The sequence below is a fragment of the Pezoporus flaviventris genome, unplaced genomic scaffold (genome assembly GCF_033815535.1).
Source record: "Pezoporus flaviventris isolate CSIRO_AGI_PZ_B2104156 unplaced genomic scaffold, CSIRO_AGI_Pfla_v1 ptg000009l, whole genome shotgun sequence".
NCBI lineage: Eukaryota > Metazoa > Chordata > Aves > Psittaciformes > Psittacidae > Pezoporus > Pezoporus flaviventris.
This window is the reverse complement of record NW_026892557.1, coordinates 3522550-4585866: the sequence shown is the minus strand read 5'-3', so window position 1 is coordinate 4585866 and position 1063317 is coordinate 3522550. Positions and strand designations below refer to the sequence as shown.

The 1063317-nt window shown below is 49.6% G+C and overlaps 44 protein-coding genes and 8 long non-coding RNA genes across 137 annotated transcripts; 29 read left to right on the top strand and 23 right to left on the bottom strand.

The window, feature by feature from the left end:
• The first annotated feature begins 17900 nt into the window (after positions 1–17900).
• On the top strand, positions 17901–28315 carry LOC133267614 (uncharacterized). The gene is made up of 3 exons (XR_009742818.1): positions 17901–18022; positions 23716–23818; positions 28189–28315. It is a non-coding gene; the product is annotated as an uncharacterized LOC133267614 (long non-coding RNA).
• Positions 28316–55616: 27301 nt separating this feature from the next.
• LOC133267613 (uncharacterized) lies at positions 55617–56776 on the top strand. Its single transcript, XR_009742817.1, has 2 exons — positions 55617–55865; positions 56486–56776. It is a non-coding gene; the product is annotated as an uncharacterized LOC133267613 (long non-coding RNA).
• A 4731-nt stretch (positions 56777–61507) lies between these two features.
• Positions 61508–98372, top strand: AJAP1 (adherens junctions associated protein 1). Its single transcript, XM_061450385.1, has 6 exons — positions 61508–61787; positions 75901–76577; positions 86019–86106; positions 88642–88884; positions 89853–89982; positions 94884–98372. Exons 1-5 carry the CDS (start codon positions 61759–61761, stop codon positions 89923–89925), a joined length of 1110 nt encoding a protein of 369 aa, XP_061306369.1. The 5' UTR covers positions 61508–61758; the 3' UTR covers positions 89926–89982; positions 94884–98372.
• A 40541-nt stretch (positions 98373–138913) lies between these two features.
• LOC133267612 (uncharacterized) lies at positions 138914–149852 on the top strand. 2 transcript variants are annotated; one of them, XR_009742815.1, is made up of 5 exons: positions 138914–139227; positions 143130–143250; positions 144627–144832; positions 145302–145449; positions 149106–149852. It is a non-coding gene; the product is annotated as an uncharacterized LOC133267612 (long non-coding RNA). The 2 variants fall into 2 exon arrangements; XR_009742816.1 differs by lacking the exon at positions 149106–149852 and adding an exon at positions 145767–146040.
• A 35920-nt stretch (positions 149853–185772) lies between these two features.
• NPHP4 (nephrocystin 4) lies at positions 185773–204365 on the bottom strand. Its single transcript, XM_061450373.1, has 29 exons — positions 204341–204365; positions 203899–204074; positions 203435–203566; positions 201626–201798; positions 201252–201316; positions 200841–200996; positions 200595–200731; positions 199961–200127; positions 199752–199878; positions 197815–197997; positions 197279–197408; positions 195149–195195; positions 194333–194547; positions 194037–194228; positions 193238–193425; positions 192488–192648; positions 191916–192096; positions 190868–190996; positions 190538–190740; positions 190238–190464; positions 189955–190144; positions 189725–189808; positions 189480–189636; positions 189115–189200; positions 188499–188584; positions 187927–188098; positions 187268–187447; positions 186374–186517; positions 185773–186292 (listed from the first exon to the last, which is right to left on the bottom strand). The coding sequence occupies exons 1-29, from the start codon at positions 204354–204356 to the stop codon at positions 186152–186154; spliced, it is 4245 nt and encodes a 1414-aa protein (XP_061306357.1). The 5' UTR covers positions 204357–204365; the 3' UTR covers positions 185773–186151.
• Positions 204366–204741: 376 nt separating this feature from the next.
• Positions 204742–221689, top strand: KCNAB2 (potassium voltage-gated channel subfamily A regulatory beta subunit 2). 9 transcript variants are annotated; one of them, XM_061450378.1, is made up of 17 exons: positions 204742–204814; positions 209603–209721; positions 210002–210043; positions 216568–216611; positions 217123–217160; positions 217268–217347; positions 217725–217769; positions 217870–217914; positions 217986–218029; positions 218143–218229; positions 218505–218549; positions 219235–219320; positions 219508–219628; positions 219777–219871; positions 220014–220134; positions 220221–220309; positions 220687–221057. In XM_061450378.1, exons 2-17 carry the CDS (start codon positions 209645–209647, stop codon positions 220774–220776), a joined length of 1149 nt encoding a protein of 382 aa, XP_061306362.1. In that variant the 5' UTR covers positions 204742–204814; positions 209603–209644; the 3' UTR covers positions 220777–221057. The 9 variants fall into 9 exon arrangements, with proteins under 9 accessions (XP_061306362.1, XP_061306364.1, XP_061306363.1 ...); XM_061450377.1 differs by lacking the exon at positions 204742–204814 and adding an exon at positions 206441–206851; XM_061450380.1 differs by lacking the exon at positions 210002–210043.
• Positions 221690–222875: 1186 nt separating this feature from the next.
• Positions 222876–246619, bottom strand: CHD5 (chromodomain helicase DNA binding protein 5). 7 transcript variants are annotated; one of them, XM_061450367.1, is made up of 42 exons: positions 246489–246619; positions 245646–245773; positions 242572–242748; positions 242143–242261; positions 241396–241631; positions 241187–241311; positions 239427–239550; positions 237589–237755; positions 237292–237510; positions 236962–237171; positions 236671–236882; positions 235132–235263; positions 234582–234690; positions 234109–234300; positions 233820–234020; positions 233327–233464; positions 232792–232913; positions 232090–232263; positions 231599–231740; positions 231292–231423; positions 230800–230917; positions 230486–230610; positions 229833–230064; positions 229638–229763; positions 229370–229542; positions 228583–228757; positions 228357–228449; positions 227908–227996; positions 227605–227738; positions 227342–227486; positions 226843–226996; positions 226642–226721; positions 226403–226532; positions 226130–226219; positions 225849–225986; positions 225580–225688; positions 225289–225421; positions 224646–224841; positions 224345–224508; positions 224143–224257; positions 223976–224025; positions 222876–223524 (listed from the first exon to the last, which is right to left on the bottom strand). In XM_061450367.1, the coding sequence occupies exons 1-41, from the start codon at positions 246550–246552 to the stop codon at positions 224018–224020; spliced, it is 5850 nt and encodes a 1949-aa protein (XP_061306351.1). In that variant the 5' UTR covers positions 246553–246619; the 3' UTR covers positions 222876–223524; positions 223976–224017. The 7 variants fall into 7 exon arrangements, 6 of the variants coding, with proteins under 6 accessions (XP_061306351.1, XP_061306353.1, XP_061306352.1 ...); XM_061450369.1 differs by having other exon boundaries at positions 245646–245770; positions 246489–246613; XM_061450368.1 differs by having other exon boundaries at positions 222876–223521; positions 246489–246603.
• Positions 246620–246740: 121 nt separating this feature from the next.
• RPL22 (ribosomal protein L22) lies at positions 246741–249163 on the bottom strand. The gene is made up of 4 exons (XM_061450386.1): positions 249032–249163; positions 248435–248539; positions 247691–247815; positions 246741–246972 (listed from the first exon to the last, which is right to left on the bottom strand). Exons 1-4 carry the CDS (start codon positions 249041–249043, stop codon positions 246828–246830), a joined length of 387 nt encoding a protein of 128 aa, XP_061306370.1. The 5' UTR covers positions 249044–249163; the 3' UTR covers positions 246741–246827.
• Positions 249164–249773: 610 nt separating this feature from the next.
• On the top strand, positions 249774–254452 carry RNF207 (ring finger protein 207). The gene is made up of 18 exons (XM_061450366.1): positions 249774–249892; positions 250392–250582; positions 250677–250809; positions 250888–251032; positions 251106–251187; positions 251259–251334; positions 251422–251547; positions 251634–251680; positions 251808–251880; positions 251951–252019; positions 252096–252164; positions 252235–252356; positions 253126–253315; positions 253392–253577; positions 253655–253706; positions 253780–253897; positions 253975–254055; positions 254140–254452. Exons 2-18 carry the CDS (start codon positions 250392–250394, stop codon positions 254270–254272), a joined length of 1893 nt encoding a protein of 630 aa, XP_061306350.1. The 5' UTR covers positions 249774–249892; the 3' UTR covers positions 254273–254452.
• Positions 254453–254832: 380 nt separating this feature from the next.
• Positions 254833–258178, bottom strand: ICMT (isoprenylcysteine carboxyl methyltransferase). Its single transcript, XM_061450364.1, has 5 exons — positions 257954–258178; positions 257775–257863; positions 257523–257692; positions 256642–256859; positions 254833–256170 (listed from the first exon to the last, which is right to left on the bottom strand). The coding sequence occupies exons 1-5, from the start codon at positions 258176–258178 to the stop codon at positions 255988–255990; spliced, it is 885 nt and encodes a 294-aa protein (XP_061306348.1). The 3' UTR covers positions 254833–255987.
• Positions 258179–258520: 342 nt separating this feature from the next.
• On the bottom strand, positions 258521–263966 carry ACOT7 (acyl-CoA thioesterase 7). 2 transcript variants are annotated; one of them, XM_061450362.1, is made up of 10 exons: positions 263857–263966; positions 263031–263148; positions 262498–262654; positions 261917–262008; positions 261682–261796; positions 261367–261381; positions 260772–260858; positions 260082–260198; positions 259680–259864; positions 258521–259136 (listed from the first exon to the last, which is right to left on the bottom strand). In XM_061450362.1, exons 1-10 carry the CDS (start codon positions 263907–263909, stop codon positions 259032–259034), a joined length of 1044 nt encoding a protein of 347 aa, XP_061306346.1. In that variant the 5' UTR covers positions 263910–263966; the 3' UTR covers positions 258521–259031. The 2 variants fall into 2 exon arrangements, with proteins under 2 accessions (XP_061306346.1, XP_061306347.1); XM_061450363.1 differs by lacking the exon at positions 263857–263966 and adding an exon at positions 263235–263269.
• A 913-nt stretch (positions 263967–264879) lies between these two features.
• Positions 264880–275366, top strand: ESPN (espin). 3 transcript variants are annotated; one of them, XM_061450358.1, is made up of 15 exons: positions 264880–265173; positions 265775–265968; positions 268022–268208; positions 268294–268476; positions 268568–268699; positions 268781–269000; positions 269074–269324; positions 270670–270831; positions 270916–271090; positions 271360–271386; positions 272238–272383; positions 272469–272750; positions 274529–274608; positions 274690–274701; positions 274800–275366. In XM_061450358.1, the coding sequence occupies exons 1-15, from the start codon at positions 264880–264882 to the stop codon at positions 274945–274947; spliced, it is 2493 nt and encodes an 830-aa protein (XP_061306342.1). In that variant the 3' UTR covers positions 274948–275366. The 3 variants fall into 3 exon arrangements, with proteins under 3 accessions (XP_061306342.1, XP_061306343.1, XP_061306341.1); XM_061450359.1 differs by lacking the exon at positions 271360–271386; XM_061450357.1 differs by lacking the exon at positions 271360–271386 and having other exon boundaries at positions 270670–271090.
• Positions 275367–275487: 121 nt separating this feature from the next.
• TNFRSF25 (TNF receptor superfamily member 25) lies at positions 275488–279653 on the bottom strand. 2 transcript variants are annotated; one of them, XM_061450361.1, is made up of 7 exons: positions 279292–279647; positions 277320–277503; positions 277095–277226; positions 276742–276894; positions 276586–276667; positions 276457–276518; positions 275488–276369 (listed from the first exon to the last, which is right to left on the bottom strand). In XM_061450361.1, the coding sequence occupies exons 1-7, from the start codon at positions 279319–279321 to the stop codon at positions 275780–275782; spliced, it is 1233 nt and encodes a 410-aa protein (XP_061306345.1). In that variant the 5' UTR covers positions 279322–279647; the 3' UTR covers positions 275488–275779. The 2 variants fall into 2 exon arrangements, with proteins under 2 accessions (XP_061306345.1, XP_061306344.1); XM_061450360.1 differs by having other exon boundaries at positions 277095–277503; positions 279292–279653.
• A 124-nt stretch (positions 279654–279777) lies between these two features.
• PLEKHG5 (pleckstrin homology and RhoGEF domain containing G5) lies at positions 279778–290141 on the bottom strand. 4 transcript variants are annotated; one of them, XM_061450347.1, is made up of 22 exons: positions 289865–290123; positions 287868–287944; positions 286205–286334; positions 285967–286069; positions 285826–285886; positions 285657–285748; positions 285448–285584; positions 285262–285380; positions 283691–283876; positions 283390–283560; positions 283219–283314; positions 283087–283137; positions 282830–282979; positions 282643–282753; positions 282416–282565; positions 282194–282331; positions 281895–282014; positions 281680–281812; positions 281491–281606; positions 281285–281418; positions 280435–281211; positions 279778–280354 (listed from the first exon to the last, which is right to left on the bottom strand). In XM_061450347.1, the coding sequence occupies exons 1-22, from the start codon at positions 289995–289997 to the stop codon at positions 280345–280347; spliced, it is 3195 nt and encodes a 1064-aa protein (XP_061306331.1). In that variant the 5' UTR covers positions 289998–290123; the 3' UTR covers positions 279778–280344. The 4 variants fall into 4 exon arrangements, with proteins under 4 accessions (XP_061306331.1, XP_061306330.1, XP_061306329.1 ...); XM_061450346.1 differs by having other exon boundaries at positions 281285–281606; positions 289865–290137; XM_061450345.1 differs by having other exon boundaries at positions 285967–286334; positions 289865–290132.
• On the top strand, positions 283870–572350 carry CAMTA1 (calmodulin binding transcription activator 1). Of its 15 annotated transcripts, none has more exons than XM_061450331.1 (25): positions 283870–283873; positions 348574–348681; positions 358000–358118; positions 395073–395140; positions 411686–411821; positions 460489–460560; positions 515295–515448; positions 524894–525034; positions 527348–529203; positions 531704–531830; positions 532608–532742; positions 547371–547510; positions 547744–547940; positions 548268–548346; positions 548713–549028; positions 549205–549728; positions 550825–551012; positions 551421–551667; positions 552140–552211; positions 553132–553152; positions 556116–556309; positions 556473–556547; positions 561002–561032; positions 564590–564660; positions 568771–572350. In XM_061450331.1, exons 2-25 carry the CDS (start codon positions 348657–348659, stop codon positions 568832–568834), a joined length of 5052 nt encoding a protein of 1683 aa, XP_061306315.1. In that variant the 5' UTR covers positions 283870–283873; positions 348574–348656; the 3' UTR covers positions 568835–572350. The 15 variants fall into 15 exon arrangements, with proteins under 15 accessions (XP_061306315.1, XP_061306316.1, XP_061306321.1 ...); XM_061450332.1 differs by lacking the exon at positions 283870–283873 and adding an exon at positions 335929–335932 and having other exon boundaries at positions 348575–348681; XM_061450337.1 differs by lacking the exons at positions 283870–283873; positions 348574–348681 and adding exons at positions 336109–336240; positions 339171–339264 and having other exon boundaries at positions 564636–564660.
• NOL9 (nucleolar protein 9) lies at positions 292009–297966 on the bottom strand. 2 transcript variants are annotated; one of them, XM_061450349.1, is made up of 12 exons: positions 297738–297966; positions 297434–297659; positions 297169–297296; positions 296951–297089; positions 296400–296496; positions 295808–295905; positions 294998–295159; positions 294515–294803; positions 293737–293848; positions 293318–293495; positions 292639–292772; positions 292009–292314 (listed from the first exon to the last, which is right to left on the bottom strand). In XM_061450349.1, the coding sequence occupies exons 1-12, from the start codon at positions 297930–297932 to the stop codon at positions 292186–292188; spliced, it is 1887 nt and encodes a 628-aa protein (XP_061306333.1). In that variant the 5' UTR covers positions 297933–297966; the 3' UTR covers positions 292009–292185. The 2 variants fall into 2 exon arrangements, 1 of the variants encoding a protein (XP_061306333.1); XR_009742847.1 differs by lacking the exon at positions 292009–292314 and having other exon boundaries at positions 294522–294803.
• Positions 298265–302451, top strand: TAS1R1 (taste 1 receptor member 1). Its single transcript, XM_061450348.1, has 5 exons — positions 298265–298607; positions 298837–299613; positions 299960–300172; positions 300466–300586; positions 301523–302451. The coding sequence occupies exons 1-5, from the start codon at positions 298344–298346 to the stop codon at positions 302449–302451; spliced, it is 2304 nt and encodes a 767-aa protein (XP_061306332.1). The 5' UTR covers positions 298265–298343.
• On the bottom strand, positions 300828–301993 carry LOC133267772 (uncharacterized). The gene is made up of 3 exons (XR_009742850.1): positions 301857–301993; positions 301471–301723; positions 300828–300881 (listed from the first exon to the last, which is right to left on the bottom strand). It is a non-coding gene; the product is annotated as an uncharacterized LOC133267772 (long non-coding RNA).
• Positions 302498–306541, top strand: ZBTB48 (zinc finger and BTB domain containing 48). The gene is given in 10 exon segments (XM_061450351.1): positions 302498–302862; positions 302864–303169; positions 303745–303856; positions 304207–304299; positions 304613–304699; positions 304930–305084; positions 305414–305550; positions 305798–305962; positions 306069–306157; positions 306231–306541. Coding segments are annotated over 10 exon segments (1806 nt in total). The 3' UTR covers positions 306528–306541.
• On the bottom strand, positions 306237–306907 carry LOC133267770 (uncharacterized). Its single transcript, XR_009742848.1, has 2 exons — positions 306818–306907; positions 306237–306485 (listed from the first exon to the last, which is right to left on the bottom strand). It is a non-coding gene; the product is annotated as an uncharacterized LOC133267770 (long non-coding RNA).
• KLHL21 (kelch like family member 21) lies at positions 307271–314578 on the bottom strand. The gene is made up of 5 exons (XM_061450355.1): positions 314317–314578; positions 312713–313772; positions 311241–311645; positions 309880–309952; positions 307271–309607 (listed from the first exon to the last, which is right to left on the bottom strand). The coding sequence occupies exons 1-5, from the start codon at positions 314567–314569 to the stop codon at positions 309314–309316; spliced, it is 2085 nt and encodes a 694-aa protein (XP_061306339.1). The 5' UTR covers positions 314570–314578; the 3' UTR covers positions 307271–309313.
• Positions 314427–316894, top strand: PHF13 (PHD finger protein 13). The gene is made up of 4 exons (XM_061450354.1): positions 314427–314606; positions 315048–315149; positions 315390–315942; positions 316325–316894. The coding sequence occupies exons 1-4, from the start codon at positions 314568–314570 to the stop codon at positions 316549–316551; spliced, it is 921 nt and encodes a 306-aa protein (XP_061306338.1). The 5' UTR covers positions 314427–314567; the 3' UTR covers positions 316552–316894.
• Positions 321109–336124, bottom strand: DNAJC11 (DnaJ heat shock protein family (Hsp40) member C11). 2 transcript variants are annotated; one of them, XM_061450352.1, is made up of 16 exons: positions 335968–336124; positions 332999–333128; positions 332178–332251; positions 330928–331029; positions 327055–327183; positions 326308–326430; positions 326038–326111; positions 325211–325400; positions 324784–324869; positions 324252–324368; positions 323356–323511; positions 323010–323079; positions 322843–322900; positions 322106–322248; positions 321555–321684; positions 321109–321349 (listed from the first exon to the last, which is right to left on the bottom strand). In XM_061450352.1, the coding sequence occupies exons 1-16, from the start codon at positions 336037–336039 to the stop codon at positions 321324–321326; spliced, it is 1680 nt and encodes a 559-aa protein (XP_061306336.1). In that variant the 5' UTR covers positions 336040–336124; the 3' UTR covers positions 321109–321323. The 2 variants fall into 2 exon arrangements, with proteins under 2 accessions (XP_061306336.1, XP_061306337.1); XM_061450353.1 differs by lacking the exon at positions 335968–336124 and adding an exon at positions 335636–335786.
• On the top strand, positions 365664–369438 carry LOC133267771 (uncharacterized). The gene is made up of 2 exons (XR_009742849.1): positions 365664–365743; positions 369125–369438. It is a non-coding gene; the product is annotated as an uncharacterized LOC133267771 (long non-coding RNA).
• A 652-nt stretch (positions 572351–573002) lies between the features above and the next one.
• VAMP3 (vesicle associated membrane protein 3) lies at positions 573003–576993 on the top strand. Of its 2 annotated transcripts, XM_061450326.1 has the most exons (5): positions 573003–573074; positions 574387–574468; positions 575170–575328; positions 576008–576059; positions 576793–576993. In XM_061450326.1, coding segments are annotated over exons 1-5 (315 nt in total). In that variant the 5' UTR covers positions 573003–573072; the 3' UTR covers positions 576813–576993. The 2 variants fall into 2 exon arrangements, with proteins under 2 accessions (XP_061306310.1, XP_061306309.1); XM_061450325.1 differs by lacking the exons at positions 573003–573074; positions 576008–576059 and adding an exon at positions 573646–573664.
• Positions 576994–577468: 475 nt separating this feature from the next.
• PER3 (period circadian regulator 3) lies at positions 577469–595335 on the top strand. Of its 9 annotated transcripts, none has more exons than XM_061450317.1 (21): positions 577478–577863; positions 578822–578973; positions 579537–579652; positions 580334–580535; positions 581509–581557; positions 582333–582469; positions 582836–582914; positions 583640–583746; positions 583992–584148; positions 585102–585207; positions 585684–585809; positions 586089–586215; positions 586644–586788; positions 587431–587558; positions 587798–588001; positions 588616–588864; positions 589395–590131; positions 591234–591411; positions 591945–592119; positions 592776–592926; positions 594388–595335. In XM_061450317.1, exons 1-21 carry the CDS (start codon positions 577604–577606, stop codon positions 594487–594489), a joined length of 3687 nt encoding a protein of 1228 aa, XP_061306301.1. In that variant the 5' UTR covers positions 577478–577603; the 3' UTR covers positions 594490–595335. The 9 variants fall into 9 exon arrangements, 7 of the variants coding, with proteins under 7 accessions (XP_061306306.1, XP_061306307.1, XP_061306301.1 ...); XM_061450316.1 differs by having other exon boundaries at positions 577479–577863; positions 588613–588864; XM_061450318.1 differs by having other exon boundaries at positions 577480–577863; positions 587819–588001; positions 588613–588864.
• A 4191-nt stretch (positions 595336–599526) lies between these two features.
• Positions 599527–603353, bottom strand: UTS2 (urotensin 2). The gene is made up of 4 exons (XM_061450324.1): positions 603188–603353; positions 600845–600955; positions 600237–600280; positions 599527–599650 (listed from the first exon to the last, which is right to left on the bottom strand). The coding sequence occupies exons 1-4, from the start codon at positions 603288–603290 to the stop codon at positions 599534–599536; spliced, it is 375 nt and encodes a 124-aa protein (XP_061306308.1). The 5' UTR covers positions 603291–603353; the 3' UTR covers positions 599527–599533.
• Positions 603354–613631: 10278 nt separating this feature from the next.
• Positions 613632–615857, bottom strand: TNFRSF9 (TNF receptor superfamily member 9). Its single transcript, XM_061450313.1, has 7 exons — positions 615723–615857; positions 615530–615646; positions 615221–615358; positions 614714–614780; positions 614414–614550; positions 614058–614192; positions 613632–613925 (listed from the first exon to the last, which is right to left on the bottom strand). The coding sequence occupies exons 1-7, from the start codon at positions 615835–615837 to the stop codon at positions 613798–613800; spliced, it is 837 nt and encodes a 278-aa protein (XP_061306297.1). The 5' UTR covers positions 615838–615857; the 3' UTR covers positions 613632–613797.
• On the top strand, positions 615520–625114 carry PARK7 (Parkinsonism associated deglycase). Of its 2 annotated transcripts, none has more exons than XM_061450315.1 (7): positions 615520–615642; positions 619252–619387; positions 620426–620527; positions 621159–621218; positions 622039–622108; positions 623678–623764; positions 624662–625114. In XM_061450315.1, the coding sequence occupies exons 2-7, from the start codon at positions 619298–619300 to the stop codon at positions 624820–624822; spliced, it is 570 nt and encodes a 189-aa protein (XP_061306299.1). In that variant the 5' UTR covers positions 615520–615642; positions 619252–619297; the 3' UTR covers positions 624823–625114. The 2 variants fall into 2 exon arrangements, with proteins under 2 accessions (XP_061306299.1, XP_061306298.1); XM_061450314.1 differs by lacking the exon at positions 615520–615642 and adding an exon at positions 615997–616084.
• A 9408-nt stretch (positions 625115–634522) lies between these two features.
• Positions 634523–644694, bottom strand: ERRFI1 (ERBB receptor feedback inhibitor 1). Of its 4 annotated transcripts, none has more exons than XM_061450310.1 (4): positions 644519–644637; positions 637889–638085; positions 637694–637770; positions 634523–637072 (listed from the first exon to the last, which is right to left on the bottom strand). In XM_061450310.1, the coding sequence occupies exons 2-4, from the start codon at positions 638008–638010 to the stop codon at positions 635874–635876; spliced, it is 1398 nt and encodes a 465-aa protein (XP_061306294.1). In that variant the 5' UTR covers positions 638011–638085; positions 644519–644637; the 3' UTR covers positions 634523–635873. The 4 variants fall into 4 exon arrangements, with proteins under 4 accessions (XP_061306294.1, XP_061306295.1, XP_061306296.1 ...); XM_061450311.1 differs by lacking the exon at positions 644519–644637 and adding an exon at positions 643910–644053; XM_061450312.1 differs by lacking the exon at positions 637889–638085 and having other exon boundaries at positions 644519–644694.
• SLC45A1 (solute carrier family 45 member 1) lies at positions 644605–701107 on the top strand. 7 transcript variants are annotated; one of them, XM_061450302.1, is made up of 11 exons: positions 679591–679716; positions 679847–679975; positions 691660–691741; positions 693578–693990; positions 694922–695014; positions 695469–695693; positions 696745–697484; positions 698595–698748; positions 699673–699849; positions 700529–700734; positions 700808–701107. In XM_061450302.1, exons 4-11 carry the CDS (start codon positions 693591–693593, stop codon positions 701087–701089), a joined length of 2277 nt encoding a protein of 758 aa, XP_061306286.1. In that variant the 5' UTR covers positions 679591–679716; positions 679847–679975; positions 691660–691741; positions 693578–693590; the 3' UTR covers positions 701090–701107. The 7 variants fall into 7 exon arrangements, with proteins under 7 accessions (XP_061306289.1, XP_061306286.1, XP_061306285.1 ...); XM_061450301.1 differs by lacking the exon at positions 691660–691741; XM_061450303.1 differs by lacking the exons at positions 679591–679716; positions 679847–679975 and adding an exon at positions 690693–690748.
• Positions 701108–706236: 5129 nt separating this feature from the next.
• Positions 706237–706907, bottom strand: MRPS16 (mitochondrial ribosomal protein S16). Its single transcript, XM_061450300.1, has 3 exons — positions 706841–706907; positions 706506–706766; positions 706237–706436 (listed from the first exon to the last, which is right to left on the bottom strand). The coding sequence occupies exons 1-3, from the start codon at positions 706851–706853 to the stop codon at positions 706309–706311; spliced, it is 402 nt and encodes a 133-aa protein (XP_061306284.1). The 5' UTR covers positions 706854–706907; the 3' UTR covers positions 706237–706308.
• An 8466-nt stretch (positions 706908–715373) lies between these two features.
• On the bottom strand, positions 715374–716312 carry LOC133267751 (uncharacterized). Its single transcript, XR_009742844.1, has 2 exons — positions 716006–716312; positions 715374–715766 (listed from the first exon to the last, which is right to left on the bottom strand). It is a non-coding gene; the product is annotated as an uncharacterized LOC133267751 (long non-coding RNA).
• An 83-nt stretch (positions 716313–716395) lies between these two features.
• On the top strand, positions 716396–736821 carry NADK (NAD kinase). 4 transcript variants are annotated; one of them, XM_061450291.1, is made up of 12 exons: positions 716396–716583; positions 720557–720770; positions 724494–724577; positions 727522–727651; positions 728181–728289; positions 728525–728610; positions 728904–729006; positions 729779–729930; positions 730454–730553; positions 731077–731234; positions 732405–732487; positions 733549–736821. In XM_061450291.1, the coding sequence occupies exons 2-12, from the start codon at positions 720598–720600 to the stop codon at positions 733694–733696; spliced, it is 1326 nt and encodes a 441-aa protein (XP_061306275.1). In that variant the 5' UTR covers positions 716396–716583; positions 720557–720597; the 3' UTR covers positions 733697–736821. The 4 variants fall into 4 exon arrangements, with proteins under 4 accessions (XP_061306275.1, XP_061306276.1, XP_061306278.1 ...); XM_061450292.1 differs by lacking the exon at positions 716396–716583 and adding an exon at positions 719055–719142; XM_061450294.1 differs by lacking the exons at positions 716396–716583; positions 720557–720770 and adding an exon at positions 722010–722234.
• Positions 736822–738281: 1460 nt separating this feature from the next.
• LOC133267749 (uncharacterized) lies at positions 738282–748832 on the bottom strand. The gene is made up of 9 exons (XM_061450299.1): positions 748640–748832; positions 748274–748346; positions 747613–747766; positions 744617–744762; positions 744182–744358; positions 743927–744040; positions 741279–741365; positions 739551–739698; positions 738282–739117 (listed from the first exon to the last, which is right to left on the bottom strand). Exons 1-9 carry the CDS (start codon positions 748657–748659, stop codon positions 739086–739088), a joined length of 951 nt encoding a protein of 316 aa, XP_061306283.1. The 5' UTR covers positions 748660–748832; the 3' UTR covers positions 738282–739085.
• LOC133267750 (uncharacterized) lies at positions 741360–744762 on the top strand. Its single transcript, XR_009742843.1, has 3 exons — positions 741360–742487; positions 743047–743130; positions 744643–744762. It is a non-coding gene; the product is annotated as an uncharacterized LOC133267750 (long non-coding RNA).
• SLC35E2B (solute carrier family 35 member E2B) lies at positions 748500–758002 on the top strand. 3 transcript variants are annotated; one of them, XM_061450297.1, is made up of 10 exons: positions 748500–748669; positions 750036–750263; positions 751823–752351; positions 752691–752826; positions 752969–753096; positions 753566–753686; positions 754011–754064; positions 754682–754754; positions 754932–755077; positions 755706–758002. In XM_061450297.1, the coding sequence occupies exons 3-10, from the start codon at positions 752027–752029 to the stop codon at positions 755950–755952; spliced, it is 1230 nt and encodes a 409-aa protein (XP_061306281.1). In that variant the 5' UTR covers positions 748500–748669; positions 750036–750263; positions 751823–752026; the 3' UTR covers positions 755953–758002. The 3 variants fall into 3 exon arrangements, with proteins under 3 accessions (XP_061306281.1, XP_061306280.1, XP_061306282.1); XM_061450296.1 differs by having other exon boundaries at positions 748500–748675; XM_061450298.1 differs by having other exon boundaries at positions 748500–748675; positions 750838–752351.
• Positions 758003–758756: 754 nt separating this feature from the next.
• LOC133267745 (cyclin-dependent kinase 11B) lies at positions 758757–773615 on the top strand. 7 transcript variants are annotated; one of them, XM_061450284.1, is made up of 20 exons: positions 758757–758830; positions 759365–759499; positions 759644–759759; positions 760288–760412; positions 761005–761143; positions 761702–761832; positions 763011–763133; positions 764292–764387; positions 764497–764625; positions 765349–765414; positions 765763–765932; positions 766638–766728; positions 768039–768160; positions 768465–768570; positions 769096–769217; positions 770094–770201; positions 770963–771079; positions 771353–771501; positions 772677–772866; positions 773156–773615. In XM_061450284.1, exons 2-20 carry the CDS (start codon positions 759389–759391, stop codon positions 773246–773248), a joined length of 2304 nt encoding a protein of 767 aa, XP_061306268.1. In that variant the 5' UTR covers positions 758757–758830; positions 759365–759388; the 3' UTR covers positions 773249–773615. The 7 variants fall into 7 exon arrangements, with proteins under 7 accessions (XP_061306268.1, XP_061306266.1, XP_061306267.1 ...); XM_061450282.1 differs by having other exon boundaries at positions 765757–765932; XM_061450283.1 differs by having other exon boundaries at positions 764289–764387.
• A 114-nt stretch (positions 773616–773729) lies between these two features.
• Positions 773730–792097, bottom strand: MMP23B (matrix metallopeptidase 23B). Of its 2 annotated transcripts, none has more exons than XM_061450289.1 (9): positions 790606–792097; positions 785713–787705; positions 782686–782831; positions 781373–781512; positions 779785–779952; positions 777798–777962; positions 777068–777178; positions 776387–776513; positions 773730–775763 (listed from the first exon to the last, which is right to left on the bottom strand). In XM_061450289.1, the coding sequence occupies exons 2-9, from the start codon at positions 785881–785883 to the stop codon at positions 775589–775591; spliced, it is 1203 nt and encodes a 400-aa protein (XP_061306273.1). In that variant the 5' UTR covers positions 785884–787705; positions 790606–792097; the 3' UTR covers positions 773730–775588. The 2 variants fall into 2 exon arrangements, with proteins under 2 accessions (XP_061306273.1, XP_061306274.1); XM_061450290.1 differs by having other exon boundaries at positions 782686–782827.
• Positions 792098–792186: 89 nt separating this feature from the next.
• MIB2 (MIB E3 ubiquitin protein ligase 2) lies at positions 792187–828867 on the bottom strand. Of its 2 annotated transcripts, XM_061450279.1 has the most exons (20): positions 828747–828867; positions 828200–828318; positions 818061–818411; positions 817455–817626; positions 811288–811394; positions 808863–809057; positions 807931–808073; positions 806144–806251; positions 804824–804928; positions 803929–804091; positions 802928–803061; positions 800877–801025; positions 800101–800257; positions 799250–799404; positions 798549–798675; positions 798211–798441; positions 796675–796853; positions 795532–795716; positions 794803–794868; positions 792187–793384 (listed from the first exon to the last, which is right to left on the bottom strand). In XM_061450279.1, the coding sequence occupies exons 3-20, from the start codon at positions 818305–818307 to the stop codon at positions 793143–793145; spliced, it is 2865 nt and encodes a 954-aa protein (XP_061306263.1). In that variant the 5' UTR covers positions 818308–818411; positions 828200–828318; positions 828747–828867; the 3' UTR covers positions 792187–793142. The 2 variants fall into 2 exon arrangements, with proteins under 2 accessions (XP_061306263.1, XP_061306264.1); XM_061450280.1 differs by lacking the exon at positions 804824–804928.
• An 8019-nt stretch (positions 828868–836886) lies between these two features.
• On the top strand, positions 836887–863510 carry LOC133267737 (Golgi integral membrane protein 4-like). 2 transcript variants are annotated; one of them, XM_061450260.1, is made up of 14 exons: positions 836887–837441; positions 843183–843257; positions 843441–843490; positions 845111–845164; positions 848552–848702; positions 850773–850855; positions 854079–854234; positions 854343–854627; positions 855264–855421; positions 859156–859364; positions 860603–860670; positions 860964–861128; positions 862212–862296; positions 862982–863510. In XM_061450260.1, exons 1-14 carry the CDS (start codon positions 837255–837257, stop codon positions 862996–862998), a joined length of 1743 nt encoding a protein of 580 aa, XP_061306244.1. In that variant the 5' UTR covers positions 836887–837254; the 3' UTR covers positions 862999–863510. The 2 variants fall into 2 exon arrangements, with proteins under 2 accessions (XP_061306244.1, XP_061306243.1); XM_061450259.1 differs by having other exon boundaries at positions 836890–837441; positions 862212–862283.
• A 4932-nt stretch (positions 863511–868442) lies between these two features.
• On the top strand, positions 868443–869762 carry FNDC10 (fibronectin type III domain containing 10). The gene has a single exon (XM_061450270.1). The coding sequence runs from the start codon at positions 869049–869051 to the stop codon at positions 869709–869711; it is 663 nt and encodes a 220-aa protein (XP_061306254.1). The 5' UTR covers positions 868443–869048; the 3' UTR covers positions 869712–869762.
• A 6725-nt stretch (positions 869763–876487) lies between these two features.
• On the top strand, positions 876488–897536 carry SSU72 (SSU72 homolog, RNA polymerase II CTD phosphatase). The gene is made up of 5 exons (XM_061450264.1): positions 876488–876721; positions 883876–884019; positions 894476–894615; positions 895844–895962; positions 896939–897536. Exons 1-5 carry the CDS (start codon positions 876642–876644, stop codon positions 897038–897040), a joined length of 585 nt encoding a protein of 194 aa, XP_061306248.1. The 5' UTR covers positions 876488–876641; the 3' UTR covers positions 897041–897536.
• Positions 897537–903207: 5671 nt separating this feature from the next.
• On the top strand, positions 903208–920721 carry TMEM240 (transmembrane protein 240). 7 transcript variants are annotated; one of them, XM_061450273.1, is made up of 5 exons: positions 903208–903706; positions 904314–904576; positions 904806–904912; positions 915236–915444; positions 918222–920720. In XM_061450273.1, exons 2-5 carry the CDS (start codon positions 904520–904522, stop codon positions 918368–918370), a joined length of 522 nt encoding a protein of 173 aa, XP_061306257.1. In that variant the 5' UTR covers positions 903208–903706; positions 904314–904519; the 3' UTR covers positions 918371–920720. The 7 variants fall into 7 exon arrangements, with proteins under 7 accessions (XP_061306257.1, XP_061306256.1, XP_061306262.1 ...); XM_061450272.1 differs by having other exon boundaries at positions 903208–903710; XM_061450276.1 differs by lacking the exon at positions 904314–904576 and adding an exon at positions 903988–904035 and having other exon boundaries at positions 903211–903710.
• Positions 910407–1030447, top strand: LOC133267741 (C-signal-like). Of its 4 annotated transcripts, XM_061450267.1 has the most exons (7): positions 910407–910414; positions 1019632–1019794; positions 1027221–1027272; positions 1027537–1027724; positions 1028091–1028246; positions 1029061–1029171; positions 1029380–1030115. In XM_061450267.1, exons 2-7 carry the CDS (start codon positions 1019654–1019656, stop codon positions 1029491–1029493), a joined length of 762 nt encoding a protein of 253 aa, XP_061306251.1. In that variant the 5' UTR covers positions 910407–910414; positions 1019632–1019653; the 3' UTR covers positions 1029494–1030115. The 4 variants fall into 4 exon arrangements, with proteins under 4 accessions (XP_061306251.1, XP_061306252.1, XP_061306250.1 ...); XM_061450268.1 differs by lacking the exons at positions 910407–910414; positions 1029380–1030115 and adding an exon at positions 1030155–1030447 and having other exon boundaries at positions 1019534–1019794; XM_061450266.1 differs by lacking the exon at positions 910407–910414 and having other exon boundaries at positions 1019536–1019794.
• Positions 927286–948677, bottom strand: LOC133267736 (ATPase family AAA domain-containing protein 3). Its single transcript, XM_061450258.1, has 16 exons — positions 948513–948677; positions 948028–948104; positions 947796–947897; positions 946501–946560; positions 946170–946239; positions 945187–945352; positions 944394–944463; positions 942399–942554; positions 942115–942171; positions 941108–941233; positions 940230–940354; positions 937911–937962; positions 937031–937101; positions 934233–934400; positions 933548–933656; positions 927286–927619 (listed from the first exon to the last, which is right to left on the bottom strand). The coding sequence occupies exons 2-16, from the start codon at positions 948070–948072 to the stop codon at positions 927440–927442; spliced, it is 1557 nt and encodes a 518-aa protein (XP_061306242.1). The 5' UTR covers positions 948073–948104; positions 948513–948677; the 3' UTR covers positions 927286–927439.
• VWA1 (von Willebrand factor A domain containing 1) lies at positions 952438–968051 on the bottom strand. The gene is made up of 6 exons (XM_061450263.1): positions 967439–968051; positions 960797–961360; positions 956129–956407; positions 954480–954752; positions 953499–953768; positions 952438–952852 (listed from the first exon to the last, which is right to left on the bottom strand). The coding sequence occupies exons 1-6, from the start codon at positions 967509–967511 to the stop codon at positions 952812–952814; spliced, it is 1500 nt and encodes a 499-aa protein (XP_061306247.1). The 5' UTR covers positions 967512–968051; the 3' UTR covers positions 952438–952811.
• TMEM88B (transmembrane protein 88B) lies at positions 989620–994285 on the bottom strand. The gene is made up of 2 exons (XM_061450256.1): positions 993827–994285; positions 989620–990762 (listed from the first exon to the last, which is right to left on the bottom strand). Exons 1-2 carry the CDS (start codon positions 994094–994096, stop codon positions 990493–990495), a joined length of 540 nt encoding a protein of 179 aa, XP_061306240.1. The 5' UTR covers positions 994097–994285; the 3' UTR covers positions 989620–990492.
• Positions 999103–1002406, top strand: MRPL20 (mitochondrial ribosomal protein L20). Its single transcript, XM_061450255.1, has 4 exons — positions 999103–999256; positions 1000192–1000302; positions 1000602–1000679; positions 1002096–1002406. Exons 1-4 carry the CDS (start codon positions 999170–999172, stop codon positions 1002270–1002272), a joined length of 453 nt encoding a protein of 150 aa, XP_061306239.1. The 5' UTR covers positions 999103–999169; the 3' UTR covers positions 1002273–1002406.
• Positions 1002800–1013213, top strand: CCNL2 (cyclin L2). 2 transcript variants are annotated; one of them, XM_061450261.1, is made up of 11 exons: positions 1002800–1003147; positions 1004102–1004176; positions 1004460–1004569; positions 1004841–1004961; positions 1006131–1006195; positions 1008937–1009036; positions 1009121–1009225; positions 1009448–1009589; positions 1010291–1010408; positions 1010503–1010595; positions 1011851–1013213. In XM_061450261.1, exons 1-11 carry the CDS (start codon positions 1002824–1002826, stop codon positions 1012203–1012205), a joined length of 1608 nt encoding a protein of 535 aa, XP_061306245.1. In that variant the 5' UTR covers positions 1002800–1002823; the 3' UTR covers positions 1012206–1013213. The 2 variants fall into 2 exon arrangements, with proteins under 2 accessions (XP_061306245.1, XP_061306246.1); XM_061450262.1 differs by lacking the exons at positions 1002800–1003147; positions 1004102–1004176; positions 1004460–1004569; positions 1004841–1004961; positions 1006131–1006195 and adding an exon at positions 1008457–1008593.
• Positions 1030448–1031344: 897 nt separating the features above from the next.
• AURKAIP1 (aurora kinase A interacting protein 1) lies at positions 1031345–1033833 on the top strand. Of its 2 annotated transcripts, none has more exons than XM_061450254.1 (4): positions 1031345–1031363; positions 1031758–1031846; positions 1032333–1032775; positions 1033669–1033833. In XM_061450254.1, the coding sequence occupies exons 2-4, from the start codon at positions 1031795–1031797 to the stop codon at positions 1033774–1033776; spliced, it is 603 nt and encodes a 200-aa protein (XP_061306238.1). In that variant the 5' UTR covers positions 1031345–1031363; positions 1031758–1031794; the 3' UTR covers positions 1033777–1033833. The 2 variants fall into 2 exon arrangements, with proteins under 2 accessions (XP_061306238.1, XP_061306237.1); XM_061450253.1 differs by having other exon boundaries at positions 1031354–1031399.
• Positions 1033834–1037951: 4118 nt separating this feature from the next.
• MXRA8 (matrix remodeling associated 8) lies at positions 1037952–1063041 on the top strand. 4 transcript variants are annotated; one of them, XM_061450251.1, is made up of 11 exons: positions 1037952–1038075; positions 1047000–1047080; positions 1052940–1052960; positions 1053359–1053667; positions 1054234–1054335; positions 1055252–1055710; positions 1059869–1060027; positions 1060420–1060450; positions 1061186–1061262; positions 1061716–1061793; positions 1062661–1063041. In XM_061450251.1, exons 2-11 carry the CDS (start codon positions 1047032–1047034, stop codon positions 1062684–1062686), a joined length of 1311 nt encoding a protein of 436 aa, XP_061306235.1. In that variant the 5' UTR covers positions 1037952–1038075; positions 1047000–1047031; the 3' UTR covers positions 1062687–1063041. The 4 variants fall into 4 exon arrangements, with proteins under 4 accessions (XP_061306235.1, XP_061306236.1, XP_061306234.1 ...); XM_061450252.1 differs by lacking the exon at positions 1047000–1047080; XM_061450250.1 differs by lacking the exon at positions 1037952–1038075 and having other exon boundaries at positions 1046837–1047080.
• The last annotated feature ends 276 nt before the right edge of the window (positions 1063042–1063317 follow it).

The window sequence follows — 1063317 nt, the reverse complement described above, 5'->3', positions numbered from 1 at the left end:
CTGCTGCTGCCTTCCCTGACACTTCGTCTGCAACAGCAGTGATAGGTTATTCTTGGAGAGGAGACACTGGATGTGATGGGCACACCTCAGCCTCGGCTGCCCTGCGGGGAGGCAGAGCTCAGAGTGCGGGATCTGTTCCCAGCATCTTTTGAGCTCAGGAGACGTGGGTGCTCTCATGAGAAAGAAGGGCCAGCCCAGCTGCCGGAGCCTCCAGCTTCCAGACGACTTCATCAAAGCCAACTCCTGCATTCCTCACCCGTCGCCAAGCTCTCCGCATCCTCACACCCAGCGTTAAACTGCCAGGCTGCAGCTCTTTTCCTCCCACCTCTTCCTCTGTGTTGGTTCTTGCCATCGCAGGCTGTCAGCCCTCCCGCCCGCCGCTCCTGGGCAGTGATGGATGAGCATTCCTGCGGAGCACCTCCGGCTGGAGGCAGAGCCATGATGGATGATGGGCTCGGCGCAGGTTTCCCTGGAGCACCGGGCTGGCAGGAGCTCTGTGGGAGGCTGGAGCTGTGCGAGGAGCTGCTGTCAAAGGCGTGTTTTGGTCAGTGCTCGCAGGGTGCCCAGTGCTGCAAGTGAAGCTCACGGGTGGCAGCGGCCACCAGCAGCAGCTCTGACCCTGAGCCGCTTTCCTGAAGCTCTTTTCCTCCTTGGGTGCAGCCTCAGAGTCCTAATGCTTGGGCTGAAACATGAAGGGAGCCATGGCCATGGGTAGCATCACCCCTTGATGCTCCCAGCTCATGGGATGGCAGGAGGAGGATGCTTTGGATAGATACTGAGCCCAAAGCTTGGTTGCCCTCCACCAGGCTGGGGAGGAAACAGCATCCCCAGGAAACGTTGTTGTTATATTGACTCCTCCGTTCCTTTGGCACCTGAAATGAGTTCTGTGCTTGTTTGGCCGCGCTGGGTTTTAGCCTGCACTAACAGCAAGTCTTTGCCAACCCCAGGCAGTTTAATAGTGAAAGCATTTGATTAAAAACTTTAATAGCTCCAGAATGATGGAGCAGCTTCTGTCCACGTTCTATCAACTTCCTGGCATGCAGATTTATACGCAGTGTAAACTTCCTCTATATGAAAACATTTGTTTCCTTTCCCACATCCACAGCAGCGCAGAATCCTCTTCTTCATTCCCAGCCACTGGTTTAATCACACATCTTCCCGCAGCTGCCACATGCGCAGCAGCAGGTTCCAGCTGCAGGTATCCCCAGGAATAGAAGGGAATGCTGTGTCAGTGGCTGTGCACATGGGGTCTGTGGCACAGTTTTCTGAGGAACCTCAAAGAGCAGCTTTCCAGTGGAAAAGCTACCGGGGAGTCTTGTGCCATCATTAATTTCTCCTTGTGGCCAGTCCAGCTCCCACATCCAGGCTTGGCTGAGGGATATCCCATTGAGTTACACGTCCATGCCCCTCTCAGGAGCACTTTGTAGCAGCCTAAATAAACTCTTGCCACTGGCAGACCCCATAAATCCTCATTACCATTTGCCTCAACCAATCTGCCCAAGGTCTCTCCTCTCCCAAAGTGGCCATAACTCTTCTGCAGGGTCAAGGAGTGAATTGTATTTTATAGCTGATGGATACATTCATTCCTCAGCCTCCTGTTTTTAGGCAAATGTTGTTGCTTCGTAGCAGAAGGACAGCCTGTGCCTGGCGTCTGAAGCAAAGGGCTGGAGTTGCCCCATAGAAACCCGGCCAGGCTCAGTGAAGGGCTGAGGGTTGGACTGAAGAGCAAGAAGGAAGGGGGTGCCCAAGGAAGGACGTTTTGGCAGCCAGCATCTCTCAGCATCGAAGGGCATCAGCAAACATCTCCTCCACCCATGGTTTAATTTCCCGTTGCTCCTAATCCTCTTACTCCTGTGGACTTTGCAGGGGTGGATTTGGGGCTGTTTGGAGCTATAGCATCATGCCAGGCAGGATCGTGGGCTTTAGGCTCTGTTGTGGGACTTAACAGAGGGGTTTGTCACCCCGGAGGAAGGAGATGTCCCCCCGGATCACGGCGCAGTGGGCTGGGAGGATGCTGCCAGCGGCGGCTGGCTCGGGGGTGTGCGGGGGCCAGACACGGAACCATAAATACCCAGTCCATGCACATGTCGTACAGTGAAAGGGAATTGCCAATTATCTTCAGCAGCACTTTATTAGTGAGGAACAGTTTGTTCTTGCGCTCTTCCGACTGTCTGCCTTTTTTTAGATGAGAAACCACATGAAATACTCTGTAAAATACCTAAGGATCCCTTTTGGGATAATCATTCATAGTCTGTGTTCATAAATTCACATTTCGCTGAAAAGAGGGGAAAAGAGAAGCAGAGATTTGGGTAATTTATAACTGTGCCGTTCCTCCCAGGCTGTCCTGGTGCTGGTGGATGCTGCATGGGTTCAGCAGTCGGGTTGCAGACCTTCCCCTCCGTTGTTGTGGCTGCATTATGCTTTTCAAATCTGAAGAACAAGTAGGAAAACACATAAACCCGCTTCCAAGAGCTGGAGGGAAGCACCGTATCCCGGGAATGGAACTGCAGCATTTATACCTGTTTTGATATACTGGCCAATTAAAGATTGCCAACAGAACCAGGAGATTTGCATCAGGATGTCGTTTCCATCGTGATAAACTGGAGTTTCCTCCCTATGCTCTACCTGGATGCCAGCCTCGTTTCATTTATAGTTAAGACTTTGTCACTGTGTGTGTGGCTTAAAGCTTTCATCACCTGAGGACAGGAAACGTGCCTGTGTCTCCTAAGAAGATTTTGCTGCGTGCTGGTGCTCAGCCGCAGCCGGGACCCACAAAAAGGCTGTTTGCTCACGGTGACTCTTCCCTAGCAAGAGATATTTCACATGGGACCACAACAAATACAACGAGAACGGCTGTAGTTTGGGTCCTACACACTAAGAGAAGGGCTGCTGCAAGGGGCTGCCGTCCTCCAGGAGCTGTGTGTTCCCAAACCGGTGCCTGGCATCACTGAGGATTAAGTGATGCAGTGATTGAAGGTCTCTGTTCCTGGGTTAAGAAGATGCGCTCTCAGGGCAAACCTGGCCTCATCTCCCGGCTCTGCAAGGGCTCTGCCTTTCCCAAGGCAAACAGCGGGACAGCTTGCTCTGTTTGCTCTCTCGCCTGCTCACAAAATTGAATTATTATCCCCGCAATGATATTCTTAAGGTTAAGAACAAATATATGGAAGAACATGGTAGAAAATTGGTCCACTTTGGAGCCGACAGAAGAGCATAATATTTAAAGCTGTCTTAACAGTTTCTTTGGCTTAACAGAAGCATTTTTCATTTCATTAGTGCCAAGTGCACTTGTCAAGCTGTTATTTTAAGATAAGTTTCTGTGCAAAATCCAAGGATTCTCCACTTAAGGCCACACAATGAAGGCCGTGGATGCTCCAAAGGGCTGGAGGATGCTCTGCTCCCAGCGTACCCCAAAAGGAGGGGCAGCAGCAAAGCCACGGATCCCCCCTCCCAATAACGCTGTAATAAACCTGAATTAGGATTTATTGAGCCAAGCAGACGTTTCTTCAATACCTCAAGTCAATGACCCCAGTGTTGGGTTTGAGCTATTGTTCGATTTGTACTCATTGCAATTTGAAACCCTGCGCCGTGATCAATCACCGGCACGGAATGTCGCAGGGTGGCCCAGGCGGGGAGATGGAGATTAATTATGAAGGTGTTTGGTTGCAGGGTTCAGCACCTCGAGTGACCAGAGCTGCTGCATCCTGAATCCTGCCTGTGTGACCCTGGCCTGCTGGAGGAGAGCTCTGTCTCTGGGTTGACTGGGATGCAAAGGGCACATCTGCTAATGGCTTTAGTCAAAGGCTGCACCCCGTGAGCTGACACCAGGGAGCCCCATCACTGTGGACTCTATCTCCTTCTTCACTGAGTTACCTATGGGACCTGCTCTGACCCCGTTTCAGCTGTGGCTCACAGGTGCCCCATGTCCTGGCTGGTGTAACCAGGATGTGTTGTGGCAGTGCTAATTGCAGCTTGCCTTGTGTCAGAAATAAAACCCAAGAGAACCGAGGCATCACTCGTGTGACTGGGCACAGTGCTGGTCCTGTGCTGTTTGGGCTGAGCAGGTAGCTCAAACGATGCGCTGGGAGATGGGGATTCTTTAAAAGCAGTTATTCCAATGTATTTGTCCTTCAGATTTGCACTTGAAGGTTTGGAAGTTGCTCTGGATACCTTCTGCCTGTGAACAAATCCCCCTGATGGTGCCTCAGCTCCATGTTTCCCGCTGAGATTTCCCTTGCAGATGCTGTTCCCTGTTGAGTCAGTGCTTTGAAAAGCAGCTCAGGCAGGCGCATACCTTCCTCCCTTCCAGCCCAGAGCCAGGCGTTTTGGATGGCTGGAGTGAGAGGGAGTGAAATGTAGGCTCCTTAGTGGGTATAAGGTGTAGGTTTTGGGGGTTCAAAGAAGCCTTTGTTGGTGCTGCTTTGCTATAGACAAGTATGAGTTGCCTTTTCAGTCCTTGATAAGTGTATAGATGGTATTAAATGAAGTTGGTGGTGGCCAGTGGTGTGGCAGCTAGGCTGTGGGACCACGGTTCTGTGCCGTGGTGCCTGGCAAGGTGGTGTTCCCAAGATGCCTCTCACAAGGTGCTGTACACGGTCACTGGAGTCACCACGGAGGTGCCAGGAGCCTGGATGTCAAGAGCTCTCAATGAACATCAGCTACCACTCCGCTGTTATTAACCAGATACATCATGTGCCAGCGCAGCCGAGTGGGATCAGCGAGGGCTGGAGTTCTGGGGAACAATCAGCTGCTTCCTGACACCTTCTTCAGGCACTGCTCTTGTGCAAACAGGCCATGGATCAGCCCAGCAGAAGCTCCAGCTGATGGAAAGTGTTCATTTACAGGGACTGGCAGGCACTGGGATGGAGCATGGCACCTCCTGGTGAGGTTTGCTCTGCAGGCAGCATTCCCTGATGGACACAGCTGCATCCTGTTTGCTTGATCCACTGCACCTCTGTTCCGGGATGCCAATGACTGCACAAGATCCTGATCTTTTTTCCTCTCAGCCCACTACAGATCTTGCAAGTCTTATAAAACATGAATTCCAGGCTAAGTTAATGCACAGGCAAGATCAGAGCCCAGAGGTGGTGTCAGTCTGAAGGACTTTATTGAAGGTTTAATATTCTCTTCACCTCTAGCTAATCTCTCAGTCACTGTGACTAGGAAGAGGAGAAAACCAGGCTGAGGAGGTGATCAGCATCGTGCCTGGAGCAGCACTAAGGCCAGGGCACCCAGCATCTTCTGCCCCATTTCAGCATAAGGGGGGAGAATTGTACAACCCCAGACTGGTTTAGGTTGAAGGGACCTTAAAGCTCATCCAGTTCCAACCTTTGCCATGGGCAGGGACACCTTCCACTAGAGCGGCTTGCTCCAAGCCTCGTCCAACCTGACCTTGACCGTGTTGACACACAGTTGGGTTGTGTTACCCATTTATTGCTGCAAATACCATTAGGTAAATAGTCCAACCAGGATGCATTGATTTGCTGACAGCGTCCACACCTCCAGCAGCTCCTGCAAGGACATACACAATGGAAATGAAACTCCCTGCAAAACCTGATTTGCTTAAAATAAACTGTGGAGGTTGAATTGTTTTGTGCTGGAAGAACAAACAAACAAAGGAGAGAAACGGAGTTTGAGCAACGAGCGCGGGCTTCGCGTGACACTTTTTAATATGGAATTATGGATGGCATCATCGCCGGGGAACATCCTATTTGTATTGTAAAACAAGTCCCCTTGTTTCAACAATTGCAGCGCACGCCGCAGATCCAGCTCTCATTGTGGGATTATTAATGAGGGCTCCGGCGTGCCTTTATTCTGCAGAATTCCTAATAACTCTTTAATAAATATGGAAATCCGTGTCCATCCATCGTAGCGGCGCGTGCCGGTAGCGCCAAGTGCTCTTCCCACCAGAGTCTTGTGGAGGAGCCAGGATTTCCCTTTGCACAGGCACTGCCAGAGGGGCTGTTCTGGCCAGGTCCAGGTTCTGCATCTTCTCCCCCGCTCTTCCCTCCTCACCTCCAGGTTTTCCTTGGGCAGGCAAGCATGGTTTCCTGCCGCTCCAGAAGCGGAGCTGCCCGGCCGTGGCTCCGGCATCGCCGGGTCCGGTCAATAGGTGACACAATTATGGTTTCACTGAATTGCTTTTTCGTGGCCGCAGCTCCAGGCAGCAAGAGGCTGACAATAGAAATAATTTGTCAGAGGGCTGTTGATGAAACCCTGCTTATTGTGAGCTGTAAATTCAGCGCAGGCACTTCCACCTTTATTTCCCACCCAGGGAACAATATCCCCGTGAGCCAAACTGGGAGGGGAGGGAAGGACACACAGCCATTGTTCTGCTCCACCACGAGCCCGTAAAAGATTAAGGAATGGGTTTTATTCAGTGAGATAAAAGCTCTGTGGTTGCCAAAAATGAAGCACCAAATTGCTCCAGCTTAAGGAGGTGATTGTAGGGTTGGGGATGGGGCACATTGATTTTGGATGCAGCAGTTTGGTGCTGTGATTTGCGATGCAGTGATTTGGGATACAGCAGTTTGGGATGCAGTGGTTTGGGTTCAGTGATTTGGGATGCTATGGTTTGGGTGCAGTTCTTGGGATGTTTCCCTTCCCTGCTCCGCAGCCATAGTGGCCACTGGTGCCCATGGGATCTAGGAGCTGGCTCAGCATCTCTAACACCCTCCCTGCACCCATGGCTGGGCTGAGCCTTTTGCCCCAAGCTTTGCAGTTCTTCCAAATGACTGATCAATTGTTCTTTATTAGGTTTATTTCTTTCATTAGTGGTTTCGTCAATGCTTTCAATGTTTCATTAGTCTCCTCTCAAGTTTCAGTGGATTTCGAGCACTGTGTGGAAGAGGATAATTCATTTTATTAGGTCATTTATTTTCTGGGTACATTTTTAAAGGTCAATTAATCCATCTAAATGGAGGAGGAAGTAGAGAAAACCATACAGTGCCTCCTTCCACCGCTGCCAGCAGGAGCCTGCTGTTAGTGCAGTCACCCAGGGAGGGAGGGAGGCACCAACACGGTGAGTACCACGTATTGATATGGTGTTTGAACTGGGAGTTCTGTTTCCACAAGGCACTTTCAAGGGAATATTAACTGCTTCTTTTCTAGGGATTAATTTTCAACCCGAGAGCTGGCCGCTGTGCCCATCCTGGTGCCATTTGCATCCCTTGGGAGCAGTTTGATTTGCATTGCAATCAGGCCGGGGATGTCCATGGGTTGCTTTGGAAGGGGTTATATTCTGCTGAGACTTTATTGGCTTCAGCCATCAGTAACACTGCCACTGATGAGGAAAATATTGTCATGCAGGGACTCAAACCCGTCATTTCATAAACTCTTCCACCAAGGCAAGCGAGTTACTCTGTTCTAGGGCCGTGGGCATCATGGAAACGAGCTGCTCGCCCCGCTCATGTGAACCATCCCCTTAATTTCCAAATGAGTAGAGCAGGGGCAGGGCAGGAGCGATGCCGAGGAGCATGGAGGGAACCAAACCATCCCCATCAGAGCAACGTGCTGCTGCATCAGGCGCTGTCACCCCTGCAACTCCCCAGCACCATGGCTCAGCATGAGGGCTTTGATAACCTGGCTCTGTGGCCACTGCGTTGTTATTCCTTAGAGGGAAATGGAGACCTGCCCGCCCAGCCCAGGGAGCACAAGCCAGAAAATCCATCTCTGCCGCCGCCTTTCCTGTTTGTGTTTACATTTTTATTGAAGCCTACAGTGTAAACCACCAATTATTTTAACTGGAAAATCCATCGAGCAGTCAGATAAAGCTTCCCTTATGAAAGGGATAGGAAAGCACGAGCAGCTTGATGCCTCTGCTGAAGCATAAACCGTGTCTCTTGCTCCAGCTGGGAAATACCTGGAGATCTTTGGGAAACCAAACCCTCCACATGCAGGAGCCGGTGAGGAGCCTGGGACAGCGGCGATGCTGCAGGTGCTGGGAAGACACCACTTGGCCAAAGAAGCGCAGAAAAGAGAAGCTCACGCAGGACTCATGTCTTTGCTGTGTCAAAGCTGGCCAGGCTGTGTAAGGCAGGAAGGTTCCCCGGTGCAGATTAGTTTCTCCTTGTTCCATCCTTGCTCAATCTCCCTAAATGCATTGAAAAGCTTTGCTGAGGGCTTCTTACAGGATCCAGAGCAACCCAATAGACCAGGATTTGATGCCTGCACAGCTGAGGGGGGTGTTTCTGTAACTGCAAGAAAAATGCATTCCTTTTCCTTCTTCCAGTGCAGGAGTGATTTAAAAACTCCCATGACTCAAGACCGGTCCCAAACCACTTCACTGAATAATGCAGAGCAAGAGCTACAAATTGATGCTGAACTATTTCCTTTGGGCTCCCGAGAGGCCGCTCGCCTGGTCGCAGCCTGGCGGTGTCACCACTGATCCAGAGCCACAAACAGGGGGGCAGTGCCCACCATCGCTCATGGTTAACGTCTTTTTCTTCACGTCCTTTCCCATCCGGACTCGTGGGTTCCCTGAGGGTGCAGGAGACAAGGGAACAGGAGGGGTGGGTGCTGTTTATCAGTGGTAGCTGTTAAATCTGAAAGGTGGGGGGAATGAAACCAGAGATTGTGGAGCTAATCAGTCCCTGCAAGAATAAACTTCAGATTCCAGCAGTCAGCAAGAAAGTTTTCATCAGCAGCAATGCCAACTGCTCAGGTGGAGAGCGTAAAGCGCTGCAGAAGTGAATGATAAAAGAATTGCTTGAATACATTCAGAGTCCATTGTTCGGGAAAAGAAAGCAGTAAAGAAAAGGAAAATAGGGCTCCTCAAAGTAATGAGTGGAGCAGATGAGGGAGAACAAAGGCCCGGCAGCTCCCGTATCCAGTTAATTTGTTCCTATCTCATTGAGGAGAATGAGAAGCAGGCGAGGCAGCACCGGAGTGCTTTGAGGATGGAAAGGGAAGGGTGCTGTTATTAAAGCTTAGATAAATAACCCAGCAGGCAGGAGCTGGGGCTGATAAAGCAGATCCGGCTCCAGTGGTGGAGTTTGGTGGGTGGCCACTTCCAGAGGGGTTCAGCATCTTCGGTGCCTGGATAACTGCAGCATTCCCAGCACCTCCAGCAGCCCTGGCCAGGGATCACTCGCCCTCCTGTGTGGATGCTACAGGACCAGCCCATAGCCTCCCCTGGCACACTGGATACTGTTCTGGGCTGTGCTGATTTCCAATTACGATTCAGTTTATCCCAATTAAATGCCACTTATTCTTCACTGTAGTTATCCAGTCCGATACTCTTAATTAGTTTGTAAAGTATTAGAAGTCAATTTTAATTATTTCCAGTAGGTTTCAGGGAAATCTCAATTAGGTGCCTTGTGGTTTAGCTCCAAGCTCCGGCTCTTCCTTCACCTCCCTGAGCATCGTTTCCTTCCCCTTTGTGCAGTGGCAGAGCCCATCCTGTGCCATGGGGATCCAGCAGCTGGAGGCACAGGGATCTAGCAGGAAGCCTGGGAAGCATGGCAGAGGGTTGGGGAGCCCACACAAAGCAAACCTGACTGGACCAGGACACCCATATCTTGGGGCATGGTCTGAGGGGAGCATCCTACAGCTCCCACCAGCTACCTGGGGAGCCTCCGATGCTGATGTTATCACAGCCACATGGTGCCTGTGTTTTGGTAATTGCTTCATTTTGCATAGAATTTAATTACAGGAATCCCCATGGGGAAATCACTGCATGGTTCAATTTCACGTGGCTCGGTCGCATCGCAGCAAAGGCATTGCTGGGGAATGAGCATCCTCCTCTTTTGGGCAGTCCCAAACAGCCACATCCTGCTGCTGAGAGGTGACAAGTGTTGGTCCAGAGCGCAGAGCAGGCAGCATGCTGTGGGGATTGCAACCAGATGCTCTTTGAGGTCCCTTCCAACCCAAACTGTACATGACCCTGGCAGCCAGAGAGGGACTCTCCTGGGTCCCAAACCCCTTCATATCCACTTCTTCTTATTCATTCCATGCAGCGCTGAGGCTGAACTGATGAGACCCAGCTCCTTCTCGCCATGAGTGGCACCAGCTAAAATGAATTTCATGCTTTAATCCTGCTTTTAAACCTCAGCTTGCCGAAACAAGGAGCAGCACATTAGGAACCTCGCCGCCTCAGATGCTGATGAGCAGCTGCTTGGCACTCGCACCTCTTCGTGTACAGATAGATGCTCTTGGAGGGCTGGGAAAGCTGAGCAGCAGAATCCCCCCTTTAGGGTAACAAAATCACAACACCAAAACAAAGATAAAGCAATTCTCAGCTCTGAGTGAAGATGAATCCTCCTTTCTGCTCATTATAAAGTACCTATTATCTCCCTTTATCTCCTAGCCAACAGTGTTATTTCAATTTAACAGTGTATGAGAAATGCAAGGAAATATAATAAAAGAGCCATGGCTGCACTATTTAATGTCAGAATGACAGATGCTTCAATTAGGCATACAGGGCTATTTCTCCCCAAAATAGATAAAGATGAAATTTTGATAAGATTGCTCTGTTTGTGTTTATGATACAGCACAGTTACAAGCTTTCATTACAATATAAATTAAAGCAAAAGCTCCTGTTTCAGTGGAAACCCAAACGGATTCATCAGGAACTTTGCAAAAGCCCTGTACCAGGAATTTCTGATGGTCCCACCCTTATGGCACCGTTAAATTCCAAGGTATATTTGTACAGTAGCTGGGTCCAGGAATAGTCAACAGCAAAGTTATATCTGTGTTTACCCTGGAATTATATATGTATAGTTTGAATTATGCATGAATTAAGTCAACACAGAACACAACGAATACATTGGCTTGAGGTATGGAGAGGGAGATTGGCCATGCCATGGGACCCAATGGACCAGTACCACCAGTGCCAGACCTGAACTGGGCACAGGGCTTCATTGCACCTCCACTGTGGTGCTTTGCTGTTGAGTTTATTTATGGCTTGAGCCTGGTGTTCATTGTATCCGTCTCATATGTTTTAGTCATTTAGCATGTGTCTGATTTGTCACATAGTGCTGAGGATGTTTTGGAAACTAAGTGCTATAGACATTATTTATTATTATATTTCAGCCAAAACAAGCATTACTCTAATTTATTTATTAATCACTTTTCAGATTCAAAGGAAACATCTGTGCAGATTTGCAATTAAGTGGGTTTATGGCTCGAGCGAGATCTCCCTAGAATTGCTATAAATAGATGCAGTTTATTCCTCATTGTCTTAATATTTCTGCACAATAATAACCATGATGATAGTCCTGCCAGCCTGCTGTAACCCCTTCACAGCCCCGTGCCCCGGCTGCATCCCGCTGCGAGGAGGGAAGCTTCTCACAGGAGCTTGGATGCTGAAACCAGCCCCATCCCTGTGGCCGTGTCTGCTCATCCCAGTGATCCCAGGAGCATCTTGGTGCCGTGAATGCCTTCAGGCTCTGGGAAAGGCCTCTGCTGCTCTGCAGACCCTGGACTTCAGACTTCTGGCACCACGGCAGTGGTACATCAGGCACATCCATGGGAAGCTGTTCATCCTCCTACCTGCCTCCTGATTAAGCCCCAGCGTGTCACTAATCCAGCACAGCTTGATTCCCTCCTGAAGCACGAGGCTTTGCCAGCCACTCTTCCCCCTTTTCCTGAGCTCCCCGACCCCCTTGTAACTATCCCTGTGAGCTTCCCAAAGAGCCATGTGCCATTCACCCCTGGATCTGAGCTGCGCATTTATAACCTGAGAGCATCCTCGGGCTCAAACATTATAAATGAGGTGTTACGACTCAGCAGTTTCATCCAGTTCTCAAACGGAATAGATTTGTTAATGATAAATACGTTAATGCCATTAGCATTTTGGAGAAGGCGAGGATGATGGAGCGCAGGAGAGACCTTGGCACATCGAGATGGCTTAATTGCGAGGCAGTGACTTTTGATGGATGGCAACACGCTGCCAGCACTTCAACAGCGAGTTAACACCTTCACCCTCGGGGTGTCAAACAGGGCCAAGGGGTTTGTACCTGCCCCTGCTCCAGCATGTGGGGGGCATCTCATCTCATCCCTTCACACCTCACCTCAGCCTCCCAAGCAGGTGGCTGCCGCCACCCCACACCACCAGCGATGAGCAGCCCTGGCTGCATCTTCAGAACTATCACGCCTGGAGCTAAACTGCTGCTAAGGACATTGGGAAGCGGCTCTGGAGTTCAGTGATTTCTTCCATTTTGCTTTCAGGGCTATCCATCATCATCTTTTAGCAGGAATTTCCATATTCCAGCCATGCTCTGCTCTGCCAGTCATCCCTCCATGCCGGGCTCTAACCTGGTTTGCTACCCACAGATGCAAGTAACACGTTTAACCTTTTTTATGAGGCATATTTATTGCCTTCAGGTCTACCCTTTCCAAATCTCCTCCACACACACATTTGTCTTTTAGAGGTTTCCAGTGTTTCCAGGGCAAAGCCTGGGAACCAATACAGCTCACATCGCTTCAGCTTTCCCTGCTGCCAGATCCAGATTGGATTTAAGCTGCGCTCCAGACCCTGTTTGTGCTTTAAGCATCCCAAGACAGCGCAGGGCTTTATTGATTGGGGGGGGGGGGGGGAAGTATGATTTATCCTCACTGATCATCAGTGTAATGTGCCCAAAGGAACCACTCCAAGGGATGGCTCTAAGTGGGACTATAAACGTATTTTATACCCTTCTCCTGCAGTAGAAGAGGTGAAATATGGAGGAGATGGCTCTATTATATCAGCTCCTGGTTATTCTCTCCAGTATTTATTTCAGAAGTCCTGCGCAAAGCCCGCTTTGTGCAGAGAGGAGATAACCTGCTACTGAACTAATTGCAAATCACCTTTATCAGCGGAGAAGCCATGCGAGGGAGACATCCCTAAGACAAGGATGGGGTTGGGTTAGTGGCTGCAGCATGCAACCGCAGCGTGCACCTTGTGTGCAACCACAGCGTAAGTGGCAGCATGAGCAAAGCATCCATACCGTGTCCAAAGCTGCACAAGAAGCCAAGGCCACTCGGGTCCTGCTCCTGCTGGGATGCACATTAATGCTGCTCCACGGAGGTGGCTGTCAGCCCTTCCAGTGGCCGCTGTGCCAACCGCGGGGTCTGATCAGATGGGGACTTGTCATTGCTCGCAGAGAGCTGCTGCACGGAGTTGTGTTTCCTCCCAGGAGAGGGCAATGCCACACACACACACCGGGGCCATCCTCCTGGCAAGGGTCCTGGCTCCTGCATCCCGGAGATGCCCCTGGGAACGGAGCGGAACGGGATGGAGCCGAGGCCACAGCGTGCACTGCAGTTGGAGCTACAAACCTCTGCTTGTCTCTGCTGAAGATGTGAAGCTCCCAGCATGGATTTGCTCTGTCAAATGAGGAGAAATTAAACCAGCTGATTCTGAGGATGGCACCTGCGTCCCAGGTAGCGGCAGCGGCCGGCATTCCCCAGCTCCCAGCCGTGACCGTGCCACTGGGATATGATGCAAGTTACCTGTGCGGAGCCGGAGGATTCCATCCCGGATGAGTTGCCAGAGCAGGGATTTTGATGAGTGAAGTCCTCTGACATAATTAACCCCTGAAGGGACGGGCCCTGCACAGCTGAAGCACCTCGGGCTTCTCAGTGCTGCTAAGAACAGGAGCTGGAGCCCTCCTGGCCCCTGATCCAGCTGGGAATAATGCATGGCACAATGCTGTCTGAAGGACAGGGCAGGCTCTCCTGCATGCACAAATGGGACCAGGAATTGCATTATCCATATGAGAACACAGGCAGAGCCTGGACAGGCTGCCCGAGGAAGCTGTGGCTGCCCCATCCCTGGCAGTGCTCAAGGCCAGGTTGGACACAGGGGCTTGGAGCAAGCTGCTCCAGTGGAAGGGGTCCCTGCCCGTGGCACGGGTTGGAGCTGGAGGAGCTTTAAGGTCCCTTCAACCCAAACGTCTCTGATATTCTATGCTAAAACCCTTTTCCAGCACCTGGTGCCCTTCTCCTAATTTCAGGGCTGGGAAGGGAAAGTAGCCACCCTCACCCCCCCCACCTGCCCACCCCTTTTTGCATCTTTCTCTCTGATCTCTTCCAAAGCAGCACAAGCAGCCCCAAAACCATTCCCTGGAGGTGTCAGTGTCCCTGCTCCCCCCGAAAATGCTGGCAGGCAGAAAGCCTCGAGCCAGCTGACTCCGCAACAGCCCTTCCAGAGCTGGTTTAATACAGAAGGATTTGGGATTGATGAGCAGGAGCCCTGCAACACGCAGTGCTTTGGGATGAGGCGCCTCTGCACGCAGGCTGGGCAGTTCATGCTGGCTGTCAGCTCCACGTTATTCCCAGTGAGCGGAGTTCCTTAAAGATCCGTATTAAAGCCATCATCCTGTCTTCTCTCCCTTGCTCCGGTGACAGTTTCCCCCCGACACTGCCCATTATTGGAACCTCTATTCATGTCACGTCAGGAGGACGGATCGGCTCTCGGGAGAGTCCTCCTTTACTGGGAAGTGGCATCTCTGTCGTGTAGTCTGGAGAGAAATCAATGAGCAAACTAGTCAGGGATCAGCAGGCGAGGTGATAACTCTCCACTTACACCGGCGTGCCTCGCTTTGCCTTGTTTAAGGGGAGCAATGGCAGTGTGCAGGAGACTGAAGGCAGAGAAGGAGGAACCAGCACCAGAGCTTCCTTGCTGTAGTGGATCTGCTTTTTCCCACCCCACTTTCTCCCTGCCTGCACTTCGCAGCAATATATCAGTCAGGAGGTCAGGTGTGCTTGAGGTGAATTTCTTCATGCTCAGCAAGTCTGTCTTGCAGCACGCAGCAAGAGGGGAAATAAGAAGAAAAATGATCAGATTTTCTCCTCCATTGGAAGAGTTGAATATTAGCTCCTGATATATAAGATAAAGCGGGGATAAAGGGTCACGTTTCCATTAGATCTTCTTAATTGAGCTATTTCCTGCAAGCACAAAATCAATATTTTCATCTACACCTACCCAATAACCCATTCGGGTCTCCTTTAATAATGCAGATCTGGCCTTTGTGCGTGCAGAGAGATGGGGTACAGGCAGGGAGATGCCATGGAGATGCTCAGGCAGGGATGCGGCTGAACAGCACCATGAGCAAACCAGAGCACTGCGATGTGCGAGGAGCTGCCTGGGCTGTGCTGCAGGGATTGGGCTGTTCCATGGGGATGGGGCTGTGCCGGCCGTGTGTGAGTGATCAGAGCCTTTGGTGTCAGAGAGAAAAAGCCAATCCTGATCCCGCATCCTGGGTCAATATCTGCCAATTGCTGAGGAATGGCCACCTTGGAGCAACCGCAGTGACAAAGTAGAGCCGACTGGGAAAACGAAGCTCAGCCCGAGCAGGAGAAGAGGCCGCTCGGCTCACTGGGAACGTCATCTGCTCTAATTGGAAGCTTTGTTTAATTTGGCTTTGAAATTGAACTCTTTTCCTTCCTGGAGAACTGTTATTACCTTAATTCTCTGCTTTGAATAAGACCACTTATATGGTCAAATACAGCTGGTTTGCAGCACGGTGAACTCACTGAGGGCAGCAGCACTTGTGCCCTCCTGTGCCAGCTGCTGTGGGCAAGCCAGGCTCATTGAGTCCCACATTGTCTCCTCTTATTGATGCATTTCCCCCCTTTTCCTTTAGCCTTTCCTTAGTAATTGTATTCTTAATGAAAAGAAAGATCTGGTTTAACTTCCCTGCTCCTTCTGAGGCAGACACAGGCGCTTCCCATGCTCCCCAAAGGGGAGCAGCTCTAGGATGGGGATCCTGTGGCTGTGGCTGGTTCGGGCTCTGCTTGGCAAAGCGGGTTTTCCCATCTCCGTACCGGCTCCTTTCCCCAGTTTTAGGCGGCTCGCCGTGCGTAGCTTATTTGCAGAACAGCAACAGAGGGAAGACAACAGCGTAATGAAACCATTGCCTCCCAATTTCCAAGTGTGGCCAACAAGATCAATCCGGCACTTTGGAAAAATCAAGAACTTTATCTCCAATCAGCCAGCTTTTATCTGCTTTGGAATAAACACGGCTGAGGAAGCTGGTGGTAGCAACAGCTGCATCATAAATAAGCCTGAAGCCAGACCCTTCTGCTGGAAGTAAATAATTGATCTCACAAAAATTCTGCTTAGGCAGAGCCATTTCAATTACCTGCTGGATGGCGCCGAGCGCGGCCAGAGGTTAATGGCTCTAAAATATTTAAGGAGAAGCCGTTTGCCTGGGCCCAGCGGAGTTTGTCTTTCATTTACCCAACGGAGGGAGATTGGAAGGCAAGTGGCAGGGAGCAGTGATTCATTGGGGTGACTCGCTCACCGGGAGGGCAGCGAGGGGCACCCGGTTGAGGGGTGAAGGTGCTTCTGGCCACTGGTCACACCAGCCCCGAGTGCCATTGCTGGATCCTGGAGCGTGGCACAAGGTTTTCCTGAGGATTTATCTCCAAGGCAGCAGAGGTAGGGAGGTAACACATAAAAGGGAGTTACTGTAAGTGAGATGCTGCTGTGCAGCACCCCGGGGGCAGTGGAAACCTGAACATTGAGTTTAGTGCTGCAATATTTCTCCGTTGGTGGAGGGAGCAGCCTCCCAAAACCACCCAGCAGGGCCGAGCCCGGAGGCTGTTAGCATCACTGGACAGCAGCATCCCTTTGGGATGCAGGGGGTAGTCGTCCTTTTGATTCTGACAACAATCAAGTTTATTGTGGGAGGTATCAAAGGTGTCAGTGAAACAGCGGCTCTCCATGGGTACCGTACACCTGACCGGCTTCCCACTGCATTCCCCAGACCCGAGGTGCATCCCGGATGATGCACAAGGGAGGGAGCACCCCAAGCCCAGGCTACCCACGGGCCGGGGAGCACCCAATGCGCACCCGTGGCCACCCGCAGGGCGCTATCAAAGCCGCGGTGTTCATCCCCCCAGCAGGGTGCTCAGCCTTCGGCTTTAGTTTCGCAAGAGCTTTGATCAAGCTACCTCATCTGTGGGAAACGCGTGGTTCCCTTTGTTTCGGTTAACTTCCCTTTCTTCACTTTCATGCTCATGAATTATTTATCCCTGTTTGTTCTATTCACTTTCATATTTTTGTTTGCTTCCCCATTAAAATTCTGCTTCGGTGGCTTCGGGAGGAACTTTGAAGCTCTCCCTCCTTGTCCTTAGCCTTTCCGGAGGAACAAATTCCTCCTCACTAGGGAGGAAAACACTTAAATCCACTGCTCCCAGCTGCCCTTTGCTGGGTGCTCACCCTGCATCAGCCCCACTTCCCCTCCTCCTCTGGGGTTAAGAGCACCTTTGGGTGCACAAGTACAAGACACGGCTCTGCCAAGGAGCTGACCGTGTAGAGGAAACTGTTTCTGGCCTTACACCACGTTCCTCTTTGGAAATGCTGGGTCCGTCAAAGCTCCTCTCGTGTTAAAGAGCTTTTAAAGCCTCAAAGCAGAGCACGGATTCCGTGGACAAAACCGCCCTCGTGCGCTGCCCGTCCCTGTCATGACCACAGCACCCCGCCTGGTTTTTCCATCCCTTTTCCATACAGCAGCTCCTCTGGCTGCTCTCTTTTTACAGAGCTCTATTTTTTACCTTTTATCAATACTTTTCCCCCAGTGAGAGATAGATTTTAGTCTGTTTGCCCTTAAATGAGCCCTCCCAAACCAAAGGAGGTGCATCTGTCCTTCCCCATCGTGTCTCTCACACCCACGTGGCTGTTCACAGGTTTAGTAACTCCACCTGCATTCATGTTAGCATCTGGGTGGGTTTTAGGGTTCCTCCTCATCTCCCAAAGGGAGATCCTGCAGTCATGCAGCATCCAGAAACGCTAGAAGCAAATACAGGATGCGTCTACTTAACACAAACTTGAATCTACCCCCAGCTCTGCCAGCCTGGGCCCATTGGGGCTGATCTGCAGTGATTTCTCCATGTCTTTTTTGAGCTATAAACAGGTTTTTCCACTTTGTTAATCAGGCCTCAGGCTTTAAAACCCCCCTTTGGGCAGCTCGGCAGCATTTTGTCTGAGGTAAGGGGCTGGTTATGCTCTGTCACCGTGCTCGGGGAGCGGAAGAGAAGATGCACTGCTTATTGCTTGGATAAACAAGTCTTCAACAGCCCTTTTACAAGACTCAGAAAGGTAATTACTCGGAGGGGAAGTGAAATGCCTTTACATTAGCAGGTATCATTTGTTCTAGGGTAGCAAATTGCTCTGTGGTTGCTATTATTGCTTTGACAGCAGTGCCCAGGGCCCTTCTGAGGAGGGATGTGCTGCTCCCTGCCTTGACGAGCGTGGTGCCTCTTGTCTCCTCTACTTACCATCACTATCTGTAAGTGTATCATGGAGAACTGGGTGCACTCTCCCGTTTGTGGTGGCTCAGTGCAATAAAGGGGTAATTAACTGTTATTATCAAACATGTCAGTGATGTGACTTGCCTCAGAGGATTTGGGAGTGCTCTTTAAGCTACCGTGCCTCATCCTGCAGCCCATAGTTGAGGAAAGGACTGTGCAAACTGACTGGCAGTGAGTCTTGCCCCTTGCATGCCATGAAATCAAGCTTGCAGGGCTGCTCCTGTGGAGATCTTGCTCTGATTGCAGCTCCTGTCTGGGTTTTCTGGGGCAGGATTATTAATATGGATCATTAATTGGCCTGGCTTTAGGAGGGGCGGGGACATGGGGCTTAGTGCACACCTCAGCAGCCTGCCATGGCTTTAGTTCTGCTTCTTTATGGGTCCCCTGGAAGATGCTGGTGCTGCTTCTTGTCCTTTTCTCTGTCCCCTTTCCACTGCTGATAAATGCAAGGGGAGCCTCCTCCTCACCAGTGTTTGTCCCAGAGCCTGCATGGCTGTGCTCAGCTCCCTGGCTATCGCTTTGGGTGCGAGTACCAGTGATACCAATGTCTGTGTGCAGGAGGGCTTGGTCTGAATAAAGCTGGAATGGTTTTACCTTTTCCCACAGGACAGACAGGATGCAACCCCCCCTTGTGAAAGGGCCTATTCATTTGCAGGGAAACTTCATATCTAGAGCTCTTGTGACAAATCTATTTCAAGCGGAAGGGCTTATGGCAATAATAACCCTTGGATATGTATCTCTTTCTTTACTGCTGTGGGATTTATAACAGTCAGAAAGCAGTCAAGCCCAGGGTAGCACCTTAACACATTGTGTCAGCTCACACCATGCTCCCCTCCCTGCATATTTTCCATAGTAATCGGATTTGACTATTCCTGCACATTGACAGCGCTCGCAGTTGGCACAAAGGCACGCACAGCTCCTGGAATCCAAGCCAGTTCTCAGTGGCAGGGCTTGTCTCGGTGATGAGCACTGCCAGGCATCTCTGAGCTTAATCCCATGCAGACCGTGATGGTGCTGGATGGACACGTGCTGGGCACACGCAGGGGTTGGTACATGTGTGAATGGAGGTGGGTGCTGCTCAACCTGCTCCAGGGATGCTCTGTGAGTCCTTGTGCCTCTGATATGCCCAAAGCTCCTGTTGACTGGGGGCTGGAGATCAAGGCTGAGAGAGCTGGGCTGGGGCAGCCTGGAGAAGAGAAGGCTCCTGAAGGGGAGACCTGAGAGCAGCTCCAGTGCCTGAAGGGGCTGCAGGAAACCTGGAGAGGGGCTTGGGACAGGCCAAGGGGAATGGCTTTACCCTGCCAGAGGGGAGACTGAGATGAGCTCTTAGGCAGAAGCTCTTCCCTGTGAGGGTGCTGAGGCGCTGGCACAGGGTGCCCAGAGAAGCTGTGGCTGCCCCATCCCTGGGATTCTATGATTCCATTAAAATGAATGGGCTTGCTTCAGATGAGCCTCTGAATCCCTGGCGACCAGCAGGTGGGAGTGGGATGCGATGGGCTCTTGGCTGGGTTGGGTGAGGGCAGGGACAGCACAGAGCATGGCCCTGGCTGTAGGAGTGGTCCAGGCTCTGATGTGCCGGTTGCTGGTGAACAGGTTAACTGAGTGCTGCTGGAATTCTGCTTTAGCTACCTGGGAAGTGGGGAAGAGTCTCCTGAAATACCCCCCCCCCCAGCTGCCTGTGAGGAGGGGTTTTGTGGAAGAGCAGAGCATTCCCTGCATCCTGAGCTCCAGTACCATTAGGTTGTGATGGGCAAAGAAAAGGCACCTCAAGAACCAGACTCACAACTGCAAATTTCTCAGAAGCAATGGCTGGTGTGGAGAAAACTGGAATTTTTTAGCCCTGAGGAGGGAGGGAAGGCAGCAGACCCGGTTCTGCTAAACAGTAATCACAGGTTGAGGGAAGGAGCTGAGAAATTTAAAGCTAATTAAAAGTATCTGAGGCTTTCTAAAACCACTTCTAAAGCAGACAAATGGAAATAACCCACTGGGTGATGATGAGCTTTGAATTTCGTTAGGAACTGCAGAAGAATAAATTTAGCAAATCGCCAGGAAAGGCTAAGGCAGCACCGGAGCTCCGGCACGCAGGCGGTGCCGGTAACGCCCCAAATTCCTGACAGTTATCCACTTTGGGAGGTATTTCCGCTTATCTTACCCCACCTTGAGACCTTCCTATTGAGCTCTGCCTGTGATTAATCCGTGTTCATGCTCCCCTTTCTCTGTTATTGCTTTCCCCTGTCGCTCAGCGTGGTGACATCAGTCCTCACCCATCGGCCCTCTTTTCCTGCTACTGCCCCATTTAGGAAGGATTAAACCTTTTAGTTGCAGGGAGGTTTTTTGCCTTGGTGTTGCTGTGGCATTGCAGAGCTGCCAGAAGCTCTTTGAGGCTCTGGGGCAGCTCAAAGGAAAGCTGCAGCCCAGTGATGTCCCAGCATTCCCAACTGGTGGGATGCTCCCAACAGCAGCTCCCTCCCAGGAGAACTGAGCCTGGTGTCAGTTCTGACCGGACACTGGTGAGGGCAGCAGCTCTTGGCCATGGGAGCTGATGTGAATGCTGCTATCTCTTCCTGAAGGAATACGGAAGTGGGAATGTTCCAGAAGCTATCTTTTCCTTGAAAGAAGGACCAATACAAGATGGATAAAATGCCCAGCACCATGGCCACGGCATGCAGGAGTTGTGGGAGCTGGGGAACAGAGAGGGGGAAAAATGGGATGGCATAGCAAGGGAAAGGAGACAATCATAAAAGGGGAAGTGAAATAACCACAGGAAAAAGCCAAGCTGGCTCTCAATAGGCTGTAGGGTTCAATGAGCAGCTGGGACAAAACACGTGCAAACACTCTGGCTCCTGAATAATCCAGAGATGGGAGTGCAGGCGATAAGGATGCAACCAAAGGAAGGAGGAAAACAACAGAAAGGAGGAATTACTGAAGGGAGAAACCTGCAGGTGATGTGCTATTCTGCTATGCTAATAGAGAGATGAAAGCAAATGGAACAGGAGCAGAGACTGGCAAAAGTCTTCCTTGTGTTGGAAAGAATAAGAGGATAAACGCTTTTAACATTTATGAAGTAGCAAAATAAAGCAAAGAGAGGCTCAGAACATCAAGCTCGTAGATGAGGAAATTAAAGTACATAAAATATTTATCCATTCGTACTTAGCGGCTGTCAGCCATGCATGCACTGGAGAAATGGTATGTTTCTAGGCACAGATTTATTCTTGCTCCTATTTTTTCCTCCTCTCCTGGAGATGAACAGGAACAATTTGGTAAATAGTAGCTGAACGCTCCGCTCGTTTTTTCCATTCCATTAATGTTTCATTTCTTAATACCCTGGAAACTAAAATGGGAAGTTGGTATAAAACATCATTCTCCTTTCAAGTCATGGTAAAAAGGAACGTGGTTCCAGGCCAGGCATCAAGACTGTAAACGGGTGTCTGTGTTAAAAGGGGAGTGTGGTGCTGCTGACGTGTGCCAGGCTGGATGAGGCACAGAAAGAGATGTGACCCAGGTTGGTTTTGTGTCACCAGCGGCCCAAGAGAATCGCTTCTGGAGGATGCTCTTGGCTCCTTGTCCTCTGCCCATTTCACCCCATGCCCTCCCTGACACAGGGAGCAGGTTCATCGCCCCAGGTGACTTAGGGGTTACTGCACTGAAAACGCAAGCAGCTTCCTAATTACGGACGTGGGCCTCCGAGTCGGAATGGCCGTGGAGCACAGCGTGTCCCCGAGCTCTTTCTTGAGCACTTCTCTCAGTGGCACTGCAGGAACCCGGGTTGAGCAGCACCATGATGCTCATCAGCTCTGGTTTGCTCCTGGTCTGCAGAGCGGCACCGGCCCCAGGCAGTGGCATGTCAGCCTCTGGCCTATTGCTAATCTTCATTTATGTGATGGGGAATCCCGGCTGCTCCAGAGACTTGGCTGGCATCGCCTGCCGCCTGTCAGATGCGTTTATTCCCCAGCAGCAGCATGGAGAACGCACCAGCGCTGAGCTAACCTGCTCCTCCTCACGCCGCAGACAGCTCCTTCGCATCACCGGGCTGCCGGTACTCCTCTGCCGCTTGGTTTGGTGCCTGGAACCCGCTGAGCCGGGGTCCTGGGGTGGGCATCTGGAGCTCCTGGGAGTCTCAAGTGCTGCCGCTGTGTGCTGCACTGTCCCTCGTGGGATTAATGGAGCAGCCGCTGGACAGCCCAAGGGAATGTCCAAATCCAGCCCTTCCATGAATGATATTGTGGGAGAGCTGGGATTGCGCCTGGGGCAGGGTGGGAAGCGCCGGAGAGCTTGGGCTGCTGCCTTGTGCATCCTTCCCAGGCTTATGTAAAGCAAAGAGGCATCAATATTTATTTCATTATAAAGCTCAAAAAAAGCCCCTTGATCTTGGTTTTATCAGGAAGAAAAAGTTCCTGGATCATTTCTTAGTCTGGCTATGACAGTTTCCAGTGAGGTACTTGGGTGATGTAAGCTAAAATCAGTTCATTAACTTCAGCTGGGATCTGCCAACTTATACCAGCTGAAAGATGATCTTTTTTTGTCTTCTGGTGACAATTTCAGTCCAAGTAAAGCTGACCCAGCCTGGAGGAGACGAGAAGCTGATAACCACAACAAGCAGCTTCCTGCATCCCCTCATGGTGCAGCTTTCATCTCTGGTGCGGGATCAGAATTTGCTTGGAGAGTGAGGAAAAATAGAAGCAACAGTTTCTCAGCATCACCACTGAGAAATCACTTTAACAGCTTATAATGACACTCCATGGAAGGCGCGCATGGACTCCCACATTCCCAGGATCACAGGGTTCCGGAGCCGTGACGTGCAGCCTCCCTGTGCCCCATGGAAACCTACAGCCGGGCCCTCCCCAGTAGGGAAATCAAAGAAAACCCATCCACAGGGAGGGAGCTTGGAAATGCAGGGGGGAAATGGGATAAAGCTGTGTATGGCGTTAACTGTAGGGAGAAAACGGGCTGTGTCAGAAGTGCAGGGTTTCCTCTGGATTCCCTCTGACAGCAGGAAGCTCTGTTGGTGTATATGATGGGCTGTAGTGGCATGAAGGATGCTCTACCTCTTGGCTGTGTTGCACCTTGCTCTTCTCCATGGTGTGTGCTTTGTCTTTGCTGGGCTCCAAAGCCTTCTGAATTCTCTTTGTGTGGCCTTTGTATTGGTGTTCTGCATATAGACTCCCTTGCAAGCCTCTGCACTTGATTGAGTCACTGCTTAATTTAATCCTCTAATCTAATCAATACTTCATGGACCAGCCTTTATTTAAAAAACCAAACAAACAGAAAACCTTCCAGTCTCTTTTCTGATTGCCTGACGCAGGTATTATTAGGTTAATGCAATCAGCAGTGATAAAGCTGCCCTCCATTTAATGAGGGAGCAGTCTCATTCTGCATGCTGGGGACGGGAGCCTGAAGAAGGAAACAACACGGAGCCAAAGTTGGGTGCTCGGGACATTTGTGCTGGCATCATCAGATTCAGAGGTGACCCTTTTATTGCAGGAGGCACCCGCAAGGACTCCACCTCCTCTCCAGATGCTCCACAAGACGAGAGCAAGAAGCAGGACCTGCTGCAGTCCCAAGAGGCGAGGATGGGTGATGAAAGGTAGGAGGATGGAGAGCGGTGCGATGGGGAATGCAGGTGGAGGCTGTCTCAGTGGTTTGCTCGAGGCTGCATGGTTCTGGTTGCATGGCATGAAGCTGCTTTTCCTCCTTGGAGCTCCAGTCATGCCATGGCATCAGCACACAGCTCCCAGTCACAGGCTGTGCCTGCTGGTAGGTGCTGGCACTCAGTTCAATGGCATGCTGCACCTGCTCTCGATACGCATGAGTCCTCCAGCAGTTGTTCCATCTTTAATCACATTTGTAGAGCCTCAGGCCATTCATGAGGAAAAAAACAGTTTTCCATCTGTAATAAGAGGAAAGTTTGACTGTCAAGGGGTGCAAATCCTGATAACAAAGTTACCCCTCCTTGTTGCGTTTTGTCATGAATTTCCAGCATCATTACTTTGCTAGGAGTGTTCTCATGTAGGAGGTTGTTCTCGGGCTCTGTGAGAGGGTTGGAAGTGGTAGCAGCAGCTTCCACTTCCAGGGCTTAGCGATGCCTTAGCATGGGTTTAGCTTTCCACACCACGCAGCATGAAGCCAGGGCCCAGGGATGCACTGGATGCTGTAGGTGCTCATCCTGGTGCCTTGGGGCTGAGATCCAGAGCCCTGTGCAAAGCATGGGGAATGAGCTGTGGTTCTGCAAGCTGCTTGCTGGGTTTTTTCACCCTAGATTGTACATTTGTGAGTGGTTCTCGCCATCTTTGTCCTCATCTTTTTGTGGAGAATTGTCCTATTTTGCCCCCAGGTTGTAGCACTCTGGTTGTGTTGTGCCTTTACAGAAGAAAACCAACAGTAACGTAGGGAGGCAGGAAATAACCCCCCAAAGAAGCTACTATAAGCATGAGGAAGGTGATAAAAAGCAACAGAAACATCTCTACTTCCTTGTTTTTTCAAGAAAGGTCAATTGACTCCCTGGCACCTTGGAGCCCGTAACAAAATCGATGATACTTCATCTTTAATTTGATTTTTCCATTCAATAAGGGTGGTAAGCATTAGTGTCACTGTAATTTTACAGAGTACCATTAGATAACAGGCAAGTATCAAACACGAATATTATGTGCAGTATCAGTGGCAAAATATTATACCCAGCAATGATTTAGAAGAACTTTAATGTCCCAGGCATGCTATGAGAGATGTCACGAATGGGACAACAAAGGGCCTTGTTCTTCAAATAATCACTCCCGGTGATGTCTGGCTCTCTGGGAGGCAGACAGGCATCCGTGGAACCCAATGTCCCATCCACAGCCAGTGACCTGCCTAGGGCAGGCACCTCATTCTGCTCCTGATGCTGCACGGGAGCGAGGAGGGTGATGGGTTGGAGGAGTGATGGATGTGCTTGCTCCTCGCAGGTCGATAGCAGTGGTCTGCACTGATCCTGCTATTTTTGTGTTTAATTCGGTGAATAAAATGAAACAGGTAAATCACTCGGAGGAGATGCGAGCTGATGTTAATAGGCACATTTGCAGCGCTGTCTAAAAATGAGTTCTGCAATTACTGACTCATGGCATCGCTTGTGCTCCGTGGTGCTGCCGGAGCAGCTTTCCCACCAGCATCCCACGAAGCCAGCACCCAGGGCTGGGGCTTGTGGGAGCGATGGCCGGACTGACTGATACCGACTGACCGATGGCAGCAGCTGCAGTGGAGGATGAGACCCTCAGGACAAGTGTGAAACTGGCTCCATGTGGCCATTTACCACCAAGTGACCGCTGTGAGAAGCCTCGGTGTGCCCGGCTCCCTGCAGAGGAGGCTGGGTTGGTGTGGAGGCCGGCTCATGGAAGGGTGGGGGGGTGTGTTTGCCTTGAACTGCCCTGGAGGAGCCTCATTAGAGCATCCAGCGCTCTTGGGGATGAGAGATGAGAGGGATGATCAAATGGTTGTGGCTGTATTTCAGCGCTGTTGTCATCACCTCTGGCCCTGAGTGAGACCACCCGCTGTGCCGCCGGTTCTGCAGTGGCGGAGCTGAAGAGGCTGCATGTGGAATGCCAAGTGATGGGGGAGATGCTCTGCATCCCTTCTGCTGAGTGAACCACCCCACAGCACCATGCAGTGGGGTGCGGTGGACTGGAAATATCCCCAAGTACAAGGAGACCAAGCCTGTGTAAGGGTGCAAAGAGGCATCCACAAACCTCCCAGCTACGCTCCTGCACGGTGCTGGTGCCTCAGCCACCAGATCAGAGGCAGGGCTTTTCCTGTGACTAATTTCATCCTGCCGCACTGCTGGCTGCTGCCATGGTGGCGTTGCCGAGCTCTTCATAGAGGACACGGTGCCTTTCTCCACGGGAAATGCAGAAGCTCAGCCATGGGCTGTGCTTTTAATCTGGGATGCGATGTGGGACCTCCGAGCATCCGCAGCCCCGACCCTGCCAGGCCTGTGGGAGGACCAGTGGAGCTGGATGGTGCTCTGCCAACTTCCCAGAATAGCATCCGAGGCAAGGCCAGATAAGTCCCTGCGGAGCCTCGTTGCTGGAGCAGTGGGAATCCGTCCTGCAGCACGCGGTGTTCCCACCTCTGCAGCAGAAGTAAAGGATCAGGGACCTGGATGATGCAGCCATCAACCCGTTTCTCTCCACGGAGCAGCCTTAATCGCTCGGATCAGCAGAGTCATTGTGGTTACCGAAAACAAAACCAAGCCCATTGTTATTCGGAGCTTGTCGGGGGCTGTGGCTAATCCCATTATGCGGAGCAGGAGGCACCGGGGGAATGGCGTGGCACTGATAAAGCTGCGCGAAGCAATTAGAGGAAATCTCTGGGCTGCGCACAGGGATGTGCTGGGGGCTCAGCCCCGAATTGGGGACAGGCAGGGACTTGTGGGACGGATGTTCCCAGCTGAGCATCTCCTGGCTCTGCCTTTGCAGGGAGCCCCTTTGTGCTCGCAGTAGTGCCCGGTGAAGTGGCTGCTCTTCCCCAGGTCCATCCCAGCGCCTTTCCCATGTGAATGTCTGTTTGCTCACGCCTGGTCAATGCACAGCTCGGCAAAAACCTCTGCCAGAAGCCAAACTGGGGCTGCAGGACTGGGGCAGTGTCACGGTCCCATGCCAGGCACAGCGAGCCAGGAGGCATTGGGAACACAACCCTCTTGGCACTGTGGAAGGAAGATGTCTGATCCCACAAGATGGTAGAAGATGCTGATGGATAATGGTGCAGGCCATAATTGAATGGTGTTAGAGTGCTGCTACCTTTTTGTTTTTATAAATCTTAAATCATTCCCCAGCTCCTGCTGCTGCTTTAAATTGTAACTTCGCCGTTAAAAAGTTTATCGTGCACTAATTCATCCAGCCCGTTCATTTACATTCTGCTGACAGGGTACAAAATTGCTTCTTTTTTCATCCCGGAGAATTCCAACTTCGGCAATTTATGGTGCCTTTTTGATTTAATCAGGATATTTCCTAAACTTCCATGGCAACAATACGACATTTCTCAAGAAGTACCTGAGAGATGGCTGGGTGTTATTATTTATATCCCTGGTGAACGCTATGTTCCTGAAGGATTTGCCACCACAGTCAGTGCAGTGGGGGTGCATGGGCTGGAAGCTGCGGGTTGGGGCAGGGGTCCCTCCAGCATCGCTTGATTTAGGAAGGACCCCAAGAGCTCCTTTTTTTTTTGCCATTATCACAAATGTCCATGTATCGTTCTTCCCCATTCCCACCCAAAGGAGCCTGGAGCTGTTGGAGACTGATGGGTGCATTGCCCACCCATCCCTTGGTGCCATGGATGGAGCTGTTTGGTGCTGCTCTGCAGAGCCCATGCCCCGTGCCATGCTGAAGCGCTGTTATTTCACTCTTCCAAACACTGTCAGCACAAGTCACAGGAGGGCTTATTTTTGGCTCTGCTCAGCGTAGTTACCTAGCAATTTGCAGGAGGTTGGTATTACTGGGTAGTTTCTTGAGCCGCTTTGCAGCGAGCAATTCATTTGTTGCATTTGGTTCCTTTCACTGCTCACAAACAGTCCAGACGCCAGCTTGGAGTCTTGCAAATTTGTTCTCAGTTGGAAAGATTTCAGCCCCGTTGGTTGGTTGTGAAATATTTCCTCTGATCCTTGCTTTTGAGTGCTCGACGCCTGTAATTCCCAAATCATGCCTGTGCTCGGGCTGCCGGCGTGACGCAGCGCTTCTCCTCGGCCCTGTGAGAGGAAAAGCACACCCTGTGCTGGTGTGAGTATCCTGTAGGACAGCGCTTGGGGGCTCTTCCAACGTTCTGCTGTCTCCTTTCTCAGGCTGGAAGGGAAGAACGGGCAAACGCCTTCCTCTTCCGGCTCCTGGCTGCGCGGGTTGCCCTGCGTGCACAGCATCACCGCTCTAATGAGCTGTAAATACTGTTTACATTGGGTTTATTATCTCCGAGGTAATTTATGCTTTTCCGCTCATCCAGGGCGTTCACAGGCCTTCTGCTCCCCGCAGAACTTGAGGCACTGCGATGAAGAATTGCTGTTATTCAGCTAAGAAGCAATATTGATGCTGAAAAGCAAACGCAGCCACTGCCTTCCATCCTCCCAGCATCAGTCTGAGGGGGAAATCCCAGGTGGTGCAGAACAGGTCAAACAACACCCAGATGGCAAAGAGCCATGGTGCTGTGATGAGTTTTCCAGAATCCTAATTGGGAACAAATTAGAGATGTTTCAATTGCATGTATTGTTACCCACATGACTAAACTGAAGTGAAAGATGCATGTCTTGGCTTGCAGGTGCAAGAGGGAGGGTTTATTGTCTGCTTGGTGCCTTCTTGCAGGAGGCTGGGTGCTCTTGGTGTGTCACAGGCAGTGAGAACCCCGTGGGCTGGTGGGAGCAGCCCCATCTGCAGCGTGCTCAGACTGATGGAGCAATAGCCATGGCTGAAGGACACTCATTTAACCTCCTCATGGTGGCTGTGCCTGCAGTGGGAGGCTTTGTGCAGGTACGGCCGGTGCTTCTCAGGGGGAGCGTGTTTATGGAAGTCCCCCCCCCCCCCCGGGGCACATAAATGTTCACTAGTTCTATTATCCCGACCATTTTGTTCTCCAAAGTGTTGCAGAGAAGACAAAATGAGAGCGATGGCTCTCTCGGAGCTCCGGCGGGTGCGGGATGTTTGCTTTAAATAGAATTAACCATGCAAATTGAATCATGTGAGCGTAAATTAGCGCTCATTCCGCCGGTGCTCTCGATGTGGCTTAACCTACCATTTACCCCAAGACATCTGCTAAGTGCCATACTTTCAAGTACTTAAACAGCACCTATTGCTACCAAAAACGTCCCAGCCCCACGGAACAACAAAGCTGCCGGAAAGCCTGTAATTATCGTTAAAGGGCTATTGTGCTTCTGGAGATGATGAAGCCTCGGGCGAGGCTTTCCAGGCTGGCTCTCCCGCTTGCCAAGGGGAGGTGGAGCGGAGCTGGGGCTGAAGCCTTGCAGCCTCCCTTCCTCTGGCTGCTCCGGCTGGGGCTTGGTACGAGGAATTGGAAGGATGCAGCGAGAGGGGGGTTGGATTCCTCAGGTTTCTACCTGTTGTGAGGAGGCCGCGTGTCTGCTGGGGGATTTTGGCTCTATCTCTTGCTGCCATCGCATCCTCTGCAGCTGATACGGAGGGAGAGGGCCCAGGGCTGCAGCGAGCGCGGTGTCACTCCTCCAGCCTTTGCTGCAATGTATTATTTACACGGTTATTTAAGCTTTTGTTGCCACAGCCGGGAGAATTAATGCATTAACCTCGCAGGGAAGGTGGAGTGGCAGCAGCTGGAAGCTCAGCCCTTCAGTGTGGGTTGGCTTCTGCATGCCAGATCGCAGCTGAAAGCGTGGCGGATGGGGAAGAAGGACAGAGGGGGTGGCATTGCCGGTGTCCCATGGATGCTCAGCCTGTTCCCGGGCCCCTCGTGGGAAACGCGGCTGTGATGCTCATTGGCTTCACGTGGAATTCCTGCCCCCTTCCTGCAGCGTGAGAAAACTCATTGTGGTGGGTATGAATAGAGTTGGGCACAATTCCTCCACAGCAGTTATGCAAATTCCCAGCCATAATGACACATTGTCTTGTGCGATCCTGCGAACAGATGGCCCGAAGACAGGCTCAAGATCGGAATTAGTCCTGGGCTCCTGCAACGTAGCTGGGAGCATATGGTCCTCATAGATTCCTTGTTTAGCCTTGATAGCTAAGTGAACTGCTTCAGATGAATACAAGAAAAAGAAGAGGACAGACAACAAGATTGTGATGATTCAGTGGTGCTCAGGCTCTTTGGAGAGGCTGAAACTGTCCCTTCTCAAACTCCTGTATCCTTCCAGCAGCAGAAGTTTTGCTGCCAGTGATCCATGAAGATGGAAGCAGCTCTTTCCTCCGTGGAAATATAGATCCCTAGGGCTGATGCCTGTTCCCAGGCACGTCCTGGGATGGCCTGCGTCATGCTGAGGTAGAGGAAAGCCTTCATCAGCAACAAGTGTTAAAGGTGGTATCAAGCTCAGGTTGCCCAAAAGCCTGGCTGTAGCAAGGCCAGAGGATGCTGGTCTCATTCTCACTGTGAAAAGCAAACTGCCAGCTTCTCCAGTATGGATTCCTCTGCGAGGTGCAGAAGCTGGGATGCAGGCAGGAGCACGGCCCCACTTTTGGCCAGGGCAGTTTCTTTGGCTCCTTGCAGCATCACTCCCATCTGACAGCAGCAGCCTTCAGGGACCGAGCTCAGAGCCTGCTTCAGACCTGTTATTTATGCTACAGCTTCCCAGCCGGCCCCGAGTGTACCAGCAGTGGTTTATAATTCCATTTGGCACTTTGTTTTATTGCGAGGCTTTAGGAATGGCTCTGATGGATAGCCCCGTTCTGCTGGCTGGCACATCCGTGCTGCACATGCTTGGTCAGGTGCTGGTTCCAACTTGGAGCCATCAGGAGGGGTACCCAGTTTGCAGAATGGGGCATTGTATGCTCATTGCTTTGTAAATTCATGAAGTATGGGGATTCTTCTCCATTTATTTCAACCTAAAGATGTCTTTAAGGCTGTTCATCTGTGCTGCTTGGGATTTCTCCAGGGACAAAATAGAAAACAGATACATATGGTGAAAGTGCTGAGCAACGATGATTGATTCTGTCAGTTAAATGTCATACCAGCATTAAACAGCGTATGCTGCTGTAACTGCCTCCCCACTCATGTCAGAGCTGAACCCTTCCCATCAGCCCGTGAGCTGCCATTGGCACTGCACAATGCAGCATCTGGGTGGAAAAGGGACTTTTTCTTTTAAAGCTAGGCTATTTCTAATCAGCTCAGTGTCTGGGTCCTAATATTTGCCTAGGGCAAGTTCTTTTGTTCTTTCACAAGTCTGAGTAAGTGCTCCCTGAGGATTGTGGCTGAGAAAACGTGTGGGAAGGGCTGTTGGTGCCAGTGTGGATCCATGGTACCACAGATGCGGCCATGACAGGACCAGGCTCTGCCCAGCTGCTCTTGTGCTTTTTGCAGTGTTGTGTGCGTGCCCCCCCTCCCAATAATGAGTAGCAGCAGAGGTTCCAACTGATGTACTTGTTCTTTTCCATGTTCTGCATTGTAAACCAGCTCGGTAGCTCTGCTGGGAATTCCCTGGGACAAGGGCAAACAGAGCCGGCTGCTGTCCCTGGATGAGTTGTTAGGATGCTATTGGAGGAAGCTCAGCCCATTGCAGGGACCCGAGTGACCTTTCATTTCCTTTTAATTGCAAAGCAGATTTGAAATTAATTGATCCCGATGTTTTCTTGAAGGAGGGATGAAAAGAGGGCAGTGTGATTTCAAACTGGGCCAGATGAAATACCACGGAAGATGATATTTGCTGGGGCTTCACCAGCCCTCAGGGGAGCTCTTTCCCTGTGTTGGGGGGGATTAGTGGTTGATGACTGGGAAATACCATGGGGCTTCTCTGTCCTGTTTGCATGTGCCCTCCAAACGCTGGTAGAAAAGGTTTTCTGAGCCCCTCAGCCTCCAGGAGAGCTTGTTCAGGGCGACCCCCTCCAGCCCCTTCCGAGGGATGTGGGTGATGCTGGTCCCCCCACGCTGATTGCCAGCTTGGCAGCACCACCAGCATCATCAGTTTCCATGGCAATGGCAGGATGCTGTGCCGTGGAGCTGGGTACTGGTGCATGCCACAGGCTTCTGCTGGTTCCTTCAGGAAGCTGGAGGAGTTCATGGGAACCTGGGTGCAGGGCACAGAGCTTGGCCAGGGCTGGCTGTGAGGGCTTTATTTCATAGCAGAACTTGAGCAGAACCCCTGTGCTGCATGGGAGCACTCACAACCCTGCAGAGAGGCACAACATACGTGTGTTTTCAGCAGGGCAGCAAGACAAATGAGCCAGCTCTTTGAACCATCCATCTAACTCACATCCTCTGGACCCCACAACCTTCTCCAAGTAAATTAAGTCCTGTGCCTGGCACTATTTGCTCTACTGAGCTGGTTTGCCTTGAGGCACAGTAGCCTCTGGTGGGTTTTTGGGAGGCCAGGGTGAGACCTGGTTCTGTGCAGGGAATGATGTAAAGGGACTGGGCTGTGTGCTGTGCAAACAGGCATTTCAGCTGTATTTCCCTCTGCTGCCAGGTACTACCATGGGCAGAAGATGGCTTGCAGGATCCCAGGCCTCCTCCATGCCCAGCAGGCTTATGCTAAACAAGGTGAAGAGGGGAGGAAAGTCACCAACCCATGCAGCCAGAGGTGATGGCACAGGGTTGGCAGGGTGAGGAGCTATCCCAGCGTCTCCACTAGTGCTATTGGGGGGGGCATGGCAGAGTGTGGGCCTTTTTTCTCCCTCTTATCTAAGCTATTGCCTGTCACTTGTTTCTGTTTGCACTGGGCAGATAAATGCTGTGATTGCTGGGATAACATCTTTGTCTGGTGCTGTCCTTGCAGTGAGAATTTAGGGGTTTATCCCCTGCCTTAACCACAGACACCTCACGTGGATGCTCGGGGTGGACCACGGCCCCATGGTGCTGTCCATACTCCCTGAGCAGCACTGTGGCTCCCACCCTTTGCCCACTCAGGATGCTGCAGGCAGAGCAAGGGGACACAGGCTGTTCTAATACAATCCTGGTTTGCTCTGAGAGCAGCCTCCTGCTGTACTGGACTCCCTGCTGCTTCCCAATCACTCTTTGCTGACACGCAAAGCAGACAGGCTGTGGATTCAAACGTGCTCCCTGTGCCCATGGCGGGGATGCCGCCTCCTCCCTTTCCTGGGAATTATTAATGCTTGGAGCCAGGGTCCTCCAGCCTTGGGAATGTGCAAGTGATGGATGCTCCTCCGTTGTCTTAATTTTCCTGTTTGTTGCCCCCGGGGCGAGCGCCCTGTGCAGCTGCAGGCTCCGGGTGCTCCTGCTCTGATATACACACCTTCCTCTTTCTGTAGATTGTATCTTTTATGGGTGCTGTAACTCACTCCGCTTCTCGCTGGCTGTGGCAAGGAATTCATCTCTCCTCTGCCTGAACGTGGTCACAGCAGGCTATGGGGGAGCTGGTTTCTAAGGTACGTGGGCTCCCTTGCTCCATGTGTGTGTGCCTTTGGAGTGAGAAGCAGGAGGTCAGCCCTCCTCCCCATGGGTTAAGGACCGTGGAGCCCACCGGAGGGGTTTTAAATAGAGAGCTTTGGCCTCCGCTCATGTAAAAGTCATTCCCTGCTTCAGCAACACTGCCGAAAACAAGCTCTTTCCAAAGAAGCCAGGATTCTCTTTCCATCGCCACAGTCATGGCAGTGGCAGGAGGTCTGCAGGACAGGGGTGCCTCAGGGCTGGTTGGCCACGTATGTGGAATGCTGAGGTCCAAGACCCTCTCCTTGCTCAGGTGAGGTCGGTCTGACCGGCAAGCTGCTGTCATCGGAGAGCATTGGCTCTGCAGGTAGAGGCGCAATATTTGTCTGCTTTGACAGGCTGGATTGTACCAGAACCACTCACAGCTCGGTGTTAAGCACTGAGCAGCACTAGCTGCTGGATGCGGTTACCATCAGGAGGCTGGTGAAGCTCCCCGGCTGCCTCATGTCAGCCTCATGCTCATGCTCTCTTGGACTGTGGAAAGCACCAAGTCCCATCTGGATCCAGACAGGAGAGATCCCGTGCCATGGCCATCCGTACCAGCCCTCATTGGAGACCGCATGAGCTTTGCATCCCCAGCACCGACTGCTGCGTGGACATGAGCAACCCCCCCTGCCTGGGGCTGAGGAAGGGCCGCTGCAGCTGCCAGAGAAGCCGGTGACTTACTGCTCTAATAAAAACCAATGCTGCTTATTTGAGCATCCTGCAAACCAGGTGGGAAGGTGGGATGAATCCACCGGGTGCCAGATCCCGTCAGCACTGCAGCCCTCGCTGATGGGGCATCACTTCGCTGCCCATGCCCTCGGCCAGGCAGGACTTTCATCTCCTCTCTCCTGCTGCTGGAGGTTGGATGCTCACAGCAGGTCAGCACAGCCAGGTTCCAGCACCTTGGCACTGAGCGATGCACCTTGTTCCCTTGTAGCAAACCCAGAGCCTATAAAAGGGAATAAAATACGCAATGCCACGCAAGCAGCATCCCTGAAGAGTGGTAAAGCACCGAAGTGCTGCTCCCATGACATCAGAAGAGAGTTTTGTCTTTAAACAAATAACCTCAGTTAACAAAGTGACTGTTCAAATGCTGTAACAGCACTTTGAAGGGAGAGAAGCAGCTCCTTGCAGCAGTGGGACGTATCCTGCACTCTGCAGCATCCACAGCCTCGGGCAGCCAGAGCACACGCTGATGGCGAGGAGCAGGATGCAGCCCCGCTGTCCTGCTGCTAGAAACAGCTTTAATTTCTCCTAGTGCCTCATGTAAAGCAGCCAAGCACCCAGGTCTTGCACCCAGCAGGTCCAAACACTGCTTTTACCCCTGCGTGGCAGGAGAGGCCACGCAGCAGCGCTCTGCTGGCATTGCACAGCGCTTTATCAATGTTGTATGAAGGTGCAGCTCCTGCGCTGCGCCCCTGGGACCTTCCAAGCCGTGCTGGTGCAAGCCTTCAGGAAAGGAGTGCTCGGTGCACACAGCCCAGAGACAGGTGACTTGGAACCATCCTGGCCTTGATGAAGTTGCCTGCTGGAGCTGCCCGGTGCAGCGCAGGGAGAGCTCGGTCTCCCTGGCAATGGTTGCCATGCGATAGCTGCCGTGGCACTGCATCGCCTGACTTCAGTCGAGCGCACGGTCCTTCCCAAGGGAATGCGCTCGTGTCAGAGTCCCCAGGGAGGCACAGGCACCGAGGAGCCCAGCAGTGGGAGGGCTCGCTGCGGGATGGATGGGTCCTGCTGATGGAGAGAGGAAAAGAGGGACTGAACCGGGACACGGAGCTGCCCCAGCTCTGCAGCAAAGGCACAATGTGGCTGTGGCAGCCAGAGGGAACGTGTTCCCAAACCATGCCTGTGTCCTCTCCGTCCCAGGTCCATAATCCTGTGTCACCGTGGAACACAACCATCAGTCACAGCCCTGCAGGGGATGCAGTTTGCCAAATGTAACGTGGCCTGCAAGACATCTGTAACCCATCTTTTGTAGTATTCAGCCCCAGGCTGTGGTCTGTCTGCACAGCCTCTTCTGCGCTCCTGAAGCTGATGGGCTAACAACTTTACAGTAGTGCTTTCTGTCTCCCAGCGAGCACTTAGCCTTGCACCGTAAGACAACTCCTGTTTTGAAAAACACAAAATCTCTGTAGGAATGTAAGGTTTTTATTTTACATCCAAATGTAAAAGCAATAATTGCATTCATGCAGAAAACCAGTGGGAAGAGGCAACACCCCCAGATGAACAAGCGCTTTGTCTTTTGGCTCCCCGTGACTAGTTGAGCTCAGAGCTGTGCACCCATCCAGTGCTGTGAGCGATGTGAATTGTGTATGGAGGGGGTCTGGCTTGGAAAAGCAGTGGATCAGTGTTTAAAATGCATTGAGAAATACACACCAGTGGTTCAGAGAACGTGCCTGTAACTGCTGCACCCAGTGCTGTGTAGAGCTGGGTCCTGAAGGACCGCTTGAGCTGGGGTCCGTGCCTACATCTGTGGTGATGGGAGCGTTGTCCCGGCAGCAGTCCCCTCGTGTCTCATCCATTACCTACATCTGATTTCTGTATCCGCTTTCCCATGTGAACAATGGCGTTGAACCGAACGCCAGTCATCAGACAGGCGTAATTGGATTTGGGAAGTGTTATATTGTGAATTAAATTGACTGATGGGGAAGTGCCAGTTTTATTAAAAGTCTTCCTTCAGATGATAATTTTATATCTGTGAGGATGAATTGCAAGAGTACTTGAAGGCATCAGTTGAAAACGATGAAGTCATTTTAATAAAGGCTGACTTTCCCTTTCGTATACTTCTTTTTAAGTACTTTATCTCTTTGTGGGAAACTCTATCCAATTCCGAACCAGAACCTGTGCCCAAAATGCCACATAATCAAGCAATCACTTTGCACCCGGAGCCCGGGCACACACAGCCAGGACTAAGTTGTCTCTGGGCAGCCCTGGTTTGGATCCTGCTGGGGTGACCTGACTCCTGGGGGCAATCACACATTGGCTTATGGGGGTTTTCCTCTTCACACACCTTCACCCCTTGGGAAAGCTCTGCCTGGTGCCGCCTCCACAGGAAGCTCTGGCTGTGAAGCCACAAGTGCCGTCCCTCAGCGTGGCCCTGGGGTGATGGATTCAGGCTTCATCCCTTGATGCATCAGGGTCTGGAAATGTTTGGCTTCATTTTTCCCTCTGAGCCACTTTTGTGGTTTGTTTTTTGCGTTATGCCTATGGCTGTGGGGAAAAGCAAATGGGCTGAATCCTCCGGGTGGACAAGAAGAGCTGGACAATGTGCTCTGCTTCAAACAGCCTTGAAGCGGAATTCACTGAATAAATCCAGGGATTATAGCAGCATGAAAAGGCTGGAGTTTTGCAGTAAAAACCTGTTTCTGTTGTATTATGTTAAATAGCATCATCATATGCAGATAAGAGCAAGCAGTGCCCCCAGACATGGATATGGGATGTAGTTAACATCTGAACTGATCGGCACTGAGCCAGGATCAGGTGGAAGGCACTGGCATCACTTTGCATCCTGCTCCTACGCATGTAGTGGAGCCTCACTCCTTGCCATGTGCCTTCAGGGGTTTGTACCATCGCCCCATCAGTGAGATGTTGGAGGGAGCAGCTTTGGGTACCAAGGGCATCGCCACCACCTTGGCCGCTGCCTCCCCATCAGCTTCTCCTGGGTCTCTGCTGCCTCCTCCCATTATCCTGGCTCTGGTTGGGTGAGGAGGATGGTGAGCTGTGATTTCTCCATCACGTCAATGCTTGTTGATCTCTGTTCTTGAGGCTTCAGTGGAAATCTGAACACTGAAAAAAATCTACTTCCTTTAATTGTATTTTCCAGAAGAAAGAAGTGGGAAATGGAGCAAGGGAAGGAGTAAGAGGGACAAAACCCAACACTTGGAAACTTCCCTGACTCTCTCCTGCTGAAAGAAGTTTATTATTGGACTTGATGGTCCTCGTGGGTCCCTTCCAACTTGAGGTATTCCGTGATCCTATGGTTGGCTTTGTTCCATAATTTCACAGCAAGGAGATGTTTTCTCTCCTCATTGCTGCCAGTCGTGGCACTGCTGAAATCAGAAAGGTTTGGGGTTTAGATGTCAGGGCTCACGGGGCAGCTCACAGCCCTCACTGCTTCATTTCCCTTTCCTACTTAAGCTCATTCTAATTAAAAGTGTCTTAACAAATCTTTGATGTGCAGTTCAGCTGAAATGGGGCTGGAGCCGTGGCTGTACAAGCACTGGCCGATGTAGCCTGCAATCCCCGAGTCACCTCTGACTGCTCATTCATCACCAGGCAGCGTCCACTTCATTATGTCTCCATTGATCAGTTAAATACTTTGTGCTTTATTTATCCCACCGACAGGAAGCAGAAGTGCAGGAACAAAACACAATTGGGTTGGACTGATACCTAAGGAAGTAAAATGAGCAGCTAAAAGCTGCGCTACACCCGGCTTCCTTTTCGGATGGGGCTCAGTTGGGTTTGGGATGGGGCTTTTTTTTCCTTATTTATAAGGGAAAATCAGTGAAAACCTCTTTGGTCAAAGTTTTAGTGCTCTGGCCCATGGCAGAAGGGCCGGGTGCTGTTACCACTATGTGGGTGACGGGGATATGAACCCTTGTGTGTGCAGAGACCTGTCCTGCCCCTCTGTTAGAGGTAGAAAGGCACTATAGGAAAGGATAGGCTCAGATCTACCCACTCCTCACAAGAGGAATCCCAGATTTCAAAATATAATTAGAATTCTGGTTGTTCTTTGGTTGATCTAAAGCTCTGTCTTCTGCCGGAACGGTTCTGTGCTGAAATGGTTTGAAGTCAGATACTTTAGCTGCGCAGAGAGCGCGAGGCCGGATTTGCATGTGAAATGAATCATGCCAGAAATGATTAAAAACACCAGAAAAGTTGAATTTAAGACTTTTTTTGTTACTTACTATCAAAGTTTTCCAGTAATTTTCCACCCCCTCAGATGAGCATCGTTCCGATGAACTGAAGAGAAACTTTCTCTGCTATTCATTACTGAGGGGTCTGAGGGGAATTCTTCGTGTTTCAGTGAAAAAGCAAAGCTAAAAATAAAGGGGTTTCCATCAGATAAGTTTTTTTGTGGAAGATGAGACTCTGGGAAACATGAGGACAGCATTTTATCTTGTGAATGGTGGTGGCAAGTCGTTAGGAAGGGAGAAGGAGCAGGCAGGGTGCGTATGTGACAGGAACAGTGAGTGCTGTGCCACTGCCGATCCCAGTGCTGGACAGGCACCGTGAGCAAGGTGCAGGAGGTTGGATGGGTTTGTGGTGCTCCATGTCAGTGTTTTAACATTTGAAATTCCCATTTGGAAAAGCAGCCGCTGGGCCCAGCCCCGGGATGAAGCTGACATGCGCTTTCCCAGCCGTCGCTGGCACCATCAGCACAAGGCTGCTGCCAGCCCTGGAGCCGAATGCAAACACATGAAGCTTTCATGGTGCTTGTCCAGCCCTGCACAGCTGTTTGGTACAGATGTGCCTCAAGGCCTGGGAGCAACTGCTGCCTGCATCCCCATCCCACCGCATCCCCATCCCACCCGCATCTCCATCCCACTGCATCCCTATCCCACCCGCATCCCCGTCCTCGGACACAGCAGTTAGTCCCTGAGGAAAGATTATTTGCATGATTAAAACAAGGGGAGCAACAGCACAGGCAGCAAACCTTAACTGTACTCTTACGAAACAGAGACAGGTCAGCAAATGTCTTAAGATGTCTCTACTAATGACAGCAGGATCTGTCAGCTGCTGGGAGAAAAAAGATCTCTCTCCATCTCTGTAGATGTGGGGCTGAAATCGTATTTGTATGTAGATGCGGTTTCTCTAAATGCACACTAACTTCCCAGTTGCTACAGGAGATGTTGCATATTCATGGCAGGAGAGCCTTTTACCAGAGCAGGAGTTTTCAAGAGTGCTTTGCATGATTTTTTTCTCTTTCTCCGCGTGTCAGAGTTCGGCTCACACTGAAATTAAAACCCAGCCGAGACGGATCATGCGCAGCTCAGCGGGGCATTATTCTCCAGCGAGTGGCAAGGGAATGGTGGAGCAGTAACGCACAGCTTTTGTAGCCCTGTCACTTTGATGAATTCCTCAGTGCTGGCAGCATAGGGAGCTTTGTGTCCCATCAGGAGGTGCCCACGGGAGCAGCAGCGCAGGCTGGGCTCTGGGATACTCGTGCTGCAGGAGAGCGATGTGTTTTCTGTTAATCAGCAATCCGCTTGTTCCCTGTAAGCACAAACTGGACATGGGGAATGTGGTTAGGAGGAGTGCTGGCTCACCCCGTGCTCTTCCCCACAAGTGGTCCCTTTGGCCATAGGACAGCCCTGGTAAAAGCTCCTCCAAAGCCAGCCCATCCCACTCAGCAAGTCACGCAACAGCACCGGCTTTTTGCATAGAGAATCCAAGTGTAGGGCACCGAGCAGGGCGAGCAATGTGATCAGTGTAATCATCCCATTAACCACAGATGCTGTTCCCCTAATCTGTGATTTCAAGTCGAATGCAACCAATTGGTCTGCTCAGGATACTCACAGCCCGGTTCATGAATCATTGAATATAGAGTGGTTTGGACTGGAGGGGACCTTAAAGCTCCTCCAGCTCCAACCCCTGCTATTGGCAGGGACCCCTTCCACTGGAGCAGCTTGCTCCAAGCCCCTGTGTCCAACCTGGCCTTGAACACTGCCAGGGATGGGGCAGCGACAGCTTCTCTGGGCACCCTGTGCCAGGGCTAAATCCCGATCTCCTGAAGGTGCTGAGCGACCAAACACAGGGATCTGGGTGGTCCAGCCAGGCTGGTGCACTCCTGGGATCCCATGGGATCCCGGCCCTGCTAGGGAGGGTCGGCCGAGGATGGCTACCCAGGGAGAATTAAGAACAAATCACGGCTTGGAATCATATCTGCCTGCAAACATTTCCATGGCGCATCTGCTGCCTTGAATTGGGACCTGAATATTCATCTCCAAAATGTATAATTTATACTTACAGCAGACAATTCATAATTTAAGTGTTATTGCTCTAAATTAAGTATAACATTTAAGCTGGCTGTGGACCAGACAACTAAAACCAAGCCACCATGAAGGGGAGAACGTGCTCTCTGCAGTTCATGCCACAGGGTACCACTGGGATGTGGACATCGGAACGGAGTCAGGCCTGGCTGCCTGTGACACCCCTGCTTGTGTCCTCTCCCTTCTCCAGCCCTCCAACAGCAGCTCACTGGAGAGAGAAAGCAGAAAAAAGTCAGGAATGAAAAAGGAAAATTAAACATGAAAATTTAATTAAATCACCCTTTGATCACTCTCTGTGGAATGGACTCCGTTCGGAAGATTATTTGTTGGAGAGCAATAATAGCTTCTAATTAGGATGGGATTCAGTGGGAAATGAGGGGTTTATTATTTATTTCTTTTAATCAACCCGTTTTCCCCCTACACAAACCGACACAACTCCACACACGTTACCAGCCAAGTAGTGTCCAAGTTATGTGTTATAGCCTGGTCATTTGCTGTTGTCTACCCACCGGAAACCTGTGGTTTAACATCACCAAAGCAGCCACTGGAGCAGCGCTCTGTGCCTTCACTGTGACAAGCAGGGCACTGGGATTTCCTTTCCAAGTCCCTGGGAAGGAAGGGAGCAGAGGAGCGTTTTGCCCTCCCAGGTCCTCTCCATGGGTGCTGCAGGGTGCGTGGGACCATCCCCGCTGGCTGGGATGAAGGGCTGGGGAGCAGGAGGAGCCCGGGATGTCGGAGCAGGACTTTGGGTGAGAGTCACATTCCTCTTCCCAGCTTTGGCTCCCACACAGTAAATCCCCTGAAAGAGCAGCCGTGGCTGCCTTGGCTTTGTGAATGAGGCCCTTGAAGATTTGCATATATCATAATACATGTGAGTCACAACCAGCCAGCGTTTCAAATGCTCACTGAGAGAAAGAACCAAATATCCCCATTAGAGCTTTTATCCCCTGCTATTTCATATCACAATAAAATGTCAAAAGGAAAAGAGAAGCAGATTTCTGATATTATTACTTTGAACTTTTCTTGGCTATACTCCCCTGAAGCATGACATTTACTGAGGAGAGGGAAAAAGGAAGAGGCTGGAATATCTCCTTAATCATCTTTATTTCAGTGCTGTGGCATCGAGTGGCCGGACATCATCTGCTGCCCTTATGGGTGGCACCATGTCCCCAGAACCCTGCCATCCCCCTGGCACCCAATCTCCATACCTCTACCTGCACACAACTGAGGAGACACAACAGGTACCATTTACATCATCATCATCATCACCACCATTATCAATATCAACATAACAAATGGTGTAGTATAGCATAGCATGGTACAGTATCATAATATAGAATCATAGAGTGGTTTCTGTTGGAAGGGACCTCAAAGCTCATCCAGTTCCAGCCCCTTGCCATGGGCAGGGACACCTTCCACCAGAGCAGGTTGGCCAAGCCCCATCCTACAACAACATCTAGCATTTTCCAAGGCCGATCCCATTGTACTCCTGGGAGAAGCAGCACAAAGAGCCAGTCCCCGCGCACGTTGACATTGCCACCCCAATGGCTTTGTCCTTTCCATGCTCCTGAGGCCTGGCTTTGCCGTGGGATTTACACCACATCGTAAAGGTGGCTCCAGGGGACTACGTATGAATTCTAAGTCATCAAAAGTTCACAGAGCAAGGAAAAGTGTGGATGGATGTCATAAAAAAGTGAGGGGAATAAAGTGTTTCTTCCGTCAAAAGCTTTTATGAGTCCATTTAAGAAATCCATTTTAACTGTATTTTAATTTCATTTATGGGCCTAATAAAGTCAGATAGTGTCAGGGAGATTCACAAAGGTGAGCACTAACACCACATGCAACTCCCATTTATGAAATAGCCCAAGTCTGGCCAAGGATGGAGCTGCCAGGAGCTTTGCTGCGGGGGACCAGGGTGGCCAGGGGTATCCCACCCCCTTGGGTTGCAGGAGATGGGGACTATGGAAGTAAATCTAATTTAGCAGCTCCGTCTCTTGTGTGAATGTAGCAGGGATATATCCTGGCACCGGTGCAAGGGCCCGGGGCGGGATGTGGAATTTCTAACAGGCATTACAAGAGGTACCTGCAGAAGGAAGTTCTCGGAGCAATGCTTTTCCTATGGGCTCTGGGCAGCTTTCAGGGCAATTAGGAAAACCAATCCAAGCTGCAGGCACTGCGGAATCTTGTGCAGTCGGGATGTGGTTATACGGGAGGTCCTGGGAGATGGATGCATTGACCTGCTCCAGCGGGCCGGAGCGCTGCTGAGATGCCGCACGGAGGGCTCCGGCTTTGCGGGAATGATGCCAGAGGCGGCTTGAATCCTCCGAGCTTCAGACCCAGCCCCAGAGCTGAACCGTCAAAGGGCCCTGTGAAGCGCTGGGCGTCCTGCCATCACCGCGGTCCCGCTCCTGCCGGGGCCGCTGAGGTTTGCTGCGTGCGGCAGGGGCAAAGGCAGGGAGAGGAGCAGCGGCGCGGGAGGAGGAGGTGTTGTTATGGTAACAAATGACTTGTGCTCTCCAAAGGATGCACGGCTCTGGTTTAACAGGGAGAAAGCGCCGGGAAGAAGGGAAGGATGATATTTCAAAAACATTTAATGAGACGTGAATTGTCCCTGCTCGTTCCCTGGGGGGTGCAGCGGCTCAAGAGGGAGGACGAGCGGCGTTCACAGCCAGCCCTGTGCGCGGAGCGGGGCTGCTCTGCCGCTGCCGCACCTCCGAGGCACCCCGGCCCCGGCACACTTTGCTGGGTCTAAAGCCTCAGCCTCTGCCAAAACCGGATGCCAGAGAGGGGCTCTTCATCAGGGCCTTTAGCAACAGGGGAGGGTGATGGGGTCAAACTGAAAGAGGGGAAGTGCAGGTTGGGGATAAGGCAGAGGCTCTTCCCTGTGAGGGTGCTGAGGCGCTGGCACAGGGTGCCCAGAGAAGCTGTGGCTGCCCCATCCCTGGCAGTGTTCAAGGCCAGGTTGGACACAGGGGCTTGGAGCAAGCTGCTCCAGTGGAAGGGGTCCCTGCCCATGGCAGGGGTTGGAGCTGGAGGAGCTTTAAGGTCCCTTCAACCCAAACCGTTCTATGATTCTATAGGATGTGCCAAGGGGAATCCAGAGCTGAGGAGCCCTGTGTCCCAGAGCTCCTGCCTTCGGCCCTGCTTTGCCGAGGAAAGGCGGTGCTTTGATACGGAGCACAATCGTTAGGAATGTGCCAGAAACCAGGTATTAATAGAAGCACTATTAGAGAATTTATGGATGATTTAAGATGCAGCCCATTCTGCTAGTGAATGCCTCGTCTGTTTAAGAGCAGTAATTGCCTATTATCTAGCAGCTTCTAATGTGCTTGGCTCGTGCTGGCGTGACACACGAAGATGCAGCACATACTGAAAGAACTAATGCCAATTCAAAGGACCTGCTTGTAATTTTAAGCACAAGAACCCAATAAAATTCAAATGGCACGGAGGGAGGGGGTGAAAAAGCAAACGGCACAGATTGGTTTGGGTTGAAAGGACCTTAAAGCTCCTCCAGTCCCAGCCTCTGCCACGGGCAGGGACCCCTTCCACTGGAGCAGCTTGCTCCGAGCCCCTGTGTCCAACCTGGCCTTGAACACTGCCAGGGATGGGGCAGCCACAGCTTCTCTGGGCACCCTGTGCCAGCGCCTCAGCACCCTCACAGGGAACAGCTTCCTAATGTGTTAATCTAAACCTACCCTCTTTCAGCCTCAACCCATTCCCCCTTGGATAGAAAGGAATCTTGCTGAAAGGAACCTTTCGGTGGCAAAAAGCTCTCTTGGCAGCAGAGGGAAAGTTCCTGCTGTTCAGCTTGCAGGGCTCTAGCTCGCTCAGCAAAGAATAAATGCCTTTGGAATAGCAGCCGCAGCAGCTGGGAAGTGCCTTTGACTGTCTTCTTGGCAGCTGTTAATATATAGCGCCTGCACTTTGACGTGTTGATCTTCCTGGTTGCACAAGGAATTGAATTTGATTCAGATTTATTTGTTCTAATTTGTGCCTCCTGTTACTTATCGCCGCAGCATCGCGGCCTGCCGATGGGTTTTGTTCAGCCATCCCCCTTAAAGCCTCAAAGTGCAAACACACACCGGAGCAGCTGGAAATACAGCGGGCAAAGAGCAAACAGGCAAACAAGGCAAACCCCCCAGCCACTGCAGAGCCCGGCCCGTTTTGGTGCGAGGTTCACCAAGAGGAGTTGGGGGGGTGGAATCGGCTCCGTTTCTTTTCCAGGGGCTTCTTGTCCTGGCTGTCTGTACCCGGCTGCACCTCGACCTGCCTATGCCTCGAGGACAAGAGGGTGATGCTGATGGGAATGCTCACGTTGCTGGGGACTGTGAAGCGCTGTGGGGTGTTTCTCCTGAGCAGCAGAGTCCGTTCTGCTGCCATGGACATCCTCTTGCTCAGGTTATCATGCCCTGCTTCCCCCTTGTCCCCTGCAGCCTTGGTTATTTAAAGCCTCATTATCGGAGGGCTCAGCACTGGCAATTCCAGTGGGCTTCAATCTGCTGCTCTGCACAAAAAAGGGACAATGAACACGACCTCCTTTAGAGAGTGCTTGGAGATTTGCTGATCAACAGCTGATCCAGGAGGTCAGGATCAGCAACAGGGATTCACAGGAAAGACAGGAGAGCTTTGCCCTCTTCTGTGGCCATCCCTTTGTGGCTGGTGTGTGATTTTTATCCCTCTGAGCAGCACACACAGCCTCTGGGTCCCGGGCTGGTGCCATCCCTGCTCCTCTGGTCGAGCCTTCCCTCCTGTTCCATGCCCGGCCACTGCACCTACACTGTACTACCAAGAGCCCATCATTTCTCTCGGCATCAGTGACTGCCCATGGTGCTATGGGGAAAGAAAGCCTTCAGAGTGAATTGGAGCATGCCTGGCTTAAACTGCCATCCTTTGATCCTCACAGTGCTCCGTTGTACCTGGAAGGCCCCAGTGCTGGACTTCCCTGCGCAAAGGAGCCAGGTCATCCCTGAGGCTTCTTCTAATAAGGTCAATAGTCTGAGCTCTTTAATTTCCTTTAGGGGAGAGGATTTTCCCAGCCCCCCACCTTTTCTCCCTGAAGAAATCCTGCCTTTTGCCCATGCAGCGTTTGCTCTGCTCCTGTTGCCAACAGGCAGGATTTTCTTGTCTCCTTTTTCAACCCTCCTATGTTCTCCTCACAGGTGGCACCGTAGAAATCCATAAATACATGACAATGCCATACAATGGCTCTGGCAGGTCACACCGCTGTACCTGGCTTTCCAGAGCTCAGGAGCACTTGAGCTCTGCTCTCCTTGAGGCACTGCGCAGAGCATGCCATACTGCTGGGGATGTAATCCAGCTCCTCGGGCCTCCCGTGGTGCCCACAAGTGACAATGACATGGCAATCAATGGCAATGATCTCCCAAGTAGCCTGGCTGATAAACACGCTCTGGAGGCTGCTGCGAGCAGCTCGCTCTGAATAAATTGGGTTGGATGTGTACAGCCCCAGGTGAATGTACTCTGAATCCATCCCTCCAGCCCCTCTTGCTGCTGGGGCCCTGCTGCTGGGGTGGATGGGAGCACTGACGAGCTCTCTACCGAGCTGCCTGTGCCTGCAGGGGGGACAAGAGGACCTGGATGCACATCACCATGCCTGTACCACTGCTCTCAGTGGCTTGGGAAGAAGAACCAGTTCCCCAGGTGCTCAGCACAGGTTTGCAGCAGGATATCTCTCCCCCTTGATGGGAGGGAGCACAGAAGCAGGTGGCAGTGGTTATCCCAGCTATTTAAACCCATCACTAGAGGTTGCCTCCATTTGCTGGGCTGTTCTGCTGGGTGCCTGTACAGAAACCTCAAGCTGGGAGACCCATGGGCTGGGACTGCATGCGGTGAGTGATGGAGCCAGAGCTGGAGCTTTTCCCAGCAGGTGATGGGAAGGGTTGGGCATTGTGCCGAGGCAGCGAAGCCATCGGCATCATTTGGCTGAATGTTTGCTTTGTGCTTGCTTTGTTCTTGGAGCATGTTTGAAAAATTAACAGGAAGGTGTTAATTGTGCTTGGTTCTCACTAGGAATTTGCCACAAGTGAATTGTGAGTGGAGGGGAAGGTTTTAAGCTAAAAGAGGGTAGATTCAGACCAGGTATAAGGAAGGAATGTTTACAATGAGAGTACTGAAGTACTGGAAGGGGTTGCCCAGATTGGGAGTAGATGCCAATTAGATGGAAACATTCAAGGCCCAGTTGGATGGGGCCCTGAGCAATCTGATGTACTTGATGTCCCTGCTGACTGCAGAGCCCTGCATCCATCCAGGGCTGGACTGGATGAGCTTTAGAGGTCCCTTCCAACCCAAACTGTTCAATGGCTTTATTGAGGTTTTCACTTCAGATGGGGGTGTGGGGGGGGGGCTTTAACTAAAGCTTGGGCCTGAAAACTTGCCCCTTTACATAAAGCTTGGGGAGATGCATGTGCACACACTGGCCCTGTGGTTCCTCTGCTGAGCTCTGTGACTCCTGCACCGACACAACAGGAAAGCCTCTTAAACCTGAGGGTAGGCTCCGATTTACAGTTCTGTTCCACAGAAAATATACATCAGCCTTTTGATCCCCAAAGTGGGCTGGGGAGAAGGATTGCACTGAAGGATACAGGAGGAGAATGCTGAGCTGTGGAATTGTGCTCCCAGTAACATAACGAATGGCTGCAGCCAGCAGCTCTTGCCAGGCTTCTGCGTACTTCAGCCGCCGTTTAACACAATCATTTTCTTTTCCTGGCTATAAATATGTTGGAATTCTCTGACCTCGCGAGCCAGCATTATTCTTGGAGGCAGAATCACTTCTTGCTCTGTGGTTAGTTCTGGCCTTGAAGCTCCCTGACCCCTGGCAAGTGTGTGAAGCCCAATTTACAAAGCAAACCGGACACGGGCAGCAGACCATAGGGGGAGGCAGGATGAGGAGCGGGGTCCTTTTGCTGTATCCTGTGCCAGCACCTTGGGTTTGGGGTGATGATGAGCAAATGGACATCACTGCAGTGGCCAGTCACGGTCCCCAGAGCCAGGCAGAGCCCATCCTCCCGCCTGCAGACCTGGAAGGTGTCCCAGCCCATGGCAGGGGGTTGGAACTGGACGAGCTTTAAGGTCCCTTCCAACCCAAATCACTCCGATTCTATGATAAATCAGGACTGTAGCCTCCTACGCATTTGCCACCAATCCCATTTTTTTGTCAAAACCCTCTTTTTTATTAATCACCTCTGGTTTTACAGAGCTGCACAGTCACTTATCAGCAAACCTGCTCTGATGTTTTACTGATCGTGACCTTGTCCCTATAAACCCCTCGCTATTGCTCTTCCCTGTGAAATCACTGCGCCGTAACAGTGCTGGAGTGGAAAGAATTTATGGCTTAAATAATTTATCCAGATTTGGTACAGAGAGTCTTTTGAGGAGATTCATCAGCTAATAAAGAAAATTGATTCTGGAAGCCAAAGTCAATACGGGGTTAGAGGAACGCCACCACTCACCATGGGCTCCCTTCCAGAAGGTTCTGCTGCTACACCTGGCTGCTCTGCCCACCTTTCCCTAGTGTTTAGGGAGTGCTTTTCCTTTGTGCAATCCGGCAGACAAATACAGTGATGTTTTAGAGATGGATACATCCAGAAAATGGCCCAAACTGGCTCTCAGACAAGGAGGTAGAAGTGATGCTATGACTGGGGATGAGGGAGGCAGCCCATGGAAGGTGAAAAATAGCCAAAGGAAAGGGAGATAACAGGGAATTTGGCAGATGTATTTGGCTGATTTGTCCTTCAGGTGTGTTTCTCCAAGTCTTGGAGGTACAGGTGTTTGTCTGCCCCCATGCACTTTGTGTGCCAGTGATTGCTGAGACCCACCAAGACTACTGTGTAAAAGCTGAGGAGCTTTAGGCTTGTTGTCCTTCCTTTGCTGTTCCTCAAAGCCATTTATCCAAACCACCCTGATCACCATAAGAAATTAAAGCCATCTTTGCCCTGATGTGGGTTTTGCTCTCACCAAGCCCTCACTTTCTTGCCTGCTGTGAAGCCACGTCTCAGTGCCTCCCTGTCCCTACTGCCACCACTGAATGCAGAGCCAGGGCTGCTGCCCTTGGAATCTGGGGGGATCAGACGCAGAGGGGAGGTTGGCTCTGACACCGGGCATGTAGAGGGGGAAGAATCCCAAGTTCATGGCAGTGGTTCCAGCTGAACATCTCCACGTGCCAAGCCCGCTCTTGGAGAGCGATTGAAGCTGAAACTTCAGAGCCATTTCCTGGTACAAATCATCCGAGCGGGATGAAACAATCAATGGGAGATATAATCTGTGCCTCGTCTCTGCAGCCAAAACCATCTCATCTGTGAACACAAACTCATTAGGAGTGTGATCAATGGGGTCTGAAGGCAGGAGTTGGGGGTGGTGAAGCTATCTGTAGGCTCTCTCCTTAACCGGCACTAATGGTGCCGTGCCGAGAAGCAACAGCATCCGAACCCACTCATGGGGCCAGCGGAGGGATGAGGAGCCCTGCATCACAGGAGCTACCTCAATAGCAATGTGATGCTTTAGTTTCCCAACAGCTTTTTCTTCCCTTGCTGGAGGGAAGATCTTTTGCCCTCGTTGGAGTCAATGGGACCTGCAGGAAAAGTGCCCCTGGCATGTTTAAGGTACAACCAACCATCAAACCGGTGTCGGAAGAGCAGGACCAACTGTGGAAAGACAGAAGAAGAGGAGAGGTGTGACCGCAGTTACTGCTGCAGAGGTTTCCTGTGCCCTGAGGTCCCTGGAGCAGAGCCTGCCTTCAGCGTTGGCCAAATCTGTATTCAGGAGGGACCTGATTCAGTTTCTCTTCTAAATTGCCTGCTTGATTGGATGTATCAGAGCTGCACTTTGAGAAACAAAGCTCCTCTCGCTGCTGTGACCTGGTATCGTTGTAAGGCATGACCCAAAGCCTCTCTGCTTCCTTGCCCTTGCTCAGCAGCAACCTGGGCTCAGTGGGTACCCTTCCCTTGACAGCATCACTCGCTGTCAAGTCCCTCTTTGCCCAGTGCATGCTCCTTTTCCCATCGCACCAAGCATGAGATATCCCTGGTACAAACCCTTCTGGGATGCAGGAGGGAAAGCACAGCCTTGCTGCCTACCCAGCATTGGCTCCTTCCTCAACGGATCCTCCTCAGGGCTTGCTGCAACAGCATGAGGGTGAACAAGGTCAAGCAGGCTAAGAGATGCAAAAAGGGGGGGGATTTGGCTCAAATAATGAGGGAATTAATTCTGGAGATGCTGCGATGGCCCATAAAGTTAATGAAATATTACTGAAGAAAGGGTAAACAATTAGGACTATTAGCTGTAAAGATAAACCAAGGCCTATTGCCCTCAGAAACACTGAAAGTAATTAAATTGAAAATTACAACATGGGAGTACAAAACCAGAAGCAAATAAATAGAGAGAAAGAATTAACTGGCTTAATATCATGATGATAATATTATTAGCAATAGGAAGTGGGGATTGTATGATTAAAGCTGTTTATTCTCATTCCCTTTTGCTGAAAGGGGGTGGTGAAGAGCTCTGGTAACAGGAGGAGACCTGCAGCTCCAGGGTGTCTGCCTGGGGTCCTGGCCCATCACCGTGGTGTATATATACATATGTCTTAGTGCTATTCCCACTGCCAGTAAGGGACTGTCCTGCTGGGCCAGTGGAGATCAGGCTCATCTGCCTGCAAACCTCCCAGTGCCTTAGGAGAGACCTCTGTAAGAGTCATTACCACTCCAGTTATTGGTTCCATTGAAAGGGATTAGATCCAAATTAATTTGTGGTTTGCCACCCAGAAATAATCCTCCTTCAAGGGGACAGATCCTTCTGTAGCATCCAAGGACACTGTGGATGGGCGACGTGATGCCTGAGTGAATCGGGGATGCAGCGATTCCTGCTTCCTGGTGGGAATTACCTCGCAGCACAAGTTGTGTGTTTTACAGCTGAATCTGTCATGCAACGTTTGCAAGCATCGAATACGAGCACCCAAGCTGTGAAGCTGCTTTCTGCCAGTCTTTATCCTGATATTCCTGGGAAGTGCTTACAAAAGGCTTTCGGATACGTCAGATGATGCTTTCCGTGTTGTCTCAAATTTGCTTTCTGTTTCTAAGGAAAACTCAGGCTTTCAACTCCTCCTATCAACTGAAGCATCCAAACAGATTCCTAAAGCTCCAAATGATTCACGACCTCATTAAATGGGGGGAATAAAGCAGAGTCTCGGATAGCTCCCCCTCTGTTGTCTCCTTGGCAGCACAGAGCAGCCCACAGAGGCCACATCCCCATCCCGTAGTGGGACATTGCCAGGTGGGAGTCAGGACACTGGGATCACGCTGCCTCATCACCGATTGCATCCAGCTTGTTGTGATGCTCATTGACAAGGGCTCCCCTGCAGACAAGCGATGCTGCTGTGGCGTTGGTCCAAGCCTGGCTCCTCACCTCGCTGCTTTGCTCTAGGCAGGGAAACCATTAATACGACAGAAGTGACCTGCAATGACTGCTGCTGGATTATTTAATCTGGCCAGGCTCCTTAGCTGCCATAAGAGAAGACAAACTGCCTGCCTGGTGTTTAAAGGCTTGGGGATGTACGATAGCATTGATTTGGTGTGTCTGAGAAGGTGCTGCTCCTTTGACTTGCTGCCAGCAGCAGTTGATGACAAAGCACCCACTGGTGCTGGTCCTCCCCATCCATCCTCTGCAACTCATTTCCACTCAGGAGTGAGTGGCCGGTGGGTGTCAGGAATAACCCAGGTAGCAGGGAAGAGGTGGGATGAGGTGACAGGGAGGAGAGCATCTCTGCTCCTCGCCCAGCCCTGCCCTGGGCTCTGTGGGCCCCTCTATGGCCACTGTCGCTCTGGGCAGCGACAAGCCAAGCAGACGGAGCACTTTGCCTCTTGCTGGGAATCATTAGTGCCAGTCCTTGGCTCCAGGAGCAGGAGAAGTGCTCCCAGCTTCAGGCATTTAGCCAGCCTGGAGGGCAGCCCGGTCCCTGTGGTGCCGGGCTCACACCAGAGCCACCTCCTGCTCTCCCAGCACCATCTCACTTCTTGCCTTGACCCACTGCCCCTAAAACACCTCCATCACCCCTGCAGTGAGCTCCTGCGGCTGCCAGCCTGGAGATGAGGCGAAACTGGCCACCAGGACCACTTGCCCCCTCCGAAAGCCACAGAGCAGGGGGATGCAGGGCTCTGCTCCTTGCAGCATGCTGGTGACCCAAGCTGTCTGCCTATAAACCGGGGCAATTACACCCCTGATCTAGTTTACATGCAAAATAAAACCAATTCCTTATTTGTGTTCCTGTCCACAGATTCCCAGGAATAGCCCACAAAGGGAAGCTCTGAAGGAAAGCGCGATTAATTCTCGGTGGCACTTTTAAAACGCCGCTTTTATTACAATTCAGCCTTTTCACGCACTTTGCCCTTTTCCAATTCATTTTTGCTCTTTTGAGGTGGAACAGGGCTGATGTTCTGCAGCTCCCATTGCTCAAGAGCGGTTTTTAACTCTTCATCTGCCATGGTAATGAACCTTCCCTGCTGTGCCTGCAGAACTAGGGATGCTCTGGGGATGCTCCCAGGAGCAGCAGCATCCTCTGCTCCCCCAGCACAGGACTGGATGCAGTGGGGTATAAAGGGATGCAATGGGGTGCAATCAGCCCAGGGCCGCCACCAGCCCCCCCCCCAGCTGTGCCATGCAGTGCTGTTTTACAACCCAGAGCAACAAAACCTCAAATGTACTGGAAATAATTCTACTATCAAACGCATTCAGCTCTGTTTGTTTGCTTTGAAATTAACATCGGGGATGAAATGATTCAGTGCACTACAAAGAGATCCCTCGGCTTGACAACAGTCGCGGGCAGGTTTTCTTCCCCTTTCAGTTATCACAGGAGAAAACATTTCAACATCTTGTCTGCTCAGCGCAAGAGAAACAGCTCTGTGCTGCGTGCCTGGGAAACAGGGAGCTTATCAAGGAAATCTCTGGCATCAGAGGGACGAGGTGGCAGAGGCAGCCACGAGGCACCTTTCCCACGTGTAATGTGGGGAAGGAGGGTCTCTGGGGCAGCCTAGGGCTGCTCCTGTTAATGCTGGTGTCCATCATTAAGACAATGGGTCCCGAGAGAGCTGGAGCCAAAGGAGAATCCACATTAACAGGGTGCAGAGCCAAGAAATGGGGCAGAGGGAAAGTTTCCCAGCGGTTTTCCTGCAGAGAGAGGATGGAGATGGCCGGAGATGCCAGGAGAGGGAGGAGCGGGTGAAGCACGCACGGGTGCATAAGCCGGACAAGTCGCACAGTCTTAAGCCTAGAGGCACAATTAGACATGGGGATGGGAGCTGTGACCTCGAAAGTATTAGGGAAGAGGGCTTCTAATTAGGAGGCAAAAGGGCCTGGCGCTGCTTAGCCTGTTTCTAGAAGTCATTAAACTGCCCTGGATGACTTTAGTGCCAAGATGGTTTGCAGGACGAGTGGAGAAGCTTTAGCAAAGCTGACCGAGAGAGAGGGGAGGCCGGGCTGGAAGCAGGGACACGCTCCTCTGTGGTGGGAGAGCAGCATTTGAGAGTCCCCACCGAGCAGCTGAGGGATGTGGAAGCCTGAGCTTGTTGGGGTTCATTTCTCTTCGGGCTGGTTTGAAAGCGTCTGCCTTTCCCAGAGCCAATGAGGTTACTGAAGGATCACACTCACTGGTTCCACCAGCTCTCTTCCACCCACCTAATGAAAACAAATGCCACCCGGGACACGGGCCATCCTTCTCATCTGTCAGCCCCCCCATGGACGGGCTGGCTTTAGACTGCTTTTTAGAGATGCTATTTTAACAAAGGAACCAAATTACACCCTGGTTGCTCCAAGATGCATTCAATTCCCAAACCGTAATGGGGCTGTTGTGGGTCTCTGGGCATTAATCCTATTAGTGTCAGGCTCTGAATCTGCGCCTGGGTGTGTGAGGTTCAACTGGCCCTAAGAGGGCCTTTTGGAAGCAGAGAACCAAAGCCTATGGCAGCCCTCAAACAGGAGGGAAGCAGAGAGAAGCTGGGCAGCAGGAGGGGGTATTTGTGCAGGCAAGTAGACAGGAGCTGATGAGAATCAATCGTTTTGCAGCAGGACCTTGACTGCAGCAGCTCCTATTTCCAGCTTCCTTAGCTCCTAAGGACCTCCAAACTTTAAGACCATTTTTCCCCCCTCAGTGTTCAAGTCTCTGCTTGCCAGCCCTGCAGGTACTGGGTGTGTGTGTGTGTGTGTGTGTGAATGAGTACAGTGTGAAACAAATGCAAATAACGGCTTCTTTTTATTGTGAGATAAAAAAAGGCAAGGGGAGAGTGGAGAAGAGCTTAAACAAAGCTCTGCAGCTCGGGCTGGGAGCAAGAGAAAGCAGCAGACATGGAAGCAGGTGACTGGTGATGTGCCTCTTGGCTGCCTGTCTGTCTGCAGCCTCAGGCACTCGGTCCATGCACAAGCCCTGGTGCAAGGCATGCACTTGTGCTCCATGGTGTGAGTGCACCCCTGGGGAACCCCAAGGGCTGCCCTGTCCTTCCCAGCTGCCCCTCGCTTGCCTTATTGCTGCTTTCTGGGAAAACAACTGCAGGTGCAGGGGGAAAAGGGTTTAGTGATTGTTTGGGTCAGACACCAAATATTTGGGTGTTTTGTCTTAAACTTCTTACATTCGGACAGTGTTTGCTTCTTCCCTGTGCTGAAATGGGGCCAGGAATTGCATTATCCATATGAGAACACATGGACAGGCTGCCCAAGGAAGCTGTGGCTGCCCCATCCCTGGCAGTGTTCAAGGCCAGGTTGGACACAGGGGCTTGGAGCAAGCTGCTCCAGTGGAAGGGGTCCCTGCCTGTGGCAGGGGTTGGAGCTGGAGGAGCTTTAAGGTCCCTCCAACCCAAACCACTCTGGGATTCTGTGATGCTGTGAAAACCACGATCTGTATCAAGCAGCCGGCACAGGGGGAGGACATGGGTATATGGAGCAGGAGAACATGAAGATGTGTTTTCTGGCTGCCTCTGCTGGCAAGAGGGATTTACCCTTGAGCGCTTGTGTTGCTGCTGTTCTGTGGAGCAAGACACTTGCTTTCCCCACAAACAAAGCCATAAATCGTCCTGCAGGCAGGTTTCAAGGGGAACAAAAAGCGGAGCTGGGACGACAGGGACGGGGAGCAGAGCGAGGACGTGAATTACTTGAAATATTACTGAAAACTTCCATGCTATAAATACACTTCTGATCATGGCTAATCAATCACTGTAATTATCCCATAAATAAGGGAAAGGCTGCCTCAGTGGTACCTGGCTGCTTTCTGCAGGCCTCTGGAGCAAATCTGTTAGCATCTTAAAATAAACTATTTGCTCCACATCGTTTGTTTGGGCTCTCCAGGCTGCATTGTCTCCTCATTCATTTTTCATCGCCTTTGGTTTGGTCGCTGAGAACGGTTTTGTGCTTTTTCCCCTGTCTGACAAAGAGGCGCTGGGGGGGAGCATGTTTAAAAACCAACTGGAAAGCGCTCGCTTTTCTTCTGTGCCATCAGGGGTCCTGACAGCAGAGATCAAAGTTCCCTTCCGCATCCCCCCGGGCTGGCTAACATCCGTGTTCGCCTCTCGGCTGGGGAGGGGATAAGCTGGAGAAGGGAATGTGCTGGATGAGGGCTATCCCGCGGTGCATCCCAAACCCAACCCGCCCGTCCTTGCTGCTCCCGGTGGAAGAAGCCTCTCTGGGAATGCCCCGTGGTGCTGATGCCAAGCCAGGAGCGGGTCCTGAGCCACGCATCAAACACACAGGAAAACGGGGAAGGAACGAGGGTCCCGTCCTCTGTTTGCCCCATGTATTTCTGGGGGAGACCGGAGCTCCCGACAGGCACTCGCTGTGCGGGAGAGCAGCAGGGGCGCATCGCTGCCTCAGATGGCAAATCCTGTTTGTGTCATTCCGTGTCTCTTCAGTGGGAAAATGACCAATCAGCTCCACTTACCTTTACAGCGGCGGTTACAGGGAGAGCCTGTGCGTGTGCACAAACCGGTCCTGGTGCTCCCCCGGGGCAGGGAAGGAGCCGCAGCATTTACGAGTTCAATCCAAGGCCGGGAATCCCACAGCCCCACGTCACCCAGGACCTGCTCAGGAGCCTGTTTCTGCAAGAGTTTCATAAGAGACAAAGGCAGGATCAGTCTATGATAAGGTTTTACCCCGGGCGGAGGTGAGGATGCTGAATGCCCCTGCAGCCAAGGTGAGCCCTGCTACCAATAGACATGATGCACTGGGGCTGGTATCCAGCCCCCCATTCTCGGAGCGCTCGGTGATGTGGACTCCTCTGCTTAATGTCTTTTCCACAGGGCTATAAACTCGCAACACACCATATTTTTCCTTTTATAGATCAGCATTACTAATTTATTGGCAGTTTACTATTTGGAAATGTCCTCATATAAATTAATGGGAAGGTAATATTAATCCTCAGTCCCTGGGGGAGGAGAAAGGCAAACAAAACCCCCATTCCTGGTGCTCAAGGAAAAGCAGCCCATTAAATCATCCCCTTTGCTCTGCAGGGGCCATCGCTCCAAGGGCACAAGTGATGCAGAGATGCTCCAGAGCTTGGGCTCCGGCTCTTCCCATGGGTCCCACAAAGCCAGCACTCAGGTTGCTGTTTATTGCTCCTCTGCATCTCCTGGGTCCTCTGCATCTCCCTCTGTAACTTCAGTGGGAAATGCACTTTCCATAGTGCCTTAGAGGTTTGCAGACACCTCAAGACACTTCAACAAGCATTTAATTACCATTGTATGAGTCTATGAATTAAAACGGCACAAAGGGTTTGTGCATCCCTTCCCTGAAGCCAGACAGGAGGGGGGTGAGGAGCTGTTAGGCACATGCAGAGGAGGAGGAGAACTGGTTTTTTTTAGAGGCATGAGCTGTTATTAAAGACTTCTCCTTCATCTCATGTGCCTTGGGAGCAAACTGGAAGTTATCTGCCCTCAATGAGCACTTCCAAGGCCAGGTTGGACACAGGGGCTTGGAGCAAGCTGCTCTAGTGTAAGGTGTCCCTGCCTGTGGCAGGGGTTGGAGCTGGATGAGCTTTATGGTTCCTTCCAACACAAACCAGTCTGGGATTCCCAGTGTCTCTGGCTTGCTGAAAGCTTTCCCAGCCCCATGGTGCAGCCCTGGAGCGGAAGAGGAATGCTCTACCTCCTCCTCCTTTTTGTTTTATAAAACTATTGCCATTTAGAAGGAAAGCAGATTGAGTTCAATCACTTCTCCTGCAGTAATAGAGAACTGCTGCGGCTCCGGAATACTGACATGCAGGAGTCAGGATCGCTTTTCTACTGAGGAGATGAGGAACAGGAGTGATTATTTCGTATCACTTATGGAAGAGACCTTACAGTAATGTACCTGCTGTGCGTTGATAAATAGCACCCACAGATAATAAGGGCCTTAGGCAAAGAGCAAGGAAGAAAAAAAGGCTTTCCAACGTGTGAACACAAACGCATTAAATGTGAACTAAATTGGCCTGCTCATTCCTCAGATTCGCAAAATTAAACCGCGCCAAAGTGTCAGCGTCTCTGAGATTGATGAGACAGCCAGAGCAAAGGGAATCTATAACAGCCCTGCTAGAGACGATCGGGGGCATGAAGAGGCACGGACTGCTGATGAATCCAAGTGCTATCCTTCTGTACCAGCAATGGAGAGCTGGAAAAGCCTGGGGAAACGGCAGCCAGTAGCTGTGCTTCCCAGCTTTGCCATGCCTGGGTTTGCTAACGCCGGCTGCCTCTGCCGGGGCCATGGTTTTAAATCAGGATGTAGTTGCCATGAGGTTACTGGGAACTTGAAGTTAGCAAAATTGAAATAATCTCTGCTATTGCCCTGACTGCACCTCGTGTCCCCCGGGCCCTCAAACTGCTGCCATAGCTTGAACCCCTGCTCCTGCAGAGGTTCAAGAAGAAAATACACCTCTAAGTGGTGTCTTTCTCATCACGCTTGTTTCCCATACCCCCATTTGCAAGCCAGGGCTGGGTTATCTTTCCTTTCCCCATGGGGAGCAGCGTGAAGCACTGCAGCCTATAGCAGCACAGGCAGAGGAGATCTCTGCTTTAGTTCCACATCTCCACGCTGCTGATACCTCCCAGCCCCTGGGAATGGAGCCACCTTGGTTCCCCTTGCAGCGGCGAGATGTGAACCTGGGGAAACCATGGCACTGCTGAAGTGGCAGCACCTTTCCAAGAATGCCAGAGATTCCACAGCACCCTTACCCAAAGCAGGCGCCTCTGGGGCTGCAAAGTGCCATTTCCAGCCTCCTGCAAGCTCTGTTTCTCAGGCGCTTGCTTTTGGCCCCAGCCTCTGCAGTGGAGCAGAGGGACAAGGGTGGGCAGGAGCCGTGTGTCTGATGTACCTCAGAGCTGGGGGATGCAAGAGGTGATAACGAGCACTTGAGTTCAGGTAAACTCTATGTCAGTTGGGGACTGAGGCTCCTGAGGCTTTGCATGCCCTGAGGCTGTATCAAGGGCATAGCCAAGTCAGGCACTTCTTCCCTCTCTCATTAAGCTCTGTGGCTCCAGCTTAGTTAAGCTGCTGGGCTGCTAAGTCAGGGCTTCATGCTTTCTAATTTTTCCTTTTGTCTTGCAAACACATATGAGACAGATTTTGCTTCCACAAGGGATATTTATAGGACATATGTTGGAGCTTGAAGAAGCTGATTAGCAATGTTTAGCTTAAAAAAAGAAGAAACTGCATGAGAGCAGCCTAGCCAGACAAATACTATACAAGATGCTGGCTTCAGGGTGACAGCTCCCCCGCTGCCTTTGCTGGTTGTTGGTACCGGGTAAATACAGCTTTGTCACCTCTCCTCAGCCCCCATCCAGCTCCCCGCTGACCAGCTCTGCCTCGCTATACAATCCCCTTGAGACCATTAGAGGGGGGGCTTTCTTCAGTGAAGACGAGTCTCAGAGTCCTCTAAGAGCTTCTCAGGGTACAAAACCTGCTCAGTGCTTTCCCAAATCCTGTTCCCTGTCAGCAGTGGTCTGAAAACCCGAAGTATGTTCTTACAAGGAGGTGGAAATTGCATTATACTCCTTTCTTCTTCGCAAGCTCTATGTAACACTCCTGCTTCTATCTTATGAAAGGAAAATGGGTAATGACAACCTATGTCTATTGAAGGGACGCTTTTCACTCCTCCTTGGCAAGTGTAGCCGAGGCAGCATCTTTCTTTCCTCTCAGAAGCAAATTAACAGATTTTGCCTCGAAATCATGATGGGTGAAGCGCAGCCGACCATGGGCACCCACCGCAGCCAGCAGCCCCCTTGGGGGGCCCACTCCTATTCATGCTCATGGTGGGTGGGTTATAATGGTATGGGGAAACCGGGAAGTGCAGTTGGGATCACAGGGAAAACCCCTCCCCTCTTCCCGCTCTGGGGCTGTGCGAGCATCTGTGACCTGCACCACAGCAGCCAGCTCCGTGCAGCGCTTCCAGCTGGGCACCGGCGCCAGGAACTTGACTCTCGTGGAGAGATGACTCTGAGGAGAACAAGTTCGACAAATGAGTTTGCTAATGACTTCCTTCCCTCCCACTTCAAGGGGGGGGGGGGGATAATTCTCAGTTCCTGCTCGGCAGCGGGCTGCTCCATCGCCGGCTCTGCTGATGGGAACATGAGGCAGAGAAAGGGACCGTGACGGCCCCTTGGCTTCGCTCTGCCTGACAAAAGGCCACTAAAAATGGGGTGCTGGCTATTTTATGAGGGTGCAGAAGCGAGTGCAGGCGGTGGGCAGGCAGCAAGGCTCTCCAGAGGGCAGCAGGAACACGGCTCACACACTCTGTCCGAGTATCATCTCCTTTCCAACGAGGTCTTTGCTCCAAGTGCCTCAGACCAGCCCCAAACCCAAAGAACAGCCTATGTACAAAAGCTTTGCATGCACACTTGCTTTGGTACTGTTGAAAGCCTCAAACTCCCCTTTGAGCTCTCTTATTTTCCTGGTTCAGGAGTAGTCTGTGAGCTTCTGGATGGTGATGATTCAAGCTCCAGAAGAGCCCCAGGGCCAGGGCAAAGCTGATGGCCATGGCATAGTGCCTTTCAATCAGTGTTTGCTTGTCTTACTGATACCTGTAGAGGTCTAGCAGATGTTTATAGCTGAATGAGCACAAGTAAAGTGTCCTGTTGGCTTCCAGCCCCACTTTCTCAAGTTCAGTCTGTGCTGCTGGACATCAGAACTCCCTGGACCACAGGACGCATCCCGCAGTGCCTATCCCCACATTGGCTCTATGCATTCAGCATGAACAGGGAAACAATACTTTTTTTAAGTGGGGCTGAGTTAAGAGGATTTGTTTCAGATACAAGATAGCTCTCATTAACGTTTGCTCGTTTGGGTTTATTTAAGCCTTAATTGATTGTCTTCCACTTAACTGCATCCCAGTATCTCTCAGGCTCCAGAACAGCCTCTTGTGAGACTGACAATTGCGCGCTCTTCCCTTCTTCTCTCTGAAGATCTTTCATGTTCGTTAGCCGGGTTTAATGGATGATAAAGTCAGTGGGCTTGTAGCAAAGCCGAGCTTTCCCTTTCAAGTCGCTTTCACTTTCAAGTCACATCCAGCCCCCGGAACGACTGCATCCAGGTGAGTGTCGTGCTTTGATATGCATTTTGCTGAAGCTGTTGTAATCTGCAGCTGTGAACATGGGTACAGCTGAACACACGTGCAGCGTAACACGTGTGCAGCAGAACATGCATACAGCCATGGGTTTGCATGTGATGGACACCCCTTGAGCTGGTGGCTCTCTCTGGTCAGAGCTGAGCTGTGTAAGCGCCTTCATTCTGAGGAGGACCATCACCTGCCCTGCAGACTGGGATTCACAGGTGGCTCCAGTGGAACCATCCCCAACCTGCCCCAGCAGGTTAGAAGCACACTTAGGGAAAACCCAAGCTCGGCCTGGCCATTGTTTAGGATACCGTTGTAGCCCTGGTTCTGCTTGGGCCTGGGCAGAGGTTTGTCTGCCCAGTGGTTGACATCTCATGGTGTGAGCTGTCCTTCAGACCAACCCCTGAGATTTCATCCTGCCCAGAGCAGATTCCTTCTGACCAGGAATCCAGCTCCAGGAAACGCGGGGGTTTGGAAGCTGGACTACAGCACTTCTAGTGGCAGCTGGAGCCCATCTACCGGGAGCACACACAGGGAGCAGGGACCTGTGAGGCTCAGAGGGACAATGGTGACCTCTCATCGCTGCCTTGTGCGAAGGAGGCTCCTTCTGCTTCTAGAGTAAGTTCATACGGAGGCAGGAAAGAGCCAGCGACTCAGAAAGGCAGCGGAGGGGTACTCGTTTCTACTCGAGTCCTGCTTTTTGGCGTGCCTGCTTTGAAGGCAGCGAGCCGCGGTGGTGGGAATGCTGCCGGCTGTCCCTGGGCAGGGCTGGCTCTGCAGACCGCGTTCCGTTCCCTGCTCCAGGAGCAGCTACAAAGAATCCGTCCCCAAATTCACACAAAACCTTATTTTATTGCAGCACCCGCACAGAAACCATCCAGAGAGGCTTGTCTGTTCAAGAGAGACACTTGCCTTTCCATACATCAGCTACAGGAACAATTTAGCTTCTTAACCAAGGCAGCACCCCCGGAAAGAGGGAGACCGCATGGGGCTCTGATGAAACCCCTCCTAAACCAGCCGAAGCCTTCCCCAGACGTTCGCTCGTCCCCTCTGTGCTCCCCTGGCGCTGAGCGAGCGCGGAGCACAAAGACACGAACTTTGCGCCGGGCTCCGCGGGAGGACGAGGCTCGGGGAGCGGGACGGCGGCGGCTCGGAGCCGCGCCTGCTCGCTCGGCCGGCGGGTGGAGCTCGCCGCAGCCCGGGCGGCGGGTGCCGAGGTGCGGGGCAGCCCCAGCTCCGCCCGCACCGAACACGCGGACCCTTTCCCGAGCGATCGCCGGCAGCGCGGCGCTGGAGGAACCGCGCCCGCGGGGACACGGACCGGGCCCGGCCAACGCGCGCAACTCCGCGGGGCTCGGCTGGAGGGAGACGAAGAGGAGGAGAGGAAGGAGCGCTCCGCCGCGCGGCCGAAGGGGAGTTCGTGGCCGACGCCGGGTCCTGCGGAGGGAACGGCCGCTCCCCGCGGGGCCAGCGCCGGGGGCCGCGCTGCGGGGTCGCTGCCCGCTGCCTCCGCGGGTCCCGGTCCCGGTCCCGTCCCCGCCCCGCCGCGGCGCGAAGGGGCCGCGCTCCGCCCCCGCCTCCTCCCCGCGCAACTTCCCCGAGCCGCGGCCCCCGCCCCGCGGGTGCGCGCACAGGCGCGGGCGCGCCGAGCCCAGGAGCCGAGCCCGCCGCGCATGGGGCGCGGAGCCTCCGCGGGCGCGCAGCTGCCCCGGCGGTGCTGAGCGGAGGGAAGGAGGGAGGGTCCGGGGCCGCAGAGCGCCGGCCTCGTCCTCCCGCGCCTTGAGGCCCCCGGGCGATGCCCGCCGCGGCCCCGCCGCCTGCCCCGCCGCTGAGCGCTGCCGCGGGCGCGGGGCGGCGCGCCCGGATGGAGAGCTGAGGCGGTGAGCCCCGCCGGGCCGGCCGGGAGACGTGACGATGTGGATGCGACGGCTCTCGGGAAGCAGGTAGGGGCCGGGGCGCGGAGCGGGGTTTGGGGGGGGCTCCGGCTGCGCGGCCGCGCTCGGGGAGCGGTCGCGGAGTTCCAGCCCCAACTTGCCGGAGCGGGTGCGGGCTGAGAGCGGGGCGGCTCGGCACGGGCGGTCCCGCTCCGGGCACGGTGTCGGGGCCGCCCCGTTCGGCGGCGGGCGGAGGGGATGGCTGCGTTGTTGGGGAGATTAATCGAGAATTGCGGAGCAGGGGAGAGGGAGTCAAAGTGTTACGTAACACGTTTTCATTACCGCTGCGAAGTCATCTTGAGCCCAAATCTTGTTATTTCCCTGGAACCGGTGGCTGCAGAGCGCCGGCCGCACGGCCCCGCAGCCCGGGAGCGCCGGGCATGGAGCCGGTCCCGGTGGGACACGCATAGGTACAGCGCGGCGGGTTAGGCAAGTGAGACCGTAAGGAAAAGTCCGCTGCTGTGAGATTCGCGATCCGTTTCTCCACCTCATCCATTACCATGTATTGAAGAAACCCTGATTCATGTGGGCAGGGGGCCACAGCCTGCCCCAGCCTCCCCCCTTCGAGCGGGGCAGCGGGTTGGGGTCTCACTGCTCGACGGTTCCCACGCGGCAGCCCCGCTCCCACCGGGATCTGCGGCTGCTCCACAGGGAGCAGGACTTGGCTCCCCGGATGGCTGCTGGGTGAGTGGGGGGATGCGACCCCCTCCCCCCAGCCCTACCCCACGCAGCAACTAGAGGAGCCCAATATGGCTGCGGCTTTGGGGTGTGGGGGGTGAGGCAGGCAGGGCCCCCCCATTGCCGCGGATGCTGCTTAGAGGCCTTTGTCCATCGCCCTTGGGAGCTGCCGGAGGCTTTGTCCCTCTGCCTGGGCTTTGGCTGGCGTCCGGGAGGGTGAAACTTGAACTGAGGTTTTGTGTGTGCCGAGGAGCCCTCGGCTTTTGTTGCACACTCGCGTGTGCCGTGCACAGTATTCCAGAGGCTCGTGGTAACCCAGTTCCCTGTATCCCCATCCGATGGCAGCCCGGGCAGGCGAGCACCTTCCCAGAGTCATCCGTCCGTCCGTCCGTCTGCCGGGGATGCACTGCTGTGTGTGGGAAGGACAGAGTCTCCTGGGAGTCTGCGGTGATGTAGTGACCTTAGGGATTGCTCCTAGGGAAGGCACCCGAGGTGGTTTGATTTTGGATGTCTGAAAAGGCGGTGGAGCTGGAGGGCTGGTTCCCGAGGCTCCGATCTTGGAGGCAGAGGATGGATGCCCTCTGCTTTCTTATTTTGCAAAGAGTTTAGCAATGAGAGCAGGAGCCTCTCGGTCGCTTCTCTCCTTGGTTTTGCCTTGTGAATTTCTTTGCTGTGTACCCTGGATTCCCAGTGCCAGGCCGTCCTCTGCCACCTCCTCGGCTTCCAGCCCCTCCATGTTTTATTTTTAATAAGAGGTAACTTTACTGCTAACCTTGCCAGCTGCTCTCGCTTCGCTCTTAATTGCTTCTGGCTTTATTTCTGACATTTCCCATGTCATTTCCCCTCATTTTCTTCAAGACTGCTAGAAAGATCGCTCCCAGAGAAGCAGCAGATCCTTCCAGCGCCCATTCCACCCTGCACAGGCTGTGACCAGAGCTACTGATGGTACCGTACCGCTCCAGTCAAGCCGGGTTCTTTCTCCCTGGGGCAGCAGGAGCTGCCTGACCTTGGGGCCAGCCTTGCTCTTGCTCTGTGGAGGGTGAGACCTGCGGACCCAAAGCCACCCTGCCCTTGGTCCTGCATGGAGCAGCTCAGTGCTGCCCGGTCCTGAGCATGGGCACCGTGGGGCTTGGGTTTGTCATTTGGGGGGGGGGGGACAGCAGTGACCGTGGCTCCCCGCGTGTGCACCAACATGTATGTGCGTGCATGCGTCTGCGTCAGTGCCTGTGCCTGCCTGGCAGGGCATGGCAGCTTTCTGCAGCGTGCTGTCTGCCTGGCTTCCAGCGCTGGCTGAGGACTTCCCTTCCGTCTCTCCGAATGTAATACTTTAAACAATATGCCACGATTTTTAACAGCGTTTAGCTCCGGAGTGATTTGCAGTAGGAGTGAAAACACCATGTGCAATTTCTTCCCGCTTGTGTAAAACCGCTCGTTAAAAGCATACATCCCTGCGCGTTGGCACCGAGGAAACTTTATGGGCCTTGTAGATCCTGCCAAAGCAAACATTTTCCATGAATTTCACTCATCAAGTTCACGCTGTCAAATGTAGATTCAGCCGCTCGTCAAAGATGCAAGCCTTGCAGTCTGGAAAGTAATGAGAGCAGTAAGCAGTGGGAGTTAATGGCCTCCACTGAGGAGTCCTTACTCATCCTGCATCCACGCAGGGGCTGAGCTGGCTGCTCTCAGGTGAATTGATTGCCACCGAAGTGCGGCTGGTGTCACCGGCTATGATACTTAACAGCCACGATAATGCTCCAATAAACTGCGCTTTTATGCAGCGGTTCATCCTTCCCGACCGGCAGCAGTTCCACAGATGAGGCAGCGGGATCGCGTGGGGCTCGAGCATCCTCTTCCCCAGAGCATGAACTATCGTTGTGATAACACCAGGGCTGTCGCCTTGCATTGGTGGTGCCTCAGTGGGGTGACAGGTGGAATGCCCCGTGGTCATGGAGCTGCTGCTCTACTGGGGTGCTTCAGGGGCTGCTCTGTGTCATGGGATGGGGGAGCTGCTGCCTGTCTGCCCCATGCACCGCAGCACCACAGCCTGGGTTTGCTTTCTCATCAGTTGAAAGGGAGATGCTGCTGTGGCCTCAAGGCCCAGCCCGCTGAGGAGAGCCACAGGGAGGGAGAGAGGAGCTCCCCAGGTGTCCCGATAACCTCCTGCCTGCCTCTCCTCGCCCAGGTTGAGCCGGGAGGTTTCCCAGCACGGCTCATTGGCAGTGGTGTCTGTGTGGATGTGAGCGGCTCTGCACAACAGCTCCACGGGGTGTGAATAATCCACGGGACTCCCGACAGGTCTGAGGTTCATTATGGAAATGTATGCATGCCTGAGCCTGGAAACACAGCGAACGGGAGCAGGGCTGCAAGGAAAGATTACGGGAATCAATATGCGGAGCCGCTCCGCTCCGGGTCGCAGTACTCGTTATTCCCGTTAAGGACAGGTGATGCTGAGGTGGGTTACGGCAGTTTGGGTTTGAGACCAAAACTATTCCAGCAGGATAACTCCTGGAAGCTGAGTGTGTCGGGTGGGATCAGCAGGGAGGATGCAGTGGCCTCATTAGCACTTTTGCCCCCTCATTTAAAACACAGGGTTTTTCCTTCCTCCTTCCTTGGATGGTACTGCAGGGAGAGGGTGACCCGATGAGTCTTCTTGGGGATGTTACCGAAGCTGCTGTTCTGGCCTTTCTTCACCTTGGGGACGTGGTTTTCATAGGAGTGATTTTTTTTTTTCCACTGGAATAATATCAAACTCTGGACCTGAACTGCCTCCTTAAAAATGGAATCTGAGTTGTTATGAATATTTCCTGTGGCGCTTACCAGGACCTGCACCTACAGACTTTGATAGCTTACATAATTTCCCGTGATGGAGATGTACTTCATCTAATTTCACTTTGAAATGCATTGATTAAATCAGAACTGCTGGGAGATTTAAACTGAGTCTCTGTGGCCTGAACTTAACTGTGGGAGGTTTACCTGCCTTCATCCTTCAACATTAATTTGGTTTTATGAGGATTCCTCGTGAAATGAGGTTTTGTCTGCCACTGAGTCGCTGCTGCTTTCCGGCTTCATCAGTTTCTCCCCATGGCCCCAGTAGCTCTGCAAGAAGAAGCTGTTCTAAAGCCTCCTTCCAGCATCGTGCTGGATGCCTTCGCCTGGAGCCACGCAGTGAGGACCATGGGTGTTTCTGGTGAGGCTTCAGCTCTTTCCAGTGCTTCTTGCCCAAGCTGGGGTGAATCACCTACGCCACCCATGGCAGGACCAGTGATGCTGCAGTGAAGCTCTCGCCTGGGGTCGCAGGGTGCAATGCTCATGGAGCATGATGGAGACCTGCAGTGGTACCCCCAAGTGGAGGAGGATGTGTCCTCTCCTCGCCACCAAGCGACTCGGCCTCTCCAGTACCAATCAACAGCAGGGGAAGGAGGAGAAATCCAGCCTGGATGGAGGTGGATGAGCCGTTGTGTGGAAATAAGCAGGGACGAGGACACTGAGGTCCTTCCCAGCAGAGCAGTGGGTCGTGCTTCCCCAGCCTTCGAGTTGGTTTCCCATCCAAGACTACCGACTGCCTCTGGGCCAGCGCCCCACCAGAATTCACTGTAAAAAGCTTCCCCAGCCTCCGCCTTTGTTGGCTGTGCTGGAATAATTCAATAGACTTCAGAAAAAAGCCCCAGGTACATGAAAAAAATAAAACTTGTCATTCATAAAGTGTTCATTTTCAACTCTGATCTGCGAATGTCTCATTGTGACTTAGGAATGATGTGTAGGCAGGAGATGTACTTTGACATGCGACGGGTTTTGTTGGTCTCTCTCGGCAGCTTTGTGTTCCTGGCAGCACTGTGGCATTCCCAGTGGCACCGGGTCCATCCTGCCCTGGCTGCTGGTGTGTCCCCATGAGTGATGCTGCCGGCACTGCCCTATCCTGCTCGGTGCTGTGGTGGGCAGCATCATCCCCTGGAGCTGTGTCTCACAGGAGTGGGCAGCGAAAGCTGCTCGCCAGTTCCTACTGAAGAAGTTGGCTGGCAGCAAGGAAAGGCAGAATCCCTGTTCCAAGCCCTGGGCGAAGCATCCATGGGATGAGACTTGGCTGTGGCCAAGTGGTGAGGTGGGCGCAGTGAAGCTCTTCCTCTGCTGGCTTCCCAGTAAAGGTTGAGTAGAAGCTGCTTTGAGGACAGCATGTAGCTGGGAGCAGTGACGTGCTTCCAGCAAGAGAAATCCAAGTCTAGACCCTGGAGGCGGAAAAAATGGAGTCTATTGGGATGTGTGTCCCCTAATATACAGGAAGTGCAGGGATGGGGATGTGCTGGCAGAGGGACCCATGGCAAGGAGTGACCAGGAGTGACCGTGTGCCTGGGGACACTGCCAGAGCTGCGCTGTGCTGCAGGAATGTGGTTGTGTGGAGTTCATCTACAGCCTCATTGGGATCGGTGCCTCCCATCCATGCGTGGCTTTGGCGATGCCTCCCATTGTGCAGCCTCCCAGGGTGTGCAGGAGGACTTCCACGGCTCCAGCCATGCCTTATGGCCCTATAAATAGGAATCGTGGCAGCGTGATTCTGGCTTAGCAACAGCGCGAGGCTCTTGTGGCTGGGCGTAGGAGGGCTGAGGGCTGGCTGCTCGCAGACGGCATTTGAGGCTCCCTTAAGAGCCAGCGGCACTAATTGATGTCACCACTTGACTGCGTGTCACTCAGGTTGAAGCCACGGCAAGGTCGGGGAAGCACGGGGGATCCCCTGGGATTCGCCTGCCTGGCGAGCCGAGCCGGCGGCTTCCTTAGGGACACGTTCCTCTAATTGCCGGAGCCCTGTGGGTGACCCGGCCCTGCTCCCATCTCTGCCTCCGTCTGCAGGCCTCGAGTGATGGAGCGCCAGTTAATTGGCATGGATTAGGGCATGCGCTTCAGTTGCTGGGGTCGTGGTCGCTCCCTTCCTCTGCCCAGCAGCCCCAAAGCTCAGCTGGGTGTTACACAGGGCAGCGTTGCCGTGTCAGATGCTGGCAAGTGTTGTTTTAGAAAGAGCTCCTGAGCAGAATAAACCCATTTTCTACAAGCAGTTGCCTTTCATGGGTTTCCTTATGAAGCTTTCTCCGGGAAGGATGAGTTACTCATCTTCTTGTTTCTTGGCTTCATAAAAGGCTCTCTGCTCCTTTAGCGTCCTCCAACGTGAAGAACTCTGGGTTCCCATCGAAGTGACATATTCTCTGGCAAAATCAATTTTGCTAATTTTGACCGATGAGGATGGAATGGTTTCTTATGGGCAGCTCTTTGGGGGTGTTCTGTTCAGGCATCCAGCGGGAAGGGATGCAATTCCATGTTCTTCCCTTTCACCCTGCTAGCACGGGGACCCAGCACAGGGGTGTATGCAGGAAGGAGAGATGCAATAACCCACAGAGGCTTGCAGGAGGCAGAAAGGGCTGCGGGAGCTCTGCCTGGCAGAGAATTCCATCTCTCCTCTGGAGATAGCACTCGGGAAAGTTTAATCTCTCCTGCAACAGGGATGTTTTTGTAATGAATGCAAAGCACAGCGATACCTGACTCACTGGCAATTAGGCTTCAGAGGATGTGTGCCCCACAAACAGCACTGTGGTCTCTGTTTGACTCACCTGCACCTCGATCCGATGGGATTTCGCTCCCGCGAGCTGCCTGGATGCTGTTTGCATGGTGAGGTGGCCATGGCAGGGAGAACTGCTCTCCTCTGTGGGAAAGAAGATTGTTCTGTGCTAAAAGGGGATTTAAACCTCTGTATGGAAGGATCAAGAGTCTTTGCCCCGGATTTTGTGCTCGCTGCCTTTGCTTTCTATTTTGCTTTGGCTTTTTCTCCATCTTTTTGGGCCATTCTCTTTTCCATGTGGAGTGTGTCACGCTGTGAGACTTGGCCAGCAGTGGGATGTCCTGCTGTGGGGCTGGGCAGAGCCTCCCAGTGCAGCCAGAGCCTTGGGAGCACCCCTGCTGCACCGGAGCCTCGGCTGGGCCCTGTGCTCCCCTCCCTCATGCCCCAGCTCTCCGCTTTGGCTTCCTCCAGGTTTTCCTATTGATGTTTCACACTTTCAGTGAGTGCTCTGCTGCTTCTATCTTCTTATTGTATTTCTTGCTCCATCAAAGCCATCTGTCCCCCTGTCTGCTTTTAGAAGCTTTGTTTCTCTCTTCTCCTCCACTTCTGTAGGAGTTTCTGGAGCTTTTGAAACCCTTTGTGCTCTCCCTGTCTTCGTTCCCTGGGATGGCTGCTGAGGTTTCAGGGCGGCCTCTGCATCCCAGGCTGCCGGGGCCACTGGGGACTTCCCAGGAGAAAGCCAGGTTGGGATCTTGGTGGGAATGGAGAGCAGCTTTAGTAGGGGAGTGCCTCGGTCAGATTTCCCAGGGCTTCCAGTGGGGTCAGTGCTTGTCTTCACTGCTGTGAAATTGGATCCTTCAGGAGATCACCCTTAAAAACCCCATTGGAAGATGTTCCCATAGTCTGTGGTACCTCTCATTGATGTTGGTGGGCATTGGTGGACCCTGGCGCGTGGCTCCTGCAATGCTCCGCGCTGTGTTCCAGCAATACAATGGACCTCGTTTAATTACTTGGATTTAAAGCTCGTTAAGCTGCTGCTTTAGCTGTACCGCGCTAACCGGTCTTAGGTTCCTAGATCAAAGCGTTTCCTGTGTGTGCTGTAATGACACGCTTGAGCACATCAATTTAGGAAATAAGATAAGTGCTGGGTGCATTTACCAGTGAAGCGGTGGTGGGAAAGGGTGGTGGAAGCGGTACCTTGCACCGTGGCTTTCCTCTCTGTAGGTCCCTCCAGAGCCAGAGAGCTGGGCTGAAATCATCACTGCCTCTTGAAATCACTGCGCCTTCCTGATACAGGCTTCAGAGGAGAAGAACCCTTTGTAAGGCTCGTGCTCCAGGCTGGGGTCAGGATTATCACAGTCCTGGCCTTCATCCCTCAGGCAGGGAGAGCCCCTTTCCTGCCGTCCTGCTCCGCAGTGCTTCGGCTTTGCATCCATGTAGGACGCTTTGGCCAAGGAGGAGGCCTGAGCATCCTGCAGAAGCCTGCTTTGCCCATGAGTTATACAGGGGTAATGTGTGGTAAGGGAAGAAAATCCCCAAGCAAATCAGGGGAATGAGCAGCTCCTTTGCGCCAAGCGGAACCGCGCCGTCCTCCCTTGAGCCTGTATCCGTGTCAGGGAGCCACTAAACCAAACCTTAGTTACTCTGTGTGGCATTAGGGCTGATCTCCAAGCTCCTGGGCTTAGTGCTCTTGTGCATCTGTCCCTGGTCCTTCCCGTCAGCAGACTGGCTTTTAGTGTCCTGGTAAAAGCAGGAAGCGTTCCCTGCTCTTGTGGTGATGGGAGCGTGTCCCATGCGCTTCCAGGATGATGTTAGTGAGTGAAGACTGGCAAGGATGTGCATGAGGTGGTGCAATACAGGAGGAGGTTTGGACAGAAGCTAAAATAAGGGTAAAACCCCTTAATTTCCTTAGGTTTATGGGATTATCACCAAGAATGGAGCTTGATGCTGTGATTATCCAACAAGATTTTAGATGGGTTTGGAAATCCGAGACGAACTTCCCAGCAAGTTCTGTCTGAACCAGAGCTCTTGCCGCTGCCTGATGCCCAATGCGGAATTCGGGGGGGGGGGGGGGGGAAGGGGACACGGGGACGAGTGGGAGAAGCCGGCGGCAGGTGCAGGTTTGGGCTGGAAATGCAGCGCTCACAAACGCCCTTTATCCAGGCGGGACAAAAGGCGAGTGTTCCTTCCGACGGGTGGATGAAGCGCCCAGTGTCCGGCCCTGCCGCGCTAAATGCGCGCAGTGTTTGCCACGCTCCGGCGCGCCACGGAGCTGCCGCCTTCATGGAAGTGCTCGGGGTGGTTCCTCGCCCAGCACTGCGCGGGCAGCGGGCGCAGGCAGCTCGGGGCGTCTGGCAGATGAAGCCGCAGCCGCGGGGTCTTCCCAGGGGAGCCAGACCGCAGGGAGCTCCTTCTGCCGGAGCCGCAGCCGGTGAATCACCGCGCGCCGGCTTTGCACCGGGATGTGTCGGAGACGTGGCTGTGGCTGAGGGCGCTCGCTGGCTGCCGGGCTCCCCAGCGCTCCTCAGACTCCATCGGAAGCAATCCTGCGGGAAGGGGGGAAGCACGCGGCAGCAGAGGCACTGCCCTTTTAGAGCAGGTCAAGGGATGCGGGATGCCGGTGCCCGTGCGCATCCTGGGACTGCTGTGGTGCTCAGTCCTGTTGGCATCCTTTAAACCTTTGATGACGGAGCTGAACTTGAAACCCAGGGTGAAAGGCTGGCTCAGCTTCAGCAGCGACCGGGCACATCAAGCAAGCCTTTTACCTTCACAGTGCTGTGTACCCCTATCTGTTCTGTCCTTTCTCCTCTTCCCTGCGTTGCCCTGCAAGGCCGTGGCGTGGGATGTACCGGAGGGGTCCCGTGCCGGAGGGCTCCAGCATCATCCCTGGGCTGCTGCCTTTGGGGCCTTGCCCTTTGCCTCTGGCGAAGGACAGAGGCCCGGCAGGCGAGAGCAGCTCTGCTGCGCCAGGGCCCTTGGCTGACAGCTTTGGCAGGGGCTGCGCCTCCCGCATCAGCATATTGGCGGTACCGCTGGGTATTAATTATGCCTCCACACTCACGGCTATTCACATGTTAAAATTGTTTATTTGCAGCTGGCTGAGCTCAAGACAGAGGCAGAAAAGCAAGCGGCTCCCCTTGGCTGCCCTCCAGCCCCTGTTCCTCCATGGGATGCGGCTCCCCAGGCACAGGCAGGGGTGGATCTGGCTGCTCTCTCCCAGCATCTCCGTCCTGGGGAGGATGCTCAGCTCCCCAGCCCCGGTGACCTCTTTCTGCCCTGTTTTCCTAGGAAAAGAGGCGCTGTTTGTGGCAGCGTGGTTGGGAGGATTCAGCCTATTTCACCCTCTGCTGATTTCCCTCCGTGATAAATCCCATCCCCTCCGTTGTGGGAAGTGGTGTCAGTTTAATTACTTACGGGGAGAAGGGGGAGAGCAAAGGAACTTAGGACTTGTTTTAAGCATCATTTTTATTAGCAGGTAATCCTGAAGCTCAGTTCTGTAATATAGATAGGTAGTGATGTGGCACATTTAATTTACCTAGGTGCTACTGCGTGTCAGCTTTTGGGCCTTAATTCCCAATCCCAGCTGTAGACAGCTTGGCTGCCATAGTTTCACAAATTTACAGTGATCGTGGAAGAAGTCGTGGCTGTGGATGGTGCAGTGAGCAGTAAGTCCCCAGTTCCCTTTGGATCTGGGTTCAGAGTGGTGTGTCCCAGAGCAAAACATCACTTAGGAGAGAGGTGCTTGAGTCTGTGGTTCCTGTGGTCCTGTGCCTCTGCTGCCAGCACCCAGGGGAGCAGAGTGGGATGCAGTGGGTGCTGTGCACCCCATTGGGGTGGTCCGTAGGGTCTCGTGCAATTTGCCACATGCCTTTGGGCACTCATCCATGATGCCCTTGCAGCCTTCCTTCCTCCTGGCCCCGTGAGGGTCCCGTTCCAGCCCATCATGAACCAGTGATGCTCCAATGCTCTATTGCCATGGCGATGGCTGGTGGTGTCATGTAAAAGGACAGGGGCTGCACTGCAGGGATCCTCACGCACCAAAGCAGGGCTGGAGAGCGGCTGCGGTGGCCCCAGCTCTGTCATCCCTGTCTTGGTGAGGACTCACAATCACAGGCCAAGTATCTACCGCCGCCACCGAAGCTTTTCCCTCTTCCCGTCGCTCCAGCGTGAAAGTCACCCGCTGGGATGCAGCGGCCTCATTCTCTTGCCATACAAAGCCAGCGAGTTCCTGCACGTACTCAAACCATGCCGTGTTCCGAACGCCTTTGTAGGACACTGCCTGTCCTACTGACAAGGATGCCTTTCCTAGAGCGTGTCTCCTGCTTCCCTGCTGTGTCTTGCCTGGGTCAAACACACATCGCCCCATCCCTCCAGCCATGGCTCCTGCTTGTGCTCTGGGCATTCGCAGGAATATTTTTGCCTCTGTCTTGCTCGGTGTTTGGAGCTGGGAAATGCTCCGGGTTCATAAATCATCCCAACAAGGACGTAACCTTGATTCCCTGTGCAATACCGATAGATCACCGAACAGGAGGCGTGAAATGGAAGAATGGCTCCATTTGTATAATTCTGCATTAAAAATCAGCCTATTCTGCATTTAACGCTGCCTGTGAAGTGTCTCCACAGTCACGGGGAGAAAGGGGCCGGTGCTGGAGAGCAAACAAGTACCTTATGAGAGGGACACAAATAGGCACCTTGTGCTGGTGCTGCCCCAGGCTGCACACTCCAGGGAGCCTGCGGAGGGTTGTGTTCTGCATTGGTCAGGAATGCTCCGAGACCATGATCCTGGTTGATTGCTTGGATGGATTACTGAACCCAGGGATTCGGTGGGTTTGGGTTCAGGGCTTGGATGCAGGTCCAGGGCTGCCTTTCCCAGGCCACTGCTTCCCATGTTTTTAAGGTCGTCACAGGACGGAGATTATCTTGTGTTTTAGCAATCTGAGATCACTAATTGCCAAAGCATTTCTTGTGGGTGTTGTGCTTCTCAAGCTGCCTGAGGGCTTCTGGCTGTGTTTGGAGCTTCATTGGGGTGGGAAGGATTCAGTCATCCCAGCTTTCCTGGTTGAAAGGAGCTGACTGCACATGGAGCTGGTGGAAAGAGCCGCAGCATCACTGTGCCGGTCCGGGATGTGGACGTGTCCCAGCAGCCTCTTCTGACCAGCAAAGAGCACGGGAAGCTCGTGTCCTCCAGCCTCCTTGAGATTAATCTCTTAAGCACCAGCTTTCCTCCTCCTCAAAGCCCTTGAAAGGATTTGAGAAGGGGGTTTCCTGTGGGCAGATGTCTGGAATGGTGGGAAAGGTGCGGCAGCTCCTTCTGAAACACCTTTGTGCCGGTAACGTCGCCTTTAAAGCGGAGATTGGCTCAGTTGGGCTCTGGAACCCTGGAGTGCTTAATGAGCATGATCCTGTAATTAGCCAAGTAGTTTCCCTGGAATCTGCTCTTGCACTTCTCGGGAGGCACAGGTAAATATTTGTAGGTGTTTCCCTTACGGCATGAGAACACGGCTGCCTCCATCCAGCACGCTGCGGGAGCGGATCTGTGGTTCTTGAGAGCAAAGGCTTTGGGTGCGGAGGGCAAAGAAGGGATTTCACCTTCTCAAGTACCTCCACTGCTCATTTCCTTTTTAACCCAATTTCAGAGTTTTGTTGAATTTTTCTTTGACTTTGAGAAGTGTTCTGGGGTAACATTCCCATTCACCTCCAAGGTGGAAAAAGGAATAACATAAAGGTTGCCCATGCTCCTCGTCTCTTTGTGATGGAGAAACGGTTGTGTTTGTGTTCATGAAGAGCCAAAATCCTGATTTCCATAGGATTTAGTGAGCGGTGTAATCATGGCCCTGCCTGATGCATCCTCCAACCCCTACTCTCTGGGCTGCCTTTGGGGACGTGTCTCTTGCCACCCACTTTGATGGGGACCAGGGCAGCGGGAGGGGTGTTGGGGTGAGGTCCGGGTGGTCCTGCCTCTGGCACTGCCGCATCCCTCCGCCGCCGCGCCGAGCACATCGCGCTGCGTTGCCTAGACAACGGCAACTCCTACACGCTGCTATTTATTCTGAAGGACACTTGCTCTTATCTGTTGTTGCAAAGCCCTCAGAAGATCGCATGCCACGCAGAATTCCTCTGAGGTAATTGGGCTCGCTGCTCCCGTCCCAAAGCCGCTCTCTGGATCCGTGCCGGCTGATGGGGTGGCCAGGAGGATGCTCCTTGGGTGACAGCCGCTTGGCCAGCATCCCTTGAGGGTAACCCTCACCATCCTTGGGGCGGGATGGGGTGCTGCCCACCCTGAGCTGTGGGTGTCCACCATCAGCAGAGGCTCTGGCCTGGGGGTGATGCCAGGAGTGAGGGACACCCATGTGCGAGGCTGGGCATTGTACGTTGTGTTTTCCCACGTGTCCTTCTGACGCTGCAGGGAGCAGCGCAGGGATGCTCGGGGAGGTCCCGCACAGGACCAAACCCCCATGGGCTCAGGGCTGCTGTTGCTGCAGCTTGAGAATGTCACAAGCAGGCAGGAGGGAATGGGAAGAAGGGAGAAAAGAGAGTTTTCCCTGTGAGCTGCCCCTCCTGGGTACCAGCAGTTTGGCTTTTGGAAGCTTCCACGTGGTAGCTGGGATTTAGTGAGCACCAGGTTTGGGTTGGGTGCACCTTCCTGTGCCTTGTTCAGCTGCTGTTCATAAAATCGTGCCATCACCATCATCTCTTGGGTGGTTTGGCTTTTTTGAAGCTTTGAAACCCTTCCTCCCCCAGCCTGAACTATTTTGGTTTCTGTTATCTGTTTCTGGCTCTTCCCTTTCTCCTTCTGCGCTCTTCCCCTGCGTCACCTTTCTCCTCCCCAAAATAAGTGCTGTTACGCTTTGAAAAAACACCCAATTAGGGACAAAAAAGCCAAGAGCTCCTCTGAGCAGGAAAAGGCTGGGCCTGGGAGTATCCAGGTCAGCTCCTTTAGCTCCATTTGCTCATGCACGGAAGGGAGTGCACGAATGCCTGTGTCAAGCAGATGCACGTTTTATTGTGCTACCAAGGGCTGTGCGGGGCGCAGCGCTGCGGAGGATTAGTCTATTTAGCCATGTAAAGCTCTCATTAACTCCTGCTGAGTTCGACAAAAGTCCTTCTTGGGTAAAAGCTGAATAAAAGGGAGTAAAGATTTCTGGGCTTTGGCCTAAGGATGTTTTGTGCTGGGGGAAAAAGAAAGGAAAAGAGAACAAGAGGAATATGCGTACGTGGCAGTTTCCTGCCATGAAACACCGTGCTTCACGTGGGGGAGCATCTTAGGAGGAGGCGTGAGTGGAGCAGAGCCTTGGAAGGTGCAGAGCCCCTGAGGATGGGGCTGCTCGTCCTTCCCTGCTAGGTCAGGGGCTGTGCCGAGGAAACTGGGTCACATTCGGTGCAGGGGGATGCTCCTGCTGCTGCGTGGGTGACCACCGCGGTGGGAGATGGGTTCCATGTGCAAATGCAGGGGGCCAGGTATCTTCTGCTTCAGCTCATGGAGGGGTTGATACCAGTGCTCACTGTGGGCTTGTACCTTGGCTTGGGGAACTGGGGAGCAGAGAACCCCAAGACTCCTGCAGTGTAGAGACCCTGGAGTGCGGCTCGTGCTGCTGGCGCTGTTTGTGCCATCTGCTTTAGGGGATTCATCTGAAAGAGCTGAGTTTGGGCAATGCAGGCGCTGGCTGTGTTTCATGGCACAACCCGTCCTCACATCACAGCGACCGAAGAGCAGCAAAGTCGCGGGCTCGATGGGGGTCCTAGCTCATGGTGGTGGGTTTTGCGGTGGCAGGATGCCTGGTGATGCTGGCTCAGGAGGGAGGAGGATGGCCCGGCTCTGGGGGCTGTGTCGGGTGGCCCGTGCCAGGGTGGATGCCTGGGTCGCTCCTGCGCCTTTCTAACAGGGTCGCTGTCTCTCCGCAGGTCAGGTTGCCCGCTCGGAAGCCATGCTTGGATTTTAATAGCCATGTTCCACCTAGCCATGGACCTCGCCAGCTGCCAGCCCCCAGCCAGCGGTGCCGGCGGGAGGCTCTCCCCGCGGCCGGCGCTCCGGCACAGACTGTCCCGTGGCTCGCTGTGGGACACAGGGAGCACAGAGGAGCTGCGGCACCCGGGACCATCCTGGACCTGCGCGCCCCCGACCCCCCCGCAGAGACCCCGCTCCCGACGGCCCCCCCCCGCCACCCCGCTGCCCCCCGGGCACCCCCCGCGCCAGCCACGCTCCCGGAGGGGCCGGCGGCATCTGCGCGGCCGCGGCTTCTCCCCACGGGACGGGCGACCCACAGCGCTGCCCGAGGTCATCGTGTGGGGCCCCACGGGCGAGGAGGACTCCCTGGAGAGCAGCACCTTGCCCGGCTCCTTCGCCACCGCCGCCGCCACCACCACCACCACCACCGCTGCCACCACCACCGCCACCACCACCACCGCTGCTGCCACTGCCGCCACGCCGCCCCACGTGCCCCAGAGCACCCCGGCTCCTGTGCCCGGTGGGGATGTGCCCCGTAGCAGCCCCGGCCGCACCAGCACCGTCGAGCCGGCCGCCGGCCACAGCAGTGGTGGCAAGGATGCTCGCCCGCCCCGCGGGCTGGGAGACAGCACAGGTAGGGTCTGCCGGGGCAGTGGAGGGACAGGGATGGTCTGGGGATCACCGCGGTGTGAGGCTCATGTAGAAGAGGTGTGTGATGTTAAATAAGGGTGCTCAGAGAGCAAGCGGCTCCTCTGCTCCGTGGCTATTATCCGAGGCGTTTTCCAGCAGCTCCCTGTGTTTCCCATTAGCGATATCCAGCCCCATCGCCCGTAATCGCATTCAGCGTGGCGCTCGGCACAGCGGTGCGTCCCCCCAGCGCTGTCTGCTGCGTGGACATGGATGGGGAAGCTGCTTCCCATTTATTTCAAATTATATTTGTTATTGCTGGTATTAAACCGTGGGGTATCGCTGCGGAGTTTACAGAATGCGCTCGCTGTGCAGCGACTGCTTTTAGCCCACAGTGATTTTCTGGTTGAATCAAAGAAGAATTTTATGGCCTAATCTTAATCCCAATTAGTTTATCTAGCCCGGCCTGCTTGGCAGAAAGAGAGGAGGCATCCGTGATGTTGTTGCTGACTTAAGGGAGATATTTATAGCGCCGAAAATCTCCCAACCTACACACCTTTTGGATAAAAGAGTGGAACTGGCTGGACAGATTAGCGAGGGAGTACCGGTGACGAGCGCTGGCGCGAGGGCTCGCTGCGTGACGAGATCCTCAGCCTCATCTGCCCACCAAGGGGCACTGAGGATGATGCTATGGAGGCACCAAACCTACCACGGTCGGTGCCTCGGTGGCATTGCCCGGTTGGGTGTATGGGGTCCAGGGGCCTGGTTGTGGCAGCAGCACGTGGAATGTTGGCTCCCGGCATGTGCTGGCGCACGGTGATTGGAGTTGACTGCCGGGTTCAGGTGAGGCTGAGCCGGGGCTGCCGGTGTTGGTGTCGGCAGGGAGCCGCAGCCCCGGCAGCCTCCCAAGGGGCCGGCTGCTTTAATCTGCCAGCTCTTAGCTCTCATTAGGGCCTCTTTCCAGGGCCGCAGTTTTTGCTAATTAACTTCTTTGCGCCGAGTGGTGAATGCGATAAACTCCTTCCCGGGGCTAAAGGACCTCTTTGATCTGGGCCTGGCCACCCTCAATTGAAAAGAGCCAGAGCTCCAGATCTGCTTCTCCATCCGTGGCTGGGGCTGAGCACCCAGGATTGCTCCCGTGGGGAGCACTGAGCTGTCGCTCTGCTTTGGGATGAGCATTGCGGTGCCTGGAAGCACCGTCCGTGCCGATGCCGGTGTTGCTGGCGATGCGCCCATGCATTTTTCAGGCCCGGCTCCTCTCCGTTGCGTAAGCTTTAGCAGCTGGAAGTGTTTGTTCTCTGCTGGGAAAAACATATGGCTACAAATTAGGATTAGGTAACTTGCCTGTACTTCTGATTTGCCTCAGTGAGCACTGCCAGCCCTCATCCTGTAAAGTGCTGCACATCACAATGGGAGCCCGCGGTGGGGGCAGAGGGACGTAAGGAGGGAAGGATGCTGAGCTCACTGCTTGTGGTCCTTTGGCTTCCCCTTGGGTCAGGCTGGTCCCACTTGTTTGTGGCACCCAAGGGAGCTGGGGACCCCGTGATCCCCAGCACCCAGCAGCACCCATTCCCATTGGATTGGGTGCTGCCATCATGCTGACGAAGGCAATGCTTCACCACCATTCCCTCGCTTCCCTGCACGCGTTGTCAGGAAGGGATTTGCTACTGGTGGTGCTGGGGAGGGGGAGACCTGGTGATGGATGGGAGACCGTGGGGGTCCGCAGGGTGGGAGTGCATCACGAAGGCAGCAGTGCTCACTTAGACAAGCAGCGAAAGCAATCCTGCTCGCTTAGATCTTCCTCTCACCCCACTCCTCCTCGCTGAAGAAGGCAGCAAAAAAGCCAAAAACAATGTGTCTGTGAGTCATGAGCAGCAAAAAACAAGCTTAGAAAAAATCCCACAGAGTAGAAAACACTGCAGGTAGGGAGGAGAGGAGGAGGCGAGCGGATCCATGCGCTTTGGTATTGCTGCTCCATGCAGTGGGTGCTGCCAGGGATGCTCTGGGTCACCCAGTGCTCAGGTGCCTTTGTCCCGATGCCACCTCCGCCTGCCCGGCGCCTGGCAGCGTGCGGTGGCAGTCAGATGGGGACGCAATATGTTCACCCAGGCGTGGTTTGTGCTTATGCTTTCAGAAACGTGCTTCCTTTCTCGGGGGCTGTCAGAGTCGGTTTAGGCTGGAGCGTAGAAGGAGAGGAATAATTAACATGCCAGCATGCAGTGAGAGGGAAGGGCCGTGGGGAGCTTTAGCGGGGTGGATGCTCCCCGTGCGGGCTCAGCTCCTCCACCAAGGCTGAGCATCCTCCAGTACCGTGGGCTGAAAACAAGGAGAGAAGAGAAGAATGAATCAGAGAAGGCAGGAATTGTGCTGGCTGGGCTGTCCGAGGCTTTCCTCTCAGTATTATTAGAATAAAGCCGTCTTTAATTAAACCTTTAAAGTGCTTTATAAGGCAGAAGACTTTATGTGCCGTCTGCTGCTCTTAATGGCAGTTTGATTGCTGGTACACCCTGAGTTTGGCGCCGTGCTCTGCTCAGGATGGGGCAGAGGTGAGGGTTTAATAGGTGAGGGTGCTCTGGATGGGGGCAAGAGGCTGTGTGGGTGCTGCTGTGGGCCCCAGAACATCTTCTGGCTCCTTCCCCACCGCTGTCTGGGAGCGCATCGGGAATAAATAATCCTAAAGAGACATTAGCTTCCCTGCTGGGAGACGACCCTGCCTTCAGAAAGAGGGTGCGGGAGAGGGGGCGCTGGATGCGAGCAGATACTGGATGCAAAAGGCTTCAAAGGAATTAATTAAAGATAAAATGTGTTTAAAAGAAGACCCTGGGCGGTCGGGATGGAGCCGCCTCTTTGATCTGCTGTGCAGAGGCGTGGGGAGCCAGGGGCCGGACGGGAGGTGAGGGGCTGGTTGGTACCCCCTGCACCAGCACCCACTGGTCGCCCTCGTCGGGGGTTCCCAAAGGATCCTTTGTAAGGCTGAAGGGTGAGGATGATGGCTGAAGCAGGAAGGGAACGCATCCGTGAGCTGAGCTCTCTCTGGCAAGGGAGAAGGCACTGTCTCCTCTGGGATTAGCAGATGCTGTCGTGCGTGTGTGCCCTCTCCCACGTGTGCCTGAATGAGCCAGGAGCTTTCCTCTGCTGCTCTCGCAAGTATTTATTGCTCGGTGATATTTGCTGTAGCACCTGAGCAGATAAGTCCCAGTGTCTTTAGCTTAAGCCTCCAGGATCTTCATTCTTGGCAAGAATATTTCTCCGCAGCAGCAGGAGGAGGATATTCTCCTTTCATCAGTCCCAGCCCCAAATACCAGGAGGTTTCCAGGAACCATGGTGGGGTTTTTTTGCTAAAGAGCTGTATTTCACTTCAGCTCATTGGGCTGGGTCTCAGAGCTGAGCATCCTGGTTTACCAGGGAAAAACCAAGGGCCTTTGCCAGCCCAGATGCTGCTCCAAAGGCAAGAGGAGGGGGCTCAAGGAGGTTCTGTTGGTCAGGCAGCTCCAGGCTTTGTACCAGAGCAGGGTATTCCAGGACTCCTGCCATGTCTCCTCCCCTCTGTTTAACCCTGGTGTTTTCATAGGTGTCTGTAATTATTTTCCTTCCAAGCTATTAAACAGCAGTAGGGTTTGACTGATCCCCCCTGGGAAAGGCCGTTTGTGGCTGCGGTTGCAGCAGGACTGCCACAGAACGCTCTTGATTGAATTTTTCTGTCCGAAGGCAGCTTTATCAGCTGGATGAAGCTTTCAGGGATCAGATGCAGTTTCTCATGGCTGGGAAGCTGTGAAGCCTCTCAAGTCCAGTGGGTTTTTCCCAGCCTCTCTGCGATGTTCGGGAAGAGATGTCCTGGTGCCCTGGCAGGGATGAGGATGGGATGCTGAGCCCCATGAGAAGACCCCACTTTAGGGAGAGCCCTTTTGGCAGCCACTGGCACTGATGTCCCTGTGTCCAAAAGCAGTTGGGGACGATGCCCAGAGCAGGCTGGTGGCCAGTTGCCAGGTTCACGTGCCTCACTGACCAGTGGTCACCCACTGCACTGGCATTGCCCACTTCTGCCTGGAGATGTGGTACCCAATGCTCAGCTACTGCAGACTGGGGAGGCTCCATGGAGCTCAGCAGCCTGGCTATTCCCTACTCTGGGATCACTTGGCTCTTCCAGCCATATTCTGCCTGCTGGGATGCCAGCAGGGAGCCAGCCTCAGTGTCATGGGCTGTTGCTGAATCCCCCAAGAGGAATCCCTGTCAGTGTCCAAGGCGAGGTTGGACGGGGCTTGGAGCAAGCTGCTCTAGTGGAAGGTGTCCCTGCCCATGGCAGGGGTTGGAACTGGATGAGCTTTAAGGTCCCTTCCAACCCAAACCAGTCTGTGACTGTGTGAGTCCTTTGCTGGCTCTTGCAGGCAGCAGGTACTGATCAGCCATCATGCTGGGAGATGTGGGACTGGGCCGAGGTGGTGGCTCCGGCATCAGTTGTTGGCTTCTGTGTGGGCTTTGATGCTCACCGTGGAAGTGACTTAGGAGGTTATTTTGGCCAGGAACAATTGCCATGGCACCAATTCTGTCTGTATCTTCATTGTTTCCTTCTCTATAAGATCTTCAGCCACTCCTGAGAGCCAGCCCCTTTTTGATGCTCATTACTGGGAGCCCATTTGGAATGGTCTCTCCCCAGTTTAGTGTGATGCTTTGCTGAGGGAGAGGTGTAAATCCTGCTGCCATCACCACTTCCCTCTCCATCAGTCCTGCGATGCCGTACAAGCCCCACCTTGTTCCCCAGTGCATGCTGGCAGACCCAGCCCTAGTTTCTGTTTGGGAGATTTCCCTTCTTTTGGCATTTAGATTCAGACTGGGAGTTGTGGGAAGGCTGAGGCAGAGGAAGGAGCAAGGAAGGCATCCACGTGGCGCTTGTGCAGGAAGGTGCAGCAGGTTTTTGGAGTGTCTGTTGTTTTCTACCACTGAAGGTAACTCCGATTACACTCTCCAGAATCAAGCAGAGCTGTTTTTCCCTCTCTTAATGTTATGCAGCTCCGAGGCCTTGACGAGGGTCTTCAAAGAGTTGCAGCTCGTAGCTGTTTTTATTGGGAAAATGAAAAATACGGGCTCCCTAAGCAGGGCTGTTGAAATAAAGGCCTTGGGGGATAGAGGTTCTCTTTGTTTTTAATTAAGAGCTTATATCTCCTGTTCGCTGCCGTTGCGCACTTCTGCAGCAGCAGACATTAGCCTCGAATGGATTTTCTCGTGGAATTAATTCCGTTGATGCAGAGCTGTCCGGGAGCCGTTTCAAAAGGTGGCCGGAAAGGCCAAAACTCAGCGCTTTCATCTCGCTGGCAAATAGCTGGTCTTTAAAATAACACAAAAACCAAGCCCCGGCGCTTGCTGGCTTGGAGGAGATGGGGTTTTTCCTGGGATGCTGGGGCTGTGCTCTGCAGGTTACCGCAGAGCTGCTGCCCCTGGGGAGCTGAGGTTGGGTTTCTCGCTGCAGGACGGGACCTGAAGTCCCCATTGAGAGCAGAGCTCGCTCGGACAGTGCAGCAGTGGAAAAACCCAGCATTCTTTGAGTGCTTGCAAGGGTTCAAAGAGCGCCTTTGAAGAGCTTTCCCTCCTGGCAGGCGACACGTGAATTTCTGCTGCACCAGCAGAAGCGCAGGGGTTTGGACACACTTTCAATTCCATTAAATACTCCTCCTGTAATTACCCTCCGGTTAAATGGTCACTGCGTCAAATTGCCTGGTAAAAGCCTGGTGAGAGGGAGCTGCTCGTGGTCCCTGTGCAGGGATGAGGCGCTGGCAGCCGGTGCTGAACGGGACGGCCACTCACCAATGCCATTCCCAGTGCCAGCCCTGGTCCTGCTGGCAGCTCCTTTCTTCACCGCTTATTAAGGTGTAATTAAGGGAGCACCGTGTCTGTAGCTCACTGGGATCCAAGCTTTGCCATGTGCAGTGTTTGCTGCAAACAAAACCAAGCCACCGGAATTCCTGCTTCCATGTTCTGCCCTGCAGCTCCCTCCATGTGCCGGGGGCACGAGCTCTCACTGTGAGCTACACGTGTGCCAGAAGGCTTCCCGCACTGGTGGAGGAGGGTAATTTTCCTTTATGAGCTATTGATTTTATCCTCCAGGTCCCTTTCCTCTGGACAGAATGGGCTCCTAGGGCTGTGTTTAAAATAATGCAGTGGTCTTTGGAACCATCTCTCTCTTTCCTCTCGCCTTTTCCCTGTGGGTGGTGTCCCAGATGGGATGCTCCCTTCTCTCATGAATGTCCCATCCATGAGCACCTTCTCTTGCAGATGGGGTGTTTCTGTTGGATTTTGCTCTGTGCAGTTCTGTACATTCCTGCGAAGGCCTAGGGGAAAGGATTTGAGATATCGAGGAAAGGATTTGATATATTTACAAAGTAAGAATAAAGAGCTGTTAGCCTTTATTGCAGTGGGCACTGCTATAGGGATTCCTAGGAAACCATCCATCAGGTCCCTTTCCCTGTTTCCATCACTGCCGTGCTTAATGCTGTTGGGAAAGTGATCTCCTGTCCCCTTGAAATCCCTGGGCTCTGGTGCAGAATTAATATGCGATGTGAAGGAACTTTCTTCCATGCTGGTACATATGGCAACTTATGTATGTGATGGAGTCTAAAATTATCCAGCCCTTCTTTAAAGCCATGTGTCCTGCTCCAGAGAGCTGCCATGCTTCCCGGCGCTCAGCCACCTGCAATCTGTTCTGCCTGCGCCTTCCCCATGATGTAAGTGCAGGGATTAATTGCATCCTTCGGTTCTCCCGCGTCCTCGCCGTCTCTGCCTCTGCACCTGTCTTTGCAGGTCTCATCCCGACACCGCTCCTGTTCTCAAAGGAATCGGGCACTGGGCTGGGTTTGGTGTATTTTTAGAGCCTTTCCCTCCCTCTTTGTTGGCGCTGTCCCACTGGGACCTGCTCCAAGATTGCCGCGAAGGATGCGCCGGCGCCGGGGTGGGCGTCACTCCTGACCCGGCACACGTGGCGCGGGCTGGGAGCTGCTGGCTGCGTTCCTCGGCCCCATCGGGACACGGCTCCTCTCGCATCCATCCGCCAGGTTCCCAAAGTACAGGGTCAGAAGTCTTCTCCGTGCCTCGCCTTCGGGAGAAGGCGTTATCCCTGTGAATTCCCTTGGGACGTGGAAGCAGGAGGCAGAGCAGCAGACTCAGCTCTGGCTCTGCAGCAATTGTGGGGAAGCTGAGGCAGCCCAGTGGCTGCTTCCCAGTGTCGGGACCTGATGGAGCTGGTGCAGGGGTGTTGGGTCCTCCCTGTCCTCTGCCACCAGGTCCCCAGCCCTTGCGGTCACATCCTGACCCGCTCTGTGTCCTGACAGCCTTGGTGGTTGAGCCAGTTGAAGTGTAATTGGGAGGAAGTGGAGGGAATGGGTCATTTGCAAAATAGGTGCTTGAGTTGAGGGAGAAAAGTAACCTTGGCATGTTCCTGTCCCTCTGTGCTCAGCTGTGCCAGGGTGCGGGTGAGCAGCCGTCCGTCTGTTCATCTCATGGCTCCCCAGGGAGGGAATACGTGGCTGGAAGCCTTGGGGAGCAGAACGAGAACCCCCAAATACATGGGGGCTGCAGTATCCTGCATCTGCTGTGTTTTGGGCCCTTGCCTTCTGCTGTCTTGGCACTGGGACCGTGCCAGGACCCAAAAGCCATCATTTCAGAAATGTTTGCCTTCAGGAAGTTGTTACTCCTCCATCCTGCCTCTAGAAAACCCCTTTGCTGGTGATGTCTGCCATGTCCCACTCTGGGCAGCATCCTGTCCTTAAACCCATCCAGATCCCTGCTCTCTTCTCCAGCTCTTATCCCAGCTCTCCATCCTGTATCCACTGGGAAAGTGGAATAAGCACTACAGGCTGCTGGGTGCGTGCTACATTTCAGAGCCCCTTCTGCTTTAGTTTTGGAGGTGAGTACTCTTGGTCTGCCGGACACCAGAGCACTGTGGTCACCAGGTGGGTTCCGGGCCATCGCTCCTGTACCTGGTAACGTGCGTTCCCTGCTGGCGAGTGCTTCCTGAGTGCTGGCCATGCTTTTTGGACAGACTCCCCAGAGGTGACCTTGGTTTTGTTGTATTAAACTGTCAAGGCTGGCATTCCGGAGCGGTTGATTTACAAGCAGCATTTCTCCCTTGATGAGTGTTGTTGGCAGCGTGGGAGCAGGCAGGGACCCGAACCCCCCCGGGGCACAGGGATGAGCAGAGCTGGGTGAGATGCTGTAATGAGTTCCCAGGGAGTGAAAACTTGTGTCCTGCGAGAGCAGCAGGCGTGATCCCAGGTTTAAAATCCCACTGATGAACCTGGCCTCGCTGGGGCTTGGGCTGCTGCTCAGTCTCCTGCGAGCCTGCCTTGAGTGGGGTACATGGTGCTGGAAGCCAGGGAGCCGCAGCATGGCCCCAAATCCACTGCTTGGGAGTGTGGGAGAGCGCTGGGCGGCATTCCCATAGGAGCATAGGGATGCTCTGTGCGAAGTCCCTGCAGAGAGTGGTGCTGAGGGCTATGGAGGGGGCACAGGCTGTCCCCAGTGTGTCTCTCCCAGGAGGGTTTTCCACCCACTGTTGCTGCTGCTGCTGGGAAGGGATGGGTGTACATTGAACAGCTGGGTGGGCAGCGTCTGCCCACCTCATGGAATCCTAGACTGGGTTGAAGGGAACTGGATCCAGCTCCAACCCTTGCCGTGGGCAGGCACACCTTCCACTAGAGCAGGTTGCTCCAAGTCCCACCCTCATCCTCACCCATGGACAGCGGTTGGAAGCCTGTGCGGGCTTCCATAGGGAGAAGCAGCCATGCACACCCGGGATAGCTGGGAGTGCTGCGCATGTATTGCACAGGTCCATGTATACGTATACATGGATGAAACTACAGATGTAAAAAGCTGCTGCTTTTCCTGCCATGCCAACACGTACTTACTTATTAAAAATACCATCCATCAGGAGCTGCAACATCTGTTTGTGAAAAATAGCACATCCTTGGGCCACAGCCAGCAAAATCATTTCATTACGAAATTGCAACTGTAAAGCAGCACAAAATCACAAACATACTGTACATCGAGATGCTTTTGTTTCCAAACTGCTCATTAGGACTGATACATGAGCCAAAATTATACCCTGTTTAAGGTGAATTAGGAGAAAATGAGCCCGTCCGACCTTCTAAGTGAGCAGCAGTTAGTGCAGTAATTATTATCTCTGGTTAATCCTGCACCCACTGCAAGGCTGCGCTCACGTTTCCCTTTCTGTCCCGGAGGGGATGCGGCTTCACATCTCTTCCGTTCTTCGTGCCTAATTCGGGCTGACAGGGAACATACTTGAGAGGATAGGAAATGAGAAACTGGGCTTAAAGATGCTTCTCTGTAAGCAGGGAGAGGATCAGGTCTGCCGGGGTTGGGAGTGGCAGGGGCTTTGCTCATCCTTGCCGGGATCCCCTTGGCTCCCATTCCCATTCCCTCTCGTTTCCTCTCTCCGCAGGTCTGGCGGTTCATCAGATAATCACTATAACCGTGTCCCTCATCATGGTCATAGCCGCTCTGATAACAACTCTTGTCTTAAAAAACTGGTAAGGTCCCTCCTGGGCTGGGGAGGATGGCGTGGGGATGGGACAGGGTGGGGATGGGGGAGTCCTTTTCATTAACAGCTCTGGGTGCTAACGCCTGCAGCATCCACCGGGGTGGCTTTGGAAAGGCATTGCAGGAGAAAATGGGGTTTTGCAGTGGGATCTCCAAGGGGGGCTGAAGCCCCTGGGTTTGCTGTGCTTGGGGGCTGAAGCCCCTGGGTTTGCTGTGCTTTGGGGCTGGGGTCAGTGGGTCCCACTTGGGGCACAGGCACAGCACTGCTCCAGGCTTGAGTCGCTGCCACGTGATGCCACATGGGGAGGTCAAAGTCATGCGTCTGGCCACAGCAAGAGCTCCCTCAGGGTGCCAGGACCTGCCCCGTGCCTGGTGGCACCTCCTCAGCAGCCTTGCTTAAGCAGCTTTGCTGCTGCTCCTTAAATCCCCAGCCTGGCTCAGCCAAGCAGTTGAGTTGTTTCCTGCGACCCCAGGGATGCAAGGGCACCTTCTGAGCCCCTCGGATGCTGCCGGGTTGAAGTGTGCCCCATCCCTCCTGTGCTTCTCCGGCTTCATTTGCTCCCCTTTATTCTCTCAGCGTGGCTGGGCGTATGGCAAAATAGGTTAGCGCTTCGCTTCAGGCACTCGTGGCTTTACCTATTTTCCCAGGGAAACTGGCCTACTTTGAGGTCAGTGCTGCCGGTCGAGGGATTCGGATGCAGCCCTGGGCCGGTGGGAGAGCTGCCGTGGTGGGTTCTCTCCTCCATCATCTCCTCCCGCCCACCCGAGCTCTCCATGGGCACTGCAGCAAATCGATTCCTGCACCCAGGAGGGAATTAGAGAAGCGGGTGGAGGAAGAAGCCTGCTCATTCCCCGGGATTAGAGGAAAACCTATTTGCAGGGCTATGGAGGCATCTTAATCTGGGCAGAGCTGTAGTGCAGCATTGCAGCCGGCCACAGTGCGGGGTTACTCGCCCTGCAGCCGAGCTTGCTTTGCTGGGAGCGAGCCCATGGGGACACATCAGGAGTGCAGCAGGGGATGCTCCTTTCTGTGTCTCGGATGGGGTTTACTTGACAAAACTTGCTTACTGGAAGTAATATTCCAGTGAAGGAACAGGGGAAATACTCTGTCAGAGGGTTTTCTCTAATAGCAGTCGTAAGCCGCATGTATCATTGATCTGGCTGACCACAGCTTAGCAGAACAGCTCCAGTAACCTCATGCTGAAGCCGAAAAGGGCAAACAAGTAAATACAGCAATCAGTGAGGAACAGAAACTGTTTACCATGGGTAAGATGGGGAAATGAGCAGGGAACCCCCACAGACAAGCCCAGTCCACGTGTCCCAGGCAGAAGGCAGCACCCCATGAGTTTGCTCAGCTCTGGCATTTGCCGAACAGCTTTGGTGTTTTAGGGCACATGTTGGGCTGCCCCCGGTGCTGCTGGTACAGGCAAGGGCTGGCCGGTACTGGTCCCCTTGGGTGGGAGGTGAGTGATGGCTGTGCCACACCAGTGTCCTCCTTGTTGCTGCTGCAACGTGCTGGGGGAGCTGGTGGTTATTTCAGGGGCTGTCTCTTTGGGTTGCATCAGCCAGTACAGGGCAAGACTTGTCCCAGTGCTGCTGCTCCCCGGCTGCCGCTGCCCCTGGAGCTGCGACCTTCCCAAACTCCAGCATTGCAATAAGCACTGTCAGTCCTGCTCAGGGTAAAAGTGACATCTTAATTAAATCAGCATCCAGCCCCTTAAACAGGACCAGCCTGACGGAGGGCGGGTTCCTGCTGCCTGGTGCTCTCCTTGTTCCCTATGGACTGAACCGGGAGCAGTGATCCTAGGGGAGTTAGCGGGAGGCAGTCATCCCTGTGCTGACGGGGAGGGCGTCAGCTGTGCCAGGCTGGGCTCCGAGCTTATTTATCCCCATAAGTTAAAGCCTTCGTGTGCCTCCCAAATGGGAAGCGTTTCACTTCGTTGTTCTCCCCTGCATCTTCTCACTTAAAAGAAGGCTTTCGTTTCCTGCAGGTATAAAGGAATGAGTGGTTAAGTCATTCCTCTGATGCTAAAAAGCCCACATCTAAAATTAAAATGTGATCCTTAAAACCAAGCCGAGCCAAGTGACTGCCTGATTGTGGCTGGTCTTCCCAGAGCACCCAAATCCTTACCTAGCACTGAGCGAGGCAGAGCTAAGGAATCCTTACCTAGCACTGAGGTGTAGCTGAGGAATCCTTACCTAGCACTGAGGTGTAGCTAAGGAATCCTTACCTAGCACTGAGGTGTAGCTAAGGAATCCTTACCTAGCACTGAGTGAGGTGTAGCTAAGGAATCCTTACCTAGCACTGAGGTGTAGCTAAGGAATCCTTACCTAGCACTGAGGTGTAGCTGAGGAATCCTTACCTAGCACTGAGGTGTAGCTAAGGAATCCTTACCTAGCACTGAGGTGTAGCTAAGGAATCCTTACCTAGCACTGAGTGAGGTGTAGCTAAGGAATCCTTACCTAGCACTGAGGTGTAGCTAAGGGCCCATAAGATGAGTTTATGCCCCCCTTCCTGTCCCCAGCTGCGCGCAGAGCGGGCGCCCGCGGCGCAACAGCCACCAGCGCAAGCTGGACCAGCAGGAGGAGAGCTGCCAGAACCTGACCGACTTCGCGCCCGCGCGCGTGCCCAGCGCCCTCGACATCTTCACCGCCTACAACGAGACGCTGCAGTGCTCCCACGAGTGCGTCCGCACCCCCGTGCCCGTCTACGCGGAGGAGGCGCTGCGCTCGCCCGGGGACTATAAAACCACCTTCAATGGAAACAGGTAAGGCGGGATGGGGAGAGCCGTGCCGGTGCTGGTTCCCAAGGGGAGATGCCCACTGGCTTCTCCCAGCTTCCTCCGTCTCTCTGAACCGTGGTGCTCGTTGACGGACGTTGCTCAGTGACATCCTTCCTCATCGGCAGGATGAGGGCTCCACTGGCCCCATAGGCAGCTCCATCCTCAGCGTCACCTTAGAATATCACAGCATCATAGAATGGAGTCTTAGAATCACTGGGCTGGAAAAGACCTTTAAGATGATCAAGTCCAACCAGCCAGCCCTGGCAGTGTGGAGTGCCGCACGTTTTCCAGTTCCCGACAGCACGCAAAATGCTGCTGGACCCAGCGTCCAGCATCCGTGCTGTCTGCTGAGCGGCATCACGGGAGCCGCTGGGTTGGGAGTGAGCAGGGTGATTAATGGAGGAGCCAAATGAGCTCTTAGTCTGGTGTGAAATAATGATGCTTTAACGAGGGGGCTTGGGAGCAGCTGGTGGCACAGGGCGAAAGCACGAGCACTTCTCTGCATGCCCCATGTCTGTCAGGAGGGATGCTCAGCAGGCCTGGCTCCCCGAGCCCATTCACTGGGTGCTGCTGGGGTTTTACCGTGCTGTAGATGCGTGTCTCCCAGCAGAGGCAGAGGGAAAATCAGGAGGGTTTTGAGGGAGGAAACGAGCATGCAGTGCTCTGCACAGCCTGGCTGGCCGTGGTGGACGTGCCACCCCCAGCTGGTGTCTACCTGCATGAAGGAGAGAAGCCCGGAAGCCAACAGCCTTTTAACCAGCATCTGCGTGCGCATGGGGTTGTGCTTTGCACCTTGCTGGTTTCCAAGGCCGATAAGCCCATTCCAAGCGTTACTTTAGAGAGGTGGTTGGTTTTGCCCTCTAAACCAGCTGACTTGTGCTGCAGGCCACCCCAGCTTGCTCCTGGTGTGTTACATGCCAGCATCCGCAAGCCCCTTTTTGTGCTCACTGCAGACCCTCTTCTTCTGACCGGCATCTTATTCCCGTGGCCTTTGTGTCTGAGAAATGGTTTGAGATCTCCTGCTGACTGGCCGAAACCTGTTTGACTTCTGGGGCAGGGCAGACGCCATCGGGCTGTTTTCTGGTAGGTATCGCGCTCCCCCCACGCCTGTCCCCTGCCTGTTCCATGCCTCTCGTCCCCTGCTCACGTGCGGTTCCTCTCCTCCTGCCTGGTGCCGTCCTCCTGCTCCTGCTTCTTTCGGGATGTCAGAAACCACCTCCTGGGATGCCCACAGGATGCTGTGGATGGGATGCTGGGTACCACAGAGGTGAATTGCAGTCAGGCCAGAGCAAAAAGGCAGGGACTGAGATGGATGTGGATTTAAGAGTAATGGGTCCCTGGGGCAGCCTTGAACTTCAAGCCTGATCCTGTGGTTCCAGCCCACCTCGACAAGCAGTAGTAATTTCCATGCTGTGAAGTGGCCTGGTCTGTAATTAACCTCTTGTTGCATGATGGACAGCCCAGCTCGTTCATGAGTCATGCAGCTGACATGCACGCTCCCTTGGTACCCGAAAGCTCATGTGATGATGTTTGCTGTCATAAACACTGCCATGTGAGGGTGCTGGGGTCCTCCTCTTCCTTCTCCTCATCCTCTTCCTCCTGTGCCATTCCTTGCCCTGTGGGAAGTGCATCCTGCAAGCCCACGTGTGCAGTCCCTAGCAGCCAGGTTCGCACCTCAGGTCCTGCTGTGTTGTGAGATGTGCTGCTCTCAGGAGTACCCTGTTGGGGATGCTTTCCTGGTTTGGAGCTGCTTTGAGCCGTTTTTCCCTCCTTGTATTGCTGTTGAAGGCAACAGCAGGAGCAGTTAGGGTTTGTTGCGTGGGGCTCACTGTGGGGCACCGGTGCCCGTCTGAGCCACGCAGTCAGGTGAATTAATGGGTCTGTCCCACATCCCTGCTGTAATGAATCATATATTCAGTGTAAATGAAATTTGCAGCCTTCCCTGACTGCAGCTTGCTCAGAATAGCCTGCTTAACATTACACTCAGCTATTGAACCCAGAAATATAATTAGATTAGAATGGAAGGGAATAAAAAGTTAATGGTCTCGGCTGTGCTGGGGGCTGGCGGTGTCTGGGCAGCTCAGGTGAGGTGTGCACAGGGAGCACAAGGCACAGAGCAGGAGTTCACCCATCGGCCCGCTGGTGGCTTTGCCCATAGCTGCCATCAGCAGCTCTTGTGCCTGAAGTAGAGGGAAGGAGGATGAGCAGCTCTGAGCTCTTGCCTGCTGTGGGAAGCCTGTGCAATTCCTGCCCGAAGTCCTGTGAATCTCGGTGCCAAAGACTGCTCCCTGGCCGTCTCCACAGATCTTCTTCAATAGCCCAAAGCCATCCCATCATGCCTTATTAAATCCTTGAAATTCTCATTGACCCGTTTTCATGGAATCCATAAAACACGTATTGACGCGCTCTGGAAAAATCTATCTGAGTCGTACCTGGAGCATTAGCTCCATAATAGGGTTTCAATTATTTATCCAGCTCTGGACGCTAATGTTTGGTTTCATTAATGTTGGCAAAGTGAGATTAATCCAAAAGCTGTTCTCTGCGTGTGTACATGGACGTGTGTGTGTTTGCACCGGGTGTTTAGGGAGCACACAAGCATAAGTGGTTCATCACGGTGAGAGCCAGGCGGCTGCCAGAGATCCCTCCTGTGTGTGGGGAGTAATGGAGCACGGCACAGGTACTGCAGAGACTGCCCTCGTCCCAGAACGGGGTCAGCCCAAATCCTTTGGAAGTCAGAAAAGGGTCACTTAGTATTTTTTCCGTGCTGTACTGTTTCCTACATCTTCTATCATGATGTGCTTGGTAGGTTGAGGACCTGCCAGGGTCTCAGTGTTGGTGTCTCCTGAGGGGGCTTTACTCTGCTGGCAGCATCTGGTTGAAGGATGCGTTTTGCATGAATCCATGTGTGCCAGCTGGGACATCCCGCAGGCAAAAGGGATATTCCAAGTTGCACATGTCACTGTGTGAGGTAGAACCTTCCCAGAGAAGGCATTGGGTTAAGCTCCCTGGTAGACTGTCTCCCTGTCGTTAGGGTGGCCTTGTGCTGTCACCGTACGGATGCTGCAGGAGGATGGTGGGATGAGGATACCTTTCCAGCTCTCATTTCTAGAGGAGAGGCTGGTGGTGAAGTTGATGCTTTGGGCTGCACCTCTTCTGGAGAGATCAGTGTCTTCCTGGCTGGCTTTTCCAACAGCAGCAGCAGCACATCCTGGAGGCAGCAGTTAGTGTTGAACCCCTGTCCCTCAGCGGAGGAGGAAGGATGCTCTCCATCCTGGCTGGAAGGGTTGTGTGCAGCATTCTCTTCCCAGCCCCTTTCTCTTGGTGTGTGCAGCATGAGGGGGGCACCCCAAAGCCAGGGGGCAATCCTCACTCTGCAGGCACACGGCCATGCACCAGGAGGGGTTGGACACTGCGCTGGACCCCGTGCCAGCAACCTCACTCCATGGAAAGGCTCAAAGCCTTTTACAAGGTTTAATTGATGGCCCTCCACAGCTCCTAGCCGTCTAACAAGCAAATTAGTCCTCTGAACATGCAGAGTCAGAGCTGGAGGCGCGAGACGGACGCAGGGCAGAGAGGGTGTGAGGACATTTGGACTAGATGAGCACCGGGAGGCCGGTTGGAGTTTAATGTGCACTTTGCAGCTGGCAGCCCGTCAGCACTGTGCTGTACCTAAATGGCAGCCTGGCATTTGAGGGTGCTGCTGGCAGCATAAGGCTGTGCGGGTGCAGGCAGCAGATGTAAGGGACCGCACCATGGAACCGTCTCCAGCCTGGAGAGCTGCAGGCAGCGCTGAGCTCGTGTCGGAAACCTGGTGAAGCTCATCTGGTTACACGGCAAGCAGATGTTGAAGTTATTTCCTGGGGTCAGATTCATCCGGTGCCAAGAGGAGTGATGGAGAGCGTTCCTGTGCCTCTGGCACGGTCCCTGCTGAGGCACTGGCAGCTCCGTGTGCAGATGCAGCCACAGCATGGCCCGGGGCTGGTCTAGGTGAAGAGTAAAGCAGTCACTTATAGCATTTGTGCCAGGCAGCTCAGGGATTATCTGCATGGGGGTTTAAGAAGCAAAACTGCCTGTGCCCTGATCACAGTAGATGACAGAGGAGATGCGGCAGAGGCAGGAACAGCCGTTCTGCAACCCAAAAGGTGAAGTTTGCTGGAGGCTCAGGTGGCTTTGGCTGGGCACTGCAGCAAACGGAGGCAGTTTTGGTTTGATTTCATACTGTCTTTGGGGCTTTCTGAAATGAAGTTTGAGATTTCGTGTTGTTCTTGTCCTTAATCCCGCTCTCTTTGACTGAAAACCCCATGGAATGAGATTATACAAAAATCTGTAAGGTTGATCAAGCGCTGACCTACTTTGCACAAAGAGAGGCTGTTTGGAATACAATACAAATTGTACGTCCTGCAATGCATGCGTTAGATAGGATTCATCCAGGACTACGTAAACATTCGGCATTGCTGTTAGGGAAGTGGCCATCCGGGACCTGAAAAATCATCCTGGCTACGGTAACATTGATCTGACCCCAGCTTTTGCACAAGGTGGATAAAATGCGCAGCGCTGTGTGGTAATTCCACGCTTTGAACACAGCGAGCAGCTGCTGTGATGGCCCCGTTCTGCCTAACAACAGCAAATGGTTTGTATTAACATTAACAGATAATGAGTCATCATAAAAAATCCAGGCTTGTCTTGGAGGAATAACAGCAGTCCCGGCACAGCCCCGGCGTGGGAGATTAAGGACTCAGTCAAATCTGTCTCGCTAATTAAGACTCGAGCCTTGTTCTTGGAGGTGGTGAATATTGGGCATCTTGCCTTCAAATAATGCTGAGGAAAGAGCCCTGGAACAAAAAGCCTTCCCAGGGCTGGTAGCCAGCTTGTGTGGCTCAGGGCAGAGCTGTGGACCGAGGGCACTGGATGGGGATGAAGCCCACACATGGGCAGTGGTCTCGAGACACTTGGATGCATTACAGTGTGTAACACTCCACACCAAGTCATACTGCATGTGAAGTGGATGCATTACAGTGCGTAACACTCCACACCAAGTCATACTGCATGTGAAGTGGATGCATTACAGTGTGTAACACTCCACACCAAGTCATACTGCATGTGAAGTGGATGCATTACAGTGCGTAACACTCCACACCAAGACATACTGCATGTGAAGTGGATGCATTACAGTGTGTAACACTCCACACCAAGTCATACTGCATGTGAAGTGGATGCATTACAGTGTGTAACACTACACACCAAGTCATACTGCATGTGAAGTGGATGCATTACAGTGTGTAACACTACACACCAAGTCATACTGCATGTGAAGCAAGCAGCCACACACAGATGATGGGGAGTAATTGCCTTCACATGGAGGTTTCAGGATTATGTAGGGAGAGAGCTTTCGGAAGGCAGCAAATAAACAGCTTAAGAAGAACTTCTGTAGGATCTCTGGGTTTGATGCTTAACCAGTTCCATACTGATCTCTTTAGGGCATCTAACTTTAGGGAATTTTGTTAGTGCTCATCACTGTCTTCTCACCTGCCAGAGCATTCGCTGCTCTCAGCACAAGTATGAACAACCCCAGGATGCAAGGGGGATCAGGAGGAAATAATGCTTTGGAAGAGGTCCTGAGGAAGTAGTGTGCATTTAGACCCACCTCTTCCACTGCTCATCAAAAGCATCCCCATCCCATCACGTGTGCCCTGCTCCAAGGGCTGCCTCAAGGAACGTGGCTGAGAATGGGCTGGGAAGGGCTGAGGCTTCAGTGGGGAGGCTGAAGGAGTGATCCCAGTCCTGATCCCACCACAGACTGGTGTCTGGTCACCAACACCCTGCTTCTTCCATGCCCATCCCCAAGGGTGCCATTGGTGCTTGTGCCCCTGAGCCCTGCGGGGAGGCGGGGGAAGGCTCCAGGGGATCACCAGAGCAGCAGTGCAAGTCGTGGTGCTGTTCCCTTGTCATGATTTAATCTTTCTTTTTCTTCTTGTCCTTCACAGGATTCCATTGGTGAACCTGTAAAAAATATACAAAAATAATGGGTTACCTGTACCTACCATTTCTGTTTACCAGTAGGAGACTCAAAGAGCAGCGTTCTATGGGCCAAATCTATTTTTATACAAATGAACACGCCTGTAGGGAACTGCGATGGACAGAGAGCGCGTTTGGTGGGGAAGAGGAAGGGAAATGCGTGAGCAAAGGATCCCGTGAGGAAGAGGAGCCGGCGGGGGACTGAGGGAAGGGCTGAGCGCCTGGAGCCTGGACGTGGACGTGACTCTGAACCTGTGCCAATAATACCATTATGTGCCATGTACCGATGCAAAGGCTTGGCGAGAAGCCGAAGCCGAGTCGCTAACGCCTGGAAAACATTGTGGAGGACGAGTGGGGCGTCTCTTCTGGTGGGGTCATCCATTCCGGTCCATCCGCGTACATACATGCGATACGTGTAGAGAGAAAATATATATATATATACACACACAACCACTTTTTGTACTGTAGCAATTTTTGAAGATCTTAAATACTCATTTTTAAAGAAGATGTCATGGGCTAAAAGTCTCATTTCTTTAACACGCATTATACAAACCAGGTGAGCCGATGTTTTCTACTTTGGCAGCTTGCCTTTTGAACCTATATGTGTATATATAGGTAGACATATATACATATATATACGTGTGTGTGTGTATGTATAGACATATATATGTATGTATACATATATATATATATATATATAGTTTTGGTTCCTTTTGGAAATGCTTTTCCAGCAGTTGGGACGTGACCATGGCAGGGTCAGCCAGGGCTGCAGTGCCTGGTGGTTGCTCCAGCCACAGGAGGGATGGCGGGATGCGCTGGAGCCTGGTCTGGAACGACAGGAGGATGGAGATGGGCTGGGATTCTAGCTAGAAGGCTGCGTCTGGGCCAAATTCACAAAGTGCATTCCTGCTGTGGGAGGTCGGAGGAAGCGGAACGCTGCGGCGAGGGGAGCGGGCAGCAGAGGAGCTCCCCTTTCCTCCATGCGGGATGCTGCAGGCGCGGGGCGGATCCTGCTCCCACTCCCTATGGACCCTGTCCTCGAGGTGGTGTTCCCACACCATCGTGTTCCCAGGAGCAGGGCGAGCGGGAAGCGAGCAGGGAGCAGCTCGAGGCGGTGGTGAAGGGTGTTTCCAGACTTGTGTAGCCCGATACATCATTGGGGTAGGGAGGAAAGCTCCAAAGCCTGTGTCTGCCGTTGTTTTACTGAGCTAAGTGTGATGCCTTGGGGATGGCTGGGAATAGGTTTTAGGTGTGGACTTCTGAAGGATGGGTCTCTCTTTGCACAAGAGACAAATTTCAGGAGCGGGATGAGGGAGTTATATTGGAAAATGGCTTCTGAATTGGCCATGACACCAAAGCTTGCTCAGCCCTTTGTGAGACACACGAGAGGAACGAGCCCATTGCCTCCTCACCCATTCCAGGGCCAGAGAGCTCTGGGGAGCCTCTTCCTTGAGAAGGGAATTTTGCCCACGGTTCCAGTGGCTCCGGTTTGGTGTGTTGCTCATCCCGGTGCTTGCAGTGGTACCACTGGGCTGTGGCACTAAGACAGCTCCCAGCTGGGGTTGGGCTGCTTCAGCATTACCTGGGTAGGAGCGACAGCAGAATTCAGACCAAAGCCCTCCAGTTCTTTTTGTAATCTGCCCTTCGTCAGTACTAGCGCCTTTTAGAGTTGTCCGGATACGCATTCCTACTCATCCCTAGCTGTTCAGCCCCATTCCCATATTACAATGGACAAAAAGGCAGAAATTCCTGGTGTTGCACATAGCCACGTGTGCAGTCTCTTGTTCCCGTATTCTTTTCTGTCCTTTCCTGATGGAATTGCACAGTCTGGATTATCTTTCCTGAGTTCTTGGGAGCTGCCCCAGGAAGAAGTCTTCCTTGCCAGACCTGATGATTACCTGTGGACTTTAACCAAGCGTCTCCAAAGGCGTTGGCAACATTCCCTGCAATTCCAATGAGACTCCAGCATCGCCTTTGGTGCTCTCCACACTGGGGTCACTGCTAACCGGCAGCCAGGGAAGAGGAGAGGGGTTCCCGTTGCTCCTGGCCAGGGTTTCATCCATGGTCCTTCTGCAGAGCTGGTTTCTACTGGGTGAGCATAGGCAACGCGTGCATCCCTGGGGCTGGGTGTTGTTGTTGGGGGTATTTAACAGGGCTGGGTCCTGCATCAGAGCAGAGATGTGCTCTTTTTGTGTTTCACAAAGCCAACCGTTCCATGATGGGGCTGGGCACTGGGCAAAGGGGTGCTGCTGTGTGGCTCATGTCTGGCTCTCTGGGACATTGGGTGGATGTCCCCACCTCTGCCCCTGGGGCAGGAGATGGTGTTTTGCTGGAGGAGTGCTCCCCGAAGCTTTAACCTTCCTTGATATCTGCCAGGAGCATTTCCCCTTGAGGTGTCCCTGGGGTCTGCCTTCAGCTGGGGGGTCCTGGTGCTGCTGCTGGCAATCTCACGTAGACAATGGGGACCTTTGGGCTGCAGTTAATAGCATAGAGTGCTACCTTGCTTGGATTACCAATGCCCTCGCTCCACAGCAGCCCAGGGGAGCTCATTGCAGTGGGGTCAGCCAGAACTCATGTGAGAAGTGACCACTCCACAGTGATCCATCATCTCAGTATGCCAGAGCCTTTGTGTTTTACTGATGTGCCAGAGCAGCCCCTGCAAATCTCCCTCGCTGGCACAGGGTTTGAGTTCTCCTGTATTTGACTCTGCTGGCATCAATCCACTCCAGCTCGGGAGCCGTTGCGCTGCACCCATTGATCTTCCGATTTAGCTGTGTGTGCTGGCTGCACCCAGGAGTTCTTGCGGGTGTTCCAGTGTAATCTCAATGGCAATTTGACATCATAAAATACACCTCAGCTCCCTCGTTCCTGAGCGTTTGAAGGAGCGTTCTGCATTTCTGTGTGTATGGAACCGCTGCCTGAAGGGGAGGTGTTGGGCAGAGCACAGGCAGCGGTGGTGGTGATGGCGATGGAGATGTGCCCTGCCCCAAGCCTGGCACCCAGCTCCTGGGCGAGGAAGGGGAATTGTGTGTGTGTGTATCTGTGTGTGTGTCAGGGAAAGAGAATGCAGGAGAATAACTGACCCCAGACAGCAGGAGCAGGGGTTTGAGGGCAGGACTTGCACGAGCTTTCCACATTGTCTGCAGAAGAACACGTCCTGGTCACCAAGAGATGAGCGGTGAACTGGGGAACAAAAGTAGATGCACAATCTTCCCTTATTTATAAGGACCAACAGCACTTGCACTTTATCAGAGAAACCCTCCCATCCTATGCATGCAAGCACACCAAGGGACGACTGCCAGGAGGAAGAGAAGGAGGGAAGGAAGAAGGGAAGGGCCGGAGCTGTAACTGCTGTGATTTATGAGGCAGGATCCTTGCAGCCCAAGGTCTATCATAAGAAAGAGAAACGAACAGCAGTTATTTCATTCCGTGCTATTGATGAAAGCCAAAAAAAAAGAGAAAGAAATGGAACCAGTAAGTCACTTTTTCATGGCATAGACCATGGGCAGCTGGGTCTTGCTCCTGTGCGGGGACAACAGACTTGTGCGTGTTTGGAGAATTAAGAATTTGGGATTTTAGGGATTTTTCTGCTCTTTTTCAGAAGCTGAGCCTCTTTTCCCGCCCAATAGCATTGCACGGGCAGCAGGGAATGTTCCACCATGGGACACGGACCCTTTGCACTGCCGTGGATTGAGCGAGGGCTTGCAAGGGGTGAGGTGATGGCACAGCCCTTGTGAAGGTCCCTGCTGTGCGCGGGGGTCACCTCGCTGTGCTGGGGAGCTGTGGGTTCCTGTGGTGGCACTCAATGGATGGGCAGTAAATCCCGAGGAGCAGCCTGGACGTGGCATCAGGCAAACCCCATGCTCCAGCGTGCCCTTTCCTTGGAGAAACAGAGCCTTTTGTGTTTTGTTTCCTTGTGGTTCTGGCAGGTTGAATGAAAACCAAGTTTTGCTCCTTGCTTTGCCGTAAACTCCCAGCTTGCTGCTTCTTGGTTCTTTCTTTTTGGTTCATTTTATGGATTTCTTAGCCCAAGTAGCTCCTCAGAAACACATCAAGGCTGCCAAAAGGCTGCCGCATCCCCCAGCCATGTAGTGCTGTGTCCGTGTGTTGCTTGTGGCTCTGTCTTAAGAGAGAGGATGGTTTGGGACGAGCCCTTCTCACCACCAGCCTGTGCCAGGAGCTGTCTCTCCAAAGCTGACGCTCACCATCACCGTCTTCCCAGCTAGAGACAAGGGCAGCGGGGGGCCGGGTGGGAGGTGCGAGGTGGATTTTGGGTTAACCTCTTCTCCATGGGCAGCTGGTTGCGAAGGAAGGTCGTTCAGCTAAAATGGTAGTTAAATAGTAGATATTCTACACATATTCTATATTTTGTACAAAAAAAAATAAACTAGAACAAAAATATATATCTCTATCCTATCTCAGCCCACCCATTTCAGGATGAATGTGGTTGGAATTTTCCTTCAACCAGGTCTAAAATCTATAAGTGATTTTTATCAAAACCAGCAAGAAATCCCTCCCCATTTCCAAGCCCCTGGGTCCGGTCTCCAGATCCCACGTAACGCTTCTCACACATTTGTAAGACTTCTTCTCAGCGTTTGTAGGTGCATTTTTAACAGTGTCACGAGTGGAGATAATATTTACTTTGAGAAAACGTACGCGTTGCACAAAAGATGTACACTAAGGGCACAGATTTCTGACCCAGATTCTTCTATTTTAGGTTCCGAGGGTTTTGTTTTTTTCCGTTTGATAGGACACGTGCAGTTGGAGTTTACACTTCATTTTTATTTTGCCAAAAAAAACGTTTTCTAACATGAGACAGCGTTTCCTTTGTCACCGGTTCTACATCACTGAGTGCTTCTTTCTTTTCCCTGGGAAAATCCCGCGCGGCGGGACATCCGGCACGCTGCTGCAGGGGATGCTGCGGGGCCAGGACTCCTCTTCCCGAGTGGTTTTTAATTTGTCTCTGTACTTGGAAGCTGTGTACTTGGAAGCACTGTAAATGCCACCCTATACCGATCTCCCTGTGTATATTTAGTACTCTGATGTTGCTATTAAAACTGATATGAGAACCGCGCAGCAGGGTGCTGACTGGGTTCCTCTGCGGTCCATGGCGGGGGGGGGGGGGGGAATGGGGGAGTTTGGGGGGCTTGGAAGGGAGAAACCTCCTTGGTTGTACACCCTTCTGGGGCAAGCAGCTGAGAAACAGCCCTGCCTTCATCCTGGGAAGTGGGTCTTGTATATCTTGGGAAGGAGGTATTGCACAGCCTGGGAAGAGGGTCTCAGCATCCCCACCATGGAGGCACCCCCATCCAAGCCCTGTGGCGGAGGTGGGAGCACAGGGTCAAGCAGTGGGGACCCATGTGTGTGTGTTGGGATGGTGCTTGAAAGAACAAAGCCCTTCAGCAGGGCGCTTAGGGAGTTAATGAAACATCACTAATGAGGTTTTAAACGAACAGCTCTGCAGCAAGGTGAGCAGGCGCTGGGGAATCTCTTACCCTGGGTGTATGTTGTGCATAAAGAGGAATTTGGGCTGTGAGCACTTGTGTATTAAAATGATGCTTTTTGTCTGCAAATTGGGTTTGCAGTGGGTGGTGAGGGGTCACACTCGGGCTGTCGTGTTCCAGCCAGGGCTTGCCCTGCTGTTGCTCAATGGACAGATGGAGCTGCAGAGCTTTGGAATGCCACCTGACCTAGAAAGGGGGGAAAAAAGCTGTTTTCAATGTCCGTGTCAGCTTTGAGGAGGGATGACCTGGGCAGGCAGAGCTCGGCACAGCCACCCACTGCTTGTATCTCCCACAGTGCCTGCTAGCACACCAAAGGAAGGACCAGAGATGCAGCCTAGCCAGATCCTCCCAAAAAGCTCTCTTCTGTGGGAAAACATGTAGGAAAATGAGGAGGGACAAAGTGAGATGCTCTTCATTGCAGGGCCAAATTGCCAGCTTAAATCACTGTGACACTGTGTACAAGCTAACAGGGTGCGAATGGCCTCAGAGCTGCATATATCAGCCAGAGAACTCTGTTCATTTCCAGGTACAAGTGGGATTTCAGGGCATGAAATAGAGTGTTGGGATCTCATTCCTTTCCCTGCTATTTATCACAGCCAGAAACGTACTCACCAGCGATGTTGTGAGCAGAGGAGTGCAGAGGAGGAATACTGTGCTGAGCCACGTGGTGTGGGAGAGGGGACATGGGGAGCCGGACAGCTCGGATGGATGCTGCGCGGATTGTGGTGCTGCAGGAGCAGGCAGCAGCTCTGGTGCTGCTGCTTGGGTCACTTCTCATGCGAGTGAAATGATGCTGCAGAAGCTCCTGCCGAGCCCGTTGAGCTCAGCCTTCTGCATTGCAGCCAAAGGGGAGAGCCAGCCCCGCATTGCCGGATGTCCCTGTGCCCTCCAGCACCCATCGCACCCAGCACGGAGCTAGGAGCATCCCCTCCTGCTGCTGCTCACCCTGCCACATGGTGAGGGCCAGGGCACAGCCACCGCGCTGGGTTAAGGTGCCTGAAGCGGTCCCTTGGGTCACCATCCCCTTCTCAGCGCTGGAGCTGCCCCTCTGCATGCTCTGAGGGCTGCCTCAGCCCGGCAGCGGGGCGAGACTGGAAAATGAGGCTGGAAACAAAACGCGAGCGCACTGATGCCACAGCACACAGCTCTGTTAAAAAGTGGGACTAAGCATTATCCAAGTTTAATTATTGTAATTATACCGGGGCGAAGTAATTGCTGGAGATATTTTAAGCATCAATCGACATGCTATTTTGAAAAGCAAAGCCCTGATTTATCCAGGGCTAGGTAGTAACCATCAACATGCAACAGGGAGGAGCCCACCGAGAAAGGACTTTAAAACTGGTTGTATCTTCTTATTTGGGTTGGAGACAAGACAGGGGAAGGTAGAGAAGGATCCTTGGCTATGGGGAATTGGTCGTGCTGGCATCCCTGTGTCCGACGGTAGGAGCCAGGCTCCCAGCATCAGGCTGGGCTGCAGGAGCAGCATCAGCTTTGGGATGAGGAGCCGTGCGTGATGTGGTGACAGCACCTCGGCGGTGGCTTTGAGGAAGATTGGCTGAGGCTGGATGATGTAGCGATGCTGAAATCATTTAAGCTTGTTATTGTGGTTTCTATGGCTCTCTGGCTGGATGTAACAAATTGTCTGCATCATTTTCCAGATGGATCGTTCTTAAATCATCCAGGACAGGCTTCAGGGCTCAGCACTGAAGCAGTGGAAGGCACTTCAGCTCAATAAATGCTGGAAATGTGCTATATTGAGTGCTATTTCTTATTAAAAGTGGAAGTACATCATCCAAGCTGATGGGTCGGTCTCACAGCCAAGATCTCCGCGCTTCGCACCCCTTCTGAGTGCCAAGCTCCCCGCAGATGGGCCATGGAGGGAGCCATGTGAGGGTGCCTGTGCCTCTGCAGTGGGTAACGGGCTCAGCCAGCAGCTCATCCCTACCCCCGGCCTCTTTCCCCACGGATGGAACCAGCCCGCAGCGTGCATCCCACTCCAGGCTCATGGCGCGGCGTTTGGCCATGGACTTGTGTGCCCAGTAAATGATGAGCGCTGAGAGAGCATTTTATTACTGCCAGGCAGTTTGTGCTAATAAGCAGTTCGAAACAGCGAAGCCTCTCAGCAGAGGGATGAATTATTATGGCAGGAGAGCGTTGGAAAGGAAGAGCCCCGAGGGGGCTGCAGCAGAGGAGACCTGCAGCCAGCACAGCCTGCAGTGGGGCTGGTGCATGGTGGGCTTGGTCCATGGTGGCATCAACCCACGGCTGGGTGTCTGCTGCCCGGCGGGGATGGGGAGCACAGGGGCTGCCCACAGCTTGTGCTGGAGACTCAATGGGATTCGTGTTGTCTCCTGAGGACTCAGGAAACGCGTGTGCATGCGATTCACAGGTTTCAAGTGCCAGGCTGCTGTTAGCTGTAATCTCAGGTTTTACTGACACTGATACAACCCAGGACCCGGGACCCGTTCAGCTCTGCCGGGAGTGACATGCCTGTATGTTTTTAATAAACTTCCCAGAATGAAATCCTCGCCGTTCCCGTTCATCCTCCGAGCATGATATTAAGTGAAAACTGACATCTATCTTAGTTCCTTGTCAGGCCAAAGCGAGGACAGAGTTTCTTCAGGGTTGTTGTTATCTTCCCCTTGCAAATTCACAAGTGTGCGTAAGTGATGTGATGGGAGCAGGGGACGGAGGCAGGAGCTGATGGCTGTCATAGGAGCCTGGTCCTTGCCTGTGCCACACTGAAGGACAACAGGATGTGCAAACGAAAGCCCTGTGGGACCTGGAGCTGTGGCCCCATGTGAAGCCCCACACGAAGCCGAGGTCAGCAGCACTGGAGCACACTGCATGGGGTGCTTTCTTGGTGCCCAGCGAGCAGGGTACCACTCCAGCAGCGATGCCGGGGCAGCACATCCACCTCAGTGGATGAGCTGCGTTCTCTCAGGTGCGGTATTTATTGACCTGTCAAAGGGCTCAGACGTGGCTGACTGCACTTTCCCCCTGCAACAATTGATTTGAGTTGGCTTGGATCAGGGAACAGTTGATTTCTTTGCCCGATACTCGTTCTGGCGTTCGATAGTGCGAGTGTTTAGAATGCATCACCTGGTTTCACAGGCTGGAGAGCATCGCCCGGTGTTTCCAGTGGGCAACGTTAACGTGCATGGGCAAGTGTGGCCTTGGGGCTTTAGTTTCCACAGGAAAAGCCATACTTAGGCAATGCTAGTTCAGCCTCTGGTTCACACTGAGTATTTGTGAGTTCTCTGCTTATCCAGAGGACTCCTCTGTTCTTGATGGTGATATGGGGCCAGCCCTCATCCCATTTTTGCTTGAGGAAAGGGATGCGCTCCATGACAGCTCCATGCATCCCTTGGAGTCTCCTCTCTCCAACCTCCCTGTCTCCATGCCCACAGCATATTGTGACTGGCCATCCCTAGGCTGTGCCATGAGGGACAAAACTCCTTTGGTCTCAGCTGAGCTGAGCCAAGCTTGATGCAGGGAGTCAGTGCCCAATTACCAGCACATCTTTCTCTTCTTAAGAGGCTGGCCAGCACTTTGCCCTGCATCTATAAAAAGCACAGCTTGATATTTGTTTTTCCCTATCTCTTTCTCATTCGTGTTTTCCTTCTCCTTGCTTCCGACCCCGTGCTGACGTCCAGACCAACAGCTATACGCAGCGCAGTGGATCGCAGCCAGTGCCATTTATAAAACAGTTTTGTGAAGCCATGAGAAGAGCAATATCCATGTAACAGCCCATAAACCTGTACATCAGAGCAATTAGCCATGATCACAGGCCCTGGAAGAGAAAAGCCACACATTCACTCATTTGCTGCCCATCAGCCCAGAGAACCTTTCATCTGGGAACCATCCCGCAGCCAGTGGTATCGATCAGTGCTGTCAATGCTTTGGGCTGGGATATTGGCACTGTTGCTCTCCCAGGGATTTAGAAAGCAGGAGCCCACATAATCTGCCCCTTCTGGGCAGGGAAATAGGGAACCTGGAGCTTTTCTGTGGCTCTGTGTCCCACATCACTCAGGGGGGAGCCAGCTTGTGCATGCCCTTACCCCACCAAGGTCTTTGTAAGTCAGGCAGAGTGGCTGAAAAACGGGAGCCAGGGGTAATATTTAAAGGGAAATAAAGCGTTTTCCCTCCGGGCTGGCAGGCTTTAGCACTCTCTGGCTTCAGTTAATTGACTCCCGAAGCCACTGGGGCTGCCTCTCCTTGGGAAGAGGCAAGGACAGAACAGCCAGTGCTTGCTTACACCTCCCAGGCCTCACCTGCCCCAGGATGTGGGGATGAAGCAGCCAAGAGACCAAAAACCCTCTTTCAAGCCCCAATCCCTGCTTAGTGCCAAGAGATGGGGATCGCTCGTGCCAGGGACACTGGGCTCCCCTTGGAGCGGACCCCATCCGGGATGCGGCACGCTGGCAGGGACAAAGCCCACTGACAACTGAGTGACACGGAGCAGCAGGCACCGGAGCCTGGGAGCATCCTTTCTAAGGGGGCTGGGAAAAGGCCGGACAGCGCAGCCAAAACACTCAGTGCATTGCCTGAGCCAACAGTGGTGGGACAAGAGGCCCCAAAGCTGCGGTGCTCACCAGGGCTGTCTGAGCATGGCTTTAATGGGCTGAATTGATTTGGAAGGGTTTCCTGGCCAAGTACAGCCCTCAGGTCCCGCTGGGCTGTACAAGGGGAGTGTCAGCTGGAGCAGGGCTTGAGGACTGCAAAGAAGAGAAAAGGAAAAGTGAAGGTTGACAACCCCCATGGAATTCCTTCCTGGAGTCCAGCTGAGTGAGCAGGGCAGAGAAGCATCCCGGCAGCAGCAGGACTGGCGCTGTGATTCCCGAGGGAGCAAGGACATAGAGGCTGTTGTTTTGAAGGAGAAAAAGATGAGAAAAGGGAAAAGAGCAGGAGAAAGAAAGGAGAAAGAAAGGAGGAGTCAGTGTCAGTGGGGTGCAGCAGGAATGGTACCAAATGGGCACTTCTCTACTTCAGCCAAGTTTGGAAGAGCTATTAAAGCAGGAGATCAGTGAAGGGGGAAATTGAAATGTTTGGGGCTGGAACGGAAAATTAGGCACAGATAATGACACAAGGGTTTAAAGCACCCTCCAATAATCTGTTGTGAAGAGCTGTAAAACACTCCCATGTGAGATCATCTCTGTATCCCTGTGCTTGTGTGATCTCCGTGTCAGTATTCCCTGTCCTGTTATAAAGTGCATGTGGAGTAAATCACTTCTGCAGCCTAACGGGGGCTCACACAAACACAAGCACTCGTGGAGAGAAGTTAACACAGAAAGCTGGTGCAGACCCTGTTCACATGGGTTATGGGAAGCAAAGGGAAATCATGGACATGATTCTATGATATAATTTGATGATTGAGCATTGCAGTTGCTGGCCAGAAGGACCTGAAACGCCGTTCAGTCCATGAAGCAAGGACATCTCTGCAAAGACAACCGGCTGCAGCATCAAACACAAATAGAGCTGGATGCATCTCTCTAAAGCAGTGACATCTGGTGATGCTGCCTCGCAGGGGCTGGGGACCACCAGCACCCAGAATGCATTCACTTCAGAAAGTCCCCTGGGATGGGGGAGTGGGGAGCTGGGAGCTGGGTGCTGGGAGCTGGGTGCTGGGTGCTGTTTCAGCCCCTTTCCCAGGTGGGCAGGCACCAGGCAGACGAGCAGACAGCTGCCCATAGGGTGGGGGCTTGATTGGGCTGGAGGAGATGTTATTTAAGGCACAGATAAGGAGCCAGGACTGCCTATGGTTCAGACCCTGCTTGTGTCTCCTGGTGGCAGTTCATCCCTGGCAGGGCCATGGTGGCCTGTAGGGAATTGCCTGTTTCCAAGTCCCTTTCCACCAGCTTTTCCTTCTACCCTCCAGCTCGCAGCCATAAGCCTGGCTTAGGGAGATATGCTAATCTGGCAGTTGCTATGAGACCCACTTGACGTTTTTGATGCAGCGTGGAGGTAGGTGAGTCATTAAGGGGAATATTGTGGTTTCTGGCACTGTTTGAGGAGCTGCAGAAGTTTTCTGGTGGTTGGTGGGATGCAAACACCCAGAGCCCCGGCAGCAAGGGTGTGCATAGCTGGGAATGCCAGGAGCAGCAGCTTCTCCCCGTCGTGGTCTCGTCTCTTTGTGGCTTTCCAGACTGTCACTCTTCAGCTGTGTTAGTACTTTGAGGAGAACATTTGCAGGTTAATTCTAAGGCAGAAAGAGCTCAATATGTGCCCTGCTCTAACTGTGGCTCGTGAGGTGGTTTGGCTGGTGGATGCTGACCCATTCCCCCCCTGCGCCGGCTCGGAGCTCCTCGGGCATCCCCTCACAGGAGCGTTAAATGAAGCATAATCCAGTAGTAATTTGCAGTCCCATTAAATGTGATTGATGAGCCCCGGAGGTGGGGATGGGGCAGTCGCTTTGGCAGCTGTGATTTAAGAGTGGGCCAAGGCCAGAAGATGGTCCATTTGGAGGGCTCGTTGAGCAGGCCCCCCAGCTCTTATCTATGACCCCAAAGCATTAATTCAGGTTTTGGTTGTGAGGTTTTTTCCTCCTTCCCTACTATCCCTTTATTGAAGTCTGGCAGACCAGAGGTTCAGGGGGGATATTAATACTCACCTTGGCATTACCTGAGAGTGGGAGGAATGGGGCTTTGCTCCCTCACTGTCCAGGAAGCACATCCTGGAGATGCCGAGCTGAGGGGTTCCTATGGCAGTAGCACATCAGCCTGCGGCGTTTTGGTCCTTGAAGAAAGGGGGATTTGAGGGGGGAAGCATTACAGTAATACCTGTTGTAAAGGAGGAACAAAAGTTATGGGTGCCTGCACTGCCCTTATTCCTGCAGCTCCTCAGGGAGGGTGCTCCTGTGATTCACTGAGCATCCCGGAGTCCCTGGCTGAGGTTTTGGCTTCACCTGAGCCCCAGGGCATCAGTTTCTGGAGCCCAGCCAGGCACTGTCAGTGCAGTTCCCCCTCCAGCTCCTCACCCATCATCCCCTTCCCTGCATGGGAAGCTGTTCTTCTCTCTGAGCAGTCCTGCAAGAGATTGCTCCTTGCACAAACTCTTGTCCATGCCATTCAGAGCTGTTATTTTAAAGCCTGCACAGTTATCAGATTCGGTGCCATTAATATACAGGGAAGGTTAGAATGGCTGCTGGTTCATTCAGATGCTGAAGTCTCCCCAATCTTGCAGCTCTGCAAATGGAGTAAGAGTGTTTCTTCCTCAAGTATTCAGAATCATTTTATTTATGTAATCTGACAAGTTGTTATGCACAGCCCTTATGTGACTTTGTGATTTATGGGAAAGATCTTCAAGACTATATTTAAAATTACTATGGAACAGAATTTCTTGCCTCTTCAGCTGCCACAGAAGCACCATTAGCAGCCGTTGCCCTAGAGCTCAAGTGCTTCATTAGGTTGGGAAAATTAATTTCTTTCCATTAAACTTTCCTAGGATCTGATGCTATATTTGCTTGTAGACTTTCAAGAATAAAAATTAAAGTGTTCTGTTAGTTGGGATCGTTGGTTTCCTCCTCTCTTTAAGGGGATGTGCAACCTGTGGCTGCATTGTTGGCTTCTGGTTGAGCACCAGGAGCCTTGCAAAGTGGTAGGAGCAGGGATGAGGGCTCACTGGGGCTGGCCTGGGAGCCGGCCCCGGATAGCGGCGTTCCTGTGGCTCTGCAGTGCCCGCACAGTGGGAGATGCTCTGGGAGCACTGGAAGTTCCCAGTGCTCCTGTGCTCCATCCATCTGCTGCTCAAAGCCTGCACTGAGATGGCTTTTCAAATGAAGATTAATCTGAATCAATTTAACTTCATAGCCCGGAGAAAATGCCAGACTCTTCTCACTCGTACAGCTACTTCTGGCAGGTTCAAGGTGTTGTTAGAAGGCACGTTACTGTTTTCATGCTCCTCCAGCTTCCTAACAAAAGAGCTGATAGCAATCGTGCACATACAGGCGTGCATTATTCCCAGCCTGGAGCATTAATTTATGTTGAATTCTATCACATTTCCTTACATCTTTCTAGTTTAACTTTTTCTTCTCTTACTTGGATGTTACTCCTACATTTTGATTCAAAAATGGATAGGGATGGGTGCAGGTCTCCTTCAGAGGCCTCTCCTGAGGCTGCCTCCACTGTTCTATTCATACTCCCATTAGGGCTGCAGAGGTGAGGCCCTCCAAAACCCAGCTGAACAGGGAGGCGGTGGTTGTGTTTGAGACCCAGCCTGTGCAGCCAGGTGTATGGAGATGTTCAATGTTCTATTCTATGCCTTATGGACAGACCAGTAAATTTCCCTTTAATAGAGCCTTAAATATTCACTTGCAGTATTTGCATAAGCACTGTAACAGCTGCACAGGAGTCATTAAGGACTTCTCATGGAGATAAACCCGGGTTTAGAATTCCTTTCATGTGCATTTCCAGAGCGATTACAGCCACATCTCTCTGGTCAATAAAAAGCCTGTGCCCCTCCACAGGGTTCGAGGCCAGACCGGGAAGGCAATTGAAAGTAACTGGGCAAAACGTGTCTGGATTAAGCTGTGTTTGTTTCTGGCTTCTGTTGGCTTAGTCTGCAGCCGAAAGCCCTTTCAAAGGAGCACTGTGTGTTCCAGTTAGCTGCCGAGCCCGGGCAGTCCCACACACGCTGATAGCATCAATCCCTGCGCCGATAGAAGGTTCTCTTCATCCAGCTCACTCTGCTGGAGTTATCTGGGCTTTGAGGAAATGAAATGGGGTTTCCAGTCTCCCTTCAGTCCCCCAGTGAGAGGCTTTCAGGCTGTTTCACTTGTGCTGTGTGAGCTGGGCACCGCTGCTGGGGCGGGTTACCGGCCACCGAGGTGTCTGCAGGCTGTTTTGATATTGTAGCTTGGTTTCTTCATTTGATTTCTGATTTTTGTGGCTATCCTCAGCATCTCCTGGCAAGGCTTTGCCAGTATTGACTTCTTACCGCAGCACCGAGTGCTGCCAAATCACTGTGCTCAGTAACCCTGGTTGGGCTGCAGTGCTGCCGTTTCTTGTCTACGTTATGTATAGAGTTCAGTCTTCCTTCAGAGCCTTGCTCAAGTCCCATGTGCAAGCAGGCGTTCTCCGTGAGGAGCCCAGTTCCCATCTAGGGAAGATAAAGGAGGCAGAATTGCCAGACACTTTCTCACCAGCTCGCTGTTCACCACAAGCTAAACTCTGACGACTTGGAGCTCCCGACTCCTTCCCCTCTCCCAACATTTCAGCTGGCCGTCTGTGGCAAGACACTAATTCGAGCTGGCAGCAATTCATGTTCACTTTTCAGGACAACAAGGCATCGGAGAATAGGCAGGAGCTGAAGAGCCGCCGAGAGGCACGGGGGAGGATGCGCGGGGAGCTGCTCACAATGGGCTCAGATGGAAGAGGGGAAATGAGGCTGCTGCTCGCTGCCTGACAGCACGGCTGGGCTCAGCAGTGCTTCCACCGGCGGCTCCGGGAGGTTTTGCTGCTTGTTTTCCTGGAGGGCAGCGGAGCCGTAGGGAAGAGCTGGAGCAGGAGGTGAGAAGGGGCAGGGTTGGAGGCAGATGAAGGCAAGGGCAGAGTTTCATCCGCAGCCTCTTCCTCGTGCGGGCTGCTCACAGACCCCGTGTGCAATCCGCTGGCTGCAGCGCCATGGACCTTTCCTCCTTCCCTTACCCAATGGGAGAATTCCACTTGAAATCATGGAGAGATAATGAATACGGAGTGTGTTGCTGTATGAGTTTCCTGCATGGAGCAGCACTTTAAATTAAGCACTGTAAAGCTCTCCTAAATGGAGCAGGAGAACAATTGAGGGCTGAGCTGAATGTGTAATCACCTATCCTTTTCCTTTCGGTCCTTTCCTTCCTCCCCCAGTCCCGTTAAAGCCTGGACCCCTCCTGCTGAGGTTCACAGCCTCTCAGCTCTGGCTGTGTCCCAGCAGGTACCGCTCCTTGGATCAGTCTGCAAGCCGGGCACTGGTGATGTGTACTGGTACTGAACCGTGCAATTCCCAGCTGCAGGGAAGGAGCCTTTGCTTTCCATCCAGCCCCTCTTCCTGCAGGACGTGTGCTTTTCCCCATTACAAGTACTTGATTTGGGCTGGAATTTTAGGGGGGATGAGCTGCAGGGGCAGAGCCCATCATCGCACTCATTGCATGCGATGCTCCCCGCAGGGCTGGCTGGAGGCAGTCATGGGTAGAGCTTGGCCACAGCCACTTGCCTGCAGTGATTACTTGGAGTTTTACACAGCGGCTTCGATCCAAATCTGCCCATTGAGAGTGATTTCAGTATCTCTGCCCTGCCTCCGACTCCGCTGAAGTTCACAGAAATAAACCTGTTCGGCACTGGAGCCGCTTGGAAACGGCTTCACTGAACAGCCCTGCTGCTCTGTGCCAGGGATGTTTTGTTTGAAACCTCTCCAGCCCAGTGAGCTTCTCCTGGCTCTGAGGCTGGGGTCTGGGTCTGGCAAAGTGCCCTGCAGCAAGGGACTTGCTTTGGAGCCAGCCCACATTCAGGAAAAATCCATTGTTTCCTACCCAAGCAAGCCTTGGTTGCTTTCTGCTTCGCTCCATGCCCTAGAAGCTCCGGTCCCAGGCAGTGATGCTGTGGTGCTGCTCAGCAGCAGCTCCCTGGCCTTTAGAGAGAGGATTTTCATGGGGAGGTTGCTCCCTTGAGCGGGTCCTGATGATGGGGACAAAATCAGCCTGGGGTTTCTCTGGGCAGTGCGGTGCTGTGGTGCTCGGGAGGGGATGCTGTGCATAGAGCAGACCGCAGGTGGGCACTGGGATTCAGCTCTGTTCATGGCATCCAGGAGCAGTTTGGTTGCTGTAGCCTCTGCTCCAAGAGCTTTGCTGCAGGCAGCATGAAGGCAGCAGGGACGTCTTTCTGTGTGGCCTATTGCAGGGACTGGCTTTCCAGCTTTTAGGTCTGGCTTTCAGGTGCCTGAGCCTGCTTCCTTCCCAGCCGAATCCTCATCCCTGGCATGAGCAAACAGCACTCCATAGAAACGGTGTTTTTCCTGGGCTGTCAAATATTGTTTCGCCTGTAATCCCGGAGGAGATGGATGAAAAACTCAAAGCAAACACTTGCGAATAGGTGTAGGGGAGAGGAGCCGGGACCCTCAGGGTATTCTCCCGCTCCACCAAGCCTGTACACACTCCTTTTAATTTCAAGAGGTATTTATAGCTCCTTCCTTCCTCTCCAATTATCGCCATGAGAAGGCGATGGAAGGGAAAAGAAGGGAGGGAATCAGCTCTGAAGTCTGCAAATGGGAGCTGGGTCTGTTGGGTGCTTCCTCCCTGCCTTGCCCATTGCAGTGCATGATGCATCCCTGTTCCCCATGCTCCGGAGATCCCAATAGCTGCTGGCTCGGTGCTTCCTTCTCCCCTGCAAGTGGGAGCTGGGGAGAGGGGGGAAAACAAGCACCAGAAAACAGGCTGCAATTTCAACTTGTAATTTTATTTGGTATGTAATAGCTGAAGCAATAATTGTATTTGTGGAGCCGAAAAGTGAAAAGAGACAAATGGTTTAATTTGAATCAATATTAATTTTATGCAATTTAACTTTTTATCACAGCAAATACAATTATCGTGCTTGGGATTCATCAAGGAAGAAAAGAGTCCTTTTAGCTCAGCAGATGCGTGGCTAACTAGGCAGGGTGTTCTGGGGCTGAGAGGATTGTTTATTGCTCCAGTTTTGTGAGGCTTTAACAGAGCTGGTCCCTGTGGGAGCAGGCAGCAGCTCGGCACCGGCGCTACTGCGGATAGCACAGCCACACGCCTGGATGTGCACTCCCCAGCTGCCACGAGCAGGGAAAAGTCTGGAAAGAAGGAACCAGACCCCTTGCATTCACTGAGAAATAAGGAGCAAGAATTAATGCCCTTGTCTTCCTCCTGCACAGACACCCAGGCAAGAAGTAATTAAACTGCTGTGGGCTAGCAGGGAGCCCTGTTTGCATCTCTTATCTTCTTCTTGGCCAGCTCCCCCCGTGCAGGAGCAGCCCGGAGCACACACTTTGTGGCTGCCCTGGGGCTGTGCACATCCACGGGTACCCATCGTGTGCCTCGCCACAGCAGCAGGCACGCCACTGGTAATAGATGGCTTTTTAGTGATGGCATCTGCATCGGTGCTGGGTTTTAGAGCTGTGTTCAGAGCTAGGCTGTGTTCTCTTTCTAGAGTGTCTCTCTTCAAGCCGTGCGCCAGTCAAGGGGCTGCATTATGAATGCACAGGCATTAATTGGGAAATGCTGGTGCTGTCTCACACGCAGCCAGGACAGCTTCTTCAACAATCATTGCTGCAAAGTATTAAACACGGCATTTATCTCTCTGAAAATTGGTACAGGCTTTGAACATTGATTTTTACCTTAGGGCTAACGTGTTACTTTGGGGAAATGGCTGTAGAATAAAGGATGTTTTGATCTGTTTTGCTTTAACCTTTTTAAATACATCTTGAGCACAAATGCTGACTGCTCATTCATTACCTGGGTTTGATCGCCTGCAATATTCGGGGGAAGAAAGGAGGGAGATCAGAAGGACGGAGCAGTTACTGCTGCCTATGGCAGCTCGTGCCTGTGGGTTGTGGCACGCTGTGCCTATTGCTTGGGATGTGCGCACCATGGGGACAGGCAGCAGGTATGTGCTCAGCCTGTGACCACAGGTCAGCAGGACCGGCTGCATGTGGTGTGGCATCTGGTTATGGCTCTTTGTGTTGATTTGGGACCTGTCTCCTCTATCTGCAGGCAGACAGAAGCCTGATGCATTGCTCAGGGTTGGCTCCCTCAGGATCCCCTACTGAAAGAGAAGTGCGGGCAGGGATGCGGGGATGCTCACTCCCACTCTGTGCTGTGGCCCCATCACACAGAGCCCGGGGATGGGGAAAGTCCAGGGTGCACAAAGGCAGAAGAATCTCCCCTTGGGCTTCACGGAGCTCCTGGGCAGGCCCTCATGGGTGGATGTGAGCTGCAGAGGGCAGGGAGGTTGGTGAAGGGGACCTCGGGTGGTCCCTTCCAACCTCAACTGTTGTGCGCCTCTGAGATGCTCAGGCACTGATGTAGCTGAAGGGTTTTGGCAGGAATAGTGGGACAGCTGGAATACCGCAGGCCTGGGGGAGGCTTGTCTCTTACTTCTGCCTGAGAACCAAAGAAAACCCACCCAAGACACATGTCTGAACCTTAAGGTCTTTTTTTCCCCTTTTATACAGTAAAGTATGAGCTGAGCAGAAGCAATCCTCGGTAAGTGCCTTAGGACAGAAGAGCTGGTTTAGGGAATTGGCTGTGAGATACTATCTTTCACCTAAAGTGCAATAAGTAAATATACTTTCCTCTTCAAAAAACATGGGGAAGCTATGCCATGAATCTTCCGAGAAGTTAGGAGACCTTTGAAGCGTTCTGGTTTAGACATAATCAGTCATGTTATGCATTTAAAAAGCACGAAAACTGGGAAAGCAAACTGCAGACCTCTCCTTAATGTGCCGAACTTTGGGGAAGTTTCATTTTTCAGGGTGAGTGATGGGCGGGCAGGTCCAGCCTCTTGCTGGGATCTCCATAAAGATCGCATTAGGGTGGAATTTATGCTTTGAGAACATGCGGGTCACACGCTCTACTAAATTCCTCGTGTTTTACACCTCCTCCTCACGAGTAGCAGGAGGATCAGGTTGTACAAGGCCAAGGCTCTGTATTGTTAACAGGCATCTGGATGGGCTCCTGCCTGTGAGGGCTCAGTGCCATGACGGCGACATGTGGCTGCTGGTGGCACCGTCCTCTGCTGTTGGCCATGGGATGGGGGCTTTGGCTGAGCCCAAGGAGAGGGGTTCAAACAGCGTCTTGCACCACATCCTCTTGCACCCAGGTTAACTCCTGTCTGAAAGGGAAGCCATCGGGCAGTTCAAGCCACAAGTCTTTGTGTTGTGGTGCTTCTTCCTGCGAAGGGCTGGGTGGAGGTTTCATGGTTTCATGGTTTAAACTGGGTTCAGTCTCAGGAGCGGTGCCTTCTGAACCAGCGTGATCAGGATGTTCCCAGTCCCAAAGCAGGCAGGGGCTTTGGATTGAGACCCTGACCCCCGGCTTGGAGCTTGTGCTAGGATGGGGACGGGGTGGCTCACCCCTAATGCCATAGGCTCCCACTGGAGCTGGGTTTCATGGGTGCTGTTTCCTTACCGGGTGTCACAATACTTACACTGAATGCAGAGGCAGCTCAGCATCCGCACAAACGTTCTTTCCCTGCATGCCAGGACCAGGAGGAACCTTGCCAAGGGTCTCTCCCTCCAGCACTGCAATCGCTAAATGACCATATTCATCAGCAAACACAAAACAAGGGAGTGGAACCAACCAGGAGTTTTCTAGGACAAAGCAAGCGGGTATGAAAGGCCATTTAGAAACAAAACTTACTTGGGATTTATTGCTCCCTTAAAGCAAATCTCACTTTTAAGTTAGAAAAAAGCCTTTTGACTAAGTGCAAAAGCATGTACCACGTTCTCCTGGAAAGAAAAATGTGTGATTTGCATTGTTTTTTGGTGCAAACCCCTCCCAAAGCCATAGAACAAGGCGGCAGCAGTTGCTCTGCCTGCATGGGCTCCTTGGGCAGCTGTGCCCTCAGCTCACCCAGGGATGCAGCACAGGGCAGCGGGTGCAGCTTCTACCCAAAGATTCCCACAACGCTGCATCCTGCTCGGGGTCTGCAGGCTTCCAGAGACCAGGGATCAAACGAGGCTCTTCCCTGCATCTCTCCTGTTCATCCCCCATCTCATCACCACGCAGAGCGTGCGGCTGCATGCCTGCTGCTGCGTTTTCATTTCAAACACAGCCGAGGTCGCAGCTTCCAGAAACAAACAGCCCGGCATCTGTTTCCCATGAAACCTCCCTAAAAGGAGGCAAAGCAGCAGCACGTTCCATAGGCTACCCACGACGTGCGAGATCTGCCCCAGCCTGTGTCCGAGCTCTGCCAGCATCCCACTTGGGACCGCAGGCGCTGCCCCTTGGGAGCTCGTGTTGAAGCTTCCTGATGCTTTGAGCTAGGTTATGATGATGTTTGTAGCCTGAAATAGTGATGAAACCCCACATGTTGTGTCAACAGCAATTGCTTCGTGTGCTGTTTGCTGTGCTAAGGCAGCAGAGTGCACAGGAACTCTGCAAGTGAAATGGAACAAGGTGAAACAGCCTGTTTCCCACAGCTGGTATTTCCCAGTGAGTTTCCCTGATTTCAATAATATAAAAGCACTTCAGTGTATTTCTGACATTTTCACATCAAAACATAATTATGTTTCAGTATTCAAATATTTAGAAGAACGTTCTTAACCAGTCCTTGCTACATTAATTATTCCTATTAATTATGTATACATTTATAAATAGCAATATAATTAATATTTAACAGTATTTTTATTAGGGATTTTCAAAAGTGTGTTAGAAATCTGCATATCTGAAACGCTACCTGTTAAGTCAAAGGACAGCTTTCCTCTTCATCTTCTTCCTCACCCTCTGTCTGCTCAGCCTAAACACTTCTCCCCAGAGAAGATGCTTTGAGTTTGGGGTTTTGGGGGTTTTAATCATCGTTTGTAATAGGATGTATAAATTGAGTGCTGCTAATTAGGGCTCATCCGGTGTACGCGGTATTCCCAGGGGAAGCCGGGTGAGGGCTGTGCCTCTGCCCCATCCATCCCAGAGGAATGCTGCACCTGCGGCTATTCCCGAGTAATTAAGCACTGTGGAGCTGATTGATTTCCTTTGGGGAGGGCTCAGAGCAGCAGCTTCCCCGGTGCAGCCGGGCTGGGTGGTGATGAGGTTGAGATGCACAAGGGGCTGTCCTGAATCCTGCCCACCCACCTCCTCCCTAATGCACCGGGAGGGCTCTGTGCACCAGTGCCCACCCAGGAAACACCAGCAGCTCCTCAGCACGGAGAAGGGGCGATACCAAGACCTACCTGTGGCACAAGCCTTTCGTTTAGATCTGCTGTGCCTTCACTTCCCCCCACCACCTTAGTGTGGGTTTCTTGCCTCCCAAAATCAGTGTGAGCATTTCTCAGCCAGTGCACGTGCTCCGGCTCAGTGATGGGTCTGGTCCTGCTTCACCCATCACTTTCTTGCTCTTTTCTGACAAAAAAAAAAACAAAAACCCTCCAGGTTTTGTTGCTGATTTTATGCAGTGTGTGAGGTCCCGGGAGCAGCACAACGCCTGCCTGGATCTCTGAATTATGGTGTTTAAGTCCCTGTGGTTGGCACCCCAAAGCGTGGTCATGGTCAAAGTGATGAAGCTGTTTTCTCAAGAGAAAGCACCTTTATCAAAAGAGAAAACAATAATCATCAATTCTCCTGGCCCGGTCTGCAGCCTACAACAGGAGAAGAAAAAAACCCTAGAATGAACTAATGGAAAATTCCAGCACAGGTTTAAGTTGAGAAGGAAACAGCCTGGCTGTGTCCCTGACTACTGATATCCTAGCATCAGGCTCCGGGCCTGATCCTGGGCGAGTGGGACGCTGCACATCTGCCTTGCGTCTTGAATCGTTCCCAGTCTTGCATCACCTTGAGAATATCTGCGTATGGTGATGACACTTGGGTCATCAAGATTAATAGCGATAGACTTCTGCTGGTGTTTAGTCAGGGAGAAACACCTGGAGCTGCTCTTTTATGACTGATTAATGAGGAGGGGGGAAACCGCTGCAGTTCTAATTGGCGTTTGAGTTCTTTCTGAGTTTTAACATTCATGCTATGCAAATATATCAATTCCTAACAATGTCTAACAAGATCATTTGAAAATGAGTCTCCCCAGGGGATTGCAATCACGGCTTTGGGAAAGGCCTGAGCCCGTTTGTCTTCCCTGTGCCTACAGGAAGCAATGGGGGAGTTGGTGCCTGCTGATGCGCAGCCATGGGGCGCAGTCCCTGTCACCACCCCAGGCGCTGTGCGATGTTCATCAAACGCTTGTTTTAGTGCCCAGTTGTAGGAGCAATGAGGAGCTCCTGGTCTTTTTTTTTGGCTTCATCTTCATGCAGCTCCTTTTCCTGCAGCTTCCTGAAGGGAGCTGGGAGGAGCAGGAGGCTGCGCTGTGCCTCTGGACCCACTCCTCCCTGCCTGGCACCAGATGTTTCGGCAGAGGGAACAGAATTGCCCATGATTAATTCATCTTCATGAAAAAGGCATGTCCGACTCCGACTAATAGCTGGTTTTCAGGGTGTTGCATAACTTAAGGCTCGGGAAGGGAGACCGCCGGCTCTGTCTCAGTGTAAGGTGTTCCTGGAGGTCTTGTTTACACCGGAGGGAGGAAAAAAAGCCCTCAACTTGTTTTAATGTGCTAATTAGGGGTTATTACAGCCCTTTTTATTTACGATGATATTACAGATGTAATACTCCGTCTCATTTTACGCTGCACTACGAGCTTTGAAAGGATGATAATTACCTCTCGTGTAAACCTATACTTATACAGAAAAACTGACGTGGGGAATGAAAGGCCTGAAGAAACGGCATAATCTGTGTTTGCTTTGCGTCGATGTGCGGGATGCGCGCCCGTGCTCTCCTGGGTGGATGCAGTGGTTATATAGCAGTGGCTTGGTAGCACCGATAACGCGGCCACGTTCAGGTACCGGAGGCAGCAAGAAGGGGGACCCATGTCCCTGCCACCTCCTTGCTGTTTGGTTAATATTAAGGCAGCCTTCTTGTGAATGCTGGCTGGAAGGGGATGAATATTTCATCACCCACACTCAGAGTGGATGGATTTTGCCTCATTTTCCTGCCCGGTTGAAATCCCATGGGGAAAGGGCATCACCGCCTGCACCAGAGCCTGTTGCAGCCTCTGGAGGAGAGCTGAGATGGCTGGAGAGTATTGACTCCCTCTCATTCCCCATGCAATGTGGGCTCTGAAGCTCTTGGGTTTGGATGGTTTGCTGGCAGTGGCTTGCACGGCTCCTGCGCAAGATTGCCTTTGTGCCCGTTGATCTCATTGTGCGGAGCGCAGCGTGCAGTGGTGTGGAGAATGAGCCATGAATTTAATAAAATAAATAAATAGAAGTCCAAGCACAAAGCTGTAAAAGCAACAGGTTGGCAAGGAGCAAAGGAGGGTTCCGGGTTGCGATTGCCTTGGCAGAGCATCGTTTCCCTGGGCCTGTGGGAAAACAGGAGCTCCGGAGCTCATGGAACTCAGCTCTTCCCTCTCGCTGCCTTTTCTGTTCCTTTTGCCCCTTTTTTAATCTCCAAGGCCTCCGGTTGGTAATTATTTTTTGACTGGAACAATAAGGCAAAGCTCTGCGACCGGCAGGGCTAACTTGGGGTTGGTATTTATTGCAAATGCCTAAGCTGATTTGCTTAATGCTCATCTCTCAGCTGGGGATGCGGAAGGGGCAGCTCAGCTCGACCTCTCGCTCTGCTGCTGTGCAGGAAAGGTAAATATTTCCTCAGGCAGAAAGTTTCTCTGAGCTGTGTGAGACGAGGGGTCGCAAAGATGTGCAAGGGAAATGCAATGGGAACCCCAGACTGCTGCTGCTGCGGCGATGCTGTGAGCCCGGTACAGCACAGAAGCTTCAAGGGCTGATCCCAGAGAGAAACCCCCAGCACTCAAGGCTCCCGATAGCATCTTTGTCTTCCCCCAGGAGTGCTGGCAGTGAGGCAGAGGGGGGGGAGATGGGGTGTGCTGAGTCCTTAAGCCCCAGGATATGAGCACTGGCATCCCATGGGGGAGAGGGGCACACCAAAAGCCTGTCTCTGTTCAGCAACATCACCGGTAAAGGCATCTCCTGCAGGCTGCACCAAGAATTAAATTCTATCTAAATCTGAATATTTTTCCTTCTAGTGTTGAAGTTTGCCAGGAAACTTGCTAAGGAGGCTAATACGAGGTTTGAGCCTTTTCAGAGCAAAGCCAGCAGACCCAGTTAAGTCACCTATCCTCCTGCACAGATCTGCTAAACCCTTTGGTGCTGCAGAGGAACTGCTGTGATTCCTCCCTGAGGGCATGTGGCATTACACTAGGAACAGGAATGGGTAATAGGGAAGCATCCTGCAGGCTCGGTGCATGGTTGTTTCCCTCCTGTTGGGTTTAGTTCAGTCCTGGGAAGGATCAAGGTCATCCCTTTACCCTCAGGCTCACCCATAGCACTGGAAGGAGCTTGCTTTCTGGTGGGTGCAGCTCTGCTCTGCTGCCCCTCCACTGCCCGCTTGGTTTTGTTCTTACTTTGTTCTCCACAAACAAGCCCCAGGCTACTCCGATTCCATGGGATCCTGTATCCGGGTCCAGCGGATGCTTCAAGAGCATTTCACAGCCAGAGTGCTTCCAGCATTTGGGCTGCCTTTAGGGGGTGTCAGAGCATCCCTTCAGCGCGGGTGTTACGGGCACTGTGCTGGTAACAGAGGAGATGCAGCCAAACCACACGTGGATGTTCTACACGTGCAGCCGGGCCAGGAAGCATCTCTGATGGGAGCTGCTCCCAAATATTTGCGTTGCAACAGATGTTACTTTAAACATTTCCTTTCCCTTAAGTCTGTGGTTATTACTGAGAGGCAGAGATGCCAGGTGGGACTCTAACTACCAAAATCAGGACTCGTTCAGTGCTTTGATGACATCAATTAGCTGCAGGGTGCAAGTGCCAAGATTCCTCCAATTAAGGCAGGTAAATCTCTCGGTCTATAATAATCTCCTTTGAAGTGGTTCAAATTAGTTCCGTTTCTGTTATACGGAGACGTGCAGCCATATGCACCCATGGAAGTGAAGCAGAAAACAACTCGCTGCCCTGTGACTTGTGCCGACAGCGTCTGTGTTTATGTATACCGTAATTTTTGAGGAAGAAACTCTCTTTTCCATTGAAATCCATGTGAGGATTGAGGCCCCAGTGAGTTGCCAGCCCAGGGAGCTGAATAATAATGCAGTTTTCAAGTGCTTTAGTGAGTACGGAGGGTGCTGAATGCTGCTCGCTGCAGTCCTTGGAGTAGCTTGAAGGGCATTGGGATGATGGGTGGGCATCCATCCGCGTTGGGCAAATTCCTCCTGAGCAGTTCCCCCCAAGCAGGAGGAGGAGGGAACTTCAGAGATCAGTGAGTCAGGGGGAATAACTCATGGGCACCCTTGATCTGGGAAGTGCTTTGTTTAAATCTGGTTGAGACCTGGGCCCATGGTCCCATGCCGCTGCCAGCGCTGGGCACAGACCAAGCAGGAAGAAGCCTTGTTGTCCTTGGTGCAAGTGTTCGGTGGATAAACAGCCCTGTTTAATCTTCAGAGCTTTTGCTCAGACACCTTTCATCAGAACTGTATTAACTTCTGTTCTTTTTTTAATGAGAGAGTATTAAATCCGAGAGGATTTGCAGCAGAAGTGGGTTTCATATCCCAATTTCCGCACCCAGGAAATCAACTGCTGAGTCCAATCGTTGTCAGAAACAGTTACCAAAAAAAACAGAAGAAGAAGAAACTCCAAATCTGCACAGAAGAAGAAACACGGAGTCTTTGGTGTGAAGGGAAGAGGCGTATCTCCCTGGAGAATATGATAATTTATAATGAAACATTATCTACAGACCCATATGTTACATTTTCTATTTATGGCTAATTTGCTTAAGCATTTATAATGTGCACCCCAAGGGAGGACAATTTGTCTTTGGGCAGCTGGCTAGCCAGGGAGGGGAGGAACAACGCAATCCGAGCCCCACAGCCGCCGGGAAGCAAACAGCTTCCCGCTTGGAAAGGTGCTCGGAGAGGCGGCTCCGGTGCCGTGCAGAGGGACCTGGGGCAGCCGCGTGCCCCGGTGGTAACACAGGATGTGGTATAGAAAAATGAGGAGGCGGCTTTCCCAGGGTATCCCTGGCGTTTCCCAGGAGCATCCCGGCTGGACCTGCTGCGGGTGAGGCTGAGGACAGGGCTCCAGCCAACCCACCCGCTGCAGTCAGGGTAAAGCCGGGAACGGTGCTGTCTGAGCCAGCCCCGCAGCAACCCGAGCAGCACGTATGGAGATGATGAATGCTCCGCTCAGCCTTGCGACGAGGCTGAGGAGATCCTGGGATATAAACATGACAGTTTATGCGCCGGGTCTGACTGCTCCGCTCTTCCCGGATGATATTCAGCCACAAACATTTCAATCGCTTCCTCAGCGAGGGGTGGATAACCCAGCTGACTCACTGAATCACTGCCTGCATCACTAAAACACTTCCAGAGCTGATCCTAGACGTCTCAACACGATGTTCACAAATCAGCCCTGCGATGTCTCCCTGCCTCTGGTGTTCAGGCTTTGCCCTTGAGCTCTCGGAGCAAGAAGCATAAAGAAGGGTTTGAGGTTTCCTCCTGCTATTTGACCCAGTGCTCTGGCTCCAGGGTTTGGTGCTGGCTGCCTTGCAGGAGGCAGAGCGATGGGTGCTGTGCACCGATGGGGCTGCAGAGGCAATCCATTCCCAGCTCTGTGATTCCTTCCGTGCTCGTGGCTGCTCACACGCTGCTGGATCGTTAATTTATCAGCCATCAGTGGTAGCAGTAATGAGTTCAATCACGCTTCTTTCAGGGAACAGGAGATTACAGACCTGGATTTCTGCCCCATGGTCGTGTGTGTACATGCACAATTAGCTGGAACGTGGGTCCTCGGTGAAAGGCACAGCTGCTGTATGGAATTATGTCTGTCTGGCAGGAACGGGTGCTCCAGGAATGAGGGAATGTGTTACCAGCTCCTGTCTTTTCTCTGGCCATCGCATCCTGGTCCAGCAGAGGAGAAGCTCGCCCTCCCTCAACACCTAGGTGACAATTCTATGGGTACTTCACACGCCTGTGGCATCAATCCAGCCCTTGGCTTCGCCCAGGTTATTGATTCAAAGCATATTAACGATCGATAGCGGCTCTAATTGCACGCCTGCTGCAATGGCCACCTCTCACAGCCCTCCACTCGTGCCAAGGCTGCGATGTTCGGGAGCTGCAGCAATGTGCCATTCCCCCTCCCTTGCTCCCTGGAAGCTGTACAGCTGCCTGATGTGTGACCAGGGATCTAACATCTCCCCAGTGCAGTTATCAGCCTCCTGGAGTCTATTTCAGTAGAGGAAATCAAAGTGAACTATTAAAACTCATTACCATTTTTATCTCCAATGCTGCAGATTCTATTTGCTATAATTTTATTTGAATCTGAATGCATATTGTATTTGCATAGGCAAGAGTACCCTCTCTTTCTCTGCCTCGTTTTTGTTCTAAGGGGTACTCAGTTGTAAGCAGAAGAGGAGCAGCCACATGCATCCCTTTGGAGAGAAAAGCAGGTTTGAAGTGCTGCAGCTCGGTGGGCAGCAGAGCCACTGGGAAGCCTGGATTGCAGAGGATTGTTCAGTGATACAGGCAAGCGCTGTAGCATGCTGAAGTATTTTAAACCAGTCATCAGTTGTACTCGTGGGGGGCATTTCCTCATCTTCCTGCCTCTTGTCTTTGAGCTGCATAAGGACGAAGGGGAAAGATTGGCTCCGTTGGGCTGCTGCCGGGCTGCGGGGGCCCCCGCGTTCCCCAGCACTGCCAGCCTGGGCATCTTCCCGAGCAGATGCTGGAGTCGCTTCCTTTGCCAAAATCAAAGTGTAGCATCTGTTTTTACAGTAAACCCTGACGCTCTTTCCCCAGTCCCCTTCCAAGCTTTCGCTTGGGTGAGTTCTGCACTCCCTCGGGGCTCTGTGGTCGCCTTGCTGAGGCACATGCAGTGCAGCGCCAGCTGCCAGCGGGGAGCCTCTTTCCCTCTGCGCCCCTTGAAACACGTGGACTCCATCCCCCTTCCCTCAGCCCTTGGCACAGCCTCGGACAGGGGATGCTGGCACTTCCAGCAAGCCAAGAAACTCAACACATCCCACCAGCGGTGTGCAGAGCAGCTGCTGGGAAGGAGACGGCTCTGTTCTGCCCGGGGTAGAGGGACAGCAGCCGGCAGCGATGGAAGGATCCAGTGTGGAAAGTGCCCCCGGTGCTGCCGGGGCCCTGCAGTGCCTGCCTGGCTCTCGCCTCCCCTCGCCCACCGGGGTGGACTCATTTTCACACCCGCCCGTTCCCCGGGAGCAGCCGCACGTTTCCCCTCCCGTCATGTGTGAAGCACGTTTCCCTGCAGCCCACGTGCTGGATAAAGTTAGAAGCGCATTAACGTGATGCTAGCGCCGAGATGGCGCTGCGAGCAGCACGGGGAGCTGCAGGGAACCAGGCTGAGCCCCCTGTGGCACCCATGGGCTGCCGGGCTGGGATGGGGCTGGCAGCAGGAGGATGCTGGAGCACGGGGTCATCCCCTGTCCCAGGGTTCCCGCAGTGGCACCACGTTTCCCATGCTGTTATAAACGACCATCAAGTGGCAGATTAATGCACAACTGTAAAGGCGCAAGGCTCAGATCTTCCTCCCCAGCTGGGCTTTGATGTTTCACTTGAAAGCACAAGGCCCAGAAAGGGAGAGCCACACACCAGTACTTTTAGAGCCCAGCGTGCGGCTGGTGCGGCTGCTGAAGCCGTGGCGTGTTTGGGGTCATTACAGTTTATGCTCCTCCAACAGCAGCCTGGCTGTGGGGATGGAGTGATGGCAGCCGGTCGAGCAGCTCCCCATGGCTCCCATGCCCCCAGACCCACCACTCGAGCCGCTGCCCGTGTCGTGGGTGCAGCGATGCTGTTGGCTGTGCCAGGCTTGCAGCTTCCTCACCCACCGGCAGCCGCTTGATGGGAAATGCTGGTAGGAATGAGGATGCCAAGATGTGAATCGTGAGGTGAAACATCACCCTGGGAATTCGGACATTGAGGAAGGAGGTGAAGCAGCAGGAATGGCCACCACTCACACCTCTTCTCACCTGAACCCTAGGATTGCTTCCCTCCTGAAACAAACAAAACCCAGCTGCATGCTGCTTCCTGTCCCCTGGCTTCCTTCTCCTCTACCCAAGGCCAGCGCCTTGCCATGATGGTTTTCATAATGAAAACAACATATTTCAGAGTTTGCCAAAAGGGACTAACAATATTGATTTACCCACAGCAGCACATTTCATTTGCCATCAAGTTTTTACGGAGCATAATGAGCTGGGATCATTCCTGAGCATTAATGTACCAGCTTCAGTAGATGCGAACATCACCGGTACAAGTGTTCGTACAAATCAGCTGCTTCGTGATCACCAGATGCTGGACACTCCCTGGTCCCAGGAACCTTTTCTCAGCTCCTCATCCTGCTGCTGCTTCACCATTGGGCTTTACAGCCAAGCTGAAACCAGGAAGGGATTCAGAGCAGCAATAAGAGATTTATTCTCAAGGCAGAGACGCTGCTTTGGTGCAGTTTGCTCTCTGGTGGAGTGAACACTTAGTCTCTGAGACAGTTTTCCACCTTCCAGCTAAATACGTGTTTCCAGTAAATACGTGTTTCCCTGAGCCACGGCTCTGTCTGTCGATGCACAAACATTCACTCTGCTGCCGTACGCAGGGCCTTCATCTCACTGTAGTTAAGGCTCAGGATGCTGAGGGTGGTTTTTCCAGCTCTGAAGTTCTCTTCCCGTGAGCCACAGATGTTCATTCCAGCTGCAGCTGGAGCAGGGAATAATTTGCAGGCGGGAAAAGGCGGTCTGGCTGAAGGCAGGTAACTTCCAACCCCTTCCCTAAGACATATTAGGCAGCTTTCCGTGATTTCCCTTGTAATTTGTCATCATCACGGTGCCTAAGCTCTGCCTGGTGATAGGTGCAGCAGATGGTCTGTGGCCATTTATATTTTAATGCCTAGGCCGTGCGTAAAGGTACCAGCTGTAAAACCAGAGGGATGGCTGTGCTCGGGCTCTTGCTGGAGCAGGGCTGCCCTTCTGCCCCACATCCCTGTGCTGGTTTGTGCAGGAGGAGACACAGGCTTTCCAGAATGTTGACCTCCCTGGTGAGGAGAATCCAATCCCCTCCCCAGGTTTCAGCATGGGAATCTAATCTCTTACAATGAGCAGCGGTTTCTCTTTTGACAGCCAAATTAATATCCATTATTCACCAGGGAAGGAAACGCTGAGCTGTTTATCGTTGCTTCATTAGATTTAGCCAAATACCAGCTAAACATAATGACTTGCATAAACTCCTGTGGCAAGGCTTGATATTTGTAGCCCAAAAAGACAATCTAAGGCAGGACGGGGGGAATCTCCTTTTCTCTTTGCTTATAACCGGGGAGAGAAGAGACAGGTCCCACAGCAGCCGAGGTGTGGGACCGCTGTGGGTCTGGCTGCAGCTCCCACAAGGGACACACTGGTTTATTTTGTCCATGCAGCATCACGGGGAGGCTGGACCTCCCCCATAGTGTCCCCATTGGGTTCTGTGGGTGGGGAAGCACAACCTGTTTGTCCTTCCCACATGCTTAATTAAAGTAATCAAGCCTTCCCCCTCTCCGCTGCTGCCCTGCCAATGAAAGCAGTGCTGGGGCTGTGTGAGCCCAGCTGTGATATCCCACGGAAGCCCTGCTCCATCCCTGCCTGCACCAGGATGCTGTGGGATGCTCTCCAGCACGTGTGGAAGGCAGGTTGTCTCTCCTCTTCCTCCTCCTCATCCCCTGGGTCCTGACCAACATTAAATACCTCTGATAGGCACCTGAAGAGGAAGCAAAGGCTCCTCTCTGCCTTTGAGATCCACTTGCTAATTGCAAAGCGCGTTCATTTTAGCACCCTGCTATCCCATAATTGATGTTGGATACCTCTCACAATGAGCCTGATTTAAATGTATACATGTTTCTCCTTCTCCTGAAACCCTGCTGGCTGTGAGACACCTAATTAACAGCAGAGCTTTCAAAGTCTCCCTAACAAATGCATCCCTGTGTTTCTTAGCACAAGGGCTCTCATTAGCGAGGCTGTGCCTTGTGATTATTTATCCCCCTTCTATAATTAAAAATTCTGAAAGCTAATTACAATTATCCATCAGTTTTTCAACATACCGGGACTAGAGACCTTCACCTTTCCCTGCCATTGCTTTTCTTCTTTAACACCACCTCCTTATTGGGTGCACAAGCCACTTCCAGGCTGTGGGTGCTCCTGCACCCTCCTCGCTGCAGCTCTCCTCCCCTACACCTCTCAGGTGCTGCTTATTGGCTTTTCTTAGGTGCTTTGCTTTGGCGTCGCTTTAGGCTTAGGTGTTCCCATTCCTATCACAACCCACGAGCAGCTCCCATGCTGCATCCCCATCCTGGTGCATCCTCCCATCCCCTGTGGCACCATTTGGGGACTGAAAAGGGACCATGAAAAATGAGTTTCGAATGGAGCGATTTCCCTGCACGGGCTGAGTCTGGGAAGTCATAATCTTAATATGAACATCTTTAAATATCCTTACTAATGGGCTCATTCTTTAATTTCCTGAAGCAATGACAGTTTCAACAGACTCTATATCACAGCTAAGATGGGATCTGTCACCAAATGGCTGAATTGTATTTCATCCTTTATTTTTATCAGCTCTGCTGACTTATTTATTACATTCAGAGGCTCGGCTGCCTTTTGTCTGGCCCGTACTTTGCTGCTGCTCGGAGAGGAAAAAGCAATAGTTTATAAAGCCATTTTCACAGCGTCCCCATAATTTCAGGCCGTGTCTGAGGCTTCATTTTGAATGAAACTCTGTAGATAAACTGTTATTCATGGTGACGCCTGTGAAGTCCTTGGCAGCCCCCAGAGAACGCTGCCTGCCTATGAAGGGCTTTCCCTCAGATTTATGTTTGAAGAACAAAGGGCAATTTTCCCATCTCGGCAGCGGCAGCGGCCCACGAGGCAGATGCTGCTCAGGGCTTCATCTTCCTGCCCTTCTTTTAGGGAACACATCATAAAATCCCAGGCTGTGTGTGGCCGGAGAGCAGGTCCTGGGAATGAGTTTGTGGCTCCCCAGGTTGGCACTGGGAAAGGCTCCCACGGGATTCCCTGCAGGCCCCACCACCATTTATACCCCTTCTGTAATTACGAGCTCCGAAAGCTAATTACAGTTATCCATCAGCACGGCAGCCGGATGGTTCACCCCGGCACCGGGGCAAGAAGGTGATGTCCTCACCTTGGTCCCTTGGGAGCTTTGCTCCCAGCAGTTTGTCCCGAAGTGAATCCCAGCCAGGCTCTGAGCACCAGGACGTGATGGATACGGGAGTTATGGAGCCAAGAGAGCATTTGGTGCTGTTGTCCTGGATGCGTTCCCGTTCTCGTGCGCTGGCTCCGGGGTCGCAGCGAGCATCGCTCAGTCCAGATGCTGCCAGCACCACTCCAGTGCCATCGGGGCGGCCGTTTGCCATCTGTGGGTGTCACCAGCATCCCCTGCTCACCCCGTGGGTCAGGGCAGCTCCGGTGGGGCAGAGATGAGCTGCCGGCAAATGTCGGTCACCTCTATCCAGGCACGGTTTGGGGGACAGGGAGTTTTCCAGGCAGAAGAGGAGAGCAGAAGGGAGCAGGGGGAGCAGAGGCATCGCGCACGTGCAGCTCCAAGAGCTTCTCCCGAGACCCGGCAAGTGCCAAAGTCAATACATTTAATACACTTTGTACGCGCTTTGCCAGCTATTAGAAACGTGCTTGTTCTGTCATTGCTCTGAGGCAATCACGGTGAAGCATTTGTCCTCTGAGTGCATAGGTGGAAATTAGAGTCCCCTGAGCTGAATTGGTCAGCCAAAAATAATGTACGGCTTTATCCTTGGGAGGAAATTGGGCATTGATTGGAGGACAGAAGTTGGGCGCAATGCTTAAAGCAATGTGACGGTTCCATGCATTAGGGAAGCGTGCATGGGAGGCGTAAGTAAGGGCGTGCATCACCCGCTCCTGGTCACACTCCTCTGTGTGCCTTCATGCATGGTCAGAGGACAACAGCTTCCACCAGGCACCATGTCCTGGTCCCCCCCTCCGCACATTGCCTGGGCACAGCGATCCCATGGGATCAGGCAGTGAAGGTCGCTGCAAGGATCAGCGATTTCGCACTGCTGTAAGACCTTGAGAGGGGATATGATGGGAAAGCTGAGGCAGTCTCTGCCATGTCCTGATCCCTTCCTGCCCTCCAGTGCTGCTGTACAGCTCAGCAACGGGATGAGCTGTGGGATAAGAAGGTACAGGGAATTGCCTCAGGTTTTAGGTGGGCAGGTTTTGCATCAACAGCATATTTCCATGTCTTTTCATAGCACCATAGATTGGTTTGAGTCAGAAGGGGGTTCCGGCCCCCTCCCACAGGCTGGGATAACTTCCACTAGACCAGGTGGTATCTTACTATTATAAACCAGGTGGTTTCATGCTACTAACAATCTCCTTAGCAAGGAGATTCCTTCCGTTCCTATGCCAATAGATATTGGGGGGGGGGAGAAGGCAACTTCTGTCTTAGCTAATTATGAGATTGCTTCTCTTGCTGCTAACACAATGGTGGGAACATCTGAGCTTGATTTAGTCCCAGAGGAAGACAGAGCCAAGAGCCAGAGGAGAGCCTTTGCTAAAGCCTCCTGCTAGCCCGAGCCTGCATCAGCGAGCCCTGGCATGCTGCAGGCAGCAAGCCAGGAGCATCCATCCTGTGCTCTGGGAAGCGTTTCCAGCCCTGTTGCGGGATACAGGAGGGATGACCTGTTGCCACGCATGAATAAAAGGCCTATAGAAAAATTCAGTGTGCAGATTTCCCTGGGAGCTTGTCAGCGATGGCAGCTCCTACAGCCCTTAGCAGGGCTGCAGAGGTCATCTCATTAGTTCCTGTGCCTCAATCTGTACCAGTGGAAGCTCAGAACTGACTGGTGCTCACCAGAGGAAATCCGCAGTCGGCCGAGCAGGAGCTGTATCCCTGTTACAGCACAGTGGCAAAGGCACTTTGGGAGCCTTTGGGATGTGTTCCAGCAGCAGCGGTGCAAGCGAGCTGATGTGCATCAGGGTGAGAACATGCCCATCGTGGCCTTCTTCTGTCTTGCCTCATCACAGCGGAAACAGCCACAAAGCAGCGGGTGACCTGGAACAAAGGCGCTTGCCCTGCTGCAGTCGGAGCCACCAGAACGTTCTCTCAGCCCTATGAATAATTGAAGTAACTTGCAGGATCTCAAGAGCTCCCTGTCCAACTTTCTTAGGGACGGTAATGATCTCTGAATATGAAATTAGGAATAATTACAGCCCATTCATCCCTTCAGTAACGAGTCAAACCCAGCGCTCCTTGGCACAATGTCTCAGAAAGTTCTGCATCCTGTGTGAGCCGAAGCAATTTCACTGTGCCTGAGCTTGTAGCTTTTCTCCTTGCAGCAGCTCATGGTCCTCCCGTGCCTGGGGTGGCCCCTGGCTCCTGCCCTGCCCATGCACTCACTGAGCCTCTGCACAGGGACCAGGATGGCGCTGATGCTGTGCTGCGCTGTGCCCTGGTTCTGCCCCATGGCAGGCAATTTCCACTCCTCTCCCTGTGTTTTCCTATGGGAAAAGGCATTAAGAGGTCTCCTGGTTTTCATTTAGTCAGTTTTGCTGTGGATTCAATTAGCAAAAGGGGGATCAAGCTCCAGCTCCCTGGTCACGAGGGCATTGTCTGTGGCTTATTTATGCTTTCCATTTAAAGTGCGTTGCTCTTTATCTCAGTGCATTTTTCCCTTTGCATAACTCACTCAGAATTACCTGTCCTCAGATGGATATGATGCCTCTCTTCTAGCGATTTGGGGTTTCAAAAGCTGTTAATAGTGGGAATGCCGGAGAGACTTGGCGTTGTGTGACGCAGGTTGTTGTCGGTTCTGGTGAGTGCCTCCATCCCATAGGCATCATCGGGGACCCCAGTTCATGCTTGTGAAGCCATCAGGAATGGCACCGTTTATTTCTGAGCAAACCTTCCAATTCCAGCAGTAACTTGAGGAATTCCCAGGCACGTCCAAGGACAGAAAGCCAAGCTCTCCAGTCCCAAAGCCTGTATATATGTATATATATATACACAACAAGAGAGAAAAGGAGCTTATGACTAAACATTACAGCAGCCTGAAGAGCACAGCAGGTTTTTAAGCTCCTGCCTGCTGTCTTTGGACTGTGACTCTCTGATGAGTAACAAAATGTTAGCTTTTTTCCCCCTTTATAGGGCTGTCATTTCACCAGCAGCATCTTGTCCTCTTGACCCGAAGAGCCTCAATTTCAGAGCTATTAAAACCTAATTTTCTCTACCATGCTCCTGAGACAGGCGCTAAGTTCCATAGAATAATTCATTTCTTCCCTCTGAAAACAAAGGGAGAAGAGAGAGGGGGAAGATGTGAGAGCTCCTGTTCACAGGGAATCAAGGACCAGAGCCGCGCAGCCGGGAGGAGCTGCCTCTGTGTGTGCTGCTGATGTTCCCCTCCGCAGTGTCCTTCCAGGAGGGGAGCAGAAGCACTCGGCAGATAAAGGCTTGCTCAGGAGCTGTGGTTGTCAGCTGTATTTGCACAGGACAACTGCTGTGCGCTGATAAAGCTGCAGCCGGTACCACTGCGCTGCATCCTGCCTGCGGGCAGGGCTGGGTACCAAGGTCAGTGCTGCTGCCGGCAGCGCCGCTCGTCTCTTCCCACGGGACAAAGTAAACTTCCAGCCTCCTCCTCCTCCAAAACCTTTGGGTTTGCTTTATCCCAAGGGCTCGGTGCTGGGCTGTGACCAAGCCTGGAGCCCTGTGTGCCGTGCTGATGGGATAACTGCATGAGTCCCGAGATTCCCACGATGCTAACAGGGTTCCAGGGATGTGGTGAGTCAATCCCACATGACTGCCACTTCTTTTGCCAAAACAAAGAGATAATGGGAGTGAAAGGCCTGACAGAATAATGCCTGAAGAGCATTTCAGCACCCGGAGGAGGGTTTGCTGTAGAGCAAAGCCATGAGCACAAGGTCTGATGCATCTTTCCAATCCGTCACAAGAGCGGATTTAGGAGACTGACACCAACTTGGCAGCCAGGGCAACATTCGTGGGTTTCCTTACTGATCAAAGCACATGAGGAGGAAAAGGACAGTGGCAGAGAAGGAAAATTGACCATTTTCTGGGACTGGCATCCTTTTGGTTACTGGAACAAATCTCCCAGGAAACCAGTGGGCAGATGATGGTGTTTTGCTGGGCTGTGCTATAGTGGGGACATGGAGATGCTCCAGCTCTCCCCTCCTGCTGCAGACCCAGCAAACCCTGCAGTTGGTGGTGCTCTGCTGAGGCACCCTTTAATATTCGCAGTCGTGATAAGGCTTTGTTGGATAAGTGCTTTTTAAACCCTACAGATAGATAGAGTATCTGGAGTGGCATTTTAACAGGGAAAATTGAGACAAGATTCATTACAGGCACCAGTAAATGTCAAACATTTTATCAACTGTGTAAAGTGCCATGTTAAGCTGTCTTTTCCCCCCAAAGCTTGATTAGAACTATAAATGCCTTTTTAATATTAATATTATTCTCTTCTCTGTGACGCTTGTTTGGTTATTTGCTGTGGCAAGACAGGGATGATGGTTGAGGAGATGATGGTTGAGGAGGAAGCAGCATGGGCAGGAGAGGGGCTGTGGGCAATGGGACTCCTGGCTTTGCTCTGCCCTGGGGGTGCAAGGCTGATTCCCAACCCCTGTTTCAGGACCCACATCATGGGGCAGCCACCAAACTCCCACCTAGTGTCTGTCCTGGGCTGAAACCCTCCCGCACGCGTCTCTCCCATACAAGGAGAGTTGTCTATAGCAGGGCCTCTCACTAAGCTGTATTTAATTAAAAGCTGGCTCTTTGTTGCATGTGCTAATTAGCGCTCTTTGCTTGGAGGCTCAGACTCAATCAATATCTAAATCCGTGGTCTAAATCTAGCACCATAATAAATCACTGCGCGGGCTGTTCCACCAGGAGCCCAATGCTGCTGTTCTGTCCTGCTGAAGGAATTCAGCACTGAGCGGGTCAGTGGGGCCGGCCCAGGGCTGGGGGCTCGTACACCTCCCCAGACCCTGAATTCCCAGGAAATGTGTGGTTTTCCTCCAGAAACGGCCCACGATTCCGGATAGGAGACTCAGCAGGGCACAAGAGCAGGACCTGAGCAGTGGGGCTGGATGCCCATGGGTCCCTCCAGCACCCTTCCTGCCTCACTGCAGAGCAGAGCCAGCCAAGCTGCCTTCCTCTCACCGGGGAGGATCAGAACCAGCTTTCAAACCAATTAGTCGTTATAAAAATGACTTCTGTTACATCTGATCTGCTTAAAGGGTGCAGATCCTGGTGGTGGAATGAGCTCATGAAAAATACATGACCTGGAGCATCTCTAGGATGTTTATTTCTCCAGCAAGACTTGGTCAGGACGTTACGATGCTGCTGCCACCTCTCGTGCTACCAACCCAGACCTGGGTCTTGGTATTTGGGACTGGCTGGTGTTCCTGTGTGCTGCCTGCAGGCCAAGGAGCTCCGAGTCACGTCTTGGCCACAGGATAAACACCATCCTGAATAGCCAATACTGGGTCTACCAACAAGGTCTTAGGGCAGGCGTGATGCCTTGCTGGGAGGCAGCAGCCGCTGCTCGGTTCCTCCTGCTGCCGGATGAGGCTCATCCAGGGGTTTTCCTGTGTTTTCCTGGTATTTTCCATGTGAGCTGCCTTCAGCAGGCTGCGCTGACACGATGAGTGATGCTGGGCTGTGGCATAGCAAGAAGGCTGTCCATTAATTTCAGAGAGATTGGCAGGGGAAATAAATGACAGTAAATGAATTAACTCTGCTTGAGGATTAAGGCTGATTGTGCACAGATGGAAAGGCTCGTGCAGGAAGATGCTTTCAGGTCATGCTGGGGAGGATGGAATGGGAGCAATGCCTGCGGGATGGAGGGTGCCATAGGAGCCTTGCTGAGCCCCAGAATGGGTCCAGCCTCACTGGGGAGCTGTGAATGGCCCTCCAATTCGTGCTGCTGTGTTGCATCTATAACTTGTCCTTGAAGATCAGCACTTCACTGAAAGTGCCCCAGTTAGCTGCTAGAGATCTTAACTGATGCCTGGTACCAGCGCTTAGTCTTGGCTCTGTGAACCCATTGAGCAGAGCCACTTGAAAAGCTGTGTAAATGAATAGGAAGAAGGGATGCAGAGAAGCCCGATGAGTGTTGAGGGGAGGAGGGAGGTTGCTCCATTGTGATAAACCAGACATCTAATAGTCCTGGGCAAGACCAGTGTGTGATTTAGTCCCAGCGCTTGCATTTAATAGATGAGGTGGTTGGTACTTGGTCATCACTGAGCAGCCTCAGTGGGTTTGGGGCGCAGCGGTCTCTGCCTGGCACCATCAGGAGCAGGCACATCCCCTTCACACCCAAGGGATAGACACTGCATGGGAAACACTCTCTGGGGATAACTTCATCCCTGCATCACTGATACTAACCCACACATCAGACTGAAAGCTCAGACTCTTAAATCCCACACTGAGAGCACCGCTGCAGTGAGTTAGGGCCAGACATTTAATTACCAGAGCAAGGTTTTTACTCATTATTCAGGGCTGGGCTGGGCTGGGGGCTTCAGGCGAGCCCAGAGAGCTCAGTGTTGGCAGCTCCCATCTGCACCATCCTACAAATCACCCCCGATTCCCAGTTACATAAAGCTTCTTATACAGTAAACAATCTCGTTAATAAAAGCAGAAGTACAAGGTCCAGTGTAATCCAGCCAGTGTGACTAACTGGATTTATAGGCTCGCTCCCAGTGCTCGGAGCAGAAGCAGAAAGATTCCTCAGATCTCACAGAAACTGGTTCTAGCAAAGATGCTCAGCAGTGATTGTCCTGCAGAAGGGGCAGTGGCATGGGGATAGGTTCACACGAGTGATTGCCCTTTATTGACTGCCTTTCCCAGGTTCACAGTCTGAGCAGCCACACAGGTACCACCCACTCCCTATGGATGTGAGGCAGGCCCAGAGGTGATGGATGCTTCCCACCCCATGCTCGGCTCAGCAGTGCGGTGCCTCCCAGCTTGGCTCCGGCACTGATGGACCCCCTGCTGCAGGACCAGCCCTGGTGCTTTCTTGCTGGCTCAGTGACAGGATGGAAAGCTCTTTTCCCTCTGAACAAAGCAGTGATTATGGGGTGACTGTCACCTCCCGGGGAGCTATTGCAGAGATGAATGTGTTCCCGTAATCCACAGTGCTTCGTGTCTTGCTGTAGCCAGAGCTTCTCCAGCTTTCCATGTCCAGGTCTGCAGCGTGATGAGTTGGGTCTTTGCATTCCCATGGTGGTTTTGTTTGTTGCCCCTGGGAAGGGAACAAGGAGATGTCTGGAAAGAGGAGTGGGCTTTGGGGGGGAGCTGGTGAGAAGGAGGCTTTCAGAACAGCCAGTATTTATAGACTATGACAGCAATGGCATTTGCAGATAAGGTTTGATATTAAGGGAAAATAGCAGCATTTGCTTCCCCAGCTACACAAGGTATTTGTGCCAACAGCCTTCCCTGTCCCCTCCGGATCCAGTGAAGGCACCGTGCTGTCACCCCTCATGACTTTTGGTTGTTCTCAGAGACAGCAAGTGGGACAGTTTCATCCTTCCCAAGGCACCGACAGCCTCAGTGCTGCCTTCAGCATTCCCAAATGGGCAGCTCTGCGTGGAGCCTGCCTTAGCTCAAGTGGAAGAAACTTGGGTAGTGATGAGAGTGGACTTCAGTTCTGTACTGGAAGAACTGGAGCTTTGGCTTTGACATTGACAATTGCTTATTCTACCACCCAGCCCTGGCGTGTGCCTTCAGCTAATGGCACCAGTGGCAGCAGGCAGCATCCCGGCGGGACCAGGTGCCCTCCCCAGGGAATGCCGCCCTGCTCTGTTTTCCCTGGCCCTCCCCGTGTCGATTAAAGCATCATAAGCTGAGGTGCCATATGTCATCTTTTCCTACAGCCTTTTTAAAGTGCGAAGAAGGAGACAAGTGTGCGAGAGGCGTCTCCACGCTCAGTACTGCAACATATGCTTGTCAGGAAGAAACTCAGCCTAGTAGAATACAGGCAACAGGTAGTGGGACGTACTGCCGGGCTGTTCCAGAGGCTTGGAAAGGGCAAGTGATGGCCTCTGAGCTGGCCCTTGGGACACTAGAACCCTGGCTCCTGCCAGCCCGGTGCTGGCTGCTATCAGCATAGCCCAGGATAGCACAGACCCAGGAGCAGCACAACTCACCAGCACAAACCATCTTCCTTTCTCCCTGTGAGGGTGCTGAGGCGCTGGCACAGGGTGCCCAGAGAAGCTGTGGCTGCCCCATCCCTGGCAGTGCTCAAGGCCAGGTTGGACACAGGGGCTTGGAGCAAGCTGCTCTAGTGGAAGGGGTCCCTGCCTGTGGCAGGGGTTGGAGCTGGAGGAGCTTTAAGGTCCCTTCAGCCCAAACCAGGCTGGGATTCTGTGATCTTTGCATCTCACTTGGCTTTGAGCCACTAAAATACAAGGACCCAGCACTGGCTGCAGACTACCCGCTTGCCTGATGTCCCCTTTCTCCTTATCCTGTCTTGAGAACTTGGCTTTGTGCTCCCCAGGCTCTGGAGCCACCACAGCATCCCCCAGCCCTGCTTTATATAAGCGAGGGAGGGACCACGCAAATCTCCCTCCCTTCTGAGGCTTGTTTAATTAAAAGCCAGTTTTATGGTGCTGGCGCTAATTATAACTCCTCAGCCCCGAGGATCAAAGTGAACTTGTTGCTCATCGTTCCATAATTCAGATCTGCTGCGATGAGTTTGGACTGTTTCACAATGGTTCATCTCTATAAATGTGCTTTGCTGGTGGGATTTTGTCTCACTTGAACTTGTTCAGCGCACTCATACGCAAAGGGAACTGCCTGGGGATATGTTCCTTGCAGAAAGCAGGGATGCTGATTCTGGAAACTATTCTGCTGGCGAGCAGTAATAATTATCCATGTGGTTTTTAATACCGCAGTGTGAGATATCCCAGGCAACCAAGCACTGCAGAGGGGGAAACTGCCCTCGGGAAACACCAAGCTCTTTCCTCTGGCAACAAGAGCAGCGGTTTGCCATGGGGGAGAGCTGTTGAGGCTTTGATTTGGTGTTTTCCTTTTGCCCTGTGACTTAGGGTTTGTTTTCCGTGCATGCTGAGCCTTTGGAGGCAAGCCCATGCAACAGGTTCTTCTGGCACTGGTGGGTGAGCGCTTGATGCCGGGCACCGTCTCCAATCACCACCCGCAGCGAGCACAAGAGGGTGTTTCACATCCTCCTCATTCCTTCCTCTGTGCTTCCAGGAGTGCCTGCCACGAGCTGCTCGTTCTGCTTCCACTGGGGAAGATGATGGGTTCGCTTCAGTTCATTATAAATCAGCGTCCAGGGAAATACTAAGCCAGGAATTCAATTCCAGCTACTCGCAGGATTGGCACAGGAGCGCATCACCCGAGTGCCTCCGTCTGAGGTGTCTGAAGGTGCTGTACCCTGAGCAGCTGACAGGCAGCTAGGCTCCCAGCCCAGCAGGAGCTTCCCAAGCCCCCGGGCAGGGATGCTGGGTCCTGCTGATGGAGCAGGGAGCTGAGCTCTGGGTCACATCCCTGGACAACCCCTTCCTTCCCACTCGCAAGGAGCTTGCATTCAAAGGAGGAGAACCCAGGAAAGCTTGTTGAAAAGGTTGCAATCTATTAATAAGTAAATTGCTCATTTAATTATCTTAATCATGCTTTCACTGGGTTAACATTATTGCCAATACAAAGGGAAAAAAAGGCGAAAAGGGAAAAATTCTCCTGGATTAGCAAAGCCTCAATTACAGGCAAGTGAGTAGCACGGTTCATTTTAAAGGCTCTGTTGCTCCTTGTTGCACAGGCATTACTGGAAGGGATATCCATGGATATTGGGCTGGAAGGAGAGCTGGCTCCCAGCAGTACATGGATAAATGAGTCGAGCAGCTGGGCTTTTTTAAAGGACACTTCTTCAAGGCGGGCGAGTGCTTCACATCCCTGGTCGCATCTTTACAGCAATGGCACCTTTGCTAACAACAGGCATTCTGCCTGAACGTGTGTGGAGGCATTTTCTCCTGTCAAGCTGTGGCCATTTGCAGTTTAAAGGATGATAATGGGGATTGGGTTTGGAGGATGAGTTATGGGCAGCGGGGAAAGCACGAGGCTTGGGAAAAGCAGACAAAAGACAAATGTGCAGGGGATGCAGGCCGCCTCATGCCATATTCCTCCCCATGCACTTCTTCCCACCTCTACTTGATCCATGCTCATCCTGGGGAGGTGAAATAATAGATAAATAATAGATAAACAGTAAGCACTGTGACGGGTGCTTCTGGTGCCATTAAAGAGCAGCAACCCAAAACTGGCCAAACTTGAGGCACTCTGGAGCCCAATTTGCTGGAGGGGGGTTCTGGAGTAGCCAACAGGCACCACTGCTTCCACTTGCTGGGAAGCTGGGTAATCTGATTTTCCCCAGCCCCAGAGAGAACAAGCACGTCATCCATATTCATCTGCTCAAATGAAAGCATGAGCCCTTGTTCCTTCGAGTGGAACTAACTGAAAAGTGATGATAGTTTTGTGAAAAATGCAAGATTATGTGCACAGGAGCAATTCTGTACAAACTGATTAATTATGGAACAGTTTGCTAATGAATGAGCCAGCTTCGGTCTGTCCCACCCAATTGCTGCCAGGAAAGGGGAGCCATGGGAAGGGATGGTGGAAAGGCGGCTGTGGGCCAGGCTGCAGCGGTGCACAGACCCCTTCAGCTCCAGATGCCTGCTCCCAGCCTGGAAGCATTCGCTGCATTTTACACTTCAGGAAGCCTTATGAAACATCTATAAATGGGAATAATTTGATTTTCTAATGCAAGCAAGCAACTGGCACTGGTGGAAAACGCGTGTTCCTTGAGCAGCGCTGGTGTGCCGGAGCAGCCGCACGGTGTCGAGCCTCCCATAAATGGAATTCCTCACTTTTAATGGAATTCCCAAACGTCCCAGCTCTGTTACTGCTATCAGCCCTATCTGGTTTACACTGTTAGGTGTGGGATACGGCAGCACAGGTCCTTGGGAGGTGACAGCAGTGGTGACATTTCTCTCAATATCTGTTGTGGTGCAACTTTAGAATCATGGAATGGTTTGGGTTGAAGGGACCTTAAAGCTCCTCCAGTCCCAACCCCTGCCACGGGCAGGGACCCCTTCCACTGGAGCAGCTTGCTCCAAGCCCCTGTGTCCAACCTGGCCTTGAGCACTGCCAGGGATGGGGCAGCCACAGCTTCTCTGGGCACCCTGTGCCAGCGCCTCAGCACCCTCACAGGGAAGAGCTTCTGCCGAAGAGCTCATCTCAGTCTCCCCTCTGGCAGGTTAAAGCCGTTCCCCTTGGTCTGTCCCTACATGCACATGTTTTTCACATCCTTATGACCCATGCAGAGTGCACGGCACGCAGGGATTTGGGATGAACTAAATCCAGGAAGCCTTTTTTATTGAGCTTGGTGGAAGATTTGTGCACAATGAAAGAAGTAATGAACACTGGCAAGTGCAAATAAGAGGAGGTTCATTACTTATGTTAAGCAGATTATGGATGTTACTTACAAACAGATTACGTTTGTGTTAGTGGACAAGGAACTCGAGCTCCTCCACATAATGGGGTGCATGGAATCACCTGTTGAAGCACCCCCACCCCAGCATGGAGCAGGGTGAGGATTCCCAGCTGAGGATGGGATTCCGGTGGGAGCCTGGGCACGGTGAGTGCGGCTCCCTGGGGAAATTGAGCTCAGCTGCAGAGGAGCCTGCTTTGATGGAAGCTATAAATCACCTCGTTAGAGGGCAAGGTGTCTCCTTTCTTTCTCTCTGTTATTCCAGAGCAGGGCAGCCTTTCTCTTCCTCGAAGTCTGCACGGCCAGGGAAAGCTGCGTTTCCCCCTATCTGCTTTGAACTGGCCTTAGACAAAGGAGGGAATATCTCACAAAGTGAGTGATAACAGCAGTGCCTCCCTGCAAGCCAGGTCCTTGCTCTGCAGCAGAGCACCACCTTGCCCCATTGGATGCTGGTGAGGATGTTGTGGCCCTTGGGAATGTCGCAGCCCAGCCTGGCCAGTGCCTGGGCTTCTCGTGTGGGAGCAGAGCTTGGGAACAGACAGGAGCAGACCAGGAAACAGCAGAACGGGTGAGCAAAGCATGGAATGGCAGGAGCGTGGTGGGACGGGTACCGGGTGTCATAGCCAGCCACACGGTCGTGCCTCTGCTGCTGGGTTTGTGCTGTGCTTCGTTGCAGAGGCACCAGGCGAGGCTGTATCTGCAGCCCCTTACAAGGGACCAATCAAGTCGTTTGCACTTTAGTTCTCTTTCCTCTTCAGTCAAGAGGACACTTTAAATGTCATGTAGATTACTCAAATTTGATATCTGCTTCCAGATCTCAGAACCAGGTTGAGGATGTCTTTTTCCCCATGAGCTAATTTGCTTGTTCCTGAAGGAAGTGATGCAGGATCTTGTTAAGGGAAGCCTGCAGAGATTGTCTTTTGATTTGGGCAAACAGGAAAGCTGTCAGGCAGTAATCGGTGCAGTGGGAAAATGATGAGGGGCATTATCAGAGATGCATCAATTCCATTGGTATAAATGGGGACAGGTAAGGGGGCTGCTGATGTCTTGGGGCTCATTACTGGGGAAACAGGATTCCGTGTCAGTCAGGAGAGCACATTCCCACTGTTTTAGTGGTCATCATGAACATGACAAGCAGCGTGGATGTGACTTGTTCCAGGGCAGGGACCCTCAGATGCAGCTGGGTGGGCTTATGCCCTGAGCAGACATCTCCTCTTGAACCTTCGCGTTAAAAAGCTCTTTCAAGAGCTGTTGGCAGCAGGTATTCAGATGTCTCAGTGGGAAGACTTTCTGCAGAAGCTGCGTAGGTTTAGGGGGAAAAAAAGCCCCATCACGTTCTTGAATAGGTATTGCAGATGAGGCGCTTCATTGCGTTACCCTGTGTAAACCAAGAAAGCTACAGCGAGGGAAATTGCCGCTGCAAGCCGCGGTGGTTTGACATGCAAATGACGGCTTTTCTTGTGCTGATGGAGCTGCCGGGGCTTTAGTTTTACACCAAGTGCTCCGTTCCGTGGCTGTCCCACAGCCCTGCCTGGCAGCTCCCCTGTTCCCACTGCTGCCCAGCGGCTCCCGGGTCGGCGGTAATTTGGTTAACCACCGCTGTTTGTGGTCTATGGGAGCAGGGGAAAAGAATCCCGAGATCCAGGGGGTTACTTCTGAGCCTGAGCGCCGGTGTCTGCTTTACGCAAGGGACGGAATTTCCTCTTTTGGAGGTCTCACTGTGCGTTTTGAAGTTATCAGTTGTTTCCATAGACATGTGCCGAGTGCACAGGGTCAAGGAGAAAGGGATCTGCTGGATGGACGGTGCCCAGACACGTCCAGACTGAACAATAGGTGAAGCTGGGTCTTGCTCGTGGGCCTGCTGTGTGTCATCACGGCTGAGAGCTGGCTGAGCCCCCAAGGTGCCTGCGCAAGGGCAGAGTTTCAGAGTTTAAAGGTAAGCTGTGACCCCGCTGCTTGCCAGTGTGATGCTTTAAGGCTCTAAAAATAGAACATCTCCAGCGGAAGAAAGGTATTTTTGGAGAAGCTTGTTACTGCAGCCAATCGCACGTCATTACCGAAGCCTTCCTTTCGTTTCCTTCTCCACGTAAACCTTGGCAAGTGCCAAGAAAGAGCCGACGTGCGCCCTTGTGTAGCGGCACCCCTGGAGGAAGGGATGCCTTCATCCGCCTTCCTCACCCTCCCCTGGCAGGAGTGATGCTGGTCCACGTCCAGTGTGTCTGCAAGCCTTAGCCAACCCCAGACCATATTGTGTGCCTGGGGACATCAAACCTGGCCAAATACCTGCCTGTGCCTTGGCGTGAGGGCCCGGGGGAGCAGTGGGGGTCAGGGTGATGTGAAGGGCAGAGCATGGTGGGGATATGCAGCGCCGTGTCCCGGCTCCCCACCAGCCAGCCCCACATGGGGTGCTGCGCTTGCAGAAGCGAACTAATGAGCTGCTTGCAATCAGGGAGGAGGGCGGGATGTGGTGGAGCCCCAGGAGATGCAATTAGTCCTCACTTCACTCCAGGCATTGCCATGAAGCCTGATTTGAGCCATCAGAAAATCTGATCCTGGGGGGTCAGGCACGTACCCCTTAATGAAGTGATGGGAATGCCCCTGGCAGTTTATTTACCAAAATCACTGCTCACAACAGGCTTCGAGAGGGACTCCAAGTACAGGGAATGCTGAACTAGGGTAGAAAGCTGCTCGCAGGAGCAGGCACAGGGGTGTCTCATTCTTTTTGTAAATGAAGAAAGCTCTTGGCTCCCAGCAGACAGCTCACACCAGCTTCGCTGTGTCTCCCTGACAGTGATGGAGTCAGCCTCTGATGTCTCTTACAAGCAATGAAATTAATACCCTTCTTCGTTAAAAGGGCCATACCCAACTGCTTCCCAAAAGGTGAACATGAACGTGCTGATTTCCTGTTGTTAGACACGTGTTTCAGCCTCGGAGCTGCAAAGGTGAGGGCAGGAGGGAGGAGAGTGCAGCTCTAGAGTTTGGCACCCAGTGTTGGTGGAGGGAAGCACCTCTGGTGAGGCCTGATCCTGCAGGAAAGGTTGTGCCAAGGCAGCTCCTGGGTCAGACCACTGTCTTGAGCCTTTTCAATGCCACAAAAGGGGAGAGGAACCTTCACGGGTGCAGCCTCATCATCTGTGTGGCATTTACGTGTAATTTGTGGCCGGTATCTCACTGCTTCCCTGGTAGAAACCGGATTGTTGGCTCCTCAGCTTCTGTGGCAGCTCTGTCAGAGACATTGAAATGAATCGGTTTGAAGTGAGTTCCCAGAGCACTTTTACTGCTGATTTATCCATGTGGCAAGATGCTGCATGAGTTACGCTGGAGGGAGGAGGAGGAAGGTGAAGTTGAGGTGGTCTGGCTGCCCACACCATCCCATAACCAGAGTTTAAGTATCTCAGCAATGCCCCCTGCCCACACTCGGGATCCAGCCGAGTTCTCTGTGCCTTAAGTTTTCCTTTTCTTGTTTCAACCATGTCCTAATTGGGAAACCAGGGAAAGCCTTAAAAAAAGAAACCAAACAAACAAAATTAATGAGCAGCACCAGGGGAGGGGGAAAAGCATTTTTTGGCCAGAGTCCTTGGCACAGGGAGGGAAGAGCTGCTCCTCTTGGAGAGCATTTAGTCCCTGCAAGCTGCCAGTGGAGGAAGTCAAGTGAAAACCAAGCGACTGGAAGCTGAGTTCTCTGCAGCCTCCCTCTGCTTTGCTCATTTAGTGCCTCAGCCTTAGCAGTGAGTACTTGGATGTTTATTCCCAGGCTAAATTGCTTTGGGAGCTGTGACTCCTTTGTCAGCGAGAGAGAAAACAGCCTGCCCATGGGCTAACAGCCTTCACAGCTCCTTCCCCTGGCTGCTTGGGCTCGCACCACGGAGGCCTGCAGTGAGCATCCTCAGGCACCACGCCGACCAAGCCCTGCCGCAAGGACCTGGCAGCCAGGCTGTGGGTGACAGCAGGGATGAGCATCCCTGGGGCTGGCTGCTGTACTTCCAGTTCCAGGCATCCCACAGAGCATCCCACAGGAGCAGCCTGAGCTTCTACCCTGCTCCTTGGCAGCCAGGCAGCCCAGACCTGTTTGCCAGCATGGAGAAGGGCTTCTGGTGCTGGCAGACGCAGGAGGCTGATGTGCATGGAGCCACATGTTGAAGCCATGGGAATAGGTCTGTGCATCTGAGACTGTCAGAGCTCAAAGCTTCCCTGTTCCTCCAAGCAAACCTCAGCGGTGCTCACACAAATTAGGATCTGTTTGATATAGACCAGAGCAAAGGGAGTGTTGGTAAATCTGCAGCAGTTTGTGTACACAGCTCTGGTTTACACAGGGGTTGTGTGGCAGCTCCTAGTACAAGCCTCTTCCCTTTGCATAGCCCCCCCCTGTGCAATTGGGGGTCAGTTTTCTCACCCTTGGGTTTGGTTCCGTCTGGCCAGTGTCTATTTGGGGGGTTTCTGGCCTCTCTTTCCTGTGTTCCCTTTCCCCAGCAGCATTGCATTTCCTCCCAAGCACTGAGCAGCAAACACTTTCCTTGTGGGCTGCATGGAAAACTCATCCTTGTAGGGCTCATCCAGCCTCATCTTCACCCTCAATGGCTGCTTCACAAAGGTAGGAGGAGGTAACTCACCAGTTCTTGCTAACTCTGTGAAAGTCCTCGCTCCTTGTGCTGGTGTGTCCTTCCTCTTTTTCTCTATGCACCATCCCAGCTCTCTAGAGCTACCAGCAGTTTCTGGATGCTCAATTGCCTTTTAGCAATGGTCCTTCTCAGTCGAACTTTAGCCCTGAAGTTTGGGGTAGGAAGAACAGTTTTCTTGCTCTGGCATGAAGTTAGGAACCCAAATGGAGACATTTAATGCTTCACAGGCGTTATTAGAAACAAAAAAAGCATCGGGAAGAAACCATGCCATAAATCCAGGCCTTTCTGTAAGCTTTAAATCTGTTAGACCATAGTCTTCTGAAACAAAAGTGACTGCACCAAATAGAGATTGTTATTGTTTAAATGTTTCTGCTGGGAAATGCTGCATGAAGAGGAGACACAATAGCTGCCCTGACGCAGGATTTATTAGAGCAAGTTGGCACCAGCCTATTTGTAGGCAGCGGAATATGCTTGTAGAGATTATACCAGATTTACAGTGATTAATAATGGATTGGACATGGCAGACTTCAAAGGGTTTGGCTCCCTCGCAGTTTGGTGGTGGGTTGAGTTGAAATACAGCTGCAGATTCGCTCCAGTGGCTCAAACAACTGTTTTTAACTCGGAGAGGGAGGCTTTGGGCTGGCTACATCGGCAAAGCCCTGTTCCGTGTCCCCTTGTCCCCCTTGGTTTACACAGGCAGCACAACGGATGCCCCTGCACTGGCCAAAACCGGCCTGAGGCAACTGCTGGGGAAGGTGAAGCCCTTAATTATGGGCAAGGTTCTTGGAGATGGAGCGGGGAGCTCATACCGGGGGGATGAGTGGGGATTTTGTCATCAGTCTGAGGGATTAAGCGAGCTGGGGAATGTAGGACATCCCTCTCACCCGCAGTGGCATCCGTGCGCAGACCTCGGGCTATTTTTAAAGACCTTCTCTGGCTGTAACTTTTGGTATTAAACACTTGAAACCTGCTCCTTGCTGAGGGAGCTCCCTCTCCCCCTGCATCCGGAAGCTCCCAGGCCTGAGGGCAGGATGGCAAACAAAGATCGAGGCTCTGAACGCTGGTAATAGTGTTATTAATTATGCATCGTTATAAACATGCTCTCATTTGATCTCTGTCAGGCAATTCAGTGGTGTTCTGCGTGTGGCTGTGACTGTGCTCTGCCCAGCCGCATCCCTTCTCTTTCCCTGTCTGCTCGAGCACTCGGGGATATGTGTGTTCATACAGGATCTCTCAGATGAGCAAAGAAAAGGCCAGGGCAAGCGTGAGTTGCTGGGGAGCCTCAGACAAATGTATTTCCTGAGTGATAGGTGCTTTGGCACTAATCAGATGTTACTGTGTGTTATAGTTGGGAGGCATCTTGGGCTAATGGAGACGTTTCCCCTCTATCTGCTGGAATCTGGGCGTCTGGAAGCAGAGGAGCTCTCATCCCGCTCCAGGCGGGGCTGATGGGATTTGCACCGGTCCCAGTTGCCATGGAGAAAGTGTTGGATGGTTTTAATACATCTCTGTGAATTTCTCCCCGGAGTTTTCCCATGACAGGCTGGACCGGAGGTAGTGTATAAGAAGCTATAATCTTCCAACTCTATGAAAAAATGATTGATGGAGCATGAGGGGCACAAACAGCTGCCTAGGGCTCTGGGAGCACACGGTGCAAGGTGATGGGTACCGGGATAGACCCCTGGACCAGGGATGCACGATGCAGCCATGAACCCCCCTGCCCCACACTTCTACCTCAGCAGGGCTGAGCTCCCCACCTTCCCACCAGCAGGCATTCCTTAGGAGTTAAGGAAATGAAACCTCTTGTTTTCGCATCGGTGTGTTTCCATTTGAAATCCTAACATTTACATTTGCCTGTTTGCTTTTGGAGTTAATGAAAACACAAGTGATTTCTAAACGCAAAACACAGCGCTGGTTTCCAGCTCTGTGTGCCAAGCAGTGATTCACTCACCTGCCCAGGCTTTCACTTGGGTTTTTTTCCCCCCTGGATTCATTACCCTGCCCTGCCTTTAACCATCATCAGGCACAGACCGTGATGGGATCAGGTAAAGCGGAGCTGATGTTTTCAGTGAGAAAGGAGACAGCAGAAGAATGAGGAGGAGCAGAGAGGGAAGGGCTGGCTGTCAGAACCCACGGAGCCTTCTGGAAACATCGGGAACAAGACCAGGATGGTGAGCTTGGGAGCCGGCTGCTGTTCGGTCAGTGCCACCTCCTTCCTCTTCCTTTCCCCCTTTTGATTGTATTATTTGTACCCTGCTCCAGCCCCAGTGGTACTCGGAGCTGCTTTAGATTCTCTGAACATCTTCCCTTTGACAGCTCATGGGCTTTTGAAATATGAAGTCCATCAATCACCGGTTACTGTCACCTCCACGGTAGATTCTGCTTCTTGAAGCCAGGCGCAGCGCAGTGAGGGGTGGGACTGCATGAACGGCTGCTGCCAATGCCAAAACCCAGGACCCAGCTCCTTGTCCTCTCCTTTGTTTTCCAGGGATTCCAGTGAGGCTCGGAGGACAATTCCCATGGAGTGCCATGGGGAGGTTGCACAGCGAAGCGTGCGCTTGAGCGGATACACCGGGGCTAAAGAGTAATTAATTAGTGAGTTTATGGTGTTTTCCCATCTGAAATGAAAAACAAGAATCATGCAGAACATAGGAGGTAATTAGGAGGCAGCAAAGCTACAACGCACCTTTAAAGGGCTCCGAAATCATCGTGTTCAGCAGCAGGGTTTTGATGTAGCAGCTGATAAAGGCTCATGTCCTCGATCGCATAAGGGGAGCACTCACCACGCTTTGCCCTTCATGTGCATCCAGGAGCGCCCGAACTCTTCCTGCTCCGCGATCACATTTCCCATTTAAAATCTGTTGGCCAAGATGGGGAAATTGGTTCGTGGTTTATGGGCCTAGTTTAGTTGGTTTTTTTTCTCCCCTCGCATTTACAACTGGCCCCTTGTGTTCCATCCGCCCCCGATGATTTAGCTGCGCGAGACGTTCCACCAATCCATTAGAGTGGAGAGCACGGAGCGGGTCATGCATATTAAACGTGAAGTTTTTAATACAGTTGGTTCAATCAGCTGAAAGAAAAACATGTTCGGTTCCCCCCCCCCATCTTTTACAGCATCCCAGCTGCTGCTTTTGGCAGGGCCATTCCTCAGTGGTGTCCAGGGATCTGACTGCAGGGCAACGATGCCCTGTGGACCAAGGGCATCCCCTCCCTGCCACTGCGCTGGTAAAGGTACCTTGGAATGCGCATTGCCTCTCTCAGTGTTGATCCATATGGCTCTCCCTTGGCACTAGAAGCTGAAAATCCTCATTTTACACTGGTTTTCCTTTCGGCCAGGTCCGCAGTGCCTGTGGGTGCCATCCGCCCTTGGCTACCCTCACCTAAACCTGCACAGAGGCTTGAGTTTCCCTCCATGGTGCCTTGTCTCCTGCATGTGTTTCCAAAGGCTCCTCGTTCCTGCATGTGAGGTGAAGGCTCATTTTTGGGGTGGTGAGGGCAGCCCTGGTGTGGGGGCGTGCACGTTATTGGTTTGCTTCAGTGCCTGTGATCAATACAAGGGTAATTTTCTGTGTCTTTGGAGCAGTTTATTGGGTTTCTGGAGTGCTCGTTTTCCAGAGTAATTTCTCCAGCTTGTCCAAGCCTCTCATCGTGCCTGTGCTAAGTGACTTGAAGGGCTATTTTCTACTCCACTTTGTTGCTTCTGTTTTATTTTCTGGTAGGCTTTAAATTTACATTGAAGTGTCTTTCTGTTCCGTTTTGCTGACACGGGCACAAAAAGAGCCACCTGGGCACCCCAATGAGGCATCATTCTCCTGGGCAGCCTGCTTAGCTCCAGGGGTTTATGCTTCCTGCATCCCAAACCCTGTTCCTCTGATCGCTATTGCCCTTCATTGGGGCAGTGCTGGGGCTGCAGGATGCCGTGTCCCAGAGCTGTGCTGGTCCCAAGCCCCTCTAAAACCCAGTAAATCAAAGGATGCCCCATGAGCGCGAGGGAGGGAGGAGAAAGCCTCATCTTTGCAGATGACATTTAAGCCTGCAGAAGGCCGATGTATTTTCCCCACTGTCACATTTAAAAGGCACGGCATTCATTATACTGCTGAATAAATCAGGTTTTTAAGAACATATTTATTCAGAGATGAGCCAGTCAAGAGCTTCTCCTGTTTGGACAGAAGCTTCCAGTGCAGGAGTGAACAACCCACCGCTCTCCTTGCAGCTGGTGCTCAGGCCCTTTCACAGGAGCCAATGCTGAGGACTGACAACGCTCCAAAGTGCTCACACCCCTTCACTGGTGATGGCTGCAAAGGGTTAAGTCGCCGAGAAGGAGCTTGGTAAATCAGGCAGGAAAATAATCAGCTCCCAGTTGAGGTGAGGAGATGCTTGGTATTTTACAGCTGCTTTCATACACTTTACAGAATCTAATGGTTACACAAATAATACCTGGGGGATGATAACAGGCTATAAATAATTCAGGGTTTTCTGAACACAGGCAGGTTTGAGGAGCTCCTGGGGATGGCTCGGGTCCTGCTCCTTCCCAAAGGTCCGGGGGGAGCAGTGGCCTCTGGCCATCCTGGCAGCCCCTGGGGCCATGTCCCTGTGTTTTCCCATCCCTTTGCACCCACCTCACCCACTCCCCTGGATGCTGGGGTGGGTGCCAGTGATGCTCTTTGCGGATGGTGCTGTGAGAAGCCATGGGCCGTGGCCATGCACACGCAGGGCTGTGGCTCTGCCTGCCTCTGTGGCACCACTTTTCAGGTTATTTGAGGCCTTCTGAGAGCCATTGTGCAGAATCCCCCATCTGTGGATGCGGTGGATTCAATTTACCTCTGCTGCTAAATGTTTTGACAGCCTCTCTTCTTCCAGCCTAGCACAGCGTGTCACGTTGTATGGTAACAGCCCCTGCCGCGGCACACGGTGTGCTCCGTGCTGGCACGCTGCGTGCTCCCTGCACCAGAACAGGGGGAAACATCCAGGCTCAAAGCCCTGAGGTGGGAAAGGGGGGGGGGCTCACCCTGTATCCCCCCAAGAGATCCCTAAGTACAGATCCCCTGGCTGGTCAGTGGATACCTCAGCATTGAGCGCACGAACTCCTTCCTCCCTTAATGAGAACAGGACCAGCAGAGTTGGTGGCAGGACCCGCAGCTCAATCGGCCAGGAGAGCCAAAACCTTCCACGCTGCCATTTGGAAAGGAGTTTTTCCTCGGCCCGTTTCTCAGGGAGCAATTGATCTGTCTAATCTCTTATCTGTGACTATGAAATTGTATTTCCTTCTTAATAGGCCTACAGATGTTACAGATGAATAGGTTGGGAGATGCGCTGTGAATGGCAGGAATACTAAAAAGGGACAGCAGGTTTTGCTGGCTTTGGGGTGAAGAAACCAGCATGCAGGAATGGCTGCAGCCCCACTCCTCGAGGATCTGCCTCAAACCCCCACATCTGTGCCCAATCTCTGCTTAAATCAGGCCGGGGAGGTCTCAAAGAAGCTGTGTTTAAGTTGAGGCATCACAAAGCTGTCCTGTCCCCTTGTCGCCTTGTGTCTGCACTGCAAAGGCAGAGGAGGTGGTGGCAGACCCCACTCTTGCTCTGCAAATCGGAGTTTCCCATGTGGAAAGGTACCGAAGCCTGGTTTTTGGGTGCCTCAGCCATTTCAGCTCCTTATTGGAGCAGCTATTGCTGCCTTCAGGGTGGCAGAGGGGGCTCTCAGTGCCTTTGCCCTCTCCTTTGCGCTCCGCAGCTCTGTCAGTCGGGTTTTCCAGTTTCCCTTGCTTTGGTATTTGGGTTGCAGAACTGAGCTGACAAAGTCCTTTTAACCTTCGTTCCTGCCTGACAGGGGCTGCCTCGCTTGGCGTGGGTGTGATGTGCTGATGTGAAGTGCCTGCAGCCCTGTCCATCCCCTCCGCTTCCATCACTGGAGAGGTTCCTGGGACCAAAGAGATGAGGTGAAGCAGAGACGTGAAACGTTCAGTGTGGGGCCCCCGCGCTGAAGCTGTTTGATGGATGAATATGGAGTGGCTGAGGTGACCTTCTCAGGAGGTGATGGATGCTCTGCCTGTCCCCTGCATCCCTGGTGCCTGCCGAAGGGATGGAGCCCTTTGCAGGACAGCGCTTGGCAAAACCCCCACCAAGGACAGGGCACTCGTCCCCAAACCACCGCTGTATGTAAATACATGGGATTAATCACTATATCATCCAAATACAGGTGGATTAATGCACTCTCTTAATACTCTGTTTAAGCAGCTGACTTTTAAAAAAGCTGAATAATTGGGGGGAATTACTGTAAAATCAGAAAATTTAACAGTTTATTTACTGCTTATTGTCAGAGCTGATGGCCAAGAAAAGCCGGTAGGTCCACACCACTGCCATAGCCCAAGGGATGGCCAGGACCCAGGGAGGGATGGCAGGGATCAGGGGGATGCTGATGCTATGTAGCCCTGGCTGTGGAAAACAGGCACACCAAAAGCAGCTTCCTCTGTCTCCCTTTTAGCTGCTGAGGAAGTGTTTGCAGTGATTGCTCCGGCTGGTGCAGCCAAGTCCTGTTATCAAAACAAGACTGAAAAAGCAAGGAAATAATTAAAAAAAACCCACCCTGAGGCACCGTTATTTTCTCTGGATAAAAACACTTCTTTTGGTAGAAGTGGCAGCAAAACACTTTCATCTCAGCCCCTCTCTCTGTAACAGCCCATCTGCTAAGGCAAATCTGGTGACCGCGTGCCTCGTGTTGTGACTGTGCCCGATGACTCGGGAGGGGTTTGGGGCTCAGCCCCTGGCTCTGGCATTAATGGGCAAAGGCATTGCTGTAACAGGCCCCGATGCTGTGAGTAGAGGCAGCTCCTCCACGCCATGTGGTAGCAGGAGATCCTTAGGATAAAACCCCACTTCCTCGGCATGAAGGAACCGCAGCCATTGCCAAACAATGGGGTTTATGCCCTTTGTATTAGAAGGGAATGGGACAAAAAGCTCCTGTCCCCCCTTCTCAGACAGCAAGAAGGGGATGCAGGAAGATGGTTCCTTGCGGATGCCTGCCCAGGGCACGGACTTTGTTGCCGGAACCAAGGCTCCGGGTCCACCACTTGCTCCAGAAGCCTTTTGGTCTCACCACAACGCAGGCATGGATTGGGAACAGGCTCCCAGAGCCATGGCTGAGTCTCCTGCCTGGAGTGAGCAGGGAGGCGTGAAAATCCCTCTGTCATAGGAAGAAGTGAGCTTCATGTCCTCATGTTTTAATACAGGAAATGTCACCTGCTCCTCTCGTAAACAGAGAATTTATCTGTCAGCAAGCTAAACCAGTGTAAGTTGAATAATATTTGGTGATTAATGTAGTCGACAGATTTCATATTTCCTTTAAAATATTTGCTGCGTATTTCTGTAAATTATTCATCTGCTTTATAAGGCAAAGCAAATATTTGTGAATAGATATGAATTACGTGATTTATAAGAATGAAATATTCATGAGTCGTTTTCATTATTCACCTCGTCCTGGAATTGCTACATAAATCTGATCAAGCAAATAGATTTGGAGAAGCTCAGACTGAATTTACGGGTATCCCGGAGCTCCTGAGGCACCAAACCGGAGCGGAGCCGGACCGAAGGCTTGTGCTCCACCAAGGCTGCTCCGTTCGGCATCCACAGCTTCCAGGGCAGGCAGGGATGCGGCGGTGGCTGAGCCTCATGTGGAAATCAGCTTTAACCTGGATCTCATCAGAGACAAGGGCAGGAGGAGGAGGCTGATGCTTTCCTTCCCTGCCAAGGACGTCAGTGCTGCTGAGAGGTCGCACAGCACCGCAGGGAAGGATGCCAGGAGAGGGGTTTTGAGGACTACAGCGGGAGCATCAGCCATGCAAAATGAGAGGAAAACTGGATGAAGAGCCCTGTGCACGGCTCTGAACCCGCGCTTCCAGGTGCCCTCTGCCAGCCTTTGGACTCGGCGTGGGAGCACCATCATCCTTGTGAGTGCCCCTGGCATCCCGGACCCCTCTCTTCCAGGCTGCTGGGCTCCTGTGGCTGCAGGATCTGAGCTTCTGGAGGGCAGGTTTTGCCCTCTGCTTGCTCTCTCTGACCGCTGGGGAGCCCTCTCCTTCCGAGAGACCAGCTTCTCTCCACGTGCATCCTCCAGAATCTCATCATTTCCCCCCTACCTCATGAAGGACACGCTTGATGAGGCACATTCATCTCAGCCTCTACTCTGGCATTGTGAGACGAGGACAAGCATGGAACATGTTGACGGCAGAGCTGTGATCCCAAAGGAGAACCCTGGCACAGGGGGGAGCAATGGGACCCGTGGCCACAGGTCCCTTGCAGGGACAGGGGGAGGTTGGGAACAAATCTGGTGCCAATCTTGGTGTTAAAAACTTCATTAAGCAGGTGCTTAACGTGTAAGGATGCGAGCAGTGCCTCCAACTACACTGGGACCCTGGGTGTGCTTAAAGTTAGATGCATGTTAAGCGCTGTCAGGACCAGAGCCGCCCGGTGCTTGCTGCTCCTCACAATGAGCTCTGCTTTGTGGGAAGCTGCAAAAGGAGCACTCAAAAACTCCTCTTTGGGGACCTTCCTGTTTTCCAGAGTGTTGATGTGCTTTCTTTTTAAATAGCTAGCTGCCACACAGGAAATAGACTGCTCCATAGATAGCGTTATACATCTTCTGCCACCCGGGTGTTTTGCTCAACACTGCGCGGGGATGTCATAAAAGCCATGTGCTTAGCCAAGTGGAATTGCTGACTCTATTACCCTGGCCAGAGAAAAATGCCCGTCTTCTCCCTCCCTCGTATCCATCAGGAAGGGGCCCTTACGTATGGCTCATCCCAGACCTGCAGCCAGAGCGCACCAGCCTGAATTAAGTGGAAACTCTTTGGGGATGCAGAACCGGAGGCTGTGGCATTGGCGGGGCAGCCAAAGGACCTCATGCCCAAGGTGAGGGGTGGGTGTGTGGGGATGCCCAGGCCATGGGGCCAGTGACCACACTGAAGAAGGACAAAGGGACTTTGGATCCCAGGCTGTTCCCTCTGCACTGCTGGCTCCCGGCACACTTTCTTGCAGTGCCTGTCCCAAAGGTCACATTGCAGCCTGCAGGGTGGCAGCAGCAGCAGCAGTGATGTTTTATCCTGGCCGAGGCAGCTCCTGAGGTGTCTCACTAAACACCAGGCTTGTTCAACCGTGGGATGGCATTTTTCCCCTTGCCGGCTCTGGAGTAGTCACGGAGAAGTCATTTATCAGCACCGTGTGTGCAGCCAATCTCCAGGGCTCTGCTTCACCTCCCGCTATCTCCTGGCTCCACTGCTCTTAATGAAGCAGTGATTTTGAGGCGATGGTCTAATGAATTTGAGGAGGTTTTGACCCTTTTATTGCAACGTCTCAAATATCAGGTGCCTGGAAAATAGTTTTAATGTTGCATAGACGATTATGGGCTGATGTATTTATTCTAGGCATCCTGCTCTGAGATGTTTCACCGAGCTTTGGGACAGCAGCCAGCAATCTGGAGTAGTGGGGATTCAGCAGATAAGGCTTTTCCTTGTCTCCATTTGGTGCATTGGCCCCATTGGCTGTGGGGCACCAAGAGGCAAAGCCTCCCAGACCCGAGCTTTTAGTGGGTTAAAACCCCACAAGGTTTTAGGAAGCAGATGGAAGGGGATGCAGGGAGGCCATGGAAGCAGCAAGGCCACTGAAGGCAGTGAGCTGGAGCTCCCCAGCCCGGCCGACAATGGGAGATGTTTCCTTGCTTTGACTCCAGCTCAGTAACAATACATGGGTTTATAACAGAGAGAAATTGCCCCCTCGGGTGAGCACAGCAAGAAACACCCGCCAATATCGGCCCATGTTTGTCTGGGGTTTTTTCCCTCTGGCTCTATGCGGTCTCGACAAAATGAAGCAGAGCACAACAGTGAGGGACCTGGGCTCAGGCGGTGCGCTTTGCACTTGGTTTGGATAACACAGCGTTTTACATGAGCAAGTCAAGGGTTTGGTGAGTTAGAGGCGACCGAAGCATTCAAGGGCAAGGCAGTAAATTGTTCCTTGTTCACAAGAGAGGCTCGGGCTGTGTCTGCACTGCATCGCTGCTCTGGGGCCAGGGGATGCTCGTGGAGTTATAGCAAGTGTATCTCAACAGATAGAGGATCCCAGTGTCCTGCATCCACAGGCAGCACAAGAGCAGCTCATGGATCTCTTCAAGTTTCTTCTTCTCCCCCATCCACTTTGCCAAAGGACTTTGTTCCTCAGTCATTTGTTCTTTAAAAGAAAACCAAGATAAAAATCTCCAGTCTTCCATAGGACATCAATTGCTGCTACTTTAGAGCATATAGGGCTGGTAATTACGTTTTTGTTCAGCAGCTGATAGACTGAAAACTGCTTTTAACACTGAAAAGGAAGGAAGAGGCGCCTGTCTCCAGATACCATCAGGTATTGTCCTCAAGCACTGGGAAGGGGCCTGCCTTCTCCTGGAATCCCATAACAAGGGCTAAGTGGTGGCCTCAAAGCCCTGCAGCAGCCCTGGAGGCACAGGGCCTCTTCCCCCTTTCCCTCCAGACCTGCTTGTGGCAAATCCATTCCCAACCATTCCATGAATCCTCCTGGCCACCCCTTGCTGCCTCCTCACACAGGACACTGGGTTTGCCAGCACCAAGGAACAAACACAGCCAAAGCCATCATTAGCTCTTGTCAGCCGTAATTTTAAGGTCTGTTAAATAAGATTTAAATATTTTTTTTACTCATTAGCAGTAATTTCGGATGATTCTCCCTCTTTAGGAAACTTCAAGTGTGATTGTAATAGTTTTGTAATTTGGGGCTCTAGCATTAAAATTAATGATGTCCTAATGCTCTCCGTGCACTAGAAAAGTCTGATCAGTTTTGTCCCCTTTATATATCATTACTAATAGAACATTTTAATGGCTGTAATTTCCAGCCCTGTAGATTGGGACCTAAAAATAGGAAGAAAGCCTATTTCATCACACCATGCCAGCCGCTAAATAATTCAATTACACAGACCGGAATATCTGAAGCTGGGTCTGTTGCCAGCTGCAGATAACCAAAAGTACTTGATATTACTTTTAGAGCAGGGCTATTACAAGGTCTCACCCTGTGGCCCCTGACAGGGATGCCAGCGTGCAGCCACCAGCCATGTCCTCATGCAGCCATCAGGGATGCCGTCAGCTGGAGATGCTGCTGGGGTCTGGTCACATCCTGCCTCTGGAGCAGAAGGGCTCCAGAGATTCTTGGGTCCCAGGTACATCTCTCGGATCCCCAGTGTGGCAATGCCGAAGACCCAGTGCGTGGTTCGGTTTGTCTCTCCCGCTGAAGTTTGGGTGCCAAAGGGAATTTGTTATCACCTGAAGAGCAACATCTACAGCAGCGAGTGCAGAATAATCCATGAATTTCAAATTGGCAAGAGCAGGCTGAGTAAAACAGGTTCTGTTCCTTCGAAGAAGCTGATTTACAGTGCATCAGCCCTGACCCTGTCGACACTTTCCCTGCCAAAGGAAGCAATCATCTGCTTCCAGCCCTCTGCTGAAACACGGCAGAGGAACTTTCCCTGTGATATTCTGTGTTTCAGTTACCCTGAAACCTTGCCCAAATTCCTAAGTGATTCCGGGTGTGTTTTGTTACAAAGCTGCTGGCGTTCATCAGGCAGGAGCAGGCAGAGGGGGTTTTTGGGGGGGGACAAGAGGACGGATGGATGGATGGATGGATGGATGGATGGATGGATGGATGGATGGATGGATGGATGGATCTGCTGCTCTGTTCCCAGCAGGGTGTTGTATTGCTCCTTTCCCCCTTGGAGGTAAGCACAAGCAGAAGGCTTTCCATGCTCTGCAACAGCTCAGGAAACCAAAGTATCCGAACAGTTGGACTTGTTGTTCCCAATCTGTTGGTGCGTTACAGGACTAGTAATACACTAAAGGTACAGCTTTTAAAGGCACAGGTACCTAAAAGCACCAGGGTTATCTCCTTCCCTCATTTGAATAACACAGGTCTGAAAACATGGCATTCTGGCTGTCAGAGAGAAAGGGTTTCTTTATTCCATTCATAATAGGGTATCCCAATGCTTCTTGCCTGCCTGCCCTTGCCTCGCTGCCTCCCCCCTGCAGTGCCCAGCCATCCCACAGCCTCCTGGTGTCTCTGCACTGCAGAGTTTTCCCTATGCACAAGGACCAGCATTTGCTCAGAAAATAAGGATTTTCACCCCACTTTTCCCCCTCCTTTTGGCAGCAAGAGGTTTTCCTGCCCGGCATGGGGGAGAGCAGAGAAGAGCACATGAAATGGTGGCATGGCCTGCTGAGCCCCACATGTGCTGTGAACAGGCAAGGACAGTCCAGCCATGACTGTAGTGCTTTCCTACGGTGGTAAATTCCACATCTGTGTTCCAAACCGATGCACTTCCTATCTCAAAAGTACCGATCAGTTTTTATCGGTTCCGTCGAGCTCCTCCATGTAAGTACCGCTCTGCTATCAGCTCCACAAGTGTTACAGTGCAGTAAAAGATACTAGAACGTATTTAAAGCTGTATTTTACTGCTCCTCTCCTCTTTGGAAGGTCAACTCCCAGTGGGTTATTCCACCACCTCCATGGTGGTGCCGCAGCCCCATGGAACCTATTCCCACAGCACCGAGACCCAGACCTAGCTGCATATCATGCACCAGCTCTGATGGCCCTCTGTCCCCTTTAATGCATTCCCAGTTCCCAGCCAATGCTCTTTGAAGGAGATTCCCAAGTGCAGCCGTCTCCAAGCCCATCGCGCTCTGTGTTAACTCCAAAACTTCTTTTCTCACGACCGAAGAAAGTGCTCGGGGCAGCTATTAAAATGGAATCAATCAGTGTCAAATAAAAGCCATCAGAATATGACTGAGTCTGATTGCCTGTAACCAACATAATTAGACAGTGAGGATTTTCTTTCTTTTCCGTTTCTGCAAGAGGGCTAAAAGCCTCCAAAATTGGAGCTAATATCCTGTGTCTGCAGCGGGGTGAGTTCACATTTGACCTATTGTTCAAATAAAAATTCTCCTCAAATCCAGCCCAATCACTGCAGGGCCTTCAGCCCAGACCTGAGAGCCCTGGAAAAACCCATAATCCTTGAAATTTGCTGCCATTTCGTATGTGTGATCCAAGGGTGGCAGGGAGGAGGGAAGGTCGTTGTCTCTCTCATTAATCACCACTGAGGGAGCAGCCTTCGGCCCAGCAAAGGTGAGCATCACCCTGGAAGTGTTTGCTAAATAAAGCCAGGTGTGCACAGGAGGACTGCGCTGGGGGGAGAAAGGATGAGCTCTGAGAGCAGCCCCATGGAGCTGTGTTCTCTGGCCAGGCTCTAGCACACCCGCACGGTGCCAGTGCTGCCATCCCAGCCTGGGCATCTCAAGCATCCTGTATCAAAGCGGTTCCCTTTGCATCTCCAGGAACGCCGTACAGATCTCCTCGGGCTGACAGAAATAGGCCGTGTTTCCATATTCCCTGTCATCACTTATCTGTATCCTCTCACTCTCCAAATCCTCTTTCCATTTATATTGGCTTTAATGAGGAGCTGCTGTCCCACTGCGCCGCTGCCCCGTGCACCAGCATCCTGACGTGGGCCGGCTGAGCCAAAGGCAGCGTCGTGGCTCTTCTCCCACCTTTAGCACAAGGATTTCTGCCTGGTTATCCCCATTACCTGGCTGGTGGTTAGGTGGGGTTTTTCCCTTCCAATTATTTCTTTTTTATCAGCTCTTTGATGTTTGTCTCCTGTTATCCTGCCTCTAAGGCGATCTGCAAAGGATGCAAACAAATGAGGTTCTCATTATTTCGACCTTTTTTTCTTCACTCCTTGAATGTTTTATTGATCCATTGCTTCCTCACCTCATTTGTCTGTGTTTTGGCATGGAGCTTGTTTGGGCAGGTTTATGGGAGCGGAAGCTTTTCCCAGTGTAATTCTGCTCCTGGTGAAGGTGATATCACTGGCGGTGGCAGGATGCTGTGGAGGAGCTGAGCATCCTAGTGGGCTCCCTGGGGTCATTAGAAGCCATGGGGACGCTGATATCCCTGCTTCCACTTCGTGGGATCAACCAGTGGCTTCACCACCAGTCCCCAGTATCACTCTGTGCCAAGCATCACCAGGCTGCCACAGCCAGCAACCAAACCATCCAACCGATCCACTTCCCTAAGCTCCAGGTAATTAAAAAAACAGCAAATGGAAGTAATTCCCACTTACGAGGAAGGACCTGCTGGAATTCGTGATGGGAAGGAGGCATTCAACAGATGTGCATTAGCATAATGTGCAAACGGCGTGAAGCACGATGCTATTTTTCTCCCCAAGCCGCTTACAGTAAGCAGAGCTGCCCTCCCCTCCGCTGCAGGTTTTCCTAGGGAAAGGGAAAGTCGGAGTAACTGAAGCCAGGGAATGCTGTGGCTGGAAGTTCAGGTCGGGAAGGACCAACCTTTCTCCCAGGGCTCCCCAGCATGGATGCGACCCAACCCAGTGCAGGCAGAAGAGGCTTCCTCCGGAGGTGGAAGAGAGGGATGAGCCCTCCCCAGGGCACCAGCCCCCTGCAGCCCCCCCCAGGCTGCTGACATTTCTCCTCGGGCTCTGGCATTTGTTCTAATCCACCTTGGGTTTGCATTTCCCTCTCAGGATTAACCGGCGGAGCAGCAACACGTCGATACCTAAGGATTAATTCACCCCATGTGGGAGCCTCTGCAGCAGCCACAGCCTGCAGGGCAAGAGGGGAAACTGAGGCAGGCTCAGCATCCCATGCAAAACCCAAACCAACCCTGCGGGGCAGGGTTTGTGCCTCTTGAATGCAAGCAGAAGTCCTCTGTGGTTGAAGGTTGTGCCTGTCACTGGCATCGCTGGGCTCGGGGCTGTCGGCTCATGTGTGTGCTTAGGGCGGGAGGGCACATGTGTGTGCACACGTGCTCAGACACATGCACATACGTGACCAAGGTCGGCTTGCATTGCAAAGTGAGACAAGTCAAGGCAACCTCTCTCTGTTCCTGTCTGGACACCAAGTGTGAGGGGCACAGATGGGCAGACAGAGGGGTCATTCTGCATTGGTCCCTAGGCAGCGCCTGGGAGACAGATGGACGGGCGCTGTGCATGGAGCAGACATACAGCCAGCACTCACCATCCAGCATCCTCCCGGCACGCTTCATCTGCCCACAGGCTCCATCTTGTGGAAGATGCTCCCTGAGGAGCACGAGTGGGAAGCCACCCTCGGCGTGGGAGCCAGCGTGGATCCATGGGCACACAGCAGGAGGGTGCCCGGCGGACTGGCGATGCTGGCACCCCATCAGCACCAGCTCCCCTGCTCTACCTCCATGGGCTCAGTGGTGCATTACCCCCAGTTGAGTTAATCAGAGACACAAACACGGGGGGATGTGTTCCAGCAGATGGAGGGCAATTTTCTTCTCGGCACTGAAGCGACACACGGCACATCCCTGCGCGGCACGGAGCAGCACGGCGAGCTTGCCATGCTATAGAGAGAAGTTCTGTCTCCTCATCCAGGGGAACTGAGATTCAGCAAACAAAGGGAAGGGATGAGAAGTGGCAGCAGGTCCTGCTGTGCCATAGCGATGCCTTGGGCTGTGGCATCCTGCAGCTCAGACCCCAGCACCCCATGCTGCAGCAGGGTTGTATCGTGCCCTCATTATACCTCTCAACAGAGCTCTAGGATAAAAGTGGGTGGTTTTCAGTCTGCAGGATGCTCTGCCTTCATTGAGGTTTATTCACCATAAAATGGGACACAGTAATTTCACTGTGTGTCATTTAATGACACATTAGGAAAGAATTAATCATGCTGGACTGCTTCAGTGAGGTCTGGGGAGAGCTGCCGGCGCCATCTCTGCCACCTTCCTCACCCCATGGCTCCTTGGTGATCCCATCGCTTGGTGGGAAAACAAGATACCCAAAACTCTCAAGAGCACATCCAATTTGCACTCATTAAGCCATAATCTCCATCATTTTAATTACACAAAAGGCAGATAGATGGCAAGTATGTTCCTACTTGTGCCTTTTCTTTTAATTATTAGTCCTTTGCACGGGCCAGTTTGCAATGAATCAGCCTTTAAACAGGGTTCAATCGGAGCATGTTCTGCTTTATTTGAGTTATCTCGTTGGCCGATCATTCCCAGAACATAATAAAACAAACATTAATTACTACTTCAGCGGGTGTAATCTCCTTGAAAGCACTCAACACTACTCAAACTCCACTGCAGCCTCCTGTGTACCCACTTCCAGGCGCGTGGATAAAGCAACTCATCCGACAGGTCTGAACATGGGAGCAGAGCAAGTGTTGGGAGGTTTGCAAAATGAATGGGTATGGAAAGGAAAACGCTGAGCTGTTGTGTCCAAACGGGATGGGAGATGGGATGTGGGATGGGAGATGGAATGTGGGATGGGAGATGGGATGTGGGATGGGAGATGGGATGTGGGATGGGAGATGAGATGTGGGATGGGAGATGGGATGTGGGATGGGAGATGAGATGTGGGATGGGAGATGGGATGTGGGATGGGAGATGGGATGTGGGATGGGAGATGGGATGTGGGATGGGAGATGAGATGTGGGATGGGAGATGGGATGTGGGATGGGAGATGAGATGTGGGATGGGAGATGGGATGTGGGATGGGAGATGGGATGTGGGATGGGAGATGGGATGTGGGATGGGAGATGGGATGTGGGATGGGAGATGAGATGTGGGATGGGAGATGGGATGTGGGATGGGAGATGGGATGTGGGATGGGAGATGAGATGTGGGATGGGAGATGGGATGTGGGATGGGAGATGAGATGTGGGATGGGAGATGGGATGTGGGATGGGAGATGGGATGTGGGATGGGATGCAGCAGGGTTGGACCCTGCCGTGTGCTGCGAAGCCATGCTGCCGGCACTGGGATGGGCTGGGCTCCAAGCTGTGCCGATGCTGGCAGTTTAAGCTTGCACAAGGCTTATTTGGGTCTTGCCTCGAGCAACTTGGAACATTTTGTGTTAGTGGAAATGGCAGCTCCTGATCTCCCTTGGTTCCCAATGGCATTTCCAGCACTGTTATTACAACACTCCAGGAGTCACGTCGTGCCAGGGGCCTGGTGCTTGGTGAGTGCAAACGTCTGCTGCAGCCCGAGCTGATGCCTTGGGATGGGAGCACAGGCCTTTCCCAGCCTCAGGAAGGGCAGCCTGGGGGCAGGAGGATGGGGATGCTCACAGCTGAAGCACTCAGCTCGCCCATAAAGGGCTGCTGCAGAGCCCAGGAGGGCTCTTGCTGGAGGGAGAGGGCTCTGGTGTGAGGGCTGCTCAGCTGCAGTCAGTCCTCTGCCTGATGAACGCTGCTGAGGAGAGCTCTGATGGGGTGGCTGCAGGCTCCTGTGTGTGGCCAGGCTTTTCTGTCCTTGAGAACGCCTTTCCCACCAGCAAAGTGATGGGAGAGCTGGGAAAACCCCAGTGTGGGCCCGGGAAGAGGACTTCCCCAGAGCAGTGAGTTCGCTGAACGTGGATGAAGCATGCTTATGGTCACCCCAGGCCAGCTCTGGAGACACAAGGTGGGTGAGGGTTTGGGTTTTCCTGGCTGGGGGGCACTGGCTTGAAGGTCTGGTGGTTTTAATTGCCAACATTGAGGTTTGAAGACTTGGGGGGTTCCTGCCCCCCAGGGAAGAAATAGAGTGAAGGGGAAGGCAGGGCTGCATCCGATGGCTGCTGTGATGCTGATCCGAGATTCAGGTGGTGCTGAGCTGGTTTCTGTGCTGGAAACAGAAGGGGTTTGTTCTGTTGGGGACTTTTAAGTGCAGAGGAAAGAGGAATAAACCTCAGTTCTCAGCATCCTTCTGCCATGCTGGCTCGCAGCAAAGCGGTGCACATCTGCCTAATTAGGAGCAGCGCTTCTGCAGTCAGTTCCTTCCTTGAAGGGATCAGTGGGATTTCTTCCACCGGCGCCTCTTGAGAGCATCTTAAACGCTCCCTGCAAAGGGAGCCCTGGGTGCTCCCGTGGTGGCTCCTGGATGAGGAAGCATCCAAGCTGCTGGTGCGCAGGGGTCGGTGTGTTTTTCCATGCCATTCCCAGCCGGCCAAGGCCTGGGGGGTCCCCACTCCCACCAAGCAGCAGATCTGGTGTTGCCTCTGGTGTCTTGGCTTCGCTGCAGGCAAGGAGGGACTTGGCTCCCTGCTCTCCGGTTGTGTTTTAGCTGGGAGAGGGAAGAGCCGTCTAAAGCCAGGCAGCTGCGTGACATTTTTCCAGCCAGTTTAAGTTCAACATCATTAGACATTCCTCCTACACATCCCGAGGCACAGGAACACGCAGCAAGGTCTTTTCCCTGGCAGGGATGGCTTCTGGAAGCTGCTCCCCACCTCCCTCCTGCTCTGCCACCTGCAGCCGCTCGGGTTTGCCGTTGGAGTTAGGCAAATCCTTAAAAACGAGGCGATTTTCCTTGCCCCACGGCCGCTGGCAGCGCATTTCCAAGCGGATCTGTGCATTTCATTAGATGCAAAGCTGCTGTCGGAGGGAAGTCAATGGTGGCCTGAATCTTAAAGGCAAAAATCAATCGTGACTCTGCTTTCCAAGTGGGGGCTTGTACGGGTACATCGATTGAAGAGGCTCAGGCAGCCCCTAGGTCTGAAGGGACCCTGACGGACTGTTGTGTTAGGCATCTGCAAGAATAGATGTGAATGCAAAGGAAGCACAGGCTCCTCTCCAGGGTGCAGCTTGTTTAAGGAGCTGATTCTTGTCAGTGCCGAAGGTACGCCGATGCAGTGTGAAATACATCATCTGTGAGGGTTTCCATGGAGAACTCCGTGGGCATCAAAACCTACCCTGTGCCGATGCGTTCTCAGGTGTAGCTGTTCAAACCCAGGTACATACCAAAAAGGATGCTTAATATTTAGTACTTTTAAAGTCTGGGTTTGCATCTGTGCAAGGAAAAATCAATGCCAATATGATTTTAAGTTAAAAAGTTTCGTGTCACTTTGTTGATACCAAAGGGCCATTTCGCCTTTACTGCTTCACCCAAACAGGGATACCCATGGCCAGGGTAAAGGGGCCCTCCTCAGCCTCGTGAGGGAGGAGGCGATGCTCCAAGGATAGAGCCATATGTTGTCAAGTTAATAAAAGCCCTTGGAAAGCATAAATCCTCTGTGTGCTGGCTGCTGGCCCAGGTGCATCACTCCCTTGCCGTTGGAGGGGAGCAGACAGCAGCTGTACAGCTCCTGTGTTGTAAGATCATGAAAAAGCCCACAGTGAAAGGCTCCATCCCTGGGCACCACAAGGATGCTCTGCACTCTCCTTCAGAGCCGGTATTGGTGTTGGAGGGTGTGCTTCCTCTGCTCCCTATGGAGCACCCAGGGGTCCTGGGAGGCATGGGGTGGTGAGGGGCAGCTCCACAGCGCATCCCACTGGATGTGTGCTGGGAAACTGATGTTACCAGTAAAACAAACTCCCAGTGACCAGCCCGAGGCCTGGAAGGAGCAGGGAAAATGCTGCTTGTATGACTCAATGCAAAGTTATTTCCCTCTTCGTTTGCCAACCTGCACATTCAGACATACACAAATTAATGAGCATTATTACGAGCCTCATTAAAAGAACTGTTCTTTAGGGGGAGCCAGCTTCCCTGGTACAAGCACCGTGTTCTGTTTGCTCTCCTATTAATTGATGGGAAACTGTGAAAGCCTGGGTTTCATTAGGATTCACTTGTGCTGTCTGGGGCTGCTGCAAGGTCCCATTCCCAGTGTGAGCAGGGATGGAGAGGGATGCAGCGCATGGCTCTGGAGGCAGAGCTGATCCTGCTGCTCACCAGGATCTGCTGGGATGAGTCCCATGTAGCCAAGGCTACTGCTTTGCTCCTTGTGGTGCTGCTCCAAGCACAGGCCCACATTGCCAAGCAAATTCATTTCACTTCCCACCACTCTGGTGAAGATGCCGGACTTTGGGGGGAATAAATACCACGGTGATGTTTCTTCTCATCCTCATGTGGATTGATCCAAGACAAGTGTTCATCCTCGCCTTAAGTAGGGAGCCGCGGCTGCATTTCAAAGCCTCATTTTGCTTTTTGCCATTAAATTATATTAAAAGGGCTTTCATGTTATCTCTTAAGTAGGTGCTTTTCATTCCAGCCACATTCCCTCCCTCACTGCCAGTATCCTCAAATCAAGAGCTTTCCTTGTGCCTGTAGAAGCAGAAAGCATCCCTGCTATTTCTTCCGTGCAGTTTTTGGGCACCTTCACCATGATGGGGTGTCAGGATGTGAGCCCCAGCCTCTTCCCCATGGGCACGTGAATAGGTGTGATCTGCTCATAGCCCCTTGCTGGGAATTGAAGTGCTCGTGGTGATGAGCTGAACCAGCACCCCTGGAGTCCTGCTCGCTTGCTGAGGTTGAGATGTGCATTTTCCCTGCACCCGTGTCTAATAGAGATGCCGGACATGGATCCTTCTAATTACAAGTTGTCAGCGATTATCCTCCTGGGAAAGGCTGTGCTTTCCCTACAGGCACGCACAGTGGGATGTGGGGAAGCCAATGTGGTGCAGGAGGGTCTCCTCCTGCTGCCCACTGCCGTGCTTTCCTTCGGATGCATCCATCTCTATCTCAGAAGCCGGGAGAAGACACCAGCTTCCCCAGAACGCTTCCCACAGCTGGTGCCGTGCTGCCACCCTGAATTACATCCCTGTTTCCCAAGAGGCCTGTGTCAACTGGGGGAGCAGGAGCACCACCACCATCACTGATGAAGTGGGCAAGTGAATTGGAGGAGGCATGGCCAGCCCACGACCTGTCAGCAGAGGAACCCTCACATCCAGCCATCCCTTGGATACCAGGACCACCGCTGACTAATGAGGAGCGATGCTTGGCCCGAGCCCCATTTGAAACCTCAAGCAGGTTTTTCTTTTACAATAGAGGAAAAAACTCAATTTTCAAGAAGTGCATCAAGTTCTTAATTGGGATTTTAATTCCTAAATGGCAGCGGGTGCAGCAGGCCTGGCTCCCCAGGCTAATGCATCCTGGTTATTAGAGAGCAGATACCCCTGGAACCAGGCAAGCGGCAGCATTTGCATAGCAATGAGGTGTTCTGGCAGCCCCCAGAGCCAGAGTTGATTTTCTTTTGCATCTAAAAGCAAACCTGAGTGGTACTTATGAATTTGAGTCCACCTCTGAATGCACTTAACGATTCAAGTCCAATTAGTTTTCAGAGTGCCCAGGTAGGAAGTAATCATTAAAAACATGTAAATTAAGTTACTGGGGAGCTTAATAGATTAGTCATTGACTTTCTAGCTTATGTTGGCTCTTAACCTTCAGCTTAAATTAATCACCAACAATTCCTCTGAACTGGTTACAGTAGGTTAGAGCCTGGGGCTGCGGCACTGCCAAAAGGAGAACCGATAGTGCCAGGGAGCAGAGCTCTCCCTTGGTGTCTCGCCCCTGGAAAAGGAGCCAGAGATGGGGCTGGAGACCCCCTCTTGCTGGCACTGCACCCAAACCATTCACTGTGTGAGAAGTGATCGTTTGATTAATTACAGAGAGCAGTGTGGGTCTTGGAAATCAGTGCCTTGGGGATGAGCTGCTCAAAGGGCAGGCCTTGGACTAATTCTCTCTTGCTGGGCTCCTTTCCCTCCATGCATTTCCCATCCTGCAGAATCTCAGTTGCAACTGGGATAACAGTTAATGTGAAATTGTTAGGGATCTCCTAATAGATACCCTAATGGATAAGGTGAGAGCCCTTGTGGTGACACAAACCTCTTGGTTTGTGATGGGGAACCCCCCTTCAGATAACCTCCTGCCCTGGACATGCACCACCGTGGGCAGCAACTTTATCATGGGGAAGAAAATTAAGGAAATATCTTCTAAAATGGTATCAGGCTGTGAGCATTTGGAAAAAAAAAAAAAAAAGCTATTTCTAAACTTGCAATTACCAGGAAAGAGAACAAATTAGCACTTCAGGGACCGTCGCACTCGGAGAATCACAGCTTTGGGAAATAATCAGAAGGATATATTCACAGAAGTGCATTATTTATATTGAAACGTTTTAAAGTAAAGGTCACAAGGAGAGCTGAAGATTAGTAAATAGGAAAATGCAGGGATCACTTTGCTGCTGCAATGACTATGGTCCGTTCTGATTATGTCACATAGAGGATGATGGGGATAATGGATCCTCATGCACCCCTCAGCAGCAACGTTGCTTGTTCCTGCTCCAGACCAGCACTTGGCCATTGGCCTCCTCCTTGTGTCCTCTGGGAAGCTTCGCCTTCAAGAAGGGGACTTCCCTGGGGCTCCCATGGCTTGTGCACTTGTGGGTAATACACATGTGCTAGCGCCTCACGCTGCATCAAGGACTTGGCATTTACTGATGGCACCAACCACCTCAACATGAAAATCCCAGGCATGGAGAGTTGTTCTCCCCCAGACCCAACAGCCCATACAGCTCTGTTAATCATGTTCCCTTCCGTGTCTTTTAGAGGTCACTTCTTGTAAGGCAGAGGTCTCTTTTTCTTCCCCTTTTAATATCATCAATCATTTTCAATACTGTACCAAGCTGTCAAGCTTCCCCTGGCTCCTTCTAAGCTATTGCAAAGGACTCAAAACAGATATAACCTGCATGGTGCAAAAGCCGGTGCAAGGCAGGAGGCAACAGCACTGGGGTGCTGAGCAATGCAGGCAAACCCAAGGGCTTGCAGCCACTGCCTCCCTTACACATCCTCCATGGGGTGGAAGAGCCAACTGAGCTGGACCACGAGGCTGACCAAGCCCCAGCACTCCTCCTTCCATGCTGAAGTAGCCCTGAGAAGATATTTCCCTTTTATAAGCAGAGAAAATAGGATTGATTTACTGTAGCGACATCTCCAAGCATGAAGTGGCATTTTTACACTCGCATCACCCATTAGACATCTGAAGGCATCAGCAGAGCCCATTTCATTTTTAAAGACGTACAAAATGCTCAGAGGAAACCATTTGACATCCCCATTCCGCAGCTATGATAGCGCGCTGAAAATGATACAAGTGCATCAGGAGTCTCGCATCGTGTCATTTCATTCCCTGCTTTCCCTTTGAGTTGTGTCAATGCGCCGCTAAAGAGCGGGATGTGTTGCTCTGTAACTTTCCTACGTGCCACAACTGATGAGAAGCTGCCTGCGGATGGTGCAATTAAATCAGTGTGGGGGTTGTGTCCACATCTGGTGGGTGCTCCAGCCCCGTGTGTGGGGAGCATCTTATAGATGCATGGGGCATCTATATGGTGCTTTCTGCCTTTCCTGGGAGCAGTCCCTGCAGCAGTTCAGGCAAGGAGCTTTCCTGCTCTTCCCAGCCTCCGCACTGGGGTATCCCATCTGTGTTCAAGCGTGGGGTGCAGCACCTGGGGGTACCCTAATGGTGTGGGGCCATTTCCCACCCTCCTGCTCCAGGGCTTTTCCCTCTGGACCCAGCAGCTCCATGCTGGAAATCCTCACAGCTTTCAATGGTACTAACCTGTCCCTGTGTGCCGGAGGGGAAAGAGCCTGACTGGGTTTGTGAACCGTAATAGCTGTGTAATGAATAGCACCAGCCCTGATTTATTAACGGGGAGACTTCACAGGTTCCTGGCTATGACAGCCTTTAATAATAATTTTATCCTCTCCCATCAATACCTGTTAATCAAATCCAACTGCAAATCCAAATTAAGCATCCAAAATAACCCCAAAAGTGCCGGGGGTGCGAGTCTTAGCCTGAGCCAAACTAATAGTGCTGTTTCTCTGGTGTCCAGCTTGGCCCAAACAACTCCAAGGGGCCACATCCTCCTGCCGTGCAGGAGAAGCTGGTGACACGGAAAGGGACCTCCTGCCTCTTCTCAAGTTTTTCCTCACTCCCCACTGAGACCCAGTGCCGCTTACAAGAACAATCTCGGAACAGTTCTTGTCGTTGCCTCTGCGTTGCTCTCGCGCTTCCATCGTGTTTGTGCACTTCCCTCATTGTTCCTTGGGGTCTGCTCTATTTAGCTGCTCACGCTTCCACTAAGTTTTAGAGCTATTTCTGCGTATGAATTATTCTCTGACATAATTTTGCAGCACTGGTTATATTTAGAGAGCTCGCTCATTGGGCGAGGCTGTCTCATTTTCCGTGCGGTTGGGCGAGCGACGCTGATTTCTGTATTCCGTATTTCAGGCTCCAGTTGATGCGCGCTAACTAATTACATTGTGGGATGCCAGATGAGGCCGAGCTCGTGCTTCCTCTGTGGGTTTTTTTTTGCAGTGATATTTATTTGTGATAAGGCAGAATCCAGCCGTGCAGAGACGCATCCCCCTGCGTGCGTATTACAACTGTATCAGCTCGCGCTAGAGCGGCTATGAAAGGCATTTCCACCGTGGAAAGAGAAAAGCTGCTGCAGTGGGACCCAGATCACTTTATTATGCTTTCTGACTGCTAACGGCCTTGCTTCCGTTGCTCTGTGTGTGTTTCGTGGCCTCGGCCAAGGGTGGCTCTATGTAGGGCTGTCCCAACGGCTTTGCGGCACAGCCAGAGCCTCCCAGCGGGGTTTGTCCATTCATCCTCACCTGGATGGATGCTTTCCCTTCATCCTACCCTGATTCTTATCCACCACTCCTCACACAGGCTCTCAATTCCCCAGCCTCCTCTCTCACCCCGTTACCTTGATCTATTTTTAATGCTGCTCTAAGTTTTCTTCCTCATCCTTCTACCTTCCATAAAGCACTTGACTTTTCACAGTGTAATTGGCATTTTATGGCTACTTTTTGCACATGCTCTCCCATCATCCATCCACCTGCTCTCAGGAGCATCCCAGCATCCCCATTCCCATCTCCCCAGCTCTGGGTGCTGCCGATGTGCTCCATGGGGCTGTGGAATGACTTTATGCAGCGTGGCGTTGCTCCTGCCTCTGTGCCCTGGTGATGACCAGCCCCTGTCCTGGTGCTCTGCTGTTGCTCCTCATTTGGGCCCAGCATCCCAGCGCATCCCGAAGAGGATGGCTGGAGCCGCGCCAGCCGCACCAGCTGGAGCCTGGCAGATTTAAAGTCTTAATTGCCAGTGATAATTAAAAATCTGAGGAAGTTTCCCCAAAGCACGAGGCCGTGTCCTGGCCCCAGCAGAGTGTGCGCAGATACGGGCGGCAGAAGGGCGCCTTCTTCGTGTCTGCAGATCAGTTTGAGGTGATTTGGGACAGGTTGGGGATGGTTTGTGTTGAGTTTTTAGACTCCTGCCCAAGCCCTTTTTCCTGGGATTTGATCCAATGTGGACCAGTGATGCCACACAAGCTTCTGTAAACTGCGTCAGCATCCAGTCCAGCGGGTCCTGGGAGGAGCCAGTGATGCTCGTTATGAGCGGTGCCAGCCCGTGGCTAATTAACATCTCTGTTAATTAGCATGTCTCTGGGGGGGCACAGGTATCCTGGCTGCCCCAGCAGGATCCAGCCCTTTGCCAGCAGTCTGGGATCCGCACGCAGTTGGTCCCGTGTACCACAGGGAAGATGCCATCAGGAATGAGTTTAACAACTGAGGGCCGGGATGGTGCCAGACATCCCAGTGCCTGCCTGTGCACACCAGGACAGCTCTTGGCCACCAGCACAGGAGATGATGCAGGGAAGACTTTAATGAGCATCTTCATTCCTGTGCATGCAGTTAACTGCAGCTGTAGATTTACGATTCCAATTAATTGTGCGAGTAAATTAGAGGCACCCAGGTGAAACTATAGACAGAAGACAGCTCCTACGTGCTGCTCCTGCCTTGGTGCTTGCACATCCTTACCCGCTCCTTAGAAGGAAGGGCAGGCGGCTGCAGAGTCCTGCCCCACCGAGGAAGGTGTTGGGGGTGCTGCAGGATGGCCCCTGTGCTGCAAGCCCCTGCCCATGACCATGCTGGGGACTTAGGGATCAGAGCAGTATCCACAGCACCCTGCAACCTCGCAGCTCTCTTCTCTCCAGCAATACAAGGCAGAGCATTCCTGCCGCAGAGGATGACCTTGCAGTCCACGCTCCTCCGCTCCCTGTCCTCGCCAGCCCCCGAAGCCACTACTTCCCAGGAGAGAGTTCCATCATCCCTGTCGACAGAGCATCCCAACTCCCAGTCATCAAGCAAATCTCATCATGCTCCCTGCTAACCTTTGTGCAAAGGTTGTGAGAAATGCCAGGGCTGTATTTCACAAGAAATATGAGTCCAAGAGATCCCAGGCTCATAAAGTCTCCAGCAGGAGATTCAGTGGGACCAGCCCTGCTGCCTGCAGCGGGAATTACCAGCCCTGGTACCCGAGTGCTGCAGCATCCATGTGGGGATGACTTTTTTGGAAGAGGCTGACCCTCTGCATCAGTCTCTGCTGGATTAGGAGGGCCAGGCTTGCTTGCACTGCTTTATCTGCCCAATAATTGAAGGGAATAAGCTCTCTTATCTCCCTGGTCCGGCTTTTCCCTGGCAGGGCCCATATCTCGCAGCCCTTGGAGGTAGTGAGCAGCCGCCGAGCCTCTCACAAGGATGCTGTATCCATCCGCTCCTGCTGGGCTTGAGCATCAGTGGGGACACTGATGGGCTCCTCTTCTGCCCCTCATCCTGCAGTGGAGATGCAGGTCCTGCCTAGGGGCTATCCGGAAGGATGCTCCAGCCGGTGGCTGCAGGAGTGAGGATGTTGTGAAGGGAAAGCCAAGGATGCTGTGGTGCTGGGGACTGCACGGCGGGGCTGGAGTCCTCTCCATTTGGGCAAAGGAGGAATTGAACTCTTGGAAGCACATCCAGATACCTGGAACATCGTTTTTGTTATTGAGCACCTCCTTGGATTGTCTTTGATTAGCACTGTTTGGTACAGGCACCCCTGGGTCTGTCAAACAGCTTCATGCAAAGATTTGGGGGGGGGGGGAATACTGAATACTTGTGTCATATATCTTTGATTAGTATCGGTTGCATTAGAAAATAGAGGATAAAAGGCAGCAGTGAGTGACTGCCACTAGATGGCAATGGAAATGTCAGTGTACGTGGCTCATGGCCCTGAGCTATCACTAAAGACATCCCCACATGATAAGGGCTCCTCTGGGCTGGGGTACCCCAGTGCCCCGCAGCCTCATGCACATCCCAAGCCCCCCCAGAAGCAGGACAGCAGCCATTCTGCTCTTAGTTTTTCCACCCTAAGCCTTGAATTGATTCCCATTCCGTACGTGACGCCAGGGAAGAGTTTTGCCATGGAAGCAGTCGGTGCAGGGGGGTTATTTGCAATGTTCAGAGTCAGCCACTCGGAGGAGAGCAGTAATTGGGTCTCTCAGGTAAACTGCACCAGCTTGAAGGCGGCTGCAGCTATCCGAGCTGATGGACCACTGAGGAGACATTAGCATTGGAAATGATGACCATTAACTTGATTAAAGAAAGGACACAACACGCATTTTGTTCTTGTATCGGAGCCGCTTCTTCCCATGAATCGTTGGTCGGGGATTTTGATTTCCTTATGCCAGGAGATAAAACACCTCAGAAACGATGGGTAATTGCTTATGGGCTGAGTTTTTCTAGGCTAACCTAATCTTGCCAGGGATTTGCTTTTAGCTTCAATGTGAGGATGGATTTTCTTTAAGATCAGGCTGTCGTGTATTGGAAGCAGAATAAATGACTTCTGAGCAGTGGATTTACACAGGCTTTCCTTAAGTGATGGCTAACCTGAAAAAGCCAGCACCAGTCCTATCATGGGATCCTGACCATGACAGTGACTGGGAATAATGGTTGGGCACCCCAGCTGGGGTTACAACACCAGCCAGGGCTCACTATGTCCCCACATCCCTGGAGAGGGGCATCCAGCAGCATGGAGCATCCTTCCCTTGCGGGTCAGCAGGGATGCGGCGGGAGCAGGCAGATGTGCTGGTAATTAGGCTGCATCAAATCAGTTAAGCTGAAGACAAAGAAAATTAGAGAAGATGAAGAGGAAATGAAACGACTCGCACTGATGCAGGAGGAATATTTTTAGTCCTTCTAAGTCCACGGTGTCTGTTATGTTTGAAGAGTCCGCGCCAAATCCTCCTGGGAATTGCTTCCTTTCAATTGAGGTTGCCATCTCCCAGCGCTGCAATTAGATGTGTCCGCACAGCTTCTGTTTAGTGCAACCAAAGCACTTAATTTTCATTAAAAAGATGACTTTGTGGGAAGTTGTGAAGGACAAAAGCAGCCGCCGGTGCCTGCATTCCTGAGGATGGACCCGGAGATGTGGATGTGTAAACTATCAGGCTCCTTTTCCGTGTTTCTTCTGCTGCTGCTCTGCAAAGATTGACTCGACTGCAGGTGCCTCTCCTGAGAGCTCTTTTTAAATCCTATTGACACGTGTGTTAAATAATTCACTATATCCATAGTGCTGAGCATCAGTTGGTTTATGGAAGTGTTGTATATAATCCCCGCTTCTTGTGCCTTCGCAGCCCATCCCAAGATCTCCAAGTAACATCAGGGAACCTTCCCTGGGCAAACACTGCTGAAAACAACCCCAAAACCCCTCAAAAACATTCTGTTTCTGGCGATTTCTCACACAATTTATGGCTGTGCCCAGAGTGATGCCCGCTGACCCCATGTGTCACTTCCTGCCCAGCACTACAAAGCAGGAGAGAACAAAGCAGCGCTCCACAGCAGGCTGTTGTGGGAACATGTGTCTTTCAAGAGCTAAGTGAAGGAACAGGAACTCATCTCGATGGAGCTGCTGTCTTATTAGCCAGGGCACTGGGTCACCACATAGAGCCGTAATGGGGGCTCCTCTGCTCCCCACCTTGCACCGCTGGCAGGTTGTGCTGTTGGGTGTAGTGCTGCAGATGGAAGTGCTGAGCTTCCAGAGCGGGATGCTCCCGCCAGCAGGGTCAGGATGAGGGCCCAAGTCCGTGCCTCCCGGCTCGACTGCTACCGGCTCCTGGCAGGAGCACAGGGACTGGAGGGGAATGAAAAGCTCCTCTGCTGCCCAAACAGAAAACGAATGCTGGTTGCCCTCTCCTCGGCATTAATCTCTGTCCCTCCTGGGAAATTATGCCACAATAAATCTTTATTTCTCATGATGGCTTGCCAGCTTTAATAATGGTTTCGCTGAGGACAGGAGAAGCCGGTGAGCCAGAGCCAGAGCATGGGCTGGAGGATGCTCTGCTACCCCAGCAAACACCGATGGGCTGGGACTGATTTATCCTCCTTCCCCAAGCCCTGTTTGTCCAGCCATCGTGTAGGGCCAAGTGAATTACTGCTTCCCCAGTAAATTCAGCCTCTTCTTAATCTTCAGGCATCTGTGCTTCCCTGGAATTTATTTGCTACCCACGTGGAGCTGGAGGGTGAGGGATGCAGGCCTTCAAACCCCCTTTTTTACCAGTGTCCACCTCACTTGCATCCACAAATGTGGGCAGAAGAGCTGGTCCCTGATGGGGTGCTCCTGCAGCAGGGTGCTCTGTGTCCAGTGAAGCAACAATACCCCATTGTGCTGGCACAGGGAGGAGTTCACGTTGCACTGCAGCACCTCGAAAGGGTGGTTTGGTTGTTTTTACATGGGAATGTTGAGGTGTTGGGTTTATTGTTTTCTAACTCAATACAAGCCATTTGCAGAACTGCGCTGGAGAAAAATGGAATTTGTTCTGATTTCCCCTGTATCCGACTGGTGAACGTAAATAATTGTGTTTTCCCTTATTTGTGGAAGTAACTGAACGGCCAAATCCAATCACTCCTGGAAATTCTGCTGCGGAGCAGAGAGCGGTGTGAGCCCTCAATCAGTTTTCCCTGAGCCAGGGTGGCCGGTGCTCGTGCTGAGCCTCCTTTCCCACCTTCCCAGTGGCATTTCTCAGGGAAAAGCTGCCAAATGAGCCCCAAAATGATGATGCTGCCTCTGCAACAGGTCCCGTCCTGCAGCCACCCGTACGGTGCTGGTAATGGCTTCAAGTGGGTGCTGTAATGGATGGAGACCGCGAGCACAGCTGCTCGGCTCATCCCGGCAATCCAGCGGCAGAACCGCTTTAGCCGGGGCGAGTGTCAAACGTTTTTGCAGGGAGTTACTATAGAAACTGCCTCAACTCTTCGTTCTGTGCAGCCTTGTTGCTGCTAATAAATAGCCTCATTATGTTGCAAGAAGTGCGTTGGAAACCAGCAGCACCACAGCTCGGGCCAGTGCGCAATTAATGGTGGAAAATAGCGGGGCCATTCTTTCTCCCTGTAGCATAAGGAGCGGGGAGGCCGGGGCTTCCATTAGGGAGAGTTATGGCTCATTTCCACACTTGTTGCTGTATTTATGGTTTATGTATTCAAAAGTGATTTCGGCCGCGGTCACAAATTGCTAATTCCCACATTACATTAAACGCCTGTGAGCGGGAATGGCTCCTGCCTATCAAAGTGAACCAGTGACAGCGCTGGCGGGGACCGGGCTCCTCCTCCTGTGCAGCTCCTTTGGGTGATGCTCCTGGGGCTGCCGTCCCAGCCGATGCCTGGTACCCAAGGCAATGGCAACCCTAATTCCTGAGATGAATTTCTCTCTTCACCACCATCCCAGCACTCACAGCCACCTCCTGGCTACTCAAACCCTGCAGTTTTCATCTCATTTCAAGCATTTTCAATGCTGTTCCCTTTGCCACAAGCAGTCCAGGAGAGGATAGTTAAAAATAATGACAGAGATAACACAACCCTCCAGAGAGAAGCTAAACCAAGCATTGCTCTTTGCTAACAGGTCCCATGGTTCATCACTTTTACTGCCATTCCCCTCCCAACATGTGCTGGGGATCATTTGGACTTCCAGCATTGACACTGGGGTCTTTAGGTGTTTGTGGACATCAGCTTTGATGGGTTGTACGCACTCAGATCTTAGCAAAGCAGGTCCATGCTGGTCCCTTCAGTGCTGGAGGCTCCCATTGCTGGAGATCTGAAGCTCTTGTGTTCCTCAGGCTCTGAGATCAGCTCCGGATCTGGATAGCAATAGCTGGTCCTTTTGCCGGCACAGCCAGGGTTCGCTGCATTACAACCACCACCTGCCTGCCCCGACCGCATGCAGGAGCACAGCCATTCCAATGGGAAGGGCATCTTCTGGCTCTTCGCATTCTGCACTGCCCTGCCTGTAGCTGAATAAAGTGAATATCCTCATTCCTGCATCCCAGAGGCGAACATGGCGCAGGAGAAGATGAGTTCAATATTTACCTCAGGGGAAAGATGGAAGCCAACATTCAGCATAAGGAGCCCTCAGCACTAGCAGCAGGTTGCGGTGTCTGCAGCATCGCATCCACGCTGCCAGTTTGCAAACGCTTTCCCAGCCACCGAGTTCTCCTTCCTTCCACAGGAGAAGCTGGACGTCACTGTTTGTGTTCTCCCGCCGGCTCTCTGTGTGTAGGCATGTTTGTAAAGGCCTGAAAAGAAACTAGAATTGATCACACTGGTTTGCCCCTGGCACAAATCACCCCGTCGTACAAATAGGAAATGCTGCTCTCCACGGCTCTTCTTGGAGCTCACGTTAATGACTTTCCGTGGCGCAGACCCAACATCTCGATGGGAGGCAGCGAGGCATCAGAGAAAATGATGGGGAATATAATGAATCATTTGTCTTCCCTCTAGAAGGAAGAGTGGCAGTGGAAAAACAGACCCTTAACCCTTCACTGCTGCTGATGCCGGTGTTCCCAGGGCAAGCAAAAGGAAAGAGCACGGCATAGAGATGAAAGAGGACTTCACCCCGCTGGCAGGTTTTCAGTGTTCAGAATGGAAGCAGGCTTGCTCTCCAGCACAGCCTGGATGTCAGCAATCGCTTTTTTGCTGTTAACAATGTAGGAAAGGATTTCACTTCCTCGATAACGCGAATAAAGTGGATTTGGCTTCTTGTGCAGGCAGCATCCTTTGTGCGAAGCCAGGGACGGGTGAGGGCTGTGATGCCCGGCCCCTCACATGCAGGCCCTGGGAGGGCACCTGAACTGCTGATGGATGGGAATGATTTCCCAGCTCCCATTTAATCAACTCTGCTCATCGCTTCCCGTTGAGTGCATTAAGAATCCCTCAGCAGCGCACACAGACCGCGGCCCAGGCTCGGGACTGATAAATGTTCCTTTTGAACTGCAGCACAACACGGGACCTGATTAAACTTAACTTTTTTAATCATATAAATGGTTTAAAATGTATTAACTGAAGGAAAAGGCAGTGGAAGAGTCTTTTCCTCCTCGTGATTTGCTTAAGGGGAGTCAATGTTAGAGATAGATGACACAGTGCTAGGAGCTCGCCTCTGTTGTTACCATTCAAACCGAGTCCCACAATTCGGGCTGAAAATGCCAAATTCCAGAGAAATCTGGGATTTGGCCAGGGCAGGAATTTTCCTGGCAAAGTCTGGCAGCATTTAAGCATTATCCCATGTTTAAATGGACAGGGACCCATGGGGCAGTGCTTGGAACAGGGCACTGATGGCAGCGCTGCGCCTTGCAAGGGGAAATGCAACCAGCAGCTCCCCTGTCTCTGTTGATTAAGGGATTAGAGTTGTTTCCCTGATAAACCACTCGAAAGAGACATAATCGATCTAAATCAATTTCATTAATACAGACATGATCATCCTTTTTCCTTCCAATAAAACCTGACTTGTCTGCTTGCAGGCCAGTTCTGCATGTTAACTGGGCTCATGCTGGGATGAATAAGCCCCAGTCACCCTCCAAGCCTGGCAGCATAACTAGTATTTGCAATTTAAATGGGGTAAGTGCTTGTGGAGCATGGAAGGAACGTTACACAAGGAATCACTGCCTGGCCCCGCTCCCAACCATAAAGCCACCATCCCACAGAGCATTCCCGGCCGTATGGATGGATCTCATTAACCACTGCACATCCCAAAGGGAATTTGCCTGTAACAACACAGCCGATGCACGCCCCACAGAGCAACAAGCTTTCTGTGATTATCATTATTGCCATAATTACCAAAGGAATTAGTAATGATGAATGGTGGAGAGTTAACGCACTGGAGGCTAAGGAGCCATCTGACACATCGAAATGCTGGGAAGCACTTTCCTAGTTAAAAGCCATAAAATATTTACCTGGGATCACAAAATTGAGAGGGTGGTGGCTACACAGGGCACTTGGCATGAGAATTATTGGTAGGACTCTTGGATCAGAGGATCTGGGCTGCAGTCACACCGGTGGGTGTAAGGGATGTATAGGGGCATCTCAATCTGTTTGACAGCTTCATCTTTATCTGCTGCTGACAACAATATTTGTAGTTGCATCCCTTGGCAGATCGGATGGAAGGAGCGCTCCAGACACTGCATGGAATAAAAGGGGACTGCATGGTTCAAGCCCAGTCGCTTCCCCTGGGTGTCGCTGCAGGAGGATGATGCCCCTGCTGCAGGCAGACCCTGAGCAATGGCTGAACTTTCCCAGCCACAGATCACTGGCTTTAAATCCAGCGGCCGCACTGGATCCCTGCACGTCCCATTAGTTCCAACACATACAGGCACTCCCGGGGCTTCCATGCCCTTCCATTTTCAGGAATGAGGACTGGATGAGCGGCAGGATGCTGAGCAATCGCCGCCTCCTGCAGCCTTTTTGCCATCTCATAATCAATACCCCTGCCAACAGCAATGCCAATAACTTTAATTCTTGATAAATAGCAGGCGTAAAACTGAGCTATTGTGTTGCTAGAGGAAATTTAATTAAGGGTGAACAGAAGGGATTCATCACTTGGCAGTGGAGCTGTTGGAGCCAGCTGCTTGTCCAGCCCCCATCAGTGGCCTTTCAGCTCCTGCTGCAGCTCGTGCAGGTAACAACGGGTCCCTGGGTGCTCTCTGTGTCCATCCCCGCTCCTGAAACCAGCCTGTCCCCATCACACAGTCGATGCCTCTCGTTGCTGCACAGCCAAGTAGTCTCTAAGACCCCCAGCATCCTCCCTGCATCACCCCCCAATCCCTCCTCACCCCCCTGCATTAGGACACATCCAAACACTGGGACTCAGCATCATCCGTGGCTGCTTGAATCCGCAGGAAGGATTTTTGTCTTTATTAAGGTTTAATTGCAGCCTTTTCCTTGGAATGGACCCTCAGTTATGTCTGATCATTTTCCTTAACCCATCTTGTGACACAATCAGGGTTTCCTCTGCGCGCACAGGAAGACTTTCTTCATTAGTTATTAGATTTCAGCCCCCGAAGAGCAAATTAGGGGACATGAATATGCAAATCTAATGCTTCTAAACTGATAGCACAGAGCTTCCTCCGGAGGGGATCAAAGCTGTGGTGACATTTGGCTTCCAACTCAGCGCATTTGGCAGGGGGCAGGGTGGGTGTTGAGCTTTCTGTAATATGTTTTTTTTTGCACTGGAGAGAGCTAAAAATAAATCTGCCACCAAAACTGTTCTTTTCTGCTTGCTTGGATGTGTTTGGATTGGGTTTTCTACAGTTACGTTTGCACCATGCAGACAAAGCTGGCCGGGGGCTGAGGCTTTGCAGCTGGGTGATGCTGGTCCCCATTTAAGGCCACAGCAGGCACCGTGCGGTGACGCGAGGGAGGGCTCGGGGCCGTGCTGGGTGGCACGAACCTCGCAGCACCACAGACGGCTTCAGTTTGGGCTGTGACTTCCCCAAACAAAGCAGTTTCCCCCCTGCTTTGAGCTTTTCCAGGCGCTCCCATGGGAATCCTGCAGCAAAGTCAATTAAAAGAGCTGGCGGCTCCGCTCTGCCTCCGCAGCCCGCAGCGGGTCGGGCACTGTGGGATGCCAGCACCGAACACAGGAGGGTTCCTTTACAGCCAAAGGAATTCTGCCAACTCAGGCTTCCAGACCAAGGTGTTCAACACGGTGCCAGCCAGTGATGGTTCCATCCCGATGCTGGGGTCCAGGACATCCCCCCCCCATTGCCCTCCGTAGGGTAACAAACCAGGGAACGCTGTCAGTGGGGACAGAAAGAGGCAGAACATCACGTTCTGCACACGGGGAGCGGGTTATTTTTAACAGAGACTCCATTAACTGCCAGCAGGATTTCATATTTCCTTTCCTTAGCGTGGAAAATGCCCGGGGAGCTTCAAATGGTGCTCGGCAGCAGCTCGGCTCCTCCACCCCATCTGTGCAGGGCTGTGTCCGGATTAACAGCTACACCAGAGCATCCCGGGCCCCAGTGAGTCTCCCACGTCTTCCCTGAGCATCCTGCATCCTCCCACTGCTGGTATGGGGAGCAGGAAATAGTTTTCACCTCCATTCTATTGCTTTATAAGAGGAAAACCACCCTTTTTGTGTCTCCATAAGAGAAAACCACCCCTCTGCCTCCCGGCCTGGCTGGCATCATGGTCAGTGCCACCACAACAGTTATCAACACAATTCCCATGAGCAACGGGAGTTTGCATCTTCTCCTAGTGAGGACTCAAAAGTGAGCACAAGAAGCGAAACGAATCCCACTGCAGTTAATGACCACCCCCTTCTGCTCAATGGATGAGGAAAGGGGGAGGCTGCATTGGACGTCTCACCCTCAACAGCAGAGCAAGACCTGGGAATTGCATTGGGAATTGGTGGCCAGCAGAAATGGAGGCAGGAGTTTATCCAGCCTCTTTCCTCTATATTCTGTTGCACAAAGGCTCCACAGAAGCCCCCAGATTATCAATCTCCAGCAGGAAACAGGAGCTCACAGGAGCTGGGGGGCACTTACCAGGATAACTCATTAGCAAATATTGGGAATGGCCCCGATAATAAGGAACTCCAAGGAATTCCCTGCTGGAAGCCACTGTTGGTTCAGGTACCACTGCCCAGGGCTGTGAATGCCCTTGGCTGGCTCTCGCCCTGAGCTGTGGAGCCCAGCCTCTGCTAAGAAGTAATCAGGAGATAATTAACATTTGTAGCATAGAGTGGGAAACTTTTGGGGCTGATAACATGCAAGGAGCCTTCCAATGGTGATTGATGGGGTCTGGAGGAAGGAGAGCAGCGGGAGGCTCTGCAGAGCATCGTGATGATGGGGATAGGCCGGGTCAACTGCGGGGAGCTCTGGGGATGCCTTTTCCCACCCTCATCCCAAGCAAGGGTGGGAAAGTGACATCATTCCCCCGGGAAGAGGGTTTCTCAGTCAGGAGCGACCCAGCCCCAGAGGAAGAGCTGGGATTTATTTCGCATGACTCCCAGTTAATTAAGTACTTCATTTGCATAACCCCGCGCAGTAACTCACTCCTGTCACCATGAGATCCAGCCATGTGCAAACAGTTAGCAAAAATAACACACATAACTCAAACTCACGTTGGGTGCAAGACTGGCCTTACACAATGCGGTTAAAGGGGCCTGATGTAGAGCCCAGCACCATCCTTCCTTCCCCTTTAAAGAGGGAATAAATCTCTGCATTGATCTGGGGGGGAATTACTGTCGATTGTGCTCAGCTCCATCACCTCCTCCTCTGATTTCTCTTCCTGACGCTCTGCTGTGACGCTCTGCCATGGGGGGAGAGCCTTCAGGCTCCCCACAACCACTCACACATTTATTTCCCTGTAAATTAGCAAAAGGCCAGGCTGAGGAGCCCTTAAGGCCTCGTGTAACCTCATTAAACCTTTCCCTTCCTCTTAAAGGTGACCCATGGCCAGGTCTCCCCCGCCTAGCAGCACGCGTGTCAAGCAATGAAGCAGCCAAACCTCCACGTGTGCGCATAGGGACACACATTCCGAGGGCTGCGCTGACCTTCTGCAGCTTGCTGCTGTCCTCCCGTGTGCCACCAGGAGACAGATCCCTGCTGACACTGCCTGCGAGGAAGCAGCACCGCTGCGGGATGGGCAGCGAACCCCGCTGACGTTTCCCAGTGTGACACCAAGAAAGGTGGGATGGGGTCATGGAGGATGCTCCAGAGGTGCCGTGGGAGAAGCCGGAGCATCCCTGAGGATGGGGGCTCCGGGGTCCATCGCATCCTGCCCTGATGCTTTCTTCTCTCACCCGTGGTGAAGCGATGTCTAAAGCCCCATCAGCAGCACCCACCAGTGTGTGGGTGAGAAGCCGTGCTCCAGCCCAGCATCTCTAAGGCATCCACTGAGCAGGACTCATTAAGCAGAACCCCCTTCCTCCCCCCTAGCCCTCATCTCCTCTCCTGCATCACCAGGGGTACCCACACCCATTGCTTACGGCAGAGAAAGAAACATGTCTGTATATTGCAAGTGTCTATAAATAGCCGGGAAGGTAAATGCATTAACCTCATCTTGATCCCGGAGTGTAATTACATAAAGCCAGGCTCCCGAGTAAATTAACACATTAATAACAATTTTGTTCCTGTAATTACTATCATTTCTTACATCTCACAGCTATTTGCTCATTGAGACACGTGTGAGTGAGGGCATTTCCTATGCTGAACCCCTGTGACAGCCTGGCCTTGGCCAAACAGCCCCGGGTGATGCTCAGCAGAACTGTTATCAGACCGCAATGGATGAAGATGCCGCGAGGAACCAGCCTCACTCGGCACAAGGGCTGGTCCTGGTGCTGGATGGAGCCACCGGCTCCTGCGGGACCCCACGGCCATTCCCCACGAGGGTCCCTCTCCATCGGCTGGCAGGAAGAAGGAGCATCCGCTCGGATCTCCATGGAAACCCGCCCCGAGCACGGGGAAGGCTTTAATTGGAAGTGCTGATTTGGCTGCGGCCCTGGGAGCGATCGGCAGGAGATGAGCTGCATTAGGAAGCAGCAGGGGTTGAATGCTACTTCGAAAATGGGTGCCAAAAGGGTATCTGATACCATTAGGCTTGAAAACCTGTTTCTGAAAGGCAGGGGGCCGGGCTGGGCCAGCCCCTGGCAGCACAGGATTGATTTAGTTCATTTGACCTCTTTTTTCCTGTGAGGAAATTATCCATGGGAAGACTTTGATTGGGTTTTTCCCCCCCCCGACTTTGTTCACTAATCCGAAGTGAGGGGCAGATGGGTCGTGCAGCAGAGCTCAGAGCATCCTATCGGCACGCACCCTAGTCCAAGGCAAACCCCATCGCTGTCCCCATGCTGCAGGGACCTCACCCCCACTGAAACACCCAGGTTTGCCAAACCTGGACTGGAGAAACACAACAGCCTCTGGTTTGGGAGCAGTGATTGCAGGGGCAAAGCACCACGGTCTTGCACCATCAACAGCTCGTGGGGCTCAGCTGGGAGGTGAGAAGCCAGATGGATTGTTTCTGGTTTGAGTTAATGGGATTGGATGCGATGCGATGGGATGAGGAGCTGCACAGTTCCAAAGCCCAGGACCACTGGTGATGCTCAAGCACCCACCAGCCAACAGCCCCTCAAGGCTTAGCAGAGGTTCCCTGCTTCAGATGTCGGGGTCCTGGGGCAGCACTGGGGGTGTAGGTGCCAGTGTAGCAGTAGAGGAAGGGGTACTGGGGCAGAGAGCCCTCGGCTGCAGGCGGATGAGGGCTGGCAGCAGGTAATCCTGGCTTTATCCCGCAGGAGCAGCTGTAAATGTCAGCTCCATCCCAAGGGGAGCCTAAACCTGTGCTGACAGCAGAGAACAGCTTTTATGAGCAGTTCTCATAAACACACTCAGAGCCCTTCTCCAGCAGAGCGGGTGACACCGTGTCCCAAGCACGAGGTGACCCAGCAGACACTGTAAGAGACTCCCAGCCATAAAACCAAATCCCAGCCCACCCGGAGGATAACCTGGTGCCCCAGGGATGTGCACAGGGCCAGTGCCCAGCAGAGTCTCAGCTCCAAGTGAGAAAGGACTCAGCTTTCTGCAGGGCAGAACCAGGAAGCACAGAGGTATAAGGATGCTCCAGACCTATCCTCACCCGCTGGCATCTCCCGTTCCCATCTCCCGCTCCATTTGTGTTTTGGAGACAAACAGAAGGCCGTAGCCTCTGAGGCTTTTACTCCAGGACTTTCCATTTACTTCAATCATTGAAGTGTGCTTCCCTCAGATAAGATCTGTGTGACATTTGATAAGCTGTACCGCCGGCATCGTTCACCCTCCTCACGCACCAGCTCCCAACCACCCTTCCAGAAGCAAACAAATGGGTCTTAGTGCAGGAGGCAAAGCCAATGCCCCTGGGAAAGGACCGTGGAATCATGGAATGGTTTGTGTTGGAAGGGACCTTAAAGCGCACCCAGTTCCAACCCCTGCCCCACCTTCCACTAGAGCAGGGTGCTGCAAGGGGCCTCCACGCTGGACTCCCCATGGTGAGCTGAGTGATCTGGTCCAGCTCCCGCTCCAATGGGATCTGCTACGGGAACGAGACCCTCACCAGAGGCACGTTCCATTGCCCACAGAACCCATACGGTTCATTGAAGAACATCAGTGGTATTTGAATTAGTGAAAAGCCCTCCCTACTGCTGACCTTCGCTAGGGTGGACGCTGCTTCCCCCCTCCGTACCATAAATCAGTTGGCAAACGAACACAAAGCCTCAATGCTTCATCAAAGGTCAAGCTTGGGCCAGGAAGAAGGGAAATGATTAAAAAGCAGCTTACAAATGCTGAAGATGTCTCATTATGTAGCTGTGAATTATTGTTAAGCCCTGCTCTATCAGGGGCAGAGGCCCCACTCCTTCACCCCATGGCTGCAGAAAGGCCCATCAAAGACCCCAAAATCCCTCTGAGCAATGTAAAACCCATTGGACACTAAACCCAGGAGGGAGACGAGCTCCATAGGAAGTCTCCAACCTTCCTCATGGTGGATTCTGGAATGTGTTGATGAGCATGGTCCCCAGGTGAGCATCCTGCAGCGTCCTCTGCCCAGGCTGCAGCGTGGGTCCCATCGCCCTCTTCCAACAGGCCCCCACCAGGCATCAAGAACGTGTTTTGATAACGCCCTTCACATCCCATCCATTGCAGCTGAACAGGAGCACGGCAGCCACGGCGAGGATGCTTTTCATCTCTGCCGGAGACGCCAATGAACCACGCTTCCGACAGCCATTGTTTCACTTATGGAACCTTCAGCCTGGTTTTGATTGAGTGCACTTAATACAGTTGCTCTTGTTGTAGGAAGGATTTTGAGCCTGGTATTTGACAGCCTTGATCTTCAAGCAATCCATTAAGAGCAGCTTTATCGCCGGGTTCTGTAGCCATTAAATCGTTCTTTATCAAGTCGGTGCTGCGCTTTCAGGAAGACGCATGGGAAAAACAGGGAATAAACCCTCCAGACTCCAGCCCTGGGATCGCTGCAGTATTTGGGCTACATATGAATAACCAAAAGGGGTTTTTCCTCTGCAGAACAACATCTGACACCACCTCAGAGAAGTACAGGGGACAGAGAGGACTGTAACCGACCATAGGAGCCTGGCTCCACGATGCGCTGTCACCTCCAGAGCCATTTGCTGGTCTTAAAGCTGATGCATCATCACTCCTGCTGGATGTCTTCAGCATGAAGCCCCATAGCTGCCTGGAGTAAACTGCTCTGGGTTTTCCACCACACTTTAATCAGGAGCAAGCATTTCAAGTCATGCTGCAGGAAAGGCTGCAAGAGCTCACAGCACCCTGAGCTCAGTCACCGTGCGCCTGCCCAAGCCCAAACCCAATGAATTCAGCTCAGGTGAATTAAAGCATTTCATTTAGATTTTGACCTTCTGGAACAAAAGGCAAATCACATTTCAAAATAAAAACCTCATTTCAGGCTCTGGAATCAAAACGCTTCCAGCTGGGAATGCCAAGAGCAATGCGTTACAGCACCAAAGCTTCCTGCAGTGGGAGCACGTCCGGTCCCTAATGAGAGCTGAGTCACCCCAACAGGCTCCTTGAGGATACCCAGGAGTTTCTCCATAGGGCAGACCTCAGCACGGGGTTTTCCCCAGCCCCGAGGCACGGTGATAGGCTTGTCATGCCCATTTGCTGCACTGCAAAGGGGGTCATGCAGGAGCAATAAGGCACTGCAGAAGTTAATCAGCTTCACCAATAGCCACAGCCCAATCTGCCTCTCCCAGCTGTGATAATCCCATCACTTGGCCAATGCCAGCCCGAAGGTGATGCGTGCTCCATCCATGGAATTCTGTGTCTGCCATCACAAGGTGCTGCATCACACTGGGGTGCCAACACCGGGCACCTTCCCGGCCCTACCTGCCATAGCCAAGGCTCATGGGCAGGTTGTAGAAGCCTTTGCTCTACCCTGCAAGTGCCACTTCCAAATGCATCCATCGCCTTTCAATTTGGCAGAGGCTCCAAGTACTCATTTCAGCTAATAAAGATACTCCGTAATGTCATGTTACAAGGCTGGCTGGCTCCCAGCAAATATTATGTGAGCCTTTGTTTAATTAGAGGCGGCTCAGGCAGTTGCAATTTCATTTTCTTAATAGGAAAAATCAGCTGGGTATAAAGGTTTGGGCTGGAGCCATCACCCCCTGCACCTCAGGAACCTGCTGCCCAGCTGCAGCAGGAGCTTCTGCACCCACCTCCCTTTCTCCCATCTATTTCTAGTTGCCCCTTATCAGTGGCCCTGTTTGGCACCACTGGGCCAGCCCAGCCTGCTCCTGTCTCCCCAGCTCCAAACACAGCCCCGGAACTTGTTTGTTCTGAGGATCAGTAAAGTTCAGCTCCTGCAGTAAAGTTCAGCACAACAACAGCTCCTGCCTGGGTATGTGAATGAATGCTGATGGGTTTTCCCATGCCCTGCTCAGGATGGGAAGGGCCAGTGCTGGTTGGTAAAGCTCGTGGAGAGAAAGCTGGCTGGGAAGGGAGCAGGAACCACCCCAGTGCATCCACCCCATCCACCTCTTCACAACACAGTGGCACAGCTGCCAGCATCCCTCACGGTCCCCAGCATCCCTCACGGTCCCCAGCATCCCTCACGGTCCCCAGCATCCCTCACGGTCCCCAGCATCCCTCACGGTCCCCAGCAGATGTCTCCAAACAATAGCCACAAACCCCACCAAGAAACAGATGTGGGGTGAGGCAAAGCAGGAATGGAACCAGAGTCATGGAAAGGGTTCCAAGGGCACCCAAAGCACCTGCATGATGCAAAGAGCTCCAACTCAGCAACCCACCCTGACCCCCATCAAAGAGCTCAGTTAAAGAGCCACTTCCTCATCTTTTCTTCCCTGGGCATGCCGGTGAGGAGATGGGAGCAGATTTCCAGGGTGAATTAACTGTATCATTACAATAATCCAAATGTATTCCTGACATGAATAAAATGGGAAGAGAACAAGGAGCTGCCACCAGTGAGGAGAGCCAGGGCCCACCAGCACATCATTTACTGGGGCTCAGGCAGCACCAGCTCCTTCACAAGCCTCAAGCAATATCACTGTATGAAAACAGAATGAGGATTATCCAGTTAATCTACTGCCACAACCCAACTCGGGGCCTCTCAGTGCCGCAGACAGAGCAATCCCTTGTAAAAGATCAGCTGTCATCTGCCATCAGGCAGAGGAACTCTGCAATGACTTCATCAGGGCTCCTCATGCACCAGCCTTAGACCCATGAAGCCCTAATGCGTTCCTAATGGGGCTTAGCCAGGGTGTGATGATAGGGGCACAGCAAGGGCCAGAGACACCCACCCCCCCCCCCCTCTTTTGGCCTTGGCTCCTTGTTTTCTCACCTCTTGGTGTTTCCTCCACAGCCTGGACTTTATTCCCCCCACCACTCCCATCCGAAGTCCCTGCACTGACCCACAGGATGCTCCAGGCAAATGAGGGGGATCCAGGGGCCCCCCAGCACTCCGCACCGTGGGACTGGTGCCACTGCAGCAGTCGCCTCTGCAGGATGGGGACTCCAAAGGCTTCCACCTCCCACGGAAGAAGACGCTGCCACGCTCTGCCGCGCTGCACAGCAAGTTTAATTGAGGAAGGATGAGTAAAAAAATACCCCAAACTCCAGCAAACGGCCTCAGTGCGTACAAAACTCACTGCAGAATATAAAATACTTTAAAAATACCCCGCAGACACAAATCTGCAAACTTTTTATGTTAAAAAAAAAAGAAAAAAAAGAGATTCCAAAAATGCTTAAAAACGTAGTAACACTTGACAAAAATAAAGCCATCCTGTGTGGTAACAAACACATTCGCTCTCCCTGCTTTGTGTGGATGGAGCCACGTGGCACCACCAGCGCTCAATGGCAATGCCTGGGGATGCCGGTGCCCTTGTGGCTTGAAGAGGGGACCAGGCTCAACCCCCCCTGCAGAGACACGGGGCAGACCAGGCTCACTGGTAGAGCACCTTCACGCAGAAGGTCTCCTCATTCTTGTCCTCGTGGTCATTGATGTGAATCAGGATCTCCTCCTCAGCCGGGCTCTGGCTGGGGGCGAAGCGCAAGCCGATGGTGTACACCTCCCCACCGGCGACCTGCGGGACACAGCACCACACCATGCACTGCACGGCCCCGCTGGGTGAGGGCAGGGGGCTGGCAAGGCGGGGGGCACATACCTCAAAGGAGTCCTCCTTGAACTGCAGCAGGTCGGGCCGGTTGGTGCACAGGAAGTAGAGCCTGCGCGAGGGGTAGGGGTTGGTGTAGGTGATGCGCTTGTTGCAGCCTCTGCCACCTCCTGCAGGCAGCGAGATCTCAAACACCTGCGGGACAAACACAAACCATAGCAGGAGCAGCACAGAGGGAACCCCAGTACAACCCCGGGGAGCTGCCTCCCACGCCAGCACACCATGGAGAGTGTTCTGGAGCACACATCCCCTCCTCTCCCCTTCCACACCTCGCATCTGTCTCTGCCAACAGGTACCAAGAAACCACCTCCAAGCAGAAGCATCCTCCTCACGCTGCTGCTGGCACCGCTGTACTCAGAGGAGCAATTACAAGCCCGACTGACCAAGGGCCAGGGAGCACCTGGGTCCTGGCAGCTCATTCTCTAGCTCATTAATGGGTGTCCATGGGCAGAGCAGTGGAGCTCCCTCAGATAACCCTGCAGCACTTGGCCGTGTGCTGGGGCATCAGTTCAAACTGATCTGAGCCCCCCCGGTCCTGAGGGTTCCATGAAAATGTTTTAAAGGAACACGTTACCAGGAATCTGATTTTCCAGCTTTGAGGCAAGGCCTCATGGAAAGCAGCAGGCTGCAACTTTCAACTCACAACCAGAGATACTGACCAGCTGATGGGACTGCCTTCAGAACAGCCCAAAACACACTGTACCAGGGATTTGGGTGAGATTATACAAGCACACCGGGGCTAAACATGTCCTCAGGGTGGCAAGCACCAAAACACCCATAATGGAAAGGGAGGGAGAAGCAGGAGCCTGCTCTGGGTTATCAGCCAGACTGCAACTGCTGGTCCAGCTCTATCCCCATCTTTTCCCACCATGAGACTGGCTGTACCTTGGAGATGAGGGGCTGCCTGCAGGCCAGGCAGAGCAGCCACGAGGACACCAGCTGGTGGGACTCCACGTCCACTAGGTTGAGGTAGATGAACCTGCTGCCGGCCCTCCGCGGCCTCACACCGACATACAGGTCCTGGATGCCATTAGCAGGGAGAAGGAAGGCACCATCCGGATCCACCTGCAGAAACCAACATGGGGTTGGTCTGTCACACTACATCCAGCTTGGATCATAAACGAGATCCCATTGCTCTGAACTTTCCCACGTGACTACACCACAACTGGCTCCGTGTTGGGAAGGATGGGAGCCGGCCAAGGAAATCCAGCTCCATCCCAGCCTGGGGACTCCCTCCCCTCCCAGGCTTCCCCAGGGAGACTTTTCCTTTTGTTTACAGGACAGTGCTGGAGGGTTTGTGCCTTTTATTATTCACACCCGCAATTAGGAATCCTATAGAAATTGTTAGTCTTGACAGTCTCATTAACGCAGATAATCTGCCCTCTGGGCTTTCCTGCCGATGATCCTACACATGACAGCCCTAATCAAAAGATAATTATCACAAACACTTTGCCGCAGTAGATTATTCGTCATTCCAAGCCGGCTGGCTCCCCCGCTTCCCAGAGGGAATTCCATGGCCTGGCACAGGCCAGCTCCAGGGTTACCTCCAGCTCCTGCGGGTGGGAGGTGAAGGCTTGCACCCTGCGTGGTGCCGGCGTGCCCCGGAGCAGCAGCGAGAGGCGGGTGAGCTGCCCGGTTGTGCAGCTCACATCCAGGCGCTGCAGGGAGTGCAGGTAGAACTGCCAGATCTGGATGGGTGCTGCCAGCCACGGGTCCCTGTGGCCGAGACAAACAGAGGGGCTTAGAGCAAGCAGTGAGCTTCCTTGAAGGAAACCAGTTCAGTCCCACCCGTTCCTAAAGCATCGCCCAAGGATGGTGCAGAAGGCACTTGTCTGCATGATGAGGATGCACTGGCCAAAGAGCGATTAGGGGAAAAGAGAACCTGAGCTGCAAACATTTCAGGAAGCCTCCTGCCCAGCCTCTGCAATCATAGGATCACAGAATCAGAGTGGTTTAGGTTGAAGGGACCTTAAAGCTCATTCAGTTCCAACCCCTGCCACAGGCAGGGGCACCTTCCACTAGAGCAGCTTGCTCTAACCTGGCCTTGAACACTGCCAGGAACGGGAGGGCAGTGGAAGCTACCCGTTTCTCACCTTTTTGGGGTTCTGGTACTTACGTGTAAATAGCAACAAAGAACTTCTTGATCTGTGGGCTTGGTCCTCCAGCTACTTTTAAGAAGATGTCCTGTGGCTCCCCAGGCCCCTGCGTGCAGAAAGCAGAGCATCATCCCAACCTCACCATCATCCCACTAACCAGAGCTCCGGGGCTTCCCTCCCATCAGGGAAACCCGCTACCGAACGCAGATGCTGTCTGCATCTCATTAAACCAAGTTATCAAGTTATTATAGAGCTTGGCTGAGCTCTTCCAATATTTTTAATTACAAAAGAGGACACAAACAACTATCGCATTCCAGGTCTGCATCTGTAATCAAATTTTGGCAAAATTTCCCCAAGTTTTCTAACAAGCCATAATCCAATTCCCATCCTAATGGGTGTCAGGCAATCAGCAACCACCCTCCATCACCATCTGCAAAGACTGTGCCCACGTTCAGTTTCCCTTCCTAACCCCCCCCCAAGCTGCAAAGCAAGCCCAGGAAGCCCACGCTGCATGTTCCAAAGCAGGGGCTGCAAATCAGCATCCCTGCACGGGTGCAAGGCACTTCCCCGCCAACAAAACCAACCCGCAGCAGGAGGACACAAAGCACAGGACCAATGCCAAAGCAGAACCAGTACCATGGTTTTGGTTTCACAAATGATGTCTGGGTCACTGCAGCGGACATACATCTCAGGCTCCCCACCCTGCATCCCCACTGGTGTGCCTGTGGAGAGACCCAGAGATGAAGCTATATTCAGCACTTTGTGCTTGCTACCCTGCACCCCATGCAGCCATAGACCTGGACCCCTTACACCGTAACCCTCCCAGTGTATGGCTGTCCTGGTACAGGGAACTGGGTATAAAATTAATGCTGGCAGGTGGATAAAGAGCAAGCAAGGAGCCCAAGGAAGCACCCATGTGCTCTCTGGATGCTCACGCACCTTACTGCCCCATCCCTATGAGCCAGGGGTGGTAGCTTAACAACAAAGAGCCACAGGCTCACCGGGGAGGGTGTGCCAGGGGGGCAGCCGAATGGTCTTCTTCAGGAAGGTGAGCTCGGGGTGGTAGAAGCGGAAGGTCTGGTCCACCACATGGGGCTGCGGCTCCACCTTCACCCGCAGCAGCGCGATGGGCTTCCCCCCACTCACCTGGAAGGAAACCTGTCCCAGAGGGCGGAAGGAGAAGGATGGAGTTCTGCAGGAGTGATGCTCCTCCTCCTGCACAGCCCCTTTCCCCCGGCTCCCTCACCTGGATGTGCTTTGTCTGCCCGGCCCCACTTTTCCCTAGGGAACGGATGGCTGTGTCAGCACCGGCACCCAGCCCTCCTGGTCCCTGCAGGGTACAAGAGCGGATTGCCTCGGGATGCAACACTGCCATAGGTGCACAGTGCTACCTGAGACAGAACCACTGCACAGAAAACGCAGCCAAGGGAAACACTTCCTACCAGGAACAGCTCAGAAGGGCGCTCAGCACCTAACCTGTGCTGCCACGACAGCAGGGTCTGCAGAGAAGGTCTGGTATTTAAATGGGATGCGAACAGTCTCATTGGGGCGCAGGTAGACCTGAGGCCTGAGGTCATCACGGAGGTGGAACATCTCCTCCTCCACCGGTGTAACGCTCTTGGTCAGCTCCTTGAAGTGCCGCCATTCCCTTGGGTCCAGTATGACACTGGGGCAGCGAGTGGCAGAGGTGCTGGTGAGGAGCCAGTGTCACCCTGGCATCACCCCACACACAGAGAGGAGACCCCGCTTTGGCCCCCACCTGAGCTCAGGGTGGTCAACCTCGATGGTCACAGTGTGCTGGATGCCATAGGGGTTCTTCAGGGTGAACTCAAAGAACTCAGCTGTCCCCAGCACAGCGTGCACGGTGCGGGTGACGGTGATGGCCTGGCTGAGCATCTGGGAAATGCTCTCACCCTTGGTGTGCTCCCGGTAGGCGTCGATGATCTGCAGGTCCCGCGCGTGCCGGGCACGCTGCTCCGGCCAGCCCTGCTGGGGAGGGAGGGAACCATAAACCCGGTGCCACCGCAGCATCCCCAGCCCCTGGGGTCCCTCTCCTCACCGTGAGCTGCGGCGTCCTCCCACCACCAGCATCCTCCTGCTGCCGCACCAGCGCCATGCGCCGCAGCTTGCGCCGGCGGGCGGCCGCGGCCTCGCTGGGTGCTGCTGGAGGGGCCACCCTTGCCTCCGGCCAGCGGCTGCGCAGCACGGCCGCCAGCTCCCCATCCACATCCACCAGCCTCCGTGCCCGAGACACCCGCCCGCCTGCGGGCAGACAGCACCATGGCACCACGAGGGACCCCTGCGATGCTGCAGAGGCAGGGAGGGGAGCAGCAGAGAGGGGCAAAGCGCTGGCACTGACTGTGCCGACCCAAACCCACCCAGGACTCACCGCTGGCAGCGTTCAAGGAGACCCAGCTGCCAGCTGGGACGTTGGCAGCGCCATCCGGCATGGGCACGATGCGGGAGCGGGACAGCAGCGGGGATGGCAGCTGTCCTGGGGTGTCCTCGCATGGGTGACCTGCCACAAGCAGAGATGAGGTGAGCAGAAACCATCTGGTTCTCACTGTTACCCTCACTGCAGCCCTGTGACGGGTTAAAGCAGGAGCAAACTCTGGTTGCCAGCGATGCTCTGTGAGCCCAACAGTGCTCCCTCCAGAGCAGGTACCACCGTGCAGCCCAGAGACGGAGCAGCATCAGCACAGTGCCATCCACAAAGGCCATGCCAAGCAGAGCTGGACAAAGCTCTAAATCTGACAGGTATTTCCCCAGCCAACAAATGCCATCCCCATCCTTCAGGTGCTTTTCAATCCTGCTTTTAACAACAGCATTTTGAAATTAACAGAAGAGGATGCAGGGAAAAACAACCAACCACCAAAGCGTGGCTGCTGCCCTGCTGCAGCATCTTTGCTTCCTCTCTTTCTTTCACAGGGTGCGAACTAAACCTCTCCCTGGGTTTGGATCTCAGATTCTCCTTCCCAGGAGCTTATCATCCCTTTGCAGGCAAGTATGGAAATGACGATTTCAGGTATCTTCTAATGGAGCTAATCTTTCTTCAGAAGATAAGATTTTAGTCACCGCACATTTATAGGACAGGGAATTAAATATATAAAATAGAAGCAGCCAGCAGGTTCTGGGAAGACTAACGCTCTTACAAGCGTGGTTTTCCATCAGGTACAGCCATGTATACAGCACGCTTCTCCCTCAGCCCCATGCTGCTTGCTAGCACCTAAACACATGGCGTTGTGCCCGCACCACCAGCCTCCCCACAGCCTTGTGCCAGCACTTGTAAGCCGAGCAGGGATCACAGGCACAACCAGGAGCATTATGGCCTTGCCCATGGCACTATGCTGATGCTGGGACAGGAGTTACCCAGCAAGGGGCACATGCCACCGGTGCAGCATTCAAGCCTTTTGGCTGTGTGAGCAGCAGGCTCTTACCAACATTGGCCAGGCAGAGGTGAAGGCGGCCCCTCACCACCACATGCACACCGAGGGGCCGCAGGGCACCATGCCGGAGAGCCTCCTGGCCCATCACCGTTGCATCTGGCTCATACTCGGTCGTGGCCACCTCCAGCTCATGGTGTGTCCTGACTGCTCCTCGGCCCTGGCGCAGGAGGGGCTGAGGAAAACGGGTAATGAGTTACTGGGGAGGTCTGCGGGGTTAAGGGGTCTGGGTAGGGATGTCCCCATGTCCTAGGTCTGGGGTTTCAGCCCTAGGATACTGCAGGAGCTCCAGAGAAGTCAGAAAATTAACGTCCTGCCATCACTTTCAAGGTAAAGATGACAAATCCTGCAATCAGGGGCTTGTCAGGCTGACATCAGTCTCAGTTACACAGAGGAGCTGACAGCAACTCGATTACTAAAGACGCGAGGGAAATGCAACAGCATCTCAACACAGGACCAAAGGAAAAGTCAGGCTCTTCCTTAACACCCCTGCACGCTAAGGAGAGGGTCTCCAACATAAGCAGTCCTGAAGGCTTATGGGTAAAGACCTCCAGTTTAACCAATACCTCCAGTTTAACAGCAGCAGACCCAACGAGGAGCAGGGAGTCTCCATCCCAGATGTCCACCTGGAGGCTGTGCTCAGCCAGGTACCGCAGGAACCAGCGCTGCTCCCCGGCACGCAGGAAAGCAGGATCCACCATGTACTTCAGCTGCAAGCCCGGCAGTCCTGCGAGACACGGCATTGCCATGGACACGGAGCTTCCTTGGGCACATCAGCTGGGACACAGGGGCTCTTCTGCTCTGGGGAAGCTGGGTGTCACACACCCCATCTCCTCTGCTTAATGAGCCCGTTGGTCAACCAGCAAGGTCCAAGGTCCCCTGGGATTGGCACCCTCCCACAAACACGTGGTGTGCACAGACTCCCCCTCTCATGGCCATTAACAGCCCCACATGGAGAAAGCTTCATCAGCCACAAGTGCCTATGGTGTCCCTTGGGACCAGAATGGAACAAGACACAAAGAAACAAAGAAAAGCCTTCAGCCAGGAGGATCAGAGCTGCTCACTCTGAGCAGAGCAGAGCTCATGTGCTGCCTTTCTTATCGAAGGAACTCAGTCACCAGAGCCAGCAGCCTCAGGATGCTGACTGCACCCCCAGCACCTACCAGGGCTTTACTTCCAACGCAGGACATTCGGAATGCTGGTGTATTAGCAAAGGTTTGCTATTAAAGCAGACACCAGCCCATTCCTCAGCCCAGGGACAAGCCCAAATCTGACTGATGAAGAGGAGCAGCCACATGCTACAAACCAGAGCTTACCAGTGCTGGGGGTCCCATCCTTGTTCACCCGGACAAGGAGCTGTGCTGGCACAGCCAGCCCGGAGCCTGGCCCCCCTTCCATGCTGACCAGCTGCAGCCGTGGTGTGGTGACGGGTGGGAAGCGGTAGAACTGGAATGTGAGGAAGATGGTCCTTGGCCACGTCCACTCCACACTGCCCTGAGCATCCCTTGAGGAGAGAATGGGGTGGGTTAGTTCATGGCATGGCACTGCCTCCCCATCACAAGCTCTTTGCGTGTTTGGCACACACCCAGAGGTAAAAGAACAAGAGATGATTGGCAGCATCACAAGTATTGGGACTCCTTTGAAGACAGGCATACGGTTTGCCTTGCCTTTCCAAAAAGCTTTGTAATTCCAGCTGTCTCCTGACATATGCTACGACACAGGAGCCCAGCAAAGACAACGCTTTACCTTCACACAGCATGCTGCCATGCACAGGAAAACCACAAGTGCAGCCTTATCCAGCCAAAGCCACCCCGTAGGTGCCAACATTCTCAATTCCATCTGCATTTATGGAGAAGCCCTGCATTAAGCAGCTTTTACACCACATTGTGGCCAACGGACACAGCCGAAGGAACTGGAACATGATTTAAGAGAGTCCAGGAAGGACAAGAACATCGTCAAGGACGAGAGCTCTCCAGGGCTCTGCCTCCATGGCAGCTGCTGGAGGAAGTAGCTCCTTGCAAGGACTTCTGTTCAAGGAGGGAAATGGCCTGGATGGGAAGGACGCTTCCCCCTGGGATCTGCCCACAGGAGGCACCAGCAGCGCTGCCACCCCACCTGCCAAAAGCCAGGAACTGCAGGATTATCTCATTCCCTTGCAGAGGGTCGGCTTCCTCCAGCTGCAGGCTCAAACTCGCCGGGTCCGCCGGCTCCGAGATCTCCACCGGCTCCTGGTTGCGGTCCAGGATCTCCGGGAAGCCGGCAGCGTGCAGGCGCGCCAGGGAGGCACGGGACAGCACCGTGTGGGACCTGATGGAGAAACAAGGGTGAGCTGTGCAGAGGCAGATGCAGGGGACCCCAATGGGCTGGGCAACGGGGGCACAGGAGCACAGGGGAGGGACAGCGAGCATCACCTGCCTGCCTGCAGCCCCACGGCAGCAATGGGCACCTGCAGCGGGGTGAAGGGCAGCGCCTGCAACTGGTCACCAGCGCAGTGCCCCGGGTCTGGCAGGCTCAGGTCAGCCTCCAGGTGAGTGATGCCACCGTCGCACCGGGAGCCACGGGCCGGTGGCACCAGGGACCGGCGCCCAGCCCGTGGTGGGGACACTGACAGCTGGGACACCGATAGCTGGGGAGGAGAGCAGAGAGAATGAGAGCCCTGCATTGGCCCCTCTATGGTAAAGCAGCTCTTCTGTGCCGAGAAGCAGGACAGCCTGGTTGCCGGAGGGTTTGCACCTCTGCTTCCTCTTCAGCTGCTGCGCCTTCCCTGGCAAATAGATGAGAAAATGCAGCAGGAAGCTCAAACTGCTTAATGCGGACTCACAAAGCATTTCATTTCATCAAAAAATACTTGTGTGCATTGATCCCTGCATCAAGATACAAGACAAAAAAGGCATAAAGAGGGATCTCTGTATTCACAGCTCTCCTTAAATCCCAGCAGCTCCACAAGAAGTCATGCATCACTGTCAGCATGTACCAGGGAGTAAGAGTACCCAGCAAATCTGGGCTGACACAAACCAGAACTGCCTTTACAGGTACATCTGGGGCCTGAAAAGAGCTCAGGGAATCTTGCCCAGCATGTAGGCAGGATCTGTTTTGCTGCCCTGGAGGAGGTGGATTTGAGCAGGATGTTTAGTGCCTCTTGGCTGCAGGAGCCAGGGAAGAGGATGGGACCGGGAGCACATCCCCTGGGAATGCCGTGACCCACCACCTGTGTCCATGGCACTTACCCCCGGTCCCCGTGGGGAGGCCACCGTCGTCGGCAGAGCCACCAGACCTGCAGAGAGGGACAGGACTGATGCTCAAATGAACCCTCTGTCACTGCTGTCCCCTCCACCACCGAGCACCCCTCAATCTCCCACCAGCCTATCTGAATGTCGGGGGTGAAGCCAGCTCAGCGAGGCAGCCAGCATCGCTCAGCCACTGCTTTGACTTATTTTTCCAATAACCCTGTTGCCTGCAGGGGTAAGTAGCATATTTCCAGATCCATCCATTATTTTGCTGGGAATTAGGCTAACTCTGCTGCAAAAGGCAGCCAGCTCCAGCATCCCCAGACGGTGCCGCAGCTCCCTGCGGCCACGCGGCGCTGCCTAAGCGGGATGCTTAATGAGACGTGAAAGTTTGAAGATACTTTAAGGTTTTCATTGCTCCTCTGTTATTTCTTGTCACTCTCTTCAGCCTTTTGTGCCCCAGAATGGTACAAGCACCATCGTGTTTGGATTTGCTCAGCTCATGTGCCAGTGCAACAGAGCTCGCTCTGCCGCGGGCCCTTCAGAGCAGACCGAGGACACAGATGTTCCATCTCTGCATCCATGTGATGCAGAGACCTCATTTTGCTTCCACTACTGTGTGTATTCCAGCTATCTCATGCTGACTGCTGTGCAATGGAAACCACCCTGCCTTCCTTGCATCTACAATAGTGGTTTCCTTCCATGAGGATGGCTTGGGTCAGTGTTCAGAGATGACTGACAGATCCATCAGCACCACCTGCAGCTGAGCTGATGGATGATGTGCTTGGCCTCCCCTGGCCAAAGGGGCCAGATGGCAGCATGTTTTCCAACAGAGCTCTACAAAAACGTTCACCAAACGCTCCTCCAGCAGCTCGGGGTGCAGGCTGGCTCTCACGTGTGGCCACTCGCCTCATGGGATCACCACTGCACTTCCCACTGCCACCTATCCCCAGAGACAGGAAAACACCTCTCAGCTCATCCCCTAGAATCACCTTACCAGAGCATCTCCCCACACTGGGCACCCCATCCCTGCTCCAGCACGCTCTCCCCAGGCTGGAGCACATGAGCCCAGTGCTGGGCTGGAAGCACACTGGTTCCTCACACTGCAACTCCCCATCCTGGCCACTGCCAGCTGAAAGGTGTCCAGGAAAACCTTTCAAGCAGCACCAGGAAGGCACCAGCAGCAATGCCACAGGGAGCCTAAAGCACAGCCCCAGACCCCTTCACTTCACCTGAAGCTTTCTGCTCTAGAGCCCCTTACACCAGCAAACCCGGCTCCTCACCAGCGGGAAGCCAGCACTGGCTGCAGCAAAGCCATGGTGCCACTCTGCCATCTCGTGGAAGGCACGGCAGCACCAGGGCTGGCATGGGAACAGACATCCATGCGCCAGCATCGCCCCGACCCGCACCGGGAGCTGGATAAACCCATAAATGTGTTTAAACACCGCCAGGTACCTGGAGCTTCACAGCAAGACCTGTGTGGGAAGCAGAGCAGCAGCAATGCTGCAGAAAGGGAAGTTGGTTTCCCATCGGTCACAACAGGCAGGATTACATGGAAAGAAGCCAGAGAGGATTTCCAGGAGCCCAGACTCAGCTCCATGCCCAAACCCACACCAACGGCAGGTTTCTCTCCAACACAGCCAGCAGACCTGGCACCCCGGCACCAGGGATAGATGCACTCCTGCACACACACCCCCCCCATCCAGCTTTCCCTGGAAAGGCACTGGCAGCACCATGAGATGGTTTCTTCCCCTCACCCTGTAACTCACATTTCTCCTATCCTCATGTCTGAAGGGACTCTGAGTCCAGATGGATGAAAGCAGCACTGCCAGAGAGCAACTGCTGCACCCATCCAGCTCTTCCAGGTGCTGGGCACACAAGCCTAAACGCCATCAGAGTGACCCAGAACGGGAGCAGGCTGAGGATCCTGCACATGGAGCAGCACTACTCCCACAGGGGACATTGGCAAGTTAAAGGGAGAGCTGAAGGCAACTCAGTGGGATCTTGGCTCCTCCTGGTAATTCACAAGCTGCTCGCTGCCCCTCGCTGGGGCCGTGTTCCCCCCCACCCCGAGCAGACACCAGCACCACACTCTGTGTTTTAAATGCCAGCGATCTGGAAAACACTCACTTGGCGACGGCGTGGGAGGCTTCTCCAACTCGTCCCTGTGCTTGCATTGGCTCTCTGCAGCAGTTACAACGTGTTCTTCCCAATCAGTGGAAACACGGAATCGGACAGTCCCGGACTCCACGTGCTTCCCCTGAACCTGGGAGTTAAACACTTCTTACAGTATGTCTGCAGGAACTGAAATCAAGCAGCACTGGACACCCAGTGCACTTCCACCAGTGTAGAGCTCATGAGCAAGGGGTGTGAGCAAGGGGTGTGAGCACGGGGTGTGAGCAAGGGGTGTGAGCAAGGGGTGTGAGCAAGGGGTGTGAGCAAGGGGTGTGAGCAAGGGGTGTGAGCAAGGGGTGTGAGCAAGGGGTGTGAGCAAGGGGTGTGAGCAAGGGGTGTGAGCACGGGGGGGCAATCTTCCTTCCATCCCTCTCCACCCATCCCCAGATATGCAGGGAGCTGCCTGGGCACTTACCAAGGTCTTGGCAAAGAGCCCCCCCTCACACCAAGCCTGCCCAAGCCCCATCAGCACCCCCAGAACCATCCCTCACCTTGCAGGAGCTCCTGCTGCCCGGCGGGGCCCGGTACACCAAGGTTTGGCAGGGACCGCGGCGGGCACCACCGCGCAGGGGCAGCGCCACGTCCGCCTCACCAGCACCCAGCTCAGGGCTCCAGAGAGCCCAGCGCACGGAGCGCATGTCGGCTGCCTCACCACGAGCACTGCCAGCCAGGGCCTGCGGAACACAGGGAGCCCAGTGAGCAATGGGCACCCCCAGTTGCCTCTAGGATGGAGGAAGCAGGGTCTCACCTCCGGACACATCTTCCCACCCCGCAGAACCCGCTCCCCACCAACCCATCCTGGAGATATTCTGCTTTCCAGCACCTTCTCTTCTTGCACCTATTCTCCCCCCCCCCCCCAATACAACTGCATCTTTCTGCTCCCATCCCTTTCAGGCTGCCAGGAGGACCAGGAGTGCTTCTCTGATGGAGAGGGATGTGGATCCATCCAGGTTTGCTTCTGTCCCCTCTGCCAGCAGAACTGGTGCCCTCCTGCGTGATTTCACCTCTGACACCTGACCACAAACTCAGGGCACACAGGTATGAATCCCCCTTTCTCCCTGTAAGCCCTATGCCACCCTACCCCATGGGTGCTCTGGTTTTCCTTGCACTTACCCCCTTTACCCAGCCCGCTGCTGATGTTATTCCCTCCCTGCAGGCACCCGCACCCCAAGTAATCCTATCTCACCCCTGCACCCACAAGGCACTACACCTCTAGGTTATGGATCACCACAGAATCATGCTGCTACAAGGTAAAAGCACAATACGATGCTTTTCAAAACCAGCAGGGTTTTCAGCCCTTGCAGGTATTTAGCACACATAAGCTGAGACAGAGCCATCAGCACCAAAGGGCTCTAATCCCCCACCTCAAGCATACTGCATTAAGGGATATATTTGAGCCCCCCATTCCTGGCAGATGGGAAAGGCAGCCTAAAGGCTTCCACTTACCACAGCCTCCCCTCCAACCAAAGGAGAGGTGCAGAAGAGAACCGAGAGGTCTTTGCCAGCACCTGCAATCACCCTCATAGCCTGCTAATTATAGCACTGAGGACAAGGGGATCAGCTCCACACCAGCCTTGGGATTAACTGCTCTGCCCACGGCACACAACTGCAGCTGCAGCCCCAAATCCCTGTGAGGGCCTCGGCTCTCAGCTTCCTAAAGGAGTTGAGCCCAACACAGAACTTCCAACAGCAAACCTCAGCTCCTCCTTCCCGCCTCGACCCAAATCCCTCTGGCCTGACACGTGTTCCACTTTGTAAAACCCATTTGTCCCCCAAGAGAGGTCACTTCCTGCAGTGAGCATCTTAGCAGGGACATCAGTGAATCCTAACCCACAGCCATGGATTCAGTGGCACCAAGGAGGCGATGGCTCCGACAGCAAAGGGGCTCTGGAGGGCACACTTGAACAGCTCTTTAAGCCGGGTTTAGCCTCCAGCAAGGTTACAATACATGTTAATGATCGGTAAGTAGGCATTAACGAGCCTGGCCTCTGCAGTCAATACAGAGGCTTTGTCTGGCTTTAACATGCAGAGAACCTCAGGCTGAAGCTCAGGGGTTAACTTCTTCTCAGCAGAAATGCTAAATTGTAAAGAAAATCCTTTTTTAAATTAAAAAAAAAAGCTGAAATGTTCCGAATTAGCTTCCCAGAACACGATGGGACTGCTGCAGGCCACATTTCTCTATATACACGGCGGAGAAATGGATCCACATGTAATTAAAATGATTCAACAGCCCATTTGCAGGATATTTGCTGCAGAAAGCACCTGGATACTTTGCAGGGCCGTTTGTTAGGTAGCAGGAGCTGCAGTGTCCTGAGGCTGCAGGGTGCCAAAACAAGGGCAGAGGATGGAGTTCCTCAATGGGGTTTCACTCCCCAGCAGCATATCTCCACGTTTTAATACAGGATGAAGTGCACACACTCTGCCCTACCTTCCCACCGGCTCTCCCCGCGCTGCAGAAGACATATTCCAGCTGGAAGCAGATCCCGAAGGCCGGGTGAGGCACCAACTCACTGAGGTGGATGCGGCTCCTCAGCACCAGGGCTTGACCTGCACCCCTGCGCCAGGATGGAGAGGAACTGTGGGCAACGCACGAGGCAGGAGGGAAGCAGCACAAGCAGTGGAAGGCCTCCCCCTTACCTGGCTCCGGAGCTGGGCACCCCCGTGCAGCCACCCCGTGCTGCCTCTGACTCCGGCACCAGCACAGCCACCTGCGGTGCCTGGACGAAGCACAGCCCGTTGTGGACACCGACGTGCAGCCGCCGCTCCCGAACCACCATCCCATCGCCATCCGGAGCGGCGTTAGCCTGCGACAGGCAGGCTCTCAGCTTGGGTAGTGAGGAGGCACAGCATCCCTCCCCAGGCCGCCCACAGCCAGGAAATTCAGGCAATCCGTCGGAAACTCGGAGCAGGATCCACCCCCATGGTGGCTGATGAATATGAAAATCGTTCATCTTTATGGCAAATAAAGGATCTGGCCAGCGGTCCTGTTCCTAAAGAGACACACTCAGTGCGCTCTGCATCTTGTCTTTGCATTTCCCCAAACTCAAGTTCTGCTTATTAGTGTCTGGATGTTCAAAACAAAGCCTACAGAGAGCACCTGTGTGCTCAGCCAGCAGTAAAGCAAGGAGAAGGCTTGTACAGCAAAGAAAATCAGGGACTTTAAGCAAAACAAATACCTTTTAGCTGAACCTTTCCACTCCACCCATAAATGAAGCACCAGCTTCACTGCTCCTGCATCAGGCTTTCCCCTGCTTAGCTGCACCAGCAGTACCTGCAGCAAGCGATCGCTGTTCAGCAAGTCCAGCAGCTCCTCCTCAAACTCCCCCAGGGAAGGGTACAGACAGACAGACAGCCTCTCCAGATAGCAGGTCACCGGCTTCATCAGCTGGGGCTTCTGCAAGCAGCCACCTGAAAAGAAAAGGCGGTGGCCACAGGTTATGCTGTGGTCAGGGAGATGTCACCAGGATGAGGGGGGCACCAGAGCCAAAAGCAGCAGGGAAAGGGAAGGAGCCCTTACTCGTGTCTCCGCACACTGGCAGCAAGCCGGGAATGCTCTGCAGCCCAGACACTGGAAGGTTTTCAGGGAGGAGGTGAGATATCATCTCCAGGGGTTGGTGGGGCTTCAGGGTGTACTGCAGGTGGCTCTTCTCCATCACCGTCAGGTATTTGTTCTCTGAAGAAGAGAAAACATCCCAAAATGATCAAAGGTGTGGAGACAGCCTCACAGCACCACTGCTGAAGTTATTATCCAGGAATGCACGTGCTGGGAGCAAAGGAAAACCTGGGTTTGCCCAGCCAGGCTTTTCCTATCTAGCAGTAAGGCAAGTCCACTTAGCACTACATATGGACCACATGTAATATCAACACTCATGTGGGTAAGAGAGGCCACCAAGAAAGGAGCAAGGCACCACATCCTGCTGCTGCTTACTTTCCATGGGCTCCTGAAAGCGTGGGTGCAGCAAGGCACGGGGCGTCCCATGGTACAGCTTCAGCCTGAAAGCAAAGAGCACACAGTCCGTAAATCCACCCTGAAGCACACCTCCCTCTTCCACCATGCCTCTGCTCACAGTCAGAAACCACCTGCCTACTCTGCACCCGTGCTGAAACCCTGTCCTTTAAGGATAGGGCATCAGTGACAAACCCATTGCTGCTTCTCCATCAGTGAAGAACTCCAGGTTTCTAAATGCTGGCTTTGTTTCTGCAGCCCCAGGACCACCCTTCCTCCCCTCAAAGCAGCCATGCACGTTGTCACCCCGATGCCCAGCATCCCCCATCACGCAGCAGCAAGGCAATGACACCTACACTCTGTCCTTGGTGGCCAGGTCCTTCACCTCCGGCCCGCTGCCAAACAGAGGGATGACTCCAAAGCCACAGGAGAGATGCTGAGAGCTCCCATCCTCTTTCTTGGTTGTTGCCACCACTTCCACAACAGCAGCAATGCCAGGGTGGTTCAAGGAGGTATGGAAGTAAATGGTCTGGGGTGGGAAAGGGAGAGAAAGGGTACTGCAGAGCTGGTGGAGCCTGCTGCAGAGCAACACCTGTGGCACTGGGACAGCCAACAGCATAACCAGAACATCCACTAAAACTTCCAGAGAGAAGCTCACGGCAAATGACCCCAGATCTCAACCCCCTTAAACCCCAAACATCATCAACTTTTGTTTTCCCTTCTTTTTTTGTTGTTAACACCCATTTTCCAGAGTAACTCACAGGCTGCAGAGCCAGAAAAAGCAGAGCAAGCCCCACACCAGGGCAGCCAAAGGAGTCAGAATACCCCAACCCAGTGTGGGGAGCAGAGACAGGGGTGGCCTGGACCTGCAGGCAGGAGGGGACAGGACACAGGTCACCTCCTCAGGACAAGATTTAAGACTAGGTTCTTCTTTCTATTAAAGACTCATTACTGCAGTGTCCCAGGGAAAACGTTTACCGTAATCACCGGCTGTCAGGAAAGGATAACGGAGAGAGACATTACCCCATCAACCCAGGGAAATAAATCGCTATTCTATTATCTTTTATTGCAAAACACTGCAATAATGACCTCTGGTTGCAGAGCCAGGGAGCCCTTGCAGCAGCTCCGCTGTAAAACCAAGCTCGCTGTCCCCTCTGTGAGCATCAACAGTGGCTTGTGACAGCACAGTCCTCTCCTCTAAACCCCACCAGGGTCACCCTGACCTGCCACACACGCGGACCCCGTGCCCCTGCCCTGGTTTTTCTCCATCCCTCTTCAAAAAAGCAGGGGTCAGAGGAGAACTAAAGCACCTGGGGAAGAAATGCACACGTCAATGCCTCTCAGATACTGCTACTGGCACAAATAAACGAAGGAACACAGCACTAACCCATGCTGCACCTCACCTGCAGCACTGGGGAGGTGGGGTCTCCCCGATAAGGGGCACCCCCGTTTGCCGCTGTGAGCGGCATCACTGGATGAGTTTGGTTCCCAGGTAAGGGGAGGGAAGCGCTGTGCCAGAGGGTGGCTGCGCCTTCCCTTCCTTCCCACTCGTGAGCAAACACTGCTCTCTGCTGCCAGCCCTGAGCGCAGCAGGCAGCACAGGGCCGCACACCGCGGCTCCCGGGCTGCCCTGGAAGCAACCCAAGACCTCAGCTTCCCCGTTCCAGCAAACGCTTAATAAAGCTTTCCATTAAACAACGCTTAATAAAGCTTTCCATCAAACAACGCTTAATAAAGCTTTCCATCACATAAAGCTTAATAAAGAGTTCCATTAAAACTTAATAATAGGGCAGTGTCTGGGTGCAACCTGGGCAAAGGATTGGGTAGTGCCAGGAAGGAAAATGGGTTGGTTCCACTGCCTGCATGCAGAACAAATCACTGCAGACAAGAATCAGCAGCAGACAAGGGGCAGAGCCTGTGCATGCTTCACGCTGTGTTTGAAAGACTCCTGGCTACAGCATGCTGATAGTGGGACCCCAGAGCTCCACACTGAAGAAGGAAATCGGCATCAAAGCAGAGCAGCTCCGGCCTCAACTCCAGCAAAAGCAACTTTTCCCTTCATGCATTAAAAACCTCCCTCCATGGACCCTGCTCCTGCAGCTCCATCCATTCCCTGATGGATTGCTGCCCATTCCCAGGTCTGCTGGAGCTTCCCCTGCACTCACCTCATTGAACACCGCCTTGGCCAGGCACGATGGGGCAGCGCGGGCAACTCGAAGGCTGCTCCTCCAGGTCCTGCCGAAGAAGTGGTGGTAGGTGGCATCGAAGAGGGAAAGGCGCAGCTGGTACTCAGCTCCCTGCAAGGCACGACAGGATCAGCCCCACTGCAGAACACCCATCTCAGCATGGCCAATCTGCAGAACATGCTTTGGTAACGGCGGGGGGGGGAAAACAAATAATTCACTTTTAAAGTGTTATACAGAGGTTTTAGCTTAAAAACAAGTCTGGTTTGGGTTGAAGGGACCTTAAAGCTCATCCAACTCCAACCGCTTCCACTGGAGCAGCTTGCTCCAAGCCCTGTGTCCAACCTGGCCTTGAGCACTGCCAGGGATGGGGCAGCCGCAGCTCCTCTGCGCAGGGCACTCACCTATGCTATAATTAAGGCCGATTAATGACGGCTCACACGTACCTGGCTGAGAGCGGCCCCTTCGAGGTGCCTCAGGACGCAGCAGAAGGGCGCGGGGCGCACCGGGGGCACCCTCCTGCGCCGGCCGTGCGGCGGCACCGCGAGGCTCTGCCGGAACACCCGCTCCCAGTGGCTGCACCGCGGGGGCCCTGTCCCCGCCGGCGTCCCCGGGGCAGAGCCTGGGCAAGGGAGGAGGGAATGAACCGGGAGCTGCGGGAACGCGGGAGCACCGCAACCCAACGAGGCCCCGCGTGGGCACGTGCCGGGCCGGGCACACCTTCACACCCGCGCCAACCGGGGCACCGCGACCGGCCCGGGGCCCACCGCGAATAAAGACGGAGCGGGGTGGAGCGGAGCGGGCACTCCGGTGTGGTGGGGTCCGGTCCGGTCCGGCCCTGCCCGCTCCGCTCCGCACCACCCGCGGGATCGGGCCCAGCGCACTCACCGCGCCCTGACGCCATCTTCTCGGGCCCGACCAACCCCGCGCCGGCCCGGGGGGGGAACCAGAGGGCTCACCGCCGGGCACTACCCCGCCACCCGTGCTCCCGCGCCCTTCCTCCGGTGTGCACCGAAGAGGAGCACCAGCGGTGTGATGGCGGAGCGGCGCGGAGCTCAGCGGCGGCGGCGGCGGAACGGCGGCGGCAGCGCAGGCGGTGTCCCCCCCCCCGTCGCGCGGGTGGTCTCGCCCGACTCAGCATCGGGTTACTAGGGCGATGGTGCCGCACCGCGGGGGGCGTGGCCTCGCCGGTGGGCCCGGCCGGCGCCGCAGCCAATGGGAGCAGCCCTGAGCCTCCGTCATTTGCATGCGGCGCGAGAGGCGTCCGGCGCAACCAATCAGCGTCGGGAGGGGCGGGGCGGGGCGGGGCGTGCCCCCCACGAGGGCGCCGCGGCGGAGCGGTGGGAGCGGCGGAGCGGGCAGGTGGGGCCGGGCCCGGGCGGGACGGGACGGGACGGGAGGGGAGCGGGAGGACGGCGGGGATGGGGCCGGGGGCGAGGGCGGCGGCGGGGGCGGGGATGCCGGAACCGGGCGTGGCCGCGGCCTGCGCTGAGCCGGGAGAGGCGGGCGGGAGCCCCGGCAACGCGACGAGGCGGCGGGAGAGCGCGAACGGGGGAGCCCGCGGCATCGCGGCCCCGGGACATGGTCGGGAGCGGTTCGCTTATGGCGGGGACCGAGCGGCCGCGTTTGCTGCAGGAGTTATTGGCTTCACTCCAGCGGTCGTTGGAAAGGGGAGACCCCACTGCCGCCCCCATTGACCCACAGATCCCCCGCAGCGCCCGCATTCCTTGCCCTCCACGGCCCACCCGCTGCCACGGCACCCATCAAGCTGTCCTTCAACCAGCCCCAATACTCAGGGGCTTTGGCTCATGATCCCCCCCTCCAGCCTGTAATTAGGGGTGGTTCCCATGTGGTGGGGAGTCCTGTCAGCCCCATACCCAATTAACCGGACACCAGGCTGTCGTAGCTAACACAGGCATCCTGGAAGCGCTGGGCCTTCATCCCAGTGAGAATCTCCTGGCAGAAGAGCAGAGCTATGCTCCGCACCACTGGGAATTCAGACCCCATCCCAATAGGCTTTGCAGGGGCAGGGCACCCAGCAAGCCTTCCAGAAACCACAGGTTCCTTCCAAAGCATCACTGGGAATGTTGTGAGTGCCAGATCCGTGCCTGTAGATAGGCATGTTGTATATATGCAGTGATTTTCGGGCTGGCTGATGAGAGATGCCTCTGCTTGTAGCTGCTAATGGAAGATGTGATTGAGCCTCTTCTCTTATTAGTTGTAATTATTAATTGTAACGAGGAGGGCAGAGGGGCTGGACGTTGCTTCCCCACTCTTGGTGCTCTCATCTTGGAGTGAGAGCGGAATGACTTGGTGCCGGCTTCCACCATCACTGGGATGCAATGCTGATGCCAGAGAGTGCTCTCCCATTGGGACAGGGTTATGGCCTCCTGCCACCATTGAGCTGCTGCAGCATGGAAAGCGGGAAACCTACTGGGATCACCCACATGGGCAGTGCCAAGCAGGTCCCAGTCATTGCCGGCGTGGTTCAGAGCAGGCAGCATGCCTGCTGGCCCCATCACTGGCAGGGTGCTGCTGTGAAGCTGAGCAGGACTCAGCTCATGGCAAGGGACTGGGTTTTCCTAATTCCTAAATGATAAAGCACTGCTGCGCCTTCCCAAAGCTGACCCCTTTTTACTGCCTTGGCCTCTGTTTTTTGTGCCACCACCACACTGCGGGATCCCAGTGCCATGCTACTGCCGGGGACCGGCGTGCTCCCATCACCAGAGTGCCTCCAAACCAGGCGCTCCAGGGCGGTTTTTTTGCCCAAGGTGGCTAGAAAGCAAAAGCCACAGAGAAGCTGTGATTGGCACAAGCAGAGGGTGGCCAGCAGCATGTAGTGCCCGGGCTGGAAGGCAGCATTGCCCATGGGCATCCCTGTTTGCGTTCATAAGACAAACACCCAGTAATGTATATATAGCATGGAAACATCCTGCCTCAGGCTCCCTATGGGAGACGAGCCTCTCACCAGCACTGCGCAGGGTCAGCCAGCAGCGGGTGGCAGCCACTCACTGCCCACGCGTGGTGCTGCCGGTGCCGGGCTGCGGCGCCGACACGGTTAAGGCACCGGTAGGATCCGGGAGCCGGGCTGCACGCCACCGGCAGCCAAACTTGCCGAGTCAGGATGTGAGAGCAGCAGGAACGGCTCTGCAGCATCCCTGGGTGCTGCCGCATCCCGAGGTGCGGAGGGCTCGGTTTTCCCCTCCTGCACCGGATGCCTCTTCCCAGGGACAGCGCGGGAATGGGGTAGGAGCCGCCATCCGCCGTGCTTGCCCCCGGCTGCCGCAGCTGCTCTGCACCGGCCCCGCTTCCCAAACCCGCAGAGCCGCCAGCTCCGCTTTTATCCCATTGTTGGTTTTGCCTCCTGACCGCGCATCTCCATCCGAGCACCGGAGCCAGGTACGTGCGGTGCCGCGGCGGGGGCTCGGCCGCGCCTGGCCGGCAGCCATGGACACAGCGGGCTCCTGCCCACCGGCGCGCTGGGGAAGGGGCAGGCGCTGGCGGGTGCCGCACGTCGGGGACCCTGCTGGACCCCGTCACGTTGGTGCTGGTGGTACGTGACGGCCATGCAGGACGAACCCGCCCGCCGTGTCGTGAGTGCTTTTGGGCTGTGTCATCCACCCGGGAGCCTGCGCTCCGGCACACACAGCACCATCGCGGGCGACCTCACGTGTCGCAGCTCAATCCCCGGCGGGGGCTGAGCCTTGTCCTGATGCCCGGTTCTAAACACACCTGAGCCCACCGGGCACGGGCAGAGCCAGGCATGAGGAGGGGAGGGAAAAGGCTGCTCTGCAGCAGAGGCTTCCCCGGGCAGAGGGAAGGGGCAGGGCTGCTGCGCTGCGGATCCTGCGGCGCCGGTGCTGCGGACAGGGGGCTGGGAACACCGGGGGGGTTCATGGCACCAAGCAGTGCAGGGCACGGCGGTAACTGTGCCAAAGTCACCTTTCCCGCGGCTTGGGGGGGGGGGGGGATGTGCTGAGGCTGCTGGTTGGAAACCCGGTGAAATAGGGATGGAAATACAGGGATGGGTACCCAGAGCGGGGTGATGCTCGGCGCCGTCCTCACCTGAGCAGCGGGGAAGGACACCGGGGTACCCAGGGCATGGGTCCCGCTGCTCCCTGGTGCCTCACCCGCAGGGGCTCATCAGAGCTTCATCCCTGTGTTCAGTTTAATTCCATGGGCAGTTTGACCTCCTCTCGCTCTGACAGCAGCATGTTTGGGATGCTACCCAGGCAGAAATCCCCCCTGTGTCTCAGCACCCACACTTGCACCCCATCGTGCTGCTGGGGATAGGGATGGAGCCCAGGCTCTTGGGGTACCCTCCACCCGTGTCCCACAGAAGAAAACACTTTTCTTCCCTCTCCATCACCCCACGGAAACTCCTGTGACTGCGGACTCGCAGCTGAGTTTTGCTGTGAGGAAACTGAAGGTGGAGAAGTGGTACTTGAGGAAGCACCAAACTGCTGGCACAAAGGGGTGCTCTGGCTCCTCAGGGTGCTGAGCCCTGCCTGGTGTGCCGATAGTCCCGTGGTGCTTCCCGGCAAAGTTCCTCCAATGCACCCCAGACTTGCCAGACAGAGCACTCGGGCCCCCCAGCATTACCCCGAGTTAACGGATGTGAAGCACTGATCCTACTGAAAACTGGGGAGAGCTGAGCCCATGGCAGTGCTGAGCCCATGGCAGTGCTGAGCCCATGGCAAAGCTGAGCCCATGGCAGAGCAGAGCCCGTGGTAGAGCCAAACCCATGGCAGTGCCAGGCCCATGGCCGAGCTGAGCCCACGGCAAAGCTGAGCCCGTGGCAGAGCTGAGCCCACAGCAGAGCAGAGCCCATGGCCAAGCTCATGCCACTCACATCCCCCGTATGCACTCCCTGAGCCAGTCCCGAGCCACACAAGAAGTTGCAGTCAGTTTGCGGCAGGGCAAGGAAGGAAGCAGCTGGGCTGCACCCTGTGCCTGGGGCATGGGGGGTCCCCCAGCCCGCTCCGGCTTCACTGCACTGCCACTGACAAAGTGACCCTGCATGGACCTGCGGGGCTTGCAGGAGCGCGCAGGCAGTGCCAGGGCTGGCAGCGGCGCTGTTGGAGGCAGGGACACGGGCACCCGTGAAGGTGACGCTTGCAGCAGCCAGGAGGAGCCGGGAGGTTGCAGTGGCTCTGGGGGCTCGGCAGGGTCGCAGCGGGCAGCGCAGGGGAGCAGAGAGAGCCCCGGCTCCCCCGAGCCTGCCCGGTCCCCATCCCGTGCCTGCGGCCAAAGGGAGGAGGGAGTCGGGGCCGGGGCCGGGGCTGCGGTGGGCGGGCGGGTGGCTCCGCGGGGACGGGCTCGGCTGCCGCAGCCGCTGCCATTGGGCCGCGTGGGCTGCAGGGGCTGCGCCGGGCTGCAGGCACGCCGGGCAGGGATGCGGGATGCGGGAGTGATGCGGGATTCGGGCATGCCCTGCTGGGATGCGGGCAGGATGTGATATGCAGGCACGCAGTGCTGGGATGCGGGCGGGATGCAGGATACAGGCATGCCCGGCTGGGATGCGGGAAGGATGCAGGATGCTGGCACTCTGTGCCAGGATGCAGGATGTGGGAGAGATACAGGATGCAGGCATGCTGTGCCAGGATGCAGGCAGGATGCGTGCCAGGACATGAGCACGCTGTGCTGTGCCATGCTCCCGCTCTGTCCAGCTGGGGAAGGAGCTGGAGGTCTCTCAGTCTCCCCAGAAAGCTGCTGGTGACCTGAGGTGTAAAGCTGAGCCTGAAGGAAGGTGTCTTAATTTGAACATTTTGCCCCATTTCTGCAGGGAACCGTTGTGGATTTCTGGGATACGGGAAACTGCAGATGGTGTTGAAGGATGGAGAATGGGAGCAGGAACACAGCTCCCGAGGGAGTCATGCGGGATTATCCTGGGCATGGCAATGGGAATAGGAAGGGTCAGGGTCCCTGCACTAAGCTCCCTCTGCACTAAGGCCCCTGTCCCTCAGGGCTCCTGCCTAGGATGGGTTTGGGATCGGTGGGCGTCTGGAGCAAGCAGGGCTGCCCTACCCTGCCTGCCGCTACCCGCACCGGGTGCCCATCCGGCCCCGAGCTTCTGCAACAGGAAGCGCCGTCATGCGCGTGCCCCAAAAACCCCCATTTCTTCCTCATTTTCTCTTTCCCCTGTGGCAGGGGTGAGGCAGCGAGCGGCTCCGGGGAGCCCAGGCTGGCTCCATGTATCCCGAATCCACCACTGACTCCCCGGCGCGACTCTCGCTGCGGCAGACGGGCTCCCCAGGCATGATTTACAGGTAAGGATATGGGGCGGCGCTGGGGACCCAAACCCGGGGCCACGGCACCCCAAAACCACCTTGTGCCAAAACCTCCTGGACTGCAAAGCCCCACATGGCAGCAGCGGCGGGTCTGGGTGCCATGGGACGAGCGGGTGCTTTCGGGGAGCGTGCCAGTGCCCACTGCATGGATGCAGCATGGGTGGGTGCCACCAACCCTTCCCGCGGCCGCTCGGTCCCGCTCCACCTCTCTAACGGGGTTTGTGGCATCTTTCTTCTTTCTCCCCTTTGCTGTCGGAAGCGCGAGGTACGGGAGCCCCAAGCGCCAGCTCCAGTTCTACAGGTAACCCGGCCCCTTTCCCTCCCTAACATGCCCCCCCGGTAAGCAGACATGACCAAAACCCTGCCTGTGCCCAGGGCACTGCTGGCACAGGGTGGGTATCACCAGCATCACCAGCACACAGTGGGCATCACCGCGTCTTTGCCCGTTCCTGGGTTTGGCACTGCGACCTGGGGACTCTTGTGTGTGTCTGGGTGGGTTGGAGCTGCCCTCACCAGCTCCCCAGGCCATGGAGCACGGCTGGAGGGCTACCGGGGGTCAGCTGCCATAGGGATGTGGGGCTCGGATCAGCTCTGGAGCATCCTGCACCAATGCTGCTCCTGGAAGAGCCTGCTGGCTTTTCCCAAGGGCAGCTCCAGGAACCTGGCCAGCTGGTCCGCTGCTCCTTCCATTAAGAGGAGCATCATTAAGCGGTACCCAGCAACACTTTCCTGCCCTCTCCACCCTTTTACCGTCTGAAGCGAAGGCGAAACTTCTCCCTGCGCGCTGTGCCAGCAGCAGCCTCAGTGTTGCTGGGGCTGCAGCAGCCCCAGGACCAGCCCAATGCTGGACCCAGCCTAGCTATAACAGAGCAGAGGATGGGGGGCTGCCCCCCAAGGTTGCTGCAGCCTCCCTGCTCCATCTCCTCATGTGGCAACAGGAGAGGCTGGCCCGCACCCGGGTGCCTTGGTGGCACCGCGAGGGCGCCTGTCCCAGCACTGCCAAGCCACTGGTGTGTTGTGGCTGCTGTGAACCAGCACTGAACCACTGCGCCGTGGGGACCAAGGAGGGACGGGCTCCGCCGCGCAATGACCCGTCCATCCCCGCCACCCCAGGTGCCGGTGGTGCCGGACCTGTCACCATGGGCCGAGGGTCGGCTGCGGGCGGAGGCGGCGATGCCAATGTCGAGAGAGCAGCGGCACGGCTCCGGCTTTTAGCGAAGAGGCCATGAATAATTTAGCTCCCCTTCGAAGGGAAGAAAATCCCCTAATAGGGCTAATGGAGCGCGGCGAGAAAGCTGGGCTCAGGGGGGACCGGTGTAGCCGCCAATTGCTTTGGACTCTGAGCGCTGACACTCCCCTAATGCAAAACCTCCCGGCTCTTAAAGCTGCCCGGGGCTGCCCACAGCGGTGCTGTTGGTGAGCAGCAGCCCTGGTGTGTGGGTGAGTCAGGGCTGGTGGCACGGGGATGGGCACTGCCTGTGCGGGCAGCAGGGAGGGTGCTCTGCACGGGCGATGTGTTGGCTTGGGGAGGTTTGGGGGCTTGGGGTCTCTTTGGTTTTAGGCAGGCTGTTGAGTGCCGATAGATTCCCAGCTTGGTTAGAGCCTCTCTGAGCAGCTTCCCTGTGCATCCACTTGTTGTGCCCCGGGTGCGTGCTAATGGTTCCCTGTTATGGCTCAGAGCTTGTGTCCTGTTCCCATCCCTGCTCCTTTCCTGCTTGGGCTGTGGCAGCTCCTGCTTCTTGTCCCTCAGGCAGTGCCAGGATTTCTCCTAATGAACGTGGATGAACCTGCTCCCTCCGCGCTCTCTCCATCACCCCACAACGGCTCAGACGAAAACCAGAGGGGTGTCGAAATGAGGCAGATCCTGCCCCATTCCTCAAAGCAGCCCAGACCAAACCTGGCTCTGCTCACTGCAGCCATTTCATTGAAGCTCTAGAGCAGCCGTGCAGCCGGCGCAGCCCTTTCCTGCCCGCTGTCAAGGAAAGGGATCCCACTGGAGCCGGATGCTGCACCCATGCTCAGCAGGAGCCACCGGTGCTGCCCCAGTTCAGACCAGCAGCCGCAGAGAAGGGCTGGTGCTGGCAGTGCCAGCTCTGGGCTCAGCTTTGTGGCACAGCAGGAAGAGGTGGTCAGGGTTCTGCTTGGCTTTGCTGCAGGAGACGAGTCCTTTTCCCCTCTCTTCCCCACATTCCAAGCCCTGGCTGTGGAGCAGCAGCGTTGGTGTTGCAGGAGCTGCCCAGGGGTTTGGTCTCCCCTTGCCTTTTGTCTTCTTGGGTTTCTTCTCTCACGGTCACACCTCAATGGCAGAGAGCGCTTTGCTTTCAGCTCCTGCTGCTGTGAACCTGAGCTTCACAGGGAAACAAAACACCACCGGTGGGAGCCCGGCTGGGGCCTGATGCCGGCGCAGCTCCGGCTCCAAGCGCTCCCCGCTCCCAGCCGCTGCTTCAGCGCCAGCGCCGCAGCTTTGGCTCCGGTCCCCACTCCTCTCAGACACTGACTGCGAGGGAAATCGATGCTGGTGAGATCCCAGCCAGAGCGGCGGCGAGCACCTCGGGTGCGAGGAGCCCACTCTGCGGCAGCCTATTTTCGGCAGCCCGCACCGGCTGGGAGGTCGCTGCCGCGGCTGTGGGGAAGGTGCTGGATGGTGGCACAAGTTGCGGCATTGTGCCGCAGGCATGGCAGCCATTGGCGAGCCACAGCCCCTCTGCGGGTGCCCTCCTTCCATAGGAGCCCCTTTTCCATCATGACCTCTCCCGCCTGCCGGGATTCAGTGCCAGATTCTCACCAGATTCTCACCCCACCTCTACCAGTTCCCAATTGCAACCCAACTGGTGTGACTGGGAGGCTGCGCAACCAGGGCACATAGCAGGCTGCAGCAGCTCACCAGGCTGGCACAGCCATGGTGGGCACCCACTGCAGCCCCAGCTGCCCATCACCGCGTCATTCCTTGCCATGCTGCCATGCTCTTCCTTTGCGCTTCGGCTTCCTACCAAGGCTTTACTCTGCTGAAGCGCCTGGCTTTGTAAGGGTCCCTGCGCCGCAGCTCCGGCATCATGGCGCGGGCAAGGCTTTGCCCCAAGCATCACTGGACCCCGGCGTTGCAGCGGGTGCTCTCCCAGCTCTCTCCATAGCATCACCGAGCGGTCGGCAGCGTGCCCGGCACACGGAGCCCGCGCCACGGCAGCGGGATGCTGTCCATGACGTACAGCGAGAGCCTGCGCAGCGTGGCCAGCCGGCACCCCCCGGAGTGGGGGCTGCCCCCGGCGCCCCGGCCGGCCGATGGGCTGGAGCTGCGGCGGCTGCGGGACGTGCGGGCAGCGGCACGGGCCAAGACGCTGGAGGAGTTCCTGCGGATGCATGGGCTGTCCCTGGCCGACAGCACCGCGCGCGCCACCGGCATGAAGTACAGGTAGGGCAGCGCCGGGGCATGGGATGGAGTTTAGTGCTGGGCTTGCGTCCGGCTTCCATCAGTTTCCCAGTGCCGTGCTGAGACTGGGACGGGCGATGGCGTCGTGGCTGATCTTCATGGTGTGTGAGGGGGAGGCAGGTCAGCGCCGCCACCTCTTGCTTGCTCGATAAGCTTTCAGCTTCTCACTTGACATCCCCTTTTGCTGCTGGGAAGTTTGCAAGCGCAAAAGCCCCCCGCGCCTGTGAAGAGCAGGCAGGTGGAGCAAACAGCTCCAGAAATGCTCCACCAGCCTGAGGAGCACAAGGAGCAGTCCCTTGCGGAGCCGGCACGCCGTTCGTTTGCATGCGGGATCCGGGCGCAGCACGAGGTGTATCAGGGTTTCAGGTGACTTTGGTCCTTCTCATCACCGCTGGTGCAGGGAGGATGCACCGGGCAGCCAGGCACGTGGCTCTAATGAGAGCGCGTGGCTGTTATGCCCAGCACACCTTATCTGCTCTCCCCATCGTAGATGGGGTGCAGGGATGGGTGCCCCCATTAGGTTTGGGCTGGGGACAGAAGCTGATTCCCCAGTGACAATGCAGGGGCCCTGTGGCTCTGCCATGCCGTGCTGTGCCGTGCCACGGGTCAGGTTCCCCTCTGCTCACAATGACAGAGGTAACATTTACACAGTGGCAAGAGCCCATCTAATATTCATGGGCTCGTTATTTATTGATGGGGAGAGGCTGGCACAGCACCCCCAAAGGTGCTCCTTCGGGCTGGTGCCCCTAAAATCTCTGTGGTTGCTCCTGCTGTGGGGAGCTGCTGATTGGTGCCAGGTCCCCCCGCAGCGGTGCCAGCGCTGGCACTGGTGGGATTACCCAGCTAAGGAGCTTTGCGGCAGAGGGAAGCGGAGGAGATTACAAGATTCCTCATTAGGTCAGGGCTGAACACACGTCGCTCCTTCAGCGGGAGCTGCTGGGCTGGGTTTTGCCTCAATCCTCTCCGCTGATGCTGGATGAAATCTGGGGGATGCGCTGCTGTGGCTGCACCCCCGGCGTGTGCGTGGGGGGGGGGGGAGCAACCGGTGCAGCTTCGGCAGACCCATGGGCTGTAACCCCAGCAGAGCCGCCGGCATCATCTCTGCCTGTGCTCTGGTGCGTTCGGCGCCGTGCAAGCGCTCCTGACGGCAGGTTGTGCTTCGGTCTCGCAGGAGCGTCGCTGTGGCCGGAGGGAACCCCCCCCTTCACCCCAAACCTCAGCCCCGCGCCGCGCCCCACACCATGCCCGCAGGGGGTGCCCGATGTGGCGCAGGGGGGGTGGCAACGGGGGGTACCCCCGCGGCGCTCCCCTTCCTGCATCCCCCCGTCCTCCGACCCCGTGGCGCTCCCCCGGTATTGAGGGCAGGAGGGCCGCCGGAGCCGCCCGGTGCCCGCAGCCCCCCGCCGTCACGTTGGCGGAGCGTCGGCGGGCGGGAGGAGCTCCCGCCTCACCCGGGGCGCCGGCTAAATTTAGGCATCTGTGGCGGCTGCCGGCCGGAGCAGCATGCAGGTCTCCTTTGTGTGCTCCGAGCACAGCATCAAGAGCCGGAGCGCCGAGGACCGCTTGAACAGGCAGAATGCCGGCAGCCCCAGCCTCGGCACCCGCGGCAAGTTCCGGGCCGTGGCCATGGTGGCCCGCAGCCTGGGGCAGCTCTCGGTGCAGAACGCTCCCTCCTCCAGCGAGTCCAGCGTCAAGCAGCCGGGGATGAAGTACCGGTAGGGCGCGGGCGCGGTGGGTTTGCCGCCTGCTCGGCTGCTTCTGCTGCTCCTTAGGGGGATGCGCGGTGCTTGGGGGGGGATGTGGGGGGGGACGACCGGGTTGTGCCGCGCTCCCCTAATCCCCGGGTTGTGTTCTCTAGGTGCTAAAAGTGCTGACCGTGCGCCTCTCGCTTCCCTCGCTGTTCCCTCCTGTCCCCTCTCCGGCTCTGAGCCAGTGGCATGGAGGGGGCAGCCCTGAAACTGGGGTAGGATTAGGAGCATCCCAGTGCCTGCCGAGCCGGGAGAAGGGGGGGGGGGGGGGTCTGAGAGCCCTGGTGTGCGTTAATCCGTGGATGCTATGGCATCAGTACCACACTGCCGGAGACTTACCTCCCTGCAAAGCCTGGATCCGGGTCCGGGTCTGGAAGCGAAGGGCAGCTTGTGTGCGTTGTGCCTCCCCGGCCAGCATCCACTGGGTTAATGTGCTCCATGTCCCCAGTGCTGGAGCAGAGCACAGGGGAACTCCCCGCCACGGATCAGCCTCATGCCACGGTCCAGCTGCCCTGCTGCAGCCCAGATGTGACCGGCACAAGGCACAAAGTGCCTGGGAGGAAGGCAGCATCACCACCATCATCATCCACATCAGCAGTCTCCTCGCACGGGTGCTGGGGCGGGCAGGAACACCAAACCCCTGCGGCAGCAGCGCTGGGGCTATGTGCGCTGGTATCATCCAGGCTCAGTTCTCCTGCTCCATGGTCCTGTCCCCATCCCAGGGAGCACACCAAGGCCACCCTTTTGCAGGCAGGGGGTGACTGGCAGCTGCAGAGAACAGTGGCACGGGGGGGATGCTCCATGCCAAGGGATGGGATAGGAAAGTCTTGGCACAGTGCTGGAGGATGCTTGGCTCCCCCAAGATCTCTGTTGAGCAGCCGCTCAGCACTCTTGAGCAGGAAAGTGCCCATCAGCAGCCCAGGAGGACTCCGGCAACGCTGGAATGGCCGGGATGGGGCTGGTGCCATCCCCACCGTGATTCCCATCACGGGGACTTGCGCCACCAAAACACTAAAACCGACTCAGGGCTGGGGGGAGCTGCTGCACATCCAGATGTTGAGCAATAACGCGGCGGCGCGGATGGAAGCTGCCCTGACCCGCGGTTTGCCACCGTCGGGCCGGGTCTGCTGGGTACCCCGGTGCCGGTGGCGGTGGTGGCGGCGGTGGCGGTGCCTCCCCGGTTGCTATGCGACACCCGCGGGCGAGCTGCCGCGGCTCACCTACACTTTATTTATTTTAACGCTCGTTTCTGGAGTCTTTGTCATTCTTAGCGAGGAGCTGGTTCCCCAGCGCCGGGCGCAGGCGGCTGCCGGCCAGGCCCCCTTCCCAGGGCTGGGATTCAGGGATGCTCCACTTCGCCAGGACACCCGAGCATCCGAGCCCCGCACAAGCCCTGTTCTCCTTGCAGAGAACGGGCACGGCTCGGGACACATGTGGGATGCCCCAGGCATGATCATCTCCCCGGGTCCCATGGCATGCTCCCCCTGGTGTGGCTTATTAATCAGTTGTGAGGGGACCATCACTGTGGGACCATCTGAGGTGGGAATTGGGATGGGGACCAGGGACCATAACCTCGCAGCCCCACGCGGGTGCATGAGATGGCACTTTGGGGCTTTCTGGTGGTTTTCCTAATGGGTTTCTGCCTTCCAGGAACCTCGGGAAGTCTGGGCTGCGCGTGTCCTGCCTGGGCCTGGGTAAGTGCCAGGGATTGCCGCAGCCCCTCAGCATCCCCTAGGTCCCATGCCTGCTGCCGGCGCTGCTGTGCGGAGGGAAGGAAAGGGTTTTCCTCTGGCCCCGCGGCGGTCTTGAGAGGCGGCCCAGAACTTGTCAAGTTCTTTCCTCTTCTCCGCCTCTGACATGATGGGAAGTGACTGGGCGATGCTGGGAGCGCCGCGCTGCACGCGGCGGGGCCAACTGTAGTCACTGCACGCTGGGGCTGAGCCGCAGGAGCCAGGGTGGATGGATGGGGCTGGAGGCTGTGGCAGGCGGTGCTCACCATGCTCACCACATTCACTGTGCTCACCATGCTCACCACATTCACTGTGCTCACCATGCTCACCACATTCACTGTGCTCACCATGCTCACCACATTCACTGTGCTCACCATGCTCACCACATTCACTGTGCTCACCATGCTCACCACATTCACTGTGCTCACCATGCTCACCGTGCGGACCGCATTCACCCTGTCTCTCTCCTCCACAGGAACATGGGTGACATTTGGAGGGCAGATCACAGACGAGGTAAGGATTGTGCCCCTGCACCCCATCCCTTCCCAAGTGAAGCAGGGGGCATGGTGTGCACCGGTGCTCAGCATCCCTTCAGCTGATGCTCCTGCTCTCCCCCGCAGATGGCAGAGCAGCTGATGACTTTAGCCTATGACAACGGCATTAATCTCTTCGACACGGCAGAAGTCTACGCCGCCGGCAAGTAGGTACCGCGCTTTTGGTAGTGGCACTAAGAGCCTCACCCTGCACCCCGGCACCTCCAAACCGCGGCGGTGCTGGGTTTACCAGCACCAAAGCTGCTGCCAGAATGGGGCTGTGTTTGGTCACAGGGGATGCTGGCTCCTGCGGTCCCACACTGCCTGTGCCATGTGGGTAGAGCCATGTGGGTATAGCCATGCACACTCCCGGTGCCACGGCTGCGCTCGGAGCGCGGTGGCCCGGAGCATCGCAGGGAGCCCACACACGTGCTTAAAAATAGCAGCTCACGTGTGGGGAGCAGCTCGGCTCCGGGTGCTGCAGCCGGAGGAGAAGCAGCGTCCCCGCAGCCACCGCATGCACTGACATCCCCTTCCCCTGCAGGGCCGAGGTGGTGCTGGGGAACATCATCAAGAAGAAAGGGTGGAGGTAAGGTGGACTTCATCCCTCTGTGGTCAAGCCATCGCTGTGGTGCCAATGGGCTGGGAAAGCTGGCGGAGCAGCCGGTGACTCTTCTCTCTCCCTGCAGACGGTCCAGCCTGGTCATCACCACCAAAATCTTCTGGGGAGGAAAGTAGGTAACGCACCCGCCCCGCGGCAACGGAGCCAGGGAGCGCTGGGCTCTCACCACCTTTCCTTTTGCAGGGCTGAGACGGAGAGGGGCCTGTCCCGAAAACACATCATAGAAGGTAGGGATGCTCACGGGCGCTGCTGGCCCCGGCGCCAGGCTGTGCGGCACTGGTTGCCCCAGCAGCCTATGGCACAGGGCGCGGTGTGCCTGATGGTCCCATCCGTGCCACAGGGCTGAAGGCATCCCTGGAGCGGCTGCAGTTGGAGTACGTGGACGTGGTGTTCGCCAACCGGCCCGACCCCAACACGCCAATGGAAGGTGGGTGCCGTGCCGCGGCGCCGTGCTGCTCCCCGCTGCCTTCCGTCGCCATCGCGGTTGGTTTGCGCCAGGCTTTTGTTTCAAGGGCATTTTCCCTTCCCGAGCAGAGTCCGCTCCTCCGCCGCCACGGTCAGCCTGATCTATGGTGAACCCTCTGCCACCCCAGCCCGGTGCCAGGGCAGCGATGGGGACGGGTTGGTGGCGCGGCACAGGCTGCTGCCCCCGGCCTGGCAGCGGCTGCCTCCACTCTGTCTAAATCTCTCTTTTATCACCAGGGGACCCATTTAGTTCCTCCAAGTCCAGGACTTTCATCGTAGAAGGTACTCCCTGCCCGCCGGCCGCTGCCTGCGTCCCAGCGGCACTTCCCGGGGCAGACCCCCCGTTCCTCTTGATTTCCATCCCTGTCCCCCAGCAAACCCCAGCATAAAACGCACAGGCAGCATCGGCACAACCAGAACACCCGCTGCCCTTCAGACCAACCCCAGGACAGAAGCAGAGCAGCTCCCAGCCTCCCCAGGGTCCTCGCCACGGGGCGCCCTTTGCCGCCGTGCCAGGACCGCGGCGGATCCCTCCTCGCCGGGTGGCTCTGAGCATGCCGGGTGCCCGCTCTCCCCGCCTTTGGCTGCAGGAGCGCGCCTTGGCTTGGCCCCAGCCCGCATGGCTCAGGGCCGGCTGCCCCCAGAGCCCCCCTTGCATGGGGTCCAGGTCTCCCTCTCGTGCCGTGGGTGATGCTTCAGGCGCCTGCACCGAGTCGGTGCTGGTATCCTGCGGGGCCAGTGCCGGGACCCTCCATGGTGGGAGAGCCCCAGCATCACCAGCGGCATGCCAGGGTCAGCTGTGGTCCCTGGCACATCCCGAGCGGCTGCTCCCTCAGTCCCTGTCCTGCTCCTTCAAAAGCATCCTCCGGATACAACCCAGCTCCCACCTCGGCATGGGGAGCGGGATGCTCACGTGTGCGGCATCCCCCTAACCCCCGCCTGCTGCTCTCCCCTTCCCTCCCGGCAGAGACGGTGCGAGCCATGACCCACGTCATCAACCAGGGGATGGCCATGTACTGGGGGACCTCGCGCTGGAGCTCCATGGAGATCATGGTAGGGGCCCCAGGGGCTCGGCGGCAGAGCAGCCCCGGTGATGCTGATGTAATTGGGCAGCAGCTGTCGGGAATCAGGCGCTTGCAGATGCGCTTAAGCCTTAATTCTCCTGCGGATGGCTGCTCGGGGCTTGGCCGGGGGGGCTGAGGAGCTCAATGGGGTGCTGAGGGTCCTGGCTCTCCGGCAGGAAGCATACTCGGTGGCCCGGCAGTTCAACCTGATCCCACCAATCTGCGAGCAGGCCGAGTACCACATGTTCCAGCGGGAGAAGGTGGAGGTGCAGCTGCCCGAGCTCTTCCATAAGATAGGTACCGCAGGGGGGTCCTGACCTAGCCCCCATGGTGCTCCCCAGAACCCAGGCTGGGGGGGGCAGAGCCCATCTCCATGGGGCCGACCAGTCCCCGTGCAGCAGTGTCTGGGGGTGGCAGCATCACCCTCACTCTGATCTGTCCTTAGGTGTCGGAGCCATGACCTGGTCCCCGCTGGCCTGCGGCATCGTGTCGGGGAAGTACGATGGGGGGATCCCCCCCTATTCCCGCGCCTCACTGAAGGTGAGCCTGGGCCAGGGGTCACATCAGGACAGGCAGAGCCATGAGAGCGTAACCGACCACGACCCATGGAGTCTGGGGATGCTGCACCCGTGTGAGGGCTCGGTGCACCCCAACCCCACCATAACCCCGCTCCGCTCCCCAGGGATACCAGTGGCTGAAGGACAAGATCCTGAGCGAGGAGGGCCGGCGGCAGCAGGCGAAGCTGAAGGAGCTGCAGGCAATCGCCGAGCGCCTGGGCTGCACCCTGCCACAGCTCGCCATCGGTAAGGGGACAGGGGGACACAGGGACACGGGGGGACACCGGGGCCAGCCGGGCCCCGCTCAGGCTCTGCTCTCCCTCCTGCCCCAGCCTGGTGCCTGCGCAACGAGGGCGTCAGCTCCGTCCTGCTGGGAGCCTCCAACGCTGACCAGCTGATGGAGAACATCGGAGCAATACAGGTCAGTGCTCACCGCCAGCATGGACCACGGGGGGCTTTGCTCATGGGGCACAACGGGGCAGCGCTCCTGCTGCAGTGCTGCAATGCACGCTCCTGCAACGCGTGCGCCTGCAGCACTCGCTCCTGCAGCGCAATGCGCGGGGAAAAAGAGGCTGCAAACGTGGCTCCAAAGAGCACAGGGCTTGCTTCATCTGAAGCTGAGCGGAAGAGATGAGGCTTTGCTGGGCTGAGCTCAACCCAGGCTCCCTTAACTGGGTCGCTCATCCGGAGAGCTGGGGCTCGTAGCATCGAGGTCACGGGATGGAGGCGGTGAGCGCGGCTGCATCCTCCCGCCTGCTCCCACGGCACGATCCTGACTGCCATCATCGTCCCCGGCAGGTCCTTCCGAAGCTGTCGTCTTCCATTGTCCACGAGATCGATAGCATCCTGGGCAACAAACCCTACAGCAAGAAGGACTACCGCTCCTAAGCGCCCGCCGCGCAGCCCTCGCCGCCCCATCGCTTGCTTACGCTTTGTGGGAGCAAAGTGTTGAGCGTGGCTCGCGCCACGGGCCCACCGCGCTGCCCCAGCCCATCGCACCGCTGCGCCCGGCGGGGCTCTGGCGCGGGGGCACAGGCGCTGGCGGGGCGCGCACCGGGGCCGGAGCCACCGCGGGGACCCGTTGCATGCGTCGCTGCCATCGGTGGTCGCGGCGGTGCGAGCGGGTGCTGTACGTCCGAATGAGGCCGACAACACGAAGCTGTTCCCCAGCTCTTCACGTGGTATATCCCATGGGAACACCTGCTCCTCCCGGGACAGGGGTCGGAGGGGGGATGATGGGTTCCCCCATGGGCATAGGCACCCGGTGAGCGAGCCAGGGTGCCCCGGTGAGCACAGGGCTGGGTGGGGAAGTGTGCGAGCATGTGGGTCCCCAGGCACATGTGTACATGCAGGGACACGCATGTGTCTGCACAGTGTGTGCACAGGTACACGTGTGAAGGTGCAGCACCGCTGCGGTACCCGCAGCCGCATTCACACAGATGGATGTGCACACGTGGCTATGATTACACGTGTGTGCGCACTCAGAGGTGCAGTGATCTCTACCTACATCCCTATAGTTACACCAGTCTTTATACAGGCCTCTATGCCCATTCACACGTAGACATAGATGTATGCAAGGGTAGATGCACACATCTGTGGAAATCACATATATAACACATATACCAACATACAAATGCAGACGTGTCTTCATGTATATACAGACATATCGATCTCTACAGCTGTATGTATATATCCATATAGAGAGATGTGTACATATCCCTGTGAATATATTGATTTGTATGGATATATATGCACACAGATACCGAAATAACAGATAAATAAGGAAATGTGTGTATATACAGCTGCATGTGCACATACATCTATAGCAATAGCTAGATATGTACTATCTGCTTATTTCTACACCTCTATATAGAAACGTGACTACATATACATGGACATAATCATATTTGTAATTTAGGGCTTATAGGGCTGGGTGTGTTGATATGCTTACCCTAAAGGTGTGCGTGTGCATGTATAGAAATACAGGGGGTTATGTGTACACACACACAAGTCAGACATTAAAACACGTGTTTGGGGGTCTGTGTCCACAGACACACACACACGCATGCACATCCCCCCCTTAGATGTGTTGCTTGCTCTGTATCTATACCTACAGCCCTTCATATATATAACTACATAGATGTTTGTATGCATATATAAACATATATATGCTCATACATATATGTATGAAGTTACAGGTACATATATCTGTATACACACATCTTGCACTGTATATGTGTGGCCACACTATACACCTTTACCTGTATTTATATCTACTCTTATGTATAAATATATAAAAATTGCAAATACAGATGTGTGTCTGTGCATATACACAGATCGATACACCTGTATATCCATACAGATATATCTACACGTGTATATATGTGCATATACACATATAATTTACAAAAATATATGTGTATATATATACACAGATACAGTTATGTGTATGTACACCAATGTAAAGACAGGTTTATACATCCATAGCTACATGTATATATGCCTTTCTACCCATACCTATATACACACCTCATACATTGACTTACCCATATACATAAGCATATACAGACACCTGAACACACAGGTACTAAAATCACATTATATACACACATGTATAAAAATACACAATGTGTGCATACATACACCTCTACCTATAGCTGTACCTGCATATCTACACCTTTAGCTATACCTACACATCGATACCTGTTCATATCTAAACCGTGCTATCAATGTAGATCGACACATACACACACACACACATTTATGTTGTCCATATGTGTCCATGCAGAAAACACACGTGGAAGAGCCAGAGCTGGGAGAGGACAGCTCCATTGGCTGCCCATGGACCCTGCACACGTACATGTGTGCACACACGTGTGTGCAGGATGATGCAGGGGCTGGGATCGCATCTGGACCCCCCTCACCCCCACGGCTGGATCCCCGTTATCCCCCCCCCAACCGCTCGCCCCCATGAGGCTCCCGCTTCGTCCTTCCCAAGGGATTTATTAAAACACAGAGAACAGAAACCAGGACACACGGAGCACGAAGGGAACGCGGGGGCATCGCTCACAGCTGCCGCCAGCCTCGGGCACCGGTGTCACCCCACTCAGGGCTGGCTCCATCCCAATGCCAGCCACCTCCTCCCTTCCACCCGTGGCACCTCCATCCACACGCCCCAAACTTGGCACACGTGGACCCTGGTGCTGGGCCTCCCCACGGACGCACCAACGCTCTCACCGGGCTGGTTGGGCTCCGGCCACGGGGCTGGCAGCAGGCATGCACTTGCTCAAACACACGAGGACGTAGAAATGGACCTGATGGGGAATCCTGGGAGCCGGAGCCAGCTCGGATGGGTGCCTCAGCCTGTGGCCTGTCCCACGGGCTATCCAGCCTCCCCTCTCACATACACGCGCCACCAAACCCGGTGGCACCGGCTCCCCTGGCTCAGCCCGCCCTGCCCAGACAAACTCTTCAAGTCTTCCATAAGAAAGTGCAAAAGAATGTACACGAAATGAAGCCCGGTCCCGGCCGCACGGGGGGGCACAGCGCTTGAAGCACACTTGAAGCGGGAGCACCCGGCAGCAGCTCATCCTCACGCAGCCAACGCCGCCTTCCCCTGCCCTTCCTCCGGGGCTGCTGCAAGGAGAGGGGAGGGAGAGGTGCCCATCAGGTGGGTCCGGATCCCCCCCTCCCCGGTGCTGAACAAGGGGCAGGGGGAGTGTGGGACCCCCCTTGGGCAGCAGCAGCCGGCCCAAGGGCTTCCAAGAGGATCCTGATCCTGCCTCCAGTGCTGGTACCCACTTGAGGCTGCACTCAGACACCAGCATGAGGGGGCACCAGTACAGCCCCTACCCCATCATGTGTCTGCACATGTCATAGGATCATAGAATGATTTGGGTTGCAAGGGACCTTAAAACCATCCAGCCCCAACCCCTGCCACGGGCACAGACCCCTTCCACTAGAGCAGCTCGCTCCAAGCCCCTGTGTCCAACCTGGCCTTGAACACTGCCAGGGATGGGGCAGCCACAGCTTCTCCTGCATCCCACAGACCCTGGTGAATGGAACACGGAGCAGGAGCACATCTTACCTCAGCTGGAAACGGGAGCTGGGGGCAAAATCGTGGGAACACCTAAATATCTGCGGAGAGAAGGGGAACCAGCCTGCTCACCCAGCAGCCTTCAGCGATGCTCCTGGTCCTCAAATCCCCCCCCGGATTCCTCTGCCAGGGAGCATCTGCTCAAACCCCCGACCTACCGGTCACATACGGCCCCAGAGGCATCTGGCTATAGTTGACAATCCCGCCCGGCCCGGGACCTCGGAAATTCGGCCCAAAGCTGCTGTTGTAGATCTGGGATGAGCCGAAGGAGCCCTGTGGAGGCAAAGAGGGAGGAGGGACGCTGACCTGCGGGCCTGGCCCCAAAGCGAGGGGCTCCAGCCCGTGCCCATCCCCACAGACCTGCTGCACGGGGGGCTCCCCGCCGCGCGTGGCCAGGCGGCTCAGGATGCTCCGCTCCGACATCTGCAGGCGGGCGGCCACGGGCGGGATGCGGGACAGCATGGAGGGCAGGCGCGTGACGTCGGCCTTCATGTCGCTCAGCAGCTCCTCGAGCTGGTTCAGCACTGCGAGCACAGCGAGCCAGGATCAGGCCACGGGGGCACCCACCAGACACAGACACCCCGCGTCCCAGCGAGCTCCAGCAGATGGGGACAACCTCCCGCCTGGATTTCCCTTCCCACCCTGCTCTGCCCGCACCCACCCTTGTGCAGGACGGCGTTGGCGGGCTTGTTCCCAGCCAGGGACTCTTTAGAGAGGTGCTGGTGGCTCTCGGCAAGGCACTCCACTTCAGCCAGACGGGCGTTCAGGGCCATGGCCGGGTGACTGGGGTCTTGGGTCATGTTGAGGTACGCTGCCCTCCGCAGCTGCTCCTCGATCACCAGGGCCTGCTCCAGCAACTGGGAGGCACAGGAGGGGAAGATTCAGGCTCAGACCCCGCTCCGACGTAAATCAGTGCTGCCCCACGGGCTCTAGGCTGCCTCTGCCCTTATGTGCTCTAACTGGCCTTGCTCCCAAGAACTGCTGGGGGAACAGGCTTAGCCCTTATGTTTGCTCATCCCGTTCAGACACTGAGCATCCCCGACAGGGATGTGGGCAGCATTCCACAGCATCACCGGGGCACAGCACTGGCCCATTCACAGAGAGGAGCCCATGGCAGCCATCCCCAGCCCATGCACCCCGGTGCCCATGAGCTCCCCAGGACCAAACTCAGCTCTGCTTTGGCAGCCACGAGCCCCTGGCAAAGCCTGGTCCCAGCCGGCACCGATGGGCTCCCCATGGCTCTGCGGCACCGCTCTGGTCCCCCCCATTGGTAAGGACTCACCAGCCCTGGACCTGCAACTCGCCTTGAACCGCCGGGCAAGGAACTTGTTCTTCATCTCCAGGTAGTTCCCCTTGTGTATCTCTGACTTGAAGGGCTCGTTCAGGATCACGTAGCGCGGGTCGTTCTGGATGTCCTGCCAGCGGGCATAGCCGTGACTGGTGCCGAGGGAGCGTCAAGGGGAGAACTGGCCAGCGAACAGCATGCCCACCTCAGCACCAAACACCTCCCTGCTCCTCCCTGAACCCCGCGGAGACCCCCTGCCCTCACTGCCACCCGTCAGCAGGAGGCACGGCCCCACCACGTCAAAGGGTACGTGACGATTCCTGCCAAGAGCCAGTAGTCGTGCCGGCGGTGCCAGATGTCGTAGATCTTCCCGGAGGAGATGGCAGCTCTCTCCTCGTTCTGCCACAGCGTGTGCAGCTCTGCGGAAGCAGGACAGCAGGGTCAGGCAGTGGGGCTGCACCGTGCTGCAGGCAGGGAGAGCAATGGCATTGCCCGGGGGGACATCGAGCTGCGGAGCCAGCATCGTCCCACTGCAGCCCCTTCACATCTCTTTGGCCTTCCTGACCCCCCTGCTCCCACCTGTAAAGCCACCGTCAGCGATGTTGAACATGAATCGGAAGTTCACGTTTCTGTCATCCTTCTTCCTGTCCTCCTCTTCCTCTTTGTCACCGTTCTGCTGAGCCTCACCTTGCTCCTTCTCCTCCGCCTTGGGGTCCTCTGCTGGGCAAACACAAGAAGTGGTGCTGTCTGATCGTACCCCACTGAAAAACCAGCTAGGGTCCTCCCTTCCCCCAGGAGCTCCTCGCTAACATCACTGTTAGAAAAGCCACTTCTTGCCCCAAAGTCTCCTCGCACCTCACCTGCTTTGACTTCTTTGTCCTCCCCTTTCCCTGGGCTGTTGTTTAACTCCAGCTTCTCCAAAGGCTTCTCCTTCTCTTGAATCCCCTCATCTGCAGAAGGGAACAGGACTATGAGGAAAGCTCAATGTGGAAAACACGTTTCTGGGAACTCACCCTTTAGGGCAGGGTGATTTTATTGTCTGTGTGTTCAGAAACTGCTCCAGCACAGATCAGTACTAGAAGCCCAGGCTATGGCTAAGAGGAGATTCCTCCATCCTAGCCCTAGACACTCACCTTTCACCAGGAGCTCAGGAGAAGGCGCAGCCCTTTCACTCTCCTCTTGCTTCTCATCCCTTGGTTTCTCATTGCTGTCGCAGCTTTCTGGGTGCTCTTCACCTTCCACCTTCTCAGCACTCACAGGCACCTTAACATCAAGCACCCACCCAGGTCAGCCCAGCCTTGCCCCCTCCCTGGGGAGCTCTGACCTTCCCCATAGACCACGACAGGGTAAATGCTGAAGGAAGCCACCCCACCTGGCTCTCAGACACCTTCCTGCACTTCTGCTCCACTTGCTCCCTTTCCTCCTGGAACCCGAGCTGTGTTTCTATTTTGTCTGCAGCAACAGCAAAGTGAGGGTGATCCTGAACAGGCCGCAGAGGGCTCTGCCTCATCCACCCCCCTTCCCAAGCCAACCCGAAGCCACAACCCCCCAGAAGCCCCACAGACACATCTACCAGTGAGGGAGATGGGTCCCGTGTGCGCTGGGCTGGCCGGGATGGGGGTGTTGGGATCTGAAGACACAATCTCACTGGACTTCTTGCTGTCCGGGCCATCGAGAATCAGATCTGGCGTGCTGTATTTGCCATTGACGTGCTCGAACTCCTGGACCTGGGGCAGACACACACCATCGAGTCAAACCCAGCAGGGACATCGCAACTGATGGAGCAGCAGCATCGCTGCCACCAGGGACACTTCACACCCCAGCAGGTCCCCAGCGTGATTCCTGTTTTGCCAGCCAGACCATTAAACACCCGCTGATGCTGCAGCCTCGCAGGGGGGGAGCAGCAGGTTTGAAATGCAGTTTGCATCACCCCTGCACACTGACCAAACCGGATGTGCTCCAAGCCTGGACACTCAGTATGGGATCCCTGGGGAGCGGCTTTCAGCAGCCCATGAACCCCGCAGGTCTCCAGTAGTACCTGAACCAGCACACTTCAAACCCTCCTCACCCACCTTCTTCCTTACTAGTGACATGACCCCGATCCGAGTGAGCACGTGCTGGCGGGACAGCCCTTCCCTGGGAACGCCATCCGCAAAGGTTTCGGCACCGTCCGCCCCGGGCTCACACAGATGCCGCATGAAGAGGGAGACGTACGCCCTGCGGAAGGGAAGGGAACCTGAGCCCAGGCTGGGGCTCGCGGCAGAGCCGGCGACACGGCAGGACAAGAGCCAGAGGCAGGACACAGCTCCCTCCGCCCGCCCGGGCTCTCCGGTACCTGAACTCCTTCTCGCTCTTCCCCCGCAGGTCCCGCACCAGCCAGTGGGAGTTGAAGGCGTCCTGGGGCGGCATCCCCCAGCGCATGATGGCGTTCAGGAAAGCCTTGCGCTGGCGGGCGTTGAAGCCAAGAACCTGCAGGGGCAGAGGCATCACCGGGATCACAGTGTGGCCTCGGCGGCACGCGGCACCTCAGAGCCTCATGGCTGCTACAGAAAGGCTGGACCGGGACTAATGTGCCAGAGGCACTCCAGGGCAGCCCCATGACTGTGCTGGTCATGCTCTGGTTGAGGCCAACACTCACCTCGATGTTGCCCCCAACTCTTGCCAGCAAAGGAGGGAGAGGCTTGTCCCGGTCACTCTTCAGCTGTCTCCGGGATTGTCTCCTGCCACCTACAGCCAAGCAGCCCCAGTGACGGACAAGCCCAGGCAGCAAGGAAGCACGGCCAAACTTTCTGCATCCACTCCAATCCCAAAGCTTCCAGTCCCGTCCACCCACCCCACGGGCCTCCAGTGCTCCTCATCGTTCCACATAAGGACCAGCCCATGGTCCTGCAGCAGCCAGCAAAGGAAACAGCCCATCGCCTTCCCTGCCATGGGAATGTCCTCACCTGGCAGCACATCGGGACACCTTCCCCTCTATGGAGGCCCAGAAGCACAGCATCCCCTCCAACCCGGAGTTTCTGCTGCACCCGGGTGCCAGTGGCTTCCCGCAGGGCAAAACCCCATGGACTACCAAATGCATTAACTCACTCTGACCTTCTGGCCTGTCTTCGAAGTCTTCATCCTCATCCTCGGAGCCGATGGAATACTCTGACTGGTTGTCAGAGAGCTCGTCCTGCCACTCTGCGGATGCCAAGGGAAGACAGGGTAGGAGGTGGCCCCAGGCAGCAGGCCCCTGCCTGGGAGGGACACCCCGAGGCAACATCAACTCAGCCAGTAAGTCCCTTGGGCACCCGGAGCAGAGCAGTGGCCGTACCTTGGTCCTCCTGCGAGGTGTCGTTGTAGTTGACCTGCTTGCGGATTCTCTTCCCTTTCCCCAGGTTCCTGGCCAGATCCTCCTGCTGCTGCTCATAGTGATGCCGCAGCAGTTTCTCCCAGTAGTCAGGGTCCACGTTCTCCTCTTGCTTGATGATCTCACGTTCTACCTCCTCCTGCAAAGCAAGAGCCAAGAGGCTTGAGATGGGGCAGCCACAGACCTGCAGCATCACCCCGCTGCTCCATCCTCTAAGAGCACTCCAGGGAAAGAAGGGGAAAGGCTCCAAGCCCCTGCCTGGAATTTGGCTTTGCCCAAAGGGACTGACCTCAGTGCCAGGCTCTCGAAGGGCTGGGAGAAGCTCCCAGCCAGAAAGAGTTCCTCCAAACTGCCACCCATCCCACCCTGCAGTGTTCACACTCCAAGGGAGAAACCATACATCTGCAGAGACCTCCCCAAGCATCAGCCTGCCACCAGCTCCCACAACAGATGAAGGAAACAAGGCAGGAAAACAACCGACAGCAGCACAGTACATAAGCAGCCCCATGTGCCAACAGGGACAGAGCCTGGCTTGCACCATGGGTGGCACAGGACCAAGACAACTGTGCTTCCTCACTGCGGTGGCCCCATCAGCCCCAGGACCCCGGGTCTGGAACAATCAACAGCAGTCACAGGCAGAGCAGGAGGAGCCCTGCCCCACGCCAGAACGCTCACAGGGAGGGAAAGGGAACGGAACACAGAGGGATGTACAAAGAGGTGCGATTGTAAGACATGATACTAGTCACATTACCACACCGTCCTCTTCTCTCACAACATACTGGGCCACTTTAAAGGAGCTGAGATACTCGTTCATGTTCTGCAGCTCTGTGTCATCAGTTGCATCCTGATTTCGGTCCAGCAGCTTCGAGATGGCAGCATCGTCGTAGTGGATCACGCTGCTGTCATCCACATCCTTATTGTCACCTGGAGAGCAAAGCAATGCTCGGATCACTGGGTGGAGACAGCTCAGGTACGGGCCAAGGAGGGGATGGGTCACCCAAACACGGGGGGCTACAGACCTGGTGGGGTGCCACCATGCTTCTTCTTCATGCCAGGAGTCACTGCACCCCCTTTGCCTGACAGCGTGTCGGAGAAAGGGGGGACAGCATCCGGCATGGCGATGCGCTGTCCCTGCGACACCATGCCTGCGGGGTCAGAGAGTGAGCCCCAGGCCCTGCCCCGTGCACAGTGTCCCCACTCCTTCCCGACCTCACCTTCCACGTCATCCTTGAAGAGCTCTTCTGTCCCAAACTTGAGGATGTCGTCCAGCTCCTGCTTGGTCATGGAGCCCGACTTGGAGCCAAGCCCCGGGCGGACAACCAGGTGGGTGAGCATCATCTTCCTCTTGGCCACCTGCGTGATGCGCTCCTCAACGGAGGCTCTGGTCACGAAGCGGTAGATCATCACCTTCTTGTTCTGCCCGATGCGGTGAGCGCGGCTGAACGCCTGCGGGTAGAGCATGGAGCTGCTGAGGGGCCGCAGGTCCCACCCCGCCGGGCTGCATGTGAGGGCAAAGCAGGGATACACACTGCTCTTTGCTTTCCCATGACTTGTGGACATTCCCATGACTCCTGCTGACATGCAGTCCTTAGCCAGGGTCTGCCCCAGGCTTTGGGAAACACAAGTGGAAGCTCCCCAAACAAAGAGGGGGCACCTGGTTGGGAATAACCAGCAGGAGAAAGCAAGAAGCCCTTGGAAGAGAGCCGGCTTTAGTGCCAGCCCACGACATGGGTGCAAGACTGGGGCTGCTGAGCAGAAACATGCCCCCCCAAAGAGAGCTCTCAAGGGAAGAGACCGCCTGCCCTGCGAACAGAGCAGAGCCCCAGAGGTACTCACTGTATGGGAAGGAAAAGGAAAAGTCAGAAACCTGGATGTCATTGTGGGGATTCCAGTCAGAATCATAAATAATGACTGTGTCGGCCGTAGCAAGGTTTATGCCCAGACCACCGGCGCGGGTAGAGAGGAGAAAGCAGAACTGCTGAGCACCAGGAGCTGAGAAAGACAAACCCACAGGGGGCAACGGGTGAGACAGGAAGGAGCGCGGCGTGCGTGGCAAGGTGCAGAACTGTGCTTTGGGGATGGAACCATTGGTGAGGCAAGGCAAGGAGTGACCCCACGGCTTCCCCACAGGCTGTGAACGCACCCCACGTCCTCCCCTCAGACAGGCAGAAGCACAAGTACCATTAAACCTGTCTATGGCCTCCTGACGCAGGCCGCCGGTGATGCCCCCGTCGATCCGCTCGTACTTGTAGCCTTCGTACTCCAGGAAATCCTCCAGCAGGTCCAGCATCTTCGTCATCTGCAGGGCAAGGAGACCCTGGCATGAGCGGCTCCACGTGGCCTGGCTCCCTGCCACCCCCAGCAGCCCAGAGGCCAAGGTGATGGCGGCACCACCACCACCAGAGTACGGCCAACAGGAAGCTGCCCACAGAGCACACTCGTGTCTCATCCTTTACAAGCAGCTTTGCCAGCAGGAGGGAATTAGGTCTGAACTGCCCTCCCCCAAAGGCAGCGCTGTTACTGTTATCTCCTCTTGATCCATAGGTGACAGGGGTTTGAAACATCACTGTTGCCACCAGCTCTTCCCACTACCTCCATCCACTCCAAATCCTCATACAGAACAAGAAAAACCCTTTAAAAATGTATTTATGGTTACTCTTTCCCTACGCTCACCTGGGAGAAGATCAGGACTCTGTGACCCCCATCCCGTAACTTCTTCAGCATCTTCTGGAGCAGCATCAGTTTGCCAGAAGATTTGACCAAAGAGTTCCCGTCGTAGGATCCATTGGGCAGAACCGGGGCTTCCTAAAAGGCATCCTGGTCAGCCTCTCCAAGGACAACCCGCAGAGAAATTCATGTGCATTCCAAAGGCAAAATCCTGGGCTCGCAGACCCACACCATTAACCAAAGCAAGATGATGGACACAGCCCCCAACACAATGCTCAGAACCACATCCACGGTGCGCGCAGAGCTGACGTACCACCGCCGCCACAGGGAAGAGGTAGGGGTGATTACAGCACTTCTTCAGGTCCATCATGATGTTGAGCAGTGAGACCTGGTTCCCACCGCCCTTAGAATTCAGGGCTTCAAAATTCCTCGTCAGGATGAATTTGTAGTACTTCCTGCAGGAACAGGGAGGGGAGGGACATCCCTGTAACCCAGCCAGGCCTGGGACTGCCATAAACAGGGCAGCTCCAAGCTAAAACCTACTGGAGCAGCTTGCTCCAAGCCCCTGTGTCCAACCTGGCCTTGAGCACTGCCAGGGATGGGGCAGCCACAGCTTCTCAGGGATTCCCTGCAGCCCCTTCAGGCACTGGAGCTGCTCTCAGGTCTCCCCTTCAGGAGCCTTCTCTTCTCCAGGCTGCCCCAGCCCAGCTCTCTCAGCCTGGCTCCAGAGCAGAGCTGCTCCAGCCCTCGCAGCACCTTCATTCCATTCAGCAGCCCCCCAAGAGCTGCACTGGGGTTACTCACTTCTGCATCTGGCTCAGCTCCACTCTCACGATGAGCTCCGTCTTGGCCGGCATGTTCTTGAACACGTCTGCCTTGAGGCGCCGCAGCATGTGGGGACCCAGCAGGTCGTGGAGCTTTTTGATCTGGTCCTCCTTGGAGATGTCTGCAAACTCCTCCAGGAAGCCCTCCAGGTTACTGTGAAAGCAGCCAGAACCACAGTGCTGAGCGATAACGGGACACGGGAGAGCACAGACATCTCATTAGGACTTAGAAACAAGGGCAGAGCTCTCATGGCAAAGAACAACACTCCTGTGACTGTATCCAAGCAGGGCAAAAGCCAAACCAAGGAGCTGTGCTGCTGGCCGAGGGCGAAGTCACACTAAGTGCACTAACGTGAGGTCTGATAAGTTCCCCAAAGCACCTCTGCCAGCCCAGAAAGGGAAGAAAAGGCAGGGTTTAGCTCCTCACCCACAAAGCTCCTGACTGATGACAAGGCAATAGTCACCAATAGGACCCAAAAGCAGAAGTCCACAGGATTAACTTTGGGGTCACATTAAATGCGTGTGCAGCTTCAGTGCAGGTTGGGAGCACTGGCACATCAGGAATGGGATCCAGCTTCTCTTTCCCAAACAGGAGTCCTGGGAAACCTCTGCTGAGTAACCCCAACAGGAGATGGGGTCTCACCACTCACCCTCTTTGGAGCAGGGAACTAAAGCAACTCACTTAAACCTCTCGGGAGTCAGGAAATTAAGCAGATGGAAGAGCTCTTCCAAGTTGTTCTGCAGCGGGGTCCCGGTGAGCAGCAGTTTGTAATCGATCTTGTAGCTGTTTAATACTCTGAAGAACTGGGAAAAGAAAGGAGGTGAAGGAGCTCTGAGGAGCTGGTTGCTCATGTGGGGACTCTGCAGACTGTGCACATGGAGACTCAGCAGTGCCCTCTGACACAGGGAGGCACGCCACAGCTCCCATGTCCTCCTCCAAGCCATCCCCGGAGAGCACAGGCAGCAATCCTGAATGTCCCTGATCACCCCATCTGCCTCCTGCACTGGGGACTGTGTGATGGCCCCAGGGGCTGGAGGCTGCCTTAACCCCAGGGAAAGGAAGGAGAAGGGTCAATTCCCTTCCATGACAGCCCATCAAAGCCCCGTCAGACAGACACCCAGGCTGCTGTCCCTTCTCAGCTAAAGGATATTTAATGCCAGGGGATGTTAAAGGGAGCAAATCCACCAAAAGGCAGCTCCAAATGCCCGTTACCTACTTTGGACTGGTTGTTCTTCAGCCTGTGTGCTTCATCCACCACCAGGCAGGCCCACTCTATAGAGCCCAGCACCGCCTGGTCAATAGTGATCAGCTCATAGGAGGTGAGCAGGACATGGAACTTGATCTGTGCTTCCTTCTGGAGGAGCAGAGGGAGAGAAAAGCCAGGATAAGGGAGGAGGGAATGGGACAGCCTCCACCTTCACTGCATGGGATCCAAGGAGAAACAGGTCAAGGCACGAGCTGTGCCAGCAGAAAATCAACACCCATCTGAATATTAGAATCGAGCAGGGCACTACAGGCACAAATAAGGGTCTGGCAGAATCTTTACAGCTCATCACAAATCTCCTGCATGTGTAAAGAGCACCAGCTTCCCTCTTTGGGAAAGGGCTGGGTCAGGACCTAACCAGCCTCCCTCTCTGGGTCTAATTCCACTCCGTCCCCTTCTTACTGCTGGCCAAAGCTGCTGGGTAGGGCACAGACTTGGCTCCCACCTTCATTCTGAAGACCTTCTTCCCACTGCGGATGGCATTGTCTTCGAAGGAAAACTCATTCTCCCGGATGACCGACCGGCTTTCCTTGTCCCCCGTGTAAGTCACAACATAGAAGTCAGGTGCCCACATCTCAAACTCACGCTCCCAGTTGATGATGGTGGAGAGAGGGGCACTGACCAGATATGGCCCTTTCGAGTGGCCCTGCTCGGGAACACAAAGTCCAAGCTGTTCTCTCCCCATACAAAGCAGCTCTCGGCCTCCTTGGGGACCCATTTGATGCTCCACTCACCTCCTTATACAGGGAGTACAAGAACACAATAGTCTGCACGGTCTTCCCCAGCCCCATCTCATCAGCCAGGATTGTATCTGTCCCTTGGGCCCAAGAAAACCTCAGCCAGTTCAGCCCTTCCAGCTGGTAAGGATGGAGCGTGCCGCCCGTGCTGTCGATGTACCACGGCTGCTTGTCGAACTTCATCGTAGGCTGGAAAGGACAAGACACACCACAGAGCAGTGAGAACCAGCTCCCATTCCTTTCTCAGTGGCCAGGCACATCCCTCTTCAGCCTTGTGTCACCCAACAGCCCCAGAAGAGACACAGATATGGTCCCAGCACAGCACAGCCCTCGGGCTCCTCATAGCAAAGGTACCCCAGAGCTTTGGATGAAAGAAACCAGGAACTAGAGGAGACCAACGTAACAGGACAGGGCCCAGGCTGACCTCCCTCTCCCATGCCATTGTGTTGCCCCTTGCCATTCTCACTCACATCCACGAGAGGTGTTTCTGGAGGCTTTTCCAGCTTCTCCTCTTTCAGCTTTTTCCCTTTCTTGTTCAGCTTCTTCAGAGGGCGCGTGTCCTCCCCCAGCATCAGCTCCCTGCAACGGGAAGAGGCAGGCAGGTTTCCTCTCCCAGCTCCCAAACACAGGGATAGAAATGCCTCAAACTCCACTGCCCCTCTCCCCACAGGAGCTGTCCTGGCCCAGCTAGCACAGGCACACATGGCATCTAGTCCTTCCCCTCGCAACATCATCCAAAATGAAGAACAGCAATTGCATCAGATTACTGTGGCTTCCCCCCAAAACAGAGAGGCAGCAGCACCTTGGAGCTGCTCTCAAGTGCAGAGAGACCATGGGGAGCACAGGCTGGGGAAGAGCAGCCCTGGAAATGCCTTCCAGGAGGACTGGCTTCCCAAAAGCACTCGGCCCCTGCAGAGGGGGCCCTGTGAGCAATGCCAGCACGTCCCAAACCATCCCTCACCCCTCACAGGCTGTCCTGGCTCTGCCCAGCTCACCCGGGCTGTGGATCCACCCCGGTACCTGTGGTTCCAGTAGAGGTGTTTGAGGTTCTCATAGTAGGGGATGTCGATCTCGTCGATCTCCCACGTGCACTGGTCGTAGGGCAGGTCCTTCCACTTGATCAGGTAATGGACATCTCCCTTTTTATCGAAGCTGTAACACAGGGCACGGGAAGTTCATCAGTGAACTGAGAGCCCCGGGAAGCAGCTATCCGCAGCCTGCTGCCACAGAACTCCTCTGCCTCCACCTGCAGACCTTGGCATCCAAGCACAGGCAGGAAAACATGAAGCAAGTATCCACCTTTCCATCAGACACGCCTGTTAATCTGCTGCAGGTGTTAACTGCTGAGCTTTAAAGGCTGCTCATCCCTTCCGCTGACCAACCCCATGTTCCGGCTTTACCAGGACTGGATGGATGCCAGCGCTCACCCTCTTCCTCCTGCAGCATTCACTGCTATGTGAAGTTTTGCTTCGTGAATAAACACACCGCCGAGCCTGACTATATGCCCACAGGGAAAAAAGCCTTTGAGTGCTGAGCAGACAATGCAAAGCTCACATGAACATTACCCAGCAGCTTTATTTATTCTCTGCCAAGCTGCCTTGGAGCCACTTGAAATTTCAAGTTGCCACTTGAAATGGAGAACTCCAACAAAAAAAAGGAGTCTCTAGCTGCTCCGTGGAAAACCAAACCATCTGCACGGCACATTTCACATGCAGGAAATTCCTTCCACAGAAAAGAAATGCAAATGTCAAGGCTCCATAAGGGAGTCAGGCACCTGCTCAAGCTCCTTTATCCTGAGCACTACCGGGGGGAGAAGTGGGAATAATGCTCCTTTCTGGTAAGTGCTGTACCCAAATCCCTCATCCTTGATGGGAGTGCGGAGGAGCTGCGTGGTTCCTGAGAGGAACAAATCACCGACACGGAATCAGGCTGTGGTCCAAAGCAGTGTCAGGGAGCAGCAGCACCCACAGGGCACAACCGATGGAAGCCAAGCCCATCACTGGGCTGCAGCAGAAAGCTACGGAGTGATTGAGCTGTAACAGGGACTCAATGACCTGGCAAGAGTGGAACAACTCCGTGCGTCCCCCTTTGGGATAAGTCACTGTATTTTGTAACGTGCAACATAGCAGAAGTGAAAATAGGCAGGCACTCATCCACTTCTGGCCTTGGCTTTGCCTTGGGAACAAACCTCTGAGGCAACAGAGACCTCAAAACGCACCAGCAGCTGAAATTCCACCAGCCTGAACTTTTGGCTTTGGCCAAGGACAATCTGAACCCCCCCAGGCCCACGGGAGAACAGAAACCCTGCAGGAGGCAGTCCCAAAGGCCCAGCGAACCATGCAAACCATCAGCGTGAGTGCTGAGAACGAAGAGACACCCGCAGAGAGGACAAACGCGCTGCTCCAAGCGTCATCTGCGCAACTGTAGGCACTCACCGTTGTGGTCCCCCTCCTGGCTTGCAACAGCACCACCGAGTGCCAGCACTATGAGGGGCTCTGGCACCCTAGCACACACCTCCCCATGGCCCATCCACGTGTCCCCCCGCACACAGCCCCTCACCTGTGGTTCAGGATGCGGTGGATCATCATCCACTCGGGCTTGATGCCGTAGCGGTAGAACCGCTCCTCCATCTTGGCGTAATGGGGGTCCTTGTTCTTCCTCTTCTCCCTCTGGCTGTCCTCGTCCCCAGAGCCATAGTCGAAGGCCGGCGGCTCGTCCATGTCGTTCTTCCGTTGGTAGTTGCGGTACATCACGGTGTGGTACAGCTCCAGCTGCAGGAGGAGGGAGCCGCGCTCAGCCCCCAGGGCAGCGAGCAGGGCAGGGGCACCACGATGACACCAACGCTCTCACCTGCAGCTCCTTGACCCAGGAGCAGTGCCAATAGGAGAGTCCTGCCCACTTCACAAAGAACTCGCGCTCCGGGATCCCCCCCAGCACCTTCGGCACGGGCAGAGGCAGCTCCGTGCCCGGGTTGGGCAGCACGGGCGGCAGCGGCACAGCCGGTGGCTCCTTCCAGGCCCAGTGCAGGATGCGTTGGACTTTGCCCTTCAAGGGAGGGCACTGGGGATAGAGAAAGCAAAGGGCCAAGAGCACAGTTTGAGGTGAGTCGCTGGTGCAAGGGGCAGTGGTGGCTGGGTGGGTGCGGGAGCAGGGATGGGGCAGGAACGCTGTGACACTCACTGTGCAGCGCGGGCAGAGCCATTCCCCGTTTGGTATCTCCGGCAGCGGTGGGTTCAGGCAGTGCAGGTGGTAGGAGGACGGGCAGGTATCGCAGCACAGCAGCTCCCCTCCATCCTTGCACACCCGGCAGAACTCCATGTGGTCATCCTCCTCCTCCTCACCGCCTTCCTCTTCCTCCTCCTCCTCCTCCTTTGGCTCCCACTGGATGCCCTCCTTCTCCTGGGGGAGCACAACCAGTGTAACGCTGAGGGCTCCCACAACCTGCCCGCCCCCTCCCATGGGCCCGACCCCACTCACACAATGGGGGCAGCTCCACTTGCCCTCGGGGGCCTTCTCCAGCTCAGGATCCAGGCACACGAGGTGGTAGGCACGGGGACACGTGTCACACAGGATGATCTCCCCTCCCTGCTGGCACACCTCGCAGTAGTCCTGGTGGTCTGTCTCATAGCCGTCCCCTTCTTCCACTGCAAGCAAGGACAGGCACACGGTCAGAGGGATCGGGAGCTGCTTTTATCCCAGAGGGAATGGGACACTTGCTCCTCTACGATACAGGCAAGGAAATAAGGAAAGCGCTTCGCCTCGGACCCCTCCTGTTACATCCCCCTACCTCTCTGTCCCTCAGCACCACAGTTCATCTTTGCACACAGCATCATCTCACCTCTGTCTCTCTTTCTCTCTCCACACTGTATCATCCTTTGGTTCCTTCAGGCTCTCAATGGAGAATGCCAGAACCTGGAGAGGTTGCAAGGGAGGCCAGTCAGAGAAACCTCCCCAGGCACCAGCGCCACCAACTGCAAACGCACCATGCACGGGTGACACGGCCGAGGAGGACAACTCCTCTCCCGGGACTACTCTGCCCTTCCTTGGGGCTCACTGCCAGAGGCAGGAGCTCTCTCAACTCAGCACGGACGGCAAAAGGGGGGAACAAGGCCTTGCAGTGCCACCAAAGCTCATCTTAATGCCGGCTCTGCCACAAACTCCCAGCACTGACCTCCAACCTTCCACTCCAGCGACACGCAGCGGGAGCTGCCGGGCTCCGGCACAAGGGCAATGAGCCAGAAGGAGAAGCAGCAATGCTCTTCATATGAAACACAGAGCCAGCCCGGCCTCACCACCTGAGGGGGACCCTGGCCAGCATCACACGCTCACCGTCCACCAGCTCAGAAGCTGCCTTTCCACTTCTCAGAAAGAAAAACCCATCGGCAAAGCTAAGAGGCCCCAGGACGCGCCTGGATCCGAAGCATCTCATCCCGAACAAGGACGCAAGGCAGAAAGGCAGCACGTCCTCCGTGGGGAGCCAGGAAGAGCAGCACCGGGCCCGGCGGCACTTGGAGCAGGGCTCGGAGCAGCACAGCACAGGGGAGCTGCTCTCAACAGCAGCACAGGGATGGAGGTGCCAGGGCACAGAATGCACCCACAGCCTTCCCAAGGGAAGGGAGGAAGGAAGACGGACACAAACATGGCCACACAGCCACTGTGAGACCCTACAGATGCTTTCCACCACTGTTCACATGCCTCCCTATTCCTACATCAACACCACAGATCCACCAAAGCCTCCTGCCCAGCTGCACATCTCACACAGACAAGAAGTCCCCTGACTGATTGTTTCTTCACCCACAGTCCATCCTGCTCCACCGGGAGCTTGCCACAGGCCATGTCCCTCCAGGGGCTGCTCCTCAGAAGATCACTTCCCTGGAAGCCCTATAAATCCCTGCTAGAGAACAAATCCTGGTGGGGTCACATGTGCAGGTAGGTACCCGCTGCCTGTGAGGCAGCCCTGGTGCCCAGAGCGCAGGCAGGGGGCTAAGCTGTGAGCAGGCAGCGAGACAGGACAGGGCAGCAGATCCTTTCCAGAGGGAAAGCCAACTGGATCAATGGAAAAGCCCTGCCACCAGGCAGCTCCGCCACCACCAGCACTGCAGGGAGGGCCAGCACCCCATGGCAGGATCCGCTCACTGCCTCCTGGCAGGCACAAGCCCACTGACACCAGGGAAGCGCCTCATACAAAGCACACAGAGACAAGCGCAAGCACACCGAGCCAGTGCCAGACGCAGCCCAGGGCTGCAGAGGCCAGGAAAGCACCAGCTGAAGAGGGAAGCCCAAACAGAAAGAACAGAGTACAAAGGATGGCCTACTCCTCTTTTTCTTTCTCCTCCTCTTCCCTTTCTTCCCCAGGCCCGCCGAGCACTCGGAGCGCACTGAGGAGCTGTTGATGCTGGCACTGTCGAAGTCGGATTCCTCCCGTTCCTCCTCTTCACTCTGTAGAGGGAGAAACCAAAGCACGGGCAGCCCAAGTGCATCCCAGGAACACCGCTCCACAGCCCAACAAACCCAGCACCCACATAAACCCCATGGGATCACTGAGCAGTGGCCCAGCTCCTTGGGGCACCCTCTCTTCCTCAGGAATAGACCTGCCAGAGCAGCAGGGTGGTGGCAGGGTGGGTGCCACCCCAACAGGCTGGGCTCATGGGAATGGTCCATGAGGCATTAAGAAGCAGGGAAAGCTCCTCTGTCAGATCCCAGGCAGGCAGTCAGTAAATGGAGGTCTGGACTATCTCTACAGCCCAAAGGCACAGCACAGGGACAGCTCATGCAGTTCACAGCATCAAGGTGCACTCACTCAGAGCACATTTAAAATACATAAATCAATGTGCCAAGTGCCTGCTCAGCCCCCCTGACAAGAGGTGGGCTCTGGGTTTCCTGCAGCCCACCATCCCCACTCACACGGCGCAGCCAGTCAGGCACGCTGGGTAAGGCTCAGCATCTCCCAGCACTGTTGTGCTGCAAGAGCTCTCTGCTGCAACCACATTGTGCTGGGTGCAGACACCCAAAACAGGCATGGGGGGGACAATCGCTACTCCCAGCCTTGCACAGTCGGGGTAGAACTTCTGTCCCTCTCCCAACACTCATTTCAGCTTGTGTCAGCCTGTTTGTGCATGTGCACAAGGGGATTCACGCTTGAACTTCCTTCTAGTGTGGGAGTTGTTAGGCAGGCCCAGCATCCAACAGCATCAGAACACAACAACACACCTGGGTTCTTATTCTGGAGACTTAGGCATGCAAATCCCTGATGTGCACACTGCTAATCGGGTACGTAGTGCTCCAGCTGCAGGAGCAAGCCCAGCTCTTTGTAGCTCTCAGAAAGGCAAATGCACTGATCAAGAGTGTACCCAGAGACAGGATGAACTTTCCATGCTGGGTGACTGAACACCTGCAGCAGCAAGTGGCTGCCTCTCATCGCTCCTCTCGCTTCAGCCTCTGACGCACAAAATGACTTACAGACAGATTGTGTTACATGAAATGCAGCTATAGAGCCAGTGATCTCCAATAACGATGAGCTAATGGGCTTTTGATCAATAGCATTATCAAGACCTACAAGAGTCCCACCCCTAGTCAATAATTATTTGTGAGATTTATTCCTTAAAAAGCTCTGCTATTTAAAACACACCCGGCAGTGGTGTGCTGACAGGAGCACAGCACCCAAACTGCAGCACCGGCTGCTGCTGTGCTCTCACTTGGAAGCTCTGGCAGCCCTGGGCTGTGCTGTGGGATGGCAATGCTGCCCAAGGGCAGCTTCACTCATGTAATTAAAGCATATGATAATTCCCTCTGACAGAGGGTTCAGCTGGAGTGCAAGCCCTGAAGAATCCTCTTGCAAACCAGGTCTGAAGTGGTGGCACCACCAACCTCACCACTGGAAGTAAATGTGGTGATTGGGTTTAGCAGAAATTGTGCCCAGACTCAGCATCTTTACAGACCTGAGCCTGGACACAGCTCCCTGCCAAAGGCTTGAACAAAGGTGCTGCGACACCCCTATGCAAGGGAAGCTTCTAGAGCAAGGCTTGTCCTGGCATTTCCCTGGCACATCCCCACCCCGGGGACCCCGCACACTTACAGAGGAGCCCTTTTTCCTTTTGCTGGGGAGTCCTCCAAACCGGAATTTCAAGCCTGCCATCTTTTTCCCCTTCCCCTTTTTCTTTCCATCTTTGGAGCCCTTGATTTTCTTCTTCACACCTGGACCTGGAGAAGCAGAAGACTCATTTGGTACCCTGCAAACCTCCACATCACCCCCACCCCAACCCGCCCTCCACGGCTGGCACCTACCCTTGCCCTCCTTGGTCTTTGCCTTCCTGATGACGGGGGGCAAGGCTGGTGGGGGGCTGGCAGGGAGCGGCGGGGCCACGGTGACGGTCTCCACAGCTGCAGCAATGGCCGCGGCCGCCGCGGCTGCTGAGCTGCCCTTGAACGGGTTGTTGGCGCTGAACTCTCGCCACTTGGCACCCAGCACCGTCATCATCTTGGACATGGGGATCTTGGGGTTCTTCTTGGCGATCAGAGGCCTGGAGGGCAGGGGGAGAACCATGCGGTAACAGAAAATGCTCTGTGCGTGTCCGCTCCTGTTTGTTGTGTGCTGGTGCTGCAGCCCAAGAACCAGGCATGTCCATCGAGCATGTTGATGTGGCCCATCAGGAGCAGCGGAAATCACAGCACATACACAAAAGGAGGCACACCTCAGCTTCTTCAGAGACCCCAGAATACCTGTGGTGGTTTGAACAGCTCACTGTCCCCACACAAATCCATCACTGATGCTCAGGTTTAATGATGCTCATTAAACTTTTCAAACAGGCACACACAACAAAAGGGGTTTGGAGAGAGGGAGAGACAAATATTTCAGCTGTTTTCCAGTCAATCCTGCAACTAAAATGGGACCCTGAGGACCAAGTCAGGTGGGGAGAAGCAACATGGAGCTTGTAGTGCAGAGCTGACCTCAGAACCTCACCCGCTTGGCTGAGCAACACCCAAGCCTCAGCTGGGACACATGAGGCCCCATCCAGACCTATGGTTCCCTACCTGAGGAACTGGCTGAAAGCCTTGTAGTTAGTCAGGGTATGGTAATCATCTTCTGAGAAGATGTAATCTACGTCGTCAAGGCCCCATTCTTCCATCAGCTGAGCTGAGCTCTTGGGCTCCTGCAGATTTAGAGAAGATCATTAACTAAACGCCCGCAGCTCTGCAGATGAGCGACACGAGGCCGGGTCTGTCACATGCTGTGACAAACGCTCTCCCCAGTCAGTCACACACAGGGATTTGTTTCTGGGATTTCACAACTTGCCAAACCCAGGGCAAACACACCAGGGCCATGCTTTATGCGAAGAGAACTTATCCACCAGCACAAGGAGGCTGGACAGAAGACATGGCTGGGCTCTGAGCCAGGTAACCCACAGGGATCTGGCTGCACCCTGAGGTCTCACACTCAGTACCAGCCTGGGGGGAAGGTACCTTTAGACTTCCATCCTCATCATCTTCCTCTTCATCTTTCTTCTTCCGTTTTGGCTTTTTCTCCTTCTTGTCCTTCAGTTTTTTCTTCTTCTTTTTGTTGGGGGAATAATCACTCCCTTCACTCTCAGATTTCTCCTCAATCTCCTCTTCATTGTCTGACATTTCATCATTGCTCCCCTAAAAAGGAAAGTGACACTGGAGAAAGAGCAGGCCCTGTCCCTCCCTCCACTCTCTTCCAACACCCCCCTCCCCAACTAGCACAAAGCAAGTGCTGTCACCAGCCAAAGCCACTGCTCCCTCAAATAACCCCACCATTACATGGGGCAAACCAGCACAAAAATCAGATTCGGGAACAAGAAGAAGCACCTGCCCATGGGAGACACAGGCAGAAGGAAAACCTTAGATCATCTGGAACCATTTCTCCAGGGCAATTGTGTGAAGCCTCATCCTCTGCCCCAGGTCCCCACCTGCAAACAGAGCCACATTCCCACTCTCCATACTGGGAGCACTATAAACACATCTGCTCACACCAGGCAAGCCATGCCTTAAGGAAGCACCGGGAACAAGAAGAGACAGTCATGCCACACAGATAGAACTGTGTTGTGGAAAAGCTCATCTAAGCCAAGGTACATGGGAGTGGAGCCTTTATGCTTTTGCCTCAAGACTTGTTCACTGAGGGGGACAAGAAAAGCAATGCTGAGTCACAGCCATGCCGCTGGATGCCAGCTCTGCCTCCACACTGTAACATGCTCCTCTGGAAGTGCCCAGTCACTGCAATATCACAGGATCCCCGTACTGCTCTGTTCAGTAGCCGTATGAAGAGAAAACCAGAGGAGAGCAGGCCAAGGAAGAGGATATGTGTGTTAAAAATAGCAATGTACTAAATCAAATCTGCTAAAAGATCCTAAATAGTCAGGTAGGCAACACTTTAGCAACACTTCTGATTGATATAGCACAGGTAACATATAATGTTCTGTCCTGTGTTTGCTTATAGTTTCATGTGAATAAGGTTGCAGACTTCAAGTGCAGTGTGAAAGGGTGAGAAACTGAAGGCCAGGAAGAGAAGGTCTCTTTGCTCACGTGTAATCTCTAAGCTCACAGACAGACGTGGTGCTCAGGTTTTGCTTTGTTGCTGTTTTGCTTTCCCTCGCAGCTGGACACTCCGTGCTGCAGCAGAGCTGTGTGACCACAGGAGGATTCCAGCTGCCACATGAGCCAAAGAGCTTTGGTGGATGCACAGAGAGGCTGGCAATGGGTGCCAAAGCAGAGCAAGTTGAAAGGAGGCCATGGGGAATCTCCCGTCTCCAGTGAGACTCGGCCACAGCAGCCCCAGCAGGAAGGTGAGAAGATGCTGGAAGCCTGGTGGGTGCTTCTGCTGCCCGCAGGCAGGAGGGACCGCGCTCAGACAGCGACAGAGCCGGGGCAGGACCATGGACAGCGCCCGCTCAGCACCACGGACAGCCCCGGCCGCCCGCACCCCCGGGGTGGGCACAGCCCGAGCCCCGGGCTCGGCACGGTTGTAATTTGGCAGGGTAATTGGTTGCCATGGTAACTGCTGCAGTACGGGCTGAAATCCCCCCTTCCGCTCCCTCATCTCCCCACGCCGAGGTTCAAACCGCGGCTTCACACAGGATTCACTGGGGTTTCAGCACCGGTTCCCGCCAGCGTCACCGCAAACCCAGCGAGTCCCACTGCCGCCGGCGCAGAGGAATTCCCACTCCTGCCCCTCGCTCCAGTGGCCACGCCGCATGGGAACACAGGGACCAGCCCATCGTGGTGCAGGCACTGGCACCGCATCGCAGCTCGTACCTCACTCCCACCCTCCTCTAGCGCGGGGCAAGGCCACTGACCCCACAAACCTCCTGAGGAGTCGCTCAGGAAAAGGAAGCCTCACTCGAGGTCCCCCAACCTTTCATCTCCTTGTCCAAACAGCAGCCTGGGTGCCTCCTAACTGCTTCCCACTGGCTTTGCTGGACAAGGGCACAGTCTCCACAGTCAGTTAACGCTGCCCACAAAAGGCAATTAAAGCACACTCAATGTTCAGCCTGCTGGCTCCTCCCCACCCCAATAAGGCAGCAGTTAGACTGCATGAGCTGCACAGGCTGCAGGGCTCAGGAAGGCTGGCACTGCCAGAAAATGAACAGAGGGGAAATTACCGGGGGGGGGGGGGTATTTTATTCCCCCCCCCCCCCCACCTTGCAGAAAAGCAGCATAGAAAAATGCATCCAATGATGGACGCAGCACAGGGAGGCAGAGGGCCTGAGCCAGCTTTGTGTGCTCTCTGCAGAAAGAGAACATCATCGCCCATCACCATGGCCACCAAGGGAAAAAAGCTTCCTCGGGGCCAGGAGTCCTGGAAGCGGTTGCAGGTAATGCCATGCAGGCAGAATGACAGTGGCAAAAGCACCTCAAGGCACTGCCTCATCCAATCAATCTGTTTCCACAGGTCCCTTGGGAAGTGGCTGGAGATCAGCATCGCTGAGCCCTGCTTTGGTAAGGGAAGGGTGGGGGCACCTCTTGTTGTGTGAGGAGGGACTTCTCCCCAAGCTCAGCATCACAAGGAAGGAAAAGGGCTGAGGGACCTCCCTCCCAACACTAACTCAGCAGAGCAGCAGCCAGCCCTGCTCTGGGACCACACTGATCCCAACCTTAGAACCAGAGGGCGAACCCTGCACAGCCTCAGGAAGGATCCTCCAGGACACACCACCTCAGCTTTGTTTTCCCATGGAAGACCCAACAGCCATTCCATATCCAAGAAACCCCAACACCGCCTTCCTTGCAAAATGCCCTGGATGAGGATGGCCAACACCAGACTCTGCAGAAGCCTCCAGTCCCTGCCTCAGCTGCACCCTCAGTGATGTGGTTTGCATCCCACCTCCTCAAAACACCAGACCCAGGCACCGCATCAGCACAGGGTGTGCCAGAAGGATTGACTGCCCATCCCCAGAGGTGACAGCAAGGAGGTGCCATTGCAGTGTCTGCCCGAGGGCCTCAACACACAGGGATGGATGGTACCATCGCTCATGGAGCAGCCTCCAGCCCACAGCCAGGGCATCTCCCCATTGCAGAGTTACCTCCTTCTTCCGCCGCTTGGTTTTGGCAGTTTTGCCATCCTTCAGTTTCTTGGGTTTCTTTTTCTTCTGCACGACTTGCTCTTCTGCAAAGAACTCCTCCAGTCCTTCCAGCACCCCATCATCTTCTTCTGGGGACAAAAGGGACAGCTCACGCGGCTGGACTGCATGGGGACACCATGTTCATCTTCCCACGGGGACAGCAGCTTGGGGCCATGACATGGAGCTCCACGGCCTCTCCTGGAGACCCTCACACCAGGAGCTGCCCCAGTGCTGGGCTTTTACCTTTCAGGTCTCCAAGCCCATTAAGGTGGATGCAACGGGAGGTGAATGGACCAGAGGAAGACCTCACGTGGGAGGTGTGGCCATGGTCACACACCGCTCTGCTGTGGCTCCAGGCTCAGGGAGCACCATGGGCACCTGGCCAGGGCAGAGGTGCCTATTCCAACGTGTGCTCCCACCTTCTCACCACCTCCAAACCCAGCCTGCCCATTCCCGGCCACCCATGGCTGCCTGCAGTGCCAACACCAATGCTTCTATTGAGTATTTCTACCCTTATACATGAGCAACACCCGCGGGCGCTCGCAGACGTCTCTGCTCCCTTTCTCAGCTCCAAACCATGCCCCCGGCGCTCCAGCAAGGAGCTCCGTGCCTCCAGAGAAGCGGCTTTGGACCGGACCCGGCGCCACGGAGCACCCGCATCACCGCGAGGGGAAGCCGCAGCGGCCGGAGCCGCCCTGGCAGCGAAACACGCCGCGACCACCGCCCGCTCGGGAGGCGCGGGGATGCCAGGGCTAAACCGGAGTGGGGAAGCGCAAGGACCGGACAAACCCCGCCGCCGCCTACCCGAGACATCGTCCTCGTTCTCCGCGTCCTCCGGCAGCTCCCGGCCGGGCGCCGGGCCCCGCATGGCGGGCGGCGGCACCGGCCCCGCGGCCCCTCCGCGCCAAGATGGCGGTGGCGCGCCACGCCCTCCCCGTGACGCACCTCCCATGGCCACGCCCCCCACCCCCCACCCACCCCCCCCCAGCCCCTCCCGTTTCCGAAAAGCCCCGAACGGTCCCGAGTCAGCCCGAGGAGCCTGGAATGAGCCGCCGGTGCCGCCGCCGATCGCGGGCAGCGACATCGCTCCCCGCCGTTTATTGCAGGCAAGCTGTAACTGTACAAAAAGGGCCACAACGAGGCTCAATCCTCCTCCTCCTCCTCTTCCTCGTCCTGGTTGATCTGGAAATAGCGGAGCTCGTAGCTCTCCTTGCTGTTGGCCACCACGCGCAGCCAGTCACGGAGGTTGTTCTTCTTCAGGTACTTCTTGGTCAGGTATTTCAGGTACCTGCAGGGAGACGATGGGTGAACGCTGCTGTGTGACACCCACACCTCCACAAAGAAGCTGGTTTTGGGGGTGCTTCCCACCACCACCGCTTTCAGGAACACCAATCCCTTCTCCCATGGACCTCCACTGGAGCAACGTGTCCCATCGGGCACAGCAAGGCTGCAGCCAGGAAACAACACAGGTAGCCATGCCTCTGCCATATAAAGCCTCAGCCCTCATAGGCTGATCCACAGTGCCATACCCCGACCCTACCAGCTCCACACATCATGGCGAATCATGGCTGAGGGTTGCCAGGACGTGCCAGGCGTGGCACCGACAAGCAACGACAACAACGGGTGAAACATGGATGCTTACAGAGCTCCGGCTGCCTCCCCGCGCCTCCATGGATGTGGCAAAAACCACATGTGCCAAGGCCAACCAAAGGAATGGCAGTTATGAGAAGCTGGTGGAGGGCAGGAGCCCAGCAAGGGCACTGACATGGAAGTGAAGAGCTCGGCTGCAGATCAACCTGAACCCCAAACTTCATCTTTCCACTGCACCACTGCCAGTCTCTTCCCCTCAAAGAGCAGTCACCACACTGAGCATCACACAGCATTTAATGAGGAGGCCTGGCATGACTCCTGCACCAAGAAACCTCTTCTCTACAAGCCCTGCTGCTAGTCAGGCTCCTCTCTCCACACTGGCAGCCGCAGGACACGGGGCAGCTCTGTCGCCTCACCTCTTTGAGAAGGGAACCTCCGACGTGACCGTGATCTTGCTCTTGCTCCTCTCGATGGTCACCACGCCCCCGCCCAGGTTCCCTGCTTTGCCATTCACCTTGATCCTTTCCTGCAGGAACTGCTCCTGCAAGAGGCACACACCACTGAGCCAGGACCAACCAGCTCCCACCAGACAAGGCCTCCCCTGCTGCCTCATGCCCGAGCTTTAGCTTTTTCTTAGAGCTGGGGAAGAGACCCACGTTATGCCCAGGGGAAGTGGAAGAAAGCTGCTTTCCCACAGGCCAGGAAGCTGCGAGCCCATCAGTGCCCCCCACACCTAACCCAGCCACCCCACTCAAATCATGAGGTTCTCAAGTCCGAATGCACCACATGAGCAGGACAAGGACACGTTTCCTGCCTAACAAGGGAAGAGCCAGCCAAGCAGCAGCTGGGCTCGGATCCTCCAAGGACACCTCAGACACAGCTTGAACGAAATCAGGCTGAAACAGCCTCACCATTCCCCACAGTGTAACGGAACACTGGCCCCACAAGGGACAAGCAGCGCTGCGGTGCCGCAGGTAGGGAAAGCGCTGGCATTTTAACTACAAAGTGTTTAAACACAACCATGAACCCCCAGCCCCCCTGCTCTGCCGGGTGCTTCCCAGTGGCACAGGCTTTTACGCTGCACCGTGGCAAGGGGCAGAAGGAGAGCTGGGGGGGGCCGCGCTGGCAGCGCACCGATGGAAGCGGAGCCCCACACTCACAAAGTTGGCGGCGTCCATGATGCCGTCCTCCACCGGGTGGGTGCAGTCCAGTGTGAACTTCAGCACCTGCTTCTTTTTTTTGCCGCCTTTCGCTGCGGGCTTCTTCTGCAGCGGAGGAAAGCGAGAGCCGTGAGGGATGGGAGAAGGCAATGGGGAACAGAGAGGGGAATGGGCCAAGGACAATGAGAACGGGCAGGGGGCCACAAGCCCAGAGCAGGGGAAACAGGAACGGGCCGGGGGCTGGATCAGGGACAACGGGAACGGGCCGGGGGCCACACTGGGGGCAACGGGGTGAGGCCGAGCTCCGGGTTGGTATCAACGGGGCCGAGCTCGGAGCCAAGCTGCGGACAACGGAAACGAGCCAGGGGGGCCGGGCAGGGGCAACGGGAAGGGGCCGAGCTCCGGGCTGGTGGCAGCGGGCCCGGGCCATGGCGGAGCGGGGAGAACGGAGGGCCCCGCGGTGCAAGCCGGCGCTCGGCGGAGGCCCAGGCCCAGGCCCAGGCCCAGGCCCAGCTCCAGGCGCTGCCCCGTGGCGCGGGGCCGGTGGGGACGGCCCGGAGCAGGGCTCTCGGCGGGCGCGGGGCCGCAGACACTCACCACAGGCGCCATGGCGGCTGCAGCGCAGGGGCAGAAAGGGAGCGCCGCGCAGCGCGCACGCGCGGAAACCCCCGCGGGCGCTCACAGAGCATGCGCCGGCAGCCTGGCCGCGCGCCGAGCCCCTCAGCCGAGCGCTGAGGCCGTCGATGGCGCTTCCGGGCCGTCCCACGCGCGCCGCTCTACTGCTCCGGTCAGCAGCTAGTGCTGCCTGAGCGGGTGCGGCCGGGCGCCGTGCGCGGAGAAGGGGCGGGGCTTACGGAAATGGGCGTGTCGCTCTGTGTAAGGGGCGGGGCTTGCGCATAAGAGGCGGGGCTTTGGAAATGGCGCGCCTCCGGTGGCGGGGCTCAACCCGGCGGGGCCCGATCCTCACCGCAGCATGGGGTGCACCGGGGGGGGGGGGGCTCCATCAGCCCGCGGGGACCAGGGCGTTGAGCCCCGGGCACGGCCCATGAGAGCAGCCCAGGGCGCTGTGCTGCAGGTGGGGTGCCCCAGTGCCCGTGGGGCGCACGTGTAACTGCGCCCCAAACACCACCCAACGGGTGCCGCCCACCCCAGAGTGCGCCGTCCCCGCTTGGAGTCCTCACCAGGCCGCAGGGGTGCCCATGTCCCTGTGGGTACCGATGTCCCCCCAGCCCTGGTGCCGCACAGTCCCGTGTCCCCCATCCCTGCACCCCGCTGACAGTCCCTGCCGCAGGCACCGAGGAGCACGCAGGGGCTATTTTTGGGCTGTGGCGCGGTGGCGGTGCCAGGGGCCCCACGTCACGGGGACGGCGAGGCCCTGCTGCCCCGGCCCCGTTCTCATTCCAGCCGGAGCGCGGGGAGCAGCAGCACGGCCGATCCCCCGGCTGCAGACAGGGAGAGGTAAAGCTTTTGCCCAGCCACGGTGCCCCAGTGCTGGGACAGGGACTCCCCAGTGTGTGGGGCTGGGCTATGAGGGCAGGGGATGCCCCATTGCAGGGGATGCTCCCTCCTGGGGGACACCCCCCCCACACTATCCCGGGTTATGCTTTTACTGCAGGGGACACCCCATCCCAGGGGATGCTTCTGTTATGGAGACACCCTATCCTAGGGGACACCCATCCCAGGGGATGCTCTTACCCTAGGGTCACCCACACTGGGGGACACCCCATCGCAGGGCATGCTCCTGACATGGGGACACCCATGCTGGGGTCACCCCGCTGCATGGACCATCTCACCCATGGTGCTGGGGCAAGGGGCGCGTTTGGGGCAGCCTCGTGCCATGCAGCTCATAATCTAAAAATAGGCACCAGCTCACAGGCCCTGCAGGGAAGGATTTGCCTTTGCCGCGGTGCCGTGTGGGGCTCAGGGGGTGACACGGGGCCCTCTCTCTGCCCCACAGATGTCCGGAGGCATTTTCTCCCCACTGGGGACCTGCTTGGAGCTGGAGAAGGCCAATTGCCACCCGCTGGTCTGCCTGCTCTGCCATGAGCCCTACCAGCACCCCTGCCTGCTCGACTGCTACCACAACTTCTGCGCCAGCTGCCTGCGGGGCCGCGCCAGCGACGGCCGCCTGCGCTGCCCCCTCTGTGGGTACGGGATGGACCCTGCCATGGGGGGACAGCAGGACCCCCATCGCTGCCCCTGCCCTGCGCAGGTGTCCCCATGCCAATCCCCATCCTCACAGGCACCCCTCAGTGGTGAGGGGGGGCACGGGGCTGCCCCCTGTGGACCGGCTCCTGCAGTTCCTGGTGGACAGCTCTGCCGACGGTGAGGAGGATGTGCAATGTGCCAACTGCGACCGGCGCTGCACCAAGGCGGTGAGGGCAGTGGGGCGGGCAGGGGGAGCAGGGGACCCGCGATGGGGCTGTGTGTGCCAGCAGCATCCCCTCTTACAGGAGCTGGACACCATGTACTTCTGCAACACGTGCGGGCAGCCCCTGTGCGCGCCGTGCCGCGAGGAGACGCATCGTGCCAAGATGTTTGCTCGCCACGAGATCGTCTCCCTCTCCAAGCGCACCAAAGACATCCACAAGAAGTGCCGTGAGTGCCACGCCGCGCTGTGCCACGCTGCACCGTGCCGTGCCAGCCTGCCCAATCGCCCCATCCCTTGCAGCACTGCATGAGGAGCCCTACATCATGTTCTCCACAGAGAAGAAGTCCATGCTCTGCATCAACTGCTTCAGGGACATGCAGGGGTGAGCAGCCCCGGCCCCACGCCCACCCCTGTGCCCCTTCCTGGTCCATATCCTGACTCCTGTGCCCACAGGGAGAGCCGTGCGCACTGCATCGACATCGAGACAGCGTACATGCAGGGCTGCCAGCGCCTGGACCAGGCAGTGATGGTGGGCACTGGCAATGGATCCGGGAGGTGAAACAGGGGGGCATGGTGCTGCCTGCAGTGCCACAGACACCCCATTGCCCCCTGCCAGGCTGTGAAGGAGCTGCAGACCTCCACTCGTGAGGCCATCGTCCTCCTCAAGGCCATGATCGAGGAGGTGCGCAACAGCGCCAGCGAGGAGGAGGCAGCCATCAACTCCCTCTTCGGCCGCATGCAGGTGTGGGGCCATGCACCCATGGGTGCCCAATGCACGTGGGCATGGTGGGGTGTCCATGGGACGTGGGGTGTCCGTGCTGTTTGCAGGAGCAGCTCTCCGAGAGGAAGAAGGCACTCCTGAAAGCTGTGCAGAGGTGAGGGGCCATGGGCTGAGCATCGTTCCTAGGGGTGTCCCTCACCCCCAGCGTGTGTTGGGGTGCCCTGGGGCCGGATGCTCCCTGGTCCCCCATAAAGGCTGGGCCGTGCCCTGCTCTGCTGCAGCCAGCACGAGGAGAAGGAGAAGGCGTTCAAGGAGCAGCTCGCCCACCTCGCCTCGCTGCTGCCCACCCTGCAGGTAGGGCCCTGGGGTGGGCAGGGAGGCCCCTGCCCCATGGATCACTGTGATCACTCCTCCCTTTGCACAGGTCCATCTGGTGACCTGCTCCGCGTTCCTGAGCTCCGCCAACAAAGCCGAGTTCCTGGACCTGGGCTATGTGAGTGGTGGCATCACCACGGGGAGGGCAGAGCACCCTATGGCAGCACCGGGCTCACCACACCACTGCCTTCCAGCAACTGATGGAGAGGCTGCAGAGGATCGTGAAGCTGCCGCATCGCCTGCGGCCGGCGCAGACCAGCAAGGTAGAGCCCTGCCGTGGCCGAGCCCCTGCCCGTGGGCACTGCAGCCACGCTCACCCCGTCTCACCCCCAGATCAACAGCGAGTACCGCGCGGAGTTCGCCCGCTGCCTGGAGCCGCTGCTGATGCTCAGCCCTCGCCGCTCCATGGTGGGCAGCGCCAGCGGCATCGGCCCCGGCATCACCGGCACCAACATGTGAGGCGCTGGGAGCGCATCCTGCGGCGTGCCCCCCGTGCCCTTGAGCCGGTGACCTGGGTGCGATGGGGACACCGCAGCTGCGCTGATGAACGACAGGCGTGGGGGCTTCAAGTGACACTTCTGGGAAGCGGGCGGACGGGCAGGGGGGCCCCGGAGCTGCTCCCGCGGCGCCGCAGCCTCTGTGCCCACCACTATTTTTAATCAGAATTCCAGGGAAGCGCCTGCCCGTTCCTCGCCCGGGATATATTTAGGCCCGTTGATGTCACGGCAGCACCGGCGCTGCCAGGCACAACCGGCCCGAGGGGACAAACAGGCGCTGGCACCCCATGGGGACCGCTCCTTGCCCCCAGCCGGGCTCGGTGCCGTGGGGTGGCTGAGCTCCTGGGGGCTGCACGGTAGGAGTGGTGGTGTGGGGCAGCAGGGATGGGGCAGTGGGAGCATGGGGAGGCTGCGGAATGGGGGGAAGAGAGGGGCCAGGAGATACCCATGATGACAGAGAGAGCTGCATCCTTCCCTTTAGAAACCAGAGCGTGCCGAGCTCTGCCATGCCTCTGAAGCCATGGGCACCGGGAGAGCAGCCCATGGGAAGCTGACTTTAGGGCGGTTTAAGGCGACCCTGTGTGCTCGGGGAGGGATATGTGGGGCTGCTGTGTCCCCAGGCACACTGGGGTGGAGGGGCTATGGGCTGAGCTGGTAACACAGCCCCCAGCACCTTGCCCTGGCTGCTGCTCTTGTGCAGCACCCCACTGGCACCCTCTCCATGCAGGCTTTCCGGCGGCCAATGCTCCAAGACCCTCATGGTGCCCAGCTGCCCCACTGACGGCGATAAGATGTCCACGGGCCCCCTGGTGCGGAAGCCGACGATGCACCGGTACATCAGCACCAAGGTCCTGCTGGCTGAGGGGCGCGAGACCCCCTTCGCCGAGCACTGCCGCAACTACGAGAACACCTACCGGGTACGGAGCGCGGGGCGGGCACGGCGTGACGGGGCGGGACGGTGCCGGTGATGTCGGGGTGATGCCGGCCCCGCAGATGCTGCAGACGGAGATCCAGGGCCTGAAGGACCAGGTTCAGGAGCTGCACCGTGACCTCACCAAGCACCACTCGCTCATCAAGACGGAGATCATGAGCGAGATCCTGCAGAAGTCGCTGCAGATGGACGTGCAGATCGCTGCTCACTACTCCGCGGTGGAGATGATGCGCAGCGTCTTCGAGGAGGTACGGCCGGCGCATCCTGGAGCAGGGTCCCTGTGGGCTGTACCACGGCGTTCCACCCGGCTCCCTCTGCCTTCCAGGTCTGGGAGGAGACGTACCAACGGGTGGCCAACGAGCAGGAGATCTATGAAGGTACCAGTGATGCTGCTCCCCTTGTGCCCCCTCTGGGTTGGGGCCGTGGCCACAGCAGCTCCTCTCGCCCCAGCCCAGCTCCATGACCTGCTGCAGCTGCGGCAGGAGAACAACTGCCTGACCACCATCACCAAGCAGATCGCGCCCTACGTCCGCTCCATCGCCAAGGTGAAGGAGAGGCTGGAGCCCAGGTGAGGGGCACAGGGAGCGGATTGTGGGGCCGGTGTTGGGGGGGACACACACATGGCTCACACCCATCCCAATGCAGGCTGCAGGAGCCCCGGGAGCCCAAGGAGGAAACAGCACAGATGCTGCTCAAGATGTGTGAGGACAGCGAAGCAGCACCAAGGTGGGTGACCGAAAGCGCTTGGGTGTTGAATCCCCCCCATCCCTTTCTCAGCCGGACCCTGCCGAGGCACCTTCCCCTCCGCAGGGACCCCTCGCCTGGCAGCAGGGAGGGGGCTCCGGCCAGCGCCGAGGGGGGCTCCCCAAAAAGCAAAGATTGCATCAGGGGCCAGCAGGAAAGCAGGGCTGAGAGCGGCGCCCGGACAGAGCCTGCACCATAGAGCCCAGCACTGAGTGCATGGAGCTGCTTTGTGCCATGAGCAAGGGAAGCGCAGCCCGGGCACAGCATCTGCAGCACACCAGGAGCCTGCCCTGGGGAGACTGTCTTGGTCTGAAGACATCAATGTCTTGATGCTGTCCCTCTTGCGTGTTACAAGGGAAATAAAAGGGCGCAAAGCACAGGGTCTGCTTGGTTCTGAGGCTCCGGGCACAGCTGGGGGCTGCCATGCAAACATGGGAGGGAAAAACCCCAATCCCTGGTGCAGGACAGGGGCAGGAGCTTGGCCCAGGCTTGGGAGCATCCCGTCACCCAGCACTGGAGCAAAACAATCCTGTGGTCTGTGCATCAGTGCTACTGACAGCATCCCAATGAGCAGGGGTAGGAGGGGATCTCTTACTGCAGCTTGTCCTGCAGCTTTGGCCACCGTCCCCGTGCCTGCTGAGCTCCTGAGCTTCACCTTAAAGTATTCTGCAAACCCACTGGGGTATAAGCCAGGAAGGGATCCCAGTTTGATGGCCCCTCCAGAGACCCCCAAATAACCACCAGACAGAGCTTGGCAACATTTTCTCTTGGTTTTTATATAAAAAGAAGTCAAAATCAAACCAAAGCCATTTCCATCAGCACCCCCCTTTCCTGAGCCATTCCACAGCAACCTCCACCAAGGCACCCTGCAAGCCCCAAGCATGAACTGATGAGCAGCTCGTTTCCATTCCAGCTAGGAAGAATTAACATAAAACTCAAGAAAACAGTGATCCTCTTTGGTATATAACAACAGGGTAAGTTATACCACAAAGCTCGAGTAGGAACCATTTCCAAAATGGTCACGTCTAAAATAGCATTAGCTAGCCAGACTTTATCCCCCTTTGGAGAATTCCCCTACAAGCAGCTCCTACCGGCGCCGACATCCCAGCTATGGCCCATAAAAGCAGGCAAGGATCTGGAGCTCTAAAGCCCTGGGTAAGCCCAGCAGCCGCCGTCCTTTCCCCACCCAAAACGCTGGGATCCCTGCAGGATGGCGGCAGCCCGGCAGGAGAGGAAGCAGCGCGATTTGGAAGCGGGAAGAGGGAACAGAGGCGGTGGGAACAGCGGCTCCCGAATCCGCAGCAGCAGCCGAGGGAGGAGGGAGCAGGACCCGATCTCCTGCCACGTTTCGGAAGTGCTTGGAAGGGCTCTCCCTGTGAGCGCCGATGCCTGGGATGGAACCGGCCGGTGCCGCCGCGCTGGGTCCCCAGCAGGCAGAGGGCAGCTCCCTGTGCCCGAGGAGCCAGAGCCAGCTCCTGCACTCACCCCAGCAACAGCTTGCGGAATGGGGCCTAGAGAGATTAACGCCGTGCCACCAGCTCGCGAGGTCAGGAAGCTTTAAAACGGGATTATGTCGCAGGAAGGACCTGCTGCCCAGAGCCTTTCCTGCATGGGGAGGGCAGAGCTGCGCCCGGAGGCATTCCAGTACAATTCCGCGGGCAGGAGGGCTCCGTTCTCTTTAGGGTCGCTACAGGCTAAGTTATCTGGAAGATCCCTGAATGTGCAACAAAGGACTGATCTCGAGGAGAACGCAGGAGCTTGTGATCATGTATTGACCCGCAGCCCCTCGCCAGCTCCTTCTGGGCAGCCGGCATTTGCCATCAGGCTGCTCCCAGCGCCGGTGCCACGCGTCCTCCCTCGCCCCGCGGCGCCTGGAGCCCAGCGTCCGCTCTGCCAGGCTGGTTTTCACCCGCATTACAGCTCCACTTTGACTCCTTTAATAAAAGGGAGACCCGATGGCACCTTCCTTTTGTACTCCAGGTACTCTTCTCCAAAGAAGTGGATGAGGGTGATCTCCTCCTCCTCGATCCGCTCCCGGAAGAAGCGCCAGGATGCCAGGGCATAGCCCACCACGCAGATGGGGTTGCAGAGCAGCACCTGCCAACAGACAGCACCGTTGTCACCGCCAGAGAAACCAGGGCTGCCCCCGTACCCACACACTGAGCAGTTCACCCTCTGGCCAGGACTCTTAGATAGAGTTTTCTTTGCTGTCCAGCATAAGAATGGTGTTTGGGAGGGGTAAAGTTGAGCCTCACTGCTCACAGGAGGCATTTTGGCCCTAGGGGTACAAGGGAAGTCTGGACACCAGCTATAGGCAAGCAGAAGATCACACCCCGAGCTTTCAATGGTGTTCTACCTCAAACCCTGGCCTTACCATCCCTGCATATTCCACACATAAAATCAAGGAGATGGGGTCCTCCCAGAGATCACTGCTATGTGCTGGTGGGAGCCAGATCACCCCTGCTGCTGACCACCAGCGGTCTGCATCCCTTTAGGGGTGTGGGGCAGCATTAAGAAGGAAAACCCAGGTTGTAAGACGAGAGTATCTGAGTGCGCTGTATACAGTACCTGTGTTCCAATACTCCAGTAAAACCATCCCACATAGGATGGGTGCCGGAACCACCCGTAGACCCCGCTGGTCACCAGAGTATGAGTATCTGACTTCTCGTTCTGCACAATGTGGTTGAAGTTGGAGCCGGCCGTGAGCATGGCTGCTTTCCTCAGGCAGTCCCCGAAGATCACCATCAGCAGCCCCACAGTGCTCAGCCAGGTGATCTGCTTCAGCTCTGCAAGGCAACGAGGACGGGTCACAACGGGGCTGCACTGATCATGGTCGTGATGCATGGGGTGGGGTGGGCTTTTCCCCAGATCCTAAAGCATGACAACGGGTAAAACACAGCCAGTGTTCCGTGTGCTGCCACCCCAACACCAAAACAAATAGCAGCAGGAGCTCCTGGCACGGATTCACCCCAACACAGAGTCCGTACGACCTAAAGGGAGCATGGCTCTCCAGTGTGGAGTCAAGATGTGCTCAATATGGATACAGGAATCTACAGCTGTTATGAAGCAGGGAAGGAGAACACCTCCCCTCTCCCAGGCAAAAGGAAGCACTGCAGATTGACCAAGGTTTTGTTGATCTGAATTTATTCCAGGTCAAAAGAAGGCACTCAGATATAACTGGAGCACCCTTGTTTGTACCACCGAAGCGGCTTGAAGTGTGCAGGTGGAAAACCCACTACATGGCAAAGACAGCCTTACACGTGAGAGCACGGGGGGGCTCCCTTTGCCCTCCCAGGACCAACACTGGCTTTAAGCACACAGATCAAGGCTGCAGCAAATCCCGGCCCTGCTGTCAGCACGGCTCAGCTAAGCAGGGCTCGCGTGGCTACCAGGCACACGGGTCCGTGCAGGCAGGAGGGTGGGGGGCTCGGAGGGACACAGGGACCGACCTGGGAACAGGATCTTCTCCAGCGTGAACTCCACCCAGGAGGAGAGGGCGGCCAGGTTGTACTCGAAGCTGTGGTTGAGCAGGAAGGAGTCCAGCGAGAGGCTGCGGGGGTTGTTGATGGCCGTCACCAGGTACTCGGAGTAGTGGAACAGGGACAGGGAGCACATGTACCTGCAGCGAGCAAGGAGGCAGCGCTGTGCCGGGCCCCGGCACGGCCGCGCCGGGCCCCGCCGCCGCTCCGCCCGCCCCTTACCAGCCGAAGTGCCGCCAGGCGGAGCGGCCGGCGCTCAGCAGCAGCCCGCAGCCGAAGGCGAAGCCCAGGAAGCAGGCCCGGACGGCGATCTGCGGGCACACGGAAGGAGAAGGGAGAAAGAGACGGAGAGGAAGCCCCGCCGCGGCCTACCCCCGGCGCCCGCCCCGGTCCCCCCGCACCTTGTAGAGCGGCCGCGGGTAGAGCAGCAGCAGCGCGGCGTTGACCCCCGCGCCGTGCAGCGCTATGGCCATGCGGCCCCGCAGCCCCGGCGAGCCCAGCAGCGCGGCGGGGGAGCCCAGCGCCGCGGGCAGCGCCGACACCGAGGCGCCCAGCAGGAACGCGGCCAGGCTGGCGCGGGCCTCCCGGCCCAGCCGGCCCCGCCACCCCGCCGCCGCCGCCATCATGGCGGCGCCCGCTCCGCCCCGCGTCGCCGGGGAAACGGGGCCCCGCCCCGCGCGCATGGGCAGTGGGAGCCGGCGCGGGGCTCGCGGGGGGCTCGGCCGCCGGTAACAGCGAGCAGGGGCGGTGACAGCCGCGGGGAGCGGCGCCGGAGCCGAGTCCCGGGCCTCCGAGCAGCCCCGGGTGGGTGCAGCGCTGCGGTGCCTGCGCCGTGATCCCCGTTAAAGCGGGCAGGTCCATGAGGAGCCAGCTTAGGGACACCCGGGGAAGCGGCACAACGCTTTGGAATCGAGCTCCTAAACCCAACTGCTGCTTCTCAACCCACCCCCCCCCCAAAGGAACACCCATTTCATTCCAGTCAGCAACAACAGACTTTATTTATGCCACAGGTTTCCTTAAATAAGTTAGATGTGCACAGAGAAACTACCTAGAGATGTCAACGAAACGGTCCCAGACATTCCATACGACCCCGGGGCGCGTTCCTCGTCCCAAGGATCGTACGTAAGAAGCTTTGGTTCAGGATGTACCGGCACGTTTAACACAGCATCACACAGACTCGCGGCCTCGCGCGTCCCTCACACCACCGCGCGCCTCCGTCTCGCTCCGGCACGGGGAAAAGGGACCTTCTCCAGTGGGATTCAACAGTGGGAGCAGCTCCAGAGGTGAATGGCGAGCGATGGGAAAGGCTCCCAGGGCGCGCTGAAGCCACCTAAAAGCACAAGGTCTACGGCGCTAAACCGATGAGCGGCGAAGCAGCGGCACGGCCGCGGCGGCTCCAGCGGCAGGCAAAGGGCGCGAGGCCCGGCGCGGACACGACACGAACAGGAACCGTGGCTGCGGGGCGCGGGGCGGGATGGGTCACTGCAGGGCAGCCTGCTGCAGCTGCGCCTGCCGCTTGGCCTTGGTCTGCAGGTACCTGCCCTTGCCTTCCTCGAAGCGCCGCTTCTCATCCTCCGTCTCCGTCTGAGGGGGACAGAAAGAGAGCAAAGGCACCGGCGTGAGCTGCCCCGTGGCCACGCGGCAGCCCCACTGTCGTGGGAAGCACCGTGCTCTGCGCAACGCGTGTCGTTGCAGGTACCGCGCTCCTACACAGAGCAGGAGGAGACCTGCACGGGGTGAAATATCCATGAAGAGCCCCCAGCGCCGCGCCAAAACCCTGCTGGGATCGGCAGAGCTAAAAATAGGCTGGAGTGGGGACACCACGGGGAGAGGAACCCCGTTGCTGCGCAGGGTCCCCTCCCGTGTGTGGCACAGGAAGCTGCAGAGCCTGCACGGTGCCTGTCCTCACCCACGGGAAAGGAAAAAACTCTGGCAAGTTTCATAGGAAATGGGTGTAAAAATAGCAAAAGCAAACCCAACCAACCCTAAGGCTCCTTCACACATGTTTTTGTGCTGATTAATTCAAGGGAAGAGGATTTGTTGGGCAGAACTGGCTGGGCTCTGCCCCGGCGCAGCAGGAGCAGGGCTGGTCCCACTGGCTCGCAGCCCACTGCAGAGAGCTCTTACCAGCAGCTGCGGGACGGGCAGGGGCTTCCCCTCCTTGCTCAAGGAGACGTAGGTGAAGAAGGCGCTGACGGCTCGGTACCGCTCCCGAGCCTCGTCCACGAACGGGTCTGCATCCACAAAGACCTCGATTTCCATGGATTTATTGCTTGTGAAGGTCATGCGCCCCGAAATGGTGATGACGCTGCCTGCGAAGCGCGGAGGGGAAGGTCAGGCAGGAGGGCTCTGCTTCTGCGCAGGGGAAGGGAGCAAGGGGGCCCCTGGGCTTTCTGCTTAAGCCTTGAGCTGGGCTTCTCCGCACAAGGACAAGTCTAACAGGGAATAATTTCTGTGCCAGTGTGAGCACCCAAGGGAGCCGGGATGTGGCACTGCAGGAGAGCAAAGTGCCCACCGCCACCCTGGTACCTTTCTTGATCTTCTCATGGAAGTTGATGGCATCCACGGAGGCGGTGACGATGTTGGTCTTGCAGTGACGGGCGGCCACAATCCCCGCGACCTCGTCCATGAGCTTCATAGTGACACCTGGGGGGAACAGAGGGTTCTGCCTCAGGGAAGCCGATGGTTTCTTTGTGGAAACCTCATCTTCCCAAGGCAAGAGCAGTCACGCAAACTTCCTGCTTGGAAAAAGCTCCCAGAAATTGTTTGTTTGCTTCTGAAAGGACACGGTTACATGAAGAGCAGCATCCAGCATCATCCCGGCCCTTGGCAAATGCGCCTCTCCCTGGCTCACACCACACACCCTGCCCAGGCCATGGGTGCTGCCAGCCAAGAGGAAACTGGGCAGTGCGAGCCAAGAAGAAATAGCTCCAGCAAATCGCAGTCACTGTGCATGGGTGTTCATAGTCCCAGATTTGTAACTTAAGAAACGGTGACAAAACTGTAGGATTCATGGTTTGAGCACCCATTTTCAGAGCCTTTTTTCAGCATTGATAAAGTTGAAGCTTTGGTCTCAGCTGAAGCAAAGCTGAACTTTACAGACGGTGGAAGGGCCTTCTGTCCTCCCGAAAACACAGAGACAACAAAGTCACTCTCAGACCATGCTTCTGCTCAGGGGATGAGCCAGGGCACACACTGGAGGGGGCAGCGCTCACTCACCCCCATGCACGAAGCCCAGCAGCGTGCAGTCGGAAGGTCCCACCAGATGGATCAGGCTGGACTGGCTGTAGCCAACGGTGTGCGGCTCTGGGTGGGGGAAAGAGAGTAAAGCAGAGGTCAGAGCTGCTTGGTCAGCACCCGTATGGCCCCATCTTCAACCGTCTGAAGGAAGAAAACGTGGAGCTAGCTTGTGCAAAGCTGAAGCATGTTTAAACCAGCGTTTAAATGGAAGCTGGCAAGTTCCAAGAGCAGACTATTCACCACTCGATGGGCTGCCACCTCCCTCTGATGCTCACCCACCAATCTTATTGCAGCTCAGCTCTTTTCTTCTTTCAAGTAGCCCATGGCTGTATGCTTTCCCTCCTCCCCAAACCTGCTGCTTAGTGGCATCTCCAAGGAGCCACGTTTCCCCCTTGGCATAGCCCCCCAGCCCTGGCACACGCGGGTGACATCTGACTTGCCACTAAATCCATCCGACAGAGATCACACTGACTGCCAGCAGGGGAAAACTGCTCTCAGTGCCTGCATCTTCTGTCTAGCGAGAGATGCTGAAGGTGCTTAGTGCAGGAAAACCAGCAGCGCTGCGGAGCCTTACCTTTCGTCTGCCTGTCTGTGAGCAGGGAGAACAGAGGGGAAAAAAGCATTTGAGCAACTTTCATCCCACATCACCCTCCCGATGATCCCCACAAGCCACCACCTCTCCACCTCTGCCCAAGGATCCGTGTTGTGGAAGAGAGCATCCCACTCACCAACCAGCAGGGTCACAGCCCACCCAGCTCCCCCCTCCACACTCCCATCACTGATGCACTGTTTCAGAGCACACGCGCAGCCACACGTGCCCAGGGATGGCTGGACTTGCCTCAGGGACCAGTTCATCCTCCCAGCACAGGCCGTGCACCGCCTGCGGTACCTGGATTGATGATGGGGAAGATCACATCTCCATTTCTCTGCTTCGTTTCCAGCCGATCCAGCTTTTGCTCCTCATAACGCTTCTTCCCCTCCTCCTCCTGCTCCTTTCTTGCATACTGGAAGGAAAAGCTGGTAAGAACTCACACGCTGGGGTTGGAAAAGCCACCGGCACTGCCGGGAGTGCCAATGGGGCCAGGGTAGCTCCGGTTTCCAATGACCAACACAAGCTGTCCTACCTGGATGGGGGGAACCTCAACGACCTTGTTCACGTTCTTCAGGGACAGCGGCACATACCACAGCGTCGCCTTGTTTGTCACCTTCTTTGCCCCTGGAGGAGAGGTGGCAAAGGGTGACTGTGCCAACACCAGCAGCGCTTCTACCACCGGCACTGCTGTGGTACAGGGCTGGCCATACCCTGGCGATGCTACTGTCACTGGGCAGGCCCCTGCCCTGATGGGCTCTGGCTCACAACGGATGTGACAATGCGCTTTTGGGAAGGCGTCCTGGCAATTTGAGCCGGTTGCCACAGCAACAGCAGGAAAAGGGCCTTGTTCAGACCAAAGGCTTCCACGAGCTGCAAATTAGGCAGGAGGGGCCCGCAGGGATTCACTGTTCTTCCCTAAAAGCCATCAATGGAGCTGCAGTCCCCAGGGACCAGCCTGGCTGCCCCTTCCCTGCGACGCCCACAGCCCTCTCAATAAGCACAGAGCATCTCCCTCTGCCCAATGCTGCCGGAGGACGGGATCACCACCGTGAGCTCTGGGCTCATCGCCGTTATTCCCAGAGCTTTGGGACAGGGCTCCCAGCAGCCACTCACCTGTGAGAATGTTTTCGGACATGACATTGACCTGGACCTCCACCGAGTGCCGGGAGGTGTAGGTGATCTCAGCGCTGACGTTGGCCACCTCGCCGATGCACACCGGGGAGAGGAAGTCCGTCCGCTCCACCCGCGCCAGCGCGGCTACGCAGGGCTCCTGCGGACGTGGGACAGTGAGGGTAGGACCGCAGCCGTGCCGCTGGGGCCGGCCAGCGCCGCATGTGGCTCCAGCATTTCAACCTCCGCCTTATCAGCCCATGGCCATGTTTCCTTCCCCGCCCATAACTGACACCAAGCTGCTTCCAACTTGCCCTTCATGGCTGTTAAAGTATTACCAGCAGCATCGTTTCTGCTCGCAAAACGATTTCAGTGGGATGATCCTGGAAACCATGGCCATGCTCCAGCGGCAGCTGTGGTCTGCACTCAGGAGCAAATGCTTCCAGTGCAGGAGGGGAAATGGGAAGGCCCCCAGACCCCTGAGGCACAGCAGGGGGGTCAGAGAGTCACTGAGCAGGAGGCTGGCACCAACTCACCCCATCCTGGGAGTTGCAGTGGCGGGTGCTGATGATGGCTCCTGCCTCCTCGATCATCTTCAGGATGATTCCCCCATGGACATTCCCAGCAAAGTTGGCATCATCCGGTCGCATGATTCTGCCAGGGGAGAGACATGGGAGTTCACAGCCTGCTACCTGCCCCTGACCAGGGTCAGCCACCCATAGGCACTGCCATGGCCCTACCGGATGAGCTGCTGGGCCATCTCACCACGCTGATGCCAGCAACGTCACCGGCACACTGCCTGCACGTGGCTTCCTGCAAGCGGCAGCGGAAACTGCCCTAAATTACTGCTGGGACTGGAAGGAAGCATCACTCCTGTGCCGGGGGCAGCTGGCTTGGCCAGGACAACAGCATCCCAGCAGCAGCAGCTTTTGCCAGCATCAAATAATCAAGCAAAGGAGGAAAGGAGAGACACAATGATTATGGGGCAATGGCTGCGTGTGGGCCTAGACAGGACCCACGCCTTGGCATGAGGAAGCCGCAGCAGGAAAAGGCAGAAAAACCGGGACACACCCTGCCCAGCTCACACGCAATGGGGCGAGAGAGCAGCGCTGCTTCGCTGTGCCTGATGCAGGCAGCGTCTCCCGCACAGGCAGCGATGCTGGTGCCGGCAGCGTGGACCAGCGCAGGCAGTGATGCTGATGCCGGCAGCAGCGCAGGCAGTGATGCTGATGCCGGCAGCGTGACCAGCGCAGGCCGGATGCAGGCAGCACCGCCGGTAGCATCCCGGTTACAGAGGCCGGCCCCGCCCGCAGTCCCCCCAGCCCTGCCCTGCCCGGCCCTCCCGGTGCCCCGGGGCCGTACCTGGAGACCTGGATGGCGGCCGGGCCCGGGCCCGCGGCCCCCCGCTCCGACATGGCGGCACCGGCGCCCCGCCCGCAAAGGCGCTGCGGCAGCACCGCGCCCGGCCGCGCCCCGCCCGGCTGGGGACACGCCTACCGCGAAGCCCCATTGGCCAGCAGCGCTGGCCACGCCCCCGAGCCGGCAGGGTGGGCGGGGTCAGCGGAAGCGGCGCGGGGCGGAGCGCCGGTGGCCACCGGTCGGGGGTGTCCCGTGGGGCTGTGGCCCCGGTGCATGGATGGGGATGGACGGAGCGGGCTGGCAGGGACGGAGGGGAAGGGAGTCCCAGGGGGAAAGGGGTGTCCAGGAGCTATCGCCTTATGGAACAGGGCAACGGCAGCGCCCGACGGGGACGTAGCGCTCCACCGCCCCGGTACCGGTTCCGGTACCGCCTTTATTTGCCGGCGGGGCGGGCCTGGACGGGAGGGGCGGGCTCGTCGCTGTCCGCTGTGCTGAACGCGCGGTGCTGCCGCTGTCCGCGGTGCTGATGCGGGGCAGCCCCAACCCGCCCGCGCTGCTCGTAACCGGTAATCGCCGCCGCTGCCCGTCGTCGGTTCCCGCGGGGCCGGCTCCCCCGCGGCAGGACGAGGCAGCTCACCCCGGCCAGCGCTCTTCCGCTCCCCCCAGTGCTGCCGGGTCAGCAGGCACACGTCGGGGCGGCGGATGGAGACACTCGTGGGGCAAGAGGGGAGCAGCTCCCCAGGGCCGTGGAGGGCAGTGGCGGCAACCGGGCACGGGCCGCTCTTGAGCTCCTCGGGCCAGTCCCGGTCCCAGCTGCAGCGCAGCAAAAAGCGACCGCCCTGGGCAGCGGGCGGAGAGCTCCGGTCAGCGGGCAGCCGTCGGGCGGGGCGGGCGGAGGGGCGGCCCCGGGCAAGGAGGAGGAGGAGGTGGAGCCGGCGGGGCCGGGGGGCGGCGGGGCTGGAGCGCCGCGCAGTGCCAAGCGGCGGCCGGGCCGGCGGGGCCCGCTCCGGTGCCGTCGGGGCCGGGATGGCGCTGGAGCGGGCGCTGCTGGCGGCGCGTCTGGGAGACGTGGAGGCGCTCCGGGGGCTGCGGGCGGCCGGGCTGCTGCGGCCGGGGCTGCGGGACGCGCTGGGCGCCTCCCCCGCGCACCACGCCGCCCGCGCCGGCCGCCTCGCCTGCCTGCGCTTCCTGGCGGCTGAGGCCGCTCTGCGCGGGGACGCGCGGGCCCGCAACGGGGCCACACCGGCCCACGACGCCGCCGCCACCGGCAACCTGGCCTGTCTGCAGTGGCTGCTCACGCAGGGGGGCTGCGGCGTGCAGGTGCGAGCGGGGCGCGGGGGGGGCGGCGGGGGGACACCGGCGGCGACGGGAACCGGGGCGACTTTCCCCGGCCCCTCCTGGGCGGGGCGGAGGGGGGAGTCACGGCCAGCACCGGGCCCGGAGAGCCTCCAGTGGCCCCGGCGGGGCTGAGCCCCGAGGGGCGCACAGAGCCTCCCTCCCGGGGTTACACAACGGCGGGACCGGGGCGGTAAGCGGCTTGTCCGGGGCCGGCCGAGAGCTGAGGACATGTGATGGGCTGGAGGAAGAGGAGGTGGCAGAGGGGCCGGGGATTAATCGGGAAGGACGGGGTCAGCAGTCTTGGGCAGGCTCCGGTCGGCTGCACAATGGGGTTCTGCAGTGCGTTCCCACAGGCCGGGGCTGCTCCACACCGGCGGAACAAGGGGGCTTTGCCCACTCCTTGCTGGTTGCAGCCAGCACGCTTGCCCCATGGTCCTGTCCCTGCGCGGCCAGGATCTCCACCGCAGCCAGCCCACCCTGCCGGGGCCAGCTCCTCTGGTTGACGCCCAGCGGCCCGTCACACTCTGCCTTGCCGAAGGGCTCAGGTCCCGGGTGCCAAAAGCCACCCCGCTTCCTCCCGTAGGATACAGACAACTCCGGTGCCACCATCCTACACCTGGCAGCCCGCTTCGGTCACCACGAGGTGATCGAGTGGCTCCTCCGCTTCGGAGGCAGCGACCCCACAGCAGCCACCAACACGGGAGCGCTGCCCGTCCACTACGCCGCGGCCAAAGGGGATTTCCCTTCCCTGCGACTCCTCTTGGGACACTGCCCCAGGTAACGGCCCCCGCTGCCAGCAAAAAGGGGCAAGCAGGGGCGCGGGTCCCCACTGCTGCCCCATCCCTCCCTCCGGCCGCCGGGCAAGGAGCCAGCCCCGGGGACAAACAGCGCAGCCACCCGCATCACGCAGCTCCAAGGGCAACGCAGCGTTATCAGCGCAGGCAGTCAGCCTCACCTTCTTTATGGCCCTGAGAGAAAGGGCGAGGAGGAGAGCGGGGAGCGCTGGCAGAAATACTGCTGCCGGCCGCGGTGCTGCTGGCTCGGGGCGATAACACAGCCGCCTTTGTCCGCGCGTTATGTAAATGGATTGGGCTGCCCGCCGGGGAGAGGCCGCTCCCCGCGCCGGACCCGACCTTTCCGCCCGCCCGCTGCCGCGGGCATCGCTGGCCGTGAATCGTCCTCCCCGCTTCGCCTCCCGACGGTGCCCCCCGGGTGCGCGGCACAGCAGCCCCCCGGGCACAGGGTGCCAAGCCTGGCCGCGGGGCCGCGGCGGGGATTAGGTGGCCCCTAATCCAATTTGCTGCTGCGGGGGGCAGAGGCCGCTAGAAATAACCCCCAGCCCCGGGGCCCACGCTGCTGCCCCACACCGTGCCCAGCAGGCTGAAAGGATGCGGATGCCAGGGGGTTACACGGCACCCCCATATCCACAGGGTCCCAAATATGCAAGATATGAACTGGGGCTCAGGACCCCTCTGTCCCTGTGGTACACGATGTCAGCCCCCCATCCTTCCCACCAGACAGAGCCCATTGCAGGGGCCCTATATCCCCATGGCACTCACCAACACCACCACAGCCTCCCCAGCCCCGGCTCTTTATCCCCTTCCCCAGGTGTGTCAGCTCAGGCCCAGCACCTGGGTGGGGGGCAGTTAACCCCCCATGGCCCACAGCCCAGCCCCAGCCCAACCACAGCTCCTGCTCGGTGCCTGCTGCATTGGCCCCGGTGAGCGCGGTGCTGGCGTTGGCTTTCACTCTTCTTGCTGGGGTTGCTCTGCTGCCGTTGACGCCTTCCCCCTGAATTATTTAGGGCTGGCCCCGCTCCCGGCCCCGTGCCCGCCCGGAGGCTCCGTTACAGCCACGAAATCCAATCCCCGGGAGCCGCGGTGGGATGCTGGCACTTCCAGCCCACCCTAGCACCGGCCTGTGGGATCCCCGGCAGCCGGTGGCCCCAGTGTGGGGTCGAGGCCATCTGGCAAAGCAGTTTACCAGCGCTTGTCCAAGAGGCTTAACCCCTTCCCGATTAGTGGGAAACGGGACCCAGGGGCTGAACATGTGCCTATGCCCCCATAGCTCCCTGTACCCCAACCCAGCCTCCATCACGCCAGCACTGGCCCTTGCTTGTGCTAGCCTGGTGCTGTGGCACGGTGGGAAGGCAGCGCTGACCACGGCCTGTCTCACATTTACAGGGATCAATTATTAAGGGCCCATGATCACTGCGATAACAGAGCAGAGTATTTATTGCTCTTCCTCTTTTAAATATTCAACAGGGGTTTTTATGGGGCGCTTAACGAAACAGCTTCCTGCACGGCAGGGATGCAGAGTATGGGTGGGTGGGATGCAGGGTTGTAGGATATAGGCTGTGCGATTTGGGATGTGCAGTTCAGGACCGGGAGCAGAAGGGGGATGCTGGGGCCTGTCAGTGTGGTGCAGGTCAGTGTGGTGCGGGTCAGCGTGGTGTGGGTCAGCGTGGTGCAGGTCAGCCTTTCCCTGTTGGCTGCCCAGCAGCCAGTGCTCCCTAAGCTGCTTATTTAAGAACAGGGCTAAACTGCAGTGCCCAAAAAGAGCCGGAGGAAGGAGCTTAGCCTAAGCAGGCTGATTAACTTAGTGACCTCCTGCCGCAGTTGCCGCTGCTGTGCGGGGACTCAGTGGGGAGCTGTGGGGTGGGTTGTTCCCAATCCACACTGCATGAACCCAGCCAGCATCCCCTCTGTGCTCCTGTGTGTCCCTGTGTCCCATATAACCCCATGTCCCTGTGTCCCACATGGCCTCTGCACCCTGTACCCTGGTCCCAGTGCAGTGGCCACAGGTGACAGTCCCTGTGCCCCGCTTGCAGCACGCTGAGTGCCCAGACCAAGACGGGGGCCACCCCGCTGTACCTCGCCTGCCAGGAGGGCCACCTGGAGATCATCCAGTACCTGGTGCAGGACTGCGGGGCCGATCCCCACGCACGCGCCCACGACGGCATGACCCCGCTGCACGCTGCCGCACAGATGGGCCATAACACCGTCATCGTCTGGCTGGTAAGAGCCGGGCACGGTGGGGTGATACAGCACAACAGCAGGGCCTGCGGTGCTCAGCACCGGTGCTCGACCCAACACCGCGCAGATGAGCTTCACGACGGTGAGCCTGTCGGAGCGGGACGCCGAAGGCGCCACGGCCATGCACTTCGCCGCCAGCCGCGGCCATGCCAAAGTGCTGAGCTGGCTGCTGCTGCACGGCGGGGAGATCACCGCGGACAGCTGGGGCGGCACGCCACTGCATGATGCCGCCGAGAACGGCGAGCTGGAGGTGGGTGCTGGTGACCGGCGTGGTGCTGGAGCAGGTGGGGGGGAGGGAGGAGCCACCCTCCAGCCCCACCATGTGCCCCCACTCTCCCCAGTGCTGCCAGATCCTGGTGGTGAACGGCGCCGACCTCAGCATCCGCGACCAGGATGGCTACACAGCGGCTGACCTTGCCGACTACAATGGCCACAGCCACTGCGCGCAGTACCTGCGCACTGTGGAGAACATGGTACGGGGGTGCCCTGGGGCTGAGCACATGGGGAGCACCATTGCTCCCACCCTGTGCCTGACCATGGGGCTGTGCCGGCAGAGCGTGGAGCACCGCGTGCTGTCGCGGGACCCCTCGGCGGACGGGGAGTGCCGGCAGCCGGACTCGGGCATGTCCTCACCCAACACCACGGCGTCGGCACCCCAGGCGCGCTTCGAGGTGGGCTCCCCCACCAGCACCCTCTCCAACTACGACTCCTGCCACTCCAGCCAGTCCAGCACCGGCGACAAGAGGGGCGGCCCCCCGAGGGCCCCCGCCTCCCGTGAGTGCTGGGCCGTGGGGCGCAGGGCGGGGGGCACGGGGCCAGCCCCTCCCTGACCCCCTGCCCTGCGCAGGGGTGCCCGAGCCGGCGCTGGCGGACATGCAGGCGTACATGGACATGCTGGACCCCGAGACGCGGCCGCGGGGACGGGGGCCCGCAGGGGAGGGTCCCCCCCCACCGCCGCCCCCCACATTCCCCCCCCCCCCCCCACCACCCCCCGGGTACCCCGCTCCCACGCCCCCCGCCGCGCCCCACACCGCTGACATCTACGTGCGGGCCAAGAACAACCTGCGGCACGTGGAGAGCCAGGCGCTGCGCCGAGAGGTACGGCTGCTGCTGGCCACACAGCTCAGGGGCCGTGCCACCGGGCACCCGTCCCCATGGCGAGCCATCAGCTCATGATGGCACCGGAGGGGACATTGCCCATTGAGGCCATGTGCCCGCGATGCTGGCACACACCGGGGTGCCCAGCGATGCTCCAGCACGGCACTGGGGGCCCCGCTCCATCGCGGTGCCAGGCTGGCGGCACCATGCAGCCGCGCCCATGAGGCCCGGGCAATGCCGCCGGCACCGTGCTGGGCGTGCGCAGCCACGCAGGCTGCAACCCGAGCGGCCGGCTCCGGTGTCCCGGTGCTGCGGGTGTCGGGTGGCACAGCCGGCACTGCCAGCAGCTGAGAGCGCTCAGCCAGGTGGGCACAGGTAAGAGGGGTGCAGCCCCCAGGGCTGGGGGGGCAGTGGGGTGAAGGGGGCTTGCGGGTGTCCTGACCCCCAACCATGGCTCTTGGCACCCCACCGGTGGCAGGAACCTGTTGTGTGGCCATGGCCAGGGTTCTGGCATAGCCCAGAGCTAAAGGGGACAGGGGCATATGGGGCAGGGGGCTCGGCAGAGTGCTGTTTAGGCTCAGGACCCCATTGTACCCATTGTGCGTGGCCCTCGCTCAGCACTTAATGAGTGGCCCCAACCGCAGCTGCCCTGAGGAGATGCCAGCTCGGTGCTGGAGTGGCACAGGCACCCCATGCAATGGGGCTGGGCAGTGCAGACCCCACATTAAACCGCGGCTGGGGCTGCTACGGCAGGAGCCAGGCTTGGCACCGTGCCCGCGGCAGCCAGAGCAGGAAGCGCTGAGATGGCGCTTGTTGACTTGATGCTGGTGGCGAGCACCGTGCGAGTGCTGCGGGCGGAGATGGCGCATGGGGAAATGCAAATAGCAGGGCCCCCGGCATGGGGCACGGGGCCGTGCTGCCGCAGCACCATAAACCATGGAGCGGGTACAGCCGCTGCAGCGCAGCCCTGCAGCAAAGCCGCTGCGGTATGTGCCGGGGTGAGCCGGGGCTGCGCTGCCGGAGCGCCCTGTTCAGAGGGAGGTTTGGCACCAGGCCCTGGCCCTGCAGGGGATTAGCTCCCGATAATCCACAGGGCCGGGGCTTGGCACTCCTGTTCCCACGGGGTTATCCCAGGGGAGGCTCCTGGGCACAGGCTGGGGTGGGGGTCACAGTGCCAGGCACATGTTGCCAGCCTGGTGCACAGCCCCGAGTGCAGCCTTGTGCCAAGGGGACCCTCAGGGCATGCGCCTGCCGTCGCCCCAGCCTGGCATCTGCCCCATGGCCCCACTGTGCCGTGGCTCTGCCCCATGGCCGTGCCTGTGTTAAGCCACGCTCCCCATTGCAGTTGGCATCACGTGAGAGCAGCCCCGAGGGCCTGCGCAGGGTCGACTCCAGCCGGCGGTCGAGGAACTTTGGCAAGCAGCCGAGCACCGGTGACTACTACAAGCACCTGGGGCACGGTGCAGCCGAGCAGCCCGGGCCCCGGCGAATGGCGCACAGTGAGGAGGTGAGAGCTGGGCCCTGTGCCACGAGCCTGCGTGTGGCTCAGTACCACCGGCACCGCGCGACGCCTGCCCCTGCTCTCCTCCAGGCATCGCCCATCTCAGCAGACACCATGCGCAATGGGGAGAGCAAGCCCGGTGCCGAGCTGCCGCCACCACCGCCACCGCCACCACTGCCCGATGCCGCCTGCCCCACGGCTCCACCACCACCAGCGATGGCCGAGACCCCCGCCGGCGCGCGCCGCTCATCCTCCTCCACGGGAAGTAAGTGGCAGGGATCCCGGGAGGCGATCCCGGGCACTGTCCCATCGGCTGCACCGCGGCACCGGCACATCTCCTCCTGCGGCACCGCAGCCGCGCAGCTCCTGACGGCCTCTCTGTCCTTCTCTCCTCCGGTGTCGGCGCGGGGGCCCCCCTGCCCACCCGCCCCTGCCTGCTCTCACTGCTGGCCGCTTCTCTTCTCTCTTGTCTCACGGTGGCCAAATCCTTCCTCTGCCGCGCGCCCTGCGCCGCCTCTCTGCTTCTCCCCCTAGGAGGAAAGGCGCTCAGGCAGATGAAGAGTAAGTACCGCAGCCCTGCCACCTCCTGCTCAGGGGTGCCAGAGGGGCCAAGCTGGCACCGTCCCATGCCAGAGCCATGGGACATTGATGACCAATGGGTCCAGGAACTGCCGGCAGCGCCGGGGCCCACTGAGCCCTTGCCACGGCATCGCCAGGAGATGCCATGCGGCTCCCGAGCGACGGCGCGGGGCTGCCGAAGCCGCTGGTCAGGGCTGGCAGCACCGGGGCCCCGCACACAGAGAGCCTTTGTTCACGCTCAGCCGGCCGGCGTGACCCCGCCACGTGAGCACCGGCCGCTCCCCCACGCTTTATTAGCGCCGGCTCCCGGGGCCGCGGGGTCTCGGCAGCGCTGGATGGCAGCGCCCGCAGCACCCACAGCCCTCCGAGTGGGGCGAGCCGCTGGCACCGGGGAGGGGGCTCTGCCTTGGCACAGCACCATGGGCCGTTAGGGACCCGCTCATGGCTGGCACGGACGGTGGGTGCTCATGGGGTGTGGGCATTGCTGGCGGCGCTGCTGTGCTCCGGTGCTGTGCAGCCATGGGGATGGCATGGGGCTGGTGCAGGGTGCCGGTGCGTTGCTGCTGGGGGCTGTAGGGTGTCCAGTTCCCCAGCGAGGCAGCACGGGTCTGTCCTACCGTGCTGGACCAGCCATGGACTGGTCCTTCCACAGGCAGGTCACCGCTCTTGCAGTTGGGGGGATGAGGGATGCTGCTCTGATGGGGCTCCCAGGGGGTCCCAGTTGTGGGGAGCAATCAGCCAACCACCCCTGTGCCCTGCCAGCCTGCAGTGCACTCAGGGCATCAGGGGCTGCCGGCAGCTGGGCTCTTATTACCCACCCTGCGTCCCACCAGGCACCAAGTCCTTCAACATGATGTCCCCCACCGGTGACAACTCGGAGCTGCTGGCCGAGATCAAGGCTGGGAAGAGCCTCAAGCCAACGCCACAGAGCAAAGGCTTCACCACCGTCTTCTCCGGCAGCGGCCAGGCAGGGGCCAACGTAGGTGGTGGCGATGACAGGGGTGCCGGCGGCGTGGTGCGGTGTGGCTGGGTGGCACCTACCACTGGGCTCTATTTCTCCACAGGCAGAGTCGCCGGTGTCCTCCCCATCACCCACCAGGACGCCCACCCCACCGGCCACCCCTGAGGCCACCGGGCCACCGCGCTGCCTGGCAGGCAGCTCACCGGAGCCAGTGCTCAATGGGAGCTCGCCGGTGCCGGTGGCAGGCGCTGGGGCAGCGGTGGAGGCGGAGGCACTGGTGCCGAGCCACGATGAGCAGGGCCGGCCCATTCCCGAGTGGAAGCGGCAGGTGATGGTGCGCAAGCTGCAGCTCCGCATGCAGGAGGAAGAGGAGCAGCGCCGCAAGGTAAGGGGGGCCCTGGGTGCCGGGGTGGCGAGCACGGCGCGGGCACGGCCCAGCACCTCCAGACCTGGTGTCACGGTGTGCGTGGCATCACCTCCAGCTCCAAGGCAGGGACCACCTCAGACGCATGCAGGGGCATCGCGCCCCAGGGTGGCGGTGGCGTGAGGCGCATATGGCGCAGCCTCAAGAGCCCCTTTGCCCTCTCTCCCGCCGCAGCCCGGGAGCCGCTCGCCGCCCCCGTGCCGGCCCGGGCCGCCGGGACCCGCCGGGCAGCCGATGCGGGAGGAGGATGTGCGGCACGTGGAGCGGCGGCTGGGGAGCCTGCGGGTGATGCAGGAGGCACGGCCGGGGCCGCTGCTGCCCGGGCGGCTGGAGCAGGAGCTGGGGCCGCTCCTGCCGCGCCACACGGCCCCGGCGCCCCGGGATGCTCCTGCCCATCAGGATGTGCCCGCTTGGGGACTTGGGGCGGGGAGCAGCCCCGGCACCCTGCGCGATGCCCAGCGCGAGATCCGGGGCTGCGGTGTGTCCGTCCGCAGCCTCAAAGCCAACTACGAGGGGCCGGGGGGGGGCCCTGCGCCCCTCCCCAGGGTCACCAAGCGCAAGCGCTCGCAGCCCCCCGGCAGCACCCGCCGGCCCGTCCTGGAGGAGGAGTACGGGGCCGGGGCACCGCGGCAGAGCAGCCCGCGGGAGCGCGCCGAGGCGCGCAAGGAACGCGCCGTCTGCCTCTTCCTGGAGCACTGGAGGAAGCGGGTGCTGGCGGCGGTGCCCGGCGAGGAGCGGCTGCAGTGGCCGGGGGGGCGGCGGCGGGCGGCGGGGAGGCTGCTGGCCCGTTGGAGGAGCATCGCCCGCCGTGTGCCGGGGCGGCAGATCCGGCGGCTGAGCCGCGCCACGGTGCTGTACTGGCCCCAGCACTTCCTGCCCCACGTCGGCGGCTCGCCCGTGCCCCACGACAGCCTCCCCCTCGACCTCTTCATGCTGGGCTACTTCCAGCTGCTGGAGATGCCGCTGAGCCCCGAGGAGCGGCGCTTCCGCCACCTCCTCTGCTACGAGATGTTTGACCGCCTGGGCAGCCACAGCTGGCACCGCGTGCGCCGCTTCCACCGCGCCGCGCTGGAGAGGGTCGAGGCCGGACACCGCTGCTGGTGCGACGGCTTTGAGGACCTGGTGCACGAGTTCTTTGGGGACAGCCCCGCCATGCCCGTACCGCCAGGGGAAGGGGCCGCAGCGCCGGCACCAGTGCCGGAGCTGGGCGAGTTCAGCGAGGAGGATGTCTGTCGCTTCATCGACCGCAGCTTCTCCTTCTGGAAGGAGAAGGAGGTGGAGATGTCCGACACCTGAGCCCGGCGGGATGCGGCGGGCGGTGTGTGGCACGGGGCTGGCTGCGAGCGGGTGCCGGCGGCGGCAGGACCCGGTGCTTGGGTTCAGCCCAGCGGAGGGCTCGGTACTGGTTTGCGCTGGGCGCAGGCTGAGGTTGCGGTGTGCCGCTTGCTGTGGTGCTGTGTTGTGCGGGGACGCAGCGCCGGGGCTGCTCTCCCCTCGGGAGTGGTGTTTGCGGTGCCGGGGCGGTGTGAGCCCCCCGCGTGTCAGTGCAATAAAGCTGTGGTGTGCTGCGAAGGGCTGGCCACGCCGCGCGCTCCTTCCTCCTCCCCGCGATGGCAAAGACCGGTAGCGAGGGGCAGCGCCGATGAGCGGTGCCGTGTGCCGGGTGATGCTGCTGCCCCGTGGCGCCGATGGTGAGGGTGGGCTGCCGGCAGCGCCGGTAACACGGGTGTCTGTTGCAGGAGCAGGAGGAGGAGGCGCGCCTGGCCAGCATGCCGGCCTGGAGGAGGGACATCCTGCGCAAGAAGCTGGAGGAGGAGAGGTGAGCCGGGGCCGGGGGATGCAGCACGGGGTGGCTGCACCCATGGCTCCGCTAACTCTGCTCTTCCCTTTGCCTTCGCAGGGAGCAGAAACGGTGAGTGCCACAAGCCCCTTCCCTGGGTGGGCAGGTGGGCACGGTGGCTGCGGCGGCTCTGGTGACCGTGGCACCCCGTGCCCTCCGCTGCCGAGCAGGAAAGAGCAGGAGAAGCTGAAGCGGGAGGAGGAGGAGAAGGAGAAGGAGCAGTCGGAAAAGCTAAGGACTCTCGGGTACGATGAGACAAAGCTGGCACCCTGGCAGCGGCAGATCATCCTCAAGAAGGGGGACATAGCCAAGCACTAGCCACGCCATGCCGTGCCCTGGCTCTTCGTGGTGGGAGGAGGCCAGCAGGTCCCACCATGGACCAGGATGCCCTCGGCACCCTCCTCCCGCCGCAGACGGCTCCATAGCCCGACCCGGAGGAGCCCCTGCTGCCATCCATAGCCCCGTCCCACTGCCACCAGCCCACAGCCACCCCGTGCTGCCCTGTGCACAGCGAGCTGCCGTGGCACAGGGCACCCGGCTCCTTGTGTGCCGCCCGGCATGACCATGGCCCCGGGTCGGCTGCGCTGCCGGCTCCCCGCTGGCACAGCTCGCCGCTGCGGCTGCAGCATCTTCGGCTCCAGTCCTGCCCCTCCCACCTCCGGAGCTGCTCCAGGCCGGCTCCCGGCTCCCCTCGCCCCGGCCCGCCTGCCTTCCCAGCCATTAAACCAATAAACCCCGCCAGCAGTGCCCCGCGCCTTCCTAGGGCTGCCCACGCCACCCCCTGCCCGCACCGCGCTGCCCATCACCCTCAACACCCCATCACCAGCATCACCCGCGGTGATGACCCTGACCGGCGGATGGAGAACGTGCCACTTTATTGGGGTGGGGGCACGTGCCGCCAGCTGCGGGCGGCCTCGAGAACTATCCCATGGGTTCAAAGGGGCTCGATGCCCGCTCATCCCGCGAGGGGCCCGGCAGCCGGTGTGCGGGGTCCCCTCTGGCCCCGTGAGCAGGGGGATATAAATAGGGGGGGCCGGCGGGCAGGAAGGGGACATAAACTGACATAAAATGTCTACACGGCATAAGTAACAATACTTAGGGGTATGGCTCGGCTGAGGCACCTCCCTCTGATGGGGCGCAGCACCAGGGGTCAGGGTCCCATTGACAGGCTCCGGCGCAGCGCCTCGGCACAGCCGGCCAGCTCCATGCGCTCCAGGGCGGCGAAGATGCGGTCCAGCGTAGCGCTGGTCTGTTGGCACCAGCGCTTCAACATCTCGTACTGCTGGTCACGGATGTGAGCCACCTCCAGCTCCACCAGCTCAATATCTGCCTCCCGCAGCTCCAGCACCCGCATGAACTCCTTCCAGCGCCGCACTGGCACTGCGTCAATGACGGCATAGAGCTGGCTGCCCTGCATCAGGGCGCTGCGGGGCTCCGGAGGGGCAGAGGGCTCCAGCTCACCGGGCTGTCCCCGCAGTAGTGCCTCGCATTCGGGGCTCTGCCTTGCCACGCCGCTGGCATGCTCCAGCGCTGGTGGGGAGTGTGGCTGGGTCCAGAACTGGCTGTCCCCCCCCTGGGCACTGACCTGGCACTGCGGCGTGGCCACAGGGCCGGATATTGGGGTGAGGGGGCTGCCTGCTGGGGTGCTGTGCCGGAGACGCTTCCTCTTGTGGTAGATACCGAGGGCACCCAGGAAGAGGGGCCCTGTGAGTGCCAGCAGGATGTACTCCAGCCCTGAGCCTGCAAGGAGGAGCAGGAGCATCACTATCAGCCAGCCGGTGCAGCGTCCCCTGCACCATCACCACCCTGGCACTGCCAAACCCGCACCTTGGTCCCCGGTGACGCCGCACACCCGCTGGCACTCCTTGCCGCACGTCTCGGGGATGCTCCTGCAAGGAGAGGGGAGCCATAGGCACCGTGCTGTACCACGCATACCATGGGAGTGTCAGCACTTACGTGTGGCACGGCCGGCACTCACTGCCCTCGGCGTAGAAGTTGGGTTTGCAGTCACCGCAGACGGTGTCCTGCGCCTCCGAGCCTGGGGAGAGGGTGGGTGTCAGGGCCAGAGATGGCAGTGCCAGCGGGAGCATGGCACAGCCTCAGGGCACTCACAGGGCCGCTGGACGAGCCGCCCGGCGCAGGGCTCGCACTGCTGGCATGAGAATTCACTGCAGGCACTGTTGTGGCACTGGCGGAAGTGGCCGGTCTCGCAGCCGCAGACGACGTTGCTGGTGGCTGAGCAGTTGGTCTGCACGGTCTGGAAAGCTGTGGGAAACAGGCAGCGAGTGGCATGGTGCGGCACAGAGCCATGCAGCATGGCGCAGCGTGGCACAGCGTGGCACAGCATGGCACAGCATGGCACAGCGTGGCACAGCATGGCACAGCATGGCGCAGCGTGGCACAGCGTGGCACAGCATGGCGCAGCGTGTCACAGCGTGGCACGGCACAGCACAGCACAGGCTCACTTTGGTGGTCGCACTCGTAGCAAGCCTGGCACTCGGTGAGAGTGTTGGGCTGGGTGAGGAAGGTGCCGGCGGGGCAGGAGGTGCAGACGGTGTCGTTGCCACTGCTGGAGCAGGGGGTGCTCAGGAACTTCCCTGTGGGGGCAATGAGGTGACAACGAGCATGACTGTGTAGGGCCACAGTCCCAGCGTGCCACAGCCGCGCTGTGCTGGCCAGGCAGCTCTCACCTGCAGGACACTGAGTACAGCACTGGCGAACTGCCTCGACCCAGTTCATGCCGAGGGGGCAGCGGGGTTTGGTGATGTGCCTCTGCAGCCGCACCGGCACCCGCTGCCCCCATGGCAGGGCGCAGTCCCGGCAACCTGGGGGCTGCGATTCACTTGCTGCGAGCCACAGCGCTGCCAGGATCACCTGTGGGCAAGGAGAGGGTCGGGACTCAGGGAATCGGGGGACCTTGGCTGATGGAGCCAGAGCCGAGCCTGCCCGGCGCTGCTCTGTGCGGGGCGGGACGGCTGCAGCCCCGTGCCCCGGAGCAGTGCGGGTGTGGGGCCGGGAATGCCCCGCAGTATCCCCTGCGCTGAGCTTTCCCCCCCGCTTCCTGCTGCCCCCGCGGGGCACGCACACTGCAGGGTATATCGCACCACCCCTGTGCATGGAGGCTGCCGCCGGGTGCCCGCCGGGTGCTGAGGGCCGGATGCTCAGCACGGGGTTAACGCTGACGTTCCTGGGGTTTATCTCCCCGCAGAGGAGGCGATTTCCTCCCCAGGAGGAAGCCGTGCCCGGCTCACGCTCACCCCGATGCTATCGCTCCTCGTACGTGCTTTCAAAGTAGGTCACGGCTCCCCCGCTCCGGGGGCACCGGCGCTGCAGGCAGGGGAGCCCCGGCTGGGGGCCAGGGGGTGTCCGCGCCAGCACCCCCAGTGCTGGGGCCAGGGAATTCCTCGCCGGGGGCTGGATTTCCCAGCGCCGATGGCACCGATTGCGGCAGCTGAGTCATCCCAGTACGAACAGCAGAGGGGCAGGAGGGCTGCTGGGTTACAGTAAATATCTGGCTCGTTCCCCATCGCCTCCGTTCATTCTCTGGTGAGCTTTGGTGGTGGGAGACGTCAAGCAAAAGGAAGATGGGCAGAAAACCAGGGCTGAGCTGCCCCAGGCAGAGGCCACTTTCTCGACGGAGTTGGAGAAGAGCTGCTCCTGTCATGTGTCTCATTGTTTTTCATGCCCAAATGGTGCCTGGGAGGTGGGTGACATTCCTCTGGCCAAGCTGCCAGCCACCAGAGACGGGTTTGTGTTGAAAGGGACCTTAAAGCTCCTCCAGCTCCAACCCCTGCCACGGGCAGGGACCCCTTCCACTGGAGCAGCTTGCTCCAAGCCCCTGTGTCCAGCCTGGCCTTGAGCACTGCCAGGGATGGGGCAGCCACAGCTTCTCTGGGCACCCTGTGCCAGCACCTCACCCTTTTCATCCTCCCACCCCTTTTCAGCTTCACACTCCCCTGCCCCAGGGCACCGGTTGCTGCACCCAGGGGAGCCACAGTGAGGGTGACGAAGGAGTGCCCGTGCCAGCACCCCCAGCGCTGGGGTGAGGGGTGGGCCCGGGGCCAGGGGATTCTTTGCCGGGGGCAGGATTTCCCAGTGCCGACGGCCCCGATTGCGGCAGCTGAATCATTTTCCATTAAACCCACGGGCAGACTGAAACCCGTGCGCGCTGCGGTGCTGCCAGCACGTCGAGGCGGCTGCCATGGCCCCGGCTGCCATCGGCACCTCTGAGTCACCACCGGAGCTCCGACGTTCCCCTGGGTGCCCTGCCGCGCGCAGGTGCTGCCGCATTCCCAAGCACGGGAGCGGGTGCCCGGAGGCAGGAGCCACTGCAGGCACAGGAGCCACCACCCCATCCTGTGCCGCGCAAACACCATCCCTGCCCGTAGTGCAGCCCTGGTGCAGCCCCCGCTTCTGGTGCCTGTGTGCCAGCACCAGCCCTGGCTGTCGGCGCAGGCAGCCCCTATGGCTGTGCCCTCTCTGCAGCCCTGTGTCCAAAGCCACAGCTCCCATGGCTGTGCCTGCCATCTGCACGGGCATGGCAGACCCCAGCGCCAGGCAGTGCAGCAAGCACTTGGCACGCTCAGCACTGTGCTCATCCGATACCCACCCTGCTCTACATCACCCCAACCAGTGCCATGGGCCGGGCACGGCCGCACTCACCCAGCCTGCGCCCGGGCAGCAGCGCTTCATCCTTGCAGGTGACGCGGTTGGGTCATGCCTGGCAGTGAGCGCGGTGCAGGGGGTGCAGCGGGGTGTCGGGGCAGCTCAGCACCCAGGCAGGGGGCCCCAGCACCCCATGGCCGCCGCCAGCAGCGCGCAGTGAGTGAGCACCAGCCCTCCCCACGCAGGCTTTTACCGCGGCCGCGCAGGAGGAAATGCTTTTTTGGAAACACGTCCAAGGGGTGCAAACCACCCGACGGGAGCGCCGGGGGTGGGAGGGACCTGCCCGCCCCGGCACAGGCCGCCGCCTCCCTCCCTGCTGGCACAGACCCAGTGTGGCCGGGGGGGGGGGGGGGCAGGGCAGCAGTGCTGACCCCCGCCACAGGGCTCCATCCCCACCATGAGGCTGGAGCTGTGCCGTGCACCCACCATGGTGCTGCACAGTCGCATGGAGCCACCAGGGCCAAGGGAGAGGCGAGGCGGAGCGAGCGTGCACCAGCTGGGTTTATTGCTTGGCCGGGACACGGAGCACGACACGAGACAGCAGCCGGTGCTCCGGCCACTGCCGTGGCTCCCACTCTCCGGTCCCAGGCGCTGCCACCCGCTGCCATCATCCCAACCCCATAGGGCAAACCTCGCCCCAGTCCACCGCCATCCCCTCCTGCCCCAGCCTCCTCCATGCGCGCCCTCAGCACCGTGTCCCCGGCGCCACAGCCCTCTCAGCACCTTCCCCACTCACCACCACCAACGTCACCACCCCCTCCTCACCCCCCCCACGTCTGATGCACCATGGGGCAGCTGGGCCCCAACCAACAACCCTCATCCCTGAAGATGAGGCTTTGGCATGAGCCATGTCCCTGCCCCCAGGAGGTGCAGGCAGCCCTGTGCCACCGTGCCCAGGCTATGTCCTGGCTGAGGGGACTGATCTGCATCCCCATCCATGTCCCCACTGGCGTGACGTCCCACCGCCCGGCCTCAGCGTTACGCTCCAGTTGGAAGCAGGAGCAGCTCCTTGGCGCAGCCGTACATCCATCCCCACCGCTCCAGCGGCTCTCAGACCTCCCTGCAAGACAGGGAGAGATGCCCTCAGTGCCGGGACCCCAGCACCAGGGAGCGACCGAGCATCCTCCAGCAGCCACGTACGAGGCGGTCAGCGTGGAGTTGAGCAGCAGCGTGGTCCGGATCCGGTAGAGCTGCGCCAGTGTCAGCTTGCGGTGCTGTGCTGACTGCGGGTCCGAGAGGGTCCGGCGGGCAGCGGGCAGGGGGTTGTGGCCGAGCTCCCTCGGAAGGGACGCCGGGCGCTCCGCCGGCTCCTCCGGCTCTGAGAGCTCTGAGGTGGAGCTGCCGCTGCTGCCGGGGGCAGGCGGGGGGCCGGGGGCTTGGTGCGGGGTAGTCCGGGGGGGCCCAGGGCACAGGTCAGAGAGGCTGCGGCTCTGGCTGAGCGGGGCCGGGGGGCCGGGGCATAGGAGCTGGGGCAGGTTGGCCTCTGACTTGGACTTGAGCACCCTGGTGGGGCAGGGCAGGAGCTGCACCGGGGTCTGGCGGCGCAGCCGGGGTGAGGGGGGCCGTGGGGCTGGGGGGGCAGCGTGTGGCTCGCGCCCCTCCTCGGGCTGCTGGCTAAAGTCCCGCAGGGAGGTGGGTGAGAGCGTGCCGTAGGCGCTGTCGATGGAGGATGAGCGGCAGCCGCTGGCCGGGGAGGCTGTGCCATGGGGCAGGGGGACAGGCAGGGCACCCGCAGGCAGCTCCCGGGGGGGGGTCTCGGAGGAAGTAGGGGTCCCGGCGCTGGCGGAGGTGCTGGTGCCGATGGAGGACCCGTCCGAGGCTGAGCTGAAGGGCCCCGTGTCCCATTCTGGGGAGGAGAGCGCGTCACCGCTGTCCGTGGCCACCACGGCGAGGGTCTCGGTGGAGCCGTCGGATGGGCTGTAAGGGAGAGGGTGGTGAGGAGGGGGCTGTGCTGGGCTGGGGGTAGCGGGGTCCTCCTACTGGCTCCTACCAGCGTTGCGAGTCGGGGCTGGCGCTGCCGCGGCGCAGGATGGTTGGGGAGCTGGCAGCCGAGGCGTCGCTGTCCCCATCCTCCTCCTCCTGTTCCTCCAGGCGCCGGCGCTGCCGCAGCCGCTGCAGCAGGTTCTGGGGACAAGGAGGCATCAAGGGAGGCTCGGGGCAGCCGCAGGACCCCTGCCCGCCCTCTGCGCCCCTCACCTGGGCGTTGCGCACCGCCTCGACCCAGCTGCGGCACAGCGACTGCCCGCTGGCCTGGAACGTGTAGGCAGCCACGGCGCTCCCCAGCTCGTTCAGGTAGATGAGGAGGAAGGAGCCTGTGGGCAAGGGACATCAGCAGTGCCCAGGGACCCCCCCCTTGCTGCCCCCATCACCCCCGGTGCTGCTCACCCGGGTCCCTGAGCTCGCGGCACACGACCTTGTCCACCAGCAAGGGCTGCCGGACCACCTTGGTGCGCTCAGCCTTCTTGAGGGGCTTGGTGATGAGGAAGAGGTCGGTGAAGAGGAAGCAGTAGACGTCCATCTGGGGAGGGGAGAATGGGGCCGTGGGTGCCGGCCGGGGCGAGAGGGCAGGAGCCGGGGCTCCCCGTCCCCCTTGTCCTCACCTTGCTGTCTTTACCTTCCCGCATCCTCAGGCTGCCCTCCAGCAGGAGCTGCCGCGTGTCCTCCGGGGACGTGCCGGGGATGGGGGCCGTCAGGTCCAGCCGCAGGAACTCCTTCAGCAGCTGCCGGGATCCCCGGTGTCAGCGGTGGCGTGGGGTATCATGGCATGGCACAGGGTGGCATGACAAAGCATGCCATAGGGTGGCCCAGCATGGTATGGCATAGGGTGGCGTTAGGTGGCAGGGGGTTACAAGATACCGGGTGACGTTATGGCGTGGCAGCTCTGCCGTGTCCAACCTACCTTGTCCACCTCATCCGTGCTGCCCTCCACCACCTCATAGGCATCAATGCGGCTGAGGATGGCGGCCAGGCGCTGCCGCTCCTGCCGCTGGCGCATCCGCGAGTTGACGTCGTTGATGAAGCGCTCCACAGAGCCAATCTGTGCCCAGGTGGTGGTAGGTTCAAAGGGGAGGGGGACACCCCACAGCACACCCCACAGCACCCTGTGTCCACATCCCCTTACCATGGCGGTGATGGCATCGCGAGCACGTGGGTCATCCGTCTTCTTGAGCACGGACTTGAGGAGCAGCGGGTACTTGGTGAGGCGCTGGTGGGGTTTCACCAGCATGTCGCTCAGCTTCAGGCGGCTGCACTGCTCGTGCTTCTCGGCCCACTGTGGCACGCAGGAGTCAGACCCACACCAGTACCCCACACCGGTACCCCACACCGGCGCCTGCCCGCTCCCCTTACCGTCACATAGGCTCGGAAGAGCTCGCTATCCCGCAGCAGTGTCCGCATGTACTCCATGCAGCCCTCCTCCTCCATGCAGTACCGCACATAGGGCTTGAAGAGGGACCCGAACTGGGAGGGCACAACGGGGTCACCGCAGGGCACAGCATGGCACAGCCCCACCGCCGCACGGTGTCCCCCCACTCACCATCTTGAAGCCGTCGAGGAAGTCAACAGGGTCAAGCAGCGCCCCGGTCCTGCGCGCCTTGGCCAGCACCGGGGCCATGACTCCGCGCCACAGCTCCCGGTGCAGCCGGATGATCTCCCCGATGTTGCTGAAGAGCCGTTCGGCATCCACCTGCAGTGAGGCCACGGCTGCGTGGGGGTGGCACTTCACCCTGCCGTGACCAACCGCGGTCCCAGCCCAGACCTGGGCGTCCCCATCCCTGCAGCCCCATCACTCACCTCACAGAGCAGCCCTGACTCCTGCAGGTTCAGCAGGCAGCAAAGGAAGAGCTGCAGGGACAGAAAGGGAGCCGGTGGGGTGCAGCCACAGCCCCGGCCCCCCGCCACGGCACAGCCATCACCATCACTCACATCGGTGATGACTTTGAGCTTGCGGATGTAGGTGGCCTCGGTGTGCAGCAGCTCCCAGATGGCTTCCTGCTGGTGGCACTGCCGGCGCGACAGGGCCTGTGGGGCTGAGTGTCAGCGCCATGTCGGTGGTGGGGCAGTGCCGCCGCGGCCCCCGGTGCCCCCCGGCCCTACCTCTGCGCCATGGATGATCTGCTGCCAACTGTCCTCCAGCGCCAGCCCGGCCTCGTCCCCGTCCTCCTCCCAGGAGTCGCGGTCGAAGCGGAGCTGCGGCGGCAGCTTGGGCAGCCCGAAGGTGCCGTAGGCGTGCAGCCGGCTCGCCAGCTGCTCCAGCTTCTCACTCTCCTGGCCAAGAGCAGGGGGCACAGCAACCAATGCCCGTGTGCCACGGACCCCTCACCCTGCCTCGCGGAGCTGCAGCCCCGCCGGAGGGACCCATCCCAGTGCTTCCTCCCCATGCCCACGTCCCACCTACCCGCCCGAAGGAGCCGGCGCTGGTGCCAGAGCCGAAGAAGCCGCTGAAGCGGCTGGCGGCGCGGTTCTTCCAGGTATCAGTGCCATTGGTGGGCAGGGAGCCACTGGCATGCGGGGACGGCTCGGGGCTGGGGATGCTGCTGTCCCCCAGGAACTCCGTCATGTTCTTCCTCCGCCGGCCCGGAGCCTGCAGTGGGGACACAGCCGGTGTCCCCGTGGTCAGCGCCCGGCACCGTGCCCGGCGATGCCTCAAGCAGGGCTGACCGTGAGCACCCATGGGGCGGGCAGGCACCCAGAGGGCACCCCCCGGCCACGGTCCCCTGCCCGCACTGACCTGCCTACCTGCATCCCGGGGGCGCAGGGCCCCGGGTGCTGCCCGGCGGAGCCCAGCTGGTCACGGGCAAGCGGCGCAGGGGCTCAGGGCATCCCACGGGATGCAGGAGCCCCTCCGAGCCGCCCAGCCCCGCTCCCAGCCCGGACGGTGGAGCCGGACCCGGGCAGGCTCCTCCGAAACAAAAGGAGGTGGGGCCAGTGCCGAAAAACCAATTTCCCTCCTCGGCAGATAAGCTAACCAGAGCCAAACAATTCACCGGCCGACATCAAAGCCCCGGCTGGCCGCGGGAGCTGGGTCACGGCCAAGCGGCTCCTGCTGCCCCGGGCACCGCTGCACCGGCCTCCTCCTCTGTCCCTGGGATGCCACCACCGCGGCACAAAGGGCAGCAAAGTGGGGCTCCCCCCTGCCGCCAAGCCAAGGTCATGGCCATGCTGCTGCCACTGCCACCCACGCCCTGCCACGTCCAGCATGGCCCCATCCCTGTCACTCACCCTGCTGCCGTGTCCCCAGAAGCCCTGGCTGCCGCCTGCTCCATGGCCCCAGTGTGGCTCAGCTCCTGGATGCCCCCAGGAAGGCTGAGAGCCCTGCACCCGCGGTTGGTTGCCCACTGACCGCCTCGCCCCACTGGGTCCGTGCTGGTCCCGCAGCCAGGCATTGTAGCGCTGGACACGGGAGGCCACCAGCCCTGGCCACACGGCCACTGTGCCACGCTCTGGGGCTGCCGGTGAGGGGCCGAGCACCGCGTCCCCACTGCAGCCCGTTCCCACGGGGAGTGGCAGCCAGCCCTGCCCCACGCCTTATCTGGGGCCAGGGTCCATGGGGCAGGACCGAGCTGTGCTCAGCAGCTGCCAGGGGCCATAATGAGAGCAGGACCAGCAGCCAGGGTGAGCCTTGGAACCAGGGCGGCACAAAGTGGCTGCCATCGCCAAGGGGCTCCTGTTTGCTCCAGTGCCAGCCTGTACATGGCACAGCCACAGGGCTGGTGCTGCCGGCTGATCTGCCACACCTAGCACAGAGCACTGCCCATGCACAGCCACCATGGCACAGCCAGGAGCCAAACTGGCTCCTGGGGGCTTCAGGGAGGTCTTCGGTGACACCGCATAGAGGCTATGCAGGAGACACCATCCCTACGTAATCCCATGTATCCTACCTTCCCAGCAAGGATGGCTACATGGGGATCACACGCTCTGCCACCCCCTCCCCAGGTCCTCCCCTCCGTGGCTGTCACCAGCACTCACCAGGCTGTCAGCGCCCTCCCGTTGTCCTGGCGCCGTGCTGGCAGGGTGCACGATGGGCAGAGCGGCCAACCTGGCTTCCTGCACTGCCTGCTCCACCTTCAGCTCATCCCCGGGCTTGGCTGCGGGAGCAGGGGGTGGTCAGAGCCCCGCGGCACAGCCGAGCCCCCCCGCCGGGCCCCTGCGCACCTCTCACACGCAGGTAGTGCCCCCCGAAGCGGAACGCCTCGAACTGGAGCGAGAGCGGTGTCTGCGACTGCTCCAGGTACACGTCCACCCTGCCCGGCTCGATCGCCTTCCTCTCCAAGACCGGCAGCAGCACCTCCCTGCAGGGACATGAGCCCCGTGTCCATCTATCCCCGCGCCGCTCCCTGCATCCCCATCCCCAAGGCGCTCACCCCAGGGATTTCTTCTTTGCTGCCGGCACGATCTCTGCCTCAACGTTGATGCTGAGGTCAAACTTGAGGGTGAAGCACTCCTTGCTGGGGTCCTAGGGGAGGCAGCATCACTCACCCATGCGGCCCCTCTGCCTGCTGAGCACCCCAGGGAGAGGGGCCGGTGCTTTACGTCCGTGTGCCGGCGCCGAGCCTTCTTCTTGGGCAGCTTCAGCGCCGAGCTCCTCCGCTCTCTGTGGGCACAGGGCATTCAGAGCGACAGGGACAGCGTGGGTTGGGGACACGGAAGGGACACGCAGGGCCGGGGGCTCACCCTCTGCTATCGGCCTGTCCCTCCTCCTCCTCCTCCACATCAGAGGCAGGGCTGGTGCGTGTCGGGCATGAGCGCGTTGACATGTTGCGGGCCAGGATGGAGCCTGCAAACGGGCATTGGGATGGGCTGTGCCAGCACCGCAGCCCTGCGCTGGCCCCGGCTGCTTCCCACTCGGATCCCTGCACCGCGCCGGCCCCAAGCGCATCCCGCTGGGATGTGGAGCCGGTACCCAGCTCACCTGGCGGGGGCAGGTCAAAGCGGATGTGCCCATCGCAGTGCATGGCGCCATGCAGGCGGCTGTCACAGAGCTCACACAGGCTGAGGGGGCCGCTGCAGCTCAGCCGCCGGCACTCCGCATGGTGACACACCTGCGGGCACACCATGAGCAGCGGGGACCCCCTTCCCATCCCAACTGGCGCTGGCTCAGGGGCGACACCGAGGCCAGAGTGGGCACCGCGAATAGGATACGAGAGGCTCTGCACCGCGCAGCGCCCTCCCTGCTCCACCACATGGAGCAGGGCGCTGGGGAAGGGGGCCCACGCCCAAGCACGGAGGTGACAGCCGGGGGACAGGCACCTGCGCCTGTGCCTCCCGCACCTCCCGGTGCCCGCAGCCGCCCCTCGGCGCTGACGGGAGCCGCGTCCCTGCGGCAGGACGGAGGAAGCGGGTGTCTGCCGCAGAACAATGCTCGAGCCCGGCGCGTTTCCTCCCATTGTGTGCTGGCCACGGCCGCGGCCCCGGCCCCGCCGGGCATTCACCGCGGGTTATTTTTAACCCCCCGGCAGGGCCCCCAGCGCCGTGCAGGGCCCGTGACCCCCGCACAGCGCCCGCCCCAACGGGGGCTCCAGAGCCCAGCTCCAGTCCCTGCGGTGCCAGTGGCCTCTGCAGCACCGCCCGCGTGTTGCGGTGTCACCGGGGGACCCCCATCGCTGCTCAGGGTGCGCGGGGCTGCGGGGAGGAGCCGGCCCTGCCCCGGCTCGCCTGCAGCGCTGCGCTGCTGCTGGGAGGAAGCGCCAGGAGCTGCAGCCACCCCCGCTTCCTGCCCCCCTTCCTCCAGCCTGCTGAGGTCAGAGCTGAAGCGCTCCCGAGGGGCCACCAGCCCCTCCAGTGCACCCAGCACCACCAACACCCGGTACCGTCCTACCATGGGGCACAAGGCAGCTCCCCCCCCATCAGCCCTGCCCAAGATGCCCCATACTCCTGGCCCCAGCAATGCTTCTCTCACCCCATGTGCCCCAGGCCATCCCCATCGTGGCCGCTGTGGCACCTGCAAAACGGAGAGCATGGCCATGGGCTCCAGGCAGCGACCACTTCCTTGGTGGGCACCCCCAGCACCTTCAGCAGGTGCCCCGTAGTGAAGGGGATGCAATGCAGGACAAGCCCCCACCCCAGCCAGGCCCCCTCACCCCACACTACCTGCTCGTCACCATCTGGTATCAGTGTTGGGGTGGTCCTGGTGTGCCCCATGGCAGCCACAGCCCCGTGCCACGTGTGCCCCACCGGCACCAGCTCTGCCACCCCAGCCGTGCAAACAAAGTGCCGCGGCACACCTCCAGCACAGCTGGGCTGCTGCTGTGCCAGAAAGACACCGCCCGCGGCACAGGAACACTGGGACTCAGTGGGAGCCGGAGAGCGGATCCAGCCTGGCCCTGCATCCAGCCAGCCCAGGGGGGAGAGAAGGGACCCGAAATCCGCTCTGGCATCACGTTAGCGAATGGTGGAACAGACGGGCTGGAGCGGATTAGCCCCAATCACACCAGCTACAGAAAACAGGCTGGGGGGCACAATGGCCATGCCAGGGGGCTTTGGGTTGGGCACAGCCACCCGCTGCCCCTCTGCATCCATTCAGACCAACACCGTCCGGCCCTGCTCGGTGCTACCCAGCAGCCCACGGCACCCACCTTGGCCGCCCTCCTGTCGCCGGAGCAGTCGGGGTTCTGGCAGCGCAGCACTGGTTCCTCCGGTGGGCACGGCTCGGCTGCGGGAGAGAGCAGGGGTCAGTGCCAGGGTGAGCCCCTGCAGCCCCACTCCCGACCCTGCCCATGTAAAGCAAAGCACACGGGTTTAAACAAGGCTGAAAGGGAGGAAACCCCTGCCCAAGAAAGAGCCAGGGCTGCATCCCCGCACCGTGCATCCCGTGGCATCAGGACCTGACACCGCCTGCCCGGCACCCCGAGTCACAGGATCAGGACTCGGACCTGCCCCAGTTCCCCTGGGGCTGGCACAGACGGGGCTGCAGCAGCAACACTAAATCAGCCACTTGCCAGCCCCCAAGGGGGCTTAGGAGCGACTTTAAGCTTTGACAGTTAAATCGGCCTTAGGGACAAATCCTATTTTGAAGGCTTTTGCTATGTGTCGCGCCTAATCGTTTAAAAATAACAGACTCCAGGGTGGCTGCAGCGAGGGAAGAGCAAGAACAGCCCCGCGATGCTCCAATGGGAGCCAATACAGGGGCCGGGCTGCATGGCCAGCACAGGGGCTTCCCCCAAAGCGCTGCTCCCCTCTCCCGCATCCCTTCTGCCAACAAAAACAGCATCCACGCCGGTACAAGCGGGACCGTGGCCAAGGCTGGGGCTGGACGCAGCCTGCGGGAATACCACCTTTTGGGGCAGTGCTGCTCCTGCCCGCAGCGGGGTTCGCAACCCGGACCGGGGCCAGCAGCCCCAGCTCCCGGCCAGGATGCGGTGCAGCGCAGGCACTGCGGGATGAGGGAGCAGGAGCATCGGGCAGGGGGAGCCGCTGCGGCTGCCCCCGCGGCGGGAGCACAATGAGGGCTCTGTGGCCGCGGCCGCCCCGCAGCGCCGCCGGGCTGGGCCGGCCCCCGCCGTCGTTTCACTTGACCTATCGGGAATAATAACGGGATAAAACGAATTCCTCCGTGCACCCGAGGGGAAGTTTTCCCGACGCACCAGAAAACCGAGGCCAGGCAGAGCTGGCGGCAGTGCCAGGGGACAGCCCCCCGCTGCAGACACCGGCACGGCCAGAGCCGAGGGGCTCTTCCCCGGTGGGTTGGAGCAGGAGGGGATCTGGGTCCCCACGAGGCACCTGGGCTGGAGGAGGGATCCTTCCCCCATCACCTCCTCTATGAGACAGCCACCTCCTCCTACTTCTCCTCCTGCCAGCTCTGTTATCGCACTCGGCTCTTCTGGTGATGGTAAATGAGTTTGGAACTGAACCATTCCTGCACCAACTCACTGTTTCAGGTGCCTCTCTCGGTCGAGAGGAAGCAATGCCAGTGGTTCGAGGTGGTGTGCTGAGCACTCCCTGCTGCACCTGCAGCATCCTCACAGCATTTCCTACAGGAAGCCCACCGCATCATCCTCACAGCATTCCTTACAGGAACCCCACCGCATCATCCTCACAGCATTCCCTACAGGAACCCCACCGCATCATCCTCACAGCATTCCCTACAGGAAGCCCACCGCATCATCCTCACAGCATTCCCTACAGGAAGCCCACCGCATCATCCTCACAGCATTCCCTACAGCAACCCCACCGCATCATCCTCACAGCATTCCCTCCAGGAACCCCACCGCATCATCCTCACAGCATTCCCTCCAGGAACCCCACCGCATCATCCTCACAGCATTCCCTCCAGGAACCCCACCGCATCATCCTCACAGCATTCCCTCCAGGAACCCCACCGCATCATCCTCACAGCATTCCCTCCAGGAACCCCACCGCATCATCCTCACAGCATTCCCTCCAGGAACCCCACCGCATCATCCTCACAGCATTCCCTCCAGGAACCCCACCGCATCATCCTCACAGCATTCCCTCCAGGAACCCCACCATATTCCTGCTCCAGCTACAACTTCTCCTGGCGCCTCACATTGATGTCAGGAGGATTTAGGCCAAGCACTGCTGCCCGCACGCCCATGGGTCCCCAGACACCTACCCCCGAGCTCCTCGCTGATGTCCAGGCTGGAGCTCCAGGAGAAGCGCTCCACTGCCCCATACTCCAGCCCCGCCAGCCCGGGGGGCAAAGCCTCCAGCTCGTAGGCACCGCGCTTCTTCCAGTACAGAAACATCCCGGGCTGGCAGCCGGGGGAACCCCCCGGAGCCGCGCCCGCCCCGCCGGGGCCACCGGTGGCACTAACGGGGGGAGCCCGGCTCCGGCTTTAAGAGCGGATCCCGGTGTCCGGACAAGCGCCGCATTGAGGCCGGCGGCCGGGAGGCGCGGGGCGGCGGAGGGTGCTGCTGGAGGCTGCCCAGCGCCCGCGCGGGGGGCACACAAAGGGCCTTTCTTCAGCCTCCTACAGACATTGCACAAATTTCACTTTCCGCCGTCTATGAAAGGCATCGGGCGCGGGGACAAGACGTGCTTGTGAGGAGAAGAATATGCACCAAGAGGGGGCTGTGCAGCGGCTCCGCCGCCCGACGGCTTTTTGGGGGGGGCAGGAATGTGCCGCCCTGAGGCCTGGATGCACCCCCGCAGCCGTGGGCACGGGACATGGTCCCCTCTGCTGAAGCCAAGCAAACCTGAAAGCACCGGAATGGGCTCAAAAACCCCACAAAGGCCCAACCGTTGTCCTGCCCCACGCAGAACTCCCTAAACATGGAAAACCGAAACCATCAGCCAGGATGCAACCATCCCAGCCCCAAGTCATCAGCGCTGACAGCGGCTTCTTGGATGCTCTAAGTGCCCTTTGACAGGTAACGTGGCCAGACACTAAGTGGGATGCTGCAGTTCCAAAGCCCCTGGACACCCCATCCCGTTGGCCCTCTCCCCCTCAGGGCAGAGCCATTGTGAGGGCCAGCAGCCAGCCTGGTCCCCTGTGCCTGCATATGGGAGCCACCAGTGCGTTTCCTTCCCTGGAAAGGTCCAGAACTGGACCCTGGAGGCTTGGCACAAGCACATGGGGGTTCCTCAATTGCCCCCCAGCTCCAAGGGGGGACCCCAGTCCAGGCAGTGCAGGGTCCATCACCCTCATAGGAGGGTGCTGGGGGATACTCAGCCCAGGAGGGTTTTGGCACTGAGCATTTCCCCGTCACCTCCCGCCCACCTCACCTCTCCTGGTGCCTTTTCCACCCGCGACTCCAGCTCCCGCCTCGCCGGGGATCTTCCTGCACAGCGGCCCCTGTATTTGTTTTAGGCGCTGGTCAGGTTGCCAGCCAAGTCCTTCCTTCACCGCCAGACCCAGCCAGATGGGGATAATTAGGCCTAGATTAAGTTAAAGCTTTAACTCTTTGAAAGGCAGCAACAGTGCAGAGCCCAGGCAGCTCTGCCCTCTCCCCGCTGGTCACCCCCTTCATTTGTCCATTTACAGGTACCAGGAGTGCTATGGAATGTCCTCAAAATCCAGATAAAGGCATTTTGGGGATCACTCACACCAGTAGCAGCCGGTAGCAGCAAATACTCAGCCCAAGCACAGTGCATCCCTTCTTCCTCCACAGGGGAGGCAGCCACCAGCCTCAGGTCGCTCAGGAGCACATCACTGCCCAACAGAGCACTGGAAAAGGGTAAAATGAAGAGTAAAATGCACGAATGGAACTCAAGAGAGTTTCAGTGGGGCACAGCACGGGTCAAGAGTCAGGCGAGACCAAACACCCCAGGGGGAACCAGCTCCTCTTGCTCCTTTCAGCCTCTTCCCATAGGCAAAACCCATTTGGGCAGAGCTGGGGAACACATCAGAGCCAGAGCCCAAGCTCTCCCCAGACCTGTGCTGGAGGGCCTGAGCTGCAACTGCAGCAGCAGGGCTTGCAGCCGGGGCTGGTGTGAGGCAGAATAAAGCAGGGCCACGGCCACAGCCCGGCAGCAAGCGGCTGACTCCCTCCAGCGGCTCCACTCAAGGAGAGAGGGTTTTCCCATCCACTCCTTCCTTCCCAAACACCCAGCAGTGCTGCAGGGGCAGGATGAGCATGAGCACAAGCTCTGCCCAAACCACACACACAGCCTGGGGTTACACTCCTGGCCCCATGGATTCCTCCTGACACCAGAGCTGAACGAGGCTGGGCTGCAGCCGGAGATCTGCAGCGCTTCCGACAGCCACTACGGCCCCTTGGCCGGCACAGGCTGCAGCAGGAATTCAAACCAGACCTATGTTTAAATAGATATTTATTACAAAACACCAAAATACAAATGGAAAATATAAAACATTATCAAAACCAGACATGCTGTGCATCCACAGCCAGAGCTCGGTGGCACCCAGCACTTCTGTGACTGCTCCGGGCTCCACACAGAGCAGAATGAATCCCGCAGTCCGAGCACAGGAAGCTCTAGGCATAATCACACTCGAACGCATACTCCCTCCTCTTGAAATGCTTCTTCTTTTTCAGCTTTCCAGAGCCTAGGATGCTGTAGTTATAATCAGATGTGACATAGGGGATCTCTCCCTCGACTCCTTGCTGGGAAGAGGGGAAAACAACACCAGAAACAATTTAAGAACTCAAATCTTTAACAGGATCCTCGAATCTTAACGTTCTCGTTCTGGAATGGACACACCGTCCTCTGTATAGACTGACAGAGCTGGCTGGTGTGAAAGCAACAAGCTGTCACCAAATAAACCCTGCTCTGGTATCTGAAACACGAGAGGAACGCTCTCCTCTCCCTCGTTTCTATGCCTTAAGGACAGTTTCCTATAGAGATAACCATCTGCTGATGCCCAGACATGTCAGGAAACCTGCCAGCCAGCGCTCAGCCACTTCTCCCTCTTCCCGTGCAGCCCCTACCTGGCCCACAAGAACGCAGCTGGGAACAGCAATACTGCCAACGAGCAGACAATTCACTAGTCTCAGGCTCTCCGGAGGCACCGGCGTCAGGATGTGGTACAGCTTCTTCTCCATGTCCACCCCTCGGACAATTCCTGAGGAGAACCCATGCATTATTCTCTTACCTCATCCCTCTTGTTCAGTTGCTTGTGAAAACACAGGCAGCTCCATCACCCCAACCGAGCTGTCAAAACATGCCCCAGTTTTGGCTTAATTTTCTTCCCAGTAGCTGGTGCAGCGCTGTGCTTTGGTTTTAGCTGAGAACACACTGCTGGTGCAGTTGTTGCTCAGTAGCACTTACCCTGATAAAGAACATTTGGGAGTCACGTAGAAGGGACTGATCACTGCTTGGGTCAGGCGGGGTATCACTCAACAGGTGCTGAGCAACTGTATTGTGCATCACTTGTGTTTATTGGTTTTCCTTTTCTCTTTTAATTTTACACTCTCTCATTTCCCTTATCATGATCGTTATTAGTAGTATTATATCCTACTTTAGTTACTGTTCTTATCTCAACCCCTGGCTTTTACATCTTCTCACTCCTCCCCATCCCACCTGTGTGTTGCTGAGCTCCTGGCTGGCTCTAACTCACACCACCACAACAGGCACGCACCCAGGCCAGGGTTTCCCATGCTGGCTCACCGAAGCCAAGGCAGTCACAGACTGGTGTCTGTGTCAGCAGCACTGGCCCGTCAGTTTGGCATCTGATCTCATCTGGTATCCTGCAGAGCCCGACCCAGCTGGCGTTCACAGCATACATGATGTTGGTAGGAGCAACGTCGGTGTGAATAACCCTGAGGGCAACGGCACTGAAAGGTACCTGAGTGGGTTAAAAAGAAGAAGGAAAACCCAGCCATCGTCTCAATGTCTCAGCATCAATTTAACTCAGTTCCGAGATAAGACGGTGGCAAGCACACAAACCCTGGGAGCTCCCAGCCCCCTCCTCCAGGAGTTCCCTCTGTGGCACACACCAACAACGGAGCACACAGAAAACGTGCAGCACAAGAACTGCCAGGTACCCCCACGCACCACCCCCGAGCCCTTCAAAGCCACCCGGGTACCTGATATGGCACAAGGCTGTGCAGCGGAAGCACGGCACCGATGTCCGGGGCCTGCAGCTGGCCCAGGTAGCCCAGCATGGACATGTCCCGCAGGATGCCGCTGTGCACTCGCCTGGAGAAGCACCACAGCACGTCAAGGCAAGGCAGCTTCACACCACAGTTCCCACTGCATCCCCCAGGCAGCCATGCACTGCTGGCTGCTGTTTCACACAGTGCAGCTCCTAAAGCTTCTACTGCTGAAGCAAACACAGAGCTATGCTTTCATTACCTCTACGAAATCACAGGGTTTAAGGCATTGTTTCAGCTTTAAGGAAGCATTAATTAGCAGAGGAGGTGGTTTGTTTTCCTTTAAACAAAGTCTGTTATTAGGTAATGGCTTCCTTCGACAGCACTGATGCCCACACACCTTTTACTCAGTCAGCTGGGCACCCAGTAATGCCTTTGTTCAAACAGCTCATTAGAGAAGGCAGAGTCAAAAAAGGCCCTTGAAACTGGCAACAGAGACCCAAGGCTCAGGAAAAGAAACATTTCAGAGCTGTTCAAAGCATCAGAGAAATCACAAAATAAAGCTATCATCACGTAGGTCTGTAAAACATGGCTAAGGACCCTCCCAATTAGAAGTGGAAACGACATCACATTCAATGAGTCCAAGTGGAAACGCCTAACATAACCCCCAGTGAGCAAACCAGTGAGCTCTGACCAACCTAACGGACCAAAGCCCTTCAGGTTCTCTTCAGCCCAATGCCCACCACCACCCAGCACCAAACTTTCTACTTACGCTTCACCTGCAACCCCTGCTCGAGGGAATTCCGGATGGACGTAGAGCAACTTGTACTCGGGAGCCGAGGCATCTCCCTCCCCTTCCGAGGGCTTCCAGCTCTCCCCTCCATCCGCAGCCAGCTGCTTGCACTTGGCCTGCTGCTTGCCCTTGGTGTAGAGGCCAGGAGTGAGGTGAACGTACTCCGGGGTGAGCGGAGCCATGGCCTTCCAGTCGTACACATCCATCTGCACAATGTGACTGGGTGACACCAGCCGGATGAGATCAATCAGAAGCAGCAACCCCTCACCTTTAGGGAGCAGAGAAAACACAACTGCTGCTGCCACATAAACACGTCACAACACTGCCATGGAAGAGCAGCGCTAGCTCCAAGGGGGAAGCTGTACTTCCTGGTTCCACACTCTACAGAAAGCATGCTAATGTAGCACTGTGACCATCACCTTCCTCTGCACCACTTCTGGCGAGCACATTTATCCTGGTTACCTTTCACCCAGCCCATGGTGTTGATGACTAAAGGCACTTCCTTCTTGTAGGAGCTGAACACGTACTTCACCACATCGAGGTACCTCTCCGTGTCCTGCTCACAACTGGTCTGCCCATAATACACCATCTTGCGTGGGGTCTGTTGGTGGATGAATGGTGGACCTGGAAAGGCAAGCAGCAAACCTCTAGTAGTTCCCACAAGTCAAATCAGAAACTCCCATCCCTGTAGCACCTACACAATCCCTTCCAAAATAAATCTGTCCTCTTTGCACATGCAAACAGCCCTGCTTGGGCAGCTTCTTGATAGTTGACAAACCACCCAAAAAGCAGACCGCATCCTGGTCACATTTGGGACCCAAATGCACCAGACCACAAACACCAGTGATTCCTCTGGCTCTAGGGGTGTTTTCACACCCCTCATCTACATGGATCCGTTTTGTATCCCACAAGCTAGTTTTATTTATGGATCCTAACACCTGGGAAATGTTTGCCCAAAGAGACATTTTGAATGGGAAAGGCTGCAAACCCACTTTGCCATGCCGCAGCCTCTTCTACCACCTCCTAAACAAAGTTCTTCTCCCTTTCAAACAGGAAAAACAAGCAGGGAGAACAGCCCCATGGTACTCAGTGAGACTTTCACCTCGAGCTTAGCTGCCCCGAGCAAGACAACTTGCACAGCCTTTGGTTTATCTTGTACAGGCAGCCTGGGACAGAGGCAGCAACTTCCCCTAAAGCACGGGCTCTGCTCAGAAAACACTTGTGGCCACGCAACAGCTTTCTGGAAAGTGCAGAGAACAGCAGAACGCTTACCAAGAACTGGCTCCGTCACGTTGCTCAGCGACACGCATCCCGGCGGCGTGAACTCCGTCTGACCTATGTCACATTCCATGTATTCAACCGAGGGAAGGCTGCCGGGAGGGAAGCCCACACGTTAGCATCCACAACCTGATCACCACGGTTAAGTTATTGAACACCATCAAACCACCACTGCCTCCCTCCCTTTATCCACTAAGAACGCAAAGGGCTCGCTTACGGCTCGGTATCGCACTACAATAGCCCCAAACCCAGCCAGCTTTAAGGGAGGCAGCTACAGCAATAATCAGAGATGGTTGTACCCAGTGTCCCCCCTCTCCCATGTTAGCTGAGACCAGCCGTTTGATGAGAAACTTCGTAAGCTTTAAGCATGCAGAGGGCAGGAGAAGCAGCTTCTACACCTTGCTCTGCCAAGGACCTTTAGATACCCCCAGATTATAACTTCATGCCTGTTTCTCAGTGATAAAACTGCCCCTTTCCTACTGAACCCTAACTGCTTGGTGTCCAGTTAGCTCACATACCCCACAACCACGCAGCAGTATCCCTCCTACGCCCCACACAGGGCATTTTCACACGCGCAGAGACTCACCGATTCAGCAGCAGGTTAATCAGGTATCTGTTAAACGTCGATTTCCCAGTGTTTTTTGGGCCACACACCAGAACCACAGGAACTCCTTCATCTTCCTCTGAAAAACAAGCACGCTGTGAGACACACCGCTGCTGCCGGTTACCCCCGTGGCTGCCTTCCCCGCAGTGTCATTAAGAGAAGCCCCCCAAAACCTACAGACTCTGCTGCGTGATGCGCTGCAGTGACATGGGGAGCACGTCAAGCGTACCAGTGTGAAGAGGCTGCTGAAGGGAGAAGCCAGCCCTGGCGCTACAACCCAGCCCCTACAAACCCCAGCTGCTCATGGTACTTTAGGTGTCACTGGGTAAAGGGATGCGTTTGCTGCCTACAGAACAAAATGAGTGGCCGGGAAGCGCCCTTACATGGGTGAGCTGCCGATGTCAAGGAGAGGCACAACCCCGTGGAGGGGATGCACAGCCTCGAGCCTCCCACTGCGCAGCAGGAAGCCATCACCCTCAACCCCTGCCTACCACGGGACACGCTCCCCAAGAGCCTCGATGCCCTCCCCTCACCGCAGCACGCCTGGATCAGCTCCTCCAGCGCCAGCCCCATGCTCTCGGACACCAGCAGCCCGCGCTCGGGGCTGCACTTCACGATGCCAACGGACGCCAGAACCGCATCCTCGGACGTGAAGATGGATTCTTCCTTTTTCTACGGGAGAGGGGAAGACACTCCGTGCCCCGTGCGCAAGCGGCTTGTCCCGGTGCTGCCGGGCACGGACGGGCCTCACCTGAGGCTCAAAGAGCCGGGACAGAGGCGGGTGGCTCAGCAGGAACCGCGTCACCGGCGTGTCCAGGTGCTCCAGCAGCACCACGGCGCCCTCGGGGCAGAACCGCGCCATCGCCTTCACCCGCGCCTCTGCAACGGGGCACAGCGCCGCGCTCAGCCCGCGAAATGGCGGCCGCCCCGCACGAAATGGCGGCCGCCCCGCACCGCGCCGCACGCGAAATGGCGGCCGCCCCGCACCGCCCGGCGAAATGGCGGCCCGCACTCACGGCGGCGGACGCGGTGAGCCCGCATGGCACCGCGGGCCAGGGCCCGCAGCTGGCGGAGGTCGGCGGCGGGCGGGCGCTCGGCGGGCAGCGCCTCCAGGGTGAGCGAGCAGTGGGTGGCCGGGGAGAAGACCGGCAGCGCCGGCTGGTGCGAGCCCACGGCGAAGCCCAGGAGGCGGACGGCGCCGTACAGGCAGCGCAGGCGGCACTTCCCGGTGAAGGTCAGCGCCTGCGGAGGGAGACCATGGGGATGCGGCGGGACCGGACCGCACCGCACCGCGGGGCCGCAGTCCCGGTGCCCGCTCACCTGCCGCGGTGCCAGGAGCAGGACAGCGGAGCCCTCGGCCGCCTCCACGGCCGCTAAGCCCGGCTCGGCCGGCGGCACCATACCGGCGCGGGCGAAGGAGGCGGCGAACTCCCTCCAGGCCGCCTCCACCCGGCTCCTGCCGCGGGTCGCGGCCCGGCGGGCTCTGCGGGCCTGCGTGCTCCGCCGTGCGGACATGGCCGCGGCCGCTCCCTCCGCCTCCTCCGGGGCCGCCCCCCCGTTCCCGGCCTGGCTCCGCCTGCCCCGTTAAGAAGCGCCGCCCGGCGCCCAGCACCGCCCCGCCATGCCGCTGCCCGCCCGGCTGTGCCTGTGCCTCTGCTTGTGCCTGTGCGCGGCCGCCGGCAGCCCCGGTGACTACCGCCTGACGGGGCTGTTCCCGCTGCACGGCCCCGCAACGCGGCTGCTGGGGCACGGCTGCGACGCGTGAGTGCCCTGCACCCGCTTCCCCCGTCCGCATCACCCCTGCCCTGCACCCGCTTCCCCCATCGCCATCACCCCTGCGCTCCCCTCTCCTCCCTAAACACTGCTTTGCGTTCGCACAGCTCCGCCGCCTCCTTCTCCAACCACTTCTACTGCCTGGCCCAGACCATGCGCTTTGCCGTGGAGGAGATCAACAACTCCAGCACCCTGCTGCCCAACGTCACCTTGGGCTATGACATCCACGATACCTGCTCCGAGCCCGCCAACCTCCACGCCACGCTGCGAGCCCTGGTGCGGAAAGGAGGGCAGGAGGTTGAGGTGCTCTCCTCCTTCCTCTGCTATGAGCCTGATGCCGTGGCTGTCATCGGGCCGCACAGCTCCCAGCTTGCCCTTACCACTGCGCCCGTGCTCGGCCTCTTCCTTGTGCCATTGGTAAGTGTGGCCGGGAAAGAAAAGGGATCCTGAGGAGCAGTTTTGTGGGATGATGGGGCTGGAGATGAGTAGAGCTGGATACAGCCCCTCCACATCTGCTGGTCCCGGTGCTGTGGCTGGCTCAGACCAGCTCCGGATCCGCTGTCTGCCCAGCCCCAGGTCTCTTCAGTCCCTTTGGGTGTCACTGAATGGGGAAGCAAAGCCCCCTTTCTCCTGGCTCCCTTTGCAGATCAGCTACGAAGCCTCCTTGGAGACGCTCAGCCTGAAGCGGTTCTACCCCTCGTTCCTGCGCACCATCCCCAGTGACGGGCAGCAAGTGAAGGCCATCTTCCAGCTGCTGCAGCACTTTGGGTGGACATGGGTTGTGCTGCTAGGCAGCGATGATACCTATGGCAGGGCTAGCTCGGAAGCCCTCTACACCCTGCTGACTACCAGTGACATCTGTGTTGCTTACCGAAGCACCATCCCTGCCAACAAGGATTCGAGCAGCCCAGAGCTCCACAGCCTGGTCAGGATCCTCACGGAAGCCAGGGTCAATGTCACCATCGTCTTTTCCGACGCACAAAGTGCCCGCTCTTTCTTTGAGGTGGTGGTCAAGAGGAATGTCACGGGCATGGTGTGGGTGGGCTCTGAAGACTGGGTGTTAGACCAAGCCATCTGGCAGGTGCCTGGCATCCAGAGCATCGGCTCCGTCATTGCCATGTCGGTTGAGAAGGCAGAGTCTGCGATGCTGGAACGTTTTGAATCGTGGAAGGCGGCAGAGGAAGGCGCTGCGGCTGAGTGTGCCGGCAGCACGGAGGCAGGCGAGGGGAGCGAAGGGAGCACCCAGCCCAACTGCACCCAGTGCTGCACCGGCTGCCACTGGTTCACTGCTGCCCACAGTGTGTACGACGCTCAGTCCTCCTTCCGCGTGTACTCGGCTGTGTACGCCGTGGCCCACGGCCTCCATGACCTGCTGGGCTGCGCCTCGGGGATGTGCAGCAAGGGCCCAGTGTATCCCTGGCAGGTAAGAGCAACATCAGGAATGATATTCCCTGTAGGAGAGGATCCATGAGGATCCTTGCGCACAGGGAAGGATTCTCCCCTGTGCCTGGGCTTATTTTGTCCCTCTGAAATGCCCATGCCCCGGCTGAAGAGCCCTGTGGCTTCAGCTGCTCATCAGCATTACAGCAGGAGGTACCTAGACCCAGACCCTGCCCTACCTCACTTCTGTTCCTCCCAGCAGCCCCTTGCAGAAACCTGGAAGGGCCTTTCTGTTGGGGACTGCAAAGAGGAGCCAGAGCAGAGGAGGGCCCTCTAGCACGTCGCCCTCCCAGACAAGGCACTCCTCCCCTCTGACTCTTGTTTTGCAGCTCCTACAAAAGATCAAGCAAGTAAACTTCACTCTGTACAAGAGCCACATCTCTTTTGATGCCAGCGGGGACATTTGTCAAGGCTATGACATCGTCATGTGGAACTGGAGTGGCCCAAGCTGGGCCTTTGATGTGATAGGAAGATTCCATGTGAACCCCGACAGGCTGAGCATTGACAATGACAAACTCCTGTGGCACACAGAAGATGGCCAGGTACTGTTCTGCATCCACATCTTATTTATTGTTTCCTGCCAAGCCAGCTACGTCCCCAGCACCAGTGGTTCTGGGGCATTCCCCCACAGCAGGACAAAAACGAGGGCAGACAGAGGTGGTATGGGGGCAATGTGTGCTCTGAGCATCAGCTTTCATCCTTGCAGAAATCAAGCAGGGCACACAAACCACGAGCTCTTCTACTCATTTTCGCACGGTCTCTTTAAGAGGTACAACACGGGGAGCTCGGGGGGTGTCCCACTGCTCACCCCGCTCGCCTGCCGTGCTCCCGACAGGCTCCCACCTCCATGTGCACTGAGCCCTGTCAACCCGGGGAGAGGCGGCTGCAGACGAACCGCCACCGATGCTGCTTCAACTGCGTGGCCTGTCCATCAGGAACCTTCCTGAACAGATCCGGTCAGTGCACCCCGGGGGCTGCTCCCTCCCCTTCCTTCCCGCTGGGCTCTCCTCCCATCGGCTCCTCGCTTCCATCTCACTGGCCCCCAGTCCCTTCCCTCCTGCTCTTTCTTGCTCCCTGTAGTCCGGGATCTCAGCTGACAGAGTTGGTCTGACTCCCATTTGCTTACCCATGGGCATGCAAAGCCTGTGCCCAGCACTTCCCGGGAGCGCTGCCCGCAGGCAGCAGAGCCGGTGCTGGCTTCTCCCATGGCCCGGGCACATCCGGCCCGGCAGCTGCTTCCGGCACCGCATCCTCCGGGAGGGAAACGGGACCCGGCGGTGCCTCTGTGCCGCAGATGGCACTCGAGGCTTCCGCACCGCGGTCGGCAGCAGCTGCCCTATGGAAATGTCCCCTGCCCGGGACGGGTGGCAGGAATCTCCTCTCGGAGTCTGCAGCCACAGCGACAAACCCTTGCTGGCAGCTTGTCTCCCAGCAGCTTTGGCACACGCTTGGGCTAATGGGGGTGGAAGTGGCTGGGTGCAGGTAACGGTGGGAGCGGAGAGCCCCCAGACATGGCCAGTTCTTCCTGCCCCATAGCCCAGCCTGCAGGAGGGGGGCTGCTGCAGACCCTTTACAGGTTACTGCTGGCCCCATGAGCCCCTTCCCACCCACAGCCCTCATGCCCCTCAGCCCCAGCTCACTGCTGAGCTCCTGTGGGACTTGTGCCCCTTAGCCCAAGCAATAGACTCTTGGGAAGTCCACTGGGAGGCCTCTTGGGAAAAGAGACCCCTCCACTCCTCAAGGCTGGAAGGCACCCACGGGGGAAGGAGAAGGACATAAGGAGCGAGCAGCTCTCACAGGAGCCTGAGTGCAGGGTGCTCCACCGCAGCACATCTCTTACCGGGGTCCGTGCTGGGCGAGGTGCCTCTTGTCACCGTCCGTGTCCTCCGCAGACCTCTACAGCTGCCAGCACTGCGGGGCGGAAGAGTGGGCACCCGAGAGGAGCGAGGTTTGCTTCAACCGCACCGTCGAGTTCCTGTCCTGGTCCGGGCCCATGTCCTGGGCACTGCTGATCCCCACTGCCCTCCTCATGCTGCTCATGGCAGGGCTGGCCGTCCTCTTCGCCCTGAACGCCTCCACCCCGGTGGTCAAGTCTGCGGGGGGCAAGATGTGCTTCCTCATGCTGGGCGCTCTGGCCTGCGCCTGCAGCAGCCTCTTGGGCTACTTCGGGGAGCCCACGCAGCACATGTGCCTGCTGCAGCACCCCGTCTATGTCATCAGCCTCACCATCTTCCTGTCGTGCGTGGCCACCCGCTCCTTCCAGATCGTCTGCATCTTCAAGCTGAACGCGCGCTGGCCGGCTCTGTACGAGGCGTGGCTGCGGCGCCGGGGCCCGGTGCTGTTCGTGGCCGCCAGCACGCTGTGCCAGGCCGCGCTGTGCGTGGCGCTGGAGGCCGCCGAGCCCTCGGTGCCGCACAGGAACTACGGCATCAGCGCGCAGCGGGTGCTGCTGGAGTGCGTGCCGAGCTCGGCGGTGAGCCAGGCCACCACCGCCTGCACCGTGCTGCTCAGCGCCGTCTGCTTCGCGCTCAGCTACGCGGGCAAGGACCTGCCCGCCAGCTACAACGAGGCCAAGTGCCTCACCTGCAGCCTGCTGCTGCACCTCGCGGGCTCCGCCGTCTTCCTCTGCACGCAGGACGCCTTCTCCGGCCGGGAGCAGGCGGCGGTGCAGGCGCTCAGCACGCTCTGCACCGTGGCCGCGCTGCTCGCCGGCTTCTTCCTCCCGAAGGCGTTCGTCATCCTCCTGCGCCCGCACCGCAACACGCCCGAGCACTTCCAGGAGGCGATCCAGCGCTACACGCGCCGCCTGGCCGCCGCCTGACCGGCCCGCTCCCGGCCCTCCGCCGCGTCACATCCGGCGCGCTGCCATGGCGGCGGCCGCGGCGCACAGCGTCCGTGTGCTGCGGGAGCTGAACCGGCAGCGCGCCGCGGGGCTCTTCTGCGACGCCACGCTGGGGGTGGGCGGCCGCGAGTTCCGCGCGCACTGGCCCGTGCTCGCCAGCTGCTCCCGCTTCTTCCGCGCCCGCGGGCCCGGCGGCCCCGTGGCGCTGCCCGACGGCCTCGCCGACACCTTCCAGCTCCTCCTCGACTTCTTCTACACCGGGCGCCTGGCGCTCACCGCGCACAACCGCGCCCGCCTGCTGGCCGCGGCCGAGCAGCTCGGCGTGCCCGACGCCGTGGCCCTGTGCCGCGCCTTCCGCCCCGCCGCGCCCCGACAGCGGCCCCGCCGCGCCGCGCCCCGCCCGGACACCGCGGTGCGTGAAGGGGACTGCGGGGTGGTGGTGGTGGTGGTGGGGGGCGCCCCGCGGGGCGGGAGCGATGACGCCGCCGGTTCCATCGCAGGGCACCCCCCCGGCCCCGGAGGAGGCGGCGGCGGCGGCGGGCGGCGGCGAGGCCGTACCCGAGAAGAAGGCGCTGCGGGGCAAAAGGAGCCCCCCGCCGGGCAGCGCGGGCAGCGGGAGAGGTGCAGCGGTGCCGGTTGAGTGCCCCACGTGCCATAAAACCTTCCTCAGCAAATACTACCTGAAAGTGCACAACAGGTAACGCTCCGGCCTCTCCTTCCCTCCGCGGACCGTGCGCAGGGCCTCGCGTCGCCCCGTCCTCACAGCAGTGCCTTGGGGGGGGGCGGCCGGCCCCGGTGTCCCCCGGGGAGGGGGGGGAGAAGGAGGTGCCCGTGCCCTGGGCAGGGTTGCTGAGAGCTGGAGGGGGGGGATCCGTACCCAAACAGGGGCTGAGCAGCCCCATCCCACGGAAGGTGCGGGCGGATGATGGGAAATCGTCCTTCCGTGGGAATGTGCCCGGGTTGTGGGGAGCACAGGAGCGGTAGCGGAGAGCAAAGGGGGTGCCTGCAGAGAGGGCAGGAGCTCCGGCGCCGCTCGGCTCCTGAGGAGCCCTGTGAAAGTGGTGGCAGTGCAGTGGGCACTGACAGCTTGACCGCGCTCCACCGGGATCAGCAAACTTGGGGTAAAAGGCAGGTTTTGGGTGACTGAATACTGGCACTGACATTGGCTGCCTGAACATCCCCTCTCCATTCCCAGTTCCTTACCCGTGTCCTCACCAGGCCTCTTGGTGCGTCCGTGCCGTGACAGATGCTCTCTGGTTGTATTCCCCCTAGGAAACACACTGGAGAGAAGCCGTTTGAGTGTTCCAAATGTGGCAAATGTTACTTTAGGAAAGAGAACCTCCTGGAACACGAGGCCAGGAACTGCATGAACCGATCCGAGCAGGTACAGCCAGGAAGCTGCCACCGGAGGGCTGGGAGGTGGCTGCTGTTGGGCAGGGCTGGAGCTGGGGCCTGCCACAGCCCACATCACACTCAGCTGCCAACCAAAACCCCACATTGCCCCTGCACCCCACACATCCCACAGCCAGGACCCCCACATCCACTGCCGCTGACATGGCAGCAGCTTGTAGCTGCTCTCCCAGACGAGGATACTCTTTGTACCTTGAGAGATCCAGATCCGATGGATGCGGGTTAAAACCTCGTAACCTGGTCCCAGCACCCTTGTGCCAAGCACCACCGTGAGCTGTGGGCTGCGTGGTTCCATGGAAGCTGATGCCTCCCTGTCTCTTGCAGGCTTTCACGTGTTCAGTGTGCCAGGAGGTGTTCAAGAGGCGGATGGAGCTGCGGCTGCACATGGTGTCACACACGGGGGACATGCCATACAAGGTCAGCAGTGCCTGCCTCCAGCATCCCTACAGACACTGCCAGGCGCAGGAAGAGGGGCAAATCTTTGTGGCGTGGGGCACCCAAACCTCCTTGCCTGGCCCGCAGCAGCTCCCTGAGGGTCATTCCCCATCTGTGAGCTGGAACGTGCTGCGGGGAGGCTCCAAACCCAGGCACTTTGTGTGGCCTTAGCAGAGATCCTGTGTCAGAACAGCGCTCCCCTGCCCGTTGTGCTGGCACGGTGCCGGTCCTCAGCTTGTGCTGAAGTGGCTGTTGGGGGGCAGCTGGGAGCTGAGCCTCCTCTGCTGTCTTGCAGTGCTCCTCCTGCGCCCAGCAGTTCATGCAGAAGAAGGACCTGCAGAGCCACATGATAAAGCTGCACGGCGCACCGAAGCCCCACGCGGTAAGGGGGGCAGGCGGCGGTGGGTACCAGGGAGGGAGCTGTCCCATGCTCAGGGTTAGAGAGCGGCACCATTGCCCTGTCTGGCTCTGTTCAGCGGGGCAGGGCGTTACAGAGCTCCTGGCAACAGTGGTTTTGGGTACAGGAGCACCCCTCCATTCCTTTGGCTGACAGACCCAGGCCCATGGCGGGCGCGGTGCCTAACCCCTGTGCGCTCTCCTGTGGCCTTGCAGTGCTCGACCTGCTCCAAGTGCTTTCTGTCTCGGACAGAGCTGCGCCTGCACGAGGCCTTCAAGCACCGGGGAGAGAAGCTGTTTGTCTGCGAGGAGTGCGGGCACAGGGCCTCGAGTCGCAATGGCCTGCAGATGCACATCAAGGCCAAGCACAGGTAGGACGTGAGTGGGTCCGCACTGAGTGTACGACCACAGTGGCACGGGCGATGACTGAAGCTCCCCAGCCTGGCTAATTCATGTTGTTGAAGTGGGAAAGCGTGCACCAGCGGCTGGTCCCTCAGTGTTCTGTTTCCTGGGCTGGTTATAACGCCCAAGGGGCAGGAGGCTCCAGTTTGGCAGCAGAGCAGCACTTGTGGGCCTCCAAAATACTTTGGATTGAGATGGGTTGAAGCAGGGTTTACTCAGGAGAGCGCTGGGGCAGCAGCAGCAGCAGCAGCAGCAGGAGGTCCCTGCAGGGCTGACGGTGCCACCTCCCTGCCCGCAGGAACGAGCGGCCCTACGTCTGCGAGTTCTGCCACCACGCCTTCACCCAGAAAGCCAACCTCAACATGCACCTGCGCACTCACACGGGCGAGAAGCCCTTCCAGTGCCACCTCTGTGGCAAGACCTTCAGGACACAAGGTACCCCCGGGCGTGCTGGTGGTGCCGAGCACCAAGCGTGCGCTGGCACGAGGGAAGGCACGTTCCTGTTACCTCCATTACCCTCACGGCACAAAGGATCACGATATTGATCCTTTGATTGATTGAAAACTGAGCTTTCCCCTTCCGAGCCTCCCTCAGCAGCGCGGCGCGCACCGACTGCGCCGCGCATGCCCCACACTGGAGGCGCTGATGCAGAGCTCTCCCCTGTCTCCCCTGCGCGTGGCAGCAAGCCTGGACAAGCACAACCGGACCCACACCGGGGAGCGCCCCTTCGGCTGCGAGTTCTGCGAGCAGCGCTTCACGGAGAAGGGGCCGCTGCTGAGGCACGTGGCCAGCCGGCACCAGGAGGGGCGGCCCCACTTCTGCCAGATCTGCAGCAAGACCTTCAAAGGTAACGGCCGGGGCACGGAGCACACGCGTGGCCCCATCAGAGCCCACCCTGGTGTGGGTCAGGGTCACCGCGAGCCGCTGCCAACGGGCTCTTGCTTCCCTTGCAGCCGTCGAGCAGCTCCGCGTCCACGTCCGCCGGCACAGGGGCATGAGGAAGTTCGAGTGCACCGAGTGTGGATACAAGTTCACGCGGCAGGTGAGGACCCCCCTGCTCCAGGGTCGGAGCCGGCGCTCACCGAGCCCCTCACCGTGTCGCTGTCCCTTCGCAGGCTCACCTGAGGCGCCACATGGAGATCCATGACCGCGTGGAGAACTACAACCCGCGGCAGCGGAAGCTGCGGAACCTGGTCATCGAGGACGAGAAGGCCGTGGTGTTGGCGCTGCAGCCGCCACCGGAGCTGGACGTGGGCTCGGCCGAGGTGATCGTGGAGTCCCTGTCCCGCGGCGCCCTGCCTGAGGACATCCCCGTGCAGAGACTCTGCTCCAATGAGAACTTCTCCCCAGGGGATGTGATGGAGCAGGCGCTGATCCTAACGACGACAGATCCCGAGGGCTGTGGCACATAGCGGGACCCGGCGCACAGGGAGCTCTGTGCCACGTCTGTTCTTCTGGAGCTCTGCATCCGCCCCTTCCCCGCGCATCTCCCACCCCTGGCTGCGGGAGGGGAAGCTCTAATCCCGTGTCAGATGAAGCCACTCCACGTGGCTCCTTAATAAACGCACGCACTCTGTGCGAGGTGGGAGCCGGGGGGGCTCCGTGTGTGTAACTGTCAGCTGCCTTCCAGTGAGATCTCATTGCGGCCGGAGGGGGCGGCTGCTGCTCACCCCTTGCCTCTGAGCTCATGATTAAAGCTTACCTTCCCCAGAGCACGGCTCTGCCCCTTCCTTAAACACTTCCCAAAGGACCGTCTCCTCCTTAGCCCTGTGCCTTCTTTCACTCTGTTTTGTTGCACTTCTGATGCCTGCTGTTTCTTTGCCCCATTGAAGGCGAGGCACGCCTGGCATCTTCTCACCACCCATAACTGAGCTGTTGGTGAACGTGAAACACGTTATCTGAAGGAGCCGGAGCCGGTCAGTGCTCCCCGCTCCTGCGTTTAGGGGTGGGGATTTCTCCTTGTCTGCAACACCATGAGCCAGGGTCGCGGTGACACTGAGAGCTCCGTCCTTGATGTGCCCACAATCACAGCCGCGCTCTCCCCTTTCCCACACACCAAGGCGACAGAATGTCTCCAGCTTAAACACTGGGCCTGGAATGAGAACCCCAGTAAAACCCTCCTGCAACCATCTTCCCTTCAAAGGCAGCCGAGAGGTTCACGGAAGGTGTTTTATTTAACTTGACTGCTGCAAGTAAATTTAAAATTATGAGAATAAAAATACATTATCTGTAACGGAGATGCCTTTGTTTCAAAGGACGGTGTTTAAACTGCACTCCAAGAGCCGGACACAATGGGCTTTAGCAACAAATAAATACAGCTCCGTAACTGTTGAGCCTGTTGGGGACTGGGGGGAGGCAGGTCCAGCAGCGAGCACTGCAGCACGAGACACAGTGCCTTCTATTTATAGTCTGGCATAAATACTTGGGGCTGCAATGCACGTTCCGCTGCGCAGCCTCGGAACGGGCTCCGCGTGGTGCTGCGGGGACATGGCCAGAAAGGAAGGAGATGCCCCAAGTCCCTACATTCCAGCCCGGAGGCTTTCGATCCAAGAGGCTGCCACGGCACAATCCAGCTTCAAGGCACTGTCAAAGATCCAGACGTGGAGAACAGCCGGGATTCACCAGCAGCATTCCCGGCTCCGCAGCCGAGGAGCAGGGCATGAGGCAGGAAACTGCATTCAAGGCAAACCAGATCCGTTTTAAAGCTGTGAAGCCGCTGATGCGGTGGAGATGGGGCCCTGGCGCTTTCCATCTCCAGATGAAGTTCAAATGCGAGTGTTTTCGCTGTTGGTTGAAAGCACAAGAGGGAAACAGCAACGGCCTCCAGCCCTGCTCTCCCGAAGGATGAGCCTTGGCCTTTGGCTCTTGGCTTGTTCACCAAACATTCCACGAGTAAACTGCAGGCAGCTTCTCTTCAGCTAAGGTAGAAGGAGGAACCCAGCCCAAGCTCCCTACGTCCCTTGGGCAAGGATAAAGGCAACTCTTAGGCCAAAAAACCCCGCAAACCCCAAATAAAACGAGGAAACGAAAGAACTACCCTAAAGTACCTACTGCTCAATCCACAGCACTCCAGGCACCTCCTGCACCTCTGCCACAACACCTCAGTGGTGTTTTCCTATTGCTCACATCCCAAGAGCTGTGAGCAGGAGGCACGACAGGCACGAGACCTCTCTGAAGGTCCAATGGGTTCATTCACACAAGGGGATGGGTTTGACAGTGATTCTGCGTCAGGGTATTTAACTGCAAGCCTGTTTCCCACCGCGGCTCCTTTAAGGTGGTGAAGAAACCAGAACGCACCCTTGCTACGTGGAGCCCATCCCGGAGCTCAGCACGGGAGAACCGACAGCAACAGCAGCTTTTCCTGCCCTAGTTCAGCCCTGGCACACCAGGAAGGGGAACGGCTCCTCCCGCAGGCAGCAGCCACCAGCCCCTTGGGCTGGGTAAGAGCAGGACTTGCTGCTCCCCTTCCCCTTAAGCTGGTGATTGGAAATGAAGCAATGGAGCTGTCAGGATGGGAGGAGAAGATAAATAAGGGTGTTTGTCTGCTGAGAAGGAAAAGGCCTTGCTAGGGAGGGCTGGAGAACAAAGACCTGCAGGGTCTGAATGCTCCGACTTAAACCCCCCGAAACACAGGGAGAACTGAAGTTCTGAGGGCAGATGAAGCTTCATAACCCAGCCACAGCGAGGCCCTGGCCATGGCGCACCCGTTCCTCCCGAAGGAATGAACGGGGATCGAGGAGCACGGCCACAGGGGAGGAAGCTCCACGTTCTCACACCAACCTCTCACCCTGACAGACCTCCAGCTCCTCGGGAAGAGACCTTTCCCCCCCTCTATCCACATGCACATGGAGCCTGTCCTGGGAGGCACAGGACAGAGGTGGGGGCCCAGTTCCCTGCCCCAGGAGACCCTTCTAAAAAGGAACTGAAGGAAGAAGTTTGGTGGCAAACGAAGCAGGAGCTCCCAGCGAAAGGTGTCTGACCAAAAGCCATGAGCTGCGATGCTGTTCAACACGACCGCTTTGCTCCAGTTCAGCTCCGGGGTCTCTATGAGCAGCCGGAGCCTCCTCCCGCCCAGGGAAGGGCCGAGCAGCATCAAACATCAGAGCTTTCCCTCTATGCCCAGTTCAGGTTTGTCTCCCAGCACCGTTTTGCCTCTCAGAGCATCACAGGTTCTGGTTCATGGAGCCGCCGTCCCCCGCTAACGCAGCTCGTTCAGGTTCTGGTTGTGGAGGTCCTGGCGCTGCCTGTTCAAGTTGATGGTGTTGTCCAGCGTGATGGCGTCGTCCTCCTGCGTGGTTTCCGGCATGAACTGCCGGAATATGCTGACGCTGCCGTGCCAGAAGATGGGCTCGGGGAGCCGGCCCACCACGCTCCATGTTCGTGTCTCAGGGTCATAGGCTTCCAGGACATCCGAGAGCTCAAAGGTGTTGTCGTAGCCACCGGACACGTAGAGCTTCCCGCCGAGCACGGCCACGCTGCCCCCAACGTGGACCTAGAGGCAAACACAAATACACCCCATGGTCACAATGGGGGTTCTGGCACTCCGGGGGATGGTATCGGAGTTGGTGCTGCCCTATAGTGCTGCAGTGCTCAGCACCCACCAGCGCTGCCCCAAACCCCAAGGAGCCGGAGCTTCCAGCTTCACACCCAGCCACAACCACTTCTCGGTGACCCTGATACGCTGCAATGGCAAGGGGCTAGAACCCAAAGAGCCCTTTGGAAACGCAGCCAGTCTTTAAGCCGGGAGGTTGGTGAGTGTCCTACCTGAAGCATGGCTGGGATTTTATCCCATTCATTCTTCGCTGGGTTGTAAACGTCCACCTCAGCCGAGTCATCTCTGCGGGAGATAACGCGGAATTATTCCTCCATGGTCTAAACCCCTCCTGCCCCGTCAAGCCCCAGTTCAACAGCCTGAAATGCTACCGAGAGCAGATCGCACTGCATGCGTCAGAGAGCAAAGGGGCAGGTCTCACGGCAGACCCCAGCCTCCAGTATGGGTCCCTCTTGCTGGGTCCAAATAACTGCACAACCCCAAGGGCTTTCTCAAGTCTCGTCTTTTTTCACACCAGCATCTCTAGTGTCTCACAGACCAGCTCCCTGCAAGTCAGCACTTCAGGGGCTGATCTGCCTTCGGGGCCAAGTGCTTCAGGCCTGGAAGCAAAGTTACTGCTATTCTGGAGAGGCTTAATCCTCCACGTGCTTCCAAGTAACAGCATCCTCCTGCTTGGGGCTTTCATCCATGCCAAATTTAGATGGGCTGAGGACACAAGACGAGAGGTATTTGGACAACGTGATCCCCCCAAGGGGGTGCTTTCAAATGGGTAAGGAAAAGGAAAACCCATAGAACCAGGCGGTGACAAGTGGCTGAACAGCCAAACCACCCCAACCAGGACTCGCTGAACACCAAGCGAGTCCAACAAATAGCCAGGAACCAAGACCCCAGTGGGTCAAATACAAGGTCTGGGCTGGAAGCTGCTGCTTCCTGCAAACCAAGAGGAGATTAAACACTGAGGAATGTGTCTGGAGGCCGTCACAGAGCTCTCTGCTTGCTCAAAGCCAGCACAACAGGATGAAACGCTCCGGCGCTTGCATGCCTTCCCGTTTATTTTTAATGAGGTGGATAACTGAAGCATTCGTGCCACCGGGACCGCCTCGGATGGGTAATTAGGCCCCAGTTTGGAACGGCACTTAAAAATAGTGACCAATCATTTCATCTTCAGCCTCTTATCTCTGCTGAGAAGGAAGGCGTCCTCTCCTGCGCCCAGCTTAACGTTTTCTTGGAGCTTGCTCGCTTATTTATAGCAACAAGGGGGGTTGAAGCCAAGAAAACAGAAGTCTATTTCCAAGCAGCGCTGCTTATTTCAGCCCATTTATACCTGGCTGTTCCCAGCCCTGGGTCAGGTTCTGAGGGTTTTACACAGTTTAAACACAGTCCTTTGAGGTCTGTCTACAACAGAAGATGAGGAAAGAGGTGCAGTGGTTCATAGACCCATCAGAGGAAGCACTGCTGTGCCTTCCCAATGCAAGGCTCTCTTACAACCCTTCCCTTTCCCCTTACAACACGCTTTCCAGGGACACCCTGGTCTTGCCTCATAGGGAAGGAGGCTCCCACTCCCATTACTCACCTTATGAAGTACATGAGGCCATTGAGGGTGACAGTCTTTGGGGCGAAGGACCAGGGGGGCAGATGCCCGCAGTTCACGAGGGTCCAGAGATCGCTGTCGGGGTCGTAGCACTGCATCACCATGGACTCTTTGCCAGCCAGGGAGCCGATGGCGAACAGCTTGCCGCGGCAGGAGGTGGTGGAGCAGTTGTCCATGGGGTACAGCATGGGCTGCAGGGCCTCCCAGCTATCCAGCGCGTGGTCGTAGCGCTCCGTGCTGTCCGAGGCGATGACGTAGAGCAGCCCGTCCAGCACCGTGGAGCTGTGGTATTCCCTGGCCTTCAGCATGGGAGACACCTCCGTCCACTCGTTCACGCTGGAGTTGTACCTCCACACGCAGTCGTACAGCCTGGACCCGTCGGACCCCCTGTGGCACAGCACAAGCGTCAGAGCAGGGGAGTGCCCTGAGGACCGCAGCAGTGTCAGGGTTTTACTGAGGTTTTGCACCGTTTCCTTCCCAACGAGCCAGGGAGGCTTCCCCTGCGCTGCCCCTGGCTATGACTCAGAAGGACTCTCCCAGGTCTGACTGCTTACATCCTGCCAAATGACCATCTCCTTGCCTGTTTTGCAACCCTGCTCCCATCAGTGACACGGCAGAGGCAGCGCTCACCCGTGCCCAACCTCCCAACCCTCCCTCTGCCTGTGCTATGAACCAACACAAACCGGAACAGCCAAATTCCCCCTTGCCAAGGCACCAGGCTCCCGGCGGCATCAGCACCTCTTGACCTGCGTGGGATCGCTCCCAAGGGCATCCATACAAACACACCGTGTGGCAGCCCATCATTGACACACCTCTGCCTTTAGCAGAGCCTTGTTTTGTGCTCAGGACCAAAGCACAAACAGTTTTCTGTTTGCCTGCATCTGACCTGTCCTGCACACCCAGGGCAAGCTGCTCTGGTGCCTTCCCGGCTTGGCTTGCTCCGGCTGCCGCAGGGATGTACTTCAAAGGAGGCACCTCCATGCAGATGAGCTGCCAAATCTCCACACCCGGGTCACCTTGAGACAAGGCACTGCAGCCCCAGCGGCTGCGGGAGCAGGATTTGTGCTGGGGAAGGCACCGTGTGACTCATGGGCACTGCCCGGCTGAGGCACCGGGGGCTCCAACACACCCCTGCCCTGAGCACCCGCCTGGGCTGATTCACGGGGCTCTGCACCCAAACACCTTCTTCCTGGGGAGAAATCCAAACCCTCTCGAGCCACCCCCGGAGCGAGCGGTGACAAAGCCCCACCAGCGCAGGATCTGCTGCCTGCGTGCTCGGGAGCATTACTCATGACAAAATACCGCCTGGATTAAGACCAGCTGCTAAATCCAGCACCGACTCCAGGAGCCCCTCCGCCCGCCTTGGGGCTGGAGCCAGAGCAGAGCCTCCAAGTCTCCGCTGCCCGGAGAGAAGCCAAATCTGGTGCCAGAACCCGCGTGCTCCCAACGGAAACCTCACCGCCGGTGCCTTACCAGTGACGTAGATGTCATTGCCCAACGCAGCCACGCTGTAGCCCCCTCCGAGGTGCTCGGGGAACTCGGCCAGGTAGCGCCAGTGCCCGGTGCGCGGGTTGTAGCAGTCGACGGTGACGAGCTCGTCGCAGTCGCGGTCGCAGCCGCCGACCAGGACGAGGATCTCGGCGAGGCCGGTGGAGGGCCGCGGGCGCATGCGGGCGCAGGGGCCGTGGTCGTGCCGGTCGAGGCGGGCGGCCTGGAAGTCGCGGGCCTCTTGCAGGAGGCGCAGGCAGGGCGGGCAGCGCGCCACCAGCGGCTCGCCCTCCACGTGCGCCAGCAGGTAGAACCGGCGCACGAAGGGCAGGCGGACGTGCGCCAGGAGCTGCGGCAGCAGCGGGGCGCGGGCGGCGGGGTCTGCGCGCACCCAGCGCAGCGCTAACTGGAAGGCGGCCTCCTCCTTGGGGACGCAGAGCCCATCGTCGCGCAGGTAGGACAGGAGCCGCGGCAGGGGCAGGCGCTCCAGCTGCGCGCCCAGCTCCCCCACGTGCCGCAGCACGAAGCGATGCGCCGCGGCCGCCAGCGCCGGGCAGGCGAAGGCCTCGGCGAAGTCCTGCATGTCCAAGGCGTTGGCGGGCTCCAGCTGCCGCGCCAGCCACGCGCCGCAGGCCTCCTTGACGGTGGGGAACTGCAGCAGGTCCGCGGCGCGCAGCAGGCGCTCGGCGATGTCGGGGCCCAGCCGCCCCACGCGCCCGGTGTAGGCGAAGTCGAGCAGGCGCGCCAGGCACTCGGGCTCCACGCCGTGCAGCCGCACGCGCTCGGCCCGCGCCTCCCGCAGCGCCCCGCCGAACATGGCGCGGAAATAGCCCGAGGCGGCGGCCAGCACGGCGCGGTGCGCCCCGAACTCCCGCCCGCCCGCCACCACCGTCACGTCGAGCAGGCTCCGCTCCGCCCGCAGCGCGCTCAGGCCCCGCAGCAGCGACACGGCGTGTGCCGGCTCCCCCGCGGCCGTCGTCGCCGGTGCCGCCGTCCCGCCGCCGCTGCCGGTGTTGGCCGCCATGCCTAGGGGAGAGCACACGGTGTCACCACGCACGGAGCCACTCGGGTCGCAGCCGGGAGCAGGTCAGGGGAAGCAAAGCGGGGATAAATAAAGGCAAGGTGGTCACCGCAAGGATAAACGGCCCCGGGGGAGGACGAGCGAGAGACCCGACAGCCCCAGAGCCACCCGCGGTGCGGAGCAGCGGCAGTTGCATAACGAGCGGCGCTGGCAGCTGCCCCCCCCCCCCCCCCCGCCCCGTCTAATTGCATTCCCCGGGGCCCCGTCCCGAGTTTCCCCGCACACCCGCGCCCGCTCCGCCCTTGCCGCGGGCACCTCGGGCCGGCCCCGCCGCTCTCCGCGGGGGCTACGGCAGTCACTGAGGCTCCCGGCGGGGCCGCTCGTTACCGAGGGCGGAGGCCCCGGGGGTCGAGTCTCAGGAGGCGGCCGCTCTGCCCCGTCCCGCGGTACCGAGGGCTCCCCGCCGAGCCGAGCCGAGCCGAGCCGAGCCGAGCCGAGCCCTGCAGCGGGTCCCTACCGGAGCCCCAGGCTCCGCTCCTCTCCGCTCACCTCCGTTCCGTTCCGTTCCGCTCCTCCCGAGCTGCCGCCGCCACCGCCCCGCCCGGCCCCGCCCCGCTCCGCTCCCGGCGGCCCCCGCTCCCGCCACTGCGCACGCCCGGACTACGGCTCCCAGCGCGCCCCGCGCGGGCTCCCGGCCGCCCCCTTCGCCGCCTCCCGCCGGTACCGAGCGGCTCGCGGGTGTCGGCGCTGCCCGGTTGCCGCCGCCGCCCTGGCCCCGCCTCCGCCGCCCGCGCCGGGACATGGACTCCGACTCCTGCGCATCCCCGTTCGCCCCGGAGGTGAGGGGGGGCCCGGGGGAAACGGGAGGAGGAGGGGGGGGGCATCTCCCGCCGCCCGCCCCGGCCACCGGTGCCCGCTCCCCTCCGCGGGGCCGGAGCCATCTTGTGCCGTCGGGGCGAGGATTGGCGGCGGGGCGGCCGTGCCCTGCCGCGGGGGGCGGCGCGGTTGAGGTCCAGCACCGGGACCGGGGGTGCAGGGGCGGGGAGGGGGGGCTGTGTGCGGAGGGGTGGGGGGGGTGCGGGGTTTATGGGGGGGGTGATGGGGGTGTTGTTGTCGGTACCGGCGCTGCCCGGCCCCGCCGCTCGCCGCGGGGTGTGGGGGTTGGGCGGCGCGGGGAGCGGCGGCGGGCGGGGCTCGGTGCGGGAGCGGCGGCGCGGGGCCGGGCTCGACGGGAGGAGGCGCCGCCGCTGACCCCCCCCTCCCCTCCCCGGCTCCCGCAGGACTTCTCCCCCGCCGCCCGGCGGCGCCGAACCGTGGAGGACTTCAACAAGTTCTGCACCTTCGTCCTGGCCTACGCCGGGTACATCCCGTACCCGCAGGAGGTGAGCGGGCACCGCGGGGCTTCGCCACGAACCCGGGGGGCATCGCGCCCCCGCCCGTCCCTGAAACAAAAGGGAGCTGCGGGGGGGGGGGGGGGGGGAGAAGGTTGGAGCCGGGATCGCTGCAGGCGATCGCTGCCCGGCTGGGGATGCCCGGGAGCTCGCACTGGGCCATGCGCCCCAGGGGATGGGCGCAGCGAGCGATCGGCGCCGAGTTAATGCTTTTATCCGGGCCTCGGGCAGGAAACGCCGCTGCGGAACAGCCCCAGCCCCCCCAACAGCACCGGAGGGACGATTGACAGCGATAGCTGGGATCCCCGGTTCAATGACATCCCCTCCTCCGTGTCCCTGCCCGCGAAGAGCAGGAAGAACTTCAGTCAGCTGAAGCGAGCGAAACCCTACGGTTCCCTGTTCCAGCGGGCAAAACCCGGCAACTTCCTGCCCGAGCGAAAGCAAATCGATAAGATCAGGAAGAAGAAGAAGCTGAAGAGGAGGGAAACGGAGGTGTCTGCAGAGGAGGACTACGAGGAGAAGCTGCTGGAGCTGGAGGCAGAGGACTCTTATGTAGAGACGCCGATGAGCCCCTCGTCCGAGGGCGATGCGCCGTCGGCGGCCGAGCACTGCTCGGTGTGGGACTCTGACACCCCCTCCAGCGGGTCCTGCCCCGCCGGCGCGCCCGAGCCGGCCGTGCAGATCCAGAGCGTGGGCAAGCGCACGGTCATCCGGCAGGGCAAGCAGGTGGTGTTCCGGGACGAGGATGGCACCGGTGACGACGAGGACATCATGGTGGATTCGGGTAGGTGGCCTGGCTGCGCACAGAGGGGCAGTTGGTGGTGGTGCTGCCGCTCCCTTTGGTACTTCCCTGTAAGGTGAGGATGATGCTGAGGCACAGAGTAAAGTGGCAAGTGGGGCTTTGGGGGAGAGGAGGGGCTGCTTGGCTGCTTTTGTAATGAACTAAGTGAAAAGCTGCAGCTTTGTAGAAGCAGCTGCTTCTCCCCTCCTGGATTACAGCCTCCTTTGTATGCTGAGTCTCTTCCTGTGCAAGAGACCTGGAAACAATGAGCAAAGGGCCTGTCTTTGAAGCCCAGGTACTTGATTTAGGGTAAATTTGGGTAAAAGGAGAGTGAATCCCCTGTGTGGGCGATGCGGGGGCTGCTAAAAACGCTGTTTCTCTGCAGATGACGACTCGTGGGACCTGGTCACTTGCTTCTGCATGAAGCCCTTCGCGGGGCGGCCGATGATCGAGTGTAACGAGTGCCACACCTGGATCCACCTCTCCTGCGCCAAAATCCGCAAGTCCAACGTCCCCGAGGTCTACATTTGCCAGAAGTGCCGGGACTCCAAGTTTGACATTCGCCGTTCCAACCGCTCCCGGACGGGCTCGCGCCGGCGCTTTCTGGACTAAGGGGGTTTGGATGGTGCCGGGGCCGGGGTGGGGGGGGGGCGGCTCCCCCGAACTGCTGCTGCTCAGGCTGAGGGGCCGCCCGCCGGCCCGCGGTGACCGGGATGAGGAGAGGCCGAGTGGTCACAACTGCTGCTAGATACGGATTAGCTCAAGGACAGACCAAGCGGGGTTTTGCCCGCTTACAACCATGGATTGGGTGATGGGGGAATGTATGATCCCTTTGCCACGTACGTTTTCTCATCCCATCGGGAGACTGCAAACCTCCTCTGTGCTCTCCAAAGAGAGGGGGAAGAGGAGGGAGTCTGTGTGAAGAGTCTGAAAAGTAAATGGCCATGTGTTTTAATTTCAGTGTAATATTATCCCTGCCCGTTTGTCTGTACGTATCAGTCTCAGATATTCTAAGGCTCTGTAGGGGTGTTGATGTGTCCCAATCTGCTGCCTCCTCCCCAGGCTCAGAGGGGCGTTCTGGGATTTGGCATCATCCGAGTGAGAATGGGACTTTGTCCTGCACCGGGGGCCGACAAGTTGTAAGGAAGAGAGCAGCCCTGTTCCATTTGGGGTCAGCAGCATCCGGTTCCTCCCTAGAAGGTCTCTTCTGATGGTGCTTTCTCATGACTTTGTTTTGCATGATCAGCCTGATGTAAGGGGGAGGCTGTTTCCTCCGTTCCCTGGCCCTTTGTTAAACTCTTAAGGTGCTGTTTTAGGGCAACGATGACTCTCCTCTTCCTCAGCCCAGAATTCAAACATGGACTGCAAAAGGGGCTGTACTAAACCTAGAACCTGGCAGGTCTGCTCTGGGACTCGATCCTTTCCATCCAAGTACTGCAGCTGAGCTGACTTTTGTTTTCATGTGTTTTGGAGACTGGATTTGTAATCAAAACCCCTCAAATCTTTAACCTATCGGTTGCAAACGATGCAGATAAAAGCAGACGCGGCCCTGCAGGTAGCAAGGTGAAGTGCAATGAAGATCCAGCCGGTGTGGGGGAGTCCAGGAGAGTGCTGAGGCCCTTGACAGGCCTTCCTGGGGATTCCCAAGGGAATCCTGTCGTGGAATGTGATGGGAGTCAGGCCTGTACATGAGGCCAAGATGGCAGCGCCGTTCCTCTATGACCAGCAGTGTGTATTGAGCAGGGGTCTCGCCAGCACAGAGCCAGGTTCCCTCCTCTGATGCCTGCCATAGAGCTGTGGGCAGAGCAGCACCGCAGTGCCCTGGGGCCATGCCGTATGGGGTGCCAAAGGTCTGACAGCCTGGGGCAGAACAGGAACTGCACCATGCCCAGCTGCTTCTGACCTGCTTCTACGTCCAAACCCCGTTCCACCAAGCCGCACCGACTGCCTCTGGGTTCTGAAACCAGCTCCTGTGAGACCTTATGACCGTGGTGTGGTGTCCTTGAGAAGCTGCACGGAACCACTGAGGAGTTTGCCAAAGACTTGCCCCCGACTGCTCTTTCCAGCCCGCAAAATAACCAAAGTTCTCAAATGCTGCGGTTTCACTCTGCCAACAGAAAGGCTTCGGGCGATGCCGGTCGTGAGCTGCACGAGGGTCAGACCTGCTCTGAAAGTTGCCATCCCTGTGTTTACAGCGTGTCTGCAGCTCAGCTGGACCTCGGCGGAACGGGTTCCTGGAGCTCTGACAGGAGAAGTGGCGAACTGCCCAGAGAACTGGCTCTTTTCCCCTGAGGTTCGATACTAATCAATGTGACTGACTCTTGTTCTGTTACCTTTCCAGATTTATCCCCTTGGATGGTGTCTGACAAGTCCAGCACGTTACAATATCAGCAGAGAGAAACAAACAAGTAACATCTCCATTCTTTTAGTTGATCACTTTCAGCCATGTATAATTATAGTTTAATTCAGAACTTTATTTTTTCATTAAAACTGTTTTAATGAACCATTTTTTTTCCCCCCTCTTATCTGTGAAACAAGTGAACAATGATTCTGTTTTATTCCAAACTCAGGACTCTGCTGTTATGATTTACCGGTGCGTGGAGCAGTTGTGCCGGGTGGCTGCAGGACGTGATGCCTCAAGCGCTCCTCCCTGAGCGGTACACAGAGCCAGGTAGGGATGGGAAGTGCTGCAGACACCTCTCATGTACTGATGGGTGTCCCCACCCCTCCTTGCACAGGCTCTGTTACAAGGTAGATTGTGGGAGCGACGGCCCCCGGTCCTGCTGTGGGGTTGGCACTGAGGCCCCCAACCCACCCAAGGGGTACCGGTGCCACCTCAGCTCATGTACATGCTCAGCCAGCCATGCTCAGAGCAGCAGCCTTAGACCATGGCAAGGGTAAAAGATGGCTCGACCCTTTAGACATGGCACTGGATCATAGTAGAAGCCAATCTCTGGTTGGTTATAGCTTCTATTTTCATTCTAGCTGTAATTTTGGGCTAAACAGAGGCCCCAGAGGAGCTGCAGCTGTAAAATGGCAGCTTCTCAGAGAGCAGAAATGGTGGTAGTGAAAGCAGTGGCTGCTGTCCTTAGAGTCGCTTTCAAACTGTGCACTGGTAGGAAATGAGGGGAGGAGGAGGTGGCTGGAGTGTGTTCAGCAGGAGAGACCGACCCCAGACCTGTCACCGAGGAGGAGATGGGCAGGATGGGGCACAGACTCCACGCATTAGCACAGCTCAGCGGCACTCGACGGCTACAAACACCATGAGGAGGGCTTGAAGTGCTGCAGAAAACGTGCTGCAGCAGCTTTACAGGTGGGGAAGGGCACTCATGGTACCTGAACGGAGGGGAAAAGCAAGAGCTGAATCCTTGGGGGTGATCTGGCAGGACAAAACAAGCTACATCTCATCATGTTCAGCAGGGCACGGGGGAAGGCTCCTGTTGGTATTGTGAGGGATTTTACTTTAACAAGAGCTGTAAATTCAGGTGTTCAAAGTACAAAGTTAAGGTTCATCTGTCCCTTGCACAGAGGCTCTGGCTGAAAAGATGAGCATGTGTTCCCTGCCCCTTGTTCAGGTACCTGAAGCAGTTCTGGCTCTGTTACAGACGGATGTGTCACCTCCCTTTCTATGGCATCCTGCAGTTTGTACCAGAAGATGCTTCTCTATTACAGGACATAATGGCTGGAGCAGGAACAATGTGCTCTGCCCCTCAGAAATGTTAATTTTCAAGTGTAGAAACACCATGGGGCATCTCAAGTACCAAAGCAGCTTTCAGAATCACAATGCTGGCTCTCTACATTTTAATGCAGACTCTGCAAGCAGACACTTGTAACAGCAGAAACTACCTCAGGAAGCTGTCAGAAACAGGGACAATTGTTTTATTGTGCAAACCTTTTTCATGAGAACCCTCCCCACTGTCCTTGCTGTGACAGACACAGGGCCAGGCTGAGATTCCTCTTTGTAATTAGCAGTAAATGTGTTGTTGCTATTTTGCACTTGCTTATACAAAACACAACTCTCAGTCCTCCTCCTGGGAGTACTGTGCCATGTCCTAGTCACTACAGGCTGGCTCTTACTCTTGGCCACAGACTTCATGCAGTGACAGGACATGAAAGAGGAATTTCTCATTCCAGTTCAGCTGTTGCACATGCAAGCCATCAGAGAGGTCCATCAGCAGGACGTGACAAGGGTGCTACAGAACTCAAAACCCTCACCTCTCAGGACTTGGTTTTCAAGAGCATCCTCCAGATGCAAAGGGAATGTGGGCTACTTTTCAGCTGAGTATAATTTATTGCACATTTTACATTTGATTTCAGATGAACAGAACACTGGTGGCAAGCAAAATAAAGTCCTGCACCAGGAGCTGGTCACAACTGAAGAGTTTTGTTCTTAATAAAAACACCTGAACACCCCTTTGTTGTATGAACTTGTTCTTAGAGGGGGGAGCATCTCTTTCAGACTGGCTCAAGCCAGATTGCCCAGAGCAAATTCTCCTGTCACACTGAGTTGAGCAAAGGGAACCACAGCTGCACCGAAGCAGGGGCCAGGTATGTGTCAGGGAATGATCTCTGGCAGTAACTGTCAGAGCCACGCTGCACTGCCCAGACAGTAGTAGTGTAAACTACATTCCTCTTTTCCCTAGAAATAAATTAGATGGGAAGAGACAGTTGCAGCACCAGAATCAAATTAAATGAATTGCTGTCCTTCTTCCCACTTGCATTCCTCTACTGAAAACCCTGATAGTGCATGATTCTAAGTGGCAGAAGAATTAATAAGGCTATTCCAGCCTGTGTCCTTGTCTGGAATAGCAGTGTGAAACGAGCAGCTGAAGAGCTCCTCTTTACTACAAAAGGCAAAGAACTTGATTCCAAACATACTTGTTCTTAACAAGAACACCTCAAATGCAGATTTGAGACGCACATGATCTCTGTCCTCTTCCCAACAAAAGGATTTACACAAAGGAATTCCAGGTGGTGGCCAGAGAACTTAACTCCCCCTCAGGAGCAGAAAAAGGCGTTACCTACCCCAGGAAGTATGTGGAGAACAGGTCGTCTTCCCTGCTCCCTGCAAGGAGATAGGCCGTGGCCAGATGGCAGCAGGAGGGGTGGCTGCAGGACGGGTGGTGCTCGGTGCCCGCTCGCGCACCCTCAGCACAAAGCACTGCGCAGTCAGAGCCACGTTGCTTTATTGGTTACTGAGCCACAATTCAGAGCAGTATTGCCGTGGAGCCACCTGGAGAAGCAGGTTCTCAGAACTGGTAGGACACCACCTGCTATATGGGTAGTTAAAAATAAGAATGTCTCTGTTCAAACTTGCGGTGTCCAGGGGGAGGTTGTGGTTTCCATTGACCCAGGTACCGTTATGGACACACGCTGGCACCGGATTAGCCATCAGCATCGATTCTGTGAGCTGTTGGGTGAGAACAACACATGGATACACCCCTTCTGGTGGGCGAGACACCCCAGCTTGAACCCACCACCAGCCACAGAGTAAAGAGAGGTGTGTGCCCTTTAGCCAGTAACTGAACCCCAGTTCTGTGCGCTTCACCACACAGGGCTGAAGCAATCCTCTACTGATTGCCAAAGGAAGAAGCAGAGCAGTGCTTGCTACTTACATTGCTTTGGTATCCTAAGGGCCTCGTTGTCAGCTGCCATCACTTGGTGCAGAACTCCTCGGAACTGATAAAGCACTTTCAAACTCTTCTCCTCACCCACACAGGGGTCGTAGAAACCTGGCAGCCCAGCCTTGAACCAGAGAAGGACACAGTGAGCATCAGGGAATGGACTTCCACAGCTCTTCAGCTGAACAAAGTCATTTATTAATGCCGGAATGAGGCATCATTAAAAAAGGAGCTTGTTACCAATGAGGTAAGGAACTAAATGCAGACAGGAGCGAATCAGGGCGTTGTTACAGCCCAGAGTCTGTAACACACAGTCTCACATCGAAAATAGAGATGCTGTTTCTTTGGCACTGGAAATGCCCAGAGAAACAGAAGCTCCTGGAGGTTCATAACACTTGGTATGTCAATGGCTTCTGTAAGTTGGTCTAGGCACTGGCTTCAGCACATGGGAGAAATCCCCTAGCAGCACAGCCTTTGGTTCAATGGGAATGCTGAGTCGCACACCCAAGCCCCCGAGCCTGGCCTTTGACAGAACAGCCTCGTACCTTGGATGCCTCTGTGAGGATGAGTTTAGAGTCTTTCACCAAGCACTGCAGGGGCACTGTCACATCTATTACTTTCACCTTCTCATTCTTCCTGCTGTTGTCATTCACAAACTTCCCGTACCAGGCGTTCACCACAATCAAACCTGGAGTCACATGAAATCACAGATGTGGTGAGCGGCTTCCCACTGCCCACGAGGCAGACCCCCCCATGAAAAGAACACCCCAGCATTTCCTCTTGCTTTCAATGCTATCTGAATCCTCCTTGCCTGGACCCCTGCTTCTCAAGAGAAAAGAACATTTCTACTTGGGTGTTCGTTAGCAATCAGCACTAGGACAGAATGACACTACTTCAGTGCCACATTGATGTGACAATACAAAGGGATGTCAGTTCACTTTAGAACATCTTCTTGGAAACTGTTAGCAAACTGAACTTCAGATTATCACTCTTGCACATTTATACACACACTTCTCTTGTGGTGAGGTGAATCCAGACTGTTGTCTTCAGTCTGTTGGATCTACCTCACAGCATGGCCCAAGGTAAGATTCAGTGGATCCCTACTAAGCTCAGGCACCATAAGCCGAATCCTAGTGGAACTACATGTGCAACAGCAATTATGCTGTGCTTCATTAGGAGTGGAAATGAAACCTTGCATTTGCCCTCTCAACCACCCAGCCTTTGCACTGCTCCTTCCTCTCTCCACATTTAGGGCACAAGAAAATGGTGGTGTAATCTTTACCCATTCTGGCTTCCTCTGCTTCAATTATCCTCCGGACAGACTCTTGCATTAACCGGACCTGTCCCGAGAGCAAATACAGGCAGTGTCAGACAGTGTCCAAAAGAGAAAAGCCAGGAGAGAAAACAGCTTCCTTGAACCAAGGAGACTTAGTTCTGAGAAGCACTTACTGCAGCTTCAGCCTCCTGCTTCTTCTGAAGGATGTCGCTGGCTGTACTCTCCCGTTGCTTCTCCAGCTCCCTGCCGCAAGGAAGTCAACACACATCAGGTCTAGGTAGTGGATGGGATGCAGCCAGAGTGGCAGATTTCTGCTAACCCACCCCAATCACAACTGACCCACAAGCTCAGGTTTAAGGTTCTTCCCCACCATTCAAGGTAATGCTGAAGGCTGCTCTGCTTCCAGAGCTCAGGAGTACCGATGACTCGTAAACCAGTGCCTCAGCTGGATATCCCAACCTTGGATCCAGAAGCACTCGAGTGGGACTTCCCAGCTCTGAATTTAAAACACAAGCTCACCTCTCCTTCTGTGCCCTGAGGTAGGGTCTGATGACCAGCCTATGCATGGCGAAGTAGACAACTAGAGGTCCCACGGTGGCATAGAAGACAGCGCTGGGAAGCAGCTGATCTGTCAGGTGGACAGGGAAGAAGTAGGTCTGGCTAGCCCTGTTCAATCTGCAACAAAAGGGAACAGTGGCAGGTGAGAGGAAATGCAGTGTTTAATATGCTTGATTAAGTATACTTAGTGCAGTGTATGCTGCTGAACAACTGCTGAACTGAAGGAGTGATGACTGATGAGCTCAAAAAGGTGAAAATCTGATAAACTGAAAGAAAGCGATGGTAAGATGGACAGCTGTTCTTACAACACCACTTACACAGAAAACACCAGTTTTCATGGCCTGGACTAAGCCCGTTTCAGAGCAGTTTCAGCATCCTGGCGCGCCCTCTGTGGGCACTAATTAAAAGTGCACCCAGAACAGAACCCCCCCCGAGTTCTGCCCCACTTTCTGAGCTGCATCATGTTAAGAGCATAATCATCTGTGAGTTAACAGTAAGTCACTAATTCAGGTATATACTGTGTACAGTATTATAAAACAGGAATGAAATTAAATCCACTTCTACTAATAACATCTTCCACCCACTTACCATAGCACTCCTTTAAGCTGTACGTACTCTAAGCTGTGTTTTCAGAGTATTTTGATGTCCCCACACCCTCCCTGGTCCTGCAAGAGGCAGCTCAAGCTTACAGTAATGCCAGCAAAGGGCACACATTGCTTCTAATGGGCACTACTGTTATTAGAGGGCACCTGCAACCTGTCAGTGATTCATTCTAAGATCGGGACAATCCCACCTGAATGCCAGAAACAGAATAATGCAGGTTATGGTCAGCCTCAGAGCTGTAAACCTGAACTGACTTGATTTTCAAAGACACTCCCTGGGGAACACCAACACTGACGGTGGCTCCTAAAATGCTGTGTCTGGAAATCTTCCTCTCTGCTCCGTACTCCACTATGGTCCCGAAGAAACCCGCCCTAGAAGGAGAGAACCAAAGCCATGTAAGACAGGGAAGACTCTTGAATTGCTCTTTGCTGAATCCTGTAATTCCCCAACAAGTAAAACATGGAAATACATCTGTGTGCAGCACATGTTGGCTACTGGAAGATTCAGTGTGTACCTAGCAAGACGAGACCAGCCTTTTTAGCTTGTACAGTAGTACACACAGTACGAGACCTGGGTTTCTTACTGGTGATGATACAGAGATATCATACACATGTTTATCTGAAAAGGCACACAGAGCAAAGCCTTCAAGTCATTCACTTCAGTGTTTACCAGATTTGATTAATGAAAAGCAGATTCCCAAAGACCACAGAAGCTGGAGGCTCACAACAGCAGGAGAGGACAGATCCTTCAGCCATGAGCAATGTGAATTTCTTCTTCTGCACTTACTTGACAGAACCTTTCACTCGTGTTTGATCCTCATCCTGAAACTTATGCTGATAACTGACCATCACGAAAGAGTGGGGGATTCCCAGCTGAAATACAAGAGGCACAAACATATGAAAATGTACCCTCATGAATGCTCCCCACGTTTCCTTTCTCATCCTTTCAGTGGCACAGAAACCTAACGAAGTGTTGCCACTTACAGGTCACAGCCTGCAATCTCTGCAGCCTGTGTTGTGTATCCTAGCCCTAACCTGAGTTGATCTGCATTAGATATGACAATGTTGGGTGCAAAGTGTCATGCAGCTGGTTCCCTACCTCACATGTTCATACCAAATGGTACCAACTGCTTGTTTATCCACAGACAGGACAGCAGAGGCACTTCTCTCCCAGGGGTGGCATCGCCATCCCTGGTGTACACCAAGAGGCTCACCTGTAATGCCATAGTGAAATGGCTGGTTTTTGTGTCCCGCACGATGCTGGTGTTCATGGCTGACTGGATGCCCCATCGCCACTGCAAGTACCCCATCGTGTTCTTGTCGAGGTTGCGGGCCAGGACCGTGGTGAGGCCTGGGCGGATGCCACGGGATGAGAACTGCAGCGCACAGTTTGTAGTGATGAAACTAGGAGACACAAGGAGAGCCTGGTCAGCCATGAAACACAGGGTGGCCTCCAATCCCTTCCTGCCCAGGAGCCTGGCTGAACATGCAGACGCTACCCTGCATAGAGCATGATGCCCGAGGGCTTCAGGAACAACTCAAAACTGACCACAGCACAGCCCAGAGGAGCAGGCTCAGGCCCTGGTTTATTGGTCTGTAAACAGACACCACAGTAGTGGCAAATTTGGCATTATTTCCCTAAAATCTGACATATCACCTCCTCTTTTGCTGTCAGGAACTCCATCCCACACATGGAAGCCCCAGAAGAGCTCCCCCGTTTTTTGTTCTGCCCCCAGAGCAAACCCCTGTTGCTCTCACTGTGAGATCATGGCTCATGATCACAGATCATCACAATTTCAAATACAAATCAAAGGATGTGGAACACAGACTTTCCTTAAACTGTAAGTAAGAAAAGGGAGGACACCAACACAAAAAGAACACAAACATTCTGATCATCACTAAAGAGCAACCTGAAATCTAAAGAAGAAATACCTTTTTTGTAGGATAGAAAACAAATCCAGAATTAACATGGTAGGGAATTCAGTCCGTTTAGCTCCTTAGTGTGCAATATTAAGCATGAGACCATTTTCCTAATATTTACCATTTTGGTGTAAGATTACGGAATATCTTCAGACCGAAGAGAGGTCCCTGAAGGTCTCCTGCTCCAAACTCCAACTGTTGAAATGCACAAGGCCAAATTGTTAGAAGAAAACATCTTTTACAACAGTGACAAAGTACTTCACAGGCTTCTGAGTAACCAGAGCTAAAGTCCCTTAAAGAAAATCAACACCAATCCAAGTGGCCTGAAATAGATTGGATGTAAATACGTTTAACAAGGGAGTACTCTATGTGGACCAAGGAGTACTCTTACCTCTCCCCATCCTTTGGCAGATGTCACTCGTCTCAGAGCAAGATTAATCGATCCACCTCCATTCCCATTCTGGGTGGAAAGGTTACCAGACAGTATTGCTGTGTCCGTGGCAGTCAGTGGTGCCTGAAAAGATGAATGTGTTGTCACCAATCACTCTGAGCCCGATTCACACACTTACTGCATGTTCTGCAAGGATGTAATCATGACTGCAGAGAGTGCAAGTACAGGGACAGGTAACATTCCAGCTGACTCCTTGTCATTCACTAAGCCCAAGTGTTTGAACCAGATGTGGCCACACTTGCTCTGAATTTTGTAGTCAAAGATCAAGCATGGCAAAACCCGAGATAATTCTTACAGTATGAGACATCTTCAATGTACCTCCTTGAAGCCCTGACCCTGAGCTGCAAACTCTCTAATCTCATCAGCTGACTAAACTTCTTCAGCTCTCTGTAACATAGGAAACTCTCCCCCTCTTTTGCTTACCCACACCCTAAGGGCTGGGTGCCATCCAGTCTCACACACTAAATACTCCACATTCAGTGAGAACCAGAGAAGTGTTTTCAGTCATTACAGAGCCTTGCTGCAGGCAGGACCCTCACAGCCAACACATTCCCTGCTGGAACCTTCCTTTTCCCATCCCTGTTGGGGATCGTGCCCTTCCACACACCAAGATGAGAACCCCCTGTGTCATCCTCTGTGACCTCCTTAGCCTGGCCCTACTCCCCCTGAGGCAGCATCTCCCCTCACCTCGATGGACTGGGATATGTGCATTTTGTTTATCTCAATCTGGGGAAAGCTGCTCCCAGGCACATCCTCGTATTCTTCCTCGTAGCGGTCAAAGAGGTCGGTGGCATCTATTCCAACACTAATTGTTCCCTAAGGAATGACGAGAGAAACAAGTACTTGGCATTAACAAACACCCAACACAGGCCAAACCAGCCTTGGTTACGAGTAAATTTTTTGTTGTTTTTTCTTGTTCTGCACTTTTTCCACTCTAAAATGCATTTCTGCCATAAACAGGACAAACAAAATGAACAATTACAATACCCTAAACCAGCAACATAAATCATGAAATAAACTGGATAGAAGACAGTTTTCCAGCAGGAATGCAGCTCATAACACTAGCAGGTAACTCTTCCACTGTGACACATGCCAGAAGCAGGTGGAACACTTACACAGCAGGTTTCTTCTTCCCCCATGACTGACTCTGCTCTGTCAGTATTTTAAAGTTGAAACAATATATTTTAGACATTAATTTTCTTCACTGGAATTTGGCCAGAAACCCTCTCAATTCCTTCTTCTTAGGAGTTACCTGACACAACTTCGTTATGAGCTGCATCATTCACTCGCAATTGTCCTTGTTAGCCAAAAATTTTCTTTTTCCTAGTTTATATCTTGCAAGCAGAAGAAATGCTTCACAAAGAGAGACTTTTAGCAAGGGGTAAATATTTCCTTTCTCAGCTTATTCCTACGTAAAACTAGGCCACAGCTAAACAGTCTGGCTACCTGCTGCTGTGCTCGCTCAGACGAACTGCAAGAGCAGGTTTCTTTAAGAAGGGCACGATTAGATCCTTGTCTGGGTCATATAACTTCAAGAAGCTCTGGAAACCTTCCCTGTAGACCTATTAAACAGCATCCCAGCTCATAGAAAATGTACCAATTGCAATAAAGAAACCCCTCTGTGCACAAGCACAGAATAAACTCTGAGCTATTTGTATAAAGAAACCCAAGAGCTGTTTAGGTACAACCCCCCCATGCACAGAGTGCAAGCATGGATGGAATAAATTCTTACTTCAATCCCTTGCTCCCCCCACTGTAATCAAATGCTGAACCATAAATATAGGAATGAATTGCTGAGTTTGACGGGGCTCAAAACTTCCCTCTGCTTTGAATCCCAACTACTTATTTCCTGCGGAGATTCCCAACCTCTTTTCCATGTTTATTTTCTGATTTCTTGGGCAGCAAAAACTGGGTAAATGTTTTAACAAGGGGAGGAGCAATCACTCCCCAGAGGATTCTGAACAGCAGGGAGCTCCTGCCCTTTCTGCAGAAGGCCACTCTCCAGGAACCCTCTGCAAAGTCACCTTCAAGGGATCTGCTTCCCAGACGCTGCAGCTTCTTCAGTTTCAGCCCTCTCCTACGCTCTGCTGTTCCTTGAATCAAGGCCAAAACAAGAGGGAAGCAAAGGCAAAATATCAACTGTGAAGGAAGTAGCGAGTGCAGCCCTGCGCTGCAATCCAGCCCTCTGGAAAGGCATGGAGTAAAACAGCCAAAGAGAAACAAAGGTTCCAGCAGCACTCAATGAGACTCCAGCAAATGTGCTCTAGATTGGTGGATCAAAAGCATCTAGAAACAAGTGAGCATTTATTTTAACAAAAGAGAGACTATTTCCATTTTTCCTGGATGCTTCCCAATTCTAGGAAGTGTAAAATTCAAGATCTTTGTAACAGAGGCAGAGCAGAAAGAGTTTTCCATGTGGAACACCACATTCAGAACCTTTGTCAGTCCACAACTTTGAATTCCAAGTTAAACATGTTTAAAGAAGGGATATTAAGCTGTGTAGTAAGCATGAGGAATTTGAATGGCAAAGGCAGAAAACTCGGTATTTTCAACTCAGAACAGGATACAAACAGCAGTAAAGCTTTCTCAAGAATTTGCACTAAAAGCCCCACTGAAACCATCTTACTGTGCTGTGTTTATTGGTACCACAATGCCCTTTGTAAAGATGCACCAAGGGCCACTGACATCCCCAAAATTCACTGCACCTCCTTTCTTTCAATCATATTCAAAGCTTACAGTTTCCTTTTTCACACCTACAAACATCCCTCCCAATGGAAAAAGAGCACCTGAACCTATCCATGAAAGACCCACTCAGAGGAAAGGAGCATCTCCGGTCCCTCTCTGCTCCTTAGCGGGTCCTGTGTTGAGCCACCTTTGGCCGAGGGGAACGGTGGGCTCCATGCAGGCATCTCCCCTCCTGCCTGGCAGGTGAAGTCACCCTCAGAGGTCTATAGATCCCCGCAAAGGAACTGGCTCGGGCACAAGCACAGGAAAAGCAGCAGATGGTAAAGTTAAAAATATTCCCGGAGAACAAGAGCACCCCCCTATGCCACCGGATGATAGCGGGGGGACCGCTGCTGCTCGCAGCCCCCCATCAGCCACCTGCTCAGCCCCTTGGGAATGAAGAAGCCCTCCCCAAGGAAAGAGCAGCATGGAAAAAGCTGTAAAGCTGTGCCTGGAAGTCAGCAGCACACAGAGAACATGCTGTGAACCAGATCAGCAGGGGAACAGGGCTATAGAACCATCAGACTTATCTGGGATTGTCTTTTACATGCATTTGCTGTCCTGTGAACATGAAAACAGACTTTGCTGATGGGATTAAGAGGTGTGGCAGAGAAGAACAGACCCCTCCTTGCCTTTTTTCTTAGGGGGTTACCTTCGAGAAGGTGACTTAGAGAAGCTGTGCCAGACTAAGCCCTGAGGGACCTGCACTGACCTTCTGCAGCAGGGAAATAACAGGGTTTAATTTCTCCTCACAGAATGCAGTTCTTCTCAAATCAAATAATGAACTTTTCAACCCTTCTGCATGTCTTTGAAAGCAAAAACAAAGCTCTAAAAGCAAACAGAAGACTCGATTCGAACCCTGCCAAATTGCCTACATCTGGTTATTGCTCAACATTCCTGGTTAAAATGCTTTATTTTGCTGGAGCTGTTTTATAGACCTGACAAAATGTTGGAAATTTAAACTAACTTGCGCTCGTGTATGAAACGATCCCAGCTGCACTACCCCATTCCACAGGAACACTGCCTGGAGAGACGTTTCCATAGGCTGCCAGTCAGCAGTTGCTGTTATCACCCAGATGGCTGGTTTTATCCCAGGACTCAGAGGCTGAGGCTTACAATGCAGCTCCGTTTTTTAGTGCCACGGCAAGGCATCCGGATAAAACGTCAAACTCCTCAAGTCACAGCAAAGCACGAGGTGGAGATAATCCTGTCCCTCTCCAAGAACACCCTGTGCCCTGATCACCCTCATCTCCAGCAGGGACATTCAACCTGGAATGGAATACTCCATGAGCCTCAACATGAGCAAGCTATGCTCCAACAGGCTCTAGCTGTGGCACTGGCAAGCCCCCAAGCCCTACTCAGGTTGGCTTTGCTCATGGTGCTGCAGCAGAAGGGTTCTGCTCCACAGCTGCTTTGGTACCTGCCTTGCATTTTTCATTCGTTTCTAAGCCGTGTTTGAATATCAGCCTGTGCTGCTGTGACACTCCAGCATGTCCAAGGGAAAACCTGTCAGGAACTGCAGGGAGTTTCATTTTGTCTGGAATACTTGGAAAGAAATCACAAACGTTTCAGTGTTAAGTCTGTTTTCTTGAAACTGCTGAAAGAGATATTTTGCTCACACGTCTCAACAGAAAAAAGAGCTTTCAGTAGAGGACTGCTGGTCAGAGAATCAGCTATTCTCCCTGCATTGTCCAAAGAAACTCGTGTTCAAAAAAAGAAGAGTAACTCTCTAAGTGTAGCTACTTACTACAGCCCCTCACCTAGGCTCATCACACCCTGCATATCCGTAATGATTTACAGATTCACTCCTCAGACAAGGATGAAGTCTTTCCTTACCTTTGGATTAGTTCGCTGCTGCAGTCTTCTCTCTTCCCTCTCTCTCTGCAAACGCTCAAATTCTTCCCTGATTTCAGCTGGAGTTCTCTTCCTTTCCACAACCTGCTCAGAAAGAAATGAAACCCCAGAGATTACCAGAGACAGGATGTTCAGGGCATCGCCCTTCTAATGGGATGAGCCCCACTGACCTGCTGTGCTCTAACGTGTTGCCCTGCTTCTACTGTAAGCCACTCTTGCAAGGACCCCAATGCTCAGAGTTTGGAAGCAAAAACTTGGGCCATATCAAATGGCAGGCACGAGAGAAACCCCCATGCTTTGAGAGAAGGGAAAGTGATCTTGTTATTTCTATTCCCTTGACAAAACAAGCCAAAAAGCTTTCAAACCACAAGTACAAGATACTGCAGCACAGCCACTGCCAACAGCTCTGTTAACTTCTCTGCTAGGTGTAGACACAAAAATGAGAATGACTGAAAGTTTCTGCCCTAAGGTAACTGATTGAGAGATTTGGGATTTTAGGCTACACTGTTTACCTTACATGGCTCAGGGAAATAAGGGATTTAAAACAGGTAAGGCTCTAGGTATGGATAGAAAGAGTATTGGATTTGCCTTTTCAGAACACGATCGAGTCTGTCACAAGCAGCTCAAAACTGTTACATGCTGCCACTGCTCCACATTTCTTGCTACTAACTCTGAACTTGACCTTGGTACTGACCTGACCCAGTACAACATGATTCTGCAGCAAGCAGCTTTGTGCAATCAACTACGACTGGCAGAAGGTAACAAGAGGACTTAACAGGAAAGCCACAAGTGGACAAGCTCTCTTTCAAAGCCCATAAAACCCAAATAATAATAACAAAAAATCCAACCCCAAAAAGCCCAGAAAGAAAAAGTAATTTCAAACTCAGAGGCAGCTAAGGCTGGAAAAAAAGGATTTCAGAGAAAAAAGATGAGACTCAATGGACAACAACAACACATCTATCTCAGACAAAGATGTTGCCTGTCACGGTAATATCCTATTAGGGAACTCTGAATGTCAGGCTTATTGTTCTCTTGTCAAGTGAAACCCTGAAGTATTCTTTGAAAATCCATCACGGTGTTGCAGCAGAGACAGAAATAACTGAACAAGGATGCCTGCAAACAAACAGGCATTTGTTACCATCGAGGTGTCAGTGCAGCTCGATAGAACAGAATATCAGATAAAGGTGAGTTTAGTCGATTCCACTGCCCATAAGGTGCTACATTTCTCTCACCTCCCATCCTTCCATTTCCAGTCCTCTCCTCCCATATATGTCATAGATGGCTCTGGTCTGTGGATCACTAAGCACTGCAAGTTAAAATCAGAAGAGAGGAGAGAACTCAGTGTTTGGTCTTCTCAGACCAACACTCTAGTGTTATTTGCAGTTCAAGCACAGATCCTGGAAACATGTTGCTCATCCAATTTTTACATTAAGTTCCATGTGTATTAACAGGACACACTGACTTTTCCCCCAGCAAATTACTGGTTTGGGGGTTTCTTTCTTACTTCTAAAATCAGAAAGTGAAGAAAACACGGGAGACATGCAGACTGACTGAATATGCAGAGGGGGTTTTAAGGTTGTTTCCTCTGATGGAAGGGTGACGCAAGCCCTCTAAAATCAATAGCACTATTAGCAATTCCATGATAGCAGTCTCTGCAAACCCTGTGGAGGATTGACACCCACCTCTGCCTAGTCTCTGGTCTGTGATCTCCATCGTCATCCCTGTCCACTGACCCTTTCCCACCCAGTCCAAACAGGTGGGACATGCCAAACACTAAAGAAGGCACTTCCATAAGCAGGTCATGCCTTGCCCAACATCAGCTACAGGGGAAGTGCACAAATGCATGTGGAGTTTGAATCTCTCAGAAAGCCATTGCTTTTGTCATGCATTGTTCCTCTGATTTCCTCTGAGAGGAAACAAAGCATCGCTAAGTGTCAGCAAATTTAATTATGACTTTGGAATATTACAGATCTTCCTCAAGAAGCATGGAGACACAGCCCTCCTGCTAAAAACCCCTGAACACAGTTTCTGCCAGCTCCAGACTTCCACTGACCTTCGTAGGCCTGGTGCACGAGGTTGAAGAGCCGCTCCGCCTGTGTCTTGAGCTCCGGGTCCCTGTGCTTGTCAGGGTGGTAGAGCATGCATAGCCGGCGGTAGGCGGCCTTCAGCTCCTCCTGGGAGGCCTGAGGAGAGCAGTGAAACTCAATTAAAGCACAACCAAAGGTACCTGAAAAAGCCCATGCTCAAGATCAGCCCTAAAAGAGAAGCCCAGCAGCCCATTACACTGCTTCTACTGATGCAAAATGAGGAGTGAACTTTTGTGTCATTACATGAGGCAGTAAAACGTTCACTTATGTTCACCAGTATTGTCCACACTACTTACAGGGCAACAAATGACAGCAATAGCTCAGCAGCGCTTACCTAGGTATGAAAAGTTAAGTATAAAACCCCAAGAAACATACCTCATTTTCATTAGGCAACTACTGTCTCCTCAGTTCAATGCAGAACAAGAGAAAATAAAATCATCCAGCCTCCTTCCAAAGACATGTGATGGAAATGTATTTGTGATGGCTCTTTCAGAATCAATGCAATAACCTTCCCTGGGCACGGGGAACAAGAAACTACTTTGCTGTGCCAGGAGGCACGCACAGAGCACCGTAACTGAAACACAACAGGGACCTGCCGGCCTCCTGCAAGGAAACACCACCCCTCTGCTACAGCAGGGCTTAGAGGGACAGGAATACACCAGCGAGGAGGGGGCACCCAGAAAACACTTTTGAGAGCAGACTTTAAAGACACATATTCCATTTACTCTTAATGCTCTTCAGCAATTGAGGCTTTTACAGTTTCCACACTTTCACTGTGCAAATAAAAGGCCCCAAAGCTCCTTTCTTAAAGTAAGACCTTTTTCCCCAATCCACGGTAAGCAGAACATGGGTTTTCATCAAAGAAATTTGTGCACCAAAGATAGAAATCCATTTGATTTTGAGGACAGCTTAGAATAAATGTTTTCTCTGCACATTTGTGCTATTTCAAGTTAATGTTTCTAAATGATACAGCAAAATACCTGCCAAATTTGCTGGCCTCAAGACAGCAAGGATAGCTACAGATCGGCTTTTTTTCTTCTTATTACCTTGTGCTTTCTCAGACATAGAATTTAAACTCGGCTGGGAAAGCGGGGGGATGTATGGGCCTAAGACAGCCTTCTTTAATCAAATTAATGATAAATGGTTTAATGTGCTATTGATTATCTAATAGAAATGAGCAGTTTCATTTTTCATAGATGTCACGTTCAATAAAACATTAGCTTGGGCATTTCATCATCATTGAATAGCTCGGGTCACTGGTTCAATATTTCATGAGCAATAGCCTCTTAGGAACCGCTGAAGGAATCCTGACATCCTCTCAAGCTGCAGTGAAATGTGTGAGTCAGGAATAATCACATATAAGTTACATTTTCATTACCAAAATCCACAGGCACAATTCAAAGGTGTCCCATCTGCCTACTCGGGGCCCAAATGGCTTCATTTAACACCTCAAACACGTCAGCATGGCTTTAGTGCCTTGGAATCTATGGAAGATGAACCATGCCATGCACACAGAGCAGTGGCACGGCAAGGCTCAGGGTTCACTGGTATTTTAAGCTGCTGCATCACACCAGGCTGGCTCAGCACATGGAAATGTGAGCGTGCTGCATTCCACTGCTGCACGGAGTAGTACTACTGAATTTAATTAGCAAGGGGTAATTAACACAGCAGCTACTACTACTCTCAGTTGGAATCGCTCCCTTGAAGACCATTTTAGCTTGGTTTCCAGGTCCCTGCTGACCAAACCTGCCTTTTCTGGTCTGCCAAAGAACTGTCGGCTTTGATAGGCCTTCTCTTTTAACCTCCCAGGTAGTTGCAATGCTTGCGTGGTTCCTGCCTCTCTTTCAACCTCCATGGCTGCACACTGCAGGAGGGTGAGATACAGATGCTGCCAACCGGCCGCTGGATTTCAGTGAGTGAAACACAGAGTTTTCTAAAGACAGCTCAGTGCTCTGCAGGGCATCAGGGAGTTCTGCAAATGGAGCCACTGTCAGACACTTTCCCCTTGGAAATGGGGATTTCCACAACTCCGATTACACACAGTAACAGCACTTCAGTAAAACCCTTCTGCAGCTCAAACTCATAGAACCACAGACTGGTTTGGGTTGAAGAGACCTTAAAGCTCCTCCAGCTCCAACCCCTGCCACAGGCAGGGACCCCTTCCACTGGAGCAGCTCGCTCCAAGCCCCTGTGTCCAACCTGGCCTTGAACACTGCCAGGGATGGGGCAGCCACAGCTTCTCTGGGCACCCTGTGCCAGCGCCTCAGCACCCTCACAGGGAAGAGCTTCTGCCTAAGAGCTCATCTCAGTCTCTCCTCTGGCAGGTTAAAGCCATTCCCCTTGCTAACACCTAGTCTGACATGCTGGAAAAAGTGAAGTCTGTTTATACACACATGCACACAGTACATATATATATATAGATATATACACATATATAGAGCGCTCTTGCATTCAGTAGAATGAACTATTGATACATTGATACATATCGATACATTAATACACATTTTATACATCTGGCTGACGTTTTTAGTACTGCTATTAAAACAATAATTACCTCTAACAGCCAAACACCTGCACTACAACGCAGCTGCACGAGTTCACACCTCATTTAATCTCGGCCACACCGAGGACCCCGCATCCTCCCGCTGCTCTGCGGCTGTTTCCACTACGGGGCATTGGGAAGGCGCACACGGCACCGAGCAAACCGCAAAGACCCAGAGACAACAGCGTCCTGCACGGACCAGGCTCCCTCCGAGCCACCGGGAGCGCGGCGAGCACCAAACCGGGGCCGCCTCACGCCCGCTGCCGCCCGCCACAGGGACGCTCTGAGGACGCGGCCCGGCCTGCCCCGCGGGCACGGGGGTCACGGCCCGCGCTGCCCCGGCCCGGCCCGGCCCGGCTCGCGGCGGTTTCCCCCCGCCAGGCCCCGCCGCACCTCCCGCCGCACGTTGAGCAGCGCGTAGTAGTCCTCGTTGTCCGGCACCTCCTCCGCCAAGGCCGCCGCCATCTTCCCGACCTCTCACCTCACGCCGCTAGCGCGGCTGGGCGTGCTCAGAGGCGGGAAAGGAGCGCTGCCGCGCCCCCCAGTGGCGCGGAGGATTGAGAGAGCCCGCGCATGCGCTCGGATGCGCTGTGATATTTGCGCATGCGCGGGCTGGTCCCGCCCAGAGCGCCGTGAGGCGAGGCAGCGGCGGGCGCGGGACGCGCGGTGAGTGCTCGGTGTGGTCCGGCTCGGCTCGGCCCGGTTGGGCCGGGATCCGCTCCGGCTGCCGGGGCTGCGGGAGCCTGCGCGGGACCGGTGGGTCCGGGCCCCCGTCGGGAGCGGGGCTGTGTGCTGCGCACTGGGGTGTTTCCCGCTCCCCTCAGCGCCTCTGTCCCCGGTTGGGGGGGTGTGGGGTGTGTGTCTGGTGGCCTGCCTGGGTGAGCGGCCCTTTTCCGCGTTGCTGAGGTGCTGCAGGCGCTGCCCGGCACAACCCGGGTGATTCCTGAGCCTTGCTGTGTCTCGGTCCCCTGAGCAGCTCCCGGCTTTCACAGGGTGTCCCATGCAGCCTTGTCCGGTCAGATCGGGGTTGCACGGGCTACCTCAGCCCTGAGGAGCCCGCTGGCGGGGAGCTAGGCCCCCGCCTCAGGTTCAGGGCTCGTTTGGCACCAGGAGAAATGGAGCTGCTTTGGCTTTTCACCACAGAGAACGTGGCCGCAGGGTTTGTGCTCCAAGAGCACGGTCTTGGCGGTGGGCTCGCCACGAGAGGGCACTCGGCGAGTCGTGCCCGGTAGAGAAATAGAGGGAAATGCCCCGAAGTGTGGCGAGCAGACAGTTGCTCGTAGAAGGGGTTCCCGGTCTGTGCTCCAGCCCGTGCCGCCTTACAGAGCACGCTGACAGGTCTCAGTGTTAACTGGCTTTATTGCTGCCATAAGGAGTTAAAACCTTTCCTGGCTTTAAAATAAAGCTAGAGGGAGAATGTTCCCCGGTGTCTAGATGTGATGTTTGTGTAGGGGATGCTAGTGATGTTGGAGTACTGCTGTCCTAAAGGAGCAGCGGTTGAGGACCTCTCACTAGCACCAGTACACTCTGTAAATGAAGCTGAAGCGGTATTTTCCCATCCCAACACTCAACTGATCTGTTTTGGATTTGATCTTCATGTAACTTTTGTTTGAAAACAGGAGTGGTTTAATATTTAATAAGTTGTTTTCCAATCCACGAGTAGTTAACATGGAAGTATTAGTCGTGTTACAGAAGTTCCTCTCTGCTCACAGTGAGGTGGAGGGCTGAGAACACAGAAACTGGGAAACCACCTAGAAATGGGTCTGTCTGATGGGATCCTGGTGGGATTCAGGAGTTGTGTGGCCCTCGGAGCTGTGTTACCGGATCCCTCCCCGGCTGCAGCACTCATTGCCAGCTCTGGCCACTGTTCTATGTGTGCCACCAGGGATCCAGGGAAAACTTTTGGGAACGGTCCACAGATCTTGGCAGGGAGCTACAGGAGGGAAATACGACTTTGGGGAGCTAAATACGAGCTGTGCTTTCTAAGCATGTAGAAAGAGCTTTACATTTACCAGTGGAAATGTAATATCCATGGCAAAGAGCAATGTGGGGGGGGGAAGAAAAAAGAAAAGTACTTGTTTGTGCTTTCCTGATTTGCCAGGTTTGCTTCAGGCTGAGCATTCCTTTTGCCCGCATTGCTACACGCAGGTTCTACACGTGGCACAATAAAGTGCTGTGGTGCTGTGCTGTGATCCTTGTGATGAGGGAAGCAGACTCTGCGTTCATTGGAAAGCATCTGGATGCTTTGGAAGAGGGTGCATGTGGAATTCCAGTGTTTCTGAGCTTAGGGAAGTGAGCAGCGCTATGGGGTGAGAAAGGGGCAGGAGCTATCACTGTTCCTGTCTGGAAAATCAGGTTGGGAGCTAAAAGTTTTTTAAAGCTGCAGAAAACATCAGTGTTGTGTTTCTCCAGGGTACTGGCAAGGGGCAGAGGTGTGCCAGGGTCAGCTTTGCTGCTTCAGAGCCAGAAGTACCAGTGAACCCTTCCATCTCCTGAAGCTTTTCTCTGAGCAGGATGGCAAATGGTTTTCCCTTGTGTGGTGTGAGTGGCCTCATTCAGCAGATTTCCTTAGGAGCTGGAATCGTGTAGTCATGGCTGGAATATTGCCCCCACACAAAGTGTTTTCTTGCTTATATTAACTTTAGTTCTATCTCAGCTCAATGGAGGGGAAAACTGGAGAGTGCCATAAATTGAGCCGAGCTTGTCCAAACTGTCACATTAGCACCTGAGGGAGCTCCTGCCTCCTAATGACCAGAGGAGAGTATGCTGGGGGGGTCAGTGTCATCTGGGCACCCTTTGGTTACATTCACTGCCCCTCTTCATAGCCAGATTGATGCCGACTGCTGAATTTTAGCAGAGGTCGTCTTGGTCCCATTTGTTAGTGCTAGGAGTCCATAGAGATAATGTCTTTTCACGTATAAAAGATGCTATTGATTTTCTGTTACTGTTGTCCTGAAATGTGCACAGTGTGTCTATGGAGCAGTGACAATCCTCCATCAGTAGCTTTATGGGAGAAGAATGGTTATTGAATCTCTTCCCATAAAATATAATCTCTTTCTCTCTTCCAGAATTTGCCAGCTCCTGTGGGAGTCCCTCATGTTATCTCTGAGAAAATTGTTTTTTTTTTTTTGTCTCTGATTTGTACACTTGTATTTAGTTTTATTTTTAATTTGGTTTGTGTGATATATGGAATGAAGGATTCCCTAACATCAGGCATGCTCTCTGTGTTGTATTCCTTCTTTCCCATATGGATTGACACTTCCTGAATGTTTTAAAATCAAATAAAGATGTTGGCTTGGCACAAGCGTCTCTTGTTGTTGCTGGGAATGTTTTCACTCTGGGGGAGTCACTGCCCTGCTTTTTCTCTCCAGGCAGGTCTGAGCTTTTCAGCTGCTTACAGGTAAATTTGGGGTAAGTTTCTGGAGTCAACACAGGCTGATTGGTTTCTGATGAATGACACTGTAGCAGAGCACGCAACTCGCAGTGCTGCTCAAGGAGCAATGATCTTTGAACTTGAACAGTGGCAGAAATACTCTGTCAAATTTGTCCTTTCCTCAGTGCAGCAAATGACTGACTATGGGACTTTTTCCTTTCAGGGAGGAAACGGCAACATGAATTCATAGATGATGAGTAGGATGCCAAAGCCAGAGATGACAGTGCTCTTGAAGAAATGCTGGGTAGAGCAAAAAGGTAAAAGGAACAGCTAATTGAGTGCATTTTGGAGCCTTCCTGTGGGACTTCATGGGGTGCCTCCCCTTGGGAGGCAAAGGCCACCCCCTCAGATCTGAACTGAATTCCCTGAACTTCCCTCTCCATTTTGCATGAAGTCCCAGTGGTGCCCCTCACTCCTGACCCACGCGCTCTGTGCCTGGGTTTGTACCCAGAACCCCTGTGGGACTCATATGTTCCAGTGTGTCCCTGCATGCACCCACCTGGCCTGGCAGTTGTACCAGGCTCTGCTCCTGTGTGTGGTAATGAGAAAGAGAAGGGAGAGATGCACTCATCCTGCTCAGGTGCAGCCAAGGCCATTGTCCTGAGGTGATGGTTGAGGGCCACATTTGCTTGTACCATGTTGTGCCTGAAGCCCGTGTGGCGGCAGCATTTGGAGTGCACAGTGATCAGGTTGCCTCCACGAGGGCTGAATTGCTTTCTGCTACTCTGATGCCTTTTACTGCATTTTGTGTTAATGCTGTTGAGATGCCCAGAGGAATCAGTGCTTATTGGCTCTTTCATTCTGAGAAATTATCTCTGTAACTGAGGCATGATCGTCCACTTGGGGACTTGGGGAAGTAAGAGGCAGATTTAATCACACCTGCAGAGAGCCGTGCGGTAGAAAGGCCTTTGCTACTCACTCACTTTACTACTCATCCAGTGGCAGCAGAATTGGCTGAAGCCACTGACAAGCAGCAAGAAAATCCTCATTAGTAGCATAGCTCTCCTTGAGATATCTTCATGCTGGTTTGTGGAAGACTGACTTTAATCCCCCAAAAGTCAAAAGCAAACTGCCTTTGAAAGTGTTCCTGGTTGCAGTCTGTGGGTTGCCCCCTGCCCCTTGGCTCTTCCTGGCAGCAGCTATAGAGGCAGAGGGCATTTCTGTGGCAAGGGGAAGATCCGTAGTAGTAGGAGCAGGAAGAGGTGTGAAGGGTGGGTAAGGTGTGATGGGTTGGCAGACATAAATATCAGTTCTTTTCTGCTAGATGTGAAATACTTTCCTGTTGTTACCATAAGGAGCTGCTCTGTGTGCTACAGGACGCCCTCAAATCCTTGTTAAGTTTAGGCCACATGTCACAGGAGAGGAACAACACCAGGTTCATTCTCTTGGTGAAAGAGTTATGATTTCTCCTTTGCCCTTTGGGAAATGTGCCCATGTTTGATTTATTGTATAAATAACATGAAATAGTGATTGTTTTTTGAGGTGGTCATAACTGGTGTAAGCTCTCATACAGATACAACACAATGAATTGACACCATTTTTAGTTTAATAACACCAGAACTGAGGATCCAAGCATATTTAAAATAGTACTTAGTAAATTTATGCTACTGTCAATCCATATTTTGGGGATCTGATAGTTTTGTTCCTTATTTTTCTGCATGTGTGTTATTGAGCTATTTCTGTAAACTCAGATGTAAATCTGTTATGCTCTTTGAGTTTTGAAATCCTTCCCCATCAATCTGGAAAGCTGTAAGGTTGCTAAAACTGGAGTACAGTCAGTGTTGGCAGGGAGCTGTGTGTCCTCATGGTCATGCTGGTTCCCCAGAGCTTGCAGCATTCCCAGTTCCTCCTGCTCACTGGTGGCAATGGCAGCAGGGAGCTGTGTGTTAGAGCTCTGTGTCCATGTTGGTTTATGTTGGTGCCACTGAAGGTTAGCGCAGGGATTGTGGTGTGGTGCTGTTGCTTTAAGGTGGCTGGTGGCCATGAGCTGTGCTGAGCGTCACCGTTGCCAACGCGGGCACCAGCACCGCAGCACGTGCTGCCTGCTCAGCAGTGCCTGGAACACGCAGATAGGACCAGATTTGGCATCAGCACAATCACTGTTGCAGGCGCTGCCAGCTCCTTGCTCTTTCTTCATCCCTCCAGCACGTGGTATTTTATATGACCCCGAGGACAGACAGTTGTCTACTAGGCTGGCTTGTGGGGGTTTGTTGTGTCTCAGTCCTGTCAGTGTTCAGGTTTCAGTGGCAGGGGAGCCCTGGGGAATGCGTTCCCTGTTTTGCTTGGTGTCCTGCTGATTCTTCATCTTGCCAGGGTAAGTGAGTGGTGGCAGCAGTAGGGGTTAGTGCCCTGGGAGTGATTCAGGTGCCATGGTCTGGTAGACAGAGCTCTTGAGCTAGCAGAAGAGGGTGCTTAGCTCAGAGTCACATCCTGTCATCCAGGATTGTAGCACTTGATGCAAATTCTCAAATGCAAGTGGAGCTTTTCAAAGCACCTAATATTTATTATGTTTGTGTTTAGTCTGCGTCTTCCAAGTGAACAGGAGAGGAAGGTGAATCACTGACTTGTATACTTTGATCTTAAAATTCAGTATCACTCCTTTGCTTGTAAGTGGTTTGTCAGACAAAATTTCTTAGTCATTGTATTTGCAGATCTCGACCTTGGTGTCAAAGGGATGGCAGCTGCAAGAGATGTGGTTGGAACCATGACGGTGTCATGAAACATTGGCCACTGTATGGAGCTGATGCCACTATGGCACTGAAACCTTCTTTTCATTCATGCAAACCGCAGCTGTTTGGACTGTCATGGGTGCTTGAGGATGGGGACATAATTTCATGCCCCTGACTTCCAGCTTAACTGTAAGGGCTTAATGCAGCATGCACCAGAAGTGCATTTACTCCAGACCCTGCAGATGCATGTCTGATGCATGTGCTCCTAAGGCTTGTCATCCAGGTGACTGCCCAGTTCCAATGATCCCATGCTAATTTCTGCATCCAAGATCTGTTTACTCTTTATACTTCCAGTTGGTGTTGACTAATGGGTAATCCAACAGCAGGATTAACTTCTAGTTTTAATATTATTAGAAATATACTTGTTTTTTCTTGTAAGCAGGAAGAGGTGCTATAAAAGTTGACATTGTGCCAGCACTAGGTCACGAGTTTTACTGTTTAGTCAGAGATGGGAGCTGAAAGACATCATGGCAAGTATAAAAGCTAATTCCAGTATTAATAGTTCTCTTCCCAGCTAAAAAGAAGTAATTTTATGCATAGCTCTTTTCTTTAGGAGCACTTGCTAATTTTGAATGTGTCTCCCACTCCAAGGAGTCAGTGGGAGTTATTTTAAGCTGCATTTTGTGGTTACTATAGGTGAGTTGGTAGTACGTATCTAATTCCGGGTGGTGCTGTAGTGTTGCTCAGTGCACGGTGAGGGCTTTTTGGCAGAAATAGCCCTTTAGATAAACATTAAATACAGACAATTTATTTAAATCAAAGTGATTTGCTATCATTTAACAGCTTGGTAAGGACCTGTTTCAATTCATAGTGCAGTGAAAAGGGTAATCGGTGTAGGGATGGTCTGTCCTTGCCCCTGTTCTGCAGTTCTGACAGGATTACCTGCCTGGTTTTACCTTTGTCCTGTCCCAGGCTGAAATACTTCACATTTCAAACAGTGGGTATTGTAAATAATTGTTATGCCTGTCTTAGCAGCTGCAGATTGTGTTGTTGAATAATAGGCCTCTTTCATGGTCTTTACTCCTTTACGTCTAAATTTTCACTCTGCTGCTGAAAATGTAGGAACTGATTTACTCCACTTGAGGGGAAAAAAGGTATTACTGTTCCTGGCCTTAAGGGAAAGAAGTTGAGGAGAAAGTCAAGAACTCACAAATGAAACCATGTAAGGATGGTTTCGCTGTTCCTGTGTGTTTGCTGAATGTGCTGTTTGTGCAGTTCTCCTGGGTCATATGGGAAAGAGTAGTTTTCATGGTTGGACAAGGTTTAGGCAAATCTAGAAAGAAAACCCAGCTGTGTAGCTAAGACTACGGAGAAGATATTAAACCAATCCATTTTGTTCATAAGGACTGCTGTGTATCCTTGCTGACAAGGAAGAAAAGGTTTCGTGTAATAAGGCACTGGGCTGAAACCCAGGAAAGAACTGGAGTAGCAGCATTGCCATGGCGCTCCTGAAAGCAAAGCGTGAGTCTAGCTGTTGATACTGGGATTACACTTCCATTGGTTTTATCTGTTCTTAAATAGTGATGAAAAAGTTCCTTCTCGTGAATGTGTAGCATGGTGGAGCCCTTTACAGACTGGAAACTGCTTTTCACAGTGATACTCTTTGGAAGCACGAGTGCTCTTGTTTGTCAGTGATGCTTCATTTGCTGGACACAAAATAGATCACAGGAACGTGTGAACTAGAACTTGGTTTGGGAACTCCAGGACAGGCTGTTGGGCTGTGTCAGCACTTCCTCTGGAGCAGGTTGACTCACTTCAGTTTGCCTCTGGCTTCCAATTCCTGAATCTACATGGCTTTGAACACCTCCTGCCACTGCTAACAGCATCCATTCATTGTCTTCCATTACTCATTCTTCTGTTTCCAGTGCCTGAGGGTGACATTTTCATACCTTGGTGACTAAAATCAGGCTCCTAGATCCGTATTTATACAGTTAATATAGACAGCAGTCCAATTTCAGAGGAGTTAAGTACCCTGGAAAAGATACTTGTTTAAAAGTAGGAACAGAAATTTAGGCGCATACCTTTAGGGATCTGAGACTTCAATGTACTTTTCTGTTACTATTTGCTTCAGCTCTCGCTGGAGATCTGATGTCAAACTAACCTGGAGATTGCTCTGGCTCCTATGTGCTGAGGGGGAAATTGGAATCCCAGACAAAGGCATTTTCCTGGAGCGCTCTTGGTCACTGTGTGCATTTCTGCGTGCGCTGTTGGTGGCATTCAATGAGCTGGTGCTGTCCCTGTTGTGGAGCAGCATTTCTGGGCAGAGAGGTCAGGATGTGGGGGGGAAAGCATTCCCAGAGAGCAGGAGCCAGGTGATACAGCTTAAAAAAGATAGATAAAAAACAGCCCTTCCATGTACCATACTGGAGACTGCACTGAAATTATAAGTGGAGCTACCATGCATGACAATCAAGTTACCTCTTTAAACTGAATAACTGGATTGTCTTCTTATACCAGAAAGCAAAAAGAAATGTCCTGAATATACTGTAGGAAATTGTCTTTACTAAATCGAGCCCAGCATTTATGTGCACTGTATATATTATTTGATTCTGACAGAATTACATAAATGGGGGGGAGGAGGAAATATTGTTAATGTAAGTTGACTACCAGAGTAAATCACAGCCTAATTGTTCTTTTTTTTTTTTTCCTGGCTAAAATTAGAATTTGATATAATGGTCAATAGACATTTTGTTTATTTTTTGAGACAGAATTTCTAATAGCTAATCCAAATGAACTGGAGAAAGTTGCTGCAGAATGATAGAAATAAATTATGTGAATTCTGTGGTGACTTACTGGTAAATCCCCTTAGTCGGAAGCTTTAATTTACCTCATATTTCAGTTTTCTTCTTCTCTAACTGGTTTATGGGTGTATATTAGAGCAAAGTAATTGTTATTTTCTTAGTGCCACCAGGGTGCTTAGAGCATGAACCAAAGTGAAGACAGAACCTGGCTTGTCCTCATGGGGAAATAAAGGACTGAGGACACAGATCTGCAGCAATGTGCTAGAATTTGGCACCTCCTAAGTCAGTTCTGAAGCTGTTGGATGTGGTACTGGTGTAAATGGGGCTCCAGCACAGCAACCCCCCAAGGCAGGTATCTGCTTCCCTTTGGAGCCGGTGCCAGTGTAGAGGAGCAAAGCATGTGCCTGGTTAAACAGGTAAATACAGTGTTTCTGTCGAGACCACTGGCTTCAGTACCCGCAAAAACTTTATGAGGCTTTGCACAGCAAAAACATCTTTCCTCCAGGGGCCATTAAAATGGCGTCAGCTCTGGAGTTACGCTTCGGCTTAGTCTGGCATGAATTCCCTGCAGCCAACAGAGTTTTGCCGGAGATGATTTGAATGTAGTGTTTCTATTTTGGAGGGAAATAAATGGGCTCGGAATGGCAGCAGGAGCAGGGAGAAGAATGGATCTGAAGCCTGGGATATGGAAGATGAATGAGTTCAGCCTCTCACTAGGGTAGTGTAGAGCTTCATTCGTTCTGAGAATAATCTGGTACCTTTAGTTCCTGGTCATGTCTTCTTCAGCTTCCACATGTCATTCTGGGCAAGTTGTGTGGCTGGCAGAGACCTACATTGGGACTTTGGTGGCATGCTTGATGAAAAGTCCATGTTCAAATAACATCCACAGAGTACATGTCTCTGGAGAACATTTTGGTAGAAATGTGTCTTTTGGGATGTTTACCTGGTTCTGGTGAACCTGGGGATTGACAGTTGCCCTTCTGAAGGGGAGTGAGATGTTGTGCAGTAATGCTGGGGTTATGTGCACGTTGACTTGCTTAAGTCTTGGGCTCATTCCTAGGAGAAACAGCTCTTGATTCTGTAAGTGGCAAGAGGAAAGGACAAACCGTTTTCATTTCTGTCATTGTGAGGGATTCTTTAAGCATCTGTACTCACAGTTTTCAGAGTATTTTTGTGAAAACACTTGGCATTCCTTGCTTCTAAATCATGGAGTGACTGTGCAACCAATTCAAAGGAACGGGGTTCCAGCCTTGTCATTACAGCTATTAAAACTGCCTGAACTGTTTTGCTTTTTGATGCTTGCCATAGCAACGGTGGATGTGTAATTTGCTGAATATCCGTAACAGGGCATTTGAATATATTTCTTACAGTTTTACTCCTGCATATAAGTAAGTGTGCCAAATGGGCACGTTAACCCACTTAACCAAACCAGAGCCACAGCTCCTGGGGAATGACAATGAAGAGATTGTTTTTTAAAGAACTCTTTTATTTCACCTCTTAACAAAACCCCTCGAACCCCAGACACAGAAGAGCAGCACCTTTATCAATGTGCTGTTATCACTCCTCATGATTCACATTGCAGAGACTCTGGCACATCTTCTTCCTTGCTGCTTATCAGCTGGTGGCAGCTCTGTGTGTGTGCCCCTGAAAAGGTAAGAGCGACCCAGTTCATTCTGAACCCCCCACGCACAGAATCTCTCTGCCTCAATAGTGATCAGACCTTTGATTTTTAAGCAGTGAGGAGCTGGGAAGCTTGAAAGATACCAGTAGCCCTTCAGTTCAAATGGCTTCTTTCTTATCATTTTATTGCACAAGGAATTAAATTAAAATATTTGGGACTTTGCTGGCACGCTTGATGAACAATCTATATTCCAATAGCATCCATAATATTCCACAGATCCCATTGCCAGAATCACCTATATGCTACCATTAACATTATGTATGGTTTCAGGTGCATAAGGTTCAGTTTGTTAGGGTTTTTTTAGTCCTGGTAGAGAGGTTTATATTGAGGAAGAGAAGCAGTTCATTAGCTGCATGGAGCAGAGTTCATACACTACTTCAGTAGCCCCTTAAGAACGCTGCTTTTGTCCTCATCCTGCACATTCTCATTGTCTTTATGGATCAGAAGGATCTAGAAAGCCAGACAGTGCTCCTGAAGACACTTGACAAAGCAGGTCACACACTGCTGTAGAGCCAAGGGAGGTTGTGTTTGGTCTGGAAGTGGAGCTGCTGCTGCCCCATCCTCCTTCCCCAGGCTGTAGGGGCTGAGGGAACATTTAACAGCTCCAGAAACTCATCAGCCGAAGCACATGGACCTCGTTGCTCTCATGAGCCATGGAAGCCAGTGAGACCTGCTTGGAGAGGACAGCGATGGACTGTGTACACATGCAACTGATCTGAGTTTAGTGGTGTTTCTGGGTGATCTTATGGTCCAGCCCATGTGGAAAGCCTCTGGTTGGCTCTTCCCATAGCATGTAAGTGAGTAACGCAGTGAGGGCTGCGCTTGTCTCCCTGGAAAGGAGGGAAGGATGTTTGTGGCAGCAGTTGCTGTCTGATGCTTGCATCAGGAGATCAGCTTCCATCTCTTCACTGCAGAGATTCCCATCTTCAACCGGTATTTCTTGTTTGCCATAATGCAAACTGTGAGGAGCACCAATGATGCAGTTACTTCATGTCTGCTCAGCATCTTGGAAGGATATCCAAGGAGAGACATTCCCTAGAACTCATCAAGAAGATGATGGCTCCTTGCAACTGAAAGAGCTTCCATCATAGCTTGAACAGCTGAAGGAAACAGTTGTCTAAATGGCACTAATGCCTGTGTGTGTTTATAGGACAGAGCGTACAGGATTAGCCGTGTGACCGCCGGGAGCCAGTCGTTCTGGAGCCTCCTCCAATGTGCCTTTCACGCTCCATGAGATTAGCAGGCACTGAAAACAGGGAAGAGGAATTTTCCTTTCTTCTGCCTGAGAAGAGCCCCATCACCCTCCACCTCTTTCGTCTTGGCTCAGAAGTGGCTTAGTCCTTAGCAAACAGGTCGTCTTTAACAAGTTCTGCTCCCATGAGGATCGGAGGGAAAATATCCTTTTTGGTGTTTAGTCACACATATCAAAGGAGACAACTGCTTGGATCCTCATTTGTGTGGCGCAGGCATTAGATGTGGTCCAGTTACACGAGCTCTATGTGCAAAGGGATGTGCTGGGACCTTCAGGCTCCGGTGGAGCGGGACAGGAACGATTCACTTGGGTCTTGGGCGACTCTTTAGAAGGCCGTCGCACCCCACCCCACCCCACCACCCGAGCGGGTCTGCTCCGCACAACGGGACAGCCCGTGAGGCTTCCTCAGGCTTTACACCTCGGCTCTCGTTGCGGTCACCAGCCCGTACCGAGCCTCGAGCGGCGTGTTCAGCCCCTGCGTCAGGCCGCCCGCCATAGAGGGCTCCGGCTTCGGGGCAGCGCTGAAACACCGGGGAACCCTGCGGGGTCCAGGCTCGGCTCGTCCCGTCCCGTCCCGGCTCCGCCGCGGGGCTGCTCCGCCGGTCGGGGGGCGGAGCCCGCGCGGGGATTGGCGGCCGGGCCTTGGGGCGCGCCAATCACCGCCTTTGTTTAGGGTCACAGGGCGCGGAGGGGGCGTGCGCCCGTCGGGGCAGCCCGCAGCCAATGGACAGGGCAGGGGGCGGAGGCGCCCGGCTCGCCCTCCCCATTGGCCCCGCGCGCGGTCACTCCGGCGGGCGGCGCTCGTTCGTTGGCTACCGGCGCTGGCGGCGACGTGCGTCATTCGGCGCGTCCCGCTTCCTCCGTGGTGCGATTGGCCCCGGTCGCCGTCAGTCGCTCGGCGGAGCTTCCTGAGTGGCCGCCGCGGCCGTCAGTACAGCGCTCCGCGCGGCCCGCCTCCTCGTCCCGGCGCCGCCGCTGAGTGGCTGCGGAGCGTGTCGCTGAAGCGCTGCCGCGCTCCGGTTGGCGGGACGCGCTGTCAATCGCGCCCATCCCCTCCGAGCACCCGCCTCCCGCCCGCCGCCATTGGCCGCCCCGGGTGTCAGTGCGGCGGCTCCCCCAATGGGCGGCGCGGGGTGTGCGCCGTGCGCGCGGGGTGGCCGGCCCGGCGGCGGCAGCGGGAGGAGGCGGCGCGCGCCTGGGTCCCGGTCGCGAGGAGGCGGAGGAGGATGTGGCGCGCGGAGGGGAAATGGCTGCCGAAAACAAGCCGGAAGGTGAGAGCGCGGCCGGGGCCGGGTCCCGCTCCGCACCGCCGGGACGCGCCCGGCCTGCCCGCCGGGCCTCCCCTGCTCCTGCCCCCGCCGCGGGGCGGTGGCGGCGGAGGCCGGGCTGCGCCGCGCGAAGTTTAGCGGTGGCGGCGGCGCCCCGCGGGGTCGGGCCGGGGCTGTTGAGGAGGGGAAGTGGGGGGGGGGGAAGGCGCGGGCGGGCCATGTGCGGCGGCAGGCCGCGTGGCGCCGGGGCCGCGGCGGCCGGGCCGGGTGTCGGGCACGCCTCCCGCCGCCCGCCGGCACGTGCCCGCCCGCCGCCAACATGGAGGCTGCGGCGGCGCGGGGCGGCGCAGGGCGCGGCGCGGGGCTCGGGGCCGCCGCTAGCCGCGGACGGGGCTGGGCCCGCCGCCGCCGCCCGGGGTCACGCCGCGCCGGGCCGGGCCTTCTCGCGCCGCCCCCGCCGCCCCCCCCCCCCCGTTCCTTGTCTTCCCCTCCCCCCGCGGCGGCGGCGCACGTGCCTCGCGGGCGCGCGCCCGTCACGAGCGGGGCGGCCTCGTCCGCGGCCCCGCACCGGGGCCTCCGCGCCGCCGGGCACGAGGCGGGCCGGGGGTGGGCGCTGCCGGGGCGGGCGGAGCGGCGCCACCCGGAGAGCGGCGGCCCGGAGGTGAGCGGCGGCGGCGGGGGGCGACCCGGCCCGGTGCGGCCATGGGTGGGGGGTAAAGGGGACGGGGACGGGAGGGGTCCCGGGTGCCTAACTCCGGGCGAAAGTTACCGGCGCGGCGGGAGCCGGGGCGCGGCGTGTCCGCAAGGGGGAAGCGCTGCTCCGCCCGCGGCCCCCCCTCCCTCCCGGCGGCATCCCGGGACGGGCGCGGGCGGCTCCCGCTGCTGTTCGTGGTGCTTCGTGGGGGGTGACCGGAGTCTGCCTGGGCTGGCTGTGGGACGCGCTTCGGGCCCGCCGGTGCGGCTGCCCCGGTTCATGGGCATCGCCCTGGTTGACGGGCATCACGCCGGCATCGGTGTAAATGAGAGTCTGGGGCTACTCGGTCCACAAGCTGTGCCCGGTGTCGGGGCCTCCATCTTATGGAGCAGGAGGTGGGAGGAAGGTCACGGTTTGCATCCTGCAGCCCACTGGCTGCCTAACCGAGGTTGGTAACTCGGGAGTGCCTTATGAATGTATCCAGCACCGTTAGGTGCCCCGGGGAGCTGCGCTCATCGCACAGATTCCATAGCAAATGTAATTCCTCTTTACCGGGAAGCTCCTTCCCAGGACACGGTGTACACATCCCATCTCCTCCACTGGGCATTTGCTCCCAGTGCTTTGGGAACATCAGGATTTTGGTTCATCTCCTGTTTGAGCAGCAGCGGAGGCTCTGGCTGCAGGGTTGCACCTTGTCCAGCACGACGGAGGCTGAGCACTACGGAAATGGACATTCTAAGTAGTGATAGTGACGATGAGCATTGTCAGCCTCATGTTTTATGAACCTCTTTGATGCTTCCAAATTCATTAGTTCCATCTTTCCTGTGGTCTGGAAAATGCCGGCTTCATTCTCTTCTCATTTGAGCTGAAGTAGATGATGAAGTGCACCGAGGTGGTGCGAAGCCGCTGCTTGGCAAAGGGAGGGAGGAGGGAGTCAGTGTCTGTGTGGACTTCACAGCTCAAACCGTGGTGTTCCAGTTCTTTCATGGACAAAAGTGCTGCCATCGAAGGACACTCGGGCTCGATTCTCAATTTGGGCTCCTTGTGCCCACGTATGGTGACATTTTTCCTAGGTAGAGCTGTACAGAGCCACGCAGGTCAGTGCTCCTTGGCTACAAATGTGATTTGTCCTTTATGCTCATTACTTGATGCAATATTTGTCATGTTCTGTGTTGGCAACTGGCTTTGGTGGGGCCAGACTGGTTGTAGTGGGCTGCTGGTTGCTCTTGGCTGGGCAGCGGTGGGAAAAGCTGGTGTTCAGGCCAGGCTGGTGGGGTTCCCGTAGTAAGCTCCCGGAGCAGCTCCTGTGCTGACCTAGTTCTGTGGTCTGCTCTCAAGGAGGTGAGATACAAACCATTCATTCCTTGAACTTAAACTCCTCCTGTCAGAACCTGAATTCGGAATCATTCTAAAGTGTGATTCAGGACAGGAGTTTCAGCAGTGGCACGGGTACTGAGGAGAGAGCACAGACTGCTTTAGGTCTTGGTTGCTTTCATATTTACAAGCCAAGTGTAATGGGAGGTACATGGTGTGTAGCAGCACGGCTGTTCTTGGGGAGCATCTGCCTCATCCACCCGTGGGGCTTTGATGGGAGCAAGCTTCATGAACAGCTCTGCTGGCCTACTTGGTGTTGGGGGCTCCCTCTTGAGCTGCGGCCGAGGTGGTTGAGGGTCTCATCAGTGCCTTTGCTACAGTAAAGGCCTCTGCGTCTCTGGAATGGGGTGAGTTTCCTCTTTGGTCCCATTGGGTGCGATGGCCAAGAGGCCCTGGCTGTCCTTGGCAGAGGGTTTGGGGTCTTGTAGCTTCTGTGAGCACCTAAAGTGAAGCATGAGGGTGGCCCTCGAGGTGCCGGCTCAGCAGCTGTAGCGCCCTGGACTCAGTGGGTTGGGGGTCTCCTTCCCATTGCAAATGTAAAGTGTTTTAAAAGCTCAAACTGGAAACAGTGTGCAGAGAGAACCTTTGTGCTTCAGGTTGCCCAGAGAAGCTGTTGCTGCCCCATCCCTGGCAGTGTTCAAGGCCAGGTTGGACACAGGGTCTTGGAGCAAGCTGCTCTAGGGGAAGGTGTCCCTGCTGTGGTAGGGGTTGGAGCTGGATAAGCTTTAAGGTCCCTTCCAGCCCAAACCAGGCTGGGATTCTGAGTTTTACTTCTGCATGTGCTCATGGACCGGCACCCGTGATGCCCTCATGTTCACACCACGCCAGGCTCAGTTACACGCAGTTGTAGAGTCTCTGCTGATTCAGGCCGGGTCTGCAGGAGGTGGAATGTCTCCACCAGAGCCAAGGGGTTTTGGCGGCTGCTCGGGGTTTGTTGTGGAGGCTGACCGAGGCACTGGTTCCAGCTTCAAATGTTAGTGAATGCTGAGAGCCTGTTTGGGCAATGTGCCGCTTGAAAACAAAACAGTCCCCATTTGGTTGTTAAACAGCAAATATTTACTTCCCTCTGCGGAAGTGTTGCATAACGTTTTATTACTTGGACAAACCTGAGCTTGTTGGGAGCGTGACGGATGGGTTCTGCCGCGCTTGCCACTGCTGTCCCACGCTGGGCTGTCGGGAGGAGGCCGGGCTGGAGCTCACTCCGGCCATTGCTGGCCACAAAATCTGCTCAGTTCCAGCACTTGCGTTGTCAGAGGTGGCAGTGAACCCCTACCAGTGAAGGGTCTGGTTTTTCTTGGAGGGCTGGGCAGTGTCAGAGAGTGGACTTCAGTCACTTCTTCCAAACAGCAAGGAATTATGTGTGTGAGGTCAGTTTGTTTGAGTATTGGTGGTTTCGGAACTGTTTTACACATGAGATTCCTGATGTAAGGCATGGGGCTTGTTTAAAACTCCATTTTTACATCCGATTCCACATCTCATTAATGATGTCCCCGAAAGCTTTGGCTCAAAGGGTTTTTAGGTTCTTTCTGTGCGGTTTTAAAGCTACCTCTGTAGAAGGGCTCCTACAGCTGTTGTAACTTAGACTTCATTTCCTGGGTCAGGAAACAGCGAGAGGATTATGTACAGGTTAAAACAAATGCTTTTACAATTTAATCTTTAAGGAGTTGGTGCTAATTTTATGTTTCGTATGTTTTTAAAGGGCTCTTCTCAAACAGGAAGTCTTTGAGACCCACTTGCAAAGGTGTATGTTGTCAGAGGAAGGGGAAGCAGCTCTCCTACCTCTCTGTCCAGGCAGCCTTCAGAAGGAGGCAGCTGGAATGTGACCTTCCTTTCCCAGTGTCCCTTCTGTCTGCTTCAGTAAACCAAATATATCTGCAGGGATATAAAGCCCACAACAAACCCAAATCTTTCCAGGGTGCGAGATGAAGGGGATACAGCACATTGTGGAGTTCTGTGCTGGTTAATTAAAGCCAACACTTCCAGCAGCTTCCTGCAGCTGTGGGGTTTCCTGCCTCTCTTCCACACCTTGCTGAGGTTTGGCTTTTTGGTTTTTATCCCTCATTCGTGTCCTGTTTTCACCCACCTGCACCTCATCAGCTCTGCTGTGTGTGTGAAACCCCATGGGTTTGGGAAGGTAAGTGCTGGTGTCTGTCTTAGCCCCAGGTTTTGGGGTGCAGCACATGTCCTCTTCCTGGGGCAGCCCTGAAGGTGCAGCTTCATGCTGAGCTATGACATTGGGTGGGCAAGAGCAAACTCGTGTTGTCACCAGGAATGGAGAGCCCGGCATCCTGCATCCTTCCTCTGCTCCTATGACATCTTGGGTTCAAAGGGTTTGGGGTCTTTCCTGGCAGGTCTCTGGTGGGTTTCCAAACTCAAACTGTCCACAGCATAAAAAAATGCCAAGAATAAGTAATATTTTCTGTGGCTGGTGGCTGCCTGTGTGGAGGCTCAGAGTAAATTTCACCAGCCTCAGCCAGTACTTTGGGACTTCTGGTAAATGTGTTGTGGTGTTGAGAGCATGTGCAGGTTGGAAAGCAGTATAAAGAGTGGTTAATTTTTACTGGGCACAGCTAGTAATACCCACCCCTCCTCAGCTTCATTGTGGTTGGAGAAGTTGTTTTTTGCTGGGCCTCACTCACTCACAACGTTTTGTTTCTCCTTAGCTTCACCGTGGTTGAATTTGATGGTGGAATTCCATTGAAGACCAAGGGGTGAGGGAGTCAATGGCAGGTCTAAACCAAATGAATTGCTGGCAATAGTGAGCGTTTTGTACAAAAGAGCCTCTTTGTAATGTTTAAACACCATTTACCTCTCTTGTGAGGTGGTGGGGAAGGTAGCCAGCCCTAAGTCATTACTTCATCATAATGGACTTATAAAACTTGTGTTTGTGATTTTATAGGCTTATTCTTTATTTCCAGTGTAGAACTGTGCACAAATCAGCAGCTGATCAACACCCATTCAGCCAATTCTCCAATTATATGTTATATTGATAAAGTGTGCTAGTTAAATGGTCCACAGATCCGGATTCACCTCCTGGATCACAGAAGATTTAAGAACCAACTGAAGAAGGAAGGGGGAGGGATTGTTTGGAGAGGGGGGTCGAGCACAGACTTGCTGTGTGATTTGCTGTTGTGTGCTTTAAAGCTTTATGGCCCGTGCTGCATCCCTTGGGAGGATGAAGTGCAGGGAGCATGAAGAGACCCATAAAATCACGAAGGGTTTATGTGGTATAATTAATATGGAACTTTCCATGAACTTCATAATAGTTGTACTTTCTTAATTTCACATGAGTGTCTGGTTTGCTAGTAAGTAATCTTGAAGATTGCCAATGGGGCTTAAATTTGGGGCTTAAATACTGAATTTCTGACAAGATACATGGCAGGCTACTGTATTTTAGCATGTAGTTTCTGCGTTGTAGTTTCTAGAGCAGGCTGTGTGTGCCTTGGGAAGTGTGTTTGAAACACCCACCGCATGTAAATGCAGCTTTACTGATTCTCCCATGTGAGTGCAGCTCTGCTCGCACAAGCACTTCGTGCTGATGCTGGACAGGTCACTCATGGCAAAGCTGATCCAGGGAAGCTCGCTCAGGTGCAAACCTGGCCCTTGCACACTAACATAAGTAAGTTTTGTGGTGTTGTAGGTACTTAACTACAGAGGAAGTTTTAGTTCTAAATAAATGTAAAGTTTTGGGCCAGAGTGTGCTGGCTGCTCCAAGTTGGGTGTGGGTGCTGAGCAGTGTCTCTCATCTGGCTTCATCAGGAGATGCTTTGGTAGGTGAATGGGTACGTTGGGGTGACTAGAACAGACTGGATTGAAGCCACAGGACAACTACTGCTTTTTTGCTCTACCTCCCTAAAGGTGGTTTAATTGGAAGGGTTGTGATGTTACAAGTGAGGAACATGGCTCTTCTGGAGGAAGGTGAAGTCTTGGTAGCCAGCCCATGGTGGGGATGGCAGATCCGGTGCTTGGGGATGTGCTGATGGGGAACGCTTTACAAGGGGAGCTGAGTGGTGGGGTGACCACAGTCTGCTGGTAGCCTCAGTGCAGCCGGGAGAGCAATCCTTCTCCTCCTCTGTGCACAGTTTCCACTTCACCTCCGTAGACCTTCCTCCATCTGGGAGCAGATCAGGAATGGTTCTGACAGGTGGAGAAGCGTGATTTATAGCAAATGCATATGTGTCACTTGGGACCAGGCGCTTGCTTGTTCTTATCCCCCATAGCTGGTTGGCCAACTTTGTCCTTTTCCAAGGTCAAACCCGTTTTAGAGGTCGCTGAATTCAGGATTCACTTCCCATAAAATGACTTTGTGTCATTCTGACTACAAGGCTGGAGGATGCTGTAATGAAAAGCCCATCAGATCCGAGGCAGTTGTTGTTTTCCACGTTGGGGATTTTTTGGAATGAAGAAATGTCATTGCTGAACGCAGGAGAGGGAAGGAAATGTGAGATGTAGTCACGTTACAGGCTGAGGAAGATGACCTTCCATGGCTATAATAGCACACAGGTCCAAGATGCCGACAACAGGAGTTGGAAGGTTTGGAGTCAGCAAGTTCTGACAACTTGCACCAAAACATTTTTAAGGGATCTATTATCCATAGGCGCTTTCTGGATTAATAATACTGATAATTGATGACAGTGGAAGAAAGTTAATAAAATGAGCTGAATAATTAGAGGTCTGCCAGCCTTGCACAATAATGGAATGAGTGATAGAGGACTTGACTGATACGGAGGTAAGGGAAGTAATACAATTAATGTCAATTAAAATGTGCCCATGGAAAATAAGCTGATGAGATGTAACTGGGGATGTAGTTTGGCTGATAAAAGCAATAATGTGTGCTGTAAAATACTTTGCTGCCTTAATGAATTGAATGTAGTGCAGTGCAATATTTTGAATGAGAAATGAAAATGGAATAAAATTAACATGGGGAATATGAAGTAGGTACCACCTAAATCAGGTGGTGGATCTGCACATAGAGGTGGGAATGGCTGGGGACTGCTGTCGTGGTGGTGCTTTGTCCAGCACCATTCTTTGCCTCAAGCAAGTTTGGGTCTTTGTGGATCATCCCAAGTGTTGCAGTGTAGGTGTTAGTGAAGCTGTGAGCGGCCAGGGTGGTGGGAAGTCTGGGGGCAGCAACACAAGGGGGACATGGAGCTGTTGGAGAAAGTCGAGAGGAGGCCACGGAGCTGCTGCGAGGGCTGGAGCAGCTCTGCTCTGGAGCCAGGCTGAGAGAGCTGGGCTGGGGCAGCCTGGAGAAGAGAAGGCTCCTGAAGGGGAGACCTGAGAGCAGCTCCAGTGCCTAAAGAGGCTGCAGAAAACCCGGAGATGGGCTTGGGACAAGGGCCTGTAGGGACAGGCCAAGGGGACTGGCTTGAACCTGCCTGAGTGGAGACTGAGATGAGCTCTTAGGCAGAAGCTCTTCCCTGTGAGGGTGCTGAGGCGCTGGCACAGGGTGCCCAGAGAAGCTGTGGCTGCCCCATCCCTGACAGTGTTCAAGGCCAGGTTGGACACAGGGGCTTGGAGCAAGCTGCTCCAGTGGAAGGGGTCCCTGCCCGTGGCAGGGGTTGGAGCTGGATGAGCTTTAAGGTCCTTTCAACCCAAACCAGTCTGAGATTAAGTACAAAGGTGATGGTCATGCATCCAGAACATTGACTGGTAAAAAAGATGTGACTAAAATGCCCTGTGTGAGATGGTCAGTGTCAAACTGGAAATGCTGGAGCGACAATTAATGGAGAGACCCTTTTTCCCAATTTCTTGATCAGGTCAGTGAAGATCAGTACTGGCATAGACAGAAGAATGGAGTTTGTTGATTGAGTCTAATGCCAGTCGCACAGGAAAGTTCCCAATAACTCAGGGAGCACCCAGGACTCATAAATTGCAGAGCAGCTCACGTTTATCATACACATCGCTGCTTTTCTTGTAAACTCATCTGCTGTGCTTGCACGAGTAGTTGATTTAACAGCATGTATATTGTTGAACTTGACACATCCAAGAGTATAATCAGGCTTTAGAAATACGAGGCTGTCTCGCTGCTGCTGAACTGCTCCCTCCTTGCCTCGGTGGTGTGGGACTGGGCTTGGGGTTGCTGCAGGTCACGGGTAGTGTCTGTGTCGTGGGTAAATGCAGAGGAGGTTTATTATGACACCAGCATCTGTTTAATGACATGAAATGATGAGATGTGTAAGAAGAAAAAGTTAATATCCTGTTGCTGTGCACTTCCAAATAGGAGATAACTATACCTCAGTTCTGTAGGGTAAAATGCCAGTGAGTAAGGGGACTTCTCATGTACCGTTGCCTGGTGTATCTCGTGAGGTGTGAGGACGGTGCTGGGAGGCAGAGATGGTTTGGGAAGGAGAATGAGCAGATCCCTGGTGTCTTACCCTGCTGCTCCAGTTCCCTGTTCTGTAGGGACCGGTTTGGTCTGTAAACATGCACCGTATGTGTGGATGCTCTGATTCCTCAGGTGGTGGCAGAGGGGTGATGGAAAGACACAATCAGGTTAAGGCTTCTGGGGCTGTTACTGGACTGCAGGGCTTTTTGGGTCGCCTTTTTGGATGTTAAGAGGAGCTGATGCAGTTTCTGCATCTTTAGCAACAAAACAAGGAATAGTTTTGTGTTCTTCAGTATTTCTGCTTTTGACCCCTGGGGTACGGGGAGATCGGGAGGTTTCTATCCCTCTACCTCATTTTCACATTGAGGAGCTCCATTCACTTGGAGTGGTCCATGGAAAGAAAAGTAACCAGTTTGTAATGCGGTACAGTGCATTTTAGTAATAAGTGAACTAACAGGCCTTGAGTTGCATTTCTGCTGCAGCTTGACAAAATTATAGCAGGTGCTGGGGCTCTGTGCTTATTTACTTGCAAATCCTGTCGAGTGTGAAGTTCATGTATGCCTTCCCTGGCGGGTCCTGCTGCTGTGGGCGCTGCTTCCCTAACATTGTGTCCCTATTGCCTGTAGAGTTTGTCAGAGAGGGAAAGAATAAGCTAAAATAGGCAGAGGTAAGCACACACACAGGCTCCTCGTGTACAGATCTGAGGGCTCAGCTCCAACTTGACAACCACAAGGAATTAAACTGTACTTCTGTTTCTGAGATAAAGGTGTTATTTCAACAGAAAGCCGTATTCCTGTGTGCAGTGACCAGTTCCCTGCTCTCTGACAAGGGAACCGGTGGGTTTATAGGGCTTGTTGCATGCAGGTCTCCTATGGGAACCACCTTTTCTGCTGTGTGCACATCACGTCTCTCCTCTTCTTTCCAGATGATCATGGGAACAGCAATGGCAGTCATGTAAAAATCTTTTTACCGAAGAAGCTGCTTGAATGTCTCCCAAAATGTTCAAGTTTACCGAAGGAGAGGCACCGCTGGAACACTAACGAGGTAGTTAAATCTCTTCTTTATCCTTGAACCTACCAGCTTGCTTGATGCTTAGGGATTGGTTCTGGAGCGTGCCGCGTCAGTAACTGAATATGAATTCCCTGGCTCTGGAACCTGTTGTGCAAATAACAAAGCCCTAGTACATGTTGCAAGTGAGCTTTAAACCAACTTGGAGGCAAATGTGGAAGTTGACTACTAGTATAGTAGGAGTCTAGTGCTCGTGTGTGTGTATGTCACTTGTCTCAGAGTCAAATCTTGTATCTTACTGCTGTGACTCAAAACTGTGTCAAATTAGATAGGTGTTTTGGTAGTGTGTTAAACAAGGTGTTATATTACTATGCCTAAAGACTTGTGAGCGGAAAGCTGGCAAATGTGCTCTATTCTGGGAGATAACCAGCTGACTCCTGTCTGAGAAACCTGGTTAGGGACAGGGGCCATGTGGAATTGGGTGTTGCATACAGGAACCCCATTACCCTGACTGGCAGTTTGCACATCTCCTGTTAATGCACCATGGATAGGTTCACTGAAACTAAACCAAAGGTGTGTGGTGGGCTGATGCAGAGCTGAACTACAATCCAGCTAGCTCTGTGATCCCTGCCCTTGTTCCTGCTGGGCAGCAGGGCTGGAAGTTACACAGCAGTGCCCACACTGTAGCTGTAGTTTTCAGTAGCACTGTGGGGAATCACTTAATAGCAGAAGCCATCATCTTTGAGGAATTCCTGTAAAACTCCATGTAGTGTGTGCCTGTTGCAGACCAACTGTTCTGGTCCCTCTGATGGAGCGTTTGTGACTTCTAAACATGTTAACAAAAACTGAGTTTACTGACCACCATTGCCAAGATAGAGCACAGAGTCAGGTATGGATCCGTTCATGTGTGTGTTTGCTGAGTGCAGATCAAACATGATCGCTTCATATGGGTGTTTGCTAAAGCTGGAATCCTTTCACCCCCCCCCCTTTTTCTCTCTGTGAGTTGAAGTCGAGTATCTATTTTTATCATACCAAGTCCTGTGACAGGATTCATTGGGTCTTTGGGGGAGTTGCTGGCGTTGACTCTTTTGTGTAGATGGTTTTTGTCTTGGGTCATTCGAATTGAAATGCAAATTGTAGAAAATGTGGGTTGCAATTTATTCCGTGATGCCGTTTATACTAATGGGAACAGAGCATGGAGTAAGAGCGATTCCAGCGGCTCCACAAAATGATGTTTTGACAAAGACAGCTGAGGAAGAAGGCTCCCTGCAGAGGTTTGGCAGAGTGATGCTGCTCCTTGTTATTGGAAATGGCTTGTTGGGTTTTAGTCACATTTCTGTAGTATTTCTGTTGTCCTGGTTTAGAGCATTGTGTTTGGGTTTATACACACAGGCTTTCAGCTTCTCTTTCTGAGCAGTATTTGGGGCGTGCAGCCTCCCAGAGTGTGGAATGTGGCAAAGGAAGTTCATCATGTAGCTGGAAACCTTCATTATTCATAAGCATAATGCAGACGGGAAAGTGTAGGAGCTCGGGAGGCACATCAGGCCGGGGGAAGGTCTGGGAGCCTGCCTTCTGCAGGAAGGGCTGGCATTCCAGAGGCAAAAAGTGAACTGAGTGGCACTGCTGGGGTCAGCTTGTCTCGTACCTTAACTCTAGCTGGGTTGTTTGCTAATAACCCCAGATCACCACTGGTGTGTTAAAATCCAAGACCAGCCCCCTTCTGTCCTCCTGGGTGTCAGGTTTATCACAGCCATTGGTGTCTGTCCAGAGCCTGTCACTGCCCCGCCATGGGGACAAGGAGCTGGGTCTGTACCTGGGTTGTCTATGGCACTGCCTCTGCCAGCGTGTTAGGTGTGGGTCACAGTTGCATTATTTAGAAAGAAGAGCTGTTCGTGTGACCAGAGTTTTGGCTTTGTGAGCTCGCAGAGGAAAAAGAAAAAGGCAGAATCTTGTGTCTGGATGAAATCTTGGCAAATCCGTGTTAATTACGGGGGAGGAGGGAGCTTAGCTTGCAGATTTATTTCCCTCCCCACCCCCAACCTGAAAGTTTAATTCTGTTCCCTGTTACAAAACTGGGATTTTTCTTAGGGTATAATTGAATAATAATGTTGGACTACATTTCAGAGTCATTCAGAAGGGAATCTGTTTTTTCAGCTGAGTACACAGGTGTTCAGGCTGTGCTGGTGAAGGCACGAGCTGTAAGAAGAAAAAGATGTATTTTGTACAGCAGTGCTTCCAGAATCTTTGTGTTAATGCAAACCCACCGGCACTGCTTGTGAGACATCACTGGGGAGGTTTAGTGAAAGAGGGGAAAGAAAAAAAACACATGGAGTAACTTACGGATCTGAGTGCCTGTGATGCTGGTGTCCTCAAGCCTTCGGACAAACCCGAGTGTCCCATCTTGCAGGGCTTGTTCCTTCCTTTACCAGGGCATCGCCATGGAATGCAGCAAATAACTTATTTCTGAGCACTTCCATCTACATCATGGATCTGTGCTGCTGTGGATCAGGTAATTGGGATGGAGAAAGTGTCCTCGGAGAGCCGGGTGGGTGGTGGTTGACTTTACACTTAGTAAAATAACGCAGCGAGCAGCGAGAGAAATGGAGCATTTCCAGATGCTTAGAACACGTTATCAAGGTGTTTGCTTTCCGTCAGCTTGTGCGGTTTTAACTGATATGTTTGATAGAACAAGCTGTCATCTCGTCTTAAATCAAGTTTATAGTAGTTTTATATTTCCTAGAGAAGGAAGCGCTCCTTCTAATTCAGGGTTGTTTTTTTGCATGAGATAGAAAATCGTAAGTTTAGCCAAGCAATTTAATTACAGATGTACATTTTCTGAGGTGCCTGTGAAGAGAACGTGTGCTTATTCTTCTTGCTTTGGGGGAGGACACACAGAGGGTTTTCATACAATTCCTCATGTTAGGAGAAATCAGTTCATTACCAGGAAATTCTGTGGTGCTCTTGGGTGGTGCTTGCTCTTTGCTCTGACCGCTTTAGTGCTTGTGAATGTGGATCTGGTTTGGATGCAGGAAATGCATCCTGGGTCTGCTGGGAAGTGACCGGGTTATCTGGGAGCAGCAGTGGGTGCCGGGACTCAAGGGTGCTGGGGTAACCTTGTTTCCGTACAGTGCTTGCCAGGTGCAGGGTTGCAGCTTTGAGCAGAGCTGCCTTTCATTAATGGAGTTGGCAGCCGCAGTCATTAATCATCCTGGTAAACACTTAATGACACGGGACGAGGAAGAAGAAAAAGTTAAACATCGGAAATGGAAAATGCTACCTAGGGCTTTTGTTTCTGACAGGTTCTGTATTTACAGGCCCTCTTGGGCAAAGCCTAGAATTTCCACCGTAGGAAAGCCAAGTTGTAATTGCTTCGTGTGCTGAGGCTTTTCTGGAGGGGCGAGGCAGCAATGCCCCAATTCCAGTCTGACATCCAGCATCAACCTACTACATATTTTTAGGCTTAGCTATTGCTTGGTACTATGCAAATAAATGCAACTACAAAACTGCATGGAGCATTAGTTACATGGGAAGGGATTCCGTGACGATGCTGCGCTGGGCACCTTGAGTCGCGTCCTCGCAGAACATCTCTGATGTGCTCTCACAATTTTGCTTTGCTGGCACAATGGTGACATTCTCCTCTTCTCCTTGACTTTGAGCTATTTCCTGCCTTTTCTCTAAAGCACAGAAAAGATGTTGAAGGTTTGGGGAATTGCCTGAGGGGCTGGACGGGTTTGGGAAGCATTCACCCACACCAGCAGAGAGTGGGTGCAGGCGATGCGTTGTCTGTCACTTGCTACCCCAATGCCGCCTCAGCCCCAGCAGCTCAGCGTCACAGGCAGCTAGTGACATGTTTGTTCATCACAGTACCACTCCAGGTAGGGACCAAGCAGTGTGACCTACTGCTACTTCAGTTTGGGTTTTTTAGATGCTTTAAAGTGCCTTTTAGAATCACCTGTGTCTGAAAACGCACCTGTTTGTTTTAAGGCTGCCCTGCACGGTGTGGTGTATTGTAACATTCCCCTACATTACCAGTTCATCCCTTACTTACTGGAGTACCATAATGTGTTCTGAACTCGTGGGACTGGCTGTTGCCATCACTGTAGTCATGGTGAGGAAGTGTCCAGGTCCCCTCTGCAGCGTGCCAGCAAGATGGCAAAGCTCTGGCAAGCAGCAGTGCTCGCTAGTTTCCTGAGGACTGTAAAGTTACTCAGTGTGTTTTGTTTAATGCTTTCCATTAGGCTGGAGTTAATTCCAATGTGTTTCTCTTAAGCGCGGTTTCCTGGAGGCAGAGGCCGCCGGAGCACTTAGAGCTGGAGCCTCCTCGCGCCCGCATCGGCTCGGGGATCTCTGCAGAGCAGTGGGAGTATTTAACTCTGACTAATTGCCTGCTGCCCTTGTGATCACAGAGTAGAAAATATTATGGTGCTGTTGGGGAATGCTGTTATTAGAAGTTTGTTGCTCCACTCCTGGCACGCGGGGTTGCTCTTGGGTTTTGCTGAGTTGGGGTTGGAACACCTTAACATAAGGGTTTGTGGGGGACAAGTGCCTTTCCCACATCCCACCCGGGTTTGTCATGAGCTCGCTGGGTGCTTGCCGCACCAGCTTTGGGTACCGCACTTCCCAAAGCATGTCCATCCTCACAGCTGTCAGCAGAGATGTAGGAAAACCCAGGTTCTTTAGAGCAGAAGAAAAACCTCTGGAAGTGAAATGAGAAGGAAGTAACGCTTACACGTTACTGGGGAGAGCAGAGCTGGGAGTAAACTGTTAGTACACCTGACTGATGCCGTCTGGCAGGCGCGGGCGGCTCTCCTGTGCCTGTGATGATGAGTTAGGGAAGGAGATGGAAATTCCTCTCTAACAGCAGCACTTCATTATGGGTTTATTTTGTGAAATTAATGAAATTCTGCACTTTGCTTAATGCACAAAGCAGGAAATGTGGCGCTGGCTTTGCTGCTGCAGCTTCTCAGCCTGGTTTGCATAATTAGTGACTGTTGTGAGCAGGCTCTGTGCTTCCGCACAATGGGAAGGTTGCCCTTCCTGGCAGTTTGAAACAAGAGCACTGATACCTGCCACTCTATTTGTGCTCTCAGAAAGGAGATTCCTCATCCTCCCTTAGGAAAACCCACTTTTTTCCTTCCCTTTTGTCAGTGTTGGGACTGACTCTCTAATTCTGTAATGATAAGTCTGGAAAAAGGGCTGATTTAGCAGTTCTGTGCAGTTGCTGCGACCAAGCTGAATCCTGTTAAGCACAGCAGACAGATGAAATGCATTGTTTTGGGTAATGTTCTGCTCTCCTGGTTTGGTGGGGTTGCTTGTTGGTTTTTCTGTATCCCAAATAAATTCAATTGAATGAATTAAATTAACTTCTTGTATACTCAGTGATGGCTAAGGAATCCTAATTAGTTTTAGTATATTATGCATGCAGGATAAAATGCTGCTGCTATTTAACTTGGGCTGTTTGATATTAGGAAGCTCCTGAAATACCTCTGAGTATGTTTAACTGTTCCTAGCTGTTGAGTTGGAGCCTCAGCCCTGTTTTGAGCTCCCAAGGCCATGTACTGGTACCGGCTTCGTGGTGAATGTGCCTGCACATGGAGATGGAGCTGCCTGTACTGGTGTTTGGTAAATGGCTGTGCTGGTTCATGTGCTGAGTGGGTGAGGACAGTCTTTGGGATCAGGGATAAAACCTCTTGGGGTTATTGCCATGTCAGGCACCTCTGGGTTCCTCTGTGCCAGCGGGTGGGCATGTGGGTCCAGGTGCCTGCTCTATACAAGCAGCTCTGAGCACTTTGTCATATATTCAGCACAAGTAGAGCACCAGGCATCATGGATTGCTCTAGGAATGCAGGAGAATGAGGTGGAATATTCGTCCCTCCAGTCCATTAACCTGGTATGATTTTCCTAACCAGCATTGTCTGTTGGGGCTCATCCTTAATGGCACGTGGTTACTCCGAAGTGTAGTGTCAAAAGAGAACATGGGATCTGGTGGAGGGGGAATCAGAAGCTGGAGTTACCAGCCATGCAAAGCCTTCTTCAACCATGAGGGAGTCAGTAGAGTTCACTAACTCAGTGGTAATTGAGCTGGTCATCTCCAGAACACCTCCAGGAGTGGTGGGTACCGCTGCATGGCATGTTTGGTTCTCTGCCTTGCCCAGCGCTGAGTAAAACACTCACTGCTCTGTTGCACGAGTTGTGCTTTGTGCTGCATTTTACAAGGGAAATGCTACAGCAAAGTCAATTTGCAAAGTCAGTTTTAGTGTCTCTCTGCGAGGGGCTGGTGTGTATAAACACAAATGAATTGGTCTCTGGTCAAATAAATGGGAACTGAGGATATTGTATTTTGTCAGTGGTTGAAATCTCGTCGTCTTGGTCTCCTGTTTGCTGCTGCCAGGGGTGGCTGTTTCATTTTGAAGAGAAAAATTGGGATTTAGAGGGAAAAGAAAAACTGGATATGGAGGAAAAATCAGTGCCAATAAAAGCAAAGATTTTATGTAGGATAGAACTGAACAAAAAGGACTGAGTGAAATGGATTTGTGTTCTGCAAAGGCGGCGGGTGCTGGGGAACAAGGGTTTCCAAATTGCTTTCCTTCAGAATGAGCTGTCTCCAAGCCTGTTGTGTAACCCTTGATTCATGGATCAGCCTTGGCACGCGAATGAAGTAACAGAGAAAAGCTGGATTTTGGGTTTGGGTCACAAAACCTGGAATTGAGAAATGCTGGGAATAATGGCGAGAACTTAGGTGTAACTCCAACATGTGACGGTGACTTCAGCAGGAGAGTTTTGAACGCTGCTGCTGCTGCTGGGGTTGTTACAGCCACAGAGCTGGCTGTGGTACCGGTACGTTGGGCTTGAGATGCCATGTGTTCCGTGGGAACATGTGCAGGCAGGTCCCATCCCTTCCCCTCTGACCACAGGGGTTTGTCATCACTTGGTGGCTGCTTTCCCTTAGGACACAGTTTTGGGGGGTGGTTTGTTTCTTGCTTTTGAGCTTGAAGCTGGTTTTACCCAGATGAGAGATTCCCAGAGCTGAATGCCTTGGCTGGCAGGGAAGAGACACCAGAGTGAGGAGGGATGTGGTGCCCTTGGTACTTGTCTCTTCCTAAAGTTATCTGATGTAAATATGACGCGCTCTGCATAAATTTAGGATAGATAATTGACTGCATCGCGCTTGGAAATGGGTACCAAAGGTTGTTTTATAGCTTGTGTGTAATTGAAATTCCAGGAGGAAAGGCCTTTGTCTCAGTAACCACATTTGAATTACTTTTTTATTGTAGCTTTAAACCCGTGCATTGGGATGCTTGGGGTTGGTGTGCGTGGGGGCAATAGCTGCAGGGCCAGAGAACAAGGCAAGAGCAGGGAATGCAGCGGTGCTGTCCTGACCCGAGCAGCGGTCCCCTGCCCCGGTGTGGAGGTGCAAAACCTTCCCCAGGCAGACTACAACACAGAGTAAAGCAGGATAAGATGCAGGACGTCGGGGGGGCTGACGGCGCTGCCGGGGGCTGTGTGTGGTGCGAGAGCTGTGATGTGCTTCCATGGAAGGTTCCAGTTGTACTCACTGAAGCTCCTTTGTTTTGCAGAGATCTTGATGCAGACGCCCTTTTGGATTTCTTTTTAATAATGTGTGACCCTTCACCTTTGATCCCCTGACCTGCATTACTTTGGTAACCATTTCATTTTTTTAATTTCATTTCATTTTTAATTTTTGGTGTGCAAGCTGTTAACATTTCATCGTTTTAAACTGTAGCGTTCTGTGACCTCCCCAAAGGTCTCTCTTAGTTTTTCTTTTGGAAGCTCTGTAATGTTGGCTTTTCTTGAATAAAAACCTATTTCAGTTGTTAAAATAAAGTATGTCATTTCCATTGGCTTTTGTTTCTTTTAAGTTGAACTGTGTCTTTTGTTTCCTGTTTATTACCTTGTTTTTGACCTGTGTTCTCCCAGTACTTTCAATTTATTTTGATGTTTCTGTACATCTTCGGTTTTCATTTGCATTTCTCTGCTGTTCTTTTGGTGAGTCAAACATCTGCTGTCCCCCCCTCCACTGCCCAGCCACATCTTGATAGCTCAGACAAATAGAGGGAGCATTTAAGATGCTCTTGTGACTAGGAAATACTCTTTACTTGTTCCCTGTCCTGGAGATAACTTTTCCTGACCATCAGCTTGAAACGGATAGCCGTTTTAATAAAAGATTAGGCTTTAGACCAAAATGAAAATCTCCATTGAAACTCAATTTACATTTATTTGTACATTAGCACTGAAGCCAGAAGGCATGTTATGGATACTCCGAGCTGTGCTATAAGCACGGGTGTGCTCAGAGCAGCAGTGTTGGGTGTACACGGGGTAGTAAAGCCCCCGAAGTTTAGGAGCTGTTTCTTTCCATTTTCCTATGGAAGGGGTACCAGCACGTAGGGCAGATTTTGGCCAGATCCTATTTTTATCTTGTAAATGAACACATGAAACCCATGGAGCACAGCCCACTGAAGTACAGATTATTTTTTAAGTGTCTCATTATTTTATTCTCTAACATTTAATGCTGAAGTTTTAATTGCACACAGATGAAGCTGCTAAATGAGCACTGAAATGGATTTAGGTCTTCTCTGAGCCTTGTTGATGCTTATAAAACTTTATATCGTTCATTAGAGCTACAGATTAAAATGGCAGTGAGCTGTCCATGTGCTCCATGGCAGCTCCACTGACCCTGCTGGCTGCTGCCTGTGGCCCAAAGCCTGTCCCTGCTCATGCCTTAGGGCTCAGGGGCTGAGCTCCTGGGCACTGGGGCTGCACCAGCATCACCAGGGGCTGCTTCGAGAAAAGCATCTTCTAGTTCTAGTTAGCATCCATGCGTGAGAGGATGGTACTTCCAGCACTGCTCTTGGCGCTTCAGCAGCGAGCTCTCTGTTTTTAGATTGCCCTTGGTTGTGTTTGCAGAGTCACCTGTTAAATAACGTGGCAGGCAGTGTTCCCAAAGTGCTGCTGAGCAGCAGCTCCTCCGTGCTGGGTGTATGTGTCGCTCTGACCCAGTGGTTGGGAGCTAACATGGGCGATCACAGCCTGCATCAGGGCTTGAAGCGTTCAGGTGGTTCTTTCCTTTACCCCTCTTCTTCCAAATTTTAGCTCTTAAGAGCTTTGTAGGCCTGGAGTCACCAGTTCTGGTGTACAAGGCTGCTGCTCCTGCATGGAGCGTGTTTTGGATAGCTGGGATTTGGCTTTTACTCTGGTTTGAACGTCAGCCTGAGAAGTGCAGTCCTCCAAAGTCACCTCGAGCTATTTCTCCACTTCAGAACTCGTTTTTAAAACCCAGTGGAAAAAAGTACTTATTTTGCCCAAGAAAACTCCTTGCAGACTGTTTTCCCCTCCCTGTGACACCCATTTCGCAGCAGCAGCAGCAGCAGTCAGACGTGACTTTCGAGGAAAGCAATTTTCAGGCCCCTTTTATTTAGACATCTGGAAGCCAAAGGGAATCTCCCTGCTCCGTGCAGAGGGTTGGTGTCAGCTGCCTCCTGCTCCAGCACAGAGCGAGGGGAAGAAAACCCGATGGAGTAAAACTGTCTGATGCTGGGAATTGGAGTCAATAGTATAACAGGGAGGTTAAGAGATGGGTAGAACTTCTTGTTTCAGGAGATTTATCACGTCCATCCTGCCTGCTTTCCATAAGGTAAGCGCTCTTAGCGGTAGAAGTAGTTGGCTTTATCTCCTGAGGTGTCGGGGTGACACAGGCTGGTGCATGCTGCCTTTTCCCTCATCTTTCCAAGTGTTCTGTTAGATGCAGATGGTTATTCACAGAGATCAGTGTAATGAGTACAGATTATTTCTGTTCAGCTATTGCCTGGGCTCCCTGGGTGCTCGGGCTGCTGAGGAGGGAGGAGGTAGAGCCCTTGGAAAGGGAAACAGGAATTGTTCTGTTTCCTGCATAAACAACAGTAAATATTAGTAAGAAAAGCTGCTTCATTTACATGCAGTAGCATTGCCATTTACCCAAGCTTAAAGTCTGGTGCAGTAGATAATATCAGCAACAGTTGTCCCTTCTATGGCAAGGGCTGATGGAGCCTCATTCATTTCACTGAGCCTGTTTTTCACTGAACTAAAATACATGTTTGCTTCAGACACTTAATCAAAGAACTACACAAATGCTTCACAGTGTTGGTAAAGCAAAACATTTGTCTGTTTAAATATTAAGAGAATATTGAGAGATTTGTACTTGCTTACGAGGTTTTTCTGTTATTCAGAGCCAGAATATTGATAACATCCATTCCGGAAGCAAGTCTGGATTTTGAAATGAATGCAATATCTGCTTCTGCTGGAGAGGTTTCTGTGCTAACCTTAACATAAGCTAATGGCTGAACTGAAATACTTGGCACCTTTACTAGACTTAGAACATTGCATGTCTTGCAGCTCAGGTATTGCAGCCGGGGCTGGATTAACGTTAATGTGTGTGTGCTGTTCATTTCATAGAACAGTGGCACTGCAGCCTGGACTGCTGCAGAAAGCAGCTGGACCGGTCACACAAGCCAGCCCTGGGGTTTTATGTTAATAAACTCATCCAGATGTGCAGGATGAAGTGTGCAGGACAGGTCCCCGGTGTGTGCCTGAGGAACCATAGGTTTCTGTACCCGTACACTGAGCAGAGGGGCAGCTGTGCCCCACTCCTGTGCTTTAGGGCTGGTGGCTTCTGGGGAGAACCTTGGAGGGAAGGGGAGGAATGCTGCTGGGTGGATTTCCCAGGCTTGTGGCCCTGCTTGTGCTCTGTGTGTGTATTGTCTGCCAAGTCCTTCAGTAATTGAGTTACTGCTCTTGCTTTAATCTTTACGTTCTGGAAATGGGTGAAGGTCTTTGGTCGCTGAAGGGGGGAACCTTCCCTGGCTCCATCCTGTGCTGCTGCTTTTACTCTGCTTACAGAAGTAGAACTCCTGTAGCCACCGAAACCCTGCGTTTGGCTTCCTGTGTGTGCTGGAGCTTAGGGCCCTCTGCCTGTCCTTGGCTCGTAGCTGCAGACCTTGTGTGAGGAAACACTGGGTGATAAAAATGTGTTTTTATTTCTCCTTCAGGTCTGGCTTGTCTGCTTTTCAGCTCTTCTAGAGATTGGAAATTCCAGTTTGTGTTTATTTTCTCTGGATTCCTTCCCACAAGACAGAAGTGAATTCAGCATGGATTGTTGGGGAGAGCCTTGGCTGGGAATAAGGATAATTGCAGTCTCTGGCTGTGCCACAGATTTACTGATGATTTCTTTTTAAGTTATTCACCTGCACTGTATCTGTTTCCTCAGCTGTAAAATATGGGTAATTACCTCCATTGTAAAATGTTATGGGGTCTGCTGGTAATTATATGAATGAAGTGCTAATTACAGTGATTATTACTTGGACCTAGTCTAGATCTGGGTGATGTTCCTGTTGTGTTGAACATATGAAACAAATACTACAACTTGTCTCCATTCTTTGTTAGGGGCTGGGGGGAAGGTGCCACGACACTGGGGTGTGAATCCCTAAGGGAAGCACTGCTGCTTTCCCACCCAATCCATTCACTTCCCGTCCTCCTCGGTCCTCGTGCGGTAGCGGGGCAGTGGGCTGATGAGAGGCGAAGCAATTACTAATTCAGTGCTTGGATCCACGTGTCATTAGATAACCAGGGTTTGTGCCTTGGCATTTGCTTTCCCTCTTGGGGATGAGTAGAAGAAAGCAGATGGGGAGTGGTGCTCTTGGAGATGCCAGTGGGTTGAGGCCAATCTGTTCTACCTGATGCCCTCTGTTCCTCTGGAACATCTGACCCTGATGTGAGGAAGGGCTCTCCTTCCAGCTGTTGAGGTTATTTTGCTCCTGTTAAATGACTGCAGCTTACAAGGCTCTGTTACCAAACCTTTTATTTGCCTTTCTCTCCATTTATTTAGGGTGCATTTTCTTGGTAGCTGGGAATAGCTCCACTATCCCTTGAGCAAGGCTGGGGTGTGGGGGAAGAAGTGAAATGCCTGAAGGTGGAAATGGAGTGTTCTCATCCAGAAAACACTGCTGCTGCTCCTTGGATATTGCTCTAGTTTGATGGTAATAGTAGTAAGAAATGTCTTTCATCCATAAGGATAAGGGATTCCCACCCAATACAAGCCTTCCCTGAACACAGGGGCACCAAAACCCGTATTCTTGGCTCTTGCTGTGGTTCCTGCCTGCTCTGGGTCCTGCTGGACCGATTCAGCATCAACATTGCCCTTTCCCTACGCTGGAGGAGCAACCATGGATCTTGGTAATGTCTTCAGAGGGTGGCAGTGAGCTAGATAGAGGTGACAGGCTGAGCAGCGCTTCCTTCCTTGTGGCTTCATCACTGCAGTGAATTGAGGAGGGTTTAGTTCCTGTCCAGGATGACAATGTAGAAAGGTTTTCCAGCAGTGGAAGTACAATCTTTAGTTGTTTTGCACTTGAATATTCCAAAGTCGATGCTCATCTCCGACAGCTTCTTTCTGATTGATCCTACATCAGTCGTTGATTTATCCCAACGGTATCTCAGTAGCTGGCATGTGAATCCCATCTAATACTGCTTATTGGATTGTTGTTCTGTTTGGGGCTACTTTGATTCCAAGTAGAGGTTTCTTCTGAGGTTTCTAGGTTTAAAACTTTAAAATCATAACTGAAAGTCCGCCAAATACTTGTATTTTATGGCTCTCTAGATGTGGGTACGTCTATACTGACACATCCATCCACTTTTTGGAAAGCAAAATCTTGGTTCATTCCTACAGAAGCATTATCTTTTAATCCTAATTCAGTGTGAGGTGCTTTAGGAGTGAATAATGCCATATAAATTTCTTGCACGTTGCACAAGTGAATTGACTTGTGTGTGCTCTGCCAGTTTGGTCTGGTGTGAGGCACGTTAAATTACTGCATAACCTGAAGGATAATCAATAAATCAGAGCTGAGATTTATTCAGCTCTAATTTTACAGTGTTCTTGTGGAAAGTGGGAAGGTGTTTGCTATCTGTGGGATTTCAGTATCTCAGACCCACTCTGAATGCTGTAAATCAACGTTGTAAGTAACATACAAGCTTTATTTCTTTTTAAGTTGATGTTTAGCAACATAATAATTAGAAACTCGAGTTTTCCTCCTCTTAGAAATCAGGGAACCCTTTGGTTTTCATTGCGGTGGCGAAGTGTTGCATAAAACCTCTGTAGCTTATGATAAAAATGCTTTCAACTATCTGCAAAAAGCATTAAAGCAAAGTGATGCCACGGTAAGGTGCTGTAAATGGAGACGTCTCTCGTTTCCAGAGCAGGTTTTAGAACTGACATATACCCCCTTCGGGCAGCGATCGGTGAAGTGGTCGAGGCGCTTTTCTGTTTGTCAGTGGTTACTGCAGGAAAGCCTGCTCTAACGTTTTATGGTGTGTTTAATTACCTGTCGTGCTCGGCTCTGTGAGGCAGCACGGCAGAGAAACGCCCGGGGTGGATTCAGGATGCTGGAGGAGCTCAGCCGCGTCCTCATGTCAGCCCCATCCCGGCTGGTGACTGCGGTGCCTTTGGCATCGCCCGTAACCCGGGGCAGCAGCGACAGAGGCGCGTTGTGCTGCTCATCCCTGCTGGCATCGCCGGAGGAGGAGGATGAGGGTTTCCTTGTGAGCCCCATCTCTAGCTGCCCCTGTCTCTGTACGGACGCAGAATCCCCACAGGAGGGTGCTGTGAAGGCATTTAATGTGCGGAGTTTGCAGGGAAGATCCGAGTTTGGAGGAGACGGTGATTGCCGGGAAGCGGGAGCGATGTGGTTGGGTGAGGGCAGTGTGAGCTGTCCCACGAGGATGGAAGTGGTCGGTGCTGATGCTCACTCGTGTCACCCTCACCCATGGGCTCCTGTGGGTGACGACCACAAACTGATGCGCTCGAGCTCACAGTAACCAGCTTTGGTACCAAGCAGAGTAGATTTGGATGTAGGAAGATCAGGGCATAAATTGGTACAGTGATGTGCTGTGTGATCCGTGTCACCTCCCTGCCCTCCAGCTGCTGCTGGCAGCCGCTAAACTCAGTGGCTGGGGCCCTTTCTGTATTCCATCGGCTCTCCTCCTGCCACCTCAAACGAAGAATAAACAAAGAGCTCAAGCAGGCGCCGTGCTCCATAGAGTGATGAGCTGTGAAAGTGCTTCATGGGGAAATCCGGGGCGAGAGCTGTCTGCTGCAGCGAGGCTGGTGGCCTGGCACAGGAGGGCTCCGGGGGCGTTCCCGGGGAGGGATAACTGAAAGGCCCTTTCCAATGTGTGTGCATTAGTTTCTTTTTCCCTATCTGAGTGGTTTCAAGCAATCCCTCCCTCCTTAAATTGATTACCTCGGCATCAGGATGCCTTGGCTTTAAGTACCTGCTAAGCTGCTCCTGTGCCGGTTTGACTTTGCCTTTCTGTTAAAAGTAAAACAGGGTTTAATCTTCTCATTTAGGTGTTTTAATAGAAAGTAAATGTTTAACTTGCTTTGCTGTGGCATCTCAGTCTTTAATCCGTGGGCACATTCAGAATGGAATGAAAACGTGCTTTTGTGTAAAGCAGGAGTCCCCAGGCACCGGGGATGCTCTGAGCAGCTCTGGGGGTAGGGGGTGTACACACGTGTCTTGATTTCAGTCCTGCAAAGGGCAGGAGGTGGAGGAAGCCTGCTCATGTCAGGTAAAGCAAATCACTGTCTGTGAGCTGATTCATGGTGTTTAGGAATGTGATGGGAAGTTTCAGCACAGATTCCCACTCTGGGAAGAGCCTAAACGTGCTGTATGTTAGGTGTTCATGATGTCTTGCTGCAAGGAGCAGGAGCATCCTGCGGCATCCAGATTTGGACCTGATTTATGCATCAGATATATAAAATAAATCTATTTTTCACAGAATAGCTTACACCTTGTGAGAGTGAACGATGGGATTAAGAGCTTCATTTGGAATAATGTAAACTCAGTATTTCAACTGTTCTAATGAGTTCCTGCATGAGAGCTCCCCAGATTTGACTTCATTTCATGGGTGTCTCTCGCCACGCTTTTCTCCCAGGGTGAAGGAGCTCATGTGTGCCTTTGGCAGGGCTTGTGCCAGTCGCTGCCTTTGCAGTGTCCACGTTTCAGTGTTAACACCTTCCCAGGGATGCACCCGCTGCAGAGCGGTCCCTGTGCTGCCATCAGAGGGATGCAGATGAGCTGCCTGGGTTTAAGATCTGGAATGTCCTGGCTGAGTTTGGGAATATGGGGGGAGGCAATAAACTGACATTTGGTCCCACGTTTGTCTGAGTGCTTTTGCCATAGTGGGTAAGAGAAAATCCCTGTTTCTTCAGAGATGGGATGCACTGGGAGGATGATGGAGGCTTTGAGCTGCTGCAGCTGAAGTCTCAGTGCTCTGAAAAAGTGCCCTGACATGGCAAACAGCCTATGGGGGGGCTTTGGCATGTGAGGAGCTGGGGCATCCAGGCTGGTTTTGTTCCGCACACACACACAAATTCCTGCTTCTGTTATCCTTCCTAATTTTGCTTTCTTTGTTAAAGGGAAATTGGGGGTGGAGTTTGGAAATGTCTTTTTCTGCCATTTTTTTTGTTACTATCAACATAAGGGGCAGGAATCCCTTTTTGACCTTAAATGAAAAGTCACATAGGCTGCAGCACATGGAGCAAAATGAAACAGTTCCATCCAGGACTTACCCTGTTCTACTGACCAGGGAGGGTACAAACAGCAACGTGTCAAGGAGATCCATCTGTGGGCACAGGCACTGTGTCCAGGCCCCTCCACATTCTGGATCTCATTTCCACTGTGAATCTTAGACCAGGGTCTGCAGCATCCACATGTGTACAGGCTGGTGTGGCACCACAGGCAGATGGTCCTGGAGGGTGATGGCTCATTGATGTCCCGGCAGCATCTCAAGCAATGTTCTCCCTGAGATGAGTTCTGAGGGGTTTGCACCCTTCCACAAGGAAGCAGAGCTGCTCCTTCACTGCTCTGGATTTACAAGTTGGATTTACAGCATATCAGATGTGTAACTGTCTGAGTTGTAGTCATTCTAATTAAACTCATTTGCAAATTCAGCCTGTTTGCCTTTTTCCCTTGCCTTCGTTTCCATTTTGACCGATATCCCTCACCGGCTACGGGTGCTCTAAGATGCTGGGAAGTGTGAGGCACTGAGGAAGATGGTGCCAGTGGGGACATCAGTGGTGTGTATGTCCCCCATAGGAACAGATTGAAATGCTGCATCAGACATGTCTATCACCAAAATCATAAGTATCATGAAAGCAATCTTGTCTAAGGTACCCCTTGGCATGTCAGAGGCAGCTCCTCCCCATGCAAGGCCAAGTGACTCGGAGTTCATCCCCCAGGATTTGGCTTTAAAAGGTGTTTGCTGCCAGCTGACAAAAGAGTCAGGCTCGGATCCATTGCACCGACACCTGCAGCACGCGATGGCAGATGATGGGGATGTATTTCATTATCATTCAGTGCCACATCTCTGCTGCCCCAGTCTCGGTGCTGCAGCTGCTGGCACACGCTCTAGTTTAAAGTCAGTGTGTTTGGAGAAGGGACAGATCTGCCCGTGTAACCTGGCTGGGGGAGCTGGGAAGCCAGGGATCAGTGGTACCCTCGCCTTTGCTGCCTCATCCCTGGACTTCCCATAAGGAAGCATGCTGTCCCCAAGGCTAAAGCCAGAGGTGCGGGGCAGCACCCACCCTTACTGTGCACAGGCAGATGCAATCAGTAAAGACCATGTGGTGGAAACTGGCTGCTGGGGAGATGCATCTCCAAGGCACTGCGGTTTGCAGCAAGGTCGGGGGACAGATGTGCCCTCGCTGCAGCACAGGCTCTGCTCGCTCTCCCTTCAGCCACAGTTCTTCCAGTGTTGGCTTTTCCTGGGTACGACATGCCATGCATGGCACCGGGAGGCTGTAGTGTTGGTCATGGATGTAATGTAAGTCACACACACACACATACATACCTGGCCCATGCGGTGAGGGGGCTCAGGTGCTGCTGCCCATGGCCTCTCCCAGCTGTGGCCAATGGAGCTGATGAGGCTGAGGGATGGATGGGTGGGACTGGCCAAGTCCGGCCCTAGCCAGGTCTCATTCACTTGGCTGGAGCATCCCTGTAGTGCTGGTGCACCCCTTGTGTCCCCCCTGCAGCTCCCTGGATACTGGTGAGTGCTCCTGTTGGGGCTGGTTTGGGGTGAAAAAAGGTGATTTGGAGGGTGAGCTGGGCTGCGTGTTGGCTGGCCTTGGTGCTCTGCTGCAGGATGCTGGTTGGTGTCAGTAGTGCCATGGGTCAGTGCTGTGCTCTGTGATTCCTGGGTGATGGAGTGTTGTGTCTGTGGAAATTGTCAAGGTAGAAATAGAAAGTGTTTCTCCATTCCTGGGAGCACAGGAACACTGTGTACATGGATGGAGGCAAATTCCTTGCTGTTGCCAGCAGCTCACAGAACTTTCCAGAAAGGCCTTTGGAAAAACCCCGTTAACTCCAGGTTTTAACTAGTGTGTGTTTAAAAGGGAGCTTGTTGGTGAGGGATCCTCAGTCCTCTGCATTCCTTCTCCTTGTCTCTGCATTCCTGTGGCTCAGCAGGGGCTGCTCCCAAGGGATACTGAGGAGTGGGATCCTCCACATCTCTGTGCTCTGAAAGAAGGGCAGTTACTGTGAGGGCTTTGTTATTGCTTGGGGGAAAGGTTTTCTGGGAGTCTTAAACCATCTGATTCTCAATGGCTTCTGAGTAACAGCCAGGGAAGGAAGTTTTTGGACATGAATCACATAGAGGAGATAATAACTGCTGAGCAGAGGGGGGCAAAGGAATCGACCAGAAACCATCAGAAAAATAGGAGGTTTTGCAAAGGTTTAGAGTTAAAACTGAAGTATTTTGATGTTGTGAAAGCACTTTGGCACTGGGGCACTTTCTCTGGTTTTAGTGATGGGAAACAATATAAAGTTGAAAGAAGCAGTCTGGAAGAGAGAGATGTTTTCTTGACTGCCCTTTCACAGCGTGCAGAGCAAGATGTTTGCTTTTGGGGGAGGTTTTGCCTGGCAGGAGCATCTCACACACCAAAACTTGTACTTTTTGATGGATGAGGAGGTTTCCCCTGGGGTTTCAGCTGGAGGAGCTGATGGGTACATGGGGCTGTCTGGATGGATGCTGCTCTCCATTCACTGCAGTAAAACCCACATTCAAAAGTGGAGCAGTTAGCTGGAAAATGGGGGTTTTAGTGTTTCTCCCCCACATGTGGGGTTTTGGGGGCCAGGGCATCGCTCTGAGTTGGGCTGGGTGAGTTTTGGAGCAGGTAGTGAAATGAAATGGATTTTAGTATTCATGAAAAATGCTTGTGACAGCCTTACCCCCAGTAATGAGAAGCCACCTGCAGTTCGGAGCAGTACTTGATAATGCTGTAATTAGATTGGAGATGCAAAAAAGCTCATTAAAATTAAATCACTTATTTGTCACTGTTTTAAGAGGTGCAGATTGCCTCGAACCATGCTGGTCTCTTGACCTTGAGTATTTTGATGCAGTCCTGGCTGTCAAGAGAGCAAAGATAACGCCGGAGCATCCCAGGGCATTGTGGCTTTGGGGTGGGGGGAGTTCAGAACAGGGTTGCAAGTACTCACTTGCCCCAGTCACATCGTTTGGTGCTCTCTGGTTTTTGCTGCCCTCACCCAATGGGGCTGTGCTCTGAGCCTGGGTGGAGTGCAGGGGGATGGATCTGGCCCTGGGGTTTGCCCACTGGGGGCTGTGGGAGTGATGGGTGGGAGAAGCAGGGCATGGATCTGCTCTGCTCTCCCCCTGTATCTTTATATGTTTCTTGCCTCATAGTCAGGGGTCTCGTCCCTTGTTAGGTGGGAAGGTGCCTTCCCAGCTTATTCGACAGCAGATGCTGCTTTTTGCTGTCCAGTGTGCAGAGAGCTTCCAGGGTTTCATGGAGTTTGGGGTAACTGATGGAGCACTGATGGTGTTCGGGCAGGGGGAATTGCCCTCCCTTCTCTTGTGTTGGAAACTGGCTGAGAGCTCCCAGTGGAGCAGAGCTGGCCCTGAAGACCCTGCAGGGTTGGACACTGACTCCCCAGAAAGCCCAGCATGTAACAGGGAGTGAGACTGAACCATGCTGCAACATCGCGAGCTGAGGGATGGGGATGCAGCGTGGGAGAAGGTGGGAGAATCCCGCAGTACAGGGGCTTTTCCTTCCAGTGAGTGCCCGTGGCAAATGCAGCTGCACTGGGGTGGTGGATGTGTGAGTGCAGGAGCTCGGGCTTCCGAGGGCACTTGTCTCTTCAGTTTTTGATGGAACACAATAAAATGGGTGTTAAAACGTGTGTTAAACCCCTTTCCTCCCTCCTGCCTGGGCAGGAATGTGCAAAGCCATAACGGCGCCTATTAGCAAGATGGTAATTTTCCAAAATTAATTTTTAATGACTAATTTGTCTTGTTTTCAGATGTTTTATACAACACCTATTGTTTAAACCCCGTTTGTTTCTCCACAATGTCACCATGAAGGAGACCAGCCTTGGCTCAGGATCTCCAGCTGGAGCATCCATCCACGGGCCTTACCCTCCCTCCCCAAAAAGACTCTGGGGAAAGACAGAGGCTGCTCTTTACAGAAGGGATTTCCCCTTTATCCACCCCAAAATGGGGCTGACACTGCTAAGAGTGCTCCCCTCGCATGGGGTCTCCCCCTTGCCTTGCTTCCCTTGCGGTAGCTTTTATGCAGAGAGGAGAATTGAAAACAAGAAGTGGGTTTTTCTCCCTCCTCCTCGCTGGTTGTGAGTAATCACACGTAGGTGTGTTGGAGGGGGAATGTTTAGAGATATTCCATGTTTTGGGAGTGTGGGGATTTTCCCTTGTGGCGCTTGCATTGTGAAGGCACCAACGGCACCACAGCTGCTTGGCCTGAAGCCTGAGCCATCTTAAATGAGGTTTTCTGGGTGTTTTCTTGTTTGGGAGACAGGGAAAGGTGAATGTCCCCGACCTGTTGAGGGAGGAGCATCCTGGGGGACCATTGCCCATCACTGTCTGTGCAGGGGGGAGTTTGTAGCATGCCTTCTGGTGCCTTCTAGAGAAGCTTCTGTCTTCATGATACATCCTTTTTCCTGCTTAGGAATGACATTGGAAGGGTTAAGAATCGGCTGCTATCAGTTTGTGCTGCTTTGCAGCTGGGCACATTCCTTGCGTTTGCTTATTGCCCATCATGTCAATGTTTTCTTTTATATTCCTGGCACCAAGTGGGATTTTTTACTTTGGAGCTTGTTCTGACTAATGTTGATGAAAGGGCAAAAATTCATTATTAGAGAGAAATAGCTGCTGCTCGGCTGGTGTTCCCCAGGCGGGAGAGGGAATGCTGGAACTTCTATAGCAAAATTCCTTCTGCAGCATCTTGCTGCTTGCAGACCCTGTGCCTTAAATCAAGGTGTTTTCATAGGCACAGGTTGAGGTCGGACCCATCCTGGGCTGGGGACTTGATTAATAGCAGGATAATCCTCATCCATCTTCCCAGATGTGAGCAGACAGGGCTCACTGATAACGGGTAGTTCCGGATAATGCGGGAAGTGTGATTCCCATTGGAGCAGAGGATTTGTCCTGCTTGGGCTCCAGCTGGATCCGTGTGGGTCCTTTAAGCATCTTAAGAAGGAAAGAAAATCCCCCCCCAGTTCATAGAGGCTCTGTGGGGATGGCAGGGAAGCTGCTGGCAGAGTGAACCCGGGTAAACATCCTCAATTTGCTGCCTCCTGAAATGGAGCAGCTTTTAGAGTTTGGAGCCCCAATTTGTATTCAAATGAAGGTCATTTGAAAGGTGTAACATAGTAAACAGCCATTATTTCATTTTGATAGTGGTACTAAAATTATAGTGTTGGTTGAATTATTTTAGTATAGGACCATTACCGTCTCCCTAAAACACTTATAGGGATTTTTATATTAGTGCTGCACTCCTGAAATTAGGGGAAAATTAAAAATCACACGGCTGTGGTGGGGAAGCAGTTTTTTGTGCACATGCCTGCCTTCTGTCGTGCATTCTCTTCCCTCACTTCTCCGCCTAGAGGGATATGTGTCTCCTCTTAGGGATGCTGCTGGTGCTCTGCTGTGGATTGCACTGGGGCAGTGTCTGTGCTGCTCCTGCCGCACATCCACGGTATGGAGAATAACACATCTGGGAACCAGCAGCCCCTCAGCAGCCATCGGGCTTCATGGGAGAAGGTGCTGTGGAACAAACAGATGGAAAAGGGTGGTGAGATGTGCTGGGGTCACTGTGGGGAGCTCCTGCAGGAGCCTGAGATATCCCAAGCATCTCGCTCCAGAGGTGGAAGCATCTGTGGCTGGTGCCTCCCACCACACAGTGTTCTCCTGGTACATTCAGCCTCCAGTCCGTCTGCCAGCCACGGTGCTGAGCATTGTTCTGCTTCCTGTGGCAATGCTGAGCCTCCAGTGCATCCAACCCAGAGTTTGGCTGCCCAAATGCCAAGCATGTCAGTGTTCACCTTGACAGCAGCCACCATGGCCCTACAAAATGCATTTATTTACACTAAATGTAAAGTACATGCAAGGGAAGGACAGCCCTGATAATGCACTGTACACAGTGGAATGTGGGGGGTGGAAGGGCATCAAGATAATCTTGGTGATAAGCAGAAGACTTAAGGAAAACTGCTGTTTTTCCAGTGGGAGAGTTGACCTGTATGGTTTGACATCCATGGAGTACTGGTCCGGGTCAGCAGCGCACTGTCCCCCTGGGTAGGGCATCCAGCAAGGTCTAAAGGCTTGCATGGAGCAGCAGGAAGGTTCCTGTTCCCCAGGAGTCAGGGCTTTTGTGAGCCACTTCCAAAATGGAGATGTTTCAGTAGAAGAAGGTGCCATTGGTATTGCCTGACTTCAAGGCTGTTTGCCGGCATGCTGTGTTTAAAGAATACTCATTTAGGGGAGTAGATACACGCTGAAAATCCCTCTGCATTTCTTTTCTGTTAGGAATACATGTAATAAAAGTTGGAGTTAATGGAATGACAGGGATTTCCCCCATCAGGGCCACCGAATGAGGGTGGCTGGACAGAGCATGGCAGTTATGGCTGTGATTGGGTGGAAAGGCTGATGCACAGGGGGCTGTGTGTGAGCAGGGCTGTGGGATGTGAAGGAAATCTTAATGGTGAGCTTCCTGTAGATGGTTTCTGCTGCCTTCATTAACATTTTCACACTCGGCTGGCTAACAAATGAGGAGAAGGGCTTTCTGTACCGCTGCATTTATAGCGCTCCGAACCCGCTCCGTACCTTTGAGCAGGAGAGATTGTGTGCCCTTTGTGGGAAAGGCAGGAAAAACCAGGTGTCTGGGGAGTATTTTTAGTGAAAATCTTTATTGGTGATAAGCTGGTTCTCAATAAAACAAAGGCATAACTTGCAAATAGAATTCTCCTAATTTATAGTTCCTCCAAGAATTTAAGATGTGAAATTTCTGTTTTTCTGGGCACATCTTTGGCAAAGTTCAGATTGGGTTTTGATCTGGTTTTTATGGGGTTTTCTGATCAGTTAGTGAGTAAACCCCGGGATTTTTCTAGTTCCATGAGGAGGATGCCAGTGTTTATCCACTGGGAAAGAGCATAAACTCTGAAACCTTGGAAGTTGTGCTGCTTTAATGGTGCCAAAGCTGACACAAATGATGCACCAGCCATGGAAGCTGGTGCTGTGGAAGGCCACTACATCATGGTGCGGGTTAAGGACATGCCTCATGTCTCTTCCCCAGGCTTGCCTGCGCTGGCTTGCTCCTCATGCAGTTTTGCTGCTGGAGCCCTCCACACCATCAAAATACAATTTCAAGCTGCAGTCGTGGGGCTCTCAAGCACAGGGTGATACCAGGGTGGACGGTCCCCATCCTCGGGTGAAGGATGCTCTCATGGAGCGTAAAGGTTTCACATGAGGGGGAAACCTGCAGCTGGATTGGGATGCCCTCAGAGATGAGCATAGCAACCTGTTCCATATTTATTACAGGCAACAATTTGACTAAGGGAGAACTTGGATTAATAACATTCAGCCCAGAGAAGTAATTTCCTTTGGGAAAGCGATTTACATGCACTCTGCCAAAAAGAGCCGTCACCGTGCGCTCTCGTCGTGTCAGCTCCAGTAATGAAGTTGGAAATAACATGGGAGGTTAATAGGTCCTACTTATCTCCTTAGCGCCAGCAAGGAAGATTTACAGTGCAGAGCCTGGTTTGCATATTTCCATTGGAAACAGAGAGGTTTTTCCCAGCTGAGATGGATGTTGCAGGGTGTTGCTGTGTCTGTTGTGCATGGCTGAGGCTGTAAACCTGCGTCCCATGCTGGATGGAGCTGCCTTTCCATGGGTCACTGGCCATGGGCTTCATTAGGTGTCTGTGCGCTGTTCCAGCTTGAATTTTTAACCAGCTATATCTCCTCCGAGGCTGGAAGTTCATACAGATGTAGCTGCCACATGGCAGTTAAAAGATGGGTTGAAGCCAGCCCTGTTTTCCCTTGGAGCTGCCCATAGCGTGCGAACAGGAAAGTGCTGGTGGGAGGAGGCAGCGGTGCGGAGCACTCCTGCGTCACCACCCCTTGGGCACGCAGCACAGTGTGTTTTGTCCTGCCTTCACCCCGAGGAAGGTGATCCATGGGGCTGGGAGCTGCCAGACTGTGCCGGTGTGTTAGCCAGGACCTGTTCCCTTCATTAGAGCTGGTAATGACCTTGTCATCGCTGACGAGGACGCTGCTGCCTTGGCTTTCCGAGAGGCTGGAAATAGCTGGAGCTGCCCGTGTAATTGCACCTTTCCCCCCCCATTCCTCCTGCCCGCTCACGGATCCTGCCACTCCACATTACTCTTATTAAACTCCCAAAGGCCTCGTGGCACATTAGGGGCTATTGCAGGAGCTATTTCCTTTCAAACAGCAAAGCTACCTGTGAGTTACAGAAGTACAAAAAGCTCTCAAATCCGTGTGCCTTCCTCCTCTCCCTTAGCTGTTCAGAAAACAGCTTTCAAAGCGCTGCTCTCTCCCAGTGGATTTATGGTTGGGTCCTTGCAGGTTGTTGGACTCCGCACCAGGAGTGCAGTGAGAGTTAGCAACAGGATAAAATCATTCCCTCTCAACAGTTTAAGTCACAGAAGTGCTTAAAACAGTAACTCTGAAAGGGATGGGATTTCTAATAGAAGTTGTCTAGCACAAACTGTGAAATGCCCCTTTAAGTTGGTTATTTCACACCAGTGATGGAGTGTGAGAAGAGTTAACTTTCTGAAGAGCTTAAGGTACAATTCAGTAATAACTTGAGCCATTTAATGAATGAAATATTTAACATAATTTGCATGCATTAAGTGAGGGGATACAGAGTGTGACAAATGTAACTCCACGTCGGGGAGGGAAACAGGGAGAAACATATGGGAATTCTTCAATGTGAACCCACAGACCCCTTGGCAGCAGTGCTGGGATGGGGATGGAGCTGAACCCAGAGGCTGTTGCATGGGGCAGCCCTTGGGGTGGAGGATGGAGCATATCTGTATGGTGGGTCTCACTCATGTCTGCCAGGGCAGCCCTCCCCATGTCCAGGACCTCTTGGTGGGTGGGAGTTACAGAATCCCAGCCTGGTTTGGGTTGGAAGGGACCTTAAAGCTCACCCAGTTCCAACCCCATGCCATGAGCAGGGACCCCTTCCACCAGAGCAGCTTGCTCCAAGCCCCTGTGTCCAACCTGGCCTTGAGCACTGCCAGGGATGGGGCAGCCACAGCTTCTCTGGGCACCCTGTGCCAGCGCCTCAGCACCCTCACAGGGAAGAGCTTCTGCCTAAGAGCTCATCTCGGTCTCCCCTCTGGCAGGTTAAAGCCGTTCCTCTTGTCCTGACCCTCCAGGCCCTTGGCCAAAGCCCCTCTCTGGATGCAGTATTCCAGGTGGAAGGAGAATCCTCACCATCTGACTTCCTGGGATGTAATTTTTCTCTTCCTATGTACTCCTTGTGTGTCTGCAAATAGCTGCAGCCTGTCTGCATGGTGGCGCTCGGCTCCAGGCTGGGGATTGAGGAATGGCGACTTCCGACCCCCTTGTGAACCGAGCACATGGAAATGACTGCCTGAAGGCAAAGGCAGGAGCCAGCCTAGCCACAGTGGTGTCCTCCGGGCAGCACAGCTCCCTGGTAAATACTGAGGGATGAGGGATGTGGGCTGAAGACTGAATAGGAGGAGTTAGGGCATCCCCATCTAGCTGGGAGCTCCTTGATGTCAAAGCTCATTCGTGAGATCTTTAAATGCTTAAAGATGGAGAACAGGGTAATTCTGAAATGCATCTCTGTCTTTGTTAAGCAAGATAATGTTTTTTTAATGGTATATATCTTTAAATAGTTATGAAATGAGCCTGCTAACAGTGAGCCCCCGTTTCATTTAGGGGCATAGAGCACAGACTCAGATGAGGTCCCCTCTCAGTGGCTGGATTTGGTCTTAGACTGCCTTAAAGAGGGAGGGTTGTTTTCCTCCCTGCTGTTGATTTGCCTTGACAGCATGTTCAAGTCAATATTACCCTAAACCCGTTCTGCTTTCATAACAGGCAATTTTATTTGTGTTGAAAACGCTTTGTTTGATTTCTGGAGCCATTCATTACAGGATCAAGGCTTCAAATTGGAGCCAATTAGGTCTAAGAGCTGCTTTTAAAAAGCCTTTTCCAGACACCAAGAGCTGCAAGGTTAAAATGCAGTGAACTGAGCACCCAGCTCCATGCATGCAGCCCCTGTTGGGGCAGTGGGTCCCACCCGGGCTGTGTCCTTGCGGGAGCCGGCGCTATGTACAGTGCATCTCTCTTTCTATATTTAGTAAGAAACGCATCAGCATCCCTTTTCCTCACTGAATTCCCTCTGGGAATGGAGCTCGTAAATAGCTGTCGTGCTAAAAATAACACCTGCCCCAGCCCCTGCATCCTCTTTCCTTTCTCCGGCTGAACATGGACCCAGAGGGCTCCCACCCCGGGCGCAGAGGTTTGGGTTTATGATTAGTTCTAGTTTATGTTAAGGAAAAGCAGAAAGCAACCACTTTAAAATGTAGAGAGCATGAAACCGCCTGTGATGCTTAACCTTTGGAAACGTCAGTCGTGCTCTCAGCATCTCTCTCTGTAATAAAGCACAAGCACAGCTGGCAGTGGTTTTCTCAGCCACTGGTAGCCCAATGGTGATGTGGGTTCCATGCTGTGCCCTGGGATAGGGGCACCATCCCTGGGTTTACACCAACCTGCTGGTTCAACTCCTTTGCAGGAGAAATGCAGGAAATCCTGGCCCTGGCACTCCTCAGAGCTGTAAACAGCTTTTGGCACACAAATAATGTCCCTTTTCTGTGGTCATTTTTGGTCATTTTAAGTGTCTTTTTCTCCTGAAGTGTTTTCTCAAAAGCAAGGAATTACTGAAATCTGAACCAGATGAAAAGAGCTTGCAATTGAAAGATCCAGCAAAACCCATCAGCACCAGTGGGAACTGGAACCTGCAGCTGGGTTCCAATACCCCTTTTGTTTCTAAACATCAAACAACAGTTAAAAGGAAGAGGAAGAAGTTAAGTTGTGAAGGAAAGGGTGTCTGGCACTCAGATCTGTAGTGCAAATGGCTCAGGTCTTCACCTAGCCTGGGAACAGAGCTCTGCCTCTGATTTGTTTTGGGTTTTCTTTTCCCTTTGCTATTGTGGTTGCTCCCCATGGGGAGGGCTGGGAATGTGTTGTGTAATGGGATCACTTCTAATGTTCTAGGTACTGACAGCAAGCACCTCAAAGTCTCTCTTATCCCACTGGCACCCAAGGTTTTGTTTGAGGTTTATCTGGATTAATTGGGCGGATGTTTGGGGAAGAGAACAAATACCTGCTGGTGTTTGATTTTACTCGCGCAGCTGTGTGATGAAGCGAAATGGCAGCAGAAGACCTTAAACTCCATTATACTGTCTCTGGGAAGATTTGTGAGGGATAAGTGGGACATAGAAACAGCATTTCAGAGCCTCATCACTGCAGTTAACTGGAGTGCTTTCGGGTCTGAGTGCTGGGGTGACCCACAGAGGCTTTAATGAACAAATGGGTGCTGTGTTTTGTATCTCCAGAGGCTGCACAGCGCAGAGCCCTTGGCTTCTGCTAATGGCTCTGTGGCCTGCGAGGAATGAGCAATTAATTATATCAATATTTGAATAACCTTTCTTTCTGGCTGCCTTTGTTTACTCTGTGTTTGATGCTGGTCCTTCTCCCATTTAGATTCTTACACTTAATGGAGCAGTACAAGGTTACAGACTCTTACGGGCAGCTTGGTGCCTGGTAATGGAGTGGATGCACATCTAGGAAGGATGACCTAAAGCTGTCAGTCTCATAGGCCCCTGTTCTTTTGGAGTCTAGAATACTTAAAAATCCACTTGGGAACTGCATCAATGCACTGCATGGCTTCATTTTAAATGGTCCTTTGTATAAACTTCATGAACCCCACTGTGTGTGTTACGGGGCCGTGATGCTCAAGGCTTGGTCAGTATGATCTCATCTGCTCACAAGTATGAGGCATTAAAGACGATTACAGGGCTGATAATAATGAGTAGCATTGGTCATTTTTAAGATTAAATGTTGTTTGCACAATGATGCTTGTGCGATATTTACAGAGCGCCTTGGAGAGCTGGAAGAGGCTTTGTCAATAATACTACTACTAATAAATTATTATTAACACTACTAATAAATTATTAGTATTAATATTAATGGAATAAACCCATTAACTAATCATTTAAGGTAAAGCAGCTCCTTTATTTAGCTAGATCTTTGGGAGAAGGGAGGTGCTGACACTTGGAGGGCAGGAGGGGGGAGATGAGGCATGAAAGCAGCAGCATCCAGGAGTCCATTTTGCAGTGATTAAGAGATGGGGACTGAGTTCATCGCAGGACAGCGCCTGCCGAGGAAGCAAAATGTACCAGGCAGTGCTCTTTCCAGATTGCTGTGCTTTGTGGCTCTTGCTCTGACCAGCATTGTCACTCGAGCAGAGCTTTTATCATGATTTAGGATGTATCTTTTAAGAAGGATTTTAATTCCCTGTTTGAAATAAGAAAATGCCATAAATCAGGGGCAGAATCTTTTAACATTTACAGTTTTAAATGAATTCCTGTTGAGAGTCTCTTAAGCCAGATTTATATCTGGTTCTGCATTGAACTGTGTCGTTATGTGGGACTGAAAAACTCTTACAAAATTAGGCATAATGCAAAAACATGCTGAAAAGACAGTTCTGCAGGAATGTGGAGCATTATTATGTTAGAGAATATTGGAGTGAGGAATATGCAGAAAGGGGCAATTACCCTGGATATTTTCCTTTTAATGAACCTTGCACAGTTCTTTGGAAGGGTTTGCTGCGGGCTCAGTGCAGGATGAGGCAGATGGAGAAGGTGCTGGTATTTTCACCTCATCTGACAATAGGCACTGACTGCGATTAGGGCTGCACATGTGGCAGGTTAGAGAAGAAGAATTGCAAATCCCAGGCAGAGTGTCCTGCTCTGACCAGTGCTATTCACTTTATGTCCATGTTTTACTCTTTGAATCCCAAAAGGAGGAAATCCCTGTCGGTTCCCAGCCAAACGATTGTGGCAGCAGATTGCAAAGCAACAAACCCTAAGGTTTTCCCCCAAAATGTGCTCCTAAGAGCAGCAGTCCACATGCTGACAGCTTAAAATCCACCAGCATCCTTCAGCCCTCTTGTTTACTGGAGCTGGAGAAGTTGGACTTGGCCAGTCTTGGTTGAGGATATGGAATTGCCTTCGTATGGCATGGATGGAAGGTAATGGGAATGGCTCCATGGGTTTTCCTCTCTGCAGAAGTGGAGATTTTGGTAATTACGCTGTAATTATGCATCATAGATACATGTATCTTACTGGCTTTCCTTTTTTGATCCCATTGCATACGTGACAGACTACAGAAGAGCAGTCCCATTGGCAGTACTAAAGCCAGCAGTGACAGCAAGACAATAGTCCATGTGTTTAAGTTGTGGGTTTAGTCCAAGGTCATTTAAAAGCAAGAATTATAAAATAATAATGTAATGATCTGTGGGTATTTTCCAGTAACTGAAGATTGGGTGTTATTTAATTTTGCTCTGTTTTACTGACTTTCCCTCAGTTTGGGGCTTAAGTGGAAGATAAAATCCATCCTAATCCCATTAGGCCCTGCCTGACTCAAGGTCTGACTTTGCTGATACTTGCATCTAACGGTGTTCTGAGCGAGTGGTTCAGGACAGCCATTGCTCAGTGTGTGCAGAATGGTGGCCTGCTGTTAAAGACCCACGGCATGTTCAGTTTACTGTTTTCTGTGTGTATTTGGCAGGTGAAATTACCAAGCAGGTCCTATTTAACTCTGGTGTCTGTTAACTGCTGCTTATTCGCTTGATTGGGTGTTTTCTTCTCCTTTCCATGTGTTTTAGAGAAAACTACTTCTCAACTCAGTTTCTTCCTACCAGGTTTACCCTTGAAAGTAAAGCATTGAAGGTGTCCACCTGCTACTTCATGGAAGTTCAAGAGTGACCAGGACTAGCCACTTTGAGCTCAGCTCATGCTGACCTGTGAGGAATGCCTTGGTTTAACTGAGCTGAGCCTTGCAGATCTGTACACCTCAAATCTGCCCGGTGCTGCCCTGGCATTACTGCAAAATGCCTTCACTCAGATGCCTTGATCGGCGATGGGAGCTCAGGATTCCTAAATGTCATCCTATAATGTCTAATTAAGGTTGCAGTTTGAAGACATCATGTACTTTAATTGAAAACTGTAAGAGTAATCTATTCCATTTTTTTTTCCTGTTAAATTAATAGCGTGGACCTTTAGCAGATGGTTACTGAGACGCTGTTGTTAATGAAAACATCCCACCGCCTGCAATCCAGCCGCACAGCTCCCCAGCCAAATGCCTTTTCCACTCGGTGGCTTTATTCTCCTGCGGTGCCAATTAGTGGTCCCTGGGCTGCCACTGAGCCTCTTTGGCAGGATTTAAACCCTGCAGAGGTGTGTTTTGCTGGGTGATGCTGGTGGAGCTGGCAGCAGCCTGCTGCTGCTCTCTGGCAAAGCAAGAAGTGCTTTGGGCCCCCACATGTTCTCCATCCGTTAGGGTGATAGACCAGGGGGTCTGGTTCAAGCTGTTTAATGGCATTTTCAAGTGCCTCTGCGTGTGAGCATGCACCGCTTTCAGTAGGGGTGAGCTCTGCCCCTGCATCCCTGCATCCTCATGTTCACCAGTCCCAGGTTTTGGGAGCAGATCTTTTGTTCCCCCCTTTGTACTTCCTCCATCCCTCCCTCCCTCTCCCCCCTGCTCTTGCTTTGCTGCTTCCCAGGGGGACACACAGCAGCAGCGGGGACTGGGGAAAGCTGGAATATTTATCGCTCTCGCCTACTCAGAGGCTCTAAAACGGCTTCTGCAGAATAAATCTCCTTTAAGACCCTTCTGGAGTGGGGTTTGGCTTATTGCTCCAGGAATAAAGAAAAGCCTTCCCTTCGCCAGGCGATGAGCTGGGACCCCAGCGGTGATGGCTCGGGAGCTGCTGCATCCTGGTGATTTGTGGGGTTTCTGTCTGCAGGAGCACGGGCATCTAAACCCCAGCGTTTGCTGCAGGAGCTGAGGTGCTGGAGCACAGGGTGAAGCAGTGTCCTTGTGTAGGTACCACCAGGCAGCTGACGGCAAAGGGTATCCCGGGGTGAGAGCATCACTCGGGGAGGGAGGAGCAGAGGGATGCAGGGATCCATGTTTCCCATAGTGCCTTTGCGGAGGAGGAATTTGCATTGGCTCTGAGGATGTGAAGGTCAAGTCCCAGTGAGGCAGGGACCTTGTGACAAAGCAGATCTGTGCCCCTTAAGGGTGCTAGGAATATTTGGCTCTCTTCCCCTTGTCAGCTGCGGGCTGTGCAGCCCAACACCAACCTTTAGGAAGGTGAGGAGAGGTAACACTTTGAGGCCAAAATAAGCATGGCCTGCAAAAGGCCAAACAACCAGACAGATGGAATGGTTTTGCAGGTTTTGTTCCAGTGATGCTGAATGGGGTAGGGAGAACTTGCTCTGTGTGGCTTTCAGATCAGTTTGTAGTTGGAATAATCAGAATATTAATGGCTTTGAGAGCGGGGGCAGCTGGAAAATGAAAATGGCTTAACCCAGCTGAGGAGATGCTACATAATCAACATGAATTTGTATTTTCATTTCGGAGCGGAAGGATGATGAGGAAGAAATGGGCTGGAATTTGTCTTACAGCAGCAAGGACGCGACGATATCCTCAGAGAATGAACCATGCTTGCTTAAGAGATCACAACTGCATTAGCTCTGTGGTATAAATCCAGAGACGCGTACAAACTCTCCTGTTTTCTCTTAGAACATGCATATATTTCAAGCTGATTAATTTGGGTGTGTAGAATTCAAAGTAATAACTTGAAATTCAGACTTTACTGTTGTTTTTTGAAGTAATGATGTTATTACTTTGAGACCAGAGTGGCTTAAGCCGCCACTTTGGGTTGTGGTAAGGGTTCTGTCTGACACCACTGGGTGTTGGATGCCTGTGCACGGCTCCATTTCCTGCCTGGTGCTGGAGTCCTCTCCAGTGCCTGTCCGTGCAGACACACACACATCACACAGCGGCTGTGCAGTGCGTGCTGCTGAGCGCTCTGCTCCCTGCCGCTGCCTGCGCTGCAGCTGGGACCCGGGAGGTGACATCAGGTCACCCCTGCTGCAGCTCCGGGTGCTGCCCTGGTTAAATATTGAAGTGGCCGAGGAGCTGCAGTCACGTAGCGCTGGGTGGGAGCTGGTGCTGGTGCTGCACAGCACCCGGGTAGCGTCTGCAGCTCCTTCCCCTGCCTGCCTCACACCTGGCTTACATTGAGATGAGCTCTCAGGCAGAAGCTCTTCCCTGTGAGGGTGCTGAGGCGCTGGCACAGGGTGCCCAGAGGAGCTGTGGCTGCCCCATCCCCGGCAGTGTTCAAGGGCAGGTTGGACACAGGGGCTTGGAGCAAGCTGCTCTAGTGGAAGGGGTCCCTGTCCATTAGGAACTGGATGAGCTTTAAGGTCCCTTCCCACCCAGACCAGTCTGGGATCTTGTGATTAACAGTGTGAGGGCTGCTGGGGTGAAACTGGAGGAAGAGCGATGGAGCCGTCACGAGTGGCACGTCTAGAGACGCTGTAGCCCACTAGTGTCCTGTCTAACACAGTTAATGTGGATTTGCAGTTGATGGCTCTTTGCGTGCAGACTTAATAATCTTAAACAGGGGAATGCAAAACAAAAACAAATGTTCATTTATATAAAATGCTGTCAGCCCAAGCAACAGGGTATAAATTAAACCACTGAATTATATGGCCAAGCTTAGGATGAAACATAACTCACATGATCTGAATCTTAAAATACCTAATTGCTTTACAGGGTGCTTCCATTAGCTGATCAAATTAAAAAATTAAACCTATTTCCCTTGTTAAAGCTCTGAATGTAGGGCTCAGTCCTGCAGGCTCTGCTTTAGGTGGGAAAGCCCTGCTCTGAGCCTAACCGTGCAATCGGCGGGCACGGTCAGAAGCAGAGCTGGATGCGCACAGCTTTCGGTATTCCATAGAACAGTTTGGGTCGGAAGGGACCATAAAGCTCATCCCGTTCACTTTTCACTTTAAAGCATTACTTGCTGACGTCGTTTCCAAAGGCAGGCTCAGAAGGGATGCGGGGCTGGGTGAGACCTCATGACCAAGGGGCTGGTGCCCTTGTGCACAGAGATGCTCCTGGGTGGTCTTGGGCACTGGGTGCCACGTGCCCTGACAGTGCCTCTGGGACTTGCTGGTGGGAGGGTGTTTGTGGGGAGCGAGCGTGTCCTTTCATTTCCTTCAGCCGCTTTATAATGACAGAGCAGAGGCGAGGACGGCGCTGGGGCTCGCAGCATGGCGCTGTCTCATCTGACCTTGCTGGTGCCACGCTGCCTTTTGTTTGTAATCTCGGGCAAGAAGCAAAGCAAAAAGGGTTTGATAGGAGACAAAAGCAAACAATAGGCTCTCTCCAAAGATAGGATGAATGGGATGTAATTGAATGTTTTGGTGAAGACATTGACTTGACCCTCTAAGACACACAGAGAATCATTAGGAGAATTAACGCACATTAAAATGCAGGGTTTTTATCAGAGGGCTTTTATTGTGCCTATAGTTTTGGTTTTAATTATTTAATGACTTTGTGTCTTCTAGTGATAAATCTATTTCTGCTTCCCTATTCAAAAGGAAGAAAGGTGTTGGTGTGACAGGGGGGTACATGCCCCGAGTGGCTGATGAGCACCGGCCTTTTGTGAGCAGACAGGCAGATGCCTTCAGAGAGCATCTCTTGCAGATAAAACACCAGCATTGCTCCGACTGCTCTCTTCTGGGCCCTTCAGGTTTACTTTTCCAGTCTACATATAGCAAAAACTCTGTAGGAATTATGTACAGGCAGGAGCTAGGTGGGATGTGGGGTTTGGGAAGATGGGTTCCAGAGCTGGGCTGCTCGGGGCGCAGCACTCCTGTTTGCAGCTCCTCCTGCACTGCTTTCAGGGCTCCTCAGTAACCTCATCTGTGTATTTGACATCTCTCAGGTTGTGCTTTCCTCACCTCGCCAATGGATTTGAAACAAAAATAGCTTTTTTTAATAACTTGAGCTACTTGGTTTGGGCTTTGCTGAGATTTATGACATGTGTCTGTGTCATAGAATCATGGAATAGTTTGGGTTGGAAGGGACCTTCAAAGGTCATCCAGTCCAGCCCCCATCATCTCTTCCCCAAAACCATCTCCTTTGGCCTCTGACCTGGGAGCATCCGCTGCGACGCATGTGGTACCCAGCTGTTGCTGCCAACCCTGGATTCTGTGATTTGCTGGGACTGTCCTGGGCGATGGACACAAAGCCATGTAGTTACAGAAAGCAGAGCATGGAGTGAACAGGATTTAGATGGGGTTGCTGCTGACGGCAGGGAAGCCTTCCCCAGTGCGTCCTCCACAAAGACGGGCTTTCTCCATCCAAAGCTCTTCTGCTTCTTGTGCCCTCCGATCTCTCCCTTAGAGACCCAACAGTTCCCTGTGCATGACCAGTTTGGGGCTCACCCTGGTGCCCAGGTTGTGCCTGTCCTCCAAACTCATCTTTTTGCCTGACTCTGTCCATGTGCGTGTGAGCACTGCTGAGCATCACTGTGTCATCTGTTCTGCTCTGGTATGAGGTGGCAGACGGGAGATTTCTTGTTCTCCCTGAGCCTTGGTGCTCATATAGTGACAGAAGCTGGCACACGGTGTCAAACTGCAACCAGACATCTCTGTTGTTATCCCTGCGTGGCATAGGGCTGCTCTCCTCACACCAGCTTGTGATGCTGAGCGTGCTGGTTCCTCCTCGTGTTGAAGGATGCGATTGGTGCTCTGGGTCCCAGCATTGCAGACAGGGCCAGCAAGTGATGGGTGGGTTTCCTTGGCTTTTTGTGTCTCTTTTCCCTTATTTGTGTGCCAGTCCTTGTAATTGCGAGCACTCGGGGCAGGGGAGGCAGCGGCAAGATTCGCTGTCTTTCTGCTGTGCGTGTTAATTTATAGTGCTGCTGTGAGCTACATGTTCCTTGTTATCCAAGGTATTTCCTCTGGAGGAGGGAAATCAGGCTGTAATATATCATTAAGCAGAAAGCCTAGGGGAGCTCCTATCCTAGTTGATGTGGATCCTTCTTTTAGCCTGTTAGAAGAATTGAATTATATGTTTTGAGTTGTCAGAAGATCCAGTGTGGAGTCTGGCTGGCTCTGTGCTATGGGAGCAGGGCTGGGAGCTGGCAGGCATCACAGGAACACTCATGTGTTTGATGGGTTGTTGTGTGCCCACAGCATTGATCTGCACCTTATCCTTTAGTCTGCCCAGATCTGCTGGGCAGGCCCAGGACAGCAGCATGGAAACAAAGGTTCTGTCTCCAGCTACTGCAGCTCCTCCCTCTGGGATAGTTTTGGGATGGATGGATGGAGGATGGATGGATGGATGGATGGATGGATGGCCATCTCGAGCATGCAGGGCATAGGCCAGCTGGAAGGAATAGAAGGAACAAGCCTTGGGTGAGACTGACGTTTGTTCACCTGAAGTACTTTAGGTTTCTGTCCTATAGCGAGATGCTTATTCAGCCATGAAAGTTAAAAGTTGCTTTATTCCATTATGGCAGGTTGGTTTTTCATAGGAAGAGGCAAAATCCTGCACTAATCTGACCCGCACCCACTGGGGCTCATCTCTTGGTATCTCTGGAGCTGTAAGGTCTGAGATGATGCAGATTTGTAACAGACATAACGTGGGATGGGAGTAAAATTCTGCAGACCACAGCACATTTGGTGGAAAATACTGTACTGGCTCCGAGGGAAGAACCCAGGGATCTCGGTTTATATTTCCTGAAGGATTTTAGTTTCGGAGTGTTTTATTTATATATATATATATGCATGCATAAAATCAGTGGTTGGCTCCTACAACTTGCACCCTGCATCAAGCTAGGCTCATGGAGCATCGATGGCTTGTGTAGGGAGCAGTGGAAGTCTGGGGCCAGACTTTCTTAGCCAAACTTTAGCACATGCGTCTGGTTGAACTGTGGCTCCTGTTGAAGCACAAGGCTTGGCGGGTTCTCTGCAAGGTTGTGAGTGCAGAGCCGTGCTGATGGCCCTGTGGAGGGCTGCACCAGGGCCTTTCGATAGTGAATTTTACACTGGAATTAGCCAGAGGTTATAAAGAGGTGGGTTTGGAGCTTGGTGTCAGTGCTGCTCCTCCTGGCTCCCGCAGAAGCAGTGCCATTCCCATCATCTGCTGCTGCAGTCATCACTTAAAACTGCGGAGTCGGGCTTGGGAAAGAAGGGATGCGGCGGTGGATTGTGGGAGAATTTATTTGCAGTGTAAACATGTTGGTCAGGAGTCATTAATATGACATTCACACAACTCTAATAAAGTACATAACACGGAGATCTGGCACCGCTGCAATACCCAGAGGACATTAAGTATGAGTCTTAAAACCAAGAGTATTGGAAACAAGATATTTTTACGTCTCGTTTGGGAGTAGTATAATTGCATTTTGTGGCTCTAGCAGATGCTTGGGCCAGCTGGTTGGAGAGCATTGTGGATTTTTTTAGCTTTGGTACTATACAGCTACAACCCTTATATAGATCTGTCTTCGTTTTAAACAGAAAAGGCAAAAAAATTCATCTCCTGGTCAAAAGACCCATTTCTTGTGTGATACCTTCATGGTGGTGCAGCCTGTGTGCGGCAGCACTGGAGATTAAACCAAACATGGGTTTGGGGTCTAATCTGAGGCCGCTTCCCTGACCTTCCTGCATCGCTCTGGCTGTCACAGGTCTCTGAGAGGGAGACTCTGGACCCAACTGGGAGGCGGTTTTTGGCAGAGAACCATCAAACCCCTACTTATTCCTCAGTGTCTCTTTGGGAGAGGGGGGAAGTTTGTTTCCAGCAGCCTGTGGACTTCAGCCCTGGGGGTTCTTTGCCATCACCAGGTGTTGGGATGTTGCTGGTGATGACAGCAGTGGCATGGTTGTGGATGGTTTCTAGTCCCTGGTCTTGTTGCTTGCCCCACAGCTGCTCTGGGTTTGACCCATGGAAGCGAGGCACAGCCACTCCTGGCTCCTCAGGCCTGTGTACAAGCACCAGTGTGAATTATCTCACCAGCACCAATAATTTCCTGCAAACATATCGGTCCTGATCTGGAAGTAATCGCCCGTATCATTCCTGCGAGTGGGAGCGATGACTTATGTTGATGTCACCCGCTGCCTTTTTATGGCAACCATTAATAATTCAGTAATTCTCTGCAGTGATGCTGTTCTATTTATAAATATTTAATTCCCCTTCCTGGTGGCACTGCCCTCCCCTTTGCCTCCCAACGTGCCACCGGGTGCTCGGTGGTCACCGCAGTTACCAGCAGCTGTCTGTGCTGGAAGATGCTGATGCTTTTCCTTGCCTTCATTACATTACTTCAGTCTGGCTTTGATGGTGTGAACACGAGCCTTGCCCGAGCATGCCATACCAGAACCTGACTTAAGCTGCTGATCTACAGCTCCTTGTCTGTGTTATAGAACTGTTATAAAACTTCCCCGTTCCCAACGTGGCCATGCAAGTGACTCTTTTCTTTCTGTGTTTCTCTTTCAGGAAATTGCAGCTTATTTAATAACGTTTGAAAAGCACGAAGAATGGCTAACAACCTCCCCTAAAACAAGGTAACGTTGCTCATGCTTCAGCCCATTGGCTTATTCTCGCTGGTGACTTGACTTGCTCCTTGGTGCATTGGCCACCGAGTGTAAACTCATTGTGCTCAGTGGCTGGTGATGCCAGACTCTCATTAATTGCCTTACTGAGCGTTTCATTGACTGAAATCGGGTTGATTAAAAGTGGAAGAGCTGCAATCTTGACAGGTTAAAGTTGTCACCTGGTTGCTCAGGGTTTAATTGTACCCCTCAGCTGCGCAGGCTCGGAGGCCTCTGAGCGAGGTTGCAGGCTGCTTATCCCGAGAGCTCCCTGCAGGCTCCAACTCGACATAAATGAAGAGGCGCAGAGCCCTCCGTGTGCTCTGCTGCTTAACATGCAGTTGCGGGGATTGTTTGCCTTTTGGTGTTTCTCTTGCTGGGGTTAAGTGTTTGATGGCGAGGAGATCCCAAAAAGCCGCATTAACAGACATGTTTGCAGTTTATTATTCAGTAAATGTCATGTCTTCTTTGCGCTGCCATAAATGTTTAACTCCTGTGCTCCCCTGGGACCCCAGACGTGAAGTTTTGCCTGCAGATGTTTTCCTGCTGTTCCGGCTGTGCTCGGGCTCCCGGCATTTCCGTACGTTACAAAAACCAACCCTGCCTTTCCAGTATTGAGGGGTTTTTCCTTTTCTTCTTTTTCCCAACCTGCCCCGTGCCTGTTGAGCAGGTTGAGGTCACTGTTGAGCCTGCTTAGCACCAAGGGGGGAGAAAAGCCTCTAACATCCTGCATCCCATCGCCATCCGCTGCAGGGATGCAGTGCCAGAGGCATCCCGACAGCCTGTTGCTGGGCTTGGCATCACCTCCCTCTGTCATCAGCAGGGGCAGAAATTCCAGTGAGGCACAAGGAATGATGTTGCACCTCATGGATGGTGTGGGTTAATTCCCTGAGTATTTCCTGACTCCCGGAGAGGAGAGGATGGAGGTGGAGGAGGAGGGGGTGGGTGAAGGGCCCTTGGGGTCTACCTTTCCCACTGATGGAAAGCTGTGAGTCTCCCTTTGGTGAGTGCATATGTGCCGTGTTCCATTGCCCCTTTTGGTGCAGGGCAGCAGGTAGTTTGATAAAGATTAGAGAAGGCTTTTATCTGACCTGATAATCCCAAACTTCAGAATTAATGCAGTGCAATTTCTTGCTGACCTTTTGCCATCGAAGCCTGTTAAGAGGTCAGAGAAGAGATGAACCAGTCTGGATATACACGGTGTCATTAAACATGAGATTATACATGTGTTTGTAGCAGCACCTTACGGTTTTAAGAGTTTGGTTTGCTAAAGGCAAGGCATGAAAGTAATTTTCTGATGAATATTACAATACCTTCCCCTGTGTGTTCACACTTGGAGGGGATGTCCCAGGAGAAGGAGGGTTGTAACAGCTCTTCAAGGACCTTCTTAAATTGTGGACTTGGGTCTTTTCTGCCTTTTTTTTTAAATATAAAAATCAAGTGGGAGAGTTACATGCTGAGTTCATACACTGAGGTGGTGCAGAATTGATGCTGTCGCTGCAGCACTGGGCTGGAGCACTCCCTGGTTTGTTTGCTGCTGTTAATTCAGCTCAGAAATGAGTAGAGGTGAATCGCACCCTGACACGTGGAGTTTTCCTTAGTGAGGTGATGGAGCACAGTGGGGATCGAGGACCACTGTGGTAGGTTCGGAGTGGCTGGTGCTGTTGGCCAGTGATGGGCGTTGGTGATGGCCCATAGAGAAGTTCCCATGTTCATGACACAGGACAGGGCGGGGGTTGCTTTGACCATGGCTGGAGGAGGAGCCCTCCTATGATGCCATTGTGGTGGCAGTAGAGAAGCTATGAGGAGGATTTTGGCAGTCTCCAGAATGGCTTTTTTTGGGAAGCTTCGTTTGGAATGACTCTCATTGGTAAAATGTGCTGATCTAAATGTACTGGGGTGTTATTTACAACAGGCTTTGAGTGCTCCAGTTTACCAGCATGAATTACCAAGCATCCTTCGCGAGACGCCGACCTCGATGCTTCCTTGGAATGGTGTTTGGTTGCTGGCTGCAGTGGTGGAGGGGGGTGGGAAGCGTTCTGCTGGTGCAGGCTCTGACATTTCCAACTTAAATGCAAACTGTGACGACCAAACCCAAGTCGCTTGACATTTGTGTATCAAGTAGAACTTAATTGTTGTTTCCATTGAAATTTCAATGACAAAGCTGGCTTTTAGTCCCCTAACACTGTGCTAGATGAAGATACTTTGCTGCCTGTTTCCAAGTGCCTTCTGTAATTCTCATTTTAGAGTATTTTAATGCTAAACATGAGTGACCTGGTGTAGCTTTACCTGTTGTGTTTCACGAGTGGGGCTCAGCAACAGAAAGCATGGCCGTGCCCAGAAGCTGCCAGGTTAGTTTTCCAGCTGGGAATGCAGTTCAGATGTGTTTATGCAGCTTGCTGCTTTGCAGTTACATTCCTGCTGCATGTACAGCAAAAGCAGAGGTGTTTGGGCCAGAAGCGGGTACCAGGCTCTCGTTTCCTTCCTCAAAGCCCTGAAGGGAGATGTTTCTTGGGAAGTGCTTTGGGATGCTGACGCCGTGATAAGCCATCACTTGTACTGATACACAGAGCGGCTGGGGGAATTCCCAGGTGAGGGATTTTCAGCCCGGAAAGAGCCCAAATGCTGTTTCTAGGCAGTGAGACTTGGCAGTGATTAATATTTCTGCAAGTCCGAGTTGGTGGCAGCCTGCCCCTTCAGATCGATAGTGATTTACATACCCCAGACACATCCTGACAGTGCAGTTTGGTTTCACTTCTGCTACCCACTGCGTTACTTTTAGCGTTTTCATTCCCCTTCTCCCGACTTTGGGAAAGCAAGGGTTGCTTTTGGTGTGATGGGCAGGGACAGCAGGTGCAGGAAGGTTTCCCACTGATAAATCCAAACCCAAGAAATCAGGGAGTTGTCCTGGTGCATAACAGTGACAGCAGCAAGAACCATCTGAGCTCTGTGTGACTGGGTGCAGTGGGAAGTGCTGTTCCCTTGCTCCAGGGAATAGCAGGCATGGACTGCAGAGGGTCACTGCAGCCCTATGGTGACTTAGGGAAAACTGCACCCAGCTCAAGTCCCAAGGACGTGCCAAGGCAGCAGAAACCAGATGAATCGGTGACCCATCTTGCTGCCATCATAGACATGATGTCCTGGGACAGGGCTGTTCCACCGCTCAGTCATCTCAACTTCTGCTGATGCTGGTCGCAAGAACAGGGGATGCAGATTACATTAGACTGGTTAGAAATCACTTTTCCTGATGGAAAATGCACTCACAACAATCGCTGTGTTCCTCTGTTACTTTTCTAGTGATTTTTTTTTTTTTTTTTTTTTTTTTTGCTGGCTCCAGAGTTTTGAAATTTCCAGAGAAATTGGATTTGTTCAGTTAAATGTGGGCTCGCGCCGAGGCTGGAGCGGAGGGCACCGACCCACAATGAGATTTAGAGGGAGCAGGGCAGGAAAACCTAATGTAGTTACTGCTTCAGCAGAGCTGCCCGGGGGGATGTGACAGTGAGAAGAAACGCACCTGGCTCCCGGGAGAGCATCATTGTGTGCAGTGAGTCTGAGCCCTGCTCCGAGCCTGACCCTGCCATGATGGGATGGGGTCAGCATTGACTGGTCCCTCTGACACAGGGGAGCTCCATGGTGAGGGGCAGGATGAGCTGTCACCTCAGCTCCTCGCCATCCCATTGCCCGTGGAGCACACCCTGCTTCTGACCTGTCCATCGGTCCAGCCTAAGCACCGCCATTTATCTTGGCTATCTTTATCAGGGGCTTCTTAAAGACATGTTAGGACCTTGCAGTATATAAATTTTATTAAATAATTAATAGCAAAATTAATTGGATTATTCCATTTTCAGGTAAAAAATAGGGTGATAAATATTCATCACTTATTTTATGAAAGGAATTTCCATTTCCTATGCCATTAAGGTGAGGTAAACTAACACTGGGTTTAAATGAAGGCTGAAAACAGTTGTGCTTTGGGCTTGATTCCCTGTGTTACGTGGCAAGCAGCTCCCAACAGGCTCTGTGCAGGAGCCATCCTGCTGCCTGGGTACCTGCTGCTCCCGGTGTGCCTTGGCACTTGGGGGACGAGCCAGAGGCTCTTGCGTTGAGGAGCAGATCCTGTGAGCCGAAGGTCGTGGATAGGCGACTGCCTGGAGCAAATAGAAATACTGGAGACTTTGTTTAGAGGTGAGAGTCCTGCTGCCTTACATAGCTCCTCCTGTCCATGGGGCCCAGGACCATAACCCTCCCCATGCACAGTGCTGCAATGGGGGGTTTGCTGTCGTTGCTGCTGCTGGAATCCCTGTTCACACGGCTGGGGTGGCTGTGACCTGCTTTTCCTTCATCAAAGGCAATGTGTGTGCTGTCAGCTCTTCCTGGCTTAGAATGCTGCTTGACATAATCCCTGCTAAATGTGGCACATCTCTCTTTACACTTTACAGATTTCATGACTCTCAACACTTTCTTCTCGCTGCTCTCAGTATTTCCTACTCTATTTTTTGTCTTGTTTTCCCCTGAAGAGGATAAACAGTACAGAGATGGTTTTAAGAGGCATTGATTCATATAGATTTTCATCTGCTGTGGTCCAGGGGTGTTGAGATGCCAATAATAAATTCCTTTAACAGCTCACCCCGTTTGTTTTAATGTGACCTAATGGGAGCCATCAGGATGCCTGTCCCAGAGCAGTCAATGGTCTTAAAGTATTTCATGTGAACCCTTCCCATGGCTGGTCCAGGCTGGGCAGCAGGTACAGGCTGGTGCTACTGGAGAGCTGGTTTCCCTCTATATGTAACCCATGGCTTAGGAGAGCTGCATCAGTGTGGAAGACAGCACTGGGCAACCAGGATGAGATGTCCCTATTTCCATTATGGATGGAATTCACTTGGTGTGGATGCTGAAGGTTGGCTCCTCCATCCCATTGACTTCTCTACAGCCACCTTGTGTGGTCACCAGGCTCTGACTTTGCCATGCATCAGTTGGGTACAGTTCCAAAGCTATTGGCTTTATAGCTGGTCCATGCACACGGATGTCTTCTGTCCCTCTGCCTGGCTTCATAGGGGATGGCGGTGCTGGAATGCGAAGGCTCCCAGTCCTCTTCACACAGCCTTGTCCCTTGGGGAGGCAGAGAACCCTAGAAAGCATGGAATCCTCAGAAAAAGCAATGATCTGCTAATAGAGTGCTTGTGTTATCCAGCAAAGTACTGTCTGCCTCCAGCGAGCCCTTCCTGTTGATAGAAACAGGCAAGGAGAACACGGGGAGTTTGTTTTGGACCAAATCTTGGTATTCAGGATTCAGGCCGGCTCTGTCTGTTCCCAGATCAGACATTGAGGGTGGGAGGATGCTCAGTTTCAGAGGCTGCTTGGTGTGACTGAACCCCCCATGCTGGCTGCCCAGTCTGGGTGTATGAGCCAAGTGAGAGAGGAGCTGCCGTTGTCCTGGGTAGAGCAGGAGGAAGGTGAAAGTGTGCCAGGGGAGATGTTGGGTTGGGGCTCCTGATGGCCAGCACCAGCCTAGCCAGTGTTTTCATGCACTTTATGCTCCCAGCCAGAGGGAACCCAGAAGGATGGAGGGTTTAATTGCTATTGTGGGGCCACTTTGGAGATGCTCTTTTCCATGTAAATGGGCAGAGGCTGCAGAAGGGCTGGGAAAACTGGGATTTGTTCACACTGCTTTAAACACCAACAAAATTCAAGTCTTAGTCACATTGTAAAGGCTTTGCAACTTAATTTATATTCTGGTATGGTAATGAAGAAGCATCCTTTGTCCAGGAGGTGAGATATGCAAAACTAACCTTTAAGTTGCTCATAATTAACCTTTAATGATATTCTCACATTTTTTTCCAGTGCATTCCCTGCATCAAAAACAACGTATGGAAAGAGTGCCTGAGACTGCTTGTTGCATCTTAATGGCCTGCAAATATCAGCTGATTAAAAATAAACTGTTTATGGGGATTATTTATCAACAGAGTCGTTTCCCTCCAGGGAACCTGGCACTGAGGTTACCCAGTGGGGCTGGAGCCAGGCCCTGCAGCCCTCCCCGTGCGCCATCCTTGGTCAGCAGAGATGAGGATGCCTTTGGTCCAGTGGAAGGGGGATGCTTGTGTCTCCTCATAGGGAAATCGTAATATTTATGGCAAATACAGTGAGATTTAAATTGCACATTGGTGTGTTAGGAAGAGTGTGCCAGAAATCTGGGATCAGGGAGAGGGTTTTTGCACCCCATGCATGTGAAGCAATTACATACATCCCAGGGGGCCTGCTGTTCGTGTTGGAAGGATGGGGACTGATTTGTGTAACAAGCTCTGTGTGTGTCAGGAGATGAGAGCTGGGTTTCTGGTTTTGGGCTGTATTTTGGTGCTGAAGAGCATTGTGTTGGTAACGAGCAGGGTTTCCTCTTACTGTGGTGTGAGGAATGTTTGCTGACCTATGGTCGCTATGGTGTCCTTATGCACGCTGCTGGGCTTGTAGGGAAGTGCTGGGGACATGAGCTTACGCAGTCCAAATGTGGAGGAGCCTGTGGGTGAGCAACAAATACAGACACAGGGGCCAAGATCTTAGTTTTCCTTTTGTTTTTTCCTTCCCAGCCCTGAGAAAGACAAGTTTGCAGGGATGTGGCCGAGGCTCCCCAGGGGTTACTCGTTCCCATTCCCACACTGCAACAATACTTGAGTATCATTAAATTTTAAGTTCCGTGTAGAATCTGGTGGGTAGGCAGATGTACCGGGGCGTTAAACTTTATGTCACTTCAAAATGGTGTTCAGGTACATCACGGGGAGCCCATCCAGCTGTAAAATTACCTGGTTTATGATGCTGCATCGCAGCTTTGGTCTTTTTGTGTTAATTAAAAATGTACCTGAAATCTCGCCCCGTTGGGAAATTGCCACTGTGCTTTTTGGTTTCCTGTAGCTCCCTGGCACAGTGTGAAAGGACCTGATTCTTCTGCCAGGGTTTGGTACTGTTTACAAGGGGAAAAGAGTTTGCTAATGGGGATAAACACTTCCCTGTTTTCCTTGGCTGGTTCAGTGCTGGGTTTCTTCTGGCCTTCCCCTGGGCTGTCTCCAGGCTGGGAGCAGGGAAATGTCCTGCTGGAGTTTGGAGCTGCTGTTTGCTGGGTGCAGGAGTGTTCCATTTCCCACTCATAGAACTGTAGAACTGGTTTGGGTTGAAGGGACCTTAAAGCTCATCCAGCTCCAACCCCTGGCACGGGCAGGGACCCCTTCCACTAGAGCAGCTTGCTCCAACCTTGCCTTGAACACTACCAGGGATGGGGCACCCTGTGTGTCCCCCAGCTCTTGAACCAGAACTGACATCGCTGTGCTTGGCGTGGATGGGGATCCCCAGCCCCATGAAACGGGAATCTTTGAATTGCTACCATGCTGCTTCTGGTATTAAATAAAAGGCCTCATCCTGAGGCATCCCACGTGATGATGCGCTGAGTTTTTGCAGCGTGATTTATGTTTGGCCGTAGGATTATTGTTTTCTATTGATTCTGAGGGAAATAAAGCAGCAGTAAAAGCCCATCATGAGCCTCCTGGTGGAACGTGAGAACTGGAAGATTTCCTGCCAGAAATCCTGTTGTCTCCTTGATGGTGACTCCTAAAGCATCGGCACAGCTGGTCTCAAAGTGAGCATCACCTCACACTCATCCTGCTCCTCCTCTTCACATTGCCTGGTTCAGTCCATCAAGGATGCTCTGGTGCTGTTGTGGCTGCCTCGTGGCCTGACACATAGATGGGTTTTGGGTCCAGCAATGCTGAAGAGGCTTCCCAGGATCTTCTCTGCTGTGTATCTGCAGGAGGCGATCCCTCCCTCTGTTGATGTGTGACATTAAACCTGTTCTTTCCTACGTTTCAGGGCTTCTTTTCAATTCTGAGAAATGAAGTTTTGCCCTAAAATGATTCAGTTTACCTGGAAACTACTGCTTCTTTCCATCCTCCCCAGTGTGCTGTCATCCTGGAGCATGTTGTTTGCTTGCTACTCACATGCCTGGCACTTGTACAAGATGAACAGTTAAATTTATCAACTCTGGCCGAGCTGTTGTGCCTTTTCTCTGCAGAGCCAAAATGTGCTGTTCTGTACCATCTGAATGGGTTTTTCCAGCCTGATTTAACAATGCCACATGCAGCTGAACACCACGGCTGTCGTTTTAACACACAGAGCACTGGTCAAGTGATGGAAACAGGAGGGCTGGTACCAGCAGGTGCTGGGGCACCTCTATGACTGCAGAGGTGTTTGGTGCCATTTTGTGATCAGAAATGCAGAATTAGTGGATGTGATGAATCACATATTCCTGTTCTGTTGGACCTTCATGTCCTACTGCCTGTTAACTTCCATCTCCATAGATGAACCTGCACACTGAGGCCAAGATTCCAAGCTGCAGGGAAGTGTTTAGGTGAGAGGGACCAGTGGATCCCTTGGGGATCCATCCGGCTCCCTCCCAGCAGGCAGCAGCATCCTTGCCTGTGCTTCACCGGAGCACGTGCCTCCTGCTGCTGCCAGCGAGAGTGAATTGTGCCCATAGTATTATTTCTGTATTTATTTTATAAATGTCAATGATGAACTAAATTAAGATAAATAAGGCTGTTCCCTCTTGCTGTTTAATTTACTAAATTTTAATGAGACTAATAACATCTGTACTTGTTCCATCTTCTGGCTGGCTGGGAGACGTCAGCGGGTCTGACAGCTCCGCTCTGCTCCTCTCCTCTTCCATGAATGTTTATGAGCAGAGCATTTTACAAACGTGGCATTAAGCTGTTTGGTTTCGTCTGTGCTTCAGCTTACACCAGTGGAGAAGCCGAGGCAGTGATGCAGATGATGGATGAACACCATCTCTGTGAGTGAAATGGGGGTGTTTTCTAAGTGCTGTTGCACAATGCAGTGGGCAAGAGTTGCAGCGATGGAGATCGGCAGAGGTGGCAGCAGAGCCGAGATGCCTGTCCTGAAAAGGGAGCAGTGTTCTCCCATGGTTTCCCCTGCTGGCACAGCTCCAGCGGGTTGTTGGTGCTTTCCTTCCATGCTCTGTGGTTCGTGTGGGGCTGGAGGACTGGTGGCATACGGAGCATCCCTGTGCCATCACGCCGGTGCCCTCTGGAAGGTGACCATTTGTTTCTCATCAGTTGAGCCTCTTGCACAGCAAATGGGTCATGCAGGGGACATCTTCCTGCTGGATAAGCAATTAGCTAAAATAAACTACTCGAAGGACAAATTATGCAGGACTCTTGCTCTGTAACAAATGGATTAATTGACTTTGGTATTTGTGGGATGTTGCCTCTCGTTTACTGAGCTCTCTCGAGCTGACAAAAAGGTCGTGCCTTTCTCAGCAGCATTTCTGGTGCCAGGGTGTAGGGAACAGGCCCTGCCTGACTTCTCTATTGAGCTGGCTTGGTGAATAACAGAGGAAAGAGTGAAACAGGAGGTTTTCATCAACTGAACTTGGGCAAACACCGGCGATGCCTGGTGCTGGGTGCACTGGAGGGGTATGAGAGGAGGCTTAAAAGAGGGATTCAGGCAAACTTGGATGGTCTCAAATTAGGGCATGATGGAGAAAGGCTTTTCTGTTATCAAAAGTTAGTTCAGGCTAAATTAATCTGAAAATGTGTAATTTCATCTCAACTAAAAATACTGTAATGTAATTAAATTCAAAAGTAGGATGAGCTGGGAGGGTATAAGGGAAGATAAGCATCGGAATGAGACAATAATTGAGTTTGTATTGTAAACACATTCCTAAAGGAATTTGGGATGTTTTAAGCTGCTTCATTATAAATTTTAAGTCAAGAGTGCTTAACAGCTTTGGTGTATTTGGGGAAGTGGTTGACTACCTTTGTATTTGTCTGCGTTCTTTGTTTGCAGGATTTTCTATATTGGGGTTTAATTTTCTCTTATCATCTATTGGTTTATTAACAAGTTTGAAGGCGAATAAGGCTTAAAGTTGGAAAATGTGTGTTTCCACGTGGAACTGGTTGTTTTGTGGATGCATATAAGCTTTTAATCTGTTTTTTTTTGTACTAGTTGGATCTTGAATCTATAAAATCGATAGATTAGTATCATTAAAGCACTTGATGTATTAATTCTGAAGGACGTCACATTTGATACTGGAGCAAACAAGTCACTTCTATGCACACGTCATTTATATAGTTCTTCAGGCTGGCAGCGTAGGAAAGGGGTCAGGGTCGTATCCTTCCTTTGGGATGCTTGTGAGGAGGATGAGCATCCTAAAGCCATCATTTGAATGCTTTCAGCCCCAAACCTGGTTACCAGGTTGTCTGGGGACCCTGCAGTTGGTAGTTTGAGAATCATTCCCCTGGTGCTAGCATCTGTATCTTCGTGCAGCAAGTGTTGCACAAGGGATGCAGAGAATGGGCGCTGTCTTGCTCTTGGCTTGATCCAGAAACCAAACAGCGTGAGGAAGGGAGATGCTTCGTAAACCGCCTTGTGTCTCGTGGTGATAATGACCAATGTAACTCCTCTTTGGTGACACCGCACAGGCTGCTGTGTTATGGCACTTTGTTCTTTGCAAAGGTTTGCAGGAAAAATGCAAAAACCTTTCTGTTTGCTAAAAATCCTTTACCCTTAATTCTGAAAAATGACTTTGTGGATCTTCATATTTCACAGGCCATAACTAGATTACTGCCTTTTACTGGAATACTTTGTGTTAATGAAGACCGCCTGGGATTACAAAATAGATTTCCTCTACAGAAGGCATTATGTGGTTATTTTTTACTGTCTGGCATTCTAGTTAATCGCCTTGTCATCATTAATTGATGGGACTGGATTGATAGAAACAAATAGATTCTATTCCTGAGGCTCATTTGAAAGAGAGGAGGGGCTTAGAGCAGGTTGCTGCAGGGTGTTTGAGCACGTGCCTCGAGTGCAGCGTGTGAGTAGTGGCCATCCAGGAGAGCTCGTTCAGTGGGGGTGATGCTCGGGCTCAGTTGGCACGTTGGAGACCTCTGCCATGCTGCAGCCCTTTGGCTGGAAGTTCGACTGTTGAGTTTCAGATCCCAATCTGAAGTGGTTTGCAGTTAGAATTGCTAATTAATGAGTTATTGCTGAATTTTCAGGTATTTACAGGTTTCCTTAGTGTCTGCAGTCACATTGAGCAAGCGGCAGGGCTGGTGGCACCGGTGGCTTTGAGCCCTCCGGGTGCACGTGAGCACACGGATCGATGGGGGCTCGTGGTACGGTGCAGACATTGGGATGATTAATCTGGAAACAGTGTAAAGCATTCACGAGTTGTAGGAACTACTTCCCAATAAATCAAACAGCATCCCCGTGGGAGTGGGGAAGGGAAATAAATGAGGGCTAAAGAAATTGATAAAGATCCTTGAGCAATAAAGAGATGAACGCCAGTGCTTTTAAAATCGAACAAAGTTGATTTAACTGTCTTTTTTCATACCTTGTACCAAGATTTAAGTCTATAGCTTGTCATTATATCGAGAAATAATTTGCCAAAAGACTTTTTAGCATTTTGTGTGCATTCCACTTAATGGCAATTTTAATATTCTCGCTTTGGTCCTGCGTCGTTACGAGGAGGTTTCAATTGCTCGGCGCACGGAGGAGTTCATAAAGATTGTTTCTAATTTCTTTTTCAAATCTGGTATAGAGTTCAGAGCCATCAACACATGAATTATCACGGTACTCAGTGGAAATGTGAGCAATGCTATTGTTAGCTGCTTAAACTAAATACCTGTCTTTGGTACAGCGCAGCTTCCAGAGGGCATTCCTGCTTAGGCTGCTCTGGATGAGGTCTGACTTCCTGTATTGCTAGGAGGAGAAGAGCTGCCCTGGCTGGTCACACTGGGAACACCACACGTGAGCTATAGCTGGTTTCCCAGAATGGATAAAGCCTTGGTCTTTATCTGTAGGGTATTAAAGTGATGCTTCAGAGAAGTCTGTGTTCTTGTGATCAGAGTGGTTCCCTCAGAGGTTATTTTGCAGTCAGCCATCTCATTTCTAGCTCTAGGACCCTGCTGGGGTTTTCTCTTGTGTTTTTCTCCCCTGTGCCCTCAAAATGAGAAGGATTTGGTTTGCCTTTTGTTTTTCCCTTGGTCAAATAACACTTTCTTGCTGTGTTACCCCAGGCACAGGGGGAATGGAGGTAGCTGCTCACAGGCAGAGCTTGACAGCACCCAGATTTACCCAGGACAAGAGCTCTGCCTGGGTTCCAGAGCCCCCTGAAGCTCAGGGCAGTTCTTGAGTGCACAGAAGTGATTTAAAATAGCACATAACCCATAAACTCCCTGGAAACTCCCCAGCCTCAGTCAGGAAGCATTTCGTCAGCAGGTTTTATTTTCTCTTTGTAGATATGTTTATGGTCTTGAGATAGAGATATTTGAGTTGAGAAGCAGATCTGATAAATGGAGGCACAGGAACAAGCCAGGATGGCCCAGGATGTGTTGTGGCTTTGCCAGTGTGAGGCCTGGCAGTGGGGCTGCCTGATTTTCCCATTTGCCTCCTCTGGGAGGTTTTTAATTCTCAATATTTTGGGCTGCTCCAGATCATTATGGCACAGAGAAATGGTTTCCTGATAATGAAACAACCCCGTCTGACTCAGAGTTTGGCTGCTGGTACCTTCACAAGGCTGCAGTTTCTAACTGATGTGCCTTAAGGTGTGTATCAGGGAAGGACAGCATCCAGATGATGCTGTTGAGGGAGACACAGTGAGGAAGCTTCTAGAAACCGTTGCAGGGATGTGGGAGGATGGTCACCTCTTGTGTTGAAAGCATTGATGACACAGGTTTTTCTCTGTATTGTTTTTAATTGGCTCTAAATGTTAAAAGTAGAAGGATTGTTAATGGTTGAGTTAATCAGGATGAGTAACTGTGATGAGCAGAGATGTTGGATGAATCTTCTGTGGAGTTCACTTTTGGCAACAAAATGTGATGCTATTGAATGTGAATGGCAGCAGAGTAAATGTTTACTGAGAAGTCAAATCCTATTATTAGTTGTATTACTATTATTAATGCTGTTATCCCTGTTCCCTGTTTACTGGATGTGTCAAGAACAAGTATGGAGAGCAAAAACACGCAGCACATTCGTAGAAAGAAGTCTTAGCACGGGAAATGTGGTACTGGATGGAGCTTTCAATGAAGATACCTCCTCCATAGCTGCTCCATCACTCTCCATCCCCACGGCCTGCGGAGGACACCCCAGGGGCCATTGTCTGCAGACAAAGCTGTCATGCTTTGAACCTGGTTGCGTTCTCTGCAGAGCCTTTGCCATTGGGAAGATGGTTTAGGGCAGCTTTTGGTCCTGCTAAGTCAGCAGAGCCCCAGATGTTGCTTGGTTTGACCTCTGTAGGCATGCACTGTTCAGACAGAAGTATCTGGAGGATGCCTTTTTGCAGCCCTGGCATCTGATCAATCCTTCAATATAGCCCCAGAGGACCGGTTTTGGGGTAAGACTTTGTTAGCGGGTGCCCAGTGCTTTTATAGTGCTTTGGAGCCTTCAGATTTGATCCTGATCTTAAGGAAATGCTTTACTTGGCAGCCCACAGCAGTCCTGTGACACGGTACAAAAGCCAACTTCGCGCTGGCACACGCTTGTTCCGTTCTGTTTGTTGGAGCCGCAGGTAATTACTCCCATCCTTAATGAATAGCATTACTTTCACTGATGAACACGAAGGCTACATGCTGGAAAGAGGAGGTAAGGATTAAGTTTTATGGCCTACCGCTGCTATAAAAAAGAGCATCTAGGTACCAATTAATGTCCCCTTGATGGGATTAGCCATTGCGCTAACTGCAACTCTGGATGAAATTGCTAAGTCTGTTATTTTAGACTTCAACTTCTTAAATATTGTAGACACAAAATAAATGAACTTTCATCTGAAATGCAAATGACATTTAATTCTAGAGACAAAAAAAAATCCGTTCTATTTATGTTTCCTTGTGATTTATACCTCTTCCTACATTGATAAGGCAGCTTCTGAAGTCTTTATTTCATCTCTGCAGAGTTTAAAGATCAGGCAAATTTCAGATGTAATCTGGGTTTCCTTTGGTTGCCATGCCCATCATCTCAATGCTAAGTGAGGACAGGGGGGATTTTACTGGCAGGGGCCTCTCCCTGCGAGGTGACACATTGCTGTGTCCTCAGCAGAGGACCCGTGGTGAAGTCTGAACATCTCTGTTCAGTTCATGGGAAGCTTCTCCAGGCACGCTCAGCAGGGCAGCGATCGCTCTCCTCTCATAGGAATGAGCACAAAACACAAGTGTGGTTAACCAGGACTCCTGCTGTAGCATCAGGATTAGCTGGGATGCAGGTGGGAGTGATGGCAGTGTGCTGGACCATGGCGCCATCAGTCAGTCCTGCTGTGCTCCGGGTTGCAAACGGGGTGCTCTACAAGCTCTTAACGTGGCTTTGGTTTCCACTCAGGGTGTCCTTGTGCTTGTCACTGGCTTGTTTTACTCCTGTTGGAGGAGTTAGAGCTCTCAGGATGAAGGCATTTTCAAGGACTTCATCCTCTTTGTGTCCATAGGGAAACAAGGGCACTGATTTCTTACAGGGCTCTGTCAGCCTTTAAGGGTTTCCTCCAAGACTCCAGTTTTTCCGAACCACTTTTCTGCATCAGTAGGTTGTTCCTTTGGGGGAGTGGAAGTTAATTTCTCATTTTGGCTATGCATAGACTCAGAAGATGGGAGGTAGCCCCCTCTTGCTGTCTCCTGACCCTGTGATAACTTCGCAGCCAGACAAAACCAAGCTAACAGTCATGCAGGATAAAAACCACCATAATCCCGACTGTAAGCTTATGCTCCAGCACAAGCAGGAGCCATTTGTCAGGGAGCAGCTTCACACCTTATTTTGTGTTTTTATTGTAAGGAACTGAGCTACTTTAAATGCCCTCCTTGGCATGGAAATGAACAAGTTGATAAGATAAAAGGTGAATTTTAGAGCCATGGACCTTCTGAAGGCAGGGTTCTGGCTGGTCTTATTCCATTGTCCTGGAAAAAAAAAAGAGTTACTTTTGGCTTTGCAGTATTTGTAATTCCCTTTTGGCAAGCCAGGCTCCCCAGGCAGTAAATCATAGCTTTCATTAAATGATACATCTGACATTTACCAAATCTTGCTGTGACAATTCAGAAGGAGCGAGTTGCGCTGAACTGCCTTATTAATACTGCAGTAACGAGATTAAGGGAAGAGCTCGGTCGTTCAGGCCAAAGGGACTTGATGAGCACAGTGGAGAGATGGATACAAAGCATCAGTTGACCAAAATATCCTGATCTTAACTTGTTTTGTGTTAGTTCCTGTGAGAGTGGCTGGGATGGGTCCGGAGCTGGAGGTGAGCATCCTCAGAGCCTGGGCAGCCCCAGGCAGGCAGCAGCTCCCACCAGTGTGCTTGTTCACTTTAAAAATAAGTCTGAAAATGGAATTTAGCATCCTCTACCCGGCTGTAGCAGGAACAATTTGGGCAAAAATAGCCCTTGTGCTGTTGTGGCTGTTTGTGAGAGCTGCGGTGGTAAATAACAGGGGAGAGGGAGGGAGGCATCTCAACTCTCATCAATACTTAAGACAAAAGGCTTTCTGCTCTGCAATTACTCTTCCTGTCCTTTCCCATCCTTCCCCCAGGCCACATGCAAGGAACCTAAATAGAGATCAGGCAGCTTTTAAATGCCACAGGCTCATAAAAGAGGAAATTCAGCATTGTAAGGTTGCTGCCTCTTTGGGTCTGTAAGCAGTGCACCATCCTGCAAGCTCCACGCAGTGGGACCAGCAATAACTGCACTGCTGGTGCCAAGAGCTGCCCTTGCCTGGGGCTCCGGCCTTCTCTCCTGAGCATCATTTGGGGGGGGGACAAGTGATGTGTACGGCTAAGGGCAGGTCCCCACTGTCACACCCAGGCTCACAGGGATTTTGGGGGTGCCTTGTGAATGGGGCTCGCTCATGGGGCAGCAGCAGTGATTGTGGTTTGTTGTGGTTTGCCTTTTGGTGTTCCCAGCCTGAACTGGATAAATACAGTGAATTCTTGTGCACTTCGCCTTGCTCATGTACATCTCTTCTCCTGCTGGGGGGTCACATCCTAGGTTTGCTCCATTCTCCTCTTCCCGGTTCCTTTCCTATAGTTTGCTGCCTTTTTTTGTTACAGCAACAACCCCTTTCTTGTCTCCTTGCAAATAGATTTGAAATGCTATTGCCCTTCCTTTGTTATCCCAGGAATTGGCTGGAGGGAGAGAAATTGTCTATATAAAATGAACAACAGCCTTTTTGCCTTAACTTTCCTTCTGCTTTTCAGCATTTAGCTGAGCCCAGTCACAATAAATCCTATGAAAATGCTGGCTCTTTCTTGACAAGATTCCCTCTTTTCTTTAAACCTGGCACACTTCCTTCATTAGCTACAAGGTTCTCAAGTGAAATCTTGCAGATTGCAAAGCATCAGTTATTCCAGCAGCAAAAAGTGAATGTTTGTATCGCACCAAATACAGGCTATTGCTTCTCCCTAGAGACTTCCATTGGCCTGTAGAACTTTGCTTCATGAACTCGCTTAGGGTGTTTGTTCTCTTTAAGTAATCCAAACATGTTTCTTGTTTTCAGACCGCAGAATGGTTCTATGATCCTGTACAATAGGAAGAAGGTGAAATACAGGAAAGATGGGTATTGCTGGAAAAAAAGGAAAGATGGGAAAACCACCAGAGAGGATCACATGAAGCTGAAAGTCCAAGGAGTGGAGGTAGGAAACCAGATGGGGATGGTTTGGGTGGTGGCTGGGTTGGGCTGCCCAAAACACAACACGACGGGGCTATCCGCACGTTCAGTAATGTGCTGAATTCCAGCTTCCACACATGTCCCTTGTTACTGTTTTGATCAAAACCTGAATATGGCTTCACACTTGAGTGTGTTGCTGCTCTCTGGCTGTCATGAGGTTGTGCAGCTGCAGCATGGAAGACAGACACGGAGGTGTCTTCGCTCCGAGCATCTTCTGGCAGAACATGTGCTGGTTGTAGCAGGTACTTTGGGTGATCAGACATCTTGGGGGGTGTTTGTGTGTTGCTAAGCTGCTTTTATTATATCTTACTTTTTATACTGTGTAAACTATGTATGGATTTTCACAGTTTTTGGTAGCAATTGCCATGGTTTTCCTTATGGTTGTGAAGTGTTGGCATTACACTGTGCAGAAGTCGAATGGATGTTGAGTTCATACCAGAATCAGACTCTGGTTCAAGAATTGTTTGGAAGGAGGCTGTTGCTCTCCTCATGGTATTTATTCATTCAGAGGGATTCAGATGGGTGATGCACCTGACACTGTTTCTGGAATGAGCCTTTTTGTTCTAAAATGTCCTGTTTGACACAGTTGTTCTTCCTTAAACTCCTTCTGTGTGAGGAAAGAGCTGTTTGAGTTCTCTGATCACTTCTGGGGTTAAAGGTCTGCACCGATGCGGATAAAAGCACATTTACTTAACTTCTTCAATATTTTATTCAATGAGAACTACATTTTCTGATAGAAGCCCAACTGCAGAGCTTTGCCTCGCTTAGTTACTAAGGCAGTAGGGCTGCATTCCTGCATTTGATACTGAATCCGGGGTCAGAATGATAACAGGGTTTTAAGATGTGTAATGGTGGCTGTGTCATCAAGACATACTCTGGTTTCAGCAAGCTAATAGTGAAGCCATGAGGCTAGACACTTGTATAAGCTGTGTTGATAGCCGCAGCACCACCATGGACAGGAGGCAGCACGCGGGTACCTGGTCATAGCACAGAACATGGCGTAGAACAGTGGTGTTCATTCCCAGGCAAAGCTTAACCCGGATCTTGAGGTGCATCCAACAGCCTTCAGGCTGGACTTAGGGCTAAGCTGAGCTTTCCAGCCTCACCCCTGGCTTGTCTTGGCAGATGGTTTGCATTGCATTAACCCTTATGGCGATGGGTACCGTGCCGGGGTTCGACGCCTGCATGGCATCACCGGGAATGGGAAGCATCCAAGTGCCTGCAATCCACCTCAGGCTCCAACTTCCTCCTGGGCAATTTGTCATTCTTACGTTCTGTCTGCTTTAATGAGGTTTTGGGATTTAAAATAGTATTAAATGGATTGCATTATATTACACCAGAGAGGCATAACTTTGTTCCATAATTTTTACATCCAATAACAATGTTTTATTATGACAAGCACAAAAAAAAACCCCAAACCCAGAAGAAGGCAGCAGAATAGGAATTGTGCATTGTTTGTTTCGGGTATGCAGAGCGTGATTTCATTAAGTCCTGTGAACTTTAATGATGCAGAATACCAAAGCCTGCACTGCAGGACTGACCTGGAGGGGGTTGTTTGTGACCACTGGCTACTGTACATGATAAAATAAAGACTTTCTGGCCTCTTCTGTCAAAGCTGAAGCCATCAGCCCCTAGATCTAGTGCCTGCCCATGCACGTGACCATCACTTTGAGCTCAAATAGCCCTGCACTGAGCCCAGTAATTTCTATGTTATTGAAGTGTGTCTTGGGGAAGGTAACCAATCTGCAGTTGAATATATTGGGGCTGGAGAGCCTCTGCACAGCGCTCAGGGTTTCTTCCTCTGGCTGATCACATTTGCCACTTAAGAAAATAAGTGTCCAGGTACTTGCTCTGTGATGTACCGGTGTTTGGCCATTCATTCCTGCGTTTTTCTTCAGCTTAAGAGCCCTTTAGTCCCTGGTATTTTATCTGTGAGGAGGTACTTACACCCTCTCATCAAGTCCTCCCTCAGTCTTCCCTCTGAGAAGCCAAACAGAGCCTGCTCTGAGCCTCCCGGCTTTGGTGGATGTGGGATGCGGTCAGCTCTGGAGCTGACAGCCTTGCAGCACTAACCCAGCTCCTGAGCCAACAGTGAACAGCAAGAGCAGTTTTCACTGGAGGAACACAACTCCTATGTGGATCTGTGTGTTAAGTGCCACTAAGGGTTATTAAAATCCGGATGGATCATCTGCATGTTGAAAAGACATTTTTGGGTTTATTTTCCTTGGGTATTAGAGCATACAAAGGAACCAGTGATTCAAGTTGTCATACCTGAGGTGTGCAAAGGCAGCGGAAGAGAAACCTGCAGGGACAGGCAAGTAGAGATTTGGGTCTAAAATGTACCTCCTGCATAAATCTGGGTCTGAAGGCGTTGGGTCCATGCTCCTGTGCTGAGTGTGCCTGAAAGCGTGCCCTTGTTTCCCAAAGGCTGGAGGGAAAGCTGTGGAGCTCTTACTCAGGCAGAATTATGTATTTGTGACCTTCTACACGAGTTACTCGATCAGTACCGTGCTACTTCACAGATAGCCTCATGGGGTTATCTTTCTGATATCATCCTAATAGGAAGCGATGTTCTTTACTTGGACACACAGGCAACAGATCAGATTTAAAATAATAGAAAAAGGCTTTTTTCAGAGCTGGAGTGATAGTGTAGTTAGCCACATTAGGGTTTAACAGGGCATGAAATAACTGTCTGCCTTGTGGCACTGCCAGGTCATCTCCGCGGCTCCTGCAGCCAGAAGATAAATAGGTATCATCGTGGCACTGATGGAAAAATACTTGCAGAGCTGAGAGCCAAGAGCATCGACAGCATCCAAACAGCTTTGGAAGCTGCAGTTCACAGGCGAGGAGGAGAAACACATTGCTGGCCCATGGAGCTACTGAGCAGCCAGTTCTGAAGAGGGATTTGTGCTTGCAGGTTCAATAATCAAATACTTCCTGGGCATCATCAGTGTGGTATTCCTGCATCTTCCCAAGGTTTGGGTCAGGAGGAACACGCGTTTTGGAACAAAAAGTTTACACCAGATGCTTGGAGATATTGGTGTTTAGCAGTACTGTGTTGAAGAATTGAGTGAGCGTGGACAATGCAGCTAAGGCAAATTTAGGACATAAATAAGGAATAAACTAATTTGAGTAGGAGTACGGTCATTTAAGTGAGGCTTAAGAGGAATAAACTAATTAACAAAGCGGGCGTTAAATGATAACTGCCTAAAATCCTCAAGCTGTTGTCTTGGTTAGCATCACTGTGCATGAGGGGTTTGGATATTACTTGGTTAATCTGATGCACAATCCTGTTCAAAAATGCTGGATAAACCAGGAAGGAGAAGTTAATTTGGCCTGTCCCTTAATATACCTCTGTGCAATTCTTTGTGGAATGCATTCAGAATCTCCAGTCCGTGATCCTTTTAAAAATCCCAATTAATTAGGATCCCTGGTGATGTGTTCCTCATCAAGTCACATAATTAAAAATTTTAACTAATAAATAATAGTGACGGGGATGTTGGAATGGCTTTAACATCATTTGGGCTGATGCTGCCCCGGCTGCAGCCGGTTGGCTCAGCTGATCTTGTGGGTGAACCTTTCCAGGTGCCTCTGAATGGGTTCATAGTTAATGGCAGCTAAAAGTGAAGTGAGGTCTTACTTCTATAGTGAATTTCCCTCTTGTCCTCTGTGGTTGGGAAGGTCAGGGCTGATTCTGTTGCTCTTTATCCTAAATTGAGGATCTTGTCTCCACAACCCCAGTGCTGAAGAGCAGTTGGGGACAAGGGTTCTCCCAAACCTGGGCCCTCTCTCAACTTGAGCACCACTACCCGTGACGTGACTTAGCTGAAGGACTGCCAGGAGCCTGGTGCTCCAGAGAAATCCGTCAGCTTTAGCAGCAGCAGCGCAGGGATGCTCCCATTCCAGCACTGGGTGTGAATGGGACTGGCTCTGCCAGTGGAGCAGTGACCGGCCCCAGCGGCCCCAGCTCATCCATCAGCCTTGACTTAGTCTGACACCACTAATTTCAGATGGGAGAGATCAGGGGACAAGAGGAATGAGGCAGGGCTCTCATATTTGATGTGGCTTGTTCTCCCATATACAGATGTGTGTTACCTCAATGCAATATGACCATCTTTATGAATTCCTTAGGAAAAAAAAAAAAGGAAAACTTGATTTAAGTCTTATTACGAGAGAAACTTCCCTGTGGAGATGGAGATGCAGAGTATCAATTTTGTATGCAGGACTTGTATTTAATTAATATCCTAACAGTCCCTTAACACTATCACAGATTAGTCCACAAGGACAGGAAGGAAAATTTTAGATTATTCAATTACTGAGTAAACCCTGGGACATCCCCATCAGAGCTGGCAGGAGGGTTCTGCAGCGTTGGGGTCTGCAGACCCCATGGACCAACCTGGGCTGCACGGCTGTAACAGTGAATTCACCCTTAGAGCACATGAGGTGGGGAGACGCACGAGGAGCAGGGACTTTTCCTTTTAGTAGATGACCAAATGGGCTTTTCTGTGTTGTGAAAAATAACCCATCATGGAATATTGAGCTGCAAAATGTTTCTGTATCTCTCAATTCCCTGCTATTGTCGGGGAGGTTTACTTGTAAGTTATTAGTGGAAGGTGACAGCAGCTTCTAAGGTGGCACGCTCCAGCAGCACTGATCTGGAGAACTGTTCCTGGGATGCTCTGATCCAATTCCCTCTAATTTACACAGGCTTTGCTCGCCCTCAGAGGTGAGCTGTGTAGTTTGCAAACTAATTAGGACTGCAGCGTTCACTCGGGCTGCTGCTTAATGCATTCCAGAGAAATGGCTTTGGAGGAGAAATGAGAGTTTAATGTGGAAGGCTTCCTGCAAATATGACACACACGTGTGCATACATAAACGCAGCCCTGAAAGTGAAGGAGAAAAACTGCTCGAGGAGTGACAGGTTTTAGACAAATCTATTCTTTCTCATCATTGGTTAACAGTATTTTCCTTGCATCTCTCCTGCTATTTGACTCTTTGCCATTTCTAAGCAGCCTCTCCCTTAATCTCCCATAACTCATTAGAGGGCACAGAGTCCAACAGCATCTCCCCACCTTGCCCATGGCATGTCCCTCTCTACAGTGGGCTCACACAGAAGTGTGGAGGGTGCTGGCTCCTCATCAGCTGTGGCTGGATTTTATCCTGTTACCTATTTTAGGTGGTGTTTGCAGCACGCAGAGCATAGGGTTGTGACTGCATCTCAGTGATTCATATGTCTCTGGTAGTCCTCGGGAAATCAGAGGGATGGTTTACCGTTCCTGAAGGGGAATATGGATTATCATTAAATCTGGAATGGGTCTCCCGAGAGTCTCCTCTTGAAGGGAACATACATATCAATAATTCCTTTTCTATATCAGGATCCTAATGTATTCACTTGCAGTAACATAAATTCACAGCAAATGGTCGTGGGCTTTGGCATCTTTTCCTAACGTCCCACACATATTGAGGAAGTTTTATTCTTAGCAGACCTGTAACGTACCTAATCCTTTAATTGTCGTGGCTTCCTTTACAGTGTGCAACTTCAGCAGTAAAAGCTGTCTTTGTATCTGGGTGTCTCAGAATGAAGATTCAGCCGAGATCAGGGCCACTGCAATAAGATGCCAAATGGCTGCACCCTGTTGTAGTACATGATATTGCTTTATCTGGTAACAGGCTGGTGAAAATAGCAGAAAGGCTGAGAAATGGGAGCTAAACGATGGATACTGAGGATGTGATGTAGCATCAGGTGAGGAGCCTTCAAAGCCAGCCAGAAATGGCATGAGTGGGGGCTTCATTTGAGTGTACGCTGGGGTCAGGACCCCTTTATGGGTGATGGGCAGGCGGCCCATGGGCAAGCTCTGCACAAGTGAAGGGCACCATCCCGTCAGCACAAGGCAGCATGTTTGCAGTAGTGGTTCAGGTAATGGCTTTGTAATTGGCTGCATCACCTATTTTTTTTTTACCCGTTTAATAAATAGCGTGAATAAAGCTGAGCCACATGTGGTAGGATTGTAATTCAAATCCCATTCAGTAAAGGCTGAGCATTTCTCATTTAGCATGTAAAGGCGGCTTCGACGTAAATTATTCCAAAAGGATCTCTGTGGACTAACGACATTAGTGTCTGGATGGATTGAAATTGTTGGAGTAATTGATGCTGCAACTGCACCACGGATAGGGGGGAAGAGAGGAGGAACTGGTGCCCTGCTCTAGTGGAAGGTGTCCCAGCCCATGGGAGGGAGTTGGAGCTGGCTGAGCTTTAAGGTCCCTGCCAACCCAAACCAACCTGGGGTTCTGTGATGATGGGACTTTGCACACTTGGATGAGGAGGAATCAGGAGGCTGAAGGGGTCTAAAGAAATAGGGTGAAAAGCATCAGCCCCTGCATTAGGCTCCATGCCTTGGGATGAAGGTTATTCCAGTTTCTCCATCTTCTTGATTTGTCTTCCAAGTAATGGTAGACATCATGGTTCTGTCTATACCACCTCCCAGCCCAACCCAACCCAGATGTAACATATATAGACTTGTTTTATTTAGTAAGGATGGGTAAATAACCTACATTAGAACAAGTGTGCAGACACGGAAGCAGCTCACAGACATGCCTGTCCCCCCTCTGAAACACAGGGTTTGTGTCACTGCAAAGGCTGCTCGGCACAAATACGCATTGACATTTATATTGACTATTTCAGTTTAGAGAAATCCAAAATGAAATGTATTTTCTGCCAGCTCTGTGGGAAAATCCATTTACAAAAACAAAATCCAGTCGGAGATCTACAGATTGGTGGCCAGAAATGGAATATTTTGAGCATAAAATGGATGGAGATTGGATTGCTGGAGCTGGGGTCTTGGTTGAACATGCTGGAGTGGAGGTGGGAGTGGAGGTTTATCCCCCAAACTCGATCCCAGTGTTTGCAATTTAGATGAGAGAGTTTCCAGCAAAGCAGAATGAGCATGGATACTTTTTGGACAGAGGCAATGGGCTGCATCTACTCTTCTGAGTATGTTCTTGCCCTTGTGCACACGCAGAGAAGGGCTGCCTCCAGGACTGAAGCCTTTAACCACAGGTTGCTCATCATAGGGCTCCCGGGGCGTTTCCAGTGGGATGCAGCACGGTGAGGTAAAACCGTTGCCTTTCCTCACAAGATGAAGAGGTTTCCTCTTCCTGTGGGGATCGCTGCAATTGCACGGAGGATCCAGATGCTGAAGCAGCATGTGCCTTGTAATCTTGTAATTGCATTGTGGGCTGTGACGGAGATAAGGGCTTCCACTGGAAGCGAGGAGCCTCCGTGCCTGCGTCCTGCGCCCAGGTTTTAATGTGTTTGTATTTCTTTCTTTCTTTCCCGGGGTGTTGGAAGGGAAAGCAGATCTCGTTTGCTGGATTGCTGCTACATTTGTGTGCAGCAGAGATGCAGTAAACACGTTAATTCCCTGACTTCCTGTTGGAAGGGTGGGTATTGCTCACCGAGGTGTACGGGGAAGGCTGTAGGAGCAGTCGTGACAAGGGTTTGAAGGCAGTGGAGTTCCTAATCAAAACCTGGTGTTGTCCCCAAAGGCAGCGCAGACACAAGAGCTGGGAAAACAGGATTTCAGGCTCTGTCGTGCACATGTGTGCATTTTAATGGCCACTTTGTAGGATATTATTTACTCTTTTTATAGGCAAGAGATGGGAATCAATCAACCCCAGTGTTTGTACAGCTCTTTGGAAATAAAAAGCATTAATGGCAGTGCCACCCTCTTGTCAGGAGTGGAAGGGAAGCACAATAGGATGGAGCTGATGGGCATGAGATTGTGCTGCTGGATATACTGCTGGATATGCTGGATATACTGGATATCCTGCCACTGGATATACTGGGTTTGGAAGCGTGGTGCAGCTTGAACAAACCAGTGCTCTGTTGGAATGAAGTAACTGATGTTAGTGGCTTGGGTGAACTCGGTCTTTGGCATTTTCCAGGGTGCACGCAGCACCCTGCGCAGTAACCTCATAGCCAAAGCTGGGATAAGTCAGTTTTCCAGACCTCAGGAATGAGTCTGAAACAGGCGCTGTTCTCTGAACCGTGCCCTGCCTGCTGTAGGTCAAATGAACAGTGTGAGGAGTGAGGGCTGTCTTGTATCAGTGCTACAAGTAAGCACAAGTGACCCTGCTGGCAATTAAAATAGTGGAGCAAGTGTAAATCGCTGTGTTTCAGAGGGGAAAAGCCCATCCCTGTATTCTCTGCTTGTCTCGGAGATGTCACGGCTGTTGGGTTACGTTTGGCAGTCGCCTGCCTCATCTTCACAGAATCTCTTTTCATTATAATTGTATGCTAATGTATTCCTCCATTCGGTGTTCCCATATTCCTGCTGCCATCGCGTGGCTGCTGGGGTTTAACAGCACTGGAGCGTGCGGTGCTGTCGGATGCTGGGCCATGGCGATGCTCTCAGCCATCCCTTCCCATCGGAGCATCCCTCCGTCTTTGGGGTGGCTGGTCCCCTCTGCTTTTCCAGCCCTGCTGCCGAGCTCTCTTGGGTGCAGCAGTTCCAGATGCAGCTCCTCAGCACCAGGGAAGACTCGATGTTCATCTGGAAATGCAAAGCTTTGCAAACCTGCACGTGGTTTAGTGTTTTGGTGAGCTCTTACAGTAAGGTCCAGTAACCCAGAACGTGTGTAATGGGGCTGGGTTTCACCAGGTTACACATTCAGACCTCCAAGTTAATAAATCATGATTTGGATCTCCAAATGGCAAGTCTGAGTGCTGGCACTGGCACATCCCAGTGAGTCGTGGCTGCCCTGGCAGCACTGCATTGCACAGTGCTTTTGGTAGAAGCTTGGTGAGAAGGGATGTGGTGGATAAAAACCAGTTTTGAGCATTGGCAGTGGCTGTGTTAACTTGAAATAGCTGAGGAGCATAGTCTGAAAATGGTCCATTTCTTTTCCCTTATACTTTCATATTAAGAGGCATGTTTAGACCTCAGTGTCTTTCTAATCTCCCCTTGTTGGGATAATGAAAAACTCAAAAGCAGGATCAATTTTTGTGTGTTACATCAGGAACTTCCCTGTGAACCTGCTCAGGTTCCTGCCCCTGGCTCCAAGCCTTGTGGTCCCAACCACAATCCTGCCCCATCTCCATCCTTAGGGAGAAAATGCCCAAACCCCAGAGGCCCTTCAGTGCCCAGCTCATTGCACTGTGAGCTGGCACCTCCTGAGCTACAGCAGTTGTATAAAGTGTATGAAAGGGGTTTGATTACAAATCCAAACCCTGAAGGTTTATTAATGGCTGGAGGGCACTGGAATTCAATATCTATGTGTTGTCTTGTCAATTCACAGCATTTATAAATCCAGCTGCGGTTGAGATGATTCTATATATAGCAACTTTATTTGAATAGTCTGCATAGCTTTCCAAGTAAATATTAATTCCATTATGCTATAAACTGTTATTTATCATGGCACAAAGCCATAAACTTACTTTACTTAGAATATAGACGGTAAATCGCATATCCTGGATGAGATACAGCACGCGTTGAATTCCAACAGCAGTTCCCAACATATTTGACACGTGTCAGCGTTAAACACGCTTGAACATGAGTTGCAGCTGAAGGTCCTGTGAAACAGCCTCCATAGCTGTGACCCGCAGGGCAGTAAAGCATCACGATGCCAGGGCCAGTGAGCAGAGTGCCACGGAGCAGCAACTCAGATGCTGCTCTGTGCATGTTGTATGTTTGACTTCCCCAATTACCTAAATTACTCATTAAAAGCGCCTCATAATTGCCTGACTCCAAGGCATTGCCAGAAGTCAGGGCTTTAATTATGCTGTTATTCGGTTTAATCTGTAGTGTGTTCAGTCTGGTTTCAAAAGAAAGGTTGTTTCTTTTGAACACCAGTTGTTGTTCAGGTGTGCCTGCCAGAGGTATGGGATGTGGTGGAAGCCGACAGGACTTCACCTTCATCATAAAGCACACGTGGGGTTAAAGCGGCTGCATCGGCAGGGCCGGTTTGATGCGTGGATCGATTGTTTCTCATGCATCAGCAGCGGTGCAGAGCAGAGCTTCCAGCTCTGCAAGCTCCTGGGCAGAGGACGTATCAATAGAGCTGCTGCTGTGGCAGTCGGGGGATGTTGCACAGTATTGCAGATTTCAGTCGGGCTTATGAGCGCTGTCACTGATTGCAGCCCTCGGTGCGGACTGACCTTCAGCAGAGATTAGATCTTCCATTTTATAGCAGAAAACAATATCAGGGAAACATTAATGTTCATCAGCAGTTGGATGTGCTTGTGCTAGCAGAACAGTGAAGGCTATCTGCCAAAAATTATTGACTTGCTGTTGACTTTTACCCACAAAAATAACTCTTTCTATGTATCTATATATATATATAGCCTATGTGAGCTGTGCAGTGAGCAGTGTTGGAGGAAAACCCCAACAGAGTGTTAAATAAAGTAATTAGGGTTTAATAATTATAGGGTTCATTTCTTTTCCTTTAACAACTAATAAATATCAGCCAGTTGTTGCCCTAAGCAGAAGGCGATCATAAAGTTCATGATATCATTTTCATAAATGCGTATTTGTGTGAAAACTGGGGAGAGAAAAAGGCTCGAATCATAAATATCCATAAGATCAACTGGATTGCCTTCAATACCAGACAGATTGAATCTGTGAGGTTGTCATTGGAGGACTGTTCGGGTATCAAAGGATCTGCTCAGTGTGCAACCACCCAGAATTTGAATTGTAAAAACACCTTTGAAATTGCTCAGCTCTTGATTAAACCAACAAAACCTGAAGTGGATTGGGGATAATTCATGATTTTAATGTTTGATTATCAAAATCAAAGCCAAATGCATAATGATTGTTCAAAGTCCATTTTAGGAGGAATTGCCCCAAGCAGGAGATTGTTGTGATAGCTGTAACGTTTCTTGATATCCTGTATCCAGGAGGGTACACAAATTAAAATACAGATTGCAAGGTCAAGAGGAACGACTGTGATCATCTGATCTGCGCAGCACATGTTGGAAAATTCCACCTCCTGATGCCTGAATTCAGTCCTGATGTCTCTTTGAGCCTTAATCTTTCACATAGACATTGGTCATGATTTAAAGATAGGAGTAGATGGAGAATCTGCTGCATGCTGAGGAATGATGCTTCGAGGGGCTGTTGCTTGTACTATCCAAATGCTTCCGTTATCGCTAGGCTGGCTCCATCCCATCTCAGTAACCCAGCTGCTGGCAAGGATACCAAGCTGGAGGCAGTGTACCAGATAAAGCTTGATAACAGGAGGTTGTGGAAATATCCTAATGGGAAATCTGGAAGGGGTGACAAATGTGTGCTTGGGGTAGAATCGGTGGGGCTGAAGAAGCCGAAGGTCAGGCTGGTGGCTCTGCATGGAAAGAGGCAGAATGATTATGAAGCTGTCAGTATACTCAGAAAGAAGGGGCTGGGGCAGGGCATACATCCCATCCTATCCCATCACTGAGCCATTTCCCAGCCCAGATGACCGGGAGCCACTCGATGGCTGCGCTTCCACAGAGTTTGTTGGTACAGACAAGCTGAGATGCCCTGAACACTGGGACAACACAAGAGGGAAAACTGCGGTGTCAAAGGCCGCTGACATTGGCTTTGGCAGGAACGCACATCCTGCTCGGTGCAGCCAGGGACCTCGGTGCCGGCCAGGAGATGAGTGGAGGCCGTGCCCTCAGCCGTGCTCTGGGCGAGAGGCACAAAACTGACCCGGGAGGAGCGGCTGACACAGAACCTGAATGTTAATTGTGTTCTGAAATGCTCCCGGTGCCGGGCGGGTCGGTTCTCTCCCTCCTGTGCCACGTTACTACTTATGTATTATTTCTGATCTGAGCCCGCCTGTCCCTTCGCGTGCGTGAGTCGATTTAAAACATCATTTCTGTTGCTCTTTCCTGCAGACCACTGACATTCCCCTGTCCCTTCCACCAGCACGGCCTTCCCACCTTGTCCTTCCAGCAGCTCCCCTTGAACCACTGCTGCCTGGTCCTTGCCTGCCATCCTGATTCTGCTGCCTTTTCTTTGGTGATACCTCACCTCTTCTTGCTTCTCTTTCAGGGCCCTCTTCACCTTTACTGTTTGTAGAGTTTTCCCCTGCTACTGTGGTCTTGTCCTGATTTCCTGCTTGGTTGTATAATTCCCTTTACCCCTTGCGATTCCGTCCCCTTGTCCATCATCTGTTGCCTCTCAAACCCTGTCCATCTGAGACTGGATCCAAATATCTTTTCTTCCTCTGCCCTTGTTTGCCTTCCCTGTACTACACTGCCTGTTCTGTGGGGCACGCAATGTGCCTTCATCCTTTTCAGGGTACTGCGTGCATCTGCAGGGCTGTATAAATGATTAACCACGCTGATGATGAAATGTAGGGCATGGTGTGTTTTTGGATAGGAGCTACATTGCCAGCGAGGATGCATTTTGCTTTGAGAGATGTAAATGCCTTTCACCAAGCAAAAGAAGCGCCTAGGACCTTCACAAAAGTCCTATTTTTATTGCACAAGGCTCAGGGTAACAAGCAAGGCCTTGAAATAGCTCATCTGTATGGGTGAGGGGGTTTTATTATTGCACATAAACAGAAGTAGCTCTGGCTCTGGATTTTGTGATTTTCCTTCCCAAAACCCTGGAGGAATGTGTTCAAAAAGCACACTCTCAGGAGAGTACAGACCTCTTCCCATCCTCACTTCCTTGGGGTCACCATTTGAACTGTTAATCACATAACCCTCGTGTTTGTGATGGAGGGATTCCAGTAGCAGTTTGCTCTTTCACTAAACACAGCAAGCCTCAAGGTGTGCAAGTTTTCCGTGCTGGATGAGAGTGAGCAGGGCAGGGCTTGGCCCGGATGCAGCCACTGAGCTCAGCTGTTGGCAATTCCCTGTGTAGCCTGGAATATACAGGGAGCATCCCTCTGACAGCCTGGTGGGGAGCTGCAGGTTGAGGGGTAAGCCAAACATGGGACAGTGAAAGGAGTCAGCGCTTCCCCTGCCAGTGTGGTGCCTCCATCAGGATCTGCCCCATGGATCATACCTGGAAGATGTGGGAGATGAGAGCGGGCTGCCTGGCTGCTTCCTTGCGCCTTCCCCATGTATTCAATCAGCAGTTACAGCCTGTCAGTTAGGCTAAGCAGGGAACAACGTGTTTCTGTCATTTCAGCAGCTTCACTTGCAATGGGCTCCCGTGGGTCGGGCTGGAAGCGTGGTTTGGTTTCCTTCCCATAGCTTCCGTCTGCTGGTTGGAGATGAGGGGGTCGGGTGCAGTGGGCAGAAATAGCACACCCCGAGGGTGGGCAGGAGCCACCCCCTGCTCTGGGAGCTGGGGAAGTTCCTGGGCAATGCCTAAAGGAAGTTCCAAGTGTCGCTCGCTGCCCTCGGGTGGGCTGAGGGAGAGAATCGAAGGGGAGAAGTGAGAAAACCCGTGGGTTTTTGGAATATCAAGCTAAAGCTGTGCACAAGCAAAGCAAAACAAGGAGTTCCTTCAATTCCCATGGGCAGGCAGGTGCTCAGGCACCCCCAGGACATCGCAGGTAGCGGCGACTTACGCCATCAAGACAAACGCCATCACTCGGAACATCCCACCCTTCCTCCTTCTTTCCCCAGCTTTACATGCTGAGCATGATGTCCCACGGTATGGAATATCCTTTGGGTCAGTTGGGATCAGCTGAGCCTGGCATCATTAAACTGTGCTGTGAAACACGGAGGAGTCCAAGTGAGGAGTCAGACCTCCCCCTCCTCCATACTCTGGTGCCCTGATAAAGTGTTTTCTAGCCGGGATCTTGGAGGAACATCCTTGTTTTATGAATGACTTGAGGGAAAGGAGCAATCCCCACCAGGAAAGCATCGGGGAGGATGGATTTTATTATATTTTGCCGGTAAACAAAACCTGGAACATTTAATCCTTGCGCAGGTCCTGTGGGATCCCTGTGACTAATGTGAAATGACAGTTGTCACAATATCCTGTATAAATACCCGCCTATTTGCAGGTGTCTGTTCTATTTTTAATGTGGTCCCACCTTTCTTGCTGTGAGGGAGAAAGGGATGATCGATGGACTCAGCACCTATGTCTATCATTTATATTCTTTTGTCGTTTATAGGATTTCATGGATTTTGATGCCCTTGCTTGCTTGCCGCAGCAATTGTTATTACACAGTTTAGTGCGGATCGAGGGGGTGATGCTGAGCTGCTCCCATGGGTTATTGGGGGCTAGCACACAGGTCAGGCAAAGGATGACACATTGAGTTTAATGGGAGTGAAGCATGAAGTGGGGAAACACAGATATCTAACAGTGTGAGGATTTACATGCATGTGGTATGAGGACCGTGTTTGGATCAACCTACAGGCTGTTTCTTTAGCTATAGTTTTACATGTTTGATCCGATATTAAGCAAACTTTCGTGCGTGGCTGGTACTTTTCCTCATGGATAACATGAGCCCTTAATGTTTTAATTTACATATATGCATATCTGTTTATACCCATATAGATATATTTACGTTGCTATAATTTACTTGCACACGTCCAGTGAATTATTCATGAGGGACATTTTGGATTTGAATTCATCAGCATCTTGCTGAACGCAGGCTGTAAATGTATTTCTGACCTGAAAAGTAGGGAAGTTCACCATTATATTGGACCTGAACACTTTCTCCTATCTCTAGCAAGGGCTTCATTGGAGCCAGCACCCATTGAGCCTCCATCCACTCACTGCTGGGATCCCTGATGTCAGGAACCCAAGTGGGAAGAGCCCATCGCCAGCGCTCATGGCTCTAACGCCTGTTTAACCTCAGTATTGACCTCCAGTGGCACACGCCAGCGGCTGGATTTACATCCCGCATGGGTTTAAGCAGCCTCAGCGTTGACTATTGAATAAAGCATTTTTGTAGCCTGCTCAAAAGCTTGGAGCTGTGTTTACATTTTAATGGGCACTGCTGCAGAATGGAACATATTTTTATTGCTTACATTTATCAGTGAGAGCAAAAAGCAAGTGCCTGGTTGCAGCTTTGCAGAGAATACTCTCTTCCAAGTAATCAGTGCATGAGGCTATTTAGGGGGAAGCACCGTAGGATCTTTAACTTGTCGGATAACCAGGCTGGGCCCGTGTTTGATTGCCAATATATATTACCAGAAAGAAATGATATTAAAGAATGAAGTTTTAAGCAGTATCTGTGTGGAATGAAGCGAGCAGGAAGTGGAAAGCTGTATCTCTGAAGGGAAACCTCTAATACCTTTATTTAAAACAGCAAAACGAAGCCATGTGCACCAGGTTTTGAAATGGCTTGTTCGCAATAGGTTGCAATTGAAGGATGGTTTGTCTTCATAACAGCAGTTGAGGCGTTTTGTCTGGTACTGAGGGAAGTCTGGAAGGGAAGGCAGAGGTATCCCAGTTTTCTGGTGGAACTCCTCCCACTTCAGTGAGAGAATCCCTGTGGATGAAGGAGCAGTTCTCAGTCTGGGTGGTGCCCCATAGGGCTGGTACGAGCAGGCAGGTCTGCCTGTGCCCCACCAGGGAGATGCTGCTCTACGGTGATGGTCCTGCCATGCACCATCAGACCACCCCCATTCCCTGGGGAAGTCTCCATCCTCTCCTGGCCTTCCCAGGAGGCAGCTTATTAAACCCACAGATGCCATGTAAAAACACGCTTGCCAGATGCTTGTGGAAGAGGATGTGTCGCTGGCAGCAGGAGCAGAACAGGCCAAGGGTGAGCGATGCTGTGACAAACAGCTTTGTCTGTGAGGCCCAGCATGGAAACCTTTCAGCAGTGATTGGTTGGGAAGCGTGGTGCTGATGGATGGGCAGCATCCCATGAGCCACATATTGCCTTAGGAAGTTAATCAGGTGCTTCAGAAAGCTAAACCAAAGTTTTGGGATTGAATATTGAATTGTTATTCAGGCCCTGTTTTCCATTGGAAAAAAATGAATCTAATGCTCTCAAATCAATTTCTTTGGAAGCAAATTGACTTTGTGTTTTTGCTTAGCATGACAGTTTGCAAACAGCAAACACCTATTGGCACATTTACCAAAGGAATGGATTAAACGGTGGTTGAAATAGAAGCTAGTCCTCAGTACACTGTGATCTCGGGCTGTTTTGGTAGCTGGCGTTGGGCAGCTTTCAGCTTGTGCTCCTGTGAAGCATCCAGCTATTTTGAGCCAGTCTGTGACACGTAGCGCTGCACTGTGTCCTGAGTTAAATGTGTGTTCTTCACCCTGGGTAATGCATAGATTGGCATCAGGAATTAGTGCCTGTTTTAATGAGAAAAAGGAAGAATTTAGGGTCAAGAAGTTATCCAGATTCTTCTGGCATATGAAGCACATACGGCAGTTCATTGAGCAGGTGATGTCCAACTCCCAGACCAGAAAGCGATGGCATAGGAGGAACTGAAAGACCCAATTCCCGACAGTCCTTGTGCTCACACATCCCCATTTGTTCTGCCTCTGCAGCAGTGCCTGGGCACAGAGGGCCCTGTGTGCTCCTCAGAGAGGCCTGTGATACGTTGCCTTTCCATAGGTTTTCCCACCAGTTGCCTGTGGGGATGATTTTGCTATTTTCAAATGCAGATAAAGGGCCAGATCCCCCAGCAGAATTCTACTCTCTTTGTTCAAAAGCCTTGTCTGGCTGTACTGGAGGGAAGGGAAAGACAAAACAGCTCCCTCGGTGCTTGGATCCAAGCCTGAGTGTTTTCCCTGCCACAGTTCCAGCATCCCGGGTGGACCCAGGTCTCCTTGGACCCAAGTGACCTTGGCAATGCTTTCAGTTTGCCCTGGTTCCTCTCTCACATCGTTGTAACTGGAAAGATGTGGGATTAGAGACTGGTAGGGAAATAAAAATATAACTTAATGGGGCTTTAAAGTAGCAGTAGCTTTGACCTTCAAGGTGAACTCAGCCAAATGACCTTGCAATAAGCTGTTCTCTTCCTGCAGGCACAGTGACATTTTCGAGGCTGTAAAGCATTAAAGAGGGGGAGCTTTCCTGGTTTTTACTGTTATAAAAGCCAAGGGCATGACTTTAAGCAGGTTTCCATGTCCTGCTGGCCATAGGCAGCTCTTGCTGCCCTCATCTGCTCTGTTTGGCCAAGGGCTTCCTTGCTCCAGGGGTCCCTGTCCCTTCCTCGAGCATCCTTTGCGGGTGCTTGGTTGGCATTCAGTGGCTCCTCCGTGAGTGCTCCATCACAGCTGTCTCCATCCAGGAATCCTGCCCTCTCGAAGGGGTCCAGAAGGGGCAAGCGTGGTGCCTCACACAGCAAAATGAAGTTAAAACACAGCAATCATAACAGAAATGCTTGTTATAAGTGGAGTACTGTACAGAACAGGAGGGGTATCATCTGCATTTCTGAGCTCTTTTCATGTGCTCCTTCTGTTTCGCAGCCTTTCAAGTGGTATTTTCCCACCTTGGTAAGGGTAATCCATCACGTTCCAGTGTGCCACACTGTTAAGGCTACGAGGCAGCCCTTTGAGCCTGGCGATGCTGGCCGTGCTGCCCAAAACACACATCCCATGGCAAGAATCCTGTGGATCTTCTTCTCCCGACCTGTTTCACTGCTAAAACAGCGTCCTGTGGATAGCAAATGAAAAGGGTACAACCTGATTTCTTCAAAGATCAGCTGGTCTAGCCCAGAGGCGTAATAAAATCCCAAAACTTTCCTTTTAGGAATCGTCTTTTATAAGTAATATTTTTCAGAGCTAAGTGGTAGGTACACAGTTGAGAAATAAAATACCAAGGCTCAGTGCCTTGGAGCTGTGTAGGCTTTTATGTTGTGGTGATGGCTTGGTTTCATTAGGAGAGTTACATGATGTAAAGATGTTTTTCTGTGGAGGGTGCTTCAGCACTGGTTTAGTTCAGCCTAGCTGCTGCTCTGCTCATGGCTAGAACTGGTGTGTGGGTCTGCAGTGGTGCACTGCCGGTTTCATGCACATAAAGGGTTGTGTGTTGCCAAATCAGACTCTCACCGTCTGCCTATGGGTCTTGTGCCACCCACAGCTGCGGTCGTGGGGAGGTTGTAGAGCCACGTGTGTCAGGCAGCAAATCCAGACTGCCACGTGAACCCATTAGGATGCTGTGCTCCTGCCTGTTAATGGTACCGCAGAATAGCGATAATTACATGAAGCACCATTTAACATCATTGCTGGTATGCTCTGCGTTTATTTATACACATCCTCATTCACAGTCAGCAATACCCAGGCTCTAAAAGGCTCTGGATAAGTAGAATATCCCGTGGCTATCACTCTGTTACTAGGCTGCAGGTATTGTCATTCAGCTTGTGTACCATAGGCCATTTTCTGAGTTATCCAAGGGGACCCTCCATTTCTTCTCATCTCTTGGTTCACCCTTACGATATTGCAGGAGCAGTTCCCAAAGACAGCGCCTGCTGCTGCTCTTTCCTCCCCAGGAATCCATTAAAAGTTCATTAAACTTTTTGTAGGCATAAATTCAAAGTGCTGGAAATTGCTGGAGTTTAGGAAATGTGGGGAGAATATGAAAAGCCTTTCTGTTTCAGAGAGTATGTAGTACTTCTTGGAGCTTTTTTAACAGTTATGGGTAAAGCTGCAGCGTTGAGGGCTAAAATACAACTGTTACATGTTATTTTGGCTTGACATTTATGGCAAATCTAACATTGTGCTGTTACAGCCAAATTATAAGGCTTAGACCAAGGCAAAAGGCGTGCTGGAGCGTGTGAAGGACAGGAGCCTTTGTACAGGGAGCAAAGCGAGTGCCCTGGCTTTGTACAGCCCTGGCTGTAGAGCAGAAAAGCAAAGAGCAGGGCAAGGAAACTGTCAGGAAAGCATCAGGTCTGGAGCTGATAAATCAGTGCACACGTGGAGGGTCAGCACGTGGCCAGGGAGCCTTCAGCGTGTTCCTCTCAGGGATGCTTTGTGGCTCCTGTGGGATGGCAGCATTGCTGCCTGTTCACATCCTTGAGCATAGAGGAGCAGGGCATGGACTTGGATCAGTCCATCGTAGAACCCAGCCTTTCTGTGCTCTGTAGCTCTTATTCCCCTGTTGCTGCCAGTGTCAGTACCTCGTGCATTTATTGAGCAGATGGTGCTTGCTCCTGTTGTTCTTGGATAAAACCCCTGGGTATCCCAAACAATTTGAGACTTTATAAAGTCCTGAAGATCCATATGTAGAACTTACCCTGTCTTTAAAATGAACTTCAGAGTCTACTTGTTGATAGCCACTTACTAAGGGGGAGGATAAAACACACATCCCCATCAGTCCTGCGGTTAAAACTCTTAATGTGTTAAATGAGACAGGACCCTGGCAGTGGGTTTGGCTGTTCTCTGGGAAGTTGTGGAAGCAGAGATTAAAAATGGACTTAACTGTGTTTTACAGGGAGTCAGGACATGTCACGCTGCTCGTAATTAGCAATAAACTTATCTCTGCCTGACTACTTCTGATGATGTTTTTATTGCTAAAACCACACTTACGCCGGTGGTTCCTCAGAGGCAATAGAGGGCTCACTGTAACAGGAATGTCTCTTGTTTTGGCAGTGGGATCTTCCAGGTTTCCTTTTGGTCTGTCAGTCTTTAGCAGTTTAAGTTCATCTTTCTGATTGCTCACACCTAAAGCTGGTAAAAACCAATTGCACTTTGTTTCCTCCAGTAAAGAGAACGGGCTTGTAAGGCTCCGGCAGAATGCATCTGCCTCTTCTCATTTTTACCTTAAACCAGACTGATGTGCTGTGCTCGTGGCTCTTTTTATATAACGTTTGCAAAGAAACACCCTCAAAATGAAGCAGAGAAGAAGCAGGAAAGTGAACAAATGGAGATGTTACTCCATGGGCTCCTGTCTCCGAGCTGTCTGCCATGCTGCTGATGTACCCAGCCTTAGCACTGGGGCCAAGCCTGAAAGTGCAAACTTTTTGCTGTACCTGCAGGAGAGCTTAAGCCATAAAATAGCACTTTATTATCTGCATAACACTGGACCCTTGCAGTAATGCCAATGTCAGAAAGATTGTTAATAAATAATGAAGAGCAGAATGAGCCAATGGTTGACCTTTTGTAGAGCACCATCTGTCACTGGAGCGTCACTTGATCTTTACTTCCAGTGTTGATTTCTTTTCCCATCCCCTTTGGGGTATTGTAGGTTCACTTTTATTAATAGCTTTTGTCTGACTTGTAAAAACTCCTGTAAAATTGAGAGGTTCCCAACTTCTGTGGCAGACAAATATTTGGGGAGCAAAATCACGGATGTTTGTGGAGCTGCCAGTGCCTGTCAGCCCCCCTCCTCGCACCAAATACGTGTGGCAGAGGAAAGCTGCTGGAAAACCTTCCCAGATCCCATTAGGGAGAGTGTCCAAGAGCATCCTTGGGACACAAGATCATGACCGGGATTTGCAGCTGCTGCATTTGCCACTTTCTACATTGTCTGGCAATGGGAAGGTAACAACGAAGGCAAAATCCAGGGCAGGAGTTTGCCAAGTACTTAAGTTAGGGCTTGCTCGTGTCCTCTTAAGAGATTGATCCAGCACATGTCAAGATGTGCTCACCTGGGGGGGAGCAAATGAATCGCAGCGAGCATAAGCTCCTGGCCCACTGCGGGGCGAGCATCCTGTGTCTTGTCACCTCATTTGGGAGGAAATTACAGGGAGATAAACGCTCCAGGTTTTCCAAGTGTTCATAACTAAGTACTTGTGCGAGCTCATCCCCTCGGGTTGGGGCGTAAGTGGCCCCTTTGGCAGTACGGTTCCAGTTTGCTCCCTCCCCGCTCTCGTTAGGAAGAGTGCCATCAATTGAAGGAAATCATAATTAAGTATGATCTATATGAAATTTCCTTCTTACTTCTCTGTAATTGCAAAGCCCTGAATCATAAAAACCAGATGCAGGGAAAATCTATTAAGTGATTTCTCCTGCCTTTTGAGCCAAAGGTGGATTATGCCCTGCAGTATATTTTCTAACGTTGTGCAGAACCTGAAATGTTCCAAATGATGAAACTTCCGTCACTGGGCCAGGAGGTGATTCTAAAACATAATAAATCATGCTGCCACCACGGTTTCCTTGGTGTTCTGCCTGAGTTGAGGAAGAATTTCCTTGTTTCTACCTGCTGTAAATCTCCTACCATCCACAAAAACACTTGTCTTGATGCCTGGTGGTTTCTTGTCTGTGGCTTTCCAGCTCTATCCTCTTCCTGTGGTCCTAGCAGGGTGGTGGGCCGGGGACAAGCTCCTTGGGGAGGCTGGCTTCTTTATTTCGCTCTTCTTCAACGCTGGTTATTTTGAAGGTAACTCAGATTAACTCATTTTAGCCTCTGCATCCTGACTCAGTTGGAAGGAGGAATGTCTCTGGTATGATTCCCTACATTTTGGCTTGAAATGGAAGGATTTCCTAGTTAAATGCCTTGCTGGATCCTGTTTCAGAAGTGTCTCTTGCTTTGACTTGGCTACAGTTTGGGTGCAGATCGTTTCCTTTCCCATACATTAGCACAGGCTGATGGTTGTATTTGTAGCAGTGGAGATGCTGCAGAGTTGGGTCTGACTGCAGGGATGGCAGGAGTCCTCCCTCAATGACGTTGCTTTGGTATCATTCACCTTTTGGGCAGGCGTTTGCTAATTTAAATATAGAAGTGCTTGAACTGGCTGGAGATGCAGCAGGACCACTGGTGAGCCAGGGGGGCTCTGACCTCTGTGGATAAGGTTCCCTTGCCTGGCTGTGTGCGTGCAGCATCCCAGGCTGTGCCGAGGTTGGTATTTCCAGCATGGACCCAGCCATGCATCAGTAGCTCTGTAAGAAGCACCTTTGTCTGCATTTCCCTCTGTCCCTGTCCTCTCCTCTCTCCTGAAGAGTGCTGACGGGAGCTCTCTGCCTTCCTTGTCATGTTTGGGATCGTCAGGGAACCCTGCAGAGAGGTGACCTCCATCAGGAGTGTGCGGCCGGCACTGGATGCAGCCCAAGTCAGAGCCCTCCTCTGATGGACAAGGTGACATTGGGCTTCACAGCAGCTTTAATGCAGCTCCCTCTTCTCAGAGAGCAGTGATTTCTTTGGAGCGAAAGGGCTGGGAGCCCCAGGCCCACTCCTGTGCAGCACTTCATGCTCTGCTCACATCAGTGTTCTGTGTCTCATTTTCTTGGTGGTGTTTTATCTTAACTGTAGCTGGAAAAGCCAGAATATTTTAGAACGTTCCTACCTTGTCTCTGATGGCCACTGGTCCTTTTAATTGAGTATCTGGACTTCTGCTCAGGGAACTGCTTCTCATCAGGATGAGACATCCCCCATATCCTCCTGCTGGGCTGCGGAAGCAACTTTATTTGATTCAAAGTACATGGAAAGATAAAAACTTGAAAGTCAATTGACTTCAGTGTGGAGGAAAAAAATGCAGCTTGGTTATTATGGCGTATGCTAAATTTTAATAGCATTTAGGAAGTGTTTTGTGGGGTAGAAAGGAGAAGCAAACCCATCAAACCTCAGCTGTGTTCTGGTTTATAGTGCAGAACACTTTGCTGCTGCCATCCAAAGGCTTTAAAATGTAATAAGGCACGGCTGAACCCAGGGGTTTCAAGATATATGTAAAAAGCATGCATATAAAGGAGCAGAATAAAAGGTTCCACTGCAGAGCAGGTAGGATTTAGGCAGAGGAGCTTTTAGTGGAAAAGCCTCTTTTGACTTGTTCTGTATTTACTAACATGAATGGCTACTTAAAGAATAACACTATTTGAAGTCTTGAAGGCCTGGCTTTCACCTGTAACTTTAGTTTTCATTGTTTTAGAGATACTGGCCTGTCCTGCACAGATTTATATGTTTTTTCATCTTTACACACTGATAATACATTGCTATGTGCTTTTTGCAAACTACTGCAGAGAATTAAGCCTCTTAAGTCTTCCCTGGTATCAGTTAAGGGGTTCTCTCCTGTTATAAGTGCAGTTTAGTAACCTAGTGCTGTTTAGTAACCCTCTGGGAGAAAAGAACCGGAAAACCAAGTAAAACCAAATCCAGACCTAAGTGGACTTCGCTTTCACTTGTAGTGATGTAGCTAACACTGTAATGGCTTTCCCAGTGCCCTCAGGTGAGTTATTTCCCAAATCTTTAATTTCAGAATGGGAGCCATGAATCTATCTTTTCCCATTGGATGTAAATGCATGTGGCCTGCCTGGAGAATGGTATTAACAGGTTACAGAGTCAGTGTTTCCAGAAGTTTCCAGTTAAAAATGGGAAGCAGTGGAACATGCCGATGCGCATCAAAACTAGATGCTAGAGATGAGATACTTTGATGTGTTTTTTGCAGCATCATTTATGAAAATGTAAGTTAGAACTGTGTAGATAAATCATGTTTCTCATAGATCTTATTCTCTCTGCCAGTAAAGTAGTGACAGGGTGAAAAGTTGCTTAGGAATTAGGGTAATGCCTTCAGAATCTCCTGATGCAGAAGTCCTTCGCCTTCCTCTAGAGCATTGCATGCTGGCGGTTGTCAGAGGCAGGAGATGAGGCTCAGCAGGAGTGGATGCAGTGTGAGAATGTCTCTGTTGCATGTCTGCCAGTGGGTAATCCCCCCAGATTAAATTCTGAGCATGTTTCCATGAAGGTTCGTTCACAGATGTACTCCAGTGATCCTCCCTTACGGAGACACACTTGAAGCACATGAGGATGTGCGGTTGTCCCATCAAAAACAGTGATGGCTGAAGGAAAAGCTGCTTTTCCTTAGACTTCCCTTGGGTCTAGCTAGGAAAACCTGTCCATTGTCTGAGGAGCAGTATTAATCCTCAGCTCCTGAACTAAGATGCTGCCCTTAACAGAGCTTGCTTTTGAAATGTAACTCCTGGAGTTGTACAAATGCCCCATCAGTAGTGCAGCGGCTCATTGCATTGTCCCCAGCGCATGCAATCTTCATTATTTGCACTGTTGGGAAGAGGTGGTGTTTCCACCAGATCCGCACTACTCCATTTAGCTGAGAACAATGATTTATTCCCCCCTCACCATCAGACACCCTCTGTTTCCCTGGCTAATAACAAACCTTGCTGCACAGGAGGGGATGGGAAGGCTGCGGGGAAAGGCAGCTCAACACAGCTGGGAAGAAAAGCTCCTGCTCCCTGTTGAATGGAGTTAAACCACCTTTATGTGGCTTAAAGCCCTAAGTCACGTGCTGATGTAGACATTACTAAAGCAGGCTTTAACTCTGAGTAGCCTGGCAGCCTGAGCAGGGCTATGGGTGGAAGGTGCTATCTTAATGCAGGTGGTTTGGGGCCATACACCCCCTTCTTATCCACTGGAGCTGCCTTTTTCTCTCTGCTGGCACTGGGCTTGAATGGGTATGGCAGGTCTTGCTGCAGACTGTCAGTCCATCTTCATCTCCTTGTGTGAATGCCCTGCCCTGTGCTTGCTCCTCACCAGCTTTCCCTGCAGAAGGTTCTTTGGGCAGATGAGAGGGAAATAATGCATTGCTAGTGGTTGAAAGCAGGGATGTTCTAGTGCCTTGCTCCATCTGTTGTTGAGGTATGGAAATCATGGTAAATTTCCAAGGCTCAGCACTCTGGGCCTTTGGAATAACCTGCTGGAGAGGAGATGCAAGCTGCCACCCATCAGAGCATTAACAGGGGGTCATTAGCTCCTCAGTGTGAGCCTAATGTGGGGCATGGCTGAACTGCAGGCAGGGAGACAGCTCTTCCAGCTCTTGGGAGTCCCTGAGCATCCGTTGATGATGATGGAAAGGAGCACGTACAGGGGACCTCTGACTGCCGGGTGTTTCTGCCTTTCTGACTCCCCACCAGTGAGTTCATGTGTGGGACGATGGATTCAGGTCTGCAGGTAAGGGCAGAACTAGCCTTTGGTCCCATGTGGCTGCTCTGACCTGGTGCCATCAAACAGCTTGTGCCTGCTGGAGCATCCATATCCCAGGAAAAGGACAGGGAAGGGCATCCTTGCTGTGCTGCTCTGGACATGTCGCCTCTTTAAACTGTTATAAGTGCTACAGCAGAGCCGTGTGGTTGTCACTCGGGCAAAGGAAGAGATCTCTTGGTATCTCTGTCTGGCTGTCATGCAGAAACCTCCAGCAGCCACTTTTCCCCACTGCAAGTGCCAGTCATGACAGCAGCTTGGTGTCTTGGTGTCATGCACATGTGGGCTGAGTCATTTGTCCACTCGAAAGCCTTAACTCTTCAGAGTCATTGCTTTCCAGGGTACAGCCTCCTCTCCTAAAGCTCGCTTTTCAATTACAAGTCCCAGTTGACCGCTGCTGTCGAGATCTGACAGCTAGCCAGCTTTTAATCCATTCAATGTGTGTGATACAGATAATGTATAGCGGTGGGTTTTTAACATTAGAATGCTGTTTGGTACTAAATCAAACACTGTACAAAGTGTTAAGTGCCTTACAAATATGTTGGCTTTGTCAACCAGACTTTGAACCCCCTGAAAGAATGAAATCAGGTTTGCTTGACGAGCTGTTTCCCATGAAAGCAGGTTGATGAGCATCAGTTGTAGTCACATTCTTTAATTCCCTATTAATTGAATCTTACGTCCATTTTTCCACTGCTTTGCCTGGGACTGATGTTAGACCGGTCAGTCCAACGTGAAAGAATGAGAGGTTCGTTCTGCTTGACCTTTTTGGATATTGATTAAGAGAGAAATTATACAGACCGCAGGTATTACATCCTGCAAGTGTTCAGCGTGTGCATTGTTACCTCTGAGTCTGAGAGAAAAGTTGGTAAAATTGGGTTGGTGGCAAAACCAGGGCATGGCAATAACCATGGCATTTGGGAGCTCTGGGTCCTTGGATGGCACCAGGGGAATTAAACAGGTCAGTCATAAAAGAGCATTTGGGTTGTACCTAGCAGGAGATGTGTTGAATGAAGTGCATCAGGTACATCAAGGCAAGTAACACTGTTGTGGTTTCATCCTGGTTTCATGAGGGAAACAAAAAGACCTGTAAGTAGATTAAATTTTTGGCTTCATCCAGAAATATATCAGGATAAACCATCCGAGAAGCTTGCAAGTTTGCTTAATCCTAGGAAAAAATGTGGTGGGGTTTTTCTTTATTTAAACATTCTTGCTTCAAGCTTTAGAGTGTTCTTATTTGGGAATATGTTTCCAGTTATTTGCAATGTGCTAATTACCCAGTGGCAGAACCTAAGTGGGTGTAAATTGTCATATCTCTGCTGACTTCAGTGGAACTGTGGCAATTTGCACTTCGGGAGGATCTGTCACCTAGATTCCTGCCAAATCCAAAATCCCTCCGTGCTAACTTGGCTGGGGAGCCTCAGGCTCGTGGGAATACAGAAGAAAGCAAGCGTTTTGCAGGGCTTAAACCCCTGCGTGTCATTGATTTGTTAGCGCTCGTGTTTGGTATTCAGTCCGTCACAGGGATGTGTAATGGATACTTGAGCCATCTCAGGCTGATGAGGAAGGAATCCTACCTCAGCTCGCGCCGTTGCCATGGAAACTGCTGCGGTGGTACCCGGGCTGGAGGGGGGCACCCGGTAATTCCGTGCCGAGGAGGCAGAACACGCACAGCCTCCAAAAGCCTCTGTTGAGTTAGAAACGTATTAGAGGCTTCTGCCTTTTCTTGTGCCTTCCAACGTGACCGTGCAGCCGGCCGGGACCTCGAAATGCCGGCACCGTGGCTGGGGCAGCAGAAGGGCCCTGAGCTCACAGACAGCTGACCCTTCCCTTCGAGCAGGCTGGATGAGGGATGGCTCAGGGTGACGGTAAATAGCAAGTGGGGAATTCCAGGCAGAAGGGCATAAACACAGATTTGTTTGGCTATCTAGCATCCTGACATTTCCTGCTGTAATGGCCTTTTAATTGATTAATCCTAATATAAAAGATTCATGTTATCAGCTCCCTCCGCAGCTTTTTCAGGTCAGTGTCGTCTCAGAGACCTACAGAAATGGCTCTTGTGGTGATGAGAGCAACGGAAGAGATGGGAGGGACAGCAAAGAGGGGAGCAGGAGGAACTGGAGCCTCTGCAGCAGCCCGGTGTAAGGCACCTTACCTGAGAGCAGAGTGCTGTGGTGCACTGGTTGGAGCAAGATGAAGTTGTTCTGCACCAGTGATGGAGACCAGGGAGGACACCAAGCTGTGACTGGTGAACTGCCCACCTAGCCCCATCTCTTCCTTCTGGGCAGGTTCTCCTCTTGGTCTAAGCTGTTGATAGGGCTTTTTTTGTGGCTGATAATCTGACCTTGACACATGGAGCCCTTCCCCATAAATCCTGTGGTGCCTACGAACCTTCTGAGGGCATTTCTCCTGGGATGTCACAGGAGGTGGTCAGCTGGTTTTCTGTCTACCACGGCTATAAAAACGTTGAAGTAATGATATCACTGGCAGGATGATACCCAAGAGCCTCGTGAAACTCTGCCCCTGCATCTAGATGCATCATGCAGCTTCGTCTGGAATTTTTCTACTGGAACAAGCAAGAGGAGAAAGCAAACCTTGTTTTCCCTTGCTCTGTTTGTTCCTCAGTTGCATCAATGTCTTAAAAACAAATGAAGGACTTCCCTAAAAATCACAGGTTTGTGAGTGCTTCTGAGAAGATTTCCTGCGTGATGTTTTTAGATATTTACATCAATGAAGTGCTGTGGTTGCCTCCTCTGAGGCATCCTTTCCAAGGTCTCCTGCATGGCCCAGCAGAATCCTGTCCCCATCCATTGTGTCTCACATCTGCAGCAGTATTATAATGTTATTTATAATCCCAGTGAAGGACCTGGGGCCATGTTGCTTTACTGCATAGTTAAATAAAGGTGGGGTGAATAATGAGCTTCTCACTCCCTCTGGGCTTTAACTCTTGGTACTGTTAAACCCTGTCATTGTTTTTTTCACCTTGTCTGATGCTAACTGTATGTATTCATGTTAGATGTTACCTTGAAGGCATGTATTGGGCATTCATTTGAGTCAGTGGCCCAGGTGATGCAGCCCTCTCTACAGGTGCATAGTGAGCACAACAATCCTCTAACAAACTGGGACTTTCTTAAGGAAGATAAATCCACAGGCAGTGAGAGATTTTTCCGGAATCTTATTTATCCACCATCTGCTTGTATGCCTCATCCCTTTCCCAAGCAGGGGAATTTAAAGACTCTGAGAACCCCATTTCCAGATTAGAGAGGAGCAAGGATTGATGGGGGAGAGCAGCGTGGGCTACATGAGTGGCCTGTTGCCAACATCTGTGGATTAACCCTACCTGCCTGTCTCTTGCATGTGAACTACTGAATGTTAAAATCAATGCGCACATTGATTCCATAAGCAGGTGTAATGTACCAGGTAGCAGATTTTATTCTACTTTGGGCCTAATTCATTAACATTTTGCTTGTACAGGCATATCGTTATCTTTATGTGGCTTCTCTGGTCGGCCATATGGATTTGTTGGCTGCATAGTATTTTTCAGCAAGGATGCAGCAAACTTGCCATCTGGGTGATGTTTGCCTGACTACTTGAAATAGTTTGGGGTTGTTTTTTCTCAAATATGGCCATAAGAAGTTTCTGTTATCCCCCATTTTTCCATGGGTGGTGCACAGTTTGCTTTCCTCAGCATGGAAGTGCTGGTGGTGGTGTTCGGAAGAGTTTGCTATGTGGGGATATAACAGCCTCTCTGTGTTGAGGTCTGCAGGGTCTCTGCCGTGTTATGTTCAAAGGTCTGTAGGACAGAGGAAGCTGGCTTGGGAGCTAATGGAAAAAGCTGTTTCTTTGCAAGGAAATGTTGATATTCCAAAACTAAGGATGTATTTTATTGCGCTGTTCTGGGATTGGTACCTTGCATAAAGTTGATTTACAGACGCAGAAACGATAGCAAGGGAACTGCGGAATCTGTTGGAATGGGGGATGTGAAGGTACTGGAATATGCTGCAGCTGTGGGAGCGGGGAGGATGCTACTCATGCTGGGGAGTTGGATCCTGGAGCTCATTTACTTCCCTGGTGAAAGCTGCGCCTGCTCTTGGTACCCAGACGCTGGTGCCAGGTGGCTGGTGAGCATCGGCTCTGGTCTGCATTGCTCAGCTCGGTAGAAGAGGAGGGAGCACACAATGCTGTGTGTTACTAAGCAGCATCTGGAAGATTGCCCCGAGGTCTTACATTCATGTCTGTAACCTTTGTAAAAATATTATTTCCCATTGCTGCCTGGTTTCTCTAATGTCAATGTACTAAGCTCTACATCCCAGTCTTACATCTTACACCCAGCTCTGCCTTCTCTATACCCTAGAGCACGTGTGTTTTCTAAGCTGGCTTTTAAAAATAGCTGGTTTAAAACCAGCAGAAATCAGGGGAGACGTTGCTGTTGGCAGGGAAGGAGGTTTTTATCATGGTCTGGAGCGAAATGCCCAGTGGATCTGCAATTGAAGTTCACCTTTAGCATTCAGGGCTCTTCTGGCTCCCCTTTGAAAGCTGTTGCGGTGGATCGGAGATTAGCTTTCCTTTGGGATCTCCTCGTGTGCTGCAGCTGCAGTGCATAGAGCCAGAACCACGCACGTACCTGCTAGGGCTGGTGGTGGTGGTGTCCCCTTTTCCCTCTATAAAGTGCAGGGTTAAAAAGCAGCATTTAGATTATGGGAAGAATTGCCCGAAAGTGCACATAACCAAAAAGCGCAGTTCCTGATCAGTAGGCACAGCTCCAGTAAAGGCAATGGCAATGCAGTTGGTTGTACATTGCCACTGGAAGTGATTGAACGCTGTGGAGTTTACCGGAATTTAAGGAAATTAATACAAATCCTGTATAGCACTGTTAGAATACCAAATCCCAGCATCTTATGTTTTGACATGTCTATTATATATATGCAAATTCAGTCTTTTCTGCAGAATTTCCTTGGAGATAAACATTCTATTAGGAAGTTAAGGAAGAGGACACAATATGCTAATAGAAGATAATCCACACGTTGCTTGAGACTGGGAATACAACGGTGTGAAAGAGGGAGATAGCTTTTAGATCATTTTTACTCCTTTATTCCATGTTATTCGGAGTTTCTTAGCCTCAGACAGCGTGTGCTGATTGCTGTTATGACATGTGCAATGCTAGGATGCTTCAAAGGAGTAATTGGTAGCCATAGGACGCAGTGAGGCTCCTGAGCAAGGTGGCATTGCGTTGTTTGCAACACTCTGTACCGTGGAGGAGAGCAGTGTTCAGGAAACACCAGTAGCAAGCAGAACAGAAAAAGGCAAGTTGACCAGATCAGGGAGATGGGTGGATTTCTGCTCCATGGCAGGTTCATCCGAAGACACAGGAAGCGCCACACCTTCCTGGGGTGGCACAAGTGATATTTAGAAGGCTTCAAAACCTGCAATTATCCCGGTACTTTATAAATACCTGTCTATATTACCCTGCAAATGACTCCGTTTCAGATGCTGCTGCTGTCACCACGATGAATCATTTCACGTACAACTTGATGATGACTTCTAAATTTAGGGCTTGGCGTCATGAAACCTCCCTGAGCGTCTGTATATGATGAAGAGCAATCCTGCTCATAGGTGCCTAGGCCGAGGTGCATGGATGGGCGCTCACCCCTCTCCAACAGTTGAGGTTTTGCTTTTGTTTAAATAAATAGTGTGTGGTTATATAAACCAATGGATAATCCGTACTTCATTAGCAAACCCAACCGTGCTAAGTCAGTACCTTCTGCAACGAAAAGTGCCTCTTGTATTGAGAAATGCAAGCTAGAAAGGCAAAGGATCTTTTCTGCTCTAACAGTGTAATGGCACTGACAGTGTGAATTTAGGTGAGCTTGAGTTGTCATTTCTGATAGCAAATCCTGACAGCCAGAGGATATGTTTTATAGTGCAGGTAACCAAAGGGTACGGTGGTCCTGATGGAAATGCTCGGCCCTGTTCACTGTGCTGGTGTTTGGGATGATGCTCTTCTCCACTTGCTCGCTGTGCTGGTGCTCCTCTGACCCAGCTTTTCCCAGTTGCAGTTTCCCTCAGTGCTTTTCCTGCTTAACCAGTTCTGTCAGTTCTTTTCCATCTCCATTTGCTGGGTGTATGTGTTACACTGAGAATGGTTCTGCTGAGCTTTTTGTTAGGTTTTGGACTGTGTACCTTGCAGGTATATTTACTTAAGGTAAAGGACAAAGTAATGGAGCTCTAGCTGAGTGTGCCTTCATTTGTTTTAACTATTAGAACCTGAAGAAGATCATATAAATGGCAGAAAATGATGCCTGTCGTGCACAGAAGGTAGTGTGGGTCTGTGCCACATGCTGGGTGCTGGAGGCTGTGGTGCCTCCCTTGGTAGGGGTTCAAATGCTCCATGTCATTAAGCCACCCACGCTCTGCCCATGGTGATGGAGGGAGGAAGCCTGCGAGAGGTTGTACAACGTTAACTCAGATGTGAGGGAAATAGGGTGAAAATACTTTCAAATGATGAGTGAAAGAGGGGCTGATGCTGTGCTTGGACCATCTGCTTACTAAAGATGCAGTCCAAGACTGAGACCCCTTTGGGTAAGGAATAGCCACATCTCAGTAAACGTTTTGCTAGGAATTGCTTTAAGCAAAGAGTCTGGAGACAGTCTTGGACTCCTGTAGGAATTAAGTTTAAAAACAGATGTGTAGATGTGGCACTTAGAGACATGGTTTAGTGGTGGACTTGGCAGTGCCGGGTTAATGCTTGGACTCAATGATCTTAAAGGTCTTTTCCAACCTAAACGATTCACTGCTTCTTTATCAGTGACTGTCTTCCATGTGAGAGCATTTCTCCTCATCCCACAGTACTTATGCTGTTATTCAAATAATAAAGAGCATTATTATCATTAAATAAGTAGGTATAATTAATGAATAATGGGCATAGCTTGCTTTGCTGGTTTACCCTTGACTGGTCCCCCAGACACAGACACCTGCAGCTCCCAGGCAGGGGAAGCTTCAGGCCAGATCTGCTCGGGCACATGGTGTGGAAGGTAATTTGTCTTGGTTATTAGAAGTGCTGTGAAGGGAGAGCAGACGAGCCCAGCAGCACAAGCGGCTGCCACCCCATCACCCTGCACCTCCTCGTGTCCTGCCAGTGGGTAGATTCTCATTGAGGCGGAGGGAGGATGAAGCAGGCAGGACCATGGTTTCCCCTTTCATCCGGCCTCCTTCTGTTTCTGCCTGAGTCAGGTTTATTGTGACTATACAAGCCCCAGTGGGCAGATATAAAGGAAAGATTAATCAGGCTGTGTAGGTGGGTAAAGTACTGTGATGGGTGCTGCTGCTCCGCAGGTTAAGGCAATCAGCTGGGCACTGACAGTGTCATCACTCCATATCCTGCCTGAGCTGATGCTTTGGGTATTTGATGAGTACCCATGTATAGAGGAGAACAAGCCAGTGACCAGACCTGTGGTCAGCCCAGCCCTGGCATTGCAGACATCCTCTTGGCACCAGCATGGATGTCCTGATCCTGGTCTGATGTAAACCAGCTCCTGTTTATATCAACAGGGTAACCTCATATGATTGCATCTGCTCACGGTTCTCCCGTGCTGGCAGGCCATATAGCCCGGGCAGGGGGCATGGTCCAGGGATCCCTTCCCACCCATGATTCAGCCTTTCTCTCCCTCTCCATAGTCAAAAAACAGTTTCAATATTTTATGAGAATTCAGTCTGCTTAGAATAAGGTAATTGATACAAGCAATTTCAGTTCCCTTTAATATAACAGATCTCAAGTGTGAAACCTCCTTAGTTAATGATCAGCATAAAATAAAAGTCTTTTTTTAGTGTAAGTTCTCAGTTAATTTTACAGTTCGGTTGAAGTGAAAATATCATTAAACAGGCTAGCATTAAACTTTATACTTATTGGACCTCCCCTGCTCTGCAAGGGAGAGATAAGTTGGTGTCTCAACAGTCACTGTGGTGAATCCAGCACTCTGTGGTCCCTGTTTCTTGCACACATCTGGCTCTGCCAGCATCATGAGTGTGAAGATGCAGAGCAAAGAGGGGGTCTGGGGCACAGACATCCCCCCTGGCAGTGCAGGCTCCATGCAGGCTGTGAGGGGAGCAGGAGCGGGATGGGTCTGGTTTGTGGATGTGCAGGAGGAAATCTGATAAAATTGCTATTTCTCAGCCCTGAATCCCCATCTCTGCTGCGTGCGTCACGTAGGGCGAGACTCAAACGTAGGAGACGCTTTGTACTGCAGGGTACATCGATGACGGCAAAACCACATCCCACGGGAAGCATTTGGGATCCTAAATTGCTTTGTTTGCTGGCACTGGGAGACACTAATGGAAGGGACTGGCTGAAAAATGCGTGTTTGGTCTGGGACGGGCAGCTCGTGGTGAATGGTGCAGGGTTTCCGTACTAGCTCGGGTTCTGATTGCTTCGCTGATGGATGTGAACGTGGCTGCCCCGTGACAGGTCTCTGCCTAATGGTGTTCCTCACCAGCTCCCCTCCAGCCAGTGGTAATAGAACAAGGTGACTGCTGTTTTGGTAGGGTGCCCAAAATCAGCTGCGGGAGAGCACTGGGGCACTGGTCCTGTTCAGAAGAGTCTCCAAGGGTATTGTATCTTCCCCAAACCCTGCAGGGATGCTCAGCTGATAGACGCCGTCAAATCCAGCCTCAGCACGAGTCGGACCCTCTCTTTTCCTTGACATCTTCAGAGAAACACCTTTTTATTCCACATTAAATTTGCAAGCAGACCTTGAAATAAAGCAATGATCCTCACACTTTATACAGGTACTGCTGGCACTGGGAGGTGGCATCCTTAATATTGACGAGGTAATGCCTAATTTATTAAGAGTGCATACTGAGTTTAAAAAACGCAGGGTTGGAGATGACCTCTGTTCATGTTACTTTCAGCTGCAGTGCTCTTCAGTTCAGTGCTGAGCTGGAAGAAGTGCTCAGTGCTGGTTGGAGGCTGTGTGCGTTCACTGGGTGAGGACGGGTGAGCTGATGAGGAGGGAGCACCCCCAGGTCCCCTCTAATTGTTTGCCATCCGCCTGCAAAGAGCAAGGAGCTTTGAAGGGTGCGGGAGCTGCGGAGCTTTGTGCTGCTGACAAAGGGCAGGGGATGTGGTTTTGGCTCCTCATCCCGCTGCTCTCCCTTCCTTCAAGGAGAGCATTAAGTACACGTTGTGATTGATTTGCAGTGAGCCAGGTGAGAGCCAGCTTCCTTCCTCAAGGCAGGGGAGGTAAATAGCCGCGTTTGCTGTTTTTAAAACCAAACTAGGCTGTAAGCTCGACCGTGTCAGAATCCAGCATTGCAATCAATGAGCTTGGGAAAATGAAGGCGAAATAAAAGCTCTCAATTTAAAGGGAGAGTTTAACACTGAAAAGGAAGAGATAATGAGGAAACAAACTGTTATTTACTTGAACTCCGGGAGACACGGTTGGTAGAGAAAGAAACATGAAAGAGGCTCTGGAGTTTGGGGGGGAAAAGGAAGTTTGGGAGTCAGAAGGTTTTTGAAGGAATGATACCTCATGCTTCCCAGTGAAGGGATGCTTTTCTGTCCTCTAAACTAACATTAAATACGCAGTGGGGTCTTGCAAGGGGTGCTTTCACACTGTGGTTCTTCTTGCTAAAAGCCCCACTCTTCTGGCACGTGGCCCTAAAGCCAAATACCTCTTGGTTGAAAAGGGAGGTGATGGTGACAAAGCCCACGGGAGGCTCTGCTCGCATCTGGGAGAGTGTCCCCATCCTTCTCCCTCACCTTAACCAAGTGACATCCTCAGCAGCCGCCCTGCTGCTGATGGAGATTAATAGAGAAAATATTCCCTAAACACTTCCCTGTGTGCTTTCATTAATCTGTGCTCACACAATTAATCTTGTGGGGCGGCCTGCAGGAGGTGGTAATTGTGCTTTCAGGGGGGGATTCATCCCGAGGTTGAGGAGGTGCCGCAGGCGGTGGCAGAGGAAGGTCCGTGTCCTGCAGAGCCTTGGATGCAAATAAACCCATTTCATTTGAAAAGCTCTTTGAAGCCATGTGTAGCCTTGGCTCTGTGGGGCCCCTTCAGGTTCAGTGTGGGATTAGAGAAAGGATAGGTGAAGAGTTGCATTAATATCCATCCTTAATACTGCGTCACTGGGTTGGAGACTGCTCAGGTGGGGAGGGTTTATTGGGTTTGGTTTTGGTTTTACAGTTACCAATAATAGCAGTTGGCATGAAGCTGGAGCCGTGTGTGTTACGTGAGCGGCTTCGGTGTGGTGATGATTTATTGTCCACTTGTACGTACGAAAGCACACTTGGTAAATTCCTTGTGATTTGTAAACCTGTAGGCAAGGTATTGGATAAAAATGATGAATTGGGCAGCTGAGGGAACAGATTTCTGTCCACTCCTGGGACTCATTTGTAGTGACACCTTTTGTGGTGTTAACGTCAGGTTTGGGCAGTCGAAGAACCCCGAATTTTCTGTTGGCTTTTGCTTTTCCTTGCATCCTGAACTTGGTTCCAGGGACTGAGAGGAATTGGTTTTCCGTCCTGTGCTGTGGCTGCTTTAAGTAAGACTCAGAGCACGGTCAGTCTCAATGAAGCATTTGAACTTAGCTGTAAACAAATGCGTGAGCATGTATTTGTGCCTTTTGTCCCACCTGCTGAAGAACTGCTTACAAAGATGTGACAAACAGTGTTTAACTTTACACATGGTGCTGTAAATCTTCCGTGATCTGGATGCTGTGAGTTACACGTGGAAGCATCGACCTGCTCTTCAGCTGTGTTTAGCCAGGGAGTGGAAGTTTCTCTGTACGGATACTGGTTTAGTAAGAAGGGACTGCTCCCAAGGGGCGGCATCTCACCGTTTCGGTCTTGAAACCAGCTGAACTGGGAAGTCATTCCATGGTCAGGTAATGTTTCAGCTCTTGCTCAGATGACATCCGTAATGAGATCGGTGCATCTCACCCCGGGCCGTGGGGAATGAAGAGCAGCCCTCTGAAACAGAAACATCAGCCTTACAGATGGGGACGTGAGGACCTCGGAGCTGCTCTTGTAAGAGCTAAGCTATTTGTGGTGCTGGACACGGAAAGAACATGGAAACGCTCTTCTCCAGCAGTTCTGTTTCCATCCCTCAAAAGGACGGAGGGTTTTTGGAGCGCCTTGTCCAGAGGAGCAGGGGTCAGGACCTGGAGCGGCAGTTCAGCTGCTGCTGCTCTGGAGGCAAATGACTTCTCTGTTTGCATCACTTGCGTTGAAGGAACAGATGGGTTGGGTTAAGAAAGATACTGATGTGCTACACGCAGTAAAACACTTTGAGAACCAGGGGGATGAAAAGAACAGACCTAATGGTGTAAAGGGTAAAAGTTTGTTTCATGCAGTCTTGTGGTCTTTCCCAAGCACTGTCAGCCTAGAAGAAATCGTCTGAATGTTTTAATTGCCTGTGATGGGGAAGACGGAAGATTCCCTCTGCGTGAGAAGAGGTGATGCACTAGAAATGATTCAGTGTTCTGTTTTGTCAGATACCTCATCAGCGCTGTCTTGCTTCTATTGAGAAAATACACAGAAAGCCCTTTAGAAGCAGAGCTGTTGAAGCTGCCAGCTAATCACTTGACGTTCATTTGTCAGTGCCCTGTGACCGCCTGGGTCTCATCCCATCTGCCCTGTCCCTAGCGTCTGCAGTGCCCAGGGCCATTCCACTGTGGTCACCCTCCAAGCAGCGAGGTCTGGGTCACCTCCAGGGATGTGGGAAGTGTGGACGTGGGGTGCTTTCCAACTCTCAGTACCTGCTAAATAACCTGCATTCAGGTGATGCTGTTTGTAGCATTTACAGGTTCTTAGTTAAAAAGTACAAAAGGTTGAAGAAGGATGCGTAAGATCCCATCTGTGTGAGCAGAGTTTGTCAGATTAATTTGTGTGAAGGCTTGCATGTAGTTAATCCATAATTAATCAGCAAAGCCCACCGGTTCTATAATTGGATGCTAGTGACAAGTTAGTTAAAGTGCAATTAAATCCCTTCGTGTCACGTTCGGGTATGGGAGACATTGCAGGTTATGTACTCGGTGGATGTGCCCTGGCTGAGGGGGTCTGGCCATTGCCAAACCATGCACAAGAGTGTGGACACAGCTCCTTGTGGTACAGCATGTACCTGTTCTCTCCCTGTGTTGGCTGAGCAGCCCAAAGAGCAGGAGGAAAGGGACCCTCCAGACCTGAGGTCCGAGATGCCTCCACCTTGAGGTCTTATTCCACCTGAAAGAATACAAATAAGCCTTTTGTGGGCACCGTGGAGACAAATCCTTTTTAGACATCTCTACTTTGATTGCCAGGGATAGAAATTACTTTACGAATGTGAAGACAATCTGCTCTTCGTTTATGGATTTTGCTTGTATTCTCCAAAATGTCTCAGGGCATAGGGAAGATATCTGCTTTTACGTTCAGAGTTGTAATCTCCTTCCTCAACAGCCCAAGTGTCATAAGTGTTAAATAGTCCTGGAGAACCCTTCAGAAAGCAGAGCAATAACTTGTGAATTCTCACAGATAATGTCACTCAGGAAGACAAGAGGAAGGTATCATTGTTCAGACGGAGGGTGCGCTGATCTTGTGCCTCTTCCCATAGCAGAGCTCATCCAACATTCATTATCAGCTCCAAAATTGAGCTTTCCATTCTCTGATAAAAAATTAATACAAGTAAAACATTGACCTTTTTTGCTGCTTCTTGAATGTCAGGAACACTCAGCTGTTTGCTGGGGGTGAACTTGAGGAAATTTAAGCACATTAATCTTGAGAAATGAATGTTTTGGGGTTTTGGGGACAGGAATGAAATATTTAGAAGCTGGTTGCAAGCAGTAGGAACTTAGTATTTGTACAACAGCTTGTCCAGGAAGGCATTCTTAAATGCTTGCTAACTGTAGCTTCAGCTGTTGCTTGTGAGCAGTAGTGAAGCTCTAAGGGTTTTGAACGGGGATGGGAAGATTTAGTATTGGCATACATGATAATTTTAGGTTCTGCAAATGCTTTTTAATTAAGGGATTCACTGGGAGGAGGTTTGAAAACTCTTCCAAGTTTTCCATGCAATAGGTTTAGTTTTCAGAAGTCAGGAGCTTAAATGACTTCCTGAAATGGGGAGTGCTAACTTCTGAAGCTGCTGTAGTTAATGGGGTACAGAGAGCCCTGCCTCAGTCTTCGAGATGCTCTAATGTGAGTTAAGGCACCTTTTTGAAGTGCCTGAAGTGAACAGACAGGGAAGACTGCATGTTGATCATTGAACCACTGACTTCAGTGGCTTCTGATCTTAATGTAAGTAAGCACTATAAAGAGATCAGGTCCAAGAAAGTGGGTGTCTCGCAAACGAGCTGAATGTGTCACTTTGGAGGCACACTGTAGTGTGTCTGCTGATAACTCCAGGGCTAATTCTGCACAGGGGAGGCTGCCAGAAAAAGATTTTGGTCCATTCCAGCACAAAATCACTCCAAGATCGAGCTGTGTATATAATTAATAGCTCTCAAAAGTTCTCCTGTACATTTATATACGTGCTAGAAGTTGTGTTTGTTAGTCTTTAGGTCCTTACAGACCTAAACCTGAAAGATGGTGAATGCATCGCACCCTCTGCCCTCTGCTCCACCGTGGTGTCTGCAGACAGCACTGGCTCAGCTTGCATTGCCCCAGGGCACTGTCATTTTTGTCTTGTTTTCCCATGCTGTAATGGTCTCTTTGTTCCTGAACAAGAGATCCAGCTGGATAAGACAATCTTTTCTAACTTCTGCCTGCATGATGGCCTCGGTAGAAGCAGCTGGGCTTGAGAAGGTGATGGACATTTGACATCCTCACCCCAAGCACATCCTGGTCTTTGCTACAGACCTGATACTCGCTTTTCACCCTCCTGACCCCCCATTGGGTATCCCATAGGATTCGCTTCCCTGCTCCCTCTTGGTGTCCCTGTTGAACAGAGCACAGATGAAAGCATCCCGACAGAATCCCAGGGTTGAAATCCAGACCCAAGGTCAGGTGGGGGTACTGATGCTCTCCCTGTTGATGATGCCTGTTACCCTGGCTCTGGGTCATTACATTCTTCAGCCCTTTGCAATCCATCTGTAGCATCAGCTCCCCCTTTCCTGTGGTGCTGACTTCCAAGGCCTGGCTGTCCCCTGGAAAAAAGAGCATTCCCTCTTTGTTCGTTCTGAGTTTATCAGACATTAATTTAATGAAGAAAGCCTTTGTTCTTTTCTTACAGCACATGTTCAAATACAATGACTAATCACTTTCTAAATCTCTTTATAATTGTATGTTTGCCACCTCAGTCGCGTCTCCACTAAGACTGGCTCAGTAATCCTTTTTGTGTGCAGGGTTTCCTCAGATATAAATGTTTTTAGACCTCTACCTATCTTCATTAACCTCCACCAAATCTGTTCGGTCTCAGCTCCTGTAACAGCTGAGACAACCAACACAGACGTTAATGGTTTGAACAGGTTTGTATCTGATTTTCCATTTACGTTGCACTAGACATGATTAAAGCCTTTGAGTAAAGTCACAGCTAAATCCTGTCATAGCCTAGCCCATTATTTTTTTGTTCTCCTATTAGGATTTTAGGCATTTCTTTGACATATTTTTATTGCCAGATTAGGAGGAAAACACTTGTTTGCAGTGTTCTCATTATATTGTCTTTGTAACATTTCTAAAAGAGAATAAATATGAAATACTTGTGTGTATTGTGGTCATATTTCTGGATGACATTAATATGCTCCATGATTTTCCAGCTCACAATTCTTCTAACCTTGTGGTGACAGTCAAGAAACCTCATACCTGGGGAAGCATGCGGCTGCACAAGCTGCTGGAGTCGAGATGATGTGCGGGGACCTGGGTAATGTCTCTGTCCTGGAGGTTTTATGTATCCCACTTGAGTAACTGCTGAGGATTGGGTTGGAAAACCATGGAGCCAGGCAGCCTGTTGTACTGCTTTTCCTCTTGCTAACCCCCACTGATGCTGGTGGTGTTGGGCTTTTCCCTTACCTGTGAAACTGGGAGTCTGGGTTTTGCATTAAGCTTATGTCCCCTAGGTCTACTCTTAACCATCTCTTTTTGCACGTGCACTGTTTCATCCTCTCCAGAGCCATCATTACCCTCCAAGAAACGTTCCCCCTTCTTGGAGAAACGGTAACCAAGGCACTTGTTTTCCTTGAAGGGGAGCTCATCTTCCCAAAACATCTTGTTCCTGCCTGCTCCACGCTCCTTTGGTCACTTGTAACCCCCGTTTGCATCATTTCCCTCTTTGTTGTCGGATCAGTGATGCAAAGATTTAATAATGCTGGGCTTCGATTCCTGAAGAGCAGGATAGGGAGGCTCTGAGCTTAATTTCCAGTGAGTGGCCATGAGATGAGGCTTGGCAGGAGGACAGCTCTGGCTGATTTGGAAGCAATATTGACTGGTGTATTCACAAGATGCCTGTTATCTTCATATTCATGACAAGCGCCTGCTGCTTTGTCATAGAGTTCAGCTGTATCTTGTCTGCCAGCAGAGAGTGGTACTTCTCTGTAAACTTCGCTTTCATGGAACAGAAGATGATGTTATTCCTGTGGTTTGGTTGTTCTGTAAAGGTTTTTGGTTTTATCATGTCATTTAGAGCATCCACAAGAGTAGCTTCACTCTGCATGGCCTCTGTTCTAGGTAATCCTCCTAGAAGTTAGTGATTTGTGCTCAAGCTTGCCTCTTCCCCATCATCTGAAACATCTCTTGAGTCTCCTGAAAACCCTGGAGATTATTCTAGAGCATTCAAAACAAGCTTTAATGAAACCCCAAGTGGGTGTTTTGTGGCATAGGAAGGTGATGGATGGGAGCTAATTTGAGGCAGCATGCTGTGCGGGATGCCTGGCTGGGTTATCATCTCATCCAGAGCACTAATGACCTCCGGGATGCCCAGCTGGGTTATCATGGTCATCCCCCGTGGCTCCCACCAGCCCTAAGGAAGCTTTCACCTCCTGGGAATCTCATAATCCCATTGAGGATCCCATGCATGCTCCCCCCTTGAGTTGTTCCCATTTTCCTCCTACGTCTCACAACTTTGTCCCTATCCAGGCAGCATCCCTCCCCTCCGGTTCTCACCCCGGCCAGGGTGATTAAGCACTTAAATTGATTAATCAGATTTCTTGTGATGAGAACTACTGTCATTCATTAATCTGAATGGGATTATAAATAAGAGTTGGCAGATAGGGGAGACAAACATGTTGACAGATAGACCTGCTGCTTTGAATACAAATCACACCGCTGCATCTGGAGGGTTTTAGCTCCTGGCAGCCTTGGGATATAGCTTCCCTAAAGGTAAAATTAGACTGAGATTAAAGTTTCCCCATATTAATAAAGAAATATGCATTTATGAGCAGGCAGCTACCGCAGGTGGGTGTGTGGGGCTGCATACCAATGATCCTACAGCAGGACCGGGCTCTGGATTTGTGATTCCTATGGAATTCATGAAAGATTTTATGAAGTTAGTTGTAGTCAAAACTCAAGGATAACCCAGTTGCAAGTGTGTGGCTAATACCAATTTGAGCAATAAAGTCGCAGGCTGGCGTGGGCACTTCCTATTGAATCGTCTCACAGTTGACAGCATTGCAAATAACAGAGAATTCCTATTGGATTTTGTGCTTGTAGAGACGCTGTCTGATGCTCACTTGTTGGAGAAACAGCACCTTGTGCCTTTCACTGTGATTTAGTGCAGGACGTGGTGCAGGTGATTTGGGGATGGTGTTGAAAGCCTCACCACATTGCAGCGGATGGCACAATTCCCACCAGGCAGGGTTGCTGCAGAGCACACCGAGATTAAAGCTGTCTCTCCTTGTTGAACTGGCCTCCTGCTTTGCTTTTCATGCATAATTAAAGAATTCTTATTAAAAGAATTACCAGTAGAAACACTGAAGAGGCTGGTGCTGCCTGCACCGTGCTGCGGTGGTGTGTCAGCCTGTGGTGCAAGGTCAGGGAAAACCCCACACAGGTACTGCAAGAGGAAACAATGCTGTCTGTTTTCATGCATCAACATAGTACATAGAGAGTCCAAAGACCAGACCTAAAGGAAATGGTGTTCACTGGAAAACTCAGGGGAAGAAACTCATCGCTTTCTAGGGTCTGCTCTCCGTCCTGCGGTGAGGAAGATGCAGCAAAGTGTCCCAGTGATAGGAGGCGTTTGGGAATCATTTGAGTGAGGAGTCTGCAGGTGAAGATCCATAGTCTGGTGTGGAAAGGTGTGAGGATCAGATTGGAGACCGGAGGGATGTCTATCAGGCAAACAGTTTAGGATTGCAGGCATGTGTCCTGGGTTCAGCAGTAGCAGTCATTTTTCTCCTCCTTGGTAGCTGGTGCAGTGCAGTGTTTTGACTTTCGGCCTGGGAACAGAGCTGATAACAATGATGTTTTGGTTTGGCCAAGGACTTTGTGAGCCTCATGCTCTGCCAGGGAGGAGGGGAAGCCAGGAGGAAGCAGAGACAGGACACCTGACCTAAGCTAGCCAAAGAGGTATTCCATACCACAGCACGTCATGCCCAGGAGGTAACTGGGAGTTAGCCGGAAGGGCTGGGGGACTGCGGGGGTTGGAGGAGGTATGGGTCAGTGCTTGGTCGGGCTGGGGGGGGCGAGTTATCAGTCGGCTGGTGGTGAGGTGTTGTATTCTCTTCCCTTGTTATTTCCTTTATCATTGTTATTATTGGTGGTAGCAGTAGTGATTTGTGTTATACCTCAGTTACTAAACTGTTCTTACCTCAACCCGTGGGAGTTGCATTCTTTTCGATCCTCCTCTCCGTCCCTCCGGGAGTAGGGGGAGGGAAGGAAGGGGGGGGGGAGTGAGTGAACGAGTTACCTGACTGGGTTTAAACCACGACAGCATGAAATGTAGACTTTAGAATCTGGGATACCAAAGTTTGGTACCCACAGATGCAGATTCCTGGCAATTAGCCCATGTCATCGGGAGCATCGTTTCTAACAGTAAGAAAGTTAAACCCCGCAATCCTTGCAGTGACTTCAGAACTCCACAGGGGAAAAACAGGGTTTGGAAAAGAAGCCATTAAACATTTAAATATTTCATTAAATATTGAACATCTCAAAAATTGCTTTCTAACGAGTCCCGAGATAAAGAGAACAATATTTGGTAACAAAAGCTACCAGAAGTGACAAGGTCCTGCAGCGAACAGAGCTTGGCTCTGGCTTTGGAGGCTGCAGTAACCTCTCCTCCTGTGATTAGCCATCAAATGAGATCCCTGGGCTCAATCCAGAAGCCGTTATCTAGGTGTAACTGCTGGTGACATCAAGGGCATCAGGAGGGTTTGAGACACGTCAAAGAGCCAGTAGGATTAAAACCATACTGTGGCAGCTGGAGCTGCAGTCAGGCACCGGTGCTGCAGCCCTGCAGCAATAACCCACAAGGAAGGGTCAGGTTCTGTGGGACTTTGTGACCACCTAGAGATGGTGTTTGAGATCTCCTGTTAGTGCACAGGACTCCGTACCCAAATTGGCAAACTATAAGCACTTGCCTAAGTTTTGTTGTGGTGGATAAAAGGCAAACAGCAGCAGCAACACAGAGCGATCCAGCGCCGAGATCTGAGCAGGGTTTCGTGCTTTACTGAGTCAAAGTTACCATCTATAAACATCAGAGGAAAATCCAACCCATCCAGTGTCTGTGTTTCACTAAGATCAGGAGTGAGAAAACATGTTTAGCACTGTTTTACTTGAAGATTTGCAGCAGTGACGGGAAATTTTGGATGCCTCCTTATGTTATGACACTTTCATCCCTTTTTAGATCAAAACAGGACCTCTGGGTGCAGCCTGCCTCCCCCCTGGGTGATTCCTCAGCGCCACACAGTTCACCCACAGTCACACCTCCCCATATTCCCATTTATAAAGCTGAACTGGGGCCGATCTGTGAGGAGGAGCACTGGGGCCGGTGTCTCCTCGCATCCCTGTCAGCTCGGTGTCACTGAGCATCACTTTGCTGTCAAAAACCTCCTTCTCCTCCCGCCCGGCCGAGCCCCCGCCTCTGCTCCCCCTTTCCCCAGCCACGTCTCGCTGCCAGGGGAGGAACAGGAAGATTGATGGCTCAAGGTTCCCCGTGCGTGGTGTTGGCACCGAGTCAGGGGGTTTATAGCAGCACGTTGGCTTTCCTCGCTGAATGTTGATTAATGGAGCAGGCGGGAGCCGCTGCTGTCTCCCAGCTCCGGCGGCTGACAGGGGCAAGCCTAATCTGATGTTTAAATGGATTTGGAACGTGTCCGTGGCTTTAGCATCTCTGTCCTGAAGGAAGGACCATCTGCTGTGAGATAACCCGATCTCGGAGGGTGCTCACTTCCAGTCTGTTTGAAAAGAGAGGTGATACACATAAAATTGGAGGGTTTTCCCCAATGCTGCTAATTTGGTGGCCAACAGGCAGCTCACGTTAGAGACCTGAGGTTTTCGCTTGCCTTGCTTTTCCAACCGTGCTCTGCCCAGTGAAAGAAGATTGGCAGAGAATTTAGTGGGTACTTGTTACAGACTCGGATGGGAAATTGCTCCTGTGTGTAAAACAAATGAATTGCTACAAAGAACTCACAAATTTCTCTGTTCACAGTCTGTATGAAATCCAGAGAAATCGATTTCAGGTAGATTGGGTAGTGTCTCTGCTGGGATATGAGGAAGTTGGTGACATGAATGGGGTAACAGTGGTATCTTTATAAACGGATAACGGAAATGTCTGTGATAGGGATGGGAGAGTGGGTTTTATTGTTGTGTTTTGACTGGTATCTCTGGAACTCAGGTTACTGCATTGAAGGAAGCTGATAGGAGAGCTTACAAACCTCTTTTCCATACTCTTCTCTCCATCTGAGAAGCCTGTACCAGGGCAGCCTGAATGCTGTCGCATGGCTGTGCTGTACCTCTCCTGGTGCAGCGGTAATGGGCAGGCTGAGGGTGAGGGCAGAGCTTGATTGGGCTCAGACAGAGCTGCTAATTTAGGAGACCTGTGCCCTGTCATCAGGATGATGAGAAGAATGAAGCTAACGCTTCACTCAGCTTTCCCGGGAGGTTTGATCCGTGTGGCAGTGCTGCAGCTGCAAGCTGTGTGCTGTTCCCTATGGAAATGGGTGGAGAAGCTCTGGAGTCACTGGTGTAATTACAGGAGATCCTGAGCAGTGTGGTGGTGTAATGGGGATGGTTTAACAGGGTGGTGTAACGGGGATATGGTTGGAGTGCTCTGCTCGGCACCGCCACAAGAGATAAGAGTGGCGGCGGTGGCTTTCCTTGCCCTTGTGCTACCAGTGTCCCAGGGCATCCGTGGTTGTGTCCCTGTTCTCCGTTTGTTAAGCACTGGCATTATGTTCCTGCTGGGGGTTTTGATGTTCTGCTCTGGGCTGTGGGGAATGTGATGTTCAATTTTAGGGCGTGTGGCACCAGAAGCAGGCTCTAGAGATGGGTCTGCCTTTGCTCGCCATCCATCATGGAGCACAGGACTAGGCAGAAGCCGGCACGTGTTGGAGCACACATCCAGGCAGTGCCTGGGGCATGATCCTTCCCTTGCATTGGGCTCCTTGGGGTGTTTGGTGGCCATTTGTATGTGGGCTTTGGGCTCTTACCACATCTCAGGGGGGTGCAAGCAGCAGCCTTTTCTTTTGCAGGTGCATTTGCTTGATCCAGGAGCCTTTTTCTGAGGAATTTAACATCCCCTGTTGTGATGATTTCCTGCTTTCTTCTTTTTGCTTTTCTTTTTACAACGTATTTTGGATTTCACTTGTCTCATTGTCACATTCCATTGTTTGGGGCACATTTTTACTGCTGTTGCCATGAGCACGTTGCTTTGAAAAGTCTGTTTGTTTCATGAATTCAGTGCAAATATAGGCTGTTGGGGTTCACACATGGTCCATGGTGCTGAGCAGCAGCCTGCTCCATCCCATGCCTGCCGGCACAGTCCGTTCTCCCCGGTAACCTGTGGTGCCTGGTCTGGCCCTGTGGGCTGATGGGGCATTCGAAGTTGAAGCCTTACACCAGAAAATGACTCCAGTATATTTTAATAATTTAGAGCCACAGGTCTTACGTGATTTGTTCTCTAAAGATTGATTTAGCTCCTTATTAAGGGAATTGGGGCTTCAGTGTGAAAATCTGAACAAAATCCAGGCAGTTGTTATTTCTTTTAAATATCCACTGGGGTAACTCACTAGGGAGGAGAATTTCAAAGCCTGTCCAAGCCTATCTTGAATATTTGATTCTCTCGCTTTCCAGTTCCCGTTCCCAAGGTGTTCTCGTTAAGGAAGAACACCTCAGCATTATTGCATTATTTTTAAATAAGCCACAATCACTTTAAGGAGCTCAGGATTAAAAAAAATCCACCAATACTTTGATTCCCCCCCTCCGGTTCCCAGAAGTTTGATAATGCAAGATGTGGACTGCATTTCAATGGAGGGGTGGGCAGCTGTAATTGCACAACTCCCCTCCTCTGCTCTGAACGCGTGCAAGGACAAGCACAGCCCTCCCAAAAAGGCGGCTGCAGGAGCTGATGCTGCAGCCCTGGACCACGCTGCAGCAACCGTGGGCATCACTGTCCTGCCATGGCAACAAGGATGGGGGCGATCCCATGGTCCAGGACCCGCATCCCCTGGCTTCCGTAGGGGACAGGCTGATGGATGCCTGATGCTGGTCCCAGCGCTGGTTCCTGCTCCCTTCTCAGCTCTGTTCTCAGAGCAGAAATGAGGCTGCTGGAGTGGCATTTCTCCTCAGACACCTCGGAACTGCCTTTTCTTCCCTCCTGGAGATTTGGTCAACTTGAAAAAGAGAATGGTGAAAAATGTTCTCCCCTGTCCAGCCCATTAATTCCGGCTGCTCAGGACGGAATTAACCTTGGCAAGCCTTCCAGAGGAGAGAGTCATTCTAACCTTAAAAATCTGCTGATTAAAGCTGGTTTCAGGAATTCGATTTCACTTAATGCGTTGGCTGAGAGCCCAGCCTGGCATTAACATAGCCACAGACACACAAGCCTCCGCTGCTTCGCCCTCCCCACTAAAGACCCGAAAAAGAAACCCCAGTTAATGAAACCCCTTCTGCCTGTTCGGAGCAAGGATTCATTTAGAGACTCCTTTAGCTAAAGGCATTCCACGTTCCCTGCATCCCAGTCTCCTAAGGCCAGCCCGGCAGGTAATTCCCTTCTCCTAATGAAGTGTGGTGTGGTGTGGAGTGGCTGCCACTGGCTCTTGGTGAGGCAGAGGGACCATCACTGCCCTTGTTGGAGGCGAGGATGCACCCGCTCCTGTTAACCCACATGTGCCATGCTAGGAGATGTCATCTAACAGCGCTTAACTCATTAACCTTGAAAATCCTCCAAAACAGGGAGGCTCGGACTTCTGAGGTTTCTATTTATATCTTAAACATTTTTTAATGCCTTTTTATGTGAAAATTAATGTGGCTTTTATTGCTGCCATCACTCATTCCGTCCTTCCTCCAGAAGCTGGGTTTCCAGGGTCTCTTTCTCCCACTACAGTTCATTTCTCTACAGCTCAGTCCACAGTGAAGAAAAATCCCCACTGTCTCTCCAGGGCCAGGGGGTTGCTTACGCATGGATCGCCTTCATCCCAGGTACCCAAGTTAGAACATCCAGCCCCAAAGCATCAACCCAGAACTGGATTCCCATGTCCTGATGTACGTTCTGTGAGCCATTAGGAGGCTTTTTGTACCGGTTTGCAGAGACGTTGAGAACCAGTTCTGTGGAGGTGGGCAGCTTTTATGTAATTCATTATTGACACCTCTAGAATTATATGTGAGACAGATCTGGAGGTAGAGAGCAGCTTTCCTACCTACTGACTGGAGGGAGCTACCAGGATCCCAGCACTAGTGCCTGTCATTACGTGTTTTAATCCTGATGCAATGTCAGTCAAGCTCCCAGCAGCAAACTATGGGTTGCTGGTGTGTATTGATGTGCCCTGCACGAGATGCTGGGGATGTTCGTGGATGCTCGTGCCTGCTCCGGTGGCGTGCCCCAGACCAGCTTGCCCATCCTCGCTGGGAAGCTGGTCAGAGTGAGAGATGCTGCACCTTTCAGTCCGCTTTCCATAGCAGGGACCAGCTCTGACTCAGCAGAACTGAGCATTAAAGACCTTTAAATGCAGCCCCTGGTGCCATGCAGCCAGGAGTCGCTGTCAGGGATTATCTTAAACAAACAGCGTCTGCTTTTCCCCAGGCTGAGTGCTGGGATTTAAGTGTTAAGCTTTTCTTTGGATTATTTTCTGCAGGTTTTTTCCCCCCTGTTTTCCTCCCTGGTTTTGTGTGTGTGGATGTACCCTTGACACATTTCAAAACATTATTAATCTTTGTCATTTGTATTTCAAAAATAACTCCGTGCCAGCAGCCAGCAGCCCTTAAATCCTTTTTAATTCAGGCTGACCTTGTGAGCGCTGATCTGGGGAGGAGATGCTGCCATAGCGCCGTGTGCTCACTGGCAAGTGCTGCTGCTTGACAGCGCACCAGCATCACTGGGCACTGAGCGTGGTCACCCCCACGGCACCAGTAAAGCCTCGATGCCACGTGTCACCGTTCACATCACTAGTGATGCTGTGGCATGAAATACCTTGACAGGAGCTTCCTGAGTTTATAAACCCTAAGTTTTCAGTTTACATACCCTGGTGATGAGACAGAGATGGGTGTGTTGGGTTTTAAAGAATAAAATCATGCTGAAGTGAAGATGCAAGTGCAGCCCAGGGAGCCACCCTGGGGAGGCTCGTGGGTGGCTGAGCTATGAGGGACTGCTGGGAGGGTGATTCTGTTACCTGTAGTGATGCTCAGATAACTGGGGGATGCCATAAACTGCTGTTGTGTGTTCCCAGCCCTGGACCAACTTCAGAACAGCATCCTCTAATAGCAGATAACGCGCTGCCACTCTCGTCCCTGGTGCTGCCTCCTGGGTGATGGTTTCCTTTACTAACCCAACTTTCCTTCTCTTTTCTGTCCCTAGTGCTTGTACGGCTGCTACGTCCATTCCTCCATCATCCCCACGTTTCACAGAAGGTGCTACTGGCTTCTGCAGGTAGGATGATGACAAATTCCTCTCTCCAGGGGTCACCCCGTCAAGGCTGTGTTTGCCTACTGGAGCCCGCGCTTCCTTGTTTGTGGGATTTTGTTTGGAAGGAATATGGATTTTGGTTGTTGTATATTTCTGTTCAGAGGTACGGTATGTTTTCTCTAGCAGATGTAGAGCTGGTGGTAGCTCAAATGTTCCCTAAATAGAGTCAGCTCAAGTGAGACTTTCTGGAGGCTTTTAGTTGTCTTTTCCTGTTCCAAAGCAAGGCAGGCGCAGGAGATCGGGAAGCAACTGCGGTACCGGCATGCGATGGTGCGAAAGAGAATCAGCCCCATGGCTGTGTCTGAATTTGGGCTGAGCCCTGTGGCCAGAGCTGCTTTCAGTCTTGGGAGTTTCTGGGGGTTACTCAGTGAGTTTTCTTGGCAGTTGTGGGCACCGTGAAGCCTGATCCCCCTCATGTCCATGGGCTGCGGTGGCTGAGCTTGGGTTCACATGAGGGAGTTTGCCTGGGGTGGGTATTCTCTGGGCTGATGCTCACCCCACCTCTGCCAAGCTACTGACATTATTGACTGGGTACAGTTGCTACAAAGGGGAAGCAATTTGTTTTGTTTTGTTAGAAAACAGCATTTGACACATATTGTAATGACATTATTGTTTTAAAGATTAAACCCCTGCGGTCCTGAAAGCAAACAGGTCTGAGGGAAGTGACATCTGTTTCAAGAAGCAAATGGAAAATAATCCCTTCTCCCTCCCCGGGTTTTGCAGTTGTGCTTCTGTAGCAAAAAGATGCTGCTGCTGTTGTCACTGCTGCGTGAAAGACACACCATGACCCTCAGGGGGTGGTCCCCACGCCATGGATGTAATCAAACGGAATGTGCACAAAATGTCGTTGTCCTCTGTGGTGTTTACATGTGTCTCAGCTCTGTTTGTATCCTCTGCATGTAGTTGCCATGTGGAAGTGAAGGGGAGGATGCTTTGCACCTATAGAAGTCATTAAATATCCATGGTTCAATGCATTGAGCCGAGCAAACCCTCTGAACTTTGGCTCCTCTTTGCTCAGGGCAGCAGACAGTGCTCACATCATGGTTCAGAATCCATCTCTGCCAGTACTGTGGTGGATGCTGTGACACAGGAAACTAAATTCCCACTGAGCACCCTACAGCACCATAGGATCTCCTTACCTGTACCCCGAGGTCTGGCTTGTTCAGGTTTGGAGGGGGTGTGTTGATGTTCAGGCATCCTCTTTGCTCTGATAGCTGCTTTGGGTTGAGATGGGCAGGTGGGAAGTGCCTTTCTCATGAGGCTGTTTATAAAACACGATGCAGAATGTTTTGGATGTAGTATACTGGTATTGAGAAACAAGGACACAGTGTGCGTTTGCTGTGGGAGGAATGGGGGTCTGTGATTCATGACAGCAACTCCCAGGCATAATGGGCATCCTTCAATCATGCGCTCAAGGTTATGCAGCCGGAGAGAAAAGAGCTGGCCAGGAATAGATGATGCTTTTCTAACATCTGCACAATGTCTGTGTTCAGATCCACAGTGAATTTAGGGGGAGTGAGTCCAGAAAGAGAGAGGGAGAAGGTACTTTGTGCATCTGCTTCAGTCTTCTACTTCAACACCACCCAAAAATGACTTAGCTACTTCAGAATGGGTACAGAGAGGGCAGTGTCTAACATTAACCTCCAACATAATGTTGGGCTTTTTAGTTACAGAGCAAATGGGTGATTTTCAGTGGTTTGAGAGACATGTAGCACCTTCCTGGGGCATGGAGCACTCTGCCTGCGAGTCTCTGCTCAATAGAAAGTAAATACAATTAGTCAGCGATGCCGCCTGTGTTTTATGGGATGATCTTCCTCCAAATCCTATTGTCAGGTTAGATATTGATTAAAAATCCCCATGCAATTGTTCTTGATCTTTTCTGACTAGCGTTTGCAGCGTAAAGGCCAAGACTCAAACAAGCCACAGAGACTATCAGTCTCTCCCCTGCATTTATACCGGGCTATAGCCATTAATGCCATTATGGTGGTATCCAGTTTCTTACTTAAACAACTTTGTGTTGCCATTTATGATTGACACAACATGCCTTCTCCCTGCAGACTGCTCAAGAGGATAAGAGATGAAATCCAGTCAGCTTGAGCTGTCTGTGGGCAAAATGCAGTTTTCTGAGTCTCTGCTATGAGAAGTTATCCTGCTGTGGGCAGAGGCCATGGCGTGGTGGTGGGTTTGCAGTGCAAGGCACCATACGTGAGGTTTCCTCTTCTACATGCTGACGGGGTTTTACGTTTTTGAGACGTTTCGGATGTTCTCGATAATGGATTTTAACCGTTGCCTTTCCCCGGGCACCTTTAGTGTTTGTAATAGATGTTGTAAATGCTGAGCAAGCATTGTAGTGTCTGCAGGAGGCGGTGCAGCCCTGGGCACTGGCATGGACCTCTTGAAGCGGAGTGAAGGAACCATCACCGGGGTGATGGTGTTCTCCTACACTGGGTTCTCATATTTTTCATTCAATTTTCTGATACCCAGAAATGGAGGATCATGCTCTGAGCGAAAGGCAGAGGAGGAGATGGGGCTGAGGATGCCAATGACCTCTCCAAGGGGCGCTGCGGAGGGCTCTTCAGTAGCACATCTTTCTTTTATTGCTTTGCATTACTTTTTAGCATCCTAAAAGCAGCAGTGCCCTGGCTGTTCACAGTCAGTCAAGCGCAGAATGGTGCTGCTGAGGCCTTTTTATAGGTACGAGGGATGGCAGGTCCCCAAACTCCTGGAAAGGCTTCAGCACACATCATGCCACTGGGACGCTGGTTCGGCTGCCAGCAGGACACGCGTGTGCAAACACCCTGTGTGTATTCAGACCTTCACAATGGCACCAGATTTTCTGTCAATGAAAATAGGGGAAGAAAAAGCCCCTGTTTGTACTCGTGATGACTAATGCAGGGAAAACGTGGAGTCTCAGATAGAGACAATTTTCAAACATTGGCACAGCTGAGTAGCACAGTGCAGTGTGTTCTTCTGCAGCGTGGTAATTGGCACCCCAGGCATTTAGAATTACTCTAGTGCCAGGCTTCAGGGCAGGCTGCTGCTTGCAGAGGTTACTGGAGGAGAGCTTCCTCTTTACTGGTGATGTGTCTCTTGTTCTCTTCCACTCCAGCCCTACAGCTGGAGTCTGAGTTTGTTGGACAGGCATCGCTTTCCATCCTGACATTCTGCTGCCTTTTTGAGTGCTGGTGTTACGGTGCTGTGGTTATGAGAAGTAAGACATTAAAAAGGGTATTGCCCTTTTTCTTAATGATGAAGTACATAAACTGTGCTATAGGATCATACTAAAAACTTCTTGTGAATTTAGGCAGTAGCTGAATATTGGTTCTTCATGAGTGGGACAGAGATTCTCCTGCCACCATCTTTCCTGTGATTGTTTGCCTAAATATGGGAGCAGTGTGCATTTTACACACTCAGGTTTCATTCATGTTAATGCAGACATTTGGTGTTAATTCTGTATATTTTGCCTCAAATTTTCCATTATGTCCTAAGCAAGAAGAAAACCTTCCCATTTCCTTTTGGCAGCACCCTGGCAGGGCAGCATTCCCTGTCTCATCACTTGTGCTGCATCAGCAGCATTTTCCACATCCCTAGCTGGAGGAGCAACAGCCAGCTTGAGGATTTTGGTCTTTTTCAACCCAAATTGGAAGCATTACAATCTCATCAAAATTCCTGAGACTTTTGCTTAGTAATGGGGTTTTATTTTTCATGTGGGTAAAATAGAAATGACTGGGCAATAAAGCACCGGGGATCGTGCACTGGATGCGGGCACTCCAGTCCTGTGTTGCTGGGGAGCAAGGTGTCAGTTAGGCTCTCAGCATAATGAACCTCTGCACATTTGCTAACGGGAATATAAACTGTTGCTGCTATGACAGCACATTTTCCCAAAGTGGGTTTCAGCCTCTCTGATGAATTAAGTGTGTATTGGAGTACAGCAGCGTGGCACAGGGTGCCTAACGGTGCCAGCGTGGTTCAGCATCCTGAGCACGCTGCTGTGATGACCCTCAGCATCACAGAGCAGATGGGCTGGGTGACCCTGAGACAGCAACTGACTGGTCCAAGGTCCAGGATCCCATCCAGGAGTGCCAGCACTTTGGGATCTATGGCCTTTAGCAACTGTTTACCTCTGGTGTGTCTTCATGGCCAGTCTGTGCCCCCTTGGAGAGGCTCAGAGCTGCCACAGAAGCAGTGCTTCCGATACCCATTCTGGCCAGAAGCCAATGGCAAAGCTCTGTTCAACAGCGGGTGAACAGTTAAACAGGTTTAGAAGGTGCCACATTGTGTAAAACTCAAGTTCAGTTTAGCATGAGTGCCCCAGCACTTCATTTTAACTATCATCAGAGATAGCTTTAACGATAACAGTTCATGTCTTGCTCTGCTGTACTCCAGTGTCTTAGCAAAATAAAGAAGCAGCAAAAGCCATGGCGCTGCAGTGCTGGAAGACCTCTGTCCTTTGCCTTCAGCATCAGAAACCTGAGAGGAACCCTTCCTCTTTGATGGGAGCCAGCTGCTGCAGCTCTGCTCTTTGTCATCTCCATCCCAGTCACTCCTGAGTCTCCCTGAGGCATCCGGGGCCACTGTCACTGCCAGCGCTGGTGATGGGCACTGAGAGTCACTCGTAGTGACAGCCGCTCTCTTCTCCCCGTACTTGCTGCCTTTGCAGTGTCTCCTGTTGAGGATGGGAATGCTGCCCACAGCTCGTCCCTCTGTCTCCAGCTCGTAGCTCGTGGATGTGCAGCTCCTCTTGGCCAAGATGCTCACCTGAAGGTGCTTGGCACATGGAACTCCTGGCAGATGGAGCAACCCTGGCAGCGCAGCGTTGGCCTGGGCAGGCCAAGGAGGATGGGCACAGCAGCACCCAGCCATGCCAGGGCTTCCAGAAGGAGGGGAGCAGCCCCGGTGATGGCACTTGGGTACTGGTAGTGGTTTGCCTGGGGGTGGTCCCCATGAATACTGTTTCCCACTTGTTTTCTTGTCCCCTGATTTGCATCCATTGAAACCCACCTCCAGTCTTACAGTCTTTTTTTAATACAGGCACAGAGAGGATCTGTTCCAACTGAAGGCTTTTTTTGCTTGATTTCTTCTCCTTCAGGTTGTACTTGCTCACTAATGTTAGCTTCCCATAGAGTGTTCACCTTTGCTAAAACTAACTTCCATCTGGCTGCGCTCATCACAGACTCTCTTGCTCCTGACAGTCTCCTTCCTAAGAACAAAACCGTCCTGTGCAGCATGCTCCAAACCCACCCTGTTCAGCTTCACAGAGCATGTCCTGGGGAAGGACAAAGCGCTGGAGGGAACAGCTTCCATAGGAGCCCTGCTTCCTGGAAGAGCCAGCAGCACGGCTGCGTTTAACATCCATCCCCACGCTCGAGACCATGAAAATAAATCAGGATGTTGCTTTCCTGAAAAACGCTTCTTTATGACAAAAATCTGCAGTAGATAAAATTGAGCTTGTGACTCAGGCTGGGCCATGCCCCTTTTATCTGTCTGGATACCTTCAAAGCAGAGATGTGTTTTGACACCTGCGGGATGAGTAAGATGGGGCTGCGGAGAAAAGCAAGCAATAACCCTCTGCTGATGTTCCAGCCAAGGGGAGGCGGAGAGGATTACAAATGAACTGGTATGTCGTGAGGCTGGAAACATTTGAGCAGGAGTGCTTTATCTTTTGTAATGTTTGTGTAAATTATTTATTAACACACTTGCTGCCTTTTCCTGAGGAATTGGATGGGAAAGCAGAACGCAGAGCCGGCGGATTATATGCCAGAAGAAAGACGCCAGTGATTAAAAAACAATTTCCAACCCTTTCAAGCACATAACTTTATTTTCAGAGCAGCTCTCTGCTATTTTTGTACAGCTCTCCACCATTTTAAAGAAAATCCCGGATTCGTTCCCTAGATATATGAGGAGACTGACGTTAATGCGAGCACACTGGAAAGCAGTCGGAGTGCTTTAGTTGTTGCTTAAATAATCTGTTGTCATTTAGAGGAGAGATGCATTTCCCCAACTGCTGTGGGACGTGCTGGGGTTGCTGATAGAAGGCAGGAATTACAGGGGTGTTGTGAAACAGTCCAGGACATGGACTGTCACGGAAATGGGAAGGAGGTTCCGTGCTTGGGCTCTCGTGCACTTTACGCCATCGCTGGGGAGCACTGACCTCTTCACAGTGGCACCCAGAAGTGACACCACTGAAGCTGGATGGCTTTGCTCAAGAGTACGCCCCTGTGTTCACCCAGGAGGACGCCAGACAGCAGGACCCTGCCTCCTCCTCTTCTGCCCTGGGTTGGAGCAGTGGATCGTAGGCAGGCGACAGCGCAGCTCGGCTGGAAATTAAATCAAACCACAGGCTCCAAGATACTTACTAATATGCTCTGTATATTGAGGATTAGGCTTTTTGTGACACTTAAATTGAATTCTAATGCTATTTTGAAATGTGTAATACGCTGAATTTACTTCACCTCAGGTTTGAGTTAATGGTTTATTAAATTATGCACCTTGCAGGAGCAGAGCTGTTTGCTGGTGCAGGACACTGAAGCTTGCAGTAGCAATGCAGCAGTTTTGCTGATCTCATCCACATCCTCCCTGGTCAATTATTAGGTCTGCAGGTGTCGATGAATGTATTATTCCTTCGGCTGAAGTTTCACCCTCTCCAGAGAGGCATAATTGGGGATTGGGCTGGAAATTCTGTAGTGAAGCAAATTGCAGTTTGAGTTTAGAGATTTGGAGTTCGTTTTGGCGTGGGCAGCGGGGGACGTGCAGCAGATGCTGCCAAGGCTCAAGTCTCTCCTCCTAACGCAGGGTATTTTTTGACTCTAATATGCAGTGTTCTGGCCTGCAGGGATCTGCCCCATTTGTGTTTTCTCTGTTAAGGCACACTTTTGTAAGTGTTTTGGATAAATCACTTCCCAGGTGCCTGCAGTTCCAAGTGCTTCTCTCGCTGTCCTTCTGCCGGTGTGAGCACCTCCCTTATTACCCCAGTTGCTTGTATTCTCAAAATCATCTTTTATTTCTGAAGGTGTATCTGTCTGTTCCCTTTGTATCGAATGGCTGCCTTCAGCTGACACTGATGTCTTGTGTAGCCCCCCCAGTTCATGACCACTGATGCCTCCTGTGTTTTGCCCTGCATGAGGACCCATCCCGGACACCTCCTGCAGCTGCCGCCCTTAGCACCGCATCCCTCTTGCCGGTCCATGACCATTCATTAGTTTTAATGTATTAGTGAAGGGGCAAAAGCTGGAGGAGAAGGACCTAAATGGTTTTTCCCTCCTGAACAAGCGCCGTACCTCAGGGCATCATGTTCTGTGTCAAGGAAAAAGTGCAAGATTCTTCTTGTCATGCATTTGTTTCAGTTAAATGTCAGCCTCTTTGCATCTTCTCCTCATGCTGCTGCAAGACGTATGTCATCTGACAGCCTGCTAGCTCGCGCTGGAGTTGTTAGCCATCAGCAGCAACGAAAGCACGGTTTCGATGGAGAAAATAGAGGTTGAGGTTTTTATCAGTTTAGTCTCTGTAAAATGGGATGGCCTCTTCCCTGGAAAGTGGATTTCCTGATAACATAACCAGCACAAAAGAAGTCTTTTGGATTGAACATGTCTTCATATTGTCCTCCTTTTACAACCAAACACTGCAAATGGCTCCTGAGGAATGCTGAAGGCATTTCTGATCTCCTCACAGTGAGTGAAACTGGTGCAGATAGCGGCAGGGATGGGTGGTGTGAGCACAGCCCAAGGGATGGTCACTCTGCCCATGACCCAGTGCCTCGTGTGGAGCACATCACATATGTATTGCCTGCCCATAGTCCTTGGGACATGCAGGACAGTATTCGTGTTGGACAGATCTGTTTGGCTGGCATCACTAGTACTGGATTTGTTAGGAACAGCGGCTGTTCAATGCTCTGACTGACCTCATGGAGCCACCTATAACAAGCATCACAGACTAAAACCTGCAGAATAATACTTTCTGAAACACATCAGTCAAATTATGCTCATCCTGTGCCTCTGCGTTTCACACATCTGTCCTGCTAGGAATCTGCATCACATGCAGGGTGTAAAACTTTGTAGGAAAAGGAGTCCGCATAGAAAATGAATCCCCTTCTCAGCCTACAGTGAAGAGAATGGAGCTGCGGCATCAGTTTTGCTGTGAATGGGTTGAGCGAGGTGCAGAAATCAGCCCTGAACTCCTCCTGCAGTGCTTGGCACTTGCACAAATAGCTCGAGCCTCAAATGCTGTGATTTTTTTCGGGTTTATTGAACATTAAATCCATCACAAAAAAAATATGCAGAAAGAAAAATGAATGCAACATCTTTCAAGGTCACTTGTTTCTGTGGAGGCGACGTAACTGCGCGGGGCTTTCTGTACTAAAGCAGTGTTGGTGCAGGAAACCATACATTTCATACCATCCACTCCAGATCCTGTAGCAACCTTCCTTTTTCCATGGAAAAATACAGCAAACGTGTCCTGTAACCTGCTCCCTGAGCAGTGGGGCACTCGGATCAACAGTAATTATACCCATTAGGGGATCTCATCTCCTGTCTGCCATTTATTGACCTCTTCTTCAGTGTCATTTTCTGCTCAGGAGCCCAGGTAACTGGATATCCAGGGAGGAGCAGCCATAGGAGCGTTTAGGACGGTGTCAGAGACCCTCTTGAGTTCCAGAAGGTGCTTGATTCTGGACCCATGTAATATATGCATTATGCTGACAGATCTGGAAACCTTGGAGAAAGGAATTTTTCTCTGAGTGGGATAAGAAGTTACAGCTGTAGGTGCTGGGAAGCTGCTAAAAGAAGTTCTCTCAAATAGCTTTTCTTTGTGTAATACCATTTTAGATCCTAGAGTCTTTCCAAGTTCAAAGTGACCCACAGTCTTGCTTGTACGTTGTCCTTCCAGGGAGCTAAGCCCTCATTTTTGGGTTTAGAGTGAAATAAAGATGGATGGAATCAAATATGAAGTTCAGTAAGGGTTCAGGAATTAATGTGACTGGTGTAACTGGAGGGACAGCTCTGAGTCTGAGGAATGAAGTGATGTCAAGTTTGGGGTTTGGCAGTGATTTGTGTGAATTAGCACCAGGAGAAAAGAGCATCAGTGGCTTTAAAATGTCAACTTCATCATAGCTTTACTACACGTGATACAGGCATGGCGAAGGGTGGATAATGTGTGTGTGTCCCCTCCATGACCTTCAAGAGGGGCATCCCTCTCACAGAGGCTTCCCAGGGGCTCAGATTTCCAGCCTGCTGGAAAGGGAAAGGAAGGAGAAGGTGTGGAATGGGCTTGATTAAAAAGTGTTTTGGCTTTTTCTTTTGAAGGGTATTTGCAGTGGAAACTCTACATGAAATTTATGCCCCTCTCCTATGATTGTGACTGGTTTTAGTGCCCAAATTCTCAGTAGAAAATGTATTCAATAAAAATTTGATGTGGAACTATAGCTCAGCAGAATCTTTTTTAAGAAATCCAGCTCTGGGATATTTATTTTGTATCTAGTTTCAGTTTTAGTGCCTGTTCCTTCTGCAGATGCCCTCGTTAGCCTGCTAACAGTTTATGAAGAGCTCAGCCCCTCGCATGCCTGGATCCCAGCATCCCGGCGAGCCCAGAACATTCCTGCAGTGTCTGAAGGTGAAGTCTGGGGGAAGCAGAGCTTTTTGTTGGCTTCTTCTGCAGGCAAACCCATGCTTTTTGTTCATGAAAAGACCCAAGGGTTTGGGGCTCTCTTGGACAGGGGGGATAATCCTGCAGCAGGTAAAACGTTACCACACCATGGGCAGCAAGGGCGCAGTGCGCTTGACTCACAGCAAGTCTCCTGGGAAGTAGTTTTAGCAGGATAAGTGCAGTAAATGTGGATTTATTCTCCTGTGGTGCTCAGCATGCAAAAGGTAGACCATTTAGAGGAAGTAGGAAAGAAACCTGGGATGGCCACAATGGAAATTGCAGGATAAACCCAAGAGCTGTGAGCCCCCGAAGTGTCGCATCTGCTGTGGAATAACATTGGGAACAATTGGAATGATCCTAGAATCTAGGAAGAGTTAATTCTGATATGTAGGGGAGAAGGGGGTATTTTGCAGGCTTTGGAGCACGTGCTGGTGATGAAGGACATCCCTGCTCACCTTGATCCCTGACCACTGTGCCAGGAGTTTCCCATTTGCTTCCCATAATTGCAAGGGAGCATCGCTGTATTACACAGCCGGTTGTCCAGTTCCCTCCTCCTGCTCCTGGCTGGGAGAGGCATCCCAGGGCAGTGATGGCCAGAGAGGCCCAAAGTGACTCTCCAGACATAAATCCCAAGGTTTCAACCTCTGCTTTAGCCCTTCAGAGTCGCCATAAAGATTTCTAACAGGTTTCTGGTCCAGCGCACTGCGACAAACAGCATCCCGAGCAGGGAGCTGCCCCGTGAATTACCGCCTCCTTTAACACAGAGCTGGAGGCTCAAGGCACCGAGAGCTTTCTCCTGAGCTTTAGTGATGAACTTGTGTTCTCCTGTGAGTAAACAATCTGCTTTGCCACTTCTTTCCAATTTAAACAGGAGTACACTGAAGCCCTCTTGCAAAAACATCTCTTGTGTCAACCAGACCGGAGGCTTTGGGTTGTGTTTCTCTCGTCTTCCTATTTTTCTCTTTACTTCCAGTGTTCTCATATCAAATACTCACTCGGAAAAATACTGCCCGCAGGCATGGGAAATGGCACATGGCTCTATGAAATATCCCCCTGTCCTAGGATACACCGTGTTTTCATTTGGTGACAGGCCAGGATTCAGTGCACGGCCTAAATGTTGTGGCATCCGATTTGATTTTTGCCTCGTTGAATGGACGAGACGCTGTAGCTCACGGACAACACGACCATTTTTCCTCGTGCTTGCCCCTTTCTCTAGATTACTGTCTGTACCTTTCCAAATGGAACAGGATTCCTCCGCGCTTTATAAATTGGGGCCATATTACAGCAGCACCCAGCAGTGCTGCTGTATTTCACACGGTGTCAGGGTTTCTATTATAAACCTTATTTTTCAGAGGTTTATGGCTCAGCCATAAAAATTCACTGGATGCTGAGGCTCAGAATGTAACAGCTGCATCTGAGCCACGCAGAGGATGTGTTTGCATGGGGGTTTCTAAGCAAAACAAAACGGGCTTTGTGTTAAATTTATACATAGAGGTCTGTATGGCTATGTTCAAATTGGTGTAAGTTTATCCTAGCTGTGATTTCAAAGGTAATTGGATGGAAGTTAGGAAATGCCCCCTTTTTGGCAGCTTGCTTTCTTTCTGTTTGCCAGACAGGATGCTGGCTGAGGAGTAACAGGCTGGGGGGTAGTTAAAGACCATCCTGGATTGCTTGTGCCCACGGAGTGTCTGCATCCCGGCTGGCATTGGGAAGGGCCGTGTCATCAGAAGCTAACAGTCACTAAGCTTTTGCTTACTTGGAGTGGTCAGCTGTTGGCACTGTTAATTGTAATGGCCATGCTTACTTGCCGAGGGGTATCTGGCTTATGCCATAATGATTGTCCATAAATTCCCGCTCACTACAAAAAAGAAACCCTGAAAAGGGATTTGTGACTCAGGCTATGCCTACAATAATTAGCTCTGAGGGTATGCAGTGGTAGGACAAGGGGAACGGCTTTAACCTGCCAGAGGGGAGACTGAGCTGAGCTCTTAGGCAGAAGCTCTTCCCTGTGAGGGTGCTGAGGCGCTGGCACAGGGTGCCCAGAGAAGCTGTGGCTGCCCCATCCCTGGCAGTGTTCAAGGCCAGGTTGGATACAGGGGCTTGGAGCAAGCTGCTCGAGTGGAAGGGGTCCCTGCCCGTGGCAGGGGTTGGAGCTGGAGGAGCTTTAAGGTCCCTTCCAACACAAACCAGGCTGGGATTCTATGATTCTACATGCGTACGTGCCTTTGAACGTATATAATCATTATGTTTGCTTATGTTGACATATGAGTAAGATACCAACCTCCTCCTTTTAATAGCCTTCCATAATGCTCACACCTGCTGTAGTGTGATTTGCTGCAGTCCAACAAATAGGCTAGCTCCGATGAATGAAGAATATCTTTCCACAGGGCTGCAAGCAGGCCTGTCAAAAGAAAACAGAAAGGGGCTATTTGTGGCCCTGCGCTGCATGCAGCCATCACACAACTGTGATTGTACCTTTATGCATGCAGTTCAGTCATCAACACAGAAGCTGTTTCATATATACAAACAGTTAAGGAATGAAGGACACAGATTTGGTCCAAGTGTTAAAAAGAGAACCCCCCCACACACACAATCTGCGGGTCGGTGTTAACCTAACACTGTGTTCTGTGAGCTTTTGGCTATCGTCGGCTTTCCAGCTGCATGAGTTTTAACATCAGTGTCACATAGGCCTGTCTTTAAGCTTGTGTTTTCTGTACATTAAGGCATTTTGACCTTAGTGCTCGTGGCCTGTGTTAATTCTCACTCTGATATTCTCCCTGGTAGGAGGCACCCAGCCAGCTCTGTAGTGGCACGAGGACCACACGGGCTGGTTTAGCTTTGAAAGTCGCGTTGGGTTCCTGCAGGGAACACATCTTCACCACCTCTTCCCCAGGTGCTCCTCAGTGTTTGTCGTGTGAATTCAAACCTGAGTAACACCACGCTGCTGTGTGTGTAAGATGTAATGACAGGGAACTTCGTATTGCGCAGTGATAGGGGTGTTACGCTGCAGCTAACCCCTTATTTGGCTCCCTTCCACGCGCGTGGAGCCAGGCTGCTTCCATGGACGCACCTGCACAGCCTCATTAATTAATACCATGTTTTACATTTCGTTTTAATAAAGCCTTTTCATTACGGAGCTTGTTCCCATGGCAGGAAGAATTGAAATTCCTTGCAAGAGCATTATAATTAAGCTGTAAGTGCAGTGGGGAGGAATTCCTGCCTGGGAAGTGTATCTGTCTAAGCTGGCTCGTTGCAGGGGTGATCCCAGCAGACTCGGGCAGGGCTGCCTTGGCCTGAGCTTTGGAAGGTTTCTGTCCAAGAGGTGCTGTGTGCCCAGGGCCTTTCCTCACCATAGGTTTCAGGTTCAGGTCCTACTTCACAGGCCGGAAGAGTTGGAGATCAATCTCTCCAAGGCAGGAGGGCCCCACTTTATGGCTTGCTGGACCACTGCAGCTCCCGATGTGCTCGCACTCGGCCAGGGCAGCAACATGGGAGCAGCTTTTTTGCTGAGTTTGGTCCTGCAGTTATTTACTTCCTCACTGTTGGCTGCATCCAGGGTTGTTCCTAGCCAACACTGCAGCAGGGATACAGGGTGAGATGTCTGCCCTATGGAGCCAGTTTGGGCTGTTTGTTCTGTTTGATACCAAACACCAGGAGTGGCAATAGAGGAGGTAAAGTACTCTGATATCCTAGGTCTGTTGTGGCTTGCTCCTCTGGTTTAAAAATCGATACACCTCATGTATGCACAGCTGATCATAACATGGGGATTCATTTGGATGAGCGTAAGGAAACCGGGGTTCACCATGACGTTAAAGCATCACTTTCAAGGAAGGCAGCTCAACAGAAGGAATTAATTCGGTTGTGTTAGAATTACTTGTGAACTTAAAAACAGATTATTGTTTTCTCTTTGGCAAAAACTAGGGCTTATAAAATGAGACAAAGCCTGCCCAGGAGGAGCAGTTGTGTTTCTCTCTCTGACCTCAGGGATGCTTATTGACGAGCTATACAGCAAGATGGAAATGCTTCATTAGCAGGCGACATTGCATGTTATCTGGAGAAGATCCTAATGGAGTAAATTAGGAGGGAAACATCTGTTGCTTTCTGTCTCGGGTTTTAGTGCTCAATCTGATGCTAATTCTGGCCTTTTGCGACCTTTTATATGTCCCTTCATCCTAAATGGGGGACGTGTTTTGTTCGTTAACTGTGGATGTGTGCTGCAACCTCTGAACTTGAATTGCTTCAGAGTTCATCTCCACCCTCTAGGAGAGATTGGTCCCCGTCTTATTTTCCTGCATTCCCAAGGCCTTGCAGACAAAATGTTAGTGGTGGGATTGGGGGGAAAGGAGGCTGAGAGGCAGTAAAATCCTGAGCCAGGCAGAGGAAGAGATGTGTGTATATACACGTGTGTGTAGATAGAAGATGCCGAGTTCTGCCTTCGTCCCCCTTTTGTCTAATGATGTTATCATTAAAAAGTAGCTACAGCTTGTAACAGAAAATTACAGGTTTGGTTTGCACAAAATTCATGGCATTTTAGGAAGAAATACTCCTCACAGCTACACATCTAAAGATCCAGTTTTGGAGCTCCGTGATCCATAGGGAGGGATGCAGACCTGATGCTCAGGTCTGTGCTGCTCAGCACCACGGTGCACTTGCAGAAGAGTTTTGTTCAAGGCTTAAAACACTCGCTCAAATTAATGACCAAAAATGTCAGATGTGTCCGCAGCTAATTATTCATTAGCTGCATAATTAGTGTGAGATGATCATGACATTTTACTGTGAGTAATTTTTATACTCTAATAGGAATGAAATCAGGCTACGATCGCAGCACAGCAGTTTGAACCCTGCACTGGAAGTGCATGTTGCTGGGCTGGGGATTAGGCTCGGACAAGCTCTTGCTGCCCAAGGCTGTGTGTTGCAGCCTGGAGTGGTGTTATCCTGCCTTGCTTATTAGCAGGGATGCAAATGGGAAGCATCATCCTGCAGGAATTTGGGGTGAGGCCGTGGGCATCCCGTGGGCCAACAGCTTGCAAAAAGGGTACAGAATTACAGTGAAAGAGCTGGGGTTTCATTTGGGTTTGCTCTGAAGGGAGTGGAAAGAACTGGCTTTGGTGGAATCCTCCAGCCACCAGTCAGTTGTCACGTTTAGGTCATTTAAGGAGGGGTAGCCTCAAGTTTATTGCAAACAGTGGACAACATACTTCGCATTATAACACACTGTATCCCTCGACAGTGTATTCTAAATGATCACCTTCTGTCTCTTCTGACTAGATAAGGCTTCGAGGTGGCTGTGGTTTCCCTAATTGCATCTTCTTTCAGTCCTTGCTGGGAAACACACCTTGCAAATTCAGTCTTGTGATTAATTTATGGGAAGGATGCAGTGTTGAGCTTCCTGCCTTCTTTTCCCTCACAAATATATTCATTCCTCAAAGGACATCTCGAGCTTTTACACCAGCAGAAATTCCAGATTCTCTAGCAAGTATAAGAACAAATGAGTGAGACACAGCATTTCTGTTCATAGTATTTGTCCATGCCATGCAGTGCCACCGTCAGTGCTGAGGTACAGCTAAGGAAACATGCGGATGGTTGTCCATATTCTGGCCCCCTTCGTTTCCCATCAGAAGAACATAGGAGGTAACAAAATGGGGACCTGGGCACCTTTCTGATTTGCCCAACCCGTCAGTCTCAGAAGAGAGTTCCTGAAGGCCAGCTGCTATTAAGGAAGGGCTGTCTCTCATACATGGACTCCACTTCTTTCTTGAAGAAAGATCCCTTAAAATACAGGATTTCCTAAGCACGTGGCTTGGCAAATTGTGCTGCTAAAGAGTCGTGGTTCTGGGGAACATATTAGAAGATCTATCTCTGCAAATGTTAATTGCTCAAGCAGCCGGAGTTTTCTTGCATGGATGTCTCCGTTGACATGGGGAGCAACCCAGCCAAGTGAGCAGTAAGTGGCATTGCAAGCACAGTTCAATGCATTAACTACAAACAAGCCATTATTTCTGCACTTGATGTTTGGGCATTTTGTTCTGAGAAAGTGTTGATGCTGCTGGGTTTCCTGGGATCAGTTTATAACTTCCTACCACATCTCTGCTCTAAATAGAGAGTTGTGGGATGCAGGTAGGAGGCTGAGCCTCCTAAATACCCAGCCTGGTTGTCTTCATTAAACTCAAAAAGAGCAAAGCCAAACATATTGGGTTCTGTTCATTAAGAGACTGGCGGTTTTCTGGCTTTGTTGCCTTTCAGTACACCAAGAACAGATGCAGTTGACAAGTGGCATCAGCCAAGGGACACGGCTTTATAAGGTTCTGTTGAAGCAGGGCTTGGAAATAGCCAGCTGAAATCTAATTTGTAGCCAAGTGGAATAAATTGGAACTGATAGTTATTCAATTAATGGCATGGGCAGCAAGGTGAGGTCTCCTCTCAAAATAGCAGAATAAGGTTGCTTGATGGGGAGCTTTGGGAAAACGGGGCACGGCACCAGGTTCTCAGTCAAATCCAGCCACTAGTCATCTGAGTAGCAAGAGGGAGATGTCATTATTATAGAGAGGCTCAGCAAAACAGTTTGAGTGCTTCCCAAAAGCGTGATGGAATCCAAACCCAGTGGAGGTGCCCTGGAGCAGAGGATTTCCTCGACAGTGCTGCATACACCAATAACCTGTGTCCTGTGGGAAGCAGCAGTGAGGACCAGAGGTGCACTGTCCTCTGCTCCTGGGGTTCTTCATAGGCACCAATGGCATCTCTGGGCACAGAAGCTTGTTCTCTTCTGTCATTCACCTGCTGAATTAGAAGTTCCTTTTGTATCTGAAAAGGTTGTGCTTTGCTTGCTGAGGAGTTCAGGAAGAATGGGCAACTTTGGTGTCTTTTAGTCCTTTTTGTGCATCCTGTGATGCAGAGTAGGTCGTTCGCTAATGCAGTCGCCGCACTCCATGCGAACTCCTGCCGTGCAGTGTTTCACATCCTTGGATAATTGCATAGTGATGAAGCTGCCATAGTTCTCTCCACATAAGCAGACCAAGAAACGTAGAAAGGCTTTCTCTTTTCTTTTTTTAATCAAAAGAAAGATTTCTTCCCATGCAAATAGCCTCCATGATAATATTATCAGTGTTGCCTCAGGCTTGCACAAGCTGAATAGAGTTTATGGTTTTCAGCAGAATGGTTTCATGCGTTACCAGTTCAGTTTATATGGAAAAGGATGACTAGTTTTACCTGGAATAATGGAATTCTTTGGTTGCAATTAAGGGCAAACAATATAACAGGAAAGTTCGTATTCCTGGCTGGAAGCCACCCCATGGCTGAGCACTCCTGTCCCCGTGTGTGCTCTCTGCTGTGACCCACACACTGTGCCCATCCCTGTGCACTTGGGTGTTGATGAAGTTTGGGGTCAGGCTTTGGCTTACAACGTAGAGAGTGTGAAGCTTGTTGGCAGCAAAGGGCTGCTTTGCTGTATTCGTGTGGACCCACGGGCATCTTGTTGGGGCTGCAGGACACGTGCTGGGCTCTGAGCAGCCTAAGGCAGCAGCAGGAAGCAAAAAGCTGGTTTGAGAACATGGTTAATCCCCTCAGCCTGCGCTCTGCAGTCACTGCGTTACTGAAGCATGAGAGCAGGACTTTCCTCCTGCAGCACTTGGCAGATCCCCAGCACTGCTGCATGTCAGCGTGCTGCAGTTATGCATCGGCTGATGTCCTGCTCCCTGGCCAGAGCCACAGCGCACACTGGTACGTGCAAGAGACAGCAAAGCAAAGGGTGATGAGGGTCTTTCCAAAACCTGAAAGTTCACCTTTTGGTGATGTGTTGGTGCTGAGGTTTGGTTTGGTTTTGGTGCAGTGCCCTGTGCTTTGGGCTCCCTTCGCATGGGGCTGGGCAGCAGCACCCTGCGCGCTGCTTTTCACAAGAACTCCAGGGTGCCAGGTGTGAGGCTTTCTGATCTGTGCTGGCACTTGTGTTATGCGCACAGTTATGGTTATTAAAGAAGTAATGAAAAGTGCTTCAGCAGAGCTGTGGTGGGCTTTCCCCAGAGCAGGTCACATTCAGGTGTTGGCACCGAGATTGTCTTGGCCAGTGTGAATGGGAACACTAGTAAATTTGTTCAGATCAGCTCAGATATTGAGGTCAGCGTAAATGAAGCACACAGATGAAGTCTCAGCTATGGGACATTTCTCAAGTCCAACATCTGTGGTCTTCCACTGAAAGCAGAGCTGTGAGGGTGAGATTTCACTCAGCGACACTGATGTGGTGCCTGCGGAATCATTAACAATTTGATATCGTAGCTTTCCCATCAGAAACTTCTGCAGGAAGGGGAATTAATTTTCCTGTGCAGTCAGAAGTTGTCAGAGGAGATCCCTCCCTTCCTGCATAACCGGATCAGAAATTCCTCCCGTGTGTGCACTGACCTCTTCTCTCTGGGGAACACATTAGTTGAAGTTGCACTTCTCATTAAACTCCTGCTGCCGAAGACGAGTGTAAAAATAATGCAGAGTAACAGTGGCAGGCCTGGAGGAACTTGTAGGAGTATTAAGCAAGGCAGAGGGTGATACATCAGGCTGCTTTCAGATCCGGACTCCAAAGAGGAGGCTGCCTGGGGCAAATCTTCTGTGCTTGTACATAGGACGTTTTTCTGTAAGCAAGAATATAAGGGCAGTGGTAGGATCCTCTTACTGCGGCAGCATCCCGAGCTGCCTCTTGATGTGCAAGCGTTTTATCATCTTGCTGGGACGCAGAAGCTGTTCCAGGATGAAAAGTGGTTCTCCCTCCATCTCCATGCTTTCTGGTCCCTTTGGAGCCTGTTACCACGTGTGCACCTTCCCCTGCTCCCTGTGTGCACCCAGCGGTGCTGGAGCATGCCCCACGGTAAACCACTGGCGAGTAGCACACAGACCTGCTCTTGTTTCCCCATTGCGTGGCAATTTATTATCTTCCTGACTTAGATTAATGTCTGCTAAGAGAGAGGTGTAAATTCAGCTCACCAGACCCATCTGACAGGCGCACGGTGTTCCTGGCTGCTGGCTGTGCTGGGTTTGCTGATGGATGCTTCTCCCTCTTTCTTCGCATCGTGCCCAGAGCCAGTGCTTCAAATGCAGCTCCTGGTGAAAGTAAAGGCCTCTGCCGTGTGCTGGCAGGGCAGGAGCAGGTCCTGCAGGGGGGGACAAGGGGTTTGGCTCTGTCGGGCTGGAAGTGTGTTCCCTGGGCTCTTGTCCTCCATCATGAGCAGAGATAGGGCCAGCCTGCTCTGCTGTCCCTAATCCGTTTGTCTTTCACTTAGGATGCACATGTGCACCTCCATAAACAGAACAGGAGTAATTACATTGTGAAGAAAGCAACCTACATAAATGGGGAAAATGGGACAAGGTGCAAATGGTCTTACCTGTAGATATCAAATCTACAAGGTAGACAGGACCTGTATTCTCAACAGTGCTCCATCTTGAAATAGTAGTGATGAGTATTTCTCTTCGGCAGTGTGATGCTGACAGGGGGATTCACTTTGCCTTGATTGTGTTCTTGGAGAGGTCCATGTGTTCTCTCTTCAATATTGCAGTGCTGGCCTCATGGCTTCTTGCTGACAAAACTTCCCCAGTGCTTAATATCAGCCTGTCTGCATTCATCAGCTGCAGAGGTTTTCCATCCTGTCAGATACCAGAATTGCACAAGACAGAGGATGGAGAGAACCTGGGAAGCCGGTATGGTAATTATTTAATCTAGCCCTCCTGTACCAGTGGCTGTGCTGTGATGACTGCAGGTTGTGATGCAAAGCTAAGAAATACCTGATGTTGTTATAGTGAAGCCTGGAGAAATTGTAAATGCCCCATTATCTGAGCACTCTCTTGATGCTATTTTGGCACTGAGGTATGACACGGTGATGGAGAGTGCAGTGAGAGCCCTTCCCTGGTACCCAGTTTGCAGTAGACCTGACCTATTGGCAGTCATCCTTTGTGAAGCATCCCCTTTGCATCATCCAAGAGGATCAGAAGGGGGTCCCAGATGCCTCAGGCTTCAATACTTGTGTTGCCACTGTATTTATTAAATAGATATATACCAGTTAGGAACAAGTCTAAACCCAGTGCATTGCATTGTATATCAGTCTCAGTTGGAGTTTCTGGGATGTGAATGTTCTTCAAAATGGGTTTTTTGGAGCAAAGCACGACCTTCTGGTTGTCTCTGAAGTACAGTATTTAGATATATGTACACATATTTAAAGCTATGCCACTCAACTGATGCTAATATTATGGGTGGAAATCAGTATTCAGAGAGGAAGGTAATGCTGGTGGGATGATACAAAACATCCTTTTCAATACACACAGAAAGCAGCCCTCTGGCAGCTCAGGTGGCACCTTTCCTTTATGGTTTCATGTTTGAAAGGAGCATGGTGTTAAAAGAACCTGATGGTTTTAAATGTGTTTCTGTGTCAGTGTTGAATTTACCTGATGCAGGTGATTGGCAGTGTGTTATTAAATAGGAGATGGGTTTGTTGGGCATAAAGTGAGATCTCCATTCCTGGCAGTGAAGCGTGCGCTCAGAGGAAACGCTGCACAAAATGCAGCTTTTTCTGCTGCCTGAAATCATTCCCCTTCCCAGAGCCAAGAGGCTGGGGATTTACCTCCTGCCAGGTTTCCAGAGAGATCCCCATGTTCCTGTCACGCGGAGGAGAGCAGATCAGAGGAGGTACAGCAGGAGCTCAGGAGACTGGTGATATATGAGCCTTTGAAATGAAGTGCTTGCATATAGTGGTGGTGGAAACAGGTAGCCAGTAACTCACACTCACACCCATGTGCTCAGAATCTCTCTAGCCTCTGGGAAGGCACCTGCCTTCTGTTTCCAGCAGTACAAGCTGTGCAACTCCAGTGTTCCCTGCCATGAAAAGCAAGGAATGAGATGACATGCACAAGCATCCGACACAGTGGGGAGGACCATGGCATCCTGGTCAAGCTGGCCACAATCATCCCATGTAATTTTTGCTATGCTTTCTGTTGGGAAAATGGGGTAGGGATTGAGCCTTGTGATGGAATAGCTTTCAGGGCTGTGTAAAGGCAGCTCTTTCATTAGCTGTTCGGTACAGCTCGTCCCTCAGCAAAAGGATGTCACCAGCTGTGGGCTGCACACCGGGAGAGCAGCGCTTGGTGCCCATGGAATTCAGGTTAAAGCCTGGCACATGTGCAAACCAGTTTCCTTCCCAGGAAGCATTGATGGGAATAAAGACAAGACACCTTCCCCATGTCCAGCGAATAGCTGCTGATCTCCGGTGCCTCGCTGGGTGTTTGAAAGCGGTTTGAAGGCGAGGGGCCGATAAAAGGGAAGCTGCATAAAACAATGCCAGCAAAACCAAATGGAATCCTTTTATCTGATCCCTTGGCAGTCCCTCGAGGATCCCGAGGCGTGGGGACCACAGGGTCATCTGCAGAGAGGAAGCTGGAAAGGCCGGGTTTGTGTCTGCATGAGCAGTTAAGTGGAGCGTGCCGCAGTGTTTACAGCAGGGTTTGGGCTTCACAATGGATTAAAGACTTTCAGACCCCTCTGCAGAATGTCTTGAACTTCAGCAATGCGTGCTCAGAATAGTGCTGGTCTTTTAATGTTTGATGTGCTGGGAGCCTTGGGGGAAGTCAAAGCATTTGGAAATGGCGGGAGAAGGGGAGGGTGGCTCTTGGGGTTGATGGATCCTTCCTGAATCCATGGCATGGGACCCGCTGCTTGGTGGTAAGCTCAGGGACCATCCGTGCAGAGCCAGTGTGTGAGGATGGCCAGGGAGATGGGATGCTCAGCTCCAGCATCCTTAGCCTGTGCAGTGCAACCTGCTTAGCAAGGAAGACACTGAGGCTGGTCTGCTGTACGAGCCAAGGCTCTCTGTAGAAGATACCCTTGAACTTATAGCACGATCTTACATGGGGTGTTCACTGTGTTGAGAAGGGCTCTGCCTATTGCCTTGTGTTACATTTGGAGGTAGCCTGGTGTTCAGAGCATCTCTGTGTGCAAGCGCCTCTTCCCTCTGGCTTTGTTGTCCCTCTTGCAGAAGACATCCTTTTCCACACTGGGTAGTGGGGGAGCTGGAAATGTGCAGCAAGAGGAACAGTGGCTTGGCAGGGTTGAACTGTGGGCACAGGTATGGGTAAGATAGAGGAGACTAAGTTTGCTCTGTCTCTGGGTAGAACTCTTGCTCCATCTTTCCTGGGGCTGGTGTGTATTTGGGAAGCCTCTTTTTAAACCTGTTTTCAGACTTATTCAGGATTATCATCAGAATTAGTGCCAAAGTCCCACAAAACCAAAGTAAAGCAGTCAGGGAGAACACAAGCTGGCAGCTCTCAAAGGCTCAGGTCCTGCTGCAGTGACTTTGAGCATTGGGATGTGGACATGTCTGGTGCTGTCCTGGGACAAAGCCACTTCCACCATCAGCTCCTGATGGCCTCCCCTGGCACGGGGGACCTGCCAGTACAGAGCCACGCATCTGGAGCGGTGACAAATCGCTTTTTAATTGCCTCAAGGAAGAAATCCATTAGTCTTCCCTTTACGTGAGGATCATAACAAAATCCTGCTAAACACGAGCAGATGATGCACTCCAAATCATGCAGGCTGTGCTGCTGTGCTCAGTTTACATCACTGTCCAGTTCAGAGCATTCATTTTCAACCTGACAAAGCTGAACTGTCTGAGCCTCCTCCAAGAGATGCTGCAGAAAGCTCTGCTGACACGGGGGACGGCGTTGCTGTGATGCATTAATTGCCAAAGAAATCCATCTTGTCTTAATCCCAGTTCCGGGGTTTTTTTCCTTGGTTTGTTGAGGTTTTTTAAGCAAATGATAGTTCTTTCTTCTCTTACAAGTACAGCCATTAGGCCCTGGAAGGCTTTGACCCTCCTTTGGCTTCCCCCATCTCATGGTGGCAGCACACAGGCAGAAGCCCCAGCACGTGTTACGATGGCAAATCCTTGCCCTGCCATCATACTTTCGCCTTACCTCCGAGCTGCTGGCGTTGTGGCAGTCACAGCCTGTTTGTGCTATGGCCATTGACCGTTTCAGCCAGGTTTGTTGTCATTTTCAGGTCTCTTCTCTAGGAAGAAACCCAGCTAATGGCAGAATCTGAATCTTACCAATCTGCAGCAGGATTTTTCTCCCTGGACCTTTCTCATTTGGTGAGGATTCCCTGCATCCTGGCACAATTGGAGCAAGAATAAAACCCAGGACGTGGGACCACCTGTAGCCCCAGCCTCTCTGCGTGCCTTTCCAGTGATAGCTGGTGATTTAGCATCAGAGGTTCCCTTCATCCTGCTCCTTCTTTACAGCATCTGTTGTGGGTGGGAGGCCTGGCAGGCGGGTGCATGACACGGACATCCCAATCTGCTGTGGATGCTCCCACTGTTTAAATGGTTGCCAAAGTTAGAATAGTAGCAATAGGTGTTACTTCCTGCCACACTGTCAGGACATACAGTGCAGGGAGGACCATTTTTCTGTGCAAGGAATACCACTGTTGGATGTTTGAATGTAAAAAGCAAGACCAGGAAAGGTGACTGTAATTGAATTTGATGTGTAGAAAAGGATTGGTGCTAAAGGAGAAATGAGGGGTCAATAGAGGGGGTTTGCTAGCCCTCTGCAGATGTGACTCTGTTGACTCTGTTACTTAACTTTATTTCTAAGTTATTCTATAGAAACAAATGTCTTAATGCTGCTGCATTTGCTCTGCTCTTATAAGGAATATGTATCTTTAAAATTGCAGATTAACGTTGCACTGAAATTCATGATTATAATGTGCACAGGGAAATTACACTTCTATAAACATTTATGATAGAGTGTAATTGTTGGAATTTCAGTAAGTAGTCCCAGTTTAGTCCCCAACCTGTAACATGAAACACTTCTCTGGTCACAGCTCCTTCTTGCTTATGGGACCAATAAATGAATTCACATTTGCAAGTTAGATAAATCCTTTGAATGTATTATTGATGCAAACAAATGAGGACTGGGGCTCTAGACAATACCTAATGAAGCTGACTCGACACAGGCTGTTCCTGCTGAAGGGTGCCAGGTTTCGGTGTGGGAAGATTGATGCCTGTTTCATCCCGTAATTATCCCATGGCTTATGCTCTCTCTCTATACATTCCTTGGCGAGGCACAAAGCTAAGGGCACCACGATAAGTAATTAATTACTGGGGATCCGGTGGCAGCTACTACAGAAAGCTCATGCTCGGTTGATGGTTCGTGACTGTATCTGCGTTTGATCTGCTCCTAGGCTCTCTCAATTATTTTTCCTGATAAATGCTGCTAATCAGAGGCTCTTTCGGAGGAGGGTTGTACCTTTCTGAGCATGGTTGCCTTTTTCAGCGGCAGACCCCAACTGGGGCTAAATAAACTTAGTTTAAAAGGCCTGCTCTATCCATAGACTCATAGGAGGGTTGGGGTTGGAACAGTTGAGTTGTAACTACTGTGTGTAGCATTGAAATGAGTGCCAGCTGAAAGGCTGCAGCAGTGCATGGGGGGAAGCACCTTTAACCTGATGGAGAGCTAGCCATTTCCCTTCCCTGACATGGGAACCTGAGAGCAAAGGCCACTGTCCTCTGTGCGATTAAGGAAGGCATTCCCAGCTTCAGGACCTAATCCAGGAAACAGATCAGGTGCTTTATGCTGTAGAGCGGAGTGAAGCTGCTACATGTGCTTCAAACCTACATCCATGGGCTGCAAGAGCCAGTGATTTCCACATTGACAATGAATGGCTGTGATATTGTAAGATGGACTCAGCTCAAGAGGATCCTGTTTCTCTCCAGCCATTCCTGGTCTTGGCTTGCTTTTCCCTGCTTGCTTATTCATGCACGCATGCAGCATCATGCAGGGTGCAGAACACAACAGGCACCCGTCAGCCATGTCCCACCAGCTCCCGCTGCACTTGGGTTTGTAGCCCTATTTGAAGCAAGGCAGTTCATCTCCCTTTCATCTCTTTGCTCAGAAGCAAGTACAATACCTAAACCAAAGAGGCCAGACACCTTTCACAGTAGGATTGTTTCTCCTCCTCAGGAGGGCAAGCATGATTCCAGCAGATAAGGCTTTTGTTTTCTAACATAATGGCAGTCTCCATGCCTGCCAAGGCAGATCAGCACCTTCTTTAAGATAGAGGTCATTTGTACACGTAGCTTTTTGGCTCTTGTGCTTTTTAACTCTCCTTTGAGCACTGTAATTCAGGTGTCTGGGAGAGGTGACGTCCCAAATATCACCCTTGATGGGCCACAACCGTGGTGCCTCCACAGGCTGTACTGCCTGGAAGTCCATTAACTGCAGAAAGACGGCGGCATTGTAGGGCTGGAGGGACGATGCTGGGGTAAAGAGAGCCCAGATGTGGCTCCACTCAGTGACTCTCCTCTGGCACAGCATGGCAGGTGGTGTTGGTCGTTCCTGTGCTCCTCTGAACTGTACCTGTGTGGTGCATTTACTGGGTAGATTCCAAGGAAGAGGAGCTCAGTGGCGCTGAGCTGGACTCTTGCGACCTGGGGATAAGGGAGAAAAGCAGAAGTTTGCTTTGAAACCCTCCATCTAGAAGTGGCAGCTGGAGTTTGCCTGTTCCTCGGCTTCAGTTGTCACTGGCAGCAGTATGAATGCACAGAACTAATTGGTGGTTCTCTCTTCTGTGCAGGTGGCAACCAACTGGCCGGTTGGCAATGAATAATGCATTGGGCTAAAGGCTTCAGAGGGATAGTTACGTGGTCAGGGAGGTCACAGAAACTATTGTCAAGGCCCAAGCACCAAATGGAGCCATAGCAACTTGATTAATGGGCTAAATTAGAGAGGCTTTGACCTGCCTCGCTAAGTTTAATGAATTAGTTGGTTACTTACAGAAAGTTGTTTCTCCACAGCAAAGCAGGGAAGGTCGCTGGTCTCCAGGAATGACCTCCGCTGGAAACGGCTGCAATAATGCTTTTTAGGCAAAATTCCACCCTGTTGGAGTGCATGAGGTTTCCAGCATCGCAGAAAGAACCCTATTCAAACCCTGCCAGTCCTGCAGTGCATGGCTCCTCCTGTTATTTTCCAGCATCCCAACACTGGCTTTCCTGTTCATGACTTCGTGCCTATTTTCCACCCTTCTTCGCTTCTTTCCACCTCTTCATTTGCTGTGTTGATGCGTTTGAAGAACTTGCCCCCCGCCCTCCTGTTTTGTGCTAACTCTGCATTGTATTCAGTAGGAAAGCTCCTTCTCATTGAAAATGACCTAAACAGATAATTTCTGACCATGAATTAAAATCTGATTATATCTCCAGAATTACCTCTATCAATAGCTGCTTATTCTTAAAGAAGGATGTCATCTCTTTCACAGTCAGTGCTGTTGAGCAGGAACTGTGAGCTGGGCTTGGTAGAAGGGCTGGTACCATGGCCCTCAAAACTGATTTGATCAATAAAGCAAAGTGCCTTAAGTGAAAATTGAGCAGCAATTGTAAGCGTGTTAGACAAATAGAGTAATTGCAGCCTGTTGTACATGAAATGAAAACCCCGGTTTCCTTGTGAGTTATTAGAATATGTTATTGATTTCACAAAAAGCAGATCTTTTTCATTTGTATTTTATTAATTTGTGAGCCGTTTAAGACCTGCTTTGTTGCGCCTAAGGAAAATAAAGGAGTTGGTAGAGCTTTGGTAAGGGTGCATTGGTGATGCAGTTACAGTTTTCATTACGAAATACCCCATAGCACTGCTCCTGCCTAGGTTTCAAGGCTTGGTGCTGATATGCACTGCAGAACGATGCTGCAGATCTGCTTTTGGTTTGGCATACTGCAGTGTGGTGGAAACAGTCTGAGGTTAATCATGCTTATGATATAACAGTTTTATGCGGGGATGCTGAAGTGCAATAGTGTGAGTTTGGGCTTCTGCCTGTGTTGGTAACGTTGGGGGAAACGCACAGATAAAAGTGGGTACAGAACATGTGCTGCAGCCTCAGGGCAGGTTCCTTCCCTGAGATCTGAGGGGAGAGCTCAGGATGGGAATGGAGCAGGAGCTTGCTCCTGTTTGGGGCTGCACTGTGAGTGCTGCCCATGCTCCAACCTGCCCGTGACACAGCAGCGGAGTGGGATTGGGGTTGCTTTGCTCAGCCCCAGTCCTTCCTGGCCAGTTCCAGACCACCGCTGGGATGCAGTGGGAGCCTTTGGGTAGCTGTCAAACGCCTTGGTACACCCCAGCACAGGGGAGTGTATTCTCTTCCCTCCAACAAACCCAGGTACAGTTCATCATCAGGAGCCGAATGCAAAGGGATTGCCAGGATTAGCACTTTGGAGCTTGCTCATTGCAAGTCATTGCACTTTTAAAATGAGTTTCCATTTCCATTTATTTTTTGCCAAAAGGCAGCTGTGAAGAAGCCCTTGGACTAAACTCTCTCCATAGGGGGTAAAGCAACCTCCAGTCTGTTTTAATGGATTCTTGTCAAATTACTGATCAGAATAAATCCAAGTGCTCTTGGAGACTGAATGTTTCTTGTAAAACTCTCCAAAAAAGAATAGGATTGATTTGGAAATGTCACTTGTGATTTGAAAGCTTAAAGGTGAGAACACGGGGATATAATTAGCAGTAGTTGGTCTGTCTCTTATTTACTCCTTGTTGTCTGTGTGAAAATGCCATGCCCCCCAGTGACTTTTCAGCCACTCCAGCCTGTTAGCCAGCAAAGGTGGTAGCTGAAGGTACAGGTGTGAGCTCTCAGTTGCCTCCCGTGGGTCAGGAGAACCAAGCACATTCAAGTGGCAGCAGTGTGCGATGGACACCTCACATTGCCACCTCCTGTGCAGCTTTGGGATGAAGTATTGTAAGGTATTAAAGTTATTGCAGGTTCTCTCAAGTGGCTCCCTGTGTTTCCAGGCAGGGATATCCTCACTCTGGAGCAGCCGCTCGTCCTTCACCTCGGCTGGCACATTCAAAGCCTCTTCCCCTTTCCATGTCTCGCTTTGCAGCCCATGTGAAGCTGTGATGAGCTGTGGTCCCAGTGCAACCATCACATCCCAGGCTCCCTGTCTCTTCCCAACCACTTGGGAGCCCAACACAGACATTTCTGCTTGGCTGGCTCAGGAAATGAAAGGAGTGGGACAGGGAGACCCGTGTGTCCCTGAGGAATCCCCAGCCTCGCTCCTCCTGCTGTGTTCCGTGGTGTTTTCCCTTTGGAAGACAAACCAGACATGAGCCATAAGGAGTCTCAGTCACTCCCTGCTGAGGCACATGGATGAGTTCAGCCCTTGCCTGTCAGATGCTGGGCTGCCCTTCCCTTCCCAAAGGAAACCCATTAACATCTATTTAGGGACACTTGTTTTTCACCACCTTGCACAGGCAGCTTTAACCTTGCCCTTGCTGAGGAGCTGAAACTGCGGAGCCAGGCAGGCAGGATCATGCCCTTGCTTACAGGGGCAGCTTCTGAGGCTGCATCCTCCCTCTTGGTTCTGCTTTTACGTCCATGCACTGAGCAATGACCTTCTGCCCTAGCGAGCTCTTTCTGTGCAGGGGAGGGTGCACGTTACCAGTTCTTGCTGGATTAGCAGTTGCAGATATAGTTGATGCTTTCTGAAATGAGATGTGCTGCAAGTCCACAGTTGTCACCCTGATTTAAGAGACTCCTCTGCCTTTGGAAAGCCATCTTGCAGCAGTTAATTGTGAAATTGCATTTCAGATGAACAGCTAACATCAGTTTAGAGATTAATCCTTCTGGAAAGATGATCTTTCATCACTCTACGTATTACTTTTGAAATACACGCCTTTATTTCTCACAAATAGAATGACAGCCTATAAATAGAAATCATATTGTGAATTCAGATTTAAACTGAAATCACTGAAAGTACTCAAGATGCAGTCTTTGAAAACGTCTGATTGTGATAATCCCACAGCATTAGGATGATATTGTGCAGCCAAAGGTATGAAAAGACCCAGTCTCCTTTTTTCACAAGTACAGTAAGTGCAGCCAATTGATCGGGATCACCCAGCCCATTCTCCAGCCTAGCTTGCCCTGATGATGTGCATTTCTTCTGCTCATATAATCTGTGTGGAATTTGAATAAGATTCAATTTCCTGCATCTAAGGCTCTTTGTACCTTGCAAATTGTTATCTGTAGTTAGAAAAGAGGGCACATTCATTCTGCCCTGCGATAACTGTGGACCAAAAAAGCATGCCAAGGGTGCAACCCCGTTATTAGTGGTGTAAGGCAGGTGTGATGCTCTGCAGGTAAGTTCTACGTGCCTGGCTGGGATGCTCCTGGGACACTTGAACCATAGTGTCTGTAACGTCTGGATTTACATGGAGGCATGTGAATCCCATGCCAAAGGCTTGTGGTAGCAGAAGTCAAGGAAGTGTTGGATGCTGTGCCCAGAGCAGAAGGGAGAAACCCCTGGTTTTGCTGCTGCTGCCAGAGCAAACAAACCCATCCCCAGGCCCCCAGGGAGCCATTGCTCTGCAGCTGCCTGTGTACTCCAGAAGAAATGGGGTACTGGGCAGGAAGAATTGTGTGTCCATAGCAGGTCTTTGCCAGGGGCTCGTGCAGACATGGTGGGTTACTCTCTATGGCGCTGCCTCCGCACTCATGTGTCCAGCCCAAGGTGCAGGGCTGAAACCAGCTTTACTTCCCAGGTACTGGTAGAACACAAGCCTGTGTCCTACCTGTGCCTTTTTACCAGGTAAATCTGTGCTGGCAGCCAGGTGCAGCAAGGCCAAGGAGAAACGGTGATGAAGGAAGGAGGCAACCCAGGGACTGACGGAATCTGTGGCTGGGGGAATGCAGTGTGATGCATTTGCTTGAGCTGCGGGCCTTTGGCATCAGCCCTTCAGGGAGTGTGTGTCTTCCAGTGCCAAATTGGAGTGATTCCTGGAAACCACATCCCACTTGGATTCTTCTTTTTTTGTTATAAAGGGAAAACCCCATCTTTGAAACATGTAAGAATGACTGCGAGCAACAGGGGGAGAACGCTGACGTTCCTCTGATGGGAGTAATGCAGCATATGGATAGCGTGAGGCTCGCAGCACCTGCAGGGAGCAGACAGCAATATTAATGCCTTTTACGTCTGCCGAGGCAATTGCTGGAAAAATCCTTCCCTGAGTCCTTGCTTATTGGCAGGGCGAGGAGGATCTTCGGAGCAGGAGGGTGCTGAGCTTGGCAGAGAAGCACCACTGTGCTTGGCCGTCAGTGGCGGCTTTGCTCTGAGGACGAAGCTGAGGACAGAGTAACCCCGTACACAACAAGCTGGAGGAGCTGGGCTCCGCTGTGCTTATCCCAGGCCTTGTGCATCCCCTGCGTCCCTGCAGGGCCACATAGGGGAGTCAAGGACATGTCCCTTTAGTGTCCTCGCAGCCACCATGATCCTAGGAAGAAGGCTGCGGAGGTACTGCTGAGGAGAGGGGGTCTGGGTCTGCTGTAGCTGCAGAGGATGTAAACTCCTGGTGCTCACTTGCTCAGCTTCTGCTGCCTTTGCCATTTTTAAGAAAGAAATCTCCATTAGGCAGCTGTTCTCACCGTATTTTGTGGTATTTTGCCCTGGTTCGAGTGTGTGAAGTTAACTAAGCTGTTTGTTGAATTCAGCACTTTTCCTGCGTAGTTGCACAGCATAACTCGGTCTGAGCTCAGCAGCGTGGAAGAAGGACAGTCTGGGGAAACTTGCTCTTTGATCTTTACATCCTTCCTGATAGCTGACCTGTGCTCACCTGAAGAACAGCTCAGGTGCTCGGGGTTCTTTATTCCTCTGGTCTGTTCCCTTCTGGTTCACTGGCTTTAACTTCTTTCTTTCTTTCTTTCTGCATTCTCCCAGGGAGGAGCAGTGTAGCCCCAGCAATAGCCAGAGGGTTCTTAGCATCATCTCCAGGTTTGCTCTCAAGTGGTCTCTGAATGGATCTGACTGTGTTGCATCTAATATGTGCCAATAATAAGATATTTAGCAGGAAGCATCCCATCTCTTACACGCTCATCTCTGTATTCTCAGGTATGTTTCCAGCCCTCAGGATAAGGGCAGAGGTGCACAAGTGTATGCATGCTGCTCCAGCTTGTCCATGAGCACCTCCAGAGCAGATACCTCCTGTCTGGGACTGGTAACGGTGCTGTTTCCTGGGGTGGCAACCAGTGACCATGTCTGGAGCAGCAGCAGAATCCATCCTATTTTCAGTTCACCACACTGCAGCAGTGTGGTGGAGCAGGAGTGACACCAGCTCTGTCTCACAGCAGTATCCCATCTCCTTGGGTCTGGTGGGCAGGGTGACGATGGAGTGTGCTTTGGAAAGGGTCCTCCCAAGGCATCCTCCTGCCTCCTGGAGGCTCCCTGCTGCAGCATCTCCTTCGTCGCGAAGTCTTCGTGTTTGAAGAGTGAGCATGAGGCTGCCCTGATTAAAATGTAATGAGGCTTGGTTTTACTGAGGGCTTTTTAGTGCCACTTCTGCCTCCTCAGCAGATAAATACATCAGCCAGTGGTGTGGGGCAGCAGGGTGATGGGTGAAGAGAGGGCAGCTCAGGTGAGATGGGGCCTGGGTGGCTGCCCTTCCCTCGGGCAGCTGCTGGAGCAGGGGTTCCCTTTTATTTGTTATTTGCATACTTTAGCCATTGGAATTGAATTTGTGCCCATTAAAACTAAATTAGCACTGCCTGGAATTTTAAATAGGCTCTGACAGAGCAGCCCATTAACTCTGTCGGAGCGGTGTCTGCAGAGCCCTCCTCTCCACGCTGGAAACCACTGCAAAAGGTTGGTTATTTGCACGTTCCCAAGGATGACTGGTGCTGATGTTAGAGACACTGAATTAGGGGTTTGATAGCCATCAGCATGGCTCAGAGCTGGGTTTAACTGTCTCTGCTTAAGAAGGTATGGTGTAAAAGTCTCAGCACATTGGTTTACAGTTCCTTGGGTTTAATACTATATTAAAGCTGGGACCTCTGGGTCCATGTGCTCTGCTCTCACAAGCCCATTGCCACCTCTCCAGGTTGCCCTGCTCCATCCCTGCCAGGTCCCCTGGCACCCCAGGCCCCAGCTTATCCTCATCCCCCCAGCATCCTTTCTGCTCTCGTGGGGTCTCTGTTGATGGCACGCCTGAGGCGTTGGCTGCTCTGACCGTGGGTTTGGAGCCGTGTTGACTGGGCCCCCCGACCCCTTACTGTCTGAAGGATGCTTTGTGCCTTCCTCCCAGCCCTCATCCCCCTCCCAGCCATGGGAGCCCCCTGCTGGGTCGTTCCCAGCCCTCTCCTGGAAAGCATTCAGGACTCAGGCAGCCTCGCCAGGTCTGGCAGCACGTCTTGCCCAGCAGCTCTGGGAGTAAATGGATGCTACGTGTTGGACTTGCTATTAAAATAATGTCTTTTGTTCAATAGTCTCTAATGAGAAAAGAGAAAACACACCTGAGCAAAGCGGTGCCTCTTGTTTACAAAGAGAGGATTTAATTTAAAGCTTAGTATTTGCAGAAAAAAACCCTCATGTTCAATCAGCCAGAGCTACTACAGCAGAGTTTATGAGACAAGGCTTGGCTCTCTGCTCCCGGTCCCAGCCAGGATCCTCAGATTCTGTTGGATTATGTATTGGATATCTTTAATGATTATGAAATAGTGAATGGAGCATCACACTGGTGTTCTTCCAATGTTAGGCACTTCTCAGCAGTCCCTGCTCCAGACGTTTCCCAGGCACTCTTCCATCAGGCCCTCGTGTTGGCTTTATTTTGCTTGGCTGCGTGCGTGCGTCTGTGCCTCATAAACCAACCGCAGAACCTTCTCGTTTGAGCGCAGAGAAGTGGGTCAGCACGACACAGACACAGAGCCTTTGTCAGCCCTTCCTTCCGGGGGCAGGTCCGCTCCTGGAGTGTCCACAAATGCGTTGTGGCTTTCCAAGGTGAGGAGATCACACAAACGTAGGGCACGTAGTCCTTGAGTACGGAATGATGTGGTTGCGCATCTGTTATTACTGCTGCATCTCTTCCCTCCCATCCTGTGGTCCTTCCTCATCTATTACACTACAGGATTCAATCTGCAGCCAACAAATTCAGCTCCTGTGCTCCTGCAAAGCCCAAGCCCAACCTGCCCCCATTGCCTCTTGTCCAGGCAGCGTGGGGTAAGGATGGGTATTGGCCCCGGATCTCAAGCATCACAAAGCCAAACTTCTTCTAGGATTTGATATAAAGTGGCCAACATGACTCCTGTGTAATTGCTCTGAATCCAATTAATGCTGCCTGCGTAGATGTTAGGAATTATAAAGAATAAGAGTCTGAGCTTGTCACCTGAACTAAGATAATATTCCTTCAAAGGAGGCACATTTGCAAACATTATTAATTACCTGGGGAACAGCTCAGGGTTTAAACTGAATTAAGGGGGGATGTGGTTTTGTGATCCCGGGTTTGATTGAGAGACGTTGCCGTATGCTCCAACAGTGGAGCATTTCTTTGTTACAGACCTGGCAGAAAAGGCAGGAGGGAGTTCGTCTGCACCAAGTCCCCCGCCCCCAAAACCAATTTGCCAGCAAGGATATTATGCCAGGAATTACCTGGGGCCAAAAGAGCTTTTAAGTGTTCAGCACAAGCTTCTCTAATCAGAAAAACCCAGGAGTACGTAGCTAGAATTTGGCTTTTGTTCTGTGAGAGCAAGACTCAGCCCCCGTTCGCCAGGGAAACACCTCGGAACTCACTGCTTTCATGCTCTTTTGTTAATCTTTTTGTTGTCCCGCCCCAAATATACAGAAATCAGCAGCTGGTCCAAAATGAAGCCATCCTGAGCCGAACCTGCCAGGCAGACCCACCTCCATCAGAGGTCTGCTTGTCTGAGGAGGCACCTAGAGCTGCTTTCAGCCCCCAGTTTTTCCAGCATCGCCTCACCTCAACGGGATAGAGCATTCCAGAGATGTAATTCCTGTAATACAGAGCAGAGCTGAGGGAGTCCTTTACAAACCCTGCCCTGGGAGGGAGACTTGGCAGATGCGGTGTTCCTCATTGTCCAGACCTATGTGGCGATAGAGCATCTATCATGACATTGAGATGACTTCTCCTAAAAGCCACAGGAATCTGGCACTTCCTTATTTGCAGTGTGTGACATGCACTTGAAAATACCCTCAGAAAGTATTTATTGCTTGGCTCAGCTACAAGCTGAGTATTTCAGGGAGTTCTGCATGGGAATAGCATCTTCCTTCACCCCCCGAGTTGCTGCTGTCACCAGAAGGTAAGGTTTAATTCACGGTGCTGAAAGCCCCAGTGCCTTTGGTTGCATCCCTGCGTGCTGGGAGCCGGCAGTCACGTCCCTTGAATTGCTAAGCAACTGCGGCCCATTCGCTCTCCTGGAGCAAATTGAAGCATTGATTTATCTATTTGTTTTGCAACCAACACCAGGGCTCCGTTGCGCTGTTCCCTGCGGACACAGGCCCACGTGCTTGGGTTGGGAATGAACTCCTCTTACCCCAAAGGCTGTGTGGGTTTAAGTCTGAAGGAGGGTCCAGGAGTGCAGTGCTCGGCTCACAATAGGTTTGCGTGTGACTGTGGGCTCTTTCTGGAGGAAAACATGGAGTCTCCTTCCCTGGGCTGCTGGATGCTGGTTTCACATCCAGATCTGATCCAGGGTGTCGTCTGAGCCTCCTGTGCCATCTATAGGTCTGTGTGCATGCTGCTCACAACTGTGCTGCAGCCCGTTACTCGGAGGTGGCTGATGGCAGGATTCAGCAGCAGTGCAGGCAGAACTTCAGGATGCTCATCCACTTGATGGAGGGAAGCAGCATCCCCAAAATGGGCACGCAGCAGGTGAGCAGAGGGATGCAGGTGCAGGAACCTGCTTGAGAAGTGCCAGACTTTGTGCAGGATCCCTGGGACTGATTTCCAGGAGTTAGCTCCCCACACAAATGTGTGAGTTTGCAATGTGTAGGCAAAGCACAGCGACCTTAGCTTCACAAAAGGGTGTCAAAGCTTGGTGCTGCTTCCTCCTGCTTTGTGAGGTGGTACCGGATTGTAGGGACAGGCAAGCGTGGTCCATGGCAGAACAACTCCTCTGAGCCTTCACTATGTCTGCTGGTTACCTTGCACCTTGTTGCAGGAGGAGAAGTCTGAGAACTGGGCTCTGATCTGTTGCAACCAAACATCCCTTCGTTTGTCTTTCCTTTCCCTCCTGGAAACATCACAGCTGAACTCTTCCCTGCCATTGTGGTGTTGCAGCTCCCTCTCACAGGGAGACCAGAGACCAAAGGGATCCTGCGGAAGGACTGGCTTTTCTGTGCCTTTTGGGTAGCTCTGCTCTTCAGAAGTTCTCTTTTGAGCCAAAAGGAAATGGAAATACATAGGGGAAATAGGAAAAGAAGGGAGGTGAGAGGGTAGATCAGGTTGGAGTCTGGCGTAGTAAACCAACAGATAAAGATGCTGTGTTTGATTGTCTGGAACTTGCCCATGTCAGTGAACACAAAGTGTTTTGTGTTTTCTCACTGAGCCCAAACCATGCCCACAGTTGTTTTTCAAAGCGTTTTCGGAACAATAACAACAATAATCCTGAAAGTCTGCGAGGGCTGCTCATCCTGAGATTCCCTTTTGGACTCACTGTGTGTCCAGCTCCCTGACCAGGCTCCGGCTCGCTGCTCCTCGCATGCAAAATGCATTAGTGAGATGCACTTAAGCAACACACAGCAAATGGCTTCCTATCTCACACAGAGCAGAGCTGGCTGCCTCTGCTTGTACCCACGACAGTTAGCTGCTGAAAGAGGGGAAATGATGGAGTATGAGGTTATTTAAGGCTCAGTCTGCCCTGGTAGAATGTGCTTAAAATGAAGATGTTGCTGATGAATAGGAAAAGAAAGAGGAGTAGAAGGCCCTGGGCCAAGGGTACTTTGCAGCATGGATGCATTGCCTGAAGAGCATTATAGCCAGGGTCTGTGAGGTGCCTGGCACCTCATCCAGAAGCTTTGGGGCCAGGGAGGACAGCGCATGGTAGCCTAAGACTGAGGGGGTCCCATGCTGCACATTTCTTGCCTGAGGCATCCAGCAACACTTGCAGAGAGCCACAGGTCACCGTTTTGCTGTATTCAATCTAAGCATGCAGGAGGTTACTGCTGGGGGTTATTTAAGCACAATTAGGGCTGTTCTCTGGGTTTGGTGACAGTTGTCATCACAAGAGGATGCTCTGGCAAAACCACTGCAGTATTAGGGGTGCCCCCTGCATTCGGCTGGCAATCCTAAGGGATTCCCAATAGTGAAGAGGAGGCATCAGCAATGTCTGCGTGTGCCCATGCACCCTGAGGAAAGGTGAGCTTGCTTTTCCTTTTCCTCTATGCATCTGCCATCAAGTTACTATAAAGAAACATCGGTTTCCACAGTGGCAATTAGCCACCCATGCTCCATGTGATGCTATGTCCCGTTAGTACAAGAGTATCACATGTGCTGCCTATCCCAGGGCAGCTCTTAGGAGCTGATAAATGGTGACACACTTCTGTTTGCTTTCCTTTCCCGTGGGGATGCTGCAGTGCTGGTGGAGATGCTTTAATCCCGTTGTGCTTTGGTCACAGCATCTGGGATCTCATGTGCCCCAAGGGCACTTCCCTGAACCATGCAGTGAAGCACATGCCTCCCTGACATGCAGAGCAACAGCCAGAGCTGGCAGTTACACTGCATCCATCCCTTCTCCAGAAAAAGGAAGAGAGAAGACGGACTGTTTTTCCTGCACTTGGAATCCGTTATCCAGTTTAATTCCAGCTGAGAAATCAGGGCAGGGAACATACATCAACAGCGTACAGACACTTTCTAATTCATGACAATCAAGCTTAAATTCTTTCTGTTCTTCACTGTAAACCTGTCCTAAAGTAGGTTAGTGGATCAGAGCACATCTGCTCTATATTATTTATAGGTTTCCTTTTGGTTCTTGCTGCTTGGCTGGATGCTGCTGAAGAGGACTCCATGTTCAAGCAGTCAAAGCATGCTCAGAGTCTTTCATCGTGTGCCATGCCAAGGTCTGACTGCGGTGAGGGCTGAGCACAGGTACCAGGGGCAGCACTAGCACCTGCATTTGCCAGGCTCTCTGGGCCAGCATCCTTCAGGGGACATTTCTAGGGGAAGCTGCTTTCCTCTACCAAAAGGATGCTTTGATGGGATATTGCTGTCTAAGCGCCTTGAGCCACACACCCATTGAGGAGCACTTGCAGCAGCAGCAATAGAAGTGTTTGCTGGGCCACTGGAACTCCGCAGGCTCCAGCAGCGCAGCGCAGGGCGTGAGCCCTCATCATTCTCCAGAGCCACGGAGCTGCTATAATTTAAAGCCACTGTCAGGTGAAGAGGCTCTGTGCAGCAGCCAAATGTGATAGGCAGGGTAGGGCTGCATAATTTATAAAGGTGCATCTCTTTTTGATGAGGTTTGGAGTCTGAAAGCTCTGGGAAGGGTGCGCTGCTCTTTATTGCATCTCTGAACTCACGTCCTGTTGGGTTCTGGGGGCACAGGCTGTGCTTGTAGGAAGGGAAAAATAAAGCACAGCCTGAGATTGCTGTGCCTGCACAAGGCAAAGGAAAACAGCTCCTGGTGCATCCCTCCCATGGGCTGCTGGGGATTAGTCTCCCTGTATCCAAATGGAAACAGGCTTTAGTGGTGTGCCAGGGATTAGATGCGTGTCCCCAGCAGTAGGGGACAGGACATTTGGGTGGCCAGGGGCCAGTTTGCTCCCAGGCACTCTCTGCTGTATCCAGAATTGCAAGGTCCAGCTGTGTGCTTCTAAATGAGTTGGCTTAGATTGCCCTTGTGTTCAGTATCTTGGTGTCCCAGGCCCCTTTTGTGTGTATTGCATGATCTGGCTGGAATCCTGGGTCAGAAAGGGGCTGAAGCAGGAGCCAGGATCAATCATCCTTCCAGGCGTTCTATGGCCCTGGCTTGTACAGGTCACGAGTTAACTCCCAGCCGCACCATCACCCCGGAAAGGGTGGAGGTTTGGGGTCACTGTCTGCTCTTCTGCATGCTGAAGGTTGCTGTGTGAAAGGTGCGTAGACCATCATTGCTTGGGGGAAATAGTAACACATCAGCCCAACAAATTAATACAATACAATTAAGACAAAGAATAACCACAGTCAGATCTGATGTAGGAAAAGGAGATACTGTGAAACTGCTGCCAGAGGTGAGTTCAAATGAGTGACTCAAAAATGGAATGAGAATATGTGTGACTAGGGAGAGCATCCGTGGAAGTGACAAGCACCCTTGCTGGGGAGCTGCCAGAAGGGACATCAAACCTCGGACCTTGCTGGGATTGGCCACACTTTGGGGCTACTAAGGGTTTTATGTCAGTGGTTTACCCAATGTGAGATCTCTCTCCCTCACCACAGCACTTTCTTGGCTCCATGGATGAATCTCCTCCCGGTCTCAGGTCCAGCCTGCTGCCATCCATCACTTCCAGTTTGCTTCAGATTCACCTGCCGGGTCCCACAGCAGCCCTGATGTGGATGTGGGCAATGGAGGAGCATCCCTAGTGGGGCAGTGCTGGATTGCACTGAAAGGCAGGCACTGTGCTCCCCGGGTGCAGCCTGCCAGCCCTTCCCGATTCGGGGTGATGGTTTTCCTTGCGAGGCCGGGGTGTCCCCTGGAGAGCGGACTGAGCTCCGGAACGTGGCGCTGCCGTGAGCGGTACGGAGCTAATGCAAGGTGGCAGCACTGAGGATCCAGCGGCATCGCTGGAAAGCTCCCAGGGCAAGGAAGGAAAAAAGCCCTGTTCAGCTGATGCCGGTGCTGGGCTGGAGCAGGCTCAATCACAGCCCCTTCCAGAGCGGGACCCCACTGCGCTGCCTTCTCCCCAGTGGCGGTGTGGGTTTGCTGGGTATTCCTCTTTAACAAGTGGCATCCCTAAGCATCAAAATAGCTTTCCTAGGAGCTCTGGTGGTGGCGTGAGCGGCATCAGAAGTCATTAATGCCCAAACGTGGACTCCAGGGGACACTTCCAGCAAGTTCAGCCACAAACAAATCCTTCCGTGCCAATGCTTCTCCTGTTAGGAAGGTGCTGGGCTGACAGTCACCACGTACAGCCCTCCTCAGAAAGCAGCTTTTCTCATGGTCCCCTTTCTGCACCATCCCTCTGAAGCAGAAAGGGCAGAAGATTCCCCAAGCCCTGGCAAAGCTCTCTGTTTTTCCCGGGATAAAACACTTCTTCAAAGGAATATGGCAACAGTGCAATGGCCTGATGTGTTACATGAGCTGTAATATTCTGTTATCTTTGTTTTCAGTTTGTGCAGCGCGTCCTCAAAGGTTCTTTCTAATGTAATTTGGGGTTATGTGCAGGTTCAGACTACCTAGTTGAGGCTGCCTGTTCCACTGAGCAGCAGCTGGAGGAGAAGGGCTTTCTGATCTGATGGCTTTTGGTTATCAAGCAGGGAGGTAATACCTAATACTCAATAAAAAGCCTAGATCCAGCCTATGGAAAGGAATGAGTTCTTTCCAAAGTGCTTCAAAGTGTTGAGATGCATCTAAATCAAATTATCGGGCGAGGGGTGGGTTTCTGCCATGGGGCGAGCAGCTTCCCTTAAACACTAACTGTGTGCGATGCCTGAGCTGAATACCCTTCAGAGCTGCTTAAGAGCTTCTCTTTTCCATTTTGGTGATATCTTTCTAAATTATACATTAAACTTATCAGGGTGAGTAATGCATCACAGCTTCCCCATGTCAGCCTTAATGTTACTTACTCAGCTGTAGCTTTGTGTTTGCCTTTCCCTTCCGTTTATCTTCAGGCTCTGTGCTAGGATGGAGCAAACCCTGGGTCCTCCTTGCCAAAAGCTGTCTGCTGCAGAGATGCTCTGCAGGAAGCCAGGACGTGACTGATGTCCTGAGCCACTTTAGGGGGATGAAGAGCTGCCCTGTACCAAGGCAGAGCTGTTCCATGGGAGCAGGATGAAACCACGCTGTAATTTCTGTGTTCGATCGAAGCCAAGCTGCTGCTCCATGGGATGCAGGTGCTTTGCTGCAGGTTGCTTTTGTGCTTGTGAGGAAATAAGCCAGAGCATCCAGAGAATTTGAGCTGCTGCCCCACAAGGCAACGTGAACAGATACAGCAGCTTATCAGCCCTGGGAACAGTGATTTTGGGTAACGAGGATCTAAGATGATAGCTGTTGTAATTTTAGGTGCTGTAGGAAGAAGTAATTTGCTCCGTTTCCTTGCCAGTATGTCTGAGGAGGGATGGTATTTGGTTAAGTGCAGCTTTACGTTTGAGACCATTTGAAGTGCTGTGCATTAATGCTGGTGTCTGCTCTGAATCACCAGGCTTTGTTGCTGAAACCCCGCACCTATTGGCCCCTTGTGGAAATCATATCTTGTCTTCAGGCGCTGATGACAAGCGTGTTTCTAGGGCTGCTACAACCTCTTCTGTGAGATGTTGATACTGCACAAGGATGACAAAGGAGGAATTCCTGATTTCAGGGGATTTTTCCTCTCGCAGCCTCCTTGCGTTGCTGATGTCTTTTACTTTGGCTGGCTGTTGAATAATTCACTCCCAGGAAAGCAAGTGGAGGTTCCCTTCTTCCCACGCTGCCTCTCTGTAGCTCCCTCTGCCACAACCCCCTGTTTGAACTGCCTGTTTCTTTGGCCACATCAGGCACTTCATGCAGATGCTCTGCAGGACCGGTGCTGTTTCAAGCAGTCATAGAATCATAGTCCTTTCATGTTGTCCCACTTGGTTTTATTCTGATGTATATAGAAGTAATTGGATCCCAAGTCATACACCCACCAGTTTTCCTCTGCTTTTTCCTTTTCCCCCCACCAGAAATCAGTAGGCAGATGTGGGAATTGCTCTTTTCCTAAACGCAGCCATTCAAATGTCTGTAGCACCTGAGTGCCTTTATTCTGAACACCAGTCAGCTTTTGCTGTTTGTATCACCCTTTCACCTTACCATGTTTATGTTTCTATAGCAAAACACTGTATGTTTTCAGCAAAATTAATCAGTGTAATTATATGTGATTTCCAGTGTCAGGTTCAGCTGAAACACTGATTTAGGGTGGTGATTAGCCCTATCAGAAGCAACGAGGATGGAGAGCTAATCTGTGCCTAAAACTGTTGTTTTGAAAGATGCCATTTATACTCTATTCATCAATGGAGTATTTCCTCCGAGCCCCCTCAACCAGTTTGAATAGGAAAGGGATTTATATTAGATGGCAGTGCACCTTGTTTGGTTTGGACTGCTGCTGTTTGCAGAGGGTGCCATTATTCAGGCAGAAAGCGGTTGAGCTAGGGGTGGGCATTGACTACCAGGACCTTTGCACCTTCGTATTTGACTGAGGTTATACCAGGTGCAGTCTTGACGTTATTGAGATCTCAGTAGTCTTCAGCTTCTCTGAAAGAGCAAGAGCAGGCACATCCTGAAGCGTGCTTCTCCCATGCAGAGCTCCTGCAGTGTGGCGTGTGCTCTCGCCATGGAAAAGTCCTTCAGCCCTCACAAGGTTCATGGGACAAGCTCAAGGTTCGTTACAAACGTGAAGGGGAAGGAGTGGTGACCTGTGGCTTTATTCTTCATTTCAGCCATGCAGCCTTTCAGAACGAGGAGCATTTAAAAGCTTGCGAGCTCCAAGAGCGATTAATTTGCTATTTCAGTCCTTTAGAAAGTGCAGTTAAAGAGAAATGAAGTTTCTGCATCGTAAGAAGGTTCAGATCAATTAAAACTATTTACTTTGTTGCTAATGATTTCAGACCATTGTAGTCTATTGGTAAACAAGGGACTTCAAAAGCACGTTCATTCAGTGAGTGCACAGAGGAAATGTTAACGGGTTCTTGGATAAATTAAGGCTGGGATTCGGTGACAGGCTCTTACTGCAAACCATTTAGGGTGGGCTCCCTGCACAGCTTGATGGATGCCAGCTCTGGGAGGGCAGCTAAAGCTTCTCATGGGGTTTTGGTGTTCAGGTAACAGGGAACAGTAAAGGCTGGACTCCTGGGTAGCCAAGGCTCCTGCAGAGGAACGATGTGCTCTCCTCCCTGCTGGCTCCTCTTGGGGATGTGCCCCTTCTCGTGGATAGCAGCAAGGGACGCGTGAGCATATGTACATGCAGGTGAAGTCTGTGAAACCTTTTGGATGGTCTTGCAAAATGGGCCTTTTTTTGGTAGCACTGAATGGCATTAAAAAACTGGGAATCAGTGCTGGTTTTGTCAGGGTCTCACTTATCCTGTGGACAAGTCTGCTGCAGCTTCAATTTGCCTGCTTGGTAAAATAGGCTGTCACATGCCAGGGACAGCCAGATCTGTCAAGCTCCACACAGTTTTCCTTTATTAGTTCTATTGGTTTTATTGCCTTTCTTATGCTCTGAGGGATGATGGTTGTTTAGTGACAAGAACCTGGAAAATCATTCAAGTTGACAATGCTTTTTAGATTTCATTTTTTCCTTGTGTCTCTATCCATAAAAAGGAATGACTTGATGACACAGTGAACTTAGCGGGGAGCTTGTGCTGTTACTGAGGAGCTGCCTTCAAGTTCTGGGATCTGCCTCTGCTGCCATCCCCACGTCACATCTGCACTAGGGTCACATGTGGGCTTTTACCTCTCATCCTAGAAACCCTGGCTGGTAGCTCGCAGGTTTTTGTATGGCAATGATGTGCTTTGTTTTATGGCAGACAGTGACAATTTGGCTTTAATATCCTCAGGTGTGGTGATGGTTCTGGTCATTTCCAAATGCCCCGTACGCGTCAGGAGGGAAGATTTTTGTGGCTGTTTTCCAGGTTCCTGCAATACTGAGTCAGTTGAAAGGCTTCTGACGTGATGCCAAAGCATCAGGAAGCCTGGAGAAGGCAAACTTCAGGCTGTGTGTGTTGGAGGGTCTCCTCTGGCTGTGCAGGGGTTCTTCTCCTCATTCTATCCCTCGCCTGAAGAGAGGGATGCCGTGTTCCTAATGCAGAGCCAATGGAGACTCCACAGGGAGTCTGCATTCACCCACACACCTTTTGGTGTTTGTAGTCTCATTATGTATTCCTTCACAGGTTTCTTCAATACTCCCTGGTGTGGCAGGCAGACAGCACGTACCATGTGCAGTACCTGCCCTTCAAGCTGGCAGAGCAGGATGTGGTCTCCTTCGTGCTTTAGTGTCACAGCATCTTCAGGAGCCCTGGGATGGGCAGTGCTGCTCCTCCAGTCCCAGGGTTTAGGAATAACACAGTCAGCTTTTGCACATGTAGGGAACAGAATCCCCTTTGCTCTTCTGCTGCTCTGTGTCTGTCATGGGGTGGAAGCAGAAGTGTGGTGATGCTGGTGGAACTGCTCCAGATGGATGGTGGTGCCGGTGGTGCCAGTGGAGCCGGTGCCATGGTCTGAGCAGGCAGGGGGAGAGCAGCCACTTGTGCACAGGGTGTCTGCTCTGTGGATCTGTTGTTCTGAGAGTGAGCAGGCCATAACTCAGGGAATCCCAGTGACTTCAGTTCCTGCTGTAGATGATGCTTCTGCTGGCTCCTGTGCTCTGCAGCCGTGGTAGGTGACAGGAGCGTGCCTGCTGGCAACAGGAGCATTCCTGAGGAATGGGATAAAAACAGGCACAGCTCCTGCATCCCTGCCAAGGGAAATCTTTCCCACTGAACTATGTGCAAGGAGGTGCAACTGCAGCCACCCCAAATCACGCTGTTGCCGAGTGGGCACCAAGTCTCCGTTCTGGTAATAGAGAGTAATGATGTGTGGCTGGATGAGTGAAGACATTCATATCTAGCAGGAAACAGGAGGCATCTGGGCAGGATTTCTGCCTCAAAAAGGAGGTCTTTGCTGGTGAAAGAAAAATGTTCCCAGATGAAAAGCCTGCAGGGTGTACAGATGCTAATTACTGGCATTTTCTGACAATGCACGGACGGCACTGGGTAGCTCAAGGTAGGTCATGCTATGAAGATAACTGATGAATTCTGTCTCTTAACATAAGGGTATAACTGTACCTTTAAGCTGGAGTTTAGTGGTGTTGAACTGGTACAATTTGTACCCAGTGAAAGGGAATAGGAAGTGGAGCAAAAGAGAAGACACTTCACTGTGAGTGTCCAGAGCATCCATGAGGGAGGCACAGAGGAACACGGTCAATATCCCTCTCAAAAATCTTATCTGCAGAAGTATGTGGCGCACTTGACCCTCAGATCAATTCTCTTGCTTTTATATTTCTTGAGGTGAAAAGTGACCTATGTCCATGTTGAACAACAGCCAGAAACTAACTGTAGCCTCTCACACCCAGTGTTCGCCAGCAGTTACTGCTGGGACCACGCATACCTCCTGGAGCAGTGACTTCCCTCATGGCAGCCCCAAATCATGATGTTCTGTTTCTCCTGCATCCTGTGCTTGCAGGGGAGACATTTCTAACTATTAATACTAATTAATAACACTAATAACTCTTTATAGTAGGGAAAAGGTTACAACGATGTGTGAGAAACACTGATTGAGTTCAAGATCTGAGATGCGCAAGCTGAAGAAGAAAAACCGGTGCATCCTTCTGTAAAGCCCAGTAAAGAGAGGGGGCTCAATTCCTCTCCCGTGTTCTGAGCAGCCAGGAAAAACATGAAAGCAGTAAATTAGGAAATGCACAGAGCACTGTGGGGCTGGTAATGCAGAATATTGCTGTTCCTGGCACTTCAAGGACTCTTTTCCTAAGCTGTTCATTCCTTGGCGTTACCTATTTCTTAGATGCTGCTTTAGATGCATCGGTGCCTAAGCTGAAAAACCCCCTTTGATGTGTGCTCGCTTCCCCCAGCATTTACAAACTTAAAAGTACTCGTGTTAAACTTTAATTATTCCCGTGTCTGGCACTGGATGTTCCGACTGCCGCTGCTTTTTTGGGATGTCTCGGAAGATACGGTGTATGTAGCTGGGTCAAGTAGCTGATGGGTAAAATGAGTAATGACTTGCTGTGTGCAGTAGGCTGCATCTGTTGCTGGAATTTAGAAGCTTCCCTGCCTTTTCGTATTCTCTGAAGTGTGCAGTGTTATGGGCATTGTGTGTTCCTTTCTCTTGCTAATGGGAGTGCACACCACAGGCAGCAGCACTCCATTCCCAAAACATCTCCACTTCATAGACACTTTTGGTGAGTAAACTTGAAAAAAAAGGAAAAAGGAGACTTTCTGTATACAGCAGCAGATGCATTGCTGCTTGTTATGTTCTTCTGAAGGCGTTTCCAGAACTCCTCTATTGTTTATTAGAGCATAGTGTGAAATAAGATGGGGGAGAATCTCCACAGGAAGAGGCTGAGACAGAGCCATGGAGTTGCCAAAGCAGTTGGTACCTCGCATGTGCCATCTCTCCGAACACTCACCTGATGGATCCGCTCTCACTGCTTACAAATCTGATTGGACGTAGCGTTGGCATCTGTCATCTGTCATCTGCTCAGATGCCAAGGGCTAAACAAAGCTCCCCTTCTTCTGCTTAAACAACACGGCTTCGGAGGTTATCGGGGCCCTGTCATTAGCTGGGAAATCACCAGCCTGCTCCCATGCATGGGATTTGAGACTGATGGATGAGGCTGAAGAGCAGTTTGCTCTTCTTTACCCGGGCTGGAGCAGCCCTTCTGCTCCTCACAGCACTTCTAATCAGTTAGCAGCCAGGTTGCTTGTTCTGCTCTGGGAGTTTGAGGCAGGATGGGCTCATTGTGCCAGTTTACCATTCTCTTCTCACAGTGTATGGAAGGGGCACCTGGGAAAGAGAGCCCTGATTCAGGGCAAAAAGGGGCCAGGAAGGAATGTGGGCTTCTCCTTTGAATTCAGAGTTGTTTGTCCACCCTGGAGTGGTTCTGTGTTTGTGCTCTTGTGGGACATAGAGAACCAAAGTCTGATAGTTGGATGGTGTGAGAAGAGCTCCCCGAAAGAAACCTGAAAGCCTATGTGGTCAAAAAGGACTTGGGGTCTCCCGGAGGGTCAGATAAGGAGATAACTCTGCTCTCCTGGCCCCTCTGAGCCATACAGCAGCATTGGTGGGATTCATGTTTCCTTTTAAGATGCCAGGGCATCCGCCTGGGAGTCTAGAAATACACATACAGGAGGCCTTGAGAGCTGGGCTCAGCCTAACACAGCCTGCAGCAGGAGCTCTTAGATGCTAATCTCTGTTTGTGAATCTCCTCTGTCTGGGGACGTTCGAGGCTTCTGAGTGAAAGTGAAGAAGAAACGAGGGTGTCTCAATAATCTTTTCCTTGCAATTCAGAAGAAATTCAAGCCTGATCCTTGTTTTGCCTTAGGATTCAATGTTTTCAGTTCCAAATGCTGCATCAGATCCCAGCTGGCTGCTGTGAGTCACGTTTAGGACACCATGCCTAATGAGTAAAAGCCAGCCTGGAGTGAGCATAGAAGAGTGCTGCATGTCCTTGACCTGACACTTTGGTGTATCCCTGGTTCCTGTGCCCTGGGGACAGCCCCGGTGCTGCTGGCCTCCCTGTGCAGCTTTAGTTTGATCCTCACACAAGGTACAGTTGGGCTCTGAACCATGGAGCAAAGAGGGGAACTTTGGATTCCCTGGCACTGGGGGTTACTCTTGTCTATAAAGGTTATTCAGGCACAACAAAGCCTTCAGTGACTAACCTGGATGCTATATAGCAGTGTCATAAGGGTTATGCCATAGGAACAGAAATGTTGCAAGACTATCAAAGCCAACATTATGAAAGTGTTTTGAAGGTTATTGATGTTCTTCCCCTGGGAATTGTATTACCAGTCACTGATATCAAAAGTAACAAATTTAAAGAAGCTATAAATGACAAAGCCCTTGGAGCAAGAGCAAAGAGTGAAAATAAAAAGGACTTGTTGGCTTATCACATACCATATAAGCTGCATGGAACATTAAATAGCATTTCTCTCCTATTCCTCCAGGCAGGCAGCAAGGTTATGCGTGCATCCTGTGCAGGCACCCGCAGCCCCAGTCTCCACACTTGCTGTGCAGATGGATGGGAAGGGGCCAGGGCTGGTGAGCACTGGGTCAGAGAAGGAGTGGAACGTGCTGCGAGGGGCAGCGCATCCCATCAGACCTGTCAAAGCCATTCCCCTGATGCAGATGCCAGCCAGAAACAGGGGGTAGTCGAGTAATAGGAAAAGAATGGTTGTATGTGAACAGTGAGGGATGGAGAGTCCTGCAGTGTCTGGTGGTGCTGGCTGCTGGCCGGGCAGAGCTCCAGCCCCTGGGATGCTGCAGGAGCTGTCACCACCTGAGAAAGCTCCTTTTCTGCTTGGCCCTTGTGTGGGCCAGCAGCCCCCTGCGAAACACCAAGGTGCTGGTCTGCTCCATACTTCATGCACACACAAAGCCATGGACGCATCCTTAGTCCTGCATCCTCCACTCCTGGATGCTGCTGCTCACGCGCTGCTGCTGTAGGGACTGTACATGGGCTTTGAGGGGCAATCAGCTTCCAAATGATTTTAACTCATTTGCATACATACAAAAATAGCTTAGAGCTTGATGAAGCTTTCTGAACAGCACCAAGGGACAACGTGTCTCTGGAGGGAGAGCTTATCAAGAGCTCCGGGTACGTTCTCCTGGGCTTTTCTCATGTGGCATTTGGAAATGTCAGCTTCCTGTTGCTTGGTCCAGCTACAACAATTCCAATTAAAAATATGAAAAGTTGAGGTATCTTCAGGTGCACGTTGAACTGATCCTAATTCACAAAGTGCATTCGTATTTAAAAGTTAATAGTGTTATGGAGGCAAACTAGGCCATCAGCAGATGAGAGAGGAAACTCGCACCATCTGCATGCAAACCAGAAGCCGAAGCAGTGCATTCTGTTGGTATAAACTTTGAAAGCACTTGGTGAATGTCAGTGGAGCTTTGAAATTAAAATTCCTTCTTATTCCAGACCAGCTATTGTTGCATCTCTGGCTTGGGTGAGCTGGGAAAGGATAGAAGCCACTTGGGGCATGCTTTATAATGCTGGCATTTCTGGAAGGCGATGGGGATGGAAGTGTTCCGAGCTTAGCTCTGAGCCTGTTTGAAATGCAATAACAGAATTCCCATGTAAAGGTTGTGATAAAAGCAGCAAGAGGGAGGGGGTTTGTGTACCTCAGGATGAGGCAGATGTCAGCTGAGGGATCTCTGGCTTGCACTTACGGGGGGAAATATCTGAACGTGGTAGCAAACCTTGCAGGGTGGCCGGCTGCAGGGAGGCTGGCACCACTGCATCAGACTCAGTACCTCCATGCTTACGTTTGTGTGTGCTAATCTGACACAGCTTTGTGTTTGCATGGGGAGCATCAGGTAGCTTTGAACTATTAATGCAAGTGCAGGGCAGAACTCTGCAGCTTTGGTGGCCTTTGGTGAGGTTCCTTACTGACACTGTGGGCACTATCAGGCATTTGCTTTGTTTTCCCCTAGAAAAAGCTCTGTTTTGCTGTTAAATCAAGTAATCCCTGTGTATAACTTTGTCTCTGCTAGGAAATCCTTTGAGATGTTCTGACTATGAAAAGCCTAATTCAAGTGTAGGACACTTTGAAGTATAAGATGCTCTCCTCTACACCACTTCCCATGCAAAAGAAATTGCACTGTTCTGGAAGTGGGTGCAGTATGCAGGTTTTCGTTAAACGGAGGCATTGTGTGAGTGTCAGTCTTCAAAGGTGGAGAGTTGGAGCAGCAGTATGTGCACAGTACAGCCAGAAATTTGTATGGATGTAATAAGCCTCATTTGTCAGGAAGAGTAACTCCAATTCAAACCAAAGAGACCTTTGCTTTACCCTTGTTTGAAGAACTTCAGGGCTTTTGCAGGATGAGTTGTAAAACCTTGGGCAGGGTTTTGGCAATGGAGAGAGTGAGTGACAGAAAGGAGGAGATGCTTTGGTGATTGCCATGGCAATCGATGCTGGCAGCCAGGTTAAACACATCCATTGCTGTTGTTACGTGGCTTTCAGGAGCGCAGTGTGTTACAGAAGGATGTATCTAAGCAAGGTGAAGGAGGGCAAGTTGCTGTCTGGAAGTTTTCTCTGCATGCTTTTATCATGGTTACGCTTTTATGCATGAGCAATGGCATAGCTTTAGTTATTAAACTGACTCAAACAGCTGCCCAGGCACCTTCTGTGACTGTTCAACAGCTACTGGAGTCTCAGGCTGGTCTTTCAAGAATACAGATGTGCAGCCATGAGGGATTGAGTGAGCAGTCAAAAACCATGGTTGGGAAACAGGGAAGAGCAGCTTTTGGTCCTTCAGCTCCTCTCTTTGCTCTGTGCTTTGTAGCATGGAGCTGAGCTGGTCAGTGCCCCCTGTGCAAGGTGTTACCAACGCTGCGTGGCCAGGACTTGGGTGTCCCCAGCCCTTCTCAGCCAAGTGCTGTTGTGCTCTGCAGTGGGTTCGATGCTCCAGAGCAATGAGCAGGGCAAGAAACTTCCCTGCTGCGTTTCTGCCCCCCAGGCACCAGGGCATGGCACTTGTGCATCAGCACCACTGGCTCCGCTGCGTGTTTCTAGATGAGCACAAGCAGTCCCAGCCCGTGCCAGAATTACCTTGTCCCTGTCAGCTGCCTGTGTGAGTTAAAGCTTCCATCTGCAACACAGATGAGAAGAAATCCCCATTGTCCAGAGGAATAATACCTGCATGAGAGACAGAAGTGCCTTTTGTTTGATTTTGCTGCGTGCTTCTGGTTGTGCACTGTTGTCCTTCTGTTAGACCTTTTATTAGCGCAAGAGTATTGCTCTGGAAGATAATAAGCAACTGGGACATAAATTCCTCCTTGGAACTTTGGAGGCCAGGAATTACAGCGCTGTATTTTTGGGGACCTTTCAAAGTGCACGTTAAATAAACATGATCCTCAGGAGTATTCAGAGACAGCTCTTGGTGTATAAAATGTCTTCAAATATATCACCTTTGATGATGTATTAGTAAGTGTTTGGTGTTTGTTCTATATTAAGACTCTCTTACTTTGCTGCTCGCGCTGTTTAGATGCTGCCTGGTGCTGCCTGGGCTGATCCATGTGCTGTTTGTAACCCCATGGGATTGCTGCCAGGCTCACCTACAGAGAAAAGCTTATTCAGAGACCTCATGACTTTTCCCTGGACTCTGCTTGTTTCTGGGGGTGTCCTGGGGCAATTCAAGTCAAGCCTCCTGTATTGCTGAACCCTGAGCATCACCATAGACCTTTCTTTTAAGTGGGAGCAAAAGACTTCAGGCCAGTTTCTGCTCCCCTGCTGCCTTCTAAGATTGTCCAGAGCAACATCCTCTGCCTTTGGCTGTGCTGGAGGTCTGCCAGTGGCAATGCTTCTGCAGGCCTCAGGGAGAAGGTGCTCAGGATGGGGCTCTTGCTCCTCTGTATTCAGGTGTTGCTGCCAGCGCGTGGAGGATAAATCAGCATCTCAGCCAAGGATGCTTTTTGCAGGCTGGCTCTTAGGGACCTGAGAGCAGTGCTCCTCAGGAGCAATGGGGGTCTGACTGTGTCAGTGGTGTCATAGGGATGGGACAAGCACTGTTACTGGGGGAAGCGTATGGATTATCAAGGCAGGGCAGGAAAACGGGGGTGGGGGGGAAGAAAGATGAGGATTAAAAACCAAAATAAAAAAAGGAAAACCTGTATTTTCCCAGTCCAAACCCTGCAGTGGCTCTCTACCCCCTCATCATCCTTTGGAGGTGTAAAACATGGACCAGAGTACAGTTACTTTCCTGATTACCCTCTTGTCTTCCCTTACCAAGTTAGCAAAGAGGAACTGGGGAGCACATTACGAAGGATACAGCCCTGTGAAATCTGGATTCCCTTTAAAACAATCACAGGAAGTCTCAATCTTGTCATTCCATGAGGGTCAAAATAACTTTACAGCTTGCCGAGCCCTTCATCCGCCGTTCCCTTGTTGGGGGTGTGTGGAGCTCTGTGGGCCTGCCCCAGTCTCTTCTCTCAAAAAATAGTGAATTTAAACAAAACCCCTCAGAAGGGTTGGGCTGAAAACATGGGAAAATTCCTTGTTTTGGAGTTGTGGGCATGGAGATTGGGAGCACACGTGGTCCCCATCCTGTGCCTCCAGACGTGGCTGGGATGCAGTGACGGTGAAGATGGGGACAACCAGTGCCCCGGAGGGGACCTGAAGTTCCTGTACCCAGACAAGGAGGATGACATCTGGTAACTGGTGGTGTATATCCGGGTGCTGATTTAACCAGGTTAAATCTCGCCCAAAGCTAGCATTTAGTCTCTGGAAAAGAAAAAAATCCCATTACTTGCATGTCTGGGTTGTGTTATCTGTGCTTTGTGCTTCGGCTATGGCAGGCTCTGCTCTCAAACCATTAAAAATCCAGAGGAAACCCTCCAGAGAGACGCTGCTATAAATAGCAGGAAATTCTCTCATCCTCCGTGTGTCTGGGAAGGGTTTCATTCCTTGGTTTGCTCTTAAATAATATATAGATGATACACAGGCACTGTCAGTACCTGTCTCTGCATTACCTGTGGGTACTGAAGCATCACTGCAGCCTCTCAAAGCCCCAGCAACCTTTTTGTATTATCTTCTTGTGGGTGATAATCTGTTGGATATTAATCCGGTCACCCCACAGTGATGGATGTGAATTACATCCCCAGGAAGCTGAGGTCCCTTTTCAGCCTTTTTGGGTGGTTTGAGGAATACAAAGTAAACCTTGTGAAGGAACAGGAAAGAAAGATTGCTTTTATAGTTTGGGGGTGAAAGGAAAGGGAGGGAGGCACAGGAGCTGCCTCTGCTCCTTCTGCCCTTTTCCTTGGTGTTTTAGCCATTAGGACCAGAAAAGGCTGATTTCACCGTGCGTTGATGATGTGTGGTGCTTTGCACACAGCAGAAATAGATGGGTTTCCAGTGAGGGCCAGGGCGATGGGATGCACAGCACAGTGGCTCCCAGGGCTGTATTTGGGGGTAGTTTCCTTGTAGGCTGGCTGGGATTACATTCACGGATGCTCGTGGTCCCTGAGGATGATTTATTTCCATTCACTCTTCCATCAGGGAGCACGAATACAAAACCTTTCAGTTCAGAGGTATTTTTGTCCAAGTAAAATGTCTTGAGCTGTGGTTGTCGGTGATTTGGAAGCCCCTGCCAGTGAGCTCTCGCCTTGAGCTGATTGGCGTTGCTGAGCAGCTGAACGCTGGCCAGGAATGGTGTTTGGTTTTTGCCTTTAGAAACTAAAAAGCATGCTTTGGGGTGGGGACAGCAAGAAGAGAGAGGGGGGTTGTGGTTATTCTGTCCTGCCTGAGAAGGGAGACTTCCCTCATGTAGGGGACACACTTTGGGTAGTAACAAGCAAACAGAAAGCAGTTGCTGAAATGAGAGGAAGGTTTCCCTGTGGCTTGGTGGTACCTGCCATCCCTGCATCCCAGCACTGGTGGTACCTGCCGTTCCTGCATCCCAGCACTGGTGGTACCTGCCATCCCTGCATCCCAGCACTGGTGGTACCTGCCGTTCCTGCATCCCAGCACTGGTGGTACCTGCCATCCCTGCATCCCAGCGCTGGTGGTACCTGCCATTCCTGCATCCCAGTGCTGGTGGTACCTGCCATCCCTGCATCCCAGCACTCATCAGGCCGTGCTTTGCTTTGCATCCTGCCCTCCCCACCTGCCAGCTTGGCTGTCTTCAGCTTTGTGTTTCTGCTGATGTGAAAGCCAGAAGCACGGGGTGGGCTGGTGGAACAAACAATACCTGATTTACTTGGTTAATTTAAATAGCATCTAGTGGGTAGCGCAGGGAGGCTGCACCGCTGCTCCAGCAGTCACGCTGGGAGGCAGGTCTGCAGCCCCATTATGTGCTATTATTGCTTTCAGGGTAATGTATACATTTTCTTTCACTATCACATAGTTTTTCTCCTTCATTTTTCATGAGAACTGGCATTAGATTAATGGTTAAGCCATGGAAGAAACGTAACACCGTGCCAGTCTGATTTATTGACCACTTAGTGCTGATGAAGCTGCAAACAAGAGTCAGGCAGATGTTGCAGCTGCATTTTTCTTTATCAAAGCTAACAGCTTTGTGTGTCTTTTAACCACTTGTAGCACCATCTCCTGCTTGTCCTACAGCACTGGGGACAGTGGAACAAATCCCTCCACCACCCTAAGGAGACTGCTGGGGTGCAGCGTGCCCAGGAGCCTGGACCAGGTCAGGGATAGGCGGCAGCATCTCCAGCTCTGCAGATGCTCTGGGCGCTGAAGTGATGGGTGACTTTCCAATGGGCGCAGTTCCAGAGCCATCTGCAGCCCAGTCCAGGGTTCCCTGTAGGACTTCCCTCCACTGTCCTGGCTCATTTCCCACGTGGAAGTTGCATTTGTCATGTTTTGTTTCAGTCTTTCACATTTCTCTTGTTCTGCTGGTAGGTCTCCAAAAGGAAATAGTGATTCTCTGCTGATGTAGAGTTGTCCAAAACATGCTTATTCTCTTCATTTGTGTCAAAACATTTAAGTTCTCCAGGTAGATGGGCATTCATGAGATTTGCCAGTCTGAGGTCAGCTTCTGGATGTAGACATAAGGAGCAGACCTCTTGGTTTTGTGTTTATTTTATATGCTTTTATTTATAAGAAGTATAAACTCCAGTGCCAGTCTGCTGCTGAGGTCCGTGTGCTGCTGCTGCCATGAAGCCCCATCGCCCTTACTTCCCTGGTGACAATCAGGCACTATCAGGCTGTGAAAAGCACAGTTAATCTGAACCGAAGGAAGCAGCATCTGCAGATCAGCCGAAGGAAAACGTGGCACCATGTGTGTGGTGACCAGAGGATTTGGGGTGGAAAGAGAGGATGCGGTGTTTGCCTGTGTCCTTCTCAAGTTGTCTCTCAGCTGGAACAGATGTGCCCTGTGAAACGGAAGGTTTTGAACACACAAAAATTGAAGATAAAAGGGGAATCTTGAGAGCAGATCTGATGGTTTGCTTTGCTTTAGCACTTTCCAGAACGACTCCAGAATAGGTTGTTAGCAGTTCCTCACTAGGTTTCCTTGCCTCTTCCCTGTGCAATGCAACTTTTCTCTTCTGTGAGATACTGCAGTCTCGGAATCCGCTCTGAGAATCGCCCACTTGCAGTTTGCATCAGTAAAGGGGGGGAAATGCAAGTTTCTGTTCGCATATCTTCCTCGTTTAAAAGACGGCTTCTGCAGATAAAGGGAAACGTCCGGGTGCAGCATGCAAAGGGGTGCAGAACGTGGGAGGTTACCTTCCCCTGGTCTTCCTTTAGGGCAAGTGTCCATGGGCTGCTCCAGCCCTCTGCGGGTTTCATAAGCCAGCACTCCCATTAGCACAACCTTTGCAAATGAATGACGGCTTGCCTTCCCTCTCCCACTCAGAACAGGGCTCTCGCAGCATTAATGAAACATTAGAGTTTTAATTACACCATTATCCTATTTATTTTTATAAATAATTCCAAAGCAGTCATTAAGTTTGTGAACTTTGGAGTAAATGACTTAAGGGAGAGAAATCAGCTTCTCCATCTCGTTATTATCTATTGTACAATCTTGCTGGGATGCTGGTGGGGAAAGTAGCCGAGTTGTTTCTGTTGCTGTTGTTAAGATGATTCATTTACTCACAGGGTGGTAGCACACTGCTCAGCTCCCGACTTGAAGCGGCTGTGTCAGTGGGACGGCGCCGCAGTGCGTCAAAGCCAGCTCCATCCCCGTCTCAGACCCCGGACGGCGGTGCACGGAGGGAGAGGGGAGCACTACCCAGCCCTGCAGGAGCCTTGCAGTTGTTCTGCAGCACTTCTGCAAAGGACACAGTCTCTTCCAGCCCTCACCTTCTGCAGCTTGCTGCTTTCCGTGCAGAGCTGCAAGATCTTCACAGGACAGGGAACCTTGGGATGTGTGGAAAGAGCCCATCCTTGGGGCACTCTGAGCCTCCTTGGCTCTTCCCTCCCTCTTTCTGCCACTATAGGGAGAGCGTGGCTGTTACTGATGTTCCAGGGTGAATTCCCACTTATTCGAAGTAGCTTTATGTGGACCAGAGCTGATGAAAGCATTGGCTCAAACAGACTGCAGGTCCCTTAAACCAAAGCAAATTACCTGGTGTTTGTTGCAGCTGCTGATTGCAGGGCTCCTGCAGGTCTTCAGTGTTTTATGGGCTGGAGGAAAGGTTCACCCTGAGCACACAAGGGGAGCAAGGGATTTGCAAGCAAATGGCACTTAGGATGGGAGGAAGCTGTGTGCAGACTCTGTTGTGCCTCCTCTTAAAGAACAGCTCTGATCTTGGGAAGATCTGGTCCATACTGGGATTTAATTATGGTGCTTTATGTCAGGTTTAGGAGAGCATTATGAGGCTTTCCTAGTTCTAATTAGGAGGATGAATACAGGGAGGCCCAATGGTGTAACTTTTGCTGTGCTCTCTCTGCAGAACCCAGACATCGTGTTGGTGCACTACCTGAACGTCCCTGCCATCGAGGACTGCGGGAAGCCGTGCGGCCCCATCTTGTGCTCCATAAACACAGACAAGAAGGAATGGGCAAAGTGGACAAAAGAGGAGCTCATCGGGCAGCTCAAACCGATGTGTGAGTACCTGCTGGAGGCTCTTTTGCTCTTTGGCTTTATGAAGGGTTAGAGAACGAAGTCTCACTGCCACCAACTGCCCCTGGGAAGGAGTCATTTGTCAATCTCACCTTGCATCTGCATGCACTGTCTTTCTTCCCAGTGTTGAACACTTCTGGGATGCATGGTCTGAGGGCTGCCCGGGCTGGCTCAAAACAGGTCATGGTCCAGAAAAGGTCCCTTCCACATACTGTGTAAGAACTGTGCCTATGGTCTTGTGCTTCCAGTGCCTTTTGTAAGCACACACTCATCTGCAAGGAGCCTTTGCAGCATTAGGTAGGTTTCCCCCAAGGGCACTCCATGTTTGTGTCAGATGGGAAGGGGTTGCTGTTGCTCAGATGGACTCTGTGGAGCTGGGTGCTTCAGGGTGGGTGTCGTTTACTACTGTTCTTTGCAGTGTAGTAAGAGGGCCACTTAGGTGTGTGCAGTGATGAAGAGGTTTGCTCTGCAAACAGACCTCTGTGCATCTGCCTTGGACTGTGTTTTCCTTCACATCACAGCTGCGTTGTGCGTCTTCCCCTGGAGAACAGGTCCCAGTGTGCGTGCAAACATCGTTTTGCAATGAAAGAAAGGTTCGGTGCAGTGTGGGTCTGTAAGGAGGAGAAAATTAACCACAAGAGCCACAATACCCAATGTGGGTGCTTGCATCTGAGTCAGCAAACCCCAGGTCTGCTTTCCACCCTCACCCCTGCCCCAGCCAGACGCTGGTGTCGTGCCCAGCTCTCTGTAATGAGAGGTCAGAGCCGTGAAGTCCATTCTGATGTGTCTCAACCATCAGAGGGGGCTCAGTGTCAGGTCGTGCTGAGCACAGCATTAATGGTCCAGGTTTGCACCACTCCTGTTGCATCCTGAGCTCTGCAGCCCCATGTAGTCATTTTCCATGTAAAGCATGGGGGGGGCAGAAAACAAGCAGAAGAGAGGAGAGAACATGACACGTTTGCTAAACAGAATATTGCCCCCGGGATCAATAACCTTAGACAGAGATCAGGAGGCTGAAGGTGTAGCTGAGGCTGGACAAGTACCTTAGCATTAAACAGGAGGGGAAGTGGCAGCCTGTTAAAAAATCTGCAGTGCATCAAGAAAATGATGTGAAAACTGCAACGAACTCCCCATAAATTTAATAACACTTGGCTCTTTTATGTCTCAGGAGGGAAGAGTGAAACTCTGCGCAATTATTCAGAGTATATATGCATGTGCACGTCTCTGTTTATGGGTACATATCCTGGGAAACGCATCCTTAGAAATGGAGCTCAAATAAAAGCTTTGGATGCTGCTCAGACCTCGGAAACAAAGAGGACATGGATAACCGTGTTTGGGGAGCACAGAGGGGCACTGCTCGCCAAGAAGCCATCAGATTTGGTTCCAGTATTGCGTGTGCCATTCAGTCCTGTAGCCAAGCACATTAGTTTCATCACATTTTTGCATTAATCACATTCTTTCACAGACTTCGCAGTTTGATTGCCTGATGTTTCCAAATTTCTCTGCCCTAAAGCAGATTTGTCAGTGACTTAATCAAAGTGTTGGGCATGGTGTCACTGCGGAAGCGACAGTCTCACCCTTTTGCCTGTTCTGTGTTGGGGTTCTCCTACATGTGATTCCTCTGGGCTCGGAAGCTGTGAGAGGGCTTTTGGGTGATTCTCTGGTTTTCTTGGTTGCCATTTTTGATGTTTCAGACAAGTTAGTGCTGATACAGCCGGGCTGTGTGTGTTTAAATGCTGTACCTGCAGGGAGGCTTGAACATCCTGTTTCATTCCGAGCTGGGAGAAGCCAATTCCCATTCTACCTTTGGGGACAATGCAGCGGCCAGTATCCAGGTCTCGACTGGCTGAGTACAAGTGCTGTTTGTTCAAGTCCTCCTCAGCCTGGACCAGAGTCAGATATTAAAGCTTTTGACCTCTGTCAGGTATTAAAGCTTTTGTATCAGAATCCAGGCTAACGGAGTGTCTGTGGTGCGGCAGCCAAAGGCTGGGAACATGTTCTCTTGGCCGTGTGTGCCTGGAGAACTGCAAGTGATGTGGCAGATGGCTGGCAGGGAGAGAGGCATCGGTCTGAGAGCCCGAGCCAGACAGATACATCAAACTGTTTTTCCTGAAACGCAGAGAGACCCTGCCTGGGATGAGCAGGAATCTGCTCACATTGCCCGCATCCGTAACTCACTCTGCTCCTTATTCCTTCCCTGCTGCATCATCCCAAAGTCAGTCCAGGCCTCAGAAGGCATCTGGGATAGGCACAGGACCCAGGTACCAGACCGTGTCACCTCTGTGAGCAGAGCAGCACGCTGAGGTCTGGGATGCTGAGAGGGGGCTCCTCCTGTCCTGGTTTGAAGGAGACCTCTGCAGAGGTGGTGATTCCTAATGCTGTGACTGTGCTTGTGCTGATGGTTATGGATGAGAAGATGCCTTTTCAGGGTGGCCATAGAGCTCTGAGAGCTTCATGGAAACACCATTAACTTGTCCTAACAGAGCTGCTCTGTGAGCTAATTAAGAGACAAATTAACCCATTTGAACATCCATGGAAGGTAAATAGTTGATGCAGATGCTCCGAGGATTTGGAGTTTCATCAGCATCTCCAGCTGACACTGTACATAATGAACTGATCAGCCTGAGTTCAGTTTTCACAGCTTTGGGTTTGTGGTTTAGTTCTGATGTATTTGTTACCTGCATTCATACTGGGACATCCATGACCTCCTGATTGTCCTTTCTGGACTATCACTGGTGGCTTCTCAGGCCTCAGTTCCGCAGTCCTTGAGACTGAAGCCTGGAAGAGCTCTGGATTCATGACGTCCAGCAGGATGAGTCCTCTCTCCTTCCAGGCTAGGAGATGGGGCACCATGTCTTAGTCACAGACATGCTTAGGGAGCACACAGAGGGCTGTAAAGCCTCCACTGAAACATGCTGCTTCTGCTGGCAGGCCTGTGATAATCTGCATGTCAGCAGCATCATAGCTAGTTGTCTGAATCAAGCGGGTCGTCGTATGCCTTGCTCCTGTCTGTGTGCAGCTTTTCAGGACATTTGTGCAAAGTGAACAGTGATAATACATGGAAATCGTACGGGACCATCGTCCGAGACACCTGTGAGTCATTTCAGGATGCCTGCTATGAAAAATGTGTCTCAATTTGGCCTTGCTCTTCCCTTCCCCCCCCTTTTGTGCCCTGTTACACTCTTGCTTTGAGATTTCTCTGAACAGATTTGCAGATGTCCTTAGAGGCATCTGGTGGTAAAATCAAACCGCAGCGACAGAATCCAGCACAGCAGAATTCTGTGTATGAGCTCCATATGATCAGCAAATTGCAGCCAGCTCATGTTGGGGGTTTCTCCAAATCATCCCCTTTTGGCTTTCTCATCCCTCAGCTGGCAAAGTCTGAGTTACAGGCTCACAGCTGGTGCTACGCTGCAAGCCTTGGTTCAGGTCCACTATAATTAAGGACTGTCTTTCGTTTGGGGGGAAAAAGAAGGTTTTCTTCATTCCTCTGCTGCCTGGAAGCTGATTGCTCCCACCACAGCTGGGGATGCTGGGGCTTCACATGGCACTCAGCACACTCAATACCTTTGGGCGCAGGTGGCGGTACTGTCTCCCACTGGAGTCACCAATTCAGTCTGTGTAAATGAAACCATGGGGGATCTTGGAGCTCACCTGAAACTGCATCCCTGTTGTTGCAGCTGGAGAGGGCTTTAAATCCTCATAACCCAGAGCAAAGTCTGAATAGCAGAGATGTGCTTTAATTGAAGAATCGATTGTTGGGTATTTTTATCTTGGCTTAAATTTACATTCACTTTCACTGATTGTGGTTGAGGTTTTGGGTTTGTAAACTTAAAGATCAGTTGCACAAAACTGCCACATGGGATGATTTTTACCGTTCCCCAACTTGTTTGCCAGAGCTACAAAGTGGAACTGAAGTTTGCCAGCTCAGCACCAACTGAGGGCCAGGCAAAAAGTGACTGAGTCTGTAAAAGAGTTTGGGTTTAGTAATGCAGGTGTCCAGTCTTGGACAGGTTCTGATACCCCAGTGGCCACTTGGACTTTGAGTACCTCCCATTCGCATCTGCTGCGGAGCCAGGATCAGCCACCTGCTCCATTCCCATCCTCTCTCCACAGTGCAGTCTTTCAACTGCAACTGGAGGTACCACAGTGAGATAATCCCAGCAGCTGAATCCGAGTGTTGACAGCAATCCAGTATGAGCCGGACTGTTGGCAGCGATGGGAACTAACTTGAGGAGAGTGAAACCAGTTTCCCCTGGAAGCTGGGTATTGAACCAGGTGCAGCAATGGCAGAACCTCTCTGAGGATGCCACGGGCACACCAGCCCTTGTGTTCTGTGCCTCCCCTCTTAGCATTCAGCTGTGCTAACAGTCAGACTGAGGCTGTGGCCTCTCTTCGTGGCGTCGCGCTGGGATGCTGTTAGGTTATAACCAGAGAGCCTGTGGTGCAGCCCTGAGGCCGGGAGGGGCTGGGAGGCCGGGAACGCTGGGCTTTCTCCTGTGCTAATGGAGATTTGTCTTTTTTCCCCCAAATCGCCCAAAGCGGGGCTTTTGTCGGAAAAAAAATGGGGGAAAAAGAACTCAAACACGGGATGCTCGTGCGCGGCCGCGGAGCCGGCGGGCGGCGGGACCTGCGCGCGTTCCTTATCCCATGGCGCCACCTGGCGGCGGCCGGGCAGGTGCCGGTCCCGGCGGGATGGAGGTGGCCGGGTGCCGATCCCGGAGGGATGGGGAGGGCAGGGACCGATGCTGGCAGGGTGACGGTGCCTGGTGTCGATCCCGGCGGGATGGCAGTGGATGGGAGCCGGTCCCAACGGGGTGACAATGGCTGCGTGCCGATTCAGGCAGGGTGGTGGTGGCTGGGTGTCCATCCCGACGGGATGGTGATGGCCAGGGTCTGATCCCGGCAGGGTGTCAGTGCCTGTGAGCTGCAGATGGAGAAGGGAGCTCCCACCGGTGGAGTAAAACTGGGGCTGGAGGAGCAGTTAGTACCTTGGTTGTTCCCTGTGGGCTGCCCAGTGTGGGACCGTTCCCTCTGTTCAGCTTCCAGCACCAGCGACACTGGAATGTGGTTGGGGCCAAACACCTTCCCCCCACCACACACAATTCCAGAACTCAACAGCTGGGCTTTTTAGCAAATCAGGCCAGATATTTGGATTCCTGTGGATGGGAATGGCCCAGCCGGCGGTGGCAGCTTTGTCCTGATTAATGTTATCAAAGGCAAGAACCCCCCCAGTGCAATTTGCTTTTCATTATAGGTTACTGCGTCGGTGGCGTAGGAGAATGGTTTGCCAGAGTTAGCTTCAGCTCTGGTCTTTCATGTGTGAGCAGCCTTGAACTTCGGGTGACTGTAAGTACAGATTGTGTTAGCTGTAGGTAAGAGCTGCAGAAGTCTCACTCCAGGCAGCTTCAGAAGAGTTGTGTCCCTCTGGTCCCCTCCAGGTAACTGAACCCTATGTACTCCCCACCTGTGCATCCCATGGCATCTGAGCAAACCTTTAAGGAAGGGCGTTATTTGGGAAGAAAGACTTGTCTGGAAAGAATGGTATAGAGTGAAGTGTCTGTATGAGTCCTTACGAAGGCATTAGAATTCAGGTAGTGTGATGCAGCAGTGGTGAATGTGCAGGGTGATCTTCCTACCCGCATCCCTGGCAGTGGGGCTAAGGAAGTCTGTCCTTCGTAACCAGTGATGAGTGGAGGTGGAGGGCTGGAAAAATCAAAGCTGAATTGCGTGAGGATGCAAAAGGATAAATCCAGTGGAAATCTCCTCCAGCCGAGCTGCGAAATCAGAACAAGGCCTTTACTTCTGTCAACACCAACGCAGTGAAAACTGAAGGGACAAGGCTGCCATTTCCAATTGACCATCACTATGGAAACAGCCTCCCGGTGTCAACAGTTGGTGGAGTGGGATGTAGGAAGAGAGGCGGCTGTCCTTAGCAGGGCAGTAGGACAAAGGACCAGTCAGTGCTTGTAGGTTTGTAAAGCAGCCAAGGGCAGGGCTGATGCAAGGGTTTGCACGGGGCCATCCGAGATGCAGCAAGAGGGAGAGGCAGACAGGAACCTGGCTGTGATTATTCCAATATTCCAGCTCTGTCGCTCCAGCCGAGTTACCTGGTTAATGTGGAGATGCCATCGTTGTTATTCAAAAGACAGGTCCTAACGTGTCAAAACAGGGCAGAGGAGCAGCGCACAGGGCATAGGGAATGGCTTCATTCTGTAGTGTACATATATGTGTTAAGAGCTTTGGAATAGAAACAGGAAGCCTAAACATGGATGAAGTTGCAAAGAGGGATGTCTGAGAGCATTCAGAAAGGGTGGAATGATCAGATTTAAATGTGAGGAAGTATTTTAGGGACAAGTTTTGCTTTGGGTGGAAGAAACCACAGAGAGGGAAATGGTCAGGATTATAGCCACTGATGGCGTTTGGTCTAGAGTGAAGGTGAGAAGCAATGTAGGCTTTAGGTGACGGGGAGAAGGAAGATCTCTACAAGACCTGGTAATTGTGGAAGACCCAAGTACCACCAGCAGGGACAGAAGGCAGAAATAGCCAGGGTGTTGTAAGAAACCTGGGCAATTGTATGGCTTTCCTTTGCCTTCTGAGCTGCCTTTTTGCTCATAATCCAGCTAGTTTTTCCTTCCCATGCTCCTGATGCTCAAAGTCCTGATAGCACTCATGAACAGGGACCAAGATCAGGTCATTTTAATCGCCTTCAAAAGGAAAGAAAGAGAAGAAAGGTGTGAGCCCGTGCTCACAGAAAGCGAGTAGAGCAGCATTAGCATTGTGAATCATGGACCTTGCTCCAGCCTCAGTTCTTCAAGCACCCAGTGAAAGAGCAGTAATTCTCCCCATCTCCACTGTGCAGAGGGTGCATGGCAAAAGGAATGCGTTGCTGCTGTAATGCAGCAGCTTTTAGACCCATTTGTGGTCTCACTGGAAGGGAACGTGTTGGAGCAGTTCACAGCTTTCATTTAAAATTATAAGGAAAAGCAGGAGGTGTCTGAACAGAAGCACATTAAAATACTTCCCAGAATTTCTGTTAAGCTTCAATTCCCCCCCCCCCCCCTTCTTTGTGTTCCTGCATTATGACTATATTTAATCAAACATAGTTCTACAGTAGTTTCACTTCTTGAACCACTAAGAAACAGGAAGAACGTGCGTATGCTTTTTATTAACCTTCCTTTCATAATGCACTTTCTTCCCTATAGAAATCTCCTTTCCTGCTGATTCATTATGTGTCAGGAAGCCAAGCGTGACATGTTAAAAGCCATCTTGATAGTATTTGGTATTCAGGACTAACAGCTCAGCAGCTCACAGGAGTTCTTCTTTCAAAGGGGGAGGGAGAAGATGTGCGTGTTGGATGTGCCAGGATAGTGGATAATTTGCATTAAGCATCCAGGCAGTCTATTTTTTTGCAATCTGTCACCCTCCACTGGCTTTTTATTTTATAACCTTTATAACATAAGGGGAACAGAAGCACTAAAAATACCTGCACCACGTGGACAGAAGCTGGAATTGGAGCCCTTTGGGATGAGCTGGAGCAAGGCTAGAGAAGACTTTCCTCAGCAGCAGTAGATCCACAGTGGGACTTTGTTATATGGGAAGCACCCGAAAATAATAGGCAAGGCACTCTAAGTATCCATCTATAAAGCTGTCTGTTATTGCTTAGCTTCCAGCTCACAGCTGGATTCCAACTTAGGAACCATCATCATGAATACACAAACCATGAGACATGACTCATGTACCAGACTTGCCCCCTGTAATACGCTGCTCATCGTGGGGTTTAGCAGCAGGAGGGTGCAAACTGTCAGAGTGCTGTAGATCAGCCTTTCTGTACCTAGCAGCATGTGTGCCAGCTCTTTCCTATAGCAAAGCACTGCTGAAGTAACCAGAAATAAGTTAATGCAAAGTTTCTCAGTAATAACTGCAGGCCAGTAACTTCCTATAGTGTAGCCAAAAGTATTCCAAATGCATGACTGCATTTTAATCTCACTGGCAATGTATTTTTTTCACCAGTGCTATTTGAGCATCACTTATTAGGAATAATATCACATGTGACAGAATAATGCTCCTAGAGCAATAAACCAAAAGGGAGCGGAGGTACTGAAGCAGTAAGCGTCTATAACCTTAAACTTAGACATAACAACAGGAACTGAGTGCTAAGAGAGAACTCAAAACTGTGAACATACAAGAAAGCAAAATCTGTTGGGTACGATAACAATAAATGTGGCTGTCAAGCAAGTACAGAGGGACTCATTACTAAGCTAACTGCAGCACTTTAAATAGTGATACGAGGAGGAATACTTGTAAATCTTATTTACCATTATTTCTGCAAGTTAATCCCAGAAAGCTGAAGTCTGTGGGACTTGTAACTTGGCTTTGGTGTATCCTGGTTAAGGATTTCAGAATATAACAGGCAAGGAGCCTGCTTTGATAGAGTGTGACAATGGAAGAAGCAGCTCTTCGGGCCTGAGCTGCCAGGCACAGGGACAGCTCGGAAGTGATGCTGCCATCAGCCATCACTTCCCAAAATCTGCAAGTGAGCTCTAATGCACACAAAGGATAAATAATACCTACATATAAATTGCTGAGAGAGACGTTAAAGGAGACAAAAGACGCTTCGAGTCAGTTATTATGGAGAAAACATTTTACAAATGCTTTTCCATTGTAAGTCAAGTTGAGAATATCGTTTTGTGAAGTTCTGCATCTAAAAATGCTGAGCGGGAGCCTTTATTCAATACGTGTGCATGCAGTTTAGCATTCTTATTTAAAGAGCTAATAGGCCAAGGGAGTCCCCAGGAGACCTGCAGTTTGCAGTGTGTTCTGCAGTGTTACCCCCTTGTCATCCAAGTCAGTGGAGGAACTTGCACAGTGTCTGCTAGTGACTCCCCAAAACTGAGTCAGTCTTCCCTGCTGCCAGCCAGGATCTGACAACGGAGACAAAAGGCAAAAGGTTTGTATTTGCTATTATACTGGCATATCTTTGGCTGCTGATTTTATTATAAAACTCATTTTGGTTTCATATTAGACAGGAAAGTATTCCAAAGTGCTCCTTGGAACAGTACTGGTTTACTTCAGTGAAACACAAGCGTTTTGTTGCCTTCAGGTTACATGCACTAGTCATAGTCCTTCCAATTAGTCAGCCTAGTTGGAGAGCCACCATTAACAGCAGACTGACATACAGCAAGATATTCTACTGAGGATTTTTTCCTCTGTATTTACTTAATCCAGGAACTGCATTTGGAAGCCTATAGATATCAGGGAGCAGAGAATAGTAAACCAATAACCATTACTGTGGCTTTTTATAGGTCTCCTTCAGTTCTGATACCAAGCAGCAGGACTGGGTTTCTGCTGTTCTTTTGCAGTGGCTTCTGATGGTCTCTGGCGTGGTTTTGAAGTTTCTGATGGGAGGTTTTACCATTCTTTTTGCAGTTCATGGCATTAAGTGGACATGCAGCAATGGAAACAGCAGTTCAGGGTTCTCGGTGGAACAGCTCGTGCAGCAGATCCTTGATAGTCACCAGACCAAACCGCAGCCTCGGACACACAACTGTCTCTGCACTGGTACCTTGGGTGAGTACCTTGGGAGGGCATAAAATGAGCACAGCTTAATCCAGACTTGGAGGAGGGTTTGTGGCGCTGGAGGGCTAAAAATGCTGTATCATGAAGCACTGAGACACAGTGAACTCAAAGGTGACAGAAGAAGTCTTGAGGCTAAAAAGATAGAGCTGGAACTCCTGGAAAATATATCACTACTTGTAACGTGCAAGTTCTGATAAATGCTCTCCATATGTGACCTGCTCAAAAAGCCATATATTCTTCTTCATCCTCAAATTTTGTTACCAAAGCCTCAGAACTTAATGTTCACCCTCTAAACTCCTTGCCCTGCAGCCCACTTTGCTGAAGACAGTGGGTACAAGTCATTGATTACAGGGCATTGCCAGGATGAGACAGGTTTTATTTAGGTACCATGAAAATACAGGAGGTTTCTTTCCTGGTAAAGAAGGTGGCTTTATTTTTAGTGAGACTACAACAGCAAGAAACAGCATCCTTAGTATTACCTTTATATGGAGAGTGGGAAGATGAGTGATTCGCTTTTCCAACTCATCTAGCCACACTCTCCTAGTACTTTGCTCAAGTAAAATACATGACATGTTAATTAGTCTTTAGCAAAATGTATAAAGAAAAGCTGTTAGTGCTTCAGAGGGGTTATTTTCTTATTTTTGGGGGCAGCTGCATTATATAGTCAAGGCTTAAGTAAGAATTATGACCTCTGAAGTACCTGGGTTTGGATTAAAATTCAACCCTTAAGGCTCAGCATTTGATCCAGGCTTGCAGATCTGAACATGAATCCTTTTATTCTTCCCTTTGATGTTTTGTCTTGTGCTAAGTCTACTGCATGCTTTTTAACATAACAGTAGCACTTTGTTTTGTAACGGCTTGCACATTGACACATACATCCCCAGTTCCTTACTGTCATCTGCAAAGGCAGCAGCATGAAAGCCTCTCCCTTGTTCCTGCTCATCTCTGTACCTAGGAGAATAGAGAGATTTAATATTGCATTTGGTCTCAAAAGCACTGTCCTGAACTACTTTAAGTGACCTGATTCAAATCTTGAGCACATAATAGAGAAGTTCCCTTCCAAGGGCAAGGAACAAAAGATTCAGCAAATTGCAGCAGCTACACAGAGGCTTTATGTTACCCAGAAGATGGCATTTATAATTGTAGCCATTAGCTATACGGAGGAGGTTTCTTTCCCCCTTTAGTCATTATACAGTACCATAATTAATGTTCTTACCTCATTCGAAGGAAAATGAATCAATTAAGGAAAGAAACATCAAAAATTCATGGGCTGTTCTTAAACAACCAAAGCAGTCCCTGCACCAGAGTTTGTGGCTCAGATGCCTTTGCAGGCAGAACTGTTTACTTCGTCCTGCCTGATTTCCAAGCTCCCAGGAGCTTGGGTGATGTCCATGTTCCGCTAGGCCAGTGAAGGCACCAGCTGGATCAATGCCATGGAGGGTTGTTTGCTGGTGACCTTTACTTGAGCATTCTTCAGCCACTCCAGAACTCATCCTGCGCTCTGCCTGTGACCTCTGGAAGTACAGAATGTTTATCTGTCAGCATATGAATGCCTTCGAACAAAAGAAATCCATTGCCTTCCTTATGGGAGGGAAAGCTTGCTTTGTGCTGGCTAATGTACTACTACTTTAATAATTTGATTGGCAGCTGTAATAGATACAGTGATGACAAGAGATAAGGCTCGCAATCTGGGCAGCAGGGTGATGCTAAGGACAGGAGCATGGTATGGCATCTGTCACCTCCAGGGTACCGGTCAGCATCCAGCCCGGGTTTGACAACGGGGGCTGGACATCAGCCAGTGTGAAGAGCTGAGCATCTTCATGCTGTGTCACAGAGGGCTGAGGTCTTGTCTGTGGTGCAGATGAAACGGGGCCTGCGAGGCAGAAACCCCCTGCCACAGCTGGCAGCAGCAGCCCTCGCTGTGCAGACTCTGTACTGACATTGGCCACGTTTAAAGAGCTTTGAAGCTCGCCACAGATGCTCGATCCTCTCCTGTTGTCTGATCAGGGCAGGGAGGAAGAGGTTGGGCGTTACGTGGGTGAGGGAACGAGTGCAGATGTGCCTGTTTCGGGGTTGTTGTCCTTGCATGCAATGGATCTATGCATTAGAGAGAAAGGGAGCTGTAAATCTGGCACTGGTGAGAAACTGTTTTATTTCTAAGGTGTATTTTCCATTCTCTGTGTGCTCACTCACTCTCACACGTGTATGTTCATAAGCACAGCTCTCCTGTGCTACAGCCGCGAGATACACAACTGGCTTAACTTTGTACTTACTGAGTGGCAATGTTGTTGTTCTCTGGCACAGGGGCAGGAAGCAGTGTGCATCACAAGTGTAACAGTGCCAAACACCGCATCATATCACCAAAGGTTGAACCAAGGACAGGTGGGTACAGCGCTCATTCAGAGGTACAAAATAACGATGTCTCTGAAGGCAAGAACGAGCACAGCCACGGCAAGGCCTCCAGCCGAGAGAAGAGGAATGGCAAAGTGGCGAAACCAGTGTTGCTCCATCAAAACAGCACTGAGGTTTCTTCCACCAACCAAGTGGAGGTCCCTGACACGACCCAGAATTCTCCGGTGTCCATCAGCAGTGGATTAAACAGTGACCCGGATATGGCGGATAGCCCGGCCGTCACTGGTGTGTCCAGTATGGCTGTAGCGTCAGTTATGGGAAGTTTGTCACAAAGTGCCACCGTATTTATGTCCGAAGTCACCAGTGAAGCTGTGTATACCATGTCACCCACCTCCGGCCCAAATCAACACCTTCTGTCCTCAGATGCAGCTGCACAAGGACTGGTACTTGCTGTGAGCTCAGATGGACACAAATTTGCTTTCCCAACCACTGGCAGTTCAGAGAGCTTGTCGATGCTACCCAGCACTGTCTCCGAAGAACTCGTGCTCTCCACAACTTTAGATGGAAACAGAAAAATTCCAGAAACCACCATGAATTTTGACCCAGACTGTTTTCTTAACAATCCCAAGCAAGGGCAGACTTATGGTGGAGGAGGTATGAAAAGTGACAGCATCAGTACAAACATAAGGCAGTCACCCACAACAGAACGCAGCTTCAACTTCAATACAACCCTCACGAAAGAAATTAAAACTGAGGACACATCTTTTGAACAACAGATGTCCAAAGAAGCATTCTCCTCCTCTTCTGCATCTAACACTCTCACCCTCACTACTGGTTCAGGTTTGCTTCCATCTGGAGGAGGTCTGAGCCCAAGTACCACCCTGGAGCAGATGGACTTCAGTGCCATTGACTCCAACAAGGACTATTCTTCCAGCTTCAATCAGACCGTCCAGAGCCCTCATGTTCATCAGACCCCTTCCCCCAGCTTCTTTCTGCAGGATGCCAGCAAACCTCTTCCCCTTGAGCAAAACACTCACAACAATTTGAATGACACAAGCGGCTCATTTGTGAACACGTTAGGAATCCCCAGTGTGAAGACAGAGTCCTCCTCCCAAACCACTTCCAACTGTAACGGCACAGTGGAAACCAGAATAGAGTCCACCTCTTCTCTCCAGCTCATGCAGTTCCAAGCAAACTTCCAGGCTATGACTGCAGAAGCTGAAGTTCCCATGGAGACCTCCCAGCAGGCAGAAGGGAATGAAAATCTACTTAAATCAGGGGATCTTCAAGCCTGCAGCACAGAACACTACTTGCAGCCTGAGGCCAACGGGGGTATTAGGAATGGCAACAATCTCCCTATTCTCCAAGGAAACATGGTACAAGGACTCTATCCTGTGGCCCATCCCAGCTTAAATAACTCCTCCAACATGGAGCTTAACTTGGACCACTTTGACATCTCCTTCAGCAACCAGTTTTCTGATCTAATTAATGATTTCATATCGGTAGAAGGTGGGAGCAATGCTCTCTATGGACATCAGCTGGTGTCAAGTGACAGTGCTGGACTGTCTCAGCCTGAAGACAGTAACAGAGCAACCTACAACCAGGCTGAAATGTGCATTCCTTGCTGCAGTCCTCAGCAAGCCAACATGCAGCTCAGCAGCACAGAGAACGGAGCCAGCACCATGGCGTACATGCATGTGGCTGAGGTGGTCTCAGCAGCCGCGGCACAAGGCACTTTGGGGTTGCTACAGCAGAGTGGGCGCTTGTTCATGGTGACAGATTACTCACCAGAATGGTCTTACCCTGAGGTAAGTCCAGGGCTTTTACTCCTTAGCATTTACTGCCTGATCTTTCATTGCTTTGTTAATAAGGGCTCCCAAGACCTGGTTTGTTAAAGCTTTGACAAGGCTTGTAAAATACTTCTCTTAGGAGTCAGAGCATCCGAGGCCATTTCCATGTCTGAGTGTACATTTAATTAAGTACTTCATTACCCTGACAGGCCCTTTCTTCACTTAGGAAGCATCCAAACACAAATGTTTTCTTTCATTGTAAAGCAAAGTGTGTCCCAGGTGATGGCTTCATGGTGCTACCTAGCCACATTAGAGCAGCAGAGTTTGCAGACTGGAGCTAATCCTTAAACCTGGCTCTGATGCTCTTAGAATAATTCCTGACCTGCACTGCCTTGATGAGTTAAGCATTTACCTTCATCCCAAATTCACTTGCATGCACCACAGTTAAAACGGAAGCAGCACAGACTTGAGCCAGAAATGGACAGGCAGGTTGCTTTGAATGAGAAAAGTGGTCCTTTGTGGTTTTGTAAGCCCAGCCTTGAAGCACTGTTGTATCCCTTACCTTCAGAGGTGTCTAATAACTGCTCAGGAAAAGATCTAGAACACCCCAATTATCAGTCCTGTGATGCCACCCCCAGTGAGCGTGCATCTGACACCACTGCATTGCAAGTTTGCCAGTAGGCGAGGCAGCAGAATATGCAGTAATAAGCAGAGGAGGTGGCTTCACCTTCAGCTGAATGATGCCGTGACAGCTCCGGGAGCACGGTGTGAGGTGATGAGGTGGTATTCAGCAGCTCTAAGAGTTCACATACTCTGCAGTCTCAAACTTGGTGTGAAAACGTGGGTGTTCACTCTGTAGATGGGAAGAAAGGCTGTCAGCATGCAGGAATGGCTGATGGGCACTGGCAAAAAGCCTCCTGCAGGAGTTTCTGCCCTCCGTTTAGTTGATCTCTCCAACAAGTCCTTTGTGCACAGGCGCACGCACTGTGGGCAGCTGAAGGCATCCAGAGTTACACAAGCTGAAGCGGCAGCGCTGTGCAGTCACTACCAGGGTTACCATACCGACTGTTTAACGTGCAGCAGTAATGTGGTGGTGGCTTCTTTAGCAACAGAACCCAGCTAGGCTTCACTTGGAAGCAGTGTGCTGGGGGCATTGGGCTGTGCTGGGCTCTGGCACTGCTTCTGCCGTACCTGTTTGCTGACTCTTGCTTGCGTGTAAGGTCCCAAAACTCAACGGGGAAAACCCAACAGCCTCCGTGGTGCAAACCTGCCTTTTTTGCTGCTACCATGGAAACGCGGTTGTTTCCCATCGCTGCTGCTGAGCTGCTGTCCTCCCGCGGAGCTGGCTCCGTGTCACGCACACCGCAAGGACTGATCCGTCTGCACCGCCGCCCCACCGCGTCTTCAGAGCCAGCGCAGCCCCGGGGCCGCTTCTTTGGCTGTGGCGGGGGGGTCGCTCCCGGAGCTTCGGTTTGGTTTGGAGCAGTGCCCGGCTGTTGTGCTCGGCCAGGGGCAGACGAGCGGCCACAAGGAGCTCCCCAGCCGGGTTCCTGCACTCGCCCAGGCTCGGGGTGACTTCGGTTTCTCCCCGCGCCGCAACCTCCGGGGCCGTCCCCCGGCTCCCGCCGCGGTGGATCCGTCCCCCGCGCTCCCGCCGGCGGCCGCCCGAGGGCAGCACGGCCGCGGGGAAGGCCACGGCAGGACCGGGGCCGCCCCGCTGGCGGCCTCTGGCCCGGCCTCACCTCAGCGCGGCCGCTGGCAGCGCGCCGGGCCCCGCAGGCGTCCGGGAGCGGAGAGGCGGCCGCTGGAGGCCATGAGCCTGACACAGCCCTGTCAGGGCAAGGACCGGGAGAGGCCTGGGCGGGCTCCGGGCGAAGGAGCCTCCCTGCAAGCACAGCCTGGCCCTGGGCCGTGCTGCCCGGGTTCCCGGTACCCTGAGAAGCACAGGCTGTGTGGCGGCTGGTTTAGCCGAGCTCTTCCTGCATCACGGCCTGTTGGATCCGTGGTCCGGTGATGGCAGGCGCGAGGCTGTGGTTGACAAGCGGCATTTTTCAGTGTCCGGGAGGCGAGCGCGGAGCCTGCGCCAGCAGCAGCCGTGGTGGGCATGAGGTGGGGATGGGGCACGCAGGAGCTGCCTGGCGGGAGGGAGGCCTGGCTTGCAGCCTTGGTGAGGTTTGGCATCGTTGGTCGCGTTCCCTGAGGGGTCCCGGTGCTGGCAAGTGACAAAAGAAAAGCAGTGAGGGTCACACTGGCAAGGCGCGCACACACTGACTTGAGTGTCTGGGCAGGAGTGGGGAACAGAGCAAGTGAAGGGAAGCAGAGGTGCTCCACTGTGCAATACTGTTTGCATTTCTCATGGTGGGAGACTGGGGCATCAGTGGTGACCAGTGCCAAGGATCTGTGTTAGTTTGGCACTTCTGTTAGCCCTCGTGATGCTGTTTGTCATCCAGGCATTTGCAGACTCCTTTTGGGATGACTTCTTCTGTAATGCTTTTCTTTTCCCCTCTTTTCCTCACAGGGAGGAGTAAAAGTCCTCATTACTGGTCCATGGCAGGAAGCCAGCAATAATTACAGCTGTCTGTTTGATCAGATCTCAGTGCCTGCATCTTTAATTCAGCCAGGGGTACTGCGCTGCTACTGCCCAGGTAAGGAACGCCTCTCTCCTAAAACTGCTGGTTTCAGAGCAAGTTCATAGCCTAATGGTGTCATGTGTATGTGTTGAGTAAACTGCTGGACCCATTGTGAAAGGACAGTGCATAAACATCAAGAAGTTTTTCCTTTTTCTTTGACCTGTTTAATGTGAGAACAGCAATTTAGGACCAGAACACATCACAAGAAATCTTGTTTAGGAGTTCTGAATGAGCTTTAAAAATAGTGACTTAAAATAATTTCAAATAATTCTAAGCATTTCTTTAGTTTTGAAGTAGCAGATTAAAGAGCAGCTTTTAGTCAGGGGCATGCTCACTGCTCTGCTGACTCTTTGTCTATATCCTGCACTTTGTCCTTGATGCTTACAGGATGAGAACATCTCCAGCCTCTCTGCAGAGACTTTCAGTAGTGCTGGCCCTAAGCATATGACTTCAAGCATATGCAGAATAACTTAGCTTCATTGTTAGGCCCCAGCTTCCCACTGGAAATGCAGTGAGGCTGGTTAATCTCCGGGAGCGTGCGATTCCGCCTCCTGGCAAAACAACCCATTAGCTGACTCTTAAGCTTACAACCTTCATGTTTGAAAATACAGATTGTCATTTGGACTCCTTCAGTTGTCTAGTCACACAAATATTGTCAAACGCCCCCTCTCCTCTCATTGCATCTGTTCCCAGCCTGACGCTTGGCACATTTGGAGATCCATAGGATAATTCCTAGCCATGCATTTCTCTGCGAGGAGGGCTCTTGTCTTACCACATGCGCTTTCCTTTTAGCTCATGACACTGGGCTTGTGACTTTGCAAGTTGCCTTCAACAATCAGATCATCTCCAATTCTGTGGTGTTTGAATATAAAGCCAGAGCTCTGCCAACCCTGCCTTCCTCCCAGCATGACTGGCTGTCCTTGGATGGTAAGAAGCATGCAATATTCTTTAACAAAGCTCACTGAATGGTAGGAATGTGAATGAAAGGAGCAGCTCCTGGTGTGGCCGAGGGATGTTTGTGCTGTGGGGAGGGGCTATTGCATGTAATCAAAGATCTCTTGCAGAAATTTCTTATTGGTTCTTTTGATGTGAACAAAAAGTGGCAGCATTTGATGGGAAGGAGACAAAGGGGTGCTTTCCTTGTCTGAACAGAAAGCTGATTGTTTCCCCAAAACAGGGGTTACCCAGTTGAAGCCAAGCAGTTGGCAGAAGAATCCATGTTCTCAGGTACCTAAATGTTGGACCGAGGGATGGAAACATAGGCTCTGGATTTATATGGCAGCTTTGTGCATGCGAGTTTCAGGTTCAGGTTTACCTGGTCACCATGTGCTCCCAAAACCCTTTTATAAAGGAGCAGGCTGAGAAGGATGTCGGAGAACTTAGGAGCCTGAAACATTCATTTACCTTCCTGAGTGTGACTGCTAGAGAGGTGCAGCTTCCAACTCAGACCAAGGAGATGCAGGGAAGGAGCTGGCTTGTGTGACAAGCTGGGAAAGGACACTGCTTTCATCTTTCTTCATCAGAGAGAGTCAGCGGCAGGGCACTGCATTTTGTGCAGTCTTGACAAGGTCCCAGCACTCCTGCTTGGTGTGAGCATTTTGTTTTCTCTGCTAAATGCAGGAGACAAATATGGGAAGGTCAGGTCCTTAGTCTTCACAGATTTCATAGCTGAGAAATGAATACTGATGTTACAAAGTGTTGCAGAAAAGGAGTCACAGGAGTAGTTGTTTGCACAGGGCCATACTGAAGGCAAAACAAATGATGAGCTAATACACTGATGCAGTTTGTTCCCCAGTCAATTAACCTCATCCTATTTTGCCTGTCAGCTGCAAACATGGTAACTGTAATACAACAACACATGCTTTGGGAAATCTACCGTGGATATTACTTCTGATACCAGCTTAATGTCTTCAAAATATTGCTATCATTACCAAGATTTTAAGCATATGTTACTGTGTTGTTGTTGTTATTTTATACCTTTGATTGACATGGCAAATACTTCAAACTGTTTTACTGGAGAAATGTTGAACAGTTTCTAAGTCAGGCCACCTACATGTCAGCGTAGGCAGGGGGTGTTTGAAGGGGTTTGGGTGGGCTCCCTCGTTCTGTCTGGCAAGCCCTGACAGGAAGAGCTTTCTTCATTAAACTATGCACTGGAAGCTTTCTCCATACCATAGCTGTTGTGAGCCTAGGGACTGAGGACACAATGCTGCCATTGAGCATGCACAGTTCATCTGTAAAACGTGAGCGCCATGGGCAGCTGAGGAGGAGCCATTCCTGGCTGGGTTCTGGCAGATTCTGATGTGTATGCATGCACAGCCTGAGCTGGGAGACAACTGGGGGGGGGAGAATAATAAGAAAATAGGGTTTCCCTCATAGTAGCACCAGACATTACTCCAGTGGCACAGAACCTGTATCTTCAGTTGTTCAAGGTTATCCACTAATATTAGCAGCAGACTGATGCATCCTTCCCTGGCTCCCCCCCTCCCTGTAACGTAACAGAATGCAAACGTGTTGTTTGTCTCTGCTTTCTGATCTGTAGCTGCTGCGTTTCTCATGTCACATACAAGAGAGACAAATTGAGGTGTTTGGGGGGGCACAGCTTCTGATGTTCATAGACAGGAGCAGAACAGAGACAGATCCCTGTGGTTATTGCAGAGTAAAGAGAGGTTCGTGACTTGGCTATAGAGGCATACTTGCAAACAGAAATAGAAATAGCTCTTAAAAAGGAAGTGCTTATAATCATGTTCAGCATCAAAATTGAGTTTGCTTGACTTCTGAGTATCCTAAGAGTCTGCAGGTGCTTTTCATCTGCCGCTGAGGCTGCACACAGCATGTGAACTACAGCTGATACTGATGGGATGGAGATTGATATTCAGCTGTTAGCAGTCCCTGCAGCGAGCATGCAAAGCAGATAGGTTTTAAAACCCTTGTTTAACAGCTCCCTCAGTGCTGGTGAATTCGGAGGAGCTGCAGAAGGTGGCTGTGAGTGCTGTCTGTGGTGTTCCTGCAGTTTGTCTGGGTTAGCAGGCGAGCTCTCACAATTAGAGATTGTTATGATGTGGTGATGGTGGAAGGGAGGGGGACTGCAGCAGAGAACAAACTAGGGCATTGCTAACATGGAGGGCTAAAAAAAAAAGTAAAAGGACCGCTGCATTGCAGAGGGCCTTCGGGGAGAAAGTCTGAATAGTTATACTAACCATGCCTTATCAGAAGCCTCTGCCTTGATGCACTGTGTTCCAAAGGGAGCACATTACACTGTAATTTAAAGGACCAGCAACATCTTTCTGTTTATTCTTAGAGAACAAATGTTAGCTTAGCTAGCTAAGGTGTAAGCTAATGTGAGTTGATTCTATCAATAGAATATATGTGCAAACCGCTGTCTTCTCTGTTTACTTCAATTGCCCTGATTCAGATCCTTGCCCTACTGCCTGTTACATGGTCTTGAGGGAATGTTTTCAAGGAATATTTGTAGTACCAAAATATTGACTGGAATTTTCAAATTGCCTGTAATTCACTCAGTGGAACACCTTGAGTTCCTTTGCAGTCCACTGTTAAAACACAGTGAATGATTCCAGCTAGTACGGCCACTGCAAGGGAAGCAGGTTTAACAGTCAGCTCTACCCCAGGAACAGCAAACTAAAAGAATTAGCAATTTCCATCTCCCTTACATTTAGACAAATATTTGTCATCCACAATCCCTTTAAAATAAAGGTAGAGACATCCCATATGTGAACTGTATATTTCTGGTTATATTAAGACAAATTAATCTGCTGCTTTTGTTCAGTTCTGCAGATAACTGAAAACCTTCAGTCTCTGTTTCTTTCCTTTGGAGGCAAATCTTTAGCTGCCTGTCCATGTCCAGTTCACAGCATATAGTAGCTTTGATTTCTCTGCAAGCTCCTCTTGGGAATTTACTGTCCAGTTACAGGACCTGTGTAGTTGTTATGTGCCTTTGCAGCAGCAGGCTGTGCTACACAGGCTGTACCACAAAGCCAGACAGTTGTAGCTCAGTCATGAAAGGATATGGCATAAACAAAGCCAATAAATAAAATAGATGTGTACATACAATTGCCACTGTCGGGGATGGATGGCTCCCAGTTAATGCTAAGGTAGTAGGCACATATCACAGCCCTCTAGAAGTTTCCAGATTTTAACAAAGATGGATTAGCAAAGAAGCATCAGAAACCAGGTGTGCAAAACCATAGCTCCACAGTGACCATAGGAAGAAGTGAGCACAAACTTTCTTGCATGCTGAGCAGCTCCCAGTGCAGGCTCAGAGCTCATGGGAATGCCATGAAATCCGGGCATGTACCTGTGCAGTGTTGCAGCGGGATCTGTTTCCACCTTGGTACAATGGGAATTGTGTTTCCCAGAATCATAGACTCAACCAGGTTGGAAAAGACCTTTAAGATCATCAAGTCCAACATTTACCCCAGGACTGCCAAGTCTACCACTAACCCATGTCACTTGCTGGTTTTACTGCACTTCAAAGTGCTGAGCTTGGGTCAATGATAAAATCCCACCTTTCTGAGCACAGACAAAGTATTGGCCATTGGGACCAGAGAGCAGTACTGCAAGCAGCTGTCAAGTGTTGGGGAGACCATATCCCTCTATGCCTCCTGTATCAGGCCAAGTGAAGAAATGTACAGAGAAGGAGTTTTAGGGGGCAGCACTTTGGGTGGTCATCCTCTGGAGGACTTCTTTCTTATTCAGTGTCTATACTGTGCTCTAAAGGATAGTGCACCCTTTTCTGAACTGTACATAGCCACACTTGGTTTACTCTGTTTTCCCTTATTTTACCGCACAGATGAGATAGATCTTTTGCAAGTGGACAGTGGACACCAGTTGCTGATGTTCTTGCAGTTTTGTTCTAGTTAGTTAGAATACTAATGTTCTTTCCTTTCAAAGAAAGCCTTTCTTTTCCCAAAGGAAGCACTCCCACGTGATCCTGATCTCCTGTGATAAACTTGGCAGCCTCTTTTTTCTCTATGAAGCTGAAAGTTTTCAGAAGCTATCGTGTGTTTCCATAGCCATTTGACATGTCTGCACAGAGGTTCTCTTAGAACAAAAATCAGACGAGTGCCCTTCTGACCTGAAGGACCAGAGATCTTCTAGTGACAGATGTGTAACAAATTAGAAAGGCCTTTTAGTACAGATTTCCAGTGGGAAGCACATATGTTTGCCCTCTACTGAAGCCTTTGCTGCTTTTAAACAGCATCTGTAGAGATGACATTTCCTTGGCATGGGACATAACCACAAATCCCAGGGAGACTGGTGCAAGTGCTCCTTGGCATTACTGTTACACAAATGCAGGAAAGAGGTTCAGGAGGAGCAAGTGCTGCCACAGGGAGTCCAAACAAGAACTTAAAATACATGGGCAGACAACGTGTAAACTGGTGAGTCAGGCGTGTATGGGATGGACAAGGGTGTGACTGGTACTGAATGTAAGTGCTGCTGACGCAAGAGAGCATGACAGGCAGCCTTTCAGCTACTCTTTGCTTCTCAGTTCAAGATCTGGCTGTCTTTCCCAGCTGGGGTGTTGGGTGGCTCGCTTGCGTTAGCATGCCGTGGCCGTACCTGTGGCACCCAAGCTCTTGTTCTGGCGTGCTGGAGGTGGATGGGGCACATGGGTTCAGGTTGTCTGAGACAGTACAGTGTGTGCTGCTGGAGGCATTCCGCGTTTCACAGGTATGTGATTCCTGCAGTGCCAGATGGTGGATGTTCATTACCAAAATCCACAGCGGAGGTGGGACTGGGTGCCCTTTTTGGCATGAGGTGATGATACACAGACAACACAGTGCTGTAAGAGAGATGTGTTCAGTATCGGTGAGGTCCTTAGAGATGTTTCCATAAGAGGAAGGAAGGAGTTTGTGAGCAGTAGTGACGAGTATCACTCCTCTTCCCCTCTGGGTAGAGGTGACTGGATGCTTAACTTTACATCTTGGATTTTACCATAAAAATTATATATTTGGGTTTCCTCAGGAGGAGAGATGAAAGTTCTGTGCTGTGTTACGGGGCTCACTAGGATGAGTGAGCCTTGGTAGAGGACATGCTTGCTCCTTACTAAGAACTACACTATGAACTTTAAGTGTTTCATTCATCCTCTTTCTTCTTTACTGACTCCTGACTTTGTGGAGGCTTTGGCTGTTCTGTTTATATCCCTGTGGAGATTTGTTTGGGTTTTTGCTTTCACAACGGATCCTTAAGGACAGGATGCTCTGCTGCCTGTCTTCTGTTGCTTTGAGGGCATATCCAGACCGTCCTTTCTATTTTGGCTCTGTTGTGCCTCAAGTGAGGAGCGTTTCATTTTATGCTTTGGCTGTTGTCTTCCGAGCCAGCCTGACTTCCAGGTCCCACCCCCGCTGCCTCGGGAAAGCCTGTGCTTGCTCGGAGCTGCATAGGGACCGCGCTCCGTGCGGGGGCCTGCAGTTCCTCCTGGGTCGGAGTGGCTGCACAGGCGGCCCCTGGAGCTGCGTGTCGGGGCTCAGCGCTCGGGAGCGTCCTTGTTTGCGGTGCAGCGGGATGGGAACCGCGGGGGCACGTGCTCCGGAGCCGCCCTGGAGGCGGGAGGGCGCGGGAGGCCAGGCCGGGCCCGCCCGGTGCCCGCCCGGTGCCCGCAGGGGCGGCTCCGGCTCCTCCTGGCCTAGGGCGCCCGTTTGTAAACACGGCAGCGGCCGCCAATGGGGGACCGGTGACGTCACCGCGCGGGGCGGGGCCCGGCGGCCGGCGGCGGCGGAGGGGAGCGGCGCGGAGCGGGGCAGGGCCGCCCGCCCGCCCGGCCTCGCCGGCACAGACAATGGAAGGCGGCGGCCGCAGCCGCCTCCCACCGCCCGCGGCCGTACCGGGCCGCTGCTGAGCGCCGGGGCGGGGAGGCCAGGCCGTGGGACGGGGCTGCGATCCCGCTATGGCGGCGCCGGGCGGCCCCGGCGTGGGCTGAGGGCGGTGGCGGGACACAGCACCCCCGAGGCAAGCCTGAGGCGAAGCGCCCAGCGGCGGGGTCTCGGGGCTGCACTCACACCCCCGCTCTAGGCGCCCCGAGCCCGGTGAAGTGCCGCAGCTCGGGCCGGTACCGCTGCCTACGGGTTGCGAGAGGGCGTCGGGCGCGGCGATGCGCCCTGGGGCGCGCCCGGGGTAACCGACACCCAGCCCCTCGCCTGCGCCGCCGCACGGGACACCGGTGCCTTTGTTGGCCGCCCGCTGCCGCGGGGCTCGCCCGCAGGCTCCAGCGCGGGTCCGTCCGTCCGTGATCGCCCGGGGCTCTGGGGCAGCGGCCGCCCGTGGCTGGAGAGGGGTGGCCCGTCTCCGCGCAGAGGCTCCCGCGTCCCCCCGTGCTGGACCGTGCCGGAGCCCTTCGGTCCTGCGAGGCCGCCCCGCGGCTCCAGCCCCCGGGCGCTTGCGTGCCGCGCCATGCTCGCAGCCGCTGAATCTCACTCGGCGTCGTCTTCCGCTGCGAACGGCCGGACTCTCCCTCTTCCGAAACATGCCGGCGAGCGCTAGCCGGAGCGGGCAGCGCTGAGCCTCCCGCCCGCGCCGCGGTAGGGCGGAGGAGCTCCAGCCGGCTGCGAGGATGCCACAGACGACAGCCAGGTCCGTGCGGGAGCCCGCTCTGTCCGCCCCTGCCGCAGGGTCTGCACCAGATGCTGGCTGGAGCCTCCACTGATGCCTTTGTAGACTCCCAGGTCAGTCCTGTGGTGCCAGATGTGGTTGGTTTATGTCCCGGGAAGCAGGTAGAGGTACTGCAGAGGGGTCCGAGACCCCCGTCCTATGCAGGTGGCTGTGCAGATGTGCCAAAGTACTGCTTTCAGTAAGTATTATAGGGCGATGTGTTGTGCAGTATTTGAATTTAAATCTGCATGCTTCTGTGTTGTCCAGCACCCTGCTGTACTTAGAACGTAAACGCGCGCCTTTTCCAGCTCACTGTTCCTCCCACTTCTCCCTGTGCCTCCAGCTGTGGGATGTGGTTGCATTTCCATCTACTTGCCCTCCCTTGTTGGTCCCCAGCCCTTCCAGAGGGTTGTTAGGATGCAAGTTCAGAGTTATGACAGCACTTTTATTGTAGTATCACGCGTGCATTCTCAACTCTCTAGCTTCCAGTCTCGTATTCTGTGTTGCTACAGTGTAGGATGAGGTCAGCAGCCCAAACCTTCCCTGGGGAGCATAGGGATGCTTGAAGCACACACCTTCTGTATACCTTGCAAAGCTTGTTTTGCAGGGTGCTTCATCAAAAAGAGTGGGACATGAAGGGGATGTCAGGAAAGGATGTAGGCCACTCCCAGTTTAGAGATGGGGTAAACATGAGTGATGTCTGTCTGAAAGCTTCCGGTAACGGAGACCTTGATCTCTTTTGCTGACCTGTTCTAGTGCTTCACAGCTTTGTCATTTGCAGCAGTTCTTGTTCATCTAATTTTGCAGCAAATAGAAGCTATTTTAGAGCATTCTGCTTGTAAGTCAGTGATTCCTGAATATTTTGATGCTGGAGTTCACAGTTTTTGTGAGAGGGAGTCTCTGTGAGCAGTGGGCAGGTGAGCAGCAGCACGGCACGTCCTCCTAGGTTGTTGCTCTTCACATACATCCACAAGCACATCTTTCGTAGTTGGTACCTGTGGGAAAGTACAGCCAATTTCTGACCTGGGGTGCAGAGAGTGACCTTAGGCAACTGTTTTTATACAAATTGCTAGATAACACAAGAAGTGTTGTCTTGTCTTCCCTGCTTAAAATGCATCAAGGCTTGCCTGAAATCTCCCCTGGTTTGCTTAAGTAGCTGTTTCTGGATAGTATGGAGATCTTGCTGTCCCTAAGCTGTGGGGAAGAGAAGGCTCAAATGAAAAGGCAGCAAGTGCTTTTCAGTGTTGGTACAGAGACTGTCACTTGGGAAGAAGTCAGCCTGAGCTACCCTCATTCTCCTCTTCTCTAGTAATGGCATGATGAAAGTAGGGAAGGATCATCTTTGGAGAGAACACTGACTGCTGGGAATGACAGGGAGGAACAGAGGAGTCCCAGATGGCATGTGAGTAATAGGTGAAGTCCTACAGCTTTGGAAGAACTATGGGAAAAGTGTGGCCAGTCAGAAGGCTTGCCCTGGTAGGTGGATTAATGGCTTAAAATCAGAGACAGTGGATGTGCAGGTCTGAACTAGTTCATTATTCCTGCCCATGCCCAGTAGTGTTTGTTTCTTCTTTGACACACAGACTTCCTTCAGCTGTCACTTAGGTTCACAGAGTGAATACAGTGTTTTCCTCATCTTGTGCCTTAGTTGTTGTGGCATTTCTCAGTAACCAGGAGGCTTGGAAGTGACCTGCCTCACTGGCACAGGTATGTATTTGTCTTAGAATACTAAGGAAAAAGGCAGAGTGCTTCCATTTGCTGGTAGAGACTGACCTCTAATATCTCACTGCTAAACGGAGCTTTTTGTAAGATGCATTGAGGTTGCCACAGCAGTTTCATTTCAGAAATATGTATTCCTGCAATGATGACACCTCAGGAATAAGAACTAAACCACATCAGATTGATACTGCAGCCTGAAAGGTGTTCAGGGTTTTTACTGTAGGAGAGAACTGAGCAGGATTTTTATAGGCAAGTGACAGATGATTTATAAAATAGGAGCAGCACAGTGGCACTCGGGAAGGGATGTGTCCTTAGACTGCTTCCATCCCCACCCACAGCTTGCACTGGATGAGAAAAGATGATGTGTCTGACTTGCTCTGCAGAACAGCAAGATGTCTTTGCACTGCAGGGGTTTTTTACGGTGCTCAGCTGTTGCACTTGTTAGATCCAGTCTGTGTGTGCTCATGGAGTGAATCTATAACACAGGCACTGCTGTTAAACTGCACGTGCTGAGAAGCCAGTGCCCTCAGAGTGGCTTCCTATCTTCGGAGTATTTAAGCACAGTACTTAGGGACACATGTGGATGCAGTTCTCACACACTAGCATTAGTTCAGTGGTTAGAAGTCTGTGGGGAAGTAATTATTTCCTGTACAGATAATGCCCCTATGGAATGTGCAGGAAAGCATGCACCTCATCCTTTAATCCATCCTAATACTGTTTGTTATTAGATTGTGCAGCATGGCCAAAACCAAACCCAACCAACCAACCAAAAGCAACCCAGACCTACAGGTGAGAGTGTAAAACAGAGCAAGTGGTCTGGACACATCACTGCGTGCCTGGACCATGGTGGTGTTCCAGGTACCACACATAGAAAGTGCAAGACCTGAGACTCCGTGTGTGCTAGAAGAGCTTTACCACGTGTTGTAGTAAAGCGTGAGCAAGGGGGCAGTGATTTGAGCTGATTCCCATTTATTGGGAACACTGCTTACATAGCTCCACAAGAGAAAGAACGCAGCGTCTTGGGAAGAGGTCTCTTCTCCTTGGGAAGAGGGTTAGAAGATGGGAAGGGCCGTGCAACAGAGGGGCAGGTGAAGCGTTGAATGGAAAGCTACACTGCAGCAAACCCACACCAGCTTTGGTCCCTGTTTCTCTACGTCGTTTAGGATGGGGACTCCACCCTGACTCTTACCAAAGTCTCCAGTGTCTTGTCTCCTAATGGCAGATGAACTGCCTGAATGAAGGAGTGTAGAGTGTCCTGTGGTGGTTCTTCAGGCACTTGTGTCTAATCACATGTGCATCCATTACCCATTCAGAGTCATACTTAGGAAATACAGTATTCATTAGAGGCCACTAAAGGAGAAAATGGAGGTGTGACTTCCAGAGTCAGGGAGTTAATGTACCTCCTCTGCCTGCTGTGGTGGCTCATAGAGCTCTTGGTACAGGTCTGCTTTAAATTCATCAGTGAAGGGATCAGGGCTAAGAAAATGCCAGTGGTTTAAACCAGCCTGTTAATGTGGAACTATATCCAGGTTGTCCGCGTGTAACTCTGCAAGTGTTCTCGCTGTAGCTCTGTAAAATGCCAACTGAGTAACAAGGCATTAAAAGTCTTGTACAAGAATAGTTTTGCACCTCAAGAAATGTTCTGTCCAGAGCCTGCTGTTGTTACTGTCATCAGTAGTAGGCTCCGAGTACAAATTAAAAAGCAGCTCAGTCTGCACTCAAAGGATGGTTCCTGTTTTAGGGAAATGAGTGTAAGATGCAAACTCGTTTCTTAATACAGGTCAGTCTGACCAAGCAGCTCTATCCAGTCCCTCCCTGTGGGACAGTCAGGCTGCCCTCGAGCTGCAGGGCAGCCCAGCATGACAGTGACACTGGGACAGCTGGTTTTCTCAGGAGGGCTGAACCCTGCAAATAAACACCAGCAGGAATAGTGCTGTGTTTCCTCTGCTTGGTTTTGAATCCGTGGCACAGCTTCTCAGCCCCCTGTGAAGGGCTGAGGACAACAGAAGTGAAAATGGCTTTGTGTGTGATGGAACAGATCCCTAAATTAACACGTGATCCAGGGGTACACTTGGGGATTGGAGATTCACAGGAGGTGCAGGGTGAGAGGGGTAAAGCATGAGTGAGTGGATGCCTGTAGCTCCACCAGATCCCAAAAACTTCAGAGCTCCCATCAGATGACAGCAGCTCCATGAGAACCAGGCTCGTCTGCCTTGGTGGGGCTCCTCTGTTCACAAAACAGCGCCTGAAGCCACCACCTCTTCCTGCTGTGCTGAGGGATAATGGTGAGAAGTAATTCTGATGTTACATTTCTGTTGTTAAATTTGAACAAGAATTAATTTCCAGGAAATATTCAATGTTCAGAATGGTTTTTGTGAGTTTATGAGGTATTTTGGAGATACAGGAGTGTGGTCATTTCCATTGCCTTTGGTGGAGGCAGCCTTGAAGAACAGCTTCAGAAACCTTCGTTTTAGTTTCTTAGAGAATATTGTAATGTTTCTTCAGATTTATATGCAGTGGAAAACTCAAGAAATGGAAAAATCTGTAAGTCTGATTTTTTGGCTCATAAATCTGGAATTTCATCATCAAAGAGCAGAGTCCTTGTGGAAGTGTTTGTATCCACACACATCTTTGCTGCCTCTGAAAAGAGGTTGCTTCCAGTGCAAGACACGTGCTTGTGCTGGGCTGGACATGTTTAGATTTCCTATATATAATGTGGCAGGAGAAAAGCTGCTTTTGATGACAATTTGTATGCTGCTAAGCTCTCATCGTCAGAGCACTGCGAGACAGATCCTTGTCATGAGATCCTCTGTTGAATATAAAAGACAAGAATGTGGAAACCGTGTTTCTGTCACTTCACTACCTGCTAAGCAGTGCGGCTCTGCACAGATGCCTGAAGTGAGCAAGACAGGAAAGAATGTGGCTAGCAAAATAATTGACAAGGGATAAAGGGTCTTGAACTTTCCAGAGTGATGCCCGTAATGTTCAACCCTGTGGCTCTTATAGCCCATCTCTTAAGTATAGTGAGGTAAATTGTGTATCCTCAGACAGCTTGTCTGTTTTCATTTACACTCTATTTTCATCCTGTTTGTGGGAGGTTTTCTTCCTGCTCCACAAACAGATGTTCTGATCTTCCACTCACAGAGTGATGGATGTTCTCAGTGCTGCTTGCACGTGCTGCCATTGAGCTGGTGTGCGTCCAGGCCTTGCCGTGTAGATTCCAACTCTTGCAGCACAACCAGTTGCTGTCTTCCCTTCCCTGTACTTGTGATCAGTCACTTTTGAAGGGGACTCCTTGATGTACTCGGTACCATGGAATTGATTATGGAAACAATAAACATAAATACCTTTGGACTTCCCATCAGCTGTGGCTTTGTTCTAGCTGCTTTAGGTGGCAAGTTTGATCCCATGGGAAATGGGCAGCACAGAGATACTTTCCATCACTACCACCCCACATACCTTGTTTGCTGCCTGGAGTTTTGTAATCCTGCTTTTGGGTAGGGGGGCAGTCTCTACTACGCATGGAGAGGGCTCTGGTGCTCCAGGATGTTTGTTTCCACTTCCCATTTTACTAATAGCAATATATTTCTGACCTGCTTGTAGACTGAGCCGGGATTTACAACCATCTATGAAAAACACCATTGTCTTGGTAAGATGCTAAAGGTACAGGTTTAAGACATTGTTGAGTTTATAAGGTCTGTCCTTCATACTCCTGTTAAGTCGAACAGAAACCCTTTACTACCTAAAATCAAGTAGTCCTGCCCTAAATACTTCATGGGAGCAGTGTCAGTTGCCTGAATAGGAATACATGGGAGCACTAGATGCTGTTTCCTAAGAAGAGTTCCCTGCTTTTCTTTCCTTGTTTCAGTGTTCCCATCTAGGGACAGTGGTGTTTGACAGCACCTTTAGTAACTTCAGTCCTCTGACAAGAAGTTCCAGGAGGTGCTTGGTATCGGGAAAGATCAAGGCTTGGCTTGTTAGAGATCACAGAGCTTAGAGACAAGAGCCTGGAAAATGGACACAAACATGGGGCTCTCCAGTTCTGTTCCACTGGTGTCAGCTTGAAAAGAAAAAAGGCTGGTGGGGAATAGTATTCTGCACAGTGTTATTCTGCATCTCACTGGGATAGTTTTCTCCTGCTGTTTCTGGCTGTACAGAATAATTACTCTCTTTTGACAGTTAAGTGGGTAGGAGCAGCTCCCCAGTATCTTGTAGCCTTGAGCTTGTTGTTGTGTAACATCAGTTCAGGCCACATTTCTTCTCTATAAAGGATGCTGCTTTTGCTCATACAAGGTGTGATACCCAGGGTGTGTTGGTACTCAGCTCTAATAAAGTGCACATGCTGGACACCCAGGGAGAGTGGCATTAAACGTGCAGAGCAGCACCATGAACCTGCGTGGCCACTGCTCTTAGTGCCTGAGCTGCAGCAGCTCTGTTTGGCACCGGCCTGCAGGGTGCGGGTGGCTCAGCAGTGCCAGGTCTCTGTCAGTCTCTGCAGCGTACGTGCTCTGCCTGGCAATGGGGAAGGAGGAGACAGCGACATGGACTGCACTGCAGCACACTGCAGCACTCCTGGAACAAAGACGTGCTGGGATAACACGGCTTGTGCTGCTGCTGAGGGCTAACAGGGACACAGCATCTGTGTTACGGGCATTTCCTCGTGGAACTCAGCCGCTTTCCCAGAGGCTTTGCAATTAACAGGACAACTCAAGTATTAGTAAGGGTCTAATAATCAGTAACAGTGGTTTGGAGTAGGTAGGAAAAGACCCTAGTGAGCTCCCCTCTGAAATGAGGTGAGAAGGAGAGTGCTGGCTGTGCTCCTTTGTCCCTGGCTCTTGAGCAATCAGACTGGGATGCTGCCTGACACCCCAGTGGAGCTGGCCAGAAGGGTCTCTTATCAGACCACAGCATCCTCTTGGAGAGAAGGATATCTTCAGCCAGTGGACCTGAGCTGTCTCTTATCACTGGTCTGCAATATGGGTCGTCAGTGCAGTACAGCAGAGAGATTGTCTCTCTAATACCCTCTAGTGAGAGTTGTGCTTTGCAGACTGTAGTGTACAAGTACTCCTGTAACCTTCCAGGGAGGACTCTGCATGCAACCAGGTCACTCAGAGAAGACTTTCTGGTTTAAAACTTAATCAGAGCTTGTTCATTTTGATGTATTTGACTGTCAGTGGGCTTTATTTTGTGCTTATCAGTGCTCTGCACCACCACATCAACTCTATGGATGCATGAAACCATGCAGGGTGAGGGTTGTCTTTTCCCCACAGTTTATTATACATGCACAATAGCAAGGTTCATTAAATGTCCCCTAGCCACAAAATCAGGCTGCCCAGCTTTACATGAGCTGCATGAGACTTGTGGGTCACAATACAGAAGGAGCCCTCTGTTTGCAGCCACTCGACCTGCACTGACTGGCCCTGAACACAAAAAGCTTGCTCTGCAGTATCAGGTGTAGCAATGTCCCATCTGAATCTCCCTGCTCCACAGTTCAAGCATTCATCGCTGTTTCATAGTGCTAGGTTACAGTGCAAGGAGGAGAAAACAACTAATACAGCCTTGAGACTTCCACAGAGACCAGGGGGCTCAGGAGTTGTACTTCTTTTCAGAATGACGTTAGTGGATTATCAGTACCCATGCTCTGATTTCAGGGACTTCTGTTTCTGGTACTTGACTGAGGCTGTTTTCCAAGAAAGGGAGTCTGTCAGTGCCTTTCTAAAGGCTCCTTTTTCTAAGCACAGAGGGAAGCAGAGGAATCTTTTCCTCCATGCATGGTTTCAGGAGGCAAGGCAGGCTGAATTCACCCCTCTCATCAAGTAGATTGTCTCTGAAACGGAGAGTGTTTTGCCAGGTATGACCCTACTGAACTGCTGTCTGCACGGTTTATACTTGCTTAGTGTTTACTTATGTTCATAAAGAAGTTGAGTTATCCCAGTGCTTTATTGTGTCCCTGCAGCTAGAATCCTAAGGGAAAGGATCTGTCTTCTGCCTGCATTTTTCATTTCTGTCTGTTTTCTTTAAGGAATTTCTCTGGAATTGCAGTCAAAGGGCTGCTGCAGGAACCTGCAGCGCTAGGATGCTGCAGGGCAAGTGCCCTGTGCATTGCCAAGCAGAGCAAATCTCCTGTGTGACTTCCAGGATAGCTGTTAGTGGCTTCCTGCAGTAGGCTGCCAAAACCTGAGCTTTCTTTCCATGGGAATATCATCATTCTGGCTTTCTCCAACCTAGATAACCAGTTCAGGATGTCAATATTGGAGCGACTTGAGCAGATGGAGAGGAGAATGGCTGAAATGACAGGCTCCCAGCAGCACAAACAAGGAGTAGGAGGCGGGAGCAATGGAAGTGGGAACGGAGGAACGCAGGTACAGGTAAGAACCTTTCTGTGTCCAGACCCAGCAGCTTTATGCTTGCTTTGGGGGTCGGTGGTGGTGAGAAGGGCTGTAGTTTTTCCCTAAACAAGCTTGGGTTTGGGTGTCTTTAGGAGCAGTTGGCTTTCCCTTGCATCTGCCACTGTCTCAGTACTTCTAGAAGGGCAAGGCTGCCTGCTCAGGGCAGGTTGCAGCTCCCGTCAGTGGTTAAACTGGGATGTGTGGTGTTTCAGTGCGTTTCTGGGACTGGGACACTGGGCAGCTGCTTTGAGAGCCGCGTGGTGGTGGTGTGCGAGAAGATGATGAGTCGTGCTTGCTGGGCAAAGTCCAAACACTTGATCCATTCAAAGACCTTCCGAGGAATGACCCTGCTCCACCTCGCTGCTGCCCAGGGCTATGCTACACTGATCCAGACCCTCATCAAATGGCGGTAAGACCCAGCCCGTTGGACTCTGGGGTGTCAGTACAAGCATGGCAGAAGCATGTGTGAGCTCTGCGTGGTGGTACAAACAGCCAAGTCCCTGAACTTGTCCCTGTCCCTTGGTCTGATGGGACCTGTCTCCTGGGACAGCAAGTCCAGTCACTGGCTGTGTCATGCTCTTAAAGGCTCTGGTGGGGGCACTGTCTCTAGTAAACACGTCATGGGCATCTGTGTGACCACTTCTGTGTGCTATGGTGTGCTGGGGAAAGCTGTGCAGTTAGGCAGTGTACCTAACGTAGCTGCAGAGCATCATTTGTTCTGTTGTGTCCTCTGCAGCACCAAACATGCAGACAGCATTGATCTGGAGCTGGAAGTTGACCCTTTGAATGTGGATCATTTCTCCTGCACTCCTCTGGTAAGAGCAGACACTGAAACTTCTGGGAGATTCTGAGGACCCTCTGGAGTTCTTCCTGATGTGTTACTTTCCTAATGTGTTTCACACTCTGAAGAGTGGATGTTTCTTGTGTGTCCTTGCTGTGTAAATGGTAGGACATGGCACTCTCAGCTTCCTGGCATTTTGTTGAGAGAGACCTCTCTGATCTGAGAGATTCCTTTGCACGTGAGACTGCTCTGGCTTTGCAGTGATGCTGGTGTCCAGCCATGTTACGGTTTTGCTCCTCAGAGGTGTTTTTCCATGAGGTGGGGTCCAGACTCAACTGCATGAGCGAGAAGGAAGAAGAAGGAAGGCTGCCCAGTGGGTCAGTTGTCTTTTCTTTTTCAGATGTGGGCATGTGCCCTGGGCCACATGGATGCAGCTGTGGTGCTGTACAAGTGGGACCGCCGAGCCATCTCTATCCCCGACTCCCTTGGGAGACTGCCGCTGGCCATTGCCCGCTCTCGGGGCCACGTGAAGTTGGCAGAGTGCTTGGAGCAGCTACAGAGAGATGAGCAAACTCAGCTTGGGCAAAACCCCAGGATTCAGTGCCCTTCAAGCACAGACTCCAACACAGAAAACTGGGTGTCCCAGTGGCAGAGTGAGCTTATTGCCTCTCAGGAGCCTCAGAAGGGAGTCACTGTGATTTCCAGTACAAACACAGGTAAAACAACCGAGTGGGTAGTATCCTCCCTAGGTCATAGTTACTCCCTTTGCAGATACTGTCTTAGAGCATGGCACAAACTTCTGCCTGTAGCTCTGTGGCAGAAGCTGTTGTAGTTCCTACAGCAATCATGGTTTTGCATCTTTCATTTTGACCATTGATCTGTTTGTTTCCAGAGCTGAGACGACCAAGATCAGAACCTTCCAGTTACTACAGTAGTGAGACTCAGAAAGATTACCCTGCACCCAAAAAGCATAAGTTGAGCCCTGAATATTTTCAAGCCCGGCAAGAGAAGCTGCTTTCCACTGCATTGAGCCTGGAACAACCAAGCATCAGGAAGCAGAACTCCAGCTCCAAGCAATCTGCCACTGAGACAATCAGCCCCAGTGAAGGGATAAGGGACTATGGCCGAGAGCTCTCCCAGCACATCCCAGAAGTTACGGGGTACCGGAGCTCTGGCAGCCAATCAGGCATCAAATGGAACCCAAAAGACATTTATATTGGTGTGTCTGCAGTGCAGGTGGCAGGGAGCCAGAAGGGGGCTGTGCTGGGGAAGGACACGGTAGCCCATCGGCTACGCCAGCGGGAGCAGATGAACGTGCTGATGATGGCTGACAGGGAGATGGTGGATGCAGAGCTCTTGTCCTATAGGGACAATGCAGGGGATGAGGACTGCTTACACCAAATGGATGACTTACAGGTAAACATACACATAACAACAAGCTCAGCAGTCTCAGAGAGCAGTGACTGCACAGAGGAGCCTAAGTGTGAGAAACTTCTGTGGAGGCCTTAAGGGACTCTGTGTTGTGCTTTGTGAAAGGAGGTGGTCAGTGTATGATTTGTTCCAGTTTCAAAGGGTGTCCTTCCAACCTGGACACAAGGGTTCATTTAGGGTCATGCACTGGCATATGCTTCAGCCATGTACAGAATGCACAGAATTGCAAGGGAATTGCAAAGGAAAAATGGAAAAGCAGAGCCTCTTGGTCACGTCAGTGAATGAGGTGGCCCTGTAGTCCTTTGGGAACTGGGAAGCAGTCCCCACAAAGACAGGGTGACCTGAGAGAGGCAGTGCCAAGCTGCTGCGCTTTAGAGGGCAAGGATATAAGGGTGGAGGAGGAGAGAACCAGTGGTTTGGGGAAGGAAAAAATCCCACCAGGTATGCAATAGAGGAAGTAAAACCACAACAGAATGAGGAGTAGTCACTGGGGGAAGGATACTGTGTTTGGTCTTCTGCGTGAAAAGAGCAGTGGGAGCACAGCCTTCATGCAGTGCCTCAGCATCTCTGAATACTCTCACCTTGCTGGTGTAACACGGATGAACAGATCTGTGCAAAACCAAGAACTGTTTTCTGTTCTCTGACCCCCAGTGGGTGGGGGGACTTGGTTCAGGATTCCTGGCAAAGCCATCATCCCAAGGGTTGAGCTTCTCATCATGTGGCCTTATTGCCCTCTCCTGCTCTGCTGCACATCTCGGCGAAGGAGTGGCAGGCTTGCTTTTCCTTTGGAAACCAGATTGCAGTGGCAGCTGTCAGTGACATACAGCAAAGGCCCAATGACAAACCTTTCAGCAGGTCCCTGTGCACTCAGAGAGGTGTGGAGAATAGGAAACCTCTCAGTCCTTTGTCAGAAGAGACAGAAAATGAGCTTTGGTGAATGAATTTCCCTCCAGTGCTGAGACAAGCGGTAGACTCCAGCTGCCACAAGTTGGGGAGAAATGGGGCAGTCTGAAGCTGGGCTGTAACACGCGAGCTCCTGCTACCAGGCAGCAAACGTTTGCTCTCCTCTCCCCCTTCCCAGGTGAACATGATGACACTTGCAGAGCACATTATTGAAGCAACGCCTGACAGGATCAAGCGGGAGAATTTTGTGCCAATGGAGTCACCGCTGGTGGAGAGAACAGACAGTGCTGCCATGAGCACCACAATGAGCTGGCTGGCCAGTTACCTTGCTGATGTCGATCATCTGCCGAGTGCTGCGCAGATAAGGTCGGTAAGAGCTGTGGAGCTGCTCTGGGTTTTTGAGTGGACTGAATGCTGGGCAGCGTGCCCTGATTCTTTAGCCTGCAGATCCTAGTTCTCGGTGGGATTCAGTGCTGGTGTTCCAAGCCCAGCCACACTCTCATGGTCGAATGTAATGCTGCCAGCACAGCTACAGATTGCTGGCAGAACGGGAGTGCATGCAGCAGGAGGGGCAAGTGGCCACGAGGTCTGACTTGTGACTTCTCTTGAGGTGCCAAGTCTGTGCAGTGCAGCTCAGGAATGTGGGACGTTGCTCAGAGAGAGGGAGGGGAACATGAGCTTCTGCCTTGAACTCAGAAGTGGTGTAGTCCTAATCTGTGATGCCAGCCCAGGTGCTTTGTGAGCCATTAATTCCTACTGTGATTGGTATTTCAGAAGTCTGTATAGTGAACCCCTGACCCCTTCTTCGAACACCAGCTTGAGCCCTGCAGGCTCACCCATCAGTGAAATAGCTTTTGAGAAACCCAGCCTTCCCTCGGCAGCAGACTGGTCTGAATTTCTGAGTGCATCCACCAGCGAGAAGGTAGAAAATGAGTTTGCACAGTTAACTCTGTCTGATCATGAGCAGAGAGAACTCTATGAAGCTGCCAAACTCGTCCAGACAGTGTTCAGGAAATATAAGGTACGTGGCCAAAACATCCAATGTCTTTCTTGTTAGGTGTGAGAGAGTATTTGTAACGCAACAAAAATTATGGGTAATAAGTGCTCCTGGGACAAAAACAGAGTTTCTGTCATCACCTTTTCAGTGCTTCTAGCATTTGCTTATCAATGTTTACCCAGCAGCTACCATACTGGAGAGAGCATGCCACGCCATAGCATGTCTTCTGTGCTGGAACAGCACTCACAAAGCACATATTTAAAATATACTCTATATATATGGAGAGGAATTGGTTGCTTAGTTGGTGTAAAGCTCTGATTTCCAGGGTTTGTCCCTAGGTGACAGTCAAGACATATCCTGGAAGTGCCTAGGCCTGAATGGCACTGATAGGAGAGATTTAGAAGTAGGTGCCCTGCAGGGTGCTGTGAGCTGGTTAACATCATCTGTCCTGGGTTTCAGTGCACTGTGCTTATTGCTTCTTTCCTTCTTGGCACAGGGTCGTCCTCTTCGGGAACAGCAAGAGGTGGCTGCCGCTGTCATTCAGCGTTGCTACCGAAAATACAAACAGGTAATGAAGGAAGTGAAATGTTACGAAACACGTGTAAGTGCCATGGACACAGCCCTTTGTAATGGGAATTATCCCATTGTTCCTCCCAGCATGCAGTAATGAAATAGCCTGCTCAGGCACAACTGAAAAGGAAGGAAAATTCATGTCCTGAATCTTAATTTTGGAGGGAATCCTTAAAAGTCTTTTGTGTTGATGCCTGCATTTTTGCTATGGGACAAGAGAGCAGTGATGTTTTCCATATTGGCCTTTATGCATGCTATAACCTGGTGAGACTATTCTCTGACTAGTTGCTTGCCAAATTTCATTGTGAAATTGAAGTTGGTTTCGCCTTTGCTAAAGGTGAAGATGAAAACTAGGTTGTTTTATTTTGCACATCCTAAACTTTTAACCTATGGGAAGTCCCGTGTTATAGCTTGATGTGAGTTGTTCCAGGACTGAGGCTGTTCTCCAGGCTGTAGTTGGAGACATGCTTTTAGGCTGAGTTCTCAACCCCAGAAAAAGAAGATATCTTTTCCTTTTTGTTTCTCTGGTTGGGTTTTGGTTGGTTGGTTGGGGCAGAGGCTGGAGCCCACGTCCCTCTTTTCACTGTACCTTGCTAGACTCAGGCTGTCTGATGCCAGGCAGCATGCTATGTAAAATAAAAGGCATGATGCCTGTGCTCTTTCATTACCTTTGGAAAGCCTTTCTAGTGTTAGGTAACTGCATCATGATTCCCATTCAACCTATCACATGGCTGTCATTCTGGAGTGAAGCTTCCTGTAATAGGGAAGCTGAATTCCTTTCCAAAACTGCTTGACAGTCTGCTTTGTCCTGGATCCTGGAATCGCTTCTTTTAGAAAGAAGATGGTTTGGGGTTTTAGTTTTTCATTCTTTATTTGCAGTACTAACATTAACTGTGTATTTTTCTGTTTCTTCCTAAGCTTACTTGGATAGCCTTGAAGGTAATACAAATACAAACACTATTTTGGAAACGATTCCCTGTGGGTCACTAAGTTTCACATTCAGGATAAACCAGGAGAACCTGGCATTTAGTGCAATGTTTTAGTAGTATCCACTAAGAAATACCTGTGGTTGAGAAATCACTATAAAACGTTATGGGAGACATGTAGGGGCTGCCCTGCCGCAGCGTGTCAATGTACACAAGAAGCTCAGTCTCCTCCTACGGGCACTCATATAAGCAGTGATGGGCTGAGGTGTGGGAAGGGTTTTGAAGCCAGTTTCCAGAGGACAGGTTTTCCTTTTTGGCTGCTGTTTTGCCATCACTCGGTGATCTTTGCCTTGGCATTTGGGGAGCACAGGAGAGCATTTATCCCACCCATGTAGCCAGTGTCCTCTGCATTCTGCCTGCCTGCCAAAGTATTTGGAACCTTTGAAATACCTGTGCCCTGAATTCCTAAGACCACCATCTATATTCATGCTTATACTGGAGGCATGACTGTCTTAAACTGTTCACAGCCAGTCATTTTCTACTGTAAAGATGGATTTCTGTGCTGTGCAATGTCCTGCTTTCACCGGAGAGTAGAGTGAGCTGAACTCTTCTCAGAGGTACCCAGGAGGCGAGGTGTGCTCTTTCTGTCAGCACAAGTGAGCTTGGGATCACTGCACTACCTGAGCCTTAGCACTTCCCAGAGGTTAGGTGACTTCTCTGTTTATTCTCTTCCCAGCTGGAGGGGAAAAGGAGAGAGAGCAGCTAATAAGCTACGTGGGTCTTAGAGCTGAATGCAAACGTATTGGGGTCTAGTCTGTCCAGTGACTGCTATTTTCTCTTTCACATGCCTTATTCCTCTGTCATGTTACTGTACTGCTCAGATCAGGCTTATGACTAGATTGGAACAGTCATAGCTCACATCAGTTTTGTATTTGAACCCTTCTATTCGGGGGTTTGTAACTCAGCCACAGAGATCCCATCTGGGCTAAAAATGTGCAGGATAACCATGACCACCCCATGAGTGGACTTATAAAATAGCTGATTTAAAATCAGAATCTGATCCATTTAATGAAAAATCGCAAAAAGAAAAAATGAAAAGAAAAAGGCAATTATGAATGGCAAAATAGAACTGCATCTGCTGACTGCTTCAATTCCAAAAAGTGAAATTTGGTAAATGGTGGTCTGTGATGGTATTGGAGGGGGCTTTGCTTTGGGGTGATGTTGAGGGGTGGGGAGGTGTTTGTTTGCCTTTTGGTTGGGTTTTTTTGTTGTTCCCTCCCTCTCCCATTAGACAGAAAAACTCCATTGGGATCTGTTAGGACATTACCCTGTTGAGGGCAGTGGCTGCAATTTCTGTGTCTCATCTGCCTGATAAAGGGAGCAGAAGTCATCACTGATTAAAATATCCAGGAACAGCAGACACATAAGTGTTGAAAGTGTTAAAACTTTCAAACTGCCATCAGTAAAGACAAAACCTGTGCTGCAGTGCTAGCTCAGAGGCGTGAAGTCTGGACATTATTCTACATCTTGGTCTTAAAAAGGGCTTTTAAAGGCATGCATGAATGCGTACAGTATCTGGGAAGTGGCCATCTACTTGCATGCTCTGAAAGGAAAAGGATGTAGAATAAAGAAGACTTTATAAGAGTTTGTGCCTGCTTTATTTGGAATCATGGGCCTAGAAATAATACAGTGCTAGAGGGAGATTTGGATGCTCATCCAGATTTGCCACTTCAGTGGATGCTTGGTACAGACTTGTAATGAGATTCAGTTTTGCCTGTGACTTGGGCTCAAGATGAGATTTGCTTAACTGACTGTTGTGGGGTTTGGATCATAGGTTATTCCATTTGGAATGGTTGCGCTTACGTGGCTGCGTGAGCAATCAGAGCTCCTGCAGTACTGTGCTGTGGCACAGGAACAAGAAATGAGCTGTTTAAAAGTTATTCCTCCCAGGAAAGTGGAATAACTTGTAAATGGCAAGTTCAGTCCTTATAAAAGCAATTTGTTTAAAAGCTATTTTCAAGTGAAGACACAAGGGTCTTTTGGTTTTAGTTACAGTCATTCACACTGCTTTATCCTTACAGTCACTTAGTTGGGTATATTTTATTGCTGGTATGAGTCTTTACAAACAGTGGCTGCATAGAAATGAGCATCCTGTACTTTGTAAGGGAAACAAACAGTTCCTCTAAGCGCACTCAGTTGATTCATCTCTAACTCGGGCCCACTACAGTGTCAGCACCACTCGGGATCAGTTTCAGCTGTTCCAAAGGTGTCCATAAGTATAGTACCACTGGATCTGGTCATTAGCCTATCGTGTAAAGCCCCTGCAGACTAGGGATTAAATGGAACCTCAGAGGGATGGAGCACGTCTTGTGTGAAGACAGGCTAAGGGAGTTGGGGTGGTTGGAGGAGACTCTGGAAAGACCTTATAGCAGCCTTTTGAGACCTAAAGGGGGCTTTATAAGACAGATGGGGACAAACTTTTTATCAGGGCCTGTGGGGATATGACAAGGGGTAATGGGTTTAAACTGAAAGAGAGATTCAGATCAGTTTTAAGGAAGAAATTCTTTATGATGAGAGTGATGAGACACTGGAAGAGGTTGCCCAGAGAGGTGGTAGATGAAGGTCAGGTGTGACACGGCTCTGTGCAACCTGTTCTGAAGATGTCCCTGCTTACGGCAGGGGGGTTAGACTTAGGTGACCTTTAAAAGGTCCCTTCCAGCGCAGACCTTTCTGTGACTCTGTGAATCCTGTCAAGGGGTCAGCAAAGCAGGGAGTTGCTTTCTTGATGCAGACCAGGTTCTGCACCTAATCTCACGCTTGGTCCACGTTGCCATCACCCTTTTCTCACACAGTTCCCAATCAGCAAATCAGAAACTTGTTTGCTTCTCATCGTGTCCTAGTGCCACCAGAGCCTTTCCCCACAGGAGCCTGCTGGTTTTAGTGGACTGCCTCAGCTTCTTTTTGTTTCTCTTGTAGTATGCACTTTATAAAAAGATGACGCAAGCTGCCATTCTGATCCAGAGCAAATTCCGAAGTTACTATGAGCAGAAGAAATTCCAGCAGAGCCGCCGGGCCGCGATGCTCATCCAGCAGTACTATCGCAGCTACAAGGAATGTGGGAAGAGGAGGCAAAACCGTCGGGCAGCCACCATTGTACAACAGAAACTCAGGTGAGCTGTTGGGCTCTTAGATGCCACCACGAGCTTTATATGTTGTTTTGACACTGATCAGGGCTGTGCTGTAATACAGACGAATATAGGATAATTACTCTTGCATTTAGCATTGTTCTCCCCAGTTTTGCCTGCACTTCAGTGTTGGGTTTCTTGTGTTTAGAAGCAGTCTGCTTACCAAGAAGCAGGATCAAGCTGCTCGCAAGATTATGCGGTTTTTACGACGCTGCCGCCACAGGTATGACACTGTCTTCTGGTATCTGCCCTTCATTAGAGCAATGCAGCAGTGTTCAAGTGTGTCAGCAATGAGTGCAATGTAAAGGACAATAGAATCCGCTCGTTACAGATCTGTTAATCAAATAACAAAGCCCAGCTGCTTCCAAGTGTCACTGACAACAATGGAATCTCTAACTTGGGACTGTTGCTGAAGGAGAATCATGTTTAGATCCATTGCTGGTATGGTAAAACAGCCCCAGTTCTGTTGGGCAGATGCAGAGTAAGGAAACTTTGAGCAAAGCAAGACATATGACTTTGAAAGTTGGTCTTAAGGAAGTGTGGAAAAAAAAAAAGGCTTATTGAATCATAGCTACAGCTTGTAAGTGCTGCACAAAGCAGTCACGGGATGTGGGAAAGTGCAAAGTGTGACAGCGCCTGGTGTACACTGGAAAACCCTTCAGTTTGGTCTCGTGATCCTCTGGTAATCACTCATCAAATGCAGGTTCTTTTTAATGTGGATACGTGCCAGCAGAGCAGCAGATGAGGTAATTCATGTCAGCCACCCCACATATACCTCAGAATGGGAGTACAGACACAGACCTGAAGGTGAATCATCTCCTGCCAGCAGGGAACCTGTGCCGGCTTTGCCAGAGTGCTCCCATGTGGCAGCTAGCAGTACTCTGCTACAGGCAGGGCATTTGATGTTGCAGTGGAAGGATCCCATATATGATCAGGTTGCAAACTGGGACTTTGCCTAGACAATACCAATTCAAATGTTTCCGACTCTGCTCTCTCCATCCTCACCACACATGCATTTCATCCACTCAGGAGCTGGTCAGACCTGATGCATTTTGAAGCGTGTCTAGTTCAGCCTAGTGATGTTTGAACAAGGAGAGCTCTGAGAGGCAGAGAGGCATGTGATAAACTTGGGTTTAGACACAGAGTTGTTCCTTTTTGCAGGGTTGCAGAGCTGCAGCTTGCAGGAGGTCAGTGTAGCTCATGTTGTGGAAGGACACCTTAGCTGCAGGTCCAGTGGGAAGTAACATGTGTGGACAAGAGAGAGGGCTTTATAGTTTCCAGGACAATTCCAAATGCACTTGAAGCAGTCACAGTTGTTCATGATGAAGCACGTAGCTTCTTGCTCTCAGCAGGGCATGTGGAAGAGATCAAAAGGATTTGTTGTGTCTGTTGGGCAGCATGTCCTACTGAAGCAGGGAGAGGCTCAGGACTTCTCTATCCTCTCAGATCTGTTTGAGAGCCAGGCAGTCCCTGGGGAAGCCACATGCACTTTTCAGTCCATGGAGGCTCGGGGGTCAGCCTGCCAGAGGTTCTTCCAGCCCGCTCTCACACACAAGCCCAGAGAATACCTCACAATAGCTGTATCCCTGGGTTTCCCACCAGTTTCCAGGGTATGCCATGCACTTCAACCATGCTCAGTTAAGTCTTCAGCTGTCAAGTAACTTAATTTCTCCAGGCCTTAAATTGCCCATGATTCCAGGAGGTTTTCTTGCCTTCACCTCATTGTTTTCCTGTTTCTCAGCGTCTCCTTTGTCGAGAGAGATTCTTCTCATTTGCATCACTGGAGTCTGCAGGCAGGACCCTTCCCTTTGCCTGTTGTCTGTCATCTCCTCTCTCTTCAGCAGCATGGTCACTGCTGCTGTGCATCTCTGGGAGGTGGCTTTAGGTCTTGGGTGTGTATAGAAAGGAAATGAAAACGAAGGGGGCATCCACTGTCAGTAGGCTCTCTTGGCTTAAGTCACACTGCACAGTATTTGAGTTTCTGCAGTAGTACAGTCCTGGCTGTGTCCATAGGCACTTTGTTAGTGGTTATGGTTATTTGGGAGCTCATCCATGGTTATTGGCTAGGATGCAGCAAAAGAAAAGGGTAACTTATTTCCACTGAAGATGTTAACTGTGTTTCAGAGCAGCCTTGCCTTTCCTTCTGAAATAACAGGGATCACACATTTGTGGTCATGTGCCTTCTCCCAGCAATCGCAAGAAGAGCTTTATTCTTGGCTTTGAAGACAGATTGAAGTCTTTTGCTTGTGTAAACATCTGCAGAGGAAGAGAATAATACTGGAAGTGATAGGGATCTACTTATTGAAATAGAGCTTCTCTTGCTTCAGCATCGCAGCTGACTGACCTGTTTGCTTCCTCACCCCCAGCCCAAGGGGGGGAATCCAGGTGCTTTCCCCAGCACAGCCGTATCCCCTAGACCACCTGCACTCATTCTTTTGCAAGCTTGGCTCTGCAACCCTTTTCTGGGCTGCCAATTTGTGGTGCATGTACACAGGGGTACCAGGTGGAAGATGAAGGAATTGCTTCCTTCTTATCTGCTCTCTTCAAACTTCCTGAACTTCCAGTGTCAATAATTGCATTTATTCCTTACTGCTTTTCTTGCTTACCTCTTTCTAAGGATAGAGTAATAAAACTTGGGATGTTAAGTAAGTTTAAATCCACCTCTATACAAGCCTCCTAATTATTTCTCTGCAGTCTACTGTGTGTCTGTGTAAAGCTCACACAGGATGCTGGTGTGACTGGTGCTTAGGCTAACAGCCCCATGCGCTGCTTGAGGAGTACTCCTTGCTGGAATCCTACTGCAGACACCTCTTGAAATGCTCAAAATTAGCACACTGCTGCTATAAACAAGAAATTAAGAAAGCCCCAGGCTCCATAAAGAAATACTTCAGCCATCCGAGCTCCTGAACATCCAGGGGAGGCCATAACAACTAACATCTAGTATTAAATGCTCTGTAGCATAAAGAAGGCACTGTGGAGCCACTTGTTAAAGCACAAATGCTTTGTCAGTACAAGGGATGGAAATGATGGATATTTTTGGAATATCTGAGGGAGTGAGAGAGAAGAGAGCATGCACAGGAACATCGAGGAAAGAGGATCTTGCAGATTTCTGTCAGCTGATAGACAGAGGTGGGGAGGGGGCTGTAAAAGCCACTTGCAGTCTGTTGTGAAGATAGTGAGTGAAAGGAAAAGGAAGTCAATTCTTAGGAGTCCAGAAATTCAGCCATAAAAAAGAACAAGAGAGACACTGTTTAACCCCGGGGTTTGTCCACCCACAGATTCTGTTGCTGGGCCTATAAATGACTCTTACTAAGACCTTACTCTGTAGTCTTTAGGCGAGATTTACTCAGGCTTTCCCCTGGCAACCATCTGGTCGGTTGTTTTTTTCCTATGTTAAATTAATCAAAGGCTACTTTAAGCCAGTGATGAGAGCACCTTTTCTGCGAGCACTTAGAACAGCTCCGATGGTCGTCTTGTCCTGTTTTGCTTAGAAGCTTTTTGGCACAAAGGCTCAGTGCACAGACTAGTGGTTTCTATCAGCTTGAGGATCTAGGCATGTTGGTCTTGTGTTTTCTGAGCTCTTGAACTTAGGCTCGTTGCCTGACCAGACAGTATTTCAGGTGTTTTGGGAGAGATCCTGTGGTCAGAACTCTCTCAGTAATGGATCCATAGACATTGAGAAACTCAGAAATGTAAGTTTTGGTTGAGTGTATTCTTAGAGAAGATACTTGAGCCCTAGTAGCTGAATATTATCAGGTGTCACGGAGACAAAAGCAGTCATTCATCAGCAGTGGTCATTTTGACAGAACATGTATTGTTGTTTCCTATTGGCTTTGAGAAAAATGATGTATTTGTCCATCTGTGCTCATATTCCAAAACTCTGGTGAAAAACATGCATTAGCCATAACATGGTATCAACATGACTCGTCACCAAAGTGGTGGTTGTTGAGAATGAGAAGCAGAAACTTCTCCGAGGAGAGCTTCACCCATCTTCCCATGGTGCCCGGTCCTATTGGGTGGCCCTAGACTAACCTTGAACCTCGAATTTGCCATTACACCTCCTGTGAGTTGAGCTGTCCCCAGGCATGCTGTCCTGTGTGAGACACAACCAAAGGTTTGTGTATTTAATGGGTTTGGAAAGACTCCACCTGCGTGGTGATCCCCAGATGGGACACATGTAGGAAAATCAGAGAGCTCTGAAGTGGGTTTGGGTTTGCTGAGCTGAAGCCATCCATGGTCCATACAGTCAGCTTTCACTGGGAAGGTAACCTCCTATCTCCTGTTCTTTGATTCTTAGGAAGCTTCTCTGAGAGATAAGTGCACCATTGCTAGGCTGTGATTATGATCTGCTGTGTTTTCTGTGGAGGAGCATTTGGAATACGATAGAAAACAAATGCTCACTGCAAGGGAAGGCAGGATGCAGGTAGAAATGCCACAGGGATCGACAGTATTGGGTTTATTTTACTTGCTTACTGCTTCCTGCCCTACAACACCCAAACACAGGACTGCTCTTCCCTGCTAAAGAGGAGGAGTCCAGTAGGCAGGAGCGGGAAGGGTTCTTTCTCTCCAGGCAAGCAGAAGTGTTGTCTCCTCCTCCCTGAAGTGAAGCTCTTGGTAAGGTACGGTTATTGCCATGTGTGTGCTAATAGCTCTTTGGTATTGTTTTGCAATCTGAAGCCCACTGGTGGACCATAGGCTGTACAAAAGGGTGAGTGTAGCTGCCTGCTAGCCAGTTCCTCTCTTCCATTTTAAATATTTTTGCTTTCTGCTTGCTTGCATGGGGCTGCAGCCAAGATATGCCAGTAAGTTTCACCTCCATTAATGATATCAAACAGAACCCTGTATAAACTAACCCTACTGCAATGACTAACACTGCTGCTTTTGTAACAGGACAGAGCTCTGCAGTAGATGTTACCAGTGCATGAATGTGTGGAAAAGGACATGTATATTCATCATGGGCATGCTTAGGCAGCGTTCTCGGTGGGATATACTTTCAGTATCCACAACGGCTGTTGGTGGACCTTGGAACTTACTGGGGTCTGCACTCACACACGCTCTATGAGTAATGATGTCCCTTGTCGAGGGGCGGCGACAGCCTACAGGCTAGAGCATAGGAAGCTGCAGTACAGAGGCAGCCTACATTTAGAGTATTTGTTTCTGGGTATTTGTTTCAACCTGAGCCAGGTTGAAGCAGAAGAGCTCTTCACACTGCTTTTTACTCCCTAAGGTGGTTAAGTACCAACACTTACCTTCTAGAAGTTGGTCTTCGGTAAGTTACACGTCTGGTTGCCTTACTAGGACCAGCTTCTGACAACTGCTTCTCTCAGCTGTTTACATAGCAGGAAGGAAAACAAAAACCCTAAAATGAAGATGAAGCTGCTGTGACTGCGTTATAGTAAGTGCCACGTGAGCTTCTGTCAGGAGCCTCATTCTCAGCATACAGAGACTCCGTTTGCCTTTGTGCTCAGTCACATTAGTGGGCTGCTTTGCTACCTGACAGCAGGGAGGGAATACTCCAAAGCATTCCCATGGCAGGTCAAAGGGAATGCTGAGGCTTTCAAGGCACATGCTTGAGTCGTCAGCAGGGCTGCTTGGTGCCATCCTGCGCTTGTGAGGCTGTAGGACAGCAGGGTGTTTGTCAGCAACTGCAGGCAGGAATAACACCGTTTGTGTGCTCACCACTACTGTTTCAACAAGGGGGGAGAGGCAGGGGAAGGGTTGACCTGGACTCCTGCTTCCAGGTAGCATTTAGAAAAGAAAACTGAATTGTTGATCATGGGGTTTTGCTGCCTTTGAATTGCACAGATGCCTTTTATGACTTAGGAGTAAGAGTATGAATCGGGCTAAAGCCTGCTTCTTTGTTAGGCTCAAAGAAGCAATAGCTGATGACATTTCTTAACTAACTCTGACTTTTGTGCTACTGTTTTACCCCAGCTGCAGACACAGCAATGCTGTGAAGTTGTCAGCTGGAAAAAAACAGCTCCACATCTTGGCAATGTGCTTTACAACTAGCGCAGGTTTATTCAGGAATAAAGGTGGACTAACTGGGTGACTTGGTTTTGCTAGCCTCCTGCTTTGTGTATGACTAGGACGGATAAGTTTTGGTCTGCAGTTGTGTGTCTGGTTACAAAAAGCCTCTTGAAGAAAAAACATAGTTTGTTTTTGAAAACTACAATTCACTGCAAGTCACTTAGTCATTTGTATTAGAGCAGCCTTCCTCTCTTGTAAGGACAGAGTAAGTATCTACTTTTATATGAAAAGACGTTTGCAAGTTCAGTTGTTTTTAATCTTTGGGTTAGCCACTGTGTCCATGGGACAGTAATGAATAGTGCATACAGATGACCACATTTTAGTCATAGAATCAACCAGGTTGGAAAAGCCCTTCAAGCTCATCAAGTCCAACCATTCCCCAGCACTGCCAAGGCCACCACTAACCCATGGAACTGAGGCCTCATCTCCACGGGGTGTGAACACTTGCAGGGCCGGTGCCTGCAGCCCTGCCCTGGGCAGCCTGTTCCAATGCCTGAGCACCCTCTGGGGCAGGAATTGTTCCTCAGCTCCATCTAAACCTGCCCTGGGGCAGCTTGAGGCCGGTTCCTCTTGTCCCATCCCTTGTTCCCTGGGAGCAGAGCCCAGCCCCTCCTGGCTCCATCCTCCTGTCAGGCACTTCTAGGGAGCGATCAGGTCCCCCCTGAGCCTTCTCTTCTCCAGCCTGAACCCCCCAGCTCCCTCAGCCGTGCCCATCACACTTGGGCTCCAGGCCCTGCACCAGCTCCATTGCCCTGCTCTGGCCCTGCTCCAGCCCCTCAATGTCTATCTTTTAGTGAGGGTCAGAGCTGAACACAGGATTCAAGGTGCAGCCTCACCAGTGCCCAGTGAGGGCACTGACCGGCCAGTTCTCAACATGGGAGGAGAAATAGTTGTTGCACGTTAAGGCTACATGTGAGAAATTAGCAGGAAGCAGATCCTGGAAGTTCAGTAGCATTTGCAAGTTTTGCCTTGTGTGCCAAGTGACAAGTGTGGGATTGATTGGGAAATCACAGAATTCTCTGCTTACCTGCCAGCAGTAAGCTGTGAACTATCACAAATGTCTTAGCTGCTGTTCTGCCCAAAGAGCTCTATTACAGCAAAGAACCCTTTGCTGCTCTGCATCCTGATAGCAACCTATGTGCGTATGCTGCTAGTGTATATGTACATAAGTGTTTCTGATGGACACAAGCTGACATGCATATATGCTGAAGGAACGTATGCAAGCACATGTCTCTCTGCAGTATACAGGCTTGGTGTATTCTGTACACTGACACCGTGCTTAGGTAGTCTGCACAGGGTCAGGTAAAGGATCACAGCATTCACTTCCATGTTTCAGCTTGAAAACCTCTTTTCAAATTGATTCCGCTGGTTTCAGTGTATATGGGATGCATTACATCAGGATTGGGCAAGATGGAGAGGTGGGAAATTTGTGTGAGACATTTGATGTAGGGCACGGACAAAATACGCAGCCTCGAGCTGTGACCTTCTCTGCTGTGCTCTTGGTAGGCAGGTGGTCTGCAGCCGTGACAAGGAGCGAGTCTTTTCACATCATTAGGCCAGGCAGTGGCTTTCTGCCTACAGTGAAACTTCCCTCTGCTCTGGGGCAGAATAAGCGCCCTTGTTACCTGCAGTCATGAGTAATAAAGAACATGAATTCACAGCATCTTTCATTTAAAATAGATTCCCTCACACCCACCCTGTTTCTTAATGGTTTGATTGAATGCTTCTCTCCAGTTTGGGGAGTGTGCATGTAGCACCTGAAGTCAGTTTCTCTGGTAAGTACGACTTTATTTCATACCTGAATAAACAACATCTACTATATTTCGTTGTTGCTTGCACACCCTTCCCTCTCGGTACTTCAGCAACAAGCCCTTTCCTGCTCCTGTGCACCCAGGACTTGTATTTTTTGTGTGTTTTTAACGTGTGCTATGCAGAGGCCGTTGCGTTTGAGTACCTGGTTTCTTACAGCTCTTAGTGAGATTGAGAACGGGGGAAAACCTTAAGGGATTGAAAAGTCCCATTCGTTCGATTTCAGGATGTGTGAGAAAATGTCATATTGGGATGTGTGTCACTGTACCTGCAACGAAAGGTTTCCAAGTAATTTCTTTCATTTACCTCTTGCAGGGGCTGAATGTATTTGGAGCTCAAATGTATGTGTTAAATGGCAGACTGCATGCTTGGGGGTGTCATTCTTATTGGGCCTTTCTGTCTTTTTTGTTTTGCTGCCCAAATGAGGTATCTGGAAAAAGGCAAGAGCTCCCTTTTCTTAACTGTCCCACAGGCCATTTCAGCTCTCAGAGCAACAGGTAACTCGCCAGACAGCCTCCTCTGGCTCCTGCACCCTGTCCTCTATCCGGATCTTCAGCATTCAGATTCATTAAACATTTCCCTGGCTGGGCATTATGGAGTGGGTTTGATGAAGCAGCTTTGTGTTACGCTTTACTCATAAAGCCATTGTTTGCTGTAACTTGGTCTAAGTAGGCCTAATCCATTCGCTGACACACTCCCATACGAGACTGGGGAGGGTGCGTGGGGACAGGAGCTGCTGCTCGCTTCTGGGGCCGTTGCTTTCTACATTGCTTCAGCACATAATGATGCAAGCTCCTGTAGGGTGTCCAAGTAAGTAACACAGTTTGAAGGGCAGAAGCTTTGTCTGGCTGGAGCAATCTGGGAACCGGGACACAGCTCCCGAGCATCAGGGTTCAAAGCTCATCGTTGAAATCATCTTCTTTTCCCGTTCTGTGTCAGCACCAGGGCTGTGATTCAGACAGCTTAGCAGTGGTCATCTCTATTGCACGTGCTTTTTCCTTCCATCTGCTCTTCAGCGATTGCTGAGGGAAAGACTTTGTACTTCAGAGGCGCTTACTGTCTAGAGGAAACGTTATTTGAGGAGGCTTTCGTTGAAGGCTTCATCAGTGCAAAACCAAATACACGGTCCTTGCGATTCTGTGCATGGTTTTAGTAGCTGCTGAAGTAGGACAGTGCTTCTTGTTGGGAGTCTTGCAACAGCCACAGCCTGTTTCCCTTTCTGGTGCACTCTGGCTTGCAGGTGTGTGTCACCTCCAGTCCCCATCGCGCTGGAGGCGCTTCCAGAAGTGATCCATCCCAGCACAAGTGCTGTGGGCCTCTGGAGAGGTTTGTGCCCAATCCATGTAGTCTCACCACAAGTCTGCCAAACTGAATTGAAACATCTTCTCTAAGCACATCCTTTCTGCTGTACCATCCTATAAATTGCAGTAGCGTCCCTTTTCTTAAAGCAGTTTATTAATGCAGTAACTACAAGGGCTACACTTCAGCCCTCTTCCCCTGCCTGAATTTAAGAGTGGAAAAATAGGAACCAAAGAAGATTCCTTCTAGCAGGAAGGCAGTGCCATACTGTTCACTTAAAAGCTCTCCTAGCAGCATTTACTCAGTGGATTTCTGTTTTGAAGGGTCCCAGTTTGTCTAAAATTCTCCCCTGGTCAAACTCTATTTTAATTGCATTTGAAAACGTAGCGGGTTTATTCCAACAAACGCTAACGAAGAGGAGATCTTAGCCCCAGTACATTGGGTGGTCATCTTGAAGCTGAGGCTGATAAATTCTGTGGAACGCAGGGTTTGTTTTAAGCCATCTTTCAGGAATGTACCCATGACAAATGTCAAAGTCTGTAATGCTGTTGTAGGGCAATCCTGTACTAGTATGTGCCTGTGTCTTAAAGCAGTGATTATCATTGCACTTGCAACCTTTTTCAAAGGCTGAAAATCTGTAAACCAGTGTAAAGCGCACTTGGGCAAGGCAAGTGTGCGTGTTTCTGGATAGAATCTGTACTAGTGCAAATGTTGAGTGCTGTAGTCATGAACTTCTGTTGGCATGTGTGTTCCAGTTAAACAGATTTGATAGGTCTGCACCAGTACAGATACTGCATGCTGTAGGTTGAAGTTTGCAGCAAAGCATGTCTTGCATTCTTCCAGCAAAAGTGCTTTGTTAGTGTAGCTCTTGCATGTTGAAGTGCTAAACTAAGGTATAGCATGTCTCAGTGAAAGAGCTACCAGCTTATCTAACATGCATGTTGTCAGTAAGATAATAACAGGTTAATTTTACATTGCAGTACTGAAGTGCAACACAAAACACTTGGAAGTTGCACTGCAAATCATGCTTTAATTGATGGTGTCTTGAACGTAGCCCACCTAAGCCTTAAAAATTGCCTAGTGCACAGAGGCACACTGCTTTTTTCTAGCACTGCAGGGGTCTTGGCTCACCTTCTGCTTCTGAGTGGTGCAGTAACAGAAGCATTAGTAGTGATTTCAAGGTAGAAGCTGTTTTCCTGCTGCAGGAAACCTAAATATACTGCAGATATTTATACTGCAGATATTTTTACTGCAGTTGGTCATTCGTGAGCCTTTTCAGTTCACTGTGTTGGCTGTAATGAAAAGATGATCTGGACTTACCCAGCAGGTAGCACCCTGATATGCATCACCCACTGGGAACAAGCAGGGGATTGCTGCTGCCTCTGTGCAGTGCTGAAGCCCCAGCTCCCCTGATGTCAGCAACATCTACCAGCTTGTGTAGAGCCAAAATACCTCCAGAGAAAGCTTCTCTGTAAAGCTGTAGCAGGCATTTGGGCTCAGCACGGGGCTGCCCAAGGAGGAACCCAGAAGCAGTGGTGCTGCCAGCTGCCTTGCCTCTTCCTCAGCCTGGGGACCAGAGTGCTTCTTGGCATCTGGGAGATGCCTCTGCACTGAGGCACCCCTCTGTTGGACTCAATTTCAGAGGAGTATCGTGGCTCCTTCTGGATGTAGGTCTTGCAGCTCTGAAAAGGGCATGTGCATTTGGACTAGCAGAGCCCTCTGTCTTTCCATACATGGTATTCTCAAACTGCTCAGTGGAATTCAGGTAATTAGCAAAGGTCTGACCTGCATATGGGTTAGTGCGGTTTAGTCACTGATTCCTGTTTCCCCCAGTGTCACAGAGAACACCTCTGAGTGCTAGAGCTTTGAGTCAACTAAAACAAAGAGTTAGAAGCAGCCAGCTCCCTTTTGGCTGCGATTCTGTAATAGTATGTGCAGAAAACCTAATAAATGAAACAGTGAAATGGAGATGTATTTATAGGGAGATCAGTTTATAGCCTTCATCGTATCCTTATATTAGCAAGCTGGTGTAAGAGCCAAAGGAGGATGTGAGTGGAAGCCTACTACAGAAGCTATAAACTGACATTGCTGCTGCTTAGCTGTCCCAGCATCCTTTGCTATCTGTATTTACCTAGGCTTTGTTAAATTCATTCACTCTTAGCTGGGTTCTGTTACACAGAGTTGCAGCTCTGGCGCAGTTCTCTGTACCATACCTTTGTTATTTGTCCTGTCAGGTTTTGCTGCATCAGTTGGGCATGTACCATGTTAAATCGCCTCCATTCAGGTCCTTTTGGGGGGGTCCTCCCCTCACAGTAGCAGGGGGAAGGACATGTGGAGGCATGCGACAGAGAGGAGCTCCCTGCTGGGGGAGGCAGAGCCGAGCTGCTCCTTGCTCAGTCCAAATCCAAAGTCCCCGTGGATTTGCTCTGGGTCCTTTGCAGGAAGCCCTCACTGACACAGAGGATTGGTGCTGCTCCAGCACTGATGCAGCTTCTGCTTTACTCGGTGTGATTGAAACAATTCCCTTCTCTTCATCCTTTTAATTACTTCAGCTTTTAGGGATGGTTTAGTTAATGCTGACAGGTGCTAGAGGAGGTAATGTATTGGGTGCATTTTAAAGAGTTGAGAACTGAAGCATTAGGCCACATCTAGGGAGAGTGACTCTTCCATGTTGTAGGCTCATCTCCCTCGTCATGCAGTGTCCTTCACTGCTTGCTGGGGGAAACTGGGAGTCTACAGCTAACACCATGCTAGAAAACACAGGCTCTAGCCACTAGCAGCAGCTGGAGGAAGTGTGAAGTAAATTGCCTTCACACCCATACCGGTTCTTCTACTCACACATAAACACTTTCTTATGTGAGATTGTGTATCAGGATCAATCTTCCCATATGACTGACTGATTTTCCCTACTGCACTGGGCACAGCATTGAGTTGGCACCGCTTCAGAGACGAGTGGAGACGAGCTCAGTGCTGAGCAGCCCATTTGCCATAACAGCCGGAACAGCAGCAGAATCAGTTCAGGACCCCCCCCATGACTAAACAGGCTAATTCCAGAGCAGAGTCTGACCAGTGTCAGGGACAAACAGGAGCTGGAAAGAGGTATTTCCACATGCGTTTGTGTCAGGTTTCTAGCGGCCCCCTCTTGCGCTTCCAACTGTTTATGGTCTCAGGAACATCTCCCCCTCCTGTCATTCCTCTGGGAGCTGGCTCTTTTGCACGGGAGTTGAGAGTGAGGAATCATTTTGGTTTGTCTGTCTGGAACGGGGTTTGCAATGGAAGTGTTACATAGCTCCTCTTTGTTTTTTCAGAGTGAAAGAATTGAAAAAGGCCAAGGAACTTGAAGATACGCAGCAGCATCCCGTAGCAATGTGACATTGCTTTTCAGACTGTTTTCATTTTCTGTTTTTAGCAGAGACATGCAACAACAACAACAACAAAATACCCACTGCAGGTCTGGGAATACCAGCTGCAGGATTTTAACAGTAATGTTTTGGTCATTGCATTTGCACTTTCATGGACAACTTTTAATTTGTTCAGCAAGACATCTTGGAACTCAATCTTCTGTTGGATCATGGGGAAAAACAAAAGACACCAGGAGGAAATTGTGAGTTGCTTCATTCTCCGAGAAGGAAGAAGCGATTAATTATCCTTTTCATATAGGGCTGTATTAAACAACATGTGGAACTGTACAAATATTATACCAAAAATATTGTTAAGAAAAGGTGGGAATGCACAAGCAACACGAGAATGCTGTTCCTGCACCTGTCGGTCATCTCCAAGCAACTGAAGCTTTGAGAGTCTCAGTGGAGGGGCTTTAGATCAGTCCATCTTTATGGGGTCCATGCATCCTCATTTCCTTCGCACTTCTGTCCTTTGTGTTTTATTTAAATCTCTACAGCACACTTAATGCAACTTTTTTAATCTGCAGGTTTTTAATACATCCCGTGGGAACTTAGAGGAGGGGTTGGTGTGCGAGACAAACGGGTAACGCGAGGAACGGAGAGAGCAGCTTAAGCAAGTTTAAACACTTCTTGTTTTGTTCTTGTTTTACTAGAACCTGCAAACATATCAATTGTCATGTCCTTCCTCTCATGTTCAGCACTTTATTTTCTAGCCTTACTTCCATGGACTGTTGTTTTAATTCAGTTCTTCAAATGGGTTGTGAAACACGTAGCTTTTTATCTTGAGTACTCGTCAAACCTCTTGTCGTTTTGCAGTCACACGCATACGTTGCCTGGACATTTTATACCACCTAAAGATCAGAGTGGTGCTGCATTCTGGCCAGTAACTTTCTTATTTTGGCTACTTCATCAAAATCTGGGCAGTTTCTGTATATATAGAAGGTAGAAATGGAAAATGAGAAAAAAAAACTATTTGAAAGGGAATATATTGATTAATTACTAAATATTTTATTCACAAAGGGTCAATAACTTGGCAAGATAAAATTATTATTTGTATAGTTTTGTCTGAATGAACGAGCAGAGTGTGGATGTATTGTTTGTACATACTGTATATAATAAAACAAAGAGATATGTGCATGAACTCAAGACAAAGAAATGAACAAAGCAAAGCATTAGTGGCTATGGTCTGTACAATGAAACAAAAAAAACTTTATTTCACTATAAAAATCTTTATTTTAAATGTTCTTTAGAAGAACATTTTTGCTAAAGCATGACTTAAATGGCAAAAAAACAAAAAAAGAGCTGCTGTATTTAGACTTAGGAAAAAAAAAGGCAGAGCAACATTAATTAAAAAAAAAAAAAAGGAAAAAAAGAGAAAAAAAAAAAGGATCTGTTTACATTTGATTTTGGCTACCAGGACCTTGGGTTGGTTGGTTTCATTTCGTTCTTCCTTCCTCCTTCCTTCCCCCCCCCCCCCCCCCCTCTTTTCGTTCTGGGTATATTTTATTTTGCCAATGGTGCCAAGTAATGTGAATGCTGATATTGCTTAAGAAAATTGAGTTACTTTTGCAAAGCAGATAATCATAAGAGTACAAAGAAACCTGTATCTAGCTTAACACCATACACTCACTCCAATAAAGAACACTTAGAATGAACATAAAACCTTAAAAAAAAACAAAAAAAAACCACAAACAAAAAAGACAAAAAAAATATTACAAAAGTAGGAAATACGTTTCACATCTTCATCTCTCCTGCTGGAAGTCCGAAAATGTCATAAAATTGCACAAAAAATTTTAAAAAATTCAGTAAAACTTTAAAAAACAAACAAAAAGATGCAAACTGATCTCGTAGGGGTGTCATGGTATATTATTGCTATTTCCACATAGTGAGGAGCCAAAGAAATTAGGTGGTTTGTAAACTGAACTACTCACTTAAAGCTGTCACGCAGTTCTTGGCCATGGGAGCCAGGTTCTGATCTTCAATACACAGGAATGTAAGGGAAGGAACTCCTGAAGTGCGTGGCGTTGCTGTGGGTTCTGCCCGCGTGTCTGAGCTCAGAAGCTGCTCCCGTGCGTTGTTCTGCTCGTGGCAGTTGGCATGGACCGGTGTAAATTTGGGATGTTAGTTTTGGAATAGTTGTTCTTGCTTGATCCCGGCCACCAACGCAATGTGTAAATGTGAGGCTTGTTGTGAAGCCTAAAAATACTCACACATAAGAAGCTTTTAAACTGGTGTCTTTAAAAAGAAGAGTAAGAAACAAAGATTGTTGGGGGGGGGGAAAGGAAAACTGGGGTCAGTGCTCTTGGTGCCTTTTCTATAATTGTACCTGTTTTTAATTACTTCTTTTCACTGCCAGCATTGAATTACAGTAGATGTGCTCTAGCTCATGATCCGAATTCTCGTGTACATTTCTGAACTGCTGCTTTATGACCTGATTCAATTGGAAATGACAAGGAATTGGCCTGGTGCTCACACCTGCCTGTGGGCAGCCTCCAGCCTCCATTCACTGGGTGGAATTGGGACCTGAACCGCTAAATTCTCCTCTCGCGCAAAAAGGGAACAGGAGACGCCGAAGAATTCCCTTTGGAATGAATTGGAAATGCTCTGTATTAATACTGGAAGAACTCGAAGTTTTGAAAGCAAAATGTTGCTCCCATTCACCAATCCGTGACAATATAGAATCGACCTTTTCCTGACAAGAGTAGTGACCTCAGTGGAAATGTTTGAACTCCCTGTCTTTACAGCAAAGTGTTCAGTAATATACAGAGCTATTTCAAATTACTCTTCCAGATCCATGGGCCTGGTGGTGTATCTACCAATCTAGATCCTGCTTCAGCCAAACCTGTAAGCGTGTACTTGCTGTTAAACATGCAAGCAATTCCATGGGCACACTGGAACTACTCGCATGCTTGGGGCTAAGTACGGCTTCGAAGTGCTTTGTTGTGTCGGGCCATAACCCTTCAGTGTACCACTGGGGAGTTAAAGACTCCCCTGCAGTGAAGTGATTCCGCTCACCCTTTTCTTGGTTGTGGAACTTAACGTTTTCGTGGAAGATGAGTAAGTGCAGCTTTCCAGGAAAATTCGAATTCCCAAGTGCTAGGAGCCAGAGCTTCTGTCTTCTGATCATGGAATTGCTCCTTTGTGAAACACATTCGACAGCAGAAATACTGTGTGAAAGAAATACAGAATATAACATGAACCCCCTCTCTGGTTGCACGCTTATGGCAGTTCCACACAATAGCTGGTGCCCAATGGGGGGTCCCCAAGACTTGCATGTAAAACTAGTATAGATGTCTTCTCTTTTGTAAGTTTTATTTTTGTAACCGTGCATGTAAAGCATCACTGAATCAATGGATCTGTTGAAGAACTCAGCTGCTGGAACCATGCAAAATGTTTTGAATTGCCCTTAAAATATGGAAAATGTTTTCTGAATGCTTTATATTCTTTCTGCTGTAAATTAAAAACAAAGAAAATTTCCCCATACAAAGCGTGTGCCTTTCTGTAACCACGTCCCTCGCATCCTGCTGAGTGCTGGAGTGCCCTGTAGTCACTGTGACCGTGAGAAAAGGGTGTTTCTTCTATTACATGACCTGCTTGTAAGTACAATCTAGTTTCTTACGGGTTGTAACCTGAACAGCCCATACCGTGCCCGCAAGCAGGGGAATGGGGGAAGAGGATTGAAGGGCGAACATGGGGGAACATACCTGGGGTGAGATAAAGGCAGTTTAATGGGTGATGGGGGGAAAGGAACGGGATAACGTAAGAACAAGCGATGCAGAGGCGGTCACACGGCACATCCCGGAGCCGAGCGTTCGCACCGCTTCCGAGGCGCTGCCGCATGGAGCCGGGCTCTCGGGCGCATCGGTCCGCACCGCGCCGAGCAGGACCGGCCGCGGCCGGGGGGGGCGCCCCTGGCAGCGCGCCCGCAGCAGGGACACAGCGGCGGGAGGTGCCTGGCACGGCGGTAACAGCCCCGCGAGCACACCCCCCCCGTCTCGCCCCGCGCGCCCAACGGCTGCGTCATGTCCGGGGGCGTGGCTTATCAGGCCCCGCCCCTATGGGAGTGCTCACACGGTCACGCCTCGCTTGGGGGCGTGGTTTCCATGCTCCGCCCCGACCGCGCCCGGGTGTGTCGTCATTTCCTGGGCTCTGCCGGCCTGCGTGCAGCTGTGGGTGGGTGCCGCCTGGGTGCTCGGAGCCGCCGGCAGGATGTGAGTGCGGGAGCGCGGTGCGGGGAGCAGCGGAGCGGAGCGGTGCTGGGCAGGGCCGCGATGAGGGGAGGCGAGGCGAGGCGAGGCGGCCGCGCCCGGGCGGAGGGCGGTGGGAGCAGCCGCAGGCCTGTTGCGCAGCGCGGGGTAGGCCGGGGGCCTCTGTGGTGGCTTCTGGGAGCGGCTGTGCGGGCCGGGCCCCGCCGTCACTCGGTCCGCAGGGCCTGAGGCGTGGCCCCGGCCGGTACCGGAGCGCTCGGCTCCCGCTCGGGTGGGCGGGGCCGTCCCGTCCGGTCCCGGGGCTCTGTGGTGACTGGGTGGAGTCCGGCCAGCCCCAGGCGGCTCTGAGGGCGCTGCCCGCGCAGCCGGAGCGCTGGAAGCGCGTCCTGGTGCCGGGGTAGGGGCTGCGTTTGGAACCGCTGCGCTCAGGAAGAGGCTTCATTTCCGACGCTCCAGTCTGGGAGCAGCGGTGAAGGCGGCTTCAGTGCCAAAACAGAGGAGCGGTTGTATTGTGCTGTGCGCGCGCTGCGTCTGAGCCTTGTCACAGGCTTCCTGCTTCCCTTGTTGTGTGTGCGCGCTTATTCTTGCTAAATGTAAGCTAGAAGTCAGCCTGTAAACGTAGCCAGTGCTCAGATTCAGCCCTTTCGAGTGTGCACTCAGCAGTGCGTGCGTCTGGTGCAGGCGAAATGTAAATGTGGGAAAGCAAATTGAGTGCAACTAGAGCACGGTGAAAGTGGTGTGAGGAGCACATGCAGAGGTTCGTGCACCTGTTACAGAGGTGCAGGGTGTTGTAGCTGGTAAAGACAAGTGGATGGCCTGAGCTCAGAGCTGAGCGGAGATGAATTCTTGCCTACACCGAGTGCTTTTTCTTTCTTGTGCTTTCTCTTGCTCCGTGTTAACTGCTCAAAGGAGCAGACAGAGGCAAGCGCTGTTAAGTGTGTGTAGTCAGAATTACCGTTAAGCTGCTGTATTTAATACTTTGTAGATTTCTGTAGCTGAAAACTTGGGCCCTATGACCCATTGTAGGAGTTGTCACATGCATTACTGCAAACCATAGTATTAGCTATCCACAGCCGTTTTTAGCATGTTGAGCAATTCAGTGGCAAGATGTCTGGCACACTGCACGACTTACACCTTTTCTCAGTTGTTAAAGCATCACTTCTCCAGCAGGAAACTGCCCCATATTTATTCCAAAGATGCAAGTTCCCAGTTGTCACGAATGTCAGATAATGTGTACAATAAGGGTATTGACTTGAAACCGAAACTGCAGCCTGTCCAAAGGTGAACAGAATAATGGTGACTTTCTTTACTGCAGGTCAGCCAGTGTTCCTGGGAGCTCAAATGTGGCTGCTGGCGGTAACCGTCGTCTTCAGCAGACTCAACACCAAGTAGATGAGGTAAAAGTCTAGTCTGATATCAGCATAACTGTTTTACTTTCAGGAAAATGGTATGATTTATATTGGAAGGGATGTTTTGGGTGGTTTCCCCTTCATTATGTGAAGGGGAGGCCTGGCATCATTCAGCTTGCTTTGTTATACTTGTGTCATCTCAACTCTTGCAAAGGTTAAAAAGGAAAACCCATTCAGCTGTAGGAGGAAGTGGAGCAAAGTTGCTGCTGTCAAATGTAAGCTGCAAATCTAATACTTGAGGAATTGGCATAAGTAAAGATAAAAACCTTTGTTCTCACAGAGGACATGCTTGTCTCTCATCAGTAGCAATGGAGGCTGACTGTCAAATATGGCTGACACCTATGGATTTCTGCAGAGCCCAAAAGCCAGGCTGGCTACCGACAGTGGTGTTTGACGTGTGGTTGACTGTCATGTGTATATGCCTCACCTCCTTCTGAAGGGGATCAGGAATTCTGCCCCAGGTTCAAGGGCATGCCAGCACTCCTGGCATTTTAAAGTAGGCATTAGGGACTTCCAGCCACAGGCGGATTTCACAGTTTTGTGTAAGCTTATGGCTGGGTTTACTAAAGGCAATAGCTCCTACTTCTGAGAAAAGCACATTAGGAGTATTGTGTGTTGCTGCCTGTTGCCTGCAGTTGAGTTCCACACTGGTTGGTACAACTGATAACTTTAAGCATTAACTGGTGCAGGTTGTTGACATCATGAGAGTGAACGTGGACAAGGTATTGGAGCGAGATCAGAAGCTGTCAGAGCTGGATGACCGTGCTGATGCGCTGCAGGCAGGAGCTTCCCAGTTTGAGACCAGTGCAGCCAAGCTGAAAAGAAAGTATTGGTGGAAGAACTGTAAGGTAACCATGGCTTGTCTACTATACAATACTGCAGTGAAGGCTATTATTATTACAGTCATCTCAAAAGGCAGAAGTGACTTTATCCAGTGTTACTTAAGTTACAGCATCTGTTTTTTACAATGTGGTGTAGTGGTTAGATAAAGTAACCAAAAGCTGGATTACCAGTGGTGCTGCTTGGTGCAAGACTGTGTCTGATGTGGTCATGGCCAGAGGGAAACACCTCAGTAATGTGAGGCTTTGGGGAACAGGAAGAAGGCAGCCAAAAATGCATGGGTTGACTAAAAGTGCAGGAAGTATTAGAAAGCAGAAAGAGCTCACTCAGACTTTGGAGCTGTTGGCAAAGGTTGGAATTATCTTCAGTGAGCAGCAAAAGACAGTGAAAGACACGGTATAGGGTGAGAGTGGAAATGGTGTTTAATAGTTCTTGACTCCTGCTTGTATGGTCACCTGAGCCAGGCTCTGCATGGAGGCACAGTGGAAAAGGATTTAGTCTGCTTTGCCTATGTGCACAGCCTGCTTTAGAGTGTGCCTTCAGCTTGCGTATTGAAGAAGTGTTACTTGCTGTGTTGGATCTAGCACTTGGTGCAAAAGTACCTTGCAGTGGCTGTGTTTCTGTACCCTGAAGGCCAGTTAATGCTGCTGCCTGCTTTGTAGTAAGTGTGTATGGCTTTTTTCACAGATGTGGGTGATATTGATAGCTGTTGTTGTCATGATCATCATCATCATTGTTGGTAAGTTTCACCGAAATGGGGATTTCTCATAGAGCTGGAATAGGTGGTGTTAATTCACTGATGGGTACAGCTTAGATAAAGCCAGGATACTCAGCTGGAAGTATATAAACATGAGTTTGAAATAGCAGTGAGTGGTGAACTGTGACCCCTGTGGGAGCTCCAATAGCTGAATCTCAACCACTTGTGCATGGAAAGGGGTGACAGTGAGAAGAGCAAGGACTTGGAAAGCAGGAACAGCCTTGGTTTTGTACAGCTGTGTGTTGCAGTAGTGTAAAGAGAAATACAATTTCCCTCCCTTGTCCAAGAACTGTTTCTTCATGTCCCCCAGCTTCTGGCTAGGTAAATCCAGGGTATCAGTTCCAAGGGTGCTGCTGTGCTAGTAGAGACTTTGCTGCTGAGTGCAGTGATACTAATGCTGGGTCATGATAGCAGACCAGGGAACATACAGTCCAGTGTTTGATCTGAATTCTCCTCGATCCCCAAGCATTTCATGGGAGGACAAAGTTTGTTTGTGCTGTAATACAGTAAGAAACACTGCAGTAACCATTGCCAAGAGATGTGTAGTACTGGGTGAGAAATACTGGTGTGCAAGCAAAGGAAAACTAAAACTAGGAAAGCCACAGTGGAGCACTCTTAAATCTCTTTAGTTATCTCTAGTATGAATCTCTTCACCTGCAGCACTGTCAGGGCTGAAGGAGACTGTCCTCTGTCCAACCTCTTTCTTCTTTTGTAGTCTGGAGCATATATGCATGAGTTACAGGAAGAAACTCGGATCCCCTGGAGGTGCCTTATCTTCAGCCTCTCCACTTGAAACCCGCTGCATTTTTCAGCCCATTTTCTGCTGTTTAAAGCCAAACTGTTTTGATTACCGAGATGTTATCACTAACTTCACCTTGTTGCCTTAAGACACTCCTGCCATTAATCACTAACAAGCCGGGCCCGGCTCACGAGGTGCCTTGCCTGGCGCTGGGCTGGCCCCGCTCCGTGCCGGGCTCCGTTGCTGCCGTTACCTGGGACCAAGCGGTGCGGGAGCGCGTTGGGGATGGGGGGGGGGGGGGGTGGCACCGCCTACCGGGGAGGGGCGAACGGCGCCGCACGTGGCGGCGGGGCAGGCGCGCGCACGGGGTCCGCGTGCGGCGGCGCGTGAGGGGCGGGGACGCGCGAGGGGCGGTGGGGGGCGGCTCCGCCCCGCCGGGCTCGCGCTATCCAATAAACGAGCGGCTCCCACCGTGGCTCCGCCTCCTCCTTCCCTCGGGGCACGCGGCCGCCGTGTGTGGGAGCGGGGCCGCCGCGTGCGGCCGCCGTTACGTAACCGGGGCGGGGGCGCGGCGCCTCCCCTCACGGCGTGGCGGGGCCCGGCGCAGGTAGGACCCCGCTGCCGGGCCGCGGGTGGAGGCAGAGCGGGAGGGCCGGGCCGTTCCCTCCCCTTCCCTTCCCTCCGCGGCTGTGCAGGCCCGGCTCCGCTCCGAAGGTCGAGGGTCCGACCGCGCTGAGGAGCGAGCAGCCGCCGATGCCCCCGCGCTGTAGCGCCCTGCGGGTCGGAGATGGACGTGGGCGAACTCCGCGGCGGCGGCTCTGAACGCGGAGCGAGTTGGTCAGCGGCGGCTGCGGACGGGTCAGAGGGGGCGTTGGGCCTCGCCGGCAGGCCGCGGGGGGAGGCGGGCTCGGGGTGCGGCGGGGGTCCGGGGACCGGCTGTAGCGGGGCAGGGTTTAACGGGCCAAACGCCAAGGAAGCGGATTTCTGCAGCCGGGAGGCCAGTGGCTGCTCAGCTGGAAGTTTCGGGAGGCACGGCAAGCTTAACAGGTAACCTGACAGCGCGGAGCACCGACTGTCCTATTGCTTGAGCTGAAGGCGCAGTCAGGGACCTGGTGTAGCTGGGATGCAGTCCTCACTTCAGTGCACCAGGGCAGCCTGAACCACAAACCGTGATGCTGATGATAGCCTCACGTGTAGATCACGCATCGCTGTTGCATAGCTCCTGATAAGATGTTTGCCTCGGTTTTAGATTGGCTGAACAGATAAGTCGTTGCCCCTCTGTGGCTTCTACGTGTACTTAACCTAAAGACTATATTGAGTAGTGGTAGAGCAGAAAGCTATAGTTTTTGCGATGTTGATCCAGCACGTGAAGTTAACATGCAATATTTGAGCTCTTTTACAGATTCGTGCAGTAACGGTATACTAATAACAATGCCAGATGGCCAGGAGTTATTTAAACGAACGGTGTTCCTATCCAGTCTGTAGGCTTAGAATCAATCAGTATTTTGAGGATACTGGCGGTTAGTAACTGCTTACTATTCAGTCAAAAGAGGGAGATCTTGTTACTAACCTTGCTGTTGAAGCCTCTCAAATCACGTGAGGAGTGAAGTCTTTGCATCAGGTGTATTTTCAGTACCTCGCGTTTCCCTGAAGTGCTTATATTCAGTTGCAGACTTCAAGGCTAGAAAGACTTGAATGCATATAAAATTGGCATCTATTCATTATTTTAATACCAGTGAAATCTAGAGTAAGCATCAGCTTATTTTTAATTGATCGTGACGTGACTTTGCCATCCATGACATGTTGGAGTTGGAAAGGAGGAAAGCAGAGGAGAAAAGATTAAGCATCAGAGAAGTGAGAAAGATACAGCAGGAAGTGTTTCAGGATATTCTGTGACCCTGCAGCTAAGGCTATAAAGTTAATTTAGTGAAAAATTTTAATTGCTTGACAGAGAAGAAGCTCCTATTCCAGAAGTCTCTGGTAAAGTTTAAGCTCTGTTTCACAGTGAGCAGCTGAATTGGAGCCAGACTCACAGAGATATGGTGATGATGATCCAAGAAATGAAGAGGTGTTTGCCTGAAGACAAAAGGAGTTCCAGCAAGCCCAGTACAATCAGTGCTCTCAACTATGCCTTGCGGTGTGTCCAGCAGGTCCAAGGTATGTGGAAAAAGTCTGGCAGCATAGAAGCTATACAGCAGCTTCATTTGAATAGATGTGTTTGGCAACAAATAACTGGAATGCTTTCCTTTGTTTTAATGTTATCTGGCAAACACTTGATTTTCTGAAGCACTGTGGGTTGTTTTAAATAATCATGATATCTTTTTTGTTGGAATGCCCACCTCCTGCTTCTCCAGCTTCCTATAGCTAATAGGTGCCTGCTAATGACTTTCTGTATATGTTGAAAAAGTAGCATTGCTGTTCCACTTTGAAAAATTACTGATAGCCTGTGTTTTCCAACAGAACTAAGGAGCTAAAATTGTTGTTTTGCCATCATGTTCTGTCCTTTCTACTTCTTCATGCTCGTTTTCTGTAGGATAAGTCACTCCAATAGTATAAGCACTCTTCCTTTTCCCTTTGTCACTACACAGACTTTCCTCATCTCATTTGGACTTCACCAAAAAGATGACAAGAGTACAGGGGCTGTAAGAAACACTTTCAAAATAGTCTCCTTACTGACTTCCTTGTGTTTGTTTTGCTTTTCCTGTTTTTCTTCAATTTAGCAAACAATGACTTTTTCCAGGCCCTGAGTGACCGAAGAGTGTTTCAGACAGATGTGATGACATACAGCATAGAAGAGCTGGTGGCAGTTGCATCTGAACACACTCCCAAAAACACTGTAAGGAATTCAGGCATACTTAAGGGGTTCATCACTGTTTCACTCTCTGTTCAGTCTCCTTACATCAGTTTGTGGAAATAGGATATCTAAAATTGAAAAGCCTTGAAGTTTTAGCCAGACAGACCTTTGTGCTTCTAAAGGTAGATCAAGGCTATTCCTTATCTGTGCTGACTCAGGGTACCCAACCGCAGCAAGTGGAGAAAGTCCTGGGGTTTTTTTTAGGACCAGAAGCAGCATATACATCGTTTGAGTATTTGATTTGAGAATCCAGTTACAGCATAGCGATCTCTTGAGACCCACTTAGCAGAAAGCTTTCAAAGCTGATCAAGTCCATAGTTGTGAGGGACTTTGGTTTTTATTTGTGCTCCAGGAACTAGTTATTCTGTTGTTTGGGGGGGGGTGGGTCTGATAGCAAATCATTCTGAACAATTGCAAGCATCACTGTAATCTGTTTCAGTTTTGATACTGAAGTCTTATTAGCATTTGTAAATGCTGAGTAGGCTGTCTACAGCATTGGAGATCGGAGTGGCTCATGCATAACTTTAATTGGATGCTAAGTTAAGAGCCCGTTTTTGAACCTCTCTCTTAGGTTGTGGTGGGTTTGAGTGGATTGGGTTTTTATCCTTACAATACTGGTGCCATGTGTTGGGGGATTGTTTTTAACAATGGTGTTTCTTCCAGGACACATTTGTGGCTGTATTTTCCTTGCTTTCTGGACGCATGGTGCATATTTCCGAGCAGGCGGCATCCATTCTAAACTGTAAGAAGAAAGTGTTGGATTCCTCTCGGTTTGTAGAGCTGCTTGTCCCTCAGGATGTGAGTGTGTTCTACACGCACACGGATCAGTCCCACCTGCCTCTTTGGAACATGGAAAGTCAAACAGGTGAGGCTTGGCAATGCTCTTAAATGCTTTATGTGTCTTTCTGTTTTTGCAGAATGAGGATGGAATAGCTGTTCATTTTAAATGCTTATGCTAGCAATATACATTAGCAACACTTGTTCCCTTTTCACTTTGAAAACTCAAGTAGCTATGCAGCTAGTCCTAGCTAGTCTCCTAGAGGCTTAACACCTATTTGGGGTAAGTAAAAGGCAGATAAACCATTGTTTCGTGCATCATCTTATTCATTCCAAGCGCTGCTGTTCTTTAAAAAGAAACTAAAGGTCTAATTGTGGTTGCTTTGTCTTTGTGGTCTGCTTGCAGCCTGCTGTGAACGTAGCTCACTAAACCCAAGTTATAAGCTGACTTGCTGTTTAGTGGTGGATGTGCTAAAGTTGTGTCTTTTGAGTCCTATGTTATTTGTGAGCAGTTCAAGTGTAGCTTGCGTGCCACAGCCATGGCTTTTGCCCACATAACCATGAGGCTGTTCTGGCATCAAAGCTGGGAAATCCAAAATCCTTGCTAGCAAAGGATGTGAGACATCAGAGGCTGCTAACACTGGCATGCCAGGGATTACACTACTTAAAAGCTAGTCGTGTGCCTGCCCAGCACAGCAGTGGTGCCCCTATGGAGGAGTTGTTTTTTTGCTTTGAACTGTTACTGAACTTTCCTCTCCCCATAACTCTTGGCTGTATATAGGTTTTGGTCCATGGCTCCTAAAGCCAGGAATTTTCACCTGTCCTTCCCATAGTGATGCACTAAAGGTTTTCTAAAGATCATATGTGTTTCCTTTGAATTTAGTTCCAGGTTAGCTATTTCTTCAAGAGTGAGTGGGGTGGAGGGGAGGGAGAACACTTGAGGTGGGAGCAGACTGTTGAACAGCTAATTAAGAGCAGGTTCAGAAAGTCTGGGTTTAAAGCAGGGTTTAAAATATAGGTCTTTATTAACTTATACTTCCAATGTGTGTTCTTCTTACTAGCTTCTCTGTATGAATATGCCCAGGTGAAGTCCTTTTTCTGCAGGATCAGGCAAGTACATTACCAGTGTGTTGGAAGGTTTGTATCATTCTTTTCCAGGAGGGGGAGCTGTCAGTAATAGTTTTTATGACACTGCTCTCTAGAAACGTGTGTTTTAGTCTCTAAAACTAAATGTGTAATAAGAAAGTAACTTTTAGTGTGATAACGTCCAGAAACTTATCTCAATTCTTTGTCAGAGCTGGAGTAGGTACTGAAATTATAACAGGTGAAAAGAGTCATTACAAAGGCCTGGTTGAGATCTCATCTAGGATGTTGCGTGCAGCTGCTGCTCACACATGTTCTAGGAAGACAAACTCTCATGTGAAGTCCATCCAAGAACAACAGCTATTTGTGAGCTGAGGCTGGAGTCTCAAGTAGGTCAGTGAACCAAAGCTTGAGAGACAGAATTCTGTGTTTTTTTTTTTCCTAAAAATGGTACAGAATAAACAACAAAAAGAACTGTTTAACTGGAGGAGAGCACAAAAACCAAATGGATGGTTCTTGTGAATGCATTTCAGACTGAGAATTAGAAGGTTAGATTAATGGCATTTCTGGAACAGCCTCTGAATGCAGGTATTGGAGGCAAAACACCTTGGTTTTAAGGGGTGTGAGAGCAGTATTGCTGAATGTGTTGGCCATGGATTGCAAAGGCGTATGCTAAGGACCTCAGGAAATCGTGATTACCAGGGTCTGTGCTTTAGCATGACTTCTCTGCAGGGCTCTGAGCCCTGGCATAAAGTATCTGAGTCTTGAAACCAGTGCATTAATCCCTTTTACTTTCCCTCAGGAGTGGTAAAGATCAAGAAACACGTTATTACCCCTTCCGAATCACACCATACTTAGTCCATGTGTGTACTTCTGTCCACGTGGATACAGAATCCTGCTGCTTAGCTTTGGCTGAGAAAATTCACTCTGGATATGAAGGCAAGTCAGGAGACTGCAGTCAAAAAAAACAAGCCAACATTAAAATGCAGTGTATGAAGTCTGTTGCCTTTGTTTAAAACTTGTGCTTGGGTAGGCTCACCCAGGTAACTTCCAGTCTGTGTGTGTTCATGCATGCAAATCCAGAGCATCTGTGCCTTCTGTGCAAGGTCCCAAAGAGTCTGACCTCTTCTCACTATTTCTGTTTTTGGGAGAAGTCTGTACCACCTAAAACTGTGTAATGTGATGTTTCAGGAAGCAGTGAGTCATTAAAAAGGCTCAGGAGCCAATAACCTGTCACGAGCAGAAGTGACAGGTTTTCTGCCTTTGTGCATATTTTGTTTCAATAAATATTTCTTTTTCTACTAGCTCCTCGAATCCCTATGGATAAAAGAATCTTCACCACCACTCACACCCCTGGATGTGTTTTTCTTGACATAGATGACAGGTGAGATTTGAGTCTTAAGACCTGCGAGGGTATGTATAGAGAGGTAGCAGAAAATCCTTTGGTGATGGAGCTGGAGACACAATTAATGTAGTTGAACTGTGCAGTTGGCAATAGTGAATTAAACAAAGTAGTTTTGTGTTAGTAGACTCATGGAAAAACATCTAGAGCTTGACAGATATCATCTTTGTTGACTTAACATGTGAATTAACCAGAACTGCAGTCAGGTTTTGTTATCCAGGGCAGTGGGGGGTCTGGGGGAACACAGAGTGGAAAACCTACATAATGCAAAGCTCGGGGGATTGCAGTGTGGAGATACAGCTGTACTGAGCTGGGCCAAATTTGGCAAGACTAAACCTGTCTCCTGCTGAGCCATACGAGTGTTTTTACAACACAATTTTCAGCCTCTGTGTCAGATTTCATAGTGATGCTTATTCAAGATCCTTTTTTATGTTACATTTGCTCTTTTCATATAGACAGGCACAAAGCTGCCTGTAAATGTGAAAGTCTGCCAGATCTCCAGGCACAGAAATGTTTGTCATTAGTATTTACATACCTGCATTGCAGTGGATGATCATTAGAATGATCATATGGAGCTGGAAAATGTTCTGTAGCCTTAGTTCATGCCTCTGTGGATCATGCATGGGGCCTTCACTGACAAGCAAAGGGTTAAGGATTTAAATACTCAAAACTGTACTATAATCAGTGATAACGTGTCTGGGTTTCAGAGCAGTGCCTTTGTTGGGTTACTTACCTCAAGATTTAATTGGAACGTCCATTCTGATGTATTTGCACCCAGAAGATCGCCCTTTGATGATTGCTATTCACCGGAAGAGTAAGTACAGTTGCTTTAACAGGGATTTCCACTGCTTTTAGCATTCTTTCATTATCATATTGCTTGGTATGTGACTGCTCTGCAGTGTAGACAAAGAGAAACTAATGAATTAAAGCAACCAGTTTGATCAGAGCAAATTCAAGCCCAGTTTTAAAGGAGCCCATTGTTAGTGTTTGTGCTTGCACTCCTGTGTCGTAATGCAAACTAAACCTTGTTTCTTGATTGGTTGGGTTTGTTTTTTTCAGTCCTGAAGTTCGCTGGTCAACCCCCTTTTGAACATTTACCTATTAGATTTTGTACTCAAAATGGGGATTATGTCATACTGGATACCAGCTGGTCCAGTTTTGTGAATCCTTGGAGCAGGAAAGTAGTGTTCATCATTGGCCGACACAAAGTCCGAACGTAAGTCAGCTGTAGAATTGATCTGTTAAAGTGCTTTTTGTTGAATGCTCTGCAAAACAAAATGGTCTCAGTACTGAACTAGAGACCTGGTGTTGCTCCTGCGGTCTGTGACAGCTATCTAGCATCTGTCTTGCAGCCCATTCCTTCAGAACAGCATTCATTTTAAGTATGAAAATTAGTAAATTACTTTGAAGTAAAAGGCAAAGCCAACTTTTTTGGTTTTTAACATATGTTTTTGCACATGGCTGATGTCCAAATACCCTGATAATGGACGTGTCTAAATCAAATATCAGTTATAGAAAGCCGAGTAAAAGCTAAAATACCGTGTAAAAAGTCAATGACTTTAACCAATGGTTAGCTTGCATTCACTCATTATTGGCTCACCAAAACAACAACAAAAACCGTTACTTGACAGACATGTAGCTGAAATGACCTTCTGATCTGTCTTCTGGAACATTCACTTGCTACAGAATTTAAGTATTTACCAAGATAACCGCTTGAAAAAAAAATGCAGTTAGTATTGAATGTGCAAGTTTATTTTTTACATGTTTCTCCTTAGTTTCCAAGAGATTTGGAATACGACTGCCTGCCTGCTCTTACCTGTTTTTTCTAGGAAATGGCTTTTTGAGATGGCCTTTTGGCTTTTCAGAGTGATCTTTTATGGGGTGTGAATTCGTCTTCTGGGTGAAGGAGACAGAGGTGTAGATGCTTGTCAACCTTAACTCCTGTCACTGTGCTGGTGTGCTGACTTCCCTGGGGCTTCACATGAAGCACTGCCCTCATAACACTACCTCACTATCCTAGCAGAGCTGCTAGTGGAACAGAAGACATCCCTTTGTATTGATTCAGTGAAGTAGTAAAAATAATGATGATAAAGAATCTGTTGCAACTGTTTTAGCTACCTTTTCTTATCAAATTTAAATGAGTAGTGAAATTTTGTTGTCTCTCTCCAGAAGCCCTCTGAATGAAGATGTCTTTGCTGCAAGAAGTAAAGAAACGAGCCATGTTGAGAAAGAGATAAGAGAATTGCAAGGACAAATTTACAAGCTGCTTCTGCAGGTAAGGAAGGTGAAAGACTTTTAAAACACTGGCTGGCCTCAGTGAGGGGCTAAAGCACCTTGTAGTGTTTAGCAAACTACTTTGGGGATGATCTTCTATAAAGCTCTGAAAGGAAAGCTCTAAATGGAGACACACTCGTGTGACAGCCTTAAAAGTATGGCTCTGGGTAGCCCGATTAGGAAAAAATAGTTTGTTTGCCACCTTTGCTGTGTCTTTAACATAAAGAATAAATGTAAAAATATATATATATATGTATGATATAAATATAATTGACAGAGATAAATCTGTATCTTGAAACAGCTTTAAGCATGGTAAGGAATTTTTCCCAAGCAAGTGGCAAAGCCCAGAGCAATACTGACTTTTCACTTAATGGTTTTGTTTAGTTGAAGTTCTGTGTCTTAAGTCTGTTGTTTTCTTCTTTTTGTTCTCTAAGATGATTTATTTTCTTTAATTACTATTTTTCTCCCCTCGTACAGCCAGTTCACAGCAATGTTTCCAGTGGTTATGGAAGTCGTGGAAGCAACGGCTCTTATGAGCACTATATGAGCATAGCATCTTCGAGTGACTCCAATGGGAATTGTGCAGAGGATATACAGGAACCAGTAAGCCCATAAATGTGTCACTGCCTGCAGAGTAGTACAAATATGCTTTTTAAAATGACAGTTTTTACTGTGTACATGTACAGAACTCACCATGGGTTTAATTTAATTAAATCGACCATGATAACTAGATTAATTAAGTTTACAAATACCAGTAGATCCTAGGCTTAGGCTGACAGTCTGCTGGAGTTTGTAGCTCCCTCGAAGTTTGGAGAATACAAGAGCCCAGACCCATTTTAATGGTCTCATTTTATTCTGACTCCACGTTTCACTTATCTCGAGATGACATTGCAGCAGATTTGTGCAGATGTCAACCGAATCAAGAACCTGGGCCAGCAGCTGTACATTGCATCAAGGAGCAAGCCACAGAACGGGAACGAACAGGCTGTGAGCTCAGGAACACTAGGAGGTAAGTTAATGTAATTATGATCTTTATGGTAACGTGAACTCTCTGTAGATCGATAGCCATGAGTTTCTAGCATGGTTTAAACATACAATAACTTTGTAACTGCTCCCTAAGGTACAGAGGAACATATCCAGCTCTTTCTAGACTAATAGAGTTTTACTTCTTTAACATTTTATAGTGAAAATGCAGGCTTGCATGTAGCAAATGTAAGTCTACTGGAGAAGCATCCCAAAGCTGCTTTACGTGGATTCTCAAAACATGTGAATTGAGATGAAAATGCAGAATAACTTAGTAATGAGAGCTGTGCTGTCATAGGCCATATATCCCTGTATAATATGTATGTATCCCGGTATGTGTATATATATGTTTCTCAGTGGGGGTAGTGTTTAGATGCCTCTGAGAGGAGTCTTTGAGGATTTCTTCTTTTCTAGGGAAGAGGCACACTGCTGCCTGTTCTCTTCAGACAGTGAGAAGTGATAGCACAGAAGAACCAGGCAATGTGTTTTATGATGATTCAAAGACCACTCCACGTGTGCCTTCCTATCAGCAGATCAATTGCGTTGATAGCATCATCAGGTAATAGACTATAAAGTGATTTTAGTGATATAAGTTTAAGGATAATTGTTGCAAGGTAAAATACCTAGGCAGTTTACATTGGTCTGGACTGTTTGGGGTTTGAGTTGTGAGATAAATTTGGGATGGATTGCGATAGTTTGTGAAGTTTTCTGCCTCTCTGGGCAATCCATTCCAACACTCAGTCAATCTGAATTACACAGTATTGAAGTATTTAGGGCCCAAAGATTCTGTTTGCAGCTACTGATGTTTGCCTACTGATAGTTTCACCACTGGTGCATAGGAGTTTAGGAGGATTTCAGTGGGAATATTATGTCAATGTCTTCTCAATATACATCTTGAGAACATCCGTATAAAAGAGTTGATACAGTTTATAGGATGTTGGTATATTTTCACCCAGAAGATAATATTTCTTTTTCTCTTTTCCCCTTTTTTCTCTTTTTCTTCTAAAGAGTAAATCAGAGAATTTGTTTAAAATACTCCCTGGAAAGCACATATGTGCCCAGAGCTTCCTGCAGTGAATTTAAAATACTAGTTAACAACACTTGGATCTCCAGTTTGGATTGTTCAAATGTTTGTCTCTCCAAATGGAGAAAAAAACCCCACAAAATAGCAAGAGCTTCCTGTGATATGCTTTTATTTCAGATATCTAGAGAGCTGCAGTATTCCAGCATTCAAAAGGAAATGTAAATCTTCTGCAAATACATCATCGTCATCTTCAGAAGATGACAAGCAAGTCCAGCAAAGTCAGCAGGAAGCTGAGGCACTGGAAGGTAACACAAAATTTATTGACAATCATAATAGACAACAGTATAGTTGTCACACTGACAGCACAAATATTTTGGTTATGTGGTGAATAGATGCTTACCTTGTTTAGATGTCACAATTAAGCTACAATATTAAGTCTTTGAACATAGTCTGCATAGTTACTTCCTGTTTCTGAGCCACTTGATGAACTGAGAGCATTGCTTGGAATGAAATTCCATGTAGAAGCTTTGTCATTTACCAATAGATACTCCTATACTTTCAACAGTTAATTTCCAAACTCCGGTGTCTGCTGATCAGGAAGAGACACTGAAAGAGAAGACAGCTGCAGGCATGGTTGGAGCTCCTCTGGCAGACCTGACCCTGTCCAAGAAGGCTCCAAGTGTGGTGTCTGTCACCAGCCAGTGCAGTTACAGCAGCACTATAGTGCATGTCCCACACCCAGAATCAGGTACTGTTCACACTCGCAGAACACTGACTTGTCTCACTGATTTTTCCATTTAAACTGTTTCCAGACTGAAGTAACAGCATTAGAAAGTTTTGTCCATTTGAGATACATTCTCATGAATATGAGCTCTGAAATACCTGGGTTTTATATACCTGGAAATTTTTACAGTATTTTAATAAACCTGGTTTTAACAGAGTGAATTATTTCTTTTCCCCTTTAACTTAGTCACATATCTCAAACACAACACTGTGCTTTTAGCCATTGAGGATTAAAATAAAAATGACTAGTGGGCCAGTGTTACTGCATTTTAATGCAGTAGGAGCTTAAAATGAGCATTTAACTGCTACTGTACTAAGAAAATATGAAGAAAGAAGTGCCTCTGTAATTTCAAAGTGAATTCAAAGTTTTCCAGACCATGCAAAGTAATTTGCTCAGTTGATGTTAGTGTAACTATATTTGCTTGTGAAGGGTGTATTCTGCCCCCGCCTCTGCAGCCTTTATCTGCTCAGTAGCTCAGACTAGATTCTTTTGTGTGTAACCCTCTGGGTGTTGTGGGAGTTGATACCAGAAGGACAGAGCAGAGAGTGAGTAATTATTTTCTTCCCTCTTCAAAGAAGTGACTACAATGGAGGATACTACTGTTGGAAGTGAACAAATTGAGCTGCCTCCTGTGCATGCTCAGAATCTCACTGCTGTGCCAGAGGACTTAAAGCCAGTTGGGCTAACAAAAGAGACGTTGTCAGCCCACACTCAAAAGGAAGAGCAGAACTACGTTGACAAGTTCCGCCAGAGGATTTTGCTTTCTCCATTTAGGACTTACCTTCAACAGGGGAGCAGAAATAACAAAGGACATTCCTGTGGCCAAGGTAGGAAGCAGATTTGAGACAGAGACTTAGCAGATGGCTTACAAAGACCAGCCTAGCAAGGAGTCTGGTTTTCCTTTGTATAATTTAGCCAGTATCTTGCTGGGGGCTAGGGTTAGGGTTTGTATGATTTAGCCAGTATCTTACTGGGGCTACAGACAGAATACTTCCTTTGAACTGCCAAGGCTTGACAACAGCATTGCCCACACAGAAGGTCTGCTCCATCTTGGATGTTGCTATCTTGGGCTTTTCACAAAGCAGATAATTATTGCAAAAACCCTGCAAACCCCAAGGGATGTAAAAGATGTGATTGGGATAGGCCAGAATGATGGATAAGAAAACTGATTGCGGGAAGGATAATATTGTAAATATGTCAGCAAATCCATCCTTATGGTGTGTGGAACAGTTATCCAGAGGGAAGTCAGATCTGAATAAACCACACTCAATTGTCTGGGTATTTTTTCTCTCTTTCTCTCCCTCTTTTTTCTTTTCTTGTCATTTCAGTGAATGTGTCTCTTTTCCTTCCTCCTTAGGAGATTCCACTTCAAAGCAGATGAGCCCATCTACCTGTAAAAAAGGCAAACATGGAAAATTCAAGCGCCAGAAACCTCAGAGAAAATCCTCAGATAACCACTCTACCAGTAAAAACAGAAATAGTCTTCTGTGTGTGAAGAGAACAGTTCAGAAACAGTCCTTCTCTCCCTCAGAAGTGTCCTGTTTGAGCTCCTCCAGTATGAATGTCCTTCCTCCTATGGGATTTCCTGTTTATTCAGATCCACTGTCAAGTTTTCCAGCCTCTTCTTTAGGAGAGGAGCTTGCCATTCACTCATTCAAACCTGAGCCTGTGTCATCATCACAACTATGCTGTGAAGCTCAGTCGTGTCCAGTGTTTTATCCCCCAAACATAGGCACGTTTATGGCTGTATTTCTTCAGAGTTTCCCTATGTATGCTCAAATGCCTCAGTACGTCTTTCTTCCTAGCCCTCAGTATGTTTATCTCCCCTTTTCATATCCATGCACTGTACTACCTCCAGCCCCACCTCCTCCTGCTCCATCACCAATAGCACCACACGCTGTGGATCAGCCCTTTCCAGTCTCTTCTGCCACATCCATGGAGGACCGGCAAGAGGGACAGTGTGACCAGGCCCTACTGCTGAGTAGCTCACGGAGCAGCTCCCCGCTTCAGTTGAATTTGCTTCAAGAAGAACTGCCCAAACCGATGGAGCTTTCCACTGGTACTGTTGTTAAAGCACATACAGAAGCTAAATGTGTAAGTAGCATGAATTTTTAATGTAGAGACCCTGACTTTGATGGTGTTCAGTCACAAACTAGCAGTGATGATCTGTGTTTCAGGGTCATCAGTTTTTTTGTTGGCTGCTTTTTCCAGTGGCTGTGCTATGTAGACTACAGGGCACAAATAGCACAGGAGGTGGAGAAAGCTGTTGATACTTGCAGCCGTGGGGTCTTGTAACAGTACAGTGTTGGCACTTAGCAGATGGCAGGAATATGACATCTTCCAGTCTAGGCTGCCACGAGCTGCTTTGACTCAGCACTTTGGCATCAGCCTTTTCAATTGTTGGCCAGAAGTTTGGGTTCGGGGCTTTTATGCATGTGGAACTTGGTTAGAGCTGCACAGTTCACATCCTTTTTCAGCCAGTCCCACAGTCTCTGTGGAGAACCAAAACAAAGGGAAGATGCACTTCTAATTACTCCCTCTGTCTCCCAGGGATGCAGCTAATGACCGAAGAACAGGGATCCGTGTGGGGCGGTTTCCATACTTGGGCATAGAAAAGGCCTCTCCAACTTCCGCGGTAAACTCAGAGGCAGGAATCTGAGCTCTGCAGGCAAGGAAAAAAATGCTGGCTCCTGAATCCAGGTTGGGCTGGAAAGGCTGGATCAGCTGAAACTGCAGGGTAGGGTCCTGGAAGGGGAGTTGCTGTACCTGTAGCCACTGAAGCTTTGAGCTTCACAGAATGAATCAGGGGAAGACTCTCGTACTTCCATGGTAGCGCACCATTGCTTGGCGCATGTGGCTGCTTCATGCCATCAAACAGGACATGAAGGGAACTGACTCCTGCTCTCTTGTCAGCAGAAAATACTGACTTAATGCAACAGTACAATATCTTGACCCAATGGGGAAGGATCTGCAGCAGAAACCAGTAACCTAGAGTGCAGGTGCTTGCCGATTTCACCATGAAGAGTGTTACCCTGAGTTTTAGACTGCCTTGTGTTTTCAGAGTAGAAACTCCAAACCTATTGAACTGATCTGAGAACTTGGTCAACATGTGACAAATTCAGTAAATGGATGAAGTTCTCTTGTCAAACTTAAATGTAATTGCCATGGATATGTTTGGTTTGATTTTTGTCTGCAGGACAATGATCCAGAAGACAGTGTTAGCAGTGCTAACCATTGTGCTTCTAGTGAATTTACTGACCACTCGCAGTATGAGGGGTCCCCCTCAGGTGCAGGTTCAGCAGCATCAGGCAGTGGATCAGCTTTGTCTGGTTCTTCAGGCTGTAGCTCCAGCGAGACTTCTGGTTCTGGCACAGGTAGGGAAATTCAAGATTTGGACGTTTGGTAATTCATAACAAGATACTGGAATGGGAATGGACAATCTCAGTAAGAGGATCTGTAGTCTTTACTTGTCACCAGGTTTCGCTGTTTGAAGCCAAGTTTGTTTCAGTCACTGTAGCTGGAAATGGCTATCTAAGCCATTCCTTTAAGCTGTAAGTCACCCTTTTGCTCATTACTGCTTTTCTCTGCATTAGATACTGGCTTACATCTTACTTGAGTGAAGGTAAATCTGCCTAGAGTATGACCTCTTGAAACAGAAGCAGGGAAGTTAAGTCAGTTAATTTTGAGATAAATTAATAAAGCTTTGGAGATCTTAAGTTACTTAACAGAATGCACTTTGAATTCTCAATAGTAGTATATCACTTGCTAGAGCAATCGTCTTGGAAGTACCTGTGTTCGTATTACGGAGCTAGCTTGCAAGAATACACTGGTGTTTTATTTTTTGTGCTGAATTATTAGGATTTTTCCAGACATCTGCATTCCTTTTCTTTTTCATGGTAATTCTCAGGTAGTGGGAAGAGCACCAAGTATTTTCCCAGCAATGATTCTTCTGAAGCTTCCAAAGAAAAGAATGAGGAAGTAGAAGAGAAAGGGACAGCTCATAAATCCAGTCATGAGTCAGCCTGGATGATGATGGATCACACACCTGAGCAAGTTCTAATGACTTACCAAATGCCAAACAGGTTGGAAACCATGAAAAATTTCTGACATGTGGTTTGGAATTGTGCTTAGAACTGTAGAATTTAAAAGGAGACTGTGGGAACAGCGCACATTGCAATGGAACCCCAGGAAGGGGTATTTTTGTGCGTTTTAAGCCCTGGTTATTTCCCTTTGTCTGTTTTTTTTTCTGTCTTCCCCATTTCCTCCATCAGTTAAAATGTGATAACATGTAACTTCTTTGCTGAAGTGTTAAGGGGATTGATTATTGTCCTGTACTTTGAATGCATAAAGGGCTAAAAATACTTGCATGTTGTTGGCAAATTGCTTGCAATTAGTGCTTATATCTGCAAATTGCTTGCAATTAGTGCTTATATCTGAGATTCCATTGCAAAACCCCAACCAAACAAAACTATAGAACAATAAAACAAAAAGCACACAGAACACCCCAAAACTCCAAACCAAAATAACAGCAAAAAACCCGCTGACAGTTAGATCACTGTTGAAAGGAGCCTTACAAAGCACTAAGGTTTAACAAGCTCTAGTTACTTTTCAGTGGCTGATGCTCTCTAGACTTCAGCCATAGACAGATACTGATGAAGAGACCCCCAAGGTGATTGTATTTGGTGCCTGCTTTGCTTCATTTAGTGGAGCTGTATTCACAGGTGTCTGTTCCCTGCAGAATTACAGAGGAAGTTTTAAAGGAGGATCTGGAGAAGCTGGCAGTCATGCAAAAGCAGCAGCCGTGGTTTTCGGATGGGCAAAAGAAGGAGCTTGCAGAGGTACACACATGGATCAGGACCCAGACTGTCCCACTGGAAATCAGCACCCAAGTAAGCAGTTGTGAAAGGGATCTGAATCTTATTCATGCCTTGGCTAGCCAGTAGCAGTGCCATTTCTAACCAGTGAGGTCTTACAGTGGTGGGGTCACTTGATGGTTGTTCCTCGTAGATTATGTAAGGAAATGAGCTCAAGTACGTATAAATGTGCCAAAATACAGATCTTTCCATTGTATGTCTTTGCAAGATACTTAAATTCTTTGTAGGGATCACCTGTAACAAAGCTCCTTCAGTCAACGCCTGGATGAACAGGAGTAGTGTCATACTGTCACATAAGAATCCGTATCTGGCAGTGTTTTTTTCTGTTGGCATTAGGTCTTTTATTCTTTTTTCTACAAATTGTTGCTAGGATTGCACAGCAGGTAACACTGGGCTGTTAGTGGAGATTAGAGCAAACACAGAGGAGGTTTAGGCATATAGTAAGAGACACAAAAATAGCTGCCTTTTGTAGGTGGATTCATCGTTTGAGAATTTTGGTGTCTTATGCCTGGTTATTTTACCTGGCATTACTTTTGGCTACTCTGATAAACTAATTCTGAGTTGTATTAGTGTATGTTGAAGAACGCCCTAGTCACTTTGAAGTGCTCGCAGGTACAATGGAGAAGAAAAGAGCAGGACAGAACCAGTCCCACAAAGATTTAGAGCTCCAATGATGTGTTGTACAGAGCATTTCAGGGCAGAGTGGGTTGTATTCATGTACTCATGCAGCAGAAAAATATCTGCTATGGCACTGTCTGCTCTATGGGCTGGGATTTTCAAATGTGGTTTTATGAGCTGTGGTATTTATTCCTGGAGCAGAAAAACTGAGAAGTCTATGTGATCAGCTCTGGAACAAGACCAGAAGATTAGTGTTTGTTTGCCTAATACAAGAGTCTTGTGTGTGTCCTATTGCGGTTAGGACCACGTGTTTGATTCAGATAGCAAACTGATGTCCAGTGGTCTTGCAGAAAATACTGTTGAATGTTAACATCTCAAATGTTATGAGATGCATTGGTATGCAAATACAAGTATTTGATAGCAGGATTTCTATTTCAGTACTTGATTTCAGTATCATACCATTTGTCAAGAACAAGAAAAATCTGGTGTGTCAGTACACCTGGGCACCTCAGCCTTTTGTTGTTGGTCAGTATTGTTGCTGTTCCACTGCAATCCAAATCCTTAATGAGCTTCTGGGTTATAAGGCTGAAAGATAAGGCCTTCCAACTCAAGGAGGTCATATGCCTTTTTATCTCAAAGCTAAAACTGTGTTCCACTAAACAAAGAATTCATTTCTGAGACAAGAGAAGTTGGAGATGAAAGTGCTTCTGAATATATCTGTATAATACAATTTCTGCTTGTAGAAAGAATTTGAGCCCAGGGGTGAGAAGTTTGAAGAGTTTTCAATGTGCAACCAGGATTTGACTCCTCGAAATATAAAAAGAATTTAAATTGTTATGTTCTTGTTCCTTTTTAAAGGGCTGTGTTACATGTGGCATCAGGGATGCAAGTTGTGAGGCTGCAATGGCTGCTGACAATATGGAAAACAAGGGAAAATTGCCTCCACATCTGCAACACTGAAGTCACCAGCACTTGTGTCAGTAAAACCACTTGGTGTAATTCCCATCCTCTTTTCCTCTGCCTTCGCTACATACTAGTGGTGACTGTATCTGGCTATCTCTTCCCAACATGAACAATCACGTATGTGAAACTAAATCTTCCTCCATTACCCCATCGCTCCTGGCGTGACTTTGAAGACAATCTTTCACTGTGAGGCTGTTTCTCTTCCTGACCTCACAGACTTGATGCAGAATGGATTATGTTTCTAACTTTTGATTGCTCAGTGATGAGCAAAACACAAAGGAGTTCTGGGATGTGTTTGTATATTTGAACTTGGCAAGTAAGAGTCTGAAAAGATGCAGTGGTTAAGATCTACAGTGATGAACCTAACAGACTGGAACATGTAGGCTAGATGTACTGAAACCAGCATTGAAACCAAGGTGTTAGTTTTCATTTGTTCAACATTTAAAGATCTAAACTGAAGATTCGGATGCTCTGAGGCTCTAAAATCACTGTAGCTGGTTCAAGAATCCAGAAAGCTTTTTGATGAACAGCTGAAAACTGGCTGAGTTATCTGCATCAAAATGCCTTTCACCAGCTTGTGCCCATCAAAAACTGAAGTGCAAAGAAGCAAAGCTATTCCCTATGTTTTTCATGATGAGTGTTTTGGAACCAAGTTGGTTTATAGCTTTTGCTTTTAAAGCTGTGTTTCTCAAGATGGGTGTTTAAAATGGATTGAGGGTAACTGGTTTGCAGCTCCACTACAGATGAGATTATAAGTAGCAATCAAAACAAAAAAAGTAATAATTCAGGAGTTATTTCCTTGTACAGGATCTGCTTTTCAATAAAAACACACGGGAAACCTTTTCTATGAAGGCATTATAGCCTAGTTACCAGTTCAAGTAACTACAGGCAATCTTTTCTGTTGCTAGTGCTCTGGGCAGCAGATTTGTGTCTTAGTTTTTTTGTTGCTCATTTAGAGTAGTTGGATGAGCTGGAGCCAGACGTAATGAATAGGACATTTTAAGCCATTTCCCTGTTTTGTTTTTGTCATGGTGATGCCAAAAAAAACAACCCAAAAGATGAAAGAGATTGAGCTTTATTTCTTCTGCTTTCTTGAAAAGTCACATGTTGTGGAGCCAAACTTGAACATCAGACCACAGATTTCTTATCACTTGATTGACTTCCTGTACAAGTTTTAACCTCTTTCTTTATAATGGTGGCTCTGGCTGTAGAAATCCATGGACAAAAATGTAGTTTGTGCATGGTGTGAGTTTGTGGCTCAGAAAGTGGTAACCACTTTCTCTTTCGGTGTGTAAAAGGACTTGTTCTCATGTTAATACTTCTAGCTTCAAGCTGAATGTCTCAAAGTGCTCTTCAAGCAGGACACGCTTCATAAACCTAGCAGATTTTGTCTGATTTCCCCTTTGTTTATCAAAGCTGGATGTAATCAGATTTTCTTTGTGGAGATCATCACCTCAGCCTTCTCAACAAATACTGTTGGAATGTAACACGATTCATCCTTTTGTTCTGTGTAACTCTTCCTTTTCTGCTATGTGAAGGTTTTTCACGTTTCATTTACTGGTGAGCTTCAGATGGTTTGACTGAGTTACAAATACTGTGATCTGCAGAGCTTCGAAGGACAACTGTATTTATCTAAAGAGGTTTGTTAGTTCTTAGAATCAGCTCGGTGACAATCTTTGTCGTTCAAGCCTATTTCAAAGAAAGGTATTTTGACAGAATTTCTAGTCTAATTTGACCCAGGCAGCATTCTTTGGCTTCATTTTCTAAGTGTGCTCTGTTCATGCCTATTGCTTTCTATTTATTCTCAAGCTGCATTTCATTGTCTTTCAGTTTTTCAGCTTGAATTTTTCTTCTCTTGTGTTGTAAATCAGCAGAGGTCCACACATGGTCAGTAGTTTTTGTGTTCAAACAGCTCTTAAAATAAGAGACTTTGATGGGTGTTTACGTATAGCAGATCATGTACTCAAGCAGAAAAATGTGGGTAATACCTTATACCTTTCCTAGTCTTTTTCCAGCACTTTCCAAATAGAGTATTCTGCTTTATAACCACACTGTCCAAAGTATTTGCTCCAAAACATGTAATAAGATGCTTTGTGTTACAGGTTCTTTTCTTAATTGGGAAGTTTCTTAACTAATTTAGCTGTCAAATTATGCTTATGCACTAGAATACATTCTAGTTAGATGTGCTTACGTTGACTGCTTTAATGTGTTTTGAGACTTGGTGAAATAGATCAGTGTGAATGCTCCAGGTAAGGATGGCTGTCTCCTTCAAACTAGGTAGGAAGTGGAAGCCAGAAGGGAAGTGTAGAAAAGCTATTCTTGCTGTATGTTATTTCCTGAGTATGAAAATGAGATGGTTTGCAATGTGTTAGCAGGCATACATGTCATCCACTTTACAAACAGTGGGGCTTAGTTTAGGAGAATGTTAATAATGCACCTAACAGTTGAAAGATGCTTTCCTTCCCTAGGTCTGGAAACATGCTGGTTGTATAAAAGAGGCAGAGAGACAAAGGGCTTGCACAATATATACCCCCGGTTCAAACCAAATCCAGGAGTATAACTTGTGGAGCTTCACTCACTGTATCCTGTGCTGTCTTTGCTACAAGTGGTCAAGTTTCTGACCTTTATATAAAAACTTGATAGTATTGTATGTGTTCCTTGCTTGGAGATGTTAACCCTGTTTGTAGCACTTGCTCCTGTAAATTTGTGCCCAGAAAGATCCTTCAGCGGCAGAAATCCCAGACATCCTAGTTTTTGTAGTTCTGTGAACATCATACCCTCTGACCATACAATAATGAAGGTGCATGTGCCTAGGAGCTTGAATTCAAAGTTTGTAATCCTGGCTAAATCTTGGGTGCAAGTCCTTGTCTGGGGCTATGTTAGTCCTGGGTTATAGAATAAATATGGTGTGGGAGAAAAAATAAGACTGAAGAGGTGAATCAGTGCCCTGTGTGATGATGAAACTAAATATTTGCCCCAAAATCAAGCGGTGTTTGCTGCAAAGCCAGATTTAGGACAAAAAACAGTTTCTCAAGCTACTCTTTACCCCACTAGAACCACACCGTCTTGCAGTCAAATGCCTTATCAAGATGTTTGGGAAGGACCTCATTTCCATAAGGTTTCAGGAACTGGTAGTTTCTACGTCGGTTTATATTACTCTTTCAGTCTCTAGTTTGCTGGAGCAGTCAAAGGGAGATCCAGGTCTGTTCTGAAAGATCAGTGGAGTAAATAGTGCAGCCAGATTTGCACACACTATTTTGCTTATGTGGCTTTGTCTTACCTGGCATAATTTAAACATTGCAGACAGGTTAGAACTGTTGGGAAGGTCACTTCTTTGGTGACCAAAGGGAAAACATGCAAGTGCAGTAATGATGCAGTTAATACCCCCTGTGGGGGCAGCAGCAGTTTAGAAACCCTCGGTGGATTTCTCTGGCAATTTCTTTTTTGTTGTATTCATAAAATACAGAATTGTGTTTTTAAAAGAGGAGTTGATGTGCAAATATTTTCATGGCATTGTGAGGAACAGGAGGGACCTGAATGTGTTTTTCCAGTGCGATGAGTATTTGCTGAATGAGTCCCGGGTTGGTAAGTTTATCTTCCAGCTGAATCAAGTTTTAAATTGCAATCAAATGAATTTTTACATCAGGAATATTTTATTGATACAATACTCAGCTGGGGTTGAATTTCCAGGTGTGATTTTTCGCTGTAGACTTCAAAGGAGCTTCTGGTTTTATAAATAAAACTAAAAATATGCTGCAAAAAATAATGTTTCCAGGGTGTGTTTACTTTTGGTGGTGGTAATGTCTAGAAAATAGACTTGTACGAAACTATTCATGACCTCTTTCTGATTGTACATAGGTGCTCTTGTGGGGTTTGCTTATTTTGCCTTATGTTTGCAATATTTGAAGCGGAATTGAACAGATTTATTTCTTTTCCCTCCACCCTTTGTAGGCTCTACCCCTTTCCATGTCTATGAAATAAATCTGCCTTAGATGGTTACTCATTTAGATAAATTTGGAGTCTTTCTTACAGTTTTTATTGACTGATGAGGAGGCAGGAAAGGAGGAACTTCCAGACAGGCACTGACTGCTCCGTTGTGTAAGGATGAATGTTCAGAAGACTTCAAGTAGCTGCACAGTGCATCCAGCTGCTGTAAGGATGTTTTTCTTTGCTATAACTGCCTTCATCTGTCTTACAATTTATGTGAGGTGAGCAAGCTGCATCAAGCCTTGTTTAAACAGCACATTCAGAGATTTATGATGTATATTATTGCAATTGATGTAGTATGTGTATTAAGTGAAGTTTGTGTCAAGCTTTCTTTGAGCCTTGATTGGCATGAGATACATGCAGAGCATGTATTGAACAAGGTAGGGCTTCACAACTTAGACTGAGAATGTGCATACTGTCAAGATTGCCATCCCATGGAGGGGAATCTTTAGCTTTATTCATTGCAGATATTACTGAGAAGTACCTGGGATTGAGCAGTTATTTCTCTCCAGTGGTAGTGGGAGCAGATGCTTGATCCTGATCCTGAAATGTGCTGATTGTTTCCATGGTGCCTTGTGGATGTTAGGAGGGGATTGGGCACTGCTAAGCTGCCATCCCTCACTGGCTCAGCATCATCAGGGAATGCAGCAATGACCCTCTCTCCCTGGCATCCCAAGCTATGTCAAGAGACCAAGCAACAAAAGAGAAAGTCCTCTTGCCTCTGGACTTAGATGCAACTGAGGCATCTTCTGAGAGGTTTCATGGGACCCCATGGGAATCTTACTTCCCCTGCACGAGTTCTTTTCATGTTGCACATTTATCTCTTTGTCCCATTACTTTCTTCTATTGTGCTGTAGTCTTAAGTAAATACCACACTGCTCACAGCATCATTGCAAAACATCAAGAATTTATTAATTTCCAAGTAGCATAGAATGTAAAGTTAGGAGCTGTCTTCATGTTTCTTCATTCTCAAATCAAAAGCAAATCTATAAACATGTTTTCAGACATCTGTATAAATTACACAACCAAAGTCAGGGAGACTTTCTTCTCCTGCTTACACACAATATTTCCAGAAGCACTCGGAAAGATTCCCACGTTTCTTGTACTGTTTCCTATCCTTGGTCAAGAAGCGGCCCAGCAAAGCAATTCGAGGATGATTTCCGTAGAAAGTCTAAAGTCAAACACCATTAGACAGGTTACTGTTGGATGATAAATGTTCCCAGTGGGAAAGTCCATTCTTCAGTGCCCCAGCTGACTGCACAGCCCTGTGTTCTGACTGGGGGAAGGAGAGGCGACTGCCCCATGTGCCCTCTGATTTAGGTGGTGCACTGAAACTGGTCCCCGTCTTCTGCCTTTATATATAATTCAGCAGGAATTATGTTCTCTATTTACCTAATGGTTCATAACAAATCTGATAATACTGTGTAGCTTATGTTGTAGTGTTGGGGGGAAATGACATGCAGCTTATACTGGTTAATGGCCTGGCTTGGTGAAGCTGGAAGTTGGCCTTTATTTAGTAAAGCAGTTTTTCGGGGTGGGTAGAATGAAGAGCTCTGGATTTTTTGCTGGTTTCCCCACCTCCCACTTACCTAACTAGCTGATTCCTGCTTCAAGAGCACTGTGGCATGTTTTAGTCTGTACTGTTTATGAAGTCTTTGGTTCTTAAATGATGATAACAATTCCATGTATTTTAAAATGTGGTTTAAAATGTGGGGTCTTGTTTTTCTTGTTTCAGTGACAGGTGGTCATTTGCTTACCTCTTTGATATTTTCCCTTGGGTTGTAGCTGCTGGGGCTAAGACCTGGAGAGGGGAGACATAATGAAATGTTTACCATTTAGAAATGAGGAACCTATGCAAGGCATCGTGTGCCATGATTCTGGAGCCAGCAGGAGGCTGGAATGTTCAGTGGACCAAATAGAAAACCCTTTTGATGCAGCAGGGCCAGTTCTCCTTGCAGGATCTGGGATTCAGCAGATGCAAACTGTATTGTCCTTCAGCAGGCATCTGTTGCCCCCAGAACCATCTGCTGCTGTTGCATCTTCTGCAAGTACTGATGGTTTTTAAGAGACTGCTGTTTTGTTTTGTCTGCTAGCTCCTTCTAGGCCAGTTTTTGCCTTGCCCTGGGTTTGTTGTATGGAGGTTTTACTAAACTGAGTTGGAGACATTTTACAGCTAATATTGAGCTGCAAGCATGGCTGCTCAGCAGGTTTCCCCAAGGTCCCAGTTCACTAAATGTCAGCTATCTGTTGCTTGCACATAATGCTGTGCTCCAGAAAATACCCAGGAGTGGGACAAAATATTTATGGAAGCTGGACATGCAGATCATGGGCACTCCTCCATATATTGTTGTGGTAAATTCCTCACCTCCTTTATTGTCTTCAGTCAGTGTGCCCAAGAGCTCTGGCAGGAACTGAAGCAGGGAAGTGCTTCCTAGGCTGCCCAGTCTCTCCAGGTCTAATCTTGGATCTTCATCAGCTGCAAATGGAAGATGACAAAGAAGCATACAGTAAGAGGGTTTTTTGCTTTGAATCCCTGTTTCAGTCTGTCTCAGATGATTTCTCATCAGGTCTGTTGGCAGCCTGATGAAGACTATAATGAAATTGCTTATCCTCATTTAATGAATATAATAGGGATACTTGTGTGTTTTGTCTTGGGTTTTTTACTTCCAGAGCTTTGAGAAGAGATACCTTCCTGATGTTAATGCCAGGTCCTCATTTCTCTGGCAGGTCTTTCTTTAAGAAAGTTTTTTGACCCAACAGCAGCTGCTGCCATTGCTTGGGGAACTCACACACCAGTTTTTAGTCCATTTCTACATCAACTATGCTGGAGCTTTTTCATGAATAAAGACAAAGCTTCCTGTTCAAGGCCTATTAACCTGTTTGGTTTCCCAACTATTAAATGCAATAAAATGAGGTGAAGGGCAGGATAAATGTAGGAATATTTTGGCAGCTGTGCTTCTCGATGCGTTTCAGTCATCTCTCTCATTTAATGTGTGTACCAGTTGCAGATACTACTACTTTTTCTGAAACAACAGATAGCGGATACCTGATGGAATTAATTTGTAGGTGCATAGAGAATTTGGATTTCTGTAACTAGGCTGTGCCCTGGGGCAGCTCTTCAGTAGGAGCCCTTCGTGGTGTTACACTTGAGGTAAATAAGGCTTCTGTAATCTGAACAGTAAATTTCATGTTTGCTAATATATAGCAGACATTCAAAACTGGGGGCAATGAGAGGATGCTATTGTCAAACTCCAGTTGTGGAGATGAGTATTGTTTTCTAGTTGCACTTTTAGGTGATACTATGGCATTCTAGTTGCTCTTACCTGCAGGGTGGGTAAGAATCCCTAACTCCTTAATAGGGTGTATATATAAGAAAATAAGCTGCTGAAAATAATCCCTCAACACTTCAAAATCTTAGACATAGATCAAGAACATGAAGACCTTTGATGCCCACATTGTTAGTTTGTTCACTGTACAAATGGGCAGTTGCAAAGGACAGTGGGGATTTTGGTGTAAGACACTCTTTATAACAGTATTGTAACTTCCCAATAATAAGATAATTCCTCTCTCTAGCCTTGTATTGTTTTTAAATTCAGAGCAGTGTTGGCAGGTAAATTGATTTTGAGATTAAAAAACCCAAACCAACAAACAACAACAAAACCCAAACCAAACCACAAAGCCATAAATGAGAGCCCTCTTTAATACAGAGTTCTATCTTATCCAGTGCACAGACTTTATATTAGCAAGGAAGATTTAATAAGCCTAATGGATGTCTTCAAACAAATGCAGTAATGTTAGAGCCAGCTTGTTCACCCTGTGATGTGATAGATGCTATCCATACTGAGTCATGGTTGTCTGTAAATGCAGGTTACATAGAGGAAGGCTTAAGAAGATGCTGGCTTAGTGAGTCCAAGATGTTCAAAGCAAGCTAGGGACTACTGATACCTATAAACCAGCACAATGGCTGTTGTACCTGAAAACCAGGTAAGAACAGCCACTTCTTAATAGTCACCTTTATGCAGTAACTTTGGGTTTGATTTGCCTGGCTTTTCAGAACTCATTTCAGAAACTCTTCCAGTACAGGTCCGCTCTGATGACAGCAGCCATCCCAGTTGTTGTGCATCTTTACTGAGCTCTTCCAATCTTGATGTATGCTATAATGCCAAACTTTGAGGGCAGCTTTTTCAAGCCAAGATTCATTCTTCCATTGGACTGAATGGAATTTGCTTTAACGCAAACAAATAGCATGCTCAATACACTGTTTTTGTAGTGTAAGACAGATTTGCCTGTTCTTGATCTCAGTAGGAATGCATCAATCTCTGCAGTAGGTTTCCCCCTTTTTAAATACAGCTTCAGCTAAATATCACTGTACAGCCAAGTTTCTTTAAATTACTCAATGCCTACTAATGCTGCTTCAAAGACAGATGCTGTACATGCCAGCTTACATTCGGTGCTGGAAGGCTCAGATACCTTTGTCTCCTGGATCTCAAAGCAGCAGGAATAAATATTTAGGGCACCCAGTTTCCCCCATTTTAAAGAGTAGCCTTCACTGATGATGTCACGTGTGCTGCCAGTGTTGGGAAGAAATTCCCACCTTTGCTAAGCTGGTCAGCACAGATGAAGGCCCTTCAGAAAGCATAGCTGCTTCTCTTCTGGGTTTGCTGCTTCAGCCCCTGCTTTCTGACCATTAAAATCAAAATGCTCTTACCTGAGAGTTGATACGACATCTCACTGGCATTGATGATGGGGAGAGATGAGAGAGGACAGGAGAAGCCAATAATAATGAGACAGCAGAATACCAGCTTATGCATTGTTGCTGTGTTGGATGGATCTCGTCTTTGCCTACTCCTGTATCTCCGAACTCCTGTCTGTTGCCTCTGCTCCCTGTTTCACCCGTTATATAGCCGCTCATGACCTCATAAATATCATCATGTTCTCTCCCCCCTTCAGAAGAAAAAAATCCAATGAATTTATTGCCCATTGATTCTAAATGGAAACCACTTTGCATTGATGTAATTTTTCAAGGTAACAGTTCATAGACAATAAATTTACTGTCTTATAGCTTGGTGTACAAAATGGATATTATATCAAACCAAGCACAGTAAAGTTTATAAATCTGGCATTAAAAAAAAAGTAACTTCCAGTTATAAATCATGAGTTAACAAAAGGGTCAGACATTAGTTGAAATGACCAGGGCAATCAGACAGCTGATTTATGAGCCTTAGCAGCCTTGACGCAAAGCATCTGATATGAAATTCACTTTTTTTTTCTTCTTGGGAGATGGATGGATGTGTTGTGTTGTATTTGGGGTTCTTGTGCCAGAAAAAGTACAAGAGAAGGGGAGTTAAAATATCGAGTTCATTTACAAAGGGAATGGAAGGGGAGTTTGATTTCTGAGCTCCCCGAGCCCCCCAGAGCATTTCACATCTATTTATTTGAGAAGACCTCATCCAATGTTGCCCTAGAGAACTGTCTTGGCAGAGAAAGCACAGCTTCCATCTGGAGACTTGCTTGGTACATATAAACTACTTTGGCTGATATTAAACACAGGTCCCTCGCTAGACTGGGAGACCCTTTTCCATTTTGCTTATCTTCTCTTTCCCCCATTGGAACTAACTACCTAATTCTGTGTGTGTTAGCTAAGGGTTTTTGAACTTTTTCAGCTTTTGCTTTTTTTTAGTGCTAGCACAGTAGTTGCTGTATGTAATCTCAAACTTTAGTCTTCATTTCCCTCCATCTAGCATATTTTGTCTTCTCTACTTACTATTTAGTATCAAAGAGAGAAGACTAACTGGACTGGTCCCTCATCTTCATTCTCTGTGAAGCATCATATCCGACTGTATAGAGCCTTGTAAGTAAGTTACAACAATTTTGTTTCCTTCAGGTGGTGAGAAGGTTATGGCTGTTCAGGTTCATAAGGAATTAAAGTTTGGTAATTTTCTTTCCTGCCTCTCTAATCAAATGCGCCTTTAAATGCGCTTCAATATACTGTAAAATTCAACTAACGTTACTGAAATTCTTTCCCTCTGCTGAATTGTGTGATAATTTTAAGTTGCAAAAGGAGTGATCTGCTTGCTTTTGTCTTCATTAAGGTTTCCTGTTGAAGATTAATTTTTATGTTGTAAATTTGGTGACTCCTAGGGTTAATTGCAGATTAACTACAACCGTCATCTAGAGCAGGGCTATTTCTGCTGCAAGTCTAATTCAGAGAGAGCACACCCCATGCTAACGGGTTGCCCAGACAAGCTGTGGACTCTGTGAATCTGGAGCTCTTAGAATCATAGAATAGTCAGGGTTGGAAAAGACCTTAAGATCATCCAGCTCCAACCCCCCTGCCATGGGCAGGGACACCTCACACTAAACCATCCCACCCAAGGCTCTGTCCAGCCTGGCCTTGAACACTGCCAGGGACGGAGCATTCACAACCTCCCTGGGCAACCCATTCCAGTGCCTCACCACCCTAACAGGAAAGAATTTCCTCCTTAGATCCAGTCTAAACTTCCCCTGTTTCAGTTTGAACCCATCACCCCTTGTCCTGTCACTACAGTCCCTAATGAAGAGTCCCTCCCCAGCATCCCTCTAGGCCCCCTTCAGATACTGGAAGCTGCTCTGAGGTCTCCACGCAGCCTTCTCTTCTCCAGGCTGAACAGCCCCAACTTTCTGAGCCTATTGTCTCTTCTATTGTAACCTCCCCTGCTCAAATCAGGGTCAGGCAGAGCAGTTTGTCCAGGAGTGTATCCAGTCAGGTTTAACAGCTCCAGGGATGGAAGGGGACTGAATTTCAAACCAAGGCTTTGTCGAGGCTGTGGGCATCCCCATGTAAGCTCAAATGCTCTGCTTTGAGTGTAAAGGTGGGAGAGGTAAGAGAGGACCTGCAGAGGTCCTTTTAACCTAAACTTCTCTGTCATCCTGTGTGTACAGAGGTCTAATATTGACTTACAGGACATATGCTGCAGGTGTCTGAACTACAAATCCTGTTTCTCGGGACTTTTCTTTGCTGAAGTGAATGGATATGACAAAGTAATTTCTCTACAGAATTAACCTAATTCCTGTATTTTATGCACCTCTTTCCCTGTGCTTTCCTATGAGAGAAGTAACAAGAAAGGAATTCTCTCTCCTCATCTGAGTCATGCAACTCTTCATTCCAAAACTGCAGACAGTAATTAGGTCTGATTTGATGCATGATCTCACTGTTGGTGCTGGATGCCCTGTACAATGCTTCTCCTTCAGTGAACTGTCAATGACAATGGCATTGTCAATATTCACTCTGAGCATCCTCCAAAGAAAGCTAATGAAGCACTCTTCACAAGCAACCGATGTCCTTTATCTTCTCTCAAGGAAGACTCAGCCTCTTAGAGCCATCATGAAGTGCGTCATGTGGAAGTCGGGCAGCTTGCCCACAGCTTATTGCCTTTACTCAGATTTGAAATGGTCACTTAGACACTCTTTCCTCTACCAAAATGTCAAAGGCATTTTCCCCGGGGGACAGTGCACACGTCATCATGCAAAGCAAAGAAACAGCTCATCCTAAACGAAGGTACAAAGCGCTGAGCACGTGGGTGAGGGACGTAAGTGTGAACTGCACTTTGAAAACTTGGGAATTGACTTAATTCTTACCAAAACTGGTTTGTGGGCAAACTTTATTCTCATAGGCTTTGAGGTGCCTCGGTGTAACGTTAGAGAGCAGCAGTAGTCCAGATAAATCACTGAGCAAACTCAAAGTAGTAAGTATGTGCTATCCTATCATAAAATGTTATTCTTAATTATCAGAAGAAACAGCTATTCTTAGTTTGAAGTGATGGCTCGTGAAGACTAAGTTGCTGATGAAATCACGAAAAACTTAAAGACACAACAAAACCACCCACCAAAATCATACAAAAATAGGAAGGATTAAATCTCATCTATAATGCAAAAGCTCTTTCCCCTGTTTTAAACTGCATTACGATAAGCAAGTGTAAGTAGTTGTTTTAGTGCAGTATTGTGACACTTGGAAAGAGCAGGGATTTGAGAGAGAATGCGATTTAGCAGCAGCATTCGCATGAGGGACTTTTTCCTCGGTATAACTTTTGATGTAGCTTTGGCTTGAATTTAGTAATTTGCAGATGAGCTTGTTTGATGTAGGTTTCCAGCTCTTCCTTGAATTTTACTAGAATTTTTAACTTAACCTGTTGTTTCAATGGGTTTACACATATTGGCTGGTGCGAGAGAAAAACATACCTGTAGTATTGCTTGCTTCCCTGCTAGGGTCTAGCTTATCATTGAGGCATTTTGGGGAGGGGGGTTTGCTTTGCTGTCACTGCTGCTTTAGCAGATTGTGGCCTCATTAACACCAAAGTTGTTAACACTAACTTAAAATTTCCCATTTTAGCTGATTGCTCAGCTTTGTGACATGATTGTTAGACCACTGTGAAATCATGTGTGCAGTAAGGCTTTTTCCTGCCGTTAGTTTGCATTGCTTTATGTGTACTCTACATTCTAGAGCGTGCAGAAAACAGCCTATTGGGAGACTCAGCAGATCAAAGGAACAAAACCAACCGTACCTTGGGCGCTTGCAGTTAACTTCCTCCTTTGAAGATGCTGCTTCTGCCTAACTGTAATGTAGCACACGTGGTGTATGTTCTGTAGAATCACGTAGCACTACATGGTGTGTTTGGCTGTGCATAGTAGCATTTCTATCTTCTGAGTTTCTCTGAAAGTTAAGCAGGATCTCTGAGAGGTTCTGACCTAGGTTTTCTTGCTCTCTGGTGGACTGAAGGGGCATACGTGTGCTTCACAGAATACATACCTGTGCGTAAAAGGAGATGGCAGCAGGTCCATAGGCCTTTCTGAAGATATTTTGCTGCAGAATTGGCAAATTGTCTAAAAGTTCTCTGGTAGAGAAGCACAGCTGCTAAAACACTGCTCCTTTGTGGTAGAGTTTCCACCAGTTTGGGAGGGAAAAACCCTCTTGATTTTTGGCCCTGCTGGGCTGGCAGACTGTAGTCTGGGTATATTCTCCAAGTGAAGCTTGACAAACTGGTCCTTAAATCCCTGTCCTCTCAGCACTACAGAATTAGAAAACTTGAAGCTTCACACTGTTGGACATGAAGGAAAGTAAGTCTGGCGTGACTGGAGCTTGGAAATACAGCACATCACATGGGAATTGGGTTCTGGATAATGCAGCTGCAAACCGAGGAGCAGAGACCAGATCCTGAAATCAGGTTTCTTCCACCAAAAATGTAATGGAACTAACTATGCAATTGCAGTTTATTTTTAAAACTGCAATTATGAGAGCAGGGAAGTGCTGATTCTTTTCTTAGTAGTGGGGATGATGGGGGATGGGCAGCCCAGGCTGTTGTCTTGCTCTTGTTCTGGCTCAAAGTGAAGAAGTGCAGAAATACTAAAGCAGCAAATTGCAAAAGATGGATGAGGTATAAGAGGTGTCTCCCGTATCTCCCTGATTGAAACTGCTTTATACCCTGTCAGCTGCAGGGTGCAGATATTGGACACCTATGAAGAGTTTCCTGTCTCTGAAGATGGCCTTGTTTCACTGTCTGCAAAGCAAGAGGCAAACAGCTTGCATCTAGAGAGGGCATGGAACAAAGGCAATTTTGTCACAGGTATCCTTATGCTTTTCTTTATTTTCCTGTTCAAATGTTCACCTTTGTGTACTTATTTTATTCACCACAGAGTCTCAGGATCACTCTCATACCCACAGCGGGTACGAGAGGACAAATTTCAAGTACTTCTATAGAAGTTCAGTGTGTGGGCAGGAGCTATGGACTAATCCAAGAGGTATCCTAATGATCACTGGCATTTAACTGCCCTACTCAGCGTAGGCAGTAAATGAATGGCTCACAAAAGCAGACTTTAATTTTTTACTTCACTTCCCGAGTGCATAATTCCTTTAATCCTTCACTACTTGGAGGTTTTTTGTTAATTAAATGGAATCTCTGCAGGCTCTGTGATTCATATTCCAGGACAAATACGTGTACTTAACAGGGGGAAAGTTGGCATAGGTCTCATTGGGCATTTTTAAAGCAGTTCTTTCAAGGTTATTTTGTAAATGAATGCATGTTTCTTGGCAGTCAGCCATGTGGAATCTTCCCTTCACTGTTTGAGATGGATTCCACTTTATCAAATAATTCCCACTACAAGCATGAACTGATTTTCTCTGTGGTGACTTTGTCTGATCTGACTGGAGTGGAAAGCTGTCCCTGCGGATGGGAGTGATCAACGGGATTAGGAATTAACAAAGGGGAAGGAAGCTGATAGCAGGTCCTTGTCTCTGATTTGACAAGTTGAATGTTTCTTGCTGTGCTGGAACTTAGTAATGGAAGCCAAGTCCTCCTTCCAGCAAGAATTCCCAGGGCAGATTGGTGATACATGAGAGTTCTGAAGTTGCTATTTAGCTACTGTTTAGTGGTTAAGAAGATTCCTCGCATAGCAGGAGGTGAAAGATGTGTAAGACCAGGAGAAACTCCAGGTCTTTTGCAAAGAACCAACACCCAAACTAGCTTTTTAGATGCTCTTTATGGTGATTTTAAGGGTCTTTTCCAATTTAAAAAATTCTGTGGTTCCTATTCTCATTCCATCCATTTCTCCACTAGTCCTTGTGGCAATCCTCCTTCCTTAAGCTGGAGAGGGTAATGGGGAGGTATTTCTATCTGTTTGTAACTGCTCAGCTGTATTCTTGGCCTCTTCAGCTGAGAAAGTGGGTTGTTTTACAAAGGCTAGAGCATGCATATCATATTATATAGCTTATCTAAAAATCCTCTACGAGACAAGCAGAATTTATGCTTAGAAGGAAATAATCCAATGACAACCACAATCTGTGGACGTAGGGTAGTGCAGGAAGCCTCCAAAGCAGTCTTCATTTACTGCTTGTTTCTGCCACCATACAGATGTTTTATTTACATGATGATCTCTGTGTGTCATTAGGAATGGCTGGGAGAAGGCGCAGAAGCAGTTACACGAGGAGGATATTTAGTAGTGCCACAGCGCAGTAAGACCTTTTCCTGTTCTGTAATTTCCTGAGGCACATTTAATCACTTTTGAAAAGCACAGAAATGTTCCATGTTCCAGCCTCACTGTTCCATGTGAGAAGTGTTCTTATTGTAGCCTACCCTGTTGATGAGAGCAGACACAGTGAGACACAATGACAAGAGAATATGTTATTGTCATACCCAGATGGCTTCCTGACAGCCTGCTCAGATACGAGGGAACCATCAAGCATGTTCTGTGGTTACACTTCTGCTGTCTACGGTATTGCACTTACTGAGGTGTCCCACAGCAGTTCAAAAAGATGCATTATTAAGGGTGGCTGTAACACTGATAATGTGAACTGGGCAGGGGAAACCTCAGGCCTTCTGGTGACACTGGAGCTTGGTTAAACCGCTCTGGTGCTCAACTGCAGTGTTGCAGCTCCTCTGGAGTCAATAATGTTTCCTCCCAGCACTCCTTTCATATACCTTTTCACTGTCCTTTCCATTCCAGATTAAGAATAATACGTTATGGTTTAGATACTTCAGTAAAATTTGCTTTAGGCATGTAAATGCATGCTCTTTGGGTTGCTCTAAAGTTTGTATAAAGTTGCACTGAGTAAAAGCAGTGTGATACCTTTTCCTCTCCTTGCCTGGATCGTGTTCTCTTCATGCTAAATGGTTTATACATGTTCTAAGTGGAAGGAGTAAAAATAGCAATGCTGTGTATATTAGAATATTTTGTTATTATGTTGTGTATATGCTGTGTATATGCTGTGTATATTAGAATATAAACGTTTCTCAAGTCTATAGTGTTGTAGCTAAAGGAAAGTGCCTCTTTCACCTCTCCATCCACCTTCCTCTTGTTTTCCAAGATTGTGTTTGTTCTGAACCTGCTGCAGTGCTTGTCTCCAGGAGAAAAGTGAGCTAATATAATGGGTTAAAACTGACTTAAATGGGTAACTCAGACATTCTATTTTGGCTTTGAAATGTCTTGTTTCAGTTTGGCTTATGTAAACTGAGAGTAGATTTAACAGGTTTAAGATCCTTAAATTGAAGTAGGTGTCTTTGTATGGGGGTTTTGCACTTGGTAAATCAAATAAAACCTGATTTATTTTCTTAATACAAACAGGAGAGATTTTCCCTGACTTCAGCTGGTGTTCAGCAGGTGGTTTGAGGTTTTTTTTTTTCATTAAAATACAATCGTTTGCTTCAGAGTGTTGCAGGAATAGCCTGCTGCTTTAACTGGCAGGCACCCGGGAACTAGAAGGTGAAAGGAAAGAGTAGGTGATACCATAATAAACTCTTGCCAAATTGAGGTTAGAGGGAATTTCCATTTTCTTTGTACATGGTATTAAAAGTTCTTATTTACAGTGAAGGTAATGATGGTATCCAACAACCTTTTTCATTCCAGGGATGGAAGGATGCTCAGCCATCTGTTCCTGATGCAGAGCTAAGACAAACCTGTGGGATGGAGAACCTCCTTTGATAGACTCTGAAGAGAGCACTGGATCAGGGAAGGCTTGTTCACAGCTGAGAGTAACTGAGGTAACACTTGGTGATGGAATAAGACTTTGAATTATTTTAATAGTGAAACTTACCTTGACTTTTAGTCACCTGTTTAAAATGTAAGCAAGAGCAGTACAGGTTCCCTGTTTAATACTATTTCCCATGTGTTAAGTGTCTTCAGAGTGGACCTCTCCTATGGAGGTTTTCACATTGTTAATCTTAGTATCAGAATGATTATCAAAGAAGACAATGCTTCTATCAGAAGGATCTGATAGAAAGACTGAAAACAAGGCATCATATTCTGCTTTGAAAAAATGGTATGATGTTTGTGTGTTTGAGAGGAGGTATTATTGTTTCAGTGGCTCAGTCATCCAGATGCACAAGCATGCCTGTAGAAGAGAGGGAGGTGAGGGGCAGAAACCCTTTTGCTTTCCTTACCCGCACAACTCTTTCAAGAAATTACAAAGCCAAGACTTGCAACAAACACAGTTCTGATGTCAGTAATTACGCTAAGAAATGGAGCTGGTTCTGGAAGCAATAAAAAAGCAGCAGGCTCCCCTGCTTAAACTTATCTATAAAGAGGATTTGTCTCCTTTTTCCATGCCTTCAGAACTCCACCTGACATCACCCGGGCCTCTGCACAGTCTGGCTAAGAGGCCATTTTCTGACTTCCAAGAAAAACAAATGGAAATGCAAAAACTTGCATCTGGCCTGTTACCTCATCCCCAACCACCCAGGTGGTTTCGGAGTCATCCTGGCATTCCTGGTTCCTTTTTCACTTGCTATATAATGAATAATAAAGATTATTGAGACATGTACAGAAAGCGGACAACACTTGAAGCTCAGTTAGAAGGACTGATCCTGCATTATTTCCACATGAACTGGTAAGTTTGTTCAGGTATTAAAGAATCTGTTCAATAAAAGCTCCTGTGGAGCCAAGGTGCATGTCTGAATTATCCGCATAATCCCTTGCTTGACGGGAGGATTGCTCCTGATGTTTTACTCAGAATGTATTTCCTTTCTGTGAATGACTGTCCCTTGAAACAGTTCAGAAAGCCAGTTTTGGTGTAAATGTGTCCCTTATTCTCAGAAATCAATCTGCACTACTCAGGATGTTTTGGTTTCCCTTCCACAGGCTTTGTTTTGATTCTTGGAATTTTAGGCAACTCCTGAAGCTTTGGTATAAAACAGTAAGATCAAACTGTCTGGAAAAGCTGTTGTAATGAGCACCTCACTGTTCAGTAAGTACCTTAACTTTGCTTCAAGTAGAGGAAAGGAAAAAAAAAGGGGTCTGCACTGTCTTTGGAGCATTTCAAAATATACACAGAAAGCACTAACAAAATGTAGAATTCCAACTGCTGTCTCTCCTTTCCAAGGAGAAAACACTGGATGTTTCTGTATTTTTATAGGATGTAGACATCAATTCTCATACCTTTTGTGTGGATTAGAAACTGTTCACAAGCAGAACTGTTTTATCCTATTCTAAGATATTGTCCACTGGTGCAAAGGTTGCTTGTGTGTCCTGTTCATGTCTTTAGGTTTGTGAACTTGACATTAATAGTCACTTAGTTCTCATGGTTGCAGGTGCTAATGAAGAGAAGACTTGGGCTAGGGATAAAAAGTTCACAGTTCAGGCTTCAATATGATATTTTCTGACATACGGTCTTATATTTACTGTATACAAGTTTATCAGAATATGGAAGTGTGGTCTGATGAAACTAATCTGCTATTGTAATCTGCTGCTGTGTGGAGAGATGGGCTGTCATTCTTCAAACACAAGAACAGCGTTCTCCAAGTTGAAGGGGAAAATCGCCCTTTACGTGACACATTGGTGGGTTTTCATGCTATTTTTTGAATAACACTTACTGAAGAAATAAATTATTTGGTTCTGTAGAAGGTCAGAGATGTTGTGAATGCCATGACTCAAACACGCATTTCTTTTTTCTCTTAAAGACTAAAGTAACAGTAATTGAAATTGATCAAAGAGATAGTGTCTGAAGTTGTAACCCTGAGGTTGGAAAGGTTTTAAAAATAGTACCAGACATGTATCACATCTGCACGGTACAGAATGTTTGCGTCGCCTGAAAGATCAGAGCTGAATGATGTAGGGCTGAAGGTGGTGCAGTCTAGCTGCACAGTAACATCTAATGGTAAGACCAAGTCAACCACAGCTTTTCTCAGTGTTTCCACTGCCTCTCTGAAGCCTGTCAGTGTAATACAACAGGAGATGAGAGCTATTATGGAACACTTCACAGCTCTAAATCTTTATGGCTTCCTCTCTCCTACATATAAGGTGTGCAGTGGTCAGGCCAGGTATCTGCTTTTAGGGCTGATGGAATCTGAAATGAGGTCTGTGTATTTGCACATGGAACCCAAGGCTGTTGGGTTTGAGCCAAACTTTAAGAGGAGCTCAAGCCCCAAGACGATGGCTGGAAATGTTAGTAGAGACCACAAGTGTTGCATACGGCTCTGCTATGTGCTACAGGTCTTTTCAGTGTCAAATGCTGCACATAAATTATGGTTCAGGCACCATTTATAAGAGGGACCACAAAGCCATTGCACCTTTCTGTTACTTGTTCTGCATACAAACTTTTTCTATATGTAAATCAAGTACCGCTTCTTAGAAACACAATTCCTAGTTCTAAAATAAAGTCAGCAAACTGGAGCTTTTTTTTTTTAAAAAAAAAGTATTTTTTATTTATTTTTTGAGATGGAAAAGATCCAATTTTCCCTCAGTGGCTGCTATTTAACCCTTGGAAATTGACAAGTTCTGATACCCTCTATTTATATAAACAGGTCCCTGTCCCAAAAGGAAATTCCAGTGTGGATGACCTGGACAGTCCAGTTCCTAGTTCACCAGAAGATCTCTGAATTCTGTGGATTTGCCACAATCCTTATATTCACCTTGTTCTTCCTCAGGGAAGCGGCAGCTGCAGGCATCATCTTCCTGAATTGACTGTTCAGATGTTGTATGCACTAAAGAAAAAAAGCAAGTGTTTCTGACTTACAAGGCCAAAAAACCCACAACTATTTTCAGCTGTCTTTGAAAGCGTTTAAAAACCTGGATTTCTGATTTCAACAGTAAAAACAGAAGAGAATTTCTCTTACTTTTCTTGAAGACAGCATGTAGTTTCTTTTTCTGCCAGATACTGAAGCATATGCATGAAGGCAGCAGAAACACTATGCACAGCAGCCCAGCTACAGCAAGAGAAATTCTGACAACGTCCATCTGGAGGTCCTTCCCTAGGAAGCAAACAGTATTCTCTAAGAAGTGTTACAGAGCAGAATTCTACTGCCCTTGAATCAGCTGACAACTTTGTCTCCAACTCTGCTTCTAGATAAGTCAGCAACACTGGCAATGAACAGAGGACAGACTCTTGCTTTAAATGAGGTGAGGGCTATAGAATGTTTCAAAGTAAGTCATAGTTCTTTAGCTCTATCAGCAATATTATACAATGACTCACCTGGCACAGTGATAGAAAATGGAATTGCAGGAGCTGTGGTAGACAGAGTAGTGACTAAAGTGGGATTATCTGAAGCGTGTTTGCAAATGACATCTTTTGCTGCAGTTCCAGGCTCCAGGACTTGGTTTGCAGAGCACCTAAAAGACATTTAAAGCAAAACAGGAGGAGAGGGGGAAAAAAAAACCAAAAACCAAAACAACAACAAAAAACCCCGAAGCAAACAAACCCACAAACCAAAACCATGGCAAAAAGTCCACTCCAAATGTAATAGCTGTAGCAGTTATTTTTTACGTGACTTACTTGGTCCAGTTTTTACAGGAGCCATCAGGCTGATCATTAAAAGTTCCATAGCGGCAAGCTCGGCAACCTTCAACAGACAAGGATGTGTAAACTTGTACAAGGTGAGCATTTAAATCAACGTGGAACATTTTTGCCTGCTTGTACAGTAATTATACAAATGTGGATCATAATTACTATTCCATAAGCTGCTCTAAGTATGTGAGGCAAGTGTGAGCTATGGTCCAGTACAGCACTCAAGTGCAGGGCCAGTTTATTGGCACGGGATGTCTCAATCATGTCTAAATCTTAGAGTTTCCAGGTGTTTCCCACATGGTGCTGACAAAAGAGCCTTCATGTGACGGGAACTCATTAGTATACAATTTGAGCTACAATTTCATGGGTTTGTCTGCTTCTGTGTGAACTGTTCATAGCAGTGGCAGCTTTTATCTAGTGAGGTCCTTACTCTAATTGTTCCCGTGCAGTGCAAGAAGCAGCGGTGCGTCTGGTGGTGGGGAAAGGCAACCTTACCACTCCTGGTGCTCTCCTGGCCCACGCCGCAGCTCCGGTCGCAGCGGGAGCAGCCGTCGCCACTGCAGCGGTACCCCTCCGTGCACGTGCAGACAGCATCGCTTTTTGAGGTACATTCTTCTAAGTACATGAATATTCCTGAACGGCAGAAGCAAGGTTTAGGTTACCTGCGCCGATGTGGGGCAGCAAAGGCTCGGGAGCTTTGCTCTTACAACAACTTGGCTGGTGGCTTCATCGAGCAGCCCCGCGTTGTTTCGGCAGTGCCACTGTCACTCGCAGGGCCGCGCCATCTGTTACCCCGCCCGGTACCTTCGCACTTCCGACACAGGGTGCAAACGTCGAGTCCCGCCTCGCTGGAGAACGTGTCGGGAGGGCAGGGCCGGCACCGCCCGGCCCGCCAGCAGTCCGCGCTCGCCACGAAGGTACCTGCGGGCCGAGACACGGAGTGGCTGCCGCGGGGCCGCGCCCGGCCAACCCCTGCCCAGCCGGGCCCGGGCCTCACCCGCTGGGCAGTCAGCGCCGCACGGCACCGCGGCCGCGGGATGCGGGCTCAGCGCCAGCGCCAGCACCGCCGCCGGCAGCAGCGCGAGTTGCGCCCGCGCTGCCGGCGCTGCCATGGGGTCGGTGCGCGGCGGCGCGGCCCGAGGCACTGCGAGCGGGGCCGTCGGTGCCGGCCCTTAGGGGGCCGCCCCCAGAGGGCACGGCGGCTGCGTCACTCGGGGGCGGTGGGGAAACCCCGGCCTGGCGGGGGGCGGTTTCGGTTCCGTCCCCCACCACAGCGCGACCCCCGGCTCTTCCGGGCAGCGCCCGCAGCCCTCTCAGCGCTGCCGGGCAGCGCTCGCCGGTCCCCAGCGGGGCTTCCCGGTGAGTCCTGCACGGAATCCCCGCCGTGGCTCGCCAGCCCGGGTCGGCCAGGCCGTGCCCCAAAAGGCGAGGGTCAGAGCGCGGGTGGCTGCGGCACCTCGGCCGTGCTCGGGTACCGCCCCCCCCCCCGGGACCGAGCGGGACCCGAGCGCTGCGGCCCGGGGAAGGGGGGGGGGGGGGGGGCGCTGCTCCGCGCCCGGCGACTGAGGCGGGAGCGGGGCCGCCTGCTGCGCACGGCCCGCTAGCGGGGGCGATGTCACCCTCCCGCTCCCGGCTGAGCCCCGGTCGCGTGGCCGTGGGCGGTGCTGGCCGCTGTGGGCCGGAGCGGGAGGCGGGAAGAGGCGCTCCGGGACGGGTTGTAGCGGGCCGGCGGCCGCACCGGAGCTGCGGCACAGGGCAGGCGGCGGGCCCGGGCCCGGGTCCGGTAACGCCCGGGGTGGGCAGTGCGCGTAAACCTCCCCTCGCAGGGAGCAGGACCTCAGGGAAGCCCCCGGAGAGGTCCTGCCCCGTGACACACGGGGCCGCTGCGGCTCTGAGGGGCGCAGTCAGCAGCTCGGTCTGTTGGACAACACTGAGACTTCCCAAAGCCGGGGGAAACCGCCCCGGAGCCACGGTCCCGGGGATGGGTGCCGCTGAGGCAGAGCTTGGCTCAGCACTGGGGGTGCGAGGGCCGCTGAGGAACAGCAGCGGCAGCTCCTTTCGAAGGTACGTATCCGCCCTTGCTGTGGGAGGGTGACACGGTTATGGCGGAGGGCACCGGAGCGCGCTCTTAAGTGGCTCCAAGCGAATGAGATCAACCCAGAGCTTGCGCGAAGGGACAGGCGAGTGCCGGGCAGCCCGGCAGAGAACGGGGTTAAGCGGGGAGGAGGGGCCGGGCCGCGGCGGTGAGAGGGAGGGCGGGACCGGGGCGGGGACTCCTGCAGTCTCCCTGCCCACGGCTGAGGTGAGTCGCAGCCGCCGCTCCGGCTGCGTGCTCGGGCCGCGGTGCGCCGTGGGCTCGGCGGTTCTGCCCGGAGGAAGCCCCGGAGGGCCGTGGCCGTGGCGAGGGGGGTGCGTGGGGCCTCGAGGCCTGCCCGAGCGGGCGCTGCGGCGGGCCGGGCGGGGGAAGGCCGCTTGCTTGACTTTAAGGGCCCAGGCCTCCCGGCGTCTGTGCGCCGTGCGGTTGCAGGCCCTGCAGCCTCGCCCCGTGCCCCTGCTCGTGGTCTTATTAAATCCCCGCTACGTCGCATGGCGCCGTGTGCTAAAATAAACACGAAGGTGCAGGGCCGTGGCCTTTCCGCGGGATTAGCTGAGCTGGGCAGCGTTAAAGCCTCCCTTTCGGCGGCAGGCTGCAGGGTGTGATTGCTTTAAAGCCGCCTTCGTGGGGTTTCGGATTTAACTGCCAGAAGGCACCCTCTGGAGAAATGTGCGTGTAACTCCAAAGGGGGGAGTATGGGTAGCTTGAAGACTCGAGGTAGCCTGAGCATGTGCTGGCACTGAGAAGCAAACGAACGCTTTGTATGTTGGGTGGATAGTTGGTTAAAACGGGGTGGCTGCTATGGCAATATAACTTGGTTCTGTCTTCTCTGGAAACATTCTTGCCCTGGTAGCGTAGACAGCGTGGCAGCTATGTACATACGCACCCATGTAAAGAGCAGTACTAACGCTCAAGAATTTGCCAGTATATTACAGTAAATGTCTAGGGGCAGTAGGGAGACACTGCATTTTGCTGGATTAGGGGAAAGAGAAAAGCTTTCGGGGTCAAGTGCCTATTTGCATCTAAAGAACTGATGAAAGAGGGATACAAACTATGATCTTCAGTATTTTGCTGTGATAAAAAGCAAACGCAGTATTTCCACATTATGGCTGTTGATGTTTGTTGGTAGGTAGTTAAATTCATGCATACTTACGCATGAATTCAGATGTGTTCGTACAAATTCATGAAAATGAATTTTGTAAATCAACATACACCTTAAAGATGAATTGCTAAAAAGCTCCATGTTATCCTGAAGTTATTGTTAATACTTATGACTCCATTGTACTTGTTTGGTTGGCCTTGTGTTGACAGTACATAAAGCTACCCTAAAAGCAGGGTTTGTCATACTGAGTTAGTCTGTTTGGGCTGGTTCTGCATGCTGTAGGGTGTTCTGCTGTATATCTGTCCTTGCTCATGGCATGGGGGTTGGAACTAGATGATCTTAAGGTCCTTTCAAACCTCAGTTATTCTGTAATTCTGTGTTACTGCATTTTAGAAATAGTATCTTTCTGAATGAGGAAAACAGTAGGGAGTGAACCTGGAAATAGACAAAGGTGAAGCAGGATAAGGAGATGGGTTCCTTTCAAGTAGGCAACTAAATGTGGATCTCATTTTATGAAGAGTTCCCAGATGCCACTTGCGTTTCTGGAAGGAAAGCCCCTACATAGAGAAAAAAAGTCCTGTGTCATAGGGTGATGACCTGTAAAATGCCTGCTTAAATCGCAGATGCTTTCACAGTATTCTCTCAGAAAGTATAAGTTTGTAAAGTTACTTTAACTTAACCTGCAAATGGAAATCTGGACATTGACCTCAACTTGAATTTAGAGGCTAAAAAAAAGTCTAGTTTGTTCCGTTTGCTAATTTCTGTGCTCTGCTCCCCCATCACACATGCACTTATGTTTCTCCCCCACAAAACCGTGACATACCCACAAAAATCTGTTACTGAGGTTTTGCAGGGTCAAGTCATTACAAGTCACAGGAAACTTTATTCATGCTGTGTGGAAACTAAATACCAGATATGAGGTCAAAGCTCATGCAAGCCTTTCTGTAAATGCTGACCTGGGTAGGAGTCAGTAGTCTGGGTATGAGTGAGGGTGTGCAAACTGAAAACAGCTCTACCACCCACCTTGAGCCCTGCTCTCTGGCACACTCAGTCATGTAAAGTGTTGATTAGGCCATTGGTGCTGACGTGCTGTGCTTCCCACTGCAAAATGCTGTAATCCCTCAATACCATAATGCATTCTTTGTGAAAAAGATTCTTATTTCAGTGGGATTGCTATGTATATGAATTGAAGTTAGTGAACCATTGAGGTGGCTTAAATGAAAGATAATGCAAAAATGCAAAATACTCACTGTTAAATGTTTGGAAGGATTTGTAGTAGGGGATTTGCCTTCTTACCACAGTGCCTCTTTCTGTCTTCCTTCCCTTCAGCTCTTCCCTTCACAACCATCTCACCTAATAACAACTGCTCAAGATAATGGCTTCAAAAAGAGCACTGGTGATTCTAGCAAAAGGGGCAGAGGAAATGGAAACTGTAATCCCCACTGATGTTATGAGAAGAGCTGGGGTGAGTATGCAGACAGTGAAAAGCTTTTTGTGAGTGCCCGGTCAAAGGAAAATCTTTGCCTCAAGTTGATGTTCACTGTGAGGAATTCAAGGCGTAGCCTGTTGTATAAAGTGAAAATGTGTCTTCCCACTGTTAGCTTATATGTGTGCCCTGGCCCAGATAAGCATGCATGACAAGTGGCATTTGTGCAAAAGATGGCCTTTTAAAATACAAACCTCATGTAGAGTAGAACAGATGTCTCAAGTAAATCTTACTCTTGTCAGAAAACATGGCTACTGCCATGCACAATGGCTGGATGTGCTTTTCTTTTGTAGGGGTCTGAACAACTCTACATTACAGCTCATGATATGACATAGCTTTTCTTGAGCTATGTTTAAAATCCTGGTATTAACTGGAGTTCTGTCTGGAGGCATTCCTCATGTTCTTTGTTGCTATTGCAGCTGTAGAGGTGTCATCTGATTAGGTATGAAAATAAGATTTAACGTAAACACGCCGATTTCACATGTATAGAAATGGCTAAAATAAAAATTACCTGCTCCCACCACACTTGTCATTCCATTAATATACTCCCCATTTTGGCTGCCATAAGAAGAACAAGCTTGCCTGCTTGTTTAGTGAATGTGAGCTGTGTGATATTATAACCAGGGATCTAAAAGTCAAGGGAGAAAACTGAAGATGCCATAAGTGTGTTTGAGAATGGCTTGAGCCTTCAAAGAGACTTTCAGTTCATTATCTGGTCTACTTAGTCCAGCTCTCCTGGGTTGTTTTGTTTCGTTTTATTTAAATCCTGTGGGATCAGATATTCTCTGAATGTCCTGTTTGAAAAGTTGAATTATTAGAGGTATTTGTTAATGTTTAGGTGGAATCACTACTTACCTTGTACATTTGGATTTAATCATGGTTTGGGGAAGGTTAAGTGTTCCCTGTTCTTGACAGTTTTCATAATGCTTTGCTTATTCTGTGTTCTACTTAAAAACTAACAGATAAGTACAATTCCTGAGTTCTTGAATTGTAATGATACAAATATTCTTCTGTTAGATCAAGGTGACTGTTGCAGGCCTCACGGGAAAAGAACCAGTACAGTGCAGTCGAGATGTCTTCATTTGTCCTGATGCCAGCCTTGAAGATGCCAGAAAAGAGGTTGGTCATCCTGATCTGATATAATGGCCAACATTTCTCACAGTTTCAGAGGCGTTCAGAAAGCTTATGCATTACCTTCAGAAATACGGTGCATGTTATGGTAGCTCTGTGCAGTAGTGAATCACAGAGTTGTACATCCCACAGTGCTACCCTTCAGTGATGTCCTGTTTCATAGCATGTTAGGATCAGACGGATTTCATTCTGCACAAGTGTTTGGTTTTGCGAAGCATCAAGCATAGAACTTTATTTTGCATGTTAGTCAGCCCAGCAAAAACAGCTGAAAAGTTCAGATGGAAAGCTAAAGGATGCTGTCATTAGACCTGTGCAGTAAGATTATAGCAAAACCACTTGTCCTTACAATGCAAGAGCTGCCATTTGCTTGCTGAAGCAAATTCACTTGGCTTAAAAGGTATTCCTCTGACAGACTTTGTCAATAATACTCTCTTCCTAGAACGGGAAATGGTATTTTGTTCCATGACTGGGACTGGTTCTCTGATTGTAAAGTGTTCTTCAGTGGAAGAAAGGTAGACCCTTTTGCTTCTCACTCCACTCAGCTGTAGTGGCCTTAAACCAGTGTAATCTATGTACCAGCCTCTCTTCAACAGAATAATTTTATCTTACTTTTTTTTAGGGACCTTATGATGTCGTGGTCCTGCCTGGGGGTAACCTTGGAGCTCAAAACTTGTCAGAGGTAAAGTTCTGGTATCTTAAGGATTTATGGGCATCCTCGTGAGTAGTGGGTGGTCTACAGTTGCTTAGTTATTCTGCAGATTCAGTTCATCTTCTCAATGAATCAGGAAACTAATCGTCTTAAGCCTTTCTTGTTGACATACAGGTGGGAGAACTGGGTAAATTCTTGAATACCTAGTTAAGCAGCATAAAAATGGAAGGGTGCTCTGTATTGTGGGAAAACATCTCTGTTCATAATCATACGGAGATGAAACAGTTGCAAATGAAGATGTAATTCCATGAAATATAAACCAGGCTGAACCCACAGGACTCTGCTCAAGAATTCTGTCTCTGGTGCCAAATTGTTGTAGTGGTAGTATAAATACTTTGTGGAAGGCAGGCAGACAAACGAGTTGATCTATCAGATAGGATTTAGATGGTATCACACAGTTTGTAAGCCCTGGAATATGAGTCAAGTATCCCATATAAATCTTCTTAAGGACTGTAGAGACTGCAGGTATCTCATGCATCTTTCTTATTTGCCTTGCAAAGCTTTTAAGCAGCGACTTTTTATATGGATTAAATTAGCTTTGTCATGGGCCAAGTACTTCCTTGCAGTGCCTTCTGGTTTCCTTGCTCATGCCTTGTGGGACAAGTATTTACTGGTTTCAGTTTTTCTCCTTCTTAGTGTTTTCATTGGCCTCTGTTGTGAGGCAGGATGGGGAGCTATCAGCTGGTTTTCTTTGTAAAACTTGTTTAGGAATTTGCAGTGGAAAAAAAATCAGCCATGCTTCAAATAATCAACCCCAAACAATGACTTGTGAAATGATCTCTTCATACAGTCTCCTGCTGTGAAGGAAATTTTGAAGGACCAGGAAAGCAGAAAAGGCCTGATTGCTGCTATCTGTGCAGGTGGGTTAACAGGGTGTGTTGATTTGTAAAGCATTTGGATATTTCGAAGGGGCATGCTGACGGTTTCCTGTCTTAGAAATCTGTATTCCTGGAATTGAGTAGCAGGGACTTGTAATGTACATGCACCTGTCAGCATCTAAATGTAATAGAAGAATCTCTGAATTCCTGTGAACACTTAACCTGCAAGTTCTGCTTGGCATCTAGTTCTTTCCAAGCAGTTGTATTTAAAATAAAAAGTAAAAGGTGACATGCTAAGATTTTGTACTAAATACGTGCTTATTCTGGTGATCTTTCTTTGAGGACACAGTACTGGCAGGACATCATTGCTATAAATTTATCTCGCATCTCCTCTCCTGCCCTTTAACTTCAGAAGGAGGGCTGTACGTATAGAATTACAGGCTCATCCTTCCTCATCCGTGTGGTAGTAAAAGATGGAATTACCCTGAGGAGCGGGTTGTCTGCTTACATACTCTGCACAGCTGGGTATCCAGTCCATTCCTTTGTAAGATTTGTATGGAACAAAGCAAGATGAACAATTGCCAGTGCTCCCAATTGACCTAAGGGGCTGGGTTAGGTACCTGTAGCTGAGAACAAGGAAAGCGGCAATGAGCGTGTAAAAGGCAGTGTAACAGAGTGTGTTTGTGGAGTGTTTTCTGGGTACATTGCTGGGGTTTTTTTTGCTTTCTTCAGTTAGATGAAATGCACAGAGAGATGTGAACACTCTTGACCTTGGCTGTGTCAGTCTTCTGCTTCTCCATCTCTCTCTCTTGCAGAACAATCTCAAATTCATGGTTGCCCAATAAAGGCCTTTTCTTGTAATCACCACAGTTTGTTTAGGTATGATTCTTAGACGTGATTCCAGCATAACACAAAGAAGGTTATTTCCCAGACTGTATCTGAAGCAAATCGAATGTACAGAAATGAATTTCACTTTAGGCAAATCCTCCCTTCAGGTTTTTTTTTTGAATTTCTGTAAGGATTTTTTGGTCAGATGACCTAAGACTTCTTGACCTAAAGTCCTTCCTCAATTCAGGCCAAGAAGGAAGTATGAAAAGAAAAGGGAAAGACTGCTAAAATCAAAAACTTAGCAGTTAGTCCATCATCTGTCCAAAAAACTGCTTGGCACACAACTGCAATATGTAAAGGCTTGCTCAAATGAGATTTTATCTGTTAAGTCTCTGAATTCAAGGCTTAACAAGGTCATAAAGTAAAAGGACCTTGTTAATGTCTTCTAGTTTCAAGCAGTGTTAAATAAAATGTATTATCTGGATGTGAGGTGACCAGTGTTCTTCAAAGGCAGCTGGGTGCACTGGGTGCTCCCTAAGCCTTCTCTTTTCTTTGTGTGTTTCTCTGCATAGGGCATTTTGTGTGATAGAACAGGAAGGATTATCCAGCTGTGTTCTCTTTGAGGCCTTTTGCTTCAGAGATATGGCTGGCATCAGTTTTATGAAAAGTAGTCTGTCCACAGTGAGCTTTGGCCGCTTGAGGGCTTAGTGCCTGAACATGTGTTCTTAGAAGTGTTTGTAGCAGGAAGCAGTTCCTGACTGGTGCAGCTTTGTGTCCTTACAGGTCCTACTGCCCTTCTGGCACATGGCATAGGGTTTGGGAGTAAAGTCACAACACATCCTTTGGCCAAAGATAAGATGATGAACGGAGGTACGTACTGACTTTTCTAAGTTTCTCTCTAAACCCTTCTCAGATTTAATTTATTTTTTAGCTGAACCCTTGGTTTAAAGAAAGGAAAATAGCTTTTGTATCGTATTTTGTATCTCTGAATTGCCATAGTGCTTTCCTGAATATAATCACAATTCAACTGAATATGGTAAGACTGTATTTCCAAGTCTGTTTAACCTGAAAATAGAGGGCTCTATTGACATTTTCATCCTTGGGGAAAATACATTGCTGCTGTCATATTAGGAGCAGGTTTTTGTTCCCCATTATCCTCTTGAGTCTGAGCCATCTCTTGCCCTTTGGCTTCTTTGCCTCCGTGCTGCCAGCAGCAAACCCCAGTATCATCTTTCCTGCTCTCCCATGAATAGTGCTTTCATGCTGGGAACAGCTCATGGGTCCACACTTCCTTTTCATAGCTGAAGGAAGAAGTGGTGAAGTACTGTTAAGAAGTCATTCTGTGAACATTAACAAGTCTGAAGGGGAGCAGGAGATGGCAGGGTTCCTCCGGTTCCCTCTGCATGCTTTTGGAAAAAAGAAGATTGTGAACAGCTACACAAAAGCGGCCTGACCTCCCAAAGTAACCCCACAGGAGCTGACAGGCACAGTGAGCACTTCTTCAGGAACTTGTAGAATCCAGAGGTACATCCCCATAGTGCTGTGTGCCTTTTTCCTCTGAGGACTGCAGGCAATGAGGAGCTGCTTGGTTCCAGAGGGGCAAGGCAGGCTGGGTCCTTCTATGAAGCATGATGCCGTTGTCGCTGCATGCTGACTGCCATCAGGGCCTACAGGCAGCAAGTGGCAGTGTCCTGGCAGGCAGGTCTGAAGCATCTGTGGGCACGCTGCTGGAGACTGACCCTCTTTCTGTTGTGTGTCCTCCCCAAGCACACTACAACTACTCCGAGAGCCGTGTGGAGAAAGATGGGAACATCCTCACCAGCCGCGGTCCTGGTACCAGCTTTGAATTTGGGTTGGCCATTGTTGAAACACTGATGGGGAAAGAAGTGGCCGAACAGGTGAAGGCACCCCTAATACTGAAAGAGTGAAATCCTGGTGTGGGCCAGGGAGTAAAATTTCAGATAGAGAATCTCATCCTTTGTGGAATAATAGTAAGATGCACTGTTGTAAATACAGTCTAATTGAGGTGAAATTAGCAACCATACTTCCCTAACCTGGGACACCTTAGCAAAGCAGTGGTCTTTATTCCTGGAAAAAGAACCCGTTAGCAAAAAGCTTCATCACAAAAAAGCAGTCAGCACCTAATAATCTTCGTTAGCTCTTGGCATTTAAATCACATGGGAAAATGTTTGCAAAGTAAATAAAAATGAAGCAAACCTGCTTGTGTGTTTTTTTTCTTTGCATGTTTCCTCCTAACCCACACCTGTGAAACCTTTTTTACCACTATGGCTACCAATGTACTATTCAAAACAACTTCTGTATCGAATCTTACACGGTCTTCCTCAAGTATGAGCCAAAATGAGAAGGTGGTCAAGCACTGGAACAAGCTCCCTAGGGAAGTGGTCATGGCCCCAAGCCTGTCTGTTCAAGAAGCATTTGGACAGCACTCGTATATACATTGTTTAGCTTCTAGATTGTCCTGTGTGGGGTTAGGAGCTGGACCTGATGATCCTTGTGGAGTGTTCTTAACCTTGTCAAGCACCCTGGAATTCCTACAGCTAGAAGGTTGTCCACGATACTGTTGGAATTTTCTCTGTGTTAAATGATTGCAGATCCACTGAGCTATTTAAGCAGCAAATAATCAGCATAAAGCAGCAAGTTTGGATTTAGTAGTACCACCAATAGCAGTGCTTGTTTCTGCTTACTATAAACTGGAACTTGCAACAAGCCTGGCTTAAGTGAGCATGTGTCAGTTTAGAGGAATTGCTGGGCTCCAAATTCCTCTCTGGAGGAAGGAGTGGGCTGTATTCCCATGTGAATTAAGAATTTGGGATCAATCTTTGGTTTTGCTCCCTTTCTTTTACCAAATAACTCTGTTGTTACCTGGCACTGTCATCTTACATGACTGGCACATCATGCTAACAAGGTGGCACCTCTCTGGACTACCCCAGCTCCTGGAGACATAGTTCAGCATGCATCTCAAATGCACAGTCAGTACTTCAGAAAATTACTTTATAGGTGCCTTTTATGATTGCTTATTTTAATGGGAACCAAGTTCATTCTCAATTACTGCATTTTAGTAATGAAATACATAGGTCCTTTTGCAAATTTAGAATGAGGTAATGTCTACGTTATTAGTCCCTACTGGAAGAACTGCTTTGGCTGTGTGCTCTGCCTCTAATTTGTTTAGGAAATCTTCCATATGTTTCTCTAGCTTTGAAAGATGCTCAAGATATGCAAAAACTTGTAATCTCTGTCAGATTGGACAGGTTTGTTCCTTAAATCTGCACATCTAACTGGTATTGCCGTGCAAATGTAAAGCAAATGATGGAAGGATTCTTTATCCTAGAATCTGGAATAAGCACTTTGTTTGTAAGTGGGCATGATTCAGAGTACAGGAAAAGCTGGGCATTCCTGGGCTGTAGTACTGCTTTATAGCATTGTCAGGCTTTAGTTTAGGAGCCTATGGTGATTGGGTATTTTTTTGCCACAAAACTTTGCTTTAACTGAAGAGGGTGCATCCACTCTTCTCTAACTAGTATTTACCACCTTGTTCCCTGACAGTTGGAGGATTTGGAGGGTCCATTGTTCGAGAAGGTAGTCAGTTAGCATCGTCTGTATGCCTTGTATCATCTCTCAAGAAGATTCTGGTTGTTGTGTAGGCTTCAATGCATAGTTGAGAGTGAGCGCTTTTACTGAATTGAGAAGTATTATAAGACTTAGGAACAGGAATATATACAAGGTGGCATAGATGTTAGTGCCAGCAGTGAATACTTTAAATGCTGAAAAATATTTTCCTTCAGAATTAAGGAGGTTACAGATGAAGCAGCAGCTCTGAATCAGGAGAAACAAAGAGCAGGTGGAGAGGGAGCAGTCTGGTTCTGCTGCAGTTCTTTGGCAAGTTTCTTTCCGCAAAGGAAAAGCAAAGTACACAGCACGGCACTGTGAGCAGGTGGAAATCCTAACCCAGGAATATGTCCCTCGGAGCAACAGAAAAAGGATGCTCTTCTAGTGAGAGAAAAGCATTGCCTTTAAAATAGGTGGAGACAGAAACAACACGTAACAGATGCAAAACAGCCTGAACCGTAGTACTTACAGCCATAAAAGCACACAGTGGAGTATGCTTCATGGAGTAATTACAAGCCCTGGACAGCTTGCTAGCCATTTTGAATATGCATCTTATTTGCTATGACCTAACTACAAGGCATGAAACCCACAGTGACTGTCAGAGCAAAGAACAGTTACTTAATCAGATCATTTTCAACAAGAAGATGCATTGTGATGCAGGATACAAACGATGCAAAAGGGTAAAAGATGATTTACCTTCCAGCAGCCTGGATGACATGTGACTTGTTTGCAAAGATAAGCGTGTACCAGAAAAGTAGGAAGGTGCCAACTAGAGAATCACAAGCATTGCATTCCTACCATAACTTACGTTCACAGCCTGAAGAAAGGATGTATTGCTGTTCTAGAAGTATCCACCACTTCTCTGCATGCATAGACGCTCAGCAAAGCTCTGTATGCAGAGCAGGTCCAGCCACACAACCTGGAGATGAGGGGATAGAATCCAGTTCTCTTGAATCCCAAGTACTCTATCCAGTAGATCACTAGTTAAGGGAGTAGGCAGCACTATTGGTTTGTCTTTTTCTGGCCACAGTTTGGGAAATGGGACTGACATACATTTTAAGCTCTAGAAGCAGGTTCAGACTTGTAAAACCCAGTACCCTATTTTTTAGGTAACTCAGTTTCTCTGTTGTCTGGGTGCACTGAGGGCTCCACTTACTGGCACAGCCGTTAGGTATTGCTCACAACTGTGTTGTGCTCAGTCTCTTTAGTGGCTCTAGAACCTTTGTGCTTTCAACAATTATCCCTTTGTACAACCTTAATTCCTCTGTACGTAGAGTTCATGGCCCTTCTAGTCCTGTAGATACTTAAGTACCTTTAGCAATTCAAGGCCATTGCACTAATGGTAAGGGGAGGAGGGAGTAAAGTTGATGTAGAGCAGTGACCATCAGTCCTTCAAACAGCTTGGAAACAGTTTTTCCAGGGTTGAGCAACAGCTGTGGGCCCTGAGAGCTCATCATGGTCCTGACGAACCTCTCCTGTGCCCTCTCAGCACCCTCACCTGTGGCCCAGGAGCTCTATGTAAGTTGAAGGTTTGGGCTAGCTCTGGTCTTTGATGAGTTCAGTTGTTGAGGGGCTTCTGGTCTGGCTTTGGGCTTGCCCCTGCTCCAGAGCTGCCAGGTGGTCAGCCATGGGGCTGCTGGCTGAAGGTGTTGTTTCTGCAGGACATGCTCAGCTCTCCTTGCTCAGGTATGGTGGGGCTGTGCCCCTCACTACTGTGGGTGCTGCCCTGTCTGGCATTGCTCTTGCTGTTGGCTCTATTTTGCTGTTGCTCTCTGCTAGTCAGTATTGCTGTGTTTGCTGTTAGAGAATACAGGATTTGGGGCTGGGCAATACAGCATCATTTCCTGGCAACAGTGATACTTTAGTTCTTACACACTCTATTCATGGATCTTGCTTCTAGAATTTAGGAATTTCTGAATTGCTGTCCTCATGAGAGGTGTATTTCTATTGAGGCTTTTGCAGCTGCAGTTCTTTAAACTAGGTGCTTGGTTTCTCTGTGCTGTCAAGTTCCAGTTAATTATTTTGGGAGGCAAGTCTATGTAGTTTCAAAACCACTAAGTTGCACGTGTTGCTCTGTAACTCTGGGAGCTGCCTGCTTTTGTACATTGAAACATTTTCAAGTTATAATGACTTCTCCTAAGAAAGCATTGCTTGCTTTGGCACACGCACAGTTCTAGCCTCAGGCTCCCACTTCTTCCTGTGTTATTTTGTATACGACTTGGAAAAAGTCCTCTCCTGCTGAAGCCCCCAGCTGGGCAAGATGGTGAGTGGCAGGTCGGAGGCTGCCTTGAGTGGTGGCAAATCTGACTGCTGATGGACACAGCCGTTTTTAAGAGGACCTTTCCTGTTGGGTTGTAGGGAAGTGCTGTCTCCAAGAGAACCGGCCACAGAGGATGCATTTATCTGTGTTAGCTTCTCGTTGCCACATCTGATGTGTGAATTGGTTGCTTTCCCACTGTGGTTTGTAAAAGCGTGCTTTCTGTTCCTTTCAGTCATGCAGAAGGGAAATGAGCGCTTCCACTAGGAAAGTCTAGGAATAATGCAGCTCCAGCATCCTGTATGGGCTTACGGAGACATGGGCTTTTCCATCAGCTCCCAAATAAACACTTGGAGCAAAAGGAAGCGGGTTGGTTTTGGGGTGCTCTCCTCCTCGGGGAGCTACGGGCCATTAACCCCCGTTAACCGGGCCATTAACCCCCGTTAACCGGGCCATTAACCCCTTCACCGTGATTAAACGGAGGAGCCCAGCGCCGCTGCCGGGCCCCGGTGGCTGCTCCCGCGGTGCCTCCGGTTGGCGTGGGCCCAGCGCGCCCCCGTGCGGCGGCCGCCACACGCACACCCCCTGCCGGCGTGGGTTCCGCGGGGGGAGCGGGACTTTGCCCGGAGCCCCGACTGCTGAGCACTTGGCGGATCCTCACAGCGAGACCGTCCGCGCCCTGTCCGTGGTCTGTGTGTGCTGCGTGGGTCGCTCCCTTGTGCGCGATTGAATGTCCCAGTGTAAAGCTCAGGTGTTAGGAACTGGGCTGCTTGTAAACCGGCCGCCTTACTCGTGCTGCTTCAGGGCGTGCAGTGGCATCCTGGTTTACTGTGGAGACTGCTTTTGATTGTGTAGGTCTGATTAAGCTCAGATGACAGGAGGAGCGTGGCCTGGGAGAGGCAGTAAATGGCCTGTTCAGATACCGCAGCCGGAGAGGCTGAGCAGTCATGAGCCGAGTCCTGTGTGCCACGTTGTGTAACCTGAAGCTAAGACTGGACTGTGCCTGCTGTCCCTGGCTCAGGGGAGTGGTTGTCTGTGCCTCCAGTGGAAGGGTTGCTTCGGGATTGATGGGGTCCTTGGTTATTCCACAGAGCAATACTGCTGGGTGTGTGACTGATAAAACCTCTAGACAAAAATAGCCTAACGTGGTCTCTCCACTCTTAAAAACATGTATGTTTAGACTTTTGGTCTTTACGAAACGCTAGCATTAAGCCACTTAAAGCTAGGAGCTAAACAGTTCATCCTTCCTTCAGGCTAGTCTTTCATCCTCAGCTCCATGCCAGCTCTCCATCAGCCTCTGTTGAAGGCAGGAGCTCACTGGCACTCGCCTCGCTGCCACCCATTTTTACAAGAGCATGTCTCAGGCAGGGCTGTCTGTTGCTGTGGCTTTTAAGGTAGTGACCACTTCAGTTCATTGGGCTTTTACAGCATGATGAGAAAATACTCTGTGAAACGGCAGCCCTCCCTCCCAGCAGCAAAAGCAGTTCAGGCTATTTAAATCCCATGAGCAACAGAACGTGTCAGGGTGTGTGCTGTCATTTCACCTCCGCCCTGCGTTGTTAGAGGCCTCTGCATTGCCACGTGCCGTGCTGTGATGTAGATTCTGCATCACAAGAGCACAGTCCCAATTCAAATTGCTTAAGCTCTAAGTGCAGGGGCGTGCAACCAGGATGCAGGGAAACTTTTCTTGACTAACTTGTCAACGTGAGAGATGACAAATGAAGTCGCCAAGCGCAGCCTAATACGGATGGAGTCTCGGTTTTCCTCTGGACGTTGCTTAGCAGCCAGTAAGTGACAACGTAGGGATTGCAAGGCAATGAGTAACCCTGCAAAGGTTCACTGGCTGTTTGCTTATGTCTCTCTTGCACCTTGCCATGCAGCAGTTGGACTTGACGTGGCATGGGCTGATGTGGTCCTTAGTATGAACTTCCCTGAAATCGCTAAACTCCCTAAGAGCCTTATGCCTAAAGACTGCAAAGTGTATGGGGCTGGTTGTGTGTTGCAGTTGCCTTTCAGAAGGGCACTTGCTAGTGCTGTCTGTGCCTTTGACATTGTGAGCATAATAAACACATTAACAAAGGTACAATGAATATTTTTGGGACAGAAACATACCTCTCTGTCACCTGGGTAGGTGGTGAGCAGAAGATCATCCTTCTGAGCCAGGCTTCATGATCCTATGCTAGATGCAGGACTTGGTACATGGAAGCCCTCTTAGTATTTTATCACCATGGCTCAATGTGCAGTGGTGAGCATCCTCAAGCAGATTCAGGGTGGCAATGGTGGGGTAACCTAGCATGTTTTTTTCTCTGGTGTTTCATGGCAGTATATTTGCTCTCTTCTTTTCTTGTGGCTTCCACATGATAACAGCTTTTGGGCAACAGTTTTAATCTTCAGCAAGAAGCTGCAGGTTTTACACAGAGAAGCATCTCTTCCTCTGAATCACTTTGTAAGGAAATGAATAGCAGTGCTGGTTCCCATGTTTCAGTGGCATGCCACTTACAATTTGGAATACCTAACACCTTCTCCAAAATTAACCACAACTGGGATCAAGGTGCACACCAATATATACATAATATAGCACCAGTCTATGAGCAATCATGGGTGTGTCTTCCATATGTGATTCAGAAAAAATAATGAGCTGTGGGGATGAAAATAGGCATTTGGGTGGGGATTATGCAAGGCCTGAGTTACAATGCAGGATGGGTGGGGGTAACACCTCTTGCAGCTTACAAATGCTAATCACCAGCTCAGCAGCCAGAAATCTCTGCAGCGCCATGAACAAATATTAATAAGTATATTTAACAAATATTAATAAGTATAATTAAGCTTCATGTGCTGAATTCTCAGTGCCAAGGAGCTATGAGAAATTCTGCTGAATGTTTTCAATTTTAAATGAATAGAAGTGCTTTTGTAAGCAAGCTAGCAAGAAAATAAAAGATTAGGCTACTTTAAGTTTACCCCAGGACGACTCCATACACACACACAAAGTCAATGAGTTTCTTAACTGCAGAGACCCTACTAGAGATGAAATTATGCATCTTGTTACCCTTACCTTAAGTTTTCTTCTTGATGGTAATCTAGAGACTCTGTATTTAACATGCAGCTTGTCATAGTATTTAAAGTGTTTATAAGGGCCACAGTCTGTAATCATGAGTTTGAAGGGTGGGAATTCCACCATGACTGATCTGGTCATCATCTTAACCCTGAGTTCCTGACAAGACTCAGTTTGAATTCCATCAGTAACTACTCCCTGCTGTAATAACTGCCCTTGCCAAATCGGTGGCTGTGTCCTGGACTAGATGGATGCTTTCCTTTAGCATGTCAAACCTACCACTTTAGAAGTGTTTAAAAACTGCTTAAAAAGAAACCCAAGGTTGGAGCAGGAGGAAACACAAGAGCAAGAGCTCTTCTGAAGTTTCAGTGCAGGGGCAATTGCACCTATTTCAGTCTGGGAGCAAATGGAAAACCACTGCCTCTTGGCACCCATGGCTGGGTGGTCACAACAGTGCTACTGAGGCAAGAAAGAGACTGCTGGGGGTGAGCAGAAACCCCCTCTTTCAGTAAGGAGGCTGAGGGAAGCTTTGCCTTTCTCTAGGTGTATGTTCTCTTCCCTGCTGTAACTCAAAATCCCTTGACTCTTCAGGCCTCAGTGTATCAAGTTATAACAACTTTGAAGTGCGATTATTCCAGTCAAATGGATCTGGCAAGGGGCTTCCTCCTCAGAGGCACTGTCAGGCCTTGCCCAGGTGAGCCCAAGCTCTAAATATTCAAATGCGATCAGGCTGTTGCAAAAGCATGTTGTGTCCTGACAAGTCTTATCATGTGCCAGGGAAGGAGCAGAGAAATGTCTTCTGGCCAGAACTTGCAAAGCTTCCCCCACAGCTCTACAGCATTAATTACTCGCTTGGAAAATGGAATACACTCCTTGGATCATGCAAACTGTGTCCCCCAAAGCACAGGAATCTGGTGTCCAAGGAACACACAAGTGAGGCTTTGACCTGCCTTTGTCAGTGACCCCATCACCATCACCCAGAGACAACCACGGAACTGTGGAGTGAGTCCTCAGTGAAATGTTATTACTTTGATTTTTTAAAGGGTAAAAGGGGAAGCTACTGAAATACTCAAGACTTGCCTATAAATTACTTTCCTCATAGTGAAGAGGCATGTGAGCCCTCTAACCTGCTTGAATGTCTTGCTCATAGCCAAGCAGTTGCTATTTTCAATTCAGGTTCAATCTGCTTTACTTCAGTTACAGTCGTACTAAACTTAGATTCATAATTCAACTTCTGGAATGAGCTGTGACTGTGCTGTTCTTCAGCTGACACACAGTGGGAAAGAGCTTCACTACAGACTAATTCTATTTCTTTATTTAAATGCTCAGGACTGAGTAGACAATACCAGAGCTTTCAGGAAAGGAGAATGTAGCTTTTGCTTCTGACAAAAAACTATAATGGGGATTAGGTTAAAAGTCTTCTGGAATTTGGAATTTTAGGAGAGGTTATGCCAGACCATTCAAAAGCACAAGCTGTACCAGGTTTTTAAGCTTTTCGGCACTATAAATCTGAAGTTTGTACTCAGAAGTAGCTCTTATTCTGAGGAAGTAGGTGTCTTGCTGCTGCATTAGCAGAGAAGATTTTCACCCAGTGACTGGGGAACTTCCACTGCTAGCAGAAATGAAAGTGCATTGCCAGGGTGTGAGCTGGGGAAATTGAAACAAATGCCCCCTTTGATACCCAAGCTGTGTTCAGCTGTTAGTCACTTCAGAAGTGCAAGTCAGTAAGCAATACCATCAGGTGTGAAGTGCAATGAGTTAGGACAGAAACCTTACCCCATCGCTGTACTCACAAAGAGAACAGGGAGTGAGACCTGGCAGCAGGGGCAGTGGCTCAGACTCGCTGTTTTACTTACCCAAATGCAATGCCCTGTACATCCAGGAATACAGAATGCCAGGGCTGGCCTCCTTGTCAAGAGGGCTTAGTTTCACAGTATGGCTTTTCCCCAAGTGCCTTAAGCCAAACCAGTCTCACTGAGAAAGCAGGAAGAGCTTTCTGTGGGGCATCTGCATGGGGAAGCTTTCTTCCATCCAGGAGTGGCTTTCCTACTAATTTGAGAGTAAATGCCATTAAGAGCCAAACTGAGATGAGGGCTTTGGGGAATTCACGTGCTTCCAGGTAAGGGGGAAAGAGTAGCCTGTTCAAGAACAGGCACCTAGGCTGAAAAAGAGGGTTCCAAGTATTGGGAATGGAGTGGGACCCAGAAGCAAAAGCTGTAAGAGAGTAACAGGGCAGTTGGTTTGTTTTAGGCTGAGTTCTAAAATGACAGCTACCGAGTCTGTGCCAAGCCACAACCAACAAGGAACAAGCTGCAGCTTAGCAGTGTCAATCTGCTTGCTTGCAGCAGGGACTCTGTAACTGAGAAAGTGTTATTTGAAGCATTAGGGTTAAAGCTGCTCAGCTTTAAGGGGAAGGTTGCAAGTACCCATTTGACATTTTCCACCTTGGAATGTGGAAATGATAGGCTGAATAACTCAGTCTTGCAGGATGGTTTATTGCCAGCACAAAACTACAGACACTGTGCTGCCAGGTAGGAAGGAGGAATTAAAATCAATAGTGTGCAATGTGAGCTATTGAACACTCCTGCAGAAATCTGAATTAAATGCAAGCTGAATTCAACACTTGCTACACATTTAACATCATTCAGATGCACAACTGCATTCACTGTTCAATAAAGCGAAGCCCAAAATGTATCATAAATATTTTATAACTTTATTAAATTCAAGACATGACAATATTCAAAATACAAAGTGATTTTTTTATTCAATACTGTACACAATGCAGAAATATCAGTGCATTTCTATAGCATGTATTTCACCTTCATTTAGTTTGTACTAAAACAAAAATTAAGCTTTAAAATAGCTCAAACACCTCATTCAGCAGTTTAAACTGTAAACAGCTTGTTTCTTTCTGTGGAGGAACACATTCATCTTCTGCACCTCCGTTAAGGAGCACCCTGTCTCTTGTGCTTATCCGCAAGAGGATAAATGTAATCAAAATGAGCACGAGAAACTGCCAAAGCACAAATGTGGCACCTCAATGAACAATGGATTGCTGAGGCACAATGAGGAAAAACTGAACAGCAAGAAGCAGCATCTGAAGCAGCGAGAGATGGGACTGACACTGTTCATAAATGGAATCATGTTTTTTCCTCATACCTTTCTCCTCCCTTAAAATACTGAACAGAAATCAAACCACAAGACCAGCTTGTGCTGTGTTTCTGTATTTAATACAGTCAGAATTCCAGACTCTAGGTAAGCATGTTGTTGCTGCCTGCCCTATAGCAGCTGTAGAGCTGCTCGTATCCTCTGCCACTTTCAGGCCACTTTCACACATTTTTAGGATCCAGCAGGAAAAGAGCAGCAGTAGAGGCTTAGCAATAGCTGGTCCAAGTCTCTCCTAGGAAAAACTGCAAAATTGAGCCAAGTGTTGTCTAGCAACTGAAAGAATCCACAAAACCTAACTCACTTTAGAAGTCTTAGTGTCAAATCAAGTTGTAAAATAGGTTAATCTTTCGAAATGCACTTCCAATATGCTTGCCAAGTCTTGAAGTGGATATCAGATCTTGCAGCTACCTTCTCACCAGGTTGGCATATCCTAGTCTAAGAGGACAGAGTCTGTTCTCAGCAGAGCTCCTGTGTGAAAGCACTTTTGGAAATGCCTGATACAAAACCTGTACTGCATTATCTGCCCTGTTGTAGCTTTGTAAGTGACTCGTAAGCAAAGCTAGATTGATTTAATTCTTTAATACCATGACTACCAAATATGTTCATCTAGGTAGCATATAACTGGCCAACTGTGACTACTACCCCTCTATATGTTTCTATGGAATCTCTGTAGATTTTCAGCTATACATACCAAGACAAAAAAAGTCTTAAGAAACATATCAGAGATACGCAGCATAAGGGGACTTTACATCCACTTTCCAGTTCTCGGGGGACAAACTGGTCCTACTTCATTATCTGAGAACCTGAAGAACTTTGTAACATGATAAAGTTGAGCTCCATCCTGAACAACTGAGCTGAGACCCTGCTTCCAGAGGCTACGGAGAAACCACATAGGACAGATGTTTCCGTTTCAGATGACCAGCTATGTCCACTCTAGGTTTTGAGTCCAGTTTGGCTGGGGCTGAAGTGGCTGTGCAGTCATCAGACCACGACTGAACCTCTGTGGTAGAGCTACTTTCTTCTGCTTCTCTGAAGAATTTCTCATACTTGTCCAAATAGGGAGGCCTCTCAGGCAGCAGGTAGTAGTGCGTTGAACTGGCCTTCTTACCATTTTCAATGATTGGAAGAATGCAGGGGACCCTGTTGGAAGATCCTTCACTATTTTGTCTTTGTAGAGCTTTGCTGCTGACATACTTAGGATCAGGTGCAAAACTCTGGGTGGGGGGCATAACCCCATTGAGGTATGATGGCAAGCTTTTGGGACTTGGCGTGCGGGAATTGCTGCGTGACAAAGGTTCTCTGGGGGGCACTTTTGGAGGCCTGTCTTCATCACTGTATGCACTAGAAGCAACTTCTGCTGACCACCTTCTGTAATCCGGTTTGAGAGCCCTTGGAGGTATGGGAACCCTTGGTGGAATCTCTGGTTTATCTTCATCAGAGTTTGGAGACGACCTGTTTAAGTGTCCAGATAGTCTTACTACTGGTTTGTTAAGAGATCCAGCTGGCCCAGAATGCGACCTTCGCAAACGTCGATGCAGCTGCTGTGGAGGAGGATAAATACTGGATATGTATCCACTTAGGCTTTCCGTAGGGTTGGCATCTTCTGGTTTTGGTCCTGTTGGAGTATCAAAGTATGCGTAGTTGATTTGTCCACAGCCCCTAAAGCTCCGCCGGCTTGGAGCACTGGATTTAAAAGGAGGAAGTTCATAATCTTCTAACAAAAAGTCAGTGTCTGAGCTAGTGAGGAATTCCACCTCCCTGTCAACCTCATCTGGAGTAAGGTCTTCAGAAATAGGCAGAGGGGGCAGTGGCCTGGAACTCCGGTCACTGGAAGATGCAGACAGAAACTGAATTGGCCCGTTTTTTATTGGCATGTGAGGAGGTGTTTCTTCAGAAACACAGCCCATGGTTAATGACAGTTTACTGAAGCCAGGAACGAGATGCTCTTCATATCTTGAAATGGGCTGTTCAGTTTTGGGACTTACAGGAGGTGGACTGGATTTCTGAGATGGTACTTGGGTGCAAGTTTCAGCAAAGGTGTGGTCATTCACAGAAGCGTGGTTGGAAGAGTGCCCTAAAAAGTGAGAAAGTCTTCAGAAACACTCTTCCAAGTAACATTCTAGTGCATGACTTTGCCACTGCATAGATAACATTTAATTCCTTCTAGTGCAACAATAAGTAATGTCTACTTAATGCTCTGGTAGCAAAAAGTAGCTATTACGGATCTTTTCTGGTCTTAGATTTATGTATTTAGTTAAGAGAGTAGCTGATTACCTTACTATTTTAGGCCAGTCCTCCAGTTAAAAAATGTAGCCCAAGAGAGCCCAAGCATCAGCAATAGAACAGTTACAGCTACAGAGATCCCAGAAAAGGACTATGACAGAACAACTGCTATTTCACTAAATGGCCTTTCTGTCTGAAGTGTAACAGCAACTGAGAGGCCTCTAAGGACAAGGAAAAGAGTGGTTTTGTTTGTTTTAACTTGACCATGTTACTGAAAACGGTTTGTGTTTTTTGTTGGGCTTGAATAGCAGCATTTTCTTGCATCCTGTCACCAGAGGGCAGCCTCATATCCAGAATGAGAAAGGAGAAAGCTTTTAGTGTCTTGGTGAAGACTTGAGGATTTACCTTTTTTTTCCCCAAGAAAAATCCAATAGACTAAGTAAATACAAATGTGTTACATCCTTATACTTACCAATGGATGGTAAATGTGGCTCTGTTGATGGGTTCAAATTATACGCCACTGCTATAGGGTCCACGTTAAAGAAAGTACTAAAAGAAAAAGAAGTCTTCACTGTAAATAAACCATCAGTCAGCACTGGTGTGAGTATTCATCATGCTCATCGCATCTATATGAAGATGCGATAGATGAAATTTTAGCTTCACTCACTTTTCAAATCCACTGTGGCTACCCCAGCAGGTTTTCAGACTCCCCATGCCTTGACTAGTGTGAAGAAATCCAGTTTTTAATGGGACTCTCATCTCCTGAGCAGCAACTCCTGCAGTTGACATTGTGCACTGCTCCCTGGTGATGTCTCACAAGCCTAGAAAGTCAGTCCTTGACAGGTTTCCTGAAGTTCTCCTTCCCTTCAAAAGAGAGGACATAAATATCAGAAATGCAAACTTGAGGAGTTCATCTCTCAACTGAAATGTCAGTATTTGGAGGAGCTGAACAGCTCTCTGGAAAGGCCTCTGTCCTGGTACCTGCCAATAGGAAAACCTTGCCAAACTACTACAGCATAAAAAATAGGCAACTTCTCTTACAGAATTCAACTGCATAGAAGAAAGAAAACCACATTCAGTAAAACCATTAATGACCACTGCGCATCAACAACTTCAGTTCCTGCACATACACTGCTTAGTTAGGCAAAATTCGTCTTCCAACACAATCTCTTTAACTTTCTAGTAGCCATCTATCTTTAGTTGTGTCTTTTTGCTAGTGAGTTGATGGTTTCCAGTGTAGCCAACATCTAACAGCCTAGTCTGGTTTAACCTTCAGTAGCCTAACAAATGGCCTTTGCTCCAATAAACAGCATTATTGACTACTTAAATCAGAATCCAAAACTTCTTTTATATAAAGCAGCCACTATTATTAAGTACTAAGATCCTTAGATCATCCTTAAGCCTTTTAGCTATTTCAAACAAACTGGAAATCTAGTGATGTAAAAGAATCTCATCTTAAATTCTCCTGCTGTATTCACATTTATCTGGCCCATTTAGGACAGAAAAAATGTGTTGGCAACTGCTTTATATTGAACAAGTAATCATAGTCTAAGGAACAGGCTGACTCGTAGGGCTTGCTTTGGGAAATTCAGAATGGACTGGGGAAGAGGGGCAGCGTAAAAGCAGTCAACGTGCTGAAGGCAGCAGACATTAAGGCCAAGACTATAAGCAAAGTTCTCTGGGTCTGTGCTTCATCTACCCAAATACCCTAAATTCAGCAAGTACAATATAGTGTTGTATGGCTGCTTAAAAAGCCCAGAACCTACAAAAAAAAACCAACCCACCCAAAACAGTTTTTTATCTCTTGAGAATCAGATATATGACCATTTTCTTTTTTAACATGAGCTTCCTTCTTCCTACCACCTGAAAGAAGTTCCACCTAAAGAAAAGTCAGTCAACAACTGAGGGCTACATCAGTGCAGTTTTGTGTCAAGAAACGCCCTTCACGGTATGGTACTTCCAGAAAATGGGGTACAGAAAATAAATAGCTTATGGTAAATCTGTTCAACACCAGGCATTCTGTGGGGATGTGTAATCTTCCTGTCCTTTAAGAGGAAGGATCCATACTACTTATTTGCAACATGAGGGATGGGCAGACTCCTAAGCAGGGCTGGAAACCAGGTGCCCCAGGATTTAATTTGCAGTCTGACAGCACTATTTGCCTTTTATAAACAATTGATTGAGAAAGAACAACTCTGCTTTGCATTCCCAACTGTGAACTGTGTCCAGGATTGATCACTCAAGCAAAACAGCTTCTAACTGTATGTGTGGCATAATGCGCAAGAACTAACCACATTCTTTGAGTCTGATGGTTTTCTTGATCCTAACTTGATCCTGTGATTGCTCTTGTGTCAATGGAAATGGGATTACACAAAGTGTTTTAGCCAGGCATTTAAGAACTCTACACAGGAGGCTGTTAACTTTCATAGAAGTGAACAACAGCTAATAAACTGGTGTTGTGTCTGCTGCAGCAGGCTATTACAGTCCTAGTCCTACTTACTTCAGCCTTCCTGATTTTAGTAAAGACTATGTTCTTCCTTTTCAGACAATCTCCTTAAAAGCTAGCTTAGCCTTGGACATTTTCATGTTACCCAGTCAAGTTGGACCCTTCCCAGAAACAGGAATTGCAGATTCTCATAGTAAAATGAAATACTAACATACAGCCCCAATAAGCAATACCATAGTCCTTGATTAGCAAATGACTTCAAAATCTCTAGCAGTGTTCTAACAGCAGTTCTTTCTTCCCATTCTGTAAGTGCAAACAGAGCCCTTGTCTAGGGGGGACAGAAGACTGGAGAAATCCATTTGTCAGAATTGAAGCAGCACCATACAAGCACAGCACCAATTCTAAAATGACTTTGTATCACGTTAACACAACTCACAAATAAAACATCCATCACATCAGCTCACACTGTACTGAGCAGTGATTTTTTTTGTGCCTCACAGATCCTACCCTATTAGCAATGAATCTTCAAAAGAAATGAAAGAGAATGAATTAGTGAACTTAAGGCTAGTGCCTGTGAAGGATTTTGTGCTTCCATTTCAGTGTTTTTTTTATGTCAAATGCAAGTCCCAAGTTGAAAAATCACTGATGCAGAACACTGATCAGTCAGCAAACAATAGCACCCCATCGCAGCACACGTACAAGATACAACAAGGCCATGAGCAAGGCATTGATTATGATATTAAAAAATTAGATGGGGGGTGGCAGCACTGCCACACTCTCTCAGTTTGAGAGCACATATAATGTGCTTGCAGGGTTTGTCCTCCATCAGATCCCACACCAAAACCACTGCTAGTTAATTACTGTGTCAGCTTTCTGAATGCTGTCTAAATCTCAGCTCTCAAGACTGACAGTTGCACAATCGTGCCTCTGAAATCTGTCTTGAATGCTAAGCTTGACTTCTGAAATGGACTTAAATACTGACTTACTCTGGGAAAAGGTAATTTTCAGTTGTTTCAGTCAACTGTGTTTTTTAAAAATAGTGCCGGTTTTGCAGCCATAAAACTTGCTGCCTTCTAACAATACCCTCTTTGTGAATCCACAGAAGGTGACTTGCCTCCTGAATGGCCAGTTATGAAACTGTCCTCCATGCCTTCAGCTAAGAGTACCACGGAGGTAAGGCATGTGCTCTTTCACTACATTGTCTAGTTAACTTTTGCACTGGAGTCTGGAGAGTTGGTGCTTGTATTTTAAAACATGCATAAGCTTGTTTGAAGAACCAGTGTCTTACGAGGGAGCCATGAGGACGAGTAATCGAGGAGTACAAACTCTGGATTTTACAGAGTGCTCTTGCTAAAGCTAAGCTGTACATACTTGAGGAGCTGCTATTTTCTAGTAATTGGCTTAAAATTTTTTTCTGAAGTCAGTCATGAAGACTAACAGTTTTCACTGTAAGCCTTGGTCCAGTCCTGCCTCCTTAAACACTTAAGGATCTGAACTTCACCAGAAATCAAATCAAGCTATGTTTGCTAAAGAAAATGGACACGGTGCAGTAACTGAAGCATTCTGAATCTCATGCTTGTTTGCACAAAATGGGTTTCCAGTTCCTCTGCTTGTTGGCCCAGCTATGCATAGAGTGTAGCACTTGGAAAGATCGAAACACTTTGAGTGCTTTTGAAGATGTTACAGCTTCAGTGTTATTCAAAAGAAACATAGTTCAATCTATGGTTAGTAATTACTACAGGGGAGCTACAAGCCAGGGCAATTCAAAGGTTTGTCGGTGCATTAAGAAGCTATCACCACCATCCACTGTCAGACAGGTAACTGCAAAGGAGACACTTCTTAATCATTCATGCCTGCTCACATTAACAAATATGAATTATATTCTAAATACTGGAGATGAGATTGATCTTTTTAATAAGGCTAAATATATCTTCAAACTTGAACTGATGAGTGGTGAATAATAGGATGGAAGTGTCTAAGCTGAAAATGGTCAAATGTATCCATAAACAGTAGGGTAGCTACGTAGTGAGGAATGTATATGGGAATATATGGGAAAATTTTTGACAGACAAAGTTTAGTTATAAAACATCATAAATACACAATTTTCATATGGATATGTGTCCCTAAATACCTGTTACAGAAACAGTAATCCTCTGTTCAGAAACTTAAAAAGCATTTAATGTATTTTAGCTCAGTGCCTATCACTGATCACACAGAGACTCTTACTCTGTTCCTTGCTCTTCCAGCCCCAGTGCAACCAAATGTTTGAGGCGAGTCAGGTTTGTAATAAAGAAAACCTTTCTGGTATGCACAGCAGACCAAAGCATGCTCTAGAATATTTCACTTAATGGCTATGAAACACAGCAATTTGCTGTACAGAACTCTGAATGCCTGCACAGATTTTGGGCAGCTTTTAGATGTCTTGTAAGAAATGGGAAAGAGAAAAGGGAGGAACTAAGACCTACTTACTGTTTTTGGGAGGGGAAGAAACGTGGCCACCTTAAATCCACCACCTATTTTTGCTCACCTTGCCGCCACATATCTTTAACAAATCTCAGAAGCAATTCACAGGAGGAGGGGCACATTTTTGCACTACAAGTCATCTACTCCAGCTAGCTGTTCCTTATTTGACAATGTGATGTAATTTCCTTTTTTCCTTTGACTTTCTATTTAACGTAAGCACCTGAGATAGAGCCACCTCTTTTAATAGTGAAGTATTTTGGACTGCTAATTGAACTTTACACAGCCCTAAGAGCTCTTAGTGTAACTTTCAGGAACTCCATATGCTTAAAATACTTAGATCTTATTTACTATGCACCAAACCTCCACAGTGCAGTTCGGTGTCCATCAGAGTCACAAACCTAATCGTGCTCAATACAGACCTCAGGAGATTTTCCCATGTATAGGAAATACAGTTGTTCTATAAATGAGGCATAATCTTAGCCTTGAGAGATTCTTCTACACGTTCTGCCAACCAGAAATAGACCGCTCTGCGGTATAAAGTTTACGACTATGATCACTTAGTCAAGATGGACAAAAATGCTTCTCAAATCGTAGGAGGTTGCAAATAATATTAATTCTACAGGTATACACCAGGCGGTGATGGGCATAAATTTAAGCAGATGAATGAACTGAACAGCAGACAACTTATTTAGATTACAGTAGTTATTTCTGAATAGATTCAAAGAACTGCAGTTTATCAGGGAGTTTAAGTTCAGTTAATATTTGGGCTGCCATTTCACGGTCCTACACAGCGACTGGGAGGAACCTGTAAATTGCCAGTAGAAAACTAATAATTAAATAGCAAGACAATTGCCTTGCCTCTGCTTGTCAGATTTCAGATGCATGCTTAAGGTATGGTACTTCACCCTCCTGAAAATTTTAATGTGAATATATCCAGCTTACATTCAGGAAATAAAAATTCCTGTATAGCTGACTCAGTCATAACCATAGCGTTAGCCATGCTGTGATAAGTTTTAATTCTGTTTTCCACTACAGAGAAGTGGAATTGTTTTCTTACGGAATAATTCCCGTATTATAGGGGATGGCAGACACAGGGCTTCACCCAGAACATATGCCCCCTCAAAAGATGGGTTTCTAGTATCAAAAACCAACCAAACAAAAAACTGTCCCGTGTAGGTAAATTGCTAAGGAAGGAAAACTAGCTCTGTGCATAAAGTAACAGGGGTGAATGAGCAGTATGGTTTCCTCTTTAAAAGCTTGACCAGCTTATAAATCCAATTTAGAAAAGTTTGTGAGGTAGAGGCATCATTCACCTGTCATTCTCATATGACAGATTCAGGTATCCCCAAACTGAACAAAGAGACCTTGCCCCCAGAGCCTTTCCCACCCAGTTTATCAAGGTATACTTAAGTACTGTTTATCTTTAGATCAAGCCTAGCAAGTGTTTTGCTTATTGCTTCAGCATAGGGTCCTTAGTTTATGCACTAGTGACGCGAGACCACTGAAGCCTCAGAGTCGCTCTGGACTGCTCCCTCTGTGTAGCCAACATGGGGAATGTCTGCATCAGGCACACATGCTCCAGAGAGGCACTGTAAATACTTTAGGGGTACAGTGCTATCTCCAGATTTAAACACCACAGACTGGCTATTTTAGAAAATCGAACAGGAGTGCGTACTGGGGTATTAGGCCATGAAGAAATGTTTATTCTAAATTAAGCCATCCCAAATTAGAGTGCAAAGCACAGAGCCTGATCCCGTAATGCGGTCTCTGTTTACTCACAGGAGCAGGAGGAGCAGCTCCGAGGCGAGTGCGAGGGAACACTGATACCGTTTCGGGGCTGGCAGAAAACGCGTGGCATGCCACGTTCATTTCCAGGAATGTGGCTCCGGGCGCCCCTGACCGCGGGTCCCACCCGGAGTGGCTTCTGCCTGAGGCGCGCTCCCCGCCGCGGGGACCCGAGACGCGACCACGCAGGTAAGCGGCTCAGCGGCGGGTCTGAGCCCCCGGTGCCCCTTCCCCACCCTCTCGACAGCGCAAGGGCAGAAACCGCGCTCCCGCTCCTCCCCAGCGCTCCTCCCGGGCCGCGGCCCGCCGCCATCCCCCCCCCACACCCCGCGCCCGCTGGCGTGGGCCGCGCCGGGACCGCGGCTCCGTGCCAGGGGCCCGGCCAACCCTGGCGCCGCGGCCCGAGCGACCCGCGGGTTGGCACCCGTTCTTTTCCTCGGCGGCGGGGACCCGACGCGCCACGTACGGGGCGGCCCCGGGCCGCGGCCGAGCAACACCGGGCGGCTCAGGTGTGCGGCGGGCGGGAGCGGCCGCGGCGGAGGGGGCACCCCACCGCCATGGCAACGAGCAGCGGGAGGCGCCGCCGCGGGGGCCATCACTTACCCCGACAGTGTCGCGCAGCTCCGCATGTCCCTGCGCGGCCGCCGGCGCGACACGCATGCGCCGAGCCCCGACAGCGCCCGGTCACTGCCGCGCCGCGCGCGGACCGCGGCTCTTATACCGGGGGGCGGAGCCGGGGCGGAGGCCGCCGCGCCCCCCGCGCGCTGCGCTCCAGTCGGAAGCTGCCTTAAAGGGGCGATGGCCGCGCGTGGGCGGTAAAGGTGCGGTGGCGGGCTCCAGGCGGGCGCTGCCGGGAGGGTGCGGGCCTCGCCTCGCCTCTCCTTCGCCGGGCGGGAGCGGGGGCTGCTGCGGGCTCTGGTGGCGCTGTCCACTTCTCCGGGCCCGGCTGTGGGAACGGCCGCCGGTTCGCCTTCCGGGCAGCGCTGCCGGCGCGGTACCGCCCCCGCGCCCTCCGCCCGGGCCTGCGGGGTCGGACGCCTCCGGGCTGCTCGCGTTCGCCGAACGGGCTCTGGGCGGGGGTGACCGGGGCACGGGGCAGGCCCGGGAGCTATCGCCCACGGCTTGGCCTGACGGCGCGAGTGAGGAGCCGCTGGGGACCGCGGCCAGCGCAGAGGCTGCGCGGCACCGTGGGAGATCGCTCTCGGTTCCCCCACAGCGGGGTGGGGAGCACACCCTGCCCTGCCGGCGGCCGGCTTCCCCGAGCACACGCCTGGTTCCCCAGCTCCGCGGCGTTCTTCCTGCCCCTGCCGGCCGTTTCCCGGGGCACGGTGGCGGTTGTGGTTCCGCGGCCCTCCTTTCCCTTGGCTCGGGAGCCGCTCCACGCCGCCCGCCAGGGGGCGCTCGCTCTCCCGCCCCACGGGCCTTGAGGTGGTGGGGAAATGGCGGCGGGGGCTCCTGTGGTAAGAGCGGCCTCGTCCCGCGCGGTCGGTGTCAGGGTGTTTTACAGTCACAAATATTCACAAATAGTGTTGTGTCTTTGCCACCAACAACGCTTTTCACTGCTTGCTGCTGTGAGTGTTCTTTTTCCTGAGCTTCACGTTGAAATAAATCCCTTTTTAATCATATGTGGGTTATCACAGACCTGACAGTGAATCTTGTGCCTGGACTTGACATTTGTGGCGGTAGAACACAGTGGTAGAGCAGCAGGTTCTCGGTAAAAGCTACTGTGTAAAGGACTGTGAGCATTTGCAGAGGATACTGTTTGTTTACAGCATAAACAAGGTGACTGTGGGGTCTGGTCAGGTTTGCTGCGCAATACAATCGTTTCTTTGTTGGACAAAGGAATGTCGGTTGGGGCTCTAAAACCCCCAGCACTGAGAGTTCCTAACAATAGGATTAACAAAATGTGCCTGCTGTGTGCAGTTTGAGCTGCAATAGTTGTTAATACTGCTAACAAGGAAAAATGCTTGCTTTCACTGCATGTTTGCAGGTGACTTCTGCTTTCTCTTTTGGGGTTTCTGTTGGCTTGTGGTGAAATTTCCCCATCTGCCCTGGTTCTTGGGGCCTGTAAGCTCTCCTACTGCATATTTGTCTCCTAAGAACCGCTGTGTTGTTTCTGTGGATGAACTGCGCACGCAGCAGGAGTTATTTCAGGTTTGAATTTTCTGGTTGCATATATATGTTAAAGGAGGGGGTTGGGGTTTTTGGGGGTGGTTTGGATTTTGGGGGTCTTCTGCCTGGTTTAAATTCTGGTGTGTTGATGTGCTCACTGATGGTGCAAATACCCTGAGTGTTATAGATGGATACAAAGGACAAACTTCTTCAGAGTGTTGACATGACTTCAGTAAGACAAACTCCTGCTGTGCCTCCATGGTGGAATTTCCTCCATGAGGAATAATAGATGTTTGGGTTTGACTTGTTTGTGTCTGAGAATCTGTGGTCCAGGAAAAGGCCATTCTGGTTTTCCCTGCAGATGTTTCCCTATGGCCTCCTTGCTCCTCCATCAGGAGGCCTGGTTTTACTCAACTAGAGAATTTAAGAGTCGGTTCATGTGCATGGAATTTTTGTCTCTTACTGTTAAATGACTTTCCCTATGGCTTTTGGTCACTAAAACCCCGCTGCCTTAAATTTCTGATTGTTCTACTGAATAAAAATGTTTAGTAATTGTGTCACTTGTAATATTTCTGTGTTGACTTGTGCACAGAGGCAGCTGAATTCTGAACCAACAGTTATATTCTCATTTCTCTCCCTTCTTTGCAATATGAAGTTATTTCAGGAGTCTTAAACCAATTCACAGTTCTGTAGGCATGTGTGAACCACTCTTTGCAATTTGCTAATTGCCCTAGAGACTAACTCCTAAATAATCTTGGACATCCAGGTTGGTTAATAACAAGTCTGCTGGAATAAAAAGCACGACAGCTCAAGTAGTATTACAAGACGATTTAAACCTCTTTTATACCCTGTTTTGTCTGTATTTAATAAATGAAACATCTGAATTTCTTGAGAAAATACTATTATGGACTTTCATTCATGATATTCCTTTGCAGAGGAAATCCTTGTGATAATGGTTGTCGTTTGATCAGAGCTGTCCTAATTACTAGCTTGTTTTGCAGTGTATGCCTCTCAATGATCTCAGTTCCCTTGATACTTCCCATTTTCAACACTTAAAAGTTTTCAGTTGCTATTTCTGTGTGTCTTGAGAGAGACATGGCACAAATGTCAGCAGCAGGTGCAGAAATGAAAGGCAAAATCTCTTCAGAAAGCTAGAAATTTAATAAAGTAAAATTTCACACTGAAAGACTAATATGGGAAGATATATATTTTTAATACAGAACGTCAGATATCGCTCTTGTACGGTCCTTCTTTAGAGTGTCGTGATTGTTTTGGTGAGCCAGCTTCTATAAATATTAACTTTGTTTTACAGTAGCTGCTGTGTTATTGCTTAATGCTGTTTATTCACAGCAGCTGCTCTTGAGCAGGAAGCTTGGGGGTTTTCCATGTTTTCTGGCAAGCGTGCCTCTAGTCTGGTTACCTGAAAGGGAGGGAGTGAGTAGCTTAGATATTCTTCTGCCTTGTTAATGACTAGAAAAGGTAATTGTGGTAAGTCATCAGAGAGGAAAAGCTTTTCTGAAGAGAGGTAAAAGTGTAACTTGGATGCTGTGGTGGTAGTTTTTGCATGACTAGTTATGTGAATGGGGGTGGTGTAGATAACACTACTACAGCACCTCCAGAGGTGCTTCTGCAGAGCAGAGACCATCTGTCACATTAGATGGAGCCTTTATGGAACCTTTAGTAAGGGATTGCTTTGGAAAAGCAAACCTAGCAAAAAGCAATGCAGAGTATGGTCTATGAAGAAGTATTTCCATCCTGAGAATTCATGAATTCTGTAATTATTTGATAACTTAAAATTCCAGACATTGGCCTTGGCTTGGATACTGACTTTCAAAATGAAATGGTTGACATGTCCAAATTCCCTCTTTTTTAAAAATCACAGCCTTTACCTCAAGCAGAATCAAGACGCACACAAGTTAAACAGTGTGTGATAGTTGAAGTTGCTGCATTTCATAGGTTTTGTGCAGGTCCTTTGTTTTGTGGTAGTCTGACAGAACGGCTTTACGTCTGCGTATTGAGGTTAAGAAGTCTTCGTGGCACTCCTGCTGTGGTACTGCATGCTTTATGGCAATGTGCACAGCATACACAGGTAATAACATTCTTAGTTGCCTGAGTTTTGAGCATCCGTTGCCCTGAAGTGAGGGAAAGCAAGTTAATTCAAGGGAGAAAACAGTACGTACAGGACACAAAGGAACTGCTATAGTCTCACTGAACTGCCAGCAAATCCGAGACTGTGGTGCAGTGGTGTCAAACTTGTGTGTTCAGTCATGGACAAATCATATTGCCCAAATTACAAGCAGTTAAACTTTTTCCTCCTATTCTTGCCATACAAGGGATGTTGTACAGTGTACTGTGGTACTTACTGCGAGATAGGGAAGGATGTGTAGGTGTGCAAGGAAGGGGCAGAAACCATGAGTTTGTAAAGCGTATCCATAGATTAGCAGTGCAGACTCTCATTGCAAGGGTAACAATATGCTGCTGTGCAGATCGGATGCTGAAATTCAGCCTTGTACAAGGGCCATTACTCAGGCTTTGTGCAAATTCACCCTATACAAGACTTTAAAGCAATTGGATAGCACTAAATTGCCTCTTAAGTCATCATAGAAACTGACACAGATAGCAAATCTTTTATGCTTCAGGCATATGGAAGTGGTTTGTGATGCAAACATACTATCTAAACGGAAGTACAGCATGGCTTTTGGGAACTCTCATCTGTGTACCTTGATTACATGTCTGTCTGAATGCTGCAAATGCCCAGAACTTCTACATGGCTTCAGAAACCCCATGCAGAGAACCTGGTGAAAGAAAAATCCATTCAGGCTGCAGAGAAAGTGCCTTGTATCAGACTGCTGGGAATTGGGAGGACACTGTCCACTGCCCTACACATCTCATTTCCTTTTCCCCCCATGCTAGAGCAGTACTGGATTTCACTGGACCTTGGGATTTGAGGCAGTACAACTGCTGTTAGGATACACATATATTTTGCTTTTCCTTTCATATTTCAGTCGGACTCTTCCATTGTTTCTTGCCTGTGTAATTTGGTACACAGTGATTTAATTCTACTTACAAGGTTCAGCTCTGGTCTTCTGTCCTGAATCCTTCCAGGAAGGGCCTCCACTGTTCTTTGAATTTGGAGACAGCAAAAAAAGGAACAGGATTAGGAGAGTGCTACAAAACCTTTTCAGTGTAAGGATTCATCATTGCTGTGAATGAGGAACATGTGCTTGCTTCACTGGTCAGATCTGTATGAATGCAGTTACACCAGGCAGGTATAGGGCAGAATGAGTGTGTTGCATTTCCAGTTTAGCCAGAAGACCCACAAAAGGGAGGAAACTCATGGGTCAGTAAAGGAGGGCTAAATTAGAGGTTAGCATATTCAAGTGTCTAGACAGCAAATACAGACATACTGCAAAAGTCAGTCTGTCAGGGAGTGGAGAGTCTAGATTAAAAAGCCATTTCAAAGGCATGTTGCCTGGATGGGGTAATCATGTGCTCAGACTTTTTCAGTACATAAGCATAAGTTGAGTGAGGGAAGAGATCAAAAAAGGACACAAAGATTGACACAAATTCTGTAGGAGCTTAGACTGGAATGGAACTTGATAAATTAAAAATAGCTGGTTGTTCACACTTGTGTCCCCCAGAAATGGCCACAGCCGCATCTGTTTTCTGCCATCCGTTCTGTAATGGTTGAATGCCTCGCAGAAGTATTGCATCCATTCTGCTGCTGTAGGGACACTGTTATACAGTCCTCCCAGGCTGAGTTCATTCTTGCTCTCAGGCATGTAACCTGGTCATCAGGAAGCTGAGCTCTGGTCTGGTGAAATAACCCAGAGTTCACTTAATCCGTTATATTGGATGCTTTTAGAGCAGTGTTGAGAGCTGTTCCACTGCAGGATGCTGGGCTGATCAGTAGAAACAGAGGAGCTGACTCAAAGCCCAGTCTAACTGCCCTGTTGCATCCCATCTCCTTCCTTACAGAGCCAGAGGGCTTGCTGTCAGCTGACTGGCTCCCCTGTTTTTATGCCCTTTAGGCACAGTGTTTCAAACAAGTGCAGTGTTATACATAATGACAGTTCGGGGGAAGCTCCTGGAATCTCCCGACATGCAGCGGTAGGGTCTGCAGCACAGCTAAAGCTCCTTCTGACCCTTCCCCAGCGCATATCATACTCTTTTACCTTGTCTTTTATGCTCTTTCTTTCTCAGTGTGCTTTTTCTGCCATGGTCGTCTCACTACACAGACGTTGTCTTTGTGGCAAAGCTAAATGGCCAGAGAATGATAGGGTATGTTCACACAGTATTTTGCAGGTATCTGTGGTAGCTGTTCTTCAAAACGACTAGAAGCTGTGTGAGTAGTGGCATAGTGCTCAGCTTGAGTTGTTATACCTGACCTTGGATGCTGGCTTTGATAAACAGCCAAAGTGTACTTGCATCTGAAAGCTGCAAAACACCTTCTGTGTATGTAGTGTTTCTTATCTCTGCCAGGGAAGGATCTATGTCTCTTTGCTTCCTGAAATCTCAAAGGGTTTGCTCACTGCAAGGAGCTTATCTGATGCAGGGGCCTCTGAACTGGTCCTTGCAGGAGGCAAAGGTTATATATTACTCTATCAAAGACACCAGGGTAAGGGATGTGAATGAGATCAGGCAGTTTGTCTGCGAAAGGAGCCAGTCCTGGGTGATGTGGGGCACTGTAGCTAGTGAGCTAATCTCAGCCATGTTGCATTGCTCAGTCTGAGACTCATCAATTGCTGTGGCCAGACCCTTGTTTGCCAGGACCGAACAGGAACTCCTGAAAAATAACTAAATTCACTTAATTTAGAAAGAACTATAGCAGTCAGCTTTTTGCTTTCTTTGTTCCTTTTTCTGTGGCTTGTTCCATTCTTTTTGCTTATTAAAGGTAATGCCATAGTTCTTTTGATAAAATTGGGTTTTTATAGAGTATCATCAATAGGTGCAGCTTATGATCTCTACAAAATAAATAGTAAGCAAAACTGACAGCCTAGAAATACGGCATGCCACTTTAAACATAACCCAGGGAAGCTTGGGGTGCCTTATGTATCAGTTGGGTATTTGGGAGAGCTCTGAAAGCTTTGGAAGGAGATTTCACACACTTTACAAGATTGGCAAGTGAAATAGTGTGTGGCTTCAATGAGCTGGGGAGTTAAGAGCAGATTGAGCAGGAAGGAGAGTGAGGGTAAAGCTCAGTGGGTTCTCATTCTGAACCAGTAATTTCAGTTGAAAGGTTTTATATATAGAAATGGTATTTGGAAACAGTTGTGTGTCATTGCAGAAATTAATAGTTTGGTAACTTGATTCCCAAACAGTGTAAAATTAATTTTATTCATATTTGAGATTCTGCCTGTATATGGCATGTGGAAGGGGACACAACAGTCTGCTGAGCATCTATATTTTGAGATGTATACTTGTATTTGCACTACTAATGCCTCGCTACAGACATCCCCAACAAAGTGAGACTGTGCTGCTGACCTTGCTTCTGTTTTTTTTTTTTGTCATGTCCAAATCTGGCATGTCATTCATAAAAAGACATTAAAAACACATTTTTAATCCAGACCTAAACACATCTTTAATCCAGACCTAATGCTCACTTAACCTGAGTGCATCTTTGTGCTTACTAATGAAACACTGATTTTCCGAGAAGCTGAGCACTACAGGACCTAATGATTTTGCTGGAAAAAAAAGATTAGTCAACATCTCTGCATTTCAGCTCTTCCTTTGGTCTACACATGGAATTAAACAGCTGATATTTAAAGTATTTGTTTAGAAGTACTTTTAAATTTTGGTGTCTGTGGTGCCCCGTCTCTAGTTAAAGTTATATCTGCTTTTAGGAGTGAGAAACGGGAGCTTTTGAGGGTCTTGCTCTGCTGTTCACCATCTTCACACATCACATAAACTTGGATAGATTTACAAAAATACAAATTAAGAGAATAATGTGATTCTGTGTTTCCACACCAAAAAAAAAACCCCACCCCCCCTAAAAAACTATATTGTCCTCCTTTAACAAACTACACTGAAATATATCGAGCACTGTTTCAAATGCTCAACTGAATTCCCTTCTGTGGTCAAACTTAAGAAATTCATGAGGGGAAATGAATTTAATAAATTTCTTGGTTTTACAGTGCAGAAAATTCATGTGAAGTATTGCACACTTGATTTGAGAGATGAATATAAATGATGGCGGAGGTTTTGGGAGCAGCTAAATAGCTTGATTTTAGCACATCTTCGATTTGAACTACTTAAGTTACATGGTTTGTCCTGTCATAAGCATCACCTAACTGTTAATCAAAACCATCGTCAAATATGTAACCTTTAGTCAGTTTGGAGGCATTTGAGTTTTACATTTTTAGTGTAGACTTGTGGTAATGAGATGGAGCTGTTGAAAGTAAAAGTGAAGAGTAAGGTATGATCAAACTGAATTTGCTGTTGAGCTTTAAATACGAGGAGGAAATAAGTATTCTCATTGCATGGCTTGAAGTGGCTTTGCAGGAAGAGCAGTGGGGCTAGGGCTGGGTGTTGAGGCTGCACCTGCATGGCCTGTGGCATGGGCAAAACCAGCATCCACAAGTCCAGAAGTCACTGTCATCTTGAGACTAGACTTTGATGGGAAGGGGCTGGGAGGTGGAGGTGACAGTGGAGGTGGCTTCTCTCACCCTGTTTTGTTCTCCCTGTGGTGCCTGGGCTTCCTCCTTTCCTGTTCCTATGTTCTCATGAACATAGGAAGAATAATTTTCTTTGTAATTCAGCAGCTGGGAATCTTATCCCAGATAAACTTTAACATTTCCAGGAAGTCATAGGCGCTTCTCTTTAAAACATAATGAGTTTGTCTTTGTTTTCTCCTTCTCTAATTGGCACTTTCCATTCTAATAAACCAACACCCACAAACTATGCAGCCACATGATCTTTTCAGTTAATACAAATCGTCATTTCCAGTCCAATAGACTCTGTTAATTGTGTAAACCTGCAACACACCCATAAAGTGGCTATCTAGTTTGTTATGCAATGATGAATCATGAAGGAAATGTGCAGTGTAATTAAATACAGTGATGCAAAGATAGTAGTATGAAGCCAAAATCAAAGTATAAGTGATAATCATCTGTATTAAATGTTTGTTTCTGCATATTGTTTTTAGAAATTACTTAAATTATAAGTTATCTGCCTGCTGCACACATGCCTGGCATATGTTTTGACAAGTTAAAAAATTACCTGCAAACCTGTAAATAAGTTGAACCAAGTCTGCTATCAAAATAGTCTTTTGAGGAAGGAAAGGTACATGGTTCCATCTCAGACTTGGCACAAAGATGCTTTCTAATTCTGGTGTGATCTCACAAGTTTTCTAGTCTCACTGGAAGCAGTAGTTTCAAAGTAAAGATTTCATGAAGCTTCTGCTGAGAAATGTTTTCTAGTAATATAGGCCTTATGTTCAAGTTACTTTAGTATCTCCTCACGCTTGCAGGGGAAGATGCCGTCTGTATATTGATGGAGAGCTTTGGGCTTACACAGAGGACAGGTTTTCTGATGATGGGTTAATGATTTCTGTTTTTGTAACTTTGGAAATAAGCTTTCCATACAGAAATGCATACGTGCAGAGGAGTGGCTGCACAGCACTCTGCAAATAATGGTATTTTGCCCTTTCCCAAGCTGTTCACTGTATATGAACGCATTTGCTTGTCTTCCACACACAGCAAACACTGGTGATAACCTCTGGCACATTGGTGGTAAACACCTGAAGAACTGTTTTCCTTGTCTGTCTTCCAGGGCAGCAGCTGACAGCAGCAGTTCAGCAGCATTGTCTCCTGAAGTCAGCTGGCTGGCTCTCAAAAGACAGCCCATATTTGAATGGAAAAAGATAATCGAGAAGTATGTGTAATGAAAGTAGCATCCATTCGGGATGTTACTTTCTGTTTGGGCTGTGAATGCGGATTTGCTTGTGGGAATAACATGAGAATTCACCTAATGGGTCAGACCAAAAGTCTTGTTTAGGTGGTCAGACTCCTGTGGGATCAATAGGTCAGTCTACTTTGGGGGAAGCTTGCAAGCCTAGACACTTGCTATCCAGGCCTCCTGCACTCCCTCAGAAGCCACAGCTTTTGTAGCCAGGTTCACCCCTGCCTGCTCCTGTATTTTCTGGTTGCAGATCGGTTTTTCTGTGTGTTTTACCTGGTCTCATTTTGAACCTGCTGAGTATGAGTACCTCCATAGGAGTTCCTCTAAGAAATGGCACCAGCCATTGCTTATTTGTAATTACTGTGTTACGGGTTGGAGGGAAGGAAGATTAGTTTATTTACTTTTTTATTCAGCTCCTTCAAGCATTTTCGGTGTGAAAAGAGATAGCTGAGGGATCAAAGTGTAGTGGGAGAAGCCAGGTAGTAAGTTTGGACTAAGTGGGTCAGCATGCTGTTACGGTACCACTGCTGTTTGAGTGCTAAGCAGGAACACGGCTGGCAGATTCCATCAGTTGGCATGGCAGCTGCTTTCACGCTCTTAAATTTACTTTCAGGGTGTTTGTCTAGGATTATTGGAGGATATGCATTGCATTTTAAGGCTTGGAGGTGTTTAAATCAGTCTATGGCATGAGTTGGTTATAGTTTATTTTAAAACAAACACGCAGTGTAAGGAATGGATGGCTTTAAGCAGCCTGTGTACTGTGTTCCAGTACAGTCACCAGCAAAGGTGCCACATTGAGTGAGGTGGTGTGCATCATGTAAAACAAATTTACAGTAGAGCATTAGAATACATTGCCAGGTTGTGATAAAATGGTTCTTCAGTAGGCAACTCTACCACAGGGAGCTTGAGAAGAAGGATATTAGCAAATAACGGATTAAAACTTAAACAGGGGAAGTTTAGATTGGATATAAGAAGGAAATTCTTTCCTGTTAGGGTGGTGAGGCACTGGAATGGGTTGCCCAGGGAGGTTGTGAATGCTCCATCCCTGGCGGCGTTCAAGGCCAGGTTGGACAGAACCTTGGGTGATATGGTTTAGTGTGAGGTGTCCCTGCCCATGGCAGGGGGGTTGAAACTAGATGATCTTAAGGTCCTTTCCCACCCTAACTATTCTATGATTCTATAAATATCCCAGAGAAAGAGATCCCTACCTTTCTCCTTGCTGAGGAATTGCTGTGTGATACCTGACACTCTGCCTAGTGCCCTTCATGCTTTGAAATTGCCATTGATTGTAGGATAGATTAGGCTCATCTTAGATATTATTTTAAGCTTTCTCTTTCCTCTTTGAGGCAGCATAAATTGCCAAAGTCTCCATCAGTATCTGTAAGACTGACTGGTCTGTAATTCACTTCAGCACCAGATGGCTGGGCAAGACTGGGTAGCAAGGCCTTGTATCTCACCTCAAAGCTCCAGGATACCTGCGATTCTCCAGGATACTTTTGCAACATGGCATTTTCAGAGGCCACTTTGCTTCTTTTAAAATGGAGATGCCTAAGAATATTCTAGGCCATAAAAAGTTTAGTTAAATGTATTTAATCACTTGGATTTACAGTTTCTAGGAAATTACTTCAATGTACCATTGCTGTCTGTACCTGGTAGAAGCTGGAGCAGTTGCTTGTACATCAGGTTCTAGTAGCTGGTGTTTATTTTGTAAAGAAGTTATCAACAATGTTCTTTGGCAAGCAAGTGAACAGGAGGAAATGTCACGAGAGTCATTATTTCTTGGTGTCAAAGTGAAAGGATTGGCTTGATAATTTGTCCTGATAGCTGAGTAACCCTGAGTCACCTCAAGTAAGGCTTGCCTGCTGAAGTCACATTTAAGGTAGTTGGGATATCCCAGTCTATAATGGTTTTGTTGTTGTTGTAAAGTTGAAATCCTTTTTCCCTTGGGTGGGGGTGGGGAAGCAGTTTGTCAGCATTTTCCATCTGTTACTGTGAATTCACCTGCAGTTCCTTCAGGGGTGGCTTGTACAGCTGGGCTACCTCTCTCATCTGCCTCAAGTTCTGTGGAAGTTAGCACATGCCTTTGGAGTCATGATAGCATTGGCCCACTGTAGAAGTTGTGGCTTCATCTGCACTGCCCTGTCCAGTAATCTGCAGGGCAGGAGCTGAAAACAAGGTAGTTGCTGTTCACAGGGTCTGCTTATGTGACACCCTGAGGAATGCTGCAGAGGAGAGGAAGGAGAGACTCCGGTGCTGCTTTGGAGTGCAGTTACCTGCAGGGTGGGAAAGTCCTGGGCATTCTTCATCTTGCACTGAGGAACTGAAGCAGAAGACGTGACATGGGTTCTTTCTTTGCAGAAGCTAGACTAAGGAATTAAATGTATGAATGTAAGGTTTTTTTCTATGGTGAGTAAAGCCCTCTTACAATTTCGTAAGAAATCATCTTTCCCAATGAGGAGCTAAGGTCAGAAACTCCTGAACAGCTTCTGTGTATAAAGACAATGAGTTTCACAACTGCCAGACGCAGCTGATGATGAGATGGCCCAGGAATTTGCTTGAACACTTAATTTAACTCTTTTTTTTTTTTTTTTTGTCAGCTAGCTGTGGCATGGCTAAAGAAATGTTTATAAACAGCTCCCATGAAGTTCACGTTAGAACTGAAGTGTCTAAAAGTAAGGAGTCTGTGTGTGTGTGTGTCTGCAGACTCTTACTTGGACCAAATAGTAAGAGGGAAAAGGATGTTACCCCCTTGGCTGTTCCTTGAGGTTGAGGCAGGAGGGGTGAAACAGTTGGCCAAAGTGGGGGTGCTGCTGAGCCCCCACCAGACACTAGTTGGAGGCACTTGGTGCAGCAGCCTGTGGCCCTGAGTATGCTGGGGAGACCAAATGCCTTCAAGATGCAGCCTAGCACCTGAGTTTGTAAGGGTATGTGCAAATTGCAGTGCTGCAGAACTCAATTGGAAAGAGAAATTAAAAGCTGTATTTGAAATCATCTTTGTTGCTAAGATGCTAATATATCTGAAATGCATTCTGGCAATGTGGGAGGGAAAAGGTTAAGCAAAGGTACTGCATGTAGTGTCACAGTTGCAGCCTCACCTGGGCCTCTGGCCAAGAAAGCCAGTATTTCAGGTTGGATAGGATTTGGAAGAGGCTAGCCCTCCTCTTAAGTGTGTTAGATCTGACTGCTGTCTCTGAAGAAACAAGACTGGAAAACAGAAGGGAGAGAAAAGCTGAGCCTAAGTGTTACCTTCAGTGCTGCTTTTCTGTGGAAAGAGGGAAAATGCAATTGTTCTTCACCTGTGTATAACCGAGTGACAAAGACTGTGCTACACACATTCTTCAGGGCTGCTGCAGACTTGGCTTAAGTTCCAGGGCAGGCACTGGCACCCTTGCTGGCTCCTGGGAGCCGCCAGTTGTGTCAGAAGGACAGTCCATGAGGACTCTGTGCTGCTAGCAATGCTGAGCAGTCTGCCCAGAGTCCTTTTGGCTAGGCTCTTGCAGTGCTGTGTATTTAAAGCACCATTATAAGTAGTCTGTAGAGTTCTTAGAGAAATTCCCTTGTGGACAGGAGAGCAGCTTACTGAGCTATATTCAGTCCCACTGTATCTTACCTGTGTTTGAGAGGCTGTTATCTAAAACCTACGTTAGAGAATTTCTCAAGTACTGAGAAATTCTCAAGAATTTCTCCACCTATGGTCAGTCCTGTCTCACTACTGTTCCCTTCTTCTGGTCACCTGCTGATTGTCCTTGCTGAAGGATTAATTTTCCTCAGTTGTAAAACTACCAGCTCAGACATTAGCCAGGGTTGTGAAGTGGGAGCTGGCATAAGTCTGTTGGTGGTGCTTTTCCACATCAGAGAGAAGCATTGGAGCCAGGAGGATCACTTAGAGTGCAGTGGGTGTTGTAGGCCTTTTTGGCTCAAAGTGATGGGGCATGGCACAAAGAAAACTCGATAACCAGGTTAGCTCTTTCTCTGTGAGGAAAGCACTTACCTGTAGGGCTTTTTTTACATCCTGCTTTAAGGAAATTGGTATTGGCAACTCCCTTGGGCAAAACACAGAATTAGATGGAACTTTTTTTTTGTTGGCCAGAATATCTACTCCTTCATTGCTACTAGCAATGGAGAGAGAACCTCATGCTATGCTTATGCAATGAATGCAATTACTCATCGTGGTGCTGTTAGGAAGTTAGAGCAGTTATTTGCGTTAGGCTCCACACACAACCTCTGGAGTTGTCAGAGCAGGCAGCTCAAGGTGCTTTGCAGCTTCCCCTTGCTGTGACAAATGCCTTCACTTCAGAAATGTCCTCGCCTCGTGGTCTCTGCTGTAGTTAAGTCTTTCATAGAACCAGGAAGGCTATTTCCATTGCTCCAGCCTCTGCTCACCTAACGCAGATGTTTCTTAAGCAATACCAAAATGTGCAGTGCTTGCCATATGTAAACTTATGTATGTGTGTGTTAATCAGAGGAAAATGAAAAAACCCTTTGTGGTTGATTCCTGTGCTTGGAATGCTGAGAGGGAAAGCTGGAGTGTTTCTTGAGCCACCAGTGGTTCTGAGGACAAACCATTTCTACTTCCTTCTGACCAAAGAGACTAAAGGAATGGAGAGCTTTCGTAAGGAATAGTTAGTGTGAGGTTAATGTCATCTGTTGTTTTGTTGGAAGTTGGCAGGGTGAGATTTTAATATTTGCCTCCTCCAACCGTCTCTAAAATGCTCTCATGCCCATCAAGGGCCCACAGTGCAGAGGTCCTGATCAGATTTTTAGGAAGCTGAAACACTGTCAGTTGTAGTAATGAGAAGTTAAAAGCTCTGGATGTTTTGTGTGGAGAAGTGGAGAACTCCTGGGACCAGAAAAGGCTTTTCTGGTTTTGTCAGACTAACCATGACTTGGAGCAGCAAAAGGATGATTCTCAATTTCCAAGTGCAAGGGGAAGTCATTGGCCCTCAGCAACATCCTTTGAATTCCTGCATTCAGTTTAGCACTGGGCCTGGATGGGAAGAATAATTGGAAAGAAAGAAGCCAGGGACAGAATTAACCATTCTTTTCTAACTTGCGTGTTTGTGAAGTAGAGGTAAAAGCAGCTTCAGCTTCTGCTTTCACGGTAAGGGTTCTCTAAAAATCCTTTAGGAAATGGCATTTCAGTTTTTTACTAGATTCCTTCATGGAATAACGTGTTGCCTATTTCTGCTTTTACTGTCCTGTGCCTCTTCCATGAATGATTACAAAACAATATATGAACCTAGTTACTGTAGGTAAAGTACCATTAGTATTGTTGGTGCAGGTTGCAAAAGAGCAGCTGTGGTTTCTAGACACAGAGATGGATGTTCCCTCTGCAGTGCATCCAGGTACAATTACAGTAGCGCAAAGTGGAATGGGAAATTCTTTCAGAATGCCAGCAGCTACCATAGATTTGGGAGGAAACAGGAGAGTTTGTTCTGCAAAGAGCCAGCAGTTTGGATTGCAGATCACATAGCCAAGGCTTCTGCTTGCCTTGATGATACACCTCATGTTCTGCTTTTTTCACAAGAGCTTTTTGCACAGAGTTAGCTTGCATAAACTTGCCTGCTGAGGGTGTTGTGGGGATCACTGCAGTCTCAGTCTTCTTGTTGGTGTGGTGATGCATGCAGAGTAATGCAGAATCAGAAAACCAGGAGGGATGGTAAACTTTTGCCTTTATGTTTCGTATGAAGAGAGGAAGTTTTCTTTAATTAATTGTCATTTTAAAAGCTATAAATTCTTATGTGTGTTCATTGAGAACTACTATCTGTAATGACTAAGACAAATGACCAACATGAAGAATGCTGCATTGGCAGGAAGTAAACATCTATTCTAGCTGGCATCCTTTGTCTGGTTTGGAGATGCTCATGCTCAACTCCTGAAGCAGTCACCAGGCAAATTGATCCCATGTTTTCAGACCTTGCTACCAGTGATACATTCATCTGAACACAATCTGAGTCTGCAGTTAAATACAACGGGTGATCCTGCCTTTGTTTCTTAAAACTATTAATGTTGTGTAACTGTAGCATACATTCTGCATTCCTAGAGGCCGTGCTTTCTTAGACACTGGCACTTGTCTCTAGCTTATTTAGTGCTTAAGTGAATTAGAAACTTTCAAAGGTTCAGTTGGCAATTCCTGTAGGGAGAGAGCTGTAGGAAACGATTTGGTGAATATTTGGCCTTGGCAAATATCTAGACACTTTGAGCAGGCCTGGTGTTCATCTATGGTGCATACTGCTGGAAGGAGAAGCTTTCAGCAACATCTCCCAAGACACTAGGGTTTGAAGTTTGCTTTTAACTAAAGGACTGAAAAAGCCAGGGAAGACTGCATTGAGAAAGTGCTGTTTGTAATAGGGTAGATCTGTTGAGAGGTTGGAAATGAATTCTGTTGATGCAAAACACCTACGGGAAGCATAAGACTCAACTGCTTAGCTTAGACACTCAAATTGAGACACTCAAGATTATCTGGATAAAGATCCAATGCAGAAATGTATCTATTCTATTAGATAGATGTATGTAAACAGAGGAGCAGAGATCAAGGAGTACTAGTTGATGGGGCACACTCAGATGAGTCACTGACAGGATGTAGTGGGGATGTAGCCAGCATCACGGATGTGCTCACATTATGTGCCCAGTTTGGGAAACATTGGCTTGGAGTAGAAGTACAGGAGGAGGAGGGTTACACAAAGCTGTAAGAGGTGCCAAGTCTCCTTTGTTCATGACTCACAAAGGCAGTGGCAGCTTGTACTTGCTGCTCCCTGACTAATGCAGGGGTTATTCCTGAGTGTTCAAGGAATATTGGAGGTTACTAGTTCAGATTTTTTATGCCTTGCATCATTTAGTTGCAATAACTTACACGTTGGGTCAGTTTATTTAGCAGGTAAACAGTGGTAAGGGAACAGCGTATGCCTGCATTGGCTTAGCTGTCAGTACAGTTTGATCCCTGTTCTAATGAATACTTGATAGGGTTTATCTCCTTCCCTGGAGGCAGAGCACAGCAGTCCCTGCAGGCAGTCTGTCTTAAACAGAAAACCAGTTGGGGGGCGGGGTGTGATTTATTTTGTGGATTTAAAAAAATAAATTCCATTATTTCCTGAAATCTCTTTTTCCATGGCTTTGTGTACAGGAAGCTGTATCTTTTATCTGTAAAGCAGCGTGCTGTAGGCTGCATGGAAAGGAAAAACACCAACCTCAAAGAATGAGGCTTTAGGTGTAACACACACACACTGAGGCACATTTATCCTTAAATATCTCACTTTTTTCTGAGTGCAAAATAGGCAGGCACTGCCCAGCAAACAGTTGAAGGCAGTTCTAATGTCTTTTCCCCTAGCTGCTTAAGTCTTTAGTGAGTCTGTCAGTCACTAGCATCAGGAACAGAACATTGCCTGTAGTAGTTAGGAACACTTGAATCATCAGGAAATGTATTTGCTAAGAGATAGGATTCTGATAGGGGAAGGCACGGTTGAGAAAGTAGTAGAAGGATTCCCAGTGTATTTCTCCAAATCTTTTAATTTATAAGGCTATTCACTTCTTGTACATTCTAGTTAGGCACCATACAAGTTCTCAGTCTGATGAAACTGAATGCTTACAGATTTTCAGTAAGACTTTGAAAGAAATATGATACAATGCAGAGTGCTTTTTTTACCTTGGACAGAACTCTTCATGTAGAGTATAGGCCTTGGGTTGTGTGAGTTTGTCCTGCATCACCACATAGGTGACAGCAGATTCTAGACACTATTAAAACCTTGTTAGAAGGATCTTTATTTATGTATTTAAAAGCTTGCCCACGATGATACTACCAGCACTTGAGTTTGCTGATGCAATCTGGCAGATCTCAATGTGTTCAAGACTCAGGACAGATAGAGGTCTTCCATACGCTGTAATGTGTTAAATCGTGAGGAATTCTGCTATTCTGAAGCAAAAAGAAGCTATCTTACTTTTAGTTTCACCAGGACATACTGAGTTTGATCTCGGCATGTAAAAATATTCCATGTCCTTATGTCACTTTTGTTGTCATCTTGTCATAAGGTTATGGATGCTTTCAGCATCATGCAGCAGAAAGTTGCAATCTGTAAGGATTTGCAAATAGAGAACCATGGATCCATCACCTGGAGCAATAACGCAGGTGAAATTAGACCTTTGTAAAAAGAGAGGCTAGAGAGAATCTGGGATATGTCTCTGGATTGCCTGTACCAGTGAAAAATCAGGCAAGGTAAGTTTCCTTCAGAAGGGATGTGGCATTAGAACTGTTTTAGCATTGACTAGAGGAACTGATTTGGTTGGAATTGATGCTACCAAGATGCTATTAAGGTGCTGAAAGGTCATGGGCTTTTAGAGAGCTTATCTCCTCTTCCTGCCGCAGGACCCACCATGCCTTTTGTTGTGTGAGCATTAGGTGAAGAAGGCTAAGTCACTGAACTTGATTTGCAGTCCCTCAGTTTAGAAAGTGATTTAGAAAGCTAGTTCCCTGCCTGATTTTAGCTCTTGTCAGGCACAGGATCTTTCTCCTGATGTGGAGAGAAATACTGTTCCAACTGGAGCCTAAGGCACTGCTGATTCATGTACGTTATCTGTCTCTTGCAGTCTGAAATCACTCAGCACAAGCAAGATTCTCCTGCAGCTGCCTGCCCCACCCCAGTGAGGCCTTCTAGAAAACATCCTCTTGTAAAGACAAAAGTAGCCTTTGCCTTCTAATTTCTGTAGTGATACAGAGGAGTCAACAGCTTAATGCTGAAGGGTTTGAACATAGGCAGTGTTCCCTATGGGAGAGCCCTCCCAGTAGTAGGACTTCTGGCAAATTGACTACCATGTTTTGAGGAAAGAATATTGAAGGCTCTGCAGACAGTATTGCACACTTGAAAGCTAGTAGAAACAGCACAAATCTGGCTGAGAAAGGGAACAGTGGAGAGAAGCATCCCTATTTGATGATCAGCAGAGATCAGATGCTGTGTTCAGATTAAAGAGCAGACACTTCAAGATCTTGCTTCTGCAGACATTCAGGTCAGCTACCTAGAGTGTGCTCTGTCTACTTCCTACTGCATATATTCCTTTTACTGCCTGTGGAAATGAAGCAGGGATGGAAAATGAATTGCTAGCACATGCCCAACTCTTACTTCAGTGTAGAGTCAAATTGTGGCTGGAGCAAACACACACTGAGACCTAGAATCACAGAATCAATCGCAGAATCAACCAGGTTGGAAAAGACCTTTAAGCTCATCCAGTCCAGCCGTTCCCCAGCACTGCCAGGACCACCACTAAGGCATGGCACTGAGGGCCTCATCTCCATGGTGTGTCAACTCTTCAGGGATGGTGATTCCAGCCCTGCCCTGGGCAGCCTGTTCCAATGCCTGAACACCCTTTGCTGAAGGAATTGTTCCTAATATCCAATCTTGAAAAAGTTTCTGTGAATGTTTTTGTATCTATTATTGCTTTTATTGCCTAAAAAATCTGTGCAGGAAGAGAAAATTCACTGTTACCTGGCATTATGATCAGGAGACCTCTGGCAATCAGGAAACAATTTGTGATTTGTGGCCTTTTCAGTTGCTTGTAGTGTCTGTTTTTAACATGGTAGCGCTTGAACCATCTGCTTTCTCCTTAAAGGGACCATTGAGCTTTTTCTTCCATCAGCTAAGTCATTATAAGGCTAGTGGAGGGGAGTATAGGTAATTTCCTTTCAGCAAAGGATGGCCTAGTAGATCAAGTGACTGTTAAGCACCCATTTTGCTTGAAGAGTGGGAAGCAAAATTAAGAGCTTGGTTCTTGTTTTATTCATTCTCTGAGTTTACTCCCAAACTTGTTTTGTGGAGCCGTGCTCTGGCAGCTCTGCATCTGGCCAGACACAGTGATGTGGAGGTGGGCACTGCTGCTTCCAGACTGAGAGGTTTGATGAACTAATATTTGTAATGAGAATAAAAAAGCATAACCTAAGCATGAAGCATTTTCTTACGAATTTTGCATTAGGCTTTTGTCAGTAGTACAGGAAGTGCCTGAGGGGTAGACAAGGCTTCTCCTGGACTTTCCTGTTTGTGCTTCCTGTGGTCAACTTTACAGTGCTAAGTGATGTTTAGAAAGCTTATAAAGAGGCAGGGTTAGCAAGAAATTACTTTGAACTTCGTGTAGATACTTGAGAATCGGCCGCTACATTTTTGTTTTACTGCTGCCTCAGTGAAACTCCTACTTCATTGTAAAGAGGAAACTTGATAACCAGTTAGTGGACAGAGCCTAAAAGCTTTGATTCAAGGCTGTAGTTAGTTATGCAGGAGCTGTACTTTGTAAACTACATGAAACAGGCAGTACCCCCCCCCCCCTTCTGGTGGTAGTGTGGCATGGCTGTGAACTAGCAGCTTGAAGAGCTGTGAGAACACATGGGAGAAGAGCAGTGATACGGTAGTATTTTTGTCATCGTGTACCACATCCTTGTGGTTCTTTCCTTTGGATTTCTGCAGATGGTGTGAGGCTGTTTATTGCACTTACGTACAGCTGCAGAGTTTGCAAGATGGGCAGCACAGAGTGAGGCATTGTGTGTATTCCTCAAGTAAAGGAGAAGGCAGTGGGGTGAATAGGCTCTGTTCTAGTCTTGACGGCATGTGCTGCACAGTCATCTGGGAGCGAAGGCCAAGTCAGTCTCGGTCTCTAGCACCGCACAGTGGTGTGCAGAACTTGCTCAGCACTATCTTTGCTGCTCATTCATTGTGAGCCTGATGCTTTGGTCTATTGGTTGCTGCAAGCCACAGATGCTAAGGCAGCTTTTCTAGCATCTGTGTCTGAGGAGCTGACAAAATGGTTGGTATTTTCTATGTCACGGTTTGTGCTCCAACTCACATTGCTTGTTTCCTGTTCAGTTTGCCTTCAGCTGCAGAAATGCCTATGAGGGTATGAAGTCACATTTCAAACGCATTGCTTATCTCTCATATATAGCTGTAATTGTAGCAACTGCTTTTGAAAACAGTCCTTCTCTGGCAGTTCATGCCAAAAAGTGTAACCAGACTTGGCTGATACTGTTAAACACCAGAGTTTTATCAAGAGCATGACAGTTTACCGCCATCATGCTGTGGTTTCTAAAGATGAGTAAAAGCGTGCTATGTGTGTGTTAGTATTGCCACATGAACGTACATCCCACAGACATCAGAATTTGGACCACTGCATTCTTCCCCTGTGATTCATAACCATCTTTTTACAATCTGAAAAATTAATTCATGAGTAGTTTGACTCTGATTTCATTGTAACAGGAGACAATGCCCATTTGTGGTTTCTGACAGATGGATAAAGCTTCCCCTTCCTGACAATAAGAAATTAGCCCCATATGAAAACTACTAGAGAGTCTGTTTTATAGTTGTGCCCATATCCATGTGGCTTCCTCTGGGAATGCATGAATAATGCAATGAACTCGGCACACAGCATAGCCACGACTGAGGAGCAGCCTTTAGTTTCCAGATTCCACCTACATACTATCACAAAACACTTACTGTAAAGAACGTGCATTAAAAGACTGAACAGGAATAAAGCTCTGGGAAGCATGAAGTTTACTTTTGGCTTGCAGAAAATGACTGTAGCATATGTCTGTGAATTATAGACCATTTGGATGATGTTTGATCTGTAGCAGTACTCCAGTACTTCTAGAAAGAAGTTTAATACTCATATGCCTTTATTAGTACTCAGCTAAGTTCCTGAGGGGGGAAAAGAATCCAAATGAAACCCCCAAGCTCATAAGGTACCTGGAAAACCTTTACAGATATAAGTAGTGTTTTAAAAATATTTTGCAATATTCATTCCTTGGTGTTACCAAATGATAGATAATGTTCATCTTTGTAATCAATAATTTTCAGTGTTTATGCTTATAAACATAACTGAGGGGGGGTTATTTACCGTCATAACATCAGCAAGCTGATATTTGCAGCCAGTTGTGTGGTAATAAATTCATAATGTATGTGTAGAAGAAATATGGCCAGTGAAACAGCATGTGTGTTTGTCCTCAGTACCCTAAGCCTTACCTCTCTCCTCCTTACAGTGTCCCTTTAATCAGCTGACCACAGAGCTTGTGTCACAAAGCAGTCAGTCTTGTGGGAATCCTGCCGAAAGACTGTAAGGGCCACAGAGATGGTCTGGAATACGAGTCACTTCCTAGTGACTCATCCCCAGATGAACAATTTTATGACTTTTAAATAACTGCTTATGAATCATCTGGAGGGCTGTAAAAGAAGATGTGTGGCACTCGTTTTCATGCCAGCACTTTTCCCTCACTGCCATAGGATATTAGTGAATCGTAGTCAAGAGGGAAGAGCACTTCCATGAACACCTGAGACCTCACAGAACAAAATGTGAAATTTCTTTGCTTTCTTGTAAAACTTTTTAGCTTTGTGTTACCTTTTCACATCAGTATTTCTTTCCTTGACTCGTTGACCTGTTATTTATGTCTTGATGATTACATTCTGTCCATGATTTTCCTTTTTCTTATCTTTCATAGCTTTAAGCTTGTACACATCTTAACAGCAGTCTTCTCAGCACACCAGAGATGAGGTTACATATGTGTGCTGTATTAAATTAGGCTTTGGATCACAGCCCAAAATGCCGTACTGAGAGTTACAGAGGGCAAGAAGGAAGGTTCCGTACTATACTCTTTGTTTTAATGTGGTCTGCACCATGAGACGAGCACGAGATCTCTGTGCTCTACAGAGGTGGGGTTTCTTCAGGCTCTTCACAAAATATATTGGATATTTGTTCTGTCCTGCTGTTGCTTGTGCTCTCAAATTTCCCTCCTGAGAAGGTTCAAAAGATGAGGAGCAGTGTCCTGATGAAGCACAGCTCATTTCTGTCACTGACTCTTCTCACTGACTTTTGCTCTCTTGTTTGCATGAGAGCACGAGTCATTACAGTTCACTTGGTGTCATAAAGCTGTAATGATTCAGCTCTGAAAAGCTGTATTTACAGTCAGCCAAATGAAGCACACAAGTACGCATAAGTAAAGCAGAGGGCTTGTCCTGATTCATGGAATAAAATATAGTAGTATGTTCTACAAACCACTGTGAATGTTCCCGTTCAAATTCCGTGTTAGCCAAGAGCCTGAGATAAATGTAATTCTTGAGTAACATGGCAGATGTCCAGTATTCCAAGAAATCTTGCTGACAAATATTTTACTGTGCCATGGTCTTTTCTGAGTCATTTTGAAGAAAAAGGAAATACCTTTCATGTTGTACATGAGCTTAGCTGACATGAGCAAAATGTAGATTTTAAATCCACTTCCATTATTTCTGTGACAGGAGCTCGGCACATTTTTTGTGCACTATGAAATTACAAATGCAGTGCAGTGACAGTGGGTTTGCATCTCGGTTTCCTATTCTGTAAAATGGAATGGTTTGGTAGAAGTAGAATGGAATACAGTTATTTTGTTGAAGCACTGTATTATATTACCCATTTGTGAGTGGTGTATTGGTCTCCAAATACAGCTTAAAATGCTGCTTGAATAGAATAGTATGGGATATAAGATTGTATAGGGAAACGTTTTCTCTGCTCATGTAATAGTATTGATTTGGGAATGAAAATCCTGCTGATGTACCAGAATATCCCCAAGGTCATATGGGAACTTGAAGATTATTTGAAGACTTCTGACCATTTTGAAGTGAAGAGCCTGGTCTGGCTGCTCAGGTCTGATCTGTAAAAAATTGAGCTTTGCCTCCTCATCTATGGGAGTCAGAGGAGTCTGCTGGCATTAGGTTGCTGTGAATGACCAAGCTCACATCCAGTGATGGGAAGAGGACATGTGGCCAGAATAGCTGGCCAGGGAATGTTCCTGTTGGCTTTGTGAGGAAGAGTTTTGAGTCTTGTCCAGGGGTTTTCTGTGCGTCACTGGGTTATGTGGCTGACTGTTTATAGACTGAACAGTTCTCAAGAAATCCGTGTTTTTCCAGGCAGATGCATAATCCTGCTGCCGCCTTGAGTCAGTGCTGGAATTTTCAGCCTTTTTAATGAGGCTGGGACTTAGATACATGCTCACTCTTTCAGAAGAGTGCACAGATTGCTTTCCAGTTAGAATGGGGCTCCCATGCTTTTAACCAGCTGCAGAACAAGTACACACTTCATGTATAATCAGCTTAGAAAGGGGAAGGTTAATAAATGTCTGCTTAGTCAGCTATGGTGGGGATTTCTTGTTTAGTGGGGTGGTTTGGTTTTTTACTTCCCCCTTCCCCTCCAGATTTGGGATTCCCCTTGGAAAAGGTTTGACTCTGTGGTTTTGAGGTTATGGTCTTTGAGGAAGATGAAATTTCCCAGACTCTGCAAACGCATTGGTCTCTTCAGGTCCTATAGTTAATCCATGAACTACTTGCTGTGCTCCAGGAAGAGACACAGCAGGAGGGATTCTCCTGTCCAAATATAGAGTCCTGCTTTGGAGCTGGTTTCCTCGGGAGGCACTGGAGACAAGCAGGTGTTGGTGGGTATGACTCACCCCATCCAGGGCTGTGTCTCAGGGACTGTCTGGCCGCTCAGACCATCAGAAGCAATGTGGTCAGAGTTTCATCAGAGCAGGATTCATTCGTGCCAGGACTAAATATTCCACGTTTTCTACACAAGCTCAGAGCATGTCAGCAATTAGCTGAAAATTACATGATGTTTATTTGACCCATGTATATTCCTCTTGAAATAATGACTTGATTACTACTGTGATAGGTTTTCATTGGCTAAACTCAGTGAGGTTTTCCCCTCATGTGAATTGGGCAGGGGAAGAAAACTCATACAGGTTAAGAAAGTTTTTGGCTATTTTTAATGGCGTAGGTGGGTAAGTGGCTCTAGGAGTGAGAGTGGCTCATTGACTGAGAGCAAACCTGCAGGTTACAGTTCACAACAAGCCAAGAATAACAGTCTCATTCCTATTAAATGGCTGTTCTCATTTTACCATCATGCTGTCAAATGTAACTTCTGAAGGGCTCTGAATTTGAGTGGGGTCTTCACCATTGCAAGGGGAGAGAAGTTTTGTGTCGCAGGAAGCTCTGCACACTTAGGGCTCTATCTTTGGTATAGCTCTTATTTTTCAAGTGTGCCAAAAAGGCTGGTCTTCAAGGGTAGTCTCAAGAGATGAATCTTTCTCCATTAACCAGTCTTGGTGAATAAATCCTGGCAATGTTCCTCTTTCAGGGTCTTGATAGAATACTCTCAGACTTCTGATGTTGCTTCTAGGGTATGTAACTAGACAGAAGAATTCCCGGAGTGTTAATTTACTACCTGGTGTCTGTCTCCTGGAGGAAGAGGAAAAAAACTGGAAAGCAGTAGTCTCCCACTGGAATCTTGGCTTGAGGTGAATAGATGAATGACAACATCTCTGTTCTGCAGTGGGGCCTCTCTGACCTTTTGCTTCCTGTTCAGTTGTGAAACAACAAAGTAAATATTTAACTGAATGTGGCAGCCTGAGACAATTGGCCCTATTGTAGAAGGAACACAAGTCCCTTCTCTCTCTGCATAAATTCTCTTTGCTGTCAATGCTAATAGAGCTGCAGTGGAGGAGTGCCAGGCCTTTCATTGGGCGAGACCCAAGTTTAAGCAGCAGTGTGGTTTGGTTCCTGAAGTGTCCTGGATGCAGCAGAGCTGCTGAGGATCGCCCACAGGCAGAGCCCTTTTAAAGTTATTTTTATTTGTAGCATAGGAAATAGATTTGAGATACTGAAGCCTTCAAACGTCTGCCATGGAGGGTGGTGGGAGTGGTTAGATGTGGCATGATTTTTGTTACTGATAGAACCATTCCAGAATGGAATCCTGAGATGTGTTCCTTGAATGAAGAGGAGTCGTTCTGCAAGCATATTGCCTTGATCTCATAGCACTGCCATCACTCTGCATTCCTAGTGGAGGTAGGCTTCTCAGTGTGAATAAAACTGTGAGTTGTAAACCACTATAAATGTACCTGAACTTATTGTTCATTCAGCTCAGAGGTAAGTAATCTATCCCCTTCTACCAGTCTCACCAGTTCATGCCAGCTTTCAGCTCTGCTTTGTGACGAGCTGTCATAATGTTGGTGCCTTCATAACTGACTAACATTGTGTATGCAGAGTTGGAGTATTTCAGAGAAGATGTCAAAAAAGCAACAAATAGGTGGTATGTACACAGCTGAGCACTGAGACCTGTCATACTGTGAATGGGAAAGTCTTAGTTGTTTGGGACTCCTGGTGTCTACTTTCTTTTTCTCTGAGACTATGTTCACAATCATATATTTCCCAAGCTGTTTTTTAGGGGAACCTTTCAATGTCATGAACTTCGATCTGCCAGGTCCTCAGCCCGGCCAGGCAAGCCTGCCCCTTCTCTGATTGAAAACCAAAGTGCTTTAAAACTGATCCTTCCTCAGTTTGTCAAGCATATTTGCTCCGCTCTTTACCCTTCCAGCACCACCCACTGTAAATGAGTCCCCGTTAGTCACAAAAGCATTTATTTATAAGCCAGCATGCAGTGATGCATTCTCAGTCCAGTGTTCATTAAGTGGTTGTACCTTCATGTTTCATAATATCACTGTGTATCAGCTCTTTGTCAAATGGGCACTTGTAAGCTGCCTAGGAGACCTCTTGCACATCTCTTCAAATTCTTGTGACTCAGACCTGCCAGAGTTCTCACATCTTCTGTTTTGTGAGGCTCCGTTTGAATGAAGATGAACTTCAAGAGCTGCAGTTCAGACAGTCTGAAATTACTAAGCTCTCATTGAAATTCATTATTTTCAAGGTTCATTGCTTTCTCACACTTGCCACCATGATCACTGCTGTGCTGAGCACTCCTAAATTTGTTGCTGCCTGCTAGTGAATCTTTTTAGATGGGATTGTAACTCAATGGGGTTTTGATAGGTATGTTACAAGTGGATTGTGCAGAAATCCTGTAATGTGTACCGATCAGAATACTTACCACTTCTGCTCTTTGACTTAAAATGGATCACTGTGCTGTCTGAAGAGGAAAGGAGTTTAAGCAGCTGAACTGCTTGAGCTCTCCAACTCAAAGCAGTGAATATTACAGCCTAAGGCTGGCTTTGCTGGAATCTCAGACAGGATAAAGCCATTCCTGCATGGTTTCTTTCTTTGTAGCAAGCCAATTAATTCCTGAAGTAGAATTCAGGCTGGTCATGGAATTCCTATCTTGTCTTTGCTTGTGTGGAAGAAGGATTCCAGGGGGGGAGCTGGTAGTGCCAATAGAATGCCACATCCTGATTGATGCTTCTTCCATTACAGTCACTTAAAACTTTTTCAGCTTTATGCAGATGAGCTGTTGTGCCCTCTTGTTTTTACCACAAGTGAAATAAAGGGTGAATTGACTTTAGGGGCTAGAATGTAAGAGACAAGTCCTCTCACATGGAGATAGTGAAAAAAGTGGTGCCCTTTTGTGCCTTTGGGAATACAGGCTCTTTGTTTCTCATGCTAAGTGTTACCTGTATGCCATGTGGGATTGTCCATCAGTGTGTGGTGACCCTTCCGCATGTGTGCAGTCAGGTTGAGTGGGTTTGCTCACGTGTTCTTTCCCTGTTTGTTCGAGACACAGTCTCTGTTCTTTAGTCTTTCATCTCCAAAATTTAACTTCTCAGAATGCATGGAAGCCTGTAAAGATGGATGGTTTGAAAACCTATTGTCCAGCTCCTTCCCTCTTGGGAAGGTTTATTGGTGTTCCCTTGGCAAGCAAAACACAGCTCTTTTTTCCACAAGCAAAATTTATGATTCTTCCTGTCTGTTTAAATTCACTCAGTCCTCTTGGAGTTCAGCCAACCCAAAGTTTTCAGGCTAGAAACAAAGCACCAGCACTGGTTTGTTTAGACCTACCTCAGGGAGGAGAGTTTTAAAGCTGGTATTCTAAAAGTGATTTTCTGCTTCTTTATTTAAAGAGTTTCATGGAACTGACTCCAGGTATTTTTTTGGGTATACCACAGCATTCCTGATGAACTTCTGCATTGTCTCCAGCTTCTCCAGGAAAACTACATGTCAACTGTCAGGATCAAAGGTGAAAATACATATATATTTTATATCTATGTATGCACTCAACCATGGAAACAAAAATCAATCAACCAAAAAACCCTATGAGCCTTTCCTTGAAGAGAAGTATTTCATTTGCTAGTTCTAAAAAATTATTAAAGGCAAGGTGTTTGAAAAGTGAAGAGGGTTTGTCACTAGTGCTTCTTATTCTGCCATTTGACATGTCTCAGCTCTGGGCTTCTCCCTGAGGATTTCATCCATCTCTCACTCACTCTTTGCCTTCAGAATTGACTGTGTGAAGCTTTAGGTCTCTGTGGTGTCAGATCCCTGCCGAGTATCCCATTGGTCTTCTCCAGATTTAAACTCTAAGAATTTTCCTTTTCAAGATCCACCTGTCAGACAAGTTTTGTTGCTCACAAAAGTCAGCTCTGGCGAAGTTTGGAGCGTGTGTGGCTTTTAAAGTGAAGTTGCAGAAACCTTTTGGAATCTAAAAACATTAAGGCAGGTCAAGAGACAGATAAAAGTCTTGCACTGCACCAGAACCTCACAGGAGTTCAGAGCTGCTGGAGAGAAAGGGCTGGTATTGGGACAGGGGAAGAGGGTTTGGATGGTAGGACTGTGGAGAGGAGAGGAAGCAATGAAAGACAGGGACTGTCCTCTCCTGGAGAGGAGAGAAGGTATGTTCTTCTGCCTGTGAAGTTTAACATTTGTTTTTACTCCTGCCTTTTCCCCAGTCTTCAGCAGTGCAGGTGTCTGTATGTATATCGTGCTTCTCACCAGAAGCAGCTGCTCTGTGCTGCCCCAAGGATCTCTATTTTGTGGAACTTCTGTGTCCCGCAGCTCTAGAAAAAGAATAGCAGTTACAGAAGATTTTGTGCAAGCCTAAAATATGCCTTATGGACAAGAGTATTGTGCTGTTATTTCTTAAAATGGCTTTACCGTCATGAAATTTTCAAAGCCGCTGCAGGCATATAGGCTTAGGGTGGCTGGTGTCTCTCATACAGGCTGTAAAAGACTTCAAGAGGAGTACATTAGTTTCCATTTTGTGTCGTTAACAGGGAGAAGATTTTTACTAGAAGTGAGCACTGGGGTTGTGTGAGGTACATTTCGTTTTTCCTCAATAAATAGCGTTCCTTTGAACAGAAAGTCCTGAGTTTTCAGACCACCTATTTAATATTTTTGTATGTCCTAATACTTGCCTTCAATTGAACTGAACTATTAGCCATTAAGGTGTAATGCTTTAGTTGTATTTCATTTCTGTGTTGTGAGCGTTTCTTGGGAAATAGAACGGATGCTTTTTAGATGGGTATTTGAGGAGGTGAGGATGAGTACAATCCATCTATGACTATTTCTAGCAAACTGAGAAGAAATGTAGTCTTAGAATTATTTTCATATGCATTTTGGAAAACAGGGAGCTGTTGTGCAGGTGCTCTGATTCAAACATTGTCAGGTTTGTCTTTCCACACTTGTCAGCTGCTTTCACTGTGCAAATGCACCAGCTGGTGTGTTATTTCACAGGAGCCTTGTGACAGGAAGAAGAGAATTTTATCAGTCTGAGTTGAGGACAGCAGAGAACTGTAAATGAAGCAGGAGCTGCAAAATCCATTTAAACCTGGGTTCTGCTACTTCTGCTGCTCACAGAGCTGCTTCCTTTGGTAGGTCAGTAAACTGTTCTCCACTAAAACGGCAGTGTAACAAGCTGTGCAGTGTGTACTCAAGTATTTCCTCATTGGTCTAAAGATCATCCTTTGCCTGTGAGGGCAAGCCAGGTGGAAGTCACATAGGAAAATCAAACTGACACAAGTGCGGCATCAGCAGAACAAAACTGGGTGGTGAGGAGAGATGCTCAGTGTTAATAGCCAGTTCCTAGTACATGCCTCTCTACAGCAAACTATGTGTGTTAGAAATGCCTTGCAGTTACTGTGCTTTAGGAGCTCAGTTTGCAAATACAGGCATGCACAGAGGTAACGAGTTTGTCTTGGAGTCACTTCCAGTTGTGTCAGTTGGAATGGCATTCATTCACAGTGATTTCAATGGCTCCAGATAATACCACTTCATATCCATCCTAAATGAGAAATTTTGGGGCATAGAAAATACCCACATTATTTCCATATTAAGTGACGCAAATGTCCTTAGGAGTGCTGCATTGCAGTTAGCAGATCCCTTCTCATTATTGCCCCAGTGTTCCAGCATCAGCATTCTTACTGGATATACTGTGTGTCTTAATCAGCATTAGCCTTTTGAAATATGTACAAGAAACAGTGTTCCCGATGAGAAGAAACACAGTTTGTTGCTCAGAAAATCAGTAATCAAATATTCAGTTATTTTTGTGGAGGATAAATACTCTGTTATTAGGATTATGTGCTTATGCTTCTGCAAAGGTACAGATTTAATCTACTTTATGATGAAAGATTAAAACCACAAATCCTGTTTAATAGTGGCTCTCCACCAATAAGTAGCTATGTCATTTTATAGCTAATGTCCAACATGAAAGTTAATAGTAAGGACACTTTTGTACCTGTTCCAGAGTAAAGATTAACTTGAGTCTTGCCTGTAAAACAGGAATCAAATGCTTGCTTATATGTGGGGAACATGTCTAAACATTCCAAATGACAGCACTTAGTCTTGGAATGGATAAATTATTTTACACTAATTTTGCTAATTATTATCTGCTTACTTTCCAAAGAGATCTCTTCAGACAAATTAAAATGTCCCTGTAGAATGTTTTATTGTCAATTCCTGATGGTCAGTCTTGGTTCCTTTATGTTCCAGTATTTGTTTGTTACAAATAAGATGTGCATTTGAAAAGCATTTGTCCATTTGTCCAATACATTTATTTACTGGCTCGTATAAAACACAACTCCATGTTAGTATAGCTTTGGAATTACACAGTTTATTCTTATTTGGGGGATCTGGAAATCTGAAGGTGGCTTTGTTCTTGTGTTGGGTTTTTGTGTTTGTCCTTGTTGTTGTCCCCCATCCCCACCCTCAACCTCCCATCCCCAAGTGTGCTGACCCAGTTTCAGTAATCTATCTGTTAGGTATTACACAAATGGGGCAGAGGGAGAAGCATTGAGATGCTCTGTAAACTTTTAAGCAACGTGTTAGAAATCAAAGTGACTGAATAAAAACCTGTTACCCAACTTGTGAAAGCATGTATTAGCTACATGGGGCTCGAAAGAGGATTTGTTGCTGTTGGAATATTCTCTTCTCCAGTGAGCATCAGGAGTTCTCTCCAGGTTGTGTATAGTTCAGGAGACAGCAGTGGTAGAACCTGGAATTCTTGTGAGAGTTTTCCATTAATTTGTAGTCTTAGCAGTATATTTATAATACGTTCTGCTCATAACAACAGTGATTCAGAGCCATATTTGATGGTTTCCTAATACTTGGAAGTAGAAACACAGTATGAGGGTTTGAGATTAGTTTAACATGCCCCTAAACACTATACCTTATGCACAAAACCAGAAAAACCACTTTAGAATGAAATATTAATGCTATGACCTTAGCATGAAAATACAGCAAAACAGTTGCCACATTTGCTGATACATAAGAAACATAGCAGTAGCAATAGATGAATAGCTTCTTATGAGAAGGTAGTCTTAAATTTATCAATTGCTAGCCTTTCCCCTTCAGTTTTTTCCTGTCTTTGGAGAGGCAAAGTGTTTCCTTTGGGAGGGGTGGGAAGGGGGGCATGTCTGCCTGTTTGTATGTCTTACAAGCAGGTTCATAGAATCACAGAATTGTTTGGGTTGGAAGAGACCTTAAAGGTCACTTAGTTCCAACCCCCTTCCTTAGGGGAACACCTTCCACTAGACCAGGTTGCTCCAACCTGGCCTTGAACACTTCCTTTTATTCTTCAGGAAATTGCAGTAATACAAACTCTAGTGATTTGGTTTAAGTTGACATAGGGTTTTCAGAGCAAGAGAAAAATCCACGTGTAGTCTGGATTCAGTCCAAAGCATCTTTACCTCCGAACTGGTTTAGGCCAGAGAGACAGGATGTTCCACAGAGCAAAAAACCATGTGATTAAAGAGCATGAACAAACACAGAGTATATTATTAACAAAACATCAGACTGCATTTCATGTTGGGTTTTCTGGCTGGTGACCCAGGGAGTTGACTCAAAAAGTTAACAGACAAAGGTCCGGTCTCTTCTAACTAATAATCACAAAAGACTCCCTGAAGCTGTTCACAGTGGTACAAATACACCAGAGTGAGACTGTGCTCGGGAGTGTGTGCTGAGAGAATGTTACAGCATCTGCTGTGGAGGGGTTTTATCTTGATTCACCATTCTGTACGTGTCTAGCAATTAGGCTCCCTATTACCTCCAGGCTCCTCATGCTGTCGACAGCATCTTTCGTTTCTCCCTGCGTTCTGACTCACAGGTCTGTCAGTGCCATTCGGTCTGTCCCACCTTGTGGCTCCTTCCATTTTCAGGATGTGGCTGATACCTCCACATCCTGATCAGCAGCTGTCTAGGCCATGATCTGTATGGGCAAACTATGAATCACTCTGCTTTGTGGCGAGGATACATGTAGTTGAGGCATGAGGTGAAGTGTATACGGTGCTTGGAGACTTGCGGAATACTTGACACAGCTGACAAGAAATTTTGGTCATTAGATGAAGTACCTTTGGTTGGTCTTGTGCATGGAAGAGAACTGGAAAAAATTAACCCTTTTGTGGCTGTTGATAGCGTTGGGAGACTCTGCTCCTGGGAATTTGCATGCCTTTGACTCCAAAAGACATGATGAGATCTGTGAATCATCACCATGCAAAAGCTTCTTCAGGAAATTCAATCAAAAAGTGTTCGAACTGCTGTGTCCCATCCTGTCCGTGTGTGTCCCTTTTCCTAGGAGGCTCTACTGCTCTCCTCCTCTGTTAGCAGAGGGCTGAGGTGCCAGTGAACATGTGAGACTCTGGTGTCTTACAGAAACTGCTTCCTGCTCTGTGGGCAATGTGTGGGGATCCCTGAAATCAGGCACTGAAGGTACCTTTGTTACAAATGGACCTACATATTCCGGGTTTTCCTTTTAAGGGCTTCAAAAATGCCGTCAGTTTTGCCATTGGTGTTTAACGCTTTTAGCTGTAGTTTAACTCCTCTTTAGTGTTGCGGGCTCATCGTATTTAACATGCATTTTAGCCAGGAGGGAACAGAGCGTTTGGTGCTCTGGAAGCAGTGGGTGTCCATCCGCGACAGGAAACGCGTTTCTGGTGAAGATGACTGCTTTTCCTGGACTGCCCACAGCATCCCTGTGGAACATGTCTCCTCCCTCACAGAGATGCCAGCTGCCTTCCCTTCCTGTGCCGTTCCTGCTGTTAGTCAGCAGATGCACTCCACTCCTCCGGATCCAAAGCAGAAGCTGTTTTCGCTAACGCTTCCTCTTCCTCGCTCTTTGTTAACGAACTCTCCTTTGTTATTGCTGAACCTCAGTTTCCCGAGGCACCGGGCACGGGGCTGCTCCGAGCGCAGAGGGAGGTGCCGTGGAGCAGCACGTACCGGAGCTGCCAGGGGAGGCCCTGGGGCGCTGCCCGGAGCCGGGGGCGAAGCGTGAGTCAGAGCCCGCGGAACCGGGCGGGCCGGGGCGGCAGCGCCCTTGGCCTGCGCCACTCCCCGCAGCGGGCGCGCGGCTGCGGCCGGGGGAACGCTCCGGCTCGCCAGCCCGTTCCGAAAGCGAACATCTGCATTTCATCAGCACCTTGCATTTTCTCTCTCAGAAATGCCATTCGGTTGCAGGTAATTGGTAGTGCTTCGGTTTCCTGTGGCTTTTCACCTATTCATTTGTGTTGGGTCAGCTCAGCTGCTTTATAAACATGGAAATGGGCTTGAAATCTGATGAGCTGGCAACACAAAAGAAAAGCTACAGTGCAGTTAGAGCTCAAAGGCCAGAACTGGTGGGCTTCCTAGCAAGCTCCAGTTCAGGTTTGTATGTAATGGTGAAATTAGAACAGCGCTTCTTTCACACTCGGTTGGAGAAATCATTCCTAGGTACTGCAAACAGTTAAAGCACACCATTATTCACTGCCTGTGGTCTTCAAAAAAGACAAATCTATAGGAATCCTGTAGCACTTGAGAGGAAAGAGTGGTACCAATAAAGTCAGATGGCATAGAAACTGTTTCGTGTGTCCTTGGAATGAAAAGGCACTGAAGTTTCGCAACAAAATGGCAAACAAGGTAGTACTGTGACCTGTTTTCTAACCCAGGGACAAGATTAAATTTGAACTGGTGATGGGTATCAGAATATTTGCCTAAGCAAACACGGTAAAAGTTATGTTAAGCCTTTTGGAATGTTCACCTACTTCTGCATGATTTGCATGATAAAATCTCAAAGAATGGAATAGAAACACTTTTCATATGTAAAGTACCAATTATCAGGTTCTTCCAGATGGTTCTATCTTTATACTGAAATATTCTGCAGATTTTTTCTCTAAGTTAGGTGGAGTAATAAGGCAAATTTACCATCTCAAATGCGGTTTTCTGATTGTGTCCCAAATACATTAAGCTATGATTGTGTTTCCTTAATCCAAAAGTTTTGAAATTAAAATTGCTTCTCTGTGGGGTTCTGTCACTATTGATGTCACAGCTTTGTTTACTAGCAGAGAAGTTGTAATCAAAGGCCATACATTACAGGCTTTTGTCTCTTCATCTGTCCTTGCACGATCCACCAAGTTCTTTATGACTCTTAAGAATACTTCTGGTTTTTAGTAAACAGTTTTCCATGGGGCAGACTGAGAGATATGTAAGCTGTTTCTTGGCTATTGTCTCCAAATACTTGAGAGATTATTTTGTCCCAGTACCCTACTGCACTGGTACTGAACCGTTTTATAGCCCAGCATCCTCCCAGCTCCATGCTCATCCATGAACAAAACTCTGCCACCTTTGGCATAGGTGCTCCGTGGAGCATCTTTGACCCAATGCAGAACCCTGTGCAGTTCTTACTAAGGTATTCAGTGAAATCGTTGATGCCTGAGGCTTCGTGAGCAGCTGAGCAGTGTGGTGAGGGTGTGATGGGTGGTCTGCCAGGTCCTGCCTACGTGGCAGCTGCTTGTTTTTGGAATGCCCTCCTTCCGCAAAAAGGGAGTTCCTTCTCCCACTGTTGGACTGGTAGTGAGCTCTTAGTCCTGGATCATCCCGTTTATTCCTTCTAGAGATCAGCTTTCTCTCTGACCTATGGAGCTTACTTATTTTTCCATGATTTGCAGAAACTTGGTGTCAGCAATCAGATCTTCAGACATCGTGTAGGGCTCTGGGGTGCTATTTAAATACCAGTCTGAGTTGTTGGGTTTAAGTTATGATACACATTGTCTTGCAGTCCAGAGCAGAACTAACTAGGAGAAGTATCTACCTTTTCTGTATTACTGTTGGCAGATGTTACCTTATGACTGCAGTAATAGACAATCTGATTATTACAGATGTTTTAGATTTGCTTGTATCCTAATGTGTTTAAACACTTATGATAGTCTTTGCTGGAAGGTGGGTTTTGGTTTTGGGTTTTTTTCCCCTTCCTCACTGCCTCTTATTTCCGTTATCTGTTTCCCAAGCTGGTTATGTGTCATGTATAGTTGCTGCTATTTTTAGCTCCTTTCTGGCTTCCATTAATCTTGAATTTTCAAGATTGTCAATACCACATTTGGGCCAAGTGTTTTCTGATGAGATCCCCCTCTTTTGAACTGCCTCGATTTATAGGATTCAACCAAGAAAAGTTGTATTTTAAATAGAATTTTTGATTGCCAGAGATGCACCTTTTCCTGCCACAAGTAGAGCCGGCAGCCCAAGGTTTGGCTACAAACCTACTTTGTTTCTTGTTTTTCAGGTCAAAGTAGCATCCAGTCAGACTTTGCATGGCATGAGGCAGAAACAGGATTTTCTAGCACGGTGAGTACTTTCAGAATCAACAGGCTGATGATTTCTAATGACCAAGAATTCAGGAGACTCTGTATCCTAAATAAAAGCAAAAGGAGGTCAGTAATCATTCACCAGATTCTGTTTCACCTCTGTTTTATAGGTGGCTTTAGGGAGGAATTTAGGAAGGGAGCATGACTTAATGTGAGTGCTCGTGATGATCACAAGGAGCACTACCATGGGGAAGTTCATAAATGGAGTTTTGAAGGAACTGTTTAAAATTCTAATCTAGGTAAGGATTTAAAGAGAGCATTCATGAGAAGACCTTAACTAGAGATCATGTAGCAAAGGTTTTTTCCTTTAGCACTCACTGTCTTTGACTTCAGTTGGAAACTCTTTTCAAGCCTCCCTCTTTTCTGCTTCCACAGCCATACGCAGATCAGAAGTGTCTCCTCTACCAGTTTTTAGTTTGCTGCTTTTCCAGGCCATTTGCATTGAATGGTTCCAGGCAAAGCTAGGAAAGCCCTTGCAAGGTCACAGATTTCCTCTACTTCATCTCCTTGGCCCAAGGCAGGATCTAATAACCCTAGCCTGCTTTCAAGCATCCCAGCAGATGCTCTTAAAAGCCTCCAGTGATACGGACTCTCCCTAAGCAATTAAAAATTCTTTTTAATAGATTTTTTTTGCCCCCTGTCTAACTTATAAATAATAAATAAATAAAGTAACACAGTTTAATTAATTGTACAGGGGTACTCAGGCTTTGACATGGGCAGCAGAAGGGAGAGTGCTGTGAACTTGACCGTAGCTTCATTTTGAGTTCCGGTGTGACCCACCAGATGAAAGAGGGCACTATTAAGGTATGTGTAGTTTGCTGCAATAATGCCCCTCCTGCTCACCTCTTGACCTCTTGATTTGCTTTAAGGTTCTCATTTATTCTGACATGTTTTTCTGCTCATTGCTCATGTTGGCGCAATGAATGAAAATGTATTTCCTGTCTCCAGTGAGGATTGTTGGTAAAACTGGCGTTACAAAAATACAGATGGGGGAGAGACAGGAAAGGAACTAAACTAGACCCAGACAATACACAGATATGTGGTGTGCAGATTAGGGTCGTATTTCACAGCAGGGTTGCCATATGCCTTGGAAGGAGAAATGCCTTAAAAGACACACAGAGAAAGTGTATTTACTAATACTGTTTAAGCCCCCAAGGCAGCAGTGTGAGTTGGAAGCCCTTGGTTGGTTATCTGTTTTAGCAGCCCTTGATGTGTGTCTTATTCAGGAATTCAACAGTGAATGCCTGTTATTTTGTCCAGATTCTGGGTACTGTCCATTTGGTACTTTCAGTGTAGCCTGGGATCACTGTGATCCAAATATAGGAGTCTGGGAAAGCCACTATCCAGAAAAAGCTTCCAGTCACTTTCAAGCTGTGAGGGAAAGAAGGCAGGTGCCAGTACACGTGCAGAGGATGGGATGAGTGAGTCAGGTTTTCTGGTCATGGATTGGATCAGTGGTGGTGAATTTATGGGTGGGCAGAGGCAGGCACCCTGGTGCAGAGTGCAGGGCAAGAACCATTTAGAACTGAACTGTGTCTCATATTTATTCAGGGCCAGGCCGTTCCTACACAGTAGGCAGTCTGTTATGTTACAAATACAGATTTCTCTGGTAGCCACATGTTCTTTTGATTTCTTTGAATGCTATGATACAACCAGTTTCTTGTGATCTAGGTGCCGGAAGTACACTCAAAAGTTGCTTCTGCAGCAGAAGTAATTACTTTCTCATTAAGTCTAAACAATTAGTTATAAAGTCCATCAAGTTGTACCTACCTACAGGCCATGTTCATTGTGACTGAACCCCTCTGTGCTGTGGTCTGTTGATGCAGAAGTGCCACATCCACAGGCTCACTCTGCCCCAGGATGATCAGCAAGTGCCACTTTAATGGCATCTTTTCCACTTACTTCTTGTCAAAAGGAAAGCAATAGTATAATGTTCAGTGATGCAGCAGATGTTTCCTTATCAATGAGGAGATTATCCTGTTAGCTAAATTAGGCATATTGTAGAATTTCACAATTCCGAAAAGAAATACCTGAGCTGAGTTTGAATCAGCTAAGAAAGTCTTGGGACTAAACCATGTAGTGGATCCTATGATCCTATATGCTGACTTTTGACCAGAGTTTTATGGTCTTTTATGCGTCTGATTCCTGTTCTGTCCCTAAAAGAGTAGTGCAAGGAGCAGATCAGGAGAAAAAATACAATTGGGTGATGCATTTGATTTGCTACAGAGGTATCATTTACCTTTGCATTGCTTGCTTGCCTCCTGTCTTCTGATTTACTGTGACCTGCAAGGGAACATTCTTCTACCACAGCCAAGACATTCAGGTGGAGCTAATTGAGCAATTAAATTATCAGGTGATGGAAGTAAAAATCTCATCCACAGTGGAGGGATTTAGCAATCAGACTCCTTTTAGTTTATGACTTACTGTTATGTAATGTGTGTGTTGCTACATAGATGCACGCTGTGCAAAACAAAGGTAAGCAGCTCTTCTGACATACACTTTGGTTGACGTGGGGGTCACGACTCCTGTCAACTGGCCACAGAAGAAGGGGACAGTTGAGGTTTATGAGAATAAACTGTGAGTGTGGACAGTCCGTGTAATAAAAGTTCCCTTCCCAATTCCTCATTTCTTGGAAATATGCCAGGAGTTTGTAGTTCTGGCTGAGCTAAAAACACATGAAAACCCCTTTGTTTCAAGTCACGTGCATTTCACCTCCAAGTATGCATGAAGGAGTGTGCAGAGCTGGGGAGTGTCTCAAGTGCTGGTGGGTTTAGACAGAATTGCAAAGGAACCCAGATTCCATTTTGGTGAAGAACAAACACAACAATGATCTGGCTGAAGACCATTTGGTGAGGTATGTATTTTCTGAGAGCATCCTGGAGATGTGACTTCTGTCTATGCCCGTGGTCCGATGGCAATTCTGGGAATGATGTATGTAATAAAAGCACATCAGAATTCTAGCTCCCTCTTCCTGTACAGAACTACTACTACAGAAATTGTTGTTTTGGCTGCAAGATCAGTGATGGTAAAAAACACACCTGTCCACAGCAATGCTGTTGTTATTGAACAGGTAGAGGACAGGACGTTAGAAATGCTGTTGCAATACAGGGAAACCTGAAACCCTAGAATGGAGGCTGAAAAAGATGCAGCATGATCATGGGAACAAACTTACACAGTCGAGTTAGACCCGGGTGTAATGGATAAAATGCTGCTGTTGGCTATATCCGCTTTGCTCCCATGCAGGAGTTGTGTGTGTTGATCTGATCACATAATCCCAAACCGTATTAGAACAGAAGAGTGGAGAGAGAGAGGGAGTGTCTTTTTTGGCTTGGTGGAAAGGTGTGATCTTAAATTAAAGGGACATTGCAAAAGGTCATGAACGTTGACACTGCAGGTTAAAATAGGCTGTTTCCTTAGTTTTTATTGGCAGCATGAAGGTCTTAAAGGAGTGTACATCTTTCTGCCCTATTGACATTTTCAAGGGAAGGTAATTCTGAGCGGATGTCCAGACTCACTGTGGTCCAGTATTCCTTAAATCTAAGGGAGAGATTAGCCCTGGTCATCAGTTTTGTTGGGAAGAATGCATAGTATGCATGAAGTTCCTAGGATCAATATTATAATAAGACTGTGTGGTCCTGTATGGGTGATCTGGATGTCCAAGCTTTGTTGTTACTATTATCCATGGGAAGTAAAGGGCAGGGCCTGTCTGAGGTTCATGGACTAAATTGGGTGGCAGGAGAATATGATCTCTTTGAATGAATTGATTTGAGGTTATCATGTCCTTCTCTCCGACTTAAGAAGGAGGGGTTTTTTGACTTTGCAAGAGATGGTAAATTGACTTAGTGTGGAGTGGATGTGATTTGGTTCTCTCTACTGTCTTTGGAAAGAGGTGGGTTAGTGCAGAACTCTCCCTTACAGCTGTGAAGGACCATTAGTCTGAGCTCTCATATAGCAAAACCACCTTCCACCCATATTCTCTCTTCCTTCAGTGATCTCCATTTAACTAATGCATGTGTTCCACAGGACCGTGCATGCCTACTGCTTCCTTTGGTACTTTATTGTAATTGTTGATCTCTTCTGACCGTGAAAACCGTGTATTTTACTTGTAATTTGCATTTGTTTGACTTTAGTTTGCAGCCCTTGGTTGGACCAGCTGCTTTAGAAGCCTTTGCTCTGTGTCTGATTCAGGAATTCAACAGTGTAATTCTTTAATTAGATTATTGCAAAATGTTTTCCAGCTTGTAAATGATTTCTGCTATTCTTCACCCCGAGGTTTTCAACACTATCTTTCAGTTGTGGACCCCAGAGCTAGATTCAGGCTCCAGTCTCATTTTCGTCTGTACCAGACCTAGAAGGAAAAATACTCCCTGCTGCTTTAGGTATTCCAGGGCTGTGGTCAGACCTCTGTGTGGCTCAGCCTCAGCAGACAGGAACCAAGTATTCATTTTCTGATTCCTACATGTTTGGTCTTCAGACCTAAAGCTGACCTAGAAGTTGCACTAAACTTTCAGAGTCAAAGCTATGGATTCTTGGCAAGCTCTGCTAGTCCTACACCTGAAGAGCTGATAATATTACTGAGAAAGTGACTGTATACTTGCAGAAATCACTTCTCATGGGAGAAAAAAGAAAGTAGAGAAGTTAGACTAACAGCAAGTCTGGTTTTATTCTACCAGGCAGGAGATAAATTAGATTACTTTGAGGCCTGACCTCTAATTTTGTATCCAAAGGTCATGGCTGCTCTTGGAGAGATCAATTAATATGTCAGTGTATTGGGCTCAATGCAGAGATGCCATCCAGCGTACAGGGAATCTTTGCGTACTGTGTGTTTGCCCTAGCAGATAGTTAATCTGGGTTACTGCTTACTACCTGTTCCATTCCTCTTGCTCAAGAGCATTAGCAAATGTTTGTTTGACAGAACGTTCTGTTCGTCTCCCCCCTCCTTCCCTGCCTCTTCTTTTTCTTTTTTCCTCTCTTCTCCCCTAAGAAAATGCAGGCTAATTCCAGAGGAACTCCAGGCTGCAAACATCGTGTTACAGGCTGGACTCTGGTCAGAGGAGTTTCCTTACTGCTGAAGGAGGAGAGTAGAAAATGTCTTGAGAATGATCGGCCAAAAAGGGAAAAGTCCTTTAACCAAATGGTAAGAAATCAGAAGAAAGGAGATTCTTCCAGCGCTTTGACTTACCTGAAAACACTCAGCGAATTGAGTACCAAGGCAAATTGTTTATTTAGAAATGTAGAAGCAAAACTCAGGCTTGTGAATAGCAGCAACCAAGTGTCCAGGAATAGCCCCTGTTGGAAGCAGGACTGCTATCTGATCTGGTATGACTGCCTTCCTGTTGGTTTAGTGGGAGGCTGTGTTTGAAAGGTGCCAGTAAAAGATCTCCAAAGACCTACATGCTAGTCCTGCAGGCATTGCTTTCCAGTATAACAATCAATTTTCTTCAGATGTTGTTCATATGCTGCCCTGAAAAAGTAGAGCACTATACAAGTCAGGATACACAGCCCCTGCTTGTTCTAGCACTCTCTGGAAGTCTGCTTATGGCTATGCTCTGATGCTTTGAGGGTTGTTTTGGTGTTTTAGGTCCTGAAAGACACTGCCAAGCTCCGAGAGTGGCTTGGGGTGTCCTTTTACTTCATCTGTGCCCTTCCTCTGCCTCAGTGGATGCAAGAGGCAAGCAAGGCTGTCAGAGTGGCTTTGGGGCCATCCAGGAATATTAAAGCACTTGTCTGTATCTCTGTACCAAGTGGCTGTACCGCACCCCAACATCTGTCTGTCTCCATAAGGTAACTGATGGTTTGGGGTGGCACGTAGACATGCCTATAGTCTCTGTCCTGTTGCTAGACACTTTCAGGCAGAAAGGGGATCACAGCCCCTGCCTCTCCTGTCTGACAGGCACTCTGTATGGATGGAAGAGGCTAAATTAAAAACAGCAGAAGCAGACTTTCTGGTTTTTCTTGGTAACTGATACAAAGGAGAGAAGGGAGCAGTCTGTGCCATGCAATTAACATCGAGTGCTATTGCAGCTCATTCTGTAATGCGATATAGATACAATCTCAGCAGAAAGTTGAATGCTGCACTGAGTCAGAAACATAGAGCAATGCTGGATTTTGAAGAAAGTAATTAGCCCCAGGGACCTGGTGGTTTCTCATTTCCCCTGTTACCACAGGGGAACATAGGGAAGTGGAGCAGTACTTCCCATAGGCTTCCAAAGTCAATTTAGACAAGGTATGGAGCCAATTAATAAAGTTTTAATGAAGGCTTAGCAAGAGGCAGGTGCACCTCCAGTCTTCTTCCAGTGCCCACCATGCACCACTCAGTGCCCTGCTGCTTTTCTTTCCTGAGCTTCAAGTATCTCTGTCTGGTCACTGCTGAACCAGCCTGAGCCCCTGCCAGTGCAGCACCTCTCTGGGACCCTTCACCATTTCTCCCACCAAGGGTGATGCTGTGTGACAGCCCTTACCATCACCATGCTTGCCTGCAGCTGGGTGCAGGGTGCCTCACCCAACCTCCTCTTCATCAGCGCTTGGTACAGTGGTTGCCTGGCACTTCCTTGTGCTGCCCTACACTTGGCCTTCACAAAAGCCATGATTTGAGGTTTTCACGTTTTGCTAATCACTAGTTCTGCTTTCCTTCCCCAGTAGAAGATCAGAAGTACACTGAATCACATCAAAAAAGATACCTGGTAGACAAGAAAACTTTGATCTTACTACTAATAAGACCTACTGGCTGGAAGCTGCAGCTCGCAATTATTATGAGAAGCACGGAATTGAGCTATTCAGGTAACACAGCAGGGGTGACAGTAGTGTCTATTTATGCTCTATCTTTAAATGAAAATTGAGTTCAGTTCTAAAATATACATAGCCTGTGCTTGCCCTGGGTAACCACAAGTTCCTGCATCCAGGATTCTCGCTCCTGCTTTCCTGACATGCAGCTTGTCATCTTTCTGTGGCTTGTCAGATCAAGAAAAAAAACCTGCATGGTCTTGGGGCATAATCATGTCCTTGTCTCTTGTCAAATGCATAGTCCACTTGAGGCATCACAATGAAATGAAATACTGTACTTCAGTGGGTTTGACACACTGCTTTGTGTGTTCCTGCACCAATATCTTGCATGGTAAATATCTTGCATGGTAAATATCTTGCATATCTGCAGTTAACATTTTTGTTCAGGCTTTGTCCAGAAGTGCATGATCAATGTACCTTGGCACACGTTGCCTCAGAGGATTTTCCTGAGCCTTCTTTCATTCAGTTACTGGAAAATTGAAGATTTCAAAGATCTTCTGAAATAGAATTACTTCACTGGTAGTGTGTCTTAATGTGTTGGTTGCAGGAGCTGCTTAGGAAGTAACTGCAAAACTTGCCGTTTGGACTCTAAACTGCTTGTAGGACTGTGGCATTGTGATTCCAAGCGCGTTCTCAATCTTCTGGATTCTCTTAGTGCCCTCTAGTGACTAATTCTCTGAACAGTGCTGGGTTTTCATTGGAGAGAGACATTGAAGGGGTGGTTGTCTGCTGAAGGCAAGAGACAGGTAAATGCTCTCACGGTTTATCTAGGGCAGCACAGGCTTGTCCCGCAGAAGCAAGTAGAAATGCTCATCGAGCAGTAACAAATGACTGAATGCATGCACAGTGCTACTGTGGAAACAGTAGAGCTGAAACTAAGCATGAGTCAAATCAAGTGCAGACCAGTAGAAGAAAAGCTACTGGGCTGTCTCTGTGCAACACTTGAATGGTTTCAGTGAAGTGTGGCATTAGTGACATTTTCCTGAATAATAATCCACTGAGGCTTGAGAAGGGGCCACAGCACTTTGGTTTTCATTTGATACAGCAGCTGTAGGCTGGGCTGAGAGATTACTGACATTTCTTTAGTATGGTGACAGCATGCCAGGTTTTAGAAAACCAGATTGGTTCTTTCCTTAAGACTTTTTTTTGTTTAAAAATCCCAGAGAAAAAAAAGCCAACCGTTTTACAAAGCAGTTTGAACTACAGTCCAACACTGTGTCCTGATTCGTGTATTATTTGTCGATAGCGGGGGCATTTCTGTCTTTTCCCATTATTAGAGCTTTACACACAACATTGTAGTTGCTTGCACACTTGTCAGGGGGCATCCTGAAGATAATTCTTGATGGATTGTTTCGGGAGCGTGGGCTCACCTTTACCTGAAAACACTATGGTAGATTTGCTCTGTTCCTGGAAAGGATGGGAGCAGACACAAACTCCTTTTGTATTTTTTGTTGTATCTACACAAGTACAGAGTTAGGAAGTGCAGAGGCAGTTGTCAGAATGCACATACTTGTTTCTTGAAAAATCATGTTCTTGTGTAGTAGTTCACTATATTAAATTTCTCAATGAATTGACAACTCAATTTTAATGCAAATAGATCAGTGCTGTTACCATTGCTGTTCATTCTGCAGCATAAAGAGACCGTGGTTTGTTTCTGGTGCTAGTTTTGGTGTTTTTTGGAGGAGGAGGGTGTTTGCCTGTGTTCTTCCTTCTTTTAAGTAAAAATTCAAGTGCCTTCTTAGATGTTTAATTGCATCCATTAATACAGCCAGTGTAGGAGTTTGGTGAATCCAGGTTCAGGAACTGATTTATCTGGACTATTAAAATCTTATGACAATATGCTGAGGGCCAGATATGGAGGTGGTGTGCAAACTGGCATATATCAGACTTCTTTATGTTCTTACATTGTATTAGCCTCCCACTGGCTTCCCTGCACCTACTCAGTTGGCATGTAAGGGATGCTAGGGCGGTGTAATTTACGTGGTAAGGTCTTCTTACCATATAAGCATTAAGAATGTGTAATTGAAATGCATATCACCTTGTTTGAACTCACTTCCTTTTTTCCTTCTTACTCTATATTTGTACTGACAATACCACAGGACATAGACTTTATTGGCATGATTGGGATTTATAGAAATACAACTGTAGTTCTTCAACTGATACCTGTCCTGGTTGCAGCTGGGATAGAGTTGATTTTCTTCCTAGTAGCCAGTGCAGTGCTGTATTTTGCTTTAGTCTGAGAATGTTCATTACACACCAGTGTTTTAGTTGTTGCTGAATAGAGCTTACCCTGATCAAGGGCTTTTCAGTCTCTCATGCTTTGCCAGTGAGGAGGGGCACAAGAAGCTGGGAGGAAGCACAGCCAGGATAGCTGACCTGAACTAGCCCAAAGGGGTATTCCATACCACAGAACATCACTGAGCATATATTAATCTTTGCTGCAGGATTCATGTGGCCTTTGGGTCTGAAGCAGCAGCCCCTGAGCACAGAACAGCTTTCACAGCGTGTCTGTTTGGTACAGACTTTGATTCTCTGACGAAAAGAATTAAGTCATGCTTGGGAAAAAAAAGGTGCCAGTTCCAGGTGAATCACAGTGGTTTAATGACTGAAGGACATGGCAGAGCCACTGAACCTGACTGAGAAATGTTCACCTCGATTTCAAGATGGAAAAAGGAATACCCAAAATCACCCAAATGAAACTGTTTAAGAGACAGAACAACATCCGCTCTGTGGTAGCTTGCACAGAATTTCACTCAGCTGGAGCTAATGTTTATCTCAGAGAAAAGAACTATAAGGGGATAGAAAAGAGGTTTCCAAGAAACGGGATGGTCCTGATCTGAGTGAGGCAAATAAGGTCTTCTGGCAAATGAAACAGCAAGCCTAACATGAAGCTGTAAACAAGCAGAGAGATGAATACGCTGTCAGAAGCTGCTGCGTGGAAAGACTTAACAAGAGAGTTCAGTGATTGAAAAACATCCTGCAGGCAGAGAAGGTAGTAGGGAACAGGGCAGATTCATAGCAGTAGGCATTCATCACCAAAACTCACTCTTTTGAATGCTGTTGGGTTAAATTAGTACAAAGTAAATTAGTATCTTTACGTTTCAACTGCAATTTATGTGTAAGCTCACAGGGAAGAGGAGGTTTTTGATTTCTGTTTTGTCTAAAGCCTAAAGGCTGCTGATAGATGAATGCACAGCAGGAACTGATTTCATTCTCTACTTTGTTGCTAACCTAGGAAGGCGTAGAATGCCTTGTCCCACCTTCGCAAGCGGACAAACTATGCTAAAATGTGTTAAGAGTTAATCCTTGTAAGTTCTAAGCAGTCAATTTTATTTAATTGAATATTGAGTAAATGTGCGTTTAATGTCTCAAAATGTTCACAGGAAAAATCAGTGTGTATGATGACTACGACTGCCTGACAGCATTAATAATGTAACACGTTCTCTGTGCCCAGGTGGAACAAAAAGTCATCCTTAATGATGAGGAATGGGGCTCTTAAGTGTTCATCTGCTCAGTGTTTGCAGAATGCTCTTAACACATGGATGGTGGGTGGAACTGAGGCTGCTACAAAAAATTCTACAAGAGCTAAAGAACTAAGGAGTCATGCAGTGTTATAACCTCTGGAGATAAAGTTAAGCATCCTCAATGCTTAATGCCCCAAGTCTGAAGTTTTAAAAGAATATACAGAGCAGACTGCACAATGACATACATAATGACATCTTTGTTTGCAAACCGCGAGGAAATTTGAAACATGAGCACAAAATATGGCACTATAAACCAAAACTGCCAACTCATCTTACCCAAGGAAGGGGAAAACTTTTAAGGGGAAGAGAAAGAAGCGCAATGTCACCTACAGCATCTGCCCTACGGGCCTATCGAAAACTATCTCCGCTCTCCCTAAACCCCTTCCTATCCCAGTCTACCTCCCCTGCAATTCCAGTGCCAGTATGGGTGAGTCTTTGGAAGAGCGGGGATGGTGACCTGCCGCTGCCCGGGCCGCGCAGCAGGAGCGGCTCCTGACGTCGCTCTTGGCCTCGCCCCGGCCGCGCGGGCTCTCCCGGCCGCGCTCCGGTGAGCGAGGGGCGGCGCGGCCGTTTCCGCCGCTCCGGGTCCGGCTGCCGCCGTGCGGGACGACGTCACCGGGGCTGGGCCGGCGTGGCGGCGCGGCGCAGTGCGGGGCCGGGCCGGGCGCCGCTGTGGGGAGGCCGCCGGGCGGGGCAGGGCCTGCGGTAGGTGCCGGTGCCGACGGGCGTGCGAGGGTCGCTCCGTGCGCGCCGGACGGGAGCCCCGGGGGGTGGGGGGAGGCTGCGGAGCGTCTCGGCTGACTCGAGCGTTTGGGAGCCGCGGCCGTGGCGCCGGGCAGGTCCCGGGCAGGGCCGGCCCTTCCCAGCATCGCTGGTGGCTGCGGCGTGTTGGGTGCCACCGCAGGGAAACCGGGACCAGGTTCTGGCACGGGGAGAGACCTTTCCTGGCGTAGCAGGTGCCCAGGAGGAGCCGTGATGGCCGGGCCCTGCCTGCCACGCACGTCTGACTGCAGATAGCAGGCGGCAGAGCCGGTGTCGCCGAGGCCCTGCGGATTGGGATGCGCAGTTGTTGGTGTAACAAGCATCGAGTGCCAGAAATCGCTAGTGACGGTGTAAGCAGCCACGTTACACGGCAGGAGAGGTTTCCTGCCTCGAAGCTATTGCGATCACTGGGTCCATTCATCTGAGGACAGGGTCAAGTCCTCTGAACATGTCCTCTGGTGAACAGTTCCTGAACTGAGAAGAATGGGCAGTCAGGAATATTAGCTTCAACTCATAGTTTTAGGGTGACTTGCTGCTGGATTGGTGATCTGATACGCTGTCAACAGTAGCCTTTTGTTCTAAGTAACTGTAGGTCAACGTGTATTTTTGAGCCATTCTTCTGTTGCTAAAACATTGTCACTTACAATCTCTTTTTAACGAGAGAGGAAAATAAAGGGGGATCTAGTAGGAAGTGAAACTAATAGATTAACATAGGGACATCAACACCCTGGGTGCAAATGGCAAGGTGTTCAGGCATTGCTGAAGGAGAGTGTTAACACAGCTGTCTTGTGTCTGTGTGCAAGGGTTGTTAGAGCATCCGTCATGAATCTGATTGGGTTTCTGTTATGTTTCAGGTATCTCTCTTCTAATTTTTAACAAATTCTGATTGTGAGGGAATTACTTTGACCTGAAAGCTGATAAAAATACTCCTGCAAAGTAAGTACTCTGCTTATGAAAGACATGGGTCATATGAAATTCTCAGTAATTTGTGAGATCAGTGTCAAGGGTATCTGTACAGTCTGCACACGCTTCTCCTTCTGGTGGCCTCTCTAGGGACTTTATGTCTAATGAGCTTTCCCAACAAAATGCTCTTTCTGCTGGTGCCTTGTGGGGTGGGCATTGTCAAGGCCCATGTGTAGTTATGGTTATGAATTGCTTGTTCTGCTCTCTTACGTGGTATGCATCTTGGTCTGAAGAGGAGCAGTCTTGAGGAAACCTGTGGTACAATGTTAGCAATACTTCAGTAAGTGTCTTCTCACTATCACCCTTCCTTCTTGCCCTCAGGCCCCAAATACAGTTAAAGTTACCCCAACTGCAGTCTTCTGTGAGGTGCTTGGCATTCGGTTTTTCATTGTGCAGTGTCTCTCTTTGGATGCTTGCATGTACCTGGGGTTTGTTCTGTGTAGGGCATCATCCCACAGCTGTGCTGAAGCACACTGAAGTGTGATGGTAAACATGAGTTTATGGAGTTATGCTTTTGATCACAGTGGGAGATAGGCAGTGAAGAATGGCATTGCATGGACTGAGTGTTACAGGAAGAGTGGAGCTTGAAATGTGCTGGAGGAAGTAGCAGAAAATGGAAATTTGGGAATTCTGTACAGCCAAAGTAGCAGAACAGGCAGGAGATTTTTCCCCAGGGAAAAAAAAAGACATTTGTTTTGATTACTAGTGTGTAGCTGTGAGGGTTTTCCTGTGGGGTGATATGGAGCCATCCTTGTGCAGCGGCAGCCTTTGGTCGTAGGACAAGAGTGAGTAAAGAAAAGATCAGACTTCACTTATGAGCTATTTCTGTTTCTGGCAATGAGGGGCAGGACATTACGTGTGGTCCATTAATTCAGCAGATCTGTTGGGATCTATCCTGCTGTTTGGAGCATTTGGCTGGTTTACCTACCACAGTATGCACACTTTGGCTACAGGAGCGATTCTGATGAGACCCAAGGAGGCTGTTCAGCACTTGAATGGCACTAATCTGTGAGCAGGGAATAGTCATGCAGAGGGTGGCTTCTTCTCAGGAATTACTTCAATTCCTGCATTGAAATGGTATCAGCTTCTGGTTCCAAGCCTGTTTGTCATCAGCTGACTTCATCCAAGTGTTCAGCTTGTGTAGTCTGAACTTTGAAACCACATTCTTTGGGTGCTCCAGTAAAGTCTTGCGGAAATAGAACCCGCAAGAAACAGAGGATCAGACCCTGTCCTTGCAGCATAGTGTCTCTGCTGAATTCAGGAATGTGACTAGGAAGAAAAACTCAGTCATTGCGAAAACAGTTTTGCATTGAGCCTTAGCCTCAGCACAGGCAGCAGGAATGGTAGGATCAGTACCGGATGGTGATTTCACATTGCAGCAGGGGTCTGGATCTGCAGCCAAGCCACAGCTTTGCTTTGTTGTCAACTTAGACTGAGGTCATGATTCATCTTAATTTAGCTTGAGTGAGTTGCAGATAAACGTAAGCCCATTGCTGTTCTTGGAACCCCTGGGAAGTGTGACATGAGTGACTGCTAATGATGTTAAATATTTCAGTCTCAGACCCCAGTGATGGTAGATGATGCCCAGGTAACCAAGATAGGCTCTCTGGTGTCTCATTTGTCCAAAAACAGAGATGTGCCCATAAAACATATATACTTTGTGTTAAGAGATGGAGAGAAAAGGTTGTAACTAATATGAAGGCTGCACTCAGTATGTGAAGCGTTGAGAGATGGCTTGAACTTCAGTAAATGGAATTAAGCGAAGTTTTTCTTACTCAACCATATTATTCTGAGCTATTTTTCTTCCAGACACCTACCTGTGATGATTCCACCATCTACAACAACCCCTGTCAGTGATGCTGCACTCTTGCCAAATGTGGCTTCTCAGGAAATCTGGAGGTCACAAGTTCCAGGCTATTCTGGATCGGTCACACGGCACATAAGTCATCGGGCCAACAACTTCAAGAGACATCCAAAGAGGAGAAAACACATTCGCCCTTCTCCACCACCACCACCAAATACTCCGTGTCCTATTGATTTGATTGACTTTGGGGATCTTCAGCCTCAGAGGTCTTTCCTAGAACTCCTCTTTAATGGGTGCATTCTCTTTGGGCTCGAGTTCAGCTATGCCATAGAAACAGCCTATGTTACCCCTGTGCTGCTTCAGATGGGGCTTCCAGACCAACTGTATGGAATGGTGTGGTTCATCAGCCCTATATTAGGTAACCTTTCGCTATTTCTTCCGTCTTCTTTTTTTTCTACTACACAAGGTGTATGTTCTTGTTTTGTCTACCTCAGCTGTTCATACAGTATATTCTGTGTGCTCTCAAGGTTAAGAAGCACTAGCTATAATTTTAGACAGCCAAATGGAGACTAATTCTTGCTGTGTCTTGCCTGAAATGGGCCCAGTGTGACCAAAAGGTCAGTTCTTTTAATAGCTTATGAACCTCTTAGATTTTGTGCAAGGGTAAGCTTTGTTTGCTCTGTTCCTATATTTAAAAAGTAGCAAAAGAGGATCAATGTATCCATTCATGTCCCTAGGGAAAAAAGCATACACAGTTCCCTGGGATGTGTGAAAAAGGCACGGTGGTATTGCCTTCTCGTGTTTAACTTTTTAAAGCAAAGCCTTCTGATAATGAAGGGTCATCAGCCACTACTGTTACAGGCCTTAGCACACAGGCAGGGGTGAAAGCATATCTATTGCTACGGGAAGAACCATAGGAGGGGCTGTTACCGTGTGGAAACTTCGTTCTGCCTGTTCCCATGCTTGTGCAGTGTGCTTCAGAAGGAGTAGATAGGCTTCTACTCGCAGGCTGGCCCAGGGTAATGCAAGTACCTTTCCGACTTGCCTGTTTGCTTCCTGCTGTCTTCCAAGTTAATTCTTAAGGGGAGTTCCCATTTAGGATGGGGTAGATGAAATAGTGTGTAAGGAACTGCCATGGCAATGAGCAGTGGCACGTTAGGTTATTCAGTCCCTGGCCTGGACAGTGCCAAGCAATACGCTTTTTGTGCATCTGGGTGACTCCTACTGACTGAGGATATTGCTGTGCCATGGTGTCCTGCCTTTACTTGCCTTTTAAGCTACTTAGTTTAACTCCCATGTGAAACAGGCTCATAGAAAAATGCTACTTATTGGTGATTCCTTTTTACTAGGATTCTTGCTACAGCCTTTGCTGGGAGCCTGGAGCGACAGATGCACATCAAGATTCGGGAGGAGACGACCTTTCATTCTGGTCTTAGCAATAGGTGCGTCTTTCAGAAGTGATGGGCATAACACTTGGCATGTAGAACCATCTCCCTTCTGTGACATCCCCTGTGGCACTAGGCTGAACAAAATGTCTTCGAAATGTTGGGTGTTGTGGATCTGAAGGTGGTGAGTGGCACCAAGGTGATGCTTTGGCAGCTGGAGATCCACGCAATCTTGTCTTGTCAGAGTCTGAAGAGGTGATGTTTTGAGGGTCAGGGATGTTTTTCTGTAACCAAAACCAACTCCAGACATTTGTTAAGTTTGAACAGTGGAAAAGGGTTATGTATATCCTATAAGCCACGCTTATTCCCCAGACTGTATGGTCTGTACAAGGGCAATTGTGCTTGCTGCAAGGTTGTGCAGGTAGTATAATGCTTTTAGAGCATGGAGCACTGGAGATTTCTTTACTTACAAGCAGTCAATTGATTGATTTCAATTTGGTTTTGTTCCCAGGAGCGTTGCTTGGGCTCTCGCTTATGCTTAATGGCAAAGATATAGGAAGCACCTTGTCTGACACTGTGAATAACCACAAATGGGGTATCATTCTTACGGTCTGTGGTGTTGTCCTCATGGACTTCAGCGCAGATTCAGCAGACAATCCCAGTCATGCCTACATGATGGATGTATGCAGCCCAGTGGATCAAGACAGGGGCCTCAACATCCACGCTTTGTTAGCAGGTATGCTTTGTTGGTGCTTCCTGGGTGACGTGAGACCTAAGTAAACAAGCCCTCTGCCAGAAGGCAGAGTGTAAATCACTGGTGTTTTCCTGTATAAGCCTAATAACCAAACACCTGGAGAGGTGACTCTAATTAACTTTGAAACCAAACTCATGCTTACTGTAAAAGGCTTTTGTAACTACCAAAAGTCAAACAAGACGCAGTCTTGGGTTGTTCATCTGAAGGTCCCTCAGCATCATTTATAACATCTATGGAAACAAAATCCCTTGAGGGAAGAGGTTCAGCTTCCTGCAGGTGTGGAAAATACCTTTTTTAGTCACTCTGTTGGAGGGGAAAGCACGTACTGGGCACTGTGATCCCTCACTGCTGTCATCTTCAATTGCTGTACTGTTCTAGGCTAGTTTTTGTCACCAGCAGGAGACTGTTTCCCACTTGAATGTGGTCATAAGAAAGAAAGGATAGTGTCGTAGGCCTTCCTCCTTCTTAATGGAGTGAGAGTGGTATCCAGTGCCCTCAGAACTTCTATGTTCATTGGTAGTAAATGCAGTTGCAGTTTTGTATGCTGCCAACATGTTGAATAATGAGCTTGCTACACTTCTGAAGTGATTCAGTCTGTCTTGGACACAGTTAGATCTGTGTTCCTCTAACTGAGTGAGGAAAATGGATTTTCACTTACTTTCAGGAAAACAGTCTTAGCTGACTGGTTGCAGAGCCTTGCCACGAGGCTGGTGGACACTTCTGTTTTACGGACTGAAATAGCTGAAGGTAAAGTGGTTTGTTCATGGCAAAGAAAGAACTATAGTTTTTAATTATTTGTACCATCACTTTTACAGCACTGACCTTCTCTCTCTCTCTGTACTATGTTCGTACATCAGACTGTCCTTGTGGCATGGATAACTGTGCTTATTACTGCATTTGAATGGAAAAGGGCTTGAGTAGTAAACCAGAACTAACACGTTGGATTCTACTCACGAATCATTAGACAAATAGTGCTGTTACTGACTTCCAGGATTGGCTAGGGAAGATAATCTTGGCTCTGTTTTTCCACCAGGTCTTGGAGGTGGCTTTGGTTATGTTGTTGGAGGAATACACTGGGATAAAACCAGTTTTGGAAAAGCTGTGGGAGGGCAACTTCGTGTCATCTATGTCTTCACCTCAGTTACACTGACTATCACTACTGTACTGACTCTAATTAGCATTCCAGAAAGGCCCTTAAGGTCCTTTGTCAGGAAGAAAAAGGTGATGAAGAGTCCAAGTCTTCCTCTCCCTCCTTCTCCACCTTTCTTCTTTGAGGAGGGTGTAAATGAAAACTTTGCTTCTCATAACTCAGCTCACTTACATGCAAGTTTTACGAGTCCCGTTTCCCCCCTGAGCCCACTCACACCCAAATATGGCAGTTTTATCAGCAGAGACAATTCCTTGACAGGAATTAATGAGTTTGCATCATCATTTGGGACTTCAAATATTGACAGTGTGCTTATAGACTGTTTTACAGGCGGGCACAATAGTTACGTAGCACTTCCAGCCAGCCTGCCCAGACAGCCTGTCAGTGTCAGCTTTCCTCGGGTGCCTGATGGCTGTTACCAAGGACAAAATGGAGTTTTGGAGCAAGGGGAGAGCAGCATAACACCGGGGCCTGACGGCGAGGTGCTGAGGGTGGGCTCACTGGATACGATAAAGCCACGGTCGTCAGGGATCCTGAAAAGGCCTCAGACCTTGGCCATTCCAGATATCGTAACAGGACACTGTCCAGAAAATAGCAGAAGAAGAAACGTAACCTTCAGCCAACAGGTAAGGGCAGAAAATCAATGCTATGACCATGTAAACCTGAGCATTCTTTTAATTTCTTCTATAGTTTTAAGCGTGGGATGCACAAATTCATCATTTCAGACTGCTCGTGGCAGTTTGCTCGTGAAAGTCATGGGAGCAGCATACCTGCTGTGACCTTATTGGTAAAAGACAGGGTAGGATGTGAATTATGACTGGCAGTCTGTCAGCTGCCTTTGTTAAGACAGCAGAAATGGGAGCATTCTTCTCTCACTGGGCCATGCGTGAAAGTTAGGTTGGTATATTTAGCCCTGGTTCATGACCCAGGGAGCTGCCACACAAGAGCAGAAAAAGGCACGTTTTTATTGAGCCTGTATCTTCCCTTTTCACAGACATACCTGCAAGATAGGGCCAGGGATAGGATTCTCCCGTGAGCTTCTCCTTATGGCAGTCATGCTATCTGATTCCAGCAGGGAGGTGAGGTTTCCCTTGCCCAGGCATAAGACTGACCTCAATTCCCACTGTTGGTGATAACTTGGAATGTCTGAGACCCCATTTTTTTATGATCCAGGATGAGGTAAACTGTCCTCTGTTGGGTTTGGGGTTGTTTTTTTGGGGGGGGGTTGGGGGGGCTTTTTGTTTGTTCGTTGCTGTTATTGTCCTTAGACCAAATTTGTGAGAGCAGACTTCCTTAGGGCCAGGACTTTACATACTGTGCACACAGAGATTTGGCATCAAGGTTAGCAAGCAGTGCGTTTCAGTTGAAACCAGCCTCTTCTTCCTTGATGTCTCCAAAACTTCAGGAGCCAAATTCACCTGGCTGTGGGTGCCGCCTTCCCTATGCTAGCATCTGGAAGTGGTTGCCAAATACCCTAGAGAAATGAAGAGTACTGTTCGAAGTATACTGAACGCTGTAGTACAGTGCTGCCATTTAACACTTGTTCCATGGCTGAATTTACAGTTTCTAGACTGTTCTTAATCTCCTGAATACACTGTTCTTTATGTCAACGTACTGCAGTAGCAGAGTTTAACTTTCAGATGATCAGATAGGCGTGTGATATTGCATAAGTTTGCTCAAAGGATGTTTGTGTTTTTCTTACTGTGCGTGTTGACCTGGGAGTTCTTATGGTGCAGGTTGCTAATATCTTGCTGAATGGTGTAAAATATGAGAGCGAGCTGAATGGATCAAGCGAGACCACTGAGCAACCACTCTCCATGAAACTCCTTTGTTCCACCATCTGCCAGATGCCCAAGGCTCTCCGCAATCTCTGCATCAACCACTTCCTAGGTATGCAGAAAGTGCTGTCTTGCTTTCGCTATGAAGTACTCTCCCTCATGTGAATGCTTTTACATGTTTTATCTATGGCTGCTAACTTGAGAGGACTTGATTTGTTCCCTATACACTCCCCAGTAAGGTACTTTCTGGTATTCAGTTTCTTAGAACTCTGAGAAAGATAAAAACCCAAACAACAAATCAGTAAAGCCTACATTCCTATATTTATTTGCTCTTTAAAACCACTCTGAAGCTGGAACTACCTAGCAGAAAGATGAGAGTAGTTGTATTTCCCTGCTTATACTTCCCTCCCTTTGACAGCATGTGTATAGGGGTCCTAGAACACTCTGTGTGGGGGTGCAAGAGTGCTCAGAACCTGTGCGTTGTTACCTTAACTTTTGCCAGTGTGTGACTGATGCTTACGAAGGGCTTGCAAGCAGTCCAGTTTACATGAAGTTGAGCTAAAGGTGTAACAGGTAGTTAATATGCTTTGACTGTGAAAGGAATCAAGATATTGCCTGCATCAGGGGATATGATGCTTGTTTGTGAGTAGGAGGTTTTTAACTCTGTCAGAGGTGCTCTAGACGCTGCAGCCATGACATAAGAAGCACTCCTTCCAGTGATATGTGGGAGGACAACAGCAACCTGAAACAACTACACAATGAGCCACTCTGAGCGTTGTCCTGTCAAAACCTGAAGGCAGCTCAGGCTGCTGTCATCTATTTTCTGTCTTGCTAAACCAGTATTCTGTGGCCTACAGTCAGCCTCTAGGATTCTGCTTAGGAATTCAAGGGATAAACTTTGGTCTTTAAAATCCTGATTGTCTTTGACAAACACTGTAGCATAATGCGTGGGGAGCAACAGTCACAGATAAATGTGACTTGCAAGGGGAAACAGATACTCTGCAATCCTAATAGGTGACTTTCTGGCTTCTTTCAGGATGGCTTTCGTTTGAGGGGATGTTACTCTTCTACACTGACTTCATGGGAGAAGTCGTGTTTCAAGGGAATCCAAAAGCGCCTCACAACTCAGATGAGTATCAGAAGTACAACGCTGGGGTCACCATGGGCTGCTGGGGAATGTGCATCTATGCATTCAGTGCTGCTTTCTATTCAGGTACTTGGTAAAGCCTTCTTAGCAGCTGCTGTGAGAAGGATGCACCCATTCCTTAAGTGGTGTTTCTGCAGCAAGTAGTCTTGCATTTATGTTGCGCATAGCCTGTGTGCAACTCACATGGCATGAGTGCTGAAGCAGACTGTTCTTGTTCACCATATATCTCAGCTAGTTAGCTTGTGCAGATGCAGTCAGCAGTCCAGTGAAAACGCGTCTCTGTTAGTGTATAGTTCCTTTCACAAGTGGCATTTTAAATGTACGTTGAATCCAGAAATACATGCAGCCACCATAGGCACAGCTTTGGCACAGCAGCATTCAGGGCCCATGTGCCCCTGGCGTAGTACCCCATGTCATGTGCCACCCGAGTACCTTGTTGTGTGTGTAGTGCATCTGCCTGCTCTGCCTCCTGCCTTTGGGGAGGAATTCCCATTTACTCCTCTGGCTTCAGCTCTGCCATGTCCTCCACACAGATACGGCAGCAAGGCTGCATCATGGCAGTGGGATTTGGAAGGCGTCATTGGTGCTCATGTTTAAGCCACCAGTTACTCAAAGATTTAATGGTTGCTGCTGAGACGTGGCTACCTAAGAGGTAGGGCCCAAAGGTGCACCCTTTGGGTCCAGTGACAGGCTAGTGGCAGGGAGGGCTGCAGTTCACCCCAAATGCCATGCCATTGTCTTGCAGCCGCGCTGGAGAAGCTGGAGGAGCGGTTCAGCACACGGACCCTGTACTTTGTGGCATATTTGTCCTTCGGGCTCGGCACAGGTCTGGCCACACTCTCCAGGAATGTCTATGTGGTGCTGTCGCTGTGTGCTACCTACGGCATCCTCTTTGCCACGCTCTGCACGCTGCCCTACTCCCTGCTGTGTGACTACTACCAGAGCCATGAGGTGAGCCCTGGGCCAGGGAGGGAAGAGGGGCTCCCGTGGCACCTCCAGACCCCTTACAGTGTGTCCCTCACAGTTTGTAGGCTCACAGGCGGAGGGCACACGGCGTGGGATGGGCGTTGACATCTCCCTGCTGAGCTGCCAGTACTTCCTGGCACAGATCCTTGTGGCCCTGGCCATGGGACCACTGACAGCAGCTGTGGGCAGTGCCAGCGGTGCCATGTATTTCGCCAGCCTGGTGTCCTTCCTAGGCTGTCTCTTCTCCTCCCTCTGTGTCACCTATGAGCTGCCGCCCACCGAGGAGCTGCCTCCCACGGAAGAGCAGCGCCCGCTCTTGCCCCACGCGCGGAACGAATAAATGGGAGAAGACGCCACAGCCTCTGCTGCCTCTTTGTGTCACCCTCAGCCTCCCCACCATGGCCCGTTAGGCTCTTGTGCCCCCAGTCCGGCAGCAGTGGGCCTGGCAAACAGCAAGAAGGTCTGCGCTGCTTCGCCAAGCTTTCCCGTGCTCACGGGAGGCGGCAGCACGTGGCACCGCTCATCCTTCCGCTGAGGTGGCAAAGGCCTGTCTGTGCCCCCGCTCCCTCCACCTGTGCCATGGTGCCATCATTCCCAGGGGGACAAGTGGTGGTGTCCAGCCTGAGGGAGGGGATCTGGAAGTGTGGTGCATGGGCAGGGTGACCATGATTTCTCAGGTGGCAGCAAGCTGCAGGGCTGCGCGTGCCACTGAGGGCACCGCCGTGGGCAGAAGGTGCCATCTCATGGCCAGGCAGAGCGGCCCTGTCCTCGATCACTGTGGCTTTGAGGAGCAGTGGGGCCAACCTGCAGGACCTGGCCTCTGCCTGTGGTAGGCCTGGCTCTGGAAGAGGCTTTTCAAAACTTTGGAAAGGCTGAGGGTGACTGGTCCTGCTCGTGTGCTGGGAGCGCTCTGCCAAGCCCCGTGTGCTCCTGAGTGGGCAGAGCTTGCACCAGCGGAACTGTTCCAGGAAGCTGCTGTGGGGTGAAACTGCAGCAGCCCAGCTCCCAAACCCTGCTCTGTGAGTTCTGGCTGTGGTTCCTGGTGATGGTTGCGTATTTCCTTCCACGTTAGACTTAAGACTACGAGGGCTTATGATGAGTTAGCAAGAGGATGGGCAGTTGTCTGTAACCCAGCTTTGGGGAGAAGAGTTTTTGCATCCGTTTCCCTTGGGTAGAAGCTTACTCTCAAAGTTAAGTTGGTAATTTAAGAAAAATCATTTGCGTGAAAGCCTGCAAAACATCGTCCTTGTTTTTTCATACAGTTGTACCTTGAGACAGTCTGCAATCTGCATGGGGATCAGTGACCAAGTACTTGGCAGCTGGAGCTGCATCTTCTGTATCTCACTGAAACTACTAAAATGGTTTTGGGTTCCATTTTGGGTTCTGTGAAAATGCTTACTGTGATTTTGGAAGGTGGTAAATGGGTGAGCTCTCTTACCAGTTAAGCCTGGGAGTCTTTTGAGAGCAAAGGCAAAAATGGAAATAAAGTCAAAACTATTTTTAGGGTCCCTGTTAGCCTGCCTCTCTACTTGGGTAGGCAGCCAAAGTTTACCAAGCCTCATGGGCATTTTGGTACCGTGTGTGCTGTGCATGGCATCCCTGCAGAGGTTATTTTAGGTCCAGAAGAGGGATTTCTCTGGAGGGTCTCTTTTTTGGAATGAGTTCTACTTGACTTTTTACCTAAGTTCATTCTGATGCTTCGTCTGCGATGCCAAGATGAAACAGCTTGTATAATCTGTAGCTGTTGTGGCTTAGTACACTCCAGTGCTGAAATCATCATGTACAACTCCTAACAATCTCTCAATCGTCTGCCCCTGAGCATTACTTTTCGTATCTTAGAAGCAAGTCTCATGCTACTCAGCATTTACTTAAGTGGAGGAACACCACTGAAGTTACGAAGTCAAGAACTCAAGAGGTAAAGGACGGTCAGATTGATGAGTCTGTTCACCTTCCTTTTCTTTGTTTGGGCTTATGTAGTGTCGTATCTGCAGGAATATCTGTGACATACCATTTCCTTGATGATGGGACAGCTGTTCCCAAGACTGCTCAGGACAAAGCTAGAACAGAATAGCGTAAGAAACTGCGCATTTGGCACTTCTGATTTCTGACAATCTAAAGACTTTGGAAAGTTGCTTTCGTGTTGCTCTGCTGTGTAACCTTAATTTCTCTTCCTTATCTCACCAAACTTTTAAACTAAAAAATACGTGTGGTTTTTCTTTTGGTCCAGTGTTAAAGTGTTTTATGTTTTGTAGCCAGCATCATTGCACTAAATGGATCATAAGCACTTTCCTTTTCCAGGCAGCTCAAGCTGCAGATCATTTTATTGCAAATGAGGATCTTCAGAAGGTTCTTGATGAAATCAGTGTAGTTGATGGTAACTTTCGTCTTTGCTTCCATCTATATTATGAAATACTTTTATATAGTGATAAAACAATTGCCCCTGTGCATTGCCCAATAGAATATACATGACATTTTCTATTTTATGTGATACAGACTTTATTTTGCAGATATATTTATGCAGTGTTCACATACGTAGGACTTGAAGGTCAACATCAGTGTCTGCTAATTTGGAACTTCAAGCAGTACTGGTGATACCTGGGAAAAACACCAGAGCCTGCCACCACCCTGCAGACTTGGAAGTGATACCAAATCCATAGAAATAACTTTAATAAGAGGCATTACTTACTTACTTGATTACTTTCTTCCTTTTACTACTTTGTGTTTTACAGAACTGACTGTGCGGTCACTGTTGAGCTGCGAGTGCAAAGTGAGGTTTACCTTTAGGATGTAAACGCTTCAAATACTCTGTCTAAATCTGAGCTGCTGTTTGAGGAGATGCATGAGTTTAGGCAGGAAAGCGATTTTACGCTGTGCTGTAGTTTAATCTCTTCAGTGGTGCCTAAAGGTTAATTTTGATGAAGTTCTTATCATTAAAGGTTGCTTGATGGCGATTATTTGTGGATGTTCATAAATGGATTTAGAACACATGTACAGAAGTAGGGAAAATGGGAAGAGGAACAGAGAAAGAAAGTGTGTTATCAATTGTCTCACGTTTGTAATTCAGCAGCATGTGTCTGCAGTTCACTTGGCCTCTGCCATGTCTCTCAGAAAAGACAACCTAATGATTTTGGAGCTCCTGCTGCACCTTTGAATGAAGAGAATGAGTCTCCTCAAACCACATCAAACTTGCATGACTGAATATATAGAAAAAGACAAAGCTATATTGGGAACTAGCTGAAGAGAGTTGTCTAGACAGTTTTATTTTGTACTAAGGCACAGTCATCTTGAACTCTATAGGAGATGCATTTTATTTACTAAAACCAGACTTTGTCTTCTGGTAAAAGGTGGCTTCCTTAATGAATATGTTGTCCATCCCTCAGATCGAAAGACTGTGAGAGACTTTTAGATGCCATTAACACAACACCCCGTGGGTTGTATTAAGTACAACATCTTGCGAATTCAGTGACTACTGGAGCACTTGCTCTCTCCCTGTGCAGAATGGTAAATGTGTGGAATAATGAGTATTTTTGGTGTACGCAGCTTGTGCCTCATGGCCCCCTGCAGTGGCAGCCAAGGAGTTTTATGTGAGACCTGACAGGCAACAACATGGGTTAATCAGATGAATTCAGGTGCAGTCTACAGACCGAGAGAAGTCTGCAGTGGGGTTGGTGCAGTATTTGCCAGGTACATAAGGCTCTTGTTTGGTTTTGCCATTTCTAGGATCCAGCAATACCTTTCTTGAACAAAGAGTAACAGATTTTGTTGCAATAGCCAATGGATTGGCCAGCAGAGGAATCACAGCATCAGAGCACAAATGAAGAGTTTTGGCTTCCATGAGTGCAGTGCTAACCAAGCTTGCAAGAGCTACTTAAGTAATGAGGGATTTAACTCAACTGCTATGAAGAATTACTATGCTGGAGATTCAGTCTTCATCTGTAGCTTTCTTCAAGCTCAGCTTTTGCTCTGCAGCAGCCCAATGATAACTCTGCTTCTGGCTTACGCTCACTCCTTGTGTGCAGTTGGGGTTTTTTAGCCCACACATCTTCTGGGGGACCAGAGGAAGGTGACAGTAATAACTGAGTAAGTTCAGCAGCTCCTTCCTACCTGGAAAGGAAAGTTCTTGCTCCGTTTGCACTAGCCCTTGCTGTAGGGAGAGTATTTAGTGCAGTGCCTACAGTAACACATCCCTGAACCTTGCAGGGGACCTGGTAGGGCAAGAGAAAAGATGAGAAGACCCCACTGTGGGAAGCACGACCTCAGCACCAGCAGACTCACCTCTTGGTACTTCTTCAATTTACCTGGCATTATTACTGTGCCTTGCAACAGTAGTGTCTGATGCTAATGGTCACTCACCCTGTTGCATTAGAGAGCACCCCCACAGCACGTCAGGATTCAAAAGGACATGAAGCAACTCCTTTCCTGCCTTGTGTATGATTGTGGGATGTTTTATTTAATAACAAATTCATTCTTTTTTTCCTTTTTAATAGGAAAATTTCACAAAAGAAACCTTGCACATCCATCTTCCTGTGTTGGAAGCAGAAGGCTCCAAAAAGGAAAGCTGTGTGGTACCTTTAGGTTCTGATAGGAGGAACAGGGCAGATGCAAACAAGTCCAGAGTAAGCTAGAGAGGAACTTGCTAGAAACCCTGTACCAGAGTATAGCCACTGGTCTGTATAAAGTGTGACTCTCAACATCAGCTGTATGGAAGAATGGGAGAGCGCGTATTAGAAAAGCAATACCACCTTTCACAGCCTCACCCACTTCAGTTCTTAAAGCAGCTTCTCTTTCATCCGTAAGCAGAAATAAAGGCATTCTCAGAATCGTGATGTTGTTAAAAGCAAGCAGGTCCCTCTCCTTAGAGTGGTTTTTCTCCTCTGCCTCTGTCAGGGCAATTGCACTACAAACCTCAGTGCACAACGGGAAACTTGTCTTTGCCTGACCTTTGTAGTGAAAGTTACACCAAAGGAAACCCCAAAAAGCAAGAGGTGCATCTAAGGTGGGAGAGACTACAGTGGATTTCTTGTTTCTCAGGTAGGTTCAAATGTGATGCAAGTGGTAAGATCTGCATCCTGCTTCGTGCAAACCTTGCTCCCTCTTTACCCAAGATGGGAATCTTTCCCTTCTGCTTGTAAATGAATGAACAGGCACAGAAACTCTCTGGAGAAACTAAGCAGAAACGCAGCTACAGAACCATTTGCATTTGTTTGTGTCGGGCCTCTCCTGGAGCCCCGGACTGTCATGTAACAATAAATCACTGCCAGGAGCCAAAACACTTGAGTGCAGCAGGCAAATGGAAGTAACCGTGCCATTGCTGCAGAAAGGGCGGCGCTAGAGCGGATGCTGCGCCTTTAGCAAAGGCCATAAATGATCTGGCATGGTTCTGTACCTGCATGGCAGCAGGAAAACCCCTTTTACACCGCAGCAAGAGTAAACGCTCCAGAGCAGGGTTTGGAGAGAGCAGCACAGCCGAACAGAGCGCGCAAATGACACTTTAATGCACTCGGAGGGGGCGGCGGGGCAGGGCGCGATCCCGCTCACGGAGCCCTCGCTCGGGGCCTCTCACGGTTCCTCGCCGGGCACAGCAGAGCCATCCGCGGCCTGCGCGGCAGCCTCCTGCGCTCGCCGCCGCCGCAGCCGCTCGGCGCCGGTCACCGTCATGGGGTGGAGCGGCAGGAACCCGGCCAGACCTGCAAGGAGAGGCGGTGAGCAGCGGCCGCCAGCCCCGGGCCCCCGCCCCGGAGCCCGCCCGGGCCTACCCAGGAGCTTCTCAGCAGGGCGGGAGAGCTGCGCGCCGCAGCCCAGCCAGTGCCGCAGCCGCTCCAGGTTGAGCCCCGCCACCTTCTCGCCGTGGCTGTTGGGCAGCGGGTCGAGGCAGCCCAGCTGCTCCAGGTACTTCCCGTCGCGGGCGCGCCGGTTGTGCGCCGCCACGAGGCGGTAGAAGGGCCGGTTGGTGCAGCCGCCCCGGGCGAAGCGGATCACGACGTGGCCGCCGCGGTAGCCCTTGAGGAGGCGGCTGCCTGCGGAGAGAGCGCGGCGGTCACGGACACGGGACACGGACAGGGCCCCGCGGGCCGCGCCCCCCGGCACTTACCGAGCTGCACCATGGCGGCGGCCGGGCCCTCTCTGCGGCGCGGGGTGATGACGTACGACGGACCGGAAGCTGACGAGGGGAGGGCAGCCCGGCGCGGAACCGGGAAGGGAGGGGGAGGGGCGCTCCCGCCTGTGGCGGGTGCTCGCGGGAAGCGAGGTTTCGCGGAGGTGCGTGAACACGGACGTTAACGCAAAGCGCGCGCCCAACCTCCTTGTCGGGGTTTCATTTCCGAATGGATATTTAAGTACAAATACTTCACGTGAGGTGTGGAGAGCGAGACCCCCATTATGGGGGGAGTGCCCCCAAAAAAGGGGGAGAACAGCTCAATTTGGGGCCAGTTCCCCCCGAAAAAGAGAATTCTTGTGACAGGCTCCTGCCACCCAGTGGCCAAAATTAGGTACTGCCGGGGGGGGGGGGGGGGGAGGGAGGGGCTGTGTATCGGAATTTCCCTTTAAATACTGCCATCCGGTGGCCAAAACTCGGTACTGCAGCGGGGTGTCGACATTTTCCCTTTAAATACTGCCACCCGGTGGTCAAAATTAGGTACTGCAGGGGGGGTGTGACATTTTCCTTTAAATACTGCCATCCAGTGGTCAAAGTTAGGTACTGCAGCGGGTGCTGTGTGTGTCATTTTCCTTTAAATACTGCCACCCAGTGGCCAGAATATGGTACTGCATGGAGGGGGCGCTGTGTGTTGAAATTTCCCTTTAAATACTGCCATCAAGTGGTCAAAATCAGGTACTGCATCGGGGGGTGCTGTGGGTGACGACATTTTCCTTTAAATACTGCCACCCAGTGGCCAGAATTAGGTACTGCATGGGGGGGGGGGGGCTGTGTGTCGTAATTTCTCTTTAAATACTGCCATCCGGTGGCCAAAACTCGGTACTGCAGCGGGTTGTCGACATTTCCCTTTAAATACTGCCACCCGGTGGTCAAAATTAGGTACTGCATGGGAGGGGGCTGTGGGTGACGACATTTTCCTTTAAATACTGTTCTCCAGTGGTCAAAATTAGGTACTGCATCGGGGGGGCGCTGTTCGTGTTGACATTTTCCTTTGAATACTGCCACCCAGTGGCCATAATTAGGTACTGCATGGGAGGGGGGCTGTGTGTGTCGTAATTTCCCTTGAAATACTGCCACCCGGTGGTCAAAATTAGGTACTGCAGCAGGGTGTCGACATTTCCCTTTAAATACTGCCACCCAGTGGCCAGAATATGGTACTGCATGGAGGGGGCGCTGTGTGTTGAAATTTCCCTTTAAATACTGCCATCCAGTGGCCAAAACTTGGTACTGCAGCGGGTTGTCGACATTTTCCCTTTAAATACTGCCATCAAGTGGTCAAAATCAGGTACTGCATCGGGGGGGGTGCTGTGCGTGTCGACATTTTCCTTTAAATACTGCCACCCAGTGGCCAGAATTCGGTACTGCATGGTGGGGTGTCGTTGCTCGCTGCTGCCGTCCTGTGTCCAGACTGAGGTACTGCAGCCGAAGCTCTGCGCATGCGCAGTGTCGCTTTTATATTCCGGAAGTGGAAATGCGATACTGTGGTGCTGCTGAGACGGTGTCGAGCCCTCGCTCCTGCTTCCCGGTAAAGAAACGCCTCCGCTGCCGCCGCGGCTCCATGTTCGCGGTGCCGCCGGGCGCTCCAGGTGCTCGCAGACGTTGCTGTCCCGTGGCTGCAGCCCTCCGGTCGCGCTCTGGCTTTTTGGCCCTTCTGACGTGCCGTAGGTATACTGCGCATGCGCATTTCCTAGAAACAATATGGCGGTTCCCATGGCATGGGTTCCGGCAATGGCGGCGGCGGCGGCGGAATGCGAGGCCCGAGGCCATGGGGGAGGGCAGCGCGCACCTCCCGCGGGCTCCCAGGGGTGGGGGACGGGAAGCTTCAAGCCTCCGGTGCAGCCGCTCCCGGTCTGCTGGAGGCGGGGCGGGTCACGGCAGCCCCAGGGAGTTACCTGGGAGCCGGCAGGAGGGAAGAGGGGAAAGAGGCGGCACCCCCTAGCGCTGCCCCTGAGCCTGCCCTGGCCGTGCTCACCGTGAGCAGCAGCCGCAGCTCCTGTATCCCGTGGCCTCCCCCCTACTTCCCAGGAGCCTTTTCCTTTGCTCCAGGCCTCCCCCAACCCCGGAGGTGATGGCAGCGAGCTGTCGGAGGCCCCAGTGGGAAAGGGCCTCTGGCCAGAGGTAATGTGCACTAATAGTGGTCACTGCTTCTTTCCCTCTCCCAGAGGCCACGCAGAGATCGTGGGTGTCCGTTCCGGGATGCTGTTGGCTGCGCCCACCTCAGGCTCACATGGGCCCTCCCTTCCTAGCCTCACTCTGCTTACGATGTGGTGGCAGAGGGAGCACTCACTGGCTGCGGATGGGAGCTGTTGGGGCTGAAGCTGGAGAGGCCAAAGGAAGGTAAAGAAATTGGACGTTATCCATCTGGCAGCAACCTACTGCTGCAGGCAAGACAGAACCTGCGTCTCTGGGTGTGGAAGGATCCCTCCCCATAGCTCAGAGTAGGCCGGAGCGCTGAGGGGTGTGTATGTGTTGCCTACGGCCATGCGGGGCATGCAGGCGTGTCTGGGAAGAGCTGTAGGACACCCGTGTGTCCTCTTAGGTGGAGGACAGCCCAGTGACAGGAGCCATAGGAGAGCTTTGAGAACTGGCTGCTTAGAGCTTACCCTTTAGGAACAGGATCCATTGGTGAAACAGTCTGCAAGCAGTTCTGATTCATTTCCTACCCTTTCCAGAATGGCACCCTGCCCTACTGCTGACTGCTGACTGCAGTCAGGAGAACTGTGATCCCCACAGGAAGCATGTGCATTAAGAACCATTCACAGGAGTGCCGTGCATTATTTAGGAACTTTACCTGCATGACTGATCGCCTGCAGACTCTTCAGCTGCTGGGAACTGAAGATTATGCCATATGCAAACACTAAATACCCCCTTTCTAGGCTTGTATGACACTTGGGGTCTCACTTCTGACCTTACAGTCATAACTGTGTACTTAACTATCATGTTACTTCAGTAGTTTGATTTCAGGTCACATGTTGAAATTTGAAACATTGGTTTCAATGTGATGTTCGACAGAATGTGCATGAATTTCATGCTGTATTTCATGAAATGGAACAAATATAAGAGATGCCAGGGCACGACCCCCTGAGCTTCCTCAGAAGCTTTTTAGCTATGAATTTTGATGACCTAAAATATTACTTGCAGGGAACTGTCTGGGAGAAACACCAAAATGAGTTACTTCTGGCTGATGGCCAGCCTGCTGTCACAGGCTGTGTAAGCAGCATTACTGAGCTTGGTTAAAAAGTTCACCTTTTGTGCTTGAACCCTTTTGAGCGGTTCAGTTAAGGACTTTGCAGCATCCCACAGACGCTAGAGGGCACTGCTGCAGCTTTTAAAGCAGCTGTTCCCTGGATTCTGGGGTTTAATGCTCCCTGCTCCCCTCTGTGCAGGCTTTGGAGCAGGGTGGATAGGAACAGCAGTAAATGCACCTTCTGCCACTACCTTTGTCACAGACTTGCTTGGATACTCCTGGGGGCAAAGACAGCTGCTTCTGTCCTCAAGTGACAGTCCCACATCACAGTGTATAGAATCCCAGACTGGTTTGTGTTGGAAGGGACCTTAAAGCTCACCCAGATCCAACCCCCTGCCATGGGCAGGGACACTTTCCACCAGAGCAGGTTGCTCCAAGCCCCTGTGTCCAGCCTGGCCTTGAACACTGTCAGGGATGGGGCAGCCACAGCTTCTCTGGGTAACCTGTTAAGAACATAACTTATGGATAGAGTAAAAGGTAAAGAGTTCAGAATGTATCAAGGAGGTTTTGCATTAGAATAGCTTTAATGTAAAAGTCAGGAGTAGCACTGGACTAAGTAGCCTTAAGTTGCTGTAGTGTTTCTACCATTAGCAAACCTAAAGAACTGTTTTGGTAGATGTCTGCTAGATGTGACATGGATAGACTTGCTCCTGCCTTGGGGCAGACAAATGTATGGCCTGTTGAGGTATCACCAAGTCCTGTTTTCCTGTTGTTAGGAGTTGTTTAGTAATAGACTTAAAAGCATTATGTTGCTTACCTGGTTACTGCGATGTTTTGTGGATGACCAATTTGCCGTTTCGAAATAGGTGAATACTTGAGACAAAATAGGAAGTGAAAAAGTAATTTGGGGTGAGCCATGCTTACTGGGCACCTCTGAACGTTAGTGAGGATCACTGCCAGAACTGGAGGTGCTGGAAGGCTTGTCCTCTAGCAGTAGAGGAAGAAATCAGCAAACAGGAAACTAAGATGTGTCTTGAAAAGAAAACACAGTCTTTAAAAAGAAAACACTTATCTTTAAGGAAAAGATAGTTACCTGGTGGAAGAAGGTGGAGCCATAGGGCTGGTGGGAGATGGCAATATGCATGGATGATATCTTGATGGTTTTTTAAATATATATAGCTGCCTGACCACAGAATTGTGAAAATCATCTGTGAATGAAGAAGGAAGGTAAACCGGTGCCTAAGGGTAGCTAGTTAGTAATCATGAGACATGAATATGCTTCATTCTGGTACTTTTTCTAGAGCAAATGTCTCAGGGAAAGAATGGGTTTCACTGGGGTCCACAGTCACTGAAAGCCTCTGCCTGAGGTGGAAGGACCAGTAATTTCACTCAAGCTATTGTAAGTGCAGGTGCAGATCTCTTGAGTGTGGCATTCTTTGATCTGAAAAATTACCTTCCTCTTTTCTATGAAGGATCATTTAACTATAGTGTAGGCTGTTATTTCAATATGGGGTCTTTGCACAAAAGAAAATATACCTCCCAAAGGAAAAGGGTATCTTCATCACCTTTCTTTGGCTTTCTGTGAACTAGAACAAAGGTTCTGAATGGGAAGGTTTTCAAATGCATCTGTGATCTGAGCATCTGCAAAACATGAGCTGAATACATGAAAAGGAGAACATTAATAATGCTGGGGTATAGAGAATTCTGATGCAAATGAAGCAGCAGTTGGCAGAGACTAGTGTCATTTCTGGTTTTGACAGTTAGAAGGGTGTGATGTAAGGCTTATATTCTGACTTAATACAATCATACATTGAAGCTTTTGGACTCCAGACTGGTTTCCTCTTCATTTGTGTTGTACTGATCACATCAGCTGGTTTTATATGTTTCTGCTGTCTGGAATATATTTAAGTTTTCCCTTTGCATACAGTTTTGCAAGCATTAACTCTGTCTCTTCAAGTCCAGGTTGTGCTGGCATCAACCCTAGATTGGCTCACATCTTGGTGAAATGACCTTCCTCAGCGAATCGGCATCCAGACACTTTGTTTTGAAGTTCTTCTATCAAGATTTTAGGTTTATCAACACGCAAAAAAAAAAAAAACAAAACAAAAAAAAAACAAAAAAAAATCCCAAAGAACCCAACAACCAGAAAACAAGTGTCATGGTGATAACAAGTCACTTCCTTGTGCTATTAGATAATTCCTAGGACAGCACAAACCTAAAGGTCAGAGGAACAAAGAGCCTCAATTACAAGAAAAAAAAAGAGGAAGAGTAACTTTTTAATCTAGGGACTGATTTGTGTTGTTTTGGTTTTAACAGTGTTTAATACAAGAGTACACTGTCTGATAAGCCAACCATTGCAAAGGAGTGCTGACTTCCAGGGACTTTAGAACCACATAGTAAGATGATGTGAGTACCTTTGCTGATGGTGGACATGAAAGCTCTTGGACTTACAACTGGGCTGGAAGGACATTTTTTCTTCATGAGCAAGCTGCACATTGGCTCCCTTCTGACTTCCAGAGCAGAAATGTGTTAACTCACGATGAGTTAACAATCACCATCTGCATCGAAGTCATGATTGTGTGTGTTTGCACACATATTATCATATGACTACTTGGTGCTTACTGCAATCACCTGGGATGTGATAAGGTTTTGTTGTGGTAATCTAGGTAGAAGAATGAGTTTTCCATCTACATTGGAACAAGAGCATGGTATTTCATACCTGTACAACACTTAAGCAAGAAAAGCCTGCAGTGATAATTCTTTCACTTGTTAACCCTTGCTAGTGACACGAACAGGGTTTGGCCACATTACTTTCCATGTCACTTGTTCAACTTGTGCCTCCTGCTATTTAAAATCATTCTGTGGCTGCATAATAGTCTTTAGATGTCAATGTGATTTATAATACAAGATAACAAACAGGAATCAAATGTAAAGGAACCATCTTACTGTTTCTTTGCTGCTGCTCATCAAACTGTTTTCAAAGTTTGGGCAGTTCTGAAAGCTTGTGACCCAACTTCCTCCTTTATTGCAACAGGGTGTTCATGTTACTCATTTGACTTGGGTGGCTTCTGGCAAGTAAAGGACTAGGAACAACCAGCTCCCCCATTATCAAGAGCCAACTAGCAGCTAAAGTTGCAATTTCAATATCTTTTAACTGTTTGTTATGGTGATGAGGTGTGTTCCCATGTTAGCCTAGGGGATACAAATAAAGCAGATTCCTTTAAACACTGAGAGAACTAGAATTCTATAAGGCTGGATTCTGACATCTCTTCTATGTTCCTGTCATAAATCATAGAATAGTTAGGGTTGGAAAGGACCTCAGTATTGTATAGTTCCAACCCCCCTCCCATGGGCAGGGAAATCCCCCATATATTCCAGTGTTGGACCATAAATGCTGGACAGTGCTGCAGCAGTGTCCTTCTAATTCCTCTGGAGTAACTGGAGCAACTAGAAGCTTTTAAATGTTCCAATTCATAAAGCTGCTTTCTTAAAAATAATCAATGTCTCCTGTGAATCAAGGTCTTTCCTAAAAAGAATCACCAGGTTTCCTGTGAACAGTAAAATAGTGTAATAAATAGACCTGTTTTTTAATTCTTATTTGTATTAGGGTAGCAACAGGAAATGCGTAAAATAAGGACTGTGTGTGCTCCTTGTGTGTGTGCCAAGAGGCATTTCCTGTATCACTCCTGTGTAGTGAGATCACAGTATTGACAAGATTGATAGAAGTAAGTAATTACTTTTACCTGTTTTGAAGGCAGATAAACAGAATCCATTAGTCATGCAAGGAGAGACAGGAACACCTCCCAGAACACCCCAAGCTGTATCCCAAGCTATTCTCCTTAGGTCTGTCTCTTCTCCGAATTCTGCTATGAGATAGGAGGTAAATCCTGGGAGCTACTCCTTGATACAGACCCTTGGTATTACTCTTCACATGTTAGATTTCTTCAAAATCTCCCCACTCCCTATTACCTAAGATTTCTTTACTGGCTTCCAATAGCTTTCAATCATCATCTGACATTATCGAAGAAGATCTGTATTGTCAAGTGGATTGAGTGTGGGGCTACATGCCAACATTCCTGATGGCTTATCTCAGCTGTGCCCAGCACAAATTCCTTAACCCTTGTGCAAGTCAGTTAATCCAGTTCAGTCTTTAAAATTGGGATAATGATATTTATGTAACGACTAGAGATGTTTGTAATCGGCCCAAATAATGCAATGCTATAGCATATATTTCTCTATCTTTATGTCAGTGGCTTTGTAGTTTGTGGCCGTTGATAAATAGCTCATTTGTCATGCTCATGTGCCACCATTTTGACGAGAATTTAACCTCTGTGTTCCATTTTTACTCCTTGCGATTCCTCAGGAATTCTGAATCACCAGAGATTGAAAGGAAGTTTGAGAGGTAAGAACTGTGTTCATCAACCTTCTTAGGTGCTAATAGAGACAATCTGATAATTGTTTCCTGTTCAACGGAAATACCTTCTGCTGAATAGGCTTGAGTTGTAGATGGAGGCTGAGCAGAGCCTCTCTCTATCAGGCCCCAGTCTTCTGTTCAACTGGTCAAACAAACAACGTTTTTATAGTTATCTTTTTTATTAATCTAAAGCCAGTCAAATTATATTCACAAAACTGAGAGCCTTAGTAGAAAAATGCAGTGTGGTTTTTATGCTTATTTTTCAGTGTTTCTGCCAACATTTCTCTTTATTTTTGTCCAGTGTCTTCCCTGAAAGAAAGGCAGCACAACCTGGGATAGAGTGCTGAGCTACACTGTTCTGATCATGCTGTTAAGGAGAACATGCTCAAAAGCAATTTAAGACTCCTCGCTTTCTCATGGTACTTCAGTTTGTGGAGGACAGAAGAGATGTTACCAGTCTGCCTCTTACATTTGTCCACACCAGCAAACAGAACTTCCAAGGTCACTGCTGAACCTGGACAGCTCAGATTTGCTGTTATAACTGTAGCTCTTTTATAAATAGGATAGGCTCAGCTGATTAGTAGCCTTATCTCCACCGATTAATGAGGATAAGTGTTCATTATGTCACAGTTCATGCCTCTTGCAAAATGTTAAGCAACTGCATGAAGTTTCTGTGTGTGGGAAAAAACCCTCCCATAACAGCCAATATACATCCTTCAGGAAAATGGCTTTGGTAGTGATTTCTCACTTTCATCTTAATGAATTTGGAAAAATCCATCCCAAGAGCCAACTCGAATGAAAATTTACTCTTTGGTTAGCTTCTGTAGTCAGTAATTGGGTATGGACAGTTAATACAGGCACTGTGTTCCTCTTTGCTGGAACATGTTGTTTTACTGCAGCTCTTAAGATGAGTGCTTTGAATCTGTAAAACTTACTGCTATATTCCTTCCTCATGTTGTGTTGTCCCTTTATGGTTTGAGTATCACTTTCAGCACGTGAAAGCCATTTGAGTCTCCAGGATATCATTAACTGCAAAAACCTGTGTATTGTTTCCTTAATTCCTTGTAGACTGGGCTTTTAGCACTGTCTGGAAGGAGGATTAAAGAGAAACTGGGACTGAAAATACTTCAGTTAGAAAGTGGTGTAGCATTGCTACGGTATTTCCCCACATGTAGCAACTGCTTCCTCTTTTTCAGGTTTGTCGTGTCATTTATTGACTGTCACTTCTTGGCAGCTCCCCAGTTTCCTGAAAACATGAATTTCTACATAAAGGAAGGAGGAAAAAAAAAAATAATCCCAAATTGCCACACTGCCAAATGGTGTGACTTGTTCTCACTTTGTGGGTTTCTCCTGATCTACAATCCAGCGAGCTACACGTGTATGATCTCTTTAAAGTGCTATTGGTTGAAAATGTAATTGAGAAATTAGAAAACCTGAGTGGATTTGGTACCTGTGCAGGATTTTTTTTCTTGTTGGCATCTATATCGGGCCCTCAGCCTACCTCTGCTGAAGTTTGTGACAAGTTCTTGGTGATTTCGAGATCCAGTGACTGCTCGGCCTTGAGTGTGTTTGAGGCCGATGCATCCGCTTCTCCTCAGCAGGACCACCACCCGTCAGTGCTGTTACGGTGCATTTTGTGTTGGATGTTTGAGGGGGGTTGCCCTTTTCTTCGCGTTTCTTGCTCCTTTTATTGCGATTTTCTGCTGAGCTCTAATTCTAGCCCCACATAATTTATAATTAAAAGTAAAAGCAGAGGGGAAAGGAGAACCCGCCTCACACAAACCCCTCGCCACAAGCATCACGCATGCGCAGCGGCTCGCTCGTACCCTCCGCGCTGCGCAGGGGCGGGCCGCCGGTCCGCGAGCAGCGCTGTGGCGCATGCGCATTGCCCCGCCTGCGGACCCGACGCTGCCGAGGAGGCGGGGAGAGGACGATGGAGGCGCGCAGGGTCCGCCGGCCCCGCTCACTGCCCACGAGCCGCCGCGGCCGCCGCCACCAGCACGGTCGGGGCCGACTCGCCGGCCTCTGAGAGGGCAGCGGGGGGACGCTCCGCCTGGCCGGGCAGCAGCCGAGGGCACGGTGAGTTCGGCGCGCAGGGCGGGGTGTTGCGCTGAAGGGGCAGCCCCCGGAGAAGACCGGCCGGGCCAAGCGGCCTCCAGCTGGGGCTTGGCCGCTGCGTGTCCCCCGGTTCGTGTCCCCGCGGGGGGCGGCGCGGCGACGGCCGGTCCCTGGAGCCAGCGCGGGCGGGCGGGAGCTGCGGCCGTCCTGTGGCCGGTGATAGCCGGAGAGCTGCTGCTGCCGGTGACTCGCTTGCAGCCCCGGGAGGAGGCTGCAGCGGGACTGTACCCTCCGTGCCGCTGTTACCGTGAGCGGCGAGCAGCCCTGAGCTGGGACACGTTCCCGAAAGGGTAAAGAGTCAAACCGCGTAGTGTCTGCCCCGCGGTCTTTGGTCACACATGAGGTGTGTGCGTTCCGGCTCCTCGCCTGTTTAACACACACACACATTGCGGGCTACGGGGTGAGTTTCGGGGAATTAAAGCTTGTTCTTTGGTATTGTCGGTGCGTGTGTTGGTGTTTGAAGCGGCAGGGCTAACAAATGAACTTGTTTTCCCCGGGTATTGAACACGTGATGGTCATACTGCCCGGTTTTTTGTAGAAATAGCACTGGAGTATGTCATCAAAAAACACGCTGCTAAATTTCAGCCGCTGTCAGACCGCTGCACTTCAATAGGGAGCGTTACTTTGCCGGTTTTCCTATGCGCACACTGGAATATGAAGTTATAAACTACACCAAAAAGGAAGTTTTGCCTACCCGCTTGCAGTTGTTTCTTCTTTTGGGGGTGGGGGGGGGGGGGGGGAGGTTAGTGCCTTAGGGGTGGAGTTACAGGCAGATAACCTCTATTGGAGTTCTTTCTGCAGCAGAATACAATAATAAACTTCTCCGCAGAATTAAGTGATGAAGCAAACAGGGATCTGTAGTAATAGGGCATGTGGTTTCATTTCTGGATATAACATTGTTCTCTTATGCCCTAACGCAAGGTTGATAAATAATGTACAAAAGGGGAAGTGCTGAATGGTTGGTACAATTCCTAAGAAACTAGAACTGCTGCAGTCCTGAAGATGTGTACAAAGTGATGTGAGCATCATATAAGAGAGAAGAAGAGTTTTTGACATGTGAGCACACATACCTCTTACCACCTGCGTGTGGATTATGTGTATATGGAAGCTTAGCAGAAGTGTTCCAGATTTCCTTTGTACTTAACACTCTTGCAGCTGACCTGGAGAGCGATTCCTTAATGACAGTTGAGCAGTGAAGTAAAGCTTGGGGGATGTTACGGTGCTGTCTCCTTTTACATAAAGATGGTTTGATGAAAGCTCTGTGAGGTTCATTTATAATGACAGAGAAGTTGAAGGTGGGAAACTGCAGTGAAAGGTTGGGTATCTGGCTACTTTGTCACTATCACAGACATTTAATGCTAAATGTTAACGCTTCCTCAGTTGTCCTTTGTCCTGTAATGCTGAACATCTAAGTCCTTTTATTTTGTTCTTTAGATTTTGGACATGATTTAGACCAGAGCAGCCTTTTTGCTAGTTTGTTGACATGTGCTTAAAGTTTTTGGATCCAATCCTGGGAGCTGTTCAGTGATAGCTTTGTCCTTATGTCAAGTCTGCTTATTTAATAAAGGTCTTGTGAGGGAATGTTAATAAAACAATTGTAGTTAAAACATCTTGAATTGGAAGGAATTACATAGAAGGAATATCAAGTTCTTAGGTTGTATTTAGTAGGTTTGTACACCTCCTTACTTCCAGTTTTGTGCTAATCTGATTTTCTTTATGGACAGCATCTGTCAGATTAACATACTTCAAAGTCACCTGGAAACGTACCTTATTTATTGCTTACTGTATAAATTATTGTTCTCTGCACCTCACAGTTATGGTGATGATGTGGAACAGGACACACATGCATCAGCTGTTAAGTTACTGAGCACCAATTCTCCATAAACTGCATTCACAGATGTTGTATTTCCCTATACTTGGTTAATGGTTGTAATTTTTATTTTCCTAGGCCCAGATCAAGCTCTCAGTGTTAGGATATAAAGGAATGAGGTGTTCATAACCTGTGGGGTGGTAAAGCAAAGGCAAATTACGTAGTGTGGACTTGCGCATTTTTGTGTGTGCTCATTTTGCTGTGCAGATTTAGTGCAGAAATAATTACTTGTAATTCTGACTTTAGTGAGTGGATGCCTAGTGTGCACATGTGTAGTGGATACATGAATATCCTTGAGAAACATGCAGGTTGGGATAGAGGGGAGGAGATGAGACATTGCTCACTACTTATTGTCACCTTCAATACTTCTGAAACGCTTTAGCAGCAGTCTAACTTGATATAGATAAACCCAACTGTTTTGTATGCTTTCCTAGGGTAGTTCTGTGAGGATGGGGTTTCTTTTGGAAATACCCAGTTTCTAAGTCTTGTTCAAGTTTCTAGGCTTGTTCAGGCCTGTTTGGGACCTGTGAAGTAAAAAAGGTGGGCTAATTTAGATTATGATTTAAAGAACAGAGTAAGAACTTTCTTCATACGCACACAGATGCTGAAAGACCCTTTCTGTTCAGCGATACTGAATATCTCATTTTAAAGTGACTTCTTTTCTGAAGCTCAGTTACCTAAACATCTTGTTTTCTGTAGCTGGTTCAGAAACAACCAGCCAGAGATCCATTCCTGAAGCTTGGTGAGGTTGTGATGAAAGGTAATTCAAATTAAAATCTACTAAAGATAACTTGCGTTGTTTGAGTCAGAGTTTAGTCTGTTTCACATCTGTGCCTGCACCATCCGGGTAATTGTGTGCATAAATCAACTAACTGGCACAAAATTTATACTGAGCTTAAAGTAGTCTAAAAATGGAGTTAGATTTTTCAAATTTTAATTGTAAAAAAACCCATCAATGTGTTGAAATGACCGTTTCCCAAGTAACGGGCAGGAGCGATACTGAGCAATGAGTGATCAACAACTACACATTGATATCTTTACAAGTGCAGGATCTTACAAATTATTAATGGATGCCAGTAATTGTACCTCTTTGTAGTGGTGTTCTCTCAGGGTAAGTGTAATCGACAGTAGGAGCAAAAGTATTTTCTAATTTGGTTAGGTGGTGGTTCTGTCTAATTTAGTAATGAGTCAGTGCTCATTCTGAAATTACAGCTTCACTTCATTGATGCTTTTGTTATCTGGAAGCTGGGATGCTGTGAAACATGAAACTTGTGAAATTGTGGCCATTATCATCCTCTGGTAACTTTACACCCAGATATCTTTTGGGGGATAGTTAAATAACTTTTGGGGAGGATGGTTAGTTAAAGTTTGGGGTTTGGGTTTTTTTACGTTGCAAAATTGCTGCCTAGCCAGCTGTTTATCTTTTATTTGTGCTGCTCATTCATGGAAGTGAAATCCTTCACATTTGTCCTTCTTTCATTGTATTTGTTTTGGACCATCTCCCCAGTTTGTCCCAGATGGTGTAAGAACTTTGGTGTCGTTCTCCAACTTGTTTTTGCCTCTGGTCAGCATGGAAATAACTTATATTTCTGAAGAACTAAAGGTTATTAAGGTTATCTCTGTTGCATTATTTTTTGCTTACTTTGACAGGGTTTTTTCTGCTATAGCTTAGGGTATTGTAGTTTTATTTGTTGAAGATATATATCATGTAATAGGAGACTTTAGCTTTTCCTAAGTCTTAATTCCTTGTCAAATACTTAAAGCTTTCCTTCCTCTTCAGTATCTAAAATAAATTTATCTTATCCCATTTGTAACTGGAGATGTGAATCTGTGCTGGTCTTGAAACAGCTTTGTTTTGAGCCTCTTAAGAATCTGAGAACATGTGTTTTAATTCCCATTGCTTCAGATTACCTTGAAGAACTTCTCAATTGCCCAGATCCTTTTGAGAAGTTTTTATCCAAGTGTATAAACTCAGTGTTTAATACTTACTGTATTAGTTTTGCTAATACTGAGGGTTTTTTTCTCTTTCCTCCCTGTCCCCTTTCTCCTGGTGTTTTTCCACAGGAATTGAATTTCTCTCTCACTGAGGTTACTTCACTTCCAGTATGGAGATGAATCGAGAAAAACTGTGTACCAGTAAGGCTGATGTGAGCTCAGAGTCTGCTTATCATTGCTCAACGTGTCACGATGATGAGGAGTGGAGCAACACGAGCCGAGGACGAGCCAAGTCACGAAGTTTGTCTGCTTCACCAGCCTTGGGAAGCACCAAAGAATTCCGGTATGGCTCCTGGCTCTTCCTTTTGTTGCTCCCTTTAAGAAAAATGACAAAACAACTACAGTCTGGGAGCTGTAGCAAGTGATAATGAAATAAAAATAGTGTTTTGTTGTAATACGTAGAGAGGGAGATGATCAGTGAACCGTCCTGTTGTGGGCCAAGCTGTGGTAAGAACTTGATTTTCTGTAGTAATGACCATGTAGGTGATCAGTTCTAAACTGATGTTCATGTAAATAGGCTCTGGCTGCTTCTGGCCTGTCTCTTGTTTCAGTGTTTCTTGGAAGATCTTAAATTGCTTTTTCTAGATACTTCAGCAACGTTCTCCATGTGCATATACAGCTTCAGCAAGACAGCACGTTACTGATTTGCTTTGTATATGCCATTTAAAGGCTGTCTGAGCCTGGATTCAATAAAGTGTTTGCATTTAGAAATGGGTATGTGAAATGTAATAGATCTTTTTGTTTTGAAGACAAACTGTACATAAAACTGTTATTTGTAGTGTCCTGTATTGATAGCATTTCCTAGTAAGGAGGTTAGTTAAGAAAGTATGGGTTTATTTCCAGCTAGGGGAAGTTCTTAAAGTTTAAAAGCTTTGAAAGTTACTGTTTATGAGCAGATGAACACAAAATACTAATTTTAAATTTGAGGAACCCACTGTGGCCAAGTACTTCCAGGGTTTAGGGGTAGATTTGAACTTTAAATACTGTGATATTTGTCATATTTCAGCCTAGCTTCAGAAGTCTTTAAGTACCTTCCAGAAAGAACATACAAATGCATCTGTACTGAGCTATGTTAACTCATAGATCGATAGTAGCTCAGGTCACAAGAAAGAACAGTTTTGTCCTTTGTTCCAGATCTTTAATTAGTAGGCAGCACTTTACCACTTGCTCAACAAGTTGCTTTTAAGGGATTCTTAAAATGCACTTCAGAAGGTTGTTAGTCCAAAATGAAGGCAGGAAATTAATGGTGGGGGGTAGACGAAGAGCAGACCTGTAATCAAAATGCCATGGCTGTCAAAAGAGGTATCTGTGGAGTTCATAGCCTCAAAGAAGAACCAGTCAACAGTAGAGATGCTTCTGCAGACTTCTGCTAACGCTCTAGCACTGCATATTAAAAACTTCTGTGAGTATTTGGGTTATATGATAACATGGGGCAGCGCAGAGTAAGTTTGAGCTTGCAGATTGTTTGTTTCACAGCAGGGAGAAATGCCCATTTTTACTTTGAGCCAAATTTCTAATCTATTTGCAAGGCTCTTGTCATGTGGACGGCTTGCATGGAACTTTAGATTTTGTGATCTTTGGACCTATTGCAAATACTGAATAACACGGTGTGGTAGCAGCCTGTCATGATCTGTGGGAAGTGTTAGCAGAATTTTACCTTGCTTACAGTGAGGTCAGAATTTACGGACAAAATCATGGAGGAGTTACTCCACAGATGAAATTCTCTTCCAGAGTTACTGCTTTGCTGGTAGGAATGCTCTTGCAAGGCAGAGCATACATGGGTGAGGCTGAAGATCATAGGGGAAAGCTTTACGGTGAAGGGAGGCATAAAAGCGTTTATCTGAAGAGGCTAAAAGGTTAGGGAAATTCTTATTCTTGTATGTAGTTCAGAAAGTCAGTGTACTTGAATGCTTTTGGAAATGCTCACAGAGGATTGTGTTCTGATTGTACTGTTCTAGCTACTATGTTGTGTGCCATAGTCAATATGTAAGGCTTTAGGTTGAAAGTGTGCTGTAAAACCGGTGATTTTTCCCTAATCAACTTAAACCTCCAAGAATGTAGACTTCAGACAGCCTGTGTAAAAGTCCATGTTGGCTAAATTTTTGTGTATTATTATCTTCTACCTCAATAACTGCTTTTTCTCTTATACACTAGAAATGATCTTTGTAGATCTTACCCATTGTGGGTTTGAATTAGGGTTATTGTCTACAAGGTTATTTTCTTTTTCCATTAAGCTGCTGTGCATTCATTCACTAGCTGCCTTCAATTCAGTGCAGAATTGTCACAAGACGTTTTGCAGAATGTCAGAAAATGAGCTCAGGCTTGCTGTGTAATATTCAGGTTGAAGTAGTTGCCTGTCTGCTTTGAACTGACACATATATTTACCTAAAAGATGTGTAAGTTCCAGTGCGTCGCTGCTTATTCTTAGCAAAGGCAGTCTTATAACAAGTAACTTTAAATCCTGTTCACTCATTTTGCCTTCTGTTGATTGAATAGTGCATAAACTGAGTACTAATAAAACCAGGTAAAATCTTAATGAAAATATATGCCAGTTATTAATTAGAACTTGCAAAGAAATGTTGGAATGTCATGAATGTCATGTGCCTATTTTAGGTAATGGTTGGACTTAAAAATGGAAAACAGTATATGTGAAAAACAAAAATCACTTCTGTGTGTTAGATATAGGAAATTAAACACTCATTTTCATTACTGGAATTCAACTCTTCTGCGTATTTTACTAGACATAGAACAAAGATGTTGCTGTTACTCCTTAATTATATTTTTTTTAATCTGTCATCTGGTTTTGACATTTATTAGATTTCTGAGGGTTTTTTTAGTACTAAAAGTGAATCATGAGGCTGGTCTGAGTTATTTTATGATACACACAATAGAAGGCAGTGCAGGAATGATTTGTTACCGCCAAGCAATAGGTTATTTACCAATTCCTGTGTTAATTGAATTAAGCACAGGAAAGGCATATTTCCTCCTTCCTTTTAACTGAATAATTCTAATAGCATTTACCTAGTATTTCAACAGTTCCATGACTTGAGCAAGTTTTACTCCTGCTTACAGATTGGCTGGAGGAGGTGGGAGGGAAGTAAGGCGGAACAGTTCTGACTTGCTCCAGATAATCTCATCCTAGGGCTAGGAGTAATCCTGTGTTCTGGCTGGGATTTATGTTTGGGGATAAATGACATTTCAGAGCTCCTGTTTATTTGAAGACCAAGATCGTGTTAGATAAATAAATGATAAAAGTTAGCATTTTTTCCTGTCTGTTCAAAACTAAGGCCTGGAGCTGCAGATGCATATCTCCATATACCTTAGAATTGAAGGATACGCATTTTATTAAGTGCAAAGATTTAAATAACCAGAAAAAGCATTTACATGATCAGGACACCATTAGTGTGACTGGCTAAAACATCTGAAGGAGTTGTTTTGCTTTTGGAGATTGTAAATGCTTGGCAAGACTTACACTGGGAAACCTAATTTATCTACATGTTTTTGTGGTCTCTGAGAGATGCATGTACTGTTCTGTACTGAGTGTCCAGAAGAGCTGAAACTAAATAGAACCTTGACATGAATTTGCAGAACCAACTCGAGAAAACTTGACCATATCTTCTCTGAGGCTGTGATGCTTCCTTTGTGCAAAGTGAAGATGAAACAAATACAAGAATATGCCTGGAACTAATATTTAGGAAGTGATTACTCAGTCTGTGGAGGGGATGTAAACTGCGGGGCTTCAATTAAATTCACTCTCAAGGAGTAGGAATGGGAGGTAAATGTTAGATTTGAAATGTGTGAGTTATTATGTGTAAAATTACCTTGCCTGGTCAACCACAAATGTAGGTTTAAGATGTGTTCTTAGCCCTATATTGCTTAATGTGGCTTTTTTCAAAGAAGTTGGTGATCTGAGGATTTGGCTTGGTGACTGGGGAGCTAATTATACCCAGTTTGCCATCACATTTCTTTTACTTACTGATTATCTTTTTTGCATATGTATCTGCAGGAGAACACGTTCCTTGCACGGACCATGCCCAGTGACCACATTTGGACCAAAGGCCTGTATGCTGCAAAATCCTAAAACGATTATGTAAGTAATCAAATGAATGGCCTCATGCTTATTCTGTGTGAAAGAGAAAAGCTTGCTTTTACACTATTCACCCCCTAATTAGCATGTTTGTGTTTTACCTGTTTTCACGTTGCTTGATTGCCAGCTGGAGTCCTGCATTGCCAAAATTGGCAGTTTATCACACATTGACCCTTTAACAAGTCAGTCTAAGAGCAGAATGGGTAGCACTGCTAACTGTACTCCCAAGTAAAACCCCGTTAGATGTGCGTTAGCTTCATCTGCAGGCTGAAAAGTATAATAAAGGTTTGAATATCATCGGGTACTTTTCCTCCCAAGGGATGATGGGACATAAGCAGTGTTTCTCTGTATGGATTTGTAGTGGTTTTGCCAGCTGGAATATTTCCTGCAGGGTAACAGACATAAAAGGAAATTAATTTTGCTGGTTTTACATTACTAATTCATGTGGTGTTCTTATGCCCACTGTTCTACCTAAACAGTATCTCTATTTTGGAAGAAAAAAATAATAACCATTTCACACACAAGCACTGCAGGGCATGTGAATAGTGCTGGTAGTTTGAATTTGTGTATTCGAGCTATGGCACTTTTGCCATATGAATATCGTCAAGGTAAATTTGCCTTTAGACTGCTGATAAATTTAATGTGAGAATAAGGGTTGCTTTCTGCTTGGCAGGCATATAAACATTTTAATCTTGTAGTTGGGTGGCATAAAAGTGTTGCTTTTTACACCATGTATTTATACTTAATAAATGGTGTCTTGGTCAGGCGAGATATGTCGGGGTTCTACAGATTAAGCAAGTTAGTGGTCCCTACTAGGATGTATTTCATTGTTCTTCCAGTTAAATACAAAGTATTTAAGTATCTATTTGCCTAAATCCTTACCCAGCTAGTAGCAGTCTTCCTCCAAACAGGTTGGTGGTAGCCCAGCTTTTCCTCTGAAGGTGTGGCAGAAATCATGCAGTGTGAAGTAACTCTGGGCTTCCTCATTCTTTCTGTCTGTTCTGAAGTCAGGACTTGGAGTGCTGCGGTTCATCTGAAACCCCAGCTTGCCTCACGCGTTCACCCGTCTGATTCCATGCGGATGCTCCTCCCCACAGGGTGGGTCAGCCTGGTACAATAAAATGATAGTATCAAGATCAGTTGAGCGCAGAGGCTGCGAGCAGTACTCGTGCACACTCCCTGCCAGGGAAAGGACTACTTAAGCAGTGTTCAGAAGCTTAAGCTGGGGAGTAGAGGATGATCTCAGATCACTGAAGGAAAGAACTGCTTGAAGACCAAGTTGTGAATTATTCTTACCACAGCTAAGGGCTTTTTTCTTGTGGCTTCTAAAAGCTTTTTGTTTGGGTTTTTATTCTCTACAGACAGTAATATTATTAAACTCTCTTCACTGGAGAGATATTTTTTAATAGAAAATTCAGGTTTTATGTACAGGTGTAAGTTAGCGAAGGTCTTGATGTCTCTTTTAAGGTCTCGATGATTGTATTGAAAAGCCTGCTTTCAGAAGATTGTTCTGTAGGATGACCAGGTGAATTGAATGACTAGCCAGTGAAAACAGAATCAAGTGCTTGTGTTCTTGAGGAGGGGGGAGGTCAAATGCCTGTTTTTAAGTTCTTCCTGGAAATGGAATTTTTCTTATGAAATCTTGCCTCTGAAGATCTGTAATAAACATTTTATACAGGATTTTCCTGTAGGGCCTCACAACTTTTTATTGGGAATGACTGAAATATTTAACTGGGAAGAAAAAAGATTTTCAGAGAGAAATATTTCCTTCTGAGGTAGCACTTTATTAATACGTGAAAGGCCTTTTTTTTTCTTTCCTTGGAGCTGTTACATTTGCCTAACTCCTGGAAGGAAACATGAAGATCTTAAAGCATGTTATGAATAATCTTTCATTTAGTAGAACTACGGGGAATTGGTGAGTACAGTTGGAGTAGGCAGAGTGTTCTGTTTGAACGGAGAGGTAGCATTGTTCCATAGTAAATGTTATTGGTAGTAACTACTTCATTAACCTACAGTTTCTGCTGTATTTATATGTAGAATATAGGAGGTTTGGAAACTAAAATGAACTGTTTTTTCCATCTCTGGCATCATCATCTGTTTTATTTTAACCCTTGCAGTGCAAAATCCAAATCTCTGTAAATTTGGCTTTCTCAGCATTTAAACTAGTGTGCTTTGCTTTTATGGGCTATATCTGCACTGTGTAGAAAATGGTGGGATGCTTGTTATACGTGAGATACAACTGTGAAATTAGGTAGCTTAGAAATAGATACCCTGCTGTATTTTCCCTTTTTTTTTGGTATTCCTAAAGCAACTAAGTGTGTTATAGAACAACTTGAGGGTGCTGTTACGGAACTCTTTTGAAAGCTGCAAAATTACTTGTTTAGTTCTTGAGCTTCTCAAGTCTTAGAAAGCTGTCTGACAACAGGCAGACAGTAGCCTTAAAATACTTTTTAAAGTTAATTCTTTATTTTTAAAAACATTTAAAGTAGTAGTTGTGCTACTTTAAGCGGATAAACTCCTTTTGGGATCAGTACTAAAATCTTCATTGTTTGCCCTTCTCCTGTGTTAGTTGGGAAAACCTGTAGAATTTGGGTCTACATGTACAGGCTTCAAAAGGCATTGAGAAGACTGTGAAGATCCAAGAGCTTTTGTAGTGCTTCTGTTAACAACCCTTTTTGCATGTGCTGTTAGCATGGTAGCAGTTACCAGAATGGACACCTTAATACTGTGTTACTGTCTTAACAAAGTAAAGCATTGATTGGTTTCATGGGGGAAGAAACATCATTACAATGATTACCGCATTCAGATGCTTATTGCATACAAGCTATTGCATTCTTCTTTCTGTCCTAGGACTGCAGGCAATTAGACTGAAAGAGAGATTCTTAACAGACCAGAATGTTGTCAAAGCAAACTGTAGTAACATTGTCTTTATTTTTCTGTTCTCTAGGCACATTCAGGATCCAGCAAGCCAGCGGTTGACATGGAACAAACCTCCCAAGAGCGTCCTTGTTATTAAAAAGATCCGTGATGCCAGTCTGCTGCAGCCTTTTAAAGAGCTTTGTGTATATCTTACTGAGGTAATAAAATGTAAATTCCATTTTTGCTGTACTTTAAAGCCTAAACTGGTTTCAGTTACTGATTTTGTTGCATATGGAATGAACAGAATTGCACGGTGCAAACAATCTTTATACTCACTCGCACTGAAAGTAGTAAAACTTGTTTCAGAGTTTAAGATCAATACTTAAGTACTTTAGGTAAAGAGCTTAAGGGGAAAAAAAAGTAAAGTAAAAACTTTCCTTCATTCTATTTTCAGTTCTGAGTTGCAGGGAAAGGGATAGAAAAAGCTTAATCCTTTAAGCCCTGAACAAACATAGCAACGTTACTGTATCATGTAATCTGTGTTCCAAAGTTTAATTAGGTGATTTGTGTGCTGCAAAACTATCATTAGAATTGACCACTCATTAGAAATAAAACCCCAACCAGCAGATGCAGACCTCTCCTGTAAAATATTATTTATATGTTTGAAACTAATGGAAATTACAGGGAGAGTCAAAATATTTTATCGTTTTAAGAGGTTATTAACAAGCTTCTTTTACTTTTCTTAAGGAGAACAATATGATAGTGTATGTAGAAAAAAAAGTATTGGAAGACCCCGCTATAGCTAATGATGAGAATTTTGGACCAGTGAAGAAGAAATTTTGCACCTTCAGAGAAGGTATAGTAATGATTTCTTGAAAGTAGAGCTGAAGTATGGTGCTTATTTGTCCTTATTTCCTTACTGGTTGGGTTAAGTTTGTTAAACTAAAGTGTCTTGTGGTCTGCTATTATTAGTTTCAGTTGGGTTTTTTTATACTTGAGTGAATGTTGGCATGCTGCACTTAATTTATGGTAGGAAATTACGACTGTTGATAAAACTTAATTAAGAACTTGGATTTCAATGTTGCTTCTAGATTATGATGATATCTCCAATCAGATAGACTTTATCATATGCCTGGGAGGAGATGGGACCTTGCTTTACGCTTCTTCACTTTTCCAGGTTGGTCTTTTTGGGAAATAGACTTAAAGATCTCTTTTCTTCTTGAAGTATTTGAAAGTTGTTGGGGTTTTTGTTTGGGGATTTTTTTGAGTTCAGATTTGTCCCTTGCTGTTCATTCCGTTTTTTAATCAAGCCTGGTTTACCCTATATATTCTGAAAATAATATATGTACTTGTGTTGTTTCTATTATGCACAGTTGAAGTTACATCAATAGTCAAAATATTAACAGGCAATTAGTTGAAGTATGAAATGCTTTTATTCAGAGGCTTTTAAATTCTTTTCTTTATTGATAGGGTAGTGTACCTCCAGTTATGGCTTTTCATCTGGGATCCCTTGGATTTCTTACTCCATTTAATTTTGAGAATTTTCAGTCCCAAGTCACTCAGGTTATAGAAGGTAAATTGAAGGGGACAAGTTGTGGTGTTTGTTTGTTATGTTTTCTATAGCTTTTCCCAAGGCTAGTAAATTTTCTTAACTAACTCATTTAGGTTGTCCCATAAGACTGAATCTCAAGAAATATATATTAAACTGACAGAAGTATTGCATTGCATTGACTCATCCAGTGCTGCTTTCCATACTATTTTGTAATGGAAAATGGCAAAGAAATTACTTTGTTGTTTGGGGGGAAATGAGTATAAGGTAGTGCAGAATTTACCTTAAATTGCAGCTAAACATACAAATAGAGGGTAACTATGAAGTCTGTTCACTGAGAAGTGGGGCAAATAAAATACTTGAGTCGAAAAATACTTCATTTCTTCAATACTGAGGTGAATCCAAACTGGATTCCTGAGAAGAGATAGAAAATTCTCACATTGCTAGAATATTGTCTTTTAATAGTTATTGTTAATGCATTTTCCTTAAGCTTAGCTTTTGTCTTTGTGAAGGTCATGTAAGCTTAACATTGTTTTCCAATCTTGATCGTGTCCACATAAAACTTTCAAGAGGAAAGGGAAGAAAGACTGAGTTCAAATTTGACTTTCATTCTGTTCATTAATACTAAAAAATAGTTTAGAGCTTTAACCAAGTGTAGACAATTGTCTTGCAAATGAAACTGGGAATGTTGGGCAATGGGTGATGGCATTTCATACAGTTTGTTAGTCATTACAGGGTTATATTTATTGTACCAGCCTATTGGTTTTGTGTACTTTTTCCTCTATTTCACTTCTAGGCAATGCAGCCCTTGTTCTACGAAGCAGGCTGAAAGTGAAAGTAGTTAAAGAGCACAGAGAGAAAATGACAGTACAAAATGGCATAGAAGAAAATGGAGTAGTGTCTACAAATATAGAGAAAGAAGTGGGCAAGCAAGTTATGCAATATCAGGTCAGAGGGGAAAACGGGCGAAAGAACTAATGAAGTGTTTGTAAACTGCTTTGTACTTATTTTATTACAGCCTTCCCCCTTTCAATAATTTACTTACATTAGCTCAGTGGTGTGGGACTGATCCATGTTGCTCTGATTCAAAATATGGGCACTAAATAATGAGGAAGTGGTGTACATTGCTACTTTCTGCAATCATAAGCGCTAATATTGTATTTTCCTGGAGTAATACTTTCCTTCTATTTTGTAAACAAAGTAGGAGTTCTAAAATGGGATATTCTAAAGATTTGTGTAAGTGGAAAGCAAAGCCCTGCACATTGTTGGTAACCAGCTTCTGGAAATAAATCTTGACATCTAAAAACTTCAGCTGGCACTTGATAAGGCAGAGGTGTAAAGAGAGTCTAATTTGGCAAGGACTAAATCAGCATGATTCTTTCAAAGATCTGGAAAGCATGTTTCAGTTTGTTATTTTTTATATTGCCAAGTCAGCAATAATGGACTGGTGTAATGTTTGATGTCATGGCAGGTCCTAAATGAAGTTGTAGTGGATCGTGGTCCTTCATCTTACCTTTCCAACGTAGATGTCTTTCTTGATGGGCACCTGATAACAACAGTGCAAGGAGATGGTGAGTCTGCTTCTTGAGTTAAATTGCTTAACAGTTCATGTGTGGACTGTTGCTATTTTACTGGAGGATTTTCTCATATGGAAACAAAGTCTGAAGCTTCAGTTCTCTGGTGACAGAAATCAGTGTGCAATGAATAGGTGTGTGTATTCACTGGTAGCATTCCACAGCAAAGTGTTGTAAGCTTTGTTTATGGACTTGTGAAGGCAAGCAACAGTTTCATGAAATACAAAAGCTGTTCTTTAGAACTCTTACCCTGAAAGCAAATGAATGTCACTGTTACAAAGTTACGTAACCTGAGATCTAGATGTTTATGCAACTTATATGAAGCCATAGAACCAACCTGCTTTGTCGGGATTAGAGGAGAGCTGCTGACTTTTTGAGTATTAGGCTGCAATTCTCCTGTGAAATACAAGCTGATATGTTCTGTGCTTCTTTTTCATAACAGTGCTATTTCTTAGTTATCTTCCAAAGTAACACATTGATTGTAATGCTGATCTAAGTGAAATTTTTGCTCCTTTCACAGGAGTCATTGTCTCCACGCCGACTGGTAGCACTGCGTACGCAGCTGCAGCAGGAGCTTCTATGATTCATCCCAATGTTCCTGCAATAATGATCACCCCAATCTGCCCTCACTCATTGTCTTTCAGACCTATTGTTGTTCCTGCTGGAGTGGAACTCAAGGTTAGCTTCTGTTACATTATGTCTCTTCCTAAGTTAAAAACTTCTGTAATAACTACATGAACCAGGCCAAAGCAGAAGAGGTCAGGAAATGCCGTGTATCTCCCACATTCTTTCATTTGTAGGAGGATCAGATCAAGTCTGGTTGAAGAATGCATCTTTGTTTAAAACAATATACCCACTAGCAGAATACTTCACACTGCTTCCTACTGGACTGTAGTTGTGTAACATTCTGCAAAATGGGAGTGCATACGTTAGCATGCTGACCGTAAAAATTTTATGTCATTTCAGCTAACGTGTATGTAAATGAGTGCTTAAGGGAATGAAGAATTCTACTTTCATGGCTAAACCAGCAAATATTGCAGATTTTGAGTATATTGGTAGAGTTATCTGTAATTGATTAATTATTTTTAATGCTGTCTTGCAGAAAAAAAGGCATATATTACCTGAATATGAAATGGACTTAATGTGTGTTTTTAACAAATACCTATGTGTAAGAAAGAAACCTTTGCTGCTGCTTGGATCTGTTACAAGCCTTCAGTCTATTTAAGTTGGAAGAGAGGTAGTGTGCTTAGAAGCACTCCTCCAGGGATATTAGAAGATTAGCATTAAGAAACAAGTGTGCACTGGGGCTTTACAACATAAATCAACTGTTTATTCATGGCACTGCTCTGTCTGCAATTACTTTCATGTCAGTGGGTGATACTGGCCCATATTAGTCAATTCTTTTCTCTTCCTGGGCATGTATATTAAATGTGAGCAAAACTTCCTGAATTTGGCAGGTTTGGATTCACTATGTACTAAACTGTATTTTTCTGGATTAACTTTATTATTTTTGTTGAAAGAGATGCTAAATTATCTCATGCAACTGCATTAAAGTGTGCACTGGTTGTAACTGAAAGGTTTTTCTGGTTTATGACCTTGTACTTGTAAAAGGAGGTTTATTGCATGTAGAAAACTTATGTATATATATACCAAACATAAAATGAAGATTTGGAACTTGTGTGGCATGTCACTGTACATTTATTATGGACAGATTACCAATATCAGTGCAACTGTAATGTTATGGAGAGTCAGTTCTCCACTGAAGAGAGAGGATGGTGGAGCTTTTTGTTCCTTGCCCCTGAAAAATAGGGTTTGGACCTGAAGTTTAGTTCTTTTTCTCGTTTTCAGATTATGCTCTCCCCAGATGCCAGGAATACAGCGTGGGTTTCATTTGATGGAAGGAAGAGGCAGGAAATATGCCATGGAGACAGGTCAGGCTTTTTTTTTTTTTTGATTGTAGCATTTCTCTAGAAGTATATAAAATAATGATTCATGCACTTCTCTCATTGCCTAACATGTCAAAAGTGTTGCTGACAGTGAAGAAACAAGCTTTTATAAACCCTAACACCTCTTACAGCAGAAACCGCAGGAAAAGTATTTCATTTCAACAAGTTTTTTAGATCTGCCTATGAAAGCAAGTGAAGTGTTAAGATAAAAGCACATAAACATTGCGTGCTTAGCAAGGAAGATGACATGTCTTTAGAAAATTCTGTATACTTAACATAAGGTATAAACCAACAGGAGTTGCATTGTAAGCAGTGGCTCTGAATAATGCCACATGGCTTAAACTGTGTGAACTTAGTGAATGGTTGTGGTCACTTGGGATGCTATTGCCTTGAGTGAGCAGAATGCTATTGCCTTGAGTGAGCAGAATGCAGTGGGTGACGTTTCCTCAGTTTTTATGTGCAAAATATGGTGGCTTATCCTAATAGGAGGTGATTTAGGGCAACTGAGTTGTGACTGTAGACTTGCTGTTCAGGATGACTTGTTGCTCTTGGTCCATACAAGTTGCTAGAAAGGAAAACGTATAGCTGGCGTGACACCCCATCTTGAGCTGTTTGTATTTCCTCTGATGTTGAAAGACCTACAGATCAGGAGACTAGAAACGATTTAAACATGAGCTCTGTCCCTTTGGTAGGTGTTAGACTTCATGCTGTTGCTTTTAGTGGAAACTTAAAGGCTGTGGTGGCAACATACATTTTTCCTTTGTCCCTGTATTGTTGGTGTAAAGACCAGCAAGAGACTGCAGGATGTCATGGAGTGGGTTCAGTATTCTCACTGTGTGAAAGAATGCTGTCCACGGTGCATCTGTTAACCATTTGAAGCTCTTTAGATGAGGCTGCAGGCTTAGTTATTGCTCGGTTATGGAAACTTGCTGCTTTACCAACTTGGCTGAGCCTAGCACTGTGTTAGCTAGTGATTTGAAGATTATTTTTTGAACAAATGCTATTGATTGCCCTTGACTGACTGGGGTGTTCCTGTGTTGTTGCAGTATTAGCATCACTACCTCTTGCTATCCCCTTCCTTCGATCTGTTTCCGAGATCCTGTGAGCGACTGGTTTGAAAGCTTGGCTGAGTGTTTACACTGGAATGTTCGGAAGAAGCAAAATAACTTTGCTGTTGAAGAAGAAGAATTTTGAGTGTCTACATCTAACAAGACTCATGGGAATGGAAAGTGGCAGTATCCCTTCTATATGCTTGGATCTTAAGGTTTTTGGCTAACAAGTGTGGTCACCATCTCAGACATATATAGTGATTATAGTTTATATTGGTCTAATCTGCTGATGGCTGGAAATTATTGTGCTACTCCTGTCCACCAAGAGTAGAAATGGAAGAAATTAGGCTCTGATTGTTGTAATCCAGTGTGAATTTCCTTCAAATGAGCAATCTGAAGATTGATTCTTTCTGATTGGTATTGACAACTGCATCTGTAGATTTGATTGTAACCTGTAACTTACCAGTAACATGGTAGGCTGAATGTAGATACATAATAGAAAAGTGGCAGTAGAAAAGTGGCATTAAAATACTCTGTTTCATTTGGTACATTCGTAATTCTATTTAAGAGTGCTATGCATATAAAGGCTCTAAGAAATTTTCTTGAAGAGAAAAAAGAAACTCCTCTTTGTTAGCTTAAATACATCTTGCCCAGAACAGCTCCCCATCAACACAGTGCTTAAAATACTTTCTCCTTACCTGCAAATGTGACACACTGTGAAGAAACACCCATGAAGAATGCTTTTTTTTATTAATAGATGGAATTAGTTAAGTAAAAAAAAAAAAGTATTTTTTTTTTAAATATATATACATATGTGTTTCTTCCATTTGAACAGCGTTTGACCCTGGGCTGCCAACAAATAGCATGGGCAAGCATTAGTGTGAGCTGAGTTGATGATTACAGTGATCTCCATTTCTGTAGCTGAGCTAGTTTATAGCTCTGCAGTTCCTGTTGGTGGGAATCATCAGTGTGTTGGTTTTTCTTAACATTGTTTGATTCTCTGGAATACACAGTAGCATCAGAGACTATAAAATCACAAAAACCCAATTCTCCAAATGTTCAAGAAGAATCTGGACTTCAATTACTACTATCTTGTCTGGTTTCACTACTGTCTTAAATAAAGAGTATCCTATACTAGGCCCTGAATGCCCTCAACTTCCATAGATACCTTCCTGCTCTTGGTGCTGAGTAATAGAGAAAGGGATGCTGCATTGATAGGCAGGTAGATAAATGAGAGGACACATTCCCAGTAGAGTAGCAACGGTGCCTTCAGCACACTCAAGATATTCTAAGTCTCGTATTTACTTTTATAAGATGCTTTCAAATGTTTCTAACTTCTCCATGTACATATTTTATTGTATGTGCTTTTATGAAAGAAAAAACCCAACAGAAAATCTAGTTGGGAATAAAGGGTTTGTACTGTACTATAACTGAAAAACATCAAACCCAACTATAATGTTTACATTTATGTTCTCTGTTGGTGCAGTCTTATGATCATACTATTCAAACTTCAGCATTTTCAACGTCTTGCTGCATTGGTCATTAAAGGAATGGACATTATCTGTTAAATCTAAGCCTGTGGCATAATACTGTGGAGGAATTAATTTACTGATTAAGGTGGGATTTCCTTGAAAGTGGAGTGAGAACTTTTCATGATTGTCTTACCTTGTTCATGTGGTCCAAAGTGGTAATGGGAAATGTATTCATTTCCAAACTCTGCCTAACCTGCTGTCCTCTGATGGTTTAAATAATGTCTCTTCCATTTTGGATGCTGCCCCAGTTTGTCTGATTTTGCTAAATCCAGGTGAGAGCACTTTTCCATAAAAGAGAAACAAAACTCTCCATTAACGATACGAATCACAATGAAAAATGTGTTAATATAAATGAATACTCAGTTTGTAAATTTTGTAAAATAGAATATTGGTTTGATTTGGTCTAAATAGATGAATTCTGTGCTATCTTGGAAGAATATCCAGATAGCTTTTGGGATTTCTCTTTCACTTGAATCTGCAGTCATTGTTTTATCACTGTTTTGAAGCTGCTTACGGGTTTCCTAGGCGAAGTATTCAGTTATTAAATAACTGTTTACTTTTTGAACTATAGAAGTGTCAGACTTTTTGCTTTGAAACTATTTTATTTAAACATGCAATAATTGAGAAAAGGAACAGGGTATGGTGGCTAGGTAGAGGTATTGTTAAGTGGGATAGCAGGCACACTAGGAAGTGGAAATCATTTTGCGGAGGTGAGGCGAAATGGTTAATGAGCCTTATCTAGTATTTTTTTAAAGATAAAATTATATTCAGCACTTTTTATTTATGCTTTTTATAATAGTAAAGCTATTATTGACTAAATTGCCGAACTTTGATTTTCAGAGTGCATACTTCATGAAATCTGTAATCACAACTTACCTAACTATTTTCTCTAGATTAGATCTAGATTAGGAGTTGTCTTTAAATTTATCATGTACTGCAATTGCATCACTGGCTTTGAGGCTTCTGCAGTTTTGCTTGTACAACTCTTCCTGCTCGATAGCAATGTTATTTGGATCATTGATCCGCCAAGCAGAGAGCTACGGTCGCCCACTAAAGGAAAGAAAGTCACACGATGACTTTAGTCTTTGCTTTTTCTTCAAAAAGCTGTGTTGATTCTAATTGTACTAGCTGCTTTATATCAAAACACAACCCAAATTGTGTTAATACATTACAGATTTATCTAACTGTACAAAGTCCCTTTTTGAGGCCTTTAATCTGCAAACCAGCAGCTCACAAGCAGGCTAGTGGGGTTTAAACAGCACCCAAGTTGTGCATATTGAACAAGTGTGAGTAATATCTGTGCAAACCACAGCACAACCAGGAAAAAAAACAGCTGTAATGCAGACTTGGTTATATTGGCAATAAAAGCTCATTTTGCAGATGTAGCTTACTCAAAGTAACTTGTTTAAACTGTACTGGTAACATAGGGGTTTGCTGATTAAGAGCTGTGTTTCTAAGGGTTTGTAAATGTCACTATACCTGCAAATCCTTTCCAGTCTACAAAGGGTCAAAGTGGAAGCTGGGAAAATAATTTGGGGTTTCTTCCCTTTAAGAAGTTATTCTCTACTAGAGAGTTTCAGAAGTTACTAACAACTGATGTAGTGTGGAATAAAGCAGTGTACTGAATTTTTAAGAGGTAAAAATCCTGTTACATATTGTTAATGCTTTGAAAACTTGTTTTAAATATTGTTGAAAACAAATATTTTTCAATCCTTTCAATAAAATCTTTTTGTAAAGTTGGATTTGTAAAGCAGCACTTTGACTGTTGAGAGTATAAAATGAGGGAATTACTTGCTTGGAAGGGAAACGTGGGGGGGGGTGGTACATTGCCTCGGGGGAGAGGAGCTTTTGTTTTCTAGGAATACACCTAAGGCTTTTTGAATGTACATGTCTGATACCAGTCTTTTGTCCAAAGTTTCAAAATAAAAGCTGGATTTGCTGTGCCAGCTAACCCAAATCTTCTGTAGAACCAGCTGGGCTACACTAACTGCTTGTTTGAAGGCCCAAGAGTAGAAAAAAGAGGAAAGAAAGAGGTAAGGGCGGTAATCTGCAATAATCTTTTGAATATTTGGATGCCCAGTATTTTAAGATTGAAACCAGAATTTAAATGCCCACTGTAACCCTTGCCCCTCTGCACATTGTGACCAAGTTCTAGACACTTCTTCCATGAAACTTCTGGCTAATGATTGTGATTGAGTCTTCTTATGAGTCTTCTGATTTTCTTAATAGAAAATGTGAAGTTGGTTGCTTGAACCAGTTGCTTTAATGACTGTGTACATCTAGCATTAGAGTGGCTGAACAAAAAATCAAGTGCTTTAATTCAGAGTAGGCCAAAGATACTGTGTGCATGTTGTGTATCAGGAAGCTTTAACAGATTGAGCCTAGTAGCTCTTATCTGCAGAAGTGTTAAAGTCAGGACCTTGTGAAAAGAACAGGCAGATTTCCACAGGAACTAAACAAGGCTTTAGTCAGGAGTAAGAATACTTCTCTGTGAAGATATGAAGGTTAATTCTTCAAGATATAACAATCCATTTCTGCTTTTGAGGAGATAAATGTTTGAATGTAATCTCAGCCTTCTTCCTTTTAATGATTGTTTCTGACATCTCTTTACTATGAAGATAAAAAGCGTAGCACAACCTTGCTTTCTTCAGCTAATTTTGGCTAAATACAGGCTTAATACAAGATCAAAGTGTTCCCTTACTGGTCCTGCTCTAGGGAAGACACGTTTGCTTGCTTTGGACAAGGACTGACTATACTTTTAATTGCATTCCTTCATTTCAGTAACAATTCATAGTCACATTTTGATTTGTGGAATGAAGTCACAGTCATTAGCTGGTGCTCTGGTGCTTTCTTTTGACATCAGCAGTGTGCAGCCTGACCATAGACATTTAACCTCTTCACACCTCCACTGTGCTATCTATAAAGTAGATCTGTTTCAGGTTTAGAGACACGGATGAGAAAAATACTTTCTTAATAGAAATTTTGAGATAATCCTTGTAAATTTCCTTAATAAACTGCAATCAACTATTTGAACTACTTTTTGCAGTGTACAGGTATCTGCAAAGTAAAGCTGTATGTGAAGAGGAATGTGATGGCAGTGTTCAATGTCAATTGCTCTTCCATCCTCTTCCACACCCAGTTTGTAAAGAGGCTTCCCACTGAACTCACGCTGTTAGGAGATACAATGATCCGTGTGCAAACTGTGCTTATACTTTATTAAAAAATAGACAGCCAGTAAGTAGCTAAAGGTTCAAATGAATAAAATACCAAACTTTTAAATTACAATATTAAAGGCTTATTTTAACAGTCACAGTGGTGAACGAAATGGCACATTGGTTAGATACACTATAGGGAGGCATGAGATTACATTGGGTAGTTTTCAGGTGTAACTGGTATTTAAGAAAAATAAGTATTCTGAAGTCAGATGAGGAAGAAGAGCCCCAGCCATTCTGTTGGGGTTAAGCCATCACGCAGCTGTGGAGTCAGGGAATACAGCTGCCACCAAAGCAGCTTTGGGGCTTGACTTCTGCTCAGCAACAGATCTGAGGTAAGAAATGATGGTAGGACGATCCACTTCCAGACTCAGGTCTGTTAGATGGTGTGCAAATTATTTTCATTATGTTTGTGTATATCCAGAAAACAGCATTTATATTAACATCAGTCTCTACTCACATGCATGTTGTGAACCTCCTGTGGTTACAAAGCAACGTCAGGAAAACAAGGAGTGAAAGATGCATTGTCCTGTCAGCAGAACTCGCTGAATTGAGAGGATTAGTGTTAATTTCCCGAGAGCACTTTGCTTTTTAAACTAAGTTACCAGCTGCACTGTTAAAGTTCCATAGCACAATATGAACCAAGAAATGTATAGACATTTTTCTGAGCAACTTCCTCTATCTCTGTGAAAGAGACCCATTGTCTTACATTCCAAATGCAAGTACTCGATCAGACCTTCCCCTGTGATTTCACTCTGTAAGAGCTGCAGATAGGACACAAGGGGGATGCTCAGGAGTCGATCCTTCCATAGGAAGAAAACACTGTGGGAAGAAAGAAGATCAGTCAAGAACCAGTGCCTAGCAGCATTTATGTCCTTCATGTAAAAGGTTTGTGTAGTTTAATAGTGGATTTCTAGGTCACTTTACTATCTCTCTTTTCATTATTGTAAGGCAGTTAATTTTACAGTGTGATAAAGAAGAAAAATTATATATATCTTACATAGAAGGGATTTTTCCACACAGGTCTTTTTTTCCTGGTTAGCAGCAGTTCTTGCATAGGTTGACTATACCAGTTTTCTTCAGGGAGAAATCACATACATTTCATCCAAGCTTCTGAACTTTGTCACACCAGTAAATTTTAAGGCTGCACTAGTAACTGATATTAGGGATCTGCCTTGTTGCGATTATCTCTATTTTCCTGGCTCAACAAGCTCTACTTAATCTTCATAGTGAAGTGAAACTTTTAAGTACTTACTTCTTTCTCTCAGCCCCTGCCCAAAGCTGCGGTAGACATGAACCAGTGCCCAAAACAAAACGGATTTTATTGCAACAGAAATGAAAGAGCCGATAATGAAAGCAGCTTCTAGGGTGTATGAATTCCCTTTGCCCCATTCTCTTATCACCTGCAGGAAAACAGAGACATACAGCAATTAACACCTAGTGCCACAAAACCTTGAAGCCATAAAATGCGATCAACCCTAAATCTGTGAAAGGAGTCACTAGATAGTATCTGGGGGGGGGGGAAACCCAATCACTTTTAAACCATCTTGCTTTCCTGATGACATGATTCCCTGGCTGCAAACCGGCAGGCTAAATGCATTATACCTCTGCATCACTGAAGTCATATGAAACAGTATTGTGCCCAGATTGAACAAGCAGTTAAACTGGAGATAAAGAAACCAGACTTCATCTTACATCTCAGTTTGTTTCTGCTGTAAAATACAGAATGGAGTTATGTTCCCTAGCTGTCATTGTACTATTATTGTCATGTGTGTCTGGGGTGGAAAGCTTCATGATCCCGTTTTCATTCCCTGCTGGCCTGATTACTGTGCTTATGATGTTAGTAATTGCCTCACCTGTGATCCAACACAGAGAAAATGGCAAATTTTAATTAAAAGCAACAATATTTATATCCTGCAGCTATCTGCTGCATTGAAGAAGGATCACTGCTCCAACAGGGTTAGTGATTATCAGGATGAGATTTTAAAAAACCCCAGTTCTGACTCCTTTGATCTGTTAGCAAACCTAACAGTGTACCCCAAATCAAGATGCTAAAATAACTGGGTTTGGAGAAGTGACTATATTACAGATCTAGCACAGAGAAGTATTGCATTGCATGTCCATGTCCTCATTTGCTGGTCACTCTTGTGTGTTCATTATCATGCAAAAAAGGAAGGAGACTGAGCTACTTTCAAGTTGTTATGTTATTCTTATATCAGAAGCCATCCTCTGTACTTTTCTTCCTAACTGCAGTACATATATAGCCATCAAAGACAGAGTGTGGTCCTTTTGTGCTTTGCTAGATCAAACAGGCACATGAGTAATTGGAAGAGCCTGATTTGACTACATCCTTCAATAAATAAAACCCCAAGGACTGGATGGACTTTTATCAGTATCTGGAGATTATTTCTGTGAAGAATGAAAAACATTGGCTCCTCTCAGCACTCAAATCCTTGCCATAATGAACAATCTGCCTTGTCCTTGCCCTTTTTCCTTACCTCCTTTCCTATGCGCTGTGGGAGGTGCTGGGGTGTCCTAATGATAAGTGCTTTATCACTAATACAGTGCCAAAAAAATGCCTAACACTGGAGTTTGTTTGGCTTACACTGTCTTTTGTTTTGGCTACAATCAGGATGGAGAACTGGAGATGCTGCCTAAGAAATTCTTTCAAATATAATGACTTGAGGCCCTGCAGATGGTCAGATGCTCTGGCACCACTTCAGACCTCTTGTGAAGGAGAGGAGGCGTTTTTTAGGAGCTATGTATCTTCTACTGGAAGATCTTGTGGTATCTTTCCCTAATCATTCTGGACACTTTGCCAGTTGCAGAGACTTCCAGAGCCTCTCCCTCTGACTAATCTGTTCAAGAGCACTTTGGCCTGGTTCCTGTGTTGAAAAGCTGATCCTGAAGAGGTAGAACATGCAGTAATGAAGAGGCCTGAGCCTTGCTTCTCATTATTGAGCAAGTAAGTTGGATGAATTACCGTGTAAAGCAGGTAGATGAGAAAAGCTACTTCAGGTATGTTCTGAGTCAGAAAAATCCACACTAGAGGCTTCAGTTCTTTTAAAATCTGTAAAATAAGATGAAGTACATACAGGTTTATAACTTGCTATATGCTCTATAAGGCTACATATAGTTGATTTTTCAATAGCATTTGAAGTGTTGGTCTAGCTGAGCTCTCAGTTACAACTTTGCTCTCCACTTGCCTTCTTTACCTATGTTTGCAGCAGGAAATGTGGTCTCTGTTTTCCACTGATGTACTCATAATTTGGATTTGCTCAGACTTCAACAAACTAACATTTTCATCGCTAACAGACTGAAAGTCCTCTATGACTTTTTTCTCCACCTTTGTTTCTACCACAGAGAAGTCACTGAGAACCAAATGTGGGAGAAGCAAGAGGATTTAACTGTCAGGAAAACTTTGTTTCACAACAAAGCTTGGGACCTTCCTGCAGGTAGCAGCTTGCAGCTCTCCTAAACTGGAAGGGCAAGTCTGAACAAAGGAAAGAAAACCAGCTGAGTCACTGGGAATGAAAGCAGTGACAGCACCACTGCTATGATAAGATTTGATGTATCTGATCAATCACAGATTCCCCCCTAGACCAGTACTGATTCTTCTGCAATGGTCAAGATGCAAACTTCTACAAAAGCATCAAGGGAATTATCCCTCCCATAAAGGAGTTTGTTCTCTGCCACCTCTACTACTATTTCCCATTTTCTGTGGTACTGCATAGTGCCCCTCTTAGGATAAGACCAAAAGGGAAAGTAAAAATAAAGGCTGAGAAACAAGAGGAGGAAAGAGAGAATTAGTAATTAATAGGAGAAGAAAGAGAAATAATGGAGATAGGAAAATCCACTAACGTAAATGGGCGAGCACATACATAAATAGAATTAAAAATATTAAATAATCCACTTGTGAAATGGCATCAACTCAGAAATAAGGGCACATGAGGTTTAGCTCTGCTTTCAGGTACTGCAGGTACCAGAAACAACTGGGTATGAGGCATTCCCAAGTTTTCCCTTCTGTTATGCTTATATTTTCTGGTGGATTATGTATATGTTCATAACTTTCTTACCCAATAACCTCACAGCAGGTGCAGCTTCTGAGAGCACCAAAATAGACCACAATGTGTGTTTCTTTACTGCTGCATCACCTGCAAGGAGCTAATTGTGGAAAACTTGTCTGAACAGAGTAAGGAAAAGGAGTTCTTATTGTCACCCCTCTGTCAAGCTGTCTACATTCTCTAGTCTGAGACAGAATCTTTTTTACCTTGGCTGCTAAGCTACTAGACTTTCATGAAAGTCATGAAGTTCCTGCTGCCCCGCGGCGCTGCCACTAATTTAATGCTGTATTTAATAATTATGCACTTCCTATTTCTAATTAGACATGAAGCTGTTAACTTCTTCCAGAAGATAAATGAGTAATGTACCTAGACAGGGTAAAAAGTAGCTTTCAAGTGGTTCTAACATGGGCGGTTTTGAGCAAAGGGCAAGAACATGTACTTATCCCTAGGACATTTACTACTTGAACTATTAAGAAATATGTTTCCTATTGCATAAGGAATATCTAATATGTTAAAACAGAAGACTACGTAACTAAGCACCTCTTTCTTTAAAGAAAGTGTCTCTTTTAATACCTGAAAGCAAATCAAGGCAAAGCAAAGAATTTGTGAATAGCAACTGGTCAGATCAACTTTGTTTCTGATGGTGGAAGAAAAGTAGCTGAAAGGTTTACATTTTAATCCTAGCAGGAAAATAGACCTGGTTCTGATTCCTCCCTTCTGTCCACACACGCTACAATTTAACTGAAAGCAAAGCTCCAGTGCTTCACAAAAGTATACAAGGAGCCTAACATTACCAATGTATTTGAAAAGCTCAGTGCTTGGTGCTATCTCCATTTTTAGCAAGAAAAGCCATCAAAGTCAGCAATTTACCTGAATGGTTAAAGCAAATACTCCAGGAGCCTAAAACAAACCAACAAACCCCCAATCCCCCTAAACTCCTTCCTGGTAATAAAAGACTGACATATCTGATGTACTTTGCCCCTGCTTCTGCAATCACTCTTGGAACAGAGTTCTCAAGGTATCAGAGGAAGTTGTCTGACTGGCAGAAGAAATCCTTATGTTAACCTGAAAACTGTCACTGACCTTGAAAGAAGCTGCCCCAGTAAAAGACCACTCATCTTTTTGATCAGGTTTCCTAAGGATGTAAGGCCTGTGCAGTCTCACTGTGTCTGTATATCCATCTTCTTAACAACTTGGAGGAGTGTTGGCAGTTTCACCTAATCTTGTCAGACAGGTAGAAATATTGAAGACACTGTGATCCCACAGGTTTCATTAAAGTAGGTGATCAAGGACTGAGAATAAAACAATGTCCCTGAGAAAGGAATGATGACAGTGTGATCTTTCAGCCTGTATGCTTACGTGAGAGAAACAGATTTATAAGAAACCTGACTTCATTATTGTTGGTGCTCTTGTTTTCTGCTGGGATCCATTCTGGAGCCCTTCCAGTTAGCAGTGTTATGTAGAATGGGATGGCTGTGCCTTCCCAGCCTGTGATAATTGCTCAGGGTGTAGCAGTCTCAGGAGCTGACTGTTGACTTGCTAGTGTTGCTGTTAACTTAACACTTACTGCGATGATGCTGATGGACACCTTCAGGCAGGCCCAAAGAACCCCTGTTGCTGAGATGATGTTATGTAGAAGGGTGATCTCATGCAGGCTTATCAGAAGAACACACAAGCAGAGCTGAAGGAGAAGAGGCAAGGATTTGGTAAAATTACTGGTTTGAGACCATACAGCCCATCAAAAAAATATCTGACACAAACTAGGCAGTCTTAAGATATTCTCAACAGGAGAGAAGAGAACCCGGGGGAGAGAGATCTGTACCTGTGCCTGAAGATCAAAGGTCAACATAGAAAAGCAGAGGTTCATCATGAAGTATTGTGACTGTAGGCTTTCTAGAGCACCCCCTACTCGAAAGGCCATCATGCTTTGACTCTGGATGAGGATGATGGCACAGATCACATCAAAGGAGCCAACCAGGAGGATCAGAATGAAGCGGGCCTTATGGGAGAGACAAATAAGGATGTGACTGGCCATGCAGTGAGTAAATTATTTGACATTTATGCTACTTTCAGATACTGTCATAAAGAAGCCCATAGAATAGATCAGAGAAACAGAGTTGCAATTGTGGGAGTGCACATTTTGTTACTCAGTGATAGGAATAATTCAGCCTGATTTTTATATTATCATGTATCTCGCTTTTCTAAGATTTTCAAACCCAGAAAGTGGAGAAAAGTTAATTGAAAGAAGGAGACTAACCAGGAGTTTTGGCTTTTGCTCAGCAGAGAGAACTGTGAAGTTGACAATGGACCGAAACATCACTAGCAGGATGGAAAGAACAAAGACGATGAGCTCCTGGCGATTCTCCTGCAGGATTCCTCTAGTCACATAGTATACACAGAACACTGGGAAGGAGAAGAAAGGGCAGTAGTTACCAGGTGAACAGAGACTGCACGTGGTGCAATTTTTCAATGTGCTCAATCCAGATGACAAAATGGAAGTATTAAAACTGTAACTTGGGCTTCTCAGGCAAGAGTGTCATTATTCTTACCAAGGAGCCTGAATCACATATTTAAAATGAGGACTCCCCTGTGTTTAGCATGCAAAAAAAGCCATCTGTGCTATCCAAACTGGCAGCTATGGGATGTTACTCTTAATACTCTATTGAACATTGTGTTGAATAGTGTATTTGAATTAAATGAAGCAACAGCATTTTTATTAAGAACTGTAATTGCATAATCCTCCCAGTGAGAGTAATTCAAGTGACTAACAAGCAATTTATTACTCGTACACGTACCTTTACAGCATTGTTTGTGTGGTTCTGACCACTGTAAATGGCTTGTGTGTTGAACGGAACTTAAACTGGATTCTTAACGGTGTATTTCTATTGTGGAAGTTTTGAAACACCCCACCTGCAAGCTATAGTCCAGGAAAGAACTGGTTCAGGAAAGTTCTGAGTTATGTTTTTGTAAAACACATTGCTATCATTGCTGAAGTCCACATTGTTTTGAGAAAGCTTAAATAAGGAAAAGGCTTTCCTTTCATAAAAGCAGGAATCAGTTCTTTGTTCTTATCTAGGATGCTCCTGCAAACACTAGTTAATTCTTACCGTAAAGAAAGTAACAATAGATTTATTTTTCCACAGGGTTACTTCCTTAATTCTACACATCAATTTCCTTTTGCTAGGCTGGGACAAAGTATTGTAGAGGTTTTCAAGGTAAAATCATAACGTCAGTCTCTCTAAACAAACCTTCCAGTGAAAGAACTTCCTTTTGGGTTCTTTTCACTTTTATTAGCAGCAATTGAGAAAACTGCAAATGATTGGGAAATCATAAAGTGAATCATGGGATTTTTTGGCATGCTTATGACTTCAGGAAGATTTAAGTCAGTATTCCCTTGTTTTGCAAATTGAGCTCCTAAATCAGAGGAAGACTGTACAAGTAATTGGAAAATTCAACTTTTAATGAGCATTAAGATTTTTTTAAAGACAGCAAATGCACATTTCTGAAGTCAAGGACATCCCTTTGGTTTTAGTAAGTGAACAGTTTTCAACAAATTAAATCCCAAACCCTCTTTAAAGTAAATATCTCAAGTGGTAAATCCAAGAAACAGCCAGGGCCTCTATTTTTCCTTAAAGAGCTATCATCAGTTCTGTCAGTCTGTCTGCCCCATAGAAAACATGGGGTTTGCATGCTTATGGAGGTTAACTTACACATCTCAAAATCTCAAGGTAGGCAAATCACAGTTTTAACATGTTCAATGAATGATAGTATCTTTACTGACTAAAATGTTGAAACAACTTCAGTTTACATTAAAGCTTTGAAATCTGAAGCAATGTGTTAAAAACATTAAAACATTAAAAAACATTAAATCCTTTTCCTGATTTAAACCAGAGGTTTGTGAGAGGGGTGCATGTCCTCCTGCCTGTGCATTGCAGCATAAAATACCAATCAGTGGAAGGTAGGAGGGGGAAAAACAGACTAGCAAGCATGCTTTCAACTTGCCCATTTATAACATCACAGGATTCATCTGGTTTATGACAAAGGTTCTTCATTTTCCTTTGAAGCCCAAAACAGTGGTTGCTAACAAAACCAGCATGTGAGAGGGGAAGCACCAATGCTCTGTTCTAATGTAGCAATTTGTGTTGGAAGGCTGAGTCCTGTGTGAAAAGCTGTTAATCAAAATGGTGTTTTAGGATAAAAGTATTGTTTGGATGTGGCTAATTATAGAATCTAGAACAAATCTATTGTCTTTGTTCCCTCTGGATGAAAGCTGGGAAGCAATGACTGATGATGATGAGTGTGCCCTGCTCCTTCCTACACTCCCAGTGTAGGAAGTACTCCCATAGTCTATTCTTTTCTACACTGTTTTGGCCAGCAAGCCAACAGCCAAGAACTCCTAAAGCCATTGAAGAAGACTCCCAAAAATACTTATAGATGTACTTATTTTAGTGTTAAGTTTCATTTCTACTTAATGCAAATGGAGCCAGGAATATGAACATCCGTTTCTATTGAAGCTCTAATGGGAAATACCGAAGGAAGTTTGGCTTTTGTTTCCAGTGGGACAATAATGATCAGACAAAAAGAGTGCTTTAAAGAAACAAGGTCCTTATTCTCTTTTATTAAAATACTTCAGGTGAAGCGACATCCTTGAAGGAACTTAACACAGAGAGATGCCTTGATGTTTTCTTTTTCAGATCAAGCTATGTATGTTTGGTTTCTTGCCGTGTAAGAAGGTGCCATGAAGCTAACTACAACTCAGTATAAGCATGGCTCATGTTGGAAGATGTATGCTCTATGACAAGCCTTGGAGCTTGGATATCTCTGAATTCCCCAGCATATTATGGCACAGACATTAAGATGGAAAATGGTAAGCTCTGAACATTCACTATGTTTTACGTGAAGTGACAGTGGTCTGAAAGCAAAATGAAAGCAAAATCATTGCCACATCTGCCTGAGGAAAGGCCAATGAGAAAGCAAATTATAGGAGAGCTTCCTAAAACCTGAGTATCTCTTCATACTATTCACACATGAATCTACTGTGAATGACACCACATCTATTAATGGTCCTTTAACTAAAATACCACTGGGAAAAGCCACAGTGGGAAAAGCATCTAGCTTCTTAGCACTGAGCTATAGAAGATTCTATGTGGAATGCATCAGGCCAAATGGACTGAAATAAGAAACTTCAGTTGCTTAATTACTACCCTGGGGGAAAATGTATTTGTTTTAAAATACAAACAGTGTGTTTCTTACCAACTCCAATTAACTGAATAAGAGAAATGGTGAAATCTTCCTCAGTCTGTCGAACAAGCGTCTCTATGGTTAGCCCTATGACACTCAGCAGAGACAAGATAGTGACACAGAAGTAGATCTTCACAGGAAATGAGAGCTCTGAACAAGGCTTTATCTGTAAAGGAAGAACATTCTTAAACATGTAACGCAGTACAAACTAGTTGCTGTTCCTAAAAAGATGGCACCAGGTCAGCAATGCCTGCTTCGCTTCCATGTGGGATTGGCAGTGACAGGAAAAAGGCACTGGAGTTGCTGGGAGCTTGGGCTGAGCTCCCGCTCCATTGGGATCATGCAGCATTGAATGGCCGTGCTTTTCATGGACATCAGGAATGCTGCTTTCTGCACATGCAGGAGCTTTTGATGAGTTGCGTGTTGCGTACTGGAACCCACAGGTTTATCGTCATTGTTAAACAGGTTTATTTAAGTAAAACCAGCTGGTTTTGAGAACACGGCAGTGCTCGAGTCACTGCACGGTCAGACCGAGGCACCGACAGCCCCGTGCCTGTTTGATAACACAGTTTTAACGGGCATCAACCCCGTCTGCCCTCACGTCCCTGACTTCTTTCGGACTCTCAGGATGCCTTTACCGGGGGAAGCAGTCACCGCGGGACGGTGTACTCACTGGGCCACAGGGCGTGGGGATGAGCTGCCGGTGCCGGGGGGTGAGGTTCGGCTGGGGGGGGGCTGCGCTGCCGCTGCAAAGGAGAGAAAATGGGAATGGGAACGGGAATAGGAATGGGAAGAGGAACGGGAACGATCACCGGAACCGCCCGCCCCGCCGGCAGGGACCACTTGCGCCCTCACAAGTGGGCCGTACCAACCGGAGGAGGGGGCGGAGAAGCAGCCCAGGCCCCTCCCCTCTCCGGCCCACGCCCTCCCGGGTAACGGGGCGGGAGAGCGCCGAGAGCCACCCTCCCCTCAGCGCTTGGTTCCGCCCGGCCTCCCCTCCCGCCGCCGCCGATGGCGCTCCGCGAGCTCCCGCCGCTACCTGTCCTCGGCGCCCTCCATGGCCGCTCCGGTAACGGTAACGGGACCTACATGGCTGCGGCGGCCAAGCGCGGGTTCCGGGCAGCGCCTGCACTTCCGGGGCAGGCCGGGCGAGCGCGGGACGTCACTTCCCCGTCCCGGGTAGCGGGATGCGCCGCTCCGTTGTGCCCCACGCTTCGGAGCCCTCCTCGGGCGGAGCGGCCGCGTCAGGGGCAGGCGGGCCGGTGCTTCTCGTCCGGCTCGGTGTGAGGGGCAGGCCTCGAGTGAAGCGCCTGGCGGAGCCGTGTGTGGGCTCAAGCGGCTGCTCCCGGAGCTGCGTCCCCTGTAACCTCCCTTCCTTTGTGCTTACTGTTCTTTTGTGGTGGTTTTCTCCCCAAAATGGCGCCCCGTTGTCCGCACGTCGCGACAGGGCAACAAACGGGTGCTGTGACAAAGGGGCCTGGGCCCCGGCTCCGCTCCCGGCGAAGGGCGGCCGCCGGCGAGGCGCTTTGCCCGCTGGGGGCTGTTGGCTCCCGGGAGCGCGCCCGCTCCATCCATCACCCATCACCCATCCCCGCAGCTCGGCCCTGGGGGCGCTGCGCGGCGGAGGCGCTGCCCGAGGCTGGGGTTGCTCCGCCCGGTGCGACCCGGGAGCGCCGGGGCTTTGGCAGCGGGAGGGAGCGCCGGGGCCGGGCTGTGCTGCAGGGGGAGATCCGCCCGCCCGGAGGAGGTGGGCGGGGATCGGTGCTGCTTCATGCAAAGGAGGTGCGCTCTGCAGAGGAAAGTCGAGTGTGAAGGTCGAGGTACAGCGCCGCTCCCGGGACGGGATCTGAACCGCCGTGAAGCCGCTCTCCCATTCGGGATGCTCGGCCGGCCCCGAAGGCTGCGGGATGCGGAACACCCGCGGGTCTGCCCGGTACCCGGTCCGGTGAGGGCAGGGAAGGGTTTAGGACTGACTGGAAGTACAGCTGGACTGCGAGAAATACTGGGCTATTTCCATCTTATTTTTCACTTTAAGATCTGTTGTAGTGACAAGATAATGGGGAATGGCATTAAACTGACAGAGGGGAGATTTAGATTAGTTATTAGGAAGCTCTTCCCTGTGAGGGTGCTGAGGCGCTGGCACAGGGTGCCCAGAGAAGCTGTGGCTGCCCCATCCCTGGCAGTGTTCAAGGCCAGGTTGGACACAGGGGCTTGGAGCAAGCTGCTCTAGTGGAAGGGGTCCCTGCCCGTGGCAGGGGTTGGGGATGGAGGAGCCTCTTAATTTTCGATAATTTCTTTAAAAACAGGGTTAAAAATTGACATGTGTCGGTGATAATCACATTGACACAATTCAATATTGAGTTGGGTTTATCTCTTGCCAAGCTTATTCTCTGTATTTTTCCACCTTTAACGCAACATTCTTATTGCTAACATAGTTAAAAGTTGGAGAAGATACAAGGAAGAGTGCAAAACACTCTGCACGCTGTTCTTTTGAGCTGCAAGACTGATTCTGTATGTGTCATCCAAGAACCAACCACTGCCACGTTTTCGTCTATTGGTAAACATCAGCTGCAGGTTGGTCTTAAGGGAGGATGACAGAATTGGTTCCAGATGGAGAACTCTTTCAGCTCATTTAAGATCTTCCAGTTGATTTCAGACAGCAGGTCAGTAATTTAAGTGTGTAGTGGTGTTCTTTTTTGCTGTTGTGCTTCCTGCCATGTGTGGTATCAGTGCTATCAAATACGATGCCAGTGCTGCTGAGGGTGGGAGTTTCATTGTGCATAAGTGCTTTTGGTTTTACTTGAGTAGCAGAAACAGAAAAAGTATTACAAAGTTGTGATAACTGTTCTGAATGTGGAGGGCTTTTAATACAAGTATATGGTTTTAACATGAGTGTGTCAGAGGGGCTTGTACCTCAGCATGCTGCTGGCTTGATTTCCTGGTAAAATGGCAAGAAATTAAGGGGATGGGGTGGAAACCTTCTGTGCATGGCTGGAATACCAGAAACAGAACCAGAGGGATGGAAAATTTCAGTGTAAAGTAGTTGCTGTTTAGGAAGTCAAAAGTGAAGCACTATGTTTAACTCTTTAGGACATATTTATGATTTATTTCGAGATGCTATATCCTGTTCACATGCTGACAAAATCAGCAGCAGCTCTCGCTATAGCTCTTGGTTTTTTGCTTGCCATTGATTATTTCTTGTGTTGCCACTGTTATGATGCTATGATCTCATTTCAGGCAGCTTTTCCCAGACGTCCAGTGATCCCCCTCCAGTGGTTACTTTTTAACTGCATAACATTCTCCATCTTGTTTATCCAGCAAATTTCTTTCTGGATAAAAGTATTTCAAGTGTAGTTTCTCCTAGTGTGTGTTTGTTGAGGAGCAGAAGAGGTCCTGTCCATCCATTCTCATCTGACTCGTCCTGTTTTCTTCTGCTCTGAAAACAGACTGCAAAATAGGAAGCAGGAAAGCCAATGGTGTGTTTTAGTGTTGTAGATAAGCTGCTCACATGCAATTTCTTTCTTTCTTAATATGGACTTTGAATCTGTTAGCATTATGATACCAACTAACATTACATGACTTAAGAGTAAAGGTCACTGTACGTTTTTGTTAGTCCCTGTACTCTTCTACTGTAACTGGTCATACTTCAGGTAATTTACAAAAGGAGAAACCCGTGGTTGCAAATGATTTGATGCCTTTTCCTGTCAGATCTTTTAAAAAGGCTTTAAGAATTATTGCGAATACTAATATTGAATTGCAAGCTCACATTTACCAGGATAACTGTGGTTAGGATTACTAGAACTTACAGTCCTTGATTATTGACTCCAGTTGATAACAGGTCAGTTAGTGCTAAGGGAACAGGCTCCTGCCCAGATCTTCTGGGCTGTGAAGATTTTTCTTATAAGAAGACCTTAGACTGAGATCAAAGAAACTGTAGAATCTTGAAGAGGAGCTCATTGTAATTGAAAAGGCTGTGTTGACATGTGAGGTCTTCTGTGTTTGTGCATGCTGTTTTAGATCTCCCTTATCTAAGTTTGTGCTTAGTCTTGGGATCATATTAGGAGTGCAAACTCCAGTCTGACAGACAAGCTACTGAAGTCTTTTTTTAGCTTTTGTAAACTGCAGGTGAAATGTGGTATCTTTGCTGCATCAGGGATTTCAGATGTCACTATGTTCAGAGCTACATGCTTTTTTACTTCTTTCTCTATTTTTTTCATTCTAGGCAGAAAAAATGGAATAGACCACACAAAACAGGAGGTGAAGCTCATCTTTATGCAAGATGTAATTTGGAGGACCAAGTACACTTCTTCAGGCCATGGGAGACGAAACACTGAGCACATGATAGTTTTGTTTCATCCAAGTGCCGTTCTGTGCTAAGTCAATGTTGGTTTGTGTTAAGGACAAGTACTGATTTCTTCAGGTCAGCATGTCGACTGTGACAAGTGCTCAGACACCAGAGGAACCCAATCCTCCCCCCCTTGAAGAAAAACCAAAGGGAAAATCACTATTTCATTTGGGTTCACTCTTTGCTAACAGGAGTGAGAAGTTTGTAATTGCTAGGAGTGACAGTGTGCCAGAGGAGAACGTGCTGAAAATAACCATCACAGAGACCACAGTCATTGAGTCGGACTTGGGCATCTGGAATTCTCATGCTCTCATCTACCTCACTTTGTGGTTTTTCTTCAGCTTTTGCACCCTTTTTCTTAACAAATACATCCTTTCATTACTGGAAGGAGAGCCCAGCATGCTAGGTAACCATATTTCTGTTACACTTTAATTCCAGTAAGATATTTGACAATACCACTTCCTCCAATATAAAATTGACAGACAAAATGGTTCAACTGAAGTGAAAAAGACCTAGTTAGGAGGTGTGGGTTGGATCTTGGGGCTGGGAACTCAAGAGTTGTGATCTCAGCCTGTGAAGGGGAATCTGACACTGTCCTTTCCTCCGCTTCCTGAAAGGTGGTGTCTGAGAGCTAAGAGCCATAGAGCAAAATGCACTTCTTTTTCTGTGTTGGAGGGTAGTGTGGGTTTTCACAGAAAATAAAATCTTGTGATTTATGCTGTTTTTCCCTCTCATCTTTCTTTAGGTGCTGTTCAGATGCTTTCAACCACCTTCATCGGCTGTATCAAAATGTTTGTTCCATGCTGCTTATATCAACACAAAACACGCATCTCTTATCCACCCAATTTCATCATGATAATGCTGTTTGTTGGATTAATGAGGTAAGTGGGTAAATAATTCCTAGAGATCATTCTTCTGAACCTAAAGAAATTATAATGCAATTCTTTTTTTATTCTAGATGTCAAAGAGTAGCTCTTAAAGCATTGTTCTTTCTGCTTCATTTCCTGTGGTGTTCCACTGCAGATTTGCAACAGTTGTCTTGGGTCTTGTCAGCTTGAAGAATGTGGCAGTTTCATTTGCAGAAACTGTGAAAAGCTCTGCACCTATTTTTACTGTTATCATGTCTCGGATGATACTGGGGGAATACACTGGTGAGTACTTCACATTGAGATGTGATTTCCACTTGCACTCTCATGCTCTTTGCTTGAAGAGATTTTGCATCTTACAAGATGTAAGCCATAGAAGTAATACAGAAGCCACATATAGATTGCTTTGTGATGCAAATGGCAGAAGGCTGGAATGAGCCAGAGGAAGAAGAGTTAATTCAGTCACAGAATAAGCAGGGAGATTATATTCTTTTCCTGTCATTTGGTGAAAAAAGATCCATTTTCTTTCTCCAAGGGAGATTTATCAGTAAGCACATGTCCCATATTGTTTGCAAGAGCACCCTGCTCTTGGCTAAGATCTGTGTGCTTTAAAATTCAGTCACATAAGTTGCTCGCTCTTTCAACTAAAGAAATTAAGGTGGAATTTAAGCGTTCAAAAAACTACAGTATGTGGTACCTGTAACTGGAGGTACAGGAATTAAACTCAGATTTCAATTTTTCCTTTCCCTTGCAGGATTGCTGGTTAATCTCTCCCTGATTCCTGTTATGGGTGGGCTAGCTCTGTGTACAGCTACTGAAATCAGTTTCAACATTCTAGGTTTCTCGGCAGCTTTATCTACTAACATCATGGACTGGTAAGGCAGTGACAGTTTCACAATGTAGAATAAAAGATATTTTTTAGATAGAAGACAATTGTTGCTTGTAGTTGGGTTTGTACACTACCTTATAGTGATAGTATTTAAAGTTATTTTAACAGAAGATAGAGTTTCTCTATCATATCTGCTAGCGTTAATGCGATTAAAAAATAGTTCAACTCTTAGTTTAAACGAGTTAGACCAAACTTCTTTCTGTAGTTGTATAATGTGTGGCAAACTTATCTACCCATCTATGGGAAACAACTTTCTGATTATCTGTCCTAGCTAAAATACAGGTAAATGGTGTTTGTTTGTGTTTTCCAGTTTGCAGAACGTCTTTTCCAAAAAACTACTCAGTGGAGATAAATACAGATTTTCGTAAGTATTAAAAATATTTCAGGGTTGCTTATAGATGGAATCTGGGCTGCGTAAGAAACCATGTCTTTATGATTATGGTGCACCAAGATTTTCTTAGACTGTTTACCTAGATCATTTTATCAGGGAAAGAAAACTCCCCTATCCTCAGATCCCACTGCAGCAGGTTTGAGTTTCATAGCTGACTAAAACTCTCAGCATACCCACAGTGAGTTCTCTTTGCACAGAAATAACTCAGTACTCTGTTACCGTAAACCATCCGTTAATGTTTTTAGGCATGTAGAAATGATCTTAAGAACTCACTTCATGTTTTAACTATGAATGAGCCAGGAGTCAAAAAACTTGTGGTAAAATGCACCTATAGCTGTGTGCATGTACTTTAACACAGGATAAAGTGCTAGTCTTGGTCTGGAAGGCCTGTGCCTTTTATCTTCATCTCGGCCAACACAAAAAGCAAAACACTATCTTTGCAGGGGACTGCTAAATTGATTGTCCCCAAAGCTTGGTAAATGGCATTTATTACTTTTGATACCTGTAAATACAATAATGATGCAGCTTTCTTCAGCTCTAAGAAAAAGGAAGCTTTTAATCATTTAATCATTGTTTCTTTCCCTTTGCAGAGCCCCAGAGCTTCAGTTCTACACAAGTGCTGCTGCAGTGGTTATGCTTATTCCAGCCTGGATATTTTTCATGGTAACATAGATTTATGTTTTCTTTTTTTACTTGTGAGCAGAATGTGCAACTGGGGTTAGGTTTTGTTTTGCTGATATTTAACTGTAAAACTCTCTGCTTATAATGAGTTGAATGGGAAATCACTTTTAGATTTGTTTATAAACTAAACTCTTGAATTCCTCTTTTTTTGTTGTTCAGGATGTGCCTGTGATTGGGAAAAGTGGGAGGAGTTTCAGCTACAACCAAGATATTGTCATACTTCTCTTAATAGACGGAGTCTTGTTCCACCTACAAAGTGTTACAGCCTATGCCCTGATGGGAAAAATTTCTCCTGTGACTTTCAGGTAAAACTGTTCCTGTGTCAGGAACACTGTTTTATTTTCTCTTTTTCTTGCTTAGTATTGCTCTTGAGAACTAGGCAGTAAAAGTATTGTGCAAAGAAAGAAATAATGGAAATGCGTAAATGCATCAAGTGAAGAAGAAAACTTTCCACATCTGGATGGGAATTGTGATTTGCTCCCAGTGATTTGAGCACTGTGATTTGCTCCCTCGCTGTGAGGAGAGCAGCATTTGAGCCATGCTGTTTTGCTTATGGAACAGGGATATTCTATTCAGGTTTAACAGCCATTCCTTAAAGCTGGTTAATGAGGAACACTAGATCCAACATTGAAGCTGCCATTTGCTTCAGTACAGAATGTGAGCAATTACTTCTGTCTCCCTATTTTCTGAAGCATGACACGTCTCAAGCTGTATTTACTGAATGATGTGTAATTTAAAGGCAGCTTCCACCTACATTGTCAGATATCAGCACCTTTGTTAGGCTGTTGCACAATTCTGATTCAATAATTGCTCTTCTGTATGGCTAGCCCTAGGGCATCTGGGGTAATCCTGGTCCTAAACTCTGAAAGTCTTAAACTTGTATGTGGGATATGAGAGCTTTCTTTGGCCTTAATTTCTATTTTCCTTTTCTAGTGTTGCCAGTACTGTGAAGCATGCACTGTCAATCTGGCTAAGTATTATTGTGTTTGGTAACAAAATCACAAGCCTCTCAGCCATTGGGACTGTCCTAGTGATAATTGGAGTTCTACTATATAACAAGGCAAAGCAGCATCAGCAAGAGACTATACACAGCCTGGCAGCTGCAGCCCCCCAGTCTGCACAAAGTACAGCTGAAGATACTGAGCCACTGATTTCCAAGGATTTGGAACCGTATGATTAATGTGGCCATTCATTCTTCCAACCTAGCATAGCTCAGAAGAAGGAACTCTTCCTGAAAGTGGTTGTTTCTTCAACTGTTGATGCTGATTCAGTACCTTTGAGTTCATGGCAGGTCAAGCCTGGGACTTCAAGCAGAGAGAAAACAATGGGAAGAATCCAGTAAGCCTGGATGTACCGAGAAACTGGTGGACCAAACAGAGGACCTAATGTCATATAACGTGGTAAATGTGGGCTTTATTGTCTGTCTTTGGCTGCAAGTAACATACAAGCCTGTATTAAAGAAAGAACTTCAGTGTCTTGTGGGAAAACCATTCCTTTCTCCCTCCCCATCAAAATACTGTGAAAACATAGACCCATCACTGTAATTTACTTACTTGCAGTGGAATGAGATTGGTACATAACTGATATTTGTAGTTGGGTGTTACTCTGTGTTGCCTGCACCCTCCATCATTTGTGTGTATCATAGAGCCGGAAGAAGGAAGCTCCTACTCTCCCAACAAGTGACTTATTCTGGTATGTGTTTAGTTGAAGGGAACTCTAGCAATGAGTCCATGCCCCAAGGCAGCGACGAGCAGCTATTTCTGACCACAAAGCTAGGAATGAAAAGTGATTTTTCTACTGAACTATAGCATGGAAATATTGCATCCTGGTTGCATTGACAATTTTGAAATGCAAGTGTACACACCTGTACCTACACTGTATAAATGGAGTGTGGAATTCACCATCTGCAGTTGCTTAGAGGTAAAAAACACTGAAAAACTGTGGTGACAAAGGAAGCAGGATCTCTGTATTTCCATAAGAAACCATTTTACTATTTTAATTTCTCGTATTTTATTGTGTATTTCTGTTATGAGGAAATATTTTGATATTATTTCTAAAAGTTCAACAAAATGCTGTCTTTTAGAAACTCAGGGTTATAATTGTGACCTGTGTGCAAATTGTTTCTGTCATTTCTGCTTATGTAAAGAAGCTCAGAGCTATCTGTGACACAGATGGAAGAGAGGTCACTAAAGGGAGGAACATTAACCATAAACTGAGGCTGATCTTAGTTTCTACTGCTCTTAAGTTTTCTTTCTGAAGGAAATTCTGTTTTGTGGTAGATGGAAGATTAAAGGTTAACTTTTCATTTAAAAAAACCTTAAGTATTAGAAATTAGTTTTGGTAAAAAAAAAAAAGGCACAAAACCATTCAAATGGACTTTTTGGTGACAAAACTAACAACTAAAATGACCTGGTTCTTAGTAATTGCCACTCTTCTGACCGCAGCGTGGAGTTAGAAGCAAGGATAAAGTGGTCTTTATAGGAAAAAGAGTTTCTCATGGGAAGTTACCACTGGAGTTCCTGCAAAGTCTTTAGCTCAAGCTTAACACTTCCACATTGTTTGTTGTAGCAAGCTGTTCCTGCAGGAGCAGAAATGTGTTCCTAGAGAGCCTCTGAAGAAGCCTGTCTTCACTATTGTGTGCTTGTTTTGTCTTAGCCTACTTCAGGTCACGTTCCTAGAGGTGACTGGCTGCCTGGGGCATATCCCTGGAGATTTAAGCGGGAGTGAGATGTCAGATGTTTTTCATCACTGTGTATGTGATGTCTGTGGATATTTTGTTTCTTTCTATTCCTATCCCTTCAGTAAAAGCCGTGGAGCTCTGTGGTTTGTCTTGTAGTTATGCTTTCAAAACTCTCACTGTAGTTGGCAGAAAACAGAGGGGTTTGCATCAGATTCCTCCTCTTGCTGAAATTGAAATAGAGGCGGTTTCCGGGTTGCCCTGCTCCATTCTCATGTGAACACCTTCACCAATGGATGGAGCTTCATTTTGAAAGCTCACAGGCTTTTGCCTTTCCTATTGGGGAGAACTTTGTGTGACCCTAACAGCTGAGAGGATTTTAACTTGTTATTTCTGACACGTGTCCAAGCTATTAGTGGCTGGTTGAGCCCCACCTGTTCTGTGGCAGCACAGTAATCCTCTTTTACATGGAGTTTGTTTGCACAGGGTTGATCTTGTGTACTTTTGTATGCAGTATCGTTGGTCTTTATTCGATTAAACAAACCAACTTCTTTATTGTCTGCCCTTTCCTTGCTCCAGTCATATGAGGAATTTCTCTGTTGTTGTTCGTGTTGGGTAAATGAGGGTTTCTGTTCTTTGTATTACACCCCAGGTACCGGCCTGCCCGTTGCTGTGCACCACGGCAGCAGTGCTGCCCGATTTCTTCTGGAAAACAGTCTCTTGGAACGCTCTTGGGATTCTTTCAGTGTCCTTTCCTGCAGCCTCACCCCGACACTCGAGCCCGGAGCCGCAGCTCTCTGGGTTATTCGCTTTACATTTGTCACATGCATTCTCACAGGAACAGCGCCTCTTCCTTAAAGAATTCCCGAAGAATTCCTCGCTGAGCGGCAGCCTGGCAAATGTACAGCGACTTGCAGCAGGCAGCGCTTCTGAAACGGCAGCGCTTCCCCGTGATGAAGCAGCTGTGCGTGATGGCCTTTTCTAGGGCATGTTGTGTTGTAACCTCTGGTCACCGTTCACGATAAGCGTGTCCATGGAGTTCATTCAGTTCTGATTTTCCTGACTCGGAGTCGCCCACTGACTGTAAACTGTCCCTCGTGACCCCTCACTTGCGTTGCCATTCCGCGGCCGCTGGAATCCTGCGTTATTCAGATGAGTTAATAAACGTTAACCCCGGGTTCTCCCCGCGCTTACACGGGTGCTCCTAGGGCTGTGCCGGCGGCGCCCCGCTCCCCGCCGCCCCGGTGCGTGTGCTCGGGCCGCGGCCCATAGCTCCTTAATTACAGCACCGGCTCATCCTGCGCCGCACGTCATCAGCCCGCTCCGGCGGGCGGAAGTGACGTACTTGCCCGGCGCTGCCAAGTCGCAGTCTCCGGTAGCGGTGAGTGGGCCCGGCCGCTCCTGCCTCCGGGCGGCGGGGCCCGGCCTGACCCTGAGCAGCACCGGGGCTGGGCGGGAGCGGGGCGGGTCGGGTCCCACAGGTGAAATCGCCTCTTTGAGGCGGAAGCGGTGGTGGAGCCGTAAGGGCCGCGTTATCCCCGCGGCCGTTGCCTGTGGGCAGGCTCCGAACCGGGCGGAACGGGGTCTGCGGGGCGGTGTTGTGTCCGTGCCTCAGCCGTACGGGCCGGTGCCTGCCGCTGCGTCCCCGTCGGTGGGGAAACGCCGGAGCCTGCTCGTAAACGGCGTTTGGGGTTTACTCGCGCAGTCCCGTGCTCATAGCGAGGGTGGTGTGAGCTGCTGGGGGTAAAGCGTCTCTTGTGGTTCAGGCGAAGTCCTGCTTCACTTCACTTCACTCGAATCAAGTGTATTCATAGCTGAACTTCCCTGCGTACGAAAAGCCAGTGTAAAACTGACGTAGCTGTGTCGGACCGTGTGGTTTGGGTAGGTTTTATTGACGTTGTTCTCTTTTCCAGAGGTTTTTTTTTTGTTTTGAACTCCAATGGGTGATGAAAAGGATTCTTGGAAAGTGAAAACTTTAGATGAAATTCTTCAGGAAAAAAAACGAAGGAAGGAGCAAGAGGAGAAGGCAGAGATAAAGCGCATGAAAAACGTAAGCTGCCCTTTGGTGTGTTTCTGATGAAACTTGAGTTTCATTCCACATCTGTATCCTCATGTCCTCATGAGAACAGGGCGGCTGAGTGTTTGCTTAATTAATTGCATTTTGGTTTCCCCCTTTCTTGTTCTCCCGTGGCAGTCAGATGATAGGGACTCAAAGCGGGATTCTCTCGAAGAGGGGGAGTTGAGGGATCACCGCATGGAAATAACCATCAGAAACTCACCTTACAGGAGGGAGGACTCTATGGAAGACAGGTAAGGCTAAGAGCATCACCTCGTTGTCTTAGGAAGAGTTACTGAATTTAACCTTAGGAAAGATGAGAAGAGGGTTTAAAAATATCCAAAGGGAACAAGTTTAAGTTCTTTAGCGATGCAGATGTGCCACGTGCTGCTTCTAGAACATGCCAGGATGTCTTTTGAGGTACTGATTAGGTTTAATGGTGTATTGTGTTCCAGTTTGGGCCACTGCCTGGTAATATTTCACTTAAATAAAACTTAAGTTAGACCAGGCCTGCTAAGTTCTCTTCAGTGCTTAATTCATCCCCAGTTGCTTGTGTATTTAGAATGTGCTTATAGTAATAGCTTAACTTCTCCTCTATGTGACTGTGATTCTCTCTAATGCACTGTTAATGCCTTGGTTCAACGGCAGTATGGAAATAATACAAATTAGTAAAAGAGGGAAAAATGCATTCTTTTCAAAATGGAGAAGAGAGGAACTGACCCACACTGTGCGTGATAGTCTGTGAAACCTTCCTGAGTTTGTTATGTTATCTTGTGTTTCAGAGGGGAGGAAGACGATTCCTTGGCTATAAAACCACCGCAGCAAATGTCACGGAAAGAAAAAACCCATCATAGAAAAGATGAGAAGAGGAAAGAGAAACGCAGGCATCGCAGTCACTCAGCAGAAGGTTCTTATTCCTACTTTTGGATGACATTCCTGGTAGCTTCCTGAAGTGAAGCAAAACAGGGACTCTGTTGGCAGTAAATAACAGTGACTGCAAACCAAAGGAAACCTGACAGTGGATAAGACAGAGGAGTTTAAACTTGTATTATTTCCTTGGTTCTGTTTAATGCCCTTATGGGAGTGACAGGGGTTTGTGTGTGTTTGAGAGGGCAGAAATCACTTTGGGATAGGGACATTGAGTCTACTTTTACTCTTTGAAGCCTGTTAAGCTTCCTCCTTGGTTTCACTGAGCGAGTGAGCTGAGGTATGATTTTTCTACCTGACTGTAACAGAGAAAACGCTCTTTCTGGGAACATCCCTGTTGTATTCCTCTTATTAACGGCCTTTTCCTATTTCAATGTCAGTATTTGTGCAAGATCTGCCAGTCTTTAAATTTTCCAACACCCTTTCAGATGAGGTTTTTTGTATTAAGAAAATAGCAGAGAACATGACAAGAGGTTACCATAAGCTTCATCCTTTCTAGTTTTGCTTTCTAAAAATAGGAGCACTCAATATTTTGAATAGTAACACTCCAAAATTCATTTTTGTTTGTTTAGGGAAACATGCCAGAGTGAAAGAGAAAGAACGGGAACATGAGCGTAGGAAGAGACATAGAGAAGAGCAGGATAAAGCCCGTCGTGAATGGGAAAGACAGAAACGGAGAGAAATGGCAAGGGAGCATTCCAGGAGGGAGAGGTACATCCATCCCTCCCTGCCCTGTGACAAAGCAGCAGAGATGAACAGCTTCCTTCTCTTAATCTGTCTCTAACCTTTCCTTGTTCTGAAATGACAAGTTCAGAGCAAAAGCTTGTAAGCTCTGGTGCCCGTGCCATGTTCTTTGAATGTGTTGCCTAATGACGATGTGTTCTTGGCTTTAATGACCTTTGTAAGTGGCTTCATTACAGCAGGTGAATTCATTGCCAGTGGTGAATTTGTAGGTGAACTCATTGCCAGTGCTCTACTGTAATGAAAAAAGTGTGAACCAGGGGATTTATTGACAGAACTTGCTGAAGTTCTCTGTAAACCCTGGGAAGGTGCAGAAGCTTTTGTGTTAGAGTTCATGGACTTTGTCTTTGAAATGCTGTGTTTAAAGCGTCAGCTGAAAAGCCGTGTGTCATTTTGACTGACACACGGTCAGTGGTGTTGTTGCTAATGGAATCAGATGACCCTGTAGTTTCTTATAGCAAGAAAGTTTTCCTTGGTAAGCCGAGTTGTTAGTGAGCTGTAGTGTAACAGCAGATAACTGTGTTCTAGAGATCGCCTGGAGCAACTTGAGAGGGAACGAGAGAGAAAAATCCGAGAGCAGCAGAAGGAACAAAGGGAGCAAAAGGAACGGGAAAGGCGAGCTGAAGAGAGGCGTAAGGAACGGGAAGCCAGGAGAGAAGGTAAGTGTCTGTATTAATGTTGTTTGGGCTTAATATCTGCTGATACGGTGGGGAATGGAGGTGTAGAAAACATCTTTTACTTAGGTGAGTGCCAGAGTAAAGAAAGAATATTAAAGTGGAGGGGGACCTTCTGTGTTGGAGGGGAAAAAACCCCAATCTGTTAAGTTGTACAGTATCATATGCCTTAAATGTCACAACATAATGATCAGTCAGTGAGTCTTTGCCACTCTTTTGGCCTGGCTTCCTATGGAAACAAGCTTTAATTGACATTGTCTCTGTGTGTGTGTGTGTGTGTGTGTGTGTATGTATGTGTGTGTTCATCACAATCCCAGTTGCTTCTGAACTCTTTGGCTGACTCTAACCCAGTCTGACAGAGACTGAAGTCTCAAAAGTAAGTGTTTTAAGGATTTGGGGAAATAAATTGCAAAGGGAGGGAGAGAGATCATGTAAGTACTCCAGCCATGAAAATGGCTGCGGTGGGAGTCAAGTGGGAAAGATCTGATAACAGCAATTTAAATCAACTTCTGTGCATGAGCCTCGCACAGAGGATACTTGCAGTCTAAGTTCAGATACTTTCTGGTTAAAGGATCTCTGTTTGTTCCAGCTTTTAGAGGTAAAAATCAGTGCCCATTCCCGTGATCGAGTGACAGACACTGTTCAAGTGGAGCAGACAAAGCCATATTATTGCTGCTATTTCTCGTTCAGCTCATACCAAACAGTGCTTTGTGCTTGGTATTTGCACTGGTACTGCTCAATCTACCTGGCCTTTCATTTTAGTTATTTTTATGGCTCTAAATGTTCTGTCAGCTCCTTCTAAACCTGGTTTTATTCTTTTATGCATTTTCCTTGTCTCTCTTATGCATTTTCACATCTCTCTTTGGCACTGATGGCTTAGTTTCAGGGTGTTTACTGTGTAATATGTAGGGCATCTTGCTTCTGTTTCCCAAGCATGGCAGCACCTTTCTCTAAGTAGTACAAACCCCTGGATTTTTGTGCATGAGGTAAATCATAGTCCTTTACTCTGCTGGATCTAGTTAGGCTCCACTTCCACACCTCTCCATTACCCTTCAGTTGTAAGGAAGAACCTAAAGGGTGCAAAGCAGGAGGTTGTGGCAGACAGAAACATTGTGCTTAGGGCAGGGAGATGTAACCCTTTCTTCCGGTTTTGTTTTCACTAGTTTCTGCACACCATAGAACAGTGAGGGAAGAATATGGAGACAAAGTAAAAATGAGACCCTGGAGTCGCAGCCCATTACGACAGCAGAGAGACAAGCTTGAGCAAGGAGATAGCAGGAAACCAGGTAGCATTTGCCACTTTGTAATGTCTTTGCTGGGGGCTAGGAGGTGTAGTGTTTAATTTCTAGCAGTAAACACACATCCCTGGTACTCTGCTGGAAGTGTTGTCCACTGCATTGGTGGCAAAACTCTGGACTACTCATAAACATGTACTGCCTTCTAAAGCAATGCTGGGTTTGCAGGTAAATATGCAGGGGACAAATGGAATGAATCTTTCCTTAAGTAACAGAAGTAGTAGTGTAAAAAGTTTCCAAGTGAGTTACTTTGTTCAGTGCTGAAAGAAGCAGCTGACTGAATTTCTAAACGTTGTAGTTGGATTCCCTTGCAGGTGAAAGGGATTTACACAGCTCCAGCTGGGTTGTTGTTAGGAACTAAGCTACCTAAAAAAGTTACCTTACTGGGATCAATAGAGTTTAAGCATCACTGATATTGTCATCTTGTAGAACACAGTAAGTGTTTAAGGCAGTATTCTGGTGAGATGGGGAACTTTGTTTTCTAAGCCAGAAAATGGTCCTTCACATGCCTAGGAGGTCCTGACTGTGAGTAGAGAACTTGCATGATTGACAGTAAAGTGTCTTTGGTTAAAGAGGAAAAGCTCAGCTCCGTGTCTGCCCTCTTCATGTGTGTAGCTGCAAAACTAAGTGTAACTGTTTCAGTGCAGCTGATTGCAGGTTGTAATGAGCTGCAGTTCCAGGTGGAGGCTGAGGCAGCAAGCCCTTGGAAGCTGCTGTCTAATCGATCAAGTTATTCACACGTCCTATTTCATGGTGATCCAGAGGGACTGCATTAGAATAGTAAGCACTGATAGAAGGGCTCTGTGTACACACGTTAGTGAGACTGTGTTGTGGTGATACTCGTTATCATATTACTTTTTAATTTACTTTTTATTTTTTAATCAGTCTCATTGGAGCTTTGGCATATATCCTATTTAAAATCCCCAAAGGGCAATATTCCATGGTTTTGGCTGTTGGTTCTGCTCTGCTGCAATTCATAAAAGCTGTTTGTCTTCTGAGCAGAGTGTGGAACCTTTTTAGCACTCTGTATGTCCAATACGGCACCTTCAGCACCACAGAAAGTAAAGCAGTTATGTGGGTGTTCAGAATCTTGTCAGTAGAAGTGATCCTCAGTCTGCACCCTGTTCTTAATTTTTGTGCTCTCAGCAGTAAAAGAAGAGAAACCAGAAGAGAGAGATCCTCTTTCAGACTTGCAGGACATCAGCGACAGTGAGAGGAAAACCAGCTCAGCTGAGTCTTCATCAGGTGATGAAATGCAACTTAGTAGCAGTAATTAATTGCACCGTTGTCGGTGAGGAAGCTCTGTGCTAGAGTGTGCGCCTACTTAGTTTTGTGTTTCATCATCCCTGAACAGAATCTGGATCAGGCTCAGAAGAAGAGGAGGAAGAGTCTAGCAGTGAAGGCTCTGAGGAAGAGGGAGAAGAAGAGGAGGAGGAAGAGGAGACGGGAAGCAATTCTGAGGAAGTGTCCGAGCAGTCAGCTGGTGAGTTAGTATGAGACAGGTCCTAGAATAGTGTGTTATGATTTTGTTTCTCTGCTGTATTGTCTTATTTGACCATTTCCCTTCTCTCCTAGCCTAGGATAGGCTGAGATCTCACAGGTCAAAATAACTAAAAAGAAAAAAAAGCCATTCTCGTCTTCGTCAATGGTGTTAGGCTACACTTTAAGTAATTTTATAACACAACCATTACTCTATAGAGAACAAGTCTGCACTTATCTGGGGGGTGGTGAAATACAAATGTCTCTTGTCAGTTTGAATTATTTTCTGTTGCAAATCCCACTTTGTTTTTGTTTTCCTGCCAGTACCAGTAAATGAACATAAAAGGTTTCATAACAAAGTCTGTTTACAGCCATTCTTGAAATTGATCAGTAAAGGCACAGAATTGTGCTCTAATGGCTGGTATTTTTCTTTAAAATCGATTACAGTTCATAAGCAAATATTCATCAGTTTCCTAACTTTATTCACCTGCCCCCTTCCCAAATCCCCAGATAATTGGCAAGAATTGTATTCCCTGTTGGAAGCCCAAAGGTGCAGTTTTCTTGAGTTAGGGGAAGCATTTAAGGGAAACAGAAGTATAAGGCCACTTACCAGATAGTGAAGAAGGTGAAGGCCTGGTGAGTTATAAAACTTTTCAGTAGTGATCTGCCTTACAAGGAACCTCAGAAGTGTTGAGTTTATTCAGTTGAACTTGTTTATGTTTTGCAGAAGAGGTGAGCGAAGAAGAAATGAGTGAAGAGGAGGAACGGGAGAATGGAAACCACATCCCAGTTGGTACAATGCAAACACTGAAGATTTAAAGATGGGTTGGGCTGAATTTTTGCAGCCATAGAAATCTTTGTACAAGTACTGAAAAATACTTTGAATGTATTTCTTGTTGCAGTTTTGCCATCATTCCAAAGTTGTATGTATATGACTGTAAACGAGTTCTTAAAAGCATCGCCTCTGCAAAGAGGGGAAATCTGGCTGCTTCTTGATCTTTATTACAGGAGCTTAAGTTGCATAAGTTGCACACCTGTACCTTGTAACCAGAGTTTTACTATCTTTAACTGTCTAAGGCTGAGCTTAATTGTCCCAAGGGCTCCCTCTTTCCAGAACTGATTCTGACCTTTAAAGTTACAGAGTCGAGATTTGACCGAGATTCAGCAGGAAGCGAAGCAGAAGAGGAGGAAGCAGGGGAGGGAACCCCCCAGTCCAATGCAATGACAGAAGGAGACTATGTTCCTGACTCACCAGCTTCCTCCCCCATTGAACTGAAACAAGAGCTGCCCAAGTATCTTCCTGCACTTCAGGTAGAGAATCGTTTGAAGGATGCTTGAAAATACCATAAGCAAATGGATTTCTCTAGCTGCTTTAACAGCATAAACACCTTTGTGCCTGAGATAGTTTATGGGCAGAATATGCTTTAGTGATTGAACATCACAAAATACACATTTCTGTGTGAAATATTGCTCTTTTTTGACAAGGTAAAAATGTGATTACTCTCTTAGATATTGCTAAGAATGTGATAATACATTTGATACTGTGCTGTCTTGGTAGTGCTCTCTGAAAATAGATACCTGTGAGAGGTTCTGTTAATGTGAATAGAAACTGATGGGTGGTTGCTCTTTTTTGTAGATAACAGCTGAGTGTAGAAATAGGAAGAGAAAGCATGTTTTTATTAATTATGTGAAAGGTGTCAGGCTGAGGTACCGAGCTGCTGCCTTTGCCATTGTGGCAGCTTCTTTGTGGCAGTTTAGTCTCTGCAAAAAGGGAATGAGTGATGAGTTAATGAAATGATTTCATTAATGTACTAAAACACAGACTCCGTCTGGGATTCCTTAAGACATTAAAGCATTTCTTAAGACAAGTAAAAATTAACCTCAGAGACACCTTTCTCCTGCGGCATAGCCACATTGTTGGATTATCTTGGTAGGTGTTGAAGTTTACTATATGTTGTCTTAAAACACCCAGGCAGATGCTGGAGGAGTAAGTGGTGTCCATCTGTCTGTTTTCAGGGATGTCGTAGCGTGGAGGAGTTTCAGTGTTTGAACAGGATCGAAGAAGGAACGTATGGTGTGGTGTACAGAGCAAAAGACAAGAAGACTGGTTAGTACAAGAGTCTCCAGTTGTTTTCTTCATGGTATTTAGGACTGCAAGTTAGTTCTGCATTTTTCACTGATGAACAAAATATGTCTGTAAGACTTTCTTCTTTATCAGGAATAATCTAGGCTTCTTAATAGGATGTGGACTTTGACATACAGGCTTCACTAGCAGCTCTTTGAGTTCAGAAGTGATCTCTGTGTTGGCCGTTGTGGGGTAGGACACTTTCTGGCTCCAAAGGCAGTTATTTCTGGATTGGGATCTGCTCTAGATAGTCACCTGGTTGGAATCCTTGATAATTTGCTCTAAGTAGCAGTAGACTCCACCAGGAGTCACTGTGAGCACAGCTATGGATTAGAGAAGTGATGAAAGCAGTGAGGATACACTGCAGTGTTCTGTTGTAGAAAGAAATTTCACTTTTCAGTTTTAAAGCTCCTTCTCAACCACTTTTTGTATATACAAGTGGATTTCTATCTTTTAAAACTCAATCTCTTTGCTTATCAGGTTTGTAGAGGCAAATGCCTTATAATATCTGCAGTTTTAAATAGAGTTGGCAGGATGGTAAAGAGAGTTGTGCAAACAACTATGTCCCAAAGCAGGCCTAGACAGAAATTAGGGTTATTGTCGGGTTTGAATTGACAAGCTGTGATTCTGGTGGGAGGTTTAATTGAATTCTGGATGCCTTGGTGGTTCTGTCTGTTTTAGAATAACAGGACCGTTTGGTTTCTTCTGGGGAGTGGAGGCACACAGCTGGCATTGTGGTTTCTCTGGGTTTACTTGTTTACTGGACAGCTCCCATGAGCTTGTTTTTCTTCTCCCTCTCTGACTTAAGGTCTGCTCCAAGACTAACACAAGCATTATTCTCCACAGTATCATGCAAAAAGCAGATGTATTTAAGTAATGCACTTCAGTAATGTTTTGAGTAGCACCTTTTGAGTTGGGTCTTTAAACAGAGATGAACTGTATTTGAGGCATTTCTGTCTGCTCTGTCCTTCCCAACTATGGTGAAGAGTTTAGATACACTTTTAGTTCCTTTCCTAGTGAATTATATTGGAATACACTAAAATGCATTGGTTGTGTTGCTGGTTTGGATTTTATTCTTTAAACTTGGCAATCTTTTGGTGGTTGTGTTGTGGGGTTTTTTTTGCTTTTACTTTGCTAATGTGAGACTGGCTCTGCTTCTTGGTTCAGCATTATGTCTTGACTTAATGGTTTTCATTCAAATCAACTTAGTGACAGAGCACTGTGGGACCTTATAATGTGTGTTTATTAGCTGTGTGATGGGAGATCTGCAGTTAATTCTGTTTCCTTTGCAGATGAGATTGTGGCTCTGAAGCGACTGAAGATGGAAAAGGAGAAGGAAGGCTTTCCCATTACTTCTCTGAGAGAAATAAACACTATTCTGAAAGCACAGCATCTAAATATTGTCACTGTCAGAGTAAGGCTCAAATCTTCTATTTCAAAAGTAGTTTTGTTCTTGGCTTTTAAAATGCCCTATAAAGAAGGTAGCATCCATAGCAGAGCTTGTTTCTGTAAACAGCTGTATACTGTCCATAAAACTATATAGACATGACTCTACATAATCTGAGGTTTAGCAAAAATGAGTTGGGTTTTTGTGATTTTTCTCTGGATTTCCCCAATGGCAGTTCCATTTATTCTCCTGCCAGTAAATCTCTAAACCTCATTTTTGCATGCTTTAAAATCCTATGTGCTTGTTTTGATCCTTTGTTTCTGTGTTACAGGAAATTGTCGTCGGCAGCAATATGGATAAAATCTACATTGTAATGAACTACGTAGAGCATGATCTCAAGAGTCTGATGGAAACCATGAAGCAACCATTCCTACCAGGTACTGTTTGCCATAGTCTCCTATAATTCTCAGAACTGGAAAACTGGCCAACACAAACCTCAGTGTCCTTGGGCTGTACTGACATCAGTGAACTAGCTTTGTACAGTGACGTGTATTGCCTTGGAATGTCATATGAGTGCTCTTTGGAACAGATATTTTTGTTGCTTTTTCTCTGTTCGGTCTGATTTTACCCACACAAGATAGGGTTGTAGGTGGGGAGTGCTGATACTCATAGTGACACTTGGCTAATCAATCTAGTTTACTTAGGGTGGAGGTTCAGATGTGAAATCAAGGGAGTTTCCCCTGTGCTAAACTGGAAAAGAACACTGAGGTTTAAATTTGGCCACTTCCTGTGTTTTTGAGGCATTGATTTCTGAGCATTGTTTGGAGCATTCCAGTTACCCAGATGAATTCTGCTTTATTGGCAGCTCTCTGGGTTTAACTGCTCTTGTTCTGTGACATACTCTTAACGGTGCAGTTTATACTGTGCTTTTAAATGCATTTGGCTTCGTTTCACCATTTCAGGTGAAGTGAAAACCCTGATGATTCAGTTGCTGCGAGGAGTCAAGCATCTGCATGACAACTGGATACTTCACCGGGACCTGAAAACTTCCAACCTGTTGCTCAGTCATTCAGGCATTTTAAAAGTAAGAATTACATGAGATCCCCCACTTGTACTGCAGAATTACACTGCATTAGAGCTAGGTCAGCAGCTGGGCAGGATGTTTTGCATTAATCTGTAGGATGTTTGAGGTGTAAAACATATGGTTGTGAAGAAGTGAACTTTGCTATTGAAGAGACTGCTTTGCTGCAGCTGTAAGATCTGTGCTGAGATGTGACCAATAAGGATGGCCTAGTGAATACTGAACTCTCTGTAGTGTGATCTATAAAGATCTATAGTGTCTCATCTTGGTGATGCAGCACATGTGTGACAATGTCATTTTCTGTATCAGCATCGCAGTGTTTGGGGTTGCTCTTTTCAGCTTGAGGGGTTGGAAGGCTTAAAAAAGAATCTAAGTCTCTGTAGTAGTGCTGAATGGTGCAGTTACTGGTGGAGATGGAGATTCTAAACCTTCACTGACTCACAAAAATCTAAGAGAAAAGCAGTACTAAGATGAGGACATAACATTTCAGTTTTTACATCTGAGTTCTAGATGCCAGTTGTATATTGCCATTATTTACATCTTGCAGTTAAGCCTTTCCCTTTCTCAGGAAAACTGGACTTTGAATTTTTCCCTTGCTTGCAAAATTGAAGTTGGCATCTGTTGTTGGTTTTGGCTTTGTTCTCGCCCTCCCATACAACCTTTCTGTTGAGATGATCAATAACAGGAGCTCTTGCTTGGCCTCAGGCAGGGAAAAATGTTTTTTTCCCCAGCAGTGGAAAAAGACAAGGAAGGGCCATAAGAAACAGCACATTCTGTGTGGCTGTTTCTGGAGGCTGGAAGCTCTGCAAGAGCCAACATGGCCAGCACAAGCTGGCACTGGAATGTTGGAAATGTTACTGATCACCAGTTTTCATTTAGGTTGGAGATTTTGGACTAGCCCGAGAATATGGATCTCCACTGAAGCCCTACACACCAGTGGTTGTGACACTTTGGTACAGGGCTCCGGAGTTGTTGCTTGGAGCAAAGGTATGTTTCTCCTTGTTCCTCTGGCTGCTAAAGGAATGACTCTTCAGACCATGTAATTTATGAACAAAGTATAAGTATGCTCAGTGCTTTATATTGATTTAGAGGTGGAAATTCTGAAACTGCAGTATTATTTTCCCTAATAACACAGCTAAAAGGCTTCCATCTTCCATAGGCAGAAGGTGGGTGGATGACAGATGAAGTTCTCTCTCTTAGAGTACTGATGTGGTGGTACTGGACTGGTGCAAACTGTCCCTGGCACCCTGGGCAGCTGGATTTGTATTTTTAATGCTAGTGTATAAATTGTGACACTGGAGAGCAGAACAAGGCAACAACGTTCTGGCCATGTTCCCTACTGATTACCTGTTTTATAATGGAAATCCAGATGAAATCTATGGGGCTTCAGTGACAAGAACCGTCCCAGGAAAAAATACTGCCCTGTGCTGTCTTACAAGGATGACTTTAATAGAAATTGTTATATTTAAGAGATGTACCATGGCGACCAGGCTTTTCCCATAACCTGAGATTGCTGTTGGGGCAAAATAAGGGCTAAAGATCTCTGCAAGAGAGTGCAAGTTAGAGTGTTTTGTTGGTTGTGATGCTCTGTGTGTGAGTGCAAAAGAAAGGCAGCATTGTGGAGACCTGTGTTTCATCCTGAAGTGTTTGTATGCATGGGTATTACTCATAATTCACAGTAATTTTGACTTTCAGATACAGAGATCTGTGCCTTGGGGGTGGGAATGTCATATATCCCTTCTTTTCAGGAGTATTCAACAGCGATAGACATGTGGTCAGTGGGGTGTATATTTGGAGAGCTCTTAACGCAGAAACCCCTGTTTCCAGGGAAGTCAGAGATCGACCAGATTAACAAAGTTTTTAAGGTAAGGTTTTTAACACCAGTGGGTTCTGACCAACTGGGTTGGAGACAGGTACATGAGAGTAGTAAGATACAAAAAGTGCTTATTGCTCTTTTTAGATTCAACCTTAATGAAGGACTCTTTACTCTGATTCTTGTTTCATAATACACACAGACCATGGTTTTTGCTTTGCTTTGTTTTCTCTGAATATGTAACCAACTCCTGTAACTACATAATGAGTAAGTAGAAGAGTTTCCCTCTAGAATGAGTTTATTAAAGAGGTGTCTTAATTTGCAGGATCTGGGCACTCCAAGTGAAAAAATCTGGCCTGGTTACAATGAGCTGCCAGCAGTCAAGAAGATGACATTCACCGAGTATCCCTACAACAACCTGCGCAAGAGATTTGGAGCCCTCCTCTCTGATCAGGGGTTTGATCTGATGAACAAGTAAGTAAGTGCTTCATTGCATCACTGGGAATTGTACTCACATGCTACAACAGTGATAGAAAGTGATTCATAGTGAAACATGGCATTTCAGTGCATCTGACCTTGTCAAAACATGCTGATGCTGCTGAAGTTTGTCTGAGACATCCCTTGCAGTGCTATTCCTCACTCTCTCTCACAGCAGCTTTATTCAGTGTACCATGCTCTTAACACCTGCTGTTAAATCTCAGTCCAAGATTATTCTTGCACATCTATATCCTAGAAGAACAGAAAAATGTTTTAGTAGTAGTTTTAGTTCATTCATGTCATGTTTAATTACATGGTGAGTCTGCTGTTATGGACTTTGTTAAAACAATTCAGTTGTTTAAACAACTGTTCCAATTTCCAATTACAACTGGAAAAAGAGGAAAAAAACCCAGTACATTCAGAAATTTAACAAAATTTCCTAATTCTATTATAGAATTCTATTATTTTGATTAGGATTTAGGATATAATTATTTATGCTAGAATTATTCTAATTCTATCCTAATTCTATTATAGAATTAGGAAATAGCAATTTTGTTTTTTTTCCTACATGTTCACAAATTCATGAGTTCCAGCACATCTGATACTCTGGCAGTTCTTTCATCTAACTCTACTGGTGCATTCTGATTGCATTTCAGTTTTTCTTTACAAGGTTGACAGTGGCTTGAGAGATTTTTATTCTCCCCTAATATTCCCTTTAAATGTCACGACATGAAGTAAATGATTGTTTCAGATCTTAGAACTTTATTAAAAAAATAAGAGGTTTTTCACTCTTCCCTGTTTTTAAGACTGAGGTTTTAAGGTTTTTGACTGAGTTGTGAATAATTTATTGGCAGTTAGATTTCTTTTCAGAAGGTCCAAGTCTTCTTAACAAAGACAGACATAGCCCTGTCATAACCAAAGCAATTAAGAAGTAGATGACACTGATGTGATGTCTATCTATCTGTCTTCATTATTTTGGATAAGAAAATAGTACTGATTTGGGTCTGGAATTTGCAGAAACACGTAAGTGTAAAATATATTGCTGTGTGGAATGAATAGTAGAGTAAAACATGTTTCTGTATTGCAAGTGGTTTAAAATACTCAGTGTCCAGTTAAGTTAAACTGTGTTTCAATATTCTTCTTCCCTGATTGTCTTCCTACTTCCTTCTCAGCTTTTTGACCTACTACCCAGCACGAAGAATTACTGCTGAGGATGGGCTGAAGCATGAGTATTTCCGGGAGACTCCGCTTCCCATCGACCCTTCCATGTTTCCTACCTGGCCAGCAAAAAGTGAACAGCAAAGGGTGAAACGTGGCACCAGCCCTCGACCACCTGAGGGAGGCCTTGGATACAGTCAGTTGGTGAGTACAGCAGCTGACACTGACTTAGAATCACAGAAGGGTTTGGGTCGGAAGGAACAGTAAAGATACCAACCCTCTGCTTGTGGACCTGTGATGTCCTTAGACATGTGCAAATGCTGCTTTAGGAACAGTTCACATGACTTGTACTGGGCTGTGTGATGCCACTGGATCAAACATTTATTTCTCATCTCCTAAAGATACTTTGATGGGTTTTATTGTCACTTTAGATTTTGGGGTTGAAAAGGTAATAGACATTTACTGATAAATGAATTGTGCTTGGTTTTCACAGGGTGATGACGATCTGAAAGACACGGGTTTTCATCTGACCACCACCACTCAAGGAGCATCTGCTGCAGGACCTGGCTTCAGCCTCAAGTTTTAAACTCAGTGTGAAAAGAGGATTAAAAAACAAAGAAAAGAACCATTCATGTGAGTGGATTTCTGAGTGCCCCAGTTCAGTTCTTCACAGCAGGGAGACTAGATGTTTTTCACAGGGGAAAAGTCAAATGTCATCACAGATGCAAAGGCTCTTGCTGGGTGTGGAGTATGACTGCTGCATTCCATTAGAGGACTGGAATTAACCTGAAAAGCCAAGGATCATTACAAAATTTGACAAGGCAAAACTTGAAGTTCAATCCTGGAACAGTCTCTGGTTTATTTTTAAGTTTTGTTGGGTTTATTTTGTTGGGTTTTTGTTTTTTTTTTTCCTTGTAAATTTGTAGAATTAAAATACATTTTTAATTGTTTAACAGTGGGAAAGAGTTCATTTCTTCACATGCAGCAAACTTGGACGGTGGTGGCATTAAGTCTTCTAGAACTATTGCAGCATATTGTCAGCCTGGGCAAACAACCCTTTCGTACTGTGTTTGGTGTTAGTAAATTGGAGGTGTCTGAATATAGTTCAGGACAAAAACTCCATTCCAGTCCTGAGGTCTCTTTCCTGTTAGGCTTTTGATACTCCTCCCTGGCCGTATTTTTGGGTGCTCTGCTGAGCTGACTGTGGTTTGTTGTGCTGTATCTATGTATTTACAGTGGTGCTGGTGCAAAAGGAATATGCTATTGGTTTGTAAATCAAAAAGATTTAATATGGAGACTTTGAAACTTTATTTTCTATAGGAAGTTCTTTTAAATACACCCCTTTTTCATAGAAAGAAGAGCTCAGCTTTCCTGACTGTATAATGCCATATTCCAGTCCTTTCTCCTGAGGAATCACGGTGGAGTATCACATCCTTTTGAGTCTCTGATTTACAATGCTGCTGGTCTTTTCTGGGAACAGGAAGATTTGGAAAATACTGAGGTATTTGTGCAGTCAGAGCTAGGCACCAGTCCAATAAAAGGATTAACTTAAAATGTACTGAAACTGATAGAATGTTTATAATTTAAGAGGTTTTTCCTGGGTAAAGGCCTCGGAACTGGAATTTGGATGTACTAAAACTGTGGTAAATTTTGGAACTAGTTGGGTTTGTTTGGTTTGGGGTTTTTCTGTGGAGGAATGCAGAACTGTTTTTTCTTTAGGCCCAACTGGTTGTCTGGTATGGAAGGAAAACCAGTTTATTACTGGTCTGTTAACTGAAATGTGCATGATTTTAGCAAGGTTTCCTCCTAGGTGGAGATCAGTAACACCTACTATGAAGCAGGGTGTTATTACAACATCGCCCAGAGTACAGGAAAAGAGAACCCATGGCTGTGCTAAGAGTGTGTATATTTTGTGTTTCAGGCTGTGCATCTTTCTTGCACTCTGTCAGGTTATTTATTTCCTTCCCAGCTTCCTTGGCATTGCTGCAGTCAGGGAAAAGGCTGAACCTAAGGAAAGAGCAATGCAGGTGCTTTAATCCTGCTAAATGTCATGACTGTCAGGGATTCCTTACTGTGAGGGAATGCTCCACCACTGTGGACATTGGAGTGCACTGGGTGTTGCCAGCCAATACTAACAAGATTTTCCTGTTGGATGTGGCACATTTAGTCCATGGTTTGGTGACTGGGGGAGGATAGTGATGGAAATTACTTATGGAAATTACCACATCTCTGTTGAAAGTGGCAAGAGGCTTATTGATCAGACACCTGAAGGATATGTTGGAGCTGCTGACAGAGGTAAACAGCCTCAGGGATGAGATTACATGAGTAATAAATACAAACCACAGGAAAGCGGGTGGAGGACAGGAAAGGTGTTCTGTGGATACTGGAACTAAGCATGTCAATATGTGGAATGGCATCATTAGAAAGGGTTTGGTGACAAATAAAAGAAAAGGTAATATTGGATCTTATACTTTTCCCAAGTTCTGCTATTGTCATGTACCAGGATCTAAAAAACAAAGGTCAGCAAAACACTTAGAGAGTGTAACTGGTTGTTTTCCTTCCACAATACCTCTGCCTCCATTGCAGCAGCTGGGCTAGCAATCCATCCATCCGTTCCTTTGATGAAGTGACATTCCTGTTTTCCAGCAGTCTGTGGAGTTCCACACTTCAACTGCAAAACCTGACACTTCATAAAAACCAACTCTTTTAATTCTCTGTACAGCACATACTTGATAAATCCTTTATCATGAAAAGTAATTTGGAAAAGTTTTACATTCCAGTGATCAAGTCTGAGTCCCTTTTGCCCAAGGTGTGGAAGCAGCTGATGTAGAATTTCAATTGCACAACTGGAGATTAAATATAAAATGCCAAAGGAACGCTCTGAATTTGAAACAGAACAAGCAGAAGGGAAGCTCTCAGGCCTCTGTTAATGCTTCAGTCTGATCCTCCAGGAATAAGTAGTCAAGATTCTTTCTTTTTTCTTTACTATACAAGTGTAAGTTCCTTCATTAATTGCATTTGCAATGATGCTCATGTGATCTTCATTTAAGGATAAGTAACCTGGATATGAGTATTCCAGAAGCTCCTTATCTTTATACCAGCTGTTGTAAGGAAAAGAATAGAAATTAAATTAAACTCCAGAATGCATTCTACCAGTTAATATGTGGGAGTGGTTCTTCTAGTATGTTTTGCTGGATAAGTAAGTGTACAGCAAAGATGGGACAAAACAAGGTCAAGTTACAACAGGGCACTAAACTGAGTAATTCAGGAGCTTGAATCTTACTGAACCTTAATGGGAATTTGGGTCCTCAGGCTAAAGTAACCCATGGACTCTCAATTTTAGATACATCCAGAAATAACACAGTTGTTCGTCAGTAACAGCTAACAAACTATTAACTGAAAGGGTAAATGTAACTCTTCCAAAATACAGGCCAGGGAATTTGAACTGATTTTAAGTATTACCTTTGTGCTACAGGTAAATTGGATTTTATCCTTTTTCAACCCAGCTCTGCTTTCAGACTTGATGCTTTGCAATGTTGGGATGGTATCTGTAAGCTCCCTTCTCACAGTGAGCCTCTCTACTCTAGTATCAGATGGGACAGTGACATGCTCTAGAAGATAAACTCTGCTCTTATTTACATGGTTTTGCTATCCTTCCTCCTCATTTTTGGTATGTAAACTGTAAAGCTTCCTAAAGGACTAGAGGAAATGACAGAGCACTTACTAAACTTTGCCTTTCTTATGAATGATCTTCTGTCCACAGCGGAAAGTGACGTTCCTGCCTTCAGAAACAGTCTTGGTTTTTGTCCTTGGTGGGGGCAGAGTTGGGGGGACTGTTGGAAATGGGAATTCTGTCCATCAGAGATGAGAGAAAGAAATGGTAGAAGTCAGCATATCTCCTGGCTGAGCTCCTGGCATTCCAAAACACTCACAGAGTTATGTTATTACCTAAGGCACCATAAAAGTATCAATTTATAAATATATATATTTATATATATAATTCCTACTGAGCAGTTCTTGGGCAGACATGTAACATATTCATGTGCAAAGGTAACAGTTGTGGGGCATGTAAAGTGACAGAGGTAGATAAAAATCAACTTGCCCATGGAAGCGTGTACATTCAGTGTATGAACAGCTCTCTAGAATATATGGCTTGTAATTATATGACTGCATCTTTAGTATTAGTCTGGTCTAAAGTAATACCTCTGTCCTGGAGAAAGCAGTACTAGTTACATGATCCATCTTCTTAAGGTGTGTAGGTATTATCTGAAGCTGAATTGCCCAGATGCGCTCTGAGCCCATGTGGAATTAAGATCCTGCCCATCCCTGCAGCAGACACCACTTAACTTCTACGTCCTCCCTTTGTGCAAGCCCCACCAAGAAGAGCAGAAGACAAGTGCCATACCATAGCAGAAGTCACAAGTAGATGGACAGTGCTTTTTCATCAGCTTCCTGCGCTTCTCACAGAATCCTTTTTGTGCCCACGATGGGCACATAAATAATCTGTCTTTACATCCTGAAAGAGGAGGAGACAAGGCATTGGAGAGACTAGGGTAGACTCTTCCTTCTGAGAAGCAAACAGACATTTCACCTAAATCAGATTGTTCAAGGTAAATGGTAGAGCTGGGACAGGAAAGCATCGAAACCAAGAGTACAATAATATGAATACAATAACTAGATAAAGCAGGGTGCCATTATGGTATGCATAACAGTCTCAATATTAAGTAGTAGCATCAGTGGTTCAAGAGTATCCATTTCTACATCCTACACCAGCTAATGTTTGAAGAGTAACAGGCAAATATGTCAGAGCTTGAGAGAAGCTTGGCCACAGCCTGGTTGGTTACAGATAGATTTATTAATACAAGATGATAAAACTAAGAAGTCCAACCAAAAGAGAACACAGAGTGGACTGAAACTTCCTGTCCATCACATTTGGAGTGAGCAGTGCTGGAAACAAGCACTACACCTCCTTTTAGCTTTGCATAAAAAGAACTAGGATTGCTCCTGCTCGCTGGCTTAAGGCCTAGTCCTGCCAAATGCTGAGGGTCTAACAACATGAGAGCTCCACAGGATGCAGCTGATATCAGACAAACCTTTACACAGCACAGCCTAGAGCAGAACCCTGCTTTGCTTACCGTAAAGCCTGTGAATTCCCCAAACTTCATCCTGAGAGATGGACTTTTTCCCAGTCAGCGTGGCGTTGATGTGCATGAGGGCATTGGGGTTCAGGGAGTGCATGAGACCCAAGGCATGTCCTATTTCATGTGCTGCTACATGCACCAGATCTGTAAGCCAAACACCTGGAAGAGACATGGCAAACCAGCTGTCGGTGCGTGCTGAAGTACATTTGCCAGTCCTGCTGTAGGACCAGAGGAAGTATTTTAGACTAGAACCATAAAGTCTTATCAAAGGTCACCCAAGTTTCATCATCTCTGTAGCTGTTTGGGTGCAAGCAGAGGAGCCAATTACTTCCACATGCTTCTCATTTCAAACAGCAGGACAAAAAGCAACACTGCCAGACTACAGGAAAACTGCTCTGGATGATCAATGTCTGATACGAAAGCAAGTGGCCTGTGTAACACTAAACTCTTGTCAGCTTTCTGCTAACTTTGCTGTTAGGGAATGAGATTCTTAGCTGGAATATTCCAGTCTGAAGGAGCCTTCAATTGACCTCTGTATGCCCCATAGCTTGTGGGTCAAACTCGAGTTTCGCAGTAGCAGCTTGAAGCCTGTTTCCAGCAGAGAGGGCTCTTAACTGAAGGATGACTCACAAGAGGTGCTATTGCTGACATCTTGGTATCTTGCACAATTACAGGCCATGAGAATCTCACATGATTCCGATGTTAAATCGGACTGCTTATGGAAAGAAATCATCTGGAAGGGGCAGCTTGCACATGTAAATTATCAGTGCATTAAATAGGAATCCCTCGTGGCTGGATTTTTTTTAGGGCTCTTAAATACTTCTGCTAAATCTCTTTGACGTGACTTAGAAGAGCAATGATTTTGTTCTGCTTTGTTCCCATCCTCCTTTATGCCAATGAACGTGCCTAATTCAGTTTGGAAAGAGAATCAGTCATTGTAAACAAGTAGCAAGGTCTCACACTGGCCTTCTGAAGTCAGGAGCAGTGTTAGTGTTTCACAGAGGTGACCGAATTGCAAGTGAATCAACTGCATGACCATCTCTATGTAAAATGAATGGAGTTACACTGCCACAAGAGAGAGGATTCTGATTTATTTTATAACCCTAGTAAAACTTGCCTGAGAATGACGTTTTGCAGGGATCTGTGCTTGTTTCAAGCAGCTGCTGGCGGAGCAACACAGCCTAGGGAAACACACTGTCCCCTGATAACTGTAACTTCAAGGCACGGGTTTGTTACCAGGCAAGCTCCCCGATTTTTATTACCCCTGACAAACACCGATTGCCACTTGATACAATGAGCAGACTTCGGGAGTCTGATGGAGAAGGACATAGTTTCAAAGCTGAGTACTTATAATATGTGATCTAATCAGTTCTTTTCTTAACAGACACTGACATTTTCTGCTTTAAAAAATCATCTCCTAGGTCTTTGTCCCTAGATCTTACCTGGAAAAGAAGGACAGAAGTCCCTCTATGCCACCTAAAATCTCCTCTCTGTTGAAAAGCAGAATATCTTCCTTTCAAACAAGGTACTGAGTTGGCTGTACAGTATGAACTTCATTTGCTAGTTAGCCAGGACCATCTGCTTTTCATTTAGAGTTAGTTTTGATATTGCTTAAAAAAATAATCAAGAAGAAAATAACCCACCAAGCTGTGACACAGACTCCAAGATGTCTATAGAGCCAGGAGAGCTGCAATGCAACAGCCACGCCAGCCAGCTGAAGTAATAGAACACGGTGCTTTCTCAGAGATGGGCCTGCCTGAGCAGAAGCCAGATGTCATGATTATTGAGTCCCCTACACTACTCAGAAACAGCACTGCCACCAGACATGGACCCCTACAGGAGTTCAATCACAGAGACAACTTCCAAAACTCAGAAAATCACAACCCTTTCTGCTGTGTCTTTCCCAGATCAGGTAAAGCCCGGAACAAGAACTCATCTAAATCCTATAGGCATTCATTATGTGCTCCAAGACATGTGTTACCTTTTTTCCAGCTGAAGCGGGTGTTCCCCAATATCCAGTATTCATGATCATCAAAGTGGATTTCCCCGTTGGGTGGGAAGAAGGCATGGGCAAGCTCCCCCGTTGTGCCATCAAAGCAGTGGTGAATGAGAGACTCCAGACAGTCCGTGTGGTTGATAGAGTAGAAGCCTGTGAAAGATGATGATTTAGTGTATTTAGCAGGGTAAGCCCGGCAGGATACAACATCTGTAAACCTGTGGTTTACTAAAAATCCCAAGCTGATATCCTGTACGTTTTCCAACCTACGGAGCCACAAAGGGAAAAATAAATGCAAGCCGTTGTCATTGCTATGTGATGCAAACCGTACTCAGTCCTGTGAGACCCCAGACGTAGCTTTCCAGTGGTCACAAATGAGTCTACTTTTCCAAAAGGAACATTGAGCTCTTTTTTGCAACATCACTTGGAATTATTTTTCATTTGAAGAGGAGTTGGACAGCAAGATGACAACCCCAGGGTGGAACCGTTCCCCTTTTACATGTAGATAAATAGATAGCCATAGAGCCATAGCTGCTTCCCATCTTTTTGCTAGCATTGTGATAGCATCACAGTGTACCATGCATCCCCTGGGATTTGGCCACCTGGACTCACACGTGGCAACAGGACAGGCCCCTGCGAAGGCAAATCACATGTCTGAGGAGCATCACACAACATGAGAGTGAAGAGTGCGTTGCAAAACAACAGTAGATGTGCTGGTTCTGTTAGTGCTGCTGCCATCTGCACAGGAAATCATCATTTCACACAGACCATAAATCCAGCAAGAATTTACATCTGGGGTTGAGACTGAGCAGATAATACCTCAGCACTAACCTTTTCCTAGGCCAGAGAAACTTGGAAGTAACTACTGGATAGCAACACAGGGGCAGAAGGAAGGGTTTAGATTAGATCTAAATTAGGTGTTAGCTAAAAATTCTTCCCTGTGAGGGTGCTGAGGTGCTGGCACAGGGTGTCCAGAGAAGCTGTGGCTGCCCCATCCCTGGCAGTGTTCAAGGCCAGGCTGGACACAGGGGCTTGGAGCAAGCTGCTCCAGTGGAAGGGGTCCCTGCCCATGGCAGGGGGTTGGAACTGGATGGGCTTTAAAGTCCCCTTGAACCCAAACCAGGCTGGGATTCTGTAACAGAAAAAAATGGTGCTTCAATAAGACCAACAAAAGGGAGACTGAAGCCATAAAGAAGCTGGAATCCATCACCTGTTCTTTGGCTCTGTGCAACCCTGCATACGTCATTCACCTTTCAGTACTCAGTTTCCTCACCTGTGGGATAGAGATAAACCTGTCCCAGTGGCAGATTCTGAGAATTTTTAATGCTTGTCAAACACCTACAGCTTCCTGACTGCAGAAAAGTGTTAATTCTGATACTAACATTTACTCAGAGCAACTGAAAGCAGCTGCTCTACCTGACTGAGGGCAAATGATGCCCCAAACCTTATCCAAGAGGCCCTGCTGAATCCACACAGCAAAGACAGACCATCTCCCGCCTCCAAACTTCTGGTTTATGTACTGAAACCCTACAATCCCTGATGGAGTTAACACAGTGTCCCCACCCAGCCTTACCTATTTTCAAGTCGCTCTCCACGTGGCGTGGCACTTCTCTGAAGCTGAAGGGTGAAACTTCACTCCACATGCGGAAAGCAGCCGCCAGTCCCCTGCGTGTGTCCCTGGCGTTTATGAGGTTTCTTGGGAAGGACAGGATTCTGTAGGGACACACAACAGCTTCAGGGAAGTGCTCTTTTCAAACATCAACAGAAGGCTCTCAAGGCAATCGGACAACCAAGCCTTTATATTCGCTCTAATAGGTTCAAAACAGAAATATCTTGAACTCAATACTAAGAGGATTTAATAACCCCCCACAAGGACTAATATATTAGTGATACTCTTTCATATCACATGCTCTGGCCTACAGCTTTTGGCCCTCCTCAAGATCATCATTTTAGATTAGATTCTTCTGGAAAACTATCCTACCATCTCCAGTCTGTTGTGCAGTGCTGCTAGAAGAGGAAACAACTGCATGTCAGCAGCAGGGAACTCCTGTTCGTAACACTCAGGCTACAATGAGTGCCATGTATGTGCACACACTGAATTGTTAACACACTCAGGCAGAATATCAAAGGTCTGGCAGTGAAATAAGTTACTTTCTTTGAGAAAAATTGGGAGAAAGACTCGAGAGAGGTTTTGCTTAGGCCACAGGTATAGCTGCAGCTGAATCGTAAGAATACTACTGGTGCAGGGTGGCAGAACCCCTGTTTGTACCATGGAAACATACAGATGGCTCCTAGAAACTTACCTTGTCCCCAGTGAAGATCTGCATTCAGGAAACTGCCTGAAGTGTAGCAATTGGGAAAAGCTGTGTATATTCTGCTATCCCCTCTGGTTGTGTTTTAGCTATGCTCTTTATGTTCTCCCTTCGGCCCAGCACATCCTAAAGGGAGCAGAAGGTTTTGTATCAAGCCAGGCTGTTAATGAGTGTAAACCTGGACAATTCAGATGGGATGAGTGTAAAGGGAGATATATTCTCTGCTCGTTGTGAAGGAGTTGGGTTCACGCCAACCACTTGTTCTTTGTCTTAAGAGGCAAAACTAACCCCTGCTGTCCACAGGAAGGTCAACATGTCCTGATCAGCGCTGCAGCATAGAATCATAGAACGATTCTAGCTTCTAGCATAGTGACAATGCTTCATGTGTTCCACAGCTGGAGTAAGACGTGTAGCATTTGAAATTATTCCTACTTGAGAGTGGCTTTAGCAACAACCCATTCACTAGCAAATGGATTAGCAGTACTCGTCTGGTTAATATTTACACCCATGGCAGGAGAACTCAAGACCCCGGCATTGCTTAGTGCTATCTCTTAGTGCTAATACAAATCCATACTTATATGTCAAGTTGAAGTGGTCCCATTTCAAGTGTCCTGGGGTGATCGTGTATCGTTTTCTCCGTGCTGGAGGCCGAGGAGGGAAAGCTGCACTGTACGAAGCAGAGGCGCTCACTCCATGAAGCCCAGGTGATATGGCATCTTCCTTAAAAGACAAAACAGGAGGACTGAGCAGTTTAAAAGAGAAACTACCAGGTATGGGGCATGTGGAGGCTGGGGAGAACTGGTACTCCCTTAAGGGTGTCCAGGGGACAAGACCAGTGCAGCAGCTGGTAGTGCTGTGCAAAGTGTGCCTGTTCCAAGTGCGCTGAACAAAACCAAGGCAGGAGAGACAGACAGAAACGAGGCCTCAGTAGGTTTCTGGCCACAGCCAGTGCTGCAGCTCTTCCTGGAAAGTTTTCATTTCCTCTTCACTTTGCTATTGCTCTCCAGCTTCACCACAGGAAAAAATGAAATACTGGATAAATGAGGAAAACAGGCAACTCTTTGTGCAGAGAGCTCTTCATAGAGCTACACTGGGGATCTGAAATGCTTTCAAAGTAAATAGGAAACCTGGAAACCCTGGAGTGCATTTAAAACCATCATACAGTAAAAGACATCAAATTTCATGACACGTCCAACTCAAACTATAAAAGCCTTTTTGCCCTGAGTAATGGAGGTAAAAGAATGGGACCCAACATTGTTCTCTGGAAACCTACCTGCTCTGCCTCCCCTCTTCAGGTCTAAGACACTGAGCATCTCCAAGTCATCTTTGCTCCAGAGGCACCAAGACACTTACTGATAGGTACAGTGGCAACATTACAAAAGCTGCACCAGTACGTGTTTGTTCAGCCTCACAGCACATTCTACAGAAAGCAAGAGCTGTCTTTGTGTTACTCATGGAAGAGCTGAGGCTCTGAGAGTCAAAACAGCATCTCGCTGGCCTCACAGCAAGCCAATGGCAAGAAAAGACAAGGAGCCCAAAGCAGCAGCTGCCAGGTACTGCTCAAATCACCAGCACCTCTGTGACTACAGCTAGTCATCACTGGCAACAGCCTGAGGGACTCTAACAGGCCACCAGGCTCCTTTGCTCCCATCTGTGAGCTGCACTAGTTTCTACCTTGTTCTCATCTCAGTGTCTTTCTTTTCTAGGACAGTCTTAGTTTTTCTTCCAGCTCAAGCTGTGATTCTGACTCACAACGTGAAGTCAGCAGAGCCCTGGAACATGAGGAATGCAAACACCATAGAGCATCACCTATGAAACAGAGATGTTACTTAATCCCTTGACTTCTAAGTTGCAAGCTTTTGGCAGGGTATTAGATCACACTTATGGGAGCCTTCAGATGCCAATTTGCTCTTGAAAGAACACACAGGATCACTTTTCCCTTTTACCACTTTGCTGTATTAAGGGATCTGGCTGAGGAACACATACTTGTAGGTTTGCTTAGCTCAAGGCCTGGCCCCTTCTTCACCAAGGCACACATACATGAAGATAAACTGGCTGCTGCCTCTTTCCCTCCACTCCAGTGGCTTTTTACCTCTGATTCTACTCTATGAATATCATTTTGCCTTGATATGAAAGGAAAATTGTGCAGCACAGGCAAGGTGGTGAAGGATCAGCTAGTCTGTGTCTCAGTGATCTACTGGAGCTGTAAGAGAAGCCATTGACCTTAAAACCCTGAGGCTGTAAGTGCTGAAAAAGTGCAGGAGAGAAAGTCATGTGTCCCTCAAATACAGACCAAAGTAAGGGTGACTCAGGGCCAAGAGCAATCACTGCAACCTGTATCTGACCCGGTCACTGGAACAAGACGGTTGAGTTCCCTTGCTCAAACATTCTGTTGTTCTCTAGCCTTTGTTCTACCTCCCACTGGTGCAAAAGGATGCTTTTAATTAAGGAAGTCTTGCAAACTGAATTGGGAAGGAGGGGAGAACCACACATGCTACAGCTCAGACGGAGGATTCGCACAGAAATGGGATGACCTGGTTAAAAATTTCAGTGTAATTTGGATCAAAAGGATCTGCCTGGATGCCAAAGAACCAAGATTATGGCAATACTGGAGAAGAGGTCAGCTGCTCTGAGCTGGAAACTCATGTGACTGTGGGTTAAGGTCTCAAACATTCACAAAGCTTAGAAGGTACTCAACCACTGCAATAAACGCCAACATATATAAAGGCAGACACTGGCCAACATCCCTGCTCTACACTATTCACCCTGTGCAGTCAGACCTCCAATAATTTACTTCACGGAGTTGTGATGAATGCAATTCATTCTCTTCTCCTCCCCAAGTCATGCAGTTCCACTCAAACTAAGCAGTAACGTAACTGACTTAGCACCAGTTAGTATGAGTCCTGAGCATACAATGCAAACCAGGGGTGCTGTTGCCAGGATCTTCACAGACACCAACAGCAGGAGAGGATGTGAGCACCTAAAGACTGGGCTTAGGTTTTTTTTAATTTAAGGTAAAATTAAGCTAAAAGCAGAAGTTAAGATCAGCTTCTGAGAGTCCCAGAGCCCTACCACAGCTCCTCCTGAATCCCAACCAGTCTGTCCTGCAATATCTTGCTAAAGATGGACCTTGACAGAAAGTTAGTATCAGTTAATGGTCTCTGTAGGTTCAGTGTTAACTCCCAGTTTAGATCTTACAGCATGAGTCCTGCCTCTGGAGTTCCTAGGAACTGCTGCTGCAGACATCGGAATACATGCATGCCACATCACACCAGGCTGGGGAAGCAGAGGTACTCGGAAGAATAGCCAGAGCTCTGAGGAAAAATATCTCAAATCTTTTGTGCATTCACTGTTTGGCTGCCTGCAACTTGCACACACACTTCTAATGACCTGGTTCTGTTTAGATGCATAATTAGCTTTTAGGATCCTTTGCAAAAGGGACTCAAACAGCCACAAACAGATTCTGTTGCCTTTAGAGCTATTTATATAGTGTTTAGACTGCTTCCTGAATGTATTCATCTTCTAAAAGAATACACATGCACATATGTTTGATATCCCCACTCCCCTTTCAAGCATTTGAGAATCAGATCCTTTCTCCTACCTGACTTTCCTGAAGTGCAGCTCCAGCTGGATCTCCAACAGTAGCCAGCAAAGCCACCACTGGGAATATGCATAAAAATCCCACCATGGTTCTACAGCCATTACTCTTTTTCTTGTCAACCAAGAGGAAGCTCTTCCTTCTGTTTGCAGAAAGCTCTTCTACTTGATCCATGTATTTCCTGAATGCTTCTTAGAGGGAGATGTGACAGATACTAAGACATTCTCTTCACAGAATGCATTGGTAATCCTCTTGCATTTGGAGCGTTTGTGAGCAGCCCTGCAGTGACTGTCAAAGCTGTGCAGAAGCACTGGAGTTTCAATAAGCTTTAAAAAAAATTAAGAAAGAAGAGAGTAGCCTTTACATTAAGCTTCTTTCCAATGTGCCAAAGATTCTCTCAGCCTCTGCCAAGTGGAATCATGTTACTGCAGCTGAAAGTTGGGCTGGCGGAGGAGAAGCAGCAAAGTGAAACAAGCTGGGATGGATGTGAACTCTTTTAACTGACTGTAATCAACAGAGGACAAATGTGCAGTTACCAGCTTTATGTAATGAAAAGAATTGGGGGAGGGGGTAGAAAAAGGAATCCAGAAGCCAGCATCACACCCCTGGAATGTTGCATTAGGGATGCTTAACGCTAGAAGAGCTGTCATTAGTCAAGGGCTGTCTTCTGGAGGGAAATGAAAAATGAGATGCTGTGAGGGAGCAGGGAGGGCTTCTCTGCTTAGGACATTCTGCTCAGGGAGTTTACAAACTCAGATAAAAGTAAACATCAGCTCCAGCTTCCATGAGGTTTACAGGCTCAGAGAGTTGTACTTGTTCAGCCTGGAGAAAAGGCGGCTCCAGGGAGACCTTCTTAACAGCCCCCGATACCTAAAGGGGCCGACAAGAAAACTGGACAGGGACTTGGTACAAGGGCATGTAGTGACAAAGGGGAATGGCTTTAAACTGAATAATGAGAGAGATTCCCTCAGTTCAGGACTTCTTACAAAGCTTACTCAGCACTTGTCAGGTTTTCAGAAACAGCATCATTTTTCTGTCTGGATGCTTGGTGCTCCTGAGGGGGGGCTGCTCTCAGCTGAGCATTCAGGCAGAGGAAAAGGAACTGTGCAATCTCCTGGTTTCACAAGCAAGTGGCAGGGAAGAAGTAGCTCTGTTGCCAGCCACTGTAAAACATTCCTAGGGGGTATCTGAAGCATCTGGGAGGTTTCAGAAAATTCCTGCACTGTTAACAATGGAAAATGGGTTAATTTGATTTGTTTCCCCTAGTACATAACCAAGCTTGCAACGTTTTGTTGAGAAATTGGTAACACCACCAATCCTAAACTTACCCATGTCTCAAGTCCCCCGAACAAGTTTGTCAATCTCTCATGAGTGCATCTGCTAAAGGTGAGCACACCAAGCTCTTTCCCATGAGTTACTGAAGTAGTCTGAATGGTGAAAAGGACAATGCTGTACATCATCTATTTACCTTCTGGTGCCACATGTGGTGGGTGAATGGGAATCTTTAGCTTAGAAATGATTCATAGCCTCTGTGACACATTTAGGATGCTGCTTTCCAATCAAGGTATCAAGCAGAGGAAGCAGGTTAGACCTTGATGGATCAGAGTGCTGGGTTTCTTGGAAAGCACATAGTTTGCTTTCCCCCCATAAACTGGGAATGCACTGTGCCCATCCACATAGAAATTCAGCGCCTCTGCATCCAACTTCACCAAACCCCTGGCTGCTGAATGCCTCTAGAACTTTAAAAACTGAAGCCAAGTATTTGCTCAGAAACCAGCTCAGCAGTAAGGCCAAGATAAACCTCAGTTATCGTGGCAATGAGAGTCAGATGAGGAAAGCTCTTATGCTGAGGTATTCAGAACTTACAGATGCAACTTGGGGAGCTAAGGGAGACACATGAACTCGATGCTGTGCACAGTAACAATGCTTCTGATAAAGTCTCTGTGCATGTGGATTCCTTGGTGTACAAGCTCTGGCCAGAATCCTCAGCGACGTGCTGCTGATAAAAAGCAGAATTTCAGGATTACACCTAGTTCATGAATACCGTGGTTGTTAAGTTTCAAGCACAGCTCTTTTCCATAGATAGTTTAAGGATTACTAGGACCAGAGTGCACATCTGTTGACACTTCACCCCTTTCCTCTGCCCTGGGTTAAGGATCTCATGGCTTTCCCAAGAGATACTTGAGCTTAAAGGACTCTCAGATGCAGCCACCAGTGGCCTCAAATCTAGAGCACTTATCAGAATTTAAGCGTCTCTCAGATGCTTCAGACATCTCCCAGGAGGACGCTGCTGCCCTGTGCCAAGGGCAGGTAGTTAGTCAGAACCCTAAATTCATTTCATCCTTGTCTTTTCCAAGAGCTGACAATACCCTCCATGAGGGCCTGAAGGCACTGCTTTTACACAAGGGCAGAGAACTGCTGCTGTGACTTCAGAGTTCTGATGGCTTTTAGAGGTCTCAGGTTCTCAAGTGCGGGTATTTGGTTTGGACTCCAGGCGAGAACTGTCATCCTGACTATATTTGGACAGAAAAACATTCCTGGCTTGGGTTTCTGCACAGTGTCTAAAAGCAGTGGAACACATTACACTTTGAGGGAATCCATATGGTGTAATGGGGAACAGGAAAGGAAGGCAGGGTGCAGAACTGACTTTGCTTTGTCTTCATGCTGCTAGCAGCAGTGACCAGGACCTGGATATCATCTGCAGGGAGCTGGGATTTTCTAAGTAGTCAGGGAGGCATATCCTGAAATCTCTCTCCATGCAATAAACGTCACATGAAAAAACAGACTTTAACCAGCTGTCAGAAGGGAATGAATGCTACATAATGCTGCATAAAACCTACAATGGTCAACTAGGGACTATGGGGAACATAAAGCATTGGATCATTTGCACAACACAATACGTTTTCCTTGTTAAATCACCTCAGTCTTGTTTTGCTCCTTTCAATCTTAGTTGCTGAAATGTTTAAAGGGGGGCTGCTGTATAAGACACAACATATGGCTCCATTCCCAAGGGTAAGCTTTAGCTCAAAAATAAGTACTTTCCCCCTTCCATGGTTTATTCTTAGCATTTCTCTTCTTCCCTATATTCAGCATTACTAACAGTAAATGTTATTTTCAGCACTGTTTCTAAATATCTCTGCTGTGTTCGAGTTAGAGAGCAGAGTTAGCCCTGGTGCAGCAGGTCAGGAAGCACACAGGCACTGCATTGCTCAAGTTCCCCAAACACCACAAGAACAATCTATTACAACATATATACTCATGCTAAGAGGTGCTACACAGAGAACAACCATTAGTGCTACAACTGCAGCTGTCTGACTGTCTAAAATCAATACCTCGCCTCTCATGATACCTCTTTATCCATGGACTGAGTGTGTATTGCTCAGCATTGGAACAAATTGCTCCCATTAGCTTCCCCTGTTGTGAAGTGGGCATTCTCTGTGGAGGTGGGAAGACAGGGAAAGAAGAAAGACCTAATATCTCATGGCTCAAGGCACGAACATCAGCATTTCATCTCTAGGGCACCAGTCCAAATACAGGCCACAGGCAGGGGAGGGAGAGTGCAAGCAGCTGAATGTGATTTACCACATATTGGCTCCTTGGTGGCCCATGTGAAAAGAATTAGCAAATCCTCATATAGCTCTTTATTTTAAAAGCACTTACATATTTATCCTCCATCTCACAACTTGGGGGAAAAAAAAAAGCCCACAAGAACCCAACATTCCTGCATGGTTCCTGTGGGAACAGCGGTTAAAGCTTGTATTTTCTACAGTGGGTCATGGACTAAAAAGGATTGTATCTGCTGTAGCAGGGAGCAGCACTCCCCAGGGAGCCACAAGAAGAGTGCTCTTCAGCCCCCAAGCATTCTCCCACTTTCTATCATGCAGCCCCTCGTGATCAGCATCTGCTGGTGTTCCTAGAAAAATCTATGGTCTGCTGAATAGCAAAGGAGCTGCAAACAAGGGCTAGCTCCAGCTGGCAAAGAAAACGGAATATTTTGCTTAACTGTCAGTTTGGAGCTGCAGCTCACACAAATGCCTGTACTAGCCTGACCCTGTGTTACCAAAGAGACATGGGCTTGACCCCACTCTGAAGCTCAGTCATGGCCACGTAGCGAGTAGAGTTTCAGGAATTAAATGAGGGAGAATTTTTTCTCAGCTCTCCTCAGGAGGAAGAATTGCTTCCCTGGGTGGGAATATCTTTGTTGTTGCTTTTTGGTGGGCTCCCTTAATGATTTGTAATTCATTTGTGGATGCACCAATCCTCCCGAAACCCTGGGAGCAGCAGGGACTAGTGGGAACATAATCAAAGGAGAGATGGGTTCTTTTCCTGACTGCCTTTCAACAAGCCATCTCTCTCCCTCTACTCCCTCAGTCTCATGCTGATTGTAAAACAGAGTTTTGGCCACACTTCCAAAGGAAGTGCTTTAGAAACCCTGGTTCTGAGCATGAGTTGAGCTGCTGTCTCATAGCTAAGGTTTTAACCAGAAAGACTAAGCAAGAGCTTCCCCTTCCAAAACCACTGCTGTACACTGCTGCAAGGAACAGAGCTGCATTTCAGGAGATGGGAGAAGTCCCAGTGATAACAAGGAACTCGCCAGCTCATTTGCAGAAGACCTGTCAATCTCATTTGTGAGAGAACAACTGTTAAGAAACATCAGGCAGAAAGCTACTGGCTATCCACAGACCAGATTACCCAGGAACCAAACAAATTAGCAAGTAGGCAAAGCTAATCACTGCACCCACTGTGGCACTTCACTGGCCACAGGTCACCCCCTGATCCTGGCTCTCCACATAAACAGGCTTATCAGGAAAGATAAAACAGCAGATCCTTCTTTATTTCCCCAGAGCCTCAGACTCCCATGGAGGTGAGCCTGTCATGGGCTTGTCAAAAACATACCTGGCACATATGGGCATCTGCTTGCCTTCTGTTATCTCTTGGTCCTGTGGCTCCACTGACCATCTTGCTTCGCTGTTGTGGTACAGCAATTCCCTTCTTCTTACTAGGAAAATGAATGGGTTAAAATAGTGCTTAACAGCTCAATGCTTGCTCCTCAAAAGCAATCAGAGCAGGCACAGGGAAATGAAAGAACATATTCCCAACCCACATTCTGTTTACAAACCATTTCTGTAGGGCTTCAGCACGTATGTTACACTGTGCAAAACCCCATCGCGACTTTGGCCATACAGTGAATTTCAGAGATGAAAATAAGATCAGGAGATACTGAAATGGAACTTGCCTTACAACATTAAACTGGGGCGACCCCTTGGTTCCCTACAAGAATCTCTTCATTAGCCAGAGGGGGAAAAAAAAGCCTCCATTTTCTGCAACAGCTGCACAGCTTGGAAGTCGAAAGTTGGTCTTCGTACAACTTCTTTCCTTTAGGGAGAACAATCACTTGGAAGCTTCCCTTCATTTAGTAGCCAAAGAAATCATTAAAACCAAATGAAGCAGATGCTCCCTGTTGGTTTTTCCTGAATAAACTGACACCTTAGGCAGATCTAAAGGGATGAGAAGAACAAAACTGGTACTGAACAGTTTGTCACCCCTGTCCCTTCTTCCCCAAGTGCCAGCACACATACACATTTAACACACATGATGAAGCACTGATCAGTTTTACCTTTAGTAAACTGCTTCTGGATTTGATGTAGAGCCTTGGGAGAGAACTGCATTTCAAAAAGAATGCTTAGCATTAACACATTAGATGGGGTGATCTATAATTTGGAAAACTACTGACTAGCAACAAATAGTGGTTAAAGCAGCTCTTACAGTATTTGTCTATTGCTGCCCTACAACAAACATTCTGGGTAAATGTCTGCTTTATTCCAGAGGAATTTACACCACCAAGAACTTCTAGGATATAAGTATTTGCCCCTCTGATAATGGATTAGATGCCTCAGCCTTGCACCTTTTGAAAACAGCCTTTGCACAGTAGAGTTAAACACTTGGTTGGGTTGTATTTAACACCCATGTAACCTAAAGCTGATTTCAGAATTAGCTTTGGTAACAATCAGACATGCAGATAAAGACTTAAATCTGATCCATTTTCATAGCTCAAAAAATCCACTGAAATTAAACAGCCTCAGGTGAGATGTTGACAAAGATTATCTATAGGATTCAAGGGCTGTGACACAAAACTACACCAAGGGACCATGAAGTTGCAAAAAAATACTCCTGTAACTCCCATATATTCCACAAAGTTAAACATTTCTTTAAAAGATTTGCCACCTCTTTGCTAATGAACAAAGACAGGAGAGAAATCCAATGGTTTGTTTTAAACATTGCTTACAATATGTAACAAACAGTATGCTTAACTGTGTCATTAAAGATGTTCACCACACACAAACACCTATGTATGTACACACACAGCACACTAGCCCTACGGGTTGCCTCTTCCACCAACACATTACAGGATGGATTCAGTGGATAATATTCTTTCAGCCACACAGTTGGAAAACACAATAGAGCTGGATCCATATCTCAGCTGCTGTTTGTACATTCATTTTAATGCTCAGGAAAATATAGATTTTATTTTATTAAGTTTTGCTGCAAAACCAAGAAACAAAAATGAAATCCCTTTTTCTCATGTCTTAATTATTACTATTTATTTTCTTTACACTTTGATTGGAGTATTTAACACCTGCCTTTGGCATTATGGATAGAAAGCTCAGGAGTCTCTGAACACATGGTTGTGCCAAAAGAAAAACTAAAAATGGAAGAAGAGTGTCACTTAGAGGTTAGAAATATTTGTTGTAACAACATATTTTCTCCAATCAGTGTTCACTACTTTATCTCTAAGGCACACACTCTGTCTTTAGGACCTCATTACATCCAAGATCTTGCAGAGCCCATACGCAGTAGTGCAGAGAGCATGCTGTCCTAGGACGTTACCCCCCTACCACTGACAGGCATCTGGCAGAACTGATGCCATGACTATCTCTGGTATCTCCTCACGTGAAGTGCAAGGGTATGCTTTGCCATTGCCTGCCAAGGTATAAGGTACATCCCTCTACAGCATCTCCCTTTGGAGCAGTGCAAGGCTGACACTGCAGGGCACTCAACACGATGCAGTCACTGGAGCTGGATGCCACTGAAAAGATCTGCATATGGAAGTCTAGTTGCATCCAGTCTGGAAGTCTCTTACATCTTCAGTAAGCAGGCCAGTGTCCTTTACTTCAGGTCTCTGTGATGGATCAGCAGCACGGGGTGAGGGGGCTGCCTGCCCTCAAGCACCGCTCCTTGACTTTTTGACATTACATGTAAAGGGGATTCCTTCTACCTCCACCCAAGTACCATCACTTCTTGGCTTCCCTCTCTTTCAGGATGGCTTTCCAGGTAGCCAAACACATCAGCCTGACTAGCATTTCTCTTCTAAAATGCAAACAAAAAGGAAGGAAAGGAGGGAGGTGGGGATGGGAAGGGAAGCAAGCGTATCCTTAGACGAAGATCTGAATCCTTTCCCGGATAGCCTGCCTGCAGATGGGGCAGACAGTAAGGGCTGTGCTGCAGTCTGGGCAAGAGCCATGTCCACACTGGAAGACCAGTTTGATTTGGTCATCGATGCAAATGGGGCAGGTGATGCGCTCTTCCATCTGCCGGTAGCGGTTCTGCAGTTCCTCCATGAGCTTCCTCTGATCTGTGGATTCAGAGCTGGGGCTGCACTCCACCTCAGTGCTGTCTGCAGGGGTGGAGAGCAGGAAGAGAGTTAGTCCCTGTCTGCTCTGCCTCATGCAGTGTCTCTTTAGTGAGACTGCCCTTCAAAAGCAGCAACTAGTTCAGACTAAACTCTCTTCACTGAGCCTTATTCAGAGATTCCTCAAGTAATAAGCCTGAGATGATGCTTTCTACAGACTGTCGAGTGTTGCTTTTGTCCATTTAGATGCTCGGCTGGTTTGTGTGTGTGTGTGCTTTACTTTGAGTTTGTGTTCCTTGAAGAAGTTGTCTGAAGCGTCCTGCCTTCCAGAATATGCTGTGCTACCTGCAAGTCAAAACACTCAAAGCTGGTTGAAATGCTGTGCCATACTAGCCCAGGAATCCTGACAGTGCTGTGAGTACTATGTGTTCTCAACCTCCTCTTCACAGTTAGGATTCAAATTTCTGGTTGAGTCTTTCAGGACATACATGGTAAAACAAGAAGAAACTATTTTACATCACTTGCACTGACTTCTGTGTATTCTCATTTGGAATTCCCACCATTACCTTGTTGCCAGTCTGTAGCCAAGACAAATGCTTCTGCCTACTGCCAGGTAAACTTCCTAATTTTTTGCATTATGGAGTTCCAAAGAGGATTTCTGGTTTTGTCAGGTGTGTATGTCCAACGCCATCAGACAGATCCTTGCTTCCCCTATGCTTCTGTACAGGTATCAGGTCATAAGACTGCAGCCTGACTCCAACAAAGGAGTCCACAATACTAAGCCATGAGCAGCAGGACATGTAATTCATTTCCACATGCACTTAATCCAAGAGCGACCTCAGCTAGAAAGAGATCAGCTCTCATAGCTCCTACAGAAAAAAGCTTCAGTGGGCAACACACATTAATTCTAAGGCAAGTGCAAGCCTGCTTCTACCTCCTGACATTGCTCATTCTGGACACTGACTAATGTGGATAGAAAACAAGCTGTTTAAAACCAGGCTAAAGAGCTTTATGAAAACAATCTAGACTAGTGATTCCTGGCTAGCTGGTTAATGCCAGCCCTGCACAGGCACTGCAATTTCAGCCAAGGGAGAAAAGCAAGGCTTTCACAAGATGTAGTTTTTCCTTTCTCATAAATTTTCACTGTTTAATCACCAGCTGTGAAAATGGTTACACTGACACATGGAGAACCTCATATTTGCTTTCAGTACACAAAATAAGCCAGGTACAGGACAAGCTTCCTCAAATGCCCTGTCTATGCAGCTTGAGCTTGGTCCATGACATCTGAATCTACCTCTTCCTCTCTAAAGGTGGTCAATGCAACAGACACAAAAAAAAACCCCAAACTAAAACCAACCAAACTCCTTCCTTATGCTTATGTCACTGGAAACACTGATGTTGCTCAAACTAACACTATACAGCACCCTTCCCATAGCACTTGACAGTAGGAACAGCAAACATACCTTGTTTCAGTTTTTTGGTTATTGTCACTTGACATTTGATGCACTTCTTCATTCTCCTGGAGCATTCTACCATGAACAATACAAGAAGAGATTGCAATTAAGCCCACTGATGCCAGACTCAAGAGGAAGACAACAAACTCAAGAATATCACCTTTGAACAACCTGAGACCTCCCTGGATGATGAAGAGATTGTTTCTGCATAGAAGTGAGGACACTACCTTCTTTTTGAGCTATGTCCTAGTCTCTTGGTTTAGTCTTTCCTACACTAGTAGCAAATACAACACCTTTATGTCCTCAATGCTCTGTGCTACTGCAACTGTTGCACTGTGGATCAAAACAGCCCTTTGCTCTGAGGGAAGAAGATGCAGCTCTGGCACAGAATCCTTACCAAATTCTCTGTGAGTGCCTTGCAAGATAACAAACTTGCTGACATGTTTGAGCAGGCTACCATTAAAACAACTGAAATGCAAACCAGTAACAAAAGCCAAAGAAGACTGAAATCCTTCTCAGGAGGCTTTGGATGGATAAAGCACTGCCAGCTAGAGCTGAAACATCTGGCTTGCCATCTGAATTATCCAGGGCATCTGTAAGCACAAGTAAAGCTGCCTGAGGTAGTCAGAGCACCCTGCTTTTCATAGATAGCTTTGGACATCTTCGATAAGATGGTGGCACCGAAATCACGCTGAGGTTGTTTCAGGACACAAACAGCACAGTAGGCTCGTGACTTACCTTCACACACAATACTGTGCTGGCATGGGAAGAAGTGGATGAGCAAGGCCAGCTCTGAGCAGACCAGGCACTCTGTGGGGACCGCCACACTCGAGACACTAAGGTTGGTCATTGTGTTAGGGGTGGTGTGCACACGGCGAAGGCTGCAGGTGATGGCTGAGCTCTCTGAAGAAACCTGCTGTTCCCTGCAATCATGAACACAGAATAAGACTTGAGCCACGTATTCCAGGTCCTCCTTCAGCAATCACATAACACTGCACTGATCCCTGGAAAGCACTGCATGGAGAGCAGGAGATGCTCGGGTAGCAAAGACTTGTGAACCTTCACTGCTCTGGTGGGACCAACTCAGCCTCTAGCAGCTGGGATTCTGACTGGATCTATCTAAAAAGAAAGGAAAGAGCAGGGATGACTGATACTTACACAAGTTGAAACTGCTCTTTTGGAGGGGTGGTTTCGGGTCGTTTGATACAAAGTCAGTAAGTTTTGGGGGGAGGGAAATCTACTGTCCAGCTTCCTACCAAAGTGGCAGTAGGTCCCTCCAGCAGTAATGTAACTGTGGGTCTGTGCCCTCAGATCAAACAGAACTCTGCTTTCATGTTTGCAAAGTCAAAATCCAAACAAATGTTTCTCACAACCAGAGATAAAGCCAGCTCTGACTTGTTGCTCTCCCTTGGGCATTTTCTCAGCAATCTCTTTATCAGTTGAAAAACAAGCATTTATCCAGCTCTGAAATGAACTCTGTGGATTTTGGTGCCACTCTTTTGTCACACTTCCTCTCTGTTTAGACTTTACTGCAGTAAAGTAAAACAGAACCCAGAATTACTCTGCAAGAAAGAAGCTGCTCTTGGCTTCAGTGGCCCGTCTTCTCAGGGCTCTCTGTAAGTTTAGAGGCCAAGTCTGCACCGAGCAGTATTAATCTGCTTTTCCCAACTCTTTCAAATGGCATTATGCAGCCTTAAATAACCCCTGGTCAGTAACCAGCTCCAGATGACACAGGAGGTGCCCAGACTGACATCCAAAGTGATTCCAAGGTGCTTCATCCCTCCTGGAACAATAGCTGCATGAGTGACACCCCCGTGCTGTGGGAGTACTCTGTATTTGCAAGGAACTATCTGTAGCCAGTTTCCAGAGGACACGGTTTACCTGAATTTCTGTGAGAAGTCTTTGACAATCTGGACAATCCTTCCATCTGTGATGAGGTCTAATGGAGCCTTTCCCCTGTGGTTTGCATAATTGATATCTGCTCCTTCTTGTGCTAAGTAACACGCAATTGCAGTTCCAACATTCAGTTCCACATTTCCAAGGAAGCCAGAAGCCTGCAGCTAAAAGATGTGGAGAAACATTTTCTGTTAATAGAAGTTTCTGTTATGGGCTTTGATCTGTATCAGATTCTAAACAACGTCTTAATCCTGGTACTTACAATTTGAAAAGGCATGTTAGCATTCTTCTTTAACACACAAAAAGATCCTTCAGCATGTAAATAGCAGATTAAAATCTTGCATTCAGGACCAAAAGTGCCTAAGACTGGTCCTAACTTGTGCCAATCATTACTAATCACAGTCATAGGTATTCACTTCTTCAGGTAGTGAAAAGGAAGGACACTGAAGATACCACAGGACTTCACAATAGAGGAACAGCTGGCCTATGAAGCCCTAAGGGACAGCTAGTTTAAAAGCTAAGTTTGTGTATATTATCCAAACTACTTTGAAGTTAACAAACATCTTCCATTGACTTAAAAGCCCAAGGCACATAGATCAGGGCAAGCAAAATCAGACTGGAATGAGCAGAATGGATGAGCTTTTCAAGCACCAACATGTAAAAATAGGACCGGGTAGTTTGGCACAGAGCATGCCGCCCTTCAGAATGGATCAGAATTTATTCTGATCAGTTCAAAATGCAATAAAATCTATGTCAGGTTTTCCAGTGTGCTAAATCATCCCTACATGGAATCATTCTCACTCCATCCATAAAGTATAACCAGTGTTTGCATTCCTGGTTTGCACTGGTGTGTGCACATGTTGGTATTTACATGGATGGCAGAGTCCACTTTGAACGTCTAATTTCTTTGCCAAAAAGCCAAAGTAACCTTCCAGTCCTTGGCATATCAGGCACTGATTTCTAGATCTAAGGCATTTCCTGAAAGGCCATATGTATCCATGAATACAGAGCAACATAGTGAAATCCCCTTCAGGCTTTATAGCAATGTTCAGCCTGATGTGTCTCACCTCTCACATTCTGCTCTACATCTGTAGATAACTGGGGTGCTCGTGGTTAACTCTCCTCATATTTTCCGTACCATCAGACGGAAATGAATTGCTGTGGTTCTGGGGCATGAATTAAACCCAAGACTCTTGGCTCTGCAACTGGATTCATGACCTTTCCCATGTCAAGAAAGAAGCACACAATGCTAATAAAAAATATCAGGGGAGACAGTATGAATTGCTGTCTGACTATGTGAAGTTTCATGCTATAAATTCAAGCATACCCTCAGAGGCCTCAGAAGCATCTGTTCTTGCTTTCCAACAAGCAAAAAGGTTTGTTTCCATGCTCCCCATCTGGATTGGCTTTACACTATTTTCCTGTCTTCCTTTGCCCCCTTAGATCCCGCTATCTGCTGTCATTCTAACATCAAGTGTTTTCCTGCCCTTGGCGTTGGAATTTCTCCTACTCCCAGCTCACCTTGGAAAGGAGGGTTAGCCCCATCTCCCCTTCCTGCTTCTCCATCATGATGGACATAAGCTGCTGCCGTTCCAAGGCAATGTGCATGGCTGTGTCTCCGTCCTCATCTTCTGCATTGACATCACTGCCTTCACTGACCAGGAGCTGCACCATCCCTACGTGCCCCTGGATGACAGCCAAGTGCAGCGGGGTCTGGTTACGGTTGTTCTTGAGGTTGACATCACAGCGACCCTTGAAGAGAAGAATTACATCAGTGAGCTGTTACTGCTGATTTTGGCTGAAGAGCAGCCCTGTTACAGTGGTTTGGGTCCCCCTGTGGTGGTGATTGAGGTTTTTACCTCTTTAATGAGAATTTCTGCCACTTCTTTGTGATTATTGAGAGCAGCAAGGTGCAGGGCAGTGAAACCATCTTCCTTCTTGGAGTCAACCAGCTGCCGAGCTCTTGCTAGGATCTTCTTTATGGCTCTAGAGTGTTGGAGTTTGACAGAGACAGAGGAGTTATTTTATCAGGCCTGCCTCTTCTCAGTAGTTATGAATGGTCATGTTTTAACAGGCAGCACGATGAGCTGGCACACGACAGAGCACTCTATCTCTCAGATTGAATTGCAAGAATAAAACAAAAGCCCTCAGTTATAATTTAATAATGTAGGCTAAACCCAAACTACTATGAAAATAACAAGCACATTTGTCCTTGGAAGAATTCCCAATGCTCTCAGACACAGGCTTTTCAAGTACTGTTTACTACAGACCTTACGCTGTCCTCTCATGTGTGAACACAGACATCTAAGAAGACAGAAGCAGACAGATTTCTTAGCCAAGCTAAGGAGGTATGAGAAAGGTGGGATGGGGAAAACAGGCAGCAGCTTCCTGTAAATGCATGAAGGAGGGCAATGGCTATACCTAACCATACCTAAACCAAGGAAAGTATAACCAGCCATAGCCTTTCTAGCTCTCTAGAACTGTATCTGCTCCCCTCTTGCTGTTGAGACAGCAAGCAGGAGTTAACATCTGTAAAAGCAGTAAAAATGAAGTCACTTACAGCTTGTTGCCCTTCAGAGCAGAATAGTGGAGCAGGTTGAAGCCTTGACAGTTCTGGACAGTGAAGTCTATGTTGGGTACTTCAGTGAGAATCTCAATAACAACTCTGTAATCTGCAGTGATAGCATAATGCAGGGGGGTGTCTCCCTGGGAATCCTATACAAGGATATCAATGCAGAATATCAATGCAGAATATGTTACCTACCTCAGAATATCAAATCAAACAGTTCGCCCTGAGAGACAGTTCAAGACAAGAAAATCTATAGTGTCCCCAGGTCACATCAACTCTAGATCAAACATCCAGATGCCACTGGCATCCATGGCAGTTGCAGAGTCTTTTGAAACCATTTCCCCCAGGGCTTGAAACCAGCTGCTGAGTTGCTAACATTCCTAACTAGCTTAGGGACTGACCCAGCACAGTCCAATCCCACCATCCTACAAGAACACCCTACAAAATGGGCTGGCTCCAATTCCCCATCACTGCCCTTTAACTTCCTAAATGCCAGGCTTAAAAATCTCACCACTCCTCATTGCTGGGAATAAGAGTGTTTCAGCAACACACATAGGTCAGCTCTCACTAGAAGCCTGAGTCCAGTACAACAGTGCTACTGAATTGAACTGAGCAAGCTGATGAGGATGAAGCAGACCCAAACCTGGATTTTCAGAGTACCGAAGTTGGAGGAATGTTTCTTCTGTGCAATGCACAGTAGTGCATTTTAAGTGAATGACTTTCAAATTATATAAAGCAGCAAACAGTGTAAGACATAAAAAAAGCACCCTGCAGCCTCAAAAAAAACCCCAAACCACCCCAAACACACACACAACCCAAATCCCACAAAACCCCAAACTTACTGGGAGGTTGACATCACAGTTGAGCTCACAGAGGGTCCGTACCACCTCTATGAATCCCTGACTGACAGCAACATACAACGCTGTGCACTTTGAGTTGTTCAGCAGGTCTGGACTGGCTCCTTTACCAATAAGCACACGGGCGACCTCAGCTTGGTTTCTGATTTAAAAGCAAGGAATAAAGCAGATTCGATTCAAGCCTATGCAGACATTAAGTTCTTCCTTCTTGCAAGTCAAGAGAACTACTTGCGTTTTGTATCCTCTTGACCTCATCTCACTTCCTCTTAGCAATAAAAAAAACCCCAAACCACATACCAAAACCTTCCTAATCTGTACTCAAGAACCTGCTCTCTCTTCACTCTAAATCAACAAGAACCTCCTGCTCTTAATGACGAATTCTTCTCTGTGACACAATTCATCTTGCTCTGGAAGACATACACACTTTCTGTAACTGCAGTCCCAACCAACCAAACCACCCTCCCAAACCCCTGGAGAAATCTGATCATCAAAACCTTATCATTTATTCTAATTCCACCCCCCCACCCCCACCCCAAATTCCTAACATGGAAACCAACCCAGCTGTGGAGGTTAAATTAGTGCACTAAGAAACATACCTGTGGCCCTGAAGCTCCAAGGCCAATTTTTAACATAAAGGAAAATCAGAGAAAAGCCTCCATCAGCCACACATCCTTCAAAACAGACTGCCCATTTATATCTAGAAAAGCCCTTTTGCAGCCCTTCAGGTCTTGTATTAGACAGCAAGAGGAAAAATACCCTACCCAAAAGCTGCATAGTGCAATGCCGTATCCCCCTCTTCATCCCTTAGGTTGACACTGGCATGTGCTTGCAGCAAAATCTTCACAACATCCAGATGCCCCTGATAAGAGGCAATCTGCAGGGCAGTTCTACCTTGGTTCTTTGCATCCACCTACAGGAAGGGCAGAGATACAGCAAACAGCTTGGGTTAGGAAAGACCTGGCCTTGTGTTCAGGCCTTAGCTCTGTTCTAGAGCAGGCCTAACAGGATGGAAGTCACTACCTGTGGAACACCTGAAGGCTCAGAAGTGCTTAACAGTATCTGTGCCCTGTTGGCTCCACTTTATGTCCATCAATGACAAGGCTGACCTTGTCCCAGAATACTTCTAAAGGAGGACAACACACGTAGCCAAGAAGGGAGAAGCAAGCAAACAGAGCTGGAAGCCAGGGCTCTAATTGCAGCTCTGATGCCAATCCCTGTATGCCTGCAAGCAGAATACTCTTGACATCTCTGCCAACAATTCCTTTCACAATAGGAAAATGTGTGAGGAGATCAAATTAGCTTTGCATATGGCTTTGAAGATGCCAAGTCCCCATCGTTTATGTTACTCCAGGTACTTTACAGAGCGCAATGGCTGGAGGATACATCACAGCATTGAAGTGCTACAATGAGTTTTTGAGAATTAAAAGGACTGAAGAACAAAGAAAGGCTGCATAAAAGGCAAGGGGGGGGAAAGAAGCTACTGAAATCAGTGGGAGGTTAAGGAGAAGAGATGAAGGAGGTAGCAAACCCTCAGCAAACTGGCAATGAAAACAATGTTTTTTTCCCCTGCAGCTGGTTCTGTGCAGCAGCCAGAAGAACAGAGAAAGCAACACTTTCCTTGCTTCACCCCAAATGATGGGGGGAGTCATTTAGGCAAGGAGGCATTAGAGGACACTGTGTCATTCTGCCATTTATGCAGACAATGCTGATAAGCTGGAAAGACCTTGGCAAGCAGTTCCAGCTAAGTGAGCCTTGAATCCAGGCTTCTGATGCTGTACATAACACTCTAATAGACATAATTTATCAACAGAAGTACTAGAACAGAAATAGAATAGAAATCTAATAAAAATAACTAACAACATAATTGGTTTCTGACTCCTTGCACTCTTATCTGGGATACATCTGACAAGTGCAGGTATTTGCCTATTCCTCCCGTCTCCAGAGACCCCATTAACTTTGTAAATGAAGGACTATAATACACACCAGACAATGAAGGACTAAATCAGCTTCACAAGGGTCCCTTCAGAGTTGATTCTAGTTTTCCTGGTTCACACATCCAGCTGCTCTTGCCAGCCATGCACACATAACCTCAACAAAACTTATGTTTTGGAACCAATGCTGAAATACTTTGTTCTCTGCTTCTCCTTTTTAACCTGTTCATAAACCTGCACTGAAGGAGCCTGAACCTTCAAAGAGGCAGCTTGAAAGAGCAGTGATCTCAGTAGATGCGATCCTAACAGTCTGGCACTCTGCAAGCACATAAATTGTTCAGCACAAGTCAAGCCCAGTTCCCTGCTCCAGTCAGACATGAGATAAGATACTGCACAGACATGCACAGCATCAGGATCTGGGCAGCTTTCCTTTTTCCTGATTTCAACATACCATTCTGCAAGGGTCATCTAAGGACAGACACATTGAGCCAAACAAAACCCGTGGCTTTCTCTTCAAACAGGCTGGATATTTGGACATCTTGCTACTGGTTTAATATAGATCAATACCTCTCCTCCCAATTCTAGAGGTGCAGCATCCATACAAGAAACCTGGGAAAAGCCAGCTTTGGAAATGTGTGGTAAGGACTTCACGCTAGTCAAGATTTAATGCCACAAACTGCTGCCACAAAATAGGCACATTTAACACATATTTAATCTTAAATCGCAGCAAAATAATTTTCCAGCTGTAAGGAGCCAACAGGCCTAAAAAAAAGTCTATTCTTTTTCTCCCATCCTTTCCCCAGCTTGACTACAAGTTTTTATGACAGCATTTTAAAGAGGAGTAACAAAAAGTACCCATTCGGGGTGGCTTCAAAACTCACCTTGTCTGGGTATTTCTGCAGGAGCTCCCGAACTTTAGCTGCATTGTTGAGTGCTGCACAAATGACCAGGCAGCCTGCATGCTCTGATTCTGCCTTCTGGGACAACAGCTTCTCCAGTACAGTAATCAAAGTACCTGGTAGGAATGAGAAATAGCCACAGGTTAAGAGGACCAAAGAACATATGTACAGTTGGCATACTACAGCTGAATAACCACAGTATTGGCCTGCTTTACCTGTAATACTTAGCTCACACAAAGAGCTCTACAAATCTGTAGCTTACACAGAACTTCTGCTTCACAAGTCTGATGTTTTGAGAACATGAGATCATGCTACAGCAGATCGACACAGAACAACCACTACTAAAAGGCAACTAATCTGAAGAGGAATGCATGGGTTTGGAAAGCATGCTGTAAAGGGCCCATCTGAAAAGACCCTTAATAGAGTTCAAGTGCTTGAGAGGACAGAGGCGTTACAGTCCTCCAGATAGAGCAAAGTTTAAAATCTTGAGCTCATATGGAAGTTCTCCCTGAAGTCTAACTTAAGTTAACAGTTTAAGATCATATCTTATGAGCACATGTACAAAATCTCTCGACACATCATGCGTCCCAGATTCAGTTTTGAAGTCGACTGGGCAAAATAATTGTTGGTTTGACAACACTTCCATACAAGGACCTGGGAATAATCCGCAGGCATTCAAGAACTGGTATATTCCTACAGGAAATGCAGCAAGATGGAAGAAGAAATTGGGACAGAGCAAGGCAGAAGCTAACACTGAACCTAGGGCCATGCTAGAGTTAGCATTTATGAGCCCCAAGTTTTGTATTTTGCTGCTGAGGCCAGCTTTGCTTCCCCAGTAAGGCACTGCTTGGTTTTGAAGCTCTGTCTGAGGAAGAACAAGCAGCTGGAGTTTAACACTGTCCAAAGAGTGCTGCTGTTGTTACAGCAGAGCAACCATTTCACAATCCCAGAGAGATCAGACATCTCTGTTCTCACTATCTCACTTTTTGACTCCTTTGCATTGTCCGTAGTCATGAGGTTTGCCTCCTCATCTCTCTGGTAGGCAGTCAGGCAAGCCGGGTTAAACGTCCAGGACTGCCCTCCAACTGACACTCGCAGATCTCCATCCCCATAGACTTTGATCACTTTGCCAATATGCCCAAGGGTCTGCAATGGAAAGAGAAATGATTTTTACAAGGTAAGACGCTGCAGGCTTTGCATCTCAAGAGCCAATGCAATGCTTCTAAGAGTGGCTTCGCAGGCGGCACTCCTGCTGTGTGAAAAGAAGCACTGAACAGTGACACACTCACAGACAGCTCCCAATTCAAGGACACCAGAGGGTTCTCAGGAGTTTCTCTATTACTGGTTTTACACAGGAAGGGTTTTCCAGACTCATCACAACTGTCTGGAGAAGGTGGTGAAACAACATGACATGGTCTGAGAAACCCTGAGAGAACTGATAGAACTGGAACTAGGAAAAGGTTCCTCTGTGCATTTAACTGCACCAGAGAACACCTGCATTCTGCTTTTTAGCCATATTGGTCTGATCAGGCCGTTTTTCCATTTGAATACTTTCCTGCCTTGTTCCAGAAAATTAGGGATGGCGTAAGAGGACTTTGGGTTTCACCTTGGTTAGTGAAGCTTCTTGTCTGACTTACTGGTAGCCAAATCCTTTGTCAGATTCCCCATTTCCCCTCTTTGCTTTGGATGCTGCAATAGGATTGCATTATTGCAGCAATAGCACTAGGCAATGTTCATTTTGCAAGGCCTCAGCAGTCTGGAAAGGTCTGTGTGCTCACTGACCAGCAGGAATGCTGGAGGGCAATGCAAGCCCAGTCACTAATTCCTTGGGAAAACTCAGGAAGTTACTGGACTGTCCTGGAACTGGCGCGCACTCACAGGTGCCATTTCATCTGTCCACTCCCCATGACCAGGTTGGAATCGCTTCACTGTTTCCATATCATCTATCACTCGGACAACATCACCAACCCAAAAGGTGTTGAGCTACAAGAAAAAGAAAGTCATAAGCTTTTGGGGGATGAAGCCAGGAAAAAAAATAGCCATCAGCCACTACTCCACATCACCCCCACCCTCAGAAACCCAACCAAACAAGAAGCCCATTGACTCAAACACCAAGACATTACAAAACTTAAGCACAACTACCAAGAAATCTGTAAGCACTGCCCTACAAAGTAAATGTAGCTCCAGGACTGGGGTATTTTCTTTTTAAAGCCAAGTGCACATTTAAGTACGGAAATAATTTGGGACAGAACTTTTTTGTTCTTTCCTTTCTTCTTCATCATTTATAAAGAAAACCAGTATCAAGTGCATATGAAACTGTCCTCGCTATACCTGACTTGGCACAGGAGATTTTAATTCCCTTTAATAAGGAAGTTAAATCTGTTTATTATTAAGACAGAAAAGAGAAAACAGTTTGCCTGTACTGGTAATTTGGCAGATGCTCCCTCTGCTCACTCAGCTAAGAAGGGAGCACTGTCAAAACATACTTTTCAGAGCAGACTAATTCTGCACAAAACAGTCTGACACTGCATTTTCCATTGGTGTTGGGAGCTTTTAGCACTGTGATCTTGTTCAGGTCTTTCTGAACTCTCTCTTCCAGCAGCTGCTTCTATACCTATTAGCTCTGTTTCTAATCATCCATCTTTCAAGTCCTGAAACCTCTGGGGAAGGCCAAAACTACAAGCTTTAGAAATGCAGACACAAAATTAGAAGAGCTGGATTAAAGACTCAGGTCACCCAGAAGAATCAGAGAGAAGCGAGACAAAGAAAGGTGTAAAAAGGAGCATAACATGAAGACACAGGAACAGGGAAGAAAATCAAATGGAAATGATGCAGAAGTAGATTCATCACAGATGACAGGTAGCTGCAGAAGGATGAGCTACTGTAGGTCTACTGGTACCACTCTTATCAAGGAAGCTGAAATCAAGAAATGGAATTTACCTTAAGAACTTACAACATTTCAAATGCAAAGGTTCATATAACTGGACAGCCTAATAGCCCAAGTCCAGTGTCTGCAATCATCTGTCTTAGTTCTGATGGCATGCAGGGAATTCTGCCTAGAACTACTGCTTTTAGAACACCAGTTTATTTCTTCAGCACTTGCTAGGACACAATGTGTCTCAAACACAGCAAGTTAGATTGACAGCTACTCTCTGAAGCATTCCCAGTTGTGGCCAAGCTCACCCATCAGGCACCTACCTTAGTGAGAGCTCCAGGATGGAAAGTCCAGCGCGTTTCACTGTTGAACTGGACCCTCACGTCCCCTCTGTCCGTGATTCTGTGCACAGTCCCTGTCTGGCCAATGAACTTTTGATGGGGAAAAAAAAAAGTAGGGGAAACCCCCTAAATAAATCACATTGTTTAACAGTGGGGAAAGCATAGATGGCTAAATCACGCATCATTTCCAATTCACAGACTAACAGCTCTCCCAACCCTGCTGAAAATGAGATGCAGCCATTGTTTCTCTGCAAAAGGAGGGAAAGCTGCTTAAGAAGGCCCCTTAAAATAGCAGCACACTGGGGGAGTAGAGTGATAGGAATACAAAGTGTGAAAACCCTTGAAAATGCAGCACAAATTGTCCTCCTCTTTCCAAGTGACAAAGATGGGCAGAGATTACAACATTGTTCTGCAGTATAATACCAGCAAGGCATGCTTTGAGAGGAAAAAGAAGGGAGAGTGGCAGAAGAGACTACAGAAAACAAGTATAGTTGTGTAGTGCTGTATTCTATAGCTGTGATTCTGGCAGGTCCTGAGAGTACTGAAGGAGACAAAAAGTACCTATTTCTGAGATGACAGGCGAGTCCCTGCCTGCCAGGCTAAAAGAAGAGGCTGATGCTCAGTTAATAGATTTCCAGATTGAAACCAAAATGATAGAGTTTGTCTTGGTATTTTAAAGTCTGATTTCAAAAAGATTGCTCACCTACAGGGTGGGCTTGGATAGAATACATATAGAAGGTATCCTTATCATTTTACAGCATTGCTTCATGTATCAAGGCTTCAGACAGCTGCCTCAGAATCAGACCTGCAGGTTATTCATTTACTGAGTCAAGTGCAGCAGGCATTTGGGTCACTTGTGACTATGTATTTCCCTCTCTCTCCAAAAAGCCACTTTTATACAAGTTACTAATACAAGCTCAGAGACAGGTTTTATTACTGGACTGGTGAGTATCAAAACGTGATTTGATTTTGTCTTGCAAATCTACTATGTAACAGCAATAATGCCTTTTTCAATACGTGAAGGTAATTTGGGGCAGTATCTGAAGTCTATGAAAAGCAAAAAAATGTTGACTTATGGAGAAACAAAAAGCACAAACCCTTAAAATGGCAAATTTATTCATTTAGCTATTATTATTTCATCTAGATATAAGCACATCCCCAGTGTTCACAACCCCCTGAGATGCTCCACTACAGTAATAGGCATCATTTCTGTCTTTACTTCCTCTTCTTTTTAGATAACAGGTGACAACAGACTGATGGCTCTTCAAACTAAAGCCAAGGTAACAGGCCAAGCTCCAAGAACATTGTATGGGATGAGAAATTTTAGCCCTGGCCAAGGATAGAGCCCACTATTGACAAAACACATAACTTTCATTGGTAGTAATGCCAAAGCAGGGAATGGATCCAGAACTCCAAAGAAAAGATCCCTGGCTCATTGAAAAACAAACAAACCAGCCCTTGCTTTTTTTATGCTGGCTTCCAAGACTTTTGAGCAACTCTTCAGACCCATCATAGATTCTTAGGAATTAGACAGGGCTCCCCAGGGCAGTTCTCATACAACACAGATTTATCCGAGCCTAAAAATAAATCCAGCTCCAGTATCCTATCACTAAAGGATTTGTGTTTGTGATTCAGTCAATACAATATAGATGTAGAAGGTAACAATTTACACAAAGATGTTCTGCTAACTTCCTAGCCAGTGCCTACATACATAGGCTGAGATAGTGACTACTACACTACTGAGAGAACGGGAGCAAGCAGAAGCATACCTCAGCCATTTTAGGATTCCAGCCCCCGTGGCCTTCCTGCATCTCCCGCAAGATGTCAATGTCCAGCAGGCACTTCACTTTGTCCCCGTGCTGGAAGGGATGCCTCTCTGTGCTCTCCTTCCGCTGCAGTTCAGCTGGCCTTCCTAAAGAGAAGGACAACACCATCCATAGAGATGAAGGATGCAGTAACACACTTTATGTCTCATTGTAACAAGGGTTACAAACTAATAGTCTTAATTGGGGCAGAACGGCTGGGGGGCAACCTATGTAAAGAGTTCAAGAAGATTTAGCTCTCACTAAACATTGACAGGGTTAAGGATGAGTTAGCTCTTACAAGACAATTTTGTCCCTTCTCAGAGAGAGGAATGCCTTTGAATGATGCCTCTCATGTCATGTCAAACATCAGTAGCTGTTCTTAGCAATCCAGTCACCCACACCAGTTGTTGAGCAGGCACACCCACACAGGACTCAAAGTTCTCTTCCACAGGCAGCCATATAGCCTGCTTCATCCTCCCAGTTTCCTGCATAGCAAGAGGCCATTCCACTGGAAATAGGCTCCCCATCCAACCCTTCCCTTCCCTCATGCTCTTGCCAAGCTGCTCAGGGAGAGAAAAGAATGAGAACGACCTAATTCTGCTGCAAACTCAAGAACAGACCTCCCTGTTTTCCCAGGGGAGCAAAAGATGGTCCCTACACCTCATTAAAAAAAAAAAAATTACAACTAAATTACACCTTAGTAAAAAGAATCCAAAACCACAAGTAATTTCCTTGGTGTCATCAGAGAAAGGTGATTGCAGCACGTTTGCCCACACAGACATCACCTTTTCCCATTACTTTTCCTAATATCCCTGCTGGACAAGTATTTGGGAGCTCCTTTCTTAGATATCTCCCTTTTGTCACCATTTCTCAACAAAAGACTTATCTCTACATACCTAATTTTGGGAGATGCTCTTTGTAGTAAAAGCCACCAGATGCCTCCACAGTACATTTCAGGTCCACTTTTCCCTTGTGTCCAACTCTGTAGACATTGGTGGTACCATCAGACCACGTTACGCTGGCCACACTGCGCCCGGTCTCTACATCCCAGCCACGAATATCAACCACTCGTCCAACTTTACCTTCTCCACCTGATGGAAAAGGAGGGGGACAAAGTGTTCAGTCTGCATTTTCACTGAGACCAATACACAGAAACTCACCTGACACCAAGATTTTTACTGAGATGCAGCTTAATGAGATTTTTACCTTAACTAACTGAAAAAAAAAAGGAAAAAACTGTCAGCTCTCCAAATATTCACCACAGAGGAGTAGGTACAGAGCCAGAAGTCAATAGCTGGAAAGACAGCATTCTGACAAAGAGGATGCCACCAGGAAGGATTTCTGTGGGGCCCTGTCCTGGGCCAGTTGTATGTATTAAACAGTAGCACACTGCTGCCTGAAGCAATGCCCTCCAGTCAAGTATTCATACAAATGAAAGGAGGAAACCACACCAAAAATACCCTCAAATTATTCAGCAACTTGTACAACTTCCTCAAAGCTTGCATGATTCACCTGGATCTGCAGAAGGCACAAGAAATCTTAGTCACCTTTTTAATTAGGGAAATTACACCATGAGACAACTCGGTTTGACCAACAAGGCCAGAATCTCTGCATTAAACTCACTGAAAGCCAGCCAGCCATTTACTTAGGAATACAAGTATGGAAAAGGTGAATTCTGTGTAGGAACAGCCATCCCTCAGTGTACAGAAACACTGCCTAGCTAGACAACACAGAGTCATGGCACCACGCTGTGGCAAGATAAAAACACAGCAGTGGTGTAAAATCCACCCAAAATCTTTAATCTCTCCCCAGCTGTGGCCAGGTGGAGGAACACCAAGTTTGTTCTGGTTCTTCTCTTTATCAGCCCAAGCAAGGAAGCGTACTACTGAACCATCCAGAACAGCAGGATATATTTGTGAGAAGGTAAATGTGGCTGGGCATGGGGAGCATACATCCAATATGCAGTTATTGACCAGGGGAAGGGACAATCTCTGGACAGTATCAAGGTTCAAGTATGGGAAAACACTCATCTTGCATCAACACTGCGTTCCTTTGACCATAATAACGTGGACAGGTTGTAGCAGATGGCTGTCCTCTCCCCGCTCCTTCAGTCTGTAAGAAACCTGGTATGTGTCACTGGCCTCAAGTTAATGCTGACAGAAACTTCGCACCAAAATAACTTAAATGACCAAAGTGACACAAGAACTTATGTTTGTCTGTTGCAGCAGGGATTCAGACTGAAAAACAGCAAAAAGTAATCTCCTGCCTCACCCTGTTCAGATGCTTTTCTTTGAGAAGGGCACCAGCTTCCACTTCCACAGTGTCTGGACTTTGGGAAGTGGTAGTAAGGAAAAACATATGTTCAGTGAAAAAGTTGAAGTGGCTGAAAAGCAACACCATTTGATCAGATTTCTCAACTAGCTGCTATTGCCCCTACCAAATACACAGATTTACCAGGACCCTATCACAGAGTCTGTAAGGTTATTTATTACCAGTCTTACATGTTACCTCCTTAAATGGAAACAGAGTTGATGTGTTACTGCTACCAGGAAGCTAAGTTCAGAACAGCAAATGGCTGGGGATGGAAGCAGCTCCATCAAAGACAAAGCAGTGCTCATCAGAGACCAGCTGAGTGGCTGACCTTATGCTTCCTCACTTGTCTTGCACATATTAACTGCTTTCAGGTCACAATCATCGTAAGCAACACAAGTCTCAGACATGTAAATGTTGATCTGATCTCAAAAGGATGGATAAGCTGTACTGAGCATAAGCTTCTTTTGCTCTCATACCCTGCAAGTGTCCATATGCCCTGCACTGAACTCAGAGCTACAATAAACAGTGGAGTCAACACTGGAAATCTTTGGACTTACAATGTAATTATAAAAGGGAAAAAGAAGCTGTAAAAGGCTCTGGAATAGAAATGGACAGTAACATGTCCTTAACCCTGCAGTGCTACACAGAAATTGTTATCAGTGAGTTCAACTTAGTCATACCCCAAAAGCAGCTCTAGAAAAGGCATTTTTTTTCTTCTTGTATTTTCAGCCTGAAGTTACAATTCATACAGAAAGCAGAAACAATCCACCAGCAACCACAGCAGACAGTTCTTCATTAAAGCTCCAGGGGAAACACTCCTTCTAGCTCATTTCTCTTAACTGTTCTTAAAAGTGTGCAACTAAGGATATTCCAGAGAACTCCAAAGTTAAAATGGAGTACTGCACAGACCCTGCTCCTCCTGTGAATGGAAGCCTTTCCAGGAAAAGGTGGGATGCATACAGCTTATGTCACCAGTATGTTTTATAGGACACCTCAAAAGCAGCTTACCGTCCTGGTTACCCCACTCCCAGTCAGGGCCACGAACTACTTTAGCCCCCTGGAAAGTTCCTTTTAGTGTGATGCGAGTCAAATTCTGTCGAGGGCTCACAAGGACTCTGGAAAAACAAAGAGAAAACACATGAATTTATTGCTACTATTCCCACTTCATGAAGCTCTGTTCCAGCCAAGGTCTGTCACGTGAGGACCAAGTGTACCACGCTTACACATAGAAAAACACGGCTTGAGCTCTGAAGAGCATGTAAGAAGTGAAAGAAAACCACAAAACACAGGGTCTTTGATCCTAAAAGCTGGTCCCCCAGGAAGGTCAGAATATTCAGGCACTGTTCCACTGATGGCAGAAAGATAACTAACAAATAATAGAGTGCGCTAAGGATGACACAGGTTTTATCTTCAAACGTTACCAAAAATTGTGAGATTCATGCTATAGAACTTAAAAAAGCTGTGTCTCTCCCAGCTGTGAGATGCAGGTATTTGGGGATGGAGGCTGCCATGAGGAACAGGCACACTTCAGTGACAGTCTGTGGAGACCAACACAATCGATACACAAGCAGCAGGACTGTGGTGGGATCTCTCTCTCATGCTGGTAGCCACCAGAATTGCATCTTGCTGACTCAGGAAGTTGAACACATACAACACCACCCAAGTCAATTAATACTGTCTCACAATTAAAAAACAGAGCCTCCGAGAGGAAGAGAAAGAAAATCAGAGGAATAAGAAGAAAGTCATTTATCCAGGAAGTCTGACATCACTTCATAGAACAAAACTGGCACTCAGATGCCCTTGTATCCCATTGTTAAGTTGAATGCAACACATTTGGACATTACTAAGACGTACACAGCATGGAAGCATTAATGGCTTAGGCAGTCTCCTATTTGGTAAGGAGTTCAGCACATTTCATAACCTAACCCGCAGACTGCACAGCCCAGTTCACTGGCTGAAAAGCAGAGCAGATTAGAGCAGCAGTGTTGTGGCTAGACTGCTTCCAGGATAACAGAGACCTTTCTGTCTGCATCACAGACACACACACTGACCCAGATAAAGAACAAAGACAAGAAATACCTACGTGATAGTAAACAGGGGGTCTGATGTCCTGTTAAAGCAGCTTCCAATTCCCATAATGTTACAGCAGCTCCTCTGCTGGTTTTGTGCCTGCTGCTCCTAGTCCCTGTTCCCTAGCAGAAAGCTGTCTCATGAGACACCAAGCCACCAAATTCCTTATGGACCAATTTGTGTTGCTCACTCAGGTACAATCCACTTTGCCAGGTGACTGCAGAAGTACCACAGTCCATACCCATAACCATGCACCTCCTCCTGACAGGCTCTTGGCAGCTCCCAGAGCAGACAGAGCAAACCCAAGCTCAGCAGCTGCTCCAGCCCAGGGAAGGGGAGGGGAAGCCTGACCTCAGAATGCTGTATTTATTTTCCATCTAATACCTAGAGAGAGAAGGTGGAGACTCAGAAGGATAAAAAGCTTATGCTTGAACTTACTGTTTACTTATCCATCAAATGCCTAAGTTTTTTACCTTCCTTAACTTGGGAACTGTGCTTTACAACCTAATGTATTTTTAAAGAGGGAGAGATTATTTACACATGCTCTTGTAATAGCTGAATTGTTACCCAGAGTGTAGCTCAACAAGAGGAAGATGGAGACCATCTTCTGAATGACTGAGATTTTGTCTGTTTTAAACACCATCAAGGCTGGTGGCAGTTGTTCTGAAAGAAGATAATGAAAGAGGGCCAGGAAAAAACTCAGCTAAAAAGAAACACTGATCAGCATTCATTTCATCACAGTGTCATCCCCTATAGACTTGCTACAAATCCCAGGATTTGTGTGCTACATCTGAAGGAACTCAGCTGCAACATCCTATTTTCACAGTATTCTGCTGAATGCTTTTCTAGCAGTTTATCAAAGATGTCTCAGTCGAGCCCTGAGACAAAGTGGTAAAAATACACTTCTCCAAACCCTACTCTCACAAGGGGTTTCAAGGCAAAGATTTTCAGTGACAGTAAAATAAAGCAGCAAGATGCTTAAACTACAAAATAACCATCATTACTTACATTCCAGCATCATTTCTCTTTGTGTATGAATCATATAACAGCAGCAATCTCCCATCTCAACAGCTCTCACATTAACTTGCCACTTTGAGTGGAATTTGTGGGTAGAAACCAGGAAAACAAAGGTGCCCAGGTCAGAAAGCTGATCCTTAAAGAAGCATAAGAAACTCCATCTCCCATTCTACTTACATGCTGGAGGCAGCCCACTGTAAGTGCCTTCTTTCCCCAGCCTCACAAAAACATCGACCTTGTGTTGAACCACACACTGCTGACCAGCAACACCAAAGAATGATGAGAGAACCAAATGCCCTCAGCCAACACATCTTTGGTTTTCATCTAATTCAGCATGTTTTGTTCCAAATACTGGCTAACAACCAAAGTCACCAGCGTGTTGCAAAAATACCCTAGGGATAAACTTAAATCATTACAGTATTGCTTTTAATAACAACTTCAATTATGACAGCCAAAGTCTGCAGCCACTGCTGCCCTACAAATTCCAATGATATTAAATTACTATAGAGTGCAGAAAACACTTAGAGGAGCATGTGCTGGATAGAATGAAGCCGTGTCTCTCCTCAGCATGCTGGGAATCACCCCATGGGGATATTCTGCCTGTGTTCAGATTTCACTAGGTGCTCACGTAGCCTTTCACATCACTGAGATCTGTGCTCCAGCCAGTTAGAAAAATAGCATCATCCATGCTTTACAGATATTGAGACCCAAAACGACTGATCTGGAGTTTAAAAGAGTTGTACAGCAACAATCTGAGGTCCTGCAGAAGGCAGAGCCTCTTCATAGCACACACACCTAACATATTTTATAAGACAGAGACTTCCTTACTGCAGAAAAGTCTTATCTGAAGAAACAAACACAACAAACAGGACTAGAAAGTCAAAGGGATGGTCACCCTGCAAGGTAGCAGCCTGTAAATACTGTGTCAATCTCTTCAGAAAGGCACTGCTGTAACTAGAATCTCAGCTCATGGTGGGTACAAACTCCTGGAATATATAAAGATCTACATATGCTACACCTCAAGCCAACACAATATCCTGCAGAAATTATGGGTATAACCAAGCTCAGCACTACAAGAGATTCTAGATTCTCTAATCCTCCCTAGCAAAGCTTTTACTGAAGCACTTCCAGCAAAGGATAAAGGAAGGAAATTCTGACAGATGGCAAGCGGATGCTGATTGCTCAAGTGTGAACCAGACTAAGACAACGATGCTGGTAAGCGAGGGATCAGGATCGCAGGAACCTATTTCAGGAACTGGCTTTACCAAGAATTTCCATTGTCAATCCTACCCTTCCTTGCCCAGGCACAGCTCTTCACAAAACCTGCATGTTTGTAGCTTACACTGCAAGGCCTGAGCTGGGCTAAATGCTTGCTGTCTGTTTTGATAACCTCCAAAGCTAACCTGTGTCAGACTCAGTTTGGGAAAGCCACAATGGGCAAGATTTCAGACTAAATGTGTACGAAAGCACGTGTGTGTGTGCACTGAAACTCAACACCCTGCTGCAGACAGAAGGTTCTCTCAACTATGCTCTCATGGAAGATTTCTCTTGCTTGACGTTTTGATCCAGAAAAGATAAAATATATCAAAGAAATTTACTGTCTAATTCCACAAATCAAACAGAATATCCCAAACTAAATAAGGGAAGCCTAGTGTGGGGATATGCCCTAGTGTTCTCCAATCTATGTGGATTTTAAGGAGACATATTAGGTAACTTACCCAGTAAATCATGGTGGCTTTTTTAAGAAGTACGATTCTACTCATTCATTACTAAATTCATAAACTCATACTGATAAATTCCTTAAATACTTACTGTGCTTTTCTTTCCCCAAAAGTTAGGAAAACAAGCACATCATCACACAAGACAGATTTGGTTCAGAATGTTACTCACCAACATTTCTTAGTCTAGCAACTTAAATGACACTGCATAAATAACACACGTTGAAGAGGCTACTACAGTACATAAACCTGCATCCTATTTATTGCCTAGTAGTAAAACACCAGCAGTTATCACTCAACTACTATATTAGTTCAGGCTTATAGTAGAAGCCGTCACAGATGGTATGCTGCATTATTAAAGCTGCCTTGGATGGATCTGCATTGCACGTGCATACCTACGTTGTATCTTGTGTTTGTTCTTGTATCTTGACTTAGAAATCCTACTGGTAACTAGACTAGACAGAGCTAGTTTAAGAACTATGGCTGAAAATAACTGCAGACTCTGTTTTGAGTCCAGTATAAAACACAACATATACTGAGAAAATACTTGTGTTTCTTATGCTCGATTACACAGAATGTTTCCCTGTGTGCTTTGCTGGCTCCTCAAACTCCACTGTTCTCCACAAACAGAACAGGACCTTTTCAAGTGTTAAGGTTGTGATTTATTGGTGAGGGAAATCTAGAAAACAGCCTGGTAAAATGCACCACATCCCAACTTAGCATCATCCCTGAGAAGGGGAAGCATGCAAAATGCCATTGCTGCTTTTGCACTTAAATATAATACTATTAAGATTCTGGATGACAGAAAGGTTATCTCAGATTTGATTGAGTGTGCCTGACTATTCCTGCCCTAACCCTGATAAGTTTTGCTTGGCACTCTGCTGACAGACATTGATTTACCTTCCAATTATTAAGTGTATATTTAGCAAACGGGTACACAACTGCCAAGAAAGGTCTTCAGTGAAATTGAACAGTCCACCCTTTTAAACTAAGGATGAGAGCCTCTCCCAAAACAGCCATTAATTTCAAACCAAACAAGACCAATAAAACACATCAGCAATTGGCAGATGTCAGGAAAAGATGCCCTTAAATGGCACAATATAAAAAACACAGTACTTCCAAACTCACGTTCAAACTCGGGTCACTGAAGACCTGAAATAGCCTTCAGGTAAAGGTGTCTTCAAAGCCTCTTTAGGAAACTGATTGGGAACCCTCTACAATGGCTGTCTGGGCTTAAGGCCACTTAAATCCCAGGATTAGTGAGCAGTCTTGAAAGCAACACACTGCTGCACTTGAGGCTCATTGTGAAGTGAAAGATACCCATTCCCTGCCAGAGAAAGGAGAGAATATGGAGACTCATCCTGTGTCACAGCCACTCAAACAACAGCAGCTAGCAACAAAATCTCAAGCAAACTCAAATCCACGCAGCAGTTACCATGTCTTTTTAAACACACAGCTTGTTTTTGGTCCTTGGGGAACTGCCAAAGGTTTTCTCTTCTGTTTTATTAAGCAAGAAAATTGAGATGGGTGATTTAAGTAATAGTCCTAGTGAGTCATAAGTATGCAATTTTTGTTCTCAAAAAAAGATGCTGCATTGCCTAAGGCAATGTATCTTTACAGCTCAGACCTCCGTTATTCCAAAGAAATCCTCTCTGTGGCATTGTTCAAAGGTGATCTCCTTCCATGCCCTTTGTTTCACTTCTTTCTAAAATCAGAACATTTTTATATCTGTATGTATTATTTTTATATCTATATATGAAATCACAAAGCTCATTTCACAATAGGATCTGGCTTACTTGTCATATTAACAACACAAGCTCAAGAAACATCTTAATCCGGTGGATAAACATAAGGCTCAATGCTCAGAGGGGGCATTCTCTGGACAGCAACATCTATCCCTTTGCTAACACCAAGAATTGCGGCACAACCACACTGGCAAAACTGTTGTAATCAACTTCAGTGGGAGCATATGGGAAGAAAAACAGCTGCAAATCCAGCACCACTGTCTTTAGCAAAGTAATTACACTTTTCATTCTGCAGATGGATGCAATGCACAGTGATGTTCTCAAGGGGAGGGGTAGGAGGGAAGTAAAATATAAGAGACAGTGACAAGAGCTGATTTCCTATTACTTTTCCTAAAGGCAAGAGGATTACAAGATTCACCTTCATATCTACCTTAGCAGGTGGAAATTAAACTGCTGCTTGAGACTGCTTTTCAGTTCTCCCTCAGGACAGGAGAATAGACTTCCATGTCTTGGCACATTACCAACCCCTGGGGCATACACACCCCATTTTGGAGACCACTATGACAGAACAGTGACCTACAGATCCCAACAGGATTAACTGGACTTCCCCTGCAGCATCACTTACGGTTGTGAGTGCGCTGTCTCATAGCGCTCGAAGGAGTGGGACAGATCATGCTTGTTGTTCATGTAACACTGTGTGCACAAGTCATAGTCAAAACACATTTTGCATTTCCACCGCATTCCCCGTATCCCACGCTTCTTGCAACAGTCACAGATGATGTTAGGGTGACGTACACCTAGGAGAACAAAAGATCCAGAGAAAACGGGCTGACCAGGCTCTTAAGAACTACATCAGCATGTTTTAAAGAAATAAAATCAAGCACTGAGCATTGAAGATGATGCAGCAACATAATATCAAGTGATGTGTAATATGAATTATCCATTTCCCAGCTTAATGGACTCTGATCCTAAAAGCCATGCCAGAATTCAACAGAATGACAGTCAGCAAAACCATAAGGCTCACAGATATAAAAGAGGAAAGAAAAGCCTTTGCATAGAGGCAAACAGGAATTTCATTGCATGAATTGGCTGAATGTACACTGCTGCTCAGCATCAACCCAAAGGCAGCTGTCAAAGGCTTAACATTCCAGCTAGCATGTGAGGCAGGCATATGCTAGAGGAGACGGGTTTACAGCACTAGTTTTGTGCTTCTTGTCTGTGCTATACTTACCTATTTGAGCATTATCATACAGAAGAAGGTCGTAAGCCCCTTGGAATCCAGTCCGATAGTTGGTTCTGTTGCCTTGATCCCACTGCACAACCACAGTCTTGTCTGGAGTGGTTGGGCTGCCTGTCCGACCAATCTCAACCACAGTCCCAACATTCCCTTCTCCGTTGTCCTGGTTGCCCCACTTCCAGTCCACTCCACGAACTACCCGCATCCCAACCTGCATGCTGGCATAGGGGTCCACGTCCATCGATCTGCACAGAGAGCCCTACAGTTCTTCCACGTAGAGGGTCCTGGAGACAGGCAGTATCATCAGCAACACAGTCAGCATCGCCAGCAGCATGGTCAGCACACCTAATAAGGTAACATAGAACTAAGTGATGCCGCTCAACACATCACATTTTCCCCACAATGACACGCCTACAGAAGAGGCCTGACCTGCTGAGCAGATAAATCTGTACTTTATCAAAACAGGGATCCTCACAGCTTTTGCATATACACAAACCAGCAGACTTCCAAGGCACAGAAACATCTGTGTAACAGCCAGGAGACTTATTTCAGAGCACTGGGCATGAAAAAAGAGAACTGGGCAAGAAATCTTTACAGAACTCCAGTACCAGCCCTTGGTTTCAAACTCAGGAACATGTGCCCAGAGAAGCTGAGGCTGCCCCATCCCTGGCAGTGTTCAAGGCCAGGCTGGACCAGTGGAAGGTGTCCCTGCCCATGGCAGGGAGTTGGAACTGGATGAGCTTTAAGGTCCCTTCCAACCCAAACCAGTTCTGTGATTGTGTGCAACAGCTCCTAGGGACACAATGGCAACAGAAACAAAGGAGCACAGTACATAAGAGTTGAAAGAAATGACCAGGAAAACACCAGCAGTGTGATTTTAGCAATGAAGTCAATACCAGTCTACTTTTCAGGAAGACTCTTTATATGCATCACACCACATGATACTGCAGTGTTGAATTTCACTTGCCCAGAAAGTTAGTTCTGGGTTTGATTTTGGGATACAAGAAGTTTTAAAGGTGCATATAAAAAAAAAAAAATGTTTGTTCTCCAAAAGTAACAGCAGTTTTAAAGTGCCAATGTCAGAGAAACGTCAATTTTTGCTCCTATTTATCAATGGCAGGAACAGGGAAGTGGAATCGCTTACCTGCAATAAGCATTGCAGATTTTGTGCTGGGATCATTAAAAGCTTGGAGTGGCCTTTACAGCTGTTGCCATGACAAGTGATAAATGAATACCACATGCATGCAGCATGTCCACAACTTTGAATTAAATCAGAGTTTCAAAGCCTGGTTTACCTCTTTTACCAGAACCAGACACAGTGTGGCTTTCAGTATGTAGGACCAAGCTGCTGGTTTGACTTCTGGAAAAATATACTGCAGCACCCCTTTATTTTTGGGCACCCATAACATGAAGAATTTTCTGCACATTTGAAAGAAAGACTCAACAGAATGCCAAAGCTCAAACAGTAACAATTCCCAAGGTATAGCAAACTTCCCCAACTGCCCTGCCCCAGAGCAGGTTCAAACCAGGCTGACCAACCTGGTTTAGGTGACAAGCTAATAGGATGTGTACTCAGACCCAGCAACAGCAGCAGCTCTGTGCCATGTGATGTGTTTTTAGCACCACCACCTACCAATAAAGCAACTGAACCCACCGAGGCCTAAAAATAAGGATCTTTCTCCAGCCAAACATTCTCTTTTAAATGTATGGAGGAGTAACTGGATGCAAAATCAAGTTTCCAGCATGCAAAGAGAGCCTGATTTCTGTCCAGCTTTAGCATCTCTCTAGCTTCAGACTTTTCCTGCTACTCATCACTGCGACATCCAAACACCAGCCATACGAGAGCAACACCAAACCCAAATGTCCGTGTGAATTTCATGTCAGCTTCATTCTCATCATCACTAAAAATGCCTCAGGCAACGCTTTAATTTAGGCTTCCTTTGTGGAGGTGGATGTAAAATTGCCAAGTTTAAGGTGCACCAGTGTTTGCTGTCTTTATGAAAGTAAAAAGAAAGAATATCCTTCTTCGAAGGCACTGCAGAGCCTAAGGAGTTGTACCATCCCCTCTTCCTTCAGATCAGAGACTAATAAAATGGGCAATTTATTGCTTTAACTGAGAGGCAGAACTGCTTTTTAAAATGCTGCTATCAACCAGTCAAGACAAAGCCACCGCAGAGAAAGCAAATGCAAACGTCCAGCAATACAAAGGTACATTTTCCACCCAAGAAGGCACCAAATGCAGCCTGCATTTCCACCTAATACGCAGGGGCGACGCGTAACAAGAGCAAAGAACCATTCAACATCCTTACAGGATGAATTACAATGCTCATGCAGGCTGAACCTTGCCAGAGATCAGCGTTATTTACTTCCTAAGTGGGAATGTTTCACTCATTGAAGCAAACACTCCTCCCTCAATGTTTTCTGGGTCACAGAAAACTCTCCTTCTGGAGAAGAGAGGTAGACTTGCCAGAAATGATTCACAGAGAAAATGTCAGTTTCCCATGGGATTTTAAAGTAACTAGGAACAAATAAACCATTATGACACCAGCATATTTCTGAATCCTGACCTAACATTTTGACCCCATCGACCGTGACAAAGGAAAGAACAGCCCAAGTGTAACCTAGGAGCCCATTCTTGGGAAATCCCAGTAATATTTAACTGGAACAAAGGGAACATACTTTAGTACCTTCAGTTCACCCGTTAATTGCAATAATTACTGCCATTTTCTGCCAACATTCAAACTGCTGCTGGTAGAAGGTGCTCTAGAGACAGCCAGGCATCTGGCTGGCAAGAGGCAAAGGTTGCTGCTGCACTGGATACACAGTAAACAGAACCAACCAGTGGGGCAAGCAGTGACAAAATCAGTGCATGTCATTTAGTTATCACATTATTTGAACAGTTCAATAAACAGAGGAAGATGCAGGTGATGATTTTTTTTTTTTTCAAGCAATGCTGTTTTTCTGTCTCTGAAAATGAGCTCTGCAACATCCAACAACTACCAAAGAGCTCACATTGTCTACTTACAGAAACACAGAACGGTTTGGGTTGGAAGGGACCTTAAAGCTCACCCAGTTCCAACCCCCTGCCATGGGGTTGCTAACCTTCCACTGGAGCAGGTTGCTCCAAGCCCCATCCAGCCTGGCCTTGAACACTGCCAGGGATTACTTCTTTCTTTCATCCTTTTACTCTTAGGTGGTTTTCCAAGGAATACAAAGCTCAGAGAGGCTACAAACCCCTAAAACTGATACAATTCAACCCTCTGGATGCAGCCCTGGTACATACCCAGCCTTACCCTTCACCTTTCTTTCTTCTCAGCAAACAGTAAGCTCCCAGGACAGCACAGCAGCAGACACACAAGTACTCTTACTAACAGGAGGCAGTGTCATTTCTCACAAGGAGACACCCAATTGCCACAAATACAGTCACTGTTAAGTGAAAACAGGCCAAAAAACCCAGCAAAGCACACAGTAAATAAACTTTTTTGACTTACCACCACACAAAGACCACTTTGTAGCTTTTGTACCCTCCTGGCTCCCAGGTGAGGCTAGGAGTTATCTTCACCTTTTATTGCTGCCTTCTGGAACTGCAATCCCAGAGGAGGCCCTGGCTGCCATCACACCTGAACTTGATGTACTCAACCTCCAGCTCCTGGTAGAGGCCCCATCTGGAGACTTTTGCCTACACCCTGGCATTTTACCAACTCCAGTTCACATCAGTTCAATGCCAAGCTCTACCACTTGCAAATCTCTCTCCTTTTGCCTTTCTACACAGCCCAAAAGTCCTCCAGTGGAAGTTCATATTCTAATTCGCTCCCATTTCTTCTGAACCAAGTTTGTCTACTCCTCAACTCAGTCTCTTACTTTAAACTAGCTCCCCCACCACTCAAAACCCTTGCCTTCATAGCAGGCCTCTTAAGGAGCTCCCAGGTAATAGTGCCTTCTATTACCTATACAGAAACCCCTACTAAATGAGAAAAAATTAACACATGATAAAGGAGTTTTTTGCTCTCAGAGCAGTTGTTTCAGTAAATTATTAATTCACAAACACGGAGCTTTCGTATTACCTCATAACACAGCACTAGTACAAGCCCCGCTTCTTGATGTGGAAAAACACAGAGTCAGGTCCATCTAGTTGTTCATTGCTCTCCAGATCTCATTCCACAGCCCTTGCTCATAAAAAGAGCAGCACAAGTCAGATCAGCCACTGGGACTGAAAGTCTGCAAAGGTCCCACTCTCCAGCCTGGAGAAGGCAGTTTCCAAGCTCAATCTTTCATGGCTAAAACAAGAAAGGCTTAAGAGCCCAGCCCCACTGCAAAGCCACAGTGCTGAACTACAAACTCCTCATTCCCAGCACTAGCAGATCCTCTAGGGTACAGGACTGACACTATCTTAGCTACTCTGTGACAAACTTAACCACTAGAAATTAGACTAAACCCATGAAATCCTTGCTCCTCTCAGCCCACGGAAGGATTTGCAGGGCTGACTCAAGAGTTTAACATTCCACTGCAAAGCCACAAGGTCTCAATGATCCTTTGCTTCACTTTTTCTTGTGCTGTCAGGATTTCTGCTTAGTCTAAATTTTATGAGATGGCATCGCTGGCACAGAGCAGGAAAGAGCAGATGATGTTTCTGGGGCTTAAATATTGATAGCAGATAAATGAAGCCATTCTGCTGACAAATCACTCCCAGCAGCAAGAAAAATAGCAGTGGGGCAGCTGCCACTGTTAAAACCAATCAATCAAGAACAAGCCTGCATGGGGTTAAATCATTTCCATGCCCCAAACCTCACCTGCTCTCAGAGTATATTTAACTGTATTATATAAACAGAATAAAGCAGGTGATTAATATGCCTTTGCTCAGGGATTAATATCTTGTCATCTCAGCTTTGCTGTGTTAAGAGCCGGCACACATCCTGAAATACTGGGACAGAGAGTGAGCAAGTGCTAAAAATAACTAGCCAGGCACTAGGTGCCATTGAGTGCGTTTTACCTCTACAATCAACACTTGTCCTTTACAAATGCCAGCCCATTGATCTGTTTTGCCTGAACTGAATTTTACATTCAGCTCACACCGACTGTATTCTAGCACTGAGTTGTTATGGTGAGAGGGGAAGGCTGCCTTGCCTTTCAAGTTGCAGACTCTCAGGGGCTATCATGCTGGTTTAGTATTTATTCTTTCACCTTGTTAAAGGCTGAAGGCCTCAGAACCTCCAGCAAATGTATTAATATTCAATACCATTAGATCTGTGCAAACCCTTCTGAGAAGCTTGACCCCACCATTCTGGTTCCCTAAAAAACGGCAGACAACCTCAGAATAGACCCTAAAGATGGAAGAAGTTAGAGAGAATTTACACACCTTAACATTTTTGGGTTCATAATGTGCAAGTAATCATCTGGACTGCAAGGAAGATGCACTAGGAAAAAAATGGCTCCATAGCCTAAGAAGGTCAGCATCCCATAATGCTTCCAAAGGTTGAGATGGTGTTTAAAAAACTCTGCAGGTTTATCTTCTATCTTCCTTGTTACAAGATTTAAATGTCTTCAGTTTAAGTACAAACACTGGAGATGAGTATGCTTTGTGGTTATACGCTAACACTGTGAAGTCCTCTCTACTTCTGAGGTTAAACACACAGAAAGTACTGCCTACCTCTAGATCCAGGGGCACCACAACTGAAATCTCAGCTAGAAGACACCTCTCCTTTATTTTGATCACAGATTGGATCCAGAAAACCCCACATCTTCAATATGGCTGAAGTCTCATGAAAAATACTAATCACAAAACTTCCTCCAGTTGGGTACGAAGGCATACAAAAAGCTTGTAGTCTTCTAAAGCTATCTAACCAGAGCTGAGCTGGCCTTGAACCTTCAATTCTCACCTTACTCAAACTACAACCACCTGTGATGACAACAGACACAGAAGAGCAAACCTGTTCCAAAAACCAAGAGCTCATCTGCATAGCCTCAATCCAAACTGGTTTTGTCACCAAGTTCTATAGACCAAAAAGGGATTTTTGTCAGCAGTGAGTAACAAAATAAGTTAAATAGAAAGTGACAGTATCAACCACATGATCTACCAGGAGCAAAGATGCAGCACAGTATTTTTAATGAATCAGCTCCATGCTAACTAATGGACTAATAAACCCATGAAATAAACTGGATTGCAGAGTAGGTCAATATTTGCTTTAAACCATACAAATGCAAACACAACCTTTGGAAAACACCACCAGTAAGCCAAAAACAAAGAGCTGTCACAGGCTTCCAACGACAAAGGCTCTGGTATACTACAGCATGCTGGGTTTCACTGGGACAGTGTTAATTTTCTTCATAGTAGCTTGTACAGTGCTCTGGTTTGGATCTGTGACCAAAGCAGTGTTGACTGTTGATAACACGCTCATGTTTTAGCTATTGCTGAACAGTGCTCAATTTGACCCTTCCAGTTCTCCCTATGCCATGGGGTGGAAGTGAACAAGCAGCTGTGTGATACTTAGCTGCCCACCAGAGTTAACAACACACGGAAAGGTGGGATAATTTCGGTCAGGTCAGGGATACTGAAAATTCAGATTTCCAAGTCAACATCAGTCAAACCCTACAAAAGAACAAGTTCCTTGTACCACCTTCTACTGAATACAAGAGCTCCAGGCTTTAGATTGGCTAGATCAGCACTCATGTGCCCACTGCAGAATTAAGAGTAATTATAAGTGAAAGTTCACACTGGGCATGTGGTGGATCTTTCTCATTACATCCCACAAGATAATTGCTCATGATCCCAATGATATTTCCTTCTGGCTCTTGATGAACTGTGCTCTCTCCAGGAGGGAGAAAAACAGCTCCAGCCATTTGCTTTAATTGGACCTGACAGCTTGCAGATTGCTGCCTCAAGCCTTGAAAAGCTCAGCAGCTGGGACTGATGAGAATCCACTTTTTCCTCAACAGAGATTTCAGAGTTAAATTTACATTGCACTACAGTAAACACACACACACACACCCCCTGCCCCAAAACCACCAGGTGATGGTTTAAAAAAAACCAAACCCAAATGATTATTTGTTAAGACTGAATTAAGGTCTTTTTCACTTTACATGGAAAAAATGGTATTTTCACTTTCTCATACCCTTCGTGGAATACCCCTGTGGCATAAGCAAAGCAAACAGAAACTTGCTAACGCTGTGTTAAATTGTGCTCTTAGACAATGCTCTAATATACCTCTGAGGCCAGACCAGAGCTGGTGGTATTGAACCCTAAGTAAAGCTCAGGTCCACATCCCTCACACCAGCTTTCAAATCCTATTTACCACGAAAATCTGGGATAAATCACTTAAAAGTTTAAAATCCTCCAATCTAGTTACACAGTTGCCTTGTCTGTCCAGAAAGGCAGTAAGTTTCCCTGCAAGTCATTCCAAATCAGAAGACTAACATCACTGCAGGAGTGAAAAAAAATCAAGAGGAATCAACACTAATGTCCTGTTGGTAGGCATGTGGTTGGGGAAAACAGTACGGTGGTTCTGTGATAGGCTGTTCATAGGAACTCACACAACAGGATTATAAATCATCTGAGTTAGGAACACAACTTCCTTCAACTTTTCAAAATGAAAAGTAGCTACTTCAGACTCTGGCATAAAGCAAGCTAGAGCATAAAACCTGCTGAATCTCCTTGATAGGTCATCCTACCAACTTTCAGATTCCCCTTCAGGCTTTCAGAATGGTCAACACCACACTCCTGTCAGTTTCCAGCATGGAACTTACCCTTTCTGTGCTCTGAAAGCAGATCAAAAGGTTTAAGTCTAATCTAACCTGACATGCCTTTGGCTAGAGAGACATCAGCTATATAGGAGCAGAATGGAGCTCTGCTGTTGTTTTCCTCCCTGGTACTTAACGAAGGTTTGAGGGTCAGCATGCACACCAATTCACTTAGGAGTCTGTACATTCTAGAAGCACAGATGTTATCTTTCAGCTCTGGATAGCAAGTAGAAGGTATCAACCCATGATCCAGCATGCGTCCTTGCCTTTGTCTCCCTCTGAGCACACTATATTGCAACACCCTGGCCCCTCCATAAGTGCCCTTGATAAGCCATGAATCAGAATCCTTGAAAAACAATTGGGATTCAAATAGTCTGCTCCCAGGACTTTGCATTCTATTCCTGGATCCCTGGAAAACAGTAACCCCAAATGAAAGGGCATGATCATCACAGTTGCAAGTGCTATGGTCACATTCAGTGTGACCCTGAATTCTGCCAGAGCCCAGGAGCAGTTCTGCATCAGAGATGATGAGCGAGGAGAACTGATTTGATGGGAACAGGCAGGCAGGGGCAACATGACCTAGGAGAGCTTAATTACCAAGTTGGAGAGAGCCTTCAACTTCAGAGAAACCATATGAAACCAAGCAGATGCGTGAGCAGCCAATACTAATGCTATACAAAGACGAGGCAAGAGATGATGAGCTCTGAATAGCCCATGGTGGTCATGTAGCCACACACTTGTTGATCAAAGTAGCCATGAATATACTCCTTTCCAAGTAAAAATGGAAGGAGACAGTTTCCACCTCCACACTTGCAGTATCTCCACAGTTCTTGCAATTTCCAAGACATTTGTCGAAGTGTTAGTGGTAAGAGGCTATGCATGGCCTCCCAATTCTCCCAAACAATCCCAGCAGTGGATCAGCTGCCACTGCCAACCAAAGCAGGAAAATAACAGGTTCTTTATACACTAATTGAGCACAGGATAGTCACAAAGCTTTAAACATGCACCCAAAATAAATATTAAAACACACAAAGCTACAAGCACTACCATAATAAGCAGAGAATTAACCAAATATCATACAGGTATGAAGGTTCTTCTCATGTCAGTGGCTCACAGAGGTATGCTGTACAAAGAGAAAGGGATGGGAAACATCTTTACCCTTCTGAAGCCTAAAAAGAGAGGAATGATTCAAGAAAACATGTCCTTCCACCACAGGAACAGACAGGAATAATATGGAAAACAGGCATAAGGTACTCAAGATACATCAGTGGTAGAGCTGGGAGTACATGAGTTACCTGACACCCAATCTACTGTCTTGTTAGTCGGCTGAGTTAAGGAGGAACTTCTTGAAGGGAACCATCATGCACCAAATGGAAGTTAGCTTCTCCAGACACAAACCTAGACACCTATAACTCATTTTCAGCTTTGCTTTCTGCTTTGGGCAAGAGCTTCCCCAGCTCTGCCAAGGCTACTGAAGCTTTTTCTGATTTCTATTATCAACATGACACACAACATCATTCCAATTGTAACAGTGTGGGTAATTTATGGTAACTGCATCCCTTGAGAATTCACTTGTCTTCATCCTGAAACCATAGATGAAAAATTCAACAGGTAATCAAGTATGGAGGAAAGACCGAAGGATGCACAACTGCGTTGTTCTTCATAGGAAGCAGGTTTAAGAAACCAAGGACATGGCAAACAGATGATAAATACAAACTGTATCCCATGTGAGCCAAATAAACTCTTCCTATAGCAACAGAGAAGTGCAGAGGATGTAATGAGGCGCTTAGCCAAAAAAAGAGAGGGTTGAGTAGCAAAGCCAAGCCCAAGTGACCTCCATGAAGGTGAGCCAGAGCTCCCTTGCTTCGAACTGCGTCAGAAATTAGGATTTGCTATGTTGAGGAAGTAACCTCTGGAGTTGAGTGTCTGAAGGGAAATCAGAACAAGCGTGCACACTGCTTCCAGTGTGGCTGTACCACCCGCTCTAGGTTTAAGTCTGCCCCTTGTTTGACTGATTCTCAGTTCACAAAGATTGCTCTTGCACAGAAACACAGGAGAGAGAAAGCTGCATGTGCTTCAGTTCCCACTGGACCTGAGCACACGCTCCAGTGATACAAAATGCCTGGCAGGAATCACTGCCAATGTTTCAGCACTCAGCTCTCACCTTAGAACGCAAGGACTGACCTGCAGTACCTGTTCCAGAACAGGAAGACAGAATCCGTGTTTACACCCTCCTGGGCACCCAGCACTCGCCATCCAGAAGAAAAGAACAAAACTGGAGCAGGACCAAGCAGACTCACCCTATTACAGCCTCAACCATGGCACCGAGAAAACCGGCCACTTCCAGCAGACTTACAGCTTAGCCCAAGGGAGGAAAAGGATAAAAGCCAGGCACTTACCTGACAGATATGAAGGAGAACGAATTTCGGACAACCCTTCACAAAGCCACTGTCCTTAGCCAAGGGCTCTGTTTGCTTCCTCCCCTCATTCATCCTCAGCACAGACCCGCTACAGTGGCCTAGGGAGAAAGGAAACAAAAGCAGCGGCCCAGGTGAGCACCGCGGCTGCAGCCCACGGCCACCGGCTCCTTCCCTCCTCAAGCCCTCCGCCGGACGAAGACACGAACCCGGCACCAGACCCCACAGCCGCGGCTGCTCCGGCCCGGCCGCAGGCGCTTCCCCACCGCCGCCGGCAGCAGCAGCAGCAGCAGCAGCAGCAGCAGCAGCGTCGGGGCCGCCCTTCTCCTTCCCCCCACGGCCCCGGGGGTATCGAACACCCCGGGCCCGGCGAAACCGCGACGCCCAGAGCCCCACCAAAGGGGCCGACAGACCCTCCGCTGCCACCCGGGCCCTGAGGCGGCCCCGCGCCCGCTGAGGGGGCCCGGCCCGCGCTGCCGCTGCCCTGCCCCAGCCCGGCCCCACTCACGCCCGAGGCGCCCCCGCTTACCCCCGGGGAAGCGGCCGAGGAGCCGGGCCGCGGCCGCCCGGCGCCCGCGGGTGTTGCAGCGGCTCCGCTCGACCCCGCTCCCCCGGGGCCGCCCGCGCGCGCCCCGCCCAGGCCTCCCGCAGCCCGGTGACAGCGGCGGGGCACGCTGGGAGACGTAGTCCTGGGCCTGCCCCGCTCCCCGCCCGCGGGGCGCCGCCGACTACAACTCCCGGGAGGCCCCAGCGGCGCGGCCCCGGCCCTGCCGTGCCCCCGCCCCGGCCCCGGCCGGCCGGGCTGTGCGCGGGGTTCCTGCCGCGGCTGCCGCACTCGTGGTGCCGAGGGGGATGAACGTTTGGGAGCGGTGCTCAGCGTGAGGGTGCTGAGGCGCTGGCACAGGGTGCCCAGAGAAGCTGTGGCTGCCCCATCCCTGGCAGTGTTCAAGGCCAGGTTGGACACAGGGGCTTGGAGCAAGCTGCTCCAGTGGAAGGGGTCCCTGCCCGTGCCAGGGGTTGGAGCTGGCGGAGCTTTAAGGTCCCTTCCAACCCAAACCATTCCATGGTTGATTCCTGTTTCTTCTGTGCCGTTGAAAGCTGCTGGAATGACTGCACTCCTTTTTAAACACTCGAGTGTTCTATTTTTGAGGTGATCTTAGGATAATGTAGGGAGTTTCAGGAATGCACTGTAACTCCCTGCAAGGTGCCGTGTGTCTTTGCTCAGCAGGCAGACAGGAGGGCTTTGAAAGCCTCTGCAGGGTAAGGTCATAGCTCGGGTATTGCCTGCATGGGATTATTGGTGTGCAAATCCAACAGCATAAGGCAATACTGCTTTTATAATGAGTTTCTCCCCAGCGAGGCAGAGGCAGGTTAGGAGTTTGTATCACTGTTCATGTGGCTCTGCTGTGTCTGGAAGGACACACTCTGCTGACTTTACCTTTGCTGAGGTCAGAGACACCTAAACCACGCTTATTACCCTTGCCTGGTCCATTCTGTTGCTCCGTGCCACATCAAGCGTGGCCCTGTTGAAGCTGAAGGACTGGAATTTTGGTTTACATGGAGTCTTTGCTAATGTAGACTGGCGAGGCAGAGCAAGGCTTAAAAGTGGCCTGTGTTGATAGCGAAGAACAGCGTTCACAGCAGCGAAATTGAGTAATGTGTTTATGGCAAGCCCCGGCAGCCTCAGAGTGCTAAGGCAACAGCACAGGACTTGCCAGCGTAAGACCCTGCGCTCACAACAGCAATATGGCAGCAAGGTCATACAAACCTCCCATGCCATCCCTGTTCCCACTGTCCCTTCGGGAATACTCTCCAGAGCCCTAGAGGAGGAAACAAAGACACCAAGCAGCAGAGTTGCCAAGGGCTTATGAAGGCTGAAGAGAGCAAAATTCTGCTTGCACTCCCCATAACTTTTATCCGTACAGGGTACAGAGGATGTGTCCAAAACCACGTTTGTCGTTGTCACTTGATAAAAGCCAAATTGAACGACTCCATGCCCCTTGTCCTCTGTGTTGCACAAAAGCGATGTTGGCCAAACCACTCACACACACGCATCAGAGGGACTGGGAAAACATGGATGTGAAATGAGTGAACTGAATGCGCCCTGGTCCTGACCAGACCTGCAGTGCGTTTTACCCTTTGGCCAGAAGGTGGAGAATGAGCACTGTGAAGTGTTTGGGAACGTGGTAAGCGGATCGAAGCAGGCACTGATGCTTCCCCCTCTGCTTGCTTTTTGCCAGGCAGATTTATATGTTGGCATAAACATAGAAATACATTGGAGCCAGGGGAGTCCAGCCAACATGACTGTCTGAAAAGAGCCATTCACATTTAAAGTAGCTTCTGTTGTGCTCACTCAATAAATACCAAGATAACTTAGGCCTTACTTTTGCCAGTGCTTGTAAACGTGAACTTGCGTGCCCAGACCAAGTCATACAGCATCAGCAGCTGAGTCCATGGCCAACGTAAAAACTTCACTGTGATTATTCTGATGGGATTTTGCCTGTGTTTGAATGGAACTGCTTTGGGGAGGTGGTATTTTGGTTGTACTGAAGACCAAAGGCACTGCAAACGGCAGACTTCTCCGGTGTGTAAATAAGTGTGAGCTCCAACGAATCTTTTCTTGTGGGAAAACCTTTGTGACAAGGGATGAGCCATGCAGGGATGTATAACCCAAAGGCAGCCTGTGAGATGTAAGGAGTTTTCCTTTTGAGGCTTACAACTGCAAGGCAGATGTAGGAAGTGCTGCATCTTAGAGAAGGGAGGACTTGAGAGTCCTAGAGAAGTGCCCTCATGCACAAGGCTGATACTGAGCAGAAAGAAAGAACCTGGTTTATGTGCTTAGGGGGTACACCAAGAAGTAATGGGTCAAAATACAGCGATGAAAACTGAGGTTGGATGCTAGGAGAAGCAGGTTGTCCAAAACGTGTCTTTAGGTGATGGACAGATGGACACCTTCCCCAACAACTCTGTCCTGCAGTGCCTGTTTTGCATGCTTAATACAGGAATTTGTGTGTGGAAAGACTGTTTCCGAGGATTCTCTCCCTAAAAGCAAAGCCTGGAAGTAGCTTTCCCTGGCTCACACACTGCAGATGTGCACTGATGTTACAGTTACACCTTGTGGCACTGCCTTCAGACGCTATGACCTGGATACAACAGAAGGGATACGTGTGGCTTCCACTTTTTAGGGAAAACTGAACAGTATTTCCAGCTCAGCTGAGTCTCAGAACAAGCAGAAAGTGACCTACATCCAATACCCAGCTTTGGGAATTACCTTTGAGGAAGTTCAGTTCCATATCTAGGTCTCCTCTGAAGCAAATGGAATCACAGGCTAATAGAATCCAAACCCGAGGGAATTCCTTTTTCTTCCTTTCCAACAATTTTTAGCACTGAAAAACAACTATCCTGGTTTTTAAATCCACATTTCTTGTTAGAAAAATGTATGATTCCAAGGTAAAGGAAACCTTGAATCCTTCAGATTATAACAACTGAAGTGTTCCCTCATGTCTTGAGCCATTGGGCTTTCAGGAGCTGCTCTGAACAACAGGAGATGTGAAATAAGCCAGGGGTTGTGGCAAAGCTGCTGTGACAGTTATCTAACAGATGTATACATTAAAAGGCCTGCGTCTGGGGGCACCATCTGCATCCGATAAACATGAAAGCAAATATTTAACTGATAAATAATAGCAAAGCACGAGTCCAGCTTTGTGTGATTCACAGTGGTGTGAGCCTGGTCACTTTGGAGTTCAGTGGAGTCTTTCCCCTGAGCCATTCGTGTGTGCCTGCACAGGCTCCTGAGTCACTCAGCTGCCAGTCCCTTGCCATCTTGCTCTTTGCAGTGTGATACAAAGTACTGGTGACAGCTTGGATCTTCATCCATCAATCGGAGATCTCAGGGGGAGCTTTAAAACACTTGCTAACAAACTTTGGCAAAGCATCTGCGGGATGGAGCCTGCCATCAATAAGGCAAATGGCAAATAAATACACTGGTGGCGTGTATTCAGCCTGAGGGCTGCCAGAGGTGTCCAGAGGAGCACTGCTTTCTGCTTCTGAAGCAACCTCTTGTCTTGGTTTCATTTGTAAAATGAGATGAGTGGGATCTACCCTCTCATCCCATTCACTTCTGAGGGGCTGAATAGAGTAGAGGATTCTAATAGCGCCGCCCATAGGGAGCAATGGGACAGTAAACAGGCACAAAGCAACCTCAGCCTTTCAGTCGTCAAACGAAGGCCTTTTGGAAGTTGAGGTTTAAGGATCTTTGCAAACACTGGCTCCTGCAGCAAATGGAAGCCCAGAGCACGAAACCCCATCCTCCGCAGGGAGCTTGATCAGCAGGGGCAGTACATCCTTGCTGTAGGACTGCCTGACTTTCCAAGGCTGTTGAGGAAGGAGACCTTGTAACGCTGAACATTTGCCACTTCTCTCTTTTTCCTACCAGAAGAGTCCATTCTCCTCTTCCAGCTGTGCATGGGGGGCAGCTGGTACCCAGGCTGGGTTGCCATTGCCTTACAGGTATCTCTCTTCCCTATCCATATGCCATATATGAAGCCTGGTGGGAGAATGCGAGATGCTGCAGTGAACCTTTGTGCTGAACTGGAGGTAGAGAGGCTGTGCCAGTGGGAGCCAGAGAGCAGGCAAATAAAGAGGGAAAATGGAAGTAACTGGCAGAGTTGCAGAGATAAAAGCTTAAATATCAACGTAATTGTCCTGTGCTATTCTCCTTGGGGTGTTCGACAGTGCACTGTAGAATGAAGTCAAACAGGCAGTGCGCTAACCATCATTCTGTCATCATCTGGAGAAGAGAGGCTTGAATTGCTTTGCCCTAAAGGGGCTTTTTTTCTTGTCTAAATCCTATAAAGAGGGCCAGGAGAGTCACTTTCTATGAGGCTTCTTGATTAGTGTTATGTAAGAAACAGAGTTTATGCTCCTTGAGGTTGGGTTTTGCAGGCAGTGCTGGCTGGAACAGGCATTTTTGTGCAAGAGCTGAGTGCCTATGTGCCAAATTGGCTGCTTGTGCTCACAGGCACAGCAGCTAGGAGAGTACCAGGCACTTCTGCAGGCTTTCTGTACAAATGGGGGCTCTGGTATGTGTGCAGGGGGGCAAATGAACAATAGTACTTTTAGACTTCTGGGCTGGTCAGGCATGTGGAGCTGGAAATGGAGGCAGGTAACAGTCTTTTGTGTTTAAAGGTCTTTCTGTAATTAACTTAGTGTCAACTTGATCGTTGGCCATGCAGAGGCTTTTTGACAGGTTAATATAGAACAGGAGCTGATTTCCATCTTTATAGCTCTAGGTTGTTCTCCCTGTTGAATTCTTACTATTAAACATATCCATTCCACGCTAGCTGGAATACCTGGAAGGAGGATGCTGAGGGCAACTACCTTAGAAGAATTCCCAGGTAGCCAATCTGAGTGGTAGATGAGATACTCACGTCACTGTTCTGCAAACAGATGTGGACCTCAGAATCAATAGAGCATCTCCCTGGCAAAGCCATTTAGATTATGTTCCCATTATCTCTGTGCAGGAGTAGTGGGACATTGACTGAAATTTGCAAAACCAAAGACATGATTCGGGAAAATCTATTGCGTTTTAAATCAACAATTTGGAGAATCTCAGCCTAAATCTGTATCCTGGCTGCTCATGGTCACAGCGAAGAGACAGTGGCAAAGCAGAGACGATGTAAGCTCTTGGCTTATGGGGGTATTAAAAACCAGATTGAAATCTCCCTGGCTGACACCCAGTGTGCAGGGATGCCAGATTAAGTTCCTCATAAATGATCTTTCCAGCTTGACACTCAGAATGCAGCATGGACATCTGGATAGCATAAAACCAAACTTCAAGTAAAACAAAAAAGCCCTGTGTCCCCACTGATTCCAAGAGAATGCTTGTGCAGGCATAAAAGCATCCCCTGGAAAAACACTGCAGCGTAGAAGTAGTAGAAGAATCCACATCTCTCATCCCAAAATGCTGCATGGGGCAGATAACCCCTGTGGCACAAAGCATTTGGAGTTGGAATTGAAGAGAGCTGCCACCTATGGTCAGTTTGTTCAGCTCAGGGCACTTCCCTGTATCCTCCTTAAGATACTTGTGCCTAGGGGTTATGGACCTTTAGAGATGTGGGATGTGATTTGCTCAAGGAAGTACCCTCTGAGCTGGCTGATGTGACAACCCCTTCCCAGAAAGAATGCGTGGTTAAAGGAGAAACTTGCACAAGTGAATAGCAGGGAAATACCCAAACCAGGCCTTGCCAAATCAGCAGGATGCCCCCTTTTCTTCTGGGGCATAGAAATCCTTGGCAAAGAGAACTTCTGACCTGTCCCAGGCAGATATAGCTTAAAGACATGGTCATGAAGTATTGATACTGAAGTATTGAATACAAATTAGGCACAATAAAAATGAACTCTCTGAAGATGGGGTTTGTGCCACAGGTCTCAGAACAGACTTTAGTGGTGGGCCCCTTATATTGTTTTGATGTGGAAGGCCAGGACCAAAGTGGAGGGGTTTATCCCTGACTGCAGGGGAAGTGGGATCAGCTCTGTTTCCTGGGATCTCACTAGCAGGCCACATAACAGAAATCCTGGCAAAGCATGAGAAAGAAGCAAACCCTTTGGCTCTTTGCTGGGGCTGTGCTGTTCATCTGGCCCTAGATCTGGTGCAGAAGTATGGAGCTAAAGCTATAACTGAGTTTATTACAGCATAGAAAAGTGCTAGATTGCAGAATCTTTGTCAATCAAATCTCTCTCAGATAGATAGGCATTCCCTAATGCAGGATTTTAACCTTTTCCAGAGTCAAAACCACAGAAATTCCCAGTATTTCTCAGGCAGGAACCAGCACATGAGGAAGTAATTAATGAGAGCAGGAGGGGAAAAAAGAATGTCCTGAATAGAGGCAAAACAGACTCAGAGTCCTCATCCCACAGGCTGCCTCCTCAGTCCTCGAGATGCAGACAAAAGACATTCCAGCTCCTGACAAACAGCTTGGAAAGATGCTGAAGCATCCAGCAATCCCCCAGGACATTTAGGTAAAGAAACAGTCGGTCAGTGAGGCCGATGCAGTGTTTGTGTCTGTAGGTGGAGTGTCTCTTAAACTGAGGATATGGGAATCAGCAACAAGATTATCCCTGTCTTACATGCAGTGGATCCACGGCAGACACAGGCTGCATGCAGCATCCCTTTAGTGTTATTCTGGCTTTCAGAAAGAGCAAAGCAGGGAGTCTGGAATAATCAGTTAATTCATTAAGGAAAATCTATAATGATTTCTGGAAGCTGTACTCGGAGCCAGGACCGGTGGCCAAATCACCCGGTTTCCAGTAGGCTGAGTCCCCCCCTTGTTCTGGCAGACATCTCAAACAACATACCCAATCCACTTAAAAGGCTTGGGTTAAAACCCCCACCATAAAAACCTGAGTTACTTTGGATCCTTACAGGAATGCTGTGCCTCAGTTTTCCCATCAGAAAACGAGGGGGACAGGAACGCCATTCAGCTGTTTCCCAGCAGTACTGTGCAGCTGATTGGATTAACATTTATAAAGCCATGCATGATTCTTGGAGGGGAATTGCTGCTGAAGAATTAATTGTTATGATTTTTGCTTGCTCCCCAGATGCTTGAAATACAGAACTTGGCAGAATTCCGGAGGAAGTATCTCTGTGAGCACAGATAAGAGATGAGCCAACCTGACAGCCAGGCTGCTGGTGCAGGCAAGATTCATTACAGATCTGGGATTCTTCCGTAGTAGATCTGAGCTCAGAGCATGAGCAGGGCTCCGGAAAGCTTTGTCTGTCCCATGAAGTATAAAATGATAGAATGGTTTGGGTGGGAAGGGACCTGTAAAGCTCATCCAGCTCCAAGCCCCTGCAATGAGCAGGGACATCTTCCACTAGACCAGGTTGCTGAGAGCCTTGCTCAACCTGGCCTTGAACACTGCCAGGGATGGGAAAGTAGAACGAAGAGCTTTAAACTGGCTTAGATTAGATTTTAGGAAGAAATACTTTACTATGAGGGTGCTGAGGAGCTGGCACAGGGTGCCCAGAGGAGCTGTGGCTGCCCCATCCCTGGCAGTGTTCAAGGCCAGGTTGGACACCGGGGCTTGGAGCAAGCTGCTCTAGTGGAAGGGATCCCTGCCCGTGGCAGGGGTTGGAGCTGGATGAACCTGAAGGTCCCTTGAAGACGTCCTTGTTAATGTCCCCATTTGTTACCGCAGGTGTCCCCAGCAGCAGCAGGTGCCAGCAGCGGGTTTGTCCGCTGCTCTGGAGAAGGGAGGGGAAAACAAACACGTGGGAGAGCCTGGGGGGGGGGGGGGGGGGCTCCGCTCTACCGGCGGGGACACGGGCCGGTGCGGCGGGGGCAGCGCAGGGCGGTGGGTCCGGCATCCCCGTCCGCTTCCCGGGGCGCTGCGGGTTGGGTACCCCGGGCACTGCTCCCCATCCGCCGGTAGCGGGTCCCCTCGGGGGCTCCCCCTCGGTCCCGCCGGATGCCGCCGCCGCCGCCGGTTTCCTGGCCCGTCTCTGGGCCCCGGTGCCGCCGCTTCCTCCCGGAGCTGCCGGCGGGGGGAGGCCGCGGGGAGGGGGCCGAAGCGCTCCTTATCCCGATGGGTTATTTTTTCCGGTCGGTGCTGCCGAGAGGGAGGTGGGAAGAGCCAAAGGCGGCGGTGCCCCCTTCCCGCCCCCCCTGCGCTGCAGCACATGGGAAGCAAAAGTTTTCCTCCTCCTTCTCCTCCTCCTCCTCTCTCCCCTCCGCCCAGGCGGCCCCGGGCCGGTTCCCCCGGAGCGGTTCGGAGATGAAGGATGCTCCCGCCGGCTCCTCGGCAGCTGCTGTCGGGTACCGGCGCTGTGCTGCGCTTCCCTCCGCTGGGCGATGAGGAATAAACCGCTGCTGGAGCGCCTGAGCCTCCCTGAGGGCTGGGAAGGAGCGAAGAGGAGACTTTGATCGCGCCTTGCCGAGGGATCTGCGGAGGAAAAGGGCTGTTGGGCAAACCCGAGCAGATGCTTTAGCAACGCCGGAGAGGCAGCGCTACAGCATCGCTGTGCCCGGGGCCCATCATGGGCACCGGCATGTGTTCGAGGAGGCAGAAGGGGCTCCTACAGACCGGGTTTTGCCTGGTGACCGTGGCGTGCCTGGGCTCGGGAGTTTTCATCTACAGCCACTTGCAGCAAAAGGTGCAGAACGCTGAAGCCCTGGCCCAGAAATACAAACAGCAGCAGGAAGCGCTGTCTGCCCAGCTCCAAGGTGAGTTCTGACCTGCTCTCTGTGTCCACACGCTGCCTGAACTTCCCTCCTTTTCCCTCTCTCCCAACACAGCCGCTGTCAGTTCTGCTGCACAGCCTGCTGATGAGCAGGGTGCCTTTGTGGTTCAGCTTTTGGCTTTAAAAAGCTCCAGAAAGATGCTGGCATGTATTTTCTTTCCCCCTTTGCTGTCTACAGTTGGAACAGCCTAGAATCCAACTTGCTGCTCACAGCAGTAAGGGGAACAGAGGGTGCTGGATTGGTGAGTTCAGCTGCGTCACATCTATTCTGTTTCTTGTCCCTGTACTTCTCTTTGGCTGTGAGGACTAGTCCTGTGACATTCTAGATGTGAAGCAGTATAGATGCCAGCAGGACTTGGAGAAGCTGCTTGGGCAGGCTCCGATATGTGGCTCTGCTCTCTGGCCTGCAGGAGTGTCAGGAAAGGGAAGAGACAGGCAAGGGATCCTTTCATAAAGTTTGTCATCATGCTGCCTATTGCGTTTGCAAGGAGACAACCCTCAACAGCCCACCTGCTTCTAGAGAGACTGATCTGTGACTAGAAAGGTCTTGCCTGCTTGTTTGGGGCTCACAGATGCTGGCACACAGCTCCCCAAAAAGAGGGGAGGAGGAAGAGGAACTGGCTTTTCTGAGCCTGTTGACCACCACTTGGTTCCTCTGGCAAGAGCTGCCAGAAGGGAAGCATAATGTGTATATTCCCCCTTCCTTTTCTCCCCTCATTTGTCCTCCTTACAGACGTGTTTAACTGTGGGAGAATGGCATTTAGCCCATGGAGAGATCCCAGCAGGGAAGGCTGAGGATGTTACTCCCTTGCTGAACTCTTCTTTGTCTTTGTCTATCACCCCAGCCTCACTGCATCTGCCAAAGTTTCCAGCATCTGTCACTAGATTTGGAGTCTCCAGAGGGGTTTGCTGAGGTCCTTGTAGAGAGGTTTGGTGGGAATCAGCTCTTTGGTAGCCAGTGGTTGGGTGTGGAATGCTGAAGGTTCCGGAGTGCCCACAGGATGGATTTTGTGTGGACAAAGTATGTTTGCCTGTGGGTCTAGTGAGTCAAGGTCAAGAGGTTCTTATAACAAGTGGGTTTAGACCACTGTGCTTAAATGCAGAGCTCTTCCTTGTGCTCAGGGCTGTGTATTTCTATCTGTAAACTGGGAAAGCAGAGTGTGGTGTATGTGTTTGGTTTGTCTCCCAAGGAAACACGCTTTAAAAGAGCCAATGAATCTTGTGGATCGATGCAGTGTGTGTATAGATTCACTGGTATGATCTTATGCCTTGTTTCTACTTCTTGTTGCTCTATCACACGGCAATCAAACAGCTACAGCTCCTAATGTGTTGCACAGTCCCAGCCACAGCAATTCCCACCTGCATCCTGTGTTTCTGAGATGCGAAGATCAGCAGGGCCGAAGTTAGCTCACATTCCTTTCTGGTGTGTCAGCATCTCTTGCTCCTCTTGGAAAGAGGGGCTGGTTCTTCAGAGGATAAGCTGACAGTGGTAGCCTTGGGGTACCCCAGTTTTGGGAACTGCAGGCCCAAGCAAACAACTGAGACAGGCTCCTGTGGTTTTGCACCCAAATACATTGGAGTGGCAGAGCTGTAGCCTGTTGCTGGGATTTCTAACCCTCTCTCAGTCCTCCCATTCCTAAATACAGTTGTTGCCATAGCTACCCTCTTTATTTTGAGAAGACACTTACTTGTCCAACAGTTTTAACAAAGGCAAGGCTTCCTGCTGGCTTTGGCTGGTGGGAGACGCCTGGCGACTGGCAGACAGGAGCCACACTCATGGAAGACTCACTGCACAGTGGCATCTTGCACACTTGGCCATGGCTCTTGTGCTGCTGGTGCTTTGGTGCGGGGAGTTGGGGCTCCGCGCTCTATCCCTGCCCCTGTGCTGACTCGTGGCCTGATTTATTGTTGTGTCTTCTGCATCCCATTTCTGTCTTTCCAGCTCTACAGAAGGAGGATGTGCTGTTCCAAAGTGGAATTCAGTGCTGTTTAACCAGTGCTTCAGGTGTCTCCTTTCACCTATCAACTATTTCCTACCTATCAAGTATTTCCTACCCTTCTTGTATCCGAGCACAATATTTGTGCAATTAGAGAGGTTTTAGTTTGGTCAGTTCACTAACCAACAGCACTGCTTGAACACATGGGAAGGAAGGTGCAGTTACAGTGCACTTCCATCTGACATTCCTGGTGGGGCTTGACAACATCAGGCTGCTGTCTGGATGGGGCTTGGAGCAGCCTGCTCTAGTGGAAGGTGTCCCTGCCCATGGCACGGGGTAGGAACTGGATGAGCTTTAAGGTCCTTTGCAACTAAAAGCAGTCTGGGATTGATTCCGTGATTCTTTCTCACAAGAGGTTATCATTGCATGCTGGCTGAGCCTGAGAATGCGGCACTCCTGTCCTCCCCAGCGGGTGTGTTTTATTCTGTCCCTTTCCTTTGCCATCTCTCTGGATCAGAGAGGGAGGTGTGATGAGTCAGGCTTTCATTCTGCTCCCCTTGTCCCTTGCTGTGGATGATTCTTGAGCCTGAGTGACTGATGCCATTGGTGGTAGTTGTGATGTGACTGGATGGAGACTGGCAGGAGTATCTGATGCTTCTAACAAGGAGAAGAAAGCCTTTTTCTGGGTGATGGGCTATGAGAGGGAAGGAGCACGGTGCAGTCTAGGAGTTGGTGTTGGTCTCTTTATGCTGAGAGCTGCTTGGAGCTGTAAGGCATGGGCAGTGTGGGGACTCTTCCCACAGCACGTATCGTTGGCATAGAAGTGGTCTAACGAACTATGTACATAGCTTTAGCAGAACCAGAGCAACACAACCGATGCCTCTGCTGCCCTGCTCCATGAAAGCAGGGAGCTAGCACGTGCTCATGGCTTACTCAGGCAGGGGTAAATTGAGGAGCAGGGGAGTAAAATCTGAGACTGGTGGCAAGACTGGAATTGCCCTCTCTTTATGGATCTCTCAAGCACCTGGCAGGGAGAGTTCATCTTAGCACTGTGGGGGTTATGAGGCAACCCCTTTACACAATCACTCTGTGCTTTGGGAGAGAGTGAGAACAAGTCAGTGCAAGACCTGACCTGTTCTTTCCCGAAGGCAAGGCCCTGCAGGGGATTTCATTGTCTTAGCAGCCCCAGTTCTGCATTTCAGCTCCTTTGGCAGCAGGTGACGGGGCGTTAGTGCTGAGCTCTGGCCGAATTCCAGCCTGGATTTAGACCCTGACCACCCTCCATTCTCTCCTGTAATTGAAAATTGTTAAAGACTTCCTGGCTTCCTGTCCTCTGAAGCCACACTGGGCCATGCTGGTCAGCTCAGCTGAGTTGTTGATGTATCCCACCACAGGCATGAGCAGGGAGAGCACTGACTGCTTTGTGTAAAGCTGAACCCACCTTTTCTGGGCCCTGTCAACCTGGAGGAATGGCAGGAGAGAGGACAACTGCATTTCTAGTTGCTGGAGGTAACTTCAGCTTGTCTTAGTAAAGAAAACAAATATCAGGGAGACAGATTTTTTCCTAAACTTTGCAAGCAACAGCTTATGGGATGGAACTGTTCTTGAAGACTCCTCTGTGTTGTGATGCTTGCATTAGGATTTGTGGTTATGGGTGTGTTAGCATCTACAGCAATAGGCTTGTGCTTTCCTATGCTTTAGTTTCCCATTTACTGTGTGAGACCTTGTGGCTTGGGGTCATCTCAGCAGATATTTCTGCACGAAACAGTTATTTCCTTGCCCGGTCCCTGCTGGGAGTGCTTGGCTCGTTTGAGTGAGGCTGTAGCTGTTGAACTTGGCCCACTGTGCACTTTGGTCTGGGTGACAGCACAACTGTGAGGCTGGTGCCTGCCCCGGCTGTTGTGGGACCTGGAGGGGTGGACAACCTGCTCCTGAGGGGGGAATCTCTAACCCTGCTCTTACACCAGAAGAAAACAGAGTCTACTCAGGCGACTGGGACACAACACGAACTGCTTGCAGGAGGAATTCCTCCAAGGCCAGGGCTGCTGGGGTAAATGCAGAGTTGAAGCTTGGAGTACATGGAAGGGCTTGGTAAAGCCTGGGAATTGCTGGGCATCCCCAACAATCCCAACAGCTGTGACTTTTCATTGCTGGTGTGAGGTCCCCATCACATCAAAGGCTTGTCCTTGGGTGCTCTGCTAGATCAGCCTGAAAGAAAGTGAGGCGCTTGGGGCAGAAACAAGTGCCCAGAGCCCACAGGTCTTTTGGGAAGTGGCTGATGTTCTGAAGATGACAATTTCATGCAATAAAGCTTTTTGTCATGTACTGAAGAAGGACCCACAGTCTCTTGGGTGCTTTTCTGGGCTGGGGAAGCCCTCAGGGTGACATCTGAGTAGTCCCATGGAAAGAGTGTTCCTAAACCTGAAGCTGTTATGAAGCAGACACTTGGGCAGCAGCAGTGATGGGTTTGCTGCTTCGCAGTGTGCTCAGCAGGGGAAAATGTCCTTCCTGATGGAAAACATGTATTTGTGCTGTAATGGATTGGAGAATGTGGTAGTTTCCTCACTATACATTGAGAGCAGCATCTACATTATCATTGGTGCTACTGATGGTCAACACTGTGAATATTAGGGACGCATAAGGATGTCTTATGTCTCTTATTTCTCCAGATTGGAGTATCTGCTCTCAGGCAGCAAACCACCTGATAGTGCAGGACCTGCACTGGCTTTGCTGCTCCCATACAACCTGAGTGGAGCTGGCTCTCTCTATAGATTCATTTGTGAGAACACAAGTCCTTGGGGCTCCTGGAATGGGTTAGCACTTGTTTTATGCATGCAGATACCATCCTGCTTTGTTCCTTTTCCTGGACACTGCATCATGGCATAGCCTGACCCCAAAGATCTTGGCTCTGGAGGCAAGTTTCTCCCATTGCTCCTCCCCTCTGAACTGCTGCCCGGTGCCATTCTGGCGTGGTGGCAGCCTGTGGAGGGGATGGAGGAGCCTGTTGCAGCTGAGTGCTGTGACTCTGGGAAAGCTCTTGGGTAGCATTCAGCCATCAGAGTGGATTAACATCACCATCCATCAGGAAGCTTCTCTGACACTTGCATTTGTCATGTGGCTGCTGTGTGGTGCAGCCTCATTGCTCTCCCTTCCCAGCTCCTGTGCGGAGTACAGATGCTCTTTTGTGTGTAATGGGAGAGGGAGCTGCTTGGCTCACTTTGCCTTAGTGGCCTCAGGGCCACTGAATGGCTGGGTTGTGGAAGGGGAGAAGATGTCTCTCCTGAATGCTGCATCCCTGGCAGTGTTCAAGGCCAGGTTGGATGGGGCTTGGAGCAAGCTGCTCTAGTGGAAGGTGTCCCTGACCATGCTATGGTTGTATGATTCCTCTGCAGAACAGATGACCTGAAAGGCTCTGACTGTCTCAAGCCTGGTAGTGGATTTGTTCCACAAATACAGAGTTTAGCCACTGGTCACTAAAGCCAGGTTTTGGGCTTTGCAGCTTAGGCTCCAAAGCAAAACCCAAGCGCAGATGCTCACAAGATGCACCTGACCCTTTCATTGTCTAGAACATCAGGTATCTGCGTGTATGCCAGGACTGTTGCTTTCTTGGTGTGGATTTTACATGAGCTACTGCATGCTCAAGCCTGGACATCCAGAGTGATGAAAACAGGAAAGGCCCCTTGGCAGTCCAAGGCAGGATTTGAGGTCCACTTATGCCCCTTTTGGGGAAGATGTGGGAAGAAATCTTAGGGTTTCTCTCATGCTCTGCCTCTTTCTGCTTCCCTAGTTGTGTATGAGCACAGATCCCGGCTGGAACGATCCTTGCAGAAGGAGCGAGGGGAACACAAGAAGACAAAGGAAGGTGAGCCTCTTGCATGGGTGCAGAGGGGTGGCCAGCCAAGCCCCAGCTTTTCTGTGGGGAGGTGTGTGTCGTACACAAAGCGTTTTCTGAGCTGCAGCTTTTTGCTCAGCAAGAGGCTGATTTCCTTATTCCCTGCCGTTAAATTCCAGCTCATTGAACTGTTTTCTCTTCTTCCCTCTCTAGATTTTTTAGTGTATAAGTTAGAGGCTCAGGAAGCTCTCAACAAGGAGAAGGTAGGTTCACTTTGTTCCTCAGAGCTGTGCGTGTGAGAATGGTAAAGATCCTTCTAGTACCACCACAATCATGAGGCCAGGGGTGTCTGGCATGTGTGAGACTGCGAGTGTGTATGGTACAGGGTGAACTTTGGCTGACTCCACTTTGCAAGGCTGTTGGTGTGTGAGGATTTACTTCATCTCGGGGCATGGCTGTGTTGTGCTAGAGCTGCTCTGCCTGTTCTCCCCTGCGTGACAGCAGAGTAGCTCGTGGGGTAGCAGGGAGTCCTGTGCTGCAGTCTGGAAAGAGAATTGCTGTTCCATGGTACAGAAGAGTCCTGGGGAACTTGAATGCAAGGCACACCACAGGGAGCATGGAGACAAAAGGCCATGGTGGTGTTGGGAAGCATATCCATTGTTTTCTGTCTCCAGGGATTGTCAAATTGCTTCCACTACCCTGTGGACTTCTCATTCTGCAGGAAGAGGAGGCCTTTCCAGTGAGGGTTAGGAAGAAACATCCCTGGGTGACAGCCTGTCCCCTTCACTTCAAGTTATAAGGCTGCTTATATTCCTTTCTCAGTGCATCTGTTGACGAGATGCTGGAGAAAAGTAGTTCTTTTAGCCTGCTCATCTGTGAGTGAATGTCATCCTGTTAACAGGAACTCATGGATGAATATCTGAATGCTCTCATGGCTGGGCAGCCCCCTTGCAGTTTGTGCTGGTAATATTTCATGCCATAGTGAGTATTTAACCTGTCAGTTACCTTGTGGGCTGTAGTGGAAATCTCTGCACGCTGGTTAGTTTGCACTGCCATGGTGCTGCTTAGTGTTTCAGCCCCGTTGCTTTAAGCTACTCAACCACAGATCCCAGCAGATGGTTGTGAAAGTGCCTGTAACAGGGAGAGCTGCAGCCTGTTCCCTCTGAGGTGGGTGCCACTGCTGCTGTGGGAACTTGCCCTGTGAGTGCTGGTGGCTTTCACACCTCCTGTGTTGAGATGCTACAGCGAAGAATGGTACCCTGGGCACAAAGGGGATGAACGTGACCGTTAGCAAGGCATAAGCACATCCATTAGATTGGTACAGACCCATCTGTGGACATGTGTAAATCCCTCCCGCTGCTGGTTTGTGTCACTTGAGCTCAGTTCAGCTGTACCTGGTTGCAGGAGCTTCCTTGAGGCTTAGCCAAGTGCTCAGTGATGGTTTTTGGTTGAGTGGTGCAGGTTGTGTGTGTGTGGGTGAAAGCCTCAGCTCTGGTGCTGGCTGCCTCCTCCTCCTCAGCTGCTGCAGGGATTGCTCAGCCTACTTTGGGGGGAGTTTACTGTGCAAAGCTCTTTCAGCACTGGGCCTGTCCTACATAAAGGACTGGGGAGAACTACTGGGAACGTGAATCAAGGGCATGCAGTTAATTAGCTCATTGTTAGTTAATTGGCTGGGTTGTTGTGCAAAGGTTCTCTTCCAGCTGTGCCCAGCTGCCTGTTCTGCTGGCCACCCTGCTCCCAGTCAGTGTGTGTGTGTGTGTGTGCGTGAAGGACCAGCAGGAAGCTGCTGGGGGTGCAGTGGCTGGGCAGGTGCTGGGCTGGGGTGTTTCCTGTCTTAGGTTTTCCTGGGGTTTAATGACACTGTTGGATCTTTTTCTTTCCAGCAAGACTCAATGAACAGATACGGGGCCCTCAGTTCCCAGCACAAGATACTTAAGGTAAGGGAGGAGTCTGGTGTGGCATCTGCTGGGCATTAAGGAATGCTCCCTAGAGGGAGAGTCGGTGCTTTTGCTGACCAGAGGTGCCTAGGAGGGACGCAGGGTTTCCTGCAGCTAGTGCCAGCACAGAGGGAGGAGACCACACCGTGGTGCTGATCCACATTCCTTCCTGGCTATTCAGGTTCATGGGAGTTTCCTATTTATCCTGTTGGGCTTTGTGTCGGATTACAACCTTCACCTATACCTCATTTCAATGGAAGTCTTTGTGCAGTTTATCTCACAGGAGTTCTGTTGTTCAGAATGTTCTTTTCTGGGTCTCTTTGTGTGAAAATAGGTCTATTCATTGTAACTTGCCCTTCTGGGCTAACACAGTGTATTCCAGGCCTTGCAAAAGGCTCAGAGGCAGGCATCTTATAGCATTTGATAGCTTATCACATGCTATATCTTGACGTTCTAAAGCATATCTGGATGTTAAAGTTTGCTTTTGTTAGAGCAGTGCAAGTGTGCCTGGTGCTGGTGGGGGTGAGATGGTTTCAGTTGGAGCATTGGCAGTGAAATGGTAATTTAATTCTGGGATGGAGAAAGAGGGCTATGTTCCAGCAGCCCTTAGCACCACTGGGTTGTATTTCCTGAGCAGAGCTGGACCTCCAGCTGCCTGGCTTTTGGATTCAAGCGTCGGGAAAAGGGAAGTACAGTTCTGTCTCTTGGGTATTATCCAGCACTGCGGATTCTGGGAACGCTTTGCAATAGCAATGTTCCTCTTCATAGCAACTGCAGTCTGAGCAGAATGCTCTGGCTTGCTTGTCTCAAGGGGACAGTGGGAGCCGTTTGTCCTGGCTCCCTTTCTCTTGCTTCCTCTTATTTTTTGGGGGGGAGAAATCTGTTTTTTTAGCTGTATTTACAGCTGCTGAAAGGCAGGCCAGCCCTTGGCACTGCAGTGAGGGAGATTTCAGCCTCCTCCCCAAGCCCCCCCCCCCCCCCCCCCCAAAAAAAGCAGTATTCAGCCCAACTTCCAGCTAGTTCTGAGCCTGAGTAACACTTTGGTACTGGAACACAGACGAAAACCACTTCCCACTGATGCTAGCTTCCTCAGGAGGAAGACTGCTGCCAGCAGTGTCATCACCTAGGAAGCAGACTTATGCTGAACAGAAGCATCCGATTCTATTACGCTGCAGGTCCCAAATATGACCAAAGACATCCATGAAGCCACATCAGCATAACTGGCTTTGGTATTTCTGGCCACTGCTCTCACTCTGGTCTGTTCTGAAGTCATCTATGTCTGATGAACATCTGTGCTATCTACAAAGCTGCTTCTAAATCGTGGCAGCAATACATGGTTTTGAGGTACTCTTAATATCTTTCTCTTTACCTGCCCATTGCCCCAGAGATAGAGCTGCATAGCTCATGCATCTTGGGCACTACATGTTGTCTGAACAGCAAAGGGGAGGTGGGATGAGAGGACAAGCTGGCCTGAATTCATACAGCTCAGCTGAAGGACTCCTGATATCTGGAAGATGAGGTGGCATCCTGAATGAGATGCTTCTCTGAAATAAACCCAACACAGCATGTTCCAGACAAAACCCAGCGCCTTTAGAGTCCTCCGAAATCTTGCATCCATTGGTCACATCCATCCTTAGAAACCAGCAGAGTGAGGATGTTCTGTGTGCTTAATGAGCTGCCTGGGCCTCCAGTGCTTTGTGTGACCTTGGTCAAGGCACTTCAGCTTCCTGCTGCTAGCAAAGGATGAGTATTCCCTCCCTTCTTCCCGGCTGTGAGCAGTCTGGGGACAGGCATTATGCGCATCCCCTGCCAGGCAGAATATGGGCTAGAAATTAATTGACCTGAGCTGATGAGGACTAAAAATGCCTTCGATTGCTTGGTTTCTTTTAAGAAATCAGTTCCCACTTGCTAACGCTGGTGGCTTCTGAGGTGTTTAGTATCAGAATGATTTGAGGGATGTGGTTCCTCTGCAGAGCTCTCTGCCAGAGGCTCTGATGAGAACAGCAAGTACCGAACGTCTCTGAAAGCCGAAGCAGGAATCTTTTATTCTCTCTTTTCCCTCCTGATCTGGTGATGTGATTAACCTGACATCCTCGTCTCACTCCTTTGTTCTGTCTCTGGGACCCTCCATACCAATAGCTTTTTCCTCTGCATTGCATGTATTTTTGGAGTACAGTTAGTTCTCTTCTTTTAGTGGAGGATAATTGCTTCAGGGGAGAATGCCTGGGCCACAGATGCTTTGTTTTACTGGGGATAAATGCAATCACTGATAGCACTTAGAGGTTTGGGGCTTCTAGAAAAGAAGAGGAGGTGGTTTTTACAGGAATGCTGCTGGAAATTGCAGCCTGAGTCCTGAGGAGCTGTTGTGTGGAAGGGCCAGGGTTCACCTGCAGCCTGTCCATCTGCATACATGATTGGTGTTGACAAACTGAATGTGGAAGGACTCTCAGGGTTACCATGGGAACAAAAAGGGAGGTGAATTCTGGTTCAGTGGGTCTGAGCAAAAGGATGTCTCAGCATGTTTTGTTCTAGGGCTCTGCAAGAGAGAAAGGGAGAAGAGAACAGCCCTTCAGCCCTGATGAATTCTTAGCCTGCTTGACATAGTCTGTGGTCTTGTGAGAGTCTTGTTATCCTGGCTTTTTATGCCTGTAAGCCCCACGTTACTGGGTGGGATGCGAGCTCTCTCTGGTCTCATTATGTGAGAGGATGTGATATCCTTGCAAAAGGTTCCTCCCTCCTGTTCTAGCAGCTTGGAGTGGTGGGTGGGAGAACAGCCAGGCGAGCAGGAAGCGAGCCAAACGGAGAACAACCAGAGGGGTTGGGTGTCCAAAGGCAATGGGAATTGGACCTTAGCCCTACTTAAAGGTGAACTACTCCTGTAAAGAGATGTGCAGACTGATGCTACGTGCACCAGGGAAACTCTCCTTGCAAGCAGTCTTGTCCTTCAGCATGGCTGGGAGTCTGGAAAGGACCTTGGCTTTGTGCTGGATCAGCTAACACAGCCTGTGTTGCTCTCACAGAGCAGGGTGTGCAGGGAAGCTGGGAAGGAGTAGGAGTAGTTCTTGGCTGTGCCCCAGAATCTCCATCTCTTTTTCAGGCAGGAGTGGACTTGCCACCACATTCTGCTTCCCGTTTAGTAGCTTTCAGGAACACCTCCCAAACTGCTTCATGCAGCAGAGTTTAACTGGCATTTCACATCCCTCCTGAACCACTGAGCACAAAGAATATCCCGCTGTATCGGGGGTTTCTGGCTACCTTATTGGAGGAGCAACCACCTCTTCTGCCTCCCCAAGCAACTTATTAAACAGGCACTCGAGTAGCACTTGGCAATAGCTAAATCACTCTTCTTCACCTTGTACTGACTTTGTCCCCTCTTCTCATATTCAGAACCAGCATGAAGATGTCAAGAAGCAGCTGCTTGACCTGCAGCTGCAGCACAACAGCTTGAAACTGGAACATCGCAAGACACTGGAGTCTCATAGCCAGAAATATGCCCAGCTGCAGCAGGAGAAGGACAGCGAAGTTGCGAACTTGCAGGGTGAGTGTGATGGAGAGCTGAGAAAACACCGACAAACCGGGTTCAGGAGAGGACAGTGTTTCCTCTACAGGCCCCCAGAAGAGTGCAGGAACACTGTAGGACCGTGAGTGTGCAGTGCCTTAGCCCTTCTGTACCCCATTTGGAGTTCTCTGGGGTTCAGAGCTGCCTGTGCTGTTACACTGCATGGGGCATCCCTGGCTTCTGTCAACACCAGCTTTCACAGTGTTCTTTTAAAAGCCTAATTGACCTTTGCTGTCTGCTTACTCATAGTACACATCCATGCTACTTATCTTGTGTGGAATTTGTGCAGGACCAGGTAAGAGAACAAATCATTGTGCCAGATGTTGATGGTATTCAGCCTGTGAAACAGTCCATGTCCCAAGGAGGTGACACTCAGGATAAGATAATCCCAAAGTAAAAGGCATGAGGCTAAGGTAGAGGTGCATGCCTGTGGTTCCACAGTAGGCTGGAGAAGAAGCAAAGGTTCATCCATCGGATAATGCTGCCTTACCCTATCCTTTCTCTGGTGGGTGAGTGTAACTAGGCAGACATGGGCACAGATGTGGCACAGATACAGCATTGTGACATTTAGGTATCCCATCTGGTTCAATATACATTTCCCACTTCTCTGTACATTTTTGACAATAAAAACCAATTTCTACACTACTAGAATTCTGTAAATGCTAACATTGAAGCAAATTAAACATACTTTTTGTAGTTAATGGTGTAGCTCTATAAAATGCATTTACTATTGCAAATATTGCAGAGAATGCTGATCCCTGTAATTCCCAAAGAGCAGTTTCTATTTAGTCTGCTCTTTAATTAGATTGGGGGGGGGGGTTTAAGGTTCACATCTGTTCTTACTTATATTAGGTCTGGGAGATGGAAATCTGCTCCTGTTTTGTTTGGGTGTTTTCTCTGAGCACTCCTGGGTTCGAAGGGAGAAGCTGAACACAAGCAAATGAAACCTAAATATTTGATTGTCTCTTTCTTGCAATACGCAACCCTCAGTGAAGAAGGAAAAGAAATTGTGCAGAGGAAGGAGAATAAGGATCAGAAAAGGGATTCCTAGAGGGAAGCTGGTCGGGAAGGTCGGCTTAAGGCTGGGATATTGACATTCGCTGTCCATCTTCCCAGGCACCCAGCCTCAACGGCAGAATGTCCTGTCTCAGGGATGAATAGTATATAAAAATATGTACCACTGTAATCAGAAATATCTATAATCTAGAGCTGGAATCTTGCATGGAATTCAGCCTATGGCAAAGTCACCATCCTTTTTACAGGGAAACATTCCCATCCCTGTCCGTAGTGGCAGATGCAGCTATGTTTGCACAGAAATCCCAGTGCATGCAGCAATGCTGATATTGTGAGAGAGCTTCAGCATCCCAAATAAGGCTGATATTCTTTGACAGTCTTTATTGGAGGATACACAATTATGTTCCAGGCAGTGAAATGTAAGTGCATTGTGTGTCTTGTCACTGGAGTACTTAGTGTGCAAAGAGCTTGAAAGGAGCCCAGCCTGGGAGCTGCAAGGCACAGGCTTGTTACTTAACAGCATAGGGAATACATGTGCCTGAGGACCAAGCTGTCCTGCGATTGCTTTGTGTGTTGGGGGTCTTTGTGCCATCCTTTCAAGAGGCAGCTTCTCTGTGCAGTAGGGGGGAACCTCCTTGGATCTGCTGTGGGTTCAGGAGACAGGACAGACCTCTCCTCTAGTTGCTTCTCAGCCTTCCCTTACAACAGGTAGGGGCAGTGACTGTTGCTCTCCTGGTATTCAGCTGCAATGGGTAAGGGAAATGAAGAAACAAACTTGACAGCAAGCACAGCCAGAGCCTGACCTGATGGTGATAGCAGAGACACTCTGGAGAGAAGGAAGTTCCTTGGATGGGCAGGACTCCTGAGTGCTGACAGGAAGGAGGATTCAGGTTTGTCAGTGTGTTTGCCTAATCCCTAGTTAGTGCTTCACTGTAATCCCTGGGCTTGGAGAGATCTGTCAGGATCAAGAGGAATTAATTATGAGGGACACTTGAAAAAATAGCTTTCTTAAGCAAATATCTTCTTCTCTTGCAGATACAGTGTTTAAACTCAGAGAAGAGAGCAAGCTGCTTCGGAAGGCCCACCAGGAAGTTCACTCGCAGCTCCTTAATGCCCAGGTAACCAGCAAGGGGCTGTTTGTGGCCACACGGGACAATCTTTCACTGGGGTCTGGATGCACCATCAAGTATTCTCTAAGTAATAAATCTAGTTATCAACTGTATCCCAGTGTGGTCCGTTGCCTAAAATGGTGCTGGTTGTAAGATGCATTCTGTACAAGCTCTCCAGCCTGGAATCTATCCCAGTAGCTGAAAATATGGATATGCTACACAAGCCACTGGTTCAAGTGAGTGTGAACCAGCACATTCCCAACCCTTGAATGCCTCCTCCACTCACACACATCTCAAATACCCTGAATGATGACGAACTGCCCCTGGTTTTGCCCATAACTAATTGCAGAGAGGATTAGCAATGCAGAGGTGCTTGCTGAGACTACAGACACTCAACAACCCTGGCAACAAGGTTCCTTTCTACAACTCCATGTGAAGCCTTAGTAGAGAGGGAGATCTATAAGGAATCTGGAAATGGGAAGGAGCTAAGTAAAGAAGCAGGTGTTCAGTTAGTAAGTGTTGGAGCAATACAAGTGGTGGTGGCTTAAAGCTAGAGAGGCAGAAAAGCACTTTCCTGCAAGGGGGAAAGACAAATCTTTTGTTCATACGGTGCTGTGCTCGTGATTTGAGCCTCTTCAGCACACTGCACGTCCCAACCTCAATGAATTCTGCTCATCCACCTGAAGCTGGGAGACTTGGGAAAGGGAGAAAGGGGGTTATGCTGGCAGAGGTAGGAGGATTTAATGTCTTTACAGTGCCTGAGGCTCTTGAGCTGAGCCAAGACACAAGCAGCTTTGTAAATACACTTTACAAGTCACTTCGCAGTCTGAATTAGCCTTTTCTGTTGTTAATTAACAGCCTTCTGTCAAGCACTCCCTGGGATTATAGGATAAGCCCAGAAGCAAGGAGCTGGTTTTGGTTAGATGCTGTCGACAGCCGATTCTTCCCCTGAACTGGATGCTGAACTTGAACTAGAGGTGGAGGGCGCAGTGGGCTTTGACTCCAAGATTGTTCTTGAGTTCTGACTGGATCTGCCCTGCAAAATAGGAGGGATTTAAGTGGCTCTGACAGCTCTCTGGCTCATGTCAGATGTGGTTTGAGGGGTCTCGGGTGCACCATCAGTGTATGTGACTTGCCTGCCTTAATGCCTTAGCACTGAACTGCTCTTTTACCCTGCTCCTCCACACGGCTGCTCGGATCCTCTGCAGTGATGCTGCCTGCAGTGTACTTGTTGGAAGCTAAACAAAGACTTCTAGTCTCTGTAGGGGTCAGTCCAGCGAGCCCAAGCCGGGAATTGAAGCAGCATGAGATGACAAGCTTCCCCGGTGCCCCTGGCAAGCCTACATTCATTCACACCTCCTGAATTCCACTTCAGCAGAGTACCCTTAAAATGCTGTTTGCCTGTGCCGTGTTAGAGAAAGCAATCAGCAGTTCAGCTGGGCAGACTAGTGCACACTCGGAACAGCATCACAACCCCTTGGGCAGAGGTGGTTGAGGCTAAAAAGTCAAGCACTTGAGGCTGGAAAATGTGGTGGCAGCGTTTGTGCTGCCAGTCTTAACTTTCAGGCCCTTCAGTGTTGAGTCCAATGGGAAAAGTGGTTTGTAAGAAGCAGCTCCCTGTCATTGCTTGCCAAAGAATGAGCAGAAGGATTTGCCCTGGGTGAGGGAGAGGGCTCAGTTGCCTGCTCTGGGTGTACCAGACAGTCGTGTAATGAAGTTGTGCTCCAGCCATCTGTCTGCCTGCTATTTCTGGCTCCTACAGAAGAGGCAGTGGTTGATCCCAATGATTTCAGAAAATTCCTTGGATCTTTGGACAAAGAGCCTAGTGTTAAAGGGTTCTGTTTGCGTTTCTGATCAGCCCTTTGTAGCGTGTAATCAGTGATTCCCATCACAAAGATGAACGCAGCCGTGGTTGCCATCAGCGGGGTGAGGTGCCATGTGGAGGAGCAGACACCTACAAAGGCTCAGGCTTCTCTTTGCCGTGGCAATTTGCACTGTATCCTGTCTTGCTTCCTGCTGGCAGGTGGAAGTTTAGAGGAGTAATTTGCATTCTAGACAACACGTTCCCATTCCAAGGGTTCTAACACGTTCCCCAAGCCCAGCCTGCAGTAGCTGTCACATCAGTTGCTCTGCCAGGTAAAATGAGGCACGGAGGCATCAAGTGAGACACGCACAGCTTGCTGTGACGGGGTGCAAACGGCGTGTGGGAGTCTGTGCACTAAGGCTGGTTTATAGCCGCTTTCCCTCTGGGCTGACCACCTTAACAGGCTTTTGATGGGTACAAGCTCTGCTTCCATCTGGCTTGTTCTGACTGGAAGCAGTCTCCCACTAGCTAGGGCTATATGCCATGAACTTGGCTTCCTTTTCCTTTCCTCATTCCTTTTATGTTAGCTTTGCTGAGCGGTTTTGTTGGGGTTTGGTTTGTTTTCTTCACGTTAAGGTCAAATTTCAGGGGGAAGATCACAAATCACCAGAGCCTGCTCAGGAATTCATTTCCTGCTGCACTTTCCTTGCTGCTTGGAAGCTTTCCTACTCTGCCCAGACCCTAGTTTGGTCCCTTTCCAGGTACCTTTGGCAAGCATATGAAAAGCTTTCCCCGGCACTTCCCTATAAATAGCTGGGGTGGGAGTGAGGAGCTCTTCCTGAGTAGCTTTCTCAAGCCCTACTTTTGGAGATGGAAGAAATAAGCTGCAGCAGAGAGAGAAGTGTTGCATTTGCTGAAGAGTCCCAGAGAATCAGTTCTCATTTGTCTTGCAAAGTGAATTGAATTGTCAAGGAGGATTGTGCCAATTGTTGTCAGCCCTGCTGAGCTGAGCACATCCATGGGGAAATGCCTCCGCAGGAAGGGAAAGAGAAAAGCTGACCTGGAGGTACACGTGTGTGAGCACAGGAGGAGAGGGAGCCAAACCTAACAGGACCTAGGATACAGCTCTTGTGCAGAGGCTGGAGTTGTGTCCATGGCTTAAGCACTAAATGCATTGGGCAAAGAATGGATGTCGTGGGCCAGCACTTCCAGGGTATGCAATAAGATGCAAGACTGGAATCTGGAGGGAAAGCTAAAGACTAAACATTAATGGTGTTATCTCCAGCCTTTCATATACATGAAATTCTATCTTCTTTAGCAGTGTATCCATGCTGAACAACTGGCTATAAAAAAGTGGCTCTTCTCAGCAAGGAGTGGTTTAACCCTGTTATTGTGTGAGGTTTCTCTGTACACTTCTCATCCCCTCAGGCCCAGATGGAAGAGTTCAGGCAGCTCAAGGAAGCTCTACAGAAGATGCCAAGTTTCAAAGGAGGAGGTGCTGGGAAGGGGCAGCAGCAGTTTCAGGCGCTGAAGGAGCAGCCCATGGTGCCAGCCAACAGCCAGTTGCAGCTTGTGAGGCAGAAGGTGTGGTATTCCCAGGAAACCCCAGGGACAAGAGTTCTGCAGGGGGCTGAACAGGAGGGAACCGAGCTTGTTCCTTCAGAGCTTGTTCTCATCCATTCTTCCTTGCAGGCTTTTCCAGTCAACCAGGAGAGCCGCCCCTTTGGGAACCCGCTGGCCTCACAAGTCTCCGGGGTTCAGAAGCAGGCAGGTGGCCCTTTGCTGCAGGGCCAGAACTCGTACAGTAACGATGGCCCAAGGCCACAAGCCAACGTGCTCTTTACCCATCCACATCCAGCCCCAAGGCAAGATGCCAACTCGCTGCCAGATGCTCTGCCAGCCTGGCCGGTGAGACGCGGGGACGGGCACGTGGTCCGCTTCACCCGCACCATGAACAGTCTGCCAAATGGGAACCCTGTAAGTCCTGCGCCCTTGTTTTGTAGCACTTGCTTCTGAGGCTCGAAGCTCTGGTATTTGTAATGACCTGCATGTGTGCATTCCACTTCCCTGATGTGGAAACTGTCCTGGCCTCAGGCCTCGGACTCCTGTGCACTCTTAAGGGTTTGTGGTTTAGTGGCTGGGCTCAGATGAACGGGTTCTTGTTCTGGATCCTGCTGGACCTGCAAAGAGTGAATCATAAAAGCAGCTCCCCTGACTCCTGGGGTGATAGAGAGGGAGTTTATGGAAAGCAGGTATCTAAAAACCAGACAATTGCAGTGTGGTTCCACTGGAATTACAGTAACTTTCCAACGGGAACCTGCAGGATGTTTTTTAGAGGCGGTTTTGTTGTTCCTCCTCTTGGAGATTCGCCTACCCAAGAAAAGCTTGGGTCAGATAAATTCCAAGTTTTCCTCTTGGCTGTGTGGAAGGAGAAAGACTTCTCTTACTGCAGGCCAGCTGGGTAGCACTGTAGATTTGTTTTGGAGCACTTCTGAATCTGTTGTTCTCTGATAAAGGCTTGCCCTGGTCCATAAACCTGCCTGAATGCAAGGGAGATGCTGAGGTATCACACTAGGAGCTTGTGTGTATCCCAAGCATGTGTCTTCTCTGCAGGATCTAAAGATGGTGATGCGCATTCATGTTCAAAGCAATGAGGAAAGCCAGGCTCCTGGATTGGCACCCTCTGACCTGAAACAGCCCTCTGCAGCAGAAAAACCTCAGGCACCAGACAACCACCACTCTCCAGGGAGCAAACAGGTCCAGATGCAAAGGTTGGTGAAGTAAAACTCCCTTCTGCTTGCAGTATTGAGGCTGAGAGGTACCATACAGGCTCATCCCCGACTTCTTGTGCTTATTGTGGTTTCTACTTGAAAGGTGGTTGAAGAACGTGTTTGTTACTGGTTCCACTGCCATCTAATGCTTGTAACCGACTGTCGCTGCCAGGTCTTGATCTCAGCTGAAGCAGAGCACTAGTCATGTTGCAGGCAATGTTGTGTGATGGAGTGCACAGTCTGCTGTGGGTGCTGTGCTGGAAAATAAAAGGCTCTTATGTTGATGGTGCATGCTCTATTGGCTGCCTTTGTATTTGAACTGTTCAGTGAAGTGTTTGTGTGGGGAGGAGAGAGAAAGAGGAGTTCCTGCCGAGTGAGATCAGGTCACCGTGCATTTCCTGCTAGCTAGAGGAGAGAGTGGGATGGGAGGCTGAACTCACTGGAAGAAATTTCCTCCCTTTCATAGATGGTGACTGAAATACCCTGTTTTGTTTAGCAAGCTGGAGATACTCTGCACCATATGCAGCAGCAAGGGTGGCTAAAAATTCCCTCCGTTTCTATGAATGAGAGGCATAAGTTGTACATTAGAGCTGTGATCCAGTTTTGCCACTAATTAATCTGTAATGTGCCAAGCTCTGCAGGAACAACCAGACCTTGAAGATCTGAGAGCCTCTCATCTCCAAGGTTACTTGGTAGTCTACAGGCAGCTGGCAGCCAGCCCCAATTCAGGTACTAGGATGTTTTCTTTGCTTCTAGGGCAAAGACATCCCAAACTCTGTATTCTCTCTCCTTTGTTTCCTTTCCTCCCAGGGAATGGAGCTTGGCTTCCTGTTGCCAGTGCACTCCTGAGGGATGCTAGGGATTCTCCTTCACAGGGCACATGAAAAGTCACACAGGTCTGAGACCTCTTGTCCTGAAACTATTGGGTTTTATCCAGAATGGGGTAGAAGAGGTTACAGTAATAGAGGACACAGCAAAATCCATCAGACAGCCCAGGCTTTCATCCTGTCTGTGTTCCTGCATACCTGCATTTGAGGTGATGTAGTTAATATAAACTTCAGCTTCACCTAGACAGGTCAAACAAACCAGTTCAATCATATCAATACAAGGATCAGGGTTTACAATAAGAAAAGACTTGGAACTGGTACAATCTTCTGAGCTTAGCTGAAGCCTTGGCATTAAAATTCTCTGGGATTGTTGCTCCTATCTGGCATCCTCAGCACAGTGTGTTCTCCAGACCTGTTCTTGGTGCAAGAACAGAGGGAGCTCTGTGGAGGTGAGTCCCTTACAAAGGGCAGAGGTTCAGAGAACAGCATGAGCCATTCCACGCAGGTAACAGAGTGGATCATTCCTACAGTACGATACTTGTATTACCGTAGTACTTGGGAGTCTAGTCAGGGACCAGGATCCTGCTGCTGGGGATGCTGTACAGGCGCAGCAGAAGCTGTTTTGCAAAAGGAAGAACATGTCTTTCTCAGGCTGCAATTCATCAAAGCCTGGCCGTGCTCCAAAACCTGGCTCTGAAAATAGTGCTTCCTTATTTAACTTGCTTATTCTCTGTGTGTGTCCAGGTCATATCTGTCCAGTTCACCGGAGCAAATCAGATTTCATTTCTGTTTTATCAATAGAGGAGGCTTCTGGATTTACTTCTAAATTCAGCCTGATCCTTCCCATTCTTCTCTGTCACTTTTGTTTGTTCACTTAACCTGAAATGTTCCCAGGTCAGAGATTGTGCTTTGCATATTCCTTCAAAGGAATTTGCATGGACACAAGGAGTAACAGCACAGAGAATACTCTGCCTTTTTATAGGGAGAGACTTGTGTGGGTGTAGCTGAAGGTGAGGGTTGAAACTGTGATGGCAGAATGGCCTCTCCTCAGCCGTGTAGAGCCTAGAGACGATGCTGTGTCTCCTCTGTGAAACAGAAAATGCAAGTATTGGATTTGTTTGGCAAGGACAGAGATCATGGTATGTTTGATGTGCTTTTCTGTGCCTGGATCTATCACACTGAGCAGCTGGAGGCTGTTACTTAACACTGCATGAGCTTGGTGATAAGGAGTGCATAAACCAACCTTCTCCAGAAGGTGTCAGTGCCAAGAACAACAGCAAACCGCAGCAGAGTACAAAAGAGGCCATGCATCCGATGCCAAGAACTGCTGCATTGGGTGGCTGAGACCAGCAGATTCCAGACGAGCTCTTGATGGCCGGTTTGCATTTTGATGGGTTTGTAATGGGGAAAACTGGACTGAAGGTTATGCTTTTTCTCACTGAAGGTTTGGTGTGGTGGTGGTAGTATGCTGGCTTTGAAAAGCTGCTAAAGCAAAGGCCACTTGTTCTTTTTCAGCACTTAAAAACTCAGGTGTCTTAAGTAGACTTCTAAATGCCATCTGGCTCAGGCTAAGCCAAGCAGTAATCCTGCTTGGAACTGGTGGTAACTTACTCAGGTTAGAAGTTGTTTCAGTCACTTTTAAGAGTCCCCATTACCGTGATTTCATCCCTTCCTTGATCCTTTGTTTCTAAAGGTGTCCTTGAGTAAGGATATTTGGGAGGAAAACATTCCTTGTGAGACAGCGTTCGGGGCTTTTCAGGGCTTCATTCAATAGTATTTGTTCTCTGACCTCCAATCCATTTCCATGCAGTGGAATGGTGCTAAGCTGCAGAGTCCTCTGCTGCTGAGCCTCTGGCTATCTGTGTGAGCTGTGCCATTGCTGCAGGCAGAGAGGCATTAATGAAAGATGTGCTGCATTTGGCAAGTATCTTGGTATCAAGTACTTGTCCCTCTGAGGCACTCCTGCTACGAAGGAAGCAGGCATAGATATTGATGTGGACAGCAGGAGAATGGGAGGTGGAAGCATTACAGAGGAAGCAGTTCCTGACTGTGGCTGCCTGAAAGGGGTTGCCTGAACTCTCTCAGATAGAGCTGTGTGTGAATAATTGATTTTTCAGGTCAGTAGATGGATCAAAGCAGTTGAGCAGTGGTGGTAGGAGAAGCAGGAAATCACACTGGAACGTGGCTTCCCTCTGAGTGAAGCAGTGAAGCATTTTTCCCATGTAAACCAAAGCAATATGCAGATGTTTTCAGCTGGTTCTGTTGTCATAGTTTGGGTTTGTACAGGGCACAGATGCTGTGGAAGACTTTTATAAACATCTGCTGCTTTAAGTATACACATCCCAGTCGTGAAGCTTTGTGAGGACATTGTAGCTCTGAAACAAACATCAGCAGACAACGGAAACTGTCAGCTCTGTACTGCAGCTTTCCTGGTTATGTGGAAAGGGTTTTCCTCCTTGCAGGCCTCACTTCTACAGTTTTCCTTTAGCACCTTCATTTTAAATGAAGTTGGAACAATAAAGAGGACTTTTAGGTTTGGTATGTTTTCAAAGACATCATTTCTGTATTGGGGTATGTGTGAGGCATGAGTAAGTATCTATTTGGAACTGGAGCTTATTGCTATGGGGATGTGTTATTGTATCATATGAGTAATATTAAAGCAGTTCTACAATAAATCGTGTTTATAAAGCGTAACTTTGTACTTCTGGCATGTTAAATACCCAGTTTCAGGCAGTTATCACAGTAACTAATGCAATCTGCTAGTTCTGCCAGAAAGTTAAATTAAGACAAACTTCTGCTGATGATGGAGTTGTTTTTTTCCTCTGCCATAGTGAAATAGCAGCATTATGAAATAGCTCTTGATATACTGAAGCAGAAGGATTGTTTTGTTTCCTGCCCTTGTTGCAGCTGGAAAGACATTGTTAACAAAGTGAATGCCCAGATGGATGAACAACAAGCTCACAGTTACCCCAAGAGCCTTCATTTTGAGCCCAGGCCTAGGCAAGAGATGCAGAAAGGCAGCTCACAGGCACCCGAGCAGAAGAGAGGGGAAGAGCATCAGATAGCTGATGAGGAAGGCCAGAAGGAAAGGACAGATGATGAGGAGCTCGAAATGGGTATGGTTTCCCTAACCCTGTGCTGTCCAGTACTAACTTACTGCTAACCAAGGTGGGTTATGTATGTCTATGAGTGGAAGAGGGAAGCTGCAAATTTCCTTGGGAGCAAATAAAGACATCAAAAATGAATTACAGTAAGCCAGGCAGGCAGGGCAGAGCTAAAATGGGCTTTCAGCAGAGGCATCCAGTCTGAGACTCTGCACAGAGATGCTCTGCTGTGCTCAAGGGGCTGGGATACAGTGTGAATGCTTTGTAAACAGATTTCTTTGCTGCAAACAGACTCTGCCATCAATTTCTCTTGCACATGTGGAAATAACCTGGAAGATCTGGAAGTCAGCTAGTTACCTTTGTCAAAAAGCCACTGAAATGTAGATGTGACTAATGCTACTTCTGCGTGTTGCTAGGCTGAGGGGGAATGACTAAGTGCATGGCTTTTCATGTAGCTAACATTTTGCTGCAGTCCTGAAGGCAGTGAGACAGGGAAGCTGGGAGCGGAGGCTCCTGTGAGGATCTCATTTGAAATGCTGACTTGCATCCTATTAAACATTATAAAGATGATCTCAGCCTGCTTTCTTGACAGTAGATTTTTAGCTCTGGATTTGGAACCATTGGCTAGGTTCACTCTGGGCAGTGAAGTCCTCCCCTCCAGAGCAGTGACACTTAGGTGACAGCTATGGTGTGTACAGATGCCTGTTTGGAGAGGACATTCTGTATCCCCATGCTTTCCCACAGCTGTGTTTAGTTGCTATTTAATGTTTTCCTGACCTGATTTTCAACAGGCCCCTTTAGAGGAACAGAGCTAATTGGTTCACATCAAAGTGAATTCTACCCTGAAAAGAAAAGGCCTCATGGCAGGTATAAGTGAGGACCCACAGCCCTTGAACTCTGGATCCTAACTGGAATGAAGAACTACAGTAATGGCTTAAATGCCTTGACTGTGCTGCTGTCCCATTGGAACACTGCTGTCACACAGGCTTCTTTGATGCTGCAGGGAGAAGCACACAGTCTGTGGTGGCAGGCATATGAGTACCAGGGCTGGACATGTATCAAGAAGTTATGGGCAGGCTTCAACGTGTGCTTATGCCCCAGCCTCAGGGACAAGGAAGCAGCTTTGGCAGCTGTAGCAAGCAAATCCCTACTTGACATAGAGTTATACAGCTGTTCCCAACAGTGGGAATCCTGACTGGTGACACTGGGTTTTGAGAGAGTACACTGGTAACTGTCCCTTTTCCTTGCAGATGCAGGAGTGATTGAGAGGGAGGAGAATTTGCATTCTCAGAAAGAGACTGTTGTCCAGGAACCAATGGTGAGTAACGCTGTCAGCTGGATGCAGCCCTAGCTTGGAATAAGAATCCAGCTATCCCATTTAAGTTGATGCTTTCTATAACAAACCAAACTCCTTGGCTCTGGAGTGATTCAGAGGGATAACAAAGATGGGGGGGGGGGGGGGGGGAAGCCTTCAAGCACTAACATGCTTGAAGAGAGGTGTGACTGAAATGTTACCAGCCAGCACTTCCTGCTTGCTGGGGAAGGCAGCAAACCTTCTGTCTCTCGAGGGAATATGCTGCCGGTTATTTACAAGAGGCTTTTCTTGTGCAGATGCCAGATGATGCTGCAGATCCTGCCCAGGATCCCAATAACCAAGGTGAGGATGAGTTTGAGGAAGCTGAGCTGGAGAGACCTGACTTTGAAGAGAAGGTGGGAGGTTTGGAGAAGTTCAAGGAGCCCAGCGTGAAAGAAGAGTCTAAGGAGAAGCCACCGAAGGTGACTGACATGAGGGCAACCAGCAGGGGCCAGGGAGAGATCCCAGCTATGAATGGGGGGAGGCAGGGAGCTTAAGGACCCAAAGGAAAATATCATGTTCCTGAACGGATCCACAATCCAACTGCAAGGATATGGCAGGCAAGAGAAACCTTTCTGAGTGAGAATCAGTGGGTTCCTCAGTACCAGAACTTGTCCTGGCCCTGCCCTCTCTGCTTCTTGAAGTCAACCCTTGCATTTGCAGCATGGCTGGAGAGATACTTGAACAGGAGATGGCTCACTCCACAGCTATTACCTCAGAGGTGCTGGGTCCCTTCAAGCACTTGAGAGACCAAAACCGGAGACAATACCACAGCCCTAAGCTCAGGGTCTGGTCAATGCAGCCACTGCTGTTCCTGGGGTGGGTGTGCAGCAGTCATAACATGAGAGCTCTGGCTCTTTGCTTGCCTGCTTGCAGAGGGAATCCATTTATCCTGCTAAGTGCTCCTTGCTGTCTGAACCCAGCCTCTGCATCAGGGAGATGTTAGCTTGTTTTGACAAGCAGCTGAGCGTTGCTTGTTTTTAAAAGGAGTGTTTTATCTGTTAGGCTCTAAAATCATGATTAGTAGTGAGGTTTAAAAAGAACAAAAAGACATGCAGGCCAATGAAATCAAACAAGAGCGAGATGCTGGCACCAGCTGAGCAGCACTGCTTGAAGATTAGTGAAAATGGGGAAAGAATTAGTGACATAAATACCTGACTTTCAAATAGGGCTGTGCTGTGATCCCTAAAGCTCTGCCCTAAATGACTTGTATATTGCCTGCAGTCCTGAGGCTTGTTGCAACAGCAGCATGTGCAGGGGCCCTGGGGCCCTCTCTCCACAAAGGAAGGAGCTGGGCAGTTGCTGCTGGCATATGCGTAGAGAGACTGGGTGGAGAAAGTACAGATGGAGTTTGGCTGCCTCATTGTCTCTGCTGTCCCCTGATTCCTGATCTGTTTCCCAGTGTTCCAGACCTGGGGCTCTAATGCAAGACAGCTGTATCCCTGGCAGGGGGTGGGAGTGGGCTGGAGCACTGTTAGCAGCATCTGATTTCCTGTATTTTCCAGGATGCTGGCAGACCTGCCAAGCCCAGGGAAGACCCAATGGATGACTATCAAGAAGATCAGGAGCAAGAAATTGTACGACACCAAGGTTCTTCCTCTTTCCCTCTCTGGTGTGATTGTTACCTGCGTATGTTGGTAGCCAGGAGCTGAGCAGGACTCAGCTTTTAGGAAACCAGATGTGAGCACCGACTTCAGGTTTGTCTCTGCTCAGTGAAGGGGGTCTCCAGAACAAACCTGGACCCATTTACCTCTGCTCCCTTTATTGAACAAAGGTATTTGTGGCAGAAGAAAGTGATGTCCCACTCCTGAGTCAAACAAGCATGGGAGGTGGTGTGCAGGTTAGGCCACAGTTGTCAGATAGCAACTGCTCCTCTGTTTGACTGAAAACCAGGTATTGTTGCTGTGTGTCAGAGCTCCAGGACTACTGTAGCCAGTGTCAAGTTGACAGTCCCTCTAGGAGAAGGACTGGAGGCCACCCAGGCTTGAGAGCAGAAGTACTAGAGAAGATCACCCTGGTGCCTTCTGGGCAACAAGGGATGGAGCTCTGCCTGTGCCCCCTCTGTGTCTTGGCTAAGTGGCTTGCTGATGACACCTAAAGGTCCCTGGCAGAGATGGACCTGTTTTACTTCCTGATTCTTCCTTCTTTTCCTTCATTTCCCAACCTGAGCTGTGTAGTAGAACAGCTATACTCAGAAGCAGCATAGTGTGCTGCTTAGGGTCTCCTTTCCCAGCCCTTGCTGATTTTTCCTTCCTGGCTGTTTGTCTGCATGCAGGAGGATCATGGAGGTGAGGTGGATGACAATGATGACCTGGAACTTGTCCAAGACCAGAAAGACCGGGCAAACATACAGGGAGCTGATGGCAAAAAGGATGACTACTACTGAGAGATGCTAAAGGAAAGTGGAATAAGCTGGGAGTGAGGGGTCAGGAACCCCTCCTGGGAACTGGCTCCTGTACTGAACACTGCCCAGACCAGAGGCAGGAGGAGGTAACGGTCTTCACAGGCACTGAGCAGTGTGCTTGCAGATGTGCATCACAGCTGCATGTGGGGGGCCATTGCTGCCTCTCCAATCAATAGCATGGAAGTGCTCTCAGACTGTAGGGATGGGTTTTATCCTGCTGCTTTTCTTAGAAGCACTTTTTGATTTGTTGTGTTCTTCACCCTCTCGTTTTCCCTCTCCCCTCCCAAGCTGGAGAGTTTTTCTTATGTTTTTTAACCCCCTGGGCAGCAGAGGGGAGCCTGAACTGGTCCCTGGACTGACTCGACTGATTGCTAATACAAAGGAATCTGTCTTCATAACATACTTTGCTCAGTAGTGTTTCTTTAAAACATCCTTTGCTCCCCTCAGAATAAGGTGGAGAGGAATTTAGCTTGCTTTTTGTCTGGAGTAATGCAAGGGTGATAACTAACCATGAGCACCAACAGAAATGACCACGTACCAGCCTGGGTGTGTCTGTGTGTGTGCATGTGTGTATATGAATGACTGGATCCCCTTCCTGGTGCAGAGATGCTTCCCAGTGATTTGCAGTAGAACCCCATAGAGGTCTTTCTTTGGCTTTGAGATGTCACTGTCCTGCTGGGCTGCTTCAAGTCTTCAAATGCAAGCAGCAGGATGGGAGCAGACATCCACTTCTGTGATGGGTATGCTCCAACCTTACTCCTATTTATGGTGCAGCTGCAGCATCCCAGCAGAGCTGTCCCTCCTCAGGCTATTAGCAGAGTGCGTCGGAACATATCCAGCCCGCCTCTGCCTCTCAGACCCATAACCTCCTCCTTCCTTATCCTACTGATGTACACTCAGCTTTTGGTACCTCCCTAAGCTGTTAGCACCAAGCAAGCATGAGAGGCTTGCTAAGGATGGAATTTGGTGCACAGGAGGGGGAAAAAAATAAGGAAGAGTACTCATGATAGTATAGAGGAGTATTTCGAGCCCAGCTAATACAATTCCATCCCGTTCAGCTTCTTTCCAGTCTCCCAGCGTTTGTCAGGGAGCTAAGATAAATCTTGTTCCTTCTGGACAGGTCTGGTTTTTAATCAGGGTATTTCTGGTGTTCTGTTGATTCAGTAGATTGAAATCTGCAGTACTTAGACTCCAAGGCAAATCTTGCCTGACCTCAGATAGAAAGAAGGAAAGGAGGAATGAGTCAGCTGGAGTCCCTGGCCCCCAGCATAAAGTGGAGGCAGCTAAACAGAGAATGATATCTCAAAGCCTGGACTGGCTTAGTCATATGAACAGGGCAGAGCTGTCACATCTCCCACCTTGTGCAAGACCCATGCATCTGAGCTGCCTCCTCCTTACTCATCACCATGAGCTCGCTCATCAAACAGCTTGTGGTTGAAATGTTGTGACCGGATAAAGGACCAGGGGAGAGCTCTTTGTTCTCTATCTGAATTAGTTATGCTTTTTTGAATCCCTTCCTTTGAGCATATTTTGTAAGCGCTTTTAGACACTTGGGAGAACAGGATCTCCCAATAAGCTGGTGTTTATTCACTCAGATAGTATTAATTCTCTTTCTTCCACTAGTTCTAATGGAGCTTGAAGTTAACATGTCATTAGGGTGGTTTGGTTCTCTGTTTTTACTCTGCTTGTGTTTCCTACCAACACAATGAGCTCTGGGCTGAATAAGCAAAGGTGCCAGAGGCAAAGCAGCAGCCAGAGGCTGTTCCAGTGAGTCTAGGAAAAGGTCAAGTGCCATAGCTGCTCACATAGCCCACTAAGGAGCTTACTGCAAAACTGTAATGGGTTTAAGATACCCAGAGTGACTTGAAATGGTTAATGCTGTGTTAGTGCTTTCTATTGCCAACCTTGCTGTATGATGCAATCAATCTCGGCCGCCACTGTCTGCTATAAATAGCACACTCAGGATGGATCAGCTGGAGTTGCAGTTATCATTTTGGATGCATCCTGATCAAAAATGTCTCCAGTCCTCAGCTGGGCTGGCAAGATGCTGTTGTTTCACAGCTCAGTGCAGAATCAATGACCAACAGTCTGTGGCATGAGCCTCAAACCTGCCTGCCCAAGCTGCCCCAGTGGGATATGTGGTACAGCTCTTGGTCTGATGAACTTCATTCACTCCTCTTTCGTGCTTATCTTAGCCTTTGAGTGTCAGAGTACATAAGTTCGGACCTCACTGGAAGTGAATCAAGGGCTGGAAATAGACCTCCAGTGGGGGTGAGACTGCGTGCTGACTCAGAGAGGCTGCAGCAGCTAGCTAAATTAGGAGGCAAATGCTCTGCTTTTGCATGTCTAGGATGAGTAATCCTCAAAGTTATGACTTGGAGGGAACTGTAGCAACTCGGCCCTGAATGTAAAGCTGCCTGTTAGGAGAATGCTTTAGCAACCATATGTCATGTGCTGCCCTTAGCTGAGAGCTGAGCATCTCTCCTCCAGGGATTCTTTGCCCTGGATGTATCCAAGACTAAACTTAGCATGGTGTTGCATAAATGGTAAGCTGTGGGTGGTCAGTGCTTCCTTATCTAGCCTATAGCAAGTTGCCCCCATTTTAATACTCGGTCATGGTTTCCTCTAACAGGAGATGAAACAAGAGACAATAAACCCAGTGGAGGAGAACCAGAAAAAGCAGGAAACCCATGGTGTTGGCTCTGCAGTATGGGCTGTTACAGAGTTTGATATGCTGCCTGGGAGTTCACTGCTTAAAGCAAATAATAGTGGTTTTCCTGAGCAGTGAACTGTTGAAGCAATATATCTGAGAAGTCCAGGCTGAGTTTTATTGCAGGCTGGGGCACTGGAGAAGGTTTTAGAAAGCAGCTGGATTACAAAGAGAGCAAACAGTGAGACTAAGTACTCTCTGAAGCCAGTGCTGGCAGACTGACCCAGCCAAAGCATGTGTTTCTGCTTGTCTCTTGCATAAATAATGGTCTTTTGCTTAGCAACAAGTCCAGAGGACACAGGGTAAGTTAACCTGTAGTGGTGTTACAAAGGTTGTGATGGGTTGCTCTTTATTTTCCTTTGGGTTCCAGCAAGATGCTGTAGCTGAGAGTTCTGCACACAGGGTTCACATGATGTCAAAGTATGAAGTGACTTGGCCACAGCTTCAGCTGGATAATTAGAATTAATAAATAGTACATACTGTGCCCTCACAAATAAAGGCACAGATGAGGAAAACATATGCCTGTTGATTAGTTAAATGAAAGCTCTGTCTAATGAAGCCTACTTCTCTGTAATCCACTTCTTGGAAGCCTGTTTAGGATTATTAAGCCTTACATGGCATTTTTTAGGGGTTAAAGTGTGACAATCTAATAGGAGTTTAAAGAGATGTTTTTCTCTAAGACATCTGAAAATAGATGGAGGACAGAATGCCCTGAACCTGTGTGAACTCTCTGCATATCCCCTGGAGTGAGCTGTTCTTCTGAGCTCTGTGCTACTTTAGTGTTAGAGAATATCAATATCCATGGAAAAGATGAGTTAGGTGTAAGTATCCCTGACAGAGGTTGGGGTGTTCACTGTCCTGCCCAACAACAAACCTGCTCCAGGCTGTAACCAGAGAACCAGATATTCCGACCATATGTGAATGGCTAAATGGAAGTGAGTGCACAGGTGTCCTACTGTCCTGGAGTCAGAGGTTCAGGATGTGAACCCAAAGGGAACAATGTGATTATTCCAATTCCTGGTAATGTTGGCAGTCATTCTGGGAAAGAGGAGGCTCTCACAGCTTCTGGCTAACTTGGTTTTGCCTCTTCTGCAACTTCAAATGCAAGTTTGGAATGAAGTCCAGAGCCAAGTGATGTGGCACGTGCCATCGGGTGCCTTCCTTCACTGCTGTGCCAACCATTTTCGTTTCCTGTACTAAACACTAGACCCTGCTGATGGATCTCTCAAGAGAACTCAAAGCAAATCCTAAGCAGCATCAGAGGCTGGTGTCAGATCTTGACCCTGATCACTGAAACAATGACAGCTCTGGAGTGCAACTTGCTCTTGGTAGAACTGCACAAAGTTCAAGGATGGAAACTTGCTTGGTTTGGCTCTATCCATCTCCTCAACACCCACAAGTTTCTTGGGAAGGGCTGTCACATCTTCAGTTTTGCATCCTGGCTGGAACTTCCACAGGTAAGTTTGCCTCAGTCACCAAGAAGTGCCTTCAGCAGCACAGCACCTCCTGTTGTTGTGTGATAACCCAGCGTTTTCCGAGGAGAGCACCCATTACTACAGCCTCAGCATCCTTTTCTATGCTGATCCTGCTTTTTCTTTAATTCCTATTGATGCCTCCTGGTATCAAAAGAGATTTCTAGCAACTTTATATAGGCAAATAGACAACCTCCTCCCCAACACTATATCTGGTTTAAAAACTACTTGGTATTGTTAAATTATGCTTAAAGATTTCCTTCAGGAAACCATACACTTTTAAAAGGCAACTCTTTCAGACAGGAAAAGGTGTCCTGACACGAGACTATCGAGTCATGTTCATGTTCAATGCATCAGAAAACAAAACTTAAGTAAATTCCTTATTGCTGCAAATTACCCTTTGAAGGTGTTATTTTCATATATATAATGAAGTGCAAGGTGTATGATTTGGGTTTGGGTTTTATTATTTAGGCTATGAAATAAAAACCAGGCTTCAGAATCTTATTTTTGTTATCTCAAGGTTACAATGTAAGCCAATAAACAGTTTTGAAGAAACTTACCCAGTCATCTGCAGATCTTGTATCTCCAAACAGGTAACAGTGAAGAAACAGGACACCAATGTGTTTAGGCATGTTTCTGGGAGTGGTAAACATGTAATGTGATAATTGTTCTGCTTTACAAGTTAAATATAGATAAATGCTTCTGTTCTGCTATAAAACCTACAACAGGACACTATGTAAAACCTGATCAAAAGATAAACCAGAAAGAAACAACCAGAAAAGGTAGGACTTAAGGCAGCTTTTGCCCATTTAACTGCTCAGAGACTCTTCAAACATTGCTTAAGTATGTATTTTTACTATTATTTCATTAGAGATCTCTTGTTGCCACATTTAGACAAGTCTAGTGGAAATCTTGCAAGGGCTGGGAAAGTGTTACGGTGTAATGCTGGGATGGAGCACTGCTCTATCTCCTCCAGCCTTCTTCTGTGCTGCAACATGAGCGGCTCTAGAGCAGATGGATGGATTGTGGGTTGGTCCTGCTGCAGGGAGGGGAAGATGGCATTTATTGGAAGAAGGGGAGTATCTTTTTCCTTTGGTCTCACAGACTAGTGCAGCTTCCTCGCTGCTAGCAGCAGTCCTCATGAGGGACTCAAGCCTTTTTCCTTGTATTACATCCTTGCAGAGTTTCTGTGAATTCCTGGTCCTAAGGGGTTAACGCAGCCTCGGTCTGTAGCCATACCCATTAAAAAAAATCCAGGTGCCCCCCAGTTCTTTGACCACACTCGGTGACTTTCTCCAGCCCTGTCCTGGACCCGATCCCTGCCGGTCGTGAGATGCGGTGGCCCGGGACTCTTCCCGAGCACCGACGTCCGGCATATGTGCGCAGTACCTGGACCCGCGCTCGCCTCATCCCTTGAGGACGCAGTCCGGGGGGCTGCCCGGCACACCGGGGAGGAATGGGGGGAGCCGAGCCGACACCGTGCCGGCCCTTGCGGGCAGCGCAGTGCTCAGAACCCCCGAGAACCGCCCGCCGCGGGCTACGGGCCCCCCCGCACGGAGCGGCCGGAGCGGGTGCGCGTCCTGCGTGCGCTGCCCGGCGCGGCGGGTGCTCCGCAGCCCAGCGAGAGTTAACGGCGGAGCCGCCTCTCCATTGGCGGCCGGCGGAGCGGCTGCGGAGCCCGCGTTTATAACCGGCGCACGGGACGCCGCAGCCCTCCGCCGGCACCGCGGCTCGGCTCCATGCCGCGGCGGCCGGCATGTCCAGCCTGCTGCCGCCCTTCCTCGCCCTGCTCTGCCTCGGGGCGCCGGCGCCCGCCCTGAAGGCACCGCCCGCCGCGGGGCCAGACGGGTCCGGGTCGGAAGAGCCGTGGTGCCCCTACAAGGTGGGGGCCGAGGGAGCTGCGGACGGGCGGCTGTGCTTCCGCACGCCGGCCCGCGGCTTCCAGTGCCAGGCGCGGGCCTGCCGCGCACACCGCTCTCCGAGCGGCGCGCTGGTGGCCAACGTGCTGCGCAACGGCAGCGTGCTGCTGCAGTGGGGGCCGCCGCGCCCCGCCGCCGGCCTCCGCGGCTTCGCGCTCAACTGCTCCTGGGACGGCACCTACACGCGTTTCCCCTGCGACAGCGTGGAGCTGGGCGCCGCCTGCCGCGACTACCTGCTGCCCGAGGCGCACGGCAGCGTGCGCTACCGCCTCTGCCTGCAGCCGCGCTACGCGCCGCCGCGCCCCGCGCCGCCCGCACAGTGCGTGGAGTTCCGCGTGGAGCCGGCCGCCATGCGGGACATCGTCGTCGCCATGACGGCCGTGGGGGGCTCCATCTGCGTCATGCTCGTCTTCATCTGCCTCCTGGTGGCCTACATCACCGAGAACCTCATGAGCCCGGCGCTGGCCGGGGCCCCGGCCGCCGCTCCGCGCCGCGCTTAGCCCCGCAGCGCTGCACGGGAGCGGAGCGGCTCTCCTTGGAGCTCGTCCAGGGGACGGGGGGACCGGGAGGGGGTGTATGTGTGTGTGGCTCCAAACTGCTCTCGCAGCCAGGGCTTTCCTATCCCAAACTTGCAGGATTTGGGTTTTCCTCGCTGTTCGGAGCTTTCCTTCCTCGCAGGGTGGCTTTTCAGCCCTACATGGTTCCTGAACCCGGTGGATTTAACATAAAAGGTCCACAAGTGCCAGGGAAATGCCTGTTTTTAAAAGCAAGCAGCAGATCTCACAGAGGGCCCGCTTGAGAAGACAACACCACCCCAGTTTTAAGCCTGAGTCTCCTCGCCTGTAGACATGTGCTTGAATTTTTTCTTGAGGGGGAGCGTTGTGTGAAGGCTGAGAGAGAACAGACCGGTTCCCACACACAGCTAAGTGTGTGTTTGATCCAAAGCCCACCTAAATCTCGTGACTTAAGTGGGTTTTGTATCGTGCCTTATGCTGCTCACAAATTCTGGGACCTGGACTGGCTGCTGTCCGAAACAACGGGGGTTTTCTGGTCAGCTTGAGCGACCATCAACATCCTACACCAACTCAGCCTGCTTTTCTCCCACTAGAACTGTCATAGCGATAGTTTCCACAAAGGGCAATGCTAAAGGGATAAATTTAGCCTGAAAATTCTGTTTTGTTGTGCAAGTATAAGTTGATCCTTAATTATAAAGTAAGTACAGTGTAAGTGAGCACCATCACTGCCCTCCGACATCCCACCTTTTAGGAATGCTGCGTGCAGCTACGCTGAAGTAAAGCGTCTTAAACACAGAGCTCACTGATGTAGCCCAGCGTTTTGAGCGTAGGAGCACTGCCTGTTACCTGCTCACCCAATGCTGTAGTAAGTAAGGTTTTAGCCATACTCTAGTATTAATTCTATTGTGCCTTAGTGCTGAGAATTTGTCCCCTTTATAGCAGTATCTCTGTTCTTGTAGTCTTCATAGACAACTGTATCTCCCCTGGTGTTCTTGTCTCTGAAACTAGTGGTTGTTGGTTGGTTGTTCAGTTGTTTGGGTTTTAAAACCCACAAACTTCGGCTGATCATTACTTGAACTTTAATATAAACACAAAAATTGAGCCGGTTACTATCTGAGAGGTGTTTATTTAGTGTGCTAGTTTTTACTTAGTGTTATTTGTGTGTAGTTGACTGCTGTAAGAGAAAATGACTTTATATCACCAAGCACCTGAAGCTAAAGTAGGGGAACAGCTCTTCTGTAAAGGGGTACTGTTATTAAAATACTTCAGTATTATATGCAGTCTGTTTGTGTACATGTTCATCCCTGGTGAATGATCCCTGTGCTTTTCTTTGTGAAAGTAGTTTGTGAAGTAGAAACTTGCTAGTAGAGGGTAAATATAGAAAGTGTATGGAATCCTTCACAAAATGCAGTATTTGTACTAATAATCCCTTCAGTAATGTGAGAGTGGCTGAGAAACCGAAGGTCTGTGTTTCATCAGGCAAAACCACCTTTTACTCGTGCATTATTCTTGCTTTGTTTGCTTTCTTACATGCAGCTGACTCTAAATTCAACAGTGTTCTCTCTGTATTAACTCACCAATGTACTTGATTTAAGCAATATCGAGCAATGTGGCAACAGGAGGATGGTGTCATTTGTTGATATTGAAGGACAATGTCATCATTTTTACATGAAGACAAATTGTACCTGGTGGTTTTGTTCAACTAATTTATACACAGAGTAACTCTGGGACAAAGGTCTTGGGTCAGTCTTTCCTGTAGCCAGTTCTTCACAGGGCTATTAGAGCGGCACTGATTTTGTGTATCTCTCTCAGCTTCTGTCAACCAAACATTACTCTTCTGTTCTTCATCTTGTTGTGAATTGCCAGATGTGAAAATGAAATGTATAAACAATGAGCCTTGTACCACCTTGGCGTTCACCTTAATAAATGAAGAGAATAATGGAAAGAAATTTAAACATCACAGATATTTAATGATTCAAGATCTTGTTTGACTCGAAGTGAGCAAATCTGCCCAAAGACTGCTCCTAATGGTATTTATTCCATTGCCTACTGTAAAATTGCAACATTAATGGGAAAATGAGAAGAGATTTATTCTCTGAATACGTGATTTGTTTTTGCGAGAGGTTTAGGTGATGCTAGTTCAAGGTGGAAGAGACCTTTGGAGGTCATCTAGCCCAGCCTCCTGTTGGAAGCAGTGTCAGCTTGGGCTAGAGACGTCCATCTGGTGCAGCTTAAATTACTCCTTGCAACCAGGAGGTCATAGCACCTGCTACAAGAAGCTCATGATTTTATGTGTCAAAAAGCAGGGGAAAGGCACAACACTTAAGATAATCACTTCAGTCTTTCACCTATTGGAAGCCTCGTGTGAAATTTTGTATGAAAACTCACTGAGCCAAACCCATTTATTCCACGTCTTTGGTTGGAATATAAATGATCCCTATTGGACCTTTAACTCCTAAATCCATCTTTGTTACCAATTCAAGCTACTTCCTTTTGTATGCAGACAGCACTGTTCAGTGTGGTAACATTGATGTAAGTCTGAGGAAGCTGAGCACCAAATCTAATTTACAGTTCTGTGTGTCACTGTCTTCTATAGGCACCTCTGCAGGTATCGGTAGGATACAGTTAGCTGCTAAACCAGCAGCTAGCAGATACAACAGAGATGTTATTTGTGGTCATCCCACATCTTCACACATCTGTCTCTGTGGATTGCATTGCAACAGCATGCTAGGCAAAGGAAAGATGAGCAAAATAGGGGACAAGAATGTAGTTCCTGATGGAGGAAATTCCGTAATTCTCTAGAGGATTATTTTTATCATTTTTCCCCTTATAAATGCGTTATAAATGGAATGTGGGAAACACTATCTCATAGTTTCTCATTCATTTTTGGTGGATTAAGGTTTAATTGAGCATACCTTGGTGTCTGGAAAAGAAAAATCAGAGTATTCCCTATTTCATTTTATGTGATATTAAGCAAAGAATTTGCTGACCCATTGATAACCAGGTTTTTCCTTCCACCACGAGTATAGACGTTTCAGCAACAATGGGGAAAATGCCACGTACACAGATGTGCTGTTAATTTAACTCCCACAAGCCATTGTGAGATTGCACAGTGAAAGAAAGCTTTATCCAGTATTTGTAATTCCCCAAACATGCAGAGTACCTTCGGGGTTACGATCAGATCCTGTAATCTATCAGTCAAATGGCAGTATGCTGATCTCTAACTGCCAAGAAGCTGGCTGTTAATGCTTTGGGGAGAAGTGGAAATAGCTTCTAAGGCAACTACTACATATACAAGTACCTGGGTATTAAAAATCCATCTGGCACACTGTTATATACATATGGTTCTGTGTTTGCCTAGTGATTTCCAGCACAAATATCAAGCCCTGCTTCTGCAGGGGTACAAATCGAGGGATACACTTGTTAACAAGCCTTTTTTCCCCATTGCTTTGTGCTAAATAGGAGCAGCCAAGTTCAGCCTGACCTCGACTTTGAATCTTCTGGAGGAAACCGCCTGTGCCTCAGGCAGAGCATCTCTCTTAATTCAATGATGATAGCGCTCTTTGTGGGACATAAAAGGCGAGGCTGCTCGGCTTGCTTTGGAGGTGCAAGTGAAAGCTGGTGTTTTGCTTCCATGGAGACCTGGAGTCCTGCAAGACATCAGACTGCTGCTCTCCTTTGGCACTGCGTTCCAAAAGAAAGGTTAGGAAGAGTGGGATGAAAGGAAGAGAAGTGACAGGCAACAGTTACCCGTGTCACCCTCCTCTTAAAGGCTTAAGGGATTATAGCAGTGATGCTTGGATGGGGTCTTTTTAGCCTGAGTGAATCTACCCTGACTGCTCTTGTTCCACCATGGTTCTGGTCACTGCATCTCCTGTCTTTACACATTGATCTCATCTAGGAAAGAATTGCCCAAATCCCTTGTTTCACTTCATTTTCACCCAAAAGGATTTGATTTTGATGCAGAAATGTTCATGGCACATATTTGGCCTTTAAAATTCACTGGCAGCATTTTCAGCCTGCTTTGCTGACATATATTTACATTTGATTTAAATCTGATATCATTTGATGGCACAGGATAGTACAGGATTTACACAGTGCGCCAAGAAAACTGATTGTGGTGGGAGACTTTTCCAGATGACATCTCTGGACATATAGACCCTTTGTAAACCTAGATATACACATTCAGGTAATTAATTCAGGTAACTAAGTCACTAATTTAATTGTTCCAGAACTACCAGATGATTCTCAGGGTGCCTTTGCAGAGTAAGAAGTAAGGAAGGAGCCGGCACTGCAGCCGGCGGGGCAGGTTTAGCGGGAATGGCTGAGGGGGAACTGAGGTGAGAGGTTTTTGCAGGAAGGGCCGAACAGAAAGGCATATTTCCATGGGGAATGCAGGAAGGAGAAGGACGGGCGGGCAATGTGGAAAAGCAGTGAAGGAGAAGGAGGAAAACCGACGTTTATCCATGCGGGAGGCCGGCGCTGAGGGAGGAAGGGGAAAGGCTTTCCTCATGAGGCGCTGAGGGGACGCGTTTAGGCGGGAAACGTGAGGTGGAAGATGTGAGGGGAGCGGTTTGCCCTGACTGAGAGAGGAAGATTCTGTCGGGAAAGTCGAGGAATGCTGAGGAAAAGAGCGAGGAATTCAAAGGGAAAGCGGGACAGGTTCTTCCAAGCGCTGGGGAGGGCCAGGCTTCCGAGCGCGGTGCTGAAGGGAGAGCGGCGGTTGTGTGAGGAGGTGCCGAAGGACGGGAAGAGGCTCCGCTGGAAGGGCTGAGGTGAGGGGGAGAGGAAGGATCCGTCGGGAAGTGCCGGGTGTGTGAGGGAGGAGGGTTTGCAGGGATGTGTCCATGGGCTGTGGGGAAAGGCTTTCCGTGGAAGGTGCTGGAGGGGAAAAGCTTTCGTGCAAAGCGTAAGGGAAGGGAGGGAAGAATTAGCTGGGAAGGGGGAAAAGCATTATTGGGAGGGCAGAAAACAGTGTTAGGAAGCACTGAGGGGAAATCACCCCTTCCTGGGCACAGTCCTGTCTTGTTTGGTGGAGTTCAGCTAGGCTAGCAGTAGAGTTGTTTCTTCAATGTCCTGATCTTGTCTTCTGTATTTGTCTTGCTCCCGGTTTTTGTATACACCAAGAGATAAGCTTTCACCTCACCAGGCTGCTGATGTGCTCTCAGTGCTCAGAAGGACCTTTTCTGGAATGAAGGAGGCAACTTCTACATCCTGCTGAAGTCTTGGCTGCTCATCTCTCCTGTTCCATTTCTCAAGCACCGCAGGGAGTGCAGAACTCCATTATTAAGCACAACAGAAGGCATGTCTTCGTTTGTCTCGTTTTCCACAGTCCTCAGAATTGAGGGTTTTTGGGCACAGACGTGGAGATGGGATTGATTCTGGGTATCAGATCCAATTTATTTCTTCTTAGGGGTGATTCAGCTCCATCCAAATGCTGCTTAACGGGGATCTGTCGCCCATGCAATATTCGGTTGCCATCTAGTGCCGAGAAAGAAAACCGGCCGAAAGACTGTTCCTCGGGAATAAAGATGGATTGCTTCAATTACATACTTCTGAAAACAAGAATGTGGCTTACATTGATGGGAATTATACTGCCGTGAAGTATGGAAATAGGGCACATTTTGGAAGAGGATGGGAAGACCCAAGACCTTACATTGTAAATTTGGAGTAATTTCTTTCCAGATGTTGGAAAATTGCCTGTGTATTTGGGTGACACAGAGTTGTCTAGAAGCTAAATTAGGGGACTTGGAACTGGGGGTGACTAGAATGTATAACATGAGGTCACAGCAAAATACTGCATTCCTGTGTCTGTGTTTGGCATGTGAATACGTATACATGTGCCTGAGACTCGGAACCACAGAAGTACTAAGCAGAAAAGCTGCTGTTGTCTCTGCTGGCATTGTTTAACTGCTGTATTCAATGTGGAAAGAGCCACAGGCTGACACAGCAGCAGCACAAGGCTGTGGTTAGTTGCGAAGACACTACCCCAGACAGGTATGTCACCAAACATTTCCTACATCCCTATGTTCGTGCTTGATTTACATGAGGTGTGTGAATGTCTATCCAGTAAAATACTTTATATATGCCCTTGTGTACAGCAGAGTAGTACAAATTACAGCATTTAATGGCAGTCGATAGCAAAGCTGGACTTTTCCTCACAGCCACTCCCTGTTGTGCACCAGCCCTAATGTAGTTTCATACGAGTGCTTAGCTGCACGGGTGGAAAACACCCGGTAGCTGGATACTCCATCAGGACAAAGTTTTATCATTGAAGGATAAGAAGCTGTGTGCTAATAGCGGGGCTGTCCTGCGGGAAATCAGAAAGTGGGTCAGGAACCGTTTGTGGAGCGCTGTTTCCAGCTCTTGCTCCACTTAGAAAACCGGGAACGCGGTTGGATGGAAGCAAACAAATGGGATCGCCAGGGAACAGCCGTGTGGTGGCTGTTCTCTCAGCAAGCGGCTGGCAAGTCAGGTGGTGGTTTCAGTTGCAATCAGCAAGATCCACGAATTCAGGCTAGACGATCTGCTTTTTTCGGTGCACGCTTGAGCCCGCCGGTTCGCCGATGCTGCCCGGGAAGCTCCGGGGAAGCGGTGTTTCCTGCGAGCAGCCCGGGGCCTGCCCATCGCTGCTGTGCACAGAGGGACACGAAGCCGGTCCCTCAGCTGATCGGGGCCGGTCCGGAGGCGACACCCGCCTCCAGCCGCTCCGCCCCGCCTCTCGCTCCGTGCGGCGGCGGCTCCCGCCCCCTGACGCCCGCTCCGCGGTTGGCCGCGGCGGGGCGGCGCGGCCCTGGTGACACGTCCCGGCACCGCCCGCCGCCGCGCTCCCGCCGCCATTTTGTGCGAGTCGCGGCCGGGGCCGAGAGGGTTTGGGAGCCGCGGGGAGGGAGCTGGGCTCTTTCCTGCGCCGCCATGCCTTCCTCGCCGCTCCGCGTGGCCGTGGTGTGCTCCAGCAACCAGAACCGTAGCATGGAGGCGCACAACATCCTCAGGTAAACAGAGCCTGCCCGACCGCCCTCCTTCCTCCGGCCGGCGGCGGCGGCGTGGCCTGATCCGCTGCTGCCGGGCCCCGCGACTACGTCGTAAGCCCCTCCGGCCGCCTTCCTTTTCGGGCTGCCCTTCCGGACCGTATCGGAGCCGCCTCCTTGGCCCCTCTGGTGCGGACGCTGGCTGCTGTGCCTGCACTGGAGCCGGGCTCGAGTGGGCTGTCGGAGCAGTGGGGCCCCTCGCCGGCTGCGGCCCAAGCGTGTGCTCGGGCCCCGCGCCTGGCCCTGCTGGTCCCATGGGCTTGGGGACTTGGTCCTATTTACGTTCGGCCTCCTCCGGACCCTGCTCCAGGTTGGGTTCGCCGGGGGGGGGGGGGGGGGGGGCGGGGCCGGGCCGTGGGCTCTGCTCCACCGCCGCTGGCACAACTCCAGATCCAGCGTTGCAAAACACGAGCTGGGGAGTTGGACAGGCGCAGAGCAGGCCTCGTGTTTCGGCATCTGGAAACAAGTGTTTAGCTCATCGTACTGAATGTCTTCCAGGTTATGAGGGTTCATCTGTTTAGCGCTACAAGTATTTTCAGCTTGGCTGAGCTCAAAAGAGGGGAGGCTGGGGACAGACTGATGGACAGGAGAGACCTAAACCTTGTTCTTAAACCTTCCATATACACTGAAGGAACGCGGTGAAGATGTTCTGATTTTGTTACAGTTACGCAGCATACCATTCACATTAGGCGATACACAGTGCTAGCATAGTAAACTCAACCACTGCGTGTAAATTGTGTGCTATATTTAAATAAAACTAGCAGCCTTGAAAGGAATAAATAACAGAAGCATCTGGTTTGGCAGCCATCTTACTGTGAGCCGCGTATGATGCTGTTAATGCTTAAACTTGGCATCAGATGTTACATGTGGCGGTTCGTTGAAAACACAGTGTTACCAGTGGCTCTTTTGAGGGGGAGAAGGGTGCTATTTTTCTGTTGGTTTCTTTCTGCTAATAATACTGGAGCTGAGTTTTAATCAAAACCTGAGTACTAAGGGCAAAATTACATTTACTTCTAATGTCTGGCCTTTTTCTTCCTCTGTTTTTGCAGAAGTAATAAATCACTTCCGGTGTGACTGTTTCCCTGGCAAATGTGACAGGGAAATGTGGTGGTGTTTTTTAAAAGTCCCTTCTTCCATAGGACTTTAATTAAAAGTAGCAAAACATTTGCATTCAGCAAATTTTTATTTTGAGTGACATCCTATGTAATTATAGCAACAATAGCATAAATAGCAAAACAGAGATGAATTGCACTTCTAGAGAAATAACTAGCCCACACAATGAGAATGCTCATTTGCCAGTGAATCTCTGGGAAAGGCAGGCTTTGAGCCAATGCAGGCTTCAATTCAGGGTAATCTCTTGCTCTATGTTGCACTGCAGTTGGAAGGAACACTCTTAAGGAGGAAGAAGAGTTAAGAAGAAATGAATCTTAAAGGTATTTTTCAACAGATTACAAGACTTTAAAAGATAAAAGTCCTATAGAACTGCAGGTGACTTTGGAAACAGTCTGGAGTGCAATCTTCAGTGTGAACATCTTAATGAACATTTATAAACAGGCTACACATTAGAAAGCACTAGGGTGTTGCAGAAATATTTTATATAGGCTTTTATTTTTGCACATATTTATGCTAGGGTATGTATAAAAATCAACATTTTTGATGAAGTGATTATGTTGAGTCTTTTACATTTCTGTAATGCTTTACGCCAGGTTTCAGAATTAACTCCTCTGGTCTATTCAGTGTTTTAATGAATTACAAGTTTTAGTGAAGCCAGAGTTTTCTGTAGAATTTTTACAGTAACTGTGCTTAATCCATTCCTCAGTTCACAAAGAAAAATACTTAGCAGTAAGGTGAGCTTATTTTACTTTCCTAATGTTAGGCCTACCTAATGCCTACTAAAAGTTGCATGAATTGGATGCTAATGCCTTTTAAAGCAAAAATGGTCTTGCAGAAATGCCTGAATTTTAACTTCTTATTCATTTATAAGATATCAAATTTAGCTGTCTACATAGAACATTCAGGTGAAATGTTCCACTTACCTGGTAGGCATCTCTTGGAAGTACCTGCAGTCCATCACTTCTTGCTTTTATGCTTCTTGGTAGTTTATCCTCTTGAATGTACAAACTTACCAAGTGGTTTAAACAGGCTTGATTTAACATCTTGATGAATTTACATTTTACAGCGTCCTTATGGTCTTTCTCCTTTGGACTCAGAAAAGCTGTGGTGGTGTGTGTTTAGGTTTATTTTTCTTTCTTTCAACATACCAGATAATAAGAGTTGCTTTTTTTTGGACACTTACAAACTTTTTGTCCTTCTAAATTGCAGTGGTTCGTTCTAGTAATGAGTCTCATTTCCAGCCTGAATTTCTCACTCATCCTTTCTGTACTTGATACCTCCCTGTGGCCACTTGTGCCTGTGGAAAACAAGCGCATGTGTTGGATCTCTTTCATGTCTTCCAATTTCTGATGTTATCTTGGTTCAGTATTTCCCATGTGCTTTGTAGTGTGTTTACATATTTTTCTAATTAACCAGGTTTTAAACATTTCATTCTAATCTTCCAACAGAATTCAACTGAAGGTCTTTTGAAGTTTGTTGGTAGTACTGTTACCATCACCATAGGGGTATTTTGAGACATTAAAGCACAGGGAAAAGAGGAAAAGCTGTAAGGACTATGTGGAAAGGCATAATCCTTCCCTTTTTGAAAGCTGTCAAACTGGATGTCTGTCTGTAACTAGTCCCTAGGTTGAATCTTACTCGCCCAACATTGCTTGCTTTTATAAGTGTAATTGTAATCTGTGTATAGGTTTGGGGGATTTTTTTGCTATAGATTATGCAGGTTTAGGCCACAGTTCCTCAAGCATAGAGGAAGGTGGAATGCTAACACTTCTCATTACCGATCTTTATTATACATCAACTTTGACATTTCTGGTTGTGTATATTTATTTGGTATCACACTGATGGCCTTTAAAAGGAAGTTATCATTTCAGACTCTCCCAGTGTATAGGAGGTGCTCTGGTAACTGCATTTTTAGGCTCTTAAGGTATAGCTACAGTATCTCAGTCTTCTGAGTTCAGGGTGTGTGTGTTACTGCTGATAATGAAAACATGAAGGGTACAGATACATGCTCAATATATATTAATGTTCCTTTGTTTTAGAGAATGAAGTGTGTTAAGAAATTAAGAGTGTGAATAGGAGATCTGTAGTGACAGCAACTAGATTTAAATACTGAAGTCCTCGTAGCTGAAAGTTGTATTTCATATTGGTGCCAGGATTTGTAGTTCAACACTGACCACATAAGTTAAGTTGCAGTCCTCACAGTTGACGTAAGTCACTAGACAGCTTCTCTGCTGACGTTATCTGTCAGCAGCTGAATGCAGTGAGGTATTGGAATTTGTATTCCTTAATTTTAGAAACCTTAAATTGTATTAATAAACCCTCAAAAAGAAGGAAATGTTTTAACGCTTCTATATATTAAAGCACTTCCATTTGACAGCTTATCAGTGATAATGCAAATTACAGCAAGGTCTTAATGTTTTAAAGATTTCATAGTCAAAATCAGTTAGCAGTGCTCCTGTTCCTGCTGTTCAATAATGTAGGATTTTTTTTTTGGGGGGGGGGTGTTTCTTTCGTTTGGGTTTGTTTTTTTTACATTGGTAACACAAGGTATTTTTGAAGGGGTCTGTGGTGAGAGGGGATTGATGCCAGATATTTTCCTGCTACATGTTATAGAAGGTGATGTATTAAAATTAATGATTTGACCTGAAAATCTTCTCCCCTCCCACCTTTGGTGGCCCTGCAGGGTTTACTGTCTAGTAATAGTTATTACTGGCTATTATAAAAAGAGAAGCAGTTCTGTCATGTGTTAGTGCTTTGTTAGTGTAGTCCTGATTGAGCTCTGCTTTCAGCAGCAGTTGCTTCCTACATAGAATCATAGAAAAGTCAGGGTTGAAAAGGACCTTAAGATCATCACGTTCCAACCCCCCTGCCATGGGCAGGGACACCTCACAGTAAACCATGTCACCCAAGGCCTCGTCCAACCTGGTCTTGAGCACTGCCAGGGATGAAGCATTCACAACCTCCCTGGGTAACCCATTCCAGTGACTCACCACCCTAACAGGAAAGAATTTCCTCCTTATATCCAATCTAAACTTCCCCTGTTTAACCTGTTACCCCTTGTCCTGTCACTACAGTCCCTAATGAAGAGTCCCTCCCCAGCATCCCTATAGGCCCCCTTCAGATACTGGAAGGCTGCTCTGAGGTCTCCACGCAGCCTTCTCTTCTCCAGGCTGAGCAGCCCCATCTTTCTCAACCTGTCTTCATACGGGAGGTGCTCCAGTCCCCTGATCATCCTTGTGGCCTCCTCTGGAGTTGTTCCAACAGTTCTATGTCCCTTTTGTGTTAAGGACACCAGAACTGCACACAATACTCCAGGTGAGGTCTCACAAGAGCAGAGTAAAGGGGCAGGATCACCTCCTTTGACCTGCTGGTCACACTCCTTTTGATGCAGCCCAGGTTACAGTTGCTTTCTGGGCTGTGAATGCACACTGAAGCCTGCTCATGTTCATTTTCTCATCATCCAACACCCCTAAGTCCTTCTCCGCAGGGCTGCTCTGAATCTCTTCTCTGCCCAACCTGTAGCTGTGCCTGGGATTGCTCTGACCCAGGTGTAGGACCTTGCACTTGCCATGGTTAAACCTCATGAGGTTGGCATGAGCCCACCTCACAAGCGTGTCAAGGTCCCTCTGGATGGCATTCCTTCCCTCCAGGGTATCAACCGAACCACACAGCTCGGTGTCATCGGCAAACTTGCTGAGGGCGCACTCAATCCCACTGTCCATGGCAGCGACGAAGATGTTGAACAAGACCGGTCCCAACACCGATCCCTGAGGGACACCACTTGTTACTGGTTTCCAGCCGGACATTGAGCCACTGACCACAACTCTTTGTGTGCGGCCATCCAGCCAGTTCTTTATCCACCGAGTGGTCCATCCATCAAATTGATGTCTCTCCAGTTTAGAGACAAGGATGTCGTGTGGGACAGTGTCGAGCGCTTTTCACAAGTCCAGGTAGATGCCATCAACTGCTCTACCCCTGTCCATCAGTTCCACAGCCCCATCATAGAAGGCCGCCAAATTGGTCAGGCAGGATTCCCCCTTAGTGAAGCCATGCTGGCTGTCACCAAGCACCTTGTTTTTCATGTGCCTTAGCATGCCTTCCAGGAGGATCTGCTCCAGGATTTTGCCAGGCACGGAGGTGAGGCTGACTGCTCTGTAATTCCCCGGGTCATCTGTTTTCCAATGGAAAGAAAGCATATCAGAAGCACTATTTGCTGTGAGCTGTGAGATTCTTTGGAGGGTAATGCAGTGACTGTTTACAGGTTCTTCAGTTAAAAGTCTATAAACCCATGAGCATGTGAGTAGTGCATGTGATCACATTGCAGTGAGGTGAGCATACCTGCTGAAAATGAGATCTGTGTACTGGCCTGTATTTACTCACTATGTTGATAGTTTACACACATTGGTCTTTATCATGTTAATAGAAACACATTCCCGGAATCTTACAGCATTTACAGGTCAGTGTTCAAGCTTCACATTTTCAGGAGTCAGTGCTAGGATAGGATAGCAGTATATCTTACCCTTTACTCTTTGTGGTAAAGTTGATGCTCATTATTTTCTGTCTTCTGAATAGTTTTTGCTAGGCCAAGAGGGAATACCACATAAACATTGTCTTGTAGAAAATATTCATTGTTAAAGGCTGTGTGCCACATGACAACAGATACTTAATGACTCACTAAACTAGATCTGTCCAGCTGCTTAATAAGAACAGGCTCTGTTGAATATGGTTCTGTGCGTTCTTCCCTCTCCTCCGCCCCCAACTGTTGCAAGAAATGTGTTGAAACATCTTCAGAATATTTCATAATAGTACAGCTAGTGCATAAATAGTGTAAGCTGCACCCTGGCACCTGCTGGTGTCAAAGCATGAAATTCCACATGAGAAATGCATATTGATCAATTTGAAATAGCAATATCTTACCACTGCAGTTTCTTCTGTGCATATCGTGGCTCTTTCCATGTCTACACAAGCAGTAGAATAAAAACTTCGGTCTGGAAGTATTGCAGGGAAAATAAATGGAATTTTTTTGATGAGGGTTAGGGGCTGTGGGTTGTGTTTTTTTTTCATTTAACATTGCTTGCTCTATTCAGTCTCTATTAAATTACTCAAAGTGTGAGTCTAAAAAAATGAGATTAAACTGTGGTCCTGACCTGTTTTAGAACTTAGATTATCATTACAAAGCCAGATGTTTTTTAACACGTAATTTTGTCCATTAGGCCACCAGAAATAAGTATAGTTTTTGTCTGTTAAAAAACATTACGATGTTTGTTAAATAATATTGCTGAAGGATTTGTTGAGGGTCAAATAAATGTTTATAGGTTAATCAAAAATTTTGTCATTATCCTTAAAGTCAGGCAGGTTTCTGCCTCTTTTTTTAATTATAATTATTAAACATACAGTTGTTCATAAGAATGGAATGAAGCTCTCCCTGGCATTAGCTACCAGCCCCACTTCTGTAAATGGCATGGCATATTTTTCAGTCCACTTGAGGTACACAAATATTTGTACTCGGCTAATTAGGTGACATTAGAGGTAGTTTTGGCAACATAGTGAGGGGAATAATGTAGTTAATCCAGCAATTTAGCAGAATAATTAAGTATTGAGCAGTTGGTATTGTTACTTTCTTCTATCAGGACAAAAACATCACTGCCTATAGTATTATTGTCTGAGAGTGAATAGAGAACACATGCTTGTTGCAAATCCAAGATGCCTGAAAGCAAAAAAAGAAATAACCAAAACTCTATGTACAGTCATTCTAAGAAAATTTAATATTTTATGTAAGTTTTCTTCAGAAATGGTGTGTGAGTTTCAGTTGTAACTGTAAAGAAATGTGCACACTGGGTACAATTGGCAACTTAGCTGACAAGTTGCCCATTTGTTTGATTGTGACTTGTCTGATTGCTAAGAGGTGTATTTAAAATTCAGTCTGTGTTTTTCAGCACTTTGGTGTTTAAAGTCCATCCACTCTAATTGCCTTTTCTCTCCCCCTTTCCCTTTCTGTCTTCCAGCAAACGAGGATTCAGTGTCCGATCCTTTGGAACAGGGACTCATGTGAAACTGCCAGGACCAGCACCGGACAAGCCGAATGTTTATGATTTCAAAACAACATATGATCAGATGTACAATGATCTGCTTAGGAAAGACAAAGAACTGTATCCCTGTGGCGTGGCCTCTTTAAAAAATCCAATATGGTTCATCCTTGAAAGGTGTAATTCATTATTTGGCATTATGCGTTAGGAATATATAGTTGATTGACTGGAGAACTTAAAATGTTTTAAGTTTATAGGAGGGTTTTTTCTTTTTTTCCTTACAATGGGCCTCTAGTGCTCCCTTGTAAATTGCTATTGAGTTACAATGCACACATTCAGAATGCTCTTTTGTAGTGTGTTATCATGTTTAGCTCTTGAATGAAAGCACATTAATACCATCACAGATTGTTCATTACCTCCATTGCACTGTGGATCGTATTTTCTCAGTGCAAAGACTGCCCTGATACGGATATGTGAAGAGCGACCACCTTGCCATTAGTGTTGTATTTAGCTCAAACTGCCAGGTAAGGTTTCCTGTATACTCTTTTCTGGGAAAGAGGATACTTTCATTAAAGAGCTCACCCTTCTCACTGAGAATTTCTTGATACATTATTTGATCTGTGCACTGAAAAAAAATCCCTATAGAATATGATAAAGAATGGGCATAGGAGAGCTCAATAACATGTTTAATCCTGACCAGCAGAAGTGATCAAGGTTATTCACACTACTTAAACCCATGGTGTCCAGCTGCGTGTTTTGCAGTTGAATGCTAAAAAAAAAAAATCAAAAAATTCTAAAAATCAACTTGAATTTTCATTTGGTTTTAAGAAAACCCACAGACCCACAACTTGGGAAACTCGTTCTGGGTACTCTTTCCTCAACAAGGGATCCGATTTTAATTTTTTAGTGTTAAATATGAAGGAGAAAACTTGCCCAAAATAAGGGATTTGGGATATGCTGAATTTATACTTAAAAGATAGAAACCCTTTAGAGAAAGAATCCCAGAAATGAATCTAGGTAGTTTAATAGAGCAGTCTGTGCACTTCTTAGTGCTGCAAGGTTTTTCCCTAAAATCTCGGGTATGGCCATCTGGAGATCCAACAGGAATGGTTTAAATATCTTCATTGTGCTCAAATAGCCCAGTTTTCTCACATGGTTTTGGGGAGAAAAAAAATGGCGAAAGACTAAACAGGTTATCAGAGCCTCGAAAACTTGGCACGTGGTAGAAACATTCAAGCTGTTACCTAAGGAGTCGGCAAACCCAGGAACTTTTGGGAAGCTAACTGTACAGTTGTTGCGTAGCACACATGATATTGCGGCTTACTACAACAGCAAGCTGTTGTATCTGCTGACCAGAAATAGAGCTGCTGATACTCCAAGGGTGGTGGAGGGTTTTCCACTTGGCATCAAAAGGCTCCTGTTAAGGAGGGCTGGGCTGTTCGATTAAAGCTGTAGAGCACAATGAGAACTGGTAGAACATTGCAGTACCTTTCTGCATGGTGTTCCACACAAATAGTGTCCCTTGCAAGCTGTTTGATTCCTAATACCTAGGTAGAAGTCTTTTTAAACAGAAAATCAAAATGTAAGGTGTAGTCTTAATGAATCCCTTGTGATGTGCTGGGGTGTTTGGGGGTTTTTATCCCTCTGCCTACAAAGAAAAGGAAAACCTTGCAAACCCATCTTGGTCAAAAAAGAATTGCTTCAAGATAAAATTATTTGAATTGAGAAGTAATTTTGACAAGTGCTAAAGACTTGTAAATTCCTTGTTGCATTCCTCATTGCTGCTGTACTGAATACAGTGATGCTTTGAGAGAAAACCATCAGAAAAACTACCTACTCCTGCCCCTTTCAGCATATTTTGGAGTTACCATTTTTGTTCTGCTCCGTGCTGGACATATGTATATGCAGTGTTACAGTTAAACCTTTTCTCAAGATAAAAGAAAGCAAGTTCAAACAATAGCTGTTCAAGGGGAAACGGGGCAAGAAGAACTGCCTCTACATCTTAGTGTTTTTGATTCTCAGATAACAAAGTTAAGGTTTCCAGGGTCAAGACTCAGCACAGAAAGCAGCTCCATTGCCAGAAACAGGTTTTGAGGGTAAATACTTCTACGGTAACCAAACCCAGGCCTACTCTCATCAGGGGGTTGTGGGGTAATTTTTTGTGAACCAGGGTCGTGGGGACTCTTCAGGGTTTTGGGTGAGCATTCCTTTCTTGGAGGTGATGGGCAATGCAAGTGCTGCTTGCTGCTGAAGGCTGTGAGGGTCTGCTCTTCTGATGGGCTCTGAGTGGGATGGAGAAACAAAAGAACGTGTGGTTTTCTCATACAGTTTAGCAGCTTGTTCTGTTCCCCACCCTTGCTTCCATCAGCTCAGTGAGATGACTCAGTTGTAGCCCTTCCATGGGGTTTGAAATAGTATTTCTTGGTGACAGCTGCCTGTGCTCCCATATTGCAGTGGAAGTGCCTCAGGAGTGATGTCCTTCTTCCAGTTCTGTGTGCCAGTAGGGGCCTAAAGATGCTAGATACTCCACGAAGTTGTGGTTGTGAGAAGCTTTGAATGTTTTCTGGCCAGCCAAATGAATGACCCCCTGTTGTGGAAACCAGTAGTCTCTAACAGAAAGGAGCTTCTGCAGTATTGAACATAAGTCAGGGCAAAGTTAGGGGGAAAAGATCCATTGGAACTCCCCTATTCGCTTGTGGAAATGGGGGAGAACTTAAAAATCCCACTCCACAGAGACTAAAAGCACCTTCATTGCAGTAATTAGTGAAATACAAGCTGACATATCTTGAAGGCATATGTTGAATTTCAGATGCAGAGGAATAAGGGATTAATGGAGCCAGGCATACAGATTCAGTTGAGTAGGTGGTTGCAGTGTATCTAAAATGGAATTACTTAAGCAATTTAAGATGTGGTAGTTAAGCCTTACAGTTAAAATAAGTATCCACATCTACCACTGCATCTTTAGAATACAGCATTTAAATTCCCCAAGTCCTAATAGAGGGCTGTGACAAAGCCATTTAAGGCTGTTCTGAATGTGACTTCTGGATGCTTTTAAAGTCCTCCTTTTTTTATTTCTGTATCAGCAGAGGGCTCTACTACTCACCTGCAAGAGACATGACCACACTGTGGTTATCTCTGGAGTTCTGTGTGCATAGTACAGATATACTACATTCTATTTGCATGTGTAACTGGACCTCTCAAAGACAGGCCACTGTGAACACTTGCCCCTTAAAGCTGTCTGAAGGATTTTAAGGACTTGGTTCTAGTTATATGGTGGGGACTTTAAAGGTTAAACAAAAATAGAGGAAAAACTGGTGAACTTTGCCTTCAAGTGAATGCAAAAACTAGTCAGGGATGGAACTTCCTAAATGCCACCTTAAAACTGCAGCAGCAGTTGCATTTATCCTCAGGGACGGGAGCTGTTCAAATGGAAATCTGTCCAGAATTCTGCAGCAGGAGGTGCTGGATTCTTTATCAACATTAACTTAATGATTGATTGCTTCTATCCCTTTCTCAACACTGATCAATCTGTGACCCTCAGCTGGAAGATCCCGAGTGATTTCCATAGGGAGGGGGTTTTGTTAGGATTTGTAGGCAGCCTAACTCTGCAAGCTTGGCCTCCTCCTCTGGTTCCTACTTTAACCTCCTCTTTTTAATTTCACCTGATCTCTTAACTGTAGATACAATTCCAGTTTTAGCTCCATAGTTACATGATGATACAAAATTGGAGGGAGGGGGTTGGAACATGCCTCCAGAAGTTACTAAAGGTGTGCTTCAGTTAGCATGAAAATGTTTGGGAAATGAAGAAGCAAAACTGGCTTGGTACATCTCAGTCGGTGTCTAGGTGATTCAGATCTAGTTTTCTCTGTGTGAACTCCATGTTTAAGCTGAATGGCCATATGGGAACGTTTGTGCTATTGCTGATGTGTGGTGGTTGGTTGGTTGGCTTTTTTAATAGTACCTTTCACATTCGGGGCAAGCAGAACCATTTTTCTCTGCCATATACAGACCTCTTTGCCAGGAAATACTCATTTGCAATGTTGCATAGCATTATGGTTTTCCCATAGCTGATGCTTATCCCTGGTTTATCCCCGTCTTCCATCTGCCTAAGAAGATAATGCTTTATTAACTGATGTGTTGTGGTAGAACATCAGTAGAGGAAAATGTCTTGGCTGTGGAGAAAGCGTTGGCTTGAGGGACTGTGCTTAAGGGAGTTCCAGAATTGAGGGGAGTGGGAATCTGAAGTATGTTCTGATGCACAGGATCTTCACCAGGTTTAGGTGAACAAAATGGGAATCTGTATTTCCCTACAGAAGAAGAGGAAGGCCAACAGAAGTGTATCATTGAACTAGGTTGGCCTTGCTATAGAACTGTGTAGGAGAGAGATTCTGTGCCTTTCCCAAAACTTTTCAGTCCTACTTGAGACACCATCTTCTGTGCCCATGAAGAGGAATAAACACAAAGAGGATTAGGACTAGCTGAGATGAGGGGGCACCCAGCAGCAGTGAGACTGTAGAGAGGAATAATTTTTCTGTCTTTGTAGGGTGGTGATGAAGGAGGATCTTTTGGTGCTGAAATCTTGGTCAGGCACCACTGCAGTTAGGTTTTTCTTGCAGAGAAACTGCATTTCCTGTCTTGGAGCCAAGCTTAGCTTCTAGCAACAGTTGGAGTATTAAGTCATCTCTTCCAGAAGGTTTCCTCTGCTTTCCCTTAACATCCACTTCACATCTCCTAAGTTCTTTGGTTATGTAAGATCTTTCTTCCATTGGGCTTAGACTTTCATTTCCTTAAGAGGGTTGTAGTATCAAATAAGATCTTGGATCTTGCTTCTTGGTTGTGCTTTTTCACTTTCAGAAAGTGGCATAAGATACTGATACCAGATGATTCATGGCCCGAGCTAATGAGCACAGGCACTGATGCGGAAAAGCTGTTGGAAGGAAAGTGGGCAGTGACAGGAATATCTTGCTCTAAACCACTTCCCAGTTTCTTTTGAACACCATTTGTTTGTTGCAGAAACTTCTGCCACCTGTAACAAAAGCTCTAGGATCCATAATACTTGAGTAGTAATTCCTGACATTCTGAATCATTGAACTACCCTTGAGTTGCTTGATGGGGGAAGTCACACCACCTCCTGTGTTGTGGGGGTACAGGAGGACTACTGAGATCTATGAGCATCTGCACGCAGCTTGTTGGGGCCATGTAGCTCCATCTTGAGGAGTAACTTAAATGAAATTCTACCTCAGGTAAGCTCTTTGTGCATGTATTTATCTTATGTTTCCATTTGATTTTCTTCATGGGTTTTGAACCGATAAACAGGTGTCAGCTTCTGTTCCAAGCTGTCATTCCAATGGTCATTGGGAGAGCAAGTGAAACTTTGATGCTTCGTCATCTTTTTTTTTAATGATTCTGGTCTTTACAATTTCTCAGTTCTGCCAAAGATACAAATCATAGAAATGAAGTGAACTGTGTCAATCTTCTCTGATAATCTGCAGTGGAGATGGCTTATGTCACCTGCTTTTATGAGGCATTTTGAAAGCTCGCTTCTGTGTAGCTTGCCCACGTAGCATGGCAGAAAACATCTCTCAGCAGCTCACAGAGGAGCACTTTGAAAGCCCCTAACAGGTAGAAACGAAATATTGTTTGGATGTGTTTGGGAATATGCTCAATAACCCACATCTAGTTAGAAGGAAGATCAGAAAAAGGTGACAAGAGAAATCCAAATAAGGTGGCTGTTACCGTTTTACATTGGTCATACTCCTTGTACTCTTAGGTTACACAGGAGTGTGCAGGTACATGCTTCAAGTGTTGTCTGAATTATTTGGGTCACTGTTCTGTGAAGGACAGCAGATCTCCCTCTGTGTTTCAGATAGAATTATTTTGGCAGTTGGGGATCCAGGTGCCAGATTTATTCAAGTGGAGTAAATACAGCCAGGTTTCAGCAATGACCCAGCATATAAGGAAGCATTTAGCAGCGCAAACTGGAAGTTTAGCATGGGAATGGCAGGAGAGGTCTGTGCCAGTTTCTTATTTTCCATCTCAGTAGAAACAAGTTGGCTGACACAGCTGTATTTATAAAATCCCATTCGATGTAGAGAACAGTTACGGGTGTGGAATGCTCATTGGAAGATCTTGTTTATGTGTGCTGCTCATGTGCACGCAGGATGTGTCTGAAGAGCTTGATAATCCCAGGTAGAGCTCTGGCAGCCCTGAGAAGTTCATATGCATGAGAGCTCTTGTCAAAAAAAAAGCCTGTAGTAAGTTTCTGAAAGTCAGCAAAAGGGGGAATTTACTAGAAATCTGCATTTAAGTGCTTATCTTCCCCAAGAGTGATGCTGCTGCTTTATGGGATATTTTATTTTGACTGATTGGGTACAAGGTAGTAAAAGTAGTGTTAAAATCAGAAGTAGTATTAATTACTGAAGTCCACTTTCAGGATGTGTATAAGAAATTCAGACTGTCTTGCTGCCATGTACCTCTAATTGACATAGTGTAGAGATCATTTAGTGGAAAACCCTAAAGTGCTTAAAGTACTGTATTTTCCACAGGTAGTAAGTTGGGGTGGGGGGCAGAATCTGTTCCAGCTTTGTTGCTGCCCAGTGACAGAACTGGCAGCCTTCAGGATCTTTAGTGCAAGAACAGAGACATCCTGATGACCCCTGTAAGAAGTGTTTGCCCAAGGCACACAGGCTGTGTGTGTGTAAGCTTTGCAGAGCTGGTTGGTACTCAGACTGTGGATTAACCACATCCCTCTGTTCTTCAGTCTTCTGTTTGTAGTGTTGCACTAGAAGACCTCATCCAGCATGTTTTTTGCTCTGCATGCTGCTGTTTAAAAGTGGTCCTGCTGTCTTCATGAATGTGTTCTCCAGGTTCCCCAATGCGTTAAATGAAATGCTTTAATTGATTTCAGTTTGTAATGCTTGTGTTTGGCTTTATCAGAGTTACCCTCTCCAGCTACAACTGTTACTTACTTCAGAATTATCTTTGAGTTTTGCAGTACAAAGCAATGGCAACAACAGAAACCAATTTGAAAATAGTTGTTGCAGACCCCGTTTCTCTGAGACATGAAATGCAGTGACTAATGTTTTTCTCACAGACATCTCACAGCTACCTCAGTACTTCCCCCCACCCAATCCTACAACATTTGCTGCTCATCTTCTGAAATCTGGCACTTGTTTCTAAGCCTGAGAAGAGCATCCAAAAGTCAAGTGGGATACTTAGGAACCCTCTTAGGAACCAGCTGGCCTGCTGGTCCCCATAATGATTTCTGTATTCCTTTGTTACATGTTCATGTCGTGTCGTGGGCTGGAGTTGTCAGTACTGTGAACTGTCTTGCTAAGTGAGCAGACACTGTAGATTCCAGCAATCTACAGCAAGCTCCTCTTTCACACTTGGATCAAGTACACAAGGTTTGAATGGCATAACCAAACATGCCACATCTTTGAGACCATCTTGTGTTCTGTCTCTGGTAAGTCTGTTCTGTCTTCAGTAAGTCTGTAATATCCCTTCTCCAGCTCTTTGGCAGTGGACTTGGCCATTGCTCCCGTTCTTTCTTCTTTGACAGCTTGTAGCTTTCCAGTTTCATCCTCAACTACAATTTCAGCTGTTCAGCACTGACAAGTCATTGTCTATCTCTTGAGCTCTAGGCCAAACTAAGGATCTTTGCTGCTTTCAGTGATGTGTGGATATGTAGCCTGCAGCTTTGGCCCCCACCAGACTTGAGGAAGAAGCTGTGAAAGCCTTAGGGTTTTAATCTAAACACACACATACATATTAGAGTAGTATCTTCATCAATACATTATTATGTGATATCCTTAAGTAAATGGAGAGAATGCTCAGTCAGTGACAGTAGAAATAGCTGGGTGTAGCTGTCTCTGTAAGAAAGAGGAACAGTGCCATGTCTATTGGCAAAACTCAACCTGAATTACACCATCTCCTTTTTATACCAAGTCTTTCCAACAGTGAGTTGTCATGCATACATTTCATTATGTTGTAGGTCTGTTAAGCATAGTTACTCCAATAAAGGTGATACCTGAGTTGGACTCAGTGTAAAAATGTAATGGATTTACTATACTAATAGTTTGCAGTAAGTGAAGGCCTCTTAGATAAATGGATGCATTTCTGAGCATGGTAGTGTTAAGAAGGCTGCTGCGGCCAGACAACAAAGCATCACTGAAAGCCGGGGAAGACTTAGTGAGTACCTTCTGAAGAAATGACTGCTGAAGGAAAGAGCAGAGGTGCAGGAGGCAGGGAGCATGGAGCTGAAATCTGTTGGAAGGAAAGCAGAACCTCACTTAAATGCCTCAACATCTGGCACTATGGTGGAAACCATTACTAAGTTGTCATATCTTTGCATTCACCTGAGCTCATGAAGAGAAAGAAGCTGGGTTATGATTATGCATTGAAAACAATGATGCAGATCACATCCTCCTGCTTGCTGCAAGGATGCTATGCTGTTCTTTTTCCAGGTGGAAAAGATTCCAGAGAACCAAATATGACAGTGTCATGAATCTTAACTGCTTATTTCAGTCTCCTTTTATAGGCAGATGGACCCTTGGAGGAAAAAAAAATAGCTGTAAGTTGGCAGCAGCATGCTTGACTGCGTGAAGCAGCAAGCTTGACTGTGTGGGTTTGTGAATATGCGTAATCCTGTCTCCAAGCTCAGTTGCAAAGCTGGGGGACAGATGCCAGCAGTGTTACATCCTAGAAAGGGAAAAAAAGGAACCCAAAAAACTGTGTGGGACGCTGTGTATTTTTTTTTCCCCTTGAGCTGCGTGATGTAGAAATGAGGTCTGTAGAGCCCAGGGCAGGGCTCACCTTCGAAGTGAACAGAGCAACAGAATCAGATGTTTGCCAGATGTTTGAAAATGGCTCTTGCAGTCACTTTCCTGCTTTGCAAATAACCAGAGGTCTGAAATGGCTACATTGAAGTGGGTTTTCTTCCAAGCATGACAAACCCAGTGAGAGTTTTACAGGGGTGCTGGTGTGCAAGAGCTGCTTGTGAGGTAGCTTTGGGCTATAAAAGAAAGTTATTTAATTATATAGGGAGAAGTCTTTTGGGAAAGAAGATAAAAGGCTTGGGGAGGACCTGAAGAACAGAAATGCAGTAGTAGCCAGTTGGCTGAGAGAGAATTGATACCATATTTGTGATAAACAGTGTATCATTCAAAACTGAAATGTCCTTAAGAAGTTTAATGTGTCTGCACCCTTGCACTTCAAGAACTGAACATATTTTCCATCAAGTAGGCTCTTACAGGTAGAAAAATGGGCTTAATTTTGAATGGAGCTTAAACACTTCAAAGATTTAAAAGCTTTGGAGGCAGTTTGCTTGAAAACTGTTGAAAAACACCTTGAAGCATATAGATGAGCAGGGGCAGATCTACCCAGGGCAGTAGAACCGAGATACCAGAGAGGGACTGCAAACAGGGAGACAGAAAGTTGTTGGCCTTTTACAAAGGATTAGGACTGTTCTCTGAAAAGAATTAAGATACCTGCTAGGTATGTATATGGCCTTTTGAACAAAAAAATAAGCCAAAATGACCTCTTACATACATGCCTACTAATGATGAAGGTTTTTTACTCAAGTTCCTTACCTCAAGAAATTAGGCTGTTATCCTTACTGCTATTTTAATTTAAAACTATATACTTAGATGGCTAAAAACACTGCTGCTTCAAAGCAAGGAAGAGATGCATGAGTTTCCAGGTTTCTTCTTCAAAATCTTTCCTGGTATTCCTCATTTTTACCCATAAAACTTCGCCCTTCCAGCAAGTTTGGTTTTGGTCAAGTGAGCAGATTTACGTGACAGTCAACCCTGGTGTGCTCCTAATGAATCTGCATGTCGTGGAAGGCTCAGAAGATGGTGGGATAAGTGAATCCACTCAGAAAGGGGGATACAGGATGTGAATTTGAGCCTCAGGGTTACAGTACCAGCATAAATATAGCTACCAAGCAGCATAACAGATTCCTTTCACACAGTGACTGAAGCTCTGACAGGCACAAAGTCAGTGTTTTTCTTCATTTCCATTTATATATATCTTGGGATATTTTTAAGGGACTATGCTCCTGTGATTTATTGAGCTTTCTTTGGAAGCTCAGTTGCATAAACCTGAGCCCTGAGCAGGACTTCATGCAGATGTGCAGTGGACAATAGAAACGCCATAGAATTGACTTTGAAGACAGAGGCCCCTGGAGTGAGGGACAGAGACTTAAATGAATGTAGGACATTCTGCTCTCACAAACAGTGAAGCCTGCATTCTAAGCGTTATGGATATAAAAATAGTTGCCCAAGGAAAGTTGTTTTTCTGAGGAACTCTGCTCTTATGAGGGACTTTAAAGCTGTCTCTGCTATTGTACTAATGCCAGTGACAGGGCTCTGAAATCCAGAAGCTGCATGAATTACCCTGTGGGGATCGTGCTGCTACCTTAGGAATCTATTTTTATCAGTCACTGATCTTTATATTTGCAAACATAAATGATCTTGGTTTAAAGATACAGTAATGATTTGACTTGTTCTGGTCATTTGCTCAAAACCATGACTTTTCTTGAAGTAAAAGGTACTTTACTTAACCCAAGCAACTTCAGATACACACAGAATGGGATTTTACACATGTTGGACAGAAATAAGAGAATCAAGCCACGACCAGAAAGATTCCAGAACTGCAAAGATGTTTTTGATTTGATCCTAACGTGTGAAGAAAGAGTCTATGATCAAGTAGTAGAAGGTAAGGACCTTGAACTGATAAACCAAGTTAACTTTGAGTGCTTCCCCCCCCCCCCGGAGTACTTCACAAATCTGGAAATATCTCTCTCTTCTGACTACTGCTGCTGAACACCAGCAGGGACATGAGCTCGCCGTTCACTGACGTAGACTTTATGTACCAGAGAAGTGGTGGCTGAATGCTTATTTCTCAAAGATGCTGGTGTTGGCAGCTACACAGAATTTGTATATATGGCAGTTTTAAGGGATGGCATAAGGAAATAACAAGCATTTGAAGAAACTCAGATACAGTTTTGTTTGGAAAATGCTCATGGACTAGCAGGTTGTATGTGATGAGCATTTTTCCGCCCTGGGTTGATGGAGAAATGAAGTCTAAGCTGTGTTCCTTATGCAATGTCCTTTCCCTTCTCTGCAGACTTGTGATCTACCAAGCAGTTTATCCACAACAAAATCCTCCTGTACAGGTGGAAAAACTGTTCTTGAGTGTGCTTTACGCTCTGCAAACATGCAGCAGCTTTTCCCTTATGAGAGTCAAAGCGAGATACACCAGAAGAATCTCAGGGTTTGGGTTCTGCATGAAGATAATGCAGCAACCTTGATATGAACTCACTGAAAGTCATGGGGCTTCAGCAGTGATTCAGCTCCTGGGCTTAGAAGCCTGTCTCTCTCTGGGAATACAGGCTTATGTGAGGTTTAAGGTGTTTCCTTCACTTTGAAAGTCTAACCAGCTGCACTAATATCATACACGTGCTTTAAAAGGCTGTTACCTTGCCTTTACTGTCCTTAGTGGTCACGTCACAAGCAATAGAGTGCAGGATCCCCTTGGGCTTCTGCAAGCTGAGCAATTAGTGTTCTGAATGTTTAAGTGTTTGTTAAGTGGAGTGTTTGAAATGTATTAGTAAGTTCTGAGAGCAGCTGCCCTGGTACTTGAATGGATCTTCAGCAAGGTGAGCATGTCTCACATTGAAAGCAGCTTTCACTCTAGTGTTTTAGGTGAATATCCTGAGGAAGGGAGGTGAAGAACAACCACTTGCTAATGTTCCTTCCAGTGGTGCATCTCCCAACTTCATGGTAATGCCCAGTGAACCAATGAAAGGAAGAACCTTAAGTGGATCTTCAACTGAAGAAGGAAGATTTACACAATGTCTATGTACTTTTAAAAGAATACTCTGTAAAATATGGTACCATTCCACTCAAAATTTTGCTGTTACATATATTTTGTTTCCAAATAGATTTAAATTCCAGAGAGCAGGAGACATGTCAGCCAGTACATGTGATCAATGTGGACATTCAGGATAACCATGAGGAGGCAACGCTGGGTGCATTCCTTATCTGTGAGCTCTGCCAGTGTGTAAGTAGAGAGGGCTCATTGCCTATGGGTTCCTTGGACCCAGCTGACTGCACAGAGGTTGGGGTTTGCTTAGTAATCTTTGAAGATGCTGCATATTGCAAAAGTTAAGTAAAATCCTTGTCAAAAGGTGTAAGTTCCCAAATTCTTTAGGTTATTTTTGGAGCTATTGTGCAAACAGAAACTGTAACAAAGTTCATGGCTTCCAAAGTGGATCTTGTGCATGTGTGCATTCAAACCAAAGCACTGATGAAAAGCAGTAGTAACCATTGCACAGGTTGAGCCTGTACTCAAAACATTGTTTATGGGAAAAGCAGTGTTTCAAAAGCAGTTGTGATACGTTGCATTCTGAATCATGATACACTTGGAAAAACATCCTATGTAGGTGTATTTTGTAGTACCACTCTGTTGCATGTATGATGTGGAAGAGGAAAATGGTGCCTTCTGTTATCCACATTCAGGGACCTAGTCCTTTAAGACTGAAATAAGCTGCACTCAAAGCAGTTGATAAAACTGTCAGGAGACCAGAGGAAGGATCTGAGTCCTTTTACAGCGTGCAAGTTGCTGAGTTCACCTGTTCCAGTGTGGCAACGGGCTTTGGTTTTTTTTTTACTCTAGCCTGTTTGATCTATTCTGGTGTTAAATCCCTTCCAGATTCAAAAAGCCTAAAAGGGTTCAAGGACTTGCAATTTTAACCATCTGTTCAGTGTGCTTGTAGCTATTCTGAAGCTTCCATTTGTTACCTAGCGAGGATGAATGTTGCCTACTCAACAAAGTACTAGTTAAGTGCCAGTTCAGTGGGTTGGAGGAGGAAGGATATGCAGATAAACATGATGCAGAATATATGTATATTTGGGAATCTCACTAAAGCACCCAGTTTAGATTGCACAGTAAGCCACAAGCATTGAATTATTACAGTTTTCTAAGCTACATCATGTCCTTGGAGTGTGGTTGCTTAGTTTTTTTTTTTCTTTTCTAGATACAGCACACAGAAGACATGGAAAATGAAATAGATGAGCTGTTACAGGAATTTGAAGAGAAAAGTGGAAGGACTTTTCTTCATACTGTCTGCTTTTATTAAAGCACATCTGTCTCTTAGGCCTTAATAGAGATGAGGAAAGCATGTGTTTCAAGTTCTGACTATACTGTATTTTCCTGGAAAATGACTATTGTTCTTTTTTTGGTTTAAAAGCTCCTTTTCAGTGTCTTTTTGTTTTGTTTCAGGTATTCTGTCACAGGGAGGCAGAGATACTGGTTGGCATTGTACATATGAGATGATTAAAAGTATACGCAAAGGCCACCTATTTAAAAATGCAAATCAAGTTTTTCTTTAAATCCTACTTTAGTTATTACAAAGTAGGGTTTTAATTATAAAGAGAATGTTTCATGAATATTAAGTTTATAATGGATTTTTCCAGCCTACAAATTTATTTTATTTCAGTTGTGCTTTTTCTGTTTTTTTATTTGAATGTGACAGAATGGCTGAATTACGTGAGGATCTGAATGGAACAATATAAAAATGAGTATCTGTATATTATTAAAGTTGGAAGCATCCAATAAAAGTGAAAACCCTGGAAGTTTGTCTGTTTTCAAAGCAGCAGTGAAGTGTGACTGTTGTCCGGGAAGTAAAACACAGTAGCTGAAGTAGCAGAAGAATGCTTGTTCAGTGTCTTGGTAGTGACAAGAAGATCTTGATGGGATTCAAAAGACCCAAACTTCATTCTGTGTTCAGAGAGGCTGGGTGTTTGGGCAGCTTCTAATGATTTCTGATCCTATATTGAACCAAAGTGAGCTGTTTTCTCTGTATGAATTTTAGGGCACTACAAGGAAATCTTTTGGGATCTTAATTGCTTTTGAATTATTGTGTGGAAAGTTAAGAAGACTGAGGCTGGAACTGTAGCAGTCATGGCCAATTGCGTAAATGCCTCCTATAAGGAAGATGGGGAGAAATGGCAAACTCCACTGTCAATAGAAGTAGTTTAAAGGGGTTTTTACTGCTTTATCTTTTGAATAGAACGCTTTTCCTCCCATACAGCAACAGTAAATGTGCTTGTCACAGCTCCAGCTCCAGAAACTGAGTATATGTATACAGAGCAAGAGGTCAGAGTTGTATTTAACGGATGGAAGTTAAAAGTGTAAACAAACCAAATCATTAGGCATTCAAAATGTGGATGTTAAAATGTTACTGCTTACAGGCAAGAGCAGATTTTACAAGTCTTGTTACAGGAACGTGTAAACACCATGGAGCAGATGAGGTCTGCGTTCTCTTCAATATTTGGATATGCGAGGGGAGCTTCTTCAACATCGTGTTAAAAGTGAAGTAGCATGAACTTGGGTTTGAGCTCCTGGCTTCTCTCTCCCATTCTGTCACGGGCCTCTGCCAGATCATATGAATCACTTAATTTACCTTAATTGTTGTGCACATGTAGGATGGTAATGTGAAGTATTTTGCCTCGATTTAGGGCAATGTTACCCATCTATGTGGACAACTTCTGCTGTGTATGCAGTTAGTTATATGGCAATGCTGCTTAACCTCTCTCATTCAAATCTATTAAAAGGCATCTGCTTCACATCTGAAAACTGCAGGTCTGTATCTGAAAATACTTCTTTGCAGTTACAAATCCTGAAGTCTGTTGAGTCAGGCCCCTAGAGAAACCTTGTATGTCTCTCTGCCCCTGAGATCTGGGGGTTGGCTATGGTTTCAGTTGCCTTGTGGGAAACCTTAGACCTCTGCCAGCTCAGTCTGTGCCCTGGACAGTGTCCAAATGGGTTGTTGCATCGTACTTGGGTCCGAGGAATTTTTAATATCCCTGAATTACCTGTGCTGGTTTTCTTGTCTGTTAAAAATACTTAAAGCAGAAAATTTGTGTAGAATGAATGACTGGATTAGAGCAGTTAGGGGATGGGGAGCTCAAGCAGCAGCTGTGATAAGGTTTGCAGAGTTCATGTTTTCTGGGTGGCTTGTCCTGTCCCATTTTGGTTCTGGAGACTCCGTATTTGAAGGATTTCATTCAGCCTCCTCTGCTCCTTCTTATTTGTCTGATAGCATTGCTTGTTTCCATGGGGATATTTACAGCCAAAGGAAGAAAATGATTCTCTAAGGACTGACTGCATTAGTTGATCTCTTGAAAAAGACGTTTCAAGCAAGAATGATACAGAGTATTTTGAGCAGTTTTCTTTCCCTGTACAGTGTCAGTACTGAAGTCTACTCTGTGGCAAGGTGGGAGTTGGGGAGTGTTTGAAAATGTTTTCTGCTTTCAACTTCATCCATCCTGAGCAGAACTCTTCGTTGTCATTTTACAGAAATGCAGTAAAAAGCCAAACAGGATGTTTTAACCTGTGTATGTGGAGATTTACAGCAGTGTCCTTTCTATTGCATAAACTATACTTTTCATATGTGTAATTGGCAGAGGATTGTGCTTGCTGTAGTGCCAAGTAGGGATTCATTAGCAGAACTTAAGTTCACTGCATCTCCTCAACTGAAATGAGAAGTCTTGATCTAAAAACATGATATAACATACAGGATCTTACAGGATTGTTCTTTCCATCCTAAATACTCTGTTCGCAAGCAAAACCAATGCTTGGAGCTGGTGATTTGTCATTTTGTTTATTTACCAGTGTGTGGAAGGATGTTTGGATAGATGGATGAATGGATGGACAAGCAAGTATTCTGGGTGATCTACAGTCCAAAGCATTTCAAATTGCTGTGAGCAAGACTGCTTCACCTAAAGCTGTTGCTACTCTGACACATTACTTCTCATTTAACTTGCAGGTTAGTGAAAAATATATGCATTTATATAGTGGCTTTGTCTCTATATGCTTCGTTTGTATTGAAATCCACAATGAAGCTCAGTTTATAAGGAATTCTATGGGGTCCTAGTCTTGTTTGAGAGAAACATATTTATACACACACAAATACATATGTGGGTATAAAATAATTTTCTGTGTCAAAAAGAAATTCCAAGAGAAACTTTGGTTTAGAGGAAAAGGGGGAAAAGAATGTACTTTTCCTTTAAGAGTGGGGTGGCATATATATGATGATGGTTGTTTATCCCTTCCTTGTAGATACACTGACACTCCTTTTGATGAGTATTAGTACTGAAAGATGGTCCATTTCTTTTGAAGTCCCTTCTTTCTGTCTAATGAAGGAAGGAAAGCAATGAAGGGTTTAACACCTTGTGAATAGGGTGCGAGTGCTCAGAACTTGGCTGTGATGGGAGATTGCTGCTGTAAATGAGTTTTCAGCTGTCAAGGCTGCTCTCCCATTTCCCATAAAGGTGGCTTTAAAATGTCAGCATTTCACTCATTTTTTGACTTCCTATGAAAGGCCACACTGATTAACAAACAAAGTGTGTTTGTAAGGTTTTGCTCGCTTGCTGCCACTTCCTGAGCGGGCAGATCTTTGCCAAGAGCTTCTTGAGGTTTCCATCTCACATTCCAGCCCTCTGCTGATCCTATCCATTCAGTATGGAGCAGTGGAGCCCCGTTCACTTCTCGTTTGCAGCCTGTTTTTCTTTCACACAAATCACTCTTGACTTTGCGTCAGATTTCTGCGTTTCTCATCTTGCTTAAGACCTTCATAGCACTCATGAACATTCTTTTGTCAGAGACATCAGAACGTCTTTAGGTTTATGTGGATAAAAACCCCTGGTGATTTAAGAGCACTGCTGGTGTCTTATCCCTGAAGTTCTCTGCTTATTGGCTTCCTTCACTTGCTGATAACACTCGGTGCACAAAGTGGTGCAGATAATGCAATCAGGCCGCATATGGTGGCGAAGAGCATTCCTCCTAGGTTTTCATATTGCTGGATCTGACTGTGCAAAGATCAATGATCCCAGTTAGATTTCCCCAATGCAGCAGCCTAATTAATTTGTTGCTAGGCAGATTACCCAGCTTCAACTACTACTCATACATGTAGGAGCTTAGGAGAAGGTATCAGTTAAGGACACACATAAATGTTTGTACCAGGAGCTATGAAAAGAACAGGGGAATAAGCAAGTGGAGTATAGGGAGGGTATTGGACAACTGCATGGGTTCCTGTGGAAGAAATGCTCTAGTTCTTGTGCAGACTCTAAATTCTGACCCCTGTGAGCACCCCAGAACTCCAGCTGAGGGCTGTGCTCCCTTCAAGATGGAAATAGAGGGAATCAGTTCCTGTGACTTTGGCTTGTGATAGTATTCCTACCTGGGCTGCATGCTGACAGTGCAAAACCAAACCTGAGATACTTCCCATATAGGTGTCTCTGAACTCTTTTATCGTCGTAGTGCTGGGGCTTAAAAGGTATTTTATAAGAAGGGAAGGATGTGTTTACTGTCTGCCCTCAAATGCTAGAGGCTGGGTGACAGCACCAGGTCATTCTTGGGCTAAAACAAAGGGAAAAGGCAGGTGGACTACGGACTTGTCTGCATGAGGATGGTGGTGATGGGACAACATGGGACTCGAAGCTGAGCAGGAGCCCGAGGTCGTGTGGATGTGGGTGCTTGTTTTCCAAAAGGAGCAGGTTACTTCTAGTGATATTAAAGCGATCAGGAGCATGTTTAACAAACATATTGTGGTAGGAACCTAAAACTGTCTAAGCATTTGCTACACAGATGTATCTGTGTAGCACAGCGTTACCTACAGTAAAAAACCAGCCTTTGCTCCTGCAAGTGTAATGTCGCTTTGCTTGAGTACAGTCAGTCCCTGCTGCCTCTTTGCATTAGGTGGAAGTTCCTAGAGAAACTTCTCTCAGTTCCCTGAGACACTCAGATGTGCTGAACACCATGCACAGCCTCAGGTTGTTCTTGGGTGTCTAATTAGGCTGTGAGCAGCCCAGAGTTCACTGTGTGCTAGCCCTGAAGGGATTTCAGCGTTGCTGCGGGTTTGTTTCTGCTGAACAAGGCAGCCTTCAAGTACCTAAAGGGGCAGACAGGAAATCTGGAGAGGGATCTTCACCAGGGACTGTAGTGATAGGACAGGGGGCAATGGGTTCAAACTGAAACAGCAGAGATTTAACTTAAATACAAGGAAGAAATTCTTTACTATGAGGGGTTGAGACACTGGCACTGGTTGCCCAGAGAAGCTGTGGCTGCCCCATCCCTGGCAGTGTTCAAGGCCAGGTTGGACACAGGGGCTTGGAGCAAGCTGCTCTGGTGGAAGGGGTCCCTGCGCGTGGCAGGGGGCTGGAACTGGATGAGCTTTAAGGCCCCTTCAACCCAAACCACTCTGATTTCATGATCCTATAACAAAACCTTTCCTTGGTGCCCCCAAGGCCAGCTGAGAGCTGACCCAGCCTAGTTTGTGGCAATGGCTGGAAGGGCAGAGACATCAGCTGATGGGCAAAATTCCTTGACGCTTCCCTTCAGATTGCCCGTGCTCTCCTGTGACTTCATTTGGCTGTTACTTTAAAAACGCCTGTGTTTTCTACCACTGGCAGAGTAACCAGCTGCATTATCTCTGCATTACTGAGGTCTGCATTCAGCCAGCAGGAGCCATCCCCCAGCTCAGTGAGAAGTGACAGCAGCTCAGGGAAGAGGGAACCCTCAGGGGTTGGACAGGAGCGTGGTGATGGGCACCTTCCCATCCCTGCTGCTCTTTGGCTTATCAAATGCTTCATATGCGTGGCTTCATTTAAGCAAAAAAGATCTGCACTGCAATCTGTGCTCTAATTTGAGGACACCATTTAGTGGTTTTAATTGTGTGACAGTATTTTGGTATTTTCAATACCCGGTAGTAGGTTAATGACTGTTCCTTGAAGAATGGAGTTTATATAACCCAAGTCATTACATAAGGCAGCTGGTTGTGGCCTGAGGAACAGAAGGAAAAACAAATACGTGAGGATGCAAAACCCAGAGCAAGCAAACTCCATGCTGATGACCCTGAGAAGCCTAAACTAGAAATGTTACTTGAGTTCTAGCAAGGTGAAACTCACCTTGAGGAAGGTTGATGGCTTGGAGATAAAGGCACGACGCGATAGCCATCAAGCTCTGTGCTACCACGCATTTCCCACGTGGTGGCTATGTGGTTTCCATTAAAACAAACAGCAAACAAGCAAGCAGAAAGTTATTCCTGTGCTCTGTTCTTTTTCCCAGAGCTCAGAACCATGGCCTGAGGTGGACTGAGCCAGTGGGGAAATGAAACCATGGGGAAACCTCAAGCACAACCGTTTGCCCAGACCTCGGATCTCAGGCTTGATAGACAGGATGATGTGTGGGGTAGTTTTAGTTCAGTCCCAAAAGTGAGCGGGTCTCCTGCATCCACATCACCCCAGCTATTCTCAGGGTGCTGAGATGTCCCAGGAGATGGTGGGCAGAGGTGGGAATCCTTCCTGGCTCTGATGCCAAGGAAGGGCTGGGCGCCCACAGCCTTCCTTATGTGCCCCTTTGGGCATCTTTCTTGGGGCAAGCGGGTGCTCGGGCCCTGGCATGAGCAGAAGGGGCAAAGGCTGGAGCTTCCCCCGGTGGGGCCGCGGCTCTCGGAGCGGGCAGCGGCTGCCGGAGGGAGCGCGGCGGCAATCGGGGCTCCGGTGTCCCCCTTCCCCGCACCCCCGGCTGGGGGGTCCCGGCGGTGCCCCGGGGCCGGCCCCGGGCGGGAGGAAGGGCGGGGTGAGGATGGCGTGTGGGACTCGAAATGCGGCCAAGCGCCGCTGCCGCCGGGGCTTCTTCGCTGGGGAGAAGCGAGTGTGTGCGGGGCGGGGGGAGCCCCGCACGGGCAGGTCCGCAGCGCCGCCGCCCGCCATGAGCCGCTCCCGGAGCTTCGCCTCCCCGCGTAGGTAAATGCCCGAGGTGGGGAAGGGGCGGCCGGTTCCGTGGGGCTCATCCCCCCCCCCCGCCATCCCCGTGCGGAGCCACTGGAGGCCGGTGCGGGGGGGAACGCGCCGGGGGCTGCCAGCGCGGAGCCGAGCAGCGGGGACACGCAGCCCGGAGCCGGCAAGGGGAGGGGGGGGTGGTGGTGGTGGTGGTGGTGATGGGTTATTTTTGGGTATCGTTTTTTCGACGTTTGAGGTATTTATTTATTTATTGTTATTTTTTCATGGCACCCATCGGGAGGGGGGTTGATTTCGGCGAAGAGGATGCAATGAGGCTCCCCCGGACTGGGTGATTTTTGCAGCCTGCCTCCTCCTCCTCCTCCCCTAGCCTTCCTCTCCCCCCCCCCCCCCCCCCCCTTTCCTCCCCGTTTTTGGCTGGCTCGCTTTCCAGTTGCTGCATGAAGGGCTGTGCTTGTGGCGGTGCCTGCCCGCTCCCGGAGACGTGGCGCACCCCCCTCGGCCGAGGGGAGGCCGGGGCCAAAGAGAAGTGGGGGGGGTTTAGGGGGGGGGTGGGGGTGTATTTTTTTTATGATTATTTTTATTTTTTATCTATCACATCTGTCCTAGACAAATAAAAACATAAAGGGGGCAGGGCGCGGGAGCCCGCGGCATTCCCGGCGCGGGGAACACGCGTGTGTGCGGGGGGCCCCCCGCCGCACCGCAGCGTGCGGGCGCTGAGCGCGATGCGCCCCGGGCTGAGCTCTGCGGAATAGCGCGGCCGCCGCTCGCCGTCCGCGGGCTGGACGGACCCGACCGCTGGCAATTCCCTATTGATGTCCATGAATGCAAACACCATGATTTTCATGATCCTGGGCGCCTCTATCGTTATGGTAAGAGATTTTGCTTATTTCCCTCCCCTCCATCCCTCCTCCTCTTCCCCTCCCCGCACTGTCCCTCAGCCTGTGCACCTCTGTGTGTGTGCGCGTGTGCATGTGCCCCATTAAGCACCAAAGATTATTTTTCTTTATGACTGCTTCAGTCTTTGGCAATCAAACTCGAGTCAATGTTTTATTCCATCATCCAGAGTTGACCAGATGCCTTGGTTATGGGCTCTTACAGGCAATAGCTTGCTTGATGGACATGAATGCGTTGTTGGACAGATTTCACAATTACATCTTACCGCATCTGAGAGGGGAAGACCGAGTTTGTCACTGCAACTGTGGAAGGTAAGTTCCCTGCATTCGAGCTCTCACCCGGCTCCCCAGCCCCTTCCCACCTCATCCCATCGGAAAGGCACAGCGAGGTGGTGGCCAGCGGCGGGGTGCTGCTGGCTGGGCTACCATCTTTGCATTCTGGCTGTGTCTCACCTTCCTGCATGAAGGGAGGGGGGTGCTGTGTGGTTTTTCCGGAAGAAGAGTTTTCCGAGGGCCTGGAAGTCCATTTTCCTTTGTGTGCATGTTGTGTATGTGCATCTGGGAGCCCTGGGAAAGTAACTTTCATTTAAACGCTCGTGATTCTGCTGTTGTCGTCACTGGCTGCGTTGCTTCTCGGTGTGTTCGTGGTCCTGGTGTTGCAGTTGGTGGCTTAAATGGAATGGGGTTTGGAGGCTCTGTGCCCAGGGAGGAACGTTGCTGTCTAGGGCAGAGTCACTTTGAGGCTTTGTAATCTTTGATCAGCTTTTAATTCCCCGTGGCTTTCCTGCTGAGAGTTGTGATGGTGCTGGACAGGGGTAGCTGGGCTGTGCTTTGTGGAGCATTGAGTCAGCTCAGAGCGCCGGGGTGGATCCTGTGCCAGGAGCGATGCCTTTGCTGTGTGCGAGTTTATGACTGGACAAATACCCACCTCTCCCCACGGCTGTTTGGCACTGCTTCATCCTCCTGAACAGGGTTCACTTCTTGTGTTGTGTGTCAGCGCTGGAGAGCTCAACCAGGCTTTGGCTGCTCTCCTGTTAAGAGCCAGGGGGGCGAATGCCTCTCTTCGCTATGGGACTGCTGTCAGTGATCCCTTCGAGGCCTCATTACCCTCCTGTGCCTGGGTACTCGCTGCCTGCTGCTGCTGCTGCTGCTGCTGGAGAGTTTCTTCTCTGTGGGGAAGTAAAGCAGCACGAGGCTGTGCCAGCCAAAGGACGTGCTGGGGGAGCCCTCCCCTGCCACATCCAGCGTTCAGATCGAGCTTTACCCCTCTTCGAGCATCCTCTGGAACCAGCTGCATCCCCTCTCGCTGGTGTCGCATCCCTCTGGTGACCCTGGTGAGGAAGCTAAGCTGAAACTGGGATGTGTATAGTTTAATGAAGGAAAACCGCTTTGCCCTTCCACTCTGCTTCAGTCACTGATGGTGATTGTTACCGTTCTCCCCATGGTTCCTCCTCAGGTTCCTGTGGCAGAGCAGCAAAGAGGGTACAAGCCAGATGCGGCCAGGCCTGAGGGACTTAGTGAGCAAACCCTCAATCCTGGCTCCTTGGGAGCCTCAGGCACCTTGTGTTGGGGTCAATGGGGAAGACTGGAGCAAGAAATATCCACAGCATCTTTGCCTTTCTTTTTTTGGCAGGGATTGGCTTTTTTTTTAGGGAACATTTTGGAGTCATCCTGATGTTTTTCACTAGTTTAAGAGTCCTCCTCTGCCTCTTCAATCGATTTCCCTTTTTGCTTGTCAAAGCTGTGTTCAGTGGTGGTGAAAATTGGCTGCTGGTAATAGACTGACACACTGGAGTGGCTGAGGTGTGTCAGGTCTCACTGGTGGTGTTAGCAGTGTCCCCTCTGCCCAAGGCTGAGGGGGTGACGGGGACCCTCCTCTCTCCCCTCACTGTATGTCAGTAAAGATGCTGTTGAGCAGGTGAATTAGCCACGGCCCTCTCCCCATAGTTGGGTCCTTTCTTAGAAAGAGCAAACCAGCTTCCAAATAGTCACATATGGCTCTGAGAGAAGGCACAAAGCAGAAGTTTACCAGTTGCCTTAGGTGTGGAGAAGCAATGGCTCTTGCCAACAGAACGAGCACGCCAGTCTCTGCCCCAGGCATCGCTCCTGTTGTGCATGAGGATTGATTTCAACACGTTCATGCTCTGGTGGAGAGACCCTTGCATGAAGCATCACTGTGCTGTGGGGCTTGTGTGGCCTCGTGCTAAGGTTTGGTCTGAGATCCTCACTGTGAGCTCTGACTGCTGCCCAAGTGCCAGTGTTTTGAGGTCTCTGATTTATAAGGCAGGTGCTGGTGAATGCCTTTTTGTCAGCAGTCCAAGTGCTCTGGGTGCAGCTCTTGAGAGCACATAGATGAGCCATAAGCAATGCTGCCTTGCACTAGGCAGGGATGCATCTGGGAGCAGTGGTGCCAGGGGCTGATACAGGACTCCTCATTTGCCAATAACCAAAGGGAGTCCTTGGAGGAGGGAACTGGCTGCAGTTCAGTGTGTTGCAGGGAGGAGTGGGGAAAATGAGTAAATGGTGCAGAAATGGAAGGAAGAATTGGAATAAATGAAGATTGATGTGCAATAGGCTGAGCGGCTGCGATGACTGCTCTTCCCTCCTGCCCTCGCCTAGGTTGTGGTGTCAGCTACCCCTCTAATTCATTCAGAAAGGTTTTCCTACTCTCCTATCCTGGTTGTATCCGTCCTCAGGGTACCAGCGTGGACCCCTTCCCCAGGAATGGTCTGAGCATCCCAGGCCGCACCGGGGTGGCCTTGGGCATCCAGTGCATGGCAGGATGTGCTCTGCAGGAGGAATCAGAATCTGCACTGAGCTCATGTTGGTGTGAGGGGCTGGGAGCTGCTGCCTTGCTGGTGGTGGCTGTGCACCATATGTGTCCCAGTGCTGCTGGAGCCAGGCGTGCTGGGGATGTGGGGCTCTGCCCCTCCCAGGCCACCATGTCCCATGTCATCCCTGCAAGGCTTCAGGGAAAAGGCCAGACTTCAGCTCTTGGCTGTTCCTGCTGCTCTTTGATGCTGGAGTGCCCCTTCCCAGGCACAAAACTGCAGGCAGCCCTGGAGTCCTGGCTCTGACCATGGCCGGAAGGGGGTAAAGGCAGATGTGCCCTTTAGTGCATCAGTAGCTGGATCTCTTTGGCAATGGGATGGGGGCCTGGCTGTTTCCAGCTCCCACTCCTCGTGTTTTGCTGCCCCCTCAGGAGGGGTGTCTGGGATATGGTGAGTGTCCCTCCAGTGCTGGTCTCTGGTGGGAGCTGGCAGGCAGCAGTGTGAGCCGTGCCATGGTGGCTCTGGGCTCACTGGAGTCACCCGTGTGCATGGAGAGTGGTCTGGCTGCTCCTCAAATTGCTCTTCAGGTTGCATGGAGGCTGTGGCTGGGATCGCCCCTCACGGGCAGTGAGGTCTGTGCCCATTTTCCTCAACATAGGTCTAGCAAGAAAGTCCCGGGGCAAGTGGAAGGAAGTGCTGGCTTATGGCATCATTCCTGCCTCTTCCTGAAACACCCCTCTGCCACCCCTTGCCTCACAGAGAGGGCCTCATTTCCTGCAGCTGGGGAATATACTTTGTGTTTTTATCATGGTCCTGAGCACTTGGTGTGTGACTGGGGAGAGTCACTGGGGCAAGGCATTTGGGGAAGAAACCCATCCCCATCTTCAGGTCCTGCTGCATCTGAACCCTGCTACCCTTGCTGTGCACATCCCTGCGGGTCAGGGTCACTGGAGCTCTTTGAGGCTGGACCATGATGGGAGAAGGGACCTGTGGCTCTGCTGGGCCAAGGTTTCAGTGACTGCTTGTGACTGCAGGGTCCAGCCCCCTTGTTTGGCTGGGGGTTATGCTGCTGGAGTTTCATGTCCAAGCTGCCCTTCTGCCCAGTGCAAGCAGTTGGTTGAGGCTGGTGCATGTTTGTGGTCTGTTCAGAGCCACTCTTCTCAGTGTGAGTGAGCCTGGGCTGGGCAGCATTGCCACTGGAGTGGTCCTCCTCCCAGAGCGGAGCCGGATGGTCCTTGTGCTGCGAGTGGGAGCAGATGTGCTCATCCATGCAGGGGGGGATATTGCTGTTAGGCTGGACCGGGGCTTTCCCACTGGAGCCAAGGAGGGCAAAGCTGCCAGGAGCCCTGAGGCCAGGCAAAGTGCATCCACAGCTGCCTGGTGGGAAGGGGAGCTCGTGTAGTGATGGTGCTTGGAGGGAGATCAGCAGCAGAGACAGGGCTGGCCCTGGCACCTGGTGCTGACACCGAGCCTGAACAGACATGCTGGTATGACAGGGACTGTTCCTCTCTTAACATCTGCCTTCTCGCTGGAGGAGGAAGGGGTGACAGCCTCATTTACACTCCTGCTGGCTCCTGTTGATGCCGTGCAGGAATGTGCCTGCTGGAGCAGATCCCTGGGGGAGCTTGGCACTCCCTGTCCTCAGCATGTGGAGATAGTCAGGCTGTCCAAATCACGGTGTTGGGGCCTGCTTGCATGCAGGCAGCTCACCCCTCTGGCTGGGGATGTACCTGTTCCCAGGAGAGAGCAGGGCTATGGGGCACTGCAGGAGCGTAGCACTGCCCTAGTCCGAGTGTCTCTGTCCCAGCCAGTAAAGGGTCCTCTCTGGAAGCAGAGAGCTGGCAGCAGATCAGGAGCTGGGTGATGTCATGCAAAGGAAAAACACCAAAGGGCGTCCGTGGAGGCAGGGTGAGATGGAGAGAACAGATGACACCTGCATGGAGCGAGGGCCGGCCAAAACAGCCGGGGGGGGGCTTGGAAGTCCCGTGTCTGGGAACGGACGGGGAGCTCAGGAGCTCTGGCATGTATTCTCCTTGCCACTGACCTTCTGAGTGACCTTGGCTGAGTCTCTCCCCGTGAGCAGGGTTGGAAAGGACTGAGAGGGGTATCAGCCTTACCTAATGCCAGCACCCTGCAGCAGAGCTGGGGCCCGTCCATCTGAGGGGTACTTCAGCCCTGTTCCCACTGGGCTGTGATCCAGGAGGGAATATCTCCGGACAAGGCTATGCCAGACCTCTCCAGAGCAACTGGTGCACATGGAGAGCCTGCAGTGCAATCTGGCTGGGCACACAGTGTTGATGTGTGAAGTGGGTGCTCCCTGGGGCTCTGCCCTGATGCTGGGTCACTCGCAGCACCAGTGACCGGGGAGGATGGCCGGAGGTGCTGGAGCTCTGTTGTCTGGTGGCAGCATGGGTTTGGATGCTGCTGCTCGCTGGGCCCTGTCCTGGGCTAGCAGCACTGATGTTGGGGGTACGCAGAGTACAGTTTTGCCCTGTTTCCTCCTTCCCCAACCACTCTGAACAAGTCATTAAACCTCCTTGTCCCCAGACCCACTGCGGGTGTGCTCACTGCCTAGTGCTGGAGACCTCCAGGCCTTTCTTAGCCTTCTAATAGCTGCTCCAGTGCCAAGGGTCCCGGGTCGGTGTTGTCCCTTGGGCCACGGTGCCATCCGCACCGGTCTGCAGGCTGGCTCTGCTGGCAAAGCCTGGCAGAGGCTGCGTGGCACGTTCGGAAGAGGCTGCAAGGTCAGACAGGGATGCAGAGCAAGGAGGGCTCTTTGCCTCCCTCTAGCTCCGCTTGCAGCCCTGTGCAGGGCCCGCCTGGGGGCTGCCTGTGCCCGGGGCGGGGGGGGCTGGCGGCAGGGCAGGGTAACCCCCATTGCCCTGACCCCCGCTGCAGCTGGAGCCGGGGAACCGCTCACTCCAGGCTGTGACAACTGCAGCGTGAGCCACCAGATGGGCCCCAGGCCGGGAGGGAGCCGGAGCATCCTCGTGTGGCATCCCCAGGGCAGGGCAGCGGCGGGAGGTGCGGAGGCAGCGCCGGGCTCTTTGCATCTCCCACGACCGCTCAGCGGCGCTGGTTCTGCAGGCTCAGTGCTGTGCCTTGCCTGCAGCAGCCAGCACACACGCAAGGTCACTGGAAGGGACAATAGCGCTTGGGGCAGCTCTGTAGGGAAACTTCCCAAGGCTCTGCTCCTCTTGGCACAGAGGTCTCCCCTCTTTGTCACATAGACCGGGAAAGGGGACAGGGATGCTGCAGCTCACACGTGCACAGGCATCACTGTGCTGCCTTTGTCCTGCAGCTTCAGCTTCTCACCTGAGCCTGGTGCTGGGCCTGGACCAGAAAACCCAGCCTCTCCCTTGCTTCGGGCCGTCACCCACTCCTGCTTTCGAGGCTGTTTCTGGCCTGCAGAGGGGTTACATTTACTTCCCTACAATTACATCAGCTCCATCACACCAAGGGTGGGCATCACTGTGAAGTATGGCTCGAAGGGGGGGGGGTGGCACATGATTAACCTCGTAGGAATAATTTATATCCTGGATGTGTTGTGAACAGCCCCTACAAGCTTGGAGGGCGCAGGAATTAGCCCTCAGGTTACGTGGTACATCTTGTTCTTGTAAAGGAACACGCTCAGGGATGGGTTTACCTTTGGAGGACCACATGTACTTTGTGACAGCTCTGTGCTGTGAACCCCAGAGCCCTCACACCCACGTCGAGGTCTGCCTGCTGGCTAAGGGCAATGCAAGGATGAAGGAAGGTTTTGTCCTCTCGAAGGCCTTTGGTTGGTGAAACAGGCACTGGCTGGAGGGTTTTGTCAGCCCCTGGGTGGCCACGTTCTGAACACAAGGTTTGGCCAAAAGCCTTTGCTCTAATAGATGTATATCAGAGCAAACAGTCACATTTACATCACCATATGATATATATCTCATCATACACATATATGAGCTGACCTCCAGCACTGTCTGCCCTCGCTGGAGGTGCACTGGCATGGGGCTGGGGGGTGTCTTGCTGCACCCCCGTTATGCTCAGCACGGAGGTGATACATTCCCCCACTGGATGCAGCCCCCAGAGGCATCCAGGCCACGTTCCAGTTTCCGATTCCCTTGGTGCACAGTGGGGACACTGGACCTTTGCGCACTATTAATAACGCTCCGAGATGTGCCCGTGCCTCCGAAGCGCTCCTGTAACGTACCCAAGGACTTGAGCTGCAGCAGGAAAACTGTTGCACCAGCAAGTCCGGCTTCCCTGAGCCTTGCTGAAGCCTTCCCAGTGGAAACTGGGGTCAGCATTCCACTGCAGAGGGCACGCAGGGTTCCCAAAAGCTGCCTGGACGGTGGCAGGACAGGGCCTCCAGTGCTTTGCTGGGATGCTTTAGTGACTGGAGGCTTTTCTGTTAGGGAAGTTTGTAGCTGGGATGCAGCTTTGGTTTCTGAGAGCTGGAAAATTCGGTTGCCACATCCGGACAGGTCAAAGTTTCCTCTCTCTGTTGAATTTTGCCTTCCAATGAATTGCCTTTGGGCTTTGTGGCTCACCATACAACAAGGGCCGACTCCTTTCTACCGTACGACTTCATGCTGTACAGGCACAGGGATGACCCAGGGATACTGTGAGGACTGAATCCCTCTTTATGGAACGTTGGAAGCCAATGGTCACTTCTTATGCTCACCCTTAGCCTGTGTCCTTTTGTCTGCCCCATTCCCCTCCAGCCTCTCGATCTAAGTGATCCACAGACCCAGACTCATCGTGCTGTGGAGCCTGGAGAGGAGAAGGCTCAGGTGGGATCTTAATGTATGGAAGTGCATGAAGGGAGGGTGTAAAGGCAGAGGCGGGCTCTTTGCAGCGGTGCCCAGTGTCAGGACTAGAGGCACAAACTGAAACACAGGAGGGTCAAGCATGTTTTTACCGTGAGGGTTCCGTGAGGATGTGCAGAGAGGTTGTGCTCACCCTCTTTGGTGATGTTTAATGGCATCTGAACGTGGTCCTGGGTGCTTGAGCAGGGGTTGGACCAGGGATCCTTTCCAACCTCAACCATCCCGTGACTGTCTGGAAGCTACAGCCCAGGAACAGGGACTCAGATCACCAGCCCCTGGGGACAGTTCCCTGTGCATGGGAAAGGAGCCCCAGCCACAGCACGAGTGTCAGTCCCTCACTGCTGCCCTCAAGGTGCCATTCAGGCCGGTGGTGACCAGAGGAAGCCAGGAGAGCTGGAGGAGATCCCACTGCAGTGTGCAGAGTCAGCCCGCACCGGGCAGAGGGACGAGGTGACTGCGTCCCTTCCCTCAGTGCCCTGCAAGCAAAGAACGAGAGCTGTGAAGGAAACAGGGTGTGTGGGAGGGAAAACCTCTTGTGAAGCATGGGAGGGGAGTGCTACGGCCCATGGCACGTGTGTGTGTGTGCCTCTGCACATACATGAGTGCTACAGGCACATCCCCGCTCCCGAGTACTGGGGGAGGCTTGGCAATGGGAGAGCTGTGCTCCAGGGCTGTCTTCTGGTACAGAGCCTCCAGGAAAACACCTCATATGGAGGGAGCTCTCGCACACTTCCTAGGAAGGGCTCTGTCCTGTTCTGGAGATAGTTTTGCTCCCTCAGCCCCAGCGATGCTCTGCATGAGGAGGCTTTAGCTTGCGCTGTGGGCTGTGATGCAGCGATACAGAGGAGAAGCATCCGGCTCCTGCTCCGGCACCTCTTGATCATTCCAGTCTTGTTTCCTGGAGGTGTTTGTGGACTCAGCCCTTAGGCTCTTTCTGTACTGCAAGAAGCAAAAGGGATTCGGTTAAGTTATCCCTGGCAGTGATGGGAAGCATGGCACATGGGAGGTATGTGTGAGGCTTGCCTTCTCCCCTTCTGCACAGCTGTGTTCATTAAATTAATGGGAGCCCTCCCTTTCATGGATAAGAGCTCCCTTTTTGGGAGCCTCCCTCACAGAGCCTCTAGATTGTTCCCTACCCAAATTCAGTTAAGAATTGGGTATAAACCAACCAGGGCCTGCCCTAAGCCTCTGTGATCACTTTGAGATGCCATCAGAGCATCTCCTTCCTGCTGCTGCCCCAGTCTGGTGCCTTGTGCTGGGGCCTTTGCTGAATGCAATGGGGAGCAGTACCAGGCAGCCAGGGATGGGTTCCCATCCACACCCCGTGGCACCACGTTGTCCCCCAGCCCTGCTCTGCTGGGAGCTGGTGCCTCTGGTGCAGGTGGCCTCCGTTAAGTCATTGCTGAGATTAGGGCTGTTTTCAGTAGGTTCCTTTGAGAGGAGGCTTGTTTGTGTAAATATTTGGACGTTCCTCGGGATGATTGTGGAGCAACCTGCACCTCATGCATATTCAGAGGCCTCCAGCGATCGCCTCCTCTCCTGCATGTGGGAGCAAGGCTGGGTCCGTGGAGGTGGCAGAGATGTGTGTGTGGAGGTGATGCTGTATGGGCAGTGCTGGGGGAGCCCGGGTCAACGTGCCCTGTCCTTGAGCCAGCCCCTGCCCAGGCAGTGCTGTCCCCAAAGCAGGCAGTGGGAGGAGGTACAAGGGCTGAGCACAGAGCCTGGGCAGCCTCATGGCTCTTCAGGGAAGGTTAAGAGCCTTTTAAAGCAGATGCAGAGGCTCCAGAGCAGCTTGCTTCCAGTTCTGCTTTGCATCATGCATCCCCTGTCATCTGGGATCCTCCTATCCCCCATGTTCAGCCCACACGGACCTGCCTTACTTTTTGTACCCTACAACTCCCCCACTCCATCCCTGCCATTTTCCTGCTTTCCCCGAGTTAACCAGGGTCTTTCAAGCAGTTCAGCATCATCACAAGCTGGGTCTCCATCACCTCATTGCACAAATGAACCCAAGCGAGGCTGCTGGCTGCTCCTGGGCTGAGATTTCTTGCTGTCTATCTGCTACAGGCAGGAACTGCTGCCTGTTGCTTGGCAAGGGTAAGAGACCCACATCCCATCCCTGCTATCTGCTCCCTGAGGATGAGGTCAAGGCATGCTTTTAGGTACTACCTCCATGGCTGTAGACATGTTCTGCTTTAATATAGAGTCATAGAATCCCAGACTGGTTTGGATTGGAAAAGACCTTGAGATCATCCAGCTCCAACCCCTGCCATGGGCAGGGACCCCTTCCACTGGAGCAGCTTGCTCCAAGCCCCTGTGTCCAACCTGGCCTTGAACACTGCCAGGGATGGGGCAGCCACAGCTTCTCTGGACACCCTGTGCCAGCGCCTCAGCACCCTCACAGGGAAGAGCTTCTGCCTAAGAGCTCCCCTGTTTCAGTTTGAACCCTGATGAAGACCCCTCTCCAGCATCCCTGTATGTGACACAGTAGTTGAAAGTATGGGAAATCAATAACGTGGAAGATGAGATTCTTGTTTTACCCTGAGGGATGGGACCCGAAGCAAAGCAGCACCCCCTGGAGCAGCACCATGAAGTCCCCAGCGTGGGCAGTGCTGCAGAGAGGACTTGTCTCGCCCCTGTGAGGCACTTGGTGCACGGCTGCCCTCGAGCCTGGCTGTGCTCACAGGAGCAGAGCGTTCCTGACCTCTGCCTGCGGACATGAAAGCATTTGTGCCCTTTACGTCTCTGCGGAGGGACAGCTCCAGCCTCACGCTGCCCTTAATGTCATTTCCCATTCCACAGATGATGGGCTTAGGCACAGCGACGTGTCCGGGATGCGGCACGAGTCCCAGCCGTGATTTCAGGTTTCTGTACTTCTCTACCTCACTCTTTGCCAATTCCTCTGCTGATTTAACCCCCCCCAAAAGCCCCTCTGCTCGCAGGGATGCTGGTAGGAACTCGAAGCAATGGTGTTAAAGCAGCCCTGGCTGCTGGATGGACAAAGTCTGCTCTTCTCCACTGATGCTTTTCCCTCTTTCTGTTCCCCGCAACAGGCATCATGTCCATTATGTTATCCCATACGACGGGGATCAGTCAGTGGTGGACTCCTCGGAGAATTACTTTGTGACTGACAATGTAACCAAGCAAGAGATTGATCTGATGCTGGGACTTTTGCTGGGCTTTTGTATAAGCTGGTTTCTGGTGTGGATGGATGGGGTTCTCCATTACGCAGTGCGAGCCTGGAGAACCAGCCGACGGTATGGTAAGTGCATCCGTGTGGGCTCCCTTCTCCTCCCGCAATCCCTTGCCCTGTCCTCTGAGGCTGCTGGAAAGGGAGGAGGGCGTCTTGTTCCGTGGGGATTTTCCTGAGCAGCCACAACCCAGCCCTCTTTATCCAAGCAGGAATAGTCCCATGGTTATAGCCAGATCCTCGCCTCAAGGGCTGTGCTTTGGGAAGTGTGAAGTTTGTGTTGGTGCAAAGGGAGGTTTGATGGAAGCCAACATCAGCAGGTTGGCAGATGGTGCCTGTGTGTGTCTGCACATGTGGGCAGGGTAGTTTCAGGCCAGACAAAACTTCCCCGAAGTGCGGATTTTTCCATGCATATGATTTGCAGCCAGGCACATCCTTATGGAGCGCAGCCTCTGGTTGTTTGTATAAACTGGGAACAATGTGAGGGCAATGACAGACACTGCTGTGTTGTGGCAGGAACACATCCGCTGAGGTTTTCCCATCCTCATTGCTGTTCCAGATGTGTCTTCCTTTAAGTAGTGACATCAGCCTGTGTGTTACTGTACTAACATAGTGTGAGCTGTACTGGTTAGCCTTTGGACCAGTTAGTTGAACTAACATCCTGGGATTGACCAACAGATGCTCCTTCAGAGGCCCTCTCTGCCCTCTTTGCTCCCTCAGCACCAACATCCCAGGGACTTCAATTGTTATGGGGGGAAAAAGACAGAAAAACTATTAAAGTAGCAAATTACTTGTAATTCCATAAGAGCATACCTACAAATCTCAGCCTCTGACTCTGACTGATGGTGTCTGTCAAAGTACAACGCAGAGGAAAAGGAGAGAGCAAGAGGAAGATGTATCTGTAGGAAATTCTCATTATGGAAGGGGACAACCTCTTTCTAAAAACCCAGCTCAAAACGCTATTAATTCCTCATTAGTCTTCCCAAATCCCCAGCAGCTTGAGCGGCTCCTGAAGCGGGGCTCTCTTGAGGCTGTGCTGCTGTCATTGCCCAAGCAGGAGGCCGATTGCCAAGGTTCCCAGTGGGATCTAAGGTGTCGGAGCCGATCTTGAGGCCGTGACACCTGGTTGGCACCAGACCACCCGTGGCTGTGACCTCATCCCCGTCATGAAGTCAGTAGGGCCTTGGGTAGGATGCTGCGGTGAGCGCAGTGATGTTGCTCCTAAAGGCGCTAAATGCCTTCCCTTATGGCTACATCCATGCTATCACCTTCTAACCTCCCTTCTTGTGCATGGATACTGCATAGACTTTTAGTTGTAATACTTAATGGTAATGCTAGTGATTAATTTAGTGTTTAAGATGAATGCTCTTTTTTGCTTTCTCCCTGTGCATGCATATTCTAAGGGTTTAAGAGGAGGTTGGCCAGTATGCCGCGCAGATACATCTTTACACAAAGAGAATGCAGTTTTACTTTGCACCCAGCTGTTTCCTCCCTTAACAACCCCATTGGCAGTGCCCCTGCCATGATGCAGGGGGCTGACACCCCCTTCTGCCCTGAGATGTTGTCTCTGAGTGCTGTTTTAGGGGTGTTGCACCAGCCACATGGGCCCAGTTGGCTCTTAAACCACAGCTGTGTGCCTGCACTGTCCCCAGCTCTATTGACAACTCTGTGTCCTCACAACCAAGTTTGTGGCAGAGGAGACCCTGGAAGCCCTTCTCATCTGATCTGATGGTGAGGTTTCCAGTGGGACACGATGTTTTTTTTTCCAGTAAAGGGGTTTTGAGGTGCATTTCATTAAAGACAGGCTGAAAAATCACTGGGGAATTTCAAGCTAAATAATGAACCTTGAGCATTTAGGTATTGCCTGTTCATTCAAACCAACTACATAAATCCAGCCATTTTAAAGGCAATAAGCAGGAAGGATAACTACTTTGTGGAACAAGTACCTAAGCCAAGATTTCCCTTTAAAGAAAGAAATGATGCTTGTGACTGTGACAGCTTGGGATAGGGGGAGTACAGAGCACTGTGCTGGTACAGGATGGAGAGCCCTCCCTGAAAGATGCGAGTAGCACTTAGCAATGACTCAATGTCACATTGTGGCCTCATCAGCTTAAATTTTGGTGTGTTCAAATAACCTATGGCTCCTTCCTGATGGAAGAGATGGCTTAAAATAGAAAACATTCCATAGAAACTCAGATGTCAGGTTGTACCTCATAGTAACTGCAGTGCTGGTCGGAGCAGGCACGTACCACCTCACGCTAGTTGAAATAGTTCAACTTCACACAATCTATTGCTCTTTGGGGCTTGAAAATTCTCCTTTGTGGGTGTATTCCTGGGTGGAATGACCCAAAGCCCTCATGGCACTGAATGGCAGCTGAAACACTGCTATAGGGAAGGGTGCGTAGGCTGCGAGCTGTGGGACAGGCTGCTGTGGGAAGTTGGCCCATGTTTCAGAGGGCAGAAGCAAAGAGCCGGGGTGGAACAGGGATGCTGATACGTGTGCAGCTTGGTCCCCAGGGCTGCTCCCTGCCCGCTACAGCGGTGAGCAGCAATCACTGTGAGGTTACTGCCTCTGCTGAACCTTGCTCCTGCTCTCAGCCTGGCACGCAGAGTGCGAGTGAGGCACAAAGAATAGGGCTCCACACAAGGGGTTGGTTCCTACCAAGGGTAAGAAGCTGGGGTTTGCCTCTTCCGACTCCCACCCTCACTGTCCTGATGGGGCTCTTGAAACGAGCTGCTCCTTGTGTTCTGCCTGCTCAGGGTCATGTCTGAGGTGTGGATGTGGTCGTGTTCAGACAAGGGCCTTGCCGTTCCCGTCATCCCTCATCTCCCTTCTTTCTGCCTTCCAGACAATTCCTGGTCTTGGATCCCCAAATTTTGTAACTTAAAGGAGTTCAGGAAACGTCACCACAGGCAGTACGAGGAGGCGACCGGGAACATGGTGCACATCAAACAGAAGCTGTACCACAACGGGCACCCCAGCCCACGGCACCTCTGAGGAACGCCTTCCCCTCCAGAGACTGCAGGGAGCTTTTGAAGAGGACTTTGCTCTTTTGGCAGGGGAACAGCTACAGGTTTGCTCCTCTGTGGAAGCCAGCTGAGAACACGGTTTTACTCATCCACCCCGGGTGTCCCTGGGGCACACCAGGATGCACAACTAAGCCGGTCCTGGATGCTACGCAGCCAAGACATTGCACTGTGTTCCACCTTTTATTGTCAGACTTGTGTACATATGTAAAAAGCAAACAGACACAAAAGAGAAAAGAGATTTGCATTATCCTGTCAGCCCCCTTTTCCTGCCATTCACGGCTGCCCTGCACATCCAGCTACCCGACGAGGAATGTTGGCTGAGGGTATGGAGCTGGGACAACACGAAGAAGATGCAGAGTTTCTCATCCAGGAGCTCGAGTCCCCCCGTTCCTTTGGTCCTTCAGCTTGGTTTTGCTCTGCTCTGTTCCTTCCCTTGCTAGAATGGCTTGGCTGGGCCCAGGTTTGGAAGGGGACTGCTGCCCGCTGGTTGTGGAGGCACAGCATCCCTGTTGCTTTGGTTCCTGGCCTGGGGAGTTGCTGTGGGGGGGGAAGGAAGTCCTGGGAATATATAACTGATCTGTTGTTTGCATTGCTGTACACTGAAACCTGCCTTAAGCAACCCAAGACATCTCAGTACCAGGGGAACAGCACTGTAAGGGATCAGTCTGTCTAAGGGGGCTGGTGCTGCCTGGTTTCCACCACTTTTATACTGGTGGTACCTGCCTGATGCCACTGCTGTTGTTCTTCACCAGTGCTGCAGAGATGCTCCTGATAGGGGGTGAGAAGTGTATTGAGTTGAACAATGTTGGATCTGACTCACACCCTGACCATACCCCTCTGCTCCATAAACCACCACCCACCCCTTGCCTGGAGGAAAGGAGCTGCTCTCCCCTCTGCATGGAGGGTGAGCCTGAGGTCCGGGTTCGTACCACCCTAGGAATGCTGACAGAGAGGGTCCTGTTACCCTTCACTCCTCCCGCACATGAACAGCCACCTTCTTCTTGTGTTACTGCTCCAAGCTGAAATAACCTCAGCACCAGGCTGGGCTTGGCTTGAGGAACACAGAGAGATGTGGGCCTGGAGCTAAACTCATCCACAGAGCCCAACGTCCCCATAACGGGTGGAATCAAAGTGCGAGGATGCTCTAAAAGGTTTTGCCTTTGCTTCCCCTGGTCACAGCTTAGGTGTGGGTTTCCAGGGAGCTCTCAAGTGTCTGAAACCAACCTCAACAGCCGGAGACCTCCTTCACTTGCAGTAAGAGTTGCCTGAATGTGTTGCTAAAGCCCATGTGCACCAAGGCAACGAGGTGGTATCTGGTTCCTGTAGCAGTCCTCTTCTGCTGGGGGACAGAAGCAATGCCCCCAGCCTGCATTGCTTTGGCACAGGCTGGGCAGCAGACAGCAGTATCCCTGCTGACTGCAGTGGGAAGAGAGGGATTTCATTGAGAGGAATAAGGGAGGGAGATGCTAGCCCCAAATACTGAAGGTGGTAGCCCTGAATCCCAATCATTTCTCCTTCATTCATCATTCTGTATTGAGTGGTCTTGGCTTTAAATGGGGAAAACATCCAGAACAAAAGGATGAGGAATACTATCAGAAACTGCTGTTTTCTTCTATGGATTCCTTGAATCTGTCAGTGGCCTCCTATTGTTTGATTGCTCTGCCCTGCTCTAGCAACTGGCCTTAGCTGAGTTATCATTAAAGATGAGATTTCCATGGTTAAGTCTGATCCACACCAGAACTGCAGAAGAACAGGAGGCTCTGGAATAGCGAGAGGAACATCTGACGTGATATTCCCATTGTTTCAGAACAGATTGGATTTACCCTGCTGTGCCTGCAGCTATTACCCTCTCTCTTGGTTGCACGTAGCCAGAAAATCAGCCAAAACATCCTCTCGGTGCAATTGGATTTACTGGGAGTAATTCACTGGTCCTACAGTCAAAGGAACCAGAGGTATCCTCACAGGGCGAGGTTGTCCCAGCACACACTAAACCAACGGGATTCATCCTGGGGAGCTGAATAGGGCTTTGAGTCTCATCCTGAATAAATAAGGGGAAAGTTCCTTCCTGTGCAGTCAGGTCAGGTCCTGTTCCTGACCCAAAGGATCCGGTGCCTCTTCTGTGCAGGGAGGAGGTCAAACAGCTCGATAGAGACACAAGGTCAGATTCCTGGGGTGAGGTGCCCTTTCCTCTGAGCCTAGGACACTGCTGTAGGTGTGACCCTCACCACAGAGACCAGAATACGCCTGTTGCTGGGATGGGATAACCTTACACACCACGTAAGGCTGCGGTGTTCAAGGCCAGGTTGGACGGGGCTTGGAGCAACCTGCTCTAGGGGAAGGTGTTGGGCTTGGATGAGCTTTATTTCACCCAAAGCAGTGATTCCATGAGCTCTCCCTGCACAGGGGCAGCCCAGGTCCCGTGTGTTATTTCACCCGTGGTGGTGTGCAGGAGACTGTTGTTCCCAAGGGTCTGCCAATGTCTTCTCCTTGGGGAGCAAAGCCAAGCCCACGGAGCATTGTGTTGGGTATAGCAGAGCGCCATGCCCAGCGCCGCATCCTGCTCTCTCTCTGCTTCACACCAGCCCTCCTGCCCCTACCCCATCCTGCTCGAGGTGTGAGCCTCTCTGACGTGCGGCCTCTTGTTCCTCTGTCCAAGTGAGATTGCTCCTGTCGCTCGCAGCGCGGTTGTCTCCAGTCTGCCGTCTTCTCCTGCGCATGCGTGTTCGTTTCGCTTCTGTCTGGTCGTGGGGGTGTTCTCTCCTTGTTTAATTGTCCGAGGTGTTCTCGTGTTGACTCGTTTGTTGTTCTCCTGCCTCTGATCCAGTCTTCACACACACTCAAAGAGAACGTCGATCGAAGCAACGGCAACAACAACAACCCCCGAACCCAGCAACAGCCCCAGACAAGCAGGGTTCAGCTGGGAGGACGTGACTTTGGCATCAGGGAGTCGACACAACAAGGCCAGGGCTAGGCAAGGGCATGGTCAGAACCCGGGCAAGAGACAGCACAGGGATGCAGAGCATCCGGCTAGCAGCTGTGTCTGCAAAGGCAGCTCCATAGGGACAAAGGAGTGGGAAGCGTGCGCCACGTCTCAGCGTTCATCCAACCAGATGCTTTGAGGGAGGCTTCTGCAGCCTCGGGTAGTGTGTGTGTGTGTGGGGGGGGTTGTGCCGCCTCAGGAGGGGCTATTTTTAGAGCAGAGATGGAGCTCAGAGCTGGCATTGGCACTGGGAATGTTCTCCTGTGTGTTTGGTGTGAGGAGCCCAGGTTCGGCTGCCTGCACCCCGAATGGCATGAGCTGCATAGGAGAGGTGTGCGAAGGGAAATCCAGCCTATCAAGCTGTAGATCCTTTTTACCAGCACTGCTGAAGGATGCCTTTACCCCTCAGTGCGATCCCTGAGGGCATCATGGAGCTAAACCCATTCCACACCAGCCTCTTTCTGTTCCTGCCACCTCCTTTCTCCCCAGTCTCACTCCTGTGTGTGTCCCTGTGTTCAGATCCATGTGTGTCATCCCGTGTTCACTGCATGAAGTCCATTCCTCCTCTTTAGAGCCTCCCCTTCATTTCACTCATGTCTTTCCCAGCGGGGTTGCCAGTTTCCATCCCCTCTCCAAGCTGAGCCCTGGGATTCCTATGGAGGGGGGGACACCGGAGGGATGGCTGTGAGGCACTGAGCACCCGCAGCTCACAGTGACCAAGGCAGCGGGAACCCTCGCAGGGCAAGAGCACATGGATCAGGAATAGGTGTCAATAGTGCTCTGCAGTGGGAATACAAGGACAGGACTCGGGGATGCTCTTTTCCTTGATCCTCCTTTACTTCGTTCTGCACTCAGACCGGGTTTGCACGCATCAGACAGGAAGAGCTACAGCGCACGCAGGGAGACGATGCTCTGCTCCAAGCCTCATCGCAGCATGACCTTTGCTGTGATTGAAAAGCAATAATGGCCAATTTCTCTTACTCAATACACTCGCCCAGGCAAGGGTCACCCGCAGCAGCCTGCGCTGGGGTACGGGGGGGTGAGTGCTGTGCCGAGGCGAAGGGGAGCAGCGGAGGGCTCGGGGTGGCGGGAGGCAATAGGAAAAGCACACTGTGATTTCCCTCGGGTCAACGGGTGAGTGTGGTGGAGCCGTTCCTTCCCTTGCCCTGGGGCTGTGCCATAGAGGAGCCGTCCAGCGCCGGAGCCTTCAGCCCCGTCCTTTGCTGTTTGTCAGTAAAATAGTTTTTTGCATGTTTTGCATCTGAGTGGTTTTTTTCCCAACCCTTTGGGGGGTGCTTGGGGGCACTGCAGGGCTTTGGGGCTCGGGGTTAGGGGAGGAGGAGGCCCAAGCAGGGCTGGGATGGTGCAGGGAGAAGCTGTGCCCAGCCCTGCTCTGTGTGTGGATTCCAGGGCGCTGCCCCAGGTTTTCACCTCACTGCGAGCACCGGGGAGCTCCAAGGTCCAGAACTGATCTAAAAGGAAGGTTTTGCTGTGGAAAGCAGTTCTGGGTGCAGGCTGCCTCCAGAGGAGCGTGGCTTCTCCTGCCTATTGCTGGCAAGGGCAAGCATGGAAGAAAGGTGCAGGAAACCTGCGAGAGCTTGGGCTCATTTCCCATTCTATCGGTACCAAAATCTGCCACCAGGGACCCGTCCTTCAGCACCCTTCATCCTGCTCCTTCCTCCCCTGGAAGAGGACCTCACGTGCACAAAGAGAACAAGTCTGACACCGAGGTGAGCTCCAGTCCTTGTGCACAAAGATGCTGATGGACGACTTGCTCTGCTCATGGAGATGCTACATGAAAGCAGAGCAGCAACAACCACCCCAAACCCAAGCAAAGCACCCCCTCCCCAAGCAGCATAAACCCCCCCCAGCAGCAGCAGGGGGATAAAAGCACCCAGGCAGCAAGGCAGGGAGCTGTTGTCATGGAACTGATTGACAGTTGCAGAAATGGCATCTCAGATTGTCTGGGGGTGAAACATGGCCAGCAAGAGAGAGACGATCTGATCTGCTGAGGTAGGACAACGAGAGGGAGGGCAGAGGCAGCCTGGGCACTCTGAGCCACCCTTGTGCTGCTCCCCTTACAGAACTGATAACGTCTCATAGGCCGGTGATGCTGCAGGAGCTTCGCTGCAGGAGATGCCATTCATCAGGGGGGATCACCGAGACTGGGTAAGGCTGAGCTGCCTTGAGGAATCAGGGGAAAGAGAAGGAAAAGCAGCCTGGCTGCCCCAGGTCATTCAAAGCAAGATCTGACCCTATCGACCCTTCACCACGCACTCAATCTCTGCTGCTGGAGCTTGATAGGAAGAGGCGATGGGTAAAGCAGGCTGGTGGCACCTACTGAGCATCTGGTTGAGTGAAGTCCTTTGGGTCCTCTTCTGCTGCAGCTCAGATGGGCAAACGTTGCCTTATCCCAGTGCCCGAGGGACTCCAGAGCTCCAGCAGAGCACCGGGAGCCTGTGGAAGCACTGGCTCAGGGATGCCCATCAGGAGGCTGCAGGAGAAGCAGGGTGGGAAGGGGCATCCCTGGGCAGAGGATGCATGGACCTGGCAGGCTGCTCCCTGGGGAACATGGGGACGAGCACCCATGGGACATGGAAACTCTGCCACGTTCTTCTTGGGATCCCTCCAGCAGAGCCCTGCTGCTCACATCTGGGTGCCAGCAGCAGATGGGCATCCGTCCATGAGCAAAGAGCCTCCTGGTGCAGCAAGGGCAGGGGCTGCGTTACGGAGAGCACGAAGTCACCAAATTCACCACTTTTAACATAAAACCCCACACGGGGGTAATAATAACGTAGCAATAGAATGGGAGCAGGCACAGAGAGAGGGTTAGAAAAGAACCTGAGTGCTTCTCCCTCCAAAACACAAACACAGGCTGACAGTGCACAGCGGCACCTTCCTCCCAGGCAGAAGTAAATACTTCAGCGGTGGCAGGTGAGGATGGATAAATGTCCCCGCTGTAAATCTGCCTCCCAGCTGCGGCGCTGGAGCCCAGAGCACGCTGGCAGTGCAGGGATGGGGGTGATGGACGCTACCTCATCCCTCTGCCCTCGGGTTTGCTCTCCCATAGAAATCACTGTGCCAATCAAGTGCTATGAGCTCGTAGCTCAGCGGCTGCCATGGAGAGAGCCTCAGCCTGGGGTTGCTCCTCAGCATCCCCGCATGGAGCTCGCTGGGTGCCACCTCCACAGGGACATCCTTGATGCCGTGGGCTGACAGCAAAGTGAATGCACTGAGGAGGCTGGTGGGGGAGGCAGGGCCCTGTGCTGAAACCGGTGCTGAGGCCGGAGCAGTGCTGGGTTCTTCCCTGCTTGCTGCCTTCCACGGGCAGCAGCACTGAGAGTGCCCGGCGCAGCCATTCAGCAGGGCATGAACCCCCCCAAGGAGGGGGGCAAGGATTCAGGGGGGGCTTCATCAGCCCCAGGTGGCACATGATGTGGAGGAAGGAGGAGGGATGTGCAAGCAGGGAGAGAACGGACGGAGAGCTTCATTCCCTGTCACCCCTGACTGAAGCAGCACTTGGAAGCCTGACATCTCCGGTAGCTCCAGGCTGTAGAAGTGCAGAGCGCATCGGCTACCCCATGATCCCAACATTCCTGTGCCACGACCCACAAGGCTGTTAAGCTCCAACAATGGGATCATTTGGATGGAACCTATCCCACCAGCTCCCAAAACACTGTCAGGGAAGAAACGGCATCAGCTTGTACAGGCAGGAGCCGCTCCGTGCAGTGGGAAGAGATGGAGACAAGAGGGTTGGAGGACGGGACCCAAGCAGAAGTTGTCTGCACAACCTCTGCCACTCCTTCACCACTGGGGTTTGATAGGGATGCATCCGTAGTGCTGGGCCGGTGCAAACAGGCATCTCCTGCTGCCAGGGGTAGAACACAAAGCACGAAGAGCATGGATGTGCAAAGCTGGTTGAGGAGTCTGAGGGTGAAGGGAGGCTGAGGCGCACAGCAGCAGCTCTGTGGGTTACAGGCCTGATGCTAACAGTGAGCTCCAAGTAGGAAGCACAGAAATGCCCCCACTTTGAAAGGGAAATAAAAAAAACAGGTTTCAGTCAGAGGGAGCAGCATCCCCTGGGATGCCCAAGACGGGGAAAGAACTTGACCCCTTGGGACACAAACAGCACTGGCCACCGAGCATCTCATCACACACCAAAGCCACCGAAGCATCCACATGCTCCCCAGAGCACCTGAGTGTCCATCTTTAACACACACAATCCCTTCCATCACACGGCCACGAGCAAAGCTCATGTGAGGGAGGGCAGCACCACCCATCCTTACGAGTGGCCATAAAGAGCCCTTGAAGCCCAGCTGAAGAGCAAAGAGCGGTCCTGAGGGCAGCCCCTGCGGGAGCCTGCTTGGAGCTCATCCCTGCTTCAGGATGAGCACCGCGCTCCCTCTGCTTCCATGCAGGGTGCAGGAAGCATCGCGTGCTCTGCCTCTCCCACAGCTTTCCAGCAGGATTCTCTTTCCCAGTTACCCGCAGGAGCAGCACAGGGGAAGGACAAGACACCGCTCCCCTCCCTCCAGCTCCTTCTGTGCTCATGGAGACGATTACAGAAGAGAAGGGAACACTACCGGAGGTGTGTGTCACAATTAGAGGTTTCAATCACATGAATCAAGCTGCTTGCTCATGTAATGCATTAGGAAGGGGCTTTTAGCAGAGAGGGGCTCTGCTTCCCCTTCCCTCCCTTCATCTCTTGGGGCTTAACAGCAATGTAATTCCAGTACAATCCCAATAGCAAAGGGGAAGCCTAGAATCCTCTACCACATCCGTGGACCAAAGGACAACTCCACTTAGGCTGAAGGGGAAGGGAATAAAAAGGCATTGAGGCTTATTTCAGCCATTCAGGACATAACACGAGCACACCCAGGCTGGGGGATGCCCCCTTTAATACAGGGGCAGATTCAAGGCAGCCTGGGAGCACATTACAGACCGATCTGGAAGGGTGGTGGCCCAGGACAGTGACTACAGGCAGCCTCAGGGGTTCTTGCATCCCTGGTGTCCCCAAGGCTCTGGAGCAGCCACCAGTGGAGGAGCCAGAGCAGAGGCTGCTGTCAGAGAGCATCTCCACAGGGTACTCAAGGGCATGGACTGGGGTCAGGCAAATGTGCTTGCACAGGGGGGTTGATGCCAGAGGCTCACTGAGCAGTGCCTCCCCCCCAGTGCCTCCCCCCCTCCTTCCATCATTTATGGAGGGAATAAACCACCCAGGGCTGTTCCCTGGCTGCGGCAGCAAGCACCAAGCAACCAAAACCCAGCTGCTGTGCAGGCAGAACAGACCCACTGCAGCCTGGGGAACAGCGGCTCCCGCTGCAGCTCAGCAGTGGCTGCAGGGCTACGCAGCATCCCGAGCACTGGGAAGAGCCAGGTCCCAGCCCCTAGGAGACCCAAGCTCACAGAAGGCAAAAGGCAGCAGCCAGGCCCCAGCAGGAGCAGCCCCAGCGCAAGGGAAGCCCTGGTGTGAATCAGCCAAGCCCCTGCACAGCTCCCAAGTGCTTGAGTCCAAGTGACCCGGGTGGAGCTGACACCTCCATAACACAAAGTGGGTCCCGAGTCTGCGAAGGGGCAACACCAACAGAAGCAGGAAGTGATGCTGTACAGAGATGTGAGCAAGGAGGTGGCTATGGGCAGGGAGAAAGGGCTCTGCTGGAGCCTAAACCCTGCAAAGCTCAATATATGGGAATGCAAGGCTTGGGACCCAGCCTGGGTTCCCGCAGGCCCATGGCACTGGGACACTTCAGTGTCAGATGGCTGAAGAGGAGGTGGAGTTCTGGCCTCTTTAACAGGACAGGCCCCACAGACTAACGCAGGCACCAGCATTTCAGCAAGGGGGTCCTTTAATTCACTTCCTTCTGCTCATTGAAACCCTTTTGGTTTCTAGTGCCCTTTAAAGCCACGAATCAGAGGCAGACCAAGGCAGTGCCCCCCTTGCCCCAAGGGACACATTTCTCTCACCAATGATTCCACCAAACTCTTGCCCCAAAGCCCCTCCCGGGTTGCCCCCATGCCCACAGCCCCTCATGTGCTGGTCTGAAGCCTGCAGCCTTCTCACACGGGTGTCCCCTTAGGGAAAGGCAGGAGGGGGTTTCTGCCAGGCCCTTTGCTTGCTTCAGCACCCTCTGTTTTCAGCCACTCCATCTTCTGTTTGTGCTGCTGCACAGCATCAGCTACCCGGGCATCGATCATGGCCTCTGTAAGAACCCCATCCTCTGATGCATAAGCTGCAGCCTGCAGAGGCAAAGGCAGAGACACACAGGTTAGTGATGGGACCAGTCCCTAGGATCAGTGAAGAGCTGACACTGGTCCCTCTCTTGTCTTCTCCATGCACGTTTGTCCCCACATGACCCAGCACAACATCCAGTCTTGTTCCAAGTCAGTGCTGGTAGCCAGAGTATCTGGCACATCATGGGAAAGGTGTTCCTTGATGCACTCAAGTCTGTCTCTGAGCTGCTAACAAGCACCTTTCCCTGCCTCTGGAGCTCCTGGGAGACAAGATCTTTGCATTTGGAAGAGACAAGGCCACAGGTTCACACTGCTGAACGTTGCCAGCACGGGTAGGCTGCAGCCACACTTGGCTTGCTTCAATTTCCTCTCCTGCTTTAAAAGCACTGCACGTATGAAGCCAAGAAGGTAAAGAGCAATAGGTGCATGTGGTGAGTGAGTGACTCCATCCAAGACAATGGAAAATGCTTAAACACTTACACAGGAGAGGTAACTTCAGTGCCAGGGTGAGCATGGGCAATGTGGCCCCTCTAAAGTGAGGTCTCAGGTGCACTCACCTTGATTTCCTGGCTCATTCTGTTAGGAATCAACCCTGCAGCACTTCTGTGCTGTGTCAGCTCCCACCCCACATTTACCTACCTATGGGACCTTCCCTTTCCTCCCTGCCCCATTCATACCCCAGCTCCTGTCTCTCCAACGCTGTTGCCAAATCAACACTGGGTTGAGAGGCAGCACAAATTCATCACAGCCCCTTGCAGAAAGGGCTGAGAGCGCCCTCCATCCTTGCCAAGCAGCCACAGCACTGCCAGGGGCAGCTCAGGGGAAACAGGCCTGGTGCCATTGCTCTTGAGCTGCAGCACAAGGGTTGTCACCATTGTCCAGACCCCCAGGAGAGGCAGGGCTCAGCCCGTGGCCATTCTGCAGATGGCAACACAAGCAGCAGTACCCTCCAGGCAAGGGGAGGATGCTTACGCTGTGAGCTGTGCCCATCTCCAAGGTAACACAGCAACTCCAAGCTACAGACTGCTAAATCTGGTTCCTCCCTGTGCAAGGGCTCCTGAGCAGCTCAGTCCTGTGGTTCCCTCTGCAGCTACGCTGAGGGAGCTTGATGCTCAGCAGGGTGGGATCCCCTCCAGCTTCTCCCACTCATGCTGCCTGCACCAAGCAGCCTCACACTTCTGTCCACAGCTCCATCACATCCCAGACTGGTTTGGGTTGGAAGGGACCTTAAAGCTCATCCAGTTCGCCATGGGCAGGGACCCCTTCCACTAGAGCAGCTTGCTCCAAGCCCCTGTGTCCAACCTGGCCTTGAGCACTGCCAGGGATGGGGCAGCCACAGCTTCTCTGGGCACCCTGTGCCAGCACCTCAGCACCCTCACAGGGAAGAGCTTCTGCCTAAGAGCCCATCTAAATCACGGATTGTCACAGGCTGACCCTCCTGTCTGCAGGGCATTCCCCAAATCCCACTTGGGAATACGAACTGTGGCTTTCATGACAGGCTGAAGTGTGCTTCTAAGGGCTCCATAAATCATTAATGGTGCAAAGCATCAATTACACCAAGCAATGAGGTTTCCTGCAACAGCACCACAGAAGGAAACTACAGTGTGACCATTTCATGCACCGACTGATGCAGATGGAAGACAAGCCCCAGGGTAAGCTCTTGCACTGATCTGCAGCATCACAGTACTGACTAGCCCAGCACAGTGGGTTATATCTGCCTGTTAGATCAGTGCTGCCTCACTGCAGGAGGCATAATCATGTCAAGAAAGCAGTAAAGGGTTACCCTGCTTGGTTTCCAGCCTCCTTTCCAGCCCCTGCTTTGTTAAATCACAAGAGGTCTCACTGCAAAAGCCACACGGATCCACAGAGCTGGCAAGCACTGGTTCTTACTGCAAGCAGCATCACATCCTCTGCCCAGATCCTTCCCTTTCTAATCCTTCCTTAAGGCAGAAGTGACAAGTTAAGCTAATGCTCATACTTCAAGTTCAGAGCAAACATTGGCTGCAGGCAAGGAGACCAGAGAAATAGGTCTGCAAATAGAGAATTCACTTTGCATAAAGGCACTTGTCCTCTGTAGGCAGCAGCAGAGCAGGAGGCATCCTGAATGCAATGAGGCAGGTAGCCCCACCAGCAGCAGAACACTCTTTCCATCACCTGCCTGCCACCAGCATTCATCACCACACAACCTGCCTGCCCTCACCACAGCACAAGTGGTGGGGTGGAAAGGTCCTGTTCAGCTGAAGCATCCTCTCTGAGCGACCACCATAAACCACCCAGCCCCCTTTGTGGGTTATTTCTTCTTCAGGGCATGACTGGGCACTTCAAACTAAAGGCATCCAGCCCCCTGTTGTCAATGCATCCCTCCAGCCAGCAGGATTTGGTGGTTCACAATGGAGCGAGCGCTTTCCTGGGACGTGTGATGTGGCTCCATGGAACAGAGAGGATATCTCCCTTCCTCCTGCCACTGCATAGCCCATAAATTCCACTGTGGAAACTCCTGCAAAGCTGTGCAGTTCACGCTCTGTTGATTTTCTCAATGACTTTCTATTTATAGAAAGCCTTAGGCCCTCGCTGTCAAGAAAGCAAATGGGAGAAGCAGCTGCCCCTTCTGGGAGTAGCTGCACACACACAGAAATGGTTCTGAGCTTCATTTGTATTCAGACCTACACCTTCTGCACGGCCACATTTTAACCCATCTTCTCCAGTGCAACTCTTCATGGCTTACAACTGAATCCAATGATGGAATAAGCTGAAAGCAAAGGGAGAACAGAGGGTCGGAGCAGAGATGAGATGTTCAGTCATTTCAGCCAGGAGCCATGGTTTGGTTTAACTTGGCCAAACTAAGCTGCATGGTTTGAACCCCATTTATAATGAAAACAGCCTGCTCCAACCCCTCACTTATTCACGCTGCCCTTCAGCTCAGCCCACTGCAGGAACATTAAATTCTTCCCATAGCTTGCTCAGGCAGGTGAACTGGTAAGTATAAGCAAGGTTCAGGGAGCAAAAAGGCATCCAAGTCAGTGGCACAAGAGGCAAAGCCTGGCAGGAAACTCACCTCTGTCATTAACACCGGGCCATAAAACTCCTGGGAATTCTCTGCAAGTGTTGCCAAAACAGTTTTCCAGAGATTATAGCTTGGAACAGGGAAAAGTTGCTTTGCTGGTGTTTTATCTAAAGCATATCAATGGGTTTAAGGACAAGGTGCAGAACTAGGAAGTCTGCACATGACTATGAACAGATCTGAAGGGAATGTTTAAGTGTGTAAACACATCTAATCCATGCTGTATTCATAAAGGATTAGATATGGGGAACGGAAAAGCACAAGGACAAAAGGGAATGCTCGGTCTTCCACAGAAGGGATTAAAATGGATTTCCAGCACACAGACTCTGAGCTCTGCCAGGCAGTGATGTTCTTCCCAGCACTGGAGGTTACACCCTCTGCTTTCCTGCTCCTTCTGTTTTCTGGTTGGTAAATCCAGGGCAAACTGAGCCAGACTGAAACAACATGAACTGAACTTCATGGTAATGACAAGCCATTGATTACAAACCCAGCTCAGAGTGGAATTAAGCCTCTGAAAGCTGCAGCTATCGCTCAGGCTTCTACTTGAACCGAGATGTTTTTGTTAAGAGCAATATTGGCAGAGCACTCAAACACCTTCATGGGAAAGGATGTGAGGCCATGGGACAGCAGAGGGGCCATATGCTGCCATTCCAGGTTACTCTGGTAAGAGCCAAGAGCCGTGGTGGCTTCTCCTCCTGCACTTTGCTTTTCCCCACACCACCTCTGAGGTTCAGCTTGGGCTGTAAGAGATGACCCCAAGGAGGCTGAGCGAGAGCTGATGAGGATCCTAGCACCAAAAGTCTCCATCAAGCCCATGATGAACACCTTCCTGAGCTCCCTGTCTGTTCCCTGCAGCAATCCCACAGATTCAGGAATGGAAGCAGGAGTAGCAATGCAGATTCCCCACCGCCTTCCCCACTATTACCTGTGCTTCACGGGTGGTTTGATTAGCTTTCAGCTCACAGAGGTTTAGGGCTAAAACTGCAAGTGACAAGGCTCCAGTCAGCTTGAGGCAGTAGGACAGACACCACAGATGAAGCCTGCCCTCTGCATTTGTGGCTGTGACACAATGTTCCTGACACTGGCTGAAGTGTTGGTGTACAGAGGTACAACGCACACAGACAGCAGCACTGCAAACGGCTGTTGGAAGAATAATTAAGCAAGCACACATTCAAAGCTGAGGGGAGTTAAGTGACAGGCATGTTGCAATTAAGCCTACACTTGGAGGATGAGCTCCAAGTCATGCCAGGGCACTGCACAAACTGTGAATGCTCCAGCATTCCCACCCTGTGGTTTTCATCAGGCCTTTGTGCTGTGATCTTCCCCAGAATGGGTCAGTTGAATTCATGGATTAAGCAGAGACCCTCAGGCACATTGCACTGCAGCAGCTGCTGCGATAAGCCTACCTAGAACAGTGTTGGAAGCTTGAATATAGGTGTTTCAAGTCTGCTTTGAGAACTTCTAAAGCACACTGGGCTCACAACATCTGCTGTTTACCAGCTCTGCAAGGGGCTACTAAGATTAGAAACAGACTGTTAAAGAGATACCATGTTTTTTCCTGCCCTTCATCTCCTCATCTTACACATCATCTCTAACTCTTCCTGTGTTGTTAACTTAAGACAATGCTTTGGGTGGAGAGGGGAGGGGGAAAAAGAAACTGCAAGCAGGGAACTGAGTAGGAAGTCCTGATGTTCACCTTAACTAGAGTCACAGAAGAGGCTCTCTAAATCCTCAGGTTAAGCCCTGTTGTAGCTTCCTTATAGCTCTGCACACAAGGTGGACCAAACTGTAGCTTACAAAGTGATTACAATGCAAGTGTGCCCTCATAAAGGTGCTGCTCACATCCGGTTATTGCCCACATCAGCCACCTTTGGCATGCAGCATCTTGAATCAAAAGTTTAAAAGGAGTTTAAAAGACCAAGAACTCAAGAGTTAACAGTCCTATCTGCAGGATGTAACCACTTAGAGCTGTTGCACCCAGCTGAGGGAAGGCTGCTAAGCATTTTCTTGTGCCAGTTATGCTGGTTGATACAGCCCCTACCTCCCCTGATCCACCCCTGCGATATGCCAGCCCAGCAGTGCAGCTCTGCAGTTAATGTGTCTTGTCAAGCTATTTTTAACTCTGATCAGCCCCCTGACCCAGTTCATACTCCAGCCATACAAAGAGGTGTACCAGTGCAATGAAAGCATAGCAGCAAGGCAGGAATATGAGGCAGGACTGACGCTGGCAGAAACGCTTGTCAAACTGCAGCATTAATCCTCCCCTGATCAGAAGGATCACTGCATCAGCTACAAAGCTACTCATAACAAGCTGTTAGTGCTGACCCAGACACAAAACACCAGCCTGGGTGATGAGTACTTAAAGAGATCAACCTGGGTTAAGAGTACTTAAAACATATGTGCTTAGAGAGAGACTCTTAACCACACCTACTGAAGTGCTGTTCCCTTAATGCTTTACATAGGCAAAGCCAAAAGCCATTGTTAACAAGTCTTGCTACAGTTGAAAGGCAGTGAGATAAAGATGTTCTAGTATCCTAATGCTGACATTCCTATGGGCAACCACATCAGGCATCTCTTCTACTGAGCTTCTTGGGCTGGAACATGAGTAACGGCCAGCACGATTTGCCCAAACCCATTCCTAACTCACTTGCTCTACTTAAATTCCATAAGGGCTTTCCCATTAGTGCTGATCAAAACTGCTCCTATTTATGAGATGAGGAATTATGCTGATATTCTGACCCCCACCTCAGAGCAAGCAGCATCCTAGCACCACACTATGGACATAATGGAACTTCCAAAGTGAGAAAAGATCACTCGAACCTTTGAGGAAGGGAATAAGAACCAAGAGGCCCTGTGATAAAAGCCCTGCTTACCTGCCATGCCACAGCAAGCTGAGAGATCTCTCGGCCAGACATGCCCTCTGTCAACCTGGCAATCTCTGAGCACTTCTTCCCATAGTCAAACTGGGCCAGCTTCAAACGTCTAGAAAGCAGAACAAGGACTGGTTTACATGACAGGACAGGAGGCTGAGGGAGTCAGAAGTAGGCTTTGTAAAGACCAACACTTACAGTGAAATCAGAGATCACATTGGATCAATCTCTGCAGAAAGATTCAGTCTGAGCAGAGTTGTTCTCCTGGGCCCAGAAAGCCCAACTCAGGGGCACAAAGAAATGTGCATACCTGGGTTAAGACTGAAAAGTACAACACTGCACAGCAAGAAGGAAATGAGTCACTGTCTGATTTGTCTCTGTTAAGCCAAGCAAGGACAAGTGCTTGGATATGTGGAGTTCCAAGTGTTCCTACTTGCATCATTGCCTCCAGTACAGTAACTGGTCTCCTAAATTTTAGGGGCATAATAAAGCATGGCATGCAATTCAAGGATGGCATCACATCCTGTTACAGGATAGCCAGAGGCATCTCTCCAACTCTCATCTGTGCTGTTTGTTTCACGTGGGTTTATAGATGATGTGGCAGAGTACACAGAAAAGGAGATGAAGGAAAACCATAAAAGAAAGAGAACCCTGTGTGGGGGGAGAACTGTGCAGGGGGTATACTCACTGTTTGCCCTCTGTGGCTGGCTTCAAGACATGCTGATCAAAATACATCCTCACAAGCCGCTCCCGCTCTTCTAACTGGGGCAGATCGAAGTTCACCATCTCATCTATCCGGTCGTTGATGGCCCAGTCAAACTGCTCAGGCTGGTTGCTTGCTAAAACAAGCATAAACCTGGAAGCAAGAAACGAGGGAAAGACTGAAACCCCATAAAAATAAAATTCATGAACCAGTCTGAACACCGGGAGCTGCCATGGCCATTTCATCCCCCAAAGACTCCTTAGAAACAGCTTTGTAACTGCATCGCAAGCTACATGCAGTGCTGTTTAAGCTGTTTAGAACTGAAGTAAGTTTAACTCGGTACCTAGCTTTCCATTATCCTTCCCCAGTCTGTCACAGGAGCCTGATTTACCACTTTACCCATTATCTCCCTCAAGTTAGGACTATCACAAACATGTACCAAGAGTCCATCCCAGATACATCTGAAACCTTGGAACAAGGCAGGACAACATGAATGCTCTCTGGCACATCTGTAACTCCAGTTTAGATCCAAGTTTGGGGAACTGACATCAAGCTGCTAACTGCACAGCACCCTGGAATCATGAGGGGCTGTCGTAGTCCTGCTCTGAAGGTATGAACAGCTGCCAAACAGAGCCAACAGCACTAGTGAAGCCTCAGCCAGCAAAACGAGCTGCAGAGCACTGAAGGGACTCATCCTGGTCTAAGAACAAGGGGAATGTACCACTGCTGGGTCTGTGCATGGCAGCTGGTGAATTTGACCCGTTTCCTTCAAGCCAGACTGAAACCACATTCTTGCTACCTAATGTGTGCAGAAAGAGGCATTCACAGTGCGTACCCTGAAACAAAGGTGGTTTGTTTTACCAAGCTCTGCTCCATGGTACAGATAGGCCAGCTTCCAGGTCCTGCTCTCTCCTGCTGCATTCTGAAGCCAGAAACCCTTTCTTTTGCTGTTTAGTGATGCTTCTTCCTAAGCCATCCTACTTTAATGCTTTAATTGATGTTACCAGCTTAACAGTGCATCAGAATTTGAAATGGGCTTTTAACCACAGCTATTGGAATATTGACATTCTTACAGCCTATTTAAATCCCAGTCTTCAGGGGGCTGTGTTCTTTGCTGTCGTTTCTGAAGAGAACTTTGCCAACCCAAGAGCCACCCAGGCATGAAACTAATCCTTTTTTACCAACAAGGGCTTCCCCCAAGCCCCTGCAGAAACAGCCTGGATCAAGGATGGACACACAACCTGGCATTCAGGCCTTGAACATGGCCATCATGAACATGAGACAGTCGGCAATCAATCCAGCAAGATGCAGAAAGTTCTTTGGGAAGCTGAAGCCAGCAGTTCACAACACTTGACAATTCCCTGGTAAAGTAACTGCTCCTCAGGGTCTCACTAAACCAGCTAGATTTACATGCATGATTAGACTTCTTCAAATGAGCTCCCATTCATGGATATAGGAATCCTTACTGCCCAAAGCAGCAATAAGGCTGTTCAGAAGTTAAACAGCAGTGCATGACTCACAGGGACATCTTCAGCCTCCTAGGATGGCTCACAGCTGAAATTAGAGTTGAATTCAACATCTGACAAAATGAGAGCCCAACTGTTTGAGCGAAGGCATCGCACCCACCAGCACCAAGCAAGCATGCCCAGAGCTCTGCTAAAGCAATTTAACACGAGGGCAAAGAACTGTCCCCCTCACCACCCCCTGCCACTCACTGCCCTGCAGCATGATTATAAACTGGGTCAAACCCATCACTAGATCCACAGCAACCAGACATCACAAGTGTGAAATAGGCTATTTCCTAGAAAAAGGGAACTATCTAAAGCTAAAACACACATGTTGTTCTTAAAAGGGCTGCAGCTCCATCTTGGCATCTTTATCACCTTTTGCAGGTACAGGGTAAAAGTCTGAGGAGCTCAGGATATCCAGTTATCACCTTGGAAAAGTGGATTTCTATCTTAAGCACCACTTGTCCTGGGTCCTGCACAATGTATTTTGCCAGTATGTATTTATTATACTTATTCTTGCAGACAGCAAGTACAATGTTGGTTAATAATTATACTCAACTCAGCATTTACAGAGCAATTCCAGATCTCATTCCAGAAGAGCTTTGCTCTTCTCCCAAAGGGAAAACCAAGGATCTTCCAAGGTCATTGCAGGGTCAACAATGTGCTTCCTAGCAATCTATACTCATTTTGGATAGGCAGATCTTCCAAGGCATCTCAGTGTGACACAGAGAAGCTACACACGAGCAACTATCAGTTATAGCTGCAGTGGTTTCAACAAGTCTCCACACATGTATACATCTGTCAAGCCAGCCCTGCAGTCATCTGTGTTTAGCAAATCTATTAACAGCCATGAGGGAGCCAGCTCTGGGATTCCTACATTTATGTGCAACGCTGCACACAGACATTCCGAGCAGACAGCTCAGGCAAAAGAAATGGAACCAGATTTAAACTCGCTCATCTCAAGGTCTCAACCCCCTCCTCAGCATGCACAACATGGACAGGAACAGCAGCTCAAACAAGCACCAGCTGAAGCATTTTGGAAGACAACGCGAAACGTGGAGCATCAACCCTGCATTGCTTTTGTGACATTGATTTTCGTGGGCCCAACACTGTTCCCCTTTGTTCTACTGAAACGGGATACTCTATGAAGAGCTTTTCAAGTCCTTAGTAGCACAGATCTTGTTTCCAACTGTTATTTGCATACCATAGACCCTTTACAGACTTCCCTCAATTCAGAGAAACATCAACCACTGTAAGGGCTGACGGGATACTTACTTGTTGCTGTGCTGCCCCGTTCTGTGCAGGAATGCATTTAAAGTTGCTCTGAGATCTTCACTGATTTTCTCCTGCAAAGATGAAATCCCAAGGAAAATCAGCTGCTTGAGGACCTAAGACAGGTCACAGCTTTAAGCTTTGTCAATATTGTCAAGCATTTGCATTCCAGCAGAACCCAAAAGCACTGTAATACCATGGGGAAAAAGGATCAGTTTATACACCCAGCAGAGACATTAAATATTTACCCACAGTGATTCTCTTGATTCCAAACCCCAGGCTCTAACCATTGGCCCAGGTGCCTTTCCCTGCTAAACACTATTTTGGCTGGGAAGTCCAGTAAGATACTTACAGGAAGATAAGCCACAGCAAAGAATTCACTTACACATTCAAAGTAACCTTCTAGGGACAGCTCTTTAAACAGACCATTGGGGTTCAAACAGCAGGTCCAGATTTAATGTACAATATAGTGACTGACTTTGAAAACATAAATCACTCGTATAGGGGAAGATGCTACTGTAGCTTTGTTAACGTAGTGAAAAACAGTTCTGTTCTGAAAACCTCCCCAGGTACATGAGCCCTGCAGGGTACCAGCTCTGCAGAGTGAACAACCACCTCTTGTTGTCCAGATATGCCTCTTTCCTACTGCCCAGCCACCTGCAAACCTCCAAAAAGATTATGCCACCCATCCTTTGCAGGGAGGAATTCTCAAGTCAGTCTTGAGATGCTCATTCCATTCAGCTGAAAGATGCTAATGTCTTGTCTCTGCATCACTTCATTGGATGAGTAGTAAGGCACCTGCCAGCTAGCTGATCATGTTAAGCACAAAGGCTGTTGGCTGACTAACTCTGCAGCATGGACAGCTAACAGCCAAAGCACTTACTGTTGCCCTCTTCCGCAGAAATGCATCTGCTTCATCCACAAACAGCAAGAGGCTGCAAAAGAAAAGCACTACACAGTAATAGGAGACAGGTAAGCGAGGCTCAAATGGCTCAAGAATTCTCTTGTACCACTAGCAGGCACCCAGAGCTGTGACCAGATGTCAGCCCAAAGGATCACACAAGCAAATTCATTTCCTAAGGCAGCACCTGTCAGCTAAGCTACAGCAGTTTTCCCATAGCATGCACTTAGCCCATCCCAACAGTTAAGAGAGAAGTATTAGCTGAAGACACCTCTGGCCATAAAACTGACTCCAGGCCTCTGGAGTTTTGTTTCCTGCTGCTCAGCAGCAGGCTGAACAGAAGCAATTCCAGGGCAAACAACCTTAACCTCCTTCAGGGTTTTAAACATAGATGGGACTGTTCATAGGCATGGTCTGGCAACGGGCTCATGTCTAACAGTGCTGGCATGCTGCTGCCAACTTGGAGTGGATCTTGGAAATACACATCTGCTCCCCAAGAATTTGTGAGGGCTTATTTTAGCATTCCCTCCTATTTATAGAGATGTGTGCAAGGGCAACAAGACCACAAGCAGACAAGAAATCACGGTGACAACAGCATCTTCCTGCCATCATTCTTCCCTGTACCATCCTGAAAGCCTCAAACCAGAGTCCTCCCCTGTGATTTGGTGGGGCTTTTCCTTTCCAAACCACACCAGCAATAAGGTGATGGGTTTACTACTGTGGAGAAGTGAATTAATAAAGTCAATGAATAATTCACAAAAATAAATTCTCTTCTAACCCAGGGGTTGTGCTTTTCCCAAGAGACAAAGCAGAGGAAGATGTTTATCAATAACGGAACCAAGCTGCTCATAAAGCTGTCACAATTCGTATTACCTTCTTGCCTAGCTTCAAAACCAGCTTTCTGTCAAGGCATTTCAGGGACTATTAACATCTTTTGCTCAACTTTAGCTTGTCTGATAATATGATCGGCTGCAGTCTGTGCAGAGAAGTGTCTTCTATCACGAGGGCTTTCAGCTAATCAAGCCAACACAGTACTAACAGCTAACACTGCTGGATATCCAGGATAAAACCTGCCTTAATACTCCCATGTTACTGGAAGTTAGAACACTGATGTATATGGACACAGGTAATCTTTGATCATGACTTTCATGAGATGGCTGTTCCAAGTGTATGAAATCCAAATGCAGAGAATATCAGGACAGAGAATAAATTCAGACCCGGACAGCGTTGTGAAAGAGAATTCTTGAGTGGAAACATGCAGTTGAGTATCCTCCTATCAATTCCTACTTCTTTTTCTAAGCTCACCTGAAGTTCTTACCCTTTCCTTCTACAGCTCCTCAGGGCTGGAGCAACTTAAAGAGTTTAAACCCTTAGGACATTTACTCTGCATATTTCTGGGGACTTTAAAGGTGAGATAGAAACACTTTGATGATGAATGCAGCGAAGATTAAAACAGACACTGAATGATATGTCCATCTAAAGCAATCAGAGAACACATAAATCACCCATTAGCCACATTTAGAGAAAACCTGGGATGAAAACAGCACAAAACCCTAAAGTGACACCCACTGCAAGTTCTCAATTGCATTTTAATATCCTGGCTGGACAAGCAACTCCTTGGGTACGTCTGCACTGCAAAAACCCATTTTCACTAGTGTGAACAGATTAACTATGTACTCTTAGAAAACGAAGGAGTCAAGATTAGGCTCAACATGAATGCTTTTCTGCAGATGAAAGTTTGCTTTAAAAGGTGACTGAAAATGCACAGCAGCTTGTGACTTTTACACCTACCTAATACCTTTAGGATCTGTCTCCCCCTTACCTCCTTCTTATCATTCACTACTTCTGCTTAAGACTCAAAAGTAAACCAAAAGCAAGATCCAAACACTATCAGAGCCCAAAGTCTGAGCAATTGCAACAGGGAACATAATACACAGAGAGCATAAACACTTGGTTGCACCTCCCTTCATGCCAAGTCTTCTAACTGCAGTCAGAAAACTAATCACCACGAAAGCAATGGGTCCCAGCCTTTAAAAGGGCAATATCTGCACATGCCTCCTGAGAACAGCAGAATGAAGCTATGACTGAAAACCTTTCAGTCTTTTAAACATTACTAAGCAGCAAGGACTCACTCACTCTAGGAAAACCAGGAGGTATGATGCCTGGTTCGCATTGTATGATACATCTCATCTGTGCAGGAGTATCATACAGTAACAGAGATTAGGCACCTGAAAGACATCACTGCAGCGAGTTTCTCTGAGCAAGAAACCACATTCAGGGTTCAGAGGCACCTCTACTTACCCTCGCCTACTGGTGTTTGCCCAGTCGAAGAGTTTATGCATGGCAGTGACTCCTTCCCGCCCCATGGGGGCAACATCGCCACCCGTCATGATGGCATAATCCATGCCCGAGTGCACGGCTAATTTCTGGGAAGAAACAAAACCAGGGAACTGAGCACTCCAAGATGAGGCTAGAAATACAAATAGATTCTTCCTATCAGCACGTTTCCTTGCAGAGGGTAAGTATGCTCTTAAGGAACGCTAACTTAGTCGCCTAAAGGCTCAGAAGTGGATGATTTAGCATCGCTCTGAATGGGAATGAAAGATGGAAGTTTAGACTTGTGTAAATGCATGAAATCTTAATGCTTTCAGCAGTGCTTAAACCTCCATCTTTAACTTGTGTATTGTTCATTCCTTCCACTGCTCTCCTCATGGTCTAGTGTATAACAGGATGCTATCCTCCACAAGACACTTCACTAACACAACTCACAATGTTATTTGCTTAAAAAGAAGTTAGAAGCCTGGAGTGGTCAGTGAACCAGTGAGCATTCAGACAAAAATCAGACTTTTCCCTTTGTGTTTTAAGCTTTGTTTAGACAAGAGCACAAAATTAACAGAGGTGGGAACGAGACTGCAGGCTGGTGCTGGGATTTCACAAGTGACAGTTGCCAAGTGGGTTTTCCAGATGGAAGGGCTCTTCTGCCCACGCTTAGCACTAGAATGCAAGAGACTGCATTAAGTTAGAGCTGATGCCCTTTCCTCCTTTCCCAACAGACACAGGAACACAGTGTTTATGCAATACTACAGCAACAGACTTCAGACTAGAGGGGGTGCTTAGACCATGATGTTTTCAGAGCCCCCTGCAACATGCAGGTTGTCAGAACCTTGGCAGGGTTTTACCTTGGCAAAGAGCGTCTTCCCAGTGCCAGGAGGACCATACATAAGAATATTCCTGTATAGGCTTTTGTTCTTTTTTGTATTTCTTGTTGCTATGGCAATGTCTCTCACACGTGCTTCTAACTGTGGCTGCAAGAAAAGAGTTAAACTTAACAAAGTACCCAGAGATGTGCATCTATCAGCTTCACAGATCAGTACCAGTGAGAAGCAGGCAGCAATTCCACACTCTCAAGCTTTAAGCCTTAACTTCAGCTGCTTATTACTTCAGATCAGGGCCATTTCCTGTTCTGGGTCAGGATTTACTCAAAGTTCTGTCCACTTGGCTACAATTCCTTCATAAGAAGCAGCAGCAGTGCAGGAAGCAGTGCAGTAGCTACTATCAGAAATGGTAACACCTAAATATTCACTTCCTATTGGATGCCCTAGGAGGGATATGTCAAAACTTAAGTAACCATTTGCAGTACTAATTCTTTCTTAAGTCACAAACATGTTCACACTTATTACTGCATTTGTAAAGATAGTGGAGAAATCTATTCCTGCAGAAGCATCTTCTCTCAGCAGCTTCAAGCAGCACTTATAGCCAGGATATCCAGGAATCCAATTCAGAAGCAGCCCTCATTAGCAAGTGAAGAACCATTCACAAGATGGGCAAATGCATCTGCTTCTTGGCTTTTTGGCTTACAAGCAGATCTAGGTTCAGTAATCCTAGATCATATGAGACAAGAGGAATTCTTTACATTAACATGCTGACTACGGAAAAAAACTGCAGCACAGCAATGACTGAACTAAGGCTTCCAGCTGCTTTCTGCAGAGGATAAAAGGTTAACAGCGTGCTTAATGCATGTCACACTGAACACAGGAGTTTATTTATAGTCTCAGTGCCCCAGGGGTTCTATGACTCCAGAATTACTGGAATTACAGCTTTTGAACCGAGAGTGAGGAAACAGCTGTTCTTATTTGGATTCTGAAGACATCCTTCCCAGAGCAAGACAGCAAAACAGAGTACTCACACTGAGAACAACTCCTTCAAGGGCATCCTGAGCCTTGCTGGTAAGACGTTTCCCCACCTAGAGAGGACAAATTCAATTACTGACGTACAGTAATCAACCACAGATTTGACAACTCACCTGGACATGAAGGTCATATGAAAGGACAACGAGCTCAGCCCACCTAGGCTCTAATAGCACATTTATTCACAGACCCACCAACAGCTCCCTGCCTGACACAAAGAGCTGCGGAAGGAGCTGCGCGTCCTCACAGCTGAGTGCAACACAAAGCCAAACCTAAACCTTACCGTGAGGGGATGCTTCAGTGCCTCTAGCACTGTGATGCGTGAGGTTTCTCTCACCAGGGAGGGTTTGCCCAACCGTGCTTCTATGTAGCGCCCTGCTACTGCTGTGGCATTCTTGGCAGAGTAAACCCCCACTGCCAGCAGGGTTAGGCCAGCCACCTGCAGAGAAAGGGGGAAAGAAGGAAGCTCAGTTGTGTGTAGCATGGCCTGTGGTAGGGAATTAAGATTCAGGACAGATGCTGACCAGTCAGGGTTCATTTCTGATGAGGTGTTTTATCCCTGTTCAGACAGTCAAGGTCTCACAGGCCCTATTCATAAAGCATATAGTGCTCTTGCAGCGTGAAAGGCAGAGGAAGCACGACAATGCATAGAGTCATGTGTCCAGGAGTATGGACTCCCTAATCAAATGTGTGTGGCTTTGAAGACATTTAACTGAGTATATATATATGGTATCTAAATAACCATCAGGTTTTGCTACAAGCTGAAGGTATAAATGTATGAGAAAACACTATCTCCCATCATGCTGAAGCTTTAGCTTCCAGTGTTATGAACAAAAGAGACAGAAGAGCAAGCTCCAGCAGTGGCTTTTAAAGTAAGCAGACTTTTACAAGTGCAGATCAAGGTCAAAAGCCTCAAGGACAACAAGGATGGTGTTGCTCAATACGCCATGAGACACCATCTGTTCAGTTTCACTCTGCTTAAATGTGTGACATGACCTCTGTTTTGGGTGGAAACATGAGCAGTTCAGAACTGTGAGCTCCAAGATGCAAAGAATAAGACCACCTGATTCATCTCAGTTTACACACACTTTAGAACACAAAAGAGACTCCACCCTCTTTAGCAGCCTCCCTCTAAGGACAAGGTACCATGACAATGATCCCATGCCCTCTTACACAGTCTGCTTTAGCAGCATCCAGTACTAAGCAGTCACAGGTTGATCCACCAGATAAGTATTTCAGCCTTTTGGACTTCACTGACATTCATGTTACAAGACGCAGGTTTAAGACTGTACCAAAAGAGGAAAACTACTTGACTTTCACACTCAGACCCACCCATTTACTACGCCAGCTCCAAAATTCAGCCTGCTAACAGTGCCTATCTGGTTATCATGAAGTGTCTGGCAAAGGAATGAATTTCTGACTGTTAAGCAAAGTGATTTCCACTAAAAAAATCCCAAGAAACCCCAAAAGCTTTAGGAAGAACCTTTGTGGGCAAAGAGGCAGGAAAAGAGCAGCCCCTGCAGCAGGCAGGAATGGCTGAAAAGCCAGGGCTAGTTTAGAGGAACCCTAAAATAGTTGGCTAATTCTTACCTCATTTATCAAAGCAACAGAAAGCATAAGCTCCAGCTGTGCTATCTCCTTTCCAAAAATACACTTGGTTTTTAAGCTGAATGTCCCAAATTCACAAGACAAGAGCTTGTCAGAAGCAAAAATGACCATAATGCAGGAAACTGGTATCTGGGTCAAGAGAATATGCAGGTAAAAGCACCAAGCTTGTGCAAAAGGCTCGGAGGGCTGCAGGCACTCCAGGTACAGCCCACAGATGACAAAAGGATCTGCTAAAAGCACGTCTTGTTCTCCGCAGGGCACTCAAGCAGTGTCTTTTGCATCAGTCTGTGTGTCTAAAAGCAGAGGGTGGAGCAGATGCTGGTGACTGACTTAAAGCAAAATGCCCATTTTAATAAGCCAGGATACCAAAATGCATTCTTGCTGTGAAGTTTTGGTGGAAGCAGTAAACTAAGAAACAATTTAATGTCCATAAGAAGACAATGCCACGCTCTTTTGTCCTGTGAAGAGATGTTGGTCCAGCTTTTAATCAACTTATTCAACAGTTCTCTAACTGCTCTCTAAGCTACATCAAAATCAGATGCAAAGTTGTGAGATGGGCAGCAAAGGAAGCTTTAGATCATGTCCTGAAGTCCCAGAGGTTGGGAGTTAGTTTAACATATATTTACAGACAGGCATTCCTGGAAGCTATAGACATAGGTCACAATCTTACCGTGGCTGTAACTTTATCCCAGTCTGTTACAAAAGCACGGAATCCTTCCCCAAAGAGCATCCCAGCTGTCCTGTGGTAAGCAACCAGCAAGGCAAGCAGGAGAGAAAGGGATTTCAAACACTGAATTGGAACAATTTACAAGACAGCTTTATAATGATCTTCTTCAGAACCAGTCAAAGCTCACTGAGGGCTCGCCTGGGAACTGAAACATGAACAAGGATGGCAAATACGTTTATAATCACCTGATGTCTACACCTGATCTGGGATTGAAGCCACAAAATCACTTGGCATTAAGATATCAGTTTCTGTCTTTAACAGATCACTGGTGCTGAGCTGTAAGAAAAGCTATTCAATTCTAAAGCTGCTTCTTTTTAAATTAAAAGTCTCAAAGGGTCTAATGTGAACCAAATACAACCCTAAACGCCCACCCCTTTGGATATAAACTGCTTTATACTGTTATGGCACATGTTCAGAGACAGAAAGAACTCCGAGTTTTCAGAGTCACCGAGTTTCAATCTTAGCAAATAAGGCTTGAAGTAATCTGTTACAAAAACTGTGTAACATTTACAACACTAAGGGCCTGGTTGGTTCACACTCAGATGATGGTGTAGCAAGGCAAGTGAAAGAGTGTTCTCTTCTATTCCTGCTCTCGACAATTCCCATCATTCCGCATCCAAGAGCGCCCAAGCTAACGTTTGCTGTCCCTCAGAGCTTACAGGAATAAAGAGCAAGGTCTCTACAGGATGGCAGCGATCTGCACAGGCAGCAAGACAACCCCGAGCCCTGCACATACTTGAGGGACTCCAGCACCGTCTGCCGATGCTCCGCAGCCTTGAGGCGGATCTGCTCCCGAATGATGTCCGCGTTCTCCCGCTCCGCCTTGGCCCGGGCTCTCGCCTCCGCCTCCACACGCAGCATCTCGTTCTTGTGCCGCAGCTCCATCTCTCGCTCTACGGTAGCTGTAGAAACCAAGGAAGGAGAGGAGAGGATAATCTTTTGGGCTGGCTTAATCCCAGGTGAAAGGAAGCCTTGCTTCACCCTGGCCTCGCAACAGCCAGAGCAGCAGACTTCAAGACCTTAATGCCCTCCCTCAAAAGACAGCCAGGCGGTACAGTGTTGCAGAAGCCAGGCAAGGAGTTTTCCCCTCTGTGCTCAGAGGGCTCACACACCAAATAGGTGGCCTGCTCCCGATGGCACGCTGCAAGACAATAACCATGCTTCAGTTATGGAAGCTCATGACCAGAAGGGTTGCTCAGGGCAAACTTTAGTCAGAGACAAGCTAGACCATAAGGGATAAAGCAACAGAGAGGGGGGGGAAACTCAGCGCTAGGCACTGCTGCTGCTCACCAACATCATTTCAGAGAGGAAGGGTGCCATGCTACAGACAATGAAGGACAACCCTGGGCAAGTAAGTACACGGAACATAACACAAACCGCTTGTGAGGAAGAGAAACAAAGTGGAGTTGCTATAAAACGCCATCCCAAACAGGATTTTGGAAGCTCTGGAACTTCAGGTACACAGATTTGCGAGAGACACATAAAGACTGATGTGAATGGAGAATGAATGAGAAAACTAAGAACAACACAGGATATGAGATGAGAACTTCACAGCCAGCACCTCCATCTTCAGCATCACTGCAAGAAATCCTCACTGGGCCACCCAGCTACTTGATACCTTACCATTACCCATCAATACAATGTGAGCACATAACCCAAGGACTCAAAGAGCAATACACTGAGCAATGTGCCCATCCGCTCCGTAAACTGCCACCTTACCTCGCCTCATGGCTTCCTGCTTCTGTACAGATTCTTCCTGCTTCCTCAGATTCTCTTCATTAGCAAGTTGCTGCGGGCAGAGATGACAGCAAAAGATGTTTTAAAGTTTAAGAACTCAGTCAAGGAGGTATTTGGGTAAGCTTAAGTACTACCAATGTTTCCAAGAAGCTACTAATGCTCAGGTTTCTTTCTTCTTCTTTCCATCACCCAGATTGATACTCTTAATCCCACACTCCTCCCTGGCCAGCATGCTAGGGCAGCTCCTGATCACCACTTTGATTTAAGAAAGCTACTCTGCATCCCCAACTGGGTTGGAGAAGGAAGGTCATACCTGCTGTCGCATCTGCTCATCATAGCGCTGTCTTGCCAACTTGTCCTGGTACTGGGCTCGCTTCAAAACAGAAAGGAGCATTCAGAATATAAAGATTATGCATTTAAGAGAGAATCTAGTCCTGAGGGGGACAAACTGAAAAATAATCCCAGGTTTGAACATGAACAAGGCAAAGACTGGGGCAAAACATCCTCAGCCAGCACCAAAAACTCCTTTATGATCAAAAAATCAGTATAGTCTGGCATCATTTTAAGATATATAAATGGCATCATTATAAGATATATAAGACATAAACCCAAAGAACAAGTATTCCTTGGCCAAGACAAAGAGACTTACTTTACGAGGAACAACATGCTTTTCATGTTCTAAAACACATTACCTAGTCTGGGGATTGCATGCAATAGAACTGTCAAGATATGCTGCCTGTCAGATATTTCTGCTTGATTTTCATGTTCCTCATTAATTTCTCTCATTGATTTTCCACTGCAACTGGCAAATAAACCTACATCACCTAAGCTCAGCTGAAAGCGTTCTGAGGGCCCATGTCCATCAGCAAGGAGGACTCTGTACAAGGGGTGATATTCTCTACTCCAAATACAGACAGCATAACAGCTTGTGGGTTATCTCCTCAGCGATTGTAAAGCACAGCACATCAGAAGTACATCAATAATCAAGTTTGCTCTGACATCAAATGATGCCCTGTGAACCATAAGAGTTCAAGGGGTAACTCATGAACAAAGCAGATGCCTGAGAAGCCTGTTCCTGAGCCAGCCCCGTCCAAAGTCCAAACTCTGAAGGGATAAAAACCAACACGTGCCAAACAGCTTTACCTATCTTCATAAGCTAGAGCACCAATTGGAATCAATCAACCCTCTAATTTCCTGTGCTCTCCAAGTAGAAAGTCACCATATGTGAACTGTTAGCATAAAAACTAGCTTGTATCTCCCCAACTTCAGTGTTATTGTCACTTCAGTAACGCATGCTAAAACATACCAAAAAGCACCAACATTGCATCATTCAGAGTTGCATCACTTCCCCTCTTAAGCTACTTTTTCCAGTCTAAAAGATGAAACTTGGAAGAAATGAGGATGCAGGCTATTTAAGACTGAAACAAACAACTTAAAGAGCCATCTCATAGTCCAGGCTTACACATATGCTAAATAAGCCAGTAGTCTTCAACCTTTAACACTGTTAGACATGAATGTATTTAATCACGTTCCACAGCACCTCCCTAAAAGTTCAGTTAACGCATCATTGCCTTTTCCATAAAGGAGGCTTCTCCCTCATTCCCTTACTGCTTGATGCTGTTTTGTTTCTTCACTGAGTGTTTTCCGTCTCTCTTCTGCTTGTACCCGTATCTGCTCATTCTTCAGCTGTTCTATGGCAGCTTCATACTCCTGTTAAGGTAAAGAGAGAATCATCACAACAGAGCTCAACAGGTCACCCTATGGAGAAACGCTGGTGACAACTGCACAAGAAATGCCCGGGGAGGACTGGCTGTCCAATGAATGATGAGTTCCAACGTACCTTAAGCTTTGTTTGCTGTTCCAGCTGCAGGGTCTGCTCTTGCATCTGGGCGAGACTAAGAGCATCTTTGGCATGGCCTGAAGTCAACAGTGGGAGGAAATTATTGTCAGTACAAAGGTATTTAATCAAAGAAGAAAACACCCGGTCTAGCCAACCTTCAGCCCAACCTCTCACAAGCTGAGGGTGCCCGATGCACAGCACAACAGCCAGGTGTAAACCCTCCCTGCTGACAGGGGGTTTGGGTTGAAGGGACCTCAAAGCTCATCCAGCTCCAACCCCCTGCCACGGGCAGGGCCACCTCCCGCTAGAGCAGCTTGCTCCAAGCCCCCTCCAGCCCGTCCTCACCCGGTGCCCCCTCCCAGGCCCATGCCCCGGATGAACCCAAACACGTGGAGGGCCCACGCTCCGCTCCGCTCCGACACCGGGCAGGCCGCGAGGCACCGCCTCCCCCCCGCCCCGCGGCCGCCCCGTGCCCCCTCACGCACGGGACGCATCGAGCTCCCGCGCCGCCTTGGCCGCCCGCTCCAGGCCCGTGGGGTCGAAGTTGCTCCATTTGTCCTTGGGCTGCTGGCGCTCCCCGCCCGCGCTCCCCGCTGCCGCTCCAGCCCCGCCGGGGGCCGGCGGCAGGGACAGACCGGAGCCGCCGGGGGCTCCGTCCCCGCCGCCCGCGGGGGCCGCGCCGCGGTTCAGCCCGAACAGCCACGACATGAAGGCGGCCGGCGGCGCACGCAGCCGAAGCACGGACGCGCCGCTCCCAGCGCGACGGCGGCACGGGCGGGCTCCTATTGGACAAGGGAGACGTCGCGCGAATCGCGTCACCACGCCCGCCTCCTGATTGGTCAGCGGGAGGAATTTGATTGGCTGTGGAGGAGGAGAGTGGGCGGGGCCGCTGAGCTGTGTGGGGACGGAGGGCGGAGAAGGACAAACTAGGTACGGGGCGCCCTCCCTAGCAACGGGCGCGCTGTGGGGTTGCTAAGGGCGGTGAGGCGGATACGGGGCGGCGGCTGCGATGGGGAAAACACCCAAAATAATGGGGAAAGAAAGGGGAAAGGAAGAGATGGAGCGGTAAAAGTCACAGCTGTAAGGCTCGTGTGTGAGACCCCGCGGCCTGGAATGCTGTACAGCATAGAACACAGCCGGAGCGTGCTCGGCGATGGCACACGGGCAGGGACAGGCAGCCAAGTGTCCGCCTTTAAATGGTCATATTTCTTCCTAAACGCACACTTAACTCCCTCAAAAAGTTCCTGCAGGATGCTTGGTGTTTATATCGGACTTATTCTTAATAATAATATCGTTATAATTTACTGCTGGTGGCCCAGGAGGCTCATTTCTTGCCCCACGTATAGAAATAATAAATAAATCAGTGCTATTTCTTGCTCTAAATATATATATGTGTCTGTATATGTATATTTATACACACATATGTATATATACACACATATACACGCATATATATGTATAGATACATATACATACATATATATACATATATACACACACGTATATACACACATATATATGTATATATACATATATACACATACATATACATACATATATATGCATATAAACATATACACGTATGTTTATATTATACATACATATATATGTATATATGCACATACATGTGTGTATATATATGTAAATAAATGACTCGGTGATTCCCTACTGCCGCATTCACCCATGCAGTGGCAGAAGCAGCTGATGGCTGCTACAGACCTATTCCTCCCAATGAAACCAGATTTTCCCTGCGGTTTTCTCATTTCCATCTTTAGTTTCTCACCTTGGCTCCGTGCATGGATATCGAATGGCTCATAATGATCTATTTGATGGCAGCACTGCAAAGTGCAACAGGAAAGCCCAACTCACCCACTGACAATTGCCCCTGCAGGCTGTTTATGAGCCCATTTCGCTGTCCACGATCAGGCTCCCCACTCAGCTTGTGCCATCAGCACCAATTCTGGACTGAGGGAACCTTTTCCTTCACCTTTCCTGTGTGATAAAGACATTCCCTGAGCTTCCACACCTTCAAGGTGCCCCCTGGCTTCTATTTCCTAGTGAAGCTGTCAGAGTTAAGCCTGTTTGTAGCAGGCAGGCATCCACTACAGTCAATTAAACACCAAATACAGATCAAACCCTTCTCACACTGCTGTGAGCCACCAGCTCGTGCATCTGAACTCCAGCTGTGCTTGTACAGTACAGTGCAGGTACGGTCGTCCATGCACATAGAAGTGAGCTCCTCCTGGGAGCCACGACGGGTTGTGCTCTCACCCTGTGTAGGCGGTTGGGTGTCACACCCATGCTATCAGCACAGAGATGCTCAAATAGCCCTAGAAATCATTAGGCTTGAGTTAAACCGAAGTTAATTTAACTCACCTGTCCCCCTTCAATGTTCCTGTCCACGAGTACCACCGGTTCTGCCAAGATTTAAGGGGTATTTACTCCTTGGCTCCTTATTACTGAAGCTGAGACATTGAGACTGATATATTTCTACTTAGATACTTGACACCTTTATTCGGGGGAGTTCCGTGTAAAGCAGACTGGGAAAGCCTGGGAGGAATGCTTTCCTTCCAGTGAGGAATACTTCTCATTAGGACACGATTGCTCAGTAATCGTTCGGTAGCTCTTGTGCTGTGTGTTTAATTGCCTTCAAAATGATGCATTACAATTGGGCGGCTGACACGTTAATGCACGAGTAAACTAGGCAGGGAGCTGTGCAGAGCTGCTTTGTCCTACAGCAAGAATGAACAAGATTATCTTATTGCAGGAGCGATTCCAGAGGCTTTATCTTCCCCTCGACACAGGCTCCGTGCACGTTAATCAGTCACAAACACGCATTCCAAAGGAGACACAAAGCTTCTTATCGAGTTAATGAATGACTTGCTTCCCTCCTATCCCTTCCTCGTCTACAAGAAGGCAGCCCAAGGCGAAAGCTCCATAGAGCTAGACGTGATGAATCCGGCGCTCAGGAGACAAGGTCCTCACGGCTTGCTAAGGAGCTGCTTTAAGAAGTCCCTAAGCAGAGGGGCTGCAGGATGGAGACCCGCTGTGTGGGGGCTCTCCAATGTACAGCTTAAAACCACCATTCCATGTGCAGGACAAATAAGCAACAGAGCTAAACCAGGGCAAGCATTGCTGAGGGAAGGTGCTCCCAGTGATGTGGGGTTTGTTAGCAGAACTATGGACATGTCTTTACAGCCCTAAGCCCTCAGTTTTGGAGCTACGCTCATCCAACAGCTTTGTTACTAGGTATGAAAATTGTCCTTTCTTCCCCCAGCTCCCTTTTTGCAAGGAGTAGCTTCATGACAGCAAATTCGAGCCAGGGGCCAAAGGGGAAGAATGAGATTTACTCTTCTCCCCTAAAATCCCTATTTTTAAGTATAGCTCAAGCTTAGCAGTGAGTGGAAGCCAAGACACTAAAGACGTGCTGGGGGTTTTCAGAGGCTAGAGCCTGGAATGATAGCACTGGGTACCTACTGCCCATACTTAGGCTAATTAAGCTCCACATAGCTGCTCTGGTAGCAGGGCTTGCATTCAGTTTGATTAAACTAGTTGCAGATAGGTCGCAGTAACGCAACGGTCGTGATCCAGGCAGCCCTGCGCTGGGGCTGGGAGGTGTGTAGCTGAATGAGAGGCAAAACTACCTCCTGTAGATGCTCTTGCTGTCTGGCTTTTCTTGCCTCTCTGCTGCTCAATGAACTCAGCTGAAGGACGCGAGCTCTAGAGTGGAATAACCTGCAGGGGAAGGAAATTCCCAAGGTTTTGACTTTCCTGCTCTCCCAGACAAAGGGCTTGGGAAATTCGAGCCCTTCACAGTCCCTCTGGGATCTGTACCTCATTCCAGCACATGGACCTAATACCAGTGCCACAGGGGGAAGTGGAGCAGCGTTGATGGGACTCAAGAGCTCAGCAGGCAGAGCGTGAGCAAACCTCTCTGCTGGAGCCCCCTGACAGCGCTCATCCACGCCAGCATGGCCATATCGCTCCTGAGCTCTGCCATAAACCAAAGCCCAGCTGGGAACCCTGAACTGTCCTGGCACTCTATAAGAGGCAGGATGGTTTTTAGGGTGTCTCCTCCATGTCCTGGCCAAAGGCTGAGTGTGTTAACAACCGCTTTTCCTCCTCTTCCCAGAAACCCTGGTGGCTCTGACCCAACCTCCTCTGCATACCGTACATTTCTTTCCTGCTACTCCTCTTCCTGCTAATGCTTTCCCCTAATGCTATACCTTTGAGAGGCCTCCTTTGAGCTACCTGTGGAGTACAGTGGACAAGTCGATGGGAAGCTGCTCTTTGGCAGGCTTCAGCTTCAAGGGCAGTTGACAGCAGGAATGGATTTGGCCATGTGTCCCCTTTCCGAGGGCAGCTGCCCACAAGGGTAGGGCAGGGCAGAAGCAGCCCGGTGTGAACATGTTCCTAAGCTGCAGGAATAAAACGGCATCAACGTTTAATAAATAGAGCATAGGCAGGAAGCAAGCGGGAGGGAGGATTCAGCACTTGGCCTTTGGTTTGTTATTTGTCAGGCATTGATATAGAAGAGGGTACGGATTTGGGATGTATTGGTCGGATCGGCTGCTCCTTCCAGCCAAACCAAACCTTTAAGCTTTGGGAGCACTCGGCTTGAGGCCAGCCTTGAGGCTTGACAACCAGGACACCTCAGCGGACAGCGCAGGCTGGGAGATGATCTGGGAGCTTTCCAGTCTCCTTCCTGACCCCTCCTTTTTGTCCAAGTCTTTGTCCAAGCAGGAGCCCTTGCTCTGCTGGGAATCAGTTCGTTCCAGGTACCGTCACGCTCGCTGTCTGTGCTTATACCCTTGGGCCTCTGTAGCTGGAGAGAGCACAACAAACATAACGTCAGCTTGATCCATGCATTCTCCAACTGCGACTGGGTCACAGACCTCACCCCCGTGGTCACCATCACCACTCCAGCTGCTTGCTGGGGAACAGGCTGTGCCCCTGTGCTGTCACACAGCATCTGAGCTCTTACTTCAGTCGAGAATCCCTCTGTGCTTCATGACAGTAAGCAGCTTCTAGGCAGTGGGAGGAAGAAGGATGTGCTGCGCCTTAGTAGCTGTGTTCAATAGCGGCTAGTCCCTGCCACGTTGCAAAGTGAAGGGCAGCCAAGAGTTGGAGTGACTTTTAAACAGCACTTCCAATGCCCATGCCAGCTCTTAGCAATCCTCCTTATCCCAAAGGAAAGGCCGGCCTGTCTTCACCGCACCCCTTTTCCCCTGCGTGCAGACACAATGCCACTAGGAGGAGCATTGCTCTTAAACACGGGGGCCAGACCCGGCTTTGGGCAGTCCCTTTGGGCTGGCAGCTGCGATGAAGCCCTGTTGGCAAGGCAGCTGATGAGCGCAGAGTATTGCAGCAACGGGGGGCCCCTCTGTGCTGGATGCCCAGCACTTCAGTGCCCTTCAATGCCCTTTCCCTTGGCTAAAGTGCCCCAGGACCCCCCCTCCTCCCCAGCTCACCTGGCTGCATGCGCACCGTGCGGCACAGCCCTTTGCCTGCCTGGCTCCTGTACACGGGCTTCACGCACACCCGGTTGGTGGTGCCCGCGGGCAGGTCGGTGAGGAGCACGCTGTGGATGCGGGGGGACACGCTGAGCACGGACGAAGGGCCCGCTTGCCGCCGGCATCTCACCCTGTAACCCAGGACGTCCCCGTCGGCAGGGTCCCAGGAGGCTTTCAGGGTGTCGGGGCCCATGTCCTCAAAGCGAAGGTGCCTCACGCTGGAGCCCTCTGGAGACAGAGGATTCGTGTTACTGGGGCTGTCTCTATGGAGCGGTCCGCACCGCCCAGCGCCTTGCTCCTCCCGAGGAGAGCAGCCAGCCTGGTCCTTGTAGTACACCGTAACTCATCCCTCCTCAACTTTGCCCTGGTACCAGCATGAAATGCTTTTGGTGGCGCTGTTAGGCACGGGCTGGCCACCCCCCACACCTTCAGCTGCCATTCTCTGAGCTCCTCACTCTTGAGTGCTGAGAAGAGCTGGGTTTTACCTCCTGCAATATCTTTATGGGAACCCCTTCAGAGCAGAAGCTTCTGCTGGTGAAATGTCCCCCCCTCTGATGCTCAGTCACAGCAAAGAGCAGACACGGAGGGGAAAGGAACACAGAAAGCTGCCTTTCCCTCCTTAGGAAGATTCAGGGACCTCCAAATCCACTCTGTTCGTGACTACACCAGCAGCTTGGCAGCATGCGCCCCGTAATAGCAGTCACATTGGGCATGTCTGCTTTTCTTTCAGCTCTATGCCTTATACATCTGCTACATCCTAATGGCGTATCATGGGCTGTTCGTTGGGAAGCTGCAGCTTTCCCTTTCCCTCATCCCTGCCCAGGCACTGGGCTGAGCTCTGGTTTCACCTAAAGGCAAACGATCTGCGCCAAGGAACAGCGCTTTCAGAGACCCCTTGCGCCCATACAGCCCCCTCTGAGCCGCGTGCTGCTCCCTCACCTTCCTGGGTGCATGCTTTGGCTGACAGGGATCTCTCCTTTCCCGACCTGTAGACCGCAGTCACTGTCACCAGGTAGGTCGTGTTCGCTGCCAGGTTCTCCACCACGGTGCCGTTGTGCTCAGCGCCCACCTCCAGCAGCCGCGCCGAGTTCCCAGGCAATGGTCCATACAGCACCTGGTAGCTCACCACGCTGGCCAGGGTAGGAGCCCAGCTCACACGGAAGCTGTGCGGGCCAGACTCTGAGATGAAAACCTGAGCTGGGCTTATTTCCTCTGAAAGCAATGGGTAAGGATGTGAGTGAGTAGGTAATAGGGGTGCTGGGGAGGGACTCTTCATTAGGGACTGTAGTGGCAGGACAAGGGGGAACGGGTTAAAACTGAAACAGGGGAAGTTTAGGTTGGATATAAGGAGGAAATTCTTTCCTGTGAGGGTGGTGAGGCACTGGAATGGGTTGCCCAGGGAGGTTGTGAATGCTCCATCCCTGGCAGTGCTCAAGACCAGGTTGGATGAAGCCTTGGGTGGCATGGTTTAGTGTGAGGTGTCCCTGCCCATGGCAGGGGGGTTGGAACTGGATCTTAAGGTCCTTTCCAACCCAAACTATACTATGATTCTATAATCCAAGGCATAAGAACACCAGTTGCTACTCAGCATAAATCCAAGTTACTCTCCTGGCCCAAATGACTGCATGGAGTCTGCACAAAGGGGCTGGATTCTGCTCCGAGCGTTCCCCCTCTCCTTGCCTCTTGCACTGGGATTCCCCATCAGTGGCCACACCTGCAACCTCAGGTAGGAGACAGGCATCTCCTTGTGCTCAAGCCACAAGAGTCAAACTTCCCCTTTGGCAGTAATCCACCCAAGGCAGTGTTGCTTCTGCCTCACCAGCATGCTGGGATAGTGAGTACATGCACCAGCCTGTGCTTTACCCCCAGTGGGCTCTCCACCTGCTAAATACTTACAAGTTGAAGCTCCTGCCTTCTGTGCTCAGGGCAATAGGCTCTGCTTTACTCTAGAGTCATACATTAAGGTACAAGGGTTGGATCTTACGACCATCAGACCTGATCCCCTGTGCTGGACAGTCCAGGACATCTCTAAGCAAAAAGCTGTTAGCTGGGTGCCAGCATAAAGCAGCCTTTCTGTTCTGTCCTGACCACAACCATCTGCCTCCTTCAGTGAGGCCGTGAGGCTGTGGGATGCAGACCAAGGGCTGTCCCAGTTGCTTTATATATATATACACACACATATATACATATAATAGGGCTATATATACATATATATACACACATATATACATATGTATATATACACATATAATAGGGCTATATATAATATACATATATGTTGTATATTATATATTATATACTATATATATAATATATTATATTATATATTATATTATATATGTATATATACACATATATACATATACGCATATAATAGGGCTATATATTTTATTATATATATTATATTATATAATATAATAATTTATATTATATATATAATATAAAGGGCTATATATAATAATTATATATATATAAAAAAAACTTTCCCAGTTGCTTTATATATATACACACATATATACATATATATATATATATGAGGCTCAGCACAGTGGAGACTTCCCCCTTGGTCACAACTGTGCACGTTTTACCTGCCAGGGTAGTGACCCTTGTTGTCTGCGGAGGGACGTAGTGGACGTTGGATTCAGGAATGAGTGCCACCTCGTACGCGGTTTCTGGTGCAAGGTTGCTTAGCATGAAGCTCGTGTGAGCCCCGGACACTTGATCTGCCCTCTTCCTTGCTAGATCACCTACTGGGGCATACTCCAGGGTGTAGTAGCCGGTCTCTTGGGAGAGGAGTTTGGGCCACACCAGGCGGAAGCTGCTGGAGGTGATATCGACTGCATGGAGCCGATTTGCTTGGATGACGTCTGGAAGAGAAAGAGAGGGAAGAGATCACTGCTGACAACACCAGAACACAGCACATTGAAAACACAGGCCCTTCTGGAGGGGAGGTGCAGCCCCCAGCGCCACTGGGTCACAGCTGGGGTCTCCTCTTCATAGCATCACTGCCCCAGCTTTCTCTCCCTGCCTGTATGCAGTGGCCAGGAAGAAGGGGCAGCAGATGAGCACTGCCCAGCTGCATTCATCCCGCCTGCAGTCGCTCCCGGCAGCGTTCCACAGAGCCCCATTGTTCTGGGACGTTCAGCATTCAGAGCTGCTCTTGCTCCATCCCACCTCTCCCCACCCCTGCACCCAGGCTTGTGCTACCTCTGAGCTCCAGCCCCCAAGTACAGACAGCAACACCTCTTCTGATGCCCCACAGCTCCCCAGCTCCTCCACTTGACCCTGCTGACACACATGAGCCCATCTTGGGCAGGATTCCACTCTTCCCTGGCCTTCCAGAGGGACAAACACACAGGAGGTTGTTTCTGGCTCCGGGGAAGTGGCGTATGAAGACAAAGATGCTCTTGTTCTTTTCTTTAAGGGTGTTTGAAAGCACCCTGAGCCTTAAAGAAGTGCATTTGCTCACTCCTGAGACCTTATGATGGTACCAAGCTTAACTACTTCGCAGAGTACTCTAAGGAGCTCTCCGAGAGTAAAGGAAGGCACAAGAGTCTGCCCAGACCTGCAAGGGAACAGGGGTTATCCCAGCACTCCCAGCCGTGTCCTGGAGCAGATCATCCCTCCTCCTCCAAGTGCCTGCCAGCTTCCCTGTACCAAAGAGAGCAGCCTCACTTTTTCCTCTGAGCTGTTCCTTGGCTCTCCCAGGCAGGCAGGAACATTCCCCCTTCTCCTGCCTGCTCCCAGCCAGCCCCGCTCCACTCAGGGAGAGCTTGGAGGAGGCAGCACCATGGGGCTTGGGGCACTGCACCCCTCTCTGAGCCCCACAGCCACCAGTGGCCAAGCCACAGAGGAACGGGGAGCAGAGGAAAGGCCTTAGCATCACCAGTGCTGCCAAAGGCTCCTGGAATGGGAATGAGGGAGTTTGGAGGCAGTGAATAACGGAGGCAGATTAAAGGGACACGGTGCGGCACCCGAGGGATGTGCAGCAGAAAGCCCACAGCACCCAGCTCCATAGACTGCGGATGCCTTGAGCACGTAAAGAGAGCCATAAAACCCCTAGAAAATGGATGCTCATAGTGTTCAGAGACGGCCTGTGACACACTTGCCTTCTACCTGCTTGGTGACTCGAAGCAGCAGTTTGAAGCCACATGAAACAGGGATGCTGCTGCTTTCATGATGAGTGTAAGAAACACAGCCGGGCAGCAGAGGAGCCTGTTCCAGCTCTGGGGACAGGATTGCCTCTTGCAGAAGCTTCAGCTAGGAACTGGGACAAATCACACCACTTCATTGCTCTACGTCCATGCTTTAACACGGATAGGGTCAAAGTTCTGATTCAGGGAGGGGGATCACAACTTCCTCATTACCAGGGTGGACATTCAAGGTCTGAGATTGCTCCCTGGAGTCACCTGCTTCTGTTCTGCTCTAAGTGAATGTCAGAGGGTGCAGGCTCGAAGCCTTCACTGCAGCAGAAGCTATGCAGGACCTCGGTTCAGGTCAGGAATGTGTTGCCCTGGAGACGGATGGGAAGTGGCTGATGTTTTGTGACTGCTCCCAGGTAGGCTCCTGCAGAGCTTGGCTCAAAGATGGTGCCAAAGGATGGAACAAGTGAGCAGTTCTTAATCCAGCAAGTGGAGAGCAAGTGGGCGCTAGCACAGACCCTGACGTCAGCTCCAAGGAATGCCTTGGGTTTACAAGGTCCTTCCCAAGAAGCCTGGGATCATTGTGTTGGAATATCTATGGAGCAGGCATGAAACGCTGTTCCTGGGTAGGAGGTGGAGGGAGGAGAGCAACTCTTGGCAGAGCTTGTCTGTGCATTACAAAAGGCTTTTCAACAGTAGCAAGAGATGGGGACAAGATAGCAGCGAAATAAAACCAGTCTGGACCATTCCAGAGCTGGAAAGGCCTAATGTCTGCCTGCCAAGGATCCTGGCTATCCCTGCTATCCCAGGGGCCAGAAACAGGAAGGGAGTGAAGAGGGCTGCCTCCTCCAGGAAGGGAAGAGTGGACACATGGGGCTTTATCCAGGCTAATTCAGGGGATGCTACCAGAGTCTGATGTTACCAAAATCCAGGCACCAGCCTCTGAATGCATGTGGGAATCTCTCCATCCATTCAAATCCCAGACTAGTGACTTGTAGACCTGGTGGCTGCACAGAACAGTGCCCTTGGACGCAGCAGGGTGTTTATTACCTCTGCAGATCCTCAAGTCAACCTTGTGCTGCAAGGATGCACAGGTGATTTCTCATTTTGGGATGCTCTTTTCCACCCCCTGGCCTCAGGATGCACTAGAAGCTCAAACAGCCACGTGAAACAAAGCATCTGGGGTTGTGTGGTGGCTGGTCCAGCGGCTGGTCCTGCCCCATGCTCACAGAGGGGAGATGTGGATGGGTGGAGAACATGGTCCCTGCCTGCCATCTGTTAAGTGATCACTGGAAATAGGAATGGCTCCACACAGAGGGTTTGTGGAAAGGGTTACTTGGACGCTCCAAAGCCAGCTCTAACCAGCTCCCATAGCAGCCAAATGAGGGCTTAAACCAGGGGTTTCCAATGGAGAGAGAACCTCCAGGAAAAAGATCAATGGAAAGTCTGCAGAGTCATAGGAACTCACTCGGCTTTCCAAGCAAACCCAGGGGGATCTGGGAGGCAGAGGCAACCACAGGCACTCCCACCGTGCTGGCACGGAGGAGCTGCAAAGAGAACACGCTCTGCGCAGTGCAGCATGCGGATCAGCATGAGGTGTTCCTCTTGGCTCCCTAACGCCTGTCGTCTGGCCCGGATGAGGGCTTTGGGTCTGCTCAGAGCCTTTCCTGGATGCTCTAAGGAGCAGGATTGCTGAGGATCAGCTCTGTCTGTTCCTGCTCCCTGCACAGCAACGGCCACGACCACGTTAGCAACACAGAGGTGGTGGCTGGCCTGCTCTGCCTAACAAGTCAGGGCTGGGGTTTCCTTCCAAGGGCTGTGCTGGCCAAGTCAAGCTATAGATCTGGCAGATGTGGAACGTGTTCCAACAGGGGAGCTATGGAACAAAACCGTTCCCCTCCCACAGCCTTCATGCTGACAGCCAGCACCATCCCTAATTGCTCTCTGTAAGAGAGCAACTGCCAGGTACTTGCAGGCAGGAGTTAGACATCTCAGTGTGTGCCAGCCACTGTGCTCACGCACAATGGTGTATGTAGGGCATCAGATCTACCCCAGACTAGGGGCTGAGGGAGCTGAGAGGACCAAATCCTTCCCAGGCACGCGCATCCCATTGCGGGTGTGCATTTGTGACCTCCACCTCCCTCAGGTGGCTCATAACCAGACAGCACTACAGAGAACACAAACCACCCTGAACGGAGGAATCATAGAATCATAGAACAGTCAGGGTTGGAAAGGACCTTAAGATCATCACATTCCAACCCCCCTGCCATGGGCAGGGACACTTCACACTAAACCATGGCACCTAAGGCTCTGACCAACCCGGCCTTGAACACTGCCAGGGATGGAGCATTCACAACCTCCCTGGGCAACCCATTCCAGTGCCTCACCACCCTCACAGGAAAGAATTTCCTCCTTATATCCAATCTAAACTTCCCCTGTTTCAGTTTGAACCCGTTCCCCCTTGTCCTGTCACTATGGTCCCTAATGAAGAGTCCCTCCCCAGCATCCCTATAGGCCCCCTTCAGATCCTGGAATATACTGAATACATCTAAACTAAATACAACACTTCTAGTACCAATTGGGATATTTACACTGTCAGCTATCATCACAAAAGTCCAAGGGGCTTGGGTACCTTGCTCCCAGCCTTTGCTGGAGCCTATTCATTGCCTGTTGGGGAAGTCTCTGGTTAACAATTAACCTGTGCAGCTGGGGGCATTCCCATGCTACGCTTGACTCACATGGATGTCTGAACAGTTCCAGTTCAAAGCCCTGAGGGGGTTTTAAGGAGCCCAGGTAATACACTGCTTGAGCCTCCTTCCTCTACTGACACCTGAACGGCTCACTACAAACACAAGGTCATCTCACCAACAGAAGGGGATTTGTCCCACTCGGTTATGGGACATCCCAAGGGGAATAGAGATACTTGTCCCAGACCTCCTAAAAGCCTTGCTTTATGATTAGACTGTGGACAAAGCACCTCAGTTTGCGAGGGCAGCAGCTGTGGCTCAGGAGGACCATTGGGTTTAGGGGATGGCCTGCCCTGCAGAGCCAGGCATTAACTCCCATTCAGCCACTCTTCAAGCTCCCGTTGACCGCAAGCCAACCGCACCGTACCTCGGATGGAATCTCGCAGCTCCTTGGTGATGATGGTCAAGTCATCCACGTCCACAAAGTGCAGGTGCTTCTCCGGAGGCTGGCTGGCAGCAGCAGAGAGCTCCAGGTAGTTCCCTCGTCCCGTGCTGACGATGAACACCGTTACCCCCATGTCCTTCAGGAGCTGCATGGGTTCGGAGATGTCGTCAGTGGAGAAACCATCCGTCACCCAAACCAGTACCTTGGGCACATCAGGCCGGGCACCAGCTTCACCACTGAAGAGCTTCTCCTTGGCATAGGAGAGAGCTTTGCCTGTGTTGGTGTCACCCATGAGCTGCCGAGTGTCCCGGATGGCTTGGTGTAGAGTCCGGCTGGACTGGTACCGGTCAAAGGGGAACTCCATGGTGGGCATAGTGCTGATGTGGATGATGCTGGCCTGGACGTCTTTAGGGCCAAAGGTGAAAGGTTGCACAAGGTCCCACATGAATTCCTTCACCCTGGAAAACTCATAGTAGGAGACGCTGCCAGAGCTGTCCAGCAAGAAGAGGAGATCCCCCTCCGAGTTGGAAACAGAGGGCTGGGGACCTAGGCAGGGGAGAGAGGGAGGTGTAGTAGTGGAATGATGTGAACAGGCGTCTGCTTGGAAAGCTTGCTCGTCTTTGCCCAATCTCAGGGTTCAGTGGGAATTTTGCTGGGCAGAGACTTTGGGATTTGCTCCCTTTAATTATTATCGTTATTTGCATGCAGTGTGAGGGCTCCTGGGCTTTATTCCAGGAGCTTCTCCCCCCATCTCCCTGGCACCCCACGTCCCCTCATTGGGAAGCTTTGCTTCGCTTCTGACACTGAAGCATTGCCCAGATTGCTCACCAGCTGTTCCCTTAACACCTTTGGTTTTAAGGTACGTTGCCAATAGAGCTGGAGGAGAGATGCCCTGGACATCACACTGCGGAGCATACTCCAAGCACTTCCACACCACGCTCATGCGGGACCTGGAAGCACTGCACAAACTTACCCAGCCTCACGACAGGCTTTGCAGGCACTGGTTATCAAACCATGGCGCATAAAGTGAAAGGCCAGGGCGGTGGAAACAGGCAGGAGCTGAGGCACAGGAAGCAGGGTAGAGTTAAAAGTACAACCCAGGAGTGCTGGATCCTGCTGAATGCCTCCGAGCTCCATCAGCTCGCACCGACACCTCTTGTTACACACCAGCCCGCTGATCCTCCCTGCTTTCTGCTCCAGGCTGGAGGTGGACGTGTTCCAGGAGCTGGGAACATTCCTCACCAGCCCAAGTCAGCGGGACAGTGCCCTGTGCCAGGCAGCAGCCTCTGCCATCCCCCTGGGGCCATGAGACAGCAGCAAACTGCTGGTCCCAAGCAATTGCCAAGGCGAGGAGCGATGTTAGAGCCTAACCCAGCTCCCCAGGTTTATCCCATCTGAGGGCAATGGAAGTGCCTGGAGCCGAACCGGAGGAGAATGGGAAGATAAAGAAGCTTGATGAGGAAACCTGCTGGCTCTGCTGGCCCGGGAGAAGGCTGCTGCTTCTCAGAACTGGCTGCGGCTCGGTCCACACAAGCCTGGCAGGAAGCTCCTGATTTATACCACTGGAATGGAGGGACTCCTCCCTACAGCACTTGCTAAGAGCCAGGCGCATCGGATGCTTCCCTGCTCTTCTGGATGCGCATTGACCTCCGCTCCCGGACGGTCTCAGAAGCAGCATCCCAGAGAGGCTCAGGGTGTCTGGGATGGGGCTGCGAGACCCATTTGTGCAGAAGAATGCAGTGCACCAAGAAGAGCGTGCTTTGAGGGTGTGAGCTGGAATCCCACCCCGCTTCACTCATTTCCTTACCATTTCAGCTACTCTGCTGCATGGGGAGCACACACACACACAGGGGGCTCCTTCTGCTTCTCTTAGGGCTCCAGAGATTACAATAGCTGGACTGTCAATAGTGAATTTGGAACCCTATTCACCCCCACCCAGCTTTGGAGGTGCAGGAAGGGAGAACAAGCCTTGGCCTAGAGATTCCTGCCTGCCCTTTTGAGCTCCTCTATCAGTGAAGGGATCAGGACCATGGAGTGGTCAAGCAATGTGAGCTATGGAGCACAGACGGAGCTGGTGCAGCACTCGAGCCATGTGGGAGCCAAACCCACAAGGCAGCATAGAGCTGTATGGAAAGGCTCCCAAACTGTTACTAGCTCCAGGCAGACCCCATGCAGACACTGCAGAAAGCCATGGCAAGGTAGGCACAGGGATGGCAATGAGCCTGGCAGAGATGGGCAGGGGTTGCTAAAGCCTGTCTGGGGCACTGCTCCAGGAGGCAGATATGGGATGGCAAAGCCAAGAGGAGGGAAAGGACAGGGCCGGGGACAGTGAGTAGGTACAAGGGGTCTGTTACATGTCCTGGCTGCTGGGAGTGGGACCTGCCATCTACACGGGTTACAGCCAGCTCTGCATGACCCAGCCCAGCTCAGCCCTGTGTTACACACACCCAGTAACCAACCCTCCTTGCCCATAGCAATGTGCAGTTTCACCACCCCATCACCCCGATGAGCTGAACCTGTGACCTGCAGGTCCCTGGCCCTGCTTCCTGGAGCTCCCTACCTCCTAATGGCATTCCAGCAGGGCAGAGCAACAAGGGCTTCTGGCTGCATGAAGCAAGTCACGCACATGCAGCCATGCCCCTATGCTTTCCCCTCCACTGGGAGTAGTACAAGCCATTTGGTTGGATTTCAAGCCATAAGGAGAGACCTGGCCACCAGGACTGCTGCCTCCCATGAGGAAATCCCTGTTTCTCCTCACTGCTTTGAGCAGTGACACTGGTGTCCCTAATGTTGCACCAAGTGGGCTGTGAAGGTTTCTGACCCTGGCAGGGAAGGGAGCAATGGCTAAAGGACGTTCACTGATCACAGCCGGAAAACTGGGTCACGGGCACCAGCACTTGGGATGCACCACAAGCAGAAACCCATCACAGCCAGAGCTACCGGTGCAGGGGAACACAGGGGTGAAAGCCAGCACAAGAAGGCTCTGCAGGAAAAGCCACTGCTTGACACCACATTCTGCCTGGAGGGTAGAAAGCATTGGTTAACAACCGGTTAACAACTGGGTAACAACGGGATAGCAACTGGTTAACAACATGTTAACAACCGGTTAACAATGGGATAACAACTGTTTAACAACCGGCTAACAACCAGTTAACAACAGGTTAATGACATGTTAACAACCGGTTAACAACTGGTTAACAATCAGTTAATAACCAGTTAACAACAGGTTAACAACATGTTAACAACCGGTTAACAACTGGGTAACAACTGCTTAACAACCGGTTAACAACTGAATAACAACTGGTTAACAACCAGTTAACAACAGGTTAATGACTGTTTAACAAACTGTTAACAACCGGTTAACAACTGGATAACAACTGGTTAACAATCGGTTAATAACCAGTTAACAACAGGTTAACAACATGTTAACAACCGGTTAACAACTGGTTAACGACTGGATAACAACTGGTTAACAACTGGATAACAACTGGTTAACAACTGGATAACAACTCATTAACAACTGATTAACAACTGGATAACAACTGGTTAACAACCTGTTAGCAACTGGATAGCAACACAACCGGTTAGCAACTGGTCAACAACTGGATAACAACCGGTTAACAACTGCCTAACAACTGGTTAACAACCAGTTAACAACCGGTTAACAACTGGTTAACAGCAGCAGCAGCCACACTGCTGGGCAGGTATGCGCTCTGGAGCTGCGGGTGGAGCAGGAGGCTGATCCTTCATGCCGGCAAACACCATCACCCGCACCTCTGCTCACCACGGCCCTGCCTGAGGTGGAACAAACCCCTCCCGGTCGGGTTTTGTCAGCAGCAAGGATCCATAAAACACCTCGAGAAGGGATGCGGCAGCGCTTACACGGAGCCGCACTCTCCACCATCCAGGGTTGGCTTTTCAATCCCTCATCTTTCGTCCTGCCCTTTGTCCCCCCTCCAACACAAACATGCCAGCCGTGCCAGAGGTGGGGCTGCTGAGGTTTGTTACCAGTAAATCCCTGCATTACGCAAGCAGCCGCTGCTTTCAAGCCCTTTGCTCTGCACAAGGAAGATGTGCTGTTTGGCAAGAGGACAGGGGCAGAGATGTGGAGAGAAGGAGCCCCCATTAGCCAAGGAACAGCCCTACAGAGCTCCTGTCATTGCTGCTGCTGTGCTCCAGGGCAGGGAACAGAGCACACGGCAGCATCCCGTTGTCCTCCGCGAGCTGACACGCGGGCAATAGGCACGGATCGGACATGCAGAGAGCAGCATTTTGAAGGGAGCAAAATGTCACCACGGAGTCACGGCATTGCCTATCGGAAGGCTTGGCTTTTCCAAGGGAAAAGCAGCTGGTCAGACTTCCCTGACAGCGAGATGCTGACAGCAGACATCCGCTTATAGAGATCCCTGCGCTCTCTGCTGGGGCCTGAGCACACGCCTGGCTTCCATGGGGCTTGGAACTCGCAGAGCATAAAGGGTTCAAGAGCCAAAACCAGATCGTGTCCTGTCTTGGTGAACTGTGCTCAAAATTCCCTTTGCCTTCCCTTCTCACTGCTTGCTCATGCGAGGAAAAGGCAGGTTTGGAGGCTGGAGAACACAATCTGTGCTCCCCTGTGGCCCCTTGGGATCGCAGTGAGAGGCAGGAGGAGCAAGGCACTGCCTCCTCCAGAGAGGTATCCCATCACCCGGGAGCTGTTTGACACGGAAAGCCACAGCAGGGAAGCCTGTGCTGTGGGAAGCAGCTAGATAACCTGCCCTAGTTAGGGAGCTGAGCCCCACCAAGCAGCATATACTGGTGTGACTAAAAGCCCAAGCTGCCTGTGCAGGTTCCAGCTCGTCTGTGCCACAGATCACAGGCTGGATGGTGAGAAATGGCCCTTCAGACAAATTCCTCCGCAGGAAGGAAGCTGCGTTGCCATCTCCTATGATCTTTTCAGGACTTTCCCTGTCTCTGCTGTCTTATTTAGAGCCTCAGAGTGCTGGAAGTGTGGAATTGTGCTGGGTCCTGAGCTGTGCTTCCGAGCTCAGCAAGTGCAGGGCCCTCTACAGAGCGCCTATGGATGCTCTGTGCCTGTTTTTCACTTGCTGCACCCACAGAGACAGCGACATCCCCATCATTTACTGCTGGTGCTGGTCCAGGGTAACCGGGAAACAACAACTTAAGCTCCATTTATCAAAGCCCAGACTACCAAATGTTCGTACTTCACACTGATGCAACAGGGGTCTGAAGCTGGACCTAAAGAGGAAAGCAGGGGAACTGACCATGTGCCTTAGCACTAAGTCAGTGGCCATCACCCTGAAGAAGTCAATCATTCCTGAGCACGTACAAGCACCGCTGGCCCCCAGCTTCCTCCCTTAGTCCACTGCAGCTGAGAATAAAGCCACAATCACCCACCCTCAGCCAAGACCCTAGGGAACAGCTATGAAGATGCTCCTGCCACTGTGTGCCCAGGGCACAGCCCCACGGCACCTCCAGGCCAGGGCTGCCCACGCCCGGGGGCCCTGCCAGCCCGGCTGTTTGCTCAGGGTGGCTTCAGGGAGCACCCGGGAGGAGCCCAGGAGGCCCCACATCAAAGCCGCTGGCCATGGCCCCTTGCCCACCAGCAGGTTCATTTCCTCTGAGGGTGCTCGGCAGCCTGCGAGCAGTCAGCACGCCCATAGCACCGCACACACGGCTTTGACCCTGGAGCCAGGCACAATCCCTCTGGAAAGCCTTGGCCCCCCTTTATCCCGTGCTCTGAAGGTCCCAGCATTGCTTTTAGCCCGGGCTGGGCAGTGGCCACACACCAGCCCCCCACCATGGCAGCAGAAACGCAGGGCAATAGGAATAACTGCTGCCTGTGGGCTCAGTGAGCATCGTGCCAGCACCATTCCTGAGCCAGCCTGTGTCTCTGGGGAACAGAATCCAGCACCCTGTAAGGGGATCTGAGCAATAGACACAGCCTGCTCTGCTACCAAAGCAAACCAGACCCTGTCTGAGCTGAGGACCTGCTGTCCAGACAGACCAGAGCTTCCCTTCTCCTTTCGCACTGGATTACATCGCCCAGGTGCAGGCAAAGCCAGATGCAGCCAGCGGGAGCCCTGCAGTCAAAGAGCAGAACCTTCTTTTGCTTGTGAGCACAGTAACTGCATCAGCTCGGCCCCCACGATGTGGGCTCTGTGTTCTGCCCAGTGCCACAGTGCAGGACCCACAAGTGAGACGTTCATCTCCTCTGTGTCCCTTTCCCCCCCCATCAGTTCTGCAATGCTGACCCACAGCCATTCTCCCTGAACAGCATCCAAAAGAAAGCATTTAAAGGGGGACATGATGATTGAATGACAGAGATTAGCAGCAGACCGACAAGGCAGGTATAGTATCAATCACTATTGGTACTTCTCTTCATGTAACAGTGAGGAATGAGGACCTTTTCCATATGGTTGCACTGAAGTGCAAGTTTCTGCATCAGTTTTTTCTGCTGGAAACAAGCAAGAAACAAGATAACACACGAGTGCAAGCAGACACCTAAAGCAGCAACACAACTTCAGCTTTTATTCTGAAAAGGCTTACTGGGAAGCCCTTAAGGACCAGGAGGTATTAAAGGGGAAGGAAGCACTAAGGAACCCCCTTGTCTTTCCAGGCACTCACCTCTCTCAGGTGTGTTCTGTCCCGCAGCCAACTGCAGCCACAGACCAAGAGAAAGCACTGTCTTGGCCAACATAGCAACGTCTGGACGAGGGCAAACTACCTTAAATCCAAAAGCCCGGCTCTGGGAAGGCAGATGAAAGGCTTCAGATCAGTCATAGTACGTGCAAGGATCCACCGGATCCCAGGGTGCCCCTTGCGCGCTGCTCATGCCTCGGGATCCGACTGCTTCTTTACGTGTGTTTGGCCGGGCTGGGGTGGAAGCGCTGGCTCCTGTAGGCAGTTTTCCTTCTCCCCCCCCTTTTAAAGCCATAAATCCATGCTGACAGGAATAGCTGGAGGAGAGGCACAAACAGCACCCCCGCTGCTGCTCCTCTCCCGACTGCAGCTTGCCCCGGGAGCGCGGATTCAGCCTGCGTGCAGCTGGGCTGCTCGGGGGAAGAGATCCCTGCAGAGAAAACTTGGGCCCTGCAAGACCCTGGCAGCAATCCAGCTACTGGGAGGGAAAGAGCGAGCAGCTCGGAGAAATCCAAAGCTGCTTTGCTCTGGAATGAACTGGAAGAAGGAAAACCACGTATATAGAGGAAAGAAGGAGCCAGGCTGCGGAGCGTGCCCTGCCCTGGGAATAGTGGCTAATCCGCAGGGAGGAGGCTCCCCAGGTCCTAGCGCTCCCCAACGTGTGTCCCTGCCCCTGTGCTGCCCCATGGGGCTGAACGCGAAGGGTACAAAGCAAAGAGCTGTGCCCTAGGGAGAGCAGGAGGCACCGGGCAGCACGGAGCCTGCAGGAAGCACCCAGTGGGGAGAGTCAGTGCATCCAAAGGGGCATGGAGCAACGCTCTGTGCAACGGGTGAATGCGGCAGCCTGCTGCGTCCTCCCCCCTGCACTGGGGCATTAAATACACCCCCAAGTCTGACTTCTGAGCCAACGGGGATTCATGGGGCTGAAGATAAATCTGTGACCAATCTCTTCCTGGATGGAGGGGCAGAAGAGCTTGGCAGTGAGCGCATACCAAGGATGTTCCACCTTCACTGGCATGTGGCTTCTCCATTCCCCTGTATGCAGGAGGCTTGCCAGAGCAAAAGATGGACCAAACCTAGTTCACCCAGTTATGAAGACACTAACCAATTGTCCTCTCCCTTAATAATGGGGAGTGACCCACGAGAGAGGCTAAGAAGCAGCCAAGAAGGAATGTTTAGAAGCCTGTAGGATTTCTGGAACCCATGAGCAAGATTTCCTCTACTTTGATTACCTCTCTCCTGGAAAGAGTGACCCAAGGAGCCGTGCGGGGTGGGAGGAAAGTTGTATCCATCCTCATCAGCTGAATGGAAAGTCAGAACAGCTCCAAGAAACCATGGATTCAGTCAGCTTTCCTGGGCACTTGTCTGTGTTTCCCCTCCCAGTCTGGTACCCAGCTGCATCACTAAGGAGCCTCCCAACAGCGGGTTGTATGGTACCTCAATCTCATGTAACACAGCCCTACATGAGGGACAGCCTCACCCACCCATTCATGCAGGCTGGGATAAGCATTATCCCAGACAATCAGGCACTCTGCTCTCATACCAAGAGCATATAACTTGTGAGATCCTTCTCCTTGTCGGAGTTGGGCTGATTTAGCAGCACTCATGGTGAAGTCAGTAGGAAGTGCAGGTTCTCTAGCAGGGAAGCCTCACTCTGGAGTCTCATTTGGCAAGCAAGCATCCAGGGAAGAGTTACACAGCACAGCACAGCAAGGCACACCGTGGTCTAATTCACCAATCTGAGCAAATTCACTGATGCCCATTGCACAGAATCACATTCAGTGCAGCTGCTGATGTGACAGCAGCCAAGAAGGCAAAAGGCTTTCCAAGCCACTGCTGAGTGAAGTGCTCGTTCAGTCGCATCCTTGTTCTCTGCTGGCCAATGCATCCTCGTTGCTGTTCTCACACTGGTTGTGTTCTGGGTCTGGGATGTGGAAGGGATGGGCTGGAGGAAGCAAGTGTTGCCCTGCTGCAAACCATCTGCTTCCCATCAACTAACCTAGACCTCCATCTGCCCCTGTCCTGGCCTATCCCCCTTATACCCCACTGCCCAACAGCTGGCACAGAGAAGTGACAAAGATAGCCAGCTAGAGATGCTACAGGTCTGGCTCCCTGGGCTCACAGATGCATGTTCAGAGTCCCTTGGGGGGGGGCTGGTAGGTACCTGGTGGTGATTTCCTTCCATTACTCACTTCCCAAGGAAGTCTTTCCACGGAAGGGTTGCTCATCTTAGAATAATTCCCCTCTTAGTCAGTTTATCAATGCGAACACCATTCACACCCTGCAGCCTGGAGACGTTTCAGCCTTTATCTCCCTGTGAGCCCTGCTGGGATAGGTGGAAGCAGGAAAAAACAGCCTGGAAAATCATCAGATCTTACACAATTTGGGTTTGTTTTTACGCTTTCCTGTAACTGATAGGTCCTGTTTCCAGTAAGGCTGGTGCAGGCACGTGCTGCCTCTTGCCTGGTGGCATCCTGCCCTCTGAAGCCAGCTCTGCCACTGCAGGTTTGCTCCTGTTTAGATGAGAGCAGAACCTGGATACAGGTCTCAGCTTGGGCTCAGCTCCCTCTCATGTTCGCCATCTTTCATTGTCCTGACTGGAATTCACTCTGGGTCATCCTCACGTCGCCGTGGCCACGGTACAGACTAGCTCAGAAGCAATCCATCACTGTAAAAGTACAACCAAAACTCAACTGAGAGCTGCCACCACCCAATCCACTCTACTTGGAGCGTGGTATTATCAAGACCCAGACATGTCCCCACGCATCCTGCCCAGCACAAACCTCAGCCCCACGGTTCTGAGCTCTGCAGCTGCCCTGACATTCAGGGGATGCCAACAATACAGAGCTTCTGAAGGGATGCGATATCCTCTTGGAGACAAACCCCTGCAGCTGGAACAAAGAGGCTTTTGGGAACACAGCCTTTATTCAGCTCTACACAACAGTTTTTGTTTGGAGGGGCTGTTCTATATAAGGCCATTTGGAAAATCCCTGTTTGGAAAGGAAGCAAAGCAGCCCTGGGAGAATGATGAAGGAAGTTTCCTCTTGAGCTCCAGGGAAAGGCTGTGCAGCCCAACACGCTGCTCGTAACCCAACCTGAACGCATGCACCAGGGTCTTGTGCTGCAAGGCAGGACCCCTGCCAGCTCACGGTGACACAGGAGGTGCAGATAGGGACTGAAGCATGCAGGTTTCCCTCCGTACACTGACCCCGGGTGGCTCACCTGCCTGCCCCACCGTGTACAGCATTAGGCTGGAGACCTCAGAGCAGCCTTCCAGTGTCTGAAGAGGGATGAATAGGGATGCTGGGGAGGGACTCTTCATTAGGGACTGTAGTGACAGGACAAGGGGGAACGGGCTCAAACTGAAACAGGGGAAGTTTAGATTGGATATAAGGAGGAAATTCTTTCCTGTGAGGGTGCTGAGGCACTGGAATGGGTTGCCCAGGGAGGTTGTGAATGCTCCATCCCTGGCAGTGTTCAAGGCCAGGTTGGATGAAGCCTTGGGTGACATGGTTTAGTGTGAGGTGTCCCTGCCCATGGCAGGGGATTGGAACTGGATGAGCTTAAGGTCCTTTCCAACCCTGACTCTTCTGTGATTACACAGCTCCTGGCTGCCTGGGCTGCCCTGAGTGCAGAAATGCCCCTGTGTAAGGCAGCAGAGAGGCTCCGGCCCTGTGTGGTCAGGTCTCAGTTAACATCTCGCATCTCCAGCCTCAAGTCAGCTCTTATTTTGGCTTCACTTGGAAGACAACCTACAAAAATAGACGTGTTTACTCCCTGCCTTCACCAAAGCCGCCCGATGACTGGGAATGACTCCGCAGTGAGGTCAGGTCTAGCTTATAGATGATCTCTTGCAGCCCAAAGCATCCTAAAAGTCACCCAACGCAAATACCCAGCCACTGCTGGGGTGCGGTGCTGTTGCTTGCAGCAGTGTTACCCCGAAGCTTAGGCTATGTGAGAGGAACTTACCCTGGAGCAAAGCAACCACCCAGGTTAGTGTCAGCATCCTGGCAAAGGCAGCGTTAACACTGAAGGCTTGGCTGCAGGGTTACCAGGACCCTCTTAAAAACAGCCTGATAACAGCCAGCAATAACAGAGCTCAGAAACAGTGCCAGGGATGGGCATTCCTGCTGCTTCCCCTGCAGCCAGCACACGGCATCCCCCTCTTCTTCCATCCACACTTGCAGCAGCCTGTTTCAAATGAAGGCATTTATGGCACACACAAACGTGTCTCTGAGTCTCCAAGCAGTTGCCTGCTCATGTGAAGGGCTTCGGTTCCCTCTGGCTCTTGGACAGCAGACGCTTTGCTCCTCGGGTTTTATGGGACCTGGACGACACGGGCTTGAGTGAGCACGGAAGGACTCAGCTCCAGTGCTGCCTCTTGTCGTTTCGAACCTGCATTGGAGCCGTGGGCAACGTTATTGCAGAGAAACGCAATGCAAAAGGAAACGGCGATCGCGCTGCGCCAATTTACGCTGAGGATTCGCATCACTTTAGGTGGAGAGGGAGCAGTTTGAGCAGGGTAGCAGAGAACCCGAGGTAAACGGTGTCTCTTCACTGCACGATTCATGCCAGATTCACCAGCTGTGCCGCTGGCATCGCTCTCGGGACTCAGCCCCATTTGTCTGGTCCCTTCCTACGTTTTCCTCCCTGCTTTGGTTCTGCTAACATTGGGGACAACTGTAGCAGCCCACTAGCTCTTTGCAGTGGCATTTCTAAAGAGCATCAGAGAATGAGTGAAAGGGCACACACTTGAGTCATACCCCAGCCTTTCAGGAGTGGAGGAGCATTTAGAAGCGAAATGCCTTTTCCTTTATAAATAGAGCCATTTTCCCCGCTTTCCTCTGGGATGATGCAGTGGCTGTTCAGTGCTGGAACATGTGAGCGAGCTTCTGAAGAGCATCTTGATGTAAAGAGCATCTTGACTGCAAGTTTATAACTGGGGAGGGCTGCGTGGTGTGCTGACCCCAGCCTGCAGCAAAGAGCTGGGTCAAAGTAAGGGCAGTTTAATAAAGCAAAGCAAACTAAGGACCTTCTTCAGTACTTCCCATAGCAAACAGATGTTTAGCCACTTCCTGGAAAGCAGGGCCTCAACCCAAAGGTACTTGGGAAGACAAATGTCTTCCCACTTCCATTTCCCCATAGTTCTTACTGCTGAACACATCATACGTTAAGGAATATCCCTGTTGTCAGTTCAGGCCAGCTGTCCCAGCTGCAGCCCTTCCAGCCTCTTTGCACACTCAGTGGAGGGGGTATTGGATAGAGATGGAAAAAGAAAGCCTTGACACTGTGCAAGCAAATCAGGAGACTGCTGAGTGCAATAAAGAGCCTGCATGGGATGTTGGATGGAAGGTGATGCCTCTGCATCCTTTCCCTCACAGCATCCACAGTGCCGGGCAAGAAGAGCAGGACTTCAGGTCCTATAAGAGCAGTAGTTCAGCAAGAAGACCGTCTTCAAGGCAAGTCCAGGGGGAAAGCACTGACCTTGACACTCCTCTATCTAATCCCCTGTCCAGGACCAGAATGCTTTGAGTGCTGCCCCAAAAGTGGGTTTATGATGCTATAATTACAGTGAGCACTGCTCCTTTACCACTGGTTTTGTCTGATCCCCTCAGTGAATATGAGCAAGAACCAGAGGGAACAACGTAGGACTGGAAGGAAGAGACAGGGCCAGCTCCAGCTGGCAGGTCTTGGTGCTGCTGCCTTGCTTCAGCGCTGTGACCCTGCAAAGCTGCTGCTGGGAGGAAGCTGATGTGCACACCAGCTCCCATCACCAGACACTAACATCGTCCCAGGCCTGAGAAAGCGTGTCCTGAATGAGGGGACCATCCCAAGGCAGAGCTGCATCTCCTGTAACCCATAGAACAGGGCACGAGATCACACAGTTATACTGCAGGATGTACAGAACCATGTTTGAATGATACGACGCTCCTATTGGCTTCAGAACAACTGGCCCAGAGCTAACAGCAGCTGCTGCTTCTTTCCCATTTGTAGAGGCATTTACAGCCCTTTAAGAACTGCAGTGATGGGCTGGTATGGGGCTTTGCATTACTTTGACAGGTATAAAACCAGACGTGACTGTTAAGAGCTAATACACACAGCGTCCCCATGGGCTCGAAAGGGATGAGAGGAGGGAGAACAGACACCTGGATGCAGTGCTTTGAGTTTCCGATGGAGCTGTGCAGCAGCCGGACTCTGGACTGCAGCCTGGCCAGCTCTGCTTACGAGCTCACAAACTCCCATGGAGTTCAAGCAGCTTCTTGCTCTCATCTTACCTCTGAACTGCTTTAAATCTGTAGGAACGAATGAGGTCATTTGCAGAGTCCCAGGAGCAGGGCAAAGAGCAACCTGATACAGCGGGAGGGGCAAAGCAGGAGGGCTGGATGCCAGCAGTGTAAAGCAGAGCTGTGGCACTCAGCCCACAGCCCAGCTCTCTTACCCAGCTGGACCCAGGGTACCACAGGCCCAGAGACTGCTTCTTCTCCTCGCTCCTGCCTGTAGTTCACAGCTGAGATGGGCAGTAGTGAAGGGGTAAAACAGCAGAAACAGCAAAGGCGATGTAAGTGGTTCACTGCTCATTGAGAGGCTTCTGCATTGCTCCTTCTGTCAGGTAGGTCAGCCATGGCCTCTTCTGTCCCAGTTACTGCAGAGGCTCCTCCTGTGTGCAGCAGGCTGAGTTAATATCTGTTGGGTTGTCAGAAAGCATCCTCCATCCCCCTGCCAGAGATAGTAGTGGCTGTCCACATGCATCAGCTTCCCTGCCAAGGAAAGGCTGACAGAGAGCTCTCTGCTTCACTGCTTCAGTCGTGTGCGTTCAGCTCACAGTGGAAGTGCCTTTCATTCCAGATCCAGCACTTCCAATAAGTGGTCCCTGGAGAACCCAGCACTCTTTATGTTGAAGTGAAATCTGGTTTTCCCCACAGCCAGGCTGCACTGCAGTCTTTTGGCCAAACCCAAACCAGCATCCTCACCAACGGGACACACTGACTGAAGCGCTAACAGGACTTGGGGCTGGCTCTACAGGACTTGCCAGCACCCAGCCTCAGCTTTACATGCGGCATCCCAACCCAGGAGGCTCTAAGACCGGATTCCTGCCTCCTTTTTCCCAGCTGGATCAGACTATAGCTCACTTTGTTTGCCAGGAAGCAGAGTAGCTCTAGAAACTGGAGCCACTTCTAAGCAGTACAAACAAGGTCTGGATGGAGCGGTCAGCTTTTCAACGGAAGGATATTCTTTGGAGTGGATCCTTTTCCTTATTGCTTGGCTTCCATCGCTATCTCTATCCTGCTGGGAAAGCCCAGACAACTGGGAAAAGCCAAACTGAAGAGGAATTTCCTGAGGCATTTCCAGCTACGCAATAAGCTGCTGCTTTCCATTGACCAGCAAGGTCTGTGCCTCGCTAGGTGCTTGGAGTCTCTTACATGTCAGCCCCAGGGAGAAGACAACCTGGAGCAGCGTGCAGGCACACCCAGGAGGGCAAGGCAGAGCAGAGGCAGCGTTCTGCACGCACGCAGAGGAGGCTCATGGCTCTGGGCAGTGTTCCTGGGCTGGTTTGTCTGCAGGGTGCCTGCAGTAAAGACACAGCCAAGCCAAAGGCTCCTCTCCTCCTCGCCAGGAGGCTGTTTTGCTCACTTCACCTTCTGTACCCGGTGTCTTTGAGTTGCACCAGGAATCGAGGCTGTTTTACAGCCCGATAGCCCATGCAGCTCTGCAGGCTATCTGCTGTGTGAAGGTCTGAGTTAACTCTGTCACGACTTACAGCAGCTAATCGGGACAGCAGCGCTGTTCCAGCCCATTCATGGCAGGGAACAGAGGGAAACAGCAGCACGGGATGGCTTCTCTCTTCCCGTCAGCAGTGGCTGTGTTTCAGGTGTGCTCTATATTTAGAGGCTCCTCTGTATCTTGCCAGGTTCCCAGTTTGGTGGGTGGGGGAAGCAGGCGAAGATGTTGCTGAGCACCCATCCGACCCACATCCAGTCACAACAGGAACGGGAAGCAGCACATGGCTTGTGAGTTCCTATCCGGAGGGACTGCTGGCCCCCGCTCCAGGCACAGCTGCAGCAGTGCTGGCCAAGCTGTGCTCTCTGGGGCCAGGGGAGGATGAGACTCATTTTCCATCAGCCTCAATACCCAGGTGACAGCCAGAGCCCCTCCACTCCCTTCCCTGCTGGAGGAAGGGGAGCAGAGGTACCAGGCTCATTGCCCTCATGCCAGCAGCCAAGAACAGAGCAGTTTTGCTCCAGAAGGAGTAGTCTGGATGCTGGTGTGCTGGGATGGAACAGGTTCAGCACATCTGTGTCTGCAGCCAAAGAGCAAAGCTGGGCCGCTCTGCGGCTCTCACTGTAGATGTTATTTCTCTGGTCCAGGACCATCAGACCTTTGGTTTTAGGGTTTAGGACTGGGCTCTAAGCTGGGCTTTGCTGAGGGCTCACTTTTCATGTGCAGCTTTTCACCCCCTCTCAGTAATAAAGCCCAAACACGCGGGCAGGAACAAAGCCTCAAGCACAAAGCACAATCACCCTTTTTGTGTGAACCCAGCAAAGCAGCTGGAGAGGGAGTGGGAAGGAATGAGTCCCTGCACCGTCAGCAGGGCTCCTGCAGCCCAGCTGACCCTGGCCGCTTCAATCCTGTGACTTGTCCCCCCCCATGCTGGGCAGTGTCGGAGCAGAGCCCTGAGTCAGGTCTGAGTTTCTCCTTCAGGGCATGGATTCTTCATTTTCCACGTGTTCAGCAAGTTCTTGAGATGTCCTGCCTGGAGGATGCGTGCAAGTAACAGATGGGATGAGGCAGACAACACGCTGCCCCACATAGCGGAGGCTGGAGAAAAGCAGTGTCTTCTGTCACATCAACACCACACTGAGCATGTGGACTTCAGCAGAGCCCATCACCATCTCCCACTCATCTTTCCACATGGAAACCTGGAGGAGAGGAGCTGGTCAGGCTCCTGGAGCAAAGGAAGATTTGACAGCAGCACGTTGCTGTTTACAGCTGCGGGAAGGCAGCTGGGGCACGGGATCCTAGGTTGGAAAGCCTGCCAGCCTGATATTCCTCCCACGTCAGAGTAGGGGCATAGCTGCAATTCCAGTAGTCCCTAAAGAAAGAGGTGACTTGACACATGCAAAGCAATCGAAACGATCCCCATCTGTTTGGGGGATGAGATGTTTCTGTTCTAAAGATAGGTGCTGCAATACTTGACCCAATGATGGGAGAGCAATGAGAGCAAAACTGTTCCCCTGCAAGCAAGTGGTACGATTAGACAGAAACACCCTCTCTGCTCTCCATCCTTCCATGGAAGCACAGGCTCCCTCTGCGGACAGGGATTTGTTTCTTCAGTCAAGGAAGGAGAGAGGTGATGTGGATGCAGAGTCCCATCGGTGGGGACATCACTGCAAGTATGGAACCAAAGCTGCTCTTGTTTAGCTCTCTCCTTCGAGCTTCACATCTCACACCCAGGCAGCAAAGACAGCCAGCACAGAGGGCTGCACCATGGGCTCTTCATCAGCCCCCCAGCCTATGGATACTGAATTTAAGGGCAGGGGATAACAGTCATTGCTCAGCAGTTTTCTTAGGGAATACTTGCAAACACTTGGGCACACATTAACATGAACACTTGGCCCTCACGTGGGTTGCAAGAACCAGCACTGGGGTTGCAGTGTGTAGCAATCAGGACTGTGCCAAGCTTGCTTGTAAGTAACAGTAAATTATTCACATTTCCAGGGCTTTCCAGTTTAGTTTTGGGCAGGGTTATCCAGCCCTAGTGACACCCCTTACATCTATAATCAGACCTTGCATGTAGTCAGCTTTAACAGCAAATGACCTAAAGCTCTGCCACAGGTAACACTGTCTCCATGCCATGCACTGGAGAGCTAGAAGAGTGCTGCAGGTATTTCTCGCTAGATTAGTCAGTAAATAGATGCTCAGAGCCACTCCAGATCACCCTGGAACAAGTGTATTTGTCCTGGCAGCCGCCCTGGGTGAGCACTGACTCACTGCTTTAGCCTTTGCATTTAAACAACTACACCTTGCTTTCGACATCATCACCTCCTCAAGTCACCTGGGACTGCCACTGTCAGCTTCTGTCTCCATAGGTGCATGAAGCAGCATCAAGTGGCACTAAGTAACAGATTCTTGCTGACGTCTGGATCTGTGACTCTGCTCCTCACACCCTGTACCGGAGAGGAAAGGGGAATCGATCAAATAAGAAGCATTACTGAGGTTGGCAATGAGCTGAAGTCCATCGTGGGGTTTCTGAAGAGAGGAGCCTCAGGGGAACCTGCCACTGCAGCAGATTCCTGGAGGATGATCCCTAGAAACCCCCCCAAAGGTGACAGGTCACTGGGAATGCCACTGAGAACCAGCAACAGCTAAACACACTGACACAGACCCACATCTCCGTACACACTGGTACCAGAGCCTGGGCTCTACTGAAAACGTGGAAAACACAATCCCAGCTGCTCCTCCCCTTCCCAGCTGCAGAACTGATCCAAGCAAGGAATGAAGTAACGCTTACCACTGCCACAGCCACTTTCACTCCCAGTTCTCAAAGGATGGGGCTAACCAAAGCTGCATAGATATATGTTATATATATAATATAGAGATAGAGATAGAGATAGAGATAGAGATAGAGATAGAGAGAGAGAGAGAGAGGTAGATAGATAGATGGATGGATGGATGGATGGATGGATGGATGGATGGATGGATGGATGGATGAATGGATGGATGGATGGATGGATGGATGGATAGATGGATGAATGGATGGATGGATGGATGGATGGATGGATGGATGGATGGATGGATGGATAGATAGATAGACAGATAGATAGATAGATGGATGGATGAATAGATAGATATCTATCTGTATCTATATCTAGCTCCTATTGAGCTGCTCTAAGTGTGGGTCTGCCCTAACCCCTCGACCTGCTTGTCTGTCACACAGAGGAAGCGTGGCAGAGCCTGCTCAGCAGAGTTCTCTCACACATGGGGCTTTTCTGCCCCTGCACCACATCCTGGCACCTGTCAAGGATGTCTGTGTTCGGGTACATCCCCTATAAAAGACACCGAGGAGCCAGTTCGAGCTCCTCCTTTCCTGTGCTCTGTCTCTTCCCTCTGCTCTGCGACTGACAGGCTTTAGAGGGGCCATTGCAAGCTTGTCAGACAGGGAACGATGCATTAAACACCATAGAGATGTGTCATAGAGGGGGAAGCAAGGAAAACAGATGCAGGCTTGAACAGGGAGGCTGAAAAACAAGGGCCTTTTGTGTGCAGTCCCCCCCCCCGCCCCGAGGCTGTTGATGTTATCACTTGCATCGTCAGGCATGTGGGCAACCTTCTGTCCTTGTCCCGAATTCCCTGCGCATCTCCAAAGCAGAGGTGAAGTTCTGGGAGCCCTTTGCTCTTCTCTCCTGGGCCTTGTGATCAGTCTATGGCTCGATGTGAGGGGGCACTGCTTCACTTCTCATCAGCCTCTGCTAGCTGGAGACCAGAGCGAACGGCATTCTTGTCGCTGCTATACGTTAGACCTCTGACTGCAGCTGGGATCACGCATCTCCCAGGATTTCAGATCAAAAAGCAGTGTTAGTGCAGGGATTCCTGGGCTCTTCCTTGCTCCAATTGCTCATTAATCAGCGATGACAACACTTTCCTGTGTTGCAGTTCTGGAAGGAGCACGGAAGCTGGAGCCTGTCCGTCATGTACGCTGCAATACCCATCCTGAATCCTTCTGCAGCAGATATAACCATGCTAAAGAGGATGCCAGCAGGAATGCAGGGACGGATACATCCTATGGCAGACCATGGTGAGGCTCCTTGCACATGATGGGGCTCAAGCCCAAAGAGAAAGCTTTTCATTTCTGGTTGGGAATGATGCAGACAGCGGGAGGAACTCCAACAGTGACCTCATGCGAATGGCTTGTGGCAGAGAAACACTTGGCCAGGCTTTGGAGAGCATTTTTGTGTCTCCAGAACGTTCACAGGGTTTTGCTGAGGAGCCCGTGTGCAGCAGCACTGACAGTGAGATGCAGCATCTGTTCTGAACACAGTTACCCAGGAGAGCAGCCTTTCTTGTACCCCTCCGGGCTGGGTTGGGACACCAAAAGGGACTCGCTGCTCTCCTGGTTTTCCCAGAACCATGGAATGGTTTGTGTTGGAAAGGAGCTGGAAGCTCGTGCAGGCTGTGCTCCGAGAAAGCCCAAACTGTAGTTTTCCAGCTCATGTGCCATGTTCTCCATCTGCCTTTGATGAGACAGCCCCGAAGGCGCAGCGCGCCCTATGGCGACCACGTTGACGTGGTTAAAACCACGGCAAGGAGCAGCAAGAAGTGAAGTGGTGAAGGCAAGTCCCAAAAAGCCCCATCAACAGAAGGCCCTCGCTGAGAGCTGAGGTGAGTTCCACCCGCAGCACCTTTGTGAATCCCAAGGAAAGCTGCTTTGCCAAGGCAGGAATGGTCTCGCCCATGCAGACAGGCAGGCACGGAGCCTGCCTGCGAGCACACTAGGAAACAACAGGGTTATTTTATCCCACTCTGACCCAACTGCTGACAGCCTTAATTGCAACAAGGCAAAAGGGTTTCTGTCTTACCCTGCTCCCTCTATTCGTGGAGTACTGCATTATTAATTGGGAGTTAATCAGAACTCTTTCCTTCTAACCCGCACTAAAAGCCTCCTGTGGTGTGAAGAAGCCTGACTCATTGACTTTCTGCCTGTGCTTCTTTTTCCCCCTCTGGATTTCGAGGTATCTGGAGCCCAGTTGTGACTAGAAAGCAAATGTCAGAGCACCACACGCAGTGCCTGCCTGGTGCCTTTGGCTCTGATGGAGCCAGGAAGCAGGAGCAAATTAAATGGCAACTCCATGGCAGCGGCAGGGTGAGGAGCAGCTGGTGCCTGCAGGAAAAGTGGCCTTTGGAAAAGCATCTGACCCCACAAGCTGGCCCCACAAGTTCTACCCTCCTTCTACCCTACCTTCCCATGAGGGGAAAAGCAGACAACTGGCTGGATGTCTTCCCCCCTTCCCATGTGCTGCTGTGGTGAAGCTGGAACATCAGTCCCTGAACGCGGCTGAGCTCATTTCCAGAGATAAGGATGTTGGTTTTCCCTTTGGACTCAGCTACCACTTGTTCCTTTGACACACAGTGAGCGCTGTGCGAGCGGAGGGACTCCGCATCTCAGCAGCAGATGATGGAGGAAAGCTTTGGGATCCAGGGTAGCTGAAAGGGGGGACTCGAAGGGCTGGAAGCCAACATGGGATCATGGTCCCCAGAGCCAAGCTCTCCCTGCTGCCAGGCTGGGTCACAGCACTGGGAGGGTTTCCTAAAGCCATTGGTGTGGAGGGGCTGATCCAGGCCCCCAGCTTCCCTTTCAGGACAAGCATTTCTCTGTTTTCCCCAGCTGCAGAGGCTCCAAGGGAGCCTCCTCTGCTCCTCACACGTGCAGTAAAACACTGCTGCAGACCAGGCACTGTATTTGTTACCGATAAACCAATGTGGTCCTATCAAAACCACATCCAGAAGCTGCTTGAACATCTCCATGCACATCCCCACTCAGATCCACACACAGCAGGAGTGAGACTTGGAGAAGCCCGCTTTAATGGTTGATTATAGGGCTCCAAAGCTTTCAAACTGGACAACAAACCCTTCCCTACCTGCTGGGATCTGTGGGAATAGGCTGTGAACACGGGCTCAGCAGGTCCTCCCAAGGCAGACCCCCAGCATCACGGCTGCTGCTGAAACAGCCTGGGGGAAGCCGGTGAAGGGCTCAGGAGGACTTCCCATGAGGCAAGCAGATATTCCTGGCTCCCAGCAGCACGATGCTGATGTCTGGGAGGAAGTCTGCTCCCCTGGCTGCTATTTTTACTTCTGCTCATCTGTTTAGGGTCCAGGGCTTGGTTTCCTTAGCTCTCTGCTCTGTATTGGGAAACAATGCAAGCAGGCGCAAGTGAAACTGGCAGCATGCGAAAGCAGAGAAGCAAAGCAGACAGCCCCACTTCTCCCGACTGGGCTGTTTGGGAGTTGTCTTCTTGGCCTTGCTTCTTATCTGGCCTTGAGCTTCACACAACCCATTGAAAGCCAGCTCCAGCCCTGCACATCCTGTCTGCTTTATACCTGCTGGAGCATCGCCCACCGAGTCCCGGGGGGCAGAAGCACGTCAGTAGCTTCTGGTCTGACTCCTTCCCAGTATGGTTTGACCTTTACGATGCTGAGCCCACCACTTGTGTCGGCAGCGGAACAAATTGCTTCATGCAGCGATGTCCTGTCTTACAAAGCAGCCCCAGAGACAGGATGTCAACTCCAGCGTCTAAAAGGGCTGGGAATGGCTCTTTAGCTCTTCCCTATATATCCAGTTAGGTAACTTGTGCCAGCAGATCTGGTCAAAGCCCCAGGTTTCCAGAGCCTGGCATGCAGATGCTGGAGCATCACAAGGGAAGAAATAGGACAACTCTTGTTTTCCCTTCCTCCTCCCCAAGGAGTTATCTTCAGCAGTACCAAGGGTAAGCAGAATTAAAGGTGGGCAATAACTGGTTTATGCCTATGGGAAATCCTCCACAGCCTCTACTTGTATCCCGCTCAGCCTCACGCCCTGGAGGTGCCAGGGGTCTGCTAAGCAGCTCACCAGCAGCCAGGCTGTTACTAACACCAGATCCCAAGTGCAGATTGCTTTCATGGGGATACCTGCTAAAGCCAACCGCGTTCCCATGTTTTCTCCTGCAGACTGGGGACTCGGAGCCAGCTCCCTTCACACTCTTGGCCACCGGCCCTTTCAGCTCCCAAGCCAGGCCCAGGCACTTTCTATTTGCAGTTTTCACTGGGTTATCTAAGCCCATCTTCCTTAGGGCGGCTCTCACTCCTTTACGCTCACTGGAGAGGGACGAGGTAGCTGCAGGGGCTTGGAAGCCGTGCTCCCTCCCTTGCGCTGGTAATCAGATGGGCAGAACAGTCACAAACAACACGATGGGGATTGCAACACTTCACAAAGGCTCCAGCAGCCTTCAGCAGCCTCCTGCTTGGAGCCGTGCAGATGAAAAGTGTTGATAAAAGAGTAATTTCACCGCTCTGGTTTATTAACCCTGCTGCTGAAGAGCAGGAACTGAGCAGTGCTTGCAGATGAGCAGCAGGAATTGAGTCTCCTGTTCAGTTCCATGGCTGGGCTGCCATGGACTTACAGGGCTTCCATGCTGGCTGGTTGGAAGCTCTTTAAGGTCCAGTGCCTTAAAGGTTGGAAAGGACCTTAAGATCATCCAGTTCCAACCCCCCTGCCATGGGCAGGGACACCTCACACTAAGCCATGGCACCCAAGGCTCTGTCCAACCTGGCCTTGAACACTGCCAGGGATGGAGCATTCACAGCTTCCCTGGACAACCCATTCCAGTGCCTCACCACCCTCACAGGAAAGAATTTCCTCCTTAGATCCAATCTAAACTTCCCCTGTTTCAGTTTGAACCCGTTCCCCCTTGTCCTGTCACTGCAGTCCCTAATGAAGAGCCCATCAGCACTTCAGTTGGTGGAACTGAAGTAGGTGCTGAGGGTCCTCCTCCATGCTCCCAGTTACAGCCCCTCACACCTCTGCTGCGCAGCCAGGGAGGAGCTGGCTTGGAAAGCCAACAGGGATTGAATTGCTGCTGGCATTGCAATGCACCCACCCGCCCCCGTGGTCTGGTCCCAGCACCCTACGGGCTGTCCTGCCTGCCCACACCCACTGCCAGCCTTTCCATGAACTCATGTGCTGGCAGAGAGCAGAAATGCAAGGCAAAACCGTGACAGCAGCAACCGCTGCAGCAGCGAGCATCCAACGTGGCCAAGTCACATGAAAACCAGCTCTTTTGTTGGCCTGATAGATGTCCCTGTTTTCCCATTGGGAGCGGGCCCCAGTCAGGGAATGGGGTGTAGATCCTATGCTTGGGTTGCCACCGCACAGCCCGGGAGCCGTGCCCAGCCTGCCTCTGCGTTGCTCTTTCCCAAGGCAGCGATGGGAGCAGACAGGCAGAGGGATTATTCCCCTCGGCAGCTCAGCTCTGTGGGAGTGGGGCTGGCATTCACAGTGTGGTTGGGGTGAGGTCAAAGGGAGAGCAGGGACGGGGCTGGGGAGGTGATTGCCAGCACTGACAGAAAGCGTGTGCATTGTGCCAGGGCACACTGATCCCCTTGGGCTTTCTGTTGTGAAATGACACCAGATTCCAGGAACAGATCGTGGGATCATGCCATCACGTATATATATGGGATATACCATCATCTGCTCCTTCAACCTCGGCATTTTTCTGCCCTCACCAGCTAAATAGGACCAGATCAGGCCAAAACTCCAGTGAGAGATGCTGCAAACCAGAAGGGATTCAACCAGGATCAGTGCCCAGTTGCAGGGCTGGAAGGAGAGAGCCCACAGGTTGGTGATGCTGAGCCAAGGCTGGAACTGAGGCACTGATCCAGCCCGTGCTCAGTGCTGCTTCCACCCAGCCCCATGGCTTTGTGTGTTCTCAGTCTGGCCATAAAACCCTATGAAGCCAAGTGGGTCTTGCCTTTCTGGTGCTGACAGGTACCAAAGAGCACAGTGTCCAGGAGCAATCCTCCCAAAGCAGGTCTGCCTCTACCCTGGATGCACCAGGCACCCACATCAGACTCAGCCCCCAGCACCACCTTGAGGCCTGGGCACACAGGGGAACTCCTGCTCTTGCAGCACAGACCAAGCTACATCAGGCACTTGGCAGCGGTACACGGAATGAGGGGGAAATCCAGCCTGGGAGTTGACAGCTAAAGGGGAACACCAGAGGCCAATCCAGCTATGAGCTTCCAGCCAGGAACCCAAGAAACACCATGGTCCTGGTTGGCTCAGCCCTGTGTCCTGTGAGGGATTAGTTTGATGTAGGCTGAGGCTTGGATGCCCCGGGTTAAATCACCACTTCCAACCCCACCTTTGCCCCTCTCCTTTGGACACCAGCTCCCACAGCTCCCCAGGCAAGTCCCGGTATTCCCAGGACAGGGCTGCAGGCTGTGACCCGTTCCGCAGGCACTTACGTCCTCAGAGGATGAGCTGAAGAGTGAAGGAGCCCTTGGCAGGCACTCCCTGATTATTCTTTCTTTAATCACTTCCATTCATTCTAAGTGCATTTTCCAGCAGGGCTGGAATGATCCGCAGTGATTTGTTAGCTCGGAGAATGAGGCGGGAGGTGAAGGACTATGGGACTTTCCCTCAGGACACTGAAGTTACAGTTAAGCAGTTAGCAACCCCAGTACAGAGAGCAAACCAAATTGCCCATGATATATGTTATTGGAATTACGTTACTGTGCTAGATCCCTGCCAAATTACCCCAGAGGGTTATTCGCAGCACACAGGGAGCATGGAACTGCCTGCGCTGAGACGGAGAGGAGCCACCAACCCAAGAACACTTTGCAAGACTGATGACTCTTAGGAAGAAGCAGAGACCCCCTGGGTGCGAGTGCTTGCACTTCACATGGAGTTTGGGTGCTTTTAATACATCTTGCTGGGCCCTGGGTGCTGGAGGACCTATCCCAATGGGAGACACAGGGCTGCGGTCCCTTCACTACTGAAACTGGGATCAGACTCTAACAGCCCTCCCAGTGCGGGCAGAGCTCCCTTGGGAGCAGGAGGATGCTCAGTTTTTGGTCTCAGACAATAGCCCAGGCAGAAATAGCCTTACCCTTGGAGCTAACAGTCTGCATTTGACTTCCCCTTATGGCCATGGAAGGTTCCAGCTTCCTTCCCGCCAGTCTCCCTCAAAGGAGGAATTTAGCATCCTTCCAATAAATGCAATGTTGTCCTTGGCTCTAAAAGATCTTCCTGATTTCAGCTCAGCTTGACAGATGGTTCTTATTTGCTCTGCCCCCAGCTGAGTGCTCCAATAACTGAAGGTATCAGAGGTCCAATACCCAGCTGAAAGCACTGGCAAATGGCTTCCACATTCCAGTTTCAACTGGCAAAGACAGGGAGCGGGGAACTGGATCTTCAGTTCCTGGTTTCCTCTGGCTTAGAATTTCCCTGTCATTTACCCCACTGCACATCTAGAGTGTCTGCACTGATTTCAGCAGTGCTAGGCCAGATCTATGCCTGGGGGAGAGAAGAGCTTGTTCTTTATTTCAGGAATGCCTTGGCTTATGCATCACGAGCTCTCACACAGTACAAATCAGAGAAATTCCTTAATAGGCCTGTGTGCTGGGAGAAGCTCTTCCTCTTGCCACTTGTGGAAGCATATTAAATCCATATATCATCTGTATATAGTTTCCATAAACACATATGCACAGCGATGCTGAAGCCCATGGCCAAGGCTGCCCATGGAAGCGGAGGGGTGAGGCCATGAGCTCATGGTGTCAAGTTGGACAGGCTGTGAGAGCACTTCCTTATGAGAAGGAAACTCTTACACACTGAACACGTTCCCTCCCTTGCTGTAGTGAATTTCTCTTGCACCTTCCATAAGCCTGGCTCAGAGAAGCTGTTTCCCATTGTTCATGTAAGAACCTATCCTGCTATGGCTCCGGGTGAGTGGCTTGCTTGGCACATTCAGGTCTTTGGGGGTGATTTTCTACCCAAGGAATTCACAGTGAAATGCCGCGGCAGATCCTGGTTCCTTTCACACAGACACTGGTCTCAGCATGCCCTTCACAGCCTTGGAGAGCTCTTCATGTCCTACCGGGCATCAGAGGTGATGAAGAACTCTCAAGCTGATGCTTGTAACGAAGAGGAGGTTTTGTGCTAAGGAGAGTGAATGACTTAACCAGTGGGAGGGCAGCAGGAGGGCTGTGTGCCCTGCAGCACCGGCTGATGCAAAACCCTGGCACCTCATCAGCCCAAAGGCATGATCCGAGAGAGAAAGAGGGGGAAAGAAAGGGAACATGAAAATCATGTGAGTGAGACTGGAAGGGACCTCACCAGTCTGCCTCTCAGCCCCAGGAGAAACTCCATGCCACACACGGATCGGATCCTGAGCCCTGGAGTGCTGAGCCTGGACTCCTGAAACCCTTCCTAGGTGTAGGAAAGCTGGTCCTGAGGTGCTCTGGCTGCCTAGGCAGCAAAACCACTTAGGAGCAATGTGAGCAGTCGATAACAGAGGAAAGGGATAACAACTAAAATCCTAAACACTTGTCACCAAGAATACCTTCCTGGGGTGGGGAACCCACCTGGAGGGGTGAAAGGGAGGCACATGAGCAGCATCAACACTCCTTAGGCATATTATCAACAAGAGACACAGAAAGCCTATAGGAAGCCTCCTATATTTTTCTCAGCTGCATGATTCCCCCTTGTGTCCATCTGTGTGTGTGTATTTAGGATTCCAGCTCTGCGTTAGCACTGTGCCCAATGCATGTTCCCAGCCCTGACACAAGAGTGCCCATGAAACTGTGTCTCTCCTGTTTTCCCCTTTGCCCAACCAGCTGCTTCCAGCCCTGGTGAGAAGGATAAGTCATGAGGAAACACCCACAGAGACATGGCATCTTCCTGGTGATCCCATCAGCTTCGGATCCGGGCCATTTAGTGACGACAGAGGAGCAGGGAAGCACAGGCAAACATTGTACCCTGTTGGGTGCAAATATGTGTTAGTGGCTTCAGAGGTACATCAGTACCAGGTTAATGCGATGGCTTTGAATCCTGGACAAGATGCTGCAGGGAAATGAAATCCATAAACCCATACAGAGTGGGACTTTAAAATGAAGATGCATTTCTTTCCGTCCTCCTATGGGTGAGCTCTGCTCTCAGCTGGGAGCTCACAGGACAAAGCCCTGTGTGTGAGGGCTCAGCAGAGGCAGGCATCGCTTGGTAGCACCCTTTCCCCCCACCATCTGTGGGTGCAGTCCCTGCCTGGCACATCAGCCCTGCAGAAAGCAGCCTGGAGCAGCTGCCCTCGGGATCTGATCCAAGCATGAGGATATTAAGAATGTCTCTGTACCCTCTACAGGAAATTTAGGATCAAGCCAGTTCCACGTCAGAGCCACAGCACTGCTTGTGATGTGTTTGTGCACAGGACAGCCTTGGGGTACAGCCTGAGCCATCCAACGGGAGCTCTGTTCTGCTGCGCACCAGGGTGCTTGCAGGTGGCTTCATTTCCCCTTTGTTATTAAAACTCTCTGTAGGGTAAAACACCAATTCAATCAATTCTTGTTTCTTAGGAAGGCTGTTGCCATAACTCTGAATTCCTTGTGCCGAGGCAGCAGCAGGAATGGTTCACACCAATACTTGCACCATAAGTTTAGGAACGCTGTCCTTGTAAAAGCAGTTGGACTAAATGACGGATGAGCAGAAGGAAGAGCAGCTCCTATCTAGTATCTGTACCAGGCAGCAAGCATCACCTGCGGGCAAAGCCTTTTATCCTGCAGCATAATATCTCCTTTTCAGGAAACAGAACTTCCTCCTGGTTTTCCACAGTCCCCTCCGGAACTTCCAGCTCTTTCTCTCCTTTTAACTCTTCAAGCTGAGAGACGCCGACAGCAGAGGTGCAGGGAGGGAACAGAAGGCCACAGCAGAAGGGAAGAATGGCATTGAACATGGCTGGCAGATGATCAGTTGCCATCTCGTTCCCTTTGATGGCTGTTTTCACTGCTCATGGGTTGAGGCACGACAGGAAAGGATCCTGTGCTTTGAAATGTGCTGGCTCTTTGTTAAAGGAACGAGTTGAAGGACTGCTTTAGTAGCCCTGTGGACCAGACCAGCTTGCTGATGCCTTCCCCGAAGTTATCCCCTCCTGTGTGTGTCTTTCCCACCATATTCCAAGCACATCAAAGGGGAATACAGCTATCCCCCAGGATTTTGGCACTGTAGAGACTCAAATGCAGTGCGACCAGCTGTTAAAGCACCTCATGGAAGAGCATCACTTAGAGCAAACCTACTCCTGTCACTCAGAGGTTGGTCCCAGGTGAAAGAGCCTTTATTTGGGCCTGGAGCTTTAGTTTTAATGCAGGACAAGCCAGAGACAGAGCATTTACCCTTTTAGAGGGTGGTATTTGTAAACACTGTGTGCAATAGCCTGCAAAGATGCTTCAGGAAGCCATAAAGAGGCATGTGTCACCCTCATTGTGGTTTACGCTGGTTTTGCTAGGAGACAATCAGCTAATCCTCTGTGATCTATGTCCCCAAATGAAGTGGGAATGCAGAACACTGCCTTCACCATCCACATCATCTGCCAGCTTCAGAGAATCTATAGAAAAGAAGCTTTTTCTTCTTACTGCTTCAAAGCATCTAAAGATATAACAGTGATCATTAAAGCTTCAGAAGAGACCTCCTTTATGGAAGGACAGAAGTGTCTAGCTTAAAAGGAAAGCAGCTCAAACCAATTACTTGCTGCACTTTCATTTCCCTTTTCCAGCCAGGCAGCTCATTACAGTGATATAATGGGCATTCCTGCTCTCCTGAATGGCATCAACAATTTAGTCAGCACTTTCACCCTGGCAAATCCTACAGGAAGGAAGAAGCATTCAAATGCAAACTCAACATTCTTTCATCCATCCACGTTCTGGGATGGAACAATCATGTCCATTCCTCTTTGGTACATAGGAAAAGCAATCCTCAGAAAGAAAACAAGTTCCATTTTGCCTTGCAGCGACAGGTACTGTGGTACACCAGACATCACTGATGCAGCCAGTGCTTTGAGACAGAACAGAAACTCCCTCAGTGGAGACTTTGCATGATCTTTATTTATACATAACACTTAAAGAGGTTGCATTTGGGAGACAGGGAATAACAGCCAGTGGGAATAGACAGCTTGCAGTGAACAGTAGCACAAAGACCCCATTACATAGACCCGCAGTGATTTGAAAGGGGAGAATCATGCACCAAGCTGCCACATCTTTTCCCTACTTGCCATACCTTCTCACTGTGCTTTCCACTCAGCTGCAATTTATGGGATGTCAAATGGCACAGGATCTGTGGTATCTCTTCAAGAGACCACTGAAAGCAAGAGGGAGATCCAGCTGACTCAGCCAAGCAGCAGCTCAGGCCCTGGGGGAGCTGTGCAGAATCACAGGAGGGAACAGAGGCTGGGCTCCCCTACTCAGCAGGTCCTCCAGATAGCCAGCTTTATTGGGGCACCAGTTCATTCATAGCATTCAGAACCCTTTCCAGTTCTCCACTCTTCAACCACAGCATTAACCCTGAACCTGGGTATCTGTGACCTTCAGAAAACAACATTATACACTCTCCTTCACAGGCAGAAGCTTAGTCCAGCTGTGGGAGAACATGTGCTCAGCAGCCACCATGAGTCTTCAGCTCCTCCTGCCAGGAATCCTACAACTGACTTAAACCTTCAGCCAGATTTAGCCCCAGACAAAACAACCTGACCACAGCCTAAAGGACATGGAGCTGTTTGCTGGTGAACAGCCATCAGCCATCACCAGACAAGCTTCAGCAGCTGGCAGGGAAGAGACCCAAAGATCAGCATTTGTTTCCACAGCAAACCCAGTGACCTGACTCAGGAACAGGGGAAGGAGCACAAACACGGCTCTAGACTGTGGAAAAGAGGGATTGCTAAGCATGGGAAGAGTATCTGATGTGGAGGGAAGTGGTGGGTCCCAACAATCACAGAGGCAATGACCTACAGACACCTTTGCCAGAGGTTAGAAACATCAGCAGCCCACTACTTGGGAAAACCACAGCTGCTTCCTCTTGGCTGGCTGCTTCCCCAAAGGCTGCCTTTCCCAAAGAGACCTCTCCAAGGCTCGCAGCTGCTCCCACCACTGTTGAAAACTATGCACGTGTACCCTACATCCCATGTGAGGCAGAACATGCTGTCAGGACTGGAACCAGTGGTGTGCTCTGAAGGCAACGTGCACTGGGAGCAGGCCCTGCTCTTTTCAGGGCTCAACATTGTTTTTACCACCAAGGACTTGTGTTTTCCATGTTTCCCTCATGCTGGGCAGCTTGTAAGTACCCATTGTCTGTAAGTACCCACTTCCAAAGCTGTAGGAGATGCCTCATGGGAAGATCTCCCTTCCTCTCACATCTACACAGCCCTCATTTGCAGAGACCTCAGGGTGGTGGTTGTGGGAGGTGATGGTGGGGACGGCCAGGGCAGGGAGAAGAGTGTGCTGGCTATGGCAGAAACTCTGGTGCTGCAAACTCATACCCAGGCCTTGACTTGAGTGTTCCAGCCCCTGGCACAGCTGCACAGGCCTCCCTCCTCGTACCAGCACCACTTCACCCCCTTGTACACAGCCCGGCTGTATGGCTGGAAGCACAGGAAGAGACGGAGGCGCCTTGCCAGGCTGCAGTAGATAGCCATGGCCACCACAATGAGAGGGGACATGATGACAAAGCCAAGGATGATGAGGGCAGAAGAGCTGTTGTCATCCAAGAAGCTTTTGCAGTAGTGAGCAGCTGAATGCAGCACCTGTGGGAAGAGACAGAGCTTATCACAGACCTGCTGGTGGATAGGAGCAGTGACCAAAGCACCACTGAGCTTCTTGAGCCTTCACACATCTCTTATCTCTCTCTGAGCTGAGCTTTTAGGCTTCACTATGTGACTGACAACACATTTTAATCAAGCTTTCAATTATGAGCATCACTGCGAGACAAGAGCATTGCACACTGATCCTAAAGCAGGAAACACTCATCTTTATTAAGTCACCAGAACAGCACGGCTTAGTGTTTGATAGGCAGAACCCAAATAAAGAAGCCTCCTGCTGCTACACCGATGTGGGTGGCACAACACACTCCAAATGATAACCAAATAAAGAAGATAGAGCAAGATGGAACACTGTGCACAGGTTGGTCACTCCATATCTACCTGCCCTGGCACAGACCCCTCCGTGTAGTGTCTCCTGTGCACACACTGTACTCATTCCTGCCTCCAAGCATCTCCTTGCGCTGCAAGTGCAGGAAAACCCATTCACCCCATGGTGCTGCAAAGCACCCAGCACACTAAATGGTCCTCCCTGTGGTATTTAAAGCCCCCTTTCATCCTGGCAGCAGATCTGAGTGAAGCCACTCCGTGGTTCTGCATTATAACAAACGCCACAGGCAGCCTCCATGGCCCCAAGCTTTCCTCCTCCAGATTCTTTCAGCAGTACAGCAAACACAACCCATCACGCTAAAAGCATCCATCTAATGGATGTGCAGTGCAGAAAGCAGCCTCTGGTTACCACGAAGGCATTGAAAAGCAGGAGCCCAAAGATAAAGGACTGCTCCTGCGAAGCCATGTGCCTATTGAAGCAAAGGCTGTGTTAAGGCTCCTTACAGCAACACGGCTGCTTTCACCTCTTGGCTGCACTCAAAACCCTTTTGCATCCTCTCAAAACCTTTGTCTGGAGAGCACTTTATGTTGAAGGAGAAGCTGAGGTTTCCCAAGGCGAGGCTCATGCAGAGGGAGGCTGGAAGGGGTGATGCTGGAGGCAGGCCCCATACTTGTCCCCATTTTACCTCCAATTTGAAGCCCAAATTTATGACCTTCAAGGAGCAGTTTCAGATCACGGGAAAAATTGATTTAAGGGCTTTATAGGCAATCTCCTATTAAACCTTCCCTAAAACCCCTCATATCTATCAGGATCTGCATCCACACTATACGGAGGCAGAGGAGGCATTTACCAAGGCAATGACACACCCAAAGAGAATGTATTAGGTTCTTTCTTGTCATTTCTTCCTCATCACCAAACCAAAAGTCATTCTACAGACTTGCCCTTTTGTATGGGAAACTTCTAACATCTATGGACTGTAAAGGTGTGTTGCAGCCCATACTGAAGGAGGTCTGTGTGACTATTCAGGTAGATCAGGACCCCTCTGGTACACTTTTGCTCTCTGTAGCTCCTCCAGAGCCTCCCTCTTTACCCTGTGAGCATCACGCTCATTTGCACCCTATAGTATAATGTCTCCAGAAGGTGTTAGAGCCACAGTGGGAACTGCCTGGCTCAGGAGCACATGATTTCTCTCTGAATTATGCTTCCCTCCAAGTAGCAGCAGCACTGTCCTCTTCTACAAACACTTACCATGACAGATGTCTCCCTGTTCATTAGTTTGCAGGATCAGGAAAAGCTTTTCAATAGCAGCAGCTATGAACTGCCATCATTTCAGGGCAATAAAATCAAAGGCAAACTTCTCAGACCAGCAAATGTATCAGTACTGAGAAAACAGCAATAGCACAGGCCCTTTGTCAGGCCCTTTGAGGCAGGGAGCTTGGGTGTCAGATAGGATGCACATATTGCATTAAGAGGAAGGGGAAAGCTTCTTCTTTAAGTATGTCCCCTTCCATTTAGCTCAGACCCTGTGGAATGGGGAGACCAAAAGCATCTGTATTTTAGGTCCTTTCTTCCGTTGGGAGAAGGTGCTGCAGTGTGTGGGACTTTTCCCCAAAGCAGGAAACAAAAGAGTTCTTCTAAGTTAGGATAAGCAGCAGGAGGAGTCAGATGGAGCTGGTCTGACAGCTCCCGCCTGTGAGCAAATCAGGACTGCTTTTCCACATCCACACTTGGTCAAGTAATTCCAAATACATTTATAGACATATAGCAAGGATAAAATGGTAAGCAATGAAACATGAAATCCAGAGGACAGCAGAAAACCTGGAATAAGCATTCCTGACCAAGTAGGCTCATTTGCTGGGGTGAGAAAATGCACAGCACGTTTGGGAACACATATGAATGGTAGATTGGCATAAGCAGGGGATTATATGTTCTGTTAGACTTTCCTCATTCTATAATGAGCCATTAGCAGATCAAATATGACACTCGAGAGAGCTTACTTAAAGGAAAGCAACAAACCCTATGAGAGCCCATGTAGGGCTTGTGTGAATTATGGTGGAGCTCAGGTTGGCAGCTCTCAGTAACAGAGGTCAGAGGAAAGAGAGAAATATTGTGACATTAAATGACAACAGCAGCTCTGTCACACCAGGGAGCATCCCACAGGAATACAACTTCATTGCCTACTCAAGCTTCTATTTCCCACCATACTGGAAGAAGGGAGGGGTAAAAATCCTTCCTGCTAGCCTTCAGGGGTGCCCACAAGGTTGGCACCTCTTGTGAGCTGGTTGTGCAATGGTGTAGCTTTATCTCTGACCACTTAACACTTAAACAAGGGTACCCAATGCAGTGTGCAGGGGATCAGGACCAAGGGGTCCCGCGCTCCCCAAGGAGCTGAGCAGTCACAGGCAGCTTCTATCCCTGTTCTGTTCCCTCTCCTGTGGGAGCCTTTCTGTGCTATCCCATTGACACTGAATGTATGGGTGCCAACCAGCATTTAATTAGTCCAGAAACCATAAAGCCTATCCATCCCTAGACAAATGCACATTGCCTGTAGCTGTGTCACAGGCATCAAGCAGGAGAGACCACTCCTTTGCACCACCAAGAACCTGCAGGTCAGCGTGAACAACCATAAACCTGTTCTTGTGAGCCCACCCATAAAACCCTTATGGATGGCCCTGCCTTGGAAGTGGCTGTTTGCAGCCAAATGGAGCAAGGCTTACTTACTTGAGAGTGGCATTGGAAGCCAAAGTAAACCACCACAATGGTAGGGAGCAGCACGATGGTGAAAATCACAAACATCAGGAGCAGATTCATGAGAAAGACCAAGAGGTTCATGGTAGCAATCAGCAGGGTCCAGGCCAAGCAGCACCAGGTGCTCCGTCTCTCCCTGGGAAGGAGCTGGTCATCCATGTCATATGGTGGGAGGCTTGGAAGCATCCGAGACTTCTCCGAGAGGTTTCCTGCTCCAAAGTCCTCAGTGTCCTGGCCAGACATTCTTCAAGAGGATCACTGATGAACCCACACTCTTATCCAAAAGGGTTTCTTTGCTTCTGGCCACAGACCTGGGAAGGAATTTGCAGAGGCTTTTCCTACCTCTTCCACACAGGGACAAGAATACTTAACCAGAGATCATAATGGAGCAGGGAGGGAAAGGCCTCTTTTGGGCACCTGCTTTCCCAGCACCCAGCAAGGTTGTTTCCTTTCTGGATGTTCTCCAGCAGTGTCCCAACCTCAGTTTCAGAGCAGATGTGGCTGCTGGAGGTTTGGTGATTGCTATTATTTTGCTGTTGAATCCATAGTACTACTGAATTTGCTCTTCTTCCTAGGATTATGATCCTAAGAGATCCCAGACAGTTGCTGTCTTAGCTCTGATAGGCTGCTCACTTCCAGAGAGTGCCCAGCCTTAGTATCCTCCTCCACCTTTGAGCACAGCTGTTTGCTAAGAATATCAGGCTTAGGCACTTTCAGACTGTTCTTGGACTTCAAATCATCTTTCCATGCTCTTTGCTCAGTCCCCAAGTAAATATTCCTGCTCAGCTTTCATCCAGATGAAGTGACCAGTGAAGATAAGCAGCTGTTCCTCCACACTTTGCCTTGCTGGAGTCCTCGTCCACACCTTGCAGACCTGGAAGCAAAGACTGGAGCGCGTGTGGTTTCGGTGCTCTCAGCTGCCTGCAGTCCCAGCACTCAGACACGAGCAGTCTCTTCCTCTCTGAGCTGGCTCTGAGCTTTGCAACAGTGCTTGTTTACAGAGGAGATCCTGAAGCTGCTTTCTGTGCTAGCCAATCCTTTACATCTGTCTCACTGCTGGAGTGATTTAGCACACAGTGCCAAGAGCCACTCTCAAACCATACATTCCCAGGTCAAGATGGTCCCTTTTCAGTTGTAATCATTCAGCCTCTGATTAATTTTCTAGTTTCTCTCCGGAGTAGAAACCTCAGAGCAATGGATACTAATCACAATATACCTCCGAAATCTGCTCTCTGCACTCATCATTGTTATTGTCTGCAGAACAAATGAGTATTCTTTTAGTGAAGGCACAGCAATTACCAATTATTTCATCTGCCTCACGAGCAGTGTTAGTGAAGAATTTCAGTAATACCTGCACATTTATGTAGCCTTTTAGCTGCATTCATCTATGCATGATCATAGTACTGCAGGAGGGAGAAAAATTCCTTCTCTCCAGAGGAAACTGAGGCAGCACAGGTCTTACCTGAAGACTGAGCTCATCTATGACACAAGTCAGGGAAGGAATCCAGAGTCCCAGTGTGATGCTCAGAAAATTCCGCCCTGGAAAAAGTTTATCAGAGAAACAAGGTTCAAATGTAAGATGATTTTGTAACACGAGCTCTAGTTTTCCTTCATTAAGTTGTTTAAAGTTGTACATTTTGGGTGCCCATCTCCCTGCTGCTTTGGGGGTTTTGGTATGTGTATCTGCCTTATTTACTGCTGGCCCATTAGAAGAGCTCTAGCGTATGATAACTTAGGGCTAGCAGATCTCTGGCCAGCTGTATCCAAACACACCATGGCTTAACAACAGCCTCCAACCATTTCAGTAGTAGGAGGTGATGAGAGCAACACAAAATGCAGGCTCAACGTCCATTGCTCGTGGGTGAAGAGAGTCCTGAACCATCTGAGCCTGCCTCAGCAGAGAGAAGTGAAACCAGGAGAGCAGAACGGAGTAGAAGGGGTTGAAGGAGCCACAGCATAAGCTGAATTTCCCTATGGAATACTGCCCTGAGGAGGCCTGTTTCCTTCCACTGAAAGATTATTCTTGTGTTTGGTTACCCCACCTAGCTGGAGAGCTAAAGAACATCTTGTGTGCCACAATGTGCAGCACACGCTCTAATCACAGGGAACAATGGTTTTCCTTGTGCTTCCACCTGAAAAATGTATCTGAAAATTTCTTCTTTAAACTCATTACGAATCCATTTACCACAGCTCTGCATTGTAATAACTGTGCCCCACATCTGAAAGCATTCCTCTACTTTCTCATTTTCAGCTGTCAAGCACTGCAGCGGGGTTTTTGTGTACTAATTCATCCCAAGGTTTACAATTGATTTCAAAAGCCCTTCAGCTGACAGCTCCATTTGGGATTTAACAAGACTGCAAACCCTAGGAGCGGCTCTGCTTGGACAGGCACGTTCCTGGGAGAAAGGGGACAGGGGGAACAAGGGGAACAAACCGGGAAAATGGCTTGGGAATACATGCATGAGAGAGAGATGTAAAAAGGCAGAGAGGAACAACCCTCATCAGAGGATGCAAGTCCATTTTCATCTTGTTCCACCCATTTTCTTCAGTGCACTCTCAGGCTGAACGGCTCCTAGGGGAGAATGCAGGGTAGCAGCCTTCTCTCAAGCTGCAAAATCTCTTCATAGATCCATCCAGACATCCAGAGGGAAATCACAATTGAATCTGTCCTGCTTTCAGTTGCTGCCCAGCCAGACACAGTGTTAATAAAGCTCTGAATCCGTGCAGGAAAGCAGATGGTGCTGGATGTAATAAATGTGACAAATGGCAGGGAGGCTTCTAAAGAGTCTCAGTATTTAGGCTGCCAATCTCACAACCATTGATTTAAATATGTCATATTTTTCAAGCTTGATTTATGTCTGCTCAGTGGAGAAAGGACAACACAGACACAAAGCAAAACCATAGGAGGTAGAATCAAAGTTAAACTCTATTAAGATCGCTATGTTGGTGCTGGGCAACCAAAAATTCTACCCCCAAATCACTTCACTGTGCTGTTTTAGGGCAGCACAGAGCTTCTACAGCTCCACAGAGAGCAGGGTTGACTGCTCTGTGTAGCTTGCCGTTCTGCATGTCTTAACACAACACTGTGGTTAGAATAGTTCGGGTTGGAAAGGACCTTAAGATCATCCAGTTCCAACCCCCTGCCCATGGGCAGAGACACCTCACACTAAATCACAGCACCCAAGGCTTCATCCAACCTGGCCTTGAACACTGCCAGGGATGGAGCATTCACAACCTCCCTGGGCAACCCATTCCAGTGCCTCACCACCCTCACAGGAAAGAATTTCCTCCTTAGATCCAATCTAAACTTCCCCTGTTTCAGTTTTAACCCGTTCCCCCTTGTCCTGTCACTACAGTCCCTAATGAAGAGTCCCTCCCCAGCATCAGTTTCTACCAGAGCCCAGCAGAAGGAACACTTCTGGACTGAATTCAGTGCTGGCATTTAACCTGCACAAGCCTGATGCAGATGGAACCAATCCTGAGGATTCTCTAAGCCTGATTCTCAGACCCCGAAGGGCAAAGAACAACCCAAACTCCTTCCTCCTGGCTGGGTTTTGCCTGCCTCTTCCCAGCCAGCTCTGTGGAGTGAAGCTTCCCTTTGGGAGTCCGAAGTGGTGAAAAGGAGGGATGAAAAGTGTGCAGATGACGCTTCCGTCCCCACATCTGTGCTTCCCCTGGCCAAAATCATTCTTCAGCACTAATCTCCCACTAAAACAGACAAACAACCCAATAAACCATCTATAACTGCTAATGAAACCAGCTTGGAATAACCAGGCTGACAGAGTCATATGGATCTGAGGAATGTTTTACATTGGTTTTGGGCATTTCTCTACCATTCTGCTTCTTTGCAGATCCAGTGTGCTCTGCTTTGTGATGTCCATCACAAGCTCTGCCAGTGTCACAGGCTTCCCGCTGATTGGTGTGACCATTCCAGCTTACAGGTAAATGCTCCAGCTAAGGAAGAGGAAAATGAAAGAGTTTGGTACCTGTTGAACCAAGAAACCATTGACCCTGTGTTCCTTCCTCTTCCACACAGCTTTTACACCTGGAAACAGTCAGAAATCTGGGGTTTGTCTGCAAGGATCAGTATAAAACCAAACTGTGTGCCCAAATGAAAAGAAATTCCAGTTTATTAGCAAAACCTTTTACAATAACATTCATTTTAGAATAAGACTTGTTTGCATGTAATTAACAACAGTGAGAAGCATAAAAACATGCTCCTGCAGGCAGATATTCAGGTATCTGTAAGTGTTGATAGTTTGAGTTGCTAAAGAAGCAATAAATGATGCTTAACCCTTCAGTAGCACTTGCATCTCTAGAAGGCAGCCTGGATGCATTATTTTACCCTTCATGGAAAACCATTCTTTCCTTTTCCTTTGGAAAAAGCCCACACATTCTAATGGTTCTAACAACCAAGTGGGGTTGGTGTCAAACCCCAGCAAGAAAGATCCCCCAAGCCTCTAACTGTGTGAAATTCCCACATCCTTTACAATCCCTTGCCCAAGAGTGGGAAAGACATCTTGAGGATGGAGAAGTTACGGAGCAATAGGTAACAGGAGCACTATTGCTCTGAGATGCTGAACTAGCGATGATTAAAGATGAACAGGCAAATTCTTCGGTTCTCTGATGCCAGGACACTGGCGGCTGAGAAATCACTGTCCTCTCTATATAATGACAGCACCATCTCGTGGTGCGCTGCAGGCCATAGAATTCTATTTCACATCTCCTACGTGCGGCAAACAGAAGGATGCTGTAAGACCCAGTATGGAATTCTTCTGTCACTGAAAACAGCACGAAAGCTTTTCATGCTGCTTTAGCATTGCTGGTTTAAGCCGAATGAACGAATTATGATTTTCTTGTGGTTAACATCATGTCTTCTATTCACAGAACCCCAGACTGGTTTGGGTTGAAGGGACCTTGGAGCTCACCCAGTTCCACGGGCAGGGACCCCTTCCACTGGAGCAGCTTGCTCCAAGCCCCTGTGTCCAACCTGGCCTTGAACACTGCCAGGGATGGGGCAGCCACAGCTTCTCTGGGCACCCTGTGCCAGCGCCTCAGCACCCTCACAGGGAAGAGCTTCTGCCTAAGAGCTCATCTCAGTCTCCCCTCGGGCAGGTTAAAGCCGTTCCCCTTGCCCTGTCCCTACATCCCTTGTCCCAGGCCCCTCTCCAGCTTTCCTGCAGCGCCTTTAGGCACTGGTCCCCCCGGAGCCTCCCCTCCCGCTCTCCCGACCCGGCGGAAGAAGCCGCGGCCACGCCGCCTTCTCCCCGCCCCGGAAGGCGCCGGGGCCGGCGCTGCGGCGAGCGGGCCGAGGCCATGGTGGTGCTGAGCGGGGCGCGCTGGCTCCGCTGCCGCCTCACGGACCGCTTCTGGAGGGTGCAGGAGGTGCTCAAGTATGCGCGGGTGAGTGAGCGGCGGCCGACGGGCAGCGCCCGAGCCGCCTGGCCCCTCGGTGGGTGCCCGCAGCCCCTTCCCTTGCGGGGCTTGGAGCACCCTGCTCCAGTGGAAGGCGGCCGGGGTTGGGAGTGGGTGATCGTTGAGGTCCCTTCCAGCCCAAACCAGTCTGGGACTAAACCTGGAGGCCATAAACATGCACAGTGCTTGTGCCGCAACACAGCACCCACGTGCCAATGTGATTTTAACCTTGGCCTTTCTTCAAGTGCATTTTGCAAGGTGAAAGAGGCTGCTTCGCAGTGTGATTTCAGCTGAAGCTCAAGCTATCAAGCCTAGGCTCAGGAAGAGCCTTTCTTTTTCAAGGGCAGCCTGTTTGCACCCAGTAGTGTGTCTTGCTCTAGGAGTGAGATGGGAAACGTTGAAGTAAATGACAGCATCTTGGTGCCCTCAGAACCCGTCGTAGTTACTAATTTATCTGTGCAGCACTGGTGCTTCATGTTAGATGGATGTCAGTGGATCCCCAGTAAACTCCTTTCGTTATACTTTCTGTCGGGGCAGCTGCATGGTTTTGATGTTTCAGAGGCTCCTGTCCCATCCTTGTCTTCATCCTGTCAAAACTAAGGGGGAATGAGAATAAACGCATGAGTGTAGGGGTTGGGAAAGCACTGAAGATGATTCTGTGCTTGCCTCCCCCCCAAAGCCTAAAATGAGGTCTGGTTTTGGCTCCCTCCTGCTGGACCAAAATGCTCCAACTCCCCAGCTTCACAAAAGAGTATGTCCATTTTATGCCAACCTGAAGGCTTAGCTGCTGGTTGTCAAGTATTCAGTGATCCTTGCTAGGAAGTGTTGAGGAACGCAAACCAGCACTTATTAAGTATTATTAAGTATTAAGGATTTAACAGCCTTAAAGATAACTGGACAAGAACATGTCGGGTTTCTTCCAGCACTTCCGTGGCAGGAAGAACCGCTGCTACAAGCTGGCAGTACGGAGCGTCCGGAGAGCCTTTGTGAAGTCCACCAAGGCCAGGAGAGAGAAGAAGAGGTTCCTGAGAGCGGTAAGGAACAACATGTTAGATCTATAATGGGGAAGAGCACAGCTGAAAGAGCTGTTTTCCTTACTTGGTGGGGTGTGGGGGTGGTCTCAAAATGCTTTAATAACGGGTTAAAGATATGAGTTTGAAGTAAGCATATCCCTCTGTGGTGCGAAACAGCTCACATCCTGAGGTTCATTCATGTAGATGTTGCACTGAGAAGACTCTAGGCCTGAATATGTTATCTGTGAGCAGAGCAGCATGACAAAATGTTTCCTGTTAAAGTATTTTATCATCCAGAGTGTTCATTTTTACCCTTTCAGCTCTGGATCACTAGGATTGGAGCAGCTTCTCTGGAACATGGTTTGAAGTACCCATCTTTCATAAGCAATCTGCTTAAGGTAAGGATGGTGCTTGAAGAATAACCACTTTGAAACAACACATTGTCTGAGAGGGGTCTTCTGCAGTGCCAGGCAAATGAGTTTCCTAAAACTCTGAAATCTTTCAAAGAGATGTAGTCTACCAAAGCAGATCAGAGGGTTGCTGGTTCCTGTCTAAGGATGAAACTGCCAAGGACTGCAGCTGCAGCATCCACTTGCCTCTCTTTGAGGAGTAACAGCGGCACAGGGCATGGTGGAGGGATGGAAAAGATCCTTCTGTCAGGCACCTTCTGCCAACACTGCCCTGCTTTCTTCTTCTAGTGATGAATGGCATTCTGCTTAGGAGAGCAGGTTTGTTCACTTCAGGAACTAAGTTCTGCCCTAAACCTGTTCCTCCTGTGCACAATGTTCACCTCGTATCCTGCTTAACAGTGTTGCTCTACACCTTGTTCTGTTCCCAGAACTTTTACTGTGCATCTTAAGAACAGTTGTAAAATGCTTTTACACTTGCTGCTACTGCACGCATTAAAGCCTTGCCTTTTACTCCAAGAAATTTAAACGTACGAAGCTTGGGTTAGCAAAAACAACCTTAAGAAACTCTATTCCTTTCACTGGCGTTGTGTTTCGGGGAGTACAGGCAATGAGTTGGGGCTGTTGTCCCTTGTTCTTAAACATGTCAGGGGATTGGCTTGAATTTGGTGGTACTGGAACTGCAAACGGCTGTAATAAAAAGGTAATGTTTGTCCTCTTAAGAGGGGAGCTACGCATAAATTTATAGCATATTTCAAAACATTGTATTTTAAATCAATAGATAACTTCCTAGGTTTTCTGACATGTTGAAATATGAAATTCATACGCTTGTGCTCCTGGTTACTCTTGTCACAGTGTAACCAAAGCATCAAGCTCTACCAAAAAGCCAACTCAATTTTTCCTTCTTTTTCCCTTTTTTTTTCCCCTCTGTCCCTTTGATTCTTGTCTCAGGGCAATGTGCTTTTATAAGGTTCTTTGTTAAAAGATCCAAACTGTTTTCAGTAATACTTACCTAAAGGATGTGCACTAACTATGCAGTATCTAGTGTTGTTAAGGGTGTTTGACCCTACAGTCTGTGTTTTTCTCTAGGACACATTTTAATGTTCTAAGCAGCTTATAGACAAGTAAACTTGATTATGTCTAAGAGCCGAAGCAAATGCCATGGGTTAACCTGTAACACGTGGCCTGCCACAAAATGAGAGGTTCTTCAGTTCTTGGTTTCTACTTGGAGAAAGTCAGTGAACAAATGTTATGAGACACCCATGGTTGAGTTGTGTGACAGTCCTCCAAGTTCCCACACTGTACAGCATAGAAAAAAGGTCATTTAGGACTTGAGGCAATCATTAAGCACTGTAGTGTTGTTCCTAAAAATTACAGTACTTAACCAACACATCCTCTTGTGTTTAGTCCCAGGTGGAGCTGAATAGGAAGGTGATTGCAGATCTGGCTATTTACGAGCCAAAGACATTCAAGTCCCTAGCTGCCTTAGCCCAGAGGAGGAGACAAGAAGGCTTCCTTGCCGCCCTGGGAGATGGGAAAGAACCAGAGGGGATCTTCTCCCGCATCGTACACCGCCAGTATTGATGGCAAAGAGCCTGCAGACGCGTGTTATGAACAGGAACTTGTGCTGCAGGGTCAGCTCGCTTACTGACCGCTGCTGAGGGAGCGTGGCTGTGGGGCAGAGTCCTCACAGATGGTTCCAGAAGGAGGAGGAGGAGGAGGGGAGGGCCTGGGTGCAGGGGTGACCGTCCCCTGCGGTGGTGTGACTGAAACCGCGGTTTGAAGTCGGGGCTGTAGCAATCCCGCTGTTGATGACGCCTCTGTCCCATTAATGAACTTAATAAAGGCGATTTTGGTTAATTCCTAGCGGGAAAGCGGTGACTCGGGGGCTCCATCGCTCCTAAGGGAAGCGGCCCGCACCGGAAGTCCTTCCCCGGCCGCCCTGTTCGAATTCCCAACCGCTGCGTCACGCCGCTACGTTCGGCTCCGGGGCTGTGCGTCATACGTCAGAGCGGCCGGGCCAATGGGTGAGCGCCGCTTCGCTGCGCCCCACCAATAGGCGACGACCGGAGGTGGAAGAAGGGAGGGGCTGCGGGGAAGGAGAGCTCGGCCAGGCGAGGCGGCGGCACCACAAAATGGCGGCGGGGCCCGGTAGCGCGGCGGCTGTGGCGGCGGTGGGAGGCGGCGGCCCCGCGGGGCCTCAGGCCGCCGGCGCGATGGCGCCGGGGTCCGCTTCGGCGGGGAGCGGAGCGCCGGTGCCGGGCCCTGGAGCGGTGCTGATCGGGGACCGGCTGTACTCCGGGGTGCTGATCACGCTGGAGAACTGCCTCCTGCCGGAGCACACGCTGCGCTTCACCCCATCCATGAGCAGCGGCCTCGACCCCGACACCGAGACCGAGCTGCGCGTCACGGGCTGCGAGCTCATCCAGGCGGCCGGCATCCTACTCCGTCTGCCGCAGGTGGGGCTCGGCCGCGGCCTGGTCGGGCGGGGTGGGGAGGCCTCTCGCCGAGGGAGAGCTTTGTTTGCCGGGCCTCGGCGGGGCGGCGGGCGAAGCCGGGCCTCGGCCGCCATCCACAGCCGCGGGTAGGGGGCAAGGTGGGGAGTTGTCCCTTTTAGCTGGGGTTTGGGCCGCGGGGCCTGCGGCCTTCCCCGCCCGGCCGGGAGCAGGAAGCGGGTGATGTAAGCGCCTTCCTGCGCCGCCTCCCCCGGCAGGCCCGGGCGGTGCCTGTTTAATACCGGAGCTTGCGAAAAGCAGGAGGTTTGTAGGCTCTTTTGGCGTTGTTGTGGCCTCGGGAGCGGTTTGTTTCCTGGTGAAATCCTATAGGAAACAGCCGCGATGCTCTCCCGAGTGTAAAACTTTCCAGCTACTGAGTTTCAGCTGCTTAAATTCATAGAGTCGCAGAAGGGATTGGGTTGGGCTTTAGAAAGCTCATCCAGTTCCAAGTCCCTCCCATGGGCAGGGACACCTTCCACTAGACCAGGTTGCTCAAACTGTGTTATAAATACATGCAAATCATAATATAATTAGATTTCTTCACTCCCCAAGCCAAAGTAAGGTAAAGTTTTCCTGATTACTGCCATAACTCTCACTTTTATTGGGTTCTAGTGTTTAGGCTGGTGTTGGGTTTCTTCTTTCTTATTTATTTGGAGCATGTTTTCACCGTTCATAAAAGAAGTTTGCACTTTAATGCGTGTATTTGACTTAAAGCCTATTTGCGGTGTTGATAACGTATTGGGCATCTTAATTTGTTACTAAGGTAGGGTGCTAGTTTCCTTTTGCTGCCACTGAACTTGCTCCCATGTTAATGTAGCCTAGCTAGTCTTCTGGGTCATAGATCTGTTAAAATCATGCTAAGGAATTTCTCTTTGGAACTGATATTGTTGTTAATCCCTGTTGTGGTTGCTCTTGCAGGTGGCTATGGCTACAGGACAGGTGCTATTTCAGCGTTTCTTTTATACCAAGTCTTTTGTGAAGCATTCCATGGAGGTAAGAACACACTAAAATATGTGTATGGCTCAAATCTGACTTGATCTTTGATCTGTTTTGGCAGGTTGTCATCTTGGAGGTGATCGGATTGTTAGTAACTAGCCTGTAGCATTTACTTACTGATAACATGACTTTACAATGCTATATAGCACTGATTTAGCCTAATCTTTAGTATTTCCTTGTTTTACCACTGTTTTCTGTTGTTATCCCTCCTTAAGCTGTTGGAGGAGATCAGTTCCTGAGTTGAGCAAAACATCAGTATCTTGCAATACTTCTCTTTCAGCATGTGTCAATGGCCTGTGTTCACTTGGCATCCAAAATTGAGGAGGCACCAAGACGCATAAGGGATGTGATTAACGTGTTCCATCGGCTCAGACATCTACGGGAAAAAAAGTAAGCTCACACTTTGACATAATCTGAAGTGTTTCTGGTGTATTTTAATCATTAAACTTCCTGGGCCAGTGATTGTATCATTCCCTATCTTGTAAATCAGGGAGCATCTTGAAGAGATCTCGTAAAGGAGAAAAATAAGTTGACCCATTTTATGAAGTGAATATTTTTGGTGTTATGAACACTGATGTCCCTTATTTTTACACAAACACAACCTGCTTATGAGCTCTCCTTGAGATCAAGATCATCTTCAGTATTTGAAACTATCTTGCAGAAAACCTGTGCCTCTAATACTGGATCAAGAATATGTGAACTTGAAGAATCAAATAATTAAGGCAGAAAGAAGAGTGTTAAAGGAGTTGGGATTTTGTGTTCATGTGAAGCACCCTCACAAGGTTAGTACTATATAAGTTAACTTCCTAATCAGTGTTTCATATGCTATAAATGGTTTGATTAGCTGCCTAATTGTATGGAAAGTGTATGGTTGCAATGATAAAGCTAGTTAATTCAGTAAAGCTAGTTTCTTACGATCCCAATCTCTTCTTTCTCATTCAAGAGATTCTTACTAATTGGTCTTGTATCACTGCTGAATGACGACTGGAGGTGGATGCAGATGCTAAGTATTCCTTGAAGTCAAATCACATAAGTAGGTAGCTTTGGTGCTAGAAGACATCAACTAAACACAGGTCCTTACGCAGAAAGGCATTTGGAGACTTAAGGTTGTGATGGTCTGTTATCCCCGTGTGGAAATATGCTGAGGTTATGAAACCCATATGAGCTAGTTAAATGTTCCTTATGTTCTGAAAAGTACACTTAGGTGTGAAGGGCTTGATAGAAATGAGACAGTTCTCAATATCTCATGTCAGATTAGGATGATAGTAGAGATGCAGCTACTGCAAATGTTCAGGTTGGTGCTTGAGCATCATGCCATAGGTAGCTGAGTGGTAAAAGAACTTCCTACTTTTGTGCCAGCAGAACTTGGGTTCTTGCTCTTTCTTCTTCTAAAAACTACCATTGTCTTAAAGTCATCCTTTTAAACCTACTTGACTTTCAGAATTCACTTGTTGGTACCCCAGAGGACAGTTGTACTTATTTGCTAGTTAGTGTAATTTTTTTGCTGCTAGTCTTTCTATCTGCATCCTTGTATTCAAACCAAAGGGAAAGCCTAGAACTGAATAAACCAGTGGCACACAGCATGTTAGATCTGTTCTCTGCAAGCACTCTTCTTCTTCACTGCTTATTGCAATATTTTCTTCCAAGTTATAGCTAAAAGGAGTCATGAGTTGTATAGGAGAACATACCTAGCTTGAAAACAGTTGAAGAGGAGACATCTAGATGTGCCTGAGCACAGAAGATGGAAAGCTAGGAAGGTCAGGTCTGTTGAGTGGCCAGCTTTTGCGTTGGAGAGCAGAAGCTGTGTGGAGAAACACTGGGGATGTTGCAGACGCTCATGTGGAGTGTTTTAGAACTTGAAAGAGTTACAGATGCCTCATGGATGTCCCTCTGAAATAAGTAGGTGGCTCTCAAGATGCTTGTTAATAACTCGATAACCCATATCTTCCAGATAATCGTTATGTACCTTCAGGTATTAGAATGTGAACGTAACCAACACCTGGTCCAGACATCATGGTAAGTTGATCTTCTTTGTTATAAGAGACCAGCAGGGGCAGTAGCAGAAATATGTCACTTGAGGCACTCTGGGCAGCATTGCTCAGATATGATTGTGGGCCACACCAGACAGCTCCACTGCTTCTTGGCGTGCCCCAAACTACTACCCAAATGTTGATCGGCCTCTTAAGTTAGAGGTGCTGTTTTAATGGTAAGGTAGCTTTCCACCCTGACTTCTCACTTCCCTCCTCTCTGCTTTTGCTCTTCAGCTGAAGGGAAAATGTTGGGTGGGTTATAGACTTTCCTTGGGGTTTTTGTTTTCAGCCACAACTATGTGTAGTTAAAGTGCTGGGAACTGGCTTTTTCAGGGCTTGAGCTTGATTACAGGGGTATCAAACGCTCAGCACAGATCCATTTCATTAACCATATGGGTAATACAAGATGTCAGCTTCTAAGACTGGATAAATTTGTTCATGTTTGCCAAGAAATATCCTCTGCCTTGCTCTCATTACGGTAGAGATTTGCCTGGGGATGGGAAGCTTATGTAAAATTGTAGGTCTTAAAGTTTGCAAGTAATGCTTTTAAACTATAATGCTTTTTAACAAAGAGTGTGGTTTAAAAACCTTTAGTGAATCCAAAGATCATATTTCTGCTGACTGAACTGTCTGGTACTGTAACCTGCGTGTAGAGAACCAGTTTTGACTTTTCTTTTCTGTACTCTTTTAATCAAAGGGTAGCCTCTGAGGGTAAGTGACTAAGACTTCTCCTCTGCTGCCCAAGCGCTATGGTGCAGGGATAGCTGCCGTCTTCAGTCAAACCAAAGCAGGCTCTCCAAAGAGAAGGCTGACTCTAGACAGGTGGTATATACATGATAGTATAGTAACTGGCCAACTGCTTCTTGTGCTTATACTTTTTAACTTTTATTTTGATTGTGTCTTTTGACTGTTGTATATTTTATAACCTGACTGTTGAAGTTCTCAAAGATATTTAATGTTCTATTTTGATAACTATTAAAATGGTGGGATTTAAGTCTTTAAGGGATGAATTAACACAAACTGAAATCTAGTTTCCATTTGTAAACTAGTTAGAAAACATTTAAGTACATGTATGAAGCTTGGAGTCAAATGTAATACTTGGAGAAACTTCCCACAACCAGATCTCCCAGTACTGCTGCAGGAAGTACTCAATGTGAGTTGTGGACTACTCATTTCCAGTGTGCTGCTTGTTATGAAAGGAGGGGGTAGGTAAGGAGGGAGGGAGGAAATTACCCCAAATGAGAAATGGCTTAGATGTTAAAATAACACATTTATGTGCTAATCCTTCCAGTGCCTGAGAACTGGTGGTTATCCAGTATCATTGGGTTTTGAAATGTGCATTTACAAATTACCTTTTTCTTAAACTCTTGTGACAAGGATTCATTTCCTCATGTGTCCGAATCTGAGCCCACAGGGAAGGTACACAGAGGCCAGACTTGGAAGCAGGCATGTTTTCAGTTTGGCACGTTAGACAGAGGCTCTATGGCTCCCATATGTTTGAAGTACTATTCCTTATCACTTCTTTTGCTGAAAGGTTTGTGTTCTCTTTATAGTGTGGGGGGGAAAGAAGTAGGTTTTGAAGCTCCTTTCCCCCAGAAGGAGATGAGCTGATGTTGAACATGCATCTCTGGAGCAGTTGCTCATTGTGTAAACAAGAATGTAAAACAACTGGGGCAGGTGGGAGCTTGATACTCTTAAGACAAAAAGAACTTTAATCCTATCCTGTGTTAAAGTAGGTTACAGGTGTCTGGACTGTGGTCTTTGGTTTGGATGACTTGGAGGATAGTGAATCCTTGTAATTAACCACGTGGGTACCCAGTATACTACTTCTAGAAAGCCTGTTATTTGGAGGACTTTCTACTGTGTCTGGTTTTAGCTTTTCCCTGTCTGATATTTTGCTTAAAGTGCTCAAAAAGATCTAGATCACTTTAAGCACATCAGGTGGCAGATTACTTTTTGTATTTAAGATTTAAAAGAATAATGCTTAAGTGTTACTGACTGGAATATGTGCAATATTTTACAGTTTTCTCATTCTGTGAACATTCATTTTAAGCAACCTTACTGAAATGGGACAATTTGGAAACCTTATTTCATGTGCCAAAGAGGAGATCTGCCTGAATACTGACTGTTCTCCTGAACTGATGTTCCCAAGGACCTCGATTTCTTCTGTGGCTGCTTTTTTGCATCAAAAGGAACACTGTTCTGGATGGGAAATAATGCTCCTGGAAGAAAAGGGACACCTTAAATCTCCAGTGGATCTTGACGTGTGCTGAAGTGGACCACATTTTCATGGGTGACCTATGCCAGGAGCTGCAGCGTTCAGCAAACCATCTGGGTTCAGCCCTATTGCAGTGAAACATGTGAACCTAAAACACTATAACTGAGTACTTCAGATTATACTGTATGTTGTCTTGATGAAAATGTTGATTGCATGAGAGCAGGCCAGTAGAGATCCAGAAGGAAAAGTGGAGTTAAAATTGGTTCTCTTTTCACAATGAATTTTCAGCAGTCAGTCAGTTCCATTGAATTCCTGTCACAAATCCCTCCCCTTGAGGGATTTCTATTTTATTAGTGAAATGATTCAATGTTTCTTTAGATTTACAGGAGTATAATGTTGAACTCTAGTAACTGCAGACATAAGTAGTCCTTATAGAAGTAAAACCAGAACAAAACAACCCAGACACCTTTTACAGTGCCATGCAACTTTGCTGCTCTCCTGTCTTTCAGGAATTACATGAATGATAGCCTGAGAACAGATGTCTTTGTAAGATTCCAGCCAGAAAGCATTGCCTGTGCATGTATTTACCTGGCAGCTAGGACGCTGGAGGTGAGCACACAGTTCCATTCATTGCAGGTTTGTTAGGTCTGTTGTGAAAGCAGAAGACTAAGTGCATCTTCCCTTCCCTTTCAGATTCCACTTCCCAATCGTCCACACTGGTTTTTACTCTTTGGAGCAACAGAGGAAGAAATCCAAGAAATCTGCTTAAAAATCTTGCAACTCTATACTCGGAAAAAGGTTTGCTGCTTTTTCATACTTTTCATTAAGGTCTTTGGGTTAGAACATGACTTCTAAGAGAACATGGAGAGCCTTATCCCGTTTGAAACTAGCTGCGAGCCTGGTGTGTTAAGTGGAAGAGGATAGTAGTCACAGTGGTCTGGGTCTCTTTACCTCCTGTAAGTGAGTAAGCACAGCCTAGTTGACTGAGTTTTGTTATAAGTGGTGCTCCTGTGTTCACAGGTTGATTTATCTGACCTGGAAAGTAAAATAGAAAAGAAGAAATTAGCTATCGAAGAGGCAAAGGCGCAAGCGAAAGGTCTAGTGCCTGAGGGAGCCCCAGGTTTGGATAACACAGCAGGATTTTCCCCTATCCCGAAAAATGGTAAATAGTGGATAACTTCTTTTCAATGATTTTTCTCATCTTAGATGTGTATTTATCCTTTTGGGATGCGTATACAATGTGGTTTGATTTTTTTGTTTAAGCTGGCTTCTAGCAACTATTCAAATGGCAGAGTTTGAGTAGCAGTGTAATTTTGTGATCTCCTGAGACAGATAAAGGCTGAAATCAAATTAGTCTAATCTTAAGGCTGGTTTAAACTTGTGTAGCACAGGGGCTGGCTTTGATGTGGTTTGGGCAATCAACCTGAACAAATACTTGCGATTGGCATAATATGCTGAAGCAGTATTAAAACACAGGTGTTACCAGGAGCTGTGGCAGGAGTGTTTTGGGGTGTTGGGAGGAATATTTTCCTCTGTACTGGCTCAGAAGTTTCCAGTCCAGTGCAAGTCTTGCCTAAAAGAGAACATTTACTGTCTAAGTGGTTGGCAAGGAAGGGAAGCTGCTGTTCTGCCTTGTTGAAGTGGCTTTGAAAGCAACATGTTCCTATCAGTTAACTCCCTGGGGTTACTTGTGTGTTTTGGCAGAAGTGTTTCAGATTAACTTCTGCCTCCTTGAACTTCTTCAGCTCTACTTCTGCTGGCTGGTTTTATACAGTGATGATGAGATGGGGTGAAGGGAGGCTTCAGTCCTTCTGGTCACTACTCATGCCTTCAAAATAAGGTAACAAAAGCTTGTTCTTCTAGAGTCCCCAAAAGAAGCTAAAGGAAATAAACCTTCACCGCTGCCTGTTCAGGCAATGAAGAATGCTAAAAGGAAAACAGAGGGAGCAAAAAGAATGAGTTCAAACAGCCCTGTCAATGGGTAAGGCTTTCATAAAGAAGTAGCTTCTTTTTTTTTTTTTTTTCCCCCATGACTACTTTAAGCAAAGTAACTTATTGTTTGTTGTCTCTTGCAGTGTTCAGAAGGGAAGAGAAAGCAGAAGTCGAAGTGGAAGTAGGGATCAGAGTTACTCAAGATCACCATCCAGATCTGCATCCCCTAAGCACAGGTATGCACTGTGTATAAGAGCAGCATGTTGTGAGGAGCTCCCAGGCTAAAATCTTGCAGAGTGAGCTTTGATAGCCTCTCAGCCTATGAGGCTGTGAAATAACATAGCAGTATGTGCTTGTAGGTAGAACTCCAGAAGCCTAATGGCTCAGAGTTGACCTGTCTTGGCTAACAGGTCAAAGGAATTGCAGGATCTGACGTTGTCCTGCCTGTGCTAAACAGACTGAAAAGAGAGTGTAAGCATGTTGGGGCATATTGGAATGTCAGCCTGCTTATTGGTGATGCGTGCCCCCATGCAGCAGGGTGGTTTGTTGATTTGGGGTTTTTATGTTGGAAGTGGGGCATTTGTGGCTGCAACCTTCAATGAGTTGTGTTCTTGCTGAACTGTGCTGGGGTTGGGAAACCATTTTCTGCAGTGGATGAACTCTTACCTCCAACCTTAGTCCTATTGGCAGTTGCTCCTGCAAAACCTTAATTTATGAAATATGAAATGATCCTCCTTTGTATCTGGGTGAGAGCAGGAGCAGAGATTCATGCCTCTTGCTCAATGCAAGTCTGACTTCTTAATTCTGCAGTCATGCCATTGGTTTTGGGTGTGAACTGATAAAAGTCTGGCTTTATATTAAAGTAAGCTTAGAAAAGACTAAAGCTAAAATCTGCTGATTAAAATTCTTCAGTGTTGAGTTCAAAATTGTGTTTTAGTCATTATCTGAATTTAATGAAACATCTCTCAAATCTCTGTCTGTTCTGCCTTTGACTTTGAAGTTCAGCAAATAACTCCGATACCCATAGAGGGGAAAGCAGAGCCAGAAAGGAGCATTAGCTCCAAACTTGGGTGTTTTGGTGACTGTAGTTCTGTAACTGAAGCAAGAGGAGTAGTTTTACCTTTTGTCTTATTGTTGGCACCACTTTACATGTGGCTATTGATGCATGTTTTCTAAGTAGTAAAGGGAAAACCCATAAATCTAAACCTGAGCCATGATACTGAACTCCAGATGGATATGAATGTCTAAAACTCAGTATTTGTACAGTAACCAGATGTGCCCAAGTCTAGGAGACACTAGTTTTCATGGTATACTGCACAGTGAATCAAGCACGTGGTCTCAAACGATGCTTGCACACCTTGGCTCTATAAGGAAGAAGTGTTTGTGTGTGTGTATTGTGACTACATTCAGGTACTCATAACAATGCGGAGTAATTCTATTTCATATTGAGGAAGTAATGTGTTCTCTTCACTGTCCTTTCTCTTTCCATAGGAAAAGTGAAAGTTACTCCACCTCGAGCGGTTCCAAATCCCACAGCCGTTCGCGGAGCCGCAGCGACTCTCCCCCGCGACAGTTCAACCACAGTTCCAGCTACAAAGGTTCCAAGGTGAGAAGTTACAAGAAATCGAAAGACTACAAATACTCCACCCACAAGCCCCGGAAATCCCGCAGCAGGAGCTCCTCACGTTCCCGGAGCCGATCCCGGGAGCGCTCCGACCATTCAGGGAAGTACAAGAAGAAGAGCCACTACTACAGGAACCACAGGCACGAGCGTTCGCGCTCCTACGAGCGAGCGAGTCACCGCTATGAGCGAGAGCATCCTGGCCACAGCAGGCACAGGCGGTGAATAAAGCAAAACCTTCCTTCCTTTGGCATTTAAGCATTTGGTCTTCGCAGTATAGGGTTAACCTGGCTTGTAACCCACCCAGCTTGAGTCATGTCCATTCTGCTGGCAGTTCTGTACTTCCTGTCATGAATCCAAAGGAAAAAAAACACAACACTTAATGGGACAAGATGATATGAAAGACTTAACCTGGTAAATGTCTTTTGGTGATTGTTCTGCCGGAGTGTCCCCTAATAACACTGCAGAACCTGTCTCTGGATGCTCCTATGCCTGCTCTTTAGTAATTCCCATACTGTAGTGCAGTGGAGTGTTACTTGGGACTTCCAGTTCTGCAAGCAGGACCTGTGTTGCTCAGTAGTTGGAATACTGTGCTGAAGAGTCCTTAGCTGTGGAGCTAGAAGGCCCAAGACAGCTCATAAACCCCATTGGAGTGGCTTGGTGCTAACAAAGCTGTCTTTTCATACTGACTCAATTATGTTGTACAAATGTAAGGTGACTTTTTTTAGACCTGTTGCCTATATTAGGTTATATATGTGTATATATATTTTGCAGTGTTACAGTACAGTATGGGAATACGGCCTTACTAAGCCTTTACACTTTATCCACGATGTAAATAAGCATTTGTTTAATACAGGTGGAAGATATATACAGAAAACTCAAAACTTGAACTCTATCAAAAGACTTGTGTAGAAAATTCTGATAAATGTGAAAGTATTTAGCTCTGTGTATTGAGAGTAGTATATTTTTATCTGTGCAATGCTGTGTGCAGGCCACCAGCTCCTAAGACATTTCCTATATCTACATTTTAAGTGGTTTGGAATTCTTTACTCAGGATCTTTGACACTCTGAAGAATTAGTAGTTTGTCAATCTGCATGCTTGTTGAAGAACAGAGCATTTACAAAACCAATAGCAACCCCCCCCACAGCCCAGTAGTATCAGTTCTAGTGGTATATCTGAGCTGTTACTCTCATGCTCCCTAATTTCATTAAAGTATTTGATTTTCTATTACATTTACTTGATAGTAGTTTCTTATGAGCTTATACCACTGTGCCTACTCATAAGGAAAGGAATTTGGTGCTGAATGATGATCAAATTTGTAGTAATTTAAGACTAGCCTAAGCTGTTACACCCTGAATATAGGTGAAGTAGGTGTCATGCTGGGCCCATCCTGGAGGAGCAGACTGGTGCACTGTGTGAAACAGGCTGCTGGTAATGGAGCCTTTTGAGCTCTGGGAGTAGAACCACTGCCTGCTGCTTAAACTTCCTCTGTCTGCTCTGGGGGAGTGAGATGCCTGAGGGGTTTTGTGGCTGATGCAGGTGCCTCAGTGTGACTCCTCTAATGCTTCTTTTAAACCCAAACCAGTCTCATGGCAGCTTCAGTTTCAGTATGGGGCCAAGGCAGCTGAAGGGATTTGCAGTCAGCCTTTAGGCAGCCTCCAGTCCCATTGCCTGAGCTGGAGGCTGTGTAGGGTTATTCTGTGTAATTGCCAGAGGGCCTGTTTGTGAACTTTTGCTTTTGGCCTCTGACATCCTGTTGTGTAACAGGAATTAATTGCTTCACGCAACAGTTACCTGTGCTGAATGCATCACTACTGGGTAGTTCCACTGGATGCCTCTGTTTCTTGTGCAGGGGGAGGACTAGTTATGTCCTGGTCACCTGGTAGTAGTGGTTGGTTTGTAGTTCTTTAGTATGGTTCTGATTACATTGCAGCTGAGAAAAGACACCTAAGTGGGACAGGCAGCAGATCCAAGGAGAGCTCGTTGGACCTTCAGCAGAGCACAGCTATGGAGTGCGAGTTAATCTGTATCAACCTTAACTCAGCCTTTACACACAGATGGAAACTTCATTATTTCATACTCAGTATGTTAAATAGTTGAGTACAAGCCAAGATACTAACACAGCTCACACAAAATGATACAAAAAGTTACTTTGATCTGTTAAAATATGAACAACCTTAATGTTCTCTAGATAGCTCCTGTTTTAAAGTCTGATTCTTACTGCCTGTTACTTGTAGCAGGTCACCTTTAAATCTGTTTACTGATTCAGTTCTCAAAGACAGTATTTCCCTGTTTAATTTCTGTGTTCTGCTCTGTGTGCTTTGGAATTGCCTCTTGTCCAATTCATAAGATAAGCAACACATGGAGGGACAGGGACAGGCTTCACAGCTGCAGCTTCCTCCTGGAAGAGGAATTCCTTGAAGAGGAATTACCTTAGTTAAGCCTCAGTTCTGCTAGCTACAGATGTGGCCTTCCTCCAGTGCAGGTTGCACAGACAAGGATAAAGGTAAGACCCAGGCTACGCTCACTTCTCTGTATGAACATAATGTCACTTGGCATAAAGTTAAGCATCTGTGTGCTATAAACTACTCACGTACAGCTCCGAGTAGGGAGTAGTTGCCTTCTAGTACATCTGTTAGGAAAAAAAAGAGGGGAGGAAGTGGGTATATTTTTACATTAAAGTGGTTCTGTTCCAAAACAAAAGGGATTCTATTACAGGTTTAAAAGATCTCCTGTTGTAGGAGAGAACAATCTGTCTTTACCAGCAAAAAGCCTGGTACAGAGAGCTGCACAGAATGTCTTGGCAGGGAGGTGGGCTTGGAGAAGATCCTTACAGTAGCTAGGAGGAGTGTAGGGTGGAACTGCTTGGAAAGGCTAAGATTAAAGAGCCATTGCCTGTGTTTAGTGGGGATTTACAAACAAGTAGTTGTTCAGCATTTACTGTGCCGAGTGCTTACACCTCGGTGTTAAGCTTTGCTCAGGGAGTAAGTGGATCACCATTCCAAAGCAGTCAGCAGAGTTTCGGTTTAAGCCCTTTGCAGCAGTCAGCTTGGGGCCCTTTGAATTGAATTCTTGAAGTCAGGAATCTTGGGCACCTCTCCAGCTGATCCCAAACATAACATCCGCCAATGCACAAAGCTTTGGGAGCTGGAAGGTGCCTTTTATCTGCCTTAAAACATAGCTGATGGCTGAATTTCTGGTCCTGGTAACCTGTGTAATAATGAACAAACCGCCGAGATGCCAATTCCAGCTGATCCCTGGGAGATCACAGAGCTGTGGCTCATGAGGAGCTCAGCTCCTTGGCACGTGAACCGAAATGGGCAAGCTGCCAGCTCCTGGGGTGTGAAAATGCTTCCAAATGGATGAACATCTGTGGTGGGTTTGATGTGAGCCAGCCACAGGGAGCTGTTGTGACAACTCGGGAAGTGTGTGCTGCTGACGGGCAGCAAGCCACAGGGCCCAGGGATGGAGCTGAGAGAGCATCCTCTTCTCTTTGGCACCAGTTAGCACTTGTTCACTTCATCTTTTGTAAGCGCTGCTCCTGTGGTAGGCGTCAGGTGGATGATGGGGCCCAATGTGCTAAAAGAGCCTGGAAAAAAAACGGGAATCAGCCCAACCTGACAGTGTGAAGTCATTTGGTTGTTCCTCACATATCCTTAGTGCCCTCTTGCAACCCTGCTTCTGGTCTCCACATCTGAGTGTTGGTTGCTTTTCCCAGTGCTTCCTGCAGAGCTGAAGGGAACAGGGCTGCCTTTTGTTAGAAAAGCCTTCACCTTAGGCACAGCTGAGGGGGGTAGTGATGAAAACTGCTGAGGTCTGGCAGGACTGTGGTGCTTTGTGTGAGAGTCTATGCCCTAACCATGACATAGGACAGGCAGGCATCCTCTACATGAGCTCTTGGGGAGCTTATGGTGAAGAACCTGCTTTTTGAGCTTTCTAGTTCAGCTCCACTTCCTAGGAAAGTAACTAGAACTTAATTAAAAGGTTCAGAAAGCAAGAGGACAACTCTAGTTCTGGTGGTTACAACCCACAGAAATCTGCGTGTATCAGGTTGGAGCTTAGGTTTACCTACCTGAACTTTAAGCTTAAGCAGCACCATATTTTTATGTCTGTGCATGCATATACAAGTCTCAGCTTTTGAGGTGAGTTATGACTCCTGTTTTCTGAACATCTGAAGGCTACAATGTGGCTCCTTCCCATCAGAATCCCTTGGGTTACTCCTCTGTCATCTCTGGTGTTCACATGTAATTCCTTATGGCTGGAGAGAGGTTATCTGGCTTTGAAGGGATTGCTTACTGAAAACTGACTTAGACTCAGGCTGTGCTTCTCTTTGCTCAGCTAAAGCCATCTCCCTGGTCTGTGACACAGCCTAGTCCTCGTACCTTCTGGGAAGTAATCCTTTATGCTTCCTGGCTAATGTTTCCTCCACAATGGACCCCTCAGCTATAAGTCCAATGAGCAGTGGAAGGTCACACTGCAGGTCTGTATTTGTATCAGCAGAAGGTCAACCAGCAAAGCTCACCTTTTTGAGGTGAGAACTACTTCCTCAGATACAGAATAACTTCCAGCACAGCCCATGCCCAGCAGGTGATGCCCAAGAGGGAAAGATCCCCCATTGGGTGAGCCAAAGACGGGAATCTGGTGGTTGAGATGACCAAAGAAGGGTTAGAGTTTCTCATCGTCTCTGATGGAGCCACGTCTGCAGTACCAAAGCAGTTCCTGGCTTTGGTTTATGGCAGAGGATGCTCTTCTTGTGTCCAGCTTCCCAGAGTCTGGTCTGGAATCCTGCTGACCTGAAGGCTGTGGATGGGTGATTCAAAGCCATTTCATTAGAGGGAGTGTCTGGTTTAAACTTTACTCTGCTTGTTTTGCCTCCAGACTATCACTCTAATGGTAATTTATAGTTCCACAAACACTATAAATATTCTGGGATGTTCTTGGATGGAAGAAGTGCCAGAGCCCTAAAAAGATAATCAAAAGTAGCTTTGCATCATGTCCTGCGCAGAGCCAGACCCAAGCCAAAGAGGGGCTGAATCGAGGGAGCTCACTCTAGTACAGAAACTCCAAGTAGCAATTCCTGGAGGGCACTGCTTCACCCAAAAGAAAAGGAGTATTTTCTCCATTGTCCTGCTGGGTAACTCCTCTGCGAGAGTTGCCAAGCAACCCTTGTTTTTATTGTCTTTAAACGTAGGTGAGAAATTACTAAGCAAAGCAATTCTGCCTCTGGTACCTCCAACTCAGGGTTGAGATAAACAGCCCAAGAATTTGGCTTCTCAGAGTGTGGTTAAAACAGCCTGCTGAAATCTGGCCTTGGCTTCAAGAGTTAGACACAAGCAGGGCTTGAGGAGCTGTAGTGTGCAGGACTTGCTGCAAGGCGAAGGGAAAGGACACGGTGAGAATACGTGAGTGGGGCTGCACATCCTGAACTCCAGCTGGTGGAAGGGAATCCGCGTATGACTGTGTCCCAGTTTTCCCATCTATAAAAGTAGTGGAAGCTCTTCCCTGTGAGGGTGCTGAGGAGCTGGCACAGGGTGCCCAGAGAAGCTGTGGCTGCCCCATCCCTGGCAGTGTTCAAGGCCAGGTTGGACACAGGGGCTTGGAGCAAGCTGCTCTTAGTGGAAGGGGTCCCTGCCCATGGCAGGGGGCTGGAACTGGGTGAGCTTTAAGCTCCCTTCCAACCCATTCTGTAACTCCATGAATAAGAGCTTTTTGTGTTTAGCACAGCCTTGGAGCTTTGTAAAGCATTACATGGGATTCTGTATGTGTCATTTCTGAATCTCATGCATCCAGACAATAGCAGGGATTGTAAATTGCTTTATTCACTGAGGAAAGCCTCTTCTTGCAGTTTGTTTCCTCCCCTCTGAGAAGACTCCGAATCCCAGACTGCAGTCACAGCACCAGGCACAGCGTGAAGAGTCAAACGGGTGTCTCCAGTGGCTTGGGTGAGTCGGTTCGACTGTTGCCCTCTCTCATTGTTGCAGGGTTTGTCCCCCAAGCTGGGTGTCTGCTTCCAATCCCAGCGCTGCTGCTCTGGGCTTAACTCATGCCCAGAATTCCAGCTCTGCTTGGCAGCGCTCGGATGTGCTGACAGCGAGGGCTGCATACATTACAGGCACAAAGAGGTTGACTGAGCAGTCTTATGCCTGACAGGGATTTCTTTTTGTTTTAAATTCTCCCAACCCATCAAAACGTGGTAGATAACGCACAAAGAATTGCTCTGCAATGAACGGTGTGCACATGGGAAGGGGGGTAATGGATGAATCCCTTGGGGGAAGAAGAGAGTGTTCGTGTTTGTGAGACAGAGATGTCTGGAACAGAGCTTTCTTTGGAGGAAAGGAGAAAGCTCAGGTATCGGTGTACAGGGCAGCCCTGCTGCTGGCTCGTTGCCACATCCCATCTTCGCACAATGAGGAGCTTTTCCCATGAGAACAGTGGAATCTAATTGTGTGGCTCCACTTTAAACAAAGGGTGATGGATATGCACGTTCATTTCTACATATGGCAGAGCAATAATCACATGCTCTGGATCCCCCTGGGTATGGTGCAGTGAGTTCTGTGTGTGAGCATGAACAGCGTGTGCATGGCTGGATGCGTTAATTCCAAAGCTCCGTGTGTGAAACTGGCCTCTTATCCGCAAGGCTGAGCTTAAGTGGCAGTGGCTGCTCCTTGCCCATGGCTGCTGGGAGAAAGGGAGGAACAGACTGGCCCGACTGTACTAGCGGTGTGTAAGGAGCAGGGAGTCTTCAAATTGAATGCAGCTAATCCAGTGCCAAGGGCAGAGCGAATATTTCTATGGGAGTAAATCAGGGAGAGCACAGGGAAAGGCAGTGGTGTTTTCAGTGTTGTCTCAGCAGTCCTAAGACAAAGTCTGGTCAAAGAAGAAGGTGCTGGAGCAGCTCTGCTCTGGAGCCACGCTGAGAGAGCTGGGCTGGTTCAGCCTGGAGAAGAGAAGGCTCCTGAAGGGGAGACCTGAGAGCAGCTCCAGTGCCTGAAGGGGCTGCAGGAAACCTGGAGAGGGGTTTTGGACAAGGGATGTAGGGACAGGACAAGGGGAATGGCTTTAACCTGCCCGAAGGGAGACTGAGATGAGCTCTTAGGCACAAGCTTTTCCCTGTGAGGGTGCTGAGGCGCTGGCACAGGGTGCCCAGAGAAGCTGTGGCTGCCCCATCCCTGGCAGTGTTCAAGGCCAGGTTGGACACAGGGGCTTGGAGCAAGCTGCTCCAGTGCAAGGGGTCCCTGCCCGTGGCAGGGGTTGGAGCTGGAGGAGCTTTAAGGTCCCTTCAACCCAAACCAGTGTGTGGCTCTGTGATAACCCTGGAAAGCTGCCGGTCTCTTTGCACGCAGGATGGAGCCAGGGGCCCGGGGCCCAGCTGGTGTCCGGCGGTGCTGTTGTGCCAAGGTCCTGGTTCTCCCCAGCACTGTGCGGAGCGGAGCGGAGCCTCCCGCAGCGCGGCGCGGGGCTCGGGTCAGTTGTGACCTCTGCGAGAGAGGGAGGAAGGAACAAGCCGAGCTCTCCCCGTGTGTGACCGCCCGCCGGGGCTGCGGGGCCGGGAGGCAGCGGTGGGAGGCGCCGGGCGGGGCGGGACCGGGGCGGCGGTGCCGGGTCCGCGCCGCGCAGGTTGAGAACCGCGTGGGGCAGCGCCGGGAGCGGAGCGGAGCGAGCCGAGCCAGCCATGTCCCAGCCGCGCTGCCGCTCCGTGCTCATCACCGGCTGCAGCCGGGGCATCGGGCTGGGGCTGGTCCGGGGCCTCGCAGCCGCCAGCCCCTCCCCGGACTTCGTTATCGCGACCTGCCGGTACCCCGACAAGGCGCAGGTAAGCGGGCTGCGAGCGCCGGGAGGGGCTGCGGCCGTTCTCTGCCCTGCGGGCACCGGAGCCCTCCTGCCCCGGAGGGGAAGATGCAGCTCGGGGATCAAGTGGTACCGGGGGATAGCGGGGGGCACTGCTGGGAGTGCAAGTCCCGGCAGCAAGTGCGGGGATGGATGGATGGATGGATGGATGGATGGATGGATGGATGGATGGATGGATGGATGGATGGATGGATGGAGCTGGTGCTGTGGGAGCCTCCGAGCTGTCGGGATGCTGCCGCCCGCTCCCGAGGGCAGCGGGAACCCCCGCTCAGGCATCCCAAGCGCCGCTTCTTCCACGCCTCCAAAATCCTTCCCAGTACAACCCGTTACAGCTTCCATTGTCCTTTCTGCACGGGGTCTGTGCCCTAGAAGGGGCTGTGCCCTGTCTGACTCTCCCCTTTCTCCACTTGACTTGCAGTGAGTGAGAACGCCCGAATGAATGATGAGTTAAACACCCCTTTTAGTGCCTTTCTTGGCTGGGCAGGGACCGGAGCCTCCTGCTGAAAGCATAGTGGCTTTTGTTACGTGCTGCTGGTTGTGGATTCCCTTGCACCCCCTTGCCCTTTCATTCTTGCTGCTACAGCAGTGCAGTAACGTGCTCGGAGTCCTGCCCCATCCCCAGGCTGTTATAAATGATTGTCAGGCAGATTAAGGGCACTCCAGGAGCCTTTGGGAGGCAAATCAATGAGGGATAGGGGTCTGCTCACTTTGTGGCCATTCCTCTGCTCTGTCTCTAGTGTGAGCTTGACTCCTCAGTGGGGCAGGATGCTGCAGGGCAGCACGGCAGTGCCCCCAGGTATCACCCTCCTCCTCCTTTCTTAGCAAAGCTCTAGGGCTCCAGAGCTGCAGGAATCTGAGCTCTCAACAATGACTCTCTCAAGCACCCAAAATCCATAGGTATTCGGTAGGAAAATCGATACCAAAAGCATATTTGATCCCCATTACATTGAGAATTGATGCCGAAAGCCTCTGCATTATTTAAAGCACGGCACGAGGCTGCCTTAGCAGAATTCCCTGGCTCGAAGGGATGTAAACAGAGCTTCTGTGCCTGCTCCCTCCTGGTGGGTTTCATTCTGTTCAGAGTCACAGTGTGTGAGCACTCCGATCGCACCATGCCGGCACCGGAGGAAACGCGACAACTTTGTTCACTGCTCCACAGAAGTGCTCGGAGATGCTGTGAGGCTCCCCCTTAGAACCACACAGTGCTTTGGGTGGGAAGGGACCTTAAAGCTCCTCCAGCTCCAACCCCTGCCACGGGCAGGGACCCCTTCCACTGGAGCAGCTTGCTCCAAGCCCCTGTGTCCAACCTGGCCTTGAACACTGCCAGGGATGGGGCAGCCACAGCTTCTCTGGGCACCCAGTGCCAGCGCCTCAGCACCCTCACAGGGAAGAGCTTCTGCCTAAGAGCTCATCTCAGTCTCCCCTCTGGCAGGTTAAAGCCATTCCCCTTGCCCTGTCCCTACATCCCTTGTCCAAAGCCCCTCTCCTTCAGAGGTTATAGTGCAGGTCATGCTTGTGTTCTCACCGCTCCAGCAGCCCTGTGCTGCTCTGCAGGTGCTTATAGAGCTAAAGGGAAAAAGCTTTGTTTCATGTCAGAATCTCTCTCCAGCACAAAGGCACGTTTAGGATGCTTCTGAATAGACTTGCTGAGAAACAGTCCAGCAGGCTCCTGCAGCCCCCTCACCCCCCCTTCTGTGCTACATGAGCCCCTGCACAGGTATTCACCATCATCCCGGTTGCTTTTAACTCCTGTTACAAGCTCTGGCTCTCGTCCCAGCTGCGTTTCCTATTGGTGATTGCACAACCCTCAGCACAGCAGCCGTGGTGCAGGAAACCAGCGGAGACATCGGACCTGTTGTGAGATAGAAATCTCCCTGCTCACTTGTTTGTTCTAAAGCTGCTTTCATGCTGAGGGAGGTGCTTTTTCACCAACTGGCCCTCGTGTTCAGCAGTGATTTCTCATTGTAATGGACATGGATCAATGACAGCGGGGAGCAAAATGGTTTGGGACCTTAAAGGGAGCTTAAAGCTCACCCAGTTCCCCACGGGCAGGGACCCCTTCCACTAGAGCAGCTTGCTCCAAGCCCCTGTGTCCAACCTGGCCTTGAACACTGCCAGGGATGGGGCAGCCACAGCTTCTCTGGGCACCCTGTGCCAGCGCCTCAGCACCCTCATAGCGAAGAACTTCTGCCTTATATTGACTCTAAAGAGCTTCCTAGGAAGCATCACCTGAGCTTCACAGAGCTTTGTGAGGGTTTTCATTGCCAGTACTTAAAAACCTTGAGCAGGAAGGCTGGCAAAACCTGCACAAGCAGCTCAGTGTGCTTGGGAAGAGGCTGGGTCACTCCTCGCTAGCAGTGGGAGAAACCTGGAAAGACTGGCAGCCGCGATTCCTGTAGGCAGGAAGCTGGCCAAGAGCCGCATTCCAGTAACCCCAGTGGCGATTCTGCAGGCCACATGGGGTGCATCCCAATGGGCTGGTTGGGGGGGAGACTTGTCCTTGGTGGATCAGGGTGGGTTTTTGTTCTTTCTAAGGACCTCTAGGCCATGTGCTGCGCTTTGGCAGGACATCAATAGGAACCTCTGCAGCCAGCTGAAAGCACATTTCGAACAGATGGCTTTGGAAGCTCCGCAAGGAAGGGAGATCTTTAGTGAAGGTGCTGTGGTTGTCTCGCTGGTGTTATCCGTCCCATCTGCAGCGCACAGCCTTGGCACAGCCGTTCCACCTTCTGAGGTGCTTCCACCCTGCTGCCAGTCCCTCTCGCTGGCAGAGGGCAAGCACAGGCGTGCTCGAGCCTCCAGCCACGGGAGTCTTGGCACCATGCGCAACCACTGGCTCCGAGCTTGGATCCAATCTGGCAATGTTGAGTGTGGGATGGGAAAGGAAAGGCAAAGGTGCAGCCATCTTCTTTCCTTTGCTTTCCCTTCACTGACTTCCCAAGCACTGAAACCCCTGCGTTCAGGTTCCTGCCCTCCCAAGGCACTGCCTTAGTGCACACAAAATGGGCTTTGCCCATTTAATACCTGCCTGTTGACCACACAGACTGGGCTGTGATGGTGAGGGGCTTGTTCTTTCTCTGCACACCTGAGCTGTCAGTGCTGCCTTTGTCTCTTGATGGTGATTCAAGCAGTTTACTTTTGTTTCCTCCCGTTTTTCTCTGTGGGAAGGGACCATATAAGATATCCTGCTTTATATGAATGCACTGTCCCTTATTCCTCCTGGATTTGAGGATGGACTTGGAGAACAGCAGCCTTGGACAGTCTGCTCTCACCGGGTTTGGTACAATAGCATTATCCTATTGCAGAATGCAGGGAGGGGAAAAGAGGATAGGCAGAACTTAAATGAAAAGCCGTTTAAAAGCAGAATGCCAGTTTTTAGAGGAAAAGTGATGAGATATACTTAGCTCCTGGCAAATGCATTGAGGGGATGACAGTCAGCAGCAATTCCCTGGGAGCTGCGAGTTATCCAAGGAATCTCAGGGTGTAGCTGACACGGAGATAACTGCATACTCCGGAGTCCTCTGAACAGCGGATGGACAAGAGCCCCGAGGAGCTGACTTTAGGAAGAGATGCTGGGCTCTGCTTTCCTCTGCTTACTGCAGAAAGCAGCACCCCTGTAACTCGCTCACCCTGGCTAATGCTGAGCAGCTGCAGGCTCTTGCATGTGAGTGTGCTGGCAGGAGTTGTAAAAACTCAGCCTTCTTGTGCTGAATAGCTCCTAGGTGGCCTCCGCGGAACATTTGCCTAACAAATGGCTTTTAGATCACACGATAACACTCAGCAGGCCTGCAGGCGAAGCGAGATAACCGCTGCCCCTCCTCGAAAAGCACCATGCGAGGCTCCTTCAGCCACGCTTTGATTCGGAGCTGCCTTCGCTTGGGCCGCTCCAAGAGAGAGGAAGCAGCTACAAACCTCTCGCAGAATGATCCTGATGTCCTGTCTTTGCACTCCAGATGGACAAAACCACAGCGTGGTTATTATAAGGCAGATGGCTCATGGACCCATCTGTGTTCTCCCCCCACGCTGCTTTGGTTTCTTGCTCCTTTTCCCCCATCCTGCTTCCCCGTAAGTGGGAAAACCCCTCTGACCTAAAGTCTCAGGCTGCACCTAATGATGCTGTAGTCCCCACTATGACCTACTGGGATGTAAAAGGAAGAGATGGCTTTCTGGGGGGAGCCAGGTAGCTGAAGGGATCCAAATGGCCCCAGTGTAAATCAGTTCACAGCACTCTGTGTACTCAGCTTGGCTGTGCTGAGAGCCGAGTGTGGGACAGGAGCATCTCTTGTTCCTCCTGCTCTCCCTGCAAGCCCAAGTGTGTTCCCAGGTGAACAAGAAAGCGTTCAGTTCCTCCCTGCTCAAGAGTCCTCTTCTGGACTCTGGAAAGCTTCCAGGGCTTAATGTGCTGTTTCCCTTCCTCTGAAGTAGGAGATAGTGTTACCAACAGTGCTGTGTCTGTTCCCTTGTCAGACACAGAGCTCGCACTGAAGTGCTCCTGCTCACTGTCTCTGTCAGGTTTTGGTTGTGGTTTTCCTTTCCTACATATTTAAGCCATGTGGCTGCTATTGGGAAGGACAGTGCTGTAGTGAGACACAGAGGTGCTGTAACAGGCAAAGGGGGCATTCCTGAGGTCCTTCTCATTCTTATTCAAAGGTTATTACAGTGTTGGTCTGTTGCTTTATTCTGGAAGTGTTTTGCACTTCCTACAGCATTAAGATTCAGCTCTTCTGGATTTGGGGCAGTCTGCAGGAGCTCAGTGTAAGCATCAACACAGCCAAACAGTGAGTTGGCTGTACACTGTGATACCGGATAGCCTGTCTCAATATGATCCATCTTTGACTTTGTCCAAGCAGGATGATGTGACGGATACCCAAGTGCTCTTTGCCTGACAAAGCTGCCTACAGTCTCTGTTAGTTTGGCTTGATTGCTTCCAACTGGCCTCGGATGGCCAGGTCCTTTCCAAGAGTTGTAACCAGAGTGAATAATGCTTTCAGAAAGAAGACGGAGTAAATCTTGCTAAATGACAAAGACAACATTCCTGCCTGAGATCCAGCAATAAATACCTTGCGTATTGATGGAGCTGTACCTGGGATAGCCTTGTTTAAAGTGGATTAGGCTGGCTCTTTGTTAATCGTAGTTAGGATCAGCAGGCAGGAAAGGAGATGCTAATCAGAGGGTAATTTTTCCTTGGAATCCCTAAGAATGCATTCTCAGGGGGCACTATCCAGGTGCAGAGCTACGAGGGGGTTGTGGTGTTGGGTTTGTATTGCTTGGTTTCAATTTGGTTATCACATTACTCCAACTAAAAATGACTTAGCCTGGGCTATGTCAGCTGTACTTACCGCATGAACTGACATTAAAGCACGAGCTGCACCTCAAACAGCAGTGCCAATGAGCTCCCTTATTCTTCTCTATGGGCTGCACTGCATTGCATTGCAGTAATACTTCCAGAGCTCTCTGGACACAGGAGGCTTTTGGTGTCTTTGATCAGAACTACCTGGGGTGGGGGGAGAGAAGCAGCACACACGGCTCAAAACGGCTGTATTCAGACATGCTGCATTCATGGCAGTGCAATGTGCCTCAGTGCTCCTCCCTGCATGTTCCTTCTAGGTACAGCAGGGAAAAGGAGAGGCTTTCCTGCAGTGTTTAGGTTTCCTGAGAGGATTTTCATCTCCTGTTTATATCCTAATCTAAGGCAGAATAATGTTCTCGAAGACCAACGCTCTCTAAGGTAGTTTTATGCCTGGAAACTGTTTCTGAGAAACTTCAAGCACTGAAGTGGGAGTCACTTGTTAACCAAGTAATTAACCCAATGGAAAAATCATTGCATTTGAAAGCTGATTTGCATCCAGCAACTGTAATTTCATGCTGGTTATGTTCTGGATGAATGCTTATTCCTGCCCTCTTTGGAGTTGGTAATTGAACATATTGCTTTCTCACTTCAGAAGCCTCTCGGCTGCTGTCACTACACAGAACATCTCTGGCCTTTTAGCAGAAGTTAGTAGCTTGTTTCTGCCAGAGAGTAAAGCAATGTGGCTATAAATAAATGAACAAACCTTGGGAAGCCAGAGCACTTCTGGAGTTTATTATCAAGTAAGTGATGCTGTCAAACCGAAGTCCAGTCCAAAGCCCCAGAATTATTGCAGGCCTTGACATGGCAGAACTATTTCATGGCTGGCTATCGATAAACAAGACAGTGTGTTCTGAGCCTTTCATCTGTTGAAAACTCTCCCATTAAGCCCTATCCAGGGGAAGGAATGTCTTCTGGTTTTGTGCTTCTGACTTGTTCCCCTTCCTTTCCCCTCCCCTTAATGGCCTTAACTGCAGTTGTAGATTGTCCTCAGTGGGAGAACAAGTTCTCTAAACAAGCCTGGAGGGAATCCTGCAGAGTATGAACTGAGATAAAGGATGTAATGCATTACAGCTTGACAGAGGACACCGAGTCCCAAAGTGTCTCCAAGTGGCAAAGAAGTACTCTTTCAAAACCAGCCCTCCTAACCCCTATTCCCAAAGGGCTCCTAAAGAAATGGATCTGCTTGAGCTGGAATGTTTGGCCAGGTTGCTCAGTCTCCTAAACATAGCTGGGAGTATGTAATCCATCTGTTACATTTGGCCGTGCTTCCCACTTGGCTACATGGCACAGAAACTTCAGTATTCCAGCTGGAATTTGGACACACTTTGTCCAGCAGCAACACCAGGATAGCACTGATTTCCTCCAAGAACACCAGTCAGTTCTCTGCTAAGAGATAGTAGGCAGATGAGTGAATTACAGCTATCTAGCAGGGAGAGAATAGCTCTTGTGGACAGTTGCTGTGTATGTAACTGGTTTCATGTGTGCTTTACCTTCAGTTAAAAGAATTGAAGCTAAGGAGAGTGCAGGAAAACAGAATTTCCATGGGAAAACTGCTAGGAAACTGTACTAAATTCCACTAATTTAGTAACACTAATTCCAAATGGCTTTTCTTAAGCATTCCTGTAGCCCTGAACTGATGTAACGCACGAGCTGAGCTTCAGGAGAATTCTGCTTTCCTTAAAGAAGTGAGGAATTCCTGTCCTGGAATGCACTGTGAGCTTTGGGTCTGCTGTAACTGGCACTGGGAGCTGCTTGATCAAAGACCTTTGGTTACCCTGCAAGCACACCTCGAGCTGCCCGCACCGAGAACTCTTAACTCAGTGTGCTGGTGGTCTTGAGTATGAAGAGTCCAGTTTCTTGAGGCAGTTGATCTTGCTCTCAGGAAAGCTGCTCAGCAGGTTGCAGCCACAGCAGTGTCAGTGCCTGCAGTCCAGTTACGAAAAGAAATGGCAGTTTCAGTGCTGGAGGTGCAGATTTCAAGCTGGTTTATGTAATAGTCATGGCTATGTAAAAGATAACCCGAAAGATTTCTTCTTTCTAGGAACTCCAGCAGCTCAGCAAGCAATACAGCAACATCAAGCTCCTTCAGCTGGGTGAGTAAACGGCTTATACATCATTATATTCAGCTAAGTCAGGTGAGTGCATCTGAAGGAACAGGTCTCTTGGGTGATCAGTAGCTGAAAAACCATCACCCTCCTCTTCAGATAACATAATCTATGTGAAGTCCTCCTCACGCTGTCATCTCAGCGTGCTGTCCCCATTCAGACTAATGCCTTAGCTTTGGTTTGGCACGCGTCGGACAGTGACAAACAGCATCTGACCCACACACTGTGGCTGTTGTTGGCTCCTCTGTGCAGATGTGGTCTGCGAAAACAGCATCAAGAAAGTAGTCAAGGAAGTGGAGGAGATTGTGGGCGACAAAGGTCTGAACTGCCTCATTAACAACGCTGGCATCAATGTGCTTGCTTCCTTGGAAGAAGTCACAGCAGAGACGATGCTCACCATTTATGAAACCAACACAGTTGCCCAGCTGATGGTCACCAAGGTAAGAATTGGGAGGCACGTGCTTAATCTATGGTACTAGAAGAGGCTTTTCCCCTTGTAACCAAAGCATTTGTCACCCTGGGACTGCACAGACACAGTTCTCATATCACACTGTGTGCCTAGAGAGCAGCAAGAAATCATTTTATTAAGGCTCTTTTAATTTAAATGCACCTGGTATAAGGTCACTTCAGTGGATTGGCTGGGTTAGGAGGTGGCCAGAAGAGACTGAAGGTCCTTGCTACCTACAGCTGGCTGTTGTAGACAGGTTTCCTATAGTCAGCTTGTATGGGGAGCCATCACCCTTCTCCATAGATTGCTTTGGCCAAGGGCAAACTGACCAAGTTCACACAAACTCTTGTTTCCACAGGCATTTCTCCCCCTTCTGAGGAAGGCAGCCCAGCTGAGCACGGGAATGGGCTGCCACAGAGCTGCTATTATCAATATGTCCTCTCTTGCTGCCTCCATGCAACTCGTCCAGGCAAATGAGATGTTCCTCAAGGTCTACCCCTACAGGATAGCAAAGGTTTGTGGGCTGTGCTCAATGGGCGAGTTAAAGACCACTCTGAGCTTAGGATGATGAGGTGAGGTGTGCAGCACCTCTTGGACAGGCTGACACAGGAACTGTCCTTGTTCCTCATGTGGCTGGAAATGGGAAAACCATACACCTGGAGCGAGCATGCCAGCTTCTTAAGAACAGGTTCCATCATGGCTCCCATACAGACCCATTGCAGAGGGACTTGGCATTCAGGGAAGAACTGATGCCATCAGGTGTGTAACCTATTAGTTGTGTTCCTGTCCAGTCCAAGCAAGACAGCAAGCATGGAACTCCACAAAAGGTGTGCTGAGCTGTACCTGGCAATGCTTGCTAAGGAAAGGTGGAGTTTTGAGGTTTGTCACATCCAGAGTTTGTACAGTCAAGATCAGGCGTTACAGTTTCTCCTACACCACCTCCTCATAAGCTGTTGGTGTGCTTGTTTTCCCTGTTCAGAAGTCAAACCCGGAATGTTTGTGTAGTGATTACTGCAGAAAAACAGAGTCCTTATGTCAATATTATTTTCTCCACAGCTCCTTAGCAGTTTCACATGGCTCTTTAACTTCCATCATAATTTGGTTTCATCTTTGGGCAGTAAGCTAATGGCAACAGAGCTTTCACAGTGCTTCTCTTAGAAGGCATCTCTGAGAATGAAGCCCCACTAAGCCTGGATAAGTTACTGTGATACTGTTACTGCCCCTTCCTTTGGCAGCATGGTGGAAGGGAGGTGACACTTAGCTTGGCTTAAGGTCTTGCTCAAGCTTTGTAAAGCTAGCACGCTGATCGATGGTTTCCACTCCCATAGACTGCGCTGAACATGATCACCAGGTGCCTCGCTGCAGACTTGAAATCGGATGGAATTCTTTGTATTTCTTTGCATCCAGGCTGGCTTCAGACAGACATGGGTGGAAACATGGTAAGTGACATGTGAAATGTGACAGCATGACTCCTGTGTTGTCCCAGCCCTTGTGCAAGAGCCCTCTGCACAGTGTACACTTCCGTGTGCTGCAGAGGCCCTTGAGAAGCATGAAAATACATCCCCCTTGATTCTAGTAACTCCTTAAATGCCATTGATTCTCTTCTGTAAGATATTCCCTGTAATGATCTAACTTGATTTGCTGTAGGCTCCCATGCAGGTGCAAGAGGCTATCCCTGGTATCCTCTCTGTTCTGGACCGTCTTGGCGAAAAGGAGAACGGTTCCTTCCTGGACTGGCAAGGGGAAACACTACCGTGGTAGAAGTGCCCAGCACACTGCAGAAACAGCACATCAGTCACTGTTTAACTGTGCCACTATTGTCTGTGTCCCTAGGGTTTTCTTATACACTAGTTGAAATAGCCAGTTGGATACCAGCCTCTTTCTAGGTGTATGTGGGAAGTGAGGTGGCCGACTCTTCTCCTTGGTATTGCTACTGCTCTGTTCTAATGCCTCCTGCAAATACTACTGTGCTCTTAGTGATGGAACCACCTAAAATAGATAGAAGATAAAGCAAGGTAGATCCAGGGGCTGGTTCCTCATCACTTCCAAAACCAAACTCTTTGCAGAAGTAAATGACCTGACCTCAGAGTAAGGCCCAGTGTATGCTGTCAGATTCCAGTCTACTGGAGACATGGCTCTGGGAAAGGTTCTTTGGTTTCCTTCAGTCCTAATGGAGCCAAGGCTGCAGTTGCCCAGCTCTAAACTACATGGATTTGGTACTTCTCTCAACTCCTCAGCAACCTCTGCATGTCCCCAGATTGACAGCACACACCAGGCACTTGCTTTGTTCCCAGTGGGTGACTAACATCCTGATATGGGGGTGGCAATGCTGTTTTGTACATAAACTTCTGAATTGTCTTCAATAAAGCCCTGTTTAAACAAACAGCCTGTTTACTGAACCACTTCATTTGTCTGCACATAGGTTTCTGTTCCCTGACCAGAGAAACGTACATTGCAGGAAGAAACTCTCGCCCTTAGGGCTAGATGGGTTTGACGTGGTGGGGTGGACCTGGAGCTGAGGCAGACCCTTGTTCTAGGCTGAAATCCTCAAAGCAGCTGGTGAACAAGCACCCTGTGTTCTGCCTGGGAGTGAGTATAAAAGCAGAAAGTTCTTTGAAGTCTGGGGTTGGCTTGAGCATCGCTCCCCCCTGCCAGCTGATGAGGCACTTTCATGCTGCGCCAAGGCGGTGGGCTCCTGTACCAGTCAAAGACAAACAGCAGCCAGGTAAGTGGGAGAGACAGGCGCGGCTGTTCCTGGACAGCAGCCACCCTCAGACCTGCCCTCGGATGCGGCTGCGGGTGTGCATGGAGCGCTGTCTGTGTGCCTCCCGTGGTCCCTGTGCTGACAGGGATACGAAGTCTCACTAACGACCCCGTGAGCAGCGTTCCGTGATGGGCTGCTGTGGTTGAGCAGGTGAGCAAAGTGCAGTGCTATCAACTGCCAGCCATTGACTTCCCCTCTCAAAGGGTGCCTGCGGGACCAGCACAAACCCAACAGGTAAGGGGCAAGCTCGTTGAACTGTTTCGTTGGAATTGGATGTGGGAAAGGAGTCATCACAGAACCCCAGAGTGGTCTGGGTTGAAGGGACCTTAAAGCTCATCCAGTTCCACGGGCAGGGACCCCTTCCACTGGAGCAGCTTGCTCCAACCTGGCCTTGAACACTGCCAGGGATGGGGCAGCCACAGCTTCTCTGGGCACCCTGTGCCAGCGCCTCAGCACCCTCACAGGGAAGAGCTTCTGCCTAAGAGCTCATCTCAGTCTCCCCTCGGGCAGGTTAAAGCCATTCCCCTTCTCCGATCACCGCACGCCTGCTCCAGCCTCCTCATGGCCCCTTGATGGACTGGAAACCTGCTCCATCATCTCCCTGGAGCCGTCTCCACGCTCTTCCCCCAGCTGGCTGTGGGGAATGCGGACAGAAACACCCCCGCTCCATGACCCACACGGCGGGAGCAGGCAGCGGGGAAGGGCAGCGCCCCTTTGCCACAGCCTTTGGAGCGCTGCCCCGGCTCTGCTGCCGGCTGCGAGGGCAGCGCGGCAGAGGCACGGCCCCGCCGCCCTTCACCCCCATGCCCTGAGCCCGGCGCCTGCGCGGCGGCGGCCGGAAGTTCCGGGGCAGAGGCGGGTGGGCTGGTGAGTGATGGCGGCCGCGGGCTGAGGGGAGCAGCGGTGCGGGGCTGCGGCGGGGGCGAGCCGGCCGCCCTCGGTGATGGCCCTTGGTTAGGCCGCGGGGCTGCGCCTCGCTTCCCCTCCGTTTTGTGCTATGGAAGCACCGTTCCCCCCACACCACCGCGAGCTGTGTGCCTGGCGGCTGAAGCGGCCTTGGTTTTGAGCCTAGGGAGGCCGAAGCTTTATTAATCACGTCTGCAGCGGTGCCTGTGGGCCAGGCCTCTGCGGCAGAACATAAGGGAGTGTTGGTGGAGTGAGGAGGGTGCTGCAGGTGCCTCAGCCCGCCTCTTGGGGGGCAGTAGGGAAGAGCTTTGGGAACGTATTTACCTCGTTGTAATCGGTGTTCTTGTTTTCACAGCCCTTCCTGCCTCCGACAGTGAGCGGAGTGAAGCAGCATGTTAATAGCACAGGCGGCTTCCCATCTGCTGAGGGCTTCCCGGCTTGCAGGTGCGTGGCTGTTCTGTGATCTGGGCTCATGTGCTTTGCTCTGTTGGTTGGGGTGGTTCTGTGCTTGCTCCCAGAAACTCCTGTCCCAGCGAGCAGGGCAGGAGCGGTGAGGCTCTTGTTATGTCTCTGGTCTATCAGTATTGTGTAGCTCTGATTTGGCTTCTTTTAAGCTTAGGAGGAGATTGCATAGCAGCAGAAAGGCTTAAACCAGCAGACTACCCGCTTCCTACCCATTCCAAACCGCACTAACGCAGTTTATACAGTAAAACACTGTATAATGTAGTTTTAGTAATGACGTTATAGCAATGTAAGTCGGTTTAAATACATCCTTCCTTGTTTTTGTGATGGGAACGTAGTTTGTAAGCAGCTTCCTCTAGGAGGTTATCCTGGCCACAGTGGTCTGATGGTTTGAGAGCTGGACAGAGCTTTTCTTAAGGTCCTGTTTGAAACTTCTGCCTCTTAAGTGAATTTCTTTTCTCCTCCAAGGCCACCGTTTGCCCAGGTCAGTGTCTTCCTTTCTTTGCTATCATTCTACACCTGCACGCTATTGCACGCAGCCCTCGAGCAAGAGCGGAGCCCACGCTCAGCAATCCCATGACCCTGAACTGGAAGAGATTCTGATCCCCAGAAAACTGTCCATCAGCCCTTTGGAGAGCTGGCTCACAGTCAGGTACTTCCTTCCGAAAGCAGAAGGCCTCAATGCTCAGGAGGATGCTGGCCGGGAACCCCTCCAGCGATATGACTGTCCCCCAGCCGATGAGGGAGGTGATGTGGAGGAAGGAGAAGGAACACCTAACAACAAGGTTCAGTGTAAGAACGTGTTGGAGATTCGCAGGAGGAAAATGAATAAGCACAAGTACAAAAAGCTGCTGAAGAGAAGGAAGTTCATACGGAGGAGGATAAAGGAAGGTCGCAAGAAGAAACGGCAGGTAAGCTCAGGGTGGAGAGCTTCATGACATAAATGTGGCTGCTTCTCAGACTGGTTCAGGTGTCAAATCATGGTTTTAAGTGGAATTGATTTAGGGGAAGTGGCAGCAGCAGCTCAGGAGCCTTAATGAATTCAGCATTTACTGGTACAATAGCTTTTTCTGGTTAGTGTTTGACCTATGCATCTTCAGAAGCTGTAATTCACCCTGTCTCTGTGGTTGTAAACAGGTATGTGTGATAGTTGCTATGCATAACCTTTCTTCATGACAGTAACTTATGTGTGGCTAATGGAGAGGGATTTTAGTGTTTGTGTGGAAGATTAATTCATGTGTCTGTGTTACATCAGGGAGACTGGTTTGATTTCTGTTCTGTCCTGCCAGCATCCTTAAGTGCTTCCTATTGCCTGTTCCTGTATAGAAGCCTTTTACTTCCCTTAATAGAAGGGGTGAAGGAAGACATAGGACTTCATTCAAGCCATAGGTGTTTCATTCACCACTACCTTTCAGCTGTTAGGTTTGCTATAATACAGTTTAGTTCATTCTCTGGTGATTTTCAACTTGCCTAGATGCAGATTGGGGCTAATTGTAATGCCATTTCTTGAGGTTTGTAGGTAGCAGTGTTGAGCACTTCATGATGAGGAAATCCTCTTAATTTGCTCAGTTTCATTTTCCATCTTCTCAGTTTTCTTTGCACTGGACTTTAAAATAATGCTTGTGCAGTTCAGTATGTTTTCTTAGAAACTCACTTGGAACAAGCTGCCTACTAAAAGCATTTTTCCTTTGTGTCTACATTATTTCCTGGTTTCCCCCTGGGACACATGGACAAGGGATGAAATCTTGAGTGTTGCTTCTAAACTATGTTACAGTTTTATGTCTCTTTATATATTCTGTTTTAGGTCAAGTTTGAGAAAGATTTGGAGCGCATCTGGAAACGAGCTGGCTTGAAAAAACCCCCTGAAGGATGGCAAACACCCAAGATATTCCTGAAAAGCTCAAAGCAATAAACGCATCTGTAATGAGTGTTCACCTGTAATTGTAATTAAAAAAGGGATATTTAAGTACATGGATTACATTTAACTTTTTTCTGAGTGTGATGAAATCAGTAGGAGGAAGCTTTCAATCTCAGTGAGCACTTTGCCAAGGGCAAACCTGACAGCAATATGCTTTTCCTTCCCAAGGGAATGGTGTGAGCTCTCATATAGTGCCTTGGCAGTGCTGTACAGTCCTGTGCTGCTGCCCTGACTATGAGCAAAGGGGTCTTAGACAAGCTGGATTTCTGAAGTTCCTATTTACAATTAGACTGAAGGACGTACTACAAGGCCGATGGGATGAAGTGAAAGAATTCTTCTGATGATCTATTACACAAGCATATTGGAAAGTTCTCAAAATCTCTTTCTTTCATAGATTTACTGTAGAAGGGCTGGTGTTTACTAAGAGTTATGGTGAAAGAGGAATTGGATCAGAATACGTCTGTGTGAGCTTTAATTCTCCCTTACCCTGAGCCATTGCATGAGCATCCTTAAAGGGCACATTTTATTTTTTCTGTTCTATTTTGTGCTAATAAAAAATGTGTTTTTTTTTTTTCCTGCAATTGCTTCTTGTCCTACAGAACATCCAGTATTACCCAGCCCATGCTGGTGAAAGTTCAGAGCTAATTAGTCATTACCTATAAAACCTGTTTTGTGCCCGAGACAACCCCGTTGTAATCAGGTATTACGTGGTTGAAGGAAGTAATGAAATCTGTGAAAAATAGAGATGTTTTAAATAAACCCTGACAAAGGACTTGATATCTAGGTTCTGCTGCTGATTTCCTGTTTGAGGCAGTTAACTTCTGTGTATTTAACTCTTCCTTGTCTGTATTCTAGCAGATAGATGAGGTGGACTGACCTCGGAGAGAAAGGAGGGAAAAAGAATTGAGCTCCCTTAGGCCTATCGTTGTGCAGCACACAGGAAAGCTGCCCTGAAAATGCATTCCCTTTTATCTCCCAAGAGCAGAACGCTTGCCTAAGCTGAAAGGGAAGGAAACAAAAGGTAATCTGTGGAACTCCCTGCCACAAGGTACGGTTTAGTGTTGCTGCTGGAGGGATAAGGGGCTCCCCGCAAAGAGCGTGCCTGAGGTTCTGTGGATGGCTTTACTCTTGTCACTAGATGGCGATAAACTCAAAGCCTCTGGAGCTCCGTAGCCTTTGGTGTGGGAGTTGGCTGGATCTTTGTGCTGGTATTTTAGGGAAAGGGTACGCCCACAGTTAAAAATGCATTAATCTTGTCGGAGAGCTGGTGGCGTTCTGCGAGCTCTTGAAGTCCTGCAGAAACATGTGGTTAGCACATTTTTATAGCGCTTTTTTTTTCCCCAAACCGTATGTTAACAGTAGGCAACTTTGATCAAATATATTAAAAACGTGTTCTGTCCTTTTCATGCTTTAAATAGGCAGCAGTTGCTTTTAACCAAGACCAGTAGGACCCTCTCGCAGCCTATTGTCAGGATTTGGAGGAGGAGGATGTCTGGCCATGAGCCTTAGGAGCTTACCAAGCAAGAGAAGACAGAGTGTTGATCCTGGCTTGCAGGTTTGTTAAACAGGCAGAGTGCATTTGGATGTTTCTAAAATAGCAATAAGCATTCCCTGCACAAGGATGCACAGATGAAGGGCTGAGGCCTGAGCGATTTAGCACCTTTGAAGTCAGGTCCATGTCTTTTTCCCTCCCTCATCACATTTAAGTGTCTGTTCTAGTGTTCTCTGTCAGCCCTAGAGTTTCTCTTTCTGACTCTCAGCCCAAGCTTGCTGGTTTCCTGTCTAGGGAAGAATGGTAATCAGTTTGCATATTTCCAGGAGATTGCTGGCTGCTGAAGGGTTGGGATGCCTTTGGAATTACACAGAGAAAAAGACTTTATAAAAGGACAGCAGCAGCATGCCCTGCTAATTTATCAATGCTGTACGTCTGATTCCAGTTTTGAGCTTTATTCTGCCTTGATTTTGTCTTATTTAATCCTACAGCTGGCATTTTTGTTCTAGATGCTAAATACACGAACTACCCAAGGGTGCATTACCCATTTTTATCCACTAAGGCTTAGGTTAGGTTTTAGGTCTCTCTAGTTTGATGCAAAACCTCTCTTGCTCTTGGGAAGCATGATGCTGGGGCTGTAGATCACAAGCTTGTCCGTTGTATTCATGTCTGCTGGGATCATGCAGGCAGAGAACTTTGCCATTCTCCTGGATCAGCACCCTCGCCTTGCTCTCTAACTTGTTTCTATATTGGGTTAGTGGGAAATAATGGCATGTGGGAATTGCAAAGCATAACTCAGTGCCTTGTGATATTTGAGTGCAAGTGAACTCTTCTACTATGGCAAGGACCATGTTATATTAAGGTGCTTGTGTGGAGAATTGCAAGTCTCCATGAAGTAAAGTAGCTTATTAAATGGTATGCTCTCTAAGTAGCAGTCCATATTGTAGTCTGCCAAGAGTAATCATTACTTTCACATCTCTTGGACGTAATTGCACCACCATGTGTAGAAGTCTGGGATGACTGGGTCATTTTCAGCTGTTTATAAACCATCCATGGCACTTATGCCTGTCTGTCATATAAATGCTATGTCCCTTTTTGCTGCTGTACCTCGAAGCATGGCTCAGGATTCTGTTTTCATTATGGCAGATACTGCACAGACTGTGTCTTATGTGGCACTAATCAGATAATATAAACCAGGGTTGTATCAACTTGCTGTAACTGCCTTGACCACAGGATGCAATTTAAACTGGCTCACTTTGCTAAAGAGAATGAGAGGGATGAAACCTGCACGTATTTTTCTATAGGGGGAGCACAAGTACAGAATGTACTGTTGACAAAGCTTTACTATGGGATGCTGCTCCTCTCCAAAATACGTGTACACCAGCGTACTTGCAGTTAGCAAATGTGTATGTGCAGATGTGGCTGTGCTATGGGCTGCAAACAGGAAAGGCTTGACTTTTACACTCTTAAATTAGTAAAGACTTGAAGATTTTTGCTTCATCTTACTATTCTGCTGAGAGGAAATGGTTGGAAGTCAGGATATGGTTGGCAGGTGAATTCATGCTCTCTATTCCAGAGACTGGAGATACCCAGTGAGATGGAGGCTTATGCTTCAAACTGCCTGATAGTCATTGGGCTGGAAAGGTCCAGTGGAAGTATCCATTTTTGCTTGCTTTTCCCTAAAAGACAGAGGAACAAAACTGAAATAAGGAATTCTGTGAGTGAAAGAACTTAAGATGATAATGTTCTAGATCACTTCTGTGTCAATTCCCTGAAATCAGATGGAGTTTTTCAGTCTTGCTCACTGCATGGGCACTAATGCAGCTTTCCTTTGTTATGCTAACTACAAAACTTGTAGGAGCTATGAAGCCAGTGGCATCAGGTAACTGCATGTGCTGTGTTTCCTTAGGAAATGTGGCTAAGATTTTGTTTCAAGTAGAAAATTAACATAAAATATTGCTCAAAAATGTTTTGTTTTTTCACTCGTTCGATAAAGAAGACGTGGTACTGAACAGGCAGGTCTTGTGCTGAGAGTGTCATTGCCTTTGGTACGTGTAGGTCTGGAGGAAAGATGCCTGGAGCCTCTCAGCAGCTGCACTTCAGAGTCCTGCGGTCACTTGCAGTGTGATTGGTGCTAAGACAAGGATGAGGAGCCCGGAGTGAGGAGTCAGCACATCAGGTAAAAACCCAGTAGGTTGGAATCTGTTTGGTTTATTTTAAGGGAATTAACAATTCCTGGCAGGATGCTTCTGGCTGAGTTTACCACCAGCTGGTGAGGAATTGGTTAAACTTGGGGAATAAGCAGGCACAGAAGAACGTGCCAAAGGAAAAAGAAACTGGTAGAAGAAACTACAACCGTTGTAGTCAGCAGTGTGACTGTGTGTAAACAGCACCACGTTACTCACCAGCTCCATTCCCTCGGTGCTTTTGAGTCAGAGCCGTTTCCTCCACTGACAAAGGGTTTTCTGCTGTCAGCACCAAGGCAGCGAGTTCCATAGGGAAGAGCCAGTTGGAATGTGTTCAGCAGCACAGTCAGCAGGTACCTCCTGAAGGCAGACTCTGTGGCTGGTCACCCAGGCTTAGCAGGCCTCCGTTTGGCTCTCCTCACCGTTCATACTGTTTCAGTTACTGGCCAGAAGATGCTGCTGCATATGGTCTTTTCTCTTGCTTCCCCCAGGTCTACATGGGCATCCTCCAGGGAGCTCCCAGTGCCTCATTTTGCTGTCTGTGATGCAGGAGGGAGGCCCATGTTGTTATCAGCATCCTGCCATCTGTGAGAAATGCTCCAGGCCCATTGGAAGGTAGGACAGAGCCAAATGTGTCCTACTTTCTGATAATATCATCCATCCCTTGGGGAAGGGAAGAGGATTGTAGCCCTTGGAAAGACAGGAAAAGCTTTCACAAGTAATTCATGCAAAAACCTGGCACTGTGGAAAGAAAGCGGAAAATAGCAGTCTTACTATCTGTGCCTTGGGTGCAGCACCTTCTCCTTGGGTGATCTCTAATGTGGAAAGGAGAGCAGATAGAAATACACGTGTATGTAGCTATCAGTGTAGGGACAGCTACTTCTGGAGTAGGGCTGCAGCAAGCAAGCAGCACCCTCTTTAGCTAAAGTTACGCTTGCCAGAGTCCTCTTGAATTGATCTACAGCACATAGACGATTCCCATAGATTATCCTTGACAGTTGGCCAGGCTCCATGTTTGTCTAAATTTAGCAGCAGGATTATAGAGCATTATGGAAAGCAACCTCCTTTTCAGCCAAAGGACTTAAATGAAATGGCCTGCAAACCTGAGGCAAGCTGTAAAACTCTCTGGGAGGCAACCTTTGAGCACCCTTTCCAGAGCCAACCTATTCATTTTTCCACTCTTTTCCAGTCATTTCTGATCTCAGGATGCTGTGCCTGCTGTCCCACTGCTTCATTATTTTAGGCGGGTGCAACACACGGGCCGCAATTAGTGTGAGGGATGGAGTGTCCCTTCGAAAGCTCGTGGTACCAGAACACTGCTCCCATGTACAGAGAGACCAAAAGATGTGGTTAGAGGCACAATGCTGATGGTCAGGAAGGGGACACTCCCTGTATGCTGAGAACTTTTGGTTCTTTACAGAAAGAAGCTGTGCTGTATACTTGTGGCTTGAGCTTTTCTCATGTTAGAGAAGCCTGACCTGCTGCTGCCTGTGTGCTCTGAGAAAGGCTCTCTGTTCTCCTCTGTCAAACTGCTTTTAGGTTCAGACCTGGAGGCTTTTCTAGTCTCTGATAAAGGAAGGCAGAGGCACAGGGCTTCTTAGTGATGTAGGGCGTGAAAGCCCTGTAACTTCTGGAGCACCACCAGCCTTGTGTGCAGGAAGCCATTCCACTGGAGCAGCTTGCTCCAAGCCCCTGTGTCCAACCTGGCCTTGAACACTGCCAGGGATGGGGCAGCCACAGCTTCTCTGGGCACCCTGTGCCAGCGCCTCAGCACCCTCACAGGGAAGAGCTTCTGCCTTAGAGCTCATCTCAGTCTCCCCTCGGGCAGGTTAAAGCCATCCCCCTTGTCCTGTCCCTACAGGCCCTTTTCCAAAGCCCCTGTCCTGATTTCCTATAGGCCCCCTTTAGGTATTGGAAGACTTCCAATTGTAAGCTGCCTTGAGATCTGGAATAGAAAAGCATGCAAAGTGCAGGCCTCTTCTTTACAGAGGAGTGGTGCTGAACTGAAAGATGGGGCCCGGGGCAGCCTGTCTGGTGCCTCTTCCTGGGATTTAGAAAGTGATGAGTAAGAGCCAGGTGGGATGGCATGGTTTGAGCTGCTGCCTTCTCTCCCATTTCTTAAGGCAAACACACTGGCTGAGTAAGTGTTCGGAGTGGTGATTTGATCCCTCAATCGTTTCCTCCTGAAGCTCTGTGCTGTCCACTGTCTGCCAAATTGGACCAGTCCTCTGCTTCTATCCCCTAGAGCGAAGCCTAATGGTTTCATCCTGGATTTGAGTAGGGTAAGATGCTGCAGAACCACAGCTCCCATGCGAGTGAGTCAGTCCCAGGTCATAGCTTGACTCCCTTCTGTCTTGGGCGCTTGATACTCAGCAGTTAATATGGGGGGGCTCATTTGTATGGATGTAGTTTTGGGGTACTCACTTGCACATGGTAGCTTGTCAGGAGCCCTGAATAAAATCCTCCTGCTTCCTAGGAGCACACAGCTCCTGCTGTGACCCTTAGAGGAACACTGAGAGATGCATACACATGAATAGAGCAGCTCCTGAAGTTAAGATTGGTGGTAACTCCATTTCAGATCTGTATCCCCTCAGGAGCTTCATGGTTCAGGTACTGATTTGGAGCTCATACCTGCATCTTTATTCTTTTAATTCCGTGTGTTGAAGACACTAGTGGCTCTCAGAATAGATTTAGGAGATAAATACTTAATAATTCTACTGGCTTTCAGAATAGACTGGGAGTTAAGTGTTGAATATTTCAAGTACTTAGTATTTCAAACACAGTTTGTCAGTTTAAAGCCATTCCCCCTCGTCCTGTCACTGTGATGTCCTGAAAAGAAGCAGCAGGTAGTAATGACTCGTGTTTACCCAAGGGAATCAGAATACTGGGGAAATCCGAGAGGCAAGAGGGATGCAACAGGCTGTCCTAAAGCTAAAAGTCAGGGTTCTGTCCACATTAGGCCTCAGTTGCTTCATCCTGGTTGTCAGTCTTCACACAGTGCCAGGGCTTTCCAGGCTCCCTGGGAGGAGCAGCAGCGTAGCCCAGGCAGTAAGGAAGGTGCTGATGTGCAGCTGGTCTGGGCAGTATTCCTAACTCTGCCCCTGATCCACTGTGTGAGTTTGGGTGAGTCATTTCCCTCTGTGCTGTGTGTCTCCCTCCTGCTCCTGGCTGTTTAGACTACAGACTTTTCCTACCAGAAGCTGCTTGTGCTGTATCTAAAACCTGTGTGCAGCAAACATGAGTGTGATGCCATCAATAAGAAGACCCTTGCAAATGTGAGTGAGGGACCAGAAAAAAACCTCTAAGGTGGTTTTAGGTTGTCTATTTCTAAAGGCATTTTAACTGAACCGGTTATGACAAGCTCCTTAAATCCTTTTCTACTAAGCTGAAATTACTTTTACAAGGAACTGATTTTCCAGATTTCCTTTTTACACGTTTTGGTTTATGCCAAAGGTATTAAACTTAGAGAAAACTGTAATGGACCTCTGTGCTTTGTGGATGTCGCTGAGGTGCTGCTTTGTGTCTCTGTTTCCACTCCTGATCTCTTTGCTGCTTGTTTTGGGATTTCTCATTAGTCAGTGTTGTTTGGGGTGAGCACTTTGATCCTGTGTGGACCTTCTCTATCACAAAGGATGGTGGTTGGTGCCAATGGGTAACCTGAAATACAATAATGATTTTGGTACTTCATATCTAAGAAATAGGGAACATCTGCCCATGTGGAATTCTCTTGCTGGGCTAGCCTAGATGGAAGATCACAGCCTGTTGCTGCTGTCATCTACTGGAACTACTCCTTCAGCTGTACGAGGAGGCACTGCTACAGTGCAGGGGACTGTAGATTGAAACCCCAGTTCAGATTTGTACCTAAGAATGAATTCAAAAGAAATGAGTAAGGAGATAGAGGCCAGTACTCAAGTGTTCCCTGGATCAGGTCTCTTTGCCTGCTGAGATTGAGGAAGTTGTGCTTATATTAAACACCATTTAAAGCAAAACCACCTCAGTGAGAACACTTATTGCGTGCACTATTAGGACTTAACTAACTTAACACTTAGCCTGACTGCATCTGCTTCAGCTGCTCATTTGGAGCAGTGTGGAATTTGATGCTGATTCAAAAGAACTGTCTTTAGTATCAAATATTTATTGATTACAGGGCTTTGACAGTGATTTTCACAGGTTACAAATGGCAGGATACGTTTATGAATAGGCAAATCTGTTCAGCACCAGAAAAACCCTCTGGTGAAGCCCAGCTCTGTGGGATCCACAGCAAAGACAAAGTGAAAGAGACTCTTCATTCTCTTTTCTTTTAGGGGAGCCAACTGTCAGCATTCCCTAGAGCTCTCTAGTGGCAGGATATATGATCTGAGGGGTATTTGTGGAACACAAGGTTTTATGAGGAAGATTCCCAGCAGGTGTAAACTGACATAGTGTAAGTTTGCTGACTGGTACCTGCTGAGTATCTGCCTCTGATGGTTTTGAGGGGCACATTTGGCTTTTCTTCCCACCCTGAACCCAGCTTTTTGGGTTTCATGTTGTGGAAAAATAACCCAAATGCATTTTTTGTCTTGGAAAAATAATCCCCAGGCCTCAGACTGGAGGGGAAAAAAATCCATGTTGGTTTCCTGGGCAATTTCTCTGTTTTTGTAACTGGTTTCTATTAATGGTTTTGAGATGAATCCCAGGAATCTGCAGCGGACTGCATTCCAGCAGAAGGGGGTGTTTAAATATTGTGCCATGCTAGACCAAGCTGTAGAGATGCCTGATGGCAAAGGATGCAGACAGAGCTCTCTGACCTGTACAAGGACAGTGCTGGAGGAGCACCGAAACACTCATGCACAGTATTGATGGAGTCAGTAGGAGAGCAGCCTGCTTGTGTGCTCCAGTTTAACTCCTTTGTGCATGTCTGAGTCTCTCCTAGGCAAGCTGCAAAGCTCAGTGCATTAAGCAGAAGATCAAAACAATCTTAAGCTTCCACCTAAATACCTGGACATTCACATTAATCGATTTATGCTCCAGTGCCTTTGGCACAAAGGGAAGCAGAGTTTTCCAGCTGGAGAGCCAAGACAGGAAGAGCTGAATTGCCTGCAAAGGACAGCCCCCAGATAGCACTGTTCCTGGGCAGGCCTCTCATTCTGTTTCAGAAGTGCTTGGGTATAGCAGAGCTCAGACCATGGCAGTCACTACCTCTGGGGGGTGGGTTTGGGGACTTCACCTTTCTCTTTGCTGGAAACAGATTATGCCAGGGGTATTATTAACTCTTTCCATCATATTGCTTTATACATACCTAGTGTAAATGGTGCCGGGGATGTGCCATTCTCATACACTGCATGTGGATATTTTCCTTAGCTGCTGCTTTGATGACTGTATCCCAGGCTGGTGATCACAGTGGACTCCAATGAAGTAAAGCAGAAAAACCTCTGGCCAGACCCCCAAGTTGTCATTCTGAGTTTGTTCTTCAGAAAAGGCACAGTAGGGGCTTTAGCACTTAGGGGGAGGGAACAAATGTAATGCTGGGTCTGAAAGAGGGACAGGGCTTGTTACATCGCTGGGATAATGACAGGCTTCACTTCACAGCCCTGTCATTGTGGTTGGGTCTCAGATTTGTCCTTTTAGTTCACAGCTCTTGCTGCAAGTTGGATTATTTCAGCCTTGCTTCTGGGATTCATTGCAGCTGAAAGCTTTATTGTAATGAGAAAAGCTTTGCAACCAAATGAAGCCACCCGGGAAGCACATACCCTCCGGTGATCCTCATGGTTCTCTGTGACATTGCTCTTTTCCACCAGCTCTGAAGGCTCCCCTGATCCACACTAGGTCTTTCTTAGGGGGAGTGGATATGGGGCATGTTCATCCCTTTGTGTGTTACAGGTTGATCACTTGGCACAAAAAGGGTTATTTGAGTATATAGATAAATGGTATCGGTATCCATCAACCCTGATGTGCAGTACCCCTCTTGTTGTTCCCATGCAAAGCTCTGTTTCTGCTTGTGGTTTAGCTTTGTAGGATCCTTGCTCCCTTTGCTACTGACCTGTCAATTAGAACTCTTTATTCCCAAGCTGTAGCATTCCCTATTACTTTTTCAGTTCTAGGCGTTATCCTTGCTTCTGCTCATGGGTAGATGTGTTTTCTCCTTTGATCATGGCAGAGTATTATGGGTCCTGTATTTAAAGAGGATCCGAAGGAGCTGTTGGTAACAAGCATGGAGTGCTGACAAGTCCTGTCCATAAGGCCTTGTGCTGTGATTTGTGTCTTTGTGTCAACAGAACATTAATCCTGGCATTCCTTTTTAATACATTCCATACATTTAGAGCTCTGAAAATGGGACAGCAGTGGCCAATTCCACTACAGCTTCCCAGGGTTAATAGCTCTTAAAAAGGCAATAGAGGGGTGGAGGATACCTCTTGGCATCAGACCTTCTTCCTAATCTCATACTTGCTTAGTGTTTCTCTACTGGTGGATTTCAGATCAGATTCATAGGAGGCAGCCTGTGGCCATGGAAAACAAAAGTGTTAACATGGAAGGGATTGGGAAGAGGAAACTTCCTGGCTGACATGGCTTGCCCGTTATTGTTTACTGCAAGGCAAGCAATATTGTGACCCTGTGCTGTCTTTGGGCAGGGATGTTTTTCCACCTGGGTCACCAGCATTTCGTATCTGAAATAGATAAGAAATAGCTATTATATGAAATAGCTATTTCCTATCACTGTTTATTTCATATCTTAAACAGGGGTGCCTGGAAACACAGGGGCCTTTCTTCTCCCTGTTAGCCTGCTCTGTGCTGGGCTTGGCAGGTGCAGAGCCCTGGGAAGCAGAACCACTTGGTTGATGCTGGAAGGTTCCCTCTCATTGCATGGATGAGGCTGCTTCCTTTGGACAGGAGCTGTGGTCAGGGTGCACAGCTGTATGTGCCGCAGCGGGCAGCTGAGAATCCATCCCCAGAGTACCTCAGGGAGTGAGGAAGGAGGAGGGCTGGGGAATGCTGCCCAGCTCTGCCTCTATGGAGAGCCTGGTTAGAAATCCAGCTCCTGATGGGGCAGTGTTGACACAGCTGCCTGTGCAGGGGCTTTTGGACTAGCAAAGCTCTGGAATACAACGCTGAGTAGAGACTGCAGGTTTAGAGTGAGGAAAAGGCAGAGAGCAGTGTGAGAGCCTCCTGTGTCCCTTCCCTCCTCTCCCTCTGAACCCCGAGAAGCTCTTTGCTCAGTGCATGGTTTTCTTTAGGAGCCTTCAGTGGGTTCGGCCTCAACTTGGCTTCTTTCAGTCAGGAAATAGCCAATTCATGACAGCAGCAACCACAGCAATCTGCATCCATCCCAGAAGTCATGCGAGAAGCAGGCTGTAACCTCTGCAGTGCCAAAGCTGGGAGGCAGAAAGGTGGGAAAGCAACCTGGAATTGCAGCCTGGAAGGTTCTGCTTGTGGCTGAGAGAAACCAAGGGCAGGAGAGGGTGCTGGGTCTGCTGCCTGTGCAGTGAGAATAGCTTCTTGCCCACAAGCCAAGCGTTTTCCAGCCTCTGCTGACGCAGCTGAACGAAAGCCTGTCAGATTGAAGCCTTTCCTCTGGCCCCATGGCCTGACAGAGAGCAAAGGCTCCTTTTGCCACCAGCCTTGTGGCTCAGCACCAGCCCAGCCCCTCAGCTGCTGTGGGTCATATTGTCTGCCTTGTGATGGCTGAGAATCTGCAGCAGGTTTGCAATTGAGGAACATAGGAGGAGCCTTTGCTGCACGCAGGTGTCTGTGGAATTGGGTCAATGCAGATACCTGAGGCTTGCAAAGACAAGCCTATGGTTTGCATTAGGGTTATAATTGGACTGTATCTGTTCTGTACAAAGTGGAGACCTGCTGGAGCTGACAGCAGGCTTTTGAATGGACACGTTGTTTAATAATAGCTCCAGTGGTTTCTTGGAATTTCTTAGGAAGTGTCTGGTTCTGTCTGCTGTTAACCATGAACAACCATAATCTCACAACAGCAAGCAGAAAGCTTTCCCATATTTCATTTTGTACCATGTACTGCCCGCAGCTACAGTGGTAGGTGCTAGTTCCTGACATTACACTCATGCAATCTTCCTGCAAGTCTTGTATTAAAAGACCTCTGGCTGGTTCAGCCACCCACATGGATTAGGCTGTTAGGCCTACACAAGGCTGGATTCAGATGGAGCCGTATTCCAAGTCTAAAGCGACATTTGCACCTTTCATACCCGTGTCTGAAAGCACTTGGACTGCTCTGACTCAGTGTCTTTTACCATCTTGTCCCACTTGAAATAGACTTTTCCAGTGGAAATGAATTGCTGTTTTCAGAACTTGGATTATGGGGAAGAGAAATGTCTTAATGCTTCTAGGCAGCAGAGGAGATAAACCAGTTCTAAATGGTTTATCAGCCTAAGGCTGCTGCCCTCTAGGTTAGGCTGAGGTTTCACCTGTTCCAGTTGAGCATACACACACAGGGGTAGATTTTCACTTGTGAAGCAGTGTTTGGCATTTAGGAACTTGCTGCTGCTTTCTCTGCTGTTTGGCATGGACTGTTTTCAGTAACTGACTGCATTAACGCCCCTAATCATAGTGGAACACAGTGCACTGGGTTATATAAACACAGTTAAACACATCAGTTCAGGCCTTAGGAGCTGGGAGATGTAATTTAACAAGTATTCCCCTTGAGCAAAGAGTGCTGAAGATTCACTTGTTGCTGGCTTGGCACTGCTATGGGGGCTGCTATTATGAGTACACAAAGGAGAAGAGCAGCAGTGTGTCAGGTCCTGCCTCTTTGTCTTAGTGCCAGCCAAGTAACTACAAGCAGAGTTCAGTTCTTGTGTGAAGGCCTAAAAGCAAAAGTTCTAAGTCTGACCCAGCTGTGGTAGAGAAACTTGGGCCCCCCATTGCAGTATTCTGGGGCTTTTAGTTGCATTCTAGGCCCTTTTGCCTGCACTGCTTTAAGCTCCCACATACCCAGTCTCTGGCATTATTACCCTTGTGCTGAGAAAGCTGCTATTAAACCCTTGCTTACAAATCACAGGACAGCGTATTGTTTTCCAGGTTGTCTTTGGTGACTCGAGCTTGAAGTAAAACCATATGAGGAGGCAGAGATCAAAAACTGAAGGCAGCAGAATCAATCCAGTCTCAGGCAGACAGCTGGAGGAGTGTCAAACAAAGGAAGGAACAGCTGGATCAAGTAAAGCACAAGGAAAACGAGCTCCATCCCTAAGGGGGAGGGAGAGAGATTGTTTTGCAAGCCCAGAGTTGTGTGGGACCAGCTCTACCCCATCAGACTGCACATCAAAGCCAGGGGCAGATCAGAAGGGCCCAGAGGGAGGGGAAAGAGCAGAGTGGGTGCTTGTAGGAACTGTGTAGAGCGAGTTGGGGAAAGGAAGGAGGTGGAGCGGGAGAGTGGAGCGGGGAGGTGGGGAGCTGGAAGTTGGAGGTGGAGTAAGTGCCGAATATGAGCTGCTGTCCCCAGCTCCGGGATGGGAGCTGGTGAGGTCACGGGGTTTTCAGTTCCCAAACAAAAAAGTTAGGGGGGGGGGAGGAAAAAAGAAGCCTTCAACTTGTTTTTCCAGTGAGACGGAAACACGGAGTCGCTGCGGGAGCGATGGAGCAGCTCGCAAAACTCCTCCTGTGGCAGATAGTGCTTCAGCAAAGTAAGCTCCTGGTGCTGGCGTGATGGGCTGGGGGCTGAACTGGTGTCTTTGGAAGGGTTTGTTCAGGTTTAGGAGGAGGGAATCATGGATTTGTCATGGAAAAGTGGGAACGGGGAGAGAATGGAGAACTGTTGAGGGTTTGAATATACTCCAGCATGTTTGTGCAGTCTCTTTTTTCCTATCAGTTACTTGATCAGCAGACTCTAAAATACTGAGCTTGAATGTGGCTACAGTAAAGCTTCTGTAGCAAGATTCCCATGATCCAAGGTTATTTTATACTTTTGAAGAGGCAGAACCAGCTGATGTTTGTGTGAGTGTTTGGGATGGAGGGGAAGAATGGAATGTGGGGGTTTCTGTTTGGTTTGGGTTTGGTTTTGTGGTCAGCATCACGTTAGAGACAGAGAAATTCACTTTTGGGTAAGGTGCAAGAAGGGGCTGAGAGCTCACAGGAACAGAATGGCTTCTACCTGTTCCTTAATCACAGAGTTTTCTGTAGGAGCTGAAACAAGATTCAGTGTGCTGAGAGCATCCCCTCGAGCTAAACAGAGAAAGCCCAGGAAGGCTTGGATGGCAGAAGGTTTGGGGATTAATGCAGACCTCCACCAAATCCACGCTTTGGGCTCTAAGGAAGCACCTCTGAGCAAAGGACCAGTTCCAGCTCCCAAGAACTGATGGTAGGAAGCAAGGAGCACTGGTGACCCCCTGCTCTTCCCAGCCTTGCTAATGGAAGGCTGAGGCTGAACCACCTGAGCCTCTCAGCATTCCTCAGCAGGCAGATGGAGGGAGCTGGAGAGTTCTCACTTTGGTCCCTAATTAGATTCCATGTCACCACATCATCCCCGGTTTTGCAATGCCTCAAGGCAAGGTTTAGCAATTTGCAACGTGTGGGATCAGTCCTAGGGACAGAAGGGTTAAAGTGGCTCGGAAAACCAGTGCATGGGGCTGGGTTAAGCCTGGAGGAGGGGGAGAGGCCATATATTGGATTTCAGAGGCACCAACCAGTCCAGCTGCTCCCCAGTGTGGTTTAGCACGTTGGCGGTGCTTGGGGAGCGCTCAGGGCAGGAAGAGCAGGTTGGGTTGCTGTAGAGCAGTGGGGAAGCTGCATAGAGCCAACAGCATCCCACCCAGGGATGGGTGATCGCTGACAGGCTCTTTTGAGGTGTATTTTAGATGGAAGGCAGTCTGTATGCCAGGCAGCCCTGATGTTTGAGTGCTGCTGTCCCCATACAAGCCAGGTTAGAACATCATGAGTGGATAGAAAGAGGGGAGAAGGGATGAAATCGGTGCTGTTTCATATTTGATCCTTTCTGGAGAGAAACCACACCCTCAAGTGTTAATGTCTTGCAGGGAGGAACAGCACTGTGTTTGGAATGGCTCTGCAAACTAGGCTGTGGGCCTAGAGCCAGCATGGAGTACACAAAGCAGAGAAGGGCTTATAAATCTCAGCTAATATCTGAAGTGGCTGTGAGAAAGTTGGGGCAAAGCTGTGAGGATCCTGGTGGTGCAGTGGCCAAGATGGAGATCAGTTTCTTGTCCAGGCAGTAGGCTTCCTTTCTGCTGAGGTAGCACATTCTTGCTTTCTGCCAATTCATGAGCATGTTCCTACCTGCAGTGAGGTGTTGGAAGTGTGGGGATTGGATGGGTAGTTAAGGGCTCTCCAGTCCTGACATCCTCTATGGAAGCAGAAGACTCTGCTGCTGGGAAAGCTGTTCAGGAAGCCTTTAAAACTAAACAGAGACTTGGATCAAAGCCCAGTTTAAAGGCTGGCTTTGTAAGGGAAACCTTGGCTGGAAAGCTTGGTCTTGCAGTCCTAGCCCAGCAGGACTGGTGGGGAGTGGGACATGTCTAGGTGGAACTGCACTGCTTCCCACCTCCCTCCTTTGCCTCTTTGAGGTGGGCCCAGATGTTAGTCCTGGTTACTGGTCAGTGGGGCTTAAAGACACGGCAATGAGAGGAGAGCTGAGCCCATTTGTGTCGCTGTCACCTTGATGTCACTGCATCCTGAGCCATTATGGCCCCTTAGATGAGGGGTCAGCTCCCTGAGGAGCCAGCATGGAGCCACTGCCACTCTCCAGAAGTGTTTGGAAATAGCTTGGTAGCACAAACTGCTGGTTTTGCAATAACTGTGATGGCTCTACAGAGACCATTAAATCCCCTGCATAAACCTCCCATGGGATTTATGGGAAAACTAAGGAATCTGACACAGATTTTGTGAAAAACATGTCATTTCTCTAGGATTGACCCATCCCTCTGTGCTCCTAATGTCAAATGATGTCTCTTCCTTTTTCAGGAGAGCAAAAGAAGCTGAGACCAGGAGATAGCAGAGAGGGTGTGCAAAGGAATAGGGAGCTGAGCTTCCTTAGGCAGGCAGTATCAGCCTCACAGACCTGGTGGGCTATGGCGCTCACTTCTCCAGTGGCTCCATTGTTTCCTTTCCTGCTCTTCGCTACAGTCTGTGTTCAGGTGGTGCCTATTGCCTCTCAAGGCTCAGTCCAGGCAGCTTCTCCTTGCTCTGCTGATATCAGGGGCAAGGATCATCCTAAGCTCAGCAGAAGCACGGCAGGTAGAGCTGGTGCTGTCATGTCCCATGCAGTGTGCGTGGCACTCAGGCAAGTACTTCTGGTGTCTGCAGTTTCCTTTTCTGCTCTGGTAGGCTTTCACCCCCTGGTATGAGACAGGAACTTAGTGGTTTCATTAGCACATGCATCTACCTGTGAAGCAGGCTCTCTGCCAGCAGCTGTCTCCAGGAGAAGTGGTGGCATTGTTCAGGCAAGACTCAAGGGACAGTTTTGTGTTTGAGCTGTTCCAAGGATGCTGCCTGGAGAGCTCGGATATGTCAGATATCTTGCAGAGCCTGAGGCTTTCCCTTCTAGTTTGCCTGCAGTTTTTTGTGGCTTAATTCTTCACTTGAAAAGTGGATGGGATTCAAGAAGTACGAGCTGGCTCTGCCTTTTACAAGGGATTAGGAAATGCTTTTGCAAGCTGCTTTCCTCTTCCTACATTGTGGAACCAGCAGAACGCGTCTGGGATCCCGCTGAGGGGTGTGCTGAGTGCACAGAGCATGTCAGAGCACAGCATCTAGATGTCTTTTTGTGGGTACATCACCCAGAGAGGACAAAGTGATTATGCAGAGCTCCAGGGAGTTCCGTGGTGGTGACTCTTAAGGCATTTGGTGGTTTTGAAGCTCCAGGTCCTGGAATCCTGTGATTGCAAAACTGAGCTTTCACTTGGTTTTGCAGTTGCAGGTGACTCACCAGAGCAACTGCTTCCAGTTTCCCCCAGTCCCGTAGTTCATAAGCTGTGAACTTTGCTGGGTTATGGATATAACTCTGCCTTTGTTCTGTAGCTACTGGGTTAGACAAACAATAACTGTAGAAAGCATGGCTGGGGGACATGGCTTGTTTGCACTGCTTGTCTCACATAGCAGAGGAGACTGAAAAGGGAAAAAGGCTTATTCCTTCTTTACCCAGTGCTCAGGTTGTGGAAGGTCACTTGGTTTCAGTTGTGCTTTCTCCAGGCATAGAAGAGATCCGAGACATTCCAGATTCCTTAGATTTCTAAGTGATCTCATTTACAGCTATGTCAAATACATTTGAGTCTTATCCATGACCTGATGTATGTGGTGCAGATTGCCAGCGCTGCTGGGGGATTGGAACAGTCAGTTCTTCCTTCTTTGTCTTGTGGAGCTCCCATGCCTCTTGTAAGGACTTCTCAAAACAGCAATATGGTAAAATGCAGGCAAGGCATCAATGGACTCTTCCCTTTTCCCAGTGGGAAACAGCATCTCCTGGTCACTGAGGAGCAGACCTAGGAGTGTTAATTGTCAAGTAGGTGAGAGTGCTCCGGCCCTGCTGCTTAGGGAGGGAAAGAGAAGCTGTCAAAGCCCACAAGACACAAGCTTTTCTTATCTAGAAGCTGTCACATCAGACAGCTTCGCTGCTTCCTTGCTTTATAGGGAGTTGTGTTTGGGAGCTGCTGGAGAAATGCCTGTAACTGAGCCAGCCCAGCCTGGCTAAAAGCCCCTGTGGGTGGGATGGAGTTAGGACCTGGGTGGTCCTCACCATGCCAATGGGGCCAGCTAAAAGATACAGGCCCAGGGGTTAGTGCTGGTATGATGTTGGGGCTGTGACAGGCTGCTGAGCAGAGCACATTGCAAGGCTTAGGTGGATACTTTGGTCGTTAGATTTATGATGCTGCGTTTGGGCTTGGTGTTTTTTACATTAACTTCCAAGAGGAAAGGAGGAAAGTGAATGCATTCCTCTGCCCGAGCCAGGAGAGGATGTTTCTGTAGCACCAAATCAGTTGGCTGTTCATGAGCAGCAATGCAGGACTGTGGAAGCTGTGGCTGTGCAGCCAACAGCTCTCACACGCCACTCCCTAGCACACAACCACTGTGCATGTCCTGAGAACTGTGTTCTTCCCTTGTCACAGGGCAAACACCAACTCAGGCACATTTGTCACACCGATCCACGTGGATGCTGTGCTGAGAGCTGGTTGTCCTGTCGCAAGTGAGACTGATTTCTCCTGGAGAAGGGTGGTTTGGTGCTGTGAAAGAGCTTTGCATCATTCCTTCGCTGTTCTAAGCTAAATCCGAGTCCTGGCTTCCAGAGACAGAGGTTGGCAGCTGATATGTTACCATCAGGCATTTTGCAGCCTGTTAGGACAGGCCATCAGATGATGGAATTATAATGTCGTGTGTATGATGTCTCTTTCTTATATCCAGGACAGCACAGACTTTGTCCAAGATTTGTGTGTGTCATGCTGAGATTATAACTGTATTAAAAAGAACTTACATTAGGAGTGGCTTTGAACTGGCAGCTCAACAGTGCTGCTCAGTTTTGTTCTCTAGTGGCACTGCCCAGGGCTTTGTGATAGGAAAAGGAGAGCAAATGGGGTTTATTCTCAGCCCGTGCACTGGGGGTGGTTAAAAGAGCCCCAGTTTGGAGTGAATTTATTCTCTTTTGGAATTCCCAATTCCTGGGTTAAACAAGAAATGCAGCTTTTGTCCGGAGAACGTTGTGCCCATGACATTAGCAGGACAAAACATCTAATGATCTTGCTGGAACCCATTTGGGTTTGACTGCTTAGAGATGAACGATGTCATTGTGTTGGGAATCTGATCCGTGCCCTCAAAGCGTGATGCCAGGAGACCTCCTCACCCCCTCCTACACACAGAGCAGGAGGGACTGGACCAGAGAAGTGCAGAGACTAAGGCATGAGTTCAGTTTTTGCAGAGTTCTTCCTGCATAGATCTGAGTCACATGAGTTGGAGAGAGTTGCAGCTGCACCCAGAGCATGCCCCATCCCTGGCAGTGTTCAAGGCCAGGTTGGATGGGGCTTGGATCAAGCTGCTCTAGTGGAAGGTGTCCTGGCCCGTGGCAGGGGTTGGAACTGGAGGAGCTTTAAGGTCCCTTCCAACACAGACCAGTCTGGATTCTGTGATTGATAGAAGAGTCTCTGGGGAGGATGCTCCCAAATGATGGATGTGCTTGCCCCCCGTGAGTGTCATGTCATAGTGTGAAGCAAAACAGCCCAGTCATAGCACTCCTCATCTGACTGACTCAGCATACTCCAGAGTTACAGAATTCCCTCAATGCTTTAATCCCACCATCAGTTTTACAGGAGGTTGGTTTGGAGTCTTGGAGATGAAAGTTGACTTTTGGCCTTCGGTCACTACAGTGACTGCTGCAGCACGGACTGACCAAGGTCTGGGCCTCTGGACTTAACCACATTACACATGTTAAACAAGTGTATGAACAGAGAATAGGTGGAATAATAGCAGAGGAGGTTGCTGCTGTCTGTGAGCAGATTTGGAGTCTTTATTTGTTGTCAGTAACACTCTCTTTTCTGTTTTGACAGGTTCTGTTCATTTATACTCAGGTGAGTGATCTCTTTGTAACCTGCCTGGTTTTGTGATCATGAGAAGCAATGAAGGGGCTCTGATTCCATGGCATGCACTGGGGGTTTCAGTGCTAACTGCTTGGACCATATATCCCATGAACTGGTGTTTCTAAACCTCAATTAAACTGGGGGTGAACATTAGGAAGGATAGGTTGAATCTGCAATCCTGATAACACACATCATAGACATTGCTTTCACTAAATGAAATCAGTGTTTTTAAGTGGCTCTCTATTGTATTTCTCCATGAGAGAGCTCTGTATTGGTCTTGAAAGTTGCTTCCTTTTGGATGGAAGGTGTGCAGAGATTCTGGGACAGGTCTGGTGCCTTCTTCACATGCCATAAATCTGGTAACTCTGGTTTTTGCTCCCGGTTTTCAGTCCCAGCTGATGCCTCCAACCCCCAGGACAGTGTTGTAGTGTCAGTGCTGAACATCAGTGCTGCAGTGGGCTCTCAGGCTGTGCTGCCCTGCAAGAGCTACCGCATGGTGTGGACCCAGGATCGCCTCAACGACCGCCAGCGTGTGGTGCACTGGGATGTATACAGCAGCTACTATGGGGACAAGATGGAGAGGCTGTGTGACATGTACTCTGCTGGAGCTCAGCGAGTCTACAGCTCCTACAACCAGGGGAGGATATTCATGCCCCAGAATGCATTTACAGATGGCAACTTCTCCTTGGTGATCAAAGGTACTAAGCAGCATCTTTTCTCCTTGTACCTTCTGCAGAATGGAGGGATTAACTTGGTGTTTTCCAGTGAAAATGGCTATTTTACAGAGTATTTTCTATCAGTAAATAAATATCAGGTAATAAGGTACACGAGGTTATCTGAAGCACTGGTAACAGTGTTCTGTTTCCCTTTGAAACAGTCCCATTTTAAAAGAGAATTGATAACAACTCATTGCCTGTAAGTGACATGGTCTTCTTGTGGGCCTTTGTATTTCAGTTCCTGAACTTGAACAAAAGAATGTCATTCATCCTGTGCCTGCTCTTTGCTAAACTGAAATCAGCTTTCTCTTTCCATCTATTAATACAAGTATGTTAAACAGAAGAGCAAATAACCTGAACACAGTATTGTATTAGGGGAGGTGATTCTTCTCTGTTTACCCTACCCTGGCAATAAGGATGGGTTAGAACTAAGTTACATAAAGGTCCTTTTGCATCCATATGGGCATTTGGGAAACGGTGTAAATGACAAAAGTAATCATTGCCTAAGTATAGAACATTGAACTTCCCCTCTCTTCCCTGTTTTGTAGATGTTGCAGAGAGTGATGCAGGCACTTATTCTTGTAACCTTCACCATCACTACTGCCACTTATATGAAACTGTGAAAATCCGCCTAGATATCACCAAGAAAGGTAAGTGTGGTGGTCCTTTCTGCCAGGGACTGGCAACTTTGTTGGCATGTGCCAAACAGTGCCTGGAGCCTGGTGAGTTAAATGTATACTCTACATGTTTACTGCTCCAGCAGTGGAACATCCCCAGTAACAATCCATCATCAGTCAGCTTGGCCACAAAGATCTGCTGCGTGCATTGGTTGGTGAGCTTGCCCTGAGAAGCCTGTAGTTAAAAAGCCTCCTCAAGTTGCCACACCTTAACTCCAGCTCTAAGAACAAGTTTCTAAGGGCTGGTGGCAACTGCAGTGTGTGCCACCCGTGCATCACTGCCATGCCATTTAAATCTGTTGGTGCACAAGTGAACCTACTGGAGCTGATTGTGCTGGCAGCTGTAGAAATGCTGATGGGATGGTAGAGAAATGCATCTCTTCTGCTGTTTTCACAGTTTCTATGCAATAAAAGCAGTCAGACGGGGCCTGTGAGCCCCAGTCTGCTCATGTGTTTTGGTTCTTCTGTTATTCCTTGTCAAGAACAAAGTACTGAGCACTGCTTCTTGAACTCCTCCAGTAATTAGGGCATTTGTGGGTAGAGAAACATTTCCTGCATGGAGGATTGGGATGCAGCATACTGAAGATGAAATCTGTTATTGCTGTTCCCTTCTTAGCCTGCAGAGAGAATATACTTCCTGCTTTCTGAAGCAAGGGATTAACTTTGTTGTAAGGAAAAGAAGGTGGTCTTGCTTAATGCATTGACCTAGGATGTAGAGGATAAAGGTGTGTTTCTTTACTGACAAGGCACTTCCAGATCTTTGGAGGGGATGTCTTAGAGGATTGCAAGGTCTGGGAGCAATCTTAGGTGAGCCTGGGTGTCTTTAAGAGTAGGACAAGCATGTAAAGATGCGCACAGCAAGGTTGCACAGCTCGTGTTGTCTCCACAGCTGAAGATGCAAATGAGTACTGGGATGGGGAAATGCCAGTGATTGTTGCTCTGGAAGGCAGCACCGTGATGCTGCCCTGTGTGAACCACAACCACATCTGGACTGAGCGGCACAGCGAGGAGGAGCAGCAAGTGGTGCACTGGGACAGGCAGCCCCCGGGGGTTCCTCACGACCGGGCCGACCGCCTCATTGATCTCTATGCGTCTGGGGAGCGCCGCTCCTATGGGCCTCTCTTCATCCGCCAGAAGATGAACATCACTGACACAGCCTTTGCCCTGGGTGACTTTTCCCTGCGGATTTCAGAGCTGGAAAGCGCAGATGAAGGCACTTACTCCTGCCACCTGCACCATCACTACTGTGGCCTGCATGAGCGCAGGATCTACCAAGTCTTCGTGACCGAGCCGGTGAGAGAGAAGAAGGTGGTGAACCTCACAACTCACAACGTTGCCCCAGCCGTAGGTAAGTGGCCTCTGGAAGTGGTTCTGACTGAGGAGATAAGTATCTCAGTTGCACCTTTGAGCTCTAAAATGCTCAGTAAGCCACAGGAATAGAACACATCACTCCCCACCATCACCTCGGGAGGCCTTTGCTCCAAATGCCAAAGCATCCTTGCCTTTCCTGTCCACCACAGTGGTGTGCAGGGATCCCTCAGTGCCAGCAGCTGGGAGCGTTGTCAAGGCAAACCTGTGCCCTGCAGAAGTGCCATAGGCACCCCAGAAGTGAAGGTGCTGCTTAGAGCAGCACTGAGGCTTCCTTTATGAAGGTTTCTCACATTTGAGCAAGGGTTGTTCCTATCCCAGGATTAGAAGAGTAGGTGAGGTCTTGCTTCCCTCTCTACTAGTATATGGCTCTAGTATATTTGTCTTGGTTGTTTCTGAGCTGTGTCCATTGCTTTGGGAGCTGCATGTATAGGATACTAGCGAGGATCCTGTAGAGCTGCTTTAACACTGCTGCGCCAAAGTGGGTGTCAGGGTGTCACCCATCAGGGTTAATTAGCTGTAGTGCCAACATGTCCAGCTCCAGGGCAGCTCTGCAGCCTGTTCTGCTCTCTAACGCTGACATGCCCTAAGGCAAACAAGCTGTTTTTCTAACAGCCTCCCTTTCCTGGTTGCTTTTATGAAGGTGTGGGGCTGAGGGGCCCATTCTGCTTGCCTTTGCTGTTACTACATGGTGTAGATCACAGGTGTGGGTTGTTCCTCCCCCCTTTGCACAGGGTTTGGGCTGTGCAAGAGGCCAGACTGTGCAGAACTGAGCACCAGGAATTTTTCTTCTCCCTTCAGCTTTGCTTAAACCAATCTTCCCATTCTCCAGTGCAGTTGAGCTCTCATCTTTGAGCCTGGCCAAGCTGAAACCCATCAGGCTCAGTTCAGGCAGCAAAAAAGAAACCAAAGATCCCAAGTTCAATATTTAAGTCTTTTGGGTCTAATTTCTTATTACCATTTTGAAACATTCATTGTGGTTTAATATTTATTGACTGCTTCATAGAGAATTTTGACATGTTTAAATAGGTCTATTCTTCTGGAGCAGCTGGCTTTGTCAAGTCACAGAAACCTAAACCTGCCCCCTGGGACTGAGCTTGGTGTCCAGGAAAGCCAGGCAGTGCTGCAGGGATGCGATGCTGGGGCTGAGCTGACATGGGAACCAGGCCATACAAATACCATCCTCACTGCCTGCTGCCCTTGAGCCCTCTCCAGATCCCATTGTGCAGATGGAAACTAGATCTTGTGGTCCGAGTTGCCCACCCAGGAATTGATTCCTCCCTTTCCTGGCTGTTGTCCTGCCTGCTCTGAAGTTAGAACCTACCAGGTCTGTGTAAGCTTGGAGTAGTGCCCTTGGTGCAGGAGGAGCTTGGTCTTCATGAGAAAAGCCATTGCCACTGTCAGGAAGAACAGTCCTGGAGAGCTTTGTCCCCCGAGGGCAGTGAACCCTCAGCTGGTCTGGGAGCACCACACACAAGAATGTGCTGAGTCTATGGGAATGTGAAAGAAGCTGAGACATCCGGAGTGCCTGTTTCCAGCCCACTGCTGATGGGGAGCCTGCTGGGACATGTCCTGTTTGTGTATAGCAGAACAGGCTGAGGTGCTGCCCCGTTCCATGAAAGACCCTATAGAATGTGGGGATAGGACACGAAACCAGAATGAAACATCAGGAGATAAGAAAAGCAAACCAAAGAGCTTTTTGCAGCAAGCAGCTATAGTTTTTGGCCTATCTCCAAGGCCTGGAGCCATTTTCAGACAGGAAACTCCATCCTGTTTTGAATATAAGCATGAGTTCAGTTCTGCTCTCAGTCTCGGGGATCTAAATGTGGTGTGTGTCTACTAACTCAGTGCAGTTTTACTCTGCCTTTGCTTTGGAGCAAGTGATTGGAGAATGGCATCTGTTGTGTCTCATACCTATTGCTGAACTCAGTCCTTTATCAGTCTTGGGACACATACCCAGCATTTGGGAGCCCTCTTTCTGGAAAGCTCTTTACTTTTCCCAGCAGAAGAATCTAACCATCTAACCCTTTACACCTCAGTAATGTTCTTCCCCCTGTTAGAACTTCTTTTCCAGTAGTTAAACCATATCCCATGAGTGAATTAGAGACAGATGGACGTGCTGTGTTGAGATGTACTGATCAGATCATGCTTACAGAACAGGGTAAGGGGTGTCTATTGCCTTAGTTATGCTCTTCTAAGCACTGACAGAAAGTGGGAGCAACTCAGTGCCTCAGTTTCCCCAGTTAAAAAATGGGGTACATTCTCCTGCCTCCCTGGTGATGCCCATTGGTGATGCTCAGTGGGTGATGCCCATTGAAGTGCAGCAGCGATGCCTTGTCAGAACACTAGTACAACATGTATTTTTGCTATAACTTGATTGAGTAAGCCCAGGAGGCTCCAAGCTGTTGAATCTCTGTTTCCACTGTTTGTTGTTACAGTGACCTCTCCAATGTTGACTAAAGTTTAACTCAGCTCCATCCCTGTCTCACAGCATGGTGGGCAAAAGCCAGGGATAGAACGCATTTGTGTGTGCTGACTTCTGGCTTGATTGCTGCTCCAGTGGCTGCCATCTCATCATGGCAGCTGCTGAAGGAGATCCAGAGGTTTCCTAAAGCAGGGCTGTCACATGGACTGTTTGCAGCTTTGCAAGTGGGTTTGTTGGTTTGGGATGGTTTTAGCTTAGCAGTGGTGAAAAACACATGCCAGTTTCCAGCACTGCAGCCAGCAAGCACACAGCATCAAGCAATGCCAGTGTAAAGTGGAATATTACTGGAGTGGAAGGCTACCAGAGCAGAGCATATGCTAAATCCTCTCACTTCTCAAGGACTGGTGTTGCATTAGCAGCATCAGCTCTGGTTTCAAAGTATGTGTTTCAATCCACTATCATCTTACTTGAGTTATTGTCGGTGGGTTGGTGTTTTTAGAGGTTGGAGACAAACTGGAACCAGTTTGTCAGCATTCCTCACGTTAGGACACATCTGGTAAATGGCACTGTGGGTTTGGGGGTATTTCCCCCCATCTTTCCCCTTATTCCCTCTGACCAGTTTACAGGCTTGAACTCCCAAGGGAGTGGTAGAACTGCACACTGGTGCCTGCCTGGTGCTCTGTGGCTGGTCCCTGTTATGGGGTGAAGGTCTCCCATTCAGCTCTGTTCTGAAGAGCAAAGCTCCCAGCACAGGGGTTTGCCTGTGCCTGGGCTGGATTTGTCCATTCCTCTGCCTGCTGCAGGCAGAGCATTCGCTTCCTCTTTCTGTGTGTAAAACATTGACCTATTTATTTGAGATGTACAAAAATGTTCCACGTAAAGGGTTTTGAGTTACCCTTTCCTGCACTGCGGAACTGAAGCGCGGCTGCACCCGCAGATGGAATCTTGGCTTCTCTTTGGGGGGGTTTATTTATTTTATTGAGTTTTCTATTTTTTTTAATATAATTTTATTTCAAAGGAAACTCATTCTTTGGCATTGAAAATTCCTCCCACTCTGTAAATTATAACCCTTGGCAGGGAGGGGCTGCTTCATACTTCAGCTGTCTGGAGCCCAAGCAGCATGGTGTGTGTGTGTTGTGAGGGACCCAGAGGAGGGTTTCGTTACCCTGCAGAAAGACCTGGGGCTGTTTAATGTCACTTCTTGCTGGACTCACCCTCTACAATGAACAAGGACATGCTCATAGCCAGGCAGCAGGAAGGGAATGTGCAACAGTCACTGTATTTCATGCTCCTGGGAAGTAAAATGTTCCTGTGAAGAGCAGAGGCATCTTCCATCTGACAGAAGTGCAGTATGTTGTGAATTAGGCTGCTATTTGCCCTTTGCTTCATGCTATTCACTGAACATGCTTTTCAGCTCCTTCAGGGTCACTACAGGGCCTGTACTGACAGGTCAAGGGGGAATGGCTTTAACCTGCCAGAGGGGAGATTGAGCTGAGCTCTTAGGCAGAAGCTCTTCCCTGTGAGGGTGTTGAGGCGCTGGTACAGGGTGCTCAGAGAAGCTGTGGCTGCCCCATCCCTGGCAGTGTTCCAGTGTTCCCTTCCCATCCAAACCACTGTAGGATTTGGGCCCCTGTATGGGCTCACGTGTGACTGTGCTTTGTTTTGGGTACCAATTACAACCATCAGCCTGTGTTCCTTCTCCTCTGCCATCAGATCCAAACGTTGTCAGGGGCCACAATGTGATAAATGTCATCATTCCCGAGAGCCGGCTGCACTTCTTCCAGCAGCTGGGCTACATCCTGGCAACTCTGCTGCTCTTCATCATCATCCTCATCATTGTGGTGCTCATCACCCGCAAGCGCCGGCAGAGAGGTGAGTGCTGGAAACCACCAGCCCTGGTGGTGCCCTGTTGGGATGGCTTGTGGCAGCAGAGCTGGCTCTGCAATCACTGCACAGCACAGTGCTAAAGGCAGTGGTGCTCTCCTGGAAAGCAGCAACATACACACTGGGGAGGCCTTTGCAGGTGCTGATGCCAAGAGAGATTCATTAGTTTGGTGTAAAAACAACTGCTGAGTAAAGGGAAGGGTGGCATTGGAGCACACCTGAATTCCTGTTCATTGGAGGGGTTGTGGAAGTGACCATCGTGAGCATCACAAATGAGGAGCGTTGTGAAGAAGCCCAGAGTGTTGTGGTTCTCGCTGCTCTGTGGGAGGGCTTGGTTGGGCTGGATACAACCGCTCATTCTGTTTCTTCTCCCTGTTCAGGTTATGAATACAATGTGAAGAAATATGGAGAGTAAGTACAATTACAGCATCTGTTATCTAGGGTTAGAATGTATGAGAATGAACTTTTGGGTTTCAACCCTCAGCTGTCACTTAGAGCCTGAACCAGCTGAGGATCTGGTTAATGGCCATGTAAAGCACAGGCTGTTAGATAGAGTTTATTCATTGCTTTCCCTCAATTCTTTTGCAGCTTTATACTCCAGTTATTATTAGTGTGATGTTCCCAGGAATATATCCTTGCATGATGATTGCATGTTAGGGAGCAATTGCATCTCCTCTTGTTATACTTTGGGAGCTGATTCAGAGATGCTGTTCTGTGATATGTCAGTAGGAGGTAGTGGTGAAGGGGTCATGCACAGATGTACTGTAAACCCTGCTGTGAGATGGTTCCTTTGTGTTTTACTGTATATTGTTAAAGTGGAAGAGATGGGGAAGTTCCAGTGCAGATTGTTCTAAGCTCTGGACAAACACATGGGGAAGGAAGAGCCACAGCCAGAGATCTCGAGGTGCTAATAGAAAAGACAGTAAATGGAAGAGAGAGGAGAACCAGATTCCCTAGTAATAAGGGCAAAGGGAGGAAAAGCACCCATGTACAGTGGTTGCCAGTGCTGTGATCTGTCTGTCATACTTCAGATGAACAGTGTCATTTCAATTCTCTAAAGCAGCATTAGGAATGCTGTTGTGACAAAGTGTGAAAGCAGCCAGTTATTAAAGGATGTGACCGTTCTTCACTGTTATTCCTTTCCAGGAAGGATGTCAATCTGAAAGAGTTTACAGTCGACACAACAGATCTGACTCAATACAGAAGTGAAGACATCAGGCTGGGTATGCACCAACCAGCAGCCGTTCTCCAAACCAGGTCAAAACTGGTTGTAACTGAGGCCCCAGAGGTGTACACAGAAGCTGAAGTAAAGAACAAAGGGATTGCAAAGGGTGGGTTGGAGACCAGGACAGCAGCAAGTCCAAATCCTTCCTTGTGTGTCTCGGGAGAGCCCCCCCCTAGATAAGTTCATCAGTGACCTTCACCTTCCAGCATTGTGTTATATGCTGGAAGACTCTGTGGTACCTGTGAGGAGCAGGAACCTGAAATATGCATAACTGATTAGTGCCAGGGGCAAAATTAAGTCATAGCAGCTTTCCTTTCCCTGCTGAGATCTGGAGATGCCAGACCCAAGAGTACTGCAAGGAAGGACCCATCACCTATCTGCCTTGCCTGTAAAGTGTTGTTTGCTTTTAATGTCCTAATGGCTGTGTGAATTATACTCCTCCTTTACACAGATTACAAAAACAACATCCTGAAGGAGAAGGCTGAGCAAGCCAGAAGCTTCCCAGCAAAGAACATTGATTTAGACAAAGGTAATAACGACTTGCTTCCCCCTAATTGGTGGCTGCAGGAGCCTTCTGATGGGTTGCAGGAGGGAAGAACACAGTTTAGCAGGGAGCTGACCAAGCCACAGCCCAATGAGGAATGATAAACATCATGACAAATGGCAGCAGGAATGAGAAGCTAGTTGCCTTGCTATGCTTTCATCATGGAGCCGCAAGATGCAAGTGGTGATTAGGCTGTTAAAGACTTCTGGCGTGGCACACATGGATTCTTTTCTTTATTGGAAAAAGAATGCCTGGCAGGGCTGGAATAGTGCATTCTGTAACCTCAGAGGGAGGTGTAGCTCAGAAATGTCCTGGCATGGTGTTTGGGATGAAAACACTGTGCAGAAGAGAGTGTTTAGAGCTGAAGTAATTTATGGGTAATGGGCAGGCACTTACTTCATCCAACAATAGCAAACAACTCTCCCTCTCGAGGGGCTGAATCTCCTTTTGCTTATCCAGTATTAATGCTGAGCATTGTGCCTCAGTTTGTAGAGTCATACTTATGGCAAACAGTGCTTCTGAGTTGTTGTTGACTCCTTGTATGAATTTAGAATGTAATAAATGAGACTGAAATGCTATCAAGAAGGGAATGGTCTGGAGAATCCATGGATTGCCTTAGACCCTAATGGAGTTCTCGTGATATTTTTGCCTGTATTTTGCAGAGGTGATCTGTGCAATAGTTTATTCCCAGTAAATCTCACTGTGGGCTTTCCAGAGAGGGTACTGGGGACATGGTTGACTGCACATGGTCACTTGTCACTGTGTGGCTGACTCCGTATTACTGTGTGCTGCTCTGGATGGTTTGAAGTCTCTCTCTCTCCAGTTACTGACCTCCTTTTCATTTGCTTTCAGATTTCAGGAAGGAATACTGTAAATGAAGACATTCCCAAGCTGCTGGCTGGACCAGAAGCTTCAATCAAAGATAGATAAATGGAAGAGAGATGCCTTTTCTCAATATCATGTCTCTCCAGTTACCATAGATCTTTTCACATAGACTTCTCCCCACTAAGCACAAGGGTATTTGCAAATGCTTTTTGAAAGAGTTAGATTGTCTTGTGTGCACTTACGATGGGTTTGGGTTGCCTTTTCTTCTTCTGTTCTCCCAGTCCTCTATTCCCCTTCTTCTTTCCTGATATTATTGTTGGTTTTATGCATCAATGATTTTTATGAGCTGAATCAGCAGACCTTTTGCTTTGATGTTACTGCTTTAAATAAACCAACCTGCATCACTCATCCTGAGCCATCATTATATCAGGCAATTTTCCATGTAGTGTATTCATCAGGAAAATAATAAAGCCTGATTGTGATCTCTCGTAGGGAGGCATAAATCAGTGTCACACAACACTTGATATATTCCAGGTCAAGTACAAAGAGTAGACCCCTTCAATGTAAATACCTTATATTATGAATGGGGAAAAGGGAGGCTCACAGATGACCAAGGGTAGGGTTGGGATCAGCTCCAAAGAGCTCTGGAAGCCTCACTCTGTATTTCTCACTCTAAGCTTGTTT

Excerpts from the sequence above, each read along its gene's own strand:
- AJAP1 (XM_061450385.1), top strand. The coding sequence starts at position 61,759 with ATGTGGATGCGACGGCTCTCGGGAAGCAG. Across the intron at positions 61,788-75,900 it reads CGACGGCTCTCGGGAAGCAG|GTCAGGTTGCCCGCTCGGAA; the intron begins GTAGGGGCCGGG and ends GTCTCTCCGCAG. Across the intron at positions 88,885-89,852 it reads ACCACCTTCAATGGAAACAG|ACCCTCTTCTTCTGACCGGC; the intron begins GTAAGGCGGGAT and ends TGCTCACTGCAG.
- NPHP4 (XM_061450373.1), bottom strand. Across the intron at positions 200,997-201,251 it reads CTTTCAGGAGCCCATGGAAA|AGAACAAATACCTGACGGTG; the intron begins GTAAGCAGCAGC and ends TCTCTTCTTCAG. Across the intron at positions 189,637-189,724 it reads GGCAGACAAAGCACATCCAG|GTTTCCTTCCAGGTGAGTGG; the intron begins GTGAGGGAGCCG and ends CCTCTGGGACAG.
- KCNAB2 (XM_061450383.1), top strand. The coding sequence starts at position 212,931 with ATGCTGTCCATGACGTACAGCGAGAGCCTGCGCAGCGTGGCCAGCCGG. Across the intron at positions 216,612-217,122 it reads CGTGTCCTGCCTGGGCCTGG|GAACATGGGTGACATTTGGA; the intron begins GTAAGTGCCAGG and ends TCTCCTCCACAG. Across the intron at positions 220,135-220,220 it reads CCTGCCACAGCTCGCCATCG|CCTGGTGCCTGCGCAACGAG; the intron begins GTAAGGGGACAG and ends CTCCTGCCCCAG.
- CHD5 (XM_061450367.1), bottom strand. The coding sequence starts at position 246,552 with ATGCGGGGCCCGGCGCCCGGCCGGGAGCTGCCGGAGGACGCGGAGAAC. Across the intron at positions 245,774-246,488 it reads GAACGAGGACGATGTCTCGG|AAGAAGATGATGGGGTGCTG; the intron begins GTAGGCGGCGGC and ends TTTTGTCCCCAG. Across the intron at positions 228,758-229,369 it reads TGAGAGAAGAGGACGGTGTG|GAGGAGGTAGAACGTGAGAT; the intron begins GTAATGTGACTA and ends CTTGCTTTGCAG.
- RPL22 (XM_061450386.1), bottom strand. Across the intron at positions 247,816-248,434 it reads TCATGGACGCCGCCAACTTT|GAGCAGTTCCTGCAGGAAAG; the intron begins GTGAGTGTGGGG and ends TGCCTCTTGCAG. Across the intron at positions 246,973-247,690 it reads GAGGTTCCCTTCTCAAAGAG|GTACCTGAAATACCTGACCA; the intron begins GTGAGGCGACAG and ends GTCTCCCTGCAG.
- RNF207 (XM_061450366.1), top strand. The coding sequence starts at position 250,392 with ATGTCCGGAGGCATTTTCTCCCCACTGGGGACCTGCTTGGAGCTGGAG. Across the intron at positions 251,681-251,807 it reads CTCCTGAAAGCTGTGCAGAG|CCAGCACGAGGAGAAGGAGA; the intron begins GTGAGGGGCCAT and ends GCTCTGCTGCAG. Across the intron at positions 253,707-253,779 it reads CGAGCAGGAGATCTATGAAG|CCCAGCTCCATGACCTGCTG; the intron begins GTACCAGTGATG and ends CTCTCGCCCCAG.
- ICMT (XM_061450364.1), bottom strand. The coding sequence starts at position 258,178 with ATGATGGCGGCGGCGGCGGGGTGGCGGGGCCGGCTGGGCCGGGAGGCC. Across the intron at positions 257,864-257,953 it reads ACCCGCGGCCGCTCTACAAG|ATCGCCGTCCGGGCCTGCTT; the intron begins GTGCGGGGGGAC and ends GTGTGCCCGCAG. Across the intron at positions 257,693-257,774 it reads GCCTGGCGGCACTTCGGCTG|GTACATGTGCTCCCTGTCCC; the intron begins GTAAGGGGCGGG and ends TGCTCGCTGCAG.
- ACOT7 (XM_061450362.1), bottom strand. The coding sequence starts at position 263,909 with ATGTCGGAGCGGGGGGCCGCGGGCCCGGGCCCGGCCGCCATCCAGGTC. Across the intron at positions 263,149-263,856 it reads GCCGCCATCCAGGTCTCCAG|AATCATGCGACCGGATGATG; the intron begins GTACGGCCCCGG and ends CTCCCCTGGCAG. Across the intron at positions 259,137-259,679 it reads TGCCCGTCCCGCAGCTGCTG|ACGGAGACGGAGGATGAGAA; the intron begins GTAAGAGCTCTC and ends TGTCCCCCTCAG.
- ESPN (XM_061450357.1), top strand. The coding sequence starts at position 264,880 with ATGGCGCTGGAGCGGGCGCTGCTGGCGGCGCGTCTGGGAGACGTGGAG. Across the intron at positions 271,091-272,237 it reads CTCATCCTCCTCCACGGGAA|GCACCAAGTCCTTCAACATG; the intron begins GTAAGTGGCAGG and ends GCGTCCCACCAG. Across the intron at positions 272,751-274,528 it reads AAGAGGAGCAGCGCCGCAAG|GAGCAGGAGGAGGAGGCGCG; the intron begins GTAAGGGGGGCC and ends TGTCTGTTGCAG.
- TNFRSF25 (XM_061450360.1), bottom strand. The coding sequence starts at position 279,321 with ATGAAGCGCTGCTGCCCGGGCGCAGGCTGG. Across the intron at positions 276,895-277,094 it reads CTACGAGTGCGACCACCAAA|CTTTCCAGACCGTGCAGACC; the intron begins GTGAGCCTGTGC and ends TGTTTCCCACAG. Across the intron at positions 276,668-276,741 it reads GCGGCTCGTCCAGCGGCCCT|GCTCGGAGGCGCAGGACACC; the intron begins GTGAGTGCCCTG and ends CCCTCTCCCCAG.
- PLEKHG5 (XM_061450344.1), bottom strand. The coding sequence starts at position 289,997 with ATGTTTCTGTACTGGAAGAAGCGCGGTGCCTACGAGCTGGAGGCTTTG. Across the intron at positions 283,138-283,218 it reads AGCTCAAAGTCATCACCGAT|CTCTTCCTTTGCTGCCTGCT; the intron begins GTGAGTGATGGT and ends CTGTCCCTGCAG. Across the intron at positions 282,332-282,415 it reads GCGATGCCATCACCGCCATG|ATTGGCTCTGTGGAGCGCTT; the intron begins GTAAGGGGATGT and ends ACCTGGGCACAG.
- NOL9 (XM_061450349.1), bottom strand. The coding sequence starts at position 297,932 with ATGTCCGCACGGCGGAGCACGCAGGCCCGCAGAGCCCGCCGGGCCGCG. Across the intron at positions 297,660-297,737 it reads TGCTCCTGGCACCGCGGCAG|GCGCTGACCTTCACCGGGAA; the intron begins GTGAGCGGGCAC and ends CTCCCTCCGCAG. Across the intron at positions 292,315-292,638 it reads GCTGCGTTCTTGTGGGCCAG|CAAGGAGTCGAGGGAGAGAT; the intron begins GTAGGGGCTGCA and ends CCCTCTTCCCAG.
- TAS1R1 (XM_061450348.1), top strand. The coding sequence starts at position 298,344 with ATGCGCTTTGCCGTGGAGGAGATCAACAACTCCAGCACCCTGCTGCCC. Across the intron at positions 298,608-298,836 it reads GCCTCTTCCTTGTGCCATTG|ATCAGCTACGAAGCCTCCTT; the intron begins GTAAGTGTGGCC and ends CTCCCTTTGCAG. Across the intron at positions 300,587-301,522 it reads AACCTTCCTGAACAGATCCG|ACCTCTACAGCTGCCAGCAC; the intron begins GTCAGTGCACCC and ends TGTCCTCCGCAG.
- PHF13 (XM_061450354.1), top strand. The coding sequence starts at position 314,568 with ATGGACTCCGACTCCTGCGCATCCCCGTTCGCCCCGGAG. Across the intron at positions 315,150-315,389 it reads ACATCCCGTACCCGCAGGAG|GAAACGCCGCTGCGGAACAG; the intron begins GTGAGCGGGCAC and ends GGCCTCGGGCAG. Across the intron at positions 315,943-316,324 it reads GGACATCATGGTGGATTCGG|ATGACGACTCGTGGGACCTG; the intron begins GTAGGTGGCCTG and ends GTTTCTCTGCAG.
- KLHL21 (XM_061450355.1), bottom strand. The coding sequence starts at position 314,569 with ATGTCCCGGCGCGGGCGGCGGAGGCGGGGCCAGGGCGGCGGCGGCAAC. Across the intron at positions 309,953-311,240 it reads GGCCTCATGTACTTCATAAG|AGATGACTCGGCTGAGGTGG; the intron begins GTGAGTAATGGG and ends TATCTCCCGCAG. Across the intron at positions 309,608-309,879 it reads AAATCCCAGCCATGCTTCAG|GTCCACGTTGGGGGCAGCGT; the intron begins GTAGGACACTCA and ends GTTTGCCTCTAG.
- DNAJC11 (XM_061450352.1), bottom strand. The coding sequence starts at position 336,039 with ATGGCGGCGGCCTTGGCGGAGGAGGTGCCGGACAACGAGGACTACTAC. Across the intron at positions 324,369-324,783 it reads CGAGTGAAAGGTTCTGTCAA|GGCGGGTTTCTTCGGGACCA; the intron begins GTAAGTGCAGAA and ends CTCTCCTTCTAG. Across the intron at positions 323,080-323,355 it reads CTCAGGGCACAGAAGGAGAG|GGAGCTGGAGAAGCAACGGG; the intron begins GTGAGCTTGTGT and ends TCCTTGCGGCAG.
- CAMTA1 (XM_061450327.1), top strand. The coding sequence starts at position 339,198 with ATGATGAGTAGGATGCCAAAGCCAGAGATGACAGTGCTCTTGAAGAAA. Across the intron at positions 460,561-515,294 it reads GGTGCTACTGGCTTCTGCAG|AACCCAGACATCGTGTTGGT; the intron begins GTAGGATGATGA and ends CTCTCTCTGCAG. Across the intron at positions 547,511-547,743 it reads ACGGAGGAACGCAGGTACAG|TGCGTTTCTGGGACTGGGAC; the intron begins GTAAGAACCTTT and ends GTGGTGTTTCAG.
- VAMP3 (XM_061450325.1), top strand. Across the intron at positions 574,469-575,169 it reads CTCAACACCAAGTAGATGAG|GTTGTTGACATCATGAGAGT; the intron begins GTAAAAGTCTAG and ends TAACTGGTGCAG. Across the intron at positions 575,329-576,792 it reads ATTGGTGGAAGAACTGTAAG|TCTGGAGCATATATGCATGA; the intron begins GTAACCATGGCT and ends CTTCTTTTGTAG.
- PER3 (XM_061450316.1), top strand. The coding sequence starts at position 577,604 with ATGGACGTGGGCGAACTCCGCGGCGGCGGCTCTGAACGCGGAGCGAGT. Across the intron at positions 583,747-583,991 it reads GATTGCTATTCACCGGAAGA|TCCTGAAGTTCGCTGGTCAA; the intron begins GTAAGTACAGTT and ends TGTTTTTTTCAG. Across the intron at positions 588,865-589,394 it reads AGGACATTCCTGTGGCCAAG|GAGATTCCACTTCAAAGCAG; the intron begins GTAGGAAGCAGA and ends CTTCCTCCTTAG.
- UTS2 (XM_061450324.1), bottom strand. The coding sequence starts at position 603,290 with ATGCATAAGCTGGTATTCTGCTGTCTCATTATTATTGGCTTCTCCTGT. Across the intron at positions 600,956-603,187 it reads GATGTCGTATCAACTCTCAG|CTGATGAAGATCCAAGATTA; the intron begins GTAAGAGCATTT and ends TTCCATTTGCAG. Across the intron at positions 600,281-600,844 it reads GACTGAAGACAATAAAGGAG|GTCTTAGCCCCAGCAGCTAC; the intron begins GTGAGGAATTTA and ends TCCCCTCTCCAG.
- TNFRSF9 (XM_061450313.1), bottom strand. The coding sequence starts at position 615,837 with ATGGCAGCGCCGGCAGCGCGGGCGCAACTCGCGCTGCTGCCGGCGGCG. Across the intron at positions 614,551-614,713 it reads TCCTGTAAAAACTGGACCAA|GTGCTCTGCAAACCAAGTCC; the intron begins GTAAGTCACGTA and ends AATGTCTTTTAG. Across the intron at positions 614,193-614,413 it reads ATTTTCTATCACTGTGCCAG|GGAAGGACCTCCAGATGGAC; the intron begins GTGAGTCATTGT and ends TTTGCTTCCTAG.
- PARK7 (XM_061450315.1), top strand. The coding sequence starts at position 619,298 with ATGGCTTCAAAAAGAGCACTGGTGATTCTAGCAAAAGGGGCAGAGGAA. Across the intron at positions 620,528-621,158 it reads TTGAAGATGCCAGAAAAGAG|GGACCTTATGATGTCGTGGT; the intron begins GTTGGTCATCCT and ends ACTTTTTTTTAG. Across the intron at positions 623,765-624,661 it reads AGATAAGATGATGAACGGAG|CACACTACAACTACTCCGAG; the intron begins GTACGTACTGAC and ends GTCCTCCCCAAG.
- ERRFI1 (XM_061450310.1), bottom strand. The coding sequence starts at position 638,010 with ATGTCAACTGCAGGAGTTGCTGCTCAGGAGATGAGAGTCCCATTAAAA. Across the intron at positions 637,771-637,888 it reads AGCCACAGTGGATTTGAAAA|TACTTTCTTTAACGTGGACC; the intron begins GTGAGTGAAGCT and ends TTTTTCTTTTAG. Across the intron at positions 637,073-637,693 it reads GCCACATTTACCATCCATTG|GGCACTCTTCCAACCACGCT; the intron begins GTAAGTATAAGG and ends CTCACTTTTTAG.
- SLC45A1 (XM_061450305.1), top strand. The coding sequence starts at position 693,591 with ATGATTCCACCATCTACAACAACCCCTGTCAGTGATGCTGCACTCTTG. Across the intron at positions 693,991-694,921 it reads GTTCATCAGCCCTATATTAG|GATTCTTGCTACAGCCTTTG; the intron begins GTAACCTTTCGC and ends CCTTTTTACTAG. Across the intron at positions 700,735-700,807 it reads ACTACTACCAGAGCCATGAG|TTTGTAGGCTCACAGGCGGA; the intron begins GTGAGCCCTGGG and ends TGTCCCTCACAG.
- MRPS16 (XM_061450300.1), bottom strand. Across the intron at positions 706,437-706,505 it reads CCCTGCTGAGAAGCTCCTGG|GTCTGGCCGGGTTCCTGCCG; the intron begins GTAGGCCCGGGC and ends CTCTCCTTGCAG.
- NADK (XM_061450291.1), top strand. The coding sequence starts at position 720,598 with ATGGAGATGAATCGAGAAAAACTGTGTACCAGTAAGGCTGATGTGAGC. Across the intron at positions 728,611-728,903 it reads ACGCTTCTTCACTTTTCCAG|GGTAGTGTACCTCCAGTTAT; the intron begins GTTGGTCTTTTT and ends CTTTATTGATAG. Across the intron at positions 732,488-733,548 it reads GAAATATGCCATGGAGACAG|TATTAGCATCACTACCTCTT; the intron begins GTCAGGCTTTTT and ends GTGTTGTTGCAG.
- LOC133267749 (XM_061450299.1), bottom strand. The coding sequence starts at position 748,659 with ATGGAGGGCGCCGAGGACAG. Across the intron at positions 748,347-748,639 it reads ATGGAGGGCGCCGAGGACAG|CGGCAGCGCAGCCCCCCCCC; the intron begins GTAGCGGCGGGA and ends TCTCCTTTGCAG. Across the intron at positions 744,359-744,616 it reads AGCAAAAGCCAAAACTCCTG|GCCCGCTTCATTCTGATCCT; the intron begins GTTAGTCTCCTT and ends CTCTCCCATAAG.
- SLC35E2B (XM_061450297.1), top strand. The coding sequence starts at position 752,027 with ATGTCGACTGTGACAAGTGCTCAGACACCAGAGGAACCCAATCCTCCC. Across the intron at positions 752,352-752,690 it reads AGGAGAGCCCAGCATGCTAG|GTGCTGTTCAGATGCTTTCA; the intron begins GTAACCATATTT and ends ATCTTTCTTTAG. Across the intron at positions 753,097-753,565 it reads GATACTGGGGGAATACACTG|GATTGCTGGTTAATCTCTCC; the intron begins GTGAGTACTTCA and ends TTTCCCTTGCAG.
- LOC133267745 (XM_061450281.1), top strand. The coding sequence starts at position 759,389 with ATGGGTGATGAAAAGGATTCTTGGAAAGTGAAAACTTTAGATGAAATT. Across the intron at positions 761,833-763,010 it reads ACGGGAAGCCAGGAGAGAAG|TTTCTGCACACCATAGAACA; the intron begins GTAAGTGTCTGT and ends TGTTTTCACTAG. Across the intron at positions 769,218-770,093 it reads GTCATTCAGGCATTTTAAAA|GTTGGAGATTTTGGACTAGC; the intron begins GTAAGAATTACA and ends GTTTTCATTTAG.
- MMP23B (XM_061450289.1), bottom strand. The coding sequence starts at position 785,883 with ATGGATCAAGTAGAAGAGCTTTCTGCAAACAGAAGGAAGAGCTTCCTC. Across the intron at positions 777,963-779,784 it reads CCGCTTCAGCTGGAAAAAAG|GTGTTTGGCTTACAGATCTG; the intron begins GTAACACATGTC and ends TGTCTCTTCCAG. Across the intron at positions 777,179-777,797 it reads GGGAATTCACAGGCTTTACG|GATGTAAAGACAGATTATTT; the intron begins GTAAGCAAAGCA and ends CTCCTCTTTCAG.
- MIB2 (XM_061450279.1), bottom strand. The coding sequence starts at position 818,307 with ATGGACGTGGACCCCTATGCCAGCATGCAGGTTGGGATGCGGGTAGTT. Across the intron at positions 804,929-806,143 it reads ATCCTGGAGCTCTCACTAAG|CTCAACACCTTTTGGGTTGG; the intron begins GTAGGTGCCTGA and ends TTTTTCTTGTAG. Across the intron at positions 800,258-800,876 it reads TTGCACTATGCAGCTTTTGG|AAACCAAGCTGAGGTCGCCC; the intron begins GTAGGGTATTTT and ends CTTTTAAATCAG.
- LOC133267737 (XM_061450259.1), top strand. The coding sequence starts at position 837,255 with ATGGGCACCGGCATGTGTTCGAGGAGGCAGAAGGGGCTCCTACAGACC. Across the intron at positions 848,703-850,772 it reads CGAAGTTGCGAACTTGCAGG|ATACAGTGTTTAAACTCAGA; the intron begins GTGAGTGTGATG and ends CTTCTCTTGCAG. Across the intron at positions 854,235-854,342 it reads TGCAGCTTGTGAGGCAGAAG|GCTTTTCCAGTCAACCAGGA; the intron begins GTGTGGTATTCC and ends TCTTCCTTGCAG.
- FNDC10 (XM_061450270.1), top strand. The coding sequence starts at position 869,049 with ATGTCCAGCCTGCTGCCGCCCTTCCTCGCCCTGCTCTGCCTCGGGGCG.
- SSU72 (XM_061450264.1), top strand. The coding sequence starts at position 876,642 with ATGCCTTCCTCGCCGCTCCGCGTGGCCGTGGTGTGCTCCAGCAACCAG. Across the intron at positions 884,020-894,475 it reads CTTAGGAAAGACAAAGAACT|ATACACACAGAATGGGATTT; the intron begins GTATCCCTGTGG and ends AAGCAACTTCAG. Across the intron at positions 895,963-896,938 it reads TCTGTGAGCTCTGCCAGTGT|ATACAGCACACAGAAGACAT; the intron begins GTAAGTAGAGAG and ends TTTCTTTTCTAG.
- TMEM240 (XM_061450271.1), top strand. The coding sequence starts at position 904,677 with ATGTGCCCCATTAAGCACCAAAGATTATTTTTCTTTATGACTGCTTCA. Across the intron at positions 904,913-915,235 it reads TGTCACTGCAACTGTGGAAG|GCATCATGTCCATTATGTTA; the intron begins GTAAGTTCCCTG and ends TCCCCGCAACAG. Across the intron at positions 915,445-918,221 it reads GAGAACCAGCCGACGGTATG|ACAATTCCTGGTCTTGGATC; the intron begins GTAAGTGCATCC and ends TCTGCCTTCCAG.
- LOC133267736 (XM_061450258.1), bottom strand. The coding sequence starts at position 948,072 with ATGCAAGAGCAGACCCTGCAGCTGGAACAGCAAACAAAGCTTAAG. Across the intron at positions 946,240-946,500 it reads ATGAGCAGATGCGACAGCAG|CAACTTGCTAATGAAGAGAA; the intron begins GTATGACCTTCC and ends CTCTGCCCGCAG. Across the intron at positions 934,401-937,030 it reads ACGGGGCAGCACAGCAACAA|GTTTATGCTTGTTTTAGCAA; the intron begins GTAAGTATCCCG and ends TCTTGCTTCCAG.
- VWA1 (XM_061450263.1), bottom strand. The coding sequence starts at position 967,511 with ATGTTGGCCAAGACAGTGCTTTCTCTTGGTCTGTGGCTGCAGTTGGCT. Across the intron at positions 956,408-960,796 it reads GCTGCGAGATTCCATCCGAG|ACGTCATCCAAGCAAATCGG; the intron begins GTACGGTGCGGT and ends TTTCTCTTCCAG. Across the intron at positions 954,753-956,128 it reads AAGGGTCACTACCCTGGCAG|AGGAAATAAGCCCAGCTCAG; the intron begins GTAAAACGTGCA and ends CATTGCTTTCAG.
- TMEM88B (XM_061450256.1), bottom strand. The coding sequence starts at position 994,096 with ATGTCTGGCCAGGACACTGAGGACTTTGGAGCAGGAAACCTCTCGGAG. Across the intron at positions 990,763-993,826 it reads GCTTCCAATGCCACTCTCAA|GTGCTGCATTCAGCTGCTCA; the intron begins GTAAGTAAGCCT and ends CTCTTCCCACAG.
- MRPL20 (XM_061450255.1), top strand. The coding sequence starts at position 999,170 with ATGGTGGTGCTGAGCGGGGCGCGCTGGCTCCGCTGCCGCCTCACGGAC. Across the intron at positions 1,000,303-1,000,601 it reads AGAAGAGGTTCCTGAGAGCG|CTCTGGATCACTAGGATTGG; the intron begins GTAAGGAACAAC and ends TTACCCTTTCAG. Across the intron at positions 1,000,680-1,002,095 it reads TCATAAGCAATCTGCTTAAG|TCCCAGGTGGAGCTGAATAG; the intron begins GTAAGGATGGTG and ends TCTTGTGTTTAG.
- CCNL2 (XM_061450261.1), top strand. The coding sequence starts at position 1,002,824 with ATGGCGGCGGGGCCCGGTAGCGCGGCGGCTGTGGCGGCGGTGGGAGGC. Across the intron at positions 1,004,177-1,004,459 it reads TTGTGAAGCATTCCATGGAG|CATGTGTCAATGGCCTGTGT; the intron begins GTAAGAACACAC and ends CTTCTCTTTCAG. Across the intron at positions 1,010,409-1,010,502 it reads TCAAACAGCCCTGTCAATGG|TGTTCAGAAGGGAAGAGAAA; the intron begins GTAAGGCTTTCA and ends TGTCTCTTGCAG.
- LOC133267741 (XM_061450267.1), top strand. The coding sequence starts at position 1,019,654 with ATGTCCCAGCCGCGCTGCCGCTCCGTGCTCATCACCGGCTGCAGCCGG. Across the intron at positions 1,027,725-1,028,090 it reads CCCAGCTGATGGTCACCAAG|GCATTTCTCCCCCTTCTGAG; the intron begins GTAAGAATTGGG and ends TTGTTTCCACAG. Across the intron at positions 1,028,247-1,029,060 it reads ACCCCTACAGGATAGCAAAG|ACTGCGCTGAACATGATCAC; the intron begins GTTTGTGGGCTG and ends CCACTCCCATAG.
- AURKAIP1 (XM_061450254.1), top strand. The coding sequence starts at position 1,031,795 with ATGTTAATAGCACAGGCGGCTTCCCATCTGCTGAGGGCTTCCCGGCTT. Across the intron at positions 1,031,847-1,032,332 it reads GAGGGCTTCCCGGCTTGCAG|GCCACCGTTTGCCCAGGTCA; the intron begins GTGCGTGGCTGT and ends TTCTCCTCCAAG. Across the intron at positions 1,032,776-1,033,668 it reads GTCGCAAGAAGAAACGGCAG|GTCAAGTTTGAGAAAGATTT; the intron begins GTAAGCTCAGGG and ends ATTCTGTTTTAG.
- MXRA8 (XM_061450249.1), top strand. The coding sequence starts at position 1,047,032 with ATGGAGCAGCTCGCAAAACTCCTCCTGTGGCAGATAGTGCTTCAGCAA. Across the intron at positions 1,052,961-1,053,358 it reads TTCTGTTCATTTATACTCAG|TCCCAGCTGATGCCTCCAAC; the intron begins GTGAGTGATCTC and ends CCCGGTTTTCAG. Across the intron at positions 1,054,336-1,055,251 it reads CCTAGATATCACCAAGAAAG|CTGAAGATGCAAATGAGTAC; the intron begins GTAAGTGTGGTG and ends TTGTCTCCACAG.